The sequence below is a fragment of the Sciurus vulgaris genome (assembly GCF_902686455.1).
Source record: "Sciurus vulgaris genome assembly, chromosome: 6".
In the NCBI taxonomy this organism is placed as follows: Eukaryota; Metazoa; Chordata; class Mammalia; order Rodentia; family Sciuridae; genus Sciurus; species Sciurus vulgaris.
Genome location: NC_136466.1, coordinates 42136721 through 43290153, shown reverse-complemented (window position 1 = coordinate 43290153; position 1153433 = coordinate 42136721). Strand labels below are relative to the sequence as shown.

Sequence of the window (1153433 nt, the reverse complement as noted above, 5' to 3'; positions counted from 1 at the left end):
AAACACATGAGCTAATTAACTTATAAAGAAAAAAGGTTTATTTTGGCTCACAGTTTGGGAGGTTTCAGTCCCTGATCCATTGACCCTGTTGCTTTTGGAACTGTGGCAAAGCATCTCATCCTGGCAACAGCACATGGTTCAGAAAAGACTGTTTACCACACAGCTCACAGAAGAAAGAAAGGGAAAGGAGGGGGCTAGGGTCCTCTATTCCTTTCAAGGCAAGCCCCCTATCACCAGAATACCTCCCAGTAGGCCTTATCTCTTAAAGTTTTCATAGCTATCAAATATTGACACTTTTCAGAGGTATATGGCTTATCTCTCCTGACCCCAAGAAGATTTCCAGTTCCTTGAATTCAGAGACTATTTTGTAGTTTGTTTTGTTGTTTGTTTGATTATTTGTTTTATCCCACAATTACTAGGGAATGTGAGGGGGAGAGGGAATGAAAAGTCAGAGGGAACTTTCAGATGCATATTTGAACATCTCAAACTTTTTTTTTGTAAGAGTCCAATTTTCCCCACTGGATCTGAATTCTGCTGCATCTACACACAGGGCATAGACTCCGATGCCACAGTGCACAGGTGAATCTGGCCACTAGGTGGCTCTGGAGAGGAACCATGGAGTCCACTATTGGCAATCCTGGAGTAGAACTTCAGAACCCTATTCCTTAGCCAAGAGCCCTTGCATAAAATGTCAGTCTCTGAACAAGAAAGTCTTAACGAGATATGACCAAGGTACAGGAAAAGCAGTATTGCATGGTAAGTAAGATTCTAGAATTAGGCCACTTAGTTTCAAAACTCAGGTCTTCCATTTACTAACTGGTGAACCTGGAAATATATATTTACTTATTCACTTATATTTATATACAATACCAAAAGTGATTCCTCTTTGCCAAAATTCCTTTACCTGGTTTTATCCCTGTCCACCATTTGAAATTGTAAATCCTTTTGCAAATCAGTTGTTTTCATGTTAGGCAGTAACTGATCACATCATGACTGTTTATTGTGATAATTAACATTGTAGATGTCATAGTAGGAAATATTTAGTTTAGTGCTATATACTGTTTGCATTGGTTATTGTTATTATTTGTCTCTCCCTAAACAGTGAGGTACTGGGAACCTTCAGGGACACTGTAAGTTCACAGGGTAGAAACTGCTGCCTCAGATCCATACTGTTAGATGGGTAGACACACAAAAAACATGAAAAAGCAAGGGAACAAATCACCTCAAACAAACCAAGATACTTCAATAACAGAATCCATTGACACCACAGTGGAAGAAATGTCATAGAAGGTGTTCAAAATGTACACAGTTAATTTTATCTGTGAAGTAAGGGATGGTATAAGGAATGAAATCAGAGAGAAAATACAGGAAAGGAGAGATCACTTCAATAAAGACAGAGATTCTGAAAATAAACCAAGCAGAAATCCTTAAAATGAAGGAAACAATATACCAAGTTAAAAATTCAATGAAAGCCTCACCAACAGACCACTTGGAAGACAGAATGCTAAGAAATGAAGATCAAATAAATAATCTTGAAAACAGTTAACCACAGAGAGAAGATGTTAAAAACCATGAACAGAATTTCCAAGAATTATGAAATAACATGAAAAGACCCAATCTAAAGTTTATCAGGCTAGATGAAGGTACAGAGATACAAACCAAAGGAATGCACAATCTTTTCAATGAAATAATATCAAAAAAATTCCCAAACCTAAAGAATTAAATGGAAAAGCAGATACAGGGGGCTTAGAGGACCCCAAATGTACAAAATTACAACATACCCACATCAAGACACATTATAATGAAAATGCCTAGCATACAGAAAAAGGATAGAATTTTAAAGGTTGTGAGAGAAAAATAGCAGATTATGTCTACAGGGAAACCAATTCAGATCTCAGCTGATTTTTCAACCTGCACCATCAATGCTAGGAGGTCCTGAAAGCTCTGAAAGAAAATGGATGCTACCAAGAATCCTATATCCAGCAAAACTATAGCTTCAGATTTGATGAAATAAAAACCTTCCATGATAAACAGAAGTTCAAAGAATTTACAACTAGAAAGCCTGAACTACAGAATATTCTCAACAAAACATTCCATGAAGATGAAATGAAAAAAAAAAAAAATGTGAAAACCAGCAAGGGGAGGAACGACACTAAAGGAACAGTAAATCAAAGAAGAAACTAATTCAAATTAAAAGCTAGAAACAAACCAAATGAATGGGAATAAATGATATTTCAATAATAACCTTGAATGTTAACAACCTAAACTAATCAATCAAAAGACACAGACTGGCAGATTGGATTAAAAAATAAGACCCAACAATACGCCGTCTCCAAGAGACTCACCTCATAGGCAAAGACATCCACAGACTGAAGGTGAAAGGATGGGAAAAGATATATCGCTCACATGGATCCTGTAAACAAGCAAGTGTTTCTATCCTCATATCAGATAAAGTGGACTTAAAGCCCAATGTAATCAGAAGGGAAAAGAAGGACATTTCATACTGCTTAAGGGAATTATATATCAGCAAGACATAACATCATGAATATTTATGCCCCAAACAATGGAGCATTTACATTCATCAGACAAACCCTTCTCAATTTCAAGAATCCCATAGACCAAAACACAATAACACTGGGTGACCTTTTTTTTAATTTTTATTTTTTAAATTTTGATTTATTGTACACAAATGTGGTACGACTTTCTTTTCTCTGGCTGTACACAAAGTAGAGTCACACGGTTTGTGTAATCATACATGTACATAGTGTAATGATGTTTGTTTCATTCTATTATCTTTCCTTCCCCTGCCCCCTCCCCACCCCTCATTTTCCTCTGTACAATCCATCCTTCTTTCATTCTTGCCTCTCCCCCTGCCCATTATGTATCATCATTCACTTATCAGAGAAATCATTCAGCCTTTGGTTTTTTGGGATTGGCTTATTTCACTTAGCATGATATTCTCCAATTCCATCCATTTACCTGCAAATGCCATAATTTTATTCTTCTTTATGGCTGAATAATATTCCATTGTGTATATATACCACAGTTTCTTTATCCATTCATCTATTGAAGGGCATCTAGGTTGGTTCCACACTCTAGCTATTGTGAATTGAGCTGCTATAAATATTGATATAGCTGCATCACTGTAGTATGCTGATTTTAAGTTCATTGGGTATAGGCCAAGTAGTGGGATAGCTGAGTCAAATAGTAGTTCTATTTCAAGTTTTCTAAGGAAGCTCCATACTGCTTTCCACAGTGACTGCACCAATTTGCAATCCAACCACTGATGTATGAGTGTTCCTTTTTCCCCACATCCTTGCTAACACCTACTATTACTTGTATTATTGATAACAGACATTCTGATTAGGGCAAGATGAAATCTTAGGGTAGCTTTGATTTGCACTAGAGATGTTGAATATTTTTTCATATATCTGTAAATTGCTTGTTGATTTTCTTCTGTGAAGTGTCTGTTCATTTCCTTAGCCCATTTTTTGACTGGGTTATTTGTATTCTTGGTGTAAATTTTTTGAGTTCTTTATAGATTCTGGAGATTAGTGTTCTATCTGAAGTATGTGTGACAAAGATTTTCTCCCACTCTGTAGGCCTTCTCTTCACATTGTTGATTGTTTCCTTTGCTGAGAAAAAGCTTTTTAGTTTGACTCTATGCCATTTATTGATTTACGCTTTTATTTCTTGCATTTTGGGAGTCTTGTTAAGGAAGTCTGGTCCTAAGCTGACATGATGAAGATTCAGGTCTACTTTTTCTTCTATTTGGTGCAGGGTCTCTAGTCTAATTCCTAAGTCCTTGATCCATTCTGAGTTGAGTTTTGTGCAGGGTGAGAGATAGGGGTTTAGTTTCATTTTGCTGCATATGGACTTCCAGTTTTGCCAGCATCATTTGTTGAAGAGGCTATCTTTTCTCCATTGTATGTTTTTGGCAACTTTGTCTAATATGAGATAACCACATTTATGTGGGTTTTCTCTGTGTCAGCTGTTCTATACCATTGGTCTACCTATTTTGATGCCAATACCATGCTGTTTTGTTACTATTGCTCTGTAGTATAGTTGAAGACCTGGTTTTGTGATACTATCTGCTTTGTTCTTCCTGCTAAGGATTGCTTTGGCTATTCTGGGTCTCTTATTCTTCCAAATGAATTTCATGATTGCTTTCTCTATTTCTATGAGGTACATCATTGGGATTTTAATTGGAATTGTGTTGAATTTGTATAGCACTTTTGGTAGTATGGTCATTTTGACAATATTAATTCTGCCTATCCAAGAACATGGGAAATCTTTCCATCTTCTAACGTCTGGGTGACTTTAATACACCTCTCTTACTACTGGAGAGAGCCTCCAAACAAAACCTAAACAAAGACACTATAGAATTAAATAATATAATCAATAATTTAGACTTAATAGACATATATAGAATATTTCATCCATCAATAAAAGAATACACTTTCTTCTCAGCAGCACATGAATCCATCTATAAAATAGACCAATATTATGCCACAAAGCAACTCTTAGCAAATACAAAAAACTGAGATAATACCCTGCTTTCTATCAGATCATGATGGAATGAAATTAGAATCAATGATAGAATAAAAAGATACTCTAACACCTGGAGACTAAATCATATGCTATTGAATGATGAATGGATAACAGAAGAAATCAGGGATGAAATACAAAAAATACTTAGAGGTAAAAGAGAATAGTGATACAACATACCAAAATCTCTGGGACACTATGAAGGCAGTGCTAAAAGGAAAGTTCATTGCACCGAGCTCATTCATTGAAAGAATAGAAAACAATGAATAAATGATCTAACATTATATCTCAAAGCCCTAGAAAAAGATGAACAAATCAACACCAAAAGCAGAAGGTAGGAAACAATTAAAACCAGAGCTGAAATCAGTGAAATGAGACAAAAGAAGCAATTCAAAAAATCAACAAAACAATTTTTTTGAAAAATAAATTGACAAAACCTTAGCCACACTAATGGAGAGAAAAACTCAAATTACTAAAATATGTGATTAAAAAAAGTAAATATGACAGACACTACTAAAATACAAAAGATATTCAGAAATTATTTTGAAAATTTATACTCCAATAAAATAGAAAACCTTGAAGACATCAACAAATTTCTAGACACATATGACCTATCCAAACTGAATCAGGAGGACATACACAGTTTAAACAAATCAATTTCAAGCAATGATATAAAAGATGTCATCAAGAGCTTACCAAGAAAGAAAAGCCCAAGGCCAGATGGAATCTCAACCAAGTTCTACAAGACCTTCAAAGAATTAATACTTCTGGAATTATTCCATGAAATAGAAAAGGAGGGAACCTTTCCAAATTCATTCTATGGAGCTAGTATCACCCTGATACCAAAACCAAAGACATAAGGTAGAAAGAAAACTTCAGACCAATATCCCTGATGAACATAGATACAAAAATTCTCAATAAAAATCTGGCAAACCACATAAAAAAACATATTAAGGGACAGTGCACCAAATCAAGAGGGGTTCATCCCAGGGATGCAAGGTTGTTCAACACATAGAAATTAATAAACGTAATTCATCACATCAATAGACTTAAAAAAATACAAAAATCATGTGATCATCTCAATAGATGAAAAAGTTTTTGACAAAATACAGCACCCCTTTATATTGAAAACACTAGAAAAACTAAGGATAGTAGGAATGTACTTCAACATTGTAAAAACTATCTATGCTAAGTCCAAGGCCAACATTATTCTAAGTGGAGGAAAATTGAAAGCATTCCCTCTATGAACTGGAACAAGACAAAGATGCCCTTGTTCACCACTTTCATTCAACATCATCCTTGAAACTCTAGCCAGAGCAATTAGACAAAAGAAAGAAATCAAAGGAATATGAACAGGAAAAGAAGAACTCAAACTATCACTATTTGCCAACAACATGATTCTATATTTAGAAGAGCCAAAAAATTCCACCAGAAAAGTTCTGGAACTAATAAATGAATTCAGCAAAATAGCAGAATATAAAATTAACACTCATAAATCATATGCATTTCTATACATCAGTGATGAATCCACTGAAAGAGAAATTAGGAAAACTACCCCATTCACAATAGCCTCAAAAAAATAAAATAAAATACTTAGGAATCAATCTAACCAAAGAGGTGAAAGATCTCTACAATGAAAACTACAGAATACAAAAGAAAGAAATCAAAGAAGACCTTAGAAGATGGAAAGATCTCCCATGCTCTTAGATAGGCAGAATTAACATTGTCAAAATAACCATATTACCAAAAGCATTATATACAGATTTAGTGCAATGTCTAGTAAAATCTCAGTTACATTCGTCATAGAACTAGAAAAACAATCATAAAATTCATTTGGAAAAAAAGAGACTCAGAATAACCAAAGCAATTCTTAGCAAGAAGATAAAGCAGAAGGCATCACAATACCAGACCTTAAACTACAAGACATAGCCATAGTGACAAAAATGTCATGGTATTGGCACCAAAACAGATGATGAAGACCAATGGTAAAGAATAGAAGACACAGAGACAAATTCACATAAATACAGTTATCTCATAGAAGACCAAGGTGCCAAAAACATACATTGGAGAAAAGACAGCCTCTTCAACAAATGGTGCTGGGAAAACTGCAAATCCATATGTATCAAAATGAAATTAAACTCCTATCTCTCACCTTGCACAAAAAATCAACTCAAAGCGAATCAAGGACTTAGGCACTAGACCAGAGGCCCTGCACCAAATAAAAGAAAAAGTAGATCCAATTCTCTATCATGTTGTCTTAGGAACTGATGTCCTTAACGAGTCTCCTAAAGTGCAAGAAGTAAAAGCAAGAATCAAGAAATGGGATGGATTCAAACTAAAAAGCTTCTTCACAATAAAGGAAAAAATGAAGAATGAGAAGAGAGAACCTACAGAATGGGAGAATATCTTTGCCACTTGCAACTCAGAGCATTAATCTCAAGAATATATAAAGAACTAAAAACACCAAAAAAGAAAACCCTATCAATAAATGGGCAAAGGATCTAAACAGACACTTCATAGAAGAAATACAGATGGTCAATAAATATATGAAAAAGTGTTCAACATCTCTAGCAATCAGAGAAATGCAAATTAAAACTACACTGAAATTCCATCTCACTCCAGTCGAATGACAATTTCAAGAATACAAGTAACAATAAATGTTGGTGAGGATGTGGGGGAAAAGATACACTCATATATTGCTGATGGGACAGCAAATTGGTGCAACTACTCTTGTTAGCAGTATGGATATTAATCAGAAAACTTGAAATGGAACCATTTGACCCAGTTATCCCACTCCTTGGAATATACCTGAAGGACTTAAAATCAGCATAGTATAGTCACATAGACACATCAATGTTTAGAGCAGCTCAATTCACAATAGCTAAACTATGGAACTAACCTAGGTGCCCTTCAATAGATGAATAGATGAAGAAAATGTGGTACATATACAAAATGGAATATTTCTTAGCCATAAAGAAGAATGAAATAAAGGCATTTGCCAGGTAAATTGATGGAACTGGAGACTATCATGCTAAGCAAAACACCAAAGGTCTAATGTTCTTTCTGATACTTGGATGATAACACACAATAAGAGGGAAGGAGGGAAGAATAGAAGTTCATTGAATTAGACAAAGGGGAATGTAGGGAAGAGAGGAGGGATGGGAATAGGAAAGGCAATAGAATGAATCAGACATAAATTCCGTGTGTTCATATATGAATACGTGACAAGTGTAACTCCACATCATATACCACCACAAGAATGGGAAGTTATAGTCCATGTATGTATAATATCTCAAAGTACACTCTACTGCCATGTATATTAGGGGAAAAACTAATTTAGGAAGAGATCAAAGATGAATAAAACAGAACAATTAAATTTCCTCTGTCTGCAAAGTTCTATTTTGTTTTACAAAATTTTATATTGTATTTCGTTTAAATGTGTACAAGAAAAATTTGTCATAGAAACTTTTCTTCTGTTTATGGCATTATCTCTTAATTTCTCATTAGGATGTCCTTTTAATGGAAAATTCCATGGATATTTGTTGAAACCCATAATGCAGCTTTTCTTTCAATATTTATAACATTTTAAATATGCCCTGCTACCATAATTATAACTGCTGTTTAATATTAGATATAAATTTAAATAGATTCAAGGCTCAATACCAGTTCTTTCATATAATGGTTTTCCATTTCTTGAGATAATTCCTTTTTAAGTATCTCTCTAGGTCACCAGAAAATCATGAAGTTTTCTCTCCTCAATACCCCAGACGAACTATTCCCCAGACTCATAACATATACTAGGTATCTTTTTTGTTTGATTTCTAAATGGCAAATTGGCTGGGTATAAAAATTATTGTATTACATTTTTTTAACCCTATAGACAGAGTTTTACTTTCTGGTAGTTATTGGTAGTGTTGTGTCTTCCCTTCTAGTGTCCTGAATCTTTTTCTAAAATTCTCAAGAATTATTTATACATCAAGTTCAGCAACTTCATTAGGAAATATGCAGATATTGATCTTGCTATATTAGTTTTTTTCTGGAACAACCTATACATTTTTAATCTGCAGTCATAAATTCTTATATATTGGCCTAACTCAAATTTGTCATGATAATACTAGTTCTGAAATATTTAGGCTAAGTAAAAATGATCTATTCTCCCACAACCTCACTATCAGATTTTAATGAAGATGAGGTTCAGGTCATACGGATATTTGCAAAACTGATTTTAAATAACAATTTTAAAACCAATAATAAACGGGTTATTTAAAACCAATTTTAAATAACAAACACTGCAAACAACTTTTTGAGTATATGAAAATCCAATTATCTGTCTTTGTAGGGGATCCAGCCACACATAGATGGCTTTCTCAAAGAAGACAGAACAATGCTTGAGAGACAATATCCTGTTTCCCATATAAGTTCCATGAGGCAGACAGAAATCTTCTCTTCAATGACTGGACACTGTTTAAGGATAAAGCCATGGGTTTTATTCCCATGGTTAAAAAATATAGAGCTTTATAGACTATTTGCTCTATTCACAGAAGTGTACAAAGTATCTGTAAAATATTTTAATTGACCCACATATTTTGACTACCTTAATCTCAAACACAAGCACCTATTTCTAACCTTCAACCATGTCAACTAACCACTAACTTCCCCAAAGAAAACCCATTTCTGACATTCATGATGCTAATTAGAGAAGTTCCATAGGTTGATCAAGTTGTAGTTAGTTGAAGCACTGGCAGAAGATGCCTTCGGAGTGAGACCCTGCTGACATATTTTCAGATCTTCTCTGAACTACACACTACTCACTGAGATACCCATAGGTGACAAGCACATAAGTAAATCCATAGTGTTTACGCTGATAAATTTTAAATTCAGAAAAAAAACCCACAAAAATGCAATTCTTCCTTCATTTCAGAATTGACTTATTTAAATATGTCTTTGAATGCTCTTCTTTTATTTGGCCCATTATTCAATTCACATTTCTTCATATGTTAGAGTGGTATTGCAGCTGTCCATAGCTATGTCTCTTTCTTTCAATTTTGAATACTGTACAATTTTTTTCAAGCTAAACCTCCCCAGGAATGACTGTTTTTTGTCCCATCACTTCCCTTCCTTGATATTCTTTTTAGTTCTTAAATTGTGCTGCTCTCATCCTCAATTTTTCTCTACACCCACCATCTTCCCTTTCCCATGATTCTGTTCTTTGTCATCTTACTTTCTCTTTCTTTCTTTTTTTAGATTTATATTCTCTTTAGTGACTTTAAAAAAGAAATTATTTCCTTTTCTTTCCTGGGGTACATATTCTCCCAACATGGACTATTATTCTGCTTTTGTATGCTATTCTGCATTCTTTAATATTTTATCTTTGCATACATAAAGTACCCAAAATATCTTGCATATGACATTAAATGCTTGAAAATATTTGTAACATCAATGGGTTAATAGATTCACAGTAACTAAACAATTCAACATGCTTTAACAGTCACTTATAAGTCACATGCTACATGGAGAGAATATTAACATAAGAAGAAAATCCTAACAAACATATTAAATTTTAAGCATTGTAAATCCTATTGTAATAATGAGGGCCAGAAAGTATAATCAACAGAGACAAAGCATGAAGCAACATTGAATATTTGAATTCTCCAAGTAAAATCCACATAACGACAAAGCCTGTATGAACTCATTTATGTTGAATTTTAAAAAAAAATTGAAGTCATATGAAGAGAAAATGGAAAAGTGGTTACTAGGGATGTGGGCTTAAGAAATTCAGGAGCATTGGGAAATTTTGATCAAACGATACAAATTTCAGTTTGGACAGGAGAAATAATTTCAGTAGATCTCTTCTACAACATAATGACTATAGTTTAAAACAATCTAATAAGTGGTTAACATGCTACAGTAGTGATGAACCTTAAGACCTTTGTGCTCAGTGAAATAAGTCAAAAGCAAAAGGACAAATATTATATAATCCCATGTATAAAAGCTACCTAGAGTAGTCAAATTCAGATAGACAGAAAATAGAGATTACCAGTGGCGAGGAGAGCGGGGAATGGGGAGTGATTGATAAAATGCTAGAGTTTAAATAAAGGATGATGAAAATTTCTAGAGATATTCAGTGGTGGTGGTTGCACAGTAATGTGCAGATCCAGAATGAAGCAGAAATCTACATTTAAAATGATTTCAGAGAGCCAATGCACAGCAGCTGGCCCACATCTTCCTTCCTGGCACACAGTATCGTGAATAGAATGCTGTAGAACATGGTGGTCGCCCATGCCTTCTCAGATGTGACTTCTACAACAGTTGCCACCACCCCAATGTCCACACACCAGAGGGATGGATTTCCTCTGGCCACAGTCACCACCTAAAAGTCAGTCATGTCTACACTGACTCCAGGGGAGAATCGTGTCCATCCACACTGGGTCAAGGGGAGTGAGTCTATCAGCACTAGGCCAGAGCAAATGAAGGCTTACCTGGTTCAGGTGAGTGTCCACCTGTACTGGCTCAATGCGAGTGTCCACCTGCACTGGCTCTAGTGAGTTGGCATGGGGTTGCCCAGAGTCAGGCTGGGAGGTTCTATCAGGTCGGGGGTCCTTGATGGCAGGGAGTGGAGATGAGTGGCAGGCAGGCTGCCACTTCTGATACCCTTCTTCAAATGACTGGTATTGAAAGGTGGTAGCACCTCACTCACATGGTGATAGTATTACAAAATGCTCTGTTCCCTAAGACACCATAGAGCATGGTATAAACACCTGTGGGGGTGAGAAGGGGATAAAGGCTCATCATGACTTCTCCATACAGTTCTACGCACAAAGTTTACATGTTACAATGTGACACCGGTATCTGAGGGGACAGGGGAAGAGATGTACAAGAAGAGCATTTTCTGTTACTAAAGCTATGCTACTTTAGTTTCACACCAGAGTTGTTTCTCCATCTCATTTTAAAGGAAATGCCCAGGAGAACTGCACAGAAATACCGTAGGACATGCCTAGAGTGAAAGGGATGGAAATGCAAATATTTTACATAAAAAGTCAGTCAGGTAAAAGAAGAGATAATTATAAATGGATACAAGGCACAGTGAATCAAGGGCTTGCCTGCTCTCCTGATAAGGACACAAGTCCCACTGAATGAGCAGCCCACCCTGCTTTTCTTATAAGGGCAAAAGTGCTACTGAACTAGCAGCCCATCCTGCTCTCCTTATGAGGATGCAAGTCACACTGAAACAAAAGCTTGTCCTACTCCCTCATGACTCCCAACTTAGGTAATTACATCAAAATATTGCCATTTCTGGAGAAAGAAAAAGGCCTTATTCCTAGGTGTGGGGTGAGAACCTCTACAAATGCTCTGAGAGATATAATTTAACCATAACATGCTCTATTCCTATTTTTCTAAAAGTTTTTAATCCATAGGGGTTAAATTTTGTCATATGACATTTCTATCGATTCATACAATTGTATGACTTCCTGGGCTTATCAAAAAAGTGCCTATCTTTAGTGAGCCATACTACCAAAAGTGTCATGCAGTTTTCATGCAATTCTTATTAAAATTGCAATGATGTTCTTCATAGACATAGAAAAGACAATCATAAAATTCATTTCGAAAAATAAGAGACCCAGAATAGCCTAAGCTATCCTTAGCAAGAAAAGTGAAGTAGGAGGAGGCATCACAATATCAGACCTCAAACTATTACAGAACCATAGTAACAAAAACATCATGATATTGTGGCACCAGAACAGACACATAGACCAATAGTACAGAATAGAAGACAGAGACAAACTCACATACTATCTCATACTAGACAAAGGCACCACATACATACATTGGAGAAAAGATAACTTCTTCAACAAATGGTGCTGGGAAAACTGTAAATCCATATGTATCAAAATAAAATCAAACCTCTATCTCTCACCCTGCACAAAACTCAACTCAACGTGGACCAAAGACTTAGGCACTAGATCAGAAACCCTGCACCTAACAGAAGAGAAAGCATGTCCAAATCTTCACCATGTAGGCTTAGGACCTGACTTCCTTAACAAGACTCCTAAAGCACAAAAAGTAAAATCGAGAATCTATAAATGGGATGGATTCAAACTATAAAGCTTCTTCTCAGCAAAAGAAACAATTGGTAATGTGAAAAGAGAATCTACAGAGTGGGAGAAAATCCTTACCTCATGCACCTCAGATAGAGCACTAATCTCCAGGATATATAAAGAACTCAAAAAAAAAAAAAAAAAAAAAAACTTAATACCAAAAAAATGAATAACCCAATCAACAAATCAACTCCATTTTCTTTTGTCAAAAGCAGGGACCAGAATGGTTCAAGTTTTTTTTATCAGAATCAATGGCAGGATTAATAGAATTTCAACCCAACCACTTTTCTAACCACAAAGGAATATCTAATACCCACATTTTAGACATTTTAATCCCACATGCCAATATAAAAATGTCAGCCTTTGTCAGTTTGCAGAGAAAAAAACCAAAATGATTATGAAGAGAACAAATCATAAATAATAAGTTAAATTGACACAACCAAGTGAGGATATGTTTAGCAGACGGAGACCAGTTTCAAAAAGTCTCTTGAATATGTAACTGGGTTTAATGTTCAGTGATAATAAATATGATAACTACTTGAGTCTGAAAGATGTAAGTAAATGTCAAATAATATTAACTGAAAGAAAAAAAATACTATTGAGGTAAAGAAAAGCTATATTCTTGTTAATGGTACCGTACGAAGAAAATAATGACTATCAGGCATAAGAATATGTTTGAGAACCTCTGATAAACTGTGAATGCCCAAAACATTAACTTGCAACATAAATTTAAGCTACAATACCTTGAAAATTAATCATTTCTTTCTACACCCAGATTTCATTACAAAAAGTGATGCTCCTAAAAGTTGTGGATACTTAAAAATAAAATGTGAAGAATTGGGGTTGGTTTAAATCTCTCCTTTACTGACTCATAGGTTACAAAAAAGTAGGAAGCCAAGTCTACTTCTCCATACTGTATCCTCACATGGTATCACTCCTTTCTTTCCTTTTAGTTTATTACTTTCCCTCCAAACATTATTTACAGAAAAATGAAAAAGTGAAACAAACTATAATCCTATAAAAGTCAGTGGTCTTATTCATTCTCACTGTTTTTACAAATTTGTTCCTTCTTCCCTTCACCATTTTTCTTTTTCTTTGTCACTTCAACTGTTTAACAAGAGCAGACCTTTAAGCTCCAGTCTGAAGAGGCTCAGCAAACATCCTCTGAGTCCTCTGGAGTTACCCACAACTTTCCCTGCGACATTCCAGATATTTTTGACAGTGATGAATCATGATAATCATTCCAAAACTTCCAAAACTATAGGACTCTTTTGATAGAAATCATGTTAAAGGGCAGGAGCATAATAGTTTTTAAAGTAATTGGCTTTCTAATTAAAAACTATGCTAAAAAGTCACAATATTGAAAATGACATTGTCAAGACAGTGTTGGGCTCTAGATTAAATTTGGATTTTTAGCTCTGACAAATGCTAGTTGGAATCAGCATTAGAAACACCTGTGGATTGAGGATCAGGGAGTTTGAAAGCTACTCCATTGCAGAAGGTCTCTAACCTGAGCCACCATTTGTGATATTGCACCAATTTGGGGTCATTTTCTTAGGAGACAATATGAATAGAATTACTATTCTATTGAAATTTGGTGGAATTTAAGGGAATGAAGTGATTTAATAATTAACCTTCAATTCTACACTTTAATTTTAAGAGATGATACAATCACAAGATTCAACCATATAAAACATGTTCCACGAAGAAAGAAAATAAAATGTGTAAGAGGAAAAGAGTGATAAAAAGAAAAAATGTTGAGAAGAAGCAATGGCAAAGAAGTCACTTTGTGCTATGAAGCAGCTTGGTTGTATTAGTGTGTGTCCTTAAAAATAGCAACCTCATTAACAAAGGCAGTAGTCATTTGCATTTTCAGACATTTCCAGACCTACTTGGTTGAATGCAGAATCCATCTCTTGCCAGTCAAATTGGTTTTGCCATCATCCTTCAACTGTAGCTCATGAAAAGTAAAGCCATTAGACACATTATGGAAGCCATAAAACACCAGATGCACAGATCATTAACAGGTTTACTTGCTTTGCTTAATTTGCCTTTCAGTGTGGCCTCTTACAACTTGACGGCTTTAAATCAGCTCTTCAAGAATCAGCTCCTCTGGTCTCAGGTAGTTCAGCTAGAGGACAAAAAAAACAAAACAAAACATGAAACACTCAATCACATGTCATGTTCAAATCTCTTTGCTTACCTGGTCCTGCTCAAGTTCAAAGTTAAGGATACAAGACATATGTTTTACCCTGGTCAGAAAGAAATGGAAATAAATGCTGAGTTGTTTACACAAAGAAGGCATTTAGTAAATGCCGGTTGATAAGGTCTAACTTTAAAACAATTAAAAATAGCCATATACTTCATTACTAGCAACAAATACGATTTTCATGAATGAAACACTGTATGTTGCCAACCATCGATATCAGAACCATAGGAAGCAAGAAAGAGGAAGGCAGCGGAACTGACATTGTCAACATTGCATTTTGCCAGATACAGATGTTTCTTTCACAGAAAATTCAGCAGACATGGCACCAATTTAGAGTCCAGTCCCCAGAGTCATAGCCTACTGTCCCCACCTCTGTTCAACCCTTTGTACTCTAGGAAGACTGAAATCCAGGGAGGCATTGAACCCTGACTTGAGGTGGGGAAGATCTCCTATGACAGAGAATGGCCTAGCAGAGCCATCCATTTTCCGTAGATCAAACTCTCAGATTGCCTTGCTCAAACAAAACAAGCAACAACCTAAAGTGCCTAGTTTTTGATAGTTCTACAGAACTATCAAAATATTTTTAAACCTGTAACATAGCAATTAGAAAATAATTCAGAAGGATACACCACTCTTTAGTACCCACTGCAACACAGGTATGATCAGGCTCTAATTCAAGGGTCATGACTTAAATGAGAATTCTGCAGCTAATTTGTCTTGGGGTTTTAGAGCTTCAAAATATTGCCTTTAATATCATGCATGCTCTAGACTGGCCAATTAATTCAACTAACGGTGATTCCTCACCTCACAAAACAAAGGATGAAAGAAAATGCCAAATTTTATACTTATCAAAAAAGGTAATTTCTTAAGGTATTAACCAAAGAAAAATTAGCAAGTTGCCTCAGTCTTGGAGTTAAGCATAAACATATGACTTGGAAGGGGTGAGACTTTTTAATGTGCAGTGTGTAGAAATCTCACTATTACTTTATGGTCACAAAAACTTCCATTCTTTTACATGGAAAGTTTGAAAATCATCTGATAGAGTTTCATTCTTTTAAATAGGCATGTACACTTAGTTTCTGATTATACAAACATTGGATTTTAGTCATGTAGATTTTGGAAGGTCTCTGTTCTTATTCTTTTCCTTACATTCTTTTCTTTCCATTAAACACTTTAAAAAAACTCCAACAAAAAGTGGGTTTCAGTCAGGCATGGTCGTGCACACCTGCAATCCCAACAGCTCAGGAGGCTGAGGGAGGAGGATGTCAGGTTCAGCAACTAAATGAGGCTCTAAGCAATTTATTGAGACCCTGTCTCAAAAAGTAAAAGTAAAAAGCTCTGGGGATAAGGCTCAGTGGTTAAGTGCCCCTACATTCAACTCTAGTAACGATAACAATAAAAAAAATGGGGCTTCAGAAAAAGGCAAAGTTTGATCCAGGTTGTATCAAATAAATAAAATCTATTTATATATTCACACATAAGAGAATCATCTGCAAGAATACACTCCAAATCTTACCAGTGGACACCTCCATTTAAAACAACAACAACAAAACAAAAACAAAAACAAAAACCAGAATTAACAGGGTAGAAGACAGTGCAAGACAGCCGACTTTGAGAATAAGGGGTTGTCAGATAAGAAGATATGCATAGCACCCCCCAGGTGAATTTAATGAATTATTTTGTGATGTCTAGTCACTGCTTAATAAGAACAATCTCCTCAGGGAAGAGTAGCACATGTGCTTGCTTATATAACACAAATCCATTCAAACCTGTGAAGATAGAAGGATATGAAAACCAGCTTTTAATTACAGAGCACGCTGGCGTGGGTAATAGCAGATTTTTAGATCTGAGAAACAAAATTTCCTTTGTTTGACCACTTATGGAAAGAAGCAAGTAACCCTCAATGAAAGGAAGTAGATGGAGGTTTGAAGTCTTGGAGAGAAACCTGTGCCAATGCTTTAAGAGCCTGTGTGAAAGGCAATTATATTTCCAACAGCTTCTGTGCTGTTTGCACTAAAACTACAGATGGGCAACAGACTATTATTGCATGTATTGAAAGTCACCAGTTTCAGTCTAAATTTTTCTAGAATGATTGCTGGAGATCAGAATGCAAGTTCCCTATCACATCACCTAGTGGTTGGGGACTCGAATTCAGGTTCACTCTCAGGAAGATAGCAATGTTCAATTGGTTAGTCATAGAGATGTACAAGGCACAGTAACTGTCAAGGAGTTTATTAAAATCATAGAAAATGGAGAAAATGGATATCAGATTCAATTAATGAAAACTGTCACAACATCAGACATGACACTCAAGGCCTTGTGCCTGCAGCTTCCAGTTACTCACACCAAAATCGACTGCAACCAACTCAGCTACCAGACTGGCAAAGAAATGCAGAATGCTTAAAGGTTGATGTAGAATTCTTAGAAAGAACACAGAGAAAGAAAAGGATTCAACTTATGGTTGTATAATAAATAAATGATTTATAAACAAAGTGATATTTTGCTAGGGCTTTCAAAGGCAACAATTTTTTTTTAGCCTCCTGGAATACTGTTGAACCTATAGCATTGTCTCCATCTTTTTGTGTTCTCTGCCTTGTACTTTTTCTGTTATCACTATATCTATTTTTAAATCTTTTTTTATCTTTTTAACTTTTATTTTTTTTCTTTTTCTTTTTGCTGTTGTCAATTCTGCTACATTTAGTGCTGAGGAGAGATCAATCTATCCAGGAGTCATTTTACTGTTGATAAAATTGTCCTAGCATGAAGTCCTGTTACCAGTTTAGACAGATTATGCACAGAACATTTTTACTCATGCACCAAGGCACTTCTGTTATTTCAATGTTTTTTGCTGATTCACCAACAGCTGAGGCTGTTCTACCACTCCTGGCTAAATGGAAGACACTTTTATCCTTCTGCCTCAACTGCTTTGATCGTCATTTATATCATTCCACAACTGTAGTGTTCAAAATTTCAGATGGAGGCTTTTCAGGTTTATTTTGGGGGGCAAATGAAGTTTTCTGGAAATTCCGTGACAGCAACTTCCCTGGGGAAATTGTTTCTTAATCCAAGGCTTTGAACCACATTCCCCATACGTGAGCACGTTTGCTTTTATCATTCCCTCAATGGCTCCTTCCCATTTAGTACCATGCAGTTATAGACATCTGCCTTTTTAGATGAGTCTTATCTATATGTTATTTTTTAAGTATTCAAGAACTGCTAAAATACTATAGATGTAGTAGAGTATAAAGCTTGAAAAATGCAAATGCTGAAGGAATAATAGGTATCTTTTGCTTGGATACTTGTGGCAGGATTGTACTACAAGCAAATGAATCAAACAATTCTGTAACTCACAAAAGCTAAAGATGAACAAAAATGAAAAGATAACTTTAGAGCAGTATATTTCAATTATAAGCTGTTGTTAAAGGGAATATTAGTGTTTTCTTCTAAATAAGATGTAAAACATGTTCCAAATTACTTTTCCTCAGTCCCACTTGCCAAGAAATCAAATATAACTATGATACAGCAGCCCACCCCAGGTATGTTGGCAGATATATGTGGTCCCAGGATACATCAGTGACCTAGATATAGTAAGACAACTGGTAATGGTGGATTTATTTACACTGTTTACACTTCTATGGTCAAGCCTTAAGGGAAAGTCAGTATTTATAAAACCAACCAGCGTCTTCCTACCTGTCTTCAAATACATGTCAAACAAGAAGGATGTTGATGCTTCAGCTTTGTCTTTGCTTAGTAATACAGTCAAGCAAGAGTTTGTTTCTAAGAAAAAGCTATGTAAGCATTTTTATTTCAAATAAAATATATTTGTATTATTTGTCATTCATTCTATCCACATCACACTATCTTCTGTATCAGGTAGTTCAGTAGAAATATATTCAGTTTGTTCTTAAAAAATAAATAAATAAATAGGGCAGGAGGGAGATTTTTATTTTAACTCAATGTACTTTAGTCATGGTGCAAATTTTTAAGTGAGAATGTTTGAGTATGACTTGTAAGAAATGATCTAAATTTAAACTTATTATTCAATTAAATTCCAATTATAAAATAGTATTTTAGCCTACATTGCAAAATCTAAATTCTGCATTGCATTTTCCCAAGGGTGTGTGCTCCCAGAAAACAACAACTTTTCCTTCTTTTCACTTGTAGAGATATCATTTGTGTCAAAGGAAGACTGAGTCATTTTGAATACACTTTGGAACAGTTCAGCTGCTTTGAAAGGGGCCACTTTTGTCACTTGTTTTCTGCAGTGAAAGAGGAATATTATCCATCCTAAGTGCTTTCCCCTGTCTCCTCTCTTCACACAGCACAGATTCTGTACAATCAATTCCAATCAAGTTTGTTCCCATGTCCTTTTGAATTCTTTCAAAGAATGTTCTTTTTCAAAGCCAATATCTTTGTGCTATTAACCTTTGAACATCCTTTTGCCAGAGCCACACATCAGATTGAATTCTGATCACTCACCCTTCAACCTATCAATTCTCTCTTATTGCTTTGCCTGGCTCTTTCCCAAGCTTTTAAAGCAGTCAGCCTGCAGTCAAACACTGGCAAGTCCATACAAACTGTTCCAAGGAAACAAGCCTTTAAAAGCATTTCCCTGAATTCCATCAGAAAATCCACTTATTCCCTTCCTCTAAGGATGAATTAAATTGAAAAATCCCGTAGGCCATCATTTAATTCAATTCAGCCCAGATTCATTGAGTCTTACTGTGTTCAAGACACTATAATAGGCACTGATATTTACAGTGACAAAATAAAGTTCCTGTCCTCAAGCAGTTTATAATCTGGCAAAACCAGATGAATATCCTTTGATACCCTGGGTTAGTCTCTACTAGAATGTGTTTACTATTCTAATCTTTGGTGATTGTTTTTATTGTGGTAAAACTTACATGTCACATAATTTATCGTTTTAACCATTTTTAAGTTCATGAATAAATCAGTGACATTAAGTACAACGTGCAACCATCGCCAGGACTTTGTCATCATCCCAAACAGAAGCCCTGCGCCCATTAAATAACAACTGCTCATTTACCCCTCCTTTCACCTCCTGGTAACTTCTCCACTCTCTCTCTCTGAATTTACCTATTTTAAGTATTCATGTAAGTGGAATCATACACTATTTGTTCTTCTGTGTCTGTCTTCTTTCATTTAGTGTTATGTTTCAGGTTTTACTTTGTAATTGAAAAAAAGAAAGTCTTTTATAAAAGGAAAAGGTGCCAAGGAAGATGCAGGGGATGATATGCCTTCCTCTCTTTTCAGACCTCCTGGTTCAACCCCTGCTATTAGGAGAATGAAGATTATGGCTTTTGGTAGCATTTTCAGGAGAAGCACCACTAGGTTCATGACTAAGGCCCCTATAACAAAAAGCAGATCAACAAGAGAAAAACATACAATTATATTTAACATAAGTTTATGTGACGGTGGAACCTTTGGAGCTGGAGACCCAAAGGAACAGGAATAGTTTTATGCTAGTTTGCATAAAGAGTCGACAGTTGTGGGTAAGTGTGATTGAACTAAGGTTGAACACTCTGGCAATGACCTGCAACGAACATAACAAGGCCCATTGGTTCAGACTCCTCTTGGTATCTCTGTGCCTTTGGTAGTAAGGTGTTCTTTTCCTCCAGGTATAGGGTGCACCTCTCATATGAGATATTCAGAACTATATCAGGAGAAAGTCAGAAAAAGTCTTCTAGGTTTTGAGGCCTCCTTCAGGGAAGAAGAGTGAGGAAAGTTCAGTGCATGACCTTTGATCTTGCTGTTTTCTCAAATGCGAAGTTGCCATTTTAGGAGTAGTATATCCTAAGCCCTATCATGACCTTAAAGAAACAACCAATATGTTTGAGCAAGAGGCTCATATGTAAAATATTCTCAAGCTGCTCCTTAATAAGAGGGCAGTGACTTTATACTCAAGACTAGACCATAGTTCATGTGACAGGGCATTCTCTCCATTGTTTTATTCCATTTGTTTAGAGAAGACATACAACTAGGGAGGGTAGGCAAGATCGTTCTGCGGTAACAAAATAATCCTAAAGTCCCTGTGGCGAATTACAATGTTTATTTCTCACTTGCTCTATGTCCACCATGGGTTTGCAGATGCCAATTCCACATGGTCACTGAGGAATCCAGGGCAGTAGAGGCCCCACCATCTTATAACTAACGATACTATGTGTAATGTGGGGCTTGTCACAGTGGTACTAGAAACATATTTGCACCTATGCTTTTTCCTACCTTAGTTGGGAAGAGATACAAGTGCTGCTTCTTAAGTTTCACAGGACTCCTCAGGACCGAATCTGATTGCAGAAGGGATGGGAGGCCTAGGAGAAGAGAGGTGACACCTGATACATGTTATGGCCTCCTGCCACACAGCCTGACATTATCTCAATGGACATTAATTTGCAATGTGTGATCACCTGACAGGATTGGTTTTAAAAGGAAGAAATACAAGTTACACAATGTAGTTAGATGTTTTGTAAATAAACTTTTTAAAGACCACTTCAAAAGAAATGTGATGAGTGGCTACATTGTACAGTTCTCACCATGCATTGAGGATAGATTAAAATCTTATTCATGTAGGTACTTATAATCTGAGGTAAGGTGTCCATTAACAGCATCACACATGGATTCAAAATGATATCTTCTTTCCTTAGTCCATTTGTTGATTGGGTTATTTGTATTCTTGGTGTAAAGTTTTTACAGTTCTTTATATATTCTGGAAATTAGCGCTCTATCTGAAGCGTGTGTGGTAAAGATTTTCCCCCACTCTGTAGGCTCTCTCTTCCCATTGCTGATAGTTTCCTTTGCTGAGAAAAAGATTTTTAGTTTGAATCTACCGCAATTATTGATTCTTGCTTTTATTTCTTATGCTTTTGTAGTCATGTCAAGGAAGTTTGATCCTAAGCCGACATGTTGAAGATTTGGACCAACTTTTTCTTCTACAAGATGCAGGGTCACTGGTCTGATTCCAAGGTCCTTGATCCATTTTGAATAGAGTTTTGTGCAGGGTGAGAGATAAGGGTTTAGTTTCATTCTGTTGCATATGGATTTCCAGTTTTCCCAGCACCATTTGTTGAACAGGCTGTCTTTTCTCCATTGCATGTTTTTGGCACCTTTGTCTAGTATGAGAAAAATTGTATTTATTTGGGTTTGTGTCCATGTCCTCTATTCTGTACCATTGATCTACCTGTCTATTTTGGTAACAATACCATGCTGTTTTTGTTACTATTGCTTTGTAATAGAGTTGAAGATCTGGTATTGCGATACCCCCCCTGCTTTGCTCTTTCTACTGAGGATTGCTTTAGCTATTCTGGGTTTTTTATTCTTCCAGATGAATTTCATAATTGCTTGCTCTATTTCTGTAAGGTACATCATTGGGATTTTAATTGGAATTGCATTGAATCTGTATAGCACATTAGGTAGTATGGCCATTTTGACAATATTAATTCTGCCTATCCAAGAACATGGGAGATCTTTCCATCTTCTAAGGTTTTCTTTAATTTCTTTCTTCAGTGTTCTGTAGTTCTCATTGTAGAGGTCTTTCACCTCTTTTGTTAGATTGATTCCCAAGTATTTTATTTCTTTCGAGGCTATTGTGAATGGGGTAGTTTTCCTAACTTCTCTTTCTGAGGATTCATCACTTATGAATAAAAATGCATTTGATTTATGAGCATTGATTTTATATCCTGCTACTTACTGAATTCATTTATGAGTTCTAGAAGTTTTCTGATGGAATTTCCAGGTTCCTCTAAATATAGAATCATGTCATCAGCAAATAGGGATAGTTTGAGTTTTTCTTTTTCTATTCATACCCCTTTAATTTCTTTGGTCTGTCTAATTGCTCTGGCTAGAGTCTCAAGGACAATGTTGAATAGAAGTGGTGAAAGAGGGCATCCCCGCCTTGTTCCAGTTTTTAGGGGGAATGCTTTCAGTTTTTCTCCATTTAGAATGATGTTGGCCACGGACTTAGCATAGATAGCCTTTACAATGTTGAGGAATGTTCCTACTATCCCTATTTTTTCTAGTTTTTTTTTTTTTTTTTGCAGTGCTAGGGATTGAACCCAGGGCCTTGTGCTTGTTTTCTAGTGTTTTGAGCATGAAGGGGTGCTGTATTTTATCAAATGCTGTTTCTGCATCTATTGAAATGACCATATGATTCTTGACACTTTACAGAAGATCTACAAGCAATCAATAGATATATGAAAAAATGTTCAATGTCTCTAGTAATAAGAGAAATGTTAATCAAAACTTCCCTAAGATTTCATCTCACCCCAATTAGAATGGCGATTATCAGGAATACAGGCAAGAACAGGTGTTGGTGAGGATATGGGGAAAAAGGTACACTCATACATTGCTGGTGGGGTTGCAAATTAATGCAGCCACTCTGGAAAGCTGTGTAGAGATTCCTTAGAAAACTTGGAATGGAACTACCATTTGACTCAGCTCTCCCACTCCTTGGCCTATATGCAAAGGACTTAAAATCAGCATACTACAATGATGCAGCCACATCAATGTTCATAGTGCTCAATTCACAATAGACAGGTTGTGGAACCAACCTAGATGTCCTTCAATGGATGAATAGATAAAGAAACTGTGGTATATATAGACAATGGAATAGTATTCAGTCATAAAGAAGAATAAAATTATGGCATTTGCAGGCAAATGGATGAAGTTGGAGAATATCATGCTAAGTGAGATAAGCCAATCCCAAAAAACCAAAGGACGAATGATCTTGCTGATAAGTGGATGATGATACATAATGGGGGGTGGGAGGGAGGCAAGAATGGAGGAAGGATGGACTATATAGACGAAAAAGAGGGGTGGGAGGGGTGCAGGGGAAGGGAAAATAACAGAATGAGTCAAACATCATTGCCCTATATAAATATATGATTACATAAATGGTATGCTCCTACTTCATGTACAACCAGAGAAACAAGTTGTAACCCATTTGTTTACAATAAAAAAAGAAAACATAATAATAATATATATAATAATAATAGGGCCAAACAAAAGTAACCCTGCACACACAGGATCAGCTTCCACTTTGAAAAAATAAAAAAGCAAGACTGTGTTTAAAAAAAATAATACCTCCAACTGGGCACAGTGACGCACAACTATAATCCCAGCAGCTTGGGAGGCTGATGCATGAGGATCACTAATTTAAAGCCAGCCTCAGCAGCAAGGCCCTAAGTAATTCAGCAAGACCCTGTCTCAAAATAAAAAAATAAAGGGTTGGGGATGTAGCTCAGTGGTTAAGTGCCTCTGGGTTCAATGCCTGGTAGCAAAAAAATAAAATAAATAAAAAGAATAAAAAAGAAAGAAAAGGAAAAAATAAACAAAATGATATCTTTTTTTTTTTTTTTTTTTCAGTGCAGGTAATTGAACCCAGGGCCTCATGCTTGGAAGGCAAGGTCTCTACCAACTGAGCTATATCCCCAGCCCCAAAATGATATCTTCTATAACTAAGGCAGGAGTGAATGTGTTGTACTCTAAAAAACAACATGTATCCAGGGGAAAAAAGCAACATTTCTAAATTAATCTCTTTTGTCTGTATTTTTAAATATAGAAAGCTAGTAAGTTATCACAAGTATATAGTTGATTATTTTACCAATATTCCTAAGGTTCATAAATTGAAGCTGTCCTTAAAAACCTTTTAAAATGCTTCTCATAAAAAAAGGTAAATTATACCTTGAATTTGTGATTGCACAGTTTACAAAGTGAGTGAAATAGACCAGAGGTTTCTAACAAATTTAATTAGGCAGCAGCAATATGTACTAAAGCCCACTAGCATCTGTTTAAATTCTCCTGGAAAAGAGGAAGCCGGGAGATGCGTTGACACCCGGAGGCACACAACCCAGCACTGACTGCACGCTGTCTTGCACTGCTGGCCCCTCCTTCACTTCAGATTGCCAAATCCTACCTCCCAAAATGAATGTAAACACGTGGGCAGGAGTCAGGTTTTACCCAGGTGAACAAAACCTGCAGCATATGAAGCCTCGGCCATTCTGGATAATGAATGAATTTTCAAATAGGTACTCAAATTGATTGCCAAGTAATTTAAAAATGCCAAAGTGGCACATGTTTTTATTAGCCTTATTATCCTCATTCCCTTCTTATCTCACATTTATCTTAACCTATTTCATTTGTTTCTAATATTCACCCCCCTGAGTAATTTTATTAAAAGAAGGCCAAAGGGAGGAAAGAAATGAATATATTCAATAGAGACTCAGCGCATTTTCAGTTTTCAAACTGTAAGATAGAGAAAAAGATCCAAGTATGTTTTAAAATAAAAATAAAACTATTTGATTTCTGTGACTAAGCAAGATAGATCACATTCAATGCAACTAATCCTGTTCACATGAAAATAGAAAAAAGTTTTTCATTTATGAATGTTTTCAATTCACCAACAAATCAACGCTTACTTCATTTGAATAATTTGAAAAAAAGAAGGTATAGGAATTTTAGGAGCATATAAGATGACTCCAAATGAAACACACAGAGAGAGAGAGAGAGACAGAGAATACTGTTTAATAAATACCTTATGTGCAAAACCCTAATAATCTATGGATTTGCCCCCATGTTCATCTAAGGAAGGTTAAAAAAAAAAATCCTATTAGGATTTTGGATGCTAGGAAAGCCCAGAGAAGAATGCAACTCCAATATCAGTTTTTAAAAGAAAAGTACATTAGTCCCTGGAGAGAATTCACTGGTTCCGACATGTTGCCAAGGATGAAAGATCATGCAGGAGAAGAATTTGATGCTGAAATGGCACACACTGGACTCCAGTCCCAATTACGTCACTTGCCAATCCTGTGACTTCAGACAAATTATTCAATCTGTCTAAGCTTCATTAAAAACAAAAGAAATAAAAGTCCTTATTCATAGCATTTAAGTAAGGATTCAATAAGTCTGTTTTCTAGAGACTATATTGAAGAGTTGTTCAGTTATTTTTCATTTCATTTATATTGTTTCTAGTGCAATTAACAGTGGAAAGTTATCTTCATTTTCCAGATTAGTCAGAAAGACTGAAATGCAGGGATTTGTCTACAGTTCAACAGGTGTGATGGCAGAGCCAAAGTTCAAGAGTGAGCTGTTATACGCTGAATTCTGAACAGTTATCCTCTCTGACAGTGGTTCTTAACCTTTAGGGTCTATAAGAATCCTGATGAGAACCTGATAGAACAGATTACTTGGTCCCACCCCTGAGTTTCTGAGTCCATTGGTCTGGGGTGGGGCTTGATAATTTGCATTTTTCCACATTCCAAGTGTTGCTGATACCCATGGTCCTTCTACAGTGTTGCACTGCATCGAGGACAGTGTTCAGCAGCTATAAATGACAGCTATGTGCTCACCATGAGCTCAAGAAATCCAGCGCCTAATCATTCTTGGTCTTTAAAAAATTTTGTTAGGAAGCAGAGAGAACTAACAGAAATATGTAACCCACAGCAGTACTCAGTATCCCTCATTTCTCAAGGTCTTAAAGGCCTTTCTCACTTCCTCCTCAGACCAAACTCTCTAAGGAACATTTCCCTAGGGTTGCCCTTGAAAGAAGCACTACAGAAGTGACAGCAACCTGAACACACACCACCACTTGGAAGTGATCAAAACACAACCTTATTTTGTTCCTTGAAAATTTACTTAATGGGGAAAGTAATTCTCTGGCCCCCAGATAAAGATTTGGGCAAATCCATGACTTTTCTCCTCATGTATTTTACAGGGCAGTCCTCAGGTCACTTTAGTCCTGCACAGTGTCACCATTGACAAATAAGACCATCCAGCCAACCACATGAATCAATATCTGAACTAGATTTATCATACCATTCCTCCTCTCCCTAACCTGGGCTGGCTCCAGACTGGCAGCCACCAAGAGGAAACTATGAAGACAGAGCAGGGAGGGAGGGATGCCTCCAACACTCTGGGTGCAAGGTCCCAAAGAAGCTATCACTGGAACTGGTTCTGTCTAATGGGTCTTGTACTTTCTGAACCTGGCAGATATTTAAACCAAATCTTTCTCACATTCACCAAACACATTCACCAACACCCTGAAAACTGCATCATGGGAACTCACTCCTGCAAATCATACCCTCCTAGGCTTCCTGTACCCTGCGAATCCTCTCTTAGTCCACTTCCTTGGCTTGCCTTTCAGGCCTATTAACGCCTGCAAACCAGCACTCCCTCCTACGTGGCCCACATCTGGCCTACACTTAGCCATCCTTCTCCCTTACAATTCTGAGGGCAGGCTAATCCCAGGCAGCAGGAAGCTGACCTCTCTTTTCCCTTCTGGATTTTCCAGGCTGGAATCACACCCCAATGTGGAAAGGAGCCTAAAGTCAGGAGAGCAGCAATCCCAATAAACCATATGGTTGTCCATAAACCACTTCTCCAATCTTGAGAAAAAGATAGAAGGGAGAGAGAAAAGTGATTGACATCCTCCAGGTAACAGGAAGCAGATAAGAAAGAGAACTGACAATGCAGATGCACATCAAGAAGCAGAGACCGAAAAGCAAAGAGAAAAACTTGGTTGCACTTGAGTTCCTGTTTCCAGTTATTTTGCGGAGAAGGAAAGAAAAGAAAATCCTACCTAGGATTCCAAGAGATTCCTATTTTTCATACAATAAAATTTGCAAGTAAAACTAACACAACTCTCTGAAACTGCAGTAAATGCAAGAAGCCAGAAATAGTGCCTCATCTCACTCATATGAAATCTGAATATGATCTCATAGAAGTTGAGAATAGAATAGCAGTTACAGAGGGTGAAGTGAAAAAGGAAGGGAGAGATGGAGGAAGGTTGGTCAATAGTACTAAGTTACAGTTAGGACAAGTAAGTTCTTGTGTTCTATTGTACGGTTGAGTTGCAATACATAATAATAATATGGTAATGATAGTGATAATGTGATGATAAAGATAATGAGATATAATAGAATGTAATATGACAATGATAATGAACTGTTTAGTTCCAAAACGTTAGAATGTTTGAATGTTTTCACCACAAAAACTTGATCAATGTTTGAGGAGATGATACACTCACTGTGGTGTGAATATCATACAATGTATATATGTACTGAAATGAATGGTAACCCATTAATACGTACAATTTTTACAAGTCAATTTAAATTTTTTAATTAAAACTAAAGCAATAATACAATCAGTAAACACTGGGAAAGGGGTTAATCTTATTTTTAGAGTTGCCATGTGTAGATTCACATGTTCAGTTTTAAACAAACAAAAAGAAATCACAAGACATAATCTCTGTGTAATCTAAGAAAATGGAACAAAAAGTACTTCTATATAAACTCTCACAAAAATTGTAAACTCCCTCCCACTGGGTATAGTGTTCAAAGAACCTCCAGCCTCAGAGTCCAGAGATTTTTAGGCATGAGCCCCCTCTGGACAACTGCAAATAAAATCAACCTGTTTCCTGCCTAAAAAAAAAAAAAAGCAAATTTGTTAAAATAGTAAGCAAATGAACATTGCAAAGCACAGGTACAGTAGCACAGCAAATTAGAAATTTGAAGTGAAAATCAATGAAGTAGAAGATAGACCAGAAGAAATGATCAAGGTTGAAACCCCGACAGAGAGGTTAGGCAGAATGGAGGAGAGAGTAATAAGGTCTAATGTGTCTGATAAGGGTTGGGGAAAGTGAGGATGAAAAAGGCAATATCTTCTCTTTTCCTTTGTGTGTGCGCATGTGTGGATGTGTGCAGGCACATGCATGTGCTCTAGGACTGAACCCAGAGCCTTAAGTATGCTAAGCACACGCTCTACCACTGACCTACAGCCCCAGCCTCAAGAAGACAATAAAACAGGTAATAGCTGGAATCTTTCACAATCGGTCAAGGGTCAGACCATACCTTGAGGAATCACATTGAGTCCCAAGCAGTATTAACACAGTCAAATCTATATGTGCTCTATCATGATTCCATTGCAAGAAACCAAAGGTAAAAAGTGAAAAGACCTGAGTAAAACAATCAATTATTTGTAAAGGAACACTAATTAGACCAATAACAGACTAAATAATAACAGAAGAAAATAATTCAGTAGCACCTTAAAAGTGCTGAAGGAAAAGAGCTGTTGTTTCCAAAATTTAAATGTATTTTACCATCATCAAAAATGAGGGTAATCCAAAGACATTTTTAGACAAACAAAACAGAAAAAAGAAAGTTCTTCATATTCCTCCTTACTACAATATATAAACTATATCTTATATCACATTGAAATCAATGAAATTATATATCCTGAACCTGTGTTTTCAGTGTCTTGGACTGAAAAACTACTACTTTCTCCAGCTCTTAAGCATGCAAATGACCGTGGTGGTACTATCCAGCCTTGGATCCTGTAAGTCAGACTAATAAATTCCCTTTTATAAGTATATATATTATTTTCTTTTGGTCTGTTCCTCTAGAGCCCTGATAAACACAATCGACTAGCTAATTTTTACATTCCACTCTGTACTTCTCTGCAACTCTGCACCTTCTTCCCAGTTGTGAACTGTGCATTCATTAACATGCACAAAGTTATTCCACAGAACTCAACTCTAAATAGCTTGATCAGTCTCCCCTTTCATCTCAAAGATCTCAAACTTAAAATTAGCACTCAACAAATATGGACTAGTAGGCCAGAAATTATTTAGGCCAAACTTGAAAAAAAAAAAAAATTCAAAGTTCAAACTCCCAAGTCAGTTTTCTCCCTATACACACCAAAAAGTCATGGCCTTTTTGTATTTTGCCACAGATTTCAGCTGATGGGAACCAAGCCTCCCAGGAGTCTGGAATCTCTGTCCCTCCAGTACCATCCCCAGCAGGCTCCTTTCTTTGTTCTAAACACCTCAGCACTTTCTGTGTGGTGTAAGTTACCACTCTCCTATTTCCAATAGAGGGTGAGGAGAAGATTGATTATCTTGCCTTTAATGGCCACAGAAAGATTGAATTCATCTGGCTCAAAAGAACATTTCCCACAAGCATCATCTTAAATCTTAATTACAGGTTTATGCATTATTCAGGCAATGCTAGAAACTCAGCTTGGGATAGCATTACAACATTAGTCTTCATTCTCTCTCTCTGGTCTTTACCCCTCACTTCCAAATAATGGCCACTTCAGCATCTTTAATGATACTTTCTTTAGGATCAAGGTTTCCCTAGAGCACCAAACTCTCTCTGGCAGAGCACCTATGACTCCTCCAAGAAAAGAGCTTGACTCACTCCTGGGCCTCTTGCTGACAAGTGTTAAGAGATGCAAACAGGCTATTTATCAACCCTAGAAGTCCAATAGAAGGGATCTCTGTAGAAAAGGACAATCAGGATAACGTGGAGCTCTGAGCTGAGCACAATGGTGTGCAGCTGTAGTCCCAGCTCTTGAGAGGCTGAGACAGGAGGATCACTTCAACTCATGAGTCAGAGGTTAGTCTGGGCAACATAAGAAATCCTGTCTCAAAAGAAAAAATAGTCCTCTTCTTCCGGTAGTACACACACACACACACACACACACACACACACACACACACACACATCGGAAGATTAAAATAAGTCCAGGTAACTCTTTACCAGTTGTTCAGAGGTGTAACTGGCTTTATCAGAAACCAAAGAATTGGGCGAGTAGCTCCTACCCACCAAATGCTCTCCACAGGCAGGTCACTTGAGGGCACACTTATACCGGTTAGCACTGCCCTGTGTAAGCCTTCATTCCCTTCCTCTGTTTCCAAACCACCCCAGGTGCTCATCCACCTGTGCCAGGAGATCTGTTAGATAAGGTCCTTTTCAACTTTCTGCATACACTGAGGTGTGATGAACAAACTTTCCATTCCCTGCCCTCTCTTGGAATTAACCCTAAATTAAAAAGAATTCAATTCGAAAATGATGCCATTCCTCACGGGACTCCAAAAGGTCAACTTAATAATCATAAGTCTGTCTTGTTTGTTTGCTTTGTTTTGAGTGAGCAGAAGAGAGTCAAATACCTCTCGCACAATCATAGGTATGATCTGTACATGGTAAGTGTATATCCTTATCTCTATAGCTAGATTAAATTTTACTTATGTATACAACATACATGACTACCTCCCAAACCAAGATATAGAGCAGATCCCTCTCTCCAGACAATTTCCTCAAGCCTCTCCCAGTCCAAAACCCATCCCTACAAAGTCTCTACTCAGACTTTAATCCTCAACAGCTATACATGCCTCTCTTCAACTTCATGTGTATGAAATCACATAGCATATTCATTTTTGCCTTTGATTCTTTTGTTCCACTAACTCTTTTCAAGATCTATCCATATTGTATATAACCACCTTTCCTTTTTAATGCTGAGTAGTATTCCATTCTATGAATATATTACAATTTGCTTTTGCATTCTTTTATTTTTGGACATTTGTACTCTTTAGCGTTTTCTAGTTTCACTGTGACTAAAGTTGCAAACAACAATCTTTTATATGCCTTCTGGAAGATAAATGAACTCATTTTTCTTGAATGTATAACCAAAAGTAGAATTGCTGGGTTACAAGTTAGGAGAAGATAGGAGTATATTTAGCTTTAATAGATACCAACAAATAGTTTCCAAATGGCTGAACCAATTTACACTTCCGTCAGCAATGTATGAGGGCTCCAGCTGCTTAACAGTCTCTCCAACACATCAAGTCTTTTAATTTTAGCCATTCAACTGGGTTTGTGCTATTTTCTCCCTGTGGTTTTAATTTGGGTTAAATTGTTGATCTATAGGTGTTTAATATCTACATAATATCTATCTAAGCATCTATGCTAGATATGAGTTCTTTGTTAGTTATATGTTTTATGAATATCTTCCCCCACCCTGAGGCTTTCCCACTCTGTTAATTATATCTTTTGATGAACAGAGGTTCTTAATTTTAATGAGTACTAATTTTTCTTCTATGGCTTAGCGCTTTTTGTATCTTCAAGAAATCTCACTCCATGGTCATTCTCCTTTGTTATACTCTATAAGCTTTGTTGTTTTGCCTTTCACATTCATATCTATGATCCACCTTGAATTAAATTTTATGTGTTATATAAGGTCAAGCTCAAGATTCATTTTTTTTCCCAAATAGGTACCAATTTCTCCAGGACCATTTATTGAAAGGTGATCTTTTCTCCACTAAATCACAATGGCACCTTTATTGTAAATCAAGTAACTGTATTTGTACACGTCTATTTCTGACTCTGTGCCATTGGTCTACTTGTTCATCCTTGTACCAAAATACTATTTCCCTGAGGTAGGATTGGCTTGTGTCTCTGATTAATGGAAATATTTACCTCTGCACAACAAGTCCACATCAGACCCTAACTGATTTTCACTGTGCCGGATATTAACTGTTGCTTCTCCTCTCTAAAGCCTCCCTATCTCAACTGCTCAGTTTTGTGATACATGGAGGCATAGTCTCTGCAAATACTTTCTTTGCCAGCTGTTGCCTGTTAGGTTCTGCCAGTAGGGGTCACTAAAAGAAGACTGTGAAGCTGGAGCAGGGACAAAGGACTTTCTTCTTCCTGTTTACTTAGTATTGCTGTTAGCAATGCTCTTTACAGCAACTGTAGTTGCTTTTACTAGTGGTGGGTTCCAGCTTCAGCCTTGCTTCCCCACTCCCAAAGCCAGTCTCAGAGATATTACTAGAGTAATATCCTTCAGAGATATTACTGCCAGCCAGCCAGTTACCTCTTTTCCAGGACTTTTCTAGCTCTCCAGGGCCCCAAATGCCAAGCTTTATTAACCCACCTGCTTCCTTTTCATCCCTGGTCCTAGGGAACAGTTCCTATCTCTGTGTTATCTCAGTAATTTCTGATTGCCTTTCACTCCTCTGATACCAATTCCCCATATTTCTAATAAAATATTTACTTTCATGCTGTTTTCCTCACTGGACCCTGACTACTGAGCTCACTAAGAGAAGGGCTGAACTAGGATTGAGTAGACTTGGAGAACACTCTCCACCCACTCCCTGGACCTGGACCCCACAGCCCTCTGGATTCTGTTGATTGCCCAGAGATGGATCCTAGGTGCATCCTTTTAACATAACACCAAAAAACATCAAAGCACAGATGTGTCTTTGGAAAGGAAGAGGTTCCTGAGGGATGTTGAAATTGTTAAACTGAGGTATATGAGTGCTGGGAAGAGGAGAAGTCAGTCTGTGAAGGAAACGTGAGGGAACACTGAGCACATGAAACCAAAAGCCTAGAAACATCCTCCCCTGTACAACACAAAGAAACACACAGACCACTTAACACTTCTACCACTGTCCCTCCCACCCTTTTGGGACCACCTAACCCTTCAGTAAAGTATTTCGTATACATGAACTTTGGTCTGGTAGAGACTCATATGATGGTAGGACTAGGAGAAATGGCCTATTCTGCCTCATTGTCCCTCTCTGGAAGAACCTCATGAGCAACCATTTAATAAGGAAATGTCCTCTTGGCTTCCTTTTGAGAAAACTGAGATTAAATAATGAAATCACTGAATTATTTTTAAATGAAAATGATGGAGAAGAGAAAAGATAAAAACAGCCCTCTTTTGGCATATTCAATTACCTACATGTGTAGGATTTTATCCTTTATGAAAAATAGTCATGACTTTTCATGAATTGCTGCTTTTGGAAGAGTTGCAGTAGTAATTACTGTATATACATCGTTTAAAATAAATGTCGGTCAATGTTCTGTTTCCAGAACTCAGAATTATGGTGAGATAAAAATAATGAGATACTAGAAGATACAAAGCACAGGTTTATATTTATATGAGTGTTTTTTTCAGAAAGGGACAACAAAATAGAGGAGTCAGAAATAATTATGGAAGAATATGTTCCTGAAAAGAAGAAAGTCTTGAGTCTGAATAAACTAATGGAAAACAAATCCTAACCACAAAAAAAGAAGGAGGAAAAGGAAGAGGAGGAAAAGTCATTAGAAATAAATGTCTAGAGATAAAATAGGTGTCTAGCTACATATGTGATATGCAAAACTCAGTTACTTTCTTATATAGAACTATTGTATATTGGAATAAAAATATGAATAAGTGAGTGGACATGGATTTGTTCTAATAAACCTTAATTTTTAAAAACAGAAATATAATTTTTTAAAATTTCAGATTTCTGATTTATATGTCCCCTAGTTATACACACTCACACATAAAAAAATCATTAAAATGAAAGTAAATATATACTAATAATGGTAAATCATGGCAGTAGTAAAAGCAATAATAAATGTTTTTATCAGAAAAGTTAATGGCTTTCTGAAAGATGAAAAGCAACATAGACCATAATGACAGATAAAACCGAATGGAAAAAATCAAAATGGAGCACAGGATAAGATTTTAGCAGACGTGGGGGTCACTTCCACCAGGAAAGATTTAGTCTTAAAACCTGTAAGAACAGAAGAAGAGGGGTTGCAGGGCAGCATTTAGGGTGATTAACTAAAGGATGGCCTGTGACAGCCGAGTCAGGCAGTCTGTTCTTTGCCCAGTGTATATGCAATAGCTGACTGTAGCACCTGTCCCCAGCCAGAAGTCTGAGAAAGCTTTCCAATAGAAAAATGTGCTTGATTAGTCTATTAAGGGTCTTAGAGCCTGGCCCAGCTCTTCGAGGGAATGAAAGTCAGTAAAGTACACGTCTTCCCACCACGCCCTGCCTATAAAGTCGTCTTCACTTATCTATTTCAGGGGGACTTCCACACACACCAAAGGGATGTTCTCCAGTGTGTACGGATCCACCAGGAGAACAGACTCACCACCACTGGTCCACAGGGATAGGAATATGGGTTAAACATACCCATCTTCAGCTCCATCCTAATCAACAAATCTTTCCTTTATAGAAATAAATGTCTAACTAGGGAAAAGTAGACATAAAAAGAAAATCAGTAGTTTGCATGAGATACGACCAACTGAACACAACCACTGAAAAAAAAAAATTTTTACTAGAGACCTAGAAAGAAGAACTGAATAAATAAAGAAATAAACCATATTAGTTAAAAGGAAGATTCAATATTGCAAACCATTAAATTATTCCCCAAATAATATATAAAAACAGTGCAGCCCCAGTAAAATTGCAAGCAAAACTTTCATGGAATAAAGAATTTGATTCTAAAATTCATAAAAAAAGTGATGTGCAAGAATACCTTTGTCAATTTTGAAAAAGAACAAGAGAACATTCCTACCAACTATCAAAATTTACTATCAAGATTTAATAATTGAAACAGTGTATTTGTCAGAAATGGCTAAGCAAATAAAAGAAAATAGGTGGTTGGCAATTTAGTACAAGGCAAGGTGACACTTCAAATAGATGGAAAAGGACAAACTATAAAAAGTAATGGGGACAGTGGGATGACATCAGTTTGACACATAAATATTTGAATTGTCTGTGCAGAAGCAAATTCAGTAACTAAGGATAAAAGACAAAGATCAAGCTGAGAAAAAACTTCAATATAAAAACAAAGTATTAACTCTCACTTAAAGAATTCTACAAATCAAAAATAAAAGAATAACCCAATATTAAAAAGATCAAAGAATACAACAGATGTATCAGAAAGAGATACAAAAGTTTCATCACTGTATATCTAACAAGAAAATGAAAAACTAAAGCAATTACCTAAAATTGACAAGGTTGACAATCTATTTTGGAGAAAGTATGAGGAAACAACCACAGTAATACTGTTTGATAGGAATACTTACTTAATAATCTCTTTTCTTGGCTAAAGGCAAGGTTAAAGTGAAAAATGCATGTACATTTTATCCAGAAAAATCCAATATTAGAGTTTGTCCTATTAAAACACAACAGAGTAAAAGCACATTGATTGCAACATTTTATGACATTGGCAAATTAGCAAAAAATAAAGATTCATCAGTAGGTTACTCAATAACTAGTAATATTTATAAGGTTCTATGTATTCTAAAAAGAATACAATAGTTATGATTTAGTAGTTCTCAACTAGGGCTGATTTTACCCCTCACTCCAGGAATCCTTCAATAATATCTGGAGATATTTTTGGTTAGGATGGTTTGTGCTGCTGACATCTGGTGAGCAGAGGTCAAAGATGCTAATAAATACCTTACAATACAGGACAGTCCCACAAAAGATTGTCAGACCCTTAAAGGTAGTAGTGCCAAGTTTGGGGAAGCCATGTTCTACATGAACAAAGAAAGATGCCTATGATGTATGACAGGAAAGGAGCCAAATTCATGAACAGCAAGTTTACAATGGTCCAAATGTTTGTACATATTCTATCTCAGCAGCAATAATAAGTAATTCATTGAATATTAAGATCAAAAGAAGATCTAAGAAAATATGTAACCCATCTAGTAAAAGTGACATGCTCCATTTCTGGCCTGCCATCAGACTTTGAATCTCTGTCTCATCTCTATCTCCTGGCCAGATGCAGAGGGTAAGTTTGAAAATTAAAAACTGATAGAAAAAGTGAAAATAGTAAATCATCCAAAAGTAGCAAATATTTATAGTGAAAGTATAAAACACTAATATAAGAAATTAAAGAGGCACCAAAAAAAAAAGGTAAAGACATCCCATGTCTTTTAACATGGGTTTCCACATAGCAAAAAAAAAAAAAAAAAAAAAAACACCAGAGTCAAAAGACAACCTACAGAATGGAAATAAATATTTACAAACTCTTAATTGGACAAGGAATTAATATCCAGAATATATAAGATGCCCAATTCAAAAGAAAACAAAATATTTTAAAATGTGCAAATGATCTGAATAGAAATTTCTCAAAAGAAAATATATGAAGAGCCAATAAGTGTATGAAAAATTGTTCAACACAACTAATCATCAGAGAAATGCAAATGAAAACCATAGTGAAATACTATTTCACTCCAGGTAGAAGAATGACTATCATAAAAAAGCAAAACACAATGAGAAATGTTGGAAAGAATACAGAAAAAGGGGAACTCTCATACACTATTCCCCAGAATGTGGTTTGGTACAGCCATTAAGGAAAATGGTACGAGGTTTCCTCAAATAAATTAAAAATGGAATTACCATATCACCTAGCAATTCCACTACCGAGTCTTATCTAAAGAAAAGAAAACCATTATGTTAAGACAATCTCACTCCTATGTTTATTGCAGCACCATTGCCAATAGCTAAGATATGGAATCAATATACATGTTGATCAACAGGTGAATGGATAAAGAAAAAAGTATATGCACTCAATGCAATACTATTCAGTCATTAAAAAAATAGAATGAAATCCTGCCATTAGTAGCAATGCAGATGGAACTGGAGGGCATTATATGAAGTTAAAAAAGCCAGGCATAGAGAAGCAAATGCCACATGTTCTTATTTATATGTGGAAGCTAAAAATGTTGATTTCTAGAAGATGCTCATGGAATAGTGGTAGAATACCAGAGATTAAGAGGACAGATGAGGGACTAGGAGGAGAAGATGGAGACAAGTGGGCTAACAGGTATGGAGGTACAATTGGATAGAAATAATAATTTCTAAGATACTACAGCAAAGTAGGATAATTATGGTTGACAACATTTAATTGACTATTTCAAAACACCCAGAAAAGAGGATTTTGAATGTTCACACAACAAAGAAATGATGTTTGATGTGATGGATATACCAATTAACTTGACCTGATCATTATACATTTGTATACACACACTGAAACGTCACATTGTACCCCATAAATATGCACAATTATTGGTTTCAATTAAATTCCTTAAGAAAAAAGTAGCAAATTCCTGATATAAAAATCTGACAAACCATATGAATATAAAAGTTAAATCAATCTCTCTAATAAATATATATTTTCAATGACTTTAAATAAAGTGAGCATAGTATAATTCAATAATTCAAAATTCATTTAGTCCAAATAAAAATGTCAAGTCAAATTCAAGGCAATGCTTTAAAAAAAATGACTAAATCTATTTTATTGCAAGAATATAAGAGTGATTTAACATGAGGAGGTAAATTAAAGTAATTCATCACATACTAAAACTTAAGAAAGAAAAACTTTAAGTCCTTTTAAACAAGTACAGCAAGAATATTTGGTCAAATTCAACATTCAGTTCTTACTTTAAAAAAAATGTCAGGGATTGGAATAGGAAAGTCAGTAGAACAAATCTGACATAACTTTCCTATGTACATATATGAATACACCACAATGGATCTCAACATTGGGTATATCCACAAGACTGGAATCCTAATTAGAATAAGATTAGAATAATATGTTCCGTGCTTGCATAAATAAATAAAAAAATATAAACATATATATAAATATATATCAGATTCTAAACAGATTCTACTCTCATCCATAACTAAAAGAACAAATAAAATTAAATAAAGAAAAAACCGTAAGCCCCGTAGTGAAGTAGGTCACAAAAGGAAATGCTGCAAAGTCAGAAACATTCAATATCAAATGATTGAATAAACAGGACTTCTTTCATTTGATAAGGAATATTTACCTTACACTGAGGGCAGAGGTTTTTTTTGTTTTCACTTAATAGTTTAATCTCAGAAGCATTGTTTTATCAAGGATTAGAAATAAATATCTCACTCTAGTTATTTAACTCTAAAATTAGATAAGGGGAAAAAACAAAGGGAATAAATACCTACTTATATAGAGAAGACAATGACTGTATTGGCACACGGACTGCTTGCCCCCCTGGAGAGTTCCTATCCTCAGCATCTCCTCTGTGTCTCTTCTACTAGTGCCTGGGCTCCCCAAGAGCAGCACCCCCACCAGTACCCATACTCACATAAACCTTCCAGGAGAGAAAACAGAACTATTGGTCCCTCGGTATTTAAAACCCAAATCATTAATACCATTTTCATTTGTAGTATCTTATCTTTGGCTTTCCATCAGTATCCCCCAAATTGCTACTGTCTCTCTGAGATATCATGCTGCCTTTTTGTCTCACTTTAGCCATTTCTCTTCTGTACTGAACAACCTAATGTGTAGATCATTTTAAACAAATGATGCAGAAAACCTAGTATTCAACCCACTAGCAGTAGGTAAGTCTTCCTTATGGAATACAAGCTAATCCCAAAAGTGCAAGTCCTTATTTTACCTTTACAGAATTATCTGCAGTCCTGAATACTTTCTGTTTTACACCATGAATTGTACCAAGTACAAACACTTTAATAAAACCATCGTACATGAATTTTGATTCATTTCAATAATTTTGTTCCTAACCAATTCTTTGATATCAATGAGTTCACTTTCCACTTGGTAAGAGTAGGGTATAGTTTATAAAAAGTTTGAGAACTGATACCTTGAGTAATTCTAGGCTTTTACACCTCATAGTTACCAAGGATACAATCTGAAGCACTAACACTGTAAAATCAAATGAGCAATTTTTAAAGTGGGATGACTTGTGAGCATATTGAAAAGGGTTAAGGACATAATTTCTAGTTGATCATAAAGCAAGTGAATTAAGACTATGCTAATCGATCATTTTAAAGGGTTTGATGAATTTTGCTATTAGTCTGAGTTCAAAATGGTTTATTAGTTTACCAAATGTTTTAAATTCACTGTACAAAAAACCAAAAAATATTTGGAAGCTTAATAACCATTTTGAGGCTGCAATCTATCTTAAATGTGGTTTTCTTTTGAAAACAATAAAGCTGACCCATGCCATCAGGAATTCAATTAGACTATTTCACAGTAACAGTTTCTTATTTAGTGGTGCAATCATCCATAAAATGGAGTCCTTTCAGAGTTTACAGAGCCACTTTTAATTGTTTTCCCTTAAAGTCAAACTGAAGACTGTTTCAAGAAGGAATGATCTATCTCCCTGGGCATGTTTAAGTGGTTTAACTCATACACCACTCTTTTTGGCCTCTCATTTATTTAAAAACTGTGTTTATAGTTCTAAATATTCTAAAACTAAATATGTCTACATATATAATTATACAGATATAAGGGTATGCATACCCTATACAAGTATATAAATGTATGAATAGTCTGGAGGATATTTTTACATCCTAGTGATGATCCTATTTCACATTCTTATGAACAACTTTTTGAAAAAAGATAAAAATATTCCCATGTGTTATTACTATGGAATTATGATGCCTCGATATGATTGACTGAAGTTAACCATTAGGAATATCAACTACATAAATTGTGTCAATACTTGGATATATATTTACAAAATTTGGTGAGTATGACAAGTAATGCGTCACATAGTTCTGTCAAAAGACAAAATTAAAACAAATTTCAAGATGTAATTGACTTTTATTTCTGTCTTATAACTTGGGGCAGTCTCCATCTCACAAAACAGGATAAGAAATCCCCCAGGGCAATATAGTAGAACAGTGGATTTTATAAAGGGAGAACAAGAAAATAGGAAAATAGAAAAAAATTGATTGATTAACATTAGGTTATTTTTTGTCAGGGTTAAAGCAGAGAATATTTCCATGTTATACTTACTCAGGCAGAGTGGAATAAAATTTCTCAGGGAAAATTGTCAGTTTTGGAATCTATCTGCTTCCTTCCTTATAACTTCAGTTTGATTATGTGGCATTTAACATGAATGTCTCTGTTTTGGTTTGGTCTGGTCTGTTGGGGCTTCATGCAGGAAGTCAATATGAAACATCAAACTATTATAATTAAACAGTAACCATATGCTTGTATTAGTCAGCTTTCCATCACTATAGAAACAAAATACCTGAGATAATCAATTCATGAAGAGTTTATTTGGCTCATAGTTTTAGAGGTCCAGTGCATGATTTGTGGCCCCTTTGCTTATTGAGGCAGAACATAATGACAGGAATGTATGGTAAAACAAAACCCCTAACCTCATTGCCAAGAAGCAATAAATAGGAAGATGCTGGGGTCCTACAATCCCCTTTAAAGGGCACTCACATAAGGACCTCCAATAAGGCCTCACCAAACAAAGATTCCATGTCCTCCAAGTAGTACATCCTGGGAACTAAGTCTTTAATACATGGGCCTTTGAGGGACATTCAAGGTTCAAACTATAGCAATATTTAAAACCCAATCATGTAAATTTGAGGTGGGAAGAATTCTTCTCAGATGAGGTGGGACTATTTCCAGCCAGAAATGAAGGTCTGAATTTCCACCTGTGTATGTAAGGTAAAACACTCAACCCTCTGAGCCTCTTTGGCAGACTTGGTTTCCTCAACCACATCCTCCAGGTCCCAGCTTCTATGAGTGACAGATGGTTAAATCATAGTGGGACAGGGCTACAAGAGACCTACTCACCAAAGCACTACAGAGGGCCTCACTCCTGGTCTGCTTCAGCACCCTAAGAACACTGCTTTAACTGTCTTCCTGTCTTTTCAGGTACCTACATACAGACTGCATCCTTATCTCTCAAGGTTTTCAAAATACAGAAATAACATGATATTTTCCACTCAAATTCTCTGTCAAACATCATTCATCCTATCCTCTCCAGGATAGTCTGAGTTCCTTCAAGCATTTCTTATATTTAATGTGAATGTGCAGTCTAGTTTTCATGGAATAGTCCTGGTATATCCTTGTTTTCTAGAAGAATAATAACACCTTGTCAAATATAAAGTTCAAAAATTATGATAGCCATACAAATACAGAATGAATATGTGTCAAATATTTTATTTAAATTATTACTTAATGAAGAAAAAATGGTGGAAGGACAGGCTATGGTATTTTGGAGAAAAGTAATGTTGGAATAGGTTTATTATGCTAGTTTTTATAACAACAGATTAATACCCCAAGAGAAACTGAGCAATAATCTTTGGGATTATGTTGTCTAGTACACAAAAGTCTCCAGAATATATATCACCATGTCTGGACTCTAATCAAATAGCAAAGAACAAAGTTAAACAAAGTTACATCCTTCTAGTAAATCAAATAATCTTTGGGGAAGCCTGATCAATAATGCCCAGTATGACAATATGAAAGCTGTCAGAATCAAAATGGAGCCACATTTGTCAAGACCTAATCAAAGTAAATGAATGAATGAACGAAAAAACAAAGCTGGGATGTTATGGAGGAGTGGGTCTCATACTTGCATGCCTGATGATAAGTATTTATAAAAGACTGGCAGAATCACAGCCTTGCACAAAGGCTACCATAACCTTACAAAAAAATAATACATCTGCATGAAACCCTGCCCACCGTCTGCTTAATCCTGTACTAATACCATTATTTTTCTTGATCCCTGTAGCCAAGGATAATTGGTTCAAAATATCTTATGCCAACCTCTTCATTTCGTCTTTGAAATCTTCCCCTGGCCTCAACCTCTTGAATACACTGTTACTATGGCACATGTATTCCCATTGCGGTGGCCTGTTATTCCCAAGTAAATATCATTTTTCTTTAAAGAATCTCTGGTTGTCGTTTAGGTTCACAATGCTAACAGGACATGTTGTCATGCTCTTACTTTATTTCCAAATTTGGATAATTTTTCTTAATAGTCCCCTTTCAGTCTTGTGTATCCCAGTCTAGGCATTAATTATATGACCCCCAAACTTAGAGCAAATCATTTACATATTCTTCCCCTTCCTAAACACCCTGCTTCTGACATGGTATTTTTATTTTTTTTTATTTGTTCTTTTTAATTATACATGGCAGTAGAATATATTTTGACATACATACATACATACATCCCATTCTTGTGGTTGTGTATGATGTGGTTACACTGGTCACATGTGAACATAGGAAAATTATGTCCAATCCATTCTATTGTCTTTCCTAGTCCCATATCCACTCCCTTGACATGGTATTTTTATCCACAAAACTGAAAAGCTGGAATTTTTGCAAGTAGATAGTAAATAAACCCCCCTATTTGCAAAGACAGTAAATTTTCTGTGCTATGGTGCTTTGAATATCCACAAATTGTTATAGATAATTAAAACATACATATTCTTACTAGAATTAATTTCTGTGAGCTTTTGTTTGCTTTTTGCTTTATCATTTCTTCTCTAAACATTTAAAGCTGTAGACGTGGGTCAGAGGTTCATGCGAATTGCTTTATCTATTAACCAGACCTATGCTCCAGATGAAGTGAACACACTTTTTATTGAGAAATAAAATCACCAGCATTTCTCATCAACTTGAATGAGCTATTTTCCTTAACATTTGAGTCACACTACCTTAAAACAGTCTCCTATTTTTCAAATTTTCAACTCATCAGTTTTGCTGGCATTTCACATTACATCATCCCACTCAATGCCCTCTTCTTGGATTTCTTTTAATAGTATCATGCCAAAAGAATGAAAAATTGGAAAACCAAAAAGTTTTCATTTTGAAGTCATTTGATAGAAGATCAAATAAAATTTCTTCTAAAAGTCATATCATCCAAATTCTTTTCATCCACTTTTTCTAATACTATAGTAGCGGATACTATAAAATAAACATTCTGAATAAAACAGGGTGATAAAATTTAAGCAACTGTTAATAATCTAAAATTATTCCAAGCAAAACAGTCAAAATCTACAACCATGTTCTCCATTTTCTCTTGACCCTCCTGTTAAAAGCAGTTACTTAGTATGTAGTATGGAAACACTAAAATTTTAGACTGAGAACATGAATTTTATAATGTTTGGTTTTTCACTAGACTCTAAGAGGGAAACAAACTGTAAGGTATTTTAATGACTTCAGTTTCCTTTCAGATCCATAGAGACCAAATGGTGCCTTCTTCTGGAAAGCAGGAGCTGGGTGGGATCTATTTATGGAACAGGAGGCACGGAAAAGGAAGTTGGAAGTGGAAGAGAACTCTAATGTCACTCTGCTTAGATGTAGAGAACCTCAAAAGAAAGGGCCACCGTATTAACAAGAAAAAAGTTGGACAATCAATAAAATGATGGTTTGCTTTGAGCCCAACAGAGAGCTAAGGCAGCAAAGTGAACAGGTGAACTAAACTTCAGATGACAGGCCCTCTGAGGAGAGATCAAATGCATGAACTGCTTCACCTTTATCAAAGCCCAACACGAAGAGGTGCCTACCTTCAAAGGGGACAAGAAAAAAACAAAATTTTAACAAATTCTTAAAGGTCATGTGTATGATAGAGGGATGGTTCAGATTCCTGGTTCCTTCCAATACAAGGAAATCTGCATTCCCTCCCACTCTTCCACTCTTCTCCAGTAGCACATAGGAACACAAAACCCTGCCCATTTCCCCTTCTTCAAGAGAGATACTCTGGAAATGGGAGCCCAGGCCTCTGGGTTCCCAAGAGAGGGGCAAGAAGGACTCTGACTCTCAAAACCCAGACACAGATTTATTGTGCTGGTCAGAAACAGAACTAAATATCTCATGGGGAGTACAGAAAACCCTCCCTTCCTCACCACATCCCAAGCAAAGGAAAACTCTGAAACAGAGTTGGGAGACACACCTTATTCCCAAAAAGAATTTTGAACTGAATAACAGGTACTTGCACCCTACCACTGGATCTGGGGTGGGAGGTGTGGGGAAACCTACATGTCACTGATCTCAAGAAAAGAGATGCTGCTTTTGTAGGAAGTGTAGGGCAAAGGGGATCAACATTGGGGAAGGAGCAATAAACCACCACCACCACCACCATCCCTGACAATACAGACACCTATACTGACAGAAAGTAGAGGTCAGCTACCACTGGGGTGGTGGACAAAATTCTCTCCTACTCCAAATGTTCCATGGATATTAAGGCAGAGTTTGGCTGCCATATACGGAACAGGATGTTGAAAATGTTCCATTTTCGAGCCAGGTACCAGGACCTGTCTAAGCAAGTCTGAACCAAACGAATTAAGATCCCTCAACCCCACCCCTATCTCTAACCTCCCTCATAACCAAAAACTGTGGTATACAACATGGAAAGGATGAGAGTATATGAAGGCCCTTTTATGGGACAAGCATTTGAGACTACTTAAAGCTGAGGGTGAATTGGGATCACAGAGAAAAATCCTCCAGAACCCTAGAGTTCACACAAAGTAAAAGGTGGCAGCAATCCACCATTGGGAGGATTTGAAGACCGTGATACATCAATGGCAGTTACAACAACAAGAAAACCTATAGTCAACTTAAATAGAAACTAGTCTGGTTCAAGTTCAGATTAGAAAAGAAAAGATATACCATTTCCAGACATAAAACCTATTAACCTCAGGTTGAACTGTTCTTTTATGTAAAATATTCAATATTCAATAAAAAATTATTATACTACATAGTAAAAAGAACATATATTCTATTGTTATTGAGTAGACTACTCCATTATATGTCATATAGATCAAGTCATTTAACAGTGATTTTTGTATCTTCTATATTCTTGCTGATTTTCTGTCTAGTAGGTCTTTTATTTTTAGAGAACTATTAAAATCTTCAACTATAATCACTGAATTAACTAGTCTTTCAATTTTGTCTTGTTGCTTCATGTTTTTTGCTACTATGTTGTTATGTATATAATCATTTACCAATATCTTCTAAATGTATTGAACTTTATTAGAAAATATTTCTCATTGCCTGTAATAATATTCTTTGTCATAAAGTCTATTTTGTCTGAAATTAATATAGTCATTCCAGTTCTCTATGGTTACTGTTTGCAGGGTACAATTTTTGCCATCTCTTTATGTTTAACAAATTTTGTGTCTTTGAAACAAATGTGCATCTCTTATAAACGGTATATATTTGTATCTTGCTTTTTCTTACCCAGTCTGACGAACTTTTTTAACTTTTTTAAACTTTTTTAATCATTTTTAACTCCTTTGGATATATACTGAGGAGTAATATAACTGGGTCAAATAGTTGCTCCATTCCTAGTTTTTTTGAGGAATTTCCACTGCCTTCCAGAGTGGTTGCATCAATTTGTAGTTCTACCAGCAATGTATGAGTATACCATTTTCACCACATCCTCGCCAATATTCATTGTTCCATGTATTCTTGATCATTGCCATTCTGACTGGAGTGAGAGGAAATCTCAGTATAGTTTTAATTGGCATTTCTCTAATTACTAGAGATGATGAACATTTTTTCATATATTTGTTGGCCATTTGTATTTCTTCTTCTATGAAGGGCTTGTTCAGTTCCTTTGCCCATTTATTCATCAGGTTACTTGGTTTTATATTTTTGCAGGGGGGTTGGAGTTAAGTGTTTTGAGTTGTTTATATATCCTGGAGATTAATGTTTAATTCTTTTGTTGATTCTTAAGCTTTTCTTGGGCTATTTTTTAGTTATTTTTCTAGAAATTACCATGCGTCACTAACATCACAATTTACCTCAGTTTAATACTGAGTTAATTTTGAGAATATGTAGCAAATTTGATCTACTAAAGCTCAATTTCCTCCCCCATTCTTTATACTATTGTCTACATACATGTTAAATTTACATAGATCTTAAACCAAAGATAGTATTACATCAATTTAAATAACTCTTATGTTTTTAAAAGAAGGTATAAGAGGAAAAAAATACAGATATTGACCTATATCTTTATTATTCCTTGGGTTCTTCATTCCTCCTGGTAGTTCCAAGTTACTGGTTGGTTGGTTTGTTTGTTTGTTTTCCTAATTCTTTTTTTTATTGTAAACAAATGGGGTATAACTTGTTTCTCTGGTTGTACATTAAGTAGAGGCATAACATTTGTGTAATCATACATTTACATAGGGTAATGCTGCTTGATTCATTCTACTTTTTCCTTCCCACCCACTCCTTCCACTCCTCTTTTCCCTCTATACAGTCCCTCCTTCCTCCATTCTTGTCCCCCTCCCACCCCCCCACTATGTGTCGTCATCCACTTATCAGCGAGATCATTCTTCCTTTGGTTTTTTGAGATTGGCTTATCTCACTTAGCATGATATACTCCAATTTCATCCATTTGCCTGCAAATGCCATAATTTTATTATTTTTATGGCTGAGTAATATTCCATTGTATATACATATACCACAGTTTCTTTATCCATTCATCAATTGAAGGTCATCTAGGTTGGTTCCAAAATCTGGCTATTGTGAATGAAGCAGCTATGAACATTGATGTGGCTGCATCTGTGTAGTATGCTGATTTTAAGTCCTTTGCGTATTGGCCAAGAAGTGGGATAGCTTGGTCAAATGGTGGTTCCAATTCAAGTTTTCTAAGGAATCTCCACACTGCTTTCCAGAGTGGCTGCACTAATTTGCAGCCCCACCAGCAATGTATGAGTGTACCTTTTTCCCCACATCCTTGCCAACACCTATTGTTGCTTGTATTCTTGATAATCACCATTCTAACTGGGGTGAGATGGAATCTTAGGGTAGTTTTGATTTGCATTTCTCTTATTACTAGGGATGTTGAGCATTTTTTCATATATCTGTTGATTGCTTGTACACCTTCTTCTGTGAAGTGTTTGTTCATTTCCTTAGCCCATTTGTTGATTGGGGTATTTGTATTCTTGTTGTAAAGGTTTTTGAGTTCTTTATAGATTCTAGAAATTAGCGCTCTATCTGAAGTATGAGTGGCAAAGATTTTCTCCCATTCTGTAGGTTCTCTCTTCACATTGCTGATAGTTTCCTTTGCTGAGAAAAAGATATTTAGTTTGAATCTATCCCAGTTATTGATTCTTGCTTTTATTTCTTGTGCTATGGGAGTCCTGTTAAGGAAGTCTGATCCTAAGCCGACATGATGAAGATTTGGACCAACTTTTTCTTCTATAAGGTACAGGGTCTCTGGTCTGATTCCAAGGTCCTTGATCCATTTTGAGTTGAGTTTTTTGCAGGGTGAGAGATAGGGGTTTAGTTTCACTCTGCTGTATATGGATTTTCCAGTTTTCCCAGCACCATTTGTTGAACAGGCTGTCTTTTCTCTATTGCATGTTTTTGGCACCTTTGTCTAGTATGAGAAAATTGTATTTATTTTGGTTTGTGTCCATCTCCTCTATTCTGTACCATTGATCTACCTTTCTATTTTGGTACCAATACCATGCCGTTTTTGTTACTATTGCTTTGTAGTACAGTTGAAGTTCTGGTATTGTGATATCCCCTGTTTCACTCTTCCTGCTAAGGATTGCTTTAGCTATTCTTATTCTTCCAGATAAATTTCATAACTGCTTGCTCTATTTCTGGGAGGTATGTCATTGGGATTTTAATTGGAATTGCATTGAATCTCTATAGCACTTTTGGTAGTATGGCCATTTTGACAATATTAATTCTGCTATCCAAGAACATGGGAGATCTTTCCATCTTCTAAGGTTTTCTTTAATTTCTTTCTTTAGTGTTCTGTAGTTCTCATTGTGGAGGTCTTTCACCTCTTTTGTTACATTGATTCCCAAGTATTTTATTTCTTTCGAGGCTATTGTGAATGGGGTAGTTTTCCTAACTTCTCTTTCTGAGGATTCATCACTTATGAATAAAAATGCATTAGATTTATGAGCACTGATCTTATATCCTGCTACTTTACTGAATTCATTTATGAGTTCTAAAAGTTTTCTGGTGGAATTTCCCCATTCCTCTAAATATAGAATCGTGTCATAAACAAATAGGGATAGTTTGAGTTCTTCTTTTCCTATTCATATCCCTTTAACTTCTTTGGTCTGCCTAATTGCTCTGGTTAGAATTTCAAGGACAATGTTGAATAGCAGTGGTGAAAGAGGGCATCCCTACCTTGTTCCAGTTTTTAGGGGGAATGCTTTCAGTTTTTTACCATTTAGAATATTATTGGCCATGGGCTTAGCATAGATAGCCTTTACAATGTTAAGGAATGTTCCTACTATCCCTATTTTTTCTAGTGTTTTGAGCATGAAGGGGTGCTGTATTTTATCAAATTCTTTTTCTGCATCTATCAAAATAATCATGTGATTCTTGACTTTAAGTCTGTTGATATGGTGAATTACACTTATTGATTTCTGTATGTTGAACCAATCTTGCATCCCTGGAATAAAGCCCACTTGATTGTGGTGCACTATCTTTTTAATATATTTTTGTATACAATTTGCTAAAATTTAAAATCTCTGGGACACTATGAAAGCAGTACTTAGAGGAAGATTTATTTCATGCAGCATATTCAATAAAAGAAGAAAATATCAACAAATTAATGACCTAGCAGTACAGCTCGAAGCCCTAGAAAAAGAAGAACAGATCAACACCAAAAGTAGTAGAAGACAGGAAATAGTTAAAAGCAGAGCTGAAATCAATGAAATTGAAACAAAAGAAACAATCAAAAAATTGACAAAATAAAAAGTTGGTTCTTTGAAAAAATAAACAAAATAGATAAATTCTTAGCCACACAAAGAGGAGAGAGAAAACTTAAATTACTGAAATTCGGAATGAACAAGGAAATATCACAACAGACACAAGTGAAATACAAACATAATTAGAAGCTATTTTGAAAATGTTTCCTCCAACAAAATAGAAAAATCAAAGACATCAACAGGTTTCTAGAGACATATGAATTACCTAAACTGACCCAGGAGGATATACACAATTTAAATAGATCAATTTCAAGTAATGAAATAGAAGAAGTCATCAAAAGCCTACCAACAAAGAAAAGTCTGGGACCAGATGGATCCTCAGCCAAGTTCTACAAAACCTTTAAAGAAGAGCTCATTCCAATACTTCTCAAAGTATTCCATGAAATAGAAGAGGAGGGAACCCTCCCAAACTCATTCTATGAAGCCAATATTACCCTGATACCTAAACCAGACAGAGACACATCGAGGAAAGAAAATTTCAGACCAATATCCTTAATGAACATTGATGCAAAAATTCTCAACAAAATTTTAGCAAATCACATGTTACTGGTTTTTTTGTCATGAAATTTCAGCTTGAAGGACTTCCTTTTGTATTTCTTATAAGGCAAATACACTCTCACTTTTTATGCATCTGGGAAGGTCTTTATTTCATGCTCACTTTTTTAAACAATAGCTTTGCTGGATAGAGAAATCTTGAATGACCCCCTTTTTATTCTCCTTTCTGCATTAGTCACTACCTTCTAGACCCCATTATATTTTGATAAGAAGTCAGACATTCTTCATATTGCTGTTTCTCTATGAATAATGGGTCATTTTTCTCTTACTGCTTTCAAGATTCATTCTTTGTCTCTCAGTAGTTTTATTATAATATGCCTAGGTGTGTTTCTCTTTGTGTTTATCATACTTGTAGTTTATCAATCATCTTTAATCTGTAGATTACAGGTTTTGATCAAATTTGTGGTGTTTGTACCACTTTTTCTTCAAATTATTTTCTGCCTCATTCTCTTCTATCCTTCTATATAACTCCCATCTCAGATATGTTGGGACATTTAACATTGTCCTTTGGGTCTCTGAAACTCTATTCTACAAACTCACTTCTCCTTTCTGTTTTTTGGATTAAATAATTTCTATCTTCAGAATCTCAACATGCTATTGAGATCATCCAGGGAATTTTTCATTTTAATTACTTTTCAATTCTAGCTTGCCTTTTGTTTTTATATTTTTAGTGCCTATTTATCTCTTGATATTTCCTGTTTGTTGTCATTGCCAGTAGTTTTTTAATAATTGTACATAAAATTTTTCATTCCTTGAACATATTTACAATAGTGCTTTTCAGTCACTGGACCCAATTAGAGTCAGTTGCTGTTGACTGCAGTTTTCCCAGAATGTTAATTAGATTATATTTCCCTGTTTCTTTGCATATCTCATAATTTTCTGTTGAAAACTAGATGCTTTAGGCAATATAAAAATTCTAATTCTGTTTACTTTTCCTGAGGGTTGCTTTTGTTGTTTTAGATTTTGTTTTCCTTTTACTTTGTAACTTTCCTGAACTTAAACTACAAAGTATGTGTCCCCTGTGGTTTTTAGACACTGAAGTCTCTGGACATATTTTTTAATTTTAATTTTAATTTTTTACCCTGGCTTCTTAGTAGTTTTCCTGGGTCAATGATTTTAATAGAGGTTGGACTCAAGCATCTTAACCATAAATCTTCCACCCTCTGCTGATATGTCTGTGGTTTGGGAATATATTCAGATTTGCAATTAGTTAAATCTCCCTTGGAATCTCTTTTTCTCCCAGCTCTTTCAGTCTCCCCATGCATCTGTGTATTTTTCCATTCAGCAAGGATGTTTGGAGAACTGATCTTATTTCCTGGATCTGTCCACTAAGTTCTGGATTATCTAACACCCCCAAAAGAATCACAATCATAGATTAGCAAACCAAATGGTTTTTCCTGTTTCCAACCAAGTTCATCACAGGTAGCTGGCAAAACCACAGGTTTTCATCCCCACCTCTCAATCCAGACCAAGTCCAACCCTGTGGCAAACCATCACCTTGCTAATCCAGTTGCTAGGGGCAGGTGAGGACAGGGGGAAATAGAGGCTGCCTGATTTAGCAAATAATAATGCACAATGTTCAGTTAATTTTTAAATTCAGATGAACGATAAGTAATTTTAGCATAAGTATATCCCTTGTGATACTTTGGGCATATTTACACTATAAAAAGTCATTTGTCTAAAATTCAAATTTAACTGAATATCTGGTATTTTATCTGGCTGTCCTAGGGACAATGAGAAGTGCCTTAGGCCACAGAATCCTGGTATTCGTATCTGAAAGTCTTTCATTTTTCAAAATAAACTCATTTATTGTCTGCTTTTGGTCAATTTCCATTGTTCTTAAATGACCGTTTTTGATAATTTTATTCAGTTTAATATTGCTTAGTTCTCTTCATGGTTCAACCCAGGTTTCAGAAAACTGAAAATGGTCCCTAGAGAAAGCTCCAGAAAGCAAATTGATGAAGGAGAGCATCAGAGTTTCTATCATCATTATATAATCAATTCTACTTTCCCAAAGTAAGGTAGTTCTTCTAAATTCTTTGCTAGTGATAAAAATCATGACTTTGGAGGAGTGAATTCCTCATCATCATAGAGAGTCTTGGAAAGGTGTGCATTCAGTGGCACAATAGAAGGCACTAAAGTCAGAGAAGCCAGCCCAAAGGTGGTTCAGAGTGCAAGATTAGTGAGAACAATGACATTGGCTTGACCTTCATTATATTCATTTTGTTTTACTACTGAACAAACAAGTGATTTAATAATACACCCAAAATCAAGAATTCACGGTATTTATGGCTGCATCTCCCCTGCAGGTCCTTTGTTCCTCAAGAAGGTACAAATGAGTTTTAGTGTTCTCATTAGCCTGCATGGACAAAAAGATCCTCTCCTGGGATAAAGAGAGGCCAAGACTACACAGTCACCATTTATGCTTTTATATTTTATTAGAGAATTTAGTTACACATAATAATTGGGGTCATTTTGACAAAATCATATATGCATGGAATTTGATTTACTGTGTTCAGTCCCCAGTATCCCCTCCTTCCTTTCTTCCTCTGCCCCCCTATTCTCCTTACTCTACTAATCTTCCTTTCACTCTCTTATTTTTTTTTTATTGGTGCTTTATAGATATACACAAAGGTGGAATTTTCTGTGACATATTTATACATACACGTAAGTATATTTTGTTGAATTCATACTGAATTTCCACCCCTTTCTGGTCCTTCCTCCTTTCCTCACTGTCTCCTGCTCCTACTCCAGATATTTCCTTCATCTGATTCCCTGCCTTCTCCCCACTTATTTTGCTATAGTTTTCACATAGAAGAGAAAACATTTGATCCTTGATTTTCTGAGTCTAGCTTATTTCACTTAGCATGATGTTCTCCAGTTCCATCCATTTATCTGCAGATGCATTACTTCATACTTCTTTATAGCCAAGCAAAACTCCATTGTATATATGTCCCACATTTTCTTAATCCATTCATCTATTGGTAGGCATCAGAACTGATTCCATAATTAGGTTATTGTGAATTGGGCTGCTATAAACATTGATGTGACTCTATCACTACAGTATGCTGATTTTAGTTCTTTTGGACAAATACCAAGGAGAGGTATAGCTGGGTCATATGGTGGTTCCATTCCTAGTTTTGTTTTTGTTTTTGTCTTTTAGGAATCTCCATAATGCTTTCTAGAATTGTTGTACTAATTTGCAGTTCCAACAATGTATGAGTGTACCTCTTCCCCCACATCCTTACCAGTATTTTCTCTCATCTTATCCCGGAAGCTTACACTGGAAGTAGGTAAGAAACATCAAATATCAGTACTCAAATGTGTAACTACCACATGTCAAGTAAGCTAATATCCAAGTTCAGGTTTAAAGTTGTAAGGAAGGAGAGATCACCTCTACTATCCTTCAGCTCTTATATAAGTTCTTTGACTGGGTCTAAGGACTTAATTAAATTTATTTGTTCATGTAGATCTTCACAAGGAAGTGAAGTCCAAAGAAATGACCAAGGCAAGAAGCTTTATACATTTTGAAAAAAGAACAATAAAAATGATGGGACAAATGAATCTCTGGTCTACAGTAGTAAATTTAGGGATATGGCTAATAGATAATATGGGGGAGAAAGATAAAACCTAGTGAAGATAAGGATCACTTCAACAAGTTTATTTATTCAGGTTCATTACAGCCCCAGTTACCTATCTCTGTGATTAAGACTATTTCCTGTCTTGGTATGGGGAGGCCACTCCTCCCAAACTCATCTTTATAGCTTGCTGCATATAGGAAAAGATAAACCAAAAGACCCTTTCTGAAGTTATATAATTCCTCAAATGATTTCAACTTGAAATAGTAACATCCTAATTCAGCACATTTTGACATGGCGTGTCCTTAACTTCTTAAAAATATATCGATGCATGACAGCAAAATAACACAGCTATAAGCAATGACAAAGCACTTTATAGAACCAACTACTGCCATTTTGCAATCCCTGCTATGCCACTAGCCTGCTACACATTCCCTGGAACAGGTCTTGTGATGGCCTACCACAGAGGAAGACAGATCTGAGGTGAAACTTGGCTTCACTCCACAATCTGGAGTGGGAGAACTTCTGGATTGCTGATATTCGTCACTTGTGCAGCTTTGATTTTCTTAGCCATAAATAAAAGCATAAAAAAAAAAGCATCATGCAAACCCTGAAGGCTTATTGGGAAGATTTTTTAAAAATTAAACAGCAACTTCATTCCTTAACCATTCACCACTGTGATAATGTGAAATGTGTGTTTGGTCTTCTTCCCCATTTCCTAGCAAAAAGCTCCTAAAACTCTTGGAAGTTTCAGAGTGGTAAGAATATCACTTATTTGCTAATGAGATAACTGGAAGATGAAGGTTCAGGATGGAAGCTATTCAACAGAAAGACCAAGGTATGATTAGAAGATTGGGACTTTCAGTCCTGTCCTTCAACCTCCAGCAGGGGAGAGCAGCTGACGGTTGAGTTGATCACCACTGGTCAATGGTGTAATCAACCATACGTACATAATGAAAACTCCATAATAAAACCCAAAGAGGCTTGGGGTTGTGGCTCAGTGGTAGAGCGCTTGCCTAACTGTGTGAAGCACTGGGTTTGATCCTCAGCACCACATAAAAATAAGTAAATAAAATAAAGTATATGTACATACACACACACACACACACACACACACACACACACACACACACACACATAAAAATCTCCAAAGGACCAAATTTGGAGTGGTAGGACTTATGGATTGCTGAGCACATGGACCTTGCAGGAAAGGACATGGAAGCTCCACACCCTTCCCACATGTCTTGCCACAGGCATCTTTTCCATCTGGCTATTCACCTGTACCCTTTGTAGTATCTTTTATAATAAATGGAAAAATGTATCTTCCTGAGTTCTGTGAGCTATCCCAGCAAATTAATCAACTCAAGGAGGAAATCATGGGCATCCCAATTCATAGCTGTAATTGCATTCACAACTTTTGAAGCCAGACGAAAGTGTATGGGACTGAGTCCTCAATTGGTGGAATCTGACACTATCTTCAGGCAGATGGTGTCAGAACTGAATTTGAAGATACCAGGCTGGTATCTTCTGAAGAATCTGCTACAGAATTGATTGCTTGTTTATTGTGTGAGAGAAAACGCCCACACATTTGGTCATAGAAATGTTCTTATGAGAATATCATAAGCAAAACTGAGGTGCTTTTTCCTATATCCTCAGACTTATGATACCTCCAATTCTTTCTCCCCACATAAATCAGTACAATATTTTTTGAAAATGTCAGATCTTCCAAATTTGTTCTCTAGTCCTTAGTGCCATGCTTTCAATAGTCAATAAATAATAATAACAGGTAGTCAACAAAAAATCATCACTCGTTTTTAGTGAATACTTGCTATGCACAATACTGTTCTTCATGGGTACCAAACCTTTAATTCTTAAAAAAAAAAAAAAAAAAAAAAAAAACTTCAAAGGTATAGATTATTGTTAGTCCAGTACAATGGATGTGGGAAATGAGATACAGAGAGGTTAAATAACTTGTCCAAAGTGGCACAGCTGGTAACTGGTAGGGCTAGAATTCAAACCCAGGTCATGTAAATTCAGAGACCCTACTCTAACCTGAATGTTCTGTTCCCTTCCTTTGAATGAAGAAAGATTATGAATGCTTTACTGAACAAACAGGTGGAATTCACTTCACTATCTCATTCCTCAGCTCTAAAGCTGTGTTATAGAGGTGCATTTTTAAATGGGATACTTCATTTAAATACCCCAAATGGAAAGAAAGTTTAATTTATTCTCCTAGATAATTGTAAGAAGATTAAAAGTAGATGCACTAACTTGAAATAAATCCCCTGGGAACAATGAAGTTTAAACAGAAATAAATTAACATTTAGTTTCCAACTAAATGTAACACAGACTTGCTGGTTAACATGTTCAGTGTATGCTGTTTCAGTTATATTCCTCCATTCCCTGCATTTCAAATAGCAAATCCAGCAATTGGCACTCATTTGTTATTTGCATCAGGGTTTCCATTCGCAATCCATATACTAATAACTTCTATTTTTATAATGCTTTTCAACATATAAGTTGCTTTTTATACATTATCTCATTTAATCTTCAAAACAACCCTGTAAAATCAACATTACGCTTCCCATTTCAGAATGAATTAAATGACAGAGAGGGTTGAGGTTGTAGCTCAGTGGTAGAACACTTGCCTAGCATGTGTGAGGCACTGGGTTGGATTTTCAGCACTGCATATAAATAAATAAAATAAAAGTCCATTGACAACTAATTATTTTTAAATGACAGAGAATTTGAGTAATTTTTTCAAAGTCACCCAGTTTGTATGTGGCAGAATACAGCCTCAAAACTTAAGCCAAATGGAAAGCTTAATAGACCCTTCCTATTGTCCCAAAGCTAGACAAAGAGAGAAATGATTTTCACTATGATATCAAATTCTTTCCCTTGTGGGCCATATGGACTAAAGTTGAGTAATAATATTTGTGCCTAAGCCATAACCATGTCTCTGAAGAGCTCAAATAGGTTATGCTCCATTAATCTTGCCAAATTTCCCTATAACTCACAAAAGGAAAAGCTGAAATTTGAACAACAGTCCTCCCCTCAGTCTTTATACCAACAGTCCAGCCAACTTCCATCAGCTCTATGATTTCCCAGTGAGCTCCACAGTGAGTGACTTAGCCTGGACTTTATGTGCCTTCACATCACAGAACAAAAAAGAAGAGACATTAAAAGTAACTTCCTGTTTCCAAGGCCCTGGGAGAACTGAGGTACATTTGGGAATCTCTTTGATGCTGTACAAAGAACAAAGGAGAGGGAAGATCACAGGTGAATAAGTAGATGAGTGCTCTATCTAGTTCTTCCACTTACTGACTGAGTAGCTTTGGGCAGATCTCTCAACCTCCTCTAGGTTCAGATGCTTCATCATTGCATAAGGAAAAAGAGGTGTAGGTCAGGTGCCTGCAAACTAGGCCTGCTGTTCGGATCCTGTTCTGTTTTGTAAACCAGGTTGATTGGAGCACAGTCAGAATCATTCATCCCTATTTATTGTCTCTGGGTGCTTTGGAACTACAAAAGCAGAGTTGAGTAGGTGTGGCATAATCCATCTGGCCTGCAAAGCATTTATTATTTGGCCCTTTATAGAGAAAATTTGGCAAATCATAGCCTAGATCATGTTCCAGTCTTCTCCCTCTGACTGCAAATGACAGAATACAAAATTTATTTGAATTATGTAAAAGACCTGAAAAACCAGAAGAGATGTTCATAGTCAAAGAAATTGATAAGGAATATCAAAAGACACAAGGGAAATGAGAAACTACTGTTCATAATACATGCAGGAAAACAGCAGTCATGGAGAGTAGGAATTTCTTCAGTGAACTCTTAGCTCAGAAAAGTAAGTGCAGAGAGAAGAAGGGTCCCGGGCAGTTGGCAGTGTGGGTAGGACTTTCCAGCAGGAACAACCAGATAGCTTGCCAGGTATGGTTTGGATCTTTTATAACCCTCACAAAACTCGTGTTAGATAATACAAGAAAGTTCAGAGGTAAATGACCAGATTATTAGAGTTATGATTTAATCAGTAGATGAATCCACTGAGGGATTAATAATTTGAATGAACTACTGGTGGTAACTGTAGAGATGTGGGGCATGGCGGGAGAAAGGAGGTCACTATGCACATGCCCTTGGACTTCATTTGTCCCTGGCCCCTAACACACATGAGTGTTCTCTCTCCCTTTCTTTCTTCTTTCTTCTTTCTTTGTCTCCTCCTTCTTCCTCCTCCTCTTCCTCCTCCTCCCCCTCCTCCCCTTCCCTCTTCTTTTCCTTCTACTTCTCCTTCTCCTTATTCTTCTTTTTCTCGGCTGCCAGGAAGTAAGCAGTTTTCTTCCACCACTTCTTGCTGCCATGATGTTCTGCTTCCCCTTGGGCCCAGAGCAACTAAGTTGGCCAACCATAAACAACCTCCGAAACTATCAGCCCAAAATAAACTTTTTCTCCTCTAGGCTGTTCTTGTAAGGTATTTTGATCACTGTGATGAAAAACTAACACACTGCCCCTCAACAAGCTCTCTTTGCCTAGCCTCAGAAGAAAAGGAATTTGTCACCAGACTGAAGCAATGGCAGTGACACATGAACCAGGGTATCAGAAGAGGTATGAGTTCCTGGTGACTATCAATACCCAGGAAAAATATGGAGACTACATTTCCAGTAGAACAGTTACTAATGTATTCCACCCACCAACTAGACCCCTAGTCATTGGAGACAAGGAGTCATCAAGAGATGAAGTACGCACAGGGGAGTACAGGGGGAATTGTAATTTTAACAAGCACTCAACCAAACATTGCTTAACATTTGAGGGAAATCAGCACTGTGACTGACTGTGAGTACAAGAATAACCTAATGCCTGAGTAAGCAGTGTTACTAAAGCAAACAGAACAAGACTTAGAATAGTGTAAAGTGCATGAAAATTTACTAGAAATAAATTAAAAAACAATTATTTCCTCCCAAGGGAAAAAAAAAAACAGCCAAAGGATATGAACAGGCAACACTGTTCACAAAAGAAATATAAGTGGCCAGGAATACAGTAGAACTTCCTGATTCTCACCAAGAACAGTGAAACTCAAACAGTTACCTAATATCTCTGTCCTTCCTCCTATCCTCCATCAGATTGGTAAAATTTTGGGAGAATGGTAATAATTATTTTTAAGGGATAGATACTGTTCTTATACCCTGTTAGTAAAATTATAAATTAATTAGAACATTTAACATAAAATATGCATACTCTCTTTAATCCAACAATTCTACTTCTTGGTATCTACCTAAAAGAATATTATTACAGGTGTACAACTATTCATACAACTGTTTCTTCTGTTTTTTAATGTTTTCTATTAATGTATTATGGTTATATGGAATAGTGGAGTTCATTTTAACATAATTATACATGCATGAAATATAATTTGTTCTGTTTCAGTCCCCAGTGCTTCTTTTTTCTCTCCCCCATTCTCCCTCCCCCTGTTCCCTTTCCTCTACTCTCTTGGTCTTCCTTCTATTTATTTATTTTTTAATTGGCTCATGCAGTACTTTTTAAGAAAAAAAGTAGTCTAAATCCCATTAGTAGCCAATTAACAAACAGGTATAGGCAAGCTAGGAAATAGTCTGCATATTTGAGGCACTAATTCCAATAGAATGTGAACTCCTGAATGACAGTGACTTTATTTTTATTATTCCCCTACTCCTAGAACAACGTTTGTGATGGAGAATCATAGAGAATGTATTGAAAGCATTTAAAAATCTACATGAATATTTGAGTGCTGTACCTTGGTAGGCTGACATATATGGTAGCTTCAACACACTCCCTTGCTCTCCAGCTTCCTTGGGGTCATCCAATGAGGACCTTTCTCCAGGATCAGAAACAATGTCCTGGTCTGTTCTAGCTGTCATAACAAAATATGAACAACTGAGTGACTTAAACAACAGCAATGTATTTTCTCACGGTTCTGGAGGTTGGAAGTCCAAGATCAAGATACAACAGGGTTTGATGTCTGGTGAAGTTTCTCTTCCTCTCTTGCACTGGGCCCCTTCTTGCTGTGTGCTTCCATGGCCTTATTTAGTGCTTGCACATGGACAGAAAAAGAGCAAGCTCTTTGGTGTATCTTCTTCCAAGTGCACTACTCCCATCATGGGGTCACACCCTCAATACCTCTTCTAAACCTAATTTCCTCCCCAAAGCTCCATCTCTGAATAGTGCCACATTATGGGTTAGAGCTTCAATATAGGAATTTGGAGGGGGACACAAATATTCAATTATAATAGAGAGGGAAGCTTTTTATTTCGTTGGCTCTATCCCTGTGGGATTGGTTCAAACCAAATGCCTCCTTCCACTGAAGGTCTTAGCCTGCCAATCAGCCCATTCCATGTAGCTCTCTCTGCTTCTTACTCTATCTTTCTTTGTCTATGTGTCTGTCTGTCTCTCTCCCAACCTCTCCTACCCATAACTCCTTCCCACCATTACCTATATCTGGTCTACAAGTGGTAAAAGTACCTTCATTATCACCAATTTGAAGGTGCTCTATCATCTCCTATGGTTTCCCTATACTTTGTTTATTAAACTTAGTTTACAAAATTACTTCTTCAAGTTGATTCACTTCTTTTCTGTCAGGACCCTAACTGACATGGCAGATTGATAAAGAAAAATGTCTAACGCATTAATTAAGTGAAAAATACAAGTTTCAGATGAACACACATATAATTGCATAATCAACATAATGATATATAAAACAAGACTAAATATTTCTATATACATTATAGGGAAATCAATATGAAAGAAAGCACACCAAATTGATCACAGTGATTATGTCCAGGAGAAAATAGATGGGGGAGGTAGGCAAGGAAGAGAGGATAGGGAGAAATTCCAATGTACCTATATTGACAAAATGTTTAACAATGAGAGTACATTTCTGTATAAGATGCTTAATTAAGATACCTTTTAAAAATATATAAAACTAAATGCTGATACTATATTTTTGAATTGCAAACATTTAACAATATTTCTTTTAAATATGTATGTCAAAAAATTCAGAGCAGTTACCACCAGAAAGAAAGATTACAAGGGCAAGACATTCAGCATTCCATGAATTCTCTTTTATAAAGACTTTAATCCTATTCCTGGAGAAGGAATGTTCATGGTCTAATCACCTCTTAATACTATATATATATTGACCACTAAGTCTCAACATAGAATACCTCCCATCTCCCCAAGATTCATGTCATTCCACATGCAGAATTCATTCATATAAGATCTTTGTTTTTGTTTTCTCTGTTCTCAAAGTTTCCTGAACTGAAAATACAAAAAAAAATTGTAATTATAAAATTATTTACATTATGATTTGGACAAATTAAAGAGGGTTAGATAACCTTTGAAGTTGCTTCCAGTTCTACATTTTGAACTCTGAAGCTTCAGTTCCATAAACACAAAATTATCAAATAGCAGAAAACTACAAGGAAACTGCCTGAGAGATCATTTGAGAAGAAATAACCATATAAATATTCACAAGAAAACATAGATTACAGCCATCTACAGATATTCAGAGATACCCTGCCGAGTGTCTGAGTAGGGCCTGAGATGGCCTTCTCTATCTTGGTAAGGATTCATACACTGCAGCCCAGGAAGGCATCACATAGAAAAGGCACATTGATCAATCCATCTTTACCCAGGAATGTCAGGAGGGTAACCAGGGTCCAAGTCTGGCTTGTGCATGAATCAAAGGCAAATTGGTCTAACCTCTTAAGCCAAAAGCACGGATTGAAGCAAAGGAGCACTGTTAGCAACTAACAAAGGTAGACAGTCCATCAACGGATGGAGAGCCTATAAGACCATAAAAAGTCCTTGGGAAACCATTGCTGTATTCTGATGACACAGACACACCATATCTCTCTAGGGGAACCAGGGTTGGTCCTCACATGCAGAAGAGAATGAGCAGAGAGATGGCAGTAGTCCACTGAAACCCAACATAGCCCTTTGGCTGAGAATGGAAAAAACTAGACACGGTGAAGAAGTCTATAAAACTACTAAAGAAAACAGGCCAAGAAGACCAATGTGAAGATACTAAAACTAGTATTTCCATATCATGTAAGTGCACAGGTTTCCCCTAAACTACAAAACAGCTTCATTTCATTCTGTTCTGACTTAAATTCCTAGCTCACTATTCACTACTTATATAATCTTGGGGCAAGTTCCTCAACCTTTTCTTCTTCAGATTACATATATAATGTCTTCTACAGGGTAAATTCTCAATAAATATTAGCAGCCTTCCCCAGCTCTCATTTCCCCTTTCCTTTTTTTATTTATACATTTATGCAAATGCCAGATATATTTTCAGTGCCGCTTCCAAGCCCACTAAAATAAATTGTGCTATAGGAAGTAATTTATTTACAAATTACAAAGTAGATTCATGAATCTGAATGCTAAGGGGAAAATGAATTCCCTTCCCAAGAATAAAAATAACTCAGGTCTCTTGTTTATTAGCAAATAACCTGCTAATAGACAATATTGGAGTTTTACTTAAACATGCCAAGAATTGTTAAAAATGCATTCCTATTTTAAAACCCTCTCAAAGACCATTCAGCAATTTTTGTAAGAAAAATAAACATGAATGTTGATTTAAAAAAATAGGCTACAGAATGGAAATTTCGTTCAGATCTACAATTCCAATTCTATATGGTACATGTCTGAGGTTGGGGTTCCCTGGAAGCAGACCTCGAGATGTGGATTCATGTGAAACTGATTAAGAAAGTGGGAAAGGAGATGTGATAGAATCTCCTTGGAGAATGGAGCTTTAGCTCAATCCTGCATCAGACTTCTGGAAATAGTGTAGGTCCACTGTCCTATAAGGGGCAAGAATTTGAGTATGTTTTGCCTTGCACCTGTCTGTAGTTAGCTAAGGACTGACGATCAAGAACCAAATTCCCTGGCATTCACTATTTCCTTTGCACTAAGGCCAAGTCATACCCATCAGCCTAAGGACAGTTCTTCCAGAAAAAACAGTGAGTAGGCAGCACACAGGCAAATGTGGTGGGCAAAGCACTTACACTACATAATGCAGATATTTCACTGATCTCTACCCTTAACACATGTCCGGGGTACGAGGGGTCTGTCTCCAGGACCTTTCCGGGTAACTCATTTTAAAAGAAACATAAGACATACATTGACATTTCTAAATAGTACAGATCTTGTTTCCATAGATGAACACAAATTAATCAGTATAGTCACATAGACAAATTCAGTTGTAAAATGGTAACTAGTCTTAACTCTGGGTGTTAGAAGAGATTCTATATATTTCTCTGTCACTGTCATATTCACAGATATTTAAAAGCAATGCCATTCCAGTGTTGTTTTGGAACTTGTCATTCTATATTCAATAACATCAATATCTCGAGAAGATGTGTTCAGCTTTTATGATGTCAGCCCTCTCTGATAAATATTTATTGGACATACAATGCGCATAACACTGAAAGAGGAGGATTTCCACAAAACAGTGGTCCTCATGCATGTGAAGTTGACCATACGTATCCTACCCTACCACCTGACTTTGATTCTACTAACCAACTTAGAAATTGAGCTGCTGCAGTGAAGAAAAGATAATCATATTAGGTTTTACTCAAAATCATCTGCTGCCAGCTGTAGTGTAGAACCAGTAAATTCCTGGAACAACACAGTCAAGGGAATTTTAGGCTTCTTCCTGGTATAATTCTTTAATTCTCCCAGGAATTTGTAACCTTGGTGCCTTTCAACTACTATAGTACAGAAAGCAAAGTGGGAATTCCCATTCAAAGATGCTTCCCTGTAAGTCATAGCATTATCCCTCTTCCACTTGTACTATGTCCATTAGCAATAATGCATTAAGGATCAAGTATCTGAATTGTGCACCCTACTGTGTGCACCCTACAATTCTGAGAACTCTTAAACACAAACTATGATTGGTCCTATCTGTCATTCCTTGATGGTTGACTCTTACTTCTCTTCAAGAATTGTTTGGATCTTTTTCATGAGTCTCCCACTGGGTTTCGGGTATACTTAACCACAGGGTGTTTAGTATTGAGGTTTTATCATTCCTCCTCTGCCCTCACAGGCCTCCCATGGTTCACATTGTTTTCCCATCTCAGTGCCCATGTCAGGTCCCCATCTCAGTACCCCATCTCTGACTTGGGAGTCACCTATCCAGTGTCTTTTGTCTTTTCTCAAAACAATAACATCGTAGAACTCTAACTGTTGACAACTCAACTACAATTTCATCACTCTGGACCTAGTCCAAATGGGGATTCTTAGTTCATCAAAGATCCAAATAGAGCATATCCTTTAGATTATGGAAGAAGGACAAGATGAAAAAATTAATGTTCCAATGAGCCAGAAAATAAGGAGAAGAAAGTTAAAAGAGGAAGAGGAAGAGGAAGAGGAGGAGGAGGAGGAGGGGGAGGAGGAGGAGGAACAGGAGGAGGAGAGGGAGAAGGAGAAAAGATACCATGGAAAAATGCACAGGGAAAACTATTTGAGAGGACATAAAACCATAAAACAAGCAGGCAACTGAAAATAGAGTAAAATAATAATAAGGAAAGTAGTGAAATAGAAGATTTACCTAAAAACTGAAAGAAAACATTGGCTAGAAGTCAGATAAATCCCTGTTGGTTGAAGAGCAAGGACTGGAGGATGAAGGCTGCCTTTGGCTCTAAACTCCACTAGCATTTCATATCACCTTCACTTACTTAGGTGGTGGTATTACTCTGATTTTTCATTTTTTCCATCTATAAAAAATGTTTAAGAATTCCCAGGACTTAATACTTTGTCACTCTGTTGTGAGAATTTTAAGTGTGGCAAGTGCTTTGAACTTGTTGAAGAACATGTAATTTCAAAACAGCAAAATCATAATTGCCTGCTAGCAAACAACCCATATACGATGCTTTAAAAATTAGTGTTCTTGTGGAGCTGAGTGTCTACTGGGCTCTTTGTTGAAATGACTTCCTTCCTTTTCCGTTATTGTACTGAAATTGGATTATATCATGTTAACTAAATATTTTACCTAATTATATTACAGAAACTAAATTAATTTTTTTTAAATCAAAGTAACACTGGAAAGACAAAATGAATGCCCAAGGTAGATTTTACTCCTCAGCCTTTATCAAATAATAACCCTATTCAACAAATATCTGTTGATGCTTACTGTGTTCCAAAGCCCTGAGGGTTAAAATAATTAAAAAAAAAAAAAAAGACTAGACCACATATAGTGTTGTGAATATGCATTCTATGAAAATATATCAGCACTTGGGGGAAGATTGCCAGAAATGCCCTTCATAACAGCCAGGCGACTGCAGTGTTTGTCCTCCACTGACAACTTCCAGAACCGCCACTTCAGCACCTACTACCTTAGGCACTCAACACCCAGAAAGAAGGACCCCTGATTCTGCAAACACCTAGGGCATAATTCATTCCAAAAACTGGACTCTAATATAACTCTAAGAATAAGTCTCAGATGATCTCAAAAACTACCCCAAACCTTCCTCAAATGAGTTGTTCAGAAGACTGATTCAATAAGTTGGTATTTCTATCCAAGTGATAGGAACATAGAGTTGAGGAATCAGAAACACTTTATAAAAGACACATGATGAAAAACACCACTCACTTCTTTCACTCCTCCCAAATGTCCTTGGGACCCAGTGGCTTCAGGTGTTTTCTGGCATTTACCTCCATATTTCTAAATAATAAGTTCATTCTGCAGTCATTTACTAACTTAAAATTTTTCATGTTATCTAGTGACTTCTAAATATGGTAAATGATGATTTTAGCCTAAATTCCTATTACCTTTCCACAAACCTCCACACATAATAATGTGACAATTTATGTTTAAATCCAAAGTATATATTTATATTATTAGAATTATGTAAAAATATCTTACTTCAGGCTTAAGCATCACTATTGTTTGATTTTCTTGTTATATAATTTTTATATAATCACAATTGTATTGTCATAATATACATCAACATGTATAATATATAATGCTAATTATATGCCCACAATAAAATCAATAAATCTTTTTTTTCACCCTTTTATATCAATATGGGGAAGAGGGGGTTGGAGAGAGACAGTGTGTGTGCATATTTCTACCTCAGGATGAGTGCTGCAAAGCTAATAGTAATAGAAATAATTCTAATACATTCCTAAATCTAATGGAAAATTATATAACTGTAATATATGTTAAAATTTTATTCATTTCACTTTTTATAGTGTTTATATTTCATGACTATTAAGTCATACTGTAATATGGTTTGATTTCTTTTATTATATAAAATTTCTCATAGTTAAGAATTGCTTCTACTTTTGTTATATGCTTATTTTATGTTTGCTTGTTTGTTTAGTCTTGTTGACTAGTATTTCTTGAACTACCCTACATACCAAGCTCTATTCTAAGCACTTGAGATTCACTTGTGAGCAACAAACAAAAAGATATGGCACTGGTTGATAGCTCTGATCCCACTAGCTCTGACATTCCAGCAGGAGACAATAAATATAATAAATAATTAAATTTAGAAGGTGGTAAGTAGTATAAAAATTTATTTTCTCAGTTTTCTGTGTATTATGCTTAATTTCTCCCACATGCTCCATCATATCTGTCAAAGGCCTACTAGTACTATTTTTTAAATGCAAAGCATATCAGATAATTTGGTTTTAAAAGAGATCCATCCCATCTTCAGAGAACTGTACTTTCATTGAGATATTCCCGAATGTTGGTATATAAACTTTTTTACCCAAAAAACTTCCCATCTCTTCCCTCACCATAGATAACCTGAGAATCTGTGTGTTCTGAGAAGAGAAACTGGGAGCTCTGTTCTGGGTATGTAGTATTTTCTACTGTATTTAATTATGTACTTCGCCCCAACCCTGCCTGGGCAAGTCCTCTCAACTAAGTACCAGCCCAGAGGCAATACTCTATGAGGATGGGTGCCATCCTTTAAGAACAGAAATACATAATGAATCAGAGACCTTTATTCCCCAATAAGAATACACAAATCCAAGAACCAAGGCACAGAAATAGAAACAGCTCTCCTTAATATCATTGCAAAGTTCCACTGAAGCATTTTGTCTTTCCTGTTCCCATAGCTCTGGGCTTTTCAGTGTTGAAAGTCCTGTTTCACAAATGAGGGGCACACTCTCGACAGGTAACATAACAAAGGTCTTATTGACCTATGAACTCCAACTACAATGTGGGCAATTTGAACTCCAGTGTCCAGCGAATAACAAACACCCCTGACTGTCACATGGAGGAGAAGACAAGAAAAATGTGGAATGCAGATGACCCAGTTGAGCATCTCTTGGTAATCCCTTGCCCAATTTTGACTATAAAATGGACAATTACAATAATCCCCACCAGAGGAGTGTTAATTATCAGGGGGAAATGATGGTGCCAGATGCAGACCCAAAACGAACTAACTACCCACTTACGAGCTTTCCTGATGAACAGAGGCTACTGGAACCTTAAAAGAACTCTTCTTGAAAATGTGGATCCTACAAGGTTCAAGGTATAATGTGGCCATCATGGAAATATCCAGTTCAAATCTCTTTGAGAAATAATTTGTTCAGTTGCAAGGTATATAGTTAGGTGACAACCTCTGGTGATTAGTTCCCTCAAGATCTGCCCCAGCTTTTGTGTGAAGGCCATACTTTTCCCAGGCATCTCTTAGCCAATGGCAAGCCATTTCTGCCTAATGTGGGATTCTGAAGGGGAACCATTGCCGAAAGGTACCCTATTGATTTTGTCAGCTCTGCCTTGTGGTCTGAGCCTTACCCCCACTCCTCCTCCTTCCCTTATTTTTCATAGATGTTAAGTAGCAATACAATCTGAAAGCTTTCCCTGCCTAATTCTGCTTCATCTTGCTCATCTTTCAAAGGTGCTGTGCTCTTCCAGTACCCTCTTGTACTACTGTGCCATCTCAGAACATCTCCCAGAGAACTCAGTGGACACTTTCAGTCCAGAACCTTCTGAATGACGGGGACAGAGTATGATCAATGCATCCTATAGTCACATGCTATCCGTTACAATTTTTTTTCCTTTAATAGGTGGATGTTATGCAGGATCCCACATTGGTGAGTCAAACATTTTTAAAGTCCTTAGTTCTGACTGAGGCCCTGCAGATAGAAGGGACATACCCATAACCAGACTACATCTAGTCAAGATGAACTGTTGTCCTTTCCATAGTAGAAGGGGTTCAAAACAGTGAAATTGCCACAAAGTGCCTCACTCACCTTGAAGGATATTGCCATCTCAAGAACTCAGCATCAGATTCTGTTGACAAGTTAATCATAAAGCAGCAGCAGCTGGATCAGCCTTAGTAGGAAAGATCTATGCCAATGGGTCCATAATAGCCCTCACTATAGTTACTCTATTCATTAGCCCATTTCACAAGAATTGGGGTAGCTAACAACAGAGGTTGGCTGACATCAGTTGTTGGACTTACTCTGTCCACTTGCTGTTCAATGTCTCTTCCCTAGTATATATTTTCGGTTGTATATCAGTCTGTGATACAAAAGTATTTACACTTCATGTCTACTCCATATGTCTATCTGCCTACCCCTACACAAAACTCCTTATCTGCTACATTTCAACACTACTTATTCTGGGTCCCAACCTATCATCTAAGTCATTTGCCAGCTAAGCCATTTGCCATTACTCATAAATCACATATTCCTTACCTGAGTCCCAATTCTCCTTCCACACAGTAAGTGACCACATGGACTACTCAAATCTCTGCCCACAGGTAGTATTTCTTCTTGCCATTGTCTTTTGAGACCATCTGTGAACGAGAATGAGGTACAACACCGATTAATTTTCACTGGCATCAATAACCAGGCTACCCATCCATAAATCAAGTTTAGGTTTTCCCACATTTACTAGCTGATTGTAGGGAACCTTCTGCAGAGTAAAGGTATGGGTTGAGGGAGGGGCTTCATTGCAACTCCTCCAGAGTAGGCCATAGCAGTTCTACTATCTCTACTGAATTTAATGGGGGCCATAATTTTTTTCCAAGCTTCCAAGATCCATTCCCAGTAAACTGTAAGAACTATGATTCCAGGGTCTCTGTCAGGATGTTAAATCCTGGATCAAGAAGAATATCTCACTTTTAAAAAAATACCTTTTATTCAACTTTAAATTCCATCCCCTTAATCCAGCACTCAGGATTCAGTCCCAAGCACACTCTCCTAGTTTTTGACTGTCCTGCAGTTCCTTTTGCAAATAATTCCTCCCCTCCATCAATAAACTTAGGCTTTCTCCAGTTGAGTCATGCTGTGATTTGTTTGGCAGTGAGAAAGAGATAGGGAACGTCATGTATGCATATAACAATATTTTGTTAAATTAATTCCATATTTCTTCCCCTTTCCCTTCCTTTCTTCTTCCCTCTCATTCTCCTTTTTTCATTCTAGTTCTTAATTCAGTCTAGTTCACTGATCTTCCCTTTATCTTTATGATATCCAGTCCCCTCCCCAATTGCTTTCTTTCCTTTATTTTGCTCTAGCTTCCACAAATGAAAGAAAATATTTTACCCTTGATTCTGAGTCTGGCTTATTTCACTTAGCATGATGTTCTCCATTTGCATCCATTTACCAGCAAATACTCTTCATTCTTCTTTATGGCTGTGTAAAACTCCATTGTGTATATCCCATATTTTCTTGGTCCATTCATCTATTGACAGGCATCTGAGTTGATTCCATAATTTTGCTCTTGTGAATTGTGCTGCTATAAATATCAAAGTGGCTGTATTCCTATAGTATGTTGATTTTAGATCATTTTGATAAATACCAAAGAGTGGGATAGATGGCTCATATGGTGGTTCCGTTTCTAGTTTTTTGAGGAATCTCTAAACTGCTTTCCAGAGTATGCAGTAATTTGCAATTCCACCAACAATGTATGAGTGTACCTTTTACCCACATCCTCTTTCAGCATTTATTACTATTTGCGTTCTTGTTAATTGCCATCCTGACTGGAGTAAGATGGAATCTTAGTTTTGATTTGCATATCCTTGATTGCTAGAGCTGTTGAACTACTGTTAAACTATGTTTTTCGTGTATTTGTTGGCCATTTGTGTTTCTTCTTTTGAAAATTTTCTTTTTAGTTCTCTTGCCCATTTGTTGATTGGGCTGTTTGTTTCTTTGTTTTTTGGCATTGAGTTTTTTGAGTTCTTTATGTATTCTGGATATTAATCCCCTGTCAGAGGAGTAAGTAGCAAAGATTTTTCTCCTATTTCATAGGCTCTCTTCACTCTCGTTTCCTTTGTTATACAGAAGCTTTTTAAATTTGATGGCATCCCACTTATTGACTCTTGAGTTTAAGGGGTCTCACTGAAGAAGTCAATGCCTGCACCTATATGATGGAGTACTGACCCTGTGTTTTCTCCTAGCAGTTGTAAGGTTTCAAAGTTCCTAAGTCTTTGATCTATTTTGATTTGACTTTTGTTCAGGGAGAAAGGGATCTAATTTCACTCTTCTACATATGGATATCCAGGTATAGAAAGTACCTATCAAAAAAAATAAATAAATAAAGGAGTGAAAGGAAGATAAGTTGATGGGGGGGAGAAGGGGAGGAAAATGGAGAAATGAGGACTGAAATCAAATTTCTTGCATGATCGATTTTGTCAAAATGTACCCAAATATGCTGTATAATTATTATGCTCTAATAAAAAAGTTAGGGAAATATTCTGAAAGGGTTGTTATTATCCTAAAAGTATATCTGTAATATGTAGATTCTCCATAGTATTCAAGTAAGTGATAGGACTCTGTCTTCCAACAAAGGGAACTACTGAAGTTTCCAAGAGAAAAAAAGGAATCTTGGAATTCCAGATACTTGAGCCTATTTATCCAGTTTTCTCCATTCCATATCTTCCAGTCTCATTCCCTAACAGGATGCTGGCTGTTTTATAGAAAAGTTGCCTTGACTGAGAATTTAAACTTTTCCAAAGCCCTGCCACTCTTAAAATTGAGCCTTATGCCTGGTCTTTGTCATACTTCGAGTTGATGATCAATTGCCATGAACATGAAGGGCATTCAGCAATAGCATCCGAAAAAGTTCTTATATAGATGCTTCTTGAGTTACAATGGAATTACATCCTGATTAGCCCACTGTAACTGAAAATACCATAAGCCAAAAATGCATGTAATACACCTAACCTACAAAACATAGCTTTGTAAACCAGTACTCCTCAGAGTATCAGTTGTTTCCCCACATGATCAAATGGCTGAATGGGAGTTATGGCTCACTGCAGCTCACTACCACTATTCCACATCACAAGAGAGCTTTATCAGATATCACTAGTTCAGGAGAAGCTCAAAATTCAAAATTTCAAGTACAGTTTCTACTGAATGTATATTGCTTTTGCACCATTGTAAAGTGCAAACCATCTTAAATCAGGGACTATCTGTAGTACTACTGCTCCTAAACATTTCAAATGCCAGAACTATGGCACATCTCTTTCTACTTGTAACCTACCTCAGTTCATCACAAGTAAAAGGCTTATTAATTGTACTGCTGCTATATGCCAGGGACTATCAGTATTTCAATTACTACCAGCAATAGGAACCCATGCAATCCACCTGTGAAGTGATCCAACTTCAGAATTCCTTAGAGCCTGCCTCCCAGTCCTCTCCTGGTAGAACCATCATGGTTAAAGTTCTCTAGAAGCAGAGTATAAATCAGGAATTTAAATTTATGGTTAAGGGTGATCTGGGCAGGGCATCAAAATGGCATCTACCAAATTCCCCTTCCACTATATGTTTCAAACATGAGCACTGCTTTCCTGGATTGTTACCTTTTTTTTTTTTTTTTTTTTTTTTTTTTTAGCTTAAAGGCATTTTGTTAAACATTTCTGGGTGTTGCTTCCTACCTTTTAAGAATAAAAATGCATTTCAATAAAAACAAATATACGCTGAAGCCATTTTCTGTTGTGTTAAGAAATATAAATATGTGAATCAATATTTAAAAGCAAAGTACTTCACTGCCAAAACTTTGAATATGTCAAGAGCACAACAAATTCTAAACACACTAAGATCACGTAGCTCTTTCAATATTCTTGGGAATGCTGATTCGACTGTCTATGACTTAGGATCTACTTCCATGCTTGTTCCTTGAGCTTCTTCTACTTCTGAGAGCTTTTCATCATTTTCCAAGGCTTGCTGAAGTTCGTGGATGGCACCAAGAAGAACATGAAACCGTTTCCGTCTCAATTCCAATTTATCTTCAGCGCTTCCTTTAGTGTGTGAGAGACGCTCCAATTCTTTTCCCAGAGCCTTTAATTCTTTTAATGCCCCATGCCTGTCTGGATGATGCTGGATCACTTTTGCCAAGGCATCATATTCCTGGTGATTTTTTCATATTCGTTTTGTTTGAAGAATCTGTTTTTTGCACCCAGCAATTTCTTCATGCGCTCCAGCAAGGCTACATTCTATTTCTTTGTGAACTTGTTCATAATTTTCCATTTCTCTGAGATTCACGTCATATACCAGCAAAATTGTGCCCATTGAAAGTTCACATTGAGACTGTGTCGTCAGCAGACGTTGGTATTGGCTATGTCCTTCTTGGGATCCAGAGATGCACCACTTAATGAAACTTTCCGCTAGCAAATTAATTCTTCGATCATCTCCAGCACCATCACCATCAATGAGGAGAAGCTTCGGTACCACTTCGACGTCGGTCAGGGCTCCCCTGGCGCGTGCGGCGGCTGCGGCGGCGGCGGTCAAACTCCCACAGTGCAGCCAGGGAAAGAGGAGGCGGCGGCGGCGCCTCCGGCCGCCTGCTCGGAAGCTGGTGTCGCGCTGCGCCGCTACCCCCACCGCGGAACGGGCGCGCACTCCCGGCGCTCCCGGGGACGGCCGCTGCCGGCACGTGACGGGAGAGGACACGCCACCGGCGCCCGAGGTTCGGGCTGCAGCCCGGGTTTGTCCTCCCCGCTGCTGCCCCCGCCCGTCCCACGCCCGGAGGCCGCCCCGGAGGCCGCCCGGGAGGCCGCCGCCAGCCCTCAGTTGAGGGCACCCCTGGGGCTGCGGGAGCGCGGGGGCAGGGTCCCCGCGGCCCCGCCCTGGATTGATACTTAGTGGGTTTAAAATATCTTTGCCAAATGAGGATGTTAAAATGAAGTTTTGCCCACCAGAAACAACAACAAAATTATGCCCAACAATTTTTTTAAAAAAGTATCATTTTCATACCATGGACTTGGAATGAATACACATGGTGCTTCAAACTCAAAAGAGTTTTAATTATCATAGATCAACAAGGAATCGAGTCTAGGAAACCAGAACTGATAATCAAGGAGAAGGTGCAAGAATTCATTCCAACCGGTCTGTAATGCAAATGATTAAAATAAATATATAAATTCAAAAATGGGAATTCAGAATAAATCATTCCTGCATTAACTTTATGTCAGACTAAGTCTAAAACATGTCATAATTAATTGTATGAGAAAATTAATGTTCCTTAAAAATTCTAAAGAGAAAATGTGAAAAGCAGTATTGTAAAGACATTTTTAGCTCAAATTTCTCTGTTTGAATTCATAGAACTCCCTTCTGGTTTCCAATCTGTCATAAAAAGAAGTACCTAATTGACTGCAATTTCAGAACTAGTAGAAAACAGAAACAGTCCAAAGGCCAATAATAGAGTTGAAATGCCTATCTTCTTTATCCAAAACTAAGTTTGCATCTAAAGATGCAGACTTTGAAGAATGCATTATTTATTGAGCACTGAGAATAGGGAAGCTGGCAATATGTTCAGTTTTCTTGCTTTCTGTTATCAAAATGACATTCTGCTACATTCCCACTTCTTACATAATAGGCATGCTATTTCCATTTAAAATGTTTAGCCTTTCTTCTTAGAGGGCAAAAGGGGAGTCACATAGGAGAGCATTCTGAGCTTTTCCATATGGAAATTGTCCAAATAAGGTACAAATTCAGTACAGCTATTGGGGGGGGGGGGGGACTGATGACCTTGAGCAAACACTGATATTTCTACATTTCAGTTCAGAAATTTCCAGCATTAATAGGGAGAAAAAATAGTAAAGTTTCACAACTCCATCCTACTTTCAGGGTACTTGCCATTATCAACTATTTATCTGGTCCTATATTTAAATAGAAATGTAGAAGCTGAGATAAAAGGGGAACAAAAATGGATCTGAGGGAAAGCTTAGAACCTCAAAGTGCTAACAACAAACATCAAGTCCTTGATGTTGAAAAATGCTTTTCCAAAAAGAGAAATACCTAAAAATGGCCCAATTTTTATAATCCCCAACTGAGAGAATGTAATATAGAAACTACAGAATATCAATGTACATGAATAGAATCAATTCAAAAAAAGTAAAGGAAAAGTCATTAAAAAGCCCAAGTAATCCTGTGATTACTAGAACTGATGAGGCCAGAACATTTATCTGATGGATGAAGAAGCTCAAAATTAAGATTAAGGAAAATTGACTAGCAACTTCAAACCCAAAGAAATTTAACCTAGATATCTCCTATAAAAGTTAATTTTCAAGACGGATGTAATAGCACACACCTGTAATCCTAGCTACTTGGGAGAACAAAGCAGGAGTTTCACAAGTTTGGGATCAGCCTGGGCCATTTAGTGACCTTATCCCAAAATAAAAATCAAAAGTGTTTAGGGGATATGTTATGGTTTAGATGTGGTGTAACCAAAAGCTCACATGTGAGACAATTCAGGCAGGTTCAGAAAAGAAATGATTGGGTTAGGAGGGCCTTAACCCAATCAGTGAATTAATCCCTGATAGGATTAACTGAGTGGTAACTGAAGTGGTAGGGTGTGGCTGGAGGAGGTGGGAATTGGGGGCATGGCTTTTGGGTATATATATTTGTATCTGGCCAATGGACTCTCTTCTCCCTGATCTCAGGTGAACTGCTTCCCTCTGCCACACACACTACACCATGATGTTCAGCCTCACCTCAAACCCTGAGGAATGGAGCCAGCCTTCTGTGAACTAAGACCTCTGAAACCGTGAGCCCTGAATAAACCTTTCTCCTCTATAATTGTGTTGGTCAGGTCCTTCAGTCACAGCAGTGAAAAAACTAAAAGAGTTTATCTCAAGGATAGAGCACTTGCCTGGCATGTGCAAGCCCATGGGTTCTATCCCAAGCACTGCAGAGACAAGAAACAAAATAATAAAAACAATAATAAAACAGATAACATTCACAAAATAGTCACAGTCGTTCATTAATATATTTCTTCAGATTGTAGATTTCAGTGTAAAATAAAAATTTTTGTAGGCAGAGTGATTTACAACAAATACAGACCTTGACCACAATCCACAGGAATTGCTGGCTATATTGTTAAATCCAGATCTGTACTTTTAAGTGTACTCACATGTTCTTTCACACAGAATACTAGTAGAAGCAGTCAAGGTGTCATTTCTTGGCACTTCAAATCAGTGAAGAATATTGAACAAATGGTGTTGGAGCAAATAGTGAAATTTGGGAATAAAATTAAGTTAGACATCTTCTTATACAGTTAAAAAATAAAATACACATCAATAAAAGTTAAATTTTTAAAGACCTAAAAATTCTAAATAGAGGTAATTCTGTTGATGCCTATTGCTGTATTTCACTTGATACTTATATGATAATAAGGAAACATCCATGTAAAAAAAAAAAAAAAACTCAGGGAAAGAACATCCCTACAGATGGAGCTATTTGTGCAAAGGCACTGATACTGGAATAGGTTTGGAATGTTCAAGGTCAAAGAAATCTAACAGGGCTATTTCAAGAGAGCAAGAATAAGATCATGTAAAATAAAAAATAAATTTAAAAAAGAAGCAAAATAGAGCAACAACAACAAAAGAATAAGATAATGTGAGACCTACACTTTGTCAAGAAGATTGTGTTTTCTTTTCTGTGTAATAGAAGTTCAGAGTATTTTAAGAAAGGGGGGACATGATCTGATTTATATTTTAGAAAGATCACTCAGGAAGATTTGTAAAAGGAGTACACAAGTAGAATCAGGGACTATAAGACAAAGAGGGCTGGTGGAGATGCTGACTAATTGAGCTCAAAGGGAGGAGCCCAGAATGATGCTTTTTTTTTTCTTTATTTAAACAAATGGGATACATGTTGTTTCTCTATAAGTACATGGAGTCAAGGCATACCATTTCTGTAATCATAAATTTACATAGGGTAATGTTGTTTAATTCATTCTGGTATTTTTCCCTTCCCCCCACCCCTCCCACCACTCTTTTCCCTCGATACAGTCCTTACTTCCTCCATTCTTACCACCCTCCTTATCCCTAACCTGAAACCTAACCCTAACCCTAACACTAACCCCTCCTACCCCCAATTATATATCCTCATCCGTTTATCAGCGAGATCATTCATCTTTAGATTTTTGAGATTGGTTTATCTCACTTGGCATGATATTCTCCAATTTCATCCATTTGTCTGCAAATACCATAATTTTATCATTCTTCATGGCTGAGTAATATTCCATTGTATATATGCCACAGTTTCTTTATCCATTCATCAACTGAAGGGCATCTAGGTTTGTTCCACAATCTGCCTATGGTGAATTGAGCAGCTATGAACATTGATGTGTCTGTATCTCTGTAGTATGCTGATTTTAAATTCTTTGGGTATAGACCAAGGAGTGGGATATCTGGGTCAAATGGTGGTTCCATTCCAAGCTTTCTGAGGAATCTTCATACTGCTTTCCAGAGTGGCTGCAGTAATTTTGCAAACCCACCAGCAATGTATGAGTGTACCTTTTTCCCCACATCCTCGCCAACACCTATTGATCTTGTGTTCTTGATAATCGCCATTCTAATTGGAGTGAGATGAAATCTGAGGGTAGTTTTGATTTGCATTTCTCTTATTACTAGAGATGTTGAACATTTTTTCATATATCTGTTGATTGCTTGTACATCTTCCTCGGTGAAGTGTCTGTTCATTTCCTTAGCCCATTTGTTGATTGGATTATTTGTATTCTTGGTGTAGAGTTTTTTGAGTTCTTTATAGATTCTGGAAATTAGCGCTCTATCTGAAGAATGAAGGGCAAAGATATTCTCCCACTCTGTAGGCTCTCTCTTCACATTACTGATAGTTTCCTTTGCTGAGAGAAAGCTTTTTAGTTTGAATCTATCCCAGTTGTTGATTCTAGCTTTAATTTTTTGTGCTACGGGAGTCCTGTTAAGGAAGTCTGATCCTAAGCCAACAAGTTGAAGGTTTGGACCTACTTTTTCTTCTATAAGATGAAGGGTCTCTGGTCTGATTCTGAGGTCCTTGATCCATTTTGAGTTGAGTTTTATGCAGGCTGAGAGATAGGGGTTTAGTTTCATTCTGTTGCATATGGATTTCCAGTTTTCCCAGCACCATTTGTTGAAGAGGCTATCTTTTCTCCATTGCATATTTTTGGCACCTTTGTCTAGTATGAGAAAATTGTATTTATTTGGGTTTGTGTCCATGTCCTCTATTCTGTACCATTGATCTACCTGTCTATTTTGGTACCAATACCATGCTGTTTTTGTTACTATTGCTTTGTAATAGAGTTGAAGATTTGGTATTGCAATACCCGCCTGCTTTGCTCTTTCAACTGAGGATTGCTTTAGCTATTCTGGGTTTTTTATTCTTCCAGATGAATTTCATAATTGCTTGCTCTATTTCTGTAAGGTACATCATTGGGATTTTAATTGGAATTGCATTGAATCTGTATAGCACATTAGGTAGTATGGCCATTTTGACAATATTAATTCTGCCTATCCAAGAACATGGGTGATCTTTCCATCTTCTAAGGTTTTCTTTAATTTCTTTCTTTAGCGTTCTGTAGTTCTCGTTGTAGAGGTCTTTCACCTCTTTTGTGAGATTGATTCCCAAGTATTTTATTTTTTTCGAGGCTATTGTGAATGGGGTAGTTTTCCTAATTTCTCTTTCTGAAGATTCATCACTTATGTATAAAAATACATTGTATTTATGAGCATTGATCTTGTAACCTGCTACTTTACTGAATTCATTTATGAGTTCTAAGAGTTTTCTGGTGGAATTTCCAGGTTCCTCTAAATATATATTCATGTCATCAGAGAACAGGGATAGTTTGAGTTCCTCTTTTCCAATTCGTATCCCTTTAATTTCTTTGGTTTGTCTAATTGCTCTGGTTAGAGTCTCAAGAACGATGTTGAATAGAGTTAGTGAAAGAGGGCATCACTGCCTTGTTCCAGTTTTTAGGGAGAATGCTTTCAGGTTTTCACCATTTAGAATGATATTGGCCATGGGCTTAGCGTAGATAGCCTTTACAATGTTAAGGAATGTTCCCACTACCCCAATTTTTTCTAGTGTTTTGAGCATGAAGGGACGCTGTATTTTATCGAATGCTTTTTCTGCATCTATTAAAATAATCATGTGTGATTCTTAACTTTTAGTCTGTTGATATGGTGAATGACATTTATTGATTTCCGGATGTTGAACCAACCTTGCATCCCTGGGATAAAACCCACTTGATCATGGTGCACTATCTTTTTAATATATTTTTGTATGCGATTTGCTAAAATTTTGTTGAGAATTTTTGTGTCGATGTTCATTAAGGATATTGGTCTGAAATTTGCTTTCCTCGATATGTCTCTGTCTGGTTTAGGTATCAGGGTGATATTGGCTTCATAGAATGAGTTTGGGAGGGTTCCCTCCTCTTCTATTTCATGGAATACTTTGAGGAGTATTGGAATGAGCTCTTCTTTAAAGATTTTGTAGAACTCAGCTGAGAACCCATCTGGTCGCGGACTTTTCTTTGTTGGTAGGCTTTTGATGACCTCTTCTATTTCATTGCTTCAAATTGATTTATTTAAGTTGTGTATATCCTCCTTGTTCAGTTTAGGTAATTCATATGGCTCTAGAAACTTCTTGATGACTTCGAGGTTTTCTGTTTTGTTGGAGTATAGATTTTCAAATTAACTTCTAATTATATTTTGTATTTCATGTCTGTTGTGATATTTCCTTGTTCATTCCGAATTTTAGTAATTTCAGTTTTCTCCCTCTTTCTCTTTGTTAGTATGGCTAAGGGCTTATCAATTTTGTTTATTTTCAAAGAACCAACTATTTATTTTGTTAATTTTTCTGATTGTTTCTTTTGTTTTAATTTTGTTGATTTCGGCTCTGATTTTAACTATTTCCTGTGTTCTACTACTTTTGGTGTTGGTCTGCTTTTCTTTTTCTAGGTCTTTGAGCTGTAGTGTTAAGTCGTTTATTTGTTGATTTCTACTTCTTTTGTTGAATGCACCCCATGAAATAAATCTTCCTCTAAGTACTGCTTTCATAGTGTCCCAGAGATTTTGATATGCTGTGTCTTTGTTCTCGTTTACTTCTAAGAATTTTTTAATTTCCCTCCTGATGTCTTCTGTTATCCATTCATCATATAATAGTGTATTATTTAATCTCCAGGTATTGGAGAAGTTTCTGTTTTTTATTCTGTCAATTATTTCTAATTTCAATCCATTATGATCTGACAGAGTACAAGGTAGTATCTCTATCTTCTTGTATTTGCTAACAGTAGCTTTGTGGCACAAAACATGGTCTATTTTAGAGAAGGTTCCATATGCTGCTGAGAAGAAAGTTTATTTGTTCTTTTTTGGATGGTATATTCTATATAAGTGGTTAAGTCTAAATTGTTGATTATTGAGATCTACGGTTTCAATTTTTGTTTGGAAGATCTATCCAGTGGTGAGAGAGGTGTGTTAAAATCGCCTAGTATTATTGTGTTGTGGTCTATTTGATTTCTGAAATTGAGAAGGATTTGTTTGATGTACATGAATGAGCCAATGTTCAGGGCATAGATGTTTATGATTGTTATGTCTTGCTGATTTATGCTTCCCTTAAGCAGTATGTAATGTCCTTCTTTATCCTTTCTGACTAGTTTTGGCTTGAAGTCCACATTATCTGAAGTGAGGATGGATACTCCAGCTTTTTTGCTGTGTCCATGTGCATGGTATGTTTTTACCCATCCTTTCACCGTTAGTCTGTGGGTATCTCTTTCTATGAGATGAGTCTCTTGCTGGAAACATATTGTTGGATTTTTCTTTATAATCCAATCTGCCAGCCTATGTCTTTTGATTGATGAGTTCAGGCCATTAACATTCAGGGTTATTATTGTGATATGCTTTGTATTCCCAGTCTTTTGACTCATTTTTGTTTTTTGACATGATTTGGTTTCTCCTTTATTTGGCTATTCCTTTATGCTAGTTCCTCCCGTTGCTGATTTGCATCATTGTTTTTCATCCCTTCCTCATGGAATATTTTGCTGAGAATGTTCTGTAATGCCAGCTTTCTTTTTGTAAATTCCTTTAGCTTTTGTTTATCATGGAAGGATCTTATTTCATCATCTAATCTGAAAGTCAATTTTGCTGGGAATAAGATTCTTGGTTGGCATCCATTTTCTTTCAGGGCTTGGTAAATGTTGTCCCAGGCCCTTCTAGCTTTTAGGGTCTGGATTGAAAAATCTGCTGATATTCTTATTGGTTTCCCCCTGACTGTAATTTGATTCTTTTCTCTCGCAGCTTTTAAAAGTCTGTCATTATTTTGTATGTTAGGTATTTTCATAATAATGTGCCTTGGTGTGCGTCTGTTGTAATTTTGTATATTTGGAGTCCTATAAGCCTCTTGTACTTGGTTTTCCATTTTATTCTTCAGATTTGGGAAATTTTCTGATATTATTTCATTGAATAGATTGTTCATTCCTTTGGTTTGTTTCTCTAAGCCTTCCTCAATCCCAATAATTCTTAAATTTGGCCTTTTCATGATATCCCATAATTCTTGTAGATTCTGTTCTTGATTTCTTACCATCTTTTCTGTTTGTTCAACTTTGTTTTCAAGATTAAATATTTTGTCTTCAATATCTGAGGTTCTGTCTTCCAGGTGTTCTATCCTATTGGTTATGCTTTCTATGGAATTTTTAACTTGGTTTATTGTTTCCTTCATTTCAAGGATTTCTGTTTGGTATTTTTTCAGTATCTCTAACTCTTTATTGAAATGATCTCTTGCTTCCCGTATTTGCTCTTTTAACTGTTGATTGGTGCGATCATTTAATGCCTGCATTTGCTCTTTCATCTCCTCGTTTGCTTCCCTGATTGTTTTAATTATGTACATTCTGAACTCCATTTCGGACATTTCTTCTGCTGTGCTGTCATTGGGTTTTATTGATATAGTATCTAGGTTTGTTTGAGACATTTTCTTCCCTTGTTTTCTCATATTGGTCAGATGTCAGTGGGACTCTCTGATATTGTACATTTCCTCTATTGGCTTATAGTGTCCCTGTAGATTTCCATTGTATCACCTCCCAGCCTTCAGTAGCCTGAAATCTCAGAGTAACTTGATAATGCTGTGCTTCCAAAGAAAGCTGCCCCTAGCCTGCTACTGGTTCCAGGGCTTGGAGCTAGCTCTGTGTGGAAAGGCTCTCACTGGGGGGCCTGTGGAAAGGCTCTCACTGGGGGGCCTGCTCCGAGAAGCTGGCCATGTGGGAGGAGCCTACCACCAGAGTGCACAGGGCTGCCTGGAGAAGACTCTAGCTGCCCTGCCCTACTCTGATAAGCCGCCCCTATCCGGGCCTGCCACCCAGGCTGAGCTTCACCATGTAGGGGAGACTCACCCCGTGGTTCTATTTTAGTCAAGTCTCTCAATGCCTCCCCTTCTTGAATCCTGGGTTCTGGAGTGACTGGAGATGCAGTCACCCTCTAGTCCGCCATCTTGAATTGCCCCGTGGAAAAAGCCTGCGGCTGGAGGGGAGGGGCACAGGTCTGCCTGGAGAGGTCTCTGGCTGCCCTGCCCTGGTCCCAGAGGCTGCTTGCAGGTTGGAGCTTCTGCTTTCTTGGGGACTTGTGGCTGGCTCTGTGTAGAAAGGCTCTCACTGGGCGGTCTGCTCCAAGAAGCTAGCCTAGAAAGGCACTTCGGCCGGAGGGAGCCGGGCTGCTTGGGGAATTCCCTGGGTGCCCTGTCCTGGTCCCTGAAGCTACCTGCGGGCCAGAGCTTGCCTCACTGGCTCAGGGACTTGGAGCTGGTTCTGTGCAGAAGGGCTCTCACTGGGGGGCCTGCTCCAAGAAGCTGGAGAAACTGGCCGTGTGGGCAGAATGATTCTTAATCTTGAGTCTAATATAAATGTGGGTACCATTTACTTGGGGGGAAGAGAAGTTTTTAAGGAGAGGAGTTAATTTTTCTATTTTGGGCATGTTACCTTCAAGATGCCTATTAGGCATCTCTGTAATCCCAGGAATCAGTACAACAGCAGTATTGAGGAACCCAGGAAAGAGATTTGAACCACAAATATAAATTTGAAAATTCGGCAGAATATCAGTATTATCTGAAGCAATAGGATTAGATCAGAATCTTATAGGATGAGAATGCAGATACTGAAAAGAACAGGACCTAAGACTGATCCCTGTGGGCTGGGTTGTGGCTCAGTGGTAGAACTCTTGCCTAGCACGTGTGAGGCACTGGGTTTGATCCTCAGCACAATTTAAAAATAAATAAAAATAAAAGGTCCATCAACAACTTAAAAAAAAAAAAAGTATAATGTTAAAAAAAAAAAAAAACTGATCCCTGGTGGACTCCAACTTTCAGAGGTCTGGTAGAGGAGAAAATAGAAGCAGCCAGCAACAAGTCTGAGAAGCAAGGGCCCCAAAAGTGGAGGGAAGCATGGTTATGGCGTCCCTGTCACCTAAAGGAGCATTTCATCAATCAGGTCAGTTGCTGTTAAGAGTCAAGAGGAATCAGGAAAGAGAATTGATAACTGACTATGATTTGATATAAATCATTAGTGATCGTGGTAAATGTGGTAAAAGCTGCTTCCCTAGATGGGTTTGGATAAAATCTCCATTCCAGTGAATTCATCACAGAAAGAAAATGAGAACAAATTTAGGCAACTCTTTCAAGTAATGCAAGCAGAGATGAAAATAGGGTGGCAGCAAGAGGAGGACAGCAGCCCAAAGGTTACTTTTTAATACATGGTAATAAGGCATTTTATATGCTGCTGCAAAAGATTTTTAATAATGTGCTAATTAACATTAATTCAAGATTTACTTTGTGCCAGGCACTGGCCCATATACTTGCTCATGTTGCTCATTTAATTACCTAAAGTATTACCATTTCAGAGATGAAGTTACTGCGGCACAAAGAAGTCCACTAATTTGCCTAGTCACACTTAGTAAGTTACAGAGACATGATTTGAAAACCAGCAACATGAGCATTTCTTGCACTAAAAGATGCAAGAAAGAAACAAATAATAATAGAAAACAAATTCCTGAAAAGATACCAGAGAACAGGCTCCAGGACATAGGCAAAGGGGCTGATCTTAGAAACAAGCAAATGGAAAACAGTATGTGGACATACACATAGGTAGTTAGAATTTTTTATAAAACTAAGAATTTCTTCTCTGATGCTATCTTCTGCTGGTATAATTATAAGAAAATAAATTTAAAATAGTAAGACTTTTCCTATCCTTAGTGGGCTTCATAGAGGAGATGATAGATATGTAACCAAGCAAGTGGTTCATGTAAAGAACTTAGAATGGAGCCTGGGACATAGCAACCGTGTGAGTTAGCTTCTAGTAGTGTGACCCAATGCTACTGAGATGCTGTACAGAGCATAGTGGGCATGCAGACAGAGTGGTCAATTCTACTGCAGGAGATGCGGGAACCAGGTGTCTCAGAGATGCCCATGGACAAAGGACTCTCACCTTAACACCAGGAACACCCTCTGAAAAATGAGCAGGGGAAGCTACGTCATTTGGATGAGGTGGAGGATGGCACAGAGCATTAGAGAGAGGGAAATAAGAGCATGAGGACTCAGAAGGATCAAAGCAGTAATGCAACTTGAAGACCTAGGAAAGATTCTAGACTGAGGGCGGGAGATAGTTGGAGCCCAGGGCTAAAGGGCCCCCTGTCAGATTGGCCTTTCAGAATGATCACCTGGACTCTAACCTGGAGGGTACATAATTGGAAGCAGGAGAACTGATTATTACCATGATAGAAAGTCGAGGATCTGAACTATGAAGTAGCTGCCATAATAAAAATGGAAACAGAGAAAAATCAGGAGGGTGCTATGTTAAACAGAGGGATAGAATGATGAGCACTGAAATGAAATCTAAAAGGAAAAAATGCTTAAAATAAATATATATATATATATATATATATATATATATATATATGTTAAGTTCCTCCTAAAGGACCTCTGCCAAAAGTAAAAATGTATAGAGAGTGAAAGGAAGGAGGGAAGGGACAGATAAAGCAAGAGAAAAGGAAAGGAAAGAGAAAGAAAGGGAGAGAACAAAAGCGACAAAGGGAGGGACAGCAGTTATAGCCAATTTAGATATGAGAGAGGACCATCTACTTCTTAGAAAAATTGGTCTTTGTAAGGAAGAGCTAAGTAGATACCAAATAATGCTTTATTAGATATTAAAATGTAATGAATTAGAAATAGATTTTTTTATATGGGCAGGTAACTCTTTAAGACTGAGAGAGTCCCAGGTGGGAAGTGCCTGTGTGTCTAGAAGTCCTGAGGCAGGGCAGCTGTACTGATTCTGTAGATGATTCCAGTCCCGCCAGTGTAAATAACAAACCACACCCACAATACCAGGTTTGGTTTACCAGTCGGTTCCACTGCATGAAGAAACCAAAGATGGTAAAAGGAATGTTCCCATTCTTAAATACAACATGATTTTTATTAAAAATGGATACCTTCCCTCTCTAAGCATAAAATAATAATAATAAGGAGTTATTTTCAGAGTACTTAGAGAAAGCTCAAACATAGTCCTTCCCATCACCTCATTTCATTTCTCTTGAGGAAAGAGGAGAAAAAAATATTAAGGATCCATGAAAAAAGCTGATTAATAAGTTTTCCATTGGCCGGCACGGGTTGGCCAAGGAGCGGAGTCATTTAAACAGCCTGAGTCATAAGTAGAAAAAGGTATCAAACAGCAGCATTGGCAGAACTGAAAACAGATGGATTTGGAGAGTTATGGAGACACAGTCTACAAGATCTGAGGATGGAATAGATTTGCAGTAAAAGGTAGAGGGAAGAGTCAAAGTTGGTGCCACTGTCTCTAATTTAGAGGATTTTCTAGCTTGGCAGCCATCTGGTGAAATAAACTGATTTGGGGCAGAGATAGGTATCAATTCAACTTGAATATATTGAGGCTGAGGCTAGTGAAGCATCAGGAGCTCCTAGAATAGTCTAGACTGGAAAAGTGGCTTCTAGTCATCAGGACATAGGTCGGGGGTTAAGTCATACAGAAATCACCCAGGTTTTGCAACACAGCAAGAGCAGGCAGAGGAAGAGGGCCCAGCGAAGCTGACCAGAGGATATCAGTCCAAAGGTTAAAATTGTACTGAAATCCAGGAGGGACAGATTTCAAGGAGACCAACTTGTCAGGGTCAACACTGGTTTGGCATTTTAGTCAATGAACAGAAATTATTTTGATAAACACGTCAGTGTTCACTTAACACAGGTAACACAAAGCAAGCATAATGAACAGTTCTAATAAAAACACAGGTGCATCTTGCTATAACAATAACATGACCTTCACAGGAGAGCAGGTTTTAGAAATGAATCCTGTCCCTGATCTCTCTCTTCTCTTGCATTTTCCCCCTCCCCGAACAATTTTAAATCATTAAGAGGCACAGCTTCTAATTAACCTAGTTAATCCTCCTAATTGCTATGTGTACTCAAGTCAAGACATTAAAATCTCTCTAGATAGCAGTCATGAGACTGCAAAAGAATTTTTGGTTAAATACACTAATTTTTATTAAAAAGCAATGCACTCCTTCTCTAAGCATAAAAAATAATAATGAAGATCCTCCTCAGACATACCCCTTCCTACTCCCTAATTTCATTTTTTTGAGGAAAGTCAAGGAAGAAATATTAAGGATTCATGGGGAAAGCTAATTAATGAGCTTAACACTGATTAATTACTCTTGAAATATTTTATAGGTAACAAAAAATCCCATTAACGTGTACAACTATAAGGTACCAATGAAAAATGAGGAAATAAAAATAAAATTAAATTTTTAAAAAATGTGTACATTGAGTCTTGAGAAAGAGTTGTACCTTGTTTCTTTCTACTTTAAATATACTAAGAAGCCACCTAAAGTACATGCCCTTCTTTCTGGTAACTAAACCATATTTAAAAGATCTGGTAAAATTCTCTACTCCAATTGGCATAAGACTTGGGTATCCTCAACTGTAGAGCTAGGTTAAATAACTCTACAGGTCCCCTCCACTTCCAGAAGTTTTATGATTTTATAACTAAGGCACATGGCCATTGGTGACAGCTAATTTCTTTGATGTTCAGAAGCCATATATGTGTGTTCATTTCCACAGTTGGTTTGGCCTCTAAATGGGTAAGCTCAAAATACCATTCCTGTCTACCTCACATAGAGTTTTCAGGTAGTAAATTCTGAAGCAGCCAGTTTTTGATTTTTGAGAAGTGTGAAGTTTCTAGGATATAGATTCTCAAACCCCTTCCCCAACCTCCTCCTAAACATTCTTGAGAGAGAAAGGACTTCATCATATCTGTGGAAGAGCCAGATAGAACCAAATTATTTGTTTGTTTGTTTGTTTGTTTGTTTGTTTATATTTGCAGCTCTGGGATTGAAGCAGCAAATACTCTAACCCTGACCTACATCCCTTTTCCACCCTAAAACTACACATTATGTACATATGTGAATAGAGGAGATGTGTTTAATTTGCCCCAGTTTCTTCCCCATTTCTAGGCAGCTGTGGGTCATAACATCTTAGGTTGAAAATCCTCCTAAAAGCTATATAGTTTGGGTCAGTCACGTTTTTTCCTATGAGGAAAGAACTCTTTGACATCTCTCCCAGTCCTTGGGGGACAAGGATAAATTGCATCCCATTATCATTTTTCTTCAGCTTCTGTCCTCTACCTCATGCGTACTTTGACCAAGAGCTTGTTGAGGAAACCCAGTATAAAAGCAAACCAAATATAAATAGTAATGGTGACACAATTTTAATCCCAAACAAAAGTCTCACATTAAAACCGGAGATTGCTTTAAAAGGGGGCAAGACACCACAAATCACTGAAATACATTTTTGCAACTTAGCAGCATAAACAATATGATATACATAAATAAGACAAAAACATTCTGCAATTTAAATCCAATTACTGGCAAAACAGACACAAGCTGGAAATCATCTGTGGGAACCACAGCGTAACTAGACCTGACAGCCTGCATTCAACATGTCCAACCTTTCATTCAACATGAAAAGACACATTCAGCTTTCCAAGGAATTATGAATAAACTCTAAAACCATTTGTCTGTTATTTGAGCATAAAATGAAGGAGTGGGGCTTTGCATTGTACTGACAATCCACTCACGTTAGAATGAAAATAACTCTTTTTCTCTTAGAGAGGAAAAAGAGTGACCAAAGAAGAGAAAAGTGGAGTGTGGCTATCAAGATGCAGTGGGATGCTGTGGGGATGTGCGTGAGCAGAAGGATGCCTCTTCGTCAGTCTAAAAGGTCTTCCCAGGGAGTCCTTGACATTAGAGGGCAAGTGCAGTTGGTTTGTTGGGAAGCCACTTCTTAGTCTCTGGATCTGGCATCTCGACTCAGTGTGCGCACATCCCACATAACTCATCCTTCAGCTCTCCTGATGCTCCTCACCACACTCTGCCTTTCCTTCACAAATGAATCAATCATGCCTTTATTTGAGGACACATGGTGTGCTGAAAAAAATACATATCCTAGCCATCCTGACTATTGTAAACACCACTGTCCTACAGTAAGACCAACGGGGGTGACTTCATTCCCTCAAATTTGAAAGACTCTAACCTCTGAAAGAGAATTAGAGGAGAATGTAGTAGTATTCATTCATGCTAAAAACGAGGTTTGAGGTTGGTTGTGTAAGTCTGTACTAGAGTGCTGTCTGCTGAGCATGCACCAGGCTCAATCCCTAGCGAAAAAGAGAGAGAGAAAGAGAGAGAGATTAATTTGTATATTTTGTACATGTGCTTTATTTATTCATATTTGTTGTTTATAAATCAATATATATGTGCACAAACATAAACATATAGAAATACCAGTTATTACTTATCATCTCCTTTGCCTAGAAGACTATGGAATGAAGCCAGACCTGCCCAAGTACCATTTCCAAACATTTTTTGTTTTTTATAAAATCTTTTCCCTTCTATATCTTGTACATTACCCTTGATGTTCATCCTACTCAGATTTCATCTGTATAGAAATGTTGAGAAAGAAATAACATTTTGCAGTGTTCTTTAATTTGTCCCACTTTGGGACCGTGAATACACATGAGTGATTTTATAACTCACCCACCCATCTACTCTAATATCAGAGGACGAAGGGCTAAAGGCATCTACAAACAACTGGCCATTGATGTTGCTCTTTGTCTACTTGTGGGCTCTGATAATTCACCAAGATTACTTTTATTCCAAGTGAAAGTAATTTTGGTGACTTTAAAATTCCACTAAACCCTGGAGTGTTTTACTCATCTCAATGGAATCCTTCAAATTCCCTATATTTTCTGATAGAAAATTATCTCATTGATCATCAAATGTTAACCATCCAAAGTGTTAACAACAGTTGTCAAACAGACTAAGCCTCACTTTGCTTTGGCCTTCATCCTGTTCATATATTTGAAAAATGACAAAAATATTAAAGATGCAAACTTCCTAGGCAGGCAGTGTAACAAGACTGTAGATGGAGGCTCTGACTTTTCAGCTCCACTAATATTCAAATATCAGAACTGTAGAAATTTCTCTGTGAGGTTTCCTGGAGCATTGCCTGGGTGAGAGAAAGAACATTGGAAGGTGGTTGATAAGCCTTAAATAACTCAGCCCCATGCTGTCTGCCTCACTATGGGCACATCATTATGGCAGGCTTCCTGTCAGGTGTCCTGAGAGATGACTAATTATATGCACACACAGCAAATCCTCAACTGTCCCCCCACACACTTACATGCTGTATACTGTAATGTATAAAGCTGCTCCCCCACCCTTTCTGGTGCAGCCATTTTCCCCACCTCCCAACCACTTGTCAATCTGTGAACATCCTAGCTAGCTATTGGTTCATCAGTCAGCTTGCAAGTATCCCTCTCGGATATTGGTCCCCTGTTAGCCCAGCGGAATTCAACCACCATCTTTCCTCTCTTGCTTCTCTCTCCTACACACTTGCTTTCCTCCTCCTCGCTTTCCACTCTCTAGCGCGCGCCCTTTCTCTTTCCTTTCTCTTTTCCTCTTGTTTTCTCTCTTACCCTGCAGGGAGACACTCTGTTTGCTTAATAAACTCCCTTATGTGATTTCCCGTGTCTGGCGTGGTTTCATGGGCTTTCCTTACATTGGTGCCGTGACTTGGGATGGGATCTTCAAGTGTCTCTTAAGTGAGTGGAACCCCATCTAAGCCCCAGTGCCCCGGACACTGCCCCGCCTTCCATTCTGCCCAGACGCTCTGCTCTGCATTTATCACCGAACTTCAGATTGGTGAGTCCTCTAGGCCGGTTTCCCTAGGCCGATTTATCCAGGACCCTCGAGGTGGCTGAGGGGTGGGGGTACCCCCAGCCACAACTTTTATAGTTACAGCTGGCCCCTATAGTCGGTCTTATCTGCTGGGTGGATTCCTGATTTTATGGTGGAGCTTCTCTCTCAGGGTTGAGGCTCATCTCCCACTCACATTCGCACTCGAAAACCCTGATATCAGGTCCTCAAACCCTTCTCAACTTTTGCCCGGCACACACATTAGTGCTTGTGTAATGACACAATCAATGTGCTGCCCCTCATCTCTAGCCCAGTAACTCTGGCCTCGGGACGCCCTGGCCACAGACTCAGCTGTATCAGTCCCCACCATGGAATCTGGGTCCTCCAATCTGGCAGATTCCACCCTGGGAACCCTTCGCCCAACCCCCGGTACTTAAAGCCATCAAAATCCGTTTGTGTAATGGCACACAGCTTCCGTGAGCGAGCGGGCAGATGGAAAGGGATTCCTTATCTTCAAGTCTCTTCTTTCTTGCTTCTTGGCTCTTCCTGCAGGCTCAAGCGCCTCCAGACCCTGCTTCTCCATCTTGCCCTGCTTTCCCCTGTAACATAAGCAGCCCCACTCCCCACAAGTAGTGGGAGATAATTGTTTGACAATTTTCTGCATCCAAACCTAAATTAATTACTAACCAGGAAAAAGGGTAAAAGGACCTAGCATCAAGTTTCTGCTAGAACATTGTAGCCCCTTTCAGATTCAGTTCTCAGTCAAGGCTTACACTGAAATTTAAACGGAGGAAGGCGCAGTGGGAGACCAGTCTCAAACCCAAGGGAAAAAAAGTGTCCATTTTAAATTTCTCCTGGACTACAACTCAGAATACTTTTCTCCCTTTCACCTTTTCTCTCCTTCTCATTTTCTCATGCTTTAATTAATGACCATTATCATTTTTCTTCTAGGACTTTTATTTTTCTTAAATGCTATATTTTTGAGCTCACAATTTTGATCCGACATACCTAGGTTAATAATTTTTGATCAGTTCTTTTTATCCAACTCTAGAGTTATTTTTGAACATCCATTACATTGCAATAGAGATAAGCATTACAAGGCCTTTGCTTTTGTGTTATAAATATAGGTGCGCATAAAAATTAAAATTTTAAAAATGGATCCAAATATTTTTAATTCATGTGATTTAAAGAGGTTTAATTTAAATTGGGCAAAATAATAGAAGTAAAATGTCTTTAAAATTAACTCACAAGTCTCTAGGTGGTCACACTAATAAAATATTGATGTTTATAAAATGTCGAACATCACTTTTTCTAGGACTTTTCTTCAACAGGAAAGAGACGGCAAATAGTGTTTACACCTGTCTGACATCTTGGTTTGTTTTTTTTTTATACTTGTCTGATATCTTGGGTTTTTTTACAGTAAGATGAGTGAATTAGAGTTGACATGTATGGGATTACTCAAATGTGTTTGTTAGAGACATCTAATTAATTTACAAAATTATTCCATGGAGTAACATACTTAAAAACATTATTCTTTATATATTAAATGTGTTCATATTTTCCAGGTATACAAGCCTTTAAAGCAGAAAATTTATCAAGCTGCTATTCTCCAAATTAAACTTGTCTGTAATGGTAAACCTATCATTTAATGTTCTGTTATAGGACCTGTCATCAATAGGGTATATGAAAAATTTGTTAAATGTATTTCTAAAAGTTATTGAGAACCTGATTTGTTTAAAGGTTAAGCATGAAAGCATTTTACCACTTTGCCACACAAAAGGAAACTTAAAAGCTCTCTCAGCCTTTCTTTAATTCATGTTTTAGATATAATGTTAAATTATGTTAACTAATGTTCATATAGACTCAGGAGTCAATATATGTAAACTTCTTAAAATGACATTTAATAAAGAGTGTAATGTGCAGTAGCAAAAATGGGACAACAGTGACTGAGATTGGGGTCTCTGATGACCTCATGGCTGTGGCATGCCTGGTGCCTGGGAGTGCTCCTGTGCAGGGGCACAAGATGCCTAACTGCTGTGGCTGTACATTGATCTCAGGCACAGCTCTTGGGCAGGAAGGAATTATTTTGCTAGATAAACAGTATTTCATCAGCTCCCTTCTCTGGTTCCTGCCCACCTTACAGTAACTTTGGAACCTAACATTGCACATATATAAAGATTGCTGACATAACTCTCTAGATCCACATTTCCATCAGAGAACAGAGCTCCATCTGATCTCAGCTTAATCTTCAAAATCTGTGTTTATAACCCTTTATTTTCTAATACTCCTTTGCCCCTCACTGAAAACCCCACGTTACCTGAGATAAGGCTCTGCCTCACAACCCTGCTACACATTAGAATGGCTCCAAAGTAAGCCAGACTTTAACTCATTTAAAGTTGAGTTCAAAAGTTTGATGTTTGTTGTTGTAAAGATTACTGTGATCTCAAACGGGATATAACTCAGTCAAAATTCAAGAAAGCTATTGCACAAACTGAATGTTTTACTGTTGGTGATTACATTTTGTATTTTCCTTGTAAACTCTAACTGTTGCCTGATTAATATTTTGCAGAATTACACCATAGATTAACTTGAAAAACCATCACCTATAGGACAGATAATGTAGACCCCAATTAGATAAAATGGGGTAAATAACTGTAAAGTTATAGACATTGAAGCTAAAGCCCAGTACTCTTACTTTATGACTGGTGAGACTGACTTGCTTGATGGTTAAGATCAAACTTAGAGACTGAGATTAAATACAGAGGTCAAGAAAAGTCCATATTTGGGTCTTGCCCTCCAAGTCAGCCTGAACCCAGGGAACAAGAGGACTTCTCTAAGGAGGTTTGCAACTCTGGGTCACACAACCTCCTGATCAAGGAGATTGATTAGGCCACTAGAGGAAAAGCCACCCAGTGCATCTGCTGCAGAGGAGGGTCGAGGAAAAATGGAGACATCCCTGGTGCTTTCAAGGGAAGCCACCTCATCGAGGAGACCATGCCTAACCAATGGCACTAATGGAGCTAAGAAGCTGCTCTTAAATTCTCTATGAGTGACCCCTGTGGAAACTCAGCTGACTCTTTAACAGACAGGTACAGGTCACTTTGACCAACTTGACCTTAAACACCTAGCAAAACAGTTAAGACCAAAATATAGCCATTCTTGGGCATTTAAAAGAAATAATACTTAAATGTAACTTAAGATGTACACTTGTATTAGCCCACTAGAATAAGGACTAAAAGCTACAAAAGAGATTCTTAGGCAAATGTGCCTGATAACTATCAGGAAAAACTGCCAGAGTCAGACGTTTTAGTCAGTTTAAGGCCTACAGACACAGGTAGGCTTAATCTATGTTTGCTAGAACAGAAGTATAGAGATCTCTACTAAATGTTGTGTTTACATTCCTGATAAGCTGGACAATGTTAAACTTCCCAAATAAAGGCTTTGTCCTCTCCAGCCTTTTCTAGGCCTTGTTATGGAAACAACTTCTCAGTTCTTCCATCCCCTGGTGAGAAATTATTGACTTCCGTCATCTTTATGATATGCATTGGCATGTTCCAGATTCTGCAACATTTATATTGTATCAATCTCATTTCAGTACTCATGTCTTTTTGTTCTTCTCTCATAGAAGCACCCATCCCCAGATGCCTTTACAACCTGCTCTTCCCAACCGGACTTCTACCATGGACCCCTCAATTGACCCGATTTCTAAAAAGGGAACCCCAAACTGCTTGTCCCACACTGCCCCTTTCCAGCTTGAAGAAGCCAGATCGGTCATCACCCCCTTTCCCTACAGCAGTGAAGGAGTTCCTAGAATTAGAGGGGTAAATGAAGTCAGAATTGGGGACAGGCAGTTAGTGTAGAAAACCATCTGCCTTTGGAAGTCTGGAAGGAGAATAGACTTTTTACATCCCACCTGCAAAACCAGCCCCAGTCACTTAGGCAAGAAGGAGAGAGAAGGCTTCGGAAAGAACTGGAGAGCAAAAGATTTTCTTATAAAAACAGTAACAGAGGAATGTAATGTATAAAGCTGCTCCCCCGCCCTTTCTGGTGCAGCCATTTTCCCTGCCTCCCAACCACTTGTCAATCTGTGAACATCCTAGCTAGCTATTGGTTCATCAGTCAGCTTGCAAGTATCCTTCTCCAATATTGGTCCACTGTTAGCCCACCGGAATTCAACCACCATCTTTCCTCTCTTGCTTCTCTCTCCTACACACTTGCTTTTCCTCCTCCTCGCTTTCCACTCTCTAGCGCGCGCCCTTTCTCTTTCTTTTCTCTTTTCCTCTCATTTTCTCTGTTACCCTGCAGGGAGACACTCTGTTTGCTTAATAAATTCCCTTATGTGATTTCTCGTGTCTGGCGTGGTTTCGTGGGAATTCCTTACATATACCTTCGAAAGACATAAACACCACCCTAAGAGCTCCTTTCTAACCAAATATTGGTCTGCAGGCTTAATTTAAGTGTTGACCCATAGGACTTCAAAAATTATCCAGTTTGACAGTTTTTCTATCAGTTGGGAAGAAAACTACTTAACCTTAAAGTTGAAGCTTTAAATATCCATATTCTTTCCTCGAAGGAGAAGGGAGGACTATTCTGCTTGGTTAATTATTGTATTAACAATTATGCATTGAAAAGTTGATTTTTCTTTTTAGAAAAGGATGAATTACCATTGTTTAAATACTTAAAATCAAGCCATGGGAATCAGGTACTCTTAAGTCCTGGGTGTTTCCTAGAGGTGGGAAAGTGATAGCAGAGGGCAGAAGAGTATGAATTTTGCCACCTAAAGGTTAATCAGCTTAGACAAGGGAGAATCCCCCCCAGGGAAGGAGCAGGGCTTTCCTGCTGTCTGCCTGAATATCCAGCAGGGACACTGCTTGCCCTTCAGTTACCATCCTCTGATTCCATCCTGATATCCCCTGTGAATTTTCTAACAGTTGTGTCCTTTAAAACATTTTAGCCACCAACAGGTGTCTTAGATTTGCTAGGCCTAAAGGAGAAGGAGTGAGAGAGAGTGTTCTTTTATATCTCTATAAAAAAACAACAGGGCTTTCCTGAATCAAAAATAAAGTAAAAATGGAAATCTTCGGGTACCCTGGTTACCTGGCAACCCAAGCCCATGGGCTATGTCTGTTCATATCCTAATGTCCCCCAGCATGAAAGATGTACTCAGAAGGGATTCCATTATGTGGAACTTCTTCACTCTGGTCCATTCATTCATCTCCGGTTGTTTGGTTTCCAAATCAGGAACCCAGATTTCTGCCTGCTCTAAGGCTTGTCTCTGCAGGGAAGAAAACCTGTGCTGAGGAATTTACTATCACACCTTTTAAAATGCATCAGTGTTTTTGCTAAGCCCCTGGGAAATTTTGTGTTAAAAGGAGAAAACAGAAGGGGGGCTGGGGGAGTATTGCTCATGGCTGCCCTGCTGTCCCTCCCTGTGGCTGGGAGAAATCTGCACTGTCATGCCAATTTCATGGGAGCCTTGCTGTCTGAGGCTTCACTCAGGGAATTGCCTGTCACGCAGCAGATTGGTCTATAAATAATCAGCCCAAATTGGCTACTGTCTGGAATAACAGTGACAGAAGAAATGCACTCCACACCTTTGCTCCAGCTTCTTGATATTCCAGCCCTACCCCGCTCCACACTAAACAGTTATTTTAGTTCCTTCTATTTACTGGACTAGAAATAATATTTTAAAGTTGTTTTGTTATTGCTGCTTTGCATTTGTAACTTAAAGGAGAGGATGCAAGAGCCTTTTGCTGAACGTCAAACTAGAAAGCTTTTTAAAATTAACATTTGCTGTCTTTGGAAGAAAAATGCTGCAATATCTTCCCAGGTTTTTAGACTAAACATCCATGGTCTTTAAAGTGATTCTGTTCATTCCCATTTAAGGGAAACAAGGATATCTGCTCTGTGTCTTAAAAATTTAATTCTCCTAAGGTCTTGTCTCATTACTATTTATTTATATTTCCATCAGGGATTTTAAAATTTCAGTGAAAACCAACTCTCAAAGTTTTTCCTATTTGTCAGCATCTTTGTTGAAACATTTTATGAAGGATGAGAATTTTTTCATGAGAATACTATTTTATGAGCATGTCAGTCTACAATTTTTAGACCTTCTTCATCACTTTTTGTCCAGGGTGAGAATTTTAACTCTAGGTATCACACTATAGAAAGAAGAGTTAATTCCTTATAAATGTCATCCATTCATCAAAAAAGATTGAGAAACTAATATACGTGGCACTCCACTTTTTAAAAATGAGTTTGAGGTACAGAGATGTACAACACATTCATGTTCTTAGAAAACTTAAATTCTGAAGAGAAAGATGTCCAGGAATTGGTTCATGGACAATTTGGTCAATACACAGGATACATGGTTTTTAATTTCAAATGTGGCATATCAATCAACCTATAATTTGTAAGGGGACAAATAGGTAAGGATGGTGGGAACACAAGGTTAAGAGAATAATTCTATAAAATTAGCCTACTCTACTGACTCCCCACATACTTTCTTTGCCAAAAAGCAATATGCCTGCAGCCCTGCCTGGCCTACGGGGACAGGAAACATCACATTCCTCAACAAACTGAGGCAGGGGGCTAGAAGGCCTGGCAGTCAGTGTAGATAATGGATGGTGGGGGTGAAGAGAGGGTAAGGGCTGGTTATCACTGGTTACTAACAGTTAACCTCAGAGATCACACTTCCCAGCTCAACAGGTTGCTAATGCCTCTGGGTATCCAGGATCACACTTCCCAGCACAAGGGATTACACCCCCTGGGCTGCTCCTTCCTGCCCTTAGGCACATACCTGGAGAAGAAAGAGACGGTGGGGGATTCTGGGGGCCTATAAAAGCAAGACACACCCATTCCCCTGGGACCCAGCTCTGGGCCCCACTTCTCTCTGGAGAAGTCTGTCTCTGTCCTTTTCTTAAATAAAACTTGTTTCCTAGGCTTGTCTACACATTTCTCAGGTTGTAACCGAAAACGTGGTCCTTGTTCCCAAAGCCAATTCAATAATGAGGATATGGTTTTGAGAAAAAGGCAAAAGAAGGTTTATTGCTTTGCTAGCAAAGGAGAAACACAGGGGACTCCTGTCTCAAGGGCTGTGATTCTGCCCATCAGGAGGGACAGGGGGCTTTTAAAGGAGCTCTTCAAGGGTTGAATTCCAGTGTGCTCTGGGAGGGGGTTCCAGGGCACCTCATGGTAGGTTAGGAGTCACTTGATTTGGGAGATAGTCATCTCCCAGATCTTCAGCAGGCATCTCTGTACTGTAGAGCACAAATAGCTCAGGATGATCTTGTTCCCTGCCCCCAGGTTAGGGAGCAGGAGAGAGAGAAGAGGAAAAGGAAAACTTGTCCCTTTTAAAAATGAGCCTCAGAAGTGAACTGCTGTTACACAGTGTTTAATCTTCAACACCAGGGAACAAGGAGAGGCTCATTCCTGATCTCCAAGACCAGTATCATAATGATACCTTCCACAATTCACTCATTTATTCATCCAACAAATATTTACAAGGTGCTTGCTCTTTGGGGCAGAGGCTTAAGAAGATATAAAAGAAAAAGAGTAAACAAGTGATTCTGCAATAATTTTGTGGCAAGATCCTTTGCCAGAGCTGTTGATCAGAACTCACCTTGCCTGCTTTAAGATTATAAGATCACTTTTAATGTTGATTTTTTAAAATGCTGTGCAACATTTAATATGGTTTACTCGTGAAAAGGTTTCTTTATTCCAAGGGGTCAACACAAAAGCTTGTTGTAAGAAACTGGCCCAAAACACAAAGCATCTATAAGTAAAACATTCACACCAATAGAATACCCCAGTACCTGCAGTTGCCTCTCCCAAAGTATCATCTGAGGAACTGTGTGTTTAAGAGGTGAAGCTTAGCCATTTTGCTTGGAATTAGTCACCAAATCATTTCACTTAAAAACTGGACATATACATTTCACAAAAAGAAAAAAAAAAGAGTATAAGAACATTCTTCAACAATATTCTTAAACTTTGGATAAAGAGGAATAAATGCTACTTCACAGCATTAATGAACAGATGAAATAAGACTGTGAGGGAAATCCCACGGAACCACCCTGGACAAGGGAAATCACATAAGGGAGTTTATTAAGCAAACAGAGTGTCTCCCTGCAGGGTAAGAGAGAAAATGAGAGGAAAAGAGAAAGGAAAGAGAAAGGGTGCGTGCTAGAGAGAGTGTGAAAGCCAGGAGGATAGAGAAAGTGAGGAGGACAGAGAGAAGGATGGGAAAAGATGGCAGGGAAGCTATAGTAAACAGTTGAATTTCGCTGGGCTAACAGGGGACCAATATCGGAGAAGGATACTTGCAAGCTGACTGATGAACCAATAGCTAGCTAGGATATTCACAGATTGACAAGTGGTTGGGAGGCAGGGAAAATGGCTGCACCAGAAAGGGCGGGGGAGCAGCTTTATACATTACAAAGACAATAGATGAGAAGCAGTCTGTAACTGCAAAGAATTGAGCAAATATTGGCTCATTTCCCGTGAAAGTCAGTCTGCTGAGCAGTGCTACCCTAATCCCCCACTGACTATGGTCCCAGCATGCACAATAGAACACCTACGGTGAAGGCTATAGTGAATTATTTCTTAGGATTCAGGAGAGGCTTGGGGCCTGTGTTGGGCACCAGTCTCAGTAAGCAAGTGGCAATCACAACATTAGCAAAACAGGTAATGGCTCTGAGAAGCTGCACACATTTTCTAGTTGCTGGAGAGTTTCATCCAAATATATCCTAGCCACTAAAATTGGGATTGTGTGGTCTATTTTGTGAAAAATTAATACAAGTTGAGACATAGCTACAAAGGTGCTTTGCTGGACAGTGGGAGTCATATGAGATATCATCTTTGGGTTTTGGCCATCTCACATTCATATTTTGGCTACATTCTGAGTCATCTCATGAACCAAGGACATCAGACATCACAACTCATTAGATGGTCATAATGGCTGAAAACAGATTACCTGATGTTTCCTAAACTGTCTTTGATAGTCAAAAGTTTACTAAAAAGGGAGAAATCACTAGTTATTAACTATTTGCTCCATGCCAAGTACTCTAATTTTTATTTACATGTTAATTATATCATGTCACATCCAAAACACATGTACATGAAAGGGTATATGATAAATCCAATATTTTTGTCTCTTCTGTTATAAACATAAATCTCTGTCTGGAACTAGCCTACAATTCCTTGACCTCCTTCTCCCCTTCATTTTCCAGGACTTTTAGGAGTCATCTGTCGAGAGAGCAAGGCAGAATCAAGGATAAGAAAGAGTTGCAGATTTGAGGCTGCTCCTCTACAAAAATCAATAAGGAGGGTCAGTAAAAATCATTTCTGATTTTTCAGGACAGATAGAAGAGATTTGTATCAAATCAATCAACATGACATCATAGCTTCATTTAAGATGAGGAGAATGAATTACTCAGCATCTCACCCTTATCTGGGAAAAGATATCTTACCTTTTACTTCTTGGAGGTAGCTAAAACATTAAATAGCATGCAAATCAAAAGGCCTACTACTCAATAAAGTATACTTTCTGAATCCAAATGAATGAACACAAAAGTCACATTCACTTTATGAAAGAGATTTCTTTCTTGATGAATCCACATCAGGGGAATTCCACAGGCATGTGTTAAAATATGGAGGTAGATCTCTTTGTCATAGATACTAAAAAATTGGAGGTTTAAAGATTTTTTTTTCAACTGCTTTCTCTTTTTGATTCTCAGCCATTGTTCTAGCTTTTCATTACTGTGATAAGCATAAGACAACCAACTCATAAGAGACAAGGTTTATTTTGCTCACAGTTTCAGAGTTTTAGTCCATGATCAGTTGGCACCGTAGCTTTTGGAACAACGGCTAAGCAGAGGAAACTGGTTCTCTTCATAACCACGTGCAATAGAGAAAGGAAAAGGAATGAACTATGGTCCCACAATTCCCTCCAAAAGCATGTCCCCAATTCCTAAAATCCTACCACTAGACTCTAGCTCCTAAAGTTTCTACCACTTCCCATTAGCATCACAGGCTGGGAACCAAGCCTTTAACACACCAACCTTTGGGGAGCACTTGAGATCCAAAGGTATAGCACTGTTATGGTTTAGATAATAGGTTATCCCCCAAAGCTCATGTGAATGACAATGAAAGAAAGTTTAGAGGTAAAATGATTGTGTTATGAGAGTTTTAACCTAATCAGTGCATTAATCCTCTGATAGGGATTAACTAGGTGATAATGTAGACAGGTAGGATGTGGTTGAGGAGTTAGGTCACTGGGAGACATGCCTTTGAGGTTTATAATATACGAGTTGAGCTTAAGTCTCTCTCTGCTTCCTGAGCTGTATTCCTCCACCACACCCTGCCATCATGATGTCCTGCCTTTCCTCATGCCCAGAGCAGTGGAGTTATTCAACTAAGATGAATAAACTTTTCCTCCTCCAAAATTGTTCTTGTCAGGTTGTTTGGTCACAATAGTGAAAAGCTGAGTAAAACAAGCAACCACAAAAGACTTTCTCTTTCATCTTCAAGCCAATGTTAAAATCTCAACTCCACCATGATAACTTCTCCCAAAAGTCACAAAGTCCAAGAAATGTATAATAATATCACTGAACCCTTCCCCAAATCAAAATCCTTTTCTGTCCTCATTGTTTTAGGTAAGCTTTCATAGGAAAGCTGACATTAAAAATTTACTGGTCTTTGAGTTAAGAAAGCCATTCCATTTAAAGTATGCATTGAAGAATCAGTAGAAATCCTTACTCAAATCTGAAATATGATTACTGAGTTCATTCAATGCAGCTATGATAGCAAGTGGTAGTTTAATAATAGTAACTTAGCAATGCTACTGTTTCTTCATTATTTGAACATCTTTAAGCCTAGAGAATAAACTCAAAGAACTGTCATGTTAGCAAAGTGACTTTTCTAAAACTGAAGATCCTATTAAGATCTTAGGTGTTTATACATGTTTGAAAACTTTCAATTTTTTGTTGTGCCTCCCAAAAATACAAATACACTTCTGTGAAATGGGTTTTAAGGTAGCATGAAAAGCAAAGAGATCATGCCTGTGAACTATTCTGTAAATGACAGAACACAATGCAAACCCAACTCCATTCCCATCCCTGTGTTAGTCAGATTAAAATGAGTCACAGTGAACTTGGGTAAAATCTGAGTTCTTTTCTCTCATGAATAATATAATGTCTCAAGCACCATCACACTCACCAATATTGCTTCATGCTAAAGATTTATGCCTGCATTTAAATTAGGCATGAAGTTCACTGACATAGATTGGATTATACAAAATTGCCAAGATTCGACTATTTTAACCTGTAAAGATGGTTATTTTATGGATCAACCAAAAACAAAGTATTACATTTGCTTTTATGATTCTGTAAAATTATGAACATAAAAATTAACTGGTATGATTCTGATCATATTTGCATATATGCAAGAGCTATGTTGCCCAAAGAATAGGGTCCTCCACAAGAACCTGGAAGGAGGTAGGAAAGGGTAGGTTTTCTGACTGAGGCTGACTGAAACATACTCACCCCCAGCGTACTATCTGGGTAAGAGAATCCTCGACCATAATACACCTTACACTGTGATTTGGAGAAGGCTGTTTCCAGCCTGTAATAGGATGTTGAAAGATTATTTTTCTTTTATCTCAGAATTTCAACTACAGTCCAAAGCTGAGGATAATAGGTGCTAAGAACCCCCACATTCTGAAGAGAACTGCAAGACATATCTCTGCAGAACTTATCAGTTATGCAGCTATCACCCATTACTCCCACCAGCCTGTATAAGTAACAGATTAGAAATTCTAGAATTCCTATGTGTTGTTGGTTTGCAAACTGAGTGAAGGTTGGAAATGTGAGGAGGTGGTTTCTGGGGGTGCTATTGGCATTTAATGGGCAGAATCAGGGATGCTAAATATACTGCAATGTAAGAAGCCCTGTGCAGGGAAGTGTTTCTGATCCAAATTACCAGTAGTGCTCCCATTCGGAAACAATGGCATACAATGAAAATCCTATGGCTTTTCTTCTCCCCTCCAGGGACAAGGCTATTCCTAAGCCAAAGCCAAGACATCCATGCTGGAAGAAATTGATAGTGGTCACAAGAAGACTGGCATCAGTTCTCCATGTGGACTCTGTCCTTGAATCTGCCTCTCTATCCCTTCGAGGGGAGAATAAAAGAGAATTCACTGGGGCAGAAGAGGCTGGCTGAAAAATGGGGCAGCAATGCAGCTGTCTACCTCCCACCTCGTAACACATTTCCTCCAGGTCAAGTGGACTGCCCGGAAGTTGCCCTGGCTGAAGCTGTGTGGCCAGAGGACTGCCCACCAGCCAGTGAGAGAATTGCTGTTAACTGCTTGCCACACAGAGGGTGTGGCCAGCCAAGAAAGAAACATACATTCTTCTTTTTATGGGAGACATCTCCCCCAGTGCAGTCCTGTGGGTCCCAGGCCAAACCTGGTGAGAAGATCTCTTTCTTATTAGACATGAGACTGACATTTTAAACTATTAAATTAAGCTATCCTGGAATTTTATGTCCAGAAGTCTCCACAGAGCAGTGGGATCTGTCCAAGATATATTGCTGAGATACAAAATATTTGACAGCACATGATAGATGGCCAAAAGAGACAGAGAGAGAGAAAGAGAGAGAGAGAGAGAGAGAGAGAGAGAGAGAGAGAAGACATAAAGCTATTTTATATTTCCATATCACCAAATCTTGATTAACAAATATTCTCAGATAAGTTTTCAACATCAAATTATAAAAATAATTCCATTATATGGATGAAAACACTTCAAAAGTAACTAAAACTTATAAAAGTGCTTTATAATAATGGCTCTCTCCAGGGTCAATAACTACAAGCACAAATAGATTTTTAGCTATCATAGGCAAATAGTGAATTTACTGGAGACTATAATAGGCTTAAAATGCTCATTCATTCAATAAACACTTGTCAAATGCTATTATGTGTCAGGTAGTGTTCTGGGCATTGGGATACAACAGTGAACTAGAGTCAAATCTTTTCCTTCAAGAAGCTCAGCATCTAATGAAAGAGTAGGACAAAATCAAATAATCATATCTACTGTAGTAGTAGCAGATATGCTTAAAGAGAACATAAAGCAGGGATGGGGAGAGGGAATTCTATATGGATAAGAACTTATTCTGTGGCATTGGCTAAACAGCTGTGACTTTTTAAGAGGTTAAATGCTTTGGCAATACAAAATGAAATAGGAACTTGGGTGTGAGCCTCAACTAACTCCAAAGTCACAAAGAGAACTGCTTCCCCTATTTAGCAATTATTTATTTTCTTGCCAGGTTGTATGGAGGGGAGGGTATGATTGTCTCCAAGGTCAGTGTCAACCATAGGCTCCCTTAAAAGCATTTTGCAAGTCTTATGATCTTCACTCCCATTTCAGGCGTTCCTTCCAGCTTCCCTCACTTCTGATTCTCTCTGGCAAGCAGTCAGTTGCTAATCAAGTCAGATGGGTGGTTTGGCCCTATAGGTAAGTGTTTCTCAAAATGTGGTCCATGAACAGCTGTCAGCAACACTCAGTACCATGTTAGAAACACAAAACCTCAAGAAAGGAAGGAAGGGAGGAAGAAAGGAAGGGAGGAAGGGAGGAACGGAGGGAGGAAAGGCAAAACTTCAAACCCCCACAGCACACACAATTCACCAAATCAGAAATTGGGGGTGGGGCAGTGATGTTTGTCTTAGAACCCTTTCAGGTAATTCTGACAGAGGCTTAAGTTTGAGAAACGCCGTGGTGGGCCATGCAGCTGTTCTGGATGCTGTGTCTTCTCCATGTGGCTCAGACACCGGAACAGCCCTGCTCCTGCCTCTCAACAAACCCCACTCAACTCCCAGGAATAGTCTGCTGACCTCCTTTGTGAAGATTTTTCAGCCTGGGCCCAGGAAATCTCTGTCTCAAAAGGTTTCTCAGATTCTGTCCTTACCTGTGATATCTACATCGAGCCTACAAAACCTTAAGAGATTAGAACGAGCATTCCTATAAAAGCAATGTACTTCAGTGTAAGAAAATCCCACGAAACCACGCCGGACTGGGAAATCACATAAGGGAATTTATTAAGCAAACAGAGTGTCTCCCTACAGGGTAACAGAGAAAATGAGAGGAAAAGAGAAAGGAAAGAGAAAGGGCCGAGCTAGAGAGAGTGGAAAGCGAGGAGAAGGAAAAGCAAGTGTGTAGGAGAGAGAAGCAAGAACGGAAAGATGGCGGTTGAATTCCGCTGGGCTAACAGGGGACCAATTTCAAAGAAGGATACTTGCAAGCTGACTGATGAACCAATAGCTAGCTAGGATATTCACAGATTGACAAGTGGTTGGGAGGCGGGGAAAATGGCTGCACCAGAAAGGGCGGGGGAGCAGCTTTATACATTACAATTAGTACAGTGCTATATTTTGACAACTAAAGTTAGGATAAATACCTCTGGCTTGCATTTATCCCTTGAATTACAAGGCCACAGGAAAAGGAAAAAAAAAAAAAAACACACATGTTTTCCATATGACACACACAACATAGGCCATGCTTAACAAATACCTTTTTTTTAATTTTTATTTTTATCCACTTATTAGAAGTCGAATCCTGAGTTCCATATGTGACTGGGCAGCTACTTATCACAGGCTTTCCATGGGTACAGAATTGACCCACAATACAATTAAAGCCATGGAATGCTAAGATAACTAAAAACAAAGCTTCACTGAAATCTTTACAGCTTTTTATAAATGCAAACTCATACCCCTGGGTAAAGCTTCATACAGTTCTTTTTCACCAAAGCAAAATGAGACTCCTCAGTTTCCATGGATTTATGATTCTCTAGGGTCTTGAGAAAAACATTCTAGTGTTCTTCCCCAGTGAAATTTTAGTTCATAATACTTGATAATCTCACTTTCCCCCCTATTTCTTCACTCTAAATAGCTCCCACATGTTTTTTGTGAGGTTAATTTCTTTATTAATAAATTCAATTTTTTCTTCTTATAGAAACTATATATTTGCTGCAAAATGATAAATTAATCTCCTTAAATTAGTATTTGGCATTTTTCTCTAATTTTTACAATTCAATTTTATAATTAGTAGTATTTGTCAATAGAATGAAACTGTTTTGTGTAAGTAGATGCAGGAATGCAATTTCAGAGTTCTTCTCTAATGACAAAATGCAGATCTTCATCCTCATTTTTAAAAGATATTGGTCACCAATAATTAATACCATGCCCTGTGGTACTGAGGCTTTATGGTGCCAGGAAGTCTCAGCAAGCTGCAGAGATCAGCTCTACAGGACTTTGTCACTCTGACATTGTCCCAGGAGCAAGTGATTGGCCTTTCAGTAAATAGCATAGCTGTTTACCGAAACAGAATACAGTGAAAGTTTATGATCAAATTAAATAAAATATAGTTATTTAATATGTGTTTAATTTCTCCCTACATAATAAATGGAGTCACATTTTGCACAAACTTTTAAGTCAGTGAGTGCAAAACTTCCTCCCACTTTTCCAGGGACTGAATATAACTAAGCATGTTTCACAGTTGTTACCCAAGAGAAAAATCTGAGAGTGAGAAGAGGGGAATGGAATATGTAGCGTTTATTTGTTAGTGATCCAAGGTCACTACATGACAGCCTACCTTGCTCTTCACCACCTTCCTCTACTGCTGTAATTTGTCTTTGAAACTAAGATAGCATCAACCCACTCCTTAGGGGAACAATAAGTAACCAACAATTCTAATCAAATATGAGCAGAGTTGAGGTGTAGAGTTTCTTAGAGGTATTTTTATATATTTGTGATAAGAAAATGTATACATTATATTAAGCCCCATAATCTAGATATGCTTTGCTAGACATAGTATGTTATTATTGATTCATTGGATCACAAACCTAACAATTAAACTTCCCAAAAATAAACAATTCAGCCTTATACTCATGGAGAGGAACCTGAACAGATAATGTATGTTACACCACCTACAATTCCCCTCAGTGCTTGACAAGGATTCCGCTGAGTAATAAAGGTGTTTACAAAGTCTCATTGTGTTGGGAATTGGGTTGCAACTTTCCTTCCTTGCTTGATTAATATGTGTAGGTTTACTATTAATATTTTATGTGTTTTCCCTGAAAACAGGGGTCTTAACAGAACCAGGGTTAAAACATAAAAACCAGACTTCTAATGGAACAGTGATTTCAGATTTAGTCATTTGTAATGAAACTTTGAGTAACCAAGAATATTATGAGAAAATACAAAAATAGATTCTAGCTGCCGATCCCCTGATGACTACTCTCAGATGACCCGAAGTATGTAGGCAAATAACTCTAACCCCATCAGGAATGATTAACAGGAACAGAAGAAATAAAGAAAATAGAGTTCCTACAGTTAAAACACCTTATGACAATGCTTATTTAATTAATGGAAAGCCATGACATCCTTACAGAGCTATGCCTCTTAAGCCCCTGGATTTAGACCCTCCTTTATCTCCCACAGGATATTTAGATGTAAAATCAGGACATGTTATAATCTGGTTTGAAAGTATACATACAAGAGTACAAGATATTCCATTTCTTAAAGATTAGGATTTATTAACTGCTGTAAATATTATTGGCCACCTATCCCCTGGAGAAAAAGTTCCTCAATGTTAAGTTCACACAGTAGAAGATGATGTCATATCATTGTTAGCTTAAACTGTCTAGGACTTATTAACCACAGCAGTAGCCACACAACTGACATTTACTCAACCCTGCTGAACTTGCTTTACCCTTTATGATTAGTTAATAAATATTAATATGTCTTATTGTTTAGTTATAGGTCATCACGAGTAAGCAATTAATAAAAATAATTAGAATACTTCATGGTCTGGTCTAGTAATGATTATACAAGATATTTTTGTTTTTTTCCTTGTGATCTTTTTCTGTTCTGGAAAAACATGTGTAACTGTCAACCTTTTAATGTATAAAAGGCTGGCTGGGAAAAATAAAATTTAGAACTTAGCATCCATTCCTTGAGTTTGTGTTGCTTTGTTCTCCACCTTGCCGACGCCTACTCCATCACCTGTGACCACTACGACCCCTGCTAGGGCTGGACCCCAGCACATGTATTCTCAAACTTATATTTAACAAACACAATTTCAACAGCAAAGACCCACAGCAGAACAACCTCTGCCGTACTAGAAGGAGGGTGGCTAAAGCAGAGTGTGCTGTGGCTTCATGTTGTTAGAAGAGGCTTCATGTTGTTAGAAGTCTCTGCAAGCTGCATAGATCAGCGGTATGGGACTTTGTCTTTCTGAAGTTGTCCCAGGAGCAAGTGATTAACTTTCAGTAAAGAGCATAGCTCTTAGTAGAGAACACAGGCTGGAAAAAAGATACAGGCTTTCTAGAGTACAGCATAGGTGTAGGATTCTAGAATTCTGATAGAAAATAAATGGTACCTGATTAGAGCAGACAGGCCCTAGGGTGACCCCAATGACTCCAAGTTCTTGGTGTGGTTTTGTGAAAGCTCTCCCCTTTGGGGATGGGTGAGCCCTACAATGGGATGTGACTCCCATGATTATGTCTCAGCAGATGGAGGAGAGGTTGTCTTGCTAACCTTAAGGAAGCAGTCATGCTGGGAACTGGCTATGGCAGGGACTACAAGGCAGGAATATGTAGGTAGTCTCCAGAACTCAGATAAATAGGACAGGGGTCATCAGTCATTCAGCCACAAGGAAATGAAGTCTGCCAGTAACCTGAATGAGCTTGGGCAATAGATTCTCCAGCTGAGATATGGCCTGCCTGACACTTCAATGGCAGCCTTGTGAGAGCCTAACGAGCTAACCTGTGCCCACTCTTCTCACTCACCATAAATAAGGTAATTAGTGTGTGTTGTTTTAAATCACTGGTGTTTCTTGCAGCACAGAAAACCAACACACTGAGTTGACATGGAATACTTTTTAATCGATCACATTTTAGTAACCTCCCTCCCTCATATATTGGTAATGATTGCAGTTCTATCAGATGCATCTATCTTATTTGTGTGAGATTTCCTTAACCTCAGAGAAAACTACAGTTAAAAGTTAATATCTAGTGCTGTCTTGTCAATTTTTTCACAGGACTAAAACTGGCCTCTATTGGAAGATAATTTTTAAAAATTTTGTAAGTTCAGCTTTAGGTACATGTAAGGCTTATCTTACAGAATGGGGAACTAGAAAAAGCAAGAATACAATCTGATGTATTCACTTATGCAAAAACGTAAGAATTTATTTAAGTAAGATAACAACCACAGAAAAGCTCAGTTAACTATTTTTAGAAAACATGAATCACAAAGCAAGAAAGAACTCATAAGGTGTTTGTTTCTATGTAATTTTTGTAGACCTTTTTTGTAACAAAAACATAGATTTACCAAGCTTAAGATGCTATGGCAACTTTTCATTCATTCAACAAATATTTACTAAGAAATTCATGTGCCACGAAGTGAGTTTCTTGGACTCCTAGTGACCGCACCGGCATACTGGGTGGCTGTCTGGAGGAAGAGGCCTGTGGCGGGTCTCTGGGACTCAGAGCAATTGTTCGGGGCCACAGGTGGCTGCTCAGAGGAGGGGCCACGCAGCCAGGCGATTAGGTGCAGAACAGGGTCCCAGGATCTAGGAGGCTTCTGGGTGGAAGAGCCACACAGAGACAGGCTTAGGGCGGAGCGAAGGTTCCAGGCCTATGGGCAAATTCTCTGAGGAGGGGCAGCCTAAGGAGATTCATCTGCGAAGGGTGAGGCTCCCAGGCCCAGGAGGTAGGGCCGGGCCCCTGGAAACTTTGCAGAGGAAGGCAGCCCAGCCCAGGCAGTAGCTGTAAATTGAGGGGAACCTCTAGGAGGAAACTGACCAGCGAGACCTCCCCACTGGGTGAGTCTTCCCTGCCTGGTGAGGTTTCCCCACAAGGACGGTAAAACCAGAGACTCAGGCCCAAACAGGCCTTGCCTCAGCCCGCAGCCTAGGTCCCCTTTGGATGACCATTGGTCAACAAGTGGAAGCAACTTCTGCCCACTAGCAGGGAATATACCCCACCTGAAGGCCACCACTCCTAGAGAGGCAGCTTCCTTGTGGAGCACCGCATTATCAACCTCCTCCAAGACTTCAGCCTACTGAAGGCTAAGAGGGGATATATATAGAAATCTTCAGGGTCATTGTAAATCAACAGAGGAAATCTGCAATATCTCAGCGGTCCACTGATATCTGAACAACATGAGAAAACAAGGAAAGAAAATGCTGCAAACAAATCTAGATGTTACATCAATAAAACCCAATGACAGCATGGCAGAAGAAATGACAGAAAAGGAGTTCAGAATGTACATAATTAAAATGATCAGAGAAGCAAACGAGGAGATGAAAGAGCAAATGCAAGCATTGAATGATGAGATGAAAGAGCAAATGCAAGCATTGATTGATCGCACCAATCGACAGTTAAAAGAGCAAATACAGGAAGCAAAAGATCATTTCAATAAAGAGTTAGAGATATTGAAAAAAAACCAAACAGAAATCCTTGACATGAAGGAAACAATAAACCAAATTAAGAACTCCATAGAAAGCATATCCAATAGGATAGAACACCTGGAAGACAGAACCTCAGACATTGAAGACAAAATATTTAACCTTGAAAACAAAGCTGAACAAACAGAGAAGATGGTAAGAAATCATGAACAGAATCTACAAGAACTATGGGATATCATGAAAAGGCCAAATTTAAGAATTATTGGGATTGAGGAAGGCCTAGAGAAACAAGCCAAAGGAATGAACAACCTATTCAATGAAATAATATCAGAAAATTTCCCAAATCTGAAGAATGAAATGGAAAATCAAGTTCAAGAGGCTTACAGGACTCCAAATACACAAAATTACAACAGACCCACACCAAGGCACATTAAAATGAAAATACCTAACATACAAAATAAAGACAGAATTTTAAAGGCTGTGAGAGAAAAGAACCAAATTACATTCAGGGGGAAACCAATACGCATATCAGCAGATTTTTCAATCCAGACCCTAAAAGCTAGAAGGTCCTGGAACAACATTTTTCAAGCCCTGAAAGAAAATGCATGCCAACCAAGAATCTCATACCCAGCAAAACTTACCTTCAAATTTGACGATGAAATAAAATCCTTCCACGATAAACAAAAGCTAAAAGAATATACAAAAAGAAAGCCAGCATTACAGAACATTCTCAACAAAATATTCCATGAGGAAGAGATGAAAAACAAAGAAGCAAATCAGCAAAGGGAGGAATTATCCTAAAGGAATTGTCAAATAAAGGAGGAAACAAGTTGTGTCAAACAAATAAATAAACAAAATTTTTAAAATGAACCAAATGACCGGGAAACCAAATCATTTCTCTATAATAACCCTGAATGTTAATGGCCTGAATTCATCAATCAAAAGACATAGACTGGCAGACTGGATTAAAAAGAAAGATCCAACAATATGTTGCCTGCAAGAGACTCACCTCATAGAAAAAGATACCCATAGATTAAAGGTGAAAGGATGGGGAAAAACATACCATGCACATGGACTCAGCAAAAAAGCTGGAGTATCCATCCTCATTTCCGATAATGTGGACTTCAAGCCAAAGTTAGTCAGAAGGGATAAAGAAGGTCATTTCATACTGCTTAAGGGAAGCATAAATCAGCAAGATATAACAATCATAAACATCTATGCCCCAAACAGTGGCTCATCTATGTATGTCAAACAAATCCTTCTCAATTTCAGAAACCAAATAGACCACAACACAATAATACTAGGTGATTTTAACACGCCGCTCTCACCACTGGACAGATCTTCCAGACAAAAATTGAGCAAAGAAACCATAGATCTCAACAACACAATCAATAATTTAGACTTAACGGACATTTATAGAATATTCCATCCAACCAAGAGTGAATACACTTTCTTCTCAGCAGCACATGGATCCTTCTCTAAAATAGACCATATATTATGCCACAAAGCTAATGTTAGCAAATACAAGAAGATAGAGACACTAGCATGTATTCTATCAGATCATAATGGATTGAAGTTAGAAATAAATGAAAGAGTAAAACACAGAAACTATTCCAACATCTGGAGATTAAACAATATGCTATTATATGATGAATGGATAACCGAAGATATTAGGAAGGAAATTAAAAAATTCGTAGAGGTAAATGAGAACAAAGAAACATCATATCAAAATCTCTGGGACACTATGAAAGCAGTACTTAGAGGGAAATTTATTTCATGGAGCGCATTTAATAAAAGAAGTAAAACTCAACAAATAAACAACCTAACACTACAGCTCAAAGCCTTAGAAAAAGAAGAACAGAACAGCACCAAAAGTAGTAGAAGACAGGAAATAGTTAAACTCAGAGCTGAAATCAATGAAATTGAAACAAAAGAAACAATACAAAAAATTGACAAAATAAATAGTTGGTTCTTCGAAAAATAAACAAAATTGATAAACCTTTAGCCACACTAACAAAGAGAAGACGAGAGAAAACCCAAATCACTAAAATTCGGAATGAACAAGGAAATATCACAACAGACAGGATGGAAATACAAAACATAATTAGAAGCTATTTTGAAAATCTATACTCCAACAAAATAGAAAATTTTGAAGACATCAACAGGTTTCTAGAGACATATGAATTGCCTAAACTGAATGAGGAGGACATAAACAATTTAAATAGACCAATTTCAAGTACTGAAATAGAAGAAGTCATCAAAAGCCTACCAACAAAGAAAAGTCCGGGACCAGATGGGTTCTCAGCCGAGTTCTACAAAACCTTTAAGGAAGAGCTCATTCCAATACTTCTCAAAGTATTCCATAAAATAGAAGAGGAGGGAACCCTCCCAAACTCATTCTATGAAGCCAATATCACACTGATACCTAAACCAGACAGAGACTCATCAAGGAAAGAAAATTTCAGACCAATATCCTTAATGAACATCGACGCAAAAATTCTCAACAAAATTTTAGCAAATCGCATACAAAAACATATTAAAAAGATAGTGCACCATGATCAAGTGGGTTTCATCCCAGGGATGCAAGGTTGGTTCAACATCAGGAAATCAATAAACGTAATTCACCATATTAATAGACTTAAAGTCAAGAATCACATGATTATTTCAATAGATGCAGAAAAAGCATTTGATAAAATACAGCACCCCTTCATGCTCAAAACACTAGAAAAAATAGGGATAGTGGGAACATTCCTTAATATTGTAAAGGCCATTTATGCTAAGCCCATGGCTAATATCATTCTAAATGGTGAAAAACTGAAAGCATTCCCCCTAAAAACTGGAACAAGGCAGGGATGCCCTCTTTCACCACTTCTATTCAATATCGTTCTTGAGACTCTGGCCAGAGCAATTAGACAAACCAAAGAAATTAAAGGGATACGAATTGGAAAAGAAGAACTCAAACTATCCCTGTTCGCTGATGACATGATTATTTATATATTTAGAGGAACCTGGAAATTCCACCAGAAAACTCTTAGAACTCATAAGTGATTTCAGTAAAGTAGCAGGTTACAAGATCAATGCCCATAAATCCAACGCATTTTTATACATAAGTGATGAATCTTCAGAAAGAGAAATTAGGAAAACTACCCCATTCACAATAGCCTCGAAAAAAATAAAATACTTGGGAATCAATCTCACAAAAGAGGTGAAAGACCTCTACAATGAGAACTATACAACACTAAAGAAAGAAATTAAAGAACACCTTAGAAGATGGAAAGATCTTCCATGTTCTTGGATAGGAAGAATTAATATTGTCAAAATGGCCATACTACCTAAAGTGCTATACAAATTCAATGCAATTCCAATTAAAATCCCAATGACGTACCTTACAGAAATAGAGCAGGCAATTATGAAATTCATCTGGAAGAATAAGAAACCCAGAATAGCTAAAGCAATCCTTAGCAGGAAGAGTGAAACAGGGGGTATTGCAATACCAGATCTTCAACTCTACTACAAAGCAATAGTAACAAAAACGGCATGGAATTGGTACCAAAATAGAAAGGTAGATCAATGGTACAGAATAGAGGACACGGACACAAACCCAAATAAATACAATTTTCTCATACTAGACAAAGGGGCCAAAAATATGCAATGGAGAAAAGATAGCCTCTTCAACAAATGGTGCTGGGAGAATTGGAAATCCATATGCAACAGAATGAAACTAAACCCATATCTCTCACCATGCACGAAACTAAACTCAAAATGGATTAAGGACCTCGGAATCAGACCAGAGACCCTGCAGATTATAGAAGAAAAAGTAGGTCCAAATCTTCACCTTGTTGGTCTAGGACCAGACTTCCTTAACAGGACTCCCATAGCACAAGAAATAAAAGCTAGAATCAACCACTGGGATAGATTCAAACTAAAAAGCTTTCTCTCAGCAAAGGAAACTATCAGCAATGCGAAGAAAGAGCCTACAGAGTGGGAGAATATCTTTGCCAATCATACTTCAGATAGAGCACTAATCTCCAGAATATATAAAGAACTCAAAAAACTCTACTCCAAGAATTCAAACAGTCCAGTCAACAAATGGGCTAAGGAAATGAATAGACACTTCACAGAAGAAGATCTACAAGCAATCAACAAACATATGGAAAAATGTTCAACATCTCTAGTAATAAGAGAAATGCAAATCAAAACCACCCTAAGATTCCATCTCACCCCAATTAGAATGGCGATTATCAAGAATACGAGCAACAACAGGTGTTGGCGAGGATGTGGGGAGAAAGGTACACTCATACACTGCTGGTGGGGCTGCAAATTAGTGCAGCCACTATGGAAAGCAGTGTGGAGATTCCTTAGAAAACTTGGAATGGAACCACCATTTGACCCAGCTATCCCACTCCTTGGCCTATACCCAAAGGACTTAAAATCTGCATACTACAGAAATACAGCCACATCAATGTTCATAGCTGCTCAATTCACAATAGCCAGACTGTGGAACCAACCTAGATGCCCTTCAATTGATGAGTGGATAAAGAAACTGTGGTATATATGTACTATGGAATATTACTCAGCCATAAAGAATGATAAAATTATGACATTTGCAAGCAAATGGATGAAATTGGAGAATATCATGCTAAGTGAGATAAGCCAATCTCAAAAAGCCAAAGGACGAATGATATCGCTAATAAGTGGAGGTTGACACATAATGTGGGGGAGGGAAGGGTTAGAGTTAGGGTTAGGGAGGGGGGCAAGTATGGAGGAAGGAACTACTGTATAGAGGGTAAAGAGGGGTGGGAGGGGTGGGGGAAGGGAAAAAATAACAGAATGAATCAAACAACATTGCTCTATGTAAATTTATGATTACACAAATGGTATGCCTTTATGCCATGTACAAACAGAGAAACAACATGTATCCCATTTGTTTAAAATAAAAAAAATAAAAAAAATAAAAATAAAGCTGCTATTCTCCAGATTAAAAAAAAAAAAAAAAGAAATTCATGTGCCAGGCACTGTTCTAAGCTTATTTATATTCACTAGTTGAAGAAAAGAAAAGAAAAATTTGCCAATGTGACACTTCATAGTTTAGTGAGAGGAACAGAAAATAAATGACTAAAATTAAAAACAACTAAATTATATGGCACGTTAAGTCATGGTATACATGATGGACAAAAGGAAAAATGGAGTAAGGGATAGGTGAGAGGTGGGGAGGGTGGTCAAGGTGCAGATGAAAGAGGGAGGTAAGTGCAGGCCTTCCTCAAGGAGGCAAGATTGGAGCAAAGACTCACTGTAAATGATAAAGTCAGCCACCCCGTTCTGTAAGACATGCACCTTCCATGCAGAGGGACAATGAGATAGAAGCATGTCTGCTACTCCCCGGGAACATCAAGGAACCACTTACAGTATCATCTCAGAAGTCTCCAAATGTTGAAAGATCATGCACCCTTACTGTCTCATTAATTTTTTCATGGTACTCCTAAGCCAAATAAATACCTAACAATTCATTTTATTTAATAATTAGATCTTTTAAAAAATCTAAGAAGTATTTATGCCTAACCATCTAGTAACCATTGAAAAACTGAAACAGGTATATGGAAGAAAGTGTGACAGGTTGACACATTTGACTCTGTGGAAATGTTATAGGCCAAGCTATATGGGCAGTGACTAAACAGACTCCATTTTACCTTGAGACTCCATGTTATGTAGGAAATGCTTCTCCCACGGGAATACCCTGCCTCTGTACCCATCAACAGTTGCTTAGCATGACTTGTTTGTACAAAATTATGAAGTGGCAATTCTTATATAATGAAAAATCATTCTCTTCTTGATTCCTAGTTTCCTAAACAATGTACCATGTTAACGGTGATGTCAACAGTGATTGTTTAGATGTTGGTAAACATTCTATAGTTTGTACCTAAGGTCATTTTGACCCAGTTCCCCCTCTGCTAATTATTTCAGATCCCATGATATCAGTTTGTAATTTCAAATCATAGCAACAGACACTTATGATTGATGTACTGATTTATGGTATAAAAACCCCTGCAAACCTATGGTTGGGGCTGTTCTCTCAATAGCCATTTTGGGGGCATTGTGTGAGACAGTCAGCTGGTTGGCTTAATAAAGACTCTCAAATTTGGACTTCTCAGTGGTGATCAGTCTGTTCTTAAGTTGCGCCCCATAACAGAAAGAAAATTTTAATTTAGTTCTTAAATAACCACAGTTACTTACAAATGTAGAGGAATGCCTCTTGGACATGCAAAATCCTCAGACACTGGAATCAGGCTGGACACTGCCATCCTTACTACTCCAAATTGATTTTTACACGGTACTTGCCTCTTATCTCAGAAACCTCCAAAAACCCCCCTTTGCAAATATGTGATGTTAACCAAAAGAACGTAGTGCAATATAACATTGAAACTGTAAAGTAATTTTCTTGGTCTCTGACAGATGTCGCTTTGTTTCCCTCAAAAACAGAATATCCCAGGACGTCCCTTTGAGTTTCCTCCAGCACTCTTGGCTGACCCAGCACAGAGTTTGAAAACTGCACAGCTGACATCTACTAGAGTCTCTTTTGTTCTCCCAGCTCAAGTTTCTTTTGCTCTCTTGAGCAGTTTCTCTGTTGTCCTTTGTGAAATTTCTCCTTCCCAACTTTTTTCTTGAGTAGTCACAGAGTGACTTAATAAAGCACAAGTATAGAGATAAAGATAGAGAAATATATAACCATGCATCTCATTATAGTAATGCAATCATTCTGAAATATCTACCCTAGTGAAGGACTCATTTCCTTCATTCTGGGTTCTTGTTAACCAGTTCTGAATGTTTCAAACACCAAACAGACTGAAACATAGATTAACAAATTAAGACACCATATCACCTCACACCATTAACTATGGGAGGTTTGCATGGAATATTCCCTGTCCCCACAAGTATAATTTGATTTTCAGTGGAAGCCATGCTCTCTTCTGCCACGATTTGCTCTTATCAGCCTTCAGCATTCAATTATTTTCAAAATTATTAACAGTTTGAATCATTACAAATTGTTTTTAAAGGTCAAAGGAACATTTTAACCCATTATGGGAATTTCCAAGGACTACGAGAAAAGCAATACTTGTATTCTAATGAAAGCTAAACAGTCATTAGCTTTCAGAAGAGGAAAGACTAGAAAGCATGTTCTCATTGTGACCATCAATCACGCTTCTTCATTTCTGCAAATCTCAAGTCACCTTCCAACTGCTCATGTGACACAGAGTTAGCGGCGGGAGAAAGCTATCAGAGCCCATTACTAACCCACACACTGTGAAACAGAGCTGGCAGCAGCCTAGCACTCTGTCCCTCAAGGTGAGAATTAAACCAAATTGAACTTGCTTTATGCAAAGATAAAATAATACAGTAGGTCCCTGTCCCTCCTCCATGATTTTAAAAAGGTCATGATTTCTTGTAGAGTATAATGAGAAGGAAATTACTTGAATTAAACCTCTGCTTATCTACATTGTTGGCTAATTACAAAATTAGAGAGTCTCACTCTGGCCGCCAACATCTTGCTGTCGTCACGGTGAAAGAGCGCCATCTAGTGCTGATAGCGTTTTAGAAGAATTCAAAAGCTGTTGAGTAAAGGGGGATCTAAAAAAAAAAGTAATGGAAAAATAAAATCAACGAATATCTACTGAGTACCTACTATGTCAATACCATTTGCCTAGCTTTGTCTTCATAATCCTGGGAATTTCATAAAGCTTTCACACGCATGAATTGCTCTTTTGTGGAAATTATTTTCATTGTCTTAGGAGGGATGACAGAGGAGCTTGGTTGGAAGTTTTGCCAGTGATTCCATCAACATTAAATATGAGCGTGGAGGTAGCCATTAGGCTGCTCTGCTTGAACAGAGCCCTGATTACATTTACTGCACCTCTTCCCAGAAAAATATGGAGCTACTTAGCATTTATATTGCACTTTTCTTCTCCAAACCACTTTACAAAACCTCTCAGACTAATTCCCCCACGCCTTTGCAGAGTAGTTATTACTCTATACAACGCACTTCCTTAGGAAAGCTTTTGATGGCTGTTTGCACTGTGTGTGTGAGTGGATTGCATTTACCAAAGAGAATGTCTCCAAAGACTCATGTCCAAAGTTGAAGAATAATTACCATCTAAAACCTTAATATTTCCCCTTTCTACAGAGAAAAAAGAAGTTTATCATTAATTTAAATGGTGAGCATATTACCTTTTCCAATTCAAAGATAGAGTGTCAGGACAAAAGAAAGCATTGTGTCATTGGTATAGACCTTTCCCTTTTCCCTGGCCAGTGCTGCCATACCAAATCACTCTCCCCTGAGGTCAAGCACTGTGCATCCTGAAAGTAAAGGCAGCCCAAGAGAAGAGGAAGAGGGGGATTTTGTAAGTCAGGACTCTGCAGTATATTAAGGAACTAATGTTCTTTATTTAAAAGCTCAGCGTCCATAGCTCCTAATTTAATCACCTTTCACAGAGGAGCTATTCATTACAATATTTAGATTAGTAATTTAGGAGAAAAATAGTAGAGAAGTTGCCATTTTAATGAACAATAGCTACGTTTTTCCATACATAATTCAAGTTTGATGATTATAAATGGGGTAGTCTCTTTTTTAAAAGAAAAAGAGACACTTGTTATATCATAAAGCATATTTACTGTGATTCCCATACACCATGTGATGAAATATGAGGATTTCAAGAGAAAGGACCCACATTAAGATGCATCCCAGGGAGAAAAAGAACAGAGCAATGCAGAGGAGTTCAGAGCAGGATCCTAAGCAAAGTGTGATGTTGGCGTTGGAGGCCAAGATACGCCAACAGAGTCAACAAGGGCCCTGACTCTTTCACCATCTTTCCTTTTTCTGCTTCATATTTATTTGTCTTCATTCCAGGAATTACTAAGAGACACATGTGACAGACATTTCACAATGCACATTTTGTGACTGAAAAATATTTCACATTAAAAACAATCATCCAATATTTTCAGCTTTAAATTAGATTATTCCATGGCATGTGGAAAGCAGTGTTAGAATTAATGTATCACACGCCATTTCCAAAATCTTTTCTGCAGACCTACGAGGATTTTTTAGTGATGTCTCAATGCCAGCTTTTTAAAAACAATCTCTAGTTATAGCCACTTTATGTAAGGGAATTCATCACCATTCTGTTACCTAAAGTATTTTCATGTATTTTAGGATCTAGGAAAAGAAGCTAGTGTGAACTGAAATAAAAATTCTAATGAGCATATTCATTAGGCTGGATTATTTTAGAGCTTAAGAAAAATCTTCCGATGATTCCCTAACAGGAAACCTTATAATTTCCATCAAAAAGAGATTTTATTTTGGGTTGTTGGTGAGAGTGGAGGTGGGATTCTTGTTCCAAGAGCAGTGTATGTCCATCTTGGGAAAGTTGGGAATTTCAGATGAGCATGGAAATCTGTGATGCAGAGAAAGTCATTGATATCAATGAACATTTAAAGGTATCCCCCTGCACACAAAACGAAGTTGAAACCCCTTGGCAGGTGTAGGGCAGATATTCACTTCCTCACATTGCATTCAGATGTGGCCAGAAAACTTAGTTTCCTTTGATAATTTTCATCAAGCTCCCACCTAGCTAAGTAGCATGGATAATTTAGATATGTAATTAGCAATATGTTAATCTCTTCTATTTTAGACAGCATTAAATAATGCAGTTTAAACACTTGGTCTATTCAAAGTTAGCCTTATATTATGTCTAGTTTCTGTGATCTCTTTGGGATGACTCAGACCTTTTTGCCAAGGGTTCATTCTTTCAGATTTTGCTCCTCACTTCCTGCTTTCACCTAGACAGCCACAGTCTATGTAAAAGGGGTTTCTTGTGTCCTCCTGGCAGCAGCAGTAAGGGGTTCTCAAATCATCACAGCATCCTCTGGCCACCAATCTTTGCTGCACAATGGCTGGGTTGATTGAGCCCTGAAGTACATCTGGCCATTCCAGATGTTTGGGGATGGTATGAGAATACTTGCCCCTCTCATTTGTCCTCAGTCTAAAAAGTCCCACCTGTGGTCATCTCTAAATTCTCATTCCAGGCTCCATTACAAGCCTTCTCCCTGGGGCAAATGAAAATTCCTACATCTCTTGTATACCACTCCAAACCCAGGGGGAATCAGAGGAAGTGCTACAGGCTTGTCTGTGCAGCTCTTCTCCCGATGTTTCTGGGCCACAGCCTGTAGTTTCCCTGTTAACCAAGGTCATTTGAAAGGCAAGAACTTGCAGTGTCCTGCAGCATAACTGAGAAAGTTAACCATTTGTCCTAGTCATCTGGGGCTCCCACATATGTGTCTGAGAGTCCTGTAGTTCTGATTCCTGACTTACTTGCTGTCCCTTCTTCCTTAATCCCTGTAAAGAGGTGGATTTTTCTTTCTCTGTCAGTTCTTCCTATCCTTTTTCATGACAAACATAAAATTTGATAATATTTATTGTGCACATAGGGGATTTGAGGATATCTATACACAACTTGCTGAAAATTCATTACAGTTTTTATAACGCACAATTATAATAAATTAAAAAACAAGTATTGGGAAAGTACATTTTGAATTTTTATAAAACACGTAGGTGTTTTTCAATCCTTTAAAAGAGACTAGAGCTTGATTCTATGTGCATAAATTATGTCAGTTTTTATTCCTAAAACAGGCCCAAGCAATTCCTAATCAAGTTTTTAATGATAAGCTCTTCAAATTCTAGGTAGTCCCCATTAATGAGAAACTTTATCCTCACAAGTGGGTAATCAATTTAAAACATTTTACACCAAATATCTTACAACCATTTAAAATCTTTGTAAAATTCCAAAATTTATAGTAATCAAAATTACATTTAAAGAACCTATCAGCTCTCTCTCTTCTTCCATTGACAAATGGGATGCTGAAATTTTGAGTGTTAACACACAGGCTTTTCTCATCCAATTAAACCTTTCGCACTTCAAGTATTCAAACAAATGGTGAAATTACTTTGCAGAACCATGTGCGTTGTGAGAGCAGTCACTCTGCCACTAGTTGTGATACCAGAAAAGAACACATCTGCTGCCGTGGACAAAAGTTCTGATGCGTGGGAAAACCACTTCAGCTGAGTCCATTAGGCATCCCTCCACAAGCATCCCAGCTCTGAACCCTGACCACAGGTCCTGAGACTGCACCCCTGCTCCTGAGCACCTGGAAGATGAACCCTACCCTATTCCTGGGAGCCTCAGAGACCTCAAGGCCCACCTACCCCCCACCTATCAGCCGACTTCTGAGGTTGGTTCCAGGTGCAGAACATCACCTAAGCTATGCACAAGAAGAAAGCCTGATTCCATTCTGCTCAAACCCTAGGTAAAGTATTTCTTTCCAGAGGCTCCTAGCCAGGGGCCACAGCTCTCAGTCCAGTCATCTCAGGTAGTTCTGGGTTTTTCTGAAGACCAAGGATCTGGAGATACCTCTAACCCACTGGTGCACACAGCTTGATAGTTCTGTACTACTTGTTTTTCATTCCTACTTGGGATTCAAGTCTTCAGACCTAGACAGTAAAAGGGAATGGACAATCTTTTACACAGTGTAGTAGAATTCCATGACCTGAGGCCTCTGAGCTCTGTTCTTAGCCTTTTAAAAGAATTTAGAAATTCTCCTTTTGAGACAAAATGGCTTCTAAGCCTACTTCTTGCCGCTAAATACTATTTTGAATTTTACAAGCTAAATACTAATGCTCGTTTTTCATTTGCATTCTAACTTTGAGAATTCAGGGGATGATGTGTAGCTTAGTAGTAGAGCACTTGCCTACTACTAGGCACGCATGGAGCCGATGGTTGGATTCCCAATGCCTCAAAAAAAATTTCTAATGTCTCTGATCCAAAGGAAATTGTACACCTTGACCAGGGAAGTTAACTACATAGAAGATGAAAAGCAAAAAGCTCATTACTATTTTTCATACGTGGATTATAATCCCAGAACATTGAACACCCTCTAAGAAGTAGCCTCAACCTACCTCTCCAACCTCATCTCTCCCAACTGTACCCCACGCAGGCATGGAGCCAATCTACTCAGCATTCCTTGAGCAGCTACCATATAGCTTATGTTATTCATTCTTCCTGGGGACCCCTTCCCGTCCTGCCTCCATCCATTTTTTAAAACTATATCTATCCATTTCCTTTCCCTCAAAATCTATCTTTTGCTGAGTCACTCGTCATATTTACTCTGCACTAAACTTGATGGAGCTCTTTCTCCCAGAATTCCCACTGCATTTGCACATCTCTTGTCCTACTTTACCTTGACCAGAGTGAGTTATGTTGGTTTTTACAACTTATACTGGCTTGTGAGCTCCTTAAGAATAGGGGTGATATCCTATTCACCTTTGTGTCTACTCAACAGTCATGGACTCAAGTTTTAAATGATTAGGTTAGCAGTGTCTATTAGAAGTTGGTTTATCAACATATAAAGAAAGAGTAATAGCAGCTTAAAGACAAAGGGTGCATTTTCTGATAAAAGAAAAGTCCAGGTGTAGGATTTGTTGGTCTAGAAAAAGACAAAACAGGGCAGGGATTTCTGCTCCATGAAGTTGTCAGAGACCCAAGCTCCCCATAGTTTACTGTCCTGCCATCCTAAGAATCTGGTTTACATCCTCAAGGTCAACTTGAGGTTGCTACAGTTTTTTACATATGAATTATAGGGAGCAAGAAAGAGTGAAAAGGAGAAAAAGCAAAAACAGCATCCATGTATTTCCAAAACTGGCACCTCATAAGAAATAAAAGGAAAATAAGACCCCCACACATATACAATATACCTGACAGAAATAAAAGTTGTATAAATTGTATCTATTATTTTATTGGGTGAAGGGACACAAGGGGAACTGTCATAGGCAGTCCAGAGACCAAAGGATTCAAATTGTTGGCTTTGATGCTCCTAACCCAAAATATGAAACAAATAAAAGACTTCTTGTTGCAAGAATTTTATACCCACAAAGGAGGTTCTCTTAGCAATATGAGTTGTTCAGAAGGAAAGCAAGAGAACCAGAGACCAGTATGATAGCTCTCTCTCTCTCTCTCTCTGCCCTCCCTCAGGAGGAAGGACCCACCAGAAATTTAGGATATGAGAGCAGAGGAAATCTGAATCTTGTTAACCACATGAAGTCCTAGAAGGCACCCACACCCCACAGCAGTAGAGCACATGTGGTGACCAAGCAGAAGGAACTGAAGACAGCCCCACTGTGTTCTCGTGATTCCAGAAAGCCTCAGGTTTCCTTGCACCTGACCTATGGAGGCACAGGATTGCGGAGAAACCTCAAAGACCTGAGAATCCTCGTTGTCAGTCAAATCAAGAACAGAGAATATTCTTCTAGAACATGCCTTTGAATCCACTTGGGAAAGACTCTGTCTCATGGATATCAGCAAGGATAAAAACCAATGACTGAGATGGGCAGGAATGAGCCAATATGACTGAGAAAAGTAATTGACATCGGGGACCAATGACAATCAAGGTAAGATATCATTTTTCAATTGGTACTGATAAATTTCTCAGACTTTAAACACAACTTCCCTGTAAAAAGAAGTGAGACAACTCAGAACGAGGCAGTTCAACTTAAGTATTAAACTTGGTTTTAAAAAATGAAGTTATAATTTTGCATATCATGCCAATATCATTAGTAACTGACCAACTCTTTCAAGAAAGGGTATAATAATGTGATGATGTGGCTGAACTGATTTCACAAAGTAGTGCTATTCAATCTGAGTTATGAGAATTAAGAAGTTACTCTTCTGACAAGTTAGAGGTCACAGGAAGACTTTTTTTGCAGATGGCCCTTTTATGTAGAAGTGGTAACGTCTTAAAGGTGAAAAAGAGCCCCCTGAGAGGAAAAAAAAAAAATTCTGGTGTGCTTAGAAAATTGCCACCCTTCTCTTTCCATGGGTTTTCTCTATTCACACTTTGGATGAGTTTGTGTTGTTGTTACTATTTTAACACAGAAGTGCTAGTTCCTTAGTAGTATACTCAGTGTTCTAGAGAAAAGCAAAATCTTGGTAGAATAAAAAATGAAAGTGTCTTTGGCTAGAACAAGCGAAATACTTCTCTTAATAGAAGCCATTTGGATAACTGCAACCTCTTCCTAAACTTGGAAAAAGAAACATGATCAAATAGAATACATTAGCCACATCATCTCCATCTTATCTGTATGAGCAGCAGGCAGTTCCAAACTAATTTCTTTTGGTCAGTTTTTTACAGATAGTCTGTACATGACCCTTTCTAACGAGGTCTACAAAACCTATCGGATTAGATTGGATCTGATTTCTTGTAGGCCTTTTCACTCTCATGTCTGGCAGTTTTTTCTGGCTATTGACTGGAATCTCAGCTTGGGCTGTTGGCTGGAGTGCCTCATCTGACCCTATAGAGTCCAGACTTCCTCAGAGTTTGGCAGCCTCCACAGCAACTTGAAGAGTCAAAGTCCAAACATGAGTGCCCCAATAGAACCAAACAGAAAAATGTACCATCTTTTCTGATCTAGTCTTGGAAAAGTTATGCTATTGGTCAACCTGCCATAGGGTTTGTATTTAAGAAAGAGAACATCCTCCCATCTTTCATTGGGAGGAGTGTCAAAGTCTTTGCAGACATGTTCTAAAACCACTATATTGACATAGCAGAGCAGGAAAAGCTGGAATTTTGGAGAGTAAAAAGGATGCTGCAAATGAAAATGAGGCAATCCATGTTGCAGAACTCCAGTACATCTCAGGAACTAAATGCTGCTGATGCCAAGGTGAAGAAATAGCATCCATGGGTGAGAGGTAAGGGGGGACAGGAGAACTGGGTGAATCTCTGTAAACAGCATGGTGACCTCAGATCCTTTCCCCGACTTGCAGAGACAACCCTCCCACTCTCACCCTTCAGAGCAGTTCTAAAGTGTGGAGTCCCCAAGACACTTTCAGGTGATCTACAAGGTCAAAGCTGTGTTTATAATAATGCCAGAGTATTATTTGCTTTGCATAGTCTCGTTGGTGTATAGGTGAGTTTTCTAGAGGATATATACAAAAAAGATATGAAAATCCAACCATCATCTATTAAGCTAGATATTAAAAATATTTGCAAAAATGTAAAATAAGACTACTCTTTTCATTAAATTGTTTTTGTTTATTTTGGAAAATGTTTGGAGTGAGTCAAAAGAGTACTGCTTTTTGTTTTATATTATTGTATTATTTGACTTTTTAGACTATACGCATCAATTAATGAATTAAAAATCTGAGATCATGATAAAATTGAAACATCACCATTTTGTAACCTCTAATGAATTAATAGATGTAGTTATTAATTATTAAGGTCTGCTAATGTTCTAGAAAGAGACAAGTAGACCATGGACATTTCCTGATGAAGAGCACAGTCACCTCTGAAGTAGTCCTGTCCCAAATCCAATCTGACTCTGATCCCAGTCATACCAACTTACAGAAAATAAACAGGATTTTAAATGACATCATCTAGGAATTATAATCAGCAAAATCCAGAGTGTAAAAAAACTTTACAGAGCAAAACAATCCAGATTCTTCAACTGAAAAGAATAGATGGAAGAACTAGAGGAGGATAAAAGCAACTTAAAGAATGTTTCTATGTCCCTAAATCTCTAGCAGTGAGCTGTTTAACTAAAATAAAATAAAATAACCAAAATAAAATAAAGTAACCAAATAAAATAGTTAAAATAAAATAACCAAAAAGGGAGGATTTATTTCCGTGTATAACTGCCCAGAATCAAAGATACCCTTATGTTAATATCTCTGTGATGACAAAGGTTAGCAATTTTCCTTTCAAATACTTAATTATTCAGGAAGAGCAACTTCTACAGAAAACCACGAGGTCCCCAGTTTGGTTGTTCAGATGTGTCCATTCTGCCTTGTGGAGGTACTGGTGGTGCCTGTCATCTAACTAATCACCACATGGGGACAAATTTTATTCTATACAGGGCTGGCAGCCAAGGGAAATTCCACAACAAAAAGAAAAAATGCCCAAAAGACAATTTCTAAATACTAATTGATTAAGACCAGCAAAATTAAATAAAAATATTGTATGCATAGGAATAAATGATAATGGATCAGAATCCCTAATCATTAAAATTTGACTTTTAGACAAAATCAATCATTCAGGGATGTAAGCACATATCCAGATGCATGCTCCCTTTACACTAATCTACACCAATCAATACGTGGAACTCCCCTGACATGACCATCAGCTCAGGAATTAGAATCTGACTTTGTTACTGCCAGGGAAGCACCAGGAGATATTGGATGATACTTCTGGGACAGAAGCAATTGAAGTTGTGAGGACCTAAGATCTCATCCCCAAAGACTAGAGCTTGCCTCAGAATGGAGCCCAAGTGAAGAGTAGATCTCACAAATGGAAAGAAACCCAATGCAATATACATTGTTTGATGCCCTAATTAAACCAATGAGCATTCCATTTTGACCTCCCTATCAACCCTCTATTTACCAGTTTCGGGGAAGCCAGTTCCACTTTTGGGGGCATAACTGGAAAAATCCTAAATGATATAAAGGTAAAGGATATATGACTGAGGAGGTTTTACTTTAACAGACAATGGCCTGACACCTGTTGCCCCAGCCCAGCTGCCCAGGTGGAGATGAGTGAACCTGTCTTATGGCCATGATGCATTTCTGGCAAGAAGCTAGTATTTATCAATTTTATCCTTCATATTAGCATCTGCTATTACAGCAGCATTTGGTCATTTATTAGTTTTCTAGGGTTGCCTTAAACAACAGAAATTTATTCTCTCACAGTTTGGAAGCCAAAAGTGCAAAATCAATGTGTTAGAAGGCTCCCTCCAGAGCCTCTAGGAGAGATTCCCATCCTTACCTCTTCCATTTTCTGGTGGCTATTGGCATTCCTGAGCAATACTCCAGTCTCTGCCTCCAAAGTCATATGGCCGTTGTTATGGTTTCAATATGTGGTGTCCCCAAAAAACTTATTGTGTGAGACAATGCAGGAAGATTTAGAGGGGAAATGATTAAGTTATGAGAGTCTTAACCCAAACTGTGAATTAATTCCCTAATAGGGATTAACTGGATGGTAAGTGTAGGCAAGTGGTAAGTGTGGCTGGAGGAAATGGGTCCATGGGGGCATGCCTTTGGGGTATATGTTTTGCCCTTGTTGAGCAGAGCTCTCTCTCTCTCTCTCCCCCTCTCTGCTTTCTCGTGCCATATCCTGAACTGCTTTCCTCCACCACACTCTTTTGTCATGATGTTCAGCCTCGCCTTGAGTCCTGGGGAACAAAGCCTGCTGTCTATGGACTGAAACCTCTGAGACAGTGAGCCCCCAAATAAACTTCCTCCTCTACTTGTTCTCGCCATGTCTTTTAGTCACAGGAGCAAAAAAGCTAATTAAAACATCCCTCCTCTCTTCTCTGTGTCAAATCTCCCTCTGCCTCTCTGTTATCAAGACACTTGTCATTTATTTAGAACCCACCCAGTAATCCAGGATGATTTTTCATCTCAAGAATCTTAACTTAATTTCATTCTCAAAGGCTTTTTAGAAATAAGGTACACAGAACATGGATATATCTTTTTTTTTGGGGGGGGGGTAGCCATTCAATCCACAACAGGTAATTCATGCCCTCAAAATCCTATCAGAGAGCATGAAGCATCTTCTTGAGGAAATTCTCTTTGACATGGTGGTATCCAAACTCTTTTTTTTTTTCCACACTAGAATTAATCGGAAAATTCCTAATGCCCAGGTGCACCCCATGCCAACTAAATTACAATGTTTGGGCATGAGAATCAGGCACCAGTAGTTTCCCAGGTAATTCCAATGAAACTTGGGGATCGCAGCTTTCATAACATTTCTTTATTCCTATACCTTTTCACTTACCTTTGAGTTCGAAACTCTTCAGTTTACTTTTTCTGTTTATTAAAACTCTTAAACCTTTCCCTTATGGCTTCTTTATTAAAATGAAATCCCTTTATAAAAAAATAATATCTTCCTGAATGTTTGCTGATGTTTTCCTTTTGATCCTGCTTATGGGAACTATTCTCACCCCAGAGACACACAAATTTGCCATTCCTTTCCAGTATACACATCTTGGTCAAATGCAAAGGCAAGATGCCCTAGATTTAATTCCTTTGAGTAAACCCTTGGATATATTGGATTTCATGTCACTTTCAAAGAATTACTCTAAAAAGGAATGATTAAACATTTAAAGATTTAAGGTTTATAAAAATTAACCCCAGAGAAAAAGGGAAGAGATGGAGTTTTGAAAAATTTCAGTAGAGGTAGGAAAAGGAGAGGCTTATATTTCTTGTATTTCAATAGAGATGGTTCAAAATGTCTTCACATGAGGTTCATGACCTTAGAGGAATCTTGGGCTTTGGTCCTATGACATGTACATTCGGGAAGATGCTCCCTTCTCTTTAAACAAATAGAAGTTTAGGTTATACCATACATGCAGATCAACTAGTTCCACATACTGAAACCATGACTCTGTTAATCTTTTATCAAAATTTCCATCATTCCAGTCAAATATTTTAGTTGAGAAGATTTTTCAGTATGCATCTCTCATCACACTGGCTCTTTTTTTGTCTTTATAATTTGTTATTTTTAGTTATACATGACAATAGAGTCTACTTGGGCATATTTTTACAAACATGGAATATATCTTATTCTAATTAGGATCCTAGTCTTGTGAATGTACACGATGTTGAGATTCACTGTTGTGTATTCATATACGAACTTAGGAAAGTTAAGTCAGATTCATTGCATTGTATTTCCTATTTCTATCCTCCCCCCTTCCCTTCATTCCCTTTTATCTAATTCAATGAATTTCTATTCTTTCCCTCTCTGCCTTGTTGCTCACACTGACTCTTTAAGTTCTCAGTCACAGCCAAAAGTTATTACATCATCCAAAAGCTCAGATATATTTGAACATAGCTCATATTTGCCTAAAGAATTTTATACCACAGAGATTGATTTTTTCCACAAGTAATGAGCTATTTATAAACATAGTTCATATTAATATATATTATACTAGCTAACATGATTTTTTTGCATCACACTTTAATATTTACTGAACACTTGATAAACTCCATGAATTGTGCTTCCTATCTCCCTAAGAGCTTATAGACACAAGACACAGGATCCCTGATGCAGAGCAAATCATTAAACACAAATATTTGTTAAGTGCCCATTTTGTGTAATGTTGTTTTCTAGCAATGAGATACCAAGAGGTTCATTGTCACTCAGACTGGATAGGTTAGTAGAGCCTTGAATGAAGAGTAGGATTTGGACAAGGAGGGCCTCTAACCAAGAAAGTCAATAGTAGAAAAGGAGCACAGATATGAAAGTATGTGGTGGTAGCAGATGTCTGGCAGTGGTTAGCTGAGCATCCATTCCTTCCTTTTCCTTATTACTCTTTTACTCCCATCTTACCACAGCTTACAGATCCTGAAAAAAAATATAAACAACTCCTGAGTCAGAGTCAAAGTACTTGGTTACTCACAGCAATAGCAGTTGCCAGAGCATTCACATTTTCTCGTGCCAGTTCTGAGTCCCAGTTCCCAAAGAGCTGTGCAAAGACAGTCAAGTGACACTTTGCATGCACAGTGTGCAGTGTTATAGGAACCCAAGATTGTACAACCAACAGGAAGTATGGCTGCCCTGGAAGTATAGCACACTGAGCATGTAGCCACTCAATTAAAGCAATTAATAATCTGGCATACTTAAATGGCAAAAATCACATAAAGTAAGATCCAGAATATCTTCATTAGGTGCTGGACTTAAGTATGCCTTGGAAATGCTATAATTTTCCTGAGAAAATTCTGTCTTAGACAATAGTCCCAAACTTCAACTCTTGAGAAAAAACTTTGGATTTCACTGTCAGGGAGAGTTTGTGGCCATTTTCAGAAATAATCTGTCCTTTACTGGGACAGAAAGAACAGGCATCTTTTGCCTTCTTATAAATCATTTATTTCATTTGCCAGGTCACTTTCAAATTCTCATTTGAAAGATAAGTGTGTATCATGAAAATAAAAACAGCTTTTTCTTCATTTCTTTTGTCTGATAAAATAGCAGAGAAACACTTGTATTTGACAGAGGTAAATTTATTATAAATAAAAGAAACTTCTACTTAACAATGTGGGCAATAAACTGAGAGAACCCATTACCTTTATGAGATAAATATTCCAGTGAAATTTTTTCAAAGATTCAGACAAATTCATGAATAACGAATGTTTGTGTGTCAGCCTGGGCTGCCAAAACATTGCAGCATAGACTGGAAACCTTAACCAACAGAAATTTTTCTCTCCTACTTCTGAAAGCTGGTAGTCTGAGATCAGGATGTCAACATGGTCAGATTCCAGTGAGAGCTCTCTTCCCGGCTAGTAAATGGCTGCCTTTTTGCTGTGTCCTCACGTAGCTGTAAATTTTTTGCCCTTCACTCAGACAGGCAGAAAATACGCAATTTTTTTTCAATCTAACCAGCAACTCTTCTGATTATGTGAACAAGCACCCACCAGCTAGCTAGCTGCAAAGAGAAAACATTTACATTTTAATTCAATCTAGTGATCTGTCTGTCTGAGAGCACACTGTCTCCTAAGGTAACCTATCTCTTTTGGAGTCTATAAGGCAGAGTCCCTGGCGGGATCATGTAGGAGATAGGTGTAGCCAGACTTTTAACAGGACTTGCAGGCTGGGACCACCACCCAGGCTTTCCGAGCTCTGCCCAGCCACCACCCTTGCCCTCAGATGGCATGTGGGTGTGGGAGGTGAGTGCAGTGGAGAGAGGGGTCTGAAATCTGGACCTGGGAAGTGTCCTCCTGCTTCTCTGATGTCTACCTCAACCTCCCTAGTCAGACTGGCCCCTTCTCCTTCTGCTGGCATTTACATTTTTGTTTACAGTATAATTTTTAGTTTGATCTCTGGCTTGTTTGAGACCTGGAGGTGCCCACTGGCCTATCTGAGCCCTGAAAGTCTGCCATGTCTTCTGCATGATCCTGACCTAAGGGCTCTGCCAGGCCACCTTCAGCTATACTGCAGTATTCCCCCTTTCCAAACCCACATCCTAGAGCAAAGTCCTCAGCTACAGCTGTAGCCAAATTATGTGTCCTTTATTGAAAGGACACTGAAAACATCTGGATCTCATCTGGGCCACACATTAACCAAAGGTTAAAAGTTATGTTTAGCCATCCCTTTTTTGCCTAAAACCTTGGAACCAACAAATTTAAAGTGATGTAGCCTCTTCCACAAAGCAGGAGAAACGTACAAGTAATTCCTTACCCCTAACCCCAAATACCAATGAGGGGCAGAGATCTTCCTGTCCTTGGCATTCCTCTCAGTGACTAATATATTTTAACCCAAGTCTGAGAGGTTGTGATTCTTTCCCTCCCAACTATTTCTTCCTATCCCACATCTCTCAGGACAAGAGGATTTCATTTCACCTTTTTTTTGTTTACAAAGACATCTTTTTTACCTTTATGGAAGAAATTCTAATTCAGGTTTTCCATGTTTGGTTTTTTTTTGTTTTTGTTTTTGCTTTTGTGTTCTGTGTCAAATGGGATTTATTCCAGGGATACAATATTTAAATTTTCAAAATCAATATTTTGTCCAATATTTCAAAATGAATAAATGCAAATCACCATATCAACAGGCTAAAGAGGAGAAATTACATGATCATTTCAATTGACATAGCAAAAGGATTTGTCAAAATTCAAAATCCTGAAGCAACCCATGTTTGGTTCTTCACATCCTTAAAATTTAAGAAAATTCAGAAAAATGTCTCTCTTTCCCTAAAGTCTGTCCTACAGTCTTGTTACCTTAATGCAAAATCCCATTTAAAATGGCAGAAACTGAGTACAAATTCTTTTTCTTTATATTACTACCATAACCACAGTTTAACCTGACTGTATTCCAGCCATATTGATCCCTTAGCTTATAGAAGCAGAAAATGTAGAAAAATACATGGAAAGGCAAAAAAGAAAAGCACTCATTTTTATGAATTCTACCTCAGTTGTACTCATATTTAATATCTATGTGTATTTTTTCTTACTCTTTTTAACTTATCATTTTTAACTGATACATAAAATTGTACCTATAGAGTACTATGAGATGTTTTGATACATGAATACATTGTGTGATGTTCAAAATACAATAATCCTATCCCCTCCAACTTTAATCTTTTCTTAGTATTCACCTCTGAACATTGCTACACTGGTAACATGTGAACTTTTGAGGGGACACCTCATGTCCAAACCATAACAAATGAGATGGCACAGTACTTGCCTTTCTGGTCTTAGCCTATTTCACTTACATAATGACGTCCAGTTCAGCTTATTTTGTCCGTAATGACAGGATTTCATCATTTTATGACTGGATCGTACTCCATTGTGTATGTGTACCACACTTGTTTTATCCACTCACCAGCTGATGGACACTTGGTTGGTTTCCATTTCTTGGCTATTGTGAATTGTGCTGCAGTGAGCATGGGCATACCAAGATCACTTTGACATACTGATATACACCCAGCAGTGGGATTTCTGGATCATAAGGTTCTGGTTTTAATTTTTTGAGAAACCTCCAGACTGTTTTCCATGTGCTTGTACTATGTCACATTTCCAACAACAGTGTACAAGGATTCACCTTTCTGCACATCCTCACTAGTCATCTTTAGTCTTTTTTTTTTTTTTGATGTTTGTAATTAATGTGTTTTATTTATTTTTTTATTTTATTATGTATTTTTTTATTGTAAACAAATGGGATACATGTTGTTTCTCTGTTTGTACATGGCGTAAAGGCATATCATTTGTGTAATCATAAATCCACATACAATAATGTTGTTTGATTCATTCTGTTATTTTTTCCCCTTCCCCCCACCCCTCCCACCCCTCTTTACCCTCTATACAGTACTTTCTTCCTCCATACTTGCCCCCCTCCCTAACCCTAACTCTAACCCTAACACTAACCCTTCCCTCCCCCCCATTATGTGTCATCCTCCACTTATTAACGATATCATTCGTCCCTTGTCTTTTTGAGATTGGCTTATCTCACTTAGCATGATATTCCCAATTTCATCCATTTGCCTGCAAATGCCATAATTTTGTCATTCTTTATGGCTGAGTAATATTCCATTGTGTATATATACCACAGTTTCTTTATCCACTCGTCAATTGAAGGGCATCTAGGTTGGTTCCATAGTCTGGCTATTGTGAATTGAGCAGCTATGAACATTGATGTGGCTGTATCTCTGTAGTATGCTGATTTTAAGTCCTTTGCGTATAGGCCAAGGAGTGGGATAGCTGGGTCAAATGGTGGTTCCATTCCAAGTTTTCTAAGGAATCTCCACACTGCTTTCCAGAGTGGCTGCACTAATTTGCAGCCCCACCAGCAATGTATGAGTGTACCTTTCTCCCCACATCCTCGCCAACACCTGTTGTTGCTCGTATTCTTGATAATCGCCATTCTAATTGGGGTGAGATAGAATCTTAGGGTGGTTTTGATTTGCATTTCTCTTATTACTAGAGATGTTGAACATTTTTTTATATGTTTGTTGATTGCTTGTAGATCTTCTTCTGTGAAGTGTCTATTCATTTCCTTAGCCCATTTATCGACTGGATTATTTGTATTCTTGGAATAGAGTTTTTTGAGTTCTTTATAGATTCTGGATATTAGTGCTCTATCTGAAGTATGATTGGCAAAGATATTCTCCCACTCTGTAGGCTCTTTCTTCGCATTGCTGATAGTTTCCTTTGCTGAGAGAAAGCTTTTTAGTTTGAATCTATCCCAGTTATTGATTCTTGCTTTTATTTCTTGTGCTATGGGAGTCCTGTTAAGGAAGTCTGGTCCTAAGCCGACATGTTGAAGATCTGGACCTACTTTTTCTTCTATAATCCGCAGGGTCTCTGGTCTGATTCCAAGGTCCTTAATCCATTTTGAGTTTAGTTTCGTGCATGGTGAGAGATATGGGTTTAATTTCATTCTGTTGCATATGGATTTCCAATTCTCCCAGCACCATTTGTTGAAGAGGCTATCTTTTCTCCATTGCATATTTTTGGCCCCTTTGTCTAGTATGAGAAAATTGTATTTATTTGGGTTTGTGTCCATGTCCTCTATTGGCGGCCTAGAGGGTGGCTGCATTTCATGTTGCTCCAGGACTCAGGATTCAAAAGAGGAGATATTGAGAGTCTTTAGTCTTTTTGATAATAGCCATTCTTACTGGAGTGAGGTGATAGTTCATTAAGGTTTTAATTTGCATTTCCCTGATGATTAGTAATGTTGAGCATTTTTTAAAATACCTGTTGACCATTTGTATATCTTCTTCTGAGAAATATCTATATAGGTCTATTGCTTTTAATTAGGTTATTTGCTTTTTGCTATTAAGTGTATTTATGTTTTGTTTGGTTTGTTTTGGTACCAGGGATTGAACCCAGGTTTGCTTAATCACTGAGCCACATCCCCAGCCCTGTTTATACTTTTATTTTGAGACAAGTTCTCCTTAAGTGCTTATGACCTCGCTAAGTTGCTGAGGCTGACTTTGAATTCACAATCCTCCTGCCTTATCCTCCCAAACTGCTGGAATTACAGGCATATGCCACAGCACCCAGCTGTTATTGTTTTGAGTTCCTTATATATTCTATATATGAACCCACTGTCAGATATATTGTTTGCAAATATTTTCTCTCATTCTGCAGGTTGTCTCTTCACTCTGTTAGTTGTTTTGTTTTCTCAATATTATATTCAAGTACTGATTCTACTTTTTTTCTCTTGAATTTTCCTTTGTTCAACCCTGGAGACTTTCTTTGATCACTTATGCCACTTATGACCTATTAAACTAAACTTTCTCTTGATCAATATTAGGTATATAAAGCCTTTACTATTGAGATAAAATTACAAATAATAATTATGTTAATGCCAGGAAGTAGCGTATTCCATCTTATTTTCATCATTAAACAACAATTTGCTTTTGGATACCAGTTTATTTCTAAGACATTTTTACCATGGTTACTGTGATTCTGTTGGCCTATTTTACAGTATATTCAGTTCATGTAGGTTTTCCTGGGGGTGGGAGGAACCTATCTTCAGTTTCTCCCTTGATCAAAAATGGCAAATTAGAAGCAAATGCCTGAAACCTTAAGTCCTCTGAAGATAGTGATATGAACACAAAGCATCAAAGATAAGAAGTATTGGTTACTCTAACTACAGTTATAAAATGTACAGAAATCCTTAAATTCATAGGTGGTCCCTACCACGTGTTAGCTTTGTAAGTCCAAAGGACATATTCTGGAGGGTGAAGGACTGATTACATGGCCTGCTCTTCCCTGCAGGGCTTTCACTCAGAATACACACACACACACACACACACACACACACACACACACACACACACACACACCAGAGCCTGTCCTTGGTCTGAATGTAAAAAAGTTTCTCAGTTATGTTCCTGAACTTGCAAATGTAATACTGAGGATTTGTTTTAAAGTACCAACAATATGAGGAACACTGTGACCAGTTCTTAACTCCCCGCCTCCACCATTGGTTAGTGCTTCTTGGATGCACCTGCTGGGCAGCAACATCCTTGTCCTGGTGAAGAAACAGCACTCGACCTGAGACCCTCATTTGTTCTGCTAAAGCGTTTCTCAGTAATGTTCCCTATCTTCCCCAACTGTTGGTGTCAGCTGAATTTGCAAGGCTCCTTGTCCCCTTAGAAAGCATCCTGACAGTCAGAGAATATCACATGAACATCCATCAAAGACAAAGCTAGCTGAAACTTCACCATGCGAAACAAGGAGAGAAGTGAATTAGGACTTCCCACCCCTCACCCTCACTAGAGACTGAAAAGGAAGTGAAGGATCCTGAAGAAGAATCCTCTTGTTCTCCCTTTTCCTCTGTCCTTACATCATACTACATGAACACCCTCTGGCTTTGACTCTGACTGTGTCTTTCACAAATCATATACTCTCTTGGAGCAAAAATGTCTTTCCATGAGGTTTAAAAACTAAGGCAGTGAGCAGTCTTATCTGTGGTCATTAGACTGCTTTCTATCTGGAATTGGAGTGAGATTAGAAACCCAGTCCCCTAGACAGTTCCACACATCCGATCTCCATGCTAGCCCATTGACAACCCGTCTGAATGGCGGACTCAATACCAAGTTTCAGGGATGCATTTCTCCATTCAACCCAAAAGATTGTGTGCATACACGTTTGTCTGTTCTTTGTGTGATTTTAAAGTAGGTTTTAAATTTCAAAAAGGAGTTACCAGAGGCTGGGGTTGTAGGTCAGTGGTAGAGCATTTGCCTAGTACATGTTGAGGCACTGGGTTCAATCCTGAGCACCATATTAAAAAACAAACAAAATAAAACAAACAAAATAAATGTTATTTAAAATAAATTATTTAAAAATCATTTTTAAAGGAATTATTAGAGGCAAACGTTTTAGCTAGATCAATGTAATAAATGGACTTTCTATAAGGGTAGGTTGGACCTGGTGTCTTTGCAGATTTTTTATATTTCAAATGTGTCTGCATTAGTCCAGTACACAAAGTGACAGTTCCCAGACCTATGGCTTTTGGTGGGGAACAAAACAACACAATTTGAACTGGAGTAAGAAAGCATTTGGGATTGGTTTGGCTCAATCTTGAAATAAACCATTCATTAGAGCACTGCATTTTCTCTAAGCACTTGGCAGCAATTTCACCCTCAAAAGGTTCACAGTATCAATTTGCCATGGGAACTTTGGGGAGATAACAATGCTAAGAACGAACTGAAATAACATATGTGCTAGCGCCTAACTCAGTGATGTCTGGTACTAATATTAGCGCTTGGTTGAGTTTGAAAAATAATGACAACTTCTTTTATTAAACAAGTTTTAAAGTGTTTTTCTATACTTAATAGCAATATTACCTGGAGTGTTTAATTTGTTTGCTGCTTTATCTGCTTATAGGTGACCAGCCCATAAAAGTAGATTCATCCCAAATAGACCTAACTCCTCGGTTGTGGGTAAGAAAGCACACACCAGGACTCCTACACCCAACAAGCAGCAAGTGAACTTAGGAGATTCTGCTCCACTCTCTCGTAAACTCCAAAGTTTGCCCAGAGATAAGGCAAGTCTAAGATTGGCCAACAGATAACAATAATAATATGAATCTACTCTCTCTATTCCCCAAACCTTATCATAAGATTGAAGGTGCTAACAAGCATACTAGACACCTTGGGAACAGGATCAACCTACATCGCTAATTTAGGGAGAGATCTATGACCTATTTTCACGTCATTTGTGCTCTCAGTGCCACTAGTGAAAAAGACCTGGCAGAGCAAGACATCCATATTGGAGGCTTTTGTTTCAAAGGATTAACCCATAAAGGCCAGGCTTAGTTTTATGAGTCTTAATGGAAAAACTTCCCAAACAGATGTCCCATTCCTCTTTATTTACAACTCACTCCACTTAGTGGCATACTTCTTGTGTTTTCTGAACTGCCTGAAAGCTTTTATTTTTGATTTAGCCCTTTTGCCTTGAATGAGACTTCGTTTGCCATGTGCTTTCAGCATTATTTATTTTTCTTATTCTTATTTCCTAAACCATTTTTGTACTAAATATTACTTCAGCTTGGAGTACATTTTTATGCTTTAAAACTGATTAGGTGCTTTATTTTATTTGTTTGCTTTTGTTTCTCAATTTTATGTTTAGTAAAAATAAAACTTCATGTTAGAGTATATGCCTTATGGGACAAGCTGATGACCAAAAAATCCTTATTTTATTTTATTTTATCTTATTTTAGAAGGCTCTATAACTACCTTAGAGATTGTGCAACTAAAGAGAATAAACTGCAACCACCTGTGTGGATTCTGGAGCAAAGACAAACATGCAAACATATCCAGACCTCTCTCTTACTCACCAAAACAACTCTCATTTTCTAGGTAGAAGTCATCTTTATTTATCCTATGTTGGGGGCTATGCCATGCGGACTACACCAAGATGTTGCCTGGCAGCCAGCCAGACGTTGTTTTCATCACATCGGCAGTGAGGAAGTCGGTTAACATAGACACACTCAGGTGCTTTATTCAAGTGAGTCCACGCACACAACACGTGCACATGTGTTCCCGAGTGCTCCTGCTCGTGCCTGCTTGTTTTGACCTTTGCCGTGATTGGGCAGCTGGCTCCTTGCCTGATCTTCGCTTAACTGGCATGGCCTTACCCTCCGCCTCCTGGAGGGAATATAAGCGGGCAGTAGGCAGAAGGTGAAAAGCAGTGGGTAGAAGGCAGATGGCAAATGGCAGATCGCAGAGTGGAGGACTAAGAACACACCTCTAGGTCGCAGATCACAGATTGCAGTACTCGGGACGCACCACTAAGAAGCACCTCTGATAGACGGCACCTTTAGCATGCACCTCTAGCACGCACCTTTAGTTTGCAGAATGCAGGACGCACCTCTAAGAAGAAGCAGCAGAACTCTAAGAAGAAATAGATCTCTGAAAGCGTAGCAAGCCTCTTTCTCTAAAACTCCCTCTCAAAGCCTCTCTTCCTCTAAAATCAAGCAAGCTTCTCTTCCTCTATAAGCTAGAGAATAAGCAAGCAAGCAAGGAAGCAGCTCAGGAATAGAAGTAGTTTATTTCCAGGCCACCTCCAATAAATACCCTCGAGATTGTTGCTGCAGGCGGTAACAAATATCTGCGGGATTGTTGCTGTGGGTGGCAACAATCCTACAGTTATAAAACATAAATATCTATCTGAATAAATTATTATAAAGTGAATTCTTCTCAGAACCACTGTGAGAAGAGATTAGAAGTTTTGGCAAGGGCTCTGGGGCATGCCTTCAACACTCAGGAAGTTATAACTGCCTTAGCCTTCTTTTCCTGCTTGTACAGGCCTCAAGGACAGAAGTAATGAAGTATTGAGACCTTCTCAACTCTTTCTTGGTTTTCGTACAACCCTGAATATGCACATGGCTTTCTGGATTCCAAAGAATACGTCAGAGTTTTTCAGTATTCCCAGGTATATCTTGTTTTCCAGATTCCCTTGTACATTTTGGGTCAGGCTTGTTTGCCTTAACTGTTACAAGATATTAAACAATTTCCACTGATTGTTCTTGATAAATGCCTTGGTCAGGGCTCTCCCACTGATCAAACTCTGAGTTCAATCAAGTAAGGGCAATGCCATTGTTTTCACTAATTGAATTTTGTTTTGAAAAATACAGTTAGTTTTCATAAAAGTATTTATTTGTATTAAAATGTAATCAGTAATTCTAAAGGAATATAAACAAGTTTTCTCAGTTTTAATAGCTAATATTAAACATTGATAGACATAATACATGTAAATAAAATCTCTTTAGATTCCTCAATGATTTAAGAGTGTAAAGAAGTTCTGAGAGTGAAGTATGAGAACTCCTGATTTAGCTGAATAAAAAATTCTGAATTCAAAAGATTTTTTTATATAATACATTGGAGATGTTAGGTCATTGAACTCCTGCATCTTATGCCATTAAAGAGAAATTTGTCATTGATTTTATTCTTGTTTCTTTATGGCTGATTTGTTCTTTGTCTCCAGAAAGACTTTAAGATTTCTTATGGTTCTTTGTTGTTCTTAAATTTTATTATAGTATATGTATGTATTTCTTCTATCCTTTTTTATAATCTATGAATTCTTTCTTACTCCCTCACATTTGGGGAAATTTCCATCACTATTTCTTAAAATCCTTATTTTTCTATACTGATTTTTTCCTTTATTTTCAGGCCTCCTATTTATCATAGAGATGTTAACACTATTCCTTCTACTGATATTTTTACTTTTTTATATTTTCTACATTTATATCTTCCTGATTAATAGTTTTGCAAGGTAATCATATAAAGTTCTATTTCATTCTTCATCTTTTTTTTTAAAACAAGATCTCACTGTGTTGCCTGGGATGGCCTTGAACTCACAATCTCCCTATCTCAGCCTCTGAAGTGGCTGGGGTTAATAGGTGCACATCCCTGCACCCAGCTTCTTTGTCATTTTTTTTAAGTTCTCTTTTTATTAAGTTGTTTCTAATCCCTTTATTGAGAAACATAACATAGAGAAAAATATATAAAACATAAATATCTAGTAGAACAAATTAGTAAAATGTGAATCTTCATACAATACCCATCAGGACTGGCTTCACATCAGGGCATGCAATCTGTGCACTTACAGAGGAACCTGCACTTAGACAGCTATGCATGGTTTAATACTCTACTGTCTCTGTCTAGGGGTTTCTCAACAATTTTTAAGCCAGATGTCCCACATTTTCATTTGGCACTAACTCCACAAATTAGGTAGCCTAACTAATTATGTAGCTACCACCTATGCCAAGAAACAGGAAATTCATTCCTCTTCAGAAGCCCCCAACAATGTCTCTTACCAATTATACCTCCTAAAAGAATGTCTGTCCAAAATATGGTAACTACTTGTTGTTTTTCTTATAATTTTAATACCTAGGGATGATCCTAAGAACTAGATTTGTTTTCCCTACCTTAGCCAAAACTAGATTTTTCTCATATTGTGACACATTAATAAAAAGTAGTACACTAAAACCATTAAAATTTTATTTATGAAAATCATAATTCTCTGTTCCTGACAAGATGGTTGATTATCATAGGCAAGGACTTCTCCCCCCAACCCAATCCTGAAGATGTAACACAGAAAAGAGAAATAAATGGAGCTAGGACCTTAATGTAAAAGGAAGGGAAGAAAAGGCTTCAAAATGCTAGGCACCCTGTTGCAATGATGCACCTAATAAATAGGATTCCTGCAAAGACACTGAAATGCAGAACAGGAATTTGATCAATCCTGGAGTGTCAAGAAATGTTTCCCAGGGGTAAATTTTGCTCTTAGCTCTAAAAAAATGAATAGGAGTAACCTGCAATGAACCAGGGACAGCACATCACTGCTAAAGAATTCTAAGACTGTATGCAGCACATTAGGAGGTATCAGATAAACCTGGAGAGGTGAGTAGGGGCCAGATCAAACAGGCTTTATCCAAATAGAAATGATTTTAAGATCAGTTGATGTGATCTAATTTGGATTTAAATGATCATTTGAGTGGCGGTTGAGGTATTCTGATGGCCTGCCTAAGCGAGTGTCAGTAAAGATAGAGACAGACAGATCTACTTGAAAAATACTAAAGAATGAAATAGTCATTTGTGGTTGTGACAGTTGAAGTAGAATGATTTACACAGATCAAGAATAACCCCTCAGTTCCTAACTTAATCCTCTGAGGGAAGAGTGGCATCATTTACTGAGTTGGGAAACCCAGGAGAACACATGGTGTCATGGGTCTAAATGATGTACTTGGTTCTGTTTTGGACACAGTGGCTTAAGTTTCTTTTGAGAAATTCAGTGAAGATATTGAATAAGCAATGTGGACCTCAAACCTTTCATACAATTTCCAATCATAGTAGTTTACTATAAAAAAAAGAAGAGAAGACACAAAAATCAACATTCTCTTCATATATGACTTTCTTACTCCTTATTTTTCCATTTCTCAAGCAAATTAATGATGCAATAGACTCTGTTCTTACTGGGATAGCCTCATTTTCAAACCATGACTCAAGTCAGCATGAATTCTTAACTCTTCTTATTGGACACCTAACATATTGAATACTGAGGACCTTACTGAGAATAATGAAGACACTACATACAGAGATCTTTCTTACAGAAGAATAATTAGTAGAAGAATGGCTTTCTACAATTATACACAGACAAGACATACATAATTTTTCATTAGTAGTCTACAGATGCAATTCTCTGTGAATTTAATGCTTAAACACTAATTATTAAGTTGAGTTCCTATCATATCATTGTACTAATAAAGCAAACTGTAACCTCCAGAGCATCAATGATTGGTGTTTAAATGAGGGGCACTCATAACAGGGTGGAAGGTAATCAATCTAATGTGTGAGTGTGCTCACCAAGACCAAGTCACCCTTCAAGCTTTTCTTTTGTCATTCTAATAACATGTCCCTTATAGAAGCATGCATTTCTTACTTACTGCTTTTTTCTCCTTTCTTGACACATTAAATTCTCTGAGCCCCAGTTATTAATTTATTAATTATCTCCAAGTTAAAATCTTCTAAAAATGCCCAGAGGATGTGTACTGTAGGTTCACAGCTGTACATCCAACAGAGTTTATGAGCTAGTTGTCAATGATTTAGGAGTCTTCCATATGCTCATAGGCCATTACTTGAGTAAAAAGTAAAATTTCTCATTATTTCCACCCATGAAATGAGCACCAGAATGCTATGCTATGCTAATTTTAAAAACAGATGTCATGGGTGGTCTTCTAACTAGGAGATACAAAGTCCTTCATTGAAGAAGGTATTCCTTTTGAAATTATTTTATTTCATTATTTATGAAATCTTATCATTAAATAAGAAACAATGGTATATTATTGGAGTGCCTTCTCTGCACCAAATTCTAAATCAGGCATTTCCCCGGATATGTTGTTTAATCCTCACAGCAACCTTAGGTGCTTCTTATCTGCCTTTTCCAAAAGAAAGAGTGAACATATTTCAAAAATATGCCCCAAGTCACACAGATAAATAATAAAGACATAAATTAATTCCTTGTGTTTGGACTACAGACTTTCTACAAGAAATAATAGCAAGGAACAGCTGATAACTTGTGTACATTATAAATCCTAGGAAAAAAATGATTTATTAACAAAGATTTCCCATCGGATTTTTATTTCCAGTCAACTCTTGATCCTCACAGGATACAGAAAACAGAAATGACCTAAATCATGGAAATCTTGGGAGAGACTTCACATTTATTTCACCAGTTCATTTTCTTCTGTGGTGTGAAAAAGCATTTAGGTTGTAGAGCTCTAATTCCACAAAATCTAACAATAACTATAGGAAAATAATAAGAAGCATCAGTGTAAACTATGCATATAAGCAAATGGCATAGAGTTTTCCCCTTCTTTCTCTTTATGTTCAGTAAAGAATCAGATATTTCCTCAGGGCACAATAGCATCAAAAAGAACCACATTTTTATAATTGTTTTCTGTTTGCTCATTTTATTGTCAAAACTAATTACTTTTTCTCTACAACCTTCATTTTTTTTCCTAGAGTTTTTGGCTTTTAAAATTTTGGGGTCTTTTCCATAGAAACCTGGGCTCCCCTATTACATAAATCTGAATAATTTAAGATTAATGTAGATTTAAATATGGCAAGCCCTGAAGATAGAAAGCCCCAGTATATAGCTGACCCTCTTCAGGAATACCAATTATATATTTATTGGATTTTTGTAGCTGGTCTTTTTGGTAGCCAACCATAGAGTATTTCTTTTGCTCTCACTTGTGTGTTTTTGTTTTTGTTTTTTTAACTTCATCCTGTTTTTCCTCCAAGTGTATCTGATGTTATGTTGCCTGTTTTCAAATGTGTTACCTTTAATTTTTGGGTTGCTGCTAGTACAGTCTTAATTCATTTGTTCTTCATTTTCTTGAATTATTTCTGCTCCCTTTTCAGTTCTTTCTATTGTCTGAGCATCTTTCATTTGATTTCTTGCATCTTCTCCTTTAAGTGTTTTATATCTTTAAATTCATTGTTTTTTCCATAGTTTTTTTTTATTGTGGATAAAGTTCAAATAGTCAAACAATTGAAAGAATAGTGTAATAACCATACTCACTACCTAGTTTCAAAAATCATTAACATTGGTTATAATTGCTTTACCTATCTTTCTGCATAAGCCATTTGAAAATAAAAAGCAGATATCATAGCACTTCACTCCTTAGTACTTCAAAATACAGCCTCTAAGAGTGAGTACATTCACTCACACGAACACCTTGACATCGTCTTATCTTAGGATTGTATTTTTAATAAGATTCTAGGTAATTACTATCCTTGAATAAGAAAATATAGCAGATTATTGGAGTGCCTTTTCTGTTCCAGATTCTAAATCAGGTATCTCCCTTAATACCTTGTTTATAAGATCTTTTTTGCAATCATCTAAAACAAAATCTTTTTCACACTTGTTTTTCCCACATCAGAACCTAACTGTGTCATGTGTTTCTTTGCTTGTTAGTCTCTTAGTCTCTTTTATCTAGAGTAGCCTCCCACTTTTCTCTCTATGGCACTGACTAATGAAGAAGCATGACCAGTATTTTTATAGGATGTCTATTGATTTCTGTGGTATCTTTTAACTTATTCTGCTATTCCTTTATTTCCTAATATTGAACCATCTTTACATTTCTGGATAGGCTCCATTTGTACATGAAGGTATCATTTTTAATGTCCTGCAGGAATTCTTTTCTCCAATATTTTATTTAGGGCTTATATATCAATATTCATCCCTAAGTCCCTAGCTGTTCTTTCAGGTGTAGAGATGTGGAGAAAGACAGAATATAGCCAATGGGTTAATGTGAGATCCCTATAAAAACTTAAGCAACATGTACATCACTTTTGGTAACTTTTGAAATAAACATTATGTTTTTAGAGTTCTATTCTTTTGAGCAAAGCAATAGGGGAATGATTATAACATTTGAAAAAATATATATATATATTCAGGATATGTAAGCTCTAGATTATGATTTCTAACCTATTTTAATGCACCTGTCAATTTTGTTGAAATATTCACAGAATTGAATATGTGGGACTTAACAGGTTAACACAAATTATTTTCATACTAAACTGACCCTCTGTTGTGAAAACTTATTGGTTCTATGAGGGTACCCTTAGGATCCTGGACATTCTGGAAGTTATCCTGGTCTGGGATCAGGTCATAAATGATAAAGACTATAGAGGCATCTGGTCTACTTTCGACATGATGTTCCTTGCCACTCCTTGAAATAGAAGGTGCCTCAGTCAAGGTTTTCCCTATTTCTCCTTGATCTATTCACAGGTTTGATCTTTCCTGCATTAAGTTAAAGGTTACTTTTTAATTCAATAACTTACATTTTAAAATTTGTCCCTTCCCCCCCTGTAAATAATTTGATTCACAACATTTGACCCAGCTATCCCACTCCTTGGCCTATACCCAAAGGACTTAAAATAAGCATACTTCAGTGACATACCCACATCACGTTAGCAGCTCAATTCACAATAGCTAGATTGCAGAACCAACCCAGATTCCCTTCAATGGATGAATGGATAAAGAAACTGTGGTATATATACACAATGGAATATTATTCAGCCATAAAGAAGAATAAAATTATGGCATTTGTAGGCAAATGAATGGAGTTGGAGAATATCACACTAAGTGAAATAAGCAAATCCCCAAAAACCAAAGGCCAAATGATTTCTGTAATAAGTGGTTGATACCTAACAGGGGTGGGGGAAGGTGAGGGAAGAATGGAAGAAGAATGTTGGTAGATGGAAATGAGGGGTGGGGGTGGGGGAAGGAAAGATAATAGAATGAGACAAACATCATTACCCTATGTACATGTATGAAGACGCAAATGGTATAACTCTACTTCATGTACAACCAGAGAAACAATAGTTATATTCCATTTGTGTACAATGAATAAAAATAAAAATAATTTTTAAAAATTTAGCTCAAATTATATTGCTTCTAGTAGATTTTCTTTTTCTGTGATGTGGAATTTAGTTGTTCACTAGTTTCATTGTAGATTTATATTTTTTCTCTATATTTGGTTCTTTTTGTTCATTTCTGCAGGTTTTGGAGAGAGGAATAAGGCAAAACTACTATCATTCTATCATCTTTCCAGAAATTTCTAATTTGAGTATTTAAATTTTTTACTCATATTTAAGTTTTAAGTATTTATCAAAATATGATTATATATTCAATATTTTCATAGGCAGAGGTACTATTACATATAGTATACTATTTAATGTCAAAAACAAGATACCAAAATTGTAAACATCTAAAATCTCCTCTGACATTCATTGTAAAAGCAGTTACCCAAGCTTTGATCAAAATGTGAACCTTTGATACAGGCTTGAGAATTCATAATACTCACTTCTTTATTATCCTCTTCCTCAAGAATCTTGGACTTTACATTACCCTAGGCTCGAGTAAACAAAGACAGTAATCATTTAAACCACACATACTATAGGTAAGTATCAGTTAGCTACTAGAGTGAGTAGGTGAGCAAATTAGCTCAAACCATGAGCAGGAACCACAAATAAGTGGTTTTGACATCACCTAGTAAAGAATAGCTTAAAGAGAAGCATGAATTCTTATCTTTTCAAAGCATGATTTCCATGGCTGGATACTACTTATTAACTGAAACTGGGCCACAATATTAGCCAGCTTCAAAACGGCTTGTGTTGAGTCGACAAACTACTCCATAATTCTCATTATAATGGACTACACACTTCTCTATACATCTCATAAAATTTCTTTCCCACTGGGCATAGAGGTGCACACCTGGAATCTCAGCAGCTCAGGAGTCTGAGACAGGAAGATCACAAGTTCAAAGCCAGCCTCAGCAAATGAGCAAGGCCCTGAGCAACTCAGTGAGACTCTGTCTCTAAATACAATATTCAAAAAGGGCTGGGGATGTGCCTCCGTAGTTAAGTGGTCCTGGTACCAAAAAAAAAAAAAAAAAAAAAAAAAAAAAAAACCTCTACCTTCACTTCTCCCTATCAATTTTATCCATCCTTCAAGTTTCATTTCAAATGCTTTCTCCTTCACAAAGTCTTTATTATTGTTTTCTCCTGTTGAAATTAACCTTTCTACTTTGCATCTCTATTTTACCACTTGTCCTATATCCCCATTCATTCAATAATTATTGTCCAGAAACTATTACATGCCCAATGCTATTCTGGAAACAGTGAATATAGTCAGAGACTCCAGTGAAGTTCCAGCACACTGTCAGATCATAAAATCCAAGAATAGATGAATTAAAGAGGGTAAGAACAATAGAACTTCGTCCACGCCATCCTTCTGCCAAGGTAGCACAGCTTGATGTCATGAGGGGTTCATTGACCCATGCTTTCTCCCACAGGGAAAGTGAGAGCATAGTGATTGTCCAGATTCCCCAGTTATGCAGGAGGGTGTCCAAGAAACCCATATCATTCCTTCCCCAACTAGAATACTGAGATATTCAACACAACTGAGTGATTGAGAGAGCCCAAGAGCAGAAAAGAGAGGCTGCACAATCTACTAAGCATTTCCCAGACTCTGTCAGAAAGCAGGTCCATGAGCTATTTGTGACATTTGGCTTGAAGACCCATCAACTAGCCCATGGGCACTTCAAATGCACTTTGTACCTCTGGATGGTTCCCCAAATGTGTCTCCATGGACAGCAAGTGCAAGAGTCTTGCAAAGACAGTCAGCTCAAATCTGGGATTGGGAAAAGACACCCAAACTTGAGCATTTAGAGTACTGATCTAGAGAAAACAAGCAAGAGACTCTCAGCACTTGAACTGACTTTGAAAGTTTAACAGAAGACATATAATATAAGAATCATTACCCACACGCATGTCCTGGAAGGGACAAGAATTGTTGAATGTATACAGAAGAAGTCTAAGAGATTCTCAGAATCACTGAGTGGCCTTTTGTGAAAGCATTTCTCTCCTGTATACAGTCAGTGAAGATTATAGGAAGTTCCTACTTCTTCAAATGTAAAAACCTCAGTTGAAGACTTGAAGGAATATGAAAAATCAAGGAAACGTGATACCATCAAAGAGTACAATAATTTCACTAACCAATACCAAGAAAATGGAATCTAGTTAGTTTCTTGACAAAGAACTCAAAATCATTGATTTTTAGAAAGGTCAGCAAGTTCAGGTAGACAACACAGTGAATTCAGGGGAAAAAAAGAAAGAAAAAAGTTGGAAGTTCAATGAAGAAATAAGAAATATGAAAAAGAACCAAATAGGAATTATGCAATTGAAGAATATAATGAATGTAATAAAAAGACAATGAAGAACATCAACAGTAGAGTTCATCCAAGCAAAGAAAGAATATGTGGACTCAAAACAGGTCATTTGAAAATATCTTGTCAGAGGAGAAAAAAATATAAGAATGAAAAGGAACAAAGAATACCTATTGAACTTAAGGTTACCATGGCAGCTAATTTCACATCATAAAATTTTTAGAAAGAGAAGCTCAAGAAAGGAGCATAAAACTTATTTAAAGAAATAATGGCTGAAAACTTCCTGTGTCAGTCAGCTTATCATTGTTGTGACCAAATTACCTGATAAGAACAACTTAGAGAAGGAAAGATTTATTTCAACTTAGGGTTTCAGAGAATTCAGTCCATAGTCAGCTGGTATTATGGGAGAAGGGCATGGCAGAGGAAAGCTGTCAGTTCATGGCAGCTGGGAATTAGAGAGGAAGGAGCTGGAGAGAAGATGAACCCTTCTGTGGCATGCCCCCAGTGACCTACTTCCTCCAGGTAGGTCTCACCTCCCAGAAGTCCTTTCAGCTGCCAGTGAATAAACCCTTCAATTAATTAATTCACTGAGAAGGTCAGAACCCTCATGAATCGCTGCCTGAAAACCCCACCTCTGAATCTTGCTGTATTGGGATCTTTCAAAACATGATCTTTTGGAGGACATTCCAGAATCAAACCATGATACTTCTAGAATCTAGGGAGAGGTATAGACATCCAGACAAAGTAGGGTCTTCCATTTCCACAAGGCATAAGTTCCAATGCCCCCAATGGACACCTGAAACTATGGAATATCTATTTATTCCTATGTATTCCCTATACATATTGAAACCTATCTATACTCTATTTTTTTCCTATATGAGGATACCTATGATAAAATTTAATTTATAAATTGAGCACAATAAGTGATTAACAAAAAATAATAGGAAAATAGAATTATAATAACATGCTATAATAAAATTTATAAAAATGTGATCTCTCCCTCAAAACATTTTATTTTATTTTTCTGTGCTTGCTCTTCTTGTGATGATGGGAGTTGACACAATGCCTATGTGATGGAAAGAAGTGAATGATGTTCTCAGAATAGTGCACAATTTAAAATGTCTGAATTACTTATTGCTGCTATTTTCTACTTAATGATTGACTACAGGTCCATGGACCTCAATTGATAGCAGGTAAGGAAAACCATGAAAAGTGAAGCCATAGATAAGGGATGACACTGTACATAAAACTTAAAAGTCTAATTAAGTTCAAACCAAAGATGTCTTCGCCAAGACATATTGTAATCAGACTGTCAGAAATCAAAGACAAACAGAGAATCTTGAAAGTAGCAAGAGAAAGGGGACGCTTTAAAAACCAGAGGGCCACCATAAGGCTATTAGCAGATTTCTCAGCAGGAATCATGCAGACAAGGAGAAAGGGCAATAATACATTTGAGTGTATCAAAAGAAAAACAAATAACTGACCAACAATACTTTACCTAGCAAAGTTGTTCTTCAAAAATGAAGGGAAGATAAAGACTCTCCCATACAAACAAAAACTAAGGGAGTTTATCAGCACTAGACCTGCCTTACAGGAAATACTACTAGGAAAATATTTGAAAGTATACAACTTACTAGTTGAAGTAAATAAAGTCAATCAGAAAAACACTGTAACACTGTGGTGTGTAAATTATTTGTATTTCTGGTATAAAGACTAAAAGACAAAAATATTAAAAATAACTATAGTTATTATAACTTAATGGATATACAATGTAAATATATGTAAATTATGACATCAAAAACAAAATTTGGGGTAGGGGAATGAAAATACCAAGGTATTTATTATATTTGATGAAAGTTAAGATGTTATCAGCTTAAAATTGACTATTATAAGATGTTTTATGTAAGCCTCATGGTAACTACAAAGCAAAGCCATGAAGAAGTCACAAAAAAAAAAAAATAGAGAAAAGAATCAAGGTATATTACTAGATAAAATCATCAAAACACAAAGGAATTCAGCAAGAGAGGAAAAAAAGAGCAAAGGATCTACAAAATAGCAAAAAAAAAAAAAAAAAGAACAAAACAGCAATAAGAAATCTTATACCTGTCAATAATTACCTTGAATGTCAATGAATTCAATTCTCTAATCAAAAAATATAGAGTGATTGAATGGATTAAAAATAAGACTTAACTGAATGCTTCCTACCAGAGACTCACATTACCTTTAAGGACCCACATTGGAATGAAAGCAAAGGAATGGAAGATAGTTCCCCAAATTAAAACCAAAAATGAACAGTGTAGCTATACCTATATTAGACAAAATATACTTTAAGTCAGAAGCTCTAAAAAGTGAAAGATCATTATTTAGTGATAAAGGACTTAATACATCAAGAAGATGTAACGATTGCAAATGTGTACTCCTAACCTCAGAGAACCTTAAATATATAAATCAAATATCAACAAATCTGAAAAGGGAAATAGCAATTCAATAATAATAGGGGACTTTATACCTCAATTTCAACAATGGATACATCATCCAGATGAAAAATCAATATGGAAACATTGAATTTAAGTATTGAAAATATACATCTACAGAACATTCCATCCAATAGCTGAGAATACTCATTCTCAAGCACACCTGGAATGTTCTCCCAGGATAGATCATATGTTAGACAATAAAACAAGTCTCAACAAATTTAAAAAGACCGAAATCATATCAAGGAACCAGAAATCAATAACAGGAAGAAAACTGGAAAATTGACAAATATGTGGAGATTAACACACTCTTGAATAATCTATAAGGCCAAAGAATAAAACATATTAGAAAACAAAGAGAATGGTAGATTCAGTGTCTCAGAACTATGGAATGCTGCAGAAGTTCTAACAGGAAAGTTCATAGCAATAAATGCCTACATGGAAGGGAAAAAAAAAACAATTTGGGAGATCATTCAGTAGAACACACACACACACACACACACACACACACACACACACACACACACAACTATAGGCAGGTATCCACAAACCAAGAAGTCCTAAGAAGGCTCTAGAGTGCATTGAAGGATCTGTGGCATCACAGTGGAACAGAACCACAGAAAATCCACAGGTAGAAAAAATCACTAATGAGATAACACACCTGGGATGCCACAAGATACACAAGATGGCTAGGAACTAAGAAGAAAGGCAGAGGCCATCAACATTAGCCATTCAAGCAAGAACCACTGTGATCTCCAGCCTGCTCCATAGAGAACACCAGCTTCTTTTCCCACTAAGGTAAACAACAGTCAGAGAGGGAGACATGGCTGCACAGCCCACAAACAGCAGCTATTGTTGAGCCACTGCTGGAGAAGAGCCACCACCCGCCCAATTCCATGCAAGCCCTAATCCCCAGACCACAGGTGCCCATCTCTAGACCCAAGTTCTGTGGCTGCATGGTACCTACCCACATCTCAGACACCAGAGCCAGCATGCTAGCAACACAGTTCATACTCTGGGCCTCAAGCAAAGGTATCTCTGAGTGGGCGCATGCCCTGGACACCAGCATGGCTTCCATAAGAACTAGGCATCACCCCATCCAGAGCCACCATAACTACACGTCCGTGCCTTCTGTCCTTAGTTCCTCGATTGCCTCACAGCCACCAGCACCACATGGACTATTACCAATATGATAATGGGGGTGTCTGCACACCAGGCACCGGTACTATTACTGCCCAGGATTCCAAAGCCACACTCCCTCCATGTGTGCCTGCGCTTTGGGTCACAGCACCATAGCTACTCCCAGTTCCACTCCCCAGGCCCTGGTGCCACTGCCACCACAAGCAGGCCTGCAGACTGGACCCACTGCCAAGAAGGACCCCTCAGCCAAACCTAGGCAAAAAAAGACACAGCTGTGATCACCACAAAAAAAGCCCAACCAACGTTGCTGCCACTGTGGATGTCCATAGTATTAGGCACTGAGAACCGTTGCAGTCTTTTTCAACTCCCGGCTAAGCTGATTGCTATGGTTGGAATGTGTCCCCCAATGTTTATGTGTTGGAAACTTAATCACCATTGCAGCAGTACTGGAGATGCGGCCTTATAAGAAGTGATTACATCATGAAGGATTTGCCCTCATAAAAGGATTAATGTCCTTATCACAGAAATGGGTTAGCTATTTTGAGAGTAGGTAAATATACGTATACCTCATGGCCGGGGGGTAGTAGACCATACCATCTAAGATTGTGTTGAGTTTATGCTATGGGGTTCACACAATGATAAAGTCACTTAACGAATGTATCTCAGTCACTAAACAATGCTTGACTTGGAATTCTTTGCCAGGCAGTTTGTGCCACTTTATTTTGGGGAAGTCAGCTACTAGGAAATCATTGTTTCTCTTGGTAATGACATCTCTTTGATCTTTAATGATTCACTGTTTCACAGTGATGTCTACACATTTGGTAAAGCAAATGTCTTCTGGACTTTTGAGCTACATTTGGTGTTGAAGATCCTGTAGACAAGGGGTACAGGCACTTCCTTGTCAGGGTACATGGTTGGACATGTTTGATTATTAGCTTGAGTATTAGGCTAACTAACTTGAATAGGGCAACCATGTTCACAATGTAAACATAAAGCAAAGCATCCTGTTGCCCATTACACACACACACACACACACACCCATGAAATTAAAATGACATTTGCATGTCATTTTTGTCAATTAGACCTCAATAAAGAAGAAAAATCTTATCTCAGCAACTGTATTCTTAGATCACTCCTGAAACAAGTGTCCGGTCTCACTCAGAGAATATTAGCATTAGTAGTCTTGCGATAAATATAGTCATGTGCAGATAACAATATTTCTATCAATGACAGACTGCATATACAACAGTGGCCCCATAAAACTGTACTAAATTTGAGAATTCCTATCGCATAGTGATGTCATAGTCAGATGTTGTCACAACACCTTAATTACATGTTTGTGGTGATGCTGGTGTAAACAAACCTGCTCTGCCAGTAGTACAAACATACAGGACATACAATCATGTACAATACACAGTAATGATAATAAATGACCATTTTGGTTTCTGCTTTTATACTATACTTTTTGTTATTTTATGTATATTCCTTCTACTTATTAAAAGATTTACTGTAAGACCATATGCTGTGTTAAGCCAGTAGCAGCCTCATACATCTTATATTCACCATACATATCTCTTAAATGCATCACTTTCTCTTGCATGTGATTTTAATCTCAGGTGGTTTTGTTCTTCATGGCCCTAGGACCAACAGGCTATATTACACAGATATACCGTAAAGCCCAGGTGCCTAGTAGGCTTCACAATCTAGGTTTATGTAAGTATACTCTATGAGGATCACATGACAGAATTGCCCAGTAATGCATTTCTCAGAATACATCCCCATCACTAAATGACTGTTACTGTACCTGAAAAAGGGAAGCAAAATCAGAGGGTCAAAACACAATCTTACTGAAGATCTCCGTCATCTCTATAGGTAGTCTTAAAGCTGGGGAGAAATAAAACTTCATACTTAAGTTGGGACAAGAAAGTTGAGCCCTCATGCACAAATATCAATGAGTCATTGGGTATGGTCACCCCAGGAAAAGGGACATGACCAGCTCTGGCAATTCCAGCAGACCTCTGACACCTGATGACCTCTGCTGGCAGCCCACCCAGTATTGGGGGAATAAATTCTCCCATCCTGAGGAGATGTTTGGGGGATATATCAAGGTGTTTAACACAGAAAATAAAACTATAGTGAGTAGTGAATCTTTTATGATAGTGTTTTAAAAAATGCATATATAATAAAAATGTCAATTATTGTGTAAGTGCCTAAAAACTTCAACTATAAAATCTTCAGTTTAACCTAGAGAGTTGTATTAGGATTAAGTCACATGAGAGATTTTAAGTGCTTGTATTTATCATTGCAAATATAAAGGTTGGTTTCTAAAGGGAACTTTATTGATTCAAGAGTAAGGTGAGGTTGAGGACTAAGAAATAAGGAAACTAGGGAAGTGGAAAGGAAAAGACAGCATGTTTTTTGAAGACTTAAGCACTTTAAGACTCTTCTGGAAGAAATTTGGAAGAATTATCCCCCAGAAAGATGGATCCCAAGTACATGTCATTGCCAAGACTCCTTTACTGGTCTGACACGGAGGGATGATACAGAAATTGACTTCTCTGAAAATCACTACTTCTTAGGACGACTTCTACTCAGTCCTGCCACTTTCCAAATGAGTCCTCAGCATGTGATTTGAGTCTTTCTCTCTCTTCAGTCCTAGCAACTCCAAACACCAGTAGTTATAGCACATCTCTTAAGTGTCTTCAAAACTCCTTAGACATACATTTAAAGGCTTATCATTGTCCAGAAATAGTGACTTACACCTATAATCCCAGCTACTCAAGAGCCAGAAGCAGGAGGATCTCAAGTTCAAGGTCCACCTGGGCAACTTAGCAAAAGGATATCTCAAAATAAAAAGAGCAGGGGATGTCGCTCAATAGTAAAGCATCCCTGGTTTCAATCTCCAGTACCACAGAAAAAGGGGAATATCATTGGCTCTCATATTAACATATTGCACCTGAGTGTAAGAAATATCTAAAGGCCTAAAGATGACTGGAAAGGGGAGACAGGAGGCTTATGTGATAGGGAAGGACTTTGGGGGCAAGCTCCCACTTAACTAAAGTGCTCCTCAGCATTATCAGGATCCTTACTGCACCAAGAGAGAAAAGGGCCAGGTTTTTGTTGGTTGGGTTTTTTTTTTTTTTTTTTGGTTTTTGGTTTTTGGTACTGGGAATTGAACCCAGGGACACTTAACCACTGAGCCACATCCCCAACCATATTTTATTTTATTTTACTTTATTTGTTTATTTATTTTGAGACAGGACCTCACCAAATTGATGAGGTTGACTTTGAACTCCCGGTCCTCCCAAGCCACTGGGATTATAGGTGTGCACCACTGCTCTCTGCTTAGACTAGGGTTAAGTCGTGATCATAACTGAAAGTTATGTCCCTGAGCCCAAGGAATCTAAGTCCACAACAAGCATCCTTCAGTTAACCAAAAGCACACCCCTAAAGTGTGTTAGGGTCAAAAGAAGAGAGCCTAGGGCCCAAAGGTTCCTTCCTTATAGGGCATCTTTTCCATTTTTTAAAAAGGCCTTTCTCCAAAGTTCTCAAACTTTTGGGAATTAGGTTCTTCATCTCTAAAACACTGAGAAGAAACCACACGATTTCTAAAATTTCCTCTATCCCTAAAATGATCTTGAGAACATGCCCTTTAAATGAAAGTTTTTTTTAATTGATATTGATAAAGCTTACAAGTATTTGAAAAATACGTGCAACAGCACCATCTAGTGAATAAAAGGTAGTAATTCTGACAACAATTAATAAAGACAAATGCTAATTAAGTTGAACTTTCCAGATAGTATTTTTCAACTTTTTATAGACTGTGAACCTCTTGGAGAATCTAATGAAAATTTTGGATCCTCTGACCTTCATAAAATATAAAAACACGTACACAAAATTTCTTCCCTCAACCCATCCACAGTACCGGGCCCCTGGTGCTCTACCACTGAGCCACATCCCCTGCCCACCCCCTTTATTTTGTATTTTGAGACAGGATCTTGCTAAGATGCTGAGGCTGGCCTTAAATTTCCTATCCTCCTGTCCTCAGTCTTCCAAATTGCTGGGATTCCAGGTATGAACCTCCATGCCCAGCATCACATACACAAGATTTCTGCATACAATTTTATGGAATACATGACCTTTCACAACTTCCCCAGTCATATATATGGGCCAATTTAAGAACCTCCAGTGAGTACATTATTTCAATCTTTGGGAAAATGAAAATTATCTAAAATAACCCAGAATCAATCAATGTTATAGCCTATCTAGTGTCCTTTTTTTTTTTTTTTTTTTTTTAATCTAACCATAACCCAAACTCGCTTCCTACTCTGGGGCTACTTGGAGGTAGGGTCTCACCTTCCATTGCAGAAGAGGCTAGATCCTTCTTCCTACTTGGCAGGAAGGGCACAGCTTGACCAGTCCTTTGTTCCCATCAAACTTGCATTCTTGGTTGAATGTGGCAAGATCGATACAAGGCCAAGAAACAGTTGAACGAAGGAGTGAGAATCCAGCAATAACCCTACCCAGTGGCAGCAAAGTCAGGGAGCAGGTGCTGCCCTGACTTTCCCCTGACTTGGATTCCATCCACCCACTCCCTGCCCATCTTGATATCTACTTGATAACTACTTGATATCCTTCAAAACAAAAAAAAAAAAAAAAAAAAATACTCTTTACTACTTAAGTCAGAACCTTTTACTTAGAATTAAATAGTACCAAACTTTTTTATTGATACATGCACCAAATTCTTAACAGTGACCAAAAATGTAACTCTCATCAAATGCAACTTTTTTTTTTTTTTTTTTTTTTTTTTTTCTGGTGCTGGGGATCGAACCCAGGGCTTTGTGCTTGCAAGGCAAGCACTCTACCTACTGAACTATCTCCCCAGCCCCCATATTTTATTATTTACTGAACAGCACATTCAAGCAAAAGACCACAACTAGTTACGATTCCCAGAAGCCACATCTCTAAAGAGGCAGAGTTCAGGGCAGCACACACAGCATACACAGCAGGGTGGCTGGGCTTTATCAGTGCCCCTCTCACCTGGTGAGCCCCACACCATACCATTCATAAGTCTCCAAGAAGCCACTTTTTGTGTTGTTACTTCCCTTACATTTCACATCAGAAATTGTTTAATATCATCTCAAATCCTTTTGAAACATGACATAGTACTTCATGTATTTACATACTAATATAATGGTTTCTGATGATTGACGGTGATGATTTAAGAGTTCATTAAACATGTTTTAAGACAAATACTGCATATGAGCTCATATGTGGAAACTTTAAAAAGTCGATCTCACAGAAAAAAGTAGAATCATGTTTACCAGAAGCTAGGAAGAGGGGAGGGGTAGGAGTTTGGATAATAAATACCAAAATATCTTTATTTAGATAAGAGGATTAAGTCCTAATATTCTATAGCACAGTAAGGTGACTAGTTTATAATTTATCATACACTTTATAAAGAACTAGAATAGAGGAGTCTGTAGACTTCAGACAAATGTTTAGGAGATGCTTTGATCATTACACATTGTATACATTTATCAAATTATCACACTATCCCATAAATATGTGCAATTACTTTGCGTTGATTAATTTTTTAAAGCAAATAAAAATAAGGGGCTAGGACTGTTGCTTAGTGGCACTGGCACATGTGAGGCACTGGGTTCAATCCTTAGCACCACATAAAAAAAAATAATACTATAGATACAAGGTGGTGGACTAGAGAGAGGATGCATTCCTTGTTGCTCCATAACTTGGGTTTGAAGCATCGGAAAATGGGTTTCTTTGTGAGGCAGTCTTTGCTGTTCATCCATCCCCTACTGTTTACCCCATTTTCCCTCCTCCATCACCCACAATCTGTCAGCATATCAACTACAATTTGAGTGTAGATCACTCACTGACTGCCACATATCATCCACCATTTGTCCATTTGCCTGCCTCTTGCCTGCCTGCCTTTCACCTACCCATGACCCAATGCCTGAGGTTCACCTGCCAATCCTATGCTGATAGCATGCAGACCCCGGGCAGACCACCAGCAGATTGCCAACTGCCTGCTATTGCCTGGAAATCAACTGTCACAGTACCTGCAGGTTTGGTTACATGTGGCTGCTGCCATTTTGGGATAACGGCCAGGACCTGTAGAACCCCCGGATCAACTGAGCATGCCCCTCCTCCACGACCCCTGGCCTGACCGACAGCACCCCACACAGACTTGGTGATCACGCCCTGCACTGCAGCTCCCCATTTGCCAACATGTTTGGAAGCCAGTGCAGCCATCTTGAATTATCCTTGAAGCAGAAGCTGCCATCTTTAGGTGGGGCAAATCCCATCCTGAGACATCTGCTGGAGACTCATTGTCAGGTACTTCTGACAGGCTACTGAAGACCAGAAAATTTGAATACTATACGACTGTTATAATGTAGATTTTCTTTTTCTCCTTTTTGAAAAATTTTAAGCTTTTATTTCTTTATTTTTCTTGCTCTATTTACTGTTTCCTCAGTCTCTTTCTCCCATTTCTTGTGCTAACAACCAACTTCTTTTGATTCCACTTTTACTCTTCCTATGATCTAGTATTTCTATATACTCTTTTTTTTAAATATTTTTTATTGGCTCATTGTAGTTATATATAATGATGGAATTTGTTGTTACATATTCATACACGCACACAACATAACAATATAATTTGACCAATATTACTCCACAGCCCTTCCCCCTCCCTCCCCAACTTGTACCCCCTGGTCCCTTTCCTCTACTGATCTCCCTTTGATTTTCATGATTCCTAACACTCCCCCCCTCACTCACCCCACTGCCTGCCACCTTTCTTTTCCATTTCCCTCTCTAGCTTCCACATGAGAGGAAATATATGACCCTTATTGGCTTATTTCATTGAACATAATAGTCTCTAGTTCTATTTATTTTCCTGCAAATGCCATAATTTTATTTTCTTTATGATTAAATAAAACTCCATTGTGTTTATATATGACATTTTCTTCATCCATTCATCCCTAGATGGACACCTAGGCTGGTTCCATAGTTTGGCTATTGTAAATTGTGTTGCTATAAATAGGGGTATGCATATAACACTGTAGTATGATGACTTTAATTCTTGAGGACAAATACCAAAGAGTGGTATACCTAGGTCATACAGTGGTTCCATGCCTAGCCTTTTGAGAAACCTCCATACTGATTTCCATAGTGGTTTTACTCATTTACAGCCCCACCAACAGTGTATAAGTGGTCCTTTTTTTCCACATCCTCTCCAGCATTTATTATTGTTTGTATTCTTCCTAATGGCTACCATTCTGAATGGTGTGAGATGAACTCTCAGTGTAGATTTGATTTGCATTTTCCTAATTGCTAATGATGTTGAACACTTTTCATATATTTGTTGACATTTGTATTTCTTCTTTTGAGATATGTCTATTTAATTTGCTCATTTATTAATTGGGTTATTTGATTTTTTGTGTAAAGTTTTTTGAGTTCTTTATGTATTCTAGATATTAATCCTCTGTCAGAAGAGTAGCTATAGCTAGCAAAGATTTTTTCTCCCATTCTGTAGTTTCTCTCCCCACATTCCTAATTTTTTCCTTTGGTGTGCAGAAGCTTTTTAATATAATGTCATCCCACTTATTAACTCTTGGCATTATTTGCTGAGCTTTAAGGGTCCTATTGAGAAAGTCGTGACCTGTGCCTATGTACTGAAGTGTTGACTTTCTGTTTTCTTGTAGGAATTGCACAGTTTCTGGGTCTTTTATCCATTTTGTGTTGATTTTTATGCAGGTTGAGAGATAAGGGTCTAGTTTCATTCTTGTATGTATGCATAACCAGTTTTCCCAGTCCCATTTGTTAAAAAGATTTTCTTTTCTCCAATACATGTTTCTGGTACCTTTGTCAAGAAACAGACAACTGTAAATGTGTGGGTTTGTCTTTGTGTCTTCTTTTCTGTACCATTGGTCTATGTGTCTGTTTTTTATGCCAGTGCTATGCAGTTTTTGTTACTATAGCTCTGTAGTAAAACTTGAAGTCAGATATTGTGATGCCTCCAATATTAGTTTTTTGGTTTCCAATTGATTTGGCTATTCATGGTCTTTATTCCATCAAATGAATGTTAGGACTATTTTTTTTCGAGTTCTGCAAAGAACGTCATTGGTATTTTGATGAGGATTGCATTGAACCTGTGTATTACTTTTAGTAGTATAGACATTTTAACAATATTAATTCTGCCCATCCATGAACATAGGAGGTCTTTCCATCTTCTTATGTCTTCTTTAATTTCTTTCTTCAGTGTTTTGTAGTTTTCATTGTAGAGGGCTTTCATCTCCTTGGTTAGATTTATTCCTAAGGCTTTTGTTTGTTTTTGTTTATAAGGTTATTGTGAATGAAATTATTATCTGATTTCTTTCTCAGCAGATTCATTGTTGGTATATAGGAAAGGTATTAATTTTTGTATGTTGATTTTGTGACCTGCTACTTTACCCAATTTGCTCTTAGCTCTAGCAGTCTTTTGGTGAAGCTTTTTTTTTTTTTTTTAATATTTTAGGTATAGGATCATATCGTCTGCAAACGGTGATAATTTGACTTCTTCCTTTCCTATTTTTAGGCCTTTTATTTCCTTCTCTTGTGAAAGTCTTATTTTTTTTATTTAGCTTTTAATTTTTTACAGACTTCATTTTGATTCATTGTTCACAAATGGGGTACATAATTTCGTTTCTATGGTTTTACACAATGTAGATTCATACCATTCATGTAATCATACATGAACATATGTATTATGTGCAAACAGTGATAATTTGACTTCTTCCTTTCCTGTTTTTGGATAATGATGTCTATCTCATTCCACCATTTTTCATATCCCCCTCCCTCTCATTTTCTTCTACATATTCTAAAGTTCCCCCATTATTCTCTCATTTCCCACCCCACCCTCATTATGTAGCATCCTCCACTTATCAGGGAAAACATTTGGCCTTTGGATTTTTGGGATTGGCTTATTTCACTTAGCATAATATTCTCCAATTCCATCCATTTATTTGCAAATGCCATAATATTATTATTCCTTATGACTGAATAGTATTACATTGTGTACATATACCAGAGTTTCTTTATCCATTCATCTGTTGAAGGGCATCTAGGTTGGTTTCACAATCTAGCTATTGTGAACTGAGCTGCTTAAACATTGATGTGGCTGTGTTACTATAGTTTGCTGATTTTAGGTCCTTTGGGTATAAACCGAGGAGTGGGATAACTGGGTCAAAACGTGGGTCCATTCCAAGTTTTCTTAGGATTCTCCATACTGCTTTCCAGAGTGGCTGCACCAATTTGCAACTCCACCAGCAATGTAAAAGTGTGCCTTTTTCCCCAAACCCACGCCAACATCTATTATTGTTTGTGTTCTTGATCAAAAGCCGTTCTAATTGGCGTAAGATGAAATCTTAGAGTTGTTTTAATTTGCATTTCTCTAATTACTAGAGATGTTGAATGCTTTTTCATATATTTATTAATTGCCTGCGTGTCTTCCTCTGTAATGTGTCTGTCCAATTCCTTGGCCCATTTATTGATTAGGTTCTTTGTATTTTTGTTGTAAAGTTTTGTAAGTTTTTTATAAATTTTGGAGATAAGTGCTCTATCTGAAGTGCTTGTGAAAAAGATTTTCTCCCACTCTGTAGGCTCTTTCTTCACATTCTTGATTGTATCCTTTACTGAGAAAAAGATTTTTAGTTTGAATCCATCCCATTTATTGATTCTTGCTTTGATTTCTTGTGCTATTGGAGTCTTATTGAGGAAGTGTGATCCTAAGCCAACATGATGAAGATTCGGGCCTACTTTGTCTTCTATTAGGTGCAGGATCTCTGGTCTACTTCCTATGTCTTTGATCCATTTTGAGTTGAGTTTTGTGCAGGGTGAAAGATAGAGGTTTAATTTCATTTTACTGCATATGGATTTCCAGTTTTGCCAGCACCATTTGTTGAACAGGCTATCTTTTTCTCCATTGTATGTTTTTGGCTCCTTTGTCTAGTATGAGGTGACTGTATTTATGTGGTTTTGTCTCTGTGTCTTCTATTCTGTACCATTGGTCTGCCTATCTATTTTGATGCCAATTCCATGCTGTTTTTGTTATGAATGCTCTGTAGTATAGTTTAATGTCTGGTATTGTGATACCTCCTGTTTCACTTTTTCTATTCAGTATTGTTTTGGCTATTCAAGGTCCCTTGTTCTTCCAGATGAAGTTCATGATTGCTTTCTCTATTTCTATGAGGAATGTCATTGGGATTTTAATTGGAATTGCATTGAATCTGTATAGTGCCTTTGGTAGAATGGCCATTTTGACAATGTTAATTCTGCCTATCCAAGAACATGGGAGGTCTTTCCATCTTCTAAGGTTTTCTTCAATTTCTTTCTTTAATGTTCTGTAGTTTTCATTGTAGAGGTCTTTCACCTCTTTTGTTAGATTAATTCCCAAGTGTTTTTTTTTGGAGAATTTGTCACTTATGAATAGAAATGCATTAGACTTACATGTATTGATTTTATATCCTGCTACTTTGCTGAATTCATTTATTAGTTCTAGAAGTTTTCTAGTGGAGTTTTTTGGATCTTCTAAATATAGGATCACGTCATCAGCAAATAGTGACATCTTTAGTTCTTCTTTCCCTATTTGTATTTCTTTAATTTCTTTGGCCTGTCTAATTGCTCTGGCAAGTCTTTCAAGGACGATGTTGAATAGAAGTGGTGAAAGAGGACATCCCTCTCTTGTTCCAATTTTTAGATGAAATGCTTTCATTTTTCTCCATTAAGAATGATGTTGACCGTGGGCTTAGCTTAGATAGTCTTTACAATGTTGAGGTACATTCCTACTATTCCTTTTTTTTTTTTTAGTGTTTAAAGCATGAAGGGGTGCTGTATTGTATCAAATGCTTTCTCAGCATCAATTGAAATAATCATGTGATTCTTAACTGTAAGTTTCTTGATGTGGTGAATTACATTTATTGATTTCTGGATGTTGAACCTACGTTGCATCCCTGGGATAAACCCCACTTGATCGTGGTGCACTATCTTTTTAATATATTTTGTATGTGATTTGCCAGTATTTCATTAATGATTTTTGCATCTATGTTCATCAGGGATATTGGTCTAAAGTTTTCTTTCTTTGATGTGTCTTTGTCTGGTTTTGGTATCAGAGTGATACTAGCCTTGTAGACTGAATTTGGAGGGTTCCCTCCTTTTCTATTTCCTGAAATACTTTGAGGAGTATTGGTATCAGTACTTCTTTAAAGGTCTTGTAGAATTCAGCTGAGAATCCATCTGGTCCTGGGATTTTCTTGGTTGGTAGGCTTTTGATAGCTTCTTCATTTCAGTGCTTGAAATTGATCTGTTTAGATTGTGTACATCTTCCTAATTCAGTTTGGGAGGATCATATGTCTCTAAAAATTTGTCAATATCTTGAAGATTTTCTATTTTGTTGGAGTATAGATTTTCAAACTAGCTTCTAATTATGTTATGTATTTCAATGGTGTCTGTCGTAATCTTTTCTTTTTTCATCACAAATTCTAGTAATTTGAGTTTTTTTTCTCTCCTCTTCATTAATGTGGCTAGGAGATTATCAATTTTGTTTACTTTTTCAAAGAATCAACTTTTTGTTTTTTCAATTTTTTGAATTGTTTCTCGTTTCAATTTCATTGATTTCAGCTTTGATTTTAATTATTTCCTGTCTTCTACTATTTTTGGTGTTGATCTGTTCCTCTTTTTCTAGGGTTTTGAGGTGTAATGTTAGGCCATTTAGTTGTTGACTTCTTATTTTTTTAATGTATGAGCTCAATGCAATGAACTTTCCTCTTAGTACAGCTTTCATAGTGTCCCAGAGGTTTTGATATGTTGTGTCATGACATGACCATGGTTCTCATTTACTTCTAAGAATTTTTTTTATTTCTTCCCTGATGTCTTCTGTTATCATTGCATCATTCAGTAGCATATTATTTAGTCTCCAGGTATATGAGTAGTTTTTGTTTGTTATTTTATCGTTCATTTCTAATTGCATTTCATTATGGTCTGATAGGATACAGGGTAGGATCTCTATTTTTTTGTATTTACTAATGGCTTTTTTGTGGCATAGCATATGGTCTATTTTGGAGAAGGATACATGAGCTGCTGAGAAGAAAGTATATTCACTCAATGATGGATGAAATACTCTGTAAATATCGATTAAGTCTATATCATTGATTGTATTATTTAGTTCTATAGTTTCTCTATTCAGTTTTTGTTTGGAGGATCTATCCAGTGGTGAGAGTGGTGTGTTAAAGTCCCCCACTATTAATGTGTTTTGTTTTATTTGATTCTTAAAATTGAGAAGGTTTTGTTTGATGTACATAGATGCTCCACTGTTTGGGGCATAAATAAATAAAAGTGTTATATCTTGCTGTTTTATGCTTCCCTTAAGCAGTATGAAATGTCCTTCTTTATCCCTTCTGACTAACTTTGGCGTGAAGTCCACATTATCTGATATGAGGATGGATACTCTGGCTTTTTTGCTGAGCCCATGTTCATAGTCTGTTTTTTCCCATCCTTTCACCTTTAGTCTGTGGATGTCTTTTTTTATGAGATGAGTCTCTTGAAGGCAGCATATTGTTGGGTCTTTCTTTTTAATCCAATCTGCTAGTCTATGTCTTTTGATTATTGAATTTAGACCATTGACATTCAAGGTTATTATTGAGAAATGATTTGTATTCCTGCTCATTTTGGCTTATTTTTGGTTTTTTACTTGTCCTTTCATTGGTTTTTCCTTTAGGGTAGTTCCTCCTTTGCTGACTTGTATTGTTGTTTTTCACTTCCTCCTCACAAAATATTTTGCTGAGAATGTTTTGTAGGGCGTGCTTTCTATTTGTAAATTCTTTTAACTTTTGTTTATCATGGAAAGATTTTATTTCATCTTCAAATCTGAAGGTTAGTTTTGCTGGGTATAGTATTCTTGGTTGGCTTCCATGTTCTTTCAGAGCTTGAAATATATTGTTCTAGGCCCTTCTTGCTTTTGGAGTCTAGGCTGAGAAATCTGCTGATATTCATATTGGTTTCCCTTTATCTGTAATCTGACACTTTTCTCTAGCACCCTTTAAAATTCTATCTTTATTTTGAATGTGAGGTGTTTTCATTATAATGTGTCTTGGTGTGGGTCTGTTGTAGTTTTGTGCACCTGATGATCTGTAAGCCTCTTGTATTTGATTTTCCATTTCATTTTTCAGGTTTGGGAAATTTTCTGATATTATTTCATTGAATAGGTTGTTCATGCCTTTGTTTTGTATCTCTGTGCCTTCCTCAATCCCAATAATTCTTAAATTCAGTCTTTTCATGATATCCCATAATTCTTGGAGGTTCTGTTCATGACTTCTTAACATCGTCTCAGTTTGTTCAATTTTATTTTCAAGATTGAATATTTCATCTTCATTGTCTGAGATTCTGCCTTCCACAAGGTATATTCTGTTGGTGATGCTGTCTATTGAGTTTTTAATTTGGTTTATCATGTCTTTCATTTCAAGTATTTCTGTTTGGTTTTTTTTTTTTTTTTTTTTTTTTTTTCAGAATCTCTATCTCTCTATTGAAGTGTTCTTTTACTTCTTGCATTTTCTCTTCTAACTGTCTACTGGAATGGTCTTGCATTGCCTGAATTTGCTCTCTTTTCTCATCTTTTGCTTCACAGATCACTTTAATCATGCAGATTCTAAACTCTTTTTCTGTCATTTCTACTGCCATGCAGTCATTGGAGTCTATCCACAATAGCATCTTGGTTTGTTACGGACACTTTCTTCCTCTGTTTTTTCATATTGTTTCTGTATATTCGCCTCCAGCAGTGAAAATCAGAGATACTGAAGTTTGCCCCCTGCAGGTTTATTATGACCCTGCAGTTTCCCACTACCTCTCCTTTGAAGGGGAGATCAATACCAGTAGCACCCAATACAGAGAAAATGCAGCCCTGAACCAGATAGCCCCTATAAAGACTTTAACATTTTTAAAATAAACAGGATCAGTTCAATATTATTTACAATATTTCTAGTTGTGAACAAGGGAATGGGGAAAGGGTGTAGGATATAAGTGAGTAAATAGAGGTACCTGTCGAAGGGCCTCCTATCTCCTGTAGGTGTTTCAGGAAGGGAGTCTCCCTTCCAAAGATGATGGCCACACCCTCAGGAACAATTCAAAATGCCTGAGCCAGCCTCCAAAGAAGTTGGGAGCCCCAGTGAGGGTGCACTGAGTCAGCACGGAGGCAGGCACAGTGTCCCTCAGCAGTAGGGGGGTAGGCGGGCAACAAGGCTCAGCGACTTGTCTGACCTTGGTGTGAGGGGTTGGGCTCAGTGACTTGTCCGACCTCAGTGTGTCGGGGGGCTCTATATACTCTTTTCTTATCCCATTAACAGGTATGTCCTACATTCCTTCCCATCCTCTTTGTCCTCCAGTAGAAACTACAGAACTCATTGCAAATCTATTTGTTTTACTGTAGATAATAAATGAACTGATCCTCTCTATTTATTATGACAATATTGTTAACATCTTCATAGGGGCTATTTGGTTTAGGGCTGATATTTTCTGAATTGGGTGCTGCTAATACTGATTTCCCCTTAAAGAAGAGGTTTAGGAAATCTGCAAGGTCACTATAAGCCAATGGGGGAAAACTGCAATACTCCAGATCTGCGCTGCTAGAGGGGAAGATACATGAGCAACATGAAAAAATAAGGGAAGAAAATGATCCACACAAACCTAGATTCTATAATGGACTCCAATGACAGCATGGTAGAAGAAATGTCAAAAGAGGAGTTCAAAATATACATAATTAAAATGATTTGTGAAGCAAAGGATGAGATAAGAGAGCAAATGCAGGCAATGAATGATCACTCCAATGAACAGCTGAAAGAGCAACTGCAGGAAGCAAAATATCATTTCAACAAAAAAGCGATTCTGAAAAAAAAAAACAGAAATACTTGAAAGAAAAAGTAAAACAAATTTAAAAACTCAATGGAAAGCATCACCAACACACTAGATCACTTGGAAGATAGAACCTCAGACAATGAAGACAAAATATTTCATCTCAAAAATAAAGTTGAACAGAGAAGATGGTAAGAAATCATGAACTGAACCTCCAAGAACTATGGGATATCATGAAAAGACCAAATTTAAGAATTATCAGGATTGAGGAAGGCACAGAGATAAAAACCAAAGGAATGAACAACCTATTCAATGAAATCATATCAGAAAATTTTCCAAAACTGAAGAATGAAATGGAAATCAAATACAAGAGGCTTACAGAATACCAAATGCACAAAATTACAAAGATCCACACCAAGGCACATTATAAAGAAAATGCCTAAATCCAAAATGAAGATAGAATTTTAAAGGCTTCAAGAGAAAAGCACCAGATTACATATAGGGGGAAACCAATACAGACATCAGCAGATTTCTCAGCTAGACCCTAAAAGCTAGCAGGGCCTGGAACAACACATTTCAAGCTCTGAAAGAACATTGATGCCAACCAAAAATCTTATGCACAGTAAAACTAACTTTCAGATTTAAAGACAATATAAAATCCTTATATAATAAACAAAAATTAAAGGAACTTACAACTAGAAAGCCTGCACTACAGAATATTCTCAACAAAATATTCCATGAGGAGGAAATGAAAAACAACAATGTAGGTCAGCAAAGGGAGGAAATACCATAAAGGAAAAGCCAATAAAAAGAGAAATCAAGTCAAGTTACAAGCCAAAAATAAACCAAAATAACTGGGAATACAAATCATATCTCAATAACAACCCTGAATGTTAGTGACCTAAATACATAGACTGGCAGATTGGATTAAAAAGAAAGACCTAACAATATGCTGCCTTCAAGAGACTCATCTCATGAAAAAGACATCCACAGACTAAAGGTGAAAGAATGGGGGGGAAAAAGCTGCCATGCACACAGACTCAGTAAAAAAGCAGGGGTTTCAATACTTATATCAGATAATGTGGACTTCAAGCCAAAGTCAGTCAGAAGGGATAAAGAGGGACAATGAATCAGGAAAACATAATGATCATAAATGTTTATGCCCCAAAACAACAGCACATCCGTGTACATCAAACAAATCCTTCTCAATTCCAGGAATCAAATAGACCACAACAAAATAATTCTGGGTGACTTTAACACACCGCTGTCACCACTGGATAGATCTTCTAAATAAAAACTAAACAAAGAAACCATAGAACTCAATAACACAATCAGTAACTTAGACTTAACAGACATATATAAGAATACTCCATCCATCAACAAGTGAATACACATTAGTCTCAGTAGCACATGGATTCTTCTCTAAAATAGACCATATGTTATGCCACAAAGCAGCCCTTAGTAAATACAAAATAATAGAGATACTATCTTGTATTCTATCAGATCATAATGAAATGAAATTAGAAATCAATGATAAAATACCAAACAGAAACAACTCCAACACCTGGAGATTAAATAATATGCTATTTAATGAAGCTTGGATTACAGAAAACATAAGGGAGGAGCTAAAAAATTCTTAGAGGTAAATAAGAATGCCAATACAACATATCAAAATCTCTGGGACACTACGAAAGCAGTACTAAGAGAAAAATTCATTGCGGGGAGCATGTTCAAGAAAAGAATAAAAAGTCAACAACTAAATAACATTACATCTCAAAGTCCTAGAAAAAGAAGAACAGCACAACACCAAAAGTAGTAGAAGATAGGAAATAAAATCAGAGCTGAAATCAAAGAAATTGAAACAAAAGAAACAATTCAAAAAAATTGACAAAACAAAAAGTTGGTTCTTTGAAAAACTAAACAAAATAGATAAACCCTTAGCCTCTCTAACAAAGAGAAGGAGAGAGAAAACTCAAATTAGTAAAATTTGTGATGAAAAAGGAATTATCATGACAGACATCATTGAAATACTAGAAAGCTTTCTAGTTTGAATCTATCCCAGTTATTCATTCTTGCTTTTATTTCTTGTGCTATGGGTGTCCTGTTAAGGAAGTCTGATCCTAAGCCAACAAGTTGAAGGTTTGGACCTACTTATTCTTCTATAAATTGCAGGGTCTCTGGTCTGATTCCAAGGTCCTTGATCCATTTTGAGTTGAGTTTTCTGCATGGTGAGAGATAGGGGTTTAGTTTCATTCTGTTGCATATGGATTTCTAATTTTCCCAGCACCATTTGTTGAATAGGCTATCTTTTCTCCATTGCATATTTTTGGCACCTTTGTCTAGTATGAGAAAATTGTATTTATTTGGGTTTTTGTCCATGTCCTCTATTATGTACCATTGATCTACCTGTCTATTTTGGTGCCAATACCATGCTGTGTTTATTACTATTGCTTTGAAGTATAGTTGAAGTTCTGTTATTGCGATACCCCCTGCTTCACTCTTCCTGCTAAGGTTTGCTTTAACTATTCTGAGTTGCTTAATTCTTCCAGATGAATTTTATGGTTTCTCGCTCTATTTCTGTGAGGTATATCATTAGAATTTTACTTGGGAATTGCATTGAATCTGTATAGCACTTTTGGTAGTATGGCCATTTTGACAATAGTAATTCTGCCTATCCAAGAACATGGGAGATCTTTCCATCTTCTAAGGTTTTCTTTAATTTCTTTCTTTAATGTTCTGTAGTTCTCATTGTAGAGGTCTTCATCTCTTTTGTTAGATCGATTCCCCACCAAGAATACAAATAACCCAATCAACAAATGGGCTAAGGAAATGAACAGACACTTCACACAAGATCTACAAGCAATCAACAGATATATGGAAAAATTTTCAACATCTCTAGTAATAAGAGAAATTCTAATCAAAACTATGCTAAGATTCCATCTCACCCCAATTAGAATGTCCATTATCAAGAATACAAGCAACAATAGGTGTTGGAGAGGATGTGGGGGAAAAGATACACTCATACATTGCTGGTGGGGTTGCAAATTAGTGCAGCCACTCTGGAAGCACTGTGGAGATTCCTTAGAAAACTTGGAATGGAATCACCATTTGACCCAGTTATCCCACTCCTTGGACTTAAATCAGCATACTAGTGTGATACAGTCACATCAATGTTCACAGTTGCTCAATTCATAATAGCCAGATTGTGGAACCAACCTAGATGCCCTTCAATTGATGAATGGATAAGGAAACTGTGATATATATATATACAGTAGAATATTACTCAGCCATAAAGAATAATAAAATTATGGCATTTGCTGGTAATTGGACAGAGTTGGAAGAATATCATGCTAGGTGAAATAAGCCATCTCAAAAAACCAAAGGATGTATGATCTTGCTGATAAGCAGATGATGACACATAATGGGGGGTGGGAGGAAGGCAAGAATGGAGGAAGGAGGGACTGTATAAAGGGAAAAGAAGGGTGGGAGGGGTGGGAGGAAGGAAAAAATAACAGAATGAATCAAACACCATTACCCTATGTAAATGTATGATTACACAAATGGTATGCCTCTACTTCATGTACAGAGAAACAAGATATATCCCATTTGTTTACAATAAAAATAAAATAAAATAAAATTCTACCTTAAAAAAAAAACTACTTTGAAAATCTATACTCCAACAAAATAGAAAATCTCAAAGACATTTCAAATTTCTAGAGACATATGATCCTCCCAAACGGAACCAGGAGGACATACACAACTTAAAGAGATCGATTTCACGAACTGAAATAGAAGAAGCCACAATAGAAAAACCTACCAACTAAAAAAAGCCAAGGACCAGATGAATTCTTAGCTGAGTTCTACAAGACCTTCAAGGAAGACCTTCTACCAATATTCCTTAAAGTATTTCATGAAATAGAAAAGGAGGGAATGCTTCCAAATTCATTCAATGAAGCTAGTCTCACTCTGATACCAAAACCAGACAAAGACATATCAAGGAAAGAAAACTTTAGACCAATATCTCTGATGAACATAGATGCTAGAATCCTTTAAAAAATTCTGGTAAATCACATACAAAAACATATTAAGAAGATAGTGCACCATGATCAAGTGGGGTTCATCCCGAGGATACAAGTTTGATTTAACATCCATAAATCAATAAACGTAATCCATCATGTCAATAGACTTAAGGATAAGAATCATATGGTTATTTCAATTGATGCACAAAAAGCGTTCGACAAAATACAACACCCCTTCATGCTCAAAACACGGGATAGTAGGAACATACCTGAACATTGTAAAGGCTATTTATGCTAAGCCCATGGCCAACATCATTCTTAATGAAGAAAAACTGAAAGCATTCCCTTTAAAAACTGGAACAAGGTTTCAGGATGGTGGCCTAGAGGGTGGCTGCATTTCATGTTGCTCCAGGACTCAGGATTCAAAAGAGGACATATTGAGACACTTGGGACCAACTCAAAGCAGCCAGGTGACTCTCACCCATTGGGAAGGCATCCCGGATGGGACGGTGGTCCCGGAACGCAGGAAACTTTGTGAAGTAGAGCTGCCGGCGAGACACCCCTCCCCCCGCTGGAGCAGTGAACTCAGACAACTGGAAGCGCGGTAAAGGAAGCCGCTCTGCACAGTGCTGGGACTCGGAGCAACCACTGGGGCTCCGGCGCTGCCCAGGGGAGGAGTGGCGAGGAGAGCTGTGTGGACTCAGAACACCGGGGCCTGCCCGGAGGAGGAGGAGGAGGAACATGGCCACTTGGATTTGGAGTGACTGCACCAGAGCTACAGGCAGTTGCCAGAGGAGAAGCTCCGCGGCGAGCTGTTTGGACTCAGAACGACTGCTTCTGAACACCGGGGCCTGTCCTGAGGACAAAGAGGAGGAAGAGGAGCGCGGCCGCTTGGATTCAGAGTGACTACACCAGATCTACAGGCAGTTGCCAGAGGAGGGGCTGCGTGGTGAGCTGTTTGGACTCAGACCACTTCTGAACACCGGGGCCTGCCCAGAGGAGTAGGAGGAGGAGGAGGAGGAGTGCGGCGGGTCGTTTGGACTTGCAGTGACTGCATTAGCACTCCAGGCGGCTGCTCAGAGGAGAAGGTGAGTGGTGAGTTGTTTGGACTTAAAGTGACAGCTCCTGAACACAGGGGGGCTGCCTGGAGGAGAAGCGTGGTGGGTCGCTTGGTCTTGAGTGGCCGCACCAGAGCTCCGGGCGGTGCCCAGAGGACCGGTGCAGCGGGTCACGTGGATTCAGAGCCACTCAGAGCGACCGCTCCTGAACACCCGGGGGGTTATCTGGAGAAGGAGGAGGAACGGGGAGGGTCACTTCGACTGGGAGTGATTGATTGCCCAGGGCTATGGGTGGTAGGTGGGAGGTGGAGGCACGCAGTGAGTTTCTTGGACTCCTAGTGACTGCACCGGAATACTGGGCGGCTGTCTGGAGGAAGAGGCGTGTGGCGGGTCTCTGGGACTCAGAGCGATTGTACGGGGCCCCAGGTGGCTGCTCAGAGGAGGGGCCACATAGCCAGGCGATTAGGTACAGAGCAGGGTCCCAGGATCTAGGAGGCTTCTTGGTGGAAGTGCCGCACAGAGACAGGCTTAGGAAGGAGCGAAGGTTCCAGGCCTGCGGGCAGATTCTCTGAGGAGGGGCAGCCTAAGGAGATTCATCTGCGAAGGCTGAGGCTCCCAGGCCCAGGAGGTAGGGCCAGGCCCCTGGGAACTTTGCAGAGGAAGGCAGCCCAGCCCAGGCGGTAGCTGTAAATTGAGGGGAACCTCTAGGAGGGAACTGACCAACGAGACCTCCCCACCGGGTGAGTCTTCCCTGCCGGGTGAGGTTTCCCCACAAGGACGGTAAAACCAGAGACTCAGGCGCAAACAGGCCTTGCCTCAGCCCGCAGCCTAGGTCCCCTTTGGATGACCATTGGTCAACAAGTGGAGGCACCTCTGCTCACTAGCAGGGATTATACCCCACCTGAAGGCCACCACTCCTAGAGAGGCAGCTTCCTTGTGGAGCACCGCATTATCAACTTCCTCCAAGACTTCAGCCTACTGAAGGCTAAGGGGGGATATATATAGAAATCTTCAGGGACATTGTAAGTCAATAGAGGAAATCTGCAATATCTCAGCGGTCCACTGATACCTGAACAATATGAGAAAACAAGGAAAGAAAATGCTGCAAACAAATCTAGATGTTACATCAATAAAACCCAATGACAGCATGGCAGAAGAAATGACAGAAAAGGAGTTCAGAATGTACATAATTAAAATGATCAGAGAAGCAAACGATGAGATGAAAGAGCAAATGCATGCACTGAATGATGAGATGAAAGAGCAAATGCAAGCATTGAATGATCGCACCAATTGACAATTAAAAGAGCAAATAGATCATTTCAATAAAGAGTTAGAGATATTGAAAAAAAACCAAACAGAAATCCTTGACATGAAGGAAACAATAAACCAAATTAAGAACTCCATAGAAAGCATATCCAATAGGATAAAACACCTGGAAGACAGAACCTCAAACATTGAAGACAAAATATTAAGCCTTGAAAACAAAGTTGAACAAACAGAGATGATGGTAAGAAATCATAAACAGAATCTACAAGAACTATGGGATATCATGAAAAGGCCAAATTTAAGAATTATTGGGATTGAGGAAGGCCTAGAGAAACAAGCCAAAGGAATGAACAATTTATTCAATGAAATAATATCAGAAAATTTCCCAAATCTGAAGAATGAAATGGAAAATCAAGTTCAAGAGGCTTATAGGACTCCAAATACACAAAATTACAACAGACCCACACCAAGGCACATTATAATGAAAATACCTAACATACAAAATAAAGACAGAATTTTAAAGGCTGTGAGAGAAAAGAACCAAATTACATTCAGGGGGAAACCAATACGGATATCAGCAGATTTTTCAATCCAGACCCTAAAAGCTAGAAGGGCCTGGAACAACATTTTTCAAGCCCTGAAAGAAAATGCATGCCAACCAAGAATCTTATACCCAGCAAAACTTACCTTCAAATTTGACGATGAAATAAAATCCTTCCATGATAAACAAAAGCTAAAAAAATTTACAAAAAGAAAGCCAGCATTACAGAACATTCTCAGCAAAATATTCCATGAGGAAGAGATGAAAAACAAAAAAGCAAATCAGCAAAGGGAGGAATTATCCTAAAGGAATTGTCAAATAAAGGAGGAAACAAGTTGTGTCAAACAAATAAATAAATAAAATTTAAAAAATGAACCAAATGACCGGGAAACCAAATCATATCTCTATAATAACCCTGAATGTTAATGGCCTGAATTCATCAATCAAAAGACATAGACTGGCAGATTGGATTAAAAAGAAAGATCCAACAATATGTTGCCTGCAAGAGACTCACCTCATAGAAAAAGATACCCATAGACTAAAGGTGAAAGGATGGGGAAAAACATACCATGCACATGGACTCAGCAAAAAAGCTGGAGTATCCATCCTCATTTCCGATAATGTGGACTTCAAGCCAAAGTTAGTCAGAAGGGATAAAGAAGGTCATTTCATACTGCTTAAGGGAAGCATAAATCAGCAAGCTATAACAATCATAAACATCTATGCCCCAAACAGTGGCTCATCCATGTATGTCAAACAAATCCTTCTCAATTTCAGAAACCAAATAGACCATAACACAATAATACTAGGTGATTTTAACACGCCTCTCTCACCACTGCACAGATCTTCCAGACAAAAATTGAACAAAGAAACCATAGATCTCAATAACACAATTATAGAATATACCATTAGACTTAACGGACAATTATAGAATATACCATCCAACCAAGAGCGAATACACTTTCTTCTCAGCAGCACATGGATCCTTCTCTAAAATAGACCATATATTATGCCACAAAGCTAATGTTAGCAAATACAAGAAGATAGAGACACTAGTATGTATTCTATCAGATCATAATGGATTGAAGTTAGAAATAAATGAAAGAGTAAAACACAGAAACTATTCCAACATCTGGAGATTAAACAATATTCTATTATATGATGAATGGATAACAGAAGATATTAGGACGGAAATTAAAAAATTCTTAGAGGTAAATGAGAACAAAGAAACATCATATCAAAATCTCTGGGACACTATGAAAGCAGTACTTAGAGGGAAATTTATTTCATGGAGCGCATTTAATAAAAGAAGTAAAACTCAACAAATAAACGACCTAACACTACAGCTCAAAGCCCTAGAAAAAGAACAGAACAGCACCAAAAGTAGTAGAAGACAGGAAATAGTTAAACTCAGAGCTGAAATCAATGAAATTGAAACAAAAGAAACAATACAAAAAATTGACAAAATAAATAGTTGGTTCTTCGAAAAAATAAACAAAATTGATAAACCTTTAGCCACACTAACAAAGAGAAGACGAGAGAAAACCCAAATCACTAAAATTCAGAATGAACAAGGAAATATCACAACAGACAGGATTGAAATACAAAACATAATTAGAAGCTATTTTGAAAATCTATACTCCAACAAAATAGAAAATTTCGAAGACATCAACAGGTTTCTAGAGACATATGAATTCCCTAAACTGAACGAGGAGGACATAAACAATTTAAATAGACCAATTTCAAGTACTGAAAGAGAAGAAGTCATCAAAAGCCTACCAACAAAGAAAAGTCCGGGACCAGATGGGTTCTCAGCCGAGTTCTACAAAACCTTTAAAGAAGAGCTCATTCCAATACTTCTCAAAGTATTCCATAAAATAGAAGAGGAGGGAACCCTCCCAAACTCATTCTATGAAGCCAATATCACCCTGATACCTAAACCAGACAGAGACTCATCGAGGAAAGAAAATTTCAGACCAATATCCTTAATGAACATCGACGCAAAAATTCTCCACAAAATTTTAGCGAATCGCATACAAAAACATATTAAAAAGATAGTGCACCATGATCAAGTTGGTTTCATCCCAGGGATGCAAGGTTGGTTCAACGTCAGGAAATCAATAAATGTCATTCACCATATCATTAGACTTAAAGTCAAGAATCACATGATTATTTCAATAGATGCAGAAAAAGCATTTGATAAAATACAGCACCCCTTCATGCTCAAAACACTAGAAAAAATAGGGATAGTGGGAACATTCCTTAACATTGTAAAGGCCATTTATGCTAAACCCGTGGCTAATATCATTCTAAATGGTGAAAAACTGAAAGCATTCCCCCTAAAAACTGGAACAAGGCAGGGATGCCCTCTTTCACCACTTCTATTCAACATCGTTCTTGAGACTCTGGCCAGAGCAATTAGACAAACCAAAGAAATTAAAGGGATATGAATTGGAAAAGAAGAACTCAAACTATCCCTGTTCGCTGATGACATGATTATATATTTAGAGGAACCTGGAAATTCCACCAGAAAACTCTTAGAAGTCATAAGTGAATTCAGTAAAGTAGCAGGTTACAAGATCAATGCTCATAAATCCAACGCATTTTTATACATAAGTGATGAATCTTCAGAAAGAAAAATTAGGAAAACTACCCCATTCACAATAGCCTCGAAAAAAATAAAATACTTGGGAATCAATCTCACAAAAGAGGTGAAAGACTTCTACAATGAGAACTATAGAACACTAAAGAAAGAAATTAAAGAACACCTTAGAAGATGGAAAGATCTTCCATGTTCTTGGATAGGAAGAATTAATATTGTCAAAATGGCCATACTACCTAAAGTGCTATACAAATTCAATGCAATTCCAATTAAAATCCCAATGACGTACCTTACAGAAATAGAGCAAGCAATTATGAAATTCATCTGGAAGAATAAGAAACCCAGAATAGCTAAAGCAATCCTTAGCAGGAAGAGTGAAACAGGGGGTATTGCAATACCAGATCTTCAACTCTACTACAAAGCAATAGTAACAAAAACGGCATGGTATTGGTACCAAAATAGAAAGGTAGATCAATGGTACAGAATAGAGGACACGGACACAAACCCAAATAAATACAATTTTCTCATACTAGACAAAGGTGCCAAAAATATGCAATGGAGAAAAGATAGCCTCTTCAACAAATGGTGCTGGGAGAATTGGAAATCCATATGCAACAGAATGAAACTAAACCCATATCTCTCACCATGCACGAAACTAAACTGAAAATGGATTAAGGACCTCAGAATCAGACCAGAGACCCTGCAGATTTTAGAAGAAAAAGTAGGTCCAAATCTTCACCTTGTTGGTCTAGGATCAGACTTCCTTAACAGGACTCCCATAGCACAAGAAATAAAAGCTAGAATCAACCACTGGGATAGATTCAAACTAAAAAGCTTTCTCTCAGCAAAGGAAACTATCAGCAATGCGAAGAAAGAGCCTACAGAGTGGGAGAATATCTTTGCCAATCATACTTCAGATAGAGCACTAATCTCCAGAATCTATAAAGAACTCAAAAAACTCTACTCCAAGAATTCAAATAATCCAGTCAACAAATGGGCTAAGGAAATGAATAGACACTTCACAGAAGAAGATCTACAAGCAATCAACAAACATATGGAAAAATGTTCAACATCTCTAGTAATAAGAGAAATGCAAATCAAAACCACCCTAAGATTCCATCTCACCCCAATTAGAATGGCGATTATCAAGAATACGAGCAACAACAGGTGTTGGCGAGGATGTGGGGAGAAAGGTACACTCATACATTGCTGGTGGGGCTGCAAATTAGTGCAGCCACTCTGGAAAGCAGTGTGGAGATTCCTTAGAAAACTTGGAATGGACCCTCCATTTGACCCAGCTATCCCACTCCTTGGCCTATACCCAAAGGACTTAAAATCAGCATACTTCAGAGATACAGCCACATCAATGTTCATAGCTGCTCAATTCACAATAGCCAGACTGTGGAACCAACCTAGATGCCCTTCAATTGATGAGTGGATAAAGAAACTGTGGTGTATATATACAATGGAATATTACTCAGCCATAAAGAATGATAAAATTATGGCCTTTGCAGGCAAATGGATGAAATTGGAGAATATCATGCTAAGTGAGATAAGCCAATCTCAAAAAGCCAAAGGACGAATGATATCTCTAATAAGTGGAGGATGACACCTAATGTGGGGGAGGGAAGGGTTAGAGTTAGGGTTAGGGAGGGGGGCAAGTATGGAGGAAGGAAGTACTGTATAGAGGGTAAAGAGGGGTGGGAGGGTTGGGGGGAAGGGAAAAAATAACAGAATGAATCAAACAACATTACTGTATGTAAATCTATGATTACACAAATGGTATGCCTTTACGCCATGTACAAACAGAGAAACAACATGTATCCCATTTGTTTACAATAAAAAAAAAAAAACTGGAACAAAACAGGGATGCCCTCTTTCACCACTTCTATTCAACATCGTGCTTGAAATACTAGTCAGAACAATTAGATCTAAGAAATTAAAGGGATATGAATAGGAACTGAAGAATTCAAGTGATCATTATTTGCCAATGACATCATTCTATATTTAGGTGCTCCAAAAAACTTCCCCAGAAATCTTCTACAGCAAATAAATGAATTCAGCAAAATAGCAGGATATGAAATCAACACACATAAATCTTATGCATTTCTATTCATATGAGATGAATCATCTGAAAGGGAAATTAGGAAAACCACTCCATTCACAATAGCCTCAAAAAAAAAAAAAAAAACTTGGGAATCAATTTAACAAAAGAGGTGAAAGACCTCTACAATGAAAACTAAAGAAGATTAAAGAAAAAAATTGAAGAAAACCTTAGATGATGGAAAGATCTACCATGTTCTTGGATAGGCAGAATTGATATTATCAAAATGGTCATACTTCCAACAGCACTATACAGATTTAATACAATTCCAATTAAAATCCCAATGACGTTCCTCATAGAAATAGAGAAAGCAATCATGAAATTCATCTTGAAGAACTAAAATACCTAGAATAGCCAAAACAGGAAGAGTGATACAGGAGGTATCATAACCCCAGACCTTAAACTCTACTACAGAGCAATAGTAACAAAAACGGTATGGTATTGACACCAAAATAGACAGATAGACCAATGGTACACAATAGAGGACACAGAGACAAACCCACATGAGTACATTTATCTCATACTAGACCAAGGTGCCAAAAACATACAATGCAGAAGATAGCCTCTTCAACAAATGGTCCTGGCAAAACTGGAAATTCACAAAATAAAATTAAACCACTATCTCTCACCCTGTACAAAACTCAACTCAAAATGAATCAAGTATCTAGGAATTAGACCCGAGGCCCTTCACCAAATAGAAGAAAAAGTAGGCCCGAATCTTCATCACGTTGGCTTAGGACCAGACTTCCTTAACAAGACCCCCATGGAGCAAGAAATAAAAGCAAGAATCAATAAATGGGATAGATTCAAACTAAAAAGCTTTTTCTCAGCAAAGGAAACAATAAATAATGTGAAAAGAGAGCCTAACAGAGTGGGAGAAAATCTTTTCTACACACACTTCAGACAGAGCATTCATCTCCAAAGTTCATAAAGGCCTTAAAAACTTTACGCCAAGAATTCAAAGAACCCAATCAATAAATGGGCTAAGGAAATGGGCAGACACTTCACAGAAGAAGGTATACAGGTGATCAACAAATATTTGAAAAAGTGCTCATCATCCCTAGTAATTAGAGAAATGCAAATCAAAACCACCCTAAGATTTCATCTAACTCCAATTAGAATGACTCTTATCAAGAACATAAGCAATAATAAGTGTTGGCATGAATGTGGGGAAAAAGGCACACTTATACATTGCTGGTGGAATTGCAAATTGGTGCAACCACTCTGGAAAGCAGTGTAGAGATTCCTCAGAAAACTTGGAATGGACCCACCATTTGACCCAGCTATCCCACTCCTTGGCCTATACCCAAAAGACTTAAAATCAGCATACTACAGAGATACAGCCACATCAATGTTCATAGCTGCTTAATTCACAATAACTAGATTGTAGAACCAACCAACCTAGATGCCCTTCAGTAGATGAACAGATAAAGAAACAGTGGTATATATATACAATGGAATATTACTCGGCCATACAGAAGAATAAAATTGTATGTTTAAGGAGAATATTTAACACAGACCTTGCCAATTAGTTCTGATTGATGAAGAGATAAGCACAGGACAAATTGATGCAATGAGAGTTAGTAATTGAAAGAAAGGGGCCCATCCACTCTATTTTGTCTTCTGCAGCAAATCTACTGAAAAGGGAGTTCTGAATCAGCACAAGGGTGGGGGTGAGGGTCTGCTGACACAAGAGGAAGTGCCTTTTGGGGTCAGTCATGCGTAGGAGCTGTTATGGAACTGTACTTGTGGCTAGGATTGGCTGGTGTCTTAGAATCTTGATTTCCCAATCATCTCCTCTTCCGTTTCCTCTCTGAGATCCTTTTCCTAGCTGCCTATGGATGGTCTTTCTGTCTCAGCATAAAATAACTTCTTTCACGCTAAAATATTTTTACCTATTTGTTTTTATATTTAAAGCGCATTTGACAGTCTCCCTCGCGCTTCCTGCACTAAGGTAGTTGCCGCCGTCATCTTCACTGGCTTGCTGGCTCTGGTGGTGCCTAGCGGCCTTCTGCAAGTATACTTCTTGGCAGAAACTTCTGGTCAGCTGGCATCAGTTTTGGAGACCTAGGCCGCCCAGGACATGGTGACCAGGCAAGATGAGGTGGATGTGGGCATGGTGGACCCCAGAACCGTGGCAGCAGGACTGACAAAGTGCTTCTGTTCCTGAGGGGCAAGACCAAGAAGCGTTCCAACTCTGGCTTACCGGATACCATAAAACAACCCTGGCTCCTTAGTGAACCCTATTGTTCAAAGCTTTTGAATGCTTAAGGATCTCAAATGACTAAGACATTTTTTTAAAAATTGTAATTCAAACCATTCACACCTAAACACTGAATGTTCTCCATTTTCAAAATGAACTTCTCTCATTCTCCTCTCACTAAACAAAAGTAACAAATGTGATGGTATTTAGTAATGTATTGGTAGCAGGAATGTTTTCATAATCTTCAAAGATTATGCATTCTTCATGAGTTCTTTAGTATTGCTGCTTGAAAATATTCATTTCCAAACTTGAAATACAGGTGTGAACAGTGTGCACCAGTTTAAAACTTTCACTTCATTTGCTTTTTAATTAAGGATTTAGATGTTCCCCCAATTCCAAACTAATTTTAAATACTGAACATAATATTGGTTTTAATACCTGCTTTGCATTTTCACACATGATCAGCTGGGCCATATAAACTTTGATTTGTTGAATTTGGTGCTGTGTGGAATACTAACTACTTCATGTATTTTAACTTAGTTTTAATATTTTCGTTTGGGGGAAAATCTTTTTTTCACTTCTCATGATAGCTGTTATATATACTAAATCTTTATATACAGAAATATCTGTACTTGAACAAATTCAAAGCACATTGGCTTATTAACCCCTGCCTCTTTCATAGCTCATCAAGTTCAAATTATACCTGATTCACAATTTCAACTATATTTACTTTCAATATGTGTGACTTTCCCATTTTAAAAGCCACACTAGACACCTAATGAGTGGAAGTTGTGTGAGCTACTTAATGTTGATAAACACATCCTGTCAAGTGTAATGTGTGAGGTTTCCACTCCCCTCCAACAGGGTGGGTGGAATTAGTTGATTGGCTGGTGGGTAATATTTTGACTTCTAAAATGTAAGTGGCACTTGCTATTATCTGTGTGTGATAGGTCCCCAAATCAGAATGTCACATCCATAATCAACAACTCTTTAGCCCTTCTTGTTCTGAAAAAAACTAAGGGCACTGGTTAGTATGGTGAGATGGGGAATCTTTTTAATTTTTGAAAACGGGAAAGCAACAGCTTTATATGGTTGGAATAACAGCACCATCCATAAACTATAAGCCAGAAATCTTACTGTTTATCCATTTCCTATGTTGCTACTATTTGGTCTTAAGTTGATGGATGAATATTTATTCCATAGAGGATGATAAGTATCTCATATTATTCATTTTTTTTAGGTACAGATGGACACCTTCATTTTATTTATTTATTTTTATGTGGGGTGAGGATTGAACCCAGTGCCTCACACATGCTAGACAAGTGCTCTACTACTAAACTCTGACCACAGCCCTGATAAGTATCTTTTCCCTCTTCCTTCATTAGAAAATTAGGTAATTAATGGATTCTTTCAACAGGAACATCACCACTTGTTAAAACATACATGGATAAAATGATCAATAAACAAGTTTTATGGGTTTTTAAAATTCTGCCGCATTTACTGATTAAACAGGGAAGAAATTTAAAGTTTTAAAACTTGTTTCACTTGATTGCCAATCTTCTACTCTGATAATGTCCAGTTTTAAAAATATTGGCGATCTTAAGTTTTAAACACACCTGCTATTGCACACATTGGCTTTCACATGTACTTCTAAAAGAAAAGCATTGTATTGTACAAGAGCTACTTACTCATTTGGATTCAATTTCTTAATCTAGCTACCTACTAGTCTTGATATCTTAGTAAAAGGTGATTTTTTTTAGTGATGGGTAAACTAGTACTGATGTTTTGGATCTTTGATGCTGAGCATGTTCTACACAAGTGATAATACAATTTATATTACATAATTATAATACATTTACATAATTAGATATTATTTATATTATATATAATTTTATATATAAACTACCCAGAGGCAAGTTTAATTTAGTCCATATGGATTGACTCGTTTTAAAATTGCAACATACACACTCTTAAATCAGTGTATTTAGACTTTCAAGGATCTAACTCATTTCTGAACATATTTATAAATCTCTTGATCTCCAGCATCATATTATAGAAAGCACCTGCTATCCAAAATTAAGTTCTACTTGCTCTCAGCCATTGTCACTAGAGAATACACAGGAATATCTGCTATAGCAAGCTTTCAAGATAGCCTAAACTTGAAAAAGTTGGTCCATTAGTTGCATCTAATGGATGTGAATTTGTCTCCTAGTTCACTTTGTGTCAACAACTAAAACTGTGAACCTTTCCCTTATTGATGGATAATTACTGAAAATAAAGATTTATTTCATGCTCACTTCTTAAAATAATTTTTTAAAATAAAGTGCATTTTTCTTAAGCATCACTTAGAGTAGCATCATGGCTTCCTACCCAATCTGACAAGCTCAGGGTTTTAGACCATTACATTTAATTTTGTTAAGTTTCTAGTCTATCATCTGTTTGCTATTTGTTTTTGTTTCTATGTATTATTTGCATTTGTTCTTTGTACCCTTTCCACTCTTTTCTGCCTTCTTTTGGATTTTTACAGATCTGCCTGGTGGGCACAGACACAATTTTTGGTCCTTTATTAGCACCCTTCAATCTGTTCAGATGGTTCTTTGGAACAATTGGACATCCATATGCATTAAAATGAACCTCCAACCTAAATCTCCCACCTTATACAAAGATTTATTCAAAATGGGTTATGAATATGATTATAAAGTATAAAATCATAAAACTGTTAGAAGAAAATTCGTAGTTCTTTACACATGACACCAAAATCAATACTCATATAAGAAAAAATGGATAAACTGTACTTCCTCAAAATTAAAAACTATTAAGAAACTGGTAAGGAATTTAAAAGACAAGCCACAAATAAAGAAAAATATTTGCAAACCACTTATCTCACAAAGATATGTGATAACAAATATATAATAAACAATCAAAACACAACAGTATGAAAAAATTTTCAAAGTCTGAAGTAACATTAACACCACTAGAGGGATACTATTTAAACCCATGATCCAGCAGTATTGTATATCTAATAGAAAGGAGAAAATAAAAAATGCTGACAATAAGAAGTGCTAACAAGGATGTGGAGCAACTAGAACTCTTTAGACACTGCTAATAGTAATGCAAATGGTACAACCACTCTGGAAAATAGTGATGATTCAATAATGGAAGGAAATCAATAAGGGCAGATATGGTGGTATGCCCCTGTTTTCCCAGCACTGGGTGGGTGATGGGGTGGCATTAAGTGGGAGGATCACTTGAGTCCAGGAGTTTGAGACCAGCTGGGTTATACAAGAAATCTTCTTTAAAAGAAAAATTATTTTTCAACATTTTCCTTGGTGCATTTAGCTGTACATTTTGATGGGATTTGTTGTTACATATTTGTACATGTACACAACATAATAGTATAATATGGCCAATTTCACTTGACCTAGCACTTTGCTCCTCTCTCCCTGCCTCCCATCCCTCTGTCCCTTTCCTCTACTGATCTCCTTTTGATTTTTAGGAGATCCACCCCCACCTCTTTCCCTTTTCCTCTCTAGTTTCCCCATATGAAAGAACACATATGACCCATGATGGTCTCTAGATCCATCCATTTTCCTGCAAATGCCATAATTTCATTTTCTTTATGGATGAATAAAATTCTATTGTGTATATATACCATGATTTTTATTTTATCCATTCATTTGTTGATGGACACCTAGGCTGGTTCAGTTTGGCTACTGTGAATTGTGCTGCTATAAACATGGGCAAACATGTATCACTGTAGTAAGATGATGTTAATTCTTTAGGATAAATACCAAGAAGAGGGATAGCTCGGTCATATGGCGGTTCCATACTTAGTCTTTTGAGGAGACTCTATACTGATTTCCATAGTGGTTGTACTAATTTACAGTTCACCAACAGTGTAAAAGTGTTCCTTTTTCTCCAAATTCTCTCCAGCATTTATTATTATGTGTATTCTTGATGATTGCATTATGACTTGCATAAGATGAAATCTCAGTGTAGTTTTGATTTGCATTTCCGTAATTGCTAATGACGTTGAACATTTTTTCATGTATTTGTTGGCCATTTGTATTTCTTCTTTTGAGAAACGTCTGTTTAATTCATTTGTCCTTTATTAATTGGGTTTTTTTTTTTTTTTGGTGTAAAGTTTTTGAGCTCTTTGTATATTAATCTGCAAAGATTTTCTCCCTTTCCATATGTTTCTCTTCACATTCCTAATTGTTTCCTTTGCTGTGCAGAATTTTTTGATGCCATCCCATTTATTAACTCTTGGCATTATTTCCTGACCTTTAGGGGTTCTGGTGAGAAAGTTGTTACCTGTGCCTAAAAGCTGAAGTGTTAACCCTTTGTTTTCTTCTAGGAGTTGCAGTTTCTGGTCTAATTTTGAGGTATTTGATCAATTTGAAGTTGATTTTTAAGAGATAACGGTCTAGTTTCATTCTTCTTATGGATAACCAGTTGTCCCAACACCATTTGTTACAAAGGCAGTCTTTTCTCCAGTGTATGTTTTTGGCAACATTGTCAAGGATCAGATGACAGTAGATATGAGGGTTTGTCTCTATGTCTTCAATTCTGTACCTTTGGTCTATGTGTCTGTTTTTATGCCAATACCATGAAGTTTTTGTTACTATATCTCTGTAGTATAACTTGAAATAACTTGGTATTGTAATGCTTCCAGCATTAGTTCCCCCACCCCCTTAAAATTGCTTCAGTTATTCTGGATCTTTTATTCCTCCAAGTGAATTTTAGGACTGCTTTTTTCTAGTTCTGTGAAGCTTGTCATTGGTATTTTGATGGGATTTATATCGAATCTGTATATTGCTTTTGGTAGTATGGCCATTTTAACAATATTAATTCTCAATAGGTTTGTGGATGGTACATAGGAAAGCTATTGATTTTTGTATGCTGATATTGTAAGCTGCTACTTTGCCAAGGTTGTTTACTAGTTACAGCAGTCTTTTGGTAGAGTTTTTTTGTTTTTGTTTTTAAATCTCCTAGGTACAGGATCAGATCATCTGCAAACAGTGATAATTTGAATCCTTCCTTAAAGAAAAAGTATTGATGTACAAGTGGATGAATCTTAAGGATATTATGCCAAGTGAAAGAAGTCAGTCTCAAAAGGTGAACTACTGTGTGATTCTATTTAATATGGTATTCTTGAAAAGACAAAAATATAATATCAGAGAACAGATCAGTAATTTGTAGGTTTTAAGTGTAGGGAAGTGGTGTAACCACATAAACATAGCATCAGGGAGTTTTGGGGGATGATGGAACTGTATATGTGTTAAAATTTATAGAACTGTATTACTTAAAAGAAGTCAATTTTATTGTATTAATTTTCAAATTAAAAAAAAATTGAAAGTTCACAGGAAACTAAGCACTAAATTGTGACAACTACTTACCCAAATGTAAGTACATTCCAAAGTGAAACATTCCAAAGTGAAAAGTTAAGTCTGAGGCTGAAACATGCCTAGTGTATTCAAGGTATAGCAAGGAGGTCAGAGGTGGCTAAAGAGGAATTGAACAGAGAATAGGATACAGCCTTCAGCCATTGAATTGGTGAACAGATCACACAGGATATTACAAAAACTTTGGCTTTAGTGAAATGGGAAGTCACTGTGGAGTTTTGACCAAAAAAAAAGCAATATGAACCAATTTGATGTTTTAAAAGTCTCACTATGACTTCTATGTTGAAAACAGATTATCATGGCATGGGGTAGGAAGGATGTAGAACAAAGATGTCTTAGGAAGCTATATAAATAACCCAGTGGCTTAGTCCAGAGTGGTTATGACAGATGTGATGAGAAACAACTGGATTTGGGGTAGTTTTTAATTTAGACTCAAAAGAATTTTGTTTGGACTGAATTGAATAATGAGTTAAATAAAGAAAGTCAAGGGTGACTTCAAATTCTCTGGCCTAACCATACAAAAGAACTGAACAAACATCAAATGGAAAAAGCTTTAGATGGAACATGTTGTAGAGAAAGAACAGTCGTGCTGTTTTGAATACACACAGTTTGAGATTTTATTAATCAAGCAGGAGATTCAAACTATGGCTAGAATATCAGGGGGTATATCCAGCATGCAGACTGAACAGCATGGTCCTTGTGTACAAGAGGAATTGTGGAAAGAGAGTTCTGGGGCAGAGTGGTGACCTGTGCTTTGGAATGCTCAAACTGGAAGGTGTGATCACTTGTACTCTAGCTGTTTAGCTGGGGTCTTTTATCTCAGGTACTGATTTGGAGGTGAAGCTTATTCATTCTTCAAGACTTTTCTAAGGTTATAAGATTTTAAATAGCAAAGAATGCGTCTCTGATAGAAAATTCTTCAATGACTCTGTCTTAAGATTATTCTTGTCCCCATCTTTGCTGTAATTTGTTGAAGTGATGTTGGGTTGTTCAATAGATGTTACCATACTGCAGTGTCCTGACAGAACAGAAAAAACAAACAAACAAACAAAAAAAAGTGGATAGCTGCAGGAACTCCAAGCTGCTCAGAGAATCACAAGCAACAAGTATGAATTTGTGGGTAAGTTTTAAACAAAGTATCAGATACTCTGAAAAAGATATCAACTGGTAAATCTGTGAAAATATGAAGAGAGTCCTTAAGAAGGAAAAAAGTAGAAAAAGCAGTAAAGTCTGACATTGGCTTCAGCTTTATATGCATATTACAAAATGAAAACATTTTCAATCATAAGCTGTCTCTTTCTGATCCTTCCCATTCCCCTAAAGAGGAAATATTATCGATAGTACTACTTTGGATTATAATTTTATATATAAACACCTATAATAGCATTATTTCAGACTATTCTCATCCCAACCTCAAACTCAAATAACTTCTATTTGTGTGGTCTTGGTGATATAGTTGTGAGCATACTTTCCTTTAATATAACCTCCAATTAAGCTATTAGCTAATAAATACATACATTTCTCTTATCAAGAGACCAAAATGCAGTACTAGATCCAAGGGAATACAGTTCTCATAATGAATATTTAGGTACCAGGAAAAGTAAAAAAAAAGGAAATACAGGGAACTGAAAACTTCCAATATCCCTTGTTACATTCATCTGCCTTTTCTGAGTAGTCTGTGTTTAATGCCTTGTATTTTCTTGAAATACATGAGAATGTATATGCAATTCTTATATAGAATAAAAAAATTATGACAAAGACACCATCAATGGGACTTGATTACTTTTCCTTTTTGTGTACTGAGTATTTAATTGATGTTAGAAATCACAAATCAGACAGAAAGAATTAAGCCAAATCTTAGACCCATAAACTATGTTCAGTAGACACAGGGAAAATTTAAGTAACATATACCATTATTCAAACAGCAAGCTGGCCCTATATTGAGGAGCGAAGAACAGTGAGGAGAGCATGAAGGGTTTTTTTTTTTTTTTTTTTTTTTTTTTTTGGTACTGGGTATTGTCCCAGGGACACTTAACCACTGAGCCAATACCCAGCCCATTTTTAAATTTAGAGACAGGATCTCACTAAGTTGCTTTAAAGCCTCATTATGCTGAGCTTGGCTTTGAACTTGAGATCTTCTTGCCTCAGCCTCCTGAGTTGCTGTGATTTCCCATACTTTTTTGAGGCCTGTCATTTCCTCAATATTTAATCATAGAGTAATTGATGCCACTATTTGTTCAGAATGATAAAAAATTAGGAAATGCTTCCTTGGGAAATTGCTGAGAATAATTTATGCATTTTATAGGTATTCATTCTCATTATTAACTTGACCAATCAAAACAGGCCTAGTGTAAAACAAGCCACCTCACAAAAGCACTTTTCAAAAAATATTTTTAGTTGTAGATCGACACAATACCTTTATTTATTTTTATGTGGTGCTGAGGATCATATGCAGTGCCTCACACATGCTGGCAAGTGCTCTACCACTGAGCTACAGCCCCAGCCCCACAAAAACACTCTTGATTAAATAAACATTTCTATCTATCCATTCCTTTATGTAATCTCTAAGAGAATATATTTTTATTTCCTAAAATAGGCATTTTCTTGTAGGTGCATAAATTCTTGTATCTCAAAGCTAATTAAAATATGAAGAATCAGTTTCATATACTGGCCAAGTATTCTGTGCAGGTAACTTAGGAAAACTTTTACAATATACCAAGTTGGGATCCCAACTGGGAGTTTAATACTGACTGACCATTATAGATTAGAATGGAATTTGCTATCTTTCACTATGAAAATAAGACTCCAAAGACTATAAATTGCTCTTCTTCATTTTCTCTGTGAGCACACAATATATGCACAAGTATTATGTATCTATGTTTTCCTCATTAACAAAATTAGCCATTTTTTTCAACTGGCTAAATGAGAACTTTCTGAATTGAGTTGTGTCAAATATATTGATAATCTTATAAACCATTTTTAATTTTCAAATTGACAGAAGACTTGAAAGTGCTTATAAAACATTAGTTCACTGAATTTCGATGAGAATAAAAGAACTGCCTTAGATAAAGAAATGGAATATATGTATATAGAAATGCATAGGAGAAAAACTAAAATATCTGCAAGAGCCTGTCTCCATTAGTGTACTCTGCTCAAATGTCTTGATTGTACTTCACACATTTCTTACAAAAAAGTGAGATGAGGATTTAGCATTTAAATAATCTAACTTCTGTTTTAATTTAGATTATGCATGACTTCCAAAGAAATTGTATTTGAGTAAAGAAAAAAATTCTACAGATATGGAATTCAGGAATATTTAAGCAGAGTACACACAGTTCCTTCTTCCAAAATAAAAATCCCCAAAAGTTATTCCTTCTGCCTTTCTTAGAAATTTAAGGAACAGGTGTGACCTTTGAACATTCATTAAATACACAGGTAACCCAAATTAAGCCAGGCTTCTTAATAGGCAGCCTTCACACACTTTCATCATTAGAAGACACTCCAGCCTAACATCTAAAATAACTTGTTGCCGCCCACGGCAACAATTGCGTGGGTATTTATCAAAGGTGGACTGGAAACTGAGCTACTTCTATTTCTGAGCTATTTCCTTACTTGCTTGTTTATAGAGGATAGAGGAAATAAGGCTTACTTGCTTTGAGAGGAGAGAGAGAGAGAGAGAGAGAGAGGCTTTGCATAAGAAAGACTATATCTTCTTAGTTCTGCTGCTTCTTAAAGGTGCGTCCTGCATCCTGTGAACTAAGGGTGCGTCTATCTGAGGTGCTTCTTAGTGATGCGTCCTGCATACTGCGATCTGCCTGTGATCTAGAGGTGTGTTCTCAATTCTCCGCTCTGTGATCTGCCTTCCACCGCTGCCTGCTGCTTCTCTCTGCTAGCTGCTTCTATCTGCTTGCTGCCTTTTCTTCCTTTCTGCTAGTGGCTTCTCTCCACCTCTTGCTGCTAGCTGCTGCTCCTTACTGTCATGCTCCACCTAAGGCCCGCTTATATCACCTCCAGGAGGCGGAGAGCAGGGCCACACCTCTTATGCAAAGATTAAGCCAGAAGCTAGATGTCTGAGCAGGCACGATTAGGAGTGCTGAGAACACATGCGCATGCATTGTGTGCGTGGACGATAAATCACCTGAGTGTGCTTATGTCAATTAACCTCTTCGCTGTCGATGTGATCAGGCGCCGTTCTGGCGCCATCCACATGGCACAGGCTTCTCAGATGGAACATCTTCACAAATCCAGTTCTGTAGCATGACAGACAGGATTAACTATCAAACAGTTTGATTCCTGGTCTTCAGGATTAGTCATTCTGGTTTTCTTCTACTCGGAAAAACAATTCTTATGTGAAAGAAGGTGTGGATACTGTCCTTAGACACCTAAAATTATGTGTTTAAATATCATTTCTGTGTTGATGGACCACCGAATACACAAACTTGGGCCCCTTCACTTTCAAATACTTATTTCAAAGGAACTTGAAGTCTTTTCATTATTGTATACTTTCCTATAATACAACTTCATTCAAGATAGTCTTAGGAGATATTTTACTATAATAGAAGCTCCATGAGGGGAGAAATTTGTTCACTGCAACAGATCTTAGAGTATAACTAACACATCAAACACCTAATTATTGAAGAAATGAATAACTGCATGTTAGGGATCTACTACATTTGAGTGCCAACAGTGTATTAGACACTATTAAACAACACTAAATACTTCTACTTGTGCACTGTAGTTTTGCAAACACTCTCATTTGATTCTTCCAATGATCCTGTGAGACAGATCAGGAAGATAGTATTTTCACTTTTCACATATGAAAATCAGAGGTCAGAAAGACCTCTTTTCACATCTCATGTTGAAGTTTGTCCTCCAAATACATGTATTATAACTCAAGTCCAGAGCTCGCTCTTGATGTAACATGGTACCTCTTACAACAAGGTCAGTGCAATCACTAAACATCTCCACTTTTAGTATTCTACTCATCTCATTGCACAAGACAAATAATGGTGAATACTTCAGATTGATGCCATGTGAACTCTAAAATATATCCAAATGTAGCTTTGATTTTATCAATATTTCAGTATAATCACGGTCCATTTGAATTAACAGTGCCAGATGCATCTGCTAAGCATAGATTCTTGAGTCCTATTACAAGACTACTTATCTACAAATCAGACCCTGTGTGGGGCCAAGAAATCTTTTTAACAGGTACTCCCATCTATACCTGTTAAAGCAAGATCCCCTAAATTTAATTATCATTTATTGGCTTTTCTTAAAAATACTATGTTGCACATGGTAAAACTTACAAAATAATCTTGCAAGGTAGCTATTATGGACTACACATTCCCTAAAATACTTTGTTCTTTACGAGGTCTTCACTATAGTTTTAACTTTTTACAAATTCTATTGATTCTTAAAGATACTCAAACACAACTCTCAATTCTATTCATTCTCAAAGATGCTCAAACACAAACAAAACCATGACGTTTTTAATGACTGCCCTCCTCTTACATGTCTTAACACTTGGTTTACATCAATTTAATGGTGCCACACTACACCAAATAAAAATTATCCATAAGAACATAAGCTCCTCATGGGCAGTAAGAATTGTACCACATATATCTTAGTATGCCACTGTAAATGAAATTAAATACTTATTATCAATAAAGGACAATGCACTGCTCCCAGTAAATTAGTAGAAACAAATACTAAATTTCTCTGGGAGATTAAGGACTGCTGGAAACAAGTGTCTTAAGTAACTACTTTCTACGAAAATACATGAGAAGTATTTGGGAAACAGCAGGTGCTCCATGTTTTCTGAATGGAAAAATACTAACATTCAAGTGCAAGGTACTTAAATGTTACTTCTGAATATTTTATTAATATTTAAAAGATTTAATAATAAACACATCTTTAAATTTTTGCCATGAGGCAGGTACTGATATGAAACTACCACCTTCTGTATCAATTTAGTATTCTTCACGGTATCTTAAATTCTGTAATATCTCAGGGAATACTATTGATCATTGTTATCTGAGTCCTATTAGATGATATCAGAAATGACAAGATCTGAATAATTCAATGGAATTTCATTTAATAAGTATATTTAAGTTCATGTCTTCCCAAAACAGCATTTTAATTACATTCAAATTGTATTCACTTTAAATATCAATACCCATCACGTACATATAGAGATAAACATTAGGAAATAGAATATTAAAACAAGCTTTATTTTTTAGAAGTCCTTCCAAATTTAGAACACTATGAACAACTAAGTAAATACCTTAAAAAGTATACATCATCAGGAAAATACAATAAAATAAATGTAATGTACATACACAATGGAACATAATTCACATAAGCTCAATTTACAGGTATGTCTCCAAGTACAAAAAAAAAAAAAAAAAAGAAACAACAACCTAAGAACTACTAATACAGGCAAAAATTACAGCTGATATGCAAATTACACCAATATGCAATGTTTTCCCAGAGAAAGTACAAGGGTTCTCAAGATTTTATGTTGACCCATGATTTTTCACCTCTTTGTTCTCAAATATAGAACCAGAGAACTTAGTTTTCTTTTTGCCTTTATATCTTTTTATAACAATGACTCAAATGAAAAGTACTATCAAATATGTTGTGTTACAGAGTTGAGTGTCTGAGACATTTCATTTATTTTTTCCTGTACCTCTATTCTCATTTCAAAAAACCTCTAAAGAAACTTCACAAATACTTGTGGTAGAAACATCAAACTAAATAACTCTGAGATAGAAAGAAACATGAGACTTGGCATTAGTACATGTTTGCAAAAAATTTTAAAAATCCCCCACTTATCAACCATAAATGCAAAAAAGGAGAAACTGAAACATAAATGGAAGAAAGCATTTGGAATTATAGTCCTTGAGAGCTTTAGTTTCAAAGACATAGAGCAGCCAAACTACCAGTAACTGCTGAGCACATTTTAAAATGTGTATAAATTAGTTTGAATTTTTAACTTGTATAAATCAAGTTTCTGCAACCAAAACAAAGTGGTTATAATTTCTGAGCTCACAAAAAAAGTATGTGAAGGTTGTTACATGAGAGGAACGAAGGAAGGGGTATGGTGCATATCAAGATAAGAGAGGCACAAACAGGAAAGAAACACAATCTCATCTGATCAAAAGCAGGATGGAATTCTGCCTTCCTTCACAAATAACTGCATTCATAGTCACAGAAAAAGAATATCCCCTCCCTTTTTTCTTAATGCATCTGGGGTTTAAAATGGCAGAATAAATAGCCCTTAATTAACACACACTATTTTGAGAATTTTGTTGTTTTTATTTTCTTGTTTTCTAATGATAAATATTAAGAGTTGGCTCCTCTAAAATGGTGCTCACATGTACTGATATATTCAGGCTCTTCCTGCATTAAAAAGTCATTAGTAAGAGTTGTAATTAAGTGTTTTAAAGAAATGTTTAACTTCAAATTAAGTTTTTAAAAAATAATTACTGTTGTGCCAAATAGTTGAAACTACTACTATTTTATTCATTATAAACATATCATTAACATTACATAATCATTCCCAATGGTCACTACAAAAACTGATCCTTTGAGAAAAAGATCCTCTTCTCTTATAAATAAAGATGGTATTCTGAAGCAATATTCTAAACCAAAAAAACTCATTCATGACACACACCCTTATCTCAGTTTTTGAAAGTCAGTGCATTCAGTGGTTATAATGCATAGGATGTTCACATACAGCTAAGAATTCTGGAAGAATAAAAAGAAAAAAAAGATAAGTAGTCTGAAAGTCATCCTAGTGGTAACAAATATTGCCAATACTCGAAGTTAAGCATGGTATAAACCTGACTGTCAATCAGTTGTGGTTTTCTCTCCCAATGGAAGGCGCTCCCATAGCTGGAGCAACTGTTCACCAACTTGAGGTTCCAGTTCCTAAGTAAATTGAAAAGTCAAAATAAATATAAAAAGAATTGGAATGAATTTTTTTTTTAGTAACAAAATTTACACTGATAAGAATGTTTAAAAAATCACTCAATTTCATTTTTCTACCAGGACATGTTAAAATCCTATGGTACACGCTACTTTAATTCTTTAAGACAAATTAAGTTATAGTAATCTGAAAATACTTCAACTTTTGTGACAGAATGGCCAGATATTCATGGAGTCTTTCTAGAATTCTGTCTATCTGGAAATATGGCTTTTGTCTTGTTTTTAGAACAGATTTAGCAAACACACTCAACTTTAACTTCCAAAGGTTTACTGTGAAATCTAGAATAATCAGATGTTCTCAAGTCTTTTTCAAAAAATTTTCTTATCTCAGGAATTACTTAAATTTATTTCAAAATCATTATTATAAAATAAAAATGAAAATATTATGGAAGTGAAAAGAATGTCACTTTATGGTCCTCCAACTGCATGAAAAATATTCTGTGTGGGCTGGAGTACTGGGCATTGAACTCAGTGGCACTTAACTACTGAGTCACATCTCCAGCCCTATTTTTGTATTTTATTTAGAAAAAGGTCTCACTGAGTTGCTTGGAGCCTCCCTTTTCCTGAGGCTGGCTTTGAACTCATGATTCTCCTGTCTCATCCTCCCAAGCTGCTGGGATTACAGGCAGGTGCCACCGAGTCTGTCACTGAGTCTGGCATCATGAGTAATTTTAAAAGGACCTAACACCTTTCCCATGGTGATGAGAAATGAGATACAAAGCATAAAATTCAACTAATAACTCCTTTTATTTCTAAGAACTAAACTATATAAAGCAGCTAGCACAGTATTTTGGTGCTTATATTAACCCCCATCATTGGAACTAGCTTAAAATGCACATGAGCAGCATTATCAAGGTAAAGCAAAATGTAATAAAAATAAAGGCTACTAGAATATTAAAAGGTTGTTATTCACTTTACATAGTTAAAACTGTAAAGAAGTTAAATACTGTTGTCATTTAAGACTTAAGTAAAAATGATCCCAGGATTACATTTTTTCTTTTTTTTTTTTTTTTTTAGTTTTCTCCTTCTAGCAAGTTCTTTTTGTTGTTGTTCTTTTTCGTTACATATGACAGTAGAGTGTACTTTGACATATTATACATATATGGAATATAACTTATTCTAATTAAGATCCCATTCTTGCAGTTATATATGATGTGGAATTTTACTGGTCATGTATTCATATGTGAACATAGGAAAGTTATATCCTATTTGCACTCAGTTTTGATCATTTATTTAGTTAGTAAACTGACACAGAAACCTCCACAAAATGACTTATGAAAGACTTCCTACAAGCAATTACAATAAGAAGCAAAATTTACAAAATCTTAAAAAAAGCAATGAGCTATAAGACACATTTTCAATCAACTTTTACACCAGCTTTTCAATATACCAAAACATTCTCCATTTGCACATGGAATATATAATTTGTATTTGTACATTTTCTAAGCACTAACAGTAAAAGAAAACAAAAATAAAGAAAACATTTAAATGCCAGTGTATACCTGCCCATCTCTGCTTATCTGTACTTTCTTGTTGTCATTCCAAGGATTTAGGAGATGATGTGCAAACTGAAAGGGAAGGCTTTCTTTTCGTATCCACTCCACCTTAAATACTCCTCCTAGTCCAGCTGAGCCCCAGTCCTGGCTCTTCTCCCTTCCTATCTCAGAAGACATCCTAGAAAATCCCTGCAGGTAAAACAAGGGGGAAAGGGTGGAGGCAAGGATGAGTTAAAATATGTAAATTCATCTGATGAGGCCAAGTTTTTAAAATGTAAGGCAAAAATGTAATATAAAAGTAATGTACACTTAAAATCAACAAAAAGCCTACTTTGTAATTTTTACAAAGTAAAAAGTTTTGTAATTTGTAATATAAGAATTTATTGCCAAATTTTAAGAGGAAAGACCAATTCTAGCCTAATATGATTTCAAATATTAATAGTTTCTAAATAATGTACCAAGAGTTCTAAGTCCACATTATATAACAAATATAATCAAACCTCTAAACTTTTATTTCTAAAAATCATAATGAAAATAAAATTCAGTATTTTACAAATTCAGATATAGAGTAATTTAAGAAGAGTTAAGAAACATGGTTTCTTCATTGTCAATACTTTCTTGGCCTATTTAATTTAAGCATAACCAAAAGGTTGTGTTTCTCATTATTTTTAGTCTACCAAGAACTAGTAATCTAAAGTTGTCTTCAGAAGAAAAAAATGTTTATCTAGTAATACCCTGATAAAACAAGGCAAAAGTAAAGGGATTCCAGTTCTAGCACCCCCGTGAAGAAATATAAAATATTCCTAATTCTTAATTAAGAAAAAGGCTTCCTTGCCTTATGATGCAATAAAAAGCCAGAGTTTGTTTTGTTTTTATCTGTGTGGTGTAACCTACAGCCAGAACAAGCTCATTTTACTGTTTCAGGATGGCTCACCTGGAAATGTCCAGATCCTTGAACAGAAAATACCAAGTAAACCATGCTGCTCTCCCAAAAGGCTCGATTTAGCTTCCGCTCATTACTAGGGGTTGTAGACCAGATACCCTTCTGTTGAGAAATTTCAAGGTTTCTCAGATTGCTACTCTTCATTATGAAGTATCGAATAGGCATGTTTGGTCTTGGTGAAGGAGATTTTGAGCCCTATAAGAGAATGCATAAGTTCTTGAAAGGTAAATTGACCTTTCAAAACCAATGGCTCCATTAAATAACATCTTCAAAATCAAATAAACTAAGTATTTTACCAAATATTCAACAAAGGCAAATAGTTCTATCATGCCTGAAAACCTACACAAGGCCCAATCAAAATGAAGTTAAAGAGTCAAAAACAGTACTCATTTCAAAGCATTCAAAATGCCTTATCAAGAAAGTATTCTGGATTATCAACTTTGATTTATATTCCATTTGTATTTCCAGAAAATGCTTTAATGAACTTTCAAATTCTGAAAATAAAAGTAAGATCATTTCAGCTTACTACTTGGAGGCAGTTTCCAGTTAACAAAGGGAAACACAAAAGGTTCAAGTAGTCTTACTAAGTTGCAAAGGCAGAGATAAGAGTTTAGAGACCAAGATGGCTAGAATTTGTATGGCAATGTATTAGATGGAAGGGAGCTGTGCAGAAAGCAAGCTTCAGGGGAACTGCATAAAATTTTAGCTAAGTACTAACCATAACATGACTGAGAAAAAAATGTGCTAGAGCTAGGAAAGCAGTCAACCAAATAATTTCCACAGCTCACTAATGGCTGAGAATATATCATGTTATCTTCAGCCAGAACAGAGATTCCATAACACATAGGGCACAGATGCACAGAAGGGTCACAACTTAGTACCAGAACTAAATTAATACCAGAATAAAGACTGCTCTGGACCTATTCTAATACTGTTTACAATCAAACCACAAAAGGATTAAACTGACTGAAATTAAACTGTATAAAAATAAAGTTCAACACTAAGGGAACACAACAAAAATCTACCAGCCAAACAAACTGGTACACAGAAAATGTAGAATAAGACCTACAACCACAAAAAAAAAAAAAAAAAAAAAAATTCAACAGAAACAGACTTAGATACTGCAGATTTAGGAGACAAGAATGTTAAAGAAGCTATTGTAAACATGTTCACAATGTTCTATAAGGCCTAGGAAATCATGAACATTAATAAAAGAAAATATTTTTAAAGACCCAAAAGGAACTTCTAGAGATAAAAGTATAATCTGAATACACACTGTAAAGAATGAACATTAGGTAAGACATTAAAAGTAAAAATATCAGTGAACATAAGGATATGGCAATAGAAATATCCAAAGTGAATCAAGAGGTGGAAAATGGCTGAAAAAAATTGAGAGTGTTGTTGATCTGTGGAAAGACATCAAGTGATCTTACATTTGGGTATCCACAGTCCCAGAAAAGAGGGGAAAGAGATGGAAAAAAAAAAAAAAAAAAAAAAAAAAAGTGTGAAGACTTAATAGGCTTAAATTTTTAAAACTGAAGAAAATTGTAAGTAGACAAACTAAAAAAACGTATAGAGAACAACCAGATCAAGTCATATCAAAAACCACATTGCTGAAAATCAGTGAAAATCCTAAAAGCAGTTGGAGGAAAAAAGACTATATACTAAAAAAATTAAAAATAAATAAAATAAAATGACAATCAACTTTCCATGAGGAACTATGTAAAGTAGATGACAATGGAGTGACTTCCTTACAGTAATGAAAGAAAATTGCTGTCAACCTAGAATTTTCTACACAGTACAAATACCTTTCAAAAATAAAAATGAAAAAGACTGATATAAAAACTATACAAAGACAATGCAAAAAAGATACTATAGGACAATATCCCTTCATGAACAAAAACCTCTCATTTAGCAAAATTTTTGATTTAACAAAATCAAATCCAGCAATCTAAAAAAGATAGCAACTTCATGATAAAGTGAGGTTGCAACATAAGAAAATCAATTAAATCCACCATATTAATAGATAAAAAAGAGAATTTCACTATTATTTCAGATGATTTCAGATAATAGATGTGGGAAAAAAACACTGAACATAATTCAAGACTTATTCACAATAAAAACTCACAGCAAACTAGATCCAAAAGTCTTGAAATTACATCATACTAAATGATGAAAGACTTATCCAGGCACAGTGGCACATTCCTATAGTTCCAGCTATTACAGGGCTAAGGCAGAAGGATTGAGACTGGCCTGGGCAAGACCCTGTCTCTAAACAAAACAAACAAAAAAGCAGATGGTCTAATTATTCATGTAGAAAATCCTGAGAAACTTAAATAAAAAGCTAATAGAAGGGCTGGGGTTGTGCATCAGTAGCAGAACACTTGCCTAGCATGTGTGAGGCACTGGGTTCGATTCTCAGCAACACATATAAATAAATAAAATGTCCATCAACAACTAAAAACAATATTTAAAAAAAGCTAATAGAATAAGTGAGGTAAGTAAAGTCTTAGGATATAAAAATATACAAAAATCAAATATACTATCAAGAAACAACAAAAAATAGTTCAACAATATGAAATTCTTAGGAATAAATTGAACAAAAATGGTATAATATCTGCAGTCTGATATCTGTAAAACATTGAGGGAAAATATATTGACAAATATGCCATGCTTATAAATTAAAGACTAAAACATGTTAACTGATGATTTGTTTCAAAGTAATCTATAGATTCAATGCAATCTCACTTGAAATACTAAAAACAAAAAAAATCTGTAAAAATGGAAGGCTTTCTTGAGTTTATGTAAAAATACAAAGTTCCTAGAATAACCAAAACAATTTTGAAAAAATGAGCAAAGATAGAGACAAAATACTAACCAATATTGATTCACTATAAAATTATATAATCTAGTCAGTGTATACTAGCAAAAGGAGAAAAAAATCCATGTGAGAAAATACATATGTGTATACAAAACACATACATATATATAATCAAAGTGAAACTGAACAAAGTTCAATAAACAGATCACAAATTTATTTTTTTTTATAAAGGTATCAAAGTAATTCAATAGAAAGAAAGGTAACGTTTTCAACAAATGGTACTGGAACAATTATAGGCAGAAGTCAAAACATGATCCTTAACCCATCCATACAATAAACAAAAGTTAACTTGAAATAGATTATATACCTAAATCTAAAAGCACCAACATAAAACTTCTAGAAGAAAAAATAGGAAAAATCTTCGTTATCTTGTGTTAGACCAGAATTTCTTAGGACACAAAAAATATTAATCATAATAGAAAAAAAGTGATGAAATAGAGTCAAACAAAATAAAAAACATTTGCTCTCTGAAAGACATTGCTAAGAAAATGAAAAAGCAAGTCGAGATCAATAGAAATAAAGTGGCAAAACAGATACAATTAAGACTTATACACTGAATATATAGAAAATTCTTTCAACTCAATAAAAGATAATCAATAAAAAACAAAAAATGAACAAAAATTTGAACAGATACTTCACAAAAGACTATATTTAGAATGGCAAATAAGCATGAGAAAAGATGTGAAATATCATTAATCACTGGAGAAATGCAAATTAAAACTACAATGGCCTATCACAATATGCCCCCTATAATGGTCAAAATTACAAAGACTAATAAAGCCAAGTTTTATCAAGGATATGGAGGAAATGGAATTTGACTGCTGAAGAGAATGCAAAATAATACAACCATTTTAGAAAACATGGGGACAGTTTCTTGTAAAGTTAAGTACACCTTTACTACACAATAATCTTATTCCTAGATATCTAGTCCGAAATAGAAAACACATTTACATACACAGTTGTATTCAAATATTACACCAGCTTTATTCATAATAGCTTAAAAAAAAAACCAAACAATCCAAATAACCATCAACAGGTGAATGGGTAAACAAACTGTGGTATATCCATCTGATGGAATACTACTCAGAAATAAAAGTCACCAATAATATACTTAGCAATATGGATGAATTTCAAAAGCACTGTATTAAATGAAACAAACCAAACACAAAAAGTTACATTCACATGATTCAATTTACAGGAAATTCTAGAAAAGGCAAAGCTGAAGGGACAAAGAACAGTCAGTGGAAAGTTTCTAGGGCCAAGGTTGACGGAAATGTTTTCTGTACATGACTGTGGTGCAGTTACACAATTATATGCATTTGCTGAAATTCACTAACTTGCAGTTTACATGGCAAATTTTTATTATATGTAAATTATACTTTAATTAAAGTATATTTAAAGAAGCCAAAAAATTCAAACCCTAAGAATGCGAATTCACAAAACTATTCCTCTTCCTTCCCTTTAACAAGTTTTTCAGCAGACACTTTCACCAAACACAAATCCTTACTCAAATACTTACTTAATCTGGTACTCAGGAAAGAAAAAGTAAACATATTCTGAACATATAAAACAATTTCTATTATAAATTTTTTAAATGATACATTTTTTTAAAAGTGATACACAGCTCCTTAGAAACATTTCATACATTCCTAACCCCAACCGGTCCTCCGCATTTTGTTTTTTTCATTTTTATTTTGTGCATTTTAATATAACTCCTGAACTGCAGAAATTAACAATGGAATGAAACTTTTCAATTCTAAAATTATAAACCAAAATTATTTTAAGTTAAAACAATCTTTATTGTTATTTGTTTTAACCAAAAAGTTTCTAAAGAAACAATGAACTGCTGGGCACGGTGTCCCACACTTGTAATCCCAGTGGCTTGGGAGGCTAAGGCAGGAGGATCTCGAGGTCAAAGCCAGCCTCAGCAAAAGCGAGGCGCTAAGCAACTCAGTGAGACCCTGTCTCTAAATAAAATACAAAATAGGGCTGGGGATGTGGCTCAGTGGTCCAGTGCCCCTGAGCTCAAACCCCGGTAACAAAAACAAAAAACAATGAACTGCCTAGCTACATGCAATTAGTGAAAAGTTCGTTTTAAAATACCCCAACATGGTATTAATTAGAACTACTTGGCAAGCAGGAAACTAAAAAAACTTACTCAAAGTGTTACCAGTATGCCAGCCTCAATTTTTCAGAGTTGACAATTAGAAAAGTAGAAATTTTTATAATTTTTGAAAAATATGTAAGTAACATCAGTGATGCTACAAATCTGTTCCTTACTACATCTACTTTTATATACTTTACCTTCCCTGAAGATGGAGGAGAAGGACTAGCACAAGGACTAGGGTAACTACTGCTGTCTGTAGATTTCACAGAAGATTGATCTGATCGGTCATCAGTGCTTCGTTTAGGATGTAAAATTCCTCTATCTTTGTACTTTTGAGGTGGATGTAATGCTGGAGATGGAGATTTCATCAATACTCTTGAGCAAGGAGAAAGCAAATATCAATTATATTTAAGTTTGTAATACAAAGCTGATGCTAGTTCAATCAAAAGTCCCAATGACATTGTGATGTACAGAATACTATTTTTTAAAGGAATTTACTTCTACTATGTTTAAAAATTAATAAGTAGCTGAAATGCAGCTAGAGGGTACAGCTCAGTGGTAGGGTGCTTACCTAGCAAGCATAAGGCCCTAGGTTAGATCCCCAGGAAGGAAGGAAAGAAGGGAGGAAGAAGAGAGAGAGAGAGAGGAGAGAGAGAGAGAGAAATGGCTGGACTACATGAGTATGTTTAAAAAATGAGGTAAAAATACTTTTATAAAGAACTACAAAAATCAGAAAGGATATTAAATAAAACAGATTTTATAAGTATACTAAAAATTACAGTGTGGTAAATGGAAAGAATGCTGGACTAGAATTAGGAGATACAGATTTACAGAACAGTACTAAGTTTACAACAAACAGCATGTGATCTTGAGTAACTTTCTTATCTGTGCTTTATCTGCTAAATTAAAGGATTATTCTAGATTAAACTCTAAGATTCTTCTTATCGAAAATTCTATGAATAAATGCCACAAATGTCATTCTGAAATTTCACATTTTTTTAAAAATACGGGTCTTTGTAGTAAAACCATACATTAAGTATTTCCTGGTCACAATATAAAGTTCACAGCATCACCTATATAATATTCTTAACAAAACAGTGGATTTAATCAAGCATTGACAGACAGCTACCTGGTTACATGAAATACATAGAATATAGGAACAAATGATGCCAAGAGGAAACAAAAAGACAAATCAAGAATATGGGGCATCCCATAGTGCCAGTGACCTTGACCATGTTTCTTCAAAAAAGTCAAGAGAGTACGTGCTCTAGATCACAACAGACTCAAGAAACTTGACAACCTAGTAAAATCAATCCCTGGATGAGGATTTAAATAAATCCACAGTTTGAGATAACTGGGGAAATGTTAATTTTTGAGGGGGGCGGTAGCTACACTTTGGCCATACAGAAAAAAATGTCCCTATTTTTAAGAGATGCATATTTAAATATGGAAGGGTAAAATGGCAAGATGTGTGCGATTTACTTTGAAATTTGTAAAACAAAAGAAATAAAGAGAAAGAAAAAGAAGCAAATTTTGGTGGATGAATCAAACAGGTGAAAATCTTGGTAGCTGGGCTGTGGAGTTCACTGTTTTATCTTTTTTTTCTGCTTTTAATTATGGTTATAATAAATACAGAACAAAAGAGATAGGTCTTCAAATATTCATAAGCTTTCATAGGCTTGCAATTATAATTACTCTGTCTTCAAAACAAATTAAAGGAGCTTATCCCCATGATTTGCTTCTCTTAAAATATCTTAGGATTCTTTAACAAATGAAAGAAAATGGTTAAAAACCTAAAAACATTAGCAATAAAGTGTACAATGAATGTACATATGAATCATTAACAAAAAAATTGTTAAGAAGTGTAAAAACAACTCTTCGGATATATTTTTCTCCAGTTAATTGAGGTCCAATGCATTACCTGGATACAACCACTAAAATTCCATTATTCTTGCCCTGGTCTAATGAACCTGAAAATTCAGTGACAGGATCTAAATGAGGGTAAAATCTTACTTAAAATGGTGGGGGCTGGGGATGCAGCACAGTGGTAGAGCGCTTACCTAGCATGCTCAAGGCCATAGGTTCAATCCCCAGCTCTGCCAAAAAAAAAAATTAAAATGATGTTGTCAATGGAACTAAATGCCTAGTTTTGTGGTTTTCAAGTTGGTCTTGTGCTCTGCGATGGATTCTAGTTTTTCTCTCTCTCATATGTGTCTCCCAAAATTTTATTCTGGTAGAAGCAAAGAGTTCCCACCAACCTTCCATCTAAATATCCATTTAAGAAGATTCTCATATACAGCTGCATTAATATATTAATTAGATTAATTTGTTTATTATAGAAAAAAAGTTGGTTGTCTATCATCCAAGTATTATTTAGAAAATGATATTTTAAGAAATAACAGGTTTAATTTTAGGATGAAACACTGGCAATTACTATTATTTTAATAGTTTTTGCATCAAGTAAATGAAGGTTCATTAAAATAAACTTAATCTGTTCCCCCTTATAGTGAAAATTATAACTATAAATATCTTTGCTCTAAGAAGCAATTCCACAAAGATTATAACTTTTCCCTTGAAAATAAATATTCCTTGAGTAAAACAGTGCTTACTAGAGGCAAGGAAGGGGTGGGGGAAGTGCAGTTTAGAGGGAGGTTTGGATAACAGGTACCAGAACAGATATTAGTTGTAAGTTCTAGTGTTCTACAGTACAGTAGGGCGATTATAGTTTATAGTAAGTTATTATATATTTTATGAAGACTTAGAAGAAAGGAATTTGAAGGCTCCAAACACAGAAATTATAAGGAGATGCAAGTACTAATTACACTGATTGAATCACTGTATACTATATGCATGTATTGAAGCACTGCAATCAATACCACAAATAGGTACCATTGTTATATTTTAATTAAAAAGAAAAAAATGCTTAGAGAATCAAAACATGAAGTAAATCTTCCTAAGAGTCCTCACTCTATTCCTTGCTAAGCTACACAAACTTCAGACCTTAACTATTAATACGACAAAACATCTGAAAAATGAAATCTTAACAGGTAAAAGAATGAAAAGTGACAGGCTGCAAATTGCAAAGAAATGAAAAAGGTTGAGGCTAATAGCAATAATACATTAAAATATGGATTTATAAGATAACCAGTTTCTAAAGGGTAACATTATACTTTCTAATTTCATTTATACTCTGTATTCCCCTATTTTTATTAAAATGAGCATGCATTATTTTTATAAAGGAAAAAAAGCTTTATTTCTGAAGCTTCTAAGCTTTATTTCTCATTTCTAAAAATGTATGTGTGCCCATATAAATATGCATTTATACATACATGCATTTACACACATAAGGGTCTAACAGGTTTTTATAAGAATAACACTACCACATAACAATTTCTATGGAAATGATTTCCCACATCCTAAACAAGTGCTCAAGAAAACTTCAGAACGGTAATTTCAAGAAGTGGGAGTAATCTAAGTAGAAAATGCACTTTTTGTGTCTGTTTCGCAGTAGGGTCTACAACAAGAGAGAAAAGTTCAGGCTCATACATTCTAAGGTTTCTTGGAAATTTGGCTGAATTATTCCTAAACAACTTGGAAATCAGGTTTTTTTGTTTCTCTTTCACTGAAGTCTTAACAGACAAGTCTTTATGCAAACATGCAAAATCTGATCAAAAGAAGTATTAAAAACTCCACCTGAGTCTTGAAAAATAGTAAGCACCACATACTTTGTTTCCATTATTTCTAGTTTCAGTTTTTTAACTATGAAATCATAGTCTTACTATAGAGACTTTTTACAAACAATATCAAAACTAGCCTCATAGGTAAGAATGTTGTATTTTTTATCAATTCTAATAGGGTAGAATTTTTTAGCTGATATAAAAGTAACTAAAATTGGATAGCAACAAATGATTCTATAACCAGAAATATTTCTGAGTCATACCCAATGACTCCTTATAAACACTATCGTATCACTAAAATGCATTTTTACATTAAGAACTTCTTTTGTGCGTGTGGTGCTAGAGATAAAAACCAGAGTCCCATGCACACTAAGCAAGCACTCTACCACTGCATTACCTGACCAACTCAAGAACACTTATTAACAATCATTTAATAAAATCTTCACACCGTATTAACAATCATTTAATAAATTCATCACACCTAATTGTAAAGTACTAGAAAGAACAAAAGAATTTGGCACATGTCTCGTGAACACAATTTTTTTCACATGACAGTAAATATGCACACTTATTTATTACATGCCTCTCCCTATAAAATGCAAACTCTGTGAAGGAACAGATCTTATCTGTTTTGTTCTCTGCTATATGCCTTACACCAAGGACAACAGGCATTCAATGTGTCAGTAAAAGAGTAAATTAAGTACTTTTCTGTATGAAGGCTAGTCAGCAGTACTGTTACTAGGTTAAGGCTTGTGAGAAAGTTGTTCTTTAAATGGCCAGAGTCATTATTTCTCACTGCAGAGAACAGGAAAGTCACTTGATATGTGATTTAAAATATATCATTTTAAAATGTTGCTATCTTTCTAAGAAATCTTAAATTTGTGAATTCCAGAAATAAAATGTTTGGAGTTTTTCCTGAAAAGAATATCCTTATTAAATAACTCATAAACACCAGTAGCTTAAAATCCCTCATACACCTTAATACTTACAAAAATTATATTTTACAAGTATAAAACTCTTTTTATCATATTGTAATCTTTTATGTACCCTAGATTATAAGACAATAATTATTAAATACTATAAAAATTAATTTTCCTGGAGAAATCTCCAATTTAGGTAAAATGCTAAAAATTTACCTTTCTGCAGTAGTAGACTCATCGGAAAATTCATTATCTGCTGAACTTTTCCTACTATTATTTGACCTCCAAGATGATGCCAAAGGGAGTTCTTCTGAAGACATAGGCCTTGGCCTTTGGCCGATCCCAGATGGTTGTTGTAAACCTGCTGACTGTTCTTCAGTGCTTAAAACAGCTATAATTGCTCTTATGGTAGCTTCATCAACTTGAGACCAAGGTTTAGATGGAGCTCTCATTCGACGTAAAAATAAGCTATGCCACTTCTGTCTCAGCTGCAGCAATAAACTGGCTGCCTATAACAGAAGTTTCCTCCATTCAAGCAGATATAAGCAAAATTCATATAACATATACAAGATACTTTTATTAGCTGTTTCCAAAGAACATATTTTACATTTAACATAATTTATTAATGTCATTCATTTTGTTGTATGAAAGAAGTGAAATCTCTCATTTACCATATTCTAAGCACTTAAGGACACAAAATGAAAATAAATAGTCTAATAAAAGAGACCGTAAACATTGGTTGTGGTACAATGTATTCATTACTGAAAAAAACAGCAGCAAAGCAAATAAAGAAAAATACATTTAATTCTATTGATATAATACTTTAGTGTCTGCAGAACACTCAAATGATGATGTCCACAAGGTAGCTGGATCATTGAGAGGCTTACGCTAGAAATACAAACTTGGGAACATCAGTGCATACATGGTTACTAAAGTTAAACATAAAGATAAGTTTCCAAGGAATTGCGCAGAGTGAAGAAAAGAATAAGGCACAGAGAACTAGAGAATTTTAAATTTTAGACCCAAACACATACAGTCAACCTTTAATGAAGTATAACTGGCATTTAGTAAAAGGCATATGTATGAAGTATAAAAAAAAAGTCAATGAAATAACACAAAAAGGAATGACAGCAGAGGAAGAATTAAGGATTAATGTGAAACTAATTAATGAGGAAAAAATTGGGGCAGAAATGAGGAGAAAAAAAATGGGAAAGGTCAGGTTTATAAAAAAGAGCTACAGATAACAGTCTCAATTATTAGAGGTTATCAAGGACACACTGGTCTTGATAACATGGAGAACACAGATGATCCTGGCAAGTATCATTTCAGTGAAATAAAGGGTTGGTAGGAATGGGAATGCAACTGTAGTGGGTTGGAATGATGAATGAATGCATGGAAAACAAAATAAACCTAACCGATGTTGACTACTGTTCATTTGGTTGCTCCCCAAAATAGATACAGAATAATCTTTAAAAGTAGAAGTGGAATTAAGCCTTTGTCAAGAAAATGTGTAATTTGAAAAGATATGTTTATTCTTCCCAATTCAGAAGTATATGAAAAAATAAAACAAAATGACCACATCATTCAGAAGCAGTTACCCAAAATAAAGGAAGTTCTCATGTAACCAACACTCAATATTTTCTTATACATCCAGATATACTCAAACACTTCTATGGTTTGAATGCTTTTGTTCCTTCTAAAAGTTAATATTGAAACTTAATTCACAATTCAACAGTATTTGAAAGTATGGAACTGAACAGATGACTGAATTATATGCTATTACAAAAGGGGTTGATGGAGACAGTTATCCCTCTTGCACTTCCACTGTTTTCCATGTGAGGACACAGCATTTTTGTTGTCATTTTGGAAGGAGAGAGCAGCCCTTATCAGCACCTTGATCTTGAACTTCCTAGCCTCTAGAACTATAAAAAATAAATTTCTGTTCTTTATAAATTACCCAGTCTGTAGTATTCTGTTAGCAGCGCAAGTGAACTAAGACAATAACCATAAATACAAAGCCACACCTAAGTTTGTTAAGTTAAACTTTTATTGGGGAGTGGGGGCAGTAGAGAAAACAATGCACAAGTGCCCTCTGAAAACTTAAAAAGAAAAAAAAAAAAAGCTGTATTCCCTAATACTAAGGGCTCAATATTAAAGTTTAAATTTTAATCATACTGTAGAGCAGTTCACACTAACTAAATGAAAGAAATTTTTATTACTTATTAAAAACCAACTTACCTCTGGCTCTAGTTTGAAATTGAGCCACTCATCAAGTTTTAAAGCCGCCAAATTAGCAGTAGTTCTATCTTCCATTTCACTGTCACTACTGTCATTGGGAATGCCATCCGCTGTTCCAACACATATTGAAAGAATAAATCTTTACTACCTTGTATCATTGCAAAACAGTAAGCCAAATATACCCTTTATGTAAACAGATCCTCCCAACACACCAATAGTTTGTATAGGAAGTTCTCCAAACCAAAAAGATCATAAATTGAGTCTCAATATTTAAAAGAAAATAGGACATTTTAAAGATTAAAATCTCTAATCACAACACAACAAGACAAAACAAAAAGACATGAACTTAAAAACTGAATCACAATCTCTAATAATAACTGGATGAAGAAAGAATGAAGAAAATAAAAAAGGTATGAAAAAATTATATGAAGAACTATGGAAGATGCTCAAAGTAACTCATGAAAATTTACAGGTTTTGATTTTAGGAAAAAAGAAAACTATATATTATAGAAAAAGAACATAAAACTCAAAGAAAAATAGGGAATACGAAAAAGAAAAAACTGATGAGTTAGAAAGAAAACAGTAATAAAGTGAAAAAATAGTGAAAATTTTATTCCAGTTATTTTTAAAAAATTAATGTACAACCCTCTGTAGATTTAATAAAGCACAAATCCTTCTAAAAAATTAGCAATGAGGTAAAATTATAAAAATATAAGATTACAAAATTAATAAGATAAAGATATATTATGCATAATTACATTTTAAATCTTCAAAGAAATTTATTATATTCTTTTTTTAAAAATCACTAAAATTAAAGAACAAGAAATAGAAAAACCCAAATCTATTTAAGGAAAAATGTTAAATGTCCTTGAATGCCAAGTATCAAACTCTGAAAGAAGTAAATACACACTAATTCATTTAATGAGACAAATCTGAACTTGACCCTAAAACCTGATAACACCTAAAACCTAAATATACCTGAATATACATAAGCACACACCAGACTAAATCTATATATGTAACAATTTTAAATAAAATGCTAGAAAAATATTCAGCAGTGTAATAAACTCAACTTAGCCCAAGGAAAGTTTATTTTCAGAATAATAACAATTCAATGAGAAAAACCTATATACACCACATCAACAGGCTCCACTAATTCTAATTTAAAAGCTATTCTAAAAATTCAGCACATTTTGCTGGGCACAGTGGTGCATGCCTTGATATCCCAGCAATCTGAGAGGCTGGAGCAGGAAGACTGTAAGTTTGCAGCCAGTCTCAGCAACTTAATGATGCCCGAAGTAACTTAGTGAGATGCTGTCTCAAAATAAAAAATAAAAAGAGCTGAGGATGTGCCCAGTGGTAAAGTACACCTGGGTTCAATCTCCAATGCTACCTCCCAAAAAAAAACCAGCACATTTTTACCAGAAAAACAGAAGTTTGCCCTAATTTAATAAAATACTATTAAAGCCAAAATCAATTATAATCAATGGTACAAATTTAGAATTTAAACATTTAAAATTCAGTAAGACAAAGTGGATCATTAATACGGTTTTACAAAGTCTGGAAAAGAAAGAAAAGGAAAAAATATAGCAAATGAATTACCAACAAAAGGTGGTATAATTTAATAAAAAGAAAATCAAGTGGATTAATAAGAGCTTAGTGAAGTAACAATGCAAACAAAATATATGACTGTTAATAATAGTGTTTCTATTAAAAAGTCAGCAGGAAAATGACACAAAAACCTATTCACCATAACAATTAAAAAAAAATCTTCAGAAATTTTCCCATCTCTAGAAAGGTTACCTAAAAAAATGATACTGCTGGGCTGGGATTGTGGCTCAGTGGTAGAGTATTTACCTAGTATTGTGTGAGGCACTAGGTTTGATCCTCAGCACCACATAAAAAGTAAATAAATAAATAAAACAAAGGTATGGTGTCTACCTTCTTAAAAAATGATACTGCTAAACTTAAAACAAGGTATAGCTAAATAAAATATTCTAAACTTCCTGGAAACAAATACTAAAAAATCACAAAAGAACTGTTGCCTGCAGAAAGGAGTATAAGATGACTAACAAATATTCACTCTAAAAAACAAGCACAATTTGGGGTTGTATAGCTCAGTGGTGGAGTGCTTGCCTGGTATGTGTGAGGCACTGGGTTCAATCCTTAGCACCACATAAAAATAAATAAAATAAAGCTATTGTGTCATCTACAACCAAAAAAATTTTTTTAAAATAGGTACAAAATATAAAAGAATATTTGCTTAATAATAGCAAAGAGTTACAGGTAGGTTCTCCACTAATAGATACTGAACATATATTAATAAGCAAAAATACTAAACAAAACAAGCAAATGTTATTTATTTATGCACAGAAATGTAAAAGAACAGAAACCTTAAAGATGCCAAATTTAATCTACAATCATGCAAATAAAGGAATACAAAAGAATACAAAAAGGATACATAAGAACTATTTAAATGGCACAGATAAGGTGAAAGCACTTTGGAAAAAAAATAAAGCTGTATTTCAAACTAGAATCAACCTGGTTAAGAAAAATAAATCTTAAAAAATTATAGAAAATGAAACAATACTTATTATTTCAATAGAGGAATACAACTTTCTTAGCTTTGAAAGTGAAAAGGAAAGATTATTCAATCTGAATATACAGTAATCAAACCACAAAAAAGGTATATAAGGCTAAAATGGATACTAGACTGTATTTAGTATAATAGAAAAAAGCTAATGCCTTTAAAATCAAAGCTGTGATTCTAATTTTTAAGAAAAACATCAGTAATCAATAAGTAAAGTAAATCAATAAGTAAAGATGAAATAAACAACTAAAGGGAAATAAACTAATACATAGAGAACTGTTTCTTTTGGGCAGGAACAGAATTAAAAGTAAAAATAAATCTTAAATATTTCATTTTAAAACAAGCACCCAATGACAGCATAATTGCAAGAAAATTCACTTTTAATGGCCCTAATATGACTGGTATACTGGAAGAACCACAAATAATATTTACATACATTTATTGAGCAATTTCCACTTCAAAAAATTTTAACCCAAGGAAAATATTAAATGAAAGAAAGCAGGATATAAAGATGTTCAAGTTGCAGTGCCACCTTGTCCAAGCTCTCATGAGTTATTTCCCATGCTATTCCTACTCTTTCCAAATTAAAACCATCAAATGAAAGTGTTCTTGTCAATGTCAACAATAACTACCACACTGCCAAAAAACTTGAAATTTTCAGTTCATATCTCTTCCAATCTCTCAAAGTAACAGTCAACCTCTCTTTTCTTCAAACATATTTACCTCCACCACTGGGTCACTCTTTCTTCTTCTATTCTAATTTATGCATTCTCTTCAGAAAATCCATTGTCACATCTTTAAATATCATTTACAACCTGATGACCTTTAAATTTGTAGTATTTAGGCCTCTTTCTTGAATTTCAGGTAATTTCAATTGCCTTCTGAAAAAACTTCACTAAGGATGTTTTAGTCATCTGAAACAGAACTCGTGGCTTTTTTCCCTATACAAACTGCTCCTCCCAGTTTTCTAAGTCTCAAATTAGTGGCATTTTATTCAACAAGCTACTACAGCCAAAGACCTAAGAGTTATACTTGGGTCCTCACTTTCTCTTACCAGCCAGAGACAATTCAGCAGTTACTAGCATCTCCAGAATAATTCTGAATCTACTTTTCATATTAGTGGAAGCTATCATCTGTCATAAGAACACTGCAAGAGCCTCCTTCCTGCCTCTACTCTTCCTTCTTATCCCTTAAGCAATCCTTCCCCTTGGCCAACACCTTTTTAACAAAACCATATCATGTTACCCACTCTCTTACTTAAAATCCTTTAAAGGTTTCTTTTTCTCTGAATACATATCCATGCCTTCCTTTCAACCTTATCTCACTGCCTTCTACCACTGATCACTGTGCCTCAATCACATAGCCTTTCTTTCAGTTCTTAGATCATTTTCTAGTGTAGAAACTTAAGAGTTTTCCATCTTCCTCTATCTAAGGACACTTCTGTTTCTTCATATGGTTGAATGCTTCTCATATTTTAGGTTTTAGTTTAAGTCTCATTTCTTCAAAGTAACTTGCCTAGGCTCCTTCTAAAGTATAAAGTAGTCCTCTTTTTATTTCCTAGTGAAAATTATCCACTCATTTACTGTCTGTCTATCATGTCTACTGTTAAGTCTGGCCATCCTGTTTTCTATTATAGCCTTACAATTAGCATAGTAACTGACAATAATTTCCTGAATCACTATATAGTAAAAAATTCAAAATGTCCAATTGTAAAGGAACCCTTTATATGCATTATGGAACTAAAATGTAATAAAATATTTTGCAGCCAATAATATGAAATACTAAAAATGTTAAATAATCTGATTCAATGAAAATAAAAGAATATAAAATAATAGTGTGAGGAAATAAAATATGTGAACAATTAAAAATATAATATTAAAAAGCATTTGTATGGAGATAATAGGATTATCAGTAATTATATTATTTTTAAAATTACTTTGTTTAAACTATCATTTAAATTCAAGTGGAAAACAAGCTTCTTCCCATCAGCAACATGAATAAAAAACACACAAATTGATGTCAAGTTACCTCAGAAATCCATTTCAATAATAATAGTATATTTTAGTATTTCCTAATTGTCTCTCTCTAGCAAAAGTGAGCTGCTACAACTACACGAATTATTGCAATTTCACAATTTTTATGGTTTTTAGTTAAAGAACATCTTTCATTTCAAACATAAATTTTTATTTCCTTCATAATACATTTACCTCTAAAGGATGAAGGTTCCTGAAGAGCATTACTTGCCAACCTAGCTGGTCCACAGAACACCAATACAGTGACAGGTGTCACTGCTGAACAACATCTAATATTAGCTATTCTATGGGCTCTAGTCATTTCATCATAAATAAGCCAATCTGTGGGCAGTGCCTGGATTGCTGCAGCTTGACCATTAGCTGGAGGAATCTATTAGGAACATAAATTAAAACACTGTTAATTGTATTTATCACTTAATTTATAGGAAATACTCATAAATGTAAAAAGCCCCTTGATGAAACAGATGTATATTAATACCCAAGCAAAAATTAAAGCAAGTCATTGTTCATGGAGCTTGTATAAAAAGTCCTCATTACTCTTCCAACACTAAGATTCAATCAAAATTTTGTTGCAATGTTTATATATCTTTATATATATAACTAATTTCTTAAAGCAGGCAGGTATTTGGAGTATTTTTCCCTAATCTTCAATTACCTAAATTAGTTTAACTCAAGGTCTAAGAGCATTAAAAATGTTTTACCTTTTTATATTGAGGCTGACTGAGAACTGAAGTGGGATGAAATCGTACTTTTTTCTCCTTTGGCCCTGTCAATACTACATTCTCTCTGTCCACATGGACTAAATTGGGATACATGCCTGCCACCAAAGCAGCTTTAACAACAGCCCAGTTCTCGGAGTTTGTGTTAACATCTCGAATGTCACCACCACCTCGTGCTCTAACAAAACCTAGAGGGAGAAAAAACACCACACCAAATTTTTCTAAGGTGCAAAAGATACTAGAAAATTTGGGTATATTTTACATAAAGCTCATATACAGCTCGTATAAATTTAATTAAGTATGCAAATTCCATAATTAATAAAATCTATTCTAGAAAGTCACAGAACCAATATAAAAAAATTCAGATCTTCTCAAGCTAAATTAAACATAGTGTTTATTGGGGCCTAAGGGATTCTTTTAAATGGAAAACTTTATTCCAAGGTAGTGCATCAATTGCTATCAGAAACTTACTAAGTTCACAGTTGGAAACCCAAACCATTCTTCTGATTAGTATTAATGTTTTGGTTGTGATAAACATTAATGTGGAGGTGAAGGCAAGTAAATAATATAGTATTCTAGCATGAATTTCAAAATCCTTCGTATTTTAATATATATATGAAATATAAATATATATATACAGATATATATATAGATATATATATATTCCCAACTCTAAATTCTCTAATTCTTTTCTATATTATTTGGCACTTCAGCTAATTTATTAATCCAGGTTTTGGTACTATTCTTTTGACTATCATTTCCCTTCAATGTACAATGGTACTCAACAAAAAGAGAGAGGAAATTCAAAGAAGCAATTCTAAAAGAAACAGCAAAACTAGAATCCTCTTGAAAAAAAGAATCAAGTGCCTTCAAGTCATTCCAGTTGTTTTGGTATTCCAAAAATATAAGAAAACAGCATTCATATCCACCTACTTAAATTTTTATAATTTCTATTTCTACATAGCTTCTACAATTTTGTCAAAAAGCAAAAGTTGAGCTTATGTAGAAGTAAATCAGCTCATAAATATAAGATGTACAACATAATAATATCATAAAATAATAGGAGCTGGCATTACTTAACACCAGAAATAATATGAGGTATGGGTATGGTACTTTAAGCATCTTAAATATGTTCTTTAGGGGAAAACTTTACCTGATGCTCTAAGCTGACCAAGCAACTGTGTTCTCATGCCTATAATTATTTCCATGGTAGCTTGTGAAAGAAAATTCTTTTCACAAAAGGCTCGCTCCCACCCATCACTTCGTGCTTTCTGCCAAGCCTGTAAAAATGGAATGATTATATAACAAGACACATTTACCAATCATTTTTTTTTATAAATTTTTTTGTTGGTTCTTTTTAGTTATACACAACAACCAAAATAAGGGTAGGGGGAAATTTTAAAAAAGAATAGAAGTAAGATCAGAGAAGCAAACAAATGGAATGGAAGGAAGGGAGGTAGGATGGGATAGGGAAAGTAAGTAGAATGAATCTTACCCAACTTTCCTATGTACACACATGAATATACCACAATGAATCTCACCATCATACACATCCACAAGACACAAATTAAAAAACATATTTAAGTAAATAGCAGAAAGATCAATGGAGTAGAGGGAATTCAGCAGGGTGGGAGGGAAGGAAGAGAAAGGAAGGAGAAATACTGGGGACTGAATTAGAACAAATTATATCCAATGCTTTTATAATTATGCCATAGTAATCACTTCTTGATGAGGCAACAAAATAATTTAAAACCACTATACTTATCACTCAAGGTCAATTCTTACTCTATAAAATCTAAGGCTTTATTATCAAATAAAATTCATTATTACTTTACATTCAAATGGTATTACAGCCATTAATTTATAAATCCCAGTGAGAACTACGTATCAATTAACCTAAATGAGCAGCTCTGTAAGAATATGAATCTTCTCAGATGCATCTGCTAACTTTATTTTACAAAGGTGTGAGAGGTTTTCAATTCATTATAATACTTTTATATCTAAGAATCTTGCCACTCTGGTCCTCCAAAAAAAAAAAAAAAAAAAAAAAAACCTGCATATCAATCTCCTAATCTGTCTGAGACTAGTAAGTGGGATTTCTAGAAATCATCATCTATACATAGTATAAAAAAGCTACCCTTTGAAAATAAGTTCTCTTGCCTCAGAACATAACAGAAAGACCAAAGCAGTCATTTATCCCATCTGCTCTTTTGAAGCAGCTAGAGGAAAAAATTTCCCTCTAATGACCACTCAACCAATTCATAAATGGTATCTAATACACTCAATTAATAACAATGAGTTATTCATTAATACTCATAAAAGGGCTTGTAGTTATTTTTTTAATTATGTATGTATGTATTGGAAAAAATCTATAAACAAAGTAAATTTTTAAAAATTTATATGTATCGCCTACATTCAAGAGAATTTAAGAATAAAGAAGATGTCTTCTTTTCAAGAAATAACATACTCTTCCCCACATGTCAGAATTTCCATATTACATTTCACTTCTCTTCCTTTTCTTTTCTCAGTTTATCATATTATCTTAAAAGATTTTAAATGATTTGGGTTTTTTTTAGGGAATTAAAATTCTTGGCAGAGTGTCTTAAGTACACAAGTAAAAGATGCACTCTTAAAAAATCCAACAGATATTAAATCCCTGATAATTTTCTTGAGTGTTGTTCTGTATATTTTAAATAATATACAATGCTTAACTAAAAATTTAGAGTATTTCTTGCTCAAGACATGATTTAAAGGAACTCAGTAACAAAAAAGAAATAAAAGTATAAATATGTAAATATACATGCATAAAATATCCCTACAAGGAGAAAATGGTGGGGGAAAAAAAGAAAAACAATGATAATTTTAATATATTAACAGCAAGAAGATATTTTCTGGGCTATTAAATGTGATTTAATAAATGAAACAAAATTATTAGGATTATTATTATCAATTGCTATACTTGCCCCAGAAATGGGTTTATAGTATTTTCAGAAATAAACAACAGTACAGGTACCTGAAATGCTCTGAGAAGTGCCATATGGTCACTGAAAGTTCCTGCAGTGAAACGTTTCCTACAAAGCATAGCTGCACGCTTTTGAGAAGCCTGGGTAGGCAGTACAAAAGGATCTCGATAAGCCAGCGTGCAGGCAATTGTAAGGATGGGATCCAGACACTTTAAAACAACAGCACACAGGACCATTTTACCAAGATGTGGTTCCACTGGCAAGTCAGCCAAATGATATCCAAGTTCAGTCAGATCTTCCCATGCATCCATTGCATCTATTGTCTAAACAAAGGAGAAAGAGCAAAATTTGTCATGACCAAAAACTGTTTAACTCAAAAACCCACAAAATAATAATATAAATTTTCTTAAGATACCATATCTCATAAAAATATATTTTGCTTCAAATATATATAAAAGAATAATACCTATTATTTTGTGTACTATCAAATTTAAGAGTATGGTTCAAAGTACATAAGGTAATTATTTAGTTGAGACATATTCTCATTTAGTTTAAATTTCAAGTAAGAAAAATCAGGTAAAATAAAACTATTAAAGACACCAACCTTAAGCATTTGTACAGCATTTCTTACAATTAAAGCTGGTGGAGGTTCAGGAGCTTTCATAAGGAAATCAGCAATGGTACAATTAACTGGGGCTAGCAGTTTGGTATGTAAACAAAGTTCCTGTAAATCAAAAGAACAATTAATTTTGCAAAATTAAAAAGAATACAAACTGACTTATTTTTAAAGAAATCATGGAAACTACAGTTCCCAAACACAGACTAGTGGAGTCTCAGAATAACTAGTAAAGGAAACCATCTCTTTCAATAAAAGACAGACTCATTCTTCGTTCTAGATGTCAGAACCTTAATGAAAACACTCAATCAACTCACACCAATGGTGGTAATGTCTCCTCATACAGTTCTCACACGTAACACTCAAAGGGTCATTATCCAAAAAATAATTTTTTCTCCCCTCTCCATGCTTACTACATTCTAGAATCTACTTTGCATTCAACATTTAGGTGCTTTCTAGGTAGCAAGCTGGAGAAAAAGAGGACAGACACGTGTCTGCTCTCATGGAATATACACTGTAGTGTGAAAACCAGATCTTGAACATCTAATTATTTAATTATTGATCACAACTGAAGCAAGTGCTACAAAGGACACAGGGAGACAAGGAGGTAAAATGATATTTAATCAAGTTCAAGAAAAAGCAGGAGAGGGAGGCCACAGAGAAGTCAAAGACAGTTTCCCAGAGGAAATGACACTTAAACTAAGATGTAAAACCTGAGTAGGAGTTTATCATAAAAAATAAGGGGCAAGAATTTATGGAGAGGGGATAGCAAATGTTAAGGTCATAAGGTAGAAACAAAATGTATTTGAGAAACTAAAACTACTGGTCAGAGTCAGACAGGAGCAGGTAATTTAAGCTCTTGCTAAGAATTTTTTTTTTATCTTATCCCTGCAGAAGCAGAAAACCACACGTAGGCACTGGGAAATGGAAAATCATCTTAGGTATATGGATGCCAAAAATATGATCCTACATCTCTTTAAAGGTTTGGAAGACAGCATCTAGCCTAATACACTAGAGAATCAAGTTAATGTACTTCTGGCAGTTTTCCCTAGAAACTACCCAAGGTTGTTCCATGAAGTTAGAAAACTGTAAAAGAATTAATTAAGGACAGGAAATCAGTTCCAAAACTACCAACGTAATCTCAACATCTTGCATGATTTTGGTATTATCTTTTGGATCTTTATTTGTTTTCTAGTTCTTCTAAAAATTTTAAAGGTGAACACTATATAGTTGAGACTGGGAGAATGCTGCACACACACACACACACACACACACACACACACACATATACACACATACACAAAATATGCTTATAAACTACCCCATCATTAAAACACACTGAAATAATTACTTAAAATTTTGAAGGATTATGAATTAAGTTTTCCCGCATAGAAAAAAAATCTTGTTATAGACATATCCACCCTTCATAAGATATTTTTAAATTTTTGTTTCACAGATTCAATTTTTAAAGTCAAATTAGTAGAAGCTAAACTGGTCCTTCTCCTCCTTCACCCCCTCCGCCAAGAAAAGCCTTTTAGAACTAAACAAATTTCTACCTGTAATGGCATTCTCAAAAGTTCGGGAGTCTGAAATTCCAACATATTTTGGAATCGGAGTCTACTAAACAGACGGAAACAAATTCCAGGTCTACATCGGCCCGCTCTTAAAAACAAAATACAAAATTAAGAATCAAGTAAGGAGTAAAGGCTACGATAAACTGTAAAAGCAATTTCAGTTAGGAAACAGAAAAATGAACCAGGATTAAGACATTTGAGTTTAAATCCTTACTTATTCTCAATAAATCCTTTTAGAAAGCATTTTACTTACCTTGGACTCTACTATTTCATGTACTCAGGGAGATTCATAAATGACACCTACCTGATATACTTCCTGATAAAGATCAAAAGAAATAACATACTTTTGAAAGCAGGTAAAAATCAAAGTATAAATAAATTTGTACTTTGAAAATTTTTAATTTGTAATTTAAATTCACTCAGTTTTACTGAGGCATTAAAAAGCATTGTGTCCAGGCTCTTATTACAAGTTGTATGAATTATGTATTACACAATCACAAGGAATTACCATTTATTTATCATAGAGACTTGTATTACATAAGGAAATAGCAAAGTATCAACAGGAAAAGTAGTCTCTTCTAAAGTCACTAGTTAGTCATCCTTTCATCGTTGTGAACAAAATACTCGATAAGAATAACTTAGAAAAAAGTTTATTTTAGCTCATGGTTTCAGAAGTCTCAGTCCATTGTCAGTCAACTCACTGCTCTAGGCCTGAGGAGTTGAAGGGCAGGGTAGAGGAAAATTACTCAGCTCATGGCAGCCAGGAAGCAGAGAAAGAGCAAAACAAAACAATTTTAATACCATGTGGCCTGTGCTTCACCTTAAACTTTATCAGACCATAGTTTATTCATCATTGCATCACTAACATTTACACAATGAAGGATTCAATAAATACCTATTGAAACATATAACCATGAAAATGTCTATAATTTCTTTTACTTCCAATAATGTACTATTAACAGTATATAAATCTAGCTAAATGCAACAAGCCACACTTTGTCTTAAAACAACTGAGAGGAAGTTTCAAGATGGTGGAATAGAGAAAGTTGCTGCCCTGGCCGCTCCATGTTGTAAAACCAAGAAAGCAGATAGGCAGCTTCTCATCAAGGTGGGTGAACAAAAAAAGAGCGGGCTCTACTGGAATTAGTACTGGACATTCAAAGCAGACTGAGGACTCAGGAGGTTGGGTATAATAAAATAAGGAAGAAATCTCCGGCACCACAGCGGAGGCACCAGCCAGAGCGGTCCCTCTGTGAACACAGTGCAGGGACAAGGGAATTAAAAGGAACCCTCGTTTAGAAGACCTAGGGCATGTCTGGGTACTGAGAGTTTAGAAATCAAAGACACTGCCAGGCTAAACAGAAAGGCACACTGCACAATATCCTTGTGTGGGAAAGAAGTCCCATCTCTCCCAGCTGCATGCAGAGGACAGAGAAAGGTACCATTTGGCAGCTGCAACAGAGGGGCCTGCAGCTAGGGGAGACAACTGCTGGAAAACCCAAGTTGGGCCCAAGATAAAGTCTGGAAACCCACACTGATATATAGAGTATACTTAAATGACTAGGAGAAAATCAAATGTGGGGAGAGGTTTACACAGGGGACAAATGGTTGTGGAAACCCACCTGGCTCTCCCCATTCCCCTCTAATATGGTTGCTTGCAGGACCTGCCAGGAATTCAAAGGGGCAGGGGTGGAAGAGATTAAGTTCAGAGACTGAAACTGAGACCAGAAAACATGGGGTCTAGAGGTGACATCGTGGACTGAGAACTGGCTCCACTACACAAGTGGAATCCAGGGGAGATCCCTGGGATGCAGTCTTCCAGCATGGACTGGGAATTGCTGGGCCCAGGAGATGTACTGATTTAAAATCTCCACACCAGCTGGAATTCAATGAAGAGCCTGGAGCCTACCTAAACCTAAACCCTACCTCTAGGAATTCCACCTATGGGATAACATCTCTCACTCCAGCAATCCACCAGTAGGCTAGAGCCTCATGCTCCAGACAACCCCACCTACCACTGCTGAGAAGAGAAGCCAAGAATCTTTGGAACTCCAATGGAAGCAATTCTTTTAACGCTTCGACAAGATGGGTTTTTTTTTTTTTTTTTTTCTTTTCTGTTCAATTGTGACCTTAAAGTTTCAAGGACATTTATACATATTCGTATTGGACTTTTTTTCTCATTTCTACCATTGCTGAAGCTAGTTATTTGTCATGGATCACTTTTCTGAGGACTAGAATGTTTGATTACTAGATTCCAATTTTGTATTGCATTCTTTTAGTTTTAATTTTTAGTTTTTACTTCATATATTTTTCTCTCACCTGTTTCCCTTGATTCTCTCTTCTCTTCCACTAACAATCTCTACTGTTCTCACTTTCACTCTTTCTTTCTTTCTTCTATCTTCTCTCCTCCTCCTTCATAATCACCATAACCTATATCGCTTCTGTTTTCTCCCTGTCCACCATTTGAAATTGTAAACTCTTTTCAAACTTACTGTTTTTATTGTAGGCAATAACTGACATACCATTTGTTTATTGTGACAACACTGAGAACAGCACAGCAGGAAATGTTTGGTTAAATGCTGTATATTGTTTACATTGGTTGTTGTTATTATTTGTCCCCCCCTAAATAGTGACATACTGAAAATCTTCAGGGACACTGTAAGTCCACAGGGTAGAAACTCTACTGCCCCAGATGCATACTGTTAGATGGGTGGACACAAAAACAGCCAAAAATAGACACGAAAAATGAACAAGCAAGGGAAATCACCCCAAACAAACCAAGATATTCCAATCATAGAATCCACTGATACCACGGTGGAAGAAATGTCAGAGTTTAGAATGTACACAGACCCATATCCTGATGAACAACGATGCAAATTTCTCAATAAAATACTGGCAAATTACATGCAAAAACATATTGAAAAGGTAGGACAGCATGATCAAGTGGGGTTTATCCCAGGGATATAAAGTTGATTCCACATATGGAAATCAATAAACACAGAAAAAGCATTTGATGAAATATAGCATCCATTCTTATCCAAAACACAAGAAAAACTAGGGATAGTAAGAACATACCTCAACATTTTAAAGCTATATATGTTACACCCAAAGCCAACATCATTCTAAACAGAGAAAAACTGAAAGCATTCCCTCTAAAACCTGGAACAAGATAAGGATGCCCTTTTTCACCACTTCTATTCGATACAGTCTTTGAAAATCTAGCCAGAGCAATCAGAAGAAAGAAATTAAAGGGATATAAATGGAAAAAGAAAAATTCATACTATCCCTATTTGCCAATGACATGATTACCTATTTAGAAGACCCAAAAACTCCACCAGGAAACTTCTAGAATTCATAAAGGAATTCATCAAAGTAGCAGGATACAAAATTAATAACTATACATCAATTCATTACATCAGTGATGAATCAACTGAAAGAGAAATTAGGAAAACTATCCCATTCACAATAGCCTCAAAAAATAAAACTAGGACTCAATCTAACAAAAGAGGTAAAAAACTTCCACAATGAAAACTACAGAACACTAAAGAAAGAAATTAAAGATCTTAGAAGATGGAAAGATCTCCCATGCTCTTGGAAAGGCAGAATTAATATTATCAAAATGGATATACTACCAAAAGGGTTATACAGATTTAATGTAATTCCTATTAAAATCCCAATGACATACTTTATAGAACTAGAAAAAGCAGTCATGAAATTCATTTGGAAAAATAAGCAGCCCAGAGTAGCCAAAGCAATTCTTAGCAAGAAATGTGAAGCAGGAAGCATCACAATACCAGACTTTATACTACAGAGTTATAGTAACAAAAATGGTATAGTATTGGCACTAAAACAGACCTGAAGACCAATGGTAGAGAAGAGAAGACACACAGACAAACCCACATAAATACAGTTATCTCATACAAGACACAAGTTCCATAAACATTTATTGGAGAAATGTGGTGGGAAATGGTGGTGAGAAAACTGGAAATTCATATGTAACCAAATGAATAGACACCCCCCCACCCCCGCCGCTTACCCTGCACAAAACTCAATTCAAAGTGGATCAAGGAGCTAGGTATTAGACCAGAGACCCTGCACCTACTAGAAGAAAAAACAGGCCCAACTCTCCATTATATCAGTGTAGGAACTGAATTCTTCAATAAGACTCCGAAAGCATCAGAAGTAAAATCAAGAATCTATAAATGGAATGGTAGTAAACTAAATAGCTTCTTCACAGCAAAGGAAACAATTAAGAACATGAAGAGAGCCTACAGAATGGGAGAAAATCACTGCTGCCTATACCTCAGAGAATTAATCTCCAGGTTATATAAAGAACTCAAAAACCTTAACAACAACAACAAAAAATTCACCCAATCAATAAATGGGCAAAGGAATTGAACAGGAACTTCACAGAAGGAGAAATAGGATCAGTCAACAAATATATAAAATAATGTTCAATATCTCCAGTGCTTAGAGAAATGCAAATTAAAACTATAATGAGATTTCATCTCACTCCAGTCAGAAGGGCAATTATCAAGACTACAGGTAACAATAAATGTTGGCAAGGATGTGGGTAGAAAGGTACACTCATACATTGGTGAGACTCCAATTTGTGCAACTACTCTGGAAAGCAGTATGAACATTCCTCAGAAAACTTGGAATGGAACCATCATTTAACCCGGTTATCCCAATGCTCGGTATATTCCCAGAGGACATAAAATCAGCATATTACAGTGATGTGGCCACATCAATGTTTACAGCAGCTCAATTCACAATAGCTAAGCTATGGAATCAATGGAGATGCCCTTCAACAAATGAATGGATAAAGAAAATGTGATACATATGTACAATGGAATATTACTTAGCCATAAAGAAGGATGAAACTATGGCATTTGCAGGTAAATGGATGAAACTACAGACTATCATGCTAAGGGAAATAAACCAATACCAGAAAACCAAAGGTTAAATGTTCTGTCTGATATGCAGATGCTAACCCACAATAAGCCGGGGATCGGGGGGACTCCCTGGATTAAAAAAAAAAAAAAGAAGGGAGGGAAGGGAGGAGGGATGGGAATAGGAAAGACAGTAGAATGAATCAGACATAAATTTCCTATGTTAATACATGTCCAGTGTAACTCCACATCATGTATAACCACAAAAAAAGGGCAGTAATATTCCACCCATGTATATGTCAAAATACATTCTACTGTTACGTATAACTAAAAATAATTTTTAAAAAAACTGACATAAGATAGTAATGCCTCCTGGACATTCTGTGAAATTAAAGAAAACAGCAATAGTGCTCATGAATCTTTAGGATGTGAGATATTAAAGTCAGCATCTGATGTTTCCTAGCCAGGTAAAAATGCAAAGAAATTATAAATAATTATTGAAAACTATATTTTTCAATCTTGCCTTTTTAAAAAGAAAAAAAAACGTGCTGGAGGTATAGCTGAGCGGAAGAGCACTTGCTTAGCATGCAGGCCATGCTGGGTTCGATTAGTAGCATCACAAATACATAAATAAGTCCTCATTCTTAAGAGTCAACAACCATTAATTGCTATTAATATATTTCTCCCAAATTCTTGCATGCATATGTTGAACTATATACACTGACACACACACAAAGACGCATATATATATATATGTGCACATATACATGCACATATATTTATCTGAAAGCTCAATTCACATAGAAACAGATCTTTGTTCTTCCTTTTAACAGGTACCCAGAATGGCATTGCGTAGCAATAACGTAATTTATTTAATTACTTCATTATTAATGGACACTATACTGGTACCAGCCTATTTATTATTACATATGATAATGCAAAGAACATTCTTAAACATACATCTTTGCACCAATGTACAAGTATAATCAGAATAAATTATGAAAGTGGAATCCATGGTCAAAGGGTAGATCTAGCAAACAATTTCAATTTACCTTCTGAAGAAGTCAATCAGTAAGTTATGAAATTTACTCCCATCAATAAATTATGAAAGCCTATTGGCCCAGGTTTTTGCCACTGTTTTTGTACTATAAAATATTTTCACCACTGACAATCTAATAAGCAAAGAAATATGACTTCATTAATTTGCATTATTTTAGTATATGTGATGTAATTTATTAACGGGGCACACACAATCTTAATTTTGTTCTTTAGTCACTTTAAATGGATTATTGGTCTTTATTTAAAAATGTGTGTGTGTGAATACACACATATATAGATATATAGATATATATACACATATATAAATAAAAAATAAGGAAATTAGCTCTTAATCCTGTATTGCAAATGTTTAGAATGTTTGCTTTTGTTTACATCCCAATGAGAATTATACTATAATTTTAAACTTCAATATAACCTAAATTCAGCTTTTAAGAAAGTTTTAGAATGGTTAGTTTTGCAAGAATATAAAAATTAAAACAGGAAAACTATTATTTTAGAGAAGGTAGAACGTATAACAAATATGGTATACTTATGAAAATGTTTCCATTTTGTAAGCAATTAAATAAAGTACATTAAACATACATTACCTGCCTTTTCGTTGTATGGCACTAGCTTTGGAAATCCACACCATTTTTAACATTGTAACAAAATTCAATGCATCAAAGGATTTCTGTAATATTAAATCATCTTTATGTTAAAACATGAAAGGTATATAAGAGGAAAGAACAAGAAACATTATTACCATATTTTAACATGCGAAGTTTGATTTAATGTTCTCTTCTTGGTTACATAATTAGAACAGGATATCGATTGTTAAAAATCCAGATTTCTAATTACAAACATTCTAAGGAGAAAGAATGAAAACCAAACTAAACTCAGAAGAGCTATAAAACTTCCCCATTATGTGCTTTGCTGTTCTGTGCTATAGCGAAATAATGGCAGTCAGTTCTCAGAGGTCACCAAAATAGGAGAAAACTGGTCTATTTTCTTGAGATGATTTTTCTGTCACATTTACATCATTATAAAGAGTAAGAGTGATCCAGCAAAATCATTTTCTAAAATACTTTTCAGGGAGCAGATGTGGAGGAGTAAGAATAATTAAACTAATTTTATCCCAAAGAAATTTTAATCCCTTCAACTTTACCTCTTGCTGAGCTTCTAACAAAGTTAGCCTATCTTGAATGTTACAAAAGAAAAAATAAAAACAGAATCACTACTAACCCCATAGTACCTCAAAAAAACTAAAATGAAAGTATGCTATAAAGAAACACTTTAAAAGAACATATTCATAAATAGAATACATACTTCAATTATTTAGTGACTTATGCTTATGAAACTACAAGAAGCCAGGCATGGTAGTGCATGTGCCTGTAATTCAAGCAACTCAGAAGACTGAGGCAAGAGGTTCACAAGTTCAAGATCAGTCTCAGAAATTTGCATGACTCTCAGTAACTTAGTGAATTCCTGTTTCAGAATAAAAAGACTGGAGATGTAGCTCAAAAGTAAAGTACTCAACAGGTTCAATCCCCAGCACTCAAATAAACAAAAAAACCTAATGTGTTCTCATAATAATATAGAATTTTTTTTTAAAAAACACACTGGTTAGGTTTTTAAAAAATATTTAGTCAATTGAATGTAAAATAACTTATGACACTACCACCATATTTAAATAACACAATTCATTATTCACTATTATTCTATTACAAAAAAAACAAACATTTACCTCTCCTTTATAATATACAACTATAATGACTATGACCATATTCTATAAGAAAATTTTATTTTCTATAAGAAACCATTAAATGTTTTCAGAGAAAACATGATCACTTACATCCGCTAAACAAACATTATTATGTTTCCTTTCCACAACACAAATAATGTCTCTTCCCTTGGAAAATCAATTACCTCTACCACTTTCATTCTTTCAGTGAATGGATACACTAAATGTTGGGGGCACTGAAAATTGCTAGGCATTCCAATACCAAAAGGAAATAAATACTACCCTTTATTTGTATCAGGGGTTGGGAAAGTTTTTGCAAAGGGCCAAGGAGTAAATGCTTTAGTCAAGCTTTGAGATGGCCTTTGCTGCTATTACTTAAATGTCCTCACAGTATAAAAGCAGCTATATCCAAAAGGTAAAGGAGTATATGAAACTTTTCACAAAACCAAGTAATGAGTCTGATTTGACTGTTGGTTATTATTTGTTGACCCCAAGTTTATATATATATTTTTTTTTATTCTTCCATCAAGGTTCTCATGAACCAAATACCTTCTGAACACCTACCATATGTAAGGCATTGGAGACAGAGCAAAAAACAAAAGGAACGTGGTCCATGAACACATGTAGAAGGAAAAGAGAAAATACGTAATAGAATTCCCACACTGTGGCAAAATTTTCACCATAACTAGCCAAACTTTTAACTTTCTTTCTAGTATCTAGTGGTAGAAAGTAAACTCCATCTAATTTGTTGAAATAACAAAACGTCCTATATATTGATTAAAATATCCATCTTAGTGAAATCATCATTTACTATGTTAAATTCATCTAAAAATAATGTTTTGAATAAAATGAATTTTGCTCATATAAGCATTTATTAGAATGGAACTCAATCTCCTTCATTTAAGTAAAAATACAGTTTATCCAAACATACCTCTTTCACCTTTCCAGAATCAATAACAAAGACAACATCATTGACTGTGATACTGGTTTCAGCAATATTGGTGGAAAGGATCTGCAATAGGATATTATTTTATGATTAATGAGAAAACAGAAAAAAGACTAACAAAAATGTAAAAATATGATTTTTTTAATGCTTACTATTTTTCGAACACCTGCAGGTGGGTTTTTTAATACTTTCTTTTGATCAGATGTTTGCATATTTGAATGAAGCATAAAGACTTGATATCTGTTGACAATTGAAAGAGAAAATATACTACAGTCCCTGTCTGTTATTTTAAGCAATGAATATCAAGATAGTTTAAAATTTTACCTATGTGTATTATCAGCGAACCGCTTGTCATCAAACAGGATACGATCTCTCAGACCAACAATTTCATCATAACCAGGTAGAAAAATTAAAACTGCCCCTGAGAAGAATATTTAATATTAATCATGTGAAATCAGAGACAGTCAACAACTAAGAAACTATATTATACGTTTTCAATTACTAGTAAATGATCATAATGATAATTTTCATATATTACTATCAATACAATTATATAAAAATTTGTACAACTAATTTTAATTTTTAAATTCAGTTCTTTTAGTCAATACTTATTTACCAGCATCACAACTATGGCAGATATTGTATAGAAGATGCATGATTAAATCCAAGTCTACTTTTTCATCATCAAAACTATGGTGATAAGCTTTCAGGAGTTCTCTGTCTTCTGCACTGAGGTCACTTCCATTTGTTTGAACCAGAGAACTTTCATCTAGATTTCCAAATTCCAGAGAAGCACTAAAAAAACAAAATAAAATAAAAACAAAAACAAAAATAACCAAGTTGTTTTTCATTTAAAAAAAGAGAATAATTCTTAAAGGCCAATGATTCCCACTATGTCCTTTCAAATTTCCAATATATCCTAAGGAAGATAAGTGACACCTACTGTACCAACTTCAATATAATTCATGTTTTGGTTTCAAGCACATTATTCAAAGCAAAATTTGACAGTAAGTACTTTAGAAAATCACACTCTGAAGACATTTCTCCAGAGGACCATGAATGGCCTATAAACACATGAGAAAATATTCAACATCATTTGTCACCAAGGAAATACAAATCAAAACCACTTCACATCCAGTAGAATGGCTACCATCAAAAAGATAGGAAGTGTTAGAAAAGGTGTGGAAAACATCAGAACCCTCCTACCTTTCTTGCAGATATGTACAATGGAGCAGCTTTGAAAAAACACTGTGGCAGTGCTTCAAAAGGTTAAACATAGAGTTACCATATGCCCCACTGATTCTACTCCTAGGTATATTCACAAAAGAAATAGAAAAATAAATCCATATATAAATGTCAATTAAAAATCTGTAGACAAGTGTTCAGACCAGAATTATTCGTAGCAGTCAAAAAGTTTAAGACCCCAAAATCAACTGACAAATGAATATACCCTGGTATTTCCACAGAACAGAATATTATTCAATCATAAAAAGAATGCTACAACATGGATAAACCTTGAAAAGATTATGCAAAATAAGACAATTACTAAATACCACATCATGTGATTTCATTTATATGAAATGTCTATAATAGACAAACCTATAGAAACATTAAGTAGATTAGTGGTTGTCTTAGGCTGAGAGGATAAGGAGAAAACAGGGAGTGACTGTTAATGGGCACAAGTTTCTATCTGTGGTAATGAAAATGTTCTAAAATTGACTTATGTGATGACCACATAAGTCTCTAAACATACATAAATCTGTGAACATACAAAAAAAAAATCACTGAATTGTACACTTAAATGGGTGAATTGTAATCGTATGTGAATTATCTCCTTAAAAAATTAAAAACTGGGTCTGGGATTATGGTTCAGGGGTAGAGAACTTGCCCAGCACGTGTAAGGCACTGGGTTCTATTCTCAGCACTGTATACAAATAAATTTTAAAAGGTTCATCAACAACTAATACAAATTTTTTTTTAAATTAAAATTTTGGTTATTTATATTTTCTTAATAGCTTATTTCTAATAAATAATATTCTGATGACTTGTCCACATTAAAAAGAAACTCTATAGGTAATTTTATAGAAAAAACAGGTTTAATTGTGCTATTTTTCAAGAGCCCAGAATCAGTATCACTTGCCTTCTCATCCCATATGTAAAAATATAAATTACTGCCATCATTAATAATTATCAATAGAATACCTAGGAAATTCAATTCAACTCAATCTCAAAGAGCTTAGCAAAAAAATTACAATATGTTTTCAATAAGAATAATATTAAACTTATACAACTTTATAACTGCAGTATCTTGAATTTCAGTTTCTATTTTAAAATATTCTTCATTTATTGTTTCTTGCTTTTTAACAGGTTAATGAAGAAAATGTTATTTGTTTAAAGGTATAAACTTTAGCTATCAATAACAATAATTCCACAAGAATATTTTTTTTTTCAGTACTGGGGACTGAACCCAGGGGTGCTCTGCCACTGAGCTACATCCCTGGCTCTTTTTATTTTCTTTTATTATTTCAAGACAGGGTTGGCCTCAAATTTGCAACTTTTCTGCCTCAGCCTCCCAAGTAACTTGGATTATAGGCATAAATCATGACCAGAGTACATTTTAATTTATAATGTCGTGATCTACAGGATTTAAAAAAGAGTTCAGTTGGTCAAGACATAGCATTATCCAGATAACTGCCTTATTTTGTAATCTGTAATTTGGTAATCTGTAGTATCTAGTACACTTAACAGCATAAGAATATCTGGAATGTTCAAAGAATTAGTACTAAAAGGATTGCATTCCAGGTACTATGTATTAAAATGGCAATAAAACCTACTCCATCAGAATTAGCATTTGGACCTATCAAGAATTTTGAGACTCTGTAACCTATATTATCATTTAATGAAATTTAAACAAATAATTTCATACTTCAAACATTTACTTCTTATAATGCCTGAGACTTACATCTACAGAATTAATCACAAAAACCCAGTTGAAAGGAAACATTTTAATGAAACATTTTAAATGTTCTTGAATAGCAGATGTTTTACTCTAACTTCAGACTCTATTTTTTTTCCTTTTTGAGACTTATAGATTGAAAACAAATAGAAATCACGAATGTATTATAAGGTATTATAAAATATATTGTTTTCTTTACATATCTAAAAATATACATAATTCATCTATCTAATTTAAACATCTCAAATCTCTAATAAAAGATAATTCAGGGCTGGAGATAAAACTCAGCAATAGAGTGCTTGAGGTCCAATTCTCAACACTGACCCCAAAAAAGATAATTAAATTACAATGGTTTCATAGGATTTTGAAAGCACCTGAATTGCCATTCTGATTTTTTACTTTTTTGAAAAAATAAAAATAATATATATTCACACAATCACACAATCCTTAGCCACACTACCTAGGTACATTTTCAGTTGTTTTAGTCATTTTTTGTATTTACTGCCCATTTCTAAGTAATATGCACCTTCTGCTATTTATTAACAATTTAATCATTATCTGTGACTAATGAAAAATGAGGTCACCACCTCCACTTCCATAAACTTTCCATCTACACCAATCCCTACAATTTTCATCAAATCTTCATTCAGCCTTGAGTTTACTATGACTACATAAACATTACCTACTGCTGAGCCAAACAGTTAGCTATGAATACACCTTCTTTATTTTTTACCTTTTTACTTTTCCCAGGAAAATTCCTGTTTAATTTTATTTGCTTAGTTTTCTGTGAACTTGACCACTAATTCTTCCCAAATTTTCCAACGGATTTGTAAAGCTTCTTAATAAGCTCAAAAAGATCAGTTGACTACTTTTTTCCTCTCAGAGAACACTCCCTTGGAGCCCTCCACCTTGTTTCAATGGAAGTAGGCCTGCTTAACAACTGTTAATACTAATACTAATACTCCTCTGTACCAGTACCTAAACCATTCCTTTCACCTAACCCTGTGCTGGACCTACTGTATTTTCCTGACATTTTGTTTGTTTTGTTTTACTTCTTTTTTTTTTATGGCACATATCCTCTAATGGTTTCCAGAAAAAAAGGTATAGAGAATTAATTTTCTGTATCTTCTACAATTTTCCATCTCATGTATCTTCTTCCTACTTTTTAAGCAATTTTCTCAACTTTATCTTAGAACACTTCTGAATTTTTTCTATCATGTTCTAAATTTAAATGAACTCTTTCTTCTTTATTCATTCATTCAATAAATATTCACTAATGAAAAAATATATCAGGCACTTTTCCTGAACAAATGAGACAAGACACCACCAACTAATTTCTAGAGGAAAGAAGCTAATGATAACAAACCAACAAAAATAGTAAATAAACAAATTATGTAGTATATTGAAGAGTAATAGGTTCTATGGGCAAGAGAAAAAAGAGAGAGTGGACCACGTTAGAAAGATTGACAATGCAGGGAGGTAAGTTGCAATGTTAGGGTAAATCTGGGTAGGCCTCATGAAAATGAAATATAAACAAAGATGTGTGTCCTACTCCTTTTTTATAGCACACAGCAATAACAGAAGAATGTATTCTTCTGTGTAAGTCCTGGGCACTAACCAATTGTGCCACTGAAGCATTTGAAGTACTATATTCTTCTAATAATAGAAAAATTAAAGTTTTGTTTTTGTAATTTCTTTTTTGGATACTGATGCTTAGTTTCATCCAAGATACAAAGGTTATTGTGCTACCATGATCTGTCTTGTTTTTTTGGTTTATGAGTGCTTTCCTCTCAAAAGTCTGATAATCAGTCCTTCAATGTCTATTCATTTTAAAAGAGTAAAGCATCAAAAAAAAAAACAAAAAACAAAAAAACCTCAAAATACACACAGGTACAGACTGCAGAGTCATTTGGTTTGGTTTAAAGATGGTCATTTCATTGAAGGAATACTAAACCTTTTATAAATCTAAATACTTTCTCTAGTCTTTGGTCTGCTTTTCCAGGAAAGAATTCTCAAGTGTTCTTCCAAAGAACATATACTTCAAACAGGAAAAATTGACAGCGGATGGCATGGGGAAGGAGTAGATATTTCAACTGTTGGTCTATGAATTTTCACTTAACCCTTTTGTTGTCTGATATCTCACCCCACTTTCTTATTGCAGTTGGTAACCCTAAGTTTAAAGCCTCTACGGCTAATTTTTAATAACCTTAATTTCAAAGCCTCTGTGGTTTAATTTTACATAATAAACCTCCTATGTCCTGCCAAGATGGGGAAAATGTATCACCTGGTAGCAGGAAAGAAAGTGATCTGGAGCTCTAAAATGTGCATCGCAAAAAATTTCAACCAGTTCTGCTGTATTTATTTATTTATCAGCTCTTCTTTCATTGCTTCATTCAAAGGTACTGAAGGAGTCTGTCTCTCACTGGCTGAGTTTTCTCAATTCTGCTAATTCAATTACTACTAATCAATTAGCTACCTATCATCCATAAATTTATTAACATCTTCCATCCATTGTCACATCCTCTCAGTCGTCAACTTTATCATTCTACACCTTTCATATTTCTTTACTGTTATTTTAATGAGGGAAATGCACAGATAAATACATATGTTCTATCTACCTTAAGAATTCACCTTCTGATTTTTTAATTAAATAAAAAATAATATATTTTAATATATGTACATATAATATTATACATATGAGTGTTATAATACAACATCTTTTGTGTGTGAGATCAGTTTTTTTAATTGGTATATTATGATTGTATATAACTATGTGATCTTAAGCAAGTTCCTTAACCTTTCCAGACTTCAAGTCTTCTCACCCATAAAACTGGACAATAAGAACAAGTACCTATCTCTACGGGTTGTTTTGCAGATTATATACAAGAACTGTGCTAAGTGGCAAGCACCCCATGTGAGGTAAGCACTCAACACCATTCAGTTCATATTAACTATTACACAGGGCATCAATTCACCAGGAAGCAGCTTTCCCCACTACTTATAACTGCAGAAAAAAATTCTCTGAATAAGAGATACTATAAATAGCCTACATTTATATATTCTATGTTTTACAGAGCTATATTTTTAAAAAGAAAGTAGGGCTAATTTTAAAAATAGTGTAAGGTTTTACCTGTACGATTCTAGAAGATCCACAATTTCAGTCTGCCCAAAGTGTTTAGCCCAATCTAAAGCCATCCTGCCAAAATTCAAAGATATTAGACTAAAACAGAGAAATAATTTTCTCAAAATTATAAAACTATTCACTCAAAATTATGTATTTACCCATTAGAAATGTATTAACATTCATTACATAGTTTTTCTTTCTTTTCTTTTCTTTTATTTATTTATTTATTTATTTTTTTGGTGGTACTGACTGAGGAATTAAACCCAGGGGTGCATCATACATACCCAGTCCTATTTATTTATTTATTTATTTGTTTGTTTATTTATTTATTTATTTTTGAAACAGGATCTCACTAAGTTGCCAAGGCTGGTCTTGAACTTGTGATCCTCCTGTCTCAGCCCAAGTACCTGGGATTACACCCAGTTCACAATTGTTTTTAATTTAAAGATAAACATAAAAAAATTCAAAAAAGATACGTGCAACTACACAAAGACACAAAGAATGGATATAATTTAAAATTACCAGCCATTTGATGCTTTACTATGGACATTGGCTCCCATGCTAATTAACTGCTCTACTTGACTTGCAAAACCTCGTCCTGCAGCAACCATCAGAGCTGTTGCACTGGTTTCACTATGTCTGTAATCAACTAAAAGAAAGAAAGAATAAATCAAACTGTTAAATTTCTAAAATATTTAAAACTATTTTGTTTTTTAAATTTAAGTGGCAGAATTTTTCTGTTCCTTCACTTTACATGATACATTATATAAACCCTCAAATCAGATCATCCAAGGAAATCTGTTAGTGATAAGCCCTTATCTAAACCGATGGAATAGAGATTGTTAGTGTGAAGGTAGAAGGAATGATGGCTATTAAACCATTTAAAGCTCATCCTTATAATTAAAACAGGAAAGGAATGCTACTAGCTTGTCAAACCCTTAAATAATGATCTTAAATCTAGATATTGCTTTAATCACCAAATGACAAGACATACTTCAAGAATTAAAAAGTTAATCTTCATCAATGACTAGCAATGAATGCTTAAAAGCTTCAAGCAAAGTTCATGACAATTTTCTGTTGGTTTTGCTTTACACTTACTTAAAACATAGTCCCAAAATACTTCATAAGAATGTTTTAGCCCATTTACTGTTGCTATAACTTCAGAGACTGGGTGCTATAACCTGAGACTGGGTAATTTTTAGAAGAAAGAGGTTTATTTAGCTAACAGTTCTGGAGGTCCAAGTTCTGGAGGTCCAACAACCTGGCACTGATGTTTGTTCAGTTTCCATGAGAGGCAAGAAGTGCTCAACTCATAACAGAGAAGTAGTGCTTAATGCAGAAGGGGCCAAGCATGTGGCGGTAGCTTCCCTTATTAATAACCTACTCTTAGGGTATTCAATCCAATCCTATCAGAGCAAGAACTCACACCTTTGAGAAAAGCACTAATTTTCTCTAATGACCTAATCAGTTCTTAAAGGTCCCAACACCCCTCAACTGGGGATCAAACCTCAACCTGAATTTTGGTGGGGACAAACCATATCCAAACCATAGCAAGGAACACTGGCAAAAAGTTTACTTCTCATAGAAAACCTCCATAAGAAGATAATTTCAGTTCCATTAAAAGTTCCTTCCAAGAATATATTTTTCAAGCAATTCAAATATAATTGCTTAGGATTAATTTGCTTAAATTACAAAAACTGATATTTTTAAGAAAGAATTCATCCCTGGGAACAAACCTCAGGGTATAATTTAAGAAAATTACAAAAGAAAAAATTTGATTTTCCATATGTATGCAATTATCTTCATTATTTAATTAATACCCTAAAATATGTATCCATATCACTATACACAGAGGTTTTTAAGTGGGGAAGGAATGTACAAGAGAATTACCTCAGGCTTTTGTTTTTTGGATTTTATTTTTTTAAAGAGGTTCTACATTCACTGCAAAATCGAGAGCAAAATAAAATAAAATAAAATAAAATATCCCATATGCCCTCTGCCCTACAATGTATAGCCTCTCCCATTATCTACCAAAATGGTAAATTTGTTAACAACTGATACCTCATCACCCAAATTCTACAGGTGTTATACATTCTATGGGTTTGGAAAGTGTTTAATGACTTTTATTTTTATTTATTATTTTTGGAAACATAGACGCTCGATTATCACTATTAGAGAAGCAAGTTACTTCATCATGAGGAGAAAAAGATAACCTAGATAGCAAAGGAATGGGGACTCCAAGTAATAGCAACGAACTACGGTTTCTTGCCAACAACCATGAGTGAACCTTTCTAGAAGCAGATCATCCAGCCCCAATAAATCCTTAGATGCCTATAGCCCTCCCCTCCACACTAACAGCTTAAATGTACCTCATGAGAGCCTAGAGTCAGACTACTCAGGTAAGTAACTCCTAATTCTTAACTCTCGGGAAGTATGCAACAATAAATGTTTGTGACGCTAAGCTTTGAACTCATTTGTTATATAGCAAAAGATGACTAGTATGGTAAGTACAACATAAAATGGCTAGTCTTACTAATTATTAGCTACTTCTACAGGATCACATGGGGAAAATGATGGCACTAAAAAGAAATCTATAAAGGTCACAATTTCTTGGATCACATGAAGCATTTCAACCAAGAGTAGAGATATTAGAGATTAACAAAAAGTTGGAAAGTGAAGAAATGTTCATAAAGCTACCATAGCAGTTTTGTCTTCTTCAAATGGCTAAAGATATTAGAATATTAGACTCAGGAAAACATATAAACAAGGAATGTAGGACCACAAGATGACCATTACCAAAGTAATATAGTATTCTCTACAGAACTATCTAGAAAGACAGTCAAGGATAATACTTAAATACTTAAAATGCAATATTGTCTCAGACTTTTAATCTTGTAACTTTCAAGTAAGATTGCAAAATTCTTCAGAGTAATATCTTTTCAAAATGAAAAAAAGAGAATGCCAGAAAACTGAAGACGAACAAATATCCACACTTTCAAATACAAAACATTATTTCTCAAAATACAGATTTCCAAAAAATTATGAACGTTATAAGAGTACATCAATAGGAGCCAAAATACATTTACGAAGAATAAAAAATGACAAAAGATCCTTATTTAAGAGGTTTGTCAGACCAGTAGACATACAGGATTATAACTGATTAAACAATCAGACCTACATATTATCTAAAGTCTTTTGTTGCATACCACAATGTTTGGACTTTGACCTAACCCTATCAAATCAATAAACTGAGATAGTTTATTAATATTAAGTTGTTAAACAGAAAATATGGGCCAAATAGAATGTAATATGAAATTTAAAAGGAATAAATTCTATGTCTTAAATTCAAAATAACTCAGAATAATAAATACATGATTGGGGTTAATTTAATAAAATGTTAAAAAAGAACGAGAATTTTCAGAGACATAAAAACCAATAAGACAATGTGTTTGGCAAAGAGGTAGACCGAATTAATATAAATAGAGTAGATATTTTTTAGGCTAATAGACCTATTCCTCCTAATATAGTTATGAAAAGATTAAACTCAGAACTGAGCACTATGCTTTTTAGAAGGATAAAACTTAAAACATGTCCAAAGAAGGCAGACCAGGGCAGAATGGGACTGGACACCATGTGTTTTTTTGGTTTTGTTTTGTTTTGTTTTTGCAAAAAAAGCAGTTGAAGTAATAGCTCAGGGAACAAAAAACTTCAAGGAAAAATAATAACTATGTTCACATACCTGAAAGTCTGTCAGACATATATACATACTAAATTTCTTCATTATCACACCATAAGCAGAAAAGGGTAGAAGCAGATGGGTTTCACTTCAGCATATTACAAAACAACATATTATATGTTGCAATTAAAAAAATCCAAATTTGAAAGAATATCCTCAAGAAAATTAAGTGAACTACTGTCGTCAAACATGTTCAAACAATTTATCATTTGGTAAAGATGTTTTTAAAAGTAATAGCATTATTGAACACACAGTTTGAAAGATGTACTATGAACTTCTGAGAACCCAGAGATGTATAAAATAGACAAGGTTTCTGCCCTCATGCATGGTACATGAAACAGGTAGGAAAAAAATTAAAAATGTATGATATCAAGAATTGAAAGGACAAAAAAGAACAACAAAACAGGGTAAGGATAAATAGGCAGAAAAGGATACACTTTTAGTAAGCAGAAAAGACCTGAGAAGGCAATATCTAAGCAGAGTCTGAAATTAAGGGGGCACTGAACCACATAAATTTTAGGAAGAGCATTCCAGACAAAAAAACCAACAAACCAAAGGCCAAAAGATGGGACTGTGTCAGCATCTATGAAAAAAAGCAAGACGACAGGTATGTCTAAAGCACAATGAACAAAAAACAGAATGGTAGAAAATTAGATGAAAAAGGCAAAGATGCAATCACAGAAAGGACTTTGATTTTCATTCACAATGTAGGAGCAAGCATGGAAAAGTTTAGAGTAGGACAGTGGCAGTTTTCCAAAAATCAATATGGTTGTTCTATAGAGAACAAAATGCAACATAAAAATAGAAGGAGTTAGTGGGCTACCACAACATCAGAAGAGAAATGTGGGCTTGGATTAGAATGGTGGCAGGGGAAATAAAATGTGATCAGAGAAGGTATATTTTAGAGAATCAAGTCAATGGACTTGCTAATGGATTATATATGGTTTATGAGATCAAGGTCAAGGATGAGTCTACATATAATTTGTTGCCTTAGCAACTAAGGTGAATGGTAGTGCCCACTTAACTATAAAGGAAAACATGAGGGAAAAGAGCAGGTTGGGAAGGAAGTAAACAGTGAAGGAACCAAAAGGTGTTTGGGACATATACAATTTTACTCACCTAACAGACAAGAAACTAGAAGTGGCAAGTGATCAGGTATATTAAAGTCAGTGAGGAAGTTAGACTGCAGATTATAAAAATGAGAGGTCATTTAAAATGTATGTGTACTACATGACTAAATGAGATCCATGTAACAAGCAACTGTAAATAGAAGTTAAGGTCTAAGCATCAAGCCTAGGACATTTCATGTTTAGAGGTCAGAAAAAAGGAGAAAGATCCTCTCAAGGAAACCAAGAGGTTATAGTCAGAAAAATGAAAGAAAATAAGCCAAGTATGAAATATCAGCTGTTGATTAAAGATGATGTTTCAAAAAGGGAATGATCAACAATAATTACAATACTACTGAGAGGTTTAAATTACAATAATACTGAGAGGTTTAGGTGAGGAGATAAGCTATTGACATTTATATGCTTTCCAACAATTCACTCTGCCTTTTGCCTAGAAGCCTACAGAATTCTGAAATTCACCATAATCATCTAACAAAATGAGGATAACTCATCAGTGGAAAATATATCACATAATATAATGTATGTACATACAAATTAGAATTTGAGCCCATATAACAAAAGATATACTAAAATTTTTCATTTACTAAATGAGCAATCTACAGCAAAAGTTATTACCCATTGTTTTCTTCCCTTTTTTTTTTTTTTTTTGAAATCAGAAATCTCTTTGAGAACCTAAGAAATTATTTCCTAGGGAGTAGGATTAGGGGGACCAGAATGTATGTATGTATTTTTGTAAATAATCATCATGTATATACAGACCTCATGAAATTATTCTGAAGATACTGGGTTAGATCCCTGATTTAACACAACACTTATCAATTCCACTATGACATGCTAATAAGATCCTGATTATTACATTTGACATAAAATAATACTCCAAAAAATCAAATTATTGAGTGTGAACAAAAATGTAGCATATACATTTTGAATTAAACTATAGTTGTACCATAACTGCAATAGTAATTTACAAATTCAAATAAACTTACCACTAACATTTTCAGTTAAAATGAGGTGAAAGACCTGAGCAAATGCATCAACATCTTTATGTAACCATATGTCAGAAAGACAAGCATCCATTTCCTTGATTAACCATGGTTCAAGGCAATTCACATCTTTTTCTGTCTTTAAATAAAAAAAAAAAAAATTGTACATTACAAACAACTACACCGGCTTGCAAAGAATGGAAAATGGACACAATGGCAATAAGAACTACTAACCATATGACCATATGCCATTTTATATTATATGTATTATAGCAAAATTCCTCATTCCAATTCCTCATTCCATCTCACAAACTTTATGACTCACAATGCTATTATCCTGTTCTTACATTAATCCTTTATCTGAGATTGAGTTTGTAAACAAAGAACTATGATCCAGGCACAACATTAACTAATTGTACTTCTGATAGAATTTTCCTAAATGTATCTATACATCAGTTATTTGCTCTTCCAACTATAGATCAGAGGAAGCATCACCTGGAGTTTTTTAACACTGATGCCAGGTCCCACTCCACAGAAGGAACTTCAGATTCTAATTTTTTTTTGGGCGGGGGAGCGGAGTTGGGAGCGGTGCCAGGGAATGAACTCAGAGGCACTCGACCACTGAGCCATATCCCCAGCCCTATGTTGTATTTTATTTAGAGATAGGAGTCTCACTGAGTTGCTTAGCACCTCACTTTTTCAGAGGCTGGCCTCAGTCCCACAAGCTGCTGGGATTACAGGTGCACACCACTGTGCCCAGACAGAATCTTTATTATAGAGGACCAGGTTCCACAGAACTTTAAAAGCTCCTCAGGTAATGTAATTGTCAGCAAGGTCACTAATTTACATGGTCAAAATGCTGTTCATAGACTCAAATGGATCTCCCCTATACTAAATTAACAATTTTAAAACATTCCTTTTTTTTTAGGCTTTTAATTGGTACATTACAATTGTACATGAGAGTGGGATTCATTATGCCGTATTCACTCATACATACACATAATTTGATCAATTTCATTCTCCAGTACATTCATTCCCTTTTCCTTTCTTTCCTCCCCTAATCCAATCACTCTACTCTGTTAAAACTTTAATTTTTAAAACTCATGTACAGTTAGTTCATTTGGATGCATTAGAATTTTGAACACTGAAAAAAAAAAAAACTGGAAGTATCTCTGCATTATGTATCTTCTCATGCTCAAAACACTTAAATTCTTTTCTAAAAAGAAACTTCAGGGTTAGGGGCAGAGCTCAGTGGTACAGTGCTTGACACCTAGCTTGAGAGTGGGGTGGAGGAGAAAGAAGAAAGAAAAGCTGTTCTTGAAAATATATAAATATGTTGTAGTTTAAGATAAACTAAGAGAATTACCCTTCAATTATGCAGTAAAAAATAATTACTTCAAAAAATATTCCTTAACCTACATAATTCTCACTCAAAATTGTGACACCAGTAAGGTCTTACCAGCTGACTAAAGACAGCATCACCACCATCATCCAATAAGTCATACTCTTCAGTCACATTTGGAACAGTTCTCTGTCTCTGAGATTCAGGCTTGAAAGTATTTTCTTGGGCTGAGTACCACTCTGTAAGTGTGGTTTGTTGTTTCTCTTCTAAATTAATTACCAAAGGAAAAATAATTAAATAAGTCCTTTCCTTTTTAAAATGCATTCCTTTGTTTAAAAAGTATTAAGTGAATCTGATATCACATAAAAAGCTGGTCTTATTTCGCAGTTACTTTTTAAACTATATCAAGACTATTTAGTATAATGTATTTTGCGAAACCACAAGGACATGTGTAACTCCTTAAAAACATCTATTGGTAAGAAGCTTACTTCTAAGTAAGTCCAGAATTAAAAGAAGAGTATTTTTATCCGTATTATACATATTGTTTAAATTAATGACTAATATTCATATAACATTTACAGAAAATTAATTAAACTCCTACCACCAAGCCAGTTGTTTAACATACAATTACATATAATTCAAAAGTTTGAAAAGTTTCAAGATATAGGAATTTCAAAATTTACATATAAGTGATTCTGCACTGCATTGATAAACTTTTGAAGTGAAGAATTCAAACGAGTTGATATTTATCTATTGTCATACAAAGTAAACAAAGGAATCAAAGTCTGAAGCCAGTACCACGATGACCAATGCAACTAAAAGTAAAAAAGAATCTAAACCCCAATTTGAAAGCTGAAATATAGTATGAGATGTTTTAATAGTCAAATGTTATATGTGAAATACACATGTAATCCCAGAAGACTATGAGGATTTGAAAATCTTCACATTTTTATGCAAGATAAGCCCATATTTGCTCAGGTGCTACTCTTTTTACTCCCATTCCCACCTAAGAGATAAGTGGTAAGCAACCACCATATTCTCCTTTGCTTCCTGAAAAGAATGGTTGAATCTTTGGGTGTAAATATACTCAAACCTCCTCAATTCTGGTATCCACTTTCAATTCCTTTTCATAAATTGCCACTCTCAGAACACGAACCAGAATGCAAAGGTATATTTGGGATAATAATCTAACATAATTTTCCACAAATATTTGCAAGAGAATAACACTTTCAAGTGTCCTTATACTTCCATAGGATAAAGAGGAGTACTCCAAAAAAATCATTTTCAATAGTAATTTCTTTTATATTTCTTTGATAAAAAGTTTACCTTGCGAAACCCAGAATAGCTAAAGCAATCCTCAGTAGAAAGAGTGAAGCAGGGGGTATCGCAATACCAGATCCTCAACTCTATTACAAAGCAATAGTAACAAAAATGGCATGGTATTGGTACCAAAATAGACAGGTAGATCAATGGTACAGAATAGAGGACATGGACACAAACCCAAAGAAATACAATTTTCTCATACTAGACAAAGGTGCCAAAAATATGCAATGGAGAAAAGATAGCCTCTTCAACAAATGGTGCTGGGAAAACTGAAATCCATATGCAAAAGAATGAAACTAAACCCATATCTCTCACCCTACACAAAACTCAATTCCCAATGGATCAAGGACCTCGGAATCAGACCAGAGGCCCTGCATCTTATAGAAGAAAAAGTAGGTCCAAACCTTCAACTTGTTGGCTTAGGATCAGACTTCCTTAACAGGACTCCCATAGCACAAGAAATAAAAGCTAGAATCAACCACTGGGATAGATTCAAACTAAAAAGCTTTCTCTCAGCAAAGGAAACTATCAGTAATGTGAAGAGAGAGCCTACAGAGTGGGAGAATATCTTTGCCACTCATACTTCAGATAGAGTGCTAATTTTCAGAATCTATAAAGAACTCAAAAAACTTTACACCAAGAATACAAATAATCCAATCAATAAATGGGCTAAGGAAATGAACAGACACTTCACAGAAGATCTACAAGCAATCAACAGATATATGAAAAAATGTTCAACATCTCTAGTAGTAAGAGAAATGCAAATCAAAACTACCCTAAGATTTCATCTCACCCCAATTAGAATGGCGATTATCAAGAACACAAGCAACAATAGGTGTTGGCGAGGATGTGGGGAAAAAGGTACACTCATACATTGCTGGTGGGGTTGCAAATTAGTGCAGCCACTCTGGAAAGCAGTATGGAGATTCCTCAGAAAGCTTGGAATGGAACCACCATTTGACCCAGCTATCCCACTCCTTGGCCTATACCCAAAGGATTTAAAATCAGCATACTACAGAGATACAGCCACATCAATGTTCATAGCTGCTCAATTCACCATAGCCAGATTGTGGAACCAACCTAGATGCCCTTCAGTTGATGAATGGATAAAGAAACTGTGGCATATATATACAATGGAATATTACTCCACCATGAAGAACGATAAAATTATGGCATTTGAAGGCAAATGGATAAAATTGGAGGATATCATGCTAAGTGAGATAAGCCAATCTCAAAAAACTAAAGGACGAATGATCTCGCTGGTAAGCGGATGAGGACATATAAGGGGGGGTAGGAGGGTTTAGCGTTAGGGTTAGGGTTAGGTTTAGGGTTAGGGATAAGGAGGGTGGTAAGAATGGAAGAAGGAAGGACTGTATAGAGGGAAAAGAGGGATGGGAGGGGTGGGGGGAAGGGAAAAATACCAGAATGAATCAAACAACATTGCCCTATGTAAATTTATGATTTTTAATTAAAATTTTAAAAAAAGTTTACCTCGCTGTTTTTCTTTTTTGTACTTTAACATTTCTTTGTTCGTATATCCAGTAGTTCTTAAAATATCTTCCAGAAACATTTCTTTTACTTCAAATGGTCTTCCCTGTACTAAATAATAGAAGTTAAAAAAAAATCAATTTGCATCTTAGAGATAATTGACATAAAAACATCAGAATCCCAAGTTAATGATCCTGAGTGTAATATTCAAATGCAATACCAAAGTTCAAGTGACCTGCACAAATTATCTTTTAAATATAACTTCGAGTTTCAGACAACTGTCTATAATACAATTTTCTTTTAAACAACTGTTCATCTGCTTATTTTTTTCCAGTGTTTATTATCTACCTATTATGTGTCCAGCATCACATTAGGCACCACAAATAGAAATGGCAAACAGAAATAGAGCTATTTCCTGTACCCATGAGGCATACTAGCAGAGGAGACAGACATTAATCCAATAATCCAGAAAAATGTAATAATAGAGTTGTGAAAAGTTCTATGAGAGAAGTGCAAGACAACATAACAGTATATAATAGAAGGATCTGACCAAACCAAAAAAAGCATCTTCACTGAGAAAACAAGGAACAAGAGAAGCAGATAAGCGAAGTAAATATGCTCTATGAAAAGGAAAGCACATGCAATGAACAAAAACAGCTTCTGTAAAGTCCCTATAGTGGAAAGAAGCATGTTTTCAAGAAACAAAAAGGCCAACCTACTTGGAAAATGGTGGGAAACAGGGAGCAGAGAGAGGACTGTAGTTCAAGATGAGGTAAGAGAACTAGATATCTCATCAAGGGTTTAAGTCTTTGCCCTGAAATAAGGCCATTCAAAAATTTAAGTCCAGGAAGTATTAAACATCATAATTCCACTTCAAAAACACAATTCTGGATGCAATATGAAGAATGAATTTAAAAAATGCAATAGAATCAGATCAGGTAGGAACTACTGTAATTCACTGCAATAATTTAAATGAGACTGGAGATGACTAAAAATGGAAGAGTAGTAGATAGACTTTGAAAACAGAAGGTGAACTACGTAGAATTTAGCACTACCTTGAATATGGGAGAATGATAAAGAAGCGTCAACTATGATTCTTAAATGTCTGACTTGCAAAACAAGAAGGATGTTACTCTAATATAATGAGAAGCAGAAAAGAGAAGCAGGTTGGCTAGTTGGAATGGGGGTATGGTTTCACATGTATCAAATGTACAGTGCTAAAACAAGCTTTCAATTAAGAGGTTTAGATTTTATGCTCCTAATCACCCAAGAAAATATTATGATAATATATAGGTTTGTGATTTAGGTGACTAGGTCAACAGTAGTATGATTAACCAAGACAGGCAACACAAGAAGAAAACCAAGTTTTGTAGATCAGTATTTAATTTGGGGTAGATTAGAAGTGAGCTGCCTGTAAGATATCTAAATTCAAAAATCTAAATTGAAAATAAAGATTCAAGAGTCATCAGTATACATGAGAAAACAGAAGTAAAGGGCATGAATGAGAACTTCCAGGGAACTAAGTATATATTTCCAATAGCCAGTGAAGTATATCACTGAGCAGGGAAAAAGGAAAGAAAACTAATGATAATAAAGGAAGAGAGAGTGAAAAAAAACAAAGAAATGGATCAAATGAATAATCCTAGAAAACACCATAATTTAGGCACTCTGAAAAAGAAGAGAAGACCACAAAGAAAGCACTATAATGTATAGCAAAATTCAGGAGGCAGTAGTACAAGATGTGAACATTTCACCAAAATTAAAAAATAAAAAAAAAAAAGAAGACCAACTGTGAGAAATAATACAGAAAATACAAATTAAGATCTCTGACTAGAGGTTGGGGTTGTAGCTCTGTGGTAGAGCACTTGCCTTGAAGGTATGAGGCACTAGATTTGATCCTCAGCACCACATAAAAAATAAATAAATAAAGCATGCCTGTAATCCTAGCAACTCAGGAGGCTGACAGGAGAATCTAGAGTTCAAAGCCAGCCTCAGCAACTCAGCGAGGCTCTAAGCAACTCAGCAAGACCCTGTCTCTAATAAAATATTTTAAAAGGGCTGGGGATGTGGCTCAGTGGTTAAGTGCTCCTGGGTTCAATTCCCAGTACCAAAAATAAATAAATAAATAAATACTTAGTAAAATCTGAATATTAGGTTTGGTAATTATGTCAGTGTCCCAAAAAAAAAAAAAAAAAAAAAGTAAAAACTATTAAGTGAGCAGCCCTGTACACTTCAAAAATATGAAGCATTTCAGCCTTTTCAAAAAGTAAAATGGAAAAAGCTATTAAAATTAAAAATACAGTGTTTTACTACTCAGCAATTTTACTTTTAAGACCCATCCCTAGAAATAAGAATATGAATGTTCAAAAATAAAGGAATAGTTACGTAAGTCATAGTACATTCATATTATGAAATACTAAAGCAGCTGCTTAAAATAATGAACTAGATTCAGAGCTACTGAACTGGAGAACTGTTCATGATTTACTGTCATATAAACAAAGCAAATTACAAGTAATATATTAGGTATGCACTCATTTTTGTAAAACCAATTTTTATAAGCCTTATATATATGTAATACATTTGCATATATTTTAAGAACCTGGTCAACCTTAGTAAGTTGATACAAACAATGCTTTTAAAATTCACAGTATCAGGAAATAAGAAATGGAACAAAAAGATAGGGCCAACTGTGAACTTTTTCTCAATGTACAAAGAAAACACATAGAACTATACAACTTTTGTAACTTTTGGAAAGGAATTTATAATTTTTAAGAATTGGAAACAAACAGTTTTTATTAAAGAACAAGAGCAAAAATTAAATGTGAGAATATTCAGAAGTGAATGATAAGTAAACATGGGAGCCCTAGTTTACAAAGGAATCTAGCAATAAAAGGAAGAAGCTAGAGATCGGAATTTAAAGGGAAACAGGATCAAAATAAGGCATACTTCTTTTTAAGATTAGAGAATTGGGTTTACTTACAACATGAAAGAGCTATAGATGGAAAAAGAGAAGTCTAAAACAGAGAACTATGAAATTGACCTCATAAGAAACAGAAATGGATGACCTCTACTTCTGAGCATTCTCCAATTTTTGTTAGAAAAAAATACAAAATCATACCCTGAAGTATTCTTTCATAAAAATTATATAAGGAAATTTATAATTTAACTTACTATATATCACTGGACAACTTCCAAAATATCTTATAAAAAGATTTACATCCAAGGCAGCACTAGAAAGAATTAGTTTCAAAGTTGGATGCTTTTGCAACAAATCTCTTAACTTTGTAAGTAAAAAATCACTAAATCGATCCCTTTCATGCACTTCATCCTGCAGTAAACAGAAATAAAACAATGGAACAGTTAAAAGATTATGGAGGACTAAAATACTGGCACTGCAGGACTTACATTAATTCAAATTAAATGTGCATAAGCCCAATCAAAATTAGTGGAACTTTTGTATTATGGACAATTTAGAAATAATCGGACATTAACAACTTAATGTGGATGAAAAAAGTACTGCCTTTTTCCCACAGAATATGACTATAAAAACTATAATGAATTCAAATTAGTTATGTTTCTGTTAACATCAGTCACATGTACATTCTTTGATTTTCATAAGTTATCAAAAGTTCTTATTAAAAACGTGTAGATTAAAAACAATCTAATATTTTTATAGTACAAAGTGGTTAAAGGTTAGAATTCTTTAATAAGAGGGTAACTCATCTTTTTATTCCATCATCAGCTAATTAATTTAACAGCTTAACCATGAAATTAAATGACTATAAAGTACACCCTTACTACTGGGAAAATGATATTGAAGGAGGGATCAGATGACTAAGTACAGAAATAAAACTTTCACAATTTCTAGAGAACTCTAAGTACTTACATCATTTTCACATATGAAAATTTTTACATTTTTTAAAACTACCTACTTGTTCTATTTTCCCTCATATGATCTGATAGTACAAAAGTTAATACCAAGTATTTATTTCTAATAATTACAGCACCAAAATAATTTGATCAAAATAGCATTTTCAAAACAAAAAATTAGCTTTCATTTTTACCCTATTCTACAAATGTAATTATGTATTTAACTATTATGCAATCTGAGTTACATATCACAAATTTGGCAATATTCTTACCACAATAACATGTGTCACAGTTGACAATGTACTATCTCCTGCCATCAATGTACGAAGCAATACTCCATTAGTGCAAAATGTCAGAAGCGTCTTTGGAGAAACCCTTTTTACAAAATCAAAATAAAGTGCATAATTACAAATCTTGTATGTAATTAAAACTGTTACATTAAATGCTGGCCTTATATTACTTTAATAAGTATTACTAAAATTATAGTATACTAGTATGTACAGTTTATTAGCAAAGTTATAAAAATACTTTGTGTCTAACAATCTCACAAATGTATTATTACTAATAGTTTTCTATTACTAGGTAATGTATTAGGGTTTTAAAAAAACCTTAAAAACTTTTTGCTCAGAGAAAAGAACTACATCACAAATGAAATCAACCTTTTTAATCTCTACTGAAAACAAACAAATGGTACTTCTTTGTGAAGGAGGTATTATCATCCCTAGTGGAGGTCAAGCATCCTTAATTCAAAAAGCCAAAATTCAAAGTGCTCAAAAAGTTTCAGATTTCAGAGCATTCTGGACTATGGCTATTCAACCAGAAAGTTTATACAAATACTCTAAAATTCAGAAAACTCCAAAATCTGATACACTTCTGCTCCCAAGTATTTAGAACAAAGAATCCTCAGCCAATACCAATGACATTAAAACATAGTTACTAACATTTACTGAGTGCTTACTATAAACTTTATATCAAATCTGTGCTCTACATGCCTTTTTAATCTCTTTTTATAGAAGAAATTGAGGTTAAAAAAAAATTTGCACTAGATTATGAAACTGTGAGATCTGTATCTGTAATCCAAACTTTTTCCAACTATTCAAAATCTCACTAAGTTTAGGCATGACTTCAACATCCAAACATAAACTTACTTGGAAAAAATGATCATTTAACTTATCAACAAACACAATGTCTATTTTTAATGTATATACATTTAGTCTTTTCTAAGCATTAAAGAAGATACAAGGACTCGCTTTACCTGCTTTCTAATCGGATCTGATAACCAATTGTTTGACCAATCCTTTCCCTTCTCTCTGCAGCAACTCTTTCTGCCACAGCAATAGCAGCTAATCGTCTTGGTTGAGTACAAAATATACGGCAGGGGATACCATTTTTAAAGCAATCATCTAAAAGGAACTGAGGAATCTGAAATGAAAATGTTTAAATACTATAAAATGATGCACTTTGCATACCCTGAAAAATCCAAATAAATCAACTGAAACACCAATAGAACTAAAAAAGTTCTATAATGTTCAAATAAAATAATCATAAAATCAATAAGTTTCATGTAACTGGTAATAATCAACTAGAAAACAATTTTAAAAGATCTGGTTCTTGATAGATACTAAAATTAAAATATTTAAAATTAAATTTATCAGAAAGTATTTAAGGATTATATAAAGACTACAAAATGCTGTTGAAAAATAAAAGACCCAAATAAAGAAATATATTGTATTCCTAGATGAGAACAGTCACTATTGTTGTAAAAACTTTATTTCTCCCCCAAATCATCCTAAGTCAGTGAAACAATAATCTAAATTCCATTATGTTTTTTCAAATAGTGAAAAGCATAAAGAAAACAAATAGTCTATAATCCCAGGACTGGAAATACTTTTCTATAAATAAAATTCAAGCAGGTCATAAAGATTTAAAATAAGTCAAAGTCTTACCCAGCGTATAGCCAAATGCTCTCTATAAAACTACTTTTCAGTTTCTCATGAACCATTTCAATAAAAATAATTTACAAAATTATGGATACAAACTTTATTTAAATTGATTACTGTATTTAATGTTTATAATTTGCAGTTTTCTTTTAACCTGTGAGATCTACCTAATGCACTTTAAGAGGTATACATTCCATCTTATAGATGTGCTATAATTTAACAAATATGACTATACATCTAAGTAATTTTCAGTTTTTTAGGTTATTGGTATTATTGCTTGCTATTAACAATGCTGAAGTGAAATCTATTCTCCTGTACTTCTACAGATTTATGTATTATAAATCACTGGAAATAAAATGTTCAAACTATGTACATTCATAACTTAGAAAAACTACCAAATTGTTCTCCAAAACAACTGATACCCCTGCCACCAAAGCAAAAGGGCTATTTTCCAACATGCAAATACAGAATATCATTAATTTTTAAAATTTCTGCCAATGATAAACATTTTGATTTTTATTTCTTCAACTATGAACATCACCTTTTCATATAAATTTTAACCCCTAGAATGAACTTTACTTGTTAATCTAGAAGTGTAAATGTGAAAGAACTGCCAAAAATACTTTTAAAGAGAAGATAAATATATATCATTTTCAAACTACAGAAATTTCAAGATAAAGGAAAACTTCTGAAAGAAAACAGGGAAAAAAAATACCTTACCTATAAAAGAGCAAAAATAAGAATGACATCTGCCTTCTCAACAGACACCATGCAAGCAAGAAAAAAGTAGACTGAAATTAAGCGTTGAGAGAGAACAATCAACCATCCTAGAATTCTGCGTTACAAAATTATCCTTCAAAAATGAAAAAGTAATACTTTCTCAGATGAACCAAAAATTGAGAAAATTTGCTGCCCATAAACCTGCCTTGAAAAAAATATTTAAGTTCTTTAAAGAGAAAGAAAATAATATAGGCCACTCGGATCTTCATAAAGAAAGGAAGAACATTAAAGAATAAAAAGTGAAGGTAAAATAAGAATAATTTTCCCTTATTTCTTAATTGACCTAATGGAAAACAATAGCAACAAAAATGTATTTGATTATGTATGTTTGTGTATATACACACACATATATTTATCTTGTGTGAGTATATGTGTGTGTATGTATGTATATGCTTATATATAAATGAAATGAGTGACAGTGATAATACAATGAACAGAAGAAAGGAATTAGGATTATTTTGCTATTTAAATTATTCACACTAACTATGAAGTGGTACAGTGTTATTTCAAACTAAACTTGGATTAGTTGTAAATGTATTTTGCAAACTCTAGGGAAACCACCTGAAAAAGTAGAAGACAATGAGAACTAGTTTGCAATATACTATAAAATACAAAAAATAAAAAAGCAGACTCTTCGTGCAGGAACAGATAATGAAATTAGAAATACATAACAAAACTTTCAGAAATAGACCCAAGTACAGAGAAACAATATTTGATCAAAAATTACATCTTAAATTGGGGGAGAAAATGAGCTATTAAATAAATGTTATATTTGAACAACTAGATAATGACAAAAAATTTCTACATTAAATGATACAATAAAATATTCCTGATAAGCTAGCCTAAAAATTCCTGAAAAATTTTCAAATAACAGTATGAGCATAAAATATTTATAGGAAAATATTTTTTAATTTGGGGGTAGGAAATTCCTCCCTTAGCATGATTCAAAGTCTTAAAGAGTGACAGATTTTATAAAACAAAAATTTTAAACTGCCAATATTATAAACATGTTGATTTTTATTTCTTCAACTATGAGTGAAATATAACATCTTTTCATACATATCTTGTAACATAAGCAAAGATACCATAGATACCATAAGCAAAACTAAAAAAAAAAAAAAACAGACATGTTTAACAGACAACAGGCATATATATATTCATAAGACATAAAGTATTCTAAAAATAAATTTGAAACTTTTAATATTGTCAAGATTGTTTTAATATGTTAATTCTTTTCAGAGCTATAACACAGTAACTAGTTAATCTAACTATTAAAATTTTAACTGCAGTATTCTTAATCTGGCATTTGCAATTCCAGGAATTTATCCCATTGAAACTTCCACAAGTAAGCGAAGAAATATTAGGATACAATATCCAAAAGTAAATACAACATAAGATTAAAATTCCTGCTCTGCTACTTCCTAGATATGTTAACCATAGCAGCTTAACAGCCATAAATTTTAGCTTTTATTCTCATCTCTAAAAAAATAAATAAATCTACATATTTTGAGGTTACTGAAAGGCTGAAGTAAGACAACTCTTGTAAATACTCAGCACACCATAAACATTCTTTATTAGTTTTTTAAGTGTCCAGGAATATTATATGCAACTGTTTAAAAAATGATGTATATCCCTAAATAGTGACATGGAAAATCTCTAGTTTCTTGAGTTGAAAAAAACAACATGTAAAATGTATGTCATTATCCCAAATGTATGTCATTATGTTTTTTAAAAATACTACATATCAGTACTTATAAAGAAATATCTGGGGTTTTAAATATATATATATATATATATATATATATATATATATATATAAATCAATGCTGAAAGAGATCAAAAACAAAACATGTTTTCCCCACTTCCTTCTCAAAAAAAAAAACTGAAACATATTCAAAGTTTCTCACAACAGGTAAAGAGGGTGACAGGAGAATTATAATTCTATTTTTCACTGTAATATTTCCCGTAATATTGGGGTTTTATATAACTATGAGCAAGGGGAAAAAATTCAAAAAGTACATAACTTTCTAATACCACTGATTCACTAATGACACTACTTTAAATTGTTTTATTTTATATTTTGTAGAAACAAAACAGTAGTAACTTTTAACTCTCTCAGACACAATTATTTCTTAGGTTTAAACCTACTAGATTAATAGTTTCTTCTTGAAAAGCAAACTATGTAACATAAAACAACTAATTAGATTCTGAAGTACCTTTGTACACCTAGTAAAATGATACACATAATTGTGAAAACAGGCATCCTTAATTTTAATTTACAAATACCATTATCAAGAATACCCAAATAATTTAAGTAAAAACATTCTACCAAAACTTCCATAATCTCTATTCAACATAATTAAAATTGCTACTACAATCAAAACCTAATGGTAAAATTTACTCTAAAATCATTGTATGGGTCTCAGACATTCAAATACATTCTTCAAAGTGATTCCATGGAATTTCACTTAGTTATACAAGGACTTTATGCTGAAGAAAAAATGTACTTTGTCTTCAGATAAAAATATCATAAAGCTTTTTAATTATTTAGTTTTACCAACTCATTTTAAGCTGGTAAATGGCTAAGTCCTACGAATAAATAACTGAGAAAGTTTATAGAGTCAACTTGTCTTTATGGTTGAATGAAGGTCCCCCAAAAGTTTGTGAGTTTAAAACTTAATTCTCACAATTCTTATGTTAATGGTGTTTGGAGGTGAGATCTTTCTGATGAGACTCAGGTGGCACTGCCATGATAGCATTAGTGACTTTATAAGAAGAAGAACAGACACCTAAGTTAGCATACATGCTTTGTTTAGCCAAGGGATGCCCTCTACCATGTTATGATTCAAAAGACCATCACCAATGACCAGGGCCATCTTCTTGGACTTCCCAGGTTCCATAAGATAAATAAACCTTAATTCCTTACAAATTGACTACATTTATTAAACCAAACAGTATAAGAAATCTTAAACAACTGTCAAAACCAAATTTTGTCTATGAAAGAAAACGTACCTTTTACCTGAACCGCAATCAACAGCAAATTAATTTTAATACTGATCACAAAATGCTGAAACTTAAAGAATACAAGTAAGAAATGGTCATGTTGTGCCATACTTACTTCCAAGTTTTTAATCACATGAGTGGAACTTTGTAGTAAAAATGTACTTTGATTCTGAATATCCAAGTCAAACTATCCTATTAATTCTATTCTCCATTCAAATTATGTTAATTTTTATTGCTTTTATTTTAGCTACTATGTACAAAATACCATACCAGATGCTTCATAGAAATAACCTCTAAAACTTACTCTAAAAGGTAGCAATTAGTTCCATTTTATAAATGAAGACTACATCACAGAGGTCATAAAACTAGCCTAAAACTTCAACATCAAATAAGTGAGGAACTGAAATTTGAACCCCAGGTCAGAGTCAATCTTCCTTCCACAAAACCTAACTGCATTCTCACCTGTTTTATATTAAAGATCAACTATTCTAGTTTAAAAATAAATAATAATTTATAATACTTCCTTTTTACAAATTCTCAAAATATACTCTCAATAATTTATTTCTGAAATAACCATTAGTATAATAACCAGAATTCTTTTTCTGTTTATAAACACAAGTAGAATAAACTTGACATAAAACTACAACATGGGGTAGGTTTAATTTTCTTCTGTAAACAACAAAAGAGAAACAAACCTGTGTGGTCTTTCCAGACCCAGTTTCTCCTACAATCAAAACTACTTTATTTTCCTTAATTATTTTTACAATTTCTTCTTGTTTCTCAAACACTGGCAAAGACTGCCTGAATGAGTCAAATTCAGATTCTCCTCTTTTCACTGGAACTTGAGGTATGCCATTGTTGAGTCGCCCACTTGTCTTGCTCATTTCCCGGTTTTCTTTGAAAATGAAAGAACAAAATAATGATCAACATTGAAAAAGAAGTGTTAAAAATAAAGATAAGTAATTTCTATGTAATTTCGTTCAAGTGTTTCTTCTTTATTCATTCTACATAAAGTTAGTAAGCAATGCTTCAACTGCTGTACTCTATACTTGCTATTTTTCTAACATATGGTACAAATGTTGGTTATCAATTATAAAGCAAACCTCTAAAAAGTAGTTAGAATGCACAATATAAATTAATAAAATGATCTTCTAATAATCACTAAAAACAAAACAAAATTTTGATAATCTAAATTACTTTAAGGTTTACCATAGGTTTCCACTAGTAATAACACAGAAAATTAAAATTTTATAGTAGGAAAGAATGTGCATTATTCTTATAAGACTTGTGACATATAATATGAAAATGAATACAGAAAAGGAAAATAACCTATATATTTTAAATTTATACTTGTAAGATTAATAAACAGAATGATATGTGTAAATACAAGGTTGGAAAGCTTAACAAATTTCCTAATTGAGCCTAATTTCCTAATTGGGGTTCAATTTCCTATTGAGCCTTTTAGCAAATCCACATTTAACGTAGCAGGAAGGAATAAAGAAGATACATTTTATATTCTCCATACAGCTCAACATATTTTTGCCTACATTTAAAAGAAGTTCTTTGATATTGAGGATCATGTATTTGCTGCAGACCTGCTCCAAAAGACAGTGATAATTATGCAAATTCTGTCACCACAGGCAATAAAATAATTGTCTGGCTTTGGAAGTTATTTTTCCAAAATGGTAAAATTACAACTTCATTTTCTAACCAAAATAATAATTTATCTACAATGGAGCAATTTAATGAACTGAAGAGTCTGCTGATCCATTAGCAGAAGCTGAAGTCCCAATTCAAAATTTTATTCATTAATGCATCATGGCAGTATAATATATCCCAGTTTACAGTTTTCTGGCTGGTTGAATAACTTTAAACAAATCATTTATCTCTTCATAGGGGTAATTCTTACTGTGCAAAGATTGCCATGAAGTCTTATATAAAGGGTTAGTATGCTGCCTAGCACAAATACGTGCTCAGTAAATATTAGCTATTACTATAATGCTTTAAAAAAAAACTTGGTTCAACTCCATGACGCTGCATTTTGTTCCCAAATTTTCACAACTCAATCATGTCTAACAAACTATTCAAAGTGAGAAAACTTATTTTATATAAGTTTATTAAAGCAAATCTAAAATGGAAAGAGAATTGTCATCAAATAACAGGGTAAACAAGGAAGCTCGCCAGAAAATACATACCAGCTTCAACTGCAAACACATTTCCTCTTTCTGTTTTAGGCAGAAGTTCAGTACGCTCTTTATTGGTGACAGGAAATCTCTGAATTAGGCTCCTAATAGCATGTTTTGTATTATGAGTCAAATTACAGGTCATCATTGCATGAGCTGTTTCTGATCCATCTTTCTTCTTCACAGTTAGGTATCTATTTGCTCCCTTTCTGAATATTAATAAAAATCATTCGTTTACTATATATAGTCAACTTGTTCACATATGATGTATGCCTACTTAGAAAATGTCTCAAGTAAAACATTGAAAAAAAAAACAAAAACACTTCGGGATAAAATGCTAAAAATCCCCCAAAAATGCAATAAAGAGATATTTAGGGCTAAAATGGCCACAAGACTATTTTTAATTAAAATTTTTAAATGCTGTAAATTCAATTTGAAATCAGCAAAAAAGGCTTACTTACCCAGAAGTGTTAAAAGTTTGTCTTTAGCAGACCTTAAGGGAGATGAACCATCACCAGTTAATACATGCTGGGAAGCATAAAGAGTGGGGTGGGGGGATCTAAACAAAGGAACCTAAAAGTGACAATGAAAAAGCTATAGCTGGCTGTTCAGATTAATGTGTCCCACTGAATGCTTCCACAGTATGTTGGTAATGTCACACTCCCATGAAAACCTGTCGAGAGAGCCAGTTTTACTGGCTAAACCAAAAATTCACAAAACAGAATTTCTGATAACTATTTCAGGTACATTTTTTTTTAACTGAAGAAATTTGCAAAGCTTCAGGCTCTTCAATTAAAAGGTAATGATGAGCTATAACTATTCAATTTATTTCCTGGAAGTTCATTTGTTTCTTCATCCAGTACAGAACTGACCATGTCTTTTGTGATTTATGTAGCTCCAAGAACACTAGGTCAAATGATATACACACACAGGAAATTCCCAGGTGTTTTGAGTGATTTAATAACACATGCCTATAATCTAGCACTATTATACTAGCTAAGAGCTCAGGCCCCGATGGCTCAAGACTCCTGGGTTTGAATCCCAGCTCTACCACTTACTGGCTGTGGCACCATAAGAAAATGATTTAATGGCTCAGTCTAAGATTATAATATCTATTTCAAAGGACTATTAAATGATTAAAATGACATACTGTCAAGTACATTTCAATAAAAGTAAATGTAATAGTTACAGATTAAAATAACTGTAATTTCAAAGTATAAAAGATCTTCTCAGGAGATTATGCCATATTTTACCATCTGTCACACGAGTGGGCTCTAAAATAAATGGAAGTTATTATAATTATCATCAGGGAAAATATTTACTTCCTTTTCTTGGGGGTACTGGGGATTGAACACAGGGGCATTTTACCATTGAGCTACATCCCCGGTTCTTTTTTTTTTTTTTTTTTTTTTTAATTTTGAGACAGGGTCTCACTAAATTGCTGAGGTTGGCCTTGAACTTGCCATTTTTTTACCTCAGCCTCCCAAGTCGCTGAGATTACAGGTGAGTGTGCCACTGCATCTGACTGATTTCCTAAATTTAAAAAAAAAGTTGCCCCGAATATTTCACAAAATGCTTTACAATTTATTAATGTCACTATATTATAGAAATGAGCAACAGAGTCACAAATATAATAAACAATACTTATCAATTTGATAATTTTCATGATTCTGATTAGATTTAAATTTTGTAAATAGTATCTTCACTATAAAAACAACAGTAAGCCAGGGATTCACCTATACAGTTTTACCTATGTAAGTCTTCTAAATGAGGCTTTTATTTTATGATTTTTAATTTCTGGCAATTCCTTACTAAAAACTAAATATATGCTTTCTATGCTGTCATGTGTTCCTTAGTTTTACTTCATAAAATTTTATCTACAGAAAGTAGAAGAACATGCTGAAATGAGCATTAGAGAAAGTCAGGAGGCTAATGTTCACATGCTAATAATCTTTCAACTAGTTATATGATCAAAAATAAATCATTTTATCTCATACTATATACTATTAATAAAAAAATCTCTAATATCTATTAGATCGAGATGCTTTACTTTTCTTAAGATATCATCTAATGAAAGTTTTCTATATTTCACCTTTAACTAATTTTCTTTTATTTATTCACTCAATTATTCATCATACATTAATTGAGCACCCACTACTGGCCAGGCACTATGGTAGAAGCTGGAATTACAATGGAATTTACAATTTTGAGTAAAAGATACTCTCCCTTCTTCAACAAGTCCACAATCAAATTAACGGATTCAAATGAAATCTTTCTAATACAGGATGCCTAATACAGCTTTCACTTATAAAAACAATTCACATTAAGCAGGTGCAAGGGCATAGTGATTATCATTTAAAATGTACTGAATTCAGATTTAGCATAAATGGCAGGTCAAAAACAAAGTTGAGAGTTTCTATGTTTAACAAAAGATCCTACTTGTGACTATCAGTGCTTGTTCCTACCACATTCAGCATCACAGTGGCAATATTGCAAAAGGATTAATGAAATTTTTGGTAAAATATTCACCTCGCCATTGTAAGGATGAAAATAGTACAGTAGAGATTATATACTACTACATAAACTGAAACACTGAAATTTTATCATGTATTCATTCCAAGGTTACTGATACTGTTTTGATGAAAAACATAAAAATCCCCTTTCCAAAGAAAAATTAACTAGAAACTAGCCATAGAAATTTTTTAAAAAAGAAGTACAGCTACAAAAAGAACTCAAGCTGTCACTATTTGCTGATGCCATGATTCTATATTTAGAGGATCCAAAAACTCCACCAGAAAACTTTTAGACCTAATAAATGAATTCAGTCAAATAGGATATAAAACAAACACACATAAATCTAAAGCATTTTTATTCATAAGCAGTGAAACATTTGAAAGGAAAATGAGGAAAAACTCCATTCACAATAGCCTCAAAAAAAATAAAATACTTGGGAATCAATCTAACCAAAGAGGTGAAAGATCTTTCCAATGAAAACTACAGAACATTAGAGAAAGACATTGAAGAAGACCTTAGAAGATGGAAAGATTTCCCATTTTCTTGGATAGGCAGAAATAATATTATCAAAATGGTCATATTTCCAAAGGCACTATACAGATTTAACACAATTCCAATTAAAATCCCTGACATTTCTCACAGAAATAGAGAAAGCAATATGAAATTCATCTGGAAAAATAAAAGACCCAGAATAGCCAAAGCAATCCTGGGCAGGAAGAGTGATGCAGGAGATATCACTATACCAGACCTTATCGCTACTACAGAGCAATAGTAACAAAAACGGCATGATATTGACACCAAAATAGACAGGTAGACCAATGGTACAGAATAGAGGACATGGAGACAAACCCACGAGTACATTTATCTCATACTAGACCAAGGTGCCAAAAACATACAATGGAGAAAAGATAGCCTCTTCAACAAATGGTCCTGGCAAAACTGTAAATCCATATGCAGTAAAATGAAATTAAATCCCTATCTCTCACCCTGTACATAACTCAACTCAAAATGGATCAAGGATCTAGGAATCAGACCTGGGACCTTTCACCAAATAGAAGTAGGCCTGAATCTCCATCATGTTGGCCTAGGACCAGACTTCCTTAACAAGACCCCCATAGAGCAAGAAATAAAAGCAAGAATCAATAAATAGGACAGATTCAAACTAAAAAGCTTTTTCTCAAAAGAAACAATCAATAATGTAAAAAGAGAGCCTACGGAATGGGAGAAAATCTTTTCCACACACACTTCAGACAGAGCACTTATCTCGAAAGTTTATAAAGAACTTAAAAAACTTTACACCAAAAATACAAAGAACCCAATCAATAAACGGGCTAAGGAACTGGGCAAACACTTCACAGAAGAAAATATACAGGTGATCAACAAATACATGAAAAAGTGCTCATCATCTCTAGTAATTAGAGAAATACAAATCAAAACTACCCTAAGATTTCATCTAACTCCAATTAGAATGGCTATTATCAAGAACAAAAGCAATAATAAGTGTTTGCATGGATGTGGGGAAAAAAGCACACTCATACATTGCTCGTAGAGTTGCAAACTGGTGCAGCCACTCTGGAAAGCAGTATGGAGCTTCCTCAGAAAACTTGGAATGGATTTACCATTTGACCCAGCTGTCCCACACCTAGGTTTATACCCAAAGGACTTAAAATTAGCACACTACAGTGATGCAGCCACATCAATGTTCATAGCAGCTCAATTCACGATAGCTAGACTATGGAACAAACCTAGATGCCCTTCAATTGATGAATGGATAAAGAAACTGTGGTATATATACACAATGGAATATTACTCAGCCATGAAGAATAAAACCATGGCATTTGTTGATAAATGGGTGACGTTGGAAAATATCATGCTTAAGTGAAACAGGCCAAGCCCAAAAAAACCAAAGGCCAAATGTTTTCTCTAATAAGTAGATGACCATTCAAAATGAGGGGGGCAGTTGGGGGCAGGGAGAGAAGAATGAAGGAACTTTGGATAGTGTAGAGGAAAATGGAGCAGGAGAGGGTGGGGGAAGGAAAGATAGTAGAATGAGACAGTATTACCCTATGTATATGTATGATTACATGAATGGTATGAATCTGTATTGTGCACAACCATAAAAATGAAAAGTTGTACCAGACTTGTGTACAATGAATCAAAATGCAGTTTGTAAACATTTTTTAAAATTAAAAAAATAATAATAATGCTACACAAGTGAACCTCACAAGATTTCTTTTTTTTTTTTTTTTTTTTTTTTTGGTACCAGGAATTGAACCCAAGGGTACTTAACCACTGAGCCACAACCCCAGCCCTTTTTTTATTTTTATTTTTTTACATTGAGAAAGGGTTTCACTAAGTTGGTTAGGGCCTCACTAAGGTGCTGAGGCTGGCTTTGAACTTGGAATTGTCCTGCATCAGCCTCGCAAGCCTCTGGGATTATAGGAAAGCACAACTGCACCCAGCTAGAATTTTTTAAATAACAAAATGCAACCCCATATGCAATTTTTAAGCATAAAAGCAAATGCTGAAGGGAATGGCAAAAGGGAAGACTTTTGGTCAACAAGCCCAAAGTTATAGTTAGATAAGAAGAATAAGTTTTGGTGTTCTGCATAGTAGGGTAACTATAGTTAACAATAAGGCACATTTCAAATAGCTATGAGAGAATTTTTAAAAGTTCTCACCAAAAAAAGTTCTCACCACAAAGAAATGATAAACATTAGAGGTGATGGTTATGCTAAATTATCCTGATTTCCACAATGTATACATGAATCAAAACATCAAAATGTACCCTACAAATATATAAAATTATTATGTCAATTAAAAATAAAAAATAACTAAAACTAATGTAATAATATTACAGATACAAATATCTGTAATTTCAAAGTGTAAAAGTAACCAATGTGGGCTACAGTGAAGTTCTGGTATTTCAATAACTTCTTCCTTTTAAAGAAAAATGATGGGGTTGAGAACTTACCTCAGTAGTAGAGCACAAACTTAGCAATATACAAGGCCCTGGGTTCAATTCCTAGTATCCCATCACCAAAAAAGGAAGAATGATGCTGTAACTAATCAAATTTGATACAATTTCACTATTAATCCATGTCTATTAAACACGTTACTGAGCATTTAACAAAAACAGTCATATGCCTTAATGGTCTCCACTTTCCAAATCTGAAAACAACTTAAAAGAGGTTGGGGGTATAGCTTAATGGTACAGCATTTCACAAACAACACCCTGGATTTGATACCCACCACCAAAAATAGAAAAAGAAAGAGCCAAAATTAGAAATGACTACTTAAAAAGCTGATGGCCACCAAGGAGTTAATGTCTCTAAAAAAATAAGACATTCATTTGATGCCTACTAAATAAATACTTAATTTCTTATCCCCTATACTTCCATTAAGCAGATAGATACAAAGATCTACACTTCACCCTAATACTGAATGTAATACAGAATTACAGATTTATTAAAGTTTAATTATACTAATATGTACTTCTTTATGACTACTTAGAAACTATTAAACCAACCAATTAACTTTGTCACTAAAATGAATACACCTGCTTTCATGTCATGTCCACAGTTTGTGGTAAATTTAGTTTTTGTGTGGCGTTAATGTACTGTAACTTGAAAATAGACCTATCATACGTATTTTTGATCTAACTTCTTGCAGCACCCAGTTCAATGCTATAAACTCACAATGAACATCAAAAATGAATTAACCAAGCAGGGCATATGGATCACAAGTTCAAGGCCAACCTCAGCAACTCAGCAAGAACCTGTCTCCAAATAAAATTTTAAAAGGGCTGGGGATATAGCTAGGAGGTAGAGCACTTGCCTAGCATGTACAGGGTGCTGAGTTCAATTTCCAGTACCAAAAATGATAACAATAATAATAATAATTAATTTAATTAGACATTAACTCTTCCAATTCTGGCTCTGACACTTATTAGCTATGTAATTTTAAGAAAATTACTCAACACCTCTAAGCTTTAATGGCCTCACCTGTTATATAGGTACCAAATGTTAATAATAGAACGTACCTTATAAAATTATAATGAGAATTAAATGATAATTCATTTAAAGCATTGATTTAATGTGTCAGGCAGAGATGGAAAACAAAACCCACATTTTGAAAGAAAGACTCCAGTCAGGTGCAGTAGCACAGGCCTGTAATCTCAGTGACTCTAAAGGCTGAGACAGGAGGATCATGAATTCAAGACCAGTGTCAGCAATTTAGTGAGACCCTAAGCAATTTGGCAAGATCCTGTCTCAAAATTTAAAAAAAATAAAAAGAGAGAGGGATGTGACTCAGTGGTTAAGTGCCCCTGGGTTCAATCCCCAGTACCAAAAATAAATAAACAAATGAAAGAAAGGCTACCAAAAAGCAAAAATTGGTCAGAAAAAATTTTTCTTAAATTATCACAAAGAAAGCCTAGAACCTATTTTCTTTTTTAAACCTTATAAGAAGCCTAAAATAAATTACAGAAGCTTAACTAAAACAGATGAACTCTGTTAAGGACTTTAAAGTGAATCTAAGTTTCCTGCCGTGTACTTCCATACCAGGTTACCTTTCAAATATGTATCAGGGGAACCAACATTCCAGATACAAAGAACAAGTAAGCCAAATAAAAGAGAAAAGCTAACATGTTAAATCAATAAAGTTAATGCTAAGATATTCTTTTTAAAAATCTCTGCCAAAGAATGAACAGAAAAACATTTGTGAAATATGTCAGATAAAAATACTCATATAAATGAAAAGGATATGAGAAGTAAATCCAAATTGATTTAGTTTTTGTGTGTGTGTGTTTTTTTTTAATGTTGGGGATTGCACTCAGGAGTACTCAACCACTGAGTCACATCTCCAGCCCTATTTTGTATTTTTATTTAGAGACAAAGTCTCACTGAGATCCTTAACACTTCGCTCTTGCAGAGGCCGGCTTTGAACTCTCGATGCGCCTGCCTCAGTCTCCCAAACCGCTGGGATTACAAACGTGCATCACCTTGCCCAGCTGATTTAGTTCTTTATGTGAAAACAAAGAAAAGTATTTAAAAATCACAGGGACCACTAGATAAACACTCAGCAAAGTTTACTCAAAGATCAAAATAGGGGAGAAAGAATGGGACTATTTCATAAGTAGGTTTGAAGCCTTAACGTGATATGTACCAGGAACTGGATAAATAAAGTTGCCTTGCTTCCCTTAACAGCTCTCTTCTTTTCCCTTTCTTTCTCTTCATGTTTTCTCATTCCGTTTTTGTCCTGATAACCTTCTTGTTCTTGGCTTCCCCATGTTTCTCCATTCAGATTCATCCCTCCAATGACTGTGCTGCTGAACAAAAGGTGAGGTAGTCTATTCTAATGGACTGCTTTTCCCAGAGTAATTTCTAAAAATCGTTATCAAAGTCACCTGTTTAACTACAGAAATTATGTAGCAATAGAACTGTGCATTTCTAAGAGATGCTTTCCAATACAACCCAAAACCTCTTTCTTATCTGCAACTTTTAAATCCAAACAGCCCTGAAATCTGGGAGTTTTCTTTGTAAGTTTGCAGCAAGCCAATATGGCAGTAAGTAAATTTTAGAATTTCTCTATTTGGATGGCTCAAATGACTTTTTGTCCCTAAGGATTAATGGTCCTTCAGGAAAAAAAAAAAAAAAAAAAAAAAAAAAAAAAAAAAAAAAACTCTTTTCTCCTATTCTAATCACCAGATCCTTGACTTGGTAAAAACCAAAATAATGACCATATGTTCTAAAACTTACCATTACACTACAACAATAAAAGACCCAAGTTCTGAAAATAATTGTACTTATTATCTTGTACATCCATGATTCAAAAAGGAGGGATGTAGTTTCTACCAAAAATAAAATTGTTTTTTCTCAATCAACTTCAACTTTGAAACTATTTTTTCCTTACATCTTAAAAGTTTACCTTTGAAGAGATTCAGAAAATGCCAACCCAAAACATGTCACTCTGGCATAAGGATTATATTCAGCTGAAAGCAAAGGAGAAAAAGCAGACACAGGAAAAATTCTACCAGCAATTCACCCAGGAACAGCAGAACAACTCTTAATTACAGAAACCAACTCTTCACTCAACCCAGACAGGCACCAGAGGAGTCTACATAACAAATCTTGCCAAAGAGACCTTTAGTTTACCCCTAGTTACCTTCCCACACACCTAGAAATTGTGTCCTTTTCTTTTGTTGTACTTTTTTACAAATTTACTCTTCTTTGTTAAAATGCTACATAAGCCCCAAATTTGAGTTATCACTGAGTTCTCCCCTGCATATGAGGGATAAGTGTTTTAACAAACTTCATTTTTCTCATATTAATCGTCTTTTATCAGTCTGATGCCAGTGAACCTAAGATGGCTACAGGAAACTTGACCTTTTTATTTTTCCCCCTCCTAGAGGAAAAAGAGAGGGGAGGATGATAAGAGGAAGAAAAAAGCTAAACTTGTACAGACCTGAATGAATTTATCCACAGATATTAAGAATACGAAGCTAAAATGGCAAACACTATTTCAAAGTACTACGACACATTTATCCTTTTTTTGATAAATAATCTGTTTTAAAATAAGAAAAACTATCAGCTTACCCTTTACTTTTAGAAACTAAACCAAGAGACTGACTCAATCGATGAATAAAAGCTCTTTCCGTACTGGTCAGTGAAGAAGGAAATTCCATTTCTACATGGAAAAAAAAAAGTACCATTTGTGGATAGACAATTTTCTTTCAATTAACATATAAAATACAAAATATGAAAAACATAAGCTTATGATCAAATTATATTTTATGTGAAAAGTAAATATTAATAACCACTGAAAGCCTACCAGAATTGATACTAATTTTTTTGAACCATGTAATGAACCTAAATATGATAAAGGACTCTGATGCTTACCATAGATTGCTGGAATCTTGAGCTGGTATAACAACTGATGAACATAATTTAGTATTTGTACTTAGTTCTTTCCTTACGTGCTTAATTAACAATGTTTATTTCCTTCAACAATGAGTATATGCAAACATTATGAGTTCTCAACATGAAACTTCATTGTCTTTGCTTTCAAAACCATATAGAATTTATATTCCACTATTTTGGATTGTATTTATTGTTACATATAGCTAATACTTTACGTCTGTTTAATATAGGTTCACAATCACTCTTTCAGGTCACCCAATTGGACTGAAACCTTCAACTGTAAAGAGTCTCCTATTTAAGCCAATAAAACGGAACGTGCATTCAATATGCTGTACTGACACCACAGGTGAACGGCTGGTCCTGAATTTTATGACCCAAGACAGAGTCTTCTAAGGTGTGGAACAGCTTCGTACGGCAAAACAAATTAAATTTGTCTACGTGTTTGGCATAATGTTACTAAGATTTAAACATTTTGCCAGTGCATTTACTTATCTGGCTTCCTCCTTCCACTTTTGTAGCTTAAATGTTAAATATTAAGGCTAAGCCTGCTTTTAAATAACGTTTAAGGGTAGGGGCTTACCAATACCCAAAAAACGCTGCCTTAGCTGCCCAAGGCTGCTGAAAGTCCTGGAAAAAGAAAAACTTCCCGCTTGGGAGCAACTTGACCTTCCCGCCTTCTGATGCCAGGCAAGAGCCGGGCAGTAACCCAGCGGACCCGCACGGCAGCTTGCGGTTCTTCACTTTCCACCGCAGGGCCACCACCGCGCTCCAACCCGGAACGAGCCTCTGCGGGCTGCCGGGTAGGCGGCCCAGGTCTCCCCTCCTGTTCGGGGGCAGCACCATCACTCAGGGGGTCCGGTTTGCGGGCCGGGGGCGGAGAGCCGTCAGCCCGCAGGGTCCCTGACGGGAACCGCACCTCTCTGGTCCCCGTATCGGAAGCGCTCCAGAGCGATGTTGACGGCGATCTTCACCTCCTCGTCGATACGAATGTCCTTCAGGCCCTTGGCGCGGCCGCCGCCCCCCGGACCACACGGAGCGGTGCCTCCCCCTCCTCCGCCGGTCCCGCCGCCGCCGCCCGGAGCCGGCGGCCGCGGGGAGACGCTGCTTGGCCTGGACATGGCCCTGAGGAGATGTTCTCCCCGCGCGGGAGCGGCCAGGCCTGCTGCTGACAGCCAACGACAAGGAATACGGGCCTCAGGGGCCACTGCGGGAGCCCGACGTCTCAGCCGGCAGCAGCTGCCGGGTCGAAGTCACCGGAAAACTCTCCCTCACCAAAACAGCCCAAAAGCGCCGGCGCCACTAAAGCCCCGGAGAGGCCGAGTGCGTGAGCGTGATGACGTCACCAGGGCCGCCGCCGCCGTGACCTCAGCACGTCAGCCATCCCGCTAGGCGGCAGCGTGTGAACCCGGACTCCCTCAGAGGTGAAGGTTGGGTCCCCTCTCGCCGCCTGCGAGGTGTTTTCGTTCTTCCTTTTACCTAGTTGGCATAATCCTTCGCTCCTTCCTTCAGAACAGCCTCCTCCTGTGTTCCAGGCACTGTCCTACACTTTCGAAGTGCATTAGGAACCAGACAAAGGTTCCCGCCTGCGGGGGGTTTAAGGGAGAGTATGCTGCCAGATGGAGCAAATAAAAATACAGAAAAACAAGTGATTTGAATTTCACATGAACAAAGAATAATGTTTTGGTGTACATCTTTCCTAATATTTTTTTTTCGTTCCTGAAATTCGGATTTAACTGAGCGTCTATATTTTATTTCACAACCCTAAATGGAGTGACAGACAAAAGTTAATATTTAAGTGATAGTTATAGATACCATAACTATCCATTGATGCCATATTTTTGGTATGTTGGAATATGGAGGTGGGACGCTTTAGTCTGGGGGTAGTTAGGAAAGGTTATGAGAATTTCCATTGATTCATTTGCAATCCCACTAACATAAATCTAATTCCAAACCACCCTAACTGCTGCCACTCTGATCTTCCTATGATTGTCTTCCAGAGAGCGACCCAAGTAATCTTTTTAAAAATATAAGGCAAATGGGAATACACCCCAACAATTTCAATTGTTCTCCACTACAATTAGAACAAACCCTAAATTTGTACCATGACCACAAGACCCTCAGTGATCTGGCTTCTGTCCTCACCATCATGTTCACTTATCCTGCTCAGATGCACTTTTCTTTTTTTCTTTCTTTCTATGAACATACAAGCTCCTTACCATCTGGGGGACTTTCCACTTGGATAATTTTCTCCTGCACAAGACTATCTTCTTTTGGAAACTTCACAATTGCCTCTTTCTCATCATCTAAAGCAGAATTCCATCCCTTGCCTAGACATGCTCTCTCACATCAATCTGTTCTCATTTGCCAGTTTTTGAAATAATTTTATTTGCTCTTCTCACTAGGATATAAACTTCTTTCAAGCAGGAACCTTGTTTATTGTGTTTGTCACTGTTGTATCAGCACACAATAAGTGTTTTAGAATCTAGAATTAGGATTGGTCATTTCTGCCCTCAGAATACATTCCTCATTACCCTCGAACTCCAAATATTTTTTATTGACTCCTAGAAAGAGTTCTGGACAAGCAAAGATAGGTCCTATATTCTGGCCATTGCTAAAAACAAGTGACTAGCTTTAAGAGCAGACTGTCCTAATATCCAGAGATGTGATACAGACTTTACAATAAATCAGATAGCAAGCCATAGAGAACAATTTTCTCCTTCACTGCAGCAAAAAATACCATAAAATAATCCCTGCATAGCTATAAACTAGCAACTAATCCTAAAGGAGTTTAATACCCACTATGTTAATCACAGTCAACTATGTTACAGTGCTTAACAAGATGTCATAGGCTTACAAATTATTGGGAACTGAAAAAACTAACCCAAGAAACAGATATACATAAAAACACTTAAATATTTACTTGACTTAGAGATTGAGATCAAAATTATGTTCTCAATTGAAATCTTAGAGCTACTTACTACAGTTACATCTTGGTATTTTTCCACTGGCTTCATTGCTCGCATATCAAAAGTATTTCCAAATAATAATAATAATAAAATGGTGTTTAATCCTAGAAAATATAATTTAAATGGAAGAAATCTGTTTCTTGATTTAAGCAAGTCATTTAGTCTCTCCAAATTAGTGCTTCCCAAGTTTTTCACTTCATGGTACACATATAACCTGATATTTGCATGACAGACTGGGTATGACAAAGAATGCTAACACTCATAAATTTTCATGGTTCTCTTCTTCCAGAGCTCAACAATAGACCACATTCCTCCCGTGTTTCCCCACATTTTTACCCCTACTGTAAAACTATGTGGCTGAGTTCTTCAATGGAATGTAGATAGAAGTGATATATGGTATGATTCTCTCTCTTCTCTGATCTGCAGCCAGATGTTGGAGAAAGGAATTATAAATAAGGAAAGGAGAGAGTTGAGAATGAGCTCTATGACATTGGAGTAGAATCAGCAGTATGGTATCAACATAGGGTCATATATATATATATATATGGAAGATAGATAGATGATAGATGACAGAGAGAGAAAATTAAAAATAGGACTGGGAATGTAGGTCAGTGGTAGAGTACTTGCCTGGCATGTGTAATGCCCTGGGTTCAATCCCCTATACTGAAAAAATTGAATAAAAATAGATGTGTAAGTATGTATTTGTGAGTATAAATTCCGAGTGAGACTAGAAGCAATGACATCCTGGTATCAGTGAGTACACTAGTTCCCAAATCTTAGTTTGTAAGTATTATTCTCCCATAAAGGGAACCAAGGCCCTTTAGAGAACAGGTTGACTCGAGGCCCAGAATAGGACACAGATAACATGAACCTGAAACTTTCTCAGATGTCAAAAAGTAAGGAATTATATGAAAGGGCTTGTAGACTTGTCAAAAGAACACAGGAGTCAACCTCTAGGTGGAAGTTGGCATAATTTAAGTAATGAATATTTATAGTATTGATTTACAACCCATAGAATAAAATAAATATCCATGAATCCATGATAATATTAATGAATAACTGAATGAATAAATAAATGAGAGTGGGCCATGGTAACACATAGAGGCAGGAGGATCTTGAGTTCAACACCAATCTTAGCAATTTACTGAGGCACTTAGCAACTCAGTGGGACCCTATATATAAGGTGGGAATGTTGCTCAGTGGTTAAGCGCCCTGGACTTAATCCCCAGTACCAAAAAAATAAATGGGAAAAAGGAAAGCTCTTCCTTAGAGAAATATTCTACTTAATAAATGTAGAAAGGATGATAAAAGCAGAAAATCACCATTAGGAAACAAAACATTCATAATTACATCAGGCAAGAATCATTTATAAAAAATAGTGGGCAAAGGTATGAAAAGAACTAGAATATTTGCATATTCTGTGACTATTTCTCTATAACATACTAATTATGGAGGGAACATAGTAACTTAACAATAAGGAAACATACCACTTTAGCCAACTGATCAAGTTAATATCACCAATAATACAGTTCATCAACATCATTACCTCCAGATACGTTGTGTAACTTCATTTCTGTGGTATTATTGACAAAAATACAAAATATCAATCTGATTATGAAAAAATACATTAGAAAAATTTAAATTGAGAAACATTCCACAAAATAGTCAGTTATGTTCATAATTGTCAGGATTATGAAAACCAAATACTTTCCAGAGACTAGAGGAGATTAAGAAAACATGAAAATTAAATAATACAACAAGAATTTCTGAATGGAACTTGGGTCAGAAAAAAGACATTAGTGGAAAAACTTAAATTAGTTAAGTTAACTTAAATTAGTTGTACTAATTTTCTGAACTCAGTAATTGTATGGTAATTACATAAGAGGCTTGGATCTGGAATGTCCCCAAAAGCTCATGCGTTGGAAACATGATCTCTAATACAAAAATGTTCAGAAATGGGGCTTTTAGGCAGTAATTAGGGCTCCAATGTCATCAGTGGGTGAACCCTCTCTTGAAGTAATTCATTGATAGCTAGATGGACTACTGGGTAGTGTCCGTTGGCAGGTGGGATGTAACTGGAGGAAGCAGATCACTGAGGATGTGACCTTGTCCCGAGTCCCTTCTTCTCTCCCTACTTCCTGGCTGCCATTAGCTTAGTAGCTTTCCTTCACCATGCCCTCCCACCATGATGTTCTGCCTCACCTCAGGCCCAGAGCAATGCAGTCGATTGGCCATGGACTGAACCTCTGAAAGAGTGAGCTCAAATAAACTTTTCCTCCTGGAAATTGTTCTTGTCAAGTATTTTGGTCACAGCAATGATACAGTTTGCAGTAGCAAAAGCTGAAAGAAGGATATGCAAGAACTACCTGTAATGTTTTTGCAATTTTCCTACAAGACTAAAATTATTTCAAAATGAAATGTGCTGTATTGCCTGTATTTGGTAAATGATTACTGAAAGAGATGAGTTCAGAAAAGAATTTTCAGAAATAAAAAGGATCAGAGAGTCTAGAAATACAGATCCTTGCAACTTTGAAAACTAACTGCTACTAAATTTTAAACAGTAGGACAAATGGGATTTTAAAAGATTCTAGGAGCAAACACTCAGTAAGACCTCTCAATAAGCAAATGACCCAAACCTATTGAAAAGATCAAATGAAAGCTCTGGTCTTCTCATTTGTTTCAGGTAGCCAAAAATTAGCTGACTTTTTAAACAAAGGAAAAGAGGCACAAGAGTGAGGACCAAAGAAACAAATCATTTAGGAATGAACTTCAAGCGTGGTGTAGGTGCATGAAACTGCAAATAAATAAGTCAGAAACCTGTAAATATTTTGATGAACTTGTATTTATTACAAAGAAACATGAAGTCAAACTGAAAAAAAAACCCTTTTGATTGATTGTTTAAATAGTAAATCAACCTCTGCTACTGCCTTTCCATGTTTGCTCCAGCAAGAGATAAACCTTAAAAGTTGTACAATCCTAAGTAGGATATCCTCCCCAATTCCCAATCTAGAGGTGGTTGAGGAGGATGATGGACAAGTAAGAACCTGCAGAGAGTGGGGCCAAGGAACATAAAGAAAAATATACAAGGTTGTCCTGTTCAGAGAACAGAATTAGGAATTAAAAATGAAACTTCTCCCATCCTCAAAGAAGGCCTTCCAATGTGTGCCCAGGGGCACGTCAGGATCACTGGAGACGGGTGAGTAATTGCTATGTGTCCTGCAGTTGTCCTTCATCTAAATGGAAAATTTTACTGCAAGTACACTAGCCCTGCCCTCATACTTTATATAGGGGTGGGATGAATAGGGAAAGATACATGGTACAGAGATACATAGTACATATTTATGAAGTATATAGGTTATCTGACCATGCCTTAACACATCCAGACCTGATGAAGAGAACTATGTATCAACAGTAGATGCTAAGTTTGGGCATATCAGGAAAAGTATATTCTATGTGGTTATAAGGGAATAAAATATTTGATATTTGGTGGCCAGAATATTGTCAAAAGATAACAGTATGATAATTTTGTTTAAAGATTTTAATTGGTGAACTGGGGATGTGGCTCAAGGGTAGAGCACTTGCCTAGTGTGTGTGAGGCTGCAGGTTTGATTCCCAGCATCACAAAACAACAACAAAAAGATCTTGATTGATTTTGTGATTCTAGAATTGTCAACACTTCATTCCACAAAATAAAATGAGTTCCAATGAGCTAAGCAGAAGAGGTCTATTTCAGACAGGTAAGGGCTGAAGAAAGCAGAAACAGAACAAAAGTGGGAAGACCATTTCAAAGTTACTTTTCTTGTAAGATGGCAACACAAATAGAACAATAGAAAAATAACTGATTGCTTAACATCAGGTTACTTCCATTTTTTTTTTCATACAAATTAAAGTGGAGGGAACTTTATTATCAGGATAACCAAAACTGACCTGCCTTGGATATTTGGCTATTATCTCTTTCCTGATTTCTCAGAAGATCAGAAGATAATACCTTAGGTTTGTTTTGGTGACAGAACTTTAGTGTGAGTGTCTCCATTTTGTTTTTTTGTCTGGTCTATTAGAACCTAATACAGGAGCTTGGTCCCAAAGAACAGCCTCCTGTAATTTTTACTTAGCATCATTAATTGTGTCAAAGAATATTTATGTTCACCAATAAGTAAGTTTCTCCTCTTCTTCCTGGGCATTATGATATTTCCCAATTCCTTTGTAGTAAGCTGAGTTCCAATTCCTTTGCATTTACTACAGGCCATTGGAATGTGGCTGAAACTGACATATACCACTCCCAGGCTTGATCTCTAAAACCTTTCTTCAATCCTCCATTGTCTTCCTTTCTGGTCTGCTGTAAATTCCTAGCAAATGGTAGACCCATTAGATAAAAGGGTTGTGGTTTCTTGAACGGTGATGGTAGGAATTCCCTCACTAACCTGCATTGAATTGTGGCATGGGTAAGAAATAATCCTGCTGAAATTTTTGAATAAGTGTATTATAACAATATGGTAGATTGTTACTTTAATGACTCTGATGAATCACATTTCCAAGTATTCACATCCTTGTATACTTCCTTCCTACCCTGATATGTTCTTTGGTCATGCACCTTGCTTTGGCCACTGGGAAATAAGCAAAGATTACTTGAGAATGTATTTGTGCAATAGAGTTTACCCTCTCTTGCTGTTGGGCACTCTTCTTCCATCAAGTAAAGAAGTTTCGTTGCAGAAGACATACAGCCCAGCCTTTGGTACCAATGGCTACACATGTGAAAGAGGCCATACTGGAGAGTCGAGCCTCAAACAAGCTGTACATGACTGCAGCTACATAAGTGACCTGAAACAAGCACAGAAGACCCTATTAGCCAAACACAGCCTCCCCCCCCCACAGAATGCATGAGCAAATAAAGTGCTACTCTTTAAGCAATAAGGTGGGGTTCAGTTTGTCCTAGTGCAACAGACAACATACAAAGTTACTTGTTCTGACTAATACATTGGGATAGAGATAAAACTGATCTTAACCAGAAATGACTGGGCTAAGAGAACTGGCTTCAACTGTTATGGTTCCTACATAACTGCCCAAGGAGTGAGGACATGGACAATTTGATATGCTCATAAACAGCTTGTGGCATACCAGCATGCCACAGCACAGTGGTCTGAAATCCACTCCAGGTGACTCTCTTCTTACCCATAAAATTGGCATAATGGAGTGATATACTATTAAAATATGACCAATATGCTTTTATTACTGCTATTACAGATATTTCTTTCTGCCCTTTGCCCCAACCACTCCCATTTTGCCATCTCTCCACCCTTTCTTTCTTGTTCAAGTAGGTCGTTTAGAATCCATAATTTCTAGGAAGGAATATTGTCTTGGCTGGGTTTCAGTCCCCTAGAACTTGGAGGAGGAAGAAGTCATATTCGTTGTTGTTGTTGTTGTTGTTGCAGTATTGGGGTTTGAACCCAGGGCCTCATGCATTCTAGGCAGGCACTCTACCACTGAGCTATATCGCAGCCTAGAAGTCACATTCTAATATGCTGGTGACTCACTAAAAGGAATCTGGATCCCTGCTCTAACAAAACTAAAATCCTGGATGGCTTGGGAAACCATATGAGAACATGCTACTACTATGGTTTGAATACACATATTGAAGTTAAATCTTCATTGTGAGGTATTAAGAGGATGGAAACTTAATCTAACTAGGGTGTTTAGAGGTAGAGCCTTCAGGAGGTGATTTGGATTAAATAAAGTCACCAGAGTAGTAGTTCGATGATTAAATATTAGTGGCTTTATAAGAAGAGAAAGACAAGAAAATGCAAGTGTATTCACTTCCTGCCTCTTGTAATACAATGCCCTGCACTGCCTAGAGACTCTGCCTGCAAGAAGGCTATAACCAGATGCAACCCCTTGACTTTGGACCAAAATCATGAGCAAAAACAAACCTCTTTAATTTATAACTTACCCAATATCAGCTTGTGGTATTGCACTGTTATCAACAGTTTTCCCAAGTGGAGCCTAGAAAGCCAGTACAGGAAAGATTAACGGGATGATGTGTCTAGGAAGGTGGGGCTCCATGTGGTGTAGAGTAACAGAGAATTCCTGGTGTAGGATGGGGTCCCGGAGACATACATAAACCAGACTTTAAGGAGCCTCCCAGCTGGGAATAAGCAACAATTTAGCAGTGCCCCATATTCTATGAAAACCAAGAATCAGAAACCCCTTCTCATACTTCTTGATGCCTTGATACATGGTAGCTCTTCTAGAAATTATAGACAAAGCTAGGCAAGAACTAGGGGACTCCTGAATTATATGAGATTAAGTTAATTACAGAAAAATTAAGTCCTGCCATATCTGAATCTATGGAATGAAATCTGTCCCCTTCCTTACCCAAGGTTTAAGTACTTGTTAAATTACTTCCAGCTCTATCATTTGATACATATATAATGATATACATATCAAAATGAATATTTTGCTATACTCTGCATGTGTTATCTATCTCCATAGCGATCAACTTAAAATATATATTAACAAGTTAGCCACAAGGTGGTACTAGAAAGCTATCTTTTGCTTGCAGTCCTAGGTCTTGAACATCATTGATTTTAAGATATAACTTCTGTGAATTACTGTAATAGCAACAATAATTATAGTAAAAATTGATATGGCAGCAATTGGGTTTATGTAAGGCAATGCTTATTTTTTAAAAATCATAAAAATAGACTCTATGGGAGATGCTATCACTAGTTTGTATTCTTCCTCTTTTTTCTTATCTACTATCATGTCATGTAATATCCCAATCATTGTGCAAAACATCAAGGACTAATACATTCTGATCCAACAATAAATAAACATGGTCTCTTAAGTCTTGGACTTTAAAAATTAAGTGGATATTTTTTATAGAATATTCCTCAAAAATGTCTGGAACACCATTAAGCTATCTCCCCAACACAAAAAGCTCAGTCTCAAAATGTGGTCACAATAGGTTCAGCAAATGCATCCTGTAATTCACTGAGCACTTGTTATCTCATGCTAGGGATGGCTGAAGGAGAAGGAAAATTGTCTCTTCCTCCTGTAAGTCTTTCTAGTTTCCTCCTTTGTTTTCATTTTTAAGAAGATATAGTTTTAAAGAAATGCACAATGAAAGGGGAAGAAGAGGTTTGGAGAAGCTCACAGGAAGAACTTTTTAAGGAACAGGGTGGGTACAATAGCTAAACTATGGAACCAACCTAGGTGTCCTTGAACAGTTGAATGGATAGAGAAAATGTGGTATATAAACAATGGAATTTTACTCAGCCATAAAGAAGAATAAAATTATGCCATTTGCATAATATAATAATTATAAAATTATGGCATTTGCATAATATAGAACTGGAGATGATCGTGCTAAATGAAATAAGCTACTCCCAAAAAAGCCAAAGGCCAAATGTTTTCTTTGATATGCGAATGCAAACCCATAATAAGAGGGGAGGGAGAATAGAAGTTCACTGAATTAGACAAAGGGAAATGAAGGGAAGGGAGAGAGGATGGGAACAGGGAAGACAGTAGAATGAATCGGACATAACTTTCCTATGCTCATATGTGAATACGCCAGTGTGACTCCACATCATATACAACCACAAAAATGAAGAATTATACTCCATGTACGTATAACATCTCAAAATACGCTCTATTGTCATGTATAACTAAATAGAACAAATTTTTAAAAAGAAAAAGGGGTGTATGTAAGTGAAGGAACCATGTCACAACCCTGATAGCCCCTCATAGGGAGCCTATACAGGCAGGTTGAAGGAACTAAGGAAAAAAGTGACATCAGGTGATCAAAGTTGTTCTGGTAGTAGAGGAATTTTACCTTACTGGGAAGTGGAGCCACTGTGTGGATTTGAAGATAGAAGTGATCTAAATGTGTCAGCTGGCAAATGTTCTTGTAGGATTGTAAGAAAACAATGTTTTGAGGATGCCAGGCAACTGTAGGCTGTAAAACTCAGGTTCAGAAATGATAACACTTTAAAAGATCTAACTGTGGTGGTTAAAAAAAGAATCAGATAAGAATCTATAAGAGGATGCAGTAAGTTGGGAGACTGAATGCCCCTTATGAAACTGTTAAAAAGAACTAAGAAGAGAGAGAATCTATTCATGAAGTTCTCTCCTGGGACCCTCTGCAAAGAAGAAAACGTCTAAAACTTACTGAAATCAAAAATGGTTATAACTGTATATTTAATATTTCCATTTTATTAAAGAATCCAGCTTTTAAACGACAAAACTTACCCTTGCAGGTAGTTGAAAAAGTGGTAGATATATTTTTCCATAGCTCAACAATTTATATGCCACAAAATAATGACTTTATTTTCCCCATGGCTTGTAGTACTTTGTAAATATAATATTCTCACTGATATTTTCCTTCAAAATTTTTGTAAGCAGTCAGCCATGGTGTCACACTCCTGTAGTCCCAGAGACTGCAGAGGCTGAAGCAGAAGGATTGAAAGTTCAAGGCTAGCCTGGGCAATTTAGCAAGACCTTGTCTCAAAAAGTTTAAAAGAACTGGAGATGTAGCTCAGTGTTAGAGCATCCCTGGGTTTAATCCAGTGTTTAAAGAAAAAAAAAAAGACTTCATATGCAAAATCTGGGTAATCATTGAATCTGCCTGATGGGTTTATTGTTTTGTTTTTTTACATTATTCATTTTACTCTGGGACATGTTTGAAAATGTTGACAAACTTGTTAAAAAAATCATTAAGAGTTTTCCAGCCCCAATATGTAACAAGTTAGTAACCCTACTTACACATGTGTGATAGATTAAGGGAGACATGTTCCTTCAGGAAATGCAGCCACTTATTTGAATGAATCAAACCTAAGTGCTCAACATCATCCAAAAGCAGTCAACTTCAACAACCTGCTCCAAAAGAAAGACCAGCCTGGCATTCTCTGGGGAAGGAATAATGTTTAGGGATAACCCAATGCCAGATGATTTCCCCAAATTTCTTTCAAGCTAATTTGGTAAATTAACTCATGACTAACATGAAAGGGAAGAGGACTACATGGTTAAAAAAGATTATGTTAGTCAGTCTTGGCTACCATAACAAATACCATAGACTGAATGGCTTACATAATAAATTTATTTTCTACAGTTCTGAAGGTTAAAAAGTCCATCGTCAAAATTCAGCAGATTTTGGGAAGAATCCAGCAGATTTCAGAATTTCAGTTTCTGGGAAGGATTCTTCCTGGCTTGTGGACAGCAACTTACTTGCTGTGTGCTCACATGGCCTTCTCTTGGTGCAAGTTCAAAGAGCTTGCTCTCCAGTCTCCTCTTGAGAGGGCACTAAGGGCACTATCCTGATAACTGCATCTAATCCCAATCTCCTCTCAAGGCCCTGGTCTCCAAATACCATCACATTGGGGTTAGAGAATCAACACATGTATGCAAGGGGGACAAAAACATTCATTCCATAACAAAAACATAAGCGACTTCCAGAGTTAAGTGCTAAAATTCACATGTATGCCAACTGACTCCTCAAATGGTCCCCAATCCCATCTTTCCTTTCCTATAAAGACTCACAGTAGTGGGATCCAAAAAGTGCACCAGATTCGTTCTTCAACCACTTCCTCTCTTCCAACTTATAAGACCTGTTGAATGGACTCTATCAGAAAGCTGTAGATGAGTGCTAAGAATTGGTAGTTTTTCAGGGTCATTTCCCTTTTAATAAGGGAGCCTTAACAAAAACCCTCCAAATTGCAATGAAATAAATGTCTTCTGGTGTTATATCAGTAAATGCTTTAATGCCTGCAAAGTTTGCAAACTTGTGATTCCATCTCATTATACCCAGAATCACACATAGAAGTGGTTATTGCTCTCTTTGAGACTGACCCTTGACAAGAATTAAGTAACATATGAGTAAAGAAGATAGGTGTGCCTTACTGGTAATCCTCCAGTGTAATATGCAAGTAAAACATTAATTAAGGGGAAATAATAATGGAATTTTAGAAATTGAAGGGACCTTTGGAATTCAACTGGATCAGTTTACAAATACTCACACAAAGCATTGTCTGGGTGGATTCCCAAAACTGTATAGTCACTTGAATAGTCCAAACTAGCTTATTTTTCTATTACACTGTTTCACATTATTGTTTCATATTGTTAGACATCAAGATCAGCTTCAGTCTGAATTTGTTTGCAAGGAGGTGGTCTTGCCTCTTCATCAGCAAGACTTTAATTTCTTAGCCCTGACAAGTAATTCTATGTGTTTCATACTATGTTGGACTTCAAAGATTAGTTTGTGGTTTCCTGTTAAAGCAAGGCACACATGTTGAAATGCCAGCTATTACTACCCTACCTTTTCTGCTCATAATTCTCAACTACAGGTAATCTTTGGGTAAGTACAGTCTTCTTGCTTCCTTAATTATCAGTTCATAACTGATATCAGACAGGTCTCTTTGCAGACTCTTCAGAAGGTCTCTGACATTAGAGAGACTTGTGAGGTCAATGGAGAAATGCTATAACTAATAAATATTTCAAACGCACAAATCTATCATCTCTCTTCTTGGTTTTTGTTTTTGCTTGCTATGTTGTTATTGTTATTCTGGCTTGTTAGTTTAGTTTTGTTTTGTTTTTTGTTTTTAAAAGCAAGGTTTCACTATGTTGTCAAGACTGACCTCAAACTCCTGCCTCAGCTTCCCAAGTAACTGGGACTACAGGCCTACACGACCACACCCAGCTTGTTCTGATTGCCCAATGTGACTATGGTAGACATTCCTCTTTATGCTTTTTTCCCACCGTCCCCTGGAGATGTAGGTTATGGTGACATCAGAACTTAGTGGTTAAGAGCAGTGAAGAATATGGAAACAGAGTTGTCCACTGATAACCCCCATGTGGGTTTGATGTTATTAAGAAAGGGGTAATATCAACCCACGGTTAGATTAATAACGGAAGAACATTAAAGCTATTCTGAGACATTTTTTCAAACATGAATCATGGTCAATTTCAAATCCAAAGTGAACCAGAATAGTATCATGAACCTGCGTGATGTCTCACCCAGCCTCAACACTCTGCCATTTTTGATTCATCTGCACCTCCACATACTTCCCACTTTTACATTATTATGATCATTTTAAAGTAAAATGTACATACATTGAAGTGCACAATTTTAGCTCTATAATTTGGAAATGGGTGTACCTATGAAATCCACATCCCTCTCTTTCCTTTTGAGCACATTTAAGTTCTACAAATCAATGGATAAAACAAACTTTTAGCTTTTCTCATTTCAAATCACAAGGCATTGTTGTGGGTGTTCCTCACATTGGGAATGCCTTCCCTTCCTCCCACTTCAACACTGCAAGATCACTCCTTCTTCTCCCACCTTTTTTTTCTGACACTACTTGTCTCTGCACATTTCTGTCGAGCTTCTTAGACTTGAAAATTCAAATAAGATTTCCAGTAATTTCCTCATTGACTCTATCCACCTCTGCTAAAAAGCCTACTCCACTCCTGACCTAGAATCCAGGAGTCTAACACTCTCTCTCTCTCTCTCTCTCTCTCTCTCTCTCTCTCTCTCTCTCCCTCCCTCCCTCCCTCTCTTTGCAGGGCTATCAGGGATTGAATGCAGGGGCACTTAATCACTGAGCCACATCCCCAGCCATTCTTATTTTTTATTTTGAGACAGGATCTCACTAAGTTGCTTAGGGCCTTTCTAAGTTGCTGAGGCTGGCTTTGAGCTTTCAATCTTACTGCCTCAGTCTCCAGCATTGCTGGGATTACAGATATGTGCCACCATGCCTGGCCTAGCTCACTCTTGGCTGCTTTGCCTGCTAGAATAGCTAAATGGAGCAGGTTGGTCATTTTTGGCCCACCCTGGAATAAGAAAGGGAACAAGAGGTACATATAATGCATTCTTCCCTGATCACCACAAGTGGATGTCTAGAAGGTGAAGGAAGTGGGGAGGAAAGAGAGCAATGCCTCAGGTCCTTCCTGACCAAAAGAAAGAAAAGTAGAGCCACTAGGCTAAGAGTGTCAGGGTAATTCTTCTTGCTGTAAGTGTCTTTCTCCTCAAGCAGTAATTATCAACCTGGTACAAAAGATTACACTCTTTTTATATAGTGTCCCCCCAAAAAAATGCAAAAAAAGGTGTGTGAAACAATAGTAAGCTACAAATTATAGGCATTCTAATATTTTCTATTTTCTATTTCTCTAGTTCATTAAAAAAAAATCTGGTCACCATCCAGTAAAATGATTTGGCAACCTCACACTTGGGTTGCAAGCTGCAGTGTGAAAAATCACTGCCCTAAGGATTTGGCATATGATGTTGAAAAGGAGCTCTTCTTTGGAGCTCTTGACCTCACCATTTCATCATTTTTTTTTAATAGGGACCAATCTGATCCCTCTCTGAGTGTAGTCGCTTAATTTAAGTTCATAATACCTAGACTCTTTGCAAGTGATGGTATTTGTCTAGGCATTGTGTAAAGTCAACCAACATTGAACACCTGGCAGATGATTCATAGTCAGCCCAATCCACCATGGCCTTGGTAGAGTTGGCTGAAAAGTCAGTCATTGTGTGAGGTGATAATGATACATAGCCAAGCACACCCTCAGCTCACCCTAAATATTCCCTATGGTATTTTTTAGACACTTTATCTGCAAAAAGAAAAGCAAGCATATATAAGTAATGCTGGATGTGCAAATAAATATTGGGCCCCCTCTTCATTTGAACCTATATACTATATAGCTAATTTCCTACATAAGAAACAAACAAACAAACAAAAAAGCTGGGCATGGTGGCCCATGCCTATAATCCTGGCAGTTGAGGAGGCTGAGACAGGAGGATTGCAAGTTCAAATCCAGCCTCAGCAATTTAGCAAGCCCTAAGAAACTTAGTGAAACCCTGTCTCAAAATAAAACACAAAAAGGACTGGGGATTAGCTCAGGGGTTAAGTGCACCTGAGTTCAATCCTTGGTACCAGATCAATAAATAAATAAATGGAAAACATTTTAAAAGAAAGGATCTGAACCTATAATCCCAGCAATTCAGGAGGCTGAGGCAGGAGGATTCCAAGTTCAAGATCAGCCATAGCAAATTAGTGAGGTTCTAAGCAACTTAACAAAACTGTGTCTCAAAATTTTTAAAAGTTGTAAAAAGTGCTAGGGATGTGGTTCAGTGGTTAAGCACCTCTGGATTTAATCCCTGTTACCAAAAGAAAAAAAAAAAAAAGGGTGGGGGGGAGGTCTGTTACATGTGAATAGAGAAGATAGTTCTGCCTTCCAGGTAATTCTCCAATGTAATAAGTAAAACATTAATTATGAGAAATTAATCATGGAATTTTAGAAAGAGAAGGGAGCTTTGAAATTCAACTGAATCATTTTATAAATGATCAAACCAAGTATCTGATATTCAACAATAAAAATCCTGGAAATATCATGATTCATTTTCATAATAAAAATCATAATATCGGACTCATTCCAGTGATCCAATGTGCTTTATATGCAATTTCACAAAACCCCCATGAAACAAGTGATACCATAATCCCTATTTTGCAGATAGAGAAACTAAACTTCAGAAAGGTTACGTCATTTGTCCAATATCACCCAAAGTGTCATCAGCACAGACAGGATTTGAACTCAAGCTTTCCATTCTGTGTGGACACAAAGATGTACTATTTCATCCTCCTTCAAGAAAATACTTGGTACCCTACATACTAGGAGTGCTGTAAGCAGCAGTAAACTCTTCACAAATTCTCTCAGTCCCAAAGAATCTTGCCAGAGTGGTGTTGTTTGGTTTGGAGGGTTCCATGAAAACCTCCTGTGTCTGTGCAGAAATGTTGAGAGATAAAATGTAGGTGGGACATGGCTGGAGTGGGTGCGTCACTGGGGGGTGTACTATGGAAGGCGTTTTCTTCTCTACGTTCCCCCTGTCCACCATCCCTGCTTCCTAGCTGTGGTAAGCTGAGCAGCTTTCCTCTGCCTTGCCCTTCTGCCATAATGCTCCTCCTCACCTCACGTCCACAATAATGGAGTTGGCTGACCACAGACCAAATTTCTGAAACTATGAACTCAAAATATCAAGTATCCTAGTCACAGTGACATAAAGCTGGCTAATACATAATCATAACCTTCTTGGAGCAACCTATCTGGTGACAGATTGAGGTGGAGGTATAAAAACCCAGTTACAGCAAGACAATTCTGAAAGACCTTATGAGCTCCAGAGTTTCCTATTAGGTCATACAAGTTTGCTATCAGAGCTACATCAAAACTGACTTCTTCCTCTGTCCAGTCCTGCTTCCTTTCCCATGTTTCCCTCAGTTCTCTCCAGGACTCTTTAATAGATATCTTATACACCAAATTCTATTTCCCTTACAACCAAACCTGTAGGAAGGGAAGTCCTCCCAACAGACAGAGCTTCAAGTGATCATCTACTATGTACAGAAAAAAATGTCTCTAAGTTGCATATGATCTTACAGATGACCTGGAAAGCTGGTCAGAAGGAAAGGAATGCTAAAAAGAGGAATATAGGAAAGAAGATGGAGACAAGCAGGATTAAGGGAACGTGTGTGGACATAGGGGAGATATGGAAGTGGACACAAAATGTGGAGACCTTTACCTGCATCTCAAAGTTCACCAAAGAGCATCTACCATAAAAGAGGCAGTTAAAAAATAAACAAAATGATTTGGCCAAATGATGCCAGTCAGCCCCTGTCATCAGCTACCCTAGATCTAGAATAATAGGTTCGTGGTAACAAAAATGAATGTTTTCCATAAATCTAACCCACTTAACAGCCAATATAAGCTGTTGTGATTGCCAAATGTCCAACTTGCTTTTAACAGAGTCTAATGCTTGTACCCCCATGTGTCACCCCTACTTGAAAGGATCAACTGACTATTTACTTAATGGCAAATCGACTCCATTGGATCACTTCCACTCTGAAGGAATTCATAGTAGGGCCAGTGACTCATGCTCACAGGAATAGACACATATTTCTTTTATGGGTTTGCCTTTCCTATCTGCAGGGTTTCAGTCAGTATTACTATCCAAGATTTATAGAGTGTTTTCTCTATTAACATGACATTCCACATAACTTTGTGTCAAATCAGGAAATCCATATTACACTACAGAAAGTGCAGTAGTGAGCTCATGGCCATGGGATCCACTGATATTACATACTACACCTCGAAAAAGCTGCCGAAAAGAGAGACAAGAGCAGCCTCCTGGAGCACAGTTGAAGTGCCATCTTGAAGGTAATACTTTATGAGAGTGGCAAACTATCCCCCAGGACACAGAACATAACTTGAATCAAAGACTTTTATATCATGCTATGTCCGCAGAAGGAAGAGTACCTGGGTCTATGATACCTGGGTCTATGACCACTTTTACTTTTATTTCTCTTGACTCACTTTGGGAATTTGTGCCTCCAGTCCCCAAAACTCTGGCCTCTGATGTCAAAAGGAAAACACCCAGAGGTCCAAAAGTGATACACCCAGAGTTCCCTTGAACTTTAAGCTTTAGATACTGCCTAGGAACTTTGGAATGATTTTGTTTGGAGGTCCGTAGGTGTTGGGGCAAGCCCCTAAATGGTTGTAGTTAGACTCCCTCACCAGGACTTCTGGCAGGTTGTTATGTTTTTAGTGTGTCACCAGAGCTGGGAACTAGTTTTGTTATGGTTAGTCAAGGCCAGAAACACTCTGATTTAGCACATATACTCAAGGTCATAAAAATTAACTTGTGAGCATGTGCTGCCTTATGTAACCTGTTGGCAGTGTGCCTTTTTTGTTTGACCTACATATAAAGAGGGTCCTTGGAAAAGACTCAGGGCAAAATGGGCTAATGGGGACAAAAATGAGGGCAAAATGAGAGCTAAAATGGAATCGACTGGGTACTGAAGCTGGAGTCTGGAGGTTGGAGGCTGTGGCCACCACTTAATAAAGCATGTCTACTATCTTAATTTTGTATTTTACATCTTTTTCCACCAAACCTCAAATCTATTTCCTGTCTCTGAGCCCCTGCAGAACAGGAGGCAAGAAGAGTTATCATCTTGGCTGGGTAATTAACTCCAATAATTAAGAGGAGGCAACACTACAGTTATACAGTAGGGGCAAAGAGAACATAGCATCTAGGTGATTGATTTGGGTACCTCTTGGTAATTCTTTTTCCAGTTGTAATAATAAAAGAACAAGTGCACCAATATCATCCTCATCAGAGATAACCATCTGGGTCGTGTCACCTGCTAAGCAACCTACATTGGTTGTGAGAATGAAGGAAGTCTAGACTTGTTAGTGGAGGAGGGAGACAATGAACATCAGTAGGGATCCCAAGACTTGTAGCAATCATCATTTTTCCACTAAACCTCCTCTTCTAAAATTGCTTCAGAAGGGCTGGGAGTGCCACTCAATGGTAGAGCATATGCTGGGTTCAATCCCCAGCACCAAAAAAGAAAAAAAAAAATCTGCAGAAATAGATCCATCAGAATCCAGTTCCCCAATCATATGTGAAGTGACATATATGAAGTGATCCAAATGACTGCAATTAAGATAATAATGCACCATCCGTTTCTCCTTTCAAGAAAGAACGTGTTTCCTCAGCTGCTAAGACATCCATGAGAAGGTAATCTTTAGGTGTCAGTCTATTGACTCTGCCACAGAGAGACACCCTGCCCAGGGTCACAACCTTCCTGGATTGTGGATACAGCATATTGGGGATCTACATCCGATGACCAATTGAGGGAGTGATATAAAGGCCTAGCCATTTCATTTCAATAAAGAACTATCTGATGTGTTAGATAAAATAATGTCCCCTCCAAAGATATTCACATCCTAATCTCTGAAACCTATAAATATTCTGTTATATGACAAGGGTGGATTAAGGTTGCAAATAAAATTAGGATCACTAACAGCTGCGTTTAAAATAAGATTATTCTAGATGGTCTGTGTGGTCCTTATAGAATCACAACGGTCCTTTAAAGCTTAAGAGGGAGGCAGAAAAGTGAACCAAATCAGAGAGAGATTTGATAATGCTCTTCAGCTGACCATGAAGGTGACAGAAGGATGCAGGTAGCCTCCAGTAACTGGAAAAGGCAAGGAAATAATTCTCTGCTACAACTCCCAGAAAGTATCTGGTCCTGCCAACACTGATTTTAGCTCAGTGAGACTCATTTAAGAATTATGACCTCCAGAACTCTAAGATAATACATTTGTATCATTTTAAGAGAATAAATTTGCATTGTGAAGCTAGAAATAGGAAAGTAATACAGACCATTTTAGAAATATATGAGGTCAGACAAGGCTGCTCTCAGGTTCTCAGGCCTGCATCACAGCATGGCTTCTCTGCATCCTATACCTTTCTCTCTCTCTCTCTCTCTCTCTCTCTCTCTCTCTCTCTCTCTCTCTCTCTCTCTCTCTCTCTCTCTCTCTCTCTCTCTCTTCTCCTTTGTACCAGGGATTTAAACACTGAGCCACATCCCCACCCCACCCCCTTTTTTTTTTTTTTTTTTTTTTGCTGTACTGGGGATTGAACCCAGGGCCTCTTGCTTGTGAGGCAAGCACTCTACCAGCTGAGCCATATCCCCAGCCCCCCCACCCCTTTTTATTTATTTATTTATTTTTTCAGACAGACTCGCTAAGCTGCTTAGGACCTTGCTGAGGCTGGCTTTGAACTTGTAATAATCTTGCCTCATCCTCCACTTCATTGGACTAAGATAAAGTTTTAAACATGATTACTGATTTGTGATGAAGACTCAATAAAAATTGATCAACCTTCCTCAACTCTACCTCACTATTTTCTCTCTGGAATTTGCAGCCTCATTTAATAATAAATAGTTGATATTCTGGAGCAAGTAGAGGGGAGAGAATTCGTAAATGCTATGATTCTTCTTTCAAAATGTCTTCTTCAAGCTAAGAGCTCTGAAAGATCTGTGTGATTAGGAGGGTTAAAGAAGTCTTTTTTTCTTTCTTTCTTTCTTTCTTTCTTTCTTTCTTTTAATTTAGAGACAGGGTCTTACTGAGTTGCTTAGGGTCTCACTATATTGCTGAGGCTGGCTTTGCACTCACAATCCTCCTCCATCGCCCCTAACTGCTGGGATTACAGGTGTGCGCCACCAGGCTCGGCTGAAAGAAGTCTTTTTGAAGGGTGTGGGAATTTAGCAGAGCTCATAAAAACATCCTAGAGAGAAGGGGGGCTCCCCACTCCAACTCTTGCATATAGTATTAGCTCAGGTAAGTGGAATTTGAAAGGGCAAACCCCAGATAAACAAGTGTGCAAGTGCTGCAGTTGATTTATTTATTTTAACTGGTGACTTTAGACGTAATATGCACAGAGCATTTTGAAATGTACTACATAAATATGAAGGGTAATTATAACCAAGAGGAATCTGAGAGGGAAAAAAAAACTAGATAAAGACAAAGAGTTTGAGCTGTGTGCTCATCTCAGATAGATACATAAAACCTTTGAAATTGTGACATAACCAGTACTGTTAGATTTATGATCTTGGCTATTGCTCTCATTCCAAGCTCCTACCTTATTTTTATCATTTTTACATTCATATGGCATCTCTATTTGCAATGTCTTACAAATATTACCCACTCCAATAACCTTTTCAGCTGAAATTTTACATGCTTCATATCAACCCAAAGGCAGATTCTTTTCTGAAAAGTTGAACCTATCTGTTCAGCCATTTCTGAGTTACCCAAGCATGACACAATGTTGTCCAGGAAATATGTCAAATTCCACTTTTGGTGTGTTCAGATTCAATTCAAAAGAGTTGTAAATTTCTTTTTTTTTTCCCAAATAGTTTAAATTTAAACCTTCATATCTATTATACATGTTTTCTAAAAAGAAGTAAGTTCTTTGCTTTGAAATATCATTAGTTGAGGTTTACCTTCCACTTTCTATTTATATGGGATGTGGTCATAGAAAGATCCACTCAAATCCTGGAAAGTTCTTTGGGTTCCAGGCCCTTCATACATGTTGTATGTAGATAAATGCCTGAATGGCTGACTGATTTTTTTTTTCTTATCCTTCACCATTAATTCTATAGGCAGATTTGAGGGTGACAATTCCTGTCTGACTATGTTGTCAGAAAGTAATAATTCTTATTTCATGAAAACTAGAAAAGTAAAGATTTTAAAATTTATACTGTACTAATGTAGGCTTTGGTCCTTGACCTATTGTTGATAAAAATATTTGTAACACTGGTAGCATCTTTCAAGCAAATATTTTGGGGTGTATTTATGAAATTTTTCTAAGGTGATAGTCTATTCATTGTATGATTATTAGTGCCCTGAAATACTTGAAATTCTGGGAACTTAGAGAATTTACAAGAACAAAATTAGTCATGGATAAATGAGGTGGAACAGGGGTGAAAGAGGGCAGAGACTCCTTCCTTCTGACCTTGGACTTGTTTCATTTATGTCCTGCTGCACAAACAAACTTCAAGACTTAAAGGCTTTAAAACAGCAAAAATCCTTTTTCAGTTATCATCACAGCTCTGGAGGGTTGGCTGGGTTCAGCTAGACTGCTTTTGCTCAGAATGTCTCATGTGGTTGCAGCATGTTGGATTAGCATCATCATCATCATGTCTGGCAACAGATCTGGGAAGGATCAAACATCTGTGGGTTGAAACAACTGGTGCTATTTGGGTATCTCTTCTGTCTTCACATGATCTCTGCATGGTTTCTCCAACATGGAAGCTTTAAGGTAGTCAAACTTCTTTCAAGGCAACTCAGAGTTTCAAAGATTCATGTCCAAGAAAGGGAGCCAGGTGGAGTATGTTGCCTTATCCAATTTAGCCTCAGAAGCAGTCAGGAAGTCCCAGCCAGGTTCAGGGGGAGACAACAGACTCCACCTCTTGATGAGAAGTACATGGAAGAATTTGTGGACATGTTTTTAAAGCACCACAGGACTTCCTAGACCTCTGGCAGAAAGCCTGGAACAGAATGAATCATTCACTAAAGCACAAATTGGTTCATTGTGGTTCCCTTTCTGTTATGGTGGAAGGGTAGTGTAGTTTTTAAGGGCTCCTGTCTGAAGTTAGATTGCCTGGACTTGCCTCTTCCCTGCAGCTTATTGGGCCTGGAAACTTGAGCAAGCCTCAGGCCTCAGTTTTCTACCTGCAAATTGGAGATAATGATAACTATATATTGAGCACCTAGTGTCAGGCATTGTCTTTCCTTTTCCCCTTAAAATAACCCACTAACTCCTAAGCCATAGAGTTGATAATAAGAGGCAGCTTCTACGTCTGCAGTGTGGATCAAATGAGACCATCAGTTTTGTTCATTCTTGATAGATTAAAGCTGTTGGAGTAACTTCTAGTGATGCCTTACCAGGTGAGTGAGACGTTTCTATAAATGAACCCAACATGCACAATGCCGCTTGAGAAGGCAGATTGAACCCATTGCAGACCAGAAGACAAGTCAGGGCTGAGAGGATCAGATTTCTTGACAGGTGTCAAAAACTCATAAAACTGGCAGACATTCCTGGGTCTCATGGATCTATGGATACAGAACTAAGCACAGTCCTGGAGAAAGGGATCACACACACAGTTCTGAGTTTGCAAAATAGCAATATTTATTTTCCGGGAGAAGAAACCTTTTACTTGGGGTAGTTGTGCAGAACACCAGCCCTCTGCCCAAAGCGTCCCCAAGTGTCAGGTGGCCGGCGTCGTAGCTAGATGCACCGTGCTGACACCCTTCCTGCGGGCATCCTGTGTGTTCTGCCTCCCGCGTCCCCGTCTCCACCGTGGGCTCCCTAATTTCATGAGCCACTCTCTCCACCTCCCTCTCTCTTAAGGTGCCTACTGGGGCGATTCCGGAGCGCCCATGTTCCCAGCCCGGGCAAAACCCGGAGAAGTGGAATTCCTCGCCCGGAGCGCTCGGGCGACCACTGGGCATGCTCCGTTGTCAGGCAGGTTCGGGTCTGCGAGCAGCTTTTGCGCTTCACAGATTCCTACTGCCGCCGCGCGTCCTCCTCCCGAGCAGCAAGCGGGCGCATGATGGCGGCGGCTGCAGCGGCTGAGGGGAGCGCCAGCGGCGGCGGCAGCAGCGGCGGCGGCGGCAGCAGCAGCAGCGACACGTCCAGCACCGGCGAGGAGGAGCGAATGCGGCGCCTCTTCCAGACGTGCGACGGGGACGGGGACGGCTACATCAGCAGGTACGCGGGGAGGTATGAGAAACTGGCTGGGTCGAGACCAGACACTCCGCGCTGCCCTTGACCCCTCCTGTGCCCCAACTTCCAGCAAGTTGCTCAGAAGCTCCCGGGGAAAGTTGACAGCGACTCTGGGAGCGGGTCGCCGACTTGGCCACCGAGGGCTACCGGCTGCCTGGTTCGCTTTCTGGAGGTGCCAGTTGGTCCAACTTTTCCCAGTCTCGTCTTTGTCTAGGCATCTCTTTTTGAGATGCGAGCCTTTGCCGGGGTCTCCGAGCGCTCCTCAGGGTTGGGAAACGAGTTCTGGTCGCTTATCCCAAGTAGGAGGTGCTGTCCTGCAGTCTCGGGCTTCTGGGTGTCAAGATGCTGTGGCACTGGGGAGCTTGGTGTACAAGCCCGGGGCTGCACTGGGAGAGAGATGCACTTTCAGTGACAGAGACGGACATGGAAACAATCTGTGAAGAACTTTCATGCGCCACAAAGTCCCTGAATTCCAAACTGAAGAGTCCGAAGAATTGATTTAAACACACTGGTCTGGGAGAGGGTGGGGTAGGAAGCGCTCAGGAGCATATTGAAGGTTTAGAGGTGAGTTTGCCCGGCTCTGCGCGCTGTCCAGGTGAGCCTCGCCAGGTGTCTGGTTGTCTGCGCTTCTGCTTACCGGTGCGGTGTTTCTTCCAGATCCTCTACACCCCTACAGAGGCAGTGTTGCGGCTTCTTGTCGCCCGACTTGGCCAAATGATTACTTCTGCCCAAATTTGTATGACTTACAGAAATGTATACTGAAGAAGGTAATCTCAGTGTTTTACGTTATATTTCTGAGAAAGGGTGACACCCGACGCTGAAACCAGTACGCGCTGAAATTTGAATTGATTTGAATTGCTTTCAATGAAGAAGGCTGTCTAAGTCGTGCATTTCGTGTTTCTTCAGCCTTTGTCTAGTTGATGCTAAAGATTCCGGGTTCTGAAAATCCAAAGCTGCCTCCTTGCCAATTGCCCTTGCCTACCTAAACAAACAAACGGGGGAGGGTTCCCATAATTTTTTTTAAAAAGCTCTCTGAAATAGGTAATTTAACATGTAAGAATTTAACCATTACACAAATAATCATTTATCTGAGATGACAATTATCATTCTTGGGTGAATTTTATTATTTTTCTAAAGTCGTACTGATAAACTAAAATCACTAGAATTTTTAAAGTGGTAATTCTGTTCTGAAATGAAAACAATATGTAATGCTGACTGACCCTGCATAGATTTTTATTTGGAAGTCTTTCACTTTTTTTGGTTCTTGAATTTAAAAGAAAAATGCATTATCCAATTTATTTTTATGTGTGTGTTGTTTTCCTACTTGAAAGGTCATTATTTCATTGAGAAATATTAGAACAGAGAATTTTATGGAGTAATGCTAATCTGAAATGAAAATATCAGCTTAATCCTGATTGACCCCATCTGGATTTTTATCTGGAAATCTTTCCTAACTTACATGTTGGGGTTTAAAAAATAAATTATATAGACCAGGCTTAGTAGTGCACACCAGTAATCCCAGGGCTTTGGGAGGCTGAGGCAGGAGGATGGCAAATTCAAGGCCAATCTGAACAATATAGTGAAAACCTGTCTCAAAATAAAAAATAAGAGGACTGGGGATGTAACTCAGTGATAAAGTGCCCCTGGGTTCAATCCCTAGTACCAAACAAACAAACAAAAAGGATAAATTATATATTTTTTTCTGTGATTTTTCTACTTAAAGGCCATCATCTCATTTTGATCTCATTGATAATACTAAACAATCTGCATTCAAATTTGCATACAAAATAATTTGATTTCACACCAGGTTAGAGTAAGTAGGAGAAATTGACAGCATTCTGTCCTTCCCTTCCTCTAATTTGGCTTATTAATATGTTGCTTTGTCTGAACTACATCTTCTGTTTATATGCTTATATTGTTTTCAGTGATGGTTTAGTCTTCCCTGGAGGGTAATGAATTCTGAAAGCAAACTTTGAAGACTTTTTTGGAGGGTGAGGTATTTGTATGTATGAGGATGGGGATAAAGAAGAGATTTTTGAGTTAAAAGAGAAATGTGGAGTGGGCAAAAGTAGAAAGAGCTATTAGCATTCCTTGGGTCACATCATTTTAATGTGTCTGCTTGAAAGATGAAAGGTACGTCTAGTAATGGACACTAAACAATAACTTTAACAGTGGATGGAGTCACCCTGGAGATTATTCTGTGTGCCAAATTTCCCCATAAGAGGAGATTAGGCTTCGCAATCCTAAGGAGGCACTAAGGCGTTTGTCAGGAAGTGTGTTTACAGAGCAAGCATAGTTTTACCTGGAATATATGTTTACTGAGTATGGCTTGGGGAATGGGGGTGTTAAATGACTCCTTATCTGAGACTACTCCTCTGAGCTACCTCTGTTTAATGACCTTTACGTACTACTCTGTAGTGGTTTCTAGGACTTGGAGTACCGTGGATATTCTTTCTTTGTGGGGGTCAGGGGGAAGGTATGGGGATTAAATCCAGTGGCCCTCTAGCACTGGGTTATATCCCCAGTCCTTTTTATTTTTATTTTGAGACATTATTTCCCTAAGTTGCAGAGGCTAGCTTCAAACTTGAGATTCTCCTGCCTTAGCCTCCTAAATAGCTGGGATTACAAGCCTGTGCCACCATGCCCAAATGAATAATATTTCATTATAAGGATAGAAGACATCTTGTTCATTTACTCATCAAATATTGAACATTTGGGTTGTTTACATCTTTTGGCTATTGTGAACAACACTACTATGCTACGTGTGTGTACTTATAGAAACCTAATCATAGTCAAAAAGGGTCAGCATTGTTACCAAGCAGAAATCTGGAGGAGAGCTTTCCAGGACTGGGCAGCAGCTCTGCACCATATCAGTGCCCGGCTTCCTTCTACCTTTCTCCAGCTCCATTCTTCATATAAAACACTCATCACAGTTATTTCAAGTCAAAGATGATCACTCTATCTCCAGCCTCATCCCCACATTCTAGGAGAGAACATGTAGGAAAAAGTAGGAAATTGAAACATGTAGTGCCTTTATCATTAAAGCAGAGCTTCCCCCAAATCCCTTACTGTTCAAACTATAGCACCTAACCATATCTACTTGCAGTAGAGTCTGAGGAAGCATGTACTTCAGCTAGGCACATTGCCTCTCAGCAAAATCTGAGTTGTTACCATGAGCAGGGAATAGGTGTTGCATGGGCAAGTAGCCATCAGTACCTATAATAAAGACCCTTCAATAATCTGCATTCCACTGTACTGGCTCTGGTCGGTCCTCTGCTTCACCATTCATCTAAATAGGAGTGAGCTGGAAATCTTATGTCCCGAGGAAGGAAAAATGAAGAGAGACTGAGACAAAGAGGGAAATGTCTGAGAGGTAAAAGGGGGAACTTCCTGCTTCAATATTCTCTTGGCTCAATCATCCCCATCAGGCTCACAGAAAAGGCATAAGGTTACAAATCAATAAACAAAAGAAATTAATTTCACACAGGGAAAAATGCATATGAGAAATTAAAAGCATTCTGTCCTTCCCTTCCTGTAATTGACCTATTAATGTTCCTTTATCTGAACTACATTTGCTGGAGATCCTTGGGAATTGCTGCTTCTGTTAAGGGACTTCTAGCCTGTGAAAGGAACCCAGGATCATCCCCAATGGACATTTTTAAGAGGAAGCACAAAACCACCTTGAAGTGACCCTGAACTGTAACTGGGACAGGACAGGGTTTAGATCGTACACTGGGAGCATAGTAGGCTCTTCCAGTGCATTTTATTAAACTTATAATGACTTATTCTATATTTCACAGAGTTGAATTTTTTGGACTCTGCACTGTTGGAGGTTACTCTTTCTTGAAATTATTTTCTCTTTGGAGTTTTAAAGTTTTTTGACTTTTCACTTCAATGTATGAAACTGCTTATTTTGAACTTACCTTCGGCAAATAAACTAACATTTACATTTTAATCTACTCTTCAAGTCTCAGCTCAACCATTGGTACCTTCAAGAGAACTATGGAACCCAAATCCCTTATTCTTTAACTCTCATTTCCCTATACTTCCCATTTCCCCCAAGCTTAGGAAGTCACTAATCTTCTCTCTGTCTCTATGAATTTATTCTGGAAATTTCATATAAATGGACTCATTAATGTATGTTTTTGTGACTTGCTTCTTTTACTTAATATAGTGTTTGCAAGTGTCATCCATGGTTTAGCTTATATCAGTACTTCATTCCTTTCTGAGACTGAATAATATTTCATTGTAAGCAAATAAACATCTTGCTTATTGATTGAGCAAATGTTGAACATTCAGGTTATTTACATATTTTGGCTATTATGAATAATGCTGCTATGAACAGTCACATACACATTTTTGTGTGAACATATATTTTTAGTTCTGTTGGGTCTGTATCCAGGAGTGGAATTGCTATTCTGTTTGGCAATAGCAATTCTATTTTTAAGTTTTTGAGAAACTTCTAGATTGTTTTTCAAAGTAACTGCATCATTTCACCTCCTACAAGTAGCATATAAATGTTCTTAATTCTCCACAACCTTACCAATACTTGTTACTACCTGACTTTTTGATTATGGCCATCCTACTTGGTTTAAAGTATAGTTTTGACTTTCATTTAGTTGCTAATGATGTTGAACATCATATCATGTGCTTACTGGCCATTTGTATATATTCTTTGAAAATATGTCTATTCAGTTCCTTAGTCCATTTTTAAATTGGGTTATTCGTCTTTTTATTGTTGAGTTATAGTGGTTGCAAAAATTAATGAGCTCATCTTGAAATTCATGACTACTCAAGGGACCCAAAGTAGAAAAAACAATCTTGAAAAAGAGGAACAAAGTTGCAATATGCACACTTCCCAATTTTAAAACATACTCTAGAACAACAGTAATCAAGGTAGTGTTTGGACAGAAGAAAGAAAGAAAACTATAGGTCCATATCCTTGATGAACATAGACATGAAGATCTTCAACTAAATACTAACAAATCAAATCCAACAGCTTAGTGAAAAAAATTATTCACCAGGATCAAGTGGGATTCATCTTAGGGATGCAAGGATGAATAAATAATAAATAGATGAATGAATGTGATACACCAGAACAAGAAAGTGAAGGACGAAAAACATGGTTATCTCAATTAATGCAGAAGAGTAATTTGATAAAATTCAACATCCTTTTATGAGAAAAATACAGAACAAATTAGACATATAAGGCGTGTACCTCAACATAATGAAGACCTTTATAATAAGCCAACAGTTAACATATTATAATGTTATTATCTAGCATGTTATAAAATTTTACTATTACAACATTTAAAATAAATTGGGAAAAGCTGAATGCTCTCTCTTAGATCTGGCACAAGAGAAAAATGCCACTGACACCATTTCTATTCCACATGTTGAAAATTCTGGCCAAAGAAATTATACAAGAGAAAGAAATAAAGGGCATCCAAATTATAAAAGAAGAAATCAAATTACCCCTATTTGCAGACGACATGATCTTCTAGATAGGAAACCCCCAAAACACCACCAAAGAACTAATAAATGAATTCAGCAAATGTGCAGGACACAAATCAACATACAAAAATCAGTACTATTGTGATATGCCTTAGCATATTATCTGAAATAGAAATCAAGAAAGCAATCCCATTTACAATAGCAAAAACAAAACAAACCAAAAAAATAACCAACAGCCACCACCAACAACAACAAAAAACCTAAGTGAAATACCTAATAATAAAAATAACCAAAGAGGTGAAAGATCTCTACAATAAAAATTATAAAACATTGATGAAAGAAATTAAATACAGAAATGTTGAAAGACATCCTGTGTTCATGGACTGGAAGAATTAACTTTATCAAAATGTCCATACTACCCAAAGTGATATACAAATTCTGTGCAGCCCCTATCAAAATGGCATTCTTCAAATAACTAGGGAAAAACTATTCTGAAATTAATATGGAATGAGAAAAAGATCCCTGATATCCAAGACCATTTGAGAAAAAAAAAAAATAATGCAGACCCATAGAACAATAGAAAAAATAGAATAGAATCCAGAAGTAAACCCATGCATCTACAGCCAACTGATGCTAAGAACGCTCATTGGAGAAAGGATAGTCTTTTCAACAAGTGGGGGTGGGAAAATTGGATGTTCACATGTAGAAGAATGAAGCTAGTCCCCTCTCACCAGTCACAAAGATCAGCTCAAAAACAAATTAAATACTTAAATATAAGACCTACAACTATGAAGCCACAAGAAGAAAACAGAGAAAAAAATTTCAGGACATTGAATGGATGAGAGATTTTTGTACAAGACCCAAAAATCATAGGAAACAGAACTAAAAATAGACAGATAGGATTACATCAAACTAAAATCTTCTGCCCAATCAAGATATAGAAAACAATCAACAAAGTACACAATCTCCAAAATAGGAGAAAATATTTGCAATCTCACAAAGGGTTGATATCCAGAATATATAAGGAACTAAAAAAACTCAATAACAAAAGAAAACAAACAAATAACCTAATTTAAAAATGGATAATAGATCTAAATAGACATTTCTCAAAATAAGACATACAAATGGCCAACGGGTACACAAAAAAATGCTCAACATCATGAATCTTCAGGGAAATGGAGATCAAAACCACAATGACGTATCACCTCACCCCAGGAAGGGTATTATCAAAAAATTAAAGATAACAAGTTTCAGCAAGGATGAAAACTTCCTCAAAAAAATATTACAATATGACCCAGCAGTTCCACCACTGGATATATATCTGAAGGAAATGAAAAAAAAAAAAAAAAAAGGAATCAGTATGTTGAAGAGACAACTCCATTCCAGTGTTCATTGAGATATTATTCACAGTAGCCAAGAATTGAAATCAACCTCAGTGTCCATCAGCTGGTGAATGGATAAAGAAAATATGTTTTAGTTCCACAATGGAATGCTATTCAGCCACATAAAGAATGAAATCCTGCCTTTTGCAACAACATGGATGGAATTATAGATCATTATGTTAAATGAAATAAGCCAGGCACAGAAAGATGATCTCATTCATATGTGGAATCTAAAAATGGTTGATCTCATAAAAGTTGAGAATACAATGATAATTACCAGAGGCTGAGGAGAGCAAGTGATGGGGAGGGATTGGTAAAGGTTGCTCAGTGGATACTAAATTACAATTAGATGGGAACATGAAGCTCTGGTATACATTGTACAGTGTAGTGACTATAGATAATAGTAATGTATGGTACATTTCAAAATCTAGTTGGATTTTGAAGGTTTTCATCACTTAAACAATGATAAATGGTTGAAGAGCTAAGTGTGTTTAACCTGCTTTGGCAAACATTGTGTGTTACTCCACTAGTATGTACAACTCCTATGGTTTTAGATATTTGTTTAAAATAAATTTTAAAAAGATAGTATACTGGCATAAGAATAGAAGCATAGATTAATTGAACAGAAATGAGAGTTCAGAAATAAACAATGACCAATTGATTGGCAACAAAGGTGCAATGCAAAAGATGCCAAAATCGAGGATGAAATAGGGGAAAAATAATCTTTTCAACAAATGATTCTGGAACTGCGAGGTAGTCACAAAGAAAAGAATGAAGTTGGATGTGTTCCTCATACTGTATACAACAATTAACTCAAAAGGGAGCAAAAAAATAGTGTAAGAGCTAAAACTATTGAACTCTTAGAAAAAAATAGGGTTAAATCTTTGTGACCTTGAATTTGGCAATAGATTCTTATGTATGATGCCAAAAACCACAAGCGTTTGAGAATAAATCAATACACTGTGCTTCATCAAAAATTTTAAAGTTTTTGCTGGTGTGCTGGTACATGCCTGTAATCCCAGTGACGCAGGAGGCTGAGGCAGAAGGATTGTGAATTCAAAACAGTGAAAATAGCCTTAGAAACTTAGCAAAGTCCTATGGAATCTAGTGAGATCCTGTATCAAAATAAAAATGTAACAAATGGCTGGGGATGTGTGTTAGTTGTTAAGTGCCTCTGGGTTCAATACCTGGTACAAAACAAATTTAAAGTTTATGTTTCAAAGGACACTATCAAAAATGAAATGAGAAAAATAACCTGTAGAATGGGAGAAAAATTTGCAAAAATATATTTAATAAAGGACTTGTATGTGGAATCCTTATCTATGAACCCTTAGAACTTTCCTGACCACTATTTCAAAGTGAGTCTGCTCATTCTCACCAGTATTCTCCATCATAGAACTGACTGCTTTTTCCCAAAGTATTCTTTACAACTTGAACTTACATGACTTTTTGCTACTTTGTCTCATAATTGTCATTCTACCCCTAAATATATGTTTCATGAAGGCAGGAGTCCCATCTATTTTGTTAAAACTCAGTACCTAGCACAATCAGTAAATTCTGATGACTAAATGACCAAGAATAAACAGCAGAATGTTCATGTGTGTTGAAAAATCTTTCAAGCATCTTCATTTAGATTCATCCTGTGGTTATGAAATACTTTAAATTTGCATGTGTTTTATTAAATAATGTTTTTCTTTAAAAAAAAAAACTTTTTTGGGCTATACAAAAGATATTCGTGTTGAAATTTTTAAAAATACAGAAATGTACAAAATAAAATCAGTCATCATAACCCCATAACCAAGAATATCATTTTTATTTTCCCAATGACATACCTGTAGCATATTATTCCTTTAGTACATTAAAAGGGGAAAACATCCAGTGTTCATGGACAGGAAAACAGTATCATTAAGATGGACAGTGCTCTCCAAATTGATGTACAAATTAAACTTTTTAAATATAAAACCATTGAATTGTGCACTTTCAATGGTTAAATTGTATATATGTGAATTACAGCTCAACAAAACTGTAACCAAGAAAAGATTGGAAAATGTGACATGCTTGTTGCAATATTCCTTTATTTACTTGTTGATTCTTCTATTGTCAGATATTGAGGCAGTTTCCAATTATTTGCTTTGAAATTTCACTAAATCTAAGGTATCAAGTTACTCGGACACATCATTTTTTATGTGCCAGTTAAATGATGGAAAAATACTTCTTATTATTCAGAATTTTTATTTTATTCTTATTAGAGTTCTTTAGTTATAAGTTGTTTTTATCATATTTCATTATTGTTCTACATAAAAAGGAAAATGAGTAAATCAGATCACTTATAATAATCCTAAAACTTCACATTTCATGTCCTTATCTCCTAAATCACTTTTTGATTCAGCGTTCATTTTGTGTTTCACTATCCGGTATCAACCTTTTCAACCTCAGAATATCCAGGGGTGCAGCATTTCTTCAAAGAGAGAACCACCATTTTCTTTTTTCATTTTTTTCTTTTTTGGCACCACCATTTTCTACAGGATTTTCTTGTAAGAGGCTGATTCCTTTTCTGCAAATGATGATTTTGGTACTCTTGATCTTACCACAAGGCATCAGCAGGAGGTCCTCATGCAATAACCAGAACATGCATCATTAAGGAAACATTGAGAACTGCAGTTAGGTTATCAAGAATAACAATGTGATTCACATTTAGGAAGCAATGTTAAATATTTTATTACCAAGTCAACAGAAATCGTAAGACACATTCAGATTTCATAAGGCAAAATCGTGCATCTTAGGAGTTTTAAAACATGGTACCTTAATGGTAGGATAAACATCTTCCTTGTTCCATGTACTGTACTATTAAAGAATTCATCAAAACTGGAGTTTTCGATGCATGTTTGACCTAAAATCACTTGCAGAAACTTTTGCTCAGTCTTTTAAACAACAGCAATAACAAATGGTTTTCAGGTTTAAAGAAGAATACAGTAGTGTGTTTGACTAAATAACTAGAGATTTACATATTAAACATGCTGTGTATTCTCTCCATTTTTAGTGTTAGCAGAAATCTGACTTCAGGAGGCAAGAGAGAAAAATCATCAGGCTAATAGAGAGTTGGAGGAACTGCTTGAATGAAAAGTAAATGGAACAGAAAGATTATGAGCTCTAGATTCCTTGTCTCATAGCACAGTAGATTCCCATGACATGAGGGTAAAACCTGCAATGTGTTTAATCTTCTTGGAAGCAATACCCTGGAACACAATTTTTAAGAGAGTCTTTGGTGAAATTCAAAGAACAGCATAACTAAAGCCAAACTTCAAAGAAACTGAATAGTCCCTAAAGCCTCAAAGCTACACTCCAACCATAGTGTCACCCAGAAGAGTATAATTGGAGCCTAACTAGGAGAAAAAGAAAAAAGAAAAGACCATTAAAATCCCCAGAAAACCAGCCATGAAGCAGTTAGCCTGCCAAAATAAGTCAGAGGAAAATATGATCCAATTTCATTTTTTAAATTAGATTTTTAAAAAATTCCACATGGTTCCCCTTGAGGTAGCCCTAGATAAAAACTAGAGCCCTGCCTAGAACTGTAAAATAACATGGGAGAAAGAATTTGAAGGGAACAAATTTGGCACCCAGTCACCCTGAAGAACTGTTAAGCAGTATTTCCTGATTATGCCATGATAAAATGAACTCATTTTAAATTTTAATTTTAATGAGTTTTGTCAAATCTATATACCCCTATAACCACTACCACCATAAAGATTTATTTTAATAACCCCCCAAATCTTCCTGTGCCCCTTCCTGGTCCTTCTATACCTCAATCCCAGTCCCCTACAACCACTGATCTGCTTTCTGTCTCCATAGATTAGATTTGTCTCTTAGTGCTTCTTATAAATGTGTTATTTTGTGTCTGGCTTTTCTCAACCAGCATCATGCTTACGAAATTCATACACACTGTTATGCATATCAGTAGTTCCTTTTTATCACTGACTAACATTCCATTGTATAAATGTACCACAATTTGCTTATCCCTTCACTTGCGGATGGACATTTGGGTTATATCTAATTTGAGGCTATTATGAATAAAGGCATTAGAAAGATTGATATACAAGTTAAACTATGTTACATTTGAGACAAAGGATTCTCTATTTAAGATAAGACAGAGCTAACATTGAGTGCTCTCCAGGTATTTATATAGCTTACGTAGTCATGCAAGATAGATACTGCAGAATCAAAGGGAAAGGAAGTAGAAACTCCTGGCAAAGCAAATAGTGTGAGAAAAACTATGATGATAGGAAGAAAATTCAATGAGATGGGAAAGAGACTGCACATCCTGAGGAATGTAACACCACAATTATTAAATCAAAATCCTTCTTAAATCAAAAACACCCTTAGAACCTAGAACTTTCTGACTTGGTTTATCTACCATCTTTATGATCTTTCTGTATCTCTGATCCCAATCTATCCTTTGAATTTAAGATAGCTATGTGCAGTAACAGCATACTGATTTGCATGTTTGATGCTATCTCAAACTTACCATGTACAGAACCAAATTCCTGATTCATCTTCCCAGGCTAGTCTTCCTTCAGCTTGCCCCTTTTTAATAATTGGTCTTTGCTGGAGGCTGAAGTCAAAAGTTTGAAGTCATGATGTATCCTTTTCAAACACTGAATCCAATCTATCAGTAATCCTACCAATTCTTGTAACTTGATTTCAGACCCTGCCTACATCTTAAGTTTCCTCACCAAAAAGTGTGTGGTGACATTGTATTTTTAGCCTCTAAAAGTTCCATTTGGACACACAGAACATATTTATAATAACTGTTTTAAAATCCTGGTCTCCTGATTCCATTGTGTCATTTCTGGGTTCATTTCTATTGATGGATTTTCAACAGGATATGCTGTATTTCCCATATTTCTTTACATGCCTGATAATTTTTGATTAGATGTCAGACATTTTAACTTGTTGGGCAATGGTTTCTGTTATATTCCTTTTACTTTGTTCTGGCATGCTGTTGAGTTTCCGTCTTTTGAAAGCTTGCCTTTAAGCTTTGTTTGGCAGCCTTCTGTCTAAGGCTAATTCAGCCCCCACGGATCTCTGGAATACACTGTCTCTTAAGGCATTTCTTCTTCCCTTTGCACTGTGAACCTAAATGTTTTTGTGTTTGTTTGTTTTTTGTTTTGTTTTTTATCCACTTAAACTCATTAAGACCACTGAGTGCAAGGTGGATTCCCCTTCCTGTTCTGTGGCCTACAGACTGTCTCCAGGCAATATGCAGATACAGTTGTAGGCTCACCTTACTAGTTTCCTTTCACTCTGGGACCATAGTCTTGTACTGTCTATTATAAAATGTTTGATAATCATTGCTTCGTGTATTTTGTCTGGTCCTCTAGTTGTTTTAGGCAAGGAGGATAAATCCAGTCTCTGTGATTCTACCGTGACCTGCAGTGGAGCCCTATTACTCTTTTTACTGAGTGTTCCAAAGTGAGCCTAACTATTTGGAAGCACCTTGTTGCTGTTGATTAAGTTTACGTATAACTTTTTAAGTAAAATTTAAGCAATACCTCAGCCAATATACTGGTTATTTTTTTGTTTTGTTTTGTTTTGTTTGTTCGTTTTTAGCTACTACTTAAAGAGTCTAGGCTCACATACCTTCCCTTTGAATAGTTTAATATTACTGAGCACTTACTGAATTCCAGGCTCTGTGTTCAGCCAGTGCTCATGGTCTCATCTAATACCCACAACAACCTCTTTGAGAAAGAAGTTCTCATACACAATTTTGTATGAGAACATAAGCTCCAGGATATTGTAATTTGCTTAAGATTTATTAAATAGTAAGGCCTGAACTTAAATCCAGATCTTTTGTTCCCAAATGAGGGTCTTCAATACTAACTAATGCTACTTTTCACATCTATTACTTTATTTTTAAATATTCTGATTGAGATTTATTTGTATATTATACATCTTGCCCATTTTAAGAGTACAATTCAATGGTTTTCAGCATATTCACAGAGTTGTGCAACAATTGTCAAAATCAATTCTGAAATAGTTTCATCAAACTAAAAAGAAACTCTGTACCCATTAGCAACCATCCCCCATGTCCCCTCAACTTCCCCAGCTTTTTGCAACCACTAATCTACTATCTTTGTAGATTTGCCTGTTGTAAACATTTCACAGAAATGGAATCATACATTATGTGGGCTTTTGTTGCTTGTGTTTTGGTATTTAATTCAAGAAGGCTTTGCTTAACCAAACTCACAAAGAATGACTCATATGCTTTCTTCTAAGAGTTTCATAACCTTAACATTTTGAGCTGATTTTTATGTATGGTATGCAGAAAGGATTCAACTTCCTTTTGTGGATTGTAGATACCCAGTCATCAGCAATCATTTGTTGAAAAGAATCTTCTTTTTTCATTTTCTTGACACCCTTGTTGAAAATCAATCAACCGTAAAAATAAGGGCTTATTTCTGAACTCTCAGTTCTTTCCATTGATTCATATGTCTATCCTTATACCAGTACCACTCAGAATTACTTTTGCATTGTTGTAAGTTTTGAAATTGGGAAGTATGAATTGTCCAACTTCCTGTTCTTTTTCAAGATTTTTAGGCTATTCTGGGTCCCTTGAGTATCCGTATGAATTTTAGGATTAGTTTGTCAATCTCTTCAAAAGAGGGATCTGTGAGTTTCATGGAGATTATTCACATGCATTTTTATTAAGTTTGTTTTGGAGACCATTTCTGATTTTTCCTCTAGCCTACATCTTTATTTAGCAGGTTTTTAAATTTAGGAGAGGGGTGCTGGGAAGTAAATCCAGAGTCTCTCACATGCGAAGCACATGCTGTACCACTGAGCTACACCCCTAGTCCAGTCTTTTTATTTTGAATCAGCATATTAATGAAGGTCTAAAGTATGATGGCATATGTTTATAGAAGCCTTTATGGTTTGCAATCAGTCCATTATTTCATGCAATCCTCGCAACACAAATTAATATCTTCATTTTAAGGTGAGAAGTCAAGATAACATAGCTTCTTGAAGGCCTTTTTTACCATATATGCTGCCCAATTAACACAAGAAAGCTTGTTTTCTCCTAAAGCCTTCCAGTTCTTTGCTTTTTAATTTATCAAAGCTGTATGGTGAGGATGACTCTGTTTTATAACTGCCTTCTTAGTATAAGAATGGCATTTAAAATCTTGGTATATTTATTTGCATTCTAAATGAAGTTACATGGGGGTCTCAGCTGGAGAGACTCTCTGTTGTTCAGTAAATTGAAAATCTCTTTAAATCTTAGCCTCAGAGTGGAAGCCATATGGAGAGAAAGGGCATTTTCTTAGAGCACAGTTAATTGTCAGCTTCTCATTGTCATTTCAAAATGTCAGTTCAAATATGTAAATTAGTCATTACTAAATTCATGTCATTGATTATTGATGACTCTGACTGATGAGAGAAAAAAGAGGTAGGCAGAAGGATTCTCTGGATCTATTCATTTTTCAAACATTTGGATCCCTCTTATCTGATGAAGTGAAAATATAAATCAAATAAGTTTGTAGATTGACCATCAAGCATTAAAATATGTCTGATGGGACATTTGTTAGTTAAGTGTAGTGCTGAGTTGAATAGTGAGCTGTGAATCTTGCTTATAAGATTCTAGCTAGATGAGCATTATATTTTTAAAACATGGACATTAATGACATGATAATTGAAAAAGCCATTTTAGACTTTATATTGGTAATAATTGGACATTTATTCAACATTATGGCAAGTGCCATTGGTTAGGATACCTACTGCCTGTTGTTTGAAAGGTCAGCATGCCAGAATTTGTAGAACAGGTGAAGGGAATGAGAAGTACATAGGGTGAAGGGCAACTCTCTTGTAAAAATGTGACTGCACTCCCTTTGAAGGTCAGAATTCTGCATTTATTTACAAAAAATTTAGAACTTCTTTCTGAGAAATGACAAGCTTTTCTACTAGAGGTTAATGCTTTTAGGAAAAGTCTATTTTCACAAACCTATGTACTTAAGACTTCACCTGAGTTTATTTCACAGTAATAAACAGGATGAAAGTCACTGTGAGAATTTTATTGAGGAAGTATTTACTCTTCTAAAACGTGTAAAAAATTTTATATTCATAATCATTCGAGTATAATTGACAGTGCTCCTTACCCACCTGCTCCCTTCTTGGTTTCCTAAGTCCCTTCATCTCTAACCAGAATTGTCCTAGTGTTCTAACCAGCAGCCTTGCCCCGCCAGGTCCACTCACCAAAGTCACTTTTCGGTAACACAAAACTGAGCAGGCAGCTCTTCTTAAAATACTTTAGCTATTGCCTGTTCCTTACAGATAAGGTCAGACTCTGTCTAGGGGCATTTAATTTAAGGTCCCTGCCTATCTGGCACAGTAACTCTACCCCCTGCCCAGCGTTATCTTCGGCTGCATTCCTTTCACACTCTACGCCAGAGCGTGCCAGGCTGCTCCAAGCACTGGGGCTCTGCACACGCACCTCCTCTGTAAGGCCTTCCTCTCCCGGTGGCCACCCAGTGACACCTTCCTATATTCTGTAGACTCACATTCCGTGCTGCTCTTCCTCTCTGGACACTTTCCTGGTGCCCTAGCACCTTGCACATGCTGCTGTGCCCTAGTTTGATTCTTTCCTCCCCATACTCGAGGCAGAGACTGTACTTTTCTTGTCTTTCCTTTCAGTAACCTCAGTATCCTACACTTAGTGGAAACTTACTGAATATCAGTCAAAAACATAAAATTGTTCATTGTGTAGTGGTTGTTTCAAATGCTTGAGAATTTTTAAAAAAGAGTTATTGAGGTTTTGCCCAAAATAAAAGTTGAGGAACTTATATTGTATGCATTTTTACCTAATCTAAAATACCATTGTGGGGCAGCGGCGGCCCAGCAGGCTCTGTGCGTGGGTCCGCGGCGGCTCGGGGTCCGCCCGCGGGTTGCGGTGCGAGCGGGGGGCCTGGCTGCCCTCCTCCCCCGCCCGCCGCCGCCGCTGTGATTGGGTGGAAGATGGCGCTGGGCGGATGGAAATCCTAATGACAGTCTCCAAATTCGCTTCCATCTGTACCATGGGCGCCAATGCCTCGGCATTAGAGAAAGAGATTGGTCCAGAACAGTTTCCAGTTAATGAGCACTATTTTGGATTAGTCAATTTTGGGAATACCTGCTACTGCAATTCAGTTCTTCAAGCACTTTATTTTTGTCGTCCATTTCGGGAAAAAGTTCTAGCATACAAGAGTCAGCCTAGGAAGAAGGAGAACCTTCTTACGTGCTTAGCAGATCTCTTCCATAGCATAGCCACTCAGAAGAAAAAGGTTGGAGTAATTCCTCCGAAGAAGTTCATAACAAGATTACGGAAAGAAAATGAACTTTTTGACAACTACATGCAGCAAGATGCCCATGAATTCTTAAATTACCTACTAAATACAATTGCTGATATTTTACAAGAAGAGAGAAAGCAGGAAAAACAAAATGGTCGTTTACCTAATGGAAATATTGATAGTGAAAATAATAACAGCACACCAGACCCAACGTGGGTACATGAGATTTTTCAGGGAACATTAACTAATGAAACCAGATGTCTTACTTGTGAAACTATAAGCAGCAAAGATGAAGATTTTTTAGACCTTTCTGTTGACGTGGAACAAAACACATCAATTACTCACTGTTTAAGGGGCTTTAGCAACACAGAAACTCTGTGCAGTGAATACAAATATTACTGTGAAGAGTGTCGTAGCAAGCAGGAAGCACATAAACGGATGAAAGTTAAAAAACTGCCTATGATTCTAGCTCTGCACCTGAAGAGATTTAAATATATGGATCAACTTCATCGATACACAAAACTTTCTTACCGGGTAGTTTTTCCTTTAGAACTCCGTCTGTTTAACACTTCAGGTGATGCGACCAATCCTGACAGAATGTACGACCTAGTTGCTGTTGTGGTTCACTGTGGAAGTGGTCCCAATCGAGGCCATTATATTGCAATAGTTAAGAGTCATGACTTTTGGTTGTTGTTTGATGATGACATTGTAGAAAAAATAGATGCACAAGCTATTGAAGAATTCTACGGGTTGACATCAGATATCTCAAAGAACTCTGAGTCTGGTTACATCCTTTTCTATCAGTCTCGGGACTGAGGGGGAACCGTGATGAAGAGATATTTTCTGCCTCATTTCTTCTCTGGTTATTTTGGAAAGGATCAAGCACTGATTTTTCAAGAAAAGAGAAATGCAGGAAGCTCAGGGGGCAGTAGCACACTTTGCACACAATAAAGCAAAGACTCTGGATTAACAAGCCCTTCCTATCATGGTAGTTGATTTCTTTGCTCAGGTATCATGCTGTCTGTGCAGTTCCATACAACAAGGAAACGAAATCAGAGATACCAGCTCCTCTTGTAAAACAGCCTTCCAGTTGTTGATATGCATTTTCTCTTTATTAATTGCACCAATAATGATTTGAATTCTTTGGGAGTGCGGTAGAAAGAATTGGAATCTGTGCTAGGTTGTATTGATGATTTAAGGAGAGGATTCTCAACACACTGCACACATGCCTGTGTTTGGTATGGTTAGAAGCATATTCCATGGTCTTTTGAAGCATACACCAGAAATACTTTTGGGCCCAACACTTGCAGTTGCCTTCCTGATATAAAAAACTAACAGATACTAGAATCCAGTGTCAGGAAGACAAATATGTTTTGCTTCTCTGAAGAAGCTTATAATAATATACAGTATATGTATATGTAGGGAACAATTGGTCAAAAGTGGCTTTTTGTTTCCCCAAGGGGAAAGACTGGCTTTGTAATTATAATTTTTTCCTTATTTATTTTACTTAAAACTGGTAGAGTCTAAGTATTGTATGAAGTGCCCATGATTCTGTCAGTAAATTTTAGCATATTTTTATTAGTTGTGTCAGCTTAAGTAGTCCTTTAGTTTGTTTCTATTTTTAAAGTGAATTTTAAATTTTATCTGAAATCACTAAGATACCTTGAGAAAAATTGCAATTAGAGAAGGTAAATATTCTTTTTCAGGAGGAACTGTTATCTCTGGCTAAATATTTATTCTTTTGTCATAGTTTATAAGTCAGTTATTTTATTCTGCTTTAATTTCACTAAAATAAAAACTTAAAAATTCCCTGTAGTTCTTGGAATGAAAAAAGTAATTCTGGTGCAGTGGTGATATACCAGTCTTTAGAATTCTTGAATATTTTAATGTTCCAAGTTGAGCCACACTTGGGAAAAATTCATGTCATTGCAGTTATATTATTTTCAAATGTCTTTTCTTTTACCTTGGAAAGAAGTAATATATTCTTTGTAACTCTAGAAACCTGGATAGTAGCTAAAATCTTTTTCAAGATTACATTTTGAAGAAATAGACCAGTAATCCAAAAACAAGCCCCCCCATCAACCTTACAAATCTGAGTGTTCAGAAATTAAAATTTGTTCATTGAGGGTTTTAAGAAGTAATAAATGTAATGTAAAATGTAAAAAAAAAAAAAAATAAAAAAAAATAAAAAAAAATAAAATACCATTGTGACAGAATTCAGTGTCCCTGCTACTAACTAGTCATGTGACTTCACACAGGTTACACATAATTGTGTCTCTTCTTCTAGGATTTTTTCTATCTTTTTGAGGACTGAAACACTTTGATTTTATGGGTTGTGGGTGCCAGCCAGCTCAGCATTTTAGAGGTAGCATATTTTTGTAAATAGGCATGCTATTTAAGTTAGTGTCTATCAGACAACTATCTAGGCTTTGTGAACTAACACTGATGAATCTATAGTTGCTTTGTGTTGGTAGTTGTTATCCAGTAGCCTTCAATTTCATCTAGTAATGGAAATTTCAAGAGCATTAAAATGTTTGCTAAGATTTTCTTCAGTACCTAAGTAAAAGTTATGAGATATAGGGCAATTAAAAACTACTCTTAACTTTGTGTTCTAGTTGTTACTAAAGTGTTGTTCACATAGTGCAGAATATATAAAAATTTAGAAGGCAGCTAGGTATGTTGGTGCACACCTGTAATCCCAGCAGTCCTGGGAGACTGAAGCAGGAGGATCACAAATTCAAGGCCATCCTCAGCAATTTAGAAAGACCTTGTCTTTAAAAAATAAAAACTAAAAATAAAAATAAAGCACTAGGGATGTAGCTCTTGGTGGGGAAGTGCCCCTGGGTTCAACCTCTAGTACCAAATAGAGAAGATTCTCAAATTAATATTTTTTTTTACCTCACTTTTCATAGCCTATCCTGTTATGCTATTTTAGTCAGTTTTTTTGCTGCTGTGACTAAATGACCTGACAAGAACAATTTTAGGAGGAAAAGTTTATGAGTGGGGGGTCTCACAGTTTTAGAGGTCTCAGTCCTTTGACTGCTAGCTCCGTTACCTGAGGCTCAAGGTAAGGCAGAACATCATGGCAGAAGAGTGTGGCAGAGGAAAGCAGCTCACAAGATGATCAGGAAGCAGAAAGACTCCACTCTGCAGGTACAAAATATACCCCAAGGGCACATCCCCACTGTCCACCTCCTGCAGTCACACCCTAACCATCTTCAGTTACCATTCACTTAATCCCTATCAAGTGATTAATTCACTGATTAGTTTAAAGTGATCATAACTCAATCATTTCACCTCTGAATGTTCTTGCATTTTTTTCACACAAAGATTTTTGGGGATGCCTCTCATCTAAACCATAACATGGTTATTGAGTATTCACAGTAAGCTAACATTTTTAAGTAATAATAGAATAAAAATAAAGAAACTTACCCATTACTAAATTGTATTATAATGATTGTTTATAGAAGTTTTTCTTTGGCTTATTTTGCCTCCTGCAGTATAAGCTCATGAATGTAATAGCAGTGTCTATATTTCTTGTACCACCTGACACTATCCCTTGTACACAGATGCTAAATCAGCATTGAATGAGTGAGTGATGGATTTATACTTCCAAGACAAAATATGGTACTGCTTCCACACTCTCAAGTCAGCATTTTGAAATTGCTCATTCCTAAAATAGAGAAAAGCTGCTGCACCTGTCCCTAACTGAATGCTTACATGCTTTCAAAATTACCATCTGTGAAATAACACAGAACAAGGAAATTCACAAAGAACATTATCTTTTGATTTTATAAGTTAGTTTGTTAAAGCCCCTTATTTTGCTGATATAAAACATAAATGCCCTTAAAGGAATGATTTGCTACTCCCTGTAGTTTGTCACTTTTTATATCTCCTTCTAAGTCTTTAGAACTGACAGCATCTGATGACAGTCATACCAGAGCAGATTTTACAACTTATTTTTCTTTTTTCTTTTGTTGGTGCTGGGAATCAAACCCAGAGCCTTGCTCATACTAGGCAAGTGTTCTACCCCTGAGCCACATCTCCAGCCCTTAAAAATATTAATTTTTAAACATTCACTGTATACACAGAAGAATACAAATATGAGTATATTATAATTCTACACTTCGGGAGTGTTTGTTCTTATGCAATAGGAACACACATACATAAACAAAGTGCAAAGTGCTTATAAAGGATCAGAGAAAGAATAAACTGTTAACTGGGCTTTATTGGTTTGCTGCACAGAACATATACAGGCCCAGAACGACTGCTCAGGTTCGCCTACTTTCCTAGATGGCGACCTCTTTGCTTCCAGCCAGAGTGGCTCAGAGTAGCAATGGCTCCCACAGTTCCCTGCTACCACTGTTCCCTTCCACAGACCAAGGAGCTGCCCAATGCAGCACTAATGACAAGGAGACCACCAGCAGAGTCTCTGACTTCCTCATCACTGCTTCTGAGGAGTCAGATGCACAAGCCTGAGGTGTCATGGTGATAACCCCCTGTGGGGCAGCCCTACTCAAAGACAGGAGAAAGGAAGGACAACTGGCAAGTTGCTCTTCCTTTCTCTCCCCTAAAAACTATTTTGAATGCAGTGGTTTTCCTGGAAACATGTAAGAAAGCAATCCAGTGTGCCTACTGTGAAGCCATGGTCAACTCGGTCATGAACCTCCTTCTATTGATTCTCCCCCATTTGTTTGTTCATTGAGTTTCTTCCCCCTCATCTTTGCTCCCTCGAGATTGCACACCCCCAATAAAGTATAAGAATGTAAACTTAAGATAGAAATGATATAAAAAGTTCACAAAAAGGAGATTATTGTTTAAATACATTGGGTTTCATTAGCCCAATTCAAAAATCCATTCAGTAAGGGGAATCTCAGGAGGATGAAATCATTCTTAATCTCAAGTACCCTAGTAAACACACACACCTACACACAAATATGTGGTGTGTAGTATACCATTATCAATTGAACACATTCCATCCACCCTCACTTTTCTTCTGCAACAAATTCTTAATTTTGTTCAGGCAGGCTCTCTCAAACATGAAACCCATGTATTTCAGGGTCCCACCTCAAAAGTCAGAGTAGGCCTGATTGATCTAATGGTAATCCCAGGGCTTGGTAATAGGTTAGGAATTAGCTAATCTAATTATTGGTCTTGGACTGATGAGCCTCCAGGAAACTTTTGCTGGAAATTTCTGGAAAAGTTTTCCACATTCTTCTTGTTTCTAAAAGCAACTCTTTTCCTCATAAGTGGGATATAGATATGAAGAGCATTCATATACTCCTGACTGCCAGTAGCAGACTCTGAGACAGCCAAAGGGAAATTAATTTTAGGATGAAGATCAAATTCTGAAGGAAGAAGAACAGCATGGAAAAAGTGAGAGCCTTGAAGATATCAATCAAGCAACTGAGCTCAACCTGCCTTTAGAATGCCTGTTGTGTAAGCCAATACAATTCATTATTTAAGACTACTTCAGTTATTATGTTTTCTTTGCTTATTCCCCCAAAGTATCCTAGAACACTCACATACTTACATAAATGGGATTTTTACTATAATGCTATTTTGTAACTTGCTTGTACTGTATCACGTAAATTTACCATGTAAATATAGATCTCATATCTACTTAAATATAGTTAATCTCAAGAAACTCATATTCTTTGAGGGGTAAGAGAGATAATGAACACAAAAACAAAACATGTGAGATGGTAAGAAGTACCAAATATCCTAGGGAAGGGAATAGGGAGTGCAGGCACAAGAGGTTAATTTTAATATTAAGTGGAATAATTAGGGGAGACCTTGCTGAGATTTTTTTTTTTTTTTCTTTTTGAGCCAAGACTTAAAGGATCAGGGAGTGACTGTTTATTTGTATGGAGGAAGAAATTTTCAGATTAGAGGAACAACAAAGGCAAAAGCCAAGAAGTAGAAGCTGGTTTATTCCAAGAATAAGAAGGCCAGTGTGCCTAGAGTAAGAAAGAGAAGTATTGATGAAGTGAGGAGGGACAGACTTTGTGCTCTGGTAGATGATTCTTAGGGCTGTTGGCTTTTTGTATGATGAGAGCATTTTCTGCTTGATTCTCTTGGATCATCTATACTTACCCCATTTTCCTACTTCTCACAAACTCCTCAACCCTTCCATTCTGGAATGTGTCACTCATTGTTCCCTATTACACTCCGCTGAATCAGTTCAAAGGGCACGAGTGACCTTCTTGTCAGTAAAAAAAGTGGATCTCTTTGGTTCTTGCCTGTGACAGCAATCAGTTGTGTCCCTTTGCCTGCTTCTCAGAGTACTCTCTTTCCCTGGCTCCATCACCCCACAGCTTGCGTTTTCCCCACCTCTCTGGCTCCTTCCCTTCTATCTCATTGGTGGGCTCATCCTCTTCTACCCAACTCTGGAGTGTTAGAATTTCTCAAGACATCAACTTTGCTCACTGCTCTTTGAACCCCATATGTTCTTTCTATGCCTTTATTCTTCTTCTCTCTTATTTATGTTTCAGCCTCAATTATCTTTTATATGCCAGTGACACCCATAGTAAATGTCCAGCTCAGACCCTTCTTCTGTCTGAGACAAGCATTACTAATTAAGTCAGTTGCCTGTAAGTCATCTCCTGCCAGGTATTTCTAAAGCAACTTGAACTCCTCAAGCACAAAATCGAGCTCGTGATCTCTCCCTACAATACCTAGTCTTCCAACTTGGCTCTATCTGTGAATGTGACCTCCATACACCCACTTACATAAGCTAGAAGAAACCTTGGCATTGTCTTTGCTGTCTTCTTTTCCATCAACTCCCATATTGATTTCATCACCACGCCCTATTAATTTATGTTCTAAATCTCTCTCAAATCTACTTCTTTCCCCTTCATTACTGCCATACTAATTCTCTCATTTGGAGGAGATACTCATAACTGACCATCCTATATCTGCTTTGGCCTCCATCCAAACCAGTCCTTCATACTGTCACCAGAGAAGGCTTTTCCACATGCTGAACTGCTTACCTCACCCCTGCTTAGAATCCTTCAAATGAGTCAAAATCTTCAACTCAGCCAACACAGGCCTTGCATGCCTTTGCCCCACCTGCTGTCAAGCCTCATCTTGCTCTTTCTCTCCCTGGTTCTCTGTACATCAATAACCCCAGTGTTCTCCAAGATTCAGTTTCTCCAATGTGTGCTTCCTTCAGTCTCTGCTGAGCTCTTACACCTGGACACATCCAGCTATTTTCAAACTTCTCAACTCAGTTCAAGGGTCACTTTTTCAGCCTCCTGACCCTCTCATCTTCCTTGCCTTCGGTGCACTTATTTCAGTTTATAATGATATGTTCCTTGGTGACAGATAATAAAGTATTTCTGGCCACCCAACTACGAGCTCCATGAAAGCAGAGACTAAACCTGCCTTTGTTTACCACTGAATCATCAGGCCTAGCACAGTAACAGCACATCTCAAGTGCTCAGTTAATATTTGCAGAATCAATGAAATCCCTTTTCACTTCTTAAAATTTACGCCATGTACAACAGAGAAACAACATGTATCCCATTTGTTTACAATAAAAAAAAAATTAAGCCAGGGAGTTTTACTTTTGCATAATTGGCACATTAGTGCATTTCTTTTAATTGCATTTACAATTTATTTCCATAAGCAGAAAAGGACCTATTGGGGGGGGGGGGTGTTTTCTATTTTTTTCTGGAGTTGGAGTTGTAAGAGAAGAAACTGATATTGAAGTCTTTCTTATGTTTTCACATTCTGCTATCATTGCCCTGAGTTCTTTGTGCATGCTACCTTTACTCAAGATTGAATAAACACACAGATACTAGGCTGATAGCTATATAATACTGTTAGTGACATTTCCAAATGTGTTAAAGTTGTTTTGACTGGGGTGAAATCTACTTTCTGGAGGCGTCAGGAAATTACTGTAAGCCTGAGGTGTTCTTACCCAGCATTCCAGTTCAGTACTGTGAAGCAAGGCATCCCAGAAAACTGGAACCTGTGGGCAAATTGGAGATCAGAGCTGTGAGGTGTTTTGAGAGGAGGCAAGATCCAGAAATGAAAGAAAGTGTATAGGTGGGTGTGTCAGCCAGAGTCACATCGCCATGTGGACAATTGAGAAGGGCAGAGGCCAAGCTCTGGGGATAGTCTGCAACTAGTTTTCAGGTATTTTGACCTGTCTTTGACAAATAAAGCAATAATAGTGCCATTTTTTAGGTCTTTTTTTTTTTTTTTTTTTTTTTTTTTCCTATTCTAATGTATTGTGAGGGCTTTAACAGACTAGGATTCTCCATCATGCAGGTCAACCCTTTTTACTTTACTAACCTTCAGAATATACTAAAAACATTTTTAGTGGATCACTAAGTGTAAGAATTTTTATTTAGTAGTGCTGTTAAGCTGTTGCCCTGTTCACCTTGGATTCCTGATTGCCTAATGGGGAAAGCTTTTACTTGTTTCATTCCTTTTTGAATTAAGTTTCCTTTTAGAGTAGAGGATCTCTACTGTAATCCATAGCTTCCAGGATAGTTGTTGGTTTAAACAACAATGGGTACAAAGTTTCTATCCTTAAAAAAATCCAGTCTCCCTGTATCTCAGTGGTAGATCATTTGCCTAGCATGTGCTCTCAATCTGGTCTCAATCTCCAGGACCACCCCCCATATATATATATATATATATATATATATATATATATATATATATATATTCTAATTATTTCTGGCTTCTGTCATCTCTTCAAGAGACAGGAAGTGTAGAAAGTGTGACATATAATCCCTACTCTATTCCATACTGGCTATCTGGCATTAGGCAAATATTTAACACTTTCAGACCTTAATTTCCTCATCTGTAAAATGGAAGTGTAATATTGATCATAAGATTATAATTGGGGTTGTTCTAAGGAGTAAACAAGTTATTTGAGTTGCTGAGGTGGCTCTGAACTTGCAATTCTCCTGTCTCAGCCTCCCAAGCTGCTGGGATTACTGGTGTATGTCACCATACCTGGCTAAGTTATTTGGAAAGCATGTTAAAAGTGCTTGACTTATAGTAATTAGTGTAAATATTTATTAAACAAAATAATCATGATAAAGTACCATAAACAAGTACTTCTCAGACTTTGGTGTACATAGAAATCATTTGGGGATAGTCAGTTGAAGTTTCCATTTCTGCAGTTCTGGTGTGGGAGCTGAGATGTGGTCCTGAAAAGTGCCCAGGTGTTGCATATGCTTCAGGTCCACAGACCACATTTCAGCAGCAGCCAAATGAAATGCAGCAGGCTACAGTCATCTCAGAAATTCTGCTCAGGCTGGGCAAGTGGTGCAGAAGCCAGGCTTTAATACCATCTGCTCTTCCACAGTTCTTTCAGCACAGTGCACACCATGTGCAGTGTGGGGCCGTTGAGGGCCCTGAGTGATCTGCAGGCTCACACTGTCCTCCTGCAGCTTTTAGCAGGGAGAAGTGATTGCTGGAAGTTAATTCCCTGATCTGCTGGGAGTGAGCTACTGACACAGCATGTGTGTTGTGTATGATGGGGCAAAAAAGAAGAGGAAGAGGAGGGAATGCTGATGAGAAAATTCATAGGAAGGAGATCTTAATCCAAGTATTAACTGAGGAAAAGAACAAATGATCACACCCAAAGAGAGAGGGCTACTGTGCCCATTCCTCAGAGGGATCCATGCTGACTGTGCCTCTGACGATGAGTCAAAAGCTTCACTTTTCCCCGGTTCCTACTTCCACAGATTGTCAGGATTTCATATAAGATTTTCCTAAAACCTACCTGTGATGGTAGTAAAAAGCTGGAAATAACTTCAGTTCCTAATGCTTGGGAGGTTTTGGGTTTCTTTTTACTTGAACTTTTTTAGTGGTTTAGGTATAAACACCGTGGATATGTTTAAGCATAAATAGTCCCTTTTGTTCAAGGGATTTCCTTACACAACCTGCTCCATCTGTTGCTTCAGTTACTTTCCCTGCACATCATGTGAATGCAGCAAAAGCTTCTGACTCAGTTCCCTGCCCTAGGGTGTAGAGTTCTCCTTTCTTGAAACGTCCATACCCACAGAATGCAAGTAAGGTGTGCACACCATGAGTTTGTGAGTGTATTCCATAGTGATTCTGGGATTCTTTTTTGGAATGTATGTTCAAGCCATCTAGCTTCCTTTGAATCATTTGTCTGCTCTTTGACTTCTAAAGCAGTGGTCACCTTGTGGGTGGCTAAAGGTAGAATGAATGGGTCAGCAGCAACATTAAGTTTCTCAAATAGCACATGATTATGGGGTAGTTTTGGTACAACAGGTCATTCAAATCAGGACTCGTCCTCCCCCACCAGTCAGGGAGCAACAGAGTTTTCATATGTTCAGTACGAATCTGTGAACAGAGTTCTTTTTCAAAAGATCTATTTTTCTGGAGTTTTAATTCATGTTCACACACACACACACACACACACACACACACACACACACACACACACCACCTCTCCCCAGAGACCTCAGTTTCTACTGCCTACTCAGAGCATCCCAACTCCAACCCTGGTCTTAGTTGGACCCCTTTGCTTAAGTATCTTTTTGAGAGAGGCTAGTACCTGGCAAGCTTGGGGATGTTTGATCTCAGGATGAGGTTCCATTAATCAATAACTCTCCCACAAAATCAGTGCCACTTTGCTGAGGTGAAAACTCTTTTATCTTCTGAACCTTTGATCTCAGGGACTTGAAGCTTCTCCTGGACAATTGGAAGCCCCTGAAAGCAAGGTTTTACTTAAAAAGGCAGGCCACTTTGGGTTTTATCCTTATCTGCAGATAATCACATCATACACTTGCTGTTCAGGGCCCTGGGCACTGTGTGTTGTAACCCTCATGCCTTACTTTTGGATTCCTTCTAATTGACCCAGAAACTCTGGTCAATGGCCCTGTGCTCCTGTTATATTGTCCTATACAAGCAACACATACCAGACTGTTCTTGTCCTATACACTATTATGTTGTGACCTGGGGTTCCTTTCTATAAAGCTCTTATTCATAAATACCTGAAATTGCATCATTTTTATGTCTGAGAAACCATGTAATTTCATCCTCTCTTCCCTTCATTGGTCCCTTGACATTACAAAAGAACTAATGTCCCCTGGTTCAGGCCGATTGGTGTCATAGCTCTGTGATCTCTTGGGCTCCACCCAAGAAGCTTCCCTTCTAAGACATCAAAATTCAACCCCTGTCACACATCCATAAATAGCTTAGCCTGCCCTGGGTTGTTGTGCCAAGGAGTTAAGCAGGGATTTATATCTCTAAGTAAGAAGGCAGTTTCACTTTTTAAAAAATTTAATTATTATGCATTCTATATATGTCACAAATATTCTTTGTGTATATCAAATATTACGTAATTTAACTTTTTCAAAGAGTAGAGATCTGGAGTCAGGCATCAAATTTTAGTTTATTAGCTGTATGATATCAGTCAAATTACTTAACCTTTTTTAGCTCCTTCTCTATTTCTGGAATACACAGGGATAATTGTGCAGGTTCATAATCCCTTTTTTTTTTTCTTTCCGGTACCAGGGATTGAACCCAGGGGTGCTTAACCACTGAGTTACATCCCCACCCCTTTTTTGTAATTTTGTTTAGAGACAGGATCTCTCTGAGTTGCTTAGGGCCTTCATAAGTTGCTTTGAACTCACAATCATCTTTCCTCAGCCTCCCAAGCTGCTGGGATTACAGTTGTGCGCCACTGCACCCAGCTCATACTCCCTTATTTGTAATCCTGAAATCCACAATGTTTTAACACTCTCAGTTTTTTCATAAGCTTGCTACAAACTTGGTAGATAGCAAAACTTGACCCAAATTGACCAGTCTGTTTATAGACTTTACTCCATTTTATAAAATTATTCATGTGTGACTGATTATGTTTGATGATCAGTGACTATATATGTTTGATTATTGGTGTTGCCCCCAAATCACTCTGAGATTACTATAACATATTGCCTTTCTTAAAATATAAAAATTTCTGAAATTATAAATATATCAAACCTCAAGAAATTTGGAAAAGGGCCTTTTGGAGGGCTGCTGTAAGGATTAAACATAGCAATCTAAGGTAAATGCCTGTCAGATAAACTGTTAGTTGTGAGAGACTCCTGAAATATGACCTTATCCATCAAATAAATATTTATTAAATTCCTTCTGTGTGCCAAGTGTGGGCAGGGTGGGGGTGGTGATGGTGGTCGAAGGACAAGATAAAAGATGTTGCTGGGCTTGGGGTGTAGCTCTTCAGGTGTAAAGCATTTGCCCCATATGCATAAGGTCCTGGGTTCAATCTCATCCCTGAAAAAAAGAAAGAAAAAAAAAAAAGCCACAAGATGCCATCTTTGTTCTCAGAGACCCTAATCTAGAAGATGAAGAAATATAGGCTAGGCAGCAGATGGTTTTTCAGTCTTAGGTGGCCAAGAAGGGAGCTGGTATTCACCAGCATGGGGCATCAGCTGAGCCAAGTGGTAAGCATGACATTTTTCTAAGTTGAGGTAAAGGGATACATGAAAGTGGAATGTCAGTGCTTTGAAGACTGCAAGAAGTCATGTAGGACTGTGCTATAGTTTGGATCTTGAATGCCTCCCAAGGCCCATGTGTTAAATGCTTGGTCCCTGAACTGTAGAGCTATTGAAAGCTAGTGAAATTTTTAAAAAGTGGGGCTTAGTGAGAGGTTTTAGATCACTGGGGGTGTGCCTTTAAAGAGAATTGTAGGACCCTGGTCTCTTCCTTGTTCTCTTTCATGTCCAGGTTATGAGGTAAACACCTTTGCTCTGTTGGGTAATCTTCACCAAATGCCCAAAAGCAATGTGTCTCGTCTGATCATGGACTGAAGCCTTTATAATTGTGAACTAAAATAAGTCTTTCCTTTTTAAAAATTAAAAAAAAAAATTTAGTTGTAGATGGACCCAATACCTTTATTTATTTATGTAATGCTGAGGATCAAACCCAGTGCCTCACACATTTGAGGCAAGCACTCTACCACCAAGCTGCAACCCTAACACCCCCCTTGTGTGTGTGTGTGTGTGTGTGTGTGTGTGTGTGTGTGAGTGCTAGGTATCAAACACAGGGTCTTGCACATGCTACACAGGCAAGCTCACTACCATTGAGATACATTCCCAGCCCTTAAGTCTTTCCTCTTTATAAGTTGATTATCTAAGGTATTTTGTTACAGTACCAGAAAACCTACTAACACAGACTAGATCCATGGAGAATGAGGCAAACAGGTAGGAAGGGAATGCAATATGTAACATTCTGTATGGCTGGTGAAAGAGTTTAGATTTTACCTTAGAGGCCACAGATAGCAATGGATGACAGTGACATCTGTGAATGTGTTGTGCATGAATCCTTGAGATGAGATGTAATTATTTATTTCATTCTGTTATCACTTGTATAATGTCATTCAGTGTATGACTCTATGTGTGCTTGCTCATATTTCCTCTCCCAGATTAATATTTTCTAGTATATTTTATTAAACAGAATATTTAAATATTTAAATAATTCCCCAAATGTATAACATATATTCACTGATTCCCCCTCCCTATATATTTGATTTTTCAACTAATAAATTTTATAGGTAGAATTCTTTAAATGTGTCCCTCTTATAAATCAAATATTAAATATTAAAGTTGATCCAGGAACATCTTTTGAATCTGTATACTTTTATAATTTTTGTTATTAGTTCTCTCTTTGAAGTAGGTTGACATAGTTAAAATTTTAAAAATTGTTAACCCAATTAGTCTGGCTTAGTTTTTTATTATGATGATCATTTAGCTAGAAGATTAAAAGTTTATCAAGGAAACCACCCGCCTGCCTTGGGCCTTTAATTCTGCTACAAAATTTACTAAATTATAGGAAACCAGAAACATACAAAGCAATTTGCTTGTAATAGGGAGGGACTATGGGTGGTTTTAAGGGATTCTTTTTCAAATATTCTTTAATATATATTTATTACTTTAATAATTTTTAGGTTATGTTATTAATAATTTTATAAACAACCAAACTAAACTAAGCCTTGGTTATTAAATACCAAATATTTCTGGGGTCCCTAATCTGCTGCACCCACCCCTAGAGTCTTTTCTTCTGTGATTTTCTTTTTTATTTTTTAATTTTCTGGTAGTACTAGGGATTGAACCTAGGGAATCTCTACCACTGAACTACATCCCTAACCTTTTTAATTTTAAATTTTGAGACAGGGTCTAGCTAGGTTACTGAGGCTGGCCTCAAACTTTCTATCCTGCCCAGCCTCCAGAGTCACTGGGATTATAGGTGTACACCACAGGGCCCAGCTTCTGTGGCTTTCTTTTTGTTATCCTATGCAGTTGAACTTTGGAGACACATAAAGCAACTGAGAGGCAGCTGGAAAGTCCTTTATAAATCAGGCCTGCTTCCACAGAGGAGTAAAATACCTTTCACAGTGGTTCAAAACCAGAAAAGAAGTCCTGATACTTGCATTTGCTGAGCCTGGTGACTGTCTGTGAAGCCTTTGTGCCAACGGTTTACACCGATGTTCTATGAGGGTTCGGTTTACTTCAAAAGATTTGGAAACTCTGAAAAATTCTCAAACATAATTTTCACTTAATCAAACTAACTATTCTACAACATTTTAGTGGTAGGACTGTGTGTGTGTGTGTGTGTGTGTATGTGTGTGCACCCAAGCGCTCAAGCACACAAGCTGGGGGACTGGAGAAGTGGATGTATTAGGTGAGCTAAGCATTGGAAAACTTTTATAACTTAAGAATCTCAGAATGAATTGGATATTATTACCCTATGTGCATGTAGGATTGCATGACCTGTGTAACTCTAAATCATGTACAACCACGTGAATGAGCAGTTATATTCCATTTACGTGTGATGTGTCAAAATGCATTGTACTGTCATGTATAACTAATTAGAACACATTTTTTAAAATAAAATGGAAAAAAAAAAAGAACTTAATAATCTCAGGTGTAACAATCTTCCTGTCGGATAGTTCCTAAACATGACTTCCAGCTGGAAAATTCAGTGTGGCTGAGTCACATAAACAACCTTCTTCTCATGATTTCTGCTGCCAATGGCTCTTTGCTACTAACATTCATCAGCAAGTGCTCTTTGTTCAGTCAGTTGTTAGGTATCAGCACTCCTTGGGGTATATTTTGTCACTTTATACCCTGCTGTTAAAGTTCTTATTGAGAACTTAGCATTATGCAGATTTTTAAGTCAAATGAATAACAATTATATACAAACCTAAATATATTTCTGCCTTTCAAATAATGGACACATAAAGACAAAGTTACATTCATGCAAACATCACCTGAGACCAAGTCAGGAACTAACTCCCTGCACCTGTGTATGTGTCTATAATGAAGTCATACTCCAGAACTTAAACATGAAAGAATTAGTGGAATAGTGGCATTGTCACTGAACTGTTTCAACTGTGATCTTCTTAGTGCAATAGATGGTCTGCAAAGATAGTATATTAGTCCATTTGGGCTGCTATAACAAAATACCATAAACTGGGTAGCTTATAAACAACAGAAATCTATTTCTCACAGTTCTAGAGTCTGAGAAGGCCATAATCAAGATGTGAACTGATTCAATTTCTGAACATTTTCTGGTTCATAGATGGCTGTCTTTCACTGTTCTCACATGGTAGAAGTGTTACCGAAAGTTCAGTCTTTGTCCCTGATGCCAATCCAATATTGAGGACATGGTTTTGAAAAAAGAGAAAAGAAATTTTACAGCTTTGCTAGCAGAGGAGAAGCAGAGAAATCTCGTGTCCCAGAGGCTGTGGGTCTGCCCATCATGGGGAACAGGAGGTTTGTAAGAGGTGATTCAAAGGCTATATTCCACATGTTCTCTGTCAGAGCTGTAATTCACTTGTTCATTTGAAAGACAGTCTTTTGTGAGATCTTCTGGTTCCATCCCAAAGTCTGAATTACTTCATTCCTGTAGTGGATGTGTGCTCAAGGACAAATAACTCTGCCTTTGGTTGGGAAGAAAGCTAATCCTGTTTCCTCTGAGATTAGGAAATGGGAGAGATTAGGGAGGAGGAGGGAGAGAAGAAGAGAAAGAAACAGGTCTGTTTAAAAGTGAGTCACAGTGGCAGAGCAGCAAGGGCTATATTCAAAGCATAAAGTGGACCACAGTTACAGAAGGAGCAAGACAGCTCTCTGGGATCTCTGTAAGGGCACTAATCCCATTCCTGAGGGCTTCATCCTTCTGATGTAATCACTCTCAAAGGCCCCACCTGCTCACACCATACCTCTTCATACCTCCTTATACCACACTGGGTTGATTAGGTTTCAGCATATGAATCCTGGGGGACTCAAATGTTGGGGGTCCTATAGTATATAGCTGCCCACTTCTTTCCCTTCTTATACATGTATGTGACTTCTTCATCAATAGACTGAATCTGTTTCCTCCCCCGGAATCTGGTCCCTTGTCTGCTTTAGTCCATGTGTTGCCCGGAGGAAGGCTTCACTCCCGGTGCTCCCCTGACACTTCGGAGGCAGGTTAGGGACAGAAGACAGGTTTTAAGCTGGCTTTGAGGTAGAGAAGAACTTTCTGTCTCAAATCTCTGTGTGGGAGGATTTGGGGCATGGATAGGATCCTAGGAAAGGAAAAAGGGGGCACAGTGGGACAAAGGCAGATTTCCCTTGGTGGACTTGCCCTCTTCCAAGACAGCCTTGTTGTCTCAGTCCGAGTCACTGTTGCCTCCTTATCGCATCAAAAAGAATCTCAACCTCCTGGGGTCCGTATCTCATTTTCTTTTTAGATAAACACATTACTTTTTGAGCAGAGGAGAGGAGAAGCATTGCAGAGGGCTTTCTTTAGAATTTAGAATATCATGATAAAGGGATGTTAAAGATGGTTGGGGAATAGATAAGGGAAAGTCTAGGAGAAGATGAAGTAACTTAGAAAAACATCTTTCTAAGAGAACACTTGTATGCTCTAGATATTTGTCAAATGAATTACTAAATGAATGTCCCTCCATTTGGAATTGAGAGAGAGAGAGAGAGAGAACACACTTGTGTTTAAAAACCAAATGCCTCCCCAAATTGCTCTGCTACAAACAGAACACAGCAGAAGAGACACTGTGTGACTTCCAGGCCTAGGCCTGGCAGTTCTGTTTATACCCTTTGGAACCCCTGTCAGGTAAAGAAGTCTGTTCTGTCTTGTTGGAGAGACCACAAGGAGTCTTAGAGGATGGAAGGACACGTGCAAGAGAACCCAGGTGTTCCTGTCAACTGCCAGCACCTACAGCAGAACGCCACAGTGAGGCCATCTTAATTGTTCCAACCACAAGCAAGGTCCCAGTTGGCATATATGTAGCAGAAGAACTAGTCAGCTAGACAACCAACCCACAAAAAGATAAGTAATTACAAATCGATTTTCTTTTTCTTCTTCTTTGGGCTCTACTGTGGATCAATCTCAAGGTCACTTTACCTCTGAGCGATAGGAAGGGTCTCCCTAAATTGCCAAGGCTGGCCTCAAACTTGAAATCCTCCTGAACTAGCTTCCCAAGTCTCTGGGATTACAGTCATGTGCCACTATACCCAGCACAAATAGATTTTTTTTTTTTTTTTTGAGCCACTAAATTTGGGGGTGGTATGTAGTTTGGGCAAGTGATACAGCTATTAAAAATTTCAGTCATTTTTTTGGGGAGGTACTAGGGATTGAACTCAGGGGCACTCAAACACTGAGCCACATCCCCAGCCCTCTTTCGCATATTATTTAGAGATAGGGTCTCACTGAGTTGCTTAGTGCCTTGCCTTTGCTGAGGCTGACTTTGAACTCAAAATTCTCCTGCCTCAGCCTCCCAAGCCCCTGGGATTACAGATATGTGCCACCGTGCCCAGCTTCACTCTTATTAATCTATAAAATGAAGATGATACAAATGATAACTGCCTCTCAGGATCCTCATGATGACCAATAAGTAAAAGTGAATGTTCTGGTTAAACTTTAAATTGAATTTAAAATGCTGAATCATTATTCTTTTTTTCACCACCTTCTCAAGAATCCCTTGCTTTACTTTGGGGTGTTTTATTATAGTACAGAGGGAAGGAAGTCCCCATGGGAAGTATACATGTAAAGAAATACAACCACAGTCAGGTCAGGGTATTTAAAACATTTTTCTTGATGTTATTTGTTTTTCTTTATTTTCAACCCTTTTTCTTTTGAAAATTTGATTTTTTGTGTGTGTGTATGTATCTCTATGTGTGTACATATATGCATATGTTTATTTATAAATATGAAAACACTTCCATGTTCTGGTTGAGAAGAGGGTCATGTAAATAATAAAAGGGTTTATGATAATAAATTTTCCTCTTCTTTTAAATATGGGTCTGAAAGTTACATAAATGTAAAGCAGGCAGAACTGTCTGGAACACAGTAAGTGCTTAATAAGTGTTAGTAATTGATATTATAGTAAAGGCATGTCCCCTTTCTATACTGGCTCCTTTCACCCCTACCCTCCACACCCTCCAATTCCTCTGCAGATGTTTCGCATCAGGTACTACTGTGAATCTTCAGGCTTCCTGGTGTGGTGGGCTTCATGTGAAATGGCTAAAGGGTGACAGATAAAGCATGTCATCTGGTGTGGTTACGCCACCAGGTAGGGATTCTTGAATCCCTGAATTTCACTTAGGGAGGCCAAACTACATGGTTGTGTGTGCTGTCCTGGGGAGGGAAGAAAAATATAGAATTATGGAAAAGGAAAGGTGCATGTGAATAAAAGAAGCAGGAAGGATAAAATGAGAGGGAGAAGAAGGAAGAAAAAGAAAAGAAAAGGTGGTGGGGGCTGTCTTCAGAAAACACAAATTGAACCTACAAGGCTCACTATTGATATATTTTAATAATAAAAGGAAGACTGAGTCCTTTTCCAGAGTACAAAGGTCAGTCTCTGTAAAAGCACTTTAAGAATCTGCTTTCTGGAAATGGGGTTGCAGCACAGTGGGCACTGGGTTTGATCCTCAGTACCACATAAAATAAATAAATTAAAAAAAGGTATCGCGTCCATCTACAAGAACAACAAAAAGAATCTGCTTTCTGTAGACCCTACCAAAGGTGCAGATGGGGAAATACAGAAGCCCTCCCTCTGGAGACTGACATTTTCTCAGGCAGGTATGTACATGTGTACTGCGAAAGAGGCCGTTTAAGAGGAACATGTTTTAAAATGTTTATGAAAAGAAACCCAAAATCAGCTCTAGAGGGGGAAGTGAAAATTCTGAACTACCTTGCAAGCACTTCTTAATGTAGCATATGCTGTGAGAACATCTGTGACATTGCTTCCAAAGCATGCTGGGTCCCATGAGGGTCCTGGTGAGCAAATGGTCCTCACTGAAGTGCTTCATCTCCTGGGGTTCTCACACATTTCTGTTCACGATGCCACCAGGTTTTTGGGCACCATATCAGTCAAAGACAGCTACATTTGCCAGAAGAACTATCTTGAACTGCTGGGTCCCCACGAGGACTTGGCCCTGGGCTAAATCCATGGCTGCAGTTTGCCTTTGTCCTTCTCCCAGAGTTTCTTGGACAACCCAGGTTTCCTGTGGCCTTTAGCCTCTCAGAGGCAGTTCTTTAGGCTTAAACTAATTCAAGGTAAGCCACTAAAAAAAAGGTAACATTTAGCATTATTTCTCCCCAACCCCATATGTGGTTAACTGTGAACTTCTCTAACTCGAGTTAAAAGACTAATGAAGGGATTTCATTTTAAGGGACTTGGGGGAGGGCATACACAGGGAAGGACCCTTTCAGTGTCCATGATATCACATCTTTTAAAAAATTTACTAAAATATTGGCAGTGCCTTTTGCAAATTATATGTAATGAGCATGTTTTACTTTTAAAAAGGAAAAAGTAAACTTTTTAAAATACAAAAAGTCATCCTCCAAATACAGACAAATGTTCCACCTACATGTGAGATCATCCCCACTCAAGGAAAAGTGGTTTTTTCTTTGTCCCAGGCAGGACAACAAATTAGAAGAATAAAACCTTTTTAATATGGCAATACATATACTTTTAAAATCATGTTTTTGCTGTGGTTTGAATATATTATAAAGGAGATAAATGTGTCCCAAGAGATTAATTCCACACCTATATTTTTTCTTCCTTCTCCTCCCAGTCCCATATATGGATTGTCCTGGAGTTTGACAAATGTAACTTCATGGGCCATTTTATCTCTGAAACTACTCCACAATTCCTTTGAATATGAATTCTGCACTTTTCTTGTTCCACTATACACTGTTCCTTTTCCTACAAAAAATAGAGAATTTTCAAATAAGTGGACTCTCAATTTATCACTTTGTCTTAAGACCACACTGAAATCACTAGAAGGTGAAGGTGCCTGAGCCCTGCTGAGGCAGTGCCCAGTCAGGGTCCAGCTGAGAGTCTACCCCAGGGTGTACTGTTGAAGGAAGAAAGAAGGAGTGAGTGAAAGGACTCTTTTTCAGTTACTGAATATACTGTAGAAATCCTGGCATCATTATCTTGGTCTCATTTAATTCTTCTATGCCTTTTGTGCTTTTCTTGTACACAAACAGACTTTGTTAGAAAATTCTTCAGCCTTATCTTCTCCAGCCTAAGTAATTTGTTTCTTTTAGCTTTCTTCACAGGCCCTATTCTCTGGCTTTTAAAATTAGCTGTTTTTCTCTCACTTAAATCCCAGGTCCTAAGAGATATCAAGTTGGTTTCCAGTCAGGGTCTACCCTGACCAGAGTATTTACATAATTGATTAGTTCATGAACAGTTAGTGCTGTTTTATTCCCAATAAGAGGCAAGCTGGCCCTCTATAGAATTTTCATGACCATTACAGATTGGGCAGGTACTGCTTGAAGGTCAACAGCAAATCAGAGCACACAACAGTGTGGATTCTTAACCTGTTACATGCAATATACCTATTACACAAAATGGATTAATTAAAAAGTGAATCTATATTGCAAGCCTTTTTCACTAAGAGAAATAAATCGAATCCAAGACTGACAAGTTCATAATTGAACTTCATGCCTTCATTTGTGGAATAGCTTGGGAGACTTCTTGAAAGATCATCCCTCTTCATTTTTAGACACTTCCTTCCCCATTAACATTAAAATATAATGACTTTACAGTACTCATTCTTTAAGGTGATAATTTTGTAAGGCTGGAAAAATTATTGAAGAAAAAAATATTGGTGCCAAAACAGGCTACCTTATCCCTACTATCAAAAGACAAGGTTAAAAAAAAAAAACCACTGGGAACTGTATGCCTCACATCACTGCATCACTGCCCACTGAGGGGAGTGTCTCAGATCTGAAAATGAAGGACTCCAGTGCTGGTGATGTAGCGAGTTCCTGACTCACATGCTCGAGGCCTGGGTTCAAGTCCCCAGCACTGTGGGATTGCGGAAATGAAGGACTCCAGGGGTCACTGTATCTACAGCTGTCTTCCTGTGTTAGGAGGGCCTGTCTGCCTGGAGAAGCATTTTTAAATTCCCTTTCACTAGAAGACATTGCTGCCTCTCTTTGCTATTTAGACTCTGCGTCTGGCTTTACTTAAGTTTAATATTTAAACAAAATGTTTACCCTGGAAAGATTTTTCTGATGTGAAGCCAGTGGTGTCTGGAACCATGATATTTTCACAATTTATGTATCCTTACCAGACTCATAGCTTTTCCACATGTGCTCTTCCTTCCAAGGTTATGCACCAAAAGGAGAAGAAAGGAGAGGCGAAGACAGACTGAGCCCACTAACAATGCAATGCCCGCCCACCCTTTAGGCATTCCATCTCTTGCAAAAGGGGTCTGAGTCTTGTCATAATTAAAAACTTTTGGAATCTGAGAATAGATACATGACAAAAAAAAATCCTATTGTGAGATGTAGTATGTGCTGTGCGTTTTATCTACAATAGTGGTGAATCCACATGTCAGTACCATTGTTTCTACGGTAGCTCTCATTTTCCTTCCTCTTCCTATTCCCTTTTTTCCAGACCCTCTCCATCCTTCCCTAAATAATGACCAGGTTCAGACCCATAGGACTCCTTAAGAAGATCAGCAAAACCAAAGCTATTTGCTGGGTTGATTTGTTTGTTTTCTTTGAGACAGAGTCTTACCAGGTTGCCCAGGCTGGTCTCCTGGGCTCAAGGGATCCTCCCACCTAAGCCTCCTGAGTAGCTGAGAGTACTTTTGCTGGTTCTGGTTCTCTTCTAGCCACTGCCAAGAAAAGGGGCAGATGGCCCTCTGTCTCAAAATTCTGTCGCTCAGTGGGCCACCCTTTGGCAGTTCCAGATAGTGTTGGACTTATGGCACAGACACAGTCTCAGAGGTAGCATCATCTGTCTCTAATAGAACAGACATAGAAAAAGGGAATGTGGGGAGGATGTGTTTATTTGAATTTTAGCCAATTTACTAGTAACTCAGGTTAATATATATATATATATATATATATATTTTTTTTTTTTTTTTTTTTTAATTCTTGAGGGATGAGCCAACTATGAGAGAATGTCAAAATGTATCCATATGGAACATTGGTCTTCCTTTTCTATCAAAGGAGGTAGTTGGTCTAGATGGTTTATAAGACCTCTTTCAGTTCTAAATTCAGCTGTAGAAAAATAATGGTGGGATCACAGTGTACACCAATACCTGCCAACTCTCAAGGAGAATGGTTCAGTCAGAGGCAAGGCAAGGAGGGGCAGGTGATGCCTAGCCTACTTGCTAAAAATTATATCACCTTCCTAAGCCTCCCTACACTTGGTGTCTGAAACCCAACTTAGAACTCAAAGGAGGCTGTCTCCATCTTTCTGGAATGTGGGGATAGAAAGTGAGACCAGGACCATACGCCAAGCTGGAAGGAGCTGAAGTGTCTGGGTTGCATCTAAGCTACTGACTGGTGGTCATTAGGGAGACTGTGTTTAAGAGATTGTTTTGTATCACGGTTACTTATACAGCTCTGCCCTATATCAGCTCTGATCTTGAATAAGTCACATAAATGCACTGAAACATCTATAGGAAGTAGTATTTTCTTTTTAGGGTATTATGGGGATAAGTGACATAAAGCAGTATAAAGGCCACTTTTAAATTTCTATTATCATTGTTACTATTATTGTCATCTGGTCATTGACCTAGAAACGGATTCCCGGCCTTCAGTATAGAGACACATAATACTAAATAAACCATTAACTAAAAAGAGCTTTAACAATTGGTGAACAATAGAAGACTTTTCCATTAGCCTAAGGAGGAGAGCCAGGATTTAGCAAAAATAAAGAAAGGATACTCATGGCCTTTGTGTCCCAGTAATAAAAGCAGGCATTGGTTTGGAGGCCTAATTCCATGCACCCTTCCCTCATCCTTGAGTTTGTGTGGTCTAGATGTACACTATATAGTTGTTACCTAAATAAATTTGGGGTCTACATGACCCGGTCTTGCTTCTTTCCTTCTTCCTTCAAAGAAGCTCAATTCAGTGACTCCTTAAAGTATATCAAAGGAGATATATTCCGTACCTACAACTATAGTTTTAATAATTCCAATCTTTATCTCTCAGCCTGAAGTTACTCTAATAGCTCTTTCTTCCTATTCCTCACTTTCAATTTTCAACTGAAACTCTTTGCAGACTTTTGAACTCTGGCTTTTTTCTTCCTACCCTTTCCAGGGATAGGCAGACTATGACCTGCTAGATAAATTTAGCCTGTAACCTATTTTTGTACAGTCCTCAAGCTAAGAATGTTTTCTTGTTTTGTTTGTTGTTTTTGTTTTTTGAAGCAAAAACAAAAACAAAAGAACACAAAAACAATCCCATTAATTTGTCCAGACTGGCCTCAAACTTGTGATCCTTCCGTCTGAGTTTCCCAAATAGCTAGGATTTTGTCTCAGTATTTTAAAAGTATTCTTTAAAAAAACATGTGACAGAGATTACATATGACTATCAAAGCCTACTTACCTTGTAGCTCTTTATAGAAAAATGTTTTCCAATCTTTGTTCCACACCATTTGTTTTTCTCTACTGCAAATAAAAGTTTTCCCCTACATCATTCTCGGTTATTCTCTACCCTAGGGTGTTAGTCAGCTTTCCGTTACTGTAACAAGTACCTAAGACAAATAAACTTACTAGAAGGAAAGGTTTATTTTTGTTCACAGTTTTGGAGGTTTTAGTCTAGGCTCACTGATGATTTTAGGTCTGTGGTGATGGCCCAAAATCATGGGAACACGTATTGGAGGAGGCTGCTCACCTCATGATGGCTAGGAAGTAAAGAGAGAGAGGAAGTGACTAGGTGCCAATATCCCCTCCAAGGACATGTTCCTGGTGACCTAACTTCCTCCCACTTATGCTTCACCTCTTAAAGGTTCCACCACCTCTCCATAGTACCACAGGGTGCTGATCAAGCCTTTAACACATAGACCTTTGGGAGCCACTTATCCAAATCCTAGCACCTAGTAACCTAATCTGTAAATACACAATGAGGGTAGGGAATAGAGAGTTGGAGAAGAAAATGTGAACACTTACATATTAACAGTTTTTGTTTGTCGCACTATGATTATAGCAGTACTATTAAAAAATCAGATAGTATCTGTCATTGTCAACCATAGTAATTATGAGTTGTTAAACTTCTTGTATAATCCTTTATTATTGTCTTTCTCTCTTTTTGTTCCCTTTTCCTCCTCTTTCTTCATTCACCAACAAATTTACTGAAAATGAGTTTCTCCCCTGTTCCCTTAGAGGATATAGACATCATTTTTTCTCTCTCTTTCTACCTCTCCCTCCCCTGCTTTTTCTTTCCCCTCTCCTTTTTAACACTTTCCCCCTCCGTTTCTTCTTTGCTTTCTTATTTTTCCCTCCTTTTCTTTAAATGAATACCTACTGAGTACTTTAAAGCAGTGTGCATTGAGAATCCAGGGATGAGTCAGAGAATTAAATGAACCACACTGTAGAGTATGAAGTTTTCATAATAAAAATCAGATCAAGGTGTTGTGAATTTGGGAGTCGGGTAAAGAGGAAAATCAGGAAAGGTCAGAATGAAGACATCAAGGCTGGGACAAGAAGGGACAAGGTAATGCAGCAATGCAAACCCCAGAGGTGAGGGACAGTGGAGACTATAGTCCAAGTATGGTACCAGAGTAAAATGGAAGAGAGTAGCCAGGGCCAAATAACAAAGGTCCTCAGATCCTGAAGTAATCCATACTTTTTCCTAAGGGCAGTGGGAATCTGTTTCAGAATTTGAGGCCAAGGGTTAAAATATCCAAATTTGTACCTAATGCAGAGCACTGAGGCTGCAATAAGGAGAAATGCTAGGCTGGAAATAGATCAATAAGGGGCCTGTCCGGGAACTGGGTGAGAAAAGATGAGGTATGCACTAAGGCAGCAGCCAGGGTCCATAGGTAAGAAAATGGCCATCAAGAACAACAGCCAGCACCGGGTAAACCTTTTGCTGAGTATCATCCATCAATAACTGGTGGCTCCTTGCAATAGCCCTGCGAGGCAATACTACTCGTGTTCCTGTTTTACAGATGTGGGTGCTGAGGCTCTAACCATGGCCCAAGCCTAGGACTTTTGCTTCCTCATCTGTCATTAGTACCATGGGTCTCTAGCAGAAAACTTGTGACTGACCATTGGATTTTCCTGTTGAGAGACCTCCTGAGGGCACATACCATGTTATATTCATTTCTATCTTTCTCAGGACATTTTCCATGTCATAAAGTTTTGTTCTTTGCCATATTCATTGGTTTCTCTGTGTTTTGTTCAATTGCCCCTCTGCTTTCCTATCTAAACTTTCTTCATCTACTTTTATAACCCCTGCCCCTGTTTCGGGTCTCTATGTTAATCACTCTCTGCAACCCTCCAGCCAGCCTGTGTGAGCCACTTGCACTCAGATGTCTTCCCAGTCAGGTGAAGGACGCGACTAAACCTCCCTTCATACCAGCTTGCTCCCCTATCACCAACTTGGCCTGCCTAACTGGTCAGGCTTTATGCCTTTTCCAAATTAATCCTTGGAAGCTTTTCCATCTGAGCTCCTGGGGTTTTCAGTGTGTGTGTGTGTGTTTTGTTTACAGTGCTGGGATAGAATTCAAGGCTTTGCATATCAGGTAAGCACTCAGCAACGGAGCTATATGCCAGTACCCCACCACTTTTTTCATTGTTTCCTTAGCTCAGACCTTGGCTACGCCACTTCAGCCAGTGTCTACTCAGTGCACGACAGTGTGTGGGGCTCTGTGCTGAGGGCAGCCAGGGGACACAGATGAGCAAGCCCAGATTGCAGGATGCTGCCTTCCCTCACTCTCTTCTTTCCGTATTTCTTCTATAAGATAACTCAGTAAAGAAAACAGCAATGGGAGCCAAAAAAATTTTTTTTAGCTGTTTTATTCCTAAGAGTAAACATAATATTGGATATTTGTTCTTGCAGACAGCAATATAGATAAACTTTTAAAGAAGCCTCAAAAAATATCTTTAAAGCATTAAGCTGACAGACGTGCTAGAAATCTTCTATCCCACATGTGCTTCTTTCAATATTATCTTAGATCCTCAGGAGTAGCACTGAGCTGGAATAAATGGGAAGAGTGACAAGAAGAAATAGAAACTGACTTAACCTCTAGTTTGCTCAATCTCAGTTTCTTTACTCTTGGTCTCTCCTGTTCAAACTCTGTATTGGTAATGTTTGAAAAGGAACTCTCGGAAATTTTATTTCCATTTTTAACTCTTCTGTATTCTTAATCTTTCTCCTTTATAATAGATAATTATTCCCCAGCTAACCCACCGCAAACTCTGCCACCAGAAGGAAATTTGATGGACCGAGAAAAAGGTTTTCTTTTACTTTTTTCCTCACATACTTTTTAATTTAAAAGCTAATGTCAAATTAATGGACAAATTAATCAAATAATACTGAAAGCAATACAACATAATGGTTAAGAGTATGAGCTTTTGGTTTCTCAACTGGTTTTGACTCCATTACTAAATTATCACAGGCAAAGTGGCTAACCTATTTCTCAGTTTCTTTAACTATTAAATGAGAATAATACTACCAGCTTTATTAGGTGTACTGTCTTTTTTTTTTTTTTTTTTTCAGAAAAAAACTCATACTTTAAAAGTCAATTGTTTTTCACAAGTATGTCAAGACAGTCCAATGGGGAAAAGAAACATTGTTTCAACAAATAGTGTCAGGACAACTGTATATTCACATGTAATAATAGTAATTAGAATAATAATAATAAACAATGCCATACCATATGCATCAGACCATATAAAACTCAACACAAATTGATCATAGACCCTAGATGTAAAATCCAAAACTATAAGATTCTTAGAATAAAAAACAAGTAAAAAAAAGTAAATCTTGGTGATCTAGTATCATGTAAATATTTCTTAGATATGACACTAAAAGAGCAAACCACAAAAGACAAAATAGATTGATTGTTATCAAAATAAATTTCTTTGTTCCAAAAGATAGCATCAATAAAGTGAAAATATAACTCCCACAATGGTAGCAAATATTTGCAAATCACATATCTAAAAAGAATGGGACATTCAGAACATAAAATATATAAATGTCCAATACATACATGAAAAGATTCTCAACTTCATTAGTCATTAGGGAAAAATGCATGTCAAAACCACAATGAGATTCCACTTCATGCACATTAGGATGGCTCTAATAAAAAAGATGGCAATTACAAGTATTGGTAATGTGAAATTGACACCCTTATATCTTTTTTTCTGTGTGTTCTAATTAGTTATACATGACGGTAGAATGCATTTTGACACATCATACATATATGGAGTATAACTTCTCATTCTTCTGGTTATACATGATGTAGAATCACACCAGTCGTGCAATCATATCTGCACATAGGATAATGAAGTCCAATTCATTCTACTATTCTTTTCACCCCTATCCCCCTGTCTACTACCTACTCCCAAGTACCTCTGTTCTTCCCTAGCCACTCACCTTATTGTGAATTAGCATCTGCTTATCAGAGTAAACATTTGGCCTTTGGTTTTGGGGGATTGGCTTATTTCACTCAGCATGATATTCTCCAGCTCCATCCATGTACATGCAAATGCCATAATTTCATTCTTCTTTAAGGCCGAGTATATATCACATTTTCTTTATCTATTCATCTATTGAAGGCCATCTCAGTTGGTTCCATAGTGTGGCTATTGTGAATTGAGCTGTTATAAATATTGATGTGGCTGCATCACCATAGCATGCTGATTTTTAAGTCCTTTGGGTATAAACTGAGGAGTGTGATAGCAGGGTCAAATAAACTGGTTTAATTCTAAGTTTTCTGAGGAATCTCCATGCTGCTTTCCCTGATGGTTGCACCAATTTACGGTCCCACTAGCAGTGTATGAGTGTACCTTTATTATTATTGCTTGTGTTCTCAATAATTGCCATTCTGATTAGAGTTAGATGAAATCTTAGAATAGTTTTCGTTTTCATTTCCCTGATTGCTAGAGATGTTGAAAATTTTTTCATGTATTTGTTGATCAGTTGTATTTTTTTCTTCTGTGAAGTGTCTGTTCAGTTCCTTAGCCCATTTATTGATTGTCTTATTTGGTGTTTGTTTTTGTTTTTGTTCTTTTTTTTTTTTTTTTTTTTTTTTTACAGACTGCATTTTGATTCATTGTACTCAAATGTAATACAACTTTTCATTTGTATGGTTGTACACAATGTAGAGTCACATTCGTGTAATCATACATGTACATAGGGTAATGATATCTGTCTTTTGAGTTCTTTAAATATCCTGGAGATAAGTGCTTTATCTGAGGTGTGTGTGGTAAAGATTTTCTCCCATTCTGTAGGCTCTCTCTTCACATATTGACTACTGCCTTTGCTGAGATGAAGCTTTTTAATTTGAATTCATCCCATTTATTGATTCTTGATTTTTATTTCTTTTTAAACACTTTTTAAAATTTTTACAGACTAAATTTGTATTCACTGTACACAAATGGGGTATAACTTTTCATTTCTATGGTTGTATATGATGTAGATTCATACCATTCGTGTAATCATACATGTATATAGGGTAATAATGTCTGTCTCATTCCACCGTCTTTCATACCCCCGCCCCCCTCCTCTCTCTCAATTTCCTCTATGTAATCTAAAGTTCCCCCATTCTTCTCTCAACCCCCCACCCCCATTATGTATCATCATCCACTTATCGGGGAAAATATTTGGCCTTTGGGTTTTTGGAATTGGCTTATTTCACTTAGCATGATATTCTCCAATTCCATCCATTTATCTGGAAATGCCATAATATTATTATTCTTTATGGCTAAATAATAGTCCATTGTGTATATATACCAGTTTGTTTATCCATTCATCTGTTGAAGGGCATCTAGGTTGGTTCCACAATCTAGCTATTGTGAATTGAGCTACTATAAACATTGATGTGACTGTGTTACTGTAATATGCTAATTTTAAGTCCTTTGGGTATAAACTGAGGAGTGGGATAGCTGGGTCAAACGGTGCATCCATTCCAAGTTTTCTGAGGAATCTCCATACTGCTTTTCAAAGTGGCTGCACCAATTTGCAACTCCACCAGCAATGTAAAAGTGTGCCTTTCCCCCCAAATCCACGCCAACATCTATTATTTTTTGTGTTCTTGATAATAGTCATTTTAATTGGAGTAATATGAAATCTTAGAGTTGTTTTAATTTGCATTTCTCTAATTACTAGAGATGTTGAACACTTTTTCAGATATTTATTAATTGCCTGTATGTCTTCTTCTGTAAAGTGTCTGTCTAGTTCCTTGGCCCATTTGTTAACTGGGTCCTTGTATTTTTGTTGTAAAGTTTTGTAAGTTCTTAATAAATTTTGGAGATTAGTGCTCTATATGAAATGCGTGTGGAAAAGATTTTCTCCCACTCTGTAGGTTCTTTTCTCACATTATTGATTGTATCCTTTGCTGAGAGAAAGCTTTTTAGTTTGAATCCATCCCATTTATTGAGCCTTGCTTTGATTTCTTGTGCTTTGGGAGTCTTGTTAAGGAAGTCAGTTCTAAGCCAACATGGTGAAGATTTGGCCCTACTTATTTTCTTCTATTAGGTGCAGGGTCTCTGTTCTAGTGCCTAAGTCTTTGATCCACTTCGAGTTGCTTTTTGTGTATGGTGAGAGATAGGGGTTTAATTTCATTTTGTTAAATATGGATTTCCAGTTTTCCCAGCACCATTTGTTGAAGAGGCTATCTTTTCTCCAATGTATATTTATGGCACCTTTGTCTAGTATGAGATAACTGTATTTATATGGGTTTGTCTCTGTGTCTTCTATTTTGTACCATTGGTCTACATGTATGTTTTGGTGCCAATACCATGCCATTTTTGTTTCTATAGCTCTGTAGTATAGTTTAAGGTCTGGTATTGTGATGCCTCCTGCTTCACTTTTCTTGCTAAGGATTGCTTCGGCTATTCTGGGTCTCTTGTTTTTACAAATGAATTTCATAGTTGCTTTTTCTAGTTCTATGAAGAATGTCATTGGGTTTTTTTTTTTTTTTGGGGGGGGGGCAGGGTGCTGGGGATCGAACCCAGGGCCTTGTGCTTACAAGGCAAGCACTCTACTGACTGAGCTATCTCCCCAGCCCCGTCATTGGGATTTTAATAAGGATTGCATTAAATATTTTGGTAGTATGGCCATTTTGACAATATTAATTCTGCATATCTAAGAGCATCTTCCGTCTTGTAAGGTCTTCTTCATTTTATTTCTTTAGTGTTCTGTAGTTTTCATTGTAAAGGTCTTTCACCTCTTTTGTTAGATTGATCCCGAAGTATTTTTTTAAGATATTGTGAATGGGGTAATTTTCCTAATTTCTCTTTCAGTGAATTCATCACTGTTGTCTAGAAATGCATTTGATTTACTGGTGTTGATTTTATATCCTGCTACTTTGCTGAATTCATTTATTAGTTCCAGAAGTTTTCTGGTGGAATTTTTTGAATCTTCTAAATATAGGATCATGTTGTCGGCAAATAGTGATAGTTTGAGTTTTTCTTTTACTTTTTGTATCCCTTAAAATTCTTTTGTATAATTGCTCTGGCTAGAGTTTTGAGAACTGTGTTGGACAGAAGTAGTGATTGAGGGCATCCTTTTCTTGTTCCAGTTTTTAGAGGGAATGCTTTCAATTTTGGCCTTGGATTTAGCATGTATAGCTTTTAAAATGTTGAGGTATGTTCCTACTATCCCTAGTTTTTCTAGTCTTTTGAACATGAAGGGGTGCTGTATTTTGTCACATGCTTTTCCTGCATCTATTGAGATGATCATATGACTATTGTCTTTAAGTCTATTTGATGCGATGAATTATGCTTATTGAATTCCATCAATAATCTTGCATCCTTGGGATGAACCCCACTTGATGATGATGCACTATCTTTTTATTATGTTTTTGTATACAGTTTGCCAGAATTTTACCAAGAATTTTTGCATCTATATTTATCAGAGAAATTGGTCTAAAGTTTTCTTTCCTTGATGTGTCCTTGTCTGGTTTTGGTTTCAGGGTGATATTAGCCTCACAGAATGAGTTTGGAAGGGTTCCCTCATTTTCTATTTCCTGGAATAATCCTAGGAGTATTGGTGTTAATTCTTCTTTGAAGGTCTTGTAGAACTGGGCTGAGAGTCCATTTGATCCTGGGCTTTTCTTTGTAGATAGGCTTTTGATGGCATTCTCTATTTCATTGCTTGAAATTGATCTGTTTAAATTGTGTATGTCCTCCTGATTCCATTTGGGTTGGTCATATGTCTCTAGAAATTTGTTGATGTCTTCAAGATTTTCTATTTTATTAAAGTATAAATTTTCAAAATAGTTTCTAATTATCTTCTGTATTTCAGTAGTAGCCATTGTGATATTTCCTTTTTCATCATGAATTTTAGTAATCTGATTTTTCTTTCTCTTTCTTCATTAGCATGGCTAAGGGTTTATCAATTTTATTTATTTTTTTCCAAGAATCAACTTTTTGTTTTGTCCATTTTTAAAGTTGTTTCTTTTGTTTCAATTTCATTGATTTCAGTTATGATTTTAATTATTGCCTGTCTTCTACTGTCTTGGGGATTGATTTGTTCTTTTTCTAGCGCTCTGTGATGTAATGTTAAGTCATTTATTCATTGACTTTCTATTCTTTTAATTAATGAGCTCAATGCAATGAACTTTCATTTTAGCACTGCCTTCATGGTGTCCCAGAGATTTTGATATGTTGTATCAATGTTCTCATTTATTGCTAAATATTTGTTTTATTTCATCCCTGATTTCTTCTATTCATTAATCATTCAGTAGCACATTATTTAGGCCCCAGGTGTTGGAGTAGCTTCTATTTTTTACTTTATCACTGATTTCTAATTTCATTCCATCATGATCTGACAGAATGCAGATCTGTATTTATCTGTATTTTTTTGTATTTGCTAAGAGTTGCTTTGGAACCTAAAATGGTCTATTTTAGATAAAGATCCATGTGCTGCTGAGAAGAAAGTGTATTTGCTCATTAATGGATGAAATGTGTGTGTGTGTGTGTGTGTGTGTGTTTGTGCAAATTCATTAAGTATAAATTATTGATTACATTATTTAGTTCTATAGTTTCTTTATTTAGTTTTTGTTTGGAAGAGCTATCTGGTAGTGAGAGAGGTGTGTTAAAGTCATCCAGTATTATTGTGTTGTGTTCTATTTCATTCTTGAAATTGAGGAGGGTTTGTTTAATGTACATTGATGCTCCATTGTTTGGGGCATAAATATTTCCACTTGTTATGTCTTATTTATGTACAGTTCCCTTAAGCAATATGAAATATCCTCTTTGTCCCTTCTAACTAATTTTGGCTTGAAGTCCACTTTATCTGATATGAGCATAAAAACCCCTGCTTATTTGCATGATCCATGTGAGTGATATGTTTTCTCTCAACCTTTCACCTTCAGTCTATGGATATCTTTGCCTATGAGTTGAGTCTTTTGGAGACAGCATATTGGGTCTTGTTTCTTAATCCAATATGCCAGTCTATGTCTTTTGTTGATGAATTTAGGCCATTAGCATTTAGGGTTATTATTGAAATATGATTTGTATTCACATTCATTCTGGTTTATTTCTGGTTTTTAATTTGACTTAGTTTCTTCTTGGATTGTCTTTTCCTTTAGTGTAGTTCCTCCATTTGCTGGTTTTCACTTTTTTTTTATTTTCATTTCCTTCTCATAGAATATTATGCTGAAAATGTCTGTACTGCAGGCTTTCTAGCTGTAAATTCTTTTAACTTTTGTTTATCATGGAAAGTTTTTATTTCCTCTTCAAATCTGAAGCTTAATTTTGCTGGATATAAAATTCTTGGTTGACATCCATTTTCTTTCAGGGCTTGGTATATGTTTTTTCAGGACCTCCTACTTAGAGGGTCTGAGTTGAGAAATCTGCTGAGATCCAAATTGGTATTCCTGTCTATGTAATCTGATTTACTTTTCCCTTGTGACCTTTAAAATTCTATTCTTATTCTGTATGCTAATCATTTTCATTATAACGTGCCTTGTGTTGGTCTGTTACAATTTTGCACATTTGGTGTCCTGCAAGCCTCTTGTATTTGATTTTGTCACTTCATTCTTTAGGTTTGGGAGATTTTCTGATATTATGTCATTGAAAAGATTGTGAATTCCTTTGGTTTGTATCTCTGCACCTTCCTCTATCCCATAAATATTAAATTTGGTCTTTTCATGTTATCCCATAATTCATGGAAGTTCTGTTCATGGTTTCTTACCATCTCCTCGGTGTGGCCAACTTTATTTTCGATATCATATATTTTTCTTTGTTGCCTGGGTTTCTATCTTTCAAGTGGTCTAGTCTGTTGGTGATGCTTTCCATTGAATTTTTAATTTGGATTATTAATTCCTTCATTTTGAGTATTTCTGCTTGGTTTCTTTTCATAATCTCTATCTCTTTATTGAAGTGATCTTTCACCTCCTGAAATTTATCTCTGATTTCACTCCTTACATCATCCTTTATCTTGTGGATCAGTTTAACTGTGTACATTCTGAACTTCTCTGACATATCTTCTACTGTGTTGTCAATAGAGCATCTTGGTTTGTTTGCAGAAATTTGTTCCCTTGTTTGTTCATGTTGTTTGTGTGTCTTCCCATCTAGCAGTGTGGCTCTGAAGTAGTATAGTTTCTACCCTGTAGACTTATAGTGTGACTGAAAGTTTCTAGTAGGGGGAGATCAATACTAACAGCACCCAATGCAAACAATATACAGCCTTAATCCAAATAGCTCCTATTAAGACATCAGGCACTTCTCTCTTGGGTGGGCCTGAGGGCTGAGTCCCAGGACCTGTGTGCCTGTTGGGGAGAGCTGTTCTGTATTATACAGATCAGGACCAGGTGCTGAGAGCTGCAAGTCAGCCCTGTAGCTATGAGCACTGGGCCAGCTTGGTGGCTTAGGAGGGATTGGGAGACTGGGGATTGGGGAACTGGAGGGCCCTGTTGGATGCCAGACTGATCCTGGACCTGGTGGGACCAGGGAATTGGAGGATGCCAGACTGGGGAGGGAGTCGGGAACTGGGCTGGTGCCAGAGCTCAGGGAGTGCCAGCTGGAGTGAGCCCCAGGAACCCAGTGGGTGCTAGGCTTACTGGCTGTATGAACTGGCAACAAGATGCCCTCACACCCTCACCGTACCTTCTGACCTGCTACAGTCAGCCCCGTTGGTCCCCTTGTGCTTCAGGACTTGTGGAGCTGAGAAGAGCCTAGGTCTCTCCCACCCCTGCAGCAGGATGGTGGCTACTAGTACAACCAGCAGGAAGACCCCAGGTGCCACCAAACCCGCAGGCATTTCAATAATGGACCTCCAGGCCCTGGCCAGTGTCCCCAGACAGAGGTGACCATGTTCTGAGATGGCAGCAGCAGTGGCAAACCTGTAGGCACCTTGATATTGGGCTTCCAGACTCTGACCTGGGTCCCAAGATGGAGGCAGCTGTGCTTGAAGATGGGGCAGTAGCGGTAGGTGGTAGCTGGAAGCGGCCACGTTCAGAGATACAGCAGTGGTTTTGTGGTGGTGAGGTGTGCTGAGTTTTAATGTGGTTAATTCTCATAATACTGTGGAATCAGTCTTATTGTCATCCCCAGCATATAGATTGAGGAAAAATCAGCTTAGGTAACTTGTCTTAGTCACTTAGCAAAAATGTGGTAGAAATGAACTAAGAGTCCAGGCACTCCAGCTCCAGGGCCCACATTGTTAACTACTAAGATATTGCCGGGAGATATACCCTTTATGGTCATAGACAGCCTCATGGCCTGTTGCATGGGCAGGAAGAAATCAGTCCATGTTCAGGTGTCTCTGAACAGCACCTCCGCCTCTATCTTTCCAGGGTCCCAGAAGGGCCTTCACCTGCTTTTATGGATTGAATCTCCCTGCATTAATTCGTTGAACTACTAACCTTCAATACCTCAAGATGTGACCTTATGGGCTGGGGAGATAGCTCAGTTGGTAGAGTGCCTGCCTTGCAAGCACAAGGCCCTGGGTTCAATCCCCAGCACCGCAAAAAAAAAAAAAAAAGATGTGACCTTATTTGGGTAGAATGATTGCCGATGTAATTAGTTAAGAGGAAGTCATACTGGAGAGTAGGGTGGGCCTCCAATCAATATGACTGATGCCCAAGAGGAAGACCTGGGAGTAGATCCTTCCTTGACATCTTCAGAGGGAGCATGGCCTGACACCTTAATCTTGAGCTTCTAGCCTCCAGAACTGTAAGCTAATAAACTTCTGTTGTTTAAATCCTTCAGTTTGTGATACTGTTAGAACAGTCCTGACAAACTAATATACCAACCATATGCTACAAATTAACCACTGTTCAGTTAGCCTCCTCTTCATGTCTTATAAACGCTACAATAAGCCCTTGACAGCTTCCCTCAACTCTTTCACCACCCTTCCATCCTTCCAGCAGATGAACTCACTTTCCACTCCACTGAGACCCTAGCTACCTCTTCTGAGCCTCCTCAGTTCCCCTTATTTTTCTCTGTTGCTTCTGATTCCTTTCCCTCTTAGAGTGTGTCTCTTCCTACCATGCACATTTCAGCTTCCCTCAAGGCATGGTCCTTCTCCTTTCCTCCTATGTGTGCTCCTCTCACTGTTCACATTCATTTTCTTAATTTTATACCACACCGTTAAATCTGAAGCTTATTTCTGTATTCCAGCTTCTGTCCAGAGCACAAGCCCCTCATTTACAACTGCTTGATGCTCAGCTCCACCTACTGACCTCTAAACAGCATGCCATCCAACCTCTGTACCGGCCTCTTCTCTCAACTCCATTTTCCACATCCAACCAGACCCCAAACTTACTTTCTTCTCCATGCCCTCCTACAAAACAAGGTGACCAATCCCTGTTGATGCTTTCTTTGCAGTGCCTGTCACATACATACTGCCTAATTCCACTAGACCATTTGAAATCCTCATCGTGAGCAATGGTGGTAGCCTGCTTACTGTCCTGTCCACTCTCACTAGCATGCAGATGATCTTTCGTAAGCCGCCAGAATCATCTCAGTATTGAATTATCTCATACCACTGGCCCAGCAGGGCTAGACCCTATTGCATAGAGAATCTTAAATCTGGCACCCATCTTAAATTTGGCACCTTTATTTGGGGCCATATCTTCATGGGGACTTCATGGTCTGAAACCAGATTTTATCATTCTGATGAATGACCTGGTTCAGTGGAGCTAATTCACATTAATAAAATTCATAAAAGACTGATAAACCCCTAGATTGCCAATTTTTTTTTTCAATTTGGTTTTGAAAAAATAACTGCCAAGTGAATAGAAGACATGTATTTACGGAGTCACACACATTCTCTCACTCTCAAGTTGGGAATAGACACAGGCAGTCAAGCTCTCATCAGAAGGTTGCTTGGATCCAGAAAAAGGAAAATTTTGCATCATCCTAATGGCTGCCTCATCCATGCACACATGAGCTCTCCTGGCATTTGAGGAAATCACAATTACTGTTGTAATTGCATTTCAGGCCTGAGTATGCACAGATGTGACCTTGGTTGGGTTTTAGTGTTTCCCTACCCACAGGATTATCCCACAGGATGTATCACCTTTATATGTTTCTGTTCATTCTCTGTGTTGGTTTCTTTGTTCATTCATTTTTTTGCATTGCTAATTTAGCTCTCAGCCACTTCATCTCCAAATCCTGTGGGCTTGTCCCTTTATTAAGCTCCCTAGAATTTCTCTGAGCAGACCTAGGCCACCACCCAGCAGCCTCTGCAACCCTGAACAGAACATCAGTTGGTCCAGTGAAGGCCAGAGTGTATGTCGACCACTCTTTCTTTTTTAAATTAATTTCTTAAATTTTTTCTAACTAGTTGCACATGACAGCATTGACCCTCTTGAGTTAAGAGAATTAACACTGAGTGAGAGAAAGTGAAAAAAGAGTTGAAGAAAAGAGGTTGAGAAAAGGTGATATGCGGAGCTAAGAAGGAGAATAAGTGACACCTTATGAGGAATAATCTAGCAGTTTAATTTATTTACACTGCACACTCCTCACTCCCTGTGTTAGTCAGCTCAGGCTACCATTGACTCTGGGGTTTAAACAACACAAATGTGTTTTCTCACAGTGTGGGTGGCTGAAGTCCAAGATCAAAGTGGTAACTGATCCAGTTTCTGGTGAGAGCTTCTCTTCCTGACTTGTAGACAGCCAACTTTTCCCAGTGTCCTCATATGGCAGTGAAGGGAGAAGCAGAAGAGGTGACAGAGAACTTTCTCTTCCTCTTCTTTTAAGACTACAGACCTATCAGATTAGGATCCCATTGCAGTAAACCCTAATTACCTTCTCTAAGATCTTGTCTCCAGGTACCATCATGTTGGAAGTTAGGGCTTCAGAATATGAATGGGGAGAACACAAGTCCATAGCGGCCCCATACAAAAAGTATACAGCTGGGCATGGTGGTGCATTCCTCTAATCCCAGTGACTCAGGAAGTTGAGGCAGGAGGATCACAAGTTTGAAGCCAGCCTTGGCAACCTTGTCTCAAAAATTAAGATTAAGAAGGGTTAGGATGTAGCTCAGTGGTAAGTGCCCTTGGATTCAATCCCTAGTACCAAAAAAAAAAAAAAAAAAAAAAAAAAAAAATTATACATAAAGTCTTTGTTCCCTAGTTGCTCCAATAAGAGAGAGGTGATGGATAGTGGGATACTTAGATACAGTGCAATTAGAGATACAATAAATTCAGATGCAGCATAATTACTTTAATAGGTTTAGATTATTAGCTAGACTAAGAGGCAAAGCAACCTAACACCTATCTTGTTATTTTAAGATGTGTACTTACAGTCTTCAAAGACAATTCTATTGGAAGATCTACAATTACTTAGTATCTTTTGAACTATGAAGAATTGAACCCTGAATCTGGAAAGTTCAACTGTCTTCAGTTGGAATTGACTTGCTTTTTTAAAAAAAAATATATTTTGTTTTAATTGTAGCTGGACACCAGACCTTTTATTTTATTTTTATGTGGTGCTGAGGATCAAACCCATAGCTTCATGCATGCTAGTGAAGCACTCTACCACTGAGCCCCAGCCCCAGCACCCTTAACTTCCTTTTTGACAGAAAGTCAATGTGTATAGATGGAGTTTTCCTTAAATCCTTCCTTAAGATAGATTCCTTTAGTGAGGATGTCTTAAGTCAGGGTCCCAGGAAACACTCACAGAGATCTAGATTCACAAGGTTTGTTGGGGAGCACTGCTGAGATCCACAGAAGGAAGCAGGACGAGACACAGAGAAGTTGAACTGTGACATATTTATAAGCTGATCTTGAAGGATGTCCTAGAAAGGTGACCCTTCAGCATAGCCAAGAGTTGAGGCCAGAGGAAGAGATCTTTGTACCCTCACATCTGCCAGTCATTGGATATGGGCTGTCCTGGGAAAGAGGCATAACTTTGAGCAAGACGCTTCCCTTACACAGAGAGCAGTTCCCAGAAAGCAACTCAGACATGAGCCTCAGGGGTCTGTGCTCCTGGCGGCTGAGAGAACACTGCTGCAGTCTGGTGCAGAATCACAGTCTTCACTGCAGGGAGTGAGAGGGAGAGCTAAGGAGTATTACATGTCAAAATCTGTTGACATTCCTCTACTTAGGATTTTCTTTTTTTATTTTCCTGTAGTTAAAATATCATCTTTGTGCTAGAGGCTGAAGATTTGATAGGTAGGAACTCTCTGAAAATGATAGGTTGTAGCCAGCTAAGACTAGTTATTAATTTTAAAAGTAAAATACACTATATTTCTAGTCATGTCATTACAGGCATAAGGGAGGGAGAAACCAGATCCAGTTATACACATCATTGAAAATTACTGATAGATGATGTGATGAGGAGCCAGTTTCAGACAAGTCTGGACATTTACTTTGAAGGAGCTGACTTCCCCAGAGGTATGTGTGGTTTCTACAACCATCCTGGATTTTTTTTTTTTCCTCCTAAAGATGTTTCTGTTCATTTGCTGGAATTACCAGAGAGGTTAAGGAAGATGGATAGGGCCACTGCTATATAAATGTTCCTCAATACTTAGCTGTTAATTAGTATGGTTAGGTTTAATGAACTCATTTAATAACAATATTCCTGCTGAGAGTTTTATTGAGTACTAAATTCTTAAATTTAATAACGCAAAACATATTTGTAGAGTGTTAATAATGGTTGTAGAGAGTGAATTACTGGAAGGTTAAGTGTAATGGATTAATTAAATAAGAAAGCCCAAACTACCTTTCAAAATGACTCCATACCAATCTTCACTTGTTTTAATGAATAAAGTAGACCATATTAAATTCCACTTGGGTATGTTAGTTTAAATGTAATATCAAAAACTAGTACATTTAGATCTGATGAAATACAAACACAGCAAAATATTCTGCTTGGCAGACAGAGTTCTGTTTTCCCGTACTGATCCATTAAGTTGAAAAACTTGATTTTCTTGCAAGATGTCAACAATATGTTTCTTCCATGTAGAGAAATCAGTGGGAACTTCCCAGTCAATTCCAGAACAGCAGCAGCTTGTATCAGCAGTGGTCCACATAAGCATTTGGGAAATGTTTTTAATTGTGTTAATTGCATATTAGTGAAATGACATGAACTACTTATTATAGCTTTTTCCAAGTAGGCAATTAATTTAAATTAGCTAAGGATTTTAAGCTACTTGCAAATGTCCTTTATATGATATATTCAGAATTATTTTTAGCAAACTTTTGAGGATAATAAACATATTTTGTAATTCATTATCCTTACAAATCATTTGGACCTGAAAAAGGTATATACCTGTTTTCTTATCTGCATGATAGGGATAGAAACATGCTAATTAGGATGGGATACAGCAATATGTGATTAAGTATACACATTTTGAGTTCTCCAGAGTCCTGAAAGGCAATTTTATTTGAGGATGTTTTGTGGATTTTGTTCCTAGAGAGGTAATTATTCCAAACAGTAGTCCTAGGGGAGAGTGTTGAACTCATTTTACATTCCCACTGGGCTAAAGAGAAGTGAATTTTGAGTTTCTGAAATATTAGAAAGACTAGAAGTCGTGGTTGTATCGATGGCACCCAGATGGGAACTAACAGACATTTTGAAGAAAGAGAATGACTGGTAACTCTCAGATCTGGTATCCACTGCTGACTCCGAAGCCTCTAGGTTTCCAGTTTTGCTTCCCTGAGGCCCTCATCTGTGAAGCTCAGCCTGTTCCTGATTCTGAGCTCAGGTGAAGGTAAAGAGTGAGCAGCATCTGTCAATGTTGGCTGCCAGACAACCCAAGTCCCCACGTGGCCTTGTTTCCTGAACCTGACTTGCTGTCTTGGAAACCTACCAGTCCTCAGTCCCTTGAGACCTGGCCTGTCTAGTTCTAATTTGTCCCCTCCAGGTAGGAAAATTCTCTTTAAGTTTCTGCCCTGTGACTGGAATTCTGCCCTCTGATAATAGACTCACTTAATGATGCCTGGTTGCCTTGGGCTTCAGGTATCACTAGCTCTCAGGACACCAGGTCCCTGGCCTCCAAACACCTCAACACCTCTCTCTCTCTCTCTCTCTCTCTCTCTCTCTCTCTCTCTCTCTCTCTCTCTCTCCTCTCTCTCTCTCTCTCTCTATTATGCATGATTTAAAAAATCAGATAGATGCTCAAAATTCATAATGAAAAACAGCACTCTTCTCTCCACCCCACCTACATTCAATTCTTTTCTGTGTAAATTTGATCATACTTCACAGCTGTTTCTTTTCATGGTTGCCTCTATAATTTATAGTAATTTGTTCACATTACTATTTCTTCAAATTTTCAGTTGTAGATACTATGCATTAATTTTCTACCAAGGAATATGTGCATTTGGTACCCACCTCAAATACTCAAATATGCACCTACTTTCCTTTTACCCATTCTCCTCATCATTCTATATTTGAATGGGTACTTTACCACTGAGCTATATCCCCAAACCTTTCTATTTTTTATTTTGAGACAGATTCTTACTGAGTTGCTTAGGGCTTCACTGATTTGCTGAGGTTGACCTCAAACTTTCAATCTTCCTGCTTCAACCTCCCAAGTCACTGGGATTACAGGCATGGGCCACTGTGCCCAGCCCTAATCATAATTCTTATTAGATCAATAGTCAGATTTATAGTAACATAAAAGAAAAACAGAACCCTTTCTTGTTGTGGTACATTTTCTTGGAATAGGTTATATGTAACCAAACTCAATATACCATGTTTCTATCGTTCTTTCTCTCCTACCGGTGGAACCCCTGCACGTCTGCCCCCACTTTGTAGCTTCCTAAAAAAGTGTGTGTGATAACTAATTGCTTTAAGAAATGTCTTCATTCTGTTCTTTCATTTGAATGATAGTTTGGGCATGGAGTTTGAGGTTACAGATTATTTTCCCTGGGGAATTTGAAGTGATTGTTCCAGCAGTGTTAGCACCTGATACTGTTATTAAGAGTAGCAATAGGGATTTGGGGTGTAGCTCAGGGGTAGAGCACTTGCCTAGCATGTATGAGGCCCTGGATTTGATCTCCAGCATGGCAAAAATCAAAAAGGTAGCAGTGATTCCCAATTCTGTTGTCTCTTTTTCTCTTTAGACTCCTCTTTTTGTCCAGTGTTCTAAAATTTCACGTCAATGTTCTTGTATGGGTTCACTTAGAACAGGTGTGGGTTATTTTTATTTTTAGCCGGTATGCTGGGTCCTTCATGGAACCTCTCATATGGAAACTGATACCCTTCAGTTCTAGGAGATTTCTTATACTCTGTCTATGGTAGTTTCTTCCCCTTTTCTTTGCCATTCTTTGTGGAACTCCTGTAATTTGGAATGCTTAATATTATAAAGTGACTTACTTGTTCTTTCACATTTCTGGTTCTTTGTTTTTCACTCTGTTTCCTGGGAGATTTTGTCTACTTTTCAATTCTTATGTTAAAATTTTTAGTTTTTTACTACCATACATTTACTTAGCATACTTTTAACTTTTATGATATTATTACTCTAAGTGTTCTTTAAGTTTCTCACCCTTGTTCTGTGAGAATTATATCATTGTTTAACTCCATATGGATCTTTATGACAGTTTTTAAAATTTTTTCTTATGTTCTAGCATTATTTCTGTTTCCTCTGAGTTCCTATATCTTTTTTGTTTGTATTTGTCTCTTTAAAGGTGCCCTCTTCAAATACCTGGTAATCCTCGATTATCTCCTCATATTTAAGAGGTGCAGCAAAGCTGATTAAGAGTGTGTGTGTATTGTGTGTTGTGTGTATGTGTGTGCACCTATGTGCATTGTGTGTACGGGAGGACATTTTGTTGAGTCTGATTCACTGTTGGATGATCTGAGAAAACTGTTTCATTAGGGGATCCTGCCCTACCTGATCCAATATGCAGAGATATTTTCTTTTGGTCCAGGCAGTATCCCCAAAGGGTCATCCTGCAGTGTCCTGTCTGGATAGTGTAGAGCTAGTAGCTAGAGTTACCAGAGCCAAGTGGGAGAAAAGGAGACAATGGTTTTGCCATTTATCATGTTAACTTTCACTTAACTTAATTTTAAGATGATACCCTTATCCTGTAACTGGTGGCCTTGCATCCAGAATCAATTTGGGATCAAACACTATAGAATAGAAATCTCTAGTTTTTTACCTGGGGTGGGAAGACTTGATTGTGTTTGGTTGACAATAGGAAACACAGATCTAATGGGTTCTTACATACTCCTTTAATCTTCCTGTTTTGGACTTCATCTGACTTTCCCTGGCTCTCCTCTTTCTGAGCCTGTCCAAGATCCAGTGTTACTCAGTTGGTGAGATGAGTCCACTCATCCATCTACTTGCAACTTCTGAAATTTTAGTTGTTCTAATCTTATGTTCTTCTTGTCATTATGCAGTTGATTCTCATTTTTTGTGATCGTTATGTTCTGTAAAGTTTCAGCCAACACTGAATTAGTGAATACTGAACCACTGCTCCTAGAGGAAAGTGCAGGGTTAGGTTCCTATTAATCTCTGATCAACGCACAGCCTTGTGTTATATGTATTTCTGTCTAAAGACACTTTATTTTATGTATATTAGTGATTCATTAACACTGAATTCAAGGTCTACAGCACTATGCCTCATGGCTGAACAAAACTTATCTAATCACATATTTTCCCTGAAGGACACTTAGGAAACTAGACTGTACTTAAGCACTGTGCATGGGGATCACTTTAAACAGTGAAACTAGCAACAAAAAGCACAAATATAGGAAAAACATAGCACCAAATAGAGTAATGAATAATGAGGAATAGCTACAATTTTATGCCTTTTTAAAAATTCCCTTATCTTCTTGGGGTGGTTTCAGGAGGGAGTAAAAGGAAACAAAGATGGCAACTATATTAAGCCCCCTGCATTTAACTAGAAATCTCTATCATCCCAGTCATTTTGTATCAGACCCACTGTTTCCTACGTCCACAGTGACATATAGATTTTGGCCAGCTCCTCCAGCTCAGTCTGCCTCTTCCATCCTTTCACACCCTTGCTAGGCTCAATCAGGTCCTCAAGTCCCTCAGGCCCTCTGTAACCAGCTGGGCCAAGCCTGACCATGCCATAACATACTGTTGGTCTTTCATATATCCTATAATTTGTGGACCAAGATGTGCTGGGTCATAGTGGCTTGCAAAAAGCAATCGCTACATGTTCAGGAACATCGCTGAGCTATTGCTAGATACAACTATGGGTAAAAATGAATTTGGGTTATTTGTCCAATTTAAAAAACTAATATGATTTACAATTTAAATCAAAGGACCTTACTGTTCAACAAATGATATTGACAACAAAAGTAACAAATACTCAAAGTTCATCATTTCCCAATTATTGGACTATATTTTATTATCATCTACTGCTCTTGGGGTTATTTACGTCTCCTATTTCTGTGTGGTGGAAATGCTGTATCAGGGTGTGCACATCTCTTCCCAGACTCTTCACTCAATATCACATTCAGTAACATGATGGTGATAGTTTAAAATCAACCTTGGCAGAATTATTTACACTGTGGAAATTGTAAATGCTCCAAATCAGGACTTTTTCTCCCCAGAGAGCCCATTGTTAAACATTAACCAACTACCGCCAACTGAAAGTAACTGTAACTTTATTGTTGCCATTATATATTCTCTAATTTACATTCTGTATCTCTGGTCTTCAAACACTGAAAACTGAGAAATTCATATGAAAATGTTTATATGAAGCAATCTTACAATCTCATCTCTACTGTCATTATTTTTAGGAGTGGGAGGTACTTCTCGGAGGCTTTGGGAAGTGGTAAGGAAAAAAACAAATCACCTCTACAGTCTTGAGAAAATGACTATTTCAAGGACCCCAGAGCCTTATGGAGTGTAGAACTGTATAAAAATAGAAATTAATTGACAAAGGAGAGTCAGTTGCTAGGCCCAAGGAAATGCATTAGTTACTTAGCTGTGTATAAAGTAGAAATAATGAGGAAAATGAAATGAAGATCAGTCATGGAAAAATAATCTAGGTCCTTCCTACAATATATTACAGAGTCTGACCCAGATACGCTAAAGGACCACATAAATGTAGGTTGGGAAAGTCAAAGCTTCTATGGCCAACAGATGATGATAAAAAGTTATTGATACCTAGTTATAATCAAACTGCAGAGGGACCTCTTAATATGTGTGAATTAGAAAAGACTGATTCATAACATGATTACTCTGACCAATTAACATCATTGTGAAATTAAACTAAAAAGGTATCTTTTTCTCTGGGCAATAGCTCTTTACTCCCAGACTTAAAATCATATTTTAAATTCCTTTGCAAAATTTCAACTAGTTGTAGATTTTTTGCAAGGTACAAATTACTGACTTATAAAGTCACTGTGTGTTTTTAGAAGACTTAAATTTGTTAGATTTTACTTTAGTGTTTAGAATCTGTTGGTTTCAAAGAGTTAATTGACTGATAGATCCCTGGAAAGTAATTAAGGAGGGAAAAATATCAACGTAGGAAGCAGAAAATGGAAAATAGTTGTGCTGCTGTCCTCGTTGGCTAATTATCGTCATTGTTAAAGGTCTAGATTAGTAGGGGCAATGACATGCTTGATTTAATAGACTTCTGGAAAAACAGACTAACGTGTGGTTTACATTTTAAAATAGAATAATTCCTCTTCCTGTCACAGGCGGAGTGTATGCAGTGTAAGTCACACCTCTGGACCTACTGTCATATTGGTCTTAGTTTTTGTTCAAACTCCAGTTCTGGGAACCCCCTAGTGTGATGTCTTTCAGAAGAGGAGAGCTGTCAGGTTTATATATTAAAATTTATATCACAGAGATGATTCCTGCTTGAATTATTATTCCTGAAGTCAACTGAGAGACTAAAAGATTGCTCAAGGAGTAAGGTCAAAATGTTTTTCTTGAGTTGTTTGATTTAATCTCCATATATCAGAAATTTTTATAAGTGGTGCTATCAGCTTTCTTTATTCCTTCTATTTTAATGGTTACTAGTTTGTATCAAATTTGGTTTTGGTGCTGATGTTGCTTCATTTGATTTTTTTATATATCAAATTTGGTTTTGGTGCTGATGTTGTTATATATATTTATATATGTATATATAGTATATATATGTGTGTGTGTGTATATATATATATGTATAAATATATGTATACATGCTTTAATTGTAGGTGGACACAATACCTTTATTTTATTTTTTTTAACATGGTGCCGAGGATCAAACCCAGGGTCCCACGCATGCTAGGCAAGCACTCTACCACTAAGCCACAACCCCAGCTCATTTGCTTACTTTCTTCCATGGACAACATAAAATCCCTCTCCTAAATCATTTTGCCTGAGCTTAATATGGGTAATTTTGGCACAGCAGGCTCATTTCTTTTATTTTTCAATTGCAATATATTCCTATAACATAACAATTCACCATTTTAAAGTGTACAATTCAGTGGACTTAAAAATACTCACTGTGCTACTTAGCCATCACTAGTGCCTGATTTCAGAATATTATCACCCCCCAAAAAGGAGTCCCACACCTATGAACTGATATGTTGCTGATTCTCTTGGATGCATACTTAGGGTAGAATTGAGAGGTCATGTGGTACTTCTGTATAAGCTTTTGAGGAACCTCCAAACTTTTCTAATGACTTCATTTCTGTTCATAATCTACCCTTATGTCCTTAATTGTTTAGTTCTCTTACAAATATGCATCCCTCTCCGGTTTTTGCACTAATTGTGATGCATAAAGAGGAAGTAATGTACCCTAGCTCCTTGATAGGGTGCTGCTGCTTGATGCAGCATGCAAACTCACGGTTTTTATTTGGGTTTGTCTACATTTTATCAGGAAATATTTGTTTAAAAAACTGTATACAGCCAGAATTATGGTTTGTAAAATCAGGTGTGGTTTCTGTGTCTCTTCTGCTTAAACCTTGACAAATGGCTACATTCTCATGCTCATCTTCCTGATAGTGATTTGTTGATAATGCCAAAGTGAGCTGCTTTCCAGTGTCCAGGCACCAGAGTAAAGGATTGACATATGATATTAATTTAATCCTCACAATATACTTCAGAGATTTTTTTTTTTTCTGAACTGAGGATTGAACCCAGGTGACTTTACACTTTACCAGTGAACTACATCCTTAGTCCTTTTTTTTTTTTTTTTTTTTTTTTTAAGACAGGGTCTTGCTAAATTTGCAGAGACTGGCCTTGACTTGTAATCCTCTTACTTCAGCTTCCTGAGTCAACTGGAATTACAGGAGTGTGCCACAATACCCAGCTGAGATGGATATTTTTAATCCTGTTTTCATTTTCCCAGCCCACAGTTTCAATTGGTGAAGAAATTTCACAATTTCACAACCTTTCTGAAGGTTGGCAGAAGAGAAGGTGGTGTTAGGCTAGGGCCTCCCACTCTGTGGAAAGGTTAAAATGTATCTATTCAAAAGTGGTTCTTTAGACTGTAGTTTGTCCTTCGCTATTTGAAAAGTAGCCACAAAAGCAAAAATGGGAAAAATATGGGAAAAATGACCACAAAAGCAGCATGTTGGCATCTTCTAAATTCTGTAATGCCTAAGCCTATCTTTACAGAGTGACACTGAGATTATTTCTTATTTTCACTTTAGAATGACATTTTAATGTTATTGGGTTTTTATCCATCATGTTAACAAAGATTAAAAATTTGCTAATACTTTAATACTTCTGGTGAGAGTGTGAGGGTGAAAAGCACTTTCATATATTGTTATTATATGTGTTAATTGCTTCAGTCTCTAGAAAGATTTTGGCAATATCTATAAAATTAAAAATACACATACATCTGACCTCACAATTGAACTTTTAGGAAATGACCCTGCTGGTATTGTCTTATATGTGCCAAATGACCTATGGACAAGGATAATATTGCAGGATTGTTTTGCTAAGGCAAAATGATGGGAAATAAATATTTGTCTGTAGGGGAGAGTAGAATAATTGTATGACTGCATAATGAAGTACTATGCAAATGTTAAAAAGAATGAAATTTCAACTTCTCTATATACCTGGAATTTTCATTTAAAAAAATGTTAGAGAAAAAAATAAATAGAAAATGTTAGGGAGGTTAAAAATTAAGGCAGTTAAATATGTATTGATATGAAAATGTTTCCAAGAACAATTTTACATGAATAAGCATGGTATAGAACATATACCTTCTTCAATGTATAGTATTATATATGCATACATGTATATGCATGTAACTTTATATATACACATAAAGGTATTTTACATGTGTATATACATATAGATGTGTATACATAATATGTATTTATATAATACATCATGATATGTGCATATATATATACAGACAACTATTTAAGGAGTTTACAAGAAATGGGTAAAACTTTGGAGAGGAAAATGGAGTGCCTGGAGATAAAACAGCATGAGAAGACAGAAATATATTTTTCATTTTAAATGATTTTGTACTATGTGCATATATCACCTATCCCATGATAGATAGGATGCGTATCTCATTTTAGTGCAAATGCTTTTGGACAACTAGAGGCTGGACAGATTTTTACTGACCTATCAGCCACTGCCATTTCTTATTCTATAAATTGCTTTTCAATGCTCTTTTCACACACTTTAGGAAACCCCCATATTTCATAAAGCAGAGCTGCTGGTTACTCAGCTACTAGTGGCCATGCTTGCATTTAGGGAAATGCTGTTACAGTTTTCACCATTGTTTGCCCCAGAGATCTGTGATTTCCCTCAGCACCAGAGCAGCGAGGGAGGTTCACTGAGGCACAAAACAGTTTCTGCATTTGTAAAGCCACAGCCATGATGAATCTTGGAAGAACTTTCATCCTGGGGCTCAAAAAGACATGATTATTAAGGTAATATCTTTCTAGGTTTATGTTGCAGATGTGTCCTGTACACATCTGCATCATTCCTATTGATTTGGAAAATAATTTAAAATAAGAGAATACTAAGTGTTGATATAGGTATGAGAAAAAAAAATGAAGACGCATAACATAATTAGTAAAAGTAAAATTGACTCACCTTTCTATAGCCTTCTACATATATCAAATACATAGATATTTACTTGGAATAATCATATAAATATAAAAGTTTTAATGTGAAGTAAGACTATAGATAATTTTTCTTTACTTTTATTATTTCTTATGTTAAAACAAAAATTTTACAGTGAATATTTTTATTTTATCACAAAATTTAAGTAATAGAATGGAAAGGAAATTTCATTTGGAATGTCATGGCACCAAACAGAACCATAAAATATGTTAAAAATTCACTTATTCAGATGACATTTCTTAAGGATCTGCCACGAGTGAGCCTCTAGTCTAAGTTTTGGGGAAGGGACAGAGACCAATTAAATATCCTTCCCTTCACTATCTGTTATAAAATATGTCATGGATATGGAAGGAATTGGAAATGAAAGAATGGAGCATAATTCCTGTTGTTTAAAATTGCTAGATCTCAATTGTTAGAAATGATCCTAATGATGTCAATGAATCCTCAAGTATTTAACAGTGTAAAATGGAGTCTAGATGTTGTATTTTCATTGTCTCTGAGAGTGGAGCTTTTGTGATAAGTCTTCCAATTTATCTTAAAACAGGTTGGGAATAAAGGTCAGAGAACAGATCTAGAAATATCTTTTCTAGATATCCACAGCCCAGACACATACAAATATACATTTTTAAAAAAATTTATAATGATTTCAAGTAATTCTCAAGTATAGAGGAGAAAATAAGTGTGTGTAATAGGAATCTCATCATGTCTTGCTATGGGGCCTCCATGAACTTTTATTACAGTTTAAAGCCACCAAAGGACTCCCTGACTATTATGGTTTAGATATGAGGTTTTCCTCCAAAAGTTCATGTGTGAGACAATGCATAAAAGCTTAGAGGTGAAATGATTGGGTTAGGAAAGCCTTAACCTAATCAGTGTGTTAATTTGCTGATAGGAATTAACTGGGTGGTAACTGTAGGCTGATAGGGTGTGGCTAGAGGAGGTGGGTCCTTGGGTATATATTTTGTCTGTGGTGAGGGAAGTCTCTCTCTCTCTCTCTCTCTTTGCTTCCTGGTGGTCATGTCCTATGCTGCTATCCCCCACCACACCCTTCTGTCATGATGTCCTGGAGCAATGGAGTTGACCATCTGTGGACTGAGACCTCTGAAACTGTGAGTCCTCAAGTAAACTTTACCTCCTTTAATTGTTTTGTCAGGTTTTGCAGTCAGAGCAGTGAAAATACTAACACTCTGAATTATTACTCATTAGCAGGCACTGATACTGACCTAGGTCCTGAACTCTTTAAAATCCCCAATGGTGAGTTTCAAACCTTTATTTAACTGAAAATTTTCACTCAAATAAAGCCTTCATCTGCACCTATGTGTAAAATAGATAAGTAGGTGTGGGTGGGGCAAGTGGTCTGTCCTGAAGCCTGGTACACAGGTATTCAGCGGTCTCCTTTGCTCCCCTTAATCCTGGAGAGCAGTTGGAAAGCACTTCCCTAAGGGAACTCCCCAGACAACCAATATTCATTATAAAACTAACTACAAGGTTTGCTTTCATTAGTGATTCTCAACCTTCATCAGAATTCTAGAGGATTGTAACTCCGTAGGTCTGGATTTGAGCCTGAACATTCGCACTTCTCACCAGGTCCCAGGTCATAAGGGACCACACTGGAGAACCTCAGTCCTAGGTATATTTCGGTGGAGCATTGGGTTTCATTCTCAGCCAGTGACAATTTCACTGTCAAGTAAAATCTGGAAATACTGACTTAAGAAGAATTAACCAGTGTTTTTGTAAAGTTTGCCGTGTTAATATGATACACTGCATTTTTTATGTTTAAAAGAAGAATCTGTGTTTGATTCCAAAGTACCCTATCACTCCCTCTTTTTTCTACTAAAAAAAGAACAGGAAAAACAGTATCATGCGTATGCCCAGTGAGAGAATTCAGAAAAACCTTACGTACAGTGAGGGCAAAACTATACCTGTTAAGTTTATTTTTTGTTGCGTCAAAAGTTTGCCTTACTGTGTCTTAGATCGAGGCTACATTTATTTTGAGCAAACAGTTAATCTTTCATATTAAAAGCATTTAGCCTTTGGGCCGGAACCGTCATCTTCCAGTTAATTCATCAAAATGAGGAACACAAAGGGAAAGGGGAGAGGAACCCGTTACATGTTCTCTAGGCCTTTTAGAAAACATGGAGTTGTTCCTTTGGCCACATATATGTGAATCTACAAGAAAGGTGATATTGTAGACATTAAGGGAATGGGTACTGTTCAAAAAGAAATGCCCCATAAATGTTATCATGGCAAAATTGGGAGAGTCTACAATATTACCCAGCATGCTGTTGGCATTGTTGTGAATAAGCAAGTTAAGGGCAAGATTCTTGCCAAAAGAATTAATGTGTTATTGAGCATATTAAGCACTCTAAGAGCCGAGACAGCTTCCTGAAACAAGTGAAGGAAAATGATCAGAAAAAAGAAGGAAGCCAAAGAAAAAGGTACCTGGATTCAGCTGAAAACGCCAGCCTGCTCCACCCAGAGAAGCACATTTTGTGAGAACATATGGAAAGGAGCCTGAGCTGCTGGAAGCTATTCCCTATGAATTCATGGCATAATAAATGTAAAAAAAAATAAAAAACTGTGAACTTTAAAAGTGGAAAAAAAAGTGTTTAGAGTAAGCATTATATTTCATATGCCCAGGGCACATGAAATGTAAATCTCTTTCAAAAGGACTTGAGGTTGTTCGTTGGCTTTATCTATGACTATATTAATTTCTCTCAGCATTTCCTCTGTTCCTTTTTTTTTTTTTTTTTTGTACTGGGGATTGAACCCAAGGGGCACTTAACCAATGACCCATCCCCAACCTTTTTTTTTTTTTTTTTTTTTTTTTTTTAAATTAAGAGACAGGGTCTTGCTTAGTTGCTTAGGGCCTCACTAAGTTGCTGAGGCTTGCTTTATCTTCAGTGATCCTCCTGGCTCAGACTCCCAAGTTACTGGATCACAGGCATGTGCCACCACACATGGCTGTTCCCATCTTCTAACCAGTCTCTTGGAGATGAGGAAAAGAGCACAGGACCAGAAATTAAGAGACCCAAATTCCAGGTCCTAACTCTAGTACTAACTAGCCACCAACTCAGTGTGTGTGCCTCAGATTTCTGATCTTGAAAATGAGAAGATTTAGCGAGGGTAAATGGTGAGATCACTTGCCACTCACATTTTATAGTGGACAGGTGGTGTGTGGTGGGGTAATAAAGGACAGAGATTGCTGAATGTGTGTGTAGCCTGCCACAAGGGAGGCACTGGGCTCACTGCTTCCTCAGATTCTTTTCTTTCTTTTTGCAGAACTGGGGGATTGATCCCAGGAATGTTCAACCACTGAGCAAACATTTAGTTTATTTTGAGACAGGGTCTTGGACTGGAATTTAAGATCCTCCTGCCTTGGCCTCTGGAACTGCTGGGATTACAGGCATTGCACCACTGTGCCAGGCACTTCCTCAGGTATTATCCTGAGTAGAAAATGACCCCAGGTGTTGCAGGTAAAGTCCTAGAGACTGAGGAAGATAGAAAATGGCAAAGGTAGAAATTCATCTTTCCTCTGAGTATAAAGAATACTTTCCACCCTACACTCTGCCATAATTCACTTACCACTCAGCTCTCCTTAAACTGTTTTCATTTGTTAGGCATTTCCTGTGGGTCCTTTGTGAGCAGGTCGATTTTCCATTAAATCTTGGCTAAACTGCTGCACAGCTGACAAGTTACTTAACCTGTATGATCCTTAGTCTCCTTACCTGCAAACAGGGGATAATAATAGCCTCTTTGCATGCTTATTAAGGCAATTATGTCAAGTGTTGAGAACAAAGTATGCGCTAATAAATAATAATTATATGCATTTATTCTGGAGTTATAATCATTGTAGATACAATGTTTATTCTACCTTTTTCTCTTAAACAGTTATTTTAAGCATTTCTTATGCTTCTCAGAATCTTCATATTTAAATTTCAAGTCTGCATCTGTTTTCACTGGGTGTATAAGTAGTTACCTATTTATCTGTTCTACGATTGATATTTATGTCTTATTACTCATTTTATTACCATATGAAAGAACATATATTTTAGTAGACAGCCAGAACTGAGTTAACTCTTAACTCCAGCAAGGTATGGTGTTGCATGCCTACAATCCCAGCTGCTTGAGAGACTGAGGTGGGAAGATTGAAAATTTGAGGCTAACCTGGGCAACTTAGCAATACTCCATCTTAAAAGAAAGAAAGAAAAAAGAAAAACAGGGTATTAGGGGTGTGACTAGATAGTAGAACACTTGCCTAGAGTGTTCAAGGCCCTGGGTTCAATCCCCAGTACTGAAAAATGAAATAGATTCTTAATACTACTGCTATTGATTTGGATTAGTTAATGGAATTTTGTGGAAAATAATACTGACTTTGCAGGGTGGATCTGAGAATTCAATAAGACAAACAACAGTTATAAAACTCCTAACACTTTGCCAGGCACATCACATATTGTCAAACATGTTCTTTTTCTGTCTTCACCAGCTGGGCAAGGCTCGAGGTGTGGAAACTTTAAGGCAGCCCTTAGCATGGCCTTGCTCCTTCTTTGAAAGCTTTCTCATGATCCGTGCAAACCTTCCTGAGATTGTCTGCACTTGGGCCTTTTTTTTGGAATCTTTTTGTTCGATATCAGTGCTGCTTAAATTCTGTATAGAGAATTTATAAGTTTCTGTAACTGTAATGTTTAAAACTGTAATGTAATGTAAGAGGAAACATAAGCTTTCCTCTTAATGTGTTTCTTATTTGCTTTTCTATGAGTGAAAATTATTCTTAAACATTTTTCTGAATGAATAACCCGATAAATTTAGATTGATTTGGGTGGAGGGCGGGGGGTAATGTGGTTTAATTACACTTTCACCGGTGGGTACAGATGCAGGCTACAAATAGGATTATAGAGAAATCTTTTTACTACTGGTTCAGACATGAGGGCAAAGGACCACAACAGAGTTTCAGCTGGAGGGGTCTATATTCCATTACACAGGCAAGAATTGATATACTACAACAGAATGTGTCTGATTTGAGGTCATTTTAGAAAACTCTCCAGTGGGACTAAAATTGGCATTCTGTGGCATAAATGAGTTTTGGGACTGCCTTGAATTCCTATTAAAATCAAATATCCACATGAAAGACAAGCTTGCAACTTCTTTCCTTCAGCTAAAAGGAAATAAAACAGCCTGGAGCTGGATTCTAAGATTTAAATTGTAAGGAAGAAGATTTGTCTGTAATTAACTTAGAAAGTAGTGTTTGTGTTTAACTTGACTGTAATTTTTCAGGATGAACAAATTGCACATTAGTGCAGGCAAGAAGCAAGGCTTTTCACAAGTGGAAACATTTTTTCCCCAGTTGTAATTTCTAACATGAACCCGTGAACTTTTAATTTATACATCGGTTTGGAGTAATTAGCCCTTGAATTGTCTAGCTTTTGAGACATAATTATTTACAAGAGGACTGGAGCCTGGAGAGCATCCTGATTTTTTGACTTATCAGAAGGAAAAGGATGCTCTTCACTGAGAATCATAAAGTGATGCTCAGAAGGAAAAAGTAGTGTAGTCATGTAAATATATGCTAGATACTTGAAATAACATTAACAAATATTTTTGTTGTAAAAGCCACAGCATGTTTCAGAGACTCCTATATTCCCCCCAGTCATCTTGCCTGGTAGATTTTGAACACTATTTTATCTTTAAAATGTTTAAAGAGTGAACAGATTTGAAATTGTCTCCAACTATCAGGCCATTAAATCCTCTTTAAATATCATATGCGGATGCCCTTATTACACAAATCACCTGCGGAAGATTAACTGACAGGTTTTGAACAATTGAAGTACACTATTGTCAAGGCCAAGTGTGAACTGCAAGTTACTAAAACCTCTTGACAGGATAATAACCTGGAATAACCTGTAAGATAATCCACTGTCTCTGGTTTTCCTCTTGGCAGGACACTGAATGCCAAAGCTAAGCTCCTTGACTCCTTTTACTTTAATGCTGCTCTTAGATACCAGGATTCTGACAGTCACTATAGAGATGGTTATGTAGCTTTAAAATTCTTTTTCTTATACAAGGGATAGCAGTGGAGCTCAGTGGCAGTGTGCTTACCTAGCATGCATGAGGCCTCTGGTTTGATCCCCAACACTAAAAAAAAAAAAAAAAAAAAAAAAAAAATGCCTTTTACATGTATATAAATAAAATTTGAAATGTGCCCCCAAGGTAGGTTGCAGAATAAATTTCAGTCCCATTCTTGTCCTTCAAACATGGTCCCCTCTCCAGACATGGTCTCTGGTAACAGTTTTTTAGGGGCCCTTCCAGAGATACTGCACATCAGTCATATAGACTGTGCTTATTTTATAAGTATGGTCATTGCCATGTGCACTGATCCATACCTGTCTTTTGAAAATTTGACCTGTTTTGGAGATTGTGCCATATGGAGACCTGACTCACTCTTTTTAAGGGCTATTTAGTATTCATTGCATTGTGTGAATGGACCCTAATTTATTTACCAGACTTGCATTGGTGGATATTTATATGATTTCCAATCTTTTGCTGCGCTGAATAGCTGTGTTCATTCATCATTTTGCATTCATCAGTGTATCTATAGGATAGATTGTTAGAAATGAAAGTGCGAGGTCAAAATAAAGATGTGTGGTTTTTATTTCAACAAATACTGCAAACTGCAGTAGATAAAGTAAGTGATTCTCCTGCCAGCAGGGTATGAAAGTGACATGCTTTTGAACTCTAGACCTGGTATTTTTGTATGTTTTTCTAAACCTGTTCACAGTCCAGAGCCTCTGGGCTCACTTGAGTTACATTGGTGACTTTTGGTTTAGGATCAGGACTTTTTCTACACTCCTGGCCACTGCAACTTTTACATTGAGGGCACTGCTTACAGGAAATAGCCTTACGTCTAAATGTGATTTCCCCTCACAAGAGGAGATTAAGAGAGGTACTAATGTTTCAGAACCCTGAATCTTGCAATGCAAAGGAATATTGGATTTGTTTATTTTTCTTGATTTGAAAAGCATAGAAAGAGTTCTTCCTACCTTCAAATAAACAAAAAATCAATGAACTTCATTTTAGCACTGCCTTCATGGTGTCCCAGAGATTTTGATATGTTGTATCAATGTTCTCATTTATTGCTAAATATTTGTTTTATTTCATCCCTGATTTCTTCTATTCATTAATCATTCATAGCACATTATTTAGGCCCCAGGTGTTGGAGTAGCTTCTATTTTTTACTTTATCACTGATTTCTAATTTCATTCCATCATGATCTGACAGAATGCAGATCTGTATTTATCTGTATTTTTTTGTATTTGCTAAGAGTTGCTTTGGAACCTAAAATGGTCTATTTTAGATAAAGATCCATGTGCTGCTGAGAAGAAAGTGTATTTGCTCATTAATGGATGAATATGTGTGTGTGTGTGTGTGTGTGTGTTTGTGCAAATTCATTAAGTATAAATTATTGATTACATTATTTAGTTCTATAGTTTCTTTATTTAGTTTTTGTTTGGAAGAGCTATCTGGTAGTGAGAGAGGTGTGTTAAAGTCATCCAGTATTATTGTGTTGTGTTCTATTTCATTCTTGAAATTGAGGAGGGTTTGTTTAATGTACATTGATGCTCCATTGTTTGGGGCATAAATATTTCCACTTGTTATGTCTTATTGATGTACAGTTCCCTTAAGCAATATGAAATATCCTCTTTGTCCCTTCTAACTAATTTTGGCTTGAAGTCCACTTTATCTGATATGAGCATAAAAACCCCTGCTTATTTGCATGATCCATGTGAGTGATATGTTTTCTCTCAACCTTTCACCTTCAGTCTATGGATATCTTTGCCTATGAGTTGATCTTTTGGAGACAGCATATTGGGTCTTGTTTCTTAATCCAATATGCCAGTCTATGTCTTTTGTTGATGAATTTAGGCCATTAGCATTTAGGGTTATTATTGAAATATGATTTGTATTCACATTCATTTGGTTTATTTCTGGTTTTTAATTTGACTTAGTTTCTTCTTGATTGTCTTTTCCTTTAGTGTAGTTCCTCCATTTGCTGGTTTTCACTTTTTTTTAATTTTCATTTCCTTCTCATAGAATATTATGCTGAAAATGTCTGTACTGCAGGCTTTCTAGCTGTAAATTCTTTTAACTTTTGTTTATCATGGAAAGTTTTTATTTCCTCTTCAAATCTGAAGCTTAATTTTGCTGGATATAAAATTCTTGGTTGACACATTTTCTTTCAGGGCTTGGTATATGTTTTTTCAGGACCTCCTACTTAGAGGGTCTGAGTTGAGAAATCTGCTGAGATCCAAATTGGTATTCCTGTCTATGTAATCTGATTTACTTTTCCCTTGTGACCTTTAAAATTCTATTCTTATTCTGTATGCTAATCATTTTCATTATAACGTGCCTTGTGTTGGTCTGTTACAATTTTGCACATTTGGTGTCCTGCAAGCCTCTTGTATTTGATTTTGTCACTTCATTCTTTAGGTTTGGGAGATTTTCTGATATTATGTCATTGAAAAGATTGTGAATTCCTTTGGTTTGTATCTCTGCACCTTCCTCTATCCCATAAATATTAAATTTGGTCTTTTCATGTTATCCCATAATTCATGGAAGTTCTGTTCATGGTTTCTTACCATCTCCTCGGTGTGGCCAACTTTATTTTCGATATCATATATTTTTCTTTGTTGCCTGGGTTTCTATCTTTCAAGTGGTCTAGTCTGTTGGTGATGCTTTCCATTGAATTTTTAATTTGGATTATTAATTCCTTCTTTGAGTATTTCTGCTTGGTTTCTTTTCATAATCTCTATCTCTTTATTGAAGTGATCTTTCACCTCCTGAAATTTATCTCTGATTTCACTCCTTACATCATCCTTTATCTTGTGGATCAGTTTAACTGTGTACATTCTGAACTTCTCTGACATATCTTCTACTGTGTTGTCAATAGAGCATCTTGGTTTGTTTGCAGAAATTTGTTCCCTTGTTTGTTCATGTTTGTGTGTCTTCCCATCTAGCAGTGTGGCTCTGAAGTAGTATAGTTTCTACCCTGTAGACTTATAGTGTGACTGAAAGTTTCTAGTAGGGGGAGATCAATACTAACAGCACCCAATGCAAACAATATACAGCCTTAATCCAAATAGCTCCTATTAAGACATCAGGCACTTCTCTCTTGGGTGGGCCTGAGGGCTGAGTCCCAGGACCTGTGTGCCTGTTGGGGAGAGCTGTTCTGTATTATACAGATCAGGACCAGGTGCTGAGAGCTGCAAGTCAGCCCTGTAGCTATGAGCACTGGGCCAGCTTGGTGGCTTGGGAGGGATTGGGAGACTGGGGATTGGGGAACTGGAGGGCCCTGTTGGATGCCAGACTGATCCTGGACCTGGTGGGACCAGGGAATTGGAGGATGCCAGACTGGGGAGGGAGTCGGGAACTGGGCTGGTGCCAGAGCTCAGGGAGTGCCAGCTGGAGTGAGCCCCAGGAACCCAGTGGGTGCTAGGCTTACTGGCTGTATGAACTGGCAGCAAGATGCCCTCACACCCTCACCGTACCTTCTGACCTGCTACAGTCAGCCCCGTTGGTCCCCTTGTGCTTCAGGACTTGTGGAGCTGAGGAGAGCCTAGGTCTCTCCCACCCCTGCAGCAGGATGGTGGCTACTAGTACAACCAGCAGGAAGACCCCAGGTGCCACCAAACCCGCAGGCATTTCAATAATGGACCTCCAGGCCCTGGCCAGTGTCCCCAGACAGAGGTGACCATGTTCTGAGATGGCAACAGCAGTGGCAAACCTACAGGCACCTTGATATTGGGCTTCCAGACTCTGACCTGGGTCCCAAGATGGAGGCAGCTGTGCTTGAAGATGGGGCAGTAGCGGTAGGTGGTAGCTGGAAGCGGCCACGTTCAGAGATACAGCAGTGGTTTTGTGGTGGTGAGGTGTGCTGAGTTTTAATGTGGTTAATTCTCATAATACTGTGGAATCAGTCTTATTGTCATCCCCAGCATATAGATTGAGGAAAAATCAGCTTAGGTAACTTGTCTTAGTCACTTAGCAAAAATGTGGTAGAAATGAACTAAGAGCCCAGGCACTCCAGCTCCAGGGCCCACATTGTTAACTACTAAGATATTGCCGGGAGATATACCCTTTATGGTCATAGACAGCCTCATGGCCTGTTGCATGGGCAGGAAGAAATCAGTCCATGTTCAGGTGTCTCTGAACAGCACCTCCGCCTCTATCTTTCCAGGGTCCCAGAAGGGCCTTCACCTGCTTTTATGGATTGAATCTCCCTGCATTAATTCGTTGAACTACTAACCTTCAATACCTCAAGATGTGACCTTATGGGCTGGGGAGATAGCTCAGTTGGTAGAGTTCCTGCCTTGCAAGCACAAGGCCCTGGGTTCAATCCCCAGCACCGCAAAAAAAAAAAAAAAAAGATGTGACCTTATTTGGGTAGAATGATTGCCGATGTAATTAGTTAAGAGGAAGTCATACTGGAGAGTAGGGTGGGCCTCCAATCAATATGACTGATGCCCAAGAGGAAGACCTGGGAGTAGATCCTTCCTTGACATCTTCAGAGGGAGCATGGCCTGACACCTTAATCTTGAGCTTCTAGCCTCCAGAACTGTAAGCTAATAAACTTCTGTTGTTTAAATCCTTCAGTTTGTGATACTGTTAGAACAGTCCTGACAAACTAATATACCAACCATATGCTACAAATTAACCACTGTTCAGTTAGCCTCCTCTTCATGTCTTATAAACGCTACAATAAGCCCTTGACAGCTTCCCTTCAACTCTTTCACCACCCTTCCATCCTTCCAGCAGATGAACTCACTTTCCACTCCACTGAGACCCTAGCTACCTCTTCTGAGCCTCCTCAGTTCCCCTTATTTTTCTCTGTTGCTTCTGATTCCTTTCCCTCTTAGAGTGTGTCTCTTCCTACCATGCACATTTCAGCTTCCCTCAAGGCATGGTCCTTCTCCTTTCCTCCTATGTGTGCTCCTCTCACTGTTCACATTCATTTTCATAATTTTATACCACACCGTTAAATCTGAAGCTTATTTCTGTATTCCAGCTTCTGTCCAGAGCACAAGCCCCTCATTTACAACTGCTTGATGCTCAGCTCCTTACTGACCTCTAAACAGCATGCCATCCAACCTCTGTACCGGCCTCTTCTCTCAACTCCATTTTCCACATCCAACCAGACCCCAAACTTACTTTCTTCTCCATGCCCTCCTACAAAACAAGGTGACCAATCCCTGTTGATGCTTTCTTTGCAGTGCCTGTCACATACATACTGCCTAATTCCACTAGACCATTTGAAATCCTCATCGTGAGCAATGGTGGTAGCCTGCTTACTGTCCTGTCCACTCTCACTAGCATGCAGATGATCTTTCGTAAGCCTCCAGAATCATCTCAGTATTGAATTATCTCATACCACTGGCCCAGCAGGGCTAGACCCTATTGCATAGAGAATCTTAAATCTGGCACCCATCTTAAATTTGGCACCTTTATTTGGGGCCATATCTTCATGGGGACTTCATGGTCTGAAACCAGATTTTATCATTCTGATGAATGACCTGGTTCAGTGGAGCTAATTCACATTAATAAAATTCATAAAAGACTGATAAACCCCTAGATTGCCAATTTTTTTTTCAATTTGGTTTTGAAAAAATAACTGCCAAGTGAATAGAAGACATGTATTTACGGAGTCACACACATTCTCTCACTCTCAAGTTGGGAATAGACACAGGCAGTCAAGCTCTCATCAGAAGGTTGCTTGGATCCAGAAAAAGGAAAATTTTGCATCATCCTAATGGCTGCTTCATCCATGCACACATGAGCTCTCCTGGCATTTGAGGAAATCACAATTACTGTTGTAATTGCATTTCAGGCCTGAGTATGCACAGATGTGACCTTGGTTGGGTTTTAGTGTTTCCCTACCCACAGGATTATCCCACAGGATGTATCACCTTTATATGTTTCTGTTCATTCTCTGTGTTGGTTTCTTTGTTCATTCATTTTTTTGCATTGCTAATTTAGCTCTCAGCCACTTCATCTCCAAATCCTGTGGGCTTGTCCCTTTATTAAGCTCCCTAGAATTTCTCTGAGCAGACCTAGGCCACCACCCAGCAGCCTCTGCAACCCTGAACAGAACATCAGTTGGTCCAGTGAAGGCCAGAGTGTATGTTGACCACTCTTTCTTTTTTAAATTAATTTCTTAAATTTTTTCTAACTAGTTGCAAGACAGCATTGACCCTCTTGAGTTAAGAGAATTAACACTGAGTGAGAGAAAGTGAAAAAAGAGTTGAAGAAAAGAGGTTGAGAAAAGGTGATATGCGGAGCTAAGAAGGAGAATAAGTGACACCTTATGAGGAATAATCTAGCAGTTTAATTTATTTACACTGCACACTCCTCACTCCCTGTGTTAGTCAGCTCAGGCTACCATTGACTCTGGGGTTTAAACAACACAAATGTGTTTTCTCACAGTGTGGGTGGCTGAAGTCCAAGATCAAAGTGGTAACTGATCCAGTTTCTGGTGAGAGCTTCTCTTCCTGACTTGTAGACAGCCAACTTTTCCCAGTGTCCTCATATGGCAGTGAAGGGAGAAGCAGAAGAGGTGACAGAGAACTTTCTCTTCCTCTTCTTTTAAGACTACAGACCTATCAGATTAGGATCCCATTGCAGTAAACCCTAATTACCTTCTCTAAGATCTTGTCTCCAGGTACCATCATGTTGGAAGTTAGGGCTTCAGAATATGAATGGGGAGAACACAAGTCCATAGCGGCCCCATACAAAAAGTATACAGCTGGGCATGGTGGTGCATTCCTCTAATCCCGGTGACTCAGGAAGTTGAGGCAGGAGGATCACAAGTTTGAAGCCAGCCTTGGCAACCTTGTCTCAAAAATTAAGATTAAGAAGGGTTAGGATGTAGCTCAGTGGTAAGTGCCCTTGGATTCAATCCCTAGTACCAAAAAAAAAAATTATACATAAAGTCTTTGTTCCCTAGTTGCTCCAATAAGAGAGAGGTGATGGATAGTGGGATACTTAGATACAGTGCAATTAGAGATACAATAAATTCAGATGCAGCATAATTACTTTAATAGGTTTAATTATTAGCTAGACTAAGAGGCAAAGCAACCTAACACCTATCTTGTTATTTTAAGATGTGTACTTACAGTCTTCAAAGACAATTCTATTGGAAGATCTACAATTACTTAGTATCTTTTGAACTATGAAGAATTGAACCCTGAATCTGGAAAGTTCAACTGTCTTCAGTTGGAATTGACTTGCTTTTTTAAAAAAAAATATATTTTGTTTTAATTGTAGCTGGACACCAGACCTTTTATTTTATTTTTATGTGGTGCTGAGGATCAAACCCATAGCTTCATGCATGCTAGTGAAGCACTCTACCGCTGAGCCCCAGCCCCAGCACCCTTAACTTCCTTTTTGACAGACAGTCAATGTGTATAGATGGAGTTTTCCTTAAATCCTTCCTTAAGATAGATTCCTTTAGTGAGGATGTCTTAAGTCAGGGTCCCAGGAAACACTCACAGAGATCTAGATTCACAAGGTTTGTTGGGGAGCACTGCTGAGATCCACAGAAGGAAGCAGGACGAGACACAGAGAAGTTGAACTGTGACATATTTATAAGCTGATCTTGAAGGATGTCCTAGAAAGGTGACCCTTCAGCATAACCAAGAGTTGAGGCCAGAGGAAGAGATCTTTGTACCCTCACATCTGCCAGTCAGTGGATATGGGCTGTCCTGGGAAAGAGGCATAACTTTGAGCAAGACGCTTCCCTTACACAGAGAGCAGTTCCCAGAAAGCAACTCAGACATGAGCCTCAGGGGTCTGTGCTCCTGGCGGCTGAGAGAACACTGCTGCAGTCTGGTGCAGAATCACAGTCTTCACTGCAGGGAGTGAGAGGGAGAGCTAAGGAGTATTACAGTCAAAATCTGTTGACATTCCTCTACTTAGGATTTCTTTTTTTATTTTCCTGTAGTAAAATATCAGCTTTGTGCTAGAGGCTGAAGATTTGATAGGTAGGAACTCTCTGAAAATGATAGGTTGTAGCCAGCTAAGATAGTTATTAATTTTAAAAGTAAAATACACATATTTCTAGTCATGTCATTACAGGCATAGGGAGGGAGAAACCAGATCCAGTTATACAATCATTGAAAATTACTGATAGATGATGTGATGAGGAGCAGTTTCAGAAGACAGTCTGGACATTTACTTTGAAGGAGCTGACTTCCCCGAGGTATGTGTGGTTTCTACAACCATCCTGGATTTTTTTTTTTTTCCTCCTAAAGATGTTTCTGTTCATTTGCTGGAATTACCAGAGAGGTTAAGGAAGATGGATAGGGCCACTGCTATATAAATGTTCCTCAATACTTAGCTGTTAATTAGTATGGTTAGGTTAATGAACTCATTTAATAACAATATTCCTGCTGAGAGTTTTATTGAGTACTAATTCTTAAATTAATAACGCAAAACATATTTGTAGAGTGTTAATAATGGTTGTAGAGAGTGAATTACTGGAAGGTTAAGTGTAATGGATTAATTAAATAAGAAAGCCCAAACTACCCTTTCAAATGACTCCATACCAATCTTCACTTGTTTTAATGAATAAAGTAGACCATATTAAATTCCACTTGGGTATGTTAGTTTAAATGTAATATCAAAAACTAGTACATTTAGATCTGATGAAATACAAACACAGCAAAATATTCTGCTTGGCAGACAGAGTTCTGTTTTCCCGTACTGATCCATTAAGTTGAAAAACTTGATTTTCTTGCAAGATGTCAACAATATGTTTCTTCCATGTAGAGAAATCAGTGGGAACTTCCCAGTCCAATTCCAGAACAGCAGCAGCTTGTATCAGCAGTGGTCCACATAAGCATTTGGGAAATGTTTTTAATTGTGTTAATTGCATATTAGTGAAATGGACATGAACTACTTATTATAGCTTTTTCCAAGTAGGCAATTAATTTAAATTAGCTAAGGATTTTAAGCTACTTGCAAATGTCCTTTATATGATATATTCAGAATTATTTTTAGCAAACTTTTGAGGATAATAACATATGTTGTAATTCATTATCCTTACAATCATTTGGACCTGAAAAAGGTATATACCTGTTTTCTTATCTGCATGATAGGGATAGAAACATGCTAATTAGGATGGGATACAGCAATATGTGATTAAGTATACACATTTTGAGTTCTCCAGAGTCCTGAAAGGCAATTTTATTTGAGGATGTTTTGTGGATTTTGTTCCTAGAGAGGTAATTATTCCAAACAGTAGTCCTAGGGGAGGAGTGTTGAACTCATTTTACATTCCCCACTGGGCTAAAGAGAAGTGAATTTTGAGGTTTCTGAAATATGTAGAAAGACTAGAAGTCGTGGTTGTATCGATGGCAACCCAGATGGGAACTAACAGACATTTTGAAGAAGAGAATGACTGGTAACTCTCAGATCTGGTATCCACTGCTGACTCCGAAGCCTCTAGGTTTCCAGTTTTGCTTCCCTGAGGCCCTCATCTGTGAAAGCTCAGCCTGTTCCTGATTGCTGAGCTCAGGTGAAGGTAAAGAGTGAGCAGCATCTGTCAATGTTGGCTGCCAGACAACCAAGTCCCCACGTGGCCTTGTTTCCTGAACCTGACTTGCTGTCTTGGAAACCTACCAGTCCTCAGTCCCTTGAGACCTGGCCTGTCTAGTTCTAATTTGTCCCCTCCAGGTAGGAAAATTCTCTTTAAGTTTCTGCCCTGTGACTGGAATTCTGCCCTCTGATAATAGACTCACTTAATGATGCCTGGTTGCCTTGGGCTTCAGGTATCACTAGCTCTCAGGACACCAGGTCCCTGGCCTCCAAACACCTCAACACCTCTCTCTCTCTCTCTCTCTCTCTCTCCTCTCTCTCTCTCTCTCTCTCTCTCTCCTCTCTCTCTCTCTCTCTCTATTATGCATGATTTAAAAAATCAGATAGATGCTCAAAATTCATAATGAAAAACAGCACTCTTTCTCTCACCCCACCTACATTCAATTCTTTTCTGTGTAAATTTGATCATACTTCACAGCTGTTTCTTTTCATGGTTGCCTCTATAATTTATAGTAATTTGTTCACATTACTATTTCTTCAAATTTTCAGTTGTAGATACTATGCATTAATTTTCTACCAAGGAATATGTGCATTTGGTACCCACCTCAAATACTCAAATATGCACCTACTTTCCTTTTACCCATTCTCCTCACATATTCTATATTTGAATGGGTACTTTACCACGAGCTATATCCCCAAACCTTTCTATTTTTATTTTGAGACAGATTCTTACTGAGTTGCTTAGGGCTTCACTGATTTGCTGAGGTTGACCTCAAACTTTCAATCTTCCTGCTTCAACCTCCCAAGTCACTGGGATTACAGGCATGGGCCACTGTGCCCAGCCCTAATCATAATTCTTATTAGATCAATAGTCAGATTTATAGTAACATAAAAGAAAAACAGAGAACCCTTTCTTGTTGTGGTACATTTTCTTGGAATAGGTTATATGTAACCAAACTCAATATACCATGTTTCTATCGTTCTTGCTCTCCTACCGGTGGAACCCCTGCACGTCTGCCCCCACTTTGTAGCTTCCTAAAAAAGTGTGTGTGATAACGAATTGCTTTAAGAAATGTCTTCATTCTGTTCTTTCATTTGAATGATAGTTTGGGCATGGAGTTTGAGGTTACAGATTATTTTCCCTGGGGAATTTGAAGGTGATTGTTCAGCAGTGTTAGCACCTGATACTGTTATTAAGAGTAGCAATAGGGATTTGGGTGTAGCTCAGGGGTAGAGCTAGAGCACTTGCCTAGCATGTATGAGGGCCCTCTGGATTTGATCTCCAGCATGGCAAAAATCAAAAAGGTAGCAGTGATTCCCAATTCTGTTGTCTCTTTTTCTCTTTAGACTCCTCTTTTTGTCCCAGTGTTCTAAAATTTCACGTCAATGTTCTTGTATGGGTTCACTTAGAACAGGTGTGGGTTATTTTTATTTTAGCCGGTATGCTGGGTCCTTCATGGAACCTCTCATATGGAAACTGATACCCTTCAGTTCTAGGAGATTTCTTATACCTGTCTATGGTAGTTTCTTCCCCTTTTCTTTGCCATTCTTTGTGGAACTCCTGTAATTTGGAATGCTTAATATATAAAGTGACTTACTTGTTCTTTCACATTTCTGGTTCTTTGTTTTTCACTCTGTTTCCTGGGAGATTTTGTCTACTTTCAATTCTTATGTTAAAATTTTTAGTTTTTTACTACCATACATTACTTAGCATACTTTAACTTTTATGATATTATTACTCTAAGTGTTCTTTAAGTTTCTCACCCTTGTTCTGTGAGAATCTATATCATTGTTTAACTCCATATGGATCTTTATGACAGTTTTTAAAATTTTTTCTTATGTTCTAGCATTATTTCTGTTTCCTCTGAGTTCCTATATCTTTTTTGTTTGTATTTGTCTCTTTAAAGGTGCCCTCTTCAAATACCTGGTAATCCTCGATTATCTCCTCATATTTAAGAGGTGCAGCAAGCTGATTAAGAGTGTGTGTGTATTGTGTGTTGTGTGTATGTGTGTGCACCTATGTGCATTGTGTGTACGGGAGGACATTTTGTTGAGTCTGATTCACTGTTGGATGATCTGAGAAAACTGTTTCATTAGGGGATCCTGCCCTACCTGATCCAATATGCAGAGATATTTTCTTTTGGTCCAGGCAGTATCCCCAAAGGTCATCCTGCAGTGTCCTGTCTGGATAGTGTAGAGCTAGTAGCTAGAGTTACCAGAGCCAAGTGGGAGAAAAGGAGACAATGGTTTTGCCATTTATCATGTTAACTTTCACTTAACTTAATTTTAAGATGATACCCTTATCCTGTAACTGGTGGCCCTTGCATCCAGAATCAATTTGGGATCAAACACTATAGAATAGAAATCTCTAGTTTTTTACCTGGGGTGGGAAGACTTGATTGTGTTTGGTGACAATAGGAAACACAGATCTAATGGGTTCTTACATACTCCTTTAATCTTCCTGTTTTGGACTTCATCTGACTTTCCCTGGCTCTCCTCTTCTGAGCCTGTCCAAGATCCAGTGTTACTCAGTTGGTGAGATGAGTCCACTCATCCATCTACTTGCAACTTCTGAAATTTTAGTTGTTCTAATCTTATGTTCTTCTTGTCATTATGCAGTTGATTCTCTTTTTTGTGATCGTTATGTTCTGTAAAGTTTCAGCAACACTGAATTAGTGAATACTGAACCACTGCTCCTAGAGGAAAGTGCAGGGTTAGGTTCCTATTAATCTCTGATCAACGCACAGCCTTGTGTTATATGTATTTCTGTCTAAAGACACTTTATTTTATGTATATTAGTGATTCCATTAACACTGAATTCAAGGTCTACAGCACTATGCCTCATGGCTGAACAAAACTTATCTAATCACATATTTTCCCTGAAGGACACTTAGGAAACTAGACTGTACTTAAGCACTGTGCATGGGGATCACTTTAACCAGTGAAACTAGCAACAAAAAGCACAAATATAGAAAAACATAGCACAAATAGAGTAAGAATAATGAGGAATAGCTACAATTTATGCCTTTTTAAAATTCCCTTATCTTCTTGGGGTGGTTTCAGGAGGGAGTAAAAGGAAACAAAGATGGCAACTATATTAAGCCCCCTGCATTTAACTAGAAATCTCTATCATCCCAGTCATTTTGTATCAGACCCACTGTTTCCTACGTCCACAGTGACATATAGATTTTGGCCAGCTCCTCCAGCTCAGTCTGCCTCTTCCATCCTTTCACCACCCTTGCTAGGCTCAATCAGGTCCTCAAGTCCCTCAGGCCCTCTGTAACCAGCTGGGCCAAGCCTGACCATGCCATAACATACTGTTGGTCTTTCATATATCCTATAATTTGTGGACCAAGATGTGCTGGGTCATAGTGGCTTGCAAAAAGCAATCGCTACATGTTCAGGAACATCGCTGAGCTATTGCTAGATACAACTATGGGTAAAAATGAATTTGGGTTATTTGTCCAATTTAAAAAACTAATATGATTTACAATTTAAATCAAAGGACCTTACTGGTTCAACAAATGATATTGACAACAAAAGTAACAAATACTCAAAGTTCATCATTTCCCAATTATTGGACTATATTTTATTATCATCTACTGCTCTTGGGGTTATTTACGTCTCCTATTTCTGTGTGGTGAAATGCTGTATCAGGGTGTGCACATCTCTTCCCAGACTCTTCACTCAATATCACATTCAGTAACATGATGGTGATAGTTTAAAATCAACCTTGGCAGAATTATTTACACTGTGGAAATTGTAAATGCTCCAAATCAGGACTTTTTCTCCCCAGAGAGCCCATTGTTAACATTAACCAACTACCGCCAACTGAAAGTAACTGTAACTTTATTGTTGCCATTATATATTCTCTAATTTACATTCTGTATCTCTGGTCTTCAAAACACTGAAAACTGAGAAATTCATATGAAAATTGTTTATATGAAGCAAGTCTTCAATCTCATCTCTACTGTCATTATTTTTAGGAGTGGGAGGTACTTCTCGGAGGCTTTGGGAAGTGGTAAGGAAAAAAACAAATCACCCTCTACAGTCTTGAGAAAATGACTATTTCAAGGACCCCAGAGCCTTATGGAGTGTAGAACTGTATAAAAATAGAAATAATTGACAAAGGAGAGGTCAGTTGCTAGGCCCAAGGAATGCATTAGTTACTTAGCTGTGTATAAAGTAGAAATAATGAGGAAAATGAAATGAAGATCAGTCATGGAAAAATAATCTAGGTCCTTCCTACAAATATATTACAGAGTCTGACCCAGATACGCTAAAGGACCACATAAATGTAGGTTGGGAAAGTCAAAGCTTCTATGGCCAACAGATGATGATAAAAAGTTATTGATACCTAGTTATAATCAAAACTGCAGAGGGACCTCTTAATATGTGTGAATAGAAAAGACTGATTCATAACATGATTACTCTGACAATTAACATCATTGTGAAATTAAACTAAAAAGGTATCTTTTTCTCTGGGCAATAGCTCTTTACTCCCAGACTTAAAATCATATTTTAAATTCCTTTGCAAAATGTTCAACTAGTTGTAGAATTTTTTGCAAGGTACAAATTACTGACTTATAAAGTCACTGTGTGTTTTTAGAAGACTTAAATTTGTTAGATTTTACTTTAGTGTTTAGAATCTGTTGGTTTCAAAGAGTTAATTGACTGATAGATCCCTGGAAAGTAATTAAGGAGGGAAAAATATCAACGTAGGAAGCAGAAAATGGAAAATAGTTGTGCTGCTGTCCTCGTTGGCTAATTATCGTCATTGTTAAAGGTCTAGATTAGTAGGGGCAATGACATGCTTGATTTAATAGACTTCTGGAAAAACAGACTAACGTGTGGTTTACATTTTAAAATAGAATAATTTCCTCTTCCTGTCACAGGCGGAGTGTATGCAGTGGAAGTCACACCTCTGGACCTACTGTCATATTGGTCTTAGTTTTTGTTCAAACTCCAGTTCTGGGAAACCCCCTAGTGTGATGTCTTTCAGAAGAGGAGAGCTGTCAGGTTATATATTAAAATTTAATATCACAGAGATGATTCCTGCTTGAATTATTATTCCTGAAGTCACTGAGAGACTAAAAGATTGCTCAAGGAGTAAGGTCAAAATGTTTTCTTGAGTTGTTTGATTAATCTCCCTATATCAGAAATTTTTATAAGTGTGCTATCAGCTTTCTTTATTCCTTCTATTTTAATGGTTACTAGTTTGTATCAAATTTTGGTTTTGGTGCTGATGTTGCTTCATTTGATTTTTTTTATATATCAAATTTGGTTTTGGTGCTGATGTTGTTATATATATTTATATATGTATATATAGTATATATGTGTGTGTGTGATATATATATATGTATAAATATATGTATACATGCTTTAATTGTAGGTGGACACAATACCTTTATTTTATTTTTTTTAACATGGTGCCGAGGATCAAACCCAGGGTCCCACGCATGCTAGGCAAGCACTCTACCACTAAGCCACAACCCCAGCTCATTTGCTTACTTTCTTCCATGGACAACATAAAATCCCTCTCCTAAATCATTTTGCCTGAGCTTAATATGGGAAATTTTGGCACAGCAGGCTCATTTCTTTTATTTTTCAATTGCAATATTCCTATAACATAACAATTCACCATTTTAAAAGTGTACAATTCAGTGGACTTAAAATACTCACTGTGCTACTTAGCCATCACTAGTGCCTGATTTCAGAATATTATCACCCCCCCAAAAGGAGTCCCACACCTATGAACTGATATGTTGCTGATTCTCTTGGATGCATACTTAGGTAGAATTGAGAGGTCATGTGGTACTTCTGTATAAGCTTTTGAGGAACCTCCAAACTTTTCTAATGACTTCATTTCTGTTCATAATCTACCCTTATGTCCTTAATTGTTTAGTTCTCTTACCAAATATGCATCCCTCTCCGGTTTTTTGCACTAATTGTGATGCATAAAGAGGAAGTAATGTACCCTAGCTCCTTGATAGGGTGCTGCTGCTTGATGCAGCATGCAACTCACGGTTTTTATTTGGGTTTGTCTACATTTTATCAGGAAATATTTGTTTAAAAAACTGTATACAGCCAGAATTATGGTTTGTAAAATCAGGTGTGGTTTCTGTGTCTCTTCTGCTTAAACCTTGACAAATGGCTACATTCTCATGCTCATCTTCCTGATAGTGATTTGTTGATAATGCCAAAGTGAGCTGCTTTCCAGTGTCCAGGCACCAGAGTAAAGGATTGACATATGATATTAATTTAATCCTCACAATATACTTCAGAGATTTTTTTTTTTTCTGAACTGAGGATTGAACCCAGGTGACTTTACACTTTACCAGTGAACTACATCCTTAGTCTTTTTTTTTTTTTTTTTTTTTTTTTTTAAGACAGGGTCTTGCTAAATTGCAGAGACTGGCCTTGAACTTGTAATCCTCTTACTTCAGCTTCCTGAGTCACTGGAATTACAGGAGTGTGCCACAATACCCAGCTGAGATGGATATTTTTAATCCTGTTTTCATTTCCCAGCCCACAGTTCAATTGGTGAAGAAATTTCACAATTTCACAACCTTTCTGAAGGTTGGCAGAAGAGAAGGTGGTGTTAGGCTAGGGCCTCCCACTCTGTGGAAAGGTTAAAATGTATCTATTCAAAAGTGGTTCTTTAGACTGTAGTTTGTCCTTCGCTATTTGAAAAGTAGCCACAAAAGCAAAAATGGGAAAAATATGGGAAAAATGACCACAAAAGCAGCATGTTGGCATCTTCTAAATTCTGTAATGCCTAAGCCTATCTTTACAGAGTGACACTGAGATTATTTCTTATTTTCACTTTAGAATGACATTTTAATGTTATTGGGTTTTTATCCATCATGTTAACAAAGATTAAAAATTTGCTAATACTTTAATACTTCTGGTGAGAGTGTGAGGTGAAAAGCACTTTCATATATTGTTATTATATGTGTTAATTGCTTCAGTCTCTAGAAAGATTTTGGCAATATCTATAAAATTAAAAATACACATACATCTGACCTCACAATTGAACTTTTAGGAAATGACCCTGCTGGTATTGTCTTATATGTGCCAAATGACCTATGGACAAGGATAATATTGCAGGATTGTTTTGCTAAGGCAAATGATGGGAAATAAATATTTGTCTGTAGGGGAGAGTAGAATAATTGTATGACTGCATAATGAAGTACTATGCAAATGTTAAAAAGAATGAAATTTCAACTTCTCTATATACCTGGAATTTTTCATTTAAAAAATGTTAGAGAAAAAAATAAATAGAAAATGTTAGGGAGGTTAAAAATTAAGGCAGTTAAATATGTATTGATATGAAAATGTTTCCAAGAACAATTTTACATGAATAAAGCATGGTATAGAACATATACCTTCTTCAATGTATAGTATTATATATGCATACATGTATATGCATGTACTTTATATATACACATAAAGTATTTTACATGTGTATATACATATAGATGTGTATACATAATATGTATTTATATAATACATCATGAATATGTGCATATATATATACAGACAACTATTTAAGGAGTTTACAAGAAATGGGTAAACTTTGGAGAGGAAAATGGAGTGCCTGGAGAATAAAACAGCATGAGAAGACAGAAATATATTTTTCATTTTAAATGATTTTGTACTATGTGCATATATCACCTATCCCATGATAGATAGGATGCGTATCTCATTTTAGTGCAAATGCTTTTGGACAACTAGAGGCTGGACAGATTTTTACTGACCTATCAGCCACTGCCATTTCTTATTCTATAAATTGCTTTTCAATGCTCTTTTCACACACTTTAGGAAACCCCCATATTTCATAAAGCAGAGCTGCTGGTTACTCAGCTACTAGTGGCCATGCTTGCATTTAGGGAAATGCTGTTACAGTTTTCACCATTGTTGCCCCAGAGATCTGTGATTTCCCTCAGCACCAGAGCAGCGAGGGAGGTTCACTGAGGCACAAAACAGTTTCTGCATTTGTAAAGCCACAGCCATGATGAATCTTGGAAAGAACTTTCATCCTGGGGCTCAAAAAGACAATGATTATTAAGGTATATCTTTCTAGGTTTATGTTGCAGATGTGTCCTGTACACATCTGCATCATTCCTATTGATTTGGAAAATAATTTAAAATAAGAGAATACTAAGTGTTGATATAGGTATGAGAAAAAAAATGAAGACTCATACATAATTAGTAAAAGTAAAATTGACTCAACCTTTCTATAGCCTTCTACATATATCAAATACATAGATATTTACTTGGAATAATCATATAAATATAAAAGTTTTAATGTGAAGTAAGACTATAGATAATTTTTCTTTACTTTTATTATTTCTTATGTTAAAACAAAATTTTACAGTGAATATTTTATTTTTATCACAAAATTTAAGTAATAGAATGGAAAGGAAATTTCATTTGGAATTCATGGCACCAAACAGAACCATAAAATATGTTAAAATTCACTTATTCAGATGACATTTCTTAAGGATCTGCCACGAGTGAGCCTCTAGTCTAAGTTTTGGGGAAGGGACAGAGACCAATTAAATATCCTTCCCTTCACTATCTGTTATAAATATGTCATGGATATGGAAGGAATTGGAAATGAAAGAATGGAGCATAATTCCTGTTGTTTAAAATTGCTAGATCTCAATTGTTAGAAATGATCCTAATGATGTCAATGAATCCTCAAGTATTTAACAGTGTAAATGGAGTCTAGATGTTGTATTTTCATTGTCTCTGAGAGTGGAGCTTTTGTGATAAGTCTTCCAATTTATCTTAAACAGGTTGGGAAATAAAGGTCAGAGAACAGATCTAGAAATATCTTTTCTAGATATCCACAGCCCAGACACATACAAATATACATTTTTTAAAAAAATTTATAATGATTTCAAGTAATTCTCAAGTATAGAGGAGAAAATAAGTGTGTGTAATAGGAATCTCATCATGTCTTGCTATGGGGCCTCCATGAACTTTTATTACAGTTTAAAGCCACCAAAGGACTCCCTGACTATTATGGTTTAGATATGAGGTTTTCCTCCAAAAGTTCATGTGTGAGACAATGCATAAAAGCTTAGAGGTGAAATGATTGGGTTAGGAAAGCCTTACCTAATCAGTGTGTTAATTTGCTGATAGGAATTAACTGGGTGGTAACTGTAGGCTGATAGGGTGTGGCTAGAGGAGGTGGGTCCTTGGGTATATATTTTGTCTGTGGTGAGGGAAGTCTCTCTCTCTCTCTCTCTCTTTGCTTCCTGGTGGTCATGTCCTATGCTGCTATCCCCCACCACACCCTTCTGTCATGATGTCCTGGAGCAATGGAGTTGACCATCTGTGGACTGAGACCTCTGAAACTGTGAGTCCTCAAGTAAACTTTACCTCCTTTAATTGTTTTGTCAGGTTTTGCAGTCAGAGCAGTGAAAATACTAACACTCTGAATTATTACTCATTAGCAGGCACTGATACTGACCTAGGTCCTGAACTCTTTAAAATCCCCAATGGTGAGTTTCAAACCTTTATTTAAACTGAAAATTTTCACTCAAATAAAGCCTTCATCTGCACCTTATGTGTAAAATAGATAAGTAGGTGTGGGTGGGGCAAGTGGTCTGTCCTGAAGCCTGGTACACAGGTATTCATCGGTCTCCTTTGCTCCCCTTAATCCTGGAGAGCAGTTGGAAAGCACTTCCCCTAAGGGAACTCCCCAGACAACCAATATTCATTATAAAACTAACTACAAGGTTTGCTTTCATTAGTGATTCTCAACCTTCATCAGAATTCTAGAGGATTGTAACTCCGTAGGTCTGGATTTGAGCCTGAACATTCGCACTTCTCACCAGGTCCCAGGTCATAAGGACCACACTGGAGAACCTCAGTCCTAGGTATATTCTGTGGAGCATTGGGTTTCATTCTCAGCCAGTGACAATTTCACTGTCAAGTAAAAATCTGGAAATACTGACTTAAGAAGAATTAACCAGGTGTTTTTGTAAAGTTTGCCGTGTTTAATATGATACACTGCATTTTTTATGTTTAAAAGAAGAATCTAGTGTTTGATTCCAAAGTACCCTATCACTCCCTCTTTTTTCTACTAAAAAAAGAACAGGAAAAACAGTATCATGCGTATGCCAGTGAGAGAATTCAGAAAAACTTACGTACAGTTAGGGCAAAACTATACCTGTTAAGTTTATTTTTTGTTGCGTCAAAAGTTTGCCTTACTGTGTCTTAGATCGAGGCTACATTTATTTTGAGCAAACAGTTAATCTTTCATATTAAAAGCATTTAGCCTTTGGGCCGGAACCGTCATCTTCCAGTTAATTCATCAAAATGAGGAACACAAAGGGAAAGGGGAGAGGAACCCGTTACATGTTCTCTAGGCCTTTTAGAAAACATGGAGTTGTTCCTTTGGCCACATATATGTGAATCTACAAGAAAGGTGATATTGTAGACATTAAGGGAATGGGTACTGTTCAAAAAGAAATGCCCCATAAATGTTATCATGGCAAAATTGGGAGAGTCTACAATATTACCCAGCATGCTGTTGGCATTGTTGTGAATAAGCAAGTTAAGGGCAAGATTCTTGCCAAAAGAATTAATGTGTTATTGAGCATATTAAGCACTCTAAGAGCCGAGACAGCTTCCTGAAACAAGTGAAGGAAAATGATCAGAAAAAAGAAGGAAGCCAAAGAAAAAGGTACCTGGATTCAGCTGAAACGCCAGCCTGCTCCACCCAGAGAAGCACATTTTGTGAGAACATATGGAAAGGAGCCTGAGCTGCTGGAAGCTATTCCCTATGAATTCATGGCATAATAAATGTAAAAAAAATAAAAAACTGTGAACTTTAAAAGTGGAAAAAAAAGTGTTTAGAGTAAGCATTATATTTCATATGCCCAGGGCACATGAAATGTAAATCTCTTTCAAAAGGACTTGAGGTTGTTCGTTGGCTTTATCTATGACTATATTAATTTCTCTCAGCATTTCCTCTGTTCCTTTTTTTTTTTTTTTTTTTGTACTGGGGATTGAACCCAAGGGGCACTTAACCAATGACCCATCCCCAACCTTTTTTTTTTTTTTTTTTTTTTTTTTTTTAAATTAAGAGACAGGGTCTTGCTTAGTTGCTTAGGGCCTCACTAAGTTGCTGAGGCTTGCTTTATCTTCAGTGATCCTCCTGGCTCAGACTCCCAAGTTACTGGATCACAGGCATGTGCCACCACACATGGCTGTTCCCATCTTCTAACCAAGTCTCTTGGAGATGAGGAAAAGAGCACAGGACCAGAAATTAAGAGACCCAAATTCCAGTCCTAACTCTAGTACTAACTAGCCACCAACTCAGTGTGTGTGCCTCAGATTTCTGATCTTGAAAATGAGAAGATTTAGCGAGGTAAATGGTGAGATCACTTGCCACTCACATTTTATAGTGGACAGGTGGTGTGTGGTGGGGTAATAAAGGACAGAGATGCTGAATGTGTGTGTAGCCTGCCACAAGGGAGGCACTGGGCTCACTGCTTCCTCAGATTCTTTTCTTTCTTTTTGCAGAACTGGGGATTGATCCCAGGAATGTTCAACCACTGAGCAACATTTAGTTTATTTTGAGACAGGGTCTTGGACTGGAATTTAAGATCCTCCTGCCTTGGCCTCTGGAACTGCTGGGATTACAGGCATGCACCACTGTGCCAGGCACTTCCTCAGGTATTATCCTGAGTAGAAAATGACCCCAGGTGTTGCAGGTAAAGTCCTAGAGACTGAGGAAGATAGAAAATGGCAAAGGTAGAAATTCATCTTTCCTCTGAGTATAAAGAATACTTTCCACCCTACACTCTGCCATAATTCACTTACCACTCAGCTTCTCCTTAAACTGTTTTCATTTGTTAGCATTTCCTGTGGGTCCTTTGTGAGCAGGTCGATTTTCCATTAAATCTTGGCTAAACTGCTGCACAGCTGACAAGTTACTTAACCTGTATGATCCTTAGTCTCCTTACCTGCAAACAGGGGATAATAATAGCCTCTTTGCATGCTTATTAAGGCAATTATGTCAAGTGTTGAGAACAAAGTATGCGCTAAATAAATAATAATTATATGCATTTATTCTGGAGTTATAATCATTGTAGATACAATGTTTATTCTACCTTTTTCTCTTAAACAGTTTATTTTAAGCATTTCTTATGCTTCTCAGAATCTTCATATTTAAATTTCAAGTCTGCATCTGTTTTCACTGGGTGTATAAGTAGTTACCTATTTATCTGTTCTACGATTGATATTTATGTCTTATTACTCATTTTATTACCATATGAAAGAACATATATTTTTAGTAGACAGCCAGAACTGAGTTAAACTCTTAACTCCAGCAAGGTATGGTGTTGCATGCCTACAATCCCAGCTGCTTGAGAGACTGAGGTGGGAAGATTGAAAATTTGAGGCTAACCTGGGCAACTTAGCAATACTCCATCTTAAAAGAAAGAAAGAAAAAAAGAAAACAGGGTATTAGGGGTGTGACTAGATAGTAGAACACTTGCCTAGAGTGTTCAAGGCCCTGGGTTCAATCCCCAGTACTGAAAAATGAAATAAGATTCTTAATACTACTGCTATTTGATTTTGGATTAGTTAATGGAATTTTGTGGAAATAATACTGACTTTGCAGGGTGGATCTGAGAATTCAATAAGACAAACAACAGTTATAAAACTCCTAACACTTTGCCAGGCACATCACATATTGTCAAAACATGTTCTTTTCTGTCTTCACCAGCTGGGCAAGGCTCGAGGTGTGGAAACTTTAAGGCAGCCCTTAGCATGGCCTTGCTCCTTCTTTGAAAGCTTTCTCATGGATCCGTGCAAACCTTCCTGAGATTGTCTGCACTTGGGCCTTTTTTTTGGAATCTTTTTTGTTCGATATCAGTGCTGCTTAAATTCTGTATAGAGAATTTATAAGTTTCTGTAACTGTAATGTTTAAAACTGTAATGTAATGTAAGAGGAAACATAAGCTTTCCTCTTAATGTGTTTCTTATTTGCTTTTCTATGAGTGAAAATTATTCTTAAACATTTTTCTGAATGAATAACCAGATAAATTTAGATTGATTTGGGTGGAGATGGCGGGGTAATGTGGTTTAATTACACTTTCACCGGTGGGTACAGATGCAGGCTACAAATAGGATTATAGAGAAATCTTTTTACTACTGGTTCAGACATGAGGGCAAAGGACCACAACAGAGTTTCAGCTGGAGGGGTCTATATTCCATTACACAGGCAAGAATTGATTATACTACAACAGAATGTGTCTGATTTGAGTCATTTTAGAAAACTCTCCAGTGGGACTAAAATTGGCATTCTGTGGCATAAATGAGTTTTGGGACTGCCTTGAATTTCCTATTAAAATCAAATATCCACATGAAAGACAAGCTTGCAACTTCTTTCCTTCAGCTAAAAGGAAATAAAACAGCCTGGAGCTGGATTCTAAGATTTAAATTGTAAGGAAGAAGATTTGTCTGTAATTAACTTAGAAAGTAGTGTTTGTGTTTAACTTGACTGTAATTTTTCAGGATGAACAAATTGCACATTAGTGCAGGCAAGAAGCAAGGCTTTTCACAAGTGGAAACATTTTTTCCCCAGTTGTAATTTCTAACATGAACCCGTGAACTTTTAATTTATACATCGGTTTGGAGTAATTAGCCCTTGAATTGTCTAGCTTTTGAGACATAATTATTTACAAGAGGACTGGAGCCTGGAGAGCATCCTGATTTTTTGACTTATCAGAAGGAAAAGGATGCTATTCACTGAGAATCATAAAGTGATGCTCAGAAGGAAAAAGTAGTGTAGTCATGTAAATATATGCTAGATACTTGAAATAACATTAACAAATATTTTTGTTGTATAAAAGCCACAGCATGTTTCAGAGACTCCTATATTCCCCCCAGTCATCTTGCCTGGTAGATTTTGAACACTATTTTATCTTTAAAATGTTTAAAGAGTGAACAGATTTGAAATTGTCTCCAACTATCAGGCCATTAAATCCTCTTTAAATATCATATGCGGATGCCCTTATTACACAAATCACCTGCGGAAGATTAACTGACAGGTTTTGAACAATTGAAGTACACTATTGTCAAGGCCAAGTGTGAACTGCAAGTTACTAAAACCTCTTGACAGGATAATAACCGGAATAACCTGTAAGATAATCCACTGTCTCTGGTTTTCCTCTTGGCAGGACACTGAATGCCAAAGCTAAGCTCCTTGACTCCTTTTACTTTAATGCTGCTCTTAGATACCAGGATTCTGACAGTCACTATAGAGATGGTATGTAGCTTTAAAATTCTTTTTCTTATACAAGGGATAGCAGTGGAGCTCAGTGGCAGTGTGCTTACCTAGCATGCATGAGGCCTCTGGTTTGATCCCCAACACTAAAAAAAAAAAAAAAAAAAAATGCCTTTTACATGTATATAAATAAAATTTGAAATGTGCCCCCAAGGTAGGTTGCAGAATAAATTTCAGTCCCATTCTTGTCCTTCAAACATGGTCCCCTCTCCAGACATGGTCTCTGGTAACAGTTTTTTAGGGGCCCTTCCAGAGATACTGCACATCAGTCATATAGACTGTGCTTATTTTATAAGTATGGTCATTGCCATGTGCACTGATCCATACCTGTCTTTTGAAAATTTGACCTGTTTTGGAGATTGTGCCATATGGAGACCTGACTCACTCTTTTTAAGGGCTATTTAGTATTCATTGCATTGTGTGAATGGACCCTAATTTATTTACCAGACTTGCATTGGTGGATATTTATATGATTTCCAATCTTTTGCTGCGCTGAATAGCTGTGTTCATTCATCATTTTGCATTCATCAGTGTATCTATAGGATAGATTGTTAGAAATGAAAGTGCGAGGTCAAAATAAAGATGTGTGGTTTTTATTTCAACAAATACTGCAAACTGCAGTAGATAAAGTAAGTGATTCTCCTGCCAGCAGGGTATGAAAGTGACATGCTTTTGAACTCTAGACCTGGTATTTTTGCATGTTTTTCTAAACCTGTTCACAGTCCAGAGCCTCTGGGCTCACTTGAGTTACATTGGTGACTTTTGGTTTAGGATCAGGACTTGTTTTCTACACTCCTGGCCACTGCAACTTTTACATTGAGGGCACTGCTTACAGGAAATAGCCTTACGTCTAAATGTGATTTCCCCTCACAAGAGGAGATTAAGAGAGGTACTAATGTTTCAGAACCCTGAATCTTGCAATGCAAAGGAATATTGGATTTGTTTATTTTTCTTGATTTGAAAAGCATAGAAAGAGTTCTTCCTACCTTCAAATAAACAAAAAATCAAACTGAACTTTGGACCTTGAAGTGAACCACCCTGCTAACCAGCCATCACACTCTCACGCCAGAGGCTGGTTTCCTGCAATTTTACTCACTGTTTCTTCCTTCCCTCCTCTCATCCCTTGTCTTCATTTCTTCTCCACTTGCTCATCCAAACTTTTGATAGCTCCTGCTGGAATTGTAGTACCTGTCGCTCAGTCACTATCCCAACTCTGCAGGTTCAGGCACAAACCAGAGCAAGTTCTGTTTAATTTTTATAGCTATAGATCTCCCTCCCTCCCTGCGCTTACTATATGATGATTTATAATATCATTTATATTCCAGACTTTCCAAATGTAGAGCCCTTTTTGTTCAATTATGTAGAACACTTAAATATATGATGCTGTGGTTAGTTGGGAAATAGAGATTTTTTAAAAAAAGATTTGGCTTTAACTTAAATATATTTATAGATATAAAACTTTGAAGGCATTTCTCTGGGTTGATTCCCCTATTCAGTAGTTACAAATACTGAACATAGACTTATATGTTACTAGAGGATACTTGGTTTCCTTGGAATAGATACATCAAGTTTAACAAAGATGGCAAGCTGCCTAAGACGCTGGCTACCTAAGAAGCTGGCATTGTCACTGTTTGGTACTGTTCCCTTCCACAATAGACACCGATCTCTCATCAGTAGGAAGGAATTATTTTAACCATATTCAGGACATCTAGGACAGTGTTGCCTAAAGAGTGGCCCACAAACCGGTACTTTTCTTCCGTGTTTGTAACAAGGGAACCTAAAGAACTGGAAGTGAATGATTCAAAAAGTTTTCTAGCAATTTGATAGCCCTCAATCCAAATTTGAAAATTGAGCTTGCATTTTATATACTTTTTTAAAAATCTTTTTTCCTAATAACTTGTTTTATTTTATTCTATAAAATATCAATTCATCATAGATTAGGTTTTTTTTTTTTTTTTTTTTTTTTTTTACAATAAGCTAAAAAAATTCCTCAACTTTCAGTGATTCTCTAGCTTATACAGGAGTTGCACTGCTATAAAATTCATTGCTTTGGTTTGTTTTCATAGGATGACAAATGTGATATCCCCATGTCATACTTGAGGAAATGAGATGCAATGACAAAATTTCTTGCCTGAGGCTGCTGCATTACTGGGATTAGATCTTCCCCTTCTCACTCTGTAATCAGACTACGAGGCTTCATCAGCTTTTCCTGTTATGATATTTTAATTAGATTCTGAGAGAGTGAGTGGAATGAGAGAAAATTATGCATGAAGAGAGAATTGCATTTTTCTACCCTTCAAAAGAAAGTGTAAATTGCATTGCCCCATATTCTTTTGACTTTAATACCATTTTCTAAAACTAAAGTCCTTTGGAAGATATTGAGAAAAAAATTTAATGCACTCAGGAAAAAATTTAATGACTTTGCACTCAGAAGAACTCTTCCATGTGTTGAACATTTTTAAAAGTTTTGGATAGCATGTAAATAGCAACCCTAGGGGAATTTAAAAGTGTCAGAGTCAACCCTGGGAAGAGGTTTGGGTTTCTTTCCAGGCCCAGCCATGACCTAAGGAGCCAACATTGGGAATATGGGTTCTGAGTGACTGCAACAATCCCTATCTCTGGGTGCACAGTCTCTGGAAGCAAGGAGGTCAGACACACAAGGTCCAAAGGATTTGTGAAGCAAGAAGCATGGAGAGGGGCTTGAGATGGCAAAAAGAATGAGGCCAAGGAACAGAGGATTGAAAAAAAGTGAAGAGTAGGACAGAGATCCTCTAAACTCTGTGGGAGGGCCCGCCTGCATTATAAAGAGCAGGGATCAGGTCCACATTTGCAGCTAGCATAAAGTATTTCTTAGCCTTGTCTATTTAATTGAATAGCACTTAATGAAAAGTCTTGCTTTATGTATTTCTTTTTTTTTTTTAATTTTTGGTACCAGGGATTGAAATCGGGGTCACTCAACCGCTGAGCTACATCCCCAGCCCATTTTTGTATTTTATTTAGAGACAGGGTCTCACTGAGTTGCTTAGTGCCTCAGTGTTGCTGAGGCTGGCTTTGAACTTATGGTCCTCCGTCTCAGCCTCCCTAGTCACTGGGATTACAGGTGTGAGCCACTGTGCCCGGCTGTATTTCTTTTTTAGTTACTCTTCTTCTGTAATAGAAAAATAAGCTTGATTACAAGTTTATCATTCATAGGAGACTGTGAATCTTTTATAAGTTAACATGTTAAATGTTGTATAGATATCTTCTTTCCTGGAGGAAAAACACTGGAGTGTAAATTGTCTTTTTACATAACGGTATGATAGGTGTCATTTTCCCCTATAACCTAAAATGATCTGAAGGTGTAATTTCTAGAAGTGTGACTTTAGAACACTTGAAAATAAGTTTTTTAAAGTTGGTACACTTCCCACCACTTAAGAACCACTCAGCCATTTGTCTTACTGACCACTATTGCTCACATATTCAATCAGTGAGAATATACTTAGCACCCACTGCAAGGTTCTGTGTCTAAACAGAAAATTTACTAAAATGATGCCTTTGATCATTCATTCATTCACTCACCAACCTGTTTAAATACTTGCTGTGCTCCAAGTATGGTGCCAAGAACTCAGGCCAGGTTCCTTTTTATAAGCCCCTAATAGGCCCTTCAAGAAGGGAGGTAATTCCTAAGTTATAGTAAGGATTCAGTGAGAAAAATACCTAAAACTTCTAGCACAGACTCCAAAACAATCTGCAAATGTACATTTCCCCCCAGGAATGACAGAGTCTGCTTTTGAGCTATTTTTACGAATCTTTGTGAAGAAAAGTAAGTCTTGCTTAATGGAGAATGTCACTTCACTGATTCAAAGAAATAAGCCAAGGGGAAAACACATTAACATATTTTCTTCCACTGGAGTATAAATAGGGAATGCCTAATTAAGAAATTGCCAAAGAAAGGAAGAGTAAGAGTATTAAGGAAACATTCGTAAGAGAATTATAAAATAAATGTGTTTTTAAAAAACATGTGAACATCATATTTTTTTGCAGTGCTGTCTTCATGAATGTTGGCTATTTATCACTCTTGACATTTCACCTGGAAAGCAAACCCTCATGTCAGTGATTGAGCTCAGCTATTCATTATTTTCATGAACTCTTGGAAAGTTCAGGAAAGATTTCAGATGGAATTAGTATTGCAGTAACTCAAATCACAAAGATAGAGCCAGCACTTTCTCTTGGAAACATATATCCATCCCTCCACATGCCCTTGAAGTCTCATGAATCTTTCAGCCAAAGTTTTTTCGTGAGTGGCTGGTGATTCAAACATAAGTTAAATCTGATCAGATTTCCTTAATCAGAAAGTGAATATTTTTGTATATGTCCTATGAAGAGGAATGAATTCAAAATTAGAAAATCAACTAAAAAAAAATTAACCATTGATGACAATGGCTTCTCTATATTCCAGAGGAAAAATGCCACTAATTTTGTTGTTCTTTCTTTACCTAGAATAATAACTGACATTTTAAACAATTTCCTTGCTTGACTAATTCTGTTACCTAAAGCTATTCAGAGGGATTTTTCTGTATGTTATTTTCCTAGTGCTAGCCAGCAGAACTTCCTGTGATGGTCAAAAAGTTCTGTATGTGTGCTGTCCAGTGTGGCTGCCGAGTGTGTGAAATAAAGTTACTGAGCTAGTTCAACTGTAAAACTGAATGTTTAATGTATTTAGTTGTAGTTAAACATAAACTTAGTCACTTGTGCCTGGTGTCCACCATGTTGAACTGTGCAGTCCGAGACTATATGTATTAATTTTCGTGGGTTAAAATAGGTTTCCAAATAAATTGAAATAGATTTCCAATTAGACAATATTAAGGAAGTTGGTAATTAGAAAATCTGATTGGTAAAAAGCTGATATCTCAATATTCTATTAGATTTGAAATTTCAAAAAAAAAATTCTTATAATCATATGTCTGAAAGTGTCCTTTCCTTCTTTCAATCTTGATTTTGTTTTGTCTTTTCTATTTTTTCTGCCTTTTTTCAAGTTGGTAGCCACAACTAAAAGCATTTTTTTCAGATATAAGGATTAGACTGTTCTAATTCACTGTTTCTTTATTTTAGGAGAAACAGGGAGAGGGTGAAACGCCAAGGTCCAACCTGGAACCAGTATCCAGTGGTTCTTTGGCAGATGTGTGGAGTGCTTCAGACCACAGTGGGAGGGGCCAAAAGATGATGTCATCAGATTCCTTAGGGTGCATGTCATAGGGCATTTTGTTTGTTTAAATAATGTTACAATTAGTTATCCCTTTTCTTCATGGCTTTTCATGTTCTCGTCTCATGTATTTTCAGACTAGAACTGATCTTTTTAAATGAAGGCTGAATTTGTAAAAGCATCTGAGGTGCATTTACCTATAGCAATCTCTCTGCTTTCCTTTTTAATATCAAAATACTATTTTAAATTGTAGGATGTGATCCTTATGCTCTTGAAGAAAGTTATTTGTTGATTAACTGAAAACTCTACTTGCCAATTTGCCTTCTCCATGTGTAAAATTAACTGGAATATTTGAAATTGGGCTTTTCTGATTGATCAAAAGCAATTATTTATGGATCAACTATTATGTGCCAAGTGCCATTCTTGGTATTAGGAATATAACAGTGAACAAAATAGACAAAATTCTGCATCCTCAGAGCTTCTATTCTAGAGGAATCCTTTTTGTTTCTGCTTCTATCTATTTATATATCTTGCAAGAACATAAATTGCCACAATTTAATGCTTTAGGTTTTGAACACTCAAATTCTCGAGTGGCCTCAGCCTTCATTCTTAGAACTTCTGGTCCAGAACAGAAGTTCTCTGAATCACTCTGGAAGTCTCAGTGTTGGTGTTGCCCTCCTGACTTACCCCATCATTCTGATTTATTTTGTTGGCCATGAGGCTTGAGTGTCAGTATGTTTTAATCACTTGGTTTTAATCACTTCAGGTGATTGTGATATGCTGCCAGAGTTCAACACCACTAGAACCTTCTATAAAAGATTTAGGCTACAGGTTTGGATGGTATGGAACCCAGCATACATATGACAAGATATTTAAAAACCTAATGATATAAACTTGTTTTGTTTTTATTCATGCTTACAAATTGGGATATGCAAAAACTAAAGAAGAAATGGAATTAAACGTTCTCATATGTTATCTTCCTACTTCTTTTATCTCAAGTGTAATGTTTTATTTATCCACTCATTTATTTTGTCATTGTGCATTTATTTAGCATCTACTATGCACCAGTTGTTAGAGATTCAAAGATGAACAGAGAATGAACCCTGCCCTTTAGGAATGTGCAGTGTAGGACAGGCTTAAAATTTCTCTGCAAAGCATTATATAGTATGAATTTTTAGTTTTACGGGCCATATCATCTCTCTCACAAGTATTTAAATCTGCAGTTGTAGCAAGAAAATAACCATGGTCAGTGTTAAGTGCTACAGAGAGTGCATCCCGGGGATTACGTAGTATGAATGCATTTGCAGAAACGAAAGGGAGGACATAGAGAGTATTCCCTGTGTCAGGAATCTGACTAGACTCTAGAAGCACAGTGGCAGTGTGGACAGCTCGAGCGCTACTGGCAGGGCTATAAATTAGTAGATATTTCTCAAGGGATGTTCTGAAAACTATGTTGTAAGATCAGACCATTTAACAAAGAGTAATTCCACTTTTAGAAAATCAGATGTTCTCCAGGCACAGTGGCTCACGGCAGAAGCTTTAGAGGCTGAGGCTGGAGGACAGTCAGTTCAAAACCAGTCTCCAGCAACTTATCAAAGCCCTACGCAACTTAGTGAGATCCTGTCTCTAAATAAAATTACCATGGGAGGGGTGGGGGAAGGAAATAACAATGAATCAAAAACTATTACCCTAGGTAAATGTATGCTTACAGAAATGGTACACCTCTACTTCATGTACAGAGAAATAAGATGTATCCCATTTGTGTACAATAAAAGTGAATTAAAAATAAAATAAAATTACCAAAAGGGGCTGGGGATGTGGCTCAGTGGTTAAGAATTCCTGGTATAAAAAAAAGAAAATCAGATGTTCTCACAGGAAAATAATCTGACATGCTGTATTCTATAAGGATGAGGAAAAATCCTAAAATGACAGTTTGGATAATCTAACTTCACTAACTCTAAGCAGCATGTCCTGTATATTCTTGAAATGAGTGACATGGTACATTTAGACTTCCCTCTCCCCCCATGGCCTTGAACCAAATTTGTTTTGAGTTGACATTTTACATGTTGGATTTTGTACTAAAAAATATTTTAAAATATTGAACATTACAGAGGATATAGGGAATACTTCTATACCATTATCCAGAGGGAAGGGATGTTAACATCATGTTATATTTGCCTGTAATTTTTAATGCATTACAAATGCCTGTTGAACCCCTTTTCTCTTTCCCCGACCCTATTCTTCTCCCTCACCACTTTGCAGAAGACATTTATCTTTCCTGACCTTGTTTTTAGAACTTGCTTATGTGTAGATCCACATGCAATATACAGTGTTGTTTGGTATGTTTTTAGATAGGTGCTGTCTTTCAAGTCATTCTTCAGTTTGATGATTTTACGCATTACTCTTGGAAATTTATGGTGATGTATTTCTTTCAAAACCTCCATTCCATTGTATTTCACTGCCCAATGTGACGTCAATTTTTAGATATATTCCCTGTTGATAGGTATCTGGATTAGCTACTTATCACCCTTGTTCCTCAATTTACTTGCTTGGAAAATGGAGATGATAGTGCCAACCTCATAGGATTAAATTGATTAATATAAATAAAGCACTAGCTCAGACACTGGCCCACAGTAATCATCCAAAGTACATGCACTATTATTATCATCACTATAAGTATCCATATTACTAAGCTGTTTCTAATTCTTTGCTGTTACAGATATTATGCATGTCTCCTCTCTCTGTAAGGTGCTTCAGCAAATACAACTAAAAGTTGTATTCTGGTTAAAGGATATGTTTAGCTCTATTTTTTTATATGTTGCCAAGTCCTCTCTTAAGAGGTGGTTCCCACTTTTCTTCTACCAGCACCACACGCAAGCCTCTGCCTCCTTGCCAGCACTTGATGTTGTAAGACTGCCATTATTATTTATTGATTGTACACAAATGGAGTACGACTTTGCATTTCTCTGATTGTACACAATGTAGAGTCACACCATTTGTGTAATCATACATGTACCTAGGATAATGATGATTGTCTCATTCCATTATCTTTCCTTTCCCCTGCCCCCTCCTTACCCCTCATTTCCCTCTACACAATCCAGTGATCCTCCATTTTTCCCTTACCCGCTTCTTCCCATTATGTATCGTCATCCACTTACCAGAGAAAACATTCAGCTTTTGGTTTTTTGGGCTTGACTTATTTCACTTAGTATGATATTCTCCATCTCCATCTGTTTACTTGAAAATGCCATAATTTTTTTCTTCTTTATGACTAATATTCCATTGTATATATATGCAACAGTTTAATTACATAATCATCTATTTTTTTATTGTAAACAAATGAGATACATGTTGTTTCTCTGTACATGGAGTAAAGGCGTACCATTTGTGTAATCATAAATTTACATAGGGTAATGTTGTTTGATTCATTCTGTTATTTTTTCCCTTCCCCCCACCCCTCCCACCACTCCCACCCCTCTTTTCCCTCTATACAGTCCTTCCTTCCTCCATTCTTGATCCCTCCCTAACCCTAACTCTAACCCTAACACTAACCCCTCCCACCCCCCATTATGTGTCATCATCCACTTATTAGCAAGATCATTCATCCTTTGGTTTTTTGAGATTAGCTTATCTCACTTAGCATGATATTCTCCAATTTCATCCATTTGCCTGCAAATGCCAAAATTTTATCATTCTTTATGGCTGAGTAATATTCCATTGTGTATATATATATATATATATATACACACACCACAGTTTCTTTATCCATTCATCAATTGAAGGACATCTAGGTTGGTTCCACAATCTGGCTATTGTGAATTGAGCAGCTATGAACATTGATGTGGCTGTATCTCTGTAGTATGCTGATTTTAAGTCCTTTGGGTATAGACCAAGGAGTAGGATAGCTGGGTCAAATGGCGATTTCATTCCAAGTTTTCTAAGGCATCTCCACACTGCTTTCCAGAGTGGCTGCACTAATTTGCAGCCCCACCAGCAATGTATGAGTGTACCTTTCTCCCCACATCCTCACCAACACCTATTGTTGCTTGTATTCTTGATAATCGCCATTCTAATTGGGGTGAGATGGAATCTTAGGATGGTTTTGATTTGCATTTCTCTTATTACTAGAGATGTTGAACATTTTTCCATGTGTTTGTTGATTGCTTGTAGATCTTCTTCTGTGAAGTGTCTGTTCATTTCCTTAGCCCATTTGTTGATTGGGTTATTTGCATTCTTGGTGTAGAGTTTTTTGAGTTCTTTATAGATTCTGGAGATTAGTGCTCTATCTGAAGTATGATTGGCAAAGATTTTCTCCCACTCTGTAGGCTCTTTCTTTGCATTGCTGATAGTTTCCTTTGCTGAGAGAAAGCATTTTAGTTTGAATCTATCCCAGTTATTGATTCTTGCTTTTATTTCTTGTGCTATGGGAGTCCTGTTGAGGAAGTCCAGTCCTAAGCCTACATGTTGAAGATCTAGACCTACTTTTTCTTCTACAATCTGCAGGGTCTCTGGTCTGATTCCAAGGTCCTTAATCCATTTTGAGTTTAGTTTCGTTCATGGTGAGACATATGGATTTAGTTTCATTCTGTTGCATATGGATTTCCAATTCTCCCAGCACCATTTGTTGAAGAGGCTATCTTTTCTCCATTGCATATTTTTGGCACCTTTGTCTAGTATGACAATATTGTATTTATTTGGGTTTGTGTCCATGACCTCTATTCTGTACCTTGATCAACCTTTCTATTTTGGTACCAATACCATGCTGTTTTTGTTACTATTGCTTTTTAGTAGAGTTGAATATCTGGTTTTGGGATATCCCCTGCTTTGCTCTTTCTGCTAAGGATTGCTTTAGCTATTCTGGGTTTCTTATTCTTCCAGATGAATTTCATAATTGCTTGCTCTATTTCTGTAAGGTACGTCATTGGGATTTTAATTGGAATTGCATTGAATCTGTATAGCACTTTTGGTAGTATGGCCATTTCGACAATATTAATTCTTCCTATCCAAGAACATGGGAGATCTTTCCATCTTCTAAGGTTTTCTTTAATTTCTTTCTTTAGTGATCTGTAGTTCTCATTGTAGAGGTCTTTCACCTTTTTTGTTAAATTGATTCCCAAGTATTTTATTTTTTTCGAGGCTATTGTGAATGGGGTAGTTTTCCTAATTATTCTTTCCAAAGATTCATCACTTATGTAAAAAAATGCATTAGATTATGTGCATTGATCTTATATCCTGCTACTTTACTGAATTCACTTATGAGTTCTAAAAGTTTTCTGGTGGAATTTCCTGGTTCCTCTAAGTATATAATCATATCATCAGCAAATAGCGATGGTTTGAGTTCTTCTTTTCCTATTCATATCCCTTTAATTACTTTTGTCTGTCTAATTGCTCTGGCTAGAGTTTCAAGCACGATATTGAATAGAAGTGGTGAAAGAGAGCATCCTGCCTTCTTCCAGTTTTTAGGGGGAATGCTTTCAGTTTGTCAACATTTAGAATGATATTAGCCATGGGCTTAGCATAGATGGCCTTTACAATGTTGAGGAATGTTTCCACTATCCCTATTTTTTCTAGTTTTTTGAGCATGAAGGGGTGCTGTATTATATCAAATGCTTTTTCTGCATCTATTGAAATAATCATGTGATTCTTGACTTGAAGTCTATTGATATGGTGAATTACATTTATTGATTTTCTGATGTTGAACCAACCTTGCATCCCTGGGATGAAACTCCCTTGATCATGGTGCACTATCTTTTTAATATGTTTTTGTATGCAATTTGCTAAAATTTTGTTGAGAATTTTTGCATCACTGTTCATTAGGGATTTTGGTCTGAAATTTTCTTTCCTCGATGTGTCTCTGTCTGGTTTAGGTATCAGGATAATATTGGCTTCATAGGATGAGTTTGGGGAGTGTTCCCTCCTCTTCTATTTCATGGAATACTTTGAGAAGTATTGGAATGAGCTCTTCTTTAAAGGTTTTGTAGAACTCGGCTGAGAACCCATCTGGTCCTGGACTTTTCTTTGTTAGTAGGTTTTTGATGACTTCTTCTATTTCCTTACTTGAAACTGGACTATTTAAATTGTGTATGTCCTCCTCGTTCAGATTAGGCAATTCATATGTCTCTAGAATCCTGTTGATGTCTTCGAAATTTTCTATTTTGTGAAGTATAGATGTTCAAAATAGCTTCTAATTATGTTTTGTATTTCAATCATGTCTGTTGTGATATTTCCTTGTTTATTCCAAATTTTAGTGATTTGGGTTTTCTCTCGTCTTCTCTTTGTTAGTGTGGCTAAAGATTTATCAATTTTGTTTATTTTTTTGAAGAACCAACTATTTATTTTGTCAATTTTTTGTATTGTTTCTTTTGTTTCAATTTCGTTGATTTCAGCTCTGAGTTTAACTATTTCCTGTCTTCTACTACTTTTGGTGTTGGTCTGCTCTTCTTTTTCTAGGGCTTTGAGCTGTAGTGTTAGGTCGTTTATTTGTTGAGTTTTACTTCTTTTATTAAATGCGCTCCATGAAATAAATTTCCCTCTAAGTACTGCTTTCATAGTGTCTTAGAGATTTTGATATGATGTTTCTTTGTTCTCATTTACCTCTAAGAATTTTTTAATTTCCTTCCTAATATCTTCTGTTATCCATTCATCATATAATAGCACATTGTTTTATCTCCAGGTGTTGGAGTAGTTTCTGTTGTTTACTCTTTCATTTATTTCTAATTTCAATCCATTATGATCTGATAGAATACAAGATAGTGTCTCTATCTTCTTGTATTTGCTAACATTAGCTTTGTGGCATAATATATGGTCTATTTTAGCGAAGGATCCATGTGCTGCTGAGAAGAAAGTGTATTCGCTCTTGGTTGGATGGTATATTCTATAAATGTCCGTTAAGTCTAAATTATTGATTGTGTTATTGAGATCCATGGTTTCCTTTTTCAATTTTTGTTTGGAAGATCTGTGCAGTGGTGAGAGAGGCGTGTAAAAATCACCTAGTATTATTGTGTTGTGATCTATTTGGTTTCTGAAATTGAGAAGCATTTGTTTGACATACATGGATGAGCCACCGTTTGGGGCATAGATGTTTATGATTATTATGTCTTACTGACTTATGCTTCCCTTAAGCAATATGAAATGTCCTTCTTTATCCCTTCTGACTAACTTTGGCTTGAAGTCCACATTATCTGAAATGAGGATGGATACTCCAGCTTTTTTGCTGAGTCCATGTGCATGGATGTTTTTCCCCATCCTTTCACCTTTAGTCTGTGGGTATCTCTTTCTATGAGGTGAGTCTCTTGCAGGCAACATATTGTTGGATCATTTTTTTAAAATCCAATCTGCCAGTCTATGTCTTTTGATTGATAAATTCAGGCCATTAACATTCAGGGTTATTACTGAGATATGATTTGTATTCCCGGTCATTAGGTTCATTTTTTTTAAAATTTTATTTATTTATTTATTTTTGACACGACTTGGTTCCTCCTTTATTTGACAATTCCTTTAGGATAATTCCTCCCTTTGCTGATTTGCTTCTTTGTTTTTCATTGCTTCCTCATGGAACATTTTGCTGAGAATGTTCTGTAGTGCTGGCTTTCTTTTTGTAAATTCTTTTAGCTTTTGTTTATCATGGAAGGATTTTATTTCATCATCAAATTTGAAGGTAAGTTTTGCTGGGTATAAGATTCTTGGTTGGCATCCGTTTTCTTTCAGGGCTTGAAAAATGTTGTTCCAGGCCCTTCTAGCTTTTAGGGTTTGGATTGAAAAATCTGCTGATATCCATATTGGTTTCCCCCTGAATGTAATTTGGTTCTTTTCTCTCACAGCCTTTAAAATTCTGTCTTTATTTTGTATGTTAGGTATTTTCATTATGTGCCTTGGTGTGGGTCTGTTGTAATTTTGTGTATTTGGAGTCCTATAAGCCTCTTGTACTTGATTTTCCATTTCATTCTTCAGATTTGGGAAATTTTCTGATATTATTTCATTGAATAGATTGTTCATTCCTTTGGTTTGTTTCTCTGTGCCTTCCTGATTCCCAATAATTCTTCAATTTGGCCTTTTCATGATATCCCATCATTCTTGTAGATTGTTTTCATGATTTCTCACCATCTTCTCTGTTTTGTCAACTTTGTTTTCAAGGTTAAATATTTTGTCTTCAATGTCTGAGCTCCTGTCTTCCAGGTGTTCTATCTTATTGGTTATGCTTTCTATGGAGTTCTTAATTTGGTTTATTGTTTCCTTCATGTCAAGGATTTCTGTTTGTTTGTTTTTTTCAATATCTCTAACTCTTTATTGAAATGATCTTTTGCTTCCTGTATTTGCTCTTTTAACTGTCGTTTGGTGTGATCATTCAATGCCTGCATTTGCTCTTTCATCTCATCATTCAATGCCTGCACTTGCTCTTTCATCTTATCATTTGCTTTCCTGATCATTTTAATTATGTATATTCTGAACTCCCTTTCTGTCATTTCTTCTGCCATGCTGTCATTGGATTTTATTGATGTAACATCTAGATTTGTTTGGGGCATTTTCTTCTCTTGTTTTCTCATATTGTTCAGGTATCAGTGGACCGCTGGGATATTGCAGAGTTCCTCTATTGACTTATAGTGTCCCTGAAGATTTCTGGTATATCTCCTTAGCCTTCAGTAGCCTGAAGTTTTGGAGGAAGTTGATAATGCGGTGCTCCAGAAGGAAGCTGCCTCTCTAGGGGTGGTGGCATTCAGGTGGGGTATATTCCCTGGTAGTGGGCAGAGGTGCCTCCACTTGTTGACCAATGGTCATCCAAAGGGGAACTAGGTTGTGGGCTGAGGCAAGGCCTGTTTGGGCCTGTGTCTCTGGTTTTACCATCCTTGTGGGAAAACCTCACCCGGCAAGGAAGACTCAACAGGTGGGGAGGTCTCGCTGGTCAGTTTCCCTCCTAGAGGTTCCCCTCAATCCACAGCTACCACCTTGGCTGGGCAGCCTTCCTCTGCAACGTTCCCAGGGGCCCGGACCTACCACCTGGGCTTGGGAGCCTCACCCTTTGCAGACAAGTCTCCTTAGGCTGCCTCTCCTCAGAGAATCTGCCCACAGTCCTGGAACCTTCGCTCTGCCCCTCAGCTTGTCTCTGTGCGGCTCTTCCACCAAGAAGCCGCCTAGGTCCTGGGACCCTGCTCTGCACCTAATCACCTGGCTATGCAGCCCCTCCTCTGAGCAGCCACCTGGAGCCCCGTACAGTTGCTCCGAGTCCCAGCGACTCGCCGCACGCCTCTTCCTCTGGGCAGCCACCCAGTGTTCCGGTGCGGTCACTAGGATTCCAAACAACTCACTGTGCACCTCCTCCTCCTGACAGCCACCCTTAGCCCTGGTGCAGTCACTCCGAGTCCAAGTGACCTGCTGTACTCCTCCTCCTCCATGCAGCCCCCAGGTGTTCAGGAGCAGTCGCTCTGAATCCAAGCGACCTGCCACATGCCTCTTCCTCCGGGCAGCCACCAGGAGCTCTGGGGCGGCTGCTCCGAGACCAAGCAACCTGCTGTGCTCCTCCTCCTCCTCCGGGCATCCCCCCCGGTGTTCAGGAGCAGTCGCCAGGAGTCCAAGCAACTCACCGCAAGCCTCCTCCTCTGGGCAGCCACCTGGAGCTCTGGTGCAGCCGCTCTGAGACCAAGCGACCTGCCGTGCTCCTTCTCCTCCTCCGGGCAGCCCCCCGATGTTCAGGAGAGGTTGCTCTGAGTCCAAACAGCTCGCCGCGCAGCTCCTCCTCTGGGCAGCCACCCGGAGCCCCGGTGGGTTGCTCCAAGCCCCAGCATCGTGCTGAGCGGCCTCCTCTCCGATGCTCCCAGTTGTCCGAGTTCACTGCTCCAGCAGAGGGAGGGGTGTCTCATTGGGCAACTCTACTTCACAAAGTTCCCTGCGTTCTGGGACTACTGCCCCATCCGCGATGCCTCCCCAACGGGAGAGACTCACCTGGAGGCTTTGAGTTGGTCCCAAGTCTCTCAGTATCTCCTCTCTTGAATCCTGAGTCCTGGAGCAACATGAAATGCAGCCACCCTCTAGTCTGCCATCTTGAAACCCCCCTACATCCATCTATTGAAGGGCATCTTGGTTGGTTCCACAATCTAGCTATTGTGAATTGAGCTGCTATAAACATTGATGTGACTGTGTTACTGTAGTATGCTAATTTTAAGGCCTTTGGGTATAAACCGAGTAGTGGGATAGCTGGGTCAAATGGTGGTTCCATTCCAAGTTTTCTGAGGAATCTCCAAACTGCTTTCCAGAGTAGCTGCATCAATTTGCAATCCCACCAGCAATGTATGAATATACCTTTTTCCAGAAATTTTTATGTGTCTATATACTAATCTTTTGTCTGTCGTATCTCAGATTACATTAATGGCCTTTTGGTTTGGTTTTGTTTTTAAATTTGAAAACATTGCTTTTATTAAAGCAATTAAGGTTCAAGATAAAAAAAAATGTAATGTAATGGTATAGTAGTTTGTGAAAAACCCAAGTCTACTATCCTCTTACCATGCCAACTTCCATATCCCAGTTACTGGTTTTGCCACTTGAGCTTCTGGTTTTCCTGATTCTTTCTTTTCTAATATGAACAATATGACAAATCCTAATTTACCAATATTAAAACAACGTGCCATTATTCCACAGTGTGAAGAGAACGAAAGCTCCGCAGTTTTCAATCCCACTTCTCATTCTCACTATCCAGCTTAGTGGCTGCCTGTGAACCCTGCAGCTTCACCAGCTCACTATCTCTCCAACAGCTGCCTCGCCGCAGAGTCTAAGCATGGATTTGTAGCACCTGTCATCCATCAACGTGTCTCCACCTCTTTTATACCTTTCTGAAATTTATTGAGATCTTTTAACTTTAATAACCTCTTAACTATGGGTTCTTTTAACTATGGGTTGTTTATTTACTTCTTTGATTTGTGCTTTATTTTACTAAGAAGCAAAAATGAAAGGCAAATGTCTTTGTTCCAGACCGCAACTGTAGGTAGAAATTATCAGCTGTAGCTCTGAAACCTGCTTCTTAATAATCTATTTATTATTTTTAAAAATCTGACTATTTGTGGAACTGAAGTTATAGTCTTCTAAATTAGAAGACTAATTATGTGACTCAGATTAAACAGGGGCCAAATAAGCTTTTAGAAATGAGCATTTTAGAATGTCTTATTTGGAGATGGGACCCAGCTGGAAGAAGATGTTTTTCATGACAACCTATTTTGGATTTTTTAACTATGGATTGGTGTGTTAGATCCAAGGGCCTCAGTTAAGAATTTTGAACAGAAGCATATAACCAAATTAATCAAAGTAATAATTGCCTTCACATACCCTTCATTCCAACTGGGTTTGGAACTTACTGTCATTGTGGGAAAGAATAGTGGTGTTCTCTTCCCCTGCACCTGAGAGACCACAACCTATCTTTCCTATTATGTTTCCCTGATGTAAGGCTGTGAATTTCCTTGAATGATAAATAACTTCATTGAATTTTCATTTCCTACTCAGTCTCTGTGTAAGTTAAAGGAAGAATAATAATTAAGAGAAAAGAGTTGTGTATACAGAAAGTAATAGCTGTGCCTTGAAAACCATGCAGTTTTGAGTTGAAGCATCCATCTTCAGCCGTACTTCAGTTCTGTGACCTGGCGATTGGTGCTCTCTACTGTCTTACCTGACTGGGCCAGGTTCTCTGCTGTAAACTGGAGGCTATTCTTTTCTCACACCATGGTGGGATTCTCTACAGATAGGATATATATGTGAATACGAATAAGCTTGAAACATCTTTTAGAGTACTTGTAATAATGATGATTTAGAGGCGAAAATGTTCACTAAAACTTTAGGAACATTCACCAATATGTTCCCTGTGACTATTACTGGGTACAGTGATGAAATGGAATTTGTATTTTCTTCTTTTAGTTTGTTGACATTTTCTACATCGGGTGTTTATTTTCTGACATGTAGTTATGCACTGGATTAAGGCTTGGATCTTCTTGGTCCTTGTGCAACATGTTCAGAGGTGGGGCTTTGGGGCATGATCAGATCGTGAGTGTTAAAATTTGGATATGAGGTGTTCCCCTCCTAGACTCCTTTTATCCAGACAAGTTTCCCCTTTCTCAGATACACGGGCATGGGAGCCTCTGCCACAGGTCACTCTTCAGTCAGAAGCAAAAGCCTTTCCTCCCCCAAAGAAGCCAAACCCACCAAATGCTTTTCATCCAAAAAGACAATGATCACTTGACTTAGCTCCCAATCATCTAAGTGCTAAGACTAGCTCTGCAGGAGCAAAATGTATCTTTGAAAGATTTATTCATGATGGGAGCACCTAAAATTTTTATCACTAGAGAGTTTACTGAAACAACAAATGATGTTTGTATCTTGAATGATCTCCAAGGCAATGCCAAGCAAAGCACCAAAGCACATTTTATTTTTATTATGCATTAGCAATTGTATAATTTGGCTCTGCCACCAGTTAGTTATTCAACAGTATTTATTAGTCAATAAATCCATTACATGCAGAATTTTGTGCTAGATGTTAAGGTTCAAAATCTGAAACTAGTATCCACGCCTCTTAGTCGTTGACTCAAAGGAAATATCACTAAACAGGGAGACAAAACCAGGGTTCTAGCCTTGGATGTGACATGTGATCCTGAACAATGCATTAAATTCACTCTCAAATCAGAACAATAAAAAAAAAATGTGGATATGAGGTGCTCCCCAAAAGCTCCTGTGTCAATTCAGGAATGTTCAAAGGTGGAACGATTGGAATGTGAGAGCCGTAACCTAATCAGTCCATCCTAGTTTGAATTGACTGACTTGGTGATATCTGCAGGCAGGGGAGTCATGTCTGAAGAAGGTGGGTCACTGGAGAATTCCCTGGAAGGGTTAATCTTTCCTGCTCCATTCTCTTTTCTGTCTCCTGGATGCCATGAATGCAGCAGCTCTCCTCCACCACACCCTGCCACCATGATGTACTGACTCACCTTGGAGTCAGCACCTCTGAACCATGGTGCTGGGAAAACTGGAAATCCATACGTAGTAAAATGAAATTTAACTCCTGTCTCTCACCCTGCACAAAACTCAAAGTGGATCAAAGACTTAGGTATTCAACCAGAAACCCTATACCTACTTGAAGAAAATGTAAGGCCAGCAGTTCACCATGTTGGTTTAAGAACCAAATTCCTCAACAGGACTCTTAAAGCACAAGAAGTAAAATCAAAAATCAGTACATGGGATGGTATTGAATTAAAAGGCTTTTTCACAGCGAAGGAAACAATCAAGAGCTTGAAGAGAGAGCTACAGAATGGTAGAAAATCTTTGTCACCCACGCTTTAAATAAGGTATTAATTTCCAGGATATATAAAGAACTCAAAGAGCTTAACACCAAAAAACAAATAACCCAGTCAGTAAATGGGCAAACTAAACACTTCCCAAAAGAAGAGATACAAATGGTCAACAAATATATAAAAAATTACTAACAATTAGAGAAATACAAATTAAAAGTACCCTGATATTTCACCTCACTCCAATCAAATGGTAATTATCAAAAATATAAGTAACAATAAATATGGGCCAGGATATGGGGAAAGGGTATACTCATACATGGTTTGTGGGACTGCAAGTTAGTGCGACCACACTGAAAAGCCTCAGAAAATTAAAAATGGTACCACCATTTGACCCATTTATACTGTTCCTTGGTATATATCCAAATGAGTTAAAATCAGCATACTACAGTGACATTGTCACATCAATGTTTATAGCAGCACAATTCATAATAGCTAAGCTATGGAACCAACCTAGGTTTCCATCAACAGATGAATGGATAAAGAAATTGTGTGATACACACACACACACACATACACACACACATACACACACACATACACATACATGGAATATTACTCAGCCATATAGAAAAATGACATTATGACATTCACAGGTAAATGGGTGGAACTAAAGGCTATCATGCTAAGTTAAATTAGTCAATCCAAAAAAAAAAAAAAAAAAACCCAAAGGTTGAATATTCTCTCTGATATGTGGATGCTAACGGGGGCAGGGAAGGAAGGCAGGGAATAGAAGTTCACTGGATTAGACAAAGGGGAATGAAAAGAAGGGAGGGGGAAAAGGAATAGGAACGACAATGGAATAAATCTGACATAACTTTCCTATGTACATATATGAATATACCACAGTGAATCTCACCTTTGTGTACATCCACAAGACTGAGGTCCTAATTAGAATCAGATATACTCCATGTTTGTATAAATATGTCAAAATAGATTCTACTGTCCTGTATAACTAAAAAAAAAAATAGAAATTCAAAAATAAATAAACCTCTGAACCATGAGCCAAAATAAACTCTTCCTCCTCTAAGTGTTTTTTGTCAGGTATTTTGGTCACAGCAGCACAATGCTGACTAAAACAGTGAGGGCGCTAAGCTTATCAATCGACTAATTTATTGGAGTTTGTCCCTGAGTGGTCTCTTAGGAGCGAGGGCCCTATTGAAGGAAATAGGACGCCAGGGCATGCCTTTGAAGGATATACCCTGTCCCCAACCTCTTTATTCTGACTCTCTCAACTTCCTGGCTGCAAGAAGTTGAGAAGCTTTGTTTGGCTACACCCTCTCATGATGATCTCCACCACCCCAGGCCCTAAGCAATGGAGCTGGCTGACCTTGGACTGAAAGTCCCAAGACTGTGAACCAAAATAAATCTTCGCTCCTTTAAATTGATTTTTCTCAGGCATTTTTTTCACATTGACAAACATCTGACTGACACACACTGCATGATGACATTTCAGTCGACAATGGACTACACGTAAGATGAAGGTCCCATGAGATTGTATCACCTAGTGACACTGAAGCTGTCTCCATTTGTGTGAATATACCATATGATGTTCATACAGTGATGAAATCACCTTTAGTAACACATGTGTCTCTCTCTGTAAGGAAAACATGCAGGCAGTACACAAAAACTTTTTGTTTTGAAAGCAGATGCCTCGTGTGATAATGTTCTTGTTACTGAAATAACTCCCCACAGTACTATTTAGTGTTGGACAATCCCAGCTAATACCTCTTCCTCTGAGAAACTTTACTCTCCCATTGCAGATAAACTGTCATGCTGCTCTATTATTCCAGCTATAGGACCATTGGTGTTTTGTTATTGTTGTTTTGGTTTTGATTGATTGTTCCTTTGGTGGGTTCCCTTGGCCATTCATACTTTCTGAGCATCTTATGTGCTGATTTCTTTGAAAATACAACAAGGTATATGCACAAAAATATTGAAGTGGGGATCCCCTTCCAGGAAGTGATCATGTTTAAATTCTGAGAGTTTATGAATTAACCCATTGAAACAAATATGTTGAAGGATTTCTGTATGCAAAGTGATGTACTGACTGCAGCACACATCTCAAAAGATATTCTCATAGGACCAATACTTGCTTCCAGGAGCCCATGGTCAGGTGCAAAGATAATATTTTTAAAAATTTTTTGTAGTTGTAGATGGATAGCATGTCTTTTTTGTGTGGTGCTGAGGTTGGAACCCAGTGCCTCACACATGCTAGGCAAGCACTCTGCCACTGAGCTACAGCCCCATCCCTGCAAAGATAATTTTCTAAAAGAGAGATACATGAAAGTTCAGTACAACAATCTGAAAGTTGCCACAAAGCTATACTTATACACCAAAGTGTTATCAGAAGAAAGAGACCACTGTGGTCCTGAGAGGACCACCAGTACTGCATGCAGCTGGATGCACTGGGGCTGAAACTGGAAGCCACAAGGTATCTTAAAGTCCAGAATGTGGCTATTTCTGCCACATTTCATTAGTCAAAGCACATCTCAATGACAACTCAGATTCAAGAGCAGGGAAAAAACCCCTATCTATGGATGAGAGGAGGAATGGCAAAGAAATATTGCAAAGGAGAGTGGTAACAGGTCACAAGTATTATAAGTTATTGAACCCAGGGTGCTTTTGCCCCTGAGCTACATCCCAGTCCTTTTTTTTTTTTTTTTTTTTTTTTTTTTTCTTGAGACAGATTCTCACTAAGTTGCTGAGGCTGCCCTTGAACTTGCGATCCTCCTGTCTCAGCCTCCAGACTTGCCAGGATTACAGACATCTGCCACCATGTCCAGCACTGAGGACCATGTTTACCAGCCTAACATGTTGGCTGCAATATAAGCTCTCTAAACTTACTTCTTTTGGGGGAAGGGGTGCCAGGTATTGAACTCAGGGGCATTTAGCCATTGCACCACAATTCCAGGCCTTTTTTTTTTTTTAATGATGGCAAGAAAACGTTATTTTGAAGAAAATTGAGTTTTTTTCTTTTTTTCTTTTTTTTAATTGTAAACAAATGGGGTACAACTTGTTTCTCTGGTTGTTCATGAAGTAGAGGCATACCATTTATGTAATCATACATTTACATAGGGTAATGATGTTTGACTCATTCTGTTATTTTTCCTTCCCCCCACCCCTCCCATCCCTCTTTTTCCTCTATATAGTCCATACTTCCTCCATTCTTGCCTCCCTCCCACTCCCCATTATGTATCATCATCCACTTGTCACCAAGATAATTTGTCCTTTGGTTTTTTGGGATTGGCTTATCTCACTTAGCATGATATTCTCCAATTTCATCCATTTGCCTGCAAATGCCATAATTTTATTATTATTTATGGCTGAGTAATATTCCATTGTGTATATATACCACAGTTTCTTTACCCATTCATCAATTGAAGGGCATCTAGGTTGGTTCCACAATCTGGCTATTGTGAATTGAGCAGCTATGAACACTGATGTGGCTGCATCACTGTAGTATGCTGATTTTAAGTCCTTTGGGTATAGGCCAAGGAGTAGGATAGCTGGGTCAAATGGTGGTTCCATTCCAAGTTTTCTAAGGAATCTCCACACTGCTTTCCAGAGTGGCTGCACTATTTGCAACCCCACCAGCAATGTATGAGTGTACCTTTCTCCCCACATCCTCATCAACACCTATTGTTGCTTGTATTCTTGATAATCACTATTCTAATTGGGGTGAGGTGGAATCTTAGGGTAGTTTTGATTAACATTTCTCTTATTACTAGAGATGTTAAACATTTTTTCATATATCTGTTGATTGCTTGTAGATCTTCTTCTGTGAAGTGTCTGTTCATTTCCTTAGCCCATTTGTTGATTGGGTTATTTGTATTCTTGGTGTAGAGTTTTTTGAGTTCTTTATAGATTCTGGAGATTAGTGCTCTATCTGAAGTATGATTGGCAAAGATTTTCTCCCACTCTGTAGGCTCTCTCTTCACATTGCTGATAGTTTCTTTGCTGAGAAAAAGCATTTTAGTTTGAATCTATCCCAGTTATTGATTCTTGCTTTTTTTTCTTTTGCTTTGGGAGTCATGTTAAGGAAGTCTGATCCTAAGCCAACATGATAAAGATTCGAGCCTACTTTTTCTTCTCTAAGATGCAGGATCTCTGGTCTGATTCTGAGGTCCTTAATCCATTTTGAGTTGAGTTTTGTGCAGGGTGAGAGATAGGGGTTTAGTTTCATTCTGTTGCATATGGATTTCCAGTTTTCCCAGCACCATTTGTTGAACAGTCTTGTCTTTTCTCCTTTGCATGTTTTTGGCACCTTTATCTAGTATGAGAAAACTATTTATTTGGGTTTATCTCTATGTTCTCTATTCTGTACTATTGATCTACCTGTCTATTTTGGTGCCAATACCATGCTGTTTTTGTTACTATTGCTTTGTAGTATAGTTGAAGTTCTGGTATTGTGATACCCCCTGCTTCACTCTTCCTGCTAAGGATTGCTTTAGCTATTCTGGATCTCTTATTTTTCCAAATAAATTTCATGATTGCTTGCTCTATTTCTGTGAGGTACATCATTGGGACTTTAATTGGAATTGCATTGAATCTGTATAGCACTTTTGGTAGTATGGCCATTTCGACGATATTAATTCTGCCTATCCAAGAACATGGGAGATCTTTCCATCTTCTAAGGTTTTCTTTAATTTCTTTCTTTAGTGTTCTGTAGTTCTCATTGTAGAGGTCTTTCACCTCTTTTGTTAAATTGATTCCCAAGTATTTTATTTAAATTTTTGGAGGCTATTGTGAATGGGGTAGTTTCCCTAAATTCTCTTTCTGAGGATTCATTACTTATGAATAAAAATGCATTAGATTTATGAGCTTTGATCTTATATCCTGCTACTTTACTGAATTCATTTATAAGTTCTAGAAGTTTTCTAGTGGAATTTCCCAGCTCCTCTAAATATAGAATCATGTCATCAGCAAATAGGGATAGTATGAGTTCTTCTTTTCCTATTCATATCCCTTTAATTTCTTTGGTCTATCTAATTGCTCTGGCTAGAGTTTCAAGGAGGATGTTGAATAGAAGTGGTGAAAGAGGGCATCCCTGCCTTGTTCCAGTTTTTAGTTTTTCACCATTTAGAATGATATTGGCCATGGGCTTAGTTAGCATAGATAGCCTTTACAATGTTGAGGAATGTTTCTACTATCCCTATTTTTTCTAGTGTTTTGAGCATGAAGGGATGCTGTATTTTATCAAATGCTTTTTCTGCATCTCTCGAAATAATCTTGTGATTCTTGACTTTAAATCTGTTGATATGGTGATTTACATTTATTGATTTCCAAATGTTGAACTAACCTTGCATCCCTGGGATAAAACCCATTTGATCGTGTTGTACTATCTTTTTAATATGTTTTTGTATGCGATTTGCTAAAATTTTGTTGAGAATTTTTGCATCACTGTTGATTAGGGATATTGATCTGAATTTTTCTTTCCTTGATATGTCTCTGGCTTAGGTATCAGGGTGATATGGGCTTCATAGAATGAGTTTGGGAGGGTTCCCTTCTCTTCTATTTCATGGAATACTTTGAGGAGTATTGGAATGAGCTCTTCTTTAAAGGTTTTGTAGAACTCGGCTGAGAATCCATCTGGTCCCAGGCTTTGCTTTGTTGGTAGGCTTTTGATGACTTCTTCTATTTCGTTACTTGAAATCGATCTATTTAAATTGTGTATGTCCTCCTTATTCAGTTTGGGTGAATCATATGTCTCTAGAAACCTGTTGATTCTTCAAGATTTTCTGTTTGTTGGAGGATAGATTTTCAAAATAGCTTCTAATTATGTTTTGTATTTCAATAGTATCTGTTGTGATCTTTCCTTCTTAATCCCGCATTTTAGTAATTTGCATTTTCTCTCTCCTCTTTGTTAGTGTGGCAAAGGGTTTATCAATTTTGTTTATTTTTTCAAAGAACCAACTTTTTGTCAATTTTTTCTATTGTTTCTTTTGTTTCAATTTCATTGATTTCAGCTCTGATTTTAACTATTTCCTGTCTTTTACTACTTTTGGTGTTGATCTGTTCTTCTTTTTCTAGGGCTTTGAGCTGTAGTGTTAGGTTGTTTATTTGATTTTTTTTCTTCTTTTATTGAATGCGCTCAATGAAATAAATTTTCCTCTACTGCTTTTGTAGTGTCCCAAAGATTTCGATATGTTGTATCTTTGTTCTCGTTTACCTCTAAGAATTTTTTTATTTCCCTTTTGATGTCTTCTGTTATCCATTCATCATTCAATAGCGTATTATTTAATCTCCAGGTGTTGGAGTAGTTTCTGTTTTTTACTCTGTCGTTTATTTCTAATTTCAATCCATTATGATCTGATAGAATACAAGGTAATATCTCTATCTTCTTGTATTTGCTAACAGTAGCTTTGTCACATAATATATGGTCTATTTTAGAGAAGGATCCATGTGCTGCTGAGAAGAAAGTGTATTCATTCTTGTTGGATGGTATATTCTATAAATGTCCGTTAAGTCTAAATTATCAATTGTGTTATTGAGTTCTATGGTTTCTTTGTTCAATTTTTGTTTGGAAGATCTGTTCAGTGGTGAGAGAGGTTTTTTAAAGTCATCTAATATTATTGTATTGTGGTCTATTTGGTTCCTGGAATTGAGAAGGATTCATTTGATGTACATGAGTGAGCCACTGTTTGGGGCATACATATTTATGATTGTTATGTCTTGCTGATTTATGCTTCCCTTAAGCAGTATGAAACGTCCTTCTTTATCCCTTCTGACTAACTTTGGCTTGAAGTCCACTTTATCTGATATGAGGTTGGATACTCCAGCTTTTTTGCTGAGTCCATGTGCATGGTATGTTTTTTTTCCCCATCCTTTCACCTTTAGTCTATGGGTATCTTTTTCTATGAGATGAGTCTCCTGAAGGCAGCATATTGTTGGGTCTTTCTTTTTAATCCAATCTGCCAGTCTATGTCTTTTGATTGATGAGTTCAGGCTATTAACCTTCAGGGTTATTTTTGAGATATGATTTGTATTTCCAGTCATTTGGCTTCTTTTTGTTTTTTAATATGACTTGGTTTCTCCTTTATTTGGCTATTCCTTTAGGGTAGTTCCTCCATTTGCTGATTTACATCATTGTTTTTCATCTCTTCCTCATTGAATATTTTGCTGAGAATGTTCTGCAATGCTGGCTTTCTATTTGTAAATTCTTTTAGTTGTGTTTATCATGGAAGGCTTTTATTTCGTCGTCAAATCTGAAGGTAAGTTTTGCTGGGTATATGATTCTTGGTTGGCATCCATTTTCTTTCAGGGCTTGAAAAATGTTGTTCCAGGCCCTTCTAGCTTTTAGGGTCTGGGTTGAAATATCTGCTGATATCCGTATTGGTTTCCCTCTGAATGTAATTTGATTTTTTTCTCTCGCAGCTTTTAAAATTCTGTCTTTATTTTGTATGTTAGGTATTTTCATTATAATGTGCCTTGGTGTGGGTCTGTTGTAATTTTGTGTATTTGGAGTCCTATAAGCCTCTTGAACTTGATTTTCCATTTCATTCTTCAGATTTGGGAAATTTTCTGATATTATTTCATTGAATAGATTGTTCATTCCTTTGGTTTGTTTCTCTGTGCCTTCCTGAATCCCAATAATTCTTAAATTTGGCCTTTTCATGATATCCCATAATTCTTGTAGATTCTGTTCATGATTTCTTACCATCTTCTCTGTTTTGTCAACTTTGTTTTCAAGGTTAAATATTTTGTCTTCAATGTCTGAGCTCCTGTCTTCCAGGTGTTCTATCCTATTGGCTATGCTTTCTATGGAGTTCTTAATTTGGTTTATTGTTTCCTTCATTTCAAGGATTTCCTTTTTTTTTTTTTTTTTTTTTTTCAGAATCTCTATCTCTTTATTAAAATGATCTTTTGCTTCCTGCATTTGCTATTTAACTGTTGAGTGGTGTGATCATTCAGTGCCTGCATTTGCTCTCTCATGGTTTGCTTTTCTGATCATTTTAATTATGGACATTCTGAACTCCCTTTCTGACATTTCTTCTGCCATGCTGTCATTGGATTTTATTAATGTAGCATCTAGGTTTGTTTGGAACATTCTTCCCTTGTTTTCTTATATTGCTCAGTTATCTTCCCTTCTAGTAGTGAAAATCTGAGATATTGCAGTTTTTCCCCTGTTGACTCATAATGCCCCTGTAGATTTCCAATAAATCACCTCCTAGCATTCTCCTAGCCTGAAGTCTTGGAGAAACTTGATAATTCAGTGATCCACAAAGGAAGTTGTCCCTCTAGGGGTGGTGGCATTCAGGTCGGGTATATTCCCTGCTGGTGGGCAGAGGCACCTCCACGTGTTGACCGATGGTCAGTCAAAGGGGGACTATACTGCGGGCTGGGGCCCCACTGGTCTGGGCCTGGATCTCTGGTTCTGTCGCCCTGGTGGGGAATCCTTGCCTGGCAGGGAAGCCTCACTGGGCAACTCTCCTCTGATGTTCCAGTAGTCCCTGTTCACTGCCCCGGCAGGGAAGTCTCCCAGGCCTTTTTATTTTTTATTTTGAGACAGGATCTTGCTAAATTGCTTAGGGCCAGGCTAAACTGCTGAAGATTGGCTTAGAATTTGCAATCCTCCTGCCTCAACCTCCCAAACTGCTGGGATTACAGGCGTGTGTCACCATGCCTGGCTCTAGACTTGCTTCTTGATATCAAGGAGAGCATTTGGAAAGTTTTTTCTCTCATGTACCTTTTTTTTCCATCATTTTGATAACAAAATATAACTTAATATTTTCATTCATGCTTAACATAGAAAAATATATAAATGAATAGGCTTTCAGGTTTACATAGAAGTATTGCTGATTGCCTGTGATAATCAAGCTCCTAATATTAGTGCTATCCCTCATTGTGCTCACATGGTAAAATTTAGGTATCATTGACATCCAAAACCTGGACTGTAGAAGGAGAGAACAAGTTCTTTGGAATGAGATGGGCATGGTTTAAATTCCTGGCTCTGTCACATATTCCTGTGACTCTTTCAGCCTTTGGATCTTAATCTGTGAAATGGGATAGTAGCACTTTCCCTCTAAACTTGTTTGTTGTTATTGTTTGTTTCTCCATACTGAAAGAATTTCAGTTTAATTTCCTTTTTAAAAACTGATACTAGCTGGGTACAGTGGTTCACCCTTATAATCCCAGGGGATGGGGGGCTAGGGTGTTGAGGCAGGAGAATTCCAAGTTCAAAGCCAATCTCAGCAACATAATGAGGCCCTGTCTCAAAATAAAAAAATATAAAGAACTAGGGGTTAAGCACCCCTGGGTTCAATTCCCAGTACCACAAAAAACAAAAACAAAACAAAACAAAACAAAAATCTGGTACTACTATTCGGAGATTACAATCTGACCTCATTTAGCATAGTGCAGTGTATTTTGGTTTTGATCTTTCATATTAACCTCTCATTGGCCCACTCTTTTTACCGAATGATACATTCTGACACATTGTACTTTGAGTTGGCATTTCTAGAAACCAATTCCTCTTTATGAGCTGCTTTTTTTTTTTTTTTTTTATACAATGGGATTTTTCAAGCCTGAACAGAATGGGTTCCTCCCCAAGGAACCCAATGTAGTAAGTAGGCCTCAGGCAGGGAAGAAGGAGGGCCTGTGTGGACAGGAGAGACTGTCCCACTTAGTGATGTAGTCACCATCCCTAAATTTTGCATGAATCCAGCTGAATATCAGGCAGGTTGTATATAGGGTAGGGCAAAAAAAGATAAGTCTATGAAAACAGTTAAAAAAAAAAAAACACCTTATTTTGGTGTGTCAATTATTATAACATCTTAGCTAAATAATTAACCTTAATAGGTGTGAACACTAAGAATTTATTCCTGAGCACATATCCTGGGAGCAGCTAGAGTGGCCTTCTCAGGCTCTGAGTCTGCAGGTTGACTAGGGTGGCTTATTTTGTGACCCAAGATGGAGAAGTTATAACTACCATAGTGTGTTCTTCTCATGCTGATGACAGAATCAGATGTAAGTCCCTAGATATCCAGGGGACAAGCAGTTCAATGTCAAGCCTGAAGGAAGGGGGAGAGACACACCTGCCATGAGTGTCCTTGCCTCCAAAGTTAAAGCAAGAATATAGAAGTACAACATTCATAGACAGATGGAAAATTCCAGTTCACATAAATTCTATACCCACTTCCATGTATATATTTATTCATCTACATATATATGTAATTATATAATAAAATGAAAGAAAAGATGTAACTGTATTAAAATTCTTTATGAAGCATGAAATTGGAATATCATATGGAAGCAGAGTCATCAGCTAAAACATTAGGGTCATAGATCGGACACAAATGAAGTTTTTAGAGACTTGAACTTATGGGGAAACACAATAAAGGGTAAGTATAAAAGTATTTTAGGGGAGAGATCCCCTCAACCCCCATTTTAATAAAATTTCCAGTGCTGTGACTAAATGCCTGAGAAAATAAGCTTAAAGGGAAGAAAGGTTCATTTGGTTTATGGTTTCAGAGGTTTTAGTTCATGGTCACTTGATTCCATTCTGGGGGTGCCTGTGGTGAGACAGAACACCATGAAGGAATGTGTGCTGCAGCAAAACTACTCAGCTAATGATAGCAGAAGCAAAGAGAGATATAGGAAGGAACCGGAGTCCCAGTAGCCCCTTCAAGGGCCCACCCTTAATGACCCAACTTCCTCCCACTTGGCTCTACCTATTAAAGTTTCTTCCACTTCCCTAAAGCACCACAGATTGGCAAGCAAGCATTGTACACATGAGCCTTTGGGGGACATTTAAAAATGAAACCATGATAACTCCCACCCTTCAGTTCCCATGTGGGCTCTTTAGCCAGATCTAGGCGCCTGTGCAAAAGCTCAGTAACAAAAGAAAATCATGAAAGTTTTATTAATTTTACATGTATGTGGGAGTCTTCACAAGAAAGTGCCAAGAGATGGTCTTATTTTTCATGGCTAGTTTTCAGACATCAAATCTGTTGTGTTTTCAAGATGACTGAACTTTGGTGGTCTGCTGTGATGAGCATAATTTGTTAGCTTTGTTTGTGACCATAAATGAGTTTCCGATGTCTCTGTCAATCTTAAGTCCTATAATTCTGACCTTTGTTGAGATGTATCATTGAAGCAGTTTGAACAAAACATTTCCCAAAGGAGTTTAGGTGGAGAGAAAAGAACAGGACATATGTCACAGATCAAACCAATGTATTCCAAGTAAAAATCCTGGTCAGTGTGGTGGTGGTGTTCTTGTTATTCCTTTTTTTAACTTCTTTTCTTTTTTTCTTAATATGAGACTCTAGACTCATTACACTTTTCTAATCCAGCCAAAAACCCCACCAACTTCTTCACACATTTGCCTTAGATCCACCCACTACACATACTTGTTACATTTGGTCCTGGAAGATATCTAGGGTTTGGCTCCTGCTCCAAGTCCCAGATTATCAATTATACTCAAAGAGTATCAGGAAACACCAGAGGTAGGTGAGCCCTGGACCACAAAAATGAAGACTAAATAACATTTTAAAGAAAAACTAAAATTATCTGTGGTCTAGGAAGCTGAAAATCAAACTTATTTAAAATCCCTATTGTTCTTTTACAACTTGAGGAGATTTTGGACTCTGCCAGGAGTTGAAACAATGTTTTTTCTATGTCTTGAAACTCTTATCTTGTGGAGTGATCACAGTGCTACATTCTGCAGGTAGAAAGAAAAAATTCTGAGCTCTTCAGTTTCAAAAGAAAGAGACAGAGGGCGTGGAGGCAAGAAGAAAGAGAACAAAGGATTAAAATTGCCTCACCCTGCCAAATAACAATGGAGTTTTTGTCTAGAATAACCCAGATGAAACAGATTTTTTTGTACACCACCACTTTCCTGAGAGCATTAAGAAAGTTGAAAATAGGTCTAGTGTGTGCAAATATATTTAAGAAATTCTCCTGTTTTCTTTTTCATTGACTACGTTCTCCAGCCCAGATGTCTCTCCTAACACGCTTTCTTCTGTTCAATCCCCTCTGCAGAAATGACTTGCTGATGGTCTGTCGCCAGTTGAATATGGAAGAGTCTGTGGCTGAGATCATGAACCAACTGGGTGCAGACGAAAATGGGAAGATTTCCTTTCAGGATTTTACCAGATGTCGCATGCAGCTCGTTCGAGAAATTAGGAAGGAAGAAGTAGACCTTTCTGTAAAATCAGACAATTCCTGGAAAAAGAAGCAGCTGAGGGATAGAATTGCTTCCTGGCCCACGAGCAGTGACAACAGTTTGGGTAGGTACAACCAGGTGGCATGTGACAGTGACCTGCCAGACCTACTCTTGGATTCCTGTAATGAGAGTGATCTCCCCAGCCTCCTGCCTACTGGTCCTGGACTGCCCTCCTGCCCACACTTTCCCTGGGCAAATGCTGGATGTTTCCCTATTTCTACCCAATGGCTTCACACTTTCTGGATTTATTTCAATTTTTCCATTTTCTAAGTGTAATCATGCATTCAAGTAGCTGTAGGAAAGATGGGGAAATGGGTAGGAAAAGTGGTAACTATGTCAGCACACTTTAGGAATTATTGGGGGACTTCTTCACCACTTAGTGCAGAGTTATTTAAAGGTCATTTCTTTTTTATTTTAAACACTTTTTTTCTCTACAGAGCCTTTTCCAGTTCATAGGTATTACTATGTCTTTCTGGTACAAGATAAGCATTGGAAAAAGAGTTCTAACATTGTTGATAATCATTGAGACTGGGAGACAGGAACACGAGGTATCTTACACATATTTCTGAGTATTCAACTATATGTATTTTTTATGATGTTTGAAATTTTGCATCACAAAAAGAAAAAAGGCTATCTTAAAGAGTAGCCTGAACAAAGGGACAGAAAAGTATCTGAATTTTCTACTTATACTTCATGGATTTTTAAATTTTTCCCCTTGAAAATGTCTTTTGGATCTCCTTTCCTGTTTCTTTAAGTGTAATTTCTGGTTCCTTCATTTACCGCCATCATGACACTAGGTAAATTACCTGACCTCTGTGTCTCAGTTTCTTTGAGTGTGGAATGGGGGCAATTATTGTTATTTGGAGAAATAGAAGAGTTGGAATAATTAGGTACACACACATACACCCTGAGCATGCTCCTAACAGTGGAAACGTTTGGAGGATTATTACTAATTGAAACAATAGCAGGGTTCGCGTATGTCCTTGCTACCTTAATGCAGTCCACTTTGGCAGTCAATGAGGTGACTGGTAATGCGTGTGCTCCCAGAATATGAAGGAATGTTTCATTTTGAAATAACTTTTTCTGAGTATTTAACATAATTAATATATGTTCATTATAGAAAAAGAAGGGGGAAAGGCAAGGAGAAGAAAATTTAAAAATCCTCTTTAATCTCACCTTACAGAAATAATAAATACCTACAGCTTATGTTTGGCATGTTTGCTTCTGGGGTCTTTGGCACCAGCTCTCACTGTCACTCTTGTCTGTCCTCTGTGCGTGTGTGTGTGTGATTTTTTAAAATAGTTTCTTTTTCTTTTTATCTCTTTTCCTTTTTTGTTTTTCTTGGTTTTTGTTTTTCGGGTGCTGAGGATTGAACCCAGGGCCTCTGTTTGCTAAGCATATGCTCTACCACTGAGCTAAAGCTCCAGTCCTGTTCATTTGTTTTCTTTTTAACTAATTTCTTCTATATGGTTTTGTATCTTCAATTTTTCCTGTGCATTTTCTTCATGCTTTTATATAGTATGAAAGCATGATTTGTAATGGTTGCATGACATAAAATGAATACTTCATAAATATTTATTAAATGAGGAATGAGTGGAATTCTTTCTGCCTAGCTGTATTTTCTAATTTTTCTGCCAAGAATGTGAATTACTTATATAAATACATAAGCATACACACATATATATTTGACAAGTTAGGTAGTACCTAACTGTGGAACATCCCAATAATTGAATACTATTCAATCATTAAAATAATGTCTAACCGTGTATCAAATCTGAATATGGAAGAAATAGTTTTATGGGAATGTCTATACTGTTTAAATGTCGGAATATATTTTTAGGTATAGTAGATATTTATATGTGTTCTGAAAGGAATCAGTTAAAATGCTGCTGACATCATCTACCTGATTTGACCATCTCACGAGACTGACGCAGAGAGAGTACTGAAAAACAATTCCCTTTTGTCTTTTTATATAAACTTATTCCCTTGGGAAAGAAGAGGTAACAATCTGAGTATGGTGTCACATGCCTGTAATCCCCATGACTCGGGAGGCCGAGGAAAGTGGACGGTGAGGTCAAAGTAGCCTCAGCAATTTAGCAAGGCCCTAAGCAACTCTGCGAGATCCTGTGTCTAAATAAAATATAAAAAAGGGATGGGGATGTGCTCAGTAGTTAAGCACCCCTGGATTCAATCCCTGTGTATTAGTCAGGGTTCTCTAGAGGAACAGAATCAACAGGAAGTATGATTATAAAAGGGGATTTATTAGATTGGCTTACACAACCAGAAGCTGGATAGTCCACAATGGCTGTCTGCAGCTAGAGAGATGGAAGAGCCAGCAGCTAATCAGTCCAAGATGCAGAAACCCCAGAACAAGAAGGATCAACAGTGCTACCCTAGTTGGAGACCAAGGCTTCTGGAAACTATGTGGAGAATCACTGGCAGAGTCTGCTTTGGAAGAGTGAAGAAGAGAGTGTCGGCTATCCTCAGGTAATCGAAGCAGCGATCAAGAATCTGTTCAAGAAGAACCCGGCTTGCATCTGCATCTGTTTCCTGTTCTTCCAGCTTTTATTCCATCTTATTGGGCGGTGTTTAGGGAGGAGCTTCACTTCAGTTCCTATCCCACATTCCAATCACTCCCAGAAGCCTCTTAATCATCCACATCTCTTAATCCAATCAAGTTGACAATTCGAATTAACCATTACACCCTGGTACCAAAAATAAAAAAAAAAAAAAAGGTAACAGAAGAGGTGAATCATAACACACAACATGAACTAGGGAATGCAGGCAGCTATGAAACCTCTAACCAGTGTGGCTTGGTGGCTAAGGCTGTGGAATGTGTTTTTTGCATGTGAATCTTGTTCCTGTCACTTACTGCCAACATGACACTAGGTGAATTACTTGACCTCTGTCTCCCAGTTTCCTCAAGTGTAGAATAGGGGTAATTATTGTTATTTGGAGGAAGGGAGGAGTTAATATAAGCACATAAAGCAATGCCTGGCATAGAGTGAACACTAAATACACATGTATTAGTTAATTTTGCATTACTATCATGAAATACCCGAGGCTGGGTAGCCTTATTAAAAAAGAAGAAAGATTTATTTAGTTCACAGTTCTGGAGGTGCAAAGACCCACATCAAGTAAATATCTTCTTGCTGGCAGAGTTCCAATGGACACCAAATATCAAATATCCCTGTAACAGACAGGGAGCAGGTCTTCCTGTCTCTCTCTTCTTCCTTATAAAACTGCCAGAATTCAACATGAGGACTCCACCCTGATGACCTTATGTAATCCTAATCACCTTTCAAAAGCCTAACCTCTAAACATCATAGATTAAGTTTTTACCCTCTTAATCCCTCACAGTGGGGATTAAATTTCAACACACGAATCTTTGGAGCGGGGGGGTGGAGGAGGGATACAAACCATTCCAAACCATAGCAACACTTTAAACTCATATTGTTATTACCTCCCAGGTTTAAGTCCTATAGTTTTGTCACCATTACACTCATGTATTGGAAAATGACCTCTTGTTCAGTTTAATATGAATCAAATGCATTTTTAAGTTGACAATACTTAAATGGAGATTTATGTGCTTATTTAATACCTCTCTTTTCTGTCATTAACCTTTCTGACTCCATTTAGATAAATTCCAGTAGAAGCCCTCTCTCATGACTCCATGTCTCCCTACATACTGACCCACATCTCATCTCCTCTTTACAGCAAAACTTTTATTTATTTGTTTGTTTGTTTATTTTTGGTACCAGGGATTGAACCAGAAACACTTAACCACTGAGCCCCAGCCCCAGTCCTTTTTTAAAATTTTATTTAAAGACAGGGTCTCACTACAGCAAAATTTTTTGAAGTTTACCTATGTTGAAGGCTCAGTAGTCTTGACCTCTCTCTCATTCTTCCTTCAGCCTACCTGTCCCATCTTCAGTCCTCACGGTGGATCCTACTCTTGGCTACATCCACGTTGACCAGTCTAGTGGTTCCTTTCTGTCCTCGCCTAGATTTTTGGCATTTGACTGCGGACCACTCCCTCATTCTAGCTGCATTGTATTCTCGCCAATTCCTGATGCCACATTCTTCTGGGATTCCATTGATGGTTGTCACTTCCCTTTCTCAGCCTCCCCCACCCCCTTCCATTGTATCACTCTCAAATTTTGATATGACCTGAGTTTATATTGTCTCAGTAGAAGAGTTCATGTATGTGTATATATATGTATCATCTTGCCCTTTCCCATGGGCTCCAGTCTGGTAAAATTGACACACTTTCCTGGATGTCCTATAGACCTCCCAACCTTAACACAATAAAAAGAAGAATTCAATTCCCTTTCCCACCTTCCCTCCCAGACCCATTCCTCGTCCAGACAGCACTGTCTAGGATATGTCAGCATCTGCATCTGGGAATATTGTCCTTGACAAGTTTGCTCAAGCTGTAGTCCCATTATCTCTCACCAAAGTGTATCAAGAATCTGCCCAATTCCTTTTCTCTCCCACTATCACCCTTGTCCAAATTACCATCATATCTTGCCTCACCTATAAAAATAACCTGTAAATGGCCTAATTCTTCCCTTGATCCCAACACTTCATTCTCTCCCTTGCAGTCAGAGTAATCTTGTAAAGTTATAAATATATGCTTAGGCTGGGCACAGTGGCACACGCCTGTAATCCCAGTGGCTCAGGAGGCTAAGGCAGGAGGATCACAAATTCAAAGCCAGCCTCAGCAATGTAGTGAGGCTCTAAGCAACTTAGTGAAACCCTGTCTCAAAATAAAACGTAAAAAAAAGGCCGAGGATGTGGCTCAGTGGTTGAGCCCCTGGGTTCAAGTTCAATCCCTCGTACCAAGACAAACAAACAAACAAACAAACAAAAAAAGTGACACATTTAAATAAGTCACCAGGTCAGTCTTGAAGCAGGGCATGGAAATTTATTTGCCAGCAGGCCAAGGGGCAGCAACCAAGTTGACTCTGTACCCTTAAACCCCCACCAAGAGTCAAAGCATATCTTTTATAGTCCAAAACCACAAGCAAACGTTGCACTTCTGAAAGCAAAGTAGGTCCAAATGACTCAAGTCAGGGTACACTGCACAAGAGTACATTGCACAAGAATAAAAGAAACATTTTTTCAGCCGAACAGGCGTTGCCAAACAGGGTGTACTAAGCAAGATGTGGATTACAGAGGTGGGGTTTTCACATGGGAAAAGCCTTTCTTATATGAAATGGAGTCTCGAGGTAAAATGGAGTTTGTCTGGTCAAGGCACATATATATAGTTTGGCCCACAACAAAAACAAAAATAAAACATGCTTAGGTCATTCCCGTGTCTAGAATGCTATAGATTCCATATCACTTTAAAATAGAGTCTACAACTGTAGTCTGGTTCATATACACCCTCTAAGTTATCTCATAGTGGATCCCCTGACTTACTCTATTCCAGCCAGGTTGGCCTTCCTGCTATCCCTCCACTTTAGCAAATTCAGCCAGCTCCTAACCTTTGCTCAGATTCTTTCCTTGGGCCTACTCCCATCTTCTTTGAAACCTTCTTGCAAAAAAAATCTGTTATGCAGATTTCAGCTTAATTGTTCTGTCTTCAGGAAGACAGTCCCAAGCTAAAGTAACCTCCTTTTATGCACTCTTCACATGCTTCATTGCTGTGTACGGCTTATCTTTATCTGACATTACATTATGTGCCTGCTTGAACACTTTTCTGTCTCCCCCAGTACAATAAAAGTTTCATCAAGTGCCAGACATAGTAGTGCGCACCCATAATCCCAGTGACTTAGGAGGCTGAGGCAGAAGGATCACAAGTTTGAGGCCAGCCTGGGCAACTTAGTGAGACCCTGTCTCAAAATATAAAGAGTTTGGTGGTAGCTTAAGAGTAAAGCACTTGACTATCAGGCAGGAGGCCTTGGGTTCAAGAACAACAAAAAATGTCCTCCAGAGTAATGATGACCTTGACTGACTTGTTTACTGCAGCACTTAGAACCACACTTAGAACAGCACTTAAAACACAAGAGAGAGGCATGCTCAATGCGTATTTCTGGAATGAATAAGTGAGCAATGCACTGTTTATGTGTTTCTTCAGGGATATACGGAAGTGCAAGGCACAGTTTCAGACACTGTGTAACTTAATATTACGCTAGAGAACAATTAGTCATAAGGTCATTTTCATTTTTTTGTTTTGTTCTTTTTTTTTTTTTTTTTTTTAACAGTTAGTGGTCTAACCCTTGCTAAACACACACCCTACTATTAGGGTACACCCCCAACCCAGCAATAAGGTTTAACTTACAGTTAACAAAATGTAAGGAACCACTGATGGGTGCAGAAATAATAGTGTATAAGGAGATCTGAGAAATACCATAAACACAGGTTTGCAAGAAAGGGCTGGGATTTGACCTGTGGTTACAAAATGGAGAGAGAAAGAATGTTGGACTGTCATGAGAAAAGTGTAGGAAAAACTCAGGCCTAACAGTTAACTGTCAGAAAAACTTTATCATCAGCCCTGACATTTCCCAGCACATCCACAGCAGGGAGCCGAATTGGCAGAAAAAGAAGACCTGTCAAAACATTCCAACATGCACAACTTGGAAGAGGAATTTCAATAGATTCATTGATCCCAAGTGTTTTCCACAGAGCAGTCATTTCAAGGGATGGTCATAAATATTATGTAAAGAAAGAATTTCTTTGTCAAATAATTTGAAAACTTTGGGTTAAAGTAGATTAATAGTTTTCTTTACTGCAAGACCTCTCAGAACCTTTAATATGGTAATGCTTCTTGTGAATCTCCAGCAGAAAAATAAAATATATATTATCATTTCCCAAGGTTAATTGACCATAAACTTTTACTTAGAAAATTTCTCTTAGACCTTGTCTGCTGAAATATACTCTGGGGGGAACAATGAACAACTAGGTCCTGATAGATTTTTATAACCATTTTAAGTCACCTTATAAATATTTCTAAATCTTTGTGTATATATCAGACATCAGTTATATAATGTCATGGTTATAGCAATAACAATGAAATAGTTAAAATCTTCTAATATTTACTGTGCGCAAGAAGATATGCTAGGCACTCGTGTCATGTGCTTAAGAGACAATACCATTTTCATTGAGTTGCCACAGGACTTACGCTAGGTTCCTGATTATGCTGAGCTTGGGTTTTCTCATATCTAAAATCAGAGTAATAATATGTATAGTGTAGCTTAGTTGGAAGGTTTTAGTGAGATATCACTTGTAAAACTCCTATGCAGTGACTATTCACAGTAGGCTTTCAACAAGTAATAGTTAAAATAATCAAGAACCCTCTAATTCTTTAGAATAGGATTCTCCTCATATAGAGGAGGAAACTGAGGCTGTAAGCCACAGAGCTTAGGGCCATGAAAGGGTTGAAAACACTAAGGTCCCCTGTTGAAAGAGATAATTCTTTGAGTCCCCAGCAACTTTAATTTAGAAAACTTTGTTTTGATGACCAACATGCAAACTAAAAAGAACACTACCATCCATGTGGTATGAACATGTGGTCCCCAAGGTCTTGAGGGCAGATCTGAGGGCAATTCCTGTTAGTTTAGGACTTTATCTTCCCAAGAACAGTGATGCCTTTATTTTACCAAACAGTCGTGAAGTTTTCTGTAAACTGCCTGATTTCCCAATGGAAAGCAAACTATCTAGGTTCCTTATAACCATTTGGGAACTTCATTTTGAAAATTGTGCTTTTCTTTGTGATTAGGAAAGACTCTGGGATTTAAAAAAATTCCCAGCCTTAGATAGTTCCATAGGTTAGCAATTTCAACAGATCCTTTATTTGAATGTGCCCTTTTACATAAACTGTTTTTTAATTAAATTATTGTTGTTTTTTTTTTTATTTTGATCCAGCTGTAAGCATACTTTTCACACACTTGTGTCAGGTGTGGATGATGTTAAGTGAGGTAGTGCATCAGGGTAATGACCACTGGAAAAACTCTGGATTGCCTGGGAAGAGCAGGTGAAGCCTGTCAGCTACCCAAAGGAGCTGGTCACCTGTCTGTGCTCTGTGGAGCTTTAGGGCACTTGTTTTTCTTAACTTGGGTCAGATGTCAGAGAACCCAAGAACTTATTTGAAGCAAATCACCATGATTTTAAAACATTGTTTAAGACAGCAGACATTGGAGCCTGCTAATTAGTCCAACTAAATTCAATGTATGCTTAAGAACACAAGGCACCAATCATCCGGATCTTCAGAGTCTCTTTTCTGGCCTTTCCATTGAGGTAGACTACTGCTGCCTATGCGTCAGCCTGATGGCCCCCCTGTTAGCCTCAAGAAGCACATAAAATACTGAAGTCTCTTTGGAAAGCTAACAGCAAAAAAGTTTTCCCTAAGAGGAACTTGAAGTAAAAAGTTAGACCAAAGAATACATGGTTTAAACAGGAAGGACTCCAAACCTCACAAGGCTGAGAGAGAAAATATAGAAAATATCCTGATTCCGTAGAAGATTTTTTAAAAAACAATTACACAAGACCCTGAATTTGGGTAGAACAGCTGAAAAAAAAAAACTAGGATCACAATTATTTAAGATACACAAAACCCATTTAGTCTTGACACATTCAAATTTTTCAGAATGAAGGTTACTTTTAGCACTTATTCTACATTTTTTTCCCATGTGTGTAAATATTTTCCTGAATATTTTCCTAAATATTTACAACTGGCTAAACTGAGACAAGAAGGCATTTTTTCAGTCCAGCTGGATCAGCCCTAGTATGTAGAGTTCTGACTGAGGAATTAAGAAATTCAGCCAGGTGCAGTGGTGCACGCCTGTAATCTCAGCAACTTGGGAGGCTGAAGCAAAAGGATTTCAAGTTCAATGTCAGCCTAGACAACTTATCACACCCTGTCTCCAAAAAAATAAAAAAAGAGCTTGGGGTATAGCTTAGTAGTAGAGTACTTGCCTAGCATGCAAGGAATCCTACATTCAATCTCCAGTGCCAAAAAATAAAGTATCAAAAGTGGTTTAAGTCCCCAGTGAGCTCTGCATAAGCAATTAATTAACACAGAGCCTTTTAAATAAAATCACTCATGAGAGTAATTCATTGTTTAAAAAATAACAAAAACAAAAAACCCCAATATTGCCCAGTCTAAAACCAGGCCAAAGTCCTGAAAGTTTTAAGTTTCAATTGAAGGTTTTCGGGAAGTTTTAAGCGTTGTCTTTGTTCTGTTTTGTTTGACGGACTGTGAGCCCTATGTGACAGGGTGCACAATATGGGTTTTTTAAATTATTTGTTCTATTCCTTCATTGGGAGTTAGATAGACTTAGAAGTCCTTTACTAATGGGTTCCCCTTTCTTGAGTTGTGTGCCTAGAACACTGTCAAGCTACTGCCTCTGATTAAATGTCATTTGGATTTCGTTTGGGTAGACTTGATCTGCTCTTTGACTAACGTAGCCCGTTTGCATCTCTTTTTATTAACCGTGCCCTTCCTGCCCCTGAGCGGTGACTAACTCCTGGTGATTCTTCTGTTCACACTTCTCAGAGCGGCCCTATCGGGTCCAGGTCTGGGTTCTCCCTTATCCTCTTAACTCCCAGAGTTTCTTCCCAGCTGTTCTCTCTGCCTGCAAGCTGCTCGTTTCAGCTGACGCTATGACTTCCTAATATCCTTAAGATGTATCCGGGGTACAATGCACTGACTCTATTTTTCCTCCCCACAACCCCCATGACTAAGACTCGGAGCTTCACCTTTGCTAGACACTGAGATCTATCCCCAGCTCTATTCTCTTTTATCTACTTAATAAACTGCCATCTCACTTCTGAACTCTTTTGGATGCCAAGACTCCTTACTATCTAATGGGTTCATCCTGCTTTATCCAATTTTGTTTCCCATTACTTCCCCACATGGACCCTTAACTTTGATGCTGCTGCCCTTTTAACTATCCCTGTACATACCCCACACCCAATTAAGTTTTAGTCTGTACTATATTAGTTAGAGCTTTTTTGTGACAGGTAGCCGATGCCCAATTCTAATATTTCAAAGGGGTAAAAAAAAAAGAGGGAGGAAGGAGAGAAGGAAGGGATAAAGAGAATCTGTGTGATTTTGGAGAAGCATGGCTGAATCTAGAGTCTCAACTGTCACCAGTCTTCCTTGTCCCATACCTCAGCCCTTTCCTTCAGAATTGTCTTTATTTTCAGGCTCCTTATTGTGGCTTCCCAACAGCCCCTGGCTTAGTTTACAGTGTAACCAGAGAAAAAGGAATGATTTTCTCTTCAAAAGAGCAACACAAAAGTCCTGGAAATTGGTCTCACTCTTCTAGGGCCATCTACTTATCCTAAACAGTCACTCTTGGCAGAAGAACACAGTGATCTCATTGACCAGGCCTGGATCACATCAACCTGTAAAATTAGGAAAAAGTGGTGGTGCTTTTATCCACCTCATGGACTGAGAGTTGAGGAAAGTGGTCAGGGAATTAACGTGCTGTCACTGTAAGACACAGGAATGGATGCTGGACAGGCAAAAATAACAGATGTCCACAACATGTCCTGTAAGGTAATCTTGCCTCCTTTATTTTCTTTGTATATGTGCTCTTGCGGTCCTCAAAAGATTTTAAATGATGCTACCTAATACTGAGATGTATGTATATGTATTTAGCAAATAATATGTGTGTCTTGTCACACAACCAAATTACAAGGTTTTTTTTTTAAATGCACTAGTAGATATTTAATTGTTTTTATGTATTTTTGTTATACCCGATGAATATATATAATTGTCATTATGCATCATATTATATTAATTATCCACTTGTACATTCATCTCCTCTACTAGATTATGCATTCTGGGCAAAGAACACAGAACCTGACACATGACAAGCACTGTTCAGTCAATAAATAAGTATATCTTGGAAGAAAACTTTTTGGTACTCACAGCACCTAATCTCAGATATAGCAATATTTGTTGACTTATTGTCAGCCTTTAAGATATGGACCTCTTTCTTTGAGGTATAGCTATTCCTTTGAAATAAAGATGTGTGTTTGGATCTGGGCAATTTTTACAAAGAAAATGAGTCTTAAGTAATGAGTTTAGATCAACTGGTTGATATTAATTTTTTTCTTTCAAATTGATCCTTACTCTGAGTTTATAGTTGTAAGCTAGATGAAATAAAAGCACCAGAACATTGAGTTCAGTTCATCTAATACCTAACATGTACCTTAACTGTGAAACTTGCTCCTAAACTGATGAAAGAAGACATGGTGTCTTTGACTGAAAACCAAAGCCCACTCTGTTTTACAGCCTTTTCTCTCAAACGGTGAAGTGCATCCCCCTCCTTGAATCTAGGGAGGCCTTGTGATTTTTGTTGACCAGTAGAATGTTGAAAGAAGGAAATTGTGCACGTTTAGAGCCTAGACTCAAAATCCCCTGTAGCTTCCTCCTTCACCTCTTGGAGTACTCTTGAACTAAGAGGTCTGATCTTGGGTGAGACCCAATTGGCTGGGTCTCCCTGTGTGATCTTATCACTTGTTTGTACAAATTAATGGATTGCACTCTGACTTTTACATGCATATGTTGGTTCCTTGATCATGTCCACTATTCCTTCTGCCTTCTCTTGCCCTCCCCTCTGCTCCAGAGTTCTTGACTGTCCTGTGCCTTTGGTGTACTTTGTTGGAAAAATTAGGAAGTGTTGTGTGGAAGGATTTCTTTAAAAGTATACACCTTGAAGTGTATTCCTCTTCTAGATGGTCTTTTGGGGCTGTTTAGGGCTTCTGACATTTAAGCTGACAGCTGCTTTGACTTCAGGGAATGACTTACAAAGCCCATCTAGATCAAAGAGTAAAGAGGTCAAAGGCTGCCCAAACACCTTAGATGCCAACCAGCAAAGGCATTTCCTGGAGTGCCTATTACAATGGCGTTGACATTTAAAAAAAAAAGATGAAGGTCCCAACTTAGCATGTATAGGGAAGAAATCCTCTAGAGGAAATGTATTAACACAGGAATATCATGATTATCCAGGGGCAGCTTATGTTGGGCAAATCTTGGATTTAAATTATGAACATAATTAAGGATATAGTATGATGATATCTTTAATATATTTCACAGATTCAGTAACCTGCAAATCATTAGCATTCATTAACAGAGAAAATTTTTATTTTTTCTAGTAAAGGGAAAATATGGAGTACTAAAATAGAAAACTTGTTTAGATTTAGCCTGGGAAGTCATGTCATGAGGAGAGACCAAGAGATCTTCTGAAGGAAATGAAATAGGAAACTGTAAGAAACTGCCCCCAAATACCACTAAGCTACGTCCTCATTAATTATTCAAAGCATTGTAGATTCTCAGAAAATAGAATCCACATATTAAAATGTAAGTGAAACCCAAAATAATAAAGACTTTGACTTCCTTTAAGACAGAATAATCAAGAGCAGGATGTATGTTATTTATCTACCAGAATGAAAGTGTTTCTATATTGGATATATTTGAACTTTAGTTCTTAGTGTGAATTTTATATCTGATACTTAACAAGGCCCAGTTCTGTTTGTGGTACATTGGATATCATCTCTCCAGTCTGCATTCATTGTTGAAAGAAAAGAAAACTGAAGGGCACTATCAAGAGAAAAAAAATTGATATATTCATCTTTTAAACTTCTAAGCAAGCATGATAAGATCACTGGATTCTCAGGTATTTTTCAAGATATTAAATATTTCAGATTTGTTTTGCAGATTCCTAGCCTCTAAATACATTGTTCTGTGATGGTCTAAATTCTTTTAAAATGATGTCTCAAGGAGTGCAGACTGGTTCTGTTGAGGGAAGCAGACTGATCAAGAAGCGGCAAGCAGCACTCAGGAGGAGAGGAAAACAAAAACTCCAAATTCTGAGCTCTGATCCTCAGTTTCTCACAATATTTATAGGTTATTTGACATCATCTTAGAACCATCCTATCATTGGGGCTTTTTTTTTCTTTTCTTTTCTAAAAAAAATTCCTAATCGATGCAGCTGAAGGCCTGTGCAGGGTCTCTAACATAAAGCATGCTCACAGAACAGATAAGAAGAAACAACTCTTTCCACAGACATCTATTACATTTCCAGAGGGAGTAGTCACTCTTTGGGCAGTTATTGACAATGCAAAAGGTAGGGACCCATGGTTAATTAGGTTTCCTGGACAAAGGCTAAGAGAAGGGAGGGGAACTGACCCCTTCCCCAGGCATTGGACTCTTACCATAACGATTTTATAATTTCATCTCACAACCAGGTCTGGTTTTGCTATCACATTTTTCCCCCTTAGGGCATCACCTCTGTCCATGTCCTCCAAGTTAATCCACTGGTAACTCTGGAAGACCTTTGGAATTTCATGGCATCTAAGCAGGAGGAGACAAATCAGGTCAGTATGTTAAAGATGCAGGAACCAAACAGAAGTGCCAGGAGGAACATGACAGTAAAATAGACCAATGCAGAAAATAAGAGTAATTCGTTTATCCCAGGTAGCAGTCAGTTCCTCAAGCTTCTGCTGTGTGTAGATTAGTCACTTCCAGAGTGACTAAAGCAGGGCTGTTGTCCTTGGGGTCTCTAAGGGTGTAGCTTGTTTATTTTGGATGGTCAACTTGCCAGGTGCAGTTGGATCAAGAATGCACTCCCAACCATCAGAGGCTACTTTTACCCTGCTGTGATGAATCTAAGGGGTCACCTTGTCTGTCTTTACCATAGTAGGGCTAGATAAAAGACAGTGAAAGAACCCCTCCAAAGAAGCTTTAGGAATTGAACTTGACTTTATTATTATTAAAAAAATAATAATTAGCATCTCCTGATTTAAAGGGGTGGACATGATGCTTTTTAATTTTAGATCTCTTTATATACCTCTTATAATGAGAAGAGGGTGCCCACAGAGAATCTCATAATGGGGGAGTCCTGTCTACCTAATAGGGCTCAACCTAATTATTAACAGAGTAACTGGCAACACCTGATCCAGTGTAGATGGGTTTCCTGATACAGTTAGTTGTAACTTCCTGGTGATCTCTAACCCATTTGCTATCAATTGTGCCACCTTGGCTTTGGATATTGGCCCTTGAGTGACTGTGCTTTGTAACTCTCCTGCCAGGTATTTAAGACCAACTTGGTCAAAATTGACCTTTCCATATCCACTGTTAAGAATCAGCTGAAATTCCTCAGGGGATCACTCTTGGGATCTTGTGAGAAGCCTCTTAGCTTCTCTAGTTCCATCTAGGTCAAGGTCTTGCTGATCACATATGGCGTCCCTTGGAAGCATTAGGGAATCATTTCCCTTTCCAGTGATGCTCCACTTCGCAGATTGTGCACTGGCTGACTTCCTATTATCTAGGGTCCATTGATCTCTCTGATCAGGAGATCACATGGTCCCAAGTTGTAAAGCCCCTAGAGAAGTTCCCATTGTTCCCTGGTTTCAAGGTGACCTCAGAGGGTAAGAACCAAATATTGGCTGTTTTCCTTGACCTTTTTATCTTTAGTCTCTAAGTTTTGGTTTTAATCATCCAGCAGGCCAGTTTTACCAGTCTTACAGTAGGAGTACTGGGTTTTAACTTTATAGTTACTTACCCCTTCCATTTAATTTTGGTCAGTATTATACTGGAAGTCAGTCTTATATTTTGTCTAGCCTATAGCTGATGACTCGTTATCTCAAATTAACTCTGGTTATATTAGAAGCTGTGCTTCCGTAAAGCACTAACAGATAATAGTTATAAAGTTTAAAAGAAAATATAAAAAATTAACAAGAGTAAAAACATATTGAGTTTGTTATAGCTATGAACCAAAAAACATAATTTTGTAATCCTAAACTTTTAATTAGCTACATATTTTCTTTTTATTTTAAGATCAAAGTAATTCTTATAACAAAAACCTATCTTCTAAGCTTAACTTTAAATGAACTTGAGTGATATCCTACCATGGAATAGGGTGAGAGGCAGAATTTTAACTCAGGTATGATGGCCTCTTGACAAAACTTAGGTAAGGTGTTTTATTTCTGAAACTAATCTTTACTTCTTTCTCAAACATTTTATAAAATCTTTATCACCTTTAAACATAGCAAGCTCTCCTTATTATCTTTTAGAACTGCATTTAAATTTTAATTACAGTGTGAAGAATAACACAAAATTATATATATAACTTATTGACGATAGGCTATTGTATCCAGCTATAAAACATCAAATGATATGAATAAATATCAACCAAATTTGTTATTTTTATATAAATTTGAGACTTTTACTACAGATAATTTTAGTCTGGAAAACACCAACTTGTCAAAATGCTCTGGTTTTACACTTAACTAAGTTTAACTTTTAAAATATAATTTAGAATCTAGAGCGTATGGTAATAATAATCACAGGTATTTATGGATTAAAAAAAAATCAAAGAATAGCCTTAAATCTCTTATACATTTAGGAAACAGTGTTAATGATTAGAAATTTACTTAGTCAAACAAAGTAAGCAGATATAAGACAGATCTTTAAATGACAGTGTGGCCCTTCTATGACCATATACTCTCTTTATAAGTGCTCATTAAAGAGAGCACTTAGTTGTCTTAACAGTAAACTTACATAAACTTTCATTTTATAAACTTTTTAGATATTGATGGACCTTTATTTTATTTACTTATTTATATGTGGTGCTGAGAATTGAACCCATTGCCTCACACATGCTAAGCAAACACTCGAGTATCACTGAGCCACAACCCCAGCTCCTCATTCTATAAACTTTTACATAACACTTAGACAAGTCTTAGACAGATATAGTTTTTAAATGCATACATATACCTAGTCACATATTTTGGGTGTCAACTATATTGTTATAACCTAAATAACAGCTATTTGTTTAACAAGTTACAAAGTAATCATTTAAAACTTTTAAAAAAGTAAAAACCCTAATTCCTTTAAGACTTAGTTGCCCTAAGTAATAAAGCCTAACAAATACAAATACAAGAAAATTATCTTGATAAGAGCAAACCAATATTTTAGACTCTTTAATATCAGCATATTAAAGTTCAAATAACTAATTGTGTTAATTAAAGTCAGTTTAATCACAAACACAATTTTTTTGATATTTACCTTCTGCAGAGCTTCTGTGACTTACTCAGATATTTGCAACTTGCTTACATCCTTAGTTCTATCCTTATGTCTTAGACTTTAGCACAAGAATGTTACTTTACCAGACAAAATACTTTCTCATTCAGGAACATTTTTTTAACCTTCTAATATATTTCTATACATATAACATTTTTTAATCTTTTTTTTTTTTTTTTGGTTTCAGACCCTTTTTAAAATTTATATTTTGAAACAATCTTTATGAATATTATGTATGTATTTAATTTACATAACAAATCTTATCCCAGAAGAGGATCAGACAATCTAGCACATACAAAAACTTTTTCTTAATTTTTTCCCCCAGGTTGCAGTCAAAGTGTTGGAGGATATTTTTGAGCCTGATCTGTCTCCCTTATCTTCATCATAATGTCATCAACTTTAAGTGAGTTCCCCACTGTCAATTGTACCCAGAGGCTCCTTTGGGGACTTTTTCTTATATGAGGTATATTAATATGCAATGAAGGAGGCCCTTTCCATCCTTTTTCTAAGGATTCCTTGAAGATCTTCAGAAGCTGCCTACAAAACACACATTTGGCCTTAGTAGGAACTGACTTTTTCTTTTTGGGTACAGATACTTATTCTGCCAGTTGCGCCAGACATTTAGTTTGATGGGATACTATTATAGCAATAACTGCTTTGCCCCAGTGATAGATATCCCCTGACCAAATGGGATGTCCTGTCAGATCTTAAAAGGGGAGATTATTCCTGTCCCCAGGTCATAAACTAACAGTGCTGAAACCTATTGCCACATCCTTTGTGGGGAGCAGCTTCCATCCCCCCACCCCACCCTGAGGGGAAAGGGGCTGGAAGGCAGGGGAGTGGCCAGGGTCTCTGGTCATTTTTTCTATAGCCCAGGCAAATTTTCTGGCATTTTTTTTACTGGAGGTGCCAGCACTGGGCTTAAAAGACTTAAATCACTTTTTTAAAACCCTTTCTTCTGGTGTCCTGCTATCCTTGCACACCAGAGGCAGTGCCTCTTGGCACTTTCAACTTAGTGCCTGACTGTTCAGACTCCTTATCATTGCAACTGAATAAATGTCTGTATATACAGAATCTCTTTCATGTATTTCAGCCCTGACAGACCAACTTCAACTGTAAGATTGTATAATTATCCAGAAAACCATTTAAAGGCCAGATAATGACAGTGATACATGTTTCTCTTAAACAGGCCCATACCTTTAGGTCACCCATTCAGCCATTTGCGTGCTGGGGATCGAACCCAGGGCCTTGTGCTTACAAGGCAAGCACTCTACTGACTGAGCTATCTCCCCAGCCCCCAGCCCAGATTTTTTAAAGAGACTACTGGTGGGATCTATATAATATGGTCCATATCCTAATGGTCCAGTAACAGATACAAAAAACAGATAAAAAAGAATCACCAAAACCAGGGCTGACAGGCTCTTGAGAACCTTTAAAACAGAAAAACTTGCACGTATACATTTTCCCTTAGCTTGGACAGTGAAGGACACAGGGCAGATGATGAGTCAGAGTCTCTGCACCTGGCTCAGGCTCTTTTTTCCCCTCATTGCTGGCATCATTCCCAAAGCCAGAAGTCTGGGAGTGTTGGCCTTGAGGGGGCCCAAAGTTTGAGTCAGAATACTGGAGGATTCTTGGGACCAAATTAAACAACAGTATTTTATCATCCTCTGAAATTTTTTTCTCCCTTCTTTTAATCCTTGTATGTAGAACATACATGAAAGTAGAATTTTAACCCTTAATCATCTTGCTTTCAATGAAGACCAGAAACAAAACAAAACTTTCCATTGACCAACAATAAAAAAACACCTTTGTGATATTTATCCCATTTATGTTAAATCTGGTTTACCCATTTTTTAACTTAGGCTACCCATGAAAACCAAGTTTAGTTAATATCTTAAGTCATCCTTTTGTGAAGGAAAATCCTAGAATTAATGGACATTATACTTTAAACAATTTATACAAAAGAACACCCTTCATCATCTGATCACTTGGGGAAAGAATGTGAGGGTTAGTGATTTTAGAGACATCTTTATTTTTGTCTCTAATCATTTTAGGTCACATGAACTTAATTTTTTAGTGTATTTGAGAGTTAACCCTGGAAAATTTGGCCTCGGAATAAAGACAGCAGAAAGAAAAGCAGAGGGCAATAAATTTCAGTTAGACAAAATAAGACTAATTAGTTCAGGAGAAAAGATGAATTCATCAAAAAAAAAAAAAAAAAAACTTGAACTCAGAAAAAGACTAAAAAAATGACACGGCCATAATTACATATGGAACAACTTTATAAGTATTTTCACACTCACACACACACTCAGGATTTTAAAACACTGTCTCCCCCCTTTCGGAGTTCCCCATACTGATGACTCCCCTGCTAGAGTCCCTGATACCTGTGGCCCCACTGCAGGTGGCATGGGAGGTGATCAAGCTCCCCTTCTGTCCTGCTGACAGGCCTGACTGAGGTTCCAGATCCCGGGATTTTACCTTTATCCTGATGATTGTGCAGGTGCTGGTCTAACTCTCCAGGGAGTCCAGTGGCAGTCACTACTGTGGAGGTGCAGGTCCCCCAGGTAAAGGAGATCCCAGACCTACTGGGTGGTACCATCTCATTCGATTTGAGGGGCACGACACACTCCAGCATAAGCGACCAGCAGCAATGGTGGCACAAAGGGCCAGCGTGATTGTTGCTTCCCGGTCAGGGAATCAAATGTTGCAGGATAAAGACTGGTCGAGAAGCAGCAAGCAGCACTCGGACAGGAGGAGAACAAGGCCCAGAGGAAAACAAAAACTCCAAATTCTGAACCCTGATTCACAGTTTTTCACAATATTTATAGGTTATTTGACGTCATCTTAGAACCACCCTGTCATTTTTTTTTTTTCTTTTTAAAAAAAAAAATCCTAATCTATGCAGCTGAAGGCCTGTGCAGGGTCTCTAACATAAAGCATGCTCACAGAACAGATAAGAAGAAACAGCTCTTTCCACCGACATCTATTGCATTTCAGGAGGGAGTAGTCAGGCTCATAGGGCAGTTACTGACAATGCAAAAGGTAGGGACCCATGGTTAATTAGGCTTCCTGGAGAAAGGCTAAGAGAGGGGAGGGGCACTGACTCTTCCCATAACGATTTTGTAATTTCATTTCACAACCAGGTCTGGTTTTTCCATCACAGTTCCACCTTTCAGGCTGCCTCTTCCATCAGCATGTCTCACACTCTTCGGTGCGGATCCTCTTGGATCTATTATTTTGGGACTTCCCAGTGGCATTAATCACTTCCTTTTTGCCAGCATGAACCAATAGTTCATGGGAATCCAGGTGTGCTTATCTCAGGAGGGAATCCTGGCATGAAGAGCACTGGTGATCACCTGTGTGATGGCTTCTGAACCACGCAGAGCACAATAAAACCATTCATCTCTTTTCTCTCTCCAGCATGATTTAACTGAAGCAATTCATTAAGTGTCACTGTTTTTTATGGGACATTGAAGCTATTCCAATTTCAGTGGCAGCGATACAACTTGGCATGATTTTAGCTATTTTTTCATGGAATAAAATGATTACTTGGCTGAGATAAAAGTTCAGTCTGCTCAGGGAAAGTGTTTAGTTTGGCCAGACTGATCCATTGTCCATTGTTCATTCTAGAGAACCTGTCATTCCACATTATAATCACAAAAGCCTCAAGAAGGCTTTATTTTTGCTTCCTCTCTTATCTCTTATAAGACTTCTGCAACTTCATTGGAAAACATAAATGAAAAGGCATTAGTAAATGACTATTTACATCAGTTACATTTATATAGTTCTGGAGGAATTTTGTATGGTTTCCAGTTGATCCATTTAAGTTTGCTATCTATAAGAAAAACATTTTGCTTCAAGTTGAAGCATAATTTAATCTGGTACCTCAAATATTTATTTAGCTCTCATTTTATGGATGCATAACCACCAGTTATAGATAAATTTAAACACAAAAGAAGTACCATGTCACATTTTTTTTAGTATGTGTAGTGTTTTCTTTGATGTATCTGAGTTAAGATTTAGAATACTTTGATAAAATCTTGCCCTTAGAATTGCAAGATGACAATCCATAGGGCCTGTTAACTATCATTTAGTTTCATGCTCTGTATAGTGCAGTATGGAGAGCCAGAGGATTGAATGACCCTTCTCAGGTCACAGACCTTATTGATGGCATGGCTGGGACCAGAGTGGAACTCCCCTGGCTCCTGCATTAGTCTTTCTTCTAATTCACGCTGTTACGTTCTTTTCCCTTTTTTATTTTGCTGTATAACCAAAAAATTCAAGTCTTTAAGATGGTTTTGTTTTTCTTATTAGGAGTTTTTATGTAGAGGTTAAGGTGTAAAAATGCCACCTGGACTCCTAAAGAATAAAAGTGGTTACCAGTCTCCCCTCTTCAGTTGCTTTCATGCCAAAACCCAAAGCATTTAAAATGTTTGCATTTTTCTAGCACCTTACATTTTTCTCTTTTCTTTTTGCTGTGTTTACTTTTTACTTTGTCTTAGTCTGGGCTGCTATTGTTAAAAAGACCATAGACCGAGTGGCTTATAAACAACAGTTATTTATTTCTCACGGTTCTGGAGGATGAGGAGTCCAAGGTCAAGGTGTCTCAGGATTCATTGTCTGGCAAGGGCTGTTGCTCATAAAAGGCACCTTCTTACTATGCCTTACATGGCAAAGGTCACAAGCTAAGCGTTTTGGGGTCTCTTTTATAAGAGCACTAATCCCATTTGTGAGGGCTTCTCTCTCACAGCTCAGTCACCTCTAAGTGTCAACCACCCAGTCTCCTAATGTCAGGGATAAACATTTTAACATAAATTTGGGAGGACAAGGACATTTAGATCACAGCACACTTCAAAGGCTGTCTCAAATGATGTGTATCTCATTTTGATAAGAGAATCAGACAGAACTCAGGGATATAAACACTAACATTTTCATATGACAACAAAGTAGTGAGATGTCATCCATCTTCAGATGCTGCTCAATGCTACTCGTTCTCATGCAAAAGCCCTTCTTATAACAAAACCACCCCACTACAAGTGTACACCTCTTGTGTGACTGTTGGGGCTATGGTTGATATATACTTGGGTCCACAACTCTGAGATGGGTGGGGTCTCCTCTGGAGGTAAAGGTGATTGCTGATGCTTCTTCCCAGTTCAACATGTAGGGATGGATATGTCCTCAGACACAGAACTACAACTCAGAAGCAAGGGTTGCAAGTGCTCAGTCAGGGCAGTTAGAGGACATAGATGAGTGAAGTTGGTCAGGTGGAGGCTGCAGCAAAACATGGGCACATACCCAATGCAAAAAAGAGGCTGATACTCAACTCCAGCCAAATGTCACCCTGTAGGAATGGGAGCCACAACTCTAAACTCTGTGTATGTATATCCATGCACGTTTTAGTTGACTAAAAGACCTGACAAGAACAATGTAGAGGAGAAATTTATTTTTAACTAAAGCAGAGCTGACAAAACATGTCTGTGGATTAGATCGAGTCCATAAGTCTACCAGTCTGCTGTTCCTGGCACAAGAAAGATTGTAAGTCAGCAGAGTAGGAAGTGGCTACTTGCTTTTAGAATAAGAGGAATCAGACTGTCTAGTTTTGTGTTCCTGAATGCTGGGAACTGGGAATGAGGATAGGATGGGGCTAGTTCCTAAAAACAGTCAATCATTTCTGATGAGCCTAATTATCTGGTTTCATGACAATATCTGTGTTAATTTCTCTTTAGACATAATAAGACCTTTTATGAATGCCATCATTTTGCTCTGTTGGGGGTATTAAGGAAAAACAGGCATCCATTCTTGGGCCATCATGTCAAAAGAGCAACAATTTTTCCTCCTCATGGCCAAGGAATGGTTGACAGAATACTAATAAGAAAATCCTAAAGGGGAAGAGTGAATGATACAAGATACAGTTAGGATTATGGGATCTTGCTACCTTGTGCATTGTGGAGCTTCTCACCCCATTGCCAATCTTGTAGGATAAGGTTTTTTTTATTAGCTGGGTGCAGAGACACATGCCTATAATCTCACCTGTTCAGAAGGCTGAGGCAGGAGGATCCCAAGTTCAAGGCCAGCCTGGGAAATTTAGTGAGACCCTATCTCTAAATAAAGAAATAAAATAAAATAAGGCTCAGTGGTAGAGTGCTTATCTAACATGTAAGAGATATTTTTAAAAAGTTTATTAAGGAAGTTATCTATTTTCTATATTGACCAATTTATATCCTTAGAGTTTATTCCTTTGATTTATTTCCAAGTAATACTTCTGTCCTCATTTTTAAATCAAATACCAGAGAATATATTGAGCTTTATTAGTCATTCATACTTGAAGTGACTCTAATGTGGGAAAGAAATGAGAGAGAGGCCCTCTCTCCTCCTGAGATAGCCCACATGCTCTCTGGAATACGTATTCTTTGCTTTAACTCAAAGGGACTCTCTCTTAAGGTTGTCTCTTTGCAGATAACAAAGATTTTCTCCCATTCTCCCTTGAATTTATACCTACTTTTCTAACTAAACCTCTGTCTGTGCCTTTGGGACCAAAAATACAAGGGAAAGATCCTGAAAGACATGAAAGGTAGAGTGAAGGAGAGTTAGAGTTGTGGAAGAAACTTAAGGAAAGAAGAGGGAGGGAGAGCTTATGGAAAGCACTTTTTTTCTGTTCACTTTTGTGTAAAAAGTTCCTATTTATCTCATGAGCTAGCTTAATCCTGTTGGGCCCAATAGTATTCTATCATTTAAGAAGGGTGAACTAAGACCTTAGAGCCAGAATAGATTACGTGGACCCAGGAACAAACAACCAAAGAGGGCCAGATGCATGAGGAATTTCTCTGAAATGAAAGAAACTAAACAAGTAGAAGAGATAACTGAAAGGGAACTGAAAACAGACAAGCAGACCAGTGGTACAGAGTAGAAGACAAGAGACAAACCCACATAAAAACAGTTAGCTCATACTAGACAAAGGTGCCAAAAACATACAATGGAAAAAAGATGGCCTCTTCAACAAATGGTGCTGGGAAAACTGGAAATCCATATGTAGCAAAATGAAATTAAACCCCTATCTCTCACCATGCGCAAAACTCAACACAAAGTGGATCAAGGATCTAGGCATTAGGCCACAGACCCTGCACTTACTAGAAGAAGAAGTAAGCTCAACTCTCTGTCATGTTGGCTTAGGAATCAAATTCCTCAACAAGACTCCAAGCACAAGAAGATCAAAAATCAGAAATGGGATGGTATCAAACTAAAAAGCTTCTTCTCAGCAAAGAAAACAATCAAGAAGGTGAAGAGAGAGCTATGGAATGTGAGAAAATCTTTGCCACCTGCACCTCAGATAGAGCATTAATCTCCAGGGTATATAAAGAACACAAAAAAACTTAACAACATAAAAAACAAATAACCCAATCAATAAATAAATGGGCAAAGGTATTGAACAGACACTTCACAAAAGAAGAAATACAACTGATCAACAAATATATGAAAAAATGTTCAATATCACTAGCAAGTAGAGAAATGCAAATGAAAACTATTCTAAGATTTCATCTCACTCCAGTCAGAATGGTAGTTATCAAGAATACAAGCAACAATAAATATTGGTGAGGATGTAGGGAAAAAGGTACACTCATACATTGCTGCAAATTGGTGCAACCATTAAGGAAAGTAGTATGGAGATTCCTCAGAAACCTTTGAATGGAACTACCATTTGACCCAGTTATCCCATTCCTTGGCATATTCCCTAAGGACTTAAAATCAGCATGCTATAGTCACACAGCTACATCAATGTTTATAGCAGCTCAAGTCACAATAGCTAAGCTATGGAACCAACCTAGGTGCCCTTCAACAGATAAATGGATAAAGAAAATATGGTATATATACACAATGGAATATTACTCAGAAAGAAGAATGAAATTATGACATTCGCTGGTAAATGGATGGAACTGGAGACTACCATGCTAAGTGAAATAAACCAATCCCAAAAATAAAAGACCAAATGTTTGATATGTGAATGCTGACTCACAATGTGGGGAGGGGAGTGGAAGTTCACTGGATTAGATGGGGAGAGTCAGGGGAAGGGAGTGGGGATGGGAATGAGACAGACAGTAGAATGAATGGAATAGAACTTTCCTATGTTCATATGTGAATACACGACCAGTATAACTCCTCATCAGGTACAACCACAAAAAGGAGAAGTCATAGTCCATGTATGTATGATATGTCAAAATACATTCTACGTTATGTATAACTAAAAAATTTTTAAAAAGGGAACCGAGACTCTACAGGCAGAAAGAACACTCAAAACATCTCATTAATTTACTATGAAAAATAGAAAATATCATATCATGAGAAAAAGAGCAGGATAGAGGATTGATTTTTAAAACACCAGGAAAAGGATAGAATAAGTGATGACCTCAGCAGAACAAATGGGAAATGGAGATAAGAATGTCTTCTAGGAAGAGAAGCAAAAGGGTGAAGAAATAGAACAAAGGAAGGAATGTTAGGAAAAATTAGGGGGCTGGTGCAGGCAGTCTAGGAAGAGTGAGCAAACAAAAGAGGGAAAGAAATCAACAATAACATGGTGCATAATAGTTTCCTCCAACAGGAAGGAAACTCTTCTGGGTAGAGGATGCCTACTAAGTACCCCACAAAAAGGCTAAAGTGAACCCACATCACACATCACTGTGGTTTCCTAACACTGGAGACAAGGAAAAGGTTCTTCAAATCTTGAGAGGGAAACAACGCATGACCAATAAGCAGTATCCTAGAAACTGAAGAAAACTTTCTAATCCAGAATTCCTTGCCAAATTATTAATGAAGTGTAAGGATAGAATCTAAATGTTTTTATAAGTATCAAAATACTTATTTCTCACACCTCATTTCTTAAAAAACTGCTTGGCTTCCAAAAAAGGACCTTAAACTCAAAAGACTTAAAACTTAAAAATGTGAAAAAGAATGAAAACAGATGAAATATGCAGCATAATGGTCATTGGAACCAACTCAGACCAAAGAAGTTAGAAAAAATTGCCAGGAGAAATTTTTCAGACTAAATTATTAAGAGATTTACATATCTGAGCTAAGAATTTGAGATTTAACTCCCAATACATAGAAAACTAAACAAGTGAAAAATAATAAATAAATAAAAAGGAACCCCTGGAGAGGACAGGGATTGTTCAAGAGCAGGAAAATAATCATGTCCTAAATGTGAATATATCACCTAATGATCATAATTTATGTAGTTATAACTTAAATAACAAATATTGATTTCCATATCAAGTAATATTTTTTTCAATTTTTTTTAGTTGTAGATGGACACAGTACCTTCATTTTATTTACTTATTTTTTTATGTGGTTCTGAGGATCAAATCCAGTGCCTCACATGTGCTAGGCAAACACTCTACCACTGAACCACAACCCCAGTCCATACCAGCTATTTAAAAAAAAAAAAAAATTCAATATAAAAAACTGAAATAAATATTTTAAAAATGTTTACCTTTTTGAAATAAATGTATTTTAAAACTCCTCCTTTAACATGCTGAATATCTAGCAGAATAGTAAACATTTTCTAAAATCTAAGTGAACAAGAAAACCTGAGAAACATCAAGCCACTTTTACCTTAAGATTGGTGTCTGAACCTAGTAACTATTACCTTTGGATTACACGAACTTGTGGGCTGTGGGAAAAGAAGAGCAAGTCCCAGGATTTCTCAGGTAGGGAACCTAATAAGATATGACTTTTTTTAAAAAGTGAATATCCTGTAGGACTATGTATTCTGTAAGGTTGAACAGAAGAAGTATAACACCCCACATGCTTAGAATACCTTTAGAGTATTGCAGGGAAATTGCCTTAGAAATGAGCAAAGCAGTTCTAAAAGAGGACCTACAAATAGTTTCCCAGGGAATCTTCAGTGTCTGTTGTTACTAAGTATATAAGAAAACTACACATCATAAGCAAAAATTAACAATAAATAAATAAATATACCAAGATTTCGCATACTGGAAGAACTATCAGACTCAGAATATAATGTCATTATATTTACTGTCTTCAGAAAGAAAATCTAAGCCAGAAATAGAAAACTAAAAGGACCAGACAAATTTGTAAAAGAACCAAACGAACATCCAGGAATGAAAAATGTTATGATTGAAATAAAGATCCAGTGAGAATTAACAAATTAGTTAGAGATGAAGAGAGAATCAGTGAACTGGAAGAGAGGTTTAGAGGATATTGTTTAGGAAGAAGAGATGAAAATATGAAAGAGAGAATAGAGTCAGGAGAATTTAGTATAACATAATTAGATTCCAGAGGGAAAGGAAAGAAAAATATGAGTAGGAGCTCCCCCTTTTCCCCACTTTCTTGATGCAGCTCATGAGCCTAAGAAAAGCACTGCTATCTCCCATAAAATTCCAAAGATTCCACCTTGGTTCTCAGGAGCTCTGTGTCAGATACAGGGAATAAAACCACACACTGTGTGCACACACACACACACACACACACACACACACACACACACACATATACACATACACATACAAATGGTTTATGAAATTGATATATATGCATATATATACATATATAATTTTTAATTCATGAAAGCATTCTTATGCTAAACTAATTTCAGAATGGTGAAGGATTAAATTCACCATAAAGGTGCAACAATTTAAAATTTGTAGTTAGAAGTTCTATGGTATGCTATGGACAAGCTGACAAATCAGGGAAGAGCATGGCATTGCTCAGTCTCAGTCTGAAGCCCTGAGAACCAGTGAATTACTGGTGCAAATCCAAAGGTCGGAGAACCTGGAATTCTGATGTCCAAAAGCAGGAAAAAGTGGATGTCTCAGCTTCAGAAAAGAGAAAGAATTCAAAGTATTTTGAACTTTTTGTTCTTACTAAGCCCTAAACTGATTGTATTAGGCCTGCCTGCATTGGGTAAGGGCAGATCTCCCTTAGTCCACTAATTCACGAGCCACTTCTCTTCTTCTCTGGAAACACCCTTAGGGACATACACAGAAATGATACCTTACCAGCTGTCTGGGTATCCCTTAAATCAGTGAAGTTGACACCTAAAATTCACCATCACAAACATACTCTTAAACAGCCCATGGTTCAAAGATGAAACTATGAAAATTCAAAGCTAATTTGAATTGAGTAATTATTAACATATCAATTGAAAATGCAACTCAAGCAGTGCTTAAAGGAAGTTTTTTTTTTTCCCCCTTATATACACACCACATGGATTTCACCTTTATATAATCTTTAAGGCACTAATTTAGAAAAGAAAACTATAAATAAATAGAAGGAAAAGCAGTGGAGTAGAGAAAAGGGATGGGGCGGGGGGCTGAAGTGGAGCAAATCATATTCCATGCTTATATGACTGTGACCAAATCAGCCCAATGCTATAAATATAATGCACCACTAACAGCATTTTTAAAAAAGAAAATCAATGTGATCCACCACATTAAGAAAACTTAAATGAAAAAAAAAAAAAAAAAAACACCTACTTTGGGGAAGTAAAGGATAACACATTTCTATTTTGCTACGTAGCTGGAATCAGAATCATTTTTCAGATTCCTATTTGTGTATTTTCCTCCCTGGCATTTTCCTTTTGGATTACACTGTTTTTTATCCAAGAAGTAATATCCCATTCTCAGCCTGAAGATCATCAGTTTAATGAGTTCATAGCTCATTAATATGCTTTTTAAGGAGAAAGATCAATTGATCCAAAATACACTGCCTGCTTTTTAACCACGAGACAAAACAAAACAAAACAGAAATCTTAAATGCATGCACACCATGGATGTTATCCCCCACTCTCAAGCCAGTCTCAGGGGACTTGGTGACCAAACCTTCTGTTGAGTTCAACTGAAATTAAATAATGTACTTGTGGTTAAGCCTCTTCCCTCTAACACTCTTTCCCTGAACTTTCCTTTAAATTCTTTAGCCTGAATCAACACCTCTTGATTATCTCCTTCATATATCTAGTTTAGATAAGCCAAGAGAATAAGCTACCAAATATTATTTTTAATTGTTTTTTTAAAAAGGTTAAAGATGCTTGCCTCAGCTGTGCTTTCATAACTGAATTATTAACTGCCAAAGGGCAGACACTTTGCCTTTCATATTAAATTTGGTGGAGAAGAGAACAATAGGAGCTGTAGCTGGAGGAGAATTTGAAAGTCTGTTTATTCCAGCTGCTCCTTTAGTTCTAAAATATCTCCCATTAAGCATTCTCAAGCCTGGGCTGCAGCACATCAAGGTTTGTTGAACTTGCTTGTGCACAGCAGGACATTAAAAAATATCCACTCGTGGTGCTGGTGTGATAAGCACACTTCAGTACGAAAACTGCACTTCCTCATTTCTTTCTTTCTCATCACCTGTTAACAGTCTTGGGGGGTGGCAGGGAAATGGGGAGAGAGAATTGCATTTCCAAATACATCTTCCACTCTATATCTAATATTACATTGAAATTCAGGATATTGTCTTTAGATAGGATGCATGTGAAATATTTATATGTATGAAATATATATATATATATATATATATATATATATATATATATATATATATATATATATATATATTCCGAAAAGGACACAAATAAACTCACTTTCTGAAGGCAGCCAAAGGGCAAAGACCTGATTTTCATCACCTGAGAGGTAATATTATTTACCTCCCCTTAGTAGAACATGTGATTTTAAATTGCTTTTCGTTTTTTTTGCTTTCTCCCAGGAGAAGGTTAGATGGTCTGTATTTATCTCTCCTTCCCTGCTCCAGTCTCCTTGTGACCACAGGCACAGATTTTAAAACAACTGGCCTGTGTTTGCAATGTAATTTGTGGCCAAGGAGGCCTGTGGCCCTCGTGGGAATCAGGCTCCAGGCTTTGGTACCAAACATTGACATTAACAAATAACTGAAGACTCCTATCATGATTCTGTTGTGGATGAAACAATTTACTACTGCTTCTGTTGATGTCAATGTTATCTAGAAATAGTAAATGTGCTGCTGACAGGGAAGGCTGACACCTGGCAACCAATTTGTTCAAGTTCTCATGCACTTCTTTTCTGTTGGTGTGGGAGTTCTGAATCCAGAAAGGTAGTTGCTTCTGGTGTTTGGAAAGGAGGGTTTGCTCTTGCCTCTGAGGATAATAAACTAGGCAACATTCTCTGCACAATGCACATAACTGAAAGGTAAATGGCTGCTAAACACAGATGATATCATGATAATAATATAAACATTTAGGATTCCCTCAGCACTCTGTGTGGCAATAGAGGCCCCAGAACTCAAATGAAGGATGGAAAGGACAAACTGGGGGCAGAGAACAGGGGCAGCTGAGGTGGCCAAAGCACCCAAAAGCAATGACTCCTCTGCTTCTAAGCTGCTACAGTTCTCCCATATATTTGCTCCCTGTTGTCTCAGATGGATTCCAAATATATGTGACATATGTGACCACATAATGGCTAATATTTGTTATCAGTTTGCCACATGAATTCTTATGTGCTCTACATATTTTAATTCTATGCAATTCTCACAACAGACCTGTAAAATACATGTTATTATCCCCATTTTAAAGATGAAGAGACCAAGAGTTACATTAATACCTTTCTTGAGGACACATAAACTGTTCATGGTGACTTTGATTTGACCCACAACAATGTGACTACAAAACCCCAGCTCTTACCCATTATTCTATACAAAAGAGCAATGTCTACACAATTCAGATGAAAGAAAGAAAATATCCTCTTCTAAAACTGAGAAAATAAGTGTAGCTATCCATAGGTTATTGATAGGACCAAATAAGACAATATATTTAAAATGTTGTTCAGCACCTAGTGTAATGACCCCTGAAAGATGTTAGTTATCACAATTGCCGTTAACTGCCTTTAAGGTGTGTGTTAGGTACTCCAAAGACTTTAGCTCACTTTGTTCTCAAGAAAGCCTGCTGGGAAAGTAACATAATGCCTTTGGTGAATAAGCACAGTAATTGCAGGTCTTGGAGCCCAACCTGGGTGGCACTTTGAAGATGAGATTAAAGTACTAGCCTGTTGCTGCCAAGTACCTAGCTGGGCAAGGATCTTAGTGCTTGGCAGGTTTTCTGTTCCAGCCTTCTCTCTGAGAGCAGAGTTTTCTCAGTGATCTGTTTTATAAACATGTCGAATTTGCTACTTGTTTTTCTTTTTTCCCTTTTCTTTTCTTCTCTCCTACCCCCCCCACCCCGTGCCCCCCATGCTGCGAATTGAACCCAGGAGGGTCCTGTGAATGCTAAGCATGTGCTCTAACAGTGAGCTGTATCCCTAGCCTGATAATTTTTGTTGCTTTGTTTTGTTTTTTGTAACCATGGATTGAACCCAGGGGGCACTCAGCCATGGAGCTACATCCCCAACCCTTTTTTATTTTTTATTTTGAGACAGCATCTGGCTAAGTTGCTTAAGCCTTCGCTAAATTGCTGAAGTTGGGCTTTGAACTTGCATTCCTCCTACCTCAGCCTCCGGAGTTGCTAGGTTACAGGTGTGTGCCACCATGCCCAGCCCTGTGGTTTTTTTTGATAAGTATAATATTTAGAATTTGTGCTCTACTACCTTCTAACATTAAAGATTACATTTTCTGATTTTTGTGTTTGTGAAGAACATACCTCACCTCTAACTTCAGAGAGCCCTGAAGGAGTTGCAGTTGCAGATGTGATGGCTTCCTTTCCTTTTGTGCACACAGAGACCTCTGGGCCCAGGGAGTGCTTTGGACTTTCATACTTATAGGGACACCGTATGCTTGGTTTCCTTACTGGCCTAGAAAGCACCTGCTCAGTGGTCATTGGAGACTGAATGTTTGTTTCCCTCCAGATTCTTTTGCTGAATCCTTAACCCCAGTGTGATAATATTTGGAGAGGGGACCTTTGGGAGATAATTTAGATGAGGTCATGAGTGTGGGGCCCTCATCATGGGATTAGTGCCCCAACAAGAAGAGATACCATGAAGCTTAATCACCCAGGCTATGCATAGCATTTTGTTATGGCAACCTGAGCAGATTAATAGAGTGCTTCTCTCCTCCTTGGGATGCCTTTAAGAACAAAAAAAGGGAAAAGAAGATAATACTGGCACAAATGAACACTGCCTGTCTATTATTTCTGTTAGACAAGTTGTTTTAGCTCTGTAGGAGATAATGTATGAAATAGCAAGATAGGAGAGAGGTTAAATTTCAGTTTAAAATATAATAGACATAATGGTGATAGATAGAAAATTCCCAAACCTGAAGAAGGCTCCTCTGGCCTGTGATAAAGGGTTCCTGTTGGTGCATTTCAGTTGTGCTTTCTTTGATCAACCCACCTGGTCTTTCTCTGATGCTTTAACTAAGATGTAGTCAGTCAGCATCTCTCTCTCTCTCTCTCTCTCTCTCTCTGTCTCTCTCTCTTTCTCTTTCCCCCTCCCCCCTCTCTCCCTCCCTCCCCTTCTGTACTGTATTTATTCATAATAGAATCATTTTGACATATTCATATTCATAAATATAGTTTTCTCCATTTCAATTCATAATACTAATCCCTTCCCTTTCCTCCTCCCTCCTTGATCTCCTTCCTTTAATCTATTTGTTTTCCTTCTATTATTTATTTATTTTTAACTGGTGCTTTATATATATATATTTGGAACATATTGTGATATATTCATACATGCACATACCATAATTTGTTATTCCCCAGTTAACTTTATTCCCCAGTTATTCCCGTCTTTTATCTAATTCTTTGTCAAAATACAGGCAAAATGCAAATAAGGATTTTTTTTTCTTACACTTTCATTTTTTTTTTTCACATAATTCTATGGTTTCAATGTAGTTTGAGTATCCTCAAGGGTCCATTGTGATTGAAGCCTTCATCCACAGGGTGGCAGTATTGGAAGGTGGTGGAACCTTTGAGAGACGTGGCCTAAGAGGAGGATCATGGGCCAAAGCAGGCATGCCCTTGGAGGGGATGGTGGGACCCTAGTGTGTGTGTGTGTGTGTGTCTCTCTCTCTCTCTCTCTCTCTCTCTCTCTCTCTCTCTCTCTCTCTCTGTCTGGCAATGGAAATGCTACCATCTCCAACATTTGCACATCTCCAACATGCCAAGAGAGAGGACCCTTACCAGAATGAAGCCAATGCAGGCACTGTGCCTGTGAATCTCCTGTGAGGTAAAGAACCCTTTATCTTTATAAGTTAGCTGTCTCAGGTATTTCATCTTAGTGATGCAAACTCACTGATATATATAGTATTTCCTTGTAAAGTTATCAATATAAAAGCTGGAATAAATACATACATATATGTATATATAATATATTATGCATGTATGCATGTATGTACACATATAGAGAATTTATCAATTAGAATATTGTATTCAGATAGAAAAGATGATTTTTTTTTCCTAAATATTTTTCTACGAATGAACAAAGTGCTGTTGCCACATTCTTGTTTTAACAAGCCAAGGATAATGTCTGACAATTAAATCTGGATATTGAGCAGTAATAATATACAAGGCATATGGTTGGTCATAGTGCAATAGTTATTTGAAAAAGAAAAGAAGGGCAAGGAGGGCAACTCAGCAGTGGAGTGCTTGCCTGGATGTAAGAAGCCCTTGGTTCAATCCCCAGCACTGCAAAAATAAAAATAAAAAATAAAAGGAAACTTCAGATGTTATCAGATGGAAGTCTAACAAATATTAAACCCTGACCCATCATTCTTACATTCACCATGAGATAAGACTGCATGATCTGTGTCCCCTCAGGGTTGATTTGGTCCCTTTGACTATCTGGCCAGTGAGCTGTGAACCATGTGAGCCACTTGGATGCAAGAACATTCATTTGCTAGTAAAATACCCTCCAGAACATTCTCTTCCTTCTGGAGAGCAACTAATGGCCCAGAGGGACTACTGTGGACAGAGACCCCTGCTGACTCTCAGATGGTAGATGGTAGTATGCAGGGGAAATAACCTTTTTTTTTTTTTTTTTTTCCTTCAAGTTATTGAACTCTGGGGTGAAATGGTGAGCAAGGGTTTTTTGCTAGTGCAGCATAATCTAACTTGTCCTAACCAACAGAAGTATAGTCAAACTGCAGATATTAACTCCCAGTGGACAAAGGAATAGTGGCATGCTTACAAAGGAATTAGTGCTTGAAAGTGACAGTTGTTAGTTTTCTTTATACCATTTCTAAGGGGGAAAATGACTAGAGAATTCTATACTTGTCCTCATTAGTTTTTATAGAAAACAGTTCTATATACATGTCTATGTCAAGTGATATCTTTGAAAGAAAGGGGTGGGTGGGGAAGGAAGAAAGGAAAAGAAGGGAGAAAGAGAGACAGACTGTGGCTAAAGTGACTCATGTATTTTGCCAAGTGACCAGTATAAACAGCTAGAGTGACCCTTACCATTTGTAGACTGCTCAGTGTTAGAATCCCAGGGCTGACTCTCTAGGCAAAAGAGAATATTTTAGGAGCCTTTAACAGGTTTTCCATCCTATAATGGTTTAAACGATTATCGATATCTGTTGGGCCCATTATGTTTGGTTATTATTTTTTGTAAGTCTGCAAAAAAAACAAACAAAAAAGATCTTCACATGGAGAAGTATTGCGCGACCATATAGATAGATGTTTAAACTTCATAATCTTTATTTATTTTCATTTTCACAACCATCCTTTGTGATAAACACGATTATCCTTCTCATCACTGGCTTGTCCAAGATCACACGGTTGCTAAGGGCACAGCTGGGACTCATGCTTGGAGACCCTAAAGCCAGAGCCACCATGGAGGTGACCCCAAGGCCCTCCTGCTTCAGGAATGAGAGTGGACAGAGCACTGGAGTCTCCTAACAACAGTTTTGTCATTTGTTTGGGAACTCAGGAATTCTGAGAACTGAGCCAGGCAAATAAGGTAGGGACTAGCAACCGGAGCATCAAAAGAGCTTATGAAAGTCCTGGGCCTTGGGAGTACATGTCATGAGGGTCTGAAAGAAGACTGCCCCAGCTGGAGCCTTGTGAGAGAGGGTCACCGAGATGGCAGTGGTGTCCATGTAAAGGAAAAGAGAACAGGCTTCTGAGGGAGAATGGGCTTTTATTTGGGTTTTGGGTTGTTTGTTTTGTAGTGGGGATTGAACCCAGGGGTGGTCTCCCATGGAGCTACATCCCCAACCCTTTTTATTTTATTTTGACACAGGGCCTGGCTAAGTTGCTGAAGCCGGCTTTGAACTTGTGATCCTCCTGCCCCAGCCTCCTGAGTTGCGGGGTTATAGATGTGCACCACCACGTCAGACTAATGAACAAGTTTTTAAATGAAGAGCTATGTTATAAGACATTTCATGAGACCATTGACCTGATGTGCAGAGATCTCAAACAAAACCCAAATCAAATTGTCTCATTCAATATTTTTTTATTTACCATTCTCATAAAAAATATATATATACATTAGGCAGAACTTAGGGAATTGTAACCTAATGGTGTCTTTACAAAGTTTCTTCTGATGGAGAATAACTTGAATATTAATGACAGAGCATTCATGTTAGTATACAAATACAAATTTAGCAAGGATAAAGTAGCCCTTTCTTCCTGTCACCACATATTTAGAGTGAGATTTGAAAGAGTGAGTTCACAAGCCCTCTCTCTCCCTCTGCCCCCTGCCCTGGGCTGTTGCAGGGAAAAATTAGGAAATACTTTGAACTTCAGAAAAGTCATAGAACCAATTCTTTCACCAGAGGTGGAAACTCCTTACTGTACAGACTTTTGTCTGTGCTGAGGCAGGAGGATAACAAGTTTGAGGCCAGACTGGGCAATTTAGTGAGACCCTGTCTCAAAATAAAATAAAAAGGACTGAGGATATGGTTCAGTGGTAAAGCACTTGCCTAGCATGTGCATGGCTATGGGTTCTATCACAAAGGGGAAAAATGAAGAAAAGAAATGAGAATAATCAACTGTAATTTTTTAGAAACATATTTCCCTTTTCATGTCCCATTTATGAGGCTGTATTATGTTTGACTCACTCCTTTGCAAAAAATTTGAGCTCTTCAGCATCACTTCAGCGGAAAGTGTTAAGGTAATAATAGGAAGGCCTTTGATCTTGCTGATTAATATGGAGCTTGGCTAACCTGATTATATGATTCTGCCAGAAACTGGGCTTGGATCTATTAATATGGCATAATAAATTTCAAACGAAGCTTCCTTTGACTGTTTTATCCCCAAAGCATTGCATTTTATTTGAAAATGAGGCTCCTGTTTATCTAACAATGTACAATTATTTTTATTTTTTAAAAAGTAATTTTCATGTTGCTTTTCCAGGTTCACAAAATGAGACCCTGGGGCACTATAACCCTGGGTAATTCAGGAACCCATTCAATAATTGTTTATTAAATACTTGATATGTCACAGGCCATGTGCACTGGGCTGGGTACACTGTGTTGAACATAAGAAGCAAGGTCCAGGGTTATGTCTATTTGTGTACATGTGAGATGAAAAGCCCTGAGATTCAATCCAGTGTAGAAGATTCACTTTTCAACTCTGGCCTCTGTCTTCCTGCCACATGTTACTGGGACCATAACAATGAACCTGAGTCTATTAGGCAGATAACAAGCATTCAAAAGAGCAGGAGAAAAAGGATAGGCAGTTTGCAGTCTATGCATAAGAAAAACAAAACCTCTCTTGTAATAGGGTTGACAGACTTTGCATTAAAATAAACTTCAAGCACCTGCAAACATAGTGATAGAATCATTTGCTTTGATATGAAGTAGCTGATATATTCCAGCCACATAGCACTGTATGGAAAAGTGTTGCATTGGACTGACAAAAGATAAGCGGAGATAGAACAGTAGGGGAAACCACCTGAAGATATTTTTCCTAATCACATTGAGTAAATTCACCAGTACTCAATAAGTGGGGATTGGACATTCATATCAGAACCCACTGTACACAACACATATTTTGCTGTAATTATACCCAAGTACGTTATAGAGTGATCTGTATATACTCTCATTTCATAACACAAATTGAATCATTTTGAAGCCCTTTTTTGTCATTAAAAGTCATGTAGTAAAGACCCACCAGAATGAAAACTCCATGGGCAGGGATTACAATTTATCATGCTTACTTCTGTGTCCCCCGTACCTAGTACTGTGCCTATGTAGACCTTTGTTGTTTTTTGGCTGCTCAGATCTTATGAAGAACATCCTTCTTCTGTTTAGGAAATGACTCACCTTACAGAATCTACCTCCCCAAAACAGGAACCAGAAAACAAAATTTTCTAACCTTCCTTGTAGCTAAGACAAAGGCACATGGCCCAGGGTCTACCAACAAGACACTCCAGATGCAGCTGGGAGTAGCAGCATGAGCATATAATCCTAGCAACTTGGGAGACTGAGGGAGGAGGATCCCAAGTTCAAAGCCAGCCTCAGCAACTTAGCAAGACCCTAAGCAATTTTAGCAAGATCCTCCCTCAAAGTAAAAAAATAAAAAGGGCTGGGGATGTAACTCAGCGATAGAGTGCCCCTAGGTCCAATCCCCGGTACCAAAAACAAACAAACAAACAAAAAACCCTCCAGATGTACCTACCAGAGACTTCTGTTCAGCAGTGAACAGCAAAGAAAGCAGGCTTTTCAAATCTAATTTTTCTAGCCAGGGTGACAGCTGAAGCATTAGGCTTTCTCCTCCAGGAAGCCTTCCATGACCATTCCCCACCCTCTCCAGGTGGGCTGGTTGGACAATCCTCCTCTAGGTCTACTTTTTCATTGTACTTTCCCAATGAATTACAGATATTAGTACCTTTTATCAGGTTTTAATCTGCTATAATTGTTAAGGAAATACTTAGCCGCTCTAACCAAAACCAAAAATATATGGTGACTCAAACACAAAGTTTCTTTCCCAATCACAAAATCAAAAAAGAGTACTTGGGATGAACAGATGATTCAGAGATCCAGGCATCTTCCCCCCTGTGGCTCCACCATCTGTACCACATGGCTTCCAAGGGTGCCCTCTGAACTGATCCAAGCTAGAAGGCGAAGGGCATGGGGAATCTGCCTGTGGGGTTATGAGCAAGGTCTGGAAGTGATGCTCACCGCTTTTGTTCACTTTCTATTGCCCAGAATTCAGCTGTATGTTTATACTTAACTGGAAAATACAGTCTAGCTTCCTGGAGCTTCCTCCAGGTATGAGTACATTGACATTAGAAAGTCATGATGAAGTGCCATGTCTTAACTTTCTGTCCTCTCACTCGCTTCCTCTTCAAAAGAAAAAGAATTGCCGGTGCTAAGGTTAACACAGCAACCCTGTGTAAATTACAGACAGATGTGGCTCAGGTCTGGATTCCTTTTACTTGGCTCTCCAGTCCTTTTTTGCTAAGCATTTCTGTTTTGGGGGCACATATTCATTGGGTAGTTATTTCTGAATGCTTTGCCTAAAATTGCTTTTATCTCCAGGCTCCCCATGTGTTGAATTGAAAGGGAAAGTGCTTAGCAGGCAGCCTGGGCACCACATGTGTTCTGAGATGCTGGCACATGGAAAAGTTAGAAGGTTCCAAATCATTGCCTACTGGCCACCCACAGGCTAATGAAGGAAATGTCTTTTTATTTTCCCTGCTTCTCCTGGACCTAGGTGCCTTATCAGCAGCCAGGGAGAGCTGGGAATATGATTCTGGTGCCAGGGACCTCCAGAGCCCAGACTTGCAGAGTCAGTCGGCCCTACAGAAGCTACTCGAGTACAGCAGAAGCTCTTTGCATCAGCAGGCTGCTCTCCACAAATCGTTGACACAGTCCCCTCATTTTGGCAACTCTGTAGGAGGAAACTATCTCGAGCTGGCCAACACGGTGAGTGTGTTTTGGTTCATAGAACACATCTTTAGGCCTGTCTGTATTCCAATACAAATATTTTAATTTTGAGCTCCAGGGCACATAGTGAGTATTGTCTTTTTTATTGAGCTAAACTTTGTACCATTTCCAGCATTGCCAGTAATGTTAAGTACTCCAAAGTTGCCAGCACTTAAGGACTTAGGAACGTCAATCTCATCATTAAGACCAAATTAGGGGCTGGGGATATATAGCTTAGGGGTAGAGTGCTTGCCTAGCATGTGTGAGGTCCTGGGTTTAATCCCTATTGCCAAAAAGGATAAAATAAATAGACAAAAGATCAAAATTGACTCCTGAAAGGTGTTTTGATTAGGTCTGGAACTTGTACAGGCTTAATTACTAGAATATCTATAGCAGCTTTTCAACAACTAGACTACTTCTATGGTAACAGTCATCACTAATAAAAATACATACATCTTTCTGTTCCCTAACTTGGGTTTCACTCACTTAAAAAACAAAAAAATATTTCATTGAAAGTTTGATTATTATTTCTACTTATATTTTTAAAAATATTTTTTGTTGAAAACAATGGGACAAATTAGAATTTCATTATGTTTACTTTAATCTTTTCCTTTTCTTTGTTTCTTTCTTTTTTAACCTCCTTTGGTGCTGGGGAATGGGGATAGAACCTGGGGCCTCACACATGCTGAGGATGAACTCTGTTGCTGAGCTATTTCTTCCCCAGCCCTTTAGCCTTCCATTTTCTCCTGAGATGATGAGTCATTACTACAGTGACCTTTGGGTAAAGAGCTATTGCTTTCTTTTAAGTCACAGCTGGGGAACAAAGGGAGGTGGCTGATGGCCTGGGCCATTTTGGGTGACAGGCAGTTTACAAATTGAGATTGCTGTCCAATCAATGTGGGAAGGTCAAAGCCTACCTGGCTTTTTGAAATTGAAGTTTGAATGGTGGAATAAGCATCTCCACAACCTTGATTTATATGTATTATGGTCTGCTTTGGTGTAGACTAGAGGTTTACAAATATGAGACATATTCTCTAGTTTAGACGTTTTTAGTGAGATATTTGAAGGAACTAACAATACTACATACTCCAGCAATAATTAAAACACAACGATCAGACAGATCCCAATTAAATGATATTTGACAAAATGCTGAACCAGTATTCCTCAAACTGTTAAGATTATCAAAAACCAGGAAACTCTGAGAACAGAAACTCCAGCTAAGAACAGCCTAAGAAGAAATGGCCCTCAGTGGGATCCCAGATCAGAAAAAGGAGATTAGCGAGACCCTGTCTCAAAATAAAAAAATTAAAAAGAGCTTGGAATATAGCCTTGATGGTAAAAGTGGGTTCAATACTCAATACCAAAAAAAAGAGAAACTAACTAACTAACTAACTAAGGAAACCTGAATAAAGTGCAGATTTAGTTGATAAATAATATAATATTATAATAATGTAACAATATAACAATATAATAGAATATTCTTTCATTAATTGTGACAAGTATAGTATACTATATATACACAGTATATATAGTATATATATATAGAAAATATAGTATAAATAGTATACTATATGATGTTAATAAACAGGGGAAACTGGTTGTGGAATATATGAGGACACTCTGTCATATCTTTGTAACTTTTCTGTAAATCTAAAACTATTATAAAACAGAAAATATATTAAAAGCACACACAGAATCACTACCAGAGCATGATTCCATCTCCCCAAATCTGTTGACACATCCAGTTATCATATTGTTCATCACTTGGCCAACCTTCAAGAACAATCTTGCAGTTTGAGTAAAACAGTAACTATTCTCCTCACCTCCCATATGTTCAGTAGACTAGGCAACTATTGGTAAATATGCCATCTGACATGAAGTGGACATAGGCCATTCCTGTTAAGATAATATGCAGTAAGTAGAACCTCCTGTGCTACATCAGCTGAGACTTTTTAAAAGATAGGCATTTCTATCACAATCCAGGTTACAGCAAAAATCAGTGTTGTATATTGATCAATATCTAGTGGCCTGCTCTGAAGGGTTTGGGGTTCATGACCCACCAGTTTTCTGCAGCAAACCCACTGTTGAAAACTGTGGGAGTTTTCAGTTTCCTACCTCTGTGTGACTGTGTGGTTCTCAGTCTCTCCATGGATTTCTGTTCTCCTCCCTGTCCTGGTCAGAGATCAGCTCAGCCCCTGGGTTTCCCATAACCAGCTTCTCTGGGTTGAGTATTCCAGGAAGTAAAGGCACAGAGTTCTCAGGTGCCCCTGACCCATACACCCTCTCCATGTACTGTTGGTTATGCTTTAGAACTGCAAGGATGATGCCAAGGTGGCCCTGCAGGGGCAGGCTGGAGAAACACTTACTGAACTGTCAAGCACCTACCTACACCAGACCAGTGCCCTAGGGACAGCCTTGCACCATGCATCTGCAGCTGGTGTGCTTGCAGTATGACATGCCATCAGTGGTGACACACTGGATAAGTTAAAAGAAAAAAAAAGCTTTAACTCTACAAACAATTTGGCACCAGAAATGAACAGGTAAATAAATAAAGCTGTGTTGCTCACTTAAGAGGATCCCTTGATGAGAATTGGATCATGAATGCAAATACAGGCACCAAAGTCCTGTAACAGTGCTTTTTCTACTGAGTGGAAAAATGTTTTAAAACATTTAATACCATTTGAATTCAAAAACCTTAATAATGTCATTGGGCCCTGTGATAGAGTGTCCAGGCCCCAATTCTTCATCACTTCCTGTATCTTTACCATTTGTGACATAACTTTGGAGTCTTTCTATCAGACAAGTGAGAAATAGTAATCATTGTGTTCCCTGTTGTGTTTGGGGTGATTTGTTTCAGTCACTGTTGACTCAGGGTCTGCTCACAGGGGTCTATGGAGCCCAAATTGAAAAATACCCCTGACATGTGGCCAAAGAAAGCAGAGCCTCTTTCAGCTGCACACTTGAGCAGTTCCTTTTTTTTAATAAAATCACATTAGAAGTAATTTATGTTCCTTCTAAGACAAAGTCCTGAACTAATAAAATTAAGTTCTGTTAAAAAAAAAAAAAAGGAAAAACTATTAAGAGTAAGAGGCATTTATCAGTGTCCAGTTAGGAAACAATGCACACAGCAATTCACACAGGAACAGTTTAGAATAAAGAATTGTTAACTAGAGCAGAGGGTTACCTACTAAGGGATAAAGAAAGCTTTTTAATGAATAAAGGAATAGCACACAGAAAGAGCAGCCCCTCCCTCTAAGGTTGAAGCAGAGAGCCCAAGGACAGAACAGACTTGGAAGAGGGCTCACGGTTCACCCAGGGCTGATCCAGACTCTGCAGAGGGAAATGGCTGTGTCCATTGGTGGCAGAGGAGTTCCCTTAAGATGCTCCAGGCCAGGACTGGCAAGCAGGAAATCAACCCCCTAGAATCAGTCCAACTGCCAGGATGCCATCCAGTGGGGCATCTGCAGTACTCATCCAGAGTCACTAAGAAGGTGTCCGTAGAACTGCCAGAAGAATTCACTGGGGTGCCTGCTCAAATGGTGGCAAAATCCACCGAGAAGTCCCCCAGATGATGCCACTAAAACTTACTAGGAGTGAGGCCTGTGGATGTCCTGTGCTGCTGGCTTCCACTCACCACGGGTGAAAGCAGAGAAGAGCAAAACAGTCAAGGCGGGAATTCCCTTCTTCCTCCAGTGTCCCTCTAGCGCCCTCTATTGACCAAGAGTTCAACTCTAGTATTGCAAAACCCAGCAGAGGTGGATTGGAGATGAGAGACACCAAACCAATAACTAGCACAGGCCTTGTTAGCATTGAGAAGCTTCTGGGGGCTTCCTATACAACCTTTTGCCTTTATAAGCATCCCTTCCTTTTCTCTGCCCACCAGAAGACTGTCTTCTCCTACCTAAGACAGGATATACCACAAGTTCGGAACTTCACATACTGTTCAAAATAAAAAGGCAACAAGTTGGTATTGTGAATAGAGGCCTGTAGCAGCCATGATTTTATCTGGGTAGCAGGATGTCTATTTGTGATTTAGATTAAGGGATTTATTGTAGGAGCTAGACCTTACACAAATGTGGGAGCTGTGATGCAGTCTATGCAAGTTACTGATTCTGCATCAAGTGTTGAGCTTGAAGTTACTATAGGTTCATCAGATTAGCCGTTAAGAATAAAAACTGGAAAGCAAGAAAAAAACAGAACCCACTTCTTTGTGTGTGTGTGTGTGTGTGTGTGATGCCGGGGATTGAACCCAAGGCCTTGTGCATGGGACGCAAGCACCCTACCAACTGAGATATATCCCCAGCCACAGAACCCACTTCTGTCTCTTAACACAACCAACCTGCTGTGGGTGATGCCACAGCATTACTCTTGCCTGCAAGAGGAATGGCACCAACACCTGGCCTAGGACTCCAAGAAATTGAAGGAGGAAATCTGGTGGGAGCTGGAGCCTGGTACATCAATTTGTTAAGCAGTAGGTTAGCAGCAGTGTGTTCATATTGCCACTGTGCTTGGTACCTGCTATGGCTCGAATGTTTGTCCCCTCCAAAACTCATGTTGAAATTTAATTGTCATGTAACAGTTCTAAGAGGTGGAACCTTTAAGAAGTTATTAGGATATTGCCACCATGAAAAGGGGAGTATGCCCACCACCCTCACCCTCTCTTTGCCCTTCCACTTTCTGCCATGTGATGATGCATTGAGAAGGCCCTTGCCACATGCCACCACCTTGTTGGACTTCCCAGACTCTAGAATTTTAAGTTGATAAGTGTATGCTCTTTATAAATTACCAAATCTCAGGCATTCTGCCATAGCAGCATAAAACAGTGTCCTGTACCAATTTTCAGAGGATAAGAACTATGACTTCTTCACTTCTACCCTCTGTATTTCCCATAGAATGTCTCTCATGGCCACACAGAACCATATGCAAAGAGAACTCAGGAAACATGGCTCCAACTTAACTGAATTGACTTAGTACCAACCCACCACAGAGCAAGAGTGAAATTCCCAGTCTAATCCGAGCTCTATTCAGTGTGCTATCAGTGAAGCAACATGAGATACTGTAGAAGTTTGGTAAAGAGGGGCTACAATGGGAAAAATGTGCTGCCTGTTCTCTGATGGCTTTTCTTCCCAAAGATTTATGTTACCAGAGAAAAGTGCAAGTATAAATTGTAATGTTAGGAATTTTGAATAGTGATGTATTTAAGTACTTTAAAGCATAAAACATAACTGGTCTTTATTTTTTAGATATAGAACTGAAAAATTCCAGAGCAAAATATCAAATTCTAGATAGATTCTTTCATCCATGTTATTTGTTAAGGTATTATTGGTGTTATCATTTTATTAATAAATTGATGTTAATTAAATTATACTGTCAAAGAAACTATGCACATGATTAAAATACCTGAACCAATACAAAAGAATCGATGAAAATTTATTGTTGTCTCCCCATCTTCCCTTATTTACATGGTCTTCACTTTGTGTGTGTGTGTGTGTGTGTGTGTGTGTGTGTGATGTGTGGTTACTAGGAACCAAACCCAGGGTCTCATGCATGCTAGGCAAATACTCTACCACTGAACCTACATTCACAGCCAATATTTTTTATGTATCCCTGAATTGCTTTTCATATAGGGAATTTTTTTAAATTTTCCTTTTGTAATTTTAAGATGTATAATCATTGCAGAGTCACCAAATTCAGGGTTGCCATGTTGAAACCTTTGACCTAGAGGATGTGTCCCTGGCCTTGTGGTCAGAGCAAGGCTGGTTGTCCCATGAGCAATTCTTCTGGGCATTGTCCAGTGTCAAAGAACAAGAAAGTTTCCAGTATAGGGCTTGCTGGTCACTTTTAGGTTTTCAGGGAAAGGGACAGTGCAAATAAATATTGAATTTTTTTTTTTTTTTTTTTTTTTGAGAAAAGAGCTAAGGACACAATCTAGAAATTTAAAACCTTGAATTGCCACTTCCTAATGATTTACTGATTTTGTAATAGAACTTGGCTATGTAGAGACCAAGACATTGGGCTTTGTGCTATTAGTTCTCTCATATCCCAGTCCTCTGTGGGAAAGTATCCTGTTACATGTTTCCCCCTAATGTTTCAATGATGACTACAATGACATTCATAAGCACAGACAGGTACAGTGGGCCCTCATTTCTATGCAGATGAAGATAGTGATGTCTTGCTGTGCTGCTCAAGGTTGCCTTTCTTCGCTTTAGTCCAGTTTGACTCTAACTTTGCCCATTCGAAAGACATAGTTTGTGCCTACTGGTTTTGTTTATTTATTTATTTATGCAAAAGTAAATTATATCTTTAAAGAAGAAAAAAAGATAGTCACAAGTTGTGCAAATAAAATTACACACATCTAAAAAAACCTACATAGTGCTTAACTAGCATGCATGAGGCCCTGAGTTTGATCCTCAGCAGAACAAAAACAAAGCAAAGGCATATAGCAAGATTTGCTATTCTGTATACCCAACAGTCAGAAACTCCAAGCAGCTTTTTCTTTTTTTCCTTTAAGCTGTTAATAAGATCTAGGGATTGTAAATTGAATTAGAACTGTGTCGATTATCATGCTAATCTGCTGTGTGATCATAATTATTAATATAGTTAACTTTATTTGATGCAACATTCATTGTTATATCACTTTGGAGAACACTTCAAGTCTGCACATTTCCACCAATACAGAACCATCTTTAAAATGTTTATAAATGAATGAGGACTTTCTGAAGCGGTGATGAGATAGACTAGGTTCTTCTTTTTGGTTTAACCACATGATCAGTTCTTGTGTTTCACATTAATTTTTGGTTTTCCCTTTCTTCATTCAATTATAAGATACTAAAGTGTTCATTTGTGAGGTTTTTTACATTTTTGAATTGCTATCTTCCTTGTTATATTCTCTCATCTAGATTTGCTACCTTGCTGCTTTAGAATCAAGGGATTTAGAAACTTTTTTTTTTGAGGGCTATTTTTAATTTTAATTAAAAATCATAAATTACATAGGGGCAATGTTGTTTGATTCATTCTGTTATTTTTTCCCTTCCCCCTCCCCTCCCACCCCTCTTTTCCCTCTATGCAGTCCTTTCTTCCTCCATTCTTACCACCCTCCTTATCCCTAACCCTAAACCTAACCCTAACCCTACCACTAACCCCTCCTACCCCCCTTATATGTCCTCATCCGCTTATCAGCGAGATCATTCGTCCTTTAGTTTTTTGAGATTGGCTTATCTCACTTAGCATGATATCCTCCAATTTCATCCATTGCCCTGCAAATGCCATAATTTTGTCATTCCCTCATGGCGCAGTAATATTCCATTGTATAATATAGCCACAGTTTCTTTGCCCATTCATCAACTGAAGGGCATCTAGGTTGGTTCCACAATCTGGCTATAGTGAATTGAGCAGCTATGAACATTGATGTGGCTGTATCTCTGTAGTATGCTGATTTTAAGTCCTTTGGGTATAGGCCAAGGAGTGGGATAGCTGGGTCAAATGGTGGTTCCATTCCAAGCTTTCTGAGGAATCTCCATACTGCTTTCCAGAGTGGCTGCACTAATTTGCAACCCCACCAGCAATGTATGAGTGTACCTTTTTCCCCACATCCTCGCCAACACTATTGTTGCTTATGTTCTTGATAATCACCATTCTAATTGGGGTGAGATGGAATCTTAGGGTAGTTTGATTTGCATTTCTCTTATTACTAGAGATGTTGAACATTTTTTCATATATCTGTTGATTGCTTGTACATCTTCTTCTGTGAAGTGTCTGTTCATTTCCTTAGCCCATTCGTTGATTGGATTATTTGTATCCTGGTGTAGAGTTTTTTGAGTTCTTTATATATTCTGGAAATTAGAGCTCTATCTGAAGTATGAGTGGCACAGATATTCTCCACTCTGTAGGCTCTCTCTTCACATTACTGATAGTTTCCTTTGCTGAGAGAAAGCTTTTTAGTTTGACTCTATCCCAGTGGTTGATTCTTGCTTTTATTTCTTGTGCTATGGGAGTCCTGTTAAGGAAGTCTGCTCCTTAGCCAACAAGTTGAAGGTTTGGACCTACTTTTCTTCTATAAGATGCAGGGCCTCTGGTCTGATTCCGAGGGTCCTTGATCCATTTTGAGTTGAGTTTGTGGCAGGGTGAGAGATAGGGGTTTAATTTCATTCTGCTGCATATGGATTTCCAGTTTTCCCAGCACCATTTGTTGAAGAGGCTATCTTTTCTCCATTGTTATTTTTTGACCCCTTTGTCTAGTATGAGGAAAATTGTATTTCTTTGGGTTTGTGTCCGTGTCCTCTATTCTGTACCATTGATCTACCTGTCTATTTTGGTACCAATACCATGCCGTTTTTGTTACTATTGCTTTTGTAACAGAGTTGAAGATCTGGTATTGCGATACCCCCTGTTTCGCTCTTTCTACTGAGGATTGCTTTAGCTGTTCTGGGTTTCTTATTCTTCCAGATGAATTTCATAATTGGCTTGCTCTATTTCTGTAAGGGTACATCATTGGGATTTTAATTGGAATTGCATTGAATCTATATAGCACTTTTGGTAGTATGGCCATTTTGACAATATTAATTCTTCCTATCCATGAACATGGGAGATCTTTCCATCTTCTAAGGTTTCTTTAATTTCTTTCTTTAGTGATCTGTAGTTCTCATTGTAGAGGTCTTTCACCTCTTTTGTGAGATGATTCCCAAGTATTTTATTTTTATTTTTTTGATGCTATTGTGAATGGGGTAGTTTTCCTAATTTCTCTTTCTGAAGATTCATCACTTACGTATAGAAACTCTCTTTTTGTTAGTTTGTTTCAGAGTTTTTTTGGTACGGGAATTGAACCCGGGGCACTTGACCATTAAGCCACACCCCCAGCCCTTTTTATTTTTATTTTGAGACAGTGTCTCACTACATTGCTTAAGTCCTAGCCTAAGTTGTTGAGGCCTGGCTTTGAACTCACAATCCTCCTGTCTCAGCCTTCAGAGCTACTGGGGATTACAGGTGTGCTTTGAAACTGTTAGTAAGAATTATCCAAAAAATAGAAATAAAGCAAAAAGATTGCTAGGTTCCCTTTCATAAGTTACATTAGTGCACTTAAGAGAGTTATCTGATAGGTCAAGGAAATGTGACTTTACTTGGCTTACTATGTTCCAGATTCTATCACTTTGGATGTTAATTTGCAAAAGTTTGATAAATTATCAATGCTTTTTTCTGGTAGAGTTATAAACTACTTCTGGCCAGCAAGAAAAATAAACCCAAGTGTTATATTTTATTTGCCCCTGGTACTAAAAGTAACCATTTTGTAACTTTGCAATCTTCTTCCCAGCATTCTTTTCCCTTGACTATATATTTACCAGTGTCTTCTATTCTCCTTTGAATCAGCTTTTATCATCCTATTGGGTCCCTTGATGAACTAAATAAATCTTGAGAAAATGTTTGGTTCTGAATTTATATGAAAGTTATATTTTCTCACTTTTGAAAACGGTGACACTCCACTCTATTTTGTTTGTTTATGGCTGGTGAAGGACAGAGAACAAGATTAGTAGTTAAAGGAAGCAGGTCCTCATAGTTTCAGTCTAAATTATCCCCAGATGTTACCTTTGGATTAGACTAGACCCGGTCGTCTCTTCCTAACTTTATCTCTTTCTTATTTCTCACTGAGGATTACATCCTTTCATTCTTTGTTTTTAATCTCTACCTCCACCTCTTCACTCTCGCCTCCCTTCCCTTATGAGAAAAATTCCCCCTCGTGGCCTATCTCTTTGTCTCTAATTTAGGTTTGAAGCTTAGGCACTTCCCAGAAGGAATAGAATGAAAACATAGAGACCTGTAAACTCCTTATCTTCCCAAAAAACATCCATTACATCACCAGGAGAAACTTGGAACTAGCAGTGTCAACACCTCCAGGACAAACAAGTTGCTGACGGTCAATCCTTTGTCAATATAAAAGAGAACAGGAGGTAAATGCAAAAACTAACATTTTAACTCCCACTTTTAAAAGTACCATGGCATAGAAGCATACAGCAATTGTCAAAAGCATAGAATAAATAAGGAATAGTTATTCCTTGGATTATTTTTTTGCCATTTGAGAGATTTCCAAAACTGTACAGAGATGATTATTATGGTATATTCTAATTCTTCACAAAGATCGAGTTATTAAAATCTTCACAAGCACTTTTAATCTCTAAATACTCTGCAGGCATAAAGAGATTAAGTTCTAATACATCCTATTGAAATTATAATAGTTTGGGGCAAGAACTTTAAATGTGACAAAAGTCTTCTCTGATTTATTTGTGGACATGAAGAGGACTTAAGAATCTGTGCTGTTATTGTTATTACTATTATTAGTATAAAACCCACAGTGTAGAATCTGTGCCTTAAGTTATTTTTTTTTTTTTTCCAGAAGGTTCTTTGTCCTTGGTTAGCAGAATCTGAGCTTACTCTGATTTTTTTCCTCTGCCCTTTTGGTTAACTTCTGTTTGCTCTATATCTCCTGTCACAAATGGAAGGACTGAGTAGCTTACAGAGTCGCCGGGAAATCCCCTTCTTTTTCTCTTGTGCTAAGTCACACTGTGAAGAGAGCATAGGCTTCTCCTTACCAACAAGTAACTATCAATGAGGCCTACAAAAGTCAGGCCCCCCCGCCCTTTGCATGCCCTGAAACTTGGGAATGACGGGGTGCCTGTACGGTGCTGTTTCATACATGATGCTCATATTACCGGTATGCTGCAGTTTCATGGACCCCAGTAGCATTTCAAAAGACTGAGCCTTGCCAAATTTTCATGTTGCCAATCTGTAAGCTAATACCACCATTATTTCAAGAAAGAAAGAACTTCAGGCACCAAATAGACAGTACCTACTCTTTTTAAGAATAATTTTCTCTCTCCAAATAAGTGAGTAAATTAAAAAAATGAATTTAACTTTATGGAAGAATGAAATTATTTTTGTTTTTCACATTTCTCCACTAACTGGTAGGAACTTGGGCATGGAATTCAGTTCTCCAACAGAGTAACTAACGATGTGGACTTTAGCATTTCACAAGGCTTTTCTGTCAGAGTTTAACTTCTTTCAGTCTCTGCATTCCCATAAAGAGAAATAATAATGATATTTTCCTCATGTGACTGTGACAGGAATCAAATGAGATAGGCACTTTCGTGCTATACAAGCCTGATGAGAATAGTGCTCAATAAAAGATAATAGTTGCTATTGCGTTTTCCTATCTCATTATCAGAAACGAAATCTTGAATGCATTTGTACAATGGGTAAATTCAAAGTGTATATTTGGAAACGGAAACTAGAGAAAATTCTGAAAAAGGGAGATCTCTCAAGAAGATCTCAAGTATATTTTACTAATCACTCTGTCTCCACGTTTGGTGGTGTTGGCATTAAACATATATGGAATATAATTTGGTATGTAGAAAACATTTAGGAAACCAGCATCAAGAAAACAGATGATAATTTCAGGCTACATATGACAATGGTCTTGAAAACATCTGTCAACCCCTATATTTGAAAAACGGGGATATAGAGACCCAAATAAAACAACTCTGCTAAGATTATTGGGAAGAAGTAGAAACACTGAGATCTTGAGGGTAGGTAGGTTTCCAGATGCACACAGTGCTACCACCAACACCCCCTGCCTTGGATATTAAAGGGATGTCCCCTGGTCATCAGCAAGAGGAGGAACAGCTACTGGGAAGACATTTGGGAGCACTGTATCCTCCCTAAGATCTTTGCTGTTGGACTCTTCTGTGCTGGGTGTACTGGGTTATTTTTCTTATCTCCTTAAGCCCCACCATGGCAAGAGTTGATGTTTAAACTGTACCAAGGTCCCTACTCTTTCGTACCTGGGCACTTCTCCTAAGAACCCTTGACCTCCCCATGATTCAGCCTTCGAGTGGTTAATGCAAGCATGGTGGAGGGAAGTAGTATTACTGCTGGGTAGATCTTTGTGGCATCTGTTCTGGTTGGCCAGTGGTGCCTATGCCACCTTGGTTGTGAAATTCTTCTCATATTTCTTGCCTTTTGGCAATCTGTTGAACTCACACAAGGAGTCCATTTCTTAGGGTCTGATAAAGAGTAGAACCAATAACAGTGAGGTGGTGAGAAGTCATCAGATAGTACTCTTTTAATAGATACATTATTTTTAAAAAGTGATTCTGTTGGATAGTTCAACAGAGGTTCACGTTTTTTCTATTTTCTACTATCTTTGGGGGTAAGGATCTCGAGATCGGGATTTGAAGAATTTTAAGCACACACTAGAGGGCAGTGGTCCCATATGTAGATACCTGACAACTTACCACTTTCTAGCTTTTCTCTGCCTTTCCTTTCCTTTGTGTAGGCGAGGGGAAGAGGAGTCTCCTCCACACAATACAAATGCCACTTATGTCGGAAGTGTCTTATAAAAACCCAGATGGAGCCGTCTGCAGCACCCTATCATTCTTCTCCACCTTCTTCCAGTGACTTATCTCAGTGGGGCTTCAATAGTAGAGTTAATGTTAATACCCTTAATGACTTTTTTCCTTGCCTTAAAAGAAAATGCCAAAGGGTGAAAGGTTACATAGTCCTAATTTAGGATAGTAAGGGTTTTCCATCTTGTATTTGAGAATAATAGTGGATAAGAATGAGGGAGAAGGTCTGGGTCCTGTAGCTCAGTGGCAGAAGCTCTTTGCCTGGCATGTGTGAGGCACTAGGTTCAATCTTTGCACTGCATAAAAATAAACAAATAAAGGCATGATGTCCCATCTAGCAACTACAAAAAATAAAATTAAAATTAAAAAAAAAAAAAAAAAGAATGAGGGAAGGAAGAAAGGTGCCAGGGCAGGGGAGTTCCTTTATTTCCTGTGTGCTTGCATCAGTCTGCAGAGGCAGCTCCTTTCTTAATAGCCACTAAAGAGAAGTGTGTTTGAGCTCACTAGTTTTACCTCTCCTGCCCTCTTCTAAGTAAGAGGGAGTCCTGCTTGCTGGAAGAGAGAGAAACTGATCTCTATACCAAAGGAAATGGCTGGGGAGGGGAGTGGAAAGCAAGAAGGTAAAAACACTGTGTTTGCGGAAGTTCTAGGTAGAAGAAGAGAGAAGTTCCAGTGCAGAGGACTACACCAATGGATTTCCAAAGGAAAGCAAGGGACATTAAGAAGAATGTCAGTGAATTATTTATGAGTCTGCCTTTGAGAGCATATGAGGATCCTAAATAAAGGATCTGATTTATTTTTTTAATTACTTTTGGTTGTGGATTATTTGTTTGAAAAGAATAACCCCTGAAGCTGGATTGTGTAGGTCCCTGGCTTTATAATAAAAGTTAGATAGAGAATGAAGTTACAGGAATTTGCTTTTTGAATTTTTTGAATATTCAAAATCAAGGATTTTGAAATCTACATCTGGTGTGTATGTGAACTGTTTGTTCACTAGGCACTCTTAGGCTCAGGCAGGAGATGAGAATCTCTTCTTTGGACTCATCCCACCACCAGACCTGGGTAGGAGGAGGGACACTTGGACCCTGTAGCTGCTTGTGTTTGGCTCACACAGGGCTGGGGACACCTGGATTTCTCTTGACATTGCTGATGCTTATTGAGCACTATTATTTGCTATATACCGTGTTCAGATTGTTGAAGTATAAACCTAGATGATGCTCAAACTTCACAACAACCTTGTGCCATACTTAATGATCCCCACTTACTGACAAGAAACTTGACAAGCATTAGAGAAGTCCTCTGGGCATTCAGCAGTGATGGATGTAGCAACATGAGAGGAGGTGTGAACCCAAGGGTACTCTGACTCCACAGCTTGAGCTTACATTTACCCATTATTTGCGGCCAGGGAATGGAGGATGCTAGAGGTGGGTCCATGGGAGGGCACTACTGTCCCTTCTCCTAACCCCCCCAGGAGGTGTGTTGCTGTTCTCCCCACACCCTGAACTGGATGTGGGTTTCTGACTTTTCCTTTACAGGGACAGAACTGCTGCCCTGACCTTTCTGGGGATAGCCTGGTGGCACCACCCCCCCCCCCCTCTCTCTCTCTCTCTCTCTCTCTCTCTCTCTCTCTCACACACACACACACACACACACAAACTGGGTTTTCATTCTCTGATTGTCAGTTGAGAATAATTAAACCTTTGGTGGATTTATGCTGGGACTTCCTGACATGGTTGTGTAGTTTTTTGTCCTTAGATGACAGGGAGGATTAGCAGTTTAGCATTAAATGCTGAGATAAATACACCTGCCAATTTACACCTGCAGCTTTGATGCTGTTAGAGATATCTATCAAAGATCATTTAGAACCCAGAGATCTCAATCTAATTGCCAGGAATACTGGAGTTTTCTTCAGCTGGACTTAAAAATGGAGAGGAAAAAGAGCTAGTAATGAGAAAGGTGGATACCACCTCAGGTTCCCAGTAGACTGTCCAGGGACAGAGGAGTAATCCTTCCCCAACTCCGACTACCTTGTATGGTTGAAGAAATAGTCTCATGCCATGGATCGGGGCAGAACCTTTCTTCAGAAACAGAAGCAGAAAGGACTTATGTGTCCTTACTATTATTCCTATGAATAACGTGTCACATTCATTGTTTGTTTAGTAAGTGCAGAATATTGCTAGAAGGGCCTGCTAATATCATCTCATTTAATTCTCTGACAGCCAGACCCTCTTGAAGCCTATCGCTCCCCTAACCACAAATGACTGTGCCATTCCTTCCTCCCAATGGAGGGTAAGGCCCTGCTTGTTTGTAAGACCATAGTCTACACAAGCTCAGGAAGTAAACATTGCCAGGCACACAGCAGTAAAGGATCAGCAGAACTACGGATTACGTCGACAATTATTCTTGTATTGAGAAGAACAGTCGTTTGTTAGTTGTTAGATTTTATTCCATGTTTATAGACATTAGTATAAGTTTCATACCGAGACCTGATTATGAAATTTTAATAACCCAAATCCCCTGTCCCTTTGTCCTTCAGATTCAGTTCCTGCTCATTTCATCTGTTTTTACCTCATTGCAACACAGATTTGAAACTTAGTGAGGAATATAGAATCGCGAAAGAATTGGTGAGCAGTATGGATTTTATTAAGTGATGAGGATGTGGAGAAGGAGATCCATATCTACGTAACCCTGCACCCCGCCCCACTCTTCTTTTTAAGCAAGACGCCTCATGGTCCCTGTTGGACACCTGTGCCCTCTGGAGAGCCTTCTCCACCCCAGGTTGGAGGTTTCCTCCCCTCTGTGCTCTTCTCCGAGCTCTCTCACGCTTCTCAGCAGGGGACAGCTTCCTTTCCTAATATTATGTGCTGTGATTCAGGAGCCACCTGTGATTTAGGAACTTGGCCTATCATCTTACATTCCACCTGGTTAATGGAAATGTTCCTTTCAAGGAAACAGAACTTCTCTGGAGAGAAATTCTGGGGAAATAAAATGTTCATTTCCTTCTCTGAATAGGCCTTACTGACAGAATTCTGAAGTGAGGAACCATTCACAAAATCGTGACTGTCAAACAGTCTGATAATCCAGTCTAGTTCAGATATTTTATGTGTAAAAAATAATTTATTTAATTTAATACTTGAAGGGATACATTAGCATGGGAAATCACCAAGATAGAAAGAATATTGAAAATAACTGAATCCATACGCTGTTGTAGAACTATAGACAATTTATTATAAACTTAATATGGTACCAGCTCTGGTTTGATTATGTCTACCCCAAAATTCATGTTGTGAAACGTATTCCCCTTTGTGGTGGTATTAAGAGGTGGGGCTCTGGGGGAAGTGTTCAGTCATGAGGGTATTTATAATAAAAGGGCTAGAGGGAACCAGCTTAGACCCTTTCCACATTCCATCCCTTATGCCATGTGAGGACATGGCATTTGGCATTTGTCTTCTCCAGAGAAAACAACAAGGTTCCATCTTGGAAGATCTTGACATCTTGTGTTGGACTGCCAAGCCTCCAGAACTGTGAGAAACAAATTTCTGTTCTCTATATTACCTTGTCTTGGGTATTTTGTTATAGAAGCACAAATGTACATAAATAACATATAGTGATTTCCTATTATGTGTCTTAACTTTCCCTTTACTGTAGAAACAAATCACTTTTAAACAGCCCTGGTTCTGTCTGGGTTTTTTGTGTGCCCCATATTATTCTTATCCTGATTCATATTTAGATGTGAGAAATTCAAACCATATCACATTCAAGTACATTTTTCCTGCTGTGCCCACTAATGGCTTTAATCTAGACAAAACATCTAATTTGCAGCCAAAGGTATAAATGAAACCCTAATTCATGTATTTGCTCACCCCTACCCATGCTGTCCCCCACCCCCAGTGGCCTCTCATGTTACCTTTTACTCTGGGGTCCAAATTCCCCGCTTTCAGTTTCAGAGTCCAGATGCATTAAGATCATGTCTCTGTTAGACCTTGTTGGCTAAAAATGTTTTCCATTGAATCCAAAAAGGTAACTTTAGTATCAGAGAGGTAAAATCATATCAGCACTGGTTGTGGAAAAATGGTGTTAAATTCCTGTGAGAGTCAACTGTGGAATGATTACTTTTATAAGCAAAATAACAGATTTACTTTCTTGAAAGTCTGCCTTCAAATGAATTGAACCTCAATTGGAATTTCACCATGTTCTGTAATGCTTTCCATTAAGTAAATACTTTCAGTTGTTCAATAAAATATTCAGGATTATCACTGAGATTACTTTCTCCAGGCTCACGCTGCTTATGATTCTGGGTGATTGCCTAAGAGCAGCAGAGGATTTAACAGGGAAGTCTAGAGAGTCATATGAGAAAAAGAATGGCTGATGTCCATGATGTCTTTATTTCAAAGTCAGATTTAGGTCAGTAGAAATATTAAGAAAAACCTAAAATTAAAACAACTAGAATCTAATATACTTCTCCAAACAAGTTTGTTGTTTTGTTTGTTTTCAGTTTGAGCATTCTTATTGTGTAAAGTACTAAAATTTTCTCTATCTCTTAAGTGCTGACCCTAAAATATATTTCAGAGGGCTATTGTCTATAGAATTTGTGGTGAGAAGGAAGCACTTGGAATTTTCTCCCAGTATTATCACAACACACCTTTCTTTCCTACCTCCCTAACTTAATTTTCTCAGTATGAGATCTGAAAGTGGTGCCCAGTTGTGGCTCACTGGTAAAGCACTTGCCTGGCATGCACAAAGCTCTGCCTAGCATGCACTTGCCTACATGCACAAAGTTCAATACTTAGAGTTCAATGCCCAGCACTGCAAAAAAGTAAGTTAATTAAAAGCAAGTTAACTAATCAAATTAACAAACCCTCTAAATAGTAAACAATCCTCAAGTTTTAAACTTTTATTTTCCTTTTCTAAGGAAACAGGATTGATGCCATTGATTCAAGTTATTTTTTTCTTTATGTTTTCTATATATTCCAATTACCTAAAATCAGCATTTATGGTTTTTATAATAGAGGAAGAAAAGAAACTTTTTTTTTCTGTTTGTTTTTGGGTTTTTGTTAGTATTGGGGATTGAACCCAGGGGTGTTTTATCACTAAGCTACATCCCCAGCCCTTTTTATTTTGAAACAGGGTCTCACTAAGTTGCTGAAGCCCTCCCTAAATTGCAGAGGTTAACCTCAAACTTGTGATCCTTTTGTCTCAGCCTCCTGAATTGCACCATGGCACCTAGTAAGGAAAACCTTTTTAAAAATCTGTCTTAACAGTATATATCACATTTAGGCATGGGAACACTAGAAGGGCATTCATCAACATAAAAACATTATCTTGGGATAATTGGAATTATTGTTATATTTTAGTTTCATCTGTTTTGCACATCTGCATTTCTTGATTTTTCTGCAATGCACAAAATGAGCATTTTTCCACAATGAATATTATTTGCAAAAAATATGGAAGTTTTGTTTTTAAAAATCACACCTAAACCAAAAAGTAAATATTTGTGCTTGTACCATATCAGTGTTTTAGGTTTAGCAAGTTCACAACTTCTGTGTTTGGAATTGGGTTTGCCTTGGAAAGGGCTCCAGTATTCTACAGAAGCCAGCAGAGATCCCTATTACTCTTTTCCTCTCTTTGTGTTCCTTCCCTGCAATAGTGCAGAGGCCATACCAGTCCTGGGTCTGAAATAATAGCAACAGTAATACTAATAGTAATTATGCATTTGTGTAATTTCTAATTCTTTCAAATTTTCCTGATCATTCTTCTCTAAGCCTCTGAGTAACTGAAGAGTAGACAACATTTAGCATTGGTGTTTTTCACACTGCAGCCCAAGTGAGGTTTTATTAATTTTGGGGATGGGGGGGCATGTACCAGGGATTGAATCTAGGGGCTTCAACCACTGAGTCTTATCCCCAACTCTTTTTTTTTTTTTAATTTTGAGATAGGATCTCGCTGAGTTGCTTAAGGCCACGCTAGGTTGCTGAGTCTGGCTTTGAACCAGCTATCCCCCTGCCTCTGCCTGTGGAGCCACTGAGATTACAGGCATGTGCCACTGCACCAGGCTCAGGTGAGGTTTCTTTTTTTTTTTTTTTTGGTTCCAACAAGTGGAATTTATTCATGCACTGCACACTCAACATTCCTAATAATAGCAAGTCACAAATACATAGAAGATTCACTCCCTTATTCACCAAGAGTCCAATCCCCATGGACTTATTCAATGTAACATCTTTTAGCCAAGAAGTCAGTCAACAAAATCAAGGGGATTGTTCTCAGCCATAGCCTCTTTCAGCTCCTCAGATGTCTTTGTATGTCCTTGGGTGTCTGACAAGCTGGAGGCTGGATTGCAGTGATCATCATAGTAGAGGTGGTCAGCCATCTGGCTTCAGTAACAATGGTTAGTCAGCAATCAGCAATATTGTGGACAGAAACCGGGACACTCAAATGACAAAGCAGCATGGAGTGCTGTGGTCATGGTGCTGCTGACAGTTTTCTCCAAATGTCCAGGGTTTTAAGTAGTGATTTTCAGCCCAGTCATGCTCGCTCTTCATTGATAAAGACCAGAGTATGACTATAATACCACTCAAATACCACACAAATCATAGATAAAGGTTCATATTGGCATTGTTCTGGAGTGTCATCCTGTGATACAGCAAGCATGTCACCAGGCGCCTTTTGGATTTTAGTTTTACAAGTCAAGGCAAATACAAAATACAACTTATTATTACTACATAACACACAATTATAGCAATTTCTGTTATTTCCTTGTCTCACTAAAGTCCACCCCCAGGCTCCCATGCGGTTCCACATATGTGGTAATATCCCATGAGTGCCTAGATTTAAGGTTACATATGTATATAAGGTTTCATATCATAGCAAATGTTTTCAGAAGAATTAGTATGGGTCCACAAAGGGTGACTATATAGATATAAAATTTATGATAGATATTTCAAAAGGGTTTTCATAAAAAGGTATTTCAGCATGGCCAAAAATATAGTTTTGATTAATCCACATAATACACAGACAATTCAAGCTCATTTAGCACACCAATCAAAATCTTAATACTCACAAAACTTAAATCACACATGATTGAAAACTCATGTTTAAAGGAATTAAGTATAATGATATTCAGAGTGTTGAAAAATGTATTTTACAATTCTACTAAGTAGTTTTGGGAAATAATTATTGCATCAGGTGAGTGTCCAATGTTGTCAAAGGTTTGTTCACATTCAGTTCCTCTACGCTGTAATATGACGTTTGGTCCCCCGGGGTGGTAATCAATGAAACTAGTTAAGTCATATATGTATCTGTCTATAGAGATGAGGCATTTGTTTGGCTTCTGCAACATTGTGGGGGTGCATATTTGATATCTTGGTCTTCCAAACAAATGTCAAATGATATCCATGAAAAACATGTGTGATTCTGATTCCAGTAGTTAAGTCTTTGGATTGCAGGTGATTCTACAAAAAGGTGTGAATAGAAAAAGTGGTAGAGTAAGTTTTAGTCCATGTGAATTTGATTTTATCATGTAGAATTATGATGTTCCAATATTTTTGTAAGAATTTCAAGAACAATGCTCTAAGTGAATAGTACTGAAGGGTGAAGGATATGTGGGTGCATTTAAGGTTTAGGCTGTGCCATATAATTTTTACCCATGAATGTCTATTGGGTCCTCTTGTCAACTGGTATTTGACAGTGTGGTATCACGTTTGAGGGTTAATATATGTGATGTCACTTCTCAGTATGGTTGGCAATAGTCTGAGTAGATACTGAATACATTGTGGTCTTTGTGTGTTCCAGAATATATGGCGTAGTTCTTCAATTGATTCTGTATGATGCAAAATATGGTTAAGTAGTTTGGATATATCAGGTCTCTTCATACATCTGTATAGATCCAACTTGAGGCATATATGGAATTTCATGGATATGTAGGTGTGTTCTTCTATTTCAGTACATGGGATATTATTAGTTGTTTTTCTTCATTGAAGGATTTTAAGAAAATAATTAGATAGAAAAGTCTTACATGAAATTCAGGGCAGACAGGGCATATTTTGAAATGGCATAGCTGTGCTTTTTTGATCCTTTCATTCTTGCCACGTGAAAACTGCTTTCTTTTTTTTTTTAACTTTTTTTTTTAAATTTTATTGTAAACAAATGGGATACATGTTGTTTCTCTGTTTGTACATGGCGTAAAGGCATACCATTTGTGTAATCATAAATTTACATAGAGTAATGTTGTTTGATTCATTCTGTTATTTTTTCCCTTCCCCCCACCCCTCCCACCCCTCTCAGGTGAGGTTTCTTAACATCATGGATCACTTTAGTCTTCTGTTAAAGACTCATCAAAACATTCTCAGTGTGTAAAGAATACCATTTGAAGTCTTTACAAGAGGCCCTACAGATAGGGCTAAGACCACCTCTGTGACCTCATCTTTCCCACTTCCTGTAGCACTGCTCTGGCCACAGTGCTGCTTGGATCCCCTATTCAGGAATGCAATTCATCCTCCCACTTCCGTCGCCACCTTCTACTCCAGAGCTGGCTCCATGTTATCCAGACTCAGCTTAAATGTCTCCTCCTCAGAGAAGCCTTTCCTGACCACCCTGTTTAAGTAGGTGTGTTCTCACTTTCGCATCTGTATAAGTTATCTGTTGCCACTTAACAAATTACCCCAAACTTTACTGGCTTAATGCAACACACACTTATTGCCTCATGCAGTTTCTGTGGATCAGGAACCCAGGAGCGGTTTGACTGGGTGGTTCTGGCTCTGAGTCTCTTGCAAGATTGCTGTCAGCAAGGGCTGAGCATCAGAGGGCTGAAGAATCTGCTTCTGGGGTGACTGCGAGAAGCCATGGTTTCTCATCATGTGGATCTCTCCATGGGGCTCCATGATTGTTATCAAGGACACAGCAGCTTGATTCCTCCTGGCAAGGATCCAGCAGAGCTACAGAGTCTTTTGTGGCCTAGCCTCAGAAACCATGCACCATCATTTATGCAATGTCTTATGCAAGCCAGCACTATTTAGCTGGAAGTGGGCATATTCAAGGACATGAATACTAGCACCCTTGTGAGAACCATTGTGGGCTGGCTTGGAGGCTGGTCCTGCACCTTCTATCATGCACAAGTAAATAGTAACTGGAAATATTTACAAAACAATCACTAATTAATTTTTAAATGTTTATTGTTTGTTTCCCCATTCATTTACTCTCTGTCCTCTGGGCTCAGACCAGGGCCTAACACATAGTTGATGCTCAATAAATATTTATGGAAGAAATAGAAGATCCTTATCTCCTAAGTCAGCCATTTGCTTGGAACAAGAGGTAGGAATAGATATAAAATGAACAACTCAGATTAATGTTGATTCATCCAAGAAATTTTAATTGAATAATTGGATAGGAATAAGGGGAATAAATTTTCTCTTTATTTACTGAAACACTGTCACTTATTTAGTCAGGAATTTATAATGTATAATTTTCGTTTTCTCATAATTAACTTCCTTGACTCCTTCTCTCCTTCCCCTTTAGTATTAAAGTGAAACTGTCCTTAACAGATTTATATTTTGCATTGTTTTCTATAATAAGTTTTTAATAATTTTTTGTTCCAATATAGTTAATGTAGAAGTCATCAAAATGAAAATTTATTATAATCATATTAGATAGTCAATAGGTAGGAATAATTTGGAGTTAAACTAGAACAGTTACATATTTACTTACAGGTTTTTTCCACTAGATGGTAAAATCAGGGAAGGCACAGATATGTACTAAGTGTTGTCTGCAAATCAGAAGCATCCACATGACCTGGGAACTTGCTAGAAATACAAATTTTGGCATCACCCCAGTCCTAGTGAATCAAACACTGCATTTAACAAGCTTTCTGATGACTCATGTGCATGATGAATTTTGGTACTTAACCTGGTCTTTGCATTTAAGGAAGCCTTTTGAACTTCAGAAAAACAGGGGAGCATTTGTTCTTCCAGAGGCAAGTTCAGGAATAGAAGACGGTATCTCCTTGTTACCGAGGTGTTTCTAGTTGAAAAGACAGTTCCTTATGTTGACCACATATTACCCTCCTTGCACGGCTCCTAATGTGGCATGGGCACTTCCTGGTGCAGTTCCTCTCAAATCCAGAAGTCTGGGCTCTGAGTTAGTTTTGACCTACTTCCTGAAAACTCTTTTCCCTCAAATTAGTAAGAGTAGAGAAGTAGTTGTTTCAGGTTCCTAAAACCAAGAGGAGAAAATAGGACCTGGACTTCTTAAAATGATACGACCCAGAGACTAAAGCTTTTTGCTATATTAAAAACTATTTTCCTATTTGTTTCATCTTACAAAGAAACTTTGGTTTTTACACTTGGCTGTAGAAAAGATATATTTTAGTTTCCTTTCTAAACCTCAAATTAAAAATAAAGATTCTGCGTTTTCAGATTTCAGTTCAAATGGAAATTGCTTAACCTTCTTGGTTCTGTTTTCATTCCCTTACAGTTTTGGTTTTGGGGAGGTTATTTCCCTAAAATAGAGTAAAATTATTACTGAACCATGAGTTTACCACGAAATATGGTTTCGTGCCTATCCTTTTTATTTTAATTAAAAATTTAGCTTTAGAGGGCTAGGAGTATAGCTCAGTGGTAGAGTGGTTTCCTGGCATGTGTGGTGCCCTGGGTTCCATCCTCAGCACCACATATAAATAAATAAATAAATAATAGAAGTCCATTGACAACTAAAAAATATTTTAAAAATTTAACTTTAGAAAATTGGAGCAGTTCAGTATTCTAAAGCTATTTATATAATATGTCAACTACGAAAGTGCAAGACATTATATTTAAAATATTTGAGAAAGTATCATGATTGCTATATTGACTCTCTGCTATAGAGAGGTGAATGATTGGCATTCAAGTCAACTCTGTCTTCACATTTCCAAAATCTGGCCAAATTTATTTAAGAGCAAGATGTTGCCTATATAGAATTTGCCCACCATTATTTTCATTCGATAACGTTTATCTGCCAGCCACTGAGCCAGGACTTGGGATTGCAAAGAAGTGGGTGTAGCCGGGCATGGTGGAGCATGCCTGTAATCCCAGCAGTTTGGGAAGCTGATACAAGAGGATCACAAATTCAAGATCAGTCTCAGCAATTTAGTGAGACCCGGTCTCAAAAATAAAAAATAAAAAGGGCTGGGGATGTGCTTAGTGGTAAAGAACCCCTGTGTTAAATTTCCAGTAGAGGAGGAGGAGGAGAGAGGAGGGGGAGGGGGATGGGGAGGGGGAGTGTAGTATGTCAGGGTCCTGCCTTTTTTGAAGCAATAGTTTGGCCAAAGAACTCTGCTAATAATTAAACTAGGTACTGGCTCCTGAAAATTTAGGATGTGAGCAGTGTGCTTTCCTAATCCTAAACTAAACATGTATTTCCTTAGAAATATAAATATTTGGAGCAAGTAGAGGGCTTGTAGGTTATCAGGCTGCTTTGTCAGTACTCTGTCCCTCCCATTTAAGTTTTGAATTTTTTTTTTCAGTGACTGATGCATTTCTAAAATGGGCTTGTCTAGTGTACAATTTTATCACCATTTGAAAATCTGTTTTCTGACATGACTAAATTCATTTTCAAAAGAGATATCACTTAGACCATTGCCTTCTCTGCTTCTGAAATAAAGTATTTTGTTTGTTTCTTTTTAATAATGTGCGCTTGTGTGTGTGTGTGTGTGTATGTGTATGACACATGGAGTTGGGTTTTTAGTTTTTTTGTGGTGAGAATTTTGGTTTTCAAATGGTTATGCCATCATTCCATAGTTTTGATAGCGGTTAAGAAACCCAGAATGAAATTATGCTCAGAAACAACTTTCGGGCCTCAGGCGACCACTCTTCAAGTCAGGTTTGTCCAGGAGTAGACAAGGCACTAGGAAGTTTCAGCCTGTCTTTTCCAAGGCAAAGCTTTGCAAGAGGGAGGGACCTGGCGATGCTTGCATGATGATGTCCTTTCCTGACTAACAATGTTCAGTAGTTCCTTGAGCTGACATCCTTAAAGGCTTTTGGACATCAGTGTCTTGTAAGAATTTAGCTCTATGCTTAATTTTGAATTTGGTCCCTATTTTGTTAATTGAGTGATACATGGAAGCATATATCTTGTTTCCTTCCAGTTAGAATTTTGATTTGGAAAAAAAAAAAAATCTGATCCAATCATTTCCTTTTTGTCTTCCTTTCTTCCAACTAACAGAAAAAAATAAATAAATAAATAAAGCAAAGCTCAGCCAATGGTGCATGCTTTCCCAAAGTATGGCTGACATGCCACAGGTGGTAGGCACAGGGATTACAGGTGGCACACCCACGTGACATCAAATAAGACTATCACACGACATGAATAGAATTCCTTTTAGTCCTCTTTAAGTCCTTCTGTTCAGATCAGGAGAAAAGCCTCATTTGGGTACAAGAAGTTCTGTGATATCTCCCTAACTTTCAGAACCTTCTTTATAATAAGGAAAAGGTAGATAGGCCCCATGATCAGAGCTTTGCTAGGCAACAGTAGGTAGTAGAATTGAAATCATTTTTATAGTTGCTTTCTGCTTAAGGCTACTGACGATTCTTTTCCATTAATAAAAGCATTATAAAATTTTCACTTTAACTATTTTGAAGTATAAATTTATCAATGTAGAGAAAACCATTAAGTAGATCATGACACAGAGGTCATGTGGTCTGGCAAGTTGTAAAGGTGATACATGAAAGACTTCCTTGATAAATTCTTGTGTAGAGAAAAACAGGGAGCAGTAGTACACACCTGTAATCCCAGATATTGGGGAGACTGAGGCAAGAGGATTGCAGGTTCAAGGCAGCCTTAGCAACTTAGTGAGATCCTGTCCCAAATGAAAAATTTTAAAAGAGAACTTGAGGTTTAGCACAGTGGTAGAGTGCCCCTGGGTTCAATCCCCTGTACCACAGGGCGGTGGGGAATGAACTCTGGAGTCATTAGACTGCGAGTCTGCATCTCTGTTCTATCACTTACACTTACTAACTTTGTGACATTGAGAAAATTATTTCATCTCTCTGAGCTTTAGTTGTCTTCATCTCAAAATGGCATTAACAATGACACACATGTATATAAAGTCTGGAGTACAATGCTTTTGAAAAACAGATGTATTCAAATCTTAGCCAATCCAAGCTAACAAAGCTTCAAGACTTAATTATCATTCCTACAGTGCAGTATCAATAATTGGAAATCATCTGGTCTCTACCTCTTTATAACTGATTTGCTTCCTTTTTCCTTTCTTCTTTGATTCAAACAGCACGTAGGTCTCCCTGTGCATCTTATGATATGTAAACTATGTGAAGTCTTAGATCTGAAGGATGTGACTGTATCTGGATCATATTTTTCCTTTTGATATTCACAGAAGGGCTCTGGAATCTCTGGGCCATCTGGGTGTTATGAGATAGCCAGCTTAATACTACACCTTTCCCCATTTGCATCTTCCTCAGCCCACCACATTGGCATTGTTGGAGACATGTGGCTCGCATTTACAATTTACATGGCCATATGCTACAATCCCATTTTTAAATTCTATTTGTGGAATGAAGGCTTCATGGAAAACATTTTGCTACAGAGTTGTGAATGTGCTCAGAAAGATCCAAGTTGTCCATCATGACTGTTCTTCCCCTATCTGTCCCACATGTACTGATCTCCTTGTCTGAAGTACCTTCTTTAGCATCTGGCCATAAACATCCCTTTTGGGGTATTATCATTCATGAAAACAACTGCTGGTACACCTGTATACATTTGAGTGATGGCACATTTAATTAAATAGAAATGCTCATTACAGTGTCATATGCTCATGTAATCTACCAGTGTCCATTTTAATATAGTGTCATAAACTCACTTTTCCAACAAACTCAGAAATTGTAAGCCAAGCACATGTAGACCCAAGAGCCTATTCATTCCATATACGGCCAATTCCCTGAAGGGAGATGTTTGAATGTAGTATTTTTTTTAAGTGGATTAGCTAAGAGAAAATTTAATTCATATGCTAAAGTGTGTCAGGCAGCTGAGTTCCAGCATTTAGTTCATCATTATCTTGAATTGTGGATTTAATCAAGTTCCTTCACTTAACATGAATATTTGTTTCAAAACCTAGCATCCTGCTTTAAGGAAAACCCTCACCTTTTATTTCTTTTGGTTGGTCCCCAGTTTTATGAAATCTGATGAAGACAGCCAGTGAAGTGAATCTAATTTAGATGGTTGAATACTAAGGAGAAATCAGGGAGACCACATAGAGTGTTGCTTTCATTAAAATAGCTTTGTCCAAGAAGACATTTTTCACTATGCTTTTGCAACTGTTCCAGTGTTATCTCCATTTTGCATTGCTTAAATTAAAAAGAATGCTATTAAAATAAAAACTTCATTTAGAAATATGTGTGTGTCTGTGTGTGTGCATGTGTATATTTATGATCAAGTTAGTGCACTGGGCTGAATACTATGTTATTTGACAGATTCTGCATGTCTACCAGGAGAAGAGCAGTTTGCTTTACCCTCTTTGATACAAAGCCAGCATATCTAATACAGTTTATTTGTTCAGAGCTGGGCATCAGGTGTAATAGAATTATGCATTATGTTTATGTGACCCTGGCTTTTATATCCCTGTAGTTGCTCATTCATTCTTTTCTCAGATATAAATTAAAAGAGGAGATTGCAGATTAGATGTGCCAGGGCTATGTGAAATGTGGGGTTTTTTTGCTCTTAGAACTTATTGGATCATGACAGAAATATAAATGACCTATAGAATATTCAACCCTATGATAATTCATTTCTATCAAGACATAAGCAATTGGCTTTGCTAGCAGATGAGGCTAACAAACTTATTTCCCCCTTTTCTTGCTATTTATTATTAGCATTTAATTCAGCTAGCAGTTCAAAGAGTCTTAAGCGATATTATCAAGTTATGTTTTTAGTCTTCAATTGTGAATATGACTGATGTTAAGTAGATTCTCCTGTTTAATACAACAAGCATCTCTTGAGGGTCCTCTTTCCTTTCTCCCCTTCTTGTAAAATAGTGTCCTGGGCATATTATGAGAAGAAATGATCCAATCATCTCAGCCCTCTGTCATATTTTAAAAAAGTGAATGAAAAGCATTTGTCCTGGGCATATTATGAGAAGAAATGATCCAATCATCTCAGCCCTCTGTCATTTTTAAAAAAGTGAATGAAAGCATTTGACCATTCAAGATGCTATTGAGATTATGTCTACAACATGATTCAACTTGCTTTTCTAAATTGGCTGTGTGCAGAACTTAGTATTGCTGAATGATTTAAAATGTCAATATTTTCTAGTTCTGTTCTATTAAAAGCAGCCTAATGTCCAGAATTTGTTGAACACCCACTGTATTTATAATTGCATGCAGTATGTGAAGAATATTCAAGCTCTAATAATGAAAGAAATAGCAGTTTTGGAAACTGCTATTGAAAAAAATCCCACTGACAATGAATATCATTAGGAATTTGGGGATTCCCTAGCAGGGATGATAGAATAAAGGGACTTGAGCACCAGAGGAATGTTTGGATTTCTATTTAATGTCTTCTATCTTCTTTAATATCTATTTCCACCTTAAAAAACATCTCAACCAATAGTAAGGATCACAGATTTTATTTGCACAGAATGTAAATGTGGAATAGCATTTATAATGTCTTATATTATAAAACAATTTCTGACTTATTGATAGAGATCAATTTTGGAGCCTTATGGGGCTTCCATTTCCCTGCATGTCGTGAGTTGCTCAAAATCAGGAATGGGGCAGGTGAGTGTTGTAAGTATCAGCAGTCTCACCTGACAGAACAGTTTGCTCTACTCCACCCAGCATGCAGCCAGACTTTGGGAACATTGCCGAGCACAATGTTCCCAAAAGCATGGACAAGGTAGCATGGACCAAGGAAGAGTTGTAGTGGGATCCTCAGTTCCCCACCTTTGGCCCCGCTGCCTCATAATGTTCAATTTGAGAAGTTAGTTCAAGGGTCTGGCAGGACTGATCCTAGGGCTCTTCCAAGAGTTTTGCTCATTATCCTGGATTCTAACTTTTTATTCTCATATTCTTGGTTTATAGTATTAATTTTCTAAGGAGCTTTGTTCTCCATCAGTAAACCCCCTCCTCTTTTGATTTTACTCCATCATTTTTTCCTGGAAAATGGCAGACTCATATGCAGACCTTCCTAGGAACTTCAAGAGCATCTGAAATATCTACTTAGAATTATATGTTCTTTCCAGGTTTTGGTGGAAAGAACAAACATCTTAAGAAAAAGAGTCTGAGTAATTAGCTAGATGTTAATACTGACCTGTGACCTCTGGATCAGGAGACTGACTTCCATTCTGGGAAGACACCTGGATCTCTCCTCTTATTTGCCGTCTATTTCACCCTCAGTCACCAGTGTCAGATAATACCTGACAGAGACTCTCAGGCCAGAACAGGAGCTGTAATTTGCTCCTGCCAATTTGGCTTCAGCATGTGCTATTTGGGGCCCTCACAGAAGTAGATGTTCCTTCTTCATGTTTTTAAAAGAGCATTATTCATATCTCTTTGGGTTAACAATGAGACCTTTTTTTTACATCTAAAAAAAGTAGAGTGTGAACCTGCCCAATGAAACTGTGAGCATATCAAGGGCAGGAGTCTTCCATTTTCCTCTCTAGTGCCTACTAGATGGCTTGTAACAGGGTCATTCATTTATTCAACCTGAATCATTTACTTACTCCAAATTGGAACTCTCAATAAATGTTCATTGAATAATAAATATCCTTGCTTTAGAGCTTGTGAAAATTCAAGGTGTGTGCTTGAGAAATTTCCTACCCACTTCAGAATAAAGTAAGCATGTGAGAAAAACAACTGTCTACCATCTTAAAACCATTCCATAAGTCTCACAGTTCCTTGGATCAAGTCTCAAATCTTTCCTATGCTATAAGGCTTTCTACTTTTTTCATTCACTGCTTATTCCAGCCTTATAATAATTATTATTGTTGTTGTTTTGCATTATCCCCTTCATCTCCATACTCTATCCAGACACATTGGTCTTAAGTAACTAAATATCTATACTCTTTATCAACAGAGCCTTTGAACATACTGCTCTTGGGACTTGAATAACTCCTCTGTTTTTCACCTAGTTAACTTCTGCATGTCTTTTAGATCTTAGCTCACATATCCATTCCTTAAAGAAGTAGTCCTCAACTTCCCTGCTCAACCAGTCTAAGTCAACTAGACGTTTTATGTGTTTCATATTTTGATATTGTCATCCTTCAGAGGACATAATGCAGCTGAAATTTTATGTTCATTTATATAATTAAGCAATGTATCATGGTAAGGTTATGTATTAAAACACCATCAAATCACAGTGACATTCAATGTGTTTATTGCTCATGTGTCTGAGGGTGGTTGCAGGTTGGCCAGACAACTGATATTGGCTGTAAGGGCAGGCCTCACTCGTGTATCTGGGGATAAGCTGGTTGATGGTTAACCTAGCTAGGCCTTGGTTTGGGTGACTGGGACAACTGCACCACATGTACATCATTCCCCAGAAGGCTAGCTCAGGCCCACTCACAGGGTGACCAATGTGCAAGGGGAAACACAGAAGACCCCTGGAGGAAGCCCAGGCACACCATCCTTTCTGGCTTTTTCTATCAGCCAAAGTAAATCACATGGACAAGTCTAGAGTCAGAGTGAAAGAGCCCTGCAAAGTTACAGGCAAAGATGTGTCTGCACAGAGTGATGAAGACGAGGACCTTCTTTAGGTCTACCACAGTGCTATGCTAAGCTTAAGCAAAGGCAGTGATGGTGTGTTTCTTTTAATTGCCATTATATTTCTAGTACCTAGCAAGATGCATAATGGATGATAGGTGTTTCTTTAATGAGGGAAGGACATAATATGAAATGGCATTAATTTGATGCTGCTGTCTCTAGAATCTATAAAAGCTTTCACTTTTGAAAAAGTTTCCTACCTTAGGGAAGATAAAAGAAAGCAGCCCCAAATTGTTATCCGCCCTCCCAATTCCCAAATAACCCTGAAATACAGCTGTTTGCAACTCAGGGTTAGTTTTTACTTCCCATGTGACATTTCCATCCCTATCCTTGGTGCCAGTAGTAGTGGAAGTGTTTAAAAATTAATTTCAAATAAATATAGTTAAATATGAGCTGTATGAATGAAGGGGACAAAATACTTCATATCTCGGATCTGAGGGAGAAATAAAGGTAGTTTTCAAAAGTTTGGACAAAGGTCTGTGCAAGCTTTCTCACATGCCATAGGTTATATCTTTGTCTGTTTGTGCTGCTATCACAGAATATCACAGACTGGGTAATTTATGAAGACGAGAAATTGATGTTCTACAGTTCAGGGAATTGGGTGGTTCCAGATCAAGGTGCCAGTAGGACCGGTGTACAGGGAAGGCTGCTGTCTGCTTGCAGTGCTGCCCTGTTGCTGCGTCCTCTGCAGAGGAAGGATGCTGTCTTCACCTGGCAGGAGAGCTGAAGAGAAAGAGTCCTGTAGCCTTGAACTCTTTTACAAAGGTGCTAATCCCATTTGCCAGGCAGAACCCTCCCAAAGGCCTTGCCTCCTATTTTGCATTGGGGATTAAATTTCAACATGAATTTTGGAGGGGACCCCATCATTTAAACCATGGTAGACTTCCCCATAACTTTGGAGGACTGAGAGGATGCTGATGGTGATTTCAAATAGTTGTGTTCCTCATAACTGTGAAAATAAGCCAAATATTTTGGAGCCTGGTTAGTTGTGGAACTGAAATTCTTAAAGATCAATAAGGATATGAAACACAGTAAGAAGGAAGGAGGGGATGAAGGAAGGCAGGTGGGCAGGAAGGAAGGAAGGAGGAAGGAAGGCAAGGAAGGAGGACTAGGGAAGGAAGGAAGGGAAGGAGGGAGGAAGGGAGAGAGGGAGTAAGGGGAGGGGGAAGAAGAGAAAGGAAGTCATTGTCTACAACATGGAACCATAAATGAAATTTCTGTTCAGAGAGTGGTAAAGGAGTTGGGAAATACTGATTCCAATGCTGCTAGGAAATCCTATGAGTATGAGGATAGTTCAACTGGAAAATGTAATCAGGTATATTTGCTTAAGATATTTATTTTTTTTGTCTGTCTTCATTTAAGAAACATAACCTCTTTTCTTCAGGGAGAATATTCACAATATTGTCCATAGCCATAGAGGAAGATCTAAAGACCCCAACCGAGCAAAATATTAGTCCTGTGGTTGCTCAACTGTGGAAAGGTCTGGAAGTTTCTAGGGATGGGGTTGTAGACTGGGCAGTGAATGGGCAGGGGGTGGGCACTTTATGATTTGGAGCAGTACTTATGTACCAACTGGTTAAGAATTATTTCCATTTTCTAATATACAATTATTCCAGCCCTGCTTTTCTCCTTACTTAGTTGAGAATCATACAGCTCACGTTGAATGAAGCTATCAAGGCTGGGGTGCTAAAGGACTTGAGATAAAAAAGATTAGCAGCAGGACAAGAGCTAAGGAATTGGATTCAGAGAAGGAAATGGGGCTAATACTGCAGTGGGGAGAGAGAAAAGAATTTGGGAGTGAACTTGACACTCATAAGAATAGTAAGAAAACCACTTTGGTTAGAGAAATGTTTCCCAGTCAGGCAGTGAGAGATGAAACTGATTGGAGAAAAGAGGCATCTATGAAAAACCTGTAGCTAATATTATACTTAACATGAAGGAATGAGTATCTTCTCCCTGGAGGTGACCAACAAGGCAAAGGTATCTGTTTCTTTCACTTCTATTCAACATTATGTTGAAGCCAGATAATTAGATAAGAAAACAAAAAGATTTCAAATTGAAAAATAAGAAGTAAACTATTTCTATTTGCCAAAACAGTATTTTGTATATAGAAAAATCCAAAAAAATACACACAAATTTGGAATAAATGAGTTCAGCAAGATTGCAGATACAAGAGCAATATGAAAAATTAATTGCATTTCTTTACATTAGTAGGGAATTAATAATCTGAAAATAAAATTAAGAAACAATTCCATTTATAGTAGATGTAAAAAAATTACATCCTTAGGAATAAATTTAACAAAGAAGTACAAAATCTGTACATTGAAAACTACAAAAGTTAAAGATGCTTGCCTCAGCTGTGCTTTCATAACTGAATTATTAACTGCCAAAGGGCAGACACTTTGCCTTTCATATTAAATTTGGTGGAGAAGAGAACAATAGGAGCTGTAGCTGGAGGAGAATTTGAAAGTCTGTTTATTCCAGCTGCTCCTTTAGTTCTAAAATATCTCCCATTAAGCATTCTCAAGCCTGGGCTGCAGCACATCAAGGTTTGTTGAACTTGCTTGTGCACAGCAGGACATTAAAAAATATCCACTCGTGGTGCTGGTGTGATAAGCACACTTCAGTACGAAAACTGCACTTCCTCATTTCTTTCTTTCTCATCACCTGTTAACAGTCTTGGGGGGTGGCAGGGAAATGGGGAGAGAGAATTGCATTTCCAAATACATCTTCCACTCTATATCTAATATTACATTGAAATTCAGGATATTGTCTTTAGATAGGATGCATGTGAAATATTTATATGTATGAAATATATATATATATATATATATATATATATATATATATATATATATATATATTCCGAAAAGGACACAAATAAACTCACTTTCTGAAGGCAGCCAAAGGGCAAAGACCTGATTTTCATCACCTGAGAGGTAATATTATTTACCTCCCCTTAGTAGAACATGTGATTTTAAATTGCTTTTCGTTTTTTTGCTTTCTCCCAGGAGAAGGTTAGATGGTCTGTATTTATCTCTCCTTCCCTGCTCCAGTCTCCTTGTGACCACAGGCACAGATTTTAAAACAACTGGCCTGTGTTTGCAATGTAATTTGTGGCCAAGGAGGCCTGTGGCCCTCGTGGGAATCAGGCTCCAGGCTTTGGTACCAAACATTGACATTAACAAATAACTGAAGACTCCTATCATGATTCTGTTGTGGATGAAACAATTTACTACTGCTTCTGTTGATGTCAATGTTATCTAGAAATAGTAAATGTGCTGCTGACAGGGAAGGCTGACACCTGGCAACCAATTTGTTCAAGTTCTCATGCACTTCTTTTCTGTTGGTGTGGGAGTTCTGAATCCAGAAAGGTAGTTGCTTCTGGTGTTTGGAAAGGAGGGTTTGCTCTTGCCTCTGAGGATAATAAACTAGGCAACATTCTCTGCACAATGCACATAACTGAAAGGTAAATGGCTGCTAAACACAGATGATATCATGATAATAATATAAACATTTAGGATTCCCTCAGCACTCTGTGTGGCAATAGAGGCCCCAGAACTCAAATGAAGGATGGAAAGGACAAACTGGGGGCAGAGAACAGGGGCAGCTGAGGTGGCCAAAGCACCCAAAAGCAATGACTCCTCTGCTTCTAAGCTGCTACAGTTCTCCCATATATTTGCTCCCTGTTGTCTCAGATGGATTCCAATATATGTGACATATGTGACCACATAATGGCTAATATTTGTTATCAGTTTGCCACATGAATTCTTATGTGCTCTACATATTTTAATTCTATGCAATTCTCACAACAGACCTGTAAAATACATGTTATTATCCCCATTTTAAAGATGAAGAGACCAAGAGTTACATTAATACCTTTCTTGAGGACACATAAACTGTTCATGGTGACTTTGATTTGACCCACAACAATGTGACTACAAAACCCCAGCTCTTACCCATTATTCTATACAAAAGAGCAATGTCTACACAATTCAGATGAAAGAAAGAAAATATCCTCTTCTAAAACTGAGAAAATAAGTGTAGCTATCCATAGGTTATTGATAGGACCAAATAAGACAATATATTTAAAATGTTGTTCAGCACCTAGTGTAATGACCCCTGAAAGATGTTAGTTATCACAATTGCCGTTAACTGCCTTTAAGGTGTGTGTTAGGTACTCCAAAGACTTTAGCTCACTTTGTTCTCAAGAAAGCCTGCTGGGAAAGTAACATAATGCCTTTGGTGAATAAGCACAGTAATTGCAGGTCTTGGAGCCCAACCTGGGTGGCACTTTGAAGATGAGATTAAAGTACTAGCCTGTTGCTGCCAAGTACCTAGCTGGGCAAGGATCTTAGTGCTTGGCAGGTTTTCTGTTCCAGCCTTCTCTCTGAGAGCAGAGTTTTCTCAGTGATCTGTTTTATAAACATGTCGAATTTGCTACTTGTTTTTCTTTTTTCCCTTTTCTTTTCTTCTCTCCTACCCCCCCCACCCCGTGCCCCCCATGCTGCGAATTGAACCCAGGAGGGTCCTGTGAATGCTAAGCATGTGCTCTAACAGTGAGCTGTATCCCTAGCCTGATAATTTTTGTTGCTTTGTTTTGTTTTTTGTAACCATGGATTGAACCCAGGGGGCACTCAGCCATGGAGCTACATCCCCAACCCTTTTTTATTTTTTATTTTGAGACAGCATCTGGCTAAGTTGCTTAAGCCTTCGCTAAATTGCTGAAGTTGGGCTTTGAACTTGCATTCCTCCTACCTCAGCCTCCGGAGTTGCTAGGTTACAGGTGTGTGCCACCATGCCCAGCCCTGTGGTTTTTTTTGATAAGTATAATATTTAGAATTTGTGCTCTACTACCTTCTAACATTAAAGATTACATTTTCTGATTTTTGTGTTTGTGAAGAACATACCTCACCTCTAACTTCAGAGAGCCCTGAAGGAGTTGCAGTTGCAGATGTGATGGCTTCCTTTCCTTTTGTGCACACAGAGACCTCTGGGCCCAGGGAGTGCTTTGGACTTTCATACTTATAGGGACACCGTATGCTTGGTTTCCTTACTGGCCTAGAAAGCACCTGCTCAGTGGTCATTGGAGACTGAATGTTTGTTTCCCTCCAGATTCTTTTGCTGAATCCTTAACCCCAGTGTGATAATATTTGGAGAGGGGACCTTTGGGAGATAATTTAGATGAGGTCATGAGTGTGGGGCCCTCATCATGGGATTAGTGCCCCAACAAGAAGAGATACCATGAAGCTTAATCACCCAGGCTATGCATAGCATTTTGTTATGGCAACCTGAGCAGATTAATAGAGTGCTTCTCTCCTCCTTGGGATGCCTTTAAGAACAAAAAAAGGGAAAAGAAGATAATACTGGCACAAATGAACACTGCCTGTCTATTATTTCTGTTAGACAAGTTGTTTTAGCTCTGTAGGAGATAATGTATGAAATAGCAAGATAGGAGAGAGGTTAAATTTCAGTTTAAAATATAATAGACATAATGGTGATAGATAGAAAATTCCCAAACCTGAAGAAGGCTCCTCTGGCCTGTGATAAAGGGTTCTGTTGGTGCATTTCAGTTGTGCTTTCTTTGATCAACCCACCTGGTCTTTCTCTGATGCTTTAACTAAGATGTAGTCAGTCAGCATCTCTCTCTCTCTCTCTCTCTCTCTCTCTGTCTCTCTCTCTTTCTCTTTCCCCCTCCCCCCTCTCTCCCTCCCTCCCCTTCTTTACTGTATTTATTCATAATAGAATCATTTTGACATATTCATATTCATAAATATAGTTTTCTCCATTTCAATTCATAATACTAATCCCTTCCCTTTCCTCCTCCCTCCTTGATCTCCTTCCTTTAATCTATTTGTTTTCCTTCTATTATTTATTTATTTTTAACTGGTGCTTTATATATATATATTTGGAACATATTGTGATATATTCATACATGCACATACCATAATTTGTTATTCCCCAGTTAACTTTATTCCCCAGTTATTCCCGTCTTTTATCTAATTCTTTGTCAAAATACAGGCAAAATGCAAATAAGGATTTTTTTTTCTTACACTTTCATTTTTTTTTTCACATAATTCTATGGTTTCAATGTAGTTTGAGTATCCTCAAGGGTCCATTGTGATTGAAGCCTTCATCCACAGGGTGGCAGTATTGGAAGGTGGTGGAACCTTTGAGAGACGTGGCCTAAGAGGAGGATCATGGGCCAAAGCAGGCATGCCCTTGGAGGGGATGGGGGACCCTAGTGTGTGTGTGTGTGTGTCTCTCTCTCTCTCTCTCTCTCTCTCTCTCTCTCTCTCTCTCTCTCTCTGTCTGGCAATGGAAATGCTACCATCTCCAACATTTGCACATCTCCAACATGCCAAGAGAGAGGACCCTTACCAGAATGAAGCCAATGCAGGCACTGTGCCTGTGAATCTCCTGTGAGGTAAAGAACCCTTTATCTTTATAAGTTAGCTGTCTCAGGTATTTCATCTTAGTGATGCAAACTCACTGATATATATAGTATTTCCTTGTAAAGTTATCAATATAAAAGCTGGAATAAATACATACATATATGATAATATATTATGCATGTATGCATGTATGTACACATATAGAGAATTTATCAATTAGAATATTGTATTCAGATAGAAAAGATGATTTTTTTTTCCTAAATATTTTTCTACGAATGAACAAAGTGCTGTTGCCACATTCTTGTTTTAACAAGCCAAGGATAATGTCTGACAATTAAATCTGGATATTGAGCAGTAATAATATACAAGGCATATGGTTGGTCATAGTGCAATAGTTATTTGAAAAAGAAAAGAAGGGCAAGGAGGGCAACTCAGCAGTGGAGTGCTTGCCTGGATGTAAGAAGCCCTTGGTTCAATCCCAGCACTGCAAAAATAAAAATAAAAAATAAAAGGAAACTTCAGATGTTATCAGATGGAAGTCTAACAAATATTAAACCCTGACCCATCATTCTTACATTCACCATGAGATAAGACTGCATGATCTGTGTCCCCTCAGGGTTGATTTGGTCCCTTTGACTATCTGGCCAGTGAGCTGTGAACCATGTGAGCCACTTGGATGCAAGAACATTCATTTGCTAGTAAAATACCCTCCAGAACATTCTCTTCCTTCTGGAGAGCAACTAATGGCCCAGAGGGACTACTGTGGACAGAGACCCCTGCTGACTCTCAGATGGTAGATGGTAGTATGCAGGGGAAATAACCTTTTTTTTTTTTTTTTTTCCTTCAAGTTATTGAACTCTGGGGTGAAATGGTGAGCAAGGGTTTTTTGCTAGTGCAGCATAATCTAACTTGTCCTAACCAACAGAAGTATAGTCAAACTGCAGATATTAACTCCCAGTGGACAAAGGAATAGTGGCATGCTTACAAAGGAATTAGTGCTTGAAAGTGACAGTTGTTAGTTTTCTTTATACCATTTCTAAGGGGGAAAATGACTAGAGAATTCTATACTTGTCCTCATTAGTTTTTATAGAAAACAGTTCTATATACATGTCTATGTCAAGTGATATCTTTGAAAGAAAGGGGTGGGTGGGGAAGGAAGAAAGGAAAAGAAGGGAGAAAGAGAGACAGACTGTGGCTAAAGTGACTCATATTTTGCCAAGTGACCAGTATAAACAGCTAGAGTGACCCTTACCATTTGCAGACTGCTCAGTGTTAGAATCCCAGGGCTGACTCTCTAGGCAAAAGAGAATATTTTAGGAGCCTTTAACAGGTTTTCCATCCTATAATGGTTTAAACGATTATCGATATCTGTTGGGCCCATTATGTTTGGTTATTATTTTTTGTAAGTCTGCAAAAAAAACAAACAAAAAAGATCTTCACATGGAGAAGTATTGCGCGACCATATAGATAGATGTTTAAACTTCATAATCTTTATTTATTTTCATTTTTCACAACCATCCTTTGTGATAAACACGATTATCCTTCTCATCACTGGCTTGTCCAAGATCACACGGTTGCTAAGGGCACAGCTGGGACTCATGCTTGGAGACCCTAAAGCCAGAGCCACCATGGAGGTGACCCCAAGGCCCTCCTGCTTCAGGAATGAGAGTGGACAGAGCACTGGAGTCTCCTAACAACAGTTTTGTCATTTGTTTGGGAACTCAGGAATTCTGAGAACTGAGCCAGGCAAATAAGGTAGGGACTAGCAACCGGAGCATCAAAAGAGCTTATGAAAGTCCTGGGCCTTGGGAGTACATGTCATGAGGGTCTGAAAGAAGACTGCCCCAGCTGGAGCCTTGTGAGAGAGGGTCACCGAGATGGCAGTGGTGTCCATGTAAAGGAAAAGAGAACAGGCTTCTGAGGGAGAATGGGCTTTTATTTGGGTTTTGGGTTGTTTGTTTTGTAGTGGGGATTGAACCCAGGGGTGGTCTCCCATGGAGCTACATCCCCAACCCTTTTTATTTATTTTGACACAGGGCCTGGCTAAGTTGCTGAAGCCGGCTTTGAACTTGTGATCCTCCTGCCCCAGCCTCCTGAGTTGCGGGGTTATAGATGTGCACCACCACGTCAGACTAATGAACAAGTTTTTAAATGAAGAGCTATGTTATAAGACATTTCATGAGACCATTGACCTGATGTGCAGAGATCTCAAACAAAACCCAAATCAAATTGTCTCATTCAATATTTTTTATTTACCATTCTCATAAAAAATATATATATACATTAGGCAGAACTTAGGGAATTGTAACCTAATGGTGTCTTTACAAAGTTTCTTCTGATGGAGAATAACTTGAATATTAATGACAGAGCATTCATGTTAGTATACAAATACAAATTTAGCAAGGATAAAGTAGCCCTTTCTTCCTGTCACCACATATTTAGAGTGAGATTTGAAAGAGTGAGTTCACAAGCCCTCTCTCTCCCTCTGCCCCCTGCCCTGGGCTGTTGCAGGGAAAAATTAGGAAATACTTTGAACTTCAGAAAAGTCATAGAACCAATTCTTTCACCAGAGGTGGAAACTCCTTACTGTACAGACTTTTGTCTGTGCTGAGGCAGGAGGATAACAAGTTTGAGGCCAGACTGGGCAATTTAGTGAGACCCTGTCTCAAAATAAAATAAAAAGGACTGAGGATATGGTTCAGTGGTAAAGCACTTGCCTAGCATGTGCATGGCTATGGGTTCTATCACAAAGGGGAAAAATGAAGAAAAGAAATGAGAATAATCAACTGTAATTTTTTAGAAACATATTTCCCTTTTCATGTCCCATTTATGAGGCTGTATTATGTTTGACTCACTCCTTTGCAAAAAATTTGAGCTCTTCAGCATCACTTCAGCGGAAAGTGTTAAGGTAATAATAGGAAGGCCTTTGATCTTGCTGATTAATATGGAGCTTGGCTAACCTGATTATATGATTCTGCCAGAAACTGGGCTTGGATCTATTAATATGGCATAATAAATTTCAAACGAAGCTTCCTTTGACTGTTTTATCCCCAAAGCATTGCATTTTATTTGAAAATGAGGCTCCTGTTTATCTAACAATGTACAATTATTTTTTTTTTAAAAAGTAATTTTCATGTTGCTTTTCCAGGTTCACAAAATGAGACCCTGGGGCACTATAACCCTGGGTAATTCAGGAACCCATTCAATAATTGTTTATTAAATACTTGATATGTCACAGGCCATGTGCACTGGGCTGGGTACACTGTGTTGAACATAAGAAGCAAGGTCCAGGGTTATGTCTATTTGTGTACATGTGAGATGAAAAGCCCTGAGATTCAATCCAGTGTAGAAGATTCACTTTTCAACTCTGGCCTCTGTCTTCCTGCCACATGTTACTGGGACCATAACAATGAACCTGAGTCTATTAGGCAGATAACAAGCATTCAAAAGAGCAGGAGAAAAAGGATAGGCAGTTTGCAGTCTATGCATAAGAAAAACAAAACCTCTCTTGTAATAGGGTTGACAGACTTTGCATTAAAATAAACTTCAAGCACCTGCAAACATAGTGATAGAATCATTTGCTTTGATATGAAGTAGCTGATATATTCCAGCCACATAGCACTGTATGGAAAAGTGTTGCATTGGACTGACAAAAGATAAGCGGAGATAGAACAGTAGGGGAAACCACCTGAAGATATTTTTCCTAATCACATTGAGTAAATTCACCAGTACTCAATAAGTGGGGATTGGACATTCATATCAGAACCCACTGTACACAACACATATTTTGCTGTAATTATACCCAAGTACGTTATAGAGTGATCTGTATATACTCTCATTTCATAACACAAATTGAATCATTTTGAAGCCCTTTTTTGTCATTAAAAGTCATGTAGTAAAGACCCACCAGAATGAAAACTCCATGGGCAGGGATTACAATTTATCATGCTTACTTCTGTGTCCCCCGTACCTAGTACTGTGCCTATGTAGACCTTTGTTGTTTTTTGGCTGCTCAGATCTTATGAAGAACATCCTTCTTCTGTTTAGGAAATGACTCACCTTACAGAATCTACCTCCCCAAAACAGGAACCAGAAAACAAAATTTCTAACCTTCCTTGTAGCTAAGACAAAGGCACATGGCCCAGGGTCTACCAACAAGACACTCCAGATGCAGCTGGGAGTAGCAGCATGAGCATATAATCCTAGCAACTTGGGAGACTGAGGGAGGAGGATCCCAAGTTCAAAGCCAGCCTCAGCAACTTAGCAAGACCCTAAGCAATTTTAGCAAGATCCTCCCTCAAAGTAAAAAAATAAAAAGGGCTGGGGATGTAACTCAGCGATAGAGTGCCCCTAGGTCCAATCCCCGGTACCAAAAACAAACAAACAAACAAAAAACCCTCCAGATGTACCTACCAGAGACTTCTGTTCAGCAGTGAACAGCAAAGAAAGCAGGCTTTTCAAATCTAATTTTTCTAGCCAGGGTGACAGCTGAAGCATTAGGCTTTCTCCTCCAGGAAGCCTTCCATGACCATTCCCCACCCTCTCCAGGTGGGCTGGTTGGACAATCCTCCTCTAGGTCTACTTTTTCATTGTACTTTCCCAATGAATTACAGATATTAGTACCTTTTATCAGGTTTTAATCTGCTATAATTGTTAAGGAAATACTTAGCCGCTCTAACCAAAACCAAAAATATATGGTGACTCAAACACAAAGTTTCTTTCCCAATCACAAAATCAAAAAAGAGTACTTGGGATGAACAGATGATTCAGAGATCCAGGCATCTTCCCCCTGTGGCTCCACCATCTGTACCACATGGCTTCCAAGGGTGCCCTCTGAACTGATCCAAGCTAGAAGGCGAAGGGCATGGGGAATCTGCCTGTGGGGTTATGAGCAAGGTCTGGAAGTGATGCTCACCGCTTTTGTTCACTTTCTATTGCCCAGAATTCAGCTGTATGTTTATACTTAACTGGAAAATACAGTCTAGCTTCCTGGAGCTTCCTCCAGGTATGAGTACATTGACATTAGAAAGTCATGATGAAGTGCCATGTCTTAACTTTCTGTCCTCTCACTCGCTTCCTCTTCAAAAGAAAAAGAATTGCCGGTGCTAAGGTTAACACAGCAACCCTGTGTAAATTACAGACAGATGTGGCTCAGGTCTGGATTCCTTTTACTTGGCTCTCCAGTCCTTTTTTGCTAAGCATTTCTGTTTTGGGGGCACATATTCATTGGGTAGTTATTTCTGAATGCTTTGCCTAAAATTGCTTTTATCTCCAGGCTCCCCATGTGTTGAATTGAAAGGGAAAGTGCTTAGCAGGCAGCCTGGGCACCACATGTGTTCTGAGATGCTGGCACATGGAAAAGTTAGAAGGTTCCAAATCATTGCCTACTGGCCACCCACAGGCTAATGAAGGAAATGTCTTTTTATTTTCCCTGCTTCTCCTGGACCTAGGTGCCTTATCAGCAGCCAGGGAGAGCTGGGAATATGATTCTGGTGCCAGGGACCTCCAGAGCCCAGACTTGCAGAGTCAGTCGGCCCTACAGAAGCTACTCGAGTACAGCAGAAGCTCTTTGCATCAGCAGGCTGCTCTCCACAAATCGTTGACACAGTCCCCTCATTTTGGCAACTCTGTAGGAGGAAACTATCTCGAGCTGGCCAACACGGTGAGTGTGTTTTGGTTCATAGAACACATCTTTAGGCCTGTCTGTATTCCAATACAAATATTTTAATTTTGAGCTCCAGGGCACATAGTGAGTATTGTCTTTTTTATTGAGCTAAACTTTGTACCATTTCCAGCATTGCCAGTAATGTTAAGTACTCCAAAGTTGCCAGCACTTAAGGACTTAGGAACGTCAATCTCATCATTAAGACCAAATTAGGGGCTGGGGATATATAGCTTAGGGGTAGAGTGCTTGCCTAGCATGTGTGAGGTCCTGGGTTTAATCCCTATTGCCAAAAAGGATAAAATAAATAGACAAAAGATCAAAATTGACTCCTGAAAGGTGTTTTGATTAGGTCTGGAACTTGTACAGGCTTAATTACTAGAATATCTATAGCAGCTTTTCAACAACTAGACTACTTCTATGGTAACAGTCATCACTAATAAAAATACATACATCTTTCTGTTCCCTAACTTGGGTTTCACTCACTTAAAAACAAAAAAATATTTCATTGAAAGTTTGATTATTATTTCTACTTATATTTTTAAAAATTTTTTGTTGAAAACAATGGGACAAATTAGAATTTCATTATGTTTACTTTAATCTTTTCCTTTTCTTTGTTTCTTTCTTTTTAACCTCCTTTGGTGCTGGGGAATGGGGATAGAACCTGGGGCCTCACACATGCTGAGGATGAACTCTGTTGCTGAGCTATTTCTTCCCCAGCCCTTTAGCCTTCCATTTTCTCCTGAGATGATGAGTCATTACTACAGTGACCTTTGGGTAAAGAGCTATTGCTTTCTTTTAAGTCACAGCTGGGGAACAAAGGGAGGTGGCTGATGGCCTGGGCCATTTTGGGTGACAGGCAGTTTACAAATTGAGATTGCTGTCCAATCAATGTGGGAAGGTCAAAGCCTACCTGGCTTTTTGAAATTGAAGTTTGAATGGTGGAATAAGCATCTCCACAACCTTGATTTATATGTATTATGGTCTGCTTTGGTGTAGACTAGAGGTTTACAAATATGAGACATATTCTCTAGTTTAGACGTTTTTAGTGAGATATTTGAAGGAACTAACAATACTACATACTCCAGCAATAATTAAAACACAACGATCAGACAGATCCCAATTAAATGATATTTGACAAAATGCTGAACCAGTATTCCTCAAACTGTTAAGATTATCAAAAACCAGGAAACTCTGAGAACAGAAACTCCAGCTAAGAACAGCCTAAGAAGAAATGGCCCTCAGTGGGATCCCAGATCAGAAAAAGGAGATTAGCGAGACCCTGTCTCAAAATAAAAAAATTAAAAAGAGCTTGGAATATAGCCTTGATGGTAAAAGTGGTTCAATACTCAATACCAAAAAAAAGAGAAACTAACTAACTAACTAACTAAGGAAACCTGAATAAAGTGCAGATTTAGTTGATAAATAATATAATATTATAATAATGTAACAATATAACAATATAATAGAATATTCTTTCATTAATTGTGACAAGTATAGTATACTATATATACACAGTATATATAGTATATATATATAGAAAATATAGTATAAATAGTATACTATATGATGTTAATAAACAGGGGGAAACTGGTTGTGGAATATATGAGGACACTCTGTCATATCTTTGTAACTTTTCTGTAAATCTAAAACTATTATAAAACAGAAAAATATATTTAAAAGCACACACAGAATCACTACCAGAGCATGATTCCATCTCCCCAAATCTGTTGACACATCCAGTGTATCATATTGTTCATCACTTGGCCAACCTTCAAGAACAATCTTGCAGTTTGAGTAAAACAGTAACTATTCTCCTCACCTCCCATATGTTCAGTAGACTAGGCAACTATTGGAATATGCCATCTGACATGAAGTGGACATAGGCCATTCCATGTTAAGATAATATGCAGTAAGTAGAACCTCCTGTGCTACATCCAGCTGAGACTTTTTAAAAGATAGGCATTTCTATCACAATCCAGGTTACAGCAAAAATCAGTGTTGTATATTGATCAATATCTAGTGGCCTGCTCTGAAGGGTTTGGGGTTCATGACCCACCAGTTTTCTGCAGCAAACCCACTGTTGAAAACTGTGGGAGTTTTTCAGTTTCCTACCTCTGTGTGACTGTGTGGTTCTCAGTCTCTCCATGGATTTCCTGTTCTCCTCCCTGTCCTGGTCAGAGATCAGCTCAGCCCCTGGGTTTCCCATAACCAGCTTCTCTGGGTTGAGTATTCCAGGAAGTAAAGGCACAGAGTTCTCAGGTGCCCCCTGACCATACACCTCTCACTGTACTGTTGGTTATGCTTTAGAACTGCAAGGATGATGCCAAGGTGGCCCTGCAGGGGCAGGCTGGAGAAACGACTTACTGAACTGTCAAGCACCTACCTACACCAGACCAGTGCCCTAGGGACAGCCTTGCACCATGCATCTGCCAGCTGGTGTGCTTGCAGTATGACCATGCCATCAGTGGTGACACACTGGATAAGTTAAAAGAAAAAAAAAGCTTTAACTCTACAAACAATTTGTGCACCAGAAATGAAACAGGTAAATAAATAAAGCTGTGTTGCTCACTTAAGAGGATCCCTTGATGAGAATTGGATCATGAAGTGCAAATACAGGCACCAAAGGTCCTGTAACGTGCTTTTTCTACTGAGTGGAAAAATGTTTTAAAACATTTCTATACCATTTGAATTCAAAAACCTTAATCATGGTCATTGGGCCCTGTTGATAGAGTGTCCAGGCCCCAATTCTTCATCACTTCCTGTATCTTTACCATTTGTGACATAACTTTGGAGTCTTTCTATCAGACAATTAGAAATAGTAATCATTGTGTTCCCTGGTTGTGTTTGGGGTGATTTGTTTCAGTCACTGTTGACTCAGGGTCTGCTCACAGGGGTCTATGGAGCCCAAATTGAAAAATACCCCTGACATGTGGCCAAAGAAAAGCAGAGCCTCTTTCAGCTGCACACTTGAGCAGTTCCTTTTTTTTAATAAAATCACATTAGAAGTAATTTATGTTCCTTCTAAGACAAAGTCCTGAACTAATAAAAGTAAGTTCTGTTAAAAAAAAAAAAAAGGAAAAACTATTAAGAGTAAGAGGCATTTATCAGTGTCCAGTTAGGAAACAATGCACACAGCAATTCACACAAGGAACAGTTTAGAATAAGAATTGTTAACTAGAGCAGAGGGTTACCTACTAAGGGATAAAGAAAGCTTTTTAATGAATAAAGGAATAGCACACAGAAAGAGCAAGCCCCTCCCTCTAAGGTTTGAAGCAGAGAGCCCAAGGACAGAACAGGACTTGGAAGAGGGCTCACGTTCACCCAGGGCTGATCCAGACTCTGCAGAGGGAAATGGCTGTGTCCATTGGTGGCAGAGGAGTTCCCTTAAGATGCTCCAGGCCAGGACCTGGCAAGCAGGAAATCAACCCCCTAGAATCAGTCCAACATGCCAGGATGCCATCCAGTGGGGCATCTGCAGTACTCATCCAGAGTCACTAAGAAGGTGTCCGTAGAACTGCCAGAAGAATTCACTGGGGTGCCTGCTCAAATGGTGCAAGAATCCACCGAGAAGTCCCCCAGATGATGCCACTAAAACTTACTAGGAGTGAGGCCTGTGGATGTCCTGTGCTGCTGGCTTCCACTCACCACGGGTGAAAGCAGAGAAGAGCAAAACAGTCAAGGCGGGAATTCCTTCTTCCTCCAGTGTCCCTCTAGCGCCCTCTATTGACCAAAGAGTTCAACTCTAGTATTGCAAAACCCAGCAGAGGTGGATTGGAGATGAGAGACACCAAACCAATAACTAGCACAGGCCTTGTTAGCATTGAGAAGCTTCTGGGGGCTTCCTATACCAACCTTTTGCCTTTATAGCATCCCTTCCTTTTCTCTGCCCACCAGAAGACTGTCTTCCTCCTACCTAAGACAGGATATACCACAAGTTCGGAACTTCACATACTGTTCAAAATAAAAAGGCAACAAGTTGGTATTGTGAATAGAGGCCTGTAGCAGCCATGATTTTATCTGGGTAGCAGGATGTCTATTTGTGATTTAGATTAAGGGATTTATTGTAGGAGCTAGACCTTACACAAATGTGGGAGCTGTGATGCAGTCTATGCAAGTTACTGATTCTGCATCAAGTGTTGAGCTTGAAGTTACTACTAGGTTCATCAGATTAGCCGTTAAGAATAAAAACTGGAAAGCAAGAAAAAAACAGAACCCACTTCTTTGTGTGTGTGTGTGTGTGTGTGTGATGCCCGGGGATTGAACCCAAGGCCTTGTGCATGGGACGCAAGCACCCTACAAACTGAGATATATCCCCAGCCACAGAACCCACTTCTGTCTCTTAACACAACCAACCTGCTGTGGGTGATGCCACAGCATTACTCTTGCCTGCAAGAGGAATGGCACCAACACCTGGCCTAGGACTCCAAGAAATTGAAGGAGGAAATCTGGTGGGAGCTGGAGCCTGGTACATCAATTTGTTAAGCAGTAGGTTAGCAGCAGTGTGTTCATATTGCCACTGTGCTTGGTACCTGCTATGGCTCGAATGTTTGGTCCCCTCCAAAACTCATGTTGAAATTTAATTGTCATGTAACAGTTCTAAGAGGTGGAACCTTTAAGAAGTTATTAGGATATTGCCACCATGAAAGGGGAGTATGCCCACCACCCTCACCCTCTCTTTGCCCTTCCACTTTCTGCCATGTGATGATGCATTGAGAAGCCCTTGCCACATGCCACCACCATTGTTGGACTTCCCAGACTCTAGAATTTTAGTTGATAAGTGTATGCTCTTTATAAATTACCAAATCTCAGGCATTCTGCCATCAGCAGCATATAAACAGCTGTCCTGTACCAATTTTCAGAGGATAAGAACTATGACTTCTTTCACTTCTACCCTCTGTATTTCCCATAGAATGTCTCTCATGGCCACACAGAACCATATGCAAAGAGAACTCAGGAAACATGGCTCCAACTTAACTGAATTGACTTAGTACCAACCCACCACAGAGCAAGAGTGAAATTCCCCAGTCTAATCCGAGCTCTATTCAGTGTGCTATCAGTGAAGCAACATGAGATACTGTAGAAGTTTGGTAAAGAGGGGGCTACAATGGGAAAAATGTGCTGCCTGTTCTCTGATGGCTTTTCTTCCCAAGATTTATGTTACCAGAGAAAAGTGCAAGTATAATTGTAATGTTAGGAAATTTTGAATAGTGATGTATTTAAGTACTTTAAAGCATAAAACATAACTGGTCTTTATTTTTTAGATATAGAACTGAAAAATTCCAGAGCAAAATATCAAATTCTAGATAGATTCTTTCATCCATGTTATTTGTTAAGGTATTATTGGTGTTATCATTTTATTAATAAATTGATGTTAATTAAAATTATACTGTCAAAGAAACTATGCACATGATATAAAATACCTGAACCAATACAAAAGAATCGATGAAAATTTATTGTTTGTCTCCCCATCTTCCCTTAATTTACATGGTCTTCACTTTGTGTGTGTGTGTGTGTGTGTGTGTGTGTGTGTGTGTGTGTTACTAGGAACCAAACCCAGGGTCTCATGCATGCTAGGCAAATACTCTACCACTGAACTACATTCACAGCCCAATATTTTTTATGTATCCCTGAATTGCTTTTCATATAGGGAATTTTTTAATTTTTCCTTTTGTAATTTTAAGATGTATAATCATTGCAGAGTCACCAAATTCAGGTTGCCATGTTGAAACCTTTGACCTAGAGGATGTGTCCTGGCCTTGTGGTCAGAGCAAGGCTGGTTGTCCCATGAGCAATTTCTTCTGGGCATTGTCCAGTGTCAAAGAACAAGAAAGTTTCCAGTATAGGGCTTGCTGGTCACTTTTTAGGTTTTCAGGGAAAGGGACAGTGCAAATAAATATTGAATTTTTTTTTTTTTTTTTTTTTTTTGAGAAAAGAGCTAAGACACAATCTAGAAATTTAAACCTTGAATTGCCACTTCCTAATGATTACTGATTTTGTAATAGAACTTGGCTATGTAGAGACCAAGACATTGGGCTTTGTGCTATTAGTTCTCTCATATCCCAGTCCTCTGTGGGAAAGTATCCTGTTACATGTTTCCCCCTAATGTTTCAATGATGACTACAATGACATTCATAAGCACAGACAGGTACAGTGGGCCTCATTTCTATGCAGATGAAGATAGTGATGTCTTGCTGTGCTGCTCAAGGTTGCCTTTCTTCGCTTTAGTCAGTTTGACTCTAACTTTGCCCATTCGAAGACATAGTTTGTGCCTACTGGTTTGTTTATTTATTTATTTATGCAAAAGTAAATTATATCTTTAAAGAAGAAAAAAAGATAGTCACAAGTTGTGCAAATAAAATTACACACATCTAAAAACCTACATAGTGCTTAACTAGCATGCATGAGGCCCTGAGTTTGATCCTCAGCAGAACAAAAACAAAGCAAAGGCATATAGCAAGATTTGCTATTCTGTATACCCAACAGTCAGAAACTCCAAGCAGCTTTTTCTTTTTTTCCTTTAAGCTGTTAATAAGATCTAGGGATTGTAAATGAATTAGAACTGTGTCGATTATCATGCTAATCTGCTGTGTGATCATAATTATTAATATAGTTAACTTTATTTGATGCAACATTCATTGTTATATCACTTTGGAGAACACTTCAAGTCTGCACATTTCCACCAATACAGAACCATCTTTAAAATGTTTATAAATGAATGAGGACTTTCTGAAGCGGTGATGAGATAGACTAGGTTCTTCTTTTTTGGTTTAACCACATGATCAGTTCTTGTGTTTCACATTAATTTTTGGTTTTCCCTTTCTTCATTCAATTATAAGATACTAAAGTGTTCATTTGTGAGGTTTTTACATTTTTGAATTGCTATCTTCCTTGTTATATTCTCTCATCTAGATTTGCTACCTTGCTGCTTTAGAATCAAGGGATTTAGAAACTTTTTTTTTTGAGGCTATTTTTTAATTTTAATTAAAAATCATAAATTTACATAGGGCAATGTTGTTTGATTCATTCTGTTATTTTTTCCCTTCCCCCCTCCCCTCCCACCCCTCTTTTCCCTCTATGCAGTCCTTTCTTCCTCCATTCTTACCACCCTCCTTATCCCTAACCCTAAACCTAACCCTAACCCTACCACTAACCCCTCCTACCCCCCCTTATATGTCCTCATCCGCTTATCAGCGAGATCATTCGTCCTTTAGTTTTTTGAGATTGGCTTATCTCACTTAGCATGATATCCTCCAATTTCATCCATTGCCTGCAAATGCCATAATTTTGTCATTCCTCATGGCGCAGTAATATTCCATTGTATATATATGCCACAGTTTCTTTGCCCATTCATCAACTGAAGGGCATCTAGGTTGGTTCCACAATCTGGCTATAGTGAATTGAGCAGCTATGAACATTGATGTGGCTGTATCTCTGTAGTATGCTGATTTTAAGTCCTTTGGGTATAGGCCAAGGAGTGGGATAGCTGGGTCAAATGGTGGTTCCATTCCAAGCTTTCTGAGGAATCTCCATACTGCTTTCCAGAGTGGCTGCACTAATTTGCAACCCCACCAGCAATGTATGAGTGTACCTTTTTCCCCACATCCTCGCCAACACCTATTGTTGCTTATGTTCTTGATAATCACCATTCTAATTGGGGTGAGATGGAATCTTAGGGTAGTTTTGATTTGCATTTCTCTTATTACTAGAGATGTTGAACATTTTTTCATATATCTGTTGATTGCTTGTACATCTTCTTCTGTGAAGTGTCTGTTCATTTCCTTAGCCCATTCGTTGATTGGATTATTTGTATCCTTGGTGTAGAGTTTTTTGAGTTCTTTATATATTCTGGAAATTAGAGCTCTATCTGAAGTATGAGTGGCACAGATATTCTCCCACTCTGTAGGCTCTCTCTTCACATTACTGATAGTTTCCTTTGCTGAGAGAAAGCTTTTTAGTTTGACTCTATCCCAGTGGTTGATTCTTGCTTTTATTTCTTGTGCTATGGGAGTCCTGTTAAGGAAGTCTGCTCCTTAGCCAACAAGTTGAAGGTTTGGACCTACTTTTTCTTCTATAAGATGCAGGGCCTCTGGTCTGATTCCGAGGTCCTTGATCCATTTTGAGTTGAGTTTTGTGCAGGGTGAGAGATAGGGGTTTAATTTCATTCTGCTGCATATGGATTTCCAGTTTTCCCAGCACCATTTGTTGAAGAGGCTATCTTTTCTCCATTGTATATTTTTGACCCCTTTGTCTAGTATGAGAAAATTGTATTTCTTTGGGTTTGTGTCCGTGTCCTCTATTCTGTACCATTGATCTACCTGTCTATTTTGGTACCAATACCATGCCGTTTTTGTTACTATTGCTTTGTAACAGAGTTGAAGATCTGGTATTGCGATACCCCCTGTTTCGCTCTTTCTACTGAGGATTGCTTTAGCTGTTCTGGGTTTCTTATTCTTCCAGATGAATTTCATAATTGCTTGCTCTATTTCTGTAAGGTACATCATTGGGATTTTAATTGGAATTGCATTGAATCTATATAGCACTTTTGGTAGTATGGCCATTTTGACAATATTAATTCTTCCTATCCATGAACATGGGAGATCTTTCCATCTTCTAAGGTTTTCTTTAATTTCTTTCTTTAGTGATCTGTAGTTCTCATTGTAGAGGTCTTTCACCTCTTTTGTGAGATGATTCCCAAGTATTTTATTTTTATTTTTTTGATGCTATTGTGAATGGGGTAGTTTTCCTAATTTCTCTTTCTGAAGATTCATCACTTACGTATAGAAACTCTCTTTTTGTTATTTGTTTCAGGAGTTTTTTGGTACTGGGAATTGAACCCAGGGGCACTTGACCATTAAGCCACACCCCCAGCCCTTTTTATTTTTTATTTTGAGACAGTGTCTCACTACATTGCTTAAGTCCTAGCTAAGTTGTTGAGGCTGGCTTTGAACTCACAATCCTCCTGTCTCAGCCTTCAGAGCTACTGGGATTACAGGTGTGCTTTGAAAACTGTTAGTAAGAATTATCCAAAAAATAGAAATAAAGCAAAAAGATTGCTAGGTTCCCTTTCTAAGTTACATTAGTGCACTTAAGAGAGTTATCTGATAGGTCAGGAAATGTGACTTTACTTGGCTTACTATGTTCCAGATTCTATCACTTTGGATGTTAATTTGCAAAAGTTTGATAAATTATCAATGCTTTTTTCTGGTAGAGTTATAAACTACTTCTGGCCAGCAAGAAAAATAAACCCAAGTGTTATATTTTATTTGCCCTGGTAATAAAGTAACCATTTTGTAACTTTGCAATCTTCTTCCAGCATTCTTTTTCCCTTGACTATATATTTACCAGTGTCTTCTATTCTCCTTTGAATCAGCTTTATCATCCTATTGGGTCCCTTGATGAACTAAATAAATCTTGAGAAAATGTTGGTTCTGAATTTATATGAAAGTTATATTTTCTCACTTTTGAAAACGGTGACACTCCACTCTATTTTGTTTGTTTATGGCTGGTGAAGACAGAGAACAAGATTAGTAGTTAAAGGAAGCAGGTCCTCATAGTTTCAGTCTAAATTATCCCCAGATGTTACCTTTGGATTAGACTAGACCCGGTCAGTCTCTTCCTAACTTTATCTCTTTCTTATTTCTCACTGAGGACTTACATCCTTTCATTCTTTGTTTTTAATCTCTACCTCCACCTCTTCACTCTCGCCTCCCTTCTATGAGAAAAATTCCCCCTCGTGGCCCTATCTCTTTGTCTCTAATTTAGGTTCTGAAGCTTAGGCACTTCCCAGAAGGAATAGAATGAAACATAGAGACCTGTAAACTCCTTATCTCCAAAAAACATCCATTACATCACCAGGAGAAACTTGGAACTAGCAGTGTCAAACCCTGCCAGGACAAACAAGTTGCCTGAGGTCAATCCTTTGTCAATATAAAAGAGAACAGGAGGTAAATGCAAAACTAACATTTTAACTCCCACTTTTAAAAGTACATGGCATAGAAGCATACAGCAATTGTCAAAAAGCATAGCATAAATAAGGAATAGTTATTCCTTTGGATATTTTTTTGCCATTTGAGAGATTTCCAAAACTGTACAGAGATGATTTATTATGGTATATTCTAATTCTTCACAAAGATCGAGTTATTAAAATCTTCACAAGCACTTTTAATCTCTAAAATACTCTGCAGGCATAAAGAGATTAAGTTCTAACATCCTATTGAAATTATAATAGTTTGGGGCAAGAACTTTAAATGTGACAAAAGTCTTCTCTGATTTATTTGTGGACATGAAGAGGTACTTAAAGAATCTGTGCTGTTATTGTTATTACTATTATTAGTATAAAACCCACAGTGTAGAATCTGTGCCTTAAGTTATTTTTTTTTTTTCCAGAAAGGTTCTTTGTCCTTGGTTAGCAGAATCTGAGCTTACTCTGATTTTTTTCCTCTGCCCTTTTGGTTAACTTCTGTTTGCTCTATATCTCTGTCACAAATGGAAGGACTGAGTAGCTTACAGAGTCGCCGGGAAATCCCCTTCTTTTTCTCTTGTGCTAAGTCACACTGTGAAGAGAGCATAGGCTTCTCCTTACCAACAAGTAACTATCAATGAGGCCTACAAAAGTCAGGCCCCCCGCCCTTTGCATGCCTTGAAACTTGGGAATGACGGGGTGCCTGTACGGTGCTGTTCATACATGATGCTCATATTACCGGATGCTGCAGTTTCATGGACCAGTAGCATTTCAAAAGACTGAGCCTTGCCAAATTTTCATGTTGCCAATCTGTAAGCTAATACCACCATTATTTCAAGAAAGAAAGAACTTTCAGGCACCAAAATAGACAGTACCTACTCTTTTTTAAGAATAATTTTCTCTCTCCAAATAAGTGAGTAAATTAAAAAAATGAATTTAACTTTATGGAAGAATGAAATTATTTTTGTTTTTCACATTTCTCCACTAACTGGTAGGAACTTGGGCATGGATTCAGTTCTCCAACAGAGTAACTAACGATGTGGACTTTAGCATTTCACAAGGCTTTTCTGTCAGAGTTTAACTTCTTTCAGTCTCTGCATTCCCATAAAAGAGAAATAATAATGATATTTTCCTCATGTGACTGTGACAGGAATCAAATGAGATAAGGCACTTTACGTGCTTATACAATGCCTGATGAGAATAGGTGCTCAATAAAAGATAATAGTTGCTATTGCTGTTTTCCTATCTCATTATCAGAAACGAATCTTGAATGCATTTGTACAAGTGGGTAAATTCAAAGTGATATTTGGAAACGGAAACTAGAGAAAATTCTGAAAAAAGGAGATCTCTCAAGAAGATCTCAAGATATTTACTAATCACTTGTCTCAAGTTTGGTGGTGTTGGCATTAAACATTATATGGAATAATTTGGTATGTAGAACACATTTAGGAAACCAGATCAAGAAAACAGATGATAATTTCAGGCTACATATGAAATGGTCTTGAAAAACATCTGTCAACCCCTATATTTGAAAAACGGGGATATAGAGACCCAAATAAAAACTCTGCCTAAGATTATTGGGAAGAAGTAGAAACACTGAGACTTGAGGGTAGGTTTCCAGATGCCCACAGTGCTACCACCACACCCCTGCCTTGGATTAAAGGGATGTCCCTGGTCATCAGCAAGAGGAGGAACAGCTACTGGGAAGACATTTGGGAGCACTGTATCCTCCCTAAGATCTTTGCTGTTGGACTCTTCTGTGCTGGGTGTACTGGGTTATTTTTCTTATATCCTCTAAGCCCCACCATGGAAGAGTTGATGTTTAACTGTACCAAGGTCCCTACTCTTTCGTACCTGGGCCTTCTCCTAAGAACCCTTGACCTCCCCATGATTCAGCCTTCGAGTGGTTAATGCAAGCATGGTGGAGGGAAGTAGTATTACTGCTGGGTAGATCTTTGTGGCATCTGTTCTGGTTGGCCAGTGGTGCCTATGCCACCTTGGTTGTGAAATTCTTCTCATATTTCTTGCCTTTTGGCAATCTGTTGAACTCACACAAGGAGTCCATTTCTTAGGGTCTGATAAAGAGTAGAACCAATAACAGTGAGGTGGTGAGAAGTCATCAGATAGTACTCTTTTAATAAGATACATTATTTTTAAAAAGTGATTCTGTTGGATAGTTCAACAGAGGTTCACGTTTTTTCTATTTTCTACTATCTTTGGGGGTAAGGATCTCGGAGATCGGGATTTTGAAGAATTTTAAGCACACACTAGAGGGCAGTGGTCCCATATGTAGATACCTGACAACTTACCACTTTCTTAGCTTTTCTCTGCCTTTCCTTTTGTGTAGGCGAGGGGAAGAGGAGTCTCCTCCACACAATACAAATGCCACTTATGTCGGAAGTGTCTTATAAAAACAGATGAGCCGTCTGCAGCACCCTATCATTCTTCTCCACCTTCTTCCAGTGACTTATCTCAGTGGGGCTTCAATAGTAGAGTTACTGTTAATACCTTAATGACTTTTTTCTTTTTAAAGAAAATGCCAAAGGGTGAAAGGTTACATAGTCCTAATTTAGGATAGTAAGGTTTTCCATCTTTGTATTTGAGAATAATAGTGGATTAAGAATGAGGGAGAAGGTCTGGGTCTGTAGCTCAGTGGCAGAGCTCTTGCCTGGCATGTGTGAGGCACTAGGTTCAATCTTTGCACTGCATAAAAATAAACAAAATAAAGGCATGATGTCCATCTACAACTACAAAAAATAAAATTAAAATTAAAAAAAAAAAAAAAAGAATGAGGGAGAAGAAAGGTGCCAGGGCAGGGGAGTTCCTTTATTTCCTGTGTGCTTGCATCAGTCTGCAGAGCAGCTCCTTTCTTATAGCCACTAAAGAGAAGTGTGTTTGAGCTCACTCAGTTTTACCTCTCCTGCCCTCTTCTAAGTAAGAGGGAGTCCTGCTTGCTGGAAGAGAGAGAAACTGATCTCTATACCAAAGGAAATGGCTGGGGAGGGGAGTGGAAAGCAAGAGTAAAAACACTGTGTTTGCGGAGTTCTAGGGTAGAGAAGAGAGAAGTTCCAGTGCAGAGGACTACAATGGATTTCAAAAGGAAAGCAAAGGGACATTAAGAAGAATGTCAGTGAATTATTTATGAGTCTGCCTTTGAGAGCATATGAGGATCCTAAATAAAGGATCTGATTTATTTTTTAATTACTTTTGGTTGTTGGATTATTTGTTTGAAAAGAATAACCCCCTGAAGCTGGATTGTGTAGGTCCCTGGCTTTATAATAAAAGTTAGATAGAGAATGAAGTTACAGGAATTTGCTTTTTGAATTTTGAATATCAAAATCAAGGATTTTGAAATCTACATCTGGTGTGTATGTGAACATGTTTGTTCACTATGTCACTCTTAGGCTCAGGCAGGAGATGAGAATCTCTTCTTTGGACTCATCCCACCACAGACCTGGGTAGGAGGAGGGACACTTGGACCCTGTAGCTGCTTGTGTTTGGTCACACAGGGCTGGGGACACCTGTATTTCTCTTGACATTGCTGATGCTTATTGAGCACTATTATTTGCTATATACCGTGTTCAGATTGTTGAAGATAAACCTAGATGATGCTCAAACTTCACAACAACCTTGTGCCATACTTAATGATCCCCACTTACTGACAAGAACTGACAAGCATTAGAGAAGTCCTCTGGGATTCAGCAGTGAGGATGTAGCACATGAGATGAGGTGTGAACCCAGGGTACTCTGACTCCACAGCTTGAGCTTACAGTTACCCATTTATTTGCGGCCAGGGAATGGAGGATGCTAGAGGTGGGTCCATGGGAGGCACTGTCCCTTCTCCTAACCCCCCAGAGGTGTGTTGCTGTCTCCCACACCCTGAACTGGATGTGGGTTTCTGACTTTACTCCTTTACAGGGACAGAACTGCTGCCCTGACCTTTCTGGGGATAGCCTGGTGGCACCACCCCCCCCCCCCTCTCTCTCTCTCTCTCTCTCTCTCTCTCTCTCTCTCACACACACACACACACACACACAAACTGGGTTTTCATTTCTCTGATTGTCAGTTGAGAATAATTAAACCTTTGGTGGATTTATGCTGGGACTTCCTGACATGGTTGTGTAGTTTTTTGTCCTTAGATGACAGGGAGGATTAGCAGTTTAGCATTAAATGCTGAGATAAATACACCTGCCAATTTACACCTGCAGCTTTGATGCTGTTAGAGATATCTATCAAAGATCATTTAGAACCCAGAGATCTCAATCTAATTGCCAGGAATACTGGAGTTTTCTTCAGCTGGACTTAAAAATGGAGAGGAAAAAGAGCTAGTAATGAGAAAGGTGGATACCACCTCAGGTTCCCAGTAGACTGTCCAGGGACAGAGGAGTAATCCTTCCCCAACTCCGACTACCTTGTATGGTTGAAGAAATAGTCTCATGCCATGGATCGGGGCAGAACCTTTCTTCAGAAACAGAAGCAGAAAGGACTTATGTGTCCTTACTATTATTCCTATGAATAACGTGTCACATTCATTGTTTGTTTAGTAAGTGCAGAATATTGCTAGAAGGGCCTGCTAATATCATCTCATTTAATTCTCTGACAGCCAGACCCTCTTGAAGCCTATCGCTCCCCTAACCACAAATGACTGTGCCATTCCTTCCTCCCAATGGAGGGTAAGGCCCTGCTTGTTTGTAAGACCATAGTCTACACAAGCTCAGGAAGTAAACATTGCCAGGCACACAGCAGTAAAGGATCAGCAGAACTACGGATTACGTCGACAATTATTCTTGTATTGAGAAGAACAGTCGTTTGTTAGTTGTTAGATTTTATTCCATGTTTATAGACATTAGTATAAGTTTCATACCGAGACCTGATTATGAATATTTTAATAACCCAAATCCCCTGTCCCTTTGTCCTTCAGATTCAGTTCCTGCTCATTTCATCTGTTTTTACCTCATTGCAACACAGATTTGAAACTTAGTGAGGAATATAGAATCGCGAAAGAATTGGTGAGCAGTATGGATTTTATTAAGTGATGAGGACGTGGAGAAGGAGATCCATATCATACGTAACCCTGCACCCCGCCCCACTCTTCTTTTTAAGCAAGACGCCTCATGGTCCCTGTTGGACACCTGTGCCCTCTGGAGAGCCTTCTCCACCCCAGGTTGGAGGTTTCCTCCCCTCTGTGCTCTTCTCTCGAGCTCTCTCACGCTTCTCAGCAGGGGACAGCTTCCTTTCCTAATATTATGTGCTGTGATTCAGGAGCCACCTGTGATTTAGGAACTTGGCCTTATCATCTTACATTCCACCTGGTTAATGGAAATGTTCCTTTCAAGGAAACAGAACTTCTCTGGAGAGAAATTCTGGGGAAATAAAATGTTCATTTCCTTCTCTGAATAGGCCTTACTGACAGAATTCTGAAGTGAGGAACCATTCACAAAATCGTGACTGTCAAACAGTCTGATATAATCCAGTCTAGTTCAGATATTTTATGTGTATAAAAAATAATTTATTTAATTTAATACTTGAAGGGATACATTAGCATGGGAAATCACCAAGATAGAAAGAATATTGAAAATAACTGAATCCATACGCTGTTGTGAGAACTATAGACAATTTATTATAAACTTAATATGGTACCAGCTCTGGTTTGATTATGTCTACCCCAAAATTCATGTTGTGAAACGTATTCCCCTTTGTGGTGGTATTAAGAGGTGGGGCTCTGGGGGAAGTGTTCAGTCATGAGGGTATTTATAATAAAAGGGCTAGAGGGAACCAGCTTAGACCCTTTCCACATTCCATCCCTTATGCCATGTGAGGACATGGCATTTGGCATTTGTCTTCTCCAGAGAAAACAACAAGGTTCCATCTTGGAAGATCTTGACATCTTGGTGTTGGACTGCCAAGCCTCCAGAACTGTGAGAAACAAATTTCTGTTCTCTATATTACCTTGTCTTGGGTATTTTGTTATAGAAGCACAAATGTACATAAATAACATATAGTGATTTCCTATTATGTGTCTTAACTTTCCCTTTACTGTAGAAACAAATCACTTTTAAACAGCCCTGGTTCTGTCTGGGTTTTTTGTGTGCCCCATATTATTCTTATCCTGATTCATATTTAGATGTGAGAAATTCAAACCATATCACATTCAAGTACATTTTTCCTGCTGTGCCCACTAATGGCTTTAATCTAGACAAAACATCTAATTTGCAGCCAAAGGTATAAATGAAACCCTAATTCATGTATTTGCTCACCCCTACCCATGCTGTCCCCCACCCCCAGTGGCCTCTCATGTTACCTTTTACTCTGGGGTCCAAATTCCCCGCTTTCAGTTTCAGAGTCCAGATGCATTAAGATCATGTCTCTGTTAGACCTTGTTGGCTAAAAATGTTTTCCATTGAATCCAAAAAGGTAACTTTAGTATCAGAGAGGTAAAATCATATCAGCACTGGTTGTGGAAAAATGGTGTTAAATTCCTGTGAGAGTCAACTGTGGAATGATTACTTTTATAAGCAAAATAACAGATTTACTTTCTTGAAAGTCTGCCTTCAAATGAATTGAACCTCAATTGGAATTTCACCATGTTCTGTAATGCTTTCCATTAAGTAAATTACTTTCAGTTGTTCAATAAAATATTCAGGATTATCACTGAGATTACTTTCTCCAGGCTCACGCTGCTTATGATTCTGGGTGATTGCCTAAGAGCAGCAGAGGATTTAACAGGGAAGTCTAGAGAGTCATATGAGAAAAAGAATGGCTGATGTCCATGATGTCTTTATTTCAAAGTCAGATTTAGGTCAGTAGAAATATTAAGAAAAACCTAAAATTAAAACAACTAGAATCTAATATACTTCTCCAAACAAGTTTGTTGTTTTGTTTTGTTTTCAGTTTGAGCATTCTTATTGTGTAAAGTACTAAAATTTTCTCTATCTCTTAAGTGCTGACCCTAAAATATATTTCAGAGGGCTATTGTCTATTAGAATTTGTGGTGAGAAGGAAGCACTTGGAATTTTCTCCCAGTATTATCACAACACACCTTTCTTTCCTACCTCCCTAACTTAATTTTCTCAGTATGAGATCTGAAAGTGGTGCCCAGTTGTGGCTCACTGGTAAAGCACTTGCCTGGCATGCACAAAGCTCTGCCTAGCATGCACTTGCCTACATGCACAAAGTTCAATACTTAGAGTTCAATGCCCAGCACTGCAAAAAAGTAAGTTAATTAAAAGCAAGTTAACTAATCAAATTAACAAACCCTCTAAATAGTAAACAATCCTCAAGTTTTAAACTTTTATTTTCCTTTTCTAAGGAAACAGGATTGATGCCATTGATTCAAGTTATTTTTTTCTTTATGTTTTCTATATATTCCAATTACCTAAAATCAGCATTTATGGTTTTTATAATAGAGGAAGAAAAGAAACTTTTTTTTTCTCTGTTTGTTTTTGGGTTTTTGTTAGTATTGGGGATTGAACCCAGGGGTGTTTTATCACTAAGCTACATCCCCAGCCCTTTTTATTTTGAAACAGGGTCTCACTAAGTTGCTGAAGCCCTCCCTAAATTGCAGAGGTTAACCTCAAACTTGTGATCCTTTTGTCTCAGCCTCCTGAATTGCACCATGGCACCTAGTAAGGAAAACCTTTTTTAAAAATCTGTCTTAACAGTATATATCACATTTAGGCATGGGAACACTAGAAGGGCATTCATCAACATAAAAACATTATCTTGGGATAATTGGAATTATTGTTATATTTTAGTTTCATCTGTTTTGCACATCTGCATTTCTTGATTTTTCTGCAATGCACAAAATGAGCATTTTTCCACAATGAATATTATTTGCAAAAAATATGGAAGTTTTGTTTTTAAAAATCACACCTAAACCAAAAAGTAAATATTTGTGCTTGTACCATATCAGTGTTTTAGGTTTAGCAAGTTCACAACTTCTGTGTTTGGAATTGGGTTTGCCTTGGAAAGGGCTCCAGTATTCTACAGAAGCCAGCAGAGATCCCTATTACTCTTTTCCTCTCTTTGTGTTCCTTCCCTGCAATAGTGCAGAGGCCATACCAGTCCTGGGTCTGAAATAATAGCAACAGTAATACTAATAGTAATTATGCATTTGTGTAATTTCTAATTCTTTCAAATTTTCCTGATCATTCTTCTCTAAGCCTCTGAGTAACTGAAGAGTAGACAACATTTAGCATTGGTGTTTTTTCACACTGCAGCCCAAGTGAGGTTTTATTAATTTTGGGGATGGGGGGGCATGTACCAGGGATTGAATCTAGGGGCTTCAACCACTGAGTCTTATCCCCAACTCTTTTTTTTTTTTTTAATTTTGAGATAGGATCTCGCTGAGTTGCTTAAGGCCACGCTAGGTTGCTGAGTCTGGCTTTGAACCAGCTATCCCCCTGCCTCTGCCTGTGGAGCCACTGAGATTACAGGCATGTGCCACTGCACCAGGCTCAGGTGAGGTTTCTTTTTTTTTTTTTTTTGGTTCCAACAAGTGGAATTTATTCATGCACTGCACACTCAACATTCCTAATAATAGCAAGTCACAAATACATAGAAGATTCACTCCCTTATTCACCAAGAGTCCAATCCCCATGGACTTATTCAATGTAACATCTTTTAGCCAAGAAGTCAGTCAACAAAATCAAGGGGATTGTTCTCAGCCATAGCCTCTTTCAGCTCCTCAGATGTCTTTGTATGTCCTTGGGTGTCTGACAAGCTGGAGGCTGGATTGCAGTGATCATCATAGTAGAGGTGGTCAGCCATCTGGCTTCAGTAACAATGGTTAGTCAGCAATCAGCAATATTGTGGACAGAAACCGGGACACTCAAATGACAAAGCAGCATGGAGTGCTGTGGTCATGGTGCTGCTGACAGTTTTCTCCAAATGTCCAGGGTTTTAAGTAGTGATTTTCAGCCCAGTCATGCTCGCTCTTCATTGATAAAGACCAGAGTATGACTATACTATACCACTCAAATACCACACAAATCATAGATAAAGGTTCATATTGGCATTGTTCTGGAGTGTCATCCTGTGATACAGCAAGCATGTCACCAGGCGCCTTTTGGATTTTAGTTTTACAAGTCAAGGCAAATACAAAATACAACTTATTATTACTACATAACACACAATTATAGCAATTTCTGTTATTTCCTTGTCTCACTAAAGTCCACCCCCAGGCTCCCATGCGGTTCCACATATGTGGTAATATCCCATGAGTGCCTAGATTTAAGGTTACATATGTATATAAGGTTTCATATCATAGCAAATGTTTTCAGAAGAATTAGTATGGGTCCACAAAGGGTGACTATATAGATATAAAATTTATGATAGATATTTCAAAAGGGTTTTCATAAAAAGGTATTTCAGCATGGCCAAAAATATAGTTTTGATTAATCCACATAATACACAGACAATTCAAGCTCATTTAGCACACCAATCAAAATCTTAATACTCACAAAACTTAAATCACACATGATTGAAAACTCATGTTTAAAGGAATTAAGTATAATGATATTCAGAGTGTTGAAAAATGTATTTTACAATTCTACTAAGTAGTTTTGGGAAATAATTATTGCATCAGGTGAGTGTCCAATGTTGTCAAAGGTTTGTTCACATTCAGTTCCTCTACGCTGTAATATGACGTTTGGTCCCCCGGGGTGGTAATCAATGAAACTAGTTAAGTCATATATGTATCTGTCTATAGAGATGAGGCATTTGTTTGGCTTCTGCAACATTGTGGGGGTGCATATTTGATATCTTGGTCTTCCAAACAAATGTCAAATGATATCCATGAAAAACATGTGTGATTCTGATTCCAGTAGTTAAGTCTTTGGATTGCAGGTGATTCTACAAAAAGGTGTGAATAGAAAAAGTGGTAGAGTAAGTTTTAGTCCATGTGAATTTGATTTTATCATGTAGAATTATGATGTTCCAATATTTTTGTAAGAATTTCAAGAACAATGCTCTAAGTGAATAGTTCTGAAGGGTGAAGGATATGTGGGTGCATTTAAGGTTTAGGCTGTGCCATATAATTTTTACCCATGAATGTCTATTGGGTCCTCTTGTCAACTGGTATTTGACAGTGTGGTATCACGTTTTGAGGGTTAATATATGTGATGTCACTTCTCAGTATGGTTGGCAATAGTCTGAGTAGATACTGAATACATTGTGGTCTTTGTGTGTTCCAGAATATATGGCGTAGTTCTTCAATTGATTCTGTATGATGCAAAATATGGTTAAGTAGTTTGGATATATCAGGTCTCTTCATACATCTGTATAGATCCAACTTGAGGCATATATGGAATTTCATGGATATGTAGGTGTGTTTCTTCTATTTCAGTACATGGGATATTATTAGTTGTTTTTCTTCATTGAAGGATTTTAAGAAAATAATTAGATAGAAAAGTCTTACATGAAATTCAGGGCAGACAGGGCATATTTTGAAATGGCATAGCTGTGCTTTTTTGATCCTTTCATTCTTGCCACGTGAAAACTGCTTTCTTTTTTTTTTTAACTTTTTTTTTTAAATTTTATTGTAAACAAATGGGATACATGTTGTTTCTCTGTTTGTACATGGCGTAAAGGCATACCATTTGTGTAATCATAAATTTACATAGAGTAATGTTGTTTGATTCATTCTGTTATTTTTTCCCTTCCCCCCACCCCTCCCACCCCTCTCAGGTGAGGTTTCTTAACATCATGGATCACTTTAGTCTTCTGTTAAAGACTCATCAAAACATTCTCAGTGTGTAAAGAATACCATTTGAAGTCTTTACAAGAGGCCCTACAGATAGGGCTAAGACCACCTCTGTGACCTCATCTTTCCCACTTCCTGTAGCACTGCTCTGGCCACAGTGCTGCTTGGATCCCCTATTCAGGAATGCAATTCATCCTCCCACTTCCGTCGCCACCTTCTACTCCAGAGCTGGCTCCATGTTATCCAGACTCAGCTTAAATGTCTCCTCCTCAGAGAAGCCTTTCCTGACCACCCTGTTTAAGTAGGTGTGTTCTCACTTTCGCATCTGTATAAGTTATCTGTTGCCACTTAACAAATTACCCCAAACTTTACTGGCTTAATGCAACACACACTTATTGCCTCATGCAGTTTCTGTGGATCAGGAACCCAGGAGCGGTTTGACTGGGTGGTTCTGGCTCTGAGTCTCTTGCAAGATTGCTGTCAGCAAGGGCTGAGCATCAGAGGGCTGAAGAATCTGCTTCTGGGGTGACTGCGAGAAGCCATGGTTTCTCATCATGTGGATCTCTCCATGGGGCTCCATGATTGTTATCAAGGACACAGCAGCTTGATTCCTCCTGGCAAGAGATCCAGCAGAGCTACAGAGTCTTTTGTGGCCTAGCCTCAGAAACCATGCACCATCATTTATGCAATGTCTTATGCAAGCCAGCACTATTTAGCTGGAAGTGGGCATATTCAAGGACATGAATACTAGCACCCTTGTGAGAACCATTGTGGGCTGGCTTGGAGGCTGGTCCTGCACCTTCTATCATGCACAAGTAAATAGTAACTGGAAATATTTACAAAACAATCACTAATTAATTTTTAAATGTTTATTGTTTGTTTCCCCATTCATTTACTCTCTGTCCTCTGGGCTCAGACCAGGGCCTAACACATAGTTGATGCTCAATAAATATTTATGGAAGAAATAGAAGATCCTTATCTCCTAAGTCAGCCATTTGCTTGGAACAAGAGGTAGGAATAGATATAAAATGAACAACTCAGATTAATGTTGATTCATCCAAGAAATTTTAATTGAATAATTGGATAGGAATAAGGGGAATAAATTTTCTCTTTATTTACTGAAACACTGTCACTTATTTTAGTCAGGAATTTATAATGTATAATTTTCGTTTTCTCATAATTAACTTCCTTGACTCCTTCTCTCCTTCCCCTTTAGTATTAAAGTGAAACTGTCCTTAACAGATTTATATTTTGCATTGTTTTCTATAATAAGTTTTTAATAATTTTTTGTTCCAATATAGTTAATGTAGAAGTCATCAAAATGAAAATTTATTATAATCATATTAGATAGTCAATAGGTAGGAATAATTTGGAGTTAAACTAGAACAGTTACATATTTACTTACAGGTTTTTTCCACTAGATGGTAAAATCAGGGAAGGCACAGATATGTACTAAGTGTTGTCTGCAAATCAGAAGCATCCACATGACCTGGGAACTTGCTAGAAATACAAATTTTGGCATCACCCCAGTCCTAGTGAATCAAACACTGCATTTAAACAAGCTTTCTGATGACTCATGTGCATGATGAATTTTGGTACTTAACCTGGTCTTTGCATTTAAGGAAGCCTTTTGAACTTCAGAAAAACAGGGGAGCATTTGTTCTTCCAGAGGCAAGTTCAGGAATAGAAGACGGTATCTCCTTGTTACCGAGGTGTTTCTAGTTGAAAAGACAGTTCCTTATGTTGACCACATATTACCCTCCTTGCACGGCTCCTAATGTGGCATGGGCACTTCCTGGTGCAGTTCCTCTCAAATCCAGAAGTCTGGGCTCTGAGTTAGTTTTGACCTACTTCCTGAAAACTCTTTTCCCTCAAATTAGTAAGAGTAGAGAAGTAGTTGTTTCAGGTTCCTAAACCAAGAGGAGAAAATAGGACCTGGACTTCTTAAAATGATACGACCCAGAGACTAAAGCTTTTTGCTATATTAAAAACTATTTTCCTATTTGTTTCATCTTACAAAGAAACTTTGGTTTTTACACTTGGCTGTAGAAAAGATATATTTTAGTTTCCTTTCTAAACCTCAAATTAAAAATAAAGATTCTGCGTTTTCAGATTTCAGTTCAAATGGAAATTGCTTAACCTTCTTGGTTCTGTTTTCATTCCCTTACAGTTTTGGTTTTGGGGAGGTTATTTCCCTAAAATAGAGTAAAATTATTACTGAACCATGAGTTTACCACGAAATATGGTTTCGTGCCTATCCTTTTTATTTTAATTAAAAATTTAGCTTTAGAGGGCTAGGAGTATAGCTCAGTGGTAGAGTGGTTTCCTGGCATGTGTGGTGCCCTGGGTTCCATCCTCAGCACCACATATAAATAAATAAATAAATAATAGAAGTCCATTGACAACTAAAAAATATTTTAAAAATTTAACTTTAGAAAATTGGAGCAGTTCAGTATTCTAAAGCTATTTATATAATATGTCAACTACGAAAGTGCAAGACATTATATTTAAAATATTTGAGAAAGTATCATGATTGCTATATTGACTCTCTGCTATAGAGAGGTGAATGATTGGCATTCAAGTCAACTCTGTCTTCACATTTCCAAAATCTGGCCAAATTTATTTAAGAGCAAGATGTTGCCTATATATGAATTTGCCCACCATTATTTTCATTCGATAACGTTTATCTGCCAGCCACTGAGCCAGGACTTGGGATTGCAAAGAAGTGGGTGTAGCCGGGCATGGTGGAGCATGCCTGTAATCCCAGCAGTTTGGGAAGCTGATACAAGAGGATCACAAATTCAAGATCAGTCTCAGCAATTTAGTGAGACCCGGTCTCAAAAATAAAAAATAAAAAGGGCTGGGGATGTGGCTTAGTGGTAAAGAACCCCTGTGTTAAATTTCCAGTAGAGGAGGAGGAGGAAGAGGAGGGGGAGGGGGATGGGGAGGGGGAGTGTAGTATGTCAGGGTCCTGCCTTTTTTGAAGCAATAGTTTGGCCAAAGAACTCTGCTAATAATTAAACTAGGTACTGGCTCCTGAAAATTTAGGATGTGAGCAGTGTGCTTTCCTAATCCTAAACTAAACATGTATTTCCTTAGAAATATAAATATTTGGAGCAAGTAGAGGGCTTGTAGGTTATCAGGCTGCTTTGTCAGTACTCTGTCCCTCCCATTTAAGTTTTGAATTTTTTTTTTCAGTGACTGATGCATTTCTAAAATGGGCTTGTCTAGTGTACAATTTTATCACCATTTGAAAATCTGTTTTCTGACATGACTAAATTCATTTTCAAAAGAGATATCACTTAGACCATTGCCTTCTCTGCTTCTGAAATAAAGTATTTTGTTTGTTTCTTTTTAATAATGTGCGCTTGTGTGTGTGTGTGTGTGTGTATGTGTATGACACATGGAGTTGGGTTTTTAGTTTTTTTGTGGTGAGAATTTTGGTTTTCAAATGGTTATGCCATCATTCCATAGTTTTGATAGCGGTTAAGAAACCCAGAATGAAATTATGCTCAGAAACAACTTTCGGGCCTCAGGCGACCACTCTTCAAGTCAGGTTTGTCCAGGAGTAGACAAGGCACTAGGAAGTTTCAGCCTGTCTTTTCCAAGGCAAAGCTTTGCAAGAGGGAGGGACCTGGCGATGCTTGCATGATGATGTCCTTTCCTGACTAACAATGTTCAGTAGTTCCTTGAGCTGACATCCTTAAAGGCTTTTGGACATCAGTGTCTTGTAAGAATTTAGCTCTATGCTTAATTTTGAATTTGGTCCCTATTTTGTTAATTGAGTGATACATGGAAGCATATATCTTGTTTCCTTCCAGTTAGAATTTTGATTTGGAAAAAAAAAAAAATCTGATCCAATCATTTCCTTTTTGTCTTCCTTTCTTCCAACTAACAGAAAAAAATAAATAAATAAATAAAGCAAAGCTCAGCCAATGGTGCATGCTTTCCCAAAGTATGGCTGACATGCCACAGGTGGTAGGCACAGGGATTACAGGTGGCACACCCACGTGACATCAAATAAGACTATCACACGACATGAATAGAATTCCTTTTAGTCCTCTTTAAGTCCTTCTGTTCAGATCAGGAGAAAAGCCTCATTTGGGTACAAGAAGTTCTGTGATATCTCCCTAACTTTCAGAACCTTCTTTATAATAAGGAAAAGGTAGATAGGCCCCATGATCAGAGCTTTGCTAGGCAACAGTATTTAGGTAGAATTGAAATCATTTTTATAGTTGCTTTCTGCTTAAGGCTACTGACGATTCTTTTCCATTAATAAAAGCATTATAAAATTTTCACTTTAACTATTTTGAAGTATAAATTTATCAATGTAGAGAAAACCATTAAGTAGATCATGACACAGAGGTCATGTGGTCTGGCAAGTTGTAAAGGTGATACATGAAAGACTTCCTTGATAAATTCTTGTGTAGAGAAAAACAGGGAGCAGTAGTACACACCTGTAATCCCAGATATTGGGGAGACTGAGGCAAGAGGATTGCAGGTTCAAGGCAGCCTTAGCAACTTAGTGAGATCCTGTCCCAAATGAAAAATTTTAAAAGAGAACTTGAGGTTTAGCACAGTGGTAGAGTGCCCCTGGGTTCAATCCCCTGTACCACAGGGCGGTGGGGAATGAACTCTGGAGTCATTAGACTGCGAGTCTGCATCTCTGTTCTATCACTTACACTTACTAACTTTGTGACATTGAGAAAATTATTTCATCTCTCTGAGCTTTAGTTGTCTTCATCTCAAAATGGCATTAACAATGACACACATGTATATAAAGTCTGGAGTACAATGCTTTTGAAAAACAGATGTATTCAAATCTTAGCCAATCCAAGCTAACAAAGCTTCAAGACTTAATTATCATTCCTACAGTGCAGTATCAATAATTGGAAATCATCTGGTCTCTACCTCTTTATAACTGATTTGCTTCCTTTTTCCTTTCTTCTTTGATTCAAACAGCACGTAGGTCTCCCTGTGCATCTTATGATATGTAAACTATGTGAAGTCTTAGATCTGAAGGATGTGACTGTATCTGGATCATATTTTTCCTTTTGATATTCACAGAAGGGCTCTGGAATCTCTGGGCCATCTGGGTGTTATGAGATAGCCAGCTTAATACTACACCTTTCCCCATTTGCATCTTCCTCAGCCCACCACATTGGCATTGTTGGAGACATGTGGCTCGCATTTACAATTTACATGGCCATATGCTACAATCCCATTTTTAAATTCTATTTGTGGAATGAAGGCTTCATGGAAAACATTTTGCTACAGAGTTGTGAATGTGCTCAGAAAGATCCAAGTTGTCCATCATGACTGTTCTTCCCCTATCTGTCCCACATGTACTGATCTCCTTGTCTGAAGTACCTTCTTTAGCATCTGGCCATAAACATCCCTTTTGGGGTATTATCATTCATGAAAACAACTGCTGGTACACCTGTATACATTTGAGTGATGGCACATTTAATTAAATAGAAATGCTCATTACAGTGTCATATGCTCATGTAATCTACCAGTGTCCATTTTAATATAGTGTCATAAACTCACTTTTCCAACAAACTCAGAAATTGTAAGCCAAGCACATGTAGACCCAAGAGCCTATTCATTCCATATACGGCCAATTCCCTGAAGGGAGATGTTTGAATGTAGTATTTTTTTTAAGTGGATTAGCTAAGAGAAAATTTAATTCATATGCTAAAGTGTGTCAGGCAGCTGAGTTCCAGCATTTAGTTCATCATTATCTTGAATTGTGGATTTAATCAAGTTCCTTCACTTAACATGAATATTTGTTTCAAAACCTAGCATCCTGCTTTAAGGAAAACCCTCACCTTTTATTTCTTTTGGTTGGTCCCCAGTTTTATGAAATCTGATGAAGACAGCCAGTGAAGTGAATCTAATTTAGATGGTTGAATACTAAGGAGAAATCAGGGAGACCACATAGAGTGTTGCTTTCATTAAAATAGCTTTGTCCAAGAAGACATTTTTCACTATGCTTTTGCAACTGTTCCAGTGTTATCTCCATTTTGCATTGCTTAAATTAAAAAGAATGCTATTAAAATAAAAACTTCATTTTAGAAATATGTGTGTGTCTGTGTGTGTGCATGTGTATATTTATGATCAAGTTAGTGCACTGGGCTGAATACTATGTTATTTGACAGATTCTGCATGTCTACCAGGAGAAGAGCAGTTTGCTTTACCCTCTTTGATACAAAGCCAGCATATCTAATACAGTTTATTTGTTCAGAGCTGGGCATCAGGTGTAATAGAATTATGCATTATGTTTATGTGACCCTGGCTTTTATATCCCTGTAGTTGCTCATTCATTCTTTTCTCAGATATAAATTAAAAGAGGAGATTGCAGATTAGATGTGCCAGGGCTATGTGAAATGTGGGGTTTTTTTGCTCTTAGAACTTATTGGATCATGACAGAAATATAAATGACCTATAGAATATTCAACCCTATGATAATTCATTTCTATCAAGACATAAGCAATTGGCTTTGCTAGCAGATGAGGCTAACAAACTTATTTCCCCCTTTTTCTTGCTATTTATTATTAGCATTTAATTCAGCTAGCAGTTCAAAGAGTCTTAAGCGATATTATCAAGTTATGTTTTTAGTCTTCAATTGTGAATATGACTGATGTTAAGTAGATTCTCCTGTTTAATACAACAAGCATCTCTTGAGGGTCCTCTTTCCTTTCTCCCCTTCTTGTAAAATAGTGTCCTGGGCATATTATGAGAAGAAATGATCCAATCATCTCAGCCCTCTGTCATATTTTTAAAAAAGTGAATGAAAAGCATTTGTCCTGGGCATATTATGAGAAGAAATGATCCAATCATCTCAGCCCTCTGTCATATTTTTAAAAAAGTGAATGAAAAGCATTTGACCATTCAAGATGCTATTGAGATTATGTCTACAACATGATTCAACTTGCTTTTCTAAATTGGCTGTGTGCAGAACTTAGTATTGCTGAATGATTTAAAATTGTCAATATTTTCTAGTTCTGTTCTATTAAAAGCAGCCTAATGTCCAGAATTTGTTGAACACCCACTGTATTTATAATTGCATGCAGTATGTGAAGAATATTCAAGCTCTAATAATGAAAGAAATAGCAGTTTTGGAAACTGCTATTGAAAAAAATCCCACTGACAATGAATATCATTAGGAATTTGGGGATTCCCTAGCAGGGATGATAGAATAAAGGGACTTGAGCACCAGAGGAATGTTTGGATTTCTATTTAATGTCTTCTATCTTCTTTAATATCTATTTCCACCTTAAAAAACATCTCAACCAATAGTAAGGATCACAGATTTTATTTGCACAGAATGTAAATGTGGAATAGCATTTATAATGTCTTATATTATAAAACAATTTCTGACTTATTGATAGAGATCAATTTTGGAGCCTTATGGGGCTTCCATTTCCCTGCATGTCGTGAGTTGCTCAAAATCAGGAATGGGGCAGGTGAGTGTTGTAAGTATCAGCAGTCTCACCTGACAGAACAGTTTGCTCTACTCCACCCAGCATGCAGCCAGACTTTGGGAACATTGCCGAGCACAATGTTCCCAAAAGCATGGACAAGGTAGCATGGACCAAGGAAGAGTTGTAGTGGGATCCTCAGTTCCCCACCTTTGGCCCCGCTGCCTCATAATGTTCAATTTGAGAAGTTAGTTCAAGGGTCTGGCAGGACTGATCCTAGGGCTCTTCCAAGAGTTTTGCTCATTATCCTGGATTCTAACTTTTTATTCTCATATTCTTGGTTTATAGTATTAATTTTCTAAGGAGCTTTGTTCTCCATCAGTAAACCCCCTCCTCTTTTGATTTTACTCCATCATTTTTTCCTGGAAAATGGCAGACTCATATGCAGACCTTCCTAGGAACTTCAAGAGCATCTGAAATATCTACTTAGAATTATATGTTTCTTTCCAGGTTTGGTGGAAAGAACAAACATCTTAAGAAAAAGAGTCTGAGTAATTAGCTAGATGTTAATACTGACCTGTGACCTCTGGATCAGGAGACTGACTTCCATTCTGGGAAGACACCTGGATCTCTCCTCTTATTTGCCGTCTATTTCACCCTCAGTCACCAGTGTCAGATAATACCTGACAGAGACTCTCAGGCCAGAACAGGAGCTGTAATTTGCTCCTGCCAATTTGGCTTCAGCATGTGCTATTTGGGGCCCTCACAGAAGTAGATGTTCCTTCTTCATGTTTTTAAAAGAGCATTATTCATATCTCTTTGGGTTAACAATGAGACCTTTTTTTTACATCTAAAAAAAGTAGAGTGTGAACCTGCCCAATGAAACTGTGAGCATATCAAGGGCAGGAGTCTTCCATTTTCCTCTCTAGTGCCTACTAGATGGCTTGTAACAGGGTCATTCATTTATTCAACCTGAATCATTTACTTACTCCAAATTGGAACTCTCAATAAATGTTCATTGAATAAATAAATATCCTTGCTTTAGAGCTTGTGAAAATTCAAGGTGTGTGCTTGAGAAATTTCCTACCCACTTCAGAATAAAGTAAGCATGTGAGAAAAACAACTGTCTACCATCTTAAAACCATTCCATAAGTCTCACAGTTCCTTGGATCAAGTCTCAAATCTTTCCTATGCTATAAGGCTTTCTACTTTTTTCATTCACTGCTTATTCCAGCCTTATAATAATTATTATTGTTGTTGTTTTGCATTATCCCCTTCATCTCCATACTCTATCCAGACACATTGGTCTTAAGTAACTAAATATCTATACTCTTTATCAACAGAGCCTTTGAACATACTGCTCTTGGGACTTGAATAACTCCTCTGTTTTTCACCTAGTTAACTTCTGCATGTCTTTTAGATCTTAGCTCACATATCCATTCCTTAAAGAAGTAGTCCTCAACTTCCCTGCTCAACCAGTCTAAGTCAACTAGACGTTTTATGTGTTTCATATTTTGATATTGTCATCCTTCAGAGGACATAATGCAGCTGAAATTTTATGTTCATTTATATAATTAAGCAATGTATCATGGTAAGGTTATGTATTAAAACACCATCAAATCACAGTGACATTCAATGTGTTTATTGCTCATGTGTCTGAGGGTGGTTGCAGGTTGGCCAGACAACTGATATTGGCTGTAAGGGCAGGCCTCACTCGTGTATCTGGGGATAAGCTGGTTGATGGTTAACCTAGCTAGGCCTTGGTTTGGGTGACTGGGACAACTGCACCACATGTACATCATTCCCCAGAAGGCTAGCTCAGGCCCACTCACAGGGTGACCAATGTGCAAGGGGAAACACAGAAGACCCCTGGAGGAAGCCCAGGCACACCATCCTTTCTGGCTTTTTCTATCAGCCAAAGTAAATCACATGGACAAGTCTAGAGTCAGAGTGAAAGAGCCCTGCAAAGTTACAGGCAAAGATGTGTCTGCACAGAGTGATGAAGACGAGGACCTTCTTTAGGTCTACCACAGTGCTATGCTAAGCTTAAGCAAAGGCAGTGATGGTGTGTTTCTTTTTAATTGCCATTATATTTCTAGTACCTAGCAAGATGCATAATGGATGATAGGTGTTTCTTTAATGAGGGAAGGACATAATATGAAATGGCATTAATTTGATGCTGCTGTCTCTAGAATCTATAAAAGCTTTCACTTTTGAAAAAGTTTCCTACCTTAGGGAAGATAAAAGAAAGCAGCCCCAAATTGTTATCCGCCCTCCCAATTCCCAAATAACCCTGAAATACAGCTGTTTGCAACTCAGGGTTAGTTTTTACTTCCCATGTGACATTTCCATCCCTATCCTTGGTGCCAGTAGTAGTGGAAGTGTTTAAAAATTAATTTCAAATAAATATAGTTAAATATGAGCTGTATGAATGAAGGGGACAAAATACTTCATATCTCGGATCTGAGGGAGAAATAAAGGTAGTTTTCAAAAGTTTGGACAAAGGTCTGTGCAAGCTTTCTCACATGCCATAGGTTATATCTTTGTCTGTTTGTGCTGCTATCACAGAATATCACAGACTGGGTAATTTATGAAGACGAGAAATTGATGTTCTACAGTTCAGGGAATTGGGTGGTTCCAGATCAAGGTGCCAGTAGGACCGGTGTACAGGGAAGGCTGCTGTCTGCTTGCAGTGCTGCCCTGTTGCTGCGTCCTCTGCAGAGGAAGGATGCTGTCTTCACCTGGCAGGAGAGCTGAAGAGAAAGAGTCCTGCCTTTAGCCTTGAACTCTTTTACAAAGGTGCTAATCCCATTTGCCAGGCAGAACCCTCCCAAAGGCCTTGCCTCCTATTTTGCATTGGGGATTAAATTTCAACATGAATTTTGGAGGGGACCCCATCATTTAAACCATGGTAGACTTCCCCATAACTTTGGAGGACTGAGAGGATGCTGATGGTGATTTCAAATAGTTGTGTTCCTCATAACTGTGAAAATAAGCCAAATATTTTGGAGCCTGGTTAGTTGTGGAACTGAAATTCTTAAAGATCAATAAGGATATGAAACACAGTAAGAAGGAAGGAGGGGATGAAGGAAGGCAGGTGGGCAGGAAGGAAGGAAGGAGGAAGGAAGGCAAGGAAGGAGGACTAGGGAAGGAAGGAAGGGAAGGAGGGAGGAAGGGAGAGAGGGAGTAAGGGGAGGGGGAAGAAGAGAAAGGAAGTCATTGTCTACAACATGGAACCATAAATGAAATTTCTGTTCAGAGAGTGGTAAAGGAGTTGGGAAATACTGATTCCAATGCTGCTAGGAAATCCTATGAGTATGAGGATAGTTCAACTGGAAAATGTAATCAGGTATATTTGCTTAAGATATTTATTTTTGTGTCTGTCTTCATTTAAGAAACATAACCTCTTTTCTTCAGGGAGAATATTCACAATATTGTCCATAGCCATAGAGGAAGATCTAAAGACCCCAACCGAGCAAAATATTAGTCCTGTGGTTGCTCAACTGTGGAAAGGTCTGGAAGTTTCTAGGGATGGGGTTGTAGACTGGGCAGTGAATGGGCAGGGGGTGGGCACTTTATGATTTGGAGCAGTACTTATGTACCAACTGGTTAAGAATTATTTCCATTTTCTAATATACAATTATTCCAGCCCTGCTTTTCTCCTTACTTAGTTGAGAATCATACAGCTCACGTTGAATGAAGCTATCAAGGCTGGGGTGCTAAAGGACTTGAGATAAAACAAGATTAGCAGCAGGACAAGAGCTAAGGAATTGGATTCAGAGAAGGAAATGGGGCTAATACTGCAGTGGGGAGAGAGAAAAGAATTTGGGAGTGAACTTGACACTCATAAGAATAGTAAGAAAACCACTTTGGTTAGAGAAATGTTTCCCAGTCAGGCAGTGAGAGATGAAACTGATTGGAGAAAAGAGGCATCTATGAAAAACCTGTAGCTAATATTATACTTAACATGAAGGAATGAGTATCTTCTCCCTGGAGGTGACCAACAAGGCAAAGGTATCTGTTTCTTTCACTTCTATTCAACATTATGTTGAAGCCAGATAATTAGATAAGAAAACAAAAAGATTTCAAATTGAAAAATAAGAAGTAAAACTATTTCTATTTGCCAAAACAGTATTTTGTATATAGAAAAATCCAAAAAAATACACACAAATTTGGAATAAATGAGTTCAGCAAGATTGCAGATACAAGAGCAATATGAAAAATTAATTGCATTTCTTTACATTAGTAGGGAATTAATAATCTGAAAATAAAATTAAGAAAACAATTCCATTTATAGTAGATGTAAAAAATTACATCCTTAGGAATAAATTTAACAAAAGAAGTACAAAATCTGTACATTGAAAACTACAAAACATCATTGCAAGGAGGAATCAAAGGAGTCCTAAGAAATTGGAAGACATTCCATGTTCATGGCTTGAAAGAGTTAATATTAAGATGTTGGTGTCCCCACATTGTCCTACAGATTCAGTGCACTCCTACCAAAATCCAACCTGGCTTCTTTGATACTGACAAATTCATATTAAAATACAAGGGAGCCAGGCATAATGGAACATGCCTGTAATCTCACTGACTCAGAAGGCTGAAACTGGAAGATTTGCAAGTTTGAGGACAGCCTCAGCAACTTAGTGACACCCTGTCTCAAAGTAAAATTAAAAAAAGGACTGGGGAAGTGGCTCCATGGTAAAGCACCCCAGATTCAACCTCAGTACCAAAACTATAAATAAAATAAAATGCAAGGGCCTCAGAATAGCCAAAGCAACCTTGAAAAAGATAAAAATTGGAGAACTCACACTTTCTGGTTTCACAACTTAGCACAAAACAATAATAAATCAAGGGCTTGGGATGTGGCTTAGGGGTGGAGTGCTTGCTTAGCATGTGTGAGGCACTGGGTTCAATCTTCAGCACCATATAAAAAATAAACAAGCAAAATAAAGTTATTTTTTAAAAAACAATAATAAATCAAGACTGCGTAGTACTGGCATAAGAATCATCATACAGATTTTTGGAATAGAGCTGGATATGGTGGCACATGCCTATATTCCTAGCTAGCTAAATGGGAGACTGAGACAGGAGGATTACAAGTTTGAGGTCAATGGTGAGACCCTGTTTCAAAATAAAAATAGAAAGGGGTTGGGGATGTAGCTCAGTGGTAGATTACCTAAGGTTCAATCCTTAGTATGGGAAACCAAACAAGCAAGCAAACGTATATGGAATAGATTTGAGAGTCCAGAAATAAACCCTTACATTTATGGTCAACTCATTTTCAACATGAGCACAAAGAAATTTCAATGGGGGAAAAGAATAATCTTTTCAATAAATAGTTCTGTAACAATTAGATATCCAAGAATGAAGTTGAGCCCTTATCATTTTTATTATTTTTAGAACTTTATAGTTATACATAGTAACTAGGTTTATCTTCACAAACTCATACATGCATGGAATTCGATTTCAGTTCATGATTGCCCACTTTCCCTCCTGTCCTCTCTCCCCTGCTAGATTTCCTTTCACTGGTCTATTTGTTTATATTTGATTGGTTCTTTTTCCTTCTGCCTAAAGGTGAAATTCCCTGTGGTATATTTATATATACACCTAACATGATTCTTTGTTTGTTTGTTTTTTGTTTTTTAGTACTGAGGATTGAACCCAGGGGCACTCAAACACTGAGCCACATCCCCAGTCCTCTTTTATATTTTATTTAGAGACAAGGCCTAGCTAAGTTGCGTAGGACCTTGCTAAGTTGCTGAGGCTGGCTTTGAACTCATGTCTTCTCCTGCCTCAGTCTCCTGAGCCACTGAGATTACAGGCGTGCACCACTGCACCTGGTTGTTAACATTTTTTTTTAAGAGTTCATTCTGCATTGCCTCCCCTTACCCATCCTTCCACTCTGCCTCTCAATCTCCTTCTTCTACATTACTGATCTTCCCTTTATCTTTGTGATATCTTGTCCTTCCCTCCCTCTTTCCTGTATCATATTTTAGCTTCCACATATGAGAGAAAACATTTGATCTCTGAATTTCTGAGTTTGGCTTATTTCACTTAGCATGATATTCTCCATTTTCATCCATTTACCAGAAAATGCCATAATTTCATTATTTTTATGGCTGAGTAGAACTCCATTGTACCCATATACCACAATTTCTTTCTTTCTTTTCTTTTTGGTACTGAAGATTGAATTCAGGGGTGCTCCACCACTGAGCCACATTCCCAGCCCTCTTTTGTTTTTTTATTTAGAGTCAGAGTCTCACTTAGTTGTTTAGTACCTTGCCCTTGCTGAGGCTGACTTTGAACTCTTGATCCTTCTGGGATTATAGGTGTGTACCACTGCACCCACTACAATTTCTTAATCCATTCATCTACTGAAGGGCACCTGGGTTGATTCCATAATTTAACTATTATGAATTGTGCTGTTATGAACACTGAGGTGGCTGTGTTGCTATAGTATGCCACTTTTAATCTTTTGGGAAAATACCAAGGAGTGGGATAGCTATGGGGCCCTTATGCTATATTAAAAACTAATTCAACATTGACTTCAATACAAGAGCTAAAATCATAAAATAATTAGAAAAAAACATGATAGTAAATCTACAGGAACTTGTATTAGGCAATAGTTTATTAAACATGACAAAGCATAAGTGACAAAAAATAAGTAAATTGAACTTCATAAAACACAAACCATGAGATAGAAGAAAATTTTTGCAAATTTACATCTGATAAGGGCCTAGTCTCCAGAATATGTAAAGAATTCTTAAAATTCAATAACAAAAGACAACCCAATTTAAAAATATGTTTGGCTGGGGGTGTTACTCAGTAGTAGACTGCTTACTTAGCATAAATGAGGTTTTGGGTTTGATCCCCAGTACCACACAAACGCATACACACACACACACATACACACACAAAAGCAAAGGATTTGAATAGATTTTTACGCAGAGAAGATATACAAATGACTAACAAACACAAGGAAAAATGTTTAACCCTCACAGTCTTTAGGGTAATGTAAATCAAAGCCATATGGGCTACAATAAAAAAGATGAATATAAGTGCAGAATGCAGACAAATTGAAATATTTAAAGATTACTGATGGGTATCTGAAAGGCAGCCATTTGGAAAACAATTTTGATAGTGCCTCAAAATGTTAAATTACCCTACTAATAAGCAGTTCCATCTCTAGGTACATAGTTAAGGGAATTGAAAACATACCTCCACATAAAAACTTGCTTACAAATTTTCATAGCAACAATATTCATAATAGAAAACGAGAACATCTGAAATATCCATCCACTGATGAATGGATAAACAAAATGTGGTTCACTGATACAATGGAATATTATTTGGCAATAAAAAGTCTGAATACATACTACAACATGGATGAACCTTAAAAATATCCTAAGTGAAAAAAGGCCAAACACAAAGAGCCACAATTGTTTTATTCTATTATATGATAATTTCAGAACAGGCAAATCCATGGAGGTACAAAGTAGATTAGTGATTGTCAGGGTTGGGGGAAGGTTGAAGAATGACTAATTAATGAATGTGGATTTCTTTTGGTGATAAAAATGTTCTAAACAAGATCTTGGTGATGGTTGTACAACTCTGTGTGTATATTAAAAACTCATAAATCGTATATGTTAAAAGGTCAATTTCATGATGTGTGAATTACATCTCAAGAAACTTTATAAAATATAACTTACAGAATGGCATGATACAAAGCTGTACTTGGGAGAAGAGGAGCTGCACTGGAGTATGAGAATGATTTGGAGTTGAGTCACAGCCTTAAGTTACAGTTACCAAAATGTAAGGGGGTGAGGCCTGAAAGATGGTGCTACAAGTGGGAGCAAGTGGAGGGAAGAAAGGGCTTCACAGCTAGAAAAGAGGATAAAGGGAGAGACCCCAGAATGACTCCAGTTATTTGTCTGGAAACAATGATTCCGTTTACAGACATTTTGTAAACCGCAATTAAAGTTGGGTTTTGGTGGAAAGTGACAAATTCAGTTTCAGACATGACTTGAGGATGATGGTGAGACTTAAGCCAAGTGTCTGGCAGTCACATAAAAAGACATTAACTGGGGGAAAAGCATTAAGTACAGTACAAGGAAGGATCATGGCAGGAGATGGCAATTGAAGAGCTCAGAAGGAAAAGTGTGAAGTCATGTGACAGTTGTGCAAAGCAGCTAAGGATCAAGAGAGGCAAGAGTCCTTTCCTCAGGCCCCAGAGTGTCCCTGTGGGGAACCCCTACCACAGCAGTCCATCCTCAGGCACTCTGTGGTCTCAAAGACTGGGAGGGTGGCTTTCCCTGGCCTTTTTCTCAGATCCTTCACCCCTCAGTTTGGTGAGTCCTTTGTCACTAGGTAGATGAGACATTGTGTTACACTAGTTATTTCTCCACCCCTTTTGAACAACTGCTATAACATATTCTGGCTAAAAGAGAGCAATGGAATGATGCTGTTTTAGCCCAAAGAGCTCCAGAAATAACAGTGGCAGGCATTTGGAATTCATTTAATTTAAGCATGTTCTCCAAATTTTACTACATCTATTTTTATGCATCTAATTTTTTTTGTTGTTTTCCTCTCCAGGAAATTAAACATATGCAGGTACTCCAATGAGGACTTAACACTTTCTTTTTTTAACTTCCTTGGATTTCCAAATCCCTAATCTCCACTGGTTAGTTTTCTTTCCCATAGAGCATCTGATATAGTTTAAAGAAATTTAAAGACAGATGAGCAAAGATTTTTGAAAGATACTCTGTCAATGAAGACGCAGATATAAAACTTTGGACTCCAAAATATCTTATCAGAGGCGGTTTTTGAAGCATCACATGAGGCTTGCACAAGACAGAAAATCTCAAATGGGAATTCCCCACTAATAAAAGCAGGGATGTGGGTGCTAAATGATTCTAGGGTATTAGAATGCCTGGGCCGGGTGGAGGCAGTCCATGAATGTAATTAATGAGACCAGGGGTTTTTCCTTTGCTTGAGTTACATTTGCAGTTGGGGAAAGTTGGATTTTTGTTTGTTTGTTCTGTGTGAGATTTAATCTGGAAATAGTTTGCAAGAACTGCTTTTCTTAGAAATTTTAAACAGGCTGACAAAATTATCTACTGTATTCCAGCTATTTCCCAGTAGAGTCATTGAGTCTAAAGCAGAGTGGGCAACTTCACAAACAATAAGATGAAAACCCAACCAGGATAGGACAGACTCATTCTGATGGTTTGGTAGCAATGAGGCTTAGGGCAACCTGCTTCTCAAAAGTTATCTCCATGTGCTCTCAACTTTCTCACTTCCTGGACATTATTTAATCTGCACTATTCTTCTACACATCTCCACCATAAAATGACATTGCTTCTTTCAAGGTCACCAGAAATCTCCAAAATCAGACACTTCTTCATTGGCAACCTCCTCAAACTTGTGTATTATGAAGATTTTCAAAAATATACAAGTAGGCAGAGGTTAGCATGAATTCCCAAATACCTTGTCACTCAGCTTTAATTGTTATCACTTCACTTATGCTAGTCAGTTTCATTAATAACCCCACCTATGATCCTGCCTCCTGTAGTATTTTGACATGAGTTCCGGGCATCATATCATTTCATCCTTAAATATTTTAACATATTTTTCTGAAAGAACTCGCTTCCTTTAAATGTAACCATAAGACCATTAACATATATTTAAAAATTAATAATTTATTAATAGCAAATATCCAAAAAGGTGTATTTTTGAATATAATTATCAATTTTTATAATTCATATTTTTTATAGTTTGTTAGATTCAGTATCCCAACAAGATCACATACTGTAAATGGCTGATAGGTCTTTGAGTCTCTTTTAATCCATAAAGTTCCCCTTCCTTTAATCTGTCACTTGCTCACTTGCTTTCTTCCCCTTTGTAATGTACTTGTTGAAAAAGTCAGAGTTTTGGTCCCCTAGAACCTAGCTTTTGTTAACTGCATCCCTGTAGAAAATATAACACTGCTTCATGTTAAAACTGCTAAGATGGCTTTATAGGTGGTATTGTTTTCTTCCATCAGACCTCATGTGTCTGGCTGTTCAACTTGCCGTAATGTTAGTAGCCATGATGCTCAGTACCTAAATGTATTAATTCATTAGAGGTTCTAAAATAGGAACATTCTATCAATTCTTCTGCATTTATTAGCAGCAGAAAAGGACTGTCTATGGTTTGCTTTTTAGATTATCTACTAGTAAAGTTTGTAAAGGAATTATTTATCTTTTAAAAATGTGAATTAAAGCTGGATATGGTGTTACACACCTGTAACCCCAGGGGCTTGGGAGGTTGAGGCAGGAGGATTGCAAGTTCAAAGCCAACCTCAGCAACTTAGAGAAGCACTAAGCAACTCAATAAGACCCTGTCTCTAAATAAAATATAAAAAGGACTGGGGATGCACTCAGCGGTCAGATATCCCTGGGTTCAATCCCTAGTATCAAAAAAATACATGCATAAATAAAATTAAAAAAATAAAAATGTAAATTGAATCATGTCTCTGCCCTGCTGAAGAATCTCCTGCAGCATCTCCATGAATAAAGTGCGCACGCAGTAGCTATCTACCCATTCCCTGTAGCATCTGCCTCCTCCAGCGATTGTTTTAATCATGCTCTATCTCACTATCTACATGTTCATTGAAATTGAAATTTAAGTTAAAATTTGTTTATTGAAATTTATTTATTTATTTTTTTTTTTAAATTGGGGAAAATTTATTTGCATAAATTAATATATTCATTTAATTAAAAAAAAACTAGTTATAAGGAAAAAATACATCAACTTTGCTTCAGAATTAGTCTCTTTCAAATTTGAATTCCAGAGAAAAAGTTTCAAATATAAAAGATTACAATATTCTATACTTAGCCAAACTAACATTTACATTTTTTTTTTATAGTTCTTTTTTTTTTTAATTTTTTTATTTTTATTTTTTTTATTGTAAACAAATGGGATACATGTTGTTTCTCTGTTTGTACATGGCACAAAGGCATACCATTTGTGTAATCATAAATTTACATAGAGTAATGTTGTTTGATTCATTCTGTTATTTTTTCCCTTCCCCCCACCCCTCCCACCCCTCTTTACCCTCTATACAGTCCTTCCTTCCTCCATACTTGCCCCCTCCCTAAACCTAACTCTAACCCTAACACTAACCCTTCCCTCCCCCCCATTATGTGTCATCCTCCACTTATTAGCGATATCATTCGTCCCTTGGCTTTTTGAGATTGGCTTATCTCACTTCGCATGATATTCTCCAATTTCATCCATTTGCCGGCAAATGCCATAATTTTATCATTCTTTATGGCTGAGTAATATTCCATTGTATATATATACCACAGTTTCTTTATCCACTCATCAATTGAAGGGCATCTAGGTTGGTTCCACAGTCTGGCTATTGTGAATTGAGCAGCTATGAACATTGATGTGGCTGTATCTCTGTAGTATGCTGATTTTAAGTCCTTTGGGTATAGGCCAAGGAGTGGGATAGCTGGGTCAAATAGAGGGTCCATTCCGAGTTTTCTAAGGAATCTCCACACTGCTTTCCAAAGTGGCTGCACTAATTTGCAGCCCCACCAGCAATGTAAGAGTGTACCTTTCTCCCCACATCCTCTCCAACACCTGTTGTTGCTCGTATTCTTGATAATCGCCATTCTAATTGGGGTGAGATGGAATCTTAGGGTAGTTTTGATTTGCATTTCTCTTATTACTAGAGATGTTGAACATTTTTCCATATGTTTGTTGATTGCCTGTAGATCTTCTTCTGTGAAGTGTCTATTCATTTCCTTAGCCCATTTGTTGATTGGGTTATTTGTATTCTTCGTGTAGAGTTTTTTGAGTTCTTTATAGATTCTGGAGATTAGCGCTCTATCTGAAGTATGATTGGCAAAGATATTCTCCCACTCTGTAGGCTCTTTCTTCGCATTGCTGATAGTTTCCTTGTTGCCCTAGGGTTTTTGCACTTGGTGTTCCACCTTGCCTAGTCCTGTGTCCCCACATTTTGCCTAGTTGGTTCCTTCTTGGCCTTTATTCTGAGGTGGCGTGGATTCACAGAGGGTTTCTCTGCCCACTCCACTGAAGGGAAGTGTTTCCCCATCATAGTTCCTAGTTCCTTCCTTTACAGCATCTCCCGCAGCTGTCACTCCCTTCTTCACCCATTTGGAAATCATTTCACCAAGCAGGCTCACTCTGTGAAAGCAGGGTGGTTTCTGTCCCATACACCATGCACCCCAGGATGCACATGGCACAATGTCTTGCATGCAGTGGTTGCTTTTTTCTTTCTGAGTGAACACCACAAACCTACTGACCCTATTATTACCCAAGTGAGAGCGATACAGGAAAGTGCTAGGGCACTGTAGGAGTCCTTCTGGATCTTTGTTGGGTTCTCTGAGACAAGGATGTAGATAACCCTGGACAAGGCTTTATGAATTCTTTGTGTTGCAGCACTGGAGCTGGTGATATCTGCAATTGGGCAGGCCACGGAGGCTGGCTGGAAGCTCTCCACCCACAACTCCGGCCTGCTGATTGAACACGAGGCCTCAGGAGTTAGATAGAGAGAGCATTTCTGGAGTCATGGGGTGGGAGTGTAAGCTGGGCTTATAGATTTAGGGCAGGAAATTCTGTTGAGGGTGTACTTTGAGGGCTCCTTAACTTTTACAACCTTCAAGAACTTCAAGGATTGGAATTTCCTGAGTCTCCACATGGTTCCAAAATCCCCCTTACCTCTCAAAATTCACTGTCTTCTTCAGGAAACCTTACCACCTTAGGAATTATCTCAAAGCATTCTCCTTTTACAATGTAAATACTTTGGGCATGATTGAGAAGATTATTTTTTTACCCTTGTGTGAATTAGCTTAACCAAACTGCTTGATTCCTAAAATCTGGGGTATTTACATTTTCTTTAGCTTAGGAGAGTCATGGAGAAAAGGGGCAATATTGGAGTCTGGGACTTTGCATGGGCTGGAAAAGGGCAGGCAGTCTTCAACACACTGTGAGGAGGAAAGGATGGCTTAGGAACCCCAGGAGCAGAGACAGAGAGACCAGGCCAGCCAATTTCCATAAAGCTGGACTTTGATTAACCTGATATTCACTACCAGTGGAGGATACAGACTCAGTCCCAGGACAGAATCTCTCCTGTGTAGGACTTCCACACTAGAGAGCTGCTGAGATGACAGCCATACATGGAGAGAGTGGATTGGCCTGACACTGGAAACACAAGACCAGTATGCCAACAGCATAAAATTGGTGCAGCCCTATCCAGTTATGCACATGGCAGCTTCCACTTATGGAAAAATGTTCCCAGGACTACTGCTGCCTCCTCCCATCCTAGAGACCAGATGGAAAGAGACTGACCTGTTAGGAACACAAGGTTGGGAAGGAGAGGAACCCAAGCCGAGCTGGAAAGCAGTTCTTCCTCCTTCTCCCAGAACTACTCCCTGAGCTTAATAAATCCTCCTCCTACCTCCTGTCTACACCTCTCACTAGGAGTTCAATCCCTGCTAAAGTAGAAAGAATAGGAGAAACTAGCCAGGTAAGGTGGTGTGTACCTATAATCCCTGCTATTCGGGAGAATGAGGCAGGAGGATCCCCCAAGTTCAAGGCTAGCCTGGGCAGCTAAAGTGAGACACATCTTGAAATAAAATAAAAAGAGCTGGAGTGTGACTCAGTGGCAGAATGCCCCTGGGTTATATCCCCAGTAAAACACCCCACACAAACACAGATTGGCAAAAGCTTCTAAGAGAGATCATGCTGTCATGGACACAATATGAAAGAATTTGTAGTCAAATACAGTAATACACTTGGTAAACTATGTGAGCTGTAGTCTTGAGACTTTTTTCTTTTTCTTTTTTGTGGTACTGAGGATTTAACTCAGGGGCATTCTGCCCTTTTTATATTTTATTTTGAGACAGAGTCTCACTAAATTGCTGAGACTGGCCTTGAATTTGCAATCCTCCTGCCTCAGCCTCCTGAATCACTGGGATTACAGGTGTGCACCACCACACCTGGCTTAAGATCTTTGACTTGTGCTGGAAATACTTGGAGCTTTATCATACTTTGATGTGTCAAGGTGTTCCTCACATTTCTAATGTTTACAGGATATTGACCCAGGTGCAATACTGTTTAATGCATTATCTTAGCTTTCTTGATAGCAGAGATCAAGACTAAGAGGTAGAAAAAAAAATAAGGCATTAAAATTATAGCAAAAACTATCTTCTTTTCATGGAATATGAGATTAAAAAAAAAAAAAAAGCCAAGTGTAGTGTGCATGCCTGTAATATTATTTAAGAGGCTGACAAGAGGGTTACTATTATAGAGACCAACCTCAATAATTTAGTGAGACCTTGTGTCAAAGTGAAAAAAGAGAGAGACACACACACAGAGAGAGAGAGAGAGAGAGAGAGAGAGAGAGAGAGAGAGAGAACCCCTGGGTTTTATCTTTAATACAGGAGGAAAAATCAGATTTCCCTTCAATACAACAAGCCCTACTTTTATGTATGTCTGGCTTCAGAGTGTCCCATCATCCTAAAACCTATGCTTGAACAATTTCAGGGATGGAATCACAACTACTTCATTCCCTTGCATTGACAGACATTGCTGAAGTCTTCCTTTACTAGAGTCAGAATCTCATGATAAATCGTCATTGGCCTTCATTTCCCCTGTACAACCATAAGAAGCTGGTGTGCTCTTCAAATAAATGTTACTAGTTACAGTGTCTAAAGTCTTCTCTTCCTCAGTCTACGAATTTGCCAGATCACTCAACTGTTCTGGTCTCCCAGGAAGGCGCAATAGAATTGCTTCTTCTTTAAAAGCTAATCTCATGGTTGTCTTTGGGTCCTTCCTTTTCTCCCTTTTTGGGAACTGTGCTCCACTCCCCATTCCTGTATCTACAGGGTAGAAACCAACCTACAAATATGCCTGTTTTACCCTCTACTCAATATTGCTCTCCTACTTCAAGAGACTGGTCAACCTCCTCACTTCCTTTCATCACTAAATTTACAGAAGAGTAGTGTGTGATCGCCACCCCCAGTTCCTCCTCATTCCCTGTGGTAATCTGCCTTGTATTGCCTCAGATTTACAAAGACATTCATGTCTTTGAAGTACTCTTTTACCAGTCTTCAGATCTCCCTCCACTCTGTAGCATGGACTATTGATGCTGCTGCTTCTGTCTTGATAACATCTTCCTTAGATTCCCAGAAGCATAGTACTCTGGATTATCTTCCTATTTCTCTAAATGTCCTTTCTTACCATTTCCTCTTTTATTCTCTTACTTCTCTATTAAAAACAAAACAAGGGCTGGGATTTTGTTTAGTGACTCAGTGGTAGAGCACTCAGGTCCTGGGTTCAGTGCCCTTTATCAAAAAAACCTAAACACCTCCCCAGATCCCCACTTCTTAAAATCGTGCACCCAGGTCACTTCTCTCAGTCCTCTATTCCTCAGCGACTTACTTATTGTTCTAGTAGGATGACCCCAAACTTTCATCTCTGTCCCAACCCCAACTTTTCCCTGTTGTTCCATTCTAAGCTTCTTTCTGAACATCTCCACTTGAACATCTAGATGCCACCTTAAACTCATGGTATCACAGACTCAGTTTCCTTCTAAGCACTTTTCTTCTCTGGAATCACTATTTTTGTTAAGGACATTATCCTAACCCTCATCAGCCAAATTCTAAATCTACAAGTTATTTTTGAGTCTTCTGTTTCCACCATAACTTCTGTCTATTCTCTTTCTACAGAATCTCTTACATTTGTCTTCTCCTGACCATTTCCATTGTCCCTACATAATTCAGGTCCCCACCACTTTATTTGTACTGGGGATTGAACTCAGGGGCACTCAACCACTGAGTCACATCCCCAACCCCTTTTTGTATTTTATTTAGAGACAGGGTCTTACTCAGTTGCTTAGGACCTTGCTAAGTTACTGAGGCTGGCTTTGAGCTTTCGATCTTCCTGCCTCAACTTCCTGAGCCACTGGGATTACAGCAATGTGCCACCTTGCCTAGCAATTCAGGTCCTTTTAACCTCTTGCTGGACTGTTGTAATAGTCCAATTGGCATGTCTGTTTCTTACTTTCAACTCACCACTTCTGTTGCTGGGTTGTGGTAAGGTTTCATCTTATTTGGGGGTTAGGTTCTGAAGTCATTGTTTATGAAGAAAATTCCATACTGACAACATAACCCTTGGAAATGCCTTATATTATCCACAAGTAGAATTCATAGATGTACTGTGTTACTGGGCATTGAACCAGAGGCACTCAGCCACTGAACTACATCCCCATTCCCCAGACCATTTTATTTTTTGTTTTCAGGGAGGATCTTATTAAGTTACTGAGTGTGGTTTTGAACTTGTGATCCTTCTACCTCATGCTCCTGAGCTTCTGGGATTATAGTTATGTGCTCCTGCATCCAGCAGACATTCAGCTTATCGAGTTCAACAATTTTTTTTTTTTTTTTTTTTTTTGGTTGGACACCAAGTGAAGTCATTCGCTTGGTTATAGGGACCATGTAGTATGAAAAATAATGTATCTTTAATTGAGCTTAGTGGTGGAGAGTTACTGGGTTCAATCCTCAGTACCAATTAAAAAATTATCTTTAAACACCATGATCACATTTAATACTAGCATATTTGAATTTAGGTTAATTATCAAGAGTATGATAAAAATCTGTTGGAATATCTAAAAGCACAGTTTTGATTCCCAGTGTTGCTGTGCTCAGAAACATTTAGTGGGTCTCCATTGCCTATTGAGAAGTTCCATTTCTTTAGTCTGGAACTCAAAACTATTCATGATCTCTTCTCACCCAGCTTCCATTCCAGAGTGGAATGCCTGCAATCCCTCTGCATGCTCTGCACATTCCAGTCTATACCCGTACTTTCACAATGGGACTGCTACCAGGAATACTTCCTCTTTACTCCGCATCTCCACTGGGCTCAGCCATTCTTTCAAGATCAACTCACAATGCTTCTGCTTTTGAGATTCCTTCCCAGTATTCTCTCCTGACCCTGCCTAGCCAAAAATCATATTTCCCTCCTCTCGACTGCAAGAGATCTTCCTTTATAACACTTTTGTGTCAAGTATCATTTTCTATCTAGAACTGTCATTTCTGTATTTCTGATCATATTTTATGAGACTATGTACACCTCAGCGGCAGTGACTGTGTGCTTGAGTCTTCTTCATATTTATATGGGTTCAGCATCCCTAATCTGAAAATCCAAAGCCTTCTGAAACCTGAAACTTTTTGAGCACCAACAGGATATTCAAAAACTTTTGGATTTTGGAGCATTTTGGATCTTGGATTTTGGAGCATTTGGATATGTGGATGCTCAACATGCAGAGTCTATGCAAATATCCCCAAATCCATAAAATTTTGAAATCTGGAGGTTTCTGGTCCCAAACATTTGAGCTAAAGGATAACCTGTACAACCATCTCCAGCTTCAAATACAGTCAGTTCTCAACAGGTTTTAATGAATAAGTAAATCAAATAACAAGACTCCAAGTCCCTCCCCATGCACAAGGTGCTCTAATTTCCCTAGAATTTGGAACTCAGAGCTCCAGAGAGCAGCAAACTCTTCCCTATCCCAGCAGGGCCTCCAGGCAATGAATGAACTCAACAGGAAGGTGGGGTGGGGAGTGGGGGGGATAAGAAGATATATGCAAATACTGCCCTCTTTGCTCCTTCTTAAAGAGCAAAATAAACATCCTATTCGATTTTTTAAAAATAGACCTTGGAAGTGAACAATACAATGGCTTTTTCATAGAAGGCTTCAGGAAATGCCAAGGTCTGTCATTGGGTCTGGAGACATTTTGTTCCTATTGTGTAGAAAGAGACTGATGAGGTTTCTTAAGCAATCCCGCAGACCTCCTGCTTTAAAGGATCAGACCATTTCCAGTGCATCTCAAATACAGTGGGGTTTTAACTTTGTGGAGATAAAATCTTCACCTCTCCCCTCTTCCCAACCCACTCCCCACAGACACAGGATGTTTTACCTCAGGGGAACTCAAAGTTGAAGGGGCGGAGTTTTTCTGACCCCAAGGGGTCGACTGGATGTAAGAATCCCTTGAAGCTTTTCTTACTCTTAAATTCTAGAAATAAATCTAGCTCTGCTCATATAAGTAGTACGATTTTTAAGGAAGGTCTGGGGGCTGGGGAGGATGGGAAACGTGAGCCTATCTTACATCTTTCAAGGGATGAGGTGTCTTTATATTCATTACGGACATGCAGAAAATGTACTCTGCCCTAGCGACAGAAAGTGGGAGTTTGACAGTGAATTGACACTATCAGTGTTGACTTTAGACTGATCAGGGAAAATGACTACCCCACACTCTTGTAAAATCTTAATGTACCGTGAGAAGTGCACATCGCTGCCTGATGTACAGTGTTCAGGTTTGTCTTGACCTTATTTAATCATGGAAAGTGGCTCCTATGAGGGAATTTTTTTTTTTTTTTTTTCCAATTTCCTGCTCGGTTACTCAGGTGGCTTTTCCTGTTTCTTCTCTCCCTTCTGGACCTGAGTCCTGTAATTACTATTGCAGAGAACTGGAAGGATGCCTGCTCTCCCTCCAAGCACGGTCTTCTCTGCTCGGCCTTCCCCCGCCCCCAACCCTTTTCTCTTTCTGACTCCGCCTTCTCCGCACAGCCCGTAGCCAGCAGCTAGACAGCTGTGTTCAATCAGAAACCACTTACAACTCCAGACGATTCAAAGGGGAAACTTCGGCGTGAAGTGCAGCTCCGCTCCGGCTCTCTCCAGCTTGCTTTCCTTCCCTGGAATCCGAGGCGCGGATCTTCCTCGCTCCGCCGCCCTGGTTCCTTCGAGAGCTTGCGGAGTCCTCCAGGGTGCTGGCGCCAGCTGTGAGGTGCCCTGCAGCTTGGTAATGGGGGTCGACGAGGCACCGTAGGAGTGGCGAGGCGGCGCTGAGGGTGGCATTGCCCCGGGACCTGGCGGTGGGCGCGCGCGGGCGGGTCCCCGCCGCTCCGCCGCTGCAGCAAGCTGCGAGCGCGCGACGGCACCGAGCCTCCTGCAGCAATGGCTCGTCGGTGAGACGCAAGCGGGACTGTGCCTTTTAGAACTGTCTGCATCCTTCCTGGGCTTCACGAACACTGTCCTGAGTGAAAATGGCTGTCTAGCCTAAGATGTGCCAAAAGGGATAAAGCAGTGGATATCCAGCCTGTTAAGCCACACTCATAAGCTCTGAGACCTGGAGGAGGCAGAGCCCGGCTCTGAAAAGTGCAGTCATGAATTCTGGAGTTGCCATGAAATATGGAAACGACTCCTCAGCCGAGCTGAGTGAGGTAAGGGACAGCTGAGGTCGGGAGCTCGGGTTTCTGGGGCGCTTGCTTTTCGACACCGTCCCCCTGATGAGTTCCCCCATCCCTGCATCCCACCCCACCGCTTGTGTTCCCAGTCTGGAGGCAGCGCAATTGAAGATTAATAGATTTTCTGGATCTTGTTTTAACTTGTAGTGCTACTCAGGAAATGACCTGAACTGGCTTGATGGTTCAGTCAGAAATGAGTGGCTTAAAAAAGAAACAAGCTCTCACCAAGCCGCCCAGCGCCTTTACTCTCCTTAAATCTGGGTCCCCGTCCCTTCACACTCGTTTCCCCCTACTTAATTCAAAATTTCGTTCCCTATTCAGAAAATACAAGGCGATCCCAGCTGAGTTTAAAGCCGGTGGTACCTAGTTTGGTGGGGTTGGGATGGGGGTACTGGGAAGCATTGGATTATTCACTCTCCCACTTGGCTTCCACGTGTGGCGCGTTTCATCAGGTTCAGGCAAGGTGGTCTCTCCCTGGGCGGAGATGAATGGCCTGCTCGGGGATGGGGGTGGGGTGGGGGAGGAAGCACATCAAAGCCGCTTAGAACTTTATTTCCTGCCCGGGTCTGAACTCTTGCGTCTCGGAGGCAAGCGCATTTGCAATTCCTGGGCTCCCACTGTAACATATCTACTTGAGCGTTTGAGATGTCTTTGAAATTAAAGCTACTTCAAACAATATGCAAATATGTGAGTAGTAAGATGCTCAAAGCCACCTTTTTTTTTTTTTTTTTTTTTTTTTTTTTTTAATGACTTAAGGGATGCCTGGGGAATATCCCCCCAAAGCTTTGAATACCTGAAAAGTGGTGATGGGAATGCTACAGACCTGGGTGTTGGAGTGAGAGGTCTGTGTGCTTAGGGTCTACAGCTGAAGGCGTGGTGGCAGTGGGCTCCCCCGTCAGCCATCGCTGAGCCATTTATAGGGGCCAAAGTAGCATAGGTCTTCAGAGCTTCCCGAGTTGGGCTGCAGAGAGGAAAGGGGAAGAAAAGACCAATGTACAAACAGCCAGAAGGCAGACAGTGGTGATGTCAGCTTACCAACTGTGAAAAGAAAATGAAAAGAATGTACCTCTCTAATGGTGATCAGCCCAGTCCGTCTGCTCCTGGTGCCCTGTGGTGAATGCCATCACCCCATGCTCCAGTGCTGTTCTGCACAGGGTTGGAAGAGCATTTTGAGGGACTTGCTGGATGAGGTAGAGGCACTTCCTAATCCGCGTTCCCCTCTCTATCCCTGTGATGTAAAAGACTGGAGAAACGTTGAAACCAAGAATGTAGTTTAAAAATGGGAGCCAGATAGGAGGCCTGAGGAACCAGAGTTTTTGCCAATTTCATAAGGAGGGAAAGGTCTCAAATTTGATCTGGAACCTAGAGCCCTGCTCCATAACTAACACCGTTTAAGGAGAAGCCTTTGGTCGATCTTCTAAGGTCATTTTAAAACCAAAAGCTGCTATACACACATATCTCTTGCAGAGGGTCTTTGGCAGGCCCTACACATCAATTCTCTCTGTACAGTAGCTTTAACTCGCTGTCATCCGAGGCGTGCTGTGTGTAACCGTGGTTTAAAAGTGAATCAGAGGAGTTGAGGATGTAGCTCACTGATAGAGTGCTTGCCTAGCATGTATCAGGCCCGGGTTCAATCCCAGCACTGGGGAAAAAAAAAAAAAAATGGTGAATCATAGATTTAGGATGATCCAGGGTGGCTACCATGCTGAGTGGAGAAAAAGAGAAAAAGGAGGTGTGAATTGACCTGAGTAGTATTGGGACCATCTGTGAGTTTATTTGGTGAACCTGGAGGGTCTTTGCAAGGGAAAGCACTATTCTTTGCCAGTTATATTTCCTATAAAACTGGCCAAATGAAGGTGATGAAAATGATTTGTGGACCCTGCACTGGTTGGAAAAATATATTTAAACATTATAGACAGTCTTGTCCTGAGAAAATGAACAAGTTTCTTTACCAAATTTTCTTTCCTTGTCCTCAGTGTCAACTTTTTCATTTTTTGCTTTCTTTTGAGCCGGTTCTGGTTTCCATGATTCGGTTTCCCCTCTGTCCCCCTTATCTTAGTTTTCCTGCAGGTTAAGTAATTGCAACTGCAGTGCAATAAGTAATTGTAAAGATAGTTAATTTTACTTTTTGTACATATTTTAAACTAGAATATGAGTAAAGAAAATTTGTAGAGTGAATGAGTATGGGTGGTTCATACTTTGGACCCTATTGGGCAATAGCTTTAACATATACTGTTTCTATGATATTCAGAGATCAGAATCCCTAGCTATAAATACAAATTATTTTTATTTCTTACATTAGGCCTCTGTTGAAGTTTCTTCTTTTACTGTAATTTTTAAAACACCGGTTTCCCTTTAATGCCTGGTGAGACAGTTTCTGTTCTCTCTCTCTTGTCTTCCCATCCTCTTTTGATGGTTAACTCCTTCTCACCTGGAAGCAGAGCTAATAAAAACCCTCCGAGCCTCTTTAGTGCTATATCTCATATTGCCCAAGAATCTTGATTTTCGTCTGGAGGTCACCTGTGGGGTCAGATGCCTCCTGGTCAGGAGGCATTTCAGGAGCAGGAAGAACTGTGAAAGGACCCACCATTGTCCTGGGTGTCATAAACAAGAGGCCTCTGGTTGGTGTTGACTTGTGAGCCACAGGAGTCATTGACTTTTTGACAATAATGTTGACACTGACTTGGTAACATCCTGAACAAGAGGGAGTGACTTTAATCAGTTTCTAGTTGTAACCTGCTGACCTCTTTAGTAAAAGCAAAAGCAGATCAAGCTTTGGTCTTCAGTGGAGGTGTTAGTCTCCTGTGCTCCAGGAAGGCTTGGATATAACCAAGCAGGAGGGGTATGGGTGTGGGGGATACCATGTTGGGAGACCTAAAGCTGTGTGTTGGATATGAGGTGTTTTGCAAGTGTGAGAACCTTAGAATGGAAAAACAGGAAATTCATGAATGTGTTCCTTTTGTGTCTTTAGTTTGAATGATAGCCATTCCAGATCCTGTGAGTTGATTGTGGGAGAGTAAAATTGCTTCTATTTCTGAGCATTCAAATACATTTGAATTTTATTTTTGCTCACAAATGCTTGTATCAAGACTGAACTCTTTGACAAAAGCAACACTAACAACAGAAATGCAGAAGGAAAATTTGAGAAGCATGAATTGGCTATTCTGTTTTCTTCCCTATTGGCTGCCCCTATCAGAGACAGTAGGAAAATATATATATATATATATATTTTTTTTTTTTTTTTGAATGTGAACTTAGGGGAGGACTTTAGCCAAATCAAAAGTACTTAGGAAATTAAATGTTTGACTTTCAGCCTCCCTCCATCCACAATCAAGAAGCTGCATGGTCACACTTTTAGTAGCATTGAATTAATTTTTCCCAAAGCTTGTCAAGGGGAAAGTTTGGAAATCATCCTTCTCATAGGCATGTGTTTTAGGTCGGCAGTTAACTGTGTCTCAGTATATCTGTGAAGTTGGTGTGCAGTTTAACCTAAACATTTCACTATCACAGTCACATTTCTGGGCTCTTATACCAATTCAAACTTTGGAAGGAAGGTGTCTGGAGGCGGAGCAGTATTGGGGTGATACTTAAATTCACCCATCCCTGTGGAATAGCTGTCTATTCCATCTGCTTGTCTGGTAGACATCTATCTATCTATGTAGGAAAATAAAAATGTATATTTTGAAGTTTTTCCTTTCCTGGAAATCACTAAAACTTCTGGAGATGAAAAAATATTCTCTTACTCAAAGAATTTGTCTGAAACGATCAACTTAGATTCTTTACCTTTTAAACGTTATTTAAATGATAAACAAGATTTAAAAATTCCATTATTTACTTTGAAACATCAGTTGCCCCTAGAAATCATATTTCTCATCCTGTCTCTTTATCTGTTTATGCAATGTCTCTTTCATCAGATCATTCCATTCCTGAATAGAGGCAGCTCTCCATGCCTTTCCTCTACCTGTTGAGCATCCATGCTCTAATTAAGAAGTAGACTTGTGTAACAGAAGGCTGTTCTGTCTCTACATAGATCATCTCATGTGACCATCTCTACGTGGCCATCTCACAGATGTACTTATTCTTCATCACAAATTAATTATAAGATATGAGAGTAGGAAGAGGCCTGCGAGATCACCAGTATTCCCACACTCCTTTTTATTTCTTCATACTGCTCTGTCTTTAGAGTCACACAGCCTGGTAATAAGTTGTTTAATATCTGACTGTCTTAGCTACAGACTGTAAACACCAGAAGAGCAGTGTCAAGAACCGATGCTGAACCTGGAGCATAGTAGGTGTTCTATAAAATGCTTAGTTTCTGTTTCCTTTTTTTTTTTTTTTTTTTTTTTTTGTCTATGGCTGTGTAACAAACTCACAATTTAGAGGCTAAGCAATATATTTGTTTATGGTTCTGAGATTTGGGCAGAACTCAGTGACCATAGCAAGAGGGTCCAGTTCCACCAAAATGGCTTATGCATGTGGCTGGCAAGCCTAGGTTTACTGTCAACTGGGAGATCTGCTCAGTTCTCTTGTTTGTGGCCTCCTCATGTAGCTGCTCAGGTTTCCTCTTAGCTGCCATGGCAGCTGGGTTCCAAGGAGGAGAACTCTTAAAATATAGGACTGGGCTGGGGATGTGGCTTGGTGGTAGAAAGCTCTCTAGCACGTGTGAAGCCCTGGTTTTGAGCCTCAGCACAATAGTAACAAAAATGTAGGACTGAGACTGATTCAGGATAACTTCTATGCATTCTACTGGTCAAAATAGCCATACACATAGTCCAGATTCAGAGAGGTAGGTAAGGAAATAGATCCCACTGCCCCAAGGGGAGTGTGAAAAAGAATTTGCAGCCATTTTTAATACATTCCAGAGGCCCCAGAATGACTGAGCTTTTTCGGTAACACTGGTCTCTTAATTCCCAATGTCTGGCAATAGTTTCTGTTGTTTTATTTTTATATTTTAGCTGTTTATTCAGTGGCTTGCAGTGGCTAACATTTTCTAAGCTCTTCCCAGATACTGACAGGTTTAATTGTCAAAAACCCTGTGACACACCTTCTGTCATACTCAAGTTACAAATATGGAAAACAGGCATAAACAAGTGAGAAAACTCACGGACGCTAAACAAACTGTTAAAGCCAGGATTCGCACCCAGGTGGGCTTTTCCTCGAGCACTATTACTAAACTGTTTCCTTTATTGAGTTTCTGTTGCTGACTTTGAACTTTTAAACACTTGTTCCTAGGAGCAAGTATTCTATTTAAAAAGCCTGCTTAACTTAATTCGAATTGCAATCCCTATACAATACCTAGAGAAGTGTTTTTGATAAAAATGAAATGGATATGATCAGAATAAAGGGACATAGTCCCTGCCATCCCCTCCAAGTGGCTGGAAAACTCTAGACACTGAGTTTCTAGAGCCCTAACAACAGATCTGGCCATAAGAAATAGCATGATCCTCACCCAGCAATGGAGAGCCTTCTGTTTCCTTTTATTACAAGGGACATAGGGAGCTAACCCTTGTCCTCCCATACACTCAGGCACTTGTGGGATTTGTGCTCCGATATTTGAGGTGCCAGAACAAGGAGAATCTGTCAAAAGAATTAGAGCTCTCTCACCCTGCAGGCAGGACTCTGGGGTCCTGCTATAGAGGGCAGCATCACTACTGGGTCTCAGAGTGCTGATGCCAGTGAGCAAGGCCGGGGAGCCCAATGAAGTTGGCAGCCAGGGCTGTGTGGCAAGAGTGTGGCTGGCAGCTAGGTCCTGGGGAAGCACATGCTGCACATCAGTGAGGCCACGAGTCAAACCCAGGCGCAAGAAGAAGCAAACCAACCCATAGAGATGGTTTGCAGAGCTTGAGTCAAGTAGAAGTAACAAGGAGGAGGAAATATGATAATGAGAAGTGGAGACTGATCAAAGACCAGATAGTTCTCCAGGAACTGAGATCACCATGACATGGAGCCACAGAGAGATCCTGAATTGTGAGGATGTGCTTTGTCCATTTGGGAAGCTCTGATGCCCAAGACTTATCATTCTTAAGGACGTGCCTTCTGCTACCAGTCTGAGGTGCCAGAACCCAGAGTGAATGGGCACACTTACCTAGACCAGGGAATGTCAAGGGTGCGGTCTAGCTGCTTAAAGGTGATTTACCCTTGGCCAGTCAGGAGGAAGGCTTGCTATTGGAAGACTGACTACATTTGTAACAATTAAGTGGATGAACAAAATTTCAATTTTGTTTTTGATCCAGTGAATCAAATTTCATAAAAGCAAGTTACATATTAAGTAATCCCTAGATTCTGGGAGAGGGGTTTGTGTTGGCAAGATTACAGAACTGGGCGAGACAAAGAGATTGACTGACTCAGAAGATTGACAGATATTAGTTAGACATGGATTATAAATTATAAGTAGTTATTTTCTTGCAACCTCTCCTGGTTCACACTGGCCTAAATTCCTAGCAGTGGTATCATTTGCTCTTGAAAAAAACAAGTAACCCGAATTACACAGATAAACAGAAGTTAAATTAATAGAGTAAATATTTACTGGAATCACAGAACTTCTCTGTTCTACTACTGAATGGCCTTTTTTCTCTTGCCGACTAGAAACAGCTAAAATTAGTACATAGGGGAAAGAGGACACCTTTTGGAAGGTTTGCATTATCATAAGAGTTACTCAGCTCCTAAAGCACTTTATATATGCAAATCTTAAAAGATATTCCTTAAATTCAGCAAAGATGTTAAGCCTGGAGAAAGTGTTTTAGAAAAATCCAAAACTATTGATTCTACTTGCATATAAAAAGCTATAGGTTGTGGTGAGGATGTGGGGAAAAAGGTACACCCATACATTGCTGGTGGGGTTGCAAATTAGTGCAGCCACTCTGGAAAGCAGTATGGAGATTCCTCAGAAAGCTTGGAATGGAGCCACCATTTGACCCAGCTATCCCACTCCTTGGCCTATACCCAAAGGACTTAAAATCAGCATGCTTCAGAGATACAGCCACATCAATGTTCATAGCTGCTCAATTCACCATAGCCAGATTGTGGAACCAACCTAGATGCCCTTCAGTTGATGAATGGGTAAAGAAACTGTGGCATATATATATATACAATGGAATATTACTCTGCCATGAAGAATGATAAAATTATGTCATTTGTAGGCAAATGGATGAAATTGGATAATATCATGATAAGTGAGATAAGCCAATCTCAAAAAACTAAAGGACGAATGATCTCGCTGATAAGCGGATGAGGACATATAATGGGGGTAGGAGGGGTTAGCTTTAGGGTTAGGGTTAGGTTTAGGGTTAGGGATAAGGAGGGTGGTAAGAATGGAGGAAGGAAGGACTATATAAGAGGGAAAAGAGGGGTGGGAGGGGTAGGGGGGAAGGGAAAAAAATAACAATGAATCAAACAACATTGCCCTATGTAAATTTATGATTACACAAATGGTATGCCTTGACTCCATGTACAAATAGAGAAACAACATGTATCCCATTTGTTTAAATAATTTTAAAAAATTAAAAAAATAAAAAATAAAAAGCTATAGGTTGGTTTGTTAACTTTGTAAATAAGCCATAAATTTCTGCTGGGCTGGGAAGTTTATGTGGTTGGTGAAAGGCATCTGGTGCTTTTGTTGGGGGATGTTTTGGGGCAGGCCCCCTGCCCTGAGATTTGATCAATGTTTGGAATGCATGATGGGACATGTAGGGCTAGATGTGGAAAAGCATCTTAAATCAAGGAAAGGTGGTAGTGTATCTGAAAACCTCAGTGTGTGTGCACATGTCAGTTAACTCCAGGATATGTGAGAAATACTTAAGCAGTTGTTAAGGGAAGAATGCCAGTGTGGAGAAAGATTGCCTTGCAGTGAGAAAAGCAATGGAGTTTTCTGAATGGTTGCCTGGGAAGAATGGGGGTTATCTCTTGCCCTGTTTTCCTATGGTTGTATGAACTTGTCTATAGAGTACAGGGCACACTTGGGCAGTTTCTGGTTCCCTGCACCAACCTCTCCTAGCCTCTCCGGGTTACTGTTTCATTCCTCACTTGCATTCAGAACGCTTGCTCTAATGGTCCATGTGTACGCCTGCCTCTTTAGGGAAGCCATGAAATCTGTAAAGGCATGTGCAGAGTACAACGGATCACTATATTGCCAGCATCTAAGTCAGTATGTGACAGAGTAGGGCATCAGCAGACTTCAAAGTCGTCTGTTTGGACCAAATCCCGGTTGTTGACTGTGACAGATGTGTTGAATAGATAACTTTTCTATTTTAGTTAAAGTACACATTTGATGAAATCAGGTTTAGTCATTATGACTGTAACTTATTAGCTCTTCCCCATTTACTTATTTATTCAACAAATATCATGTGTGCCTTCTATGTGCCAGATGCTGTCTTAGGTCTAGGGATACACAACAAACAAAATTAATGTAGACTCTCTTCTAATGGACTGTACACTCTAGTGGGAGCCAGACAACGCACATAGATGGATGTGTCCTGCAGTAATGTGTGCTGTAAAGAAAAAAATATGCATGGATTGAAGGAGGGTGGGAGGCTGTTAAAGTGGTTAGGGAAGACCTCTGTGGAGGTCTGTGATTGAGAATTGGAAGAAATGAGGGCTAAATCCATGATTGTGGGGGGAATGATCATTTCAGGCAGAGGGAGGAGCAAGGGCCAGAATGCAGTGGTCAGAGCACGCCTGGTGTTTAAGGAATAGCAGAGAGCTGGTGGGCAAGGGAGGGTGGTGGAAGAGGGGTCCAAGAAAATAGTTCTGGCTGGATTACCTGCTGCTTTGTAAGCCATGGGAAAGAATCTGGAGAGTTTTGAACATAGGCCTGAATTTGTTCTTTACATCATTTTTTTTTTTTTCACACTGTGGGACAGGCTAGGCTCTGAGATACAGGCAAAACACACACACACACACACACACACACACACACACACAAGAGAGAGAGAAAAAGAAAAGTTGAGGAAGGTCATTTCTCAAAAGGCAATCAAATTACTTTCAGAAGATAGTAGAGTGATAAGTTGCTGAGTACTTCCCCTTTTGCTCACTCACTCCTTGAAAGCCTGTGTGTATTTCCAAACTCTCAAACTGTCATTTTCTGTAATCAGAAATAATTGTTTAGGCCCTGAAAATAAACCATAATTATTTCAGGGTATTCAAGTTATTTTTTTCCCTTTAAAGGAATGATTTAAAGAACTGAGAGACATAAACACTGGCCAAGAAAGATCTAAAGGCTATCTTGCCTTGATTGATGGTTCAGTACTGATGGATGCTGATGATGTGAATATAAGTGGCTTCTGAATTAAGAAAACTGGACTCTGCTTTCACCATGTGGATCAGTTTCCTTTACTAAGAATCACTACCTTTTTTGTTGTTGTTTTAATGAAACTTAGTATCAGTTTATTGATTTATAACAAGTATAGCTCTAAGGAGACTGGAATACTGCTGGTACTTTTTTTTCTATTAAAAAGCTACTTGATGGTCAGAGCATGACCAGAAAGTTGCCTGGAAAACATGGAATCAGACAAGACCCTTCTATTGGGTCATACTACTATGATTACCTTTGACCAGATTTTAACTTGTCTAAACCTTTTGTGTGACTGATGAGGAAACTGAGACCTGAAGAAAGCTAACTAGTGGCAGAGGGGAAAATGTAGAACCCAGATTTGAATTGTTTTAATTCTCAGGGATTTTTTTTCCTTTTCTGCCTCAACTTCCTCTGTTCCTGTGTCACAGGATATTTATGTGATAGTATGTGTGTTGTCATATTCTTTAATTATTTTAAGAGAAGACATTCTAATTTTTTTGGTAAATCTTGTCTACATATGACATTTTTATAGCTCCTACTATTAAAATATTAGAAGAGGGGCTGGGTTTGTGGCCCAGTGACAGCACTTGCCTAGCATGTGTGAGTCACTGTATTAGATTATCAGCATCACATATAATAAAGGTCCATCGACAACTAAAAAAATATTTTAAAAGAAGTTAGGAGAATTTATTTTTAGCTCTATGGTGTTTGGAGCATTATAGTTATCTGCTCACAGTGAGTTTTTACTGGCAAAGATTGTTTGTTGGGGCTTAGCAGGTCTGCAAATCCGAAAGAGCAGTTGCATTCTATTTTGGGGACTAATGAGATGGGCTGACAGTTTTGCTGGTCTGTCAGCTGCTGTGTACTTATTGACAGTACATGACTTGGTCAAACTTCTCATGCTTTTTTTTTTTCCTGGAAAAATACACATAACAAAATTTAATCTTTTAAATATTTTTTGCATGTGTGTGATGCTGGGAATTGAACCCAGGGCCTCTCATATGCTAGGCAAGTGCTTGGCCACTGAGCCCCATTCCCAGGCCAGACATTTTAACCATGGTGTTATGCATATTCACTTGTGATAAGTCATCACTACCATCCTTCTCCAGAACGTTCTCATTTCTCCAACAGAAACTCTGTACCCACTAAATAACAACTCTCCTCTACCTGTTCTGACAACTAGCATTTGCATTTTCTGTCTCTATGAATTTGACTATGCTAGATAACTCATAAGTAGAATCACAGTATTTATTCTTTTATGATTAGATTATTTCACTTAGCATTGTGCCTTCCAGATTCATCCATGTTGTAGCATGTCAGAATTAGCTTCCTTTTTAAAGCTGAGTAATATTCCATTGTATATCAAATTTTGTTTATCCATTCATCCATTGATGGACATTTGGGTTGTTTTCAACTTTTGAATAATGCTGCAATGGACATGTACAAATATCTGTCAGAATCTCTGCTTTTACATATAATGTGTGTGAGTGTGTATATATATATATTCAGAAGTGGAATTGATGGATCATGTGGTAGTTCTGTTTAATTTTTTAAGGAATTACTATGTTGTTTTCTGTAATGGTTGCACAATAATACATAAGGGTTCCTTGTTTCTTGTACCTCCTTGCCAACTCTTTTTCCTTGCTTGTTTTTGCAGTGCTGGGAATTGAACTCAGGGCTGAGGGCATGCTAGGTGAGTGCTCTGCTACTGAGCCACATCCCCAGTCCTCATTTTGGTTTTAGAGACAGGATCTTGCTTTGTTGCCCAGGCTGGTCTCAAACCTCTGTACTTAAGTGACCCTTCTGTCTTAGTTTCCTAAATGCTGGGACTATAAGTCAGGCTGGACCATTCAATTCAACCTGACTTGTTAGTTAAAAATAGATAAAATTAGCCCTCCTAACGAGTGTGAAGTGGTATCTCATTGTGACTTTGATTGCTTTTCCCTGATTAACGGTGTTGATCTTTTCATGTGTTTATTGGCCATATTTATATTTTCAGAGAAATGTCTATTCAAGTCCTTTGTTAATTTTTAATTGCTTTCCCCCCCATTAATAGGAGTTTTTTTATATTCTGGATATCGGCCCTTTGCCCCATATCCCTCTTGTCTTTTGTGCATGTCTGATTTTCTGTGTTGTGTTTTGCATAGTACTCGCTCTTTAGTATTTCTAGATGAAGTGACTGAAAACTAGGCCTGAGTGAGCTGCTTCTCCACAGAAAACAAATGTTCTGTGCCCGAATGCAGGAGACTCCTCCTAGCTCCCCAGGAATGAGTAACTTTCTGAAGCAGGTGGGGCCAGGCTTTCACAGGCCAACATCTGGCAGCTCTACTTGTAGAAAGAGTAGTTGGTCTGTAGCAACCTTAGGTAAGCACAGAGTTAAGAATGAGTCCCGTGACCTGTAAAGAGGTATGTTTCCCCACTCCATACTGTGATTTCACAGTCCTTAAAGAGGAATTCTAGGACAGAGCTTTAGCAAGTGGGGCCTGCGGAGAGTAGCCAGGAAGTCTGAGGCTGGTCTGTTAGATTAGATAACTATTACTTTATTTCTTGGTGCTGTGAATCTAATCCTGGTTAAACCAGAATCCAATTTACTTTCATGCTTGATTGGGAGCACTTCTATGGAGTGCTGGGCTGTGGGCAAGCATCACACTGGAGTACTGTGGGAATGCAGTGGCCCAGAGGTGACAGGCTGTGTCCAGGCTGATGATTCACAGGGCATCGAGAACAAGGAGGGGAAATTCGGTGAGTCGGACCCCAGAACTGGAGGATTTTTAATTTCCTACATAGAATGTTTAGATTTAAACTCAGACTTGGAATACTTTTTTTTTTTTTTTTTTTTTTTTTGGTATGCCCTGATGTTAGCGAGAGACTGAAAACAGTATGCCTTCCGGTGGGATTGATAGAGCGACTTCCCAGACAGCTTCTCGTTTTGTGTTTCTGAGCTGCTTATGAAATACTGTCTGGACACAGGTGTAATTACTGCGGAAGAAAGTGTCTGATGCTGATAAAGCTGCCTTCAAACCCTTTAATTCCAAGATGGGGCGTCTTTGTCATTCAAACGTCCCCAGTTAGCCACGATGACCTTGGGGTCAGGATAATATGTTGAACAACTAAGAAAGGTCTCTTTTTTTTAGCCACCCTAACTAACTTCTTTTCTGGGTCATGTTACCTCAGTTTCTTTCTCTGTAAAACTATGTGTTTGTAAAGTTGTAGTCTCTGAAATCATAGCTCTGCCACTTCCTAGCTAGGCAATCTGGGGAAAGTTACTTTTCTGGGCTGCACATTCCCTGTTATAAAGTAATGATAATAAGAGTACGTGCCCCAGACAAACCTTGCAAAGATCAGTGACATAACCATGTAATACTTACCGCAGTGCCTGGTAAATATATGGTTATTGTCAACTCTTGTTGCTGTTATAATAATGATGGTAATACTGTGTTTACTGCAGTGCTTGCTTGCTAGAGCAGAGGTGCCAAGTGGAAAGGAAGCACTTGATAAACAGAAGCATTAGTAGTTGTAGCTTGCGAGTACTGAAATAACGTAAAAGAAGTTCTGTCATGAGAACAATATGCAGGAATCCTGAGAGTGTTGCAGGCTGCAGCTGTTTTTCTCCTCTTTTAACATTCACGCCAAAAGCTCATGACCTGGGAAAGTGTTTATCCAAATAACAGCAAGTCTTAGGAAAGAAAGGTGTCTGTTTTCTTTTTTCGATTTCCCAGAGCCAGAATGTTAATGAGTTAATAAACTAATTGCTTTTAAGTTTTGATTATGAACTTTATTCCAATTTTGTCCCAGTTAGTGTTTTTTATCCCTCTTGTGCCCAGATACTTCCCCAAGGATAACCACCATGGCTGGGGGCTCTGCATGGGTGAGAGAAGGCATTGCAAGCTGCCCATGTCTGGCATGAGGACATATAGCCATGAAACAGAGGGTCTTCATGCATTGCAAAACCATTTCATTCATGTAAATAAAGTTTTATCAGTGATGCAGTCTTTGAACTCGCTTGTAAGTCTCGGTCTGTTAACTGGAAGAGTACGGTTGGGAGATTGGGAGCTTTGCTTTGGACTGGCAGGAGGAAGCACCTCAGGGAGATAAGAGGGGAGACTTGGTAAATGGGATTGAGATGACTTGGGCATTGCCTCACAGTAAAGAAGACCATCTCTGTTTCTCTTTATGGCTTAACTTTTTCATTTGAAAGTTTTTTTTTTCTTTTTTTTTTTTTATGCTTTTGGTACTTGTTGAGCTTTTGTCTGATGGTCAGAAAGGAGAAAGAGATAGTACGTTCCTGCTGGTGTTTTGAAGTTGTTAAGCAGTTGAGTTGTTTGCTAAGAGCCAGTAGCTTGAGAGCAATGAAAAGGAAACTGATGCTGATGATATCAGTCTTGAAAATCAGGATCAGGTCCTCATTCTCCCCATGTTGAAGATTAAACAAACACCCAAGAAACTCTGAGGCAAGGGGAGAAAGTAAGTTTATTTAAAGGATAGAACAGAAACAGTCTTCTCTGGAGAGGAGAAGGGGACCCAGAGCTGGTATCTGCTGCAGTGGGGGTGCATTTTTATAGACTCCCCCACTTTTCTTTCCTGACCATGTTGCCCCGGTCTCAGCAGGAACCCTAAACCTCAGCCCTGAACTCTTACACTTCTTACTTTTGGGGGAGGAGTTTTGGACACCTTATATTTTCACTTCTGTGGAGCTTCCTGTGGTGATGTTTCCATCCCCATGACCTGAACTACTGTCTCTGAACTATTGCCTTGTAAGTTATCTCCATCCCACGTTGGATTTGAATATCCAGTCTGTAAAAGGAGAAAGGCAGGTGTTGTGTAATACGAAACCTTCTTGTAGTTAGTATTCATTCTCCTCCTTCCTTCTCAGAACAAAACTCATGCCCATCCCTCCTGCGATGACCTGTGCCTTCACCTAGTGACACCAGTTCATCTTTGGACCAACAACACATGTCCTTCTCGGGAAGGCCTTTCTCAACTCCCATTTAATACCAAGTATGCCATGGGGCCTGGCCACACTCTTCATGCCTCAGGGCTTACCACACAGCACTCAGTAATACAGCCTGTTCTGCTTCTCTGGCTTGGAAGTTCATTTGGGATGTTCATGAGCAGGAGAAATGATTTCTCTTCAGAGCACATTCTTGCAGTGTGGTTGACCAGATACCTGATAGTTATAAATGATGGAAAGAAGTGAAAAGAAAATAAACAGAAGATACATGTCCCTTTCTGTTTGCTTCTGATGGCAAACACTGAGTCAACTCAGTAGGTCTGGGGTTGGAGAGCTTCGCTTCCAATTGAATCTCATGGGAATATCAGTCTGGCATTAGGTGTCCCCCCAGGAAGAGAAGAGATCAGAACAGAGGCTGATTGGAAGCAGGTTTTAGTCGTGGGGTGATGGGAGTAGCTCCAGGAGCTGAGATTGTTGCAGATTGTGTTAGAAATGATAAATGTGAAGCATGGTGATGCAGATGGTCCCTGATGGTTCCACTTAAGATTTTTCAACTTTACAATGGTGTGAAAGCAATATGCATTCAATAAAAACTGTACTTCAGATTTTAAACTGTGGTATTTTCCTTAGCTAGCAAATAAGGGTTATGATCCTCTCTTTCCATGCTAGGAACAGCAGCAAACCACAGCTCCTAACCAGCTATGGGATCAGAGTGTAACCAGCTAATACTCTACAGGGTACTGTGCTACTAAGCTATGGTGTTTCATAGGGTGAGTGTATTAAGTGCATTTTCAACTTGTGATGGGTTTATCAGAATGTAACCTCATGGTAAGTTGGGAATATCTGCACTAAAATTTTGTTGAAATACTTCAAGTGAAGCAATATGGTATATAATTACTTTGTGTCATTAGGCAAGTGTTCTCTCCCTTTCTTCATTTTTAAAAGTTACTTTTAGAAACATGTTGCCTTTGATACAACAAAACCATGGTTGTTTAATGATGCACAATAACAGTTCTGATATTGAAAAGCTTACTGTTAGAAATTATTAAATGCATATCAACCATTGATACTCTGATTAATCAAACATAAAACTGTTAGAATTCATGAGAATAGTAACCTAATGCCTCTAACCTAATGAATGTGTCTTTCCAAATTAGAGATGAAAGTGTGGTATTTAAGGATGGGACTTTGTGTCTGGTCAAATCTCATGGGAATTATTCATAATAATATTCTTTATATAATTGTGCCCTATGTGCACAAAACATACTTTTACACTTGTAGGGAAGTCCTTGCAGTTAAATTTCAGTATTCATTTTCAAGTGACAGAAATATGTTAATTGCTTTTGCTTGGGTGAATGATTCTGAATCAAGTAGAAATGATAGAGATTTAAACTCATTTCACTAATTTGACTTTTTATAAATGTCAATGTTCATAGGTTACTGTATAGAGCTAATAAGGTATTCCACTAAAGTCTGGGTTACAGAGTGGATTTTATTCAAGATGTGACACTGCCATATCCCTCAGGGGGAGAGTTTTCATCAAAGTCGTCAGCCCCTAGTGCTTTGGTGAGCATCCTGAACCATTGGTGCTTATACGTGCTGGGTGGGAAGATGGGCGTAACTGATGCTGTGAAATGATGACAGAGATGGGGTGTCTTGTAAATGCTACTTAGCACAGCATTTGAAGTCGGGAAGTTAGTGTGATGCATTTTGTAAGGAGCTTGGAGGTTTGTGACTTAGAAAAAAATATTAACCTTTTCATTGCTTTTCTGACTAATGAGTCCAGCTAACAGTGAATGGGCTTTTGCCTTTATTTTCCTGCCTTTAATTCACCTAGCAAATTGAGGAAAAGTTTTTAAATTGCTTTTTAAAAATACTTTAACGTGATAATAATTAGTAGGAAAGACCAGCTTAAGAAGAAAGTTTTTTTTTTTTTTTTTGTGGTGCTGGAAGTAGAACCCAGGGCCTCCTGTATGCTCAGCAAATACTTGACCACTGAGTTCCACCACCAGTACTGTTCATCCCTGACAGAAAAAAATTTGATTACAAATTCTCGGCAGCATAAGCCAGACTGTATACTGGTAAAAATGAATGCAGTTATAGTAATTGTGCTTTAAATGCGTTTTGGGGTCATTTACTTGCTTAAAACATTTGCTTTCAAGATACCCAATCTCTTAGCCCTTGTTGACCTCACCGGCTATATTTTGGGTTACTTCTTGCCCTGACATAGCTTCCAGCCAACTCTACTAGTGTCAGTATCGTCAAGGTACCTGGTTGTATCTGGACCTCACAACTTTGCTTCTGCTTTTCTACTGCTGCCATATCCACTTCCTGTTCATTCTTGGTTTAAATGTTCCCCTGGAAAACCTCCCTGGTGTTCCTGTCTTGGTCTAGGTTTCATGTCCTCTCCTCTTCTTAATCACCATACAGGCCCATGGACTTGGTGTTTCCTCCCAGAGTGGCTGTTAGTTACCAGGGATCCTAGCACTTGCATAGCATCTAGCCCTCAGTGTTCACTTTTGAGTGGATGACCTTAATTTAAACCTTCCTAGTCCCATAAGACAGGTCCTGTCTATAGGGGCAGCTGGCAGTAGGGGAATGAAAGCTCATACCGATTAGAATGTGTCCCAGGGACCCACATCGCATAGGTGGCAGGGCTAGTTTTCAGTTAAGGCTCTGATGCCAGAATTCCCTCCTGCTTGCACAATGCACACTGCCTTCTCAGGCTGTTATAGTCAAGACCTGTAGAGCTGGCATCTGTAAGACTTGGGGTTTGGTGCATGGGGCAGGTTGCAGTGGGTTGATAGGCATTGGGGATGATGTCCAGGTTTCTGAGAGGATTATGCAGATTGGAAACATTAGAGAGCCCTTAGTAAAATCCAGTCTGTGAGGAATGATGGGTCCAGATTTGGATGTACTGAGTTTGAGTTGCTTGTTGGTCATAAGGGGAAGTGTGCTTGTCGGTCCATAAGACTGATGTACAAAGAAAGTGGTTAGGATGTGGGAAGCTTTTAACTTCATGGCTGTACACTCATGATGACATTGTCCTGTACTCTATTCCATTGTCTCCATAGTAGATGCCAATAGTTTACCTATCACATAACTAAGGAGTAAAAATTAACCACATGGCAGGTCAAAGGACTGTAATCTCTGCCTTCTAGCCTTCTATGAATGCATAGTAAACATGCACTTATGGCTTAGAATCTGCCAGTATAAACTGACGCAGGTTGTGTTCTCTTAAAGTTGTATTTCTTTTATTTATTTATTTTTTTTTTTTTTAAGAAAAATCTGACTATCACATCACACAAACATTTCCACCTTTGACTTCTTAAAGAAATGGTAGGTTAGGAAGTAAGATCATATGCAGGTATGATTATAAAAGTAATGTGTGTTCAGGCAAGATTTAAAAAATAAAAGTAAAGAGTCTTTTGATTTTTACTATCTGTTAAGATTTTGGTATGTTCTTTTGTTTTTATTTAAGGGGATCATACTATAGTTCTATAGTTTTATATTCTGTGTTTTAAGTTTTCCTTATATTATTTAAAAAAATTTTTTTAGTTGTCAGTGGACCTTTATTTTATTTATATGTGGTGCCAAGAATCAAACCCAGTGCCTTACACATGCTAGGCAAGCGCTCTGCCACTGAGACACAACCCCAGCTCTCCTTGATATTTCTTTTACAAATTTTTAAAATAACTAATGGTTCATCTTGTATATCATAATGTATAATTAGCTGTTGAATAATTTTTTAGTTTTAAAGTCTTTATTCACATAAATAATGCCCCTACATAACTTTGTTTTCTTATATACTAATCCTCTTTTATCTTCAGGGACTACCTTCTATGACCTCTGATAGATGACTGAAACTGTAGAAGTACTGATTTTGCCTACACAAACATCCTATAAGTAGACACAGTAAGAGATTAACCACAGTAACATAATACAATTATAGCAATGTATTATAATAAAAGTTATTTAAAACTTACAGATTGTTTGCTTCCAGAATTTTCCATTTAATATTTTCAGACCACAGCTAAGGCAAGTAATGGAAACTGAAGAAAGCAAAATTGTGGCTGAAGAGGGCTACTGTGTCTTTAAGGGCAGGTCAGAGGAGAGTGGGACAAGTAGGGAAGGGTGGGAGCAAGGGAGAGAGAGAAAATGTGTGTAAATGAAAAGACTGAGCAGCCTATTGTGCCATGTTTGCATCTGATGTTACCGAAGAAAACACACAGATACCTCAAGGCCCTGGGGTGGTCTTTGTAAAATAATCCAAAGACTATAAAGGTCAGTTTAAAAAAGACTGAACACACACACACACAGGCTGTATAATAAATTGAGACCATCTGTTGTTCTACCTGGGCCTGCTTGCTTAGTCTTCTGCCTGTTGCTTATTTAAGAATGCCTTTAAAATGGAGAAGGAGTGCTGCCAAGTGTCAGAAAGCAGCCAGAGAAGAGGTGCAGAGACAAGGCAGGCTGGGCAGGAGGTGTGGAAGCCAGCGTGGACCGCCCAGCTCCCATGCTGCTTACCCTTCGGGGCCATCATAACCATGGCCATGACATTCTGATCCACAGGGTATTGGATGGTGGGTGGGGTGTGAGTTGACTGACCTTTTATTTATTTTTAACCACCAAGTGAAACCAATTTTATTTTTTAAAAATTTTATTTATTTATTTATTTTGCGGTACTGGGGATCAAACTCAGGGCCTTGTGTTTGGGAGGCAAGCTATCTCCCCAGCCTGAAACCAATTTTAGAATGATGTTTTGAAAAGGATATTTCACTTGAACATCTAATAGTGTATTACTCTCTTCTTGTATATACCTATCTCTTTGCGATCTAGTATTAATTGATGTTTGCAAAGTCTTCTGTCATTTTGTGTTTGCGTGTGGCACTGGGCATGGAACCCAGGGCTTCACACATGCTCTACCACTGAGTGACATCCCCAGCCTCTGTGAACCACTCGAATGTAGGAACCTTCATCCTTTTAATCAGAAGGGTTGCTGAATTTTATTTTCTGGCCAAAAAATGTTACCATTGTGAATTGCTAGTGTTTCTTAGTTTTAATGGTGGCTTCCTATAAATAACAACAAGATTATTACTTGGAAATTCCTAAATCAGACTGTGTTGCTAAGTACAAGCCTACAGTTAAAGGCTTTATTTAATTTTTGTTTTAAGTGGATATGACCAAAATGCTAATCTAGAACAACATTTAACCTACTGACTTGGCAAACTATGCCATGTAATCAATTTAGTTCTTGGAGTCAGAGTAACTATTTTTGTAGCAGAATGGAGGAGAGCCAGCTTGTCGCTTCAGGGTGTTTTTTGTTTTTCCTGTAAGGATCTCATTAATCCAGTGGTCCACCCTGGATGACCCACTGGCTAGAGGCCCTGGTTGCTAGTATGTTCTTAGGGTCTTTGCTGCTTTCAGGAAGCAAAGAGGGGGACATAAGCTGTGAGTGAAGCCATCTGCAAGCTGGCCTTGTTTTCCTCTGCTCCCACTTTTCTTGCATGCTGAAAGCCAAGCTGGGAATCTAGGCATGGTGCAGGAGGTGTCAGAGCCTGGCTTCCTAGCCAGAAATGTCATTCAGCGCAAACATATTTTCTCAAGCATAAGGTATAACATTCATTCAGAAATGAGTATTTATGAAAATAAAAGAGTTGATGGTGGGAACTTGGATGATATAAGCACTTGTACTTAGACCAATAGACCGGTATTAAGCTCATCAAAGGATTGTAGTAGAAACTTGATCAGTTGAATGATGGAAAATAGCTTCCAGAATGCTCATCTGGCCTCGAATTCATTAACTTCTGAAGTATTTTTAGTCAAAGTTAAATTATCCCTGCTTAATATAGATGCTTCCCTCTTGGTTCCCCCATTACTAGAAGGAAGTTGGTTTGCTAAGAATTACACCATCAATAGCAAAGTAGAGGAAACAACTGAGCAGTTTTTAATGCCTGACTCCATAGTACCTACCTATGACAGCTTCGAGGTCATCATAGGAAGTAGGTGGGATTGAAATAAACCCCCTATATGCACTTTTCAGTGACCTCCTGGAGGGGACCCTGGTTCATATGGCTATTGAATGTAAATGTTCAGTGATTTGTGCTGGAGAATCTGGCATCTCTCTATGAAAAGGTAAACTCCACTTTTCCTGTGGATGTTGGCCATACACACAAATCCTGAGAGGAGCACAGAACTAGGGGTGGAATTAGCTTTGGGATTTGATAGGCAGGCCTGGGAAGGTGGAGAAAGGAGACAAGGGATAGAGCATATTCTTTGGCAGAAGGGCTTCTTAATTTATCCAGCCTTGATATTATTCACTTTATTCATAGTTTACTTTATTGTTATGGGTGAGGAGATTCCTGATCTTTATTACCATGACCATTTGCATGGTGTTATTCACATTTCTTTACCTAATACTATTTAATCATGAAAGCATCCCTTCTTTCCTGCAGCCGATTCCACTTGGCACCATCACGTGCTTTCTTTGATCCCTTTCCTAAAAATCATGTTGCATTTCATTTCCACGTGCACACCTAGATGCTTTAAAATGTTTCTCCTGTTTAAATGTTGCCCCCTCTATAAGTGTGTAAGCATCTTCAGTGTCTGGGAGTGTCAGGTCCATCATGTGCTCTTCTGCTGTCCCTCTGTAACACCTAATACAGTACTAGAGAAATCAGGCCCTGTTGAGAAAGACGCTGCAGTGTTGAAGGCCATAGTGTTGAATGACTTTGGAAAAAACCTGGACTCCCAAAGATACAAACTTCCCTGAGATCTCATTGCCATTCTACAACACTTTCCCTGGAGGGGGCTTTCAGGAGCCACTGAGCAAGTGGAAAACTTCTGATCCTCTTACATAACACGCTGAAACTGATAATGGAGATTTGCTAGAAGGGGAAAGGGCAGGTGGTCATGGCATTCCTTCTGTTTACTAGGAACTATGTGTTGACTGTGTAATTGGTAACAAATAAACTTCCTGCTTGGGAGGAAATTCTGTTTTTCTCTTCATTCCAAAAGTTTGTCCAGTATCACTTTCAGCCCCTCGGGTACTATGCTGCTGAACACTATAGATTAAGAATTTCTTATTTTACTTTCTATTATCATTGGGACTAATCTCTCTCCTTAATTCACTAATTTTTTCACATTAGGGAAATAGTGATAATAAGCAATAGCAAGTTCTTTAACTCTTTCTTGCCCCATTTCTACAATCCCTATTACTGGGGATCCCAAGAATCAAGCACTGCCTAGTTGACATTATTTCTTTTTTGTGATTATGTGCTGCCTACCCACTTGATTGTCAGTGGTTTTATTACTTTGAGATTGAACATTCAAATGAATGAAGGACAGCATAGTAAAAGGAGCGTCGCCAGATACGATAGGTGAGTAGTGCCTCATAATTCATTCACGGAAGTGTTTCCTTGCAATCCAAGCATTATCACATCCATTTTTAAAAGAATAATTACTATATTTTGTGGAAAGAATAGGCTTGTAAATTTCAAGAAGCTAATTATGTTTTGTTACTGCTGTTGCTGGAATTCTGATGAGTTTGTTGCTGTTTCTAGGTTAGCTGTTGGGAAAGAGAACATACCCTAACGTGGACATTGGTTTTGTAGTAATTAGAAATTACTGAGAGAGAAATAATAATATTTTGCCATTAAAAGAGTTTTCTATCATTTGGTTATGCTAAAATGAGCATGGGAGAGCCCAGTTTTAAATTGGAGATGTAAATGAAATTGCTTTTTTATTTTTTATGTAGATCTGTCAGGGAAAGGGGAAGAAGGGAGAGTTATCAACCTGATATTTGTAGGCTCCTGTGAGGTTAAAAAAAGAAATCCATAGTACTTATATAGATGATGGTTGTATTTAAAAAATGACCTTCAGAACAAATACAGCCAGCCCACTAGAGGAACTATAGTAGTGATGGTGCTGTTGGCCCATATTTGAGTGCATGCTATATGGCTGGCATGATGGGGAACTTGAGATGGGGATTTTTAAGTAAGTCACACCATAAATGGCAGAGCCTCATATGACTAAATCCTTACACATTTCCCTTTTGGCACCAAAAGAAGAAAAAGAAAAAAGTCAAGCTAGAGCAAATTAATCTTCAATTTTTAATGTAGAGAATTGAAGTTAAAGTAACTATATTTAAGTTAATTCATCATTTTTTTATTATAAACTTACTCATTTGCATTTCTGTTAAATAGCTATCTCTGTCTGTCCAGGAATTTAATTGTAAAAACTGCTATAGTCCTGCCAGGTGTGGTGGCTCCTGCCTGTAACCTCAGCCACTCAGGAGGCAGAGGCAGGAAGATCTCAAATTCAAGGTGAATCTGGGAATTTAGTGAGAACTTGTCTCAAAATAAAAAGGACTAGGGATGTGACGCAGTCATTCATGCTGAACAAACCAGAATGGCTGGTCATTTTATTTCTGAGGTTGATACTAAGTTTTGTTTTAATCTCAACTAGGAAGTTCTTCACTAGAATAAGAATGAATGATTATAAGAAACCTTTTCCCTTTTCTTTTTTTATATGCTAGGCTGTGGGCAGGTGGATTTTGTCTGATTTCTGCTCCTAGACTTGAGCCTTGGGACCCTCCTTTGCATGGTACTCATTTCTTACGTGGGCATTGTGAATCCAGTATTCTGGGTAGTTGGTATATTACAACTATGCCATTGTTAATCATGTGGAAGCTGCGTCAAGGGAAAGCAAGACGTTTCTTATGGCCATAGGAATACCCAGGCAGCCAAGTCAGCAGGGTTATATCCCTGTGGTTCTCTGCTTGGAAATATAAACAGAGCCCCCTTAGATAAAAGTATTTCCTTCCATTATCTTAAAGTAAACATACTTGATCATTTAAAGGTCCAGTTTTTAGAGGCATTCCTATAATGAATGACTTGGTTGAATTGCTTAGTTAAGCTAGATGAATTGATAGAAAATTAAATGAAGTGGATATTTTTGTTATCCTCGCCTTAGTGAACTGTCAGTTTTCCTGAAATGGGGTGGGAGCTGAATTAAGTCCATATATACCAACTTTGTATTGGTTTTTGAAAAGATATTTAAGAGGTTAAGTGAAAGTTTCCTGTCAAAGGTTTTTCTTTAATTTTATCTTTTGCAGTATTGCCAATTTAGAGTGGGATGCTCTACCACTGAGCTACATCCCCAGCCCATTTTAATTTTGATACATAATCTTGCAAAGTTGCTGAGACTGGTCTGCAACTTGCACTCTTCCTGCCTGAGCCTACCAGGTCACTGAGATAACAGGTGTGCACTACCACATCTGGGTTCAAAGACTTTTAACACCTCTGTTGGTAATATGTAGGTCCTTTAAATAACAGATATGCTGGGTTACTTGGAAATTAATATGCATGGAAATTTGGGGATGTAGCTTAGGTCACATGGAGTTTGGCACTGGAATTTTCATTTCTCAGTTTTCTAAGCAAGGGCCTTGTTACCATATTCTCCCCTTAATCTAGTAAAATGAAAAGTTAAAATGGGATTTGCATCAGAAAACATGGAGTGTTTCTAAATGCCATTATGTAAGAGAAAGGAAATTGGCGAGGGAATGGGGTGGGTGCAAAAATTATCTTGAGAGCCTGGAATTTTTAATCTATAGCAGGTCAGCCCTGAGGGACTAGGCTGAGTGCTTCATCCTTTCCATTGTATTTGTAGGATTTTCCCTTCTCATAAAGACTTGAATGGACTGGATGTATGCCCCATGGTAAATTTTGAAATTTTGTCAGTGAAAGGTGGAGTCCAGCCACCAAAAAACACAGCACATGGGGCTTCCACTCATATTCTCTCACAAGTTTAGGTGAATGCCTCCCACGCCAGCCCAGTGTCAATGATGAAAAGACGGACAACCGGAATATCCATTACTAACTCTTAGAACTATTTCATTTCTAACCACTTAAGAAGGGACAAACTGAAATTGCCAAAGAAGGAAACTTTATTCTTATTTTGTCTTGAATACATCATAAAAACAAATATTTCTAGTGCAAAAGTGGTAACAACAATGTAGATCTTTCAGGTGCCCTTTCTTAATTTAGTATCCCAAAATGTGTTATGAATAAGGTGAATTGTTACACAGCTCAGCTTTTCCCTTTTCTTCCCCCCAAACATCCTATGACTTCTTTTTTTTTTTTTTTTTGAGATTTGCAGTTAAACTTCCTGTATAGTATGTTTCAAGATTTCAAAAATATAATTGTACAATTGACAAAATTTGTGGTTTTGCTTTGGTACTGAACTGTGTGGTGCTCTGTTTCCTTATCTCTGAATGGAATCTGCCGATGGTGAGAAAAATAAAAGCTGTTTGTCAGTGGGGTGTTCTTTGCTACCCCTCTAGTAATCATCTTTATTGCCATTGCTTCTCCTGATTGCTGCTCTGACATTTCCATGAAAATTACTGAGGGCAGCTGAACTAGATAAATTAGTCCCTTTCTTAACAAATAAAAAACCATTGACATTTTGGCAGTGCTAAACTCATTAACAGTATTAGCCAGGAGTCCTGCTTTTAGCAAAGCTCCATCCTGAGCATGTGACTGTAGGTTGGGAAAGATAAAGACCTTACAGCTCCTAATTAGCAAGTGAAATAAATGGCAAACAGTTTGTGGGAGTCCCTGAATAACATTAATCAGATTTAGAAAGCTACCACAATTTAATCATTTGTTCCAGTGTCACTGTGGGAAAAAAACACATTATTCTAGATATATGAAGAAAGCGCTCTTTTGATGTGTTACCATTGCAGTAGCGAAATTGAAGAGAGGAGTTTCACCACATAAGTCAGCGTTATCATTCAGGGTTTCTTTGAAAAAGCTTCACTGTTTCATTTGATTCTGGTTCCTGGCAATGGAGCATGTTGGAGTCCAAAGGCCTGATCTCCACCTGGAGACTTATTGCAGGACCCTGGACCGGGGTGGCGGGCGGGGTGGGGGACTTGCTTGCAGGTGTCCCACAGGTTTTTGTGAGCAGAGAATCATGCCCTAGCTCCCTCTGGGTTGCAAAGGTGGTCTGACTTTAATGTTTCTTCATTCAGTTTTCTTGGTCCAATGGTCACCTACCCAGTTGTTTCTACTGCTATCATCACTATTTTAATTTCTGTTGCTATTCTTCTTTTGTTCCTTTTGGGACCAAAAAAAAAAAGCAAAACCTTTTGCTTCTCCCCTGAATTCTCATCTTTGAGATAAGTAAGTCTGACTTCTATAGGTAACATCAGTTGCTGTTAATATTCCTGTCCTTTGTGTTGCACCAGCCAATCAGGATGCCATTGAATAAAATTGCAGGTTCCGTCAGGGTGGTGTGTTTAAGCTGATGGTTTGTTTTATCCTTCAGTCCCATGTTGGGACACAATGGAAGCCAGTCAACATTAGTTCCCAGATAACCAAAGATTTACCAATGAGTGATTAAAACTTCCCAAACTAAACCTCTTTGGTTTTGCCATAGTTTCTGGGGTTGTATTGGTCAGCTCTGCGTTACTACACTGAAATACCTGAGGCAGCGAACGTGATCAGAGATGAGGTTTATTTAGCTCACTTTTGGAGATGGGAGTTCAAGCAGCACAGTACAGGCTCTAGCAGGGCATGGCAGCTGGTGGTGGCAGAGCTCCTTGGAGGGAAGATCACATGGTGAGCCAGGCAGCAGAGAAAAGTAGGTGGGGCCAAGACTGCTCCTTTTATGTCATCCCTGTCATTAGAATTACCAAAGGGTCTCCCAAGAAAATTTCACTATCACCTCCCAGTAATGCCACTCAGGGGAACCAAGCCTTTAATTACAATGGACCCTTGGGAAACATAAGCCATATTCAAACTGTAGCAGGAATGTTAGATAGGAAATGGTGAGCTGTCATTTCTAGGAGCTCATGGTCTTCTATAACAGTCAATAAATAGTGTGACATCTTGTGTAACAGTATGCTGGGCATGGTGGATGGATGGGAGACACAGAAGACAAAACTGTAGCTATATTTTGGCCCTGGGAGACAGGACACAAAGCTAACTTCTCATATTATCTAAGTATTAAGTACTTGAGTCAGACTATTATTGTAGTTCTGAGAAACAGAAGTCTGGAATGGTCAAAGGAAGTTGAGGAAGGTAGAATATCTGAAGGTCTTCTCATAGATTTCTGGTGGTGCTGGTGCTGTGTACATGAGAGAGATCCAGGGAGAGCATGTGTGGGAGTCATCAAGCGTGACCAGGTGAGGCTGCTGGAGGAGGTGGGAAAAGTGTCTTCTGTGCTGAGGTAGGTCCTGACACCAGCTACTCAGGAAGGACCACTGCAGGCAAGTGGTGCAAGGGAACGTGCTTGGTGGAAGAAGAGCCTTGAACATGTTGGGTAGGACTGTTTGGATAGGGAAGTGACTGGAACTGTGGTAATAAGGAAAGAGTTAAGGGGTAGTTTTAGCAGAAATTAAGCCTAGACGAAGATGGAAGAAGCTCTGGTTATAGAAGTGACAGAATTTGGTCAGTGAGGAAATATTGGGAAGGAAGGAAGCAGAAGGGAGTCCAAGATGAAGCTGGTTTCAGGTGTGTTCATTCTTTATCATTCATTCCACTTTGTTTCATTCTACTTGATCAATTTTTTTTTTTTTTTCAGCATTTTCTTTCTTGGTAAGATGTCACCTGTAGATGCAGAAGTTATTTTAATAATAATATCTTTTGAGAGCCAATTCTCAGTATGTAGCTGGATTTTGATTTGGCATCAGGTGGCTGGGAAATGGTGCCTGACAGAAATGATCTCAGAGTGGAGTGGCTGCCTCCCCTATTAAATGGGAATAGTGGTGCCCTACTTTGCCTCCTGAGTTAATCTGAAGACTGGAGAATGTGTGTGAATGCTGGGGTAGATTTTATATAAACTTGGGGCTTTTGTAACATTTTCCTGTAAAGAAGATGAGTTTCAGGGGTGCGGGGATATAATTTGGGCATAATTACATTTGGGTTGCTGGTGGCCCACAAGTGAGTTGCCAGCCTGAAGACCCTCTGTAGGAAGTTACCTCCATGTGTCCGTGGTCAGTTCCTTGGGAGCTTATGAGACCGTCCAGGGCACAGTTAAAAGAGAGCTCTGGAGAAGGGCTGCCTAGGAAGATAGGAGGAAAATAGCTACACAGAAAGAGAGCGAGCGAGTGCCCTAGGTTATAGGGGAGCGTTAAACCTGTTCTACTGAAATCGTTTAATAATGTGATCATTGCTCAGTTCTCGTAATTGGCTAACAGTTGGCCAAGTCATGCCTGTGCAGGATTTCTCTGACCCAATTTATGGTTGGCTCAGGGCCACATGGTAACCGGTCAGTAACTTCGGATCTCATTTAAAAAACAAAAAAGAAAGAAAACAAAGTGCTCTGGGCTTGAAATGTGACCTGGATCCCATGCCTGATTCCATGACCTGATCTCTTCAGGCTGTAGGTTTTGGGCCTGTAGAAGGCATTTCCCTTGCTGGGATGTGGAGGATCACTTTGTAAGCAACAAGGTACAGGAAAAGGCTGAGGGAGGTCAAGGGGCTTTTAAATGGAAGGGAGTGGCGCTGTCTCCTCTGCTGCCCATCCCTCTCCCAAGTAAACACTCATCAAACCACATGTAAGATGCTGGAACTTTCCCAAGGACAGCCCAGGCCCTGACTGACTATAAGAAAGACTGCTCTATGGATAACATGTGTGAAAGGTGCTGTTGATTGTTGCTGGGTAAACAGGAGGGAGTTCCACTTGGGGAGAGTAATATCTAGTCTGAATTTATTTCTTGTATAGGATTTTTCAGAAGTGATGGAGATTCTTTGGCAGTGGTGAATTGTGTGTGTGTGTGTGTGTGTGTGTGTGTGTTTTAAGGGAATAGAGAAACACACACACACACACACACACACACACACACACACACAAAGTAGATTTGAAGGTAAGGGTGACCTGAGCTCAGACCAAAATTTGAGATTTTTTTTTTTTTCAAAGAAACATAAAAAGGAACATCGGTTTTTCCTGGTGGTTGGCACAGTATCTAGACCCTGGGTACATGTTGAAGTCAAAGCCATGAGTGCTGCATGCTGTGAAGCCCTTAGGAAGTCTTGTCTTAGAAGGAGGTTTGCTTCTCTTCTGAGTCTGTATAGCTTTCCCTCCCTATCTGCATTGTGGTGGGCAAAGTGGATATTGGAGTTGGTCTACCCACATCCTGCTCCTCGTTTTCTGGGAACTGCCTTGTGCTCTGTTTTCACTGTGAACTTGGCCTGTTTCCTGAATATTTGAACTCCTAATCTGTTTGTGAAACTGGGTAGGTGTAAACCCTGTTGGGGTCTGAACTAGGGGCTTGGTCTACAGTGAAGGAGGAATGAAGGAGAGGGGCAGACAGTTCCCATGGGTTGCCCTCCCAAGTTCCCAGAGACCCCTGAGTACTTATGACTGATGAAAAGGAAGTGTGTTCACTGTTTTGCTTAAACTGTCTCAAGTGACTTTGGGAATCTGCAACCAAAGGTGCCCCAATGTAGTAGCGACAAGAAAACCTCAGAATTCTTAGGGCTGCTATGAGGCTTTTTAGGAAGCACAGTATAGGATGTAAGCAGCAGGCTGAGACTTTGAAACTGTGGCACTGTAGAAAAAGCTCTGTATTGTTTCCTGAGGTCAGATATTACGACTGGGGCAAATTCCATGACATTGTTGCCTTGTTCTGCACTAGAAGAATTAGGATTTTGTTAAGGATTCCAGGTTGGGATGGGATAAAACAACTACAATGCTGCTTTTCAGTACAGTTGTCTATCTCTAGGGTTAATTTTCTAAGGGTCTCAAAATACTCAGGATAGAAGACCTGGACACAGAGCAGGGGTGGGCCAACTTTCTGTAAAGGCCACAGAATATGTATGTTAAGCTCTGGATCATGTGGTCTGTCACAACTAATCAACTCTGTCATCATCAGGTACAAGTGTCATGGATAGCATGTAAACCATTGCATATAGCTGTGCTCTAAGACAACTTTATTTACAGACACTAAAATTTGAATTTCATGTGAGTTTTATATGGCATGAGATCCTTTTTTTAAAATCATTTAAAGATGTAAAAACCCTTCTTAGCTAGTAGGCTATGCAAATGCAGGTGGCAGTGGATTTGGACCCCTGATTGTTGTTTGTAGAACCCAACTGCTTGCTTTTATGATGACCATTTCACTGAATGTATGCACTGAATGTTCTGAACTTCTCATTAACCCACAGGACCAAAGACAGTTGGCTAGTATTCCAACTAAACAGTGAGGAAAAGGAAAAATTTTAATTTCAGTGAGCTGTTTTTCAATATGGAAGCTAATAATTAACAGGGTCATCTTCAGGTGCTTGACCCATGCCTGAGGCTCTCTGCTTATTGAATCCAGGGGGAGAAGACCAGATACAGTTTCCACATTTAAATAGAGAGACCAAGTCTCCTGGAATCTTGTGTAATGCTTTGTGTGAAACCCAAATTAGAATTAGACTTTTAATTTTCTACTCTATAATTTAGCTACTGAAATTTGTGTCTTCCCCTTCTTAGTAGTTGAAAGATATAAGTATATCTTTTTTTAAAAAATACTTTTTTGAAGTATGATGGACATAGAGTGAACTGTACATAATTAGGGCGTGCCATTAGAGAAGTTTTGTTACAGGTATATGCACATAAAACCATTATTACAATCAAGATGATGAACAGTGTCCATCCCCACCACCCACAAATTCCATCTCTCCCCATCCTTCTCTTTCCTACACACTGATCTGCCTTCTATCATTATACATTTGCTTGCATTTCATTGAATTTTATATAAATGCAATCTTAAAATATGTACTTTTTCAGTCTGGCTTCTTTGATGAAGAGATTTTACAGTTCATCCCCATGGCTGCCCTTTTTGCTGTTGAATAGTATTTCATTGAGTGGATTTCCCACAGTTTCTTTGTTGTTTGATGATGGGTGTTTGAATCATTTCCGGTTTTTGGACATCACAAGTAAAAACTATTATTCACATTTGTGTACAGGCTTTTTTATGATATACTTTCATTTCTCTTGGGTATGTTTCCAGGATTAGGTCATATGGAAATATGATCATATGGAAAGCATATATTTAACTTTTTAAGAAACTCCAAAACTGCTTTCCAAAGTGGTTGTATCATTTTGTGTTCTCACTAGTGGTGTGGGAGGGTTCTGGTTCCTCCACATCCTTGCCAGCTAAGTGTGCTGGTTTTAGGAAGCAGTTTTAGTGGGCGTTTACCTCATGAACTCTCTTAAATACTGAAAAGTCACATCCTTGATAATCACTTGTTTTTTTCTTCTTTTTTTTTTTTTTTTTTTTTTTTGCAGTGCTGGGGATTGAACCCAGGGCCTTGGCTTGTGAGGCAAGCACTCTACCAACTGAGCTATAGCCCCAGCCCTAAGAATCACTTGGTTTTAGTTTCCAAAGTACACTGATATTTAGTGCCCCTTTCATTTTCAGAATTTTCCGTACAGTGAAGGATTAAAGGACCAAGAGAAATGCATGACTTAGGCTAAGTTAGTTTGATCAGGTTGTTTTTCTCTATTTTCTTTCTTCCTTTTAAATATAACCCACTGGTTTTCTTTCCTCCTTTTTTTTTATTCCCTTCAGTTTCTTCTGCCCTCCTGTGATGAAGTGTTTTATGTCTTGATCTGTGTGGAATTGGTATGCGAGAGTCCTGCCGTCTTCTGCCACACCATAAATGTCTCAGGAAAATTAAGATGCTCCTGGAGATAACCCCCTTAGGTAATAGCTCTATTACAGCTTTTACTTTCTAGAGTGGATTCCCTGAAATAAAATTATTGCCATCTTTTTGCCCTGTCCTTGAAAGTTATGCTACTCTGAGAAATGAAATGTTGCTGCAAATGCGTGCATCTCAGTAGGAGAGTTTTAAACAATTGGAAAGAGCCATGTTTTAACAATGCCAATTTTGCAGCTTCCCAGGTGGAGGTTACATTGAACCCATAGTTCTTCTGCTGTCCAAGTGAATCAGGGCCACTACTGATTAATCAATAGCAACATTGCTATGATTCTTTGGTATGGTAGCCAATATCTGATCCAGAGTTAATGTTCTGAGATGTCTCCTCTTGTATGTTCCATGTCCTTTTCTTTTGCCTTCAGCTTCCATTCCCATTAAGGGCCCCTTCCATCACAGTCAGTCAGATTTAGCTGCAATCTTCCCCAACTAGTCTGGTTGGAAAACTGTCTGTTTTCTTTAACTCCAGCAGATGCTGCTAAACTTTTGGTTGGCTTAGAAAAGAGGCAGACTCTCTACTTGTTAAAGTCAGTCTTGAGAACACTGTCTTTCTAACAGGTAAAGAAAGGAGGACTTCTGTTTCTTACCAGCATTTCTCTTGGAGGATGGTAAAGGGACACTACTGTTTATGCTTCAGACTCACTGTTGATACCATGTAGCAAAACCAAAACCTGAAATGGGTTTTATTGAAGCACATATTGAGAATAGAAAAATATCCAAGTAGGAAAAAGGATTTCTCAAATTGAAAAATACATTGGAATTTGAACCTTTTGACTCCACTTGAATTCTGTGACTGTTAGCCTTCATTGGCTTTCTACATACACTTTAAATCCTTTGCAAGACATGTTGGCTCTTTGAGTCAGAGTGGTGATTCTCAAAGCGTGGTCCCTGACCAGCACTATAAGCATCAAATGGGGAGCTTGTTAGAAAAGCAAATTATTGGGCCAAATTCCTGACCTATCAGGAATAAAGGTGTGGAGCTCAGGATTTTTTCCAACCGGCAATCAAGGTGATATACTAAAGTTTGAGAATCATTGCTTTAGTGCCAAAACTGTTTTTAGATTCTAGTCCTATTACTTACAGGAACTAGTTGATCTTCAGCTACTTGCTTTGTTTCTTTCTTTTCTAATACTGGGGATCGAACCAAGCGATGCTTTACTACTGAACCACATCCCCACTCCTCCTTACTTTTAATTTTGCTAAATTGCTGAGGCTGACCTCAAATTTGCAATCCTCCTGACTCAACCTCCTGAGTCACGGGGATTGCAGGTATGTGTCACCAGGCTCAGCCTTCAGTTTCTTTATTTCACTAAAAAGAGGAGAACCATCTCTGCTTTTCTTGGTCATAATAGGGATTTAAGGAGATGTGTATAAATATTTGTACCTAAGTACACAGTAAACAATAACTACTGGTATTGGGTATCATTTTTTAGAAGGAATGGTGGTAGGTGAACAAGAAGATAAAAGCATAAAAGAAGGGCTCACCTAAAATATTTGCCATTAAGAAGTGACTTACATATAAATAATTACCAATCCAGAACAATGGTAACTTTTCTTACAAAACCCAAGCCAAGTATGGTTTCCTTCAACTTTTTCCCTTTAACCTGAGAGCAAATGTGGTAGTTGATAGTAGAAGCGGTAAAGTGTCCAGAGTCATGGGATGCACATCCCCAATCCCCCCAGGGACCACCACCACTGAGCTACATTCCCAGTCCTTTTTTATTTTGAGACAGGGTCTCACTACGTTGTAACTGGGATTACAAGCATGTCCCACCTCTCCAGCTTTCACTTAATCTGGATAAGGCCAGATTTTCTTCATATACTTCAACCTAAACAACATATCACAACAGGTGGCATGCAGAAACAGGCTTGAGATGCGACTGTTTTCTTTTAAGCCAGACATTCAAAAGATTAGTAAAAATGCACACCACTACCATTTTTCTCACTAACCCCCCCACCCCTGCTGGGGATTGAACCCAGGGCCTTGTACTTGCCAGGCAAGCACTCTACCAACTGAGCTATATCCCCAGCCCTCTCACTAATTTAAAAAAAATTTTTTTTAAGTTGTAGATGAACACATACCTTTATATTATTTATTTTTATGTGGTGTTGAAAATTGAACCTATTGCCTCACACATGCTAGGTGAGCATTCTACCACTGAGCTATAACTCCAGCCCCTCTCACTAATTTTTTATCTTTTGGAAACTATAGTTCCTTTTTCACAAATAGTATTTAAGTTAATATATAATTTTAAAATCATCTTAAATCAAATTTTAAAAATTATTTGATTTTTAATGAATAAATGAGTATTTTAAAATTTTATTTGAATATAACACATATGATCAACATAGAGACTCTTTGGGGCCCTTAGAAACCTAAGAGTGTAAAGATAGAGACCAAAATGTTTGGAAACACCTAGATTAGGGGAACTTATGTGTTTACATTTTTTTTTTTTCCAGAACTCAAATAATTAATTCCTGTTTTTACTCTTGAATTTGTAATGAATTCAGGGCACATGAAATATAATATTCATTAATCAAAAAAATATCTTTTTCTCTTTCCTAGAGTCATGTTGCAGTTAGAATTAGTTTATCTATTTTAGTTATGTTGAGCTTCTTTTCCTAGAAATAAATGTTTACCTGAGTAAAAGATTGTATTCTGTGGTGCCTATAACAGTGTCACACATATAAAACAGCTTCACTATCATTGTGATGAAAATTAACATGTTATAGGAGTTGGAATTGTCCTCAAGGGGAAAATAAGACATGTGCTTGTACCCACCCACCTTCCCCCACCAAGTTTAAGCTGATTACTGGAGATAAAGAAATAAAGTGGCTTCACAGCTATCTTTGCAAATGACTTTTGAAGCATATTAAGAGCAAAATGCTTTCCAATTAATTTTGTGTTCCTTTGGCAAATGATAATGGGTCTATTAAATGACTAGGGGTGTGTGTGGACTCTCTTACCTGACTTCTTGTATTTTCAAAGGCTGTCTTCAAACCATGAAGTAGATTTGTGGGATTAGAAATCGGGGATGAATGATATTGTTTTGGGGGGAACTACCAGGAATTGAACTCAGGGGCACTCAACCACTGAGCCACATCCCCAGGCCTTTTTTGTATTTTTTATAGACAAGATCTCACTGAGTTGCTTAGTGCCTCCCATTTGCTGAGGCTGGTTTTGAACTCTCAATCCTCCTGCCTCGGCCTCCTGAGCTGTTGGGATTACAGGTGTGCACCACCACATGCAGCTAGGGCTAAATGATTTTGAAGGACAGTCTTTTTTTTTTTTTTTTTTAATATTTTCTTTGTTGTAGATAGACACAATACCTTTATTTTATTTATTTTTTTGCGTTGCTAAGGATCTAACCCAGTGCCTCACACGTTAGGCAAGTGCTCTGCTACTGAGCTACAGCCCCAGCCCTTGAAGGACAGGCTTGATCCCTGAATAATCTTTGGTGCTTGGCTAAGTGAAAAAGATGACAGTGTTCATTTTTTGGCTGTTTAAAGTGAGAGTCATCTGAAACAATAGGGCATCTCATAAATGGCCGAGAATGGAAAACAAATGCACTTTTTTATAATGGAGTCACTCTGGTTTCTTTGGAGGTGGAAGAGTACCTATCTAAGACACGATTGATTTGCCTTCAGTTAGAGGATTAACAATAATGGAGCTGTGTGGTATTTTTTTGTCTTGCTTTCACTATGTTAAATCAAAAAAATGCAGATGGCTTTAAAAGAAAACACCTTTAACTTTTTTACACAAGATAAATCTACAAGTTGAATAGATCACTTAAAGATCTTTTGGTATAAGAGTTTTAATGGATAGCAAAAAGCATAATTATGTGGTCAAACAGCAGTGCAGATCTTGTTCTTCTTGTATAGTCTCTTAATTTACTGTCAAATTGCTTTAAAAGTTTTAATTAGCATAATTAAGTAGAGTGATAAGATGTATTACTTTATATATTTTATATGTGTTCTCTCCTTGAGTCACAGCATTTAACAGGAGCCTTTAAACTTAATTACCTCCTCTAAGCCAGGCCAGGTGTAAGGCACAAATCATAACTATGGAGGCTAGTACCACCACAAGCTAAAACTGTTTCCAAACTCATGTGACTCCTTAGCGCTCCTGTTTCCTTTTATCTTAGCCTATTGATTTTCAAATATATTGCATGCTACTCACAGAAAGTACATTTTTACATCATGATGCAGTATACATATTAACATGTTACATTAATTTTATTATATAAAATTCTTGCCTTTATGATATTCAATGTACTTTTTAAAAAATTTTCCCCCTTTCAAAAAAAAATTGATTTCAGGACTCTTTGCAATGTGCTCACTGAAAAATACTGCTCTAGGAAAACCCCTCTTGCATTCAGCACAGTGGTTATTAGATATCTTCTTTACTCTCATTAAACTTAAATCCTGCCTGACTGAACTCCTTTCATCAAAGGGCCCTGATGTGTAATGGTTGCAAAAAGCAACCTCTGTGGCAGTATATGCCACCTAGTGCTCACACCTGTTTCCCCGCGGAACCTGGAGACAGCCTTTTCCGGTGGACATTCACGTTTGTGACCTCAGCTGTTACCAGCATAGGCTGAAAACACTTGCAGAAACAGGAGCATGTGATTTTGGTTCTATTCAGGGTCAAGTTCAAGTTAACTGGTTGCCAGCAGATCCACAATCAAAGAGGTGGAGGTTTACCAAGTTTAATGAGGATGAATTTGAAGACATGGTGGCTGAGAAGCAGCCCATCCTGGATGTCTATGAAATCAAACGCATCCCCAGTTAAGTTTCCCTAGACAAGTGGCTAGCCCTGCACTCATGAGAGCTTCCACTGTGCTTCTCTCTCTCCATTTATGTCACCAGTAAATTCTACTTCCTGTCAAAAAATAAGAGAAAAAGCCCACCAAAACCAATTACAACCACAAAATCTTCATGCCTAATCACTTCTCTTAAAGCAGGAAGCCTGAGCATGTTCTGAAACTATGGATTCCTTCCCAACAGCCCTTAAATGTATTTAAAACTCTTCTTACACATAGCCCTAACTCCTGCTTTCTCCCTGTTCTCTAGAGCCAACCTTCTGAAGGACTGTGTACATTCAGAGTCTTTACTTTTCTTTCACTTCTCAACCTACTTCTCCCTCCAACATCATCCAGACTCTTTTTTTTTTTTTTGGTTGTAGATGGACATAATACCTTTATTTATTTATTTTTACATGGTGCTGAGGATCGAACCCAGTGCCTCACATGTGCTAGGCAAGTAAGCTACAGTCCCAGCATCTGGACCTCTTTTTATTAAACCTACTTCACTCCCTTTCTCACTTGAACTCTGCTTACCAGGTCAGTCTGTTGGCTCTTCCCTCACCTGACCTTGACTTTCATTGCCTGAGGTCTTTTCTCTTAGCCTCCTCTTCCTCTGTCTCAGTGTGGCTTTAGCTTTGACTTCTTTTCCCAAATTCCATATACTCTGGAGAGTTGCTTAGATTTGATCACAGCCTTAGTGCTGATGTGCAAATCTGTCAGTAGTCTGAACTCTGGTCCCACACACCATACCAGGTCAGGGTGACTGGAAGTCTCACCTGCAGTGTACGCCAGTGGTCCATGAACCTTCAACTGAGCATGACTGGCGCACAAATCTCCAGCTGCCTACATATCACAAGGCTGCAAACTTCCACTAATCTTCCTTGACAGGATAGAGAGGAAATGGCAAAATGAGATGAATTTGTGACAACCACTTGGTGCAGCCAGATATAGGACATGGGTTAATGGAGCATGATGAACAGTTGGTTACCACGCAGACCTCCTCCCAGGGGCCTACTCCTATGAAGATCCGAATTAAAATTAGCCATCTTGGGAGAACTCGAGGAAGTGTAATTCAGCTCTCAGGCTGGTTTCTGGAATTTGCTTCCCTGGTATTTTCTGCAACGTAAGCAAAAAACTGATATGGTATAGAAATAAAGAAAAAATAGCATTAACACAGATTTGAAGGCCACAGTGACTCTTTTCTCAGAGTTGAGGCTACAGCGACTGTGTATGATAGGTTAAGAGAGTGGGGGCATGTCTGCTGTGACCATACAGCTCTTAACCTAGGTGTCTGCCCACTGGAACCCTGTTTGGATATCTCACAGGTACCCCAAATGTACCATGTCCAAGAATGAATTCACAATATTCCTCATCAGTCCAGTCAATTCAGTAAATGTCTATGGTACAGTAGACAAGTTCGTTGATTTGAACTCTTAAGTTTGTTGAATATGCCATGCTGGGTCTCGCCTCTAAACGTTTGCATAGGGCTGGGGTTATGGCCCAGTGGTAGAGCGCTTTGTCTAGCATATGTGAGGCACTGGGTTTGCTCCTTAGTATCACATAGAAATAAATAAATAAAATAAATAAATAAAACAAAGGCATTGTGTCCATCGACAACTAAAATACACCCCCCCCCCCCCACACACACACATATAAAAACCCTTGGCATATGCTGTTCCTTCTGTCTGGTGAACCCATCCCTACTATGCCCTATTTTTTCCTAGGGCTCTTTCCCTGATCACTCTAGAAGTCCCTAATCTTTATTTCCATAGTACTTTACCTTCCCCTTTCTAGGGCTTGGTATAACATGTTGTGGCAACTTGGTGATTGCTGTCTGAACCCTCTACTTAACCCACTGGCCTCACTAGACATAAGCTCTTTGAGGTGGCTATTTTATTTCCTAATATATGCACAACATCTGACATAGTAGGTACTCATTTAATCTTAAGAATGAAACATTCGCACACGACTGTATTCGCGCACGACTGTAATCCCAGTGGCTCTGCAGTCTGACGCAGAAGGATCACAGGTTCAGCCTCAGCAATTAGCCTAGGCAACTTAGCGAGACCCTGTTTAAAATAAAAAATAAAAATGGGCTGGGGGAAGGAAAGATGGTGGAATGAGACAAACATCATTACCCTATGTACATGTATAGTTACACAAATGGTGTGACTCTACATTGTTTACAACCAGAGAAAGGAAAAGTTATATCCCATTTGTATACAATGAATCAGAATGCATTCTGCTGTCATGTATAACTAAATAGAACAAACAGTAAAAAATAATAAATAATTACTAACTGGGTCTCATGAATCAAAATTTTAAAGAATATTCTTCTAGTTTGCCTTTGATACAGTATAATAAACACTGTATTTTAAAACAAAACAAAAAAAATGGGCTGGGGATGTGACTTAGTGGTTAAGCACCGCTGGTTTCAATCCCCAGTACACAAAACAAAACAAAACAGTGAGCATGGACTTTGGTTCAGTTAAGAGTGGTGGTGCTATCAGTCTGTGCCCTTTCAGAGACAGGGAGTCCTCTACTGAAGGCAGAGACCGGAGAAGGGGGACTCCTCTACTGAAGAGACAGGGTTAGCCCAGTTGGACGACACGCTGGTTTCTCTTGAATTAGATCCTTCCATTTGGATTCAATTCGTTTAGGGTGTGGTGAATTCCCAGAACAATGGACACGCCCAGTTTAAAATATAAATTCATTTAAGGCAAATAATATTTTGGCTCATCTCTACCATTGTTCAGTGAATAATTCAGAATTTACTGGTGGATAAGATGTTGATGTAACGAAATCATGCCAAATAAGCTGTTTTGAATTTTAAAATTTTACCAAGTTTTAAATTGTTATTGAATTGATCCAAATTATTCCCTTAACTGTGCTTCTGACAGCATTTTATGTTTGTATATTCTCTGTCCCTTTGTACTGGAGCCCAGGAGGGCAGATGGGGCATCTTGTTATCCTGGTATCCCATTCAGCACTATGAGAATTAGCTCATGGTTGGGGCCAAGTAAGCGTTTAAATGAGAGTTCTATAGGATCCTCCATATCATACTCCTCCTGAGGCTGAAGGTGAAGACTTGGTCCTTAACTGGGTTACTTTTCTCTGGAGCAGAGTGAAGAAAGAGGTAAGTATTTAGTTAGATCTTTCTCACTTGCTGATTTCAGAAATTCAACTCAAACTGGGCTTTATTTAAAGTGAGAAAGTAATTCCTTCTTTGTTAGGAGTGTATTCTCCAACAACAGTTTTTAAAAAATAAGAAACTAAAGTCTTAAGTTTATAGGGTGTTAGTTTTCCAATCTGAAATTCACCCAAAGTTGCTCTAGGCATGCAAGAAGGTTATTTTGGGACCTCTGCCCTCTAGTCCTGTCATTCTTAACGTGTGGCTTTTATTCTCAATCACAGATTGGCAAGAAAAACAGGGAAGGGACAGGGCAAAGCTTTATTCTTACTAAGACATGGACTTCTATTCACAAAGGAAAATCCCCAAGGGATTTTGGCCCACATCTCCTTGACTCTGTGATCAAGTTGCAAAGGAGACTGGGAAATCAAATGTAGCTGGAGTTTTTTTGGTACTTGGTGCTTAACCAATGAGCCACATCCTCAGCTTTTTTTTTTTTTTTTTTAAGACAGGTCTTGCTAAGTTGCTTAGGGCCTTGCTAAGTTGTTGAGGCTGGCTTTAAACTTGTGATTCGCCTGCTTGAGTCTCCTGAGCTGCTAGAATTACAGGTGTGCGCTACCACACCTGGCTGTTTTTGAAAGTCTGTATTAAAGGTAGGTAAGGGACAGGAAGGTTAACCTGAGCAACTAACATCGTCTATCACACTTTTCTACTGGGAAAATCCAAAAAGATGGTCTACTTTTGATACTGTTTGGCTCCATAGGCTCAGATGCCTCTTAAAACATGGTATAAAAAAAGAAAAACAAATGAACATAAATGAACAGAACATGAAGATGAAATCCTAGGTCACTAGCTTAGCTTAGGCCACTTGAGGGGAGGCTGTCTTTATGTCTGGTGAGGGTCATGTCACACTTCTGTTTCCTCATGTATGGATATCCTTGTTCAGCCTTAACTTTCCTGGACTTCCTAATTGTCTGCTTTCTGATGAACAGAAGTAATATTTGTCTTCTTTCTGTCAATGCTGTAATTTATTCTCTTAACTATACAACTTTTTGAATGCTTTATTAGGAACTGCTTCCGGGGCATGCTGTACAGTCATCATCCTGAAATTTCCTTTTATTCTTGGATTAATTCTACTTTTTTCTTTAATTCTACTCTGTCTTACTTTTTTCTTAGACATATTTTTAGTTTTGCTGGCATGTTTTGAAGTAGGCTTGGAGAAGTAGTGCTCGGCAAGTGTCCTTTGAGCCTGTGCTTATCTGTCCTCAGACTTAATTGGTAATTTGGCTGAATATGAAATGCTGAGTTCAAAGTCATTTTCCCTCAGCCTTTGAAAGGAATTGCAGTCAATGCTACTGAGTCCTGTGCCTTCGGATGAACCTTTCTTTGGAGACTCAGAATGTTTTTTGCTTGATATTGTGACATTTCATAAGAATCCATCTTTTTCCCTTTATTCTGCTTAGTACCTGTGAACCCTTCCAATCTGAAGATAGGTTCTTTGGCTCTTGGAAATTCTTATTTAATTACTTCCTTTCTACCACCTTCTCTTGTACTTAAATTTTTTTGTTATTGTTGTTGTTTCTCTATGGTACTGGTAATCCAACCCAGGGCCTGCCATACGCTAGGCAAGTGCTCTACCACTGAGCAAATACCCCCAGTCCTTTCTGTCTTTTTATTTTGATGCAGGGTCTCTCAAAGTTATCAAGCTGGTCTCTAACTTGCTATCCTGTGTCAGCCTCTCGAGTAGTTGGGGTTACAGGTGTGTGCCATGGTATCTAGCTTGTCACACACACACACACACACACATATATACACTTATTTTTTATTCTTTTTAGTTATACATGACAGTAGAATGTATTTTGACATATTGTACATACATGGAGTATAACTTCCCATTCTTGTGATTGTATGTGATGTGGAGTTACACTGGTCATGTATTTATATACGAACATGGGAAAGGTATGTCTTTTCTACTGTCTTTCCTATTCCCAAACCCCCTCTCCATTCCCACAATCCTCCCTGTCCTATCTGGTGAACCTTCCTCTCCTCCACTATTGTGAGTCAGCAGGAGCTGCATATCAGAGAGAACATTTGGCCTTTAGTTTTTTGGAATTTGCTTATTTCACTTAACTTGTCCTTTATTTTTAAAAAAATAAATTGAATAGATTTCTGGACTCACTCTTCAACTGACTTATCAAACTTTTTTTTTTTCCTCCTTCCCCTCACCCAGTTTTCTGGAAATTTCATCACCCTCTTTTTCCCTGTCATTTAATTAAATTTCTAACTTTAAAACTCCAAATTTTAATTGTTGAATCTTTTTTTCCTTTTCATAATAACATCTTCATTTCATGTATCTATAATGTGTTTTTAATATCTTTGACTATACTCATTTTTTTCCTCTTAAAATTCTCTTCTGCTTCAACTTCATGAATCTCTATCTGTTTTCTCTGGGATTTGTCTTATTTGCTTCACATTTGTTTTTCTTCCCTCCCCCTTTCCTGTCTGGGGACCTTTGGTTAATGCTGCATGTTTACACCTGGAGGACAGGTACCTACTTGGCTGCCTCTCCTGTGCTCATTTGTTGGCCCTGCTGGCTCATCCCTCATCTGGAGGAGTGTTCCTGGGCACTGAAAGTAAGGGTGGAGTGTGGTGTTCCTCAGTGCCAGAGAAGAGCTCCCCCCAAGGGTGCCAGTCCCTTCTGCACATCTCTTGGGCCCTTGGGACAGTCGATGTCTGACTTTAGACCAGGGCAGACCCTACCCCTGACCTTGTAGGCTAAGGCAGGGGAGCCCCACCATGCCACCCTTCTGCAGATACATGGTTTCCTTTGGCTTCTGTGTTTCTTCTAATCTCAGATCCTGCCAACTTCCACCCCTGCTCTTCCTCTGTGTGTCCCAGGCTCTGCTGCGGTTGATTTCTCAAAGCACTCTCATCTCACTTATAAAAACCTTTAGTCCATTATGTGCTTGGTGGGTTGTGGATGGGGAGATGCCTTGATACTTAATCTGGAAGCCCTGGGATACATTACATTCTTAAAATCACCTTGTATTTTTGAGAAAGTAATACTCGCATGGTTTTAAAAATTCAGGAAGACCTGCAGGGGAAAGTAAGCCTTGCTTGAACTCAGGCTCCAGGTTCTCCTAGAGGCAACTGCTATTAGCAGTTTCCTGTGTATTTCCAGAGAATTTATACTGTGCACATTTAAGAGGAAGGCAGTTGATAGATGTGTGTAGTTTGAACTAGTGTTGGGGTGAGTTAGAGAGAAGCTGGAGTCTGGAGTGTCATAGAGGCTGCTGTGGTGTAGGCAATCGCTGAGGATCTACAGTATGTATAGTATGGGAACAATGGTCCCGAATGCTTGTTTGAGATCATCTTTAAAAGAAGTGAAATCTAGCCACTGTCAAGGTGTTGGTGAGATATCAAGGGTAAATGGGGGAATAGGGTGAAGAAAGCAGACTTCTGTGTTGATTTTCTCAGTGGACAAAAGACTTACCTGCCTTACCCAGAGAACCTGAATACTTTGTCCCTAAGTCAGTGAAACAATCATTTGCTATCTCTTCTTATGTTCTTCTTCCCTTTACACATCCCCTCAAGCCACCAGAGGGTTTCTGACACTAAATAATCTGGTTTTTACAGTCCGCACTGAATATGCATTATTCCCACTTCTTGGAAAGGAGAGGTAGTGGACTGCAACCAAGGCAATCCCCTGAGCCTGTTTGGTTGGCACCATGGTGTTTTATTTTGGTTTGTTTTCAAATCACATTAATGATTTTAAAAATTGAGATTTCCCCCAAACCCTGGATTCATGGCTTCTCTTGAGAGGTGGAGAGACCCAGCAACCCTGGCAGGGTCTTCCTCACTGTGGCAGTTGACCAAGCCTGAGTACCTACCACCTCTGGGGAGGGGCTATAGCTTCTCCAGGTTGCCACAGTCCTGCTCAGTCCAGCTCAGTCCAGATCTGTGTGAAATTACAAGCAGCCTCCTTACTTCAAGATTCCCCACTGTAAAGGATTCCAAGGTATCAGAGAAGTTCTCTTCTTTCAAAGTTTCTCCAAGTGTATTTTATGATGGTATTCCATTTTCAAGCACAAATGAGTGGGATAAAATGGAAACTTTAATTCAACCCATAGAAATCTAATCTAGGCAATAAACAGTACTGATTAAAGTTATGGAAGAGCATATTGGCTTGGCCAGACCGATGAATTTTCCAGATTTTTGTGGTCAGCACACCTGCCAGTCACAGAGGTGGTAGTGTGATAACTGGGATTCTCCTCCTGATGTTCATAAGCTGAGACATGTAACTTTATTTTCTTCGGGACAGTAGTGATTTGTTAACATGAAGGAAAGTGGAGCTGAGTAAAATAGCTCTGATTGCTTTGTTAAAGCAGTTCTGTAAGAAACGCTTCTGGATATATTCTCAAGCCTCTCAAGTCAGTAAGGAGAGGTATAAATCCTTTGTGCACCATCAGAGTTGTAGAGGACCTGTCAATTGAGACAATTTGCTGGAATGGTGTGCTCTAAACTTGCCTGTTTTTGGGGCCGTGTTTTTCTAAGACCATCCTTGGGAGTTCCCTTTGTGTGCGGAGGTCGACCTTGGACTGACCCCAAGATTCCCAGTCATCATAGCATAGGAAGTAGAGGGAGTAGTATTACACATGCTTGGAATCCAGCCCATTTGAAAAAGCCACATGCATTTTCCAATGTTGGCCGCCTTCATCTTCAGTTTTGAGTCACTGAATATTTGATCTGAATTCCCCACATCGCTTACATAAACAGTTGCATGCACTTCCCAGGAAGCTGTGACATAACTTTGTGATTGATATTAAAATTCCAATAGCAAGAACACAGGATCACAGGAAAAAAACTGGTAACCTAAGCAACTTCAAAAAAAAAAAAAACAAAACCGTATTTGTAAAGGCACATGTCTGAGCGTATAAAAGAACAGATGTCGTGAAGCAGTGTGGTGAGGGCTGATGCATGGGGGTGAGGATACAAGAAGCCTGGATTTGATCCCAGCTCTGTCTATGATGCTGTGGGTCCGATGAGCAAGCTTTTTTCTACACCCCCTTTTCCTTTTGTGTAAATGTAAGGAGGTTGGACTAGACCATTTTCCAGGCAGTTTTCCCATCTCTGATATCTGAACAGTCACTTACTCTCATAGTCTTTGAGAGATTGAGATTAGGGAAGATGCTTCTCAGTGACTCTCTCTTCACGGATGGTGGATCCCCCTTCTCTCCTGAGATAATGACAGAAGGTTCCATGTAACTTGGGACACTGGAGAGTTTTCACTGACCATCTTCACTTCTGCTGTCACAGTCATTCTCTGAGATCTTAAAGGAAACAAGACTGGCCTTATAGGGAGAAAGGATTTTGTCTGAGTTTCAGTATGCTAGGGAAGTTCTCTTCCTTCCAGATTTCCAGATGTTTCTTATTATTTGATGGTAGTTCCTGAAATTCTACAATATATTTAAATTTTTTCCTTTGCAAAGACTTTGCTTGGGAGTTTGAAGAGGCTAGTTACATGGCAAGTCTTAGAATCATAGAGAGTTTAGCAAATGATAAAAACCAAAGGCTTGAGGGTAGAGGGTAATGCCAGACTAAGGAACTTTAGGTACCAGGGACTGGAGACCAGTTTCATCCATCTGTTCAGTTGTCCTACCCTGGTCCTGGTAGAGCAGACTGAAAGAGAGGTGAAGCATGCCACTCTGCTTCCTGCCCCTGAGACCCTGCAATGGCTGCTGGGTTGTATATGTCCTGAACACACAGAGGTGGAGATGACTAGATCTACCTGAGCAGATTTGTGGAGTGAGCCAGGAGGAAGGAAAAGAAGATGCAAAAGAGAGAAAACAACTAATAAATCAACAGCTGGGCACAGTCTGGGAAAAAAATGGAATCAGAACATAGGTAGAGTGAGTGAGATTGGTAGACGTGAAGGAAAATCTTGTCTCCACAGAAACTACAAAGGAAAAGAATAAGAATATGGCTTGGATACTGGGGAAATTGGACCATAAGGAATTGTTTTTCTTCTGACTTGACTTCAGTCAAGTCAGGAAGTCTTACTGTCATTCTGTTCTCTTCACTGACCTCCTGAATTTTCTGTGGACCTTGATACTGTTGTGTTTGGCAGCTTTGAAGGAAAATGACTGTCGTACAGTAAACAAGGGACTGAGCTCCACTGCACAGTAGCTCACCTTTCCCTTTCTGAACGCACCTGGAGTGTGGTCCCATCAGGTGTTTAGATGACAGGGCTGGGGGACGAAGAGATTGTGCAGTGTGCTAAGAACCAGAGAGCATCATTCTGTCCTGTTCCCAGTGTAGGAAATATTTTCTGTTAGAACCCCAGTGTTACCATGGGGCAAGAGGTGAAAACAGCTTTGCTATTCAAGACCTTTCTTGGTAAATGTATTGATTGGACCCACCAGGGTTTCAACACTAAGGAAGTTCAGGAAGCTAATGAGGTAATTTCTTACACTCTTTCATGTATCTACTTTACCCAGATATAAAATTTATTTTTATATTTTCATATTTACCTCCCTGTCCTGCCTAGAGTGATCCCATTGATTGTCTACTCTTTTTCCATTGAATATTCTCATCATCACAAAGCCTTTCTCAGTTGTCCCTGTTGTTGGCAAGGGGTCACTCTTCTGGATTTCTGTACATTTTTTTTTCTAATTATATTATTACTTATTATTTATTTATGTATTTATTGGTACTGCGGATTGATCCCAGGGGTACTTAACCACCAAGCCACATCCCCAGCCCTTTTATGTATTTTATTTAGAGACAAGGTCTCATCGAGTTGCTTAGTGCCTCACTAAGTGGCTGGGGCTGGCTTTGAACCCACGATCCTCCTGCCTCAGCTTCCCAAACCACTGGGATTAGAGGCATGCGCCACCATGCCTGGTTATTACCTGTGTTTCATGTATCTTCCCTGGTATCTGTAAACTGCTCCAGGGCAGGGTCATGTCTTAAGACTTTATACCTCCAGTATCCAGCACCTTCCTTTGCCACAAATTGTTTGAGACCAGAGGTAGAAAGAATGGGACGATAGTGAACTGAGAGGGACCAGGCATTTTTAGAGGAAATCCCCTAAAAATGCCAGAGAACCTTGTCTAGTCTCCTGATATTCCTGGGCCTCCATTTTTGCTTGTCTGTGACCTCTCAAGCCATGTGCCAGGTCCTGAAACTAACGTCATGTGAATGACTCTGGTGATTGGTTTGGAGATGCTGCACTGCAGCCTCACTCCTTCCCCAGGTGATGAGTAGGCAGGGGAACAGAAGGGTCTACAGAAGCAGTATGTAACTCAGTGCAGGCAGCATGCAGTTCACAGAGTGCAGTGGGAGAGTTTCTTAACCATAATCACAGAAAAGGACGAGACAGCTTTAAGAGAAAATAATGAAAAGCTGACAGCTGGAAACACAAGCATTATATCTTCTTAGGATTCATTGGCTTGCAGCCTCTGTCCACATCCAAAATAAGATTAGCTGCCTCTTGCCATTCCTCGGGATTTCTGCTTGAACTGGCAAATAGCAGGCACTTGTCAAAGGTCATATGGCCTTCCCCTCCCATCTCTCTCTCCAAATCTGGAAGATGCTTGATTTCCTTAAGTTCCACAAGGGAACATCATGCTCCTCTTTCCTTGGGGTTAACTTTCCCCCTTCACATCCCTCCTCTTCCACCTCTAGATGAGACATTTTATGAGAAATTGCTTTTGGAAGAATAAATGTATAAACTTACCAATTTAAAACATACCTTAGTGGGTTGGGATCTCTTTGTACTAAATCTCTGTTCAGTGACAAGTGCATGGAAATATTTTAACTGTTTTTGGAGCCCTAAAACGTCTAGAATCTGAGTTGTCAAGGAGAGTCTTGAAATTCTGGCCAAATGTTATTCTCCTTCCATTGTTCATCAAATCTTTGCTAGTAAACCCAATTTTATAACTAAATCTGAGTGTCTCTCTTTTCCACCAAGACTTCCTTCTTTCTTGTTCCTCATTTTTCTCCTGGGAGATATTTTTGGCCAGGACTTTATCTCAAAGCCTTTATAACAAGATCTCTTTCTAGTCCTCTGCAGAAAGGCTGGCTCCTTGGCCTCTGTGTCATGTGAAGCCCAGACTCCAGACATTATCTGATCTTCTTGGATGCTGATTACATTGTTGGTCCTTACTCCTGGTGACTTTTTTCCTTTCAAAGTGGCAGCTGCTGTGATTGAATGAGTTTTAAATTGTCTCAGTAGGAATTCTTTATGGCTTGGATCCCTTTGGATTTTCCATCATTTGGGGGGAGGGGATAAATAGCAGAGGAAATAGAGGTATGAGGCTTTGTCATTTGTTACTGAGACTGAGAGGCTGAAACTGAGAAGCTGTACATCCCCTAGGAGGGTTGCAGAGTGATAAAGTGCAGTTTCAAAATTCTTCCTAGGAGTTTTGTATTTTATGCTGGATTCCAAACCAACTATTATCTTAGTGGTACGTGTCTCGTTGGCCCTGTGTCCTTAGCTACACCAAAGGTATTGTGCCAAGAACTGAATTCTGTTGTGCTCACCTTTATCTCTGCCTACTTGGATTGCTGATAACTTGAGATTAATTTAGAAAGTTCATTTGGGCTAGAAAGAAAAAACAAAAAAAAAAAACCACAGATGGCTTAGAGAATATAAAGAAGAGGATGTAAGAGATTTCTCTGATTCACTCCCTCAAGGTGGGGTTGAACCTACATGAGAAAAAAGTATTACTTTTTATATGCTTTCCAGAAGCAGGCACTACCCACATGGTTCAGCCGGACAGATCTGTGTCATTTTGAACCCACACTGGCTTATCAATAACTTTTCTACCCTAGTGGGCAGCACTGCTGATTGAACAGCAATGGAGAAAGCCAGACTTTATGACAAGCTTGTGGTCATGGTGGATTTTCTTTTCATGTGTATTTAGACAGTGTTGTTTATGAGAATATACAGATTAGGCATTTGGGGGACAGTTGTGGCATGCAAGACTGTTTTCCTAATTTTAGGGGGACATCTCTTTGTATTGGTTAGCTGTCTTCATGCCAGCCCCGCCACCCCCAAGGTAGAAATCAATACCTGTGTTTAGTGAAATCATTTTTACAGCAGGAGAAGAACTATGGGTTTGCACTAATTTTGTTCCCTTCCTTTTGGAGTCTGACATTTTCTCTTTCAGACTAAGTAAATTCTCAATCACCAGAGATACTCTTAGTAGCCAAATGTTGTATTTGGAAATGTTATTTAAAGCTTTTTTTTTTTTTTTAAGCTGAGACCTCTAAAGTTTCATAATGTATCAGCTAAACCTCAGAACACATGTTAAACACATTCTTTATCCAATTCTAGAGATTATATCAAGTATTATATAATGTAGAATATTTCCTTCATTTGCTGAAAGTATAACTACCTGAGGATCAAAATACATTTGCTCCTACAGGTTTTAATCTTATAAGTCTACTTGTAGATTACTTAACTGCATTTATTTTATATATTTCAGGGAAGTATACGTGACCATTCAATGTGTTGACATTATGAGAATTCTGGAGGCCAACACTTGTATTCACATTACATAAGTAATTTGAAAGTAAGAAAAGCATGTTCCCATTTAGACATTCATTTTTTAGATAAGCCATGCCTATTAGAATCAGTCACTTAGATTTAGATAATTTTAATCTTTCCATAGGTGCTTTCCAAAGAAATATGGTAACCAGATTTTCGTGTGTTTACTTTGCTTCTACTGCAAAAGTGGAGCCTGTTTTCTGTTTACTGTTGCTGTGTGTTTGACTGTAATGGTGTTCTCATCCATTGCAGAACTTGAATGTGGGTCAAGCCTTTAGTTGGGTAGGTCAGAGAGCCATGAGCTGACTGCCCAAGGCCTTAAATGCCAGGTTGGGAGTGGGTAACTTGGTTCAGGAGGCAAAGAGAGCCAATAACCATTTTTAAACAGGAAAAAGGGGCAAAAGGATTGGGTATGGCTAACACTTGTGAATTATTTTCCAGAAATCAAAATTTGGCTCTCTTGAGTATTCTACAGCCACCAAAATTTAACTGGCATGTGAGTTAATTGTTTCTTTGAATGAAAGTCTTTTCTTTACCATGCATTTTAGTATGTAGATGATTCATTTCCAGAAAGGGCTGGTGTAACTGCAGTAAAATTCTAGATCATGCCAGCACCTGATACTATCCCATTAAAAGGAACAAAAGAACAAGCAAAAACATGGTTATAGATAGCCATTTTTAGACCTGGGCTTTTAGAATATGTTGATATTACAGAGGGTATAGTTGCAAGTTTCAGAATTCATTAAACCAAAACATTTAGTTTTGGTTTAAACATGTTTTGGTCTAAACATGTATAAATAACTAGTTCAAAAGGACTTTCCCTATGTGGCATTTCACTGTGAACTGGATCTGAGTCTCAGCAGGGAGTGGAAATTTTTGCTATCACTGATTCCTGTAACCCGACTTGATCACTTGTCCTGGACTTCCCTGACCCCTTTTACTTTTGCAAAAATCACAGTTTCATTTTCTCAATTTTCCATAACAGTTTTTATTCCTTTTGGTGAGTCCAAAGAGAATGGCTTTCTGAAATACCCAAAGCAGGAAACACAATTAATTTCCTCAAGTCTGGAGCTGTGTCAGTCTGGTTTGTGGGCATGTTCTTCCCAGTTTACTACCCTCCTCAAGTGCAGTGCCCACAGAAAGCCTTGGCCAGGTCTACTTGACACATGAAAATCCCCCAGTATCCTGGGCTCCTCCTTCTGTTGCTGCCATCTGAGATGGCATTAGTCTTGGACAATTGCATCATTGAAGAGTCAATGTAAGTTCAGGTTCTTGGGATGTTTAAAAAAAATTCTTAATTAACTCTAATTCATGTTGCCTTCTATTTGTAGAAAAATATCTGAACATAAAATTTAATTTTGGTTCTAGTTAATGTAGTCTTTTATTCAGTCTCTTTGGCTGGGACCCTGGTTCTGTCACCTTATACACTTGCCCTCCCTCCTAGAGTGGTGTCATGGAGAAGTTTGAGAACCACTCCACTGACTGACTTATTAACTTATTGGACAAGTGTTGAATAAACTAGGATGGAAGTTTTCTAATGTGCCGCTAAAGGAGTCTTTTCCAGGCTTTATCTTTCAGCCTGGCTGTCTCCTGACACAGAGGAACTCAAATGATATTCTGGAAGAATTTGTTAATATCTGGCTGAAGTACAGAATATTGTAGAAGGAGATATGCCTTGCTTATTGGTCTGTTAGCAAAAGTGGCTGTGATGGATGAGAGGATAAGGTTAGCACCAGTAAGGGGTTACAGGCATTGCAAAACAGTAAGCATGATTTATTAGAGGGAGAGTTTTCATTTTATACTGTTATTTGATTTGGTCTCTATGCTTTCTACTGGAGGTGTTTTTGGTCGTCTGTTCCTATGTAAAAGAATGTGACTCATCTGAGTTAAGGCTCTGTGGGAGTAGCTGGACTAATCAACAGGTGGGCTTTGGGGCTAACTTTTTTGTCAATCCAAATGTCCATACAATAACTGGAAGTCTTTTATGTTTTTCCAGAGATGACTTCTTCAAATTGCTTACTGTGGAGTTACCTGTCTGACTTATAACATTTAGGAAAATGAAACTTTGGAGCAATGAGTTTGGCTTTGGTTTGAATGTAGTTTGCCCCACAAGGGCTAATGTATTGGAGGCCTGGTCCATCTGAAGTGAGGCACTGCTGAATCTTTAAGAGGTAGGAGTTAGCAGGAGGTTATTGGGTCATTAGGAGTGTGCCCTCTGAGGGCATTAAGGTAGTTCTTCTGGGACTCTGAGTTAGTTTTTATGGGAGTGTTGCTATACAAAAACAAATCTGGTCATTCCCTGACCTCTTTGACTTCCTATCTGGCAGTATGATCTATCTATCTCTACCCCCTTGCCCCTGGCATAAGTTCCTTCATTTATGATGCCATTGCTGTGAAGTCCTCACTGCAGCTGAGCTGATAGTAGTTTTGTGCTATCAGTGCCAAGAACTAAATAAATCTCTTTTCTTTGTAAGTATCTCGCCTCTGGTATTTTGTTATAATAACAGAAAACTGTCTAATACAAGTCCCGTGATTCAGAGTGCATATTTTTATTACCCCCCTTCCCCCATCCCTATTCCAAGCTATTTGTTGACTACAGAAATCAGGCACTAATCTATCTCATCCAGACTTACCTGTTCAGGGAAGGTGGTGAAGGCGAGAAGACACTAGTCCTATACCTATGAAAGGTTAAGGCAAAGACCTAGAAGCCTAATAGCTTTCTAAACTTTAAACAGTTTCCCAGTTTTCAGTCTCAGGTCTTACCTGTGTCTTCTGTGGGTCATAGTCTCCCTAAATCTGAGCCTCTAATTTATGAGAGCAAGTTGATTTTCTTGGTATCTCCTCTGCAGGTTCTTAATGCTCAAATTATTCCCTCTATTTTGTGAAAAAGAGTTGAGGAAAGGGCTGAAGTTGTGGCTCAGCGGTAGAGCGCTTGCCTAGCATGTGTGAGGCACTGCTTTGATTCTCAGAACCACATATAAATAAATGAATAAAATAAAGGTCCATCAACATCTAAAAAATATAAAAAAAAAAGTTCAGGAAAAAGAGTTGAGGAAGTTAAATCAGGCATCTTTCTATTTTGTCTTCCCAAAATTTGTTGAAATAACTTCTCTGCCATATTCAGTCCTGTTCTCTTGCCCTCGTCTGTTTCTTTACTATTTTTTTTTTTCCTTTGCCATCATATTAGTGGCTCTTGGAAAGGAGAAATGAGTAATGTGTGGTTAATCTTGCTCCATTTAATCAGAATTCTACCACACTCTAGCGAAAAGACCACAAGTTTGTTGAGTTTCTATATAGTTATGTCTATATGCCATATGGCTCAGACCCTATTATTACTCTGAAACTAAAGTTATTTCTAAATGATTTATGAATGCCACACTGATGGTACTCTTTCTGATCCAAATAGATAGTGTGTCCAGAGGAGATGGCAGTGTGTTAGCACTGGTGTGCAAGAGGCTGTGTGATGTCCTAGAGGAGCTGTGTTGTGGGTGGGACAAGGGTGTCCTTTGGCCTGAGTCTGCTCTAACTCAAATTACTCTACCCTCTAGTTTATTATTTTGTGAATAAAGGTCTAGTCTCTGAGGTCCTTCTAGGATAAACATTCTGTGATTCTTGGGGTAAACAGTGAAGAGGAGGACAGCAAAAGCCATGCACCTTTTAGTCCAGGGCCTTACCTGGACCTGAAGGCTCTCAAGCCCATAGAAGCTGAAATTCCAGTTCTTGGCACTTCTGGTCCTGAGGCTTTGGTTCCTGGAGCACAGATTCTGGTCAACTCTAATGCAGTTTCCCATCTGCTCTTCTGCCACAACAGTATGGGCTAAATAGAAACCCTTGACATTAGACTCTCTAAGGAATGGAATGTGATGTGATATCTGAGCAATCTCCATTAAAACCATCCCCACTCTAAATAGTCCCACTGATATATTAAACAAGCCAGCTCTGAAGAGGGAGTGGGTTTAGTGTAGTTAAGCTGCGTAAACTAGAGAGTGGAAATCATGAATCCTGTGATATTCTTATATCCCATTGACTTGAAAGATCAGGATATATTTAGTCCCATAGCCTTATAAATAGCATATACATCTGTCATAGGCGGGTCAGTTTAACATGGTCTGAGTTCTAGGTTTATTTCAGTTGAAAGTTGAGAAACTGCTTTCAGAATAATTTTCAAAAACAAACCAGATTAGCTCAGGAGTGACTTTCCCCTGGCTGGATCCTGAGCTCTGGGTATTATATTCAGGCCTTTTTGGTTCCCCATCTGTTAATTGGATCAAGTTCTCCACCTCAAACCAGTCACAGTGCTAGGGGGAAGAGTGTTACGACTGTTCCTTTGAGGCAGTAACCCTATGCAACCACACAAAAGGAATGGAGGAGAGGGTAGGTAGCCAGCTTCCACCACCCCCTGCTTCACAGTCACATGCGGAGATTCAGTTTGCAGAATAGGATATCAGAAAGGAGCAGGAAGAATTTGGATTTTAAAAACAGGCAGCAAGGAGCCATTGGAGAAATGATACAACGAATGACCAGATAGATTTGTCTTAAAGCTCAACCTGACTTCCATGTGGAGAATCATTCACCTACATGGAGTTGGAAATAGATGTGGTAGCGATCAGAAATTTGAGAGGACTTGGCACAGAACCAGAAAATCTGCTTTCTGCTGTGTTTGGATTCCAGGAGTTGCCAATTCACCATGAGAAATCTGACAAATGAGAAAAGTATACAAGACAAGTAAGTGTGTATACCATGACTGACTAAAATAAGCACCCAGACTTAGCCTCCACCTATGTAAGCAATTTTCCACTGAAGTGTTTGCCACAAAAATGCTGCATTTCAACATATGGGACTTGGAGTCCTCATCCCCATTTGGTTTTTCCTGCTGAGGTTCTTCCTCCATTGTGACAGACCTGCAATCTACTCCGTGGGATCATGGTCCCAGGAATCCATGAACAGACTCCAGCAGGTGTGTAAGTTAAAGCCCTTGAATGTCTGAGAAGGTCCAATCTACCTGCCAGGTTAAGATGGGACTGAACAAAAAGAAACTGAGAACTTTGCCCTATCAGGGTTCCCTCTGGAGTAAGGAAGTAGCCCTGCTTCTGCCTAGAGCTCCTATTCTGAGATTCCAAAATCTCAAAATTGTCCAATTGATACCTGAAAAAGACCCACAGTATACTGGTATGTTCCTATGACAAATTTATTCCTGGGGCTATGCCAGTTGGAACATGGAACATGTTTTTATAAAGAGATCTTATTATCAATATGGTAACAAACAATGCTCATATTATTGCTTCAGCTAATGGACTCTATAAAGATCTCCATTTAAAAAATAAAATGAAGTTTGAGCTTTCATAACTTGTATGTCCAATTTTTATATATTTATAAATTAAATTATTTTACTATTCTGTTAATGTCATATATCCCACAAAATGAAACAAACTAGATGTTAAAGAACAAGGTGAAAAATGAAAATATAAACATAGATGACTATTCTTTTCCTACCTCAATGAATCGTCACATTATCTTTTGAAACCTTTGTTTTAAGCTACATGGATTAAATAAATGTTACAGAATAAATTGGAAACACCCACCTCCCTAGCCTGTACTTCTTTTACTATTTCCTTTAAGTTTTAAACAACCATTTTATAAAGATGGGAAATGAAATGTTGTTACAGCCTTGAGGCCATTGATGCTGCCCCACCCCCCAACGGCCCTATTGGGTCACATTGTCATTCTGAGCAGACCTGCTCTGGAGCAGTTGCAGCCTGCCCACTCCCTGTACCATGGGGCTGTGGGTGGTCAGGACCTAACTAACCTCCAGGCTCTATGTCTGTACTTGGAACTCGGCATTAACAGTGTTCTTTTTGTTTTGTTTTGTTTTGTTTTTGTTTTGTTTTGTTTTGTTTTTGTTTTGTTTTGTTTTAATTTTAAACAAACAGCAAAATCTTAAAGGTGGGGAAAATCTGAAAGCAAGATTTGGCTTAGTTTACAGTAATGGAGTTTGTTTCCTTAACAGCTTTAATAAATAGATTTTTTTAAAAAGACTAAAATGCAGGAGTTGGTTTCTCAGATGTTTATCATACTTAACTGCCAAACAGGAAATAGGGAAAAAGACTAGAATGAAATATACAAAATGCTAACAATTAGTAGTGGATACTGATTTTGTTGGTGGCTTTTTTCTCTTCATTTCCCAGTTTTCAGTGATTTAATCGATTTATTTACAAAACAAAGCAAAACAAAACAAAGAATGTTTTCCTCAAATATGACTGCTGTTTTAAAATGTGCCAGAAGCTCATCAGTCTATTTAAGAATGTCTACATCAGTAGGCAGCAGGAGACATTGAAACCCAAGTTGGCATTTTACTATGTTTTGTATTTAAAACTAACCTGATGCCCTATCTCCAGGACTTCATGATTGATGCAGCATCTACTTTCCTCTCAGAATTTAATTAACTGCAAGGTTGAGGGTGTATTGCTGTGACGGTGCGTGGGCCATGTGGGGAAGCCAAATAGAGCCACATACTCCTGTGCCTAAAAGGCCTAACAGCCTGAAATACTTGAACTTTCCATTATTAAAGGAGGAAAACCCCACAAAGCACATTTCCTTCCTTTGCTTCCATGTCTCTACTTCAATTTTTCCCTCCCTGGATTGCCCAAATCATACTCATTCATGAAAATTACTTTTCTGCTGTTGGTGAAAAGTAATTCAATTCTGATCTTCAGGCATGAGACGACCCTGATGGATTTTCAGTGCTCTTGCCTTAGAAAAAAATTAAATTACTGGCAATACACATCAGAATCCACGTCTGTTCTTTTTCTGCAAGAACCTTGGAAGTTTCTGAATCACTCAGAAACTGTAGCGGAGCTAAGGCCCATCCATAAAGAAATCCCATTTTGTTTTTTCATAGTCCATGGACGTGCCTGTGCTTTTTCTAAAATAAAACTGGCCCTCATTTCCTAACTTGGTTTTAGATCTGTGTCCTGTGTCTCCTTCTGCTCCTTGGTTGACTGCTGTCATTTCAACGCAAATGACCCTTTTTGGCAGAAATAAGGTTAGGTAATTTTATAACCTCCTAATCCCTGAGGCACCGGTTTTCCTGGTTTGGCCATTTTGTGTTTTGGGTTCTAACATAAAAATATTTTTGAACATTAAGATAAATAAGCAGTTAAAGTTGTTGGTAATTGCTTTTCATGGAACATACCTGTTTATTTTCCCACCATGTGTACATGATGCCAATGAAAATACCTAAGTCATATTAAAATGTCTTTGAACTGTGAAACTTAGAAATTTCTACAGTGTTAGCTATAAGCGTAATGGGCAAAAATGTACTCATTAAGAAATAGATGGTCAAAAACGTACTCATTAAAACGTAGAAATAAAATGTTCACTTTTTTGCCTCAGTGATCTCAGAAGTATATTTATACCAATTAAATATTTAACTTAAATCTAAACCTTATTCTGTGGTTACTATTAAGAAGCAAGATACTCAGTAAACTGCGTACTCCCAAGACATGTTCCCTGAAGGCCTATATGTTTCCAAGTTTTCTTTGAACGGACAAGTTCAGTCATTTAGCAAGTATTTAACGAATACCCTGAAGACTTTTGGTATATCAGGAATCCCATTTACCACTTTTCTTTCCAGTATTTTTTTTTTTTTTTTTTTAATTTTTCGGAGTGTATACAACTGACATTCAGGGTCTCATTTCTTCTCTCTTAATATGCTCATTGTGACTTCTTAAAGTGTCTTGCAAATTCACTTGAGGAGAAAAGGATGGAGAACTGCCAGGAGAGTGGTCGCTGGGAATTGACCTGCAGGGACACCCTTCTGGCCTGGTAGAGCCACAAGCCCATCCCCTGAGCAACATTGGATCAGCCGGAGAAGGGATTCCTTGGTTTTCTTCTTAGAGTGTTCATCTGGCTTTTCATCTGGTCTACCCTCAGCTTTGTTCCCTGGAGGAAGGGGAGTGGTGAGAGACTTTTTACCAAAATGCTTTCTCTGAGAAGAAGCTGTGCCCAGTCAAGGAAGCATCTCTACATCTCAAGTGTGGGTGTGCTTCACCATGCTCTCTCTCTCCCTTTGCATCTGTCCTGTGGAGGACATGGACCAGGGGAGGCTCCAGGTCCACTGTGTGGTCAAACAGCAGAACTGCCAAATCTGCACTCACCATTTTATTTATTCTTCCTCCCGCAGCTACTCTAGTGCTAAATTCCATTTAAACATGTGTTCTCTGAAGATCATTTACTTTTTTCCCTCTCAGGTGGACTGAGGAAACTTAAGTCACTTGCATGGTCAAATCACATTCAAACTGACTTGGGCATTCCTTTTGGCAAGTAATAGGATCTGGATATGTGTTTGGTTGTTAGAATCTAAGCGGACAAAGAGGCTCATGTTTTTATTTAGAGAAAAATTCCTCTTTGATTTCTTCTCCTGTGTACTGAAACCGTACCTTTTGAAGAATCCAGAATGCCAAGTGGAAAGAAGGATGAGAGAGGTTTGTGTTGTTCTTTGAACTGGTGTTTTCTTGGAAGAGCCCATTTTTACTGTGCAACAATTTAACGTTTATGTGGCACCTTTCACTGTGGAACAGAGTTCTCTCAGCTCGGAATAATTCCAGAAAAAATTGTGGGGCATAGGCTAGAAAAAGCAGAACTTGGAGCTTTTTGATCACATTGCTGGTGGTGGCATGCAGTGGAGTTAGCCAGGAGACAAAGGTCACCACCTGCATCTGGGGCTAACTGAATCAAACATTGGTTCTGTCTCATAAGGCATTTAAGTCTTTTTCATGTGTTTTTGGACTAAATTGCTAGAACCCAAGAGTTCCTCTTTCAGCCAGGAACCTGCAGCTGCTTTCAGTGGCTTCTGTTGTATTTGTAGTCCTCATTTCCGGGATCCATGAAAAAGTATAGTGTTAAGTATAAGACTGGGTGGGGCACTGAGTTTCCTTGAGGAAATGGGCAGGAGGAAGAGTCCCATTTTAACTCTGGCTGTTTTTCTATATATAATACAGCATAGTTTTATGTTTTTCTGTCTTTTTGAAAGAAAGTTGAGAACTATGGGTAGAACTGGGGACCTTTTCTTGAAGGATTTTAAGCTTGTCTGGGGGGACCTGCCCTGCATCCTGAAGCATACCACAGTCCTGCAATGTGTCCCTCTGCTCTGATCTGGTACAGAGTTGCTGCTTCCAGTCACATTTCACACAGAAACAAACCGGTAAGCCGAGTGTATGTTATTGAAATGTTGCTCTGAGCCTTCCTCTTGGCAGGAACATGACACTGGATTGTATTTAAATATATTAATCTATATGAGATTAAGAACTTACAGTAATATAAGTCAATGTGAGGAAGTAATCTCATGTATCCTGAATGTTGAAAGTGGCATGGATTAAAGTAGTCTATTTAGAGGTAATTTTTGATATTGGTGTATTGTGTAACAGGTTTCTTGATGCATTTAAAGGTCTTTTATCACTACAGTATTAAGGCCATTTTGTTTTGATGCACTCTCACAGAGATCCTGAAAGCAAGCAAGCACCACCAAATTCAGCCAGCAAATATCCAGTGCCCATGATTCTTTGAGGTGCTGGTTGAAATAGACGTTGAAGCTTAAACTCTGTGTTAATGACAAGTGGCTCAGAAGAGGTCCCTCCACTTGTAGTGGTAGAGTTGCAGAATCTGTTCTCTTGCATGTACATTTGTTTTGCCCAACTGGTTTTCTCCACTGTCTCCCCATCCTGTGATTCCTTTGCTTTTGAGAACAGAGGATGGTTACATGAGCAGAATTGGTTCTGACAGTTGGAGTCATCCTGGGCTGTTTGTTAGACTGATAAAATTTCGTAGTAGTTAGGATTAAATGTTATTTGTAATCTAGGGATTCGAGGCAGCCAAATGTATATTAATGACTTGGGATGGATTTGGACCTAATTCTCAAGGAAATGATGATTTAGTAATGTTTGCACCCCTCTCTCCTGAAGTGTGAGACGTGCTATTGACATCTGGCTGGAGGAGGGTGGGAGGAGAGGAGAGAGAAGGCACTCACATATGTGACCCCGAGCATCATGTGAAAACTGTAAGTCATGGAGAAGTGGCCCTTTTGTTCCTCTTCTTAGTCACTAGATTGTGTCTTGGAATGACACAGGACTTTAAACAGCTGGGGTTTCAGAGATTCTGGCAAGTTAAGGAGACTTTGCTGTGTTTGTGTTTGGAGCAGGCAGTGCGATTACCTTGGTGACTTTTTCTTAAATTCACAATTTGAAGTGCATCCAAGTCTAAGATGTTAAGAGGCATTTGGGGTGTAAGTTTAGTTATCCAAGCTATTTATAGGAAAGCATCAAACCCTTTAATAACTTCTTTTCCCTTGACTATGGATGTTTTCAGCTGTTGCAACTCATAAGACATCACATACATTTACCAACATAAAACTTGACATGTAAATAAGTGTTCTATCTGGTCCCGAATTTGTTTCAAAGGAGCTTGTTTCTTCTGCTATAGAATGAAACATAAAGTAGATGAGCCTGTGCCACTCATTTGCTCTCCTTCATAGTTTTGTGTCATATTGGTGATGGTCAAGTTCATTGAGCACTTCCTCTGTGTGCTAGATGCTTTGCCAAGTTCTTCACATGTCCCATCTCATTTCATACCTATGAAAAGCTTCTGTGGTGGCCCAGAGGTGGGTTATCTGTGTTGCTGAGGAAGCTAGGCTTCAAGATTCTTTCCTTGCACAGTCATTTCTAAAGTTTGGAAAGGGCCCAGCTGTGACTTCACACACAGTCCACAAATAACTACCCACTCTATAAGCTTCAAGCTCCTCAAATCCTGGTTCAGCTCCTGGGAAGATATTTTAAATGATCTTCATTAGCTGAGAAGACAGAAGTTAAGAAACCTGCCCCAGTTTACAGAGTCAGTGCTAGAACCTGGCTCTAAGCCAGGCCATCTGGCTCCCAGCCCCCTTAAAGCACTCAGCACATGGTTATGAACCTGGACTTTTCTGAAGATCTGTATGAAAGTTCTGCCCCATATAAATATTACATGACTTATATGTAATTCATAATTCTGTATTCTTAGTGTTCAAATAAGTCCTTTCTTTCTTTAGTAAAATTTCAAAGTGTCTCTCTTTAGACTTAAAGGTTTTTGAAGTGTTAGTACCTTGAATAAATGTATATATAATTATGCATTAATCTGAATTTGAATGTTCATGTGAGTACCTACCAAGCAAACTGCCACATTCTCCCATCTCTCTTTTTTGGAGCTTTATGTTCTTTTAATTCCAGAGTAGGGAGGTGAAGTGATCATTTTGGGATATCTGAAAGCTGATGGATTGAACAAAGTTGTGGGCATGTTGACTCTAACAGCCTCTTGCCATTATTTGCTAGTGTCTAGGCAACTAGTTCTGGAAGGCTGATCTTGAAAGACAACTAACTGGATTCCCACCCATCCACTGAGGCTCAGTATTCTAGCACTGGAGGATGGGGACAGTCCTAAGACATTAAATTGGTTAAACAGAAACTCTTATTGAAAATCTGGGACACGTTGTCAGTATAGTCCCTAAACTCCAGGGTGCATGAACGTGTTGTTTCTTTCTTCCCTGGAGTTTAGAAAATTCAGTATTCAAAGTGACAAGCTTTATTTTTGCTTCTTAGAATCTCCTTTAAGGTAAAAACTGGATAATGATGTAAAAGTTTTGTGCTTGAAGTGATGATAAGCTCTGTAGGTAATCTAGTTTATGAATCCAGTCCACAGTGACTGTGAAACCAGAGGGTTGTTTAAATTCAGAATTCTATGGATCCTATAAGACTTACCTTGGTGTCAGTTAATAAATTGTTGACTGTAATAAACCAAGATTATGAAAGTCTGAAAATAAATATGATAGCTCACAAAACTCATTGAGACTCAACAAAACCAGTATATTCTTTATTGTCTAAGTTCAATACACATTTTCTTTCACATGTATTGGCAAATTGGTAATCATAATTATCCTAGAGATACTTATTTGACTTCCATAGCTGCCAAGAAAATTTGTCAGCATTTCTTTTCTAAGAGGAAATTTCAGTTTAGAAATGATACGGAGGAAAAAGGATTAATGAGAAAGTTCATTAGCATATTTGGCTGTAGGAACAAAGCAAATAGGAGGCAGCCATGACTAATGGGTGAACCATCACCCATGTCCTGTGGTCATATGAATATTCTGAACTGTGAACTGACTAAATAACAGGGCTCCTTTATTTTGGTAAACTTGGTAAGAATATCGAATTTACAAAACTGAAACAATAGCATATTTCTTTTTAAGGAAATTGTGTCTTAAGAAAGTTTCTTAGGTACTTATTGGGAATGTATAAGACTGCAATACAGACTGAGCGCCTAAATTAAATTAGTTGGAAGTGTGACATTAGAGAATTTCTAAAACTGAGCAACTCTTAATGGGGAAAGAGAGAGATGTGCAGGAATTGAGAAGCCTTGAAATAAGGACACATTTCAGTACCTTAGTACTCCATTAAAAAATAAAAATAAAAAGTCTGCAGTTCTCACTGGGGATTGAAGGTCAAATTCCTGAGACTTTTTTCTCCCTGAGGAAACATTTCTGGAATTAGATAAGAGTTTTGGAGAATAGACTTTGCTTTTCAGAATGAGAACTTTGCACAAACTGTGCAATCCTGGGGATTCCTCTAGCTGAGGAAGTGTTTATTGGTCTCCTTTCTTTAAAAGCGGAAGGTTCCTCTAAGGGCAGTATGCTAATCAGAATGGAGGTGGGCATGCTCTGCAGCCTTCTGTGCCAATGCAGCTCAGCTTGAAGACAGACTCAGTGGAACTGCCATTTTTGCTTTAGAGAAACTGGAGTCTGTGGTGATGCAGCCACACAACTAGGTTCATAAAAATGGAGGAGAAATTGACGGTGTTCCATCCTCAGTGTACCAAGTATTCATCTAATTTATATCAGCAAAGAGTGCATTAACTTGTAGTTTTCAAACAGGAGGAAGAGCAAACCTTTTCCCGAGTCAGGCTACATTAATGTATTCTTGCTACCTTGGGTGCACTGGGTCTCAAATTCTTGTTGGATCAGAAGTATAACATCGCTGAATTGAAAAATCAATGTGAAATGTTTTTCCTTCTAAAAGAAGAAATGCCCAGGTACTATAGCTTTTAGTATATTGTGCTTGAAGGAATGGTAAGAAAAGCAGTCTCACGTATAAGAATTTGATTAGGTTCCTCTTATTAACATCTGTGATATCACATTGATTAATTTTTGAAAATACAATGGTGTTCCTCATTGTTTATGTATGAGTCCTCCCATTGTGTTATCTAAAATTGCACTACCTGGGAGTTATGTTTCAGGGACATTGATGTGTTAGCTCTCTTAAGACAATCTTCAAATTGAATTTTTAATGAAGATATTTTTAAAGGATGAAAGCAAGTTTTAAAATCCAGTAACGGTTTAAAAAAAAAAAAAGCCTTATCACTGCCCTAATTTAGTATGAAGGATTAGACAGTTCAACTATACAATGGCCATTTTTAGAATTCGCTATTTAGCATCTTGATTGAAGACTGAGAATTATTGAGTGGTGTGAAGACTTCAATTTGCTTTCATCCTTTGCACATCAGCTGGGCAGAATTCCAGTGAAACAAAAATGACACATACCCAGTAATTTCAGAACAGTTCTTAAGGTTGCTACATAGACCTACTTGAAATACCAGCATCTCCAAACCTGAGCAGAGGGCTTTAGAGAAGTTGAAGTGTGTCTATAATCTGTACAAGGATCACTATTGCTGACTTGGAATTTTATCCTTTTTTTTTTTTTTTTTTTTTTTTTTTAAATAAAACTAACTCCTCCATTTGTGTTTTAATTGAAGTCTATAATATTATTTATTAGCTATCTGGATAAATAATTACACTTTATGGTTACTCTTAGTCATCATTGGTATCTACTTACAGTGCTTAACTTTACACTTCCTAAAAGAATAAAGAGTTTTTTCAGTTTCTGAAAAGTTTGAATACACTTTTGGTTCAAATGCGGTCACATGGCTAGGATGCTGGCATTTTGGCTTTCTCCCGCCTCCCTGGCTGCTACTTCTTGGTCGTTTTTGCTGGTTCCTTGGTTCTTCTCCAGTCATCACAGGTTAGGGCGTCCCCAAGCCCCTGCCTCCCACCTCTTCTGTAGCAACATGACTGGAGAAGCCATCTGAACACTGACTCCTGAATCAGCACTTATTTTCATCAGTCTCTCCATCTTGTCGTGAATGTCTAATAGGAATCTCAAATTAAGCTCTCTAGAACCAAACTCTGAACTCAGTCTTCCCTGAATATATACAAATGGCAATGCCATCCTTCTGTTTGCTCAGGCCAAAGACATCGAAGTGTTTCTTGATTCTTCTTCCTGATACCCGAAACCTGCCTGTCACCAAATCACATCTCTACTTTCAAAAACTGTCCGGAGTTAGTCTGCTGGTTACTACACCCACCAAGTCACCATCACCTGTATCCTCTGTTTTCATTTGTTTGTGGTTTCGGTTTTGAAATGGGTCTCTCTGCATCCTTCCTTGCCCCTCTACAGTCTGTTTAGCTGCTGAGTGATCCTTTTAAAATTTAAATGAGTTGACATTATTCTCTGCTACAGACCATCACACTCGGAATGTAAGCCTCCAAGTCCTCCAAATGGGCCCCATGGCCCTGTATGATCTGAACCTTATCCCCCACCAGTACACCCCACAGTTTGCCCCTTTTGCTCATTTCCACAGACATGTGGGTCACCTTGCTTTCCTCTGTGTGCCAGCAGTGACTTTCTCAGGGCCACACTTTCCCCAAATACCTACATGGCTTGTTCTCACATCTTGTAGGTCCCTGCTCGTAGGTCCCTGCACATATGTCCCTCATCAGTGAAGTCTTCCTTGTATCTCCCTGCCTGCAATCCCTCAACACCATTTTGAGGGTGTGTGTGTGTGTGTAAACATTTCTTCTTTGACTGAGCAGAATTTTAATTTTCTTTTCTTTTAATATTTTTTTTAAATTGTTGACGGACCTTCATTTTATTCGTTTATTTGTATGCGGTGCTGAGATTGAACCCAGTGCCTCACATATGTGAGCTACAACTCCAGCCCCTGAACTAGAATTGTCATGAGGGCAGGGATTGTGTTGTTTGGGCAGCCAGAATATACTGGGTTTATAGTAGCATCTCAGTCAATATTTAACTGAATGAATAGATTTTTGGATCCTTTTTTTTTTTTTCCTGAAAAGGTTATGATATTACATTGTTTTATATTATTTTATTTGACAGTTACATTGGCTTTTAGGAATTTTCTACATCCTCCTGTATAATTTCATTTTAATTTCTTTCCATTAAAAAGCCTTAGCTGTACATGTTAGAGTTATTTGGAAAAGTGTCAAACTTGCAGAAAAGGCACAGGTGTAGTGTAATGAACACCTGTGTACCTGTAACTGAGCTGACATTTTGCTACATTTGCTTTATCTCTCTGTATCTATGTTCATAAAAGTCCCCCCCGCCCCAGTTCTTTGTGTCTGTATGGTGCTGGGGATTGAAGTGAGGGGCCCATTCATGCTAGGCAAGTACCCTCACTGAGCTATCCCTGGCCCCTCTGAACATTTGAATTAGTCATAGAATGACCCCTTATGCTTCTAAATACTTCAGAGTAGATCTTCTAAGGACATAGACATTCTCTGTGATATAAATATTTTTCAGGAACATACTGATAGAGTAGTAATGCCCAATTTAGAGTTCATATCAGATTCCTCAGTTGTTCCTGTACTGTCCTTGGTACTCTCAGCACGTTTAGTCACCATTCCCTTAGTCTCCTTTAATTTAGACCATAGTTCCTAAGTATTTACTGGTCTGACATGACCTGACATTTTGAAGAATCCATGTTATGTATTTGGCAGGTTGTCCTTTAGTAAACTGAATTTAATTATAAGAAAATAATTCTGGTAGAAATATAACCAGGTGAGGGGGTGTGTTCTCAGTTTGTCATGCCAGTGGGCATGTGACATTCTTTTTGACTGGTAATGCCAGTGTTGGCCACTAGGTTAAGGTGTTATCCACCAAATTTCCCTATTGTGAGAATACCTCTTTTCCTTTTGTAGTAAAAGATTTCCGAAGTGATACCTTGAGACTATGTGCTCCCCTTGTTCCCAATAACCTTTCACCCAGTGATTTCAATATCTATCAATGATTCCTGCCTGAATCCATTACTATGGTGACTGTAAAAATGGCAAGTTTTCTTTTTTCTATCATCGCTTCTATATTTATTAGTTGACATAGCTTTCCCATCTGTTTCCTTCCGTTTAAAAATCATTTTTAGTGTTAGTGCAACTTGACGAATTTTATTATATTCAGTGTGTTATAATTCATACTGTCATTTGTTTTGATATTTAAAGTTTCCCAAATTAGGCTAAAAGGAATTCGACATCCCAGCATTGATGGGGAAAACAACTGAGGCATCTTTTCTTTGATATGGACAATCATTTGAGGAGATTAAGGAATCTCCTAATCATTGTGTAACATTGAAGGGAACAGATAGAATATTCATGGGGAGATGAAGAGGGCTGAGGAGTTCATGGTGAATAGCCTTGTTCAGCTGGCTTCAGGCCAACCATGAGATAAATGCATTTGTGGCTCAGGCAGTCTGGAATTGGTCTCCTCCTGTCCTCTGATCATCCCTATCTTGAGTAGGACACTTGGGCAAAGTCTAGGAAGACATGGGTGTGTCACTTCAGTATTGGTCCCCAAAGCAGCTCCACTGGGAGAGATTTTTGGACTTCTTGTTTGTTTATTTTGGTTTTGTTTGTTTGTTTTTGGTGCTTTATTATTTAGTACAGTCTTGGGATCTATAGAATCAGACTTTGGATTGGTCCCTGCACCTAGTCTGAGTGTTTCAAAAGTTTCCCCTCAGTGATCTTAATATCTCAAGTTTGAAAAGATGTTTGTTCACAGAATAATTGCTTCAGTAGACAAATTCTCTGGTCTGTTGGGTTTAATTGAGCCCAGGCTTCAGGGGGTAATCTGTGGTTTAATTGTAAGTGGCCTGGCCTCTGATCTGCATGCTTGTTTAAAACCTGGTTTTGGTTAGACTAGACCAGTCTTCCACTAGAAGGATGCACTGGCCCTGAGGGTGAAAGATCAAGCTAATAGCTGGTGAGCAATTTTCCTTATAGATTCTTTGTACTATAGGATTTTTGTGACAGGTGCTAAAAAGTGGGGAGTAATAGAAAATAATAGAGCTTATAGGGGAAAAAAGACTGCCTTTCACTTGGCTTTTATGAGAGGAATGGAATGTCTTTGACACCTACCTCCTACTTTATAACCATTATAGTTATACACAAGTGGTGTACCATTTGGATCCTGCCCATGAAAATTTTATGAGCTATCCTGGTATTGTTTCTTTCAAACGTGCTTAAATTCTGCTATCTATAAAAACATGTCCTGTGGCTGTTGTTTAAAAATTAAAAACAAATGGAGGAGATGCTCTTCCATCAAACATATTTACATAAAGTGCAAAGATTAGTTCCATGAGTAGGTAGGCACCGTAAGCATGAGTAAGTTACTCATGAGCAAATTTGGGAACTGTGTAGATAGTTTGAGTTGCCATAAAGTATGGTTCACTTCAGGAATAAAATATTTGGAAAATGGATATCTGGGTTGTCCAAGGTATGATTATATACTAAAAACAATATATGGTATCTTTTGGTGAAGTTTCATATTGTTTTCTCTAGAGTTTCAGTGTTTTAGTACTTAACACCAGATTATTTGACAGTTGAGTGTGCTTACATTTTTCTGGTGCACTGGCTGTAGTGTGGAATTTATTTATAGAAGATGGTATTGGGGTACTATTGATAATGGTTCCTCCAGAGATAAGGAAATAGGTAAAGATAATTACAAGAGACTAAAGTGTGTCTAAAGAAATATGGGAAGTTTTTTTAATTCAAAGTTTTATAAAACTCTGATGCTAAAACAATGTTACTTAATTGGTCCCCTTTAGAAACAGGTTGCCATATCTCTTTGGATAATAAAGGAAAAAGGAAAACTCAGTCTGTGCATTTCTTCTAATGGTTAATATCTGTGATATATTCCATTGCTTATCCTTAGCAAATAGCAAAATATACATTCTTAATTTTCATAATGCAGGACAGGTACAATTATCCCAATTTTCAGATATAAAACTTATTCAGATAATTAAACCTACTAAGTTAAAGTCACACAGCTGTTGTTGTTTTTTTTAAACATATTTTTTTTAGTCATAGATGGACAGAACGCCTTTATTTTATTTATTTATTTTTATGCGGTGCTAAGGATTGAACCTAGTGCCTCACAGAGGCTAGGCAAACACTCTACCTCTGAGCTACAACCCCAGCCCCATACAACTGTTTAGTAGCAGAGACAGACTTTGAACTCGGGTCTATCTGAAAATAAGACTTTTTAAATAAGATGTTCCCCTTAAGGACAAATAACACTTCCCAAAAAGAAAAATATTTCAAAGTTGAAATTTAAAAAATTAAAATTACTATCATCTCCCATCCCAGTGATAACACACTTTTATCGCTTTAGGGGATAGTGTTCATTACTGGTTTAAGAAAGTGTTCAGTTAGCTTAATTTGAAGCTGGTGAAACACATGTGGAAAGTATTCAAAGTTTAACATCTTTTCTCCTAAAAGTGTAGTTTAATAACCCAAGACCTTCACCCTAAATCATTAAACTATTAAACATAGCTTAATTTGACAGTAAAAGCTATTACTTGAAAGGCTGATTTTGTTCTGCACATGGGTGCCAGAACAAGCTTCTCCAAGCTTCTCATCATCGGTCTCCCCTGAGTGCAGATGCATTTGTGGATTTCTTGCCACCTGCAAACTAAAATTGGAGCACATTTCATTTTCCATCATGGCTCTCTGGCCTTTGCAGATATATCAGAGGTGTTGCCTTTGGTCCTATGCTAACCCTTCTATTCTACTCCATTATATATCTCAATAAATCTTTTCTTTTTCTGAAAGTTTTCTTGTGTAGTATGGACTCTCTTCCACCTGCCAGCTCCTGCTTTAACCTCTGTTTCTTTACCTCTAGCTTTAAAGCACCAGATGGTATCATCTGCTGTCCTTTCCAGCTCTGACCTTCCTTAATTCTCACTGCCTCCTGGGGTGTCAGTGAGTATGTATCTGTGATTATCTAGCTCACATCAGTGACCCAGCAACTGAGGAGGTGCCTGGAAGAGTTCCCTGGCAGGTGATTTGCAGCCTCTCATAATTGTGTGAGAAGAACAAAGAGGTGAAGGGCTCCGTGGGCACAGAGCCATAAAGTGCCTGTTCTCTGTAGTGGGGGTAAGATGAGGGTGTGAGTGTTCAGAGGGAGTGACTGGGAGAACTTTGCCATATTCTGCCAATGTTCACTGAATGCCTAGAGGTAACTCATGCGGCCAGAGAAGGGTCAGCAGGAGTAAGATGGGGAAAGAGGAAAGAGCGGTCAAGAGGTTTCCATTGAAGAGAGTTTTGAATTGAGCTCTTAGAGATACAGCAATTCAAAATGGTAGCAGGATCTAAACGGTGACTGCCTGGGATAGATTGGAACTGAGATCTTTAGATTGGTGGTGGCCAGAACATCATGAGGGCTGAGTTTTAGAAGGAAGTTCATTAATAACATTAATTCAGAGGAATACCTGGGAGAGCACATCATCAGTGTCACACCTTGGTTCAGGTCAGAACTCAACAGCTTTGTGATTGTTTTAGCCAGCTTTGTTGCTGTGATCAAAATACCCAACAAGAACAACTTAAAGGAAGAAAGTTTAGTTTTGCTCAAAGTTTCAGAGGTTTTAGTCCATTGGCAGATGGGTGACTCCATAGCTCTGGGCCTGAGGTGAGGCAGAACATTAGGGCAGCAGGGCGCGGCAGAGGAAAGCAGCTCAGGACATGTCAACTAGGAAGCAGAGAGAAAGCTCTGCTCACCAAGGACAAAATGTAAATTCCAAAACCACACCTGCAGTGACCTGTTTCTTCCAGCCACACCTTTTCTGCCTCACCTGAATCAACCTAGTTGATTCATATCAGTGGATTAATCCACTGATGAGCTTTCGGGGAACACCTCACATCTCAACCATAATAGTGATGTCAACAACTTTGATTCTGGAAATGCCCATCTCAGAGGTTATCACCAAACAAAGCATTGTATATGAAGGCTTTAGTGCTTCCATAAAATTGTTATACAAATAAATCTGTGGTTGTTTCACCCTTGTGGACACCTCCTCAATCTTCAGCTCTGTCCATTTATTTCCACAGACTGAGTCCATGCTGGAGTTGGGACCACGATTCCTACATCTCTTGTATCCTGTATGAGTACCTCAGACCATGTTCCATTCCACCTTTTATTCAACCTATCTTCTGTTACTGATTCTGACAGAAACTTTCAGTTACTTTATATTCTCTGATTGCATTTGTCTCTGTAAGGGGAGTGTGAAGTTAGACTTGCATCTGTACAAGATTTGAAGTTAGTGGCAACTACACATGCCTATTATTTGTGCTCTAGGAAAGTCTTTTTTGTGACCTTTCAGTTGAGATTTCTTTTCTGTTTACTCCCATTTAAAGAACTGTTTGGATTAATGGTGGTACATTTGGAATTTACACAGAAGAAAACATACTGTTTACCAAGTCTGGAAACCTTAAGTAGCTTCTGATCTTCCTAAGGTGATGCTTAAAAATATTCGGTGATTTTGCCACTGTTAGGAGAGGTTTAAAGATAAGGACAGTTCCTTGGAGAAAAACAGGCATTTTAATTTTCAGGCCCCTCCAATTCATAGTTAAAGAAAAGTAGTTTGCATGCATTCACTATATAAACTTTGTAACGACTCCTATTTATAGACCTCCAATCAGCATCATTTGAGTTGTTGTTTGTAAAAATGTCTAAAATAGTGCCTGTGCACTGTGCATAGTAGGTCTGCAGGAAGCGCTGCTGGTGTAGCAGTGGAGCAAGGATCTTGCAGTTCACCAGGGGAAGTCCTCTGGAGTCCTTGGCCTGGAGGCATGAAGAAAAGGCAAGTATGTGAGCCAGAAGGTTTGGGGGATGTGCCGGCATTCAGGCTAGATGGTCTGAAAATAAAATACTTCTCTGTTGGTGAAATGTCAATCTATAGCCAGATAATAGAAACAAATCTATGAAAAAATAATGCATTGCTTTTTCTATCCTGTCCCCGCCTCTCCACTTGACTAAATTCTATCCTTCTTGGTGACTGTCATTCTGTGACCAAGACTAAGAATCGGATTCCTTCCTCTTCCTCACCTTTCATTGAAGCATTATTTAATCCCTGCTTAAAAAAAAAAAAACTCCAGTAAGTCCTCTTCCTCTCCAACTCCTACTTCCATTCCCAGGGTAGGAAAAGGCTTCCTGTAAATCAAGACACTGAAAATACAGGCATTGCTAAAAAAGTGACTGAGATCTAAGTAAATGGAGAGGGTTGCTATGTTCATAGATCAGAAGACTCAATAGTTCTATGATATAAATTCTCCCAATTGATCTGTAGACTTTTTTACAGATATTGACAAGTTGGTTCTAAAATTCATATGGAAATATGAAGGCCTTAAACTAGCCAAAATCACATAGAAAAAGAAGAACAAGTGGGGAAGATGTATAATGTCTAATTTCAATACTTACTGTAAAATTACAATCATCAAAGCAGTGTGGTATTAGCATTAAGGTAAACAAATAGATCTATGCAACATAATGTAGTCCAGAAATAATAGATCTACATAATTCATTTTGATTAAGGTGCCAAGGAAATTTAATAGGAAAACAATAATCTTTTCAACAAATGGTGTTGGAATGATTGCAAAAAAAAAAAAAAATCTCATTCATACATGCATGTAGAAATGAACTTGAAATGGTTTATGCACATCAATGCAAGAGCTAAAACTTCCAGAAGAAAACAAAATATCTTACCTTGGTTTGGATTTCTTAATTTAACTTTTCTTAAATACAATACAAGAAGCATAAAGTCAGTGAATTGGATTTCATTAAGACGAAAACTTTTGCTTTGCAGAAGACACTGTTAACATAATGAAAGGGCAGATAACTGGGAGAAAATATTTGTAAAACACAGCTGACAAAGTATTTGTACCATAGACTGCATAAAGAACTTTTACAATTCAGTAATAAAAGACAAAACAACCCATTTAGAGCACATGTAAAGGATTTGAACAGATACTTTACCAACAAAGACAAATGGCAAATAGATAAAAATTACTCAACATTTCCTAGACATTGGCCAAATGTAAGTAAAACCGCAATGAGACACTACTTACACCAAAATGGATAAAATAAAAAATGAATATAACAAAAATTGTCATGGGTACAGAGCAACTAAAATGCCAATGTACTGTTGGTGCAAGTGATTGAAAAAGTTTGATAGTTGCTTAACAAGTTGAACATCTACTGTATCAACCCTGATGTTGCAAACACCTGTATATGAATGTTCATTGCAGCTTCATTGGCAACTGCCAAAAACTGTAAACAGTCCTGGTGTGCATGAGCAACTGAGTAGATAAATAACTGGTATGTCCATACAATAAGATACTACTCAATTAAAAAAAAGAAGAAATGGACTATTGATACATGCAGAAGCAAGAATGAATCTCAAAATAATTAGGCTGAGTGAAACAAGCAAGACAAAAAAGAATACAGAGTATGATTCCATTTATATAAAACTCTAGAAAATGCAAGCTGATCAATAGTGACAGAAAGCACATCAGTGATTGCTTGGGGTGAGGAGATGCAGGAAGGGGCTTGGGGAGCTTTTGGGGATGATATTATAGGATGTTCCTATCATGATTGTGGTATTGGTCTCATAGGTATATTGAAGTATGATAGAAGAAATAATAAATTGGTAGGAAGGAGACATACAAGAAGGACAGGGACATATGATTTAAATTCAGAAGTTGCATGTCTTTTTCCAGGCCTATTATTCCCTAAGCCAGTTTCTTTCTCGGATCTGATATTCCTGAATTCTTGAGAAATATGTAGATCTACCTGCGCTCTGTTAATTATCTCCCCAGTAGATCGATTAAGCAGAAGTCATTTTGAGGAGCCTATAATTTAAGGAACTTTTTAGTGCTATCTACCAATCAGATAATGAAGATGATGTCAGCCTAAGGATCCTGAGACTGACCAGGCCATCAAAAACCAACTTAAGATCACTCGATTCATTCCTACTGACCTTCCCATAACCACCCCTCACCAAGTTTCTTTTGAAAGAAGAGCCCCCAAAGGCTGGGGTTGTGGCTCAGTGGTAGAGCGCTTGCCTAGCACGTGTGAGGTACTGGGTTCGACTTTCAGCACCACATAAAAATAATAAATAAAATATATTGTGTCCATCTAAAACGAAAGACAAATATTAAAAAAAGAAAAGAAAAAGGAAAAGCCCCTAAACACGTCTCTCATTCTCAAAGCCCACATTCTCCCTCGAATGCAAATTCTTTGCTTTACCCCAAAAGGCATTTCTCTCTCGAGATCACCCACATTCCCCCTTGAATGTGAATCTGTTTTCCTAAATAAAACTGTGTGTGGTGTGGTTTGGACATGAGGTGTCCCCCAGAAGCTCCTGTGTTAAAATAAAAATGTTCAGAAGTGAAATTTTTAGATTATGAGAGCTATAACCTAACAAGTGGATTAATCAATGGATCAGTCCAACTTAAGTAAACCTCATTTGATGGATTAGTAATTCCAAAGGACTAGTATACTGGGTAGTAACTTGAGGTGATAGCCCTCAGGGATTGTATCATGACCTCCCTGTTTCCTTCTACTTCCTCTGCTTTCCAGTTACTATGAAGTTAGCAGCTTTCCTCCCCCATGCCCTTCTTCTATGATGCTGTGCCTCACCACCAGCCCAGAGCAAGAGCCAGCTGAACAGGGACTGAACCTCTGAAACCATGTGTCAAAATAAACTTTTCTTCCTCCAAGTTGTTCTTGTCAAGTATTTTGGTCACAAGAAATACACATGCCTCTGATTTGCATTTGTTGAAGTTCTTTTCCATCATGTATGCCAAGAACTTCACTGGTCCTGAGTTGGGGTCTCCCTTCACTACAGGAGCTCCTCAGATCCTTCTTTGGAGACACCTCTTCTGTGACAGCGTAGCTATTACAGCTGAAAGTCAAGGGGAAAAGGCAAGCTCTGTATTTCTTTGCTTTAATGTATTGCCTAGAATACACACTTGCTTGTAATAGGTACTTTGTAATTATTTTCTATAGTGAGTTTATGTTTAAAACAAAAGGCGGGCGTTGGGGAGAGTGGACTAGGAAAATGTGAGAGGAACCTCCACAAAGTCTATAGCATAGGCTTTATTTAAAATTGGTAAGCTGGGGCCCCCTTTCCTTTTTAACTATTTCAGTGTTTATTTTCTTATCTTTAATAGACTGGTTTGTAAAAGAAAACACTAAAATAGAGCAGGGTTTTTGATCTAATAGTTTAGAGCCTTAGACTTATACAACTTTACATCTAGGGGAGGCCTTAGGTCACAGAGAGGTCAACTCTGCTTCTTATAGGTGAATAAATTGGTATCTAAAGTTTCCAGAACCCAACTGATACCTTAGTGTTGGCCTTGACATGAAACGATTTCATTTTTTCTTGGCTTTCTTGTTAATTAATTAATTCTTTTTTGGCAGATGCATTCTCTAAAACCCCACTGCCACTCCAGTTTGTTTTCCTACCTGATTCAGAGAGAGGATGGTGATTATTCCTTTTTTTTTTTTAAAAAGGAAACCTGACTAAAGAGAGCACAAACTATTTATAGCAGGACTGATTCTGCTTAATAATTTGCTTCTGTGTTCTGCTGGAAATTACCTTAGTCACTTTGCCTTTGGATTCTTATATTGCTATTTTTAGAGCTTCCAAAGGAAATGAAATGGGGAAAATGTTTTCTGATCAGGTGGATTGGCTTTATTTCCATGGAGGGTGTAATGGACACATTAATTTGTACCTGCTTGGTCAGGTCCAGCACCAAGCCAGAGTAGGAAAAGCAATGGTGGGAGTTACTCTGAAGGCCAGGTGGGGAGGCTGAAGAGGGATCGGGACCCTCCTCCCAGTGGTCCTATACCTCCTGGACTGTAGTTGAGGGGCAGAAAATTTAACCTTTAACATAGTTTCTGACCTGCTGGGACTTCTAAAAACATCACCTTTTTATGAAAAATTTCAGCCATATTCAAAAAATAGAGAAAATGAGTATAAAGGGAGTCATTATGTTACCTCCCAGCTGGGACTTACTGTGATTATATGATTATGAACAATATGCTGTTTTTTTAACAATGCAAAATAATCTCTTCTGTGAGATACTATTGTACTTCGTATTCCTGTGCATAAACCGTGTGTGTGTGTGTGTGTGTGTGTGTGTTGGGGATAGAACCCAGGGCCGCAGTGGTGGCCAGGAGGCAAGCTTACCTCTGAGCTACATTTCCCGCCCTAGGCTTTTTTTTTTTTTTTTTTATAAACAAAACAAAAACATCATGTTAAAATTGCTTCTAAGTTTGAGTTAAATATAGCAGCTGACCATTGAATTTGCACTGCTGATCCTTGATGCTGGCGACTTGCTATTAGAAGTCTCAGCAGCAATTCAGGGCCCCCAAGGAAAGACTCGGAGTGCACTGCCAAGGGCTGCTTCCTCTAACCTTCCTGTGTACAGAGACTGCCCGGCACCTCATCAACAATAGCTTCAACATTTATTTGGTAACAGAACTCTTTTCGAATGAAATCATTAGCACCCCAGCATTTGAAACAACCAGAAAGATGAAAGAAAGAAACTGACCACCTCCTCCAGCAAATATTGTGTTGTTTGCAGAACCTGGAAACAATTTCAGGAGGCAGAGGACAATGTAAAACTGCCTCTCTCTCCTATATAGGAAATTTTTTAAACTTTTTTTTTTTTTTTTTTTAAGACTCTCTACCCCTATTCCCATCAAAAAAATAAACAATCTTGGTTTACATATTACCCATAATATGATGAGAATTTCTGTAAGTGATCTTAGTTCTGAATTATTTCAAAAGGTACTCATGGTTCCCCTTCATTCTAAAGAATGGTTATTAATTTAAAATTTTTATTTAGTTTTTGGTTGTCAATGGATCTTTATTTTTATTTATTTATTTATCTATTTATATGCAGTGCTGAGAATCAAACCCAGTGCCTCACACATGCTAGGCAAGTGCTCTACCACTGAGCTACAACCCCAGCCCCACTTTTTTTATTTTTTAAAGTAACTAAAAATCTAAAACTGAGGTTTTCTCTGCTAGACCTGCACAAAAGACTGTGCTAAATACATGTACAAATCAAATGTTTGTGATCAAATTACTTTAAATGCCTGAGAGGGTATTTATCTTCTAAAAGAATTTTATGGCAAGTTCATTTGCAATGTGAAAAAAATAGCTCCCTGATTCATTTGGGGGTATTTAAAAAAATGTTTTGACTCATATAAATAGAAATGCACACACTTTGCTTTTATCATCTTCGTGTCTACCTCTGGGCATTGTCTCTTAGTAACACATGTGGCATTTGTAGGGAAAAAGGGGGAAAGCCCTCATGCACTTAACTGATTATCCCAACCCATCTTCTCCACTCCTGCTTGAGTGGATGGTAATGTCAGTAATCAGCAGAGAGCAGAGGCACTCAGTAGATCACACGGTGCCCTTTGCCCTTGACTGACATTCAGCTCTGCTCTTGAAACACTGCTCTGCCCAACCCCCAATCTGTCGACTCAGTGACAAAAATACCAGCCAGACTGTGGAAGATGCAAGTTTTAGAGATGTGGAAGAAATAAACTAATAAAAGCCAGGGTGTGGATGCACCTATCCAGCATACATTTGGAGTTATTTATCATGGATGAGGTGTTTCTAAGCCAGTGTCCCTTAGTTGGTAGAGAGGAGCCTGCCACCACCCACCTACTCTACCCATTCCTTCCAACCATCATTCTGGCTTCTTAGGGGCCAGATGCTCAGTGGTCATGGCTCCTTTGTAAGCTAACCTGCTCAGTGTCCAGTCAGCATGGGGCAGATCAAACTGCAGCGGGTTTAGAACAATTCTGTTTCACGAGTACTCCACACTGGCCCCCCCCAGGATGTGTGGAGTGGGAAGAGGAGTGTGCAGGCACAGTGTACACACACACACACACACACACATGAGTGCATGTGTCTTTTCAGACCTCTGTTTCTCTTCTCTCCTGGGAGTAAATAGGTTAGCACATTCATGAGCAGTGTCCAGTAGGCCTGCCTCAGTTCTCTGGTTTCGCTCCAAAAGATAAATGGCAGAGCCCTGACCATCCATCATAGTTGCACAATGCAACCAGGACATCAATTTAGAGACATAGGTGGAAGGCAGAGTTTTTGACCCTAATTAGCTTAAAACTCCACTTTCCCCTTTGATTTGTAGCCCTTTCAAATGTTTTAATATACTAATGAGATATAGTGTGTTTCCTAAACTCAAGTGTATCAGTTGCAGCCCCTGTGTAATAACCTTTTCTCTTAAGATGAGATTTCTTATATATGCATTAGCTTAGGGAAAGTATTTTTACAATAAGGAGGCCTTAAAAATGGACTTACTCAGTATTGTCCTTTTGATGACTAAAACATCGGCTCTAAAATTTTGTGGCTTAAAATATAAGGCATGTTTTATAGCTGGGAAAAAAACCCCACATTGTGGTCAATTCTATCTGCAAAAGACAGTTTACCAGACAATTTATTGATGCTTCAATTTAGTGTGGCACTAATGCTCTTAACTGATGAAACTCAGTGGTGGAGGGAGGCTCTGTCTGTAGAGTTTTCAGTCTTTATTTCAAAGGATAATTATTAATATGACCCAGCTGCTTGTTTTTTATAATTTAAAATATGAAACTACCACTTGAACCTGGTCTCCTACTACAAAAGGCTCAGTGTGATTTTATCACATAGATTTGACAGCCCCTGCTATGTTCATTGCCAGCATACATGGAGCCTTAAAGCAGGAGAACTTATCCATAAAAATAACAGTTACTATTTATTGAGCATTGAAATTGCTTTACAGGGTGGGAGACAGTTCACACATATCCTTGGTGTCACAACCACCTATGAGATACAGGTATTATCCTGTTATCCATTTTATAGATGTGGCAGTTGAGGCTCTGAGAGCAGGCACCTTAAGATCCTACAGCCCTTACCTAGATAGGAAATTCCCTTTTTGGAGTTTCTGCTTTGTCACCCATGTTGCCTATAGACGGGTCAAAATTCCTAATAAGAATAGAAATTTCAGGAGTCAAATAATTATATTTTCATCAAGGGACCATGGCTGAACCTTTTCTGGATCCTTTAAATATGTTTTTAACACACCTAGTTGATGTTTTCCGAATGGCTTCTGTATGCTAGGCCCTGTGCTGAATTGTGACTCTTAAGATGAGGGTTCTATCCTCTAGGAATCTGGTCTTTTGAGGAAGACAGAAAAGCGTACAGATAGTTATTCCATAGGTCTCTGATACTCAGGCCATGGGAACCTTCTTGGAAAGAGGGAGAATGTGCCAGGTTGGGGAAATGAATGACAAAAACCTGGAGAACATCAGATTATACATTTTGGAGGTAGCAGAATAGCAAGAGCTGTGTAGGCACAGTCACAGAGGGAGGAGGGAAACCTATCAAATATAATGGGGCAAGTGTTGGCAAGCCTTGTGTGTAAAAGGCCTGATAAAAAAATATTACAGACTCTGCAGGTCATATGGTCTCTGTTGCAACAACTTTACCTCTACCTTTATAGCAGCAAAAGCAACCATGGGCAACGTGTAAATGAATAACTATGTTCTAATAAAACTTTATTGACAAAAACAAGACCCAGGTTTGACTTGGCTATGGGCCATAGTTAACTTAACTTTGGAGTAGAGGAAGAAGAGACCTTTTTATCAACCAAGATGTGATGGAGAAGTAACAGTTTGGATTGAACAATGAGGCAATTGGCAGCTACTTTGAGGATTATAATGTGGTCATTCCAGCCTGTGGTAGGCTTTTAGGAAGTGTTTGTAGAATGAGACTAGCTCCATCCCGTAGTCATTGTAATTCTGCCCCCCCCCCTTTTTTTTTATTGATGCTATCTGGTTGCAAAGGGAGAGGTGATCAGGTAGGAGACTTGAAGTTTGATTCATATTTTAAATGGGTTACATGTAAATTACCTGACCTGTTAGTCCAAAAAACCCTATGCAATCATGTTGTTTGAATTCTTTAAAACCTTATTTTTACTCTTCAATGAAGTCATCCATGCTGGATACCTGTTTTGGGTTTAACAGGCATACTGTAACTCCTGTTTTTGCCTTTCTGGTTTTTTGGTGTGTGGGTTTTATTTATTTATTTATTCATTTATTTATTTATTTATTTGGTGTGGGAGGGAGAAGGGATACTTTGTTCAAAAGTATTAAAGTGGAAGCTGAAGAAAATTTCAGTCTCATTAAAAGTCTGAGGATATAGCTTATCCACTGAGCACAGGAATATGACTGGAATATGACTAGAGTTTGGGAAAAGCTTAAATGTCAAGGTATGTATTTATTTGTGGCTGCTCTTAGGTGATTTTTTTTTAAACAACAGCACATTGACATGAGAGCAGCTTTGCTTCACTGTATGCTTTCTTGCTTCTGGAGGCCTGTGATAGCGTATAACACAGCAGCTCTGTTGTTGGCTGGGTCATGGTGATGAACAATTATCCACAGTTAAGTTAAGTTGTACAAATAAAATTAGTCTTAATTATTTGACTTCATGATGTCTTTGTTAGTACCAAGATGAAGTATTTTGTCACATTGGGAAAGACAGGCTGACTGGGTCTGTCTCTGGCAGCCATGATTGATGTAGCAGGATAAGGCCAATGGACAGGTGGGCTTGGCATTCATTTAATATTAGGATCTTCCCAGAGTGACAACCGTGGGCACCATGGTAGTAACTGGGCTCTCTCAAGGTTCAAATGAACCATTTTCTTTTCTTTAAGATTTGGATAATCCTTTTTTGGGGGTGGGGTTGTACCAGAGATGGAACCCAGGGGTGCTTACCCAGTGAGCCATATCCCCATTCCTTTTTATTTATTTTTTATTTTGAGACAGGGTCTCACTAAATTGCTGAGACTGACTTTGAACTCACGATCCTCCTGCCTCAGACTCCTACGCCTCTGGAATTACAGGCGTGTGCCACTGCATCCGGCTTCAGATAATCCTTTAAAAAAAAAAAAAAAAAAAAAAGAAACGAAGCCATCCTTAGAAACATCCAAATAGAATTACATCTTCTATTCAATAAGTAATTGCCTGTTTTTGTCAGGTACTATTCTAAGGACAAAGATTTTTTTTAAAAAAAAGGGTAAATAGGGCATAATTGAGATCCTTCAGACCCTTTTACTCAACAGATATTAAGGACACTCCTGTTAGTCTCTTAAGGTTCAATTCTAGTTCCCCAAGTTGTTTGAAGTCTAGTAGAGGAAATAGGTGAGCAACCAAGCAATTACAACATGGCATCATAAATTTTAGAGCAGAACCATAGAAAGGCCTTGTCAAGGGTAGTCAGCAGAGGCTTCTGGAAGAGGTGATACATTAAAGGACTAGGACCAGCTAGCCACACAGTGGGAAGGAAGGATGGGGGACATAGGAGTTGTGTTTCAGGCAGGGGATGGTTATGTGCAGAGCCCAGAGGTAGGAATGAGTATGGGGAATTGGGGATTCTATGAATTCTCCATTAGGACTGCCCCAGATGCCAGTAGAGCACAGGAAGACAAAAGGGCTTAGAGATGCCCTTCTACTGTATAGGCTTCATCCTGACGGTAATGAGGAGCCACAGGCTGGTTTTTTTTAAATGGGGATCCGACTGGCCACCACATTGGATTTGTGCTTTGAAGACGCACCCGGCTGAGTGTGCACTCTGCAAGAATATTTGGCAGAGCAGTGTGATCCAGAAAGGAGAAGCCGATGACTTGAGCTGAGTGGGTGATGGGGCTGGAGAAGAGTCAAGATTCATGAGAATCAAAGTGCTGGAAGTAATTACAGTGGGGCTCGGATGAAAAGCAGGAAGAGTCGAGGAACAAACCTTACTTGCTGTAGAATCTCTCCCGCCACCTTAGTTCCAGCAGGTCCCCTTGTATTTTATGCATTTAGTTCTTCAATTCTTAAGTTTGCCTATACAATACTGAAGGATGCACCACTGTATCCCCAGCACCCGGAATAGGGAGTGCAGCAAATAAGCATACAGGGTAAGTCAGTTTCAGGAACTTGATGACACAGAGAGCTCTGTGGATGTGGTGGGCAAGAAGGGCCCTCTCAGCAGAGGATCTAGCGTGTGCTAGCATCCTCATGGGATGTGGCCTGGGCTGAGTGCTGCTGTTCTTAAGGGTTGTCATTCTTTGTAGGCTTTAAAACAGGCCCAAGGGAGTGAGCAGAGGGCAGGTCAGTCATCTGCTGCAACCCAAGGTGTTTTTCAGGGCTCAAGCTGGAGCTTCTTGGTGTGTGGCTTTGAGTTTTTCTGCATTCATGCCATTGTGCATGCATGGCCTTGTATTTTAAGTCTGGAATATGAGGATGGGGGTGGGAGGAGGGAAACAGGAGAGACAATACCACTGCAAAAAAGAAGCACCAGTCCTATGAATTCAGACTTGGCTGATTGGGTCCCCTGTGTTATGTTTTCTGCTTCAGGAATGAGGACTTAGGAAATAGAGAAAAAAAAATGATGCACCCTGCAGGGAAATTCTCTAGCACTCAGAGGATTTAAGGATTAGCTGATGTGTCGTCTTTCGGACAAAGTAGCTTCTGGTAAGTGAGTTACAGAACTGTGAGTGACAGGAGTAACAAAGGGAAGTTGAAGGACCACTGTGAACGGGTATGAAAGGGAGCACGTGTCGGGAATGAGAAACTGATGGTTTAGCCGCAGCTTCTGAGCAAGGAAGCACACTTACTGTCTCCTGCTCCCTGCCTCAAGACTGAAAAGATCCTTGAACTTGAACTTGCATTCTCTTATTGGCTCTGCTTTGACACAGGTTGTCAAAAGCACAGGCAACTTGCCAGTGTCCCTGGTCCACCCTCCAGTATCAAGGGTCCCGGTATTCTTCAGGTCTTCTTACTCTTTACATGACTAAATATTTTTATTAGGACATTTCTTGGTATGAACTGCCTGCAGGGTTGTAGTGGCAATGAGCATTTCCTGACAGCCATAAATAGTGTGAGACCATCATGTTTTGCATTTCATGTATGTCTACTAATCAGACATATATAAGTCTATGTCCCTTCCAGATCTCGGTGGCACTTACAACCTGTGATCACATCCTATTTTAATATTTTAACACCTGTTAGCCTAACTCCTCCAGGTTTGATTGTTTGCATGTTTACTCCAGTTCCGTGAGTGACCTTTTTCAGTGGAAGTTTAGGAGTTAGTGACAAAGACCCTAGGAAAGAATGGCAAATTGAAGGAGCAGTGGCTTAGCACACAATAACAATTTCACTCATCATAATCCTGTAGGAACGGTCTTCGTTAGGGCATTCTGAAATGCAGGTCAAGGACAATTTTCATGGGAAAACAAGCTCACAGAACAGAATTTTAAAACACAAGAAAAAGAAGCACACTTCAGAAGGAACAAGGAACACTACGAACAGAAGTGTTTGGGAGGAATTAAAGATTAAAATGAATAAAGGAGTAAAAGGTAAGGAAAAACCAGAATTGGCTGGGAAGGGGAAGCATTGATAGGAGGAAAGTCAGATTAAAGAGCTGAAATAAGTTTTTGTGGGTGTTTTTTGTTTCGTTTTGTTTTCCCAGCAGTTGAAGGAGATTGACTGACACCTTAGGAATTGTATAGTTTAGAAAGTATAAGAATGTCTCCCTCTGAGCTCCTCATGGGCAGGAACTGGGCCTTGTCCAGTGTCATGTTCTCTGTGCCTAGTAGAGTGTCTTGATGCATATATATAAATGTTGGAGAGAAAATGATACAGTGGTTTCTTGTTTCTTTCAAGTAAGGTTTTTGGGAGTTGAGAGGATTAAATTACAGGTAATGATAAATGTTGCCAGAAATGGGGGATTTTGTGTTTGAACATTATCATTATGAACTGAAGGAGCCGAAACCTAGGGCCTTATGTTTTTGGGAGGTGCATATAACAATCAAGAATGTTAGCCCAGCAGAGGAGGCTGAAGCAGGAGGATCACCAGTTCAAAGCCAGACTCAGCAAAAGTGAGGTGCTAAGCAACTCAGTGAGACCCTGTCTCTAAATAAAATACAAAATAGAGCTAGGGATGTGGCTCAGTGGTCCAGTGCCCCTGAGTTCAATCCCTGGTACCAAAAAATAAAAAGAATGTTAGCATTATAGTGAAGCTGAGTGCATTGTGGAATTTTTTTTTTTTTAAGAGATCAGGCTGCATGTGGCAACTGAATGCTTTCCAAGAATGGTATGAAGCCCTCTCTGTGGCCTTCCCTGGAGTACAGCCAGGTCATACAGCTTTGTCTGATGGTGGCTGTCAGCAATAAATGTCCATGTTCAAAATATCTAGGGATTCAAGATAAGAAAGAAATGTGCCTCATGCTGCTGGGCAGAGAAAGGGGAATTGTTTTTTTCTTGCTTTTAGCTTTGAATGGTTGTATGTTGTCTGCGTATGAGTTGATAAAGATTGGTAATATGTCATTTATATATCAACATAATCTTATTTACTGATGTGTTACTACTGAGAATATAATGTCGTGTTAGTTATCAAATACCCATTAATTTTTAAATGCAGATCTTAGTAAAATATGTCTAATTAAGCTGCAAATACATAGTATTTCTTTGATCACCTAGTGTCTTACCTCATTTTAGAGGCATTCTCTTACGAAAACCATCTGTTGTATGAGTCTAAAAATTGTAGATACTTGACTTTTTTGTATGTGTGTGAGTGTTTTGGTTTTGATTTAATGAAAATCTGTTGTAGTTTGCAGTTTCTATTTCTCAGGCGTGTATCATATAAAGCCATTCCCATTTTTCATGTTTCTAAATAGAGTTTTTAGGATTATATTCTTTTCTAATAAAACAACTCCATCATGTGTACCACAAACAGACTTCCAAGTTTGGTCATTTTTAGTCATGTGGAATTTTGACCCTTCTGTAGTTGAGGTTAGAGGAAGGTTATAGATGTCCTCCCTCAGTTAAGTTTCCACATGTAAATGCAGACTCCTACCATGTCCTTCTGTATGTACTAATGTTAAATTGCACCAGTAGTCAGTAAATGGTTACTGAGCCTGTTTTGTGAATTTTTAGATGTGTCGAGAATACCTTATATGAAAAGTTAACCTGAAGCAGATGTGACATTTCTGGGGTCAGGATTCCTTTAATCTCATCAGGATCAGGTGACAAGAATGAACTTAAGCTAGCGGCTGCACTCAGGATTGTCTCAGAATCCAGTCCTGGGCACCATTGTACAAGGTAACATTGGGCTTGTTGAATGCTCCTATCTCATTTGTCCATAGATGGAATGCTATCCGAGTCCATTCAAGTTGTTGTAACAAAATATCATAAACTGTGTGGTCTGTAAACTGTAGAAGTTTATTTTTCACAACTAATGAGGCTGACAAATCCAAGATCAAGGCACTTGCAGATTGGTGTCTGTGAGGGCCTTCTTCCTGGTTCACAGACACTGTCTGATCACTGTACTCAAATGGGAGGAAAGGGTGAGGGAGCCTGTGGGGTCTACTTTAAGAACCCTAACTCCACTGATGAGGGCTCCACCCTCATGAGCTAACACCTCCCAAAGTTCCCAGTGAATGTGATGGTAAAGCTGTGACTGAAAAGACTGAAGCCCTAAATCTTCAAGAGTATAACAGGACTTTTTCCTCCCAGTCTCTGCTCTAATTTATTTCTCTGTTAATGTCAAACTATGTGCTGCAAAGGCCTAATGAATGTGATGGGTTAGATCAAATTGTGAATGAATAGAATAAGGAGAGAGCAGTAGCACTCAACCATATAGCCTTCAGGTCAGGTGGACACCTTGTTCTATAAATCTTACTACCCCTTTGATAGGGGTGGCTGTAAGCATGAGAACCATTTTTTTAAGTAAAAATTAAATAGCATTCTAAACACATGCATTTTTTCTAAATGTAATGAGAGTTATCCACCCATCTACCTTTTTTATGGCTATCTGGGAATTTCTTGGTTTGAAGAGAAAATAAGACAAATATGATGGCAACCTTACCCAAATGTGATATCCTAGGACATAGGTGATTCCCTGAGCAAATAGTCACAGAAGGACAGTCACTGGGTTGGTTGATGCTGGCAGCTATATTCTAGGGTTAGAAAACAGCTACTTCCCTCTTCTGAGTTCAGTAATATTCTTGAATGAAGAAAAAAACATACCCTGCTTTTTGCTTGACAACTTAATGTGGAATACCTTCTCAGAAGAAATTCCTATGCAGGGTTGTTACAACAAAATTATTACAGTCATAAAGGTAGTTATGTACCCAAAGCCTAAAGGAAATCAGGAGAGGCCTAAAATAAAGTACACATTCTGTCATCTTTCTGTTTCCTTTGTAGTCTTTATGGGTTCTATTTGGAGAAACCTAGTGGAATTGCCGTAGGCACAACCTCATGTTGTATTGCTTAGGCAGAGCATGACTGATTGGGGAGCCATTGATATATGACATTTGGGAGCAATAACATTTTGGGAATGGAAATAATTTTTGAAGTCTTACTTCCTCTGAGGCATTTTAATAAGTCTTTTTGTTTTTTATGACCTTAGGTAAACATGTCAAGGAGTCTCTAAAATCAGAATAAGTTTTGTATGTGTGAATTAATGAATTACTTGGAGTATTAATCTTGTAATATAATGGCCTGTCAGGAGAAGCCACTCTTGATATAGAATATAATCTTGTTCTATTAGATATACAGCTTCTATTAAAACCCTAGTTGAAGATATACTATTTAGGGAAGATAATTTAAGAGGCAGTATACCAGCACTCTTCTTGAACTATTTTACAATCAGTCTTGGGATGATATTATACCACTATATGATATTGACACAGATTGTATCCCTTAACCCCCTCATAGACTAGCTCCAGGGTCTGACCTCTGTGATAGGCTTCTGAATTATAATATGTAGGAGTATTAAGAAATCTGCCCTTTTGTGGCTATGTTGTTGGGGACATTTTCTCTGAGTAATACAACGGAGACTTTTGTAATTCCTCAGGTAAGAGGTGTCTCTTTAAAGACCAGAGACTTTTGAGAAGCAGAGGTGTTTCTTTTAGATGATAAAAGAAATTCTTGCTGGCTGAATTTGACTCTTTTTTTCCTGCCTCAGTTTCTTGTAAACTTAGAAGTTCAGTGTTACCTTCCTATACCAAAGCAACTGCATTGTCTCTTGTGGTTGAAGATCAGGGCTTGATTTTTTCTTCTTCCTCAGTTTCCAGAGGAGAATGAGAATTCTATCCCATCATCCCCCCCCCCCGCCCCCCCGAGGAGCTGGGGATTCGAACAGTGGCCCTTGTGCTTGCTGGGCGAGCGCTCTCCAACATGAGCTATTTCTTCAACTCCCCTGTCCCATCTTGAAGGACCCAATTACAAACCCAGAGGACTTGGTCCTTCATTTCTTTTTTAATAAAGGGCAGCAGTTTGAGGCAGGGGAGAACTCTCCAGGAGGCCAGCTATCAATAGCTTCTGGGTTTCCTTGAAAGGTGGTACTTTACCTTCTGTATAAGATTGAGGTACTTTGTAGAAAAGAGCCCATCTTAGATGACAGATAGATGCCAATTTCCTTCTCATAAAGTTGGCCATGGAAGAGATTAATTTGACCTGATCACCCAACTTATAAAGTATCATATCTTGTGATTTGATATGTCACTGCTATAGTTTTTTTTTTTTTTTACAGTGTTACATCATTTATTTCACGAAACTTTTTAAAAGTTATTTTCATATTTTTAATTGACAGAATGTATGTACTTATATACAACATACTTTTGAAGTACATACACATTGTGGAGTCTCTAAATTTATCTAATTAACCTATGCATAAACTCCCATAACTATTTTTTTTAAATGATGTATTTTTTTTATTGTAAACAAATGGGATACATATTGTTTCTCTGTTTGTACATGGCGTAAAGGCATACCATTTGTGTAATCATAGATTTACATACAGTAATGTTGTTTGATACATTGTTATTTTTTCCCTTCCCCCCACCCCTCCCACCCCTCTTTTCCCTCTATACAGTCCTTCCTTCCTCCATACTTGCCCCCCTCCCTAACCCTAACTCTAACCCTAACATTACCCTCCCCCCATTATATGTCATCATCCACTTATTAGCGATATCATTCGTCCTTTGGCTTTTTGAGATTGGCTTCTCTCACTTAGCATGATATTCTCCAATTGCATCCATTTGCCTGTAAATGCCATAATTTTATCATTCTTTATGGCTGAGTAATATTCCATTGTATATATACCACAGTTTCTTTATCCATTCATCAACTGAAGGGCATTTAGGCTGGTTCCACAATCTGGCTATTGTGAATTGAGCAGCTATGAACATTGATGTGGCTGTATCTCTGTAGTATGTTGATTTTAAGTCCTTTGGGTATAGGCCAAGGAGTGGAATAGCTGGGTCAAATGGTGGGTCCATTCCAAGTTTTCTAAGGAATCTCCACACTGCTTTCCAGAGTGGCTGCACTAATTTGCAGCCCCACCAGCAATGTATGAGTGTACCTTTCTCCCCACATCCTCGCCAACACCTGTTGTTGCTTGTATTCTTGATAATCACCATTCTAATTGGCGTGAGATGGAATCTTAGGGTGGTTTTCATTTGCATTTCTCTTATTATTAGAGATGTTGAACATTTTTCCATATGTTTGTTGATTGCTTGTAGATCTTCTTCTGTGAAGTGTCTATTCATTTCCTTAGCCCATTTGTCGACTGGATTATTTGTATTCTTAGAGTAGAGTTTTTTGAGTTCTTTATAGATTCTGGAGATTAGCGCTCTATCTGAAGTATGATTGGCAAAGATATTCTCCCACTCTGTAGGCTCTTTCTTCGCATTGCTGATAGTTTCCTTTGCTGAGAGAAAGCTTTTTAGTTTGAATCTATCCCAGTTATTGATTCTTGCTTTTATTTCTTGTGCTATGGGAGTCCTGTTAAGGAAGTCTGGTCCTAAGCCGACATGTTGAAGATCTGGACCTACTTTTTCTTCTATAAACTGCAGGATCTCTGGTCTGATTCCGAGGTCCTTAATCCATTTTGAGTTTAGTTTTGTGCATGGTGAGAGATATGGGTTTAGTTTCATTCTGTTGCATATGGATTTCCAATTCTCCCAGCACCATTTGTTGAAGAGGCTATCTTTTCTCCATTGCATATTTTTGGCCCCTTTGTCTAGTATGAGAAAATTGTATTTATTTGGGTTTGTGTCCTTGTCCTCTATTCTGTACCATTGATCTACCTTTCTATTTTGGTACCAATACCATGCCGTTTTTGTTACTATTGCTTTGTACTAGAGTTGAAGATCTGGTATTGCAATACCCCCTGTTTCACTCTTCCTGCTAAGGATTGCTTTAGCTGTTCTTGGTTTCTTATTCTTCCAGATGAATTTCATAATTGCTTGCTCTATTTCTGTAAGGTACGTCATTGGGATTTTAATTGGAATTGCATTGAATTTGTATAGCACTTTAGGTAGTATGGCCATTTTGACAATATTAATTCTTCCTATCCAAGAACATGGAAGATCTTTCCATCTTCTAAGGTGTTCTTTAATTTCTTTCTTTAGTGTTGTATAGTTCTCATTGTAGAGGTCTTTCACCTCTTTTGTGAGATCGATTCCCAAGTATTTTATTTTTTTCGAGGCTATTGTGAATGGGATAGTTTTCCTAATTTCTCTTTCTGAAGATTCATCACTTATGTATAAAAATGCGTTGGATTTATGAGCATTGATCTTGTAACCTGCTATTTTACTGAATTCACTTATGAGTTCTAAGAGTTTTCTGGTGGAATTTCCAGGTTCCTCTAAATATATAATCATGTCATCAGCGAACAGGGATAGTTTTGAGTTCTTCTTTTCCAATTCGTATCCCTTTAATTTCTTTGGTTTGTCTAATTGCTCTGGCTAGAGTCTCAAGAACGATGTTGAATAGAAGTGGTGAAAGAGGGCATCCCTGCCTTGTTCCAGTTTTTAGGGAGAATGCTTTCAGTTTTTCTCCATTTAGAATGATATTAGCCATGGGCTTAGCATAAATGGCCTTCACAATGTTAAGGAATGTTCCCACTATCCCTATTTTTTCTAGTGTTTTGAGCATGAAGGGGTGCTGTATTTTATCAAATGCTTTTTCTGCATCTATTGAAATAATCATGTGATTCTTGACTTTAAGTCTATTGATATGGTGAATTACATTTATTGATTTCCGGATGTTGAACCAACCTTGCATCCCTGCACTGCTATAGTTTGAATCTTAATTGTTTTTCAATGTTCCATGTGATAAAGGCTGGGTCCCCTCTCCGCTTTGTGCTGTTGGGAGGTAGTTGGACCTATAAAGGTGGGGTCTAGAGAGAGGTCTTTAGGTCATTTGGGACATGCCCTTGAATGGGATAATGGGATACCTATCCCTTCCTCTTCTCTTTTTGCTTCCCAGCCATGAGATGGGAAGCTTTGCTCTGCCAGTCACTCCTGCCACGGTGTGTTGCTTCACCACAGGCTCATAGCAACAGGGCCAACCTATCATGCACTGAAACCTCCCAAACAGTGAGTGTTGTGGTTTGGATGTCAGTGTCCCCCCAAAGCTCAAGTGTGAGACAGTGTAAGAAGGTTCAGAGCAGAAAAGATTGAGTCGTGAGAGTCAGTGAATTGATCCCTGAGGGAATTAAGTGGATGGCAACTGGAGGCAGGTAGAGTGTGACTTTGGGAAATATATATATATATATATATATATATATATATATATATATATATATATATTTGTATCTGGCAAGTGGAGGCTCTCCTTTCTGCTCCCGATCACTGTGATGTGAACTGCTTCCCTTTGCCACCCTCTCCCACCATGATGTTCAGCCTCACCTTGGCCCTGAGCCATGGATCCAGCCTTCTATGGACTAAGACCTCTGAAACCACGAGTCCTCAAATAAACCTTTCCTCCTTTACGGTTGTGCTGGTCAGGTTATTTAGTCACAGTAGTGAAATAGCTGACTGAAATAGTGAGTTAAAATAAACCTTTTCTCCTTAATTTGGTTATCTCAGAAATTTGTCATAGTAACAAGAAACTGAATAGTACAGTCACTATGATGTTAAAGAGAGACATCTTTCAACAGCAGAACCTTTTTCTCTTTTTTTTTTAAAGGAAGTTCCCAGGCTAGCTCATACCTCTACTTCAACCAGATGAGTTCATTTGGCTACTAGGAGCAGGTCAGTTGACAGATATGAAGAGAAAATTGAAATCATAATGCCACAAAGTATGGGATTCTTGCCCATGCTACTTTTGACAGGCAAATATTGCCTATGAATAAGCATTGAACTAGGTAAATTCTCTCCTGAAAATGAAAGATGCAGTCAAATGTGACTGAATCTCAAGGCTCTTATACCAGCTAAGGAGAGTAGGATCTTCCTACTGTTATCCAAGATCATGTTGCTGACATTCATTTTATAGGCATGTTTCCCTAAGCTAGGATCAGAACAGACTATTGCTATACCTCATTTCATTCAGTAGGTTTACATTCGAAAAATTGAATATAACTTTTGTGAATGAGCTCATATTTTAAGTGCCCTAGGAAACCCCTTTATTTGGGGGACCCTGCTGAGACTCATTTTGTAAAGTGCTGTGCTCACAGTAGGCACTACGTTACTACAGGAATGGACAGATGAAAAGAACAAAAGAGAAGCGTTGTTTTGTAGGAATAGCCCTTTCCCTGGAGCCATTCTGGACGACTCATGTTCTGTCAGGTACACTGTTCTCTAAACCCAGGAGAGGGGTTGCCAGACCCTGCTCCAATTATAGGATTTATAATTCTCTATCATTGTCCTGCACTCATTTTAATAAAAATAGCTAATACTTATTGGATGCTTCTCATAAGCCAGGTGCCAGGCTAACCATCTTTTATCTGTTTTCTCATTTAATTCTCATGGCAGTCCCAGGGGGCAAAGATTCTGTGTTTTGAAGAGATGAAATGACTTGCCCGGTATTGCATAACCAGCAAGCCTTGAAGTCTTGTCTCACATGCAAGTCTGATTCCAAAGTTTCTAACCCCTCGATTCATGTCTTTGTAACCTCTGTGTGTGTGTGTACTGGATACCAGCTCCCTGAAAACCTCAGCTCTATTTTATGTATTTTTGCATCCTTGGTTTTAACTCATGCCTGGTGCATAATAGGTCTTAATTTGAATTAATGGAGTGAGAAGGAAAGACCAAGATTGCATTTGAAAGGCCTGGATTCTACTCAAGTTCGGACACCAAATAAATCATTCAGCCTCTCTAGGATACCACCTCAGTTGAGGTACTAATCTCTGTCTTGCTTACATCCCAGGGCTTTTGGGAGGCTCAGGTGAGACTCGTGAAAATCCATAAGGAACTATATAAATGTTAGGAAGATTCATAATGAATTACCTGATTTACCTATTTTGTAAATGAAAGATGGCTCAAGACTGTGGCTTCTCTAAGCCCCTGAAATATTTCAGTATTTGGAAAACATTTTGCTTATGGGTAGGTTTTTATTAGGCCAGGAAGAGAAAAATCCTCAAAGATGATTTTAAGGTTTTGTGGTATACACATACATACTCACACTGGCACATAGGAGAATACCAGAAATTCTGGTTAGATGAGAAAATCGTCCTAAGCTGGTGGAGTGTACATTGGCTGGGGAGTCCAGGATGCTCCTTGGCAGAGCTTGGATGCTAACTTTCTTGGGGAATCACCTTCACCTTGCTGCCAGGTCTGTTTCCCTATCTATAAAACAAGGTGCTCAGACTGAATGACTTGCAAGCTCCAGTGACCTGTCTTTCTAAACCAGTGTTTTGGCACAATCCTGCAGGATTGAGTTGTTCAATTGTGTAGATGTCACAGCTCACTCCAGATATCAGCACACTATTGGCTGCCTGCTGTAGGCCTCCTGCCACGCTGGCAAAGGATGGACTAGATGTGAAGCACCAGAAAGGATCCATTGCTGTGATGCCTTAAGGTGCCTCATAGAACTGTGCTGGATCTCAGCTGGTCTGCACAGTGCACCAGTGGAGCTTCCTTGTTACTACTTTTTGGCTCTGGTTTTAGGTTTTATTTGGGAGACTGCTTCATGCCCTCACCCCTACCTGCACCCTGCCCCACTATTCTCATGATTTCTTTAGGGCCATTTATTTTATAATATTTGTCTTCAAGTGCATTGCTTAAGCTTCATGTTGACACTGGCAGATGCACAGAGCAGGTCTGACTATCCCGATTTTACAAATGAACCTAGAAGGGAAAGGGATGTATTGTAAGGAGATGGCAGAGCGGGAACTCTGGCTTTTTGTTTATCCTCTTTAGTCCACCTTCAGTTGGATACAAAGGCACATCTACATACCTGACCCTGCGGGCACCAGGTTGGTCCGGTTAAGTAAGCAAGCAGGGAGGTAATGCTGTCATTGCAGATGAGGAACTTGAGGCACAGAGGTTAAACTCCGTGCACATGGGCCTATACTTACTATTCCAGCTGATTCTTAGGTTCTGCTCTTTTCACTACATCAGTGGACTTTCATTTCAGTCCTTCATGTGAAAGCTGCAAATTGTGTTCTCCAACTTAAAAATGCACCACGTCTTAGGAACTCATTGAGGAAAATCCCAGTAAGGAAGAGGTAAAGAGAGAGGAATAGAAGGAAATCATAGAATAAGAGTAGCCTTTGAATTGCCCATCCCCTTAACCCAAAAGGGTAGGCAACATTTGGTGATGGAATTTGACCATGACGCTGACCATGAAATCAGCCCCAACTCCAAACTGCCTGTTCAGTCTATCACTTTTCATTCTAGGTATTTAGGTAGTTTCTCTGTAATTGCTTGTTTCATGTATCAATTGTTGCATATGAAAGGAAAGCTTCAAGATGGATTTGATTTAGTTTTCCTAATTAATCTGCCTTGAATTTAAAGTCTACTCTCTGACAAATAGCAGAAGATATGATGACCAGGAAGTAGTTGGAATCACTGTCCCCTCTGATAAATAATTTGCATTGTGGGAGGAAAGAGCAGCTTTGGACTGAATTTTCCCTTCTTAATTTCTTCTAGTTTCTTGCCAGCCCTGTTCTCCCTCCCTTCTCTGGGTTGATCTCTGGTGTTCTCTGCAGCTCCCTCATATCTACCCAGTATTTGAAACAGATATAGAGTGAATATCAAGTATTTTAATTCTAAAAATGAATTTTTATTTGGGTGCATGTTGAAAAAAATTTTTAATGCATCTGTGAAGGAAAGAGGTTGAATTTTGAATAACTATCATCATAGTTGTAGAACTAAAATCCTTTGTTTTCAAGATTGACAAATAGAGCTTTTCTAAGGAAGAAAGTTTTGTGTGCAAGCTTCATAGTGAACTTCACATTTAGTGGGGAAAAATCCTTTGTGATGATTTTATATGTGGCCTTCTTGTTCTCACCCATCACACTGATTAAATTGTTCTCTCAAAACCTCAAGATGGTCTCTCCAGGCACATGTGTAGCAGTTCCCTGGGGACCTTGTGTTATCTCCTCCACAGTGTTTGTAGGCTTCAGACTTACCCTCTTGCTTATCTTGCCACTCAGAGAGGCTGTGAATAGAGACCAGTGTTCTCGTGCACCAGCCATCATACTTTAGGAGTGGAATAGGAATTTCAGGAAAAGAAAAGATGGGCAAGTGGGGAAGGGTTAGGTGTGTTAAGTTTTATTTAGTTTACCTCTTAAAAATCAGTGTCGATGATGGGATGGGCAAAGTTAAGAACCAATCTTAGGGGGCTAGGGTTGTGGCTCAGTGGTAGAGTGCTTGCCTAGCATATGTGAGGCACTGGATTTGATCCCCAGAACCACATAAAAAAACTAAATAAACAAAATAAAGGTATTGTATCCATCTACAACTAAAAATATTTTTTGAAAAAAAAAAAGAACCAATCTTAGTACTTTTTTGACCTTTTTGTGAAATACATTTTGCTCAGTGCACATTAATCTCAGAAAATCTATGATGAAAATATGCCCATATTGCCTTGCCCTGGACCCACAGCAAAGAATTCTACTAGCAAAACCATTACTTAACCCAAAACCCATATTTAAGAGCTCATCTTGACCTGTTGTTTAACATGCAGGCTTTTTGGGAATCTTCTGTGCTAAGATAACCGTACTCTGTCCTGGTGGTTGTATTTATAATTGCATGTATGTAAAATCTGCTTGCACAGCACCTGGTTGAGTGGTCAAATGTTGGTTAGCAGAGTGGCTTTGTTAAAGCCACAAACTTTGGAAGCAAAATCATCACACCAAGTGATACAGCATATGGGGACTCTTCTGTAAATAGTATGCGCTCAGGGAGTATTCTGTGGCACCCCCGGCAGGTCAGCAAAGTGGCTGTGAGACAGAGCAATCTGGTCTGCGTTGTGCTGAAAGCTCTTATTGATATGGGATTAGTCTCGGTGGAGACAACGTGCTGTCACATGGACATTGGTGCGATTGAGAGCAGTGAGATTGGAGTCCAGTGGGGGAAGGGGACAGCGCTGAGTCACGGAGTTCATTAAAAGGCTACTGAACAGGGCCTGTCGGGAGAGACCAACCCCTGGACTGGGCTGCTGCCACACCCACACCCACACCTCTCGGTAAGTTAACCTTCTGCTCCATGCAGGGCAAGGACAGTAGCGTGTGACAGGGTAGGGACATGAGCCATCGTGCACAAGCCCAAGGAGCTGGTCTGGCATTCCACCCCACCTACCTCTCACAGGTTCAGAGCCTCAGGGTGGAGCTGAAATGTGGGAGCTCATGTGTTATGGACATCAACCTCTGGTCCTGAGCATCGGCCTCTCTGTACAAATGAGAAGGTGGGTGGTCACCAAAAGATTTCCTGGATTTGTGGTGCAAAAGTTTTGAAAGATAAAATTGCATGCATTTTCAGAAAAGCCAGCAATCAAATATTTTTGCTAGATTGGGTACAATTTAAAGTCGCATTTAAACTTGGCAATGGGCAGACATTGTTGATGTGGGTGAGAAAAGCAGGTTTGAGAATGTCAAGTCACTGTTTTTTCCATATAGTTCAAAAACCTGAAGCTTTTATGCCAATAGACAAAGTACAAAAAATGGAAAACTTTAATCTGCATTGGAGCTGGGGCAGGAAGTAGAAGGCATTGTGGGGGGGGAATAGGGAATTGGGGCAGAAATCATAAAGTTTAATAAACTGCATCTCTCCTCAGTAAGCAAAGAGAGTAGGTATTCTGTGCCTCACAGATGTAAGCAGGTGTCCCAAGCCTTTGACATCAGATTCACCTGTGTGTGTAATTATGTGCCAATGAAGATAGTATGTGCATATTGTAGGGTCCCCTCCACGTACACTGTAGGCATATATAAGTGACTGTTAGTAAATGAACTCATCCAAAAATGAACTCCAAAGGGGAGCCCATAAAATAATTGTATGTATGTGCAGTATTGTTTAAAAAAAAAAAAAGAGAGAGAGAGATTGAAATCTGGTGATAGTTGGAGAAAATCCTTTCAAATTAACTCTGAATGTTGGCACTACCAGGATAGGCTATTTATTAGTCCTCAAGATTAAAAAGTAGCTGCTTGGACCAGGCAATTTTTTTAAAAAAGAAACTAGTAAAATGGCATTTCCCCATGAAACTCTATGTGGGCTCAAGCAGAACACAGGGGTTGCATTATTTTCTAAGCTTCCTTCTCTTATCTGTCCCTTCTTTTTCCTCTGCAAAAATGAGCAGTGAATTCGGTTAATCACAATTAGTTCAGAGGTGTCTAAGGCAAGGAAGGGAGACAGCAGATGTTTGGTGGCTTCAGGTAAAGGGGGTGAAATTAGTAATAGAGGGTAGAGGTTGAGCAAGGTCAAGGGAGAAGGAAGGCCTGTTATAGTGAAAGAAGTTTGCTGTCTACTTGGTTGTATTTGGCAACCCCTGAGGATTGAGTGGGAAAGAGGAAAGATGAAGAGAACGGGGTGGTGGGGTCATTCCTGGCTGCTGTCTGTCCCTTTTTCCTGGATGGAGTGAGTGTAGACTGTCTGACAGCGTGTTACTTGGATGCCCTGACAGGAAACCACTTCATTCCTGGCTTCCCTGGTCTCAATTAGCTTGAGTGTAAAAACTAGCTTGGATTTGATCTGTCCCTCTAGCAGAACAAGACTTTTCCCTCTTAAAGAGAAAGGAATGTGTGTCTTGGGCATAAAGTAACCTTTACTAAACCAACCTTCCTGCATAATTAAATTACATACTCGGAAGGTTTGAAGTTTGAGCCAGAATTTATTTTTAATTTTTCTTTTAGGTTTTGGTAAAAGTTCAAAAAAAAAAATGAGAATGTCAAAAACATCAGCTCTGAAATAAAAGAAGTGTCTTTAGCATAACTCATAATTGGAAAAAACAAAAGCTAATTGGTTATTGGATTTTTAAAAAATCACTAGTAAGGAGCCATGGATTAGACTTTCATCTAAATCAGGGTCCTAGACTTATAGAGGAGTGGGATGCCAGATTGCACTGGGTCACTAATTTCTAATTCTAGATCCAGGCATACAGAGAGGGATGTCAGGAGCTTTTTTCCTTATGTGCAAGGAAGTCAACCTAAGAATTTAACTAACTGTTTTATCTCAAGCTATAGTATTCCATATAACTTACAGGCAACCCATGGCAGAAGACTAGCCCTTTTTCCTCTACATAGTTTAGTTTGTGTTCAAACATGCAAGTACACATAAAGATTTAGCCTGACACAGATCTTCCTCTTTTCCTGGCTGTGTAGCACAGGGCCAGTTCCCCATCAACTGAGGGGGCCTTCTGACCTCACGTAGGTAGCCATGGGGATACGGGCTAACTTCCAACACTGCTCTTCTGTTTTTGAACCTTCTCTTTGTTCTGGGGAAGTGATGATTTTGTTTATAAGACTAACTAGGTTTTTGTTTGTTTGCTTGCTTTTTTTTTTTTTTTTCTTTTTTGGTGCCAGGAATTGAACCCAGGGCCTTGTGCTGCAAGACGGGAACCCTACTAGTGAGCTACATCCCTAGCGGTATTTACTTACTTGTCAGTTTTAAGTTCTACCCAACATTTCTGCCTATCTGACGTGGGGCAGGGGCTTTCTTTAACAGCCCTAAGATCTAGCCTAACTAAACGGAACTGGGAAATTCAATAGGGGAGAGCATTTCTTTGGATTGAACCAGATGGTCTTGTTGTTGGGACCACCCTTCTTTGTGTGGTCATCTGTTCAGTAAAGGGGAAGAGAGCTGTGGAGGTGGCCAGGTGGAGAGGCAAGCTGAGGTTCTACTGTTAAGCTGTCATCTGGACACACAGCTGCTTACCAGTAGCCTCCATCTGGATGGCTTTCATTGAACAAGGTGCACCTTCCTATGCTATAAACCTTCCACCAAGGCTCCATTATTTGGAGATCAGCTTTTCTTTTTATGATGCTTACCACCTACAAACTATGCATTCATTATAATATTCCTCTTCTCTTCCATTTCTTCCCATTAGGTTTGAAATTCCTTCCTTCTGTGATAACCAATCCTATTTATTGCTTTCCACTGTAGTCTTAAGTTTTACTTAAGTGTCTTTCTCCACTTTCCAAATTTCACATTAAAATGAGTTTACCTTGTCAGTGGGCCTGTTGCAGAACTTTCCACCTGTGCTCACGAGAGGCCCTTTCTTTCCAGAGGTGCCCTCTCTTGTGTATTATCAGTGTGGTACCTAAAAATAAAAATTCATTTGGCATTACCCTAAGTTGCTGGCTTCCTTTTCCTCTTTTATCTTCCTACATCATTCACTTTCACTTGGAAGAAGCCAGAACAATATCCTCCTTGGATTTCAGGACTGTCCTTAGAAATTCCAGAATGTTTCTCAGGCTGTCACTATGAAAACCAGACATGGAGAGGAGTGGGTGGGGTTAGTCTTGGGGGTCTGCCACATCATTCGCTTTCCTGTTTGTGTTTTTTTGCTTTGTTTTTTGTTTCTGCAGGAAGCTGAGGAGCCCCAGCAGGCTTCTCCTCCCTGCCATTCCCCTGGAGCCTTCCCAAGACTTCGTTCATGCAGGTGGTGCACGGTGCCTGCTATAGTGCCTCTGTTTTAAGTGCACTCACTCTTGTCTTCACCCTTTTAGATAAGTAATCCTTTGCAGAATCTGGGAGCAGCATCCTGCCTCTCAGAAAAAAAATGTTAATATATAATTTTCTGTATGAATATGGGCGATTCAGTGCTTCTTATCTGTTTGAGGTGTGTGGACTCTGGGTTAAGGACTCCTGTGTAAACCACACGTATTGCTTTGAGGTTTGGGAATTTATCTTCCTATCGTGGAAATTATTGATTGCATGAGGAGGGCCTTGCTCCTTTCTTCTGTGTCTTGTGGCTTCATTTATTATTTACTTTTGGACCCTAGTTGCATGGAAATGGGATAATTGTGGCACTTGATTCATATCATACTTACGACTGGTCAAAGCAGAACTTGCTACTACCAGTTTTATTTCTATATGTGAGCTCACTCCCAGCACAGGAACTAGGATGTGACCATATTCACACCAGTTTGTGTGCCCTGCCTCCAAACTCAAAGTAGCCTCTCTCTTGAAAATCATGCCAATTGTTCTGTTGCTTTATTCAGAGAGAGTTTTATCACATATATACATTTCTAAAATGTTAGCTGGCAAGGAAGTTAGTTCATGACTTTTCCCTAGAAATATAGAAGTTCTCCAAGGTTCATCTCTTTAAAATATTTCAGCACCTGTTAGGTGTTAGGTGCTCCTAAGGCAGCAGGGGAAGATAGGAAGAAAGCGACAGCCCTGCTGTCAAGCAGCTCAGGAAGATGGAAAACCCTTTAAGCCCAAATAATGACTTGAGAAAGGATAGGAACAAGCCAAACTACCTTATATGGGTGATAGCATTTCTATACATAGTATCAGAGCTGTTTTATGTCAGCCTTATAAATATTCTGAGGAAGAAAGCCCACAGTGCTCCCACTTTCCTGGTTTCTGGTCCACCATTGGCCCACAGGATGGCCAGCAGCCAGTTCTTACACCCTTTCAAATCTGCATCATTCCACCAGCTTGTACCACCACTCAGACACTCAGAACTCATTAGGCACACCTTTGCTCATCTCGTCCCATGAGACTGTGGCCCTCTGAGCTTTCCTCCACCTCTCCTTCAGCGTGGCTTTATGCAGGGTGGCACTGCCTGGTGTGAGGAGGAAAGGTATTGCTGCTTTCGGGTTCAGGCCTGGGCTTCACAGTTGCTCTGTGACCTTGAGCAGATGACTTAGTGCTTCCCCTTCTTTCCTCCACTGTAGGGTGATGGTAGTTATTCCCTTATTGGGTTGTTGTGAGGTTGCAATGAGGTTTGAATAAAATCAATGGCACCCATGCTTAATACACAGTGCCTTCAACATGGCAGGTTCTCCATATTTGATGTCATTATGAGTTGTTTTGGCCTATCACGGCCCAAGAAACAGTGAGAGGTGAAAGTGAGAAGTTGGCTGTCACACTTCCTGCATTCCAGAGGAAGCATAACGGGCATTTATTTAATAAGAAAGAAGCCTGTTGCATCAACTCTCTGACCCCCAGCAACTCCTCTCACTCCAAAAAGCCTATATTCCTGCTTTACAGTATTGACATGTGCTGCCTTTTGGGGCTCATATTTCTACATATGCATGTTATATGTAAAAAACAAGGTTTTAAACTCCATGAGCACAGAGACTGTCTTTCATATTCAATGTTCCATTTAGGACTGGAGCCTTAACAAATGCAGGTGCTCCTTGACATACAGTAGGGTTAGGTCCCAAAACACCCACTGTAAATAGAAAATGTTGTGAATTGAAAATGCATTTAATGCACCTAAGGGCATAGCTTAGCCTACCTTCAATGTGCTCAGACACTTATATTATCTAACACAAATCAAATTCATCGAACACAAAGCAAATTTTATTTTAAAGAGCTGAGACTTCTTGTCAATTTTGAATATTGTTTTCAAAAGTGAAAACAAATGATTGGATACTAACCATTAATGTATGGTTATCATATGTTGAAGTCAGGTTTCTACTGGAAGTGTATCACATTTGCACAATTGTAAAGTTGAAAAAATCACAAATCAAACCATTGGAAGTCAAGGATTATCTGTAGTTCCAAAGAAAGTCTGTTGGAGGTTCTAGATCATAGGGCCCAAACTAAAAACTGGAAACTACAAACGTGCTTCTATTTGCCTGTATAGTATTTTTTACATTAGCACTTGTAAGTAACTCTTGTACTGGGGGGAGGTACTAGGGATTGAACTCAAGGGCACTCGACCGCTGAGCTAGATCCCCTATTTTGTATTTTATTTAGAGACAGTGTCTCACTGAGTTGCTTAGTGACTTGCTTTTGCTGAGGCTGGCTTTGAACTCAGGATCCTCCTGCCTTAGCCGTCAGGGCTACTGATGTGAGCCACAGCCCCTGGCTATAAGTAACTCTTACCCAATGAAATATTTCACTTAAAAGCTCATGCTGAGTATGGCAGTGCATATCTGTAATTCCAGCTACTCAGGAGACTGGGGCAGGAGGATTGCAAGTTCAAGGCCAGCCTGGGCAGCTTATCAAGACCCTGTCTCAAAACTAAAAAGGACGAAGGGTGTAACTCAGTGATAGAGTGCTTACTTAATGCATGTGAGCCCCTGAACCCAACCCCAGTACCAAAAACAAAAACAATAACATATGTCACTTAAAAATTCAGATTCCTGGATTTTTTAAAAACAAAATTAGAATACCTAGCAATGTCGGGAACCACATTCCCACCTGGCAACAAATATTGGCTTTGAGAAGGTGTTTATTGGTAAGGGGGTCATGTACTCTCCTGTTTGCCATGGGGCCCTACTGCTCACCTACAGGGACCACTTCCCCCTTATCACACCTGACTGCTCTCCTGGACTCTGGAGTTGGAACACTGTCCCCAGAGTGTTGTGAGAGCCCAATACCAGGGAGGAGAATTAGTTGTCCTGTGTGCCTCTTCTAAGACCTGGCATTAGGTGCTGGGGGAGGACAAGGAGATAGAAATAAAGATATTTCCTCTATCCTGATGGGTTTATCACCAATAGGAGAGGTGATATCCACACATGCTGACTACAGTGAGGGACACATTTGCACCAAATGAGTGGTGCAAATAAAGAATGGGAGGGAGGGGTGCTGCCTGCTGCTGCCTGAGATGCCTGTGGGAGTCTCCTGAAGAGGGTCATTTGGCTCAGCTCCTTAAGGATACTAGATTTCAACAGCTGGAGGGGAGGCCTGACTTCTCCCTAAAGGGAACATATAAGCAAGTAAAGGCAGGTGAGACTGGAGCAGCTTGATCTGCAGGAGGAGGAGCAGAGGGAGCTTAAGAGAGAGGAGGGGGGCTGGCCAGGGAGCCTTTGAAACTAGGTGGTGGCTTTTGAAACACAGGCAGTAGGGAGCTACTGCAGAAAAGTATTACGAAGGGGAATGTTGTGGCCACAGGCATCTTAGAAATGAAAATACCAGCCGACATCCTAGAGGCAGAAGTGGCTTGTTGACACACTTGCGTGGATGACCCCTGCACCCTCCACCCCACTTTTCCTTGCAACTCATTCTTCCCAAGGGTCCTCTGATGATGTCACAAAGATCCCCTTTCTTTCTCAGACCCGTGGTTCTGCCAGGTTGGCAGAGTCCCAGTGATTTCGGGCCCAGACAAGAGTGTTGAATTTCACATGCAGTTTGAAGTGCATCAAAGGGGTGTGTGACACTTGGGAAGGAGTTTAGTCTGCTTGTCAGAGAAGGAGGCGGAAAGCGAGTTTGAAGCTGCTCTATGTAATCATGCCCAACCTCAGCGGAGTGTTCTGTGTCTGGTCAGGACCCGGTTAAGCTTGAGTGACACTCACTGGGCTCTGATTATTATATAACCCGCTAGCTCCCCGAGAGGACTGACAGAGGTTGTTCTTTGCTGGTGTTGGGTGCTGGACCACAGTGAGAACTACTGCTAACCCCTTTTAAGCACATTCTGCTAAGAATGCTGCTGCAGAGGGCAAGGACCCATTGCCATCCTCCCCTGCCCAAGGTCTGCCACTGTCCTCCCACCAGTTGTGACCTGCATGTGTTCTTGGCATTGACCTCCTTTGCTTTCCCCTTTAACAGACACTCTGATACATTTAGTTCACACTGTGCTCCAGGAACGCCTATGACAGTCCCTGTCTGAAAAGAGTATGAACACTTGTTAGCTGGGGTGACCTGCTTTTGCTCAGAGTTCAATGCCATTGCTCCCAGCTGTGGAACTGCCTGGCTATGACGTCACTAGTGACTTCAGAGTAGTGAGGCCTGCCCTGGAACCATGTGGGCATTTATTTTTATTCCCTTGTTGAATTTATGGCTATTTTAGACTTGGCTTATTTTGTTTCCTGTTTACACTGCATCTAGATTTATTTCTGCAAGTCTTCCAGAAGTGACTGTTGAGGAGGGAACTCAAGATTGCAGAAGTCTTCCTAGTGGACCGAGTGTTTGTCACACAGCATCAGGAGGCCTCTCGGAAAACACCATGATTTGTCTTTTGGTTGTTTGTCTTCTGTGGTTTGATGCTGGGCCTTTCCTCATCCATTCAATACAAGTTTCCCAAAAATGTTTTGTGTGCACCAATTATCGTGTAAGCTCTGGATAACAGCACCAGGCACCCCTGCTGGATTCCTGGATTTCTCTGTGACAAATTCAAGACAGATTGTCATTTTTCAAATGCAATCATTTCCTCAGTTTTCTCCCAGTGAGAAAACCAGAAAGATGTTGTTTATGTCTCTGTGTGGTCTTAGGTTTGTGAAAGGAGTCCTCTGGAGACTGGGTAATTTTGCCCAAGTGGTATTTCTGCAGTTGTGTAATTGCTACCAGGTAAGCATGTACCTGTACGTATTAGGTGTGGGTAACTGGAAAAAAACAGGAATAGTGCATAAATGCACTTTCACAGAAAAATAACAAATATTACATAGGGCTTTGGTTAATGATTATTTTATAAAGAAAACAAATCAGAGTGGGATCTTGTAGGTATGTAGTATTCACTAATGTAAATCCCAGTTGGACCATAGACTTAGGTCCGACACTGACCCCATACATGGAAATGTACAGGAGTTTTTAAATAAGGAGCATAAACCCTAGAATAGATATCAAGCTATCAAGCACTTTCCTTGGACACACAGAATTGGAGGTGGGAGACAAATTTTATTCTACTGTATATATTTCTATATTGATAGAATTTATAACAATGAATAAAACACACAAACACACATGCACACAAATATTGTCCTGACAAGACACAGAGGTTAATATTTCCAAGGCATGGAAGGTTTAAAATTAGTGGAAGAAATGATGAAAGAAGAGATCAATAGGATTTGACAACAAATACGTTACTCTTATGGAAAGAATGTAGGCAAACTGGAGAAGATATTTCTAACAAGTCCATGTTCGTGTCCTCAGATAGCTTAATATAGAAAGAACATCTGGGCAAGCTGTATGATGGTCTTCCCAGAGATGTCCACGGTCTAATCTCCAGAACCTGTGAATGTGTTTCTTACCATGATAAAAGGGACTTTGCATGTGTGATTAAAAATCTTAAAATGGGATTTATCCTGGGTTATTCAGGTGGGCCTATTATAATCAAAAGGGTCCTCTAAGAAGGGGCAGGAAGGTGAGAGTTGGAAGAAAAGTATGATCGAAGCAGAGGAGAGAGAGGCTTGAAAATGCCATGTTCTGCTCTTGAAGACGGAACTTGAGGCCATCGTTTACAATGCTGGCAGCTTCCTGAGGCTGAAGGAGGTAAGGAGACAAATCCTGCCTGTAGCCTGTGTGGGAGCCTGGCCCTGCTGGCCCCTTGATTTAGGCCTAAGGAAATCATTTCAGGCTTCTGGCCTCCAGAACTGTAAGACAATAAACACATGTTGCTTTGAACTACTAAGTTGATGGCCATTTGTTACAGCAGCAATAGGAAACCAACCCAGATCCTAAATGGTTGAGAAACCTCCAAACTCATGTCTGCTACCACCAAGCAGGGGCCTTCTTGTCCAGCTGTGTTTTGTGTTTTGCACATATAGACTCTCATAGTCCTCAAAATCCAGTGTGAAATGTAATCGCATTCCCATTTTTACAGTTAAGTATAAGGCCTAAATTGTTAAATTATACCTCACACCATTAGTTTCAGAGCTAGGGTTCCAGCTGACCCACAGGGTCCCAGAGCCCATACACATATGTCTTTGACCTACACAGGAATGTGCACAAAAGACATCAGCTATATTGTAGCAGTGTGTATGGGGGGGGGGTTATAGGGATTTTTTCGCTTATATTTTTTCATAATTCACAAATCACCTACAGAGAACATGAACCTGATGTTCAGGAAAACAGGAAGAAAATTCTTGATGAAAGATTGATACCTTACCTCTTGGTATTTATCATCACTGATAGAGTCATTCAGAGAATGTTCTTTTGTGAGGGGGAAGCCTTTAGCTAGCTCTTCACAGAGGTGTTTTCAAAGGACAACCCCGATCTAATAGTTAGACCTTGCCCAAACATCTCCAGGTATTGTTTATGGTTAGTGTCGGGTGGCCCAGTGGAGGAAGGCATGGTGAAGGTGGGTGTGTGGCACTGGGCCCCGTGTAATATGGCAAGTGTGCTGGTAGGGTCCTCTGCCTTTGTGGGGAATGATGGGCCCCACAGGCTACTCTTTAACTACTCTTCTTCAGTTCTGTCACTTTGCCATTCTTCTGCTGTATCCTTTTGTCTTAAAAAATAAAATAAAATAAAAAAAAGTTGCCTATCCTTGGCCCCTTGCTGCCTTGTTTCCTTTCTGTTCCCCCAGATGTGCACAGAGTTGTGGCTCAAGAACAAATGCTGAGCTGGGCATGGTGGTGTACACCTGTAATCCCAGCACTTGGGAGGCTGAGGCAGGAGGATCTTGAGTTCAAAGCCAGCCTCAGCAACTTAGCAAGGCCCTAAGCAACTTAGCAAGGCCCTAAGCAACTTAGCAAGACCTTGTCTCAAAATATAAAAAGGGCTGGGGATGTTGATCAGTGGCTTAGTGGTTAAGTGCCCCTGGTACCCACTCCCCCACAAAAAAAAAATGCTGCCCCTCTTAGGAAGGGAGTCTCTCTGCCTCATAATACCATCAGGGAGCCCCTGGGGGCATCGTCTTTTCTGTCCTCACACTCTGTTCTCCCTTCTGCTCATCTATCCTTGCTGTGCTCAGCTGTGGGCGACAGCAAGGTGAGGGACCATGGCCTAGCAGGAAGGCCTCCTGGGTGCCTGGAGATTCAGACCTCTCAGGCCTAAGGTGGGCCTCCAGGCCCTGGTCCCCACAGTGGCCACCAATACTCTTAGATAGGCTGTGACCAAAGAGAGAGGTGTTAGAAAAAAAATGAGGGAACCCCTTCTACTCCTCTAAGGGATAGAAGGAGAGGAGAGTGGCAGAAGTAAAACCTGGGCTGATGGACCCAGGTGCCAGGAGAATAAGTCAGAAAGGTGTCCCAGGCTCTTCTAAGGAGTGTAGCAGGTGAAGTCCTCTGGCTCTGATCAATTCTTGCAGCTCTTCCTTGCTGTGTGAGTTTTCCTTTGCTGAATCTAGAGAAACACAATGAACCGTCACTCGTATGTATTGTTACCATCCTTCCCTGCAGGCCTTTTAGCTCCAAATGAAAATGGACAGGGTGGCTTGTGCAAACCTTCGTGGCTGACAGATGCGAGCGGAAGACAGCTAGTTAGGTCTCTCACGTTTTATCACCTGACTTGAATGCTGTGGAGATGGTTCACTTTACAACTACAGTTTGGTCAAGGCTGTCACAGTAGCTGTCCAGGCAGGATATGTTGGGTCTTTACAGGCCCTTTAACACCTGATCAGATGGGAACAGAAGACGCAGGTGGAGGGGTGATGTGCTGCAGGTGGCTAGGCAGGATATAGCAGATTGTCACAGCCCTGAATGGTCTTTGAGGTCAGGATCTTGGGAGATGAATGAGGCTCTCTAGGTAACCCTCATCCAAGGACGGATGATTCCCTTCCCTTCATTCTTGTTATATTCTGTGGCGTGACTACAAATGGACGGGGCAGCATAGTGGCAGACGGTGGGACTTAGAGTCACCTGAGTCCCCACTCTGCCTTTGAATAAGTCAGAGTGATCCTAGGGGGTCCATCCAGTTAGTCTCTCTGACTCAGTTGCTCTGCCTGTTAAATGGGCTTACACCTGAGAGCAGGCTGCAGGTTCCATTTCTGCTTCACTTACCTCCAAGAGGTATGCAGGGCCAGGTGAGGGCAGTGACTGTCACTGGGCTCAAAGTGCACCATTGGCTTCTTTTGTAAATATGGTTTGAAGCCTTTGAAGCAGTGGGCAAGTCTGAAGCAGCGTCGGTTCTGTAGGGTCTGTCTTTGGGCTTACTGTATGCTTCTGCAGTGCTTCAAACTGATTCCATTTCCCAGGGCTCTTCTCAGAGGGGCAGAGGTCTTGGGCTTTGCATTCTGAAAATTTGTTGCACAAAGCTCATCTTTGTTCCATGGAAGAGGATTTCCCTTCTCACAGTGACTTTTCCTTAAGTGTTCATTCCTCATCCACATTATCTAATACTGACTTCTAATATTTACTGTGTTTTTATAGTTCATTGAGCTCAGAGTTGTCCTAAGTAAAGGCGTGGTGGTCAGTGGACATCTTGATTCCTGGCTTTGCCACTGACCAGCTTTGTGACCCTGGGCATCTTAGTCAGCCTCTGTGACTTAGTCACTTCACTCTTGTCAGGTAAGGATAATCAGTGGGACTTACCTGGAAGGGCTGTTGTGATGATTGAATGAGACAATGTGTGAACAGTACACCTGACATTGGGTTTTGACCGTTGGATGGCTTTTTATGCCTCAGCCCTGTGGGATTTGTGTGTGCTCAGTCTTGATTTTCCCCTCCCCTTCCTCTCTACTGTTGTGTTGCTTATCTTTACTTAATGAACATGAAAATGTAAAGCCTTCAGCTTCTTGATCAAATTTACTTATTAAATAATGTAAACACAGTCCCCCCACCCCCGTCCCTGCAGTCTCAGTGGCCGTCCTTTGAATCAGTAAATTCTGACTGCATCATATTCACTGATAGAACACATAATTCTGTTTCTTCTTTACCTGTTTCAGGATGGTGCTGGAATAATTAGAACCTTTCTTGCCTCTTTTTTGGTAAATAATGAGAAGAATTTAGTTTGTCAGCCAGCTTGTGTCTTCTCGTGAAGCCTGATAACATCCAGCCATGGCCCAGCTGAATGTGTGATGGAAAGGGTGGTGTCCAAGGCTCCACAAGGCTGGCATGGGACGTGGACAGGTGGCCCTGATGTGGGCTCTATTTGTTATTTCATTTCTCTTTTGTGCTCCCTGCCTCCTTTTCTCTAAATAATGCATAGCCCTTTTCACATCCCCTTTCCAAAGCTCTGAGAGTGAGAGAGGCTCATTTACGGCCTGTACTTGCTCCTACTTTTCTGCCTCAAGAATTATAATGGGATCCCGCTGGAACAGGGCCACACACCAGATTTTTTGATGTTCCTGTTGTTATGTCTTTGTCCTTCAATTTGTTTGGAGTATGCTATAAAACTGAAAAGCCTGGTTTGTCATGTGGGTTCTGGCTAAACCTGTGTGGCTCACACTTGTGATAATGTACCTCTTTGGAATAGAGCCCATTTGGTTTTTATGTTTGTGGCAACGGATGCACATGTTGCTTTTGTTAGTGTGCTTTTTTGGTAGGTTAAGGGAGGGCTGAAGATTGAACCCAGGAGCATTTTACCCCTGAACTATATCCCCAACTCTTATTTTGTTTTTTCAAGGCAGTCTTACTAAGTTGCTGTGACTGGTCTCGAACTTGTGATCTTCCTGCCTCAGTCTCCTGGGTTGCTGGAATTACAGGTGTGCACCACCGTGCACCTGTTAGTGTGTTTTGTTACAGTTGAAGAAAGTTCAGGAGCCCAGAGCATGAAGACCTTCCTCAGCTTAGCCCTGAAATTTCCTGGGGGTCCTTTGAGCCTCACAACAAACCAATGAACTGAAGGCACCATTATCCCCGTTCTCTTAACAAGAAACTGAGGAAACTTGCCCAGGATTGCAGAGCTAATGAGAGAGGTGGTAAAGAAATTCCAGTCCTGGTGTGCCCTTGCTTTCCACCAGCCCAGTGATGGGGTGACTTCCTCCTTGTGGGCTCTCTGTCATGCAGCAAACACTGAGAACTAAATGAGATGGTTCAAATAAGACCAAACAACACACAGCAAAGTTCCCACTTGCATGGTGGGGTTTTTGTTTTGTTTTAAAATACAAGAACACAGAAAGAGGCCATCTAACTTTGGCAAGGAGAACTAGGAGTCAGGAGCAGGTAACATTGAGGGTGACATTTAAAGATAAGTAGGGACGGAGAGCCAGGTTTGGTGGTGCAACACCTGTAATCCCAGCGGTTTAGGAGGCTGAGGCTGGAGGATTATGAATTCCAAGCTAGCCTCAGCAACTTAGTGAGGCCCTGAGTAACTCAGCAAGACCTGTCTGTAAATTAAAAAAAAAAAAAGAAAAAGAGGTGGAGGAGGACTGGGGATATGATTCTGTGGTTACATGCCCCTGGGTTCAATCCCTCGTACCAAAAAAAATGTACAGACGGAGAGTGTGGCATTAATACCTGCAGGTGTGGCCCTAATACTTGCAGGCCAAATGTGCATGAAGGGTGGAAGAAAGATTGATAGTGATGGGGCAGATGAAGAATGGAGTGGGAAGTGCAGGGGATGAAAGCTGAAATGAATTTGGAATGGCTGGTGGGGGCCAGATGTTAGGGAGCCTTAAGGGTGCTTTATCTTCCTGGGCACAGTAGCACACACTTGTGATCTCAGCTACTCTGGAGGCTGAGGCAGGAGGATTGCAAGTTCAAGGACAGCCTGGGCAACTTGGCAAGACCCTCTCTCAAAAAAAATGTGGAGGACGATGGGACTTTATCTCAGTGGTACAGTGCTGCTGGGTTCCATCCTCAGCATGGCGGGACCAGGCCCTATATCATTAAGCCAGTGATTCCTGAACACTCACCTAAGGCATTTTCTGCTGGAGGACTCTTTGTCAAAGGACTGTCCTGAACGCCCTTGAAGGTGTTCAACTTCCCTGGACACAACCCAGTGGATGCCAGAAGTCCCCCAACCCCCACCCCTCTTCCTCCCATTGTGAAAATGAAAAATGTCTCCTAGGAACAAAATCACTCTTGGTTGAGACTGTTGCCCTAAAATAAAGCAACTTCCACATTCTCTAAAAGCAGCGTGAAACCCCTGGTGACCCTAGAAAGGTTTCATAAGCTTGACATTTGTCAACATCCCAGGACTAATAGGTATTTTCTCTGAAAAGTGTGCAAATATTTTGCTTTGTTCTCTAATCTATGTTGGTTGTAAATATAAATTTTTTAAAAGTTAGATTTATATCAAGTAAAGGTATGGCTCTAGGGCATAATGCTCAAATGCCAGGCAGGGCAGGTTAAATAGCTGGAATAGGTTTTGTTTCTGTTTGGAAGGACAAAATGTTAATTGTGGAGGCCTTTGGCCAAAGGAGGAAGCTGCCTTCCTTCCTAGTTCCTTGTCACCAGGCCTGATGCAGTCCTTGGACCAACAGAGCTCAGGTTATTTAAAGAAGTTTGGAAATGTAATTTTCTGTGAAACCCATTCATACTTACAACAGATTCCACTGAGTGCATGGGAAGGGAGATTATGCAAACCAAAGTGCATCTGTAGTCTCCTGTGCCTGGTTTGGTGAGCAGCTTGCTGGCACGTACCCTGTCACCCACACGGGGTTTCCCTGTTTTGAGAAGCAGGGCTGAAGAAGAGGCAAAACTGCAGAGACTGAACCAGGGATACTATGTGCATGTGGTCAGAGCCCTAGGAACAGCTGCAAGAACCTGCTGCCTGTGGCACAGGTGTGTGTAAGGATACCCTGGGAATCCTTAGTCCAGGGACTCCTGCAGGTTCCTGCAGGGACACCCTTGGCAGCAGTTGTAGTTCCAGATCAGTTCTGTATGTTGAGATTATGTGTTGTCATCCACTGCCACTATCCCTCCACTTCAGGGAAAAAAAAAAAATTTTCTCCTGTTCCTCCTTTTCACCTCCAGTTCTGGAGGCTTTCATCTGAATTCTCCCTTATTTGCTTCCTTCTCAAATTAAGGAGCCCAGAAGTGAACTAATCTGCCCAGTACAAGGTGAAGAGTGGCCTCCTCCTTCACAGTCCTCAAGCTCTCTGTGACTCTGCAGGACAGACCCTGTGGCGGCAGAGCCCTTGGACAGCCATGATACACTTAATTCACAATGAACTTAGTGTGAACTAGAATTCCTAAATCTCTTTTATATGTCCTGCTTCCAAGCCATATTTCTCTCCTCCATTTATAATAAATTATTTTGGCGTGCTTGGGGATGGCAGTGACTCAGGAGTGATTGAAGTTGGGAAAGCCGTTAGTTCCTCTCAGGGCTCCCAGACAGATGCTGAGTTTTTAAATATGTTTGCCTTAAAAATAATGATTCTCTTTCTTATCTCTTGGTCAGCTGTCAGTTCTCACTGATAACTGGGTAGCTGTTTCTAGCCTTTTAATTTGCTGCTTCTAATCTTCTATGGGTTGAGAGATCATGTGTCCAAGAGGTTTTAGGATTGTGTAACTGGGTTCTATAGAATATCAAAGGTAGATGGCCCCTGCACAGGGACCTTTCTTAGGATCTAAGTATGTGAATACAGGGAGGACATGGATGTCCCTTTGCTGGTTAGAGCCACTTGTTCATCTTCAGGGTGCTCAGGTCCATAGAGCTGTTCCCTTGAGGACTTCTAGAGTAAGCCTGTTCCCTGTCATATGGCCACTCTACTTCCCATGGCTTGCCTGATGGCCTCATCCTGGAGAGAGACTAGACAGTCAGGATCCAGACTGGTATGAACCTTGCCCCTTAAACTCACTCTCTCCACATAACAGTGATGTTTTCAACCACTGTGGGCAGGCTGTGTACATGTGGGGTCGCCCACCGCTGTTTTGTTCTGCATTTTTAGACCACTGTCCATGCAGTGTGTGTGACTGTGCATTTGCAGTAGATTCTTCTGGCTCCCCTGGGCACCTTGGCTCTCTTCCCGTGTTATCCCTTCCAGTTAAAAGGTAAATGAAGTAAGGTTTGGGCTTGCAGAGAAATAGAGGTTCTCAGAGAAACCTTTTCTTTGTTCCTGTCACTGCTGTGTATATCATTGAGTCCTTTGTATGAAGCCAAGGTTGTCTGCCTGTCTGTTTCAATGAGAGGTACTTCTGAAACTGGACGTGTGGAGTTAAAGTTGTCAGCTGTCTCATACACCTTAATCTATCAGTGGAATCTAAGGATTTAACCTAGAAATTGTCTTCTACATTTTCAGACCTACTCTTTTGTCTTATTCCTGTCCATCTCTTCCTGTGATACATTTAATAAAAAGCCTTGTTGATCTCTATTTCTATAGGATTATAGAAGATGAATGGTTATCAAAGTATGTACTATTTCACAGGTCAGCAAAACAAAGTTTTACAGATTGGTTTAATTTTTCTTTCAGCATCTTTTCAACCTGTCCAAACAAACCAACAAAATGTCAAACTTACCTCTTAAAGAAAACCAGTTCATAAGGTGGTAGGGTGGGAAGGTAGATGGCAGAGAATTAGAAGCTGATATTGTAGCTTTATTTATTTATTTATTTATTTATTATTTTTTTTTGGGGGGGGGTGATCTTTAGTAGAAAAAGCTTTGGGTTAAGAACCTGAATGATCCCATTGTATTCTGCCAGAGATATCAATATTATCCAAATCCATCTCAACAAATATATGCTGCTAGTAAGTAAAAAAAACAGTCCTACAAAAGCAGATTCTAACGTTATAAGATTACAGTTCTTTTGAAGATCACTCCAAAAATGAAATGCCAGCTGTCTCCTCTAATGAGCTTTGGAGGGGGTACAAACGAATTTTGGCATCAGATATTCATTCTACTTATTAGCTTTGTGATTTTGGACAATTTCTCTAACTTCTATGGGTTTCAGCTTGCACAGCTGACAGAAGAGGAGGGAATTACAAAGATAGATGGGGGCCAGGACAGCAAGAAAAAAGGTGGCAGGCCTGTGGAAGGAAATACACACTCCTCTTAACCCCCCTTCTCTTCCCAAATCTTTACAGTTTATCTTAGCTCTGCTTCACTCTGACCAAAATACCTCACAAGAAGAACTTAAAGGAGGAGAAGTTTATTTGGGGCTCAGTTTCAGAGGTCTCAGCCCACAGGTGGCCAAATCCATTGCTCTGGGCCCAAGGTGAGGCAGAACATTGTGGTGGAGAAAAGGTGCTCACCTCATGGCAGCCCGCAAATACAATGAAGGAGGATGGGGCCTCAAGGAAGATGTGCCCTTCCAGGCCATGCCCCCAGTGACCCACCTCCTGCAGTCAAACCCCACCTGCCTACAGGTACCACCAAGTCAGTCCATTTAAACTAGGATGAACCGACTAGGCTGCACCTCTCAAAATCTAATCATTTCCCCCATAACCATTCCTGAATTAGCACAGGAACTTTGGGGGTACACCTCAACTCCAAATCACAAAGCAGACAACACAGAAGTCTGACCCTTATCACTCACTGGTTATAGTTTCCTTCTGACCTAGGAAAGATTGTTCTTAAGAGTAATTGGATAGATTTTTCTCTGGCCTGGTACCTAAAGGAAGAACAGATAGATCCAAAATAATTGAAAAAGTTGAAATGTAGTGAAGCTGCTTTAAGAAGACACCCTTTTTCACCCCACGTTCTTCCTACCTGTTGAAACCCTACTTCCAGGTTCAACTCAAATGCCAGCTCCAGGAAAATCTTCTGATGTGGCCTCTAGTGCAAAATGCTTTGATCTTTCCTATGCTATCTGTGTTCATTACTGAGACCCCTGAGTCCTTTTCATGAGCCTCCTATGATTGTTGGATATACGTTTCTGCCTTCTTGGTGGCCAGTTTCTCCTCCAACAAGCATGTATTGAATGCTGACTGTGTGCCAAGTCTTGCATAGGAACTGGAGATAGGTGGATCTAGGAGCTCAGCATTGGGTATGGAGACAGACAGGCATGTAAATACAAACTTGCTGTGATGCTGTTGTATAGTGGAAGGGGCAGGTGCATGTGAGTAGTTTCTGTAGCTTTGATGGTGTTGCCTTTTGAATGTGGAAGAGAGTCTTAATCTTTCACTTCCCTCTATAACAGAATGCCTGGCCCATGATAGATACCTAATACATGTATTTTGAATGAGTCTTTGCCATCTAATTAGCAAACGGGTGTGTGCCTAATTGCCCTGTAGTACGGGGTCTGGCTTGAGTGCTCTAATGGAAGAGGAAAGCATGGAGGCCATCTGGTGAGCACTGGATGAAGAGACTGTACAACCTGTGGAATGCACTTCAGCTCTTCTCGCCTATAAAAACCTTCTTAAAAGCATTTCCCAAAGGACTTAAAATCACCATACTATAGTGATGCAGCCACATCAATGTTTATAGTAGCTCAATTCACAATAGTCATACTAGGGAACCAACCTAGGTGCGTTTCAGCAGATGAATTGTTTAAAAAAAATGTGGTATATATGTATGATGGACTATTACTCAGCCTTAAAGAAGAATGAAAAGATGGCATTTGTTGGCAAATGGATGGAACTGGAGAATATCATGCTAAGCGAAATTAGCCAACCCCAAAAAGCCAAGAGCTGAATGTTTTCTCTGATATGCGGATGCTAATTCACAATGAAAGGAGGTGGGGGCTAGGGAAGAATGGAGTTACTTTAGATTAGGTAGAGAGGAGTGAAGAGTGAGTATTGGGAGCAGGAAGAATAGTGAATGAATCAGACATTATTACCCCATGTACATGTATAACTGTATGACTGGTGGTATTCTACATCATGTATAACCAGAAGAATGAGAAATTTTACTTCTTTATATATGATGTATCAAAGTTCATTCTACTGTCATGTATAGCTAATTAAAACAAATAAAAAAATTTTTTTTAAAAAATATCTGAGTTGGGATGGGAGAACACACCTAATGTAAATACTAAATTAGCAGGTAAGGAATAACCCACATAAAGAAGAGAGCTGTGGCTTCATCTTATGCAAACACAAGGAAGCTTACAGCAGAGCCTGCTGAGCTGATAGCATGGTGTGTCTCTGCCAGTTAGTGCAGAAGTAAGGAAAGGGCAGATGAGACTGATGAGCAGATGACACAACTGACAGGGAACACGGGCCACAGGGAAAGAGCACCATTCCCGTGTGATTGCTGTAAACACCCCCTGCCTCTGACAGGTAAGGAACTCGGGATTTTCAGTGGGCTACAGTCACAGGTAACAGACTTCCTGGTCCTTCAGCAGTGTTTGGAAACTTGTTCTTTTGTCTTCCCATTTTCTCTTTTTACACAGTTTGGGTTTGGGGATTGTAGCTTTTACATCTAAAGAAGGGAACTGTCCAAATAGATTCTTCTTCATGTTGGTTTGCCTTTTATGATTAATACCATCAACCTGGTGCTTCACATTTGTAGACTGTTACTATTTCCATTCACCTACACGCTATTGCCTCATCTGCTCCAGGGGCTGGTTTTCTCATTCTATGACCATGTCTGCTGACAGTAAATGCACAGACGGAATATGGCCAAGGCTACTGTGCATTTTCTTTAACTTATATTCCATTTTATAGTACAGGTGCAAGGTATTTTCATTGAATGCTATCAGTTTAGATGTGTCTTTAGAGTTCATATATGGTATCTTTTATTTTTCTGAAATTTTGACCTCAGTGATTATGAACAACAGAACAGTCCAGCCAATCTTCTTTGAGTGCCAGTGAAAGTTTAGCTCCCCAGAATCCATTTCTAAATTGTAATCAGGACATTTCAAGGCTGATCCTGTGTTCTAACAAATAGTGCCATTCTAAAATTTGCCTACTATGGTCTTAAAGGGGCCGGGGCACGTCTGGGCATGGTCTCTTAACAGCATAACCAGGAACACTGCTTGAGAATCAAAGGTTCCCATCAAAACTCATCTTCAGGAATTGTGTAAATCATCTGCTTTCAGGGGTTTACTCCAAATTGTCTTTAATGAGTGTCATCGGGTCATGTAAAGACATTGGTTTCAATATGAGAAGGTAGGTTTTTAGAGCACTGTAGCATTAATACCATTTAATCAATTTGGCAAGTCAAAACTTTTGCTCTCCAAAATCAGAGGTGGCTATCTGGATGATTTCAGATTAAATGGTAAGCAGTATAAGCAATGACTTTTGATGTAGAATGTGGAGTGGGGATAAGAAGGACATAAAAGATATTTTGTAATTATCACTTATTTTGTTTTCTCATTAAAATGTAATTCATAATCATTATGTAAAATTTTGAAATTCAGAAAAAATACTAAAATAAAAATCACCTAAAATTCCATATCCAAATTTACTTACCATTAATATTTTATTATCTTTCATCGTATAGAAGACAATGATTTTGATCTTTTTTACACTATTGGAATCCAGACATATACACAAGTGTATATTTTGTTTGGGGCAAGAAAGGCTTGCATTATAATGTAAGTCTTTCTCTTGTCAGTAATAGTCATTTTGATCTAGTAGCTGATTGTGGACCATCCTCATATCTGAAAGTTGAAGAAAAGAGCTCAAAAACTAGAAGAATATTCCTCTGTCCATCTACTCTCTGTTCACCAAAGCAGCCTAAACAGGGTTGAAAGCAGAGGTGTGAGAAGGAAAAATAGTCTTTGAAGCCTATGAGAGCTAATGAGTGAGTTTTGCGCCAGGTTCTCTTTGCAATATATTCCACAAATCTGAGTTATCCCATATTTATTTTTCTTCATTAGATTTCTGAGCTGGAAGCACTGCACTGAAAACTTGAAATGCATAAGGTTATTAAATTGAAAGCATGGGAGACCGAAGATGGAATTGAAGAGGAAATAGAAATAAGACAGATTAGGAAAAAGAAAATGGCAAATTCCAGACCTCATGGGGGAGGAATGATAGAGATGAGTCAGAGGAGTCCAGGTGCTACTGAAGAAATACTACTCAGTGGGGACAGGGTGAAGAGCTCTATCCATCTCCTAAAAGTGGAATGGCATGGGGAGGTGTCGGTCTACTGTATTCATTGTGTATAGAAGTCTTCTTTGTACTTCTAGGATGTGAATGAAAATCTGCAGAGGATTTTGAACACATTATTTCATATTTTGGGGTGATTAAGAACCAACGCTTAGGCATCTATAATGGTAGTTACCCCCAGAGCCCTTGGTTAGGGATGTGCCCGGGCTGAGTGTTGAATATACGAATCATTTGACACTTAAAATTCTCATGGCATCTGCCCATAGAGGTAAAAATGGAGGAGGTGGGATTTGAACCTAGGTATGCCAATGTCTAAGGCCCAGGCCTTTGTTCACACTGGCAGGTATTGACCTGATGCTTCCCAGTGTAAACTGCAAAGAAATGATAGGTATATTCTTGCAAAGTGGACACTGTTCCTAGTTGGGCAGTTGAAGTTCATAGTATTTGGGTGTATCTGTTTATCTTTTAGAGAACCTGTATATGATTAATTGGTAAATGAGAAGACTCTAACACTTTGAAATAAAGTCAATAGAAATAGATTCAGTGTGTCTTTTCTTTTTCTTTTCCTTTATTTCTTTACAGTACTGGGGATTAAACCCAGGGGTCTTCTACCACTGAGTCACATCCCCAGTCCTTTTAAAAAATTTTTATTTTGAGACAGGATCTTGCTGAGTTGTCCTAACTAGCCTCAGACTTGTGATTCTCTTGCTTCAGTCTCCCAAGTAGCTGGGATCATAGGCCCTATCACACATGGCCCAGTACAATTTAATTTAGTAAAATCCTGCTATTTACTGTTTTTAAAAGCTCAAAACAGCCACAGTGGCAACCAAAAAGCCTTGAGCCAGTTTAGGGCAGAATTTCCCTTGAGTTCACTCTGTAAAGAAAGGAGAGCTAGTCCCTTACAGTACTGAGTGCTGTTCGAAGTAGCTCTCCTGTTACCAGCCGCCAGAGTACTTGCCTCTAACAGCATCTGAGAAGACAAATGTTCCCTGTGCCAGGCTGCAAATGGATTAAAGCCGTGTTGATCCTCATCTGTCAGAACAATTAACATGAGTAAAACACTTGCCCTACTTAAAGCAGATGGAGGGAAAGGAGGGGGAGGGCCTTCTCTGGTACTGCTCATAAGATTAATGTGACTGTATGGGCAGCAGAGAGCACTGGATTTATTTTCTGAAAATTACATGGATTTACAGGGATGTCAGTTACTGCTGAAAGCACAGATTGTGTTCCTAAAGGGTCTCTGTAGGGTATTGAATGAGGCATGGAAGAAGTGTGGCCTTGGGGGATGGGGCATGAGCTAGATGGATAGTGTTTTAAGTAGTAAAGCATGACTTGTTGACCATTTTGTCTTCCTCTTATGTTTAGACTCTGCGGAATTCAAGGCTTAACAGTAACTTGGCTTCTTAAAGGATGTATAAATATTGCTACAAGACTTTTATGAAATAAATGGAGTAGATAGAAGTGACTGTAGCCACTTGAGAGTACAGCTCTGTTTGTAGGAAGACTGTAGATCTCCTTTGCCTTCCATTAGAGCTGGATCCTTGCTATAGGGTAGGAAGAAAAGAAAATAGAGCATATTAATTAAGAATGAGACATCTAGGAGGATTTTATTATTCTTTGACAGTGGAAGTAGGATGAGAAAATTATCGAGGTTAGCACAACAATGTCAGAAGAGAGTAGAGTGGGAAACAATATTTACATAAGGGCTGAGTCAAATTTTAATTATAGGAGGCTCCTGAGGGAGGAACCTGGCTGTTGGCAGAAATGTAGCTGTCACTGCAGGGGCCAGGTTTGGGGGCCAGGAGGCAAAAGTGACTGAGTGACCACTTATCTCAGGAATATGGGCTGAGAACCTACTATTCCTTCAGATATGCTCCCCAAATTATCCCTCCTAAATACATATTCTGCCCTGGAAGTTCCTTCTCCCCTTATTTTCTCTTGTCCTCTGATTTCCCAATTATGGGGAAAAGGTCAAAGTCCTCTGCTGCCTACCATGTCTTTTACATTTAAATTCGGCATCTAGCCATCCTTGCTGGAAAAGCTGCTGTACTTTCAGAGATGAGACTGTCCATCTATCTGTCTCATGTCTTTCTGAAGGGGCAGCTGAAGGGTGGGGCTTAGTTAACCGAGAACCAAGAGCCACTCCAAAGTGCTTTTCCTGTATCTTTCAGGAGCTCACTGCACCTGCTCCTTGCCTGTCCACGCTCCATCTCAGCCAGTCTGCCCCCTTGCCACTCGATCTCCTTCCTTGCTCATTCCTCTTTGTCTTTCAGGCATGTGGACGGGCAAGCCCTACTTTGGACCATTCTTATGCTTTTGAGCATCGTTCATGTGGACAGTGTCCCCAATATGTGTTCTTTCAAGTTCTTTCACATGGTGAAATAATCTTCCAAGATAAGGAGAAAAGAAATGCTCTAATTTGAAACACAAGGAAAGCATTTTTAAAATATGTTACAGTATTTTAAATCATTGAAGATTAGAAACTACCTAAATGTGATTAAGGAAATGGTAGTGTATACATTTGATTGCATTTACTCAATGATTAAGACTACAAATATGAAAACAGTGTACCCAATTGGGAAAGTCTATTTAAAATATATTAGCAATATATGTAAGCTGTGATTATAATGTTTTAAAAAAATTCAAACATACAGATAAAAAATTGAAAGAACCATGGAGAAATCTAATAGCTGATAGATTTTTGGTGGGGGTTATAATTTCTTCACATAATGTGGTCTGAGTAGTAAAATGTACTTAATGTTAACATTTTTTTATAGTTGTAAGCAGAATTGCTTTCCATGCTCCCTTTTGTTTTCAGATCTTGTGACTGAGATCATTGCCTGACCATCTAGCTGTAGGTTTTCTGACCTTATATGCCTCAGAGATTTGGTGGACTGGTTTCCTAACCGTTGCTGAAAGTCCATGTTGTGTAATTGTGTAAATTCCACAGTGACCTCTAATGCCTGGTTTAACTTCTCCATAGTTCCCACTGCAGAGAAAGTGATCAATGTTCCTCTTTAACAGGTATTTATTCAGTCCCTGCCAGGCGCCAGGCACAGGGCTGGGTGTTGTAAACCAGCCAGACACAATGCCAGTCCTCAGTTTCAGACTTAGTGGAGGGGCCCAGGAAACTAGGCCTCCAGGTGGCACAATGCTCTGATGGGAGGGGTGCCCACCAGGGTTCAGGAGGTCTTTCTGGAGGTCCACTGAAGACAGCGTGGGGACAGGAAGGGAGGCTGTTCACAGGTCACAGTGAAGAATTTGGACTCTACCTGAGGGGAAGGGCAGCTAGTGGAGGGTAGAGGTCGTTTGTTTATATTTCTGTTTAGCAAGAGAGAGAGAGAGACAGAACTGCACTTCAGTGTTCACTGTGACTTTGGAGATCAGGTTAGAGGGAAGACTGTAGGCCCGAAACCAGTTAAAAACTACTCTTGTGTGATCCAGGTGAGCCGTGGTGCCTGGGCTGGAATGGTGATAGAAGGCATGCAGAGAGGGGACAAATTGATAATGAGGAAGTGGGTGAAGAATTCATAAAGGGTACCTGAGTCTCTGGTGTAGGCCAGTGGTCCTGTAGAACCTGGCTCTTGGCCCTCATTCGCTCATGTGGTTGAACTGGATGACAGGACAGCATGGTGGATGCGTGGGGTGGGGTGACTTTCAAGGGAAGAAGGTGAGTTGATTTGGGGTATGTTGAGTTTGTCCATTTGGGTACAGAGGCCTGGTAGACAGCTCGTCATGCCTGGAGCACAAGGGACCTGTCACCCATGGAATTTGGAATTATTCCTGTGTTGAGGAACGTGCAGAGCTTAAATAGTAAACTTTTCCCCTGAGTATTCTGCTAGCAACAATAGCCTCTGCATTCCCAAGTGCTGGCCGCATAGAAGAAAGAAGGAACTTTTTCAATCTGAGGATTGACTAGCTGCTGTTCTCGGGGCACAGTCCTCCCTGTACCTACGAATGTCAGCTGCCAGTGCTGGGCTGTTAATGCAACGCTCAGTCTCCTCTCAGCATTGTGGTTCTGTCACTGCGATCCTCTTTGTTCTTTTTTTTTTTTTTGTGGTGCTGGGGATTGAACCTGGGGCCTTGTGCATGTTAGGCAAGCACTCTTCCAACTGAGCTATATTCCCAGTCCCACTTTGTTCATATGTTGTATTTTAATGTACAAACAATATGTATTTTGGAACTCTTTCAGAAATCTAAAGGCAAAGTTACTTATGCATTGTAACAAACACCTTGCTGAGAGAGAGGGAAATAAAAAGAGAATTATCTCTTGAATTTTCTAATGGATACTTAAACTTGACTTTTTAAAAAAACAATGACAATATCAGCTCCTTGAAAATCTGCACAGGATGTGGCTATGCAGACTTAAGAGAAAGTGGTTTTTATCCTGCTGTTTGTGGAGTAGGAGGTAGAGGATTCCAGGCAGGAAAGAAGGGACTGTTTAGGGTACTGGTTTTCAACTTTCTTTTTAATCTAGACCCATGCTAATCACACACTAAATTTATTTTAAGACCAAGTTATGGTTGGGAATGATTTTTATCCTTTCCTTACAGTTGAATATATTTTAAAGTATATTATCAGGAACATCATCTGGTTGGTCTTTAATTAATCTCCTGGGGTACGCCACAGCAGACCTGAAAGAAATCTCGTATAAATCTCACATGACCTCCTAAATATGTTCCCAAGCAAGTCTAATAAGGCTTTCAAAAGTTCAATGAATTGTAGCCCCTGTAGCATTATCTCTGTCAATGCTTTCCCTCCAGTTTGAGTGGCTAATCGAACACCAACTACAGTGATCTAATTTACATTTCCCCTGTCAAACATGCCACTCTGTGAATAGCTACATTAACTTAGTCTTCCTGGAATATACCCAAATGTTGAGAACCATTTAGGACCTTTCAAAACGATTTGGTCTATTAGCTCTGCCTTGAAATAAGCAGAATAAATAAGTCCCTGAAATCAAAGGAAAACTAATTGTAGTACCTCTCTTCAGCTTTGAGTCATCAAAGCTTGACTGTCTCAAGTATGTCTAATGGGGTTCATTATTTTGTTTGTTCTTACACTTGATAATTCTGAGATAATTTTACATTTGCATTGTTAATATCCATTTTACAAAATTTGTTGGTACGTCTATTTGTTTTCAAGGGTAATAATTTACTAGCCTTTGCTTTCAAGACACAGAAGCTATGCATGTCCATTGTAACAAGTTGAACACCATGGAAGTGTACCAGGGACACGCCAACTTAGGGAAAGTCCCTTTCCCTGTTAGTTTCCATCTCCCCCTTAACCGGGGTTAATAAGAACATGGTGTTTGTTCTTCAATACCAACCTGAGCACATACAAACTACATATTTATATGTGTGATGAGCATTTTTATAAAAATGAGATCAGACTGTACATATCCTAAGCTTCACTTTTAAAAGGCCTAACAATATGTCATGATTTTCTCTCCCAGATCTACAAACTACAGGGCTGTGATAAATACCTTTGTAAATATATCCTAAAACCAGTAAATTTGTAGGTTAAAAGAAGGGTGGGTTCTTCTGGTGTCATAATGCAGGTGAACACAGTCTACCATAATCCCTTGCAGTCTCCACCAGTGGGCTGGTTTTTATCAGCTGAGTTTTTCCGTCAGGGAGCTGGAAAGAAGGTCAGGAATGTTGGTTCTGGCCAGCTTTTCGACCCAAGATGTTTCTGTCTCAACCCACCCCTACACTGAGCTGTTGCTTTCTCTCTTAGCATTGCGTCTAGGACTTTTTAAAGCAGCTTATGGATCTCTCTGCTCCCCTATGGTGATGGTGTACTTCACTCTGGACGTGCTTCTGTAGTTCTCAAGCATTAATTCCTGCTGTTAACTTCGTGCTTCTTAATTAATGCTTCATATTGCTCTACCCCACTGTTATACTCTGCCTTCTTTTGCCCTGTGTTGCTGTTGCAGACATTTGGGAAGTTGGAGTTGGTGATGCCATTAGTCAGTAAATCCCTGTAGCATTCTTACACCTCTTCTCAGTTTATACAAACTGAGTGCATTCAGGGTTACAGTGCTGTGTTAGCTAATTTGAGTTAGAGATACTAAACAAGATATTTGGGACGAATGTTCAAGGTCACTTTGATTTCAATCATTTTGCAACATTCATTCAATATCTAATACTCTGTAGGAGCTGCTAGGAACAGAATATTCTGAGAAGCAAAATGGACACAATGTTTGTCCTTAAGAATTTACTTCTACATTAAGAAGTGCCTCATTAGAGAAAGTGACAATTGGTAAATGGAATGTCAGTGATACGTATTACTTGGGATTCAGTCTTAGCCATGACTACTTGGACTTGGGGGAGAATGGAAGTGTAGCGATGTTCTGATCCAAATCCTTAAAGGATTAAGAAGAACGTTCATGGTGACTTTGTTTATCTGGAAGAAGAAACAAAGAAATAATATTTTTTTGGAATATAAAAGTGAGATTTTAAATGATACAACATTAAACATTACAATGCCATCATTTAAAGTAATATTTTTAAGTATTTAGCTATAATTATTCAGTGGTACTAGGACAAACATTAAAAATAAAAACATCCAAGTTGATTTATAATTTATGTATGTAATGAAATTAGATAAATTAAAAGTATAAAAAGTGAACACTTTTTTTTTTAAATCACACCAAAGAACATGTAGGTAACTCTGTGATCTGAGTGAAGCAGAGAAGAACTTTCTAAACAAAAAGCAGAGGGAAAATTTTATGCAGACAACATAAAAATATGAAATATAGATGTCAAAAATGCTATGTAGATTAAAAGATGAATAACCAATTTGAAAAGACTATTTGCATTATATAGGGTGAGAGGTTAATATGTCTAATACACACCAAATACTGAGAAATCAACAACCTGTCAAAATGGGCAAAGAACATGAACAAGCAATTGAAAAATAAATCCACATGTCCAGTATATTTGTAAAAAATATTTAACCTCAAGTAATCAAGAAAGTGAAACCTAAATGTCATTTTGGACTCATATTGGCAAAAGTATTTAAATGATATAACTGGACTTGTTGGGGCTTAAGTGAAATAAAGACAGCTGGCAGAAGTATATATTACAATAGCTTTCAAGGCAGGCAGTTTCACAGAAGCTTTGACCAGATAATTTCATTTCCAGGAATTTGTCTGACAGTTCTTTACTGCATTATTACACAACAAGGAAAAATTTATTGCACATTTAATAACATATAGGTGATTGTGTTAAGATGAATATTTGGCCATGGGTGGGATCGTGGTTCTTGTAGCCTGGTTTATTCTGGGTTATGTCAGTTTCAAAAAGAGAGGGAAGGAACAATCTCACACCTTTTTAGTCAGATGAGGTTAACGAGAAGGGGAAGAGATGTATATGACAAAGACTTCTCCACTATGAGCTACAAGAAACAGCCACTTGAGGCTAACCACATATAGTATAAAGAGAAAATGAAGCATATTCTGTATCCAAGTCAAAACCTGTGCCTAGACTGCTAAATAACAAGGTCAGTTTGAATGCTGAGATGCTTACTTGCATTGTTTTGTGGTCATATGGACAGAAGTCTTGCCTGTCAGCTCTGAGCAGTTCTGTCTCAAATGATGAAGTGCAACTTGGTTAGTATTAAGTCAGGTGTTTGTTTTGTATGAGTTATGTTCCCTTGGTATAAACTGCCTATTGGTGTGTGTTTGTGTGTGTGTGTGTGTGTGTGTGTGTGTGTGTGTGTGTGTGCGTCTCATTCCTCGAGTTGGAGAAAGTGTCCTATGTATTCTTATACAGAATCTTTTCCCTATATTGTTTGTTCTCTTTTGCAAGCACCTGAAGTCCGTCAGTCAATGTTTGAACAGTGGTCTGTTTGTCTTTTTCTAGATCAAAACTTTGGACTGATGAGTGGACAAAAACCATGGCATTCTGATCATGGGGACAAAGTGGGGGAGGGGGGCTTTCCTCAGGGGTTTCTGCAACAGAGTCAGTTGCTAGTAAGTTCCAGGACTTCCTGGTGTGACAAGTTAGATGTCTTTTAAGTTCTCTATGCTTAGAAACCCTATTACTTCTGGAGAGTTCCTTTGCCACGGTTGCTTCTGGTCCTGGGGGCTGCCTAATACGCACCTGTGAAATGATACATGACATAGAGCCACCAATTACATTTTCTGGATTAAAGAGTTTTCCACCTTCTGCTTGTCTGAGCATTTTTGCCCTTGTCAACTAATTGCCAGACTGAAGCTTAATACGTTTTGGTGCAAAGATGCAAGCTAATCAGTACCAGAGTGATGAAGAGCTCTATTTTCTATGCTTCTTCCTTTAGTCTTTAGATTCAAGAGAATGACTCCCTGTCTGATGGGAAATTATCTTGTACCATGCTGTAATTATGATCTGCACAACTTGTCTCAGGAAGATCCTTGTGGATGTAGGTAGTTATGATGAGATGTTTTATGCTGAGTGCAGATATCTAAGTGAATGTCCAGGACATGGCTCAACACCCCTGTAAAACAGAAATGGTTCAGAAGTACATTCAACACTTGTAAAGCCAAAGCATCTGGGACACATGTACCCAGCACTTCAGCAGACTCCCAGTTCAGCATGCAGAAAATCTGGTATGAGACCCAAACACCCTCTCTAGGAGACTCCTATTACCTTCAAGTTATTCCTGGCAATCAAATCTGGCAATATCCCATTCTGGCCCTCAGATTCCAAGTCTTGTCTTTTAAACATCAGTATTCCTGAAGTCTCCTCTGTGGAAGCAAGACATACACCAGAGTTGCCTGCTTGCCCTGTATATAACTTAAGGCAAACATAATAAAATATGTTTGGGATTGATTTTAGGAGCCAGGTAAAGGGAGTTACATATAAAGCCAGAAACTTGAACTGTGTCATGTAACTTTTTTACAGTGCTTATAACACATGGTGCTTACATGTGTATCCCTTCCCCACTAGTTTCCTTAGGAAGTGGGTAGGGTAAATATTAGCTTCCACAAAGCAGATAAGGAAATGGGTAAATGTGCATAGGCAGAGGCTGGACCCTGAGGTACTGGATGAGAAACACAAAAACAAAAAACATTCAAGCTTTGCTCCACTTGCAGATGTAGTTTGAAGGGAATTTTCTTATCATACAGCTTCTTGCCTGACAAATGGGAACTTCGTATATTCCAATTCTACAACAGAAGGATAATTCTGCTGTGAGGTAGAAATAAAGTCTTTTGAAAAAGATGTCAAAATGAAAGGATTAAAGGAACCAGTTACATCCCTTGTTTTCCTTTGTCCTCATTCAAAAGAAGTATGTGCTAAAAAGAGAAAAAATAATTTAAGACACCACATTAATTACTTCTGTCCACAAAGAGCAGACCTGCCTATGATCTTGTCCTAAAAACAAAAATCGAAACAGAACAGAACAATATTCCTTTGTGGATGTTACTAAAAATCCTAAGAGTTTTGCATTGGAGTTAGGTGTGTACAGTTTATCCATCTGATTCTATCACAGCAGCTCTAACAAGGTATCATGTACTTGCTGCCTTCAGAAGAAAATACTTTATTTAACTGAAGTGAAGTTGGGCAATGCATAAAAGCTGGAGCAGAATAGAAATGATATCATTTATGCTGATCTCTCAAGCAGTGCACTTTACTGGCCGGTCTCTAAATTGCCTCTTGCTGCCTGAATAGCTACTATTAAAGAAATGAGGCATTTTGTTTTCTAGACAGCCCTCTGATTGTTCCCTTCATACACTCACACAGGAGTACCTGGTTGCACAGCTTTCTCTTTTTCTCCCAGGTCATCCCACTGCAGTTCAAAGGTGACTGCTGGCAGGGAAGAGGACAAGTCGGCACATTTTAGTAAACCCACCCTTGTGTGTCCCCAAGGACAGAATGTGACCCACATAGAATTTCTGAACTTGTACATTAACCCTCTTGTCTCTGCACCTGGGCATTTGACTGAGTCTGAATAAGATAATTCTTTTTTGAGAACAGCCTCTGGCTGTTTCTCAGTCCACAACTTGTCTCCACCCAGTTATCTAAACATGAGTGCTCCTTGGTGTGCTTGGCTGTGCTGGTCAGAGGGTGTGTTTGGCCATGCTACTCAAAAGACATTACAACAGAGAATGCAAGAAGGCGCTGACATGATTGGGTATAGGAATGGTCATGCAAGGGGAAGTCTTTCAAAGGGACCATTTGATTTTTCTTTTTTTTTTTTTAATTTTTTATCTATAATACTTATTCCTTTACTTCTCTTCTCCTTAATTTTCCTTTTTCCTGGATTTATTGGCTTTCTTCAGAAAAGTCAATGGCTATCCATGTATGTGCATATTCATTTGATTTCCCCTTTCTCCCTATCCTTTGGACTCTGTTACCACCTCCTCTTCCATCTTGCCCATGAAGTGGCAAGCACAATGCAAATTATTGTTTCCTCTCCCTCTGTCTCCAGGGCAGAAGGCAATGAGTCTGGGATGATGGCAGTTCCAACATTTCTATACTCAGGTGCCCAGGATGCTCTGAGGCTGAGGTTTGGGGAAGAGGGGAATCGCGGGGCTTGTGGTAAAGTTCTGTTTGCTCAGCTCACACAATCTTTGCATTGATGGATTGTGTCTATTCCATCTCTCCTATGGAAGAGCTGTGTTACAAGAGCTGAAGCCTACATGAGCTGTTGCTTGCTACAGGTCTAGTCTGAATTCAGGGAATTTTTGTTTTGCAAACTCTAAGGGGTAAAATGCAGGACATGGAATTAGCTGTGTGGACAGGTCCACTACCTCTGCCTCTCTTCCCTACCTCAGATCCATTTGGCCCCTCTCCTTCCAAACAGGAAGCTTAATAAAAACCCATAGAAGAGTGAAAAACAAGGGTTGCTGTTACCGTGCCCTCTACTCAGACTTGGAGATTAAGAATGCATAACTGCAGGAATTTTGTGCATGTGGTATATTTCAGAATTATAACTCACCAGAAAGATTTGATTATCTTCCATAGAATAGACATGTTGTATATTCTAACAAAATGTTTCTATGAAAATCATTTAACTTACAAGGTAACTAATGTTTTTTTAATCAAGTTTTTTTTTTTTTTTTTTTTTTCTTTTAAGTATATGATTATCTGCATCTTTGTCCCTGGAATGTGATGAGGAAAAGAAAGTACTTTTTCAGGTTTCAAAGAACAGATCATATGATGCAATGGTTTAAAAGAACATGAAGGTGCTCTTAACATCTGGAATTTATCTGGAAAAGGTGCATTTCCAGCAAAATTTTGGTACTCCACATAAAAATTATGAATTCCTCATTGCTCTGTAGTTGCCATGTTGAGGCAAGTTGTCATGTGTTCCTAAGTTCCAAATAGGCATGTTGTGACATGCCCCTGGTTTAATATTGTACGTAGTAAGTGAAGCAACTAAAGAAAATTCAGCATAACCTATTGCTTTGCAAGGATACTTGAAGGTTGTGTGTTTTCTCAGAAAACTATTTAATATTTATGCATTGTGTTTGTGTGTGTAAACATAAAACTTTGCTCAGAAGAATATTATACCTGAAATAAGGCCAGTTCACTTGTTAACTTTTAGAATCTCAAGACCATAGGCAATTTGGGAATACTTTTGTCTTCCTTTAGGATGAATATTCAAAGAGGAAGGTGGCAGTCCATAGGTTGTTTCTCTGCCCCAGAAGAAATTGTTATGTCTTAAAAATTTAGAAATGTTCAAATTCAAATATTTTTTGTTTCTTTTTTTTTAATGCATTCTTTTAGTTGTAGATGAACACAACACCTCTATTTATGTGGTGCTGAGGATCGAACCCAGTGCCCAACACATGCTAGGCAAGTGCTCTACCACTGAGCTACTGCCCCAGTCCTCGAATCCAAATTTAAAGTGGTTGTTCTCTTTACATTTTTCGCTCTAGCCTGTTAGTTTGTGGGGAGAGAGCTGTTGCTTTATATATCAATCACTTTGGAATAATTCCCAGTTCTATTGCTGTCATTTTCTGGGTAGCCCTCTCCCTGCACATGTGTAAACACCATAGCTTTCAAGCTGCAACCCATCCAGGAATAAAGTGTGCAAATTCTGCACTCCTATAAATGTTGCTAAGTTAGGAGTCACAATTACAACAATTAAAAAATTAAATAAATAAATGCTGGCTTTGTGGTACCCATTCTTCCCTTGGAATAACCTCTGTTTTTCTTTGCCACATGAAAAGAAGTGCCCTCCATAATTGCTCAGTTGTGTTGACTCACCTTTTTTTGCCCCAGTGCATCTATGGGTGTAAAATGAGCGAATCATCAGACTGGAATGAATTTCGAGAGGCTGCAGACTAAACTCCCAGGCAGGACTGTACCCACATTATCCCCAAGAGATGAGACTCGCCCCCGTCTGGAAAGGTTTTTCTGGGAGAGTAGTTCCATAGCCACTGCTGTACCTTCTAGAGCATAACAAGCTTCACTCTCAGGAAAGACATGTTTTAGAGGCAGCCTGACTCCTTCATGCTGAAATGTAAACCCATTATCTCTTGCTATATGTGCTGGTAAGTCCCCTCACAGTTCTTCCTGGGCTTGTCAGCTAGTGCTAATTTGCCTTCATCCTCCTCGCCTCTGGGTTGGATAATCCTGTTTCAGACTTTTGATATTTTTCTGGAAGCCCAGAAGCTAGATATATTTTGTAAACAATGCCCTGGCTTGAGATGAATGGGTTTATAATCCTGTGTATCCATCTCAGAATGATGTTCGCATTCAAACCAAACATCACCAGTACTGTTACATAAGTAGCATTTCAAAATTTTGATCATACAGGGTAATTTTTTTCAGGCCTAAGGAGTCTTCATTTGCCCATCAGGCAAAAGTTTGCTCAGTATGTTTTTCCACTTTTGTATTCAGTCTGTCTAGTGATTGACAGTGTTAACCTCTTTAATAGTGAGGCTTAACTTTAATAATGTAGGCAAATTTTGGTTTTTGTATGTTGAAACTAGTATTTCTAGTCACTGCCAGACTTAGACTTCCATTTGACATTTTTATCTAGGTTGGAAATGTTTTATTCCTGAACAGCCCAGAATTCTTAAAGAGTCTTTTCTGCTTACTGCCTCTGCATTCAGGAAGCAGTCGAACAATTTTTGGGAATCTTTCTGTTTGCTTTCTAGTGCTGTGTCTACCAGGAGCTATGAGGAGCGTGGGACAGGGGTGGTAGATATGGCAAGAAAATCAGGAATTAGATGTTACCTCTTCTGCTGTAGTGTGTTTGAATTAATGACCAGGCTGAGCTTCATGAGCTTGGGAAAAATATGCAGCCCTCCCCTCCCCTTTTTCCTTTATAAACTTAGGAGGAATTTAGTTTGCAAATGAACCTATGTGAAAGCAATATCATTCCCAAAAATGTATAATGGAAGAGCACCTTACTCATAGGAGGCTGGTAATCTGAAAGCTTCCCACCCCTCTGAGCAACAAAATTGTCTGTCACCACCTTGAAATTAGGTCTGGAATCATGTATGGATTTGTTGACTGCTCCATGCTATAAGCCACAAGGTGGTGCCTCCCCACTGGGGGCTTCTACCATTTAGCGAAAGTCATAAACACCTGTTAAATATATATGTCCATGAAATGTTTCTTTCATCAGCCAACTGTGTGGTCTCCCTTTTATTCTGTTGCTTCTCTAGGAATGGTATAGCCCCTGACAGCAGAAGGTGTTCTTGTCCTTGGCTGTCCCATCTGCAGTCAGTGAGTTCTGCTACCATGCCCACTATACTTTATTAATTTCAGAGTTAGCCTGTGAATTGAATAGAGTAAGAAAAAAAGAGAGAATAAATTGATTTATAAGAGAGAACCCTGGCAAGGCAATATGTGATAAAATGTGTTCCTTAGGCAGGAGAAGGCTCTGTGATGGATATCAAATAATGCTGAGCTGTTGCATGCCTGTCCAAATTGCTATTGTTTTAGACATGAAGTGGGAGGACAGCCTGCCTTTGAGGGAGAAGCAGCTCCTTACAGGAAAGGAGCAGGAATGCTGTCTAGCCAGACTCAAACCACAGGGTTTTATGCTGGTCTGTGGCTCACTTACGGTGTATTGCAGATTTTATCTGTAGTTCTAATATCTTAGCGGTTTGGCAAGGGAATATGAAACACAGGACCTGGCCAGGCTGTGCTAGCAGATGGTGGGGGGCATCTGCTTTGGTGGGCACGTGGCTCACTTACAGGAATGGGATCTTTATGGGTAGAACAGCCATTGTCTGGCCATAGTAACTGGGTCTCCTTCACCTGCAAGATAGCTTCTTCTCTCCAGCACTGGGCAAATTCAAACCAAGTACAGAGGTATTCACTAAAACTCCTTTCTGGTGCCAGTGGCCTTTCCAGTTTGAGCAACCCTGATGTAAACCATCTGGTGCTAGGTACCATCCAAGTGTATAATCCCGACTCCCCAAACTCTTCTCCCTTGGCCCACACCAGATATTGCAATCTCAAAATGTGTGACCCTGGGAACCCATGGCATATGAGATGTGATATTTGTAAATGTGATATATCAACTTGGAAGTTTGTGGTTTTAACAACTGGAAAAACTGACGGTGCCTCAGTTTCCTAATCTGCAAAATGAGGTCACATAGCACCAATCCCAAGGGGTTACTGTGAGAATGCTATGCAGACCCCATAGAGTGGTTAGCTGACATATTACAAGTGCATTGTGCACTTCACCTGGGGTACTATGCTTGGACCTGGGTGCCATTTACCAAAAAGAACACTGGCATCTTGGGGGTCCTTGAGAGATGAAAGATTGTTCTGGAGATGTGATGACTTAGGATGGTAGTGATACAGTGGCTTATTTGGAGAGTTTGAAGTATAGAAAAGAGTTAATTTTGTCCTACTTATGGAACTAGACCAATGGGGGGAAGTTAAAGGGAGGCAATTTCAGAATCGCTGTAAGGTAAAATTTTCAAGTAATTGTAGCCGTCCAATGGTGAACAGGCATGGCTGCCTGGGGGTTGCTGAGCTTTTTATCACACAGACGTAGTGGCCACCTGCAGGCACATATTAGACAAGATTCTGGTGCTGGTTGGACTGTTGGATAAGAGGATGGCTAATGTTCTTTCCAATCCCTAGATTCTGAAAATTCTTAAATTTATCTCCCTGAGTACACTGGGAGCTAAGGGCGGGAATTACATATTTTATCTGTTTGTATGCCCCATAAAACTTTGTAGATGGGGGTGAAGAAAACAAAACAAAAATGTGTAATACTAATAGATGCTCAAGATAAGAAAACACAATAAACATGAAAAGTCATCTGTAATCATACTGTAAAGAGAGAGCCTGGGATTTCTGCTAACATTTTGATGTCTGGTTTGCAGACTTCTAAGTAGATGTTTTGACCGTTTTTTTTTTTTTTTTCTTTAACTATATTAGACTTTGTTTCACATAAGCTATTTAAAGTACATATGTAGAAAAATCTCTGAGAGACATTTGCAGATGATTCAATCTCTAGGGGAAGTATAATATAAGGTCTTCTATCTGTATTTTAAAATTTTCTAAATTTATACAGTCACAAATATTGTCTAAAATTGTACCATGTAGAAGGTATAGTTCATTGTTTGTTAGCTGTTTCCCCAGCATCTTGGAACCCATAGTCTATGGGGCAGCAAGTGACAAAAAAAAAATAATAATAATAATTACATATATATAATAATAAATATAAAAATAATAAAAATAAAAAATAATTATATATGTCAGGTAATAGTAAATAGTAAATTATATATATAGATATATATAAAATGTCAGGTAATAGTAAATGTGAAAATTAAAGAGGAATAAGAGGATAGAAAGCAGGTGGGGGAATGGAAAACTTGTTCTGGATGGCTGGTGATGGACAAGTGGAAATCAGCCTGAGGGAGTTTAGGGAATGAACCATTCCTATGGGAAATGTTGATTACCAAGTTACTTTTTCTTGTGTATGTGCTTGCATGTGTGTATCTATGGTTGAAAGCATGGTATTCTGTGTCTATCATAATTTATTCAACTAATCTTTTTTGGTTTTCGCCATCATGAACAGATCGTTGTGTGTATCCTTGCTTACAGTAAATTGTTTGATCTTTTTAAACTGAGAAATACTTTTGTGCAAATTCACTTTGAGGTCACTGTACATGTCTGACTTGGTTCTTGGTCACCTCTTACCTGAGTGACATAGGAGCCAGGAGGTGTGGGATGCAGGATGGCCGTGAGGCTGCTCCAGTTTCTGGACTGTTTAAGTCAGTGTGTTCTCCTGCCTACCTGCTGGCTCATCGAGGGACAGGGAGTGGCTGTTCGTTCAGTTACACGTTGTTGAAAAGCAAAGTGTAGGTTATTGTGAATGATGCGATATAGGCCCAGTGTGATGAGTTGTTCTGATTGCTTAATCAGGGCTTGTGTAAACAAGGAGACTGCCACTTTTAAAACCAAATTTTATCTTGACACTTTTTAGGTGGCAAAAAGGGTGACATGATGATCATGATAATTAACATGCTAATGATCGTTGTAGCTAATGCTCTGGCAGCTAGCACAGTTGTTAGGAGATTGACCTACAATATTTCATTCAGTCCTCACAACTCAATGCATAGGCATTGTTCCCATATTATAGGTGAGTAGTTTGAGGTCTGAAAAATTAAACAGGTTACCCAAAGCTGAACCAGTACTCAAGTCCAGGGTTTTTGTCATTGCGTTTTGACAAAACCTTTGTCCTTAATCACTGAACTGTGTTGCCCCATTATTTTCTCACTCTCTGCTTTGTCTCTTACATTTTCTTTCCTTTCAGGGACCAAGGTGATCCAGGTTGGGAATATTGTTGGCTGGACTTTAGGATCATTTGGAAAGGATAGAAGATTCGGACCTAAAAACATCCTTTCAACTCTCTACACACACTGTTCCCTGATGCAGTCATCAGGGCCCCATTAAGTGAACAATCGTGGAGCAGTTTGAAATGAGTTTGTCCAGTGCTGTTGCTTTGAGTTAGATGAGGTACTAGCAAGAACCAAAGTGGTCTGTCAGTCAGTGGCCTGTGGCCTGACTTGCCAGGGTCTGCCTGTGCTTTGCTGAAATGGAAGCTTATCCTGGCATTAAGCATTTTTAAAGCAAGGTTCTTTAAATGAATTACTGCATATTAAAATATCTTTCAAAAGTTGGGAATGCATCTAAAAATGGTTGGAGTGAATGTCAGCACAGTTGACATCTTGGCGGCGCCTGTGCTTTAACAGGAAGTCTGAAAGCGTGAGCCTCGTTTATGTAATGTCCATAGGTGTGCATGTGGGTCAGTGTGTGTCTTTGTGCACGTGTGGACATGCACATGTGCATGCACACATTCTGAATCTTCACTTTCCCAAAGGAGCAACATTGTCCTTCATGCAGTAAAATATAGGGTCCTTCAAAGTACTTCAACCATTGCTGTAAAAATACTCTGGCCTTTCCTGATCTGCAGAGTTTATTGACTGTTTCACCATTAAAGGTACTTGGTTTCTCTAGAATGGGGAATTCAATACCTGCTAAATTGGATCAATATAAAAATTTATGAACAACGCAGGCCTTGTCAGGGAACTCTGTTACTCCTGTTCATATAATTCTCTGTGGGAGTTTCCGCCTCAGGGATCACATCAGTATTTAGTGTGCACTGAAATATTCATGTCCCCTGATTAGCTGGATTTAATTGTTACATCTTCATCTCCTTCATGATGTGTCATTAGGATGCAACCCACCTTGAAATTTAAGTGGGTGCAGCCAGTTTATTGCAGCATCTTTATTTTGTCTGTTTTTTTTTTTTCCTCAAAAATCCTTGTATAACCATGTAATTTTAGTTTTTCTTGAAAATATTATAACAAGTAAGAATTTAGTAGAAAGTGCCATAACTTTTTTAATAGCTACTATTATAATATTTGTGCAGTGTATTTAAAAATATACATAAAACATTCTGCTTAGGTTTTAATTTTTAAAAACCTAACATTGAAATAATCTTTCCTCCTGTGTAATACTTAATAACATAATTGTTAAGTTTTTTTTTTCCCATCACATTTTCCTTTTTTCCTTCCCCTTATAACTAGAGATTAATTTTTTCTGATTCCTTCCTGAGTCTGATACCAGCTGAATGGTATTCTATTTCTGAAAGTGCTGGACATTTTTGAAGAATGAAAACCCTTTTTCTTTATGCTAATTTTGCAATTCTGCTTTCTCCTTTTATAAAAATAACCCCTTCTCTATGACCTTATCTTCTCAACAATTTCTTGGGCATTTGCAAGGATCTCAGGATCACTGTGCTATTTAGTTTTAAAGCATGGGGTATGGTGTCATGAATCAGGTCCTGGGGTGAGACATTCCTGGACATTCCTTGTAGCTCTACTACATACTAGCTTGATGGGTTATTTAGACTCTAGGTCTCAACTCCCACCTCTTCAAATTGGGGATAACAACAGTACCTACCTTGTAAGGCTGTGTGAAGAATAATTGAGAAAATGAGTATTATATGCATAGTATAGCAGCTAGCACTAAGTAAGCACTCATGTGTTAGTATTATTGCCAGTAGAAATTGTGATGGGGCTTATTTTTAGATGAACATTTGTTTGCAGGTGGGGCAGATGAAGGATCTTCTCCAGAGCCGATGGTCAGCTTAGATAACTCCCCTCCTTGGAAATCATCTCCCCTACTATTTATTTGGGGCAAGGGAAGGGAGAGTGACTTTCCATGGATTCCTGGGGTGATGGTGTGATTGTTTTCACAGGTAGTACCTAGTACTGGGGACTTGCTTGGTGACTTGGCACCATCATCTGTGTCACATAGGCTTGGATGTGATTTTTTGCCCCTATGTAGATGGTATTCTGGTGCTGTCAGGTTAAAGGGGCCTTAAAATTTCAGCCAAGGTTTAAAAAGGAACTCAGAGACCACTGGTCTTTCATTGAAATGATCAGGTAAAATGAAAGACAAAAAACCTGCTGCTTTCTGCCATGACATAGGGCAACAAAAAGTGATTTGCATGCAGTGAGCAATCTTATAGATTAATGAGTTTTAAGTTGCAAGACTAGTGAGCAGTGTTTCTCCAAATACTACACAGCAGGTGCCCCTAGCTGGAATTCTAGCAGCAAGTAGGAATGTTCCAGTCCTGGAAACCACTGAACAGGCCTGATTGTGTCCATCTGGCAGGAAGCACTACCCTTTTGCCAGAGATTTTGTTCTTTGTGTATCTGAATGAGAGCCCCTGGGGTGTGGAGAGTCTAGGAGGGGAAACTGAATGAGCCTACTTCCTGGTACGCACTTGTCTCCTGCTGGCGGCAAGGACAGCTGGGACGTTTGCATTCATGCACTACCAACAAGCTCTTGGATTGCCATTTGGGAGAGGAAGAAGCCTCTGGACAGGGAACCAGGAAATCTGAATTTGATGAGCCTTGTTTCTCTGGGTCTCAGTTTCATTCCGTCACAAAGAGGGAATTGAACTAGATATTCTCAATTCCCCTGCCCTTGCTAGGACTGTTTGTGTCCTGAGTGCTTGTTCCGTTTCTAGGGAAAATATTTTTCTGGTATATAGTAAAGCTCCCTGGAGTGGTTTAGCTTTAATAGGTCCTTTCTGGGATTAATGGGCAAATAAAATATGCAAAAGTCCTAGTGCAGAACTCAGGGTAGGGCCTGAGCAGGTGAGCATGCAAGGTGTGCATGCTTATAGGTTTAAAGCCAGAGCCTTAGAGACAGTCTGATACAAATCCTTCTACAAAGGTTAATTAAAAAAAAAAATCACAGGGAATTAAGGAGAGTTACCCAGATTCATATCAAGCGCAGCCCCAAGCTTCATCATTGCCATTAGAAGGCTTGCCTTGCTGCCTCCTCTGCACCCACCTGAGATCCCATAGGGGCTGCTTATTCATGGAGATCCTGACCCTGCTTCTCCCCAAGTCTCCCTCTCCAGTACACATATGTCGCCTCCAGCATACATCCTTCCACTCACCCTTAGACACGCACACTGACAGTCATTGTATATCCCAAAGGCAAGGGAGAACAGTGACACATGGAGTTGGCAGTGCCCATGAGGCACACAGCAGAGCAGATCTGAGCTGGGAGTGCCTGTGTGTGAATAGCTCTTCTACTGTGTTCTGACTCTTCTGTCCTTGGGCTGATCTCCTATCCCTCCTCTATGGCTTGGTTTCCTGAATTGTCAGAGCAGGTAATAATATCTATCTCATGGCATTTTGGTGAGTGGAGATAATCAATTGGCAAATAGTAACTATTAATATTATTTCTTCTATTATCCAATTACTTGGAATTCTCAGAACTCTGCAACTGATGGAATTGGGAAGGTACATGAAGCTTATAGTACAGAACCTACCAAGAATGTGTGTTCAGCAAAGTTTAGTTGCACTTGTTTCTTCAACAAAGAGGTTACTGGGTGAGAGAAGTTGGCAGTACCTATCATCATCACTAAACAGAAATTGTGTACACATTGTGTCTGAAGGGCAGAGGGTGTTAGGAGGACAGAATAGTAATGGGAACGAAATACAGGCACTCGGCAGGAATGGTGCAAACACATGAATACCTCATAGACCAAGCAAAGGAGAAGGAGAAGGAATGGGCAGTTTGCCCTGGTTGTACTCACCCCCAACAAGGCAGGGAAAACTGCTCAGCCAGTCCAGCTGTGGCCGTGGGAGCCTTTGGCACTTTGAAGATGGAGCTATTCAAAGGTTCAAGTCCCAGAAAGATGAACAAAATGATGAGTTTAGAGTTTGACAGGCTAGATCCACATCCTGTTGTCCATGTGGAAAGTACTTGTCCCTCAGCAACTTGGGAATCATAGATTCCCTTAGGTCAGGGTTATGGTGTGACGGTGCCAGTCAAATGAGATGATGCGTAGGAGCGCACCATGCAAAGTGGACGGTGCAAGATTGCCTTCGCCACTTTTATTGCCAGTAATAGCAAAACGAGGTGCACCGTGGAACCTCCAATACACAGAATGCTCCTGGAGGGACTCTCATCACACTCCTTGGACTGATGGGTTCTGGGAGCTTCTTATGAAGCCCAAAGCCCTTTATCTCATAGCTGATGTGTAACTGGATAGACATCTGTCCACTTAGCACAGGAGAAACCACCAAGAGAGGCTGTCACCAGGGCACTGCTAACTTCTCACTTGGGCCTGGAGTCTAGACACCTCACCTGACTGAAGCTAACTGGGCCTGTCCTTAGAGCCAGTTATCAGTGCTATTTTACTTAAGCAATGTTTCATCCAAAAATAACAATCATTTTGACAGCTAGCTTGCAACCAAGTGTCCAGGTGGTTTAGTTTCATTTGGATTCACACTGTAAAATGAGTGAGAAGCAGGGCTCAAAACAACCTAGGAAATTAGGCACTTGTGTCTCCAAAAATGTGAGGAATGTACATATTTATATCCTTCATGCACTAGACCCAGATTTTTATAGGAAGTGTAAAGGTTCCATCTCAACCTTCTTAGGCCCCTTGTTAAAATTTCACAGAGAATTAGGAACCCTGGCAGTCAGCTCCTTAAGATAAGCCTTAGAACTTCAGCAGAAGCCAGCAGCACAGGTTCTGGCCTCTTCATTCTGTGCTGATACCTAGTAGGCAGTAGCTTCCCCAGGCCAGGACTCATTTAGACTTATATGAACATCACCATCTGCAACGGTCTTAGTCAGAGAAAGGGCTCAATTGCTGTTGACTTGAAACTTGGCTAGGAAGGAGGAAATGTTGGGGGCTTCTTTTAGTCACACTTGATGGATACTATCTCCCTTTGTCTCCACAACGTCCCTGTAACAAAGTGAGTGAATACATTGTCCAAAAATGGTCCACCAGCAAGTGGCATAAATAGGACTTGAGCCAAAGGTTTACCTGATTCTGTGTTAATTTGAATTAGATCAGTTTCATTTGCCAGTGTCCCAGTGTATAGTGTTTTAGCCAACAGTTTGATTTCTTGCTATTCCATGATAGTGGTCTGGGGTTAGGCATTTGATAACTGGTAGGTGGAAACAAAGTTGTTTCCACTCAGGTGCCTTTTAGCTCCCTAGAGTGTGGATCTGATCTTCAGCTTGCTATTGCTATTGGCTGCCAGAGCTCCATCCATCATACAAGGTTCCAAGCAGCAAGGATGGAGGACAAGAAAAAGGCGTGACCTCTCTAAAAAAGATTTTCGCATACTTCTCACATTTCTGCATTTAACTGGCCAGAACTTAGTCATGTGTCCATACCTAGCTCCAATTTTACACAAGACTGAGAACTAAGATATTATAGCTGAGCAGTAATATAACCAGCTTAAAGTCAGGATCTTACTTTTGAGAATGAAGAAAAGTATGTTGTTGAAGACACTAGCACAGACCCAAACATCATACATTTTCTGTCTCTTTGGTTCATAAGTCTTTTAGTTATACTCTGTGGTTGTCATGTCTGAAGCTTTGTCTCAAATTAGAGGCCAAAATATGAATCCAAAATATGGCTAAAGTGGTCCCCCAAACTGGCATAAATGTCTGGTCCTATTTAAAGCTATTTAACAATTTGGTTATTTTGTAAGTTTACCTTTCCAGGATTAAACCCACTGTCAGTTAGCCTTCTTTAAGGGTTAAAGTCTCACCAGGCACAGTGGTACATGCCTGTAATCCCAGCAGCTCGGAAGGCTGAGGCAGGAGGATCGAGGCTTCAAAACCAACCTCAGCAATGGTGAGGCGCTAAGCAACTCAGTGAGAGTTGCTCTCACTGAGAGCAAAATAAATAAAATACAAAATAGGACTGGGGATGTGGCTTAGTGACCGAGTATCCCTGAGTTCAATCCCTGGCACACCCCTCCACCCTGCCAAAAAAAAAAAAAAAAAAAAAAAAGTTAGACTCTCACCGTGTTGTCCAGGCTGGTCTGGAACCCCTGGACTCAGCAATCCTCCTGCCTTGGCCTCCCGAGTAACTGGGGCTGTAGGCATACACCACTGTATCCACCTCATCAGTTCTTTTAAAAATCATCCAAAAGGACCTTTCCACTTATTTTCTTGTGCTTGCCTTGACACACCTGCAGAGGTTCCCTCATGCTTCTTAGAGGGTCACTTACAAACTCTCTAGCTTTTGAACATGTGGGGATACTACCAGCTCTGCCAAAATAAGGGGATCCAACCCTCAAAGAAGGGAGGTCAGACCTGCTTTTGTCTACTGAGTTAGTGATAAGGAGAGCTGCTGAACTCAAATTCACAGGGATCCAGTGTCCAGCACTCAATCTCCTGCTGGGTCCTCAGCAGCTGAGGCAGGGGACTAGCAGCAAGGGGGCTGATGGCTGGTTGACAACCCCCCCCCCCCGCTGTGCCTTGCTTTGTAGTTGTGGCCTCTGCTGAGTAACTGTCAGTTACCAGTAAGGAACTCATTTTATCCTAGCTAATCTAAGAAGTTTTTCCTTCTATCATAAGGGCTGGTGGACAGGAAAAAAAGACAGTAGAGCAAGGAAGGAAAGTTACCCTTTACAATTTTTATGGTGTAATCTACATAAAATAGTTACTTAACTCTTTGTTTTTTGTAAAGAGAAACATAACTTTTTTCCTTAAAAATTTTATTAAACAAAATATACCCGTCCAAAAGTTTAAACCCACTCAGAGCCTACCTCTAAGAGGTTAGAATGCCTTTGCCTATTTTTTTGTTATATTTTTATTTATTTTGTAATTGGAGAAAATGTTTTAAGTAAAGTTTTTATTCATGTAGAAAACTGAAAATTGCTGTCACATGTAGCATTGCATAGTGATCAATGGGTACTGTGGTCTTGGTTGTGGGGGAAGCTCTCCATGGGCTGAGGGGTCCACAATGGGACACTGCCCTGGGGTAGACAGCACTGGACCGAGAGCTGAGAATACCTTCTGGCATACCAGTTCACCAGGAAGATGCCCCAGATGGACATGGGCAAGTGTCCTTAATTGTCTGATAGAACATGCCTTCCCATAAGAGAACAGACCAGTTATTAGCCTTCTTCGGATGATAGATTCCTTAAGAGTCTCAAACCAGGCACTGTGTTGCACACCTGTAATCGCAACAGGTGTGTGAGTGAACTAGTCCATGGGTTCTAGATCCTCACCTGCACTTGTGGAAGCAGGAGACACCGAGTACCAAGGGCCTTGTCCTCATACCGACGTCTGGGATGACACCAGAGACAGTACACAACTTTGGGGTCACAAAACTGATGTTTAGCTCAGATGTTTCTTAATTTGGAGATGGGTTCCAGGGCGCGTCATCACCATATTTGGGCAGAAACATGTGTGCGACCGAAATTCCTACTCCTCTTTACGTGAAGGATCCTTTGCATTCGTGATATTTTCCCCACCTCCTCCTGGTACTGGGGAATCCAGGGTGCTCTACCACTGAGCTACATCCCCAGCTCTTTTTATTATATTGAGACAGGGTCTCCCTATGTTGCAGAGGCTAACCTGAGCTTTTGGTCCTCCTGCCTCAGCCTCCCAAGCTGCTGGCATTACAGGTGTCTGCCACCATGCCTGGCTTGAGGTTCTTAAGGAATCTGTAATCTGGAGAAGGTTAAGAACCTGGTCTGTTCTTTTATAAAAAGACATGTTCCATCAGAGAAGTGTGGAGACACTCAGCATGCCCATCTCAGAGGGATTCTTCCTGGTGACCTGGTGGACCAGAAGGCCTTCTCAGCTCTAGGCCCAGTGCTCTCCCTATGGCAGTGTCCCATTGTGGACTCTCCTGCAGTGGCTGTGATGGAAATGAGTATTCCCTGAGCCAGCTTGCACCATCCACCTGACAGCCCACAGCTTTCTGCATCAACTTGCCCCAGTCCTCCCCCAAACCCTTCAGGCAGCCCTTTCCCCCAGAAGTAAGAGGAGATGTGGGGCAGGAAGCATGAGTGGGCCCCAAAGTCGGGAACTTTAGTCCCTGGCCTGTATTTCTTGCAGAACATTTCAGCTCTATAAGTATTTGATCCTTTTCACCAGAGGGAGGTGGGGAACCTTATCACCATGCTTAATATAGTCATATAATGTGTCCCAGTGTCCAGTGATGGAGAATCCTCAGATGAATGGCTCAGAGGTTGAGGGGACAGTCCAGCTAGGTAAGTGAGTGAATTTCTGTCCCTCTCGGTAGAGGACTTGAAGCAGAACAGTCTCGGAAAGATTGTGCAATGAGAACACTGAGGCGTTTGTGCAGAAAAATCATCACACAAAACCTTATGTCTGAAAACCAAAGTGACCTTTTCTGAGCAGCCCTAGCCCTATAAGAGAAGGCAAATACTGCTGGACTGCCTGACATTTCCTTTTTTAAATTTCAAGCATTCCTGATTTCACATCAGCTATTGATCTGTTGGTTTGCAGCCCTGATGCAATTAAGTGAATTCACATTCACTGCTGTTGGTATTTAACAAAAACAGCAGCTATGAAACCCTACTCCCCACCTCCATCTCCTTCCAACCCCTAATCACCATACCCAACCCCTCATCCAAAGTGTCTCATGGAGGGTGAGATCGCAACAAAGAGCATTTTTCTAGACCTGAAATGAGAACAGTCTTCTGAGTTGAATTGTGTACCACTGTACTGTGTCCATCTTTAAAGATCACATTTATTTGCTTATTCCTTGCTTTAAATCTTTCTTGGCAGAAGCTACAAGAAGCCTTTAAAGAGGAAGGGAAGATTTGTTTTGATTCCATTGCTTACCAAATGGCATCCAGTAGGGAATTACTCTGTGCGCTTTCTGGACGAGGCAGCAAAAGCAGGTGGAAGCTGTGACTGGGAGAGCAGAGGTCTCCAGGTGTTGCTCTGGGATCACTGTGCTGAACAGGTCTTATAAGCAGTACTGTTTCTGGTTCAGAAAAACGCCGAAGCGTCATGTGGGGCAGGAGTGTGTGGGGCTGAAGCACAGTCTTCAGAATGTGAAGTTGATCAGGTTGAGATCAGAGTGCATGGTGCCCTTTGTTAATCTGTCCAAGAACATTCTTCTTTGCTCCAGTTAATCTGAGAGGGTTGGCTGGGGAAAGATAGCTGCATGGGTTCTGGATTTGTCTTTCACAGCATAATTGATCAGAAATCTGGTTCTGCTCTTTGGAGAGGTTTGGCCAACACATAAGAAGCATCTGTCTGGCTGATCCAGGCTGTCCAGGGGGCAAGGAGAAAAGAGGAACTGGCAAGAAAATAAGTGGACCAACTCTTAAGGGGAGACCTCAGTAAAAGGGAGCTTTCCCTTTCTTTCCTCAATTAGTCTGTTGTGTTTGAAGAAATCTGGGGGAATGAATTGCAGAATATCGATTTACCCAATTCAACTTTCACACTTTCCAAAAGGGATGTTGATTTGGTTTTGCCTTTTCCTTGCATCTATACTAGCTCTTAATATCATCCTTACTGAGTAACTCAGAAAAAGTCCTTGGAATACAGAACTTTCCTCTCTAGTCTGATTTTACCATCCAAACATTCCTACTATCCACACAAAATGATTTTTTCTCTGGCATCTGTAGGTTGATCATATAACCCAGATTGCCTGTGACACCTGATTTATGTCCACTGTCCCCTGAGATTAATACACTTTCGTTCTCAAAAGTGTCCATTTTTGGATGATGTATTTTTTTACTTGGTTACGCTAATTACAGGGAATGAAGGGAAGGAAATGAGTTTCTGCTGCAAAGACTGACCTTGTCCTTTCTTTCTGTCACCACAGCTCCATTTGGCAGCCCTGGCATCTCTCAAGGGAGATATAGTGGAGCTTAATAAACGCCTGCAGCAAACAGAGCGGGAACGGGATCTTCTAGAAAAGAAATTGGCCAAAGCACAGGTAAGGGATCTGGAAGGTTGTTTTTATTGTTGTTGGGTGTGTTAACTTTTTTGCTTAAAAAAAGTAAAACATGCAGAAACTTCCACAAAACAAAATCTGACTTAATAAGCAAATACTCTTGTCTGTTTGGGTTGCTGTAACAGACACCACAGACTTGGCTTAAACAATATTTCCCACAGTTCTGGAAACCAGGAAGTCAAGGTACCTGCCAGTTTGGTTCTTGGTAAAGGCTCTCTTCCTGGTTTGCAGACTCCCATTCTTCACTGGGTCATGGGGAGGAGCAAGAGTATCTTTCCTGTGTCCTCTTTAAATGGCCGTTAATCCTAGTTATGGAGGCTCTACTCTCACCTTCCAAATGCCCCACCTCCTAACCACCATTACATCTAGGGTTCAGACTTCAACATATGAATTTTGGGTGGGCACTCATACTGCCCAACTCAAGAAACAGAATTTCCTTGTTACCCTAAAGCCTCCTGTGTCCCATTTCAACTCAACACTTTCCCTTCCCACAAAAGAAACCACCAGGATGACATTCACAGTATCGTTTCTTGCTTCTTTACAGTTTCACTCAAGTTTGCATCCCTAGACCTGCAAATATACATTCCTAGTCTAGTTTCACCCATTTAAAAAAAAATAGGGGTTTCTTTTAAATGTTTTCCTCTACAGGTTTTTCCTCTGTTTGTTTGCTTTTTCATTTTACTGTTAAGCCTGGCTGTTACACCTACAGCCTTTCCCACAGTGCAGATGTTGCTGGCTGTACACTCATGGTACAGTTCAACATGTTCCTCCATATTTCCTGCTAATTGACAGCTGAATTCTGAGGCATGATCAGATTCATGGGCAACTCCTCTGGCAAAACTGTAAAAAGTATGTTTTTCACCAGCAGGCACATAATGCCTGGTTGTTCTTTCTGTGATGTTAGCAGCTGTTGATACTTAATGCCTAGGTTCATTGCTTCATTAGGACTTGCAGAATCATGATACTTCAACTCTAATATTTCTCAGTTTTTAATGGGAATGCTTTTATACAGAAATTTCCTGTCTTTTATTTGTTGAAGCATAGTCTAGTTCATAGAAGAAGGACAAAATAAAATACGAATCTTCCGTGGGAGGCAGGAAGGAGGGGACATGTTCTGGGGAGTGATATTGAGCAAATTATATTTTCATATTGTGTGCATGTATGATTATGTAACAATAAATCCCATCATTATATACAACTATAATGCACCAATAAAAAATGTGAGGAAAAAAATATGAATCTTCCTATTTAATAACATAATGAATTGATTCCCTATGATCCTATGAATGTGCCCATTAATTATTATGAATTTATATATTTAAATATAGTTTGATTATAATTCATTATAATGATTTTCCTTGTAAAATGACTTAAACTATATTATCTTTAGCTAGTGAAAGCCTCTTCAGGTTGATTCCTGAGTCTTAGAGCATAAACTAGTTATGCCAGACACCTAGACTACAGTTCTTGCCCTGAACCTAGAATCAATTGTTCTCCAAGTAACCATAACTTTTCTCAGCAGAAATGATATTTCAAGACCATTGTCTGGTTACTAAGAATACTTATTGCTTATAAGTTCTTCATTGTATTTGGATTTCTTTAATCGATGAGCCAGAAAATTATTATTAGCTTATGTACATATGTACATGTAGAATTTTAAGATATGCATAAAATTTGAGATAAAATACTTTAGGAATTCATGCTAATATCTCTAATGGATTTCTTTACTCAATTTCTTTGCCTTTTTTTTTTTTTTTTCCTCTCAATACTAGGAATTGAACCTGGGGGTACTTTACCACTGAGCCATGTCCCTAGCCCTTTTTATTTTTTATTTTGAGACAGGCTCTTATTAAGTTGCTGAGGCTGGCCTTATGGCAATGTCCCTCCATTTTTAATTGATAAATGTATTTATTTTGTCTGAAGCTTATTTTCTAGTAGATTCCTTTAAGTGGACTGGTGGGTGTAATTGCCCCAGTTCTTGCATGTTAATAACAATGTATCTGTTTCTCTTCATACTTGAAAGACACTTTGGGCTGGGGTGTATTTCAGGGTAGAGTGCTTGCCTAGCATGCCGGGGGCCCTGGGTTCATCCTAGCACCACATCAGAGAAATAGAAAGACACTGCTGGGAGCTAAATGCTTGGCTCATCTTTTCTTTCTGTGAATATGTTTCTTTATTTTCTTCTGGCAGAGAGCGCTGCTGTCAAAGTGTGAGGAGAATCTAACTTTCTTTGCCTTCCAAGATAATTGCTTACTGTGGATATCCAAAGGATTCCTCCCTTCCTATGTTCCTACATTCCTTCCTTCCTTTGAGTCAGTAATTCTGGTTTGATATTCTCAGGTTTGCTATGTATTCTTCTGATTATATTTTTTTAGTCATCTTTTCTATTTCACGGAATTTTTTTACAAATGATATTGCTGGGCTGGGCTGTAGCTCAATGGTTGAGTGCTTGCCTAGTGTATATGAGGCCCTGGGTTTGATCCCTAACATCACTAAAAAAACAAAAAAGCCCACACATTAATATTAGTTCTATTCTCTTCCTTTGATTTTCAAGGTCTTCTATTATTCATATGTTAGATCATCTTTATCTTAACATAAGTCATGCTCTCAAATCCTTTATACCTCTTCCTTTTTTGAATTTAATTTTTGCCTGTTCTCCATGTTTTGTTTCTCTTGGGGGTTTCTGTGTTTTCTGTTCCTTTTATTCCTTCTAGTTTAGTGGTTTTTTTTTTTTTTTTTTTTTTTTTTTTGCGGTGCTGGGGATTGAACCCAGGACCTTGTACTTGCAAGGCCAGCACTCTACTGACTGAGCTATATCCCCAGCCCTTAGTGCTCATTTTTGACATGCATTTTTTAACTTCTTTCTAATTGTTTTCTTTGTTCTGGTACCTAACTTCTGAATTTTTCAAATTCTAAATTTTGTTCTTTGCTTAAAGTCTTAGTGCATTTTAAAACAGTAGGTGAGGGCTGGGGATTTGACTCAGTAGGAGAGCACTTGCCTGGTCTGCATGAGGCCCTGGGTTCAATCCCCAGCACTGCAAAATGAAAAAGAAAGTAGCCTATTGTTTGAGGGACTTTTCCTTTATTCCACATTGTGGCATCATTTCATGGTTGATAGGGATGTTATTCTGCTCTCTCTCGCTTTTTTTTTTTTTTTTTTTTAATTACACTATATGGATTTTGACTTCTGGTTTTTTTTTTTTTTTTTTTTTTTTTTTTTAATGTGAAAAATAGTTCCCTTGAACTTTTAGGAGGCAGAGTGAAGAAGGGCATTTAAGGTCACGAGGCTTTCTTCTAGTCAGAACTGTGCAGCCTGTGTTCCAGTGCTTCCTGGTGCTTTCCTTTCACCTACTTTCATCTGGATCTTTTCTCTCCTTTGTTTCTGTTATCCGCATCCTGCACCCTTTGGTTTTACTCCCAGCATTTCCTGGCAGAGAGCTCTGGGACTGGTCTTGAAAACTCTGAGGGGCTGGACTCTTGAGATCTTAAGGGGGCCCCTCTTGAGGAGTAATTCCTACTGGTTTTATCTTAAGCTCTCCAATTGGCCTTCTCACTTTCCTACAAGTGCTGATGAGTTGTGGGAGTTTTCCACTCTCATGTCCATCAGCCTTGTTTCCTCTGATCCTTCCCACAGATACCACGCAGATCTATGGGTGCTTACCTGCCTGTAATTTATTGTTCAAACTTTTGTTCTTGCTATGTGGATGCCCTGTTTCTTTTTATGTGGTGTTTCAGAGACAGTTAAAACAACCAGGCTGGTATAGCCATCTTTCCAGAAAGCTCATGTCTCATAACCACAGATTGAGTGGGGCAGAGGGATGAGGAAGGTTCTTGGTACTTCACATCATCCACTTCCCCATTCGACAGGCGACTTGCAGAGATCATGTGCTTGCATGAATAGCTTAGAAGGCTCTCAGGTGAATAGCTTAGAAGGCTCTTAGTGCCTTTTTCTCACTCTAGGATGTTGAACATGACAGAAATGTTCAGTTTTTACTTAGATGAAATTTTTACTTTAAACATTTTCCTTCTGATTATGAAAGTAATAAAGTAGTGCTGTAATAAACTTGAAAACAGCATTATGCTATTTGACTGTCTCTGATAAATTGAAACTTGTTAAAATGTTTCTTTTAAAGAGAAAATGGTTATTTTTTGTCTTAAAAAATAATAAAAGGGTGTTAAGTGACTCAGTTTTTTAATTTATACCCATCTAAAGCCAATCACTGTTAAGAGTTCTTCTTGGTGAGAAATTTTTTGTTTTAAAGAAAAAAATTATGCATGCTTTTAACTGGGAACTGGCCTCTGCCACAGTCTTAGATTTTTTTTTTTTTTCTTTCTTTTTTGGTACTGGGGATTGAACCCAGGGACTTTTTACCACTGAGCTATATCCCTAGTCCTTTTTAAAATTTTTGTTATGAAACAAGGTCTTGATAAGTTGCTTAGCGCCTCTTCCCTAAGGTGCTGAAGCTGGCCTTAATCTTGGCAATCCTCCTGTCTCAGCCTTCCAAATTGCTGGGATTACAGGTATGCTCCACCATGTCCAGCCACTCATGGATCTTAAAAAGTAACCAGGAAGGTATTAGGGTTTAAGCCCACAAAGAGAAAGCTGCTGGTGTAGCTGATGGTGAGAAGATAATAGGAAACTTGACTCTTTCAAAGATCCCTTTAGACTTATTTATGATGAAGCTGTTCTTGCAAAATAACTCTTGGTGACTGGTTTTACCTCCATGAAAATGGTCATATCATAGTGCCACTGACACCCATTTGCATTCCTCCACTGACTAGACTTAAAAATTACTCTATTTCTTTCACTGGAGATGTCTTCCCAGTTCTAAAACTAGGACCTGGAAAAGAGGACGTGTGAAAATGTCAGGCTTCCCATCTTCTGCTTCTTATAAAGATGAATTTATGCTAGAATAACATAAACACAGGGAATTGATGGTTCTTTCTTTTGTGTCATATGTCTTGCTTGGTAAGTGATTCATATTTGAGGCTTTACCAGATTGTTGAAGAGCAAATTCATGTGAAAATTTATGTTCTGTGGCTATAGTGTTACCAACTCGCCAAATATTATAGTGCTCTGATTAAAATGTATATGGTGGTTATATTCATCAGACATTATCACGAGAGCTTCAACATCTGTTGAATAATTACTAATGGTGGCTGGAGCTGGTTGAATAAGAGAAGGTTCATTATACACAGTCAGGGGATCAATCCGTAAGTGGAGTTTTGGGAATATTGAGTGATAGGAAAGGAAGAGCTGGGTAAAGGAATCTGGTATCAGTAGGATAAGGAAGACAAAATACCTCTGCTTTGACTTTCTGTTGCAGTGTAACAGATTCACAAATACAAACTTCATGGCTACAAACAATGCCTGACTCCCCTCCCAGGCTGAACAGGTGCACAGCTCCCACATGCATTCACACCAACTTTCAACAAGCAGGTGGAGACTGGCATTGTGGGAAACCAGTGAAGATTATGCATAGTCCTGACTTGATTATTTCAGCATACTTGCCATTTATTTGGTACCAACAATTATTTTTAATTAACTAACTTTACTGCATTTTTAAACTACAACAGAAGGAGATATATCAAACAAGCTTATGGGCCTTTTTGAAATCAGTCGTTGTAATATGGAACTTTTTTTTTTTTTGTACTAGGGATTGAAGCCAGGGGCATTTAACCACTCAGTTACATCGCCAGCCCTCTTTTGTATTTTATTTAGAAACAGGGTTTCACTGAATTGCTCAGGGCCTCAATAAATTACTGAGGGTGGCTTTGAACTTGTGATCCTCCTGCCTCAGCCTCCTGAGCCACTGGGATTACATGTGTGTGCCACCGTACCCAGCGATATTTCTAAGCTCTCTGTCCTTGGAAAGCAAGTCTGTTGGAATTTTCTATCTGTTAGCTCTCAGGAAAAAAACACAGTTTTCATGAACTGACCTAGAGCTAGTGTTTCTCTTATGCTGCTTCCTGAGATAAAAATATGGTTTGCATGTATTTTCTTTGTTAGGTTTGTCCCCTATCCTTTCTTACTCTACTTGGTGAAGTAAGCTAGCTGTTTGGCTTCTTAATGACATCTGTATTTCTCTTTGTTCAGCTTGCTTGATTTCTCCTGCCTTCCTCTTAGAGGAACCTGAGCAAAAATTTTGAAAGAGGATGGAAATACCTGAGTTCTGTTAGTTGTGACCAATCCACTGTGACCCTGAGAAAGGAGCATCATGCACGTCTTAGCATGTTTTAAAAGGGTGTGGCACCGGCCCCCCTTTCAGCATAGTTGAGAGGGTTAACACATTAATGATGGCATTGCATTTTTCAAAAATCTAGTTCATAATGCTCTTGGCTTTGACAGCTGAGACTAATGCAATGATTAAAGATCAGTGGTCTCCATGGAGTAAGTGAAAACCCAGTGAAGAACATTAACAAAACCATAAAGCTCCTCGGCATCACCACATCGCACAGGGTTTTTCCAATAAGTACTCATGTTCTCAGGCCAGTCTGCCTCAAGGCTGACTCATGGCTTTATCCCTGGATTGCACCACTGGCAGAGATGAGCCCAAAGGGTGTTATTCTCAGCCATTGAAATGAGGGTGTTGTTTGTTTTTATTAAACATTTTTGCATATAGGCAATTTCACCAGTTTTTGTGGCTAACACAAGTATTTATAGGGATTTAAATTTGCTTCTTCAGTATGATAGGAGAGCTAAGATCTGAAGAAGCTCAGAGTGTTTTAAATACCAGAAGAATTGCAGGAAAAGCAAAATTTCATCATACCTAATCTCAATCTTTTCTTTTTTTCTTTACAAACTGAAAGCCTATCGTTGCAGAAAAAAAAAAAAACAAAAAAAAAACAAAAACAAAAAAAAAAACCAGACTTTTAATGCTATTGACCTCCAGAAGTTCATGACAAATGAGATGCTGCAACAGTCGGTTTTCTGGATTTGCTGCCCTGGATGTGGCACCAGTCAAAAATTGAATTTAGGCCAGGAGGAGGGAGAACCCTGGATGCAATTACCTGTAATTATGGAAAAAATCAGTAGCATGTTGTTTGAGACTATTTCTCATTTTGTTCAACTGAAATTGTGTGGGGCATTTCTGTGCAACAGAGAGAAGAAAATAATACCTAACTTGAAAGTTTTGATAGAAGAAGTTGCCTTCAGTTGCTCCTGGAGGCTGCTAAGTAAGTTGTCACTGAATAATTGACTTTGACAGCTAAAGCTGGCCTAGTGGAAGCTGGAGGGCATGGGAAGGCTGGAGTTCCCCTGTTTGACACTCCCTTGTGTCTCCTTCCCTGATTCTGTCTTCAAGGGAACTTGAAAAGGAAGCTGGTTTTCCTTGCTCCCGTTTGGCATCATCAGGCATAATATTCCTGTTCTCCGTAGTTCATCAGGGGCATCTCTGGGCAAAGACCAGGATGCCATTGGAGCATTTCAAGCAAATGATGAAGAAGAGATCAGCCCACAGGGAGCTGGGAAAGGAAGAAGCATAGAGGAGAAGGTTGTGACTCAATCCCTTGGTGACTTAAACAGGAATCAGGGAGTTTTTCAGAGGTTTCTGCTTGTTACCTGGGTTACAGTAAATAATCACTTTTAGTCCTGTTTTCTTATCTACAAAATGGCTTTATTATTCAGGATATACAGTGCTAACAACTCCAATTTTTCAATGACTTAAAATACCAAAGGTTCATTTCTGGGATCTCACTAGGCACTTCCGGGAGTTATCAGGGGACTTTTTGCTACATTGTTCTCATTCAGGCTCCCAAGCTGATGGCCTCTACCACCTGGAGTGTCACTAGTAGCTATGCCCTGGCAAAGGGAGCATGGTAAATCCTGCAGGATCTCTTGATGGTTTCCCACAAAAAATGGTGTGTATTCACTCATATCACTTTGGTCAAAAAAAGTTACATGAGTGTATTTAGCTTCAGAGGAGGGGAAGTAAAATTTCACCATGCAATGGAGGCAGCCAGAGTCTTGGCAAAGGCCTTGCTGTCTGCCACAGGGTACTGATGCTTACATGATGTGCACCTATGCAGTGTCACTGGTGAAGCCTAACTCACACAAGAAAATCACAGAAAGGCACACTATTCATCAAAGTGTTCTGATCATAGATTTATGAAAAAATAGATGAGTCTTTTATCATTTGTTTTACAAGTATCTCATAACTTAGAAATTTAGAGGCATAACATCCCAAAACATGGGATATAGCAAAAAGCAACATTAAGAAGGAAGTTTATGGCAATAGCACTTAAATAAAGAAAAAACCCACAAAAACCTCAAATAAACAATCTACCATTGTATCTACCATTTTGTCAATAAGAAAACAGACTAAAAGAATTAGAGAAACAAGAATTAACCAAAACCAAAATTAGTAGGAAGAGAAAAATAAAGATCAGAGCAGAAATAAGTGAAATAGAAACCAAAAGACAAAACAAAAGAGTGAAGAGCTGGTTCTTTGAAAATAAGCAAAATTGACAGACCCTTAGCTAGACTAAGAAAAAGAGAAAAGATTCAAGTAAGTAAAATCAGAAACAGCTGACACCACAGAACTATGAAGGATCATTAAGATGATTATGAAGTATTATCTGCCAACAAATTTGAGAACCTAGAAAAAGTGGACAAATTCATGGACATATACACTTTATCAAGACTGAATCATGAGTAAATAGAAAACCTTGAGCAGACCAATATTAAATAAAGAGACCAAATGAGTAATAAAAAGTCTCCAATCAAAGAAAAGCCAAGGCTTCAGAGCTGAGTCTGTACGAAACATTTTAACTAACGAACTAATACCAATTCTCCTTAAGTTATTCCAAAATACAGCCAAGGAAGGAATTCTTCCAAACACATTCTTATGCAGCATTACTCTGATACCAGAAATAAATTAGGATGAAAAGAAAGAAGGAAAGAAAAAAATAAAAGAGAAAGGGAGGAAGGAAGGGAGGGAAGGGAAAGAAAGGAAGGAAGAAGGGCATGAAGTAGAATGAAAAAACAGGAAGGAGAGAGGGAGGAAGGAAGAAAAGAAGAAAAAGTCAAAAAAGTCATAGGCCAATATCCTTGATGAAGGTAGTTGCAAAAATATTAGTAAACTGATATTTTTGATATTTGTTAGTAATAAGATTCTTCACTGTAATCAGGCAGGATTCATCCCAGGAATGCAAAGATAGTTCAACACATGGGAGTCAATAAACATGATACACTGCTTCAACAGAGTGAGAGATGAAACCGTAGGACTTGAGGCTGCAGGTAGAGTTCAGTGGTCAGGTGCTTTACCAGGATGTGCAAGGCCCTGAGTTTGATCCCCAGCAACATGCGCACACACACGTACAAACACACATGCAGACATAGAATTATCTCAATAGATGCAGAAAATAAAATTCAGCATCATTTGATGATAATAGAAGGAACATAATATAATAGAGACCATGTATAGTAAGCCAGCAAATTACATTATGCTGAATGGGGGAAGCTGAAATCTTTCTAAGATCTAGAACAAGACAAAAATGCCCATTTTCACTATTTTTATTTAATATAGTACCAAAAATCCTAGCTAGACCAATCAGGCAAGAAAAAGAAAAAGAACATTCCAAGCCAGGTGTGGTGGCCCATGCCATAGTCCCAGCACTTGATAGGTGGAAGTGGGAGAATAACTTGAGCTCAGGAACCAAGACCAGTCTACATATAGGGAGACTTCACCTCAAAACAAAACAAGACATAGAAATTAGAAAAGAGGAAATCAAATTGTAACTGTTCACAAGATGACATCTTACATACACACAATCCCCAAAATTCCAACAAAAATCTGTTAAAACAATAAATGAATTAAGCAAACTTGCAGTATGCAAAATTAACATATACAAATCTGTACCATTGTAAACACCAATAGCAAATTACCTGAACTAGAAACCAAGAAAGCAGTCCCAATTACAGTACCTGAAAATTAAATTCCTAGGAACAAACTTAACCAGAGGTAAAAGATCTCTACAAGGAAAACTATAAAGCACTAATGAAAGAAATTGAAGAAGGCACATAAAAATGGAAAGACACCCCTGTTCATGGATTTGAAGAATCTGTATTGTTAAAATGTCCATAGGACCCCAAATGATATACATATTCAGTGCAATCCTTATTAAAATACCAGTATCATTCTTTACAGAACTAGAATAACAATCATAAAAATTATATAGAATTGTAAAAATCCTTCAACAGCCAAAGCATCTTGACTGGAAAGAACAAAAGATGAGGTATTCTACTACCTTGCTTCCAAATATACTGGAAAGCTATGGTAGTCAAAACAGCATGATATTGTCCTAAAAATAGATACACAGACCAATGGCACAGAATAGGGAGCCTAGAAATAAGCCCATGCATCTGCAGCCAACTGATTTTTGACAAAGGTGTGAAGAGCAAACCTTGGAGCAAGGACAGCCTTTTCAATAAATGTTGGTTATCAAAGGCTGTGAAGAGAGAGGGGAGAAGGTTGAGCAGTAGAAACTAAGTTATGTAGTAACTTAGGAGCGAGACTTTCTGGTGTGCTGTTACACAGTAGAATGACTAGGTAACAGCAATGTACTATGCATTTCAAAAAATATAGAAGAAAGGTGCTGGTGTAGTAGTGCATGCCTATAATCCCAACTATTCAGGAGGCTGAGGCAGGAGGATCACAAGTTCAAGGCCAGCCTGGACAATTTAGTGAGATCCCATCTCAGACAAATAAAAAGGGCATGTAGCTGAATGGTAGAGCATCCAGGGGTTCAATCCCTAGGACTCAAAAAAAAGCCCTAGAAGAAAGGATCCTGAATGTTTCTATCATAAAGAAATGATAGATGTTTGAGGAAGGAGATATAAAATTTTTAAACTTCAAATTTTTTGGAAATGTTTACACACAATTATAAAAATAAGCACTCCCTTTTCCTGCTCAGTTTTCGTTGTTGCATTACCTTTATGAATGAGGCTTTGCTGAAACACGTGCTACAGGTGACTCTTATGGAGGTGCAGCATTGAGCTTGGCCTAGCCAGTGTCCTTGTGAAATCACACACCATTCCAAGTTAAAAAAAAAAAAAAATGCCCTCCCAGGGCGTGGAAACTCAGGGTGGTGGGAGGCGCTGAATGAGTAAGGATAAGCGTGTGGAACAGAATCTGGCCTCACACTAACAGGCCTGTCCTGCCTGTGCAGGGTGTCACCAGGGCAGGGGAGGCCATGACTGTGCACGGAATGGCTTTGTCTGCCCCTGGTGCCACCCCCTCATCTGCCTCTCTTCCTGAACTACACTGCCATGTTCCCAGGCTCGACTCATGCGCAGTTGGATGGGCTGTTAACAAGGGTGTTTTGTTGGGTCCTTTGGCTCCTGCAGGTGTCGGCTTGTTTCCTCCTACACGCTTGCCCTGTGGGAGTTGCACGACTTTTCCCTGCACCACAGCTTGCAGGTGCTTCTGGCGTTTTCTCTAAGCTTTGAGATCAGTGCTCTGTTGAGGCACTGGCTGAATGCAGTTGAGTGTCAGCAAGAGGATGTCAGTTTGTACCGATGAAGCTTCAGCAGTCTTTCTCAGCCAGTCCTACGTCTATGGCTGGGAGTTTGTTTTGATAATGGTTTTCCAGTACTGTCTTTTCACTGAAGAAGGAATCTCTGTGTGTCATTCTGCCATCAGCTCTCCTTCCCACCCCACCATGAATCTGGAATTTTTTCAGTCCCCCTGGATAGTGTGACTACTGTATCCTGCGTAGCACCTGCCTCAATCTCTTAGACATTATGGGAAATCAAGTAGTCTATATTTGCTGAAGAAGTATTATAGAGACTTTCTGCTATTTAAAAAAGAATACTTATTGAAGCATAGAGGAATATAAGCCAGACTTCTTTGCCCTTAGCCAAAAGACATTTTTTTCCCCCAGCTTATTCTTGTTACTACTCCCAAATGAACCCTTGAGGTCCAAATACACATTGTGAATCTTTTCTTCTTTTATCTACAAGTGCTGCTCTGTTGCCTGAATCATCAGACTTCCTGTGGTCTCTTGTTTCTACATGTACCATCCAGGCAGACTTTCCAGTTAGAGCAGGGACAAAGGTGGTACAAACCCAGATACCCTCATTCTCTATCTTGTCTCTGCAGCCTGGTGGTCCCCCTTCCCCAGGATCTCCTTTTGGGCAGCCTACAGCAGTCCAGAGGGATGCTAAGGGTGCTGGTGGTTATCAGTTCATTGTGTGTTTTTTTAATATATATAAACACTGGCATGTCTTAATTGTTAAATGGGTTTTGCAATTTCTTGCCAGCCTAAGAGGTAGTAGTGGCCTGTTGACCAGTAAAGATTGTAAAGAAGGAAGAATAATGGGCATTAATGGAACATAGGAGCTCATTAACTCTGGGAGGGGAAGAATTTCACAGAGATATCTAGCCGTAGAGAACTGAGCACAGAAAACCAGTAACAATGGCAGTGTAGAAAGTGTCATAGCATAGACAAAATGCAGGTCAGGGAATGGACACTATCCTTTGATTAATTTAAGATTTGGAACTGGGACCTTCATGAGAGTATCCACTCTATATATCTACATACACAACACACCCACACACACAAATTGTAGGATGAGAAAAAAGAATAATAGCAAGAACTCATAGATGAATACTCTGTGGCAACCAAAAAGAACAATGTTCTGTTGTTAGTATGTTCCAGAGAAGTACAGATTTTTTCATTTATTGACATAAACCGACTTGAGATACTACCATTTTGTGGATTTCTTTTGTTTCTTTTAATGTTTGGTGGATCACAGATGAAAAGGCTCTAAGTGCTTGGAGAGAGTATCTGTGGCCTGTTATTCTGTTAAGAAAGCTTCCATATAGACGTGACTTTTGGCAGGAGTTGGGGGGTGAGGGGTGGGCAGGTATCTGGGGACTGAACCCAGGACTCATGCATGCCAAGGGTGCACTGTACCACTGAGCTGAACTCCCAGTCCTGGGGAAGTGGTCTTGACTCTGTTTTCATCCTTACCTCTGGTCCCACTTAATGTGCTATGGACATAACCTTGAGTGACGGTTATTTGATGATTTAGGCTGGCACTAGAAATAGTCGTCCACATCAGCATTTTTTTTTTTTTTAAAGCAAATGCCCCAAAAAAGTCTATGATACAACATTTAATAACTTATTCCCTCTGATCTTTTCTCTGGAGCTCTCAGTAATGCCCCAGGAAGTTACATTCATACCAATCAAGTTCATAGGTTTGATCCCTGCCATGATTTATACCAATGTACTTGTCAGATGTCTTAATTGAGTTCTTCCGGTTTTGTATTGAGTTAGGCTGAGTATAGTTTTTGTCTTTGCCCTGGGTTATACCATTGTAAACTTAGTAGATTTAGGGAGGTGGAAGGGCATCAGAGGTAATGGGTAAGCAGTCTTACCCTTTTCCTGCCTGCCACCAGGCTTAAAATGCAAAGCTGGCAAGCACATATGGCTCTTGGCATTAGGAAAAATCTTGTTGAAAATGAAATTAAAATTCCTCTGCTGGACAGGAAATTAATCAGGGATGAGTGTGGTGCTCAGGCACACAAACTAGACCACTTGCTCCATCACTGAGGAGCATTTTATTGTGAAAGAGATTAACTGCACAGTGAGGGGTAAAGATTGAAGAGGGCAGAGGAAAATCAAAGAGGTGAGCAGGTTCCTTAGGATTTCAACTCTGTCTACAAAAATGTGTTCACAGCATCTGCTACCTTAGTCTATCAAACCTGAGCAAGGGAAATGCCTCAGCCTTTTTTGTCATTGTTTCTACAGAGTAGCCTCCATGACAATGAGGTAGAGTGGAACTTGTTCATTCTGTAACACTGCTAGATGTCCCACAGTATGCTGGGCCATATGCCAGGGCCAGGGCTAAATGACAAAAACACATAGTCCCTGCCTTTTAAGAGCTTCTGGTCTGGGAGGAAAGGATATTGGAAAGCATGAAATTCACAGGTTATCCAGCCAGATAAGACACTGTGATAGCATAGGGTTATTTGGTTGAAAATTAGCTGAAACATACCCTGATCAGCTTGAATAAAAAAGGGTTGAATTGGTAAAAGGGAAACTGAACAACCATGAAGTAATGCTTGGGAACTCAGAGACAGTCTTCACAGGCTGTTGATGAATCAGTGCCTTGCAATTTGAGGTCCATTTGCTCAAGATTCAAATTCCCAGAGAAGATATCTGCTGAATCCAACTTGGGCCACTTGCTGAGGCACTGTTTTCCAAAGAGTGCTAGAAAGGCAGAGCCTTAGGTGTCCTCTTGGGACATTGTAAGATTTAGCTGCTGATCCATCTACTGGGTTGCCAGCCAGTGAGCAGGCCATAGAATGTAGACTCACTCGTTGACTGAAAGGTGTGTCACCTCGTCAACACTTCTCTCCTGTTCTCTGTTCCAGTGTGAGCAGTCTCACCTCATGAGAGAGCATGAGGATGTCCAAGAGCGAACCACGCTGCGGTATGAGGAACGCATCACAGAACTCCACAGCATCATCGCTGAGCTCAATAAGAAGATAGACCGCTTGCAAGGCACCACCATCAGGTACTGGGGCTCCAGGCTCTGTTTTCTCTGCACCCCTCTGTGCTGTTACTTGGGTGTGGGAGCTGAAGGAGCCCCTGTGATTATGGTTACTGATGCTTTCTTTGTAACTAAGACTTTCACAGTTTGTGAAACACCTTCTCTTTGCTTTGTTAAAAAGAACTTTTACCTCCATTATTCTTTTCTGATTCAGATCCTTGCAGTAACCCTGGAAGGTAGACTGGGTAGGCTATATAAGACTCAGTTTATTGATAAGGGCACAGAATCAGAAAGTGAGTGAAATGTTTTATTAGTGAGTCCCAAGTGGAGCACCCTATATCTTAGAGACATGCTGGTGTTCCCACAACCTCACCAGGTCTTTTTATTTTCCAGATGTATAGACTGTGTGCCTCCCTCAGAGATTTTGAGAGATTCATGAAGCCACCATAGTGGCTTACATCTAAGCATTATGTAGGCTTCTAGATAATCTATTAATATTTTGAGCTTATCCCAAGTTCTTAATCAGCATTGTCTTATCCTCTTACAGACTCGTCAATCCATCATTTTAACTGCTGAGAAAGCTGGGCCTTAAAATATCACTGCTTTGCAGTTATACTCAGCAGTGGCTAGAGGTGGAGTCAGAACCCAGAATATCTCTGCCTTTACTTAATTTTCTTTCCATAAAGTGACTCAGGGATTCTACCTCTTTTGCTGATCCATCCATTGCTCCTAAGTCTCCAACACACAGTGCTTTAGTTGGTTGTGTCTGCTCTGTTGTTCAGGGGACTTGCTAAGTGACTTAACAGAACCAAGGATGAGAATCTTTCTGGAGGTGCTCAGGGAACACTGAGGAAAGCCCCTACTGTTTTGGAGAAAGGTGGTCTGTTCACAGAATGCTTATACAAACCATAATTAAAAGAGTCTTAGAGGCAGCTGCTGTCAATCTCCATCTAGAAGTTCTGGGTCAGGGGAAACTTTGGGTGCATTTTTTTCCAACTTGGAGAGTCGCAGTAATGATGGGGCTTCTTGATGAGGGTACCAAGGGGCATCTGTTTCCTGGGCAAAATTGTGGAAAAATTTGCACTGGGTTGGAGCCACACAATAAATTTCATATTCTAATTTAGAACTTCAAGGCTTTTAAATTGTATCCTGGTCTTCAGAGTGATTGTAGGTTAGAAATACATGAGCCGAGAAGAATTTTCAACCAAAAGAAATGATTATAGCAGTTTTAAAGGAGCCTAACAGAGGACACTGGCAAATTTGTAATTTCCATGAAAATATGTTGCATTTTTAAACACTTGAGAAGGTGAAAGCAAATGGACTTAGTGAGTTGTGAAAAAAATGCATCACACATCACCTGGAACACTCAATTTCAAGATGTGTAAATGGAATATAATGGCCAAACTGCTATCCTTAAAATACAGTGAACTGCTTGGCCATAAACATTTATTGATGCCTCTTATTTAAAAGAAGAGTACACCTATGCAGATGTCACATTAAATTCTGCTGGTTTTCATTATGTAAATGATCTGGCTTCTCCTTGAGGACACTCTCTGCAGGGCTGTAAGAGTCACAAACATGTGGGTCAGTGATACAAGGCACTTCCTGTCCTCTGAGCTCTAGAGGCCAAGGTCATCTCCCCAGCCTTCAGCACCCCAATGAATTTGTTTGGTCTCATCTCCCAATATGCTCGGATAGCCCCAGCGCAGCAGGAACAGGCACCTTGGGTGAATGCTAATTCCCCTTGCATATCCAAAGTCCAGAGAATTGCTCAGGTCCTTGTATGGTCCTGATTTATGAAGGCATATTAGTCTGCTCATGTTGCCATGACAAAATTCCTTAGACTGGGTGGCTGAAACCACAGAACTCACTTTTCTCACAGTTCTGGAGGCTGAAAAGTTCAAGTTGCCAACTAATTTGATTCCCCAGTGAGGGCTCTTTCTGATGTGAAGATTGCCTCCTTCTCATTGTATCCTAACATGGCAAAGGAGGGAGAATGGGAACTCAAGCTGTCTGGTGTCAGTTATCAGCACAAGGACTTCATCCTCATGACCTCATCTTTCAAATATCATCATGTTGGAGCTTGGCCTTCATATGAATTTGGGGGTACACAGTTTGATCTAAAGCCAAAAGTCAGGTACCAAATGATATTATGACTTGACTCTGTAACCTTTTTCAATGCTCTGGAGATATGATAACTAGCAGTAGTTTATGGTCCTTACTTTGGTATCCACGGACCAAGGGGGGAAATAGAAGTAGCTCTTCTTATTCATATGCCTAAAAACCCACTTTGAAAAAATTGCTGCTCATTCTTGCACCTTTGAGCTCTGCTAATTGACAAGTCTCCATTCCCAAGGGAGCAATGCCTCCAGCAGAGAATATGATTATGGTTCTATTAACTGCCACCTGGTCCATTGGAGTATCTCCTGCCACTGAGCCAACAAGCAAAGAATATGGTTATTATGCTGACAGGGCTAAATATTAAGGGAGAAATTGAGTTGTTACTATTCTGTAGGGCAGTGAGTACTATGTCTGAAATGTGGGTTTTTCTAGGAAGTCCCCCAGAAATTGTCTAGTGGCAAAAGCTAGTAGATTAGAGCAACCCAACACAGGGCTATGCCCCTCAGGAATAAAAATTTTGGTTTACCTCACCATGTAAAGAACTAATTCTAACAAGTTGAAATGCTGACTAAGCACAAAGGAAATAGGTTTTCCTAGTAGAAGAAAGTGATAACAACTGTAGCCTTATGTCCAGTTATAGAAAAGATGGCTAAGCTGTGCACATCTTCTTGCTTGTTCACATGTGTATTCATTTCCTTTTCTTCATTCCCACTGATATTTTACATAGGGCAAATTGATACTAGTGAAACTTAAATTTCGTGGTTAGATTAGATGATATCTAGGTAGGTTTTTCATTGAACTAGAAGAGGCAAAAGATTACCTAACAGTGGATGCAGTAACTGATGGTACTTTGCGTCTTGCATTCTGAGAAAAAGCTGAGCCCACTTATCCTGAGTTGAGGGATGGTAGTAGAAGATTAGTGTCATTTTGATTGCATTTGGGAATTTAAGTGTGGCCCAGCGGGCATGTATGGACAGGTACTGAGGGTAGACTATAATGAATATCTTCTGGCCCTTGATACCATTCCCATCCCTCTCTCATTTCTCCAGTATCAAAAGAATCTGGAACCCTGAGGCCCCCGTTACCATCTGGGTTGTGGATATAGTTTTGGTTCTGCCAATGAGATACACTCACATGGGTCTGGAAGGTAGAAGGGAGGTGAGATCTGTTCTCCGACACTCACGTGGGTCTGGAAGGTCTTGGAAGGGAGGTGAGATCTGTTCTCTGTAGCATGCTGGTGCAGTTGTCATGCAGGCTGCCATCATGGCTGGCATAAGGTCCTGCTTTGCAGCCAGACCCTGGAGCTGTGGGGAGGTGTGAAGGCAGCAGCATTCCCTGATTTCTGAGGGGACCACAGCTGTGACAGTGTCTGACAACTCCTGGTGGCTTCCACCCATCTTCGCTTCTCCAGCCTTCCAACAGTTCTGCAGACACAGCACTACCTAAAGCCACTGCGTTCTATTTGAACCAGTCCATGCAGTTTGTTTTCCTAACTGAACCCTGCCTAATGCATCCTAGACCTCATATCCTAGACATAAACCCTGAACGTTCTATTTGTGTGGCCTTCCAAAAACTTGTATTTGTGAATATTTTAAACAAATCAGATCATACAATCCGCACTGTTTTGTCATATGTGCTCTTTCATTTACCCAGGAATGACTTTTAAAAAAATGTTTGACTTGGGAAGATTATATAATGGCAGAGGGAAAATGGAAAAAAAATACAGCAATAAAACTCACTTTGAATCTGAAAAAAAAAAAAGATGTCTAAGCAAATTCAACATGAGATCTTTTCTTTCCCAAGAAGATTATTTTCTTTTCCCATAAGCTACTCTCATAACATCAGCCTTTCACCCCCTGCTCCCTTGACTAGTCCTTGCTCTGTGCTTCATTTTGCATCAGCTCGCTTAGCTCCCCTTCTGACCCTGACAGTTTCCCTTTACTATAGTCTGAATTATGCCCCTCCCCCATCCATCTGTTCATCACCAATATGACGTCTTTGGAAATGGCCTCTGGGGGCTGTCTAGGGTTAGATGAGCTCATAAGGGTGGAACCCCACCATGAGATATTGCCCTCGTAAGAAGAGATAATGGAAAAGAATTCCAGTATTTTTTCCAACCCTCTGCCATACTAGATACTTTTTAAACATTAAAATTTTTTCAAAAACTAAAGGTAACAAACAGTGACATCTCATTTTTATGCTGTGTTTCATGTTTGAGAGTTATATGTTAGGAATTTTGCTCCTTTCTTCTCTTTGTGTTTAACTTTATTATCTACTATGTGCCACCAACTTGGAAAGTATTTAAATATGTAGTAAGTAATGCTTACAATGAAGACAAGAAGAAGAGATACTGGGGAGCCAGTGCTTCTTCTCTCTGTCCCTGCTGAGGACACAGAGAAGGCCACCATCTGAGAGTCAGAGACAACCCTCTCTAGAAACCCACCATAGTGACATCTGGTCTTGTACTTCCCGGCCTCCAGAACTGTGAAAATAAATTTCTGTTTTTAAGCTACTTAGTCAATGCCATTTTGTTTGGGTGGCCTGACCACTGGTAGTCCCCCACGCACCTTTCCCCCTTCTTTTTCTGGTGTTAGGGATTGAACCCTGGGCCTCATGCCTGCTAAACACATGTTCTTACTACTGAGCTACCACTTATCCCCTACCCCCATCCACTTATAATCTTAACTGGAAAATCCAGCATCTTTTTCTTGCTATTGGTTCTTTTCTATAGCATTTGATCAGAGTCTTCCTTACTTCCTGATGTGCTCTTTAAACATCTAGGACCCTGCCATTCCTGGATCTCCTATTCCTCCCCTGAGATCCAAACTCCACCTCGGCCTTTATCCTGGGCTCACTCTCCCCAGCACCTTTCAAACTGACAGCAACCCCAAACCAATGATGGGTGTGCTGTATCTCAAACACAGTGTAACCCAAACCTCTTCATGTCCCAGCAAAACGTGTTGTTCTGATTAATTTATGACCTGAAAAGTCAAATATAATGAAATCAAAATAAAACCCAGAAAGATACATTTCTTCCTCCCTGTCTTCTCTTGTGGTATGCATAAACCTTTGTTCAACATGTGCAAGTTCTTGTATACAGATCTCGTATCAGATCTTGTTGAGACAAGGATGGGTTATTATGTTTGTGGAAGAGCATGTCAAAATCCCATTTGTTCAGTTATTCACCAGACGGCTCCTAGATGAGTCTGACCACCCTCTGTGCTGTATGGAAAAATAAGAGGAGGTTGAACTAAAGGAAAAAATCAAGATTCCACTCCTCACTTATTTCCACCATAGATTTTTAAGAGAGCGGTAAAAGGAATATATTTCCTACCTATCTCTAAAAAAAAAAAAAAAAAAAAAAAAACTTTATCAAAAGAATGCCAGCCATTTCAGTGCAAGTCTGTCTTAAATTGTAGAAAAATAGTGTTTATTTGTGTTTTAACAAATAAACCCCTCTAGGTTAGGTAGACTGGGTTCACTAGCCACAATTGACTGACAGCTGCCAAGGCAGGTGGATGACCATCTGGGTCTTCTTCCCAGTTCGTTCCAACCCAGTAACAGGCATAAATGTGCATTGCAAAATAAAGTAGATAGAAGGACAATTAATGACGTGATGTTCTGTTAAATGCTGCTGACTCCAGAGTCCTTCAGCTTGAAGTCTGGAATTTATAAGCATGGCACTTTTATTGACTTTTCCCTGTTCGTTTCACCCCTCGCCAGTAAGAAGGAATCTTTTGAAATATGGAAAACAAGTCTTTTTCCTAGACCACAATATTAGATTGCTGTTTCATGGGTACCGAACTTAGGAATTAAGCTGTACTACTGACTGGTTGCATAATGATATGTAAAGTTGCTTCACTTCTCAAAACTTGGGTTGTCTTATTTTTAAAATGAAGGTATCGATCTTGGCTTAACTGGTCTTTAAGATCCTTGTGGTTTGTCAGCCTGTGACTTTTCTGTCTGCCGGTCATCACACAGGCATGTACACAGTCTAGAATCTGCCTCCTTAGGAGAATTTGTTGTGTTTTTCTCTTTAAGCTAGTAGCGAGCATTAATCATTACATGTCTAAATAAAGCAACTTGGAAGCCCTTCACAAATGCATCTAAGTCAATGAAATCGTGTGCATTTAGAATCCCATGAGATGATCCTTCAAGTTCCAGAAAACACTTGAGAACTTTGTAATTCCATCATTATGAAACATCCACTATGGAGTATAATTATCAACATTTCTCAGTTTATTTAGACTTTTGTGTATTTTAAAATTGTCACTTTGTGGACTTTTCCTCATTTTTCTCTTTTTAATCACTAGAGCTAGCAGTGGATATTTTGGGGGGGAGGCATCCCCCCAAACCTCCACCTGGAAATAAGTTATTCTTGGATGTGTATACAGCAAAAAGTCATTTAGTGGATATTATCTTTTTAAATACATAATTATACATAATAGTGGGATTCATTATGCCATATTCATATGTGCATTTGACATAATTGGAACAATAAAGTCATTTTGAGAGGCTGATGCTATGTCCTTACCAAGGCACCTTCCCTGGTTAGTGGCTCAAGGTTGTGCAAAAGAGCCCTTGAACACTCAACTCAGGATCTTGTCTTTGTACCATGAACCAGTAGAGTACTTTTGATCTATTCCTTTGCTCTTGATAGACTGTTGTTCTTAAATGGTAGAGAAAAACCCCCATCCCCAGTCTGGTGTGTCTACCATAATCACAAATTGTCAATTTACAAAGAGCCCAGAGAGAATACGTTTTTGTCATTTTCCTGTCCCAGATTCCAACCTCCTTTCAAGATGTTGATAGGTGGGGCTGGGGCTGTAACTCAGTGGCAGAGCACTTGCCTAGCATGTGTGAGGCACTAGGTTTGATTCTTTGCACCACATAAAAATAAACACAAAATAAAAGCATGCTTTCTATACACAACTACAAAAAAATAATTTAAAAAAAGATGCTGATAGGTGATGATAGAGATGTGCGACTCCATGATGTTCTGCCAAAGTTGGTGGGCAAAACAACGGGGCTGCCCACATCTTCTTATATTTAGGCTCAGTGGAACCTATTTTGTACCTCATTCTTTGTACCACAAAACTGCCTCTATTCTTTTTGCAAGGTGGCTTTCCACCTCTTAATTATGATTTTCTTTGTCTGCATGTGATGTTTTTGTTCCAGAGTACTTATTATGATTATCATAGGACATATTCTCACCTGGGATCAGCTATGTTCAGCCTAGCTCCTGCTGTGTAGTCAAAGATAGAGATTCTGCTCATACTTCCTTCTCTTCATTTTATATGTTTCCACGCAAAACGTTGGCAACATTCACTACTTCCTCTGAATTCCTAGACTTCCCACACTGTAATTTTATTTCTACCATCTCACTCTGATCATTTTCCTCCTCCAGTTCTCTTTTTGATCAAAATGCCCTCTTGACTACTGCCTTTCCTCCTCAGGCCCCCTTTTGGTTGCAGCCACACCAAACACCTTGCTCCTTACCAAACTCTAGTCACTCACAGCTCCTCTGAGCCTTTGCATGTGTTATTCTGCTCTTGTAACCTGCTTCAAACGTCTTCACCTCAAGAATCAGCTGGAGGACTGGGGTTGTGACTCAGTGGCAGAGCACTTACCTACCACATGTGAGACACTGAGTTTGAGCCTCAGCAATACATCAAAATAAATAAATTAATTAAATAAAGATTTTTTAAAAAAGGAAAAAGAATCATCTAGAGTGCTGCTTCATCTGGGAAGTCCTCCCTGGCCCCTACCTGCTGGCAGCCCCACATGTCCTTCTGTGTTCACCCCCAGCAGCCCTCTTAGGTTAGAATTGATTGCAAACCTATTTGTCCTCTTCCAGACAGTCTTTGCTTTCCTATACTTGAATGGATATCCTTAGTTTGTATTTCATGTCACCGAAATGTGGTGTTATTCACCAGTGTGGTGTTATTCTCCCTCTGACCATGCTCTGACCTCAAGGGAATAGTGCTACAATGGTGACTTCCTTCCTCCACCCCTTCCCTATTTGCTCTTTTGTAAAGTTCATCCCAGTAATCCCTGGAAGTAATTTAGCACAAAGCAAGAGATTTGGCAGGAAGAGTACGTTTTGGAATTTGCCAAGCCAGGAGGGTTTAAGGTGTCTATTAAAGAGTTTTGCAAATGCTATTTATTCCAGAGGAGCAGCAACAGCATTTATCACTCACTTTCTTGGCTATAAAACAGTCTCAGTGAAGCAGAGGCTGATTACATTGGCCATGTAATAAAGGTAATTTATTCATCATACACAATCTCCTATTAAATAAATCAGAATCTTAAGTGGTGACTTGAAAGGAGAGCTGACATATCAGTGCACAAACAGTTGTCCTCTAGACCAAAAAGGTGATTCCAAAGAGTACTTTTTAATTGTTTTCTTTCCTAAACCTAATTATTGTTGACTTCTGAAGATGTCTAATAATAGACTTGCTCATACAACATTATTAACCTTTATCTTTTTGCCTTCACCACCCCCATTCGAATTCATATTTGGCATGGCTAGGGGCTTTACATCTATTTAAAGTCTTCCTAGTTTTCTGAATAGCTCTTATTTAAAATGTTTTATAAAGCAGGGACTCTTTGATAAGCAACTGAATCTCTTTCCCAGAACATTGATTTCTTGAGAGAATCAAGAACTTTGGCAAACTCTTCCCATTCCTCTGACTTGTAGATGCCTCTTCCCCAAGGCTCAGAGGCGACTACTCACCATCTTGGTCTAGACCAAACTCCAGACTGTCGACTTTCTGCACACCCCTTCTGCATTCGTGGCTACTCAAAAGCATGAATTTCTTCTCTTCCTAGCTTTCTTCACAGGCACCCTCTCCCTGGGACTGAGCAGACACCAGTGGGCCTTCCCCTTCCACAGTCATATCCGTGATGATGTTCTCTCCCACAACCGTTGCAAAATAAACACTTTAAAGAGAGTCCCTTTTGCTTTCTCCACCCCAACGCCCAGTGCGTATGTGGAAATGGTGGTAGTGGAATATAGAGAGGGCATCATGCGTGCTTTTTTTTTTTTTTTTTCAGATGTTGGTGGACCTTTATTTTATTCATTTATTTATACGTGGTGCTGAGACTCAAACCCAGTGCCTCACACATGCTAGGCAAGTGCTGTACCACAGAGTCACAACCCCAGCCCTGTGCTTTCAAACACACACTAGAAGTCTGAGTTTTCTCACCTTGCTAATAGTGCAATTCAGAGACCAGAAGTTGAAGGATCTGTGAGGGGCTGAAAAGAAGTGGGTGTGCACATGCACATGTTCTTGGATAGGCAGAATTAATATTTTCAAAATGGCCATACTACCAAAAGTGCTATACAGATTCGATGCAATTCCAATTAAAATCCCAATGACGTACCTTACAGAAATAGAGCAAGCAATTGTGAAATTCATCTGGAAGAATAAGAAACCCAGAATAGCTAAAGCAATCCTTAGCAGGGAGTATCGCAATACCAGAACTTCAACTATACTACAAAGCAATAGTAACAAAAATGGCATGGTATTGGCACCAAAATAGACAGGTAGATCAATGGTACAGAATAGAGGACACAGACACAAACCCAAATAAATACAATTTTCTCATACTAGACAAAGGTGCCAAAAGTATGCAATGGAGAAAAGATAGCCTCTTCAACAAATGGTGCTGGGAAAATTGGAAATCCATATGCAACAGAATGGAACTAAACCCATATCTCTCACTGTGCACGAAACTCAACTGAAAATGGATTAAGGACCTCGGAATCGGACCAGAGACCCTGCAGATTATAGAAGTAAAAGTAGGTCCAGATCTTCAACATGTCAGCTTAGGACCAGACTTCCTCAACAGAACTCCCATAGCACAAGAAATAAAAGCAAGAATCAACAACTGGGATAGATTCAAACTAAAAAGCTTTCTCTCAGCAAAGGAAACTATCAGCAATGCAAAGAAAGAGCCTACAGAGTGGGAAAAAATCTTTGCCAATCATACTTCAGACAGAGCACTAATCTCCAGAATATATAAAGAACTCAAAAAACTCTACACCAAGAATACAAATAACCCAATTGACAAACGGGCTAAGGAAATGAACAGACACTTCACAGAAGAAGATCTACAAGCAATCAACAAACATGAAAAAATGTTCCACATCTCTAGTAATAAGAGAAATGCAAATCAAAACCACCCTAAGATTCCATCTCACCCCAATTAGAATGGTGATTATCAAGAATACAAGCAACAATAGGTGTTGGTGAGGATGTGGGGAAAAATGTACACTCATACATTGCTGGTGGGGCTGCAAATTAGTGCAGCCACTCTGGAAAGCAGTGTGGAGATTCCTTAGAAAACTTGGAATGGACCCACCATTTGACCCAGCTATTCCACTCCTTGGCCTATACCCAAAGGACTTAAAATCAACATACTACAGAGATACAGCCACATCAATGTTCATAGCTGCTCAATTCACAATAGCCAGATTGTGGAACCAGCCTAAATGCCCTTCAGTTGATGAATGGATAAAGAAACTGTGGTATATATACAATGGAATATTACTCAGCCATAAAGAATGATAAAATTATGGCATTTACAGGCAAATGGATGCAATTGGAGAATATCATGCTAAGTGAGATAATCTCAAAAAAAAAACCAATCTCAAAAAAACAAAGGTTGAATGATCTCTCTGATAAGCGGATGATGACACATAATGGGGGGTGGGAGGGGTTAGGGTTAGGGATGGGGGCAAGAATGGAGGAAGAAAGGACTGTATAGAGGGAAAGAGGGGTGGGAGGGGTGGGGGGAAGGGAAAAAATAACAGAATGAATCAAACAACATTACCCTTTGTAAATTTATGATTACACAAATGTATAAACAGAAACAACATGTATCCCATTTGTTTAAAAAAAAAAAAAAAAGGAAACAGGGCTGCTTTTCAGCATTGCCTTTCTGTTAGCAAATGCAAATGCAAGGGAAAAGAACACCACATGGTATTCTTTCACTCTTGCCACTTTTCTCCTTACCTATTCTCTTTTTTGTGCCCTAACTCCACCTACCTTCTTTGGGAAAAGTACCTATGGTACTTTTTAGATGTGCTCATCTGTACATCTCTCAGAAGGTCCAATTTGCTCTGCATACATGAACTGATGGTTTCTCAGTCACTCTAACCACCGCATATCCCTGTGTCCTCTTCCAAGAAGGAAGCTCCCAGTGGGACCTTCCAGCTGCTGGCTGTGTTGCTATTCATCAGACTCTTAATTTTGCTTACTCTAGCATCCATGCTAATAGTTAATTTTTACCTTGGAATTTGAGGGGGGTGAAGAAATCTAGTCTCTTTGGGGAATCTTTGAAGAGGGAAGTTTCTAGTGGGCTGATAGACAGTTTTGTTGTGAACATGATATGTAGGTGAGCACAGAAGCAATCTTCCAATTTCACACACTGACTGACCACAGATATGGCCATCTCTTTGGCCTGAAAGGAATCCTGGTTTCTATACACTGGGTAAGAGATCTTTCTCCTTTCTACATGTCTTTGTCTTATCCTTTTTTTTCTTTTTTCTTTTTTTTTTTTTAATACTATTTTCCTTCTTTTTTAGTTGTCAATGGATCTTTTATTTTATTTTATTTATATGTGGTGCTATCAAACCCAGGGCCTCACACATGCCAGGCAAATGCTCTACCACTGAGCCACAACTCCATTTCCCCCCCCCCCCCCATCTTATCCTTAAAAGACATACTCTTGGGCTGGGAATATAGCTCAGATGGTAGAGTGCTTGCTTCTCAGGCACAAGGCCCTGGGTTCAAATCCCCAGCACTGCAAAAAAAAAAAAAAAAAAAGACATACTCTAGGGACTTGGCTCACATACTGTATTGGTGGTGACTGACTCTCCTTTTTTCTCAGGGAGGAAGATGAATACTCAGAACTGCGATCTGAGCTCAGCCAGAGTCAACATGAAGTCAACGAGGACTCTCGAAGCATGGACCAAGACCAGACCTCTGTCTCCATCCCTGAAAACCAGTCCACCATGGTCACTGCTGACATGGGTGAGTCTTCCTGCCCCTACCACCACACCAGAGTTTGGTTTCTGAATTGTGAAAGGAATCTGAGAAACACAGGGCAGCCTGAGTTAAAATTTAATTACCCAAGGAGTTTGGTGAATAGATGAAGACATCTCTATTTCAGTCCCTTACTCACTACTTTTTTGGCCAAAATGCAACTAAAGAGCTGAATTAGGCTTCTGCCTTAAGGATTGTGATTCAAGCTTATGTCACCTTGGTTTGAAAATTCTAGAAACAGGGAACCCATTCAAAAGGCTACTGAAGTGTTCCAAGTTATAGTTGTATCTGAACTATGATTGTGTGAGTAGGAAGGAGGGACAGGGGTGCAAGCACTTTGGAGTGGAAGAAACCCAGCAGGTCTCAGCGACTCTTGGGTAAGAAGGAACAATCCAAAATGATTTTAGCACATTGATCCTAAGTGACTCAGAGGATAGTCATGTTCCTTGGTTAAGGAAGTCAGGTTGAGAAATGAGTTGAGAAATGGTCACATTATGTTTCATATTGTAGAGAAATGTCCATGTGGAAGTATCTGGCAATCAAGTTTTAAACCATAGGTTATGACCCTCTATTGGGTCCTGAAATTATATGAAAAACAAGGTCTTATGGAAATGAAAACAGAGAGACAGGATTATTTCTTGAAACTTGTTTGTTGCATCTGTTTATGTAGTAAGTTGCTAAATGAAATGTTCTGAGTTGCAGTCAAAATGTTGTACAACACTGGTCCATCCAGAAATGCCTGCCTGGATATTTGGAGAGAGATTGAAGTTGAAGGTAGAGGCTTTGAAGTCTTCTGAGCTAAAGCAATCCCATGGTTGAAAGGGTGTGGAGCCAAAAGAGGGAGGCACCCCATATCTTAGGAAACATTCACAAATAGGGGGGAGATGGAAGAAGAATCAGAAGGAAGAAAAATATAGTGAGTTTCATGAGACTTAAAATTAATTGGGGAGGTGGGCATGGTGGTGTACATCAGTAATCCCAGTGGCTTCAGAGGCTGAGGCAGGAAGATTGTGAGTTCAAAGCCAGCCTCAGCAATTTAGCAAGGCCCTAAGCAACTCAGCAAAACCCTGTCTCTAAATAAGAAATACAAAATAGGGCTGGGAATATGGCTCAGTGGTTGAATGCCCCTGAGTTAAATCCCTGGCACCAAAAAAAAAAAAAAGAAAAAAGAAAAAAAAATATATATGAATGAATGAGATTTTATCTAAATATTATACTTTTAGGTTTCATTATCAACTTAAACATGTGTGATAACATCACAGTACCATGTGAGTGTATCAGTTGATTCAGTTCAGGCTTTCTCTGGAAAGTGACACGTGAGCAGAGATGCAGAGGATTAGTAGAAATTAAGCAGGTAAAGGAAGAGATGGTATCCCTCCAGGTGGAGGAGTGCATTCAAGTGGGGGAAAGACCATTGAGGTCAGGTGGGCTGAGCACACAGAGCAGGTATTGAAGACCTCATTAGAAAGTCTGGCCTTTATCCAGAGACCCACCAGAAGGACTGAAAGATGTCAATAGTGGATGAAGGGGGTTGTATGATAAGATTTATATTTCTTAATCAGTCCCTCTTCAGTATGGAAAAAGAGTCCATAGATCAAGGTGAGTTAGGGAGGTTAGCTACGAAACTATTCAAAAATCTAGCTAGGACTAGCGTGGTGACAGTTGAGATGCAAAAAGAAAATGGGTATGGAAAAGGTGAAATTTGGCAAGGTTTGCTGCAGGAGTGGGACAGGTAGAGGCGTGGGTCGGGGTGTCCCTGAAGGGTTTGGTTTGCACAGTTTGGTGTGACTAGAGGGTGGGCCACGCACCAATGTGGGAGCGTAGCAGAAAGAACCAGGTGGTTTTGCATTGAGTTTTGTTTTGTTTTGCTAGTAGTTTTGTTTTGCTAGTGGAGGAACAGGTGGAAATCTTGTGTTTTGTTGGGCATGAGTTTAAGGTGTCTTGAGATATTTGGGTGGAGATGCTTCAGAAGCAGTAGGAACTGAGATAAGAAATCAAGAGGAGGGGCTGGGGCTGTAGCTCAGTGGTACAGCACTTGCCTCACACATGTGAGGCACTGGGTTTAATCATCAGCACCACACAAAAATAAATAAAGATATTGTATTCATCTACAACTTTAAAAAAAAAAAAAGGCAAGAGGAAAGTTCTGGATCTCAGGTTGCAGGTGCTCACTGAAGCAGTAGAAGTGTTTGCTCAGAGAGTGAGAAGTACAGGGAGCCTGATGGAGCCCTGGGGGCCACCAGCTGAGGAACAGACCCAGCAGGAGCCGGTGGCAGGGATTTGCCTTGCACCATTTCAGTCTCAGTTTAAATGTACCTCCTCAGAAAGTCTCCAGAAGCCCCAGTCTGTATGAGTGCCTGTGAGGACGTTGTCACTGCCCCATTGGTTGCCCCCTCATATGACACTGAAATTTTGAATCATGTAGTTATTTGACTTTCCCACTAAACTCTGTTAGACAGAAGTCTGTTTGTTCATCTGCTCCTGTAGCTCCAGAGCCAACCGAAACCCTGGCATGTGGCATATGTTCAAAGATCCTGTTGGAATGGATTAGTGAATGAGGCAGTCAACCAATCCACCAACCAGTCAACTAAACATGTAGGGAGAAAATGGAAAGGGGCAGTCCTAGAGTTATGCCTTGGTGTTGGCCTTCGCAGCAATCCAGGCAGCAGTGTTTTCAAGACAGTCTGCTGTTGGATGACTGGCCCCCATGCTCAACTCCCTCAAACCTGGAGTGACATCACCAGGACATACAGGGTCTCAGAGGGTCTGCAGCTCCTGCCTCCACTGTCACCACCCCGCCTGCCCTTCTTGTTTGTCTTCCAACTCTGGCCACACTGGCCTCCTCTCTCACTGTCCTTCAGCCTCCAGGCTCTGCATTCTGTCCTAGTTCCTTCTGAGAGTCCATGCGTGGCTTTTCCCTCTGTCAGTCAACTGTCTTTGCCCCAGGCCTCCCTGACCCCTTCAAGTCTGCAACATCACTCACTCCCAGGCACCCATCTCTTCATGGCACTTTGCACTCCATAGGTTGTGTTTGCATTTAGTCCCTCACATGTTACCAGTTGTTGTCACTTACAGGGATCTTAGCAACCTTGTGAGCCAACCTAATGGTACCCACAAATAGAAGGTACTTGAGTGAATACCTGAGTAGGAATGGACACACAACTCCTGGAGCTCAGGGTTCTTTGGAGAATGTGGTGATATTTCAACAGGGAAGACAGTGGAGTCAGGACCACCCAGGAGGCCTGCAGGGAACCCTCCTGGGAACCTCAGGCAGGAGCCTGGGAGAACTTTGCAAAAGTCACAGCTGAGTGGAAATGCAAGGGTCAAATGGGAGCAAAGCAGGTAGGGAGAGTGCTTTGGGCAGAGAAGGTCTGCCAGGTCCCTGAGGACAGCAAGTGCTTGGGGACAACTTTGCAGAGTGCAGTAAGGCTGGAGCACAGAGGCAGTCATTGTGTGTGTTAATCGGAACTGGCTGGCTGCCTCTTCTTATTCCTTTGCCATTTTCCAATTAAATTGCTTCAATAGGGAAAAAAAAGCTCCATATATAAACACCATTATAGGAAATCATTAAAAAGCATCCATTTCATTATGCTTGCTATATCTGCAAACCTGCATTACTAACCCAGAGGTTTTCTTGGGCTGGATTTTATATGCAGAGTTTGCTGCAGTGTATTTGCTGATCTCCAAAGATAACAGGAGTTAGTCCAGTCAATTTACCTCATCAAAAAGCACTTTTCTTTTGTTTTTCAAACCCCACCAGTCAAAGCCTGACTGCCTGTTGTGAAAGTTGGCTCCTGGGCACTGTCTTCCAGGTCTGGAGTGGTAAGCGAACTGTTCAGAAAGTTCTGGAACTTCCCAAAGTAGTTAAATAAAAGAGAAAGGTCCCCAGCACATTGCACCTTAAAATAAATGACATCACCTCTTTTCAAACCTGGTCACACTGTTGTCTGGAAAATAAAGGTAACTAAATGGATAAAGCCAAGGTTGGAATCTTGGCTTAGAACCTTTATTTCGTCAATCAAGTGAAGTGTTGTAGTTAAAAGTGAAAGACTGGATCCAACAGTTAACATGCTTTGCTCGTGTACTGTGCCATATGTTTAATCCCCAATCATGAAGGAGGCCCTGAAGTCTTAATAAGGAATCAGAATTCAGAGAAGATTCATCACTTATCTGAGGCCATACAGTGAAGAAGTTTCTGTTGCTGTGCCTGTTTCTGCAGATGGCTTTATTTTTGTACTACTCTATTGCAACAGTGAGACACACTGTGGTTGATACTGTACCCTGCCTGTCACCCTTCAAGGTCTCTAGTGCTGACGGGGGAATTTTGGGAGCAGCTGTGTGATTACAAGCACCTGGCCTAATTGCCGAGCGTTTGTAATTAAACAAGATTCTGCAGATCTCTGAATGAGAAACAACACACTCGACCAAACAATTCAGTGTGTTGCAATCGAGGGGAAGAGATGTGTGCACACGGGCTCATCGCGTCACACATGTGTGGCATCCTCTCCAGCAGGCTATTTTCCCAGCCCTGCTAATGGAACAGCAAAGCTTTTCTGGAGCAATTGCCTGTAAAACAAACAAAATCTCTGATCCCATAGACCTTTGTTGAGCTAGTTGGGGGTTCTGCTCTGATATTTTGAGACCATTTCTGATTTTTAGCAAGAAACTTTTATTTTCCTGGAACTTAGCAACGTTAAGCTGTTATAGCCTCATGGGCTGCAAGGAAGCATAGGATACTTTGCTTGCTGGTATGATCATATAGATGGTATTTTCCTTCATATGAGTCGTTTTTGGAGGACAACCAAGGAAGAATTTACACATGGAACCTGGTGTTTTGGCACGGCTATGACTATGAAATATGTTTAACATTAAAGCCAGATTTTCCTGGCTTAGTGGCTGTTGAGGCTTAATGGCTTCAGGAAAATGTTTAGAAGTGTCAAGCAGCCACTCCAAGTGGGGAGAGCAGGGCAGCACAGGAAAAGGCAGCCCTGCTTCTTCCAAAAACAATTTTTGCAAACTTGGAGAGAAGTGGTTGGAAAGGTGAGGCAGCCTCTCTGGAGAAGGCTCTTTTTACTAGGAGGCTAAGTAGTCACTTCTCCTCCAGTACCAAAAGAGAATCAGAGTATTCGTAACCTGACTTGGAAACTGAGGAACCAGCCCCCCCCCCCCCCCCGCCCCGCCTCATGGAAACGTTAGACTAGACTGAAAGTTGCACCCTGCCTCAATGTAACAGGCTGAGCTGTTTGCTGCCCGTTTCTAACCTCTTCTCCTTAATTTATTTGGGCAACATAATATCCCCCAAGAGGTTCATGAACTGGGTCATCCCTGAGAGCCAAACTCAAGACAAACTTGGGAACATTGGCTTACTGGAGTTACTTCTCTGAGGTAACTGTTTTCTCCCAGAGTCCTGAACCTGGTCCAACAAGATCCCCCTGGGAACATTAACAGGGCTGAGTGACAGAGGAGACCACCAAAAGTCATTCTGGAAGTTTCCTCAGAGGGTTGAGAGCCAGAAAGGTTATTTATTGTTCTGTTTCAGTTTTATTTTCCTCACATTATACTGTTTGGTCATTGCTCAGCCCCCACCCCTACCCACCCAAAAGAGACTCAGGGTATAAATGAGATAGAATAGAAAGCCATTGATCTGCAACCTTCACTCCATATGAGCTCCCACCATTGCTGGTATTCATGAATTCCTCTAATTTAAGCAGTCTTTATTTTCTAAACTGACCATATCTCCTAAGGTTGACTGTTTACCCTGTAATGGAAATGAAATCCAGGCCATTGTTGCTGTTTCTGATACCCTGATCACCACCCTGGTGAACTTTGTTACTATGAAAAGCTATTTTGTATTTCTTTTGAGGCACTGGGGATTGAATTCAGGGGAACTCAGATACTAAGCCATAACCCCAGCCCCTTTAATATTCTTTTTTTATTTTGAGACAGGGTCTTGTTGTTTAGGACTTCACTAAATTGCTGAGATTGGCCTCAAACTTTTGATCTTCCTCGTTCTGTCTCCCAATCACTGGAATTACAGGCGTGTGCCACCATGCCCAGCAGTGTTTAATGTTTCTGACATTCAGATGCTGGGAGTATATTCTTCCCCTTTCCCAGGGGACTTGGAGATCCACAGGCCTGTAACAGGGAGAACCACAAGGCTAGGCACAAGTGCTGGGCCTGAGGTGCACAGGCACTGTTTGCTTTCAGGACTAGAGACGGCCTGTCTGCACAGGGTCTCTTGTCTGTCGTGATAATTCAGGCTGGGAAAGGGCTGTTTGGATTGTCTGGACTTGGGAAGGTGATCACAGGTGAGGCCCATGAGGACCTCTGAGGCAGTGAGGGGGGCTGGAGTTTTTCCTCCAAACATGCCCCTGACTATCTCTCCAAGATCAGTTCTCAGAGGTATAGAATGATTTTTAAGACTTTTCTTGTAGAATGACAAAATACCACCCTTTTTCTATCCCAAAGGTTTTCTACCATCCTCTATAACACTAGGGATTATCTTATGTTAAGTGTCAACTCAGTGATCAGAAGTCACTCACATAAAATGATGCTGACATATGTGTCGCCAAAGCCTTGCTCTCTAGAAGTCACTGCCAGCACTTTTATGTAAGAGGAGGAGGGTGCACATAATCTCTGCACATCGGAAGGAGGGGTCTTAGAAGAGGCACCAAGGACTGGAGCTGGCAGTCCCTGGAGGGTGCTTTATGACAGCTGATGTTAGGCCATCTTCCTCATGACTTCATATTTACAACCAAGTTTGCCATTTCCCAGAAACAAACTGTCAAAATCCAAAGTGACAACAGCAAAAATGAAAACAAATCTCAGGCTGGTAAGATTTGGCTAAAATAGAAGTTGTAAGCATGCAGCCTCGTTTTCTTTGAGCAAAGAAGCACAGAAGTCAGATGTGGGCTGGGAGTGTAGGTTGTTCTTCTGGGACTCCATCCCTGAGTGCTGCTGTGTTCTCAGGTGGTCCTCTGCCTGTGGCAAGCACACTTACAGGGGAGCATTCCTATTCTGGGAGCTATACTGAGAAACCCATCATTTTAGAAGTCTCTGGGTTAAATTGAGGTCTCAGTATATCCATACTGCATGAGACCTTCTTGCCTAGAATGCAAACTATTTGTTTTCCCCTCAACTTTTTATTTTGAAAATTTTCCAACTTACATAAATGGTAAGGTAAACCTAAAAAAACTGTTTTTGATTAACCAATTATTAACATTTTGCCACATTTTCATCCCCCTCCCTCTCCCTCTTTCACATTTATGTGTGTGTGTGTGTGTGTGTGTGTGTGTGTGTGTGTGTATTTTTCCTGAACCAGGTGAAAGTCACTTAACGGACTTTCATTCTTCATTCCTTAATACATCAGTAAGAACTTCTTAAGGACAGGAATCCTCTCCTGTGTAACCAGAGTTTTTATCACACCCAAGACTTTTAATACTGGGAGAACACGTTAATATGTAGTCCAAATTCAACTTTTTCCAATTGTCCCATGAATGCCTTTTATTACTTTGTAGATCTGGCATTCAATCAAGGTTGACACATCATACTCAGTTACCATGTCCCATTACTCCCCTTTATCCTAGGAGGGCACCCCCTACCCTGGTTTTGTCTGTCATGATGTTGACATTTTGGAGAAGACCAGCCCTATATCATGTTAGAAAACCCCTTATTCTGAATAGTCTGATTGTTTTCTTATTAGATTTGTGGTTAAAATTTCTTCTTTTTTTATTTCAAAAAGATATTTAGGTGATGATATGTCCTCTTTGCTGTGTTGCAGCAAGAGGCTCCTAATGCCAATCAGTCCATTGTTAATGGTGTTGAGAGATTCTAAAACTACAGTGGCATTGTTCTTATAAATCCTCTTGTCCTGTTAGACGCAGGCAATTTGAAGCATTAAGCAGGGGGTAACCTCTGAGGATACTTTCTTTCTCTTCCTCTTCTCCTTGGCATTCAGACCTGGTAGTCCAAGATTCTACCATTTTCTGTGTTGCTTTGTTCTGCTACTGTCTATTCCTGATGGGAGCACTTTGCCGTATGCCAAGTGCAGAGGACTGCTGACAAGAAAGCAATAGACCCCTGGGTGCAGCTTTGGAGTTAGAGTAGAATCCGAAGTGTTAGATCCCTCATATGTAAGGTCTCGCCTCTTCGTGGAAAACCTGCTTTGATGCTAAAAGAATTTGCAGCTCTTTCTTCCTTTTAGTTTTTTGGTGCTGGGGATTGAACCCAGGGCCTCATACTTGCCAGACACGTGCTCTACCACTGAACTCCACCTGCAGCCACATTTCTTCCACTTTAAGTTGCTTTTTCAGGCCTGATTCGTGCCCAGTCAGAACAGTGGGCTGGGTGGCATGGATTGGCCCTGTCAGGCAGCAAGGGTGATGTGAATGGTCTGTCTTGCCATCACCCACATCACAGCAGGCCTGCAGCCACTTCTGTGTCTTAGCCTGGTTCAAATTCACTGTAGCTAATATCTCTTACTTCACTAGAAGCTTTCTACTTCCAAGAACTTACTTGAAAGCTTTTGGCCTTTTAGAATGTGTGATATGTCATTTGATATGTCTTAAATTTGATGATACTTGATGAATGAGTATGCAACAAAAACCTGATACTTTAAAAAGTTGGCTTATAAAAAGCCTTTCATTTCTTTTATGCTTTCAACTCATCCAGTGTAAAACAAATGCCTACTCCAGGCCCAGCATTGCAAGTCTCTGGGAACGTGGTGTTGAGTGAATGGCATTGTTGCTCCCAAGGCTGGACTTGGTAGGGCCTGTGTGCTAGTTAGGTGATTATGGGGAATGTGATGTCCTCATCAGATGCCTCCCGGGAAATGGGATTTCAGAGCAGAGCTTAAAAAAGATCTGTAGGAAAAGGAGAATGAGGGGTTTCCAAGCTGGGCAAATACCTAACCAGTAACTGTGAAGCAAATACCAAGTCCCAGAAGTGTGAACTGTTTGAATCTAGAGCAGATTCATTGGAGCAGATTCATCAGGTGAAGACTGGGCTACTAAATCAGGGAGACTGGGGGGACAGTCTTTAACATTTAATCCACTTAGCTGGACTTTATGTGGGTTAGGATTTTTCTAGGGGGTTAAAAACAAGAGCAGCAATTTTTAACACCTGATTCAACATGAAGCAATTCTGGCACAGTTTTTGGTGTCATCTGGGGGCATGGGCATAGTTGGTCCTGAGACAGAAAAAAGAAAGCCAGGTTTGCCCACTAGGATGTCTTTAATTGGGCAAGAATGCTGTTGAGTTTCCTTAGTTTTTGTAGCCAAGAAAGTCCTCTTACCTCCTTTCCTAATTTCAAAAGTACACGGCTCTTCCCTCAAACAGCAACATAAAAACCCAAAACCCTGGGTTCTCATTAGGAAAACATAGCCCCATCTGTGTGTTCTCCAGCTCCCTTCAGAAGTCTAACTGGGAAAGGTTACATTTAGAAAATATAGCAAAATGCTGTAGGAGTTGCTGGGGACTGCAGCAGGACTGGAAAACATCCAGCCAGGCGAGAAGTGAGCTGGAGTACCCTGGGCATGCTGAGTCCAGAGGGGTCAGCTTTGCTACTTGGCAGATTGCTGTGGTATAGAAGGGCCCAACGCTGCCAGACCTTTGAATCTCACAAGAATAGCTATCAATTCTAATGACTTTTAAATGGTGACAATTCATCAAAACTTGCCTTTAAAAATAGGGCCATTCTGGATACCCCAACCCGGCCAGATGTGCAGACACATTCTCTGGCTGCCAGTGGCTAGTTTGCATCCTCTAGTCAAAGAAGAGGTTGGTTCCATGCACTTTAATGTGTCCTGTTCCATCAGACAGTAGAGTAGAAACCTGGAAGGCCACATGCCTAGATTATGTGAGCTTAGCCCTTCCCCAAGTCCCCTTGACATTGTACTTTATGGTCTGTGTCTTCCATTCTAATGGAATGTTAGTTTAAGAAAAAAAAAAAAAAAATAGGAAATCTGCCTATATATGAAACTGGCTGAGGGGACTTAAAGTCACATCACTTCATGACACATATGAAGTTCCATGTTCCTAAATTCTTTCTGCATCGATTGCCAGAAAAGCATTTTATCTCTTGTGAATAGGAAATGCTTTCTCCCTTCCGACAAGAGATAATTCATTTTTGCTCTGGCTGCCAGGAAGCTCGTAGCTAAATGAGTTGGCCTCAGCAAATTGTGTTAGTTTCCATTTGCTTCCACAGTGGTTCCCTAGATCTAGGTGCTATGTTTCCCCCCTTTTTGTGGTTGTTTGTGAAAAGTCCTCTCAGATTCTTCTTTGCAAAGAGGCATGATATAAATGAAGTCTGTTAGAGGAAAGTGTAGCTGAACGGAGGGCCTCCGCTCTCCTGTGGACGTAGAACACAGGCGTCCCTTTTCATGTGTGAAGCACAGCATGGTGAGGGGAGGCAGTGGGCCTCTCTCATTGAAACTAACTAGAGCTCCTGATGGGGAGACTGGAGCTTTAATGAGTCAGTGACTCCCTCCAGTTCTTTAGGTTTCCTGTATCTCTACTTTCTTATTTCTCCTGCTTTCCCATTCTCCAACATTTTTTAATTAAACAATTGTTCCTCAAATCATTTGTGAACATACTGCCATTCTTAAAGCTATGGTTTATGTTTTGTGTATACCTGCATATATACCAGTTTGGTTTTTTATTCACCAAAATACATTATTTTTATAGTGTTTTTGTACACACACACACACACACACACACACATAATTTGTGGCTCTATATACATATGTGTATATGTATATACATAAAATTAAAAATTTGCCATGTTAAACTGTGTGTGTGTGCACACAAGTGCAATACTGGGGACTGAGCCCAGGGCCGCTTTACCACTGAGTTACAATTCCTATCCTTTTTATGTTTTGTTTTATTTATTGTTTTGTGTACTAGGGATTGAACCCAAGATGGTTTAACCTCTGAGCTACATCCCTCGTCATTTTTATTCTATTTTTTGATAAAGGTCTTATTAAGTTGCCCAGCCTGGTTTCAAACTTGTGATCCTCCTGCCTTATCCTCAAGTCACTAGGATCATAGGCATGCACCTTGGCGCCCGGCTCATATTAACCATTTTTAAATGAACCTTTTAGTGATATTAAATGCTCTCAGAGTTCTCCATTTCCAGAACTTTTCCATCCTCCCCAGGATGCCCTGTACCTAACATGTACCTGTTAAACAATAACTGCTGGTTCCCCCCAACCTCCACAGGTCCATTCCACTGTCTCTATGCAATCGCCTATTCTACTAACATCTCATAAAAGTAGAATTATGCAGTATTTACCCTTTCATGTCTGACTTATTTCACTTAGCATAATGTTTTCAAGGTCCATCCATGTTGTATATAATGGTATTTCATTCCTTTTTAAAGGTGATTCATATTCCATGATTTGTGTGTAACACATTAGGTTTACTCATACATCAGTGGACACTTGTTTCCACCTTTCGGGTAATGTGAATAGTGCTGCTGTGAACATTGGTGTACAATCATCTACAATCATCTATTGGAATCCTGCCTTCATTTCTATTGGGTATAAGCCTAGGAGTGGAATTACTAAATCATATGGCCATTCTTTTTTTTTTTTTTTTTTTTTTTTTTGCATTGCTGTGGTCGAACCCAAGGCCTCATGCTTGCTTGGCACATGCTGTACCACTGAGCTACAGCCCCAGCTCTTATGTGTGACTTTCTTAAGACCACTGTTTTCCACAACTGCAACATTTTACTTTCCCACCAGCAATGCAGAAGGGTTCCAACTTTTCCATGTCACCAAAGCAATTGTTATTTTCTGTGTTATGGGTGTGTACATGTGTGTGCACACATGTACCTGTGCCATTCAGATTCCTATGTGGATTTTTTCAATAACATTTTGACAATATATTCCTTTCATGGAGTATTTAATCCATTAGCCCTTAATGTAATTAATGATATGGCTGACTGTGGGTCTCCCAATTTACTATTTGTTTTCTGTTTATTCACTTTCTGGTGTTTTTTTTTTTTTTTTTTTTTTTTTGTTCTTTTTCTCCTTTCTTCCTTCTTTTGGTTTAGCTGACCTTTTTTTTTTTTAAGAATTTAATTTTAATTTTTTATTGTCTATCAACCGTTCCTCTTAGTTTTCTTTTTTTTTGTTTTTTTTGTTTTTTGTTTTTTGTTTTTGTTTTTTAGTGATTATTCTGGGAATTAGAGTACCTTTTCAGAATCTGAGTTAATATTCCTCACTTAATTGTGATTTCTGTCCCTCTGTGGACTCTCTTGGGAAACAATGACTGTAAGCAGGCCTGCAGTGTTCTAGATGGTGCTTATACACCCAGAGAGCCTTAGTCCAGTTGCAGTGGTGAAATCACCTGGTCATAGGAGGCCATGGCTGTAGCTTCAACTATGCTGCACACCTACTGTGCAGCCTCCATGAGTAACTGAAGTCCTTAAGCCTCACCTGCATTCCCCAGGGGGCAAGACTTACCCCCACTACCTGGTGGGATGGAGTAGGATGAAACGCATGAAAATCCTGTCTAAACTGTCAAGGGTGCCGATCAAACTGGGGTAGGATAGGAGACATAAAAATAGGTAGAAAGAGACATTAAGGAAGGACAAGGGAATAAGATTTTTTTTTTTTCAGAAATTCCATGTGATTTTCCCCTGTCTCTCCCCAAGCCAGTTCCAAATAACCTGGGAAATCTATAAATCTACCTGTGCACCACTAATTAATTCCATAATACATAGATTAAGAGATATGATGTTTTCAGAGACCTATAATTGAAGAGACTTCCAGTGCTATCTACTGATCAGAGAATGAAGACCATATCAGACTAAAGATCCAGAGACTGACCAGACCACTGGAAACCATCTTGAGATCACCAGACTGATATTGTTCCTGCTTGCCTTTCTGTACCCACCCCTCACCAAGTTTCCTTTAAAAGAAGAGCTGGGAACCCTGAAAACTCATCTCTCGCTCTCGAGATGACCTGCATTCTCCCTTGAATGTGTATCTACCTTTGTAAATAAGCCTCTGACTGGTACATGCTGAAATTCTTTTCCTTCACCTATGCCAAGAATGCCCTGGTCCTGAGTCGAGTTCCCCTTTCTCTCCCGGAATACCTCAGGAATGGAACGCGTCAGACCCTTCTTTAGCAACATCTCCTCCCCCATGACTAAACCAAAGGATCATTATCCTGTTTCAAGATCTAGATCACTGTGAGTGCCATCACTAGGCATGTTTTGCCCTGCTTGGATAACCTGGTCCCTTGTCTTGGCTTATCTCATTTCCTCTGGTCCCTTGATGTTACGCCTCTGGTCTTTTGTGGAGACTCACCCTTTGATGTTGGAGGCCCTATCTCTGGCAGGGGCCATATTGTGCAGGGCACTTAGACCAAAGGAAGGAGTTTGGGACTTGTTTTAAAAGTATACTTAGCTCAAAAAAAAAAAAAAAAAAAAGAGTATACTTAGGAGAATATGCCACAGACAATGAAAGACAGTTCTACAGTATGATGGCAGTAGATGGTGGCAAGTGATTGGTGTCATGTGACAGTACCTCAGACAGGAGACCCAGCTCATCTGCTCCTGCTTGCCTGGTCATCTTATCCTTCTGTGAGACTCCAAACCAGGCACAATGGCGAGGGACGGTCATATGTGAGCAGATCATTAATTGGGCCTGTGTGAAACCACAGTGCAGAGTTCTGTGCATAACAGACTAGAGTATGTGGGGTTAAACACCCAATGGATATTCTTATACATTCTGCCTCCTAAGACCAAAGAAAGTGTTGGTAGCTCTGCTTTGTTTGAAGGGTGGATGCTTTGAGTACCTTACAGTCTGTGTGCTGACTTAAATACCTTCCTCACGTCCTGATTCCGTCCTGTACTTGCACTGTATTCTTTATGGATACTTTCCCAGGGTGGTGACGGGCAGCTGAGAGAAGGGGCTCCAGCACTCACCGTGTGTATCTGTGAACCTCTCAGAATCTAGGATGGTCTTTTGTTCATCTTTGAACTCTGCTTCCAACCTGAGACCAGGGCTCAACAACTATCTGGTTATAGAATGAAATGGAAATACTGATTGGATCTCTAGTCTCTCCTCCTGTTCCCTATGGCCCAACACCCTCAGGAATCAGCCTGGTTGCCACCCCTTCTGTTCCACCATGAGAACCCCTCAGTAGACACATCCAATATGAATGCTGTGTCAGGTGGACCTTTGCTGGGGAAGTCAGCATGGAATGACTGAATAGAGATGTCTTTATTCCTTATCCTGTCCGTAAGCACTTAATAGTACAAATAATTCAGGGATGTGTGTTGACTCCAGCTCAGGGCACCAGGAAACCTACCCCTGAGGGTCACTACACCTGTGGTCACTGGGGTGTGCTGGTCTTCACCTGGGCCCCTTTACCTCTCACTGATGGTGTGCACCTGCCCTCTGTGTCCAGAGGGCCCTGTAGAGTGATGATCATCCCCCATGTTAGCAGCTCAGGATGTGATCCATAACAAAGAAGAAAAGCACAAAGCTAATGTAGATTATGCCACTATTGACAGAGTCTGTGTTTCTGGTCTTATTGCCTCTTTTTTTTTTTTTTTTTTCTTTTTGTACCAGGGATTGAACCCAGGGACACTTAACCACAGAACCACATCCCCAGAGCTTTTTTATATTTTATTTAGAGACAGGGTCTCCTTGAGTTGCTGAGGCTGACTTTGAATTTGCAATCCTCCTGCCTTACCTCCTGAGTCGCTGGAATTATAGACGTGAGCCATTGCTCCCTGCGATTGCCTCTTAAATATACAGTGATGTGTAGTGTTTCTATTTGCTCATTTAAAAAATAATATTTGATTGCCTATGTTGGAGATACAGTGGTGAGGAAGATCATATGTCCTGCTGTGATGGTTCTGTGAAGAAAACAGGACAGTGAAATAGGGACTGGGCAGAGGGAGATGGAAACCATGCTCTAGATAGGGATGGGCTTGGTGAGGAGGTGACATTTGAACTGAGAACTGTGTGATAATTTGTATGGAAATTAGAAGAAATAGCAAAGGAAAAGGAACCCTTGGGACAGACCAGAATTTGGCATGTTCTAGGGACAAAGAGAGGGCCAGGAGTATGAAAAGAACATACAGAACACCAGGAGGAGGACAGATGGTTCTCACCCTGACTGTACCATAGAATTTTCTGAAGAACTTAAAAAAAAAAAAATTCCAGTGTCCAAGCCCCACCTGCAAATGTTGTGATTTAATTGGTCTGGGGTGGAGCCTGGACATTGGCATTTTATAAAAGCTTCCTAGCACAGCTTGGGTTGACAACATATCTGGATCATGCAGAGTGTTGGATGCTGGTAAGGAACTTGAACTTGAGTTGAATGACTGTGTGAAGCCATTGGGCAGTTTGGACTAGGAAATTAACATAATCTTTAATTAAATTATAATTAAAGATTTATGTCTTTAAGAGGCTCACTTTGGCTATAGTGTGGGTAGTAGAGGTAGGGGGTTATTACAGTGGCCCACTTGAGAAATGATGGTGACTTGAATCAGGGTGGTTTCAGTGGAGATGGTAGGAGGAGGTCAGTATTTGGATTGGAGGCTATGGTCAAAAGATGGATTGGATTTAAAATGTGAGACAAAAAGACCTCCTGGTTGTCTCCGAATTGACCCAAATAACTGGGTGGGTAGTGCTACCATTCACAGAGATGGGAGAGCTCAGGGAGGAACAAGTTTGAGAAGTTGGCACGCCTTGTTTGGAGTGAAAACCTCAAGCTGGTTTTCTGTCTAGAGTTAACTTACAGCCAAATGAGACTGGCTAAAAATATCCTGAGAAATCCCGTTCCTACAGTGCTAAGAGTTTTCTTAAAGTCTTCCAAAGGTAAGCCCCCCAAAGCAGTTGACCACTTTAGTGCATGGAACCTGTGATGAGCAAGGAAACTGAGGATACTGAGCTTCTTTCCTGTGGGTATCAGGCTGAATGTAGGGAAAAGATATACTTTGAGAGATTGCATGCAGTCAACACCTGTCTTGCAATAATAATTGAGTGGTGTGGTCATGTAGAGAATGAAAAACAAATAAAAAGAAAAGAAAAAGAAATTTATATTTGACTTTAAGGGACTTTTTCCCCCAGCAAAATTATTTTCCAAGATATATCTAGCTCATGATATAATTCCTTCCCTGATCAGGCCCTGTATGTCTAGCAGTTAAAAGTTATTGAGACTGTTAAATCAAGATTAAATTATTAGAAACTGGGTGAGGAAGTGCACACCTGTAATCCCAGCTCCTCGGAAGACTGTGGCAGGAGAATTGCAAATTTGAGGCCAGCCTGGGCAATTTAGTAAATTCCTATCTTAAAATAAAAATTAAAAAGGTTTAGGGATGCAACTCAGTGGTAGAGTGCCCAAGCACCACAAAATCTCTTATGTCACTAAATAAAAAATTAAATTATTAGAATTCTATAACTCTTTAATTCCAAAGTCCTTATCACAGACCCAAGAAATGAAGTATTCATATTTTCCTAATTATGCTGATGGAGCCCTGGTTCAGTGAGAACGACATGGAATTTTTAAGAAGTTTGTCATTTTTTTCCCCAGATGAAAGTACATGGATTAAATTGCAAAGATGGTGCATACAGATTGGTGTATGGAATTGAGGAGCTCAGATTTTAAGTTCATTGAGGACAAAACTGTTTCTTTTTTTTTTTTTTTTTTTAGTACTGCAAATTAAACCCAGGTGTACTTTACCACTGAGCTACATTCCCAGTCCTTTTAATTTTTTTTTATTGTGAGACAGGGGTCTCACTAAGTTGCTGAGCATTTTGTTAAGTTGCCCACACTGGCCTCCAACTTGCGATCCTCCTGCTTCAGCCTCCCAAGTCACTGGGATTATAGGTGTGTGCCACCACACCTGGCTTATCTGTTTTTCAAAAATACCTAGCACATTGCTCATTCTCGGGCTTTTAATTATTTGTTTAGAAAAGTTAGGAGATCTTTGTAGCTGAAACTCTGGAATCAGTACAGATCTGAATGGCTGAACAGGAAAGTTGACCAGAAGTCTTCTGAAATGCCAGCAGCCCCTTTGGTGGGTCATTTCTTTGTTCTTAGTAAAGAAACTCAAGATGTGGCTGCCTTTGACTGTAAAGCAGGAGAATTCAGGGTGCGGTAGCTATTTAGAAAATAAGTGGGATCTGAGACTCCTCTCTAAAGAGCTTTAAGTTAGCTACAAGACTCAGAGGCAGCCCCTGAGACCAAGCTGGTCATCTGCCTGCTTAATACCATGGTCTGTCCTCATTCACCCACAGATAACTGCAGTGACCTGAACTCAGAACTGCAGAGGGTGCTGACGGGGCTGGAGAGCGTTGTCTGCGGCAGGAAGAAGAGCAGCTGCAGCCTCTCCGTGGCTGAGGTGGACAGACACATCGAGCAGCTCACCACGGCCAGCGAGCACTGTGACTTGGCTATTAAGGTGGGCCTCCCTCAACCCTCTGCCAGGCTGTTTCAGATTATGTGAGAGAAGTGCTCAGAACCCGCTCTTCAGCCTGGTTGTCTCATATACCTGTTAGAGATGTTTCTATGACAGCCATGCTAGAGATTGGGCCACCAGGTAGAAGCAGGGGCCCTACAAATATTTGCTTGACTGAACGAATATTGACAGTCAAGATCCCTGGCTTTTCAATAAAAGGGATGATTTGCTTGGAAATGATTTGATTATTAGCACCGAGCCACATCATTTTAGCATGGTTCATGGTAGAGTACTTGTAAATGTACCATGGAAGTTTTATTGCAGCTTTAACGCCTCGAGAACATGATTTCATGAGTTAACAATCCGGGTTGCTGACAAAGGGAAGGTTCAGCACACGACTGAGTCATCCCATCCCCAGCACAATGCAGCTGGGTCTCGGCCACACCTCTGACAGGTTTTCATCTTCCTGCTGAAGAAGGAGCAGGTGAGGGAAATCTGCTGCATCTGCACAAACGCATCCTGAACAATGGGAGAGACGAGTCCTGCTGATCCCAGGCCTCAGATGTCTTTATATTACTTTACCATAACTTAGCGACCTAGACCTAGAAATTCAGACGTGGAGGTCTGGGAGGATCTTTTTAAAAGGGACAATCTAGACCCAAGTTTCTGTCAACAAGAACCCTGGACTCCCCCAAAGGGACTGTGCTCTCAAGGTTCAGCATGGTGTCTGTTTATAACACGGCCAACTTTCCATCTCTTTCATCTCAGTGGGAAATACATAGGTGATGTGGGGTTGGGGATGAGGAGAAGCCATCATGGGTGTTTCTTGCTCTGGAGTCTCCCAGACCTCACATTAGATTGCATCGCTTACTTGGGTACTAGTCCCAGCCTCCACGTTGAGAGGAAAAGAGGAGACCAGGGACTTCTATCAACCAACAAGGGACAAAGCAGGGCTTGAAGCAGAGTCAACTAGGATAAGAGTCTTAGATTTGAAAGGAGAAACATAGCAGGACATGAGGAAAGGGGCAGCAGGATTTGGGTACCTGAGTTCATCGGGGAACCAGTGTGAGGATCTGAGATTGGCATACTCCAGGAGGTTTAGTATTTGAAACCCGTTTCTCATCACATCTCTTCTCTGCCTTTTATACCTGCACAGTAATTCTCCCTTCTGTTTAGAAATCAACTGACCTCTACTTCCTTTCACAAAGGATAGTACGTGTGAATGAATAGTTTGAGAGCAAGCAGAGAAGTTCTTTTTTTTTTCTTTTCTAATTTTATGTATCTTTCTTCTCCACCGATACTGTTGTAAATGAATTTTTAATAACCCTTCAAATACGATAAAGATTCTCTCTCTCTTTTTTTTTAGATCATAGCTCCCTTATTAATTAAATCCTGCTGTTTGAGAAACCTCCACAATGGGCTTCCTCTTTTCTGTGTCACTGAGGTTTATTTTTGACTTTCACATCTTGGGACTGAACCTCATTTACACCATCTGAATTCTGATGTGACACTCAAAGTGGGAAAGGGCGATGTGATCTGTTTTATTGCTGAGCTGGCACACAGGAAGCCTGTAATTTAGGAAACTTCCGATGAGATTTTGCAGGCAGTTTGCAGCCTCAAGCGTGTCGCTGCATCGTCAGGATCAGTCATTGGCCTGCTGCTGGTCAGTCTTTCACCAACTCTGGAACTCTAGAGAAGGAGATGAACAGTTGCATGGATGTGGCAGTTAGCGCCACACTCACTTAAACATCAGGCAGGGACAGTGTTTTCCTAACTCTGGGGACTGTTGGGTAACACAGACCATGAGCCAGGCAAGTGAGACAGGCCCATCAGAAACTGGGGAGAGGACCATAGTGGAGGGGTGTCTCTGGACGCCATTCCTGTGTGCAATGAAGTGGCTCTAAGCCCACTCCTTCGGGTTCACGGGCTCATGTGCAGCCTGGGTTCTTGTGTCCCCGTTTCTCCAAGGTAGTGAACATGACTTTTCTTTGGGGCCATGTTTTGCAGACAGTTGAAGAGATCGAGGGGGTGCTCGGCCGAGACCTGTATCCCAACCTGACTGAAGAGCGGTCCCGGTGGGAGAAGGAGCTGGCTGGACTGAGGGAAGAGAACGAAAGCCTGACCGCCATGCTGTGCAGCAAAGAGGAGGAGCTGAACCGGACCAAGGCCACCATGAATGCCATCCGGGAGGAGCGTGACCGGCTCCGGAGGAGGGTGAGCACACAGCCAGCAGGGCCGGGCCTGTCCGAGTCCCAGGGCGGAGAGGAGTGGGCATGTAGAGCCAAGGGCAGCCCCAGAGTTTCATGGAACCTCAGTTTTGGGAATCACCAGCCCTTCCTGGTTATGAAGTCATTCTAGAAAGTAGTTTTAAAATGCTAAGATGTTAGAGAAAAGATTTAAAAAACACCCTCTCCTGGAATCCTAAATCTAAGTAGATGATAATATTAGAGCACATTTTCTCAAACTACTCTCCTGGGTAGGAACTTCTTCGAACCCCATTAAAATGTGCTTCTTTTAAGATAGTCTAATAATATTTTTATAATTTGAAAAAATATAGAATTTTCCCCTTTCAATTTTTTTCTGCAAAGTTTTCTTTAATTTCATAGTATGTGCTGTTATTTATTTATACTAAATCTAATGTAAAATGTCCTGTCTTCTAATATAGTTATTAAAATTAAAATAGCCCTATATGTATGTATCTGTATGCACATCTGTGTGTGTGTGTGTGTGAGAGAGAGAGAGAGAGAGAGAGAGAGAGAGAGAGAGAGAGAGAGAGAGAGAGAGAGAGAGAGAGAGAGAGATCAATTGATCAATTTCTGGTATTCACCTAAAAGCCTCCCTGCTCCAGTTTGAAGAACTACTTTGCTGAGGACATATATCGCTTACTGAACGTGCTGATGTTTCAGCATAGAAATGTTTTAGCATAGAATTGTTAAAGCACTCAGTTTTCTAAAGATGCGATTTTTACCACCCTCCAGGGGCCCACAAGTACTTCTTTGCTTGGCTGCGAATTTTATCTGATTGGACTGGGGGTGAAGCAATGATTTCTTCAATCAGAAACAATTCCCTCCGAACTTCACTTTGAATTACTAGACCTACTTTACTCTCTTTCTCCATCTAAGCAATATTAGGAGGTTACTTTAGAGTCATGCTCTGAATGGTAATTTTGCACATGAAGTAGAAAGAGAGGGGAGAAAATAAATCTAGTTGGTCTTGTCCACCTTCACCATTGCTGTTTCTCCCTAACCTTTGAAGAACACCTTGAAAGTAACTTGTTCTTCAATAAGGTCGAGCGTGTAAATGGTTCTGTTCTTAATCCACATGCAATATTCTTAGTTGTTTGAATACGAGGGAAATTACTGTTGTTGAACATTATCAACGCCGTTCCTCATTTGTGACTAGTGTTATAATTAAAGGGCCAGCACTCCTACTTCTTATATCTGAATATCATTTATCTTAACTCTTGTGCATTAAGCATTTTTTCAGTACCCAGCTTTATCAAATGCCATTCTCCAAACTTGCATCAGCAGGTGTGAATCATCCTAGTCAGCAAAGGCTTTATTTGGGGAACTTGATGAAATTTACTTAGCACTACGGCATACACCATCTGTAATTTCCTGGGTTACCCTCTCTGATCTTTATGACTAATACCCTAATTAGATCTGTGCTTGCTTTTAGTGAGTGTATTCTGTTGGTGCGTGTTTTGTGAAGGAAGTGTTGGTCTTAAGTGTAATTACATATTGTGGTTTACAATAAATTTTCTTCTCTAACTTGGGTTACTAAGATGGAGAATAGCTTTGTAGCAAAAAACAAAAGCCCATCCCGTCCCTCCAATGTTTTCTTCGACTCTGGAGGTCAGCACTAAGAACTGAACAGTGTGCAGAAATTTACGTTGTATATCAGAGCTTTGGAGCTGCACTGCCTGGGGTCACAGCCTGACCTGCAAACTTCTGAGTCTTTAGCAAATTACCTAACTTCTCTGGGCCTCAGTTTACCCTGCCATGAATTGGGGATAATAATAGTACCAAATGCAGGAAAATCATCTAATACTAATAAAGTAGTCACACAGGGCCTGGCACATAGTAAGTGCTCAAAAAATTAGTAGTAGTCGTTTGGGCTAGAATCCACATTTGTATGTTGAATGGTATGGAAAGTTCAGCTTTACACCATCTTATTATTAAGATTTTTAAAAAGAATCCTTAGGTATTTGCAGAATTCTAACATGAACATTGAATAGTAAGTCTATAGATGCATACATGCACACACACATTTAGTCAAAATGTTTCTTCTGATCATATTTAATAGTTTGTGCCATTAATATGGTTTTGTGTAAATTTATATAATTTGTAGTTCATTTACCTCCTAGTAATAAAACTTCAAGGAACTTTTATCTTCAAGTAGAAATGCCTTGTGGCATGAATTGGATTTATTTCATTTTATTTCTAGGCAATCGAGGTTCACAGAAGAATTTTCTAGGTGTCTTTCAGTGCTGGTTTACTAGACTTTAAGTCCTGGAAGACTTCACCCATCATCACCCACCCAGTATATTCATTTCCCTGAGGGATCTGCCTTTTCTGGTTGGCATTGTCATCACAATGTGTAGCTGTGCAGAATGACTGAGCTACAATTTCATTTTCATCCCTGTGATTCTACATAGTACATGGCTAGTTTGCCTTTGCTCTTTGTAGCAGCTCTGAGTCCATAGTTCATCAAAGTGGCCTGAAAATAATTGGGGCTACAGCTTTTTTTTTTTTTTCCTTTGCCCACATTCATTGCATAGAATTTTAACTGACCAGATCAATAGGATTGGTGCTTGCCCCCCACCCCCATGCCTGTAATTAAACAAAGTGCTCTCTGTCGGTCTTCTGAGCCTTGTTCAGGATTTAATTAAATTAGATCTTTAATGTAGTCGGTTCACAAATTGAACTACTTGGCAGAGCAGTAACTAAGAAACAACAAGCAGACTAATTTTATTATTGGTCCCAGTTCATTATTAAATGAAGTAATCATTTATTTCTGAATGCTCTGCAATATAACCACTTATTTCCTTACACTTAAGGAAACAGGCTTAATCCAGGCAAGGTGGAGTTAATTACTCTAGAAAGGAAGCACTTTGTTCTTCCTTCATTCATTTATGCACTTCATAAACATGGTTGGTCATCTCTGTGCCAGGCAGAGGTCTTAGAGTGATGGACAGAACACCATGACTGGTTTCAGGGATGCTAGGGAGACAGCCAAGTCAATAGGTCATAATGGTGTATGTCAAGTGGTAGGGACAGTGGACACAGAGAGTGGCCTGGGAACTCATAGGAAGGATATGCAATAACAAGGCCCAGCTTAACTGCTTGCTTTGTTTACCTGTATCGTTTAGGTCAACTGCTATTTAGCCAAAACGATTGACACTCCCTAAATCTGTTCGGTAAAGCAAACTTGATGTGACCAAAGGCATGTGAATTCATGTCCCATGGAATCATGGACTTGGACATAAATAGGCCATACAGGTTTCTTCTGAGACTTTGTAGATATTCTTCAGAAACTTCTATATGTTCATAGTACAAGGTGGTTGTAACAGCTCCTTGTTCCCTGTTCTCTTCCTGGAACTTTTCAGCATGTCTGAGAATAGGTTCCATCTGCCTCTCCATGGGGTCTGGCTTCTGTTCTGACTTTGGTCAACATCACAGTGAAATCAAGAGACTAGACACACACTGTTTTAAACCAAATAAATGTTACCCTAATCTGAAATTTCCTCCTCTTAACTTTCCCCATTTCCCCTCAAAATTTTGTAAAAATATTTCATGTTTGTTATATTAACTAGGCTCCCTAAAGATTTTAGTTGGGAATGGGAGGCCACTGTTCCCACCAGTGACAAGGACTTCCATGTGTTTTTTCCAAACTAGTTATTCTTGATGCCTAAATGCAAAATTGTGTTTATGAAAGATTCCATTGATAGACCCACATAATAAAAATGGAACGACCTGGTTCAGCTAGTTTCTTAAAGTATAAACAAGGACTCCAAACTATTTTTAAATATTTGCCATTTGGCTTCACAGCCAGAAAAGGGGCAAACAAAATTCCATAGACCTTCAGCACCCCTTTCCTTTCCTGTCTCCTCTTCTCCTTTAATAGAAAGTAGCATCAAATTCCTGGTAATGGAGACTCTTTGGGGAACCTGAAGCTGGAAAAGGAGATGACAGGAAAAGTGTAAGTTTGAAGGGAGAAATTTCCTCCACACCTTGGTCACTCTCTGAGGACTCGTTTTTTTCCCCATAAGCTTTTCAAAGTACCAATCCTGTCATATCTTCCTGTGGATCACTTTTAAATCGGGATTAATCAGGAGAGATGGTGGGCTGCCCTCTCTGGCCACAGTCCTCCTCATGCAGCAGAGGGCCTGGTGCTGAGGGGTGCTCAGCACTGCTCTGCTCAGCCAGGTGTGCAGCACATGGTCCAGCACTTGTCCCAGGAACTCTCCAGCTGAGGCTGTTCACAGGGCATCCTCTTTATGATGCCATGGTTCCTCCAGAGATCTCAATCACTGGAGCCAGTTGCTGAAACTTTACTAGATATGAACACCAGCTCTAATCCACCTTCAGTATCTCCAAGGACACATGTTGATTAGAGGCCATATCAGAGGAAGTGAAAAGAGAATCTAAACTGAAACAAAGGGACTACTTAGCGTGATTACCTAGGACTCTGTTATGTGCTTCTTCCATAACATCTACGGTCCACCCTCCCTAGTAGTGTTACAGTGCCAAATTGATGTGCCCACAGTGGAATCTGTCTATACCGGAGGCAGCCATTCACTCTGTCCAGCTTGTCTCCTGTTATATGCTAAGTCAGTATGTCTGTGATATTTTTAACTAAAAATCAGTCAAAGTGGAGATATTTCCAGCAGCGAAACTGTTGTGACCTTAGGTAGGTTAAATAGACTCTTCTGTTTTACCTTAGAAACTCTTCCAGCTCCTGCAAACTCTTCCCACTCCGCTTCCCTCCCTCACACTCTTCCTACTCAGTTGTGTGTGAAGAAGTACAGAACCTTATAGTTACTATGTGTTTACATGTAAATGTATATTCACTATGTATTTATGTGTGTATATGTGTAAATATTTAAAGTAAACTAGAACAATATAAACCAATGTCATAATCATAGTTATGTGAGGAATAGGTACCTAGGAGTGTAGGTCAAAGGAGATTTGAACTTTCCTCTAATGTTTTAATTAATTTTAAGTGTTAAATGAATATGTTCATGTAGTTGCATAATTTTTAACATATAGAGGTATATATAGAGAGGCTGGAGTTGTGGCTCAGTGGTGGAGACTTGCCTGGCATGTGTGAAGCCCTGGGTTCGATACTCAGCACTACATATAAATAAATAAAATAAAAGCTCCATTGACAACTAAAAAATTTTTTTAAAAAATAAGTATATATACACAAATAGTGAGGACACTAATATGTCAATGTATTAACAGGGCTAAATAGGCAGTGAAATGATGTGATTGCTTTCTCTCTCTCCTCTCCCTCTCCCTCTCCCTCTCCTTCTCCTTCTCCTTCTCCTTCTCCTTCTCCTTCTCCCTCTCCCTCTCCCTCTCCCTCTCCCTCTCCCTCTCCCTCTCCCTCTCCCTCCCCCTCCTAGTACTAGGGATCCACCCCAGGGCTTCATGAATGGAAGACAAGCACTCTACCATTGAGCCACATCCCAAACCTACTTTTTCTCTTGTTCATACTCTTCTTTAGTTTTCAGGTTTAGCTAACAAAAAATTAAGAATGGCCAGACACAGTGGCATACTCCTATAATCCCAGTGACTCTAGAGGCTAAGGCAGGAGGAACACAAGTTTTAGGCCAGCCTCAGCATCTTAGTGAGACCTGTCACAAAATAAACAATAAAAAGGGCTAGGGGTGCAACTCAGTGGTAAATCACTCCTGGGTCAAGTCTCCAGTGTAAAAAAAAAAAAAAAAAAAAAAAGAAATGAAGTATGGATTCTGGAGAGTGAGCTATACCTTTCAGCTTTAACAGTTTGATATTCATGAACCAGCAAAACCTTTTTCTCTTTTGTTCGTTGGGGAACCTTGTTAATTTTTTATTTGTTTCATCTCTTCTTAGAAATTTCTTTATATGATGAGACAGAGGATGCTGATATTAGCCAGGTTCAAATTCATGAAAGAATCATACAAACAAGCCCTGTTCCAGCCCCTCCCACCCCCTAGTCTAGCCCTGTGAGAGGGAGCCAGAGGAGAGGGTATGGCTCCAGTGGCCACACCCAGCCTCAGTATGGGGGCGCTGGGTGGCTCTTATTGTATGGCTAATTGATTAGTCAGGATAAATCTAGGTGACTCTGCAGTACTGATCAGCTTCCAAATCTCAGTGGTATGACACATCACTCCTTGTTTGCACCATTGTCCAGGATGGGAATAGGGACAGGTGCACATCTCTGCTCCACTCATTCACTCAGCACCTAACACCACACCTGAAAGTTCTTACCCCAGCACCTAAATGCTTCCGCTTATTGCCTGTGGGCCAGAACTAGACAGATGGCTTCACTAACTTTAAAGGGTGCCCATAAAAGGGCACATGGATATTTGTTGAACAATAAACATTCTGATACAGTTGAATTATTTGCTTTAATCACGATACCAGAAAGGTTTGATATAAATCAGAGACCCTACCGGACACGGTAACTCACACTTATAATCCCAGTGACTCAGGAGGCAGAGGCAGGAGAATCGTGAGTTAGAGACCAGCCTGGGCAACTTAGACCATGTCTCTAAATAAAATAAAAGGGGCTGGGAAGGTAGCTCAGTGACGGAGCACTTGCCTAGTATATACAAGGCCCTGCAAAATATCAATCAATCAATTAGAGAGGGCCAGGAAAATAGGCATTCTCACGTATCTATCCATTTTGTGCTGACTTTAAATTTTGGTTTCAGAGTCCTTGTCCAACTCTTTCAGGAAATACATGACCAGGTCCCTACCACAAGCCACTGAATCAGTGACCAAGGTATAGGCCCCAGCACCTTCCCCATTGTGATCCTGGCTGGTCTCAGAGACGGGAAAGGGAAAGGTAATGTCCTCCAGTCCCCTACTGGACATAGACCAAGAGCCTCTCCAGTTGTTCTCTTCATCCCTCTATAGGACAGTGAAAAAGAACCACAGCCTTTCTGCTGTTGCCTGGCCCTCTCCTCTGGTGCCCACAGTCTGGCATTTATGAATCTGCACCCAAGAGGGACCCTGCTGTATACAGCCTGTTCTACCCACTTATCAGGGTCACCTGAGCTCGTGAGGAGAGTGGGTCCAGCAGGGCACAAGTCTCAGGGTCTGCAGAGACTGGGAGGCATACCCTGGCACGGTGCAGAGCTCCCTGCTAACCCGGTACAGATCAGGTGTTCAGGGAGCTACTTACCAACACAAGCTCAGGGGGTTTATTTTTAATACATTAATGGTGTTGATAATATTAACATCCTTTGAACATTTTCAGGATGAACAAACCCCTCGCAGGCTAAAAATAGACACTTCTAAGGGCAAAGTAGGACTCAATGCCCAAATTATAATACTAAACATTTTCAAGCACTTACTTGCTATGGGCAGTGATTTACGCACATTTCCTTTAGACCGTACCAGAGTCCTGATATGTACCATTTTTAGAGATGGAGATGCCAAGACCCACAGAAGTTTTAACACTCTTGCCCAAGTCTATGCTAGTATTAACTCTTGGTATCAGAATTTAGATGCTGATAGCCTTATTATGAGACACAGTTTTCACTGTTCTGTTGTTTGGATTGCTTTCCTGTGCTCTTTTCTCCCTCTTCCTCATTTCGTCCCTTCCTCCATGCAGACTAGAAGTTAGGAAGCCATCCTGTTATAGTAACACAGCTGTCTAGTTCCACAGAGCTCCACAGATCCTCTTCCTGGCATTCTAAGACTCCAGTAAGTGAAGGCACGGTGAGCATGTTCCAGGAAAGAGCTATCTAGGCATAGCTTCAACTTGATTGAAGTCCAGCAAAGCATGTTGTCCTCTGTAGGATGAGGAAGCTCTAAGTGGGACTCAAGGCAAAGAATCCTCAGAGCTAAGGTTCTTTCACCTCCTCTTTGGGAACTGTTTTTTTGGTACCCTGAGAGGACATTACCACACCTTTTCCATGAGGTAACTGTTCTAAGTTGTTGGCCCCAGTGTTTGCTTATCCATCTCTGGCCTCCCAATCCTGTGAGGCTGCTTAAGGAAGTGGCTGATTCCATTTGTTGGAAGCTGTTAAGAAATGAGGAATTCAGCCATGTACTGACCTTTTCCCTGAAGCTGCCATCTTGATCATGGAATCCAGGTAGTGTAGTAGGCTATGGAACAAGAGAAAGCAATGCACCTGTCAAACCTATAGGGGACAAAACACTGCTGGATTTGCTTTCCTTCTCCGTTCTCAGTCTTTTCTGTTGCAACCCTCTGAAAACTGCCATTAACAATGAAATACCACTTTCCTCATGCAAATTAGATTTATAAGAAAATTATATATTTTTTGTAAATAGATTCTGACTTCTCCTTTATTTTGGGACTCCAAGAAAAGTCACATGAAATCTCCATTAGAAGGCTGGTTCTCTGCAAAATACCCACAAACCCTGGCCTCAGGGGGAGAGAGTTTTCCAAGAACCACATGGAAACAAACTGCCTTAAACTCATTAAGTGGAGCTTTTCTGGACTAGTGATTCTCACCCTTCTATAGTATGGATCTGCTCTTCACAATTAGCTCCATTACACATTGAGATTATGAATTACAACCTAATTGCCTGAAATTACGACTACCCAGTGTGCACTGCTGCACATTACCAGTGGAACAGATTCTGTCTTGGATGGATAATAATAATGTCTCTAATCCTGCTCAGGACCCTGTGCCACCTCTCATTCCTGCTTTCACTCATCCATGAACCACAGTCACAGATGACTTTTTCAGTCTTGTCTCTGCTCTTCCAATGGTTGTAGGAGATGGAAGCGTCCACAGAACTACCCAGTCTTATACTTGCCTCGGCCTCACAGTTTTGCTCCGGCCATTTCAGAAACCATTTCTGTGCACTGGGTGTCGGCAGCTCTAACCCCAAATCCCTAATCCCCATCACCTCACTTTCTATCTATGCCTAATCTTTAGACTCCTGGCTCTCAGCTCCAAGCTCTGGTCTTCATCCTTACTTTCTTTTGCATGTTTATTTTAATTTGACCCTGGGGTGAGGGCAGAGAGATCAGTTAATTATATCCCTCAAAGGAATACTCATTGGTCTGGCCAAGGTCCCTCTTTGAATTTATTTATCATTTTTATTACTCATTCTCTTTCCCCCATTTTGTGTGTGTGCCTGTAAGATACACAATGCTTTGTGTGATGTTTTTAATTTGCAGAAATGTTCCTGGGCTATGGCCCTCTCTTACTTTGTTCTCCTCAGCACTCTAATGGTTAGATCTGTCTGTATTGCTCCATGAATATCTAGCCTGATGTCACATTGACTGGTTGACAGCCAGATCGCTTCCTCTTCCTGCCAACACAGTGTCCTGGGGCATGGTTGTTTGCATATGCCTCCTGGTCCTATGGGAAATTCTCTGGATTCCATGTCCAAGAGCGAGCTTGCTGAATCCTGGGGTGTGCATAATCTTCCTTTGACCAAGTCCTGCCAATGGCTTTCTGGAATGGCTCACCAGTCTATCTGTTCAGCAGCAGCACAAGAGGGGGTCTCTTACCCCTATGTTTCTGCTGATTCTTATACTTACCCTGGTTTCTCTCATCCTGTTGTTCTCTGGTTTAATTTCTAAGCATGCTTAGGAAGTTCTTTTAGCAAAGATCTATGGGTTATAAATTCTTTTTTGGGGGTGGGGATGGTACTGGGGATTGAACCCAGGGGTACTTAACCACCAAACCACATACCCAGCTCTTTTTTGTATTTTACTTAGAGACAGGATCTCACTGAGTTGCTTAGGGCCTTGTTGAGTTGTTGAGACTGGCTTTAAACTTGTGATCCTCCTGCCTCAGCCTCCTGAGCTGCTGGGATTACACAGGTGTGCCACTTACTGCACATAGCAGGGTAATAAATCCTTAATCTTTGACAGTTATTATATTTGCCCACACTCTCCTTGTTTAACTTTTAAATTATTAATGTTTTTTCATTGATATAACAACAAATATTGTACTTATATACATGCTAATATGTGACGCTTTGATACATGTATATGTTACATCATGTTAAATAAGGTTAAATGTCTGTCTCTGTAAACATCATTTCTGCATGGTGAAAACATTCGAAATCATTTCTTCTAATTTTTTTAAATGTTCAGTACAATCTTGTTATCTATAGTCACCCTTCTGTGCACTAGCGTACCAGAACTTCTCACTCCTGTCTGTGACGTAGTAGCCCTTCCTTGTCTCTCCTTCCCCATCTCTCCTTTCTTCCCTCCCTCCTTTCCCCAGCCTCTAATAACCACCATTTATTGCAGAGGTTGTCCTTGCTCCAAGGCATGCTTTTAGCACCTTCGTCAACAATCCACTGAAGATGTGTAACCTTATTTGTAGGCTCTGGGTTTTGTTCCATTGGCCTGTATGTCTGTTTTTAGGACAGTACCATGCTGTTTTGACTACCACAGCTTTGTAGTGTGTTTTGAAGTCAGGTAGTATAACACTTCATTGCTTTGTTCTTTTTGCTCAAGACTGCTTTGTCTGTTCAGGGGTCTTTTTTGTGTGTGATTCTATATAAATTTTATAATTGTGAAGACTGTTGCTGGTATTTTGATAAGGATCACACTAAATACATAGTCTCTCCTCCCCACTCTCCCCAGCCTCTGGTAACCACCATTCCACCCTGAATTTCTATGAGATCAGCTTTTATAGGTCCCACACTTGAGGGTTGCCTATATTCTTGATAGCTATATCCTTTCCTGCAGATGTAATAAATTGTTACCAACTTAGTGGCTTATTATCTTAGTTTTGGAGGTCAAAAGTCCAAAATGTGCCATTTTTGCTTAAATCCAGGTGTAGGCAGGATGCTTCCCTCTGGAGACTCGAAATTCTGCCTCCCCACTTTCCCTGAATTCCGATACAGCCTTTTCTGTGACTTCAGTCCTCCCTCTGTCTTCCAAAACCAGCAGCATAGCTTCCCTCCTCCAAGACCCACGTGAAAACTGAGCACAAGGACTGAGCATACCTGGATAATCCAGGACCATCTCCCCATCTCAGAGGCTGTTTGCTATGGAAGGTGATATATTTAAAGGTTTCAGGGATTAGTTTGAGGACTCCTTGGGGGCCATTATTCAGCCTCCCACACTAACAGTAGTCTAGCTAGGTATTAGATTTTGTGGTGCCAGTTTTTTAGTGACATTAAACATATTTTCTCAAGACTGACCTTCAGTCCCTATTGAAGGTGTTGATCAAGCAGTACTGAACAGAACAGACCTACTCTTGTTTTCTTAATATTTGTTTTTTAATTGTAGCTGGACACAATACCTTTATTTATTTTATGTGGTGCTGAGGATCAAACCCAGTGCCTCACACGTTTAGGTGAGTGCCCTAGCACTGAGCCACAATCCCAGCCTAGACCTACTCTTTATGAAAATTATTCTTTTTATTCCTAAGCATCCTAAATGTATCTATTGTAATGTGGTTTATGGTTTGCTGTTGTTTCTTCTGGGGTGAATTCATCTCCTGACTTAGGTGGCTGACTCTGATTTTATCCTCCTCTCTCCACAGTGGTCTTTCCATGTCTGGCAGCTTAGCAGTCCTGGGTCCCCAGTCTTAGGAAGCAGAAGTCACCTGTTCTCTAATGATAATTGGGCGACTTACAAATTAGGTTTCTGAGGCAGTAGGTAGCCTAGCAAAACCCAGAGCAGTTTTCTGTGTTAATGTATAAGTTTGGGGTCCTGCAGTGTATAGATAGTATTAATTTGGACAGCACACCCAACTGTGCCACAGGTCTGGGTTTTTGATTTCTTAGAGCTATCTCCTCTGCACAGCCCCAGAGATCCCTCCTACCTTTGTGGGAGGCACTTGCTGTCCACTTTTCACAGATGGGGCAGGGCAAGAAGGCTCCAGGCTTTATTGAGGAGGAGCGTGGTTTCACTACACTGCCTGGCTTGCAGGAGCCCTCCCCCCTCAACCCCTCCCCACCAACACCCCCTGTGCCTCTGAAGCTGTGGAAGCACATCCCCCTCCCCCGCCAACCTCTCTAGCTTCAGTTCCCTCTCCTGGCACCTGGAGATTTCACTGTCTTTCTTTTAACCTTGGCATTGAATTCCCCTCTCATTGTTCCTTTTTTTAAAATGCAGCATTTCTGTGCATTTTTAATAGGAGGAGTGCCTGTTGACTTTAGCTGAGGCTGTCATTCGCTGGGAATTTTCAGTTCTGTATACAGTTACAGAACCATAACTTCTGAAAACCGGTTCTCAGCCCTGCTTCTTATTTTTTGTCCTTCATGGCATCTGCCAAAGTGGAATCCAAACCCTGCCACCCTCCTCTGGGTGGATTGACCACCTCCCTTTGTATACATCACAGAATTGTTTCATTCTGCTGCTTCCCTGGGTACTGGAGTCTTCCTTCCACTTGGTCTTTAAGAAATGTGCCCAGGTGTTGTTTCTGCTAATGCCCCAAGCACATTCTTTTCTCTGTTAGGGTGTTAATCCTTTTTAAAATTTATTTTTTGCTGTTGTTTTAATGAGGTCTCCAGTGTTTGAAGAAAACATGCATTTTACTCAGTCTACCATCCAGAAAGAAAGAGCCCAGCCAAGCTCTCAGTTCTGCTGTGTAAGCTTGCTTTTTACTTTTTTTCTGTTTTTCTTCTTGCCCCTAGGTCAGCTTCCTTCCTCCTCATACCTGACATCTGCTAATTCTCTCCCTCATACTTAGCAGGGGGAAGAAAAGCCATCTGAAGGGATGTTTCCTATCCTCACGCTGCAGCCTGCAAACTCACCCTCCTTATTGCCTATCCATACCCTTTTCCTGTCCTCCACTGACCCTCTGCTCCTGCCAGCTATGCATGGGCCCTTGCCTGGTTCCTAGCCACAACCAGATTTCCTAAGTCTGCATGTTCAGCTCTGATCCCCTTCCTTCACTCACGTCCCACAGTTTCCCTCAAATTCAACATGTCCAAAACAGATATCTTCAATTCTCTCTGAAAAAAATCAGCTCCTTCTTAGGTGTTACCCTGTGCTGAGAAGAACCATGATCCATTCAGTCACCCAGTAGCAGGTTTGTGGTGGTTTTGTGTGTGAATATTTCTAGAACTCTATTGACAGATACAGTAACAGTACCATGTACAACTATTTAAATTTGAACTTAATTAAATGCAGTTTGAAATTCAGTTCCTCGGGTGCAGTAGGCATGCTGCAGGTGCTCAGTGACCTCATGTGTCGGTGGCTACAGTAATGGACAGTGCCACTGTACTTTCCTGTTACTGTCTGGAAGACAAGACTCTCACCTTTGTACTCTACCAGGTTCCCATATATGGCACAGGGAAACTTCTGTGTGTCCAGCCAGGTGCTGGGGTGTGTTTGGCCATCTTTCTCCCACTTCCCTTTCTGTCTGAGCCCTTGTCATTTCTCACTTGAACCATCAGTAAAGCTCTCACCAACTCCACCCCCCTCACTCCAGTCTGTTCTCTTCTCAAGTGATTTTTTTTTTTTTTTTTTTTAAACCATAAAGAAATAACAGGAAGACGCAGAGTTCTGGCCTCTTACTGTCATTTCCTTACTTGAACTCTCCAGAGTCCCCTCACTGTCTTTTCCTTTTTACTAGCTTGTTGGAGGGCTGCTCGGCCTTCAAGAGTAGATCCAGCTTTGCCGCAGGGAAGGCAGACCCCCGCAGCTGGACACCTTTTCAGAGCATCGTGATGTTTCGCTCCACTCTGAGCCCGTGGAAGATAGGGACCTCACTGTCTTCATACCCTACCAGAGTTCCCCTTCGTCTGGGTGGGCACTAGCTACGTGGTGGCTTCAGGAGGAATGTGGCCACCCAGGACAGGTTCTGCTGTTGAGACCTGACCAGAAAGGCTGTGAGGGTGACGAACGGCCGTTCTATGCGTATCAACCCCTACCCCAGGTTTGTCTTAATTCTTGGCTGTCACCTAACTCTAAGACATATATTTCATAGAGAGAAACACATTTCCTTTAGTAAAAACTCTTCAGTGAAAGATGGGTATATTAATTAATTACCACAAACATGGTAGCTTCAAATAATGTAAATTTATTCTCTTATAGTTCTAAAGTCCAGAAGTTCAAAATTAAAGTATCAGTGGCAGAGCTGTGACGCCTTGGGGTGAGCTCTAAGGCTCAGGGGAGATCCCTTCCTGCCTGTCCCAGCTTCTGGTAGCTCCTGGCATTCCCTGACTCGTGGCCTGTCTCTGGCTCCATCTGCACATGACCTTCTTCCCTGTGTCTTGGTCTCCCACTCCTCTTCTAAGGACACTGGTCATTAGGGCCCACCAAATCAGAGATGAGATCCTTAATTTAATTACATCTCCAAAGAACCTACTTCGAAATAAAGTCTCTTCATAGACACTGTGGGTTAGAATTTGGACATCTCTTTTTGGGCAGACAAATCCAACCCCCTCCAGTGAGTGAGAGTGAAAGCCAGTGCTCTGAGAGCTGAGTGCCTCTGCCTCACCCAGGCCTTGCTGAGCTGACTCAGCAAGTTGACTATGGCCTTGGATTCTTTGTATTTATTCATATATTGAGATCCCCACCCCAAATCAAGAGGGGGAGGAGGCCGTTTAAACCATCCAGCAGCTGTCTTTCCAGCAGAGACTCAATAATTTCCCTCCAGCCGAACCCCCCCACCACACTGACTTGGAATTGTCATTAAATAATAAAGCACAGCCCCAAATACACGTTTATCATCCTTTGTTTTTCAGAACATTCCCTGCCTCCAGAGCTTTTAAAGTACAAATGGACATTTAGATTTAGAAAATAAGTGCACGTGTGCACACATACCATGCAAAATGACCACAAGCAATTGTCTCTGCAACATTAGAACATAAGTGCCTCTCTTGTTTTAATTTTCACTGCCTACATTCTCTACAATGAACATGATTTACTTTTGCGATTAAGAAGAAATATTTTTAAAACAGTTTCAGGGGCCAGGCACAGTGGTACATGCCTGTAATCCCAGCAACTTGGGAGGCTGAGGCAGGAGGATTGCAAGTTCAAAGCCAGCCTCAACAACTTAGGAAGGCCCTAAGCAAAGTAGTGAGACCCTGTTTTAAAATAGAATGTAAGAAGGGCTGGGGATGTGACTCAGTGGTTGAGTGCCCCTGGGTTCAATCCCTGGTACAAAAAAAAAAACCAAAAAACAAAAAACGGTTTCAATGAAATTTTTATAAATCACCCCAGACTACTTGTATTAAAAACGACAACAACAACAACAACAAAAAACTGAATGAGTAGGCCACTTGGGATTCTGAGGACAGACCACTGATGGTTTTGTGTATAATGCAGGCACAATTTAGGTTTGAGAATGATGTTAACATTGTTAATTATTCAGGACCTCATCAGACTTTCACTGCAGTGAAAATTGAAATCCACAGTCACTGTCAGGGAGGTTTCCCTGGTGCCTGATAGGATCATGGACCCTCTCCCTTTGCCATGTGACATAATGAGGCATCCACACTGACTCTGTTCTTTGGTTTGTCGGAGTCCCTTCCAGAATGTGCCCCGTGATCTCTCACCAGCAATATAACTCAGCTTTGGCAAGATCCATTTCTCTAGTGTGTGAAATGCTTTGAGGCGGGCGCTGCGTCTATGGTCGTGAGGATGGCACACACTGCCATCAACCCACAGTCCCTGGGAGCTGCCATGCAGTTTGGAGCTGTTTCACTATTGAATGCAATTTGCTCCGGGGGAGTTTCCCTATTTTGGCTTCTAATATGTTGATGAATTATTGAAATTTCAATTACTTTTGGTTCCCAAGTTAGCAGGGTGGGAGCCATTCCAGACATTTAGTATGAGAAGCCTTGTAGTGGCTTTTAGTGAAGGAGACTGTGTGCCTGTTCTCTGTCCTTGCCTGGAAAGGCTTTGGCGGTAGGCTGGTCTGAGGGTGGCTCTATGCTGTCTATCTATGAGACTAATACGTTTTGTGGCTTTGAGAATCCCTTACAGCAGCAGCAGGCAATGGCAGAATCTTTGGGGAGTTGATTAGATATACAGATTCCTGGCTTCATTCAGTGTTACTAAACCTGAATCCTGAGGGGGTGGGGATTTGGAATCTCTGTTCTAACAAACCTTCCAGGGCATTCTTACACATCATAAAGTTTGGAAAACTCTTCTTTAAATGTCCTAGTGGTCTTTCTTTCAGGTGGGTCTGGTTCCCATTCATTCGTAACGTCCCCTGGGTGCTGTAGGGGATTAAGATAGAGACTCATGGTAAAATGTGATCAAGGTTATCAGAACAACTGATTTCTAGCAACTCTCTCTACTTATTTGGGATACTTCTCCCCTTGGAAATCACAGAGCTATATCCATAGAGAAGTAATACTTGGACATTTAAATTCTGTGCAGGTAAATGTATATCTTAAATATAATACAAAGAGCTGCTGTTTCTTTTTTATAATGAAGGGCAATATTCCTTCCCACTTTTCCAAGGAGGATCTCATTTCAAGTCACTTAGAGGAAAACTTCTATCACTTCATCTTGGCCTAGCCTCCCTCCTAGTACATAAAATCTTCTAAACCACACATTCCCCATAACTTTTAGTTCTTCAAACACTGCACAGCACCCAACACCTGGGCCCCTGTGCAAGCTGTGCTGCCCTCACCCCTCACTGCACTGATGCCTCCTGTGACACTCACCTCAAACCTGCTGCATAACGCTCTTGGGGTGACATCAGGTAGAGTTGCTCTCTCCCCCTTTCCTGTTGCCTGTAACTCTTAAGCTCAGTGTTTCTAGCACTCAGTTGCGCTTGTGCTGAGATTATTTGTCTCTCTCCTCCTCTGGGCTCTGAGTTCCATGACAGTAGAGATTTTATCCCAAGTCCTCTTTCTGCAGTGCCCAGCACAGCTTCAGGCACTTGAGTCTCTACATGAATGAATATGCCTTAAAGCTGGGCACTGTTAGAAGCTTCCAGCATGGTAGATAACACAGTTACTTCATGCTTGTGAAGAACAGATGACTGTCAGTGGCAGGTTCAGTTAAGGATAACAGTGACTTAGGTGAGCTCAGCTGATTTAGCGTTACAGTGAAGCTGATCCCTTAATGTAAAGGAAAGCCTCACCATCGACCCATCTGGCTCCTGTATTCTTTGACCAGGGAAACTGCCAGCCCTGTCTAAAGTAATTTTGGTTTCAGGTTCGAGAGCTTCAAACTAGACTGCAGAGCGTTCAGGCTGCAGGTCCCTCCAGCCCTGGCCGCCTCACTTCTGCCAACCGCCCAATTAACCCCAGCACTGGAGAGCTGAGCACCAGCAGCAGCAGCAATGACATTCCAATCGCCAAGGTAAGCTCTGGGGGTAGACTGGTGGTGGGAACACCTCCCCTTATCTAAAAGTCCCAGCCCCCGCCAAGTGCCACCGTGCAGGCTTCCCCTGAGCTCAGCTTGCCCATGGGCTTCCCCTGGGACCATGCACAGGCCTCCCACACAGAGCTGTAGGGAGAGATAACCTGCTAATAGTTTTAATTCTCTTTCGGCTACAACCTGGACGCCAGCTCTCATTAATCAGCCGACTGGAGAATGTCACAGCTGACAAGTCATTGCAGACAGTGAGATGTTTTGTCAAGTGCTACAATATTGCACAGTGGAGGGACAGTTATTCCCAAGGACTAAGGTTCAGCCCAGCAGGGACCCTCAGTAATGAGCTAATGATCTTCCCACTCACAGACCACCAGCTTCAACAGCAAAAGAAAAGAAAGAAAAGGGATCACAATGGGCAGGCGGTTGGAGAAGGTGCCCCACTTGTCTTCTGCCACAGCCCCCCAGCTCCTATGTTGAGTCCGCTTCGGAAAGACTATTCAAAGGATGCATGTCCTCTTGCCTGGTAGCCCCCTTAATCTCCCTAGTAACATTGGCCTCAAGTTTAGCAAGTTGGGTGAAATGGAAGTGATTTTGTCCCCAGGGGACATTGTGGATGGTCACAGTTGGAGTGCTACTGGCATCTTGTGGCTAGAGGCCAGAGATGCTGCTAAATATCCTACAATGCACAGAACATTCCCACCCCACCACCACCAACAACCCTACAGCCCTAACAAAGAATTATCCAACCCAATATATCAGCAGTGCTGAGGTTGAGCCACCTGGGTTAAGCTGATCGTAGACGAATCGGGCAAGGGAGTTACTTTTATGACATTGATTATCAGTTTAATTGGCGTGGTCAAACCATGCCCCTGTGTAAACATGACCGCGACCGTGGATTGAGGAGTGGTGTGCCCTTTTCTGATGAATGTTTTCTTCTGTAAGATCGCTGAGAGGGTGAAGCTGTCAAAGACAAGATCTGAGTCCTCGTCATCAGATCGGCCAGTCCTGGGTTCGGAAATCAGCAGCATAGGGGTGAGTGTGGGTGAGAAGCAAGGCGAGCAGGCTCCTAGAGCCACATAGACAATGGTTCCTGGATGGCTGAACCTCCGAAGTTTGCTTTCAATAAGCTGCTTAATGATAATAATAAATCATACCTGATTTCTTTCCACAGGGTCAAATTAAAATGTATAGTGGTTTCCACATGGTAAATTACTTCTTCAGCTTTTAAGGGAAATTTTTTTTCCCCTGCTTGAAACCATTTAGAAAGAAAACATTTGGGTCTAGTTCCTGGTGATGTCAATGAAAGTCTTGAAGTATCTGTTTTACATCTCCCTGTCCCCCAGAGACCAAGGGGGTCATGAAACTCCGCAAGAACTGTGCCTTTCGCACATCCCTCTTGAAGGGAACGTGCTCTCCAGTGAAGATGAAGCCGCCTTTGAAGTGCAGCCAGTGCTAGACCAGAGCCCGCCAGGGAGAGCAACAGAGCTTTCATTTGTGGGGCTGTAAGCCCCCTGGGGTGTAAGAGTGGAGCCATGGTGACGAGAGAGTAGTTTTAGTTCCCTAAGGGGTATCTTACAGGATTGGGCACAAGGCTGGGAGAGTCGCCTGTTTGATCCTCAGGGGCAGGGAGAGCCTGAAAAGGGCTTGTAAGACCCTAATTTGGAATTTCTCACTAAGCTAAAAATGTGTAGAACTGGGTACATAACTTCATTGCAGAACCAACAAGACCCTGGGTCCAATACTTGGCACATCCCTTGTCCCTTGCCCCCACAACAAAATTGTATGTATTAGACTACATGAGAAAACCATGTCATGAAAATAAAGAAGTCAGTCTCTCTCTTTGGCCACAGTAACCATCAGCAGTGGCCTGGAACAGCAGGGTGTTCAAGAAAAGAAAAGGATTGCCTAGACTGTGTTCAAATTTTATCCAAAATTTTAGGGGCCCTAAGGAGACATGTTCCCCCATCTTTTCTGCCCAGAGGCAGGTGCTTGAAGAGATGTAATTGTATTTTGTGTTTTATGTACTGTTTTGTACTAGTTAGCTTTTTATGTTAGAATTGTATTATAAAAACTAAAATACATCAGGGTAACCATTTCTTGGTGCCAGATTCTCAAGGAATCATAACTGTAAATTGTTGTGCATGCAGTAAGCCTGGGGACCAACATCCCTGAACTGACACTCTCCAGCCGGGATTTAATCCTCATTCGTACAGGTATCAAGCAGTGTGGCGGAACACCTGGCCCACTCACTTCAGGACTGCTCCAACATCCAAGAGATTTTCCAGACGCTGTACTCACATGGTTCTGCCATCTCTGAAAGCAAGATTAGAGAGTTTGAGGTGGAAACAGAACGGTTGAATAGGTAAGGAGCAGTCCTACATATTTGGGGGGGCAAAAACTGGTCCTCCCCCTCTATTCCAAAGGTTCATTCAAGTTAGATTCTGCATTGTGGCATGGACTGAGGCTGTCAAGCCGGCGAGATGGGGCTTTCCACCATCTGGGTCACTGGAGACTTGCCTGAGGCAGTCAGGGCCACCTCATGGAGTATGATCTACATTCCCACAGGGCCTCGTGCTTAGAAACACTCCACACTTGCTTTACAAGTCTCCATTTTAAATTCTTAATAATTTATGAACAAGGGACTCTGTTTATTCATTTTACCCTGGACCTTGCAAATTACATAGTAAGTCCTGGGAGCAGTCCATAGAGAGTGGCAAGTAGGTCACAGATGGCTGCCAAGCATGCAGGCCCTTGCTGCACAGAGCCATGGAGGGAAGTCCTGGAATGTTGAGTCAGCGTCCCAGGGGCGCCTGGAGCTTCCAGGAAACAGCACAGGCAGTCTGGCAGAGATGTTCCAGGCCTCAGCTAAGCACCCGCGTCTAACTTTTCCCGCTCTCCCCGAGTATTGACTAATTTTATTTATGGTGTTTGCCTGGGTCCCTATATCTTATCCTAACTGCCTTAGAATAAATCTACCATGTGCCCAGTTTCATGGATTCTTCCCAGTTCCCATGACAGAGGCAGTTTGAGTTTGCTCTCCTGCTTCTTGGCAAAGGCTGTGTCAGCGCAGAAACGCAAAGGAGAAGGACCAGGGCAATACTGTGGTGACCACTCCAACGTGGCCTTTTTCTGTGGTGTCAGGACAGACTGTTGAACCCCATCCAAGTGTGGTGTGGCTACCTTGACCTACAATCCTTAGTGGGAGAGCACAGCAAGAATTTGGAAGGCTAATGGGCTAACCATGAAGAAATGTGGATGCTGTTTCCCCTCCACCATTGCTTCATTCCATTCCTCTTGTGTGTGGCAAACCTGAATAAATTAAATATCATATTAGTCCTTCCTGAATTGAAGCTGTTTAATATAGTTCTTGAGAACTAAGGAAATGTGGCAATCTAGGTCATTTTAAATCTGGAAATTAAATGGTTTCCTTATTAAATCCTAAATACTTAACAGTGACAAGCCTGATGATTACCTCATAGCAGTACAGCAGAAGCAGTCTTCTCAGTATCCGTGGCCTGGGAATGCTTAAAGATTAAATCAGATGTGCCCTTTGCAATGTAATGAAGTCAGATGCCTTGCGGGGGTGGGGGGGTGCTTATTTTAGTGAGAATCTGTTCTCTACTGACTCTGGGATTTAATAAGCCTGTTCTGTAGCTGAACTTGGGGGATGTTCCTTTCTCTTCAATTATGTGTACCCAGGAGAGGTCAAAGAATGAAGGAATATTTGATAGGTGTAGCTCACATTATTGTGTTATTTAACAATTTGGGCTCTCACAAACTACTACCTAGTCTTCAACTTGTGAGTATAAGATAGTCTCATTTTGCAAATCAGAAAACAAAGGCTTTGCAGTTGGAAATTGGGTGACTTGCCTTAAGCCCAGAGCTATTGAATAACTGAGAGAGAATTCCAACCCCTGCCCTTTGAACTCACCTCTATTGTCCTCTCTGTGATGGTAGTTGCATCTGGAACCTGGAAGTTCTTAGAAATAACCTACCCAAATGTCCTAGTGTCTGCTATTAACCTTTTTCAAAGTTGAACGTCTGCGACTCTAAAAAAATGCTAGCCTTCAACTTGGTGGTTTCTCTGGGGAGAGGGGAATGCTTACTCAAATGTGTATTTCATCATTAAGCACATCTATGTTATGTAGCTACTGTGTCCTGGCTATTTGGCATGCAAAGAAAGCAAAATAGAAAAGGTCCTTGCTCTCATGGAGTTTACATTAGGAGAGATGGACAAAAAGTTTATTATTAGGAGAGATGGACAAAAAGCAAACAGTTAAAATAAGAAAGTTCCTCAGTGGACATAAATAGGACACTGGCAGAAGATTTTTTTTTTTTTTTTTTTTTTCAATGCTGGGGTTGACCCCAAGGCCTCCTGTATGCTAAGCAAGTGCAGGGTGGATTTTTGGTATATGTCTCTGAAGAGGGGAAGGTTTATTTTGAGATTATAGGGAAAAAGGAACAGCCATATAACAAACCATGCAGATTCTTATGGGCCAATTGAACAACCTCAAGACTGGAAAGAAATTGGCTTGAAGGACCAAAGACCAGTGGAACTGAACAAGGGTGAGAAGAAGGAGGAACTGAGTGAGATAAGGGTGGCCACGAAGCAGGGACTGGCTTGAATATGGATTTTGAGGCCACTGACAAATTTTACAACTTTTACTATGTGTTGCTGGAGGTTGTAGATTTACATTTTGAAAGATCATTCAGAAGTGAAGAATGGAAAGGTTGGGGAAGAATGGAAGTAAAGAGATGATGGCCCTGGACCAGGGTGTCTTCAGTGGGTGCTGGGCTCAGGATGTATAAAGTCCATGGAAACCCCAGCTGGATTAGGTATGGGTATAAGAGAAATGGTGGTCTCCAAGATGCTCGAGTGTCCAGCTTGTACTATTGGGTGGATGGTGGCAGCATTTACTGAGATGAAGAAGATGGGAGTGGGGACAAAGTTTGGGGAAAACTCAAGAATTCACTGTTGGAATATTAAATTGGAGGTGGCATGTGACACCCACATGGAAATGTTGGAGGCAGCTAGATATGTGGGATTGATACTCTGGGAGTTTGGGCTAGAGAAGTTTGGGAACCTTGGGAACATAAATGCCTCTTAAAGTCAAGGACTAAATAAAAATCACCTGAGGTGAAAGTGTTAAGAGAGAAGAAAGCCCTGACTAAGCCCTGAGAAAGCGCCAACCCTCACAGCTTTTCTAGGGAATAGGGAGACTAAGAAATGTCCTCTGAGGCGGGAAGAAACCAACAGAGGCGCCATGACCTCAGTGAGAAAGGCATTCTGAGAAGGAGCATTTGGGGCTTGGCCACATGGAACTCTGTGGGCTGGCTAAATGGCTTCATCTAATTAGCAGGGACTGAATGTGCAGTGGAGTCGTAAACAAGAGAGCAGGAGCTGTTTCAAGAAGTCTTAACATGAACAGGGTAGAAGAGTTTGTTCTTGTAACACCTTACCTTGAATTGACCTTGGAGTTGCCAGAGCCCAACAGTGGTCTTACTTATGTGCTCACCAGTCATTTCCTATGTGGGCATGTGTCCCCATATTCTGCTCTCAGATCTGTGATTCTAAGATTTATCCTGGAAGCCAATGGCTTTCCACACTGCTAAACACTGCAAGAGTCACCTGCATTTTGTGGGTGTGAAACCCAGCGTCTCCATAAGATTTGGTGCTGAGAGCATCCATAGTTCTGGTTCATTTCCTAGCTAGGGACCCTCAAGGGCAGATTCTTGTTCACTCATTGAGTTCGTCTTTTGCTTCTGCTGTGTAATGTGTGCTTGAGAGCACAGAATCTGTTCAAATCCCAGGGGAGGGTGATTAATCTTTCTGTGCCTCCATCTCCTCATCAGAGAAGTGGGGATAATAATACATAATTCAACAAGTCACTGGGACTGTAATTGAACAAAGACTCAGTAAATAGTAACCAAGAGTGCAGTTCACTCATCTTGTGCAGGGCGATGCCAAAGCATACCAGCTGCTGTGGTGATGGCCTTAAGGTCACACATCTGTTGCCTTCCATAGAATCCCCAGAGCATCATACAGTACCTGGCCCATGAGGAACACAGCAGTGTGGGAAATAACCAGGGATTTGATTTTTATTTTTAATTCACACAGAATTTAGTGGGTCTTTTATTTGGAGTCATTCCCTTGATTATTTCATGTCCATTACATTTGATAAAGCATATCTTCTCATTTCTGGCCTGCATATAAATGAGACAACTAGAATATTGGCAAATTAATTACAATTCCAACGTGAAAGTGATTTTTCTTTGTTTCGTAGTCGAATTGAACACCTCAAATCCCAGAATGACCTCCTGACCATAACCCTGGAGGAATGCAAAAGCAACGCGGAGAGGATGAGCATGCTGGTGGGGAAGTACGAGTCCAACGCCACAGCGCTAAGGCTGGCCTTGCAGTACAGGTGGGGAAGCAGGAAGTGGGAAGACATGGTGGTATTTCTGGTGTTATTTCTCAATTTAGAGATGCATCCATAGTAACCTTCTGCAAAAAAGTAGAAGCCTAGCTTTAAGAAGATATAACTAACTAGGGGGTTGAACCAGCAAATATTAGCATGATACATTGAAAACCAGTTATCACCTCTGAGCAATTAAGACAGTAGTGTAATGAATATGGTATTAGTAAGCAGGTGTGCTTCTACCAGCATATCCAACCTAGGTATCATTCATTTGAGTAATGTCACTCACAATATCAGTTTTTGCATTACATATTGACTTGTTCTTCCTGGTCTTTATTCATATTCATGTATATTGTACATTTTTGTAAATCTGTTTTCTCAGTTTGTCACAGGGTTTTTAAATTTTGTTTTGTTTTTTATGGTACTTGGGATGGAACCCAGGAGTACTCCATCACTAAGCTACATCCCTAGCCCTTTTATTTTATTTTGAGACAGGGTCTCACTTAATTGCTGAGGATCTTGTTAAGTTGTGAGGCTGACCTTGAACTTGCAATCCTCCTGCCTCAGCCTCCCAAATCGCTGGGATTACAGGCATGGGTCACCACACTCTCCTGTAACAACTCATCACGAGCTGTTCCTGCCTGCAGACTGCCTTCGATTAGAAGGGACTTCCCTCACATTAGCACATCCTCATAGATGAAGAGGCAGCACCTCTGTCCTGAAATACAGACTGCCCTGCATTGGGAAGGACCTGCCAGCACCTCAAGCTAGTGTTTCAGCCCTTTTTCTTAATTGTTAGTAAAGAATGGTGAAAGTAAAAACAGATGGCCTCTCAACTACTTGTTGACTGAAGCTACATTTCCTGTGCTCAGCTTAGGGAAACTAATCAGTTATTTGCTTAAGGAGGAGATCTTGCTACTGGGGGCCTTCTTGTCCATATTGTGCACATGCACAGCCTCCTGCCTGCATGTGGGTCCCCATGTGTCTCAGGCTAAGGGAAAGGGACTGTTCTTTGATCTACTAAATGGTGAGCACAAAAAAGAGTGACTGTTTTTCCTTCTCTTAGAAAGCCAGACTCCAACTCTGAGAGATCTTGTGAAAGCCTAAGAGTGTTTTGTGAGCCATTTTTATAAGCATCTAATAGAACTTTCTGTTTCAATGGAAAGGTTTGTTCTCCCTCTGTGCTGAACAGTATAGTAACCACAAGCCATGTGTGTCTATTGAAAGTGGCCACTGCAGTGAAGAGACTGAATTTATCTTTTCATTCAACTTCAAAAATGTAGCAGTTACATGTAGCTCGTGGATACTAAATACTGCAGGTCTAGGTCAAAATCAACTTCTTAAGGGGGTTTGTATTAGCTATCAATTGTCACGAGACTAATTATCATGTCACAGTCTTGAGTGTCAGGAATCCTGGAGTGGCTTAGCTAAGTGGTTCTAGCGCAGGGTCTCTCAGGAGGTTCTGGTTGGGCTGTCAGCCTACACTGCATCTTCTGAGACCTTAACTGGGGCTTCAGTTCTGCTTCTGGGAAGGCTCCCTCACATAGCTGTCATCCTCAATTTGTCCTTGGCTCTTAGCTGGAAGCCTTAGTTCCTTACTATATGGGTCTCCAGAATGCTGCTTGAGAGCGTTTAAGACATGGCAACTGCCTCCTCTGGGGAGGATGATCTGAGAGAAAAAAGGAAGTGGGAGAGAGAAGCCAAGATGGAAGTCACGGTGTTTTTAAGAACGTAATCTTGGGAATGACATCATTTCTTCTACCTTCTCTAAAGTCGCACAGACCAACCTGGTACAATATGGAAGGGAACAGCACCAGGGTATGAATGCCAGGATGTGGGGCTCAGTAGGGGACCACCTTAGAGGCTGATTCCCACAGATGTATCACATGTCCCTCTAAGCTGATCATCAATGGGACAACCAAATTGCCTCTCCCACCATTTGCTTCTCTTGTATTTTTCTAGAACATAGTTGAAAAATTAAAATAGGGCAGCAATACAGAGCAAGCCACTGTTTGTGTCCAGGGAACATATCTGAGTGGTCTCCTCACTCATGAGGATGGTGATGCTGATGCAGATCCTGAAAATGGAGCTGTCATTGAATGTGCTCCCTGTTCCCCACCAGAGCTAAGGACATCATGTGCTTCCATTTCAGTGAGCAGTGCATAGAAGCCTATGAACTCCTCCTGGCACTGGCAGAGAGTGAGCAGAGCCTCATCCTGGGGCAGTTCCGAGCAGCCGGTGTGGGCTCCTCCCCCGGTAAGTATACCAAGATCCCTCCAGCCCTCTTCCCTGTATCCTCTCCCAGCCTCTTATGCTTATCCACCCCCTTCTCAGCTGCTGGCACTGAGTCATCTCCCAGCAACACAAAACTCGCTTGTCAAGTGTGTTTTTCGTTTTTCCTCATGACTGAGTGGGTAAATTGTTTATGTTGAATGCAGCAAGAACTGGAGTGGAAACAGAATTACAGACAAGTTAAAACAAACAAGCCCTCTTAGGAAACATATTCTCCTGGGCTGACGGTAGGACCAGATGGAGCCAGAGGCCCACACTAGTGATTAAAGAGACCAACACACGGACACACTGTGGTACTGCTTGTTGAGGGTCCCTCTGCTGCCCATGGCCCTTGTCTTACTGCTTTTATTGGTTCTGCTCGATCCCCAAAAATGTTTCTTCTAGTGGTTTTGGAGCATGGGTTTACCTTTTCTCCAGGTATCTTATGAGTGCAGAGGAAGTAGTTTCACACCTGCTTTCACCAGCTTTGCAGAATGCACACTCTGTGAGCCAGTCTGAGTAGGGGTGTGGATGTATACCGACCCTCTTACTTCCCTAACATCTCTTCTTGCCCCCATCCCAGGGTGCAGGTTCCTGTTGGCCTGATTTGTAGAAGGAGTACGTAATTGGAAACCATGCAACTGGAGCATCCTAGGCTCAACAGCATTTGCTAGACTTGGCCATCAATGGTGGCTCTGAGGCCTGCTCTGGTGTGAGGAGAACCACAGTGGATATAGTGCTAGAGAAGAGAGACCAAGGGGCAGGGCTCCCACCTCTCCATGCAGAACTGGGACCTGAATGTGACCTTGCTAACAGGTCTTTGAAAAGGCAATGGCAAGTCCACAAAGTGACCAGGTCGCTCCTGAGCCATGGGTGGGTTGTGTGGGCAGGCTAGACATCCCCGTATGTCATGACCAGATCATCTGTCACAGACTGGGTTGGAGCTGTGAGCTCAGGGGCCCACAGCCCTTCAAGGACTGTGTGCTTCCATTAGGGCTTGTCCTTTCAAGATCCCCCTTACAAAGGAGGCCCCCACTTGTCCTCGTCAGCTCCTTTGCCTGCCTGGGGTCTAACTTTTGCAGTGAATACTCAATGCGTTTTTCCTCCTTTGGTTATGACATACACAGGAATCTGAATCAAATCTGGAGGAAGGGAAACATGCTGGGCATTAATTTCCTGCTTCATATCTAAGTTATTCAATAAGGGATCAGGCCTTCATTTATATGGATGGCCATCCTTGACTCCTCCCTCTGAATATTTTTTCTTTCTTTCTTTCTTTCTTTTTTTTTTTTTTTTTGTTAATAATATTACCATCCCAGCCTAGAAGTAGAAACTCTGCCAACATTTCCATTAGAAACCTCTTTTCTTAGAGTCCTTTAGTTGAACCATAAAACTTTATTCGTCATATGAAATTGATCCTAAAATGATCTTGGCCTGCCATCAATTTTGTGTGTGTGTGTGTGTGTGTGTTTTAGTTAAGAAAAACGATCAATTAAAAAGAAAACAAATCAACCATCTTCTAGTTTGTTTCAGAGCAGTGTTTTAACCTATTCCATCCTTTAAAGACACCTTTATTAGGCTTGTGCCTACTCAGTGTAGTCACTTGAAGCTGAAACAGCTTCAATAAATCTGCATTTAAAAGATTTGAAATCAATTTTAAAATGCCTGATATTTACCTAATACTGGGTGGCTCATCTATGTATTTATAAGATGCACCTATTATTAATATCATGCCTACTTCAGAACTGAATTCAAATAGCAGTCAGCTGGTGAGATGTCTGTAAAGTACCTTTGTGAAAAGATAAAGGGCATACAGGTTGTGGGATTGAAGTCCAGGGAGCTGTAGTAGCAGGATTCTCCCACTTCCTCACCTCTCTCCATTGTGCTGAGGGTACCTTCATTTTAAGCAGCCACCCCATTAAATCTCACTCCATCCTGCTGACAATGGCACTGATCTGTCACTGTGCCCTGCCAAGCCATCTAAGCAAGAGCTGGTCTGTGACATTTACACACAGTATCAGTTATTGGGGTGGTTTTCTTTGCTTCTTGTTGATTTCACAAGCATTCATTACGTTCATTCTAGATGATTTAGACCAGTGGTTTTCAAACTGTGCCCTGGGAAGCTAGAGGGGTTTCTTTTGGCCTTAGCAGTGACTTCAAAGGGTGAGAAGCTGATCGTACCTCTGCCACCCCTGCCCACTTCACCCAGCTCCACATTTATCATTCTGTAAGGCTCAGCATGCAAATTTTAAAGGTTTCATTTGAAAATACTTGGAAGAGCATGAATTGAAGTTATACAGGTAGCCAACCAGTGACTTTTTTGGCTGGCATTTTTTTTTTTTTTTTAAAGACTTTATTTTTTAGGGAAGTTTTAGGTTCACAGCAAAATTGAGAGGAAGGTACAAAGATGTCCCACTTGATGAATCTAAGTTGACACATCATTATCATCCAAAATCTGAAATTTACATTAGGGTTCACTCTTGGTGATGTGCCTTCTATGGGTCTGGACAAATGTGAAATGAAATGTGTCCATAATTGTAATACCACCAAGAGTAGTTTCATGGCCCTAAAATTCCTCTGTGCCTTACCAATTCCTTCCTCTCTTCTCACCTTCACCCTTCCAACCCTTAGCAACCACTAATCTTTTTAATGCCTCAAAGTTTTGTCTTTTTCCAGCGCAGTGCTTAAAACATAAGAAAAATGTGAACATTCTGGGTAGCAACATCACTGTCTGACTATGTGCTGATGCCCATCAGGCCTGTTTTCTGCTCCAGCCCAGACTCTTGGATCCTGGAGGCATTTGAGTGGGTCTCTTATTTCTAAGCTAGAAGGTTAGGGATGGCATTAGTACGGAAAATCTAAAGTTCTCATTTGAACCATTAGCTTGGTCTCTCTTGCCCCTACATAAATCTGAAGCTGTCAACGCATAACGTTATGGCAGTTTTGCCTCAGTTTCTCCCTGCTGTCATTCACAAAGAGCCCATGTACAGTGGTCTCATGCCTGAGTGGGAGGAGAAGCCAGGACCTTGGATGATTAGAAAGTCAGCATGTGAGAGGTGGAAACTGACCTTGGAGATGACATTCATCCACAAAGATAGTGGAGCCCAGAGCAGAAAAATGCCTTCTCAAACACAGCTTCGGAGGGACAGAGCCAGGCCCAGAGCATAGGTCTCCTCACTGGTGGACTACTGCCGATTGCTCCCTGCTGTACCACCTCTGCTGAGTTACTGAGATGTGGTTATACGGACTTGCTTCCAGGCTTCCCTCATCCATGCCCACCTTGATTAATCCACTTGGTTCTCTGTGATGTAGGCGACCAGTCAGGGGATGAAAACATCACTCAGATGCTCAAACGAGCCCATGACTGCAGGAAGACAGCCGAGAATGCCGCCAAGGCCCTGCTCATGAAGCTGGACGGCAGCTGTGGGGGAGCCTTTGCCGTGGCCGGCTGCAGCGTGCAACCATGGGAGAGCCTGTCATCCAACAGCCACACCAGGTACTGCATGACCTCCCTGCCCTGGGAGGAACCCATGATCTCCTTGCTGGTCTTGGCACACGCCCTGCTCTTGGAGACTTTGTGTCTTGGGTAAGGCAGAATTCACTTCAGGCCTGTGACCAGCTCCATCCAAGGAGTCTGAGAAACAGAGAGGCGGGACTGTGGGTCAGTGGTAGAGCACATGGCTGGGATGTGCAAAGCCTTGGGTTGACCCCAGCAAAAAGAAAAAAGGAGATTGGGGAGCTAGAAAGTGACCTTGTTTGGCCCACATGGAAATCGAAGTCCAGAGAGAAAGGGTGATTTCCTCCAGAATGTGGTAGAGGTGGAATGGAAACTACCTTTCTGCTGGTGCTTTTTCCTATTACTATTAGTACTATTAGCACTATTTCCTATCAGTACTATTCTGTTCTTCGTTTCCTTGTCATTCTTGATTTCTTAGCACCTGGAGTGGCGAAGGCCCACTGGCTACAGTCATTGGGAACCAAAGCCCAGTCCACTTCTCCCAGTTCCATATTCCACTCTCCTTCCCTCTTGTGCTCTGTGGTTTGTAAGCTCTTCTCAGGCAAGAGCCTCTTCTCTTCTCTCTTTTTCCTCTTAGAGTGATGCCACATTCCTGGCACGTGCTTAGCAAGCTCTTAATCATGAACCTGAGGTCAAGTTCCCTGTCTCAGTCTAGAGAACTAAAGTGCGTACTTGAAAAAGATGAGGAGAGCCACGAAGACCTCGCTAAACATAATTTGCTGAAGCTCTTTGATCCCTTTGGATGGGGGATGGGGATTCAGAATGAAGCTTTTTCCAGTTAGCTTCTCATTTCTTGCCATCAAAGCCCTAAATTTCTTCCCTTCATATACCAGTTCTCAGTCTAAAAGGCACTTTGTCAGAGATTCTAATGGAATTTCCAAGTCATGAAAGACAAGGTACTCCATTACTGATGAGAAAACCTTGCCCAGAACCTTGTAAGGGACTTGCCTAGGGTCACATGGCTGCCCAGAGGGAGATCCAGGACTTCAATGCAAACTCACCATTCCTCCCCCTACACCACACTGGATCTCATAACACTGTAGGACAGTGTACTTGCATGCCAAGTGACCAGCATCACTTAAGGGTAGATAGACTCTTAAAAGTCAAAGGAGAAATGCTGGTGTTTTCTCAATACCTGAAAGCCCTGTAATGATCTCATCTCTTTCCTCCTGGCAGGACCTAGCCGTGTGCCTCATTTATCTGTATTGGACCCCCATTCCACAAAAGGGCACATCCCAATACTGAACTTGGTCAAGTGTCCAAAACACAAGGGACTTATTTCCTCTTAACTCTAGCAACAATTGTCTTATTCAGCGAAACACAGATTATAATTTGTTTCTGGAAACCATATTCTTCTGCTTAAATACAGAAAGCAGATGCTTCTTAATGACTTTTCCAGAGTGTATAATCTATAATTTCTATGTTTGTTTAGATAGAGATGTAGTGCTCATGTTGTCAGTGAGGCTGTTCTGTTGAATTAGTGAATTGGGTTGACAGGAAACGTATGCTGTTTTGGTAGCTTATGAGGTCTGTGCATTTGCTCGTATTTCTCCGCCCCCAAATATAATTTTTATTGTTTTAATATGAATCAGAGATAATTTTGGAGTCAGACAGAAGTGCAGTTTTCTCACCATCTGTTAACAGAGATCTTGGTTTCAAATATTTGGTAGACAAAATAGTTTATGGACTGGGTAAGCTTTGATTTTCTTGGAGAAATTTAATTTTTGACAGTAGATTTCTACAGGTTGAGATAAATTCAGAACACAGAGTCTCTATCTTCAAAGATGACCTCACAAAAGAATGACCCAGTCTCAAATGAATCTTCCATCTTAGGTCTGATTACACTGTTTTCCTTAAAAATTCCTTTTCCTGCTCACATCAGGGCAACTCAGAGAAGGTACAAGAGAACCACACATGGGGCATTCATGTGGCACCCCGTATTCAGAGGACCTGATACAACTAGACTACTTCACGTTAACCGTGGGTGCAGGGTAAGGTTCCCAACCACCAGACCCCTTTCACAATTTCAGTAATCCCAGCAATCTTATTTGTAATTCTTGCCTTTCTGACTTAGACATCCCCTACCATGTTATGAAAAAAAAAGAGAAAAGTATTCTATGTTGGAGCTTTATGTGTTACCATAAATCATCTCTTCTCCTGTTGTAACCAGCTGGCATATACAATTCCAGCCACAGTGTCCATGCACTGTTACTCACAGTCTCAGGAAAAGATTGCTGTGTGGTAGGCTTCTGGAAGCACTTTTGGCAGCACACAGATAGCTCCTGAGGACAGAAGGGAGGGTCATTTTAGGAAGGAGCAGCAAAGGGGCAGTTAACCAGCAAAGAGAATAAAATTGCTAGCCAACCCTCAGTTGGCTCTGTTGGCAGAAGCCAAGGGACATTGCTATTTGCTATTTCATTTTTTTAAGAATATAGCCACTACTTCATCAGAAGCATAATTGTCTTCATGGACAGAGTAACTAGGTAATGTTGATTGCCCGGGCAATTTTATCAACATATCACAGTGAAGAGGCAAATGGGCTAAATTACTGGGAGGTAGAAATTCAGGGGTTCTCAATCAAGCCTTCCTTTGCATGAAGCATTGCAGTCCCAGCACCATCACTGACCTAAATCCACAAAAGGATATGCAGCTAAGACAGAAGAAGCCACAGCAAGTGACAGAGGCTGGAATCAAGTCTCTTGTCTCAGCACCAGGTGGGGGCCTGGCTAAACTAGATGGGAAGGGTGACTGCAGCCTTTCATGAGCCTCTGCCTGTGGGCAGCTGGCATGCTGCCTGGCTGGCCACTCCTACTGGGGCATGATCCCCAAATTGGCATGGAAGGCAACAGGGCTCCAGAGAGGCCAGCCCTCTCCCTCTAAACTGGTCTGGATTAAGGTAAAGTTGCACAGGGGCAGAAAGAACAGTTGAGGGCAGAGGATTCATGTCTACTGAAACGGTGAATGGCTTCAAACAGTCATCCAATTAGGTCTCTGCCACCCCCATCAGTAAACTTAAGGGAATGAGAATCAGACTAGATCTGACTGTTCTGATCATTTTTACTGAAAAGGAGGTACTTTTCCATCTAAGCATCAGGGGCATCCAACCAAAATTCCTGAGATTATTGCTTAGTAGTGATAGTAAGATGTCTACCTAAGATACGTTCCTTGACATGACTGGGTGGTGATCAACTCTTCTGCTCAAATGTCCTTATTACTTTTTTAAGTTCTAAGAGAATATGGTAGAAACATGAAACACTTTTTATGCTTTTTTTTTTTCTTTTTAAGACCTAACTTCCCAATTTCAAAATAACTATGCATATCATCAAAATAAACAATTAAGATCCCAGCATTACAAAATGCATAGTACACAAAGCAAAAGTTCTCCATTCTAGGACCCTCATGGGAAAGGACAGTTTGGGGAATAGGCCCACATATTTAACTGCATTTTTTTCAATTAGAAAATCCTGAGTTGCAAAACACAGAAATGTGTTAAAATAGCTTAACTAGAAAAGAGTCTCCCTGGAAAGAGATCAGGTCTTCTCTGCATGAGGTGCATACCTGAACTGAAGGCAGAGGGACAGAATCTTACAGTGCCCAAGCAGCAGCAGCACCTGGCAGGTGGGCACAGACACACCAAACTTCACATCTAGCCTGTGTGGCCCCTGCACATGACTGACATTCTCTCCACTGCAGGCAGCCTTCCCCAGGTGACAGAACCAGCACAACACCTTCATGTATACATAAGTCTGATAAGTTTTGCTGGCACCAAGTAAGAGAAACCCCAGTGGAAATGATAATGGCCAAATTATATTGTGTGCATGTACGAGTGTATAATAATCAATCCCACCATTACGTACAATTATAAGGCAGTGGTTTTAAAAAATATGGGGGAAAGCAATGGCCATGGTGGGGTGAGGCTATGGCAATTCCCAGTGGAGTCATGGGTGCAGAAGTAAAGGAGAAAATCTCCACAGAAGAGCTTGAAAGGAAGGTACTCGTGGACCAAACCTGGTGTCTTTAAAAACATACTGTGGCGGTGCATGTCTTTAATCCCAGCAGCTTGGGAGGCTAAGACAGTAGGATCATGAGTTCAAAGCCTCAGCAAAAGCGAGGTGCTAAGCAACTGAGTTAGACCCTGTCTCTAAATAAAATACAAAAAGGGCTAGGGATGTGACTCAGTGATTCAATCCCCAACCCCCCAAGAAAACATGACTACATCTAATTTTTAACCTCACAATGATGATATCGTGCTCTCTTGAAACATTTTTCCCCCTAAGCAGCATATTCTCAAACATCTTCACATATGTATCATTCTCTTCAGTAGGTGCATGGTTTTCCTTTGGATGACATACCATGTGTACTTGGAACAGGTTCCTCTCGTTGGATGTTTGTATCCAGTTTTCCACTTTTGCAAACATTGCTGCAGCCACTGTCCCTGTCTTTATGCTTGTCTCTCCTGTGCAGTTTCTATGGGACTAGTTCTAAGTAGAATCAGTGGACTCAAAAATGATTAAAATTTTCAATGTCAGATAGCCCTCCCTACATAATCCAGTTATTCTCATACAGCCGGCATATGAGAGGGCCTCTCCCTCCACACCCTTGCAAATACTGGGTGGTATGGCATACATTTTCTCAGTTTGGTCATCAGGTGTATATGGTGTCAGGTGTATATGGTGTCTATCTTGGTTTATTATCCTTGACCAAATCAGTAATGGGTTAGTACTTGTTTAGAGATGCCTAGTTTCCAATGCCATTATAATGGCACCTTAAAAAATGAATATACAGAATTCATCTCTTAAACATCTCTGTTTCCTGTTTTGACTTCCACTGTCAACTAAGTTGGCAGGAGCTTTCTGGACCCAGGCAGTTTCTGAAGACTTTATTTATCTGACTGCATATTCTTTCATACCCATATTTTGTGAGACAATTAATTAAGTAGTTCACCCTCATTTAACCTCAGTTTTTCCTAGAGAAATCTGATAATCATTCAAGAGCACATTAGCCTAGGATGCCTAGTATTTGTATAGTGTTTTTAGTCTTTTGCTGAAAAGCCCTTTATTATCAAAAGGAGGGGCCTCAGCACAACACTAAAAGATAAAGGCAGTTGACAAGGCCCTTCCACTTGGATAAATGGGGCCACCTAGGAGTAGCTTAAATACCAAGTGTCACTGGGACCAACCCCCTCCTCCAAATCAATTTCACATGCTCAGCAATACAGGTGGCTAGGTACACAGCACTTCCTTCTAAAAATGAGCTGCTTCTTGGTAGAAATCAGATCTCAACTAAGGTAGATAAAATGCTGATAAAAACTTCAGAAAAACTCCATTCATGATTTTTGAGGCAAAAAAAAATGGCTACCCTTCTAGCTTTCTGTCCAGGCAAGCTAAAGGAAAACAAATTTTTCATCTGATAAGCAAGATGGGGAGTCACCTTGAGGACCCAGATGGGATCTGGTGCAGAGAGGACAGAAGAGATGATATTTGACATGGATAGCTAGTTTGAACAGCACTTCCCACAGTGGACAGGATAGGCAGAGAGTGGCGGTCTTGAGCTGAGCAGCTGTGTTTCCACTGGGCTGCAGGGCGGCTGCACGTGCAGTGGGTATGCAACATGATTAGATGCAGAATGAGCTGCTTCAAAAGACACCCACACATCCTGCCTGGCTCCTCAAAAAATCAACAAAACATGAGTATGTGCCACCAGAGGGTTTGGGGATTTCTTCATCTGCAGCCTCCCCCCCACACACACCCCGATCCCATTCACAGACACCTCCAGCCTCCCACCCTGGAGAGGAGGGATAAAATAGCCTGCAGAAAGTGATTTATTCCCCCTTGACAGCTGAGCTCATCCTGCGTTCCAAGCTGGGAGAGTTAATGGATGACTTAGCCCCCACCCGGCAGCTGACAGCAGGCCCTCGGGAGGCTGCAGTGCCTCATCTGCAGGAGGCCAGAGGAAAGGCCAGTGGCTGCCCCTCCCTCCACCACTGTCATAATCATATTCTGTGGTGGAACATTAAGGGCATAAAGCAGAATTGTAATTAACCTCGCCTGATCTGTTCCCCGTTGGTGTCCTGGAAAGGAAAGTGGGGAGGCTGGAGGGGCCCTGGGCTGCGGTGCTTATCTTGAAATTCAACTTTCCTCTGCTTAAGAGCAGTTTAAAGCTTTCAGCTTCCAACAGGGTAAGATCTGTGAACTGAGGTCTTTTTTGTTTTTTTGTCTTTCTTTCTGAAAATTATGCTTATAGCAAACAGGGTCAAACAAAAGCCTTCCTACCCGCGATTGACTCCCAGCTCTAAAGGGTGACAAAACCTGTTGGTCCCCGCCTTTCAAGTTCTTGTTCTTCCAAACATTTTTTTTGTTTTGTTTGTTTGTTTGGGTTGTTTATTTGTTTTTTGGTACCAGAGATTGAACCCAGGAACGCTTAACCACTGAGCCACATCTCCAGCCCGTTTTATTTTTCATTTTGAGACAGGGTCTCACTGAGTTGCTTAGAACCTTGCTAAGTTGCTATGGTTGACCTCGTGCAATTCTCCTGCCTTGACCTCTGGAGTCACTGGGATTATAGGTGTGCGCCACCATATCCAGCTCTCCCGAACAGTTCTAAGTGGTCTCTAAAGTCCCTTCTCATCAGATGGGGGTTTTCTGGATGGCTGCAATGATTGACCCCTCAAGGATCCCTGGGTCTGAGGTGGGTGTTGTGTGCCCATTGGCCCAGCTGTCAGGGAAGTGGCTCCGCCCCTGCTCCTTTCCAAGAGCTTTGTGTCAGCATGAACTGGTCCTTTACATACCTGGGGAAGTGTGAACCATTAGTGTTCCTATTTATTGCAGTGCAGAAAGTTTGGGTAACTCACTCAAGGCTGTGAGGTTAGGAAGTGCCAGAAGAAGAATATTGCAGATTGATTTCAGAGTCATGCTGGCAACCACTGGCATCCACCAGACCAGCTGGGAGCACGATGGCCTCTACCTAGAAAATATGGAGAGTGTTCAGTTACTGAGAAAATGCTCATCTATCTTGTGGGATAGACAAGTGGGTCTCAAACTTGAACTTGCATCAGAATCTCTATTAAAACAGATTGCTGGACTCCTACTGGAGTCCCTGACCCTGTGGTTCCAAGGCATGAGGCTTGGGAATGTGCAGTCCTGACAAGAACCCCAGCATTGCTAACATGACCAGTCCAGGGATCCTTCTTGAAGTAGACTGATCCTGCTAAGTGGAAAATCTGCCAAAATATCACTCAAGATCTACAGAACAATGAGAGTACTGTGACTTTTAGTCCTATTTGAATTTTGCAATTTTTATTTCACATGAAAGTCTATTGAGGGTGCTTCAAGTATGAAAGTTATATTTCTAAAAATAACAGTAGAAGGAAACACAACAAAATGTCATGTGAGTGGCAGGCATGTGGGTGTTGGTTATTGTCTGTGGATTTCTATGCATTTGAAGTTTTATAAAATTTTCAATGAAAGGAAAGGCTAGAGTTTTAAGTTAATTTGGGGGCTAAGTTCCAGTTTCTTGGGGAAGGAGTTCATTCCTGAAGGCTCCTCCTACTAAGTGGTAGAGAAGCCCTGCTATTCCCCAGCACCTTGCTGTCTAAACCTGCCTCATCTACAGACATCATGCTCAGCCCCACAGACACCTGCTGAACAATGCCACCACCTGAGTTTGCTTTAATTTTCCTGCTCATTCACCTGGGGAAAATGTCTATCTCTCCATGGCAATGCTGACAGTCTGAAGGTGAGCTCCTGAGTTCTGTCCAACGGGTTTGTGTCCAACGTACCCACCACAGAGCTGTTTGCAGACAGGCTTTTCTGCAACACTGAGGGAGGATCCTTGTTGTCTCTCTTGAAGTCCCTCTCACGTAGCAGCTCTTACCCTCAGATGCACCACCCAGTTCCCCAGGGCCCTGCACTGTGGGTACTGTGAACTCACTCAGTCCTGCTTCTTCAAGCTGCATCGTTTCTTTATGGAACAGCACCCAAGTTGTGGGAACTGTCGCTTCTTCCTTCTCATCCTTTTCAAAAGACAGCTTAAGAAAGCAAAATAGTGATCAATAATGATCCTTTTTATCCTTCCCCTGCATTCCCTGCTCACGCCCTGTCCTAGACTTCCATGGTCTCTCCCCAGGACTATTGCAATATCTTCCTAAGGCAGAAGCCCTTTCTGCCCTTCCTCCCTGCATCTCTCCTCAGCACAGCAGACCAAGGGGTCCTATTAAAATGTAATAGGTGGATCTTGTCACTACTCCAATAACTTGCACTGTTATTCTAGAGAAAAGATGCAATCCTTATAAAACCCTATGTGACATGACATGCAGCCTACTCTCTGACCTGTTCTCCTACTTCCTGCCCTGGCTGACTTGGCTTCAGTCACCATCTCATTCTTGCTGGTCAAGTTCAGTGCCGCAGGGCTTTTGCACTAGCTATGTCCCTTGCCAGTGTCAGCCTTCCTCCACATGTCCACATAGCTCTTTCTCTTGTCTCCTTTTGGTCTCTTCATTTGTAACATTGCCTTGCAGCAATAACCCTACCCATGTCTTTCTCTCCATTTTTCTCTTTTTTAGGAGTTCTATGCAGGCAAGAATTTTTCCAGGGTCCAGGAAGCACTCTGGTATTTCTTGAATAAATGAATGATAGCTACATTTGTTGCATGCTTACCCTATACCGGGCACTGATCTAAGCACCTTAGATGTTATTTTATCCTTCCCACATCTTTATGAAGCAGCTACTGTTAATTACTTTCATTTTGCTGGTGATAAAATAGGAAATCTACAAAGTGTAAGGTGCTCAGGTCAGCGGTAAAGGCAGCCCTTCAGCATCAGAGCTCTGTAAAGACAGAGAACCAATAGGCAATGGATCTAGTAGAGCACTTGAGGGGTATCTGTATGTGGATATCTGTTTCTACACACACACAGAGGACCATCTTAAGGAAGCCACTCATTTAATTATCACTGGCAAATCTGAAACCTTCAGATGTGCGTAGAGTGCAAGGAAGAGCCCTGGCTGAGTCCTTAGACTGGAGGCTGTGGGGGCACAATTTCCTCCTCCTTGGGGGATGTCAGTCTTTTAAGGCTTTCACCTGGTTAGATGAGTAAATTATGAGGACTAATCTTTATTCAGAGTCTTGTGACTTAAATGTTAATTGCATCTAAAAAATGCCTTCACAGCACCATGCCTGAAGGGGTGGTGTGAGATGATCAGGTTGGTCTTACTTCCTCTCCCAGTGACTTCTTTTCTGTCCTGATGGGACAAAAGGAATGAGGGACTGCACTGAAGGTCTTTGGTACTCAGGAGTTAGTCCTGCAAGTTATTCTCTGACTCAAAGACCACCTGAAGCCCTAAAGTGATCTGTTCCTCATGTGGACTCATGAAGGCTCCCGCCCTCTCTTTGCACCCTCTCTCTCCCTGGAAGCCTTCTCTTGGGGTCTTGCCCAGGCTAGCCTTGAATTCCTGGACTTTAAGGATCCTCCTGCCTCAGCCTCCCGTGTAACAAGCCACTACACGCAGCTTTGTCTCCTTCAGAATGCATCATGTGCAAAAGTGGAATTGCCCTTACTGAGTTGATCTTCTCTGCCCATTGCCCCATTCAGTGCAAATGTGGAGGGCAGGCTCTGGAGACCTCTCCCTGCTTCTTGCCTGGCTTCTAGCTGCAGGAGTCTTGGGAAGAGGACAGAGCTGTGGAACAAGAAGCTTCGGTCAAGTCTTGCACCACTTTGCAGCCCCAGGACTCGGCCAGCCACTAAATGTCTCTGAGCTGCAATTTCCAAATCTGTAATGATGGTGATGATAATGCCAGCCTGCCCTGTTTGGTTGAGAATTCAATCTTCCATCTTTCTAAAACCAGTTCCAAGAGGAGTGAGCCAAGCATAGGCAGGCCCAGTGAGGGGAGAGGAACTGCTGTGGGTCCACCAGGGCTCAAATGCCTCCAGGATGGCCTGGGTACAGTGGCTCATGCTGAGCTAATGGGGACAGCTTGCCACTGCTGGAACAGGACAGAACCTTCTTGAGCCTCAGTTTTCCTTTGGTCCTTTCGCTTCCGTGGTAATTTGGTCCCTCAGAAACCCTCTCAGGCCACCGTAGGCCCAGGGTTCAGCTGGGTGCACCTGCCCAGTTGCCATACAACCTGAGCTGCCAAGGGCCACCTGAATTGGCCCAAGTCCCTCTGGTGGACACTAGGAATATGCTGTGGAGACCTGGGTCATCCACTTTCAGCATTATTCTCACTGTATTGCACTCACCTGTTTCATGGGGTACAATAAGTAACAGAGTGATCCATGGAAAACCACCCTTCCTTCCAAGCAGCCCAGGGGACTGCTGCCACTCTTTGGGATGTGTGTGCTTGTGAGTGTAGGTAGGCACACATAGTTATAGACCATGCCACAGGTATTTTTTTCTTCAGTCTCTTGTTCCCTTAATGTTATCTCCTAAGTCCTCTCCACACCTATTTTTATTACATGTAGTTTTCATCTATTTCCCCACTTAAAACATCTCTACCTACTTACTTGTAGTTATCACTGTAATAATCACTTTTCTCATTTTATCATTTGATATGTAATAATACACTGAACCTTATTTTAGATCATAAATAGCAAACAACTTTATACATGTGTATCTTTTTGCTTCTGTGGGATTATTTCCCTGTAGTTTATTTTTAGAGTCTACAACGTTGCCCCAGAGTGTAAACATTCTTATTGTTCTTCATACTTATTTCTTGCCTGAAAGGTAGTATCAGTATTCTGTGTCATAAAAATACATACTTTTAGAAAAAATTTTTAATTTTCTTTTTGTGTGTGTGTGGTATTAGGGATTGAACCCAGGGACACTGTACCACTGAGCTATATCCCCAGTCCTTTTTAAGACAGGGTCTAAATTCCCCACACTAGCCTTAAATTGTGATCTTCCTGCCTCAGCCTCCCAAGTTGCTGGGGTATAGGTGTGCACCACGCCACACTGGCTAAAAATACTTTTTTTTTTTTTTTACTACCATTTAAATAATTTTTGAGGAGAGGGATGAGAAAATATCTCCTAGTAATGACTTGAAAATGATTTTCTTTCTTTCTTCTCAGCACAACCAGCTCCACGGCCAGTAGCTGCGACACTGAGTTCACTAAAGAAGATGAACAAAGGCTGAAGGATTATATCCAGCAGCTCAAGAACGACAGGGCTGCGGTCAAGCTGACCATGTTAGAGCTGGAGAGCATCCACATTGATCCACTCAGCTATGATGTCAAGCCCCGGGGGGACAGCCAGAGGCTGGACCTGGAGAATGCTGTGCTGATGCAGGAGCTGATGGCCATGAAGGTGTGCTGTGGGGTTCTGCCTGCTACCAGTCTCCTGGGGAGATCTCACAGGCCTCTGAGTGGGGGTCCAGCAGATAAGAAATCATCCCCATCCATGTTCAGCCTCTTCTCCCCAGAGTAGAGTCAGAGCCTTACTAATGGACAGAAGTGGTTTCCATTTGTCTGGGGGTCATTTGGGCTGGACATTCCTGGAGTGATGGTTATACTCTAGAGGATGCCTTGGGGTGTCTCAGCCCAGCTCTAGAATACTTAGTCCTCTAAGAGAAGCCAGGCCAGACCTCTGCAAGCTAGAATAAGCCTCTTTCCATCCACAATGACCCCTAATCTCAAGAATACATGAAGGTCTTTCTTGGGTCACTGATACTGACATTAACTGGAGGTGGAATGAGACCAATGTGAGGCCAGCTGCAGAACTTGACTGAGAACCGTGGTTTCCTGACACCTGGAGATGTGGGTGCAATGTGAAGCCTGCTCAGGCCACAGTGCCTGCAGGGAAGTTTGGTGATTCTGTTCAGGCCAAAGATCCTGTAAGATCCTGTAAAGTCTTGGACTGTTCACCCACTGGCTGAGTTCCCTATCAACATTTCCAGAGCAAGGGAAGCTTTCTTGGAAAACAAATACCCCTCACTGATAAGTAGTTCACCTGATTCTCTGCTGACTCAGGGCAGAGGTGTGCCGTTGCTTGGGGCTGCTCTTACAGGCCCTGGGGCAGCAGTGAGCTGAGCTGCCAGGTGGTAGTGGGGAATTAGAGCTTGGGAGCCATCTTTCTAAACCTACTTTTAAACTCTGCTATTTTGTGAACAGTGGCCTGAATTGCATTCTTGGATTCTGTCATATCTCTGACTCACAGGTGTTGGGACATGACAATGATAGGGGCATTCTCAGGCAAAAACCAGCTCAGAGCTTAGGAACTGGAGGCAAAGTGGGTCACAGCATTACCATGGGAACAGCCCACAACATTTCTCTACCATGGGGACCATGGTGTACCATCCCCAGAAAGAAGTGATTCCCCACTGCCTCTGGAGAGAGGCCAGAAACTGTCAGCATAGTACTTGGGCTCCCTGCTCAGCAATTCCCTGCTCTTGGCTTCCGGAACTGGTGTCTGGGAAGACTCCGGGCAGTGGGTGCAGATGTGGGGAGCCATCCATTTTGCCCCATGTCCAAACTTGTTTGCTTTCATCCAGCCCCTGGGTTCAGATTCCCTCCCTGGAGAGTTCTCATATCATGCTGGTTAGTTTCTGCTCTCACTGCCCATGACCTGAGTAACCACAGTGGCTTCAATTAGGAGCCCCCCTTTGTGGACCCTTGCACCCTGTGGGCATGAACCACAAGGCCACCCCTCCATTATTTATTCCAAACTTCATATTTCCTTTGTCCATAGACTAAAATTTTCCTTTTTTATATTCTGGCCAACATGTGGTGTGACAAATTCAGTGTTATACTGGCCAGGAAAGACATGTTTTTGTGGCATAAAAGTTCTCTAATATTCCTCTTGCCATGTGAAAATAAAACATGCATGATTCTTAGAATTTTGGTGAAAGAGTAAAAATTGCAAAGAGCTGGGAGGAGACAACCCATAACCTGCACCTCAGGGCCCAGAAGTCGCCATTACCCAAGTTCTGGTATGGTTTCCTTCCCATGAACTTCTTGAAGACTAAGCATCAGGGCTGCCACTTTCCCCCAGTGTGTTTGCCAGTACATATTCAACAGTACAGACCCATTATCGAGAACTTTTGTTAGATTTTTATCATTTGTTCTAGAATATAACTATGGAGAGACTCAAGTTTCTGGGGTTTTTTTACTTCTTTTATATGATTCTTGGTAAACACCTTTTAGCCTCTAGATGATGTCCTGGTTCCTTTTCACATCTGCCCTTCTTTTTTGAATGTCCTATCTTTTCATTGTGACTCCTATGCCTTATTCCTTTATTCTGTTAATCATTTGAAATATTTGCTTTCCTGTTTTTCACATTCTGATACTTCTGCTCCTGTAAATGCCAACTCTCACTTCTGCTGCATCTGCTGATAGCCCTCAGTGTGGTTCATTTTCAGTTCCTGTGATGGGGACTGGAGAACATGTGCACAGGCTCACCTTCTGTGGACATCCTTTCTCCAGGGGTCCTGTGGGTCCTGGGTTGTCACTGTCCCTACAGAATGATTCTGTTTAGATCTGGTGAGACCTTGGGTTTCAGAGGTTTATTGCTAGCTTGGGGTATATTCTTGGCTCAGGATTCCTCTACCTCACATACATATGACACAAGTTTGAGATTTTGATTCCTTAAAAGGGCCTTTTATTCATCCATGGCTTGAGATATGACAAAAAAATATTTTGGCCAAATTTCCAGAAAGGAAGTTTTCTAGTCTCTTATTTTGGCAGTACGTTGAGAGTCCCAGCTCATAAAAGAATCAGTCCTACCTTTGTATAGTTGATAAGATCCCAGATGGCAGGGCCTGCAGACCTGGCCTCATACCTCTGCTTACTTTGCTGGACTTCTCTCTTCATCTGTGGCACCCATGGGTTTTCCTTCTCTTCTTTCTAAATTGCATTTATGTTTGAGTGAACATCCATGTTAGCTCAGTATGCAATGTTGCTAGAACCTTCACAATCCTGCTTCTGATGGCAATAGATTAGAAGGTTTCTGGGTATGGAAATACCCTTCATTCTGGTTTTGATGCCTTGTCTTCCAGGAAAAAAGATTTGGCCTGTTCTTCTGAGCTCACTGATGAATGTCCTATATCCCTGAGAAGACTTTAAACTATTCCCCACCTTGAAGGATAAAAACATCTTCCCAGGAGAGCATATCAGGCCTGCAGCTCATTACTGTCAGAACCAGTAACCTTGACAAGTCCATCTCAAGGCAGCCCAGCTTTCTGCAGAGCCCTTTTGAGCAAGGAATCATAGAGATAAATCACTGGGGAGGCTAGGCTGGTGATCACACAGTGGTGACCCCCCTTGAGTAGAGGTGAAGGGCCAGGGGTCATGAATGGGCACATCTTGAAGGGGTGGGGGAGACAGCAGAGCTTAGTGGTGATGAGCCTGGGCTCTGAGCCAGATAGCCTGGGTTTAAACTCTGGCTGTCCAGCCTGTCCAGCAGCCATGGGCAAGTGAATGTTGTTCTCAGGCCTCAACTTCCCATTCACAAATGAAAATGCTCATATACCTATCTTAGGTTGGGAAATGAGTTACTTTTTGTGAACCCTTAAAACAGTATTATGTGCTCAGCAGAGGCTGGTGGTCATCACTGGTCCAAGGATAATGTTGTCTCATTTTGGATTCACTTCTTACTCTCTATAGAAAACAACCATTTGAATCCTTTAAGATACTTTTAGAAGTTATCTGGCAAGGGGTGAGCTTAGTGGTAGGGTGCGTGCCTAGCATGCACAAGGCCATTCTGATTTAATCACCAGCACCGAAAGAAGTTATCTGAAAAGAATTCCCCTTTAAGAACTCTTTTCCCATTGCTTTCATTGGGGCCTTCAGAAGTAGACAAGAACTAGAGGATGCTGTTGTGATAGGCGTCCGCCACCTGCATGACTCAGCTGCAGGGTAACAAGGGTGCCATCTGGGGTGGTTAAATATATAGCTTGGCACTGAAGCAACTGAAGTGGGACTCAGAAGGGACCCAGTGGGACCCAGCTTCTTATATGGATGTACAACTTTGGGCTACTCAGCTCAGCCTCTGTATGCCACAGAACTGGTTTCCAACAAGGCAAATGTACCCATTTGGGGTCGAAACTATTAGAAAGGTTTTCCTTACACTGAACCACAATCTGCTTTCCTATGACTTCTACCCATTTACTTACTGCTAATCCCTAGAGTGACAAAGCATATAGCTTTGTCCACATATCAGTCCTTCAGATGTGTGGAGACAGCTGTCCCATCTTTGTCCAGTGCTCTTATTCCCAGTTTCAGAGTGATCACTATCGCAGACCCCTGGGCTGTAGCCAGACCCCCATGACACCCCTTGGTGCTGGCACATTCCAGGCATTCTTATGTCGTGTGCTCTCCACTCTGTAGGAGGAGATGGCCGAGCTGAAGGCACAACTGTACCTACTGGAGAAAGAGAAGAAGGCCCTGGAGCTGAAGCTGAGCACGCGTGAGGCACAGGAGCAGGCCTACCTGGTGCACATAGAGCACCTCAAGTCCGAGGTGGAGGAACAGAAGGAACAGCGGATGCGGTCCCTTAGCTCCACCAGCAGCAGCAGCAAGGACAAACCCAGCAAGGTAGGGCTGGGTGGCATGGGACACCCTCTGCTCAGGTGGTACTTCCTGCCCAATGACCACTGACATCTTCACCTACTGCCTCAGTTTCCTTGTTTGGATATGAACTGCTGGTCATTCCTAGATGGCTAAGAGGATGGCATGTGAGCAGAGAGAGGCCAGATCCACACTGGAAAACACAAATGTTCCTGTGTACAGTGGCTAGAACACTTTCACTCCTGGCAGTCTCATCAGAGGAGTGACTGTGCAGTGGCCCAGTGGTCGGACATTGGTCTCACCTTCTTCTGCACCTTCATTTGCTGATTTGTGGTACTTCTGTACTAATCATTGCATTAGTATCACCTGTAGATCTCTCATCTCTAAAGAAGGAATGTCTGTCAATTTAGTTGAGGAAGGTGAGGCTCTAAAGAAGTGAATGAAGGGTGTCCAGCTAAAAACAGCAGCAGCAGGTTTTTAACCCACACTTGGCTGGCAGTTTGGCCTCCTCTCATGTGCCTGCCTCCTCTGCCCCTGGCAGCATTTCAGCCATAGTGGGCTGGTGAGCTGGAAGCAGCCTGAGGGCAGGGTAGGAGGCGGGCAAGCCCCGGATTGCAGAGCATACAACATCAGCGAGTGGGAGTCTGGTGATATAACTTTGTAAACCTGCATACCTGTCAGCTCTCCAGGTCATTTTTCCTAGGAGCCAAGCTCATTCTATCTACATTCCAAATAACTGCAATGGAAAGGGAACGGGAGGTGGAAAGCAAGCCCTGGACCCTAAAGAATTATATTCCTCATCTGGGGTACTGTTCATTCTATGTATCATATTCTCTACTAATAAATGCCACTTCTCCTAATCCAAGTTCATTTCAGACCTAGGATTTGTCAGCATATGCTGACTTGTTGGTTTTGTAAGTAGCCTTTTCACAGCACAAGGGCAGGGAGTTCTCCAGTAAAGTTGTGTACCTGGGAAGGAAGGGACGGTGCTGGTGCCACTCCCTAAATAACTAAATAGCATGCATTCGGCAGCATGCTTCACAAATGGCCTCCCTCCCTCCCTACTTTCCCTACCTCCCTCCTGCTGAGGAGCCTGGGGAGCACACAGCCTGGCACCTAGGTGTGCCAGCTCTCCTAGGACCCTGGCTGCCCTCAGTCATCTGTTCATTTGAGGAGTGTGATCTGACACAGCATACTAGGACCTGGTCAAGCTGTGGACACAGTCCATGGTAGACCAATGAGGACTGTCCTCCAGGAATTTATATTCTGAAGGGGAGGGTGATGGGTAGATATGGTTAGAGTTGAGTGAGGGGGTGTTCCAAGTGCCAGAATTCCACTGATAGGATCATGGGAGACCATGAGCTGACCAGAGTTCAGACTTGAAAATTCAGTAAAGGTTTTCTGGAAGAAATGATCATGGTTCTAAACCAAGACCCACAGAGGCTGGGAACTAGTCTGTTGAAGAGGCCTGGTATGGAGACCAGGGGAGAGAAGGCGCACATTCTAGGCCAACAGGACAGCATATGTGAAAATATGGAGGAAAGAGAAATCCATGCTGGAGGGGTCAGCCAGCCATGTTATCCTGAGAACAGTGAGGAATCATGGAAGGGTCTGTCTGCAGGGAATGATGTGATAACAGTTTGAGCTTTGGGAAAGACATTGGCAGAACCAGAGTTCGGGGAGTCATGTTGGGGGTGGGGTGGGCAGCACCCCACATGGTACAAGTCATTTGCTAGTACTGGGACTTAGGAAGATAGTATTTTTCTGTCCCATAAAACACCCTCGAAGTCTTTTTTAGCTTTTTCAAGTTTGTTAGTAGTCAGTTAGGGACTGAGCCTGAGAGACAGGTGTTCCTAGGGCATGGTGGGTATGGACTCACCAGGCTCCTGCCAAAGGCCCCACTGAGCATTGTCTCCTAATACTTGGTATCTATTTTGACTGGAGGAAGCATGTTTTGTGGAGTGCCTTCAAACTATAGAAATTTCTTTGACAGAAAAGGCCAGGTGATTTTTTTAACATTACAATAAGAAGCTTTATGAGGGTACCCATTGTTGTTCATGTTAAGAAATTAACTTAGAGTAAGCTGATTTTCAAGTATTAGATCTATTTACTATTTCAAATACTGCATCTATTTACTAATTCGATAAAATCTCCCCTCCGGGCTAGTCATTGGTCTTATTTGTTGGAGATGAGGCAGACAGTCTAGAGCAGGGATCTGTAAACTTTTCTGGAGAGGAGCAGATAAGTAAATATTTTAGGGTTGTGGGTCATGCAGACTCTGCTTCAGCTCCTCCACTCTGCTTTTGTAGGGCCGTCAGTGAGTGTGGCTGTCTTTACTAATGCTTTCTTGATTGGCATTGAAATCTGAATTTCATGTAACTTCTGCCAGCATAAAATTTTCTTCATTTAACTTTTTCTTCTTTTTTTTCCTGGGTACCAGAGATTGAACTCGGGGACACTTGGCCATTGAGCCACATCCCTAGCCCTACTTTGTATTTTATTTAGAGACAAGGTCTCTAAATAAGTTGCTGAGTGCCTCCCTGTTGCTGAGACTGGCTTTGAACTCGGAATCCTCCTGCCTCAGCCTCCTGAGTCATTTCATTTGACTTTTTGTCATGATTTTAAATTAGAAAAGCTAGTCTCCACCTGTGGGCTGTATATAAACAGGTGGTGGGTGGGCCACATTTGGGTCTAGAACATCCACTCTTGTTCCATTAGGTGGGTGCCCCTGCTTGTTTTAAAAACTTCCCTCCAGCTAATAAGCAGGGTCCAAAATCCATTCCAAGTAGCATTAGGTTTTTGCAGTCCTTGTCTATGTAAAACAGACATTACCACATATGCTCAGCAAGAGGCACTGTAGGTGAGACAAGGCAGTCCCTGACTTTAAGGAGTCTCATGGAACATCAACATCAAGAGACTGGACGTACAAAAAGCAAGGCTGTTACGGAATCTCACAGATGCTGTTGGCTGCTGCGGGCAGACTTGGCTCTGTGAGGACAGCTAGATGGAGAGGAGGGAGCCCAGGTAGAGGGCATGCCAGAAAGAAGCGTGTTCAGGTGTGGGATCTGCTGCCGCCCAGGATCCCTCTGTGTAGGTGGTATTTCTCTGTGAGAGTGGGCTTAGAGAAACAGGGTGCCTCCTGTCATTAAGACTGGTTTCATCCCACGGTGATAGAATTTTCTGTTTACATTCCATCTCCTGCAACAGATCTCAGGCTTTTTATTTATTCTGTGGCCTGGAGCATGATAGATCCTTAGTACAGATGTCTGTTGAGCACATCATCTGATAAGTTCCTTCCCACTGGCCACCTCATTATGCAGTGTAGCTGCAGCTCAGTCTATATGTAAAGTAGAACAGTCACGCTGGCATGGCTGCTGCTTGGGAATAGTCTTAACTCTGGGATTCAGGAGTTCTGGCTCTTAGGTTTCTCAGCTGCAAAAGGGGAGAATTTGCCTAAATGATACATGGTCCCTGTCCAATAATTCTACATGAGTAAGGGCGGAGTATACTTCTGTTGTCCTTCTCCTTTCTTGAATTTTCCAGATGATTCCATGGTCCCAGTAAAGCTCCTAAATCTAGAGAAGACTGGCTTTCTCCCCAGAAGTAGGATGGGGCAATTAGGATATTCATGACTATTGCTTATTTGAAGAGACTCATCTGGAACCAGACAGCCTGGATTTGAGTCCTGGAGCTGCTGTCTCCTGGCTGGTAACAGGGCATTATGATCTTTCTGTGACTTAGGATCCTAACAGTAGTACCTTCCTCAGAGGGTCCACATGAGGATTCAGTGAGTGAATGCACGTGGTAGGCTTAGACCAGAGCCAGCCCCAGTGAGTGCTCAGCACACTGGGGGTCATTAGACCACCACCCAGCAGCCTACACAGGTAACCAGAGATCTGGAAGCAGAGGGGACTGCCTTTCATCTGCTGCCAGGCTTTCTCCTGCAGCCCCATCCGAGGCTGCCAGCCCTGCTGTTCACCCTGCATGCTCTGCTGCACAGATTTGAGTTCCAGGTGCTCTTGGGCTTGGTTTCAGGCCTGACAAGAATGTGTTTGCTGTTCTCAGGAATGTGCTGATGCTGCCTCCCCAGCGCTGTCACTGGCTGAATTAAGGACAACATGCACTGAGAGTGAGCTGGCTGCAGAGTTCGCCAACGCCATCCGTAGGTAAGCACCCTTCCACGTTCCCCTTTGTGACTTACCCCAGGGATGAAGACAGTTCTGGGTTCTCCTGGCTGCTCATGCCAGCTCTTCCTGATCACACAGGACTGCCAGGGGAGAAAGTGCTAATACTACTTTTTTTTTTTTTTTTTTTTTTTTTTTTTTAGATCTATATAGTATGTTCTACTTTTGCCCAGACGTTGGAGGGCAGAAATGGAGAAGCCAACTTTGTGCCAGGCTTTTCAAAAGCAGAGTAGTGGGTGGAGGGAGAGTTACATAGGCAGTTATTCTATCTGCAAATAAGAAAATGTCTCTTCCTTTCCTTTTTTGTTATGTTGTTTGCATTGACTAGAACCTTTCAACTGATGTACAGCCATGGTGACATGAAAACAGGCATCCTTACCTGGATGTCACCTTTAGTGGGATTGTTTTCCATCAGCACTGGTGGCCCTTTTCAATGAGAGGCCTCATATATTTATTCAGTTCTGAGAAATTTTCCTGTTATTTCAGTGTCTTCTACATTCTTTCTCTTCTTTTGCAAGGAGAGACAAATCAAATTCATCTAGATCCATCTTCCATATCCTAACTTTTCATACTTCCGCTCCTTTGGCTCTGGGTTCCAGAGCAGCACTGTCCAATAGAGATGTAATGTGAACCACATATGTAATTTTTAATTTTCCGGTAGCCACATGAAAAAAAAAAATGAACAGGTGAAATTCATCTTAAGAACACATTTAGCCCAATATATTAAAAATATCATTTCAACCTGGTATGTACTTTATGTACTACTTTAAATCCCAAGTAGAGACCAGCCAACATTTTAAGTGCTCAGTAGCTGCATATGTCTATTGGCTATTCTATCAGAGAGTTACAGTTCTAGAGAGATTTTTTTATATTTATATATTCATACATACATAGCCATATATACATTTTGACACATAGCAACTGTACATATTTATGGGATACTTTGTGGCATTTCGTAGAGTGATTCTTTAGCTCAGTTTTCAAGATCACTAATTTAGTCTTTAGTTATGTCCATGGTGGTGTTTGGGATCTCTCTCTCTCTCTCTCTCTCTCTCTCTCTCTCTATATATATATATATATATATATATATATATATATATATATATATATATATATATTTAGTGATGAAATCATCTCTTTTCTTAATGAAATGATATTATCCTCTTGCATCTAAGGATATTCATTATACTTATTATTTTGGTACAAGGGATTGAACCCAAGGGCACTTACTTAGCCACTGAGCTACATTCCCAGCCCTCTTTTCTTTTTTCTTTTTCTTTTTTTCTTTTTTCTTTTTTTTTCCTTCTTTTTTTTGAGCCAGGAGCTCACTAAGTTGCTTATATTCTTGCTAAATTGCTGAGGCTGGCTTTGAACCTGGAATCCTCCTGCCTCCACCAGGACCAGCGGACCAGCTATTATTCTTAAATCTTAGTGTGTGCTATGTAAACTTAGTTCCTCTCATGCAAATTCTTTTTGTATTGAGTATTGTGACTCTTGGTGTTGACTTTCCTTAACTACTTGGTGGGTCTGGTTTGTGTGTTCATTTTGTATTTGAAATTCCCCTGTGGCCTGTTTGTAAGTATTATGTCTGCCCACTGTGACCTCCCTCCTGACACATGGCCAGGTACTATGAAGTGGGTATATAAGAAGCTTGTCTTCTGAGATTTCTCTTCCTCCTGGCTGATAACCACTGTCAAGCCTGCATATCTGACCTAATTAAGCATCTGGTCTCTTCCTGCTCCTATAGAGAGTACCTCTGAATTCCTGCTTCCTTTGGCAGCAGTTTTGTGTGTGTGTGTGTGCATTCAGAGTTGTGGTTTCTTCTTTCAGGAAGAATAAAACATCTGCCTTTCATTTTTCAAGATTGCCCATGGTTTCTGTTATTCCCTACTTTCTAAGATGCTTAGGGAGTTGAAAAAACAACTTTCCCATCATTTCTGGGGATTTGGGGTGGGAGGAGTTGACTACAGTGTACCCTATCTGCTAACTCGATGTACCCGGGGCGATTTACTTTATAGCATGGCCTCCCAGATAATGGTGGATGGAAGACTGCCTGTGGGGAACCTCACTGCCTTCCTGATGCCCTCCCCATCACTCTGGGTCTTTCCTTCAAGTTGTGATAGCTCTGTTCTTACTTTGCCAGCACCTCTGGCCGTGTGGTTAAATTGTAATTGCTCTGCTTGGGGCAAGAAGAGCAGCAGCAGAGGAAAATGCCTGAGCAAATTCGAATGCCTTGCCTGTGCCAGAGACCTGGGATGAAAACCGGCTCTCTGATGCCAACAGGGAGCCATTTGGATATTGTATCTGTAAGCCTAGTCCTAAATTTTTTCAAATTCCCTAAGCCCCAGAGGCCTTTGCTGGCACAAGTAGGATGCAGGTTGTGCTGACTAAACATAAAGAGATTTCATTTATTTTCTCAGTCACAATGGATTTCCAATAACCAGCCTTAAGTTGGTTAGCATGGATTTCTAATCAAGAGCCAGATATATGGAGCCAAGAAAGAACCCACAGAGCTCGAGAAGAAAGGAAAATAACATAATTATACTGTAAATATAGCTTAGAAACTGGAATGATCATTTCATGAGAGCGTATATAATACAGACACCTGAGGGCTGAGGTTTGGGGATGTCTTATTTTTAAAACTCAAATAGAAGCCAGGCATGGTGGCACATGTCTATAATCCCAGCTACTAGAGGCTGAAGGAGGACCACAAATTCCAGGCCAGCCTGGGCAACTTAGGGAGACCCTGTCTCAAAACAAAATAAAAAAGACTAGGGATATAACTCAGTGGTGGAGCACTAACCTAGCATGTGCTAGGGTTCATCAATCCCTGGTAATGGGTTTTAAAAAAAACCCAAACCTCAAATGAAAACTAAACACCTCTTTTGAAGATATTAAGTCCACTTCTGGGCTTGTGGCTGAGGCCAGCTGGGGAAATCTTACTAGCATTTTCAGAAGTATTCCTCCCTTGAAGGATGGCTCCAGCCACCAAGACTGTGGGCCCAGGCATCCAGATTGAGAAGAGCAGGCATGGACAAGAGGAGGAGGAAGAAGTTAAGCAGTGATCCTTTCTTGAGGAAAACCAGCCATCCCAAGGAAGGTGTTCTGTGGCATTGGAGTCCCTGGTTCTAGGCTAATGCCCTGTACCAACTCAGTCTCCCCTTTCCCAGCCAGACTTCAGCTGTAGTTGGGCCCTTGTCACCCAGTACTAGCTCTTCTTGCTGAGTCTTCTCCTAACTTTCTTCATTTTTGGAACAAAATCAGCACTTAGTGCAATCCTGCATTTACTATGTAATTCCCATCTGGTCTGATTTCATTCCCTCCACTTCCATGGACATTTATTGTGGTTTATTGGCTCTGTATGGCCATAAAACCCCATCTGGATGACCAGGTTTCCAGACTTGCACATGAGGTGTTTTCTTGTCAGGGTAGCTTGGTTTGCTTGTCTGAACAGGCTGTAACCCTTCTGTAGTCCATCTCAGATCCCTCTCTTTACTAGGCTCCCACAGGTTCTAATAAAATTTGACTGATCTTTCCAGCAAAGAAGTGAAGTAGAAAACAGCAGTTGCAGAAAGGGATTTTCAGAGATGACTCTTCTTTGTACTTCCATGGTATCTGTGCAGCCTGCCCTCAGGACCTGGGCACAGCTGAATGAAGCAGTTTCATCTGTCATGGTCTTGGGTGACAGCCGGGCAGCAGGTGCTGCTCTCCATATGATCTGGGGACAAGATGGGTACAGCAAGGCTGAGTGATTTACCAAGGTCACAGAGTGAGCCAGTGGGGAAATCTTGTGCCTCTGCATTCTCTCTGGACCCTCTGCACTTCACTGTACAGACAGAGCCAGGTTAACTTGCAGATGAGTGCAAGGTGAGCCTCATAGTCTGTCCTCCATGGTGTACACTGATCTGGGACAATGAGGACCTCTCTGCTCCTGGTACATGATCATGTGTCCATCTACTGATGGTGGGGCCAAGCGAGATGCTGAGGGGGAGGCAAACTTCCTCAAATGTAGACATGTGAGGCAGTGCCATATGCTGACATAGGTAATGCTGATTATAAGGAAGGAAGCTGTTTCCTCAGCACCCAGAGACAGGGAGTGACTCGTGCATCACCCTTTCACTTGACCAAAGCAGGGCAGAGCTCAGCTCTGTGTCCTTACACATTACTTGTAGAAGTTGGTGCCCTGCCCCCGCAGGAGGCTGTGGTCATTTAGTCACACACCTACGAGGGGCCCTGTTGAGCCCTTCAGGGAACTGGGATGTTCCTTCTGTGTTTGTGTGTGTGTGTGCAGATAGTTCCATTAAACTCTTAAGTGAAGATGCTCAACAGTTGCAGTGGCCACTGTCCAGTGACAGGTTTCACCCAACTCGTCCAAAGGAGGGGCATGAAGGCTTCCTTTTCTCTCTCTGATGGCTAATAAGCAGGGGAGCCAACACTGTTGGAAGAGAACACCGCATGACAAATTCCTATCAGGAGAGTTCCAGTGGCAGGTGGGTCCTTTTTACCAATGTGGTCACAGAGACCAGAACTGGAAGGCCTTGATGTGACTTGAAGTGGAGTGGAGGTGGCCACGCAGGAAAGGGCAGGCACATGAGGCTTGGCCTCAGGGATCAAGGACACACAAATTGTCCCTCATCCCTGGGCTGGCACCTCCTCACAGGTCACTTATAATGGAGGGACTCCAGATGGCTAAGCTTGAATAAGATGCTAGCAGGGAAGGCAGGAGAGCAAAGAAGAGAAAGTGCTTCTAAAGAAGGAACTATCTTCTTTTTTTTAAAATATATATTTTAGTTGTAGATGGACACAATACCTTTATTGTATTTATTTATTTTTATGTGGTGTTGAGGATTGAACCCAGTGCCTTACATATGCTAGGCGAGTGCTGTACCACTGAGCTACATCCCCAGCCCCTAGGAACTATGTTCTAAGACACAATTACTTATACTTACTGTTCAGGCAGCTGGATCACCCTCCCCGCTTCCCTCTTCCCCTCCCCCCTTCCCCTCCTTCCCCTTCTTCCCTCCCTCCCTCCTTTCTTTCTTCCTTTCTTCTTCCTTTCTTTCAAGAACAGAGACATCAGAGCACATTCATGTGCCCCTGAGGGGAGAATGTTACAAGGACAAGGAGCAACCTCATGAAAAAGTATGATGGCTACTCTGATAGTTTTCTGTTGCTACATAACAAAGAAGCACAAAAGTGACTTAAAACAAGACCCACTTGTTTTCTGCACAGCATGACTGGTTTCCCTGCTTGGGACCTGGCAAGGCTGCAGTGCCCTGTCCTGTCACGTCAGCCACGGCTGTGTTCATATCTAGAGAATCTAGGGAGATCTTGCTTCTGAGCTCTTTCTGCTCCATGGCAGATTTCAGCTTTCTGCAGCTGGAGAGCTAAGGTTTCATTTTTTGGCTGCCTGTTGGGCAGGGAACTCTTAGCTCCTAGAAGGCCTCTCTCATTCCTTCTCATGATCCCCTCCATCTTCAAAGCCATCAGGGAAAACCTCCCCTGCTTCAAAATCCCTCTCTCCTGTTTTAAGTCTTTTTCCAGGAAGAATTCAGGCCCTTTTAAGGGCTCACCTAAGTAGGTCAGGTCCACCCAGAATAGTCTCTTCAAGGCCAGCTGTTTGACTTCCTCAGTCAGGTATACATCTGCAACTCTGACTCTGTTCCTTCCAGATACTCCCTAAATTCTGTCAGCCTCATCCCCAATGAATGTTTCCCCCCAAAGATCATGCTAGAACCTGGAAGCACAGCATGGCCAAGACAGAATTCAAATCTGTTTCCTCCTGCCAGTAAAAGTGGTGTCTTTCTCAGAATTACTATGTATATTAAGAATTCTGCTCTCTGAATGATCCAGGAGTACAGCTTGGAAGTCATAGTGTTTCTTTCCTGAAAGTCCTCTTTGTTCCTTCCCATTTGTACTGTCTTCTGAGTTTGGCCCTTAGCTTCTCAGAAGTCCCAGTGCAGTGGTCCAGATGGGTCATTCTGCTGTCGGTCTGTTTTTGTGTCCTGCCACCAAAACACCTTAACACTCACTCCCAAGGGGCTGCTCTGCATAATTACCTGCAGTGTGACCACCATAGCATGGTGGTGAGCTGTGGCATTCAGGCTCATCCACAGGTTCCTAATGTAATTGCCTAGCCCACATTTCAAATGATTCCCCTGTGTGTAATTTGTAATCCATACAATTCGTCTTCCCGAGAGCAGGCCTTCACTTTGTCCCTGCCTCTCCTCACCTTCAATCAGTCCTCACTTTCCTCAAGTTTCCATCAGTCACCACCATGTATTTCCCTGCTCTCCTCTGAGTCCACAATGGCACCGACTACCCAATAGTTGTCTGCAGAGTATTGGGCTGCAGGCTCAGAGAGAAGGCGGCCTCATCCGGGACCCCATAAAGGCACAGTGGTTGGGAGCATGAGTGCACAGCAGCCATGAGAAAAGGTAGTGGTGTGCCTGTGAGAGCTCCAGGTGCGTCTCCTGGACAGACATCTTCCTGGAAAGTCTGGGTAAGAGTTTGCTGTCGTCCTGTCAGTGCCTTTGCACAATCCAGGAAGACTCCTCAGAGTTAAAAATCCACTTCTGAGTTGCAAAATCTTCTGCCCAGTTCTACAGTCTTCCAGACTTTTAGGAACTCACATTTGGCCATGAGAGGGAAAAAGATGTCAACCTATTTCAGCAGCTATGCATGAATACTATTTTGAGTCACACAGTGGGATGGGATGAAAGAAAAAAGAACTGGGTGGGGTGTTTATACAAAGGGAACCCCCCCCCCCGCCACCAGCAAACAAGTAATGGAAGCTGACATTTTATTAGGAGAACCATTATTAAAAAAGGTGCTGTGTTATTAAACTTGTACTTGCTGATTCTTCATATCTGGCTGATTTATAATAGCAATCAAGCATAGGAAATGGTACCTAGAATTCCATAAATGCACATGGATCTGTAAGACATTAATGGGATACAAAGTGCGCCCATGGGTTTATTATCTCAGAAATAAATTGCTGAGCTCCAAAGCCAGGATTCCTAGAAGGGCACAGGTAAACACTGAGGCTCACTCAAGGGGCTGAGGTAAATATTGCTTGAGTAACAAAGATTTATTTTGTCATTGTTCCCAGTGCCCCAAAAACTCAGAAGGGGTCCTTGAGACCCCCATAAAGGCAGGGTGGCTGGGACCATCAGAGCACACAGCAGCCATGGGAAAAGGTGGTGGTGGCCCTGTGCGAGCTCCAGGTGCATTTCCTGGACACGAGGCATTCCCAGGGAAGTCTGGGTAACAGTGTGACTTCTGTCATACTCTTGCTGCTACTCCTGGCAAAGTACAGTCATGCTCAAACATAATAGCTGCAGAGCATGATTATCTGGGGACACTTAATCCTAATTCCACAGGCCTGTGCTCTTAACCAGATCTTGTTTATCTCATGCTCTGTTCCCTTTACGAGTCACAAGATACTTTAGTGAGATGCCTAAGTGTCTAAGCTCTGCAGACAGACTCGTAGGCGTGCACTCCAATTCTACGGTTCCTGGTTGTGGACAAGTCTATTAACTGTGGCTCAGGTTCCTCATCTATAAAACTAGCATAATAGTAGTACTGACCTTAAAGACTGTTGTGAGAATTAAATGACTTCATCCTTGTAAAGGACTTGAGAAAGTTGTCTACAACTTTCTACATGGCTGGTCTATAAAATAAGCTGTTACAGACTGAGCTGATTACCATGAAGGAAATAAAGATGGTGAAGGGATACAGTCACTCTAGATTTTTTTTTCCAATAAAGCAAACATCATTTGTAATGAATAATATGAAGGAAATGACAAAGTACAGTGATGTTCTGACTCTGGGACATTTGTTTCAGCAGATGGTCAGGTTAGCATCTCTGAGAGGTGCTATTTAAGCTGAGAGGAAAAGGAGAAGAAGCAGAGGGGTGGAAGGCCATCCCAGGTGAGCAGGAGTTAGGTCAAGCAGAGCCTTCTAGATGGAGGTGACACCTCAGATGCTATTCTCAATGCAAGCAGAAGGGTAATATTATCATTTGATTTTTATCATTTTAAAAAATGGGGGTGCTAGAGTTGTAGCTCAGTGGTAGAGTGCCTACTCAGCATGTATGAGACCCTGGGATCCATCCTCAGCACCACATAAAAATAAAATAAAGGCATGTGTCCATCCACAACTAAAAATATATATATTAAAAAAATTTTTTTAAAAAATAGGGACCAGGGTTGTGGCTCAGTGGTAGAGCACTTGCCTAGCATATGTGAGGCACTGGGTTCAATCCCCAGCACCACGTTAAAAAAAAAAAAAAAAAAAACTAAATAAACAAAGGTATTGTATCCATCTACAACTAAAAATATATATATACATACGTGTATATATATATATATATATATATTTAAGTGGCCTGTCTGCTGTGTGTCATCGTTATCCAAGTGGATGGCAGCGCAGACCTGTGGTGGGGGCAGCAAAGGCCACAAGAGAAGATTTTGTAGGTAGGATTTACTATTGAATAGATGAGGAGGAAGAGAAGGCTTTAGGGATGACTTCAAGACAGTGTAAATAACTAGGTGAATAGAGTTGCCATTTGTTGACACAGAAAAGTGGATTGGGGTGTAATTTCAAAAGTTATGCTGTGGACATGTTAAATGGAAGATGCCTGCTAATTGGAGGTATCAAATGAACAAGAAGAGAGATCTGAGAGAAGACAAAGATTTGGAGGTTTCTAGCGTATTGTTTCAGGAAAATAAATGAGAATGGACAGAATTAAAGAATTGGTAAGATATAAAATCTGGCCCAAGCCTGAGTCCTAAATAACTCCCAGGACTTAGAGGTGCAGTATAGAGGAGTCATTGAAGACGGTGACAACTGAAGGAACAGCCTGCAAAGGAGGATGAAGTCCAGGTACTGGGGCCTCGCACTAATCACCAAGTAAAGGATGGTCAAGAGGGTGAGGTCAGCCATGCAGATGCTGTTATGGGTAAGAAAAGGGCAGAGTGACTGCTGGAGGTGGCAACCCAGAGATCACTGGTGACTTCAGTGAGCCCTTTCAGTGAAACAGAACCCCAACTGGGGTTAAAGAGTAAACGGAAGGTGAGGGAGAGAGGAACCACATTTTCAGACAATTCTCTCAGTGACTAATTCCATATAATTAGCAATTGCTAAGAAATTCCAGGCTTTGTGGCTGCATGGCTGTGACTCCCTGTGGTTTGGTCTGATTACAGCTCTTCTAAAAGGTCTCCCGGCCTGCTGCAAAGCTCATCAGGATTGGGCCCTGACTAGCCCTGGTGACTTCCTCTAATCATCAATTACTGGTGCTGGTCTTTTCATTGTAGGGAGAATTCAGCCTCCTGACTGCTTGCTCCCACAGCCACCCTTCCGGTGGCCAGGGTACACTGATGAGTACTGCTTCAGAGCCCTGCTTAGCTGTTTCCCACCCAGTAGAATGGCAGGCTTCCTGGTACCTCCCACCACGAGGCTACCTCTCACAGCCCCTGTGAATCTGTGAACATTCCAACATTCCACTGCTTAAAACAGTTTCAGTTAAAAAAGCAAAAAACAAAACACCTCCCAGGTTAGAAACAAACCTCATTTTTGGTGAGGGGCTAAGCACTAAGGGGAAGACCCATAACAAATCCACGTGTATACGGGTGACATAGGTCTTCACGGTCCTACTAAAATCCAGTGCTGTTCTCTTTTTACTTGTATATTCACAAGTGCTGGTCCATTGGAGTAAAAGTACATGGAAGAGAGGGAGTGTGCATTTTGGGGCATTCCAGAAAACAATGTATGAATGAATTACTCTTGGGGAGACAGCACAGTGTTTCATTTCTACTTTCTCCTCTTCGTGAGGCCTAAGAAATGCTCATCTGGGCTTTTATAAAAACTGGTACATATTATACAGAATGATGGTACATATTATACAGATGATGAAGTACTTTCAGATTTTCCCTATTCAGTATGTCATTGGTTTTGGGCTTGTCATATATAGTCTTTATGATGTTGAGGTAAGTTCTTAGTTTTTTTAGGGCTTTTTATCATGCAGTGTTGGATTCTGTCAGAAGTTTTTTATCTGCTGAACATTTGATTTTTGTCCTTGGTTCTATTTATGTAGAGTGTTATGTTTGTTGATGGTGTATGTTGAACCATCTTTGTATTCCTGGGATAAAACCAACTCGATCATGGTATATAATCTTTTTAATGTGTAGCTGAATTTGATTCACTAATATTTTATAGAAAATTTTTATGTCTATGTTCAATGATACTGGTCTATAGTTTTCTTTCCTCAAAATATCTTTACCCAGTTTTGGTATCAGAGTGATACAGGCTTCATAGAATTGAGTTTGGAAGCTTTTACTCCCTTTCAATTTCAAGGGCTAATTTGAGGAGTATTGACATTAGTTATTCCTTAACCATCTGGTAAAATTCATCTGTCAGTTTGTTAGGTCCTGGCCTTTTCTTTGTTGGGAGGCTTTTTATTACTGCTTCAATCTCATTGCTTGTCATTAGGCTATTTGGCAGTGCCCCCCCACCCCCAGATTGAAATACACCATTCCATGCATTCCTGGCCTTTAGAGTTTCTGCTAATAAATCTATTGTTGTTCTGTTTGCCTCTACAAGTGATTTGGTGCTTTTCTCTTGCAGCTTTTAAAATTCTTTGTTCTGAATTTTTGGCATTTCAACTGAAACATGACATGGAGTTCTTTTCTGGACCTATGTGGAATTCTAAGTGCTTCTAGTACCTGTATGTCCATCTCCTTCCCAAGTTTAGGAAAATTTCTGCCATTACCTTATTGAATAAGTAAAATATGCCATTAGTTTGTATTTCCCCTCCTTCCTCAAGGCCTGTAATTCTTAATTTTGGCCTTTTAATGTTGTACTATTTTGTTAGCAGTACAACTACAAGTTATACAGCTTTTTAATGTTGTAAATTCTGTTCATAGTCTCTTTGTCTCTCTCCCCATTCCACCTTTATTACTCAGTATTCTACTTCCTGCACTTTATAGCCCAACCTTGATATTATTTCTTCTGCTCAGTCTAGTCGACTGGTGAGACACTCCACTGAGTTTTTTATTTGGCTAATTACGTTTTTCACTTCCAAGATATTTTCTTTTTTTTGGTACTGGGTATTGAACACAGGGGCACTTAACAACTGAGCCACATTCCCAGCTCTTTTTATATTATATTTGCTAAGTTGCTTACGGTCTCACTAAATTGTTGAGGTTGGCTTTGAACTCATGATCCTCCTGCTTTCAGCCTCCCAAACTGCTGGGATTACAGGCTTCAAGATTTCTATATGATTTTCTCTGTTGAAATGCTCTTTCATATCCTGCATTTTCTTCCTTGGTTTCCTAGATCTTTTAATTCATCAATTATTTCAACAAGCAACTTTTAAAATTCTTTACCCCATATTTCCTCCACTTCAATATCTCTGGGTTTGTTGGGGAGATTTGAAATTTTATAGAGGCATTTTATTGCCTTGTTTTCTCACGTTATCTGTTTCTATGTTGAAATTTGCTCTCCTGTTGGGATGGATATCTAGCACCTTCTGAATCAGTTATGAGAGGTTTGTTTGTTAGTGAGCTACTTTCTCTTTATATGTCCAGCCTGAGGACTTATCTTGGCTTCAGAACACCTATTCAGTATATTCAAAGTGCTGTTTGATCCCCAGCTCCACTGCCCACCAGCCACTGTACTTCCCTAGACCACTGCCACCAGCAGACCCTGTAGGCTGAGCTTCATCCTGTTGCTGCTATCAATCCTGGCAACCTTTTCCCTACTATCTTATGTATACAAACCACATAAATTCTTAACTGAAGGCCAAGCAAATTAAATTAGAAACCAAAACAGGACATGAATGGTTGAGGTTTCAGAGTGATTCATGTTGGCAAGCTGTGATTCTTAGCATTTTCTAAGATATTCCTTGAGAATGAGGAAAGCTGTAAACTCCAGGACTAAGGAATGCCCATGCTATGGTTTTGCATATATTATGAAATTCAGGGAGTCCCAGGAGCACATGGACTTTGTCCTCAGATCAGGGTGAAGAACCCTTCTACCATATCAGTTTCTCAAATTTGCCTAATCATAGTCACGTGGAGCACCTCATAAATTGCAATTCCGTCTCACCCAAACATTCTGAAACAGAACCTGGGGAAATGTGTGATAATATCCTTTTAAATAGATCCTTTAAAGCAGTGATAGCCATTGATATCCAAGTCTCAAATGGAAGTCACATATAATTTTACATTGTTTAGATTCCACATTCAAAATACAAAAGAGGGTTAGGGTTGTGGCTCAGTGGTAGAACACTTGCCTCACATGCACAGGACACTGAGTTTGATCCTCAGCACCACATGAATAAATAAAATAAAAATATTCTGTCCATCCTCAACTAATTTTTTTTTTAAATTTTTAAATACAAAAAACAATTTTTAATAGGGCCACAGTGTAGCACTTGCCTAGCATGTGTGAGGCCCTGGGTTCGAAACCCAGTACTTCCCACTTCAAAAAAAAAAAAGTTCCTGATTGTAATGTTAATAGCATATTGAGCCCAATATGTAAAATGTTTCAGGCTAGGAGTCATAAGCTTACTGGTAGAATGCTTGCCCAGCATTCTTGAGGCCCTTAGTATAATCCCCAGTACCAAAAAATAGAAAAATTTCAACATGTAACCAATATTTTAAAAATTATTAAGAAATTTTATTTATTAAGGCTTCAAATTCCAGTGTGCATTTTACACTTTCAGTTCAGCCACGTCTCAAATGCTCAGAAAGCCACTTGTGCCTATGGGCTGTTATTGCATACCGTTAGATTTGCAGGACTAGGAAGTTGCTACTTCAGTTTAGATCCAGGTGAGTAATGCTGAAGTCATGACTCATTACTGCAGGGTCCATCTCAACCAAATGAATGGAAACAGGTAAAGCAACCCAGATTTTAGGTTTGGGATCTGGCCTTGTTTTTGCATCTTTAAAACAGTGACATAATTCTTGCTGCAGTTTGTTCTTTCCTCTACCATCCTGTCCCAAGCACTTTGGGCAGTAGCCCCAGCTGGGGTGGGGCAGGATTAGAGGGCCTCTCCTGCCTTTCTGGGATTCTGTTAGCCTTTGGAGTCTGCCAGGTCTGGAAAGTTCCTTCTGTTCCAGTGTGCGGTAGGCTGAATGCTCGGGGGGAAAAGGCCTTTGTTTATGGTAGGGCTAGAATTTTCACACTCCTCAGTTTTGCAGGACGTTGGAAGAAATGGGGAAGGTGGGAGATGGGCTTCCTCTGGGTAAAGTTTGTCAATTTGAGTTCATGGTTACATTTTTGATTCTTTTCATAATTTGATTGTTCCCTTTGTACAGTTAATCAACTTTAGAATGGAAGATAAAGGAATCATAACAGACAAAAACAGAATAACCTACCCTATTCTTTTCAGAGGGGACAGGGAAGGGGCAGAGGCCTGGTGCTCTCCTAACCCTGCCTTAGCTGGAGGACTCCTTGGAAGCCTGTGAGGAAGCCTTGGGAAGGGAGGGAGAGAGAAAGGGAACCTCCTCCGGCAACACATTCTCACTTCTGGTAGGAAATGCTGCCACCCTCTGATTCCAGTGGGAAATGCAACCCGAGTTGGTATCCTGGTGGCTGCTGGGGCCCAGGAAAAACACATTCCTCAGCAAGGGGGAGATACTAGAGGACAGCTGCAGAACATGGGGGCTCCAGCCCTCAGGCCTTTCCGAATAGCTAAGGCAGGTGAGCAGACTCACTGAAGAATGAGTCGTGCACCATGGACTGGCTGCTAAGCTTCTCTTTCAGATCTTGCCCCCTCCACCCTCTCTCACAAAAGTAGGCCTGGGTTTTTGAGTTGCACTTCTCTCCTTCACTCATCAGTTTGGGGATTTTGCCCTTAAAGTAGCCACAGAAGTGCTGAAAGATCATGTACACTGGAGAAGCCAGGGAGAACCAGGGCCTGGACCATCTGGGCATGTGAGTCTTCCATTCTGCCATTGCCTTCCCAGCGCACCCCTAAAGGAAGCACACCTGTGACTAACTCACATACTTTAGAGAAAGCATACAAAATTGCAAGACTTTCAAGCACCACAGTGCAAAAGTAAATATAAATGAAAGCCTTCTGCCATCCTGAGTTAACCATTATTGAGTTTGATATTAAACCATCGTTTTTTTCAGATCTTGATAGATTATTTTATTCATTTATTTACATGTGGTGCTGAGAATCGAACCCAGTGCCTCACACATGCTAGTCAAGTGCTCTACCACAGAGCCACAATCCCAGCCCCAAACCCTCTAGCTTGTTACAGTGTAGCAAATATTCATTCAGATATCTAGTTTTTACAAAATATTCTATAGAACTTACTCTTTTTACTTAATATATGAGATACCCTTTCGTGCTAGTGCATGTCAATCTGCATGTTTTTTTTTAAAAGCAAGCATTTCAGTAGCATTTAATCAGTCCCCTAAGTATTTCACTTTCTTAATTATTGTAATCAAAGCTTAAGTTAATCTAGGTTTAATTGATGTACCTATAATCATATTTACTCTAAGACAGTCATATAAATCACGTTGCTTAGTCAAGGGATGTGTTTGCTAGAGACCACCAAATCGGCATATAAATGAATCAGGCTAATTTACATTCGTCGCACATAATGCTTTTTAGAATTCTTTCCCTAAATCCTGTCTTTCCAAATAACTTCGAGTTGTTCTGAATCAGTTTTAATCATTGCTAGAAGCTGTCACGGAGGCACGGTACTCAGTGCTGGGGCAAACCATGTAGACAGATTGTGGCAAGTCTCTTAGGACCCGCAGCAGCACTATGCATCCAGTGTTGGGGAAAGCGACAATTGTTTTCTTGCCTGGGTCTTGTGCACTGGTGGGAATGAGAGGAGACAGTAAAGCAACTGAACTCTAAAAACTATCTTTCACTAACTCCTCTAGCACGGTTTACTACAGTAGTGCAGAACCCATGGAACTTTTAAGCTACTTCAGCGTAGAATGCAGGGAGTTAAATGAAGTGCAAGTAGAACTTAAGTAAGTTAATGGAAAATAAGGGCAGCTTTAAAATGAGAATATCATTTCTACTCCTTTTTCCACTAGCACGGTCCCTCCTTCCCCCAGGTAGGTAGGATGTGTTGGCTTGAGTAGGGTGCTTGTCTGAGGTAGGCAGACCAGGCTACACAGAAATTTCTGTTCTTGAATCCCCAAGTTCTTTTTGCAGCTGCTTTGAACACTTGGAAAAAAATGGGTATGGAGACCGAGAGTTGCGTTTGTGGTCAGGCTGCACTCATGGCTGAGGACCTGATAGGCCAGTAGTAGAAATTCCTGTCTTGTTTCTTTGTGACCTTCCTTAAGATCTCTAGTGGGCTTCTACTAAACAAATGGGCTCAAATCGCCCTTTGCGAATGTAGTGGTGAGGTATTTGTGTTGTCTCTGCTGAGCCCTCTCTACTCTCCGTGCCCTGGCCTTGTGACTTGGCAAGCAACATGTGCCTCTGTCTTCCCCTCACACTGCCAAGGGAGCAGCAGCTCCACTGTCATCTCAAGCTACTCATGGCATGTGCTCTCTCCTTTATACAGAGAAAAGAAACTGAAGGCCAGAGTTCAAGAGCTGGTGAGCGCCTTGGAAAGACTGACCAAGAGCAGTGAAATTCGACATCAGCAGTCTGCAGAGTTTGTTAATGACCTAAAGCGGGCCAACAGGTAAAAATACCCATGTGTCACAGTGGTACTTGGACCATTGCCCACCTCAAAGTCATGTCTCACCAGGGCGGGCCACTCCGGAACCCCTGGGAAGCAACTCTAGACATCACTCACCCTTCCTAAAAGCAGCATCTCACAGGGGTTTGCACAAAACCTAAATGCTCACTGAAGATAGGTCCTTTGACTGACTGTATTTAGAAAATAAAATACACTGGTTTCCCCCCAGTACTAGGGATTAAACCCATAGGTGCTTTAGCACTGAGCTACAACATCCCTAGCCCTTAATTCTGGAGACTGGGTCTCACTAAATTGCCCAGACTGGTCTCAAACTTGCAATCCTCCTGCCTTAGCCACCTGAGTACTAGGATTACAGGCATGCATTATGTGCCCAGCTGTAGTCTCTTCTTAGTATTTCATGGAGTAAAAGTTCTTAGAAGTCATACAATTAAAAAAATAAGTCTTTTAAGCCAATGTTTTCCATCAGAATTGGCTGTGGAACCATTTATTTGAGCAATATTTAATATCCAGTGGAATATTTTTAGGCCTGTAATACTATTGAAAGACAGCAGTCTCAAAAGCTTTGGGCTTAAATTTACAAAAAGATTTGAGGACCTTTCCAAACATGGCAGTAATTCCAGCTACTCTGGAGGCTTAGGCAAGTCCATAAGTTTAAAGCCAGACCCTGCCTCAAAATCAAAGATAAAAAGGACTGGGGTGCAGCTCAGTGGTAGAACACCCCTGGGTTCAATCTCTGTACTGCCAAAAAAAAAAAAAACTGAGGAATTCAGTGAGGTTGTGTCCCTGTAAACTATCTTTATTGATACTTCTATCAAACTAACACAAATGTTATAAAGTCTTTACTCATTTACAAAGAAAATTTGCTAGATGTAACACAAATTTATTAAGACAAGTGACACGACACTTTTTAGTGTTCAAAGTCTCTATGTTGTTTAATCTGTCTCTTATAGCCAAAATATTTTGAAGTATATTGAGAACATCTGACTTCATACAGATGTGTAGTAAAAGGTCAAGATTTCACAGACCCCCTGAATAGCAGTTTAAGGGGTAATATGGATGTACATGGAAGGGACTTAGGTACAGTTTTGGACCAGAGAGCATATCTGGACTTAGTGGTTCTCACTCCCTGACCCAAGCCGTGGTGCTCTGGTGCAGAAACAGTTCACCAAGGCCCATGTAGTATTTATTTGGCTGGCAGCATTTTCTTATGGTCTAACTGAATGCTCTGAATCCAGCTAGCACAAAGCATGAAATCTCTCTCCAATCCTAAGGGAGGTCACTTACACGCATTGACTCTGGATCTCTCGTGTAATTTACACTTGACCATTGAGGCAACAAGTAGACCCACTGCTTGTATTTAAGTAACACACTTTGGACCTCAGCTACCTTTTCTGCATTATTGGTTGACTCTTATTCACAATACTTCCTAATACCTTAGCAGAGGGGCTGGATTAATCATGAGTAAGCCAATAGATGAGCCCTGAATGTTGAAATCCTGGCACTGTGCTTCTCATAACCACCTGGTTAGAGTCTTACTGAAGAGGCCACCAGATGTTTCTCAAGAGCAGAGCTCACTAGACCTGGCGAGCCAGTGGACAGGACAGTGTGTCTCATGCTACGCAGTACCAATGTTCACATTTCCCTGTTCCCGCTTAGCAACCTGGTGGCTGCCTATGAGAAAGCAAAGAAGAAGCATCAAAACAAGCTGAAGAAGTTGGAGTCTCAGATGATGGCCATGGTGGAGAGGCATGAGACCCAAGTGAGGATGCTCAAGCAAAGAATAGCTCTGCTGGAGGAGGAGAACTCCAGGCCACACACCAATGAAACTTCACTTTAATGGGCACTCAGGCACCAAAGTTCTGCCCGGACGGGCAAAATTCTAGCAGGCTACTGAACCTGCTGGGAGGAGGAAAGGGAAGGTTGGCAGGGAGGTCAGCGCTTGAAGGATGGAGTGCCTCGTACTCAGACTCTGGGGTGAGTGGCCTTGCTGACACCAAGACTGTCTCCACAGGATCCTGCTCCTGCTTTTGGGGCATGGACAGTGCGTCAGCACAGGCTCTGCACTGTGCTCGGCAGGGTCTTGCTTCTACTTTCAGCACTCACTTTCTTGCTCCCCCACCTTTTCTGTGCATCAGTGAGATCCCAAGCAATTGTGTTAAGATTTTCCTTGTGTTAAGATTAACCTTTTTTTCCTCTTTTTTGTAGACAGTGGGCTCATTTTCTGGCACCCCCAATTTCTCTTCTTTCCTCCTTTAGGGGAAATCTCTGACATCGACTATAGGTATCCAACATCTAAAAACTGCTGACTGCTACAAGGCTTTGTTGTTCAAGTCCAAGTTAAAGGTTGTCTCACAGAGGTGCCACTGGGAGTTTCAGGCCACAGAAGATGGCATATAGGTGTCACAGTTCTAGATACACTGAAGTTCCAAGTAGAGCAAAACCAAGGCTGTGCCTCAACAGTTTTATATTAGAAGAATCTAAAAACATCCTTCCCCTGTAATCATGGTGGCAAGGCTGAAAAGGATTCTGATGTTTTCCCTCCCAGTGGACCCTTCTTAATAGCCAAGACTGAATAAGGGCTGAGAATCATGGACGATGTAGTGGAATTAAAATTTCTATCAGGTCTCTTCAAGAGCAGAGAAGTGGTATTAGCACTTCTTCGAGCTGCAGGGCACTACATAATTGCTGTTCTCCTGAATCAAAATAAATCCCCATGAGTACATTTGTAGCTCTGGACTGAGGCTGTGCATTGCCAGACACCAAAAAGATACTGAATGTTTTGCAAAACTGTTCCCACTGTCTAAGAGAATGCTAGTGAACCCCCAATTCAACACTTACCTCCTGCTGTCATGACTGCAGGATGAGGTGAGGAATAGTTGTTAGACTTTACCCCCAACACACACACCCCCCAAAATATATGGTGATGACCAGCACATGGTGCTTAAAAGGTTCCAAGTACCTGAATTCTTTCGGGGGGGGGGGGTCTTCCATCTTAAATTTATCATCCCTTTTCTACTGTAGCCTTCACTATTTTACCCCTTCTGTTTTTCAGTTCTACACTGATAATTAAAGGACCATTGCCTTTTTTTCCCCTAGCCCCAGAGAACACACCAAGACTCTTGTGAGAAATGGGTTCCAATGCCACAGTTAACTACAACTTAAGATTTTATGCTTAATGATCAAGTCACCATAGTAGAATCCTCCTCATCCATGAGCTATGGGTGGGTGTATTTTCAGAGAGCATGATTCAAGTCCCTAGGCCTTCTGTGAAATGGGAAAGCCACCATCTAGAAGGACAGTAATTTTTGACTCTAAAAGTAACAACAATGCTCATTGATGAGGAAGCCCCATCAACTGGTATGAGTCTGTATCAGTTTTTGGGTGATCGCCCATTTCTATCTACCCCTGATTTAGTCAAGGTTTGTCCCTCTAATTGAAAAAAAAAATTTTTTTTTTCATTCTTTGGTCAAAGTTACATTTTGTCATGAGGAAAATGTTCTGGCTGAAAACTATATGCAAAAGAATATATAAGTTTTATGGATGAAATAAGTTTTCATTATTTTTCCAGCTTACCTAGGGAAATGTCCTACACAGAATAAACTGAGATGTGCATGGCTTTCTCTCTTGTGATTAAACAGGCATAAAATGGACAGTTTTTATTTTTACAAACACTGAAAAAAAATATATATAGGGACCAGGAATAACATCCTGCCCACTGACCTCTGCCTCCATTCTCCCTCCAGGTAAAATCAGGGAGCTCGGCAAACTCACCCCTTTAGGCCGTGTAATTCCTCCAGACAGGAGCAGCCTCAGCACTTCCCTCACGGGCCCATTAGATCCGACTTAGCCTAAGTTTATATTTCAACATAATAAATATGCGTGGGTGAACTTCCCAGGCAAAATTATCAACAGTTTTAGACATGCAGAATAAAAAAAAAGCTACCTAATAGTTGATTTCCATTCAGTATATTTTCCGAATCCTCCCTAAGACAATCTTAGTTGGCGGTAAAGTATCAGGCGTGTGGCTATGCTGACCGTGAGAGCTACTGAACAACACTGATTAAATAAATGAGAGCAGGCATCTGGGTCATTTTCCTTTTTGTATAATCTGGCTCTACCTGAATTTTTCTCTAAATAGGAGCTAGTTTAACATCTCCATTCTGGGTAAACAATTATATTGATTTTAATTTGAGGTTAAAAACCTTCAGAATCTGTATTTTGTTTTCTCTGGTGGTTGCCTTTTTTAGGTACTTGCCTCTCCGTTCAAAGTTCAGTCTTTGGCTCTTGGAGAAGTAGGAATACAGCAAAAGGTCCCATTTGACTGTTTCCTTAGAATATACTACCCATTGTTGAATTGAGGCAAATAAAATCACTAGGGCACAAGTGAGACCTCGGTCCACAACTCAAGAACCATTCGTTGATGTGTGAGCCTACCAGCTGGATCAGTATTCTACCCAGACCCATGTGTATCAGTTACCAAAACTGCCCTGTACTTGTAGGCAGTAAGGAAGATTTCTTCTTGAGACATTTATGGTTAAACACGGGTGTGATGAGACAGTTGAGATGTGTTGTGATGTCCCTGCCTCTCATGAGTTAGGCCCAGATATGCACTGGATATTTCATCGTTGCCAAAGGAGGTAATTAGTGTTTCCTACTCACTCTTATCAGCTAGCATGTCAAGTTTCTGGAGTTAGTTTCCATTCTGCCTTAAAGTGGAATGTTAGGCTAATAAAAAATTACATGTCAGTTAAGCCTAGGTGCTTAATTCTCCTTTCAGATGCATGTGCTTATTACTAAGTCTTCCTCTGGGCCCACAGCAATATTTTACAGGGATCTCAGAGAACTTTAAATCACAGCCTTGACATTCTATTCGAGAAAGGCACTTTAGGTCAGAGCCTAAGCAAAGTTTTCTAAGGAAAACTTCAAAATTATCTGCAAGTCTTCTACTTCCTAGCTGCCTATGGATGTTATTTTAAATGAAAAACTGCCCTACAGTTATCTGAACATGACTGGAATGCCATGTCACTAGCATGAATTAACTTCCACAGCTGCCTAATTCTAAAGATGCTTTCCATGACCCACAAAAACTTAGGCTGAAATTATTTTTTTAATTCTGTCATTACCTTAAAGCTCCCAAGAGCTCAGGGTCATGCCCTTGTTTGAAATGATTAGAAAAGCATCAGGACTACAAAAGAAACAAAAAAACTTTTATTAATGACATCTGAAAGTGTCCTCTCCTTCATAAAGCTTTAAATTATTTGCAAATTTCTAATTGGGAATATGTCCCCTTCATTCTACAAATAATTGTAAGTGAAAAAAATCATGCTAAGTTTACAGCTTCCCTACTTTTAAATATAGCCAGCCTATGTTATCTTTAGAAAGTTTTTAGAACCCAAATTTCTGTTGGTCGAAATTTTTGTACTGATCTCAATTAGGGTGCAGTCACAGGGTTGCCAAGGTTTTTAGGGAAGGGTGAGAACATAAGTAACTTTTTCTCCCCTCTTTCTGCAGTACATGACAGCTTTGTACAACACTAGAAAAACTGGGGCAAAAATCAGCAATTTTTGTTTATCCCATTTCATACAGAATGATATAATCATCACCTCTGACTAAGGCTTACAAACTCCCTAGAGCATTTGTAGCAAAGACAACTTGTTACAAAACACATTTGCTACACTAATCCTTCTTGAAATTTTTTCATTATTGAAATTAGCATGAACCTGTGCCCTTCTAAAGTACTTCCTGTTTCACATACTTGAAGTTTACTCTCCAAGAGATATGCCTTTGCTGCCAAGAACTCAGAATTGGAAGCAGAATTATCAATTAGTGTAATTGACAGCTGGTTGCTGTCATTACAGCATCACTAAGCACTAAGTTGCTGTTAAAATATAAACAAGGGGGGAAGGTACAAAAATTGAATAGCAGCTATTTGTGTATTTGTATTCTTCTAATACCTGTGTAGAGGAAATGTGTTTGACATGCAGACAACCATTACATTTCTGGATCAGTTATATTTTGTCTCTTACCACATTACATCTGAGTGGGATTTTTGCATGTGCACAAGACAAACACCATTTGGTCTCAGAAATAGCAAATGCTGTTGGATTGATAGTACATCCTTAATTTAGTACTTCATCTTTCCATAGTCATTCATCTGCTAATAGGAGTTCAGCAGAACAGACCAATTTTATGCAGAATTCCACCACATTCACACAGATTCCCTGCTTAAATAGTTCTTGCTTTGACGTTCGCTTTTGCACTTCTTCCTAATCAAATTCATTTGGGAAAATATTGTCTGTAGAACCCTACTATTCACTTATAGTGCTCATGTCAGCACTGCCAAGTAAATTGAGATCCCCAAATAATGTGCTTTTGTTTGAACCTAATGCAGATTATGAAACATGTTCACTTCCTTCCTATTTCTAATCAGTTTGTAGACATCTTGTCAAGATTTATTTACTTTGCATGAAATTTGTTTATTATTTGAAAATGTGCTTTTATACCACTTGAATTAGAAAAACCTGCTTGAATGTACTGCCAGTTATTAAAGCACATGTGACTAAGTTTGCATCTGTCAGTATTGTTCTGCTGTTTGTATTTAAAGTCTCATTTTAAAGTTGCTACTTAACACTGTACTATACCTTGTAATTTTTAGATTCTTCACTTGTATGCTTTAAATGTTTCCAGATGCCTTTAGTTTTAGCTGCTGTAAAATAGCTCCTTTGTGTTATTTGATATAGAATTGTTTAAAAAAAACTCCATTTATTTATACAGAGACATTTATAATATTTTACAAACATTCTTATATTCTGAATAAATATTTCTAATTCCACACTGTACTTTGTTTTAATTAAGGATAAGATTGCCCTCCTATAAAACTATTAAATATGTGAATATCAAATCTGAGATATTTATATTAAAGAGACTCAAAGTAAGGGCCTAGGATTAAGGCTAGATCAAACCACCAACAGCCAAAGAAACGTTGTTTATCACCAATTTTTATTTACTTCCTTAATTTTGGCATAAATGGAAAATCATCTATTGAAAGATTCTTTTCCCTTTCAAAGATTTCTGAAACAGGGACTACAGCACAGAATTAAAAATACAAGGAAGTCATACATGACTATGCCTACAAGATAGGAAGCAGCTTTGTAACATGTTATCAGGAAGAATGTTATATCAACTTTTCACTACAGAAGCAAAGTACCTTTGATAATAACAGCATCATACACTAGTCCACATCATATAACTGAGGTCTTTAACAGAGAATATATTTTTCTCCCCTGGGATCCAAGGACAATCATTTTATTGTAAAGCCTGGTTCTAGTACATTATTTAAGAATTGATGAATTGTACATAGCAGGTTCACATCTCAAGCCCTCCACTATAATCTTGCTTTAAAGCAACAAACTTGTTTAAAATGGGGACTAAATGGATTTTTCCATTTTCATTTTTGCAGACACACTCAACACTTAATATTTCTTATTAGTAACCGTATTATATATATATATATGCTATATTCATCAATTTTCATTAGTTCAGAGATGACAACCAAAATAAGAGTAACTCAAAACCTACAATAACAAGTAACAGCAGAAGAAAGGTAGTATTAAAACTGCTCAAGCAGCCAATTTTATTGGTATTGGTATTACAAATAACCTAATGTTTTTACAGAAAGCCAATATTTGAGTAACTCATCATTTTGTCTTAAGGTTTTCAGTTTCTAAACTGGCATTATTTACATCAAAAATACTTTCAAAAATTAGAGCATAATAACTGTTAAAGTCATCAATTCATTTAGTGGAAGGTACAGATAACAAACACATCTTTGGAAATGCAATGCTCCTGCAAACAAACTCCCAACTCACAAACACAAGTCTCGGAAATCTTTTATTTATGACAGTTACACCCATTGTAAGTGAAATTCAGTTCTTATCCTTTCATTAACACTGAGGAAAAAGACAAAGCTATTGTTGAACCTCATTAAAATAAATCCAGAAACAGCAAATCCACTCTAAAGGTTTCAAATTCTTTTAACTCCAAGGTAAACCCCACAGGTACTTTTGGGTTCCTTTTTCAGTTCTCCCTACAAGTTTGACAATTCATCAAAAGCAGCAAGAACTTTTTCACTACTGTAGACAGAATCACTTAAAGGGTTACTTATCTTTCTCCAAGCATTAAAATGCCCTAAAAAGGTAAAGTAATAAAAACAGGACCATAATATAGGCAAAAATTAAATGTTAAATCATTTTGCATAAGACAATAAATGATTACTGAAGAAACAGTTTACAAATCTATTTTGTTACTACATTTACAATAAAGTCCAGTTCTCACTGAATATTTAGTGAAACCATTTCAATTTTTTGTCGACCAGCTCTTGTAGGTCCCAAATAATTTGCTTAACATGACTCAGCATAAATATCTTTCTCTTTTACAGACTAAAACCTAGTCCCAAGGAAATTGTGTTAAGACTATATATATATCTTCCTCCAACATTATCTAATCTTCACAGCATAGTGTAAAAAAGCCACTTCAAATCTTGTTTTAGAAACAGGCACAGAATATGCGTATTTAAGAAAAAAAAATTCTCATTCCCTTCCTTACCCAAACAAAACTATACACCTTATTTTGGTTAGATGAAAGACAGTCTTACTTAAGGGACATTTCACTTAAGCTAGCTAATACATGAACATTATTCCATCTGATTAATCACTCTGAAAATAAGATTGTTTTAAAGTTTCATTAAAGCCAAGAGATAAAATCGTCTGAATTGTACACAGAACTAGGATGAGTCAATACCTATCAAAGATGATTTTTAAAAAGATTTTAAGCTAATAAACTTCAAAAATAATTGTAAGAGAAAAATATATAAAGCAAAATAGTTTGTGATTTCATTGTCCTTCCCTAATTGTTACTGAAGAAAAAGAGTTTGTAATATTTAAAAAGTGTAAGTCGGGTTAACTGTCTCCTGTCCTAACTTTAAACAATAAGTAAAATTAAAGGCGCATTTCTTTGGACACTTGCATTTGACATTTAATAGTTACTTGTGCAACATCCAAACATAAACCTAAAATGGACCACAGAGACAGCAGTGCTATAGGACAGTAGTGAAATGCACAAAGAAATTCTTGCAGATGCGTCTTGTGCTTTTCTATCAGTGCATGGAGAGTGCAAGTCCACTGCTACTCATATGTTCCAAAAGCATTAACACATCTAATCAACCAAACTACTAAGGAAAAGACATTACCTTTCTAAAGTTCATTCACAGTTGAGAACCTTAATTTGCTTTCATTTTCTGCAATCCATATTTTATTCCTAAACATCATAAAAGCATATGCTAATTTCTTAAAGCTGGAGAAATAACAAAGAATGTAGAATTGTGCCCAACTCATTTACCAGTTTGTAGTTGTTAAGATTGTTTTAGGCCCTTAGATTCAATTCAAAGTAGATTAAAGTGTTACACTTTACCTCAAATATTCTACTACCCTCAGAATGTTACCTAAGACCTCTTTAAGACTGAGGACCAGCAAATACTGCCTAATTCACCTTAAACCACACACAAGTTTTCTGTTCCCAACCAATTTGACAACTACATGCATTGAGACTCAAAAGAACACAAGTGTTCACAGCCTTCTTATCTGCTTGTGGCCCAAGTGTCAAAGTGAAGTCACCTCCAGAAGGCAAAATATAATCACTACTTGCAAATTCTCACAGTGGCCAAAGGGATATAGCACAAATAAAAAGATCAATAGAAGGGACAAGTCACCAGGAAAAAACAGGGGAGGGGAGACCTCAATGGCTTCCTGGCCAGTCACACCAAGAAAAAGGATTAACAAACTTTTTAAAAATGGCACTCAACAGACTGGCCAATAAGGAAAAATACCCAACTACCTGCAGCAAATATATATTCAGGGCCTCATTGTTTTCCTGGACTAAAGGACTAAAAAGTCTATGAGGAGGAGACAAAAATCACACACACAACCGCAACTGATTTCTGCACTCGATCTCTTTCCCCAGAGCTCCCTTGGCCAACGACTACTCAGATAATGCAGACACCTTATGAAGGTTAATTCTTTTTAGATTGTGCTTTCAAGCTACTAATATATACAGATCATCCCCTCTACTAATTACAGAAGACCCAAGGAAAATGTAATCTCTTAACTGGTGATTTCATTAGTCTGGGAACCAGAGTGAGAGATTCTATTATGAATACTTTTCAAGACAAAACCTCTATGTTTTATCATAGTGTTTGTGTGTGTGTGTTTTCTTTTCTGTACACTTCTTTGTACTTTATACTAAAGTCTGAAAAACTCTTGCTGGTAGAAGCCAACGCTTAGTCCCATGTATGAGAGTTAACTTCATTCTTTTCACTAGCTATGGACTATTTCAATAATAAATGCTATTTTGTCACAAGGAGACTAGCTGACAAGAAATGAATAATCTACCATTCAGGACAAATGTATAGCTGCCTCATACAACTGACTGTAGCTGTATGCACTCTGGGTTACCTTCCTATAAGAAAGCAGTCACTTCAGAGTGGCTGGAGTTCTGCAATGATACAGCACAGAAAGGACCAGATTCCCAAACACTGGTCTTTAAAGTGAGAAAAATTACTTTAGATTCACTGGATTGCTTGGCAATCATACTTAGGGAAAAATAACTTTATTCAGGGTTAGAAAATGCTTGGCAATGGCCTTATATATATTAGAATATGCTTAGACTTGATGCATCGTACAGCACTCAAGGATTGATACATCTTCTACAATGTCCTTCTTATACTCTGCCCAGCAACTATAGCTATCTTTTCTTTTCAGGGCACTTTTTTCTATAATACTAATCTATCACCAATTTTAGAATGTGCAATCCAGAACTCTACTTTGAAAGCATGGGACAAAGCTTGTAATGCTCATTTGCAATCTGCCACCTTCTGACAGGCAGGCAGACTTCAAGAGTAATTCAATTCTAGGAAGAAAAAAGAGGCTGAGAAGGCCTATCTTAAGCTCATTTTTAGAATTTCTGGCAACTATACAAATGCACTTTAAAGTTTTAGGACATAAGAAATAAGCCAACTAAGGTTAACAAAAGTGTTGTTTCTCTAAGACAGTGTTGTTTCTCTTTTTACATAAAGGTAAAGAATAACCTCCAAACAAAATAATGATCTATCTTTATGATACACATGAACCCCTTCCCCCAGGATAGAAAAAAGTCAAGATCATGAGGAAGTGTTAATGAATGCAACTATGATTCATATACAAAGAAAACACTGCCTCAGAGAATACAGAGGCACAATAGATGTCAATCAAAACAATCTGAGCAGAGGTCCACCTGTACAAAAATAAAAAGCCAACAGAGGTAACATAGTTAAGACCAACTCAGCAAAAAGTCTAATTTTTCTAATTGATTTTGCTCTACTAAGTTAACTAAATGCTGGAGTTTAAAAAAAAAAAAAAAAAAAAAAAAAAAAAAAAAAAAAAAAAACAAGAAACCTAAGAGAATAGATAAGTAAAGGAATAGGAAATGAAATGATTTAGTGCACACAGACCTTAACTTTCCTAGAGAACACAATATGTTGAGTTGTAGAAAGGAATTTAATTCCTATAGTGGATGAATGTCATTCACTTAGAATCAAGTTGACATTACAAAGTATTAAAGCCTTCAAAAGAAAGAGTATAACCTAATCTTTTAGCATAAAATTAATTCTGCTATATATCTTCATTATCTGTATTTACTAATGGATATTTAATACAAAAATAAAGGTATTCAAAGCTCAAAAATGCAAGCAATTTCTACAATGTCTTTCTTTGATAGCACTGGGAGACTTTATCCTTTATATACTACTTCAAACAAACAATTTTAATCAAATTTCACCCATGCTAACAGAACTATTAGATTCTCAGACCTCTCCAAATGTTCATGTCTCCAGAGGGCATCCCTATTTGAAATCCTAAAACCATTTGTTTGCTATTTCTTAACAAAAACTTGTAAAAAAACATGTAAACCATACCCTTATCTTTTGGATTACAATGGTTAAGTATAAAAACAATTCATTTAACATGTATTAAGATTATTAATCTAAACTATAAATCATTAAAGTTACAGATAAAAGCACCTACAAAATTTTTTAAAATGAAAGATTCACAGTGCACTGCACCTTGGAACATGTGGTTGGAACATCAGAACATTTAAAAAGTGAATTCAAAGACCAATCTATCTCTCAAAACACATGAAACATAATGAAGCCAACATAGCTACACTTCTCATTTAGCTTCTTAAAATGCAGCACTCAATAGAAGGAAATTATTGCATATTCGGCATACTTCTTTATCATCTGATTTCCTCAAACCATATTTAAGTATCTTAAAAGGAGAAAATCTAGTCCTGTGCTAAGCATGGCCTGTGTCTCAAGGTAACCTGAACAATGAGAGGGAATAAGTACAACAGATGTACATCAAACAGGTACATCCAACTATTTTCTGCATAGTTAAGTCACTTCATACACATAAACTTCAACTCATCTTTTAACATGTTAACCTCATACTGTCAAGAGAGCTAAAAGTCTAAGTTATCACAATCACATACCAACCATACCCTTAAGTTTGTTCCACAGTGCATTAAATGAAGCAGCACAACAGCAATAACTATTGTAATTAAAGATAATTTGTTGGTTCTTGAAAATACTCAGAGTCCATACTTCTGAAAACTCTGATCTCTTATGCTTTAGTATTGACAGCTAAAAAGTCTAAACCTATAGGCACCAGAAGGACCGACCAAAGCACTCATTTTTAAAAAGAAAAAAAAAAAAAAAACACATTAAAACATTAAAAATTAAATGGTTTCCAGATGACAGTAAACAAGTGAAAATGATTCATCTGCTAGGCAAACTGTTTTCACTTCTTTAACAATTTAACAGAAATCTGGAATGCTTGGACCAACTATAAAAATGGCTCAAGGAGACCCGAGCAAAGCAGCTGTATTTCTGAAAAGAACAATAAGAGCTTCCAAACATAATCATATAATGCAATTAAAAAGGAAAAGTCACAGAAGGATTCACAAATTAGTCACATTAAAAGATGCAGGATTGCAGATAACCTAATTCTCAAAACACTGCTATCAATGTGAATTCTCCTGCATAGCACCAAGAGTGACACTTTCATTAATAAATAGAATTTCTCCTTTAAAATCAAACCATTTAAAATCTAAAGCAAAGTAGTAATACAAAGTGAATCCTTACAAAAGCCCTTCTTTTAAAAGTCCTACAGGTTAAGCAGAACCTCTAATTAAATAGGCTACCTGTACAGAGTAAAGATTTCTACAGTAACATTTATAAGCAGAAATATATTTTGTGGATACCACTGGTAAAAAAATGTAAAAAGATTAAAACCTATATGACTGACACACACACACATAGACTCAAACCATCCCTCACCCCACCCCTAAGAATTATCTTCAATGAGGTCAGATGCAGCCAAAATGTATCTCCCTACTTAAAGCTCAGGTGATTGTCCTCAATTACAGCTGAAAATCCTTCTCAAAATGGGTATCACCATCCTTATTTGGATTTAAGAATCCTAAAGGAGAAAAATATATTCCTAGGAGTGAGTTATGTATGTTACTTTCATGCTTTGATCTTACCCTAGTGAAATGCTTTATTAGTTCTTAGGTAAACTGCACACCCCTTTTGGTTCTGATGCCCATCATCCAGGGGTTTCAGCATGCCAATAAAAGCATTTCACTCCACTCTACTGAAAACTGGAACTTAATATAACATCAATTTCCACAGATCACACAGATGTGCAATGTAAAACTAATGTCAATTTTCCATACATATTTACACAACTGGAATATATAAGAAATTTTCACATAAACAAAATCATTGTACAGTGCTAAAGGGTTGGAGGCAGGATGGTAAAGACATGACCCAAAATACTTACTGGGCCCTTGCCTCCTTGCTTTCTGCTCCAGCACTCACAAGTTTACTGAATGTACCCAGCACAACTCAAAATCACAGCATCAACTTCCCACCAACTGGATCCCTCCTCTAAGCTGCCAATTTTATCCTTATGAAGTGCTACGAGTTCATTTTGTACATGAATATTATATTGAACATGTTGACTCTGAATAACTCCTTTCAACAAAACTCTAAGCAAAGGAGAACTAGAGAGCCTCAGTGGTTAGAAGCAGAGAAATAAACAAAATGCTACCAAGACAGATGGCTTGCGAACAACATTAACATTTCAGCTTTTATGTTCACTTAAGAACTGGATATTTTAAGTTTATTATTTTTAATTTCAATATAAGTAAACGATTATTGCAATCTCTGTAATGGGTAGGTGAAGCATTCCCATTACCTTGGCTAAATGATGACTCAAACACTATTTTCTTGACCAGAAAAAATAAGATCCAGTCGCACAGAATAAAAATAAATGCCCTTCAAAAAAACAAAAAAATTAAACTTGTTTCAAACACTGAAAAGGTAAAACTGTATAAAAGATTATAACTGCATTTACAGTGCAAACTCATGCTTCTTTCTACTCTTCTGCACAGAAAATCCTTTCAGAAACACTGCCTCCCTGCATTTCTTTAAAATACCTGAGAAAGGTAAGGCTTGAGGAGACACCCGCTCAAATACAACAGGTCTCTGATCTTGGGACTTCTATAATACATTTGTTGCTATCAAAGGTCCAAGATTTTCATTATAGCATTATGATCAAACTTGAAACTCAAAAAGGTTCTGGATGAAAAAGGGAACTTGCAATGTCCATTACATGCCACAGACTGTCCCTCAACATGTTCTAGAAACTGGTCTTCACTGGAACAAGGCAGGTCATATACAGCATCTGCTTAGAAAACAAAATAAATAAGCTCAGTAACTCAGTAAGAAAATAGAACCCTTTACTTTGTTATAAAGAAATTCATGCAGAATATATGTTTATCTTTCCACACTCTAAACCTAAGTAGAACCACCAAGATATTTTTTTTTCCTCAACCAAATTTCTAATCTTATTGTTTATTTCTATACAAATATTCAAACTCCCTCAACATTCCTTTGCTTTTAAAATGGGTACAATTTTATCTATTATATTTATTTGCATTTTGTGCAAAAATAACAAGAGTTTCTTGACAAAGGTCAAAATAAAACCACTCTGAAAATCAGTTACAATGGAAAAAGTGTAAATATTATAATTACAGAAAAATAAGTTATTCAGTCTTCAATATACTGAAAAAAATTTTTTTTTTCCAAAATCAGAGTATAGGCTGGGGATATAGTTCATAGAGTGCTTGCCTGTCAAGCACAAGTCCCTGGGTTCAATTCCCAGCACTGTGGGGGTGGGGGTGGGGGTGGGGATGGGAGTACAACAAACTGCAATTTATCTAGTTTTGTTTTGTTTTTTTAAAAACAGCAGGGACCTAACCAGGAAATCAGGTTTGGAAAGGACATCAAGAAACTGAGGAAAGATGTCTAAAGCTCAGGCTTCCCAGACAAGAATCCTTCTATACTTTTTTTAAAGGCAACCCAAAGTTTAATATATCCATTTCATACCCAATATTATAAATAGTTAAGTTACAGAATACTCTCCTTAATGTTCCTGAACATATTTCTTTTAAAAGATTCTGTTAAATAACTTTCTAGATGTATGTTACTTAACTATGAGAAGGTCTAGTAAAGAGACCTTCTAATCCCCATAACTTCTCTGTGATAAACTTTTTTTTTTTTATTTTAATTTCTTTTTTTTCTTTTTTTTTTTTTTTTTAGATGTCGATGGACCCTTATTTTATTCATTTATTTATATGGGGTGCTGAGACCTGAACCCAGTGCCTCACACATGCCAGACAAGCGCTCTACCGAGCCACAACCCCAGCCCCTGTGATAAACTTTTAATGAGAGGAAAGGATAGACTCTTCAATAAACAGTGCTGTGAAAACTGGACATCAATATGCAAAAGAAATTGAACCCTTATGCCATACACAAAAATGAACTTGAAATAGATTAAAGACTTAAATGTAAAACCCCAAAACTGTAGCACTCCTAGAAAATGGAGAAAAACTTGACTTTTTGGATAGGACACCAAAAGCAAAAATAAATGAGATTACATCAAACTAAACCGTAATGATAAATCCTACTTCATGATTAACATTAACTTTACATAATGGTAATTTTTTGTCTTGCTTAATTTACAGACATTAATATAAAAATAAGGATTATGTTTTTCATTTTTTTGAAAGACTTAAATTTAAATGAATAAATGCATAGCACAACAAATTTCAAACCTTCAAAACAATACATATTTCCAAGTGACAGTTATTATTAAGTCAATATTACCAAAGAACTTTCTACATTCATTAGGATTATTTTCCCAGAAAGATACACCTACCTTTTATTAATAAGGATGGAGAAAATGTATTATTTTAATAAAAGCTATCCATGGTACCACCTTAAAAAGATCCTCTCAATACCTCCAAACAAGGGAGAATACATTTCCTTTTGAACTCAGTGTTCTTATGTGACAGTGAGGTTTCTGCATGTTTAGAATAACTTGGCCCTTTCTTTTTTTCTTTGTGGTGCTGGGTATGGAACCCAGGGCCTTGTGCTTACAAGGCAAGCACTCTATCAACTGAGCTATCTCCCCAGTCCTAACTTGGCCCTTTCTATTCTACCTCTAAGCCATATGCAATATTCACTTACTCATGCATAGTACAGAGACTTCACATTCACAAAAGAAATAAAGAGTAAATAATTTCATCTTGATCATTTAAATAAATTTTAGATAGTTTCATTTATACAGAACTCCACATATAGGAACTCTCTAAAGAATATGTGCAACTCTTCCTGTTTAACTATCAATTCATCACATACCCTACAAAAATTAGGTAACCAAACCAAATCACACAAGACAGATTTTTTAAAAAAATAGAAACGACTTGCCTGTTTCAAAGTTATCCTGAAGTTTTCGTGGATGCAGTTTCTTTTCACATTTCTGTCAAAAACAAAAACCATACACACACACACCAGCGTCCAATTATTTGCACATATCAAAAATTAGGAGATATATTACCAAATTTCTCAGCAAGAGAATTAACCAGGAACGTTAATTACCATTTTCATTCTCACCAGTTTTTGTTTGTTTGTTTAAGTCTTTTCTTTTTTGGAAATGGGGCTCAAACCCAGGGCTTACCATATGCCAGGCCTGTGCTTTGCCACTGAGCTACAGACATCCCAGCCCTCACTAGTCTTATTTTTTTTTTTTTTAAGACTAAACCTTTTTGTTTATTATTTTATTATATATACACATTATAAAAATACCAGGGCTGGGGATATAGCTCAGTTGGTAGAGTGCTTGCCTCGAATGCACAAGGCCCTGGGTTCAATTCCCAGCACCGAGAAAAAAAAAAAAAACAACCAGAAAAAAAGGAAAAGTTATTCATTACATTTCTCAACTACAGAAATTTACTATTAACAATGCAGTGTACATCCTTCCAGTTTTTTTTCCTTTTAAGGTATGTATGACTGTTTTTCCACATAATTGCACATACTACTCTATAAACCTTTTTGAGGGGTGCTGAGGGTCAAAGCTAGGTAAGTGCACTACTACTGAGCAACATTCCCAGCAATTCTATAACTTTTTTTTTGCGGTACTGGGGATCAAACCCAGGGCCTTGTGCACGCAAGGCAAGCACTCTACCAACTGAGCTATCTCCCCAGCCCACCTTTTGTTTTTTTAAATGTCATATACTGGGCTGGGTGCTTGGTGGCAGAATGCTTGCCTAAACTGTGAGGTACTCAGTTTGATCCTTGGCACCACATTAAAAACAACAACAACAACAAACAAAGGCATACTGTCTATCTACAACTACAAAAAAAAAATTCTTGTAAGTTTAAAAAAAGTCATACATTATGAACAAATTTTTTTTTAATAAGTATACCTACATTTTTACTGATTCAATGATAACCTACTGCATCTATCTACAATATTACATTTAACATCATGTTCTTAGATATCTTACTAGTTCCGAGTTTTCATTATTATGAAGAGAAAGGACAAGGTAAGTAGTCTTTAAAATTTCCTTTCAGGAAAATGAGATAAGCACTTTTCCAGGCTTTTGATACAGGTAAAACTCCTTTCTAGAAGGCTGTACCAACTAGTAATCTTTATGATTTGCCAATATACTCAATACACAACTGTATTATCAAACTTTTCATCTTGCCTATCTGATAAAAGTAATTTCAATTTCCTTTTTTTAACTACAATTAAGAATACTTAACACTTATCATATGTGCATCAGTCACTTTATTTCTTCTTTTACAAACTGTTCATATATTCTCTTTTCTAAAACTTTTTAAATCTATTCAAATTTTCTAGACAAATCTGAGTTTTCAAAAAGAAAATCCAGTCAGGATTCTGACTGGTATTGAGTTAAATTTATACTTTGATGAGAGTTAACATTCATACAATATTATCATTAAGGAAGTATTTGTCTTGCTTTTGTTAGAACCAGATTTTGAATTTTATTAGAAGTACTGTGATCATCATTTAAGACTATTTTATTTGTTCCTACCAGTTTTGTTTTGTTTTTTAATCAGAGTACAGTGAAATAAGAGGACAAATGGTTTGTTTCTTGTGCAGTTCTGGGGATTGAACCTAGGACCTCACACATACTAGGCAAACACTCTACCATGGAGATACATCCCCATCCCTGAGAGTAGACAGTATTAATAGTAAACTAATCCTTAATGTATTTTTACTGAAGGAGTCATTACACCCCAAGTAAAGTAAATAACACCCAAGAAATTCAGGTAAAATATTTTTGCTAAAAATCTGAATTACTATTATCATCCACTTTATTAAAGAAATTAATAATAGGTGAAACTACAAAAAGAAAATCAAGCATACAAATATCAGAATTTACGAAAGAAATAAGCAAGGATACTATTAGTTAATTACCTTCTGAAGCACAAACTAAGAAAGAAAATCTGTTAAAATGTTCAGTTATTTGTCTGAACATTTTATTTGCCTAATTCAATGTCAATGTCACCAGCTTTAGTGTTTTGTTTTTAATTTTCTAAGCTATTAACTTGGAGGAAAAAGAAAAAAACACTTTCTACCAAATTTTTAAGTCCATTAAATTAATGAACTACAAAAAGACTGATTTCACAGAAAGAAGCTAAGAGTAGACTGGTACTGGAGGCTGGGGAGAGTAGTTGGGGAACAGAGGGATGGAAAAAGATTGATCAGTGGGTACAACTAGATGAGACTAAGTCCACAGATACTGATAATATAAAGTATATTTTAAAAAACAGTTTGTTTTCACTACAAAGAAAAGTAGACAGATGTTTGAGGAGACAGATTTGTTTAACCTGATTTAAACATTTGTTTTGTTTATATGTGTATGAATACATAACATGATACTCCATAAATATGTAGTTTTTATGCTTTTATAGATCCAAAAGGTTTAAACTAAAAATTTTTAATAATTATTTTTTAAAAATATAAACAGAATATAAAAAATACAGACAGAATAACAGCCAAAAAATTGCTCTAAAGTCTAACTTTGTTTTTATGGCATTAAAACCAATGTACATAACTATATAAAAAAAAGCAAAAAATTAGATGTGCAACTGAATCAGTGTTATGTCTGTAATTAAGAGCAGCCAAATAGATTTTTTGTGCATGAATACAACAGCGCCTAATTTAGTTCAATAAAAATCCTATCAATGTATCCAAAATAAAAACACAGCAAATAACAATGTGCCTTGTTCCACTTTTAGAGAGGATGAACTATTTAGTATTTGTGCCATAATTCTTACCATCAAGGGATTCTGCTGCTTTGGTAGCTGGCTATGGACACCATTTGTTCTTTTCTTTTGATTAGGTGAGTCTTGATACTGTTTTCTGCCATTTCCTCTCATACTCTGATTCTATTTTTCCAATAAAAAGAAATAAAGTGTAAATCTGTTATATAATGTAATGACACAAAATATACCTGTATGAAAATGTTTATAGCTGGATGAATTAAAAATTTCATAAATCGTTATCAATGTATTTTCTTACAAAAGACAGTTCTTTACCAATCAAGATTCCATTAAGGTATAAAAGAGCACATACGACAGTCCTTAGGAATCTTTCCACATCTCTTGCCTTATCCCATTTCTGCTTATAGATTTTGTTTATAATGCATAAACAGAAGCTAGGGGTATAACTAAATGATATAGTATGCTTAGAATGCATGAGGTCCTGGGTTCAACCTCCGGCAAACCCCCTATCACCACCAAAAGAAGAAAAAATGAATAAACAAATAAAAATTAATAAGGATGAGAGAGAGGATGGAGGAACAAGTTTTGAAAATCCTACATGACTATCAAAGGGGACCTCTCTGTGAAAAATGCTGAGGGAAAACTGGCAACAGTTTTCAGAACAGAACACAGTAGTGGATGTGATCAGTTAACACCCTGAAAATCTACTTTAAACTGCTAATAAGTAAGCACTGTGTAGTGAATAATCTTTTAAGTACCTGCTTTCAATTCCTATAGATATATATCTAGGTGTAGAATTACTGAGTCGAATGTTAACTCTAGGCATAACTTTCAGAACTGCTTTCCATGTATTCCCCAGCAGTGTACAAGGGCACCAATTCTGTACATTCTCATCAATACTTATTATTCTCCATTTTGTTGGTGTTATCCTTATTACCAACCTAATATGTAAGTGGTATCTCACTGTGCTTTTGATTTGCATTTATTTCCCTAATAACCATGTTGAACATCTTTTTTGCACTTATTGGCCACTGGAATATCTTTTTCTGAGAAGTATCTATTTAAGTCACTTGCCCATATTTTTAACAAGGTTGGTATTTTGTTGTGGAGTTGTTTATGTAGTCTGGAAATTAATTTCTTATCAGATACATGATCTGCAAATATTTTTTCCCATTTTGTAGGCTGTCTTTTCACTGTTTCAATAATATATGAAACACAAAAGTTTTTAAATTTTGATAATTTTTAAAAATGATAATAAGAGTAGCACCCTAATGAATGGTTAAAATAAAATACACCAAGTGTAAAAAACAGTTCTGTAAAAAACAGAACTCTCATATCTAGAAGGGAACATAAATCATTTGAAAACATTTCCAAGTATATACTCAAGAACACAGGCAATAAACTAGCAACAACCAAAATGTCCATTAAGTGTGAAATGGATAAAACTCTGGTATAATTATAAACCATAATCAATAGTGAAAATGACATTTTACAATACAATGTTGCCTTTTTCTTGAACAAAAGTCAAAAGATCCTATTTATCTTAATTTGGAAGTCAACATCTGTTCTGCTTTTAAATGAAACTTTAACAGTATATATACCAAAATCAGACATTAGTTCCTATTATTTGCTACACTGATTTTGTTTTGGGTACTAAGGATTAAAACCAGGGGTGCTTAACCACTGAGCAACATCTCAAGCCCTTTTCTTCTTTTTTCTTTGGAGAAGTTGCTTAAGGCCTTGCTAAATTACTGAAGCTGGCTTTGAATTTGCAATTCTCTTGCCTCAGCCTCCCAAGCCACTGGGATTAAAAGTACGTGCCATGTGCCCGCCTGATACACTGAATTTATAACAAAGTTGTAAAGGATAAGGAGTGTCCAGCCTACTTCAAATCACAAGTCAGAAACACCAGAAACTTTGCTTGACAATTCAGAGCTCTATTAACTATTAATAATGTAATTCCTCAATTAAGAACAATTTCAAAGTCAAATGATGTGCATTTCTCAAAAATTTTAAATATATACCACTCACCTTTGCTTTTAAAAGGTCAGACATTTCAGAATGGCTATTGTATGGCTTTTGCTGTAGTAGCTGTCTGTGTTTTACCCACTGGTCACCAGGAGAACCTTCGGGAAATAACTGTTGACTATGGCGGAATTTGGTTCGACTGCACCAAGATTTAAAAAATAAAAACCAGATAAGAAAATTTTATTTATAATTTTTTTTAACACCTTGACAATTTAACTTACAGTCTACATATTTCATTTTCTTATTTATTGTCCATTGCTTTCCACCAGAATGTATGTTTAAGGGCAAAGATTCTTGCCTATTTTGCCTATTATTTTATCGCCAGCCCCTAGAAGTCAATGTTGTTAAAAAAAATTTCTTGAATGAATAACCTATTGTTTTTCATCCCAGATTTTTCTAATTATTCATACCATATCCTCCCTATAAGTAATTATAGTCATTTAAAAACAAAGTAAATGTAAGAAATATAAATAAACTTTTCCCTTTAATAGAAGAGACAACTCAGATTCTTACTAGGTTTCAAGTATGGAATTTTATTGCACAGGTCAGTTATGAACTTTGCTCATGATATAAGAAGTTATGAGAAATAAAACTATTTTCTAAAGTAAAGAATTCAGGAGCACAAAACAATGGATAAGTAAATTAAATAAAGATCTTATGTCAAATACGCAAAAAATATCTGATTCTAAAAGGTATACTTTGAAACGAGTTTTCAATATTCAATAAAAATATTATAACACATGCATAGTCACTGATCCCCAAAACCACATTATAGTAAGATTACTTCAGAGTAATACTTCAGTGTTCTCCTTTTCTACTTAAGACCTATAATAAAATTTCAGTATTTTTACCCTTTATTTAGATAAAACTGAGACATTTCCTCTAACACATCACACAAGTATTAATTGGCATGTTAATCAATCAGCATTACTACTTCCATATGAAACTCTACATTTGGTTGGCAATTGCTTTATCATCTCTTTACCCACTCACCAAGAACACAAACCCTAAGGCTAAAAGATCTCCCAAAGATGAACATGTACACATTTTTAAAGAAACACTGTAATATAATATTTCATAACTTTTTAGTAGTATCTTTATTTCCTTTTCATCTTAACTGCATTCTTATTTCTTCTACACTGTTTCACTTATTTCCAGTAGAATATAATTTGGTAATTATAATCATAGATTCTGAAAGGCAAAAACAATTCTTAAGATATTTGCTCTTGTCCTCATAAAACCCAACTAAAATGAAGTACTACATGTTTAAAAATACCAACTACAGATGTGGTTTATTCCTATTTTTTAATTTTTGAAGTTCTACAAAAATAAAGCAGAACATGTAGATTAGAGAAAAAGCAAAAATCAACTCTCTGAATCCAACAAAGGCAAAGTTATGGCAAGCTGATTGCAAAAATACATGCCTATTTAAGCACGTTACTTCCCCAATTGACTGACTGTGATCTGGATGCAATTAAGTTTCGAGTAAACACTCTTCATGGTTCACATCTATGTAATAGTCACTCTTCATAAAACATAATTGATGCTAAGAAAGATGTAAAAAAAAAAAAAAAAAAAGCAAGCAAACAAGCCCAAGTTTCATTTCTATCCTTGAATCTTATTCATCAGCATCCCCATCTCGCCTACACTAAAACAGATCTCAATACACCCTTATTCGACCATCTTCAGAAACTCAATTATTTCTAAAGTAGAATATGAACACACCATGAATACGCTTTTTTCCCCTAGTGTTAAATCTGTCCATCTAAAAAGTTCGTATCCTCCTGAGTGAACCATTTGAAAATGTGCCTAAAGCTACTTTCCCAATTTCAATTAACCTTTTTCATCTCATCAAAAATGCTTTAGAACTGTTTTATTACTGATGAAACCAGTAACAAAATAATACCTACAAGAAGGAATCTTACACCTCTACAAACTTTAGAATCAAAATGCTACTGTATTACAAGTTATCATGAATTTCATACATTTATTTCTTTACCTCAATTTTTCCACAGTAGGTTTAGCAGGTGTGCTACCAGCTGAGGAAAATCCATTGTCACTATCTGAGGAATCTCCAAATCTTCGAGAAAGCCAGTCCCTTAATGGTCTATGGAAACATTAAAAAAAAAAATTTCACTTTTAAAATCTGAAATATCAGAATCATGAAGGTTGGTTTTATATTTCAACATACATGAACAAACCTGATAAAGGGAATGGCCATAAAAAATTTGTTAGGTGCCAAGCCAAGTTTGGATTTGGGGGTCATATCATTTCTATGACAGGGCAATTTCTCAATAGAGAACCACTCAATATTCTGAAATGCAAAAAAAAAAAAAAAAAACAAAAAAAAAATTCATTTAATTATTATCAATGACTTTCTAAAAGGAATTTCCCACATCATTCAATTAGGATAACTGTTCAGCAACCTGCAAGTATCTGCAACTGTTACATACCCGAATTTCTCTTCTGGTTTTTGGGTTAAATTTAGTGTCTTTTGGAATTCCTGGAATGATGTACAAACGAGCAAGTTGGTCATTGATCCGAAGTTCAATGTAATCATCCTTACAAATATAGTCTTTGATATCAAAACCAGTTTCTTCAAAGACCTGGAAATAAATTTGGATGAAATTTTCAATTTTAACTGTTAGACTCTAATTCATCAAAATTTACTTATTTCAAAGACAAAAATTCAGAACTATCAAGGTAATTAAAGACCTGAAAATACTAAATAAGGAGGTAGAAGATTCAGGGTCTAATTCTAGCTCTGCCTCTACTAAAATGACTATGGAAAAAACTGTTTACTTTCTTCATCTATTAAATGAAGGATGATGTTAGAATACATCAGTGGTTTCCAATCTATAAAATGCACCTACCAGAGACCACATATAGATTTTATTTACAAAGTCCAAAACTCTAAACGCATACCAAGCTACAGACTAACAACTGTCTTGCACATATACAACTATTTTTCACACGTGAAAGTTGAATTGTGATAAAAGTTTATGAAATGAACAGTTTCCACAAGTAAAGCTGCATTCACATTTGTATGCATGTATACCTGTATCAGGGAAGAGACAGCATAAATGCATAAGAAGTGTAAAGAACTGTGAGAAGTATAGATGTGCCCATGCTGGCGAAGGTGGAAAGATGTAAATGGTAATTAACTAACGAGAAAGAGGGATGAAACAAAAGGAACTGGATTAATGATTCTAAAACGGCCTTCCCTTGACTATGCCTCAAAGGCTTGGGGAGTAGGAAGAGGAGGGACTAGGAGAATAGGAATTAATCTCCAGAATTAATGTTAAATCTAACCCTTACCCTTTTCCTTTAACCAGAGGTGGACGTCATACTTAATCTGATTAACATACTGTAATTTGGTTTAAAATTTAAAAATCACTAGTTTATTCTAGTCTTAAATCTCCCTCTATTAACATACACATTACTGAAAAAGTCTTTCCCCATTTAACCTCTAAAATTTACAGGGCTTATGCATTCTCAGGGATTAGAAACCACAATGAATCTTTGATGATAAAGCTCTTCCTTTTCTCTCTAGTTTTAACACCTCCTAGAAAATCTGTGGAACAGATTAAACACACGCCCAGGAATCTATTTCAAGGTACAGCTATGAAAGAGCTACTTCTATCCATTCCTTTTTGTCTTTTTCCCTTTCTCTGATTAGTTACATGTATTCTTTCTACCTTCCTCAGTAAAGGCACATCTATATTACTCTTAGGAATGTGTGGTCTTTGACTTCCAATGAAACTTCTCCTTAACACCCAAATCATTTTCGTATACTCAGAAGCATGCTAAACCTTTTGTTCTTAATTTTAAGAACTAGATGCTCACTTCAAAATTCCTTTAGCAAAGACCAAGAAATAACAAATTTAGATGAAACATTCATTTCAGCTCTTAGACACCCAGTTCATTAAAATTTATTTACCTAAAAGACAAAAATTCAGAAAAGGAGATTATATTTACTACTTCCAGAAATTAAGACTAGATTCAGTAGTATATGTTGAAAAAAATTGTTCTGTACTGTTTTTCTATAAGTACCACTGATATTGCAGGTATATAAAAAAACAGTCCAATGTAGAGCTGAGTATGGATGTTCAAACATTAAAACAATACACCTTTCCTAGAATAAAATTCTGAAAGGTTGGTGTTAGAGGTTTCACTGTTTCTCATTTCCTCAAATTTTAACATTTATATACCTAAGACAATGTAAGCAAATAGTAAATTATGTGGATTTGTTTCATGACTCACTGCATGCTGTCTGAGCATTCCCATTAAAGCAAAAGAACAACCAGATGCTCTGTTTTGTTTTGTTTTTTGTTTTCCTTCACTTTGAAACTAAGGCCTAATCTATCGCTTGAGAGAGCTTAAAAATGTTTTGATGGGGTTAGGGGATCAGCTGAGCAACAGAGCGTGTGCTCGGCTTGTTCAAGGCTCTGGGGTTAAACCTGCAGCACCAAAACAAAACAAAACTGATTAATAAACTAATCTTGATGGATTCTATTTATAATTATAACAAGACTAGTTTACCTAAAAGTTCACATGTCAATGATCATGATATTGTCTCTCTTCATCAAGGACACACCATTAAGAGAGTTAAAAGGGAAAACAAAACAGAAGGCAGTTACAGAACACTTTCAGAATACATTTAACTCTTTATATACTAACAAGACAAAAAATCTGGCATTAAAGAAATGGGTACCAAATAAATAGGTACTTAATAAAGGAGACAATCAAATAATCAAGAACATGAAAAGGCACTCAATATCCTTAAAATTCAGGAAAATGCAAATTAAAGCTACAATGTTACATACGATTAAAAAAAAATTAATGTATAGGCCAGAATGCAGCACAACTGGAATTCTCATACACTGCTGTTAGGAATGTAAACTGGTACAACTATTTAGAAAACTACTGATAGCAGCCTATTATTCAGCAAGTCTGGTCTTAAAGAAATAAGGGCTTATATCCCTCAAAGGACATCATGTATAACAATATTCAAGGCATTTATTGTGGGAGTGCAGAATACTGGGTATTGAACTCAGGGGCACTTTAACACTGAGATACATCCTCAAGTTCTTTTTGTTTTTCTTATTTTGAGACAGGATCTTGCTAAATTCCTAAGGCTGGCCTCAAACCTGTGATCCTCCTGCCTCAGCCTCCAGAGTCACTGACACAGTACTAGCTATATAAGAGTTCTATTTATAAAAGCAAAAAATGGATACAATGCAATGCATAAAATGTACAAAGAACTATAATATATTTGTACACTGGAATACCCAGAACAATAAAAAGAAGCAAGTACTAATACATGCAACAATACAGGTATCTCTTGGAATTAAATTGGCCTGAAGAAATCAAACACAAAATGAGTACTGGGTTTGGAGGTGAGGTATTCCTCAAGAGCTCACATATGAGAAAATGCAAGATTCAGAGGAGAAATGACTGAGTTGAGAGCGTCTTAACCTAATTAGTAAATTAATCCCACTAGGGATAAACTGAGTGGTAACTGAAGGAAGGCAGGGTGTGGCTGAAGGAGGTAAGCACTGAGGACACTGCTTTGTGGTATATATTTTGTATCTGGTGAGTGGACACTCTCTGCTTCCTGATCATCATGGACCAAGACCTCTGAAACCGTGAGCCCCTAAATAAACTTTTCCTCCTATACAATTGTTTTGGTCAGATCTTTTAGTCACAGCAGCAAAAAAGGTGACTAAAACAAGTACCTATTGCAAATTTCTATCTGTACGAACCTTACGAACAAGCAAAATAAATCAATGGTGACAGAAGTCAAAACAGTGAGTCTCTTCAGGAAATATGGAATAAGTGGGCATTAATGGGAAGGGGCAAGAAAGACTCCTCTGAGGTGTACCACTATGGTGGTTTCAAAGGAATATGCACATATAAAAATGATTTAGCTGTTCTGCTAGTATTAGTTTACTTTAGGTATTTTAGCTTCAAAAAAAGGTTTAAAAATTATTCATCTATAGTTCTTAATTCTTTTTTTTTTTTAAATATATTTACCAGTTTGTTATTAAGGACATAATAAAGGATAAAGAGATGCATCTAGTGAGGTATGGGAGAAGAATAGGTCACTCTTCAGGAACCTGCGTTTATTCAACTACCCAGAAGCTCCAGTTTGCTTCCTTAGTTCCCTTTGAATTATCAGAAATTATTATACACAGCTAGTCACTAAAGCTATATACTAATTAGAAACTAAAAGTAAACTGTGTGATATAAAATCCTTTGTGGGCAGAGTTCCCTGATCTTTGTGTTACAAATAACTAAGTGAATATATGATTAATTTAAAAAATAGTACAGAAGGAAGACTAAGGCATTGCTTCAGATTAAAGGAAATTGAAGATATCAATTAAATGCAAATGTAATAAATGAGTTTGGATCTTGGGTGGGTGAGGAGGTAGAAACTTAAAGGATCATAATGGGCAATTAGTGGATTTGAATATGAAGTGACCATTACAAAATAGTACCATATCAATGTTGATTCTTGAATTTGATAAATTACAGGGCCATTATCCTAAGAGAATTCCTTGTTCTTAAAAGTAGTTAGGAGCAAAGGGACACTTATGTATGCAATTTCCTCTTGAAGGATTCAGCAATGATAAAAACCATACACATCAAAAGTAACAAATATCTTAACTGGTGAATCAATTCTTTGCTTTACTCTATTTTTCTGTATATTTGAAATCTGTTTTCAAATATTTGTTTTGTATATTTGAAATTCAGTTTTTATGGAGTCACATCATACTAAAATGTTTAGATCTTTTCAATGAATTCTTTTAAATATATACTGCGTGCTTAGTAAGTGACAGGTACAGCCCCAAGCACTGAACTCAGGGATGAATAAATCAATCACTTCCCTTTAAGGAGTTCAGTCTAGAAAAGAAAAAAATATTTATAATACCATGTCAGTACAGAGAGGTAGGAGGAGGTTACCTAATAGCTTTGGGCAAGTTGTCATGAACAACCTACTCTGCTGTATACACTGGAGCTAACACTTAAAAGATGAATTGTAAGTTTGCCAGATAGATAAGAAAAGGTATCCCATTTAAAAATACAAATGGCTCCAGCTAAGAATTATATAGGAAGAAGTGCTAGAAGCAACATGAAAATATACATCAGCACTTGTTAGTAGCAGGCAGCTTCAACCCCTACACAACCAAATCCAGAATAAAATGAATGAGTCCAGAGAATTTCATCTCAAAATATAGCACCCCGGTATGCTATTTTAAATTAAAAACCCTTGCAGACCAGGGCACACTGATATTCCCTTATCTGCCTATAGACCAGAACCAAAAAATAATGGCCTTCAGTTCACTTCCTGAGGTTTCATTAACTGAACTCATATCCCATGAACGGAGCCTGAGAAATGGAACCACAGCTGGAGAGACTTTGTCACAAACTATTGTTCACCTCCCTGGATCCATTCATTCTTCCAAAGAGAATCATTAATGAATAGTAGTCCTCTTGGCACATCTGTTCCTCTGAAAGATCATTTATGTCCTCTCTCTTAAATCTAAACCTTACAGGGTTAGTGGGTAATCACTCTACTGTGACTTCCCTCATGTACATGAAATAAATTTGTATTTTTCTTCTGTTAAATCTGTTGTCAGTTAATTCCCGTAAACTTTCAATGGGCAAAGGAATTTTCCCTTCATCTCTACAAAAGCAAAAGACATAACTACTCAATTCTGTAAGTGATAAAGATAATTTGCTTCCAAAATTATATGTTTGCTTTCATCAAATATTTATCAAGAAAAAGTTTTAATAACTGACCTATGTATACTGGTACTAAAGATAAAACCTTAACACCATAGCTCCTGAGAATCAAAATCTATTTCTTCATTACAATACATAGTTAGTTCATTTTTGTGGCATATAGAATAGTGCTGACTTCGCAAACATTATCAGATAATAAGCAAGTACACAAAATATTTTAAAAATGTTAACCAAAAAGCAACAGTGCAAAAAGACAATGAAATCTTTGTCTATAATCTTTACCCTATAAGCCTACCACAAGAAATAAAATTAAATAACCAAGGGTTCTTCTGCATAAATACTATTAATTAGTTTATGTAAATGCTTAGTCAACTTCACTACAATAAAAGATGTTGTTTTGACAAATAATAAGCAATATCATAAAATCTTGAGACCACAAGTGAAGTGCCAAATATGGTCTGCCTGTTCTCAAAACCAATTAATGTTTTACCCTAGTAACAAAAGTACACTTGAGATTATCCTAATACTTAGTTTTCAACAATATCTACAACACTGTTTTCATATCTCTGCCCTAAATCTACTTCCACTAGTACTGATCAGAAAGAATCCAATTAACAAAGATAAAACAGAAGTTAAATTGAAGATTGGGAACTCCTAAATATGACTGCCCTTAGCTTTCCACTGACCCTGATTTGTACCTTCTTAAGAAGTTTGTTTGCCACCACTTCTTTAAACTCAATCCACAAACAGCCCTCAAAAATGTTTCAAATTCTGCTATAGCATAACAAAACACCCACACACTACCATATATAATGAAGTACTGACATTAATAAAACTAGGAATGCTATAAAAACCCAAATAAAAACTTTGCTATCAGGTTGGGGATGTAGCTCAATGTATAGAACACTTGCCTAGTACACATGAAGCCCCAGGTTCAATCTCCGGCAACACACACACACAAAACCGAAACAACCAAAAAATTTACTGTCAATTTAAATAAAGATAAACAGTCCATAGTAACACCATACCTTAAAAGCAAGGAAAAAGAAAGTGTAAAGACATCAATCTAAGAGTAATCGGTAGCCAGAAAATTAGTACAAAAATCTCTCCCCATATATTAATGAGTGAAAATCTAAAAAGAAAAATGAAATATTAAAAAACTTAAGAAGAATGGGATAACAATCTGGTTTTTAGCATTTGTATACACAGGTCAGTTATTAAAACTTTTTCTTTGGTTTTTAGCTAAGATTTAATTAGTGGTCTCCTGCTTTCAAACAGTGCTTCATCTATTATACTTTAGTACCACCAAGTGGCAGAAGGACATACTACATTTCTGACTGCTGGTTGAATAACTTTCATCACTCAAAAATGGCAACTAAAGGGGCTGGGGAGATGGCTCAGTTGGTAGAGTGCTTGCCTTGTAAGCACAAGGCCCTGGGTTCGATCCCCAGCACCCAAAAAAAAAAAAAAAAAAAAAAAAAAAAAAAAAAAAATGGCAACTAAGAGGGTTGGGGAGATAGCTCAGTCAGTAGAGTGCTTGCCTTGCATGCACAAGGCCCTGGGTTCGATCCCCAGCACCACCAAAAAAAAAAAAAAAATGTCAACTGTTGGGCTGGGGCTGGGTTTCAATGGCAGAGCGCTTGGCTAGCACATGTGAGACACTAGGTTCAATTCTTAGCACCATGTACAAAAATAAAATAAAGGCATGCTGTCCATCTACAACTACAAAAAAAATTTTTTTTTTAAATGCAACTGTTATGGACTGAATTGCATCTACCTGCCACCACCAAAAATATTCAGAGATTGAAGGGTTAACCCCCATTAGACTATAGTTAGAGGAATATAAGGAGGTAATAAAGGTTAAATGAGACGTAACAGAGTAACCCTAATTTGCACTGTTGCTTCTTTGGTTAACATTTTTAAAATATTTTGTGTACTTGCTTATTTTTATCTGATAATGTTTGAGAAGTCAGCACTATTCCATATGCCACGAAAATGAACTATGTATTATAATGAAGAAATAGATTTTGATTCTCAGGAGCTATGGTGTTAAGGTTTTATCTTTAGTACAAGTATACACAGGTCAGTTATTAAAACTTTTTCTTGATAAATATTTGATGAAAGCAAACATATAATTTTGGAAGCAAATTATCTTTATCACTTATAGAATTGAGAAGTTATGTCTTTTGCTTTTGTAGAGATGAAGGGAAAATTCCTTTGCCCATTGAAAGTTTACAGGAATTAACTGACAACAGATTTAACAGGAGAAAATACAAATTTATTTCATGTACATGAGGGAAGTCACAGTAGAGTGACTACTCACTAACCCTGTAAGGTTTAGATTTAAGTGCTTTTGAGAGGACATAAATGATCTTTCAGAGGAACAGATGTGCTAAGAGGACTACTGTTCATTAAGGATTTGAATTTACTAGAAAAAGATACACCAGAAGCATGTAAGCACACAACCCAGGTAAGGCCATGTAAACACACAGCTAGAAAGTCACTGTGCACAAGCCAGAAGAGAGCCCCCACAAGGAACCCAATCAGTTGGCACCTTGATCTTGGATTCCCAGTCTCCAGAACTGTTGAGAAATAAACTTCTATTGCTTAAAACACCCAACCTTTGATATTATAATAGCGCAAAGGACTAGAACACTCCACCTTAATACCCTAAAACTAACTTTATGACAAAGGTGACTATTTAAAAATCATGGATAAAAGACACAAAAAAAAAAAACTAAAGAAATTATTTTCTGCCAAATTCCTTTATAACTGGATATAACTGAGATCAAAAATAAAGTTTAGAAGTTAGGATTCTTGTTAACAAAGGGAAACATTTTTTTCCTTGAAATTAAGGGACTCTGGTTCCTCAGGATGTCTGTGCTTTCCTCACAGCAAAACAAAATTCTCCAATGGGAAAAAACCAAATTCATGTTTACCCAAATAAACAGGTAAATGTTAAAAAAAATACATATAGTTATTTTTTAAAAAGTCATAAATTGCTCCTGTTTTCATAAATATTTACCCATTTATAACTTACCCTGAGTAGCTGTTACAGTCATCAAGTATATGGACTCCAGAGCCATACTACCAAGGTTTATAGCCCTGCTGTGCTGTTTACAGTCAGAACTTAGGCTTGTTACTAACCTGCTTTGTTTCTCAATTCTCTTATCTGCAAAATGGAAATAATAGTCTCCCATAACACAGGTTGAATATCCCCTTTCTGAACTGCTTGGGATCAAAAGTGTTTCAGATTTTGTAATTTTCTGAATTCAGGACACTCAACCTCTAGTTATCTTCCCTCCCCAGAAGACTTGCCTTAAATCCTATCATCCATACTTCACTGTCCAAATTCTCATGTCCTAAGAATAAATTTTATTTACTTTCTTGCAAACTACAATGAGTTATAATCATTACTAAAATTATCACTACATGGACAGAAAAATCTTTTCTTAGTAACCCTGAGCAGAAAATAAGATAAACCAAAGAGAAAACCAAATGCTTTAATTGACAAGTTAAATGCCCCTCTCTCTTTCCTTAAATATCCTATTTCTGCATACTTCTGATTCTTTACAATATGGTATACAAAACTTGTCAGGAGAATGGTGCTAGCAGGATGCAAGTAGATGCCCTGGGTCTGGGATTCTTGTTCAGTTTTGCAAGCTGAGATAACTGATTTTCCCCATGACTGTACCAAATTTAACCTAAATTTCTGTCAATTCCAATTAATGGAATGTCCTTTTTGGAACTGAATGACTACCCTGCTGGGTTAAGAGTGATCTAACTATATGTACTAGTTTCAGTTCCTCTAAACAGTATACGTTTTTATCTATTTTGTCCTTCCTTATGAATTAAGAGAACTACTAAGTTGGAGAATATAAAAGGGAAGACTTTTACAAACAGCTCCAATGAACTCCCTATGATCTACAGAAAGCAAAGGAAAAGCTCTTAGGGGATGTGTTAACTCCCCACCTTCTCCCAAAAACTTTCAGTTTTATGCATTGAACATAAAATTTCATTTACTTGTATACAACCACTTTGTTTATAAGCTGCTGCAAATACTAGTTTGGCAAACTGTTTCAGACTGAATTCAAAATACACAGTATTTCCAATCATTCTTTCAATCCTGCTCCAAAGGAAATTCCACTAATGGTTTTTCTGTGGTAAATTAAACACTAGCAGTTTATAAGAATTTGAACTTTTATTCCTCACTAACAGCTACATCCAAACTTAAACTAGGCTATATACACTACTACAAGAAAACATAAGGCAATGGCTTCTAACAAAATAAGCCACCAAATCCATGTTACCATCTCAAAAAAAATCTCAAAAATCACTATCACTGTAAATTTTCTTCCTCAAAGATAATACTTCTACTTATGAAGCCCAGGAGAGTAACTCTCCTTAATAAATTCATGGCCCCTGAGGTCAATCCCCCTAATGCCCCCCAAAATAACTAAATAAATAAATAAATTCATTTTACAGAGGTTAAATGACTTTAAATGACTTTCCCAAAGCCTCTAGGCTATTAAGTAACAAAGACTATACTGAAATAAAAGTCTTTCAGCTCCTCAGCCAGTCTTCTTTCAACTATATCATACTTTCTATAAGTCAACTTCTCAAATCTCAAGGATCAGGTATACTGTGATAAAGAAAAAGAAAAAAAAAAAAAAAAAAAAAAACTAAGTGGCACACAGTACTCAGGTATTATATATACAACAGCCAAGATATTTTACCAATAGCAAATCCAATGGTTAAGTCAAAGATGAAAAAGATACCATCATAAAGAAAGAAGCAAAAGAGATTATTTTAAAAATGGACAATGAAAGAAAATGGAAACACATGAGAATAAATGGAAAGATGCAGACAAAATAATTAATGGTTATATCATAAGTTAACTCATGTACTCAAGTTTTGGAAAGAGCATTAGAGTGTCTAAGAGTACCTCTACAAAGTTTAAAAAAAACATTTGGAACCTAACAGCCAAATTTACTGTTTCAAACTGCAATAACTTACCTCTCTAGCAGCACAATCATGAGGAGCTTCTTCTTTATTTACTTTTCCTTTTGGAAATCCCCAGCCTGATTTTGCTAAGTAGCCCTGAACCAGCAGTACCTACGATACAAGCAGAGATAAAAATCAAACTTACCCTCCTTTCCCATGCTCTGTTCTAAAATCAAAGGTGATTTTCTATTATCGCCAATAATGTTATATAGCATTTAATTTGGTATATCTTCCAAGTCTAAATATACTACTACTAGTGCAAAGGAAAGCAATCTGCCTATTTAAAAATATTTTTTTCAAGAATGAAATGACAATGTTCACTAAGTTGTAAATGCCACAAGTACAATATCTTAAGACTCAGAAAGCAAAATTTGGCCTTTCAATCATTAAACATCTAAGTATGTTTTAAAACCTTAATTCAGAACACTACATAATGAATTGTAACAGACTAAAAACTGACAGATGATGACCATTTCACTAAAAATACTTTTGTTATTTTTATTACACTCACATTTTCAAGTGTCTCATCAAGAATAATTGCACCATATGTTGGTACTCCCATTTTATATTCCTTCCATTCATCCAAAATTTTTTCCACATCTTCACCTTGAGGCAGCAAAAATGGACAATGATTGAAGAGTATAAATAAGCGTTAAGGAAGCTACTTCTCTTAATACAGCTTGAGAAATTATATAAAGAGACCTATTTAATTCAACTATATATTTTACATGAAATTATTCAAACCTTCACTTTAACATTTTGCTTCTTCTATGTTCATTTTCTCTTGAACAAATCACTGTTAATATCTCCATTTAGCGTAGAAGTAAGTTTTAGATACTTAAGAGTCCCACAAATGAACTTGGAATACACACTTCAAATACTTCTCAAAATCACCATACCAGAGTCAACACTGAAAGTGACAGCAAGAAGCTACTAAACGGAAGCAAGTACACACATATTGCTAAAAAGAAAGAAATCATCAAAGGAAAAAAATAAAGCAATCAATTCTGGAGAATAGAACTAGGAATGAGGTATACACAATCTCTACTTTTCAATTTCTTATCCATATATACGTATTGATTTTATAATGAGAAATCATTTTAAAGATTTAGATTTAATAAGTATTATACAGGAAGGTAAATCTGGGTATTAATGAATATATAGCGAGTTCCAAAAAAAAAAAAAAAAAAAAAAAAAAAAAAGCCATATATTAAGCTATCCTAAAACTGGAGAGTGTAAAGTACTAGGGGGGGAAAGGTCCAAAACCCCAAACCATGAAATAGCACGCTCAGTCTTCCAATATTCTGTGCCACCAAATACCTTATCACTGTGACACTTAATTACAAAAACTAGAGTGAAAATAATTAACTTTTAAGGATTCTCAAACCCTTTGTAAAAACTTGTTTCCTCTGCATTTTCAATTTAATGTTAATATAAAGACATGAATGTAAGCATATTTTCAATTATTCATATGGCCACATACATACTACCACTTAATTTCAGAAACCGTACTTGTACTAGGACTACTTTAACTGCTGTGGGCTATTAAAAATGGAAGAAATTTAATATATATGCATTAAGATATATATTAAAGCCCAAATTGTGCACTTGCATTCGGGGCAAAAGATTATTTCAACATAACACTGGAAGATTTTGTAACAGACTAAGAAAAAGTAATATAATTGGTAGTACTGGAAATGTCAAACCCAGAAGAATCTTTAAGTCAGCATTATGCTAACATTAAATGAGAAGTTTGGGCAAAACAAACACATCAAATTCATTTAATTAAATTGGAATTTTATGAGTTCTACAATTTTGTATTTTAAAATTTGTTCTGGCTTTATAGTTTTAACAAGAACTAAAAAGATCCTTGGCAAATCCAAAAGTCAACCATGTATGATAACACCAAAATGAAAAGAATGGCACAAAGCTAATCTCAATCGAATTATTCTCTTCACTTGAGGAGGGGGAAAAAAAAAAAGGAAAATATGGATACAACATTAACCATCCAATAACACCTATGATCCCAGAGGGGCTTTCTAAGATTCTGACAGGTACTTCCCAATAAAGGTCCTGCTTTACATGTTTAGTAATAAAGTCCTTCTGTGTTATAAATTATCACAGATTTTTAAAAAAATCTAACCAAAGTATAAATTTTAAAGCAATACTTTTTCCATTTAAAACTTAACTATAGTGAAAATTAATATAAAAAGATCCTAAGAACAAAGATAACTTGTAGTAGTTATTGATAAGTAGGATACTTATCCAGTTTTTTCCTTCTTTCTTTTTCTCTATGATGTTCTTAATAATTTCAAGGTACATCTGTCTCCCCACAAGATGAAACCTGCATTTATTATCTAAATTTTCTATCCATTAAATTTACTTAAAAGAAAAATAAACTGGGTACAGTTGTACAAGCCTATAGTCCCAGCTACTATGGAGGCTGAGGAGGTTCACTTGAGCCCAGGAATTTGGGGACAGCCTGGTCACACAGCAAGATCTTTACTCAAATTTTAAAAAGAAAAAGAAAATGAAAAAAAGAATTTAAAAAAAAAATTAACCAATTTAAGTTTGAAAACTATATACTTCATTTTTCGATTTTTGCCTATTCCAATACCAACACAAAATAACAATTTGAACCAACTACTATTCAAAATGCATATGCAATTAAAAGTTAAAAAGTATTTGCTAAAGATAAAGAACAGACTGGCAGCTGCCAGGATATGAATGAATGGCATAGAGAGGGAAGAAGAGAATAAATGGTTTGGGGTTTCTTTTTCGAGAGTGATGAAAATGTTCTGGAATTAGATAGCAATGATCATTCCACATATCCATGATGTAACAAGAACTGAACTGTACATTTTAAAGTGAATTTTATGTTATGTGAATGATACAACTTTAAAGTCAAAACTAAAACAGAACGTCAAAAATGCCAAGACTGAGAGACTTTTATCTAAGTAACCCCAAATTCCTCATTATCAGCCATTTCTAATCACATTACTCTTCCACCATCTTTGTAGTACTTACCAAAATTCTAAAAATACCTTAACTAAATACAAACTTCATGAAATCAGGAAAAAGAAAAAGTATCTGTTAAGTACCTGCCCAAGTTCACAATGATCAATAAAATGACATCGACCGCCCCATAAACCCTTATCCTCCTTCATGTTTAATTTAAACAGTACTTCAATCATGGCAGTACAAATTTGTAGTATCATTTTTATTTAATAACATTTCATTTGAAAAAGTCTAGAGCATGCCATAATTGATAACTATCATTTCTAATTTTTTATTAAAAATTTTGACAACTGATTTCTTTAACCCACAAACCAACTTATTTTAAGTCTTGAATCTTTATTACTGGACTACCCGGTAGTTCGAAGAAAAGGAAGGTTAGACCTAAATCATATGTCCACTTGCATTACACATATTCTTTCTAACATTTTTGCAAGAACATGGAAGTTTTTCTAGGTATAAACAATCATTTTAGACAATAATCTCCATCCAAAATTCTGCCATCATTATCTTGGATAAAATTAATTTTCCCATGAAATATTCATCTCAAGTTCTAGCCTCAGTACCTTGATTTCTTTATTCTTCACATTTATTCCCATTTCTGGGACCAATTCCCACAGCAACATTCTGAACCTTGCCAACACTAGATCTGACAGTGTGATTAAAACACCTTGAACATAACCTTCTACCACTTCAATTATTTCCACCACATTTTTTTGTTGTTTTTCTTTTCTTGGTACTAGGGATTGAACCCAGGGGTACTTAATCACTGACCAATATCCCCAGCTCTTTTTTCCATATTTTATTTTGAGACAGGGTCTCATAAAGTTGGCTAGGGCCACAATAAGTTGCTGAGACTGGCTTTGAACTCTGGCATGCACTGTTATTCTGTGTCAGCCTTCAATTGTTTTCCTTTCTGCAAATTAGTACCCTCCTGATTCTCTTTCTAAACACTATGGTCTTCACACTGAGCAGTACTGATCGCTTTCACTGACCTCTTAACAATATCCCCAATTCCTTTGTTCCACTGTTCTCAGAAAGCAGCTCTTCAGAGCAAAAATTCAGCCCAGGAGCAAAATGAAGGACATTCCTGTCTAATATCCACACTGCTGAGTGCTTACTGAAGAAAAGCCACTAGACTATGAACAATCTACAAAAGAGTAAACAGAGGCACAAAATAGTCCCACAATTTGCCCAAATATGCACAGCTAGTTAACAGGAGAGACAGGATGCTAACGGAAAGAATATGGCTGCAGAACTCATGATTATTAACTTGTATGGAACATAGAAAATATTTGCTATTTATGAAATTTTTAAATAAACTGGAAAAGTCATTGATTAAAGATTATCTAAATGACACAGAATCAATTTCAAAACATCAATTCTAAAAATAGTCATTTATGAAAAAATCAAATTTATTTCTAATCAATACATATTAAGGAGTCCTATGTGTAAAAATAAGACTACTAAATTATCTCATACAAACACAAAAATTTTTTTCTGGCAACCCAGGCCTCAAGGATGCTAGGCAAGCCTTCTACCATTGAGATATGTCCCTAGTCTTTACTATGTATATCTGACAATATTTACAAGTCAAGGATATGTTATCCAGTAAGTTAAAAATCTCAAAGACAAGCAAAAGGAAACTTGTGCCGAAATATCTTATTAACATGAATGAAAGACAGTGATTATATTAACGAAAAGGATATCAGCTTTAGCAAAGTCTCTTATCCCACACTGAGGTAATCCTGGTGTGTTCTGCATGTAGAAATCCAAGTAAAACCAATGGGCAAGTTCAATCTGAAAACACACTCGGATTGCGTTGTCTCTCTCCTCGCTGGGAATATGCAAAATAAATCGGCTGTCAAAAACAAAACACACAAAAAAATTACCTTTACAAACTGTAACAATTTATTTTTAACTATTTAATTGCTTCACCCCTGACCCACCAACTTAGAAAAGGGACCAAGAGCAGTCATGTCCAAGGGAACAACAATATTTGGGGGAAAGTACCATGAGAAAGATGAGACTTAAAAAGGGAGAAAGAGAGAAAGGAGATATCACATATAACTCATGAATTTAATAGTTTGTGTACCTTCTGTTTACAAGTATAGAAATCAACTTAAGAGTTAATGACAAAGTAAGCAAAGAAACAACTTCCACTAGGATTTTTTCCCATGTCTATGTAACATTTCCAAGAATATATGCAATATTCATACAATTCACTAAAAGTATGTTTCATTTTCTGCTTAATCTTCACATAAAAACTAAGGGTCCAGAACCTTGCTTTCCAATTACAAGCTGTTTTGATTCCAAAATGGTAAGGCCAATCTCCATTGCTTTTTTCTGACTGTCTCTGGCTGGCTGGTCCCAGACTTGGGCAGTTCTATAAAGCATATGGCATAGTTTTCTAGCCTAAAAACAAACAGGGGAGCCAGGAAACCCAGGAAAAGCATAAGTACCAGGGAGATAGCAAAGGGAAAATGACCACTTAAACTTACTTATGAACTCTGGGGTTCAACCCTTACCTGTGCAAGGTCAGATTAGAGTATAAACAGTTCATTATAATTTTGGAAAACTGAACTGCAAAGACAGACCTCTGCCCTAGTCCCAGATTTGCCACTGGGCAGCACAGAAGATAGAGCACTGCAAAAACTAGTCCTATGATTAGATTTAACTTACCTCCATGTCTTTATTAAAAAAAAAAAAAAAAAAAAAAAAACACGTATTTTCTTAGTCTGGGCCATTTTCTATTGACTTCCATTACAGAAAATAAAGAATTACCTATTCTCACACTTCATACCCTTTCTCGTCTTTCCATTCTTTCAACAAAATTACATTACAGTTTTGATTAGTTTCTCAATGTTGGCACCACAACATTTTAAAGCAAGTTAATTCTATTAAAAAGGGACTGCCCATCTAATGTAGGGTGTTCAACACCATAATTAAAAATTGTCACTGTTGCCTTTGCTTCATTTTCTCTATACAGCACCTGTCACTAATTCAACCTTCCACTTGATTTCCCATCTTTTTCTCAGAATGTCAATTCAGATGCCTGTTTCACCTTGAAGACTGCCCTTAAATCTTTTGATGTGTTTCAATTTATGGCATTTATCTTCTAATTCTGGTACATATCTGTCATGCTGTCCTTTCAATACCCAGTTCAACCACTGCACAGCATGGCTTGCCTTTCATCCCTAACTATGCTTATCTTTGAGAACAGAACACCTAGAGGCAAAAAGCTCCTTCCTTGATTATCAGTGGAAATGGTCCTGGTCCAATGTGGCCACCTAAATGACTGCTTCTAGGTTTCCCTCTTTGGCTTTAGAACACAGATCAGAAAAAGGTCCCTTTGGGGACCTCTCTCTTGAGAAGGGTCAACAGATCTGTTAACATTTTCACTAGCTTCCAAAAGCTCCCTATTTCTTCATCCTATATTAGAGTTCATGTTTCTTATATCCTTGCCTTCCTCCTCCTTGATTAACTTCGTTTTCATTTTTCCATACATTCTGAAAGAAGAATGTAGGGAAAATAAATATTGAGATACTGCAATACTGAAAATATCTTTACCCTCAAACTTAGTAATAATTTTGGTAAAGAAAATCATTTCCATTCAGAACTTTGAATAAAATACTGCCTTGTTACAGCTTCCTATTTTGATGCTGAGAAAACTGAAGCCAAGCAGGCTTTTAATATTTTTTATCTGATCCTTTTTTTCCTGTCAGTCAGGATGCTTCTCAAGATCTTCCTTCTGTCCCAGTGTTCTAAAATTTTCCAGTGTCTCTCTCTCTCTCTCTCCCCCCACCTTTTTTTAAATCCATTGTACTGCCACTCAATGGACTGTTATTTTGTAAACTCATATCTGAAAGACCTTGTGGACCAATTCTCTCATCATTCTTTACTTTCCTCTTATACTCCCTGCCTCCGATCTTTGCCCCTCTATTTTCTGGGAAATTTCTTTATCTTGCAAGTCATTTAACTATGTGGTTTTGTCCTGCTCTCACATTTTTAATTTCCAAAAGTTCATTTTAATTTTTCGAGGCATACTTTTGTAGAGTATGAGGTTTTTATTTCATAGTTGTAGAAAATACAACTCTCAGCGGATCAATGTAGCTTTGTTTTCTTCTACTTGCATAGTCTGCTTCTTCTTAATAACTTTTCTGATAGTTTTAAGTCACTCTTTTCTTAAGAGATATACTTCAAATACTCCTATCTGTGACAGACAACAGAGCTATTTAGGAAGACTGTCAAACTATGAGGCACAATTGAAGAAATACAGGCTAAGCTGTTTAATTGGAAATTGCCCCAATGCCACTACCTTTAGGTCTCTCTCTGAAGTTAGATTGCCTGGAAAAGACTCTTCCTTATTTGTGAAGATAAACAGGAGAGCTATAAATTTTCAGCATACAGGATGTATGAATTCATTTCACTAATTTTTCACTATTCTCTTATTCTGGAATAGACTTAACACTACTGCAGCAGATTCTCATACAGATATTTCAGGTCTGCTAAGTAATCATGATATTATGAAATACATATATTTGGTCTTAGCCCCCCCCCCCCCACTCCATTTTCCTGGCATGTAACACCTACATTTTTTAGAAAACAACACTGTTACATGTCCTTTTATACAAATGAGTTTCCTGATGACTGGGAATTCGTGGATAGCTTCAGGATGGGGACTGGTCTGGGGGAACCAACCCTGTGACTAGAGGGCTGAAATTTTCAATCCCAACCCCAATGGGGAGGGGAGGCCTGAAGGTAGAGTCAATCACCAAAGGTCAATTACATAATCAATCGTGCCTAAGTAATGAAACTGCCATAAAAATCTAGAAGTATAGTGCCGGGGAGGTGAATAGCTGAACACATGGAAGTTCCTAGAGAGTGACACATAGAAAGGGAGCTCAAAGCCCCTTCCCACACAACCTCACCCTATATATCTCTTCATCTGTATCCTTTGTAACACAAGGAGTGGGTCTAGGGAACCATTAATTTATAGCCGACCCAACGTTAAGTTCCAGAAACCTGGACTTACAACTGGCATGGCTGCGGGGGATCGGGGGTTCTTGTGGAACCCCCACAGAATGTTAACAAGGGTGTTATGTTGACAGAATATACAGAAAAGTTTATGCCCCCCTTCTTATCCTCACAATCACATATCATCTCCTGTTTTATAATTTCCAATTTTTGGTGTCTTACCTCTTCACCCATTCCTTCCTTTCTTATATTCATACATTTAGATTTTTTTCTTTAAATAAAACTTCTTTAGTGAAGATGTTTACATTCAGTGCACCATCTTTAACTCGAAATTCCATTTCAAATTTCTAGGACATTAGGCACACAACACAACACTGTAACAAAATGCCAAAGGCAAGGAAAAAGCCCACCTCACCCTAACCCAACCCAAGAAAGCCTCAAGTGAAGAAAGTAAGCTGGTGGATGGGAATAAGGAAAGCAAGTGAAATAGTAAGGTCTGTTTATGTAACCAAAGAATGTCCACTAGGTTTTCACTCTTTTACCAGACAGGGGTTCCTGTGCAAGAATGAGAAAGGAAGAATAACTGAGGGCTCGTCTATTAATTCAAGTAGAGTTAGGTTTAGGTGTTGGAATCCTAAGCAAAGCTTAGGTAGACAGCTTTCTGAAGGGTCCTAAATGTAAGCGCAAAGTCCCTATCCATTCACATAAAGGATAAGACTATTAATAATAAGCACCTCTACTATACCATCCTAAGAACAAAAGGCAACCAAGAATCACTCACATCTAAGGAAAATTTGGAACAACAACAAAAAATTAAACTTAGGAGAAAAAAAAAAAAAACAATAAAAAAAATTCAGGAACAAGAAAATAAGGATGAGGGGTAAAGGCAGAACTAATTACTGACCTCCAAGAAATTCAAAGAGTCTTTTGGAGTGAATGTATTTTTCACTTAAAAAACACACACACGACTACTGAATAAGAGTTCCTAGAAATTAATAATATTATTACTAAAATATACTCAACAAAAGCACTGTAAGACAGTGTTGAGGATACTTCTTTAAGCCTGGCTACTAGAAGTATTAAACGACCTTGCAATACCTGGGAACTCAAGTGTGGAAAGGTCCTTAGCCATATAAGGAGTTAGAAAGTTTACTCCCCCTTCATTTACCTCTTCAAAAGAAATTAATAGGTGCCCCAGGAAAACAACAGTAAAAAGAAAGAATAAAACATGAGATTCAAGAAAAGAACAAGTACAACCTGAGAGTTGTATAAATTCAACTACATTAGTTGTCTGGGCAGTCTAGGGAACTTCCAATCCAGATTGGACAGGGAAAGTGGAGATTTCCAAGAGGGCAATGTACAGGAAAAAAGAATTGTATAGAATAGTTCGATTGAGGGTTTAACCAGAAGCAGATGAGAAGTCGGGGAAGGCAGGCTAGAAACTCTGGAAATGCTAAGGGAAACGGAAGATGTCTAAGATAATCAGTCTAAATGTGAAACACACACAAAAAAATTTTTAACAGAACTTCAATCTTAAAAAATAAAATGAATTAGAATTAGAATTACCTAAAAAGTAGCATTATTATGACCATACAACCAATTGGTAGACTGTAAGAAAAAAGATTTCACTTTAACACTCTTTCAAAGGCTCAAGCACTATGGCCACATGGGAAACAAAACTTTAGCCAGTACAGATCTGCCTTTACTATGAAGAACAGGAAATAACCTGGTTATAGTATATAACAAATGCTATTAATATTGTTCTGCTTTTACAATCAACAATAGTAAAAAAAAAGTAAAACAGACTTTGGAAGGTTATAAAATGGAACAGAAATACCAATCAATTTTGAAATTCATCTGGTCAGAAACTGGAAATGAGTAAGAAAGAAATGTAAAAGATGGAATATTAATTGCCTTACCTAATCAAAGGCAGACTCAAGAAATTATGTTCAACAAATATAATTTTAAGTATATAAGAGTGTCAAAGGTAAACAGTGGAATAACTTAAAATAGTAAGATAAATACAGTATACTGGAAGTAGAATGAGGTCATTAGTGGATGTGGTACACTAAACTCTCACCTAATATCCACCAAGGCAAACTAAATCCTCAATATCTAAAGCTAATAAAATAAGAAACTGGTGCAAATATATTCTAAAATATTGATGTATCCACCAGAAGCATTCAATACAAAAGTAAAAGTCAATGCTTCTAGAAAGAACAGAAATAGGGATAGGACAAGAAACTGTTGCTTTTCCTTTATAAATTCAATTGCACTGATTTTTAAAAACCATACACGATTGCATCTTTTTTATAACTGAAATCTTATATCTTTAAGTCTATAAGAAAAAGAAAATTTTGATACATGAAAGTTACACATATTTAATGGTTTCATTTTGTGAATACTGTAGATCTGTTTTAAAGATTTAAAAGTGAATGCATATGTACATATATGTATACATTAGGGGAAATAATATGCCTTTCCCAATTTATTATAGAAAAACTCTCTCAAGATGATATCATCAATTTTCCTACAGAAAGAGTAACATGAGGACTGCAATTAGCTAAAAAAAGTTTCAGAATTCATCGCTAAAATGAGCATAAATTGTTTAATTAACCTATGCTATCTCCAAAATAGAGGCAACGTTAGTTCCCCTTTTAACACTAGGGTGGACTTGCCATCTAATTTTAAAGGGCTTTAAAAAAAAATTCCAGCCAGGCACAGTGGCACATGCCTGTAATTCAGCAGCTTGGGACTCTGAGGCAGAATGATCTTAAATTCAAAGTCAGCCTCAGCAACTTAGCAAGGCCCTCAGCAACTTAGTGAAACCCTGTATCAAAATTAAATTCAAAAAATTAGTTAATTAATTAATTAATTAATAAAAACAGGCTAGGGATGTGGGTCAGTGGTTAAGCACAACTGGGGTCAAAAGCTGGTACAAAAAATAAAAATAAAAAAGTAATAATCCCAAGCATTTCTTTCAAAAGGAAACAACTTATTAAACTCTAGTTTTCAGTTTTTATTTTAAAAACATGCTTTTCAATTCTCCCTAAGCAGTTTTAATACTTAAACTTTAAATATTAGTTTAAAAGGTATTAAAAAAACTATTTGACTTTTTTTTAATTTGACTTTAAATGTCAAAAATCATGATGCATCAAAGGCAAGTATCACCATAAAATGCTGATTTATTTTATCATTAGACATATATATATAATTACAGGGCAACTTTTGCCCCTACAACATTTTAAGAGAAGTCTTCCCTTCCTTTCCTCTAACTCCACTCCACTCAGAAATTAACCAAAATATTATCAGTTTGGTAGAAAGTCTTTCAGATCTTTCCTGTGTATACAAATACACATACTCTTAAAATTTTAACCAAAGGCATTTACTAAAAAGTACTATACTCAGTGGTACAATATGTACAACTTTCACCACGCAAACATTTTCCTTCAGTTTACTGTGTGGTTAATTGCCTTAGGAATCTGTCATGGCCCCATAGTATAGTAGTAAACAAAATGTTGCAGTTAAGATATCTTAAAGATTACACTCCATATCTAATGGACTGTGAGTAGTCTAATGATTACATAATCACATTTTAAAAATTTAAGTCTCCTCTAATTCTTCACATTAAAATCAACTTCAAGGTTCACTTTCTCCAAAATTTATTAATATATGGCAATGGCTAAAGTAGGCAAGATTAGCAGGAGAATGTCATTTATCAAAAAAAATAAAGTAGGGGCTGGGGCGGTGGCTCAGTGGTACAGTGCTTGCCTAGCACATGTGAAGCACTGGGTCAATTGTCAGCATCACATAAAACTAAATAAAATAAAGGCATTGTGTCCATCTACAATTAAAAATATTAAAAATAAATAAATAAAATAAGATAATAACAAAAAACCCTCTAATAAGCAACAGAACTGGGAGGGGAAAGTGGGGTGAGGAAAAACAGAGGTCTACATTGAATTTATAAATCGAGGTACAGTCAATCCCAGCAACTCAGTAACTTATGCCAAAAGCAACTTAATGAGATTGTCACAAAATAAAAAATAAAAAGACTGATGATATGGCTCAGTGGTTAAGCACCCCAGGTTCAATCCTGATACCAAAAAAAAAAAAAAAAAAAAAACCCTCAAAAAAATTAATCTTCAATTCCTTCAATTTAAACTTTGTTAATAAAAATTAAATTCTAAGTGTAATTTTTTAAATCCCCAATTAAAAGTTTGAATTAACATAAAAAGATCCTCAAATTCATCAACCAAGTTATAAATATTAACTTTAAAAAAAGCATTACTTTTAAAATTTGAAGTGTTAAGAAATGGCTACTTGGTTTCATCACTAGTTTACAGATGCGCTAACCCTAAATTTTTAAATATACTATATTTTTATTTATATATACAAACAGAAATTGCTTTAAAAAAAAAAATCTCAAATGAAAAAATTTAAACCATTCCAAAGAGTTGTGTAAGAAAATAGCTTAAATACATTCACTGGAAAACCAACTACTTAACACCTAAGGGACGTTTAATATACCATTTACAAAACACATAGCTATTCTGTGAACAGGTTCCATATATAGAATTATACTGACTGATCACTTTTTTAAATGATATCCTAGGTAATGGATATATAAACCCCAATACTGGTAGGAAGCCTAGTTTAGATGCCAAACTAAATCAACTTTTACCTCTATTAACCCACATGTAATTACTGCTCACGTTTCCAAGTACTCATCTTTTTTTTTCTAACTATAAAATGAACATTCTTTAAAAAATCTTGGTAACATGAGGAAAATGAAGATTCCGATCCTATCATCTCACATTTGATTCATGATCGTCTAGTCATTTCTCCCTATAGATAGATATAAATGCAGCAAATTCTCATTTCTTACCAAATTTGGGATCATAAAGTGTTTTTTAACTTTTAAAGGTCATCAGTATGTATCATATTACAAAAAATATAATCCTTCCATCACATGACATTCTTATTAGTTGCAAATTAGTTTACTCCTTACATATACTTTGGTTAAGTTCAAAATGCTAAGACTTGACTTCGTATTATAAGCACCTGATGTAGAACAAAAAGCACAGGCACTGTTGAAAAAAAAAAAAAAGGCATAGGTTTCAAATCTTGATTTTCTGAATTAAGATGAATGTGACACTGTGTAAATTACTAAGTCTCTGAATGTTTGGGAAAAAATGGATTACTGCAACTTTTAAAATAGGATTATTTCAAGAATTAAACAACAATAAAAAAAATGTGAAGGGAGCATCCAATACCCAGCACAGTAGAAACTTCACAAACTCCTTGGCACTTTAAAAAAATCAGCGTGAATGCGACACCACCGAGTCTGACCTTTAAACATAAACACGATAATTAAAACCACAAAAGAACTTTTACTCACTTGTCATCTAAATGACTTCACAATCCACATACATTCTCAGCGACAACTCGGTAACTACCACAAATTTTACTTCGAGGAAATATTTTAAGTACATTTCACACGTTTTTTGGTTATCTAAAATCACAGCTGACAAGTAAGAATGCAGAAAATTTCTCCTGCGAAAGTACACCCTGAGTTAAAACCCTGCGAGTGAGAATTTCCTTTCAAGTAAGGTAATTACGGGATGAAAAGAAAAGCAGTTCTCGACTTTCCCCCTCTTCCTCTCAAGGAGAAAGAAGAATGAATTCTTCTTAGGACCATACAGAGAATGGCACGGACCTATACGAGTATGCAGAAGAAAGGTTTTTAAGTTCGAAAATTGCTCCTGGCGTGGGTCCAGGTACCAGAGACCCTCAAGACTCCACACACTGGGGGCTTCCTACAGATTCAGGAAATGAGACGGAGGGAGGAGGGGAAACGGTGCACGAAAGTCGGAGACCCTAAAAAGAAAAAAAAAAAAAGCGGGGGGAAGGAAACGGGCCGGAAAATGCTAAAGAACTCAGGCCGAGCGGCTTCACCTGGGAGAAAGCGAAACCCGCGCGGAAACTAAGAAAACCAGATGCTGCGTGCTCGGCGCCGGAGGATGGGGCGCCGTGAGAATCCCGGAGGCTGCGGCGGAAACCGAGAGGGGGCGGCGGCGAGGAGCGGACGGCAGCGGGAGAGGAAAGCGAGGACCTGCAAGAGGGCGCGAGGAGGACGCCCGGGGGTTGGCGAACCTGAGCGGAAACCCGCAGCAGCGCAGTACCTGCAGAGATCGTCCAGGACGCTGCCGGGAATCTCCACCCGTTTGGTCTCCATGATGAGGACCCACAGCAGGAGCAGTGCATCCCGGCTCCGCGCGGCCGGGGACGGAGGGTACAGAAAAGAGGCTCCGGCTAGCCGGAGAGCTGGCTGCGGAGGCGGCAGTGGCTGCAGCTCCGACGAAAGCTAGGGGGGAAGGGGCGGGACCCGTTCACTTCCGACCCGCTCCCTTAGCCCAGGACCCCGAGGCTGGGCCGAGGCGCGGGGCGGAGCCCCGAGAGTCACGCCCCCGCCCTGCTTGAAAGGCCCAATGGAAAGCTGGAGGATTGGGAGTCTGAGAAGCCTAAGCCAATGAGACGTCTGTTTATTGGTCCGTCATCTCCAATCCTCTTCAAGTTGCTCAGTTCCTGCTCGGAAAACCAACTTCCCGCCGCCTTCGACTGAGGCCCGGGACGGGTAGGCGCATGCGTAGCAGGCCTCCTTTGCACTGCTAGGAAGTTTAGAAAGCTCAAGTCTTCCCTACCGACCGGAGACCAACATCCGGGACTTCGGCGTGGTCTCTGACCTTTGGGTGACTCACTCAGCAGGCACTACTGTCTTTGCGAGGCGGACCCCGAATATCCAATAAGCACTAGCACGTGTTCACGTATTCACCAGGTAGCCTGCACGCACACCCACCCCCTCACCTCACCCCGCACTTACAGGCCAAGGTTGTGCCTCCTTTTACTTTCTTATTTATTTGGGGGAGTACCCGGGATTGAACCCAGGGACACTTAACCACTGAATCACATCTCCAGGCTTTTTTCTCCCGAGACAGGGTCTTGCTAAATTGCTTAGGGCCTCGCTAAATTACTGAGGCTGGCCTAAAACTTGCCATCCTCCTGCTTCAGCCTCCTGAGTCACTGGGATTAAGGGTACACTGTGCCTAGCAAGAGTATGCGTTTTTAATATGGTTCACCTTTCTTTCTCATACAGCTAGTCCCAAATATGAAGAAAAGGACTTTATCCCACTATTTGACACCCAGTGAGATCTCAGGAAACACTGAACCTGAACGTTGCGATTTGCATTCTACCCATTACATACACACACCACTAATCGGTTTGTCCTCATTCATTCCTCATCTTAGCGGAGTCCAATTCGTTCTTGATCTTTGGAGAAACTGGATCCATCTATTCTTACCCACAGCTCCCTGCCAACCTCCACCACACACACTGGCTTTATCAAGAGTTTGGTCTCTTCTAACATTTAAGCTCTCATGCTCTTTCCTAATTTGTGTCAAATCCATTATCTTCAGGTTTGCGTAATTTCTCCACACTCCTGTGAGAGCATCATGCCAGTGCCTCCACTTACCTTCCTCGCCTGTACAACTGCTTAAGTTGTGTGTGTTGCATTGAGATATGAACTGGTTATTGTGTTTTCAGCTTCCTATCGCCCTCTCATCAGCTGCTTATGTGTGAAATCCCTTACATCCCTTAGCGAAATAAAAGATTGGCACCATCTATCTTACCCTTCTGTTTTCCAACTTTTGTCTTTTTGCTCTTTCCTCAAATTTCTTTCAGGCATCTACAGAGGTTTTTGTTTTGGTTTTTCTAGAGTTCTCTTTTGATCTTCAAATGTCCCTTTCTTGTGTTGTTTTATTCTTGCTTTGTAGATATATTTTCTCTTATGCTTCAGAGGATATTAATATATTTTTAAAAGTTTTCTACTCCCTATTCTTATTCGTTTCGGTCCCTTTTTGCTATTAAATTGGTCTCCTATTTTATTAGTTTTCTGTGGCCCTTCACTATTCACTCACACTGAAGGCCTTAAAAACCTGGAGTCAAGTGCTATAAAAACTGATTGGAAGCTCTCAACACGATATTAGGACTTGTTTTCTGAGAGCTTTGCTGTAGGATGATCTGGGTGGGATGTTAGTTGGAAATACATGATATAAGCATGGGTACATCATTTCTTCTGGCTGGTCAAATTCCCTAAAAATAAAATGCTTCCACACCCAGCTGGAAGTAGTCTGGGAGTTGAGTAGGAAGCACAAACTAGAGTATTCCTTTTACTTTATTCATTGCTCCCATGGGACAGTTCAAGTCTTTGGAATTCCTAAGAAGCAGACTGTGAGAAAGGACTGGCGTTGAAGTAATCAGTGATGGAGATGACCTTAGGAAACTCTGGTAGCAGAGCAAGAGATTGAGGACAATGATGAGAAGAAAGCCACTATGAGTTTATTACAAAGAAAGCACCATAGAAAACTGGAGCTTTCTCCCACTAAAGAACTCTGGATGCCATTGTAAAGCATATAACCTCAGAGGTATCCCACTCAAAGGGTGAAGGAGATGGGAATTCATATGAAAACACTTATCATTAGTCACTGTATCACTGGAGAAGAGGTGTCCCCTCTAGAAGATCTGAGGAGTGTCTGGAAAGAAGGGGGAATGCAACTCAAGACTGCAGAGGTCTTGGCATAATTAATGGAAAGGAATTACAGCAGGCACCAGTTAAAGACACAGAGTTTTGTTTAGGAAAGCAGATAACAGATTCAAGGGAGAATGAGGGCACGCTCAAGAGAGACACACTGTTGGGTATAAGACAAGGAATATGCATTCAAGGGGGAATGCAAGCCTTCTTGAGAGTGAGAGACACATTTTGGGGGTTCCTGTTTCTTAAAGGTGAGGGGTAAGGAAAGGTATGTAGAAGTGATAGTAGTTAAGTGATCTCAAGACAGTTTCTAGTGGTCTGGTCAGTTTCCAGATCCTTAGGCTGATCTAGTCTTCATTATCAGATCAATAGATAGCACTGGAAAGTACATTATCAGTTCCTCAAAATAAGATTTCTCTCTTTGCGTAATTATTGGGGGTGGAGGGCAGGCCCAACTCCTTTTGCCAAGGCTTTCAGAGGGCTATGTTTTTAGTATGTAGCCAAGATCATGAACACCCTGACTCAGTATATGTACTCAAGGTCATAAACATTTGCCTGTGAGCATCTGTTCACTTATGTAACCTGTTATGTTCACTTATGTAACCTGTTATGTTCACTTATGTAACCTGTTGACAATGTTCCTTCTTTGGCCTGTACATAAAAAAGTCCTATGAAAATGACTAGGGGAGCTAAGGGATGGAACCTGCTGCCACCATCAAATAAAGCATGTCTACTATCCCAACTGTGACTGGCATCTTCTTTCATCTACTGGGATCCCAAAACTGTTTCCCAGGGTCTGGGCCTCAGCCTGACAGGAGGTGAATTCATAATGCACCAGTAGATTTATAGATTTTTCAGGAATTTGGGAGTAACAGGTCTAGAAAAACTAAAGGCTTAGGGAGCTCCTGCTAGGCCCCACCTCTTACAAGTTTCACTACCTCCAAAAAGCACCAAACTGGGGACCTAGACTTTAACATATTGAGTTTCAGGGGCGGATGCATTCCAGATCCAAACGCTCCATATATAGAATGTAGAAATATCAGGGCCAGGCATAGTGACATATGCCTATAATCCCAGCTAATTGGGAGACTGAGGCAAGAGGACCACAAGTTCAAGACCAACCTGAACAACTTAGCAAGACCCAGTCTCAAAATAAAATAGGTAAAGGGCCAGGTATGTAGCTCAGTATGAGTGCTTGCCTAGCATGCCCAAGACCCTGGCTTCAATCCCCAACTCTGAGAAAGAAGGCGAGGAAGAAGAAGAAATATCTATGTTAAATAAAAACATGTTATATACAAATGTATTATTTACATAAAATGACTGAAACTCTAAATTAACCCCTTTTCTTTGCCCTCCCTTTCCTGCTCCTCCTGTTATATCTAACTCCCTTGCACTGATGTTTGCCAGAATGGGAGGGATCAATTTAAAGGGGGAGAATAGAGTTATCGGATTCAAATAGGAAAGCTTCTAAGCTGGTGGTAACCAACCTTCTTTGGCATGAAGGACAAATCCAGAAAAATTAAATTATTAATTTAATTTAATTTAATTATTTTTAAAAAAATAATGTCAACTTTAAAAATCAGAATATAAACTCTATAGTTCTTAAGAATTCTTGTATTAGTTTCCAGTCACTGACTGACTAAAATTTCAGAAACGAAATTACTAAGACAAATTATGTTTGAATCTGTGAATAAATTTCTTTAGTAAGTATCCTGGATACTGGTATTTCTTTTCTTCACTGACCTAGTTAGTTTTTTAATTGGGAAAAGGAATTTGTCTTACACATCTCATATTGAATTCTTTATGAGTTTCTATCAAAAACAGCAAACAAATCAACCAAAGGAAGCACTTTGCAATCACTCACTGTTAAAATAATCATCTAAGTTTGCTCCATTACTCTCCACAGCTGACAATAGTTCTCTCCAGACAGAGACCCCGCCTATTGTCAGCCTCCCAGCCCCTTAGCTAGTCCCAGAATATACCAGAATCCAACACCAAAAGTCTGTTTCAGCTACAACCAGCAGAGGGTGTCCATGCCTTTTCTCCATTTTTAAATTGACAAGCAGACTTGGGATTTTAGTACAAAAGCAGAACTTTAAAACAGAGACCTTTGTCATATATAGGACTTATATATGACACTTATAAGGTAAGAGGAAAATTACATTATTTTCTGGTTAAGGATTCAGATTTCTGAAGAAACCCAACACAATGAAAGCTCCCCCTTAAGTCTTCTTTTATCATTCTGTAGTCATCATGTTATGGTGAGATCACAATAAATCACCAAGTCAATCTTAAAGCTGGAGACAGAACCATCTTTATTCACCAGCTGGTGGGATGGAGGGGCAGGCTGCAAGTCTACACGATTCGACTCCCTCTAGGGGTGAGACTACACCTTTTATACCATAAGTAAAGCACGTTAGTACATTAGTAGCTGTTGCTATGATTTAAAACTAAAAGCAAACATCATGAGATCTAAAATCATAAACAGAAGGGGAAGTGGGTCAAAATGACCTTAGCTGAGTATAAGTTAAAGAATGGTTACTAACATCTAGGCAATCATTCTCTGACAGGGTACACTGTCCAAGAAAAATGGGAACCAAAAACAGAACAATTTTACATTGTACAAGAATTGCCATTTTGTGTTGCCAAACATGCTATGCTAAGCAACTATAGATGAGTACAGGGGCAGGGTGTTCCAATGGGAGAAGTATTTCCTACATGACATGGAGTCTCAGGGTAAAATGGAGTCTGTTTGGTCATTGCTCATATTGCCTGGGCCATAATAATCACAGCACGGCCAAATGGCAGTACAATCTCACTCTCTGTGTTAGTTTTTTATGCTATTATAACTAATTACCACAGATTGGGGACTATAAACAATACAAATTTATTACCACACAGTTACCAAACACAGACCTCAATGGGTTAAAACCAATGTGTCAGCAGGGCTGCCCTCCCCCGCTGCATGTTCCAAGGGAGAGTTGATGTCCTTGCCTTTAACAGTTTTCAGAGTCCACTTGCATTCCCTGCCTCATGCTTGTTTTCCTCCTTCTCCCAAGCTAGCAATGGTAGGTACTACCTTTTTAGGAAGTAGTTAGCAATGAGCAGTAAAATGTGAATCAATAACATAATGGTCTCAGGGTTTCTTTGAAATTGCCTTTAGTAACACTCAAGTAACTAGTGAACAACAACAAATGTACTAACTCAGAATAAACAGGAGGAAAAAAGGGAGTCAATTAAGAAATATGGCCTGAAAGAAAGATAAACTACACATTGTTGAGCATGTCTGTAATCCCACAGACTCCGGAAGCTGAGGCAGGAAGATTGCAAGTTCAAGGTCAGCCTCAGCAAATTAGCAAGGCCATAAGCAACTTAGTGAGACCCTGTCTCAAAATTTAAAAAAAAATTTAAAAAGGACTGGAGATGTGGTTCGGTGGCTAAACACCCCTGGGTTCAGTCCCTGATACCAAAAATAAATAAATAAAATTTACCTCCTGGCTGGGTCTGCTGAGGTCATTGTAAAGTTAGTATTTATGTCACAGATTTCTCAATGTAGTTCAGAAGAGAAATTTCTTGAATCATTTGAGTGCACTAGGCTGAATTTTGTCTGATCCCTGACCCCAATACCCACATTAACAAAGGGTTGACTTATAAACAAAGCCCTCCTGAATAGGATGACCACCATGACAGGTCCAGAGAGGACCAATTAGGGTCACACCCTCCCCCAACCTGCAGGAGGAGATAAATATCTGATTGGTGAAGACTGCAGAAGGTGGAATCCAGTTCTCCAGACAAACATCAAACAGCTATAAATTTGGAAGCAATGTTCTTTCCCTTGTCACTCTCTACTCAGAGATGATCCACTCTCTCTTCAGAGATCGTTTTGTTTGGGCCTTGCTTTACTTTCACTTATATTAAATTTCTCTTGCTTGGCTTTTCCTGTCTGACCTTAAATTTTTCTTTCATGGAAACACAAGAACTGAGGTTTGCAGTTTCAGCTCCCCACTCTCCTGTGACACTTCTTAAGTCACAACTCTCCTTCTTTCTTAGTTCATCCCCCTGACTCACTCCTGCCTCCTTTTTCACTTCTAGAGACTGAAGGGTTATGAAAAATAATATTCCTATAGGACAGCTCCCCAAGAAAAATGGAGGGATGGTGTGACTTGGAAGGAGGCAGGAAAAGATTGGCCAAACATTAAACTCTCCCAGAGCATTCTTTCTTGATAACAATGGAAAAGGGAAAGGGGTAGATTGCTGGGCTCTAAACCTTGACCTTCCCCCATGGCAAATTAGTCCTAAATGACAGTGGGCAAGATTTGAGTACTCATCCCTCCAGATCTGGTTTTAACCTGTACAACTAGCCCCTGGCGGTCAAAACTGCACCTGCATGGTTTCCAATGACTACATCATCCTCATTGTTCCCTATAAATCCAAAATCCCCTCTGTAACTGATGGCCATTTTCCCCATCTGGAAAATGGGCCCCAATGGTGCCCAAGCCTACGAAGGAATAAACGTTTCTCTGAGTCTGTTGAGGTCTGCTTCCCATCCTTACACACTTAAAGACACACTTGTGATTCACCTAGATAATTCAGGGTTCTCTCCCTGTCTTCAAATTGTTAGGTAGTAGTTGGTAAAGAACAGTGGAATGCAAATCAATAATGTAGCAGGATCACAGGGTTTCTTTAAATTGCCTTTAAGATTAATGACTAATCCAGTAACTTGTAGGATAGCAACAGGTGTACTAACTCTGAGAATAAACAGGTGGAAATAAAGGGAGCCAATTAAGAAACAAGTCAAGAAGAAAAGATGGATGGGGCTAACTTCTGACAGGGCCAACTGGATCATTGTACACTTAGGATTTATGGTCACAGGTTTCTCAATGTATATCAGAAGGGTTATTTCTTTAGTAGCACAGGAACACTTAGATAAAGTTTGCCTGGTCATTTACCTCAGAACCTGTATTAACATAGAATCGACTTGTAGATGAAGTCCCCCCAGATGAGATGGTCACCATGACAATCCTGGAAAGGACCAACTAGGGTCAAAAGTTCCCCTGCCCAATGTGAAGGAGGAGTTAAACGTTTGGTTAGTGAAGACCCAGAAGTGAACCCTGGTTCTCCTGGCAATCATCAAACAAATAAACTTGTAAATAAAGATAACATGGAGATGCTAAGGATTAGAACTTGGGCAATTTGGAGGGCATTATTCTTCCTGTCACACTTTCTCAGGATCCATGCTTTGTATTTCTTTCCTGTGCCTACCCACCTCTTTGCTTCCCTATTTCCAGGCATCAGTAACATAAACGCTTACCATGTTTGAAAATTGGTAGTTTTATCTCTTTATTCATGTTGCCCTGGGTCACTCAATTTAAAAATAGTCCTTATTAATGGGTAAAATATTAGAATGTCTGGGATTTGCTTTAAAATAATCCACCATGAGCTGGCAGATAAAGGTCAGTGGTAGAGTACATGTTTAGCATGTGGAAGGCCCTGGGTTCTATCTCAAGCAACACACACACACACACACACACACACACACACACACACACACACACACATCCACCAGAGGTAAGACTGCAGAGAAAATTGATAAAATAAGGTTGGCAAAAGGGTGGTAATTGTTCAAATTGAGTGTTGAATATACTAACTGTGAATCTTTTGCGGTGCTGGGGATCGAACTCAGGGCCTTGTGCTTGTAAGGCAAGCACTCTACTGACTGATCTATCTACCCAGCCCCTAACTGTGAATCTTATACTCTTTTCTATTTTCAAGTGTTCATAATAAAAAGTTTTGTTAAAAATAATATCTTCTCACTGAGAATTCAATGGATTTTTTTACATTTAAGAGGGAAAATTATAGAAATTCTGAAACTGTACCAAAACATTGGTAAATGTACCAATTCAAAACACATTGAGATAACAATTTACACACAATAAAATGCTGTTGACTTTTTCTACAATTAAACTTTTACTTTTGAGAAAATGATAGATGCATATCCAGTTGTAAGAATGGAGATCTGGTGTACCCTCTACCCAGTTTCCAACAATAACAACACCTTGCAACAGTAGGACAATATCATAACCAGGATTATTAAATCAATATGTCAAGACACAGCACATTTTCTTCACCACAAAGATCCTTCATGTTGTCCTATTAAAGCCAACATTTTCTGTTGGGGTGCAAAATATTTACAATATGTTCCAAATGAAGATTTTTTTCATGACTTTTACTTGCCGTCTCTTAGGAACTATAAGCAGCTGCTTAAAATGACAAACACCTATTTTTCAGAGCCATCAGATATACTGCTTGAATACATTGCCTAATATAATATAATATAATAATATAATTAATGTAATATATTGCCTAATATTGTCAGGAATCATAGATTAGCAACACATTAGCTCAAAAAAAAAAAAAGGGGGGGGGGGAGGATTGAGTGCAGCACACAGAATGATAGTGAAATATCTTAGAACTCCTAAGATGCAAAGGAAAACCCAAGGGCGGTCAGTTACATACCCTTAAAGCTGGAAATCTCCATAATGTGACAAGTACCTCTCCTGGGAGCTGTCTCCTCCATTTTCCTTCTTCCTCTCAGTTAAAGGGTTCATTTAAAAGCTCATGTTTCCCGGCCACTCTCACAGTTCTATGTTGCTACAAGTGGTAACTACATTTGTTCAAGGAAATTTGTTATTGAAAGTCTAACCTAGGGATCCTGCCTGGATCCTGCAAAAGATGGAAAAAGGGAAAGTAACCAAGTCTTTGCTTCTCCCCACCTGTCCAACAAAACAGTTACAATTTAAAGAAACAAAAGTCAGGTGATATACAAATGTAGACTTAGTTAACCTGAAGAGGTGGCAAAATGAGACAAAAGGCAGGAAACACACATATGTATATTTAGTTAGCCAGTACTAGACAGGTCACAGGTTGGGCAGGGAACCATCTCCATTTTCACCTTTCTTGGTGCCCTAGGAAGTAAGGAGAGGTTTGTAGCTCTTCAGCTTCCACTCTCTGCATGAGGAACTTTCTCTTAATTTGTGGGATGGGGGTGGGGTGCAAATTCAGACTGTTTCAATGAAAGCACCTCTGGGAAGCCTCTATAGGAAATTGGCATTGATCAAATTATTCTATGCCCATGCAATAGGTAACAGCCATAAGCAGTTGGAACATGAAGTTAAGGGAATAATTCTATAAAATGGGCACCTGTGTAATCCCCACATGCTTTCTTTTAAGTCATTTACCTGCAGCCCTACCTGGCCTAAGTCAACAGGATGTATTACATTCCTCAGCAAATAACCTGTTACCTGCAGGAGAAATACAGGCCTGAAATACTGATGAGAAGAACACAGCTCACCTGGGAGATGGAGCCTTTTCCTGGATACTTACAAAGACAGATCACAGAACTCAGGGAGATAAGGATTAGTCCTCCCTAACCACAAATTCTATAAGAACAGATTCCAATTAGAACTGGTCAGCATGAGTCAAAGTGACCTATAGTTGTCATGCACAGTAAGGGCTTGAAAGTCTGAAGTGATACTGTCCTCAGTCAAAAAGTCAAGAGGTGGACCTCGGTGGGACTCTCTGAACTTCCCTGGAACCCAATAACACTGGAGGGCAGGAGAGAATTCAACATACCTTTCCTCTGAGAGGATTCACTCTCTCTCTCTTGAAAGTGTCCCCTTTTCCCTTTCCCTATCCCTTCAATAAACTCATGCCTGCTACATGATACTGGAGACACAAACTGTAAAGTAATATGTTCAACTATCCTGAGACTGCCATGTTTGGGGGAAGCACAACTGCATAGAAAGGACTCATAAATGCACTCTGATTGACAGTCCCCCTGAGCTCAGTGTGCAAGACATTTCAGCCCCGGTGCCAGACTGGTGAATGAGATACCCTATGATTCTATTCCCCGGCTATCAGGTCTCCCTCATGAGTCCTCCTAGATGAAATACCAGAGAACATGAAGCAGAGGCAGGCCATCACTTCTTTATTCTGCCCTAATTTCTGACCCAATAGAACCTGTAACCATAATTCAGTCGATATTTTTTACTACTAAGTTTTAAGGCAGTTTGTCAGTCAGCAATAGTAGCCAAAACAGATTTTGATGATAGTGGAAGCCTTCCCAGTCTTACAGTGAAGAAGCTAATGTCCTGAAGGGAAAATACATATCTGTTTATTTCAGTTTGTGCCAAATAATTGTTTGTTTGATTTCTTAAAGGATTAATGCTTAGTCTGTAACATAAGGGGACAGGTTTTATGCAGACTGCATTTGCAGTTTGGTTCTCTGCACAAACAAAACACATGAAAAAATATGTATTTTTTTTTCTATCATGAATAAAACAGTAATCCACATACAGTATTAAAATAGGTTAAATGAGTAGACATTTTTAGACACAAATGTTTCAGTACCTGAAATTAAGGTATTTATATGCTGTAAGACGAGAAATATACAGTTACAATTTATACTATGTATCAGGAACTTCTCTAGACATCTTACATCCTTCTATCCAATCACCTGAGACAGGGGCAAAAGGCAACTAAGTATCAGAGAAAGGGAAATAGCCGGTCCCCATCAACCGGTTGCTAAGGACTCCACAAACAGGAAGGATCAAACTTTCCAACACAAACAATGACCCACTGGATGGCTCTTTTCCTGCCTTTTGGTCTTGTAGGCTTGGGAAGAAAGGAAACCTAAAATCTATAAAGGGGCAAGACACCCCCAGACCCACAGGCCCTGGGCCCCACCCCCACCCGCCTTTAATTAAAAATTTCTTTTTTGCTCTTGCCTTGGCAATTCTCCGATGTTTAATCTTCAACACCCAGAGAACAAGGACCTGATCCTGATTTCCCAGACGAGTATCACAACCATACATTTAACTATTCATCCTTCCTTCCTTCCATCCATCCATCCATGCCTCCGACTGTTTGCTTATCTATTTGTCCATCCATCCACCCACCCAGTCAGTCAAAAAAAAAAAAAAAAAATTAACCAACATTCACAGAAAAACTCCTAGCTGTTAAATTCTGTACCAGGCGCTGGGCGTCCAAAATTAAATAAGATCCAGTACCAGTTCTCACAATAGTTCATAGACTAGGAGAAGCGCTTATAGCATAGGAGTTTTGACATGTGCAGGACTTTGATGTTTATCAGGGTCCCTGCTTCAGTGTGGTTTGTGTCCTTATAGGGAGATCAGGGTGTGGCCCTGGTTCAAGTTGGCTTGTGTCCTTATAAGGAGAGGAGGGCAGGTCCCTACTTTGGTGTGGTTTCTGTCCTTAGGAGGACAACAGGTGGGCCCTTGGTTCACCATGCATTGTGTCCTTCTAAGGAGAGCAGCACAAGCTTTGATTCAATGTGACATTCTTCTTTATATAATTATCTTCCCTCCTACTTAATTGATAATTGTAGTGAATCACTGTAATCCCCTTACCTCTGATTTTGGGTATGCTCCACAAGCATTTCTTTGTGGTTCTCATGGGGGTTCCACTTAACATCCAAAGAGATGCAACTCTGATATGAATCGACAGCAACTTGACTTCAGTAATATACAGATGCTGCTGTACCTCTCAAATCTTTCCCCCTCGGTTACTGATGTTACAGTGTTATATATGGTATTTATTCAATACCATACAATAAAATTAGGTGTTCTGATGCATTATTCTCTTACATCATATAGAAAACAAAAGTAACCCTCGGTTTTTTTTGTTTTGTTTTGTTTATTGTAAACAAATGGGATACATGTTGTTTCTCTGTTTGTACATGGAGTAAAGGACCCCTCGCTTTTATAATTGTCATGGATTGGCTTTACCACAGATCTTTCTTGCTTTCATCAAGATGTGAGTTCCTATCTAATGTCCTTCAGTGCAATCTGAATTGTAGTGGGTAACTGGCCCAGGCCTGGATACAAGATAAACTAAGGACACTGTCTGTCAAAATTAGTGACCCGGAAAGAGAGAGGATTCTCCTCCCCTTCCACTGCCGGCCCCCACCAAGCTGATTTTCAGGCAACCTAATTGGCACCATTCACCCCTTCCTTTTGGATTGTAAAGGACTTTCCCTAGGATCTAACTACTTTCCTTTGCAGTGTAAACACCCCTGTGAAGGCTCTGGGCCCAAGGCCAGAGATTTACCTAAGGCCTTGTGAGAGGAGCCACTCTTAACGCACTCTGCATCTGGAACACACTTCCTGGTTTAAAAACTCTTACACACAATCACAGATCGATTTTTGAAAACTTGTGCAATACCATGTATCATTTTAGACTAGAAAATTCATGACACTAGATAGCCTATAAATATTGTAGAAAATCTGGTGTGGGGTGCTCTTAGTCTGGAGTGCTGATCTCCTCTGGACCTGTTGGCATAAAATAAAGTTTGGTTTCTCCCACTCTTGGAGTGTCACTTCTTGCCTGATTCCCACAACAGGACTCCCCTCCACACAGGGCACATCCAGTGGGGACCAACTCCTGGGCTCTTGTTAATTGCATACTGTGGACTGAGTGTGTGTTTCCCTCCAAAATTCCTGTTGACAGTTCTCCTCATTGTAATAGTATTCAGAGCTGGTTAGGCCAGGAAGCCCCAACCCAGGGATGGGATGTGCACATAAAGAGCTACTCCAGCATGTGCAAGGACCTGGTTCAGTTACCAAAATTGCGCGTGCACACACACACACACACACACACACACACACACACACAAGAACAGTTGTCAAGGTGGGCACAATGATGATTATCTGTGTTTTACTTAGCTTTTCTGTCTCTGTGATCAAAACAGCCAACAAAAACAACTTGGAAAAGGAAAAGCTTTTCTGGGACTAACAGTTCCATAGGTCTCAGTTCCTAGATGGCTAACTCCTTTGCTCTGCCCAAGGTGAGGTAGTCCATCATGGGCAAGGACCCAGTGGAGAAAAGCTGCTCAGTTTAGGGCAGTAAAGTAGAAACCTTTACCATAGATGTGATGAGGTCTTTCAAAGCCACAGAAATATTACAGATTTTCAGAAAAGACCACTGAAGTATCTTACAAATTTTAATTTCTAAACAAGTAAATATTGGTCTCCATAACCCACTAAAGCAAGAAACCATGCAGAGTCCTTTTTATTCATATTATGAAAGTGCAAAAGGTCCTCAGGACCCAAAAGTGAGATACCTGGGGGAAAAGGACAGTCAGAGTAGGTAATGAAATGATTGGTTCAGGAAGATGGGGGCTGATTCAAAAGGAAATACGCTAATACCCGCACAGCTCTTCCTCCTCTTCCAACCTGTTGCCAAGGTTACCTGCCTCCAGAGAATTGTTCTTTCAGCAAGCAGTTGTTAATAATCTCCCCCTGGATGACTCTCTTCCTGCCTTAGGTCACTCCACCTTTTGCTCAGGTAGGCAGGATGGGATGGGAGCAGGAGGGGGCATGAGAAGAAAGGATGGAAGGGGCAGGACACCTCCACTCCCTCAGGCACCAGCTTTGGACCCCCTTCTCTACTGAGGAGTCTCAGTCTCTCCTTCTTCTTACCTTTAAATAAAACTTTTTGCTCTTGCCTTGGTGTTTCTCAGGTGCTCAGTCTTCAACACTAGGGCAATGGGGATCCAGATTCTCTCAAACTCATGTTCCCACTGCTCAGCTCTGTCTGCTACCTATCAGGACAGGAAAAGGGGCAGAGAGATAGACTTTCCTCTTTTTGGAAAAAAAAAAAAAAAACACAAAAAGGCATATTTGAGGGTCTGCCTTCTGGGAATGGTTTAAGAAAGATTCTTCTATCTACATTTTGAAAGCACCCAGAAAGCACTCTGGATATGGGAACTCACACAAGAAACTTTATTAGCAAACAAACAGAGTGTCTGCTTTTAAGGGCAAAAGAGAGAGAAAGAGCAAGAGAGTGAGAGTGTGAGAGATAGTAAGTGAGTGAGAGCGAGAGTAAAAGTGAGAGAAAAGAAGAGCAAATAGCAGGGGAATTACCCTTAAATAGTGAAAACCCATGGGCTAATTGGATCAATGACTGACAAGAAAGTTAACAATCTAGATTACAAAATGGTGTGTGAGGAGGGGGTGGAATCAGGGGAGAAATAGCTGCAGCCTTGTTCCTTACATTCCCTCATTTTTGTTTTTATAAGAAGATCCCTTTTGGGCATATGGGCTAAGGTTCATCTTCAATCACTGCTTCCTGCTGGACATGGGTATAGAACTGATTCAGGGGAAGGAGATGTCATTGCAGTAGGTGGGGGTTGGGGACTGGATAGTTCCCCTAGGGAGTACACTTATAGCCAGGCTCTGATTTATCCTTTATAAGGTCCTGATGGTACTGTATATAATACACACTGGACAGAATTATTAGGAAAAAATCTAATAGTTAGAAAAATAGCAGGCAGGGTGAATGGCAAGAAAGGCAAGAATATAGCTGGCAGTCCAGCCCTCATGGCTGAGTGTAGTTGTCTGGTGCCTCTGTGTTCTAGTCCTCAGCCTCCAGAAAGGGAAGAAGGGTAGAGGGCTTGATGGCCTTCAGCCTGAGGTAGAGAGGTCCCGCTGGGGTGGCTGAGTATTGATTGGAAGAAGACTGAGGGTTAGAAGCTGGAAAAGTGTTTGTGGGTTCAGAGTACAGTTTAATGCAAAAAAAAAAAAAAATGTGTAGCCATCCTGGTAAACCTTGTACCTTGACAGCCGTTGGCAGAGCCTGCCATTTGGGAGATAGAGGGGCTGTGGCCTCCTGAGGAGAAGAGATAAGAACTTGGTCTCCTATTTGAAGAGGTTGAGCCAGGAGGCCAGACAGGGTCTAGCCAAGGAGGAGTCGGTATAACTCCATAGGAATGCCCAGATGTGATTTAGGAGAGGAATGAATATATAAGAAGGATGAGGGGAAGGAAGGGGCATTTTCCCAGAGGGAAGGATGGGATGACCGTACATCAGCTCAAGAGGGGAAATATTGGCAGTTTTCTTTGGGAGCAAGTGAAGACAAAATGAGCAAGAGGCAAGAGCTTAACCCAATCAAGGTGAAGTTCTAAAGAAAATTTGGTTAAAACATTTTTAAGAGTTTGGTTTGTTTGTTCTACCTTACCCGATGACCTTGGGTGAAAGGGAATATGGAAATGCCAAGGGACACCAAGAGCCTTGGCAAGTTGTTGGGAAACTTGGGAAATGAATTCAGGTCCATTATCTGACTGGAAGGAGGTAGGCGCTCCAAAGCGAGGAATGATTTCATGAAGGATGAAGGTAGAGACAGTGCCCTTTTGTTGGAGGTGGGGATGGCTTCAACCCATCCTGAGAAGGTGTCTGCCATGACCAAAAGCTATTTAGATTTTCTTACTAGGGGCATATGAGTAAATCGAGTTGCCAGTCTACCCCTGGAATGGCACCACAGGCCTGGTGAGTCAGAAAAGTGGGAGGATCTGATGGCAGTAGAATTGGTTTATAGACTAACTTCACATGTGGAGGAGAGTTCTTTCAGAAATGAGATGTCAGAGGAGGATAGTTGCAAATGAGTTTTAGCAAATTGTGAGAGGGAAGAAAGATTGTGGTGAAATAGATGATGGATGTAGGAAAGTGTCTCCCTGTTGGGAAGCAGTGGAGGTAAGGGATCATGAAGAGTCATACTAGAGGCTGGTGTGGGTGATAGGGCGGCTCTTCTAGCCTCCTCATCTGCCTTGTTGTTGCCTGAAGAGATAAATGATTGATCTGTCTGATGGGCTTGGCAATGTACAAGGCCTATGGTTGCTAGGAGGCCAAGAGCCTCAAGGAGATTTAGGATGTAGCTAGAGTTGGTAATGAAGTTCCCTTTTGTGGTAAGAAGGCCCCTCTCTTTCCAAATAGCAGCATGGAAAGGGATAATATGAAAAGCATATTTAGAGTCAGTGTAGATTGTGAGGGATTCTCCCATTGGGAGGGTGAATTCACAAGTAAGGGCGATTAGTTCTGCCTATTGGTTGGTGGTGTTGTTAGGTAGTGTTCCTGACTCTACAACCCTTTCCAGGGAGACAATATCATATCCAGTCCATCAGATCCCTTCATGGAGAAAAGAGCTCCCATCAGTGAACCATATGAAAATAGGGTCATGTAAGGCCCCCTCCTGAACATTGGAGGGGCAGGGAAGTAACTCTTCCAGAATCTCAAGGCAGTTATGGGTTGTTGAAGCATGTATATTGGCAGGTGGGAGTAAGGGTGGCTGGATTTAAAGGAGGATATGTCTTAAAGGAAAAGAAAGAATTATCGATAAGAGCAGTTTGCAAAGCTAACACCTGACAGGGCGGTAAAGTTTGCAGACCTTTATAAGTAAGAAACTTGGACAGATGAGGAGGTGAGAGCATTTCAGTGGGAGCCCCAAAGGAAAGGTTTTTTGATTCCTGGATTAAGATAAATGCTGCTGTCAATACCTTAAGACATGGTGCCCAGTCTCTTACAGTGGGGTCTATCCTTTTTGATAGGTATGCCACTGGGTCAAAGGTAGGACCAAACATGTGTTCTAAGACCCACAAAGCGAACCCACTTTTCTCAGAGACAAACAGGTATAATAATCTGGTGATGTCAGGGCTGGGGCTTGAAGAAGGGTTTTCTTTAGAGTCTGAAAAGGGGCTTCCACTGGGTTGAGAAGAGGTTCAGTGGGAATGCCCTTTGAAGTCTCATACAAAGGGGCTGCCAGGATGGAAAAATTTGGGATCCAGGATCATAAATATCCTACCAGCCCTAAAAAGGAAAGGATTTATTCCTTGGTAGATGGAGTAGACATGTTCTGCAACAATGCTTTCTCTCTACAGTGATGGCCTTAAATCCAGGTGAGAGGCTGACTCCTAAGTAAATAACCTGAGGTTGGGAAAGATGTACCTTTGCTGGAGAGACCCTATACCCTCTGTCAGCCAGAAAATTTAGAATTTTAATAGTGTCTCCTTGAGAGTCCTCAAATGAGGGACTACATAAAAGAAGATCATCAACATACTGTAAGAGAGAGGAGGAAACAAAAGTAAGAGAAGCAAGATCATGAGATAGTGTTTGACCAAATTGGTGAGAACTGTCCCAAAATCCCTATGGGAGAACTGTTCAGGTCAGCTGAGAAGAAACTTGAGTGAGAGGGTCAGTCCAGGTGAAAGCAAAGAGATCCTGTGATTAAGGATGAAGAGGGACAGTAAAAAAAAAAAAAAAAAAAAAAAAGGCATCCTTCAAATCCAACACAGAAAAGTATGTGGTAGAGGAGGGGATAGGGGAAAGCAAGGTGTAGGGATTGAGCACAATGGGGAAGATGGTGACAACTGCCTAGTTGATGATGCAGAGATCTTGCACCAAATGGTAATATCCATTAGGCTTTTTAATAGCCAGGATAGAAGTGTTATAAGGTGAGTTGGCAGGGCAAAGGAAGCCTTTCTGCCTTAAATCCTGGATGACTGGTTGAAGCCCTAAGAGGCTCCTTTGGAGAAGGAGATTTTGGGCCTGAGCTTGGTAGGATGTTGTATCCTTCAAACGAATGAGTACAGGCGAGCATATAGCTACAGAGGGTGTGTGGATATTCCAAACCTTGGGGTCAACAAGGGAGGGGAAAAGGGGTATGAAGACTCAGGTTGAGTTGTATGTTTCTACAAGGTCATGAGGAGAGGACTAGCAGAGGAGTCTTGGTGGAGATGCATGGTGGGTGAGAAGGAAATAGAGGCACCCAATTTGGTTAGGATGTCCCTTCCCAGGAGGGAAATGTGACACATAGGAACTATCAAAAAAGAATGAGTGAAGCAAATTTACTCTATATGGCAACTTATTAGAGGGGTTTGTAGGGGGCGGTATGGTTTTCCCTCTATCCTGACAATAGAGGATCTGGCAGGGGAAGTGGGTCCCCAAAACTCCTGCAGCACTGAAAATGTGACTCCAGTGTCTATAAGGAAAGGGAGCTGCCTGACTGCCACTGTAAGGGTCACCCAGGCTCCTGAGTAGTGATGGTCATCAGGTGTAAAAGTCCTGGGCTCCTTCAGTCATCCATTGCCAATCCCAGTCACTGGGGGAAGGGGGCGATGGTGACCTGGCACTTCTCTGAGCACCAGGGCAATCCACTGTACAATGTCCTGGTTGATGGCATTTTGGACAAGGACCTAGGGGCTGCCGGGGGTTGGGGCAGACTCGTGCCCAATGGTCCTCTTTTCTGCACTTGAGGCATGGGCCTGGGTCTTCTGGGAGCTAGGGTGCCCCCCGTAGTGGCCAGTTGGACAGGTCTAGCTGGCTGAAAGGCTTTAGCTAGCATCAAATATTTTAATTTTTTTTTCTTCCCTTCCGTAATACACTTTGAATGCCACAGCTACAACCTCTGGCTGTGGGGTCAGGGGCCCTCTATCCAAGCACCTCAATTTAGCCTTTATGTCTGGGTAACTTTGAGGAAAAAAAAAAAAAAGTCATGAGTAACTGTCATCCCTTCAGAGTTTCAGGGTCCTGGTTAGTATATTTGAGCATGGCCTCTGTGAGGTGACTCAGAAAGGCAGATAAGTTTATCAAAGTTAATAGGTTTAATGGTGGCCTTACAGAGACCTGCAGGGATGCAAGTTTGGAACTCATCCCACCGCAGACACCCGATCCCTGTGTTATAGTCCCACTGGGGCTCCCTATATGGTATTGCTTCAGTCTCAATGGAACGGGCCGGGGTCGATTGGTGAGCCTCATCTGCATAATTGTGCACCTTTTCCTAGACTCTCCTGCACTCCTCAGAGGTCAAGATGTTGGACATGATCATATAAATATGCCAGATAAGGTCATATGACTGAGATACTGAAATTAATGAAGTTTGCGGAGTTGGAGATAAAGGATCCTAGCCTCTTCTCTATCTGGGAAAGATGAGAAAGTGAAAAAGGAACATGGACTCTGATCACTCCCTTCACAGCAGCCACTTCCCATAGTGGGGCTAGAACATGTGTGCGAGACTGCATGACAGGAATGCTAGGCAGGCTGGGCCACGGGGTGGGTGGAAGCAGAAACAGAGCAGGGCAAAGAAGATGGAAGAGCAGGGCCTCTGCCTCAGGAGACTGGTATGGGGGTGATTCATTAGCTGAATCAAAGTTGGAGAAGGCGGAGGGATTAGGAGGGGGAGAAGAAGCCAAAAGGAGATGTTCAGGTTTGCAGGAAGAGAAAAAAATCAAGTTTAGTGTGCAAGAAAGAGAAAACTTGAAGATAAAGAATTTCTTTCCACTTGCCACTCATTCACAGAAGTTGTACAAATCCCTCAAAACATTAGTATCCAAAGTGCCATTAACCGGTCACCTAGATTGATTATGCAAAGGATACTGTGGCCAAATATCATTACACAAGCAAATAAGTTATGATGACTCTAGGTTAGGGAGCAGGTGAAAGGATTTCTAGCAAATGTCCCAAAGATGAGTCTGCTGGAATGGAAGACCTAGATCCCATGGTGGAGACTAAGAAACAGCCAAGTCAGTGTCCAAGGTATCCCGAGGTCACAGACTAATTGACTGGAGATGAGAAGACAGCACAATGAGGGGAGTCATCACCCCCATCAGTGTTTGCTGGGCAAAAACCAACAGAGTTGAGGACCTGATGTCGGGATTTTCAAGAGAGAGGAGCCTCAACCCTGAGAGAGAATCTCCACCATAAAGATCAGGGACCCACCAGTCAGATAAGGTCAACAAAGGGGGCCAGTCATAACTGTAAAAATCATGGCTGGGGGAACCCCCACTCCTCAGCCTCCTCTAGGGTGCTGGATGATCAACGGTCGCATCTCATGTCAGTTGAGGAGTGTTTAAGTTGACCCAGGGGAAAACTCACCAATCTGAAGCTGGTGGTGGATGTGCAACTGAGCGCCTGGGCAAATGTAAAGTCAGCATCTGGGGATGTGGGGAGTCAAATGGAATTCCACTCACCTAAGTGGTGGTAGAAGAGCCCATCCAAGTCATGGCACCAATGAAAGCACCCAGAAAGCACTCCGGATGCAAGAACTCACACCAGAAACTTTATTAGCAGACAAACAGAGTGTCTGCTTTTAAGGGCAAAAGAGAGAGAAAGAGTGAGAGAATGAGAGTGAGAGTGAGAGTAAAAGTGAGAGAGAGAAAAGAAGAGCAAATAGCAGGGGAATTACCATTAAATAGTGAAAGCCCATGAGCTAATTGGACCACTGACTGACAAGAAAGTTAACAATCTAAATTACAAAATGGTGTGTGGGGAGGGGGGCAGAATCAGGGGAGAAATAGCTGTAACCTTGTTCCTTACACATTCTGTCTCAAAGATGTTCCCAGCAAGGGCCCAAGAAGAATGACAGTCAGAAGACCCACCCTCTGCAGAGATGGATCTAAAAACCAGGATATAGATATGCATTAATATTAAGGTGGAATGGATTTCTTTTTTTTTTTTTTTTTTTTGGCCTGGGAATTGAATCCAAGGGCACTTAACCACTGAGCCACATCCCCAGCACTTTTTCTATTTTTTCTATTTTATTTAGAGACAGGATCTCACCAAGTTGCTTGGAGGCCCACTAAGTTACTGAGGTTGGCTTTGAACTTGTGATCCTCCCACCTCAATCTCATGAGGCACTGGGATTACAGATATGTGCCACCATGCCCAACCAGGTGGAGTAGATTTTTTTTAATTTATAATAATTTTTCTTACTAATGTATAAATGTAATGAGCATATGCTTTTTTTTTTTGCAACTTCTCAGCATTCATGTTCCCTCTGGTGACATGAAGCTGTTTTTCCTTCAGGAACAACTCCTACCCCAATCTCATTCATGTGTCCCTGGGTAGGATTGATTCTTTAACTCCAAAAATTTCACCCTAGCCTCCAAACACCAAGCGCCTTTGTCCAAGTGATTATTTAAGGGTTAAGGTAAGCATCCAAGACAGGATGCAAAAGACCTAGTGCTAGGATGTTTTTAGGACTTCTTTCTGCTGGGCTAAAGTGCTGGCATCATAAGCCTGGATATCTGGCTGCTCCCACTCAGGAAAGTCTGCTTGAAACTGAAGCCAAGAGAGAAGAAAGCAGGGCCAAGAGATGAAGAGAAACCAATTTCTGATCATATTGTTTGAGTCCTGAAATCCAAATAAGACTTGTACTTCAGAGATCCTTGGATTTTTAATTACATTAACCAACACATTCTCTTTTACTATCATTTATTTTTATTGTTCTTGAAAGCCGTTTAAGCTAAGTTTCTGTCTCAACTCCTGAGTCCTGACCAACATACAAGATCTGGTCTGCCTGTGTTTTGGGGAATCAACCAAGAGGTCTGCATGAAAATTTGGGTTCTAAAGTTGCTATGGTTTGGGTGCGATTCTATATGCTGGAAGGGTCTATGTACTGGAAGCTGTTTCCTCAGTGTGGTGGTGGGAGATGGTAGGGAATCTTTAAGAGATGGAGCCTAGTGGGATATTTTTGGATTATTGGGGGCATGTCCTTAAAAGAGATTAAGGTATTTCTTGTGGGGTCCCTTGGAGAGTCTCTAAAGAGGGTTATGAAAGCCTGAGCCTGGCCCTACCCAGCTCTCTTGCTTCCCATTTGATGGTGTCTTTATTTAGTCCCTCACGTACTCCCCCTTTTGTCATCCATCATGATATGATGCATTCAAGAGGGCCCTTGCCAGAGCTGACCCAATGCCAGTGTCATGTGCTGGAATCTCCCAAACTATGAACTAAATATACCTCCTTTTTTCTTCGTAAGTATTATTTCATTATAGTGATGAAAAGCTGAAGAATACAATTATTAGGAAAGGAAAGCAGCAGTAGGGGGAAAAGAAAGCTTTAAGATGATAACAGATGTTTACCAGGATTAAAGCATCATTCCAAAGCAAGAGGACAACCTTGGAAATGAAGACCGAAACTTAGACCCCACTCATTTGGCACTAAAGAAGAATGACCTCCAAAATGTGAAGAACTTGGAAATGTTCCAATTACAACAATAAAATCAACATATAGTGAAAGAAGTATATCTGCAGAAAACTGTCTCATAGGTCCCACCAGGAAGAGCTGAATTATGCAGTTCGCTAACAATAAGTCTAAAAGAACTACAGTCAACAAGATAGAAGATGGAAAAGAGATTTGAGATGGAGCATTTGGCACTGCCTCTCCGAGTCCCATAGACTGGAGACACAATGAGACACCAACCCTACCATCTCCTTGACAGTACTTTTGTGTATGTAATGACTCTTCTAGGGTCTTTAACCTTTCAAATCACATAACGCAGGCTCCATTTCAATTTGTTATCATTTGGATCTGGAATGTCCCCAAAAGTCTCATGTTGAAAGTTTGGTCCCAACACAGTTAGGTTCCGAGCTGGAGTTTTTACACAGTAAGTGGATCATAAGGGCTCTAACTTCATTTCATTCATTAATCCATTGGTAGTTGAATAGCCTACTGGGCAATGAGACCTATATGGGGGAAGGAGACCACTAGGAGAGTGTCCTGGAAGGGTTTATCTTTTTCCTGGCCTGTTTCTCTCTTTCTCTCTGCTTCCTGGCTGCCATGAACTGAGCAGCTTTCCTCTACCTTGCCCTTCTACCATGATGTTCTGCCTCACCTCAGGCCCAGAGAAATGAACATAGCATGGTCAACCAGGACAAGAGACCTCTGAAACTAAGCCTAATATAAACTTTTCCTCCTTTAAGTTGTTTAGTTGGGTATTTTGGTAGCAGCAATGAAAAGATGACTAACACAATTCAACACTCTGTAAGAAATCTTGAGATGCGGTTTTCCATCATGTGTTCTTTTCTGTCGGTACTACTAACGGCCCTGACAAGGACAGGAAAGGGTCCAGACCAAAACTATTTGAGAGAGAGGAAAGTCAAACTGTACCTAGTAGGGTAAGAAAAACACCAGGCCTAGATGATCCCAGGCAAAGTCAGGATTTGGGGTGTGGAACCGGAAGGGAGAATACTGGGCAAAGAGATTATGCTCTCCAAGCCAGAGGCAGAATAATAAAAGGTCAAGTTGGAAATGAACAAAAAGATTTTGGTAGTTGCTCTAATCAGACCAGGAGCATTTTCATTTGATCTTTGTTAGCTAGTGGACTCTGAGGAATGGAGTTGGCTTACAGGCAGGGAGCCAGGCAGACGGAGGAATAGGACCCACTTCCTTGGTTCTTGGTTCTCCTTGTACTCTAGAGGCTCCTTGACCAATAGAGGTCAAATCCTAATTTTCTTTAATGTCTAAAATACTGTACCAGACTATTATCCCTAGTCTTAACACTTTTTTCTTTTAAAAATGAAAATGTCCATGAAGAGCATTAATATATTAAAGTTTACCCAGATAGATTTTTTATTAAGAAACCTAAGGAAAAACTTAGTACCCTCTATTTTATTACTTAAAAAAGTTTCACTGTTTTTATTAGTAAATGACTTTCTAAAAGCAAATTTTCCTAACTTTTAAAAAATGTGTTCTAATTAGTTATACATGATAGTAAAATGCATTTTGACACATTGTACACAAATGGAGCATAACTTCTCATTCCTCTGGCTGTACATGGTCCTGAGTCACACATGTAATCATACATGTATGTAGGGTAATAGTGTGTCTCATTCTACCATCCTTTCCTAACTTTGATGTGAAAAATAAGTACAAATCAATGAAAAGATCCACTCTGAGAATAAATAACGTAGGAAATTTTTATGATTACATAGTCCAAGTCATGATGTATTAATATGCAAAAGTAGATTGTTAATTTCCAAAGATTGTCCCATCTCTACCATTATGTTCATGACAGTGGGATTATTTGAACCATAAGTTTACAGTTTCTAAAATTATATAAATCTCGAAGATTATCCATTTCTAGCTTCTGAATATCATTTCTTCAGATACATTTCTTTGGGAAAGAATGGGAAATTATGACCAAGAGGGCAGATTTCCAGGTTTCAAAAGAAGTGCAATTTAGCCTTTTTTCAATACTCACAATAAAATCTGTTCATTCTGTTTTCTACAGAAGAGAATTCATTGCTAATCTTGAATAATACATCATGCATCTCTAATTTAGACAAAACATTCATTCAACCATAGCCCTATAATTAGAAAACATCCATAAAAGCAATACAGAAATATATGAAACTTTTAACAAATTTAAAGCTATTTGCAAAACAGCAGCCCACTCTACATAGGTGCTACACTTATAATGAAGTACTAAATTATTGCTCGCTTCCCTTGCCCTGCTTACCTCCCCTATCTTCCCTCTCCTTTCTAGCTCCAACCCACTATTCCTGGAAATGTTAGCAACCTTGTGTATATCCTTGCATATTCCTATTCTTTAAAACACACACACACACACACACACACACACACCACCCCAAATGGAGATTTTCTCATTGTTTTACAAAATAAAAATACCATTTTTCTGAATTTCCTTTTCTTAGTAAAAATCCATAGTGAAAATCTAACTCAATTTATAGAGTTCACTTACTCTTTTAGTTATCTAATGTTCTATGTTCCTTGATATTCGATAAGGTGGGAATACTACAACCTAATCAATCATTTTGTTATTGATGGGCATATACTTTGTTTCCAGTTTTTTATCCCTACAAAAAGTGCTATAATAAAATCCTTGTATCACATTCTTCCATAGTGCTGCATTTGTTTCTAAGAACTAGCAGAAGTGAGAATGTAATCTTTTATTTTAAAAGGTACTGCCAGATATTGTTCTCTATGGTCTGTATTGAATTTTTTTTTTCCCACACAAGAGATTTTATTAAGCAGACAGGCAGAGTGTCTCCCTGCAGGTGAGAGAGAAAATAAGAGAAAGAGGGAGAGAGCATGCGCAGGCAAGAGAGAGAGTGAAAGCCGGGAGGAGAAAGAGAGAAAACCGTGGGGGAGCTATTCTCAAGTAGTGGAATTTTGCAGGCTAATAACAATGGACCAATGGCTGACAAGGAAGTTCTTGGGCTAACAATCTGGGTTGTAAAGTAGTGTGGAAGAGGGAGAATAATGGCGGCATCAAAATAGCAGATCTGATGCCAACATTCTTCCCTTTTTGTTTTTATACATACTGGGGGTGGGACAATGATCTTTCTTCTGTAGCTTTTTCCTGCTGGTTAGGGTGCAAAGAGTCTCATTCCTGTAAAAAAAAAAAAGAAAAAAAAAGGATTAGGGAGGTCTTTAGTGGGAGCAGAGTTTTTGGAGCCAGAGGTGTCTCAGCTTTGGGTGTCAGGGCCTGGTAGTCTTGAAGGAGAAGCAGTTGATTGGCCAATTGGTTGGTGAACTTGTGTGTGTCCGCCAGCTCCAGAACTTGTGTATCTGATCTTGTAGGACCTTCTGAGGGCAATTTAGCAGGTATGGTTCTGTTTAGGAAGATCTGTAGATGTTAAAATGACCAAAAATTTCTGACTCTGGTAGTTTCTCTTTATGTTTATCAGGCACTCCTTCCTAAGAATCTCTTTAGTAGCCTCCAGTCTTATTCTTGGGGCTAACATAAGTGTATATCTGAAATTACATTTAACTGTTGTTTCTTCTTTTAAATGCCCAGGAATGACTATGTTTTGATTTTGACTGTTTTGCTAGGCATTCAAGAACAAGCTGGTCAAATTGAACTTGTTCTTAATCTGTTGTTAAGTGTCAGCTGAGTTCCCTCAGGGGTTACTCATGGAGAACTTGAGAGCAGCTTCTTAGCTCCTTTAGTGCCATTTGCTAGGTAGGGTCTCCTTGATGAGGTGACCTCCTTTGGAAGCATCAGGGATATCTCCCTCTTTCAATGACTCTCCTCTTTGCAGCAGATACACTGGTTGACTTTTCATCCTCTAGTGGTCTCATTAATCTCCCTGATTGGGAGGTCATGTGACCCAGAGTTGCAAAGCCCCTTAGAGAAGCTCTCCTATTCCCTGGGTTCAGGCTGACTCAGAGGGCAAGAGCCAAATATTGCTTTTCTTGGCCCCTGTATTTTAATCTAAGTTTGATCTTAAACATCCAGCAAACCAGTCTCACCAGTCATAAGGTAAGAGTACTGGGCTTTAACTTTAATGTTTATGACTTTACAGTTATTTTGACCCAAAGAGGGGCAAGAGGGAAGAGAAGAGAAGGTTTGAACATAGGGAATCTCTACCGGCTTGCTGCTGTGTTGACAGAAGTTGTATAAGTCCCATTATCCAGCCAAGAGGAGTCATCATTTAACTTATACTGGGGTCAGACTGTGTTACAATAGAAAATGAGTCTGTGAGTTTTGAGATCTGGAGTCAAATGGAGAGGCCAAATGTTTCTGAGAACAGTGTCAAGCAGGTGGGGGTTACAGAGAATTTTAGATTGGGCAGAGCCCATGGCTAAGAGTTCTCAGGATCCTGGAGAAGGGAAACAGGAGAGGAAGGAGTATCCCCACAATCTCTCTGATTTCCCACATAGGAGCAGACCATCAGTGAGGGTTGCTACTGTCCCTAACAGGTCTGAGGCCAAAGTCGAGGAAGACCCTGTGCTTGGGTTTTCCTAGAGAGAGAGAGAGATAGTTCAGGGCCACCGTAGAAGAGCTCTAAGGACTCACTGCCAGTAGAGGGAGGACTGTCCAGAGTCTAATTCTGGGGTGGGCGAGGAGGTTGGCAACAGCAATGGGCAGAAACATACCACGGTGGATCAGGGAGGAGGGGGCATGGTCAAGGCGGCTCAGATCCCCATGAGGGGAGAGCCAGCAGGCAATGACCGTGGATCCCATCCCAGGTTTCATCACAGAAAGACTTTCCTACCCAGAAACATTTTCCTCTCCCTTCTACTAGATATATTTCCATATCTAGAACCTTTTATAACCTTGTTTTTAGTGATGACACAAAGCAATGTTTTAAGGAGTTGAACACATTAGAGTAATCCCATACATGCCAAATCTACTGATCTTACTGTAAAAATAAAGATATCAGACAAGCATATTGAATAGTATCTGCCATCTCTTTCCTATGGAAGAAAAGTCCTAGAAACAATTAATATTAGACATTTTATAGATAAACATTTTATTAATTTGGCCACCTGGAGACTTGTGAGGTAAGTAATTTCAAAGACATTTTACTTTCATTTGTTTACCCAATTTAAATTGAACCTTTTAAATCATGTGAATTAAGGTATCTGGATCCATTTTTTTAAATTTTAATTTTATGAGCACTTGTTATTTATGTCAATTTTGTTATATGTACATACATAGACAACAAGATGTTAGACAACATGATATACACATAACACAAAAGCAAAGGCCTTGCAGCTTTTATCTCCATTGCAATGTAACAGATGTTCAAAAATAACTCTAGAGTTGAATAAAAATAGAACCGATTAAAAAAACATTAACCCAGGTATGTAGGATCAAAATTGTGAGCTCAAAATATATAGCATTTGAGAAAAACAAAACAATAGTCCTAGAAGAAAAAAAGATAATGATCATTAATTATAGCATGAGAGAACGAGAAAGAGAGAGGCTGAGAGAGGGAGGGAGAAGAAGAAGAGAGAGAGAGAAAGTTCGGGTTTGCAGGAAGAGCAAAGATAATGTAGGGAAATCTCTTTCAATTTCCCTGAGCGCTCTCAGAAATTAAAAAGATCCCTAAAAATGTTGGGATCTAAAGTGCCGTTTGGTTTGAGGTCTGGGGTGAGGCTGAGGGACTCTTAAATTAACTAAGGGCAACCCAGGGGTGGGTAGAGCGAGCTGCCCATTACGAAAGTGGAATTGGTGAATATAGAGGCAAGGCAGCCCTGGGCCCCCAGGGAATCACCTGAGCAAAGGACGAGTTCTCCAGAGAGTTGTCACTACCACTAGGTAAGTGTCGAGGCTAAGCCTGTAGGGGTACCTGGTGCCTGGCGCTGGGGCTTTCGTAGGGACAAAAATGTCGTAGAGAGAACCTGGGGCTGGAGTAGGTCTCACAGGAGGCAGTCCTTTTAGGAAAGAATCCCCCATCAGCCCGAGCTCTCCCCCAGCAATCAGTATAGGGATTCAGCTGTGGTTGCAGGATCAGTGTCCCCCTGACCGGCAGAGAGCCCCGGGGGTGCAGTACACTCAGTGGTCACTTCCCAGGTAACAAAAACCAGGGGAGAAGCCACTTACTGACTGAGGCCGGTCAGTGACTAGATGAGAGACGGTCAGTGACGGTCAGAGAGAGGGAGAGAGAGAGAGAGGGAGAGAGAGGGAGGAGAGAGAGAGAGAGAGAGCGGAGGGCGAGAGAGAGAGAGAGGGAGAGAGAGAGAGGGAGAGAGAGGGAGGGGAGGGGAGGAGAAAGGGAGAGAGAGGGAGGAGAGAGAGGAGGAGGGAGAGAGGGAGGGAGAGAGAGAGGGAGGGAGGGAGGAGAGAGGGAGAGAGGGAGAGAGGGGGGAGAGGGAGAGGGAGAGAGGGAGAGAGGGAGAGAGGGGAGAGAGGGAGGGAGAGAGGAGAGAGAGAGAGAGGGAGAGGGGAGGGAGAGAGGGAGAGAGGGAGGAGAGAGGGGAGAGAGAGGGGGAGGGAGGGAGAGAGGGAGGAGGGAGAGAGGGAGAGGAGGGAGGGGAGAAGGGGAGAGGGAGGAAGAGAGTGAGAGAGTGAAGAGAGAGAGAGAGATTAGAGGAGAGAGAGAGAGAGGAGAGAGAGAGAGTGAGGAGAGAGGAGAGGAGAGAGAGAGGGATATGTGGGAGAGGGGGAGAGAGAGAGAGAGAGAGAGAGAGAGAGAGAGAGAGAGAGAGAGAGAGAGCGAATGCATCAAGAAAGAGAGAGTGAAAGCCAGGAGGAGAGCACATGAAAGCGAGGAGGAGAGAGCTCTGTATTGAATTTATAGATCCAAACATAATATTCAAGCTTGTGTGCTTCTGTGCTCACTCCCTTGCCTCCAGCCATAGAAGTCACTGTTCTTTTTAATTGTTGCCTTTTGGTAAAAAGTGATCGTTGGATTTTTATATTTATTCTTTATTAATTCATTAATATATCTTCACTTTTACTAATTTTACCTTGAATACATACTTTAGGAGTTCTGGATTAGGAACAGATTGCTTTTTAAAAAATATTTTTTCAGTTGTCAATTGACCTTTATTTTTATTTATTTATATGTGGTGCTGAGAATTGATCCCAGGGCCACGCACATGCTAGGCAAGTGCTCTACCACTGAGCCACAACTCCCACCCCCAGAGAAATTTCTTATTACAGTTTATCATTAACAGTAAATGAGTATGTGGCCCTTCCTTACCCCAGCTCTGACTCAGTTGTTATCTGTATTATCCATGGGGGCTTCTGTGATGTGTTCCCTGAATCTCTGTAGATTCATACAGATCTTCCTTTTACCATAACAAAATACAATATCTCAGTTGGTTGAAGATTCTGGAATACAGTGGTTTGGGACAGTTTTTTCTCTTAGCAGTCAGTGAATTTTATTTTATTCTCTATAGCTTCAGGTTTTGAATGAGAAATGTGATAACAGACTGATGTTTTCCCCTTTTACATAATCTTTTCTTGGACTCCAAAAGATTCTAAGATTATCATTTTTTTATATTTGGAGTCCTGGAAATTTATCAAAACATGACTCTATGTATATTTTTGGGTTGTGTTGTCTACTATTATTTTTTAATTGGTCTAACTGAAATTCGGTGTACTCAATTTGTTCTTAAACTCAGATAATTTTTCTTCTACTCTAAATTATTGCTACTCCTCTAATTGTTCTTTTTTCCTTCAGATAATCTTATTAGTTACTTGTTGCACATCTAGGATGTCTTCCAAGTCATGTTTTTCACCATTTCTATTGCTTATTTTCTTCACCATTACTACCATTTATTTAAATTTATCTACTACATTTCAAAATCAGAAATTTATGCTTAAGGTTTCCAGAAACTGTTTCATGCTACAATGGGATTTCAAATTCCTTTACTTCCTGTGATTATGGTTCAGGTGGTTATATTTCTCCTGTAGCAGTTTCTATTTTGCTAGGAGTCACCTGGTATATTAGCAAACTAAAACAAATTACTTCAAAAAGCTACAATGTTAGAAAACAACCACTGTCATTTGTTATCTCTGGGGAATTCACATGGAACAAAAGGGTGCACAAGGAAAGGGTGCACAAGGTAGAAGGGAAGTCTCCCTTCTACCCAAGAACATCAGACCCATCTACCCATCCACTCATGTAAGGATAATTATATTCCATAGTTTCCAAAATATCTCTAAGCATATGAAAACATATACATATATGTAGCAAGGTGACATCCGGGACTTCTTGTTTTGAAATAATTTTAGATTTATAGAAAAATTACAAAAACAAGACAAAAAACACATACCCTTTACCCAGACTCTCCAAATATTAGTGTTTTACTTTTTTGATGTCTTATCCTCTCCATGTATTTTTTCTGAACAATTTGAAATTAGATTACAATATAATGCCACTTGAACACAAAATATCAGGGTGCTTCCTAAAAACAAAATCATTTTACTCAATAACCTAAGTATAATTATAAAAATCTAGAAATTAGCACCAATATTATGTTATTAACAAATCTTAGACCTTCTTCAAATTTCACTAATTATCCCATTAATTTCTTTTATAGCAAAGAAAATGAATTTTAATTTTTTTCTGTCCTAGGATTCTATCCAAGGTCTACATTGCATTTAGTTGTCATTTCTCTTTATTGTCCTTTAATCTGGAAGAGTTTCTCAGCTTTTCTTTTTCTATTGGTATCTTGTTTTAAAAAATCACAAATAGAACAATTGTAAGTAAACACTTTGCCACTGAGCTATATCCCCAGCCAACAAATAGAATAATTCTATGCATGATTATGACCCTATTTTTTTTAACTTAATATATTCTAAACACTTTCCATTTCAGCATGTACTCTACCTCATTCATTTTATTGGTTGCACAATACACTGTATTAGTCTGGATGATCTAAGTTACCACCAAAACATTTAAAAAATATTATTTCTTCTGTATGTGAAGTCTGCTGTCCTCGCTGTGATGGTTCAGTGACGGGTTGCTTCTGTCTCCTGACCCTCCATTCTGATATGTTCTTCGACAATTGGTACAGCAGAAAAGTGTGGAGAATCTTAATGGACTATTAAAATACTTCTCAAATTTCAGGGGCCAAAGGAAATCACATTGTCATGACAAACCAGAAAGGGGCAGGGATGTATATAATTTTTCTGTGTACCCAAAAGGAGAAGGGATCGAGAAATATACCAGAGGTTGGGAGTGGAGGCTCACGCCTGTAATCCCAGCAGCCCAGGAGGCTGAGGCAGGAGGATTTTAAGTTCAAAACCAGACTCAGCAACTTATTAAGGCCCTAATCAACTGTAATCAACCTAGTGAGATCCTGACTCAAAATAAAAAATAAAAAGGGCTGGGGATGTGGCTTAGTGGTCAAGCACCTCTGGATTCAATTCCTGGTACAAAAAAGAAACAAAAAAAGAAATGTACTAGAAATGAGTACTAGAAATGTCTACCATATATATCATTCAGAGTAACCATAGTATAAAAGGTAGCCTGCCTCCAGCTTTCATCTGTGGTGTTAGGGATTGAACCCAATGCCTCATGCATCCTAGGCCAATGCAACACCACTGAGTTACACCCCCAGTCCTTCTTTTTTGTTCATTCATTTGTGGTATCATATTGCTGTGTTGTCCAGGCTTATCTCTGACTCCTGTGCTCAAGCGATCCACTCACCTCAATGGTCCATAGGCATGCACTTCCATGCCTAGTAAGTAGACCTTTATTGTTGGACATTTAGATTGCTTCCAAGTTGTTTGCTTTTCAAAGATCTTTATACATTCTTTTTTTTTTTTTTTTTTTTTTTGCACACTTGTGTGGGTTTGTCTAACATAAATTCCAAAAAGAGATTGCAAAGGCAAAAGGAACGTGCATCTGAAGTTTTGATAGATAATGACTGACATTTGGGCTATGCGTGAGATAGGGGGATCCAAATGAAAAGACAAGAATTAGAAACTGAAAAACAAAAGGAAAAAGAAATGAGAAGGCAGAGAGTGGATTTCAAGCTTGCCTTTTCATTTTACAGGCCATTGGAATCCTAACTGACCTCTACCACAGCTCAGCTTGTGTTCGGTAAGCTCCCTCTTTTTTATCTTTTTAATATTTTTTTAGTTGTCAATGGATCTTTTATTTTATTTATTTATATGTGGTGCCAAGTGTTGAACCAGGACCTTACACATGCGAGGCAAGCGCTCTACCTCTGAGCCACAACTCCAGCCCAAGCTCTTTGTTTTTAAGTTGCACATTTGTGTGGGTTTCTGCTCTTTGCCATAAGTCATTCCAGACTCTGATGGGACCGAACGAGGGATGGCATAATCCTCACTCTCATTTTGGTTTTCAACTTTTGGGCATAGAAGGAGTTGACTACTGAGTTGTGCAACTCCAAAGTCTCCACTTGGTCAATGTTTTATAAGTTGCGCTGCTTCTAAATCCAGGGACAATGGTTGATAGAAGTATGTCTTCCTTAGATCTGGAACAAGATCACAGTCTGACAGAATTAATATTGTTGAAACTTATACAGATTCAATGCAATCCCTATCAAAATACTAATGACATTCTTCACAGAATCAGAAAAACTAGTCCTGAAATTCATTTGGAAGACTAAAAGACCCAGAATAGCCAAAGAAATCCCAAGTCAAAAAAAGCAATGCTGAAGGCATCACAATACCTGGCTTCAAATTATACTACAGAGCTGTAGTAACAAAAGTTACATGGTACTGGCATCAAAACAAACACATAGACCAATGGTAAGAATAGAACACACAGGGAAAAAACCACACATTTACAGTCATCTGATCCTTGACAAAAGGGGCCAAAATGTACACTGAAGACAGCCTTTTAGACAAATGGTTCTGGGAAAACTGGTTATCCACATGTAGAAGAATGGAACTAGACTCTTATCTCTCACCCCGCACAAAATTTAACTCAAGATGGATAAAAAACCTCAAAATTAGACCAGAAACTGCAACTTCTAGAAGAAAACAGGGTCAACACTTCAGTATGTAGGCACAGGCAATGACTTTTTCAAAAGGACTCCTAAAGTTCAAGATAATAGCCAAGCGTTAATAAGTTAGAAAGCTTCTGCACAACAAAGGAAACAAAGAATAATGTGAAGTAAAAATCTAAAGAATCGGAGAAAATCTTTGCTGGCTACTCTTCTGACAGAGGATTAATATCTAGAATATATGAAGAATTCAAACAACACCAAAAAAAATCCCTGTTAATAAAGGGATAAATGAATTAAATAAACACTTCTCAAAAGAAGAGATACAAATGGTCAACAAATATATGAAAAACTATTCAACATCATTAGCAATTAGGGAAATGTAAATCAAAACTATACTGAGATTTCATCTTATACCAGTCAGAATGGTAGTCATCAAAAATACAAATAATAATAAAAGGAGAAGATGTGGAGGAAAAGGAGCACTTTTACAACTGTTGGTGGGATCATCAATTAGTACCATCACTGTGGAAATCTATAAGGAGGTTCCTCAAAAGACTAGGCATGGAACTACCATAAGACCCAGCTATAGCACTTCTTGGTATTTATCCCAAAGATTTAAAGTCTTCATACTATAGGGATATCACATACCCATGTTTATAGCAGCACAATTTACAATAGCAAACTATGGAACCAGCCCAGGTGTCCATCAGTGGATGATTGGGTAAAGAAAATGCGGTATATACGCACAATGTGGTTTTATTCAGTCATAAAGAAAAATGAAATTTTATCATTTGCAGGAAAATGGATGGAACTTGAGACTACGATGTTAATAGAAATAAGTCAAGTTCAGAAAGTGAAGTGTCATATGTTTTCTCTTAAATGTGGAAGCTAGAGAGGGAAATGGAAAAGAAAGATGGAGAGTGCGGAACTAAGGAAAATTAAAGGGAGCTCAGAAGAGGAAAGGGACCACAGGGTGGGAAGAGGGGAGGAAGCAGGGAAGTGTTCGGGAGTGATATTGGCTAAACTATATTGTTATATTGTGTGCATGTATGAATACATAACAATAAATCCCAACATTATGTACAACTATACTACATCAATACAAATATGGAAAGAAAAAGATGCATAGACATTTTGACAAAATACTTCAGTTAAAACATCTGTGCATACATATGTACACCCACGTGAGCAGCTAGCATTTTTCTGAAATTCCATAAAATCCTGGTAAATTAATTTTCACTAACTAGCCCTATCTAACTAGTTCTATCTATTCAGATTTGCAAATATGGCAATTATTTATAATTAGTCACATGGTTTGATCATGGGAATCTTGGCTGAAGGCAAAATGTATATAGCCAGTGTGAATTCTTTGCCTAAAGAAACATGAAAGTAATTAAGTCTTTAAATGTAAAACAGAGTGAATTATGAGTTTCAACAATCCTGTAGATCGCTCCACCCACTTTGAAGGTATATAAAAGTCCTGGGCAGATATTGATGTTCAGACTGAGGACACTGGTTCCCTAATCCCTGACAGAACCTTCCACTCTAAACAACATGAGCTGCTACAGTATCTACGTGGACACCCGGGCTGTGGCTGTGGTAGCCTGGAATATGTTGGGGTAGGTAGGGGCATGGCTGCTGCTGCTGCTCATCTTGCTGTGGATATTGATCCTACGGACTCTACTGAGACTTCTAGAGATTTGTCTTCCTATGTTTTCTGACTCTATTTTCTGAGTTCTTCTTTTTAAAATAGTAATTATTCATCTTGGTTAATTGGAAAGGAGAGAATAGTTAAATTCTGCATTGATCATCTCCATTGAATGTAATCATCTGCAATGTTTTGCTTTATAAAAGAAGTTTTGTCTCTTGTTACTATTTTCAGTAAGTGCTTTGCATGTAATTTGTTCAACATCCATTATGTGAGATTATTATTATTATTTTTGGTGCTGGGGATTGAACCCAGGGCCCTGTACTTGCAAGGCAAGAACTCTACCAACTGACCTATCTCCCCAGCCCCAAAATTCTTTTATTTTTTTTGGGGGGGTGGGGGGCGGTGCTGGGGATCGAACCCAGGGCCTTGTGCTTACAAAGGCAAGCACTCTACTGACTGAGCTATCTCCCCAGCCCCCGTGAGATTAATTTTTTTAAATGATTAGTTGTTTTTGCAGGCTTTACTGACAAACTTTGTAAAGGAACAGTTAAAAAAAAATATATATATATATTTAGTTGCTGATGGACCTTTATTTATTTATATGCCATGCTGAGAATCGAACCCAGTGCCTCACACATGCTAGGCAAGCACTCTACCACTGAGCTAAAACTCCAGCCTGTGTGAGATTAATTTTATTTCAATTTTCAATAAACTCGCCTGCATTGACAATTGGAAAAAAAAAAGACACAACCTAAGAAAATTCTTACTTTTAAATTCCATATCTGAACCAGAATAAATTCTTCTCGTTGTAGAAATCCCAGCTCAGATTTTACTTACTTCGTGAAGCTTCACCAACTATTACCAGAGTCAACCCTGATCTCCAACTTTTCTGAATTCTTGTAATATGTGACATACAAGGCAGCCAAGAGTTGGTTTTATTTTTCTCTGTTGGGTTTATCTTTAGAATTAGATTTTAAGTTCTTTGAGAGTAGGGAAAATATTTTCTCTTCATTTGGACTATCCTACAGTACCTTGCAGAGATGTCATTTAGAAAAGATGAAACTGTTGACTGATTAATTCTACCTAAGTCATGCTAACCTGACTTGAATGTATTTATGTGACCATGAAATGAAAGAAAACTCAGCAAAAACCAAAACTTTATTTCCATTTGCCAGATTTCCCAGGAAATATAAATAAATTAGTACCTTGTTGATAGAACCACAGCAGCAATTCTGAACACCAGTAACAGACATCTGTGCTCTTCTAGTGACTTCAGACTATTTTCTTAGACTTACATAAACTTGGCTTTAGTAAGCCTCCTTATATCCTATAAGTATATTTATTTATAGAATATGGATCTCACTCTAGAAGTACTTGCTTAATAATCCTATTGATTTTTGAAGCTAAAAATTTGGAAATTTGTAAGTCTTTCGCTCCCTCTTTTGGTTGATCATTCTATAAATACTTTTGTATGTCATTCTCTGCGGTGTTTTATATTTTATCACATTAGTATGTGTCTATGAATGACCTTATTATGCATGATTTTAAATTTTAGATGTTTTCATACTCTACTCATCATTTTATAATCTCCCCTTTACATCTCATGGTATGTATTTATGATTTATCTCATTTTTACTATATTCTAGATCATTCGTTTAAACTTCAACGTGAAATTTAATTTTAGCAAATCCATTCTCCTATTGTTGCACATCTAAACTATTCCCCAGGTTTAAAAAAATGCTGCAAAGAATGTTCGTGTTCATATCTACTTATGCACCTCTATGAGAGTTTTTCTATAATATATATCTATAAATAAAATTGCTGGGTGTGTTTACCTTCAATTTCAGTTTTGCCAATTATCTCTCCAAAATGGTTGTAATAATTTAGATTCCCGGCAGTAATACTCAAGAGTTCTCATTTCTCCCACATCATTGCTTGGTTAATGGTAATGCAATTTGTCACAGAGCAGAGACGTCGGCCATCAAAGCCCTGTTCTTCCCACTCACTTAAGGGGATCAATATCTTATCGTGAATCAGATGAGAAGCTCTACTCTGTAGTTCTGTACTAATTTTATTTTTTTGGCCAACTTCATCTATTAGTTAAAGGAATGTAAGATCTCATTTAAGATTTAGTTCCTAATTCTATGATTTTTTTCCCTTTATTTATTTAGAAAATTTGGTTCTTAATTGTTATCTCTTCTGGTAAATTATTCTTTCATCATTAAAGAGTTTTACTTTTTATTCCAAATGATACGTCTCGTTTCTAATTCCATTCATTTGCTATTAAGTCCATTAAATGCTATTAACGTTTCTGCATAGCCTTTTTTCATTTGTATTTGATTGTTACATCTTTCCTTTTATTTTGAAGTTTCTGGATGGTTTTGTATGTGCCTCTTGACCTATAGTGTATTGTTTTTATTTTTGTTTTTGTTTTTTTGCATGTTAGGGGTCAAACCCAGCGCCCTGTGCGTGATAGTTTTTTGCTTTACCACGAGGCTATACTGCCAGCCCCAGAACTATTCAGATTTATTTGTTTGCTTGCTATAAATGAAATGGGTGTTTTTGATCTTTTAGTAAGAGAGTTCTATCCAATTATATTCTATATTGATTCTGGTACATTTGGATTTATTTAGGTCTTCTCTTTACTATCTTTTCTCTTATTTCTTTTATGTCTTCTTTAAGACTAGTGAAGTTTTCCATATCCTTTTTTCATATTTGTTGAATTTGAAGCTATGTATTATTATTATTACTATTATTATTATTTTGGTACCAGGGATTGAACCCACGGGCACTTAACCACTGAGCCACATCCCCAGTCTTTTATTTTTATTTTCTATTTTGAGACAGGGTCTCACTAAGTTGCTTAGGGCCTAAGTTGCTGAGGCTGACTTTGAACTTGTGATCCTCCTGCCTCAGTCTTTGGAGCCACGGGGATTCGAGGTGTGCACCACAAGTGACAGCTATTTTACTTTTAACATAAAATATATAGAAAATGTAATTGTCTGATAAAGCTAACAACTAACAAGCTTTTTCAATATATTATGGCCTATTAAATGAAAATAATAAAAAGAAAAAGAAGGAAATGAAGAGAGAAATAGAGGTACAAAAAGTAAAGCTTTTAGTAAGAGGAAAGAGATATCCACAAAGACATAAAGACATTCACATCTACAGGGTCAGAATTTTATGAAGTAAAATCTTTTACTACAGCTAAAATATCACAACTCCATGTAGATACAGGGGTTATGTTCTCTTGGTGCTTTACTTCCAGATATTTAGTTAAGGTCTGGAGACTGTTCCTGCCTTGGTCATTCTAGCCCTAACTGCCTTAAGGTCTGCTCCCTAGGTATATGTAGATATCCGTAGCCAGTGCAATACTTTGTGAGTACCTTTCAGATTTGTTTGAAACCAGATTTTATTAAAGAAAAAAAAAAAAAAGGGTAAGAGTGTAACAATGGTCCACTTTATGCTTTGAACATGACCCTTGCTACTCTGCCACTGCAACTTATTTTTTAAAATGGACATGTTTCTTTCTCTTCCTCTCTCCTTTTTCCTCCCTAATCTCTCCTCCTCCTTAATCTTCCTTCCCCATTCTAAGCAGAGTTTTCTGTCCTTGAGGACACACACTCACCATAGAAACAAAGTAATCCAGACTTTGGGGATGGTACCAGAAGATCTCAGAAATGACTATCTCCCAAATTAACAAGTGGATTACTACTGAGACAGAACACGTGGAATGTAGCCTTTGAGTCACCTCTTTAAAAGCCCCCCTGTTTCTGCTAATAAACAGAATCATAGCCATCCCGACAGGAGTCCCCTGTGTTTCTCCTTTGCTAGCAAAGCAATAAACCTTCTTTTTCCTTCTTCTCAAAACCCTGTCCTCCTTATTGGATTGGCATTGGGGACAAGGACTGAGCCTTCAGCAGCAAGAGCACTGGTCTCCAGAGAAGAAAAGGTCATGAAAGTAGCTGTGGAGTATCTAAGCAAACTCTCCAATTTAGCCAGGACAGAATCTGCATACCAGGCAGGCCGTTTTCCTGGCAGCCCATAGTGTAACAGAATGGATGCCAGAGAATGCAGAAGGTCCCCTGGACAGGCTTTCTTCCCTCCATCTTGGAAACCAACTTCTGGGTCCGGGTTTGAAACATTGTGTGATTAATTGTAACAGGCTTTTGTTTCTTGAGTACCTTTAACATTCACTGCCTTGTTTAGTCTCACATCCACCTCCCTGAAACAGCAGAGTTTCTGTCCTCTGTGTAAGGCCTGAAGAAACTGAGGTGCTGAGAGAGAAAACAGTTTACCCAAAGTCAGGGCAGAGTGTACTGAACACCAAAGCCCACGTACCTTACCATGACCTCTCGTTCTGCTGCTACTTGCGAGAAGTGGTTGTTATTAAATCAGAGGTGTTGCCAGAAATAGTTTCCACTCCCTTCTCCCAACTTCGAACATAAGATTTTAAAAACCAAAGGAAAAGAAAATTTAAAACCAAACAAACAAAAATGGAAAACTAGTGGTTATGTGAAAGAGTAGACCAAGACAGTGGTCCTTGGGGATTGGGGTTCCACACCTGGCCCAGAAGCTTTGCAAAGATGAAGTTTGTAAACAAGTTATAGAAAAGGCCAAGCAAATTTGGCTGTACATTAAGGCAGCCCAAAGCCTACCAGGATATAAGACAGGAGGGATTCTTATAGTGGTAAAAATGAAAATAAAAGGGAATTCTTTTTTGAAAGCCCTAGGGAGGTTACAAAGAAAAGCTCTAAGCTGTTTCAAAAGTAAAAGATAAAGCCACTTTTGTTATTTCCCTGAAAGAAGTGGAGTGTGATGTTGACAAACGCTGTTTTATGTACAGATAAAAAGCAAAACCAGGCCGCACAGTAGTGATGGGCAAAAACTATCATTGATGAAAGGAATAGGAGAGGCCAAATAAAAGGTAGAGGTCTATGAGCAAGAAAAAAACTATTATCCGAGCTTAACATCGTTTAATAAAAGAATTTGTGCTTTTCTGTACTTGGACTCTCAAGAGACTCATAAAATTATGTTGTCTAATATAACAAGTTATTTGAACTTGAAATTGTGGGAGGGGGAAAAACCCAAATGTAGGTATTCAAATTTACACTAAAGGAAAGAATTAAGCAGATGACCTTCAGAAACTTCTTATTCCTCTGAACTCAATGATACAAAAATCTTAAAGAGTTAGATACCTATTTTGTGGACACAAAATTACAAATCCAGGAGAGATTTAGTCATGATTTAAATTTCTGTGTTTTCTTTGAAGCATAAGCCATGGGAAGTCCTGTTCAGTTTTAGGAGGAATCGACTGAGCCATGAGCTTCACACTGTTCTAGGAAACAGTACTGTTGCCCTTTGAAACTGATTATTCATAGGCTTTGCTGAGTGTTGTTTAATATATGAAAATCAGGATTTTTATTGTAGAGATCTAGACTTTGATGAAGAGGAGACCGTTTGTTTTAACTATTTGAAGTTTATTCTCTTCTGACATAAAACTGTGGAACACTCAGATAATCTATGTCATGTTAGTATTCCTACAAGATAAAACAGATAAAGACTATGTAGAAAGCACTACCAGTAAACCTTAATGCAAACAGTAGATGTGTTTAAAAGTTATTAATTCATAACCTGTAAATGTTAACTGTATATGACTTAAGTGTTAAGATCCCACATTTTAAGATTGCCTTCTTCAATACAAATCCATATAGCCAGATTTACCATAGACTTCACAAATCAGAGAAGTAGATAGGATGTGCAAGAATCAAAGGATAAATAATATTTTGAATGTATGTTACTTATATTATCTAGTTAAAGCCATAAACCGTTAACACAGCTATGGGTTTATTTAAAAAATGTAATCAAATGTATTACTAATAGTGTAGTTGTGTTTTCCAATGTTGGTAAAATTCTTAAAGTTCGTCACTTTCATAGAGTCCAGATTGAGCTGCCAGACGCTGAAACTCTCCTTCTGGGTTAAAAGCTTGTTTCACATCCAAACCTTTCCCATTGAGTGCTAAATATTTGCTGAAAGTTGGTCGAACACGCAACTGCTTAGGAGCTGGAAGTGTTTGGTTTGGACGGGCTGAAATAGATAAAATAAAAGTTAATTCAGAAAATCTATTCTAAACAAATCGGTTGCACTTGGTATTCATAATCAGACTTTCAAGAAAAAAAAACGATTATGGAGAAAGTCCCTCAGGTTTTATACTATGCTGAGATTGGTGTTTCTTATTAAATTTTCCTGATTAAATTCTTTGTAGCACTGGGGTTGATAGTATGACATACCTGTAACATCTAATCTTGTGTTACATGTGGTCACTCCAGCTTCATTCACTGCAGACACGGTGTACCACCCAGCATCTTTCTTGTTGACATCTTTTATCAGTAAAGTAACTCTCCCAGCATTGTCATGATATAAGCTAAAATGAACAAACAAACCAATGCAGGAATTAATTTTTTTTGCAAAAAGTTAAGGGACATCTCTGACCTACCAAGTCAAACTAATAAGAAGAAAAACAGTTGAAAATTCCAAGGCTGTATCTGATCATTGCTCACCTATTAAATAAGAAGCTCTGGCTTCCATACCCGGCACCACACACACAAAAAATCCCCATTAATCTTGTTATATGTTTCCTTCAGCCATCTTTTTTTATTGTTAATGCAAAGAAAAATCCTAGGCTATTTTAAATCTTATTAGTGAACTCTAAATTAATAAATTTTATTATATTTCTATACATATTTAAAAAATCAGATAAATTGAGACTATAATTATATGCCATTCATAATGCATATTAAAGTATTCATCCAAATCAACTATAGGCAAATCTAGAAATACTTATCCTACCTTATTCGGTCAGTGTTGAATTGTACCATTTCATTATTCCTTTTCCAGAAAAGCTTTGGTGGAGGTATAGCTGAGATCTGGCATTCTAGTTTCACCGATTCTCCCTCAAAAACTTTTTTGCTCTGTGGTTTGTAGATAAACATTGGTGCTCGTTTATGTTCTTTTGCTACATATTAATAAAAAAATTCAAGTGTTTGGAATATTATAAAAATGATATTAAATCAAACCAAAATATCATGAATTCTGTTTGTTGACATCAATGTTTTCAAAAGCAGCAACAGAATTAGAAACTTTTTTAGTTTTAGTTAAAAGGCTGTAACATACATTACTACTTCATGATACTGAGTTCTTTAATTGTAATATAATGATTCATTGGATTTATAATTATGTTTTATTCAAAGAATTTAAGTCATATAATCTGTAGGAGGGTAGCATGAGTGGTGGTAAGAGTTCCAGACTTGGGTTCAACTTCTCTTTTGGGGGGTGTAGCTCAGTGGTAGCACATTTGCCTGGTATGAGCAAGGCTTTGGGTTTCTAGCATTGCAAAAAACAAATAAATAACCTTGTCAATTGGCCCCACAAGTCATGTAAAATTGGGAAGTTTTTGTTTAGTTTCTCTGGGCCTCAGTTTTACCTATTGTAAACAAACAGAAACAAAAAACAAAAAAACCCACCAATATAGTAGTGACTGCTGTGTCTATCGCACAAAATAGTGAGGAACACTCAAGATAATAAATAGATACTTCGAAAATTAAAAAATAATATATAAATATCATTAATTATTATGATTTTGGGAAGTACGTGAGGGAAGGAGAAAGTGATGGTAGAGTACTGTAACTGGCTTTTCTGGAGGAGAAATGAGGAGATCAAACAGAGGCCAGCCAAGGTTTCTTTGAGCTCTAATATAGAATTTCTGAAGCCATCAGCACAAATAAGATTTGTGAAAATGTAATCACTTGAATTATGTGTGTATGTTTTATTCCTAGGTCACTAAATTTTCTCTTAGATTTTCACGACCTTCAGTTCATCATAGAAAAATCTGGAAGATTTTTAATTAATTGTGGCAGAATACAAACTCAAAACGTCTGTCTTTTAACCTGATCAAGCTTTTTATATAGTAAACTGTGAATTATAGCAAACTATCTCCTATGTGATAATGCCATAGTTTAAACTATTATAAATGTGGTATGTTTAAAGTACTTAAATGATAAAACCGAACACCAGTTTTGTAAGAACTATGCTACCAAAAACAAATGTGAGGCATAAGTTTTGTCATGCCTGTTTACGAAAACAAGTGAATATATTGTTGTTGTAATTAGAGACTAGTTTCCTAGAAAAGAGAACAGCATAGGCTAAAAGTTACCATTTAGCCAGGTTTGGTGGCACATGTTAATTCCAGTAACCTGAGAGACTAAGGCAGGAGGATCGAAAGGTCAAGGCCAGCCTCAACAACTTAGTCCCAAAATAAAAAATAATAAATAAAAATTTTAAAGTTTTTTTTTTTTTTTTTTAAAGGATTGGAGATATATAGCTAGTGGTAAAGCACCCGTTGGTTCAATCCCCAGTATAAATAAATATTACCATTAACTCTTTTGAAATTATGATAGTTTATGACACTTCTGTAATAACATGAGTCAGGTTGATAATTTCAGACTACAGACCAGATAAGTGATCAAGATAAAGTTTTTACTTTAAACCCCCATAGTTACATCTAGAAATTTAGTCTGTTTGAAGTCTTATGACTTCTTTATTTCTTTTCTAGAAAAACTTTGTTGGTAGAGCTATCATTCTAATTTCACTGGCTCTCCCTCAAAAATGTCTTTTTAAAAAAATGTTGTTCTTGTAGATTAAAAATTGGCATTCCTCAGGCTGTGTAGACGTTAACCTGGAGCCTGAAATCCTCTGGGCTTTTAAAAAATACTTTCATTTAAAATACTGAGAAGAATGGAGGAACTTTAGATTATGTAGAAGGAAATGAGAGGGAGCAGGGGTATGAAAAATGGTGGAATGAGACGGACATCATTACCCTACGTACATGTATGATTATACAAATGGTGTGAATCTACATCGTGCACAACCATAGAAATGAAATGATGTATGCCGTTTGTGTACAATGAACTAAATGCAGTCTGTAAAAAGTAAATAAATAAATAATTTTAAAAAATAAAATGCTTTATAAATACTTTTCTGTACTGCTGGATTTGAAGGAGCTCTTCAGAGTCTTACCAAGTACATCCAGCTGCACGGTGAAGGTAGCTTCTCCGGCTCTGTTCCTGGCAACACACACATAAGCCCCTGCATCAGAAGTTCTGACCACTTCAAAGATGAGTGAATGAAAACCCTTCTCAGACACTATCATTTTGTGCAACTCGTCCGATTGAACTGGTCTTCCATTTAGATACCAAGACACATCAGGAGCTGGCAGTCCACTCACCTAGAAACAAAAATGCAGGGCATGGCAGAATTTTAAAGTATGGCATCATGAGAACACACTTGTCCATTTATGAATTTTAACTATTTCAGTATCTGAGTGGATTTGCGATTGAAAATGCAAAGCAAGAGCTCAAAAATTTATTTGTAATTTAAAAAATAAAACAGTGAAATTAAAACCCATGAAGTTAGTATATTATTTTCAGAGTAGCTCAAGCCACATCTAACTTTCACATACAACCTCAGCTCTTTACGATCTCAATTATTATATTGACAACATTAATTTATGTTATGTTGGTCTCCTCAAGGAATATGGAAGTCATATGGCTTTTCTGCTGAATTTGACTGTAAATGAAGTCCCAGTGGCACAGATCTAATTTGTTGATCTAATGAGTAACTTTTCAAAAGCAGCTTTCTTGAGCTACAGTTTGGTAATAAATGGCAGTTTGTTAAATATTTTTGGATAAGCCTTAACACTAACGTTTATTGATAAGAAATATGGAAAAACATTTTCTAAGAAAAAGGAGGATAATAAAAATGTAGACTTTTCTAAAGAGCTGTTTTAGCCTAAGAAAAAAACAAAAACAAAAACAAAACAAGGGGCTGCAGTTGTAGCTCAGTGATACAGCACTTGCCTAATATGTGTGAGGCACTGGGTTTGATCCTCAGCACCACATACAAATAAATAAATAAATAAAGTAAAGGTATTGTGTCCATCTACAACTTAAAAAAACAAAAACAAAAACAAAAACACTCAAAACAAGACAAAACAAATCAAAACAAAAAAGCTTTCTTCTAGACCAGTAGAAAGCTGGGCGACTTAAGTTTCCTGATGCAGGAGAATCGGAGCTGTGTCATACCTTAGAACTACTGTTATGAGACCTTCGCTTACATAGAGTATTGCTTGGATATATCTATTTACTCAATTAATCCTCATAACTTTATAAGGTATGTGTATTTGTTACTCTCATTTTACAGATGAGGAGAAAAATGCACAGTAGTTATTATGGTTTAGATATGAAGTGTCCCCAAAAAACTCATGTCTGAGACAATGAAAGAAAGTTCAGAGTAACAAGAATGGGAAGTTATACTTCATGTGTATATACTATATCCAAATACACTCTATTGTCATTTATACCTAAAAAGAACAAATAAAAAAAACTTTTAAAGTTCAGAGTGAAATGATTGGGTTAGGAGAGCTTTAATCTAATCAGTACATTAATTCACTTGAATAGATTAACTGGGGGGTAACTGTAGGCAGTTTGGGTGTACCTGGAGGAGGCAGGGTGGGGGTGCCTTTGGTATATATTTTGTCCCTGATGAGAGAATCTCTCTCTCTTTTCTCTCTCTTTTTCCTGATTGCAATGTCCTAAGCTACTTTCCTTTGTAACACCTTCTGCCTAAATGTTCTGTATTATCTTGGGCCCACAGGAATGGAGTTGGCCATCTATGGACTGAGACTTCTGAAGCCATGAGTGCCAAATAAACTTTTCCTCTTCTCATCAGATTTTTGGTCACAGCAAAGAAATAGCTGACTAAAACTTAAATTACTTTGTCTAAGTTTACACAATTGAAAAGATGCAGTCAGGATTCAAACTTGCATCAGTTAAGCTCCAGAATTTGTGTTCTTATTTATTATACTACTTTTTCCCTTCTTTCCCTTATTGTACTACTTTTCCTTTCTTTCCCTTTCCTTATTTTTTGGGAATTTTTGTCTTTTAAAAAAATATTTGTTGGTGCATTATCTTTATGCATAAGTAGGATTTGTTGTTACATATTCATATATGCACACAACATAATCTGATCAATTTAATTGCACAGTACTTTCTTTTACCTCCTCTCCTCCCTCTCCCTAGTCCCCTTCCTCTACTCTACTGTTTCCCTTCTATTTTCATGAGATCCCTGTTCTCTTTCCTCTGCTTTTTTTCCTCTCTAGTTTCCACATATTAGAGAAAATATACAACCCTTGACTTTCTGAGTTTTGCTCATTTCACTTAACGTAATATTCTTAAGTTCCATTGGTTTTCCTGCAAATAACATAATTTTGTTCTTCTTTATGGCTGAATAAAACTCCATTGTGTATATATGCCACATTTTCTTTATCCATTCATTCATTGGTGAACACCTAGGCTGGTTTCATAGTTTGGCTATTGTGAATTGTGCTACTCTAAACATGGATATGCATGTATTCCTATAGTATGATGACTTTGATTCTTTAGGATAAATACTGAGTAGTGTTATAGCTGGATCACATGGCAGTTCCATTCGCAGCCTTTTGAGGCCCCTGCATTCTGATTTCCATAGTGAAGCATACACTACTTTTCAAGCTGTGTACCAAACTATAAAGTAGGAAGAGAATATTTTCCAAAATGTGGTATCCCATGATTAATTTTCCCCCAGAATATTAACTTCTCTCTTACTTTGAAGTCCATTCTGCAGAATCTTCCTTCTTCAATTGACATGTTTTCTGGCACTTGAATAAAACGTGGTGGGTAAAATTTCTCCTGGATTGCATCCTGATCATTCACATCTCCCCTTGAGGATGATCTACTTCTACAAAAATATTTTAATAATAACCATGCATAAATGATGTCATTGGTTTTCTCTTCATACAAGTGTAATTCGTCATCAAACGTTAAAGCCCAGAATCTACTATTTGATGTGATCATATAGAAACAATGGACTGGACTATTAGGAATAGTAGCAATTAAAACATCTGGTACATCTTTATTTTTTAACAGGAAATGATTGCCTTGAATTGATGAAGAAGCTGATTTATGAATACCCTATAGATTATTCTTGTCACCTGCAAAGATTTATTAGGATTGGGTTTCCATTGTCATTAGAAAGTTGTTTAACAAGGAAAAATGGTCTTGGTCTATATTCCAAAACATAAAAAAAAAAATAACTTCCCCTAGATAATTCTGATATTAACATAAAATTTTGGCTCATCATTTCTGACATTAGAAAATTCACATTGTGTTTAAAAGAGTTATGTAGTAAACTTAGGGGTTTTATAAATATTATATTTGTAAATTAAAAACATTTTAGATAGCAAAACATTAAAAATGTTAAAGAAAAAATTTTTTTTTTACCTTACTTGTGATGTAGGAACCTGCAGTCGTGCATGTTCTGGGTTGTGCTGCTTGAAATTAAAACACGGTGAGAATGTTAACACACAGGTATTAGCTTAACATGAAGCAGAATTAAACAGTGGTGGTTGAAAGGAACTTTTCTCTTTGGCTGTGTTTGTACAGTCAGAGTTAAATTTATATGCTCAATTTTTAAGCATTTAAAATAGACTACTAACCTACTACTCTAGCAAGAAATTCCCAGAATTAATGACTCTTTAACAGGTATTATATATGAAAATTAGCTAGACTTGGAATAGATGGGGGTTCATTTTTTAAATAACTATTTTGTGACAAAGGGTGATGTGTTCCCTGGTGTGTTTGAAATGGGAGCACATGGTACAGATTGTCCTTGAGTAAAACAGGAATAGATATGAAGTCACTTGTGTTGGCAGTTGATACAGGGTCTTATGCCTGCTGCTCAAAAGTCGCACCAACACCAGTAAACACATATTAGACTGGAAAATATTTCTCATTATAGCTCAAGTCACAAAATCCTGTTGGTTGCCATTGGAGATAGGTGTGAAACTATAAAAAAGCTTTGAAAACCACCATTGATTATTTCCTGTTTGATAAAGATATACTTACCTTAAGCAAATATCTTTCAGGATTTATATCCAAGAATCAGAAAATTATTTCTCTTTGAAAATAAATTCAGGAATTGTTGGACAACATAATATAATTAATTAATTGTTTAGGTTCTAAATTTATGTATTTTACCGTTCTTGGCACAGTGGGAGATAAGTAGCCCTGGGATATACAGTCTCAGTACAAATACCTGAAATACATCCATATGGGAACACAGAAAATCTGAATATAAAAAATATATTTTGGGATGAATCTCTTTAGCTAATGTATCTTGTCATTTTAAAACAAATCTTACAACTCTATCAATTTTTGGCTAAGCTTAATTTCTTTTTTTGCGGGGGGGTGGGTACTAAGAATTGAACTCAAGGACACTCAACCACTGAGCCACATCCCCAGCCCTATTTTGTATTTTATTTAGAGACAGGGTCTCACCAAGTTGCTTAGCACCTCACTTTTGATCCTCCTACCTCAGCCTCTGGAGCCGCTGGGATTATCGACATGCGCCTTACTGTGCCTGGCAGCTTAAGGTTCTTTAAAATGTCAAAACAATGATTCAATTTAGTAATCCAACAAATCCACTAATTTTTTTGGTTAAAAAAATATTCAAATTCTTTTGGCTTTCAGTCTGAACATATATTCAGAGATGAGGTATTTCTGTTATTCTGTAATTTGATGACATTCTGTATTATTTAGGTACAATGTTTGAAGTAAGAGTTATGTTTTCTGATTCCATATGATGTTTGTGCTGTTCTTTTTTTCTGGTTCTATCACCTTCATTTTAAAGGTTTTAAAGAATGAATGAAAGAGAAAACAATGCATCCTTGCCCTTGAAATGATATATTGTGCATTTATAAGATAAATTGTCATCAACATAATGTTTCTTTGAGTAATTCTGACTATACAGATGGGTTTGTGTTTTATTATTGGTATATTTCCTATACCAAGTTCGGAGCCCAATACCTAATAGATGTTCCTTGTAAATTTGCTGAATTAATGAATGAATGAACTATTCAGTAGCCAGAAAGAAATTTAAGTTCTATCTTCAGTGTTTAGTTTTTGCTCTATTTGATCCTGCTCATCCTTTTTACTAGATCTAAATGCATTTAACAGAAACAAAAATCTGATTTTCAATTTTCTACACTTGGAAGCTTGGAATTCTTGAGTTTCCCATTTCATTCCTATGGGTCCCAGTTTCTTGTGAACTTTTCTGGAGGGCATGAGTGCTAATTATAGGCCACTCATCATGGCCTTTGTGTATCTAATATAGAAGGGAAGTGGTTGGCTTTTATTTGCAGTGCTATTTATAAGCCTTTAGAAAGGTGGATATTCAAAAATTTTACAGAGTAAAAGTGCTTTAAGCTGGGTGTGGTGATCTGTGCTTGTAGTCCCAGGTAGTCAGGAGGCTAAGGCAGAAGGATCTTTGGAACTCAGGAATTTGAGACCAGCCTAGGCAACAAAGTATGAACCTACCCACTAGAAAGAAGGAAGGAAGGAAGGAAGGAAGGAAGGAAGGGAGGGAGGGAGGGAGGGAGGGAGGGAGGAAGGAAGGAAGGAAGGAAGGAAGGAAGGAAGGAAGGAAGGAAGGAAGGAAGGAAGGAAGGAAGGAAGGAAGGGAAAGATCCACTTAGATACAGGTTATTTTAATTTACCTGTGGTGAATCCTGTGGGTCACTATTCTGAGCTTGAAACACTGCGGCTGCATTCTGTGGTCCCAGCAATCTGCGAGCCATCTTCTCCTCATATGTTAGCCGCTTTAAAGAAAAAAGTCAGTAGAAGATGGTGATCAGATTTACAAGGGCTTTAAACAGGTTTACCTTAAAACCACTGTTAAATCCGAACTTCAAAAAAAGCATAGTTCTGTCCATTGAATTATGGATGGATCTATGTTTTAATCCATTCAAAGCATTTTTTCTCCCATCTTTGTGCTATTTCTTTCATGGATAATAAAGATTCCTTTAGGATATCTATTGGCTCCTAAGACAGGCAGGCATAATCACCTTTAGATAAGCTCTCCCAAGGAAGGGGAAAATCTTTCCCATCCTCCTTATTTTGCATATTCTAGTCTCCTCCTTTTTTTAAATACAGTATTGCATAACTTCATAAATTATTGAAAAATAATTTTTATTAAATGAAATCTGATTATTTGACTGTACTCACTTCTGATTGAGACCAGTGCAACTGGTATGCTAAATATACTTGGATTAAAAGCACTTAGCACTATTTCAAAGATCAGTGATGATACCAATGTATACTATAAGAGCTACATAAAAATTATACTTCTATGTATTTATCCATCAATATTATGTAACAAAGAACATGAAGAAGTTGGGTTGACAATATTTTCTATTTATTATTTGGCCATCAGACAATTTTTAGGGTAATGTTTAAAGCAAAATCTTCATTAAATCATTCAGATTGATTTTTCATTAGATTTCTTCTTTTACTACCAGAAACCAATCAGCGATTTCATGCATAATAATATGGAATACCCCACAAATATTCCTTCTTTTTAGATAACCCTATTCCTTATTGCTTGTATGGATGAAGATCCATGAGACAGAAATAACTTTCTAATTGAAATTAGATTTTTATAGTTTAATTGGTCTTTTGTACAAAATAGACATCTTGCCCACTTGATTTCCATTGTGAAGAAGGGTATCCTTGCATTTCAGCTTTCTCTCCAAATCTTGAATCAAAGCTTCTTTTGATCCTTGTATTTCATGATCAGGAGTCCTTGGTGTGGGCTTAGCATTTGCAGGTTGGGATGGCTTAGCATTTACAGGTTGGCCAACTGAGGATTGTTGATAACTTTAAAAAGGAAAAAGAAAAAAAACTTTAAATTTTTAAAAAAATAGAATTAACTTCATTTTGTAAGTCATCTACATATGTGTTGAGATCACCACAAAGAATTACTATTATTAAAAACACCAATTGTCCTAATAACAGTCAAGAAGGATTTTATAAGAATAGTTACTACTTTTTTTCTCTCTCTTGGCAAATGAAAATTAAGTGGCAGGAAGAAGAATTTACACATAAGGAAGACATCCTTCCTTGAAGAGCTTCCCTGAAGAAAGTAAAAGTCTATATATAACTGTAGCTTGTGAGTTCTTCCAGTCTTACAGTTGAATTTCTTAAGTTAGATTGATGGGTGGATATTAAGCAATGGTGTGCTGGAGCTGGTTCATATGGGCTTCATATCTTATGACACTAAATTGATTTTTAGCATCTCTTCCTCACTACCTGTGATCTCAGGTTATAGTATAGATTTGGTGATGGTAGAAGTATTGAAATTGGTGAATACCATGAATCAGAGCTCTTTCCTCTAGAGGTGATTGTTAGATGTTTATCAGCACACTATTGGTATTTAGTGAATAGTCCATTACTCTGAATGGAATCTACAGTTTACGCAGCCTCTGGCTTTCCTTTTAATTTTATATTCTAGAAAAATCCAAATTATATAACAAATAACTTCTAAAGTAATGACAGTTTCTTCAACATTACTGAAGTGATTTTTAGGGAAAGAAAAGAATGATCAAAGGAAGATGGAGAAAGAAATGTTGCTACAAAAAAAGGGTTCTTTGTTTGTTTGTTTGTTTTTAGAAAAAACCCACAAATCTGAATAGCAGTTGAAGAGTTTAAGTCTTATTTCAAATGCTGCTCCTAAATTTTCTTCTAAAGGTATCCTTACCTCTCCCAAAGTTCCTATATTGATTCTCATAGATGGCAGGGATGGTATTTAGGGAAACTGTATTTTTAGATCTATTAAATTTTTCACATTTTCCATAGTGTTTTGTTCCATTTGTACCTAGTTTGTTCATTTAGGATCTCCCAAGAGACTAGCTTGTATCAATCTATTTAATGTGGGGAAACTGGCTACTGCTCTGATAAGTATTTTACCATGATCATAATAAATGTTCCCTAGCTATCCAAATATGACAACCTTGGTCTGTTCTCTGATATGTTCCTGTCCAAATATTCTCAAGGATCATTAAAAGGTGTTCTGGGCCAAATGGAAACATAGCTCCTCCCAGTGGAGCCAAGCTTCTCTCAAGCTGGCTTTGGGGTCTTGATTAGGAGTTACTAGATTATAAACATATTGAAGAAAAAAGTTGTCTTTTTACTTATCATTGTGTCATTTTATATTCACTTAGCACAGGCTTGGGAGACATTGTCAACTGAGTGAATGAATGTTTTTCATTGTACTCAAGATATTCTGTATTGGAGTTGATGGTACACATTTTCCCTCCTTACCTTTCAGATTTTCTGATTTCAATTGTATTAACCCTTAACTGAAGTCTGATTTGTTCAGTTAATAGCCAAGCCAAGTATTTAAATAAACAATGAATTTTTTTTTTTTGCATTCCTGGATCAAAGTTGCACAATTCCTTTGGTCATATAGATCTCATGTGCCATCTTCATAAAAGTCACACATTTGTTAAAGTGAATTAGAATTAGATAATTCTATTTTCAGACTGTCACTTTAGAAATCCTGAAATATTAACAAAAGCAAGCCTGAGAACCACTGATGTCTGTAACCTCAGTTACTTTATTCACTGAATGTTCCCATCATTCCAGTTTAGATGACTTAAGTGTTAACACTCAATACCTGCTCCTATTTATAAACTAATATTTTACTTGCACACAGTTTTATAAGTCTGATTTTCTATCACTGATTAACCCAATCCTTAATTTTATTACAGATCAGAAAAGTGAATCATTGAGCAGGTACGGTACTTGTTGAATATTACAAAACAAGTTTTGTTTTTCAGAAGGAATACTTAGAATTAAGAAGTTCCTATCAATTTCTAGTGTATGATTTGATTAACTGAATGAAATGTTTGCTTACAGGCTTCTTACCAATGAAAAGCTAAATAAAGCTTTCAAACTTCTTTAGGTCAGAATTCAAGGGATTATCTTGGAAGACAGAGCAAACTTGAGCCCATCATAACAATGAGGGAGTTGTGCACTAATGTTCAAAGGGCCAGGGCTTTCCACCCTGTACAGCTGGACACAGAATGGGTATCATGTAGCTATGGGAAGATTAAAAGAGGTGTCTCTAGTTGCTGAAAATGGAACGGCTAAAGCTGGATCTTTGATCTCTGGTTTGGAGACCTCCTAGGCTTTCTTTCTTATTTTCTCTATTTTTGTCTTCCTTCCTCTCTTTTTAGGTCTGTATAGAACTAGGTACATGATTGAGCCTCTGTGGAATATTTGCTTTTTAACTTTCTTTCCTGGGCAGGAATTTGGGATGGAATTGAAAGACTTTACTAAGAAAAACATTATAGTCAGGAAAGATTATTTTAGATTTAAACATGCTTGTATAGGAAATTTGGAAATAATAGAAAGGTAGGTGAAAATAATCATCTAGGTAAATGTAACCAAGAAAGATCTACAATGTATGGTATGGGAATAATGGGAATTTGGGGAGGAAGCAAGCAAGGGGCTCTTAATTCTTGAAGGCATCCTTTAAAAATATTAGGTCGTCTGTAAGAATGCCATTATAGCTCAAAAACAGTTGACTATCAGTCATTGCAAATGGTTTAGCCTAATATTTGTATGATTCTAACAAATGTTTTTGGCTTCTCTGATTATTTTTTGAAATATGGAAAAGGTTTATGTGCAGACTGAATTTCTGTAGTCAGTTCAATTAGGTTTCCAATGTTATCACTAATAGAATTTCTAGAAAAATTAGCCTTTAGAGAAGCCTGAGAGAAATTAGCAAGAGTTTCAGGAAATGTGTCAATATGCCTATAGCAAGACATATTCCACCAATTTTTGAGATGCCTCTGATTGAATTCTCTGATGTTCTAGCCAGCCAAGAAATAGGAAAACTGATAGCCTTAAGTTTGCATAAGCATGAAGTATTCAGTTCATGTTTTAAAAAAAGCCCAACCACTATGTCCTTCTTCATATCAGGTTCTCCTAGGACAGTCTCAGACTGTGGAAATAGCACATGCTTGCCTAAGGCTTCAGGTATTTTTTCCTGGATTTAGATCACCCAAGTTATGATTTTAATTTCCAAAGGAAGCCCTAAGGTCCTAAGTCTTCATCTATACAAGCCTTCCTTCTGCTCATGGTAAACAAAATTCATACACTTGAGTGTCTGAATCCCAGATTTTGAAAAAAACTGTTAATTTTAAATTATTTTAGCCAAACAGATATTCAGGATCAGAGGGAGAAATGGATAGGAAGAAAAGACTAAGTCTGAAAAGAAACTTAATAGCCTTTGCTTATGTGAGAGGAAATCCTATCTGAAGAAGAGCAGACAGGTGTTCTTCATCTCAGTTGAGCCCAGACCAGAGGAATTAAATTTACGGCAAGAGAGACTTAGCTTAGACCTAAACAAAAAGTTCACTGTTCTTGGGTATGTTAGAAATCTTGTTCTTTTTTTTGAAGATGGAAAATAATAGGTAAGTAATTGTATGGGGTGACAGGTAATTTGAGTTCAGCTCAGCCTGGACACTGGAGAAAGGGTCAGATTGACTTCTTGCTGCCAGTACTCTGGTTCAATGTGTTCTAGGAGGATTATGGGATGAGACTGTAAGGTCACATTGCATTTTTACATAGTACAGAACGAATTGCAGTGTACCCCTTCCCCCAAACACCTCAGATACAGGTTCACTGTACATACAGTATATAAAAAAATCACTTACTTGGATTCCACAGTGGAAGGGGTTTTACTGGTACTGTAATCAGGCTGTGATGGTAATATGGAGCTGAGGAAGCTGGCCGGGGACTGGTTATAGGTGGCTGTAACCCTTTGGCCTGGGTTGGAGCCAGCAAGCGGCTGGGAAGCAGGGAAAGCTGAGGAGGACATGGTGATGTGAGAGCTCACTGTGGAGGTGGCAGAAAACCTTTGCTCTGTGCACTGGCGGGGCTGGATCATAATGGAAGACTGTTTGGTCTGGCTAGAGAAGCTGGAGGTTTCCGGTCCAGGAGGCTGCAGTCTGGAGCCACATGGGTTTTGGGACTGGATGAAATGTTTTGGACGTTCGTAGTTAAACATGCTTAGCTGGCAGATGGAAGATGAAGGCAAGTTATTACTACAATGATTTGCTCCTGGAAGGGCGGGGTCCTGAATATGGGGCTGCAAGTCTGGAATTGGGGAAGGTCTCAAGAAATCAGAAGCAGCCTTGGTCTGCCCCTCCTTGCTGGGATCTTGGGAATACTGTGCGTCTGGCTTTGGTGGAGTGGGCTTCTCTTGATGAATATTGTTCCTTCAAAAGGAAAAAATAATTAAGTTGCAATTTTTATTTAAACAATATTGTTTATATGACTTTCTTTTTTTTTAAGCTTATTGCTTTTAAGATTGCCACAAGGTAAGACTTTTCTAGCTTCTGGACTTTTCCTTCCTTTATCTCTATCTTTGCACACATGACTTTTCCCCTAAGAATAGGCAAAAATGATTTGTTAGTGTTTGTTTGCCCTTGGGTAATATCATATCCTATGTTGGGGCTTCAAAATGTAGGAGCATAAAATTCTCTTTTCCAGGAGATTATTTTTGAAAAGAAATTCTTTGATGATGCTCAGTATAAGATATGGTCCCATAATTAACTTTTACCTGGACACCACAGATTATTAACCATAGAGATTTTATGCTTTAAAATTAATAGCAATTAGGGCTGGAATGTAGCTCAGTGGTAGAGCATTTGACTGGCATGTTCAAGGCCCTGGGTTCGCTCCCCAGTTTCACAAAAAAGTAAATAAATAAATGAATAAATAATAGCACTTAAATATATAAGGTCAGGCTCCAGTCAATATGAAGTCCTCCCATTACTCATTAAAACAGATTAATTGCCCTTCTGATTCACCAATTAATTCACATCCTGATGGTCTCTGATGAACAACATCTTGGTAAACTTAAGGAAGCAATTTATGAAGAACATTAATGTTCATCTTTATTCTTTTGCCCTTTCTCAATTTCACAAAGTGAAATTTACAACTCATTATTATTAACTTCAAGTGGATGTTTTTTAATCTTACAGTTCTGCCTCTTTCTCTCCCCTTGATTCCAAGTTGACCATAGTACCAAACTAGATGGTAATTAAGAAGTGCCTGTGTGTATGCTTGTCTCTGTGTGTAGGTAACAGACTGCATTTCAAAGCCATTTGTAATTTTTTTTTTCTGTTATTTTTAGATTATACTTTCTAGTTATTGGTCTTGATGTTCTCTTAGAGTTTTGTCTTTTATCACTTGTTTTGTGTGTATTTTAGACTAATTTTGAAAATCCTTTAGCTCCTCTTACTTTTTCTTTTCAAATAGCAAATAGGAAGTAGATGGAAATCACCTATGAAGTTAGTCTGTTCTTTCCCAGGAAAGATGACGCTATTTCTCTTACTTAGCTCTGCAGTAGCTTTTCTGCCTTCCTACAGTAGATTCTCATCTTTTTATCTATTTGCTGTTAAAAGTAACTTGATTAATTGCAGTTAAGGCTGGGAATGGAGCTCAGTGGTAGAGTATATGCCTAATATGCACAAGGTCCTGCGTTTAATCCTCAGTACCACAAAGAAGCAAAAACCAAACAACAACAAAACCTTGAAGGATTATATTTGCTGCTGATTTTTTTCATTAGTATGGAAAAATCTAAGCAAGATTATAGACATTATACACAAAAATTAGCCCTATATATTATTGTAACATTGATGCTATTTTTATTTTAAATATCAGATAATTCAATTCAAAGTATGTTTGATTTGTTTCACATAGTATAAGACAACTCTAAGATAATGATAAATCAAACTTTTAACTGAATTGTTAATCATCATTGAAACAAATTATTTGAGTTAAAACAGGAAGAAAATATCATTATCAGCACTTTTTCCAGATCAAACAACTTCATTCTAGGTTGTATATGTAGCTTAGAGTTAAATTAAAACTGACATTTTTAGGAAAGAACAAAATACAACTAAATAGTCAAGCAAAAGACTCTCTTGAAAGAGAACACTTAAAAGATTTATATTCCTTAATTTCAAGTTTATGTACACAAATACCTTCAACCAGAGAACATTATAGAAATCAACTACATTAGGGCTTTAAATTGTTGGTAAAAACATCCGGAGGGAGGCCTTTAAGTAGATCTCCTCAAATAAAAAGGTTCTATTTTAAGGCAAGTGGTTTTTGTAGTTACGGGTTTATTCATTCCATTGCAGAAGTGAATCTAAAGTTCCGTTCCTAATTTCTTTTCTGGGCAGGCAAATTATTTGGACTTATTTCAAGTAACAAGGAATAAAGTATTTAACAAATAGTCAGTACATATTTTCCAAAAAGAGTGTCCTATTTTTCTTTACACATATTTTCAGAATGTCTTTACATAAATATTTTCTTTACATATAATTTCAAGAATGTCAAATATCTTGTACATTTTGGGGTGGACCTACCTAATTTCTGACATTTTTTAAAGCTCAGTTAAAAATATGTCCTTTCAAGAGTTTCATTTTATCTACGTCTCAATAAAATTTTATGCAGATGTTTATACAGATAATTCCAAAAGTCTGTTTTTAGGTTTGCAGTTACTCTTCAACAATCCAATTCTATCATAGATTCTATTACAAGACAGCATTCTTTTATTCCAAGTATTCTTGAGTAAATTCAAAGATTTTATAAATAAAATAGTCTCCTACTTTAAAAATATACTAACTTAAAATAGTTTTAAAATATTAACTATTAAAAATATTTCTAAAAGAGCAGGGACTCACACAAAAGACTGGAAGAGGATTTTTGAGGCCATAGGCTTCATCACAATTACAGTCAGATCAAGTGTTTCAAAGAAAAATGATGCTTTAAAAATAATGACATAGTTCTCTTTCTCTCTGACCTTTGTAGAATGCCTTCCAGTTTCCTTGGAATGAATAGATCACTTTCTCTTTAAATCTTTATATAACACTATTATAATATTGGGACTTTCAAACTTTTTAACTGAAGATTGCCTTTGGACTCTCTTATTTGGACAAAAAACAAAAGCAAAACCCCAAACTGTAGCAGGAATAAAGAAGGGACTTACCCGTGGTTCCAGAGGGTGCCAGCTGGGTTTAACCCACTATTGAAGGGAAGGAAGAGGCATCTCCTTCCCTCACAGACTAATCTAGTGGCTCTGTGCTTAGTATTATAGCACCACTGACTTTTATCAGCTGCCAAACAGTGACATCTGATGTGCTTGCCTGTCCATCTACCTATGCTGGCATGTCAAAGTAAGAGTCCACACAATCTAAACTATATCTCAGATGTCTTAGTGATATTTAAGGAGTGGGATTACATGAGCTTCTCTTGCAGTCCTCTTTATTTTAGACATGAAGTTGGACTATGAGCTTAGCAAGTTCATGTGGGGGAAGAGCAGTAAATTGGGAAATGGGAAAAAGTATAAGGAAAAAGATTTATTTACTGTGATGAGGACTTTGACTCTTCCCTGTTGAAGAGACAAGAACTAAAAGAGAAATAGCATTCTAAGATGAGGTTTTCTATCTAGTAAAACTTCTCCAGTGATAAGACCAGTGATGGACCAGCTCCAAATCAACTTGTATTGCATCATTCTTCATCTGAAAGCTCTTTTTCCACTTGCCTAATGAGAGTGAGGGTGGAGTTTGATTCAAGCCGTTTGCTCAAAGAGGAGGTGTGGTTTGGGCAGAGGCAGGAGAGCAGGGTCATGCTGATATGTCACTGGCAAGGTAGGCAGGTGGAAAAACATAATTTAATTTCTTAAGCAAGTTTTCTGAATCTATCTGGTATATGCCCCTTTGACTTAGAACTTTCATTCTAAAAGGGTTTTGAAACACTTAAGGAATAGCCATCTATACAATTAGGGCTGTCAATCTTCCTTCCTTCCTTTCTTTCTCTTTTCTTTTCCCTTTTCTCCCAACAGTTATAGTTTCCTTTCTATTTTTCTCATGGAGACCATTATAGCATTTAGGCTTCCTTTTTTAAATTTTAAAATTTATTTATTTATTTTTGTACAGGGAAGTAAAAAACTACAGGAGAAACTTTCAAATCAACAAAAATGGTGGAATAAGGTAGGTGGTCTGAGGATCAGGTCAATTGAGTAGAATTATCTCCATTTAATGACCTCAGTTCCCCTCTCTCACAGGTAGATACTCCAGTCTTGATTTAATTACTATGTGCCTTAAAGTCCAACAAATAGAAGTTTGAGCACATATAAGCCATGCAAAACTCTTCACAACTGACCATGGAGGTGTTCCTTCCTTTGATAGTCAGTGAAACTTTGGTAATCACTGCCTGAGCATGCAACCATTACTTAGTAGAGAAAGCATGCTAGACTTGAGTAGGTGGCTGCCTACAAAGTCTTATTTCAGGAATCTCCCAAAATATTTCTCCACATCTGCTCATTGATATTTCAAATTCCATTAACAGGAACAAAACCTTTCAACCAAATTAAAATGAAATGCAAGTGACATAAAAATAATAATAGCCAACACATAACAGCATTTACTATGAATAAGACACTATTCTAAGCATTTTAAATGTCATATGTGACTGCCATTTGGTTCTGCCTGAGAACAAGATTTGATTAGGGTAAGGAAGAGGAGTTCCTAGACTGTAGGTCTCTCAGTACTAAAAGTTTGAAATACACTTGCCAAGTAGGCAATATGACCAGGGAAATTGCTAAATTCCCAATTTTGTTAAGATAGGTTCTGAAAATACTATAATTGAGGAAGAATTTCAGTTCCATTTACTCTCTGTCCTTCAAACTTTGCCTCTTCTTATCCCTAGGGGTTCATAAGATATAACATGGGTTACAGTGTGAAATATGGTCACCTCCAATGTTCATCAAGGTTAATGTTCTTCCTATAATAAGGAGATTGAAGAATGATTTAGGTGTCTTGACACCATTCTTAGAAGTTAAGGATTCACATTTAATAATATATTATGAGGCTGTTTTTTCTGCCTTGGAATGGTGTTTTAAGTTCCATCACAAATGTGACCATTTGAATGATTAGTTGAGAAAAATAGCCACTTATTTTTATCTCTTTGAGAAAAATCATAGAATCCTAAGACTGAAAAGAATCATGAAGATGCCAAGTGGGTGAACTTTATTCCAACCTTTTTCATTTCTTTTTCTTAATTTTTAGTAAGGGCCTCTAAGAAATCAGTCTAATGCTTAACAAAATGTGATTATTCCCTTCTATCTCATTGAAAACTTCTCTACTGCAAGTTAAGGGAATTCCTTAACCTGTTGTCAAAGGTCATGGGATTCCTATTTAGCTGTCATTCATTCTTCATCATATCTAGCCAAGTTTGTTCTTTAAAATGTAAAGTAAATATGCTAAAAAAAAAGATTTTGTGAGATGCTTCTAAAGTCATAGGTCAGATGTTCATGATAAAGTTCATTTCTGCTATGTCTACTGAAAAGGACTAATTAATGAAATTTTATTTACTTCAGGTTATACATTATTTATTATGGTTATTGATGTTCTGCACAGCTCTATAGTGAAAGGGAATTTGACTATTATAGAAGAAATCTTCAAATCCGTGAAGGTGGTGGATTGAGGTAGGTGACCTGAGGATTGGGGTCAGTTGAGTAAAATGATCTCCATTTGATGGCATTTGTAATTTGAAATACCCAGTTTACCACTTGACATGATCTTATCATCTTCTCAAGCAAGAAAGAATAATGTACTCCACTGAGTTTGGTATTAAAGAGTAAAAATGATAATGTTAATTTGACTAACGTTCTACAAATTTCTAGACACATTACCTTTTTTATAATCTGTTTGTAGACCTGAGTGGGAATGCATACTCTACCACATACTTGCTGTGTAAACTTAGTCAAGTTGCTTAAACTCCAGACTTTAATAACCAACTGAAAATGAAGCTAGTACCTATTTTATCAACCCAAACAAGATGATGGTGAGGGACTTGAAATGGGAACTCATACAGACTGTCCTGTGGGCATAATATACCTCTTCAATTAGATTAAAATATTTCTGAAGGAGATACTGTTTTACTACTTATTTATCTTTTTGATCAGTAAAGTATAGCTCATAATAGAAAATCTCAGGAAGATCTTGTTCACTTTTATGGAAATTTTACTCAGTAGTGTTCTCCACAGATGATGTATAAAATAAATAAGTAAATAAAAAATTGAAGTTCATCTCTCACATTGTTATCTCAGAGTTTCAATATGCAAATGGCTATTCAATGTTTATTAAACTATTATAAACTACTACAATTTTACATTTAATAGTCATTAAATTATAACAACAAAAGATGGTAATCTCCTATGAAAGATACCATTTTACAAATTCGAGGCCTTTAAAACATTAAAGGCTCATTGATACTCATGAAGAAACGTTTTTGATGTCAACTTCCAAGGAAAGTCTAGCACAGAAACAGACAAATGTATAGGATGTGCTCAATAAATGTTTGTTGAATAAATTGCAGTCTTATCTGTTGTTCCACTCACCCATTCTTCCTGGACCCCATCAGGAATCTTTATTTATAGGAGTAGGTACTGTTTGGGCAACTTGAGATTCCAGAAGCTAGAGGGGGTTCCAGGAGACTATCCAAGAAATCACACTCATAGGCCCTTACTAGAGATCTGTGCATCCTGATTAAAAAGAAAACAATGCAACGAGGGCATATTTAGTGTAGTAAAGTAATAGCTACCACTTATTTATTTATATTTGCAGTGCTGGGGATTGAACCCAGGTTCTTGTGCAAGCTAGGTAAGTGATCTACCACTGAGCTACTCCTCACTCTTATTATTTATTGAATCCCTACCGTGTTCATATACTTTGTTCCAGGTCTGTTAGTCTCCAAGCCCAAAGTCCCTCACTTTTATCTTCATTGCAAGAAACATCTGAAGTATCCATCCCAAGGTCATGGAAACATGAGGAAGAAGCTCTGAACAACATGAGCTGATCTACAACTTGTGTCATTTGTAGAATGAAAAACTTGAAGCAGATAGCCTCTGATTTTTTCCATCAAACATGACATGTTTCTCTTACATTGTAGACCTAAATACTACCCAAGAAAACTTTTGTATCTTCCTTCCTTCCTTCCTTCCTTCCTTCCTTCCTTCCTTCCTTCCTTCCTTCCTTCCTTTATTTTCTATCTATCTATCTATCTATCTATCTATCTATCTATCTATCTATCTATCTATCTATCTATCTACTGGGGATTGAAGGAACCTAGGGGTGCTTTACCTCTGAGCTACATCCCCAGCCCTTTTGATTTATTTTTGAACTTGCCATTCTTCCGCCTCAATCTTCAAAGTTGCTGGGATTACAAACATTGCTGCCATGCCCAATAAATCTTTCCTCAAAAAGAATTCCAATGTCTTTTTACTTTCTGGTTAACAGAGGCTACATTTAGTGATGCTAACTAGTCAAGTATCTTGATATATTAAGTTTTCATAAAAGTGATTAACCTAAAGTTAAAGATACCTTTAGGCTGGTACAATATTTAGTGTCATAAGTTAGATATTGCTAAAACAATACAAATTTAAATTTAAAATGTGCTTTAATTTTTAGGCTTTTTTTTTTTTTTTTTTTTTTTTTTTTTTGTACTGAGGATTGAACTCAGGGGCACTTGACCACTGAGACACATCCTCAGCTCTATTTTGTATTTATTGACAGGGTCTCACTGAGTTGCTCAGTGCCTTGCCTTTGGTGAGGCTGGCTTTGAACTCACGATCCTCCTGTCTCAGCCTCCTGAGCTGCTGGGGTGACAGGCATGTACCACCATGCCTGACTTGGTTGGTTCTTTAAAATCAGTATTTTTGTTTGAGGCTTGTGTTGGATATGAGGAGTGGTAAAAATGTGGTGGATTGTGTTGTTTTAAACATAATCCGGTTGGTTAGTTCACTTAGTGAATTAGTTCTTCATTTTTGCATTTATCCTTTAAGCCCAAGAACCATTCTGTCTTTAGTCTAAGATTGACTATGAAGAAACTCTCATCACAAAATATCTTAAGCATTTATATTGAAATGGGACACTGAATTCTATTATGGTAAAAGATTCTACTTTAATGTCTTGTGCCATTTCAGCATTAATAATTTTTTTCAACAAGTTCCTTGAAAGTACATCTGGGCACAAGACTTGATATTTCAGTCAAAGGTGCACTGAATGTTAAGGGAGGATTGACAAAGTTAAAGTGATTCATCTTGGAATGCAAGCTGTCTGAGGGCAGGTGCTTTGTCACCGTGGACCTACAAGACCAAGGGTATTTGCTGAAGGAGTAATGTTAGGTCTGTCTGTCCTTACCATTGTGGTTGTACCTCGGGGGAATTTCCATTGATGGTGCAGACATCCTTTTTTGGAACCTGGATCTCATGTTCATGGTAACTGGCTGGTTCAGAATTAGATGGCATAAGGTGTATCAGGGTATTATCTGGATTTTTGTCCTTTGTGTAGCTTTCATTTTCCCAGGGGAAGAAGACCAGTTTTGGAGAGAATTTGCTCATGGAAAACTTGGGAGAACTCTTTGATTTCTCTCTTTCTTTTTCTTCTGAAAAATATAATTAACCACCAGTTTAAGATAGAAACACAGGCTTTTTCTTTTGGCTCAAGGCTGAATTTGAACAAGGGGATTTTTAAGGGTAATTACCTGGGGAAACAAAGAGTCTTGCTGCTGAGACTGCAGTCCCAGCCTCATTTTCTGCAATGCACTTGAACTCCCCAGAGTCTTCAGGAAATGCTTCTGTGATAATCAAGGTGCAGACTTCCTCTGGAAAGGAAGAAATTCAACTTTATTGGCACATTTGGATGCTCCAAGCTCAAAAACCAAAATTTAGGATGACATCAGGGAGAGTGGGGATTAAGAATAAATAGTTTTGGGGAGATTAAAAAAATCCATCCAATTAGATATTTTGCCATATGAGTAACTTATGACTATAAATCTCAAAAATACAACCTAAAACAATCCCAGTATAGTTCTGATCCCTGGTTCTCTGACATGTCTGATTTCTTTCTTAGAAGGAGGTCCTTGAAAGCAGGGATTACACAGTGCATGATTTTTCACACCTGTAGTCCCAATGATTTGGGAGGCTGAGGCAGAAGAATTGCAAGTTCAAGGCCAGCCTCAACAACTCAGTGAGGCCCTAAAACTTAGCAAGACCCTGTCTCAAAATTAAAAATAAAAACAAAAGTACTTTATTCCTTGACTTCTGTATTTCTGTAGCTTTAGTGTTTAGCACAAATGTCCTATAGAAACATTCTCTGAACTGACCTACAAATTGTCATTTCCTTGGTGTTTAACCTAATGCTGTGTGATGGACACCACACTTATAACTGTATAGTTAACAGTTGGGTGTTTGACATCAGGACTGCTTCTGTGTAGAGCTGCTGAATCACGATGGTAAATCAAGTAGAATTAGCCTGAATGTATGATCTTTGAGGGCAGGAATATTGTTAGTCTGGTTCGTTCCTGTCTCTTTCATGCAAAAAAAGAACCTACCCATAGTACGTGCTCAGTAAACATATATTGATGAATGGATAGATGAATAAATGCACTGACAAATACCAGGCTCCTTGTTTTTGTTGTGCCAGTTCAAGAAATGGCATAGGGCAGCTCCAAAAGAGTTCATGAGGGCAACAGTGACTTAGGAGACAAAGGTTATTGATGTTAATTTTGATTAGATTAATTATTAAAATGTTGAAGAGTGGTTACTTACCAGGAATGGATGATAAACAAGCTTCTAGAAGACAAAACAGGAGAAAAGAGAATTTAAACAATGATAATTTAGTTGTGAGAAGGGGCCATGTGTATATGAGAAATAACTGAAGGTGACATAAAAGAATGACTGAAATCTGGAGTCATAGATTATAAATTTGGTAGAAATTCAGAAAATGTATGTAATGGAACAAACAATTAGCTGAGTGCTAGAACTGTTCTACCATGAAACTGCTCTGTGAAGTTAAAAAAATTACTTCTCTAGAACTTAATACTTCATTTCTAATATGAAGCTAGGACTAAATAAATCTCTCTCCTCTGAATGTGAACTAATCCTGGGGTGCCCTTCTTTTCCCCAAAGAATTCTTTTAATTTTTCTGATTAAAATAAAGTTGAACATTATATTCTAAAAATATTATAGAAATAGTATAGAAAAAACATTTTAAAAGTTTATATAAAAGCTCATTGTTGTGAATTAATATTTTTAAAATTAATTTTCTTCATTTGCACAAGAATTATCTTGAACTGGAATGCTGGCTTCAGTATGTACTGACTTTGCTACCTGAAACCTAGTTCTTGCATTTCTGATAGCAGTTTCTTTCTTTCTTTTTTTTTTTTTTTGAGAAGAGTTGGCTTTATTGGCATGGTCTTGTTTTTCCTTCTTTTTTTTTATTTTATTTTATTGTAAACAAATGGGATACATGTTGCCTCTCTGTTTGTACATGGCGCAAAGGCATACCATTTGTGATCATAAATCCACATACAGTAATGTTGTTTGATTCATTCTGTTATTTTTTCCCTTCCCCCCACCCCTACCACCCCTCTTTACCCTCTATACAGTCCTTCCTTCCTCCATACGTGCCCCCCTCCCTAACCCTAACTCTAACCCTAACACTAACCCTTCCCTCCCCCCCTTTATGTGTCTAAGCCAATCTGATAGCAGTTTCTTACTAATAAAATGGGGGCAAATAACACATATATCAAAATGTATTTGTGAGGATTAAATGAAAAATTATTTATAAAGCATAAATTCAGAGTTTAGCATGAGATAGATCATCATACTTTTACCCTTCCCTAATTAATTATTTTTAGGGAATTTATGCAATAAAATATTTAGAAATTGTGCATTAATTTTCATTCATCTTAGTCTTAAAAAATATGTCTAGCCTCATGTTTTTTTTTTTAATATACCAAGGACTCAGTAATAAGAGAATTAGGATTACTTTATGAAAATAAGCCAGTCTTTTCACAGCTATTAAAATTCTTCTTTCATCTGAGTGCTGTGACACACACCAATAATCCTAGCTGCTCAGGAGTTTGAGACAGGAGGATCATGTGAGCCCAGGGGTTCAGGGCCAGCCTGGGCAACATAGCCATATGCCACCTCAAAAAGAAAAATAAAAGTATTCTTTCATTGAAACAAACAGGGCTGGGGATGTGGCTCAGTGGTGCAGCACTTGCCTCGAATGCCTTGAGGCACTGGGTTTGATCCTCAGCACCACATAAAATTAAATAAATAAAATAAAGGTATGGTGTCCATCTACAACTAAAAGAAAAAAAAAAAAAAAAGAAACCCAAACAATTATCTTTTCTTCTTTGGTTGTTTTTGATGAGGAATTGTTTGGGAAATAACATTCACTTAACAATAGAAATCATTTAGCCTGTAACAAATAAGCTATTGAACTACTTAAAAACATGAATTTGATTTCAAGGTTAAGTAAATGCAACTGGAAAGTTTGTCATGATACTTTTCCTCAGAATCCGGAAGTCATCTGAGCTGGCGATCTGCTCATTCTCTCTGTACCAGTGAACTTGAACTGAAGCCGTGGCCTGGACTCGGCATTCAAACACAACCATCTGACCTCTGGTTGTAGAGACATCTTGAAGATGCTAAAGTAAGAGAAAGAGTTCGCTGAGAGGAAGAAGCTGCTGCAGCATGCGCAATGATTTGGGCTGCCACAGGCAGGAAGTGTGCACACTTTTCATCATGACTACTGACACCTGACTGCACTTTAAACAAGGAGCTGCTGGGCATTGTTTTGGGCCTTATCCTTTACAGTCAGATGTAAGTCATTTTTAACTTCATAGTGTACAATGAGCTGTTTTTCAAATTAGAAAAGAGATAAGTTGAAAACCCTTCATTGTGATGAATTTGATTATTTTGTGGAGTACATATCTGGTCACAGATTTGATATTTATTATTTTGGTTACGGTAGTATAGACAATATTGTCATTTGTGAAAGCCCTGAATTATAGGTCTTGGGCCAAAATCTTGTCACTGGCTGGTGGAAGCTGATCCTAGGAACGTGGAAAAGACCCGCCTCTCTGGAACTCAGGTTCTTTGTGAGATAGGGCTAGCAAAATGCACAACCTACCTGGAGGTTTTGAGGCTCATTTCATATAAATAATCTAAAAACTTTCTGTGAGGTATAAAAGTTTTATTGATATTTAAGATGTGTTTATTAACCATAGCAAGTTTTAGTTTCATGGTGCACAAATGAGTGGGTGGCATTTGTGGTAAACTTACATCTTAAATCCTCATCCTCCTTCCTTTCCTACCTTCAACCCTAAAACCTAGAATTACATTCCAGATTATAGACTTGGTTCTGAGGCCAGAGAAGGGTGTATCTAGATCCTCTAACAGGTGAGACTAAGGACCAGCCTAACCTTGACACCTGCTGACAGATGTGCACCTTGTGAGGAGGAAATGGAGCAGGAAAGGTGCAGGTTACTTTTCATGCTCTGGACCAGCAGTGGGCAGTGATTCTGGTTCTGTCAATTTTTATAACTAAGAAACCATCCAGAGAAGGTTTAGTTCTAGTTTGTTTTTTTTGTTTTTGTTTTCTTTTTTTTTTTTTTTTGACCTAGATGATTGAATCCAGCTGTTTTCAGTGGATGACTGGGGAAATAGTGGCCTCTGACCACGACTTAAGTAGAAAGTAGCTATTACCTTGCTGGCTGACTATCAAAAGGGCATCCTATGGATCATTGGGACAATTTAACTGTATCTTGAGGTCTGGCAGAGCATTGTCTCCTTAGAAAGGATGGTGTAAGTACTGTTCCCAGAGTTGGAGGATTGACACAAAGCAAAAATCTAAAGAGCACAGGATAAACCAAGAGTTGCTCTGTGACATCAAGTAAATCTTTTCACTCTTTCCTAGCCTCAGTGTTATCCTATATGGAATAATGATAATCTCTGAAGTCTCTTCTGGTTTCCCCTCTCCTTGTTCTTGCCCCTTCAATAAAGTCTACAATTTATCTATTAAATCCAAATTCTATCATGTAGTGTGAACAAGTTACCTTGGTGAACATAGGGGTGACAACACAAATGGATCCCGACAGGCTACTGCAGGGGCTCTGCATCTGCTTTAGGAATAAAAGAGAACATGGTTCTATCATCCATTTTGTCAAGGCCCCCAAACCCAGGTACCTAGTGGCCATAAACTAACTGTATCAGTTCTATCTACTACTAAGTGGTTCAGTTTTAGCCACTACCAACCATGCCCTGAGTTTCCTTTTTGAAAAGGATGAGACTTCTAATTTAAATGTCAGTTTGGATGTCTGCTCTGATGCCACCCTTTCTTCTTTCTCTTCCAGCATCCCATCAGCTGAGATGATGAAATATAACACTGGGCAATTGAATTTGAGAAATGATTATTGGCACATATTTAGAGACTGCATATTAAAGGTTTAAAAAACTTCTAAATTTTACTGACTAAATTTTTTTCTTCCTTCATACAGTTGCTCTTGTTGGATCTTTTAGGTTTTTCAAAAAAGAACCTCCCTCTTTTTTTTAATTAAAAGGGAATTCATTCCTTGCATTATTGGAATACTCTGTTATGGGACTGTCGCTTCTGGTTTGGCACATAGACAAATGGCCAAGTCATAGAGCTACCATGGAGTTATTCCTGAGACCCATGAGTTTCCTTTCGTGTTCCTTCTGAGGTCATGTAGGTTGAACTGTTCTCATGTATACTTTTAAAGAAAGTTGCATCAACTCTTCTCTAGACTTAGATGTTCGTTACTGGTACCGTCTCAGAAGGCTTAAAATTAAACATACCCTCTGGGGGTCAATACACAATGGTTGAACTAAGGTAGAATAACTTGATCTGATGTTGGAGTTTTCATTAACTGGAGAACTGATGGTCAGAGAAACTCTAGTGGTTTTCTTCTTTATCCTGTGGGGAAATCAAAAATAAACAAAACCCAGTGAAAGAAAGATTCAAGGTGACTTTGATGGCATAGCCTCACTATCTACTTTTGAATACATAACATATTTTTGCCTATATTCCTTAGTTTTCTCTAGATTTTAGTAATAATTTCAGTGTCTTTTTTCCCTTGGCAGTAGATTATTAGTGAATTATATCTCCTAATAATTTCATTTTAAATTTCTTTTACCTCAGTTTAGTAATCAGTGGACTATTGTGAAATAAATTGTCCAGAAGAAATAATTTATAGTTACTTTAGAATTTCTCTGAGAAGTCTTAGGGTGTTTTTTTTTTAAGTGGAATTTCTCTGCTATTCATACACAACAAATTTACATCCACATGTGTTTCTTTGCTTACTCTGACATGTCTGCTGCATATTCCAAGTACAATCCCAGAGATGACACTCTTTCTTACTTTCTTGGGCACCTGTAAGAAAGAAAAAAAAGAAAGAAAGAAATTCTGTCTAAATTTTGCTAGCCTTTTGTATAAATCGGGTCCAATATATGGTATTTAGGACCTACAAGTTAGTTAGTTACAAATAGCAGGTTAATCCAGAACATTGGAATTCTTAAGGATGGAACATTCTCACTTCTAAAAGTCCAGATGTTTACCTTTACACAGTTACAAAGCTTGTACCTGTTGAGTAAACAAAGAGGTGTTGAGCCATTTCTCAAAAACTTCATTTCAGAGGATGCTATGGTTTCTTCTTTCTGAAACTCAAGTTGAAATTTGATTGTTCTTGTAAGGGCTCTTAAGAGGTGATTAGGTCATTAAGAGGGACTAATGTCTTTATCACAGGATCAGTTACCACAAGAGTGAGTTGTTATAAAGTGAAGCTCCTCCTTGTGTTTTGCCTCTTCTGCATGTGCCCAGTACCCCTTTCAATTTCTATGTTATGAAGCAGCATGAGGATTTTATTGGAAATGGCCACCCATTCTTGAATCCCCTGCCTCCAGAACTGTGAGTACTTAGACATCTTTTCTTTATAAATCATCCAGTCTCAGGTATTCTGTTAGAGCAAAAGAAAACAGATTAAGACAGATATATATATATATATATACATATAAGACAGAGGACATAGATTTATGTATATGAATTTATGTTTTGATCTGAGTTCTTCAGTATGTTTGTGATAAGAAATCTATTGAAGTACCTTGCTGTACTTACAATAAGGAAGGATGTTGTCTTGGTCTTTTGGGACTACAATGACAAAATACCTTGGATTAGGGAGCTTATAAACAATAGAACTTTATTGCTTATAGTTCTGGAGGCTGAGAAGTTCAAGATTAAGGAGCCAGCAGATGTGATGTCCAGTGAGGGTTCTCTGCTTTGTAAAGGTGCCTGGTTGCTATATCCTCACATGGCAGAAGGGATAAGAGAGCTCCCTGGAGTCTCTTTCTTAAAGATATTAATTCCATTTGTGAGGTTGGATCCCTTCTGATTTAACCACTTCCCAAAGACCATACATACCTCTTAATACTATCACAATGAGTATTGAATTCCAACATATGAATTTTAGGGAGATACCAACATTCAGACCATAGAAGATGTTGCCAATGTTCATATCATCTCTATGATGATTTTCTAGAGAAATGTATCTCATTTGTTAGTATCAGGAATAATTGGGCTTCTCCCACATGACAAGTTTAGTTTCTCTTCATAGACACTGAATCTTAATATCAGTGTATTTCTCTCTGTGTTAGCTACTCGAAAGTTTAGAGTTACATTCAGAACCAATAATTCTACAGATATGAGAGTTAGGATCTTCTGAACTTGTAAACTGATCCTTAAAAAAAAATATGTACTTGGGTAATTAATTTTCCTAAACCAACATTTAGATCCCATGGCTCCACAAAGAATTTTTATGCTGTTTCCAGGTAGGACAGGTAGATTGGAAGATGTAGATTAGCCCAAATAAAAATATGTTGTATTTTCATGGAAGCTATTGGTTTATGGAAATAGAATATTTAAAATTAATATTTAAAAGTATAACTATTTCAAGCCATAAATTTTGTTATTTTTAAACTAAATATATATGTATATATATAGACATATCTATAAATTCTCTATATATATGTATACATATATACACACATGTATATACACATATGTTTTCTCCTTTTATATAGTATTTCATAACACATTTATAAGATTAAAAATAAATCTATGGACTGGCGCTGCTTTTTGTTTTTATTTTTGTAAGGGTTGATTAGTTGCCTTTTCTTTCTTTCTTTCTTTTTTTCATACAAGGGATTGAATCCAGGCTTTACCACTAAGCTATATCCCTATCCCTTTTCATTTTTTCTTTTGAGACAGGGTCTTGCTAAGTTGCTGAAGCTGGCCTTGAACTTGCAATCCTCCTTCCTCAGTCTCCCATTTCTCTAGGAATACCAGCATGCCTGGAGCTCTTTTCATTTTTTGAAGTTCAGCTAGAACTATTCTTTAGTAGTTCAAAAGAAAATAGATTCAGGTCTGTGAATGTGCATGGGATAAAGGTTGCTAAACATGCACAGTTTACCCTTAGTTCAAAATTATGCACAAACAGAAAGAGCCCATACCTTTAGACTTTTTATACAAGGTGGATTCAAACCGTGAAAAGTTATTTCATTTTCTTGACTTGGATCATTTTTCTAATGAATGAAAACTTCTCAAACACTCAAACTCTTGAAGTGGTGAATGCATCCTGATGCCTCCTATGCCAGGACCCCAGCAGCACCACAAAGGGGTTTTCAGTTAGTTGGCACAGTTAAATTATATGAAGCTTGTTTTAGTCTGCATTTTTTGTCACTGTAACCAAAAGAGCTGACAAGAACAATTAGAAGTGGAAAAGTTTATTTTGGCTCATGATTTCAGAGGTTCAGTCTGTGGTTGACTGACTCCATAGCTCTAGGCCCAAGATGAGGCAGAGCATCATGGTGGAAGAATGTGGAGCAGGAATATAGCTCAGGAGTTGGCAGTCAGGAAGCATAGAGAGTACTCCACTCACCAGGGACAAAATATGTAACCCAAAGGCACAGCTCCTGTGGCCTCCCTCCTCCAATCACACCCTACCTGCCCAGTTAATTTATATCAGTGGATTAAGCCATTTATTGAGTTACAGCTCTCAGAATCTAATCATTTTGCCTCTGAATGTTCTTGCATTGGTATCACATATGAGCTGTTAAGGGACACCACATATTCAAACCGTAACAAAACTCAATAATGCAAAAGATGCATAATAATAATATAGATTTCATGATAAAATGCCATAGATATCAGTAACACTAATATCAAAGGACATTAAGTAGTGCCCGTGACATCATAAGAGAGTACATTATTACCTAGCAGGCTATTAGAAGTAGATGTTTGAAGTAAATAAGGAGACAGAAGCTCAGTTGGTCTAAGAGCACTTCTTGCACAGGGTAGATAGATCTTCAACTGAACTTTGCAGAATGTTTAAAGTTGGAAAAGGAGGTACATGAATGTGAATGAGGGATAGGGCTTGGGAGTGAGTGGTGAAGAACAGAGGATTAAGAAGGGAAGTAAGTAACCTTTTTGAAACATTGATCTATGTGCCATATACTGTGCTATCCCTTTATCTCATCTGTGGGGAAAACAGTCCATAACCATTAAATGGAGTGAAATATGCTGGGGTCGATTGCCTGAATATACCATTAGGTACCTTAGACTTCCCTGGAAGTAAAATTTTCCCCATCTTATAACAGGAAAAATAGCGTTGCTCATTTCTAGGGTTGTTTTGAGGATTAAATAAGATATCCCACAAATCACTTAATTCAAATATGGCATATCAAGCTCTCAGTAAATGTTAGTTGCTCTTATTATTGTGATTGTGGTTATAGATTCAGTTGATATTCTGCCTTTCCTCAGAGGATTCTAATCTAGGTCTTCTTGGCTCTCTTGTAAATTTAGAACTTTTATAATACAGTTTATTTTTAACGATTTACTATCATATACTTTTGTTTGGAAGTTTCTTAAGTTAGGGATCTTTTCACATGTCTACCATTCCCAAAGTATCTAGTCTCATGTTGAATACATAGTAGACGTGGCATTGATTTGTTTTGATTGGTTTTGTGCAGTGATTAGTTTTCTTGGGAGGCGAGTGTTGCTTTGTGCTGTTTCCCTCGACCCCACCCTACTCATAAAAGCAATTGATACAGAAGAATTACTCCTCCTTTAACCTTGTTAACAAGTCCTAACACAGCGCAACCTTTGATTAATTCACCATAGAATTGTAGACCAAGAGAAGGCATGAGAAATCTTTTTGTCTGACATCTTTTATACTATTTTTCTGGCATCAGAGAGATGATATTTTGGCTCAAGGTCATACAACCTGTTGGTAGAAGATTTAGGATTAGAAAATAAGTCTTCTATCTTTCAGTGCAATCCCTGCAGGTTTATATCATTGGATTTTATTACCATATATGTTTGAAACTGTGGACATTAGTCTGTAAAGCTGAAATTAGAGCTGGGTGCAGTGGTGCATGCCTGTAATGCCAGTGGCTCTGGAGGCTGAGACAGGAAGATTGCAAGTTTGAAGCTGGTCTCAGCAATTTAGGGAGGCCCTAAGAAACTCAGTGAGACCCTGTCTCTAAATAAAATTTTTAAAAAAGGGCTGGGGATGTGGCTTAATTGTTAAGTGCTCCCGAGTTCAATCCCTGGTACCAAAAAAAAAAATTAAATAAAAAAAAATAAAGTTGAAATTAGTTTTTTTTCTTATCAGATTAGAGTGTATTTATGATTCTGAATTCACTGGGTAATGGAACAGTCATTTTACTGAATATAAACTCCATGAGGTCAGAGACAATCTGTTCTCTTCATTCCTGTATCCCTAGCCTAGAATAGTGTCAGACACACAAGAGATGAGTAGTAAATATATGATGAATGAGTAAATTTTTGTTAGCAGTATTGGTTGAGATTTCAGTTGAGAATGTTTTTGACTTCCAGAAAGTCTAACCTTCAAGTAGCAAAGTCTAGAGAGAAACCCAATAAACAACAGGGAAACTGACTGCGGCAGGAAGGTAAAAATGTAATGCTTCCCCCCATGGGAAGAGAAGGATTAAGTGAAAGAATGTGCATGAAACTTCTGGAGCTTCTTGGAAGAACCACACTTTATAAATAAATATAAGGTCAGTTGGTGCAAGAGGCTAAAATTTCCTCTAAGCTCCTTGGCATTCTTAAAGGAGAAGCTGGAAAATATTAACTGAATTGTTTTGGTGGTGAGTGGGATTCAGGTTTTACCACTGGAAATTGTCCTATACGCCTAGGCTAAGGAGAACAACATCAAAATCTAATCTTATCAAAGGGAGATCATGGCCGGGGGCTCCCAACATTTCAGATGCTTCCTGTTCTAAGAATGAATGATCGAACTTCATAAGCAAGGCACTCGGCAGCCCATGCTTTCTTTTAATCCATGGGACTCTGAGGCCGAGTAGGACTTCCCATTTCCCGTCTCAGATCTTCCAACCAATGAAAGGACAAAGTGATAATTAATGGATCAAGAAATGCCCTGGATCTTACTTTGGGTATGCCACTGAGTCTGATGATCAGTATAGAAATGGATAAGATATAAAGAAATCCTAGTGTGGAGAGAGAGCACTAATTCAACATTAAGGAAGTCTGAATTATGGTTTTAGATGTTATCAATTGGTTATGACTTTGGAAAAGACCTTTGGGCTCTCAGTTAATCTTATATCTGATGAGAGGTGAGATACTCTCTAAAGGCTCTTCTAGGCCTAATATTTATTCTTTTAAAACATTTTTTTTTTTTAAATGGAGGGTCTGATCATGCATTTAAATCTCTGATCTTAGAATTATCAGAGTAGAGGAAATCCATTAGGTAAGAGGAAGAAAGATGTTGGTGCTAAAAGCAGGAGCAGTCAGAGCCTGGGGCAGTGGCTTTGCCTGCCACTCCTTCATGCTGAGCCTTAGAAATTACTTAAACAGTTAAAAAAAAAAAAAGTTATTTATTTGCAAAAATAGCTCTTTCAGAATTCATTTAAAGTAAGTGATAAAAACAAAACCAAACATACAAAGGAATAATTTCTAAAGAAATCTCACCCTTAAATATTGGGTTCTCTTGCTAAAGTTGCTGTAGTCTTTGAATTTGATTCCTCTGTATTTCCCTCTAAGGAATAGAAAAGGAGGTTTTCAAAAGAAAAAAACTCTTTTGCTTGACTACTATGAAAATACCATACTCCAGAATATCAAAATAAAAATGTGGACCCTGTATGCAACCCGCCCTGAAGTGTTCCTTCTTGATTTTAGGCAGCACTGGGGATGTCCTTGAGAGAAAAAATAGCTAGGAATTTTACTTTGGTGATGAGTTATGCTAGGCTTCGTGTCTCACGTAAATGGTAACCTTTGCTGAGTGTAACCCTAGCTCTTTGTAAAGAGAACAGAATTAGACTCCACCAAATGAAGAGTCCAAGACCTTGGCAATGTTACATTGGAAAGATGACAAGATACATGGACATCATACAAATGAACAATGACGATGCCCTCATGGCATTGCCTGAATAGCTAGGATGTGTGCAGAGTTGTGCTAGCATCATGGATATTATGTAGGTTCAGTGATCTGAAAAATAGGGCATTCGATCTATTTAGAAGTGAACAACTAAGAATTTGACAATAACCCTATTAGGAAAAAAATGGGGAAAAGAGAAATGAGGTAAGGGAGTTTTTAGCAATGCACGATATTTTAGATGTTTTAAAATGTCAGCTTAGGAGGCTGGGGCTGTGGCTCAGTAGTAGAGCACTTGCCTCGAACGTGCAAGGCACTGGGTTTGATCCTCCACCACATAAAAATAAATAAAAATATTGTGTCCACCTACAACTAAAAAATATTTTTAAAAAAAGTCACCTTAGTGAAGATACTTTGACTTTATACAATAAGCTAAAGTTGGCAAATTCTTTTTAAATGTTACTTAAGTTATTTGATCTGATGACAAATTTTATTGTGCTATTCCAATTAATTTTCTTTTGTTGGCTTATTTTGTGATTCAGTGTTTATTTTAAATATTTATTTCCTATTTGGTAACAGATGCCACACTAAATAACATTTATTCAATAAAAATAATTAATTTGGGGGCTAGGGCTATAGCTCAGTGGCAGAGTGCTTGCCTAGCATGTGTGAGGCACTGGGTTTGATTCTCAGCACCATGTAAAAATAAATGAAGTAAAGGCATTGTGTTCCTATACAACTATTAAAAAAAAGATAATTAATTTGAGGGGTCCATGAAGTAGCAGATATCATGAAAGGTACTTGATTTTAATTTTAGTTATAAATATATTTACATATATATTAATATACCTAATATATTTGCTATTAATGTATTTTAGAATATAATATTAATGTAGAATGTAATGTTAATATTAATTAGTATAACTAGTTATATATTATATTAACATGTAATAATATGTATTATTATTTAATCTTAATTTATGTTATATATGTCCTGGATATACTGCCACTCCCATCCCAAATAAATATCTTGATGATGGTTTTGAAAAGTTCTTAAGGAAGTTTTGGCATATGGAAAATTCTAAAGACATGCCTTACCATTTTCCTCTCTAGTTTATGCAGATCATTTCCTACTGACAGATTTTAATTTTTCAAGATCTCTTGATATCCTTCTCCATACATACTTCATATTTGTCTCTGTCTCTCCCTTTTTTGCTTCTAGAAAAATAAATTAACTTTTTTTTAAAAATCTATAATATATTAAACTAATGTCAAGATTGAGCTATTGTTTTCTGGATGATTTGAAATTTTACTTGGTTGCACTTAGAATTTTGCTTCTTACCCAGAGTTTTGTCAAGTTTCTGGGTTTTACTCAGTGAAAAGAAGGAGGACTGTTCTGGTGTTATTAATCATCTATTTCTCCATTTTAGAATAAAATACTCACTGTTCTGGTTTTCATGTTTCCTTCGATATCTAAAAAGTATTTTGACAGAGTTTACAATAACTCCACAAAGTTATTATAAGAGATACCTACTTCACTCTAACTGGTATACACTTTTCTATTTGGTAATGCAGTTTAACCATTACTGTAATTGTTCTCTTCTTGTTAAGGTCCCCATCGTTCATGGCCTTTGTCGGATGACTTCTCCATCAGAGGATATGAGGCCCGGTCAGGAATTAGGAATGTTGCTGCCCTTCCTCTTCTGCTGAGATCCTAATGGACTTGGAAACAACTGCTCACTGGGAGGCTCTTCTGGGGCATGTGGTCTGTCTCCTATTGCTTGATGTTTGGGGTCAGGAATTCAAGAAGAGCTATGGGGGTGGTTCATCTCTAATCTGTGTGCTAGTAGATAGGGCTGAATAATGGCATGTCTAGGATGATTTCTTCACTCTCATGTCTGTCACCTCAGTTTCCTTCTCTCTCCACATAGTGTTTCATCCTTCGGGGCCTCTCTTTGTGGCATGGACTTCTCAACAGCCTGGTGACCTTAGAGAAGTTGGATTCCTTACATGGAGGCTTCGGGCTCCAGAAGCAAGTGTTCCAAGAGCCATCTCTCTCTTTTAAATGAAAAGTTCTTCCTCTTTGTTTTGTTGTGACTTCTCAGACTCTCAATTATGGAAATATAGGAACTAGTTTTAAAAGACCCAGGTTGTAGAATTCTTCCATATAAAAAATTCAGACCTTAGGACTCAAATACTAAGTTAAATGGGTGTTTCGTTTTAATTATACGGCAAGGTATTTCTCATTTGGTTTTGTTAGGGAAATGTCAATTTCAGCTAAAGATTGGATTTAGGATACTTTTTCAGATTTGACTGTAAAATAATGAAATTGAACTGCCCTGCGGCAAAGGAACAGCAGTGGCAAAAGCGCAGACTTCAGGTGAGTGATCTACAATGCTTTCTGGGTCTCTTCCTCCAGTACCTTCAGTCACCAAGCTGATGAGCATTATCAAAAGAAAAGTTGCCTAGTGTCTTACTGCCTTGGAAGAAATAAATAATTTTTGATCCAGTGTTTAGCAGATATCTCCCACTACCACTTTGGTACAATCCCTCCTTAGATCTCTCTCCCATACACATGTGTTTTCTTCCTTTAGACTTATCCCTCCAAAAGAGCTCTTCCTCAAGGGTGCATCAAAACTGATGTATTGCCTCGCAAGCACAAGGCCCTGAGTTCGATCCCCAGTACCGCAAAAAAACTAAAAAAAAAAAAAAAACAAAACTGATGCATTTTATTCTAATTTTCTAATAGGCTGGTTCAAAGACACAAGTTTCTTCGTGAACCCCTTCCACCCCTCCATTTGTGTTTAAACTGGAGGAGCCATCACTTCAGCCCAGGGACACCTGATCCAGTGGCGGCATTCTGAAGCAGACAAGGCATCTCAGAGATGGGGGAGATCGGATTCCTTTTAATGTCTTTAATGTCTTTTACATCCTCCTGAATGCAGAAGAGACCTTGATATTTATCCCCAAAACTTTACGTCCTTAGATGTTTGTCCTAAATAGGAAAGGATGTTGACTTTTAGTAACAGGTTTTTATATTATAAAGTCATGCTTAATTTTTAAAAGCGGTCGTGGCACTTCTGTTTGCCCGACACACACACACACACACACGCACACGCACGCATGTAATTGCCAAGAGGAATAGTGTTGTGTGCATAAGGACAGCTAAGACCACACACTGTCATTAGCTGGGTGTCAGGTTACCCACCACATATGCTGGAGCTCTGTATAACTAGAAGACTCCCAAGAGGAGAATCTGTGGCATTAAGCAGGCTTTGCAAATTAAAGAAAAAGGACTTGCACAACAACCCTCTCTGAGCTTGATTTTTAATAACTGCAAAATGAAGTTAATCATTCAGGCATTGTATTAACCACTTTATATACATAACCTCATTCACTCTTCACAATAACCTGGAGATGTAAGGATATTATTATTCCTGTTTTACAAATAAGGAAAAACTCAGAGAGGTTATACAAATTTCCTAGTAAATGAAGGAGCCAGGAATAAAACCCACCCAAGCCATCTTTAGGACAGAGAGCTCTTAAACTCTATCATATAGACGTAGTTCCGTGACCTCTGCAGTAAGTCCTCCCATGTGCACTTATTGGGAGGTTAGGGGGAAGGAGATGTAGGCTCTGAAGTTCTACTAAACCAAAGTTCTACTTTGGGTTTAGGAGAGACCTCATAAGGTTATGAACAGAAATGTCCATCAATAACCTTCATATACATGGGATGCTAGGTCAAACCCTTAACTCTGAGAATAGTCTCTGTTTGTCACTTAACGTATTAGAAAATACATGTGGCATCGAGATACATTGAACTGTGCAGTGTATAAAAGCTGTTTGTGAAGTGTGAGAGAGATGTGCAGTAATTGTGCTGATTCCTTTTTTTTTTTTTTCTGGATGTGAAACACCTTTGGGTTAAAGTCCCAAAGACCTACATCAGAGGCCTTGGTAAAGGCAGAACTGAACGTATATTCTGCAATTAAAGATAATTAAGCAGCCCAAAGAGTAAATTATCACTAGGTCCAGGTCCCTCGCTGTAGAATATGATGTAATGATAACCCACCACAGTTCTCTTAAGAATGTCAGTGAAGAATTACACAGCGGAGGGAAGAGGGGGATTAGGGCAGGTTAGCAGGATGTCTCTCTCCTAGAACTTTCTTCTATTAGCACGGTTTAATTTAGCTCATCGCCACCTTGACAGTGCTGAACTGTGTGAAGACTGAGAAGCTGAGTTACAGAGTTGAAAAGAGAAGTGGGACAGTGACAAGCTCATGGAGTCAAACGACAGTCTTAAGTGCCAGGATGTGAGAGCAGACGCCTGTACAGGGCAGGAACTTTTGGAATTGAGGTCACAGAGAAAATGAGGTAGGCAGGATTATCTCATGGTTGTCCTCGTCCCTATAGTCATTTCCAAGAAAGTGCAAAGGTGGTAACCCAAGAGTCATAGATTCATTGAATATTAGAGTCTCACATAACCTTGGAATCCATCAAGCAAACCTATTCTCTTAACTTAAGTTTAAAGGGAACTTAGACTATTTTCCAATTGACCCCCAGATAGCTTTCATGTCTGATTTTCATGTCAGGCTTTAAGGTCACTTTCCTTTGCAATTTGCTTTCCTATTTAAAATCCTACCCAAGGGCTGAGTGAGTAGCTAGGTGGTAGAACACTTGCCTATCATGCATAAGGTCTGGGTTCAATCCCCAGCACACCATACAAACATGCCCATATGCATGCACACACACATACAACCACACACAAAGTCTGTTCATAAAAGACCCAACGAGAGTATGTCCATAGGTGTTTGTATGAATGTGATATTTAGGTTGTTGGGTCTGACCTATCAGACAATAGAGTGAGAAACTGTAATTTTGATTATCATTTTAGCCCCAGAACTAGAACAAAAGCAATCAATCTATAGATATTTATAATTTCCACTTGGTGTATTCCTTTGTTTCTGAGGGCTGGCCAGCATACTTTAGGCACATAATTTGGAAAACTTTTTGCTTTCTAGCAAATGTTCTGTAGGGAAATAAAAGATGATGATAAAATCTCCTCGAATATCAGTAGGTCCGGGTCCAACACACCCTCAAAATTTAAGGTGTATATGCATCACCTGAACATCTTTTAACAATGCGAATTCTGATTCAATAAACCTGGGATGGGACCTACTAGTTTAACTCAGTAAAACTGATGTTACTTATCTGTAAACTACACTTTGACAAATAGCATGAACATTGATTAATGTATAAAGCATGCATTGATAATAGTAAGAAATTCGGTTTGACAGAAAAGATTGGTTAGGATCAGATCTCAGGGAGCCTTGAATGCCACAATAAAGATTTAGATATTACATATTAAAGAATCAATGCAGATTTCTATACTGGGCAACGGATGATGTGATAGGACCTGTACTTAAAGGAGATTTATCTGTCATCATGTATAGGACAGATGGAGTAGAAGTTTCATATTAGGTATCAAGTAGCAGAGACTCAATTCCTGGCCCTTAATGCCAAGTGAGAAAAAGTTGCAGAGAGGAGAGATGTGGGGACTGGCAATGGGGAAGCTATCTACTTTGCAGACTGGCCCTGAGTTGGCTGGTAAGAAGTTATTTGGATCATAAATTTCTTCCATTAGTCTAAATTCCAAGAGATCCCTGCCAATCTCTTGCTTTTTAAGGATGCAGTCATCAAATATTTAATTGGAAAATCTCTCTACTAGATCTGATTGAGAAAAACATATCGAGTGCCAAGAACAGTGCTCTGCTATAACAGGCATTTGTGTATCTCCTAGAATCTTTAATGCAAGTCCTGCCTTTCATCAAACTCATGTTAATGGTGAATGAAGGAATCCATTCTGTTTAAATCTCCTATTTTAACTTATGCTGCAATTATATACACTTGATAAGATTATGTACAAAGTAAGGACATGATAAATGCAAAATACAGGATAGTGGTTACAATTGGGGAAAAATTGTAGGAGAAAGAGGAAAGAAGATAAACATAGATAATGTGATTATTAATATTGTCTAGTTCTTGAGTTGAGTAATGGCTTCATGGGATTTATCATATTTTTAAAAATAAAGAAATGAGCCAGTTGTGGTAGTGCACATCTGTAATACCAGTGACTTGGGAGGCTGAGTCAGGAAGATGGCAAGTTCAAAGCCAGCCTCACAACTTAGCAAGGTTCTAAGCAACTTAGCAAGACTCTGTCTCAAAATAAAAAATGAAAAAAGGGCTGGGAATGCAGCTCAGTGGTTAAGCACCCCTGAGTTCAATCTTCAGTACCAAAAATAAAGAAATGAATAAATAGATAATATTAAAAGAACTCTAGATGTAGCTAATGGTAAAGTGCCCTGGGTTTAATTTTTAATAGTACTACTACTACTAACAATAATAATAATAAAAATAATAATAATAAAAAGAAATGAGTTGGTAGATAAGAGAAAGAAGTCATGCATGTTAATTAATAATTTAAAAAATATGATTATTATATTTGTTGTGAACCAGAGAACTATTAGAAAAACTACATGAACACACACATTCATACACTCAAAGGCTATATCATGGACAAATCATCCTGTCTACAGTGTCTATCAAAAGTGAGAGAAGAAATTAAAGTTGTTATGTCAGCCTATGCCTGCTTTTCTGTGTAGAATGATGTCAGGATACAGATCGTTTAAATAGTTATCCTACGTCTGACCTGATGATGCTTGGTGAGATCAGGTAAGGCAGTAGCCCCAACAAAATACACCAACATTCTACTAACTAAATTTCTGCTCCATTTGGTAGTTTACAGGGTGCTTTCACACCAGGTCATTTATTCTTGAACCTGAGGCCAGAGGTCCCTTGATAAATATCTTAGATAGAATTTAATATACTCAGAGTATTGTCATACTTAATATTCACCAGACATTAAAGCTTTTCTACTCATTGAAATGGTACCAAGGTATGAAGAAATATATCCTTGGAGGTCAAATTCATTTTCAAAATGAAAACAATGTATGAAAACAGTTCCCTCTTTGTTATCTGTCTGAGTAAGTGATTGCAATTCTGGCCTACTCTACGAACATACAGGAATAGCTAATTTTCAGGAACTTCAGATGTAATAAAATGTAGTCAGTGCTAAAACTACTTTGAGTATAATTTAATTCTTTTGGTGCAAAAGGTATTTTTAGGAACTTGGGTGTTACACACACACACACAAATGAGTTTTCCAGACAATTGAAACCAAGTTACTAGTGCCAAAATACTTTTAAAAAGAACATTAATAGATTTGTGAGGCAAAAATTCTAAAAATTCAGAGTATAAAAGGTATAAAGTAAGAAGTAAGAGTTGATTCTAAGACTCAATTTCTACTGTTAAGTTTCTTATATTCTTCCAGTAAATTTATCTGCACATACAGTTATGTATGTAATTTTATTTTATTTTTTCAAAAATGGGATTATTTTACAAATACTATTCTATACTTTCTTTCTTTACTTACTATATTTTGGTCATCATTGGATAATAGCCATAAAAATCTAATTTGTTTTTCTAAATTCCTACATAGTATTTTATATGGTTTATGATAGTTTATTTAATCAGTTCCTTGTTGAAGAAAACATGAGTTGATCAACACAAGACTTCAGTGATCATCTTTGTAAATGCAACTTTGTATACCTTTACAAGTATATTTATACGAGTGGAATTACTGGGGAAAACATGCATTTAAAATTTTAATGGTTATGGTCAAATTGTCCTTTTCTAAACTAGTACTTTCTCAACAGTTATTTGAGTACAAATGTCTCCTAATCCTCAACATAGGGTATCTCCTTGTTTTGTAGACTTACATATTTTTAATAAAAAAATGCAGTAGTGCATTTTTTTGAGTTTATTGGTCCCTCTCTTGTAAAATGCCTCTAAACTCAACATAGAACATTAACAATGTATTTTTACAGCTATGTTTTTACAATTACTCTGTCTTCAAGCTAGACATTTAACAAATGTCCATCTTAGACTCTTGAGATTATATTTCTCTTTTCCCTTTCTTTTTCTCATACAATACATCATCACACCAAATATCTAACAGTAAGATGATGACATTTGGTTTTAATGACATTTGGATTTAATGAACAGTTGTACTTTACGTATACTTTAATCTATTTTGAGCCTCATATAAGTTTGGAAAATTCCTGAAGTGGAAAGTGCACACACAAACACACACACACACACACACACACACACACACACACACACACAAATGGGGGGGGGTTGTGATAGTTGGCTTTGCTCTCTCCCAACTCTGTCAAAACTTTCCTCCCACCCACTTCAGAGAGAAATAACCTTGGAAATAAACTTGCACTCATGCATATAACTGCAAGTTTAGGGCTCATGCCTCCTTTTGTGATCTATTCACTTTCTATACTATGGCTGCTTAGGAAGTGTCCAAGAAAAACAACAATAATGCTGGTATTTGGTCTGACAGTTGTGGCTCAGGGCATCAGTGGGACATAGAGCAGAATTCTTGCTAAGGAATATGATCCTTACTTGATTCTAATTTTATCTTTGTGGTACAGCTTTTAAATATGAGAACAGCTGGTGTTGGATAAATCTGTCTTCACAAGTTGTATGAGATTGAAATAAAATTAAATATTTGAGGTTAAATCCAAATGCAAAGATGTGGAAATGACTGATTAATCTTTTGACATTTCGCCTTCTGCATCTTGATGAAAAGGCATTATTCATTATAAACTCCTAGCAATGGTCCAGTTTGAAGTTTAAGATTAGTAGCATGTGTGCCCTAACTTAAAGTTTAACAGTTCATAAAAGGTAAAGTGTAATTCTTTCACGCCATCCTCCACACTGCTGATAAAATGATAGACTATACATACCTGATTTTGTTAGCAACCTTTCTTTCTTTCTCCCTTGAGTAAAAGGTTACTACCAATGAAATAGTAAGGCCCACACTTCCACTTGCGTTGGGATAACAATCCTGTGTGGTCTCTGAAAGTTGGCAAGTGATGGGACCCCCAACCTCCCAGGAGAGTCTCCCCCAGGTGACTAAATATCTTTCTAATTGTTAAGGAATAAATAAGGGTGGTGAGCTCAGAGGATAGTCAGGTTGCTGGCTCTTCTTCAGTTGACTGGATTACTAAGGTAGAAATGCACTAAAAATAAATCAGGGCACAAATTCTCCTGCCAGAAGTTGAGTATTGAGATAACTTGTCTGCCCAGAGGTGTTGACATCATCTACTCCCCTAATACATTGTGCAAATAGGAGCCAGAATGAAACAGATTTGGCATGGACTGGGGTCAGTAAGTCCTCAGTCCTTGTGCTGTTATACCTATTGTTGTTCTGTGCCATATACAGTTAATTGGTCCCTCTACCTCCTGTAGGAGATAGTTAGGTACATCAAAGTGAGAACTGGAAACCAAACTCAAGGCTAATCTCAGGGGAAATCACTTGGTCTCTCCTAGTTTCAAATATATTTTTGCTGGATCTCTTATGTCAGTTGGGTTTCAGTGTTTCCCTCAAAGTTCAGATTCTACCAGAGTTGGAAATATTGGAAGACCTCTCAGGAGCTCATTTCTCTGGAACCTGAAGATTTCACAGTGATCCAAGTTGCCTAACTTGGAGCAAGGAGTCTTATTAGTGAATTTCTGTTTCTGTTGTTGCTTCAGATGTTCTAAACAGAAAGTCTTTGCTAGTCAGAATTAATCTACAGCTTTCATTTGAACTAAAATGGGAAGAAACCCATGCAAATCCCTTCCTTCTTTATATCTGTCCTTACTCTTTTAGTTATAGCAAGTTGTTTTTAACTCATATAATGCTTTCTCACCCCGATTAAGTGCTTGATGCTCACGAAATGCTTTGACACATTTAGTCTGTGACCAGAACAAGTTTGTAAGGGAGGCAGATGTTCAGAAAAGCAATCAGACGTTGGCAGCAGTTGGTGCTAAGAACCCCAGGAGCCCTGGGATGTCATTTCACTCTGAAGCATCCATTCTGACTGAGGGCTCTCTCTCCAAGTCAGGAGGTTTGTTTTATTTTTGTAAAATAATTTATTTAAATGTTTCTACCAAAAAAAATGCATTCTCATTGTAAAAAATGTGGAAAATACAGAAGAAAGGAAAAAGCAACCAAGATCCAGTTCACAAAACAAATTCTCTGGGTTTCTTTAGTTTTTTTGATTTGACTCTGTGGGCTGGCAAGAAACATCAATAGGTGCTTACTAATATTCCCACCCCTTTTCCTGCATTTAGCATAATATGCATAAGGGACTTTTAAATCCAGCCTCCTCAGTAGAGACCCTTCACAGATAGGCAGTATTCAGGTCCTTGGAGCTGAGGTCTTAAAGAGGAGTCAAAGTCCCCCTCCATCCCTGGTACAGATCAGATATTAACATTCTCCTATCATTACCTTTGTCTCTTGGGTACATGTCACTCTTCCTTTCCTTCTGGCTATATCAGTACAATTTCCTCTTCATTTTTCCCTATGATTCATCATTTCCAATCTTAAAGTCACCAGCAGATTTTGTCTGACCTCCCTGGGGCAGAGTCAAGGAGCCAGGTAACAATGAAGAGAAAGGAGGGACAAATATGGACAGTGCTGCTTTCTCTGGTCTTCCACTCACTCAGTTTGGCACTGACTCCTGGGAAGGTACATTGATCCAGGTGAAGAGTGCTGGGACATGCAGGGACTTTCCTGGCTCCAATGTTTGAAGTCAGGGAATATTGAGCTCCAATGTTGTCTTTGAATATCCTCCTGAATTTTCCTTAGTTCTTTAAATAACAGACATTAGTTAAGTGTTTTATTGATCTATGTGTGAGTGAGGAAATGTGTTTGGTCCTGAGAGTAGTCATCAGAAGCCATTGTACTGACTTCCTATACATTAGGAAGGCATTAGGATTGTATTCTCTGTTCTGCTCCCATGGAATTAAAATCATTTGATTCTCCTAGTCTGTAGGATCAATATGAGAAAACCCAGCCAACCAGCAGTCTTGTTGCCAAAGGTACTCACAGCCTCCACGTTGTCTGTCTGGTTTTCTGCTCCCGTTGTTCCCAAGGAGAGCCCTCAAGGCTGTGTTTGTTTGAGGTAGATCCCTGCTCTCTGCCAAGAAGGGGCATAAACTGGGATGACAGCTGTGTTCGAGGAGGCTCAGGGATCAACTGGAAGGGATGGGGAAGGGTCGCCCCATTTCACTCTGTTTGCTGCCTTCCCAGCTTTCAATTTACCACACTTGGTGGTGGTGGAGGGGTATTCATCCTCCCCAACACAGGACTGAAAATATGTGACCTTGAGTTAACCACTAATAATTATACATCAAATATAAATGGGGACAAGGAGATGAAAGGCAGGGCAGAGCCAAAGGCTCCTGGGGAAACAAAACATTTTTAGATGGAATGTAAAGAATTTTGGTATTGGCATTGAAAGGAAATTCAAGCTGCCCCTCCTCTCCATCCAAAAGACAGGATGGCTCACAGTTGTTTGGGTCAGGATTATAATTTTACTGATTTCAGAAATCTAATATCCATCCTAGCATTGACCTCAATGTAAGATCTCTGCAATGCTGTAGATCTGTATGGAAATGTTTTTTAAGTCTAATTTTATTTTGACAAATAAGTGCATATATTTGTTGGGTACAATGTGACAGTTCAATACATGTGTATGTTGGGAAAAGATAAAGTCAGGATAATTAGGAAATCTATCACCATACATATTTATAATTTCTTTGTGGAGAACAGTTAAAATCCTTTCTTTTAGCTTTTTTGAAATATATAGTACATTATTTTTAACTGAGGTCACCTTGCTGTATAAGAGAACACTAGAATTTATTTCCCTCTCAAACTATAACTTTTTACCTGTTGACCAATATTTCCTCTTTCCCTGACCACCTTCCTTCTCCATCTCTGACCTCTGTTAACTATCTTTCTACTCATGAAGAGGAGTTTAATTGTGACATGGTACACTTTCTTTCTTAGAAGCTTAAAACCTCTCTGTTCTATATACTGTTGATGGATGTGCATTTGATTGTGCTAAATTAATCAATACACCTAAAATACAATAAAAAGAGTGAAGGTTCAATATATAAATTTCCTATCATCATGAGCAAGCTGAAAATTTCTGTGAGAAGTGTAGACTTCCACTCTCTGTAATAAATTCTAGTATTAAATAGCAAGTTTTGATTGAGAATCTATTGTTTGCCCAATACTGAGCAGCTGGAGACTGTAATGGGAGACCAAGGAAAAGGAAAAGCATAAATATCCTACTACATTTAAAGTAATTTAATTGTACAGAGCATGAGACATGGTATCAACATTTTGACAGCCACTCAACTCAGTGAGTATTTTTTTTTTAATATCTCAGATCCCCTTTATCTTGTTTAGTTTCATAGTGCCAGACTACTTTTCTCTCTAGTTTGAGCTAATTGTTTAAAAATCAAATAATGCTTGTTGGTCAGGACAGGAGCTCAGGGATTGTGCTGGAATGATCCATTAAAAGCGTAGTCTCCCTCATCAAAGGATGGCATGTCCTATCATCAGAGTAGTAATTCATGCAATGTGATCATGAGTGCTGACAGCTTAAAGGGCTCTGTTACCTGCAGGAATCTGTGACTCAGCATGTGGCCCCTGGGAAGCAGGCTCTTAGCAGGCCATCAGAGCCCAAGGTGAGCTTCAGGTCACCCAGGCCAACTCTTCCTTCAAACACTTTTTAAGCTCATGAGAACCTGAGGTCAGAGAAGAGACCGATATTTGCCAAGATAGTGAGTTGCTCTCAGAGGAATGTCAGCAAAAAGTTGTGCAATTTGAACAAAATGGAAAGGAACCGTCATCTGGTTTCAAAACATTTTCATCACTCCAAAATGAAACACCTTACCCACTAATAAGTTTCTCTCCATTCCTCCCTCCCCTTCCTTCAGAATGTAAGCATGAACTAGTGAACATTTTCAGGTTATCTGATCCTATAGCAATCTATATCTTTCACTATCTTTGAACAATTTTAAACTCTGTAAAGTTGTAGAAAACCGAGGGTAATGCAAATTATTCTTGTCTCTTGAAAAGCAAATGAAATGTGTCTTGCACTGATCACCACCCCCAACACACAATTAGTCTTGCATCTATTAAATTCACTTCAGTATTTCTAGTTACCTCTGGAAGGAGTTTTAACAACTTATTGGTATGGCTAACTAAATAAATGAAATAAAGGCTTTGACATGCTCATTTTATATTAGTATGGCAGCCATAAGTTTTCCTTAAAATTTATCTTTTAATAGAAAAAAAAAAACCCAAAATTTTAGTAAGCACTCTCTCTTGCTTCTGTTAAAGCAACAATATTTCAACAAATTTAAAGATCCAATGGCCTTTTACTAGTGAATCATGAATCAGAACAGCATCTCATTCTATAAAATAGAATAGGTGCTCTGCTGGCCTTAACAGTACTGTTGGGTTTTTTTGTTTGTTTTTGTTTTTGTTTTTATAGACTGAATTTTTATTTTATTTTTTTATTTTTTCAGACTGCATTTTGATTCATTGTACACAAATGGGGTACAACTTTTTGTTTCTATGGTTGTATACAATGTAGATTCACACCATTCGTGTAATCATACATATACATATGGTAATAATGTCTGTCTCATTCCACCATCTTTCATATCCTACTTCTTTCCTTTCATTTCCCTCTATGTAATCTAAAGTTCCTCCATTCTTCTCTCACCACCCACCCCCCTACCCCATTATATATAATCATCTGCTTATCAAGAAAAACATTCGGCCTTTGGTCTTTTGAGATTGGCTTATTTTTACTTAGCATGATATTCTCCAGTTCCATCCATTTATCTGCAAATGCCATAATATCTTCTTCTTTATGGCTGAATAATATTCCATTGTGTATATATACCACAGTTTCTTTATCCATTTATCTGTTGAAGGGCATCTAGGTTGGTTCCACAATCTAGCTATTGTGAATTGAGCTGCTGTAAACATTGATGTGGCTGCATTACTGTGGTATGCTAATTTTAAGTCCTTTGGGTATGAAACAAGGAGTGGGATAACTGGGTCAAAACTTGGGTCCATTCCAAGTGTTCTGAGGAATCTCCACACTGCTTTCCAGAGTGGCTGCACCAATTTGCAACTCTACCAGCAATGTACAAGTGTGCCTTTTTCCCCACGTCCACGCCAACATCTATTATCATTGTGTTCTTGGCAATAGTCATTCTAATTGGAGTAAGATGAATTCTTAGAGTTGTTTTAATTTGCATTTCTCTAATTACTAGAGATGTTGAACACTTTTTCATATTTTATTAATTGCCTGTATATCTTCTTCTGCAAAGTGTACAGACTGCATTTTGATTCATTGTACACAAATGGAGTACAACTTTTCATTTCTATGGTTGTACATGATGTAGATTCACACCATTTGTATAATCATACATGTATATGGGATAATGATGTCTGTCTCATTCCACCATCTTTCATACCCCTGCCCCTCCCCCCTCTCATTTCCCTCTACATAAAACAGTTGGTTTTTTAAAGGTGGGAAACAAGAGAAAACAGAATAATAAAAAAAGTAGATTGGGTAATATCAGGTTATTTCAGGTGACTTTTCTTGTAAGAATTATATCAGAGTAGATTTCCCTATGAAGTTGGCTCTTCTAAATTGCTTGGAATCTTCCGTTTGCAGGAAAAAGTGTCTGGGTTCCACCTGCTTCATTAAAGTTTCAGTGCAATTACACAGTACATAGTACATAGTATAGGATTCCATTTTGGCTTGTTTTCGGGGGACCAGTATAGAAGCTCAGTCCAAAACAATGGACTCACTGGGGATGAAGTTAAAATCATAGTCTTATATTGAATGCATGTACAAATATGTAACAATGAATCCCACTATTATTTCTAATCATAATGCACCAAGGGTGTGGGGGGGTAATGATGACCTCTGTATATTCTATTTAATTCTTTCTGAATTGAGAATAGATATTGGCACCATTTATATGAGTTTCTGAAATGACTAAGCAATTTCTTATAAATATTTTTCTCACATTTTCATGCCTTTATTGACCATGCATTGTAAATAACAACTTTAAAAAATTAATTTATTATGGTGAAGTTCATGGAACATAAAATTAACAATTTTGAAATAAATAATTCAGTGGCATTTAGTACATTCACAATTTAGTATAAAACATTATCTACTTTCAAAACATTTTTGCCAGGCATGGTGGTGCTTGGCTGTAATCCCAGAGGCTCAGGAGGCTGAGGCATGAGAATTTTGAGTTCAAAGCCAGCCTCAGCAACTCAGGAAGACCCTAAGGAATTTAAATTAAAAAAATTTTTTTTAATTTTAAAAATCTGAAAAAAGGAATTGGGGATGTGGCTCAGTGGTTAAGTGTCTCTGGGTTCGATTCCTGGTACAAAAAAAATTTTTTTTATCACTTCAAAATTACCTATTAAGAAGTTTCTCCCCATTCCTCATACTCCTTCCTCCTGAAACTCACCCATCTGGATTCTATCTCTATGAAATGTCCTGTCTGGATATTTAATATAAATGGAATGTATCTGAATGCTTTCATTTAACATAATGTTTTAAGGTCTGTCCACGTGGTAGCATATGTAAGTACTTCACTCCTTTTTATGGCTGAATCCTATTCCACTGTATGTATATACCAGAATGTGTTTATCCATTCAATGAATGATGGACATTTGGCTGTTTCTACCTTTTAAATAATGTGAAGAGTACCCCTGTGAACATGTGCGGGTATGTACCAGTTTGCATACTCATTTGCAGTTCTTCTGGGTATATCCCTAGGAATGAAATTTTGTATCACATGGCAATTCTATGTTTAGCTTTTGGAGAAACAGCCAAACTTTCTAGAGGCTAAACTGATTTATGTTCCCACTGACAATGTCAATCCTTCTTTCCTTCTTTTCTTTTTTTTTTTTAATTATAGCCACCTAGTGGGCATGCAGTGGTACCTATTTGTGGTTCTGATTTCCTCAATGACGACGGATGTTGCTTTTCTTGTGTTTGTTAATTACACAGAATTTTGAACGAAGCATCATATTTTGAATATACTAGGGAAGCTGATTTTTTAAAAGAAATCTTTGATGACACCTATAGTATTACAAGTAATTATTCCCTAATTTATGTTTCTTAACTTAACATTTTATATATTAATTTTTATTAACATTTTATATATTAATTTTATTTATATTAATTTGTATTAACCTCTAGAAAGTTATCTTCTTTGGAGACAGACTGGAAAGGATTTTCTCTATCTGCTCCAGACAGTCTTTGCATGGTGTTTTCACAGGCCACACCTGGGTCTTCAGGCAAGGACTGTTAAAGAACGCAGAAAAACGTTGCCATGGTGATAATATCTGTCTTTGTGAAACACTGCGGCGAGTGCTGTTTTACGCCCTACAGTCTCGCTTGGGGCTGTTTCTTTGTAAGATTTTTTTGCTGATTTGTTTTTTAAATGTGCTCATGTGATACATTTTTACTAATGCCAAGGGCAGCCACAACAACCACTAATATTTATTGGACATTTATTAGGTGCCAGATTGTCTATTAGGTGTTTTAGGTTATTTCCTTTAATCCCAGAAGAAAGTCAGTTCCTGAGATGGAATTTCATTTCTGTGCCCATCCTCGCACCTCAGCATCTGAACCAGCCCTGCACCGGCTGAATGAATAAACAACCCTTGAGGTCGTTACTGTGATTGTCTTCATGTTATAAATGAAGGAACGGAGGTTAAGAAATGTAAAGCAATTTTCCCAAGGTCAAACAGGTGGGCAGGAGTGGAATCCAGGTCAGAACTCAGGCAGCTGCTCCCAAGTGTCTGTTATATGGCCTGAGAGCCACAGCGCTCAGAGCAACACGTTCACCTCTTCCTTCCGTATTCTACTTGGCGGCCAGCTATTTTTATCAAACAAAGAAAAAACAAATTAGTCTCTGTACAAGAGACTAATTTTTGGCGGAATAAATTAAGACAATCACTATGGAAATCAGTATGGAGGTTCCTCAAAGCTCTAGGAATAGAACCACCTACGACAACTGCTATACCATTCAGTATTTATCCTAAAGAATTAAAATCAGCATACTACAGTGATACATGCATACCCATATTTATAGCAACAAATTCACAATAGCCAAACTATGGAAGCAGGTTAGGTGTCTGTCAATGGATGACTGGATAAAGAAAATGTGGTATGTATACACAATGGAGTTTTTATTTGGCCGTAAAGAAGAATGAAATTATGGCATTGCAGGAAAATAGATGGAACTTCAGAACATTATGTTAAGCAAAATAAATCAAACTTAGAAGGTCAAAGGTCATATGTTTTCTCTCATGTGTGGCAGCTAGGCAGGAAGAAAGAAAAGCAAGGTGTTGTTGGGGCTATCTCATGAAAATTGAAGAGATATCTGTGGAGTAGAGGTAAGGGACCAGAATGATGGAGGAAGAAGGAGAGGGAAAGGAAAAATACTGGGGAATAATAATTGACCAAATTATATAGTCATATGCATGCATGTATGAATACGTAACAATGAATCCCACCATTATGGACAACTATAATGCACTGATTAAAATATGGAAAAAATAACCATTTAACAAGTATTCATCCCCATTCACCAAAATATTTGTTAAAGTTCATCTCTATGCCTAGACATATATGTTTGGTCTTATGTTGAGTGCAGGGAGTGAGAAAAGTAAGATTATATCATGGGATCTGACACTAGCTGGGTGCCCTTGTATGGGTACTATACTCTCTCCAGACTTTAGACTATTTGTGAAATGAAAATGTTGGGCTAGATGCTGTGAGTATAATCCAACACTGATAGAATAACTTTAGGACGGATGAGGCCCAATGGACTTGAGTGCTGGGAGTAAGGATGATGAGGAAACATTGGTTCATATATTTTAATCTTTAGAGGGAATGAAAGAAGAGGGGAGGGGCAAAAAGCAAGGAATATATGATGACAGAGGTGGAAGGCATCATCTAGAATGGAAAATACAGCAATAAGGAAGCCTCAGTGCACCCCCTGATTGTAAGAACTAAAACCTCCCTCATCTTGGCTCTTTCCCTTGAGAATTATAATACCTAAAGTGACTGGATATTTTATAGTTTCCCAGTGTTCTCCTCTTGTCTGTGCCAGGTCTATGCTGAGAAGTACTTTGAGAAGGACAGTGTGCAGAAAGCCAAGAGCCATTGTCCAGTGCAGTTGTCCAGTGAGTCTTCATCTTTCTCAATCTTGTATTTCTCAATCTTTTTGGTGCCCCAGGCTGTCTTATACCCAAATTTGAAAAAACAAATGTTGTAAAATTAGTTTTATAAATATTGGGAATTTTTCTTTTAGACTCATTTGATTAAAAAATGCATATGCTGGGCTGGGGATGTAGCTCAGTGGTAGAGTGCTTGCCTAGCATGCATGAGGTCCTGGGTTCAATCCCCAGCACTGCAAAACAAACAAACAGAAAAAAAACATATGCCTTATGCAGGGTTTTTTACTTTTGTTTTTGTTTTTAAATTTCTGGGAAAAGAGGACATTGCCCAATAAAGCAGTAAAACTTCCAAAACAATGTGTCTAATTTTTTTTTAGGAAAATGATCTTAAAAATAAAGCATGTTTTAAGGCCCATTTGTTTCATACTTTAAGTTGGGCTGAATATTCTATTTCTTATTCTTTAAAATTTAGTCAGTAAATACACCAAATACTTACTAGGTGTCTGGTGTACACAAAAGACAGTTTTGGATACCTAAGAAATTAAAAGATGACCTTTGCTCTCTCAATCTTGTAAAAATTATGAAACCTATATAACTAACCTCAGCATGTGATGAGATGTCACACATGCCCCAAGCTAAATCTACAGTGTTAGGGTAGGTTCTGAAGCCACATCTGAAGGATGTCAATATGAGAGAGAGAGACAGACAGACAGACAGACAAACAAGTTGGAGGGACTAGCATGAGTACAGGCTCAGAAAGATATATTGGGGGAACAATAATGAACTGGAAGTTGTGATCAAGTTTGCAATTTCCTATAAAAATTTTTAGAAAGACCCCATCAATGATTAGTTCTTTCTATGTCTACAAATGTTCTTTTCCTACTCCTATGCCACTCCAAATAAAACAAAATAATAAATAATCAATTCCTTCATTCGACATTCATTAGCTTGTTTATAGTCTCAGTTACTCATGAAGCTGAGGCAGGAGGATCACTTGAGCCTAGGAGTTGAAGGGCAGCCTGGGCAACATAGAGATCCTGTCTCAAAATAAGAACATTTATTGAGTACTTTGTTCAGGTACTTTGCCAGGAGTGTAAGCTATAAGGATAAGTTGCCTTTGAAGACCTTACTGTCTGGTGAGATGAGCAACTCTTGATTGGAAAAGAGATACAAATAGAGTGCCCATTTTATTTGAAACAGGGCCACTTTGGAAAAGAATGAGCTTGGCTGCAGGAGGCTGATCTCCTGAGCTCTGTTTTTAGCCCTTGTGAGCAACGTCAGGATGTGTAGCATTCCAGGACAGCAGCTGCATACTATATTCTGAAAATGACGAAAGTAGCGCCTCCATTTTTTCCAGATCCACAGCAATGACTGTCACTGGGAAGGGGAGCCAAGCTTCTTCTCTCTTAGCTTGTGCTAATGGACGCATTGTTCTATAGAATTTTAGAAGGGAAGTTTCAGATTTTCTTACCTAAAGAAAGGAGATATGAGGAAAGGAAAGGACAACAAGATCAAAAACCATAGAGGTCTCTCATTTTAAAAAATTATAGAATTCATCTATTGAATAGATGCAGCAAGATGATGATGATGAATGATGATGATGATGATGATGATAATAATAATAATAGGTAATATTTATTGAGTGCTTACTTTGTGTCAGGCACCATGCTGAATGCTTGAACATATAGCATTCAATTTAACCCACACAACAGTCTTAAAAATTAGCTACAATGATAGCATTTACCCTGAAAGAAAGAATAAAGAAAAATAATTCCTATTAAAAAAAATTAGCTACTATTTTCATCACCTTTTACAGATAAGGAAACTGAAACTTAAAAAGATTAAGTAACTTTCGTATGTGACATAGCTCATGAGTAGATATACTGTAATGAAATGGATACTGGAATAAGTTTCATATTACATATTTAATAGAGAAAACTGAGGCCTACAGAGAAGTAATTTGTCCACAGGCTCAGAGCAGAATGACGTCAGAGCCAGATTTAGAACCCATATCTCAATTTCATGACTCTAAAAAATTTGTAACCTTTTATAATGGAAAATTTCAAATGTATACATGAATATATATCTGACTTTGTATCTATCTCAGCTTCTACAATTACAAAAGTGTTATTTCATCTATGCCCTCCATCTTTTTGCCTCCCCCTGTATATTATTTTGAAGCAAATCCTAAACATCATATTTTTTCATCTGTAAATATATCAGGATATTTCTCTAAAAGATGACTCTTTTGAAAAACATAACCTTAGTAGTATCATCAACACCTAAAAATTAATAAGAACTCCTAATACCATCAACTATCTCGACAATTTCTCTTTGTTTCCTAAATGCCATAATTTTTTCCTTACCGTTCATTTGCTTGAATCAGAATTCAAGGTCCACACATTACAATAGATTGATATATCTTTAAAGTATCTTTCAATCCATAGTTTTCCCTCCACCTTTTTTTTTTTTCCTTATAATTAAAAAAGGTTTTTTTAGTTGTCAATGGACTTTATTTTTATTTATTTATATGTGGTGCTGAGGATCAAACCTAGTGCCTCACTCATGCTAGCCAAGTGCTCTACCACCAAGACACAACTCCGGCCCTGTTTTCTCATAATTAAATTGTTGAAAATCTAGCTGATTACCCTATAGAGTTTGCTACAGTTTTGATTTTGTTGATTGGATCCCTGTGGTGCAGTTTAAGACGTTCTTCTGTCATCTGTATTTCCTAAATTGATAATTGGATCTAGGGGACTGATAAGATTCAGGTTTGATTTTTTTTTTCTTTTTGCAAAACCACTTCATAAGTGATGCTGTGGTGTTGTGTTTCCCTAACAGGTGACACATACTGCCTGGTTATTTCTCCATTTGTGATGTTAGCAATCGCTGCTACTTAGTATCTAGATATAGTAATTTATTAGAGGTTTCAGAGCCTTTTATTTCCAGGTGTGACATAATATTAGGAATAGAATTTACCTTAAACAACTAAAAAACCCAACAAGATTTATGAAGCAATGAGTTTTAGACACTGGACAGCAAGCATCACTGACTGTGATCTTTAAAGGACAGGAAATGACACAATGTTTGCATTCAGTGAAATATTAGTGGACATGCAAAGAAGTGGGATAATATAATTCATACCATGGATAATTCTCAATTAATAGAAACAATACAGAAATAACACAGATAATAAAATTATAAGGCAAAATATTAAAATAGCTCTTATAGATATGTGTCACATATTTAAGAGGTAGAGGAAAGCATGAGTGTAACAAGGACAGAAATGCAAGATATATTTTAAAAAGACTCAAATACCACAGGAAATTTCACCTTTGTGTATAGGTGGAAAGAACCAATCAAATATAAATAAACAGATGAGCAAAAGTAAGTCTAGTTGAGTAGAGGAAGGAGAATGGGAGAGGCGAGGGGGGCTGGGAGGGAAAAGGGAGTGATCATGAACTGAAATCAAATTCCATGTATTATGAGTTTGTTGGATGAACAAACTACTATGTGTAACTCTAAAGCTTAGAAAAAGACATTAAATTTCTAGAAATGAAAAATTGTTTGAAATGAGAAATACATTGAATGGAATTAATAGCAGGTTAGATGCAGTAAAAGAAAAGATTAGTAGAATTGAAGGCATAACTATAGAAACTATCCAAAATAAAGCACAGAGAAAAAGTCTGAATAAAAAGAGAACTGTTATCAGTGAGGCTGTGGGACAATGTCAGTTCATCTAATATGAATTGGCTTGGAGAATGAACAATGACTTGGAGAAGGACAGAGACACCAGAAAAACCTTTGAATAAATAATGACTGAGAAATCTTTCAAGTATCTTAAGGAACTTAGAGACATCTTTTTCTAGACAAAAGCTCTGCAGAGGAGAATGTCTTCATGATGAGCAGGCAGAAAGTTATAATCTGTAAACTAGCCCTTTTGGACTACATGGTGACTTCTATATGACATATTGTGTTCTTCCCTTAAGACCATCCTGGAAAAATTGCAGTGTTTGTGGTTTTTTTTTTTTTTTTTTTTTCTTCTTTTTTCCATCCTTAAATCTCTTATCCACTTCTAAAGTGGTTCCCTTCCCTCACCTGAGTAATACCCTCAAAGACCCTTGCTTATCCTAGGAAGTCATGCACCAGTGTGCTGAGCTACTGCCGGAGTTCTGGGTCCTTCCATCCATCTATGCATCCACCTCTAGTTTCCCCTAATGAAATTTTAGCTCACTTTGGTCTTGCTTGTCAGCTCATTTTATAGGCTAATCCTTGATAATTAATTCAAGTATATTCCAAGGGATTAATGTATGACACTAATAGGTTAACATTCACATTAAAAAGCCATTCAGAAGTATGATTTAATTCCTAATTATTTATCTAAGGCACAACTCAAATACAACCTTATTATTCAACAATAATTTCTATAATTTACTGTGCTAGGGTAAAATGAGTAAGACCTAGCTCCCGCCTTCTGGAGCATCACAGACCTGAAAAACAGACTTACAAACAAATGCAAGTTGATATCACACAGTACACTAAAGGAAGTGTGAGTAAGGGTCCTGAGTATTCAGTGAGGAACAGCCAGCAGGACTTGCTGCACTCCAGAAAAGAGAACTTTGCAATGGATCTGATGGAAAAATAGAAGGGGAACAGTTTGAGAAGGTGAAGGGGATCTCTGGTAGAGAACGTGATGAAAGGCAGATACAATCAACAGTAATATAAGTCGTTATTTACTAAATATTCACTATGGGCAAGTCCAAAGTTTTTGCATAGATTATGTCACCTGAACATACACAAAAAAATCCTTGTAAATGGGCACTTTTATGGCACCCACTTTACATATCTGGAAATGAAGGTTTGGGAAACTTCCACAACCTGCCCAAGGCTGTCAAACACAGCTGAGTACATGGTAGGGAATGAATCACTTGATTTAAAGTGAACAGATCACATGAATTAGTCGGGAGATAGTGGCTCCAGTCCAGACTGCCAGTTACTAACTGCACAACTTTAGGTGAGCCATAGAGTCTCTCTGAATTTTGGATTCTTCCATTGTAAAGTGGAGTTAAACTTCTTGCCCTGCTACCCCAACATAGTTGTTGGAAGAATGAAATGAGATAATTGGGTTGAAAATGTTTTGTGAATTATTAAGCTCTGTGCAAATGTATGGGAGGCGAAGGATGTGTTTTTCTCAGGGGAATCTGGGTTGCTAAATCCAGATTGAGCAAACCTTTCTTTCTGTGTTGCCCAGTGTGCCACAAGGTGGCAGCAGAATCCTATCTTTGCTTCTGTTTTCAGTGGAGAAACTAGGAAAGTTCTGTGGATGCTGCTAAGCTCTACTTGCAAAGGTGAAGGCAATTTACAGTTTCCCTAGGTATCTGCTTGGAATTGGTTCAAGAACCCTAACGGAAACCATAATACAAGGATTCTCAAATCCTTTTTATAAATAGACATAGCGTGTCCATATTGTCTCCACATATCCTCCCATAAGCTTTAAATCATCTCCAGATTACTCATCATACCTAATATAAGTAAATGTTATGTAAATAGCTGCTATGCCATATTGTTTATGGAAAAATAACAAGATAAAAGGTCTGTACATGTTCAAAATTGAGCATTCAGTGAGGAAAATTGCATTTAAAAAATGATCAAGGACACATGCTTTCTCTCACCTGTGGAAGCTAGAGAGAAAAAAGGAAAGGAAAGGTGGGAGGGGACAGGTCTCATGAAAATGGAAGGGAGATCTGGTGAGTAAAGGAAAGAAATGGGGAAGGGGGAGGAGAGAGAAAGGGGAAACCCTGGGAATGATAGTGGCCAAATTATATTGTTATAGTGTGTGCATGTATGAACATGTAACAACAAATCCCACCATTACGTATAAGTATAATGCACCAATAAAAAATATGAAAAAAATTATCAAGAATTCAACTCACCCATGGACATGGGACCTGTGGATATGGAGGGCTGACTATATTTCTTTGCCACTTCCTCCATTTTTTTACTCCACCAAATGCCTCTCAATTCTATATCGAATAATTTCTCAAAGAACACACATTCTCAAACCAGACTCTGGGAGTACTTTCTCCGGTATTGAAAAAGTCCAGGGAAGGGAAATAATTTGTCCAAGATTAAGTAATCAGTTCATCCGAGAGTTAAGACTTCTGCCAGATTTCTTCTTATGGTATCATCCCTTCGAGAATGTTTTGGGAGGCTTGAAGAAGTTTTGAGTCTTGCAATGGAAAGAATTTTGAGGGCTTTCTGAGGCAGAAAGCAACAGGAGACCTCTCTATAGCATTAATTTGAAAGGTCTTTTGAAGCAATGTTGCCAGAGCACTTGATTAGGAGCCCTCAAGGGTCTGAAAGGCATACCTTAGAAACCCTCAGGCTAGTATGCTAGAAGGATCGTGACAGACCCGTAGGGCAGAGTCTCTGTGGCACACTGTTGAAGGACTGACTTCAGAAAAGAAGGCTGCAGCATTATCTTTGCCCTACCAATTATATTCTTCCCAGAGGTACATGTTCAAATGAGGCCATTCTCAGTATACCTGACTTCTGGCAAAGGATGGTAAGAATGAGGCAAGCCACCTTGAACCTTCACTATTGATATTCCACATAAAGGTAAAGAGGGATAGAATAAAAGAATATGGACTTGAGAGTCCAGCAGATATGGGTTCAAAGCCTGCCCCAGTTACTTACTTTCATATGCAGTTTTCATAAGTCCCAGTTTTCTGATCTATAAAATGAGGATAAAACACCTACTTTTTAGCTAGTGACCTTGGACAAGTTGTTCAACCTCTATATAAATCAACTATATTGTTTGTATAATGAGAATGATAATAAAATGAAAAGTCCTACTTCATAGAGTTTTACAATGATTATTAAGTTGTTAACAAGAGCCATGCATGACACATAGTAAGTACTTTGTAAGTATTATCTGTTGTTTTGATATTATTGTTATTACCTCCATGATGGAGGTTGGTGGTAAGGATTAAAAGAGGTAGTTTATATAATGTGAAGGGGACCTCAGGCAAGGAAAACATGTTCAAAGGCACAGAGATAACTAGCTGTGTGATCCATCTGTCCACTTTTAGGTGTTCCCTTAATAGAAATAAAAGCATAAGCAACACTTGTACATAAATGTTCATAGCAGCTTTAATGTAATAACCCCAAATCAGAATAACTTGATGCCCATTAACAGGTAAAAGAATTTTTAAATTCCATGTATATTTAGCAGTAAAAGGGAATGTACTGTTGATATAGGCAGCAACATGGATGTTTTATCAGTTTTTTCTTTCTTTTTTTTTTTTTTGCTCCTGTGACCAAAAGACCTGACAGGTACAATTTTGAGGAGGAAAACTTTATTTGGAGGCTCAATTTCAGAGGTCTCAGTTCACAGACAGTCGGCTCCATTTCTTGGGGCTCAAGGTGAGGCTGAACATCATGACAGAAGAGTGTGGTGGAGGGAAGTGGCTCACATGATGATCAGGAAGCAGAGAGAAAGACTCCACTTGCCAGATACAAATATATACCTCGAAGACATTCCCTAAAGACCCTCCTCCTCCAGCCATACCCTACCTGCCTTCAGTTACCACTCAGTTCATTCCATCAGAGGATTAATTCACTGATTGGGCTAAGGCTTTCATAACCCAATCATTTCACCTCTGAAAGTTCTTACATTGTCTCACACATGAGCTTTTGGGAAACATCTAACATCTAAACCATAACAATGGATAAATCTCAAAATAATTTTGCTGAGGGAAACAAACCAGATCAGTATAAAAGGGAAAAAGAAGAATACATACTGCATGATTCTTTTTATATAAAATTCTAGAGAATGCACACTCATATATAGTGACAGAGAGCAAATCAGTGATTTAAGACTGGGAGAGAGTTGGAAGGAACGTATTGCATAGGGAGGTGAGAAAACTTTGGGGGACAATGGATATGCTAACTATCATGATTACAGTAATGAACTCACACATATACATGTGCCAAAACTTATCAAATTGCACACCTTACATATGTGCGATTTTTTTTTTTTGTATGTCAAAGAACTACAACCAAGCTGATAAAAATATTTTTTTAAAGAAAAAGATCACAAATCATTCACTCCAAGTCAAGTCAGCAAACATTTCTTTAGCCTCTACCTTGCAGCAAGAACTATATCTCATCCTGGAGCAGCAAAGACAAATGAAACCCGATCCTGATCTCACAATTCCACACATAGGCTGCATTGTCACCATCCTCTGGGGGAGGGAACAAAGATAGCCTTGGACAGTAAGAGAACCCAAAAGGTAAAGCATGAATCAAAGACTTCCTCTCTCCCTGTAGCATCCTCACCCCCACAATGGGAGCATTCTTCTATACGCTTTCATCTCAGAACTCTGGAATATCAGGACTAGAAAAGCTCTAAAGGGAGGACCGTGGCTCAGAGGGGAAAGTGACTTGCTGTTATCACAAAGCTCATCTGTGGCAAAACCAAATCAAGGCAGGTCTCTGGACTCCCACTCACTGAGAAATATTTTTGGAGCAAATTACACCATATCAATATTTATTCTCCAGCTGAGCTTACTTTAGTGACTAATGATTGAGGATTTGTAAACTCCCACAAAAGCTTTTGTAATAGCAGAATACTTCTTGCTGTAAATATAAATCTTGCTATTTGACCACTGGTAGCTTATTTAAAAACTGATAATTTTTTTCCCTTCCTCTTCCCCGCCCTGGCTGTGGAAGAAGCAAAATTAACTTTCTTCCCATCCTAAGCCAAGTGATCTGTCTTTCAGCTCACTGCTCACAAGACTAAGAAGACTCTAGTACTGGAAACTGGAACACCAGCTCTCTCAAGGATACAAGTTTAACATTAATTATATGTACTGATATTATACTTGGAAAACAGCCCTTGTATCCCCCTTTCTAAAAACTCTCTCTAAAAGAGAGAGAAGATGGTGGATTAGAGGAAGGATGCATTTCTCTGCAGTTCCTGAGCACCAGACTTAAAAAGTGGGAAGACTCTTCTGCAGTGAGGTAACTAAGGGAACTCACAGGAACTTAATACTGGACAGTAAAACAAAAGCACGAAAAACATAAAGGCAAAGTCAGAAACTTCAAACATAATTTAAGAAATAATATGTTAGAGACACGCCAGCTTGGTTGGTGGTGGCAGCAACCACGGCTGCTGAAAGGAATGGATAGTTGCTGAAAGGAGCAGGGAACACAGGCAGAGAGAGGAAACCATGGTGGATTAAGAAATAAAAAGAAGGCTTGGGGGAACCTGTGGAACAGAGAGGGAAGCTGATCTTAATGGACCCAGAATTGGTGAGGAAACAGTTAAGTGAAAACTGTCAAAATCCCTAGGCCCACAGGTGGATAGTTTGCCAAGAATTGGGATCGCTGAAGGGAGAACCAGCTGCCAGTGCAGGAACCAGCCTCTGGTGAGGGAATCATTTATAAGTGCTATGTGGCAGCAGAGACAGGAGATTGGGAACTCATAAAGGAAGTCACCAGTGGACCCAGCCTTTTATGATCAGTGAGTGAAACAGGCATGAAGACAATTGTGACTGAGCTTACAAGGTCCAGATATCAAGGAGAGAGATATAGAGAGAGAGAAAGAGAGAGAGAGAGAGAGAGAGAGAGAGAGAGAGAGAGAGAGAGAGAGAGAGAGAGAGAGAGAGAGAGAGAGAGAGAGAGAGAGAGAGAGAGAGAGAGAGAGATCCCCTTGTTTCAGAAAAGATATTGGAAAGACACCAATAATGGTCACACAGGAGTACTCCAGGACTGATACTTGGTAATTCGTATTCATAGTGGTGAACCTGTGGAGGTTTAGTCCCTATGCCCTACAAGTGGATTTTACCAGAGACCCCTGACATTCAGATGTCCAACAGAGACTGGCATCCCCCCAGCAACAGGATTCATGGATAGAATTTCAAATACCCAGAAAGAGAGTTCCAAAGGTCCGTCAATACTAAACCCCAACTACTGGAGCTTCTCATTTAGAACTCTGCACCACCCGCACAACAGGAATACACAATTTGTCAGCACTTCTCAGTCTACCCCACCCTCTACTGGGAAATGAGAAGCTGAGAGTTACTTCAACCAGCTATCACTCCCAGGCACAGCAGTTGGAAGCTAGGTGAGAAACACAAAGATGTTAGATTTAATAATCTCAGCTCTTGACCCAAGGGTTGCAGAGGCCAAAATAAATATGAAGAACGAAAATACATTGCTGCCAACAATTTTGACCACCTCCATGGAAATAAGCCCTTTATTGCTCATTAAGATTTTTCATTTTTTCTTCTTTCTTGTCTTCTTTTTCCTTTTTTGTCTGTATTCCCACTATCACTCTTTTTAAAAATTCTTAACTTTAAATTTTTTTGAATATTATTTCCTTATATTTTATTATTTTTTACCTTTTTCCATTCTGTGAGATTGTGTGTGTGTGTGTGTGTGTGTGCATGTTCTCACTGCATGGATATGTTTATTTATATATATATATATATACACACACACACACACATACATATTTATATGTATATATAAAATTTTGCTTTCATTTTAATTGTTTTCATCTGCTCCTGTTTATTATTTAGCCTTGTTTTGTCTTGGTGGGGTATAATTATGCATAGATTGAATTGTTTTGATCTTATATTTTCTTGTTTGTTTGTACCTTGGTTTTTTGTTTTGTTTTGTTTTTGCGGTGCTGGGGATGGATGTACCTTGGTTTTTGTTCCTCTTATTACCTCTTCTTCAATCTCTTCCTCTACTATTAGCAAAATTTTCCTGTTTCTCCCTCCTCTCTTTCATTTTTTAAATTACTTATAGTTAATTTTTTCATTTCTCCTTCTTCACAACTGACATCTACCACCTATCTCCTGCCTCTACTCTGTTCACATTTTTAAATATTTCAAACTTTCTCTTGCCCTCCTAGTCTATTTTCTCTTCACTTAAGAATCTGTAATTCCATTATCTAATAAAATTATATAGTTTATGTAATTCCTACTCCATTCATGTTGCTCTGATTGCTAATACAGTGGATGATGTAGTAGAAACCCGCTGTTTAATGTCCAGTCTAGTTCACGTTTGTTTTTTCTTTTTTAATTGTTAGTACTGATGCTGATACCACCATTTCTATGTAAGTGGCATTAGTGTGATGTCAAAGTATTGGACATTCATCTTAAGGCTGTACATCTGTTGCTTGCATTAGTGCTATTCCTGGCTTTCCCTCCCTCTAAGAGGAATTGGAGACACTTCAAGTTCAGAGTAGAGAGTCTTCTGCTGAGCAATACTCACCACTCAGCCAAGTAACAACAAATCTCACCACACACACAATCTAGCCCCACCTAAGCCTTAACAATACTTCAACACATAGAATCAGGGAGACAAAAACCCCAAACCAACAAACAGGCCACAAGGAGAAATAATCAGAGGGAGTTCTCAGGCCCCACTCCTGGACATCTACTCATATATTAAAAGCAGAGAGAAGTCCCAGAACAACAACAAAAAAGATAACTACACACAAAATAACACATGTATAAAAGAGGAAAGGGAGTCCATCTCAATTAAATGCACAAGTCCAAAACCTCTGAAAACACAAAGAACCAGGTAAATGATCTCCCCCTGAAATTCACAATCCACAACAAAGAATCCCAGATACATGGTAGCGGATGAATTTACAAAGAAAGATTATAAAAAACTGATTATTAAAATATTCTATGAAATAAAAGAAGATTTAAGGAATGAATTAGGAGAGCAAATACAAAAGATAAGAGACCATTTTAATAAAGAGAGAGGGATATTGAAAAGAAACCAATCAGAACTCCTGGAAATGAAAGACACAATGAATCAAATTTAAAATTCACTTGAAAATATCACCAACAGATCAGATTGTGTAGCAAATAGAACTTCAGGCCTTAAGGACAGAACTTTAGACCTTTGATCACAGGGTATATGAACTTGAATATTCAGTATGCAATAAAGGAAAAAGAAAAAAATACCATGATCTGAATATGCAAGAACTCTGGGACATCATCAAAAGATCAAACCCAGAAGTCAGCAGGTTAGAAAAGAACATGGAGACACAAGCTAAAGACATAAGAAGATTTTCAATGAGACAGTAATGAAAACTTTGTTCACATCAGAAATGAGATAAACATCCACATACAGGATACATATAAGACCCCAAGTAGATAAGATCAGAACAGAACCTCTCCAAGATACATCATAATCAAAATGTCTAACAGAAAATAAGTAAAGAATATTAAAAGCTGCAAGAAATAAATGTCAGGTTATATTTAGAGGCAAGACAATAAGGCTCACTTCTGATTTCTCATCTCAGACCCTGAAGTCAAGGAGGTACTTGAATGAGTTATTCCAAGCTCTAAAAGAAAACAATTACCAACCAAGATTGTTGTGTCTAGCAAAGCTCCCTTTCAAAATTTATGGATAAATAAAAACTTACTGTGATAAAGATAAACTAAAAAAATCATGACCACCAAGCCAGCACTACAAAAAACACTCAAATATAAACTGCACACAGAGGAACCCCCAAACAAACCTGAGATACTCATGTTAAAAATGCAGGAGAAACTAGAAATAGAAGGAACTTATCTCAACATTTTAAAGGTTATATATGATAAACTCAAAGCCAACATCATACTATATAAAGAAAAACTGAAAATATTTTCTCTAAAATCAGGAACAAGAAAGGCTGTTGATCTCACACTTCCTATTAAACATAGTTCTCAAAACTCTAGTCAGAGCACTCAGGCAAGAGAAGAAAAGTAAAGGGATACAAATAGGAAAAGAAGAAGTTGAACTATCTCTGTTTGCCAACATCATGATCCTATATCTAGAAGATCCAAAAACTTCACCAGAAGAGTTCTAGAGCTGCTAAAGTAATTCAGCAAAGTAGCAGAATACAAGTCAACATTCATAAATCAATAGCTTTCCTATACTCCAACAGTGATTCTGCTGAGAAAGAAATCATGAAAGCCATTCTATTTGCAATAACCTAAAACAAAAATAACTTGGGAATTAATCTAAACAAGAAGGTAAAAGATCTCTACAATGAAAATTATAGAACACTGAAAAAGGAAATTGAAGAAGACCTGAGAAGATGCAAAGACTTCCCTTGTTCTTGGATAGAGAGAATTAATATTATCAAAATGGCCATACTAATAAAAACAATATGCAGATTCAATGTAATCCCCATCAAAATATCAATGACATTCTTCACAGAATTAGAAAAACAATTTTTAAATTCATTTGGAAGAATAAGAAACCCAAAAGAGCCAAAGCAATACTAATCAAGAAAAGCAAAGCAGGAGGCATCACAATTCCTGATCTGAAATTATACCACAGAGCCATAGTAACCAAAACAGCATGGTATTGGCATCAATACAGACACAAAAAGCAACGAAATAGAATAGAAGACACAGAGACAAACCCATATACTTACAGTAGCCTGACACTTGATCAAGTGCCAAAAATATATGTTGGAGAAAAGATAGCTTTTCTAATAAATGGTGCTTGGAAAACTGGATAGCCAAATGTAGAAGAATGAAACTAGTCTCTATTTCTCACCCTGCACAAAAGACAAATCAAAATTAATCAAAGACTTAGGAATTAGACCAGAAACATTGCAACTGCTAGAAGAAAACATAAGAGTCAACACTCCAACATATTGGTTCAGGCACCAACTTTCTTAACAATACTTCTAAAAGCTCAAGAAATAATTAAATTAAAAAGCTCTGCACAGCAAAGGAAATGATTAAGAATGTAAAAAGAGAAATTATAGAATGGGAAAAAAAATCTTTGCCAGCTACTCTTCAGTACTCTTTTTCTACAAAAAAAATCTTTGTAGCTTGTCATTCTATAAGCTCAAAAAACTTAAAACCTCAGAAAGATAGTAGAATGAAATAGACCGTATTACCCTATGTTTATGTATGATGACACGAATGGTGTGAATCTACATTGTGTACAACCATAGAAATGAAAAGTTGTACCCCATTTGTGTACAATGAATCAAAATGCAGTCTGTAAAAATAAAAAGATTTTAATAAAAAAAAGAAAAAGACTTAAAACCAAATAAACAAACAAAACAAATAACCCAATCAATAAATGGGCAAAAGAACTAAATAGACATTTCTCAAGAGGAAAAACAAAAATAGTCAACACATTTCCAAAAAAAACAAACAAAAAAAAACATCCAACATCTCTAGAAATCAGAAAATGCAAATCAAAATTACACTAAGATTTTATCTCACTCCAGTCAGAATAGTATTGATCAAGAATACTAATTATAATAAATGCTGGTGAGGATGTGGGGGGAAAAGGTACACTCATACATTGTGGGTGGGACTGCAAATTAGTAAAACCATTCTAGAAAGCAGCATGAAGATTCCTCAAAAAACTATGAATGGAACCACCATAGGATCCAGTTATCCCATGTCTCAGGATTTATCCCAAAGAACTAAAAACAGCTATATAATACAGCCACTTCAATGTTTATAGCAACACAATTCACAATAGTCAAATTATGGAATCACCCAGGTACCCATCAATAGATGAATGGATTAAGAAAATGTGGAATATATCTACAATGGAGTTTTATTTCATAAAGAATGAAATCACCACATTTGCCAGTAAATAGATGGAACATCATGCTAACTGAAATAAACCAGATTCAGAAAATCAAGGGTTGAATGTTTTCTCTTATATGCTGAAGCTAGAGCAAAATAAGGGTGAGAAGGAGGGACGAGATATCATAAAGATGTAGGGAAGATGGATGGGGTAGAAAGAGGGAAGCAGGTGGGATGGGAAAGGGAAGGGAATGTGGGATCAACTTAATAAATATGTCAGATATTTAGATGTGTGCACATATAAACACACCACAGAGAACTTCACCTTTATGGGAAGGAAAGCACCAATCAGAGGTGCATAGATGAATCAGCAAGGGAAGGAGGGGTGCAGTAGAGGAAGAACAGGAAGTGGGAAGAGCAGAGACCGAAATGAGTGGGTCAGATTCCACGCAGGTTTGATTTTGTTAGGATGAGCCCATTTACAATGTATGACTATGATTCTTTTAATGAAAACAAACAAACAAACAAAATCCCAAACCCCAAACCTTCTGCTTCATCTGGCAGAGACAATCACAGACTCTAAGACTTGAGTCTGCTTTTCTTATTTGTTAGAAAAATCAATAAAACTTCTTTTTCCTTTTTCTCAAAAGCTTCTCCTTGTTATTGGGTCAGCATCAGGGACAAGGACTGAGATTCCCATTCTTCACAGACTATGCAACCAGAGGAGCTAACTTTTGTATCCACATTAAGTCCTCAAAACAATTTTATGAGCATCTAGGGTCAGAGCCACTGGAAACTCAGTCAAGATTTCCACACCAGTTTTCTTTGTCCTCAGTCATTGCTCAAAGACTTCTCAGGGAAGGACCTCTTCATGTAGACAAAGGGGTGGGAATCAAGAAAACCTGGGCATTGATCAGCATTTGTTAACTCCTGATCTCTTCAAGATGGACCATAACACACAAAGGAATGAGGAAAAAACATAGACCTCAGTAATCTCTCCATCTATCCTTTCTTTCTCTTTCTCTTGCCCTTTCAAGAACCTGAAGCAATTCTATAGTCACTGCTGCAAGCCAAATGTACTTTCTCCTTTCTCCCCTCCCTTTCAAATCCACCCGTTCAACTCATTCCCTCTACTTCCTAGGGGTGAAAGCAAGCTTTCTCTAAGTCCCAAGAAAGGAGCGGAGATAAGGAAAGAATTAAGCTAGATAAATCTATTTGTCAGGATAGGCTACTATATGGTATGGTTAAAAAAAAAAATCACCATATCTCTCAGGACTCAAGATAGTGGGACTCGCCATCTTGTGACTCAGCCTCCTGAACTTACCTGAGCAAGGAAAGGGAGAGCTGAAGGTCTTGTGCCAGCAGTCAAATGTTTTGGCCTAAATGTGACAGGTGTGAATCTTGTACTCACAGTCCATTTGCCAATAGAAATTAGATTTAATGACTATGATTCTATTATTACCTGATTATCAGTCCATCATTTTTCATGTTCTAAAATTCTTAGGACAACAGGTTTGCTAGACAGCCTTTATCCTTTTACTCTTCTCATGAATATGTTTGTTCCAAGTGACCTCCATTTTGATGCTTACAGAAGCACTAATTTGCAAAAAACTTGAGCTTGTAGCATCTTACAAATTTTTATCCATAGTTTTCTGCAGGGCCTAGTCAAAGATTCATGTCCCTAAAGGGCCTTTCTTTAGCAGCCCTGCCCCAAACATAGTGAAAAGTCTTCTCTCTGCCCTAACTATCTCTACTTGTCTAGATTCTTTATTGGCTCAGCATCCATTTCAAAAACATAGCTTTAAAAATGATCAAGAAGACAACCAGAAATAGAATCCATAATCCTTGAAATCACAATCCCAGAAAGTAGGACAGGAGGATCATTCCCTATGTTTTTTTTTTTTTTTTTTTTAATGAACTGCACTGTATGTTTTAATGGTCTTTTACTATTAAAAAGGAATGCAAAGCCTAGGCCTTGATCTTTCCAGTATTCCCCCTGGAATAGAAAACAACAAATTCTGATCCGTTCTTTTCTGCAAGGCCTAGTCAAAGACTCACGACGGTAAAGGGTCTTTCTTCAGCAGCCCTGCCCCGTTCCCCAACTTCTGGGCCCACCCCCAGTACATGTATACAGTTACCCACTCCTGCTGATCAGTCCTTCTGTATTCTATAAATTATACTCTACTTCCAGGTATGGATCAGTCTTTTAGTTCTAGCCATTCTAACAAGTGTGTAGCAGTTCTTATCTTGCACTTTAGTTCAGGTTTTCCTAACAGTTCATAATGTTGAGTTGTTTCATGTGCTTACTTGCTGTCTATGTATCTTCTCCGGTGAAGGATCTTTCAATTTTTTTGCCCATTAAAAAAATTGGGAGGGCTGGGGTCATAGCTTAGTGGTAGAGCACTTGCCTAGCATGTGTGAGGCACTGGGTTTGATTTTCAGCACTGCATATAAATAAATAAATAAATATCTGTGAACAACTAAAAATATTTTCTAAAAATTTGGGTTGGAGATCCAAGGTGGCAGACTAGAGGGAGGCTGCATTCCTTTTGGCTCCCTAACCCGAGTTTCAAGCAGAGGATATCTGTTTCTCGGTGAGGCAATTTTTGCTGCTTATCAATCCCCTGATGTTTACCCCATTTGTCTACTGCGATCAACTGCAGTCTGCCAGCATATGGACTACTTTTTGAGTGCAGATTGCTCACTGGCATCTATCATCCACCATTTATCTGCCTTTTGCCTGTCCATTGCCTGCTTTTCACCTACCCATCATCCACCGCCCTAGGTTCACCTGCTGATCATCCAACAGCAGCCAGCAGACTGACCACAGACTGTCAGTGGATTGCCTGCTGTCTCCTGTTGCCTGAAAGTCCACTGTCACAGTACCTGCAGGTTTGGTTACATGTGGCTACCACCATTTTGAGAAAACAGCCAGGATCAGTAGGACCCCTGGCAGGACTGACTGAGCCTCATGTCTGGGACCACCCAGCCCAACTGACCACTCCCTGCCTCTGGGACCTCCAGACCGACTGACTACACCCTGCCGCCAGGACCCCCAAACTGCCCCCGCCTCCAGGACCTCCAAGCTGCAGCTCCCCATTTGCCCACACATTTGGAAGCCAAAGCAGCCACCTTGGATTATCCTGGAAGTGGTAGAACCCATCTTGAGGTGGGGCAAATCTCATCCTGAGACGCCTGCTGGAGACTTGAAGCTCATTGTTAGGTACTTCTCATACATCAGGCTACTGAAGACTAGGAGGTTTGAATAACTATATGACTGTTATAGTGTAGATTTTTCTTTTCTTTTTTTTTCCTCCTTTTTGAAAAATTTTAAGTTTTTATTTCTTTACTTTTCTCGCTCTATTTTCCTTTAGTTTACCTGTTTCCTCAGAGTCTTCTTCTCCCTTTTCTAATGCTAGCAACCAACTTCTTTTGAGTATACTTTCACTCTTTCTGTGATCTAGAACTTCTATGTACTTTTTCTTATCCCATTAACAGCTACATCCTACACCCCTCCTCATCCTTTTTGTCTTCCATTGGAAACTGCAGACCTTATTGCAAATCTATTTGTTATTTTGTAGATAATAATTGAACTCATTCTGTTTATTATGACAATATTGTTAACATTTTCATAGGGGCTATTTGGTTCAGGGTTGCATATTGTCTGTACTGGGCACTGATAATATTGATCTCCCCCTTAAAGAAAGGTTTTGGAAGCCTATAGGGTCACTATAAGCTTATAAGGGGAAAACTGCAATACCCCAGACCTACACTGCTAGAGGGGAAGATACATGAACAACATGAAAAAACAAGGGAAGAAAATGATCCAAACAAACCTAGATTCTATATTAATAGAATCCAGTGATAGCATGGTAGAAGAAATGCCAGAAAAGGAGTTAAGAATGTACATAATTAAATGATTCATGAAGCAAAAAATGAGATAAGAGAGCAAATGCAGGCAATGAATGATAATACCAATAAGCAGTTGAAAGAGCAACTGCAGGAAGCAAAGGATCATATCAACGAAGAGATAGAGATTCTCAAAAAAACCCAAATGGAAATTCTTGAAATGAAGGAAACAATAATCCAAATAAAAACTCAATGGAAAGCATCACAAAAATACTAGGCCACTTGGAAGACAGAAACTCAGACAATGAAAACAAAATATTTAAGCTTGAAAATAAAGTCGCCCAAACAGAGAAGATGGTAAGAAATCATGAACAGAATCTCCAAGAACTATGGGACATCATGAAAAGACCAAATTTAAGAATTATTGGGATTGAGGAAGGCACAGAGATACAAACTAAAGGAAAGAACAACCTAGTCAATGAAATAATATCAGAAAATTTCCCAAACCTGAAGAATGAAATGGAAAATCAAATACAAGAGGCTTACAGAACACCAAATGCACAGATCCACACCAAAGAACATTATAATGAAAATGCCTAACATTCAAAATAAAGATAGGATTTTGAAGGCCACGAGAGAAAAGCATCAGATTACATATAGGGGGAGACCAATACGGATACCAGCAGATTTCTCAACCCAGACTCTAAAAGCTAGAAGGGCCTGGACCAACATATTTCAAGCTCTGAAAGAACATGTTTGCCAACCAAAAATCCTATACCCAGCAAAACTAACCTTCAGATTTGAAGATGAAATAAAATCCTTCCATGATAAACAAAAGTTAAAAGAATTTACAAATAGAAAGCCTGCACTACAGAATGTTCTCAACAAAATATTCCATGAGGAGGAAATGAAAAACAGCAATGGAGGTCAGCAAAGGGAGGAACTACCTTAAAGGAAAAACCAATCAAAGGAGAAAGCAAGTTAAGTTAAAAACCAAAAATAAGCCCAAATGACTGGGAATACAAATCATTTCTCAATAACAACCCTGAATGTTAATGGCCTAAACTCCTCAATCAAAAGACATAGACTGACAGAATGGATTAAAAAGAAAGACCTAACAATATGCTGCCTGCAAGAGACTCATCTCATAGACAAGGATATGCACAGAATAAAGGTGAAAGGATGGGGAAAAACCTACCATGTTCACAGACTCAGTAAAAAAGCAGGGGTTTCCATCCTTATTTCAGATAAAGTGGACTTCAAGCCAAAGTTAGTCAGAAGGGAACCATAAATCAGGAAGACATAATGATCATAAATATTTATGCCACAAACAACAGTGCATCCATGTACATCAAACACATCCTTCTGAATTCCAGGAACCAGATAGACCACAGCACAATAATTCTGGGTGACTTTAACACACTGCTGTCATCATTGGATAGATCTTCCATACAAAAACTAAACAAAGAAACCATAGAACTCAATAACACAATCGATAACTTAGAAGAAATATATAGAATATTCCATCCATCAACAAGCAAATACATTTTCTTCTCAGCAGCACATGGAACCTTCTCGAAAATAGACCATATGTTATGCCACAAAGCAGCCTTTAGTAAAAGCAAAAAAATAAAGATACTACTTGTGTTCTATGAGATCAAAATGGATTGAAATTAGAAATCAATAACAAAATAAAAAACAGAAATTACTCCAACACCTGGAGACTAAATAATATGCTATTCAATGAAGCATGGATAACAGAAAACATCAGGGAGGAGATAAAAAAAAATTCTTAGCAGTAAATGAGCACAATGATACAACATATCAAAATCTCTGGGACACTATGAAAGCGGTACTAAGAGGAAAATTCATTGCATGGAGCACATTCAAGAAAAGAATAAAAAGTCAACAACTAAATGACCTAACATTACAGCTCAGAGCCCTAGAAAAAGAAAAACAGAACAACAGCAAAAGTAGTAGAAGACAGGAAATAATTAAAATCAGAGCTGAAATCAATGAAATTGAAACAAAAGAAACTATTCAAAAATTTGACATAACAAAATGTTGGTTCTTTGAAAAGTAAACAAAATAAACAAACCCTTAGCCACACTAACAAAGAGAAAGAGAGAGAAAACTCAAATTACTAAAATTTGGGATGAAAAAGGAAATATCATGACAGATACCACTGAGATACATAACATAATTAGAAGCTACTTTGAACATCTGTATTCCAACAAAATAGAAACTACTGAAGACATTGACAAATTTCTAGAGACATATGCTCCTCCCAAACTGAACCAGGAGGACATACACAATTTAAACAGCTCAATATCAAGCAACGAAATAGAAGAAGCCATCAAAAGCCTACCAACCAAGAAAAGCCCAGAACCAGATGGATTCTCAGCTGAGTTCTATAAGACCTTCAAAGAAGATCTCATTCCAATACTTCTCAAAGTATTCCAGGAAATAGAAAAGGAGGGTACCCTACCAAACTCATCCTATGAATCTAATATCACCCTCATACCCAAACCAGGAAAAGACACATCAAGGAAAGAAAATTTCAGACCAATATCTTTAATGAATATAGATGCAAAAATCCTTAACAAAATCCTGGCAAACTGCATCCAAAAACATATTAAGAAGATAGTGAACCATGATCAAGTGGGGTTCATACCGGGAATGCAAGGTTGGTTCAACATCCAGACATCAATAAATATAATTCATCACATCAATAGAGTTAACGATAAGAATCATATGGTTATTTCAATTGACACAGAAAAAGTGTTCGACAAAATACAACACCCCTTCATACTCAAAACACTAGAAAAAATAGGGATACTGGGAACATACCTGAACGTTGTAAAGGCTATTTATGCAAGGCCATGGCCAGCATCATTCTTAATGAAGAAAAACTGAAAGAGTTCTCTTTAAAAACTGGAACAAGACAGGGATGCCCTCTTTCACCACTTATATTCAACATCCTCCTTGAAATACTAGCCAGCACAATTAGACAGACTAAAGAAATTAAAGGGATATGAATAGGAAAAGAGGAATTCGAGCTGTCATTATTTGCTGATGACACGATTCTATATTTAGAGGATCCAAAAAACTCCACAAGAAAACTTATGGACCTCATAAATGAATTCAGCAAAATAGTAGGATATAAAATCAACATGCATAAATCTAAAGCATTTTTATACACAAGTGATGAAACATCTGAAAGAGAAATGAGGAAAACAAGTCCGTACCCAATAGTTTCAAAATAATAAAATACTTGGGAATCAATCTAACCAAACAGGTGAAAGATCTCTATGATGAAAACTACAGAACATTAAAGAAAGAAATTGAAAAAGACCTTAGAAGTTAGAAAGATCTCCCATGTTCTTGGATAGGCAGAATCAATATTATCAAAATGGCCATTTCCAAAGATGTTATACAGATTCAATGCAATTCCAATTAAAATTCCTGTGACATTTCTCATAGAAACAGAAAAAGCAATCATGAAATTCATCTGGAAGGACAAAAGACCCAGAATAGCCAAAGCAATCCTGGGCAGGAAGAAAGATGCAGGAGGTATCACAATACCAGACCTTAAACTCTACTATAGATCAATAGTAACAAAAATGGCATGGTATTGGCACCAAAACAGACAGGCAGACCAATGATACAGGATAGAAGACACGGAGATATACCCACATAAATACAGTAACCTCATACTAGACAAAGGTGCCAAAAACATACAATGGAGAAAAGATAACCTCTTCAACAAATGGTGCCGGCAAAACTGGAAATCCACATGCAGCAAAATGAAATTAAACCCCTATCTCTCACCTTGTACAAAACTCAACTCAAAATGGATCAAGAAGCTAGGAATTAGGCCCAAGACCCTTCACCAAATAGAAGAAAAAGTAGGTCCAAATCTCCATCATGTTGGCTTAACAAGCCCCCCATAGCGCAAAATCAATAAATGGGATAGATTCAAACTAAAAAGTTTCTTCTCAGCACAGGAAATAATCAATAATGTGAAAAGAGAGCCCACAGAGTGGGAGAAAATCTTTTCCATACACACTTCAGACAGAGCATTCATCTCCAAAGTTTATAAAGAACTTAAAAAACTTTACACCAAAAATACAAAGAACTCAATCAATAAATGGGCTAAGGAAATGGGCAGACACTTCACAGAAGAAGATATACAGGTGATCAACAAATATAAGAAAAAGTGCTCATCATCCCTAGTAATTAGAGAAATGCAAAATAAAACCACCCCAAGATTTCATCTGACTCCAATTAGAATGGCTATTATCAAGAACACAAGCAATAATAAGTGTTGGCCTGGATGTGGGGTAAAAGGCACACTCATACGTTGCTGGTGGAGATGCAAACTGTTGCAACCACTTTGGAAAGCAGTATGGAGATTCCTCAGAAAACTTGGAGTGAACCCACCATTTGACCCAGCTATCCCACTCCTCGGTTTATACCCAAAGGATTTAAAATCAGCATAGTACAGTGATGCAGTCACATCAATTGTTCATAGCTGCTCAATTCACAATAGCTAGATTGTGAAACCAACCTAGATGCCCTTCAATTGACAAATGGATAAAGAAACTGTGGTATATATACACACAATGGAATATTGCTCAGTCATAAAGAAGAATAAAATTATGGCATTTGCTGGTAAATGGATGAAGATGGAAAATATCATGCTAAGTGAAACAGGCCAAGCCCAAAAAACCAAAGACTGAATGTTTTCTATGATAAGTGCATGACAATATATGATGGGGTTGGGGTGGGGAGGGGGGAGAGAAGAATGAAGGAAATTTGGATGGTGTAGAGGAAAATGGGGTGGGAGGGGTGGGGGACAGAAAGATAACAGAGTGAAACAGACAGTATTACCCTATGTGTATGTATGATTACATGAATGGTGTGAATCTACATTGTGTACAACCATAGAAATGAAAAGTTGTACCCCATTTGTGTACAATCAATCAAAATGCAGTCAGTAAAAATAAAAAAGAATTTAATAAAAAAAAGAAAAAAAGAAAGAAAAAAGACTGGGATGTAACAAGAGAAAAAAAATTGGATTTTTAAAAAAAATTATTGAATTTTGACAACTCTCTATATATTTTAGACACAAGTCCTACATTAGATATGTGCTTTGTAAGCATTTTCTTTCAGGTTGAGTTGTCCTTTTGTTCTCTTAACAGTGTTTTTCAAGAGCAAACATTTTAAATTTTGATGAAATCCATATGTCAATTAGTTCTTTAAAAGACCATGCTTTTAGTGTTGTTTCCAAGAGAAATCTTTGTCCAACCCAATGTCACCATGTTTTTTTTCTGTATGTTCTTTTTTTTTAAAAAAAAATGTTATATAGCTCTACAGTTTACATTTAAGTCTCTGATCATTTGTGTTTTTATATGGTTTTGTGTTAAGAACCCTGTTCGTATTATCATTCTGCTATCGTTTTTAGAAGCGAGAGACTGAGGCCTTACAGAATTGCACTTCAGAGTACATCGCGTGGAGACCCGCACCTCTTAGATCTCATCCCCTTCGGTCTCCCCTCACTCTGCTTTAGTTTCCTGCTGTTCTTTCAATCTTTTTTTTTTAAATTTATTTTTATTGTAAACAAATGGGATACATGTTGTTTCTGTTTGTACATGGAGTAACAGCATACCATTTGCATATTCATAAATTTACATAGAGTAATGATGTTTGATTCATTCCGTTATTTTTTTCCTTCCCCCCCACCCCTCCCACCTCTCTTTTCCCTCTATACTGTCCCTCCTTCCTCCATTCTTGTCCCACTCCCACCCCCCATTAAGTGTCATCATCCACTTATCAGTGAGATCATTCCTCTTTTGGATTTTTGAGATTGGCTTATCTCACTTAACATGATATTCTCCAATTTCATCCATTTGCCTGCAAATGACATAATTTTATTATTCTTTATAGCTGAGTAATATTCCATTGTATATATATACCACAGTTTCTTTATCCATTCATCAATTGAAGGGCATCTAGGTTGGTTCCATACTCTGGCTATTGTGAATTGAGCCGCTATGAACATTGATGTGGCTGTATCTCTGTAGTATGCTGATTTTAAGTCCTTTGGGTATAGGCCAAGGAGTGGGATAGCTAGGTCAAATGGTAGGTCCATTTCAAGTTTTCTAAGGAATCTCCACACTGCTTTCCAGAGTGGCTGCACTAATTTGCATCCCCACCAGCAATGTATGAGTGTACCTTTTCCCCCACATCCTCTCCAATACCTATTGTTGCTTGTATTCTTGATAATCGCCATTCTAATTGGGGTGAGATGGAATCTTAGTGTAGTTTTGATTTGCATTTCTCTTATTACTAAAGATGTTGAACTTTTTTTCATATATCTGTTGATTGCTTGTACATCTTCTTCTGTGAAGTGTCGGTTCATTTCCTTAGCGCATTTGTTGATTGGGTTATTTGTATTCTTGGTGTAGAGTTTTTTGAGTCCTTTATATATTCTGGAAATTAGTGCTCTATCTGAAGTATGAGTGGCAAAGACATTCTCCCACTCTGTAGGCTCTCTCTTCACATTGCTGATAGTTTCCTTTGCTGAAAGAAAGCTTTTTAGTTTGAATCTATCCCAGTTATTGATTCTTGCTTTTATTTCTTGTGCTATAGGAGTCCTGTTAAGGAACTCTGATGCTAGGCCAACAAGGTGAAGATTTGGACCTACTTTTTCTTCTATAAGATGCAAGGTCTCTGGTCTGATTTCAAGGTCCTTGATCCATTGTGAGTTGAGTTTTGTGCAGGGTGAGAGATAGGGGTTTAGCTTCATGCTGTTGCATATGGATTTCCAGTTCTCCCAGCACCATTTGTTGAAGAGGCTATCTTTTCTCCATTGCATATTTTTGGCACCTTTGTCTAGTATGAGAAAATTGTATTTATTTGGGTTTGTGTCTGTGTCCTCTATTCCGTACCATTGATCTACCTGACTATTTTGGTGCCAATACCATGCTGTTTTTGTTACTATTGCTTTGTAGTATAGTTGAAGTTCTGGTATTGCGATACCCCCTGTTTCATTCTTCCTGCTAAGGATCTTTTTAGCTATTCTGGGTTTCTTATTCTTCCAGATGAATTTCATGATTGCTTGCTCTATTTCTGTGAAGTACGTCATTGGGATTTTAATTGGAATTGCATCGAATCTGTATAGCACTTTAGGTAGTATGGCCATTTTGACAATATTAATTCTTCCTATCCAAGAACATGGGAGATCTTTCCATCTTCTAAGGTCTTCCTGAATTTCTTTCTTCAGTGTTTTGTAGTTTTCATTGTAGAGATCTTTTACCTCTTTGGTTAGATAGATACCCAAGTATTTTATTTTTTTTGAGGCTATTGCAAATGGAGTTGTTTTCCTCATTTTCCTTTCAGCTGTTTCATCGCTTGCGTATAAAATTGCTGTAGATTTATGCGTGTTGATTTTATAGCCTGCTATTTTGCTGAATTCATTGATGAGGTCTAGAAGTTTTCTGGAGGAGGTTTTTGGATCCTCTAAATATAGAATCATGTCATCCGCAAATAATGACAGCTTAAGTTCCTCTTTTCCTATTCGTATCCCTTTAATTTATTTTGTATGCCTAACTGCTCTGGCTAGAGTTTCAAGGACAATGTTGAATTGAAGTGGTGAAAGAGGACATCCCTGTCTTGTTCCCGTTTTTAAAGGGAATGGTTTCAGTTTTTCTCCATTAAGAATGATGTTGGCCATGGGCTTAGCATAAATAGCCTTTACAATGTTCAGGTATGTTCCTACTATCCCTATTTTTTCTAGTGTTTTCAGCATGAAGCAGTGTTGTATATTGTCAAATGCTTTCTCTGCATCAATTGAAATAACCATATGATTCTTATCCTTAAGTCTATTGACATGATTGATTACGTTTATTGATTTATGAATATTGAACCATCCTTGCATTCCAGGAATGAACCCCACTTGATCGTGGTGCACAATTTTCTTAATATGTTTTTGGATAGTTTGCCAATATTTTGTTAAGGATCTTTGCATCTATATTCATCAAGGATATTGGTCTAAAATTTTCTTTCCTTGATGTGTCTTTTCCTGGTTTGGGTATGAGGGTGATATTAGCTTCATAGAATGAGTTCAGTAGGGTACCCTCCTTTTCTATTTCCTGGAATACTTTGAGAAGTATTGGAATGAGATCTTCTTTGAAATTCTTGTAGAACTCGGCTGAGAATCCGTCTGGTCCTGGGCTTTTCTTGGATGGTAGATTTTTAATGGCTTCTTCTATTTCATTGCTTGACATTGATCTGTTTAAATCATTTATGTCCTCCTGGTTCAGTTTGGGAGGAGCATATGTCTCTAGAAATTTGTCAATGTCTTCGGTACTTTCTATTTTGTTGGAATACAGATTTTCAAAGTAGCTTCTCATTATGTTCTGTATCTCAGTGGTGTCTGTTGTGATATTTCCTTTTGCATCATGTATTTTAGTAATTTAAGTCTTCTCTTTGTTAGAGTGGCTAAGGGTTTATCTATTTTGTTTACTTTCTCAAAGAACCAACTTTTTGTTATGTCAATTTTTTGAATAGTTTCTTTTGTTTCAATTTCATTGATTTCAGCTCTGATTTTATTATTTCCTGTCTTCTACTACTTTTGCTGTTATTCTGTTCTTCTTTTTCTAGGGCTTTGAGCTGTAATGTTAGGTCATTTAATTGTTGACTTTTCATTCTTTTCTGGAATGTGCTCCATGCAATGAATTTTCCTCTTAGTACCACTTTCATAGTGTCCCAGAGATTTTGATATGTTGTATCATCATTCTCATTGACCTCTAAGAATTTTTTAATCTCCTCCCTGATGTTTTTTGTTATCCATGTTTCATTCAATAGCATATTATTTAGTCTCCAGGTGTTGGAGTAATTTCCTTTTTTTATTTGTCTTTGATTTCTACTCTTAGTCCATTATGATCTGATAGAACACAAGGCAGTATCTCTATTTTTTTGCATTTCCTAAGGGCTGCTTTGTGGCATAACATATGGTCTATTTTTGAGAAAGTTCCATGTGCTGCTGAGAAGAAAGTGTATCTGCTCTTTGATGGATGGAATATTCTATATATGTCTATTAAGTCTAGGTTATTGATTGTGTTATTGAGTTCTATGGTTTCTTTGGTTGGATTTTGTTTGGAAGATCTATCTAGTGGTGACAGCGGTGCGTTATTGTCACCCAGAATTATTGTGTTGTGGTCTATGTGATTCCTGAAATTGAGAAGGATTTGTTTGATGTACAGGGATGCACCATTGTTTGGGGCATAAATATTTACTATCATTATGTCCTCCTGATTTATGGTTCCCTTCAGCAGTATGAAATGTCCTTTATCCCTTCTGACTAATTTAGGCTTGAAGTCCACTTTATCTGATATAAGGATGGAAACCCCCGCTTTTTTACTGAGTCCATGTGCGTGGTAGGTTTTTTTCCATCCTTTCACCTTTAGTCTGTGGATGTCTTTTTCTATGAGATGAGTCTCTTGCAGGCAGCATATTGTTGGGTCTTTCTTTTTAATCCATTCTCTCAGTCTATGTCTTTTGATTGAGGAGTTTAGGCCATTAACGTTCAGGGTTTAGTAATTTGAGTCTTCTCTCTCCTTCTCTTTGTTAGAGTGGCTAAGGGTTTATCTATTTTGTTTACTTTCTCAAAGAACCAACTTTTTGTTCTGTCAATTTTTTGAATAGTTTCTTTTGTTTCAATTTCATTGATTTCAGCTCTGATTTTATTATTTCAATTTTATTATTGAGAAATGATTTGTATTCCCAGTCATTTGGCTTATTTTTGGTTTTTAAGTTGGCTTGGTTTCTCCTTTGAGTGCTTTTTCTCTAAGGTAGTCCTCCCTTTGCTGACCTCCATTGTTGTTTTTCATTTCCTCCTCATGGAATATTTTGTTGAGAACATTCTGTAGTGCAGGCTTTCTATTTGTAAATTCTTTTAACTTTTGTTTATCATGGAAGGATTTTATTTCATCTTCAAATCTGAAGGTTAGTTTTGCTGGGTATAGGATTTTTGGTTGGCAACCATGTTCTTTCAGAGCTTGAAATATGTTGGTCCAGGCCTTTCTAGCTTTTAGAGTCTAGGTTGAGAAGTCTGCTGGTATCCGTATTGGTCTCCCCCTATATGTAATCTGATGCTTTTCTCTCGTGGCCTTCAAAATCCTATCTTTATTTTGAATGTTAGGCATTTTCATTATAATGTGCCTTGGTGTGGATCTGTTGTGATTCTGTGCATTTGGTGTTCTGTAAGCCTCTTATCTTTGAATTTCCATTTCATTCTTCAGGTTTGGGAAATTTTCTGATATTATTTCATTGACTAGGTTGTTCTTTCCTTTAGTTTGTATCTCTGTGCCTTCCTCAATCTCAATAATTCTTAAATTTGGTCTTTTCATGATGTCCCATAGTTCTTGGAGATTCTGTTCATGATTTCTTACCATCTTCTCTGTTTGGACGACTTTATTTTCAAGATTAAATATTTTGTCTTCATTATCTGAGGTTCTGTCTTCCAAGTGGTCTAGTCTGTTGGTGATGCTTTCCATTGAGTTTTTAGTTTGGTTTATTGTCTCCTTCATCTCAAGGATTTCCGTTTGTTTTTTTTTTGAGAATCTCTATCTCTTTGTTGAAATGATCTTTTGCTTCCTGCAGGTGCTCTTTCAGCTTATTGGTATTATCATTCATTGCCTGCATTTGCTCTCTTATCTCATCCTTTGCTTCGTGAATCATCTTAATCATGTATAATCTGAAGTCCTTTTCTGACATTTCTTCTAACATACTGTCATTGGATTCCATTACTATAGAATCTAGATTTGTTTTGATCATTTTCTTCCCTTGTTTTTTTCATGTTGTTCCTGTATCTTCCCCTCTAGTGCTGCAGATCTGGGGTATTGCAGATTTTCCCCTGTGAGCTTATAGTGGCCCTATAGGTTTCCAAAACCCTTTCTTTAAGGGGAGATCAATATTAGCAGTGCCCAATTCAGACACTATGCAATCCTAGACTAAATAGCCCCTATTGGGACAAAAACAAAATTGTCATAATAAACATAATGTGTTCAAATGTTACCTTCGGTAAAACAAGCAGTTTTACAATAATGTCTGCAGTTTCTAATGGAGGACAAAGAGGATGCAGAGGGATGAAGAATATGGCTGATAATGGGATAATAAAAGAATATACAGAAGTTCTAGAAAATAGAAAGGGTAAGAGTGTAGTCAAAAGAAATCAGATGTTAGCATGTAAATAAGGGAGAAAGCAACTCTGAGGGAACAGGTAAACAGAAGGAAAAGAAAGCAAGAAACGTAAAGAAATAAAAACTTAATTTTTTTTTAAAAAGCAGAAAAAAGAAAATCTACTGTATAACAGTCATATACTAATGAAACCTCCCAGTTTTCAGTAGCCTGATGTATGAGAGGTACCTGACAATGAGCTTCAAGCCTCCAGCAGGCGTCTCAGGATGGGATTTGCCCCACCCAAAGATCGGAGCTATGGCTTCCAGGATTATCCAAGATGGCTGCTCTGGCTTCAAAATGTGTTGGCAAATGGGGAGCTACAGATCAGTGGTGGATGTGGTCAGCTGGAGGTCCTGGAGACAGGATGCAGTTGGTCCGGCAGTGGTCCTGGAGGTCGGGTATGTTTGGTGTGGTTGTGGGATCCAGGAGGCCGGGTGCAATCAGTTGGTCTGGGTTCCCAGTGATAGGGCACAGTCAGTTGTTCTGGAGGTCCTGGCGGCAGGGAACAGTCAGTTGATGTGAGGGCCCCAGAGGCTGGAAGTGATCGGTCGGGCTGAGGGATCCTGGCTGTTGTCTCAAAATGGCGGCAGCCACATGTAATCAAACCTGCAGGTACTGTAACAGTGAACTTCCAGGCAGCAGCAGGCAGCTGGTTCTCCACTGCGGTCTGTGGTCAATCTGCTGGCAGCTGTCAGATGATCGGGAGGTGAACCTCGAGCGTTGGGTGATGGATAGGGGTAAGGCAGGCGATGGACAGGCGAGAGGCAGGCAAATGGCGGATGATAGACACCTGACAGTGAGCAATCTGCTCTCAAAAAAGGCGTTGATATGCTGGCAGATTGCAGGTGATCACAGACAAATGGGGTAAAGAGCAGGGGACCGATAAGCAGCAAAAACTGCCTCACCGAGAAACAGATATCCTCTGCTTGAATTGGCGTTGTGGAGCGACAAGGAACGCAGCCTCCCTCTAGACCGCCATCTTCGGTTCTTTCAATCTTGCTTGCACACTTCGGCCTGGGGGCTGATGCACTCTCCCTAGACTCTTTCCTCAGCCATCTTCACACTTCCTTTCTCAGCTCCTTTGGCTCTTTGCTGTAAGTTCACCTCAGTGAAACCTTTCCTAACCATACAGTTAAAATTGCAAGCCCTCCCACTGATGATCTACATCCTTCTTCCCTGCAAAAGTCAGGTTGTAAAATCAGGCCCCATGGGGTAGAGATTCCCTGCTAAAGCAATCCCAACACCAGCTGAGTGAGAGTCTTTTCCTATATGGTCAGGTTGAGGGAAAATATTGAAAGCTGCCCAAAATCATCTGTTTGGATTTCTTTTCTACCTTTATCTGTAAGAATTCAGAGTCCTCCATACAGTCAGTAAATTTATAGAGAAGAACGTCCCTAGGGCTATCATTTCTTGAGTTCCTTCTGTGTGCCAGGCACATATCTTTATTTCTCTCAATAGTTTTGCAAGGCAGAAATTATCATCTCTCTGATGTACATAAAAACCAACTACTCAAAGATGTTGGAAGAAGCTTGCCTCAGTCCATAAGCTAGTAAATGGAAGGCCAAGAATGAAGCCTGGGCTTTATGGCTCAAAACCTGAGTTTCTTCCACCTATTTTGATAATGTGTTTCTACTTTCTCATCCTTTTATCCCCACCTAGAAGAAATATTATCAGGTACGTATTGGAGCACAGACATGGACAGGGAAGAATATTCCAATGCCATTTCTACATCTCTTATAGAAGGAAGATAACATGAATCCCTTTTCATAGATGGCAGAACTGACATTAAGTGACATGCTTAGGGCTGCAAAATAAGTCCACGGAAGAGTTGGGATGAGACTCTCAACTTCTGGTTTCAAGGGGATATCAATAGTTCCTGTTGCATTAACACCAAAGACAACTTTATTGTTGCTCTCAGTGTATGGGCATGTAGCCCCCTCTGACCTCTCATAAGGATGAAAAAGCATATGAGATCTACGATTGTTTCCTAGTACTTGTTCTGTAGAGGAATGGAGGTACCTAGACTGCACATCTAGGTTCTACTGAATTATTAACCCCTAAATCATATCCCAGACTCAATCCATTAAGCTAGATGCTCAGCAGTTCATTAGGCTCTAAAATCAGATCTAACATCTGCTGAAAGATCTTGGCTGAAGATCTTCCAGGACCAATTCTTAAATCCTGGTTTCATACTTCTCTCATTTTCCTGAAATCAGAGAGACTTTGTTAAAGCATGTCCACAAAGTGCTCCATGGTCCTGGCAACCAAGATTTAGCTTACATGTGTCTAAGAGTCCATGATATTAATGCTGAAATTCTTCATCCGTTTGGGGATAGTAAGAGGAATACGTCCCATCTGGACATCCACTCCCCTGGAATATTTTTTTCTGAACAGAGTGTCAGTTCTGATCTACCTAATGTTACAGCAGAGAGCAGACAGACAGTTGGTCGAGGCCAGTCAGGAATACTGGGCTTCGGTTCCAGCTTTGCAAATTTACCAATTCATATAATCTGAGTGATGGTGTACCCCTTCAGCAGGTAGGGAATTAGATTCTGGTGAAATGATATATTCCCACTCTTATGTTTGTAATTGTCTGAATTACTGATAATTGCAGTATCCTGCCTTAAATAGTGCATTCTTCAAAGGCAAGGATCTAATTTTACTGGTCTCTGTATCTCCAAACTAGTGAGAATTTTCAGGTACTTAGTAAATGATATCTAAATTATGAACAAGAAGTTGGATTTGAAGATTTATCACCATGCAACTTCAGGCAATTTATTTAAGTTTCCACACTTGTAAACTGGAATAGCATTACCCACCTCCAAAAGTATTTTAGGATTAAGTGAGTTAATGAATGGATGGACAAGATGCATAACATTTTTGGAACTCTGCCATTCAGTAACACAGCATGGAACAGAACCACAAAATTACAAAGAAGCTAAGAGAATGACTAACCCCGCCTCGGCCTGGCAAAGCCCTAATCATTCTTTTGATCTCAATTTAAAAATTATTTCTTCTAGAAAGTTTCCCTAACTACTTCTTGTCCCCATTTCCCTCAGACTATGTTCATTTCTCTTGTAAAGTGCCTTTATAATATTATATTTTCTCATTTATAGCCTGTAAAATTCACTTTTTCTTTCTTTCTTTCTTTTTTTTTTTTTTTTGCACATATTCTAGGCCAGTGCTCTACTACTGAGCTATATTCCCTATCACCTCAATTTACTTTTTAAAAAAGTACAATTTCTGATAGATTGTAAATTGCATAAGGGCAGGGATTATGTCAATCTTGCTCATTATTCTATTTAAGAACATAGTAGATACTTATTAAATTTTTTTTGTTGAATGAATGCATGGGTGAACTTTATAGATGAGGAACCTGAAGCGATTTGCCCGAAGCCTAAGCTAAACTTTGTATCTCTTGAGTTCTTGTACAATAGCTGCTTCATGGACAGGCAGTTTGCATTCTTACATTGTTTTTCCCTTAAGTTTTTGTTTTTCCCTCGTCCTTAAAAAACTGTATACAAATAACATGTTCCTAATAGGATATTTAGAAGATACACATGAGCAAAAAGATAAAAACAAGGGGGGAGGTGGAATTTTAGAAGGCTAAAGACAATAAGAACATCTTATTGTAAAGACAATAAGAACATCTTAAAGAATGAAAGATACATTATCTTAAAAGGAGTAAATATAAGACAGTTGATTTTTCCCAACTGAATTTAGGGGAAGAATAACTTTAAAATAATAAATGAAAATATTCTTCAAAGGTATAAAAATAAATGCGCATACTCATTTTTGGACAAAGAAGTTGTTTGTTGACCCCATGCTAGACAATGAGACACAAATAATTTTTTAAAAATGCAAGAATAGGGATGGAATATAAAATAGTCATTATTATTGAATGATTATATTCACAGAAATTTAAAAATAAACTACAGGTAAACCATTAGAATTTTCTAAATAAATGAACTTGTAAGGATACAGAATATAAGATCAACATAAAAATTACTGGCACTTTTGTATACTAACAATGAACAATTAATCAGGGCTGGGTGTACAGCTCAGTAGTGGAAGGTATGCTCAGCATGGGCAAAGCCTTGAGTTCAATCCCCAGTACCAAAAATAATAAATAAATAAATAACATCCACAGAGGTTCTAACCTTTAAAAAATAAGGTAAATGAAACAAAGGTGAAAGAAAGGTATTTTGCCTAAAAGTCCTATCATCTGGGGATAAACACAGTCAGTGCTCTGAAATATTTCCTTTCAGATATTTTCCTGGGTGCTCTGTTCATGTTCATGAACATACACATGTTCAAATATTTGTCTTTCAGCTGAGAAACTTCATGCAATATAGAAAAGGTGCATAACTCAATTCATCAAGAGAAAGGGCTGGGGACAGTGTCCAGGAGTCAGAAACACTGCTGCATAGAAAACAGATGGCATCTTCTGGGATCCTAGGATGCCAAAAAGTCCTCCTAATCAGCAACTCAGTAATTTTTGCTCTTAGTCTTTTGCTTTTGTGTCTCATTAGAGAAGAAGAATTGGCTCACTGGAAAGGATAAAGTTCTACTCTGTATTGGCCCTTTAGAGAAAATCTGTTTTCTCTAATAGAATTACCAATGGTTGGGCTGGGGAGATAGCTCAGTTGGTAGAGTGCTTGCCTTGCAAGCACAAGGCCCTGGGTTCGATCCCCAGCACCCACCCCCCCCCCCAAAAAAAAAAAAAAGAATTACTAATGGTGCCACTCTCCTAGACTCTGGTTGCCCAGGATGCCTTTCCTTTCTAAAAGTTATCCATTCCAAGAACCTATCAAGGTAGCTAATTAGAAATTAATAGAACAATTTCTTCCAGTCCCAAGTTCTACCCAGTTAGCTGCTCGGTTAAGTCTACCAGCACAACTCTTATTGGCAAATGACATTTGAACCATAAAAATCCACTTTGACCTTGAACCTTCCAATGACTCAGGTGTGTTTTCGTTTGTCCTTGTGTCTGTGTGTATTTCTTAATTTCTTATATTTCACATGGATGCTTGCATCTGCTTCTTCAAATACTGAGTCTGGGGAGGGTAGGCCTCACTCACTGTGTGAATCCTCACACCATTACCAACCAAAGATTTGTTGCCCCCAGATGTTATTCTACATCTACTAGTGACAGGTATTTATTCTGCCATGACTTTGTGCCAGATGTTGAACTTGTCCCTGGTGCTACTATAGCAAATAAGATACAAGTCCCTGCCTTCACAGAACTCATGTTTTGTGGGCAGGCACACATGGGAACTGGTCTTCATGGAACTGTGCAGGTGGTAGTCTATCCAGGGTACTCTGAGAGTGGTGGTGGAGGGCATCCTAATAGCCTGGGGGAACTAGAGGAGGTTGTTGGGAAACATTTAGCCACGGTTTTGAGGCTGGTTGTCATTACTATAATCTCTGTGTAATTAGAAGTATGCCTTTATGCTCTCATTAGGTAATTAATAAAACACAGATTTGAAAACATTCATGCATCCAATATGTAAGTAAGTACTGCCCAATTTTTTTAAAGAAATTATTTTTAAAAATCTATTTGTATTGAATGCTCTTTTCTTGCCTGTTCCTACTTTTTACACTCCCAGGGGGCAGTGGAGGAGGCTGGTACAGAAGGAATAAAAGATGTAAGAGAAGGTCTCTGAAAGTTCACCATTCACCTGAGAAGAACAGATTTATCTGCCTAACAGAGGACACCAGGAAATAATCAACAACCAGATGGAAGATGGATGGCTTCCTGTCACCAGCACAAAGCATCTTTTTCTTCTCCCTCAGAGCAAACAGTATCCCATCTTCAAGGCATTTGATTTGGGCACAGAATTAGGGAAGAGAGACCCTCCTGATTCCATTGGAAATGCTCATCTTCTTTCTCTAGTTTATTGCATGAGTACCTTTATTGCATGAGTGATTCCAGGGAGGATTTTAGGAATTTTTGTACATATCAATCTTGAAACACTTTTCCTTTTTCTCTCTTGTTTAGCATATTTTCAGCTTATTCTCACTTATGAGTATGAAGATCAATTGAGTCCTTCTTTGATATTAACTCTGTTTCAGTCACTCTGAACTTTTTTCCGGAAGCTTTCAACCTAACTGAAAAAAATTAAAAAGCTTCAGAACACTTGTGCATTGTTGTCAGGAATGCAAATTAGTACAGTCTTTATGGAAAACAGTGCAGAGGGTCCTCAAAAAACAAAATATAACTACCATATGATCCAGCAATCCCATTTGGGTGTACATCTGAAGGATCTGAAATCAGTATGTCAGAGTCGTTTGTACTCCTGTGCTCATTGCAGCACTCTCCATTGTAACCAAACTCAGTGGTCTTTGATGGATGAATAGTTAAAGAAAATGTCACACACAAGCGCGCACACACACACACACACACACACACACACACACACACACAATGGCTGAAAGAAGTGCACGGAGCCACAGTCCAAAGCAAATCACCAGAGAAGTTTCCTTTTATTTTAAAAATGCACACACTTATATAGGGCTGGGAAGAGGCTGATTGGTTGGGGCAGGAAACGGGGTGAGAGTTGATTGAGAGGGCCTTGTTGCTGGGGCGCGGGGCAATGGTTGATTGGGTGAGCCTTGTTGCTAGGGGTCTGGGCGGGGGTGTCGAGCACCGATTGGGTGCGAGTTCCTGCAGGTGGGAAGAAGTTATGAGGAGTAAAATCAGGAAGAGAAGCTCGGCCAGCGCCATGTTGGCACCTAAGGGAAGGGAGTGACCTTATAATGGCAAACTATTCTTTTTTTTTAAAATGAAATATGTCAGTTGTGACAACATGGATGCACCTGGAGAATGTTATGCTAAGTGAAATAAGCCAGGCTCAGAAAAACAAATACTGGGTGATCTACATATGAAATCTAAAAAAGTTAAACTCATAAAACCAGAGAGTACAATGGTAGTTACTAGGAGCTTGGTGGGGTAGAAATGGGAAAAAGTCCATCATAGGATACAAAATTTCATTTAGGAGAAATAAATTCAAGAGATTTGCTGTACATCATGGTGACTGTAGTTAATGACAACACATTATTCTTGAAAATTGCTGACTACATCTTAAATGTTTTCATAACAAAAATGTAAAGTATGTGAGATGATGGATATGTTAATTAGTTTGATTTAAACCATTTCAATGTATAAACATATCAAAGTATATTGTATACCATACATGTATATAATTTTTATTTGCCAACTAGATGGTAATGAAAAAGTAAATTAAAAAACAATAAAGCCTTCAAAGCTGAGACATTGAATTACCCCTCTGGTAAAAGCTTCAGTTAGATTGAAAATTCTTTAAAGCTGTATCTTACAATTTTTCTTTACCTCACACAGTGCCAAGTACTTTATAAGGACTTAATATGTTTTTCTTGATTTATTATTCTGTGAAAATCAAAGCTTGCAGGAAGAGAAACAAGTCTTTTCCTTAGGCTGTTAAGCCTCAGCTACTTCTTGCTGCTGAAGCCTTCTGCAGTAGCTTCATCAAGCTATTTCCACCTTTTTCAGAATACACATATTCCATTGCAGAAAAACATACACTGAACATATTTAAACCACAATTAGGTATTGTTTATTTTGAACAATAGCTTACTTAACTTTCGTTGTTGATTCTCTGTCTTTGAAATTGGGTACTTCTGCTAAGGATAGTTTAGGGACAGGCAGAGAGAAAACCTAGGGTACTTGTAAGACTGTTTCAGCATGATCTCATTCAGCTCTGGCTCACTGGACAGGCACATGCAGAATAGTTAGTTTATTGATTCTATGAGTGTTTTCACATGAGTAGTTTTTTAAAATCACAGTAACAGTCTTCTTTTTTTTTTTTCCTAGAAACTTTCAAAGATATGAGAAATCACTCCAACTCCAAATGATTTGAGGTCAGGGGATAAAAGACTTTTGAAGTACTAGCTAGAGGAGTCTGTTTCCAGGACTATGCAGCAAATCTCATCAAGTTCCACTCTCAGATTCCTAGAAAGGTGAATACAGGTCATCTGGCTGCAGTGAGGCAACGGAGAAGATCAAGTCTTATGTCATTCATTGGGTGGCTCTAGGTACACTAAGTTGATGGGAATCATCCACAAGAACTATAAAAACAGACGAAACAAGGCTGATTTCCCTGAAGTTCTCCTGTTCTCTCTCATATGAGTTTCATCTCTGCTGGGCCTCTTGGTTTATATTTCCATGATACCTTCTTTACCAGCTACTTACATTCCTGTGTTCTCCTACCTATCATAAGGTAAGTCCCTTTGAGGGTAGAGACACCATTTTAAAAGCCCATTTGATTCACTACTTTTTTAAACACAGAAAAGACATTATTGATGGTTATACCACGAGTGACTCATGTAACTGGAGCTCAAGTTTAAAAGGAAAACCAAAAGAGCTTTATAGAAGAAAATTGCTTTTGTCATAGAGCCAGACAGAATTCATATTTAATCATATACAGAGATTTCTTGTGAGTGCTGAAGGTGAAAATCATGGTTAGAGGAGATTGGACATCTGGGTGTGGGTGCCAGGAGGGAGCAGTAGTAGGGTCTAATGCTTTCCTGAATTTAGCTGTTTGATCAGAATCATTTTAGAAATGGAAGCTAGAATCAATATTTCTTTACCAAGTAAGTCATCTGTCACACTGAATCTTAATTATAGGACTAACCACCATCAAAAGAGGTGGAAAGGGTATGCAGGGAGACTCTGCTTCCTGGGCTAGGGGTTGCAGTCCTTAACTTCAGGATTTTAAACTGATGCCATTTGAACTTCACTTTTAGCTAATATTTGCAACTAGTACTGTAAGACTGTCATGTTTTAGTTCATTGTAATGCTTTTGTTGTTCATTTATCCCAAAATGAAAGAGAAGAGAAAAACTGAAGAGAATTAGAGAGAGAAAAAGAGAGACAGAGAGAAAGAACGGAGGGAGGGAATGAATGGAGGGAGGGCAAAAGAAGACAAGCAGGAGAAAGCGGAAAAGGAAAACGGAGGGGTAGAAAAAAAATTCACCAGGGGGAAAAAAATCACAGGTGTTCAGAGAACACTGAATTCAAAAGAAAATACTGTTACATTTTTATATAAATAAGCTGCATTTTAAATTTCATAGGTAGAAGGGAGATTCACCCAAAGAAGTGACAAAGCACGTGAGAATTTAATGAAAGCCTCTGAGTAAATGGCTATTTAAGCAGTAGTTTAGCAACCTTTTTGAAAACAATCTGATTCCAGTGTGTAAGTGACTCTGTGAGGATGAGGGATCTTTTAAAAATGTTTAAGTGATAAGATATATGAGAGGTTTTAAAAAATACTGGGGATAATTCTAAAGTTGCTACTGATGAAGTTCTCAGACCTAATAAAACAGTCATAATAACCCTTATTTAATATACATAGCCAATTCAGGATATAAAGCCATTTTGTAATGAAAGCTCTATCTCTATTGGCCATTAATAGTAAAGTGATTTCTAGCATAATTGGAGTGCTAAAGAATTTGTGGTCAGTTCTAATAACATTCATGGCATCGTTAGTAAAGAATAAGTACTATCACCATAAACTAGAGAATCTGACTAGGCATGGGAAGGAATTGCAATTACAATACATGGTTCAAATGTTATGTCAAAACCATCCCTTCAGCTTTAACTGATGTTTTTAAGTTTAATTTTTAAACTTAATTAGTTACCTGATTAATAAATTACGACTTGTCTAATTAATTGGAGTTACTTGATTGAAAGTTACAATTTCCATATCTGAAAGTGGAATTACCTCAGTGCTAAGGAGGAATGACATTGCTTTTAGTAGGCATACCCCTGGTAAGAATTTCTGTGGATATTCCACTGAACAACAGAATCTGGAAGTGTTGCTCCCAGCGATCTCCACTGCTTGCTTCTCTTTCTGCCTTTTCATTTTATTCTCCACCAAAAATACTGGTGGCTATGTTGAATTAGAGTTATTCTTTTAAGAAAAGCAAAAGGGTTGATATATATGTCTCTCTGTGTTGGAGGGCGTTGGGGTTTATGAGACAGACAGTTTTGTCTGAAGCAAAACTGAGTACAAAGTTGCTATATTTTTGGTTTTGTTTCTACACTTTACCATATCCCCTACCACTTCCTCTCCATCTTTTATTGAAGAAGGACTTTGGCATGAAATGTTACTGATTTTTATATACCTGTTGGCAGGTGAGCCAGTTTTAAAGATCCTTTGGATTCATCCGTGTGCATAGTGGAGATGGCAATATTTTCATATCTTTCCCGAGGTGCAAAGCACCAACAGTGGTGAATAAACACCACCAGGTCCTTCTGGAAATTTTTGTTGAGAAAGCCATAAAAGAGAGGGTTTATGCATGTAGAAACCATAGCAACCAAATGGCAAACTACAAATACCAGGTCATGGTGGCAGCTCATCAACACCTCATGATACCAGTCAAAGATCACATTGAAGATGTTCAAGGGCAGCCAGCAGGCTCCAAATGTCACCACGATGGAGATCAGCATTGTGTTGATCCTCTTGTTCTCACTGAGCCGGGTCTCATTTTCCTTCTTCCAGTCTACTTTCCTGTTTCTCTTGCGGAGGCAGATAACAATCTTCAGGTAGCAGATGAGGATGAAGCCCAGAGGGACAAAATACTGTAGCATAAACAAAGAGGTGGAAAAGAGGAGCTGGTTCACTTTGGAGGGCCAGTTCTCTATACAGGCCACCCGGTGGGTATAGATGTCAGTGGGGAGAGAGAGGTTTCGAAAGGGCTCATCAGTGAGGTGGTAGGACAGGAACAAAGGAATAGACAACAGAAGGGAAATGAGCCAAATCAATGTGATGCCCCAATAGGCATGAGAAACCCTGGGCTTCCAGCCACGGGGGTTGACAATCAGCTGGTATCTTTCGATAGCAATTAATACAAGTGAGAATATGGACACAGAGATGGAGACACTCTGCACATAGGAAGTGAGTTTGCACATGGTGTCTCCAAATATCCAGTGGTCCATCAGAGTGTAGATTACTGTGAAAGGGATGCACATAATACACACCAGGATGTCAGAGAGGGACAGATTGGCGATCAGTATGTTGGTGACATTCTGAGCTTCTCTCTGCTTCTTAAAAATGATGATGATAAGAGAGAGGTTTCCAAAAAGACCCACGATTAAGACCACAGTATAGGCTATGAGTAGTAAGAATAAGGCGATAGAAGGGGGTTGACAGGACTCAAAGTAGAAAAATGCAGAGTTATTGCTCTTTGCACTGGTTTTGTTAGATGCTGGCTGGTTGAGGGAAGTTTCCATTATGTCAGTATGGTAAGAAGAGATTTTCTAAGCTTGCTTGGATTGGATTTTTACAATCAATCTTGGGAAGCACCTTGTTCTGAGGCTTCCAACGAGTAATTAGTAGTTTAATCTTCCCTGATCTCCGTCTGTGTTTGATGAACATATGAATGATTTGAGCATGTTCTTGAGGCCCTAAAAATTAAAAACAAGCCAGAATATTAATGCAAGTTCTGAACCATATGAATAATTCTGTAGGTGGAACAATGACCCAGAGGACATAGGCACATATCCAGTGGGTTCTGTGTACTTTTACCCTCCTCTTATCTCATCTCAGGGTCCATCAGCATAGTCTTTAGAGCTAGTGAGGCAGAGGCAGAAAATGTGAAGGCACCCTGTTAACTGTGTAAGACATCTCAAATATACATTTTCATCCCCATCAACATCTGTCTGGGTTTTTTTCAGGGTCCTCAAAGTATGTAGGCATTTTATCCATTAGACTGTAAAATCATAAGGAAAGGAATTATGCTGTGGAAGTCAAAGTACTGTGTTTGGAATTGGGGTTTATATGTTTGCATTCCCTCTAAAATTCATGTCCCAATACAACAGTATTAAGAACTGGAGCTGTTAGGAGGTGATTAGGCTACATGGGTTTTGTCCTCATGATGGATTAGTGCCTTATAAAAAGGGATTGAGGGAGTAAATTTTCCCCTTCTGTCATGTGAGGACATACAATTTTTCCTCACCAGAGAATGCAGCAACAACCATCCTGGAAACAGAAAGCAGCCTGTGACGGATCCCTTACTTGTTAGTACCTTGATCTTAAACTTGCCAGATCTCCACAACTGTAAGAAATAAATTTCCAAAGTTTATAAATTATCCAGTCTGGGGCATCTGTAGCACAAAGCTACTAAGATATGTTCAAATTAGAGCATCCCTATGTGGTATCTGTATGGCTTTGGCATAAGTCAATTATCTTTCCTCTTCAATTTTCTCTCTGTAAGATGGGGATAAAAAAATATCTGAGTTGTTTTGAGGAGATCATGCATAATAAGATCATGCAACTGCATTGATCCCTCATACCCAGTGTAGAGCACAAAGTAGGTGCCTGAGCACCTATATGTATGTTGAATAAAATTTGTCAGTCCCACTATCCAGAGATTATTACAGCCTTTAGAATGGGGCTAAAATCACAGAACATGGTTGCTATGAAATAGCATTTGTCTTCTCCTCTTTTTCCTTTTTCCATTCCCTGGCGCTGAAGTCATACTTTGTATAGGCAATTTGGGCATATACTGTTCAGATCCTGGGAATGAAAGCAAGGCTGCTAGTGCCTAGTGAGCTACAACTTAGAATTTATTTAAAAACTATTCCTCTAATTCTTCCTTCTTCCAGATCCCTTCTGACTTCTAAAGGAAAGGGGGACCCTGGTCCTAAGGTTTAGCATATAGTATATGGTGGTCATATTCTATAGAATTATTCATATGAGGGAGCACAACAGGCATGATGAATTCTCTGCCATTCATTCTAAGTGCTGAGATTTCTGGCCCAAAGGGAACGCATGGTAAGAGGTCAAAGTGGAAGGGAAAAAAAAAAATCCAACCAACTTTTGATGTTGGCTTATTCTTTTGGAAGTTGAGAAAAACAAAATTGATAAAAGAAACTGAGCAAGAAGATTGAAAGAGAACTTGTATTTGTTGTTTGAAATTACCTGGCTTATTCACACATTCTCCCTGAGTTCAAAGGCTTAGCAGATTGTTATTGGAAATAAATCACCTTAAGAATACTTTTGTCTGTAACGCTTTCAGCAATGGATACCACAATGAAGAACATCATTAAAATACCATAGATGAATGGAAACTGTTGATAAAGATAGTGTGTTTTACAAAGAAAGTCTCAAGGGACTTGTCTGGGGCTCCAATGTGATGTGGTGATAAGGAAAAATAGCAACCTTTATGAAGGGTGGTAGTAGCAAAAAATAATGGTCTCAGCTTAGATGAGTTAAGGGTTCAACAGACCTGAAGTTCATGGATCCCAGCTGAAGGGAAATTTCAAGGTAGATTTAAGCTCTTTATGACAGTTGATAGACTAGAACTAAAAATAAAAACCAGAAAACTTTAATTGCTAATGAGAGGACTCCTACCAAGCACTCCTCACTTGGAGGAGGAACAAAATGAAAAGGAAAGCGATAACTACATACATAGTTTGGTACACTCAAATGACATTGGACTTCCTCTCAGGAGATATGTCCTGCTGCTGACTATTTGATCTTGAGTAGTCACTTCTCTTGGTCTCAATTTCTTCATCTGTTGAATGAAACTTAAGAATGGCCTACTTATTTCACACCTTGTTATAAGGGTAAATAAAATAACATACTAAAATCATTTTATAAGCTGTTAAAAACTGTGCAAATTCAGTGCTCATTATTGTTGTTATTATTCTTGTTGAATATGTCAGTCATGTGGGTGGAATTGATCTAGCCCTTTGTTGGGCCAGGCCCAAAATGGCTGTAGACAGGGTCCTTCACCAAGACTTTCAGTGGACTATGTTATGTTTTATGTTGTGTTTTTTTGTGTTGCTAGGGCTGGGAAGCAGCTATGGAAATATTCTCATTCAGCATATATACTGGAGGTCATAAATGTTAACATGTTAGCATGCACCCTCCTCTATGTAACCTGTTGGCAGTGTGCCTTCTTTGTTTGAACTGTATATAAAAGGACCTATGAAAATGACTTGGGGGAAAGGGGGAGGCAAGAGGGGTGTGGGAATGGCTAATGACGATGGCCACCTCCAAATAAAGGATGACCAATATTCCTAATGTACCTCCCATTTTCTTTCAATTGCCAGATCCTCAAACCTTGGTCCCCTGTGCCTGAACCTCACCCTTGCCCTGACACCCCCATCCAACAAAGAGCTAGTAGTGCTTTTACATCTGCTGTAAAAGCACCAAAAGGTTTTGGTTGGGAAGGGGTAGGAATGTTATAGCTCCATCTCATGGTGCAACCAATGCACAGAAGGCCCAGGAGTTTAGCTCAAGCCAAACAAAATCAGTGAAGTCTTATGAATGTGCTTTTCTTCCCAATTCTCATTATCTAAAATAAAGAAAAGCTTCCTATGAATTCTGCAAAGATAGGTCTGAATAACAGTTTTCTCTTTACAGATGTAAAAATTCACATAATTTTGTGAAGTTCATGGTAGATTGGTAAGAGATGGGAATAAAATTTGTAGTCCTTGTGTTGCCCATTCTTGTTGATCTGGGCTGTCTTCCTAGCACATGGGGATCACTAGCCATCCTGCAACAGCAGGTCTGAAACTGGATGGAGATGTTTCTTCTCTCCTGTTTGCTGACTAGAAGCAAAGTAAAAATTTGCTTCCCAGTCTATAAATTCCTATAGAGGCTTGGAACTTGGAAAGACCAGAAGAAGGTTGGATGGGCTTTATCTGGGAGGGACTCAAAGAGGAATGCAAGAGTTACATTATCCAGTGTCCTCTGCACGATTTAGAGATTAATAGAAAAATTCCCAAATATGGACCTTAAATTGCAATGCAGGATTACACTTTACATAATTGGTAACTATGAAGTTAAAATATTTAAATCCAGCCTATCTGAAACAAAGTAATGCTAAGCCCTGATTCATGAAAAATTCTTGGGATACATTTCTATTTTAGGATAGTTGATCTCTGGTTAGCTTGATTGGAAGTGACCCAGGGATATAGGATCTCAAATTAACCAATAACATTTTGCTCAAAAATGCCAGTAATTCATTACATATAGGTAATCTTTCACATTCTATTTGACTGTATCTAGCTCATGAGGCACCTACCTTGAACTTGTTCCATTTATGTCTCCTCCTAATTCAATACTACTATAACATTGCATTAATTTTTTATAGTTTTGTGTTTACAAGTTTCATGATGAATAAAATAAGAGCATTATGCCCACTAAAATCCCTCTTGTGTATTTATTTCTGTATCCGAATGTCTTTTTGTTAGCACGTATCTTTCTTCTTTTACTCATAAACTTCTTTTTTGGGCCAGGGGTTGGAGACAGAATTTCTGTGTGTTTGCCCTTTGGGCCTTTTCAGTGTTTTCTCCTTACCATTCATTATCTTCCTCTCTTTCTGTTCATCTGTCATTCTCTACCCCATTTCCCCACTTTCCCCTATTTATCTATAACATCGAAAAATTATATTTTAGATTATTTGCCACTACATGTTGAACTGGAAAAGATTCTGAAGATCTTACATATTTCTCTGTTTTTACAGATGCTGCAGCAATCAGAACCCAAGTTTCTTGCTCCCAGAGTCCCTCTTTCCACTATTTTTGCTGCCTCCTATTTCATATTTCTTGCATAAAGTTTGGTATTTCCTATTTTTAATTTTAAAATCACTCAAATAGAACATTTTATATTTTTTCTTTTATTTTGGACAAAATGAAGTCTTGCATATGCCTTACTCCCCAGGTATATGTATGAGGGGCTCAAAATTAGAAGCACAATTTGATCCGCACCCCCACCCCCACCCACCCGAATTCTCCCTTTTCTTAAATTTCTAGGATTACAGATACAATGGTTGTGCTGATGCAGATAATATATCACACTTGTCTAGGACTCAGGGATTTCCAAAGTACTGGCTCATCCTTTACCTAATTCATCAAGAATACCTGTGCCGACAAGGTGGGTTTCCTTGCTTGAGCCCTATGGCAGTCTTGTACTCCAAATAGTAATGTTACTTAATTCTGATTTACAAACATTGAAATAAGACTTGCTTCTGATTGCATACTTAGTAGCTAAGTCAGAAATGAAACTTCTATTTTCCAAATCATATACAAACCAATATTTCTAGTTAAAAACAAACAAACAAACAACAACAACATAAAACCAGTCAAATTAATCTTTTCTGTACCATGGAAACAAAAAGAACTAGAATCTCTGTAAAGACACATCTTAGAGCTTATCCTAATAACACAGTATTACATTAAGTATCCATAGTAAGCATCTAGAAACAAATCCCTCCTCTCTCACAGCCTTATTAAAAAGTATAATTGGTCTATTTATTCAACATTATGCAAGCTGCATTATTCTATTCAATTATTTACTCATTCCAAAAAAATCATATTTTGCATCTATCCATTGCAGAAGTGTGTGCTGTCTTTAAAAATTTGAGGATTACATTTGACCCATCCATTCTTTTATTACAGATAATTTGATTTTCTCTGCTGGAAATGGGTTATGTGTTTTTTCTAGAATTTGACAATTGCCTGAGCTGATATAAAGTGTCCGCAGAAAATATACACATTTTGTTTCCCAGAGCTAGACTTAAAATCAGGCCAACGCAAATTTTGTCTGAATTGGTTTTTTTCCTTTGAGTGACTGAGCTTGCCATTTTAGGGATGTTGAGGTTTTTGGTTCTTAAAATAACATTACATCAAATGCATCAAGAAAGGAGAGCTTAACTCCGTCAATGAAAATAAGTCTACTAGTTGTTTAAGTTTACAGATAAACAAAAGTAATCAGAACCACACTGTACCAAAAGTAGCTTTTGGTTATTCCTTTTGATAATTTTCCTACAACTTGAGAACTGTAGAGTTGTTTTTCAGATCACATTGAAAAAAAGAAAATTGCTACAATTAAGCCTAAAAGCACTGCAATTTCAATGTTTAATGATTTTCACATATTTAAAAGCTAGAATATTTTAACATAAAATACCTATCTGAAAAACACATCTGCAAGATTTTTCTTCAGCATTGTTGAGGTTGGTTTCCCAATTTCTTACCTGTTGGAAATTTTCAGTTCTATTGCTATTCTTTTCATCTTCTGCATGTTTTCTTTCTTCATGCCCATTGTTAATATTATTATTATCATTTTAGTTTATTTCTGTGTCAGAGAAAGACATGTTAGCTGTCTCTTCAAGTCCCCACATCCCTTCTTGGCTTATGAATCCACTAAACAATGTATAACTTCATTTCAGAAGCTGCTTGCTAGAGTTGGAATCTCTGCACAGAGGACCCAGTTCTGGAATCCAGCAGGCACTGAGGCCGCTGAGGAGCTGGAAGGGAGGAGTCAGGAATCTCAGCAGCAGTGAGATTAGATGCAGCTGTTTAAGACATGCTTTCACAATATAGCTTTCCATCATTTTGTAGAAGATAGTAAGAGGTCATCTTGAAATTCTGTGCCATTTTCTGGCACACACACACACACACACACACACACACACATACATAATATCATTTTATACTTTTTTGAAGTTTATATATTATATTTATGCTTATTTAAACATTAACTTTGCCAAACTCAGACATTTGACTTAAATATTCCCGAAAATTTTAAAGTAAATATTAATAGTTGTTGAGCCGGTCAAGGTGCTGCATGCCTGTAATCCCAGCCTCTCAGGAGGCTGAGGCAGGAGGATTACAAGTTCAAGGTGAGCCTCAGCAATTTAGCAAGGCTTTAAGTAACTCAGCGAGACCCTGTCTCTAAATTTTAAAAAAGGCTGGGGATGTGGCTCAGTGGTTCAGCACCCCTGGATTCACTCCCTGATACCAAAAAAAAAAAAAAAAAAAAAAAAATGGAAAAAGTAAAAAGACTTCACATTAATAATTATTGTTAAGAGTTTACCATTAATTACAAGATGGATTTTATTCCTGATTTTTCTATAATTTAGGAGATTAATAAAAATGCTTTTAAAATTGAAATTAATCCCAGTTTTCATAGTAAAGTATGCATTATTAATACAAGATTTTTGTCTACTTTACACTAATAACTGAGGTGCTTATGGACTGTGACTGAAAGTGGGGACCGAAAAGCACTTTTCCTATATTCGAAAAATTATTACAAGAAGGGGTCTATTCCTCATTGTTACAAAAGTCTAGAAAAGTAAGATCTAGATGTACTCCAGATAGGAACATACAGGAAATGTACACCAGTTCCCTATGGTGAATGTTTGAAGACTCTGAAAAACAAGGTTGCACAGTACTGAGTACAGTTAAAAATATCTCAGGCATGAGTTATGGATTGACCAGCCATATTTAGAAATATTTCCTAACCTAAGGATTCAATAATGGAGCTCCAAATTTTAGAACTAAGCCATGAGAATCAATTCTATTTCTCTGTCCAAAACATCATACCAACCACCAAAAACTAAAAATTCCCAGGTGGTTAGCACTGTTTTTAAAATTTTTAAAAATATCTTTGTTTTAGTTGTAGGTGGACACAATGCCTTTATGTTACTTTTATGTGGTGCTGAGGATTGAACCCAAGGCCTCACACATGCTAGGCTAGGCTCTATTAAGACTGAGCCACAATCCCATCCTAGTCAGCATTATTAAAATTGTGTTTTATAGAACTCTGCCAGGTCACTGGCTGGGTGAAGTAGAAGGTGGGGTGGATGAGGTGTGTGCTGCAAGAGCTGAAATCAATCTGTTCCTCTGGAGGAATTCAGTGGCCCATACCTTTCTTTCTCCAGTCACCTTGTAGCAGTATTCCTATTACTTATTATTTATCTGTTTCTTCTTGAAATATAGAGTACAGCAAACTTTGGAATATCATAGGACTTATTGAAAAAATATGTCTTTTACATTGATGGAATACTGGCAAAAACTAGCAGGGGCCACAGGTTTGGTGGCTACTAAGAGATCTTAACTGTATGTAATGCTGGTAAAGATTTTGAGAGGCAGCTTGAGTGGGATAGAGTCATCTCTGCATTGATTTTCTTGTATCACCTAGATGGGGAACTGCGAGCTTCTCTCTGAGCTTTTGATTCATTTTCTATAAGGTAAAAATTGCCACCTGTCTTGCAGGATAATTTTGAAGGTTAATGATAGGACATACAGATATTCATTAAGCAGTAGTTATTGTTGTTTCTGAGAATTTTCCTTAGTAGAAAGATATAACCTGGATTAAGAGCAGAGTTCCTTGTTTTCTGTTTGTGTGTCCTTTCCCAAAGAAAGTCTAGAATGAGTGTGGGAAATATGGTAGCTTTAATTTCAAATAGGATATTTGGTACACACCTGTGTTTTGAGGTTGAAGCCCATTTTTTGTTATCACTTTTCCTCACCTAGGTACAAAGAGAGTTATAACCTGGTTTAAAAAATTATAATGGGCTAATAAAATGTCTGTTTATTTTCTCTTCCTCAAGGACACTGCTTTGACATCAAAATCGGCTGTTCTTAGAATCACCTGGCACATAAGAATGCCTTCAAGGAAAGGAAAGCAGACATGTTTGGATGGGAAGACTAAATACTATAAAGTTGTAATTTCTTCCTAAATTAAAGTGTAGAATCAATTCAAAAAGTGTCTTACAAAAGAATATACAAGTGAGAATAATTTTGAAAAATCAATCAATTAAAATGAAAAGCATTGATTAACCACATCAACTATTTTAAAATATTACAGAATATCAGCAATTAAGCCAGTGTAATGCTGGATCAAGAATTAGATTAATGGAATGAACAAGATTGAAAAACACTCAAGCACATATAAAATTTTAGTTTCTGTTTATAATTTTATTTGCATTTAATAATTATATATTTATGGGGCACAGTCTGTTTATTTGATACATATACATACAATGTGTAATGATCTTATCAGAGCATTTCCATCTCCTTAAACATTTATCATTTCTCTGTATTAGGAAGTTTTGAACTCCTCTCTTCTTGTTCAGTATAAAATATGTAATAGATTATTGTGAACTATAGTCACCTCCTGTTCTGCAGAACCTTAGAACTTATTCCTCCTATGTAACTTTACTTTTGATATCTGTTTTCTAAACTTTCTTCTGTCTCCTCCTTCTATTTCCCTTCCTTAATTGTTAATCCCTTTATTAATTCATTAATTGTTAACATGATAGAGGAAGCAGTAGGGATTTCTAGGGAAGACAAGAATTATTGTAAGTACTGTTAGTGTAATCAATTAGCTGTCTAAAAAAATATTAATCTAGTTCCATGCTGTATACAAAAATATTTAGTTTCATACTGTACACCAGAATAAACTCCAGACCAAAGAATTAAAGTCTTGTTAAGGAAGTCAGTTCCTGTGCCAACACATTGAAGTATTGGGCCTACCTTTTCTTATGGCAGTTGCAGTTTCTGGTGTAATTCCTAGTTCTCTGATCCACTTTGAGTTGACTTTCATACAGGGTGAGAGATAGGAGTCAAGTTTCATTAGGACCATTTGTTTAAAAGGCTGTCTTTTCCCCAGCGTACATTTTTGGCACCTTTGTATCACGTATCAGATGACTGTATTTACGTGGGTTTGTCTCTGGACTTCATGATTCTTTCGATGCTAGCACCTTGCTGCTTTTGTTACGATAGCTCTGTACTATAATTCGAGGTCTGGTATTGTGATGCTTCTGGCGTAGCTCTTTTTGATCAGAATTTCTTTGGTTATCCTGGATCTCTTATTTATCCAAATGAATTTTATAACTGATTTTTCTAGTTCTTTGAAGAATTTCATTAGTATTTTGATGGGGTTACATTGAATCAGTATACACTTTTGATAATATGACCATTTTGACAACATTGATTCTGCCTATGTAACAGGTAAGGTCTTTCCATCATCCAAGGTCTTCAATTTCTTCAATGTTCTATAGTTTTCATTGTAGAGGTCCTTCACCTCCTTTGTTAGATTAATTCCCAAGGACTTTTTTTTTAGGTTATTGAGAATAAGAGTTTTCTTAATTTCATTTTCAGCAGATTTATTATTGGAGTGTAGGAAAGCATTTGATTTATGTATGTTGAACTTGTATCTTACTACTTTACTAAATTTGTTTATCATCTCTAGAAGTGTTCTGGTGGCATTTTTAATCTTTTAAATGTAAGATTATGTCATCAGTAAAAAGAGATAATTTGATCCCTTTTTTTCATATGCGTATCCCTTTAATTTCCTCCTCTGAGATTTCATCTCACTCCAGTCAGAATGGCAATTGTTAAGACTACAAATAATAATAAGTGTTGCTGAAGATATGGAGGAAAAGGTATACTATATTGTTCACGGGACTGCAAGTTAGTGCAACCACTCTGGAAAGCAGTATGGAAATACCTCAAAAAATTAGGAATAGAACTACCATATGACCCAGTTCTCCCATCATCAGTATATATCCAAAAGATCTAAAATCAGCGTACCATAGGGATGCAGTCATATCAATGTTTGGAGCAGCATAATTCACAATAACCAAACTATGGAACCTACCTATATGCCCTTGAAGAGGTGAATAGATAAGGAAATGTGATATATATACACAATGGAGTATCACTCAGTCATAAAGAAGAATGAAATTGCGGTATTTGCTGACAAATGGATGGAACTGCAGGCTATCATGCTAAACGAAATAAGTCAAACCCAGTAAGTCAAAGGGCAAATATTTTCTCTGATATGTAGAAGTTGTTCAAAAGAAGGGGAAAAAGAAAACTGAAAAGAAATGGGGGAATTCCATCAAAAGATGAAAGATCAATGGAGTAGAGGGAGAGGGTTGAGGGGGAGGAGAAGGGATGAGATAAGGGAAGAATAGTGGAATGAATCTGACCTAACTTTCCTATGTACATATAGGAATATACCACTTTGAATCTCACCTTCATGGACATCCACATTAATTAAAAAAACTATAAAAAGATAGAATTTGAAGTAAGAAATAGGCTAAAAATGTTCGGTACACAAGTAAGTATCTGCTCTCTAGGTGGAAAAGGATTTTTGAAACTTCTTTTTACATGTAACCTCATCAAGAAACTCCTCCTACATAGTCCACCCCCACTGCTTTATTCTCTAGTATAGCACCCAATTTCGTTTCCTTAATTGCACATATAATAATCTGTAGTGATGCTTTTTTAAAAAATGTATTCGCTTGATCATTTATTGCCTTTCTTATACTAACTATTAAGGCAAAGAACTCTGTCTTATTTAGTGCTGCATGTTCAGTGTCCCTGCATAATTCCTGGAAAATAGAAGTCTTCAGTGACTATTTGTTGAATGAATGAATGAACTTGAACTCACTAGAAGAAAACACAAAGTAAAGGTTAACTGAGTTTCCTATTCAAATAAAATTTAGGTCGGGCATGGTAGTGTATGCCTGTAATCCCAGTAGTCTGGGAGGCTGAGGAAAGAAGATTGCAAGTTTGAAACTGGTCTCAGCAACTTAGTGGGGCCCTAAGCAACTCGGCAAGACCCTATCTCAAAATAAAATATAAAAAGGGCTTGGGGACTTTGCTCAGTGGTTAAGTGCCCCTGGGTTCAATCCCCGGTACCAGAAAAAAAAAAAATGTTTTTTAACTTTTGCCTCAAAAATGTTGACTTAATCTAATTGAGACACAAAAATGGGAGAAATATTTACCACAAATATGATACAAAAGACAATAGTTTACATTATGCAACATATATTTGAATCGACAAGAAAAATATTGATCCCAACATGTAAATAGGCAAATGATATGGACAATTAACAAGAGAAAATAGAAAAGATGAATTAAATATTTGAACAAAAAAGTTTCAACTTCATTAGTCAGAGAAATAGAAAACAACAGCAATGAATTTTCATTTATATTTGTAAAAACATCAAACACTGAAAAAACAGGAAAATACCCTATCCTGGAGGCAGAATGAAGGGGTACTATATACATTGTTGGTGAAAATATAATGTGGAGTACCTTATTTTAAAAAACTAAGGGCAAACATCCAGGAGTCTCAAAAACTACTTATTTCCTTCATTCCAGGACTTCTAGTTGTAGAAATCTACTCTGGAAATATTAGGAAATGCAGGTAAAGAATTTTACATGAAGATATTAATTGCAGTATTATTTATAGTAGTAAAAAAATCAACCTAAACTTCTAACAGTAGGGAAAAGACTAAGCAAATTAGAGTATACCCATATGTTAGACTGTTATGCAGCTTTTAAATTGGTATTTAAAAAGAATAGCACTGACATAAAGTTAAATGAAAAAGGCATGATATAAAATCCTGGATATAGTATGATCTCAAATATATAAAACAATTTACAGAATAAGGAAAATATACCAAATAAATGGTTTATTTCTAGAGTTATAATTATGGATGATTTTTATAGTGCATTATATTTTATATTTTTCTCTATTTTTTCCACTTTTCTGTAATGGTATGAATTACTTTCATAACTGGAAAAATATTTCATAATTGGAAGAAATTTGTGTTTTTGTTGTTTTTGGTTTTTTTAGGCATACATAATTTTGAAAGTGTAGGTCTCTCTGCATTGTGTTTGTTGGTAATAAAATGTAGCAAGCATTAGGGTTTTGTTTGCTTCAAGTTAAAATTCAAGGTTTTAATTTAAAAAATTAGTTTGGAGAGTAATGACCTGGGACAACAGGCAATATAGTTGATGAAAAGACCCAAAGAAAGAATTAAAACTCTGTCTCCCATCTCTCCAGAGCCCCTGGAGCACTTATGACTGTTATTATTGCAATTAATGCTTTAATTTAGTTATAAAACACATTTTGTTGTCTTTAATCTGAAATACTTTAATTTTAAATTAAAACATTAGGTGAACCTCTGAGCTCATATTTTTTTACTGTATTTGGGGAAATTAAGCTTAAGGAGTGCTTGAAAAATACAAGTAGTGCTTTCTAAACTGAAGTTCCAGTCATCTGTGCTATAACTGATCAATTATGGCAGAGGTTTGGTAAAGAAAAGTTCCTGTTTTTCTGTTTTTGTTTTCTTCTTATTCACTGTGCTGCAGCTGTCTTTATTTCTGTCAAGAATTCTTTTGACTTTGTTGCCAGCTCTCTGATACAGGTTTTTAAATAGAAAAGCTGTTGTATAATCTATTTGAATTGTTTTTTTTTTCCTTAAATTTCAGTTCATCCTAGATGAAATATTTACTCACTAAAGTTTAGCGTGTCACCTTAAGACCTGGGCAAGAGAGGCCTTGACTGAATCTTGCTTTTAAAAAAAACAAATGTCATTTGGAATGCAGCACTCAGCAAGACAGTACAGTCTGTAACCCAAATATCCACTGTGGTGACTAATACCATGGACAACACTCCTCTTCATCTCCCGCTCTGTGACCTTGAGACAAAAGGTATTTATGTTCCAACGTTATGAAGCATGTGGGCTATTGATGCTATGAACACTGCTTTGGACTGTGGGGAAGATTTGAGTGGCAGAAATTCTTAGGTGAGAGAAAAGACTAATTAATTAACTTAGCACAAATAAAATAGATTCTCGCATAATGAGGTCCCAACTCCCATTACAGCCAAACATTCATTTGCTTGTTTCTCTTTGTATTCCAATTTGTAGCTCTGGAGATACTCATAAATTTAGGATGATATTTGCAACAGTGGCCTGAGGCAGTTGAAGAATATTTGCAACATTAAACAATTCATATTCCTCTCAAATTTTATATATGGAGGTCCAGATATTGGCAATAGATGAGCCTTGAACACTAGGTTTCTGAGTAGTTCTATTTTTGTAAAAATATATAATAGGACTTAGATTTTTTTTAATTTACGTAGAAGTTTAAACTTTATTACAACTTTATTTAAAATTTGGTATCTGCTAATTATTATTTGTATTTTGCCTTTTAACTTTTATAATTTTCAATATTTTAGAAGAAAGATAACATTTGAAAGCAAGTATGAAAATAATGTAAATCTTAAAAATATTTAATATACATTTGATATCAAAATTTATTTTTAATTGGCAAATGAAAAATTGTTTACATTCATGGTATACTATGTGATGTTTTGATATATGTATAAATTGTAGAATGATTAAATCAAGCTAATTGACATGTCCATTGCATCATATCCTTTTAAGTTTTTTGTGATGAGAACATTTAAAATCTATGCTCTTAGCAATTTTCAAGAATTATTAAAATTTTATATACTTTAAATATTATAATTATAATTATTAATCCTATAGATTCTTAATGTAAAATGATAGAAATTACGAGAAAAACTTTTTAATAAAAACAATTCATAATTCAGATCAAAATAAGGTAAGAAAAATGAATTTCCTAGAATGTATTATTTATAAATTATATTTATCTTCATCTTATTATTCATTCAAACATCACGAGCTCATCAATGTTATATCTAAACACATGTAAACACTTAAATTCAGTGGGTTTTGATAATTTGCCAACTTTTAGTCATGTGAAAATCATAGTTTTAAACATGTTTCTAAAATTTTTTTAGTACTGGGAATTGAACTCAGGGGCACTTTATCACTGAGATATACCCCTAGGCATTTTGAATTTTTATTTTAAGACAGGTTCTTGCTAAATTGACTAGGCTGACCTTGAACTTGTGATCCTTCTGCCTGACCCTCAAGTTGCTGGGATTATAGCTTGTGCCACTGCACCTGACTATAACTTTGCATACATTTCTAAAATTTTGTCGAGATTCCTAAATTAAACATTTTATTCAGCAGATTGTTTTATAACTTTTACACTTCTAGAGACGTAGTATGGGCTTTCACTTCTACTCTGGCACTGTACTCAGAAAATATTAGGCACAGATATGTTATATACAATTATGAATATGTCAAAATAAGCCCCACTGTTATGTATGACTAAAATTCACTAATAAAACGTTTAAAGTACTCTTTTTTAAAATTTATTGAAAATGTCACAATAAATAGAATGCCAGTACCCCTCATCGTAAATAAAAGGTAGCCAATAAAAATACACCATTAAAACAAAACAGTGTTATAAAAGTCTGGAAACTTCTCCCACCTGCCATTAACCCCAGTACTGCACCCTGGTAATGGGGAAGTCAGTTCGTGTTCTGGAGGCATTGCAACACATTGGCACCAAGCTGAAACTTCCTTCTTGGCATAAATGGATTAAAGAAAACTGGAAAGAGAACATCTTGCTCTGGTTTTGTGCCACTTTAGGGAGGCCCTATACCACCTGAAAACGTCTCAGGACAACCAGGGTACCCACCCTATACTTAAGGTGCTAGCCTGGAGCCTCCCTCTGCCTCCTGCTTAACACAAGGGGGAACCACACCCATGGTCCCTCTCACCATACCTTGGAAGCCCACTAGATCCCCTCCCCACGTGCCTGCTCTAACACCAAGGCCCAGCAAGTCCCTCTCGACACACCAACCCCCATCAGCCCTCGAGGTCACCGCTGGCTCAGGTGGGACACCAGGTACACGAGGCCCACCAGCAACAGGCCAGAACACCAAGCATCATGAGCAGGAAAAGCAGCAAGATGAAGGTCACGGGCTCCACCGCATGGTTGCCCAGGTGCCACTGGGGGAAGCCCATGTTTACCAGCTGCTGGTAGAGGTCACTGAAGGGAGACTGAACAGCCCCCAGCCTGGCACCTGCCTGCTGTGGGCGAGGGCCGGTCCCCCCTGGGGGGACACTCTAGCCCCTGTTGAGAAAGCCCTGCCGAGGAGAGCTACCTCTCTGTGGAATAGCGGTCCTCACTCTGGGGTCATTGTCCTGAACGATTTCCCCATTGGCTAAGATCCGCACAATTCTCCAGGAGCTGTGGGTCCCTACAGGGCTGCACCTGCGTGCATGGCTCCGGGGCCTCCTCCGGGTCCACTCAGGCGGCTCCCGGCCACTTCCTCCCACCTGACCTCAGAGGAAGCACACGCTTGAGTGTTTAAAATTCTCTTAAAAATGTAAATCAAAGCCAGCTGCAGTGGCACATGCCTGTAATTCCAGTGACTCAGGAAGCTGAGGCAGAAGGCTTGCAAGTTCAAAGCCAGCCTCAGCAACTTAGGTCAAGCAACTTAGTAAGATCCTGTCTCAAAATAAAAAATAAAAAGGGTTGGGGATGTGGCTCAGTGGTTAAGTGTTCCTAGGTTCAATTCCTAGTACCAAACAATAAATAAATAAATAAATACATAAACAAACAAATAAAATGTCATGTTTTATTTGTTTAGTGATACACTGATGTTTGAATATACATGATATGTCCTCATATGTCCTACAGAGCCATAATAGATAAATATGTTAGAGCACACACACCTCTGAAGGAAATTTTTACCAGGTTTTCATTTGGAATGTTGGGACCAGTTAATTCCAAATATTACTTTCATCCTTGTCATTAACTGTTTCCTGAAAATGTAAGCCCATTCAGACAATGTACCCCTCCTGTACCCTCCTACCCATTTGCCCATTTGCCCATTCTGTTCAGTTTCACATGTGCTTCTCTGAGTACACTGATTTCTTTCTGACTTAAGTGGACTATGCATTCTCACATAGTCCAGGCCTCACAGAAAGGAATATATATATGTATATATAATATTAATATATAATATTGATTATATGTATATATAATATTAATCTATATAATATTGCATATATGTATATATTCAATTGAGCCTGATTCAAGGATTTTGTATTTATGAACTTGCCCTACCAACTAGAATTATTTGTAATCCTCAAACCAGTATTCATAGTATTTTCATGGTCATCTATGGTCACACACAAGGTAGACACAAACTTGAATCACCCAATAACCCATTTCCAGTGAGAACAAGACAACGTTCTGCTTTCTTGTTTCAGTTCTCATAGTGCAAAATAAGCACCTTTTTTGTGGTCTATTTAGTATCACATTTTTCACATTTTTGTGCTCTGTGTGCATATGTGTGTATGTATGTGTGATTTCCCTGTTTAAAATGACTGAAGTACTATCTGGAGTTCTTAAGTGCAAGAGGACTATCATATGCCTTATGGAGAAAATATGTAAACATTAGATGAGCTTCAGACCGGCACAAATTATAGTGCTGTTGTCATAAGTATATTAAATAAAGTACCATTAAGCAGAAATGCTCATAAAAGTTATGTATTGATTGGTTGCTGAAAATGTTATGACTAGAGTCTCAAGGGAACCTAACTCTGTATTGCCCCCAGGGGCAATGCTTCAATATTCACGAATCCAATGTTCAATACAGCTTTAGAGAACATAACTACTGCAAATAATGGGAATTCAATTATTTATTTCCAACTCTCCATTGCCATTTTAACCACTTCTTTTTCAACTTTGTGGGATTTTAGTCTATTCAGGTATCCACTTGTAAGGCAGAATTACAGTTTCATTTTGTTCTCATAGATATTTGATTGCTTCAGCACCATTTATCACAAGTGCAATTCTTTCTCATACGATTTCACAGTGCCACCTGTTTATATATCCAGTGTTTGTATGTGTACAGTGGATGAATTTTTTTTGTGTTCTCCTACAATTCATGTATTGAAATCTTCATTCCAATGTGATGGTGTTGAGGTAAGGTTTTGGCAAGTAGTTAGGTCATAAAGGTAGAGCCTTCATGTATGGGGTTAGTGCCCTTATAAGAAGTGCCCTTGTATTAGTATCATGATTATTCTTAAGTCTTTGCATTTCCTTATTAAATTTAGAACAGCATCTCAAACCTATGAATAGATTGCTAATGTTTTTTTTTTTTTTTAACTAGGATTGAATTGAATCTGTAATTCATTTGGGGAAAATTGAAATGTTTCCAATATTGAGTCTTGCAAATTCCATGGATGTATTCATCCACAGTGAACATAGAGCAAAGTCTTTCAGATATTGGAACCATGTATAACTGCCGCATAATCTGGCCTTCCATGACTAATACAACTAAGTTTATGGTGTTTAAAGAGATAAAATACAAGTTTGGAAATATCAATGGGGAACAGGATGATATAAAAAAGCATAGAAAATATTTGAAAAAGAACCAAATGGAATATTTACAAATGAGAAAGTACCAAACACGAACTCAGTGAAAAAGATTGACAGAAGATTGGGCTAAGTTAAAGAGAAAATTAGTTAACTAGAGGACAGATCAGAAGATACTGTCCAGGAAATTGAAGATAGAAAGTATGGAAGAGAAATTAAGATATAAGGAGGAAAAGAGACTAATGCTCATTTAATTGTGATTACATAGGAGAGATGGAATAAGGTGGAGTGAATAAAGATGAAATGACAAAAAATATTTCAGAATGAATTAAAGAAGCCCAGTAATTCCAAGTAGGATAAATAAAGACAAATCTATGTAAGACCTATCGTGATAACTATAGCAAACAATAGACAAAGAGAAAAATATTAGAAGCACCAGAAGAAAGACTGTATTGCTTTCAACAGAGTAACAATTGTACCAACCATTGATTTCCTAACAGTGGCAATGGAAGCCAGTGGAAGAGTATCTTTAAAAGGTTGAAAAAAAGGATCCAAGATGGCAGACTAGAGAGAGGCTGTGTTCCTTGTCGCTCCATAACTCTGGTTTCAAGCAGAGGATATCTGTTTCTTTGTGAGGCAGTTTTTGCTGCTTATCGATTCCCTGGTGTTTACCCCATTTGTCTGCAGTGATGACCTGCAGTATGCCAGCATATTGACACCTTTTTTGAGTGCAGATTGCTCACTGTCAGGCGCCTATCATCCGCCATTTGCCTGCCTCTCGCCTGTCCATCGCCTGCCTTACCCCTATCCATCACCCAGAGCATGAGGTTAACCTCCTGATCATCCAACAACAGTCAGCAAACTGATCGCGACCGCCAGTGGAGCACCAGCTGCCTGCTGTTGCATGGAAGTTCTCTGTCACAGTACCTGCAGGTTTGATTACACATGGCTGCCACCATTTTGAGACAACAGCCAGGCCCTGTAGGACCACCGGCCGGACTGACTGAGCCTCGTCTCCAGGATCCCTCAGCCCGACCAATCACTCCCTGCCTCTGGGGCCCTCACATCGACTGACTGCTCCCTGCTGCCAGGAACCCCAGACCAACTGACTGCGCCCTATCACCAGGACCCCAGACCAACTGATTGCACCCGGCCTCCAGGATCCCACAACCACACCAAACACACCAGACCTCCAGGACCCCAGCCTGACCAACCACATCCCACCTTCAGGACCTCCAGCTGACCACGTCCACACAATGAGCTGCAGCTCCCCATTTGCCAACACATTTTGAAGCCAGAGCAGCCATCTTGGATAATCCTGGATAATCCATAGCTCCGATCTTTAGGTGGGGCAAATCCATCCTGGGACACCTGCTGGAGGCTTGAAGCTCATTGTCAGGTACCTCTCAAGTATCAGGCTACTGAACTCTGGGAGATTTCATTACTATATGACTGTTATACTGTAGATTTTCTTTTTTCTCCTTATGGAAAACATTTAAGTTTTTATTTTTATTTCTTTACTTTTCTTGCTCTCTTTTCCTTTTGTTTACCTGTTCTCTCAGAATCTCTTTTTCCCTTTTTTGCTAACATCCAATTTATTTTGATTATACTCTCACACTTTCTATTATCTAGAACTTCTGTATAATCTTTTCTTATCCCATTAACAGCCACATTCTACATCCCTCTGCATCCTCTTTGTCCTCCATTAGAAACTGCAGACCTTATTGCAAATCTGTTTGTATTATTGAAGATAATATTTTAACTCATTCTGTTTATTATGACAATTTTCTTATTGTCCTCATAGGGGCTGTTTTTCTTTTCCTTCTGTTTACCTGTTCCCTCAGAGTCGCTTTCTCCCTTATTTACATGATGTTATTGTCCCCATAGGGGCTATTTGGTCTAGGATTGCATAGTGTCTGATTTGGGCACTGCTAATATTGATCTCCCCTTAAAAAAAGGGTTTTGGAAACCTATAGGGCCACTATAAGCCTATAGGGGGAAATCTGCAATACCCCAGATCTGCAGCACTAGAGGGGAAGATACATGAACAACATGAAAAAACAAGGGAAGAAAATGATCCAAACAAATCTAGATTCTATAGTAACGGAATCCAATGACAGTATGTTAGAAGAAATGTCAGAAAAGGACTTCAGATTATACATGATTAAGATGATTCGTGAAGCAAAGGATAAGAGAGCAAATGCAGGCAATGAATGATAATACCAATAAGCTGAAAGAGCACCTGCAGGAAGCAAAAGATCATTTCAACAAAGAGATAGAGATTCTCAAAAAAAACCCAAACGGAAATCCTTGAAATGAAGGAGACAATAAACCAAATAAAAAACTCAATGGAAAGCATCACCAACAGACTAGACCACTTGGAAGACAGAACCTCAGATAATGAAGACAAAATACTTAATCTTGAAAATAAAGTCACCCAAACAGAGAAGATGGTAAGAAATCATGAACAGAATCTCCAAGAACTATGGGACATCATGAAAAGACCAAATTTAAGAATTATTGGGATTGAGGAAGGCACAGAGATACAAACCAAAGGAATGAACAACCTAGTCAATGAAATAATATCAGAAAATTTCCCAAACCTGAAGAATGAAATGGAAAATCAAATACAGAGGCTTACAGAACACCAAATGCACAGAATCACAACAGATCCACACCAAGGCACATTATAATGAAAATGCCTAACATTCAAAATAAAGAAGGGATTTTGAAAGCCGAGAGAGAAAAGCATCAGATTACATATAGGGGGAGACCAATACGGATAGCAGCAGACTTCTCAACCCAGACTCTAAAAGCTAGAAGGGCCTGGACCAACATATTTCAAGCTCTGAAAGAACATGGTTGCCAACCAAAAATCCTATACCCAGCAAAACTAACGTTCAGATTTGAAGATGAAATAAAATCCTTCCATGATAAACAAAAGTTAAAAGAATTTACAAATAGAAAGCCTGCACTAAAGAATGTTCTCAACAAAATATTCCATGAGGAGGAAATGAAAAACAACAATGGAGGTCAGCAAAGGGAGGAACTACCTTAGAGAAAAACCACTCAAAGGAGAAACCAAGCCAACTTAGAAACCAAAAATAAGCCAAATGACTGGGAATACAAATCATTTCTCAATAATAACCCTGAACATTAATGGCCTAAACTCATCAATCAAAAGACATAGACTGAGAGAATGGATTAAAAAGAAAGACCCAACAATATGCTGCCTGCAAGAGACTCATCTCATAAAAAAAGACATCCACAGACTAAAGGTGAAAGGATGGGAGAAAACCTACCATGCACATGGACCCAGTAAAAAAGCGGGGGTTTCCATCCTTATATCAGATAAAGTGGACTTCAAGCCAAAGTTTGTCAGAAGGGATAAAGAAGGACATTTCATACTGCTTAAGGGAACCATAAATCAGGAAGACATAACGATAGTAAATATTTATGCCCCAAACAATGGTGCATCCCTGTACATCAAACAAATCCTTCTCAGTCTCAAGAATCGCATACACCACAACACAATAATTCTGGGCAACTTTAACGCACCGCTGTCACCACTAGATAGATCTTCCAAACAAAATCCAACCAAAGAAACCATAGAACTCAATAACACAATCAATAACCTAGACTTAATAGACATATATAGAATATTCCATCCATCAACAAGCGGATACACTTTCTTCTCAGCAGCACATGGGACCTTCTCAAAAATAGACCATATGTTATGCCACAAAGCAGCCCTTAGGAAATGCAAAAAAACAGAGATACTGCCTTGTGTTCTATCAGATCATAATGGACTGAGAGTAGAAATCAATGACAAAGTAAAAAAAGGAAATTACTCCAACACCTGGAGACTAAATAATATGCTATTGAATGAAACATGGATAACAAAAAAACATCAGGGAGGAGATTAAAAAATTCTTAGAGGTCAATGAGAATGATGATACAACATATCAAAATCTCTGGGACACTATGAAAGCGGTACTAAGAGGAAAATTCATTGCATGGAGAGCATTCCAGGAAAGAATGAAAAGTCAACAATTAAATGTCCTAACATTACAGCTCAAAGCCCTAGAAAAAGAAGAACAGAATAACAGCAAAAGTAGTAGAAGACAGGAAATAATTAAAATCAGAGCTGAAATCAATGAAATTGAAACAAAAGAAACTATTCAAAAAATTGACATAACAAAAAGTTGGTTCTTTGAGAAAGTAAACAAAATAGATAAACCCTTAGCCACTCTAACAAAGAGAAGACTCAAATTACTAAAATACATGATGCAAAAGGAAATATCACAACAGACACCACTGAGATACAGAACATAATGAGAAGCTACTTTGAAAATCTGTATTCCAACAAAATAGAAAGTACAGAAGACATTGACAAATTTCTAGAGACATATGCTCCGCCCAAACTGAACCAGGAGGACATACACAATTTAAATCAATGTCAAGCAATGAAATAGAAGAAGCCATTAAAAATCTATCATCCAAGAAAAGCCCAGGACCAGACGGATTCTCAGCCGAGTTCTACAAGACCTTCAAAGAAGATCTCATTCCAATACTTCTCAAAGTATTCCAGGAAATAGAAAAGGAGGGTACCCTACCAAACTCATTCTATGAAGCTAATATCACCCTCATACCCAAACCAGGAAAAGACGCATCAAAAAAAGAAAATTTTAGACCAATATCCTTGATGAATATAGATGCAAAGATCCTTAACAAAATATTGGCAAACTATCCAAAAACATATTAAGAAAATTGTGCACCACGATCAAGTGGGGTTCATTCCTGGAATATAAGGATGGTTTAACATCCGTAAATCAATAAACATAATCCATCATGTCAATAGACTTAAGGATAAGAATCATATGGTTATTTCAATTGATGCAGAAAAAGCATTTGACAAAATACAACACCCCTTCATGCTCAAAACACTGGAAAAAATAGGGATAGTAGGAACATACCTGAACATTGTAAAGGCTATTTATGCTAAGCCCATGGCCAACATCATTCTTAATGGAGAAAAACTGAAACCATTCCCTTTAAAAACAGGAACAAGACTGGGATGACCTCTTTCACCACTTCTATTCAACATTGTCCTTGAAACTCTATCCAGAGCAATTAGGCAGACTAAAGAAATTAAAGGGATACGAATAGGAAAAGAGGAACTTAACCTTTCACTATTTGCTGATGACATGATTCTATATTTAGAGGATCCAAAAACCTCCTCGAGAAAACTTCTAGACCTCATCAATGAATTCAGCAAAATAGCAGGCTATAAAATCAACACGCATAAATCTACAGCAATTTTATACGCAAGTGATGGAACAGCTGAAAGGGAAATGAGGAAAACAACTCCATTTGCAATAGCCTCAAAAAAAAATAAAATACTTGGGTATCAATCTAACCAAAGAGGTAAAAGACCTCTACAATGAAAACTACAAAACACTGAAGAAAGAAATTAAGGAAGACCTTAGAAGATGGAAAGATCTCCCATGTTCTTGGATAGGAAGAATTAATATTGTCAAAATGGCCATACTACCTAAAGTGCTATACAGATTCGATGCAATTCCAATTAAAATCCCAATGACGTACCTCACAGAAATAGAGCAAGCAATCATGAAATTCATCTGGAAGAATAAGAAACCCAGAATAGCTAAAGCAATCCTTAGCAGGGAGTATCGCAATACCAGAACTTCAACTATACTACAAAGCAATAGTAACAAAAACAGCATGGTATTGGCACCAAAATAGTCAGGTAGATCAATGGTACAGAATAGAGGACACGGACACAAACCCAAATAAATACAATTTTCTAATACTAGACAAAGGTGCCAAAAATATGCAATGGAGAAAAGATAGCCTCTTCAACAAATGGTGCTGGGAAAACTGGAAATCCATATGCAACAGAATGAAACTAAACCCCTATCTCTCACCCTGCACAAAACTCAACTCACAATGGATCAAGGACCTTGAAATCAGACCACAGACCCTGCATCTTATAGAAGAAAAAGTAGGTCCAAATCTTCACCTTGTTGGCTTAGGATCAGACTTCCTTAACAGGACTCCTATAGCACAAGAAATAAAAGCAGGAATCAAAAACTGGGATAGATTCAAACTAAATAGCTTTCTCTCAGCAAAGGAAACTATCAGCAATGTGAAGAGAGAGCCTACAGAGTGGGAGAATATCTTTGCCTCTCAAACTTCAGATAGAGCACCAATTTCCAGAATATATAAAGAACTCAAAAAACTCTACACCAAGAATACAAATAACCCAATCAACAAATGGGCTAAGGAAATGAACACACACTTCACAGATGTACAAGCAATCAACAGATATATGAAAAAATGTTCAACATCTTTAGTAGTAAGAGAAATGCAAATCAAAACTACACTAAGATTCCATCTCACCCCAATTAGAATGGCAATTATCAAGAACACAAGCAACAATAGGTGTTGGAGAGGATGTGGGGGAAAAGGTACACTCATACATTGCTGGTGGGGCTGCAAATTAGTGCAGCCACTCTGGAAAGCAGTGTGGAGATTCCTTAGAAAACTTGGAATGGACCCTCCATTTGACCCAGCTATCCCAATCCTTGGCCTATACCCAAAGGACTTAAAATCAGCATACTACAGAGATACAGCCACATCAATGTTCACAGCGGCTCAATTCACAATAGCCAGACTGTGGAACCAACCTAGATGTCCTTCAATTGATGAATGGATAAAGAAACTGTGTATATATATACAATGGAATATTACTCAGCTATAAAGAATAATAAAATTATGGCATTTGCAGGCAAATGGATGAAATTGGAGAATATCATGCTCAGTGAGATAAACCAATCTCAAAAATCCAAAAGGCGAATGATCTCACTGATAAGCGGATGATGACACATAAGGGGGGTGGGAGGGTGGCAAGAATGGAGGAAGGAGGGACTGTATAGAGGGAAAAGAGGGGTGGGAGGGGTGGGGGGGAAGGAAAACATAACAGAATGACTCAAACATCATTACCCTATGTAAATGTATGATTATGCAAATGGTATGCTGTTACTCCATGTACAAACAGAAAGAACATGTATCCCATTTGTTTACAATAAAAATAAATTTTAAAAAAAAGGTTGAAAAAATAGCTGTCAATCTAGTCTACACTAAACAAAAAATATCTTTCAAGAGTGAGGGAGGAAAAAGACATTTTTTAGACAAAAACTGAGAGAGATCATCTCTGACTGATTCTCACTAAAGGAAATTCTAAAAAATATACTGTAAATAGAAGGAAAGTAATCCCAGAGAGAAGATCGAAGATGTAGGAATCAAAGAGAAGCAAGGAAAGGGGCAAATGTCTGGGTAAATCTGGATAAACACTGGTAGTATTGGAATCTAAATAAGACTCAGAGAGAAATTTTTCAAAAATTTAGGATATTTTTGGGAATAATAAAACATTGCAACAGGAATGTAAATGTCATAGTAAACTATGAGCATCTTCCTAGAGGTTGAGGCAAGGGAAAGTTTTTAAAGGCAAAAATGAGGAGAATTACTTAAGATATTTTGAAACAATAATCCTTGGCCACAAGGATTGATAATAAGCATAGCTTCCAGTCTGAGGTTGAAGAGACAGTAGCTGGACCGTTGTCCTTGCAGAAACACTGTTTTGTATAAGGTTGCCATGGCTTTTGTGCAGGGTGTGGTTCTAGCAAAGTCTTTTGTGATAGTATCAGGCCATCATGCGTGAGGACCCTTTCCTTCATAATCTCCTGGCTTCGTTTATGGGGTTTTTGTTAGGTAGTGTCCACACAGCAACTTCATTTTGATTTGATAACTCTCACAGTATAAAAGAATAATAATAATGACCTAGGAGGTTAAAAAAATTAAAGTGCACAATAACCACAAAGTAATCCAAAGAAAAATAACTGGATTTAAATGATTCTGACACCATATAGGGTAGGATAAAGATATTCATTAACTTTAGTTTTGACAAATACGCATGAGATATTTTCTAGGATAACTACTAAAAGAATAAAAACAGTGTATTGTTCCCAAACCAGTAGATATTGAAAAAGGGAGGATAAAGCACTCATTCTTTACAAGTTGAGGGTTAGGAAAGCAATGAGCATGACCTTAGGGTTTCTGAATATAGGAACCTGGTGAATGAAACATTCTTAACGGAAATAGAGAACTGGAGGGAAAAAAATATGGTGAGTTTGATTTGGGTCAAACTGAGTTTGGGGCGGTCAAGGGATTCCTTAAAGAATCAGGGCAGTAGTTTGTTAAACCTTTTGTGGAAGCTTGTTTTTAAGCCAAAGTGGTTCTTTTTTTGATTTGTTTGTTTTGTTTCTTGTTTTTGGTACTGGGGTTTGAACCCAGAAGCTAAACCACATCCTCAGTCCTTTTTTTAGTTTTGAGACAGGGTCTTGCGAAGTTGCTGAGGCTGGTCTCAAACTTTCAGTCTTCCTGCCTCAGCCTCCCTAGTTGCTGGGATTACAGGCGTGTGCCATCATGCCTGGTGAAGCTAAAGTGATTCTTGGTTCTTCCAGGATTGATGAATTTGCCTAACTATTCTGAGTTCCACTTGACTGTGTCAAACTGGCACACATTTTTATATGGGTTTTCTAACTATCGATTAGAGACAAATTTTGAAATTGATGTCTCTGGAAGCCTTCCAAATCAAGCTGCCTTTTATTTATTTTTGTAAGAGGTTTGTATTAACTCCTTGTCTAGAGGAGTAGACTTTTTCGAGTAAGATCTTTTCCTTCTTTAAAAAAAACCAAAAATATTTTCTGCTCTTTTCTGCCATCTGGTGGCATATTAGTGGAAAACTGCCTTTGGATGGAAAAATAAGGAATTGAGTTTTAAAAATATTTAACTTGCTGAAGACACAACATATGGTAGTGTGCATTTGTGATTCCAAACTTTGAAACCATTAAAGCAGAGCAATAATTTTAGGGTAGGATTTTTTTCTGTCTGTGTTATTTTCAGGATTCTCTGTCCACTCCTTTCTTTACCCTTCTTGCCCAGCTTCTCAAACCTCAAAAGAAGTGATAACTAAATTGAATAATCAAACTTAAATTTTTCCTTCAGTACATCCTTTAATTAGGTCAATGCAGACTTAATAAACTTGTACAAATGAGTGGCTTCTTTTTATTCCCACTTAGGCATCTTCTTCTCTTTGGGATAGACAGAGTAACAATCCCCTTCCCCAAAGAAGTCCATGTCCCAATCTCCAGAGCCTATAAATATGTTACCTTATATCATACCTGGTCAGAAGTGCTTTGTACTCTGCAAATGTGTTTAAGACTAAGGAGCTGGGCAAGGTAGTGCATGCCTGTAATCTCTGTGGCTTGGAAGGCTGAGACAGGAGGATCATGAATTCAAAGCCAGCCTCAGCAATTTAGCAAGGACCTAAGTAACTCAGTGAGACCCTGTCTCTAAATAACATTTTTTGAAAGGCTGGGGATGTGACTCAGTGGTTAAGTACCCCTGGATTCAATCCCCAGGACCACCCCCCCCCCAAAAAAAAAAAAGACTAAGGACCTTGATTTGGGGGGATTATTCTGGATTATTCTGGATCATTCAATGTAATCACATGATCCCTCTCCTGATGAGGAAAAGAGAGACAGAGACAGAGAGATTTTTGACAGTGGAAGAAGGACAGAAGGGATATAAAGCATGAAAGTAACTAGATTCATGGTTGCTGACTTTGAAGATGGAGGAAGGAGACCATAAGCCAAGGAATGTGGGTGGCTTCTACAAAGTGATGGACTTTCCCCTGGAGCCTCTAGAAGGAAACACAGCCCTGCTGAAACCTTGATTTTAGCCTAGTGAAGCCCACATCAGGTTTCTGACCTATAACACTGTAAGATATTAAATTTGTATTGTTTTAAGCCAGTGGTTTTATGGTAATTTGTTACATGAGAGATAGAATGCTAACATAAGCTGGGTGTGGTGGCGCCTGCCTGTGAACCTGCGATTCTGGAGGCTGAAGCAGGGCGACCAGGAATTTAACGAGGCCCTAAGCAATGTATATATTGAGGATATACTAACCGAATGCCTGTCATTTGGTGGGGGAGTTCATAGTTTCTGGCATGTAAAGATTAATCATGGAGCAGGGGAAACAGATGAGAAGAAAACAGCAGCAGCTCTCTGGCCTTCCTGATGCTATCTGCAACCCAGAGGCATCGTGCCTTGGCTCTCTGCCTTCCACAGTCCCTTTTCAAGCACTTTGACCAACAATAAACATGGTTTTCTTCTGCAATATCAATTACTCCCTCTATTGATTTGTTCTCATCAACAAACATTTTCCATTATCTCTCATCTTACAAAAAAAACCCTTCTATTTATTCCATATGCTTCTGTAGCCATTACGCCACTTCTTTAAACCCTTTCCAGCAAAACTGCTCTGACTCTACTTCCTTAAATCCCATTCCCTCTCAGCCCACCTTAATTGTTCTGTCACCATCACACCACTGAACATTTGCTTATCAAGGTCACCAGTAACCTCCATGTTCAATCCAGTGGCTTTAACTCCAATTGAAACTCAGCAAATTCCAGCTTAAAAAAAAAACAAAAAAACCATTTTATCAGGATGATTTACAGACCACATAATTTACTCATTTAAATTGTACGATTCAATGTTTTTAGTTATGCAGCTATCACCACAAGCCAATCTAATTTTAGAATATTTTTTCTCCTCAATGAAAACCCAGTACCTATTAGCAATCACTCTTCATTTCCCCCTCCTTTCTCTCTCCCAGTCACATGTGAACACTAAACCCACTTTCTGTTTCTCTAGACTTACCTATTCTGGATGTCTTTATGTAAATGGAATCATGACATTCGTGATCTTTTGTGATTGACTTCTTTCACTTAGCATAATGTTCTCAAAGTTCATCCATATTGTACCTTGTGTCAGTATTTCATTCCTTTTAATTGTCAAATAATATTCCAGATCCATTTACCAATTCATAGACACTTGAGTTGTTTCCATTTTAGAGCTATTATGAATAATGCTGCTATGATCATTTGTGTACAGGTTCTTGTGTAGACATATATTTTCATTATTCTTGAAGGTATAACACTAGAGTGAGATTGTTGGCTCTATGTTTGAGGAACTACCAAACATTTCTAAAATGACTATCCCATTTTACATTTTTTTATTATAGCCATCCTTGCCCTAATTCTTGAGATGCTTTTTTGCATTGGCTTCCAAGAAATGACACTTTCCTGATTTTTCTTCTACCTCACTTATTGCTCTTTCTTAGTCTTTGTATGTTTTCCTCTTCACTCTGCTTTTCTTCCACTGAACTTCTAAATACTGGAGAATTTCTATCTTGAGACATCTTGCTATGTAATGTTATCTTATGTCTTTAAATATGGTATGTAAATTGCTTCCAGATTTATGTCTTTAGCCCTAACCCCTATATCTAGTTGCTTATTCAACTCTTCTTAGACTATCTGACGGAGATTTCAGACTTAACATATTCCAAAAAGAATACATGAGAACACCTGCTTCCTGTCCCAGTCTTCCAGACTTCAGTAATGGAAATGCTGTCTACCCATTAGCTCAAGTGAGGATCCTCTGATTACTCTTTCTCTTACACCCCATATTAAGGCTATTAGCCAGTTACTTTTGATTCTGCCATTCCACCATTGTGTTAGAATTCATCCACTTTCTAAAAATTTTTATTTATTTGTTCTTTTTGGGTGTACATGACAGTAGAGTGTATTTTTGACATATTATACATACATAGAGTATAACTTATTCTAATTAGGAACCCATTCTTGTGGTTGTCCATGATGTTTTCATGCCTCCTACTACCACCCTAGTCATCTCTTCCCTGGACTGCTATGGCAGACTCCTACTGATTTCCCTGCTGCTGTTCTACAATCCCAGGTTCACATAGCAGCCACTCTTAAGACATCACATCATGTTACCTCCTTGTTTGAAACCCCCACCCCCATGATTTCTATTGCTCTTGAATTTGGGATTTGTTGCCTGGACACAAGGCCTTCTGCAAACCTCCCTTGCTTACCTCTCTCTGCATCTTCTCCCGCTTTGCTTCTCTGCAGGTACTCTTCAGCTCACTGAACTTCTTCCTTCCTCGAGATCTTAACTCTGTCTCCTCTGCTCTACATGTTTTAATTTACCAATTAAACCAAAGAAAGAGGTATTAGAATCTTTACATACAATCTCAAATGTGGCTTATTTTAGAAATTATGAAAATTTTTAAATTTTCATCAACCTACTCAAGAATAAAATTTCTTGTGAATGGTGAATAGAAAAAAATGGAAGAGACTATCATTAAAAAGTCTTGATCAGGAATTGCATATGGCCATTTCAAGTCTAAAACCTGTGTCTTTCTTTTCCTTTCCTCACCAAGTAATCTAAGAATAATGAGGTAGGGCTGAGCAAAGTAGACATCTATCTGTATTGCAGTGAGAGGATGGCTGTGGTGGTGGCAGCCTGGCAAGAGCATCAGAATCTGTGTGGAGCGAGAAAGGGTGTGTAGTGGGGGATGGCAGTAGCCCATGTTGCCTGAGAGAGGTTAGGAAGTTTTCTGCTTGGATGCTAGTGACAGTGGCAACCTGGCAGAGGGTGCTGAGTGAGGGAAGGAGGGTGCCTAGTTTGAGTGTGGAGTTGAGAGCTCAGTGATGAAATATTGGAGCCTATGTTGGATAAGAAGGGTGCTTGCTGGCTTGGCACCATGTGTCAGCTTGACTAGATGTAGGGGGCATCTCTACCATGGGAAGATGGTGGCCTGGTGTGGGGCACTGAACCCCAGCAGGGTGAGGAAAGGCATCAACCAAGGAAAGGCCTGTGGCAGCAAGGATCGGCCACCACAGTGTATTACAGTCTGAGCACGGTGTCGGCTTTTTTTTATCGCTGTGGCCAAAAGCTCTGACAAGAACAATTTTAGAGGGGAAAAAGTTTATTTGGCACTTATGATTTTAGAGGTCTCAGTCCATAGACAGCAGACTTCATTGCTCTGGGCCCCAGGTGAGGCAGAATATCATGGCAGAAGGTTCTAGAGAAGGAAAACAATTCAGAACATGGTAATCAGAAAGCAGGGAGAGCTCTGCTCACCATGGACAAAATATAAACCCTAAAGGCATGCCCCCAGGGATCCACCTCCTCCAGCGACACTCTCCCTGCCTAAAGTCACCACCCAGTTAATCCCTATCAGTGGATTAATGCACTAATTAGTTTAGGACTGTTATAACTCAATCATTTCACCTCTGAACTTTCTTGCATTGTCTTATGTGTGAACTTTTGGGAGACACCTCGTATCTAAACCAAAACACAGGGCAAGGAGGACATCTCTGTGAGTGGATGGTAGCAGTGAAAGATACATTACACACAGGCAGGATTGAGCTAATAAGTAAATATATTGAGGGAAATGAAAGTTTTTCCATGGTCAGGGAAGAGAGCTATTAAACATGCGGAAAAGAAAAGAAACTAGGGGCTGGGGTTGTGGCTCAGTGGTAGAGCACTTGCCTATTATGCATGAGGCCCTGAGTTCGATTTTCAGCACCACATATAAATAAATGAATAAAATAAAGGTCTATCAACATATAAAGGATTAAAAAAAAAAGAAAAGGAACTAGAATGAATTCAGTGATACTGGATTAGAACTGAAGTATTAGCATGAACTCTTGGTTAATAGATATATGTAGAAATAAATATAGATTTAAATACATTAATTACATACATTAATATAGGTATGAACATAATGCACTATGTGTGTATATACATAAATATATTTCCTAGCTCTGGAAGTGGCAACACTCACAATAGCAAGAAACATATTTAGTGCCCATGTCTTGGTTTCTGAGTACCATTCTCCATTAAAAGGAATCAAGACTCCCAATTCCAGGACAGGGCAAGGAAAGTCCAAGATGAGCTTAAAATATCTCATTAGGCCAGAAAGTAAAAAATACTCAAAGAATTGTGGGGTAATGTCAAAAGACCACCCACAGAAGTCAGCTTAAATGAGTTCCTATTGATCATATCTGGTATACTTTGGGCATCAAAATAAATAATGATAATAGCAGATTACAGCTCATTGAATAAAATAGGCATCTATGGGTCCATACTGATATACACAAATGAATAAATAGTTTGAGAGAAGACAGATAGCAAATAGAAGAGGAATGATTAAGAAAAACGTCATTTAGAAATTATGAGAGTATGGCTGGGGATGTAGCTCAATGATAGAAAACCTGTCTGACATGTGCAAAGCCCTGGATTCAATCCCCAATACAAAAAAGTCATCAGAGAAGGATTGATGAATCTTAAAAATTAGTGATCTCAGTTACTTGGCTGAGGCAGGAGGATTGCAAGTTTGAGGCCAACCTGGGCTCCTTAGAGAGACCATTTAAAAATAAAATATTTTTGAAATAAAATATTTTTTTAAATGCTTGCCTAGTATGTGGGAGACCCTGGATTCAATTTCCAATACTACTACAATGATAACTAGCAACAGAAGTTTAATGAGGAAAAAGATATTATGTAGACCTAAAATACCTTCACACAAAATAATAGTGACAAAGCGGGAGAGGGGGGGAACTGATGATGGAGAAATCTATCAGACACCACCTTAATTGAGGAAAGTTAACATCACCAACAATGGGACAAATAGAAATCCTACCACCTGATAGAATTCATTGTCACTTCTGTGACATTCATGCCAAAAATGCATAATCTTTGTCAGAGGAAAAAATATCTGACATATCCAAACTGAGGGACATTATTAAAAAAATCACTGGTCTTAAAGGCTACCATCTTCAAGAGCCAAATTCAACAAAGTCAAGGAGACTAAAGAGACATGAAAACAAAATGCAAAGTGTGATCCTGGACTAGATCTTTTCTCACAATTGTCAAAACTTAAATGGAGCTTGTGGATTAGTTAGTAGTAATGGATCAATCTTCATTTCCTGATTGTAATGGTTATATTGTGGTTATGTAAGAGAACATCCTTGTTTGTAGGTAGCAATTGTGCCCAGCTTGAGCTGTGGGTACTGTGGTATCTCATTGGCAATTTACCCTCACTTGTTTCAGGAAAACTATTATTTGTACTATTGTCATTGCAACTTTTATAGGTTTTAAATGATTTCAAAAGAAACAAGTTAGATTTATATTAGAAAGCTAAAGTTTCTTTTTATGTGTGTGGGGGGATAACCAGGGATTGAACCCAGGCACACTTGACCAGAGCCACATTCACAGCCCTATTTTGTATTTTATTTAGAGACAGGGTCTCACTGAGTTGCTTAGTGCCTTGTTTTTGCTGAGGCTGGCTTTGGACTCTCAATTCTCCTGCCTCAGCCTCAAAGCTGCTGGGATTACAGGCATGTGCCACTGTGCCCGGCAAAACCTGTAGTTTCTTATGAAAATGTTTTGATATCTTATTAAATGCCTTTCCCACTGAATGTTTTTCAAGAGGCTCCTATGGATAACTCTTTCCAGTTTACCCCTCTGTACTGTACACACATTTTTCCTCTTCTCCTTTTCCAGTTCTGGGGATTGAACATGATAGGTTAACGCTCTGCCACGGAACCATATTTCCAACTCACAAATATTTTTTCCTGTGTGCACTATGACATTAAATGGTTGTGGCGAGGATGTGGGGAGAAAGGTACACTCATACGTTGCTGGTGGGGCTGCAAATTAGTGCAGCCACTCTGGAAAGCAGTGTGGAGGTTCCTTAGAAAACATGGAATGGACCTACCATTTGACCCATCTATCCCACTCCTCGGCCTATACCCAAAGGACTTTAAATCAGCATTCTACAGAGATACAGCCACATCAATGTTCATAGCTGCTCAATTCACAATAGCCAGACTATGGAACCAACCTAGATGCCCTTCAGTTGATGAATGGATAAAGAAACTGTGGTATATATATATACAATGGAATATTACTCAGCTATAAAGAATAATAAAATTATGGCATTTGCAGGCAAATGGATGAAATTGGTGAATATCATGTTAAGTGAGATAAGCCAATCTCAAAAATCCAAAAGAGGAATGATCTCACTGATAAGCAGATGATGACACTTAAGGGGGGGTGGGAGTGGGACAAGAATGGAGGAAGGAGGGACTGTATAGAGGGAAAAGAGAGGTGGGAGGGGTGGGGGGGAAGGAAAAAAATAATGGAATGAATCAAACATCATTACTCTATGTAAATTTATGAATATGCAAATGGTATGCTGTTACTCCATGTACAAACAGAAACAACATGATCCCATTTATTTACAATAAAAATAAATTTAAAAAAAATGGTTGTGAAACATTATTTCAGGTAGAGGGAGCCATCTATGCAAAGGCCTAGAGCTCAGACAACACATCTTTTAGAACTGTAAGCAGTTTGGCACATCTGGAAAGTAGAAGTGGTGTGGTGGCAGTTGTCAAAAGAAGATAGTTGACAACCTCAGCTGGATGGTGGTGCATAATTCACTTCCATAGCCCTAAAACTGATAACCCAAAGTGAAACATTAGCAAGGATGCACTCCAACTAATAATGACAACCTTTGACTAGAAACTGGATGCTGCTTAACCTCAGAATTTAGTCACAAATTAGCCTAAATTGTGCCTCCAGGTGATGCATCTCAAAAATGTGAAGAGGATGGAAAAGGAGGCCTCTCATATTAATTTTCAAATAATTTAGCAAAAAGAACACTTTATAACAGACACACGTGATAGGATAATTTATTGAAATATAAATTTGCCTTTAGTTCTGTTTTCTTGCCCTATTCCCAGAATGCTGCTTTCTTTCCTTGAGCTTTTGTTCAGAGGGTCAAAGCACAAGTTCAACAATACGACTGCCTTTCATTTTCAAAAACCTAAACGCATTAAAGTGATTATGCCAGGTAGTCCCAAAGAAGGAAGAGAGGTTAGATAGAGCCCAGGAGGGAGTGTCTACTAAGGAGGCCTCTAAGAATAATTTGAGAAACAAAGTTAACTGTTCCTGTAACTATGGAGTAACAGGAACCAGGATACAGCCCCTATGTGCTGTCTCCTGGTAACCCCCGGGGAAGTACCCCCTCCTCAGTTTGGAAGGACTTTGTGGTGCAGTGGGAAAGCTGAGCCTTTGGTGTTGGGGTTCCCGGATTTGGTAAGGAGCCCAAGCTTAAGCTGGAGGCCAAGCTTCAGGAAGCAGCAGAGCCATCTTCCTGTAAGGGACCATGTGGTCCTGGACAAAGCTTCTTAGCAGTGACCAGTCTGGATCAAAAAGATCAGAGGACCCTTCCTAAGTACTGTAGACTGTGTTAAACCTGGGATGGGACACAGCTTCATAGCTGACTGAGGTTAAATTTCCATCAACCTACAGTGGTGATTTAGAATGAGATTTGATAATATAAAAATAATGTGATATTTTCTTCACCTAGAACTGTGAAATAATTTTCATCATACCCACCCAAACCCATATTTATAGCTCTCAGTGTTTGAAAGAAAATTTCTTACATATGAAAAGACTTTTTTTTTCCAGAAATATTCCATATAAGTCTTTAGTTGTACCTCTCTCCGTGAGAGAACAGATAAAAGGGTGTTTGATATGTGTCCCAGGAATGAATGCCAGATGAACTCATGATGCCTTAGCAAGCAAGCTTGGTTTTCTTTTATTCTTTCTATCCCAGAAGTTGAAGTGATGGAAAGAAGGAAAAAAGCTACCCTGACATTTGGTAGAAGTAGGTAGATGACTTTCTATTCTCCCCTTTTCCAGAACTCTCTGAACTGACTTGGGGCTGAGAGCGGGACTTGGCTGAATACCAGTTTCATTCCAGTATTCTTATGACTTTCTCTTCTGGGTGCAAAGTCTCATCCAAATACCTATCCTTTGTATTTCTTTCATCTTAGTTTGATCTGAAAATTCCACTGTGACAGATTTTGAAGAGACTTCTAATAAATGATGACTGAAAGGATACAAGGAAGACCACTCTCTTGCTTTAACAATGTTTTAATTTTCTAAATCAGGATGCTTATACAGAAAATAAATGAGCAAAAGTGTTATGGATTTAGCCATGTGTGAAAAATCCAATTGACTACAGATTGGAGGTTGTGACTGCCATTACCCGTCCATGGCCCTGGGCATATCATTTAACTCTGTTTTGAACTTGAAGACCAGAGAATGTCATGTTCTGTTCTTACAATTTTATAATGTAGAGTAAGAGACCCTTTTAAAATTGAAATACAGGGTTATATAGGACCTTATCTATGGTATAAATATAGAAGGTTAAATATAAAGAAATATATTATTTTTCATGGAAATTTTGACTGTGCAAGATCAATGCCCTAAAACCTAGAAAACGAACAACTATACATTTTGGCTGAGTGCAGTAGATAATCAGTGCTAGGTGAAAAAAAACCTGTCCAAACAAATGATGGAAATTAGCAAAGAATTATAATTGGAACTGAATTATACATAATTTTAATCATTGAAAGAAGCCCCTTTAATTAATACTGATGAATGAAAAGTGCTTTTTATGTTATTTCAGAACCTGGAAAATGAGCATAATTAAATACTGGGCTGCAAAGGTAAAATAGATTTCACATAAGGTAGTATGTACACTTAGCCAATGCAAAACCAACCAACCATGACTGTACACATGGAAATTTCAGCCAGTACTCACCAGTGGGAATAGGTTTTTCCCTGAGCACGTTTCATTAGCAGTTTAATTTTATTACCACTAATCATCATTGCATTGCTGCTCATCTAAGTTTTGGCTAATTGTTATTTTTTTTCCAGTTCTTCTACTTTTAGTAAAAAACAAGTTGCATGTAATTTTGTTTCTCTAACATTATTGTGCTGAAATTTATCATAAATATCACCTAACTAAAAATGTTCTTTAGATATTGAATGATCCAGAAAGGTTTTATACACACTCTGGATTCACTGAACAACTACCACTACATAATAGTCTTGTAGCCCAGTGAGTAGACAAACTTCTCTTTGCTGTATTCAGTGTGACCAACCCAGCACAGTGGTATACACCTGTAATTCCAGCGACTTGGAAGGCTGAGACAGGAGGATTATAAATTCCAGGCCAGCAACTTAGTGATATGCTGCTTCAAAATTAAAAAAAGGACTGGGATGTTGCTCAGTGGTAAAATCCCCAGCACATGCCCCACACTGTGCCGCCAAAAAAAAAAAAAAAAAAGAGGAAGGATCAGATTTCTCAGGACTCAACATGTACATGGTAAGTAGGAATGTTACTTCATTCATAGCTTTGAGTATAGGACAGGTTGCATATTAAATCTCCTTCTAAGTTGCTACCCTTTTTCAGATGATGGAAATTTGATCTCAGTTCATTGTTATTTCCCTTTTTTGCATAAGTGAGGAAAGGAAGATTTCTAAATTATTCTTCACATTCCCAACTATAGTGTGGGTTGAAACTAGAAGTTGAAATATGCTTCACAAGTAAGATTGAAAACTTCATTTTCACAATGTTCTGACATATGACTCATGGAGATGAAAATATTCAGTACAAAATTTGCTGAAAGAAATAAATATTCAAAATATTTCTAAGTTCTTACTGGACTAAGTACAGTGCACCAAAAAAATAAAATAAAATACATAAATAAAATAAATTTTAGGGTCATATAAATAAATATTTACCTATTTAAATATAAATAAAAGCAATAAAATTCAAAACCAAAAGTTAAGTAATTTATGTGATTTTTAAGGAATTAATCTGTAAACATTTATAGAATTCATTCATTATAAATTACTAAATCTGCCATCATGGTGGTGCATATCTGTAATCCTAGTGATCTGGGAGGCCACGACAGGAGGATCACAAGTTCAAAGCCAGCCTCAGCAATTTAGTGAGGTCCTAAGCAACTCAGGGAGGCCCTAAGCAACTCGGTGAGACCCTGTCTCTAAATAAAATACAAAAATGGACTGAGGATTTGGTTCAGTGGTTAAACACCCCTGGGTTCAATCCCTAGTACCTACACAATAAATAAATAAATCCAATATACCCTGACAAACAGGTCTTAGAGAAATCTAGGCAAGGTGTATGGGCAGCTTTGCAGGTACTCGAGTGAGGTCCAATGGCCTTGAAAATGGACACTTTCTTTAGGTGGATGTAGGAGTTTGATAGTGCTGCCACAACCAAGTATATAGTGTTTTTACAAAACCAGATAGCTTAAAGAACAGAATTTTATTTTCTCACAGTTCTGGAGGTTAGACATCTGAGATCAAGGTGTCAGCAGGGTTGGTTTCCCCTGGGGCGTCTCTCTTCAGCTTGCGGAAGGTTGTCTTCTTGTTGGTCATGCAGCCTTTCCTCTGTATCTCAGGTGGAATCTCTCTTATTAAGAGGACATCAACCCCGTTGGATTGGGTCCCCTCCTAATGAACTCGTTTTACTTATATTACCTTTTTAAAGATCCTGTATCCTGCTGGGTGCTGTGGCAGACGCCTGTAAGCCCAGCGGCTCTGGAGGCTGAGGCAGGAGGATGGTGAATTCAAAGCTAGCCTCAGCAACTTAGTGAAAGTGAGCAACTCAGCAAAATCTTGTCTCAAGATAAAATATTTAAAGGGTTGGGGATGTGGGTAAGGCCCCCCCGCCCGGGTTCAATCGCTGGTACAAAAATAAATTAATAAATAAAGCCTGTCTCCAAATAGTGTCACACTCTGAAGCACTAGGGGTTATGACTTCAATGTAAGAATGGTGCAGTGGGCTACAAGCCAGCCCATGACAGTGGATTTAGCCCCTCCCCCAAGTTCTAACGTGAGAATGTCTGTAATAAATCACAACTCCTGAAGTATAAGAATCTATTCAATGCTCCTTGACAAAGGAATAAGAAACCAAACAGGCAAAATGCAAAAATGTTTTTATCAGTTTCAGGAAACTGTATATGCCTTTTCTTTGAACAGCTTCAGGCCTCATCTGATTCTGATTGACTCAGTTCCAGGGCCCCCTCTGTTCATGCTACAACACACTCTCATTAGAGTTAATGTAGTTCTTTATCCTCCAAATCTGGTAGCAAAGTAGAGTTCAGCCAAACTCATAGAAAGTTTTATTAAGTTATGGCTTGAATTGTAGTATTCAGGCGGGTAACAGAGGCCTAGAAAGATTTAGGGTCTGGAAACAGACTGAGTATTCGTCTGGTTGTTATTTACTGATTGTGAAGCTAGGACAAAATTATGGTTTCTGAGCATCACTGTCCTCCCTGATTCTTTGTGGACAACTCTGTTTGCAGAACCATGTCGAAGACTGTAAAATAATATACTGTGTGTAAAAATGTTGCTAATACTTTGTAGATACTCAGTAAGTGGCAGCTAATATTTCAAAGTTTTATTTATAGTAACCATTAAGAAGATTGTGGATCTGCAGTAAGATGAGGAAATATTTTATGTGAATATTTTTTGAATGTGTTTGTCCTTGTTTTGCTTTCTGTGCTATTTCCTTAGTCTTATATTCCAAGTTTTTGTTGTTGTCTCATTTCTGTTGTCCTGTTTAGTTTCAAAAAGTTCTTTTTTATTCTCTCCATGTTCCCATTTTTAAATCTTTTTTCAGAGATGCTATGCCTTCTTTTATTTTACTGAAAACACAGTTGTTTTGTTGCTGGTTTTTAAAACAAAATTTCTCTGCTGCTTCTTACAATGATTTTATTTCCTCTGAGTTCCTATTTATTCCTCATGGGTTTTGATCTCACATTAAAGGATTTCTTCCAGTATCTGGTAATGCTCGGCTGTTTATTCATATTAAAGAATAGGCACTAAAAAAAGATGATTAGAGACTCTGTAGGACTCATAGACTTAAATCAAGGGTGACTGAGCTCTGAATATTGGAAATTCCTTTCTCTTGGCCTGGTTATTTTCTCCTGAGGAATCTTCCAATATCTTGCAGGTTTTAAGTCTAGTTACTAGTATTCTGGCAACCAAATGGGGAATGGTGCTAGATATGTCAACATTTGGTATTTTAAGGATTCCACTTATTCCTCACTTAGTCAGACAAACCCCTCTGCTACTTAACCTGATGAACACTGATCACAGAGTTGCTCTAACTCAGCCTTTCTAGAGAGCAGGCTTCTACTCTACTAGGGTAGGCAAAGGGTTGTGGGTGCTTGTAACTGGGCAGATGTGAAGATTTGGGGGAATCTGTGTGTTTCAATTGAGTAGTCTTCCTGTTTTCAATCTCACGGGTACCCTTATGCTCAAAGTGATCTGATGCCAATTTCTGAATTCCTTTTTGCAGAGTAAACTGAACTTCAGTTTTCTCTGGTGTGTTGTTGATCTCCACTTGCTATCTGCTTATCAGATTTTCAAAAACAAGTTAATGTTCTCTTTTCCCCTTCTTTTGTCCACAAGGATTGTATTAGTATTCTCAGGCTGCCATAACAAAACACCATGGACTGGGTAACTTAAAAAGTAATTAATTTTCTCATAGTTTTGGTGGTTAGAAGCCCAAAATCAAGGCAGCATCAGAGCTGGTTTTGGTGAGACCTCTTGTCATGGCTTGTGGATGACCACTTTCTCCCTGTGTTGTCTGTCAGACGGCCTCTTCTCTTGCCTGTGCAGAGAGAGGTCTCTGGTGTATCTCCTCTTATAAGGATACACCAGTCCTATCAGAGTATGACCCCATCAATGGCTTGTTTTAAATTTAGTCATCTCTCTTAAATCCCTACATCCAAATGCATTCATGCTGTGGATTAGCACTTCAATATGTGAGAATATGAGGGGACACGATTCAGTCCCTAATAAGGGTTTATGCCCTTTAAAAATTTTTCCTGTCATTTCAATGGAATTTTAGGAGCTGTAAAAATTGCATATATTTAGTTCAAATTTGCTTAATTTGTACATTTGTGAAATTCTTCTCATTGTAGTTCCTGAATCATTTTGAGATAGAGAATAAATAAAATCTAAGGATTCTACCTTTAGATTTTATTCTCTTGAGCATGGGGCTCAACTTCTCTCTCCTCCTTCTGACCCTTTCATGCTTCCATCTTTTAATTTTTCTTCTGTGTCTCCTTCACTAGAGGTATCCTCAAATATGAAGTTGCAAATTTAGGTTAAATTATAAATATTCTCTTTGCTAAAGTTACTATTTTGCAATGACAGATATATCATTTAACCATAGGGATACATTCTATGAAATATATCATTAGGTGATTTTGTGGTTGTGAATATCAGAATGCACTCATACAAACTAAGATAGCTATGATGTCACTTGGTATTATGCAGGAATGTTCAGAGGTGAAATGATTAGATTATGAGAGAAGTGAACTAATCAGTCCATCCTCGTTGGATGACCTGAGTGGTAACTGTAAGCAGGTAGGGCATGGCTAGAGCAGGTGGTCACTGGGGGTGTGTCCTGGAAGGGTTCATCTTTTCTGAGGTCCCTTCCCATTTCTCTCTATGCTTCTTGGCTGTCATAAACTCAAAAGCTCTCCCCTAACATGTACTTCTGCCATGATGTTCTTCTTCATGTTGGACCCAGAGCAATGGAATCAGCTCACCATGGACTAAACTTCTGAAACCATAAGCCAAAATAAACTTTTCCTCTTTGTTCTTGTGGGTTATTGTGGTCACGGCCATGCAACATCAACTAACTCATTAGGTGATACAGTCTTATGGAATTGCTGTTGTATATGTGTTCAATTCTTGGCTGAACATGATGTGGTATATGACTATACTATAATTATAATCTATGCTCAGGTGAGGTATACCAGGCATATTAGTGATGTAAAAATGACAATATCTTCATTGAATTCTTAAAGGATTTATAAATTTTGAAGTCAAGAAGCAAAGGCATTCAGAAATATGTAATCACGAATCTATATCCTTTACATATCTTCTGCTTAATGGGTTGAGCACAACCTTTTTTGTGTGTGATCAGGCAGGGTAGCAAATAGATGGAAGACTGTGGGCAACTTAATGTCTTAAAGCCTCAGTATTTTTCAACTGAAATATTAGCATAATAATAAAATACACAGCACAAAATCCTTGTGAGAATTCAATAATATGTAGTACTTACTCTAAGGCACTGGATAACACTGGAGTTCCAATGGACATTCGCCAGACAAAAGAAGCTATCTAATCCTCTTTTATCCATGGGTGTGGTGGCACATGCCTGTAATCCCAGCTATTTAGGGAGGCTGAAGCCAGGGAATTGTAGGTTCAAGAACAGCTCAGTAATTTAGCAAGACCCTGTCTCATGGAGGAAAAAAATTCTCTTTTTATCAATTAGTATTAGAGGTTTAAGCAAGGTAGACATTTTATTTCTCTCTGACCTAAATGCCTAAGGTTAGGCAATCCAGCTGATAAAGCAGCTCCTCAATATTCTGGGATCCAGTCTCCTTGCATTTCTTATTTCACCAATAGGGTGTGACTCTTAGCTTCTTGATGCAGAAGAGTTGCTAGGGTGCCACTTGTCCTACAGAGTAAGCAACAAGAGTTATTAGCAGAGAAGAGAGAAAAAGACATGTGCTAGTTGTCTTTTCAGAGTGCTTCCTAGAAATTACCACTCAATACTTTTGCTTTCAGTCTATCTATAACGTAGTCATGTGACCACAACTAGCTGCAAAATAGGTTAGAAAATGTCTTTAAACCTTGCAGCCAAGTGCTTAGCTAAAAACTATAGGCTCTATTATAAAGTAGAAGGGGCAGTCCACATCTCTACCCTCCCCTTTCTTATACTTCCTTCCTAACAATAATCATAACTATAAATCAAAAAATCCATCTGACCTGCCTTTTCCCTGTTCCCACTTTTGGTGAATAAATTGTGATCTACATTATGACAAAATAAAAAACTTTTTTTGGGTGGGGTGGGTACTGGAGATTGAACTCAGGGGCACTTGACCACTGAGCCACATCCCCAGTCCTATTTTGTATTTTTTTATTTAGAGACAGGATCTCACTGAATTGCTTAGTGCCTCACTGTTGCCGAGGCTGGCTTTTAACTCTTGATCCTCCTGCCTCAGCCTTCTAAGCTGCTGGGATTACAGATGTGTCCCACTGTACCTGGCACAAAATAAGAAACTTTATCCACTCAAATTAATTGATCATCATATGGAGTAAATTCCTCCTCCTAAATCTCTCTTAAATAATTCATCCTTCCCATCCTTTCCTGTTAGGAAAATACCAACTCTGCTTTGAGGATGTAAGAAAATGGTTTATGATGAGACAAATATGAATTACTGTTTAAGTCAGTTTTTTGGCTGCTGTGACTAAAAGTTCTGACCAGAACAATTTTAGGGAAGAAAAGTCTATTTGAAGTCTATTTGAGGACTTACAGTTTCCGAGGTCTTAGTCCATAGGAGGCCAGCTCCATTCCTTAGGGGCTCAAGACGAGGCAGAGCATAATGTTGGAAGAGTGTAGCAGAGGGAACCAGATCACATGATGATCAGGCAGCAGAAAGAGGTCTCCACTTGCTAAATACAAATATATACCCCAAAGACACATCCCCAATTCTCACCTCCTCCAGTCACATCCTACCACTTCAGTTGACACTCAGTTAACCCCTATCAGGGGTAAATCACTGATTAGGTTAAGACTCTCACAACCCAAACATTTCTCCTCTGAACCTTCTTGCATTGTCTCACATGAGAGCTTTTGGGAGATACCACATCTAAACCATAACAGTTACCATGGCCCAGAAACAGATTCAGGTTCAATGGAATGACACGGTTTTCCCATGGAAGAATTTACACCAGGTTTTATAGTAACAAAAAAAAAAAAAAGTAGGTGAGGTCCTCAAGTAGGTGAACTACAAAGAAGAGGGAAAATCTCATCTCCAAGATTCACATGTTGTGTTTAACAAGGTGAGAAAATCTTTTACAGGCTCCAGATGTTGTCTTTAACAAAACAGGGAAATTTTTCACAGGATTCAGATGTTATCACATTCTTAGCTTTAAGGTTGGTGGAGGCCAGAGGTCTACCAAGTTTACACAATATCTTAAGAGTTGCCCAACTTTCTAAATATAATCTATTATCTTTCTCCTTAAAACTCTCCAGTGGTACCATATCCTTTATAGTATTAAAGGATGAAGTCATTAGCAAAAAATATATATATCATTTGTTATATATTTATTATCTATTATATACATTCATTATTTTTATGGTATAAATATGACTGACCAGTGTTATGGGGCGCAACTTAAGAACAGACTGATCACCACTAAGAAGTTCAAATTTGAGAGTCTTTATTAAGCTGGCCAGACGGCTGTCTCACTCAATGCCCCCAAAAATGGCTATTGGGAGAACAGCCCCAACCACAGGGCTGTAGGGGGTTCTTATACCAAAAATTACATTAATCATAAGTGTCTGTTGCTGTGATTCGAAATTACACATTAACATCATGAGATCATGGACAGAGGGGGGAATGGGGAGTAGGTCACCTAGGTACAAACTAAAGAATAGTTACTAACAACCACACAATTACTGCTACATGGTACACTGGTTAGGAGAAATAGAGATCAAAAAAGAACAATTTTTCATTACATAGGAATTGTCATTTTATATTGTTAAATACATCGCACCAAGTAACTGATGATGGGTACAGAGACAGGCGTTCCCATGGGAGAAACTTATTTCCTACATAACATGAAGTCTCAGAGTAAAATAGAGCCTGTTTAATCAATTCCCTCATAGTCTGGCCTGTAACATTCTCATGGAGCCAGATCTGTCAGCCCATCACAACCAGGACCCAGAAACACAGATTCAAATCAAATGGAATAATATGTATCTATGGAATTATACACACACACACACACACACACACACACACACACACACATTCCTTCTTTCTTGATTCATTCCCCACTTATCTTTCCAGCTTCATTTCTCTTGTTCCCTTCTGAGGTAGACAGAACAATGTTCCCCCAAAGATCCACTTTTTTAAATCTCGGGGGCCTATGAATATGTTACAGTTATATGACAAGGGTGAATTAAGATTATTGATAGAATTAAAGTTTCTAATCAACTGAATTTAAAATGAAGAAATTATTCTGGTGTCTTCGTTTGGGCTACTCTAACAAAGTATCACAAACTGGCAGGCTTAAACAACAAAGAATTATTTTTCCCAGTTTTAGAGGCTGGAAGTTCAAGACCAGAGTGCCAGTCAGCATGGTTTGGTTCTGGTGAGGGACTTTTTCTAGCTTCTTGTCTGTTGACTCATCGAATCTTCGCATGGTGGAAAGAGCTAGCAAGCTCTCTGGTCACTTCTTACAAGGGCACTAATCCCATTGATGAGGGCTCCACCCTGTTAATCTAATTATCTCCCAAAGTCCCTATATCCAAATACCATCACATTAAGATTAGGGTCTCCAATTTAAGAATTTTGGGGGGATATTTTTAGTCTGTTGCATCTAGATGATCTGGAAGATGAGTCAACATCAGAGTGAGACAATGTGGAAAAGCCTCAGATATCTTGGAGAAGAGCGAGGGGGCCACAATCCAAAGGATAAATGTTAAAGTCAAATGCTGGCAGGGTTGAGTTCTTCTCAGGTCTTTTTTCTCTGTGGCTCACAGATGGCCATCCTCTTGCTATCTCTTCACATGGTCCCTGTTTCATGTATGTGTGCCCCTACAGTCTCTTCCTATTCCTATAAATTCAATATGATTTTAACTTAATTATCTCTCTAAAGACCTTATTTTCAATTATAGTTACATTTGGAGGTACTAGTGGTTAGAACTTTAATATGTGAATTTGGGTATGTTATGGGGACCATAATTTAGTTTGTAACAGAACACTAACTACAAACACTTGAGTATAATAAAAAGTTATAAACAAAAAAATTAGAGTTAATGCTTCCTGGAAACACAGCAGACCAGTTTCCCCTTTCTTCCTCAGTTCATTATTTCTCCCTTCTCTCTTTTTCTGGGTATGATGTAGGTATAGTAAAACAGACCCTTTTGCGTATGAAATTACATGAGTTGTGTAACTACCACATCCAATTTGGTTTTTATAATCAAGTTTATAGGATGGATAGGAATAAAATATCTACATTTCAGTTATATTTAAATTTTTTGCTGTTGTTGTTTTGGAAGGCTGAAACACCTATTAGTAAGTTAGGGCCAAGAAACAAACAAACTTCAGGCAACGTTGTAAAAAGTAGAATAAAAAGTTTTTCTCCTTTAATGATCTGAGAGGTAGAAATTTGATTGTATCCTTTAAGTGTCTGTAGTCCTTACAGACCATTCCTGTCTTTACCTATCCAAAAAGAATTTAAAATTCAATCATATTAAATTTATCCTTTTTTTTTTTTTTGGTACTGGGGATTTAATTCAGGGGCACTCGACCATTGAGACACATTCCCAGCCCTACTTTGTATATTTTATTTAGAGATAGTGTCTTGCTGAGTTGCTTAGGGCCTCACCAAGTTGCTGAGTCTGACTTTGAACTCACAGTCCTCTTGCCTCAGCCTCCTGAGTCGCTGGAATTATAGGCATGCGCTGCTATGCCCAGCTATCCCAACTTTCTTAATACTTGTTTTGTTTTCTCCCATTATCTTTAGCTGCTTTTAGACCTCTAGGAAGCTTTCTTAGTCAATAGAAAGTAACCACTAATGGATCCTCATGTAGGTGGTGTAGAGGATAATTCCAAAACAATGTAGGAGAACACTGTTACTTTAGGAATTCTAATTTAGGTAGAAAAATGTCTTTATTCCTTTAGGAATTCATATTATACTCTTTTATTTGGATGACTCTAAACTATATTTCTTAAGGTCTAATGTCTCATGTGAGTTATAGTCAATGCCCCATGACTATCACCGTATACAGTTAACGACTATTTTCATCTCTCTCCCAACCCATCTGAGAGAGTTCCATTTCTTGGATTTTCTTCTATCATGTTAGCATTTTATGCTTACAGATTCCACTGTTATCCTTTTATTTTCCCCTTTGTTATCAAGTAGAAAATTTCAGCAAACCTGATTTGTGTGTATATGCTAACAGCTTCCTACTATCCCTGCCTCTTTCAGTTTTTTCAATGGCACCTATCATTATTTAGCATGCCATATATCATTCTTGTTTATTGTCTGCTTCTCCCCACTAGAATGTAAGCTTCATGAGGATAGATTTTTGTCTATTGTTTATTGCCATATTCCCACTGGATAAATGCCACACTGTGTTAGTTTTCTATCACTGTTAACAAAGTACCTGAGAAAAACAAACTGAAAGGAGGAAAGATTCATTTTGGTTCATGGTTTCAATTCCATGTGGGTTGGCTGGTTCCACTGCTTTAGATTAGAGGGCAAGGCAGAAGGAAGAAGGGCTTGAGACAAGATATAGCTTTCAGGGATTAATCCACAGATGAGATTAGAGCCCTCGTGATCCAATCACTGACCCAAAGCCTCACCTCTGCATTGGTGGAGATCAAACTTTCAACACATGAGCCTTTCAGGGACAATCCAGATCCAAACTTAATAAGCACTTACTATGTGCCAGACATTGCTGCACATACTGTTTACGTACAAAATCTCATTTAATTTTTACCACATGGAAGAGGTCTTCTATTAGTTCCATTTTAAGATAATAAAATTGGTTATTTTTCTTTTATTTCTTTCTTCTTTTTTTCTCCCTTAAGATAAGGTCTGGTTGTGTTGCCCAGAATAGCCTTGAACTCCTGGGCTCAAAAGATCCTGCCTCAATATCCTGAGTAGCTGTGCCCAGTGGGTTATAGTTTTTGAAAGACTTTGTAGCTTGTCCAAAGTTACACAACTGAATGTTCGTAAGGTAAGTGGTAAAGCCAGATTCCAGTTTTCCCCTAAACCTTAAGCCCATTTATATACTCATAACATTCAAATACCTCAATCTAAGCTTTAAGACAGAAAATATTAAAGACCCTCAGCCTACCTTGCTTCTAATTTCTACCCCAAACCATCTGCTCTTGAAGCTTACAATTTCCTTCAAAATTTGCTCAGACAGACTCCCTAAAGAGATCTTATCTAGTCTTTGACTTTGAGATTCAGTGCAACATCCACCTCTGCCCTTAATTATACCGTAATACTTTAGGATATGAATTCCCCTTCTTCAGTATTTACCACATGGCTTTGGAGGTGGTTGGTCACATAACACTTCATATGATTAAGTCCCATCCCATGTATGTTTGTTGATACCCCAAAAGTTCAATTAATGGAAGCTGTAAAAAAATCTATATTTTGTATTCCCGCCTGAGTGAGGATACTCAAGGCAGTTAGTTACTGGGTGTGTCATCTTTGCAAATAGTCATCTATTCGGTCTGATACACAGTTTTAAAAAGCTAACATTTTAGTTGAAAGGAAGCAGCACATAGATGATCTAAACAAAGTATTTAAAAGGTTCATGGAGGTAAATTGAAAATGTCTGCTGGAGCTTGCAAATGGGAACTGTGAGGTTTTGCGCTAGGGTTCAAGGATGGCTGGAGGGTTGTGGGGATCTAGGATCTCTTCTGGGTCACAAAGTCTGAGGTGCTTTTGGCGCCGCTGTCTCACACGGCCTCGGGCTTGCTTTGTACCGGGACACGTGTCAAAATTTTAGATCAACCACGCGTCAGGCCCACTATAAACGGTTAATAACCGCCTTTCTGGACCAGGCCTCTGCCCTCCATCTTGGTGCCCACAGGAGGGGCGGGGACGCCAGGTGTAGCCTGCTGACCCACACGCGGCGGGTAGATACAGACCCCCAAACCCAACAGTCAAGTTTTCAAAAAGCCCGCGCGTGGCGCCCCAGGCCGCATCCGTTGGGAACGGCCCTCAGCGCGCCCCTCATACCCTCCCCTGTCTAGCCGTAGGCGGGAGGCGGCGCGGGGGTGACAGGCAGGATCCGCACCCAGGGGGCGCCGGGGGAAGCGCGCACCGGGGAGCGCGCCCGTCCAGCGGTCGCCGAAAACGGAAGTGGGTGCAAGGAGATCGCGGTGATTGGCTGAACTGATATGTCTCTCAAGGGGCTGGCGCGAACGCCACTGCGGAGTTGGGCGAGGGGATAAGGGAAGGGGAGGGGGAGAATCAGTGGGAACAGCCGCGGGGCTGGAAGAAAATGAATCGCGGGGGTGCGCGCAGCGCAGGGAAGGTCCCTTGTCCTGGTATACTGGGGCTCCCAGGAATGAAAGCCGGGTGGTAGAAGAAGCGGTGGAAGCAGAGCAGGCCAAGGGCTTGAATAGACCGCGGAGGGCGGGGAGTCCGTGAGCGAGAGCGGCGCTGCGGCGCGGTAGGCGGGACTTAGGAGAACGAGGCGGGGATTGGCTGGCAGCCCTGGGCTGCCGTACGTCGCTGGTGACGCACGCCTCGGGGAGGGTGCGCGCGCGTTCAGCGGCCTCTTTGTGTGGTGCCCAGATAGGGGAGCGGAGGTGGCGGTAGTGGCGGCCTTGGTTGTCTTCCAGTCTCCTCGGCTCGCCCTCTAGCCGGCACCTCTCCCCTTCCCTCCCCCTTCCTCTTCTCCTTCCTTCCCTCCCCTTCCCTTCCTCCCTTCCCCGTCGGTGGCGGCTCCAGCAACGGCTGGGCCCGAACTGTGAAGAGGCCTCCGCTAACGATAACGGCGGCGACGGCGAAACCTCGGAGCTCGCAGGGCGGGGGGAAGGCCCGGGCGGTGGAGATGGAGAATTCCCAGTTGTGTAAGCTGTTCATCGGCGGCCTCAACGTGCAGACGAGTGAGTCGGGCCTGCGCGGCCACTTTGAGGCCTTTGGGACTCTGACGGACTGCGTGGTGGTGGTGAACCCCCAGACCAAGCGCTCCCGTTGCTTCGGCTTCGTGACCTATTCCAATGTGGAGGAGGCCGACGCCGCCATGGCCGCCTCGCCCCACGCCGTGGACGGCAACACGGTGGAGCTGAAGCGGGCGGTGTCCCGGGAGGATTCGGCGCGGCCCGGCGCCCACGCCAAGGTGAAGAAGCTCTTTGTCGGGGGCCTTAAGGGAGACGTGGCCGAGGGCGACCTGATCGAGCACTTCTCGCAGTTCGGCACGGTGGAAAAGGCCGAGATCATTGCCGACAAGCAGTCGGGCAAGAAGCGCGGCTTCGGCTTCGTGTATTTCCAGAACCACGACGCGGCAGACAAGGCCGCGGTGGTCAAGTTCCACCCCATCCAGGGGCACCGCGTGGAGGTGAAGAAGGCGGTCCCCAAGGAGGATATCCACGCCGGCGGCGGCGGCGGCTCCCGCTCCTCCCGCGGCGGTCGGGGTGGCCGGGGCCGCGGCGGTGGGCGAGACCAGAACGGCCTGTCCAAGGGCGGCGGCGGCGGTTACAACAGCTACGGGGGTTACGGCGGCGGTGGCGGCGGGGGCTACAACGCTTACGGAGGCGGCGGAGGCGGCTCGTCCTACGGTGGCAGCGACTACGGGAACGGCTTCGGCGGTTTCGGCAGCTACAGCCAGCACCAGTCCTCCTACGGGCCGATGAAGAGCGGCGGCGGTGGCGGCGGAGGCAGCAGCTGGGGCGGTCGCAGTAACAGTGGACCTTACAGAGGCGGCTATGGCGGTGGGGGTGGCTATGGAGGCAGCTCCTTCTAAAAAATTCAAAATGCCTGGGAGTGGCTATAGGGGTAGCTCTTTTCAACAACCCAGGTGGGGTCAACTCCTAAGTCCCTTTCCTCTCCCACCGCCTTCCCCATTTTGCCCTTGGGGGAGCCGCTTCTCAGGCTGCTTACCCTTGGGGGTGTTCCCCCACTTGCCTGCCACCTCTCTTGTCTCTCTCTGCGAGAATGGACTCGGCCCCACATACACATTTTTGTGTTACAGTCATTGATGGACTCTATTTTTTTATTATTACTTGGACCTTGGTCGTTTTTATACTAGCAAAATGTCTTGTTTTAATTTGTGTTTTTTTTTGGGGGGGGAGGGAGTGAACTTGCTGATTCTGTAGCAAAACCTGGGCGGGGGTTGGGGAGGGGGGTAGTTTACTTTGTTGTAAGGACTTGATACCTGGCTACAGCGTTTTCTATGAAACCTACTTGGATCCCATGCCTGAAATTTGGAAGCATATGTAAAAAAATCATTTTTACGTTTTATTTTTAATAAATCATTGTGTTTGACCGTACATGTCTAACATTTTTTTCTAGGATCCATTCCGTACCGTTTTAAGGGATATTAGTTGAGATTTTCGTGTTAGTTCTTGATGTGTACTTTGAGAAACTTAAAAGGTCCTGTGGGTTTTTTTGTTTTTGTTTTTGTTTTTCTTTTTCCTGTTGCCCAGCTAGTGACGTGTTGAATTTTATCCCTTACAGGCAAAACTTTTGAAGTGGTGGATGTAGCATTTAAAAAATCTTTTCAGTTTCTGTGCATCCATCTCTTGTACTAAGCAGTTTGCTTATCATCTTGCCATGGTTGGTCACTTTCTATGAGAATTTACTTAAAAGTATGTACTGTGTAGTTCTAAACGAAATAGTTTGTGTTAAGCATGTGTTTTCATTCATATAAACTGTTTAAAATTTTTCAGATGGCCTAGTTTCATCCCTTTTATTGGTTTGTCTGTAATAAATGGTTAAAAATAAGGGTTATATTTTACCCTCACTAAATGCATTTTTGTATTTTCAGAGCAGGTTTAAAAACGTTTTTTTCCTATAACTGAACTGTTGTCTTCATGAAAATCCTTATCCCAATCTTTGTAGCACCATCTAATGGCAGAATGACAGTATAGCTGTAAAATGATTTGTTAAATCTGTTCAGGACAATTGCATCAGATTTAGAAGTTTTGCCATCAAAAATCTGTGCAAACTTGGAAGTTACACATTTACTTGTAACTAAGTTGGGCTTCACAGGAATGTAGTTATGAGTCCCTATCACAGTCATCCTTTTTACATGAGATTTGAAAATGTAAACTGCTATACATAGCTTGGGCAGAAGCCCTAAATTGCTATGACAAATAATGAACCAGCTGTGTGTACTGGTATCTTAGGTGCAAGTTGTAAATCAAAATATCTGTGTTCTGCTTGGTTTAACAAATGTATATTTGTAGCCCTTTCATGCAATAGAATTCAAGTTGTTGTTTATTAAAAAAAAAACATAATAGGAGAAAATTGCCTTCCTGGATAGAAATCTAGAATAGCAACGTTTATGGATATCACAAATAAAGAATTCAATTCTTTACATGATTGAGTGAGAGTATGTATAACCTGGTGGGTGGGTTCAGAGTACCTATTAATCTAGCATACTTAACTTGATTTTATGTTAGCTAAAAATATTGGACTCATCTTGAAGTTGGAAGCCCAAAGATATATTCTAAGAAACTTTGTGGGAAGATTACTGGGTTTTAAAGTATAAGAATATTTTAATGTTCACTCATTTTTAATTTTCGCTAATTCTTAAGGTCTAATTTGCCAAAACTTTTAGAATTGTTGGGGCTTTACTTTTGAAGAGATGTCAGGATTGCTAGGCTAGGTTATGGCTTCTCAGTAGTTGCTTTGACAAAGCATAGTTAATTGGTACAAATAACATTTCTGACAAATGGGATAGATGTTTGTACATTGAGAGAAGTGAAAAACATTGAGTGAAATCCTTTGCTGTCAAATAGATCTACAGTTTCCTTAAATTTCTGCTTTGTATTTATACACATAGGCTAGGCTTGGAATTTGGTTTAGCTTCCTGGGGGTGCTGTTAAGATTCAGAAAACGATCTGCTTAAAATTTTCAGTGTTTTTGTTAAGCATTATCCTTGACTTAGTTTTGGTGGAAAGGTCTACTTCTGAGTCAGTTGGACTAGTTCACTTTTTTTTTTTTTTTTTAAGTCTAATAAGCATATTGTGACTTTGTAGTCCCAAAATAGTGACACATAAATAGTTGGCAAATGACGTTTTGCAAAAAAGATTCCCTGTTAATTAGAAAGTCAACCTACTGTTCTGTTCATGGTATATAAACACTTTGGTATCATATCTACCCTTAAAAATTTCTATAGTCTGGACTGGCATCTAGTGAAGGAAAAAGCATAGTGGTATTTATTCTTGGGTTCCTTTTGTGAGTTTTTATGTGAACATTTTGGATTGCAGGGCTTTTTGGGTGGTGGGTGGAAACAACTGCTTTGAGGTTCCTTTCTCTTGTGAGAACTAATCAACATTACTAAAGATTTGAGAATTAATTGGAGGAGGTGGTACAGAATGTTGTCCATATTGAGTGTAATTTTTGTGCCTTCTTTGAATCTAATTTGGGAGATAAAAATGAACCTCTTAATTGTCTCCCTAATGTAAATATTTTTGGTATTTGTAGTACTTTTTTTAGTGTAAATTCTGAAGTAATCTGTTGAAAGTAGTATAAAGGTCTTTTAAGGATGGTAATAATTTTGGGTCTTTAAGTTTACAAATATTTAAGGTTTGTAGAACTGACTCAAATCTGAATGAATACACTAATTGTTTCTTTCTGTAACAGTGATTTGGAACATACCTTTCATATTCAGATATTTTTGTTTCTAAGCAAGGTTAAAGGATTAAGGATGCTTGAAAATTTTGAATTTTGATTATTGAATTATGATTCTTTCCCCCAACACCAAAAGTGACGGTGTCAGTTGTTGGTTTGTAGGTTTTTTTATTTACCTTTTAAGTGTGCTTAAGCTCAGAATTTACGTTTTAAGTTAAATTTGATTTGTGTCTTTGCTGGTCGAAAGTGGGGTTTTGGGTACTAGAGTGGTTTGAGCATAACTGCATCTAGACAGTATATGGATTTTACTCCAAAAGACATTATACTTAAAGGGTAAGTCTCCCATTTTAACCAACTTAACCACTGTTTCAGTATGATCATTGGGAAACATTTCCTCTCAGTTCTGTTTTGGCCTTTTGAAACAGGACAACAAAGACTAGGGATGCTTTTTCCTTAGTGTCTTTTTGCAGGTTATTTAGATGTGTGGTTTCATGAAGAAAACATTGTATATATCTTTCCCAGTAAAAAGTTCCTTGAAAGTGGATAAGGCCTAAAAAATGTAATTTCTACTTTTTTATTTAAAAAATTGTATAACATTTGGATTGCATTTCAAGTCACACTTAGTATTACTGGGGAACATAAAATACAGAAACCACTGCTTTTTTGGGGCTGATCTGGTTTTTAAAGTTAAAATTTAGTAACTGCTTATAAACCAGACTGAAAAAAGTAAGTAATCCTAATAGGAGCAAATCTCTTTCTTGGGTAATCGCTATCGGGTGTATAACCAGCTACATCCTTTTTTGTGTGCATCTACGTTAATTTTTTAAATATGGGATTATATTTTTGCCATTTTTATCATAAACATTCTTGCATATCAAGACAAGTAGACCTATCCATTCTTGTTAATGCCTGTATAATGTTCCATAGCATAGTTTCTACCACAACTTTGAATGTTCTGTTGGTGGACTTCTCCCATTTCTTGCTATTTTGAATAATGAGGTGATGGTTAGCCTTGAAGCTATGTTCTTTCTCATCAAATGCATACTTCTTAGTTGATGCAATAGCTACTCAAGTTAAAAGTGCCACATGAGAGGACGGCATTTCTTGATACAAGTATTTTTCAAGTCTTAGTATACACACAGAAAAATGTACATACTTATTTGGCTTTTTTTAAAGCCTTGCTAAATTCAACTAACTGAAAAATTTCAAAATTTTACTGAAAAAATTTCAGTTAGATTATATATAATAGTGTTAGTGATCTATGACAACCTTTGTATTGCTGTCTTCCCCTTTTGTTTTCTCCAGTAGTTTTCCTGCAGAGTATTTCCCAATTTTTCCATATGATATTTGCATTTATCACTTAAATTTCATTAGTTCGAAGAATAGTATTGTTTGCTATGTGCATTGCACTGTGGTAAGTACTTTATATGCATCATTTCACTTATTTTTGTTCCCAGTAATTCTATGAAGGAATCCAGTTGTCTCTATTTTGCATATTAGCTACAGACATATAACTTAGGTAATTTACCCAAGATTGTGTAATTACTGAGAGTAAGAAAAGATCTTTTAGCTTAGTTTTAAGTCATTTTGTAAGACACAACTTTAACTTTCAGTGTCCAGAAATAACCTTTGGTTTGTTTTCTTATAAGATCTTATTTTCATGTACACATGCACACACACACACATATTCTCTTGAAGAACAAAACTAGGATCATTTTATATATATATATATAAAATAGTCATATGCATAAATGTATATTTTACATCAAAGACCTCTTGTACATATTGCTCTATCATATACCTGTATGGTCTGTAGTCTAGCTGCACCATAATTTATTGATTAGCACATTTCTGGTTTTTCCTCCACTTATAATTTAAAGCTCCTTTTGCAGGATTTGGGTTACCATTTAGAACAAAATAAAGAGGAAAAAAGAGAAGGTAAAAATTTGACCAAAGCCATCTGTTAAAGTGGTGTCCAGGAAATCTGTGAGAACCCTACAAGGAATTTTGCGTATTCTGTAGTCTTAATATTTCAATTTTGTTGTATAAATCCCCTCCCCCAATTTTGTTTTCATTTTCGTTTAAGACAATTAAAATGTGTAACCTGTCTCAATTAAAAACAAGCCTTAATGACCTTATTTTCTGAAGAGACTATACATTGAGGCTTGAGATTATTTCATGGATATGCCATTTGTTCTTTTCTAGTTTATCCTCGCTAAAGTTTGTGGCATGATATTCCAGTTGTGTGTTAAATAGAGGTTTTTCAGTGCAGAAATCACCTTTAATTGAATTTTAAAATTATTTACTAAATATTCTGAAGAAGATCTCTTGAGAATACAGAAAGCAGTCTGGAAAAAAGGGTATACTGGGAGAGGTTTCATCTGCATCAGAGGTGAACAACACCAAAAATGTGAATTTCTAGTTGAAATGTGGATTCAGATCTTGCTTATAACCTTGGTAAGTCAACTTATTTCCTCTATTATATAATTGCTTAGGTCCTATTCAATTTGATACTTTTGTTTTTTAGTTCTATTTGGTATTTATTAACAGTCTTCAAGAGGAACTCTTAGATTCATTCTTAAGTGTATTCAACAGAAATTTATTGAATGTTAGGACCAAGCCCTGTTTTCCAGGTGCCAACAGTTTATTTTGGTGGGATTTTTGTCAGATGCATGAGCTGTAGTGACTGTGGGGCAAGTAGAATGCAGAGAATGCATTTAGACTAGTTTTGACATTTGAAAAGGGCATTCTATGATTTATGCTCAAATGCAGAGGACAAAGCCTTGGGTTCCTTACACCCTTTTTCCCCCTTAGGTTGTTACATCACAAAGACCTGTTACATCACAAATAAAATCATTTTATTTATTTTTTTTTATTTTGTGATTTTTTTTTTTTTTTTTTTTGCCCAAGTATTAATAGCAAATTGGCTGTGGGAAGCAAAACTTAAAAGTATTTTCAGTGGTAGAAATATAAGTCATTTGAGATCTTGAAATGATAATCACTGTAGATTTCATAAGTCACAAATTGGAGCTACTTATGAAGATTCATAAATTGTGAATTGAAACAACTTATGAATTGCTGTAGCTTAATAAAGAGGGTCACTTGGAGACCATTATTAAACTGCAGACAGCAGTGTGTTTGCTGTTCTTGAATTTTGTTAGGTACTCTCCATATTTTGACTTAATAGCTAATTTTATTAAAAATAATTTTTGCGGTGATTTATGAAAATCTGATAAAAATGAAACTGAATTTATTATACTTGTTATTCCACATTTCATTTTAATATAGTTGATAGTTGTGTAATTTTGGGAAAGTTAAGATAGTTTGAAAAGTGATAAATGGGCATGGATTATTAGCCTCAAATTGAGTTTTTAGCATATTGTGGGTATTCTTAGGCTTAAACTTAGTCTGTTTACTAAATATAATGTGTAGAAGATTTTTCTATGGAAGTAGAATTTATGGCTCTTTCCATAAAGAGGCACAAATCCGGTTTGAAAAATTAGTGTTTTACGTTGGACCTGCTTTTGGGTGAACTTCATATGCTCTGAAAGTGAGAATTTAAATGCTACAAGATAAAACATTGATTATAAAAAAGGTATTTGAAAGCTGTTATTTAAAAAGGAATTTCAAACTAGAAAGGCTAAAAAGGGCAATTGAGTATCTCAACTTTTTTCACCCATTTAAAAAAACTCATCTGAATCTACATGATTTGAATTTTAAGAGAGGGAAAGGATTCAAGAAGATGCCTGTGCTAGGTAGGCATTTTCTTCTTTTTTCTTTCTCTCTCTCTTTTTACTGGGATTAACCCAGTGACACTGTACCTTTGGGCTATATCCTCAACCTCCTTATTATTCCTTTTATTTTGAGACAGGGTCTTGCTAAGTTGCCAAGGCTGACCTTGAATTTGTGATCCTCCTGCCCCAGCCTCCCAAGCTGCTGGGATTACAGGCATGCACCACTGTATCCAGCTAAGAATTCTTAACTTCTCTACCCAGTTTGACTTTCTTTAGCTCTTTTGATTCTGAAATAGATTAGTGTCATTTCCTGCTCTAAAACTGGCTAATGTGAACTTGTGCCATTTAGACAGTATGTTTATTTCCCATCAGTTTCATCAGGTGTTTATTGAGCACCTTTGTGCAGAACACTTCTATGATTTGCAGATGCATAGCAGTGGGATAAACATTTTAGTTGATTTAGTTTCTTATAAAATGATGGGACTTTTCCTTTTCAGCATTGTGGTCTTAAGATTGTTCACACCATCCAAACAAATAGAAGTTATTGCCTTGAATATACATTTTCTGATTAAAATTATGTTCTCTCATTGGTTGTTAGTTTGACACCAAATGAAAGGTGCCTTTTGTCTTTGATGCTTGTGTTGCAAATGTAATTTGCCTCATAGCATTTGATTTCATAGTCCTTAAGGACATAAATTTTGGCATCGAGTAGACCAAGTTCTATTCCAGACCTGGTTACTTTCCAGCTCTGACCTAGTATAAATTGACCTGAGCTTCATTTTCTTATCTCTTAAAAAAATAAAGAAGAGTGAGAGCGAGAGCGAGAGAGAGAGAGAGAGAGAGAGAGAGAGAGAGAGAGAGAGAGAGAGAGAGAGAGAGATAGATAGGGGGTTGGGGGGGAGGGAGGGAGAGAAGAGAAAGAGATGAGAAAGAGACTGATTATGTAATACCTGTCTTACAGGGTTTATAAGAAGGCACATAAAGGGCTTATTATAAATTCTGGTAAACAGTAATGTTAATAGTGTGCCCCCTGATAGGGAGATATGACTGACTCACAAAAGATATATCTTTATTTCACCCTCATCCTACCATATAGTATTTGCACAGTAAATGGTATTAATAATTATTTTGAAAAGAGTTGTGATATATACACATACGTTGTCCATATGGCACTCTTAGTAACTTAGTATTTAGGCTTTTCCCTTCACTTGTTGACTGAGGAATGGGAGCCTCCTAAATCTTTGTTACTTTAACCCAAGTAGGAGAGAGGTAAATCTTGTTAGCTGTCAATTGTTAACTATCAAGAAGGTAAAAATGAATGTGAATGTTGGGGAGAGGTAACTTCCAGGTAGGAATAAGGATCAAGAAAAGCATGTGGTGGATAAAATGTATAACCTTATTAGTCTCACAGAGAGGCAAGAGAAGAAAGAGGACTCTTCAGGTAGAGAACAAATTGGCAGAGAATAGGAACACAGAGAGGTATGCCTATTATGGGCTACACACAATGGAAGGCACATTTACAAGTGTTCTCATTGGAGTCAGTCAGTAACCCTCTGCAGAGAAGGTAGCTGGGGAGCTCATCTCAGAAACATTAATATTTCCAAGGCCACCCAACTGGTGAAATGATACAGGGTCAACTGTCAATAATCTGTGGTCATACTCTTATAGCACTAAATATCGGCTTCCAAATAACTAGCAATGTATATTAAGGATAAAAGAGAGTTATGAGAATTAATTTGGGAAAAGTAAGTTGAAACCATTGTTACTGAGATCTTAAGAGGAAGGCTAAGGAATTTGGGCTTTAGTGGGCAGTGGAAGTCACTAAAGGTTTTTGAGCTACAGTAATTGTTTTGAAACAAATTCAAGGTTATTCCAGTAGCACTGAGTAAAATAAATGGCAGTGGGTGATGTTTCAGGTAGTAAGACTGCTAAGACAACCCTTGTTAACAAGAAAAGAGAATCAGAATGTGAACACAGTCAGCATTAGAAATACACTGAAGGAATTTGAGGGGAATTATGATATGTATAACTGGCAAATTATTGGGTATTTGGTAAATAAGGGAGAGGGGAGTAATTGAATCAAAATTATCGTGTGAGGAGGAGGATGGTGGCGACCTGGGGATAGAAAGGAGGGGGTTCAGAGAAAATGTCTGGATGTTGCTGAAGATGCAGGTAGCACACGAAGCATTCCATCTTGCCTATAGCCTCGCAAAAAGGTCACTACCTTCCTTATCCACTTTCCACCTCTCTCTCCCACTGTATTCCTGTAAGACGGATTCCTAAAGAACTGCATATTCTTTTCTCTGGCTTCATTCATTTTTGGTTTACACTGTGCGAAAAACCAGTAGGTGGTTTTTGGAGGGTGAGTGGAGGTAAAAATATTTGTTCCTTCATTTCCTTAAATAAAATTACTCAGCAACAGATAATTGATGTCCACAGTCCTGTTCCCTTGTCCCTCTCTTACAGCTTTGGTCTTTTCTGGCTTGTGATAATCACTGTCTCCTATTGCTACATCAGGGTTCCTAATCCCAAAATAGTTTGTCAAATCTTGTTGATTTCCTTTAACTTGTGCTGATACCCTCCTAAGTAGTTCCTTCTATTAAAACTTAATAACTATTTGAGTGTACCATCTTTTGTCATCTCTTCAGTGAAATTTATTTAATCCCTTCCATAGTTTCTAATTACCTGATCTCCTACATATCATCACACTTGGAGAAGACCTGGTCGTTTCTACTAGGTCACTATCCTTACCTGTTAGGAGTGTTCCCTGCATATCTGAAATGCAGTGTCTTCCTGTTTTTTGCCATCAGGTTAAAATTTATTTTTCTTCTGCTTGATGATGCAATGATAATACAGCAGAGAACAAAAGAAACAAATCCAAGCCCTCATAGAAATTTTATTTATTTTATTTTTTTTTTTACAACTTAGGTTGGCTTTTTTTTTAAATTTATTTTTATTGTAAACAAATGGGATACATATTGTTTCTGTTTGTACATGGAGTAACAGCATACCATTTGCATATTCATAAATTTACATAGAGTAATGATGTTTGATTCATTCCATTATTTTTTTCCTTCCTCCCCACCCTCCCACCTCTCTTTTCCCTCTATACAGTCCCTCCTTCCTCCATTCTTGTCCCACTCCCACCTGCCCTAACTGTCATCATCCGCTTATCAGTGAGATCATTCCTCTTTTGGATTTTTGAGATTGGCTTATCTCACTTAACATGATATTCACCAATTTCATCCATTTGCCTGCAAATGCCATAATTTTATTATTCTTTATAGCTGAGTAATATTCCATTGTATATATATACACAGTTTCTTTATCCATTCATCAATTGAAGGACATCTAGGTTGGTTCCACAGTCTGGCTATTGTGAATTGAGCTGCTGTGAACATTGATGTGGCTGTATCTCTGTAGTATGCTGATTTTAAGTCCTTTGGGTATAGGCCAAGGATTGGAATAGCTGGGTCAAATGGAGGGTCCATTCCAAGTTTTCTAAGGAACCTCCACACTGCTTTCCAGAGTGGCTGCACTAATTTGCAGCCCCACCAGCAATGTATGAGTGTACCTTTTCCCCCACATCCTCTCCAACACCTATTGTTGCTTGTGTTCTTGATAATTGCCATTCTAATTGGGGTGAGATGGAATCTTAGTGTAGTTTTGATTTGCATTTCTCTTACTACTAAAGATGTTGAACATTTTTTCATATATCTGTTGATTGCTTGTACATCTGTGAAGTGTGTGTTCATTTCCTTAGCCCATTTGTTGATTGGGTTATTTGTATTCTTGGTGTAGAGTTTTTTGAGTTCTTTATATATTCTGGAAATTGGTGCTCTATCTGAAGTTTGAGAGGCAAAGATATTCTCCCACTCTGTAGGCTCTCTCTTCACATTGCTGATAGTTTCCTTTGCTGAGAGAAAGCTATTTAGTTTGAATCTATCCCAGTTTTTGATTCCTGCTTTTATTTCTTGTGCTATAGGAGTCCTGTTAAGGAAGTCTGATCCTAAGCCAACAAAGTGAAGATTTGGACCTACTTTTTCTTCTATAAGATGCAGGGTCTGTGGTCTGATTTCAAGGTCCTTGATCCATTGTGAGTTGAGTTTTGTGCAGGGTGAGAGATAGGGGTTTAGTTTCATTCTGTTGCATATGGATTTCCAGTTTTCCCAGCACCATTTGTTGAAGAGGCTATCTTTTCTCCATTGCATATTTTTGGCACCTTTGTCTAGTATTAGAAAATTGTATTTATTTGGGTTTGTGTCCGTGTCCTCTATTCTGTACCATTGATCTACTTGTCTATTTTGGTGCCAATACCATGCTGTTTTTGTTACTATTGCTTTGTAGTATAGTTGAAGTTCTGGTATTGCGATACTCCCTGCTAAGGATTGCTTTAGCTATTCTGGGTTTCTTATTCTTCCAGATGAATTTCATGATTGCTTGCTCTATTTCTGTGAGGTACGTCATTGGGATTTTAATTGGAATTGCATTGAATCTGTATAGCACTTTAGGTAGTATGGCCATTTTGACAATATTAATTCTTCCTATCCAAGAACATGGGAGATCTTTCCATCTTCTAAGGTCTTCCTTAATTTCTTTCTTCAGTGTTTTGTAGTTTTCATTGTAGAGATCTTTTACCTCTTTGGTTAGATTGATACCCAAGTATTTTATTTTTTTTTGAGGCTATTGCAAATGGAGTTGTTTTCCTCATTTCCCTTTCAGCTGTTTCATCGCTTTGCATATAAAATTGCTGTAGATTTATGCGTGTTGATTTTATAGCCTGCTATTTTGCTGAATTCATTGATGAGGTCTAGAAGTTTTCTCGAGGAGGTTTTTGGATCCTCTAAATATAGAATCATGTCATCAGCAAATAGTGAAAGGTTAAGTTCCTCTTTTCCTATTCGTATCCCTTTAATTTCTTTAGTCTGCCTAATTGCTCTGGATAGAGTTTCAAGGACAATGTTGAATAGAAGTGGTGAAAGAGGTCATCCCAGTCTTGTTCCTGTTTTTAAAGGGAATGGTTTCAGTTTTTCTCCATTAAGAATGATGTTGGCCATGGGCTTAGCATAAATAGCCTTTACAATGTTCAGGTATGTTCCTACTATCCCTATTTTTTCCAGTGTTTTGAGCATGAAGGGGTGTTGTATTTTGTCAAATGCTTTTTCTGCATCAATTGAAATAACCATATGATTCTTATCCTTAAGTCTATTGACATGATGGATTATGTTTATTGATTTACGGATGTTAAACCATCCTTATATTCCAGGAATGAACCCCACTTGATCGTGGTGCACAATTTTCTTAATATGTTTTTGGATAGTTTGCCAATATTTTGTTAAGGATCTTTGCATCTATATTCATCAAGGATATTGGTCTAAAATTTTCTTTTTTTGATGCGTCTTTTCCTGGTTTGGGTATGAGGGTGATATTAGCTTCATAGAATGAGTTTGGTAGGGTACCCTCCTTTTCTATTTCCTGGAATACTTTGAGAAGTATTGGAATGAGATCTTCTTTGAAGGTCTTGTAGAACTCGGCTGAGAATCCGTCTGGTCCTGGGCTTTTCTTGGATGATAGATTTTTAATGGCTTCTTCTATTTCATTGCTTGACATTGATTTAAATTGTGTATGTCCTCCTGGTTCAGTTTGGGCGGAGCATATGTCTCTAGAAATTTGTCAATGTCTTCTGTACTTTCTATTTTGTTGGAATACAGATTTTCAAAGTAGCTTCTCATTATGTTCTGTATCTCAGTGGTGTCTGTTGTGATATTTCCTTTTGCATCATGTATTTTAGTAATTTGAGTCTTCTCTTTGTTAGAGTGGCTAAGGGTTTATCTATTTTGTTTACTTTCTCAAAGAACCAACTTTTTGTTATGTCAATTTTTTGAATAGTTTCTTTTGTTTCAATTTCATTGATTTCAGCTCTGATTTTAATTATTTCCTGTCTTCTACTACTTTTGCTGTTATTCTGTTCTTCTTTTTCTAGGGCTTTGAGCTGTAATGTTAGGACATTTAATTGTTGACTTTTCATTCTTTCCTGGAATGCTCTCCATGCAATGAATTTTCCTCTTAGTACCGCTTTCATAGTGTCCCAGAGATTTTGATATGTTGTATCATCATTCTCATTGACCTCTAAGAATTTTTTAATCTCCTCCCTGATGTTTTTTTGTTATCCATGTTTCATTCAATAGCATATTATTTAGTCTCCAGGTGTTGGAGTAATTTCCTTTTTTTACTTTGTCATTGATTTCTACTCTCAGTCCATTATGATCTGATAGAACACAAGGCAGTATCTCTGTTTTTTTGCATTTCCTAAGGGCTGCTTTGTGGCATAACATATGGTCTATTTTTGAGAAGGTCCCATGTGCTGCTGAGAAGAAAGTGAATTCGCTCATTGATGGATGGAATATTCTATATATGTCTATTAAGTCTAGGTTATTGATTGTGTTATTGAGTTCTATGGTTTCTTTGGTTGGATTTTGTTTGGAAGATCTATCTAGTGGTGACAGCGGTGCGTTAAAGTTGCCCAGAATTATTGTGTTGTGGTGTATGCGATTCTTGAGACTGAGAAGGATTTGTTTGATGTACAGGGATGCACCATTGTTTGGGGCATAAATATTTACTATCGTTATGTCTTCCTGATTTATGGTTCCCTTAAGCAGTATGAAATGTCCTTCTTTATCCCTTCTGACAAACTTTGGCTTGAAGTCCACTTTATCTGATATAAGGATGGAAACCCCCGCTTTTTTACTGGGTCCATGTGCATGGTAGGTTTTCTCCCATCCTTTCACCTTTAGTCTGTGGATGTCTTTTTTTATGAGATGAGTCTCTTGCAGGCAGCATATTGTTGGGTCTTTCTTTTTAATCCATTCTCTCAGTCTATGTCTTTTGATTGATGAGTTTAGGCCATTAATGTTCAGGGTTATTATTGAGAAATGATTTGTATTCCCAGTCATTTGGCTTATTTTTGGTTTCTAAGTTGGCTTGGTTTCTCCTTTGAGTGGTTTTTCTCTAAGGTAGTTCCTCCCTTTGCTGACCTCCATTGTTGTTTTTCATTTCCTCCTCATGGAATATTTTGTTGAGAACATTCTTTAGTGCAGGCTTTCTATTTGTAAATTCTTTTAACTTTTGTTTATCATGGAAGGATTTTATTTCATCTTCAAATCTGAAGGTTAGTTTTGCTGGGTATAGGATTCTTGGTTGGCAACCATGTTCTTTCAGAGCTTGAAATATGTTGGTCCAGGCCCTTCTAGCTTTTAGAGTCTGGGTTGAGAAGTCTGCTGCTATCCGTATTGGTCTCCCCCTATATGTAATCTGATGCTTTTCTCTCTCGGCTTTCAAAATCCCTTCTTTATTTTGATTGTTAGGCATTTTCATTATAATGTGCCTTGGTGTGGATCTGTTGTGATTCTGTGCATTTGGTGTTCTGTAAGCCTCTGTATTTGATTTTCCATTTCATTCTTCAGGTTTGGGAAATTTTCTGATATTATTTCATTGACTAGGTTGTTCATTCCTTTGGTTTGTATCTCTGTGCCTTCCTCAATCCCAATAATTCTTAAATTTGGTCTTTTCATGATGTCCCATAGTTCTTGGAGATTCTGTTCATGATTTCTTACCATCTTCTCTGTTTGGGTGACTTTATTTTCAAGATTAAATATTTTGTCTTCATTATCTGAGGTTCTGTCTTCCAAGTGGTCTAGTCTGTTGGTGATGCTTTCCATTGAGTTTTTTATTTGGTTTATTGTCTCCTTCATTTCAAGGATTTCCGTTTGGGTTTTTTTTGAGAATCTCTATCTCTTTGTTGAAATGATCTTTTGCTTCCTGCAGGTGCTCTTTCAGCTTATTGGTATTATCATTCATTGCCTACATTTGCTCTCTTATCCTTTGCTTCACGAATCATCTTAATCATGTATAATCTGAAGTCCTTTTCTGACATTTCTTCTAACATACTGTCATTGGATTCTGTTACTATAGAATCTAGATTTGTTTGGATCATTTTCTTCCCTTGTTTTTTCATGTTGTTCATGTATCTTCCCCTCTAGTGCTGCAGATCTGGGGTATTGCAGATTTCCCCCTATAGGCTTATAGTGGCCCTATAGGTTTCCAAAACCCTTTTTTTAAGGGGAGATCAATATTAGCAGTGCCCAAATCAGACACTGTGCAATCCTAGACCAAATAGCCCCTATGGGGACAATAACATCATGTAAATAAGGGAGAAAGCGACTCTGAGGGAACAGGTAAACAGAAGGAAAAGAAAGCAAGAAACGTAAAGAAATAAAAACTTAAATTTTTTTTTAAAAAAGGAGAAAAAAGAAAATCTACTGTATAATAGTCATATACTAATGAAACCTCCCAGTGTTCAGTAGTCTGATGTATGAGAGGTACCTGACAATGAACTGCAGCAGGCGTCTCAGGATGGGATTTGCCCCACCCGAATATCGGAGCTACAGCTTCCAGGATTATTCAAGATGGCTGCTCTGGCTTCCAAATTTGTTGGCAAATGGGGAGCTGCAGCTCAGGGGTGGACGTGGTCAGCTGGAGGTCCTGGAGACAGGATGCAGTTGGTCCGGCAGTGGTCCTGGAGGTCGGGTGTGTTTGGTGTGGTTGTGGGATCCAGGAGGCTGGGTGCAATCAGTTGGTCTGGGTTCCCGGTGATAGAGCACAGTCAGTTGGTCTGGGGGTCCTGGTGGCAGGGAGCAGTCAGTTGATGTGAGGGCCCCAGAGGCAGGGAGTGATCAGTTGGGCTGAGGATCAGTCAGTCCGGCCAGGGGTCCTACAGGGCCTGGCTGTTGTCTCAAAATGGTGGCAGCCACGTGTAATCAAACCTGCAGGTACTGTAACAGTGAACTTCCAGGCAGCAGCAGGCAGCTGGTTCTCCACTGGCAGTCTGCGGTCAATCTGCTGGCAGCTGACGGATGATCGGGAGGTGAACCTCGAGCGTTGGGTGATGGATAGGGATAAGGCAGGCGATGGACAGGCGAGAGGCAGGCAAAATGGCGGATGATAGACGCCTGACAGTGAGCAATCTTCTCTCAAAAAAGGCGTCGATATGCTGGCAGATTGCAGGTGATCACAGCAGACAAATGGGGTAAAGAGCAGGGGATGGATAAGCAGCAAAATCTGCCTCACCGAGAAACAGATATCCTCTGCTTGAATCTGGCGTTGCGGAGGTTCAAGGAACGCAGCCTCCTTCTAGACCACCATCATCCTCATAGAACTTTTAATGGGGAGAGACAATACAACAATAAATTATATGGTATGTTTGAAGATGAGTGATATGGAAAAAATTGAGGGGTTGGGAGTACTGCAAATCAGGCTGTGTTGTGAGCATGGAGCAATTTAAAATGGGTAGTATGTGTAGGTTTCTGAGAAAGTGGCATTAGAGCAAGGAGTTGAAGGAAATGGAGTGAACAAAAGGTAGATATTTAGAAGAAGAACATTCCAGGTAAAGGATCAGGAAGGCAAAAATTGTGAGGCAGGACTGTGCCTGGCCTCTGAGGAAAAACAAGTTGTTCAGGGTGGCTGTTGCTGAGGGAAGAGAAGGAAAGGAGTAGTTTTTAAGGTACCTGGGTACTTCCTATACAGTCCTACTGTGTGTACATTCTGTATCACTGTCATAGACTTTAGCTATGAGTATAATAATCAGTGCATAGTTTTTAAAGTCCTAACAAATCTCTGAATATGGGGGTTGATCTTAAGAATCCCTGACACAGATATCTTTTTTTTTTTTTTTAACTGTAACCAAATTATTTGGAAAACATCAGGTTATACATAAACTTTGCTGTTTGGGCCACTTATCACATAAATTGGCCAACTTTGTTTAGTGGAGAGTTCCTCTGAGCTATTTGTTTTGCAAATTTCTTTTTCCAAAAACTTCCCTCCGATTGGCTCTAGTCTCATTTTTGTACTTTAGTATCTGAAATTGCCTACGGTTACTTATCAGAGTGGGAAAAGTGTTGAAAGAGGAGGGTGATATGAATCTATTTAGTAAGAACTGTTAACAGAATTTATGTTCTTTGGCTCTGGGACTTCATTATGAGGAATTTAACCCAAGAAAACAATTCAATGAGAGGAAAACAGTTCTTGTATAAAAATGATCATTATAACATAGCAAAAAATTGGAAACCATATAAATGTGTCAAACATTTGAAAAGTAGTATCTACATTGTGCTCTGTCAAAAGATGCAATACTAACCCAGTGTCTATCAACAGGTGAATGAATAGGTAAACAAAATGCGGTATACATGTACAATGGAATAGTATTTAGCCATAAGAAGGAATCAAGTTCTGGTATGTGCTACAACATGAATAAACTTTGAAAAACAAGATTTACTAAGCAAATTAAGCCCAACCAAAAGGACAGATATTTAGTGAAAGATTGTAATCATATGAGGCACCTAAGACAGGCAGATTCATAGAGATAGAAAAATAGAATAAAGGCTGGGGATATAGCTCAGAGGAGGCCCTAGGTTCAACAATCCCCAGTACTTCGAGGGGCAGTGTGGTGGGGAGAAAAACAAAAAAATAGTTGAATAGAGGTTAGCAGGAATGAAGAGGAGGCAGTGTTGAATGAGTGTAGAACTTCATGGGATGTTGAAAAAGTTCTGGAAATGGTAAGTGGCAGTTGTTCAAAGTTGTAAATATACTTAATGCCACTGACTCAGTGACATGAATGTTTAAAAGTGGTTAAAACTGCAAGCTTTATATATATTTTACTATGATAAATTATAACAATGTAATATGTAAGTATATTAAAGTAGTTGGATTAAAAATTACATCTTTGAAATAAAAAAATTTAAAAAATTCATGGGAAATTACCTAATTGCAATTACTTGGAATTACAAATGCCCTTTTTAAAATACCACAGAAAAGCCAAGTGCAGTGGCAGGTACCTGTAATCATAGTGACTTGGGAGGCTAAGGTAGGAGGATCGAGTTCAAGGCCAGCCTGAGCAATTTAGCAAGACCCTGTCTTGAAATAAAAATAAATAAATAGGGCTGTGGTTGTAGCACGGTGGTGGAGCACTTGCCTAGCACTTGTAAGGCACTGGGTTTGATTCTCAGCACCACATGAGAATAAATAAAGGTATTATGTCCACCTATAACTATAAATAAATAAATAAATAGGACTGGTGGTGTAGCTTGGTAAAGTGCCTCTGGATTTGATCCCTAGTACTGGGGCGGGGGGGAGGGGGGAGACACAGAATAATAAGTTGTCAGCTTTAGTGTATTCCTCTTGTCTTCCTCCTTTCCCCAAATGGAAATTATCTCCTGCTGTCTACCTTAGTACCTTTTCTATACTTAACTCTTAAGTCTCTTATTTTTTACCATTATGTATGTCTGAATTTTTCTCAAATAGTTCATAAGATCTTTGGCATACAGGATTTATGTTGTAGCTTCCTGGTGTAGCCTATTGTATAGAGAGAGTGAGACCTTTTTTGACTGAATTAGACACATGTACGAAGGTAGAGATTTATAATTTTTGCATGTGGATTTTAATATTTTAAGCATATGCCTACTCTGTTCTCTGTATCTGCTGGATGTGCAGATCTGACCCTCACCAACATACACATCACTATATTGACTTTGGGGCTGTGTGTCATCTACATTTTACTTTCTTATATAATAGTCCTGTTTTCTTGGAACCCAGAGGAAGGAACTGAAGAGGTGAGACAAGGGCAGCAGATAGAGAATCAAGACAGTTGGTTTCAACTAGCATGTACCTGTGTAAAAGTCATAAGAAAGAATTAATCCTCATTCTTGAATGTCTGTGAAGGAAACAAATTTTTACCCACCTAAACCTTCCTAAACCACTGGTGTAAAATTTTCACTTTTGTTATGGAGAGATGTACACGTTTACCAGCAGAGGGCACCAGTTGCAGATTTAGGAGAGGAAGAAATTTCTCAGGAAGACTCCGAGACTGCAACATACTCCTGGTCTGTGTGAAGCCCCCTTCTTGCTGCAACATTTTGTCTGACTTTTCTTTGATTCCCTGAGGTCTGATGGTGCTCTTCTAGTTTTCCCCAAGAATAGTCTTTTTGCTAGGTCTGACTGGTAAGCTAGAGACCAGAGAACTTTTTTATAGTAGGTGGTTAGAAGCCTTCAGTGCCAGCTTGTATGTAATATTTTTAGGGATTCAATGTCCTCCAGAGGTGACATGGAAAGGGCATTAGGAGAGGTCTAGACTCAACTAGCTTGCCCCTTCTGAGTTGACAGTTTTCTGTCTCTGGAGTGGCTTCTCTCTAAAATAGAGGTAATAAGGTAGGGGTAGTGCCTGCCCTGTACAAAAGTAAGTAGTTGTCTGTGAGACTGGGCAGACTGGATTCAAATTCCAGCTTTGTCATTTACTTCCTATGGGCTTTGGTCAAATTATTTAACTCCCAGAACCTCAGTTTTCTCACATAACCTTCACAGGGTTAAGGTTTCAATGAGAGGGATACATGCAACATGCAGAGAGTTCAGGGTCTAGCACAGAGTAAAAATTCAAGAAACAGGAGTTATTATTCAGGGTAATGTTATCTCGAGTCAGAGGAAATTGTGGATATGAAGAATTTTGTAATCTTAAGTGCTTGTTTGAGCAGTTTATATACTAAAATTGGAATGATACAGAGAAGATTAGCTTGGCACCTGTGTAAGGATGACATGCAAATTTGTGGAGTGTTCTATATTTAAAAAAAAAGATTTGTAGACTTAAAAGTGCATCATGAACATAATGGATGATTATATTTTGGAATATTTAGGACATGGATTCTTTTTTTCTTTTTTAATTTGATTTTTTATTTAATTTGATTTTTCATTTAATTTTTTTCTTATTTAATTTTTAATAAAATGCCAATATAAATTCAAATTTTCTTTTTATTTTTACAGACTGCATTTTGATTCATTGTACACAAATGGGGTACATCATTTTCATTTCTATGGTTGTACACAATGTAGATTCACACCATTCATGTAATCATACATATACAATAGGGCAGTACTATGTCTCAGTCCACTATCATTCCATCCCTACCCCCTCCAGCCCCATTTTCCTCTACACCATCCAAACTTCCTCCATTCTTCTCTTGCCCGCCCGCCCGGCCACCCTCCTCTCATTATGTATCTTCATCCACTTATCAGAGATAACATTTTGCCTTTGGTTTTTTGGGCTTGGCCTGTTTCACTTAGCATGATATTCTCCAGCTCCATCCATTTACCCGCAAATGCCATAATTTTATTCTTCTTTATGGCTGAGTAATATTCCATTGTATATATATACCAACAGTTTCTTTATCCATTTATCAATTAAAGGGCATCTAGGTTGGTTCCACAATCTAACTATTGTGATTTGAGCTGCTATAAACATTGATGTGGCTGCGTCACTGAAGTATGATGATTTTAAATCCTTTGGGTATAAACAAAGGACTGGGATGGCTGGGTCAAATGGTGGGTCCATTCCAAGTTTTCTGAGGAATCTCCATACTGCTTTCCAGAGTGGCGGCACCAATTTGCAACTCCACTAGCAATGTATGAGTGCCTTTTTCCCCACATCCATGCCATCACTTATTATTGCTTGTGTTCTTGATAATAGCCATTCTAATTGGAGTCAGATGAAATCTTAGGGTGGTTTTAATTTGCATTTCTCTAATTACTAGAGATGATGAGCACTTTTTCATATATTTGTTGATCACCTGTATATCTTCTTCTGTGAAGTGTCTGTCCAGTTCCTTAGCCCACTTATTGATTGGGTTCTTTGTATTTTTGGTGTAAAGTTTTTTAAGTTCATTATAAATTTTGGAGATAAGTGCTCTGTCTGAACTGTATGTGGAAAAGATTTTTTCCACTCTGTAGGCTCTCTTTCCACATTATTGATTGTTTCTTTTGCTGAGAAAAAGCTTTTTGGTTTGAATCTATTTCACATTCAAACCTTAACAACCCTGGGAGGTATTGTTATTGGTTTATATATATCCTTTTTTTTTTTTTTTTTTTTTCGAGAAAATTGAGGCTTATAAAGTAACTTGCCTAGGATCATGTTTCTGGTAAGTACATTTGGACCCTTCACTATCTGATTCCAATGGTGTAGGCTTTTTTCATTGTTCTAAGTAGTCTTTGTTCTAGCTATGCATTATAGCCACTGAGGAAGCTCATTAAAATTCCTACTCCTATGCTCTGATTCTATAGTGTGATGTCAAGCCTGACCCTACAGTGGTTTTTTTTTTTCCCCAAAAAATTTACATAAAATAAAATTTACCCGTTTTTAAAGTATATAGTTTAAAAACCATAGTAGTTGTATGCAGTCTAATTATTAAGACAATCAAGATATAGAACATTTTCATAACCCTAAAACGTTTCTGTGATTTTTTGATTCCCTGATGCCTTGTCCACCCTTTATTTTTAAAAGTTGATTTTTTTTTAATGTACTAGGAATTGAACCCAAGATGCCTATACTTCTACCTAGATGGACTGATGGTTCTGATGCACAGCTGGATATGGGACTGCTACACTGTGTTATGGTGACTGCAAAAATGAGGATTAGAAGTCCTGGGAAAGGTGGATAAAAGTGAGAAAAGAAGAAAAAGGCAATTAAAAGAAAGGATAATTGGCCTGTCTCTAGATGAACTATCTGTATGCCAGTATAGCATATAGATGGAGAATGGAAAAGAGAACTTTCCAGACCACACCTGGCTTAAATTTTTTTTTCTTCTTCCAACATGATTTTTCCCCAAGTAACATGAGCTTATGGATTCTAGAGTTGATGTATAGGGGTGGATAAATCACTTTAGTGTGGAGATCTGGGGTCACTAACTATACTTGGCAAACTGGAGGAAACCTGGGTAATGGGAAGGAACTTAGGGCTTAGATACTACTGTTGGGTAATCCAAGGATGGGGCCTTCTCCTCCAGGCAGATAATACTTTGGTTCCTTTGACTTTCTTCAGTAAGAATTCAACAGCAACTCTCCTTAATCTGAAGACTAGTCAGAAAAATTAGCCTAGAGCCAATAGATTCAGGCTGTGTCCCAGAGAACATGTGGGTAATAAGGTAGAAAATGTAAAATGGAGCTTTGAAACCAAAGAAAATTTACACCAGGAGTCCAGAGACTTTGACACTTGACTTAGCTCTGCACCTGGTTTTGCGAGATGACCTTTCTTTTCTAGATGGCTTTCTCTGATTGTTCTCTGTTCTCTGGATAGTGAGTAGTGAATAAAGTGTTCAGTGGGTAGGTAGCAATATAATTTTGACATACATTGTAGTGATATTGGTTAGTATGGCAAAAGTAGATTGCAAAGGATATTCTGTAGGATCCTTACACTGGCTTTTAATAGTTGTATTTGGAAACTTTAATATGCTCAGCCCTTAAGTATTTCCTTTTCTGAACTTTTTGCTTTATCTGTTTTGTTAGATGTGGCATTTCCCCTCTTTCCTGTGTGGTGAAGATGTGAATGAGGGTATATACAAAGGACAAGTCATCTCATTCTTATGTTCCTCTTATGAATCACCCAGTTGTTTTCCTGGTGGATGCCTGCACTCTGGCACAGATTCTGGGATTCAGTTTCCTTGTTTGTGATGTTCAGCTTTTCGTGGTCCCTGTGATTAACCTAAAGAGGAAACATGGAGCAGAGCTACAACTGATTAGAGGAGGAAGAGACATAAGGGAGAAAGATATGAAGGGTATTATGGAAAGAAAACATGAAGCTACAGTGCTTTAGAGTGTAAATAAAACCCAGGCCTCTTCTCACTTGAGAAAAAGTGAGTTGGAGTATGGCCCCATCTAAGTATCAAGGGAGGAGGTGTTCTTGGGGAATAACATCCTAGCCGGTTTGAGTTCAGGAGACTATGTAGAGTTTAAGTGACTTGTAGTCTCTGTCACCTCAGTGTTCTTCCCTCCATTCTGTGATTTCAGGGCTTTGTAACAGTGAAAATAAGAACAATAGATATACTGAGCATCTCTGTTGTTTTCATGTACATCATGCTATCTTCCCTGAAGTTCCCACAAAACAAGAGTCCACTAATTTCTCCTTAAATAATCACATAGTTTACATTGAGAAGAAAAATGGGATGTTAAAAACGTTTGGAATCAAGTTATTTTAGAGCTGAAAGGGCACTTGAGGCTGGTGTGATCCCATGTTTGAACAAGGAACTGAGCTGAGCATGAGGTCCAGATCTGGAGATTACAGGGCATAAGATATTTAGTGGAAGATTTACTAGTTGGAGCCACAGCTTAAATTTCAATACAACTGACTTTAGGAAGATGTTTTAGGATCGTACCATGAAATTGGTGATCTTTCAGCATGGCCTAGGGCAATAAGCCTGTGCAGTGTTCATTGTGATGACTTTACTGCAATAACCTTTGACCTCTTGAGGTAAAATAGGGTTTGTTTCATTTTCATCTATTTCTACCAGCTCTGTTTTTCTAATTTCTAATTTTCTATGTTCTTTTCCTCTGTGTTCTTTTTAGTTCTATCAGGTTCTTTCCCCCTAGTTTCTCTCTATTGGTCAGACTCAGGGCTACTGTGGATTTTGGGAGAAGGAATTGGAACCTGAACTGTGACCCACAGTGAATTTCCCTAGGTGGACAAACTCCACTGCAGTCCACAGAGGGGCCTCCTCATTCCAGCAATCTGTCTAGGCTGACAGACTCATAGCCTATGGGGAGGGGTGGGGGAGGGGGGTCAGTATTTCTTGGGTTAGTGAGGAACTGCTGGATCCTTTGCAGCATAGGCAGAGGAGGCAGGAGCCCCTCGGTGGGCTAGTTGCTTGAGCTGGGGATGCCTGGGCAGATGCTGAAGCAGCTGGAAAGGTGGCACCGTACTTGGGTCGCAGAAGCTGCCGCTGTTCCTAGGAGACGGAGAAGCAGCAAGCCTGCGGGGGAGGGGGAGCAAGTGGGTTGCTGCTTTTAGCAGCTGAAAGGACTGCAGGGAGCTCTGGGTAAGACATTTTCTACTGCTGCTGCTTCTGCGGTAGAAACTGCCGCGAGTAAGTCAGAGGAAGGAGGATCCAGAGGGAGGAGGCTTCAGTTGCAGCCATGCTGAATCACTGTTGCTGATCAGATCTCCCGCTGGGCTGCTAGGAGAACTGAGAACAGAGCTAGAATCGCCGGGTATACGCACTGTTCAGCGGCTACCACCCCTGCTGGGCCTCGCACAATGGAGGGTGAAAGGTATGTATGTATAAGTGCGTGTTTTTTGTGTGTAAGTAACTGTATGCTCTTGGTATATCCACTAGCTTTTGTGTTTGCATTGATTAGGCGGGGTTGGAAAATCTGGCCACGGATGGATCCCAAAGGGCATCAGAGTTGGGAAGCCCCTTTCTAAACCCACCCCTTACAGAGGCTTCAGAGGTGGAATTCCGCAAAGGCAGGTCTGGGTTTGCTGGGCACAGAAAAGAAGGGACTTCCTGGCTGGTGCTGAGGAATAGTTTCAGCACGGCTTGAATCAGGATTACCTTTCTCAGGCTGTTTCAAGGAGGCGTTTCCCTTTCCTGGCGTCTTTCCCGGGGTGTTTCTTTGGTGGGGGGTTTGCTGTCATAGCAGGACTGGCCTGGCATGGAACAGTTGGATTTTTTTTATACTCAAGTGCCCAAATCTTCAGGAAGTATACCATGCTGATCTCTTTCCTAAAATGTATGTGTGTGTGTGTGTGTGTGTGTGTGTTTTCAGGGATGGAAAGAAACCCAGTCAGATGACACTTTAGACTGAATTTCATCTGTATTTGAGAGGGAAGATAACTGGGGACTTAACCCAGGGGCAGTTTACTACTGAATCAAATCCCCAGCTCTTTTTTAAAATTTTGAGACAGGGTCTCAGGAAGTTGCTGAGGCTGGCCTTAAACTTGTGATCCTCCTGTCTCAGCCTCCCGACCTGCTGGTATTATAGGCATGTGTCACCATGCCCAGCAAGTTTTATCTGTATTGAAAAGTTTATGTGATACTGCAAGTTTGTGCTGTAGAAGAATTCTTACTTCTTCCTCTGGGGATTTCTTATTAAATAGGAATTAAAAGAAAGAATTTATATAATTGTGTTGAGTGAGAACTAACTAGCCAGGATTTATTTCCTGGCAGGCACATTCGTATGAAATTTTAAATTATCTGAGAATGTGATCCTTGCATTGTTAAGGTGCTCAGTACTGTGTTGGAGTGGGTCATTCCTCTCTCTTCATTGGAAATGTGAGTGCCACCTCTTCATTCTTTGGGTATGTGCTGGTAGAGAATAGGGCTTATCATTTTCCTTGAGGGCAGGAGACTTCAGGGAGGGCTTAGGCCATAGCAACCTACTGCTGAAGGGGAGGCTGCTGCTCTGAGTTGTAGTTTTAATGCAGACAATAACTGGCTGATTAAATGAGAACAGTCTCAACTAAGCGCTGTCTGGAGAACACCTTGATAAACACTTCCTTTGCATGTGTTGTTCTGACTCCTGCCTGTCATGGGGCAGAGTGATGTCATTAAACAACTTTAGACCCTATTAGAAGTAGCATGTTGGGTGTCATCTCAGTCTCCTGTTTGAACAGGCTTGGGAACTGTGCTTCTTGATGTTACTCCCACAGGAAGAGTCTGGGACGTTTCAGATCAAGAATGATGCTAGTGCATCCTATTTTGCTCTTTGCTGGAGGAGTTTAGTGTTGAGCTCCATGCGTCCGTGCCCTCCTCAGGACCTTGTTGGTCTGATATGTAGCAGAGGGCAGGATGATATTCTGGATTCTGAATCACACCTGTTTGCTTGGCCCATGGCATCCTGGGGTTGAGAGATTGGCATGAGACTATCAGCAACTGATCAGCACTTTTGGGCACTGACTATGTTCCCAGTTCTGTGTTCAGAAATGTAATGAGTCCCTGCTCCCAAAAGCTCTTGGGCACAATGTTCTTCAATTCCCTGGTGCTCTCAGCTGGGACAGAATACCCATGATGTCTTCGGCTTTAGAACACCTGATTGCAAGTGTTCTTTTGCTTTTCTTCTACTAGAGGCAGAGGGTAGAAAAGAAATTCACACTGAGCACTTCCAATGTCCATCAGTTCACCCAGCTCATTACCTTTTGTTCCTACTCCAAGTCCAGCTTACATGCCAAGCATTAAAGTGTTCTGAGATCTGGCGTCTCTCTTCATTCCCACAACTTATATGCCCACCAAGAATTGAATTGGTCTTGCTTGTGTTCACCCATTCTGTACATTACTGCATCCAGTCTCCCAGGCTCCTTTTGCTGGATGCCTTTTTTCCCCCCAAGAGTCCTCTCTCAAGGATGTTTTAAAATTTCACTTCGTTTTGGAAAACCTGAACTTTTCTAGTTCCTGCTGGTGTTCTTAACACCTCTAGGCTGTATCTCAGAATTCAATACTGAATAATGGGCCCCACTATTATTCAGATCTTTGGTGCTTTTGTTTCATTTATCTTTCAAGTCCCCAAACTTGGAGATGGGTCCTCAAGAGCAAGGATGGTGCCTTGTACTTTTTTTCTGAATATTCCTCACTGACTACCATCACTGCACAAATAGCAGGTGCTGGGCAGTTATTTCTTGGTTAACTGATAACTTTTGTGGAAAAATCTGATAAGTAAAAAGAAAATTATTGAGAAACAGATTGAAACCTTTGGCCAATAGGTTCATCCTTGGATATCAGCCTTATCTCAGCACAGATAACTAACTTCATGAAATGTTTTGAGGTAGGGGGAGTGCAGAGGGAAATAACTTTGTTTTATAAGTACCCTAGAAACTGAGGGCCACAGAGCTTGAAGGACTGGCCAAGGATCACATGTTCAACCTCTAGGGACTGGAGGGATCTTGATTCTTGCCCTTGTTCCACATCTAACCTGAAGTTTAATTTGGGCTGCTTTTAAGTATTAACAATTTTCAACCAAGAGATTTCTAATGAATGGTAATTTTCTTTCTTTGCCATGAGGGCATGAAATTACCTGCTACCTTGAAAGGCTGTTAATCATATGCTTTGGAGACATAGACCTAGTAGTGAATCTACTTTACAAACTGTATGATCTTGAGTGTTACATTTTTACAGAATTAATTTTTTATTTGTTCTTTTTAGATATACATGACAGTAGAGTGTATTTTGACATATTATACACACATGGAGTATAACTTATTCTAATTAGGATCCCATTCATGTGGTTGTACGTGATGTGGAGTTTCACAGGTGATGTATTCATATATGAACGTCGGAAAGTTATGTCTGATTTACAGAATTAATTTTTATTTTCTGTGTAAAGGGAGTAATAACAGTATCTATACTTGATGGAGTTGTGAAGATTAAATGAGTTGCTCTGTGCAAAACACCTAGTAAATGTTTCTGGCACTAAATAAGTAAGTAAAGGTTGGTTGCTGTTATCATTTGTGACCATCTATTGCTGTGTTTTATCCTATGACTTGCTGATGGGATACTAACAAAGGCATATTTTGGAGTTTTCTTATATGTACCATCTGAAGCAGATTATGTGGGACGATTCTCATGGGAAAGCTAGGGAGAACTTAGCAAGCCATCATCTTGCTTCTTATCTAAACTATCTCCTCATAGTAAGATACCGCCTGGAGTTTGGCATTTCCTCTTTTTTAGGTTTCACCAAGATCTATCTTAACCTTCCTTTTTAGAGACACCTTGTCTAAAAGCCTAAGTGGTTTGGAATCATGAGCTGGATACACCTTTTTTTTTTTTTTCAGGCCAATCTTAAGAAAAACCTGTGAATCAGTGATTACTTTTGCTGTATTTCCCAAGCTCTTCAGCTCTCTGCTGTACATTCTGATGCTAAATGTTCCCCAGCTTCCTTCATGGGAGAATCACTGTGGCTTGATCAGTCTCAGGAAGGTGACTTTGTCTTCTGTTTTGCAAAGAAAAAGATCTCTGACTCTTAGCTACTACAATGATAAATCATGCTTCTGTGTGTGTGTTCGTAGAGGAGACAGAATTGAAAATGGCACTTCCCCTTGCTATTGGGATTTTATTTGGGTTCTTGAAATCAACCTTGTGGATGGATTAAAACAAATTTCTCACTTACATGATTATAGTCAGATTCATAGAAATAGAATGTAATATGCTTGCCAGGGGCTGAAGGAAGGGAGGAATGGATATTGTTTAATGGGTATGCAGTTTTACTTTGGAAAGATGAAAAAGTTCTAGAGTTTGATAGTGGTAATGTTTGTGTGACAATGTGAATGTACTTAATGTCTCCATACAGTGAAAAATGATTAAAATTATAAATTTTATGTCACATGTATTTTACCACACACACACATACAAATAGTTTTAGGGGCAGACTCTGGAAGACCTGCAAGAGTTGCAGAGAACCACAATTTTTGGAAGAAGCATTGTGAAAGGGGAAGTCAATTGTCCATTTTTCTTGAAATTGTGCTTATTTCCTTCATCACAAGCATTATGATGCTCCTACTTGAGAGTGGCACCATGTACCCAGCTCTGTGTCATGAATTTATATCAGGTGTCCTCAGAGGACAATCTTCTTGGCTGGTTCCTACCCAGGGAGAACCTGCCCCTGGACCACAGGGAGCTTCTGAGCTGAAGGTACTTATCTATTTACCCTTGGTCCAAGAAAAACAGAATAAATAATATATGCTGAGGATACATGACTTAGAAAGTCAATGTTCCCTAAATGCTGAGTTCTGCAATGCCGGTAGAACTCTGGCAAGACCCAGGGGAGAGCAAGTGTTGAGCAACCTTGAGTTTTTTCTGTTCGCACTGGCAAGTCACTTAATCTCTCTCTCTCCCCCTCCCATCAGTAAAAGTCATGAGTAGAAACTTTGGAGAAATTTTTGGACATCACTGCTTTCTGAAGCAGATGTCTGTGCGTTTTAACAATGATAACTGAAGCTAAATTTTCCATTTTGAAAATACTTTTTCATAAAATATGATTTTCAGTTGCACAAGCAGAGAAAACTGCTGGCTCTTTAGGATTTTCCTTGCTAAGTTTTAGATTGTTAGGACAGATGCAGACAAGAATCTTTTTGTGTAAGTTTTCTAAAGCAAGTGCTCTATGTTATGAAATTTGCTATTATAGAACTGACCTAATTTTTTTTTTTCAATTTCTGGATGAACCCTAAAACTAGGTTAAACCGAATAGACCATTAATAAACTATGTAAAAAATAACTCAAACATGCTTTGTCCTTAGATTTTTTTTTTTTTTTTTTCCTGCTAAGTAAGTTCAATGGATCTCAGGTTAGCAATTGGTAGCTTTTTATAATGTATGAGAATTTTCAGACTCTTCGGCACAATATTTCTGAATGGTTCTTTTTTAACTTGTGAAAGTATATTGTGGCCTTTCTATAGGAGAACTCAGCTCTCCTATTCAAGTCAAAAAAAAAAGCTTGGCTTCCAAGATGTCACATCATGAGGGGTGTTTTCTTTTAGTCTTTCTCTCTCTTCTAGTTCTTTCTGTCCTTTTTATTTTTTATTTTGATACAGGGTCTCGCTAAGTTGCCCACCCTGTCTTCCAACTTGTGATCCTCCTACCTCAGCCTCCTGAATCTCTGGGATTACAGAAGTATGCCACCACGCCTGGCTTTCTCTTAGTTTTGAAGAAAGCAGTCATGAACAGGGCTTTAGGAATGTGATTATTCACATACCTGTTTGTGAGCTTGTTTATGAAGGAGGACATTATAGGAATGGCAGCAGCTGCTGCTTGGCTTTCATGAATCATGATTAATTTATATCAAGGCCTAAGTATGGAAATTCAGAGCAGTTGATAATATTGATTGACTTTGGTGTACTCTGAAATTACCCACAGTCAGTTGAATGAAATAGTACTCTATCATAGGTCCCAGAAGATTAAAAAAATTTTTTTTTTTTTTTTTTTTTTTTTGCCTATTTTGGTCACACAGGGAAGAACTCCAGGAGTGAGACATAAGGAATTGCATTCCCCTCAGCCTGATGAGCTGTGGGCATTATCCTAAGTCAGTGAACACTGTTATTAAGATCATAGGCCCTGGAGTCAGATATAGACTAGGGTTTGAATGTCAGTTCTCCATTTTCTAGATATATAGGACTTTTGGACAAACTTTGTCAGTACCTCAGGAAATAATAGTTAACCACCTTGTAGGGTTGGTCTGAAGATAAAATGAGAAAATGGAGGTAAAGTACTTTAACATATTATCAATTACTGTGATTAACAGTTACCTGGGAACTGTAACTAACTGATGATGCATGTCTTCTGAATCCATGTGGGCTATTATTTCATAGCCTCAGGCTGATGCAAAACCAGGGTGGCTCTGCTGAAAGATTATGTATTAGGTATGGGGCTCTGTGGTAGCATCTGCATAAATGATATTTCTTGATGGCAAGACTGACCATCAAGTCCTGAATCCTATTGGCTGGACCTCTTCAAGTACAGGTCCTTCATTAACCAAGAAGCTGAAATCTAAACCTAAAGGTGAACTTTAGGACTGGAACACTTAATAGAAATACAGTTTTCCTAGACTTCCATGGACTCAGGGATCCTCTTTTTTTTTTTTAATTTTAAAAATTTGTTCTTTTTAGATACACATGGCAGTAGAGTGATTTTGACTTAGACATACATGGAGTGTGACTTTCCATTCTTATAGTTGTATATGATGTGGAGTTACACTGGTTGTGCATTCATATATGAATGTCTGATTCACTCTACTGTCTTTCCTATTCCCAGTCCCCCTTCCTTCCCTTCATTTCCCTTTGTTTAATTTGACGAATTTCTATTCTTCCCTTCCCCACTTATAGTGTGTTAGCATCCACATATTAGAGAGAACATTTGGCCTTTGGTTTTATGGGATTAGCTTATTTCACTTAGCCCGATAGTCTTCGATTCCATCCATTTGTCAGCAAGCGCCATAATTTCATTCTTTTTTTATGACTAATATTCCATTGTATGTATGTACATATATATGTGTATACACACACACACACACATATACACACACACACACACACACACACACACACACACACGTTTTCTTTATCCATTCATCTGTCTAAGGACATCTAGATTGGTTCCATAGCTTAGCTATTGTGAATTGAACTCCTTTAAATATTGGTGTGGCCATGTCACTGTAGTATGTTGATTTTAAGTCCTTTGGGTGTATGCTGAGGAGTAGGATAGCTGGGTCAAATGGTGGGTCCATTCCAGGTTTTCTGAGGAATCTCCATACTGCTTTCCATAGTGATTTCACCAATTTGCAGTCCCACCAGCACTGTATGAGTGTACCTTTCTCCCCACATCCTCTCCAAAATTTATCGTACCTGTATTCTTGGTAATTGCCATTCTGACTGGAGTGAGATGAAATCTCAGTGTAGTTTTAATTTGCCTTTCTCTAATTGCTAGATGGTGAACATTTTTTCATGTTTGTTGACTGATCATATTTCTTCTCTGAGAAGTTTCTGTGTAGTTCCTTTGCCCATTTATTGATTGGGTTATTTGTGGTTTGGGGGTGTTAAGTTTTTGAGTTCTTCATATATCCTGTTTTGATAGTGTTCCATTGCAAACCTGAAGAAGCAGAGTCATACTGATGACTTCATGAGAACCTGAAATACAACAGTCATTGAGTCCATTATTAATTTGCAGTGAAAACTATTACTGGTGACATATTCTTCAGGACCTACTACCATTTTTTTCTCTGAAGGGGAACCATGGGGGAGGGCAAATTGACTCAAAAGGCCGCAGAGCGAACAGGGAATACTTATGACATTTAAGTATTTATAGGCTTCAAGCTCCACAAATAGGATTTGACCTGAAGCTGAATGAAAGGATGATATCCCATGATTTAATCACTCTTCTTTCCTAGATAGTGTGAGATGGGCTGTACCTAAGGCTTTCTGTCTGATTCTTAGTTTTCGATTACTTCTTTCTGAAGGACCCTTTCTTTGTTGAGGAATTCTTTTTTTTTGTTGTTTGTTTTTTAGTTGTAGATGGATGTGATGCTTTTATTTTATTTATTCTTTTATTTTTCTTTGGTGCTGAGGATCGAATCCAGTGCCTCACATGCTGGGCAAGTGCTCTATGACTGAGCCATAACCCCAGCCCCCATTGAGGGATTTTAATGTATTCAGCATAGTCTTAATCTAGCTTAGCATTGTTCTCTAGCTTGAATGTAATGTTCTTGGGTCCCCTGTATGTGGCCCAGTATCAGCCCATGTTTCCAAACTTTGTTTGCATCTCTTGAAGACTTTCATACGGAAATAACCCATAACCTTTGGCAGAATTTTTCAGCTTTCTCCTTCCTCCCCTCCCCATTTTCTCTCACTCTGAACGCTCTGGAACTACTCCTTTGTTAGAACCCCCAATCACCTGCACAGTCAGCCCGCTTGGATAATCTTCAGTCTCCTATCTGGCTTGATTTTTGGTATCTTTTCCAATTGCCTGAAATGCAATGGAAATAGCCTAACAACTGACACGGTAAGCCAAAATTCTTTTCTTTCCTCCTCTTTAGTCGATGCTGGCTTCCTGTCTCTCCACTTCCTCCTGGTTTTGTATCATGATTGCAGGGAACTGGATTATATAATCTGCCCCCCACTATAGTGAGGGGAGTTGAGGGAGACAAAGCCATAATTATCTAATGAGGGGAAATGAGGAAAGATGCAGTAGTCAGTAGTTATACCTCATTACTATCCATCTGTTAATTTACTCCATAGTCATTATTGAACACCTATCATGTGCTAGATGTTAAGAATACAGAAGAAACTAAGACACCATCCTAGTTCTCATGGAATCCAGAGTCTCAGAGTTAAACTTGCAAAAGCTGATTGTTAAATTTTCAGAAATTTTGTAACTATTATTAAATATAGCCATTATTTAAAATTAAATTATGTAACAAATTATATTAGAAACAAATGTAATAATTACTCAGAACTCATTACTTCCTATTTATTTCAATGTTATACCTTTGAGATAATGTCTATCAAATCTCATGTAAGCAATATTATATATTGATGTAGCATCAACACATATCTCTTTCCAAATCCTGTGTTCAGTGACATCATTTGGAATCTGCCATAGTGGGAGTATTTACATCATGGAAATTGACAAATGCTGTATCAGGGATCCCTTTCCCCCAGCCAACTGTTAAACATTTACCAGCACACACTGTGAGGGGGAGAGAGACAAGTAAGGGGTGTTTATAGTTGAGTAGAGGGAAGCACAGAGTACTATGGGAACAGAGAAGGGGAACACAGAATAAGCATGTGGGTGGTGGAGGATGATAGGGAAGCCTTCCAGGAAGAGGCTTGAGGAGCTGGTAGGAACTAACTAACTAACTAGACCTAGGGAAGAAAGGATGGGGACAGAAAGTGTTTTCTAGGCAGACAAAACTTTAGGCAGAAGAACTAAATTATTTAGGTAATTTAGGTAATTATTTAGGTAATTTTATGCATTTTAGTGCTGTGGTAATGAGAAGTTCTCAAGGCAGTGATAGGATTATTTTCTCAGATTCATTCTTTTTTATTTTTTAATTGGTTCTTTTTAGTTATACATGACACTAGAATTTATTTTGACGTAATTATAAAATCATGGAATATAATTTGTTCTGATTCAATCCCCAGTACTTACCTTTCCCCTCCCTTCCTCCTACCCCTGTTCTCTTCCCTCTGCTCCATAGATATTTCCTCTATTTACTTAGTTTTTTTTTTTTTTAAATCAATGTCTTGTCAGAATCATTCTGAATGCAATGAGAGAGTAGTAAGAGACTTCACATAGAAATGCCTCAGCCACATGGACATTCTGGAGAACTCCTTCTGGGATTTGGGAGGAGGTTATTGAAATGATCCAGGCAGAATATCATACTAGCCTGGAATATGGTTGTGGTGTTAGTGACTGTGAAAAGGGAATGCTGTCCAGATATGTTAAGGGACATAGGACTATAGGATTTTTGGCTGTGAGGGACATGTATGAGAAAGAACTATTAAGGATAACAGTCTAGTTTCTGGCTTGGTTGGTTAATGGGTTATTGATTATGTCTCTGTGATTAAGAATACAGAAAAAAGAATTGGCTTGAGAGAGGGTGAGGAACATTGATTTTGGATGACTTGAGGGAGTGGCAAAGAGCATCAACTTTGGATAGGTATGAGTTACTTATCTAAGGTCTAAGTAGGGGAGTCAAGTAAGACATTGGGTATGTGTATGCATATTTGGAATTTAGAGGAGGAGGAAGGTGGTTTGCTATGAGAAGGGTTCTAATATTTAGAGCTTTATTTATGTATATTTTAGAGCTTATATATTTTTATAACTTTATAATCAATATTTATGTTTATTTATAGTTTAGTTCTGAAGGCCAGCTCTACTTTTCTATACTTGTTAGCAGTGGTTATGTAAGACTACTCCACACTGCTCTGCTGTCTAACACTTGTAAAGACAAGTGAAGTGTTTTCAGGTCAAAACTCATTGATGACAAAAATGTAATGAGGGCCCAGTGTTGATGTGGCCCTATGCCAGACAGGCTAAATTGTACAAAGAATCCTCACACACATGGTCCTCACCCTCCAGGTATGTTGAATCTGGTGTGAGGGAAAGAAGTAGTGAGATTTGTACCATGAAAAAGTAATCAAACACAGGGCAGTATTCTATATGCCAGTTGAGTTATAGACCAGAACTACTATTAAGAATTTATGGAAAAAAAAATGTAGGGAAGGAAGAGATCACTTGGGGCTGAGGCATTAAAGCATCCTAGAGGAGGCAAGGCTTAACTGTTCCTTGAAGAACAGGTGTTTAGATTATGACACAGAGGGATCAAGGGAAATTTTTCTGCAGTGAGTTGTTCATCTGCTTGATACATAATAGATTCTTAGTAAATGTTTGAATTAAGTGAGACAAAGCTTGTGTTGAGGTTCAGTGCAGTTTGAGAGGGCCTTGCATACTATGCAGGAACCATGACTTTATCCTGAAGGCTAATGATTTTTCAGCTTTTTATTTATAGAGCCCTTTTGAAGGAAATCTTACATGAAATATAGAACAAATAGCCCTGAATAGCTATTAATCCAGCACATAATGTTCATGGCCACTGTGAAGAGATCTGTGGACAGTGAGGATCTGAAAGACATGATCCCAGTGGCCTTTCAGAAGATTCACTTGGCAATGGCAAGCACTTGAGGAGAAGGCATCTGGAATGGGGAAGAGCAGGTGGGAGGCCACTGTGGTGGTCTAAGCCAGGAAAGAAGAGAAGTAAAAATCCCAGGAAGTAAGATCCAAGGCCAGCTTTCTCTATCCTTACGGCTGTGAGTCTTGACCGTCTCTCATATATGATTTACTAAATGGGGTCAGTAGGTTTCTGAGAGAGTGGGAGGTATGTCTGAGCTAACTTCCAACACTCTGGGGTCTGTTGATAGGTTGTTAACCTTTTTACTAGTTGGTCTAGGGGATCATTCACTTCAGTGGGTTCACCATGGCACCAGTGTTATTTTGAATGAGTTTATTTTTTGAGTAACAGGTCATTGTGTGGAATCAATTAAATTATTGAGGCAGACACTTAATGGTTTTGTAAAGTTGACTAGTTTGGTATATCCTGATTCTGCTATAGCTTGTCTAGAAATGGCTCAGATGATCATTTCTGCTTATTCCTATAGGAAAGAATGAGTTTTCCTGGTCCATACTTTCTCACTACATCTATGATTGATGACCCATTTGAATGTTAACTATATGCAACTTGAATGTTTCTTGAACTCTGGACATTGGGGTGCAGATGAAGTTACCTTTGTTCAGCAGTCAGAGCTTCAGGTCTGGTGGGAGGGGCACAGATAAATTGATATGGAGAAGTTGGTGTAGGTTGCATACCTCTTGTCAGGTCATGAAATCCTGAAGACTGAATCACCTCAGTTGATCTAGATGGAGATTCTTGGAGGCTGGTGTGAAATTAATGGGGACTGGAATTAGTTTATACTTTTGGAGAATTCAACCACTATGTGCTTAGAGTAAGGATATTTACTGATAAATACTTTTTGCCAGAAAGTGTCTTGTGGGGTTGTCTTCCCAAATAATTGCAAGTATGTGAAAAATTGCAAGTAGAGTGAAAATTCAGAGGTCCTGGACTTGAACAAGAGGTTGGGAATATAACTTAGTGTGGTCTGTGCTTTGCAGGTGGGGAGAGTGGATCCACCACTCTTATTTGGGGTCAAGAACTGAGAATGCTGGAGATTGGGCCTTGATAGGATGATGGGGCAATCTATTGGAACTAAGTAAAGATCTGGTATAGGTTGAGGGAGAAAAGGTTGGGGAGGAAATACAGAATTGAGCAAATCTGTTTTGGGGCATGTGGCAATAGGCTGAGTCATAATTATGTGTGTGTGCATTTATGTACATGCATGTACTATATTGCTGGTGTGTTGGGGGATGTAGGCTGTGGAGGAAATAGCTTGAGGATGTTTGTATGATCTCGTATGTGATTTTTAACTTCCCTGATCTCTCAGATACTCTCTTTAACATTGTGTCCTCTGGAAGGTCAGTGAGTTGCCAAGAAACTTGTACCTTCCAGAAACCAGGGATTCAGAACTCACTTCAGGCTTCCTGTATCTTCACAGTTTCAGAGCAGGGAAAGAAGAAGCCTTTGGTTCCTTCTGATGTCCTTCTGCATGAAGGATGGAAAGGACTTCAGATAGATTGGGGGAACTGATGTCCTTTTCCTGGGTAACGCTGTGGTCATCAGCAAGACACTTGCTCTTTCAGGGACGACATAGTATGAATTACATTTTGTTGGACTTTAATCCTCTGACAAAAGGCAATTGATGTTTACCAATGTTGGTAAACACAACATTGTATTAACAGGGACCTATATTGTTATTGGACCATTCTAGAAGGCTGGAAAGTACAAAGAGCAGCATAAGGAATAATGAGCTTTCCTGTTCATTAACCACAGTAGAGATTATTCTTAGTGCTTCCAAAGTGGCTCTACTTGCTCTATACATACCTCTTCCACTTTTGTGGAGTTAATGTTTTCTTCTGGATTTTTTAAATCTTACTTGTTTCCTGTCAAAGTCTTTCAGTGGTTCCTTGATCCATGCCAAATTTTGTTTTTTCATCTTGGCTTTTAAGTCTCTTCATAGTTTGGAGACAATATTTTTAATGAATATTTATGCAGTTATTTTATAGTTTCTAGATTTATCCCAGGAATGCAAGTATGGTTTAGTATTAAAAAAGTATTTATGTGGGTGTGTCTCAGTGTCCTCTATTCTGTACCGTTGGTTTACTTGTCTATTTTGGTGCCAATACCATGCCGTTTTTGTTACTATTGCTGTGTAATATAGTTGAAGGTCTGGTATTGGGATACCACCTGCTTCACTCTTTCTGCTAAGGATTGCTTTAGCTATTATGGGTCTTTTATTCTTCCAAATGAATTTCATGATTGCTTTCTCTATTTCTATGAGGAACATCATTGGGATTTTAATAGGAATTGCATTGAATTTGTATAGTGCTTTTGGTAGTATGGCCATTTTGACAATATTAATTCTGCCTATCCAAGAACATGGGAGATCTTTCCATCTTCTAAGGTTTTCTTTAATTTCTTTCTTTAGCGTTCTGTAGTTCTCATTGTAGAGGTTTTTCACCTCTTTTGTTAGACTGATTCACAAGTATTTTATTTTTATTTTTGGAGGCTATTGTGAATGGGGCAGTCTCTGATAAGTAGATGATGATACATAGCGATGGGGGAGGGGGGTAGGGGGAAGGGAAGAATGGAAGAAGGATGGATTGTGTAGATGGAAATGAGGGGTGGGGAGGGGGGCAGGGGAAGGAAAGATAATAGAATGAAACAAACATCATTACCCTATGTACAAGTATGATTATGCAAATGGTATGACTACTTCATGTACAACCACAGAAACAATAGCTGCACCCATTTGTGTACAATGGATCAAAAAAAAAAAAAAAAAGTATTTATGTGGGGTATGGTGGTGCGTGCCTGTAATCCCAGTGGTTCTGAAGGCTGAGACAGGAGGATAGTGAATTCAAAGCCAGCCTCAGCAAAAGCAAGGTGCTAAGCAACTCAGTGAGACTGTCTCTAAATTAAAAAATACAAAATAGGGCTGAGGATGTGACCCAGTGGTTGAGTGCCCCTGAGTTCAATCTTTGGTACCACCCACCCCAGAAAAGGTATTTATGTTATCCACCACATTAAAAGTTTAAAGGAAAAGAATTCACATCATCATCTCATTAGATGAATAAAACTATTGGGTAAGATTCAGTATATTGCTATTATTTTAAAAATCCTTAATAAAAATAGAAGGGGATTTTCTTAACCTGATAAGGAGCATATACAAAAATCTTATAACAAACATGTAGTGGGAAAACAACAGGCATCTTTAAAATCATGAATATGGCAAGAATACTATCACCTTTTCTATTTGACATTGTGTGGCCACAATAGTGTGAAAGTTCTTTCAAAAAAGAAATGAGAGACCTAAGAATTGAAATGTAGGGAAAAAAAACTCTAGCATGATATGCAGGTAATATGATTTTCTATATAGAACACCTAACTGAATCTGTGGCCAAATTGTTAGAAATAAAAGGGTCATTTGATAAGGTAGCTGAATATATAAAATCAATTTGCCTAATTTGATTATATTTTATAAACTATAATGATCAAAATATTATCTTTTATAATAAAAACTATAACATACTTGAGAATAATTCAATCAAATATGGGTAAGGTTAATCTATAGAAAAAATAATGAAAATTTGGGTGACATTTAAGGGGACCTGAGTAAATAGATAGCCCATGTTTGTGGAAAGAAGGCATAATATAAGAAAGGTATTGGTTCTATCCAAATTGATGTATAAATTTATTGTAGTTCCTATCAGAATCACATCAAGATTATTCACAGAACTTGATAAGCTTATGCTAAAATTTGTATGAATGAGTAAAGAAACTAGAATAGTCAAAACATTTCCTAATAATAATAATAGCATTTGGGATTTGCCCTATCCAATATGAGGCTTTATTACGAAGTTACAGAAAAAAATGTGGTACTGGTCCAGAGATATGAAGTGACCAGTGTAATAGGTTAGAGAGTCCAAAAATAGATTCCTGTCTATTTGGAACTTTAATTTGTGGCCCAAGGTGAATTACAGATGAGTGGAAAAAATAAGTATCAATTAATGGAACTTATGGGAATAATTAGATTTCTGTTTCACTTCATGACATATAAAAGAATACCAGATAAAATTAGGGCTTAAATATCAAAAGCAAATGTTAGACTTTTAGTATAAAACAAATTAACATCTTTCTGGCTTTGGAATAAGGAAGGACACTAATTCTAAAAGGAATTATGCTCGTAGGATTTCTTATATGAAGTTTTTCATCTTTGCTGTGTGCTTCCTCTCTGATCACATTTTCTGGCTTGAGATTTTCTTTACCTGCATAAACAGGTAGTCATCTTACTTTGTGTTTCTCTTGATATTTATCTTCCTCTGCTCAGCTAATTTCCTTGTACCCAGAATCCAAACAGTCCCTCGTTCAGATATCTGTGGCTTATATTTGCATGCTGAACTGAGGGAGGGAAGGAAGCCAAAAGAGGAGTCTGTTATGGTCGGACAAGCTGTGGGTCTGGCATGCTGCTTATAGTTGATTCTCAGTGTGAGATCTGTGCAGACTCTCAGGCCTCTGGAACATTCTCTTAACCATAACAGCTCCTTTCTCTAGCCAGTTGGCAAGGACAGGAAATAAGCATGGACCGAGCGAGGCCTACTAGGGAAAGTCAAAGGAGGCTACAGTGTCCTGGAGTTGGAGTAAACTGCAGGTCCCCAAATCTACATAAGTGGAGGAAGTTCTGTTTTCATACTAGCAAAATAAAACTTAGCTTGGTTGAAACAGGTAGCACCAAGGTAAGTCTGGGGCCTTGGAGTCAAATAGTCTCACCAGTTTGGAGAGAATATCCTTTCCTTGTCCATTCTTTTGGTTCTTATTCCTACCAGCCCCTCCCTACCACTCCACCCGATGAAATTAACAGATATTCAAGAGTAGTTGGGCAGTTACCTGGCATTGCATAGGGTTTGAGTGTTTTGTCTCTTGATTTTGGGACAGAGGGTGTTGAGATTATGGATGACTCTTGCTCTACCCTACCTGCTCACTTAATCTACCCAGATATCCTTTCTTCCCATGTCAGTTACAGCCCTTGTCTCTCTATGGGATTATTGTTTCTTAGAAACTTTCAGTACTGTGCCACTGTACTTCATGCCAATATGATCTTTCTAAAGCACGACTTTGTTCATCTGCTTCCCATCCTGCCTCTCTGAAACACTTTGGTGTCTTCTCATTGTTTTGGAAAGAGTTCCAAACTCCCCAGTCTCCTAACCTTTTCTCTTGATACTCTTCCTGTGCTCTCCTCCAGTTTTACTGAACTGCCTGTACTTTGAATACACTTTGCTCTTTTTCTCCTTTAGGTCTTTGTGCATACTGTTTCCTGTCTGTCTTCCTTTTTACCTGACTAATTTCTGCTTTTCCTCCAAATCTTTGCTTCTAGAAATTTTCTCTCAATCGGTCATCAGTTTCTCAATTGGATCATGATACTTAAAATATGATGTTTGAATGTTTAGTTAACTTTCACCTCCATTGAACTCTAAGCTTTATGATGGCAGGAACAGTGCCTTATTTATTTGTTTTCCTTAAATTTCAGTATGGAACTTGGCACATATTAGCCTTCATTAAATATTTTAGTACTTGTACCTTTTTTTTGTTTTTTCTTTTTTGCAGTACTGAGAATTGAACCTAGAACCTCCTGCAAGCTAGGCAAACACTCTACCATTGAGCTATATCCCCAGTCTGTCTGCGTTAAATATTAAGTGAACAAACATTCCAGTGTGGTGAGTGATAGAGTGTTTAGTCCCCCTCCAGTTCAGGAAGGAAGGTTGGGGACAGTATGAGGACCTCTCACAAAGTCACACTGAATTTGGTGAAAGAAGCTGAGCTAGAACCTGGCTATCTTCATTGGAATGCACTTTGTACTGGAAGTTTCTGCAGAAATGCTGGAGAGTGTATTTCCTTTTTGCTAGTCTGTGATGAGGAGAATGGGCTGACAGAGATGCTCCTGGTGGGTGGGTAAATGCACAAACTTGTGGCAGTCAGATGAATGGATTTACTAACATGTTCTCTTTCCCCTCCCTTTTGCTTCCTGTTTTCAGCGTCAAGCCAAACTCCCAGCCACTGATGCAGGCCGGGGATGATGAGAAGAACCAGAGGACAATCACTGTCAACCCAGCCCACATGGGGAAGGCCTTCAAGGTTATGAATGAGCTGCGGAGGTACTTTTCCTGTCTTGCCTATGCCCTTTCAGAAGTAACTTGCAGGGCGAGCTTTATCAAGGACCAAGAACAGAAGTCAGAACGCCACCACCTAGTGAATTCTGACTCTTCCCCACCCACTCTCAGTTACTTGGCTTCCTTCCACTTTTCAAATTCTGAGACAGAACAACTTTGCCAGAAAATCTCTTTCCTTTGTATTTATTTAACACCTATCATTTTAGTGATTAATCACAGGGGAAAATTCCTTTGTAGTTAAAGCAAGTCTGTTCCTAAACTTGATTTCCAACTGAACCAGCTGCTTGAAAACCAATAATAGAATGACTGCAACACCTCCACACAATTGCAAATTAAAGATTGTGGATGTCATGTATTTTTTTTTTTTTTTTTTTGGCCTCTCTTTTATGCCTTGGGTTGAGCTTAGCTTGGGAAGACAACTACATGAATGGAAGAATACCTAACTCCCTAAATGCAGTTTGACTCTGTAAAGAAAGCAGTGACATGCAAATTTACTCATCTTCTCAGAACTGAATGGTTGAGGTCTGCAGGCTGTTGGTAAGGCCATTTGTGTGTGTGTGTGTGTGTGTGTGTGTGTGTGTGTGTGTGTGAGTGACAAGCTTGTTGCAATACAGGTTTAGGGCATCAAACATGTTTTTCTTTATGAAGCCTGTGCACACAATCTTCCTTACCAGAGAGCTCAGCAGCTTCCTTGGCCCACCTTTATTTACTGGATTCTTCATCCTGTTGTGAAGCGAAATTGTTTACCACCTTTTTTCTTTATAGCTCTTATGTTCCCAGGGGCCAGGGACAATTTCTGAGTAATTTTGATCTCTAGCACTTGGTACTTCATAGGAGCTTTGATTTATTTACCAAAGATGCCCAGAGGTACTGACTAGGCCCTGGGATGGGTAGGTAGAAACAAAATCAGAAATGTAAATGGGTTATTAAAAATCATCTTTCTGTAGTGCAAATAGGTCTTATGAAGGAGGAATGCATCAGGTGTCTGACAGGTGTTGGTGTGCAGTTTGTTTCTTAAATGATGCAGAAGAAGCAAGTATGTCAGACTGACTTTGGAGAATACTTCTTAAAGGGAGATGATGCTTAACTGAATTTGGAAGATTGGGTCAGACAAATGAAGGGTATTGGGGGTAGGGAGAAATCTTCTAGCCCAAGAAATGGCATACAGCCAAAGAAGTGTTTGTTGAGTGGGGAATGAACTACTTTTAAAAGTTCCATCTGAGTCTATGTTTGTTTCTTTATTTCTTCTTTTTGCACAGCCCAGTCTTTGGCATTAAAACCAAGTTAAATTAAATTTGTCATATGCTCTACTGCTCAATTTTTATTAGGCCTCCTGCCAGATTTCCTGGAAGCTCTGCCCCTAGCTGTCTTAGGCATTGGGCAGGGCTGATGTTCATGCCTATGGGCACGGTCTCTTGTCACTAAAGAATTTGTATGTTGTTCCTTAGACACTATTGGAATCCCCACTCAGTTTTCTAGGATATGGCTTGAGTCCTTTGTCTGATTTAAGAGTCTATTTAAGAATCTAGTTCTCTCATCAGGCCTTATTTGGCCTGGTGCAGCCAACTCCAGTGACCACTGAAAGGGAGAGCTTAGGGAATGTGTAGAGGATTCTCCCTACCCCCATTTTAAATTACCAGCATCATTTCATTTTCTTAGAAAGCTTTAAATAAAGTTATCCTAAATCCTTATTGCATTTGTTACAAGTTACTGGGTACTTGTATCTTTCCCTAAGAGCACTGGCTTGACTTGGATTTAATTTCCCACAGTCCTATTGCTGCTTTTTTGTATTATTCAAAGTGTATTCTGAGGAGTGTTCATTTTCTCAGGATGCTCTGTGGGAAAACAGAGAGTTTGAAAAAGTCTATCTACTGTACCTTTCTGAGGTTCTTAATGTGTATAGACATGCGCAGTATACTTGTTTGAACATTTCCCACACATAATTGACTATAGAAACCTTTTTGATTGTTGTTATGTAAAGACTGAGTATTTTGTGAAGTTTGTTTGGAAAACACTGATCTAAATATCAGACATAGTCCTTTGCTGAAATTTAAGTAAATAATCTTCTTTTTTTTTTTTTTTTTTGGTGCTGGGGATTGAACCCAAGGCCTTGTGCATGCAAGACAAACACTCTACCAAATGAGTCATATCCCCAGCCCTCTTCCTCTTTTTGATTGACCAAATGGACAACAATCTGTATGTATTTGCCTGGGAAATATTTAGTTCAGGTTTAGGTGTGAATTTAATTTTCACTTTTATTTATATATTTATTTTTATAAAAGAAATGTATTTATTGTAGAACATTTAGAAAATACAAATGAACAAAAAGTCACCTATGGTTTTAAAATTAGTGGTAACCATTGTTAAAGTTTTGGAGAATATTTTCTCTTCTTTAAAATATGTCTAAACCTGATTTTTTTTTCCCTGTAGCCCTATGTTGAACAGTTTTTTTATGTCACTGTTTTATAGCATAAAATGAATGAATGATATTCTAGTTTTGCTTTATTAAAAAAAAAAAAAAACAGTTACCTCTTGTGGGATGTCTAGGTTTTCCCCATTCCTTGTATGAAAAATATCTTCAGTGGTTACCTTTGTAGCAGTATAATGTGGTGGCCACAAACACAGACTCTGGTTTCAAATCTTGACTCTAGAGCTTACTAGATGTGCAACCCTGGGCAGGTTAATCAGTCTCCCTGACCTTACTTTTGTCACCCATAAAAGGAGCTTAATAATAGAACCAGTCTTGCTGGGTTGTTAAGAGAATTAATGAATAGAGTACTTAGAACAGCGATAGCACATTTATTACTGTTGCTAAATATTTGTGCACATTCACAATTATTTCTATAGAATTAATTCTTAGAAGTAGACTTGCCAATTTCCACAGCCTGTAGTGTAATAACAACTGTTTCTTAGATGTTGCTGTGAGGCCCTGGCACACAGTGAATATTCTGTGTTAGCTGTATGATGATGAGAAGGAGGAGGAGGTAAACACTCTGCTAGGTGGCAGGATATGACAGTAGGTAAGAGAATCAAAGTCTTTCCTTCCATGAGCTTGTAATCTCATGGTGTTCAAAGACTGTATCAAATTCCAAGATATTTAAATGAATAGTCTTCTAAAAACTGGAGTGAAATAGGTGAAGCAGGCAGAAAGGGGGCCTGGATTGATACTTGATTGGGTGACTAACGGGAACTGGAGAGAGGGTGGACATCCTTTGTGTAGAGGAAGGCCTGGGTTACAGCATTTTGCCATGAAGGATTAAACTAATGAAATGTTAAAACTAACGAAATGTTATATGATATTCCAGGGACCCAGGGTTATTTTTTGTGTTGTTTTCACATTCCCTTCCCTTAATTTTATGGCATATTAGCTCAAGCACATGTGGTTTTTTTTTGTATTTTATGAATCACTCAATTCACAAGTTTCCTATACTTTTTTAGGGTCATGGTAGAGAATGGCATGCCAACCACCCAGCTCTCTCTCCCTTTTGCACTTCATTGCTCTGTTCTAGCGAGATCATAGTGCCTCTGTGACTTACCATTCAGCCAATAGTGGGGATGTGGTTCTTTTGGAATGGCATACCCTGACTCGTCCCGAAAAGAAGGGAGCAGGAAGGACAGAGCAACAGTGAGCATTTAGAACCCACAGTGTTTCCTATCTCTCCTTGACAGGATTCCCCACTCCCTGGCTTTGTGTGCAGGAGCTTGAACCCAGGTCTTGGCACACATTAAGCATGTGCTCTACCACTAGCTACACACCAGCTCCTTGACTGTATTAACTTTTCATTTCACCATTGGAAACAGTTCTCAGCCCTCATTTTTTTTTTTTTTTTTTTTAATTTGGATGGCCTGACATTGTGCCTTTATTGCTAGCTATGAACCATCTAAACACATTGCTTTCTGTTTTTCTTTTTCTTTTGGTAACAGTTTTATAAAGCAATAATTAGTATGCCATATCGTTCACCTATTAAAGGTATACAGTTTAATCACTTTGAATATTTTCCATGTTATACTACCACAGTCAATTTTAGAGTATTTTCATTGCCCAGCCCCCCAAGAAACCCAGTGTACTTTAGCAGTCACCCACTTCCACTTCTTCCCCTGTCTTCGTCCTTTTCCCCTTTATAGCTCCAGGCAACTACTAGTCTACTTTCTGTCTCTATAGATTGACCTATTTTAGAATCATGCCACATGTAGTCTTTTGTGTCTGCCTTCCTTTCTCTGAGCATAATGTTTTTTAGGGTTCATCCATGTTGTAGCACATCTCAGCCCCTCATTTCTTTTTATTGCTGAATAATATTTCATTATATGGATACAGTACACTTGGTTTTTGGCAATATTGAATAATTATTCTGTGTGGATATGTGTTTTCATTTCTCTGGGGTATATATTTAGGAAAGGGATTACTGGGTCATATGGAATTGCTGGACTGCTTTCCAAAACAGCTGTACCGTTTCCATTTCCACAAGCAGTGTATAAAGATTTTAATTTCCCCTGTTCCTCTCTTAACACTTGTTGTTACCTGTTTTTTATGATAGCCATCCTAGCAGGTGTGAGGTGATATCGTAGTTTTGATTTACATTTCTTTGGTGACTAAAGATGTTGAAAACGATTTAATGTTTTTATGAACCATTTCTTTATCTTATTTAGAGAAAGATTTATTCTGCTCCATTGCTCAATTTCTTGAAAAATTGGCTTATTTTCCTGTTTATTATTGAGTTCTAAGAGTTTGGGTTCTTGTGTTCTAGATAAAACCCCAGTATCAGATAGATAATTTGTAAGTTGTTCTCATTTTATGGATTGGATTGGCTTCTCACATTCCTGATGGAGTCCTTTGAAAAGTACAAATGTTTTAATTTTAGATGTCTATCATATTTTCTTTTGTTGTTTGTGTTTTTGGTGTTATAGTTGAGAGACCATTGCCATACCTGAAACCATGAAGCTTTACTCCTATGTTTTTTTCTAAGAGCTTTATAGTTGTAGCTCTTTCACTTAGGTCTTTGATCATTTTGAATTAATTCTTATGTATGGTAGGAGGTAGGGATCCAACTTAATTCTTTTGCCTATTGATAACCGGTTATCCCAGCACCATTTATTGAAAAGACTGTTCTTTCCCAGTTGAAAGTTCCTGATGCCCTTATAAAAAAAAATCAAAATCAATTAACCATAAATGTGAGGATTAATTTCTGGATTCCCAATTCTGTTCTGTTGATCTGTATAGCTATCTTTATGCCAGTTCTACATTGTCTTTTTTTGGGAGGGAGGGGGTGGGTACCAGGGATTGAACTCAGGGGTACTTGACCACTGAGTCACATTCCCAGCCCTATTTTGTATTTTATTCAGAGACAGGGTCTCACTGAGTTGCTTGGTGCCTCACTTTTGCTGAGGCTGGCTTTGAACTCACCATCCTCCTACTTCAGCCTCCCGAGCCATTGGGATTACAGGTGTGTACCACTGTGCCAGGCTACATTGTCTTTTTTTCTGGCTCTCCCCCCAAAACACACATAAACACACAAGCATGCACGCACATGCACATTTTTAATAATAGAGTCAGGGTCTCACAGTGTTGCCCATGCTATCCTCATACTTGTGATCCTCTGTCTCAGACTCCTTAGTGGCTTGGACTGTAGGAATGCATCACTTCACTGTGCCTGGCCTTCATCCTCATACCCATCTCCTGTCTCTAAACTTTAGATCTGCCTACTTGATAACCCCACTTAAATGCCCAATACACAGCTCACATGTCCAAAACTTAACTTCCAAATCTTAAAGGAAATACCTTGTGGGAATAAAGAAGAAGAGGAATAAACTAACATTTGCAAGTATTTACTATTGGCACTGTGCATTATCTCTTTTATGATACATCTCAATTCTGTGATACTCTGGAGATAGTGTTTATTTGCCCATATTAGAGAGTGGTGGGACAGAGGCTTGAATCTGGGTCAGTTGGATTCTAGTACCACCTTCCTAACAGCTACACTGTACTTTACCTCAAGTGGTAAAGCATATAGTCCACTTTTCTCTCCTTAAGATTGTTCTTTAGAGTAGTATCATAGCTCATAAAAAGTAAAAGGAACCAATAGGATTCCTGGTAAGTGAAACAGAAGTGCTCATGAGCCTCATAGTGCTTTGGTGCTGTCTTTCCCCTACCTTCAAGGGAAAGTTTACCTTGAGTTTTTGGCAAATTCCTCTTGGCCATTTTCCCAGGTAGAGTTTGTTTGGCCTTGAGATTTGTTTTCCACCTGTTGGAATTGCTCTCTTTCACTTGTTTAACTGGATCATCTCTATTCCCTATTCCTTCTTATCTCCTTCCCATTTGTTCACAAATCAACCTGACTGGGTATGTGCAATATATTTCACTTTGACATTTGCCTGTTTGCTTCTAGCACCAAAAATTTCACCCTTTTTGTCAATAATTTCCTCATTGAAATACTGGTAACTAAAAAAAATATTATTCATAAATAGCAGTGATAACTATAGCCTCCTAAAATTCTTAATAGAAGTGAAAGTATCCAAGGTGAGTCTATTCATGTCAGGAATATAATTTTTATAATAGTTTTGACCAGACTTAAAAACCAGCCTGTTTTCAGTGACTTCTGCCACCCCATTTTATTCCTACGATGTGTGTCCTACGGGTTACTAAGATAGGTGAGAAAGCTATGGTGAGCTTATTTGTTCATGTTCTTATAGGGACAGAGTCAGTTCTGTTCCGGTTCAGGTTGGTGTGTGAGGTCTGGTGCCCACTGTGTGGTGAGGTCCTAACCCCTAGGTTCTGCCTCTTGGTACCCACAGGTCTTACCTTCTCAGAAGCCCACCACTGGTACATTATGCCATATCTGAACATTTCCTGCCTACCTGTTGTAATGGAGCTGACCTGTCTTCTGTCTTTTTCTCATTCTGAGCATCAGCCACTTGTGAGGCATTGTGGTACAGTGGGAAAAGCACTGTTTTAGAGTCAAGAATCAGCCTTCTTAGGCATCTCTTCTCGTCTCTGGACTTCAGAGACCATATGACCTCCCAGGGTATTGCAGCTCCAGCTGTCTCAGGCTTTATGATCACATTTCTCTAAATGAGCCTGAACTAATGCCTTCATAGTTGATGGTGGCTCTCTGTCAATCTTTAAATATCCATTCTGTCTACGAATATGGGTAGATTCCCTTTATTCATTCACTTCTTCAGAAAAATTTAGGGTAAAAGGTTGGCTAGAACATTCTTAACAGTTGCAGTGACTGGAGCTTGCAAAGGGTCTTCAGGAAGTTGTGTGTGTGCAGGTGGAAGCTTCTTGGTTTTAGTGTGAAATCTGGATGTGAAGAGAAATGCTGGAGTCTGGCTTGCCTCTTATAGTTTTATACATGGGTGGAACCCTTGGGGAGTTGTTAGCACTTGGTCTTGCTGGTGGCACACCTTGGTGGCATGCTCATGTGCCTTGGCACTCTGTCACTCACTGGCAACCCCAATTGTTGCCACTGTTCCCTGAGCCTTTGTCCCCCCAATTCTCACTCAGAGCTCATGGTACTGGGAGCAGAGAGTGAAGATTAATGAAGCAGCCTGACTTTACAGCCAAAGAATAGTTGAACCTTTCTTTGTCGAAGGTTTATCAAGTACTTGGATAAGTTGAGGAGCCCATCCCTCTGCTTAACTCAAGATAGAGAAAATCTCTATGACTGCTTTGTGTGGCAAACTAATGTGAAATCTGGGTGGGAGAAAATAAAATAAAATCATACCTTTGTATGATGTTGGTAGGTGTGTGTGCTGTGACCCATCCTGTCCCCTCACTGGTGTTTTACAGTAAGCAGCTGTTGTGTGACGTGATGATTGTGGCAGAAGATGTGGAAATAGAAGCCCACCGTGTGGTCCTGGCAGCCTGCAGTCCCTACTTCTGTGCCATGTTCACAGGTATGGTGAGGGGCACACAATAATCTAGGATGTGGGGCTGTAGCACTCTGGGAGGACATTGAGGGTGGAGGCATGTGGGGAGGGAGGAATGAGAAGGCTGTGAAGCCTACTGTGAGGAGTTTCCCTTTCTCATCTTTGCATTGTGGAGAACTTTTGGAACCAAAGTCTCAACCAGGCCACCTGGATGTGTAGCCCTTGTCCAGAGAGGAAGAGAGGTAGAGTCATGTAGCCCACTAGTCCTCAAGCTTCAACATGCATCCAAGTGGGGAACTTTTTAACAGTGCAGAGTCCTAGGCTCATAGCCAGGCCTTCTGGTCTCTCATTTTACAGAGGAGGGACATTCAAACTGAGCAAGGGGAAGGGGGACTTGCTCAAGGTCATACAGTGAATGAATGGAACTTGGCTTCTTGACACCTGGCCTAATGCTCTATCATTGGACCCACATCTTGTCCTTCCTTAGCATTTCCTTCCAGACAAAGGCCTGGTGTTTCCTTCTTATAGAGGTGTGGAAGAGGTTTGAAGAAATGATGGTGGGGATTGATATTGAGGAGACATAGGAATGATCAAAATCTAGCATAGTTTCAGTACCTTTGCCAGCTCCCCAGGGATCCCTGTTTCCTGGGCGTACCTAGGAAAGGATCACATTTCACATTTACTACTCTGGGCTGAATTTCCTGACATCTAGGGGCTGAGCTTCCCATCTAGTGTTCCTAATAGCACCTCCCCTGAACCATGTACTACAGATAAAAGGAGGTCATCAGGGCTTGTGAGACTCTCTGACTGGGTCAGGTTTCCCTTTCTCAGGCTTTCTAAGAACTGTGCTCCTGCTCTGAATGTGGTGACCATCACTCTGCAATCTGTTTCTCTGGTCTGTTTCCTGGGTGATACACTCTCTCTGGAGTAGTCACAGACTCAGTTGCAAGATTTTTATTTCCTGGGCTGGGGATATAGCTTAGTTGGTAGCATGCTTGCCTCGTAAGCACAAGACCCTGGGTTCAATTCCCCAGCACCGCTAAAAGGAAAAAAAAAAAAAAAAGATTTTTATTTCCTTTTTACCTTTTTTCTTCATCTCTCTCTATTTCTTCTAAAATAATTTATCTTGTCTCCCACAGTTATTTAGCTGCAACATTAATAAATAGCTTTGCCAGTAGCTATTTTTGTGAGTGTGTGTGTGGTTTGGAATGTCCAGTATTGAGGAAAACCTGTTGGAATTGCAATGAATTGCAGTGTTGTTTTCACTTTTGACTGATGAACTTGCTTCTAGGGTAGAGGAAATGCCTTAGAAAAGACAAAATGGTGTTAGAAATTGGGAGAAAGCATGCTTCTGGAACAGGTCTTGGATTCTAGTAATTGAAGAGAGACTACAAGAGAAGAATGCCAATCTCATGTAATGCACAGTCCAATCCTTCCCTTGGATATGGTTACCTTCCATCCTTCTATCCATTCATTTATTCTTCCACCCATTCATTTTCCCATCCCTGAAAATACTATCCACATATGTAGATTATGGGAAAAGATCAGAAAATGTGAGCAAGCAAAAGTAAAAATAATTAATTTTTGAAAATTATATATTCTATAACTTCCAGGTGAGATTATGGTTTATACCCATTCAGATTTTATATTTATAAAATGAACATATAAAAAATACATCTTTCAATATAAATGAGTTCATTTTATATGTACAGTTGAAATGTCTTTTTTGATAGGTATGATTTTTAAAATTGCTATTCGTCTTCCTGGGGAATTTTTCTTGCTCTTTGCCCATGTAACTGCTATTCATCTTTTCTTACTTCCTCAGGAGGGCCTTCCATGACCCCTCCAGACTAGGTTAAATCCCTTTGTTACTTACTTCAAATGTACCTTATACTTCTGTCTAGTATTATTACTGATCTCAGTATTTCCTCAATACTGATTTCCCTGATCAATCATAAGCTCTGTGAGGCTAAGAACTGTACTTTCTTAATTAACTGGCATATATTCATTATCTACCATGGTCTTCCATGCAGTATGTGCTTAATAAAAATCTTTAACTGAACTCAGCATCAAATTATGAATATCTTCCCACGTCAATGAAATCTTACCAAATCCTAAATTTCAGTGACTTCCTAAGATTCCATCATCATGTGTATTCTAATAGAAAAATTCACTTCCTCATTTGTTGGAAATTATAATTCTTTCTAACATTTTCCTATTGTGAATAAATGCTACCATGTCAAGGGTATCCTTGCATCTTAATCTTCCTTTGATTATTTCCTTGCAATAGATCCCTAGAATAGGAAATACTTGGTCAAAGGCTATGCACATTTGAAGACCCTGGGGATGTGTCACCTGCCCTTCTAATCTGTGCTCCCATCAGCACTAAGTGAGATTTGTGTATTTTTGAGGCCCCTTGACTTTGCTTAAAGTTTGATAATAAATACATATGAAAAACATTGCAAAATTTTGTTCTGATTATCAGATTTGGCTTCAGAATGCATAAAGTTCATTATGAAAAGGTCCAGCTGACTCTTGTTAAGTCCATTTCCATCAGCATGTTTAGGGCCCAAAGAAAATACACATGGTTTTATTCCAGCTGAGTTGTGTGATTATGTTCTTTTAGTCAGGCTTAGGTGTTCTTTGTGTATTTTTTTGTCCTTTGAGTTCATGTTGTCCACATGTCCTGTGTGGTTCCAAATACCAACTCCACACTCTTTAACCACACCCTGCCCACAGTTAACGTGGAATATAAATTGTGAGACTGAGGTTTGAGTGCCCTTTTGGGAGAATGTCCAAATCCAGCCAGGTTGAAAGAAGATCTGGGGTCGGCAGTAACCTTACCTGCCCTCCACTTCTTTTAGGATAGCATGGGTGGTGTGTGTGCTGTGTTCTGTCTACCTTTGTCCTATAAGTATGGAATACTTAAGACTTCTTCACCCTTCCTATCTAATATCTCCATTCTAGAGTATGCAATTTTCCTATAAAATAGGCTAGTCAATTTTTTTTTTCTTTTTTTCTTTTTGTACCAGGGATTGAACCCAGGGCACTTAACCACTGAGTCACATCTCTAGCCCTTTTAAATATTTTATTTAGAGACAGGGTCTCACTGAATTGCTTAGGGCCTTGCTAAGTTGCTGAGTCTGACCTTGAACTCACAGTTCTCCTGCCTCAGCCTCCTGAGCCACTGGGATTACAGACATGCACTACTGTGCCCAGCTACTGGGCTAGTCAAATTTTTATCATGCCTTTTACTCTGGGCCTTATGCACTATAGTATTTATACTCCATATGAGTTCCTGACCGACATGTCATCCCTATTTTTTGGTGTTAAAGAATATCTTGGTTTAGGGTCTTATATCTATCATTATGGCTAAAGATGTTTGGGCTTTCATCCCAAGTGAAGACCCGGGAGTGTTCTGTCCCACACGCTTCTGGTTCTGTTATACTACATACAGTATTGATTTCAACTTTTGTTTGTGTTTTAAAGAAGAGTCATGATCCAGTTTATATTAAATTTAGCCTGATGTTCAACTCATCCCTTTGAACATATGGTGGGTAGAAATAGGGAGAAGAATGTCTTGGGGTTTTAGAGGCAAGGGACTTAGAATTTGAGTGGACACCAATCATTCACAAAGTAGAACAGGGCCTGACTTTGTTACCTGCAGGCATACACTTACTCCATAGAACCTTTGTTTTACCCTTTCTGCCTGCCAGACCCTACAGGCCCCAGCTCCTGGCCTGTGCCTGAGTCCTGGGTGATTGTGTGGTATGTCAATGCAAAGAACTTCCTATCATAGGCAAGTCAGCAAAATCTGACACAGCAACAGGGCAGTGAGGGAGGGAGAACTATAGAGTTGAGTCCTTTCTTAGGACCTTGAGGTAGTGGTAAAATAGAAGATAGCCTCTGGTTTCTGGGAGTTTTGACCCTAAGGAGTCAGAGATTAGATAGAATATTTCATTAAAGGTTGGAGGTGCCAGAAGCTGCCTGGGATTTGGGAGTAATGGCCTCACCTTCTATGTGACTGTCTTCTTGAGTTGGTCTCCTTTGGACAAATGATGATGTAGGTTTCTTCTTCCTGTCCTCGAAATGCCACATCAAAGTCAGGCAACCTTTTCTGGCTTGGAAGACTCAGACTGGGGGATTAGAAATAAAATACAGAAGTTATGTCTAACAATATGTTGCACTTGATGTAGAAATGACTTTTTAAGCAGCGATTTGGATTGTGGTTTCACAGAGGCCTTTATATTGCCTAGGAATAGAGACTGCCTGCCATTTACCCCCAGCATCTCCCCATTAAGTTGCACCTGGTTTGACCGAGATGGCCTAGGATAGACTTGTGTGAGCTTAAGTTCAGCCTTACAGTACCCATCATCATGGGAGGTCATTATTACTAAGGAATGTTTTATGAATGTTAATAGAGGAAGTGATGTGGAGACCTTTTTGCTAAGGATTTAACACTAAAGTGCAGATGCCACCTTGCATTGGGAGCTAGATGGTATCTTGGACGGGGCTTTGGAGCCACAATGACCTGGCTTCCAATTCTAACCTCAGCACTTAACTGAGGAACTCCCTCACCCTCTTTGGTCCTCAGTTTTCTTATCTGTGAAACTGGAGTAATACTAGCCAGAGAGCAAATATAGGTAATGGGTATAAGGTCACCAGCACAGAATAGGTCCTTAAAGCAGTTTTCTCTTATTTGTAGAGCAATTCATTGTTTCCAAAGCACTTGTAGATTTAAGGGGTAGCTCTGAAACTCACCATCCTGATGGTGTTTAGGATAGATTTGAAATGTTTATGTGGCTACATAGGTGTTTCCTTCTGCCACTAACTGAGCAGAGAGACCTGTACAGGTGGAGGAGGTATAAGATTCTGGGGAAGGTGGGTGATGAGGTGATACACATCACTGTGGCTCTGCAGGATCCTGCTGTCTCAGCTTTCTCTCTTTGTCTCATTAAGTTTAGGGGGAAAGGCAGGGCAGGGAATGTCCTTATTTCACAGGAAACAGAGGTCAGACTTGGATAGTCAAATGGTCCAGACCTCTGACTTGCAGGAGGGTTGGCTAGGTTGCAAGGAGTGGGCAGAGCATTTCTGTCTCGTGTGTGAGGTTAAGAGTTGACATAGGGGTTGGGGAGATAGCTCAGTTGGTAGAGTGCTTGCCTTGTAGGCAACAAGGCCCTGGGTTCGATCCACAGCACCGCAAAAAAAAAAAAAAAAAAGACCTTAATGTTCAACTCCATCCAAACAACTTGGCAATTCAGATATTAGGACCTAGATGAATGAGGGTTAGGGGGAGGACAGTTCAGTATCATTTTAACATCCTTGAAGAATCATTGTACAAAGGATAAGGATCGCCTGTTTTCTTTCTACCTAGCATACAAGATTATAGATCACAGCACAAAGTTGGGGCTCAGGAAGAATCCCATAACGTAAGAACTCTTGAGCACACCTTTTTCTTCTCTTTGAGGATGTACAATTTTGTACGGTAGTTGCTGGTTTATACACTCTGGTTCTTCAGAGAGACCTGCCAGCCAATCTACCATTCCTTTCTCATTCTGGAGGCTTCATTTACTTAATAATAGCTTTGGGTTTATACCAGTGACCTAGACAATGAGCCAGTTTTTTTTTTTTTTCTTGATTTCTTGAATTTTATATGATGAAAAATTTAAAAAAAATTTTCTCTTTTACTCCTCAAGTTGAGCCGCCTCTCTCCTGCTCTTCTTGAACAGTTTTTCACCTAAAAAGATCTTGTTTATACACATGGTGTGCTTGCTAGGGTCTAGAAGTAAGACTTGAACATTTGTACCTGATAGAGGTGTGGAATTTTTCTTTAGTTGCTTTTTTTTAGTTATACGTGACTGTGTGGAATTCTTTACTCTCCTGGGGTCTCTCTGGTTCTTGGAGGGCCCTAAGGTAGGATCTAAGAATTTAAAGAAGTTAAAGACAACCCGGTAGCCCAGGCCATACCACCTTCCACTTGATATTCTGCAGCAGTCTTCTAATTGTTTAACCTGCCTCCATTTCTGTTTCTCCATCCCAACCCATTTTCCACATTGTAGCTATAGTGATCTCCCCCAAATAGCAATCTGATGTAACCCTCGCTGACTAAAACCTGTCAGGGGCTTCCAGTTACCTTTGAGATGAAGTTTAAACTTAGCATGGGCTGCAAGACCCTCAAGTGGTCCAGACCCTGCTTCTGTCTCCAGCTTTTTTTCACTGTCCTTCCTTTTGCAAGATGTGCTGCAGCTAAACTAAACTTCTTATGGCTCCCAGCAGGCCTTGTTCTTTCTTACTTCTAGACCTTTCTATATACTCTTCTCTCCAGAGTACTCTTCCTTCATTCTCACTTCTCTCCTGAGTAACTGTCACTCCTCCAGATCAGTTGTTCTTAACCTTTATGAATCAACAAAGAGAACAATGGTTTCTAGAAAAGCAAGCATGTGCTCCTGCGTGCTCATCACTTTGCATACAGCTTTAGGATGCAGAAATCCCTGACTGAAGAACTTTTCAAGCAGAGTATCCTTTTCTAGCATTTAACACTCTTTGTAGTTGTTAAGTACATGTCTCCCTCCCTGCTTGACAGCTTGATAAGGGCAGGGCGATGACTTGGTGACTTTTGTGTCCTCTGGGCCTAGCATAGTTCTTGGCTCTTGGGGGCACATTTGATATATATTTGCTGAATGAATGAACAAATATTTGCCCCTGAGTGGATCATGTTCTGTTTGGAGAAAATGATTTGGAGATGTGTATATTTACATACGACAAGTGGAAGATAGAAAGTGCTAAAAAGATGTGCAATTGACAGACATTCTTTGAAAGTTCAGATCCTGAGGTGGCTACTGGGGCCTCTTGGGAAGAGCTAGCAGAGCAGGGCTCTTGGGTTGACCTTAGAGGTGGAAGAAACTTGTGGAACTCATGTTCTTTTCTAGAAATATTTTGTCAAATTGTAAGAGGTGGGTGGAGAAGCAAGAGTGACCAAACAGTTGGTGGTTTCTACCCCTCAGGAATCACTGAAGCCCACGGACTTGAGCTGTCAAGAGAAAACTTCCCTTCTATCTCCCCCACCATTCCAACAAGTATTTTCTAAGTGCTTATTTTATGCCAAACACTTTATTATGTGTTGAGGCTATCTTTACGAATAAGCCTGGCAAGGTCCTGGCCCTGTTGGTTCTTGCTTGAAATGTATTAAGTGCTACCTTGTCCTCAGAATTTGGAACAATGCTTGGATTTGGGAATATGTTTATTAAGGTCATGGTTAGGTTCCAATTTAAATTATAGAGGGGTTTATTAGAAATGATGTAAGGGTGTAGAGTTAGGCTAGACTTCCAATCTGAGCCCTGCCCCCTCCTGCCTATGTGTAAATACATCTTAAAGGGCCAGTACTATAATTTGTAAAGTGGCAGTAATTTTCATCCACCTTTAGGGATTGTTAGGAGAATTCAATGAAATAATGTGCATAAACCCTTAGCAGAGGGGATAGTACACAGTAGTGACAATTACTATTCCCATTTTCAGGGCCTATTAGTTTGGTGTAATTGTTTTTGGTGGTTCATAAGGAACAGTATGATTGGATTCTACAAGTCTGTGTGACCTATATTAGTCTCTATCAAAAGAGAGCTTTCTTAGACGATAACTGTTGTTCAAGTCCCTTAGTTTTTCTTTCATGGTGTCATTTTTTGGGGGCTTATTAAAGTTATAAGTGCTTAACGCAGAAAATGAAAAATTTCAGTTATGCCAAGAAGCAAGAAAAAGTCCCTGCAAGTCCCACTGTCCAGAAAATTGTGTATTAACCTCTTGTGGGGTATGGAAACCTGTAAGAGTCTGGTAAAAATGATATGTCCTTCTTTCAGAAAAACAAAACCCAAACCAAAACTTCTGTGTATGTATACAAATATTTTTGTACGATTTCAGGAGTTTCCCTTTGTTTATCTCAGAATTATAAAACCCGAACCTGACTCCCAAGCACACATTCCACAGACAGAAAACACTCAGCCCAGGCTCCAGTTGTTCTCTCATAGGAGGGCTTCCCAACCTCTTGGTTCTTGCGGTTAAGGCTAAGACTTTAAATCAAGAATTGGCTGTGTTTGATTATCTTTTGCAATATAATTACCAACTGGATGCTCTCTTTAATGAACTTCTTAATAGCCGTTGAGAGAGAGTTTAACCTCTGATTTCCTTGCCTATGCTTATTTTTGTTTGTGGGTCTTAGCATAAATTGGAGAGATTGCAAGAACCTATCTTATGGGTGCAGAAGGAATCTACCATTTTCTCCTGTTTCCTCTTCATCCTGCACCAGAGCTCATTGTGCTGGGACCTTTCTACTGGCTCCGTAGTCGTTAGAGAAGAGAGAACAAAAGTGGAGGGTCTCTGGTCCACCTGTTCTGGCATTGAAGCCAGTGGGTAGGATTTGGAAATCATTCCCCCTCCCCACTTGCCTCCCTGTTCCAGAGTCACTCAGATCTAGAACTGTGTCAGGATGGGAACTGTGGATTGGTGGAGGAATCCTGTGTAGTCCTTGCAGCTTGGAGGTGGGCGTCTGCAGCCCACATGCTGTACTGTACTTTATTTTCTTGGCTCCAATTCCTTGAATTTTAGAGAGAAAACAACCACCCAGGCTGTGTTTTCCCACTCATGTTAGGGCTTCTGAATGACTTGTTTCTTGCAGTCAGGTTGCCCTTTATTTCAGACTACAGAGACTCATGTACTACCTGTGTTTCCTTCTGAAATCAGCAGCTCTTGCTGAAGGAAACCGGCAGTAGGGAAACCTATGTGCTTGTCTATAGGGTGCAGGCAGAAATGTGCTGCTGTATGTTGTCCCTATGTCCTTTCTTTTTCGTGTTATTTTCAGGGCCTCCCATTGTTCTCCCTTTGTCCAGCTTCCTCCCTGCTTCCAAAATTTCATTCAGAAATACCCATCTGTTGATGTCATTCCCCTGTTCAAAACCTCTCAGTGTTGCTACCCTCTGGATGAAGTCCAGGTTCATTTGCACAACTTGTAGGGCTTTGCAAGTCCTGCCTTCAACCACCTCTCGAACTTCCTTCTTCAAACCATTCCCTGTGTGCAGCCACAGCAACTTCTCACTTTCCCCAGATGTATGTATCCTCTGGGTACTTTCCTCTCTGTACATATATGGAGCCATGTCCTGCCCATCCTTCCTCACCATGGCTGCCTGTGGAACTCTTCCTTATTCTCTAATTCCCAGCTCAAATGTGATCCCCTCGTGCCTCACTGGAGTTCCCAGGTGGGGTTTGTTGCCCTTTCTCTGTGTTCCTGGGGTTGAGAGTGTAGTGGTTATAAGTGTGGGCTCTTGATTCAGCCTCCCTGGCATTCACCCCATCCTGGCCCCTTACTACATGTGTAACCAAGGGCAAGATGAATTACCTTCCCTCCTGTGCCTCAGTTTCTTTCTGTGTAAAATGGGGGTAGTAGTAATAAATCCCTAGGTTGTTGTGTGGATAGAAGGAGCAACAATGTAAAGTGCTTATTAACATGGTGTTTCATTGTCACTTTTTCTCGTCATTATGGTACACACCTTTGCTGAGTCCTTGTACTTCTATAAATCTTTTTATGTATCTGTCTTACCAGAACCTGTGCTCCTGGAGCACAGGTGCAGATCTTGTTCGTGGCCCTGCGTGCACGAGTTCACAGTAAACATTGGTTGAATGAGCTATGGACACTGATTTGCCTTTACACTGAAAGTGGGCAACCGATAGAGTAGCAGATGCTTAGGATTGGGTTTGTGGGTGATCAGAGACTCAAGGCCATGTGGCCTCACCATCAGTGACTTATCCTTTCTGCCTGAGTCCCTTCTGCTGGTTCCCAGAGCCCAGGCTGAGCTTTCCTATTTCCAGAAAAGGCAGGAGGCCATGTAGAAATTAAGTATACCCTAGGTGCCAGATTCACATCCTTTTTGTTCTTGTTGTGAACTGCAGGTGACATGTCTGAGAGTAAAGCCAAAAAGATTGAAATCAAGGACATGGATGGGCATACGCTTAGGAAGCTGATTGATTACATCTATACTGCAGAAATCGAGGTGACTGAAGAGAATGTGCAGGTGAGCTCAGCCCCAGTGAGCCAATCAATGAATTGCATGCTTGGGACCTGCCTTTTCCAGCATTGTTTCACTTAACCCTCACAACTCCGGGGTCACTAAAGAAGAAACCAAAGCCTCAAAGAATTTGGGGGACTTGTCCTGGGTCATATGGCCAGTAAGTGGGCCAGCCGGACCCTAAACTCCTGCTTGCCTGGCATGGGCCCCTACCCTCTTAACCACTAGGCCAGGATAACTCTGAAGGAGTCTGGGCTCTGGGAGTGAAGAATTTTTAATTCATGTTGATTCAGTATCTCATGAAGGAAGAACCAGAAGCTTGGGTGATTCCTCTTATCTCCAGGTCACCTTCTCATCTCAAGGGTTTGAGTATTTGATTGTGAGGCTACTGAAATTTTTTCCTGTATCCATTAGTCATCCTGTTGGGTGCAATGGCATGTGCCTGTATTCCCAGTGACTCAGGAGGCTGAGGCAGGAGGAGGTAATTTCTGGGCCAGCCTGGGCAACTTAGGGCAACCCTGTCTCAAGACAAATACAAAAAGCTGGAATGTAGTTTGGTGGTCAAGTGCCTTTGAGTTCAATTGCCAGTAACTCAAGCAAACAAACGAACTAAAAATGATTAGTCATCCAAATGTCTCTGAACACAAGGAGGTGTCAAGCACCAGGACTGAATCTCAACAGGGGTATGCAAGAGTGAAATGTCCTCATCTGTGCTTTTTCCCTACTTAATGGCCCAGCCTCATCCTTAGTCATCTGAAGCCTTGAAAAGTAGAGCCAGAGAAGGCAGTTTTACCTGCAAAGGAATGCTTGAGCATCATGCCTCCCATTTAGGGAGATGGTTGAGGGATAACTCACTCTTGAACCCTGCAGATGGCTGAACATAGACCTAGGGCACACTGCTTCCTGTTTTCAAGAATCTCACTATTAAGAGGGATGGAAATTACATGTGATAAAGGATAAAGTTTTTATTTTTATTTTTTTAGCCTAATACCTTCTTACCTTCATATATACTTGAAACTGAGACCTCTGTAGTGACAAAAATACCTATATCCTTTTTCCAGAATACCACCCCCATTTATCAGGATGGTGTTTGAGAGGCCGAATTGACAATTGTTTATTCTTTCAATTCAATCCAAATGTTTGAGTTCACATTATCTGCCATGCATTTTGTTCAGCACTTGTGGTGACAACAGTGAAGCAGGGCTGATCCCATTGCCTGCCCTCAGGAGTTTGCAATCAACGGGTGAAGCAGGCATTCATCAACTAAGCACACAAGTAATGTCTGTGCACAAATTGTGATAAGTCCTTTGAAGGAAAAGAAGGTGGCCTAGTGAGAGAGAATCAGGGAGCTGTGTTTGGATGGAGGAGGGCATCTAGGAAAGTTGCTTTCAGTACATAAGCTTTAAGCTGGGGCTGTAGCATGAGTGTGTGTTAGTGCTGTGTGGTGAAGGGTAGTCACAGCGGTCAGGGTGCAGGCCAGCAGAGCATCTGAGGTGCACTGCATCAGGTCTGGCAGAGCCTGCTTTGTCTCAGGCCCCTGAGATCATATCCTAGGTGATACAATTTCTACAGCGATTTGGCCTACCCCCCCCACCCCCCGCTGTCCCTTTTTTTAGTGGAGGTGTATTTTATGCATGTCAGGATGCACAGCCATTCCATTTTGTTGCTGGTCTTTCTCATCCAGAGTAGAGTAAGCAGTGGTTACATGATGGGTCCAGTGAGAGTCCAAACAGCTGAATGAGTTTTGGTTAATAACAGTAAGTGCAAAATAACTTTAGTATCAGATGAGTAGAAGGGAGGTCACATAGCTGTATGATTGGAACCTGTTTTCTTCTCTCTTTTTATCATGTATTTAATAACTTTTTTTCCTATAGAGTACAAAGTATTTACAAATTTGGATGATTAGAAGATGTTCTGCTCTGGATCCTTATTGCCTGCCTGAGTAATAAGGCAATAATAGCAATAAGGTAATAATAGTAAGGTAATAAGTAATAATAAGTAAGGTGCAAATAAGCAAAAATAATGTGGTAATAATTGGTAATAAATTAACAAGGTAATGTTTTTTGTCTAACCCAGTGTCTCTCTCTCTAAATTATTTTATAAAATGAGTATTTTAAGGCAGAGAGCAGCAGCCAGCAGTCAGAGGGCTTGGGAGAAAATGGCTTCATCACTACTCTGTAAAATATTTTCTGGTGAAGAAAAGTAAAGATGTGCAGCTCAGATGACAGGTGGAAATAGGGACGAGACAGGACTTGAATAGGAAGGGAGACCTGGAACCCAGCTCAGCTTGGCCACTAGTTCACAGAGGGTGCTTAATTTGGTGCTTTCCCCCTACAGAATGTCTGTTTCCTCATCTATAAAGCGAGGGCTTGGGACTCAGTGGCCAGGAAGGCATTCATGCTGCCTCCCTCCTACCACAGCTTCTCCATCACCCCCACTGACACTCTGCCTCAAGGATCTAGTTTTCTCATTTGCAGAGCAGTCAGTGAGTTATAGACTGCCTGTGTTCAAATCCTAGCAAATCTGTGGAGCAAAGTGGGTATGAGAAGGGGAGTTGATAGGCAAAGTTTCATTGAAATCCATTTGTGAAACTTTCTCAGAAAAGCAACTTCAATTTCAGCCCTATTCAACCTGCACGTTAGAGTACTGCACAGCAATACCTAAGAGGCTTGTCTAGAAAACCTCCGTTTTCCAGCTGTGCAGCCCTAGCAAGTTGTTTAACCTCTCTGTGCCTCAGTGTTTTTATCTGGAATGTAGGCATAATCATAGTAACCTGTCAGGATTTGTGTAGGAATTAAATGTATTTATATAGGTAAAGTTCTTAGAACAGCACCTGGCACATGGTAAACAATTAATGTTGGCTATTATTACCTAAAATGGGGAGGTGCTGATGGAGTCACATATGTGCAAGAAGGATTTGTCTGTTTTCTCCTCTGCCTGAGTGCTGATGGGGACTGAAAGGGAAGAGCCAGATAGTGTGTGGGCACCATGATAAGGCATGGGAGGCAGAGATTAACCTGATATGGCCTGGAAGTGCCTAGGAATTGTCCCAAGCAGAGGATAATTTGGGATACCTCCTGCCCTGGGTGTGCCTGGAATGCTTGGCAAGGACAGAGGCCCAGGCCAGGTGCCAGCTCTGGCTCTGAGGAGAGTGCCCTGTGAAGAAGCTGCTAAATAGCAGGTGGAGGAGAAAGCATGCTCTAAAAGGCACAGGGCTAAGGAGCTCTGTCAGTCCCTCTCCTTCCTCATGGTAGGTTGTAGAGTTTCATTTTACTCTTTTATTTGGTCATTCAAAACATGTTTTTCTGAGCTCCTGCCCTGTCCTAGCAGATAGTATGGGCAAAGAAAGTGCCATGACCAGCTGCTTCCCGAGGAGCAGCTGGTCTGCAGGTGGAAACTGATGGTTAAGCAAATGGGTATCCCATAGCGTGGGGTGCCCTGGAAGCAGGAAACACTCCTTGCTGCCCCGACGAGACTGTCAGGGCACACCTAACTGAGGACATTCTAAATATTTGGGCCAAGTTCTGAAGGAAGCCTGGGTGGCCAGACCTACCTGTGGGCCCACTGGCCTGTGAGCCCTCTGGGCTGCTGGCTTCATCTGTATATGGAGTGGGGCTGGGGGCAGCATTTGCAGGGATCCATGGGGAGGCACTGTGTGGGACTTAGGGGAACTATTGGTCCTTTTCCTTTTTTTCCCTCACTCCAAACTGTGGTAAGGTCAGGGATGATCTTGAAAAACAAAGCAAAAAAGGTTGAGGAGAGTTTGGATCAAAATGTAGATTCCTTATCATGCTCTTACATTTCTGCTGAGGCAGCTGCTCACCTGTTGTCTATGAAGACATGATTTGTTGAGGATTTGGTGCACTGAGAAGGTGAGCATGGAGTCGCAGGGGCTCTTGTGGGGCTAGAGATTTGGGGCTTGGTTTAATGATCTTTGGAGGTACACCTTGTCTCTTCTAAGCTAAACATTTCTTGGAAAGACCTTGAGTTGTTCTGCAGCAGAGGTCACAGCAATCCCTCTGATGCTTATTAATGTTCCTTATAAGCCATGTAGGTGAAAGTCATTTTACATGACTAATAGGACCCATCTTCTGCAGTTGAAGAAGCTGATGCATAGAGCAGGTTAGTGACCTGCCATGGTCACACAGGGAGTAAGTGGTGCAGTGGGGAGCTGAACCTGGCTCTCTCCAACTCCCTATGTTCTGCAGCTGTAGTGAGCTCACGCCTTTGCTAAATGAATGAACCTTGGCTTCTGCTCATAATGATTAATCATAATAAAAGCTGATAACTGAGCACTGTCTGTGTACCAAGCACTATGTACACTGTTTAAGTGTATTGCCTCATTTGATCCTCACAAGCATTTAAAGCAGTACCATTATTATCCTCCTGTTGAGGAGACAGAGAGGTTAAGTAATTTGTCCTCAGTTACATGGCTGGTAAGTGGAGAAGGCAAAATTCCAAGTGATACTTGCAATGTCAGTGCTGTTCTGACCCCTCTCCTCTTCATCTGTGCACCCCTCCTCTCTTCCATTCTCTCATCTTTCTCTCAACAGGTTTCAATTTGGCACTGTTTCTGTGCCAACCCACTCCATGACTGGGGCAGAGACCCTGGTGGCCCTGTCACCTGGTGCCCTGGCTGGTGCCTCCCCCTGTGCCTGGCCCCTGCCTCCGTAGTTCCAGTAGTAGGTGCTTTCTGAGGCAGGGCATTTCCTTTTGTTTTTGCTAAAGGAAACAAACTCTGTGACGGGATATCCTCTGCTGTGTTTTCATGTTATCCGAGGGAGAGAAAAAACAAAACTGGGCCTGCATGTGAGAAATGGAGGGTCGGCCATTTGCAGATTGAAGTGGAATCCGAAGGCCCTTTGCTGAGGGCCACTCCAGTGCCCATCCTCCCAGACATAATGCAGAGGCAGCAAAAGGCAAGCGAGGAGTGTTCTGACTGGGGGTCCCTTCCATCTTGATGGGTGATTCCAGCTTCCTCCCTCCAGGACCAAGCAGTACTGACTAGTGATTCTACCAGGGCAGTCTTACACCAGGCTGAGGGCCTGAGCTGTGTCTCCTGTTCATGACCTTGTTCCTGCTGCCTTTTGAGGGAGAAGTGTTTCAGACAAGAGAAGAGGAAATTCTCTGAAATCCTGCTGATATTGGAGCAGGGAACTCAAGAGTCACCTCATGGATATTTTGCTGGGTGGTGATTTGTTTTGTGCTTATTCCCAGACCCATCTGATTGAGTCCCAGTGTACCCCTGAGATGCAGTGTTGTATCTCCTGGCCTCAAAATCATCCCCCTCAGCATTCTGACTTTCTCGACTTTTCTTTATGCTCTTTTGTACGAAGTGAGTAGAAGAAAGAAAAGGGACTTTAACCTCACAGTTGATCGCAGTGAAACATCAAAGAGAGGGAATGGAGCAATCAGAGAAGCCACAAGCCCTATTCATTTTAGGAAGCCTGTTCAGGAATGCTTTTGGGAGGGAGTGGACTCAACATGATGGGGGTGTGGAGAGATGGGAAGCCTCATAATATTTGCCTAGTAAGTGGGTTTTGTGAACAGTATGTGGGTAGCTCTATCTAGGGATGTTTTAAAAACTGAAAGTGTAACCTAAGGAGTGTGTTCAGGAAATATTTATTATTGCACTTCTCAGGCTGGTTGTCATGAACTTGAGAATTTGAGCACCACATGCTGCTGTCTTCCTGGGGAGGAAGAGAAGAAAGGGGAGGGCGTGTGTTGCTGGCATGATCTTGCTGGGACTTGGCAGGGAGTGCACCCTCGGGGTAGACTGGACTCTCAGGAATCCTGGGAGTTCCTGGTAACTCCAACCTAGGGTAGATAAGTGTTGCAGTTGGACTACAAATGAGGCATCTCCTGGGATGTGTGACTTGTGCTAAAACTGGCAAGGTCCCAGGAAAGTCAGGATGATTTGTTGACCTACAGTCTTAATTCCAGGCTTTGTCACTGGTGCTTGGTCTGGGTGCATGGAGGTCATTTGGGAACTTGGGGCTTTCCATTCCTGGTGTGTATTGGTGAAAATGGTTAATGGATCTCCACTTAACCAGCAGGCAGAACTAATCTGGTCCTGGGATCTGCCTACCCAGGCTGAGTAAGCTCACAGGTTAATTGAGTTTCCCAGTTTATGGCTGCTTAAGGGACTGGTGGCTGCCTAGTGGGGATAGAGGTGGGGAGGTGGTTAGATTTGGATTCTGGCTATGTTTACCTGTGGTCTAAAACTCTGGCTAGGGTGATTTTTATCTTTTTCTTCCCCAGGAATTAATCAGTGGGTCAGAAAATACCAAGGACATGGTGCTAATTTACTGCTATTTCACTGGGGACATAGGCAAGTGGAGGAGGGGAGAAGGAGCACATTCTCGAACTCAGCTGCCGCGAGGGGATGTTTTAGCTGTTAGGAGGCAGAGTTTTCCTTGTTGACAGGAGACACTTAAGAGTATGCTACTGGTAGTGGAGGTCTTGGTGATTACTCACATGGGCAGGGATGATAAAGGGGGACTGATTCTCCCAGTTTTAGCACTGAAAGTATTGGGAAACGTACAGTCCTGGGAAAACCAAGACAATTGATTACCGTAGTGGAGGGACAAGGCCCAAGAATGGGGAGTTGACCTGTGCACTTTCAGTTGATGAGAGTCAGTGCTAAGGGCTCAGAGCTGTTTTGGGAGAAAGTCAGGGTCCAGAATTTAAATCACTTAAAGACTTTTATAGTACCCAGAATAAAGAAAACAAATGTGTCTGCAGGCACATCTTCCTGGGCAAGCCTTGTGGATGGAAACAGCTGGAGTCTGGCTGGCTCAGTCACTCTGAGAGCCAGGGGAGTAGCTGAAAGCAAAGGCCTGGGACAAGGGGATTGTTTTAGTGTGAGTGATACTGGGGGTGGGGGGAGGGGTCCACAAACTTAAATCAAATTGTTCTGCTCCAGGATTTTTTTCTAAGTTTCTCTTTAGAAAATCATTTTGATTGCCTGCCCTTTGATGGGGGTGGGCTGGGGAAGCAGAGCTGGATGAAGCAGGGTTTTGGCCTTTGTCCTGGTTTTGATCCAGAGGGCAGGCTTCAGCAGCTGTGGGGAAGTCTAGGGAAGCTTGACAGGGGTTGGCAGTCTGAGCCCGCTCCAGCCAGTCTTCCCTGGCTCCTCGGAAAAACATGCACATACACCTTGAGCAAGAACTGTTTCTGTCTTTCAGGATATGGTGTAAATATTCACGTGTCTTGTGACCTTTTGAAAGAAAACTCAGCTCTCTTTCCTCTGAGAATATATCCAGAGATATTCGTCACATTTTGTCTGTTGGATAGGAGAATAAATTATGATTGCCTGAGTTCTGAGGGATTTGGGGGTGAGTCTCTTGTTCTAGTAGATATAAGCTCCATAAGAGCAGGATCTTGTTTGTTTTGTTTACTGTAGTACCTTAGAGCATAGACCAGTGCACAGCACTCTGCTCAGCAGCAAAGCAATGAGTGAGCTAGTGAGCAGCTCGAGTCCTTTCTGAATGTTTAGGGCAGTGGTTCTCACACTTGGTTGTCCATTAGAAGCCCTTGGGGAGCTTTAGCAACATCTCAATGCCCAGGCCACTCCTCATGCCTATAAGTTGGAATCTTTGCAGGTGATTTCTAAACATGAGTATTTTAAACTCCAGTGTTGTTTAACTACAACTGAGACATCTTCTGGGACATGTGTCTTGTGCTAAAACTGGCAAGGTCCCAGGAAAGTCAGGATGACTTGTTGATCCACAGTCTTAACCAGTTGTCTTAACTGGTTGTCTGAGAATCAGTGCTGTAGTAGGATGTGTGTGTGTGTGTGTGTGTGTGTGTACACGTGTATGCGCGTGTGTGTGTGCACATGTGTGGTTTTATTACTTTAAGTGTGGTTCATGGACCAGTAGCTACAAGCGTTACCTGGGTTCTTAGGTCCCACTCTAGACCTGCTGAATCAGAATTTGATCTGAATAAGATCCCCAATGAATGATATCGCCATGGGAAGCACTGCAGTGTGTTGCAGGGATAGAGAATCCCTGGTGCTTTGGGCCAGTGAAGTAGAGAGAGCAGTGGGAAATAATGCTGTAAAGCAAACTGCGAAGTTTGGACCTAATAGGCAGTGCAGAGCCTTAATAGATCTCAAGCTTGGGAACATGATTGGAACAGTCCCTGCCAGTGAGATCCTGTGTCTTAGAATGTCACCTTCTCTTGCAGGTGCTGCTCCCAGCAGCCAGCTTGCTACAGCTCATGGATGTTCGGCAGAACTGCTGTGACTTCCTGCAGTCTCAGTTGCATCCCACCAATTGCCTGGGCATCCGTGCGTTTGCAGATGTGCATACCTGCACCGACCTTCTGCAGCAGGCCAATGCCTATGCAGGTAACTGGCAGCTGGAACACTGCACCTCCTCCGAGCTTATGGATTTAATCACCTGGCCTGCTGTGGACTCCTCAATGATTATGAGAAGTGGTCTCTGCTGTGAAGCAGCTCTGATTTAGTTAGGAGACAGAGCACAGGTGGGAAGGCAATTAGCAATAGGCGCATTAACGCATTGCCAAGTGGAATATGATTAATTGCAAGATGAGTGGTACAGTAGAGGAAGGAGATCTGAGAAGTCTTTGGGGCACAATAAATTGAGCAAAGTGTTGAAATAGACCTCTTGTTGTTGTTATTGAAGACAATTTTAATTTTGGTCACAGTGTTCTATAAACATGACTTTAAAAGTCAAATACCTTTTGTTGCTGGCCTTCGATTGATAAACACATCTCCTGCTCTTCCTTTCCACACTGTTTTGCTTTCTAGAGCTACTCACTTTCAGTCCCAACAGAATTAAAAGGCAGGTTCTGAGTCAGCTAAAATCTGCTTCAACTGCTATCTACCTCCATTGATCTAAGCAGTTTGTTCCTACTGTTAATATATTATGTGTTGACTTCTGCACAAAAATCCCACGGGCTTTCTAGACCTTCCCCTTGTCCACATACTCACCTGCTCTTCATTGTCCAACAGTCATTTCCACAAATGAGCCAACTCATTTATTTATTTTTTAATCAGAAAACTTTATTTAAATTAGAAAGGCAGCTAACAATTGTGTTTTCTTGTGCACATCTGTGCTACTACCTCTAGTTTTTGTCAGATAAAACTGAACAATCCTCAATCTGATCTGCTAATTCCATTTTAGTTTTCTGGGAGACATTCTCCCTGCTAGAGCTTGTCATTCTGTTATTTTAATGGGAACTTGGAGGGAATAGAGATGGATGTGAATATTCAGCCCACCATATTTAGTAGGACAGAAATCTCCATTACCATTTTTTTTCATCTAAAAGAAAGATCATAAGGGACCTGGGAAACAGGTTCCCAATTTTATTGATAGATTCACTTGTGGCTGCTGCCTCCTTTCCTTGCAATAAAAAGCCTCATTTTACCCACTCCCCAGACAAACTCTGTTCTGTGTCTTCTGTCCAGCAGTGTCTGGCAGGAAGCTGAGGACCTGCTGGATGCCCACCTGTAGCTCTCTGTGGTCCATGAGGCAGCCAGCATGTGCTCTGTCTCTCAGCATCCTCTCCTCTTGTTCTCTCACAAAGTTCTTGACCCGAGGAGACTGCACAGATTCTCATTTTGACCTGAGTCTGTGAGGGCACAGATGGGATCGGTTGTTAAGATGGGCTTGGTGGTTATGACCTTTGTAAGGACATTCCCTAGTAACCCTAGTTCTGAATCCTGTTGTCTCTTGCCAGTCTGAACCTCAACTCTCCTGTTCTCTGCTGTCCCTCTTGTGCTGTCCTTTCTCTGTGCATTTCCCCACCAGATTTCTGCCTTTTCTTAGGGTCCCTTTTCTCTTCAGAGTGAAGGTTCCACAGCCCAGCCACTTTCTTGATGGATATCCTCTGGCTTTGCTTCAGTAGGAGCTGAGAGCTTAGCCAAGGCAGGTGTTAGCTGCTGTGGCAGCAAGGGAGGAGTGCTTAGGTTCCAGGAATTCTCTGACTCTTTGTCTCCCTCACCAGCCCTTTTCTTCTGCCTAGTGTGTGCATGGATCTGTGCACGTGCAGCACATGTTCCATCCTTTTGTAGCTGGCTGATAGGATTGTCTGAGGTTTGGGGAATGTGATGAATCCTCACCTTTAACAAAGATTCCCAGGCTCTTCTCGCTTGGCTTTTCCCATCTTTCAACATCTGTTTTCTCCCGTTGCCCTTTTCTCTATCTGGTGGTGAGATGTGTCTGTGGTAAAGAGGGGAGGGTGTCGTTAATACCATATCCACCATCATGGTGCTTCCTGGTGCTGATGCTGTTGTAGTGTATGGGTTCTGGCAGCATTGAGGGTGCCTGTGCACATGCAGATGCCCTGATGGATTCTCTTTATCTAGTATTTCCTGAGCTCTGGCTTTGGATCACATCCTGTGTTATGCATTTTATGGGCATTACTTTGTTTAATTCACACAACTGCTGAGGAAACCAAGGCACAGAGAGGTCAGTATGAAGCCATATAGCTAGTAGGCACGGAAGCAGAATTTAAACCCAGGCAGTCACTCCAGAGCTGGCGTTTGTAACTACCACCTTCTACAGCTTCCAGGCCCCATGTGGATGGAAGAGCCTTGTAAGTCAGTAAGCGAGGAGTGCAGGTGGCTGGAGATGGCATTTTCCATTGGAAGTATGTGCCTGGAAGCTTGTGCCATGTAGTCACCAGATTTCAAGAACAGACAGCATAGACAGACACCCAGCTGTCTGCTAGACACAGGGTGTCTAGTCACCTTGGGGTAGGGAAGCACCATGTGGGCGTCTCCTCTTCCTGGTTGGGCTAGTCCCTCCCCACACACGTTGCCTCTTGCCTCACTGCAGGAGGGAGCCCTCTCACTTTCCCCGGCTCAGTCATCATGATCTTCAGGCTGAGACCCTCCTCCCTGTGGTTCAGGCTCATGACCATCTCCTGGATGACTTTCTTTGCAGCCCTCAGCTGTGCACACCGGGAGGTCATGTTCTGGGATGATGCAGAAGTTAAGACCTTGATGAGAAGAAATTAGAAGTGAAGGGACAGCAAGACTGCTGCGTTTAGAGAGAAAGTAGAGTGTGGTGTCTGTGCCTACCCCTTGCATGATATGGGTCTACTTTGTTCCTTTGTCTTGCACCCTGGTCCTTAGATGGGGCCTGGTGCTCTGCCATCGCTGCAGTGTTGGGCCTGTGATCACCAACCTCTTGGACCCCTGCCTTTTGTTAGGAGGTGTTTTAAGCCGACAAATTGCAAGGAGACCTTCCGTATAAGAACCAGAAATCAGACCACCTAACACTTTGGAGCTGAGTGACCCTTGGCTCCTTTTCTCCTCTGTGATGGGTGTAGTCCATTCTGTCCTGTTTCCAGGATGGTTTGGAGATAGGGGGCAGGGAGGAGAAGCAGAGTAGACACCCTGGACTGGGCTCGAAGCCCTCCTGCCAGCCTTCTCATTTGTACTGAGAGAACCTCAAAGCTGAATCTAGGCTGGAAAGCAGGAGTCCTTGGGTTACCACCACTGGTGCTACAAGCCACACACAATTTGGGGAAGGAGGATCACTTTCATGGGCTTCTGCCTTTGATTTCTCTTTCTCCAGATGCACAGGCAAGTATGTCTTGTACTGCCTCTCTCATCGTCCCCAGGCTCTGGCCAGTTGGGCTGTGCCTTCACTTGTCTGCCTGTTCCTTTTCTAGTGAAAGATTTCTTTTTCTGTTACTATTGCTGCTATTATTGCTACTTAAATACAAAACCCATCCCTGATCAGTACAGGAAAAGCAGACAGGCAAAAAGACCATGAAAAGCACCACCATCTACCCAGAGATAACCATAGTCAACACCTTGATGTATATCCTTCTGGGACCTTCTGGATTTTTTTCATTGTATATGTATGTTTTCCAGCTTTAAAAAAAATCCTTAGCATTTATCCATGTTGGCAGATACATTTCTATACCATTATTTTAAAACTTTAGAGAATGTATTCAGTAAAAGCAACTTACACTCATGCAAACAGTACTTACATAAAAGAGCAAAGTCCATCTTCTCGTAGGCCTTCTCTCTGAAGGGGACAAAGGAAGCATATTGGATAGCCCTACAGAATTTGTATATTGTAATTTTTAACTGACATAAATAGAATCATACTGTACTCATTGTAGTTTTGTTTGACAAAATATAAAATCTTGGAATTCTTTCTAGATCCTTGTGTATGGCTATATCTTATTATAATTTTTTATCTGCTGTATCATGTGGATGAAGTATAACTTATTTAACAAGTCCTCTGTTAATGGACATTAATGTTTTCAGTTTTTTCTTTTAGAAAATGCTACAATATGAATTCTTATTGATTTGGGATATACTTGCTAGCACTCCTGTAAGGATGCAACTTTGGTAGCATAATTGTTGAACCAAAGAGAATGTGCATTTTTAAAATATTTGAGTTGGGGATGTGTTCAGCATAGAGCCCTTGCCTGGCATGCACAGGACCCTGGGTTCCATCCCAGCACCACATAAATGAATGAATTTATAGATACTGCCAAATTTCTCTCTCAGTAAAATGAAGGAACTTTATTTTTAAGGCCAGTTGTGGCTTTCTGAGAAGTCTTCAGCCTCTGGTGAGAGCAAGACTTTGGGAGGGGGCTGGAGCACCTTTCTTTCTTCAGGAGCCTGTTTGATTCCCTGACTCCTCCTGCAGTCCTTTCTGTGAATCCAATTTCTCTCTCAGAGAGATGCCCCTGGATTTTTACTATGATATTTCTCCTGTGGGTTCCACATTTAGAGGTTGACTGTTTAGACTCTTGCCCCCAACTGACAGTCTCCCAATCCTCCTGTGTAGCTGGGAAAGGGACTCTAGTATTTTATGCAGCCTGTTTCTTATACATCATTATTGTTGTTTCCAAGGACTGCTTAATTTTTAACCTTGGTGGCCAGTCCCTAGGTTTATGGGGCCTTTGTTTGGTCATGCAGTGGGCCATCAGCAAAGCTGGTGGGGAAGGATGTTAATGGGACTTCATTAATGAGATGGCAATTAAAATTCTTTGAACATGTTGTTTACATCAGTCTGCCAAAGCTGAACTGAAACCCTCCAGCCACAGGATGGAAAAGCCATCGGATTTCACGTGCTCATGGAGAGAAATGGGCTTTTTTTTTTTTTTTCCTCCCTTCAGTTGATTGAGTCATTTGAGACCTTGGAATGAAGTAATTAAATTAAGGGCTACAGAAAAATTTGGCAAAGCATTTAAAATACATGAACCTCTGACTCAGCGAGGGTCTTATAAAATTACCGTCCTTGTCCCCAACTTGGTATCAAGAAATGGTGGTGGTTGGGGGTGGTTTACCATTTTTGAACCCTTGCTGGGGTACACACACTTTATAGGCATTGCCTCATTTTTGTCAACTAGCTATAAGAGGTGCCTATTATTTTCTCAAATTATAGGTGAAGACCCTGAAACTCCAGAGAGGTTTAGTAACTTGCCCAAGATGGCATAGCTTGTGAGTGGCCGTGCCATGGTTTACAGTGAGGCTGCCTGACTCCAGAGGCCTGTGCTCTGAGCCCCACTGCTTACCTCCCCACCTGCACTTGCTAGTGCAGCCTGTTTGCTGCTGGCAGTTGCCTCCTTCCTTCCTCCCCTTGATTTTCTCTTCTAATGTGAAGGTAGCAAATGCAGCAGCAGTGCAGACACAGATAGCTTTTGCTGCTAGCTCTTCTCTTTTGGGGAATTTCGGGACACTTCCTTTGTTCTTTCTATTTGCTGGGTAACAAGGATCTTCAGTGTTGCATTCTTGGCATTGATAACTGGGGGGGTGGCAATTTCAGTATAGCCCTTGGCTCTGTATTTGTGCAAGAGGGGAGAGAGAAAAAGAGAGGAAAGACAGGACAGTGCATGTGTTTCTGGAGTCAAAATGGAAAGGAGAGTCAATATGGAAAGAAAGCTCATTTCCTTCCATCCCTGGGGAGGGTGTATGTAATTATATTTAGTCTGAGTGCTGGTGGTTGTGGTCCCTCTGGAAAGGAGTCAAGGTAGGTGTCCCTTACTTCCCTGTGGCAGCAGGATCTTCTCCCTGCAGCAGAGAGATTGTGGGCTTGGAAAATCAAATATTGATTCAAGAAAGCTTACTTCTGCTCTCCAAAAATAGGATAATGAGGACCAGAAGAGAGAGACTGAAGGTAGTTCTATAGTTCTATTTCAATTTTTTTTTTTTTTTACCTTGTCAGATGTTTTGATTCTTTGTGTGCTCACTTGTGTTGAGCTGAGTTCTCCTGTAGTTTTGACTAGTGGTTCAACTCAGGCACTCACACCTGTTTCCTGGGGCCACTGGTCCTGGGGAATTATAGGGTTAATTTCATCTCTGCAGGTCAAAGAAATCCCAAGTGGGCCATCAGTTCCATTTGTTCTGGACTGATAGCTTAGATGATCCAGATCAAAGGATTTGGTCTACTTCATCCCATAAAGAGAAAGGAACAAGCTTGGGGCTAGCTTGGGAGGTTGCCTGAGTCTTAGACAGTCCTGAAGAATGTGGAGTTAAATGCAGTAATTATTTTAGAGTTTGGTATTGAAGATTCAGCTTCAAACAAGACAGACTTGGTCCCTGCCTTTTTGGGGCTCCTAGTCCCAGTATGACAAAAAGACTTCATGTGATAAGGCAGGGTGGTTGGTGACGTGACGTTTCTTGTTTTGGGGGATTGGGGAACACTGAAGAATACCACTACATCTAGCCTGGTGGAGAAAGTTTTTTTTTTTTTTTTTTTTTTTGGTACCAAGGATTGAACCCTTGGGTTCTTAATCACTGAGCCACATCTCGAGCTCTTTTTTATATTTTATTTAGAGACCAGGGTCTTGATGAGTTGCTCAGAACCTTACTAAGTTGCTAAGGCTGACCTCTAACCTGTGATCCTCCTACCTCAGCTTCTTGAGTTGCTGGGATTATAGGTGTGTGCCACTATGCCTGGTGAGAAATGTCTAATTCATGGGTTAGGTCTGACTTTGGAACCTAGGACAGACTCCAAAATGCCTTGAATACCTTTCTCTTTCTCTCTTTCTCTCTAGCACCCCAGAGAAGAATTCTTATTTTATGGTATCTGTATTGAGCTTTACCCCCAGTGGCTTCCTCAGGACTGGTTTTTATGATCTTAGGGACTAAGGTGCTCATCAGAATATTTGTTATAATCAGATAGCTTTGGTCTCAAAACCTGGCTCTACCACTTACTGTTGTGTGAAATCAAGCACATATCTTAAACTATCTGAGCTTCTGTTTCTCCATCTGTAAAATGAGGATGTTGATAGGCACTTCACTGCTGTTTGTTAGCTACTATGAGATTCCTCAACCTCCTCCACCTGTGTCTTCAGAGAAATCCTTTTCCTAGGATGCCACCAATTTTCTCATCCTTTTAACATTGGGAAAATTGTGTGTGTGTATTGCATGGTGGGGGAAAATACTGAAAGTTATATGCTGATTCTCCCTCATCTCCATAATTTCTTATCCTAATAGAAAGGAACACACACATAATGTTTCATTAAATAGGACCTGGAACTTAAACTTTGCGACTTAAAGTCTAGCTAGTTAAGACTATTAACTAGAATCCTTAGTTGATTGACACCTGTTTCTCTGTTTCTACTCTTGGTTAAGAAGAAGCAAAAAGACAAGAAAAAATAGTTTATTACTAGAGCACGCCCCTGCAAGGGGCTAGCCTATGGTTAAAAAATGCCCTGCTCCATGCCCATATGGCTCTCCCTGAGATCTAGCCTCACCTGTCTCTCCATTGCATATCCTGGAGCCTGGCACAGGTCCCCATACTAGTGAGTGCTCAGTAAACCTTTGTCAGGAGACTGACATGGTACAGTGTAGGTGCTAGCTGGACTCCACTACTGCTGTTCTCTACATGTGCTCTGAATTTTCCTTCTTCCCTGCTTTTGTTTGTACTTGAAGGGCCTCTCCCTGTCATGGGCCAGTGAACTTTGGGTTGGAACTATTGATGCCTTTCCTTATCTTCTTATGAGCCAGTAGACCCCTTGTAGGCATCAGCTCGTTTTCTTTCTTTTTTGAAGAACTGCTGCATTTGGTATATCAGGCATTAATAGTTATCTAATACTTACAATGGTCTCAATAAATATGAGTTTTATATATTTACTTATTTGCCTATAATACCTTTATGAGATGTATGCTGTAAGTAGTCCCATTTAGTGGGTGGGAAAACTGCAGCCAGGGGAAATTGAGTAGCTTGCATTACAAATAAAGTTTGTTGAACTCAGTTTTATTACAAATAAAGTTTGTTGAACTTGGTTGGTAAGACCTTGCAGGTCCACAGTCCTATAGTCCTAGAGGATGTCTTGATGCTATGGAAAAACTTTTCTGTTAGAGTGCTGCTGCCCTAGAACTGGGCTGCGTGAAACAGGAATGTGGGCTGGTAATATCCATCCTTCGTTTCTAAAGCGCTTCTTAAAGATTCCAAAGTGGATTAATATATAGTCTCATCTTTGAACTTCAAGTGAGCAGTCTCAAAACATAGGTCATGTGTTCTTCCATTTTATGGATGAGGAAGACAAAGTTTGGAAAGAAGTACCGGTAGGAGGTCATTTAGCCAGGTTTTCTCTTAGCCAAGGCTCTTCACCATGTTCTCTGTTAGTACATTCAAGGCAAAGCAAAACGAACAAAAAACCAAGTAATTGTTAAAAATGACTCTCAGGGAAGTATCTTTTGGAAGCAGAGTAAATGCTTTCTGGGAAGCAGCTGTGAAGAGGGCTGACTGGAGTACACAATCTTCTACCAGAATCCTCTTCCCAGAAAATCAAGTTATATCTCCAGGGCATCCTGTTCTGGTTTCTCTCTCTCCTTTTTTTTTTTTTTTTGGCAGCGCTTGAGATCAGACAGACCCAGGGGCTCATAGATGCTAGGCAATGCTCTGCCACTGAGCTATATCCCCAGTCCTTTTTGTTATTTTATTTATTTGTTTGTTTACTTATTTATTTATTGTGGGACCGTGTCCTGCTAAGTGGCCCAGGCTGGCTTTGAACTTGCAATCCTCCTGCCTCAGCCTCCCGGGTAGCTGGGATTATAGGTGTGTGCCACTGCCTGGCTCTGTTGTTTCTGAAGTGTTGCTAACAGAAATGAGACTCTGGCCAAAGATTCAGGAGCTCAACCCTGACTCTTCAGACTAAAAGGAGAAAAGAAGATGGCGATTTCCTGCCTCTCCTTATTTTCATCCTTCCTTTCCAATCCACTTTTACTTATTTAATCTTAATTAGTTTAAATCCTTGAGTGGTATAGCATCACATATATTCTGTGGCCTTTACTGGAAGATTTCTTTCAATTTTGGCACAAACAGTGTCAGTGTTTCCATGGGCATAGTTACCTTACTCCAGATTAGTCTGGTTTTGTTCAGTTTGCCTCCAGGAGTCACCATGTTGTTCTTTGTTTTGTACACATAACTACATCCCTTGTCCGAGTAGAATTTGTTTCATCTTGGGCATAAACACCAATTTTAAGAACACTTATATGCTCACTTTGGTTTCAGAGACTGCTCATAGCCAGTAAAAGTGGCCCTGTACCATGGCCTTCCAGATGAATTTGCCTTGTATATATCCTCTTCCTAGAAGACCTCACAGCCTCCAAGAGCAGTTTCCTTCCTCACTCCCTTTCTTGGTTGCTTCCTGCTCATGCTCTGTAAATTTCCTGGGTCCCTGGACATCGACCTTGGATGAGAGACTACTGACCATTGATTCCCTTATTGCATACTCCCTACAAAATACTGCATCCCTGGAGGATTTCTGGATAGGATTTCAGGGGAAGGTTCTGTATGAACAAAGAAGCAGTCCACTCTGGAAAAAAGGGACCTAGATTAAATCTGGCAGGCCCACAGGGCTAGAGATGATATGTGGGATGACTCCTTTCTGTCTTCATTTAGCTCTGAGGCTTTCTGGTTTGTTCCTCATACCACCTAGAATATGCATTCCTACATATCCATTGTCTTTCTTTTCAAAATCCAAGCCCATTTACTTTTGGCTTTGCGAGCTGTAAGGAAAAAAAAATTATTTTTCACAGCATAGAATCTTACTTTCTTATCTCCTCCTGTTCTCTTCATTCTTTTCCCTCTTCCAATAGTTCTTTACTCAACCAAACACAAAAGTGGGAAGGCCAGATGTGGCTCTGGACCATAGAGATGTTGCTGTAGTGTACAGGATTCTCCTCTGACCCTAAAAGCTAGAGGCTTTCCTGCTGACTTATAGAGAAGCAGAGACCAGCTTCCTACCCTGCTGACTCTGGCAGTTGTTTCCCTTTATGAAGAATCTGACTTTTAGATCAGGTGCAGTAGTGCATAACTATAGTCCCAGTGATTTTGGAGGCTGAGACAGGAGGATCACAAGTTTGAGGTTAGTCACAGCAACTTAGTGAGACCTGGTCTCAAAATAAAATTTTAAAAAAGCAGAGGCAGGCTAAGAGTGTGGTTCAGTGGTAGAGCACTTGCCTAGCATACATGAGGCCCTGGGTTCTAGCCCAAGCATCATGAAAAGAAAGAATCTGACTTCTAGGTTTGTCTTATTATTTAGGGTCAGAGGAGAATCCTGTACACTACAGCAACATCTCTATGGTCCAGAGCCACATCTGGCCTTCCCACTTTTGTGTTTGGTTGAGTAAAGAACTATTGGAAGAGGGAAAAGAATGAAGAGAACAGGAGGAGATAAGAAAGTAAGATTCTATGCTGTGAAAAATAATTTTTTTTTTCCTTACAGCTCGCAAAGCCTGAGTTTCAGGATAGACAGGTTTTAATAGTGTTGATAGAGATATCATTAGGCTGGTGAGGAGCAAGTGGAGAGCCCATTTTATAAGTGAAAGATGAGATTGTTTATAACTCGATCTTTGAGAATAAAATATTAACATTTAAAGAATCTGGGATGAAGGTGGGAATTCACAACAGAATCTGAAGTCATTTCCATATAGAAAGTTAACAGTGATTTTTGCAAAAAATAATTATATCTTAAGTTCTTTGGTTTTTGAGAAGTTGATGAGTGTGAGAAGGGTTTACCCTTACTCTGATTTTCTTTTTCATTATGTAACTGCAGCCAACTTGATATTTTAATAGACTCCCAGGGCTGGAGGCACCTTGAATCTCTTTTAAGAGTCTAGCCAGACCAAGTGGGGAGGGATGCTGTCCGTTAGAACAGGGTGATGAAGCCCAGAAGAGAATCCAAGAGGTTACCAGTTTGGGTGGGGCTGCAAAGAAAGAAGAGGAAGGCCTGGAGGGCAAGGAGAACAGGTGCTCCTCCATGGTGCAGGGTGATGAGAGAACTGAGAAAGGGAAAAGGTCAAGGGCAAATGACAAAGGTCCTGTGATCCCCAGAGCTTGGGAAACTAGAAATCATCTACCTTTGGGTGAATTCACCTTGGAAGAACTTGTAAGACACTTGCAGATCCATTCTCTTCGGGGCAAAGGAGTGAAGCAAGACAGGCAGTGTTACTCCCATTTTACAAAAGGGGATTGTGATACCCAGAGAAGTGATGCTTTTGTCCCAAGGGCACAGCTCATAAATGGCTAAGCCAAAATTTGACCTAGGTTCCTTCTTTCTGAAGTGGGTGGCATTTCACTGAATCTAATGCTCAGTACCAGCAGGATGATGACCCAGGCAAATGTCATGATAGGAACTGTCCCTGGAGTTTTCCTTGTGTGAACCTCAGGCCTGTGGGTGTTGTCTTGTTCTAACTGTCCCCAAATTCCCTTCCATCTTAAAGCTTTACAGCTTACAGCTGGATGTGAGGATGGTACTGCCGGTGAACCAGGGACTCATTATAATAGGTGTGACGTTGGGCAAGAAATGATGATCTCATCTTCTGATGATCTAGTGTTGACCACCTACAAGAATCCTCAGAGACTTCTAGCCACCCACCTGTGCTGACTCACTTGGGTTTGACTGAGGTACAGGGGGCAACTGTGTTTGCACCTTGAGAAGTGAGCTCAATTACGTAGGCGGGTCCCAGTGGGGCTCTGCAATGACATTATTAATCTCATGGAGCATGAAAAATATATAACCTCAGTTCTCTCTGCTCCATATTTTTTCGTTGATGTTTAGAACACAGGATCACATAGGGTGATGCATGTCTGTGCTGCTGAATTAAAAAGCCAGTTTCTCTCTGGTCAGATTCCTCTTTGTCTCTCCCTCTTCCTCCAGTCTGGCCCTCCGGCCTCTAGCCTAAGTCTACAGATTGGCATGGCCTTGGCTCATGGAAGAGCAGGAGTGTGCTATAACTTTGTTTTCTTAATTTCTTTCTTTCTTTTCTTTTCTTTTTTTTTTTGGAACAGAGCAGCACTTTCCAGAGGTGATGCTGGGAGAAGAATTTCTTAGCCTAAGTCTGGACCAGGTGTGCAGCTTGATATCCAGTGACAAGTTGACTGTTTCTTCAGAAGAGAAGGTATGGAGTGGGCTTTTGGTGAAACTGGAACCTCACTTGTGAGGATCATGGGATGAACTTGTGGTTCAGTAAGATCTTTTTTTTTTTTTCAGAGGAGAAAAAAGTTACAACTTTTTTAATCCTTGTAAAAAAAAGAGGGGGGTGGACTCTTTAAAGAAGACATGACAGAGGTGATGGGGGTGATGGCAAAGCTGCTTCTTTTTAGTGTGTACTGCAGTTTGTCAAGCTCTATGTGAAGTCTTATGTTCTTGAGTCCATTCGTCCTTAGCTCTGAGAAACAGGCCTTGCTATCATACCCTTATTAAAAAGAGGAAACTTAGTTCTGATTCCTCTTCTACCAGGAAGAATTTCTTTGCTCCAGGGGACATAGTCTGCCGCAGTGAAAATAACAGAGGCTTCCGTGTTGGCCAACATCTTCAGTGTTTGCAAATTAGCTGTGTGACCTTGGGCGAGGTACTTTGCCTCTCCTCTGTTTTCTTACTTGTAAAGTGAGAATAATGCACCAGATTCTGCCAGACCCTTGTGGTGATTAAGTGGGATATTGTCGTATGTAAAATGCCTGGTACTGTACCTAGTAGGTACTCAGTCAGCACCAGCTGAGTTTATTCTTGACCTTGCACCTGGAATTAATTCCTTGCTCCCAGATAACAGGATAACATTGACCTTGCCCTTCTGTTTATTGTAGTTTGTTCTAAGCTAATCTTACCTCTCATACCCAACTATTAGGTCCCTAATCTTACTCATTTCTTCATCCTCAGTAAATAGTTCTTGAATCATCTTGGTCTGCTTTTAGCATCCCAACTTGAAGTCCTTTCCTGAGAGAATATTCAAGGAAAAACCCTTGAAAAGGATTTTTTATTAGATCAAACTTCCCAATGGCATGGGTCTAGAGAATGGAGACATATTCACAGGTCTCTACCTGTCATCCTGGGAAGGTTTGATGGAGAAAAAGAGCAATTGTTTATTAGAACTGTGCACCTTGAGTCCTGCAGTAGATCCCAGAAGGTGACTGGCACAACAAACTTGACACTTCCATGGGCAGGAGGCCTCTGCTTCCAGTGTCTCTGATGTGAAATAGCACCTTCAGGGAACTGTGCCTGGCCAGGACACAGGTCTTTTCCTGCCTTAAGCTCAGGAGCTGAGACGACACCTTTGCTTCTTGCCAAATGTATTTACTGTCATCTCTGGATTTTGCCCCAGACGGGCACAATTGGAAGAAATGGACCTGTCAGTTAATTGACTGTGTGAATGATGAGGCAGTTGGTAAATTTGGGGCCAGTTTAAGCGTATTCTCAAGTGTAGACTGAGAAAATGGAAGTGGTCATATAAACAAGAGAATGTTTGGGTTGATTATGACCCTGCTACCTTGAATTTGTGCTGGTCCATCCTGCTCTGAGATCATAAGTAAGTTTTCTTCAAGAGAGGGTCTGTTGGGCTGGGGTTGTGGCTCAGTGGCAGAGCACTTGCCTCCTCAGCACCACATGAAAAAAATAAAGTTATAAAAAATTTTTTAAAACTTAAAAAAAAAAAAAAGAAGAGAGGGTTTATTTGTGCTTTTTGTGGCAGGATCAGGATTGTAGTAGGAGAAGGAGAGGCAGTGTGGTGCCCTGTTAGACCACTGGGACTTTGGACTCAGGCAGAACTGGTTCCAATCTCTGCTTACTGGCTGCATGACCTTGAGAAGTCACTGGTTTCTTTGAGTCTTAGTTTCCTGAAATATAAAATGGGAAGCCTAGTACCTCCTTTACAGAGTTGTTATGAAGATCAGAGATAATGAATGTAAAATATAGGATAGCAGGCACTCAATAAATGGAAGTTGAAATAATTGCCATAATTCTCCATTTTGAGGCACAATTAATAATAATAATGGTATGAATTTTGTCACTTATAGTGTTAAAACATGCTTGAGTTAACTGAATCTTTTCAGAAATAAACATGACTTTAAATGCACACTCTTAAAAACTGTCTGTAGTGGTTCTCATTAAGTCACATGCTTATATATGAATTGTTCTTTCTGTATAAGCATTATGTTTGGTTCTCAGAAATTATGTATAAATTCAGAAGTATGTGATGATTTTCATAAAGCATATCATTTATGCTCTGGATCCGTTTAGTGCCTTTATACTGGCAATATAATTTATGAAAGAGTAGTAGGATTTGGTTTGTGTTTCTCATTGGCTAAACTCAGTTTTATTTTTCCTTGACAGATCAAGTATTGCTGGAAGCTAAATAGCTAAAAACTTCTGACAATTTGATGTTTGTCATCTGAATACTAGTCCTTTAGGCTTTGAAGATTCTGTGTCTGTTCCAGATTTTGTGATCTCTACTCCCTTTAATCATTTTGCACATGATAAGTGATTTCTTGTATGTGCGATAGCTTTTCCTTTCAATATTGTTTTACAGTGGGATTTTGTGAATGTATTTGAAGTGATGTTAGGAGTGTTAGTTTAAGTGAAAATTCAACTCTAGTTAGTGTTAATTTTTGCAAGAATTCAACTGAGTTCATTATCAAATAGCCTGTGTTCAGCTAAATCCTTACTGGAACAGTAATATCATGACTGACTTCTCTGCCTGCAGCCCACATGTATCTTTCAACATATATTATAAATTACAAACATGAAAGTGGGGAAAAGTTGTGCATCCTAAGATAGGAGATGTGTGGTATTTTATTGTTAATGATGAGTGTAAGTAGTAATGGCCCGGCTCAGGCAGCCTGCTTCTTGAGAGTACTGGACAGGTTCTGCAGTCAGAGTGGCTGGGTTTGAATCCTATCTCCCTTACTTGAATAAGCACCCACCAGAATGTTTGTACCACATGGTAAGAGACTTTTTTTGTCTAATTTTCACTGCTACAGTGGTATGAGGTTCATGGTTGATACAGAAAATATTTCTTGAATGAATAAATAAAAGAACCTCTCTTAGGCTCAGTTTTCTCATCTGTGCAAGGTAGTGATTGTGTAGTATCTATCTTGTAGAGATGTTCTAAGAATGAAATAACACATGAGAAATGCCTAGAACACAGGAAGTGTTTGCTACTGTAAGATACTGTTATTGCTGTTATGATTATTGTCACCACTACTATAACTACTATTACTGCTACTAATAAATGTTGACCCTGGCCTTTGTCAGGGAGAAGCTCTCTCCAGTGCCCATGTTGGTTGGGGCTATTGGTGTGACCTGGGGTTCAGTGCCTAGCAGGGGCTGGGGGTGGTAGTGACCTTGCACTCTCCAGCTTCCCTGGCACCCCCAGTCCTTCTTCCAACATTGCTCACTTTTTCCTGGACTCTCATCCTCCACTGAACTCATGCTCCTTTAGGCTGAGGACTCTGTGGTCATCTTTGTGTTCTGTGTAGTGCTGACACATGCCCTGGGAGGCACTGTGGAGATGCTTCGCAGATTTTGTCTGAGGGCGTGAACAAGCAGACTGGGGCTGGACTCTGCCCTGAGCCTGCTGAGAATTCAGGAATCATTTTACCATTTTTCCAGAGAATAGGGCAGATAGGTGAACTAGAGGGCAAGGGAGGTCTTTGGCCTTTGCCATTTCTCTCCTGTTTTTCCTTCATGTGGTATCTATTTAAAAATCCCTGTTACCTGGAGAAGACAGAAGGATTTGGTAGGTCTAATAGAGTCTTACTGTTTCTTTGGGTAGGACCCTCCCCTCCCTACCTCTCCCCACCAAGTTAAAGCCAAGACACAGAGGAGCCCTTCCTGGCATCTGAGTTTTTTGTGTGGGAGGTGCAGAAGGGTCAGAGCTAAGCTTGTGAGCAGACAGCCACTGAGCATATTCCCCCATGAGGGGCTCTGGCCTTGTGCATCCTTAATGTCCCAGGGGATGGGTAAGCAACCTTCCAGGACCAACATACTCTAAGGAAAAGAGAAAAGAGAAATGGATGTGACTCCTGAGTCCTAGTGTGTTTTGCCATTGAATTGTTGCAGGGCCATGCAAGTTATTGGATTTTTCTGAATCTTTGCTTTCTTAGCTAGTGAATGTTTCTGTATCTCAGGAATTCCCCATGCTTTCTTAGGAAACACTATCGAGGCTTTTCAGAGACATCTCTGAGTGAGTACTAATGGGGAAGGCCTGCATTTTAGGTATAGGTAAGAAAGAAATTAGTTGAATCTCTTTAAAAAATTAGATTCTGTGTTTAATGAGAACTACAGGTTAGTATTTCTCTGTATAATACATTTAAAATGTGCTGCACTGCATGTCAGGAACCAGATTGTAGTATTTTATGTTCTGGTAGGGACTGTGTCCTTATCTTCCAGGATCACTAGTGTTGCATGCCTTTCTGTCTGAATTTCCAGCCTTGGTGGAGGGATGCAGGCTGCTGGCTGTGCGATACAGGCTGAAGAGCCATGGCCAGTAGCCTGGGCTTTAGTGGTCACTATGGATGCATTATCTGGTAACCAGCTAGGTACCTTTCACTGTCTAGGCTGAGATGTTGGCAGCCCTGCTATCTGCTGAGGTCAGTTTCCAGCTTCTCAGCCTGTAGACAGTGATCTGGCCTGGGTTCTGCCTCAGTGTTCTTCTTTTTCACTTTTATTCTTTGGAGACTGCGATTCCATAATCACCTATGTGTAGAATACTACAGAGCTATGAACAAACATCTCTCTCTGCAGCCCACTGTTCTCCAGGCACATTTTACACATTTTTTTTAAAAAGGTGAAGTTTGTATTGTGGTAAGTTCATAGAGAAGTAAGATGTGTGCAGTTCAGCACTTCACAGAGTAAAACATCCACATGACCAGCACCCAGTCAAGAAGCAGATCCAGGGCTCCCTTCCTGTCAGTACCCCCAAGCCCAGGAAGGGTAACTACTATTTGATTTCTTATACCATAGATGAGTTTTACCAGTTCTGGAACTTTATATATATGGAATAATGGAATACAAATATTTTTGTATTTGGTTTCTTTTGTCCAATATACTATTCAGCACATCTCTTTTAATCTCCACAGTGACTTGCAAGGCAGAGGTTATTGTCTCTGTTTTGCAGAGGAGGAAACTAAAGCTCAGTGAGGGACACAATTTGTTAGCCCTACATAGCCTCACTTTGCCCTTTTTGAAGCTGTGTCTGCCTCTTAAGACCCTGCTCTTTAATGTACCACCCTGATAGGAGGACCCAGGGACAAATGACACTAGTCTTCACTCTTCAGGAGCTCCTGTTTGGGTGGGCCATATACTAGAAACATGTATCCATACTGTGTGGCTGAAAGAAATTATTGCTTATAATCAAAGATCAAGGAAAACACCTTGGACTTTACTCCAAGTTGTTGGGTAGGAAAGTCATATGAAAAAGGGACTATATGAGCTCAAACTTGGAAAATGAAAGTAGGATTTTTGGAAAGCCACTCATCTTGGAGGATAGGAGGAATAAAGACATAGAAGTCAGGAGTGCTTGTTGGACTTGGGGGGTGGAGCAACCTGTGTAGTGAGAATTGAGGATCTTTGAAGAGGGGATTATGAGAGATGAGGCTGATTGTGGAGTAGGGGTCTGTGAAGAGGAAACTTTCTTCTTTAAGTTCAGTATTTGGTCAACTGTGACCCATTAAACCATAATATTGCAATATGTTTATAGGTGCCCTCTCAAAGTTAGCTGGGGAATATTTGGGAAACTAGTTGGTCACTTTCTGCCTCACTTTGCCCTTTTGTAAGTGAACAGCCTAGCTCTTCGGTAGGGCATTTGCGAGTCTGAGATTAAGCAACTACGAGAAAGAGCTCTTTAGGTGTTGTACAAAACCTTGAGATAATGGTGCTGTCAGATAGTTGCATGCATTTGGATTGGTTTCAAGTCTGGGGAGCCTTCAAACCAGCCAGTGGTTTAACACCTGGCTCTCCAGTAAATAAATAAACCAAACAAAGAATAAAGTAAAATCTAAAAGTTCTGATTCATTTGCAGATTCACTTGCTGATTGGCACAGGGTAAATATATCCACCAAGGCTAATTTCAAACCACCAGCATAATGTCAGTAAACCCTTAGTTGGGAAGAGACATGGATAATGAGCTCCAGCTGCCCTCAGTTGTCCCTGTGACTGTGAGGTGGGAATATGGCTAACACAGCTCTTGTTAAGCTTTCATTTAAGAAACAAAACCAGGAGGCTGTCAGAATCACTCTTGTGTCTGCCAGTGCTGTCTTCTTGATTTAAAAGAATGGCAGCAGATTGGGCCTGTGTTATTGCCCAATCCCTGGGAAAGGAGCAGGATCCTCAGGGGTGATGTCCCAGGCGGTTGTGGAGGGCTGTCATTGGTATTATAGAATTAAGAACTTGGTTTTCCAACTCAGTAGTCTGCCCAGGGTTTTTAACTAATTGTGCCTCTGAGATGAACTATTGCATAATGGTTTGAACCTCCATTTTGGGGGTTAGAGCTGAATTCACATCCCAGATCCACTACTTCCTGACTGTGACCTTAAACAACTTGCTACCTCTCTGAGGCTATTTCTTCATCTGTAAAATGTGAACAGTAACACCTCCTTCACATGATTTTTTTGGTGTGTGAATTAAATGAGATCATGCATGTAAAAATGTGTAACGGTGTGCTTGTTACTGATAAGGTTAGTCCTTCTTCCATCCTACTAACAAATAAGGTCCTGCTGGAACTTAGGCCCCCCTCCCCCCACCAATATTGTCAAAATTAGCTTCTCCCCCATTTTGATGAGAGTCACCCTTAGGTGGACCCCTCACCTTGCCAAGTCATCAGTCACTCTGCCTTTTTAACTTGAGTTCCCCTTCTTGATTCTCAAAATACATTTTGAAAGCTGGAATCCCTCATTTTACTCAGAGGCATCAGGTCCAGCCTGACTTGGCTTCTTGTCCAACCAGAGGGTGGGATGGAAGGATCGGGCTAATCTAGTGTCCACTGGCCAAGTCTTGTGCTTACATCAGAAGTGTGGTGAACTGGGGACTGTAAAGTCTTTTTCTCTAACTCTTCTGCTCATAGCAATCTTGTACCACCCAAGAAATTGGTTTAGCCACATGCATCAGTGAGGAAATGATACTATTTCTTTGTTTGAAACCCCACGCCTATCTTGTGGGTAGCTGATTATTTGAGAGGACATCATCCTGCTCCTGGGTATCTGCTTAGATTTTAGAGCAAAGGGTTAAAAAACTTTTCCTAAAACAGGCCAGTAGTGAATATTTTAGCTTTGTGGGTTAATAGATTTCTCGGCTCTGCTATTGTAGCAAGAAAGCAGCCCAGATGGTCTGTAAACACACGAGTGTGGCCATGTTCCAGTACAATTTTATTTATAAAAACAGGTGCAGAATTTGGCTCCTGGGCTGTAATATGTCAACCCCTGCTAGTAGACATTTGAGAGGCAGCTAAGAGTATGAGCATTAGAGCTGGGTTTGTGGGGAATTCAGGTCTGCCTCTTTCTAGCTCTGGGACTTGGGCAAGTCACTTTATAAAGGGTAAGAGAACTAGTCATTGGATTGCCATGAGAACTCAGGAGGAATTCAGAAAGATAATGTCCTTTATGGGAAGGGCTTTTGGGAATGGCAATGGATACTTTGAAGGCTAAATTTATTTAAAGTTTATTTGCTTGTTTCATTTTCAAATGTGAAGTCTAAATGAAAAAAAAAAATACATATGTGGCCTTCTCTAACTGCTGAGAAGGTCACTGCTATTGCTGAACGCTGTGGCTTTTCATGGCTGGGTAGGTAAACAGTGCAAGTAAGCGGAACCAGTTAGACTAGTCAAGCCAAAAATGGAGATAAGGTTAAATATCGACTTTGTCAGACTCAGCTTGCTTTTTAGCTTTTATGACAATGATTAAGCTAGTCGATGGGGAAGAATGTTATCAATAAATTAACCCTACGTACTCAAGGACTTGCACTTCATTGCTCAGCAGAGTTTTGTCAGCCAACCACTTGGACCTTTACTTGGTAGTGTGGGGGAAGGAGGCCCAGAGCAAATACTCTTCTCCCCCTGCAAAAACTCTCCGTCTGGTGGAGGAGAGTAGGAAGAGGCGTGGATAACCACATGCAAGGCAGAATGGTGCTGTGACCACCTACCTCCGCCCTCAGCAAGGCCAGCTTCTCCATCAGCCACCTGCTCTTCCCTCCGGGCCAGGATTCCAGCCCCGCTTCCCCAATCCTGCTCTCTGCTGCAGCCTGGGCAGGTCCCACCTACCTCCCAACAGACTTATTCTGAACTCATATGTCCATTCATTCATTAAAATATTATGTGCCAGCAAATAGGACAAGGTTCCTGTTCTCATGGACCTTTTAATAAAGGGTTGGTGGGAGAAACGCATCGACAAGACAGTGCTGTGAGGGTAAGGAGCATGGTTATATGAAAATTTATATTTTAAAAATGTTCTAGACAAGGAGGATTTCCGTGGTGTTTATGTGCTTATGTCAAGATACAGGTTATTTTATTCAGAAATGTGAGCAAACTACAGAGGTGCATGCGTGCACACACACACACACACACACACACACACACACACACACACACACACACACAAACACACTGTTCCTTTCCTTTTGCTTTGTTCCATAAAAACATAAAAATTATTTGTGGGGTGCCATGTGATGTTTTGAAACGTGTATATATTGTGTAACGTTTAAGTCAGGGTAAACTTACCTGTCTCCTCAAATTATCTTTTCTTTATGATTCAACATCTTTATGATTCAAAATCCTGTTTTCTAGCTTTTTGAAATGCACAGTCCATTATCCGTAGTTACCCTACGGTATGACGCTACACCAGTTTCTTCCTGCTCTCTAACTTTGTATCCACTCATCAGCTTCTCCTCACCATTTGTCTCTGTTCCCTTCCTTTCCTTTCTGACCGATAACTTCATGATTCCTTGCCCAATTAAAATGATTCCTGTTCTGATTTAAGATATATCTAGGAAATGGGACTAAGTATTTTAGATGCAAAGCATTATTAATGTATCAGTACATAAAAAATATATAGTTAGGTTAAGAAAAATTGGAGGTTTTTTTTTTCCTAGTAGATAAAGCTTTTATTTCAACTTCATGTCAGGTTGTAAATTTTGTTGCCCGTCCCCACCATTTCCCCTTATAATTTTTCTTTTTCCCTTCACTTTTTATTTGGAAAACATCAAGCATATTGTAAAGTTTGAAAGAATGCACATCTACATATTCTTTACTGAAATTCACTAGTTCATATTTTGCTTTATTTTTCTCTCTACAGAGTTGATGTTTTGTTTTGATGAACCATTTGGCAGTAAATTGTAGACACCATGACACTTCACTCCTAAATATTTTAGTGTGCACCTACCAGATATTATTTTCTAACCATGAAATCATTTTTTTAAACAATAGAAATAAGTTTTATTAGACATTTTGCTGCACTAGATCTGTGACATTTGGGAAGAAAATTTTACAAGAATGTTGGAAGTACCCAAATTTGCTTATATATCTTCCCATGAAGTACAAGTGTGAAGGTTTGAGAAGGGCAACACTCATTTGGGTGGTCCCAGCAGGAGGTGGTCCCCTCCATGATTCATGTTTACACACCCACATACCCACTTGTGGGTGCAACTCCAGGTAGAAAATGTAGCAGACCAGAAATGTGGGAATACAAAGTCCTTCTGGGGGCCTTATGGAGAAATGAAATTACAGATATTTGATTTAAACGGACCCACATATATTCTCTTTCTACACCTGTTTTTATGTATTTGGATAATATACAAATTAATATTTGGATAATATACAAATTAATATCTGGCATTTTCTCAATTTTACATGCATTTGCCATGCCATTAGATGAATTAAATTTAAAAAAAATATTTATTTACTTATTTATCTTTTACTGTTTTTTCTATTTAGTTTTGCATGACAGCAGAATGCCTTTTGATTCACTGTACACAAATGGAGTACAACTTTTCATTTCTCTGGTTGTACACGATGTAGAGTCATATCATTCATGTAATCATACATGTATATAGGGTAATGATGCCTGTTTCATTCCACTATCTTTCCTTCCCCCGCCCCCTCCCCTCCCCTCATTTCCTTCTACACAATCCAATGTTCTTCCATTTTTCCCTTGCCCCCCACCCCCATTATGTATCATCATCCACTTATCAGAGAAAACATTCAGCCTTTGGTTATTTGGATGGCTTATTTCACTTAGCATGATATTCTCCAACTCCATCCATTTACCTGCAAATGCCATTTTATTCTTCTTTATGGCCGAGTAATATTCCATTGTGTATACATACCACAGTTTCTTTATCCATTCATCAATTGAAGGGCATCTAGGTTGGTTCCACAATCTAGGTATTGTGAATTGAGCAGCTATGAACACTAATGTGGGTGCATCATTGTAGTATGCTGATTTTAAGTCCTTTGGATATAGGCCAAGGAGTGGGAAAGCTGGGTCAAATGGTTGTTCCATTCCAAGTTTTCTAAGGAATCTCCACACTGCTTTCCAGAGTGGCTGCACCAATTTGCAGTCCCACCAGCAATGAATGAGTGTGCCTTTTTCCTTTTATCCTTGTCAATACCTGTTATTGCTTGTATTCTTGATAATAGCCATTCTAATTGAAGTGAGATGAAATCTTAGCGTAGTTTTGATTTGCATTTCTCTAATTACTACAGATGTTGACCATTTTTTCATAAATTTGTTGATTGATTATCTTCTTCTGTGGAGAAGCTCAGTTCCTTAGCCCATTTATTGTTTGGATTATTTGTACATAAACTCATTTTTATGCCTGAGAGATTTAACATTGATAACAGCAATGTTATCTACCATATAGTCAGTATCCAAATTTTCCTGATGGTCCCCCAAAGTCCTTTATAGTTATTTCTCTTTAATCCATAATTCAAAGAAGGTTCATGTACTGTTCATTATCTGTCTCAAAATCTCATTAATCTATAACCATCTTCCTGATTCTTTTTGGTTTTTCATAATATTATATTTTGAAGAATTTGGCCCAACCATCTTGTAGAGATTTCAAACGGATTTGTCTGAATGTCTCTGTTCTATAATATTCAGGTTAAACATTATCAGAAGAATACACATTGGGGTTGCTCTGTCCTCCCATTAAATCACAGTCAGGAATTTAAGATTGTTCTATTGTGGTGAATTTGATCCCTTGTTTAAGGTGGTATCTGTCTGATCTCCTGTTTGAGGGTATTTTTCTCCCCTGTTTAAGTAAATGTTGGGGACAATTTTTTGAGAACCGAATTTCTTGTTTCCCAATAACTATTGATTTTAGCATTCATTGGTGATCTTTGCTGAATCAGTTATCACACTGGTTGTTGCAAGATACTGCTTTTCTAATTTTGTCATTCTTTGTCATTTACTACTTTTCTCTAAAGAAGAGACCTTCTGATACTTTTCAAATCATCTTATGAATTAATGATTTCTTTTTTTAATTCATTGTATTATGATCCATTAGTATATTTTTAAAACTAAGACTGTTGAGGTATGGCTTGCACACAGTGAAATACACAGATATTAAGTGTACAGTATGATTAATTTTGGCAAATGTATATGCATCATGGTGCCACCCTATAAAGATACATATCCATTACCACAAAAAAACACTTCTGCCTCTTTCCCAGTCATTTCCTGACCCTCACTCTCCCCCAGAGCAGCCCTGGTCTCATTTCTTCATTATTTTCTTTGATATTTGAGTTGTCCCAAGTGTTGGCAGTGAAGGCTCCATCCAGCTGGTTCTATGTCCTTTGGCATGTCCTTGTTAATCTGAGAGCACCTTCTTGCTTTCTTGTACAAGAAGGTGTCTTGTTTTATTCTTTTTAAAAGTTGAAACCAATGATAGGGATGATATTTTAATAACTTCTCTGATAATGGACTTTAGGTTGTTCCTTTGTTGTCCTTTTAAACACTTGGACACTTGTTCTTGTGCTCTCCTATGAGTGTTTTTGTAGGCTAGGGCTCCAGAAGTGGCATTTCCAGGCCACAGAATATGCACATTTATACTTTTGATTGAAACTGCCAAATTCTTCCGTCTTCTCTTAAAAAGCCATATTTATTAAGTAAATTTCCACTAACATTACTGTTTTTCCCACAGCCGCACCAACACTGATTTTTTTTCTGTTTGTGCATGGTGGTGCAGAGTTTGAATTTAGCCTTAGTCTTGAGCAAAATAAGCATCCAAACCATCAATCCTCCTTTTGGTCCCAAGCCCTTCAGTTTTGATTTACATAGAAATGTAATCTCTCCTCAAAAGAGAGGTTAAGTCCAAGGAGAAATTTTTGCCTTCTCTGTATTTGTCACAGTCGTCATTGCAGCCAACTCCAGGCAGAGGGCCTTCTTACTGTTTCCTCTCTGTGCAGGGGAGATAAGAGAGGAGAGGGATGCTAGAGGGGTGTGGCATTGCCCCAGGACATCTGGTCCTCTGCAGCCACCTGTAAACATTTGGATCACAGTTATCGCTCTGTATTTCTACCCTTAAATAACTATTGGAACTGATTTTCATTTTAGAATGAACCATGATGATTCTGTGTTGGGGAGAGCAGGTTTAGTGCATGCATGTGTATGTGTCTGTTCACTCTGAGAACATCTAATAAAAAAAGCTTTTGTTTTTGTTTTATTTTGAATGTTGAATCTTATATTAAAAACCTTTGCATATGACTTGTAACATTTTTCTTTTTACATCTTGAGCAGGTTATTTGAAAGTGTTCTCTCTTTTCTTTATAGGTGTTTGAAGCTGTGATCTCCTGGATCAATTATGAGAAGGAGACCCGTTTAGAGCACATGGCAAAACTGATGGAACACGTCCGACTCCCTCTCTTACCCAGGGATTATCTAGTGCAGGTGCGTTCTGGCTTGTCCACCCAGGCCCTAGGGACAGCAGAGGACACCCTGGTTGCATGGCACGGTTGAGTTTAACGGGTCTTCTGTGTGAGTCAAGGGCACCAACCCACTGGGTTAAATTTGAGGTGTGCTGATGTAGAGCTTAAGAACTTAGGTTTGAGGTAAGCTGTGTAGGTTTTGGTCCCTGCTCCACTACTTCCTAACTTTGAATTTTTATTCAGGCCTCAGTATCTCCTTCCATAGATCAGGTGTTATAATAGACCATCAGGGCTGTTGTGGAGACAGTTGGCAGTATGCAAGCATGAAGCCTGGCATAACAAGTGTTCTTTAAAGTTAGCTACTTTTCTTGTAGATGCCCTAAGCTGGAAGGGTCATTTCTATAATGTTTCTATGTTGCCCTTCTGCCCTAGTTTTACACAATTTGGATCCCAATTCAGGATTGTAAAAATCAGCTCTTCACAGGTGCCTAGAATATAGACTACCTCTACTTCTTCCTAGAAAGGAAAGAAAATTTAAGAATCATGGGATGTCCCTATGGTACCACCTGTTTCCTTAGTTAACCCTTGTAACTGGCCTGTGAGGCAAATATTATAACCCTCTGTTTACCACTTTGGGACTTGAGGCTGTGGAGGTTGGGTTGCTCTGAGGTATCACCTGCCAGCCTGGGGGAGTCAGGATTCAAATCCACTCTGCCAGCTGCCACCTTTGATGCTCTCTGTTCTGTTTATCCATTACATAGATCATTTTGAACAGTAAATGGCATTAGATAATCTTATAAGCAGGGAGATGATAAAACCTAAAGTGTGTGAACCAAACTAAACATCAAGGCAGTAGGCCACCCCTCAGCCATCCCAGAGGATCTTTTGAAGGAAGGGAGGGAACAGTGCAGGAATAAGAGAGGAGACTTAGCAGCCTGACAGCCAGCTCCTGTTATCCTGTGCCATACTTAACTCCTTGAAACCTCAGTTTTCTCATCTGGTAAAAATAGTACTTACCCTGGTAAGACTGGGGACAAAATGAGATGATCCACGTAAAGCCTGTAATGCAGTGATTGGTGAATGCTAGTTAATGTTAACACTGTGCTTGTGACTATGGGTAACATGTTGTTCTCATGAGCACTTGTAAAGTCCTCTGCCTCTGACACTGCTGGCCACAGGTCTAAGGGGACAGTACAATGTCCTCTGCACCTCTACACATCAGCCTTTGCAGCACTGAGAGACACCTTTGAAGCTCTTATAGGGGCCCTGCATGCTACCTTGGAGGGTACTACTGCCCCCTGGTGGCATCATATCCCTGCTGTAGGAAAGGGAGGCTGAGGGACTAAATCTACTGACTTGCACTGTCACTGTCAGTCTTCCCACTGTCTTGTGGGAAACTGACTGGAGGCAGAGTGGGCATCTGGCCTCTAGCACAGTGTTGCTTCTACAGGGAGGGTGGGCAGCCAGGGACCTGGGTTCCAGTGAAAGCTAAAGGGGATTTTAGAGATCCCTGGTCAAAACCTCCATCAAGTGTCCACAACTGAAACTTAACAAAGATATTAGGAGATAGTTCCTGGGTAATTATGGAAAAATAGGGTCTGGACCTGGAGAAGGAGGAGGCCAGAGAACACAGGGCATGAGAACTGTTGTGTGGGACCCCGTTTCTAAAATGACATTTATTAGACGTCACAGGGTGAACACTTCTGGGAAGGAATGTTTCCCCAGCATTCATCCGACCTTGAAACTTCAGACCTGCTGGGGATGGCCCATCAGGCTGCAAGAGGACCACTGCCTGGCTTCTGCACCTCACAATAGCTAAAGTTTATCAGGCTTTTACTGAGCATTTTCAGATATTCTAAATTATAACATGCTGTGTTTTGATAATAAACACTCACACATAACATAAGCTTTGTGATCTTGACTGTTTTTGAGGGTTCAATTCAGGGCTTTCATTATATTCACAGTGCTGTACAACCATCACCATATCCATTTCCAAAACTTTTTCATCACCCCAAATTGAACCTCTGTACCTGTGAGTTCTCTGGGGAGTTCAAGCGGAATGAGTTCTTTAGGAGAATTAGCTGCTTGAGCATTTTTTTCTTCCTCCCTAGCTCTTCTAGAGATCCTCTCCCACCCTTTTTATTTTTTAACCCTAAAAATTTATGATTTTGTCCCATCTTGGTTCATTCCCCTCATGGGAAGTTGAAAAAAAAAAATCTTTCAAGGATATGGGGAGTTTTCTTGGGGAAGACTGTGCCCAGAGGTGGCAGAGGCTTTGACTTGCCAATTCTTCTTTTCCAGCCAGCTCCAATGTTGTCCAACAGGTGATGACTCTGGCCATATTTTCATTCCTAGCAATAGATGGGATCCCAGGAGAGGCTCAGCCAGGCCTTGTGCTCATTGGTTGGAGGGCTGAGATGATTGAAGTGGGAGGTCTTTCTCATTCTGTGACTGGACTTGGACTCCTCAGGTCAGAAACCTTGTCTTGTTCATCATTTTCTTCTTGGAGGCCAGCACCGGGCTGCCCAACCAGGAGACATCTAATCAATGTTAGCTCTTGAATGGAATTGATGTTTCTCACCATCAAGTGGCCTCCGAAGACCCTGCTCTTCATTCCAGATATGCCACATAGTGGTGTGAGCTGGGCTGAAGAGATGAGATTTGAGAACCAGAGTGCCAGAATGCACCCTTGCCAGTAGGGTTGCATTTGCTGAAGTCCCGCTTAGGACCTGAGCTCTGAATACCTGGTAGAGAAGCAAGATCCCAGGTAGATGGAGTCTAAGATGAGGTCTGCAGGTGGTAATTTGTGCAAGACATACTTTCTGCTCTAGTGTCAGTACTCTGTTAGAGCCTCACTGGTCAGTTTTCTCCCTGAGACTCTAAGAAAATGAAGGTGAATCCTCCTTGATCATCTTATTTTACTCAGTAACTCCAAAGTTTGGCCCTTGGAGCCTGTCTCCTTTCCTCTTTTCCTCCCTCCTCTTCCCTCAACCATTTGCCCTACACGTGAAGTGTTCAAATCAAGAGGAATGTGGGAAGAGATTTTCAGGACAACTGTCTTTATTTTACATAAATTCATTTAAGCCTTAACAAACAAGCAAACAAAACTAGTGAGGTTTTAGATGCTTTTAATATACCTATTTTACAGATGAGAAAACTCAGGGTCAGAGATGAGTGGTGCAGCTGGTGTTTGCACTCCTGTCTTATGCTAGAGCTTGATCACTTAACCCCTGTGCTCTTGAAATCCTGGAGGTGCACTCTAAGTTGTAACTCTGTGGATCTTTCACTTTGGGTGTGAGAAGAGGTGATACAGAAATGAATGAGAGAATGCAGGAATGACCTATCCCAGAGACAGAGCTTGGGAAATGGGGCTAACTCTGCTCCAGCATTACCTGTGGGTCGTTACCTCCAGACAGTTGAAGAAGAGGCCTTGATAAAGAATAACAACACCTGTAAGGACTTCCTCATCGAGGCCATGAAATACCACCTGCTTCCACTGGATCAGAGGCTCTTGATTAAGAACCCCAGAACCAAACCCAGGACTCCAGTAAGCCTGCCTAAGGTAAGCCCCAGCCTGACCACTGTCCAGCGTCAGGACCGCATCCTAGAAAAGTGGCTTTCTGTTCACACTCTGTGTCTTTCCTCACCCCTGCCTACTCTGCTTGCATCTTGTTTTCATTTAAAACCTAGGACACAGAGTATGCTTGTTCCTCTCTCTTCTGGGGTCTTCCTTTCCTAAGAGTTTCAAGGTAACCTCCAGCATTGTCAGGGGGGTGAGAATAACTCAGAGCTCTTCCATCCCACACACCTTCTCATCTCATGCCATGGTTTGTGCTTCCTTCCTATTAGAAAAGGAATGGCCTTAACTTGGTGACAGCCATGCCATTCTTATAGTGTACTGTTCTTCGAGTCAGAAAAGTCCCAGTCCTGTTCCTCCCTCACCACAGGGAGGGACATAAAGGACCATTAGGACTACTTGAGAAGAGAAGGGGCCTTGAGGAGTCCAACAGGTAATGAAGTAGGGGAAGGTAGTAGGGGAATTGAGAACTTTCAAATGAAAGGCCAGCAGAGGGAAGGATGGGCACAGCAGGGTCCCTGTGGTTGAGAGGCAGAGCTGGGTGCTGATTGCTTGGTTCCCAGCAGGGTCCTCGCCTCTCTGGCCCTCAGTTCCCTTATCTGCAGAAAGAGGGATGCAGCAATTGATGGGTCTTTCTGGGATCCTGACATACTGTTGTCTGGAGGAAGGTCCCAGGCAACATGGGAGGGAAGGTGGGAGGAGAGGATGACAGTGGGCAGCACCAGGAAATCATTTAGGCCTTGCTTTGTCATCCTCCTCCTCTCTCCAGCTGGCTGCCATCCTCTTCGCCTGCCGCTTCCAAGCAAGTTCCACAGGGATAGAGAAGCAATTTGTTGTCCAATAGTTGATGTTGGGATTGTCTGAGGTTTGAAGTTCCTTCTTTACACTCTCTGTTCCATGACCCTGGATCATGGGGAATATAGTGGTGGCAATGTGAATAGCTGTCACAAATGTCCCAGGTAATAGTACAAATAGCTGATCTTTATTGAGTTCACATCATATGCAAAGCCCTTAGTTGAGGGTGTCACATGCATATATATATTTAAAAAAAAAAAAAAATATATATATATATATATATATATATACACCAGGAATTGAAACCAGGACCTTGCAAACACTAAGCAAGCACTCTAGCACTGAGCTACATCCCCAGTCCTTTAAAATTTTTTGTTTTATTTTAATACAGGGTTTTGCTAAGTTGCCCAGGCTGGCCATGACTTTTGATCCTCTTGCCTCTGCCCCCTGAGTTGCTGGCACTACAGGTGTGCCCAGCTCACAGGTGTATCTCATTTAAACTTCACACCCTAAGAGGTAGAGACAAGTTATTACCCTGGATAAAGAAGGATACTGAGGTGATTTGTCCTGAGGTCACTACCCTTAATATGACAGAACCTGTGTTTTCACTGACTCATCCTCACCTTCCAAATCCTCTGTGAACCTTGTCCTCCTGCACCTGGCTTCTTCGCCTGTGTACCTGACAGTGTACACTTAGTGTCTTCCCCACATGTCCAGTGTAGGTTGGAGGAAAGTGCAGTCTCAAGGGGAGGGAGGGCCTTCACCTGGCTGGCCATTTGCTTGACTGTGACTTGCTGCCCTTTTTTATTTTGTTGTTATTGAAACTCTGCATTGAAACTTCTTCATATTTTTCAAAATAAAAGTAATTTAGCTTTCTTTAATGGCAAAAGTATGTGCTCATGGTAGTTCATTAAGAGAACACTATGATGTAAAAATAAAAGTCACCTGAAGGCCCTCCCAGGGACAATCACTGCTACTATTTTGGTGAGTTTTCTTTCAGACGTATCTCTATACACTTACTCACAAATAGATGAAAATACATACTTTTAGGTAAACTTGCTCTTGCTATACAGATTGAAATATTTTCCCCTACTCAATTGTATGCTACAGACTACTTTTAATGTTATCAGCATGGGTGAAATCAGCATTTAAATTGTAATGGATACATGGTATTTATGTTTTTCTGTACCATTATGTACGTTAATTGTCCTCTGTTGATGAACTTTGCGGCATTTTCCATTTTTTGTATTATAAACATTTCTGTGCCAAATGTTCTTTATAAGATGACATTTTGTTTTAGTTTGCATTTCTTTGTGAGTGAGATTAATCTTAGTTTCATATAACTATTGGCATTTGTATTTCTTTTGGGGGGAATTCTCTATTCACATCCTTGTCCATTTTTTTGTTGGATTGTGTTTTTTATTAATAGTTTTTAAGGTCCCTTTCTACATTAAAGAAATGAGGTCACTCTCTAGGTATGTACTTCAAGTATTTTTTTCTTAGTTTACAGTTTTTCTTTAAACTTGTATTTTCTCCCAATCTGCCTTATTTTTTCATTTTCTTCACAGTATCTTTGGAAGAGCAGATTTAAATTTTTTTGATTATTTTAATTGACAGGGAAAGATTGTATGTATTTATCACATACAACAGGATGATGTGAAATATGTATACATTGTGAATGGCTAAATTAAGCTAGCTGACATGTGCATTACCTCACTTACATATCATTTTTTACCGTGAGAACATTTAAAATTTACTCTTTTAATGATTTTCAACAATATAACGATACAATTAACTGTAGTCACCATATTGTACAACAGAGTGCTTGAACTTACTCCTCCTGTCTAACCAAAATTTTGTATCCTTTGATCAACACCTCTCCAACCCCACTCTTTCCCTTCAGCCCTCTGGGAGTTTCCTTTCTTTAGATTATGCATGTAAATGAGATCATGCAATATTTGTTGTTCTGGCCTGACTTCTTTCACTTATGTCCTCCAGATTCATCCATGTTGAAATTTATAGGATGTACTTCTTTTTAAAGCTGGAGTAATATTCCACATTTTATTTATCTACTCATCAGTTAATGGACAGAGGATGAATCTATATTTTAGCTTTTATGAATAATTTGCAGTGAACACAGGAGTGCAGATATATTTTTGACATACTGATTTTGTACATATTGTCAGTAATGGGGTTGCTGGATTATATGGTAGTCCTATTTTAAATTTTTTAATAACCTCCATTTTCTTTTTCATAATGCTACACTTGAAAGAACAGAAATTATTTTTTTTCAGTTTTGTTCTGTTATGGTTATTTCGTGATCTATTAAAAAAAAAAAAAAAAAAACACTTTGTTTCACCTAACATCACATAGATTTTCTCCAGTATTTTCTTCTTGAAGTTTCAGAGTTTTAGATTTTACACTTAAGTGTATGGTCCATTTTGAGTAGTTTTTTTAAAAAAGAAAATATGGTGTAAGAGGTAAGAATCAAAATAAATAATATTTATTTGCATATTAATGTAGAGTTGTTCCATACCATTTATGGGAAAGATTCTTCCTCCATTGAAGTGCTTCACTTTGTTATAAATGATTTGTTTATATACGTGTTGGTCTATTTCTGGATTCTATTCTGTTCCATTTATCAATTTGTCTGTCTTTCTACCAATACCATGTTGCCTTGGTTACTAACCAAGTCTTGAGATAGTATGAGTTTTCCAGTTTTGTTCTTCAAAGTTTTTTTTACTTTTAAAGTCCTTTAAATTTAAGAATCAGTTTAATTATTCCCACAAATAAGCTTTTTGATTAGGGTTGTATTTAATCTCTAGATCAATTAAGGGGAATTTCCATCACTACTAAATCTTTTGATTCATAAACACAATATTTATTTCCTTTTATTCAGATTTCCTCTCACTGATTTTTTTTTTTTTTTTTTTTTTGTATCAGGGATTGAACCAGTGGCATTTAACTACTGAGCCACATTCCCAACGCTTTTTATATTTTATTTAAATATAAATATATTTTATATTTTATTTAGAGGGTCTCACTGATTTACTTTGAACTTGTGATCCTCCTGTCTCAGCCTCCCAAGCCACTGGGATTATAGGTGTGTACCACGCATGGCACTTGGCTTTCTCTCTTACGATTTCTAGTCATCCATGTACGGGTCTTACAGGGCTTTTGTGAGATTTATCCTTAGGTATTTCATAGTTATTGATGCTATTTTAAGTTTCTTCTTTTTTAATTCCAATTTTTAATGTTTATTTCTAATATGTAGGAATGCAGTTGGTAGAAAGGTTATTTAATAGAGAAGGAAGGGTTTGGGTGGTGATGACTTCATTGAAGTCTGAGCACAGAGAGAGTAACTTCAGGAGATTGCTGAGTACCCCAGGCTGACTCTCTGGGTAGATTTTTTGGACTTGTCTTGTGTAGTGTTGGTTCTTCCACTAACCTGTAGGTTCCATGACAGTAGGCATTACTCATCTGTGTCCTTGGCACACAGCCCAGATCCTGGCACAGGGTGGGCAATAGTGAACATTTTCATGAATGAAAGAAACTTTTTAAAAAATTATTTTGTAGTTGTAGATGGACAGTGTGCTTTTATTTGTTTATTTTTATGTAGTACTAAGGATTGAACCCAGTGCCTCACACATGCTAGGCAAGTGCTCTGCCACTGAGCTACAGCCTCAGCCCAAGATACATTTTTTAAAATTTTTGGAGATTTACACCTGACCATTTATATCATCCCTCACTTTTCCCCCAGTGCTTTCGGCATTTATACATGAGTTTTGCATGGATAATAGTAAGGATTTATGATGTCTTTATAGCCTCCTTTGATCTCTAAGGTAAGTTGGACCTAGAACATTTGGTTCAGCCCCAAAGCCATCCAATATTGAATGTATCCAGTTGTCATTCATGAGGGATTAGAAGAATTGTGAGGGACCTGGATTAAACAAACAGCCTCCCTCCAAAACTCAGCAATAATCTATAGGTTCTCATGTGTTAACCTTATTAATTCACTCATCTAACACACTTCTGTAGAGAAGTCACTAATTGCCAGGCAGTGGGGTAGGGGCTGGAGCAAGGGCTCTCGTGAGGTGGTCTCTTATCTAAGGAATTCTCTGGGGAGCAGGGAGATAGATGTGAAGGACAGCTATAGGTAAAATGTAAGTGCCACCATGGACAGGGCAAGGGACTCTGGGAGCACAGAGAGAGTAGAGGCAAACTTTGTGTAGGGGCTGAATCTTCAAAGTCAAACACAAATTGTCCCTGAGAGCAAACACCCAGACATTGGTTCAGAGGACCACAGGAGAGAACTGGCTCACACCCTCTGATGTCCACTTAGGATAATGTATACTTTGCATTTTGTTTCTTCCTGGGTCATTGTCGTTATCACTAAAAGCATCGATGATGCAGTAGTATTGTTTAAAAACCAATGAATGAGCAGTTTGTCGGTAAAAAAGCACTAAATACACATTATTTTATTTTGTCTTCACAATAAGTCTGGAAGCTCTAATGTTGGAGGAAACTGAGACCCAGTGAGACTGAGTGATTTGCCTAGATTTTTACAGCTCTTCGGTGGCAGTGCAAGGACTTGAATCCAAGTCTGGCAGCCTTGAAGCCTGGGCTTTTAAGCACTGCACAGCACTAATCTCTACAATGATGGTGATAGCACATCTCAATTACTGAGTTCTCATTATGTGCCAAACACTGGGCTAAGTGATTTGCATTTATTATCTCACAGAATTTTCATAATTGTAATTAACCCCATTTTGCACATAGGGAAATTGGATCTTAGGTTATGTCACCTGCTCATTCGTTATCTATTTCTGCATTACAAATTGCCCTAACCTTGGTGGCTTATCACAACAAACATTGATTATCTCACAGTTTCTGTGGGCAGGCATCCCAGAGTGGCTTAGCTGGGCCCTTCATTCTCTGGGTCTCTCAAAAAGTCAAGGTATTGGTCAGCGTCGAAGTCATCTGCAGGCTTATTTGGGAAGGACCTGATTCTAAGCTTGCTCACGTGGCTGCTGGCGGACCTCAGATTCTCAAAATGGGCCTCTCCATAAGCTGCTTGAGAATCCTCATGACATGGTAGCTGGCCTCCCCAGAGTGCCTCCACAGCAAGAAAATGAGAGGCAGAAGCTTCAGCCTTTTTATAACCCCATCTCAAAGCAGTCCTTCTTATCATCCAGCACTTTTGCCATATTTGCTAGATGCAAATCATTAAGGCTAGCCTGTACTCAAGGGGAGGGATATAAAGTCAGTGTGACTTCAATCCCAGTCACACAGGTGGAACCAGAATGATCTATGTGGTACTGCTTCTCAACTCCACAATAGCCTTTTAGCTGGGTCATGTATGAAAAAAAAAAAACAAAAACTGATTCCTACTCTTTGGGGACTTTTAATTTTAAGAGGTGTCTCTGAGAAGGCAAGATAGAACTTTGTCAAAAACCAAATAATTGGAGGAGGAAGAGTTAGGAGGTAATTAGGCTAGTTAAAGGAGCAGCCTTGGGAATTCCGAGGGCAGATGGGTTTGGGCTTTCATGAATTCAGTCCAGATAGGCTTTCTGAAAGAGCAAACTTCAAGAAAGGAAGTGGTGGAGAGAGATTTGCACCATCTTTGCAATTCTCAGCAGTGAATCTATTTGCCAGCCAAGTCCCTTCCCTAAAAGGAAAGGGATTCTGCCCTGAGATAGCTGTCGAGGGTTATAGGGGTGTTTTTCCTGAGCTGTAGATGCACAGATCACACTGACACATTCAAGCCGGAACAGCTAATAGCATCATCTTGGCTCCCACACATTCACCGCCCAGCACTTTCCCTGAGGCTGGGTTGCCATGGACAACCAGAGGCTGTCTCTCAGCCAGTCGGAGCCCTCCTACGTCGCCCTGCTCCACAGATGGCAGCAGAGAAATGAGGTTCCAGGAAGATGCAAATGAATCCTTTACAAATGTACTGAACCTGGCACTTTCCACTGTCATTCCTCTTCAGTTGGCATCCATGCTCAACTCTTTAAAAACGACACCAAAAAGTCATTCAGGCTGGAAGGAGGCAGCTTGCTCCTGAGTGGGCTGGCCTGCCTTCAGATGGTTTTGGGAACAGAGGCTGCTGGTCGGTGGGTAGGATGACCTTTCACCTGGGCCAGGTTCCTCAGTGGGCTCTACCTCCGTTCCATGTTGGTCCACACCCTAGCAAAACCTCTGGGGTCTTGAATATGTGCCCCCATCACACCTGGAATTGATGGTACTTACCATTCCATCCACAAAGGTTCTTAAGGGTTCTTTTCTATGACTTGTTAGGAGTTTTTTTTTTTTTTTTTTTTTTTTTTTTAGCAACTGTTTTAAACAATAACTGGTGTTGATCTAATCATATAATCGAAAATTTAGTAGTTACTATTTGCCAAGATATGCTTTATATCATTTAAGCCTCCTGACACCCTACAAGAAACTTCCTGTTATCATGATGCTGTGGGTGTTGAAAATAAAGCTTAGCAAGGTTAAATGTCTTGCCTGTGGTCACGCAGCTGGTTAGTGACATGTGAGCCCAGATGTGTCTGAACCCCAAACCCATTTCTTCATCCTCTCTCTGGGCTTTGCTCTCATGTTGCCTGGTTCTCAAACCCCTATTGTCTCTGCACCTTGCCTGTCAATACTTATCGGGAGCAGCTGTTGCTTAGGAACCTGCTGGGACAAGTCTGCTGGCTCGACCTGGACGCACTCCTTCGGATGAATTTTTGGTGTTAGCCCTGCGGCCCCACGCACCAGGGTAAGAGAGACTCACTTCCTGCCCTGGCCCGAGGGACCGACTGGCTGGGCCTGCCTTCTGCCCAGCTCACTGGTCATGGAAGAGAGTTTGGACATACTCTGCTCTTGCCCCATGAAGAAACTGTGCAGAGCCCAGGTTGCTCCTCTCACCTGAGTGGAGATGCCAATATTTCTGTCGCCCTGAGGTCAGGGTTAGGGTCTTAAAAGCTCTGTTCTGTTTACAAACTGCCCCTTTGCCTGACTAGTTTTGTACCTAATGGTTCATAGGGTGGTTATCATTTCAGTGAGGAGAGACCAACATGCCTTCAATCCCAGTCACACTGGGGAACCGGAATCTATGTGAGAGAACATTACATATGTATGAAAACTTGTTATGCTGGAAATTTCCTAAGAAATCAGGTTGTCTTTCCATGGTCTCGCTAAAGAAAATGGCCCTTTGACTTTCCAAAGTGAGAGTGTTTTCTTTGGGAGGTGTAACCACCCCTGCCACAGTGGAGTTGTCACCTGTGTTCTGTCAACTGGGGCTTTCCAGTCACCTGAACATCTGCAGCCTTTAACACAGTGGAGACCTGAGGCAACCTGCAAGACTCCCAAGGACGTTGCAGTCCTCTGGAGTGATTAAATGATGTTTAGTCCAGCATCATTATTAGCCCAGAACCAGTTCTTTAGCTTATTATGATTCCTATATGGCTAATTATGCTTATGTAAAATGTTAAAAAATAGTAATCATTGCCAGATGTGGTGTCTGGAGCCTGTAGTTCCAGCTACTAGGAAGACTGAGGAAGAAGGATAACTAGAGCCCCAGAGTTTGGGGCCAGCCTGGACGACATAGTGAGAATCTGTCACTTAAAAAAAAAAAGTGATCATTAAAATAAGCTGATTTGATTCCATTGTCTTTATTGAAAACCTCATAAGTCTTCAGTAAGCTGGGTTTTAGCAGGGTTGGGGAAAGAGGGATATGCCTGTTGAACTATGTGGGCCTGGGTCTTCCTCACAATGTAAAATGAAGGCTGCCCAGAGAGAATGGCTTAAGCCTCTCCTTGCTTTAATGGCCTGTGGTCTTAAGCAGCGAGAAGTTTGTAATTTCAGAGATGTAATACATGTAGACTTTGGAAATACTCATATTTGCCTAATTGGTTGTTAAGATGAGGTATCTATGGAAACAACTTCTCTATAGTAGTCAAGATAGGAAATTTATTCCTTTTACTCTGCACGATCACCACAGTGGGGGCTACAGTGCTCCTTGTACAATGGCTTCTTGCAAGAACTGCCATAAAAATTGGATTTTTTATGCCTACAAAGAAGCAAAATGTACACTTGCTTCTCCTTGCTGCTTTGAGCCACCCCCAAAAGTGACCATCCTACCCCACCAAAACCTTACAGTTCCTCTTTTCCAGATCATCATACAAGATCTGAATGTTAAAAGTCATTTCTCATCAGTGTTTTTGTGAACTCAGAAGCAAGTTTCTTTTGAAAACACTTATTATTTTTGTCCTTATACCCAGGTTTTATTTTAATATAAGAAACTTTCCATTTTTGTGATATTGTTTCTGTGTTACAATGAAAATTCTTTGACAAATGGTAGATTTTCTCCAGTATGAATGTTTCCCTGCCACCCCTGGCAGGAACAGTTCCAAGATGTGGTGGGGTTCCCTGAGAGCTTTATCTTTTTTTGCAATTTAAAGAAGAAGCTTGATATCTTATGCAAGGAACAAGTAATGCTTTGTTCTGGTGGTTGAGTCAAAAAATGGGAAAATCTCTTACTCTTTTTCTTTTTTATATTGTTTGTTTTCCTAAATGTTGCCAGAATTGTAATCTGGTATTCCAACACATCTTAACCAAAGAGAGTGACATTCTGGTTTTGTATTTCTTTCATTTGACTATGTTTTTTTTTTTTTTTTTTCATTTGACTCCTTGCTATTTACTTTTTTTTTCATTGATTTTCTTTTTTCATTTCAAAGAAATATGTGAGTCCTCCATTTTACCTGGAAATATAAGGACATTATTTGGATTATTTTGTTGACCTATGCAGACAGATTTTCTGTCCTGGCAGGGCTCACTGAAGGAGGGAAGACAGATAAGTCACTAAATGGTCACAGCACAAGGCAGAGCACACAGGGTAGCCGAGCACACAGGGTAGCTGAGCACTCTGTGGAGGGACAAGCAGGTCAGACACAGTCAAAGAAGCCCTCTCTGAGGAAGAGACATGTAAACCGGGATTCGGAAGATAAGCAGGTGTTAAAGCCAAAGGACCAGAAAGGGGAAGAATATCTAAAGTAGAGGGAATGTTGTGTGTAAGGGTGAGAGGTGCCTGATATCCTTGCAGAGAGGAAACTAAAAACTGGTTTTATTCCCTCTCAGTTCCAGAAATTAGATTTCTGGAGAAAGAAAATCCTTGCAACATCTTGCCTTCAGTTTAGTTTAAAGTTCAAAACTGGGACAGTGCAAGGTATGCTTATGAACACAGGGCTAGTCTTTCTGCCCTGGAAGAGTAAGTTGGGCATCGTCTGAAGTTTGCTAAGAGGCCGTGTTCATTAATATACCCTGAACCTGCTTATGGCTTCCTGTCTAAGCAAAGAATCACAGATGGGAAGAATCCAGCTTTTCTCTGAAAAAGATTGCTCTTGACATAGAGCAGTGGACCCTCTGAGCTGAGGCATGCAGGAAAGCCAAATGCAAAATGTTTATTTCTGAAAACAGCAGTAGGTTAAGCCTGGCAGTCACCCATGTGGGCAGTACATTAGCCTAATCTGGCATCTTGGGGCACAAGTGGTTGATCTTGGGCAATGGTTGTTGGCTCTGGTTTTGCCTCCCCTTACAGTAGATAATATTCAGCTGAGGGTTGTGCTCCTGCATGCTCATGCAGGTTTTGATGATCTGTCCTCTTCCCCAGAAAACGTTGTGGGGAAGTAAAAATCATTACAATGATTAGTAATGGCAAAAATTGTTAATGGTATAACGTTAGCATCATTATGAAACTCCTACAGGCCATGGGTTAAAAAAAGTAGTTCTCAAAGCATGAGACCTAGAACAGAGCAACAGCCTCACCTGGAAACTTGTTAGAAGTTCAGATTCTCGGTCCTACTCTAGACCTGTTGAATCAGAAACTCTGGGTGGGGGACCATAGTTTGTGTTTTCTTAGTCTTCCAGGTGATCCTGATGCACATTGAAGTTTGGGAGCCACTGAATGAATAAGACAGGCTGCAGGAAACAGGCAAATCCTGTGGCTTGTGTTGGCTGGCCCTTTTCTCTCTGCTCAGGAAAATGTATTGGGGTGCCACTGAGTGCACTGTATCATATAGGAACAGTGTGAATGTGCACAGTTATTAAAATATGTAAATTACAGTTAGTTTGGGTATTTTAATTCTTATTTAGTGGTGGCCTGTGACAAGAGTCTCAACAATGGGGATGCCATACTTAGGTACGCACTGAAGTTCTGCTAATGAATGCAGCCCGAGTGATGGTTTTCTTTTTTTTTGACCAAGCCCTGAAGTAGGAAATGCCATCGAGAGGATGCATACGTGTGTGTAACCAGACAAATATGTTATGAAATAGCACCCTTGCTATGATGTTTTCTGTGTTGTTTACCAAAATACGCTGGTTGTAATCCACTGAATTGATTTCATGACCCACTAATGAAATATGACCTACATTTTGACAAACAGATGCAATGACCTGTGTTTGCATGGACTACAGACCTAGTCTTCTGAACAGGAGGGGATAGCCCCACACCTGTGTCAGGGGGACTGGAGTTTCAGCCCCTCTTCTGCCACCCCTACGTGTGTGACCCTGGGCCTTGTTCTCTGAGCTTTACTGCCCTCATCTGTCAATGTGGGTGATAATGTCTGTCTCTCAGGGTTGTGGTGACAAGAGAATGACAGCACACTTAATGCTGTGCCTGACAGTGATAGTGACTACTGTACCTGTGGAACTAGCCACTGTTAGTGCCATTTTTCAGAGCATTATCAGTTAAATAAGTTTTGTGATAACCACCACAAATATAGTATTTTATAATTTTTTTTCTATACTGCCATGAGTATGCCCTGCAGTCTAGGCATTTAGAAATACTTTTAAATAATAATTTTATCTTAATACTTCCAAATTCTGCACTCTTCTAAAATATATTCAAGTTTGTTTTGCTGTAAAATTGAGCTCCCCATCCAAGTTCTTGAGGATATTGAGATTGCAGAAGCTTAATATATCCCCACCATTGTTCCAAGTAGGGCATTTTGGAAGTGTAGATTTTATGATTGTGTTTCTATAGGAAAATGCTTGTTAGCTTTTTCTTGGTGACTAGTGGTAGCATCTCCACATCTGTACCTCTATAAACTGGTAGCTCAGATCACCACGGACCCCAGGCATTAAGCATGTAGAAGACCCAGGTATAGGTCACACATTAATCTGGTGTTGGGGAGATCCAGCTAACGTCCCTTGTCTTTCTGGAGGTCATGATTGTGGTTGGCGGCCAAGCACCCAAGGCAATCCGCAGCGTGGAATGCTATGATTTTGAGGAGGACCGGTGGGATCAGATTGCAGAGCTTCCATCCAGGAGATGCAGAGCAGGTGAGCGATACCATCCAGCCCTCCAGTCCAGTGGCTGCGTTTTCCTGACTGGTCTCTGCCCTGTGCTGGAAGTTATGCAATGCTCCTTAGTTTTTCAAAACATCTGTGCATTTCAGGTCCCATGCCTTCCCCACTTGCTCAGTTTTTGGGCTGCCCTTTTGCAGTCAGTTCTTATGGAGTTGGGAGAGTGAACAAATTCAGGCATTTGCTTGAATCAAGCAAAATTAGAAAAGCAAATGGGAAAATAAATCTAGTGGGCCCCAAGGTGACTTCAGGTGTCTGTAGTTGGAGATCGTCTTCTGTGCTGAGTTATTTGTTGCCTGCCTGTTCCGTTATCATGCATCAACACAAGCAGCCCGCCTGACCTTACCTTTGTGCCTGCGTTTCCTGTGCCTCAGGTGTGGTGTTCATGGCTGGCCACGTGTATGCCGTGGGCGGGTTTAACGGCTCACTGCGGGTGCGGACTGTGGATGTGTACGATGGTGTAAAGGACCAGTGGACGTCCATTGCCAGCATGCAAGAGCGCCGGAGCACACTGGGCGCAGCTGTGCTCAATGACCTGCTGTATGCGGTGGGAGGCTTCGATGGCAGTACTGGTAGGTCCAGGACTTGTTCCCTCCCCCTCCCAGCCTGGATACACCCTCCATGCAGCCTCATTTTGTCCACCCAGTTCCTGGACTGACCTCTGTCCATTTGCAACACTGCCCCAGGAACATACATCCACGTTACTCAGCTTTCCTTCATTATAATAAAATACCTGAGGTAGTTATAAGGAGGTTTATTTTGGCTTATGGTTTGAAGGTCCAGTCCATGGTCAGTTAGCCCTTTGCTCTGGGCCTGTGGTGAGGCAGCACCTCATAGAGGAAGCACCTCATAGAGGAAGCACATGGCCAAGCAGACTTGCCCACTTCATCACAAGGCGCAAAAGGGAACAGGAAGAGGCCGGGACCCACACTGACTTCAAAGACACTCTCCCCTGACCCAGAGACCTCCTTCAAGGCCTCTTCTGCTGAAGGTACCTTGTAGCACCAACCCTTCAACACAAGGCCTTTGGGGGCAATCAGGATCCAACCTCGACACCATCCTTCCTCACCCAGCTTTTGGGGCCAGAGCTAGACCCCCAAAGAATATGAACATATTCATACAGAATATGTAACTGTTCATATCCTATGAGTTCTAGGGTTCTGAGAAGGAGCCCACACTCAGGTGTCCCTAGTCTGCCCCCTCTACTGAACAGATGAGGGAACAAAGGCTCAGCAGTGGGAAGAGGCCTAGCTCAGACCACACCAGGGCCCAGGCTACCCATTTGTCTGTTGCCCTTTCTGCTGCCCTACTGAGCCTCACTAGGCTGTGGCACCACAGGTGGGCTCCTTGCTCCTGGATTTTATCTTGCTTCAAAATTTCAGTCTGAACCATTAGAGGACATGGACTTGATCTCTACTCATATTGCTGGGTAGATGGTGCTGCAGACACCAACTCATTCAAATAAAATGGTGTTCTTTGGCTACAAGGGAGGTAAAAACAAATCAGTATTTTCTGCTTCTCTGAGGTTTCATATGTGTCTTCACAATTTGATGATATTTCTCAGTCTTTTCGTTGCTTCACTAATTCCATTGTCTTTAGCCTCTGGAGACTGTTTATGAGCATAACCTGGGATTAAAGATAAAGAAAGGGATGGTGGTGCATTGCTTCACACAGGACTTGCTTTTGGTTCTAAGTAGAAAGTCTGACTATACTGTGGCTTTAAAATAAGGCATTTTGTTTTACTTACTTTTGGAAAAGCAAGAAAAGTAGTCCCTGTCTTGATCTAATTGCTCAAGGGTATTAGGGCCAAGTTCCTAAGATTCTCTGTGTCTTTTCCTCCTGATCACAGTATGGCTGTTACAATTCCAGCCAGCACATTTCGTGTTCAAGGTAACAAGCAGGAAAGAGTGGCGCCTATCTCAGAAAAGTAAAGGCTATTTTAGAAATCCCCATGAGATTTCTGCTTAAGTCTCATTGACTCAGTCACCCTTAGCTGCAAGGGAATCTTCAAAGGCAAGTTTCTAACTTTCTAGCTCCTGATGTAGAGGAAGACCAGGAAAGAGGGTGTTGGAACAGGCATTCACTGAGGCAACCTCAGGTCTCTGCTGGGAATCAAAGCATTCCTTTCTGTGAGTTTAATGATCTACCTTGGCAGAGCAGTCCAGTACACCCCTGTCCTCTCACAACCCATCTTCTGAGTCAAGTCTGAGAGTCCTCTCAGGTGGCCACTGCAGATGTGCTTTAGGGAGCTGTCAAGGGCCACATGGCGAGGCAGAGGTGGCACCAGGCCATGACCCAGGTCTGCTACCCCCAGGTTTGGACTCTCCCCTGTCCTCACCGTTTCTCACACAGCTGTCAAGGCCTGATGCCACAGAAATCTCACGAGTCTCTTGTCTCCCAGGCCTAGCGTCGGTGGAAGCCTACAGCTACAAGACCAACGAGTGGTTCTTTGTGGCCCCGATGAACACGCGGAGGAGCAGTGTGGGTGTAGGCGTTGTGGAGGGTAAGGAGGCAGCGGTGGGTGGGGCTGACCCTACCCTGGCCCCCCGGGTCTTGTGCTGGGTCTGGCCTCCTGCTTGATGGTTCTAACCTGGTTCCATTCTCCAGATTACTGCTTCAAGTTAGGAACCATTTTTCCTGATTTAACAGATGAGAGAGATTGAGACTGAGGGAGGTGGAGCTCCTGGCCCAGGGCTGAGAAGTAGTTGAATGGGTTGGGGGAAACAGGAGGAACCTAGAGGAAATGCCAGCCTGTCTCTGTCCACTTGACTAAAGCTCTGCTGTAGGTGGGAACCCAGAGTCCACCTGTCACCCAGGAGCACACTGTCATGGGTTAATTTTGTTGAATTAATTTTTTAAAATATTTTTTTAGTTGTCAATGGAGTGCTGAGGATAGAACCCAGTGCCTCATACATTCTAGACAAGCACTCTACCACTGAGTCACAACCCCAGCCCCTATTGAGTTCATATTGTTCTCACATGTGCAGACATGGAACATTAAGCAGAGCCATGAGCCCTCTTCCCAATCTGACAACTCTCTCCTCAGGGCAGTCAGAAGTATGTGGAGTGAGACAGGAGGCCGATCTGGGGCCTGGTCAGACAGTGCACAGTCGTTTTTGTTCCCAAAACCCTTCTGAAGAAGATAGTCAAAACTCAGATTTTCTCCATTCTCTCCAGCTGGGGAAACTGAGACCCAAAGAGTTTCAGGGATGAGCCTCACATCATGGTGGCAGTGAACTGCACAACTGGTCCTCAACCCATCTCCTGCCTCCCAGCTGTGTTGTGCTGTGCTCCTTCAGGCCATTGACAAGTGCAGATGGTAGGAGTTTCATAAATATGTGTGAATTCAACATGCCAAGTGTAGAGAATTATTTGAACCAAAAATGCTAGTTTACAGGACGACCCTGGCCCATTACTGTCCTGATGTGCGGGGATTTAGCTAGAAGATCTGTTTACTCAAGATGTACACAGATGTGTTCTGTCTCTGTCTCATGTGCACACAGCAAGAACACGCCCATGCACACTTGCTTTGGACAAAGTGGAGTATGCAGTTAGACAATAATAGAAATATTCTTTTCTCTTTCTGTACTGGTTTGTGTAATTTAAATTTTCATTTAAAGCTATTTTAACACACTAAACAAGTCATCTTAAGTGAGTACAAGAATTTCTTCCCTTCTACCAAGATAAATTGTTTCTTGCAGTTTCATCCTTTTGGTGGAACAGAAATTGATTTGCCAAATCTAAGCGCTTTGTCTAGCCACCTTCCCATTTCCCCCCTCGTTCCTCAGCCAGGAATATCAAACAATAGACCAGGGCTTAAAAATAGCAAATCCCTGCTAATAGAGTCAAGGAGAAACCTTGAGTGGATATATTTTTTTAGCTGATGCAGGGATGGAATGGCTGGTGGGGGTTAGAGGAGGTGCCTTAATGGAGTAATATAGAATACTCCTCTTGACAAAGGCTTTTGTGAGCATGTTCTGTATGTGGAAGGAGCGCTGTCTTGTAGCCTGCCCTGTGGAGATGGAGGACAGATTGGGAACTCATATTTCTTGCCCCTCCTGAATCTGAAGCTCTGTGGGTCACCTGGGAGCAGCAATGGGTTCAGGTTATGGCTTTGGGGAGAGTTTGGAGTGGGGAATTTGAGTCGGCTCTGCTCATAGATGCGGCTCTGCGCCTTGTCCAGTTTTCTCCCCTCCTTCTCATCATCTCCACCATACCATGTAGTCTGAAGGACACCGAAAAAACATGGAGGAAATTAGGATACCTTCTCTTGGCTGCTTGGAAGAATCCCTGCTTAGAGAAAAAGACAGGGAGGATCAGAGTGTAGGCCAAAGCTCGCTAGCAGAGTGGGAGGTGTGTTAAGGAGCCGGTCACATTGAATCAGCCACACCATGTGGGTGGCCCGATGTTTTTGTTGGTGTTGTGTGTTTTGTTTTTTTTTTTTTTTTTTTTTTTTTTTTACTTTGACTTTGGTGAGGGCAGAACTGGGCAGGAGATGTCTATTTCTTCCAGAAGCGTCAGTTGAGAGGACCCGGGTTAGAAAACAAAACCAGGCTCAGTGACGATAGAAAGATAATTTTGCATTTCGTACATCAATAGTCCTGATGGTAGGGTAGAGTTTTGAGCCTGAAAAATTTAACTTAAAATATTTATTTCAAATTTTCTCATTTTACTTGTACTCTTGGTATTAGGAAAGCATATAATTACGCCCCAAATGTATTGAGTAAATAATCCTGTTAAGAGGATTTGCATTTGGTGGTGTTTATTTAGCATATAGCTGGTGTCATTGTTCTGAAATTCGTGCCCCCAGTCGCTGAAGATCAGGTGAGGTAGAACTCCTCCCCCTCCCCACAGCAAGAGTTGTCCCATTGCATTCTAAGACTAGATATTAAATCCAGAATGTTCAAATCTCTACTGTCAAGCAGCTCAAATACCAATTTTCTGCTCCCTTGTCCAACCTTGCTCCTAGTCCCCAGCCCCAGGAAGAAATGATGCTCTTGGGTAATGGCTTCATGGTACTTTTATTTTAAAATAGATGATGATGCTTCAGGGCTGTTTTATGCATGGCTTGGAAATCCCAGTGTAGCCTGCATAAAAGTCCAGCCACCTAAGCCCAGAATATACATAGAACACTCCACTCACAAGCTCTGCCTGTATGTGGAGTTAAGGAAGGAACAGAAACAGTAGCTAAGCTCTGGGCTCTCATCAAAGATTTTTCCACATTTATCCCATCTGTTATTGCAAGCCGTTAGCCAGATGGTTAGCCTGCCTGGTAATAGCCGAGAGTCCTCCAGCTCTCCCATCTATCCAGTGCAGGAGCCCTGTTCTAGAGAAGCTTTAACCTAGTTCACCAGCAAGTATACGTTGAGTCTTGTGGTACCAGGTTGTCGCTTCGCGCTGGGTCTTTGGAGTTCTTATTTAGTATGAGGTTCAGAATTGCTTTAAAGAGCTCAGGGCTTAGGAGCAAGTAGAAGGCAGAAATGTGGAGACTGTTTCCCCTGCTGGGGGCATAAGCTGGAGCTCCTCTGGAGGAAGGAGGCCCAGCACTCTGAAGTAAGAGTGCCCTGTGGGTTAAAGGTGGAGCATCAGCCAGGCCTCAATGCCCTGCCAGCCTCCCTGTCACCATCCTCATCCTCTTTTTCTGTTCCAGGGAAGCTGTATGCCGTTGGGGGTTACGATGGGGCCTCCCGTCAGTGCCTGAGCACCGTGGAGCAGTACAACCCAGCGACCAATGAGTGGATATACGTGGCCGACATGAGCACCCGCCGCAGTGGTGCAGGTAGGGAGCCTCAGGGTCAGGCTGGCTGCTTGGCGCACAGCCAGGTCTTGAGTCCAACACCACATCCTTACACTTCAGTTTACTTTTCTTCTTCTTTCTTTTTACTGTATATAATCCCATTAGCACCTTTGCAGCCAGACACAGTGCTTATAAGTGCACCTTCCCCAAGGATCCCTTTGCTAGAGTGTGGAAGAAATATCGTTCTTTATCATCACCCTGGTTGTACGGAGGGTCTACATCTCTTCAAAGTGAAGGCTTACTGGGGGTCAGGCGCTGTCCTAACAGGCCCTTCCTGGGCCTCAGTCTATTTAATCATCATCACAGCCCTGAACGGGAGGTACAGTATGAGTTATATTACAATATTGATAATATTGATTCCACTGACCAGGTTTTGAAAGTAAGTCTACCAGGAGTTAAATAATTTGCCTAAGGTTATAAAATTAGTAACTACCGGAATTGGAACTCTCTCTCCAAGGTTAGGCCTTTTGACTCACAGATAAATCATTAGAGGCTCATTCCTGTGAGGTAATAGGACAAGTGTCCACACTTTAGCTGACACAGCCCAGCTTGCCTGCCTGGAGTCCCTGTCTTGAGGTTGGAAGACAATATACTAGTATTCACATCTGGAGATAAACCCTCATCCCCTCTCCCTCACCCCCACCCCCACTCTCTCTCATCCACACTCTCCCTTATGCACACTCTCCCTCACCTCTACCTGCTCTCAACATGGGAAGAGAATGACCTCCAAATGGTTTTGCACGAGTGCTTCTTGTGGAGGACTAGGAGTTCTATGGTCCTTTGGGTTCTTTTTGGAGCTGTGGCAGTAGTTCCTCCTTCCCTGCTTGGTCTCCCCATCATCCTAGAGGCCCCAGGAAGAGGTCTGAGGGGCAGGCAAGGCCCTGGATGCTGTTCCTTTGGTGTGTGGCTACTGATTCCCAGTCTGGGTCTGGTGGGAAGGAAACCATAACTGAAAGTTTCCCCTCTGGTTTTTTTTTTTTTTTTTTTTTCTCAATTTCTCCCCTGTCCCCCTCATGTATTTGTGTTTGGGGTGCTATTTTTCAGGAGCTCGTCTCTGCTGATCCTGACAGATCGGCCCTTCCTGAATGTGTTGCAGATGCCTGGCAGTTAGGAAACTTGGGCTTCAGTGCTGGGTCTGTTCTAACTTGCTCTGTGACCTTAGATGAGTTCTTCTCCATTTCTGGCCTTCAGTTCCTCAGATATGAGATGAGTGGGTTGGAGCAGGTGTTCCTTAAGGACCAGTTCAAATCACAGATCCCATGATTCTTCCCTTCCATAAAACTCCTGTAGTAATTTAGACTTCTAGTGTCCATAGATTATACTTCCTAGTTGTCCCCTCCTGTTCCTTGAGGCATGAGAGCAGGTGCTCAAGGCTCAAAAATCTAGGAACAGCTCAGAAGAGGGCACCATGCACACTGAGGTGCTTGGCTGCTTTGAGGAAGTTCCCCAGCAAAAAGTGCTGAGGCAGATCTAGTGAAACTAGGATTTCTCACCTGCCTTTGAAAGTTCAGGCTCATTCATGTGAATGAAGTAACCTTTGGAGGCCACAACTGCTTTGACTACAAGCTGCTTAGAAAGTTACTGCTGGGTGGTTATCACTCAGCCCTGATACTACCTTTTAAACCTAAGTAGGGGACCCAGGGTAATGTTATCCCAATGCCTGTGTCCCTGGGAGGCACAGTGACCTTGACTTAGGGAATGAACTCTTTCCTCAGATTACTGTCAGAGCCCTGGCTGCTTCAGTTTCCTAATGTGTGGGAAGTCTCGCTTCTAGTTGGGAACCCATGTACTTGTCTTGGGGGTGTTTTTTGGTGGCACCAAAGGCCCTGTCTTCCAGCTGCCTAGGGCCCTTGGAGGTACCCAGGCTGGGCTCTAGATACAGGTATCCTCTGCATCAGTGTTCTTGATCAGGCTGCCCACAAGTGCCTTGAAGGCTGCTTCCTTTCTCAGCAAGGTGTGGATAGTTAGGGGAAAGGAGTCCATCTCAGGGTTTTAGGGGTGGCTGTTCCTGTCACCCACTGTGAAGGTGGAGCTTAGGAACCCACTGACTGGGTAGGCCTGCATCCATTAGCTAGCCATTGTTGGTACGACAGCACCATCTGCTGTTAGTTTAGGGCAACTGCTAGGAACCACTAGTTTGCTAGCATAGTTGCTGAAGGGGATTTTACATACTTTGTCATTCAAATATCTGCCAGAAGGTACACTCCCAGACATAGGGAACAAGGCAAGGGTAAGACAGTCCTTGTCCGTATGATGTTTATGTTCTACAAATCCAGTTCTTGAATTTGAAAACTGGCTGTACATCCTAATCACCCGTGGAACTTTTCCAGGCTCCTGACCAGTGTGTCTGGGAGTGAGGCCTTACAGCCCATCTTCTCAGGAATCTTCCAGCTGCTGGAGATGCATCCTGTCCATGGAGAGGAGTAGTCCACAGGCATTTCTGACCCATTTTATCCCCCTCCCTTCACAAATGGGAAAACTGAGACCCAGAAAGGGAAGAAGCACCCAATGGAGAAATTAGAGGCAGGTCTAGAACCCAGGTGTCCCAGTCACCAGGCCAGTTGCTGTTTTTAGGTGCTACCACCCTCTTTTATTGATTTTGTCTCCTTGACTTGTATTAAAGTATTTTAAAAGGTTACCCTAAAGCTTGTAAATGATGCCTCAGCCTGGCCAGCTCCGTGCATGGTCTAATGCCCTCTGGCATCCAGGAGAGAAGTGGGCAGAAAAACAGCCTCCGCTCTGAGACTATCAGGGCGGTCTCTCTGGTAATGATCTCAGCATACCTGCTGCATGACTAGTTTCAAATTTTAACTCTTTATTACTCAGCTAATACAAGGCTAATACAACAGTTTTAGAAGGCAAGGCATTGTAGGTAGGCAAAAAAGAAAGAAATGTAGTTTTACTCCCCCAAAATAACTACTTTTAATGTTTTGGTGGATTTCTTTCAGTCTTTTTACCTACCACATAGGTATATGCATATGTTTATGTTTTTAAAACAGGAATGGAGTCATATTTGCTGTATATTTCAACATTTCCAAGTTAACAATCTCTTGAGGAGGTGGGGAGGGTATCATTGTGTCTGTTTTACAGATGAGGATACTGAAGTCCAAGGAGATAAATCAGTACCCACCAAGTCACCTGCTAGTGGTGGCCATCTGGGGCTGGACACCAGGCCTCATTGTGTCTGGTTCCTGTAGCCAGCCTGAGGCTGGGACACCGCTCTGCCTTTCAGGGGTTGGAGTGCTCAGTGGACAGCTGTATGCCACAGGTGGACATGATGGGCCCTTGGTGAGGAAGAGCGTTGAAGTTTATGATCCTGGAACAAACACCTGGAAGCAGGTGGCAGACATGAACATGTGTCGACGCAATGCAGGTAATGTAACTGCTCTCTCCTTCTCTGCTGTGGGGGTCCTGGTCTCTTCTCTCTGCACACAACAGTTTCCATGAGAGGAAGAGGGGAGAGATTCTCAGGACCTCGAGCTGAGCTTGGACACTGAACAGGGAATATCCATCTGCCAGACATGTTCTAGGTGAGAGGTAGGAAGACCTGCTCAAGACCCAAAATACTTGCCCTTCATGGAGGGTTCCCCCACCTCCATGGAGGGTGATAATTTTACTACATGTAGTTTGGCACAGACCCAGAAAAGACCTCTGTCACCAATGCCCCTGCCCAGTGGCTTAAGCATAGCACTGTGTGGACATGGGCCAGATAGTGTGTGACCCCATCTTTTCATTGCTGATCCCTGTCTCACTTTCACCTAAATCCAGTTGCCTTCCTTACAGGCAGAGGTGGGCCCTTGCCTGATTCTCCAGGGGAGCCACTTCCTTTATTCCCTTCTCTGTACTTCCTGTTTCTCCTATCCTTTCTTTCCCTTCTCCTGTTCCTTCCATAGGGGCTTTAGATGTGTATCTCCTGGAGCCTGACAGTCCTATCAAACTGTTTCCATTTGGAGTTTTGTCCTTTGGGTCAGGTCCTGTGTTGATTCACCCTTATGCCTCTGTGCTTTGGGAAAGCATCAGCTGAGCCCACCCTCCCAGGATGGAAAGACAAACAAGTTTCTTTCAGGCAGAATTATTCCCTTTATTCTCACCTTACCTGTTTGCTAAACCCATTTGTGGCTGACTTGTTAGAAGTATAAACAGAGGGGAAGTTTACTAATTTACTCATTGCCTGAGTCTCCTATGATTTAACTTGGCGTTTGACCTTAAGCCACATGAGCAGGGAATTACAAAACCCTTAAGGCAGTGAGTCCATCTGAAGTCTGAGAACAAGTTTAAGTGTAAACAGGAGTATATGCAAATATTCACATCTAGATATTTCTATTAATAACAAAAATGGAGTCACACTATAACTCTGTTTTATAACCTGCTTTTAAAAACTCACTTCACCATCTTTCATCGACGTCCTATGACCTGCTGAATTAATTTGCATCATTTCTTTCTTTTCTAGAGTCTAAGTAATGCTTAGGTTATTGTAAATGGTTCTTGTAGTTAAATTAATGCACACATTTAAAATTATTTCTTATGATAAAAGACCAAAAGTGGAATTCTGAGTCAGAGAGAGCACCTGTGTTTTAGACCATCCAGAAAGGTGGTCCATTTTAGACTCTCACTAATATTTGAGAGTATCCTCACCAACACTGATACCAATACTACTTTTTAGGGTATCAGCAAGGCCTTAATCTGATTTTGCAAAAATACACAGTTTATTGGACTATATGGTCTTTTAGTTATACTTTCTTACTCTTCAGTCCCCATTTCTTGAGACCTTGCCCCATAACCAGCTCATTCTGCGATCAGGATGGGAGGGGAGCCTGGACCCAGGCAACGAACAGTATGTGAGTTTAGATCCCTGTCTTGTGAAGGGGTTATGGACACTGCCGTTAGTACCACACAGCGGAAAGCTTATAAGCAGAGAAGTAGTAGTGCACAAAATCACTCAACTGTTTTGTTCCTCATCCCAGGGGGACTGGGAGGTCTGTGTGCCAGGTGCTCAGTGCTCACTGACAGAGGAGCAGAACTCACGATGCTCTATCAGGTGGGATGGAGGGAACATCCGAGGGAAATGATTGTTAGGACAGGGGATCCTCGGAACCTAGTGGCTGTTGGCAGCATGTGCCACCACTGAGCAAACTCAGACCTGCCAAGCTGATCTCCATTGTCCCACCATATGTGAGGGAAGGGCCTCTAGGACCGCCAGCATGTGTCTGCTGCAGATCCAGATCTGTGGTACCCTAATGTCTCTGGTGGCTTCTGCTCGACTCCCAGGGGTCTGCGCAGTGAATGGGCTCCTGTATGTGGTTGGAGGAGATGATGGATCCTGCAACCTGGCATCGGTGGAGTACTACAATCCTGTCACTGACAAGTGGACGCTGCTGCCAACCAACATGAGTACCGGGCGGAGCTACGCAGGTCTGCCTTCCAGCTCCACCCACCCTGGGCTGGGGAGGGGAGGAGGAGACTTGAGCTTGCTTAACTTGGGTCTGAGTGCCTCCTCCTGGGGTGGCAGGTAATTGTCACATGGCCACTCCTTCTCTCTGTGTCCAGGAAAGATGCTGATAATTAATTAGCACATCCCCTGTGACTCTGAATGTAGCCTTGGAATTCTTAATATAGTGTTCCAAGGAACCACTTCCAAAAGATCTACACTGCCACAAGAGATTTTAGAGTTTCATTACCATTCCTGGCTTATTTTGTATCAGGTTCCTAAATGGCATAAAGTACAGTTCTTGGTCTCTGGAAGTTGAGTGGGAAAGATAAGCCCTATCTGCCTGCTGAGAACAGGGGACATACAAGATGACGTACACATGAGTTGTAAGTGGAATGTCCTGTACGGCTTTATTACCTGACACGATGGTGAGAATTTGCAGGTTCAGGGACCTCCATCTGGAGGAGACAGGCTTCATTAATCCTTAACAGTGGGTCACAATGACACCAAGAACTGCCCTTTGCTGGGGCCCCACTCTGTACCATGGGAGTTTGTGTTAGGTACAGTGTACACATTCACTCTCTTTTTTTTTCAACAACCCTAAGGCTGAATGGGACTGTGTCCCTCCATTTTACAGATAATAAAACTGAGCTTTGAGAGTTCAACTTGGCAAAGGCCACATAGCTAACATACAGCAAAGACAGAATTCAGACTTGGGTCTGACTTCTAAGCCACACCCCTTCTGCTACCCTGGCTCAGGATTGGGGCAGAAGGTCAGCGGGAATAATGGTAGGCCGATGTGGAACCTGTGTACTACTTGTGGAGCATGTATGGGGTTTGATGAGGTACAGAGGCCAGGAAGACATCAGGGCTGATGTTCTAGAGGTCTGAGGTCCATGGGGAGACCAGCAAATATATAGCCACAATGTAGCCCAGCTCCAGAACCTGGGTTAGGCCAAATACTTACTTATGGAGCACACACAGTATGCCAGGAATCATCCTAGATATTCATAGACATTTTCTCATTTAGTCCACATCTTGACTCTAGTGGCGGTCTTATTCCCATCTGCACTAGGAAGGCCAGTCATTGATGGCATCGGGTAGGCTTTGAGGGGTTTGTGTCATGTCCTTTCAACACAGGGCTCCCATCGCAATGAACTTCTTTCACTCTTTCATCCTTTAGAGTTTTTCCCACCTTGTCATATTTTTCTTAGCTAAATAGGAAAGATTTTAGAAGCATTCAGGTCCTAGAGCAACTCTGTTCCAATGGCTAATTACGAAAACCAGCACTGTCACTTTCTTTCTGAAGCCATAGAGAGAAGAGCAGACTGTTCTCTAGGAAAAGATGTTGAGGCACGTCTGGGATTTCCTCTTGGCTCCACATGTGCCTTAATGAGAGGGGAGGGCTTAACTATGGCTGGTTAGAATTTCCTACAGGTACTGAATATTTCATGTGCCTGTTTTCACTCTGCCCACACCAGATGTTGGTGGGAAGCAGACAAATAAGCATGCAATTTTGTGTTCAAACCCATTGACTGAGTAAGTCTTGAAATCTGGGGAAAATCTCAGAAAGGCAAAGATTCATAGATGAAGTTATTTATTGGAGTATTATTATAGCAAACAACGAAGAACTACTTAATGTCTAACATGAGGGAAATAGTTAAATAATCTGTGGACTGTTTTTACAGGAGTGTATATTTAACATCATGAGAAAATATTTGTGACAGGTGTTAGGTTAAAGGGGATTGGGCAGTCTGTACCATGTGTGTTCAGTCCTGTGGTTCTGCCCTGGGGCAATGGTGGGCTTGAACAGCTACTGCTTCTGTGAATGGATAAGGGAGTCAAATCTGAACTTGAATCCTGGCTCTGCCACTAACCCTAGGTATCTGAGCCAGGTGTTCAATCTGACTGAACCTCTGTTGTATCACTTGTAAAATGGGAATAAAACTAGATAGAGCCTCTGAGGGCTGTTGTGAGAGTGAAATGTGATAAGCTTTGCGCAGTGCCTACCTGGCACCAGACTCCTCTCAGTAAACAAATGTGATTATTATTAGAAGCCAGGAAATAATCTAGAAAGATAGTGGCAGTTCTTTTGTGTGAAAGGATGAAAGATTTTTTCTTTGTGTTCTCCCAAGTTTTCCGTATTGAGAATAGATTACTCTTATAATCAAAAAAGAATGCTTATATAGAAAGAGCAATACAAGAGCCTGCTTTAAAAATGGTAGCTGCTGGGTGCAGTGGTACATGCCCATAATCCCAGCAGCTCCAGAAGTTGAGGCAGGAGGATCACAAGTTCAAAACCAGCCTTAGCAACCTAGTAAGGCTGTAAAGCCACTCAGCGAAACCTTGTCTCTAAATAAAATATAAAATAGGGCTGGGGATGTGGCTCAGTAGTTAAGTGTTCCTGGGTTCAATCCTTGGTACAAAACAACAACAACAAAAAGCAAACAAATAAATAAACCTTATGAAAGAGCTGTCCAGGGTGAAGGGATTCTGTCAAGGTCATGTAATACATCTTCTTCCAGACTTAGGTTTGCCTGCTTGCACACATCTATATTGTCACCTTTATCCAGGAGTTAACAGGAAATGAGGTCTTAACAGAATCTCTCCTGTGGGGTATCCTGGGCTTTCTTTTAGCAGTGTTCTCTTAATCTCATCTTCAACCAGAATAGTTTATAGTTGTGAGGATATGTTAAAATAAGGCTCCCATAACCATTTTACCTGTAGAAACCTTTTAAGTTAGGATTTTGTTCAGCATTAGGTGCCAGAAAAACTGACAGGTTGTTGCTTATATAAGAAATGGAGTATATTTGTCTCAGGTAGGAAGAAATTGATGATTGCACTGGTGACCCAGACTGTCAGTGAAGAACCAGGTATCTCTCTCTATTCTGTTCTGCCAGCTTTCTCATAGCTGGGCCTTACATGAGCATCCCAGGAAGGACAAGGACAAGCTCAGGCTGCAGCACTGGCAGACATGCATTTACAATGTCATTGGCCAGGACTGGACCACCTGACACTTGCAGCTGCAGAGTAGTCTGGGAAGCTAAGCTGTGAACTAGCTGGCGTCTGTGGTAGAGGACTCAGCCTATAGTCCTTCATGTCGTGTCAGTGTACTACAGTGAGGTTGTAGGTCACACATGGATTCGCAAAGTCATACTCTGGTTTCTCTTTAGATAATACAAATCTTTTACTAAGTTAGGTGATGAAGAGGATTTTATTTTATGAAAATATACCTGTCTGGAGTATTTATAAAAGTAAAGAATTGGGCTGGGGAGATAGCTCAGTTGGTAGAGTGCTCGCCTCACAAGCACAAGGCCCTGGGTTCAATCCCCAGCACAGCAAAAAAAAAAAAAAAAAAAAAAAAAAGTAAAGAATTTAGCACTGGAAGATTCTCTTGGTAAGATAATGTTAAATAGGATGGGAACTGGGCCTAAGGAGGTGACTGGACTTGTCTAAGGCCACAGTGCATGTTGACAGGTGGCTGAGCCAGTGTTGCATTCAATTCTTCTTGCTTCCATGAGATCAGTCTTCTGTTCTTTCCAGTTCATTTCAGTGTCTTCTAAAAGCAGACACAAATCACCCATCACTTCTCTGTGGTGATTCAGACTCAGAGCGGCACAGGGCCTCTGTGTTCTCAGTGAGGGTGCTGCGTGTGGATAAACTGAGTGCCAGGTGCCAGGGCTGAGGGCCGGGGGGGGGGGTGTTGTCCCAGCACTGGATGACCTCTGTGATGGTGTAGGATGAGTCTACCCACCTAGGATGTTTGAGGGACTGTGCCCGTGGGTTCAAACGTCTTGCCAGGACTTAGTTATTAAAGTGAAAAACAGTCAACTGCTGGGAGCCCAGGTCCACAAACCCTTCTGTCTTTACTGGGACTGTGAATAACTTTGGAGAAACTAAGGTGATAACTTTCTTCCCCTTTCATGTAGGTGTTGCTGTGATCCATAAGTCCTTGTGACCCAAACTCCCACTGCCAGGAGGAGGAAGGAGCGGGAGCCCATGACTCGGAGCTGTGGGACCATGACGACTGGATTTGACTCACTGGGAGGGTCCAAGATGGCGCAAGCATGACCCTTTCCCATGGTGCAGTCTCTCTCAGTGTGGTCGCTGGTGACCCACCTCCTGCTCCCCTGAGGTGCTTTGGCCTCCACCCTGAGCTGTGGAGTTCCGGACGACTCAGCAGCACCTTTGGGCTTTTTTTTTTCTTGTTGTTTCTACAGAGACAACAGAGAACCTAGAGAGAGAGAGTGTGTGTGTGTGTGTGTGTGTGTGTGTGTGTGTTTAAAACATGTGGGGACGTGGGGATGTGTGATGTGTGATCTTCCACTGGATTTCTTTACTACTGATCCCTTCACCATGTCAAAACTCAAATCACAGAAACCTCTCTTCTGGATTTGTCCCATGGAAACCCCAAGACTGCCAGAGCTACTGTCTTTTGGGGATCTACTTGGATGGGCTGGGCATGTCCAGGAGTAACTGGTCAGTGGGGCAGTCCTCTGACCACACCTGCAAAGGTGACTTGACTACTGTAGCTCTGTTGAAGAGCTGGGCCTTCTTGAAGCTGCCATGTCCTCTGGGTACCAGGACATGGAGCAGACAGAATCTGTGCCCCTCGTCAGCCATTCTTCCTTGGGCTTCTCTCTAGGAAGACAAGAACGGCCTCTGATCTTTGATGTCAAGGATTCTGGGTATGGAAGATTGTGTATCTCTTCAGCAGGGAAAACAAGTTCTTCAGAGAAGCCCAGGTATCACACTGGAGTAAAAAAATACATAGGAAAAAAACAAAAAAACCAAAGTGGTAAGGATTCAATCCCTACCCACAGTGGTCTCAGAAAGGGGTCTGACTTCTGGGTTTCCCAGGACAGGACAGGCCTCATGTATACTTATCATCTGGGTCTCATTATTCACAGCACCCCATTATACTCACAAGTATTCTGGTTTGGAGGATAAGTAGCAGGTCACCCTTCCATCAAACCCAGAGATAAGTCTGTCCCTGTGTTGGCTGGGGTCTCATGTGATTTGAATGGCCATGGAGGACTTCAGAGGAGTATACCCACTGGTGACAGCCCTTGGCACTTTGTGATAATGGTCAGGTCTGTCTCATGCTTGTCTTCCTTTTCTTGTGCTTTCCTCCTAGTTCAGGGTCTGCACCTCAACCTCCAGGACACCTCCCCTCTTTGTTTCCCTTGTGAGGGAGGAGATGGCAGTGGACCCTGGATTTGAGGTCTCATCCCAGGATACTTGCATTTTAAAAGAGGAGTTTGATGAGAGCTTTACTAAGTCACGAACTTTCAGCATCTGGAGGGCATATCTGAGGGTGCAGAGAGTCATTTATACAAAACAAAACAAAACAAAACAAAACAAAAGAACCAAAAGAAAAAATAAATAAATAAAAACCTTGAAGCCATGCAGTTTCCAGGCTAGCAAACTGTTCATGTTGGAATTTGTTGTCATTGAAGGGCAGGTCTTGTATCTGTAGAATAGTCTCAAACTTTAGGAGCCAGGTTAACCTGTCCTGATGTCAGGAAACCAAGGGGCTTTCTGAACCCTGATATTGGATTTCTGATACAATTGGGCTTTTTCCAAACCCACATTCCAGGAGATTGACACCCCTCTGTCCCTGCCCCTGCCCCTGAAGATAGAGACCCAGGGCTCTCCCCAGCTAGTTGATCACTTTAACTAGGACTTGCTCCAGATAGTGTATTGTGCACTATTTTGCAACTCTCTTGCAGTGGAAATTTCTCTTTCCAGTATTAAGTGTTATTTCAGCAAGATATTTGGAGAGCACCAAGGTACACAGGAGGTTTCATAGCTTTGGGAAGGGGATATTTTAGTCCAGCCTGGGTGAACCTAGAAGGTGTTTTTAGAGGAATCAAGGCATGCTTGAGTTAGGTGCTCTGGTCTTATCCAGCAGTGGGGATGGCTGTGATTTTCAGAGCTCTGCCTAGCCCTGGGTGGGAAGCTGATAGAATAAGCTTTTTCTGAACATCTGTCCTCCCTCTCCAAAGAAGGACTAGTACTTGTTTGGGGATGTGTGTAGTGAGGATGAGGTTGAAGTATGTTGTTCACACAAGCCCTCTGATTAGATGAGAGGCGAATTCCCATCCCCTCTCCCACCACTGAGAAGCTAGACATTCATGCTTATGTGGGGAAGGCTAGTTTTTGTGTGTCATCTTCCTAGAAAGATCCCTCCCCTGAAAGCTAGCCAGCTCTGTTTTCTGCCTTTGGGTTTTTGCTGTTGGTCCCATCTCGCATCTTCCTGCCTAGGAGGCACTGTTCCTGCCGGCAGTGCTGCTGAGGCGTGTTCCTTTCATCCTCGTGCATCCTTTCTCATGGGGACTAGTCCACTGGCACTTCACTACCAAAAAGCCACTCTGCTCTGGCTGCTCACAGATGCCATCCCCCAACTGCTGTCTCTTTATTCCCAGGCACCATTCTCTCCAAACAGTGGATACATCACACTGACTTTGAAGTCAGTGCAGGTCACATGGTAGGTGACACTTCCCCTTCCCACCCCCATTGGGGTGACCACTACTTGCGAAAGCAGCTTTGCTAGTGGCAGATCTGGAATCTGATTGCAGTGGTAAAATGGAATTAAGGCCCAAGGTTAGAAACAGCTTAGACACCACTTGGATATTGATTTGGACAATGTAGAAATCAGTTTGTGAATTCCAAAGTTATTTCTCTTAAGTACCCAATGGCATCTCTCCATCTCAAAAGTTGCAGTATTATGCAAATGAAGTGACCTCATTTTCTGCTATGCAATAAGAATTCTTGATTCTATTTCATGAAAAGCCAGTTGCAATATCCCCTAAGATGCTTTTCAAGCTGTCTTACTTTGATATCTGTTGTGTAATGTTTGTATATTTCTGAGCCAGATCCTTTCAAAGATTGTCTTTTTATAAAATTGAAGCTATAGCTTTCAAGCTAAAATTTTAATGTAGATATTTTTATAAGATAATTTTTCAAATCTCTGTCTTGCTTTTTATTGTCCACAGTGATGAGATGTTAGGTTCTACACTTCATTCGCTCTCACACCCAATCTGTGCCTGTTGCTGTCTTCCCTTTGTTTCTCCCCTCCTCAAATGGATTTTCAGGAACTCCAGGTAGATGGGCCTCCATTTTTATACCATATTCAAAGGTGACTGCTGAATTTAAATGCAGTGGGACTGGGCTATAGCTCAGTGGTAGAGGGCTTGCCTGGTGTGCATGAGGCCCTGAGTTCAATTTCCTCAAGGGGAGGAAAAACAAACCCACAGTCACTGGTGTTTCTCGAATTGCTAGGGCCTATTGTCAAGCTTGACTCAGCACTTACCCAACTATACTGCTTGTCTATCTGTCCAGCTGTGTTTTGGAGTCTGCTTCCTGAGGGGTGAGGCTGGGTTGGCCCATCTCATGGTGGCTCTTACGTCTGGCGCTGAACTTGGCACACTTTGGTGTGGAGCAAGTGCAGAGAAAGGCCTGCCTTGCAGCCCACACTCAAGTTTTCTGGGTCCAGCAGACAATTCCTCATTCTGTTCTGTTCTCTTGTTCTTCTGAAACTTCCAGGATCAAAGGCATTTGCTGCCAGGTCTCTTTTGGAAGCATCTGTCCTTGTGCTTTAAAAGAGGGGTCCACCATGATCCCCAAGAAGAACGTGTTCAGCACGTGCTTTGCAGATGCTCACACTTCACTGAGGACTTATCTCCTGAGCTGTGTCTCCACTCCAGGCTCTGTTTCATGTATTTATCTAACATAAGCCTCATTTTTTTAAAGCATTTATTTGTATTGTTGTTGGGACAGGTGCCATTTAAATCACCTCCATGCTCCCCATTTGCACCTCATTGGATCAAGTTGGGAGGCTGAGCACACTCATATTCCAGTTAGGTGGAGTTTTTAAGGCTCTGTTGGCCTGTAGAAGCAAGGAGGTTGGAATGTATTTTTTTAAGTGTTTGCACTATTTAGAGTCTGAAGCCCCTCATATTCAGCCGTGTCGTGTATCTACTGACCAAGCAGGAGAGCCGGCAGCACTTCCAGCATCTGAGAACGGAAGAGCTTCTTCCTTCCAGAGTGGATAATCACAACCTTGTGCAACCTTTGTTGTGGGACTCAGTGACTCGGAAGCACCATCAACTGTGGTAGGAACATGTGGGACTGTGGCATTTGCAGAAACAAATTGCCCTAGGGCTCTGTTCTTGCCTTGGGTTATGAGATTGTAAATTATTTTTCCCCTGTTCTGTGGCAATAAAGGACCCTTGTTGGACTTCTGGTTTAATTTGTACATGATATGTGAAATACTTTCTTTGAAAGAAAACTCAAGACACCGAATGTGTATATCTGTGTGGGCACTTTGTCCCTGTGCTTGTCACAGGCAGTCAGACTGGACCACTGGAACCCACACAACACGTTGCACAGGTAAGGCCCTCAATCCGGTCTTCTCTGCATGGGTGTTAGGAACTATATATCTTGTAAAAGAACAATGTCACATGCTTGATCAGTTAGAGTGATAGCTGAAGAAACATTTCCTCAAATGTATTATTTTAACAGGAATCATGTTCTAGTTTCCCCATACTGTGTGTTTCACTTTAATAAACTGCACTATGTGAACACGTCTTGGTATTTCCTTTCTGTAGACAAGCCTTTCCACTACATCTCAGACATGAAAAAGACAGATTTATTCCTGCACGTCTTCAGATTTAAAAAGTTATCTGTTTAAGATCTGCTGGATAGGGTCTGGGTTCTCTTGGTCTCTGTTGTGTGGCCCTGGCACAGACCCATGTTCTTTAATGAGGTCTAGAGAGAACAGTCCCTCTGGGAGCTGTGAGGTGGTTTGGGCAATGACCAGGAGATGACTGGCAATCCCTCGCAGTTGGGCCTGGAGGGGAAGGTGCCAGCTACACTGGGCTCCACTGTGTTGGGGGTGAGCCTCTTGTGACGTGGACGTGGATGTTTGTCTCAGTTGTGACTTCTCAAAGCCTCCCGTTCAGTGACTTGGTCTTCACTCTGGTTAACAGACCAAGCAGTCCCAGGTCCCTTCAGATTGTTGGAGGTTCTTTCAGGTGACAGATGGACCATGCAGAAGGCTCAGGTTCATCTGCATGTGGGAGAGACCGTAGGTATAAGTGGGAGCCTCTCAGTCAGATTCCTTGTGTTTGGGGAGTGAATTTCATACACCAGAGGACACAGCTCACTTGACTTAGTCTGCATCCCTGGTTCCCATGTTTGGCCTGCATGCAGGACATAGTTACCGAGGAGGGAGGACAGGCATGAGAGTGGGGCTTAGGCAGTGGTGGCTTCCCCTGCTCCACCTCCTCTCCCTTCCTTGAGCTGACCTCACCCTAGTCTCTGCTCTTTCACCCACCCCTCCAAGGTGAATGGAAGGTGGGAGGCTGAACCCCATCACAGTCCTGTGGATAATGGGCAGGGATATGTGTCCCCCCTGGGGTAGGGGAGGGACAGAGAGGAAAATCCAGTTATCTATGGGGGTGTTGTGAGCAGTGGAGCAGACCCAGATAGCACCTGCTAGCTCTCTTGACCCACCAATCTGAGAATCACTCTAAGAAGAGGACTCGGGCTACAGCTGTTTCAGTAATCATAGCAGCTAGTATTTTCTGTGTGTTTACTCTGCCAGGCCCTGTGCTAAACATTTCAATTCCAGTTTATCTCCATACCTCATGAAAGCAGATGACACCATCTTGCTCTAATTCAGTGTCACAGGGTCCAACTAACAGACACTTGAGAAGAGGTGCAGGCCCCCTCCTACGGAGGCTGCTTGCTGAGATGGGTCATTCTTAAATTCTGAGTGCATTTTGGAGTAGGGAGTTGCTAATAATGTCTGACCCTCAAAGGTTGTTTGCTGGAGGTCTTGACTTTCCCTCTTAGTAGTGAGAGTCCTCTATTGAACCAGAGTGGAAGGAAACATTGTTCATGGCCGTGTGACCTGCAGGACATCCTTTACCCTCTTTGGTTCCTCAGCTATAAAATGAGGATTTATTCTACTTGCTAGGTCCTGTCCTTGCTCCCACTGACTGGCAAGAAGATGAGGCTCAGAGAGGCCTAGGGATAGGGGGAGCTGAGGTTCGAACCTGCATATTCCATGGCAGTTAAACTTTGACCACTACAATACCCGTGTTTTTAATCTCTCAGACCACTAGGTTCTGCCAATAAACACATGATGTTCTGACAAATCCTCTAATGTAAACTTGATAAGGGATAGAGAAGTTGGCTTTAGACTTCTTTCCTACCCTCCATTCCCAGTTCCCTGCTGCCTCTAGGAAAGATTCC

General features: G+C 38.7%; 9 protein-coding genes, 3 long non-coding RNA genes and 5 pseudogenes across 32 annotated transcripts; 10 read left to right on the top strand and 7 right to left on the bottom strand.

Moving 5' to 3' along the window:
• The first annotated feature begins 15304 nt into the window (after positions 1-15304).
• LOC306663421 (F-actin-capping protein subunit alpha-1-like) lies at positions 15305-17257 on the top strand (annotated as a pseudogene). The gene is made up of 2 exons: positions 15305-15394; positions 16504-17257. The product of its transcript is annotated as an F-actin-capping protein subunit alpha-1-like (transcript).
• Positions 17258-71058: 53801 nt separating this feature from the next.
• On the bottom strand, positions 71059-73128 carry LOC306664291 (THO complex subunit 7 homolog; annotated as a pseudogene). The gene is made up of 2 exons: positions 73122-73128; positions 71059-72116 (listed from the first exon to the last, which is right to left on the bottom strand). The product of its transcript is annotated as a THO complex subunit 7 homolog (transcript).
• Positions 73129-73926: 798 nt separating this feature from the next.
• On the top strand, positions 73927-86724 carry LOC306663562. Its single transcript, XR_013764467.1, has 2 exons — positions 73927-74035; positions 86425-86724. It is a non-coding gene; the product is annotated as an uncharacterized lncRNA (long non-coding RNA).
• Positions 86725-188079: 101355 nt separating this feature from the next.
• On the bottom strand, positions 188080-263416 carry YTHDC2 (YTH N6-methyladenosine RNA binding protein C2). Of its 6 annotated transcripts, XM_079143871.1 has the most exons (30): positions 263014-263416; positions 261774-261864; positions 252676-252872; positions 251176-251375; positions 246013-246179; positions 245030-245132; positions 244059-244215; positions 240891-240998; positions 238194-238342; positions 236738-236873; positions 231411-231537; positions 230895-230960; positions 225425-225603; positions 225133-225229; positions 224961-225048; positions 224794-224874; positions 222730-222812; positions 216174-216279; positions 214606-214725; positions 214052-214324; positions 212192-212318; positions 211021-211226; positions 210494-210689; positions 205697-205806; positions 203675-203967; positions 199059-199236; positions 193865-194068; positions 192937-193119; positions 191290-191377; positions 188081-191194 (listed from the first exon to the last, which is right to left on the bottom strand). In XM_079143871.1, the coding sequence occupies exons 1-29, from the start codon at positions 263213-263215 to the stop codon at positions 191297-191299; spliced, it is 4308 nt and encodes a 1435-aa protein (XP_078999997.1). In that variant the 5' UTR covers positions 263216-263416; the 3' UTR covers positions 188081-191194; positions 191290-191296. The 6 variants fall into 6 exon arrangements, with proteins under 6 accessions (XP_079000000.1, XP_078999997.1, XP_078999996.1 ...); XM_079143870.1 differs by having other exon boundaries at positions 188081-191377; XM_079143872.1 differs by having other exon boundaries at positions 188081-191377; positions 262678-263150.
• Positions 263417-285831: 22415 nt separating this feature from the next.
• MCC (MCC regulator of WNT signaling pathway) lies at positions 285832-797174 on the top strand. Of its 4 annotated transcripts, XM_079143883.1 has the most exons (19): positions 285832-286160; positions 411587-411834; positions 491562-491773; positions 680267-680380; positions 694780-694922; positions 706917-707059; positions 724333-724496; positions 726501-726707; positions 743778-743924; positions 744882-744971; positions 746153-746301; positions 750224-750364; positions 752511-752614; positions 755942-756125; positions 767209-767443; positions 771460-771666; positions 775705-775805; positions 791369-791491; positions 793166-797174. In XM_079143883.1, exons 1-19 carry the CDS (start codon positions 286000-286002, stop codon positions 793344-793346), a joined length of 3054 nt encoding a protein of 1017 aa, XP_079000009.1. In that variant the 5' UTR covers positions 285832-285999; the 3' UTR covers positions 793347-797174. The 4 variants fall into 4 exon arrangements, 3 of the variants coding, with proteins under 3 accessions (XP_079000009.1, XP_079000007.1, XP_079000008.1); XR_013764460.1 differs by lacking the exons at positions 285832-286160; positions 411587-411834 and having other exon boundaries at positions 491450-491773; positions 793166-794736; positions 794804-797174; XM_079143882.1 differs by lacking the exons at positions 285832-286160; positions 411587-411834; positions 491562-491773 and adding exons at positions 545374-545971; positions 546712-551214.
• LOC306663544 (ubiquitin carboxyl-terminal hydrolase 12) lies at positions 301889-303300 on the top strand. The gene has a single exon (XM_079143906.1). The coding sequence runs from the start codon at positions 302029-302031 to the stop codon at positions 303139-303141; it is 1113 nt and encodes a 370-aa protein (XP_079000032.1). The 5' UTR covers positions 301889-302028; the 3' UTR covers positions 303142-303300.
• LOC306663518 (large ribosomal subunit protein eL21-like) lies at positions 353264-353800 on the top strand (annotated as a pseudogene). Its single transcript has one exon. The product of its transcript is annotated as a large ribosomal subunit protein eL21-like (transcript).
• Positions 376967-377640, top strand: LOC306664053 (large ribosomal subunit protein eL21-like; annotated as a pseudogene). The gene has a single exon. The product of its transcript is annotated as a large ribosomal subunit protein eL21-like (transcript).
• An 8868-nt stretch (positions 797175-806042) lies between the features above and the next one.
• DCP2 (decapping mRNA 2) lies at positions 806043-842905 on the bottom strand. The gene is made up of 11 exons (XM_079143924.1): positions 840218-842905; positions 830765-830916; positions 826552-826679; positions 826053-826151; positions 815741-815893; positions 815489-815601; positions 815287-815394; positions 813291-813426; positions 811314-811424; positions 808434-808485; positions 806043-806346 (listed from the first exon to the last, which is right to left on the bottom strand). The coding sequence occupies exons 1-11, from the start codon at positions 840268-840270 to the stop codon at positions 806183-806185; spliced, it is 1269 nt and encodes a 422-aa protein (XP_079000050.1). The 5' UTR covers positions 840271-842905; the 3' UTR covers positions 806043-806182.
• Positions 842906-880482: 37577 nt separating this feature from the next.
• Positions 880483-895028, bottom strand: MYOT (myotilin; the record flags this gene model as incomplete). Of its 2 annotated transcripts, none has more annotated exons than XM_079143900.1 (9): positions 880483-881111; positions 881315-881448; positions 881874-882039; positions 884100-884307; positions 886724-886856; positions 887399-887448; positions 889672-889773; positions 890656-890830; positions 894676-895028. In XM_079143900.1, the coding sequence occupies 9 exons, from the start codon at positions 895026-895028 to the stop codon at positions 880939-880941; spliced, it is 1494 nt and encodes a 497-aa protein (XP_079000026.1). In that variant the 3' UTR covers positions 880483-880938. The 2 variants fall into 2 exon arrangements, with proteins under 2 accessions (XP_079000026.1, XP_079000027.1); XM_079143901.1 differs by having other exon boundaries at positions 887399-887445.
• On the top strand, positions 894916-901937 carry LOC306663556. The gene is made up of 4 exons (XR_013764461.1): positions 894916-895054; positions 898972-899025; positions 900454-900521; positions 901777-901937. It is a non-coding gene; the product is annotated as an uncharacterized lncRNA (long non-coding RNA).
• Positions 901938-902075: 138 nt separating this feature from the next.
• On the bottom strand, positions 902076-928779 carry LOC306663548 (palladin-like). 4 transcript variants are annotated; one of them, XM_079143912.1, is made up of 9 exons: positions 924190-928779; positions 914911-914977; positions 909211-909279; positions 908706-908823; positions 907946-908011; positions 906394-906535; positions 904647-904670; positions 903581-903700; positions 902076-903481 (listed from the first exon to the last, which is right to left on the bottom strand). In XM_079143912.1, the coding sequence occupies exons 3-9, from the start codon at positions 909216-909218 to the stop codon at positions 903234-903236; spliced, it is 726 nt and encodes a 241-aa protein (XP_079000038.1). In that variant the 5' UTR covers positions 909219-909279; positions 914911-914977; positions 924190-928779; the 3' UTR covers positions 902076-903233. The 4 variants fall into 4 exon arrangements, with proteins under 4 accessions (XP_079000038.1, XP_079000037.1, XP_079000040.1 ...); XM_079143911.1 differs by lacking the exon at positions 914911-914977; XM_079143914.1 differs by lacking the exon at positions 914911-914977 and having other exon boundaries at positions 907946-908008.
• Positions 928780-951251: 22472 nt separating this feature from the next.
• Positions 951252-969506, top strand: LOC306663563. The gene is made up of 2 exons (XR_013764468.1): positions 951252-951317; positions 968800-969506. It is a non-coding gene; the product is annotated as an uncharacterized lncRNA (long non-coding RNA).
• Positions 969507-973345: 3839 nt separating this feature from the next.
• On the bottom strand, positions 973346-974705 carry LOC306664956 (neuropeptide Y receptor type 6; the record flags this gene model as incomplete). Its single annotated transcript, XM_079146118.1, has 1 exon — positions 973346-974705. The coding sequence occupies exon 1, from the start codon at positions 974459-974461 to the stop codon at positions 973346-973348; it is 1116 nt and encodes a 371-aa protein (XP_079002244.1). The 5' UTR covers positions 974462-974705.
• Positions 974706-989020: 14315 nt separating this feature from the next.
• On the bottom strand, positions 989021-990539 carry LOC306664290 (protein FAM241B-like; annotated as a pseudogene). The gene is made up of 2 exons: positions 990528-990539; positions 989021-989988 (listed from the first exon to the last, which is right to left on the bottom strand). The product of its transcript is annotated as a protein FAM241B-like (transcript).
• Positions 990540-1023288: 32749 nt separating this feature from the next.
• Positions 1023289-1024999, top strand: HNRNPA0 (heterogeneous nuclear ribonucleoprotein A0). Its single transcript, XM_079145924.1, has one exon. The coding sequence runs from the start codon at positions 1023562-1023564 to the stop codon at positions 1024471-1024473; it is 912 nt and encodes a 303-aa protein (XP_079002050.1). The 5' UTR covers positions 1023289-1023561; the 3' UTR covers positions 1024474-1024999.
• A 22699-nt stretch (positions 1025000-1047698) lies between these two features.
• On the top strand, positions 1047699-1151750 carry KLHL3 (kelch like family member 3). Of its 4 annotated transcripts, XM_079143890.1 has the most exons (15): positions 1047699-1048177; positions 1065090-1065209; positions 1073011-1073117; positions 1083024-1083145; positions 1091330-1091492; positions 1103383-1103492; positions 1116127-1116243; positions 1119634-1119783; positions 1131804-1131921; positions 1132320-1132517; positions 1134347-1134448; positions 1137596-1137724; positions 1140975-1141115; positions 1143011-1143154; positions 1147100-1151750. In XM_079143890.1, exons 1-15 carry the CDS (start codon positions 1048164-1048166, stop codon positions 1147126-1147128), a joined length of 1764 nt encoding a protein of 587 aa, XP_079000016.1. In that variant the 5' UTR covers positions 1047699-1048163; the 3' UTR covers positions 1147129-1151750. The 4 variants fall into 4 exon arrangements, with proteins under 4 accessions (XP_079000016.1, XP_079000018.1, XP_079000019.1 ...); XM_079143892.1 differs by lacking the exons at positions 1047699-1048177; positions 1065090-1065209; positions 1083024-1083145 and having other exon boundaries at positions 1073027-1073117; XM_079143893.1 differs by lacking the exons at positions 1047699-1048177; positions 1065090-1065209; positions 1083024-1083145 and having other exon boundaries at positions 1073033-1073117; positions 1103388-1103492.
• The last annotated feature ends 1683 nt before the right edge of the window (positions 1151751-1153433 follow it).

Coding starts and splice junctions, on each gene's coding strand:
- YTHDC2 (XM_079143870.1), bottom strand. CDS start 263,215: ATGTCCAGGCCAAGCAGCGTCTCCCCGCGGCCGCCGGCTCCGGGCGGC. Junction 225,604..230,894: donor GATCTTCTAGAATCGTACAG/GTAAAACCTTAC, acceptor TTGTTTTTTTAG/TGCTTCTCTGGAATTTGGAA. Junction 225,230..225,424: donor CTGCCATAGTTGTGATGCTG/GTAAATAAGTAT, acceptor TATTCTTCTCAG/GGGCAGTTTTAATTTTTCTA.
- MCC (XM_079143883.1), top strand. CDS start 286,000: ATGATGGCGGCGGCTGCAGCGGCTGAGGGGAGCGCCAGCGGCGGCGGC. Junction 411,835..491,561: donor GAGCAGTGACAACAGTTTGG/GTAGGTACAACC, acceptor TCCTGGACCTAG/GTGCCTTATCAGCAGCCAGG. Junction 707,060..724,332: donor CATGGTCACTGCTGACATGG/GTGAGTCTTCCT, acceptor ATTCACCCACAG/ATAACTGCAGTGACCTGAAC.
- LOC306663544 (XM_079143906.1), top strand. CDS start 302,029: ATGGAAATCCTAATGACAGTCTCCAAATTCGCTTCCATCTGTACCATG.
- DCP2 (XM_079143924.1), bottom strand. CDS start 840,270: ATGGAGACCAAACGGGTGGAGATTCCCGGCAGCGTCCTGGACGATCTC. Junction 826,152..826,551: donor TTGATGAGACACTTGAAAAT/GTGAGTGTAATA, acceptor CTTGTATCGTAG/GTACTGCTGGTTCAGGGCTA. Junction 806,347..808,433: donor TCAGGATAACTTTGAAACAG/GCAAGTCGTTTC, acceptor TTTTCTAAGCAG/ATGCTGTATATGACCTGCCT.
- LOC306663548 (XM_079143912.1), bottom strand. Junction 906,536..907,945: donor TCACCCCTATGTTCACCAAG/GTAACTTGTTCA, acceptor CTCTTACTTTAG/CATCTTCAAGATGTCTCTAC. Junction 904,671..906,393: donor CTTCCGGATTCTGAGGAAAA/GTATCATGACAA, acceptor TTTGTCTTCTAG/AAGCTTGTTTATCATCCATT.
- HNRNPA0 (XM_079145924.1), top strand. CDS start 1,023,562: ATGGAGAATTCCCAGTTGTGTAAGCTGTTCATCGGCGGCCTCAACGTG.
- KLHL3 (XM_079143890.1), top strand. Junction 1,116,244..1,119,633: donor CCAGGGATTATCTAGTGCAG/GTGCGTTCTGGC, acceptor CGTTACCTCCAG/ACAGTTGAAGAAGAGGCCTT. Junction 1,119,784..1,131,803: donor CTCCAGTAAGCCTGCCTAAG/GTAAGCCCCAGC, acceptor GTCTTTCTGGAG/GTCATGATTGTGGTTGGCGG.